A 952,621-nucleotide genomic window follows, 5' to 3' on the forward strand; every position below is an offset into this window, starting at 1 on the left:
CTATTTAGTCTAGCAGGCGCCCCGGCTATATTCTAGAGATATATTAATAATGCCTTAAGTATATCCCTAGGTATTTTTACTATAGTATATCTTAATAATATCCTTATCTACAGTAGAGGGTCGCGAAAGGACTATATGCAGAAAGTTTATAAGACGCTAGAATGCCTATGATAGGCAGGGCTTAATCTAGATCTATAGAAATATAACTTTATAATAGATACAGTTAAATACCTAGGATATATTATCCAGGCAGAAGTTAAGATTAGACCTAACCCAGAAAAGGTTACTGCTATTTGAGACTAGGAGCCCCTAATGCGCCTACGAGGATTACAAAGTTTCCTAGGATTTGCTAACTTCTATCGTAACTTTATTAATAATTTTACTGCTATTATAGCGCCGCTAAACTACCTAATAAAGAAGAATATAAAGTTCAAATAGATAAAGGCCGCCTAAGACGCATTCTAGCAGCTTAAGGAAGCATTTATTACAGGCCTTATCCTAGCACAATAGAGGCCAGATAAGGATATAATTATAAAAGCAGATTATTCTAGTATAGCCCTAGGTAAATGCTTATCCTAGAAAAACAGCCAAGGAATCCTGCACCCAGTAGCCTACCACTTAGTAACGCTTAATCCAGCATAGCGCAACTATATAATTTACAATAAAGAACTATTAGCTATTATCTTATACTTAATAGCCTAGTCTATAGAGCTCTGCAGACTTTATTATCCTTTTATAATTTATATAAATTATAAGAACCTTAAGTACTTTACAAAAGCTTATAAAATCTTAGAACAGCAAGCACGCTAGGCTAACCTACTATCTCAATTTAACTTTTACCTCTAATATTAACCAAGGAAGCTAGCTTCTAGACTTAATGCACTTTCTTGAAGAGACTAGGACTACTTAGATATAGCATTACGCAGAGGCTAAGTCCTATAACCAATTAGTATCTTAGCAACTACAATTAACCCACCGAGAACCAATAAGGAAGAACCACCTATATAGAATAGGCCAGCCATAGACAGAGACAGTATTAACACTACCTAGGCAAGGATACCACGGGGATCTATAATCTTTATTAATATATACCTATAATCTCTATAGGATCAAGGAGTAGTAACATTATATATATACAGGGCCTGACTATAAGCTATTAAGGATAAAGAATGGAAGTTTCTAAAGACCGCAGAGATAGCTAAATAGATCCAAGACTGCTCTATTAACCTATAAGGAGCACTCTTATACCGAGGATAAATATAGCTACCCTTATATAAGCTACTTATAATAATAATTATTTATAATATCTATAATAGCCTTACTGCAGAATACCCAGGAAGAAATATAACTTTTAAGATAATTACTTATAACTACTATTAGGATAGTATATCGCAAGCTATTAGGCAATTTTACAGGAACTGCCACTATGCCAAGGCGCATAAGAGTAGATAGAGATAATAAGGCCTATTATGCCCATTACCTATTGCCAACAGATACTTTATGCAAATCTTAATCAACTTTATAGTAGAATTACCAGGCCAGACAGAGGCCAACCTAACATTCTGCATAGTTATAATAAATAGACTATTAAAGTATATTCAGCTAGAGGCACTATTAAGTATCTTAGCAGAAGCTTGCGCTATACAGTTTAAATACTGCTAGTAGAGGTTCTATAGCTTCCCAAGATAAATTATAACCGATAGAGGATTGGATTAGTTAAGTAAGTTTTAAAGAGAACTCTATCGACTAATAGGAATAGAGCAGCTCCTATTTACTTCCTATTATCCCTAAACCGACGGCAGAACTAAACAAGCTAACTAAGAAGTCTAAGCCATCCTGCGCATAGTAATATCCTTTAAATAGTTTAACTAGCCAGAATACCTCCCGGCAATACAGCAAGCCTTAAATAATAAACTATCTACAGTAATAGGCTATAGCCTAAATAGACTGCTATATAGGTTCAACTTTAATACTATATAGCAGGCTAAATAACTCTAACTATTAGCTATAAACCCTAAAGGATAAGCTGCCTCTTTTATTGCCTAACTTTATAAAGGGTTAGAGATAGCACAGGCCGCTATTATATACTATCAATAATAGATATAGGACTCCTATAACTAATATTAACATCTAGCCAAGAGATTCTAAGTTAAAGACCAAGTCTAGCTTAACCTATGCAATATTAAAATAAATCGACTAAGCAAGAAACTTAATTAGGTAATAGCTAAGTATAATATAGTTAAAGTTCCAAATAAACTCAATATTCGCCTCAATATCTCACCGGGGATTTATCCAAACTTTCATATTAACCTAGTAGAATAAGTAGCCTTAAATCCCCTACCCTCGCAAATATAAGTAGATACAAGACTACTGCTGCAGCTAGTCCTCTAAGAAAGGAAACCAGAACTCTAAAAAGAATATAAGGTTAAGGCTATCTTAGCAGCCAAGAATACACCAGGATAAGGATAATACTGCAATATACTAATTAAATAGAAAGGCTATATTAAACTATAATAGCAGCTATTAGAGAATATATTAAATATATAGGCACTAGACAAGTATAAAGCGAAGTATAGGAGTATATTTTATTTAGATAGCCCTAAATAGGCCAGGATACTACCTAAAATAACAGAGGATAACAGCGGCACGCCGGCCGCAATAATAACACAGATAACAAAGACTAAAAACAAACTATGCAGAACCAGAAATAAGATAACCCAGGTATAACCTAGGCGCAATATAGACCTAACCAGCACAGCAATAGCTAAACCTAGGCTACCCTAAAGGGCATGACAATAAACACCACTAACTAAAAACTAGTTATTGCCGCCGGGGGAGCGAGAACAGTCAGACCCCTCCGACTTAGCAGATTCATTGCATTGGCGACGATAAAAACGAGACCAATAGCAGGACCTACAAAAGGCGCAAATAACTTTAGCGAGGGCAGCAGTATTAGCGGCAAGGGCAAAAGCAGTTTAGGCATTCTGGTCATATTGCTTATAGATAAAGGTATAGCCTGCTTAAGCTAAGGCCTGGAAGTTAGCCTAGGTTTACTGCTGGAAAGCAGCGGCGCCACTATAGGCAGGAGAGATAACTGAACCGAAGTTAAGGGGCAGCGGGATAATAGCTTAAGAGCCAGAGATAGATAAGGTTAGGTTAGACCCGGGAGTTTAATAGGCACTAGGAGGAGAGTAGGCAGGCTAGGCAGAAGTCTGGTTAGCATAGGCAGTAATAAGCAAATCCTTAAACTAGTTAGCATAATAGCGAAATTCCTTAGTAACCTAAGGGCGCTTCTTCTTTATACTAGGGATAATAATATGCGCATTATTCTCAGTAAGGGACTGCAAATAGCATAGTCAGGCTTATAGGGCAATATCAGAGGCATAAAGCAAGTCCTCCTAGGAATATATCCCTTTTACCTTTAAATACTGCTTGCAGGTATAGCTATTACTTAATAAATAAGGTCTAGAGATCCTAGACTTATATAATTTAGCGATATACTAGACGCAGGGTATAATAAGGGCTATAGGGACCTGAAACTCTTCGTTATCGCTATCGCTATTGATAATATATATACTAATGGCATAGTGCCTAGCAGGGCTATCCTTTCCACTGCCAAGGGGAATAGGAGGACTACCAGGAGGACTAGCAGCAGTAGCTATAGTAATAGCAAGATCTGGGATAAATTAGCAAGGGTTTACATTAATGCAATACGGATACTAATAGGCATAGATAGGTATAATAAGATAGCAGGAGGGAAAAAGGCGAGGCAAGATAAGTGCATAGAGAGATATAAAAGCTAGTTATAATAAGAAGATAAGATAGATAATAGTTAAATACTTATAGGCGCAGAGAATATATAAAGGAAGATATAGAAGAACTTAATAAAGTAGAATAATAGATATAAGGAGGAGTGATAAGGAGTTATTTAAGAACTTTAACGAGAGCAGATAGAAAAACAATAAGGCTAACTAGGGCATATAGTAGGGCATAAATAAAAACGTCTCTAGGATAATAGTTAGGATACATAAACCTAATAATACCTATAGAAAACAATATAGTAAAAACCTAAAAATGCAAGGCAATATTACTAGGACCTATCCTAAAGTTTCGCTAGGCAATTCTAGAAAACAATTCCTAATGCTAAGATGCTAATAGAAATCTAACCAGAACCCCACCTAGACCCTACCTAGACTAAATTTAAAAAATTCCTTACTTAAGGTAGTATTAGAGGGTATAGAAGGGAGGTATATTATAGGCTTAGGCTATACCTATGCCCTAGTCTAATAAGGAATCTAGGTAGCTTATCTTATCTCTATATAAGGAGGAAGGAAGGATAACTATCTAGAAATCCCTCTTTCTCTCTAAGCTAAATAATACTATCTATTAACGCCTATAAGCAGCCGCTTAGGTCCAGTCTATTATACCTATAAGCTAGGCTAGATAATAATAAGGCTTAAGTAAAAGCTTAAGTGCCTAAGGGATCTTAAAAAAAGGCTTATAAGAGGTCTTAATATCTATAATAATAAGGTTACCTTCCTTAAGAAAGTTAAATTTAACTATAGGCATAAGGATTAGTATTAGTGCCTTAAGTTATAGGTAGCCTAGGTTAATAAGGTCTTTAATAATTCTATTAAGTTAATTAAAGATAAGATTATAAAAAATGCCGCTAAGGTAGCTAAAGTAATAAGGGTATTTATATTAAAGGCCTTATAAGTAATAAAAGCTATATATAAGGTTAATAGGGTTAATAGGGCTAATTAAAGGTTAATAGGGGATTATATTAGGGATAAAGAAAGTTAAAATGCAGGCTAATCTAGAGGTAAAAGCTAACTCTATAGGAATTAATATAGTTATATAATATATTGCCTTAAAATTCTATTGCTAAACTTATACTAAGATACTAAAATTTTAAACTATATTTTAAACTAAGGCTACTTTCTTTATAATTAGAAATAGAGTTTTTATAGGCTATAAAGAATATAATAATAATAAAAATAATACTTAATAAAAATCTAAAAGAAAATAAGTAATATTAGTAAATATAAGGTCTTTATATAGTAAATCCCTTATAATAGTAATATTATAGGATAAAGGTTTATCTTTAATATATACTTAATAGTAAAGTAATTAAATAGTATTAGCTTAAGGTAACTTTAGCCTTATTTTAATACTTTAGTACTAATATTTACTTAAAACTTTTATAAAATATTTATATTTAAGGTTTAGAATATAATAGGAATCCTTAGTAATTTTAATAGTAAATACTTTATTATCTTAGTTTATTATATCCTTAGTAATAATAATATTTTCCTTACTTTATCTCTTAGTTTATTAATTTATTAATTTAGAGTTATTAATAATAGCTATTAATTTCTTAGGCTATTAATCTATTCTATAATTCCTTAGATTATTCTATAGAGTTTAGCTAAAATCCCTTTAACCTCCTATAATATCTTAGTATTATTTTCTATATAGATAACTTTATTTTCTACTGCTCTATAAGACTAATTATATTAATATATTAAATAGCTTTCCCTATTTTATTATATAGGCCTATATTATTTTAAGTAAGGTATAATATTTAATATTAAGCGCTAGCTATTAATACCTCTTATAATAATCTTTTCTTTTATATAATATTTAATAGCTTAAACTCTTTATAACTATAAATAGCCTATTAATAGATTTTAATTACTATTATTATTAATTAAGTATACTATAATTATAGTTAAAATATTTTTAATAATTAATTCTAAGAGTATAAACTAATTAATATAAATAATCTTATTATTAGCTAGTCTAATAGATTTCTTTTCTATAAGGTTAAATAGGTATAGTTTATTATTTAATAAGAAACTTCTATTTATTAAGTTTATTTCTAATCTGCTATTTAAGAGTATTACCTTAGTATAATATTCTTTTAGATATCTAATAATATAGCCTAATATAATAGCTATTACTTCCTTAAGTAAGCTACTATTTAAATAAATAGTTAAATATTTAAAATCTACTTTTTATACTAAGTTATAATACTATATCTCTATTAATATTAGTATTTTAATTAGTTTCTTATTTATCTCTATTTTTATAATTTTCCTAAATAGCACTAGGAAATTTATTAACTTTTCCTTATATTAAGAGCCTTTTAGCTTTTAGTAATATTATATAAGCTATAATAGCTATTATTAAATAAATAGTATAATTTAAAGTAATTTTAATATACTTAAGGTAATTAAAGTATCTTTTAAGTAATATTTAATCTTAAATATTAGAATATTATATTATTCTATTACTTAAATCTTATCTAGTAAATACTATAGCTTCTTAGTAGACTTTAAACTCTGCTTCCTAGGATTATTTTACTAGGCTTAAGCTATTTATTTATTAATATAAGGTTTTAACTTAGGCTAAAGTCTAGTAAACTTAGTATTTATTATTTCCCTGGATATCTTAATATTTATATTCTCTAGGATTTATATTATAATTTTATTTTCTCTCTATAGTTTAATTACTTAAAGACTTAGAGGAAATAAGGAAATATTTTAATATAAAGTTAAATAAACCTAGTTAAAATAGCTAGCAATTGCCTCTACTAGCCTTTTTAATCTCTTATTATTAATTATACTATTCTTATTATTATAAATACTTTTCCTAATTTCTATAGTAAATAGGTTTTATAGATAAGACTTTATTATCCTATAGGTTATAGCTTTAACCTCTAGTAAATACTAAGGTTTATTAGTATTAGGCTAAAGTTAAGTAATACTTTACTTTAAATATTAAGGTTTAAGAAGTATTATATTAGAATATTATAATTAATTAAAGTTAATATTAAATTAAAAAGGCCTTATAAGGGTATATCTATCTATAAAAGCTAGTAATATTATTCTATATTTATATTAAAGATTTAATATTACTATAAAACTAGCTAAAAGTCTAGGTAATTTAAAACTTAGGATAGTTTTAATAATAGCTAAAGGCTTTACCTAAAGTATTTATACTTATTTACCTATAAGTTATTTTTAATACTCTTAAAAGTAATTAAAGTTTACTATTTAATACTCTTTATTCTTAGTTATAAGGTAATTAGAATTTTTATAACCTTATTTAATATAATTAAAATATTACTAGAATTATTTATTTTATAAATTACCTTAATCCCTGAAATTATTATTTTATATTTTATTATAAATTAAATTATAGGAATTATTCTATTATATATTTTAATTATTCTAGGCTAAGTTTTTAGCTTAGCGGTTTTTACTTAGCTTATTAAAAGATAGGTTTTAAGTATTATTTTATTTCTTTGCTATTATCTTAGTAAACTTTAGCTAAATCTTAGTAAGCTTTAAGAGCAATTACTTTATTCTCTTATATTTAATAAATTTAAAATTCTATAGTAAAGGTAAGTATTCCTTAATACTAGGTTATTTTAAAATTTTATTAAAGCTATTATAATAATCCTAGATTATTTAATAAAGTTAATTAAAAGTAAGTTTTAATATAGTATTACTATTATCCTAGAGTCTTATAATAAAGAGATAATTTTAAATATATTCTTATAGGTATTTATCTTAATACTTATCTATTATTTAGTAAATTATATTTATAAGTAAAATAGATTAGTAAATTAATAGAATTTAATAATATAAGCTTTATATCTACTAAATAAAGTCTTAGAGTATCTTATAGGATATCTATTTAAATTAATATACCTTAGTTATTAGTAAATTATTATATTATATTAAAATATTCTAGTATTTTTCTTTAAATAAAGTTATAATCTCCTTAAAAGTTTTATTACTTAGCTATTTCTCCTTAAATTAATATAATATAATATTAATAAGGCCTTACTAGAAAGTTTACTTAAGAAACTTATTTTTTAGTTTATTATTTTACTTATTATTCTCTATAAGATTAGGATTTTTTTATTAGATTTTCTTTTTAATATAAATAATAAAAATATATAACTTATAATTACTAGGTTTTCTAGAGAAAATAATCTTATTCCTATAGCTGCTTATAATAAACTTAAGGCAGGGAAGTTTAAGGCTTAGATTAAAGTATATAAGTTCTAAGGTTAATAAATATTTACTAATAGATAATAGGATAAATAGTAATAGTAAAGAGTTAAAAAATAATTATAATTTAAGTAATAAAGTTCCTAGTATTTATAAAATAAATAAGGAAAACTTAGAAAATAAGATCTTAAGGCTAAATAATCTTAATATAAAAAAGTAAGGAAAGTTTATAATAAAATTAAAGGGTAATAAAGTTTACTTAGTTTAAAATACAGTTTAAAATTTTAGCATTTTAATGCAAGTTTAGCAATAGAATTTTAAGGCAGTATATTATATAACTATATTAATTCCTATAGAGCTTTTACCTCTAGGTTAGCCTGCATTTTAACTTTCTTTATCTAGATTAACCTTTAATTAGCCCTATTAACCCCATTAACCCTGTATACAGCTTCCCTTATAAGGCCTTTAATACAGATACCCTTATTACTTTAGCCACCTTAGTAATATTCTTTATAATCTTATCTTTAATTAACTTAATAGGATTATTAAAGACCTTATTAGCCTAGGCTACTTATAACCTAAGGCATTAATATTAGTCCCTATGCCTATAGTTAGATTTAACTTTCTTAAGGAAAGTAACCTTATTATTATAGATATTAAGACCTCTTATAAGCCTCTTCTTAAAATCCCTTAGGTATTTAAGCTTTTACTTAAGCCTTATTATTATCTAGCCTAGCTTATAGGTCTAGAAATATATTATAAAAAGCAAGAGGAGCTTATAGCTAAAGGCAATTAATTTAATAAAGCTATAGTTATTATTATTATACTAGGTCTCTTAGAGGTACCTAGCCTTATATCTTAGCTACTTTAGGCCTTTACTATTATTACTAAATAAAATAATATTAATAATATCCTTTTTACTAAGGAAATAGCTATTAAAATAGTTATAAATACTATTATAAAGGCTTTTTCTTTTAAGAATAGGAGGTATAATACTATATAAGTCCTGTGGATTAGTTAGCTATATAATATAGCTAGTAGCAGATAGACCAGGGATTAACTGACTATATAAGTATTTTCTCTGTATTTTTATTTTATTTTACTTACGCTGACTCTCTGCTAGAGCAGCTTAGTATTTAGATAAGTTTAGAGGTGCTTAGTGGGTTATAGGAAGAAGAAGCTACTATATATATAGAAGCTTCTTTTATTGCCCTCTTATTATAGAGTTTAGGTTATATTATCTTATTAGGAAAGTTAGTTATTAAGAGATATTTAGGTTTAATATATTAGGTTCTTAATCTATATAGATCCTTTAGTTTTAAATTTATAAGAAAAACCTTAAGAAGACTTAGGCTCTATAGAGTATAGAGTAAAAAATAAAAAAAATAAAAAAAAAAACAATTAAAAGTAATAAAGTTTAATTAATAATATAGTTAAGGTAATTTTTACTTATAAAGACCTAGTCTATAGACTTTATTTATTATATTTAAATAATTATTAATAAGATAAGAAATAAGAATAAATTATACTCTTAGGTATAATAATAATATAGAATAATAATAATAGAGAGTTAAAGGGGGCAGGATTAAAGTTTATTTTAATTATCTTTATTATTAAAATATAATTTCCTTAGTAGCTTTATTAAAGTATAATAACTATATTACTATATATACTAAATATAAACTTTAAGTAATAGTATTCTATTTATTTATATTTTTTTAAGTATAAAGTTATTATTAATTAGGCTAATATAATTTCCTAGTAATTAAAATAAATAATTTAAAGTAAGAATTTATTTAAGTATAATTTCTTTAAAAATATATCTTAATAGCCTCTAAGAAATATTTCTATTAGGCTTATATCTATTTAATATTATAATATAAATTAATAAAGTTTAGTAATATAGAAAATTAAAGTTTTTAATATTTATTTATAGTCTAGGTATTAAATCTAATTTTTTTAAAGTTAAGACTTTTAAAATTAATTCTAGGTATATCTAGGAGCTAGAGTTAACTATTATTTTCTATAGACTTTAACTATAACTTAGTATTTATTTTTTAAGGTTTTAAAATTTTAGAATTTTAAGTTTAAGTTCTTAGGTATTTAATATATTATTTTACTATTTAGCTTAATTTAGCTAGAATATTAAGTTTTAATTTAAAGCTAGCTTAATAGATACTAGGTTAATATATCTTATAGCTAATAAGGTCTAGAGTTTCTAGGTTTAAGTTTTATTTATTAATTTAAGTTTTATTCTAGACTTTTAAATTTTTTAGAATTTTTAAAATTTTAAATTTTTATATAAGTATTAGAATAGTAGCTTAAATACTAGTATTTAATCCTATTTAAATAATATTAAAAATAGATTTAATTTCTTAATTTTAAGTATTTATAAGAATATAGGATTTTTTACTAAATTAATTTAATTTATAAGGAGTTTATTTAATTTTATATTTTAATTTCTAGGGGCTTTAATATAATTTTATAGCTAATATTTAGTTTCTATTAATTTTAATTAAGCCTATTAGTAAGTTTAATATTTAATATTATAGCTACTCTAGGAAGTTTTATAGTATTTAATATAATATATTTAGCTAAATTCTAGGTTTTATTAATCTACTAGTATATCCTATAGGCTATAGTATCTAATAGGTAATAGGTATTTAATTTACTATATTATTTACTTAATTTACTTTTCCTAGTAATTAATTTATTTCTAAGAATTTCTATTTCTAGTTAATATATTATTATAAGATTCTAGGGATTATAATTCTAGTTTAATATTATTATTTTAAATATATATACTTCTTATTTACTTTAAAGTCTTATAGTATTTTAAGTTATTTATATTATAATATAAGGAGTTTATTTCTTATATTACTTTAATAAGTTATAGAGATAAGGTTTTTAATTCTTTATAGTTTATAAGCTATATAGTTAAACTTAGTATTTAGGTTTTTAATTTCCGCTATAATATATTCTTTAGGTAATATATTATTAGCTTCTAGCCTTATAGTATTAAAGTTTTAAAAGAAAAGAGTTTAAATATATACCTTAATATATAGAAGAAATCTAATAGTTTAGTCTTAAAAGATATTTAAAATAGTCTTAGTCTTATTATTATAAAAATGCAAAGGTTATATATATATATAAAGGTTATTAATTAGGCTAAGTTACTGCAGCAAGGTATAGTACCTAAAGGCACTATATTAAGCCTACTAAAATCATGACTAAGCTAGTGTGAGGAAACCCCCGTAACAGACCCGCTAACACCCCGGCTTAGCAGAACACAGCTAGAGCTGGAAAAGTTTAGAGGTCCATCCATCGGATCAAATCGAGAACCAGAGGCGAGGCTCAAAAATCCATTCTCGATAAAATTATTTCCCTCGCGATCCCGATATCGCCTGACGCTTGCCATTGACGACTGGAACAATTTACGACTGACTTCTACTGATATACTAAAGCGAATGTGGTTGTGATATTCGACATCTACACCCATCGAATTTCCCTCTTTCTCTCCATATAAATCGACCCAAGTGTGCGCAGGCGATGATGCTCCGTCCGGGGGCCTCGGTGGTGCGCGGCACCATGGCTAGACAGTCGATGTTGACGAGGACGAACTTGGCAGCGGCACCTGCGTGTGCTCTATGCAGACAATTGACCGTCAGTCGAGGTCCTACGAGGATACACAGCGCCTCGTTGCACACCACCCCACGAAGGGATTCAGCGTGGGGTGCTGCTGTGCAGGTCGCTTCCAACGTCGTGAGCAATGTTGTTAAAAAGGCTTCCAAGGATGCCATGCATATCGATCCTCTGCGAAGTGTCGCCAAGGAAATGAAGTTCCTCACAGGCAACATTCGAAAACTTCTTGGCTCTGGACATCCGTCGCTCGATCGTGCTGCCAAATATTATACCCAGGCCGAGGGCAAGCATGTCAGACCATTGATCGTCCTTCTCATGAGCAGAGCAACCTACCTCTGCCCCAAGACACCTGCTACGTCTCCTACAGTTACTCACCGTGGTATCGACACTTCGTTATCACCAGCTCAGATCCTCGCCGACGTAAATCCTGCAGCTCAACCTCTCTCTTCCCCCGAACAAGAGATTGCCGACGCCAACTCAGACATTCTTCCCAGCCAGCGACGACTAGCCGAAATTGCAGAGTTGATTCATACGTCCTCCCTTCTTCACGACGATGTTATCGACTACTCTGTCTCTCGACGAGGCTCTCCCTCAGCCAACTTGGAGTTTGGCAACAAGATGGCTGTTTTGGCAGGCGACTTTTTGCTTGGTAGAGCATCCGTTGCGCTGGCTCGTCTGCGCAACCCTGAGGTTATCGAGTTGCTGGCTACTGTTATCGCCAATTTGGTTGAGGGCGAGTTCATGCAGCTCAAGAATACCGAGCGCGATGAGCGGAATCCCAAGTGGTCCGAGGAGACAGTCACATATTACCTCCAAAAGACCTACCTCAAGACCGCCTCTCTCATCTCCAAATCATGCCGAGCTGCGGCTCTTCTAGGCAACGCCGATGCTGTTACAGTCGACGCAGCATACTCGTACGGACGAAACCTGGGACTGGCCTTCCAGCTGGTGGACGACCTTTTGGATTATACGCAGAGTGGATCAGAACTTGGAAAACCTGCGGGGGCTGACTTGGAGTTGGGTCTTGCGACAGCACCTCTGCTATTTGCCTGGAAGCAGATGCCGGAGCTCGGAGCCCTCGTCGGCCGCAAGTTCGCCCAGGAGGGTGACGTACAAATGGTAAGTTGGTTGTATCTGTCTTGACGAATCACATTTTTTGGAGAAGCTCCATGCTAATTAAATCGCTACAGGCACGTGAGTTGGTTCTCCAAAGCGACGGCATCGAGCAGACACGAGCTCTCGCGCAAGACTACGTGGATAAGGCCATTGCTTCGATTGCGGACTTTCCCGAAAGCGAGGCCAAGGATGGATTGATTGAGATGGCACACAAGTCTCTCAAGCGACAGAAGTAAATGCTACCCAAGGAAAGAAGAAAAAAGGTGTGATGATATGGATGATAGTGGTCCAGTTTCGTCTGCCGTGTACAAATACAACATCAAATCACATCACTTCACTATTGTTTAACGATGGACAAGAAAAAGAAGAAAAAGTCGGATATCTCGAGACGACGATTCGGTCAGCTGGGATGGGAGTTGGTGGCATTGAGCCTAGCATGGGCGGTGTATGATTTGTGTTTTCAGGCTTGCTTCGTCTCGTCTTTTGAACAAACTAAAACCGCGGGCATCTAGACGGGCTGGGAAAAAGGGAAAGTGATGCATGTATGATTATACATACTATACCTGTACTACTTGGTTTTCTATTTTTATTTTTTTCCCCTTACTATTTGTAACATCATGATGATAAGATTCTCGTCGCCGCTTACAGCCACCTATTTGGGATAATTGCATCTTACCGGGCTTCAATTCTCCAGTTGCTTTAGGATTCAGAGGGTGTGATGACGACAGCTGAAATATTGATTAATGATAGCTTGGCAAAAGAATAGAATTGGATGACGCTTTAGACTTTTGCTTTGTAGACGGTATTGCAACCTCGGTATGCAATGCACATACAACGGCGTCTCAACTTGGTGTTTTGATCGAGTAATACCTATTTCTGTGATCGAATAAGCCTCAGGAAAATAAAACAAAGCTAGCTGGATCTGAAAAAAAGGTCAGCCATAGAGTGGACTGTTTCCGCGGGGTGTGCCAGACTCAGACTAGAACCAAAAACACCACGATTACATTACTCGATAGAAACTCGTTGAAGGATGGCCGAGGTAGAGGGGCAAGTCATCCGTCAAAGACACGGGAACAACAATCATAAAGAACTACTCTAAAGAATTGATATCGGCTGACTTTTGTTAACAATGCAATTGCCTCACGGGAACATTCCTGTCTCAAAGTCTCGAACAGGTGTTGGTTTTGGGTATCGTCGACCCCGAATAGCCTCAGACTCAAGCCATTCTCACCCAGACGAGAAGAGGATGAATATACGACGCCTTTCTGCAACGTCGGTATGATACAAGCCAATGAATCGCTCTTCTAACCTTGCAGCTGCAAACCCGTTCATCGTATTACTCGATATTTACTCGATTCAATCACCCACTGCGGCATTCGGCTTAGAGATTCAAGACTCTGATTGGTTCCGACTCGTAAGAAACCGGCATCCGGCTGTGTCCGATGCGAGGACCCTGGAAATTCCAGATTTTTTATTTCTGTTATCGGTGATAGGCAAACTAAGTTAGTTATAGTCTAAGCTTTTTTGTCCCAAGTCCGTGTAAGTGGGACCTGACCTGAGGCCATCCATGGGTACAAAAAAGTCATATGCACAAAGGGTGAACAACACATCGGATTTGCCTAGAGTGGAATGTAAACGGGAGGCAAATCATTGATTGGAAGGAATAGTGTTTTGATCGAATAATGAATATAGTATAGACCAGAAACTGTCCGTGAAAATACCGAGCCGAAGAGTCAAGATAAGAAGAAAGCCATAGCCGAATCCTCGGGGTGGCTTTTTCCCTCTCTCTTTTCCTTCACTTTCTTCATAGTAACAACACTCGTTGACAACCCAATTGCTCGTCCTTTTTTGTCCCATTGTCGATAAGATCCTTTGGATAAGATCAGCTTCACCACTTGATAAAGCTCCCCTTATCAGAACTGTACCGTTTGACTTGGCCCCGTCTGACTTCTCTTATCTTTGAGTCGCAACCCCACCAATTGGGCTAATCTGTGAGCCACACCTCCAAGACGAAGCAGAGAGATAAGGATAAGAAGAGTATCCCCAGAAAGAACCGAAATAGCTAGGGAAAACGAGTGAACCAGCTTTCCCCAGATTTCGGACATATCCTTGCAGTAGCTTTGCTTGACATCTTTTTTGTCTCTTTGTCTTTTTCCCTTTCCTCTTTTCCTTCTCTTTATTCTCCTCCTTATTCTCTCGATTCATATCACTCATACCACCCATCATGACATCTCCCAGCGCTGAACAGTACCCCGAGGGTCCTCTTTCAGTCCTCGTATCATCCCGAGTCGTCGTTACTCTCCCTGATGATTCCCTTGTTACCACTCCCGCTTCAGTCGTTATTAGCCCCATCACTGGCAAGATCGTGTCAATTATCCCCGAAGTCCTCCCCTCATCCAGTTTCCCATCTGGCACAAACTATGTCGACCACGGCTCCAAGCTTCTCATTCCTGGTCTGGTCGATGCTCATGTTCACTTGAACGAGCCTGGTCGAACTGAATGGGAGGGTTTCTGGACTGGTACCCGTGCTGCTGCCAGCGGTGGTGTCACCACTGTGGTTGACATGCCTCTCAATGCCATCCCTCCTACTACTACCCTCCACGGCTTCGAGGAGAAGCTTCGAGCAAGCCAGGGTCAGTGCTGGGTCGATGTTGGTTTCTACGGTGGTGTCATCCCTGGAAATGCCAATGAGCTTCTTCCACTCATCGAGGCTGGTGTTCGAGGATTCAAGGGATTCTTGATCGAATCTGGTGTAAGTTGAATCTGTATCTTGTAAGCCAATCGCAAGCTGACAGTCATTAGGTTGATGAGTTCCCCGCCGTCTCCTCACAGGATATCGCCCTGGCCATGGAAACCCTCAAGGATAGCAAGACCACTCTCATGTTCCACGCCGAGATGATCCCTCCCATTACCGAATCCGTCGGCGACACAGTTCAGACCTCAGAAGCACCCCTCGCTCCCGCCGGTCAACTCGATGCCTACAAGACATTCCTCGAGTCTCGACCTCCTGCTTTCGAAACATACGCCGTCGAGGAGATTCTCAGCCAGGCACACATTGCTCCTCAACTCCACCTTCACATCGTCCATCTCTCCGCTACCCAGTGCATTCCTCTCCTCAAGGCCGCTCGCCAATCCGGAATCAACATCACTGCCGAGACCTGCTTCCACTACCTCGGGTTGACAGCCGAGGAGATCGAGAAGGGCGACACTCGACACAAGTGCTGCCCACCTATTCGAGAGGGCAAGAACCGCGATGGTCTTTGGGAGGAGCTCGTCGCCGAGGATTCATGCATCAGAACTGTTGTGTCGGATCACTCACCTTGCACACCCCAACTGAAGCTCCTTCCTCAGCACCTCGAGACAGTGCGACCCGACTTGCCACATAACGACTCAGGCATCGTAATTCCTGCTCCCGAGATTGAGAACCCCGTCGCTGAAGGAAAGGAACGTGGCGACTTTTTCGCAGCCTGGGGCGGTATTTCATCTGTCGGACTTGGTCTCCCCATCCTGCACTCTGCCGCCAAGAAGCGCGCCGACTTCTCCAAGACACCCAGCATTACCGATATTGTGCGCCTCTGCTGTCAAGACACTGCCGTACAAGTCGGTCTCGCGCACCGCAAGGGCGCCATCAAGGTCGGCATGGACGCAGACATTTGCGTGTTCGACGATACCGAGGAGTGGACATTTACCCAAGGCGACATGCGATGGAAGAACCGCTGCTCACCATGGGAAGGTAAGGAGTTCACAGGTCGAGTCAAGGAGACGTGGCTGCGCGGAAACAAGGTGTTTGAGCTTGGTACACCCAACGCTGGATTCGTGGTCAGTAAGCCAATTGGCGAGCCCATCACAGAGAAGAGAACTGTCTAAAAAAGACAATGACATATGAAACGAAAATGATTGATGATGATTAGACAACATGTGCAAAGAAAGGCGTTTTATTAGGATGGGGTTTTTGTTATTGTATAATCTATTATTTCTTCATTTATCAACTATATAGGATGAGTAATGTCAAGAGATTTGATGATAAAGTGGCGTCATTGGATTTCTCTGTATGTGCATGTGAGATATCTGTGGTCTTGGGACACGGGAGAGGAGAAAAGTGTAGCTTTTTTGGAAGATGATTTGGGGAAATTGTGGGAGACAGAAGAGTCTCATTGGTATTGACAAGATTTGGTGTGAGGCATTTGGGAGCATCTTCTCCGCTCGACTTTCTGACTGCTGTATGCTCTACTGTAACTTGTTGTTGTGATGAGTTGGCTGTATGAGACCTTGAATATCACCAACAGACATGTGTATTAGCCAAGGTTTGCCGTGTCATCAGGCAAATACGAAATAGCCAACCCTGTCTTGCGAAAAATGGTACATGCATAAACGTCGCTTATACCAAAACGGGAGTCAAAGCGAGAGACCGTTGCATCGTTTCGCAAGCGACCCTTTTTCTTGTCAAAGCCTAGACCAGGGATCGATAAGCGAGGTATACTTCGACTGGTGGGATTAGTTGATGGACATGATTCAGTTAAAGGAGAGTCACGTTATTAATTAATTAATTAATTAATTAGTAGGTAGAAGAATAATATATTTTGAATCCTTTAATCAATACTTTATTAAGGAATAAATCAGTAAATACGAACTGGCATCTGCCAAGTCAAATCATTCGCATGCATCCTCTTTCTTTCAAAAGACAAACCCATGCCTCGGAATTGAAGCTTTCCGAAAGCATCCACTAATCAAAGCCCATCTTTCATTAGGTACTTCTGGATTAATTCTTTTTCCAATCTAACCAATCTAAGATGAGAACAAGCTTGTTTCCCCCATGCCGTTGGTGGCTCGCTTTTACCCCCCCGCAAACCGCAAACCTCGCAAACCTCGCGTAGGTGACGGTAGAGCTCCACTACAAGACCCCCAAATTCAATCGAGACCACTCACTTCACCTTCACCTCTACTTTGCCTCTTTCGCGGCGGCCGAACCGATCTGAATTTGGCATCCACTTCGGGTAATAGACATGATCTCGTTTATATTACTCTGGGGCCGATATTGGCTCGAGGGTATCCAATGACAATGACCCTTAAGATGCTCCTGTCCCTCCGACTTTGGACATTCTCTTTGTCAAGTCTTCCGATCGTGGCTTTACCAACTGGCTATTTTACATACAAACCTCGGCGTCATAGATGACCACCAACTTTCAAGAAGGATTGATTATAATCTCACTCACTCCACAGCCTAAACGGAATCATCTGCAGCCATACATAATGTCCCGGGCCTGGGCCAACAGGTAACACAGCCTTATAACAGCGCTCAACCCGAGTCTCATAAACAATCCAAGCTGCAGTCATGTCGCAACATGGAAATCCCTCGGATAACATCGACATCGAAAAGATGGACAGACCAAGCTCTTTGGATATCTCGATAGATCCTCGTGTCGAACAGAATGGCATCTCACGCCTCTCTATGTCTGGCGGTGGAAACCTGTCACTTGCCGATGTCCAGGCTGTTTACGTTCAAATCCATGACTTGGCGGTCTCAGTCGATACAGCCCCATCATGGCTTGCACCTTCGACATATGGCGATCTGGTCTCGTCCAAATTCAACACTGCGCCAAAAATGAAGCCGCTTCTTCATTCAGTAAGCGCTAATCTTCCACCAGGAACTTTGACAGCTATCATTGGAGGAAGCGGATCTGGAAAGACGACACTACTCAACACCGTGGCTGAGAGAGTACTGAGTTCCAGGTTGAGTCAAAAGGGTATCGCTACTTTCAACGGTAAAGTTGGTGTGCATAGTGTCCGTCATGCCTACGTTATGCAGCAAGATATCCTACTTCCAACTCTCACCGTTAGAGAAACCCTTCGATACTCGGCCGACTTGCGATTACCGTCATCAACTACTTCCCAAGAACGACAAAGGATTGTCGAAGAGGTCATTCTTGAACTTGGTCTCAAGGAATGTGCCGACACGAGGATTGGAAACTCTCAACATCATGGATGTTCAGGTGGCGAGAAGCGACGCACCAGCATTGGCGTTCAACTACTAGCTAACCCTTCTGTTCTCTTCCTCGATGAACCTACCACCGGTCTTGACGCGACAAGCGCCTATCAGCTCGTTCGAACACTGAAGACACTTGCGCAAAAGGGTCGAACCATCATTACGACAATCCATCAACCTCGATCGGAAATCTGGGATTTGTTCGACAACTTGATTGTTCTTACCAAGGGCAGCCCTGTTTACTCAGGTACAATCAAAGACTCTGTTCCATGGTTTGGAGAATTGGGATATCAGCTCCCACCTTTTGTTAACCCCGCCGAGTTCATCATCGATATTGCAGCTGTCGATAATCGTACGCCCGAGTTGGAACAGGAAACCACGGCCAAGGTTGAGCGTTTAAAGAGTGCTTGGAATCAGGAGACTTTGAAGCGGTATCCTCCCCCAGACAAGACTATTGACATCGGCGATGGAAAGAAAAAGAGGGATAAAAAGACGAAAGAGCATGCCGGCTTCCTACGACAGGTTACAGTGCTTACTGATCGTACACTCAAAGTGACGTATCGCGACCCCCTCGGTATGGCATCTTCCATCACAGAAGCTGTCTTCATGGGTCTCGTAACGGGATACATGTTCTACAATCTCGGTCGCGATCAAGCCGGTATTCGATCTCGACAGGGTGGTCTCTACACAGCAGCTGGTCTTCAGGGTTACCTCATCCTCATCTTCGAAGTCTACCGCATGACATTCGATATCCCAACCTTTGACCGTGAGAACTCGGAAGGATGCGTCGACGCCCTCCCCTTTGTTCTTTCGCGTCGAATCGCTCGGATGATCACCGAAGATGTCGCAGCACCATTCCTCTTCTCGGTCCTCTTTTTCTTCATGGCTGGTTTCGAGCGAGATGTGGAACGGTTCTTCACATTCTTCGCCATCACACTTCTCAACCAGTATATTGCCGTTACTTGTGCCATGGTTTGCGTGGCAACAGTCAGGCATTTTGCTGGCGCGAGTGTGATTGCTAATCTCATCTTTACACTGCAAAGTATGGCCTGCGGCATGTTTATCAACGTCAACAGTCTTCCTGTTTACGTTCGTTGGTTGAAGTGGCTTACTTACACGGTACGACCTCCTCGCTCAACATGTGACGGATGGACGGACACTAACGTCAACAGTTCTACGTCTTTAGTGCGTACTGCGGTAACGAATTCGAAGGGAGCTTCTACAACTGCCCCGCCTCGAATGATGAGTCTGATCCGAGATGCAAACAGTACACGGGATCATATATCATGGAATCTCTCGGCTTTCCAAAGGATTGGGTCGCCAAGCCAATTCTCGTCTGCCTGGCTTTTGTCGTGTTCTTTTTCGTGTTATCGGTTATTGGACTACGTATCATCAAGGTCGAGATGACGATTGCTCGAGCTCGTGTTTCAGATACTGATCTCTCGGCTGGTAAGGAGAAGATGACTGCGCGCTCCGTTGCCGATGTGCGCACTATCGATTTGGAGCTGAACGAATTTTCACTGGCTTTGGATAAAAGAACACAGTTGGGAAAGAAGTTGCCGACAAAGACTATCTTGAACCCCGTCAATGCGACTTTCAGTGCCGGAGTGTTGAACGTCATCATGGGACCTTCGGGGAGCGGAAAGACATCGCTCCTCAACGCCATGGCTCTCCGACTACGTGATTCTGTCGGGACAAAGTATCGACCAGCGGGAAAACTCACCTTCAACGGGGCTCGTCCTTCGGATTCGGTCATCCGATCAGTGTGCTCTTATGTCTGCCAAGATGACGATGCGTTATTGCCGTCTCTTACTGTCCGCGAGACTCTTCGCTTTGCAGCTGGGCTCCGTCTCCCATCGTTCATGGGCAAAGATGAAAAGAATCGTCGAGCAGAAGAAGTTCTCCTCAAGATGGGTCTAAAGGACTGTGCCGATAACCTCGTTGGCGGTGAACTCGTCAAGGGTATTTCTGGAGGAGAGAAGCGCCGTGTATCCATCGCAGTTCAGGTATTGACCGACCCTCGTATTCTTCTCCTCGACGAACCAACATCAGGACTCGATGCATTCACTGCAAACTCCATCATGGAAGTCCTTCAGGGTCTCGCCAATGAAGGCCGAACACTCATTCTCACGATCCACCAAGCTCGATCCGATCTTTTTAGGGAATTTGGAAACGTGCTGCTTTTGGCACGTGGTGGTTCGCAGATTTACTCTGGCCCTGGAAGAGACATGCTTGGATATTTGGCGCGTCATGGGTATGAGTGTCCTCAACACACCAACCCTGCGGATTTCGCCTTGGATATGATCACAATTGATTTGCAGCAAGAAGGGAAAGAACTTGAGTCTCGTAAACGGGTTCAAAACATGATTGATAATTGGAAAACGGAGAGTGCATCGACCAATGGCCAGAAACTCTCTGATATTCAAGAGAAGGATGAGGTTCAGAATACGGACTCTGCAGATCAAACACAGACTACGCAGGAGGGCACGACTCTTCCACCCTCACCACCACAAAAGCGTCGATCTTTTAACAAAGCCAACCTCTCGACACCCGCCGAACTAGGCGCCCTCATCCGTAAACGCGCCCCTATGACTACAGCACTTCCTCTCCTTCTCCACCGCGCTCTCATCAACACTTACCGTCAACCAGAGCTCATCGTCGCTCGTCTCATGCAAGTCATCGGTCTTGCTCTCATCCTGGCCCTCTTCTTCGCTCCCTTTGACAACGACTACTACTCTGTCCAGAGCCGAATGGGTTTTGTTCAGGAAATCGGCGCGTTCTACTTTGTCGGCATGTTGCAAAACACAGCCATCTACCCCAGCGAGCGCGATGTGTTTTACCGAGAAGACGACGACGGCGTCTACAGCGTCAATGCTTTTCTCGCTTCCTACACCATCCTCGAGGTCCCCTTTGAGGTGATAAGCTGCATGATATTCGGTGTTCTAGGCGTCATCGCGGTAGACCTCCCTCGTACGGCAACGCTCTACTTCACATCCGTCTTTGCGTGCTTCGGCATCGTATCCTGCGGCGAGAGTCTCGGTATCATGTTTAACACGCTCTTTGGGCACACTGGTTTCGCCGTCAACATAATGGGTGTGTTCCTGGCTCTTGCTAATACCATGGCTGGCGTACTCTCCATCGATATGCCCGAGCTGTTCAAGGCCTTTAACTACCTCTCGCCCATCCGGTACGGCACACGCGCTGTGGCGCCGTATTCCCTGCGCGGTATCGAGTTTACATGCAATGACGATCAGAGACTTGAGAACGGGAACTGTCCGATCCAGACCGGTGAAGAGGTTCTGGAGTTGTACAACTTTGACGTCGATCCTGTCGTCAACATTGCGTGTTTGGCGGCTTGTGTGGTGGTGTATAGGCTTTTGGCTTGGGGATTGTTGAAGATTGCGAGAACGCATTGGAAGGGGAAGAAGAAGGATAAGCAGGATAGAAATAAGGCATAGATGGAGTTTGAGAAGAGTCCTGTCAGTTAAACATTGAGAATCAGATCTATTCAATTTCCGAAATATCTTTGTTACAATGGTGACAGCATTGATGCATCAATCAACATATAACCAGTCACAATAACAAAACCAGCGCCACGATCGGGGTTTTCTCGTTCTCAATCATTGATATTTTGACTATTGTTCTTCCTTTCTTTTGCGATGATGATTAAACAACCGTACGATTCAAATTCAGCCTTATACTTGGTTCTTGGCAGGTGCATATCAAGGCTCTTAGAGTCTTTTCTAATTCATTCGTTGTTTAATCAGGGATGGCTTAACGGCAACGTCTGGAATGAGAAAATGCACCTCTAAACTCCAGATGCCCCCTTTGCACTGGGGTCTAAGACAAAATTATTTGTACGGCGCCCCTTCTAGTCCTAATTGGCGATCTCCTTACCGTTAAATTCCATACATTGGCGCCGTTACCCTTTGTTAGATTGGTTCTACTGTGAGACATTGTGTTACTTTTAGCAGCCAAGGGAACATGTTTAACAATCCAATCCCTGAATGATCTTTCATCCCTTGCTTTCTAGTTTCCTGTAATAATCTCACAATGCTGTCGCATACTTTCTGATTTCTTTTCCCCGCTGCTTCTGTCTTCATTTTGGACTAGCCTCAAGCAAATTCATAATGGGTGAGGCATCGTCGTTCATCGCGGTGCGTTTGGCGAGAATCATTCCCGTCCTCACTATCCTCGCTGCTTCTTATTATGTATTCCTTACCTGCTTTTCTTCTTTCAATGCCACAGATGTTCCTGTTCCCGAAGAATTGAATAATCACGATCTATTCCTCGACTTGGTGGACGAAACTGAGGAATCTCTCACTCACGATCCTAACGCTACGCCTGCTCCTCGTGTCCTCTCCCATGCAGAGATTGAGGCGCTTGAAGACAAGGGAGACATTATAGGCTTTGAAGACGACGACGAAATTGAGGTCTTCCTCAACATGGACGATGATGGCGACTGGGAGGAAGAAGATCTCAGAAAGGAGCTCGAAGGGGAGCTTGAAGAAGAGTTTACCGACGGAGACGATGATGATATGGGTGACTACTATGACAACGACGATGATGATGTCGATGATGTCGATTGGTCGCGCTTTGCATACATTCAGTATGTCACTAACGAGGACTACCTCTGCAACTCAGTCATGATCTTTGAGCAATTGCATCGTCTTGGTAGCAAGGCTGATCGTCTACTCATGTACCCGAAGGAGATGCTTGAGCCAGATGCCACGTACTCAAGCAAACGTGGTGGACAGCTTCTTATCAGAGCTCGTGATGAGTACAACGTTACTCTTCAACCGATTGAGATCCAACATCGCGACGGACAAGATGGTATACCTCCTACTACTCCGATTGCCCTTCTCTAACTGACTATTCTTAGAAACGTGGGCCGACTCCTTCACCAAGCTCCTCGCCTTCAACCAAACCCAATACCATAGAGTTCTCTCCCTTGACTCAGATAGCATGGTCCTCCAACACATGGACGAACTCTTCCAACTACCTCCCTGCCCCGTCGCCATGCCACGCGCATACTGGCTCTACAACGAGAACCCTCCCAAGAGAATTCTCTCATCGCAGGTCATGCTCATTGAGCCTGACGACGTGGAATTTGAGCGCATCGTGCAAAAGATGAACAGTATCGGTCCCAACGACTATGACATGGAGATTGTAAACAGCTTGTATCTGGATAGCGCTCTCATCTTGCCCCATCGCAAGTATGACATGCTCACAGCCGAGTTCAGAAACAAGGATCACACCGCGTACTTGGGCAGTGAGCGTGAGAAGTGGGATCCCACTCTTGTGCTTAGCGAGGCCAAGTTTGTGCACTTTTCGGATTGGCCTGTTCCAAAGCCATGGATTCACGATGTTGAGACTAGACTGAAGAACCAACCTAATTGCCCTGAAGGTGAGACGAGTTGTCCTGATAGAGATATATGGAATAGCTTCTACACTGACTTTTCAGACAACAAAGAGGTAAGTGCTGAGGATGGTGATGATGTGACCTTGCTAACTTTGGGTTGTAGCGAGTTTGTGAATCTGTGGGCAAGACTGGACAGAAATGGATACATTGGAGGAGAATGTAGAGGTTTGATGGTTGAGAGATTTAGTCGTCGAGGTTTTCGCAAGTTTTTAGTACTTTCACAAATGAATGCACGATTAAAGATAAAACGTCATAATAAGAAGAGCAGCACAGGATATAATTCAAGGTCTAACACTCGAAATTTTCCAATTCATATTACTACTTGACAGCGGTGACTTCTGCACTGTACGTCATGGATATATATACTACATTATTCATGGACTCCTTTCTCGCGATCTGGTACTGATAGTCTCAACCACAGACGCTTTATACCTTTCAACATTGGAATCATTACCACCATTAGCTCCCCTCATACTCTCATACTTGACAGAGGGTGATACCTCCCCATCAATGGCCAGCGTAAACCTGCCAGCCCCAGTCTCACCCACCCTCACATTAATTTTACCGAGCTTATCTCTGTTGGCAAATCCCACCTGTGCAAGATTTGCACCACCTTCAGACGCAGCAATCATCACATGGCGAATATCAGAAGGATCAAACTCGGTCATTCCCTTCCAGCCTCTTGTCCGGATAGCCTCGAGTAGGAAGAGCGCTACAACGGCCATGTTTAGCGCAAATGCGGCTATGGCAAACTTCTTTTCGCCGATGATGACGGCTGTAACTCGGATGGAGCCTGGTACTTCGTCTTTGAACTCTCCAACCATGAATTGCGCCGAGGCATATGCTACCAACATATCATCTACCATGGCGGTGATGGCATTTTCGACACCTTCGAGAGTGACGTTTGTAGATGTTCTAGGAGTGAGTGTGTTGTTCATCTCAAGACGAAGACGATGGTCGGTGATGGAGGCGTTAAAAGCTGTACCAACGGTTGATACATACAGGTTTGTCTCATCGTTTGCAATCAACTCAAACTGACGAAGGACAGTACCTTTTATCCAGCGAGTCGGATCCATATCACGAACTTTGGTGTCGTTCGTTGGCACAACGGTGATGTTCTTGCCTCGACTACTGACTGTGACGTTGAACTGTGTAGGCTCAAAGTCGACTTCGCACTGCGTCGTGTTCAAGAACTTATAGAAGCCTCCCGCAGCGAAGCCGATGTATTTTCTCTCAGGGGCGACTATTGCATCGTTGTCCTTGAAGTGGGCAACCCCAATGGCGACAACGGCGTTTCCATCGCCGAACCCGACATAAGTGGAGTGTTCATATCCGTCGTCGCTATCTGGAAGTTCTCCATGTGCAGCCCAGCGCATGACAGAGTCCTCCTGGTAGAGTTTGAAGTCGGTAGACGCGTTGTAGATGCAGTTGACTTTGGCGCGGTATCCTACTTCCTGGTATTCCCATCCGAGCACACTACGCCCGGTTTGAAAGTGAACTTCGCCTAGGCCTGGAGAGGAACCAACGCCGTATGATCGACCAACGTAGTTGTAGCCTGTTTGATCTAGCTTCTCATGGTTGCGTGTTGAGTTGTGGATGGGTGATGCTGAAGCAGCAGAGGCGAGGAGACTGCCCAGCATTTGGATCCCCACCGAGTATGTGAACTTTCCAAGGGCAGTATGCTTGGTAGGTCCGACTGAGCCAACTTCTGAAGGATATTCTTTAATATGGGTGATATTATCCCAGCTTGGAATCTGGACAGTGCCTTGGATGTACTCAAAGGTCTCGACTGGTGTCATGGCAGCAGCCCAGATAGCGCTGAGCACCATAGAAACCGAGACCAAGAGACCCAATAGGAATATGTATATGAAGGGCAAATCCCAGTTGATGCGTGGTATCATGGCGTCCATCCACGCTCGCATCTGATCAAGACTCATACTCTTAGTCTTGAGGCGTCTCCGAACACCAAGGTTGATAACCCTGCAGATAACAACTATCTGCAGAGCAGACATAAGGTTGGCCATGATCTGAACGGCGAATTGGACTGAAGGACGGTTGTCGTTGACGAACTTGAGGAAAGCTCCGGAGAAGAGTGTGTCGTTGAGGGAAAGACATAATAGCGTTGTAGCGATGGGCGTAGTAAAAACGAGAGAAATAAAAGTGTTATAATCAGAAGAGAAAAAACCGATGAAGCCATTACTTTTAGCCATCTTTGGAATGAGAACGAAAGAATAAAGTTGCTATAGTCTATGAGGCAGCACAGGCGAGAGAATGCGATAATACGAAACATACCAAAGTCAGATCAGAGGAGGCGAAAGATCGCCATTAAAAAGGATTCTCATCCTATCCATTCTACCTTGTCTAATGCTGTTGGTTCTAGGATAATAAAGTGAAACCTGTGCCTTTTTTACATCATGTACGGCGGTGGATTCACGGTAAGGTGTAGCCGCCAGAGGGTGGTGAGTTCCATGTCGAATCATGGTTGAGCGGTACATGTTGGAAGCGCTCTATTCTTCAACTCACAACCGGGGAAGACTGTGCATGGTTCCCCGGCGCTTAATGTGAAACGAATGGGACAGGCACGGAAGTATCAGTAGTAGTAATCAAGAGTGACTGTTATAAATAAATATAGGACAAGTTCAAGATGTGGGAATAATATGGATCTGATTATAAAAGACTGTGCGGAATGAACAGCAATGTCGAGTATCGGTTGAAGATGGTGCAATCAGGTCCACATGACTCGAGCCCATCATCTGCAGTGGCTTTGTTTGTGTCAGGGCATTATCTTGGAACAAATTCTTGGACATTGAGCAGTGTAACCTTTGATAGAAGCAACATTCCGATCTGCTCAAATTCTATCTAAAGACTTTGTCCTCTTGTCTGAACTATCTTCTTGATTATTATCCATCAGCTGGACAATCAACGTTGATGACTTTAATCGTATCCGTCTAGATCGGTGAGGTCGCCTGTCAACATCCCCCACGTGCGCTGTGCACTCGACCATTAAACCCCCGAAACTTACAGGGTCTTCAGCACATGTCGCTCGCTAATCAAAGCTCCTGGTTCGCTTGAAGTGCCTACCGACGTCATTTCTCGAGTCTCACGAACACCTCACCTCACCCGATTCTCGGCTTATAAGCAAATAGACTTTTTAAATATAAAGAAACTCTTATCCACCAAAATTCCTGTCTTATGGGGCAACGACGACCGGCAAATCATGTTTCGAAGGCTTTCTCTCCTCTCTTCAAAGACATCGCGGGCAGAGTACCAGCCTCTTCCTCAAAATGACAACATTAACGAGTCGCAAAGCACCATGGAGGATGCTGAGAGGAGTCAGGATGCAAGGACTGAGCCTTATCGTGATGCTGCAGCCATGCTTCTCATCAAGATGGGTCGTTCACCCGATGAGCATATCGCTGTTTCACCAGCCGACGATGCCCGCATCCTCCGTCGCATAGATCTCGCCCTGCTTCCTTTGATGTTATCGGTCTACTTCCTTCAAGCCCTCGACAAAGCAACATTATCATACGCTTCAATATTCGGGCTTATCGATGACACTAATCTCGAGGGCGACCAGTACTCATGGCTTGGAAGTATTGTTTTCCTTGCGCAGCTGATTATGCAGCCTCCGCTTGCGCTTGCGCTGGTGAAGCTGCCCATCGGAAAACTCACGAGTGCCATGGTATTAGCCTGGGGAACGACACTAATCCTCATGACCTGGGCGAAAGAGTTCCGAACGTTGATGGTTGCGCGATTCTTTCTAGGTGCGTTTGAAGCCAGTATTGGGCCGAGCTTTATCGCTATTACCCAGATGTGGTGGAGGAGAAGGTATGGTTGATATCCGATTAATAGAGCTGCTTCTAATGTTTCCAAGAGAGCAAACATTAAGAATTGGATCTTGGTACTGCATGAATGGATTAACATGGGTGGTGAGTATACCTTCTTTCTGTTCAAGACCATGCTAACATTGCTTGTCAGCTCGGTAGTCTTATTACATACGGACTTGCGAGTATCGATTCCAAGATGAAGCCCTATCAGGTACGTCGAAGATGCCTCAACGGAATCAACTGGCTAACGCCGAAAGATCATTTTTCTCTTCTTTGGCGCCATCACTGTCGGTGTCGCCTTTGTCATGTTCTTCTGGATGCCAGATTCACCTACCGAAGCCAAGTTCCTCACCGATGAAGACAAGATCATTGCCATCGAGCGTCTTCGTAACAACCAAATGGGTGTTATGTCCCGCGAGTGGAGGACTGCACATGTGGTCGAAGCATTGAAGGACCTCAAAACTTGGTGCTGGGTCGCCATGATCTTCTGCATCTCGGTCCCTTCGAATGGGATTTCGACTTTCGGTCCTCTGATCATCAAATCCTTCGTATCAGACCCCTTTGAAACCATGCTGTTCAACGTGCCTGTTGGCATATCGCACATCATCGCCGTCTCTGCGAGTGCTTACGTATCAATGAAGTGGAAGCTCAAGGGTCCAGTCATTGCTATGCTGTGTGTGCCACCAATCGTTGGATGTGCTATCCTCTTGCATTTTGCGCATGGCCTTGAGAATAAGGCTGCTTGTCTTGCTGGGTACTTTTGTTTATGTACCTTTACTGGTATCAGTAAGTGCTGGTGATGGTGCTCTCGATGCTGATCTAGACTGACATATTGCAGCCCCATTAATATATTCATGGTCAGCGCAAAACACAGCAGGCGACACAAAACGCAAGACCACTTCTGCGCTCATCTTCATCAGTGCCTCGGCCGGCAATATCGTTGGTCCTCTGCTCTACTCCCCTGACGAAGCGCCAGCCTATACTCGTGGTCTAAGAGCAAACCTCGCACTCTATGTTCTCGTTGTTGCCCTCGTCGCCGGCACATCTATGCATCTTTCCCGGCTAAACCGGCTTCACAGCCAACGTAGAGTCGCACTCGGAAAGAGCGCTGTACTAGTTGATCGAAGTCTTGAGACGGCAGAAGAGGTGGAGAGGATAGAGCACATGGAGAGAACACTGCGAGGGGGTGTAACGCTTCGCGAAGCAACTAATGATGAGCATCATAGAATATCACAAGCGCACGATGTTGAAGGCGAGAGGACGGAACAGAAGGACGGTGATAAAGGGTTTGGAGATACCACTGACTTGGAGAATGAAGATTTCCTTTTTGTGTTTTGAAGAGTCAGTCCTATACAGCTGGACCAATGGAACGACTTGCGATGATTCATAGATACCTTGCTTGGAATGACTTTTACGATTCGCGGCTTTTTCATTACGGGTAATCGTCTTGAATCCAATATGCATTACTACTTGCCTCATTTTGTCTTTTAGATGACAAGCATTAGAATAAATAAATACAGTTATGCTATTCCTGGATATCATATTGCCAAGCTGCCAATGCCATGGCAAGCTGTGTTGTCATGCAACTAATAAGGTACGTACGACGCCGGTAGCATTGCCACGTTTAAGCACCGCCACGCTTGGCCGCTCAGACGCAAATCAGCGCCGCAGATGACGACGCAAAAGCATGGATTGTTTGAGCTGAAAGATGGCGGCTGAGTAAGAGAAACCTGGATGCCTCCGCGTTTCTTATATCTCACTGATTATTTGTTAAGACCAAACCTCTCTTTGATATATTTATTTGCTTCATAGTTCACTCTTGATTCTCTACAAGCTGAAAGTGATTCATTCTCCACCTAAAACCCCTCCAAGTGCCCCTCCATCATCACGAATCCTCCACAGATACAGCCAAGACTACGCCTTGGAAATCGTACCAGGGCGAGTCTTTTACTTATAACCGCCGTTTTCGCTGCATTAATTGCAGTATTCCTATCAAACACATCTTTATCTAGTCCCTTTACTTCAATCAAAATGGGTGGTGGACCCGAAGGTTTCCGCACCGTTGCGTATTTCGTCAACTGGTAAGAAGCTACCCTGTATGCATCACATTGACAGCTCAGCTAACGCACAACAGGGCTATCTATGCACGAAAGCATCGCCCTCAGGATCTTCCCGTGGAGAACCTGACACATATTCTTTACTCGTTCGCTAATATTCGTAGCGACTCTGGCGAAGTGTAAGTTGTACTCCTCAGTCTAATTGTGGAACCGTCCAGCTCACAAATGCCAGCCATCTCACCGACTCATGGGCCGATACCGATATTCATTGGGATGGAGATTCCTGGAATGATGTCGGTACCAACTTGTACGGTTGCATGAAGCAGCTTAACCTCTTGAAAAGACGTAACCGAAACCTCAAGGTTCTTCTCAGTATTGGAGGATGGACCTTCAGTAGCAACTTCAAGGGCCCCGCTAGCACACCCCAAGGACGCGACACATTCGCCAAGAGCTGTGTCGATCTGATCAAGAACCTCGGTTTTGACGGCATCGATATCGATTGGGAGTACCCTCAGGATGCCAACGAGGCTAGAAACTATGTCGAACTTCTGGGCGCTGTGCGTCATGAAATGGATGCATATGCACAGACATTGAGCCAACCTTATCACTTTGAGTTGACCGTGGCCTGTCCAGCCGGTGCGACAAACTTCCAGAAGCTTGATATTCGTGGAATGGATCAATATCTCGACTTCTGGAACCTCATGGCTTACGACTATGCTGGTTCTTGGGACCAAACTGCGGGTCATCAGGCTAACCTGTACCCATCTCACGAAAACCCAGTATCAACCCCATTCTCTACCTCTGCTGCCATCGACTTTTACGTCCGCAGCGGTGTAAACCCTTCAAAGATAGTCCTCGGCATGCCACTCTATGGCCGAGCCTTTGAGAACACCGATGGTCCCGGCCGCCCGTACCAAGGCGTTGGACAAGGCTCCTGGGAACAGGGAGTCTACGATTATAAGGCGCTTCCTCTAGAGGGTGCGCAAGAGTACGGCGATAGAGGATGCTGTGCCAGCTACTGCTACAACCCTCAGTCACGTACCATGGTCACCTACGACACGCCGCGGGTCGCCTGGGACAAGGCCGAATATGTGAAGAGGTGGAAGCTGGGCGGCGCTATGTGGTGGGAGAGCAGCGCGGATAAGCAGGGTGAGCAGAGTTTGATCACAACGGTTGTGAATGGATTCGGAGGTCAGGGAGCGCTCATGAGACAGGACAACTGTATTGAGTATCCCGCGACCAAGTACGATAACTTGCGAAATGGGTTCCCGGACAATTGAGGCGCTAAAGTGGAGTTAGTGGGTCAGAGCAAGGAGAAACATTGATGATAGTTTGCAACGACTCATAGTGATAACATGAGTAAATGAACAGTAAAAATATCCATTACGAGTTCTAAGACTTTAATTAATTGCAGTGAACTGTAATAAGAAGTTAAACCCCCAACTTGGTATCTTGACTTTGGACTCCAGAAACAGAGTTGTTAGCAGGTCACGTGCCCTGTCTCTAGCCACATGTGCCACACTGGCCCGTGCGCAAGCTGCCAGAAAATTTCCACCTGCAAAAAAAGTGCAAAAATCTCAAGTCTCGAGCCATCACCAAACCCATCCGACGCGGAATCATTCCCAATTGCGGCACCACCAGGGAACGAAATCATGTCGCACATCGACTACGCCCTTTACGAAAGCCCCGTGGGCTATGCCATCTTCAAGGTGGTGCATCAGCAGGATGCGGTCGGCTTGAAGTTGAAGGATACCCAGGCTGCTACCAACGATCTCGCCAAGTTCGGCAAGATGATTCAGCTGACCAACTTCAGCCCTTTCAGGTATTTTTAACTCGTTTTCTTGATGCCAGTTGATGCGCGATTACTGACTGTGTGCAAAGGGGTCACGTCGAGGCTCTCGAGAACATCAACCTCGTCACTGAGGGTATCGTCTCTGACTACCTCAAGTCTGTCCTCGAACTCAACCTTCCCCAGACGAGCGGCAAGAAGACCAAGGTCGTCCTCGGTGTTTCCGAGAAGAACCTCGCTGGTGCGATCAAGGCTCAATTCCCCGGCCTCGAGTGCGAGACCGCCGATACCTCTGACATCGTTGGCGACGTGATTCGTGGTATCCGACTGCACGCCGATAAGCTTCTCGGTGGACTCAAGTACGGTGATGTCGAGAAGGCCGGTCTGGGTATGGGTCACGCCTACTCCCGTGCCAAGGTAAAGTTCAGCGTCACCCGCAACGACAACCACATCATCCAGGCCAGCGCAACCATCGACTTCCAGGACAAGGGTGTCAACCAGTTCTACATGCGCGTTCGCGAGTGGTACGGCTGGCACTTCCCTGAGCTTGTCAAGATTGTCTCCGACAACTACACCTACTGCAAGCTCGTCCTCGCCATCGGCGACAAGAAGAGCTTGAACGACGACAAGCTCCACGACATTGCCGCCCTCGTTGAGGAGGACGGTGAGAAGGCCCAGGCCATCATTGACGCCGCCAAGGTCTCTATGGGTATCGAAATCTCCGAGGCCGACCACGAGAGTATCAAGGGATTCGCCGAGGCCGTCGTCAAGCAGGCCGACAACCGCAAGTCCACCAACCTCTACCTTGAGAAGAAGATGGGCGACATCGCCCCCAACCTGCAGACCCTCATCGGCACTCCTGTCGCCGCCCGCCTCATCTCCCACGCTGGTTCTCTGACCAACCTTTCCAAGTACCCTGCCTCTACTCTCCAGATTCTCGGTGCTGAGAAGGCTCTCTTCCGCGCTCTCAAGACCAAGAGCAACACCCCCAAGTACGGTCTCATCTACCACAGCAGCTTCATCGGCAAGGCCGGTGTCCGCAACAAGGGTCGCATCTCTCGATACCTCGCCAACAAGTGCAGTATTGCCAGTCGTATCGACAACTTCTCCGAGGAGCCCTCCACCCGATTCGGTGAGGCTCTCAAGCAGCAGGTTGAGGACCGACTAGAGTTCTACGCCACTGGCAAGAAGCCCGCCAAGAACGCTGACGTTATGGTACGTTAATTCGACATGCGATTACTGATTAATGCTAACAATCTATGCAGAAGGACGTTATGGACATCATGGACGGCGGTGACAATGCTGGCTCAGACGACGAGATGGTTGACGCCCCCGTTGTCGAGAAGAAGTCCAAGAAGGAAAAGAAGGAGAAGAAGGACAAAAAGGAGAAGAAGGAGAAGAAGCGCAAGGTAGAGGAAGAGGACGCCCCCGTCGAGAAGGAGGACGACGGTGAGAAGAAAAAGAAGAAGAAGAGAAAGTCCAAGGCTGCGGATGACGAGTAGAGCTCTTCCAATCGTTTGCCAGCGTCTGGACATGCCTTCGTGTCTCGTAGACACTAATTTGCTTCAGCGCTGAGAACTTTGGGCACGAGGACAACGGGAGATGCATCTTCAGTCATGATAGACGTTGCGCAAGGGTAGTCGGACTCGGGATTATAAGCCAGGATCTCCCGCCAAGTACGCAGCGATGTCAACTTACGGTGCCAGACTATGGTCACCTCTACGGTTCTACATCGCGAGGACATTAAACTGTCCTGGGCGGGTGATTGGCATCCCCAGAGGCCCTTGCGCAATTGTTTGAGGAGTTTTTGTAGGATCTGATCTGGCTTCTGGCTTTTGGGCGTTTGAGGGCATTTGGCTTGATGTAAAACTGTTTTTCACTACGAGGGAAAACTCATACCCTTTGTTTACAAAAACACGCAATTCACTGAAGACTGAGCATTGAACCGTGACTGTGATGATGAGTGTCGAGACAATTTTACAACAATCAAATATTGCGAGACGGCATATGCAGAAAACACCTCAGCCATAATGTTCACTTGATTTATTTCCGTGCACCGAGTATCTCCGGCTTTCCATAGTTACGACCTCTCAAGAACGCTCTCCACTCCCCCGTCTTGGTGTTGAGTAGATACTCCACCAGGGCAAGCGAGGCTCGGGTGAGGAAAATTTGGCGAGTCAACACGAAGAAATTCCTGCGAGGCTACGAAATTCGACAGAGAGAAATTAATAGCAAACAATTTGAAATGCCTTGAACGACATAGCCAGATGAAAGTATTGGACTCTGTAGTAAGTTTTGTTGGAGTTAGCTGGCAAATCGTGAGACGAATGTGGAGTGGCAAACTTCATAGTGCACAATTTCTACAATCAATATCAAATTCACAGGGACAGAGTGTGGTATCATGTTTTTTGTCTTCTTAAGCGTGAATGCATAATTTCAGAAACCGGATGTGCTTTGTGCTACAGCCTTTCAACGCCCTTTTTTGGCACCCAATCCGTTCCGTCATCAATCAATCCCAATCCCGTGTTGATACATTTACTGCTTGTCGAAGACGTAGGTGAGGTGGCAACGACCACAGTACTGGCGATCCTGCATGGCAGCCATGAAAACACCGGCACCGCACTGAGACAGGAGTTAGTAATTGATAGATGTGATCATAGATATGAGTGATGCTTACAGTGTCGCTGGGGCACTCGCGTCGAAGGCGCTCGATCTTGCCATCAGAGTCGACCTTGTAGTACTTGAGGACGGCCAGCTTGGTCTTCTTGCGCTTGTGCTTGATCTTCTTGGGGGTGGTGTAGACCTTCTTCTTGCGCTTCTTACCACCACCACGGAGGCGGAGGACCAGGTGGAGAGTAGACTCCTTCTGGATGTTGTAGTCGCTCAGGGTGCGGCCATCCTCGAGCTGCTTACCAGCAAAGATAAGTCGCTGCTGGTCCGGGGGAATGCCCTCCTTGTCCTGGATCTTGGACTTGACGTTGTCAATGGTGTCGGAAGACTCCACCTCAAGGGTGATCGTCTTCCCCGTGAGGGTCTTGACGAAAATCTGCATGATGCCTAACTGAGACGGTTAGAATCTTTGTCCAAGAAGTGTTTGAAGCAATTCGCCGTCTCTTCTCTCGTCTCCGCCCGAATGCGGTCTCTCTCTAGGATTCGAAAATGAGGGGATGCTCAAAGTCCGAAGCGTCGAGGGTGCGTGCGCAGAGCGGGAAGAATTGCGATCGTGGGATATTGAACAAAAAAGGAAAAAAACGGTAATTCTCAAGTGAAAGGCAATGAAGCCATCACAACAGAGACAGAGACAGAGACGGATATTTGCAACATCTTTCAGACGTACCTCGACAATAAGATTATTGCCTTCCTAAGCAATCCTCAGATGGTGCGAATGGGTTGAAGAAGATCTTTTGGTGGAGGCGCCGGCTCAGAAGTTCTCAAAGCCCGAGAAAGTGGGGTCACATGATCTAGGGTTTTTGGAAGGAGCGGCCCTCGCTCCTGACAGTTTTGGCTGGTTTGGCTGCAGTGGGGTCGAGGCAAGCGCTCCTGCAAGCGATTCCTGCCCTACCTCTACCCACCAACATTCGAAAAAAGTGGACTGCTGTGATCGTCAACGCCTTTTTGTCAAACGCACATTCTAGTGAGTCTCTTCTCTTCTTCTTTCTTTCTTCACTTGCGTGGACCACCTGAATTAACATCAGCAGCAACCGTCAAAATGGTCAAGAAGAGAAAGAACAAGTACGACTCTCCCCTCCCTCGCCTGCCAGCCAGCCCTCTACAATCACATCGCCTACCGCCGACGATGATGCTTTCTAGCCCGCGTCGCGATATGCTGCCCGACGACGATTGAACGGCACTGGCACTTTCGCATTTTGAATCAAGTGCTAACAAGCTTTCCAGCGGCCGAAACAAGAAGGGCCGCGGCCACGTCAAGCCCATCCGATGCAGCAACTGCTCGCGATGCACTCCCAAGGATAAGGCTATCAAGAGATTCACCATCCGCAACATGGTTGAGTCTGCTGCTATCCGTACGTTCACACACTCGACATCCCCTCGGATCAATCGCTTACAATTTTACAGGTGACATCTCCGATGCCTCCGTCTTCGCGGAGTACACCGTCCCCAAGATGTACCTGAAGCTGCAGTACTGTGTCTCTTGCGCCATCCACGGCAAGATTGTCCGGTATGTTGTCCTCCTATCCAGGAGTGTGACGACTGCGCCATGGTTGCGTATGTGCTTTTAGATGAACCTTGGCGGTACCATGTGAAACATATTCCAGCCTGCCCCAGCGCAGTTGCATACTCCTGGTACGTATTTAACGAATTATGAAAACTGACATGAATATAATAGTGTCCGATCCGTTGTCGGCCGACGCAACCGTGCCCCTCCTCCTCGCGTCCGCTACAACAAGGACGGCAAGAAGATCGTTCCCACTACCCCTAAGGTTTAGATGGGTTGATACTTGGGATGGAGTCCGGTTATGATAGCAGCATTCAAAAAATGGATGGGATGAATACCTTTGGGATTATGAGACTAAGAAATTCCAAAAATCAACTGGACGACGTTTGATGTCTACGCGTCTTTGACAAAATTATCCTGGTTCCTCCGTCTGATGTGAAGTATTGTGAATTTTCGTATGCTTGTGCTCCATGTGCCATGTCGAGAAGGGCTCAAGCCTTTAGTTGCGTCATGTCAATCCTTCCATTTTGTATCCAGGTACTTGTGCCATGTCCACTCTTTGTGATATCATCAGGATAGTGGTATACGCTTGAAAAGCATTTGGATCTTCAGTCATGACATCAAGAGTCTATAGAACTTATACCTCTGTTGAATTATGTGATTAATTAAGGACTGTGGTCGCTGCGAATATTAATTGTGTTGTGCGTGATGCTTCACGGGGTTATGCACATATATATTTTTCACGATATCACAACGGAACTAACTTCGTTGAGTCTACAGACAAATAACGTTGCAAATAAGAGATTCATAATAAAATAAAATAAATTGAATATTGTTTTCTACATTATCTCCTATTGATTATTCCAATATCCGTCGTGTATTAGTTCTGCTTCGTGTTCAATATAATTTACAGTAGCTACCCTAGAACCCGCCATCGAATTGTACCAAAGCTGTCCCATTCTCCGAACAAGCATATGCGTCAACACAAACTCCTCCACCGCAACAACTTCCTGTCAAACAAAGATATCCATCACCGCAATCCCCATCGGCTTCGCAACTACCTGCAAAGTTCCCGCACTCAGTCCACTCAAATGCGATACCTTCGCCTCCAGCAGTCGTACCACAGACGCATCCCGTTCCTGGTATGATGGCTTCTCGGGGATATGCGCACGTAGCACCGTCGCCTTCTGCAACTCTGGCATCAGGACAGCATGCGATTCGCGTAGAATCTTGGACGGTAATGTTGTAGGTTCGGGGTGATTCTGGCGCCCAGTTGAGAGTTGTGATGGCAGGGATCTTGGTTGCGCCAGCGATGAGGGTCAAGTTGAGAGGAATCTCGCCTTCATGAAGAGCCTGGCAGATATCGTTCTCAAAACTGCGTTGGGAATTGTACACGTCGATGTACTTCTCCAAAGCGCCCTTAGAGGAACCCGCGCTTGTGGAGAACATGGCCCCGAGAGCTTGCCATAGAAGAGTGTAGGCACTGACAGCTTCATCCGCCTCCTGTCTCGCTCTCTCAGTCCGCAAACCTTGGTTGGCAAGATCCTGCCGAAGCTGGGACGGATCGACAATGTCTTGTCCCGACTCTTCAAGCGTGGTAACGACCGTAGACAAGTCAGGACAGGAGCCACCAAACGGATCGATGGCGATGAAGTCGATGATGCTATTCTTGACAGCCCACTGACATCTCATAGGGCCAGATTGAGAACCCGGAAACGTACAGTCAAAATCCCAACGTCCCGTATCTTCGTCAACAACGACGTCCGCGCAGGCCGTGCCACCTACCAGAAGCTGAGGATACTGTCTCAGTGACTTGCCAATGACATTACCGCACTGGTCATACAGGTACAGAATCTGGCTGAAGTCCAAATCATTGGAGCGCTTCTGCCGTCTGAGAGCAGCGCATTGTACGCCAGCGAGCTCGGCTATCTGCGTGTACATGTCATCAATTGTGATGGATACGTCGTACGTGCAGTTACTTCCCGAGAAGTGAATACCCTGGGCGTCAAGTGTCACCAGGTACCCAGCAGGATCCACGACTGAAAGCCGCCCGCGGTGGGAAATGTCGACAAAGTAGGTCCCGCCTTCTTCATCACGAACTGTGAGATACAGAGGATTCACGCCGTTGCTCTCAAACTCAACGGACTCTATATATGGCATGGGAATCGAGACATTGTCTTCCCGAAGTCTGGAGTTGAACAGCAACGCTCGACGGGTTGCGTCGCCCTCTGGATCGTCTGGCAAAGTATAGCATGTTTCTTGGGAGAGGGAAGCGGTTCGCGTGACATGTGTGAAGTTGGCCGCGGGGAATTCAGGAACGCCAGTGGTGGTCGCGTTGCTACCAGATTCAGAACCGCTGGAACCGCCACCCGACGTTGAAACCGTGGCCACAGGACTCGAGAAGGATGTAACGGCTTCGGTACTCCCTGGTGCAGATACTGTTGTGTTACCGCCAGCAACAACACTCTCACTTTCGGTACTGGTTGGAACTTCGAGTGAGTCTGTCGGGAAAGGCAGACTTGGAATGGGTGCTGGGATCTCCGACGCCGGGACACTGATGGTTGGCAGAGAGACGACACCTGAAATGGATGATGTGAGGTTAAACCCGACACTGCTGCTTCGAGTAATACTGGGAGGTATCTCGGAGTCTGTCGGAAGAGACACAGATGCTCCTGACTCGGAAGAGTCGGTAATTGTACCAGAACCAACGTTCCCAGACACATCAGTTGTGGTGTTCCATCCGCTTCCATTGTGACTTGACATGGAACTATCTCCAGACAGCGTCGGAAAAGATATGAGTGAGGATGGAATGGTCGGGAAAGGCAATGAATTGCCAGGCTGTGTCAAACTTATTGTCGGCACAGAAGCATTGCCTGTCGGAGGAGTAGTACCATTCTGGCCAGGAAGTACAGTGATACTTGACGCCGAGCTTGTTGCCCTAGAGGTGATAGAAAGAGAATCACTCGGAAGCGATAGTGTTGGAATCGGCACGAAAGTCCCTGCCTGGGGGATGCTGATCGTTGGCACCGAGACGTTCCCACCTGGCGGAGAAGCAGTCATGTTCCAACTCGGTACAGAAACATTGCCTCTGGAAGCAGACATTGTACTATTCCAACCTGTAGCCACACTGCCAATAGTCGAGGATATAGAGTCCGTAGTGAGCGGCGTCGTCGGAAGCGTGACACTGGGAAAAGGAGCGAGCGTTTCGCTGGGTAGACTGAGAGTCGGTATCGTACCATTGCCTCCCGATGTAGTGCCATTCCAGCCAGAGGCCACAGTGCCGCTCGACAAAATCTCAGAGCTTGTGAGCGCTGAAGTTGTCGGGAGGGACAAGGTTGTAAACGACGTAAGTGTCACACTGGGTATACTGATAGTAGGCACGGAGACGTTACCAGCCGATGGAGAAACAGTGACATTCCAACCTGGGTCAGCACTGAAGCTCGACGAGAAACCAGTCTCCGTGGTCACTGGAGGCGTCGACAATGGTCCACTGGGGAAAGGCATTCCTGTCCCAGGAAGACTGTTACTCGGAGTAGTCAAACTCGAATTCCACCCTGTGAATATTGACCCAGTCGGACGTGTGCTACTCCCCGAAGGACTCGACGTTGTGTTTCCAGGAATAGACCAAGGTAGTGAACCGCTTGTGGTCCCAGATAGCGTCATTCCAGGTTCACGGGTATTCGTATCTGAAGGTTGAGGCGTTACATCCGTGCTAGACTGTCGAGATTGGGTCTGGTTGCCAGATTGAGTCAAGAGAGAAGTAGGCTGTATACCGGACGTTTGGTTCTGGAATCCTGAAGATGACTCTGAAATAGAACCACGCGTGTTCGTTGGTAATCCAGTGGTGATGTTCCCAGAGTTGGTAGACTCCGATGAAGTCTTAAGTGTCTCTGTGACTGGACTGCTTGTGTTGGTAAACGGGCCTGGCCTCGGAACATCTTCTGTCGTCTCCACGGAAGATGTCAAAGCAGATCGAGTCTGATTCTGTGATTTGGATGTCGTTTCAGATACTTCAGTCGTTGTTATATCAGGATAGGTTCCTGAAGTAGGCTGTCCCACAGATGCTGATGTCTTCCCCTCAGTAGTCCACGTATCTGAATACTCAATCGTGAAAGACTCGTCCCGCGTCGTCGCTCTAGATGACTCGCTCGACGTCGTCAAAGCCTCTGAACTCGTGATAATACACGCGCACTATAACGAATAAGCATGCATCTCCCCCAAGTTGAGAAGACAACTTACGTAGGAAGCTATCCGCGTCTGATTATACCGCACATACTCAGCAGGGGTACTATAACCCGCACCGCAGTGGTTTCCCTCCAAGACACTCGAGCAGAAGCCACCGCCATCTTCAACGAGAGAAGAGTAGAGTGCATCACGAGGGCAAGAAACCGTCTCGTTCCAGTTGGCGGGAAAGGCAAACGCGAAGTGAGCGACGAAGAGGAGTAGCATCCACATGATGCTGAGCAAACGAGTGTATTTGGGATGATGATGAGTGAAAGTAGCGCTTGACTGATCGTTTGGGCGTTACTTATAGGACGTACAGATACTGCTGTATCGATCAAGGCTACTTCTTTCATCGTAGGCGTCAGAAAACTGTATAACAAGGCCATCCAAGCTGATGATCTCCCCCATGAGCATCATCATGCTGCTGAAGTCTGTCCAAGACAAGAACAACTCTCAAAACAATGTAGGAATCTGCCGAGACATGACAGTGGCATCCAAGACACACATACTGAGCCGAGAAGACCCCCAAACCCTCGGCACTTCTGCATCTGGATGTGTACCACGGCATGTGCATCTGCCAAATCGAGCGGGTATCTGCATCGTGTCAAAGAACACCTAATTTCGCGAGTCTAGTCGAAGGTGAGTGGCTTAGAAGATCCTTGATGTCCCAAATCCTGGCCTAGAACGCACTCGGTGAGGTAGCACGGGAGGAAGTCGGGTTCCTGGATCGTGGGACGCGAGTGTGATACGAGTGGCGGCCCTGGGAGGACAACTTCAGGTTTAGTCGTGATGAGCTGTCATAATGGCTTGTTGGATAGATGTGGCATAGTTGAGTCGGTAAACCTTTTGACATCAACGTCTTGACAAGGCTTATGTAGTTCTGGTATAGTGAGTCCAGTCTTCGAAGTAATGCTGTAAGTGGGAATATATGCAAGAAACATCAAACATTTGGATATAATCATAAATCTAGTCTCCATCCATATCATTAAGGTATCTCCGACCGTGCCCAAACCCATATTCATCATCATCGTCATATACAAGACCCAAGTACCTTTTATCTACCTTTCCTCCCTTTTACCGAAAGGGCAATATCGTGGCGGTATTCCCTCCTTGGCTTCGTTGAGATGATTGTTGCTGCACTTGCGGTCTCACGATAAAGTCCTTGTTCTCGATCGTGACACTCTTGGTCATATGATTGACCTTGTACACTCCCACCAGCCGCGCCGCGAGTTCAAACATGTTGTTGCGCAGCGAGATGACGATGAACTGAGCGTTCTTGGTACGCTCCTTGATGTAGTTTGCAACGATCGAGACCTGGGTGGCGTGTTAGCAAAAGCCATAGTACGAAGGATGAGAGCTCCGATGCGGAATGCCCACGCGAGTGTGAACACCGGTGGTCGACTCGCAACCGAGTGTCTCAGGGACAGGGTGGTACTTACGTTTCTGAAATCCAACGCGGCATCGATCTCGTCCATGACATACAGGGGAGTTGGCTTGTAGTGGTGCAGAGCGAAAACAAGAGCCAGACTGCTGAGTGTCTTTTCACCACCCGAAAGGTTGCTGATGTTCTTCCAACTCTTCTTGGGAGGCATGACACTGAACAGAATACCTTCGCTGAAGGGGTCCAGACTGTCGACAAGTTCCAGCTCTGCGTTTCCTCCCATAGTGATCATCTGGTACATCTCCTTGAGTCGGAGAGAGATAGCACTGAAACCTTCCATAAAACCTTCCAAGCGCAGGCGGCGCAAGTCGTCACATCGCTTCTTGGCAGAATCTCGCTGTTCAATAGCAGTCTGAAGATCGGAGGCTCGAGCGGCGTGCTCTTCCACTCGTCTTCGGTACTCAGCAAGGACGCCAAGATCAACGTTGACGTTCTGGGTCTTTTCTTCCAAGGCCGCGATCTCGCCCTTGAGTGTTCTCTCATTCATATCAGCAAGCTCATCGGGCGTGTATTTCGGAAGCTCGTTAGGTTGCCCATTGACTTGCTCGTCTTCCTCATCTTCATCTCCTTCTCCCTCTTCCTCTTCGTCAGCATCTTCCTGCTCCTCCTCTTCAGGGGCGTCTGTCATGTCCACATCATCTTGGGGAGCATCATCCATGTCGATGTCTCCATCGTCATCATCAGTCTGTTTAGGCTTGGGCTTCGATCGAGGTTTGGGCTGGCTGTTGGCAGACCCACCAGCAAGGTCGTCAATGTTCTGCAGAACAAGCTTTGACAGCTTGTCGTTCCAGTGACGGAATCGTTGTTGGTTTTCAGCGAGAGCCTTCTGGTTCTCCTCAAGCTTGTTGCGCATCTCGATCTCCATTGCTTTTGTCTCGTTTAGTTCGTCTGTCTTCTCGTCGAGTTCGGCCTTGAGTGCCTTGAGCTCCTGCTTCTTAGCGGCCAATCCTTCTTCAGCCACTGCAACTTGCTCTTGAAGCTCTTCGGCCCTCTCGCCTTGGTTGCTGATGTCGTCTTCCAGCTTCTCAAGGTCAAGAGTAGCGGCCGCAAGTTCCTTGGAGGACTTGGCATGGTCCTTTTCGAGCTTGACTTTCTGCTTCTCCGCCTTGACCTTGCGGACCTCCGCGTTGGAGATTTCCTCATTGTTGGAGGAAATCTCTTCCTTGATGGCATCGACCTTGGTCCTCTGCGCACGAAGTTTCTCACCACCAATTTCCATGATTTTGTCTTGCAGAGCCTTGATCTCTTCCTCAACACTGGATGTCTCTCCATGGAGCTTTTCGATGTCTCTGTTGAGCTTCGCGATCTCCTTCTGCAGAGCAGCAATGCGACTGTTGTCTGTCGCAGAGGGCTGGTGCTCCTTGCTGACCTCCTTGATGCGTCGCTGCATATCGGTGATGTTCCTCTCAGCGCTCTCAATTTCGAGGCCGATCTTCTGCATCTTGGTTTCGAGCTGGGGAATTTTCTCGTCCAGCTCCTTGAGGCGAGTTTCACACTCTCGCTGGTATTCCTGGAATTCTTGGAACTTTGCCTCCCAGCCATCTCGGTCATCCTCGTACTTAGCAACCTGCTCCTTAGTGACATCTGAAACGAGCTTGGAAGACATGAGACCTCGCTTGACAGTCGTACCACCACCGGACATGGTACCGGACTTGTCAATCAGCTCACCAGCGAGAGTGACAACTCGCCATCGCTTGGCACCATACGCAATCCTGTTCGCCTGAGCAAGGTCCGCAGCGACAAGGGTATCCTGCATGGCGTGGTAAAAGGCAGGTCGAAACTTGTCCTCCTTGGAAGTGACAAGATCGAACAGTCGAGGGGCGTCCTCAGGAGTCTGGATTGGCGAGAGATCCCGTCTTCTCAGTTTGTCCAAGCAGATAAAGTTACCTCGTCCAACATTGTTCTGTCGTAGATACTCGATACACTGCTGACCAGCCTCGACAGTCTCAGTGACAAAGTTGTCAAGAGAACCACAGGCTGTCGAAATGGCGACGTCGTACTTGGGATCAATTGTACCAAGGTTGCCCAGTCGGCCATGGAAACCATCGATTCGACCCGACTCCTTCATGCGCATCAAAGCAGAAAGCACGTTACCTCTGACTTGTGTATTAGACAAGTTTGAGCGCGCTTCATCAGCCTTCTGACGCGCGTTTGAGATCTTGGAGCGAATCTTGGGCTCTTGCCCAGCAAGAACCGACAGCTCAGATTTCATGTTATCCGCCTCCTTGAGAAGCTCTGCCTTCTCAGCATGGCAAGCCTTGAGCTCGGCTCGTTTGGCAGACTTGTTTTCCTCGTTGGAGGCGATCTTCGACTGGAGCTCCTCAAGGGCGACAGCACCAGCATTGGCCTTTTCCTGGAGAATGTTGAGTTCACTCTCAGCGACTGCCACAGCCGATTGCTTCTGGTTGATCTTCTCGTTCCAGGGCTCAAGAGACTTTTGCAGCGCGGCGATCTGATCCGAAAACTCTTGCGTCTTGCCCTTAAGGCTTTCTCTGATCTGGGTAAGCTCAGCTTCAGCAGCCTGAACCTGTCCCTCGAGCTCGGCGATTTCTTGAGTTCGCGTCTCAATCTCCTCTCCACACTGCTCGATTGTTTCGTCTGCTTCGACTGATGTTTTTTCGGCGTTGGCGATTGACTTCTCAAGCTTCTTGCGCTTGTCGTCGAGAAACTTTCGCTTCTCGTCAAACTTGACACGCTCCTGCTCGAACTTTTGCATCTCCTTGACTAAAGCCTGTGCCGACTTTGACTTGATCTCAACTTCCTTCGAACCCACATCGTACTCCTGTTTGAGGGTCTTGATGATTTGCTCGCTGCCCTGGTGTTTTTCAAGCTCATCATCCAGCTGTGCTTGCATCTGTGTAATCGCTTCTCCCGTGACAGTAAGGTTCTCGTTGCACTTGTGGATAAAAAGTTGGTAGAGAGCGGACTGCTTCATCGCCAACTCATTTTCGTCCCGGATGAAAGCGATAGCCTTATCCTTCTTATCTTCGAGGCTGTTCTTCTCCTTTTCAACGTGTTGGACACGGCCACTCTTTTCCATGCACACATCGTTAAGAGTTTCGACCTCGGCGGCCGACTCTTCGATGGGAGTTTTGTACTTGGATGTTCCGATAATATCTTCAAGGTATTCAAGCAGCCCATCTTCGTGTTCGTTGCCGGCTTTGGCCTTCATTTGGGCAATGGACTCGACCTCACCCTGGAGAATTAGGAAACGCTTGTGGTCCAGATCGACACCCCGATCGCGGAGGAGGGTTGTGACCGTCGTGAAGTTGGATTCTTTTCCGTTGATGTAGTATTTGCTCGAGTTGTTCTTGAAAGCTCTTCGTGAAATGACGAGATCTGATTTGGGGATAACCTCGTGGCCACCGCCAGGCTAAGCAAGTTAGTTTGCGATTATGTCTAGAAATCATCGTTCTCACCTGGTCCATAACCTCCTGGAAGTAGACAGCGACCTCGCAGTGGTCCAAATTCGGGTGTTGAGCTGAGTTATGAATCAGAGCAGAAATCTTGCCCTGTCGCATTTTGCTGGCTCTGAAACCGAAGACAAAGAGTAGAGAGTCGATAACGTTTGACTTTCCTGAACCGTTGGGTCCCACCACGGAGGAAAACGAGGCATGGAAAGGACCGACTTCTTGTCGACCAGCGTAACTCTTGAAGTTGTTGAGGACAAGATGTGTCAGGACAATTCGTGACTTTGGTGTTGTGTCTTCAACAGCGGGGATGACCATTGTCCGTGACTTTAACACAATATCCATAGGCTTTTCCATAATGGTATCCATGGGTTTGATTGGTTTAATCATAGGCTGTGTATCGTCGGCGTTTGAGGTATTCATGCTGGCATCGGTAATGTCGGCCAAAGCTGCCAGTGGCTTCTGTGAAGACTCTGGAGTTTTCGGGGGTTTCGGTTGCGGTGTAGGAGGAATATCAGACGCAGATGCGATAGAGCTTCGAGCCACACTCTTGCGCTTCCTTGGTGGAGGCATGGCCGCCGGTGATGAAACCGGCTCGGGCTTAATTGTTGAATCGCCCTCGAAAACCTCGCTGGTATTTGTCGCAGGGCCGCCTGGGGTAGCGGCTGGTGTAGCTGTCTTTCTGGGACGACCTCGGGGTTTAGGGGTCGAAGCGACCGAGGGCGCTGGTGTTGTTGACTTGCGCACACTTCTAGTTGCTCTTCTGGCCGGTTGAGACTCTGGTTCAAAGTCCTCTTCCTCGTCTTGGACTCGAGAGCGGTTGGAAACATCGTCTTCATCATCAGAATCAACAATGGCGGTGCGCCTTGCGCGCCGGGGCCTAACAGGAGTGGACATTTTGAAAAATTGTTCTTGTCACAGACAAGACAAAACTGCGAAAAACTTTATAGAAAGAAATGTCAATATAAACAGTACAACCCTTTGACCGTTGCTCTTCGGGGTCGGCCTTTGTTGTGTGAAAGGAAGTTGTACAAATTCAACGGTTGCGCCCCGCGTTTGTTTAGAAATGTCCCAACCTGGAATCGGCCATGTAAACAACAAGTACGTACCGGCTGGCCGCCCCGCAGCCGAGCTTCACGTGATGTCGCGACGGAGCCTCACTTTTTGACTTGGCCGGTTTCGCGATAGCTTTTTGAAGCTCTTGAGCTATCAATCAAAACATTGCTTTACCGCCGCATTGATCTATTACTTGATCATAACAGAACCGCCCAAGATGTTCGACTACCTCAACCTTCACGATGTTTTCCCCGAAGGGATAGCGAACCCCTACGATCGCGATACTCAGCGAGAAACCGAGGCGTCTCGCAAGACTTTTGATGGCGCTTTATTTATTGATCGTGTTCTTAGAGCTGTCGGGATCACAAAAGGTGAGAAGCCTCGCCATGGGATACATGCGAAATAGGTTTTGCTAACTTTATGGTAACAGCAAAAATCTATCCTCCAAAGACCGACAATGCTCTAAAACAGCTTCACCACCAAGTCTGTGAAGCCAACATGTCCACACACCACCGATTCTCTATCTTTTACTACATTCTACTCGACTTTGACCAAACTTCAGGTCGCGAAAATGTTTCGGACGCTTTCGTGGACGCATCTGGCATGCCTAAGAAGTACCAGATCTTCATGAAGGGTCTGTGGTATCTCGACCACCGGGACTTTTCGGTAAGATTTGCGACTGCGTCAGCCATACCATTGCTAACAACATTCGTGAAGAGAGCGCTGGAGTATATCTCGCACCCCTCTCTTATCCCCGACTTTGCAGACGACATCATCACCGTTCTTGTTCGGTCCGCCGAGGACCACGACTACAGCATCGCGCTATCGTACTTTTACGCCGTGCAGCCTATACTTAAGACGTCGGCTTCTCTCGAGCTTCTCTTCAATGCGATGGCGCACACAAACATCTCGGAGGCATTATTCTACTCTCGAACCTATCCTCCTCATACCCGCGAGCTGCTTTTCCAGAATCTGATTGCTGCTGTCTTGGACGGTCGAACCGAGGACTTTTCGGACCGAGCTACTGAGCTCGCGTTCTTGCCCTTCGACAAGTCTGAGGAAGCGTGGTTTGAAGAATACCTGCTTCAGGGTAATGGAAAGAACCATAAGAAGGCTAAGGATACACTCGTGATTCGAAAGATTGCTTGCGATCAGTTTTCTGAGGTGTCAAAGATCCGACATGGCGGTCAATGGTCTGGAATTCTAGATGGAATCAAGGGCGGAATTAGTGGCCACGCGGAGTAGGATCCGTCGATTGGGGACCTGGAACCGCAGTAGTTGGTAGTTGTGCATAGCGTAGGCGTCTTAGGCTGGATGATAAAAGTTCGAGACTTTGGACTTGTTAATTAGTACTTGTTTTTTCTTGGGTCTATTCGAAACCCGCTTAGTTCAGTGCATACTTGCTTCTGGAACATAGAATATGCATCCACGTCGTTGAATAGTTATCCTGAGGCAATTTGTTCATTACTGAGATTACAATAATAACATTACCAATGTGCCTTGGTAAAGACGGCTGTTCTGAGTAAGACAGACTCTAAATTGACAAGTTCAGGAATAAACGTCGAGCCGAAACATCCAAGGAAGAATTGCCGGAGACTAAGCGGATTTGTCAGGGGGCCATGTATATCCAGTGAGAGGGATATGTAGATCCTCCACAAGTCCTCGATTGTGGAACTCGAGATAAGCTCAGTGGAACTCGCTGACATGGAGCTGTTCTCAGGAGAGAATTGTCCGAGATAAGACACATTTGATACGGGCCCTGGGTTTTGGCAAGCCTTGATATTTACGACGTTGAGAACGGCGGAGATGTGACGCTATCGGTCCCGTGTCAGCCACGCTTTGTGTCCGTTCTCCCGGACGATTATCTAAGACACTTGTATTAAAGTTCAGCGGCTCGTAACCCTTCCTCTACTTGGTAGTGGCCTTGGGTTTGTGAAAATCTTTCTCTTCATCGGGTGACTAACCTCGGTGCCGTCGGGATTTGCACTCGCAACATTGATAACACCCCCAGTTAAGCGCATGTCGTGGCCCTGGATCCATAATATTTAAAGGTCCGAATAGCTCTCCTTGGCTTTTGTTCCTGCACGTCGGTAATTTGAGATAAACAATAAGCTGCAACAAGGACCAGGACCCTTAATATTCTCAAGGCGAGCATCCCCTGACAAAGAGGAATGATGCTCCAAATGAATGACAAATTGATGCTAGAGACCATCATTTTAGAACGCAGTCTGGCTGTTTAGCTCACACCATCTTCTGCTCCTTGCGGTTCAGCAATTCATTGGGTTGATTAGAGCAGGATACTGGCTACGCCTAAATAGGTAGGTTGTTTGATGCTTCTTAGAAGCCCCTGGAAGTCGCAGCTGAAAACAAGGCGCACGTTGATCAATGCGTGACATAGCAGGTGCAGTATCACCTAGAATTGGCAGTTAAATGTCAGACGAGACGTTGTTGACAAGGGCATTCAGCAGAGCAACAATTGCCGCAAACTCACGGACGACGAAAGTGAAGCAGAAAAGAGCTTTGCCACAGTGATCACCATTTAATCCTCCCAAACAAGAATGTCGAGGATGATCGACTTATTCAGCGCATGACCTGGGTCAAATCAAGAGCCTGACATTCGGTATCAGTGGGGTCTTGAGGGGACCTGGTCAGCTACCGCATCATCACAAAACCTTGAGGCGTCGTTTATCCCCATGGGGGCCTAGAGGCGCCAGGGGAGTTGGTAGTGCCACCAACCATTTCCAAGCCTGGCCGTTGGCTCTAGTTTCGACGATGGCCCGTTTTTCTACGAGTTCCCGGGTCTGGGGAAGAGGGAAAAAATGGTTCAATGGCCTGTCTTGATGGGTCCCCCCAGATAAAGTCGAGTCATTACTCCTCCAGTTTCGCCCCATTCTCTTTAATACTTCTCCAATTCTCTCTTCTGTTTTTGGATCTTTGCTTCGCTTGTGTACCTGAACCATTGCTCTGGTTTCTGCATGTCATCGATCGTGGGGACACAGAGAAACTCCATGTCCAGCAACAACCCTGATGATGCATCATGAGGAATGATACCCCCAATATCATTGCTTCGGCCGCCATAACTCTCCCTCTTGCGACCTTGGCTCTTATTGCTCGACTTGTTGCGCGGCGGATCACAAAGGCTGGATATGGCATCGACGATGCCTTTTCCGTTGTTGGCTGGGTATGTCTTATACCCGAACGTGAATGACAAACTCTAACGTTGCTTCAAGCTGGGTTCACTGGCTTTGTTGACGAATGGTATGATATGGATTAAGGATGGACTGGGAAAGCCGATGGAGGTTAGACTTACAGACGACTTTACCTTTTACGACAAGAACCGACTGGCATGGATCCATATGTGGACGACGAGTTTTACCTACACCTTCGCCATCGCCTTCTCGAAATTCGCTATCCTCGCTTTTTACTGGCGTCTCTTCCAATTCTCCGATATTCGAATACCCATTCAAGTACTCTCGTGCATCACCGTTGCATGGTTCCTATTACGACTCTTGATGGTTTGTCTGCAATGCTTGCCTCTAACAGCATTGTGGGATGGAACCCAAGAGGAAAGGGCAGCGAAATGCCACATCAAAGAATCGACCTTTTTCTTCTCAACAGTACTGACGCATGTCTTGATCGACTGCGCTATCCTTATCCTCCCCGCCATCGAGGTTGGAAAACTTCACCTGCCAAAAGGACAGAAAGTTGCTGTCATCGCGCTGTTTGCGTTTGGTGCTATGACATGTCTTGCTTCCATTTTCGTTCTTATCGAATCGTTCAAATTTGAGTCGGATTCTAAAGAGATGACGCTCCAAATGGGACTCCATTACGCTTGGTCTATTGCCGAGTGTAATTTCGCCGTAATTGCTGGTATGTCCTAGTTGCAGTTGTTGATGTCGACCACGTACTGATTGATACACAGCTTGTCTTCCAATGCTTCGACCAGTGGCCCGCAGAGTCCTACCAGGATCCTTCCTCACCTCCAACAGCGGTGGCCAATCGACTCAGTTCAGCGCTCCTTTCAGTGCACCCTTTAGCAACGGCATACGACTCACAGGCGTATCCAAGACGAAATCTCGTGAAAACGACGGAGCCAGCTCAACGCGCGAATTGGCGTCAAGCAGTGGTGGCCAACCAGATATATACGACATGGCGGAATGGCCACAAGGCACACAAACCACGATATCAAGCCCCTTCCGAAAATATGCGTCTGCAAAAGACTATGAAGGAAGTGAAACAGGAATCCGTGTCGACCAAGAGACAGATGTTTCTGTGCAACGTGGTGACGACAAGGTATAAAGAGGGCGGCGACCCCAGGCGTTTTTGGATACCATATCAGCAATGAAAGCTTAACCTTAGATACCACTGGATAATACCAAATCCATGATAATTCCGTTAAACCTGGCTATTAGTCGTGTTATGAGATGTACTTGAATAGCATGTTGTTGCATTTAACCCTTTGTATCGTGGCTGAATAGGGTTTTGTACCAGCACCACGGCATCGGCCCGCCAGCTTTAATACTGTTACATTCCAGCATGCATCAATAGTTCCACGGAGATATCCAGAGCCACTGATTTGGGAATGACATAGGTTTATATCAGGAATGTAATGAGCATGCCTGAGGCACGAACTGCAGGTGAAGTGTCATATTTCGCTATGCCGAACATTGCCGCGACTTGTTGCTCACCTCGACCAAGCTAATCTCACCTTGCTCCGCAAACTACGGAGCATCGAATCCCAAATGAGAAATTGTATGGATTGTGAGTTTGTTTTAGTCTTGGGTTGTCGATTTGCAATATTGTTAAGCCGATGATACGAATGTTGAAAGTGAGAATTGAAGCTGTATGGTTTGATTATGCTAGCCCAGCTCAGGATATACGTTCGTTGTAGCTGTTCCGCGAGAAGACTGTCATGGGTCACGAACTTCACTACGGCCTTCAATGTCCGGCGCAATAACTCGGGTCTTTCCGTTTGAGCCCCGGTAAGTTGCTGCCATGAAAACAACAGTCATTTACTCAGGCATATCATAAGTAGCATTTTACTGCATAATTCAAGGCGAGATTCACAAACGTATGGTGAAGTTGATATAGGAAGTGACGTATCTATCTTCAAATTGGGGGCTCTCCAAGGTAGCTTTAGACGCAACAGGCATTGCCATGTAATGAGGAGCTATCAATCTACATAGACAAATACTCTACAGCTGCGAAGCATCCTCAGCTTCAGTTGACCGCTCAAGTCTTAATTATTGTATCCTTGTAGATATTATCCTTCTCGTCTGCTTGTATCACACCTCTCAAGGTACTACAAGTCCGTGCGATACCCTCATAATCTCGGCCCGCTTAATTCAGAACTTGTTTTCGTTCCCCACGATCTTTCCCGTCTCCATCCTTTCCTCACTTCCAATCACCTTCCAGTCAATTCTCCCCTCGACAAACCCTCACAATGGCTTCATTACTGCGTATGAAGGCTGTCACAGGCCTCTCCGGCCTATCGCGAGTCGCCGTCTCTCGAGTCGCCCTCTCCCACAGCGCAACCCTCTGCCAACGCGGCGCCATCGACCCCAAACGTCGTCTGTTTAGCAACACTGGCTTCCTCAATGGCTCTTATATCGTCTCCGTACCTCCCATGGCCGAGTCCATCACCGAAGGAACACTGGCTAGCTTGGCTAAGAAGGTCGGCGAGGCTGTCGAGCAGGATGAGGAGATTGCTAGCATCGAGACTGACAAGATCGACGTTCTTGTCAATGCGAACGAGCCCGGTGCCATTGCCGAATATTTCGTTGAGGAGGGTGATACCGTTGTTGTCGGACAGGATCTTGCGCGTATCGTGACCGGCGAGGATGCTGGTTCCGCTAAGAAGAGCGACGGAGGAGAGCAAAAGCCAGCCAAGGAGGAGCCTAAGAAGGAAGAATCTAAACCTTCCGAGGAGCCCGCCAAGGCTGAGGAAAAGAAGTCTTCTCCCGCTCAAGAGGCTCCCAAGCCTTCAAAGCCTGCCGAGTCTAAGCCTGCGCCCAAGGAGTCCAAGCCCGCTGCTTCCGCCCAGAGCACAGGTGCCCCCAACCGAGGCGAGCGAGCTGTAAGTATTCATGGCAGGTGGTTGTAATGCATGACTGACCGAGTCCTGTAGGAGAAAATGTCCCGTATGCGACGAACCATTGCCGGCCGTCTCAAGCAATCCCAGAACACCTGTGCCTCCCTCACCACCATCCAAGAAGTCGACATGACCAACCTGATCGCCTGGAGAGCCAAGTACAAGGAGGAAGTCGCTGAGGAGCACGGTGTGCGTCTGGGATACATGGGTGCTTTCACCAAGGCCACCACCATGGCTGCTCAGAAGGTCCCCCAGATCAACGCTCAGATCGATACTGAGAAGGAGATCATCACATACCACGATTACGTCGATGTCAGCATTGCCGTTTCAGCGCCCAAGGGTCTTGTTACCCCTGTGTTGAGAAACACTGAGTCTCTCAGCATTGTTGAGCTCGAGCGCGCTGTTGCTGCTGCTGCCAAGAAGGTGAGTTCTCCTGTGATTTAATGAATGGTCCAAGTGCTAATCAGTGTAGGCTCGTGATGGTAAGCTTACCATGGAGGATATGGAGGGCGGAAGCTTCTCCATCAGCAACCCCGGTATCTTCGGTTCTATGTTCGGAACTCCCGTCATCAACTACCCCCAGGCTGCTGTCTTCAACATGAACGGTATCCGACAGGAAGTCGTTGCCATCAACGGCGAAGCTGTCATCCGACCTGTAAGTTCCTTTCTCCACCATTTACCTTGCCATCATTGACTAATATTTGTAAAGATGATGTACATCAGCTTGACCTACGACCACCGTCTCATTGACGGCAGAGAGGCTTCTGCTTTCTTGAACACTGTCAAGAAGTACATTGAGGATCCCTCTCGCATGCTCCTTGCTTAAAAAGTTGTGGATTCATTTGTATTCTAGCGTGAATGGGGTATGTTGATTGGGTTAGATGGGAGGAAATGTACATTGTTTGTCATTATAGGCTACATCCATTGGCGCTTGTGTAGAGCTGGACTGTTACGGGCGTTTCATTATCCTACCCGTTCAACCGTTATCCGTACAAAGCTTATCCAGTATTGCTCTGTGTCGAAGAACATCATAAGCGATGCGTATCTAAGCAGTGATCTCGCTCTTCATATAGGTTGTTCCGTCTCTTTCAACGAGAACATTCCACGCCTTGCCATCCTCTGTGTCCTGGATGGCCTCAGTTCGGATATTGTATGTCTGGCCAGCGTATAACGGCGACAAAGCTCTATATGAGATGCCTCGAGGGCCTTCACCATTGCCGTGGATGTCCCGCCAGTAGTCAAGCAAGTTGATCAGATTCAGAGGTCCATGGACGACTTCACCAGGGTGACCCTCTACATTCCGAGTCCAATCCTGGCTGTAGTGTATCATGTGTCCGTTGAATGTCAGGGCTGAGAATCTGAACAGGCCGACTGGTGACCAGCAAAGTTCTCTAATAGGATGGCCTAGGTCTGTTAGCTGAGTCTGCTCACCGTGTCAAAACTCTTACCCCCACTCCGAGCATCGATATCTCTGATAGTAGATGGGCCCCGGATAATGTTCCCAAGAGGTTTTGGCGCCTCTTGCACAGCATCGAGGTCGATCTGAGGCCTAAACACCCATGATCGACGATCCGTCAAAGCCAAACCTTTGGGACCCCAGAATTCCTTTTCAACTTCCACAAGGACTATCTCGCCAACTGATCGACTCTTCTTGGGAGTCGCGCTCAAAAGTTTCGTCCTCTCTTCAACTTGATCACCCACACGAAGCGACATATCGGTCGCCCAAGTCATTTTGCCACCAGCCCACATTCTCCTAGTAAAAGGCGCCGAAGCATTGAATGTCGTATCACTCCCATCGTTTCCCAGTTCTGCTTCCGTGCCATTCGGCGTGAAATACACGAGATGGTATCCAGGCGGCATAGGCGTTCCCTCGATGGGTGGCTGCTCAGAAACATCTTGACCGTTCAAGCTGGGCCGATTGAGGGTAAGGGCTAGTTTTTGTAGTTGGTTTGCATCGATGAGTTGACGACGAGTAATTGACTTATTGGAGAATGTTTCCAACAAGTGTGATGCTGCGTCTGAAGCAGTGGCTTTGAGATTGCGGAGTCGTGAGGACATTGTGAGATGTAAGTGATGCGGGGCTTATAAAAAAGTATGAGAGAGGGGAAGTTATGATATAGTTTTCGACAGGGTCAACTCATTGACTTGCTGATGATTTGTAAGGGTTCTTGAATGGCTCTCACGGTTTCGGTGAAAGGGTTGTTCAATTGCTACATAATATTGGATCTATAACATGCTGTCCGACTTGTATTATCCGTAGGTATTCAGCCCGGCCATGCGTCCGTCCAGAATGCTTTCCAGCTTCTGTCTACTACAGTTTCCAAGTTAACTCAATACAAAAAGTGTAATTTTCAATTTTCTATATGCTATATTTGCTAAGTCTATCTATTTTCTTTAACATCAGCAAACTTTAAGCTTTCTGTTATTTCCAAGTGTGCTCAGTGATGCTGTTTAAAGATTCGGAATACAGTTCAGTCAGTAACTCAAGAATATCAAATTAATAACCCCAAGATCGATATTAAGAGTCAAAAAACGATAATAAAGCTTTGTGATCCTTATAAATACATCTTGAGCCTCAAGAGCTTCTCTCCCTTACTTTTATTTACCTCGTTCCTATAGCAGTAATTGGTCTTCTCATAAACACTCATTTCTTCAACATCACCTACACTACATTCCACCATTTTATACGACTACCAATCGAGCTTCGGGTAATGATCTGGTACGAAGCATGCCTTGAGCCGAGCCGAGGACATCGCCAAGGCTATCGTGCGACTCACTATATGACAGTACACGAAGGCAGTGTTCATCCATTGAATCACGATAGCGATGATTCAAAGCTAAATGATAAGTCAGTTTACTCTTGGAACGCCGGTCTGTGGACGGCGTGTCGAGAATCACGACAAGTTGTCGCCAGACATGACATGGACCTTGAGCGGCCAGAGGAAGAAGACACAGCAGCCCTCATGTTATCTTCCAGACTTGGTGCTGAACAGTGGCGTCAAGTTGTTCCCTCCGAAGATTTATTTTGTATATCTGGAAGGAATGAAAAGCCACCAGATCTTGATTAGCCTTGTCTGGTTGATGAGTGTCTAGAAACCCAGCCTAAGAACCCTGGGCCGTTGTTGAGAGTAGACCTGGAGACCTTTTTATCTGGGACAACCCTCGCGCGTCCTTCGAACTGGCCCTTCTGTCAAAGCTAATTTTCGACTGGGTGTTGAAGGGAGGGTGATAAGTATACATCTAATCGACAGAGGTGCAAAATTGGCCTCAAGAAATCCTAGTCTCAAACCTGCAAGCTTCGATTTCGATGAACAGTTTATTAAGATTCCACTCAGCGATGTTGACGCATGTCTTGTCAAGGGAAGCGCTGTATTGAAGTTCCTAGTCCTTCTTGAGAAAGTACATTCCCGCTCAAGGCAACAATCACGCCAACCAACCAACTTCAATCTCGGAAATGTTCTATCCATTGTTGTTAGTTGAGATAATAGAGTCGGGTGTTGAGTAACTGCGACAATCTCCAAGAGTTAATGTACAAAGATAAACATCTGAGCAGACATGCCTATGCAATATAGAGTGACGAACCAGTTTCGTCTCTCAGCTTGTGTTATAGGTTAGTACCTTGAGGCCAGGCTGATACTTGGTATTCTCAAGGTTAAGAATATTACATATACAAGTCTCAAATATTTTATATGTCAGTGTCACCTTTTTGGCTTCTCTGGATATTAACTCTAAAGTTATTTGGTCTGGTTTTGCGAGTGGCATGGTGAAAGAGACGGTTAAGAGACACTCAATGGTTCTTAGTGCTCCACCTTCGGCAGGCGATCATGTTCCGGGAACAGAGGAATCAATTTCCGACCAATCACAAAATCGATATTAAAATTCCGTCTGTTTTCCCCAGAAAATTTTGTGACCCATCTCCGAGGCCGGCTTGAAGGAAAGAACATGAAGCTATCCCCAATCTAAAACTTAAACTCTCACTTTTTGTTATTACCACCCGACATTGTCGCATATCTTCCAGAATCCATTTTCTGGTATGATCCACTTCTCTTAGTTATACAGTTAATTGTCCATAATGGTTGCTCTTGTATGTATGGCCCATCTTCTTTTGCCTTTCCACAACGCCTAGTGGAATCGAGACTTGCCCCTCCAGCTCAAGACCCTTGACTGACATGTCTCTAGAGGAGAGCTGTCGCTCTCAATGCCGTCGCTATCGCGCGACTACAAACACGATCATTGACTGCCCGCACTCGATCTCTCGCCCTCGCCTCATCCCAGTACCGTACCTACAAGACGAGTCCTCGACAACATGCTTTCCACTCCCAGCTCGAGAACACCCCCACCCCTTCTGCTTTCCACTACCAGAAGCCTCCTACCGTCGAGAACCCCCAGACTTTGGTTGAGAAGATCGCCCAACAGTACGCCGTAGGACTTGGTCCCGGAAAGAAGATCAAGGCGGGAGACTATATCGCACTCGCTCCCCACCATTGTATGAGCCACGACAACACATGGCCTATCGCAAAGAAGTTCCTTGACATTGGCGCTTCCAAGATTCACAACAACCGTCAAGTGGGTGAGTAGACGTCTCGGGTCCGAGTCGGGTCGGCGTCAATGCTAACCCGCAAAAAGTATTCACCCTCGATCACGACGTCCAAAACAAGTCCGAAGCCAACCTCAAGAAATACTCTCTTATCCACGAATTCGCCGAGAAGCATGGAGTCACACACTATCCCGCCGGTCGGGGTATTGGTCACCAGATCATGGTTGAAGAGGGTAAATGCATCATAATTCGCAGTGGGCAAGCGGTATGCTAACTGCAACACAGGATACGCCTGGCCAGGAACCGTCTCTGTCGCAAGTGACAGCCACAGCAACATGTACGGTGGAATTGGATGTCTAGGAACTGCTGTCGTTCGAACAGACGCTGCTTCCATCTGGGCCACTGGTCAAACCTGGTGGCAAGTTCCTCCCGTCGCCAAGGTCACTTTCACTGGAATTCTTCCTCCTGGTGTTACTGGAAAAGATGTTATTATTGCTCTCTGCGGTCTCTTCCGAGACGACCAGGTTCTTAACCACGCCGTCGAGTTCGCTGGTGGTGAAAGCCTCCCTATCGATGACCGTCTGACTATCAGCAACATGACTACTGAATGGGGTGCTCTCGCTGGTGTCTTCCCTGTCGACGATATGCTCATCTCCTGGTACCGCGGCAAGGCCACCACCAACGCCATGTTCGGTGGCTCCTCCAAGGACCGCATCAACCATAAGCGCGTCGACGAGTTGGAGCAGAATAGACTAGAGGCCGATCCCAACGCCAAATACGCCAAGGAGCTCTACCTTAACCTCTCTACTCTCTCCCCTATCGTCGCTGGTCCCAACTCTGTCAAGATCGCCACGCCCTTGAAGAACCTCGAGGCTGAGGATATCCCTGTCAACAAGGCCTACCTCGTTTCTTGCACTAACTCTCGAGCTTCTGATATCGCTGCCGCTGCCCGTGTCTTCCGCGAGGCTGCCAAGGAGAACAAGGACGTCAAGATCGCTCCCGGTGTCAACTTTTACATTGCCGCGGCTTCGATTCCCGAACAGGAGATTGCTGAAGAGGCTGGTGATTGGCAAGTCCTGCAAAACGCTGGTGCGCAGGTTCTACCAGCAGGCTGCGGGCCTTGTATCGGCCTCGGCACAGGTCTTCTTGAGCCTGGTGAGGTTGGTATTAGTGCCAGTAACCGTAACTTCAAGGTATGCTGCTCCCACTTGAATGGGTGGACAAAGCTAACAAATAGTAGGGACGCATGGGTTCCACCTCTGCCAAGGCTTACCTTGCCAGTCCTGAGATCGTTGCTGCCAGTGCTCTCAAGGGTAAGATTGCTGGTCCTGGCTGGTACCAGAAGCCTGAGGGTGTTGAGAAGGTCATCATTGGCGAGGGCAGCGGCGACTTTGTCGCCGACAAGGCTCTGTCCATCGAGGATGCTTTGGACAAGCTCATCAACGAGGCCGATGCCTTGATTGCTGCTGCTGAGGCCTCAGAGGGTACCGCTGAGCAAGCCGCCACCCCCGCCGCTGCCGAGGGAGAAGAGTCTTTGACCGAGATCCTCCCCGGTTTCCCTGAAAAGGTTGAGGGCGAGATTGTCTTTTGTGACAGCGACAACATCAACACTGATGGAATCTACCCCGGTGGGTTAGCCTGATAATACTATTCTAGTGGCCGCACTAATAATCGCTTAGGCAAGTACACATACCAAGACAACGTCTCAGTAGAGAAGATGGCCGAAGTGTGCATGGAGAATTACGACACAGAGTTCGGCAAGGTCGCCAAGGCCGGCGACATTCTTGTCACGGGTTTCAACTTTGGCTGCGGTAGCTCTCGAGAGCAAGCCGCCACCGCCCTCCTGGCCAAGAAGATCCCCCTCGTTGTATCCGGCAGCTTCGGCAACATCTTCAGCCGCAACAGCATCAACAACGCCCTCATGGGTGTCGAAGTTCCCCGTCTCGTTGAGCGTCTCCGCGAGACATACAAGAACGATACCGAGAAGCCTTTGACCCGTCGTACTGGTTGGAAGCTTATCTGGGATGTTCGTCGCTCCAAGGTTGTTGTTACTGAGAAGGATGGCTCATCATGGGAGCAAAAGGTTGGCGAGTTGCCTGCCAACGTGCAGGAGATTATTGCTCGCGGTGGTCTCGAAAAATGGGTTAAGGCTAAGATTGATGCTTAAGGGTTGGTGTTTGTTGATTTTTGATGTAATATAGAGGGTACATAGAAGTTGGAAATAGTAAAAGTCTACATATCTTTCACATTGTCCCGCACACTAACCAATACTTGCCTTTCAAGTCAGATTCAAGTTCACGTTCAAAGACAATGGAGTTGGCCATGAGAATATAGATTGCACCGATGTCCAGCGGAGGAACAATAGAACAACCATCCATCCTTCGGGCAATAGAAATGCTAGTTACTGGAAGCATAGGAGACAAAATTAGTAGGCCATTTTATGTTACTTATTTGGTATCTCTATCAATGAGTTTGATGTTATCCGTAACCTCATTCCCTCTGTATACCCGATTGAAGATGAATAGACGAAGAAGGCGTGATCCGATCCGACAGGTATGGGAGAGTCGTCTCGATAGGTTTCAATATTGAAATAGGTGCCTACCTACCTCCAGCAGTAGTTGTCGGGATATCGGCAGTGGTAACATCCTCCGAGACAGTGAACCATTCAGCACTGGTGTCAGACTGGCTGATAATAAGGGTGGTATCTTTAATTGAATTGTCACTTGACCAAAGCGATACGATAATCTATAATAATAATAACCTTGATTCTATATCTCTTGAGACTAGGTACTTATTTTTATGCACTTAGGCTTGGGAAATCAACTTTTCCGCTGCCCACCATCGCACTACAGTCAGACCGGAGGCCGCAAAACCACAATTGAACTTCAGCTTCGCATCAAAGGTGACGGCAGTTTACTCGATGAGGCCCAAAGGAAGGCTAGGGCAATCCGAGAGATGCCCCTATTATGTAGCGGGTATTGGGCTCTACTTACCCAACTCTTCTCAGTCATCTCCAAGGTACTTGCCTTTATTGCCTACTACCGTGTGGCCTGGATAAGGGGGCTACCCACCTGCACCTTCTCCCTCAACGTCAATGGAGACTTCCTCAAGTTTACTATCAGAAGAAATCGTACCTGCCGAATGTACCTGTACCCATGACATATTTACTTGAGAGTCAGAAGACGTAAACATGGACAGAACACAAACAAAACATCAAGATTCAGTTTATCGAGAATTCAATAAACCGCAACCACAACTTACAAACAAAACGATATCAAAATACTACGATACACTGAATTACACTCCAGATCCCATTCATACAATGTCTGCACACGGCCAACAAAAGCGAAAGCGAGCCGTGGACGACGAGACTCTGGAAGAGCTCGACCGGTATTCTTCAAGCGGGTCACTCTCCCCGATATCCGAGAGTGTTTATCCAACACTTGTTGAATTGGCCCACCGGTCCAGCGATGATGGTCACGACGAGACTCTGCAGGCCTTTGCAAAGTACTTCATTGCAAAACAGGAGCAGGTCGTCGAGACCAAGGCCACCCTCCAGGAGCTCACTGACAAGGTGGCCGAGCTTGAATCTCATCGCAAAGAGATGAAGGCTAACTTCGATTCCACCCTCAAGTCCCAGGATGCGAAGTTAAAGGCCGCCGAGACAGAGCTAGAGAAGGCGAACCTCGAGAGCTTCGAAGAGGAATTCCTGTTTCAGTACGGAGACTGGCTCAAAGAAGTCATTGCCCACATCAAAAGCAGTGAAGCTCCCAACAGGAGTAAACAATCCCAAGCCCTTCGCAATGCTGCCGTCAAAAAGGTTATAGCTGAGCTCGACCCCATCAAAGCTGGGGGTGGTATTCCAACCCCTGAGGAGTTGAAGGCCAACCACAAGAAGGCAGAAGCAGCTGGCGAGATTGCATCGAAGAGCAATAAATGGTCATGCCTCAAGCCAACATGTACAGACGCACTTGTTTTGATCAAAGAGGAAATCGATGCAGTTAAAAAGTGGCGTCAGGACGGCGAGAACGAAGCATCAGCCCCCGGTACGCCATTTCTGGACCGCCTTGATCACGCCAGTAAGCACGCCGGTACCACTCGGGCAATGTGTTTACTTTGGGCCAGTAAATACAGTGAACGGAACGAAGCCGCTCACAATCCTCCACCACGTGTTGGCGATTTCTGGAAACAGGCCATACTGAATGGAGAGCTGGTCGACGTTCCAAAGCCAAAGACAAAAGATCTCTATTACACCTGTATCGACTGGATGAAAATGAAAAATGCCATTGAGCTTCACAAGAGCAAAATCAATTTTTATTTCGCCAAACAAAAGATCAGTCAAGATACTCGAGACTGCTTTGTTGCTTTAGCCGACCAGTACTGGAAACATTTTTGCAGTGGCAAAGACACAGACGGCAATCTCATTCCTACAAAAGCAGCCAAGGACGCCGCAGCGCAGCACAAAGCCGTGCCCAAAATCTCCAATCCAGAGAAAGACTTCTTCAAGGAATACAAGAAGGGCAAGTGGGATGACATCCAGTGAGGGGGATGTTCTTATATAGAATCGGTCTCAGGGGAGTTCCTTCGGGATCCACTGCTTCTGATGTCTTACTTATAGAATCGGTCTCAGGGGAGTTCCTTCGGGATCCACTGCTTCTGATGTCTTACTTATAGAATCTGTCTCAGGACGTTCCTTTGGGATCGACTGTTTCTGATGTCTTTTCCCTGGGTCCAGTTTCTGTTGAGCTTCGTGCTAGCGTTACTGCGATCGAAAGGGTTCCTCAGAAATGGGGAAGGGTGACGAAGTCGGACTCCTGCAACCTCCACGTGGTGTCACCCGGGGACCTGGTCTGATCTCAGGCTTCAGGCAATGCAGGAGACGCACCCAAGGTAAGTCATCCCATCTTTTCTGTCTTGCTAATTTTATTATAGTTATTTGAACCTGGACAAAATGATACATCGGGTTTGCCTCACCATCGTGATCTCTGGCAACACATCATTGCTTATCGTGGGCATTGCTGAGACAGTGACTGCAGAACAAAACAAGCCGCACACCCCACTCTCCGCATCTTGTCATCCATTGTCCGTCATCCAACTACAAAATTCCACCACTTTTAGACCCAACACAACAAGCCATTGCCGAGTCATTTTATCGATTGTCAGCCCTGGCGACACGGTAGAAATTATCAGCCATGAATTTGCGACCAGTAGTACGGTGCTTCAACCGCATGCGTCGTCCTATTCCGACACTCATCCCACCTTCAAAGGAATACCTCCTTAATAACAAACACGCGCTATCTTATGAGCCTGGCAGGCTTCACGGAGAACCAACTTATGGTCCGTGATGCTGTCGGTCAGATTTGTGCTGAATTTCCCAACATGTACTGGCAAGAGCATGACCAGAATGAACAAGACCCGAAAGAGTTCCACGCCGCCCTTGCCAAGACTGGTTGGTTAGGTATCGCTCTTCCGGAATCATTGGGAGGCTCACATCTGGGTATCTCGGAAGCTACCATGATGATGTAAACCATCGCCGAGTCAGGTGTTGGTATGGCGGGTGCCCAGTCTATACATGCTAATGTCTACGCGATATAACCCCTCGCAAAATTCGGAAACAAAGAATAACTTAAAATATCAATTCCAAAGATTGTATCCGGGGATTATCGTGTATGCTTCGGTGTTACAGAGCCGAATGCTGGACTTGATACTCTTCGTCTCGAAACAATAGCGAAGCAGAACTCGGATGGGTCTTACAGCGTAACAGGATAAAAGATATGGGTCACTTGTGCCTAAGTCGCTTCTAAAATGATTCTTCTTGCCTGAACTACACTAATAGATTAAATCAAGAAGCCCAGTGAAGGTCTCTCGCTTTTCTGTATCAATCTCGATCGCAATCAACCAGGTCTTGAGATGCGTAAGATCAAGAAAATAGGTGGTTGCGCAGTAGATGCTAATGAAGTTTTCCTCGATAATTATAATGTCCTACCCTCCTCTCTTATCGGTAAACAGAACAAGGGCTTTAAGATGATCCTCCACGGGATAAACGCCGAGCGCTGCCTTCTCGCTGGCGAGGCCCTTGGTCTCGGCTATATAGCCCTTGCGAAAACCAGCGAATATGCTCGCGAGCGTGTCGTTTTCAAGCGGCAAATCTGCATAAACCAAGCCATTTCTTATCCTCTTGCAGACGCATACATGAAGCTCGATGGTGCGAAGCTGGCTACGTATCACGCTGCGGGATTATATGACCAGAGCAAAACGGATGCGTCAGTCAGACAAGATGACATTGGCGTTGCAGCGAACAGTGCAAAGTACATGGCTGCTGAAGTAGCATTTACAGCTTGTGAGAGAGCGGTTCTGACCTATGGGGGAATGGGGGACTACGCGATAGAATATGATGTTGAGAGGTGGTTCAGGGAATGTCTTGTTCCGAGAATCGCACCTGATAGTAGGGAGATGATATTGATCTATATTAGTGAAAAGGTACTACAGTTACCCAGGAGTTACTAAGACCTGTGTGGCTTAGCACAGTACTGTGGCAGAAATTTCGACACATGATCTCGAATCAAACTTCAAGACGAGAACAATGGCAGATCGTGAGAACATTAAGCCGTGCCTAGATGCTATTTGATTATACTACCTATGTAGTGACTAACTCACATGTGACTTGAGAAGACTTGCAGCCAGCCATTTAGCTCCATCTCACATCGGAGGTAGAGTGGGGATCTTGGTTGGTGGAACCGTGTCTATTCAGCTATCTTGGCCCACGTCTTCGAGAACCATGATCTAAACAAACTGTGTAGCCCACCCTAGGCGAGTGTACCAACGTTAAACCCACTGACCATAGGCTGCGCTATCACTTTTCGACTTGATTGGCTCGAGGAACGAGTATGGAGAAGCTATCCCGGATGTCGAACCTCGTATGACGCAGTCTTTCATAATCGCAAGGACTCATGAAGTTCTCCTCGCAGTAGATTTCTAGCAGTTTTTCATAATACACCTCATCAAGATGATCAAAGAAATCTCCAAGAGCTCTGTCTCGGGGAATATGTATTCGTCTCCGGTCAAGGTCATAATATGGTTCAATATCGTCAGCTGACACTTCGACATACTCTTCATCAGAATCGCAGATCCGTGATACAGTAGTAGAATGCAAGAAGATCCAGTCCACATCTCTGACAATGAGCTTGATTATCTGATGGTAATTATCCCGTACATGGCTGAAAAGCAACTGCAGCAGAAACTCCAAAGAAGCAGGGACGTCCTCTATGAAGCAGGATTCGGTCTTGTTCTCAAGGCAGAGATTCCAGGAAGGGTCAAATTCGACGGCAATGTTGCTAACGCCGATGGAGCAAGAGCACAAGATAACGCAACTCTCCCAATTGCGGGCCACGAACTCCCAATCGTCTGGGACAAGGCAGAATAGATCTTGTTCAGGGTAAACGTTTTGACGCCAGTGCTCGCCATCGACACCAGAGTAAAGCATGAAGGCTTTCGACATGTCTTCTTCCTCTGGCCAGCCGTGGTCTAAATAATAGTTGGCTTCCTCTCCTGGGCAGCATAAATATATGTCCCAATAGTTTTCTGGTCGAGGCTGCTTTACCCAGTCCTTGATGACAACTTCTCTTGACTCTCGGCAAGCCGTCCAAAGGCCAGCGCCCGAAAGGTAGACTGAATTATTTTTTGGTTTTGAGTCGTCCCAGTTATGGCTTAATGGAGCCATCTGGGTAGATTGTTCGAATGTGATATAGTGAATTGCTTGAAAGCTTTGGGACCGGAGGCATGCCGCTTCCCAGATTTGCGTCCGAAGTTCCAAAGGAAGCCTTGGGAAAGGGTGGAAGGTAGTATGAGCCATGGTGTGATGGAGCGACAATTCGTTTTGGAGAAGTCGATTGTTGATGCGGGAGAGAAACCGAACGAAAATCCAGAGGGCGACTGGTGTATTTATAGAAAAATTGAGGCGTTCTGGCCGGATGACTCGATATTGGGTTTGTCGCCTGTGCAACAAGTCAACTCAAATGCGCAATATGCCTGGTGGGTCTTCATGATTTCCAAAGTCTTACCGCCCAACCACTTTTTTTCCCTTTTGGAATGACCCGAGAAAATACCACCCTTCAACGGCTATTTATCTAGTATCTGACTGAAATGAGGATAATCAATGCACGGAATTTGAGGTAAATTGTCGACAGTGGCAATAATCGGTCAGTTGATTTCGAAAGTTTGTAGGTCAAAAGAAAGTTCTGCAGGCTGTGTAAAGGATAGTTAATAGAATTCATCGAATGAATTGAACCACATGACTTGTCACATATTACACGCATGTTCGTGACAATGAACGACCATTAAGTAACAATATGCACCGTGCGTAATATTGACTTCTCTCCTCGCCCTGCAGCTTTGAGTCACAGAAGGTAGGGAGTATGAAATATGTTTTAAAGTAAATCAAAGTTTTATTGAAGCTGGACGAATGTTGAATATGGGCCATACGCCCTCATGTATTGATATTGAGTCATGATAAAAATATCATAATGATATTGTTTGTGGTTGTCCTGTTTCAAAATTGTTAGCATTCGTTAATCATGCTCAGGTTTCGAGAATACTGACACAAACAAAACAAACAAAACAAACAAAAACATTTACTCCTCGTCATCCTTCTCCTTCTCCTCTTCCTCCTTCTCCTCTTCCTTCTCCTCCTTCTTCTTCTCCTTGGCCTGAATGGCCTCTCTTTCGGCCATTTCCTTGGCCAACGCCGCCTGTACATCATGTATTAGTAATGCGACAACAGCATATAGATAGGAGATAGACTTACGTCAACAGCTGACTGGCCCTGGGAGCCAGAAGATCGCGCCTCCAGGCGCTCTGTCCAGTCCTGTAATTTGATTAGCACATGTTCTCAGAATGGATAAGTTCATTCTTACCGCCAGTTTTTTAATGCCGAACTATGAACAGTTAGTAAGAGCTATAGTATACGCGTAGGGCAGACAGCTTACCTTGATATTTTCCTCGGCGGTCTGCAATAAGAACCAGAAATCAGTATCTATAAAAGTGCAATCAAGGGGCTGTCATAGAATTACTTACAGTTTTATTTGCCATGTTTTGCTATTGAAGGCAAGGCCCTATAGTCAGCTATCATGATGCATAGGAAAAGGCAGGATGTTATCTAGTTCGTACAAGAACAAACTCATTAAAATGCTATTATATCATTAGCAGAAGTAATGTAACAGAGTACCAGGGTATACATACAGCAATTTTGTTTTCCGCTTCCTATATTGAGAAACATGTATCAGTATCTTGGTTACATCTATCGACAGTAGGAGTGTCAACTCACGGCAAGAGAACCACGCTGTAACACGAAAGGTCAATATGTTTTGTCATTCAAGCCTAGGTATAGTCCAGAGAGGATAACATACAGGGGCTTTGGTAAGCTGTTCTACTGTTAGTGATCCATATAGTATTAGTTGAAGATGGAAGTTTACTAACCTTGGCCGCCGGAGCGGCCTCCTGCTGCTCCTGCTGCTGCTGCTGCCCCGAAGGGGCGCGGGAAGACGACTAGACAATAATTAATATCTTGACGTTTTGCTGCAAAAAGATTGAGACATGTGCTCACTTTCTATCAATTGTTAGCCAGCGATCATATATGTCCCATGTTTGTTTGTACTTACCGGATAGGGCGCCGACGACGCCCTGGCCTTAGGCTTGGGGTTCTTCTCAAATGTTAGCGTATGTAATGCGAGATAATTGCAGCATGTTAGGCATTGTGATATTCGTCTGGCTGTTTTCATCAAGGGCGAAAGACAAGCAAGCTGTCCAAGATAAAAGAGATGATTGCGGCGATCGGTTCTCATGGCATGGTCTCGTATTGGTAATAGATATCGAAGCCTCCATTTCATGGGTGGGGTATTAAATCGTGAAGGGTACATCGGTTGAATCGTTGGCAGGGTCCATGGTGGTCGGGATGGATGGTGTCTCAAGACCGGAGGTGACTTACGTCGTTCTTTTGATGCTTCTGTTCAAGTTAGTCAAACTAAACTTCCGCCTAGGGACAGGGGCTGTACTTACTGTCATGATGATTGAGGTCTATAGAACCATTGTAGTTAGTATCAGGTACAAGCAGAGGCTGATAGAATCTGTGATAGGGAAGGGTAGAGGGAACTTACGGTTTTGAAAAGAGTTGAAAAGTGGAAGCACGCTACCCCCAGGGCCATGATCCTATCGATGGGGGTAGCTGCTTGCCAAGTTGTAGTTCGACATGTGCTTCTTGATGATTGCTGTCAGTGATGATGTTGATTGAGTTAACTTGCTACGGTCGACTGCAGGGAGGAAAGCGTTGTTCTGTGGGGCTGCGAAATCCACCATCCTGCAGGTACGCCTGGGGGGTGGTCCTGCAGGTTATTCATCTGAGTCACGTGAAGACCCAAAGGCAAAGCGCGGGCAGGTTCATCTCCTGCGGCCGCTGAGGAATAAGAGACGAAATCAATGGGTCGTTTTATGCTGTTTAGGCTATAATTTTAGGTCATTTATTTTCGTATCGTAAAGCTTTAGTAGAGGTCATCTTTGTTGCTACTACACTACCTACCTACCAGCCAACTACCTGACAGGCAGGGGATCTTCGGATGTCAGATCTAAACCCCGCTATCGGCGTCAATTGCTGCTGACATATCCGTACTTATCAACAACATCCAAACATAAACCTGAACCTCTCTACCAAGCCAAGTGAAACAAACAACCAGAAGAATGACTAGAACACCAGTGTCCGCCAAGAATGCTCCGGCAGTGCCGTCGAACCTGATGAACCAGGCCATCATCGCCAATGGCTTCGTCTTCACTTCGGGCGGAGTCGCGATGGATCCCAAGACTGGAAAGATTATTGACGGTGACATTGAGGCCCATACTGTAAGTTAAACGTCCTAATATATGTAGGCCTACAACAGCTAACTAGGCGGCTTTTCTTTTTTAGCGCCAAATCATCCGCAACCTTGGTGCCATCCTTGATGAGGCTGGCTCAAGTCTGAATGACGTGGTCGAAGTCAACATTTATCTATCCGACATGAAGTACTACGCCAAGATGAACGAGGTGTATTCTGAGTACTGGGGTGACTTGAAACCTGCTAGAACGTGAGTCAATCTCTAACTCTACACATGATCCATACCAGCTGACGCTTTCCAGATGTGTTGCTGTCAAGAGTTTACCTATGAACGCCAACATTGAGATCAAATGTGTCGGAATTGTTACCAAGCCAAAGTCTAAGCTGTGAAAACGGTGCCAAGAGCCAATTTTCATGTTAGATTACATTTATAATAGAATAAAGTATCACTTCGAATCTGTTTCGGGGAATTATCCATCCAGTTTGGGTCTATACATCTGTAATTGTGTAGCTCTTGATCCTTCCATCTCTGCGCTTCTTTTCGGAAACCTGAAGATGAAAACTTCAAAACATACTTTCGAATTATCTTAAACTCAATACTGTAAGCCAGTTGACCAGATCAAGGTTTTACGTATCCTCATTTGATAGTTTTACACGATTTCTAAAGTCTAATACCGACTTTGCCCCTCGCTCTGGAGTTTCAAGTTCAAAAAAGCAGGGCTCAAGAAACCTTATTCTCACACAATGCAAAAGCAATACCCGCTCAGCAGCCCACTTCTTCTTCTTCTTCTTCTTCTTCTTCTTCTTCTTCTTCTTCTTCTTCTTCTTCTTCTTCTTCTAGCACAACCTACGAGATACCAGGAAAACACGCTTACTGTCAGTCAACTTGCCCAGCTTCTCCCACTCTGACCCCTTACGCATCCTTATAAATATTTGTCACTTCTCCCCAGTTCCCTCCATGACTGAAGTCTCTTTTTAATCTATTCACCGCAGCGGCCATCAACCTCATCACGACAAACCAACAGATATCACATCATGGCTTGTACAACCTTTCACCCCTTTACAAGACTCCCTACCGAGATTCGGCTGCAGATCTGGAAAGAAGTATGTCATGAACGACGCGACGAATATCGCACAATTCATTACGTGACAATAGGCAAAGGGGATAAAATTGCTCCATTGAACCGCAATTGGGATAACTCAAAGCCAAAGGATAAATCAGTCTACCTCTGGAGCGCTGGTCTTTGGCTGGCCTGTGAAGAATCAAGAGAGGTTGTTTACGAACACTGGAAATGGAACCTCATCCCGAGTCGTGAAGGGGGCGCTCCTGCTCGCTGGCCTCACCCAAACGACAAGCACTGCAGCCAGATAGGGGACCAAGAGGACATAGCAAAACTTGTAATATTTTTCCGCATTCACTACAGATACTGGGAACGCTACAATTGGGATTACCCTGAACAAGACTTCTTCTGTATAACTACAGATAACGAGACTTCGATACGCTTTTGGGTTAGTTGCAATTGGTATCATTGTTCATCGGAAGCTCCCAAAAACATTGCGCTCGAATTCAACCCTTCCTGGAGCATTGCACTTGAAAACGGTTGGCCAGGTGACTTTTTTCACTTTGACTTTGACTGGTATCAAAACGACCCTCTCATACCTATCGGATTACCCCTTCTTCGTGTGTTCATCTTCGATCGGTTGTTTAGAAGGACGCACTACAGGGATAAGATCAAACTCATTGATAGAGATGCAAAATGGGTCTCGCGAGATACTGGCCTAAAGCCTACAATAATCGATCTTGATGACCGGTACATCGACATACCAGCCAACCATCATTGCATATCTAGAACACGCCTTGTTGAAGGTTCTGCTATTTTGGACTTCCTCGACAGGTTTGACAGGGCATTTCGTCAAAAGCTACTCATGACCTTCCGGTGTATCATATCAGGGTTGGATCCAGAATATAAGCCCCGAGACAGCATCTCCATCTTCGTTCGCTGGGATAATCGAGTTGCGTGTTGAGTGGGATAAGTATAATACACCTAGAATAGATACAATCGACGAAGTCAATACAGGTTGATTAACTTGACAACCTCTGTGTCTTATATCAGTGTCCTGCGCGGTGGACAGTGTTATATGTTTATTGATGAACTCAGCGCTCAAGACTCAAAAGGCCTCCATACTTAAGACAATGTGAACGCTGGAATTAAAAGAGATGAGTTTAGTAGGTCAGTTTATGCTATTTAGACTGAAGTTCTCAAACTACGTATTTTTATACCCTAAGACGTTGGAGGCTAACATTTCTGCGACCTACTAAGAGGGGATGGCAGGTGACTCATTAGTTCCAACGTACATATCGGCTTACTGACTTATGATCATAATGGCCATAACCATCAAGACCGTAATCAAGCCTCGAAAATCTGGCATGGGAGCAGCACTGTTCTCTCCTGGAACGTTGGGCGTCGTCTCATCTGCGTCAGTCGCGGAGAACATGGCAGATGCATTCAAAGTTAAGCCACTCACTCCCCCTTTGATCTCATCCAGGGGCGCAACAAACGCCATCTGACTCCAGCTGAACTGCGTGTTCCGCCCTCCATAGACAAAAACTTCAAATCTTCCCATCACATTTGAGCCAATAAACACCACCGTACCATGGAGTACGTCTGTCACTAGGGTAATCTCAGAAGGCACTGATATCTTGACAGGCTCGTGTTTGGATGAGGAGGCGTTGACCCAGATCCGACCCGGATGACCCGGGTCGAGTTTCAGAGCATCATCTTTGCTGACTTGACGAAGAGGGTATTCCCATCCATCGGCATCGAACACAAGATTGCCGCTTTTGTCAAGAGACAAAGAGTTGTCGGGGCCTGATAGGGTGAATGGTCCGTTTACAGATAAAGTCAATGTGTAATTCATGCCTTTGCTTCCATGGCCCAGATTTATTTTGTCGTCATCGCTAGTCGATCGAGACCATGACAGTAATGTACCATTTTTATCGGAAACAGACAATATACGGTCGAGGTTCTGACCGGGAACTCGAGGGGAATAAAGGTCGATGCTCGTATCCGTCGTCTCCTCGAGTAGCTTGGGCCCACGGCTTCCGCTCCAGGCACGAGCTCCTACCAAAGCGATACCGCGGCGCATCGAATAATACGCTTCCAACTGTGTCGAAGCATCGGGACCGTTATCATTCCACGCCGCTAATGTAGCACCCCGAAGTCGTGACTCGTCACCATCAAGTTGCATGCTGGTGTTGAAAGGATTGAAGTCAGCGGGCGCCCACTGCCAGCCGTCCTTATCGGCGAAGTCAAATACGCGGTTCTCGTTGAAGAACTGCGGGTATCTAGCTGGTAGAATCGGCATGTGATCGTTCTTCAAGCTCGTATAAGCCCACCAGTCCTCCGAGTTGATCACGTCGTAGCCATCCTTGACGAGCTGTACAGGGTCTGATTGACCATACTGCCAGTGTTGAATGACGACGTCTTTGTCAATGGTCTGGTTTTTCTTGGACGGTTCGTGTGTGCCCCAGATGCGACTTCGCTTGTCAGACGTGGAGTTGATGAAACGACTCATCTTGTTGACAAAGGTGATGTAGTCGTCTGCAAGTTCAGCGTCGTACTCATCTGCGCCGATGTGAACCTCCTTCGTCTTGAACCACGGGAGGAACTCTTTCCATATCTTCTGTACGGTCGGTAAAGTGTCGGGATGGGTAAGGTTCAGTAGATCCTTCTTGGGAAGGGCGAGTTCTGGCTTCCACTTGGTGAGATACAGTGAATGGCCTGGTGCTTCGATTTCTGGGATGACAGTGACACCACGAGAAGCGCAGTGTTTCTGCAAATCATCAAAGTCGTCTTTAGACAAAGTCTCGTTCTCGCGACCGTGCAGGATGCCTCGTAGATCTTCATCCTCGGGCAGGAGTGAAAAATGCGAATAAACATCTTGCCAAGTCTTGTTCTTTCCACGGTTCAGTGGGTAGTTATCGCTAAGGTGGTAATGGAACTCGTTCATCTTGAAGAAAGAGGCGTAGCTGCAGAGCTCCTTGAGGAAGTCTTTGGAGTACCATTTTCGACCGGCATCGAGCATGTATCCTCTTGTCGCGTAGGCTGGTGCATCTCTTGCGTACGTGGCTGTCAGAGTGCCTTTCTCAGAGAGAGAAAGAAGCTGAAGAAGGGTTCTGGTCCCCCACCACATGCCTCGAGCGCCATTGCCGCCGATCGTGATACGTGCCGAGTTGATTGATATTTCGTAGCCCTCAGAAGTCGACTTCCCGTTCTCGTACGTGAAATCGGAAGTTTCCCCGGTATAGGCGCCAAGGAAGATACCACTGGCATTACTGGGAGTGTTGCCTGCCTGCTTCAACGTCCAGTTAAGGCCTGTGATCTGATTGAGGTCATCTCGAAAGGTGGTCGCAAAACCAAGCGAGGTGGGTGGGATAAGAGTCAGACCATCCTTGTCGGATACGGAAGCAAAGTCATTGTCGATATAGATTATCTTATCGCTTTGATCAAACAACCAGATATCCTGGGTAAAAGTATCGGCTGTCTCGAGGGGGGGAGGGATAAGGTCCTGGGCCAGTGTCAAGACGGGTGCAGCCAGTAATATTGATATCAGACGATGTCGTTGGATCAACATGGCGCCTCTTTTGCAATGTTTATGAAAGCGCCACAAAACAAGATTTAGAGATCTGACACATTTGTATTTCCTTCACTGCTTATCTTGTCGTCTTGTCTCGTTTGTCGATCTCAGTCAAGAAACAGGTGCTCCTCACTGAAGTGCGGGGAATGTTGCAAATGTAACATTAAATAAACCAACAAATGTAACTGCAACCATGACCTCGTACATTGACCTGCCAAAAGCATCAAAGAGCGATTGCTGGTGTTGAAACTGGTCTTTCAGGTACCTAAGATTGGTCGCTGAAAGTATATTTCAGCGAAATCACCAAGGACAGTATCCAGCGGCTCCCATGTCATCTTTCAATGCCCAACACGAGCACTGGCGTCACAATGTGTATCCTGAACAGGATATATTCTGCATAACATCAGAAATTATCCCGTTGTTCCGAAGGCCTACAATTTGTGGCCAGCTTTTGTCGAACTTGCCGAAAAACATTGTGGTTGAACTGCATCCAAACTGGGGCCAAGGCCTTAAAACGGTGCGTCACCTTCTATTAAACCTAATGTTTGAACAGATGGGTGCACGTAATAGGTTCAGGATTCAAATCATTGACAACAGTGCAAAGTGGACATCACGAGAACCCGGCCTCAAGCCCACAATATTTGATCTCAGTGGACAGTATCTTGAGATACCAGCCGGTAATACTTGCAAATCGTCTCCCACACGCCTTGTCGAGGAAAGCCCTATTTTGAAAACCCTCAATTCTCTTGCGAAATCGCATTCTGCCTTTCTGCGGATTAATTCCATTTTAGGACAGAACATAACACCAACGACGCATGGATTTGATTTCCGGGACAGCCTATCCGTTGTTGTTTATTGGAATAATCGAGTTGAGTGATGACTGAAATGTATCCAGTATTATTAGGTACATAGAGTCATCGAAACCAGTTTACGATTGAATTCCGCGGGGCAGAGGCCATGTCATCACAAAGGCTGTCGAAAGCATATCGTGAGGCTTGTATTAACTGTGGAAAGAAATTTGAATTACAGATGAGAACATCTCTTACTTCTCCCTAGCTAATCTGTACTGTCAATGGCACCGTGTGTATCGGCGGGCAGTATGTATATATGCCGCAGATTCACTTCCCAGTTTAATAGAAGATGCAGGTCCTAGAGTCAGAAGGCAAAAGTTCTCAAGATCTTCCTCGAAATATTGGCATCCTGTGTGCACCCTCCGAATGAAGGGTCATACCTGATGCCTTATATGACAACTGGGTAGTTAAATTGTTTCAACTTTTATATTGCCCGGTTGTTGATCCGACGCGTGTCTGCAATAATGAAAATAAGTCTTGGTTCGGATTTGTGGTCCAACAAGCTCTGTTTTCTCATTCAACCACCCATTCCTACCTGGCGTACTAACCAGCTAATCCCATTAGGTTTTAACGTTCTTGCACTTGTCGTCGAAAGAAATAAGATTCAGCATGATTTAAGCGCCCAGTTACACCTTATGCTTACAGTTTCAGCCACAGGAAGGTCCCGCAGACGCTTAATGACACACATGTTTTCAATGGAATGCCACTAGAAGTCTTTCGCTATGCACCAGGTTAATTAGGAACCAGAGGCCAAGTTATTTCTTGATGGGTTTTAAATGCTGTATGTCTCGTATTAAGCTTGTGACTCCAAATCTTGGGTTCGGGACTCGTCAGAGTCGTACTCAATGCTAGTTATGCAAAGTATTTGCATATTTGCTGATTTCCTAGAACGCTTGAGCTCCTCCTGTCACAGCAGTATTTTGAAATCGTAATTATACCACCAATTCTACGGTATGCTTGGTCCAGAAACTTTGGATGCTTGAACTTTGCATTGACGCTTGGATATCTGTCTAACGCGCTTTGGCGTATCTATTATGTGAATTTCAAACAGAATGGCACTTTGACCGCAGCTTGAGAAGATCACCAGTTCTTCCCACAAACCTCCTATAGGACGTCAGAATACAAGCAACCGAGCAATAGCTAAGATAGTGACTCACCTTGCGCTTCAGCCTAAAGTCTGTGTAAAAAGAATTCCATATCACCTTCTCTGTGCAGTCTTCCGTACCATTTATTGATTTACATGGAGGCTGTATCTCAAGACGAAGGTCTTCGGGTGTCGGTATCCATGGCTTTGGGATTGGCCAGTCAGAGAAGTGAACAAGTTTCGCCTCATTGTAAGCAGCGACAGGGTCCCAAGGTTCAGCATCAGAACCGAGATATTTCGCATGGTTTGCCTCCCGATATTCACCGGTAATCATGTCGTAAGGACGATGTGGAAGAACAAGTGCACTATGGCCATAAAGATCGTTGACAATCTCCATATCGTAATCGTTCTTAGAAGCTGTTTCTATCTTGGCCTTGATCCGAGAGAACTCTGTCTTGGAAGGTTGGATGAGTATTACCTGCGATGAGAGCATATTTTCGTCTGGAAGCATCCAATAAGCTCTAGGCATTGCGACTGGCGCTGGTGGCAAAAGAAATAATTCGTCCATATTTTGAAGGATCAGCGAGTCTGAGTCTATGGATAGGACGCGACTGTATTGAGTTTGATTGAAGGCCAGAAGCTTGGTGAACGAATCAGCCCAAGTAACTACATTCATGCACGGGTTAGCCTTGCCATACAATATGGTCTGTTTGAGTTAGGTAGTTGTGGAAACTCGCTTACCATCTGCGTTATCCTTGTGCTGAACTGTGATAGGAACTAGCTTGACGTTGTACTCATCACGAGCTTTGATCAGCAGTTCAATATCGAGAGATGTATCGTTTTCAGACTTGAACATCTTTGATGGGTACATCATGACACGATCAGCTTGACTAGAGAGACGATCCAACGCCTCGAAGAACATAACCGAGTTACAAAGGTACTCGCTACTTGTGACATACTGGGTATATGCAAACTTTGACCAATCAACTGCGATCGACGTGTCTGAGTCTGAAGCCCTCAACGACTCTGTAGGAATAAAGTCATGACTGAGAAGAAGGTAGAAGACAATAATGGTGAAAGCCAAGGCTCCTGTCCAGCGGTATCGTCTCGGTGCAAGGTTGCTTGTCAGAAATGGAGATTTTTGCTCCGGTAGCAGATCTTTCGTCCAACCTGTAAAGCGCGACATTGGAGTATAGAACCACTGTCGTAGTAGCATTTGGGAAAAGGTATGACTAATTAGGATTTGAGTGAGGGAATAAGTGATTGATAAGATTCATTAAGTCAATAGAATATCATGCGAAAAAGAAACAGGAACCAGCCTTAACGATGGAGCTTTCCAGACACAACAAAACACGAGAAATCCAAGAGAAAAGAGAGGGACTAAAACCTCCCTTCAAAAAGCGTAGCCAGCCTTTGTCCTGATAACTGCGGCGTGGTGGCCTTGGCTGTCAAAGATCCCTACCATAATACCACCTGTTGGTCGTGCAAATGGAGCCGCCCAGCGAAGCATAATATTATTTTAGCAAACATATGCGTGTTGGTCACACTTATAATATGAGACATTGCTTCCTGGTTAGCTGATCTGCACAGTTGACAGGGATTGTTCATGGACTTGGGCGGCTAGGAGGAGGCTTTTAGCTATTGTCCACCAATCAGCCCATGGGAATATTTTTGGTTTTTCTTTTCTTGGAAAGAGAGTATTATGAGCTGACTCTTGATGACAGATGAATTATTGAACTCACTTGATACTCTGTTGTAAACCTTGAGTTTCACACAAATCATGCGCAACCACATTCCCTCCCTGATATATTGCAATACTGCTGGAGACCAACTACTAACTACATGACCATGCTCTACTCGTCTCTCACGTTTTCCCTCTGAGAAATGTAAGCGTTATCATCTTCGTTGACTGTTGAAGACTCATGTGCAGGTGGGAAAAAGGAACACGCGATATTCTCTCGCAATTTTGCAGTGACCGCCAAGATGCAGCCTGAATTTCGAAAGCAAGAATTCTCTCAGTTTTACAAGTTATTACTCTGTATGTCGTGATCCATTGACAGAGCTCCATTTAGTATCCTCGAAACCCCATGTACCAACACCTCTATCTGATGCATGTTGGTTGTTCCTAACACACGACAACTGGGCCAAGCTGAAATACCCATGTCGGCTGTTGGTTGAATCTTGCCCAAGCGAGATTTCTTGGATCCATGGAATCTGTCTGGTAAGAGCCTTATTGAGTTATCCATCGGCTTTCTTCGCTCTGTCCCAGACGCTTGGCCTGTTACCGCCTTCTCTCGTTTTTCGCCGATGATTAGTCGTTTTTACTCTATCCAAATAATTCAATCGTTTATACTCCAAGTTTGTTGCCTCTTTGGAGGTTTTTTATGTTATTATCTTTGTTCAATCTCTTGTGTTCCAGCGCTCCGACCATGTTGACCTCTTTTACCGCTTTTACACTGATACTGACGCGGATCGCTACCATCTCGGCCGAGCGTACTCCCAGAGAGGTTCCATGGTCAGACAAGACATATGGACCCGACGGACCATGGCGAGCTATACATGCCAAAATCGGCGAACACAAGCAAGATGTCGATCTATTTCCTGGAAGTGACTGGGAGACGTGGTTGATCGAAGAAGCATACTGCGGAAAGGGGACTTGCTCTGCTTCCAGAGCCGGCACCTACGACACGTCCGTCGCCACTACAGGAGGTATCCAGTGGAAGGCAGCCCTCGAGAATTATATGCGCGGTGTGAATTTGGGAGGCGAAGGTGGGACAGCGTATCAGGACGACATCGAGTTAGACGGGATAACGGTTAAAAATGCAAGTCTTGCTGTCCTTGGAACGTCGACGCCACAGAAGATCAAGTACCCCGGTGGTAAGACAGCTGGCTTCACTGCTGGCTGTCTAAGTCTAGGGGGGAGAAGAGAAACAAACCAAAGCTTCTTCGTTGGCGATGATTTCCCAACCATCAATGCAAGTCTTCCATCAGGATGGTTATGGGATAACGGATATACCGAGTCATATTCGTTCGGCATGCATATCGGATCAGCACAGCCTGCTACCAGGGTTCCGGGCTCGCTTTGGTTCGGAGGCTATGATCAGAATCGGGTTGTGGGGGAGATCCTGAGCATGAATGGCGGTCCAAGAGATGGAATCACACTGCGGGATATCAGTATCGATGTGGTCGGAAGCAAGTCACCGTTTGAGTTCCGGTCCAAAGGTGGTCTTCTTGCTGAGGGAAACTCATCTATCGGTACCTCCTTCAAGGTATTAGTTGACGGTTGTTCACCATACTTAACACTCCCCGAGTCCACCTGCAACAGTATCGCTTCTCACCTCCCTGTCAAGTACAGTAAGGACCTCGGCTTGTACCTTTGGGACACCGACTCGGATAAGTACAAGGAGATCATCTCATCAGCCACGACACTTACCTTTGAGTTCATTTCGACATCCAATACCAACCCCGTCAAAATTCGTATTCCATTCATGCACCTCAACCTAACTCTCGAAGCACCTCTCGTCGATGATCCGATACCATACTTCCCATGCCATGTTAACGGTGGTAACCGATGGGTTTTGGGACGCGCGTTTCTCCAAGATGCTTTCATTGGTGCCAATATGCGTCGCGGTGTAGACACTTGGTGGTTAGCCCAGGCTCCAGGTCCCAACATCCAGGCAACTGCGAATCCTGTTACGATTGGGGAGATGGACAACACAGTTAGGAAGGGTGGGAATGACTGGAACCAATCCTGGACAGGATATTGGAACGATGAAGAAGTGCCTTCGAGTACTCCCAGCTCTAAAGCAGACGCGACCGACGATGTTGATAAAACGAAGAAGGACGAGGAAGAAGTTGGTATGTCGATAGCTGCAAAGGTTGGCGTCGGTGCTGGAATTGCTGTTGCTGTGATAGCTCTTGGATTGGGCGGCTTTCTGTACTGGCGTCGACGTCGAAGTCAGACTACACCAGCCCCTGAGATCCCGGCCTATGAACAGAACGTCATGCAACAACAACATTACATCGATACAAAGCCTCAAGAGCTAGCCCAGAGGTCGCCCCAAGAACTACATGGAAATGAGGTCGTTATGCAAAGGTCTTACCAGCGGTTTGAGCTTCCTTGATGAATGACGGATGGCGTCAACAAGAGTGGTGCTTTTTTTTTCTTTTGTTATCAGTCTTATGTAACATTACGATTATGACTTTTCCTTCTTCCCTAGCGAACCATAATACCACTATTTTAGATAATATCATGACAATAATGTTTAAATCGTGATGTGATACGTGAAAAGCAAATCATATATCCAACTCATGGGTCGGAAGACTAATACTCATCGTACCAGTCGTCCTTCTCATATTTATCTATAGCTGAAACTCTTTCATTAATATCCTCTCCATTCCTTCCAAGTAAACCTTTATATCCTCGGCCTTCTGAAATCCATCATTGAAACTATACACCAGCCTCAACTTGCCCTGGAAGGTATAAAAAAATAACATCGACATACCCAGCACAATATCCGCCCCAAACTTGAAGTCCTTGACCTTGATATTATTTCCATACTCACGATTCATGAAGTTTTCGACAATGCCCAAACTGCTCACAAGAGCGTCTTTGGGCGCAGGAGCCTCAAGGAACTCTGGGCTCGAAACAACCTGGTGCATGCCACGTTTGAAAGCTCCTGTCATTTCCAAAGCATCTGGGTTTTGTTTGAATGTTGTCTTGTAATAATTCGTGAATGATTCGACAAGATTCCAATAAGAGGCAGGCAAATTGACGAAGTGTGGATGAGGAGCGTAGTACACCGACGCAGCATACTTGCTGGAGTTATACGGCGATGGAAGATAAGGACGAAGGTCAAATTGATTCATAGATATATATCGAGGCTTTTCTGAATCGGGATCTGCGTGTTCCATGAGTGTAGAGACGTATGCTGCGTGGATTGCTGAAGTAACCGTGATACCTTTACGGTGGCAGGCTTTGACCAGAAGATCAGTTGTCTCGGGTGAGAAAACAAGCTCCATGTTTTGACAGTTTCCGGATGGCGCAGAACCAAGTTCTGAGAGTGGACCGATGGCTGGTTGGTTGCCTAGGTAGCTACCGAGTAACTCTTCACCTTTTTCTCTTGCTTGGGCTGACGGTTCTGAAACCCCCAGAACTTCTTCCATGATTGGTGCCAAACGTACAGGCTCATCTCCAAAGTTGATGTCTTCATCAGGATGCGCTAGTGCGTTGAGAAAGCTGTGGCAGAGTAATTCCATTCCCGTGCCGTCTATGGTATAGTGATGGCCACGTAACACGAGCTCCGAGGACTTGGGGATGTAGTAAAGTGTAGTTTGATTGATAGGTTTGACAACCTTTTGCATTTCTTCAGCATTCAAGGCATCGGAAACAATGAGCGTTTCTGTGAGCCAGCGGTTCAAACCGTGTTCATCCGGGATGGCGTAAAATCTCTTCATGTCTTGGATCGTAGTAGCGATCTGAGGTTGTTCGTGACGTAGTTGCTTCCAAGCATGTCGAAGGTCTGATTCAACGTCATGAGAGTTGATTTGGAGTTTGAGAGAGGCGAAGAGTGTATAGTGTTCTCTGCCGTCGCAGAGACTTGCGGACATGTTGGCAGTGACGACGAAGAAGGCTTCTAGTCCATCCAATGGACGCTCCCATTGGGTATCAGACACTTGCGTCCACACCATTTTGGCGGCTAATTGTAAATATCTACAAGTTCAAAGATAGTTTGAGAGTTGTATAAATCAATGATTGGGTAATTTGTTTAGTTTTATATCTTGATTGTCCTGCCTCGTCTGCTTTTGTAGATCAATCCTACGCTATTCCTATAGAGTCTTAATCGTCCGCTGAGGAACTGCCCAGGCTTTATCCTACTGGGAGCAGCGCAACATTTGTGTGCTTTGGGAACTAGCACAGCCTATAGCCAAGAGTCAATTTTCAACCTTGCATGTCTTTGCCTTGGTACTGTAAATTGGCGTTTCTTGTGCTGGTTACCCATAAGTAACTCTACGACATAACCGATCAGCTGTTCAAGGAATCAGGTCAACCGGAAGTGACGGTACCACTGTATAAATATGTTCTTTCGTGGACGTCATATTAGAAATATGGCTGCGTGCTGGTATCTTTATAAACCCTAGACTCCTGAATAACATGATAACATCAGGATCATTCAAGTCATGCATTACTATCTAACATTATACTCTAAAACATGGGTTCCCATACTCTCTATAGGCAAGCCTTGGTTTATCACCGATGATGTATCGTTCTAAACGTTCATGCATGAGAAATCATACTGGCGACTGCGCATAAATCGATGTGTTCGATCTCGCATGCTGATGTCCCCGCCATCCATCGTATTGTTCGTGCTGAACATGATACGACCTCTCGACAATGATATCAGCCAACTTGTTCACCCTTGGATTCAAAGACTCCTCGCTCTTATTGTGACTGTGTTTCCATCCACCACTCCCATCAAAAACCTTCTTCATTCCATAAGGTGTTGAAATGTTTTGCTTAGTAAGTCTGTTACGCACACTTCCCGACGAACCCTGGTACGACGAGCAGATCTCACTTGGAGCTTTGCCTTTCCAGAATGATCTCGAGAAGAGTGATCGTAGGACGGGGATGTTGACTGTGGCGATGCCGACGATAGTTTCGCGGATGCCCCAGGCGTTGATGGTGAGTGCTGAGGGGTTGGCTGAGAGGGTGAGGACGACACGGACCAGGGCGGCTGCCATGACGAATACTCCTGAAGAAAGAAGTAATCCGATGACCAATTTTCTATCTTTGTTAGACAAGTTGTGGATGAGTGGTGTAAGAACTTACTTGTGGAATGGAATTTGGAGTTTCCATAGAAGGGGTAGTGGGATACAAAGAATGAGGCCATCAGTTCTGCAAATTGGTTAATCGATCGTGTCTGCCTTGGAAATTCATTACAACTCACAAGACGTTGAGTACAGTTGTAACCAAAAAGTTTTGAATTTTGAAACTGCATCTTGCTAAAGAAATCTGTTAGTTCCGTTCGTCCAATTGTCATATGATCAACACGAACCTGGAGGATCAGGCACAACTCTGCAATTCTCTGTTAGTAAACCACAATTACTAGAGCTGATGGGGGATTCATACTGCCAGTTTGCTTTGTAGGGAAGGCATCCGATTGAGATCTAACCAGTTAGTCAAGGTCCAGACTTGATAGAAAAGAACACATACTGTAAGAACCACAGCAGCGTATGTTATACCGCACAGAAGCGATACGATCTGAACAAACGATTTGTGCCACGTTCCAATTGTCATTCGGGCAAAGAAGCAAAGCATAGTTCCCTTGAGACTCCAAATGAGTGCCGTGTAGGAATACCAAGCGACAAGTTGAAACATTGAGCCCAGCTCATATTGACGAATGTCAGATTCGCTAAGTTCTTCCAAAGAGTTAGCTTACATTTTTTATCAAGGGTTAGTTGTAACATACTGTGATCAAGTGCCGCGACTCCAGCTTCTATGTTGGTACCAAGATAGTCTACACATGTGTTAGCTGCTAAATGATAGAAAGGCAAGGTACATAGTGATCTTACATATTAAATGCACCGTGACAGCGTCCGTCGTATAAAAGAGCATAACAAGGAAAGAAAAAGCATCATCGCCTTGGAGGCCCCGCCATCCAACAGTTCTCAAGCGCACAAAGAAACGAGCGAGTAGAATGATGAGGCCTAAAGCATAGAGACCCCACGATTCATAAAGGAACTTGAACCTTGTCAGCCACTTTTCCCTCCAGGTCTAGTTGCATAGACTTACAGCAGGCTTGTCTTCAATTTGAGGCATTGTTCCAGACAATGAGACACCCAACAAACAAAAGAAAAAAGGAAAGTTAAGGAAAGTAAACAAAAACCTCAGCACGTATCACACGCTCAAGCGCAGGAACAAAACAAGTAGGAGGACATGAGTCTACTTATCACATGGTTGATGAAATCATTTGTTTACAAGAAACGTCAAAGCACCCCAATTACATGCCAGGAGGTCCGCATTACGTGAAACTATCGAACTCCAAATAAAGAAGTCCCTCGTGCCCGCTTGAACTAACTAGGAGAGCCTCGATACCCAAGAAGGGTTAATATGTTGGAGGCTAAACCCGATGTATATAGGGCTGATCTCAAATCGAGCTGTTAGTTTGGTTTCACCAGGGCTAATGTGATGCTGCAAGTGAGCAGAAGGTGAGCCGTGTGGTGAAGCTAGAGATTGCTTTTTTGACGGCCGTCGTTTTTCTCAGCTTGAGAACGAGATGAAACGTTGAAACGATAAACATCCATGTATTTTTATCCATACCCTTGTCAGTTGCGGACTTGGGCGAGTCATCGCGTAGCCTCAACTGAAGCTATGATCTACACTGGGGTAGCTAGTTACATATTTTATCTACGGATTGTTAAAGCGGTTAATTGGGATCTATCGAGATTCATTGTTTCTCAGAGTCCTTGCTGCCATGTTGTCTCTACCAAAACACGGGAATATATGCCATCTGAACTAAACGCGCATCAGCTGAACTTCTCTATCTCAAACTTGACTAGTCTCATACTCGTTAATCGACCAGTCAGCAGAGAGACATGAATAGATTACTTCATGTTTTATATTAATTTGGTATTCTCACCGCACGTACTAGCGTCATCGGCCGAGCGTTGAGCCCGCCAGCGCCGATGAACTCTCGACCAAAACCATTGAAAGAATATCACCTCTCGTTTTATATATAGATACTCGACGGGCGGTGGCTTGAAGCTTGTATTCTTGATGGCTGACCATTGCTAATATCTTTATGGTGACGCGAGAGGCGCGTGTTTATCACATATCGAGGATGGTTATGGAGGAATTCTGCTACATGTGTCTACTACGCTAATGATTGCTTTACCAAACCAATTCTTTTGAATAACAATAAACAAATTCTATATTGACGGAAGTTGTACATACTCCAATTCAAAGCATATCGGGTCTTTTGTTGAGGTGTTTTCTCGACATCATATCGTCGGTATTCATACTATTCCAATAAAATAAGACTTCCAGAGACACAAATTCAAGCTCATCCTTATTTCGCTGGAAGGATTCCTGTACGTCATCTTTAGCTCTTGGCAGATGACTTGACATTGCTGATCGCTCAGTCTGACTGTACCATGTCGAAAAGCAAGAAGGTAAGCTTAATAGAGCCTGCTCCCATGCATTCGAGCGACGCGAAGTAAGTCAGACACCCTCAATATCCAATAAACAGTCTGCTGGTTTGCAGAAAAGTTGGCCTGTCTAAGGGTAGAAAAATAATTAGTCTAAAGATCATAAGGTGGCCTAGTAATTTCGTCTCTTATGCTTCGAGTGGTCAATTTTGATGATACTCTGAGGACAGTTTAACCTGTTACTTGAAACAGACATATCATAGACCAAACCATAAGACACTGGGAAATCAATACGGAGATAAACGATAGAAAAAGTAGATAAGACCATGAATAGTTCTATCTACAAAAGAGGTTGGAAGAAATAGACAATGCTACAAAAATACGCTACCCCATGTATACCCAAGAAATACCAGTCCGAATGATCCCAGACCCCAATCACTTAGAGCCCGAATGCCTCCTTGGCAACACCAAAGACCTCCAGTCTGGGCTCAACCTCGGTACCGACACACTCCTCGATGTAGACCTTGAATCCCTCATCGGCATCCTTCTTGAAAGCGTCCTTCACGTCCTGCTTACACTGGGTAGCAAGGAACCAAGCACCAGAGGCAAAGTTGTACTTGTCGACGGTAACAGCGTCGAGCAGCTTGTTCAGGTCATCATCCGACATGGCCTCAACTGAGTCAACTCCCTCAAACTTGGGTGCCAGTTCAGGAATGGCCTTTGCGTAGAGGAGGTTGAAGTTGGCCATTTGCATATTGGCTGTACCCTGGCCGGGCCTGCCGGGGACTTGGTTACGCTTGTACTGGAAGTCGCCCGACTCAAAGGCCATGAGGGCAAGTACAGCGGCCATCATCTTGGGGTCGTAGATGTCGTATTCCTTGAAGGCATTGATGAGGAAAGGCGCGGCTTGTTTAGCGGTGCGGCAGTCGGTGTTGCTTGAAGGGCAGCTCTTTGACTTGGGGGCGATTTTCTCGATGATGGGGACTGCTGTGAGGGCAGCTGCCGATGCACCAGCGAGGCCGAGAATGGTGGATAGAGTAATGAACTTCATGTTGTCGAGTGTAAAAGTATAATGTTTGCGGTGGTAGTGATTGTTGATAATGATAAAGACAGTGGTTGAACAGGGTATTTAAATATCCTCCAGGGACTTGAGAACAAAGGCAGTGAAAGACTGCGGTCAGGTTGTACAGCACAGCTGTAAGCAAAGAGGAACAAAAATAGAGTAAAAGGAACGTAAGCACAGCAAGGCTGAGAAGTGCAGATGCAAGCAAATTGGTAAAAACCTCCGATGATGTTTAAAATACGAAAAGGAAAGTCTTGGCTCGAAATATATACATTTTTTATCTACTGTAATTATTTCCTCAAGACCAGATGATCAGTCCAATTGTGTTCCTTGTAGAGGCGCAGGCAAAAGGATCGTGAAACATTAGAAACGAACTGTCGTTGCCCAATCAAGTTTAGATCAGTAGATCATTGACCAATTGATCGACCCGACGGGACCGCAACTCGGCAGTGCGGCACCTGAAAAGATGGACTTAGGGGGGGTTCGGCTCAGGGGGCTCCAGTGATGACATTACTGAGGGAGGCTGAAGGATGCCCTATCATTCATCACCTGCTACATTCAATCCTTCACTCAATCAATGCACCAGCCACTGTCACTCATGACAAGACAAAGAAGATATTAATTACTACTAAATAATTCCATCCATGACATCATTCATTCTTCATTCATCCCAAGTCACCTTCATACTTGTAGGGAACGGCCAAATGCTACCCCAGTCCTCAGTCATGTAGACAAAGAAACCACCAGGTCGAGGCACCTTCTTGAGCTCTCCCTGCGCACCCGCCACCCTCCTAAGTCCCTTCTTCCTGAACAGAGCCCTGAACAGCTCCGTCAGCGCAACCTGGCTGATGTCCCTTCCAAGACAAGCGTGTGGGCCTACGCCATAGTGGATATACGAGTCCAGAGGACGGCGAGGATCGACTTCCTCGGGGTTGGGGAAGATGTTGGGGTCTTTGGCAGCTGTGACAAAGGAAACAAAGACTCTGTCACCAGCCTTGACAGGAACCTGACGACCGTCATCTTCTTGGATGACATCAACGGTTGTGGCTTCACGGTACAGTCCAAACGTTCCAGCCATGCGAATACCTTCCATCGCATAACCGAGCAGAAGAGCATCCGTCTCGTTGCCTGTCTCCAGAGCGGCAATACGATGAAGCTCAGGGCGATACTTCTCACCAGCAGGAGAAAGATACCAATCCAGGGTTTGAGCAAACTACACACAATTTGTTAGTCAACATGTTCTGTCGCCAATCTCGAAATAGAATATGACTTACCACCTGAGCCTGATTCGGCACCATAGCCCCAGCGGTGGGCAAGATCTGGCTCCACACGATGTCATCAATGCTCAGACCAGCCTTCTTAAGACCCTTGGCCATGTTCTCACCGTACGCAGCGAGAGGATCATCATTCTTGTTAGGCTTGCTGGTGAACAATCCCTTGATACCAACGCTGGTAGCAAGCTTGACGTTCATCTCCACAATCTTACCCAACTGCTGCGCAACCTCTCTGGCACCTTGCCTCAGAGGGAAAGACTTGGCAGGGTCAATATCGAAGAAGATGCACACGAAAATGACCGCAAGGATCATGTACAACTCCTGCTCAGAAAAGACACCCTTGGGGTTCTGCTTCGTCTTGAGGGGAAGGTTGAACATCCTCGCGACAAAGTGCGTGTGTGCAACGTTACCCACGTCGCGCACGACATCAACCTGTGTTTTACCTGCGAGCTTGTACGACTTTTCCTTCAGAAGCATCTCGGCCGTTGTTGAGTAGAACGACTTAACCGCGTTGCGCCAGGTGTCATTGTACAGCAGGCGACCCATACACTTGCGCTGTTGAGCGTGCAGTGCTGTGTCACCAGACAGCATAAAGCGACCACCGCCCTCACCCATGAGGTGCTTGAGGCCCTCCTCCCAGCAGACGCGGTACTTGACCTGGTCTTCAAGGATGTACTTGGCTGCCTTATAGCCCACGATGTTGATACGTGTTGCTGTGGGCGCAGGACGACCAAAGTCGAATCGATCCGCGCGCTTCAGGTCGGTGAGAATCTTCTTGTTCTCTGAGGGGATTACCATGGGGTAGTGGGCGTAGACAGAGTTACCCTTAAAGTGCTGAGGGAATGCGCGCAAGAAGAGCTTGTAGAAGACACAACCATGGTTGATCTTGAGGTCGTAATCAACCTCCTTGAAGCCCCAGTTGGTCAAGTTACGGGGATGGTAGTCTATAGTGTAGTACCTGTCACCACGAACAAGAGCCACAGCATCTGAGAGAACCACTCGGGAGATCGTATACGTGGGAGCGATACCGACACCTGGAACCATAGGCGTCTTTGCCTCTTCTGCGACGATACCGGGGTACAGTTCGACGTAGTCGGGGTGCTGGTACAGGTTTCGCAGAGAATCGGCAATTTCAGGGTCTGAGTTGATATCCTCAAAAGTGTCGTACGCCTTGAGACCGAAGTGCTTTCGGAACTCGTTCAGACCGGCCAAGTTCCACTTGCGACCGCGCATGATACCCAGCATCTCAATAGGCTTCATGATACGCGGCACGTTACGGCCACCAAAGGCACCACCGGGTTGTTCAATCGCGGTGGCAAGCGCCTCAACAAGCTCGTCATCGTTGAACTTGCCGTCAGGACCTCTCTTGAAACCACCAAAGGTACGCTCAGAAGGTTCATCAGCGACCGAGGCCTCGAACGCCTTAAGAGCCCTCATCATGGTCTGCAAGTTCATGGGGCCGTAGTTCTCGCCGAGTAGTTCGGTGTAGAAATCCTCTACCCACTTCTCGTCCATCTCTGAGAGACAAGAGTGCCAACGATAGCAGAGGTTGAACTCGGCCGAGACGACGTTTCCAGTACCGCTCTCAGACAGGTCCTTGGTACCGACAGAGACACCCATTTCTTGGCGAGGATCAAGAGTCCAAGTAGTGTCGGCACGGTTCAGGTTGATGATGTTGCGAACGTAGTCAATGAGAGTGATGTTGATGTACAAGCCACTCGTGACCAATCTCGCGGTCTCAAACAGCTCCTCATCACGCTTCTTCCAAGCGGCTTCAGCAGCTTCGGCATCGAGGTGGGCACCAGGCTTGCTGAAGCGACCGCCCTCGTTGATGTCAGCGAGGTTAGTCGCGACGTGGTTGTGGAAGCGGTTGAACATGATGAGGAGGATGGGAACACCGGGAGGGTTTCCGATGAGACGCTTGTCAGCGAAGCAGTCGGGCTTGAGCTGGCCATCCTTGAATGTGCGGATCGAGTCGCGGTCTTTCTCGGTTGAGCCGTAGAGAGGGGCGAGATCGAGGTAGGAGGATGAGTCGTTCTGGTCTGGATCTTTGAGGTTTGTCCAGAAGAGGTCTACGTTGTGTTAGTCGCTGCTCAGAGCGCACTGAAGTGAAGGCAACATACCATGAATAATGATGGTGGCCCAGTACCAGAGGATACTCGACACATTGTTTGGGTTTTTGCGGAAGATCCCTCTCGCAAAGACAGACTCAAAGATAGCCTCTGGATCAGGCTGGGCACCCAAGCTCATACCTTTGGGGCGCACTGTTCTGGAGTATGGTGTTCTGGCAGCACCAAGCTGGGGAAGATAAGGGTTCTACGAAGGTCAGTCAATTGCTCGCCCCAGGCTCAATTGGTTTAAACTCACGTTCCACGATCCATCAGGCTGGCGGAAACGATACTTGTTTCCCATGTACAGCATAGGAGGGTGATCAATCGAGTTCCAAAGCTGGGCAATGAAGCTGTTTGTCAAAGCCTCCTGGACTTTAGAGTGATCGCTCAGGTTCGCAACGAGCTGGATCGTTCGCTCCATGATCATGGTCTTGTCATCTTGCTGCATCTCTCCCTTAAGCTTACTTGAGATGATCTCGAGCAGTGTCTTGAGATCTATTGCTCGTCAGCACTCATACCCTCACATCTACTTGCTCACTCACCTTTTCCGCGAAGACGGCGGACATCTTGCTTCAACCCCGGACGAGTCGCAACCTGTCGGTACGATCCGTCACCCATCTCTGTAGGAAGAGGTCTCTTTGAAGCCAAGCGGAGCTTCTTGATGCTCTTCACCAGACCCTCACTCTTGTTATGAGGTGGGGCAGGAACCTCATTCTTCTGGCTTGAAGAAGCCGAAGAAGAGGACTTCTCATTACCATACCCATTCGTGGCGACAGCGCCGTTCTTTGCTTGGTTCGACGCCATGTTTATTGTCGATTGCTAGGAATACAGATTCGAGCAGAGCAAGACAAGTGGGCGTGCGCTCATCTTTATGGCTTGCCTTTTTTCCTTCGCAGCACATGCTACCAAGTTATCAAACTAGAGCTATCTCCCACAAGTGAGACATTATCATTCCACTCGTTCCTCTCCGGGGATCATGGTTGGACAGGACAATGCGGTGGAACAAAATTGATCAGCACGCGCGGAGTCGGAGCAGCATTGGTGTGCACGCGAAGCCTTTGGAGATGCAAAGCTCTACATCAACAAGGGCAGATCTGCATAGACCTCCTGGTCCAGGGCGGCGCCACTTTGTACTGTATCTTTTGGGTCACCGGGACAATCCAATATGTCTGGATAGTCATATTATTGGGCTGAGATAAAAAGAGGAGGAGGTTGAGAACAGGGCGTGATTTAGCACTGTATTGGCGATTAGTGTACATAACTCTCCGCTTTGTCTGAGATCTTGTCTTGTTAGATGAGACATGAATTGAGATCTGAGCGATTGAGTAGGCGAGTAACGCAATTATTCTTACTTGGATGTCTATTGCCATCACATCCCTCCAATATCTCTATATCAATTCACATCATAACGATCAAAACACCAACATATAATGCCCAAAGCTCAGTTCTCCAGCGGTCCGAGCCTCCCTTGGTTCTATTCATCCATGGCTCCCGTCCCAGAATCTGCGGTACCACTAGTCAGACTAGATACCGGCACTTTGTTCAGCTCCCCTACGTAGCGGTAAACCTTGTCTTTTTTCTGCCGATCACCTCTTCTCCAACTGAGACACTGTGGACTGGGTTTGTGTAATCAGCTTGAACCTAAATGGTCAGTTGCATCACAGCTGAAAGACCCTTTTGGGAATGGTGCAGTCATGTCGTGAATTGAGGTGAGGGAGAGTGCAAGAGACAATGACGTGGTTTGTCGTAGTTGGCTGGAAGAGAATGAGGAATTGTCTTGATACAATTTCCGGGATATTGTTAATAGCCCGTTATGTTTTCATTGAGGTTGTTGTGATGGCATATCAAAACAACAACATCCTCTTATCTCGATATGTGTGAGTGTCTCTATGACTGAAAAGTCAAACTAATAAAATTCCCCGTTCATTCATCTCAACTCTCACCCACTCACCCGGTCAAGGGAGACGCAGACATCAAATCCTCAGCTTGTTGATCGCTACCCTGCATGCCCATCATCAGCCCTTTTGGGTTCCCAACTATGGACTATCGATCTGCCCCCTGGTCACTGAGCTAGGAAGAAAAGAGAACAACAAGAGGCCCTCTACTGCCGGGAGCTAGGGGGTACAATCTTAATCTGCTCTCCACAGCGGGACGAGAGATCGACGAGATCCACTGGTCACTGTCTCGTACTGTATCGCACTGTCGGACTGTCTAGGGCGCTGGACAAGGTCGCAGGCTGGTGTACAGAGTACTAACTTTGCAAGTTCACAACTCACTTGCCATCAACTCGCAGATCCTGTCTCACGGTGACTTCTTAGCCATTGATCAGAGTCTTATCTTGTCTTTGTAAGTCTACTGTACTGAAACAAGCACCCCATCACCTGTAAAACTCCAGCGCTATGCATGCATGGCCGCCCTCTACCTCGTTCATTCTTAGTACCGTGACAATCCCTTTATTTGGTTCGCAGATCGTGTACATAAAAGTCCAACTTATCGCTTTCATACACATGGCCCGTAGGCTGACCCGCACCACGATAGATATTGTCGATTGAGTGTTGGTGAAATGTATCCTGATGGTTACAGTTCAGGATGTGATCTAGTCCTGGCGGATGAGTCAGGCGAAAGATTCCATACCTTGACTTGTTAGCTTGGACGGACAACGATTGATGCGATAACTTACGAAGGTTGAAACTTTGGTGCGCACACAATAGCCACGCTCTCCGGCATCATAACCTGGTATCCAGCATGAGTATGGAGATCTCGAGAACTCATGAAACAGGTCTGTGTTGGATGCGTATGGATCCACCCCAGAAGAAGCAAATCTTCATTCATACAATAGTCAAACATGACCTCTTCATTCTCTGTCTCACACGTATCCGATGTGCACTTTTGATCGGGGATCAAGAGACACCTGACAAACAGCGCATTGTTGATAGGCGTTCCACACAGCATACCACACATCTCAAGTCCCCGGCGTGTGTTATCAGCAGCAATGTCCAGGAATTTCTGCCGGAGGTTTTTCGGGAGGAAGAGAGATCGTATTGGGTCGCCGTTCTCAAGGTATGCGCCTGGCTTAAATGTGAGACGTTCTTTTTGGGGAATTGCTGGTGGGCCAGCGTCCCCAGTTGGGCTGAGCGCCTCTTTGCGAGGAACTTCGGGTCGATCACCAGCAGTGTGAGGTGCTGGAGATGGTATAAGAGGTGCGTATCCCGATAGAGGCACCTTTTGTGGAAGGCTTGGGGGTAGCGGCTGTGATAGAGTCGGGTGTAGGGGTTCTTTCGGCGGCAGAGCGACAGGTTCCTTAGGTGGTCGGCTTGGCTGTATTGATGGGGCGGTCGGTGTTGTACTTCTCTCGTACTCGACTGGTCGAGGTCTCGAGATAGACGGGTAGTTGTAGGTATGCGACGTCGGTCGGAAATCATCGTCGTTGCGTCTATCGTGCGCCGAGTCGAGGGCATGCCTAGTCGCTTCCATCTGCCGCTGTAGATCCTCATCGTCTCCGATTCGCACGCCATCCCATTGATCCCATTTACCTCCCCTCCTCCTCGACATGATATCCTCGTCGGTAATCCCAGAATGCCTCGTCGCTCTCCTCGCGGTATCTCTTCGTGTCAATTCCCTCTGTGCCAGATCAACCGCCAAGTCTTGATGGTCAGAAGCATCCAAAATCCTAGCATTGCCGCTCAAAGTTGGATCGCGAGCTGCGAATTGTTCGTATCGCGACGAAGGGGCTGGCGTTTCGTCAGTCGCCTTTGGTGAAAGTGCCATTCGTTCCCATTCCTTGACGGCATTCTCAATTTCGGGTTTGAGCTGTTCAAGATCTTGGATCACGCGCTGAATGCGCTTCGATAGAACCAGATAAGCCTTCTTGTTGTCGGGTTCTTTGAACTTTGGATGTGACGGAAGGTATTTGAGGATGAGGAGGGAGTGTCGATACAGCATCATGTAAGCTCGGCCATAGTCGCCATCTGAAACCGCAAAAGAGGCCTGAACAAATTAGCTAACATGTCAAATAGAATTAGAAAGCACACACCTCTTGGTATAGTGTTTCGGCTGCACGTATCCAGTGCTTAAAAGGAATATTTATATTGAAGTCGAAATTCTCGGCTTGGGCAACCAACTCTTTGACGGTTTGCGGCCGAGATGGCCGCATCGCTATGCGCGAGTCCATTTCGAAAGATTGAGAGATGACGTTTGAAAGATGACTGTCGCAAAGTCGTCAGAGACGTTTATATCCGGTTCATGGTCGTCAAGTTGAACTGCCGCGTGGCTCGTTAGGCGACAACTTTAAGATGTTGCCTGGAGATGGGAAACTCGAGTATGAAGATGGAATCCATGAATCAGGTCCTGTGACGACGCGTAGCGCCTCATGGCAGGTGTCGGTACCTTGATTGCCCCTCCATGCCCAATGGCGGGGAAGGAGATGGCTATATGCAGTATATAATGACATAGCGAGATATATGCAGATAAACCAAAATGATGAAACACTCACCAAACTATTTGTGGCGTAACGCCTCATCATGATAAGCCACACTTTTTATCCTGTATCATGCATAGACTGATGGCGTGTTTTCTTTATGAGAATCGTACAATTACAGTCTCCATGTAATGCACTCCTAGTTCTGTCTCACCGAGTCGGAACTTCCTTGGCAAGGTTTCTCAGTAACTTTAGGCCTTACAAGAGCTTGTCTTTGCCTCTCTTCCGATTTCTCCCGAGGACTCAGAGTCAAGGCCGGGATAATTCGCCTTGGAAATACATCCATCATCCATGCATGGAAGCTTGAGGTTGGGTTCGGGGAACTCGGATCGCAATTCCTAATGAGACTACCACAACAGGAAATACGGCAAGACGGGAACTCTAGGACCGGCGGTAGATGCAGATTTCTATCTTACGCCTAGACTCAAAACTTGGCAACGGGATCTAGTCATGACTGTTAAGGTGTGAGTACATACCAAGAGATGTGCATCTTAACATCCCAAAACAAAGTCTTGGACTGGGGTCATCATGACCATGATCATGATCGCGTCGCATTGAATCGCCGCCACTACACCTAGTCGGTCATCCCACGGTGAAAGAGGCCCCCCAATGGTCCCACGGTCATCGGCCCATCTATCCACGCCCATGACACCTCACCTCAGGTAAGGGGGCATTGACCACGGTGTGGCCATGAAGACCTAATTATGAGGTTGCCAGGATATGTCAGATCCTCAACAAGTTGGGCATCTAAGTAAAGTTTTTCCAAGGGGCGACCAAGTTCAAAAGCTAGCCCTCCCCCAGGTCTCGTGCCTATGTTTTTAGAATTCAATCTCACATTTATAAATACAGTCTCAATTCGTTCTGAGTTCGTTGTACCTCATCATACTTTATCAAACACTTAACTCGTCATACCCTTCTACCTCACTTACATCACCATGGATACCATCAAGAACAACTCCACCGTTTCCGCTGTCGAGGTCAAGTCCTTCGATGTCAACGCTGCCCGCGGATGTATGTAGCACCAACACACCCTATAGATCAACAAACTGACATGCACAGCTGCCGTAAACACTGCCGTCGAGATCTTTACCATCGATCAAGGGCACGTCAATCTCCCCAGCAACGTCAACCCTGTCGATGCCCTCTCCAGCATCCTCCGCAGTATCTCATCAGTCTTTGAGCTCGACGTCTGCGCCGACCTTGACCTCAACTGTCGCAACATCCTCCACCGTATCCTCCAATCCATCTTCGACACAAACACACAACTGCTTCTAGAACAGGAGACATCCGAGTTCTTTGCAAACCTCAGCTCAAAACAAAAGGCTCGCATTGTGGCCCAGGCCATTGCTGCCTTCACCACCATCTTCCAGCGCCTAGCGCAGACGGGCGAGAAGGTTACCTATGGCGTTCTCAACCGCGAGGCCCAATTGTTCACAGAGAGCGATCAGCGAGCTTTGATGCAGAGCCTCATCGAGGGCGATAGCGTGTTTGAGAATTGTGCAAAGAAGAGCGACATCGCTGAGGCCATCCTCACTGCCATGGACGCCGATGAAGACGCCGCGACACCTCAGCCCATTGCCGCTGACGACAAGCAAGATTTCATGTTCTCACCCAGTGCCGCTCTGGAACACAAGAACATGGGCGTTCCCTGGGGTTTCAGCATCATGACGATCAACTAGATCACTTCACGAATCACGACTGGCGTTTTGGACGAGTACCGGAAGACTCTCTCCCATTGGTATCATTTAGCGCGGCATTTATAAAGTGCCAGGTATTTGTCTAATTTGCATTATCTTCATCAATGTTTTTTGTAGAAATATAACTCAACTCATGGTCTATTTTTTGTTAATCCACTCTTGTCTCTCTCTTTTTGTGAAATCACTTGGATGCTTCCTTGCCCTTGCCTTGAGCAGCTGCTTGAGCGCTTTGTTGAAGCTGAATGATCTCTGACCTCTTCCTCTCGAGCTTTCCTTGAGTTTCCTTGATTGTGTCTTCTAGTCGGTTGCTAAATCGGGTCAGTCAGACAAGGGTATACATCTTGGAAGGAATGACACTCACATTTCACTACTAATGTAGTCTAGACGGCCCTTGACTGTGTTCTCGGCCTCAAACTTGTCCTGCTTGAGTAGCACGGGACCAGAAAGCTTGTAGATGGTCTCGCCCTCTTGTAGGCGTTCAAACTCCTTGATTTGGGTTAGAAAGCTGTTTTATTGTAATGCTTATGTCAAGATGACCAACCTGTTTCACACCAACATTCTCCTGCTTCTGACCCTCGAGCTTTTGTCGCGACTCGATAGCGTTCTGGAGTTCTGTTTTTTTTTTGCATTAGCACGTGTCTTTGGCTCACTCAAAGATCGAATTGAACATACCGCCTTGAAGCTTCTGGAAGTCATCAGACAGGGCCTGGAGCTGAGCTTGGGGATCCGACATGGTATTTGGTAGCTGACGAGTGATGGTGTAAAATGTGGTAAAATATAGCTAAGCAGGTAGAAATGTTTCTGCCTATTTTGAATCGTCCTAGTAAATCTCCATTCAGTTATCGTCTAAACTGCCAAGTCATCGAGAGACGATACAGTAAAGTTGTGCAGCCCCTCTCTGCCCCGCTATAAGCATCATTTGAGGTCCATATGGATCTGGGCCATGTTTCCCCGCCAATCGGTCCCAGTACTGTACAGCCCGTCCAGCGCAATTGACTGTTGCCTCAACCAAACCCTCCATCTCGATAGCGACTTGACCCTTTTACCAGTGACTGTCACTCCTCGATCCTCAGCCTTTGTCACCTCCTTATCCCGCTGGGGAGTTGTACAAGACCCGACGACACCTTCACCCACCGACGTTTCAACAAAACCCCCTACCCCACGTCTCTCTCCGATCGACCAACGTCACCATGTCGACCAACTTTCGCGACCGCGCCATCGCAGAGGTGCAAAAGGCCATCACGGCCGACCACAACAAGGAGTACCAAAAGGCCTTTGACCTCTACATGTCCTCCATGGAACTCTGGGTCAAGGCGCTCAAGTGGGAAAAGAACAAGGCTCTCAAAGTCACCATGCAGGAGAAGATGGCCACCTATCTCGACCGCGCAGAGAAGCTCAAGCAATTCCTCGCCAACGAGAACGATGCCAGCTCAAATGGAAACGGAAAGGCTGCTATGGGCGCTAACGGTGCCTCCACTAGCAAAGGCAAGCCTCCAGCGGGTGAGGACGACGATAACAAAAAGTTGCGCAACGCATTGTCGGGTGCTATTCTCCAGGAGAGGCCCAACGTGCGGTGGGAGGATATTGCTGGTCTTGAGGGTGCCAAGGAGACATTAAAGGAAGCTGTTGTGCTGCCCATCAAATTCCCCAGTCTGTTCCAGGGTAAACGACAGGCGTGGAAAGGTATCCTGCTCTACGGTCCTCCAGGTACAGGTAAAAGTTACCTCGCCAAGGCTGTTGCGACAGAAGCAAACAGTACCTTTTTCAGTATCAGCAGTTCTGATCTGGTCAGTAAATGGATGGGTGAAAGTGAAAGGTGAGTCTTCCCCGCAGCGATTAGTGACATGCTGTATCTAACCACGGTCTTGCGCAGGTTGGTCAAGGCCCTCTTTTCCATGGCGCGCGAAAATAAGCCTTCGGTTATCTTCATCGACGAAATCGATGCCCTGTGCGGTCCCCGTGGTGAAGGCGAGTCCGAGGCTTCACGCCGTATAAAGACCGAGATCCTGGTTCAAATGGACGGTGTGGGCAATGACAGCAAGGGTATTTTAGTTCTGGGAGCTACCAATATTCCCTGGCAACTCGATGCTGCTATTCGACGACGATTCCAGCGTCGTGTGCATATTGGTCTTCCCGACATTAATGGTCGCGCGCGCATGTTTAAGCTGGCTATTGGCGACACCGATACTGCTCTCGTGGCGAGCGATTACAACATTCTCGCTTCCAAATCGGATGGAATGTCTGGTAGCGATATCGCCAACGTTGTCCAATCTGCCCTGATGAGGCCTGTCCGAAAGATTCTACAAGCCACCCACTTCAAGGCTGTAAGTTTGACTTATTCGTGCACATTAACCTCTACTAACAAGTCCAGGTTATGAAAGATGGAAAGCGCATGTTGACGCCTTGCTCGCCCGGCGACCCAGAAAAGATTGAAATGACATACGACGACGTTTCATCGGAGGAACTAATGGCTCCAGACGTGCAGCTAAAGGACTTTGAGATGGCTCTTGACGACTCGCATCCAACTGTATCCAAAGACGATATCGCAAGGCAGATCGAGTGGACCAACGAGTTTGGTAGCGAAGGTGCATGATGAAGACATGAATCGAGTTACAGCAGTCACTTGTCGTAGATACATAAGGCGGAGAGGTATTGGGAGGCAGCGAGTTTCCAGAATTGTCTCTTACAGCATGGCGGCGTCTCGTGGAGTTTTATTTATCTTGTAGCTTGGGAATCCTGGTGTGGAAATGAGTGGAAGAAATGTTGATATATAAGTTGTTGGTATTACTATCTAAACACTTCAATGCCACCCTTATAGCATGTCATGTTTAATCGATTGACGTAGGGTAGGCGATATCTCTTGGACATTTTGAGGTTGTAATTGTTTGAATAAACTGCTCTCAAAGTATGTATAGAGCTCTCGCCGCACAGTCAAATACTATGAGATACAAAACACTATAAAGAAAAACAAAAGTATTGCAGGAGCAGACAATAAACCGAGGTCATTGATTCTACAGCCCATTTGCTCATTAAACCCCCGCCTCACATCCCAGCTTCATCTTATCTTATCCATCTAATCTCAGCGGTCAATCGCGGCAAAACCTAGAAATTCCCATCTTCTATTCAGCATGCCATCATTTCGCCCACTTTTGATGACCGTTGTACGGTCGAAATATAGCTAATTCTGCATACCCAAATGTTTATCGCTAGGCAAAATGCGCGATCGACTCTTGTGCGGCCGTTCCGGCACACGACGGCACGCATCAAACCCCAACTACGCTACTTCGCCTCAAGACGACTCGTGAGCGACCAGCTCAAAGCAGATAATGAAATAGCACAGAAGCTTAAGGACACGGGAATTTGGACCCCTACAGCTCAAGGAAAGAAGAGTACACTTGGTGATAGACATCGCGTTAGTATCGTTAGCCAGGAACTTTGTGGTGAGTTTGTCTATTAGCAGCCCAAGTGACTTCATAGCTCATCAATTGTTTAGACGATGTCGCCAATTATATCGGTCCTTCCCTCGAACGCCATCGCGGTTGCGATCTAGTCGATATAAACCCCGGCGCCGGCGTCTGGAGCAAGACTCTCCACGAACTCGTCCAGCCTCGAAAGCACATCCTCATGGAACCAGATATCGCAGCCTACAAGCCCTTCCTCGGCGATTTCCTAAACAAACCCAACGTCGAAGTCGTACCCAAGGCAGGTATCCTCTGGAAAGAACTTCAAGAAGTTCTCGAAAGCGTCGTCAAACAAAAAATCCGAGATCCTGCCGCCGAACCAGAACGCAACGATACATTACTCGTCAGCATCAACCTATGTTACTGCCCACCTAAGAAGTACCAAATGTTCGAGTGCGTTAGTACAATGGTTCTCTACCAGCTCATGTCCAGTATCCGCACCGCCTCGCTCTTCCAACAATACGGTCTTGTGCGCATGCTCATCTGGATCTCCGACGACGGCAAGCGCAGACTCCTCCCACGAAGCGCAATCCGTCGCAAACGCAGCGCTTTCGAAGCCGAACTCGCCCTCGAATGGCTCCACGAAGTCGCAGGCCATGACACCGAGATTGAAGACCGTTTCGAACTCCGCGATGAGTGGATCAACATGGAATCCGGATATCGCACGCTCGACCGCATGAAGAAAGCTGGCCTTACCATGCCCTCAGGCCGCGAAACAGCCGTCTACAAGAACCTCACCGAAAACCGTGAGTACGCAGGTAGACCTCTCGCCGGTGTTGAGCGCCCAATCCATAGCCGACCTTTCCGCCAAGAGCTCGCAGATGCCGAGGAACTCTTTGCAATCTCTAGGAAAGAGTCGCCATCCGAGCGTCTCAAAGCGTTGCGCTTCCGTCAAAAGTACGACCTCGCAGACTCAGCACTCTACCTCGAACTTTTGCAAGAGCGCGATCGTATCATGAAGATGGGCTCTGAATCTCCGTCTAAGTTCGCCGCCGCCGAAAAGGCTTTCGATCAGCGTCTCGATAACATCAAGAAGAACACACGGAAAGAATGGGCAATGGTTCGTGATAACTACCAGCTTTGGAAACAAGAAGAACCCACTCTGTTCTGGGATCGTCGCCCATTTGAACCGCTCGCCACACGCCCCGAGGAATTCTTCCCCAGAATGCCTGGCGCTTTTCTCGACCTCCAACCCAAAGCCATGAACCCATACATTCGCCAGCACGGCCCTACTGCCCGCAACGGCACCATCTCAGATACCATGCTGCGCTACTGGTGGCAGCACATGCTTCTCCCTGTCCCCGCTGCCATGGACGGTCTATGGCCTGGTTTCGGTGACCAAGCACCTAGTGTGGCTTCCATCTACGACCCAGCGCAGGGAGGCTCACCCCTAACGAAGCACGGAGCGTTGGCCGCAAGATGCGTGACGGAACAACACTGGGCGGATATCATCAAGGCTTGGCTCGAATGGCCCTTTGCTCCCAGCTACACAACTCTTGTAGGACGTTTAATGGATGAGTACGACTTTGCCGCCGTTCCCACGGAAGAGGATGATGCAACCAAAAGCGGCGCAATGGGGGCAAGTTCAATGGGGGTAACTAATTTTTAAATAAAAGGAGTCAATTGCATAAATAAGGATTTGTATCAAAAGTATAATACGGAGTTTTATAGCAAGACGTTTCAATCATTATGGGCTGATTGATGTAATGAAGGCAAATAGTTCAGATTCCCACCAAGTATGATGTCTTTTACTTGACACTTGCTGTTCATGTATGCCCATTGTGTAGTTCTATATGTACTTTGAAATGCCTCCGCTCAATCTCGCCGGTCGAGAGAGTCCGTAGACTGTCGACATGCCATCATCACAGATAAATATCGCACACCGTAACGCCATCGCCCACCCTTAAATCAAGGCCAAACTCCGAAATGATGTTAACACACTTGTCTTGTTGTCTCTTCACAAGTTGAAACTTTCCCATGTCTTTTCGATGGAAGGATCCTTTAGAGCGTCGTCTACCCAGCCCATTTTATCTCTATCGTCCGCAATGACACGTCCGTACTCGAGAAGTAGTCTCAGGACGTAAATCTGCATATCCTCCTTTCTCAACACCTTGTTCGCCCACTCCTTTCCGGCATTCGCAATCTTTTCGGCAGCCTTGTCGTGGCCGGCAGTGTCAGCGTAGCCACGGAAATATTCCATGATGCCATAAAAGTCCTGGAAACGGTTGTCCATAGGAACGAAGTGCACCCAAGGTACAAGTCTACTATCGTGCCACTCGCGAAAGAGGGTAGCCTTGATGGGAAGGGAGGTCGAGTTAAGGAAGCCGAGATAGCGGCCTGAGAACGAGTTCCCGTCGATATCGGGGACGTACTTGTAGGCGAACTGCTCGTGCATGTCCATTCCGTCGACCTTTGCAAAGTAGTGGTCTGTGTACCAGCACCTGCCCTCGTCTTCGCTGGGCGAGCACATAAGATCAACGAAGCCAGCGTCGGACCACTCGCCTACCCAGTCGCCTAGTCGTCCTTGAGCTTGCGCTTGGAGATGGTACTGCTCTGACGGAAGGGCAAAGTTCTCTGGCTTCGCAGTGCCCTTTTCCGCTGCGGTAAGCTTTGTAGAATTGAGCATCGAGACAAAACGATGACGATGGAACCCGCGCCAGTTCTCTGGCTTGTTCTTTCCTCCAGTCGCAACACCTCTCCACACCACAGTGCTGCCCTTGTCGTGCCACTGAATGTTGTCCTCGCCACCTGTGAATCGCTCTTCCGCCTGCCAGTAGATCGGAGGAGGGAGGAGAATCTCGTTGTTGATGGCAAGCTTGGAACCGCCAAACATGGGAAACAGGATCTTGGTGGACGATACAGAAATAGGGTTGATCAAGAGTCCATTAAGACCTTGAAGATCGGGCTGGTGACAGATCTCGCTCGATTGGGTAAAGTTGGACACAAAGCCAGCGTAGGAGTGCGGTTCGGCGTTCGACATATCGATGTCGGGGTTTTCGTTGAAGGAATCCTTCAAAGGGGCCTGGCGGGCTGGACTATCAGGTGGGCATCCTCGACTGGCAATGGGCCAATAAGGACCTGTAGCATGTTAGCAATGTTAATCAAGAGGCTGTTTGAAAGGCGCGTACTGGTCTTCTCCCATCGTTTGAACGGAATTCTGACGTTCCTGTCATGTCGTCCAGCTGTGGGTAGCTTCTGAAAATCCGAGACTACTTCCTTAGCTGACCAAAGTTTGCGCGATTCCGCTCCCTTTGTCATATAGCCATTGATATCCTCCCAAGGCACGACAAGGCGAGGCTCGTCCATGGCGTTCAGTGGCATATCCAAGTCCGGAACCATGTGTTCAATCGAACGAATCATGTCGAGCCAAATCAGCGTCCAGAACCAATCACTCGTGGAATTGGCTTTGCCGTTTCGAATGTGAATTGACATCTCAAAGCTGTACGCCTCCTTGCGAATCACAGGCTGAGGAACACCCCAAAAGGGGTCGATATCATGGTAAACTTGATCCCAGAATTCTTCAACGACAACAGCGTCGTGCTGCTTGGCATAATCAAACCATTTATCGAAACCTGGAGGCGGATGACGTCCACGACGCTTGCGATAAGCTTGCGCAGCATCTTCTAGAGTATGCGACTCCCTGGCGAGCTGCTCCTTGTGTCGCTTTCCACCATCATGTATGAGCTTGTCAATCGGGTGAGGGCCCTGTACAGGTTTGTCGTTTGCTAACTTTACAACAGACAGTTAGCAAGTAGCATACTTAAGGGGCATCTGTTCTCTTTCACGTACAGGTTGTTGCACTGCCTTTTTAGGAGGAGGAGGAGGAGGAGGAGGAATTGGGTTCGAGCTGTCGGAAGGCTGTTGTTGGGACTTGTGGAGAGGAAGAAGTTGCGGCGTGGGAGCGCGACTGGTAAAACTCCAGAAAGCAAAGACAAGGAGAGTAGCAAGGGCGCCGAATCGGATGAAGGAGGAGGTGCGCCGTGTCCTGAACCCAGGCGCAATCATCTTGGGCATATCGTCGGCGTGATTATTATTCGATACTATGTGCCAGAATTACGGCGCAGCGCAAGAGGGAATTCTGACGCCAGCGACAGAATACGTATGCGCGGCCAAGTTTTTCGAATCGAGGGCGAGGTGACGAATTCGGTCGATCGCGGGGCAGAAAGTCGTTCCAAAGACGATAACTGTATGTGATGAAACTCGTGAAGAAAAGAAAAAGACGTTTCGATATAATTAATAAAGTTCGCTTCTTCACCGCATGATTAAATCGTCCTTGTCGTGTGTTGCTCGCAGGCAAGAGATAATGTCGAGCTGTCGTTTTGCTGTACTGTAGGTGCGATGCTGGGAAGGGTAAAACGTGGGGAGAGTGGGTTAGAGAGGTAATAGAGAACGGACAGACAAGGATTGTCAAATAAAGGGGGTCAAGAGAAAAAAGAAGAGATCAAGAATCGATGACTTTCCCACAGGAAGTTAGTAGAGAGAGGAAAGAAGGTAAATGTGAGGTTTGATAAGGAGGAGATTTATTAAACAGGGAGAGATGGAAAGCATGAGTCGTAACGTTGGTAGGTCAAACAGAAGAAGAAGGAGGAGCTGCTCAAAGATTTGCTAGAACTAGACTTTGTCCGTCACATCAAAAATTATAGACTAAACACTCCAGTTGCAGTTACAGGCACAAAACAGCTCCAGGTTCAGACTAGCACAACCTAAAATGTGGGATCACCAATTTAGCTGCCGGACAATACATTCTTGATCACCGACTACTGGTGAGAAGTAAAGTACTCTCTCAGGGGCTGCAAAATGCCCAGGGCGGGCGATTTTGGAGAAAAGGCCTTGATCGGTGGGGCATGGGCCCTGCTATCGGGGTCTTTCTACAGGGGACGTAGCCGCTTAGATTTGGGAATTGGGGACAATCAGGGGCCGATCAGACACTTTCCACGCGTCAACTTGATTGCGTTTACAACAGTTGCACTGTATTTCTTTGTGTGACAAGAGACGTTTCTGATCAACGTTTTAACCGTTGAAGAATAAGTTTCCCTATGACAAATATTCTTGTCCTATGACAGTTGTCGAGAGACAAAGTCAAGGGAGAAAGACCGAATAGAGTAAAAGGGCACAGTGTCCTCTACCGCTCTCCAATTCTGAGACACTATTTTCCTTGGAACATCCCATGAGGGGACGCGTGTCAGATGGGTTACAGATTACAGGGATCACAATCAAGCTCAAGCTCAAAGTAAGCCTTGGACAAAGCAAGTAGAAAAGTCTTGGCTAACAATTAAAGTCTTGTTTCAAAACTGGTGGTCCTAGTTTACCACATTGACTCTCTCACAGATAATGGATATTTTGCGCAATGTACAGAGTACTCTGTACTCATTCACTTTGGCGGCAGGGAGTAATTACGCCGAATATTGTGCCTTGCTTCTACGCTTATTATCGAATCCGCAATCCAACGTTCTGTCCCACAACCGACTTGCCCCATACAAGGTACAGCATAGTCCACTCGAGACAATAGCGTCAGTCAAGTCGACTTCAAACTGAAGTGATTGTACCTTCAAACATCTACTCTAAAAAAGACACAAATTGTTTCAATCTCTGGCCAAGACGGGAGGATCATTTCTCTTGTCTCGAATAGATTTAGTCGTGAGCCATAAATAACTTGACAGATGCACTCTCCTCCTGTTCCCGACGGTGCAGATACATACTTGACTCTAAGGGGGTAATTGCCTGAGTGGTGTGGCTGCTAAGCCTAGCCCGTCTCGTCTTGAACAATTAGATGTAATCATGGATGTTGAATGAGATCTTCGTAGTGGTGGATATCGCATTTAATTAACGTAGCGATTGTTTGCAAGCCTCTCCCTGGTTGGAAATGTAAACGATAGAGGGCAGTTCGCATTTAGTTCCCACAGTGGTTGGTATGAATGGTTGTCAAGCACAATCACCATGATTGTTTCACCAGATACCTTGGTATCCCGCGCAAAGCAAATACCCTACCCGTAACAAGTCTGATCTGTTGACAGAGTACAGACACAGGAGACGCGGATAGACCACAGATCCTTGCACGACTCACATTTGTTGTGACATGCAGACTGACAGCTTGGCATCCTCGTCGATGGTGGGACAAGAAACAAACAAAACAACGACTAGTGACGTTTGTCAATATCTGTCTCGCAATCCAGACCATTCCTCTACGAAAAATGATCTTCTCAAGGTCTCGAACACTCTCAGGGTTTAACATGATAAGCTTTTGCAGTGGAGAACCCGTCCGTTTAGCCGTTCCGAAACAGAGGCGAGATCTAAAATCCGTGGCGCGATTACGTTAGGATCTCTATACGAGCTGCTCTGCTATTCCAGTCAGCTGACGTTTGGCCACTGTACTGACTCAACGGAGACGTTGATCATGACTTTGACACTGTAGAGGACAACCGAAATGCTGTCGAGATAGGTCGGAGTTAAGAAAACTCGAGATGTGAGTGGTTTGACAGATCGAGTGTGACTTTTCCGGCATGATCTGATAAGCCAACGGATACTCGATTCGTCGTTGAACAAAACAAGTAAAGGAAAACGTTGCGAAGACTTGTTCTCATGACCGACCTCGAAGCTTGTCCTACCCTAATGTCAACAATTGCAACCATCCGCTTATGACATTGCCCAAATTGTCAATTTTCTTTTCGTATTTTTGTGCAACAAAACGAGCTGTCAGTTTCGCCAACAGTTGCCATAAATACAATGTCTTTGTGACCTGCCTTATCCGTCTCGAGATCCGTGTTTTGTCAGACTGGAGGTCATGCCTGTACTGCCAAGCCTATGAGCCTGTTTATTTTATGACCCCAGTCTCGAGAATTGCTCGCTGTAGGCTTGTCATTTTGAAGCAAACGAGGGAATTGTGGGAGTGTGACTATTTGAAGCCCTCTTTCTCGATAGATTCTGAGAGAATAGCACTGGTGGGGTTCAGAGTTGCGGCTCCGGAGCTTTCCCCCAGCTCATAGGAAATAAACCGGCTGGGTAATAAGTAAAGAGGACGAACTGCTGGGCTATCCCATGGTACACAATGTGTAGTTTTGGAATATTCCAAGAGTCATAACAAGGGAATGCCTGTCGGCGAAAATATTCGGTGAGGAATGTAGGTTTCGTGCTGATCCATCTCGACGGGTCATCTCGGCCCAACTGAATTCATATTTGGTAAAAGAACAGAAAGAAAAGATAACAGAAAAGCTGGCTTTTCGCTGCGGGCGTCACAGCGTGGGACACTTTTCACAAAAAGACCCAGAAGCCTGAACATAGGCGGGTTGGCAATATATAAAGCTAGTAACTTAGGGGTAGGTTGCAGCGACAGCTAGTAACTTAGGGGAAGGCAGACCCGCGACTCTTATGCCCGTTGGCTCCGAGGATCCAGCGAGGAAAACACAGCTAGTAACTTAGGGGTAAGGAGTGCCGTCGTCACCCATGAGCATGACCATGGACAAGAGTCGGAGAGAGTGACGGCTGTTTGCCATTACCTAACATTACCTAAGATGAAAAGAGGGTTATCTGCGGTTCGAGACGGTCATCCCACGCTTTTTGCAAGAAGGCGGGCGTTGAGGTTTATACACGAAAGAGAGCGAGATAGATTGTTTTATAGACATGTTCTGTACAACTTCGCATGGCAAAAAACATAGGACGGTTGATAGCCGGCACTTGGCCATAAGTGGAGGGGGAAACGAGCTGAGCTGCCGTTTGGGGCTGGCATTTTGGTGAAAGGGAAAGCAAAATAGGGCAAATTGAATGGATTGGATGCGTAACAGAAAACCCCAGGACCCAGATCAGTGGGACTGCGCTATCTCTTGGTTGTTGACAGCCAACCAAAGGGTGTTGGATCTAAACTACTTTTGTCAAGTGACTGGGTTGTCTGATGACCACCATCTCCATCTCCAAGCTATTGTTGACAAAGAGTGCAACTCATGACATGGACTCTTTCTTATTGATACGGTAGTAGTCGAGTAAAGTTTGACTCTGGTAGGTATTTTGTATGTAAGAGAAACCCCCGCCCGCTTGCAACCGAAAAGCCGACGCTATTACTGTATTTTATCCATCGTATTCCTGAATAGACTTTTCGAAGCACCCCCCATTAAAAATAAATCCATCGTATTCCGCTCTCAGGTACGGGGACCGGCCGATTGCAGCCTATAGAGAAGGTCAAAAGACGCCGAGAAAGATGAACAGCCAGTGCCATTAACGGCCAAATACAAAATGGAGGCTTATTTCTCTCAAACTTTCCTTTGATCTTTCTCTCCTCCTCATCTTTTATCAATCTCTTGTCTTCTTCACTCTCTGTTCTCTTATCTCTTATCGTAAATCTACGTCATCTCTTACTCCCCCACATTCCGCCGCTTCACTTACACCAAACCGCCAAAATGAACACTGGTCTTGTCAACAGCCGCTTCCTCTCCAAGCCCGATGAGGTCGGCGTTGTTGCTGTCGGTTTCTCAGGCGGTCAGCCCAAAGCTGGTGTCGACATTGGCCCTGCTGCTCTGATCCAGTCCGGTCTTCTCACTGAGATCCGTGATGAGCTCGGCTACAAGCTCTTTGGTGATGAGAGCGTCCAGCAGTTCGAGGATCTGATCCCCGAGTCAGACCCTGACTTCCGCGGTATGAAGAAAGCCCGCCATGCCTCTGCAGTGACTCGCAAGATCGCTTCGCACACGTATGAGCACTCACGCGAGGGACGCATGACTCTTACCCTCGGCGGTGACCACAGCATTGCCATTGGTACTATCGCCGGAACTGCCAAGGCTACCCGGGAGCGTCTGAACCGCGAGATCGCTGTTATCTGGGTTGATGCGCACGCCGACATCAACACCCCTGAGAGCAGTGACAGTGGTAACATCCATGGTATGCCTGTTGCCTTCTTGACCGGTCTGGCCAAGGAGGAGAAGGAGGAGTACTTTGGCTGGCTCGAGGATGATATGCGCCTGAGCGTTAAGAAGCTGGTGTACATCGGTCTTCGATCCGTCGATATTGGCGAGAAGAAGATCCTCCGTGAGCACGGCATCAAGGCTTTCAGCATGCACGACGTCGACCGGTATGTATTTCTGTGCTTCTGTTCATGAAATTTACTGATTTTTAATTTACAGTCACGGTATTGGCCGCGTCGTCGAGATGGCCCTTGCCCACATCGGCAACGACACTCCCATCCACCTGTCCTTCGATGTTGATGCCCTCGACCCCATGTGGGCTCCCAGCACCGGTACACCCGTTAGAGGCGGTCTTACTCTCCGTGAAGGCGACTTTATCTGCGAGAGTGTTCACGAGACGGGTAACCTTGTTGCCATTGACCTGGTCGAGGTGAACCCCCACCTGGCCGATACCAAGCAAGCCGAGCAGAACACAATCCACGCTGGATGTTCACTTGTGCGCTGCGCGCTGGGTGAGACCCTTCTATAAACATAGCGTTTTATTTTGCGATTCTGAAAAAGGCATGATGATTGGGACAAATGCATTGATGTGGAGTACTATCTGTATTTGAGGGCGGAAGATTGATGATATCCTTGAGTTGAATGAATGATTGATTGGGTCAGTATTTACCATACATCTATATAAGCAGACTGCGAGATCACTCTCGAAATAAACGTCTTCTTTCCTCGGGAGTACTCGTTTCATATGAAGTCTAATACAATGAGCCAGTTCGGCACCCAAAGACAATTACTACCTAATATCTCTCGAGTACTTTGTAGTGCATATTAATTCTGATCTTCTGATCGATCAATCATAAAGAAGGCATCTCGAAGGCTGGGCTGGATCCGTTACTTTTTGACGTGTATCCATTCAAAAGCTATTGCAGTGTCACTGGCCCCCGTTGTGTCGTGTTCCCAGCCACGCACCCAACCTCCTCACGAAAGCCTCACCAAAAATGCATTGGGAGTAATTTCACATGGACTCATCGATTGGATGAACCCTCTGGCGTCAGAATATTCCTTGTCTGTTGACTTTTGTCCTTTTTCAATTTATTCCTTCTTTGCTTTTTCCACATTTATCTCTCAACGCCAATGTTGGACAAGACGTTACTGTGGCCAAGACTCAGCATCGTCTACCATTATTAATTTTACGACATAATTCGACAGTTAATGTCCAACACCTAAATTGACATCTAAACTTACATCTGATACGACATCACTCCCTCATCTCGTGCAAAAGGCCTCAATTCAATTCCTCTTGGCGTATTCGACGCCCGACGTCACATCTTCTTTTGGCAGTGTACCTGGCCAACGCAGCAGAATCTCCACCCCGGATCTTCCACTAAACACGACGCGAAAAACCACTCTCCAATCGACAAAGCGAAACGTGAGGCATCGACGCAGAATTCGCTTTCTGAGGCATCCCATCTCGAGTATCCTTCTCTGCAAGTCACTTCGAATCTACAGGGCGATTAATACGTGCCGCGATCGGCGGGACTGCTGGCGACGTGGCAGTCTTTTGAAGAGTCAACGCAAGAAAGGAGCGTTGGCAAGTAACGCGTCCGATAAGCGACCAAGGGAACGACTCCGTTGAATTCTCGATTACCGAAATAAGCAGATCAAACTGCAGATTCACGTCTGCATACCTGGTCGATCAAATCCGCAATCATGGTCGCCAAATCAACACTTACCGGTTTGACCGGGACAACAGGATGGACCGGAACTACAGGAATGACTGGAACGACGGGATGGACTGGAACAAGCCATACAAGAACTTCGATGACCTACGACGGCCCTCCTCCTTCTACACATGTGCGAACGTACAACTGGCCGCCTCTGCAGCTGAACTTTTGGATCTTTGTGATCCTCCTGGCATCGACGAGTATTATTGGAGTTTTTGCGACATTTATCCAGATCCAGAGTCAACTGGAACTCGGCATTCCTTGGTACGACCATCCGGCAGCCACTCTTCGATGATAAAATACTAACATATTGCAGGTACTTCCCCTACTTCATCACCGTCGGCTCCCTCTCGATCCTCTTCATCCTCGGTATTTTCTGGCTCATTAGCCAACGACGACTACTCCCTGCCATAGTCATGGTTGGTGGCTTCATGTTCTTTGTACTGTGGCTTGTTGGACTTGTTGTGGTTGCGATACAACTGTTTGGACCTGATGGGTCTATCCAGAGTGTTTGCGATGTACAGGTTTTCGGACAAAATCCCAAGGGCACGAGCGAAGCTACTATGGCGTGGCTCCAGCAGCGAAGTATCTGTATGTTTTTATCACTCTGTTCTGTCGACGATTTCATGCTAATAGGTACAGGTCAATCTTGGCAGCTTGTTTTTGCCATGGCTCTAACGGGAACCGTCTTCTTCATCTGGGTTATGATCATGGCCTACCAGGTGTTTGTCAACTCATAAGCCAGCACGAGCTATATTATTTCGTTTCTTTTGACTCTAACCTGAAGCCTGTGCCTTCAGCACGAATTGTACACATTAACTGAACATTTGCTTTTTATAACGAAATAACGACGCATGGCTATTGAGCCAAGGAGTTGAACGGTTTAATATGAGAGGACGGGGTTTGCATTTGGACGGAGTTGTTAATGATTGAACAAAACAAGAGTGCATGCATGTACGGGTATGATTTGCATAATTGGACTGTATAGACAGGATTCGATGACTAGTTTGGTGATATAGAGTTACTATTCATATAAGATAAACCAGGTCACTTTACTTGCCCTTGCACTCATGATGATATGCTGCCTTGCTCACTTGATACTCTGCTTAGGTATGATAAGAAGCTACATTGGTGTCGAATTGGCTCCCTCCCAGCTCTTGAGCTTCTTCGATAACGGGCCGAGACCTTGCGTTGCATGGCACCTTTCTTGTTCTTGTTTAGTCTTTGAATCACAAGCTGCGGCAATTTCTCTAGCTGCAAGACCGTCCCTGCAAGCGCAGTCAATTCAGCTCCCTTAGCACGGCGGTGTCGCTAGCTTCTGTACTTCAGCTTCCATGGTCAAGGCCTAGAACCAACAAGTCTTTGTTCCCCACCTTAGCTTCAAGTGGAGCTATAGTATCATGGTGACAATCATCGAAGCTTTCTGACCAAGAAACCAAGAAGAAGAATTAGGAAAAGTTGTAAAGTTGAAACACTGAAACGGCAATGATGGAAGCCCAGAGACCGGGTCTGCCGAGATTCCCGGGATTGACGTGCCGTTCGGTAGAGTAAGATGGGAGGGAAGAGTTGGTATCTGGTAGTTCAGGGTCTAGAGTGACGTAGCTTGTGCCCCCTGTCGAGTGTGGGATGACGAAAGAGGGTTGGCAGGAAATCGAGGGGATCTGCGGATTATTCTACCAGTTCTGAATGATCTTGGACCAAGTTGGTAGGTTTGGACTATTCTTAGATCGGTTGCTGAAAGGTATAAGAAGAGCGAGTGCTGCTGCTTTAGATTGCTATTCATCATCAACATCTACATCAACAACTCCACACTACACTACACTACACTACAAACCAAATCTACTTCTCTTTACCTCACTACCTTCACAATGGATTTCATCAAGAACGCTGTCAGTGGTAACAAGGAGGGTGCTTCCAGCAGCAACAACAACACCGGCGGCGCCCAGAGCCAGGACTACGTCGACAAGGGTATGATACTCTCTCCTATCTTATGCCGCTTTGATCAATGTGTACTGACTTGACCAGCTTTCTCCGCCATCAGCAAAAAGTCTGGCTACAACGTCTCCGCCGACAACCAGGAGAAGATCACCGACGCTGGTCGCAGCATGTACGAAAAGCAGACTGGGTAAGTGATGCATGAGCAAGTGGCTTAAACCTACAAAAGATCCATGGCTAACTGTTAATGTACAGCAACAAGGTTGACCCCAAGATCTCCAACTAAGGAGAAGAATAACTTGTAATGAGATAAATGGATGGATGCTCTCAAAAGCGACAAAGAGCTAGTATGAATTAATATGACATAATTATTGATCCACATGATGAATGAGCTTGATGAGTGACGTTGTGTTTATTAGCATGTGAATGAGTGATTGTTGGAGTTGGAGCGATGGCGATAAGCTCTTGAGTAAACCCACAAAAGTACTACGATGTACCTTGCACCTGAGAATGATGTATTTGCTCGTTTACGAATACTGGATCCTTTCTCAGCTGGAGAAACTACCCCGGATCTTATACTGGCACGTCTCATGTTGTAGAACCGGTTCGTAGGACGTTTTAGCTTTTCATGCTGACGTTATCAAACTGAAACCTTCGGCTTCCACAAATACTGTTGTAGTTCTCATGTCCAATTCAGTTGAGGAATAGACATTTCTTACTCAAACTCAATTACGATAATCATTGATATCCGAATCATAGACTTGCTCTTTATTAGCAATGGTTGTCCCCGGCAACCAGCCTTGAACCAAACTCAAGCCACGAGGAAGCCCCGCTTTCCCCTCTGCCGCTAAACAGCCCTTCGAAATTGAACGAGGACATCTTATTGGCGGATTCAACCAACCATTCAACGGCGTCCAGCGCACGATACCCAATTTAGTGCAGCCGGGTCCTGTCAGGTTTTGCCTTTTAGTGAGAGGTGACGCCCAAATAACCATAACATTCAGTAGAGTCCAGACCAGCAGGGGACCCGGGCAAGATCCAATCCAATACCCGGCCATTTCCATTTCTATTTCCATTTTCCCTCCCTTCCATGGGTTGACATCCACTGTATTTCTTTGACATCACCAACCACAGACAGCCACGCATCGCATCGCATCGCACGCATCCGCGGTCGCCGCAATGCATCATGGCCAACGATGAGCAAGACCACAGCTTAGGCCTAGGCCACAGCAGCCCGCCTTTGACCCCAATCCAAACCAACAATAGCAACGACGGTTCGCGTCCACAGACAGCCCATCGCGTCTCACACAGAGATGACTATCCCGAGGGCGCTGAGACATCAGACCTAACAGACGACACCATTGGTGATACTTTGCAAGCCCAAGAAGAAGAACAAGACCAAACCGACTCTATCGCAGCGCCATCTCCCCACGATATTGCTATAAACATTGACGATACACATGCAAAATCCTTGAACCGGAAAAGCTCCAACAATAACCCCCCTACAACCCAGCAGGAGTCTTTGCTGCATCGTCCTGGTCGTTCAGCCCCTGACAACAGCTACTTTGACCCTATCTCTGTCGATCTGACCCGTGCCCACGACGATTCATTAACCGAGGAGGACGTTAGGCGCCACTTAGGAGACGTGGAGTCTAGCTTTCTGCCCGCATTATCGCCTATTCCCACCGCTCACACGAACCAGCAGGGAGGCATCGACGACACCTTTCAGTTCGACTCGCCCACGAAAAAGCCTGCTCCTCAGCCAATCCAGCAGCGACAGCAACCGCAGCAGCTACCGGAGCAAGAATATGAAGATGACCACGATGTGACGACCTCGTCTGCAAACACTTCTGGATTCGAAAACTTTTCTTCTTCACCGACTGCTGCGGCCACTAGGAGGACCATTTCGCGTGCTGTTAGCATGGCAAGTCAGCGAACGCAGGACCAAAGCGCAACATATGACGATACCGAGAATCAGGACACCGAACAGGAGAGCTCACAAGTGTCTAGTGCTGGCGATAACGACGCCTCCATATCGACAACACATTCGCAATCCGAGCAGGCTGATATTGGAAACACTTCTGGACAATCCTCACGAAGCCGCCGACCTAAGTACTTGCGCAGCCGTTTTGGAAGCCAGCGATCGTCTACATCTTCATTCGCGACCAATCCCGAATCCCAAGAAGGTAGTGACATGACCGTCGGACTCGGTGCTGATTACGCTCTCCAATCTGGGGGCGCAGTTCCAGCCATGGGCATGCTACGGAACCCAAGCAACCCGATGTTACGGTCTATCAGTATAGGAAGCATGGGCAGTGTTGGGTCAGCTTTTGGCGCCGAGGACTATACGGATAACTCGCTACCGCAACTAGAGCCCTTACCCGAAGTCGAAAGTCCCCAACGACGGCGAACACAAGATGTGCTCTCAACACCAAGACCCTCTAAGGAAGGGTTTACCACAGCTCCCACAGATACCGTTATCGCACGGCATGTTAGGAACGTCCAGGTCCCGGAATCTTTAGCTAAGGAGTACAAGTTCAAGGGCGGCCTGGAAACTCCTCAAAAACCTCCCTCGATTGCCATGGGGGCCTCGGTGAATACAGCTCGGTCTGGTAGGAACCTGACCCTGAAGGAGCAGAGCAGCACAATCGAAAGACTGTCAAAAGAGAACTTCGATCTCAAGCTCAAAGTTATGTTCTTGAGCGATCGTCTTGACAAGCTATCGGAAGAGGGCATCAAAGAAATGATCTCAGAAAATGTTGACCTCAAGACTGGTCTTGCAGTGCTACAACGAGACAATAAGGTTCTACGAAGAAGAGTCAAAGAGTTGGAGAAGCAAGTCAGGGACGAAGGGGAACGACCAAGCACGGCACACAGTGGTACATCATCAACAGATCAAACCGCTCGGGGAGAAGAGGAAGCTCAAGAACGGGAGGAAGAGCTTGTTTTCCTTCGTGAACGGGTTGAAGAATACGCTACCGAGATTGAGCGGCTACGGTCGGAAAGCCTAATCAAGGAGAATGAGAGGCGCAAGTTTACAGACATTGTCAGATCGATGGGCGAAAGAAATAGTGAAAACATGGACCGACAAGAAGAGGCCGATGTGTGGAAAGATCTTCTCGAACAAGAGACTGCCCGTAGAGAACAGGCCGACGACGAAAACAAGAGGCTTCGAGAGGAGGTGTTTAAGATGAAGCAGGACTTGTCTGGTGGACAGGGAGGCATGCACCACACGACAAACATTTATAATATCACTAAGAAGCACCGGGATGGCAACATGTCACCAGGACGACCCATTTCTGGCCTCTCTGGCGATATGGAAAGCTCAAACGGCAACTTCAGCCAGGCTACTACCCTGGTTGATGAACTCCGCCGAGAGAGCGAGCAACTCCGTCATGAGAACGCCGAACTCAGACGTGAGGTTGGTGCGCAGACATCTATGCTGACGTCGAGGAACCGCGAGAAAGAGCGTCTCTACCAGGAAATTGAGGATCTCAAGATGGCTCAGCGACGAGGTCGGCCGGCTCCCTCAACCATTGACAGTCTGCTTGAGCGATCGGCTTCGCAGGTAGGCGGTCGCGACAGGCCTCAGTCACGCGGAAGTTTCAAGACACAGACGCAGATTGACGAGGACGTCGAGCGAGAGGAGCTTGAAAATAGAATGGCAGAGATGCGAGACAAGATCAGCGAGGTCAAGCTGCAGAATCAAGAGTTGCAGCGCGAGCTTGAGATTTGTATGGAGGACTTTGAGACAGCCGTGGATGGCAAGCGACAGGCTGAAGATGCGGCGCTGGCACTCCAAGAGGATCTCAACAACGCCATGAACGATCTGGTGGCCCTACAATCTGAACGCGACGAGGCTCTCCGCGAACAAAGCGAAATGGAGAACGAGTTCGAGTCGCTAAGGAAGGAGGCTCAAGAGGAGATTGATGCGTTGGAAGCAGAGGCCGATCAACAAGCCGAAGAGATGCAGCGGGTGCAAGCTGATCTCCAAGACCGCTCAGAAAACTTTGACGCCTTGCAGGAAGAGATGCGCAAGATGAGCGAGGCCTTGATACGACTTGAAGACGATCAGGAGAACAAGCTACGACGAATCCAGCAACTCGAGCAGGAATTGGACTCATCTAACAAAGAGCTTGAGGATTTGGAGCAGAAGCTTATGGAATCCAACGATAAGAACCAACGACTCTCTGTCCAGCAGGAATCCTCCCAGGGAGAGATTGCATTCTTACGGGAAGAGCAGGAGACGGACAAGATTCGAATCGGAGACCTCGAGGCTGCTGTTGCTAGCGCCGAGCAGAGCATTCACGATGAAAAGGAACGAGTCAAGGAGTTGGAGAACCGTCTCCAGCAAGAGCGACACCAGCGCGAGATTGTGGCAGATCAAGAGAAGGAAGAGGTGCAGCAGTTCGTCAACGAGCTCAACAGAGAGGCATCGGCGGCCAAGGACGAGGCTCGTCGTCTGCGTAAGCAACTGACATCGAGGGAGGTTGAGGCGACGGAGTGGAAGGAGAGGCTGATGGAGCTGGAGAATAACCTTCGTGAAGCTCTGGGTGACCTCAACGGTACCCGATCTTCGCTTCTCAAGGTATGTTGTTTTGTGGTTGGAGAAGAATGTTTGCTAATATTGTGCAGTCTATTGCTAAGCTACAACGTGAGCTTGAGAACACAATTCGTGACCTCGACGCCAGCAAGGCAGCGCTGGTCGAGAAGGATCGAATCATCAAGCAGCGCGACTCTCTACTCGAGTCACATGCTCTGGAGAGTCGCAAACTTTCTGAGCTGCTTGAAAAGGAGCGCATCGCTCACCGAAACACCAAGTCGCAGTACGACACGTTTCAAAAGTCACACCAACATCTCACCCGCACTGCGAGTAGCCAAGATCTTCGCATCGCTGAGCTGGAGACCAACAAGAGTCAGGACCGCAGGAAAATTGCCGTGCTCGAGCAAACAGCTCGCGATCAATTGCAGGAGCGCAATGAACTGTTGCTGCAACTGTGGCATAAGCTTAGCCATCTGTGTGGTAGAGAATGGGTTCACGGCAACTCGCTTATTGACCGCCAGGTCCTGCCATCGGTTGAGGTCATTGCAAACCGATTGCCTAGTTTCACCAAGAACCTACTGGCTGCTGTCAAGTCCATTGAGAACATGGTTGCATCTTTCGAAACCCGCATTAAGTCTGTGGAACGAGACCTGCACCGTGAGTATCAGACTCTGGAGGGTAACCTTGAAGTGCGGACCAAGAAGCTGGATCGACTGGAGACAATGGTTAGAAACTCCATCTCTTCTGGTGGATCGCTAAGTCACGATACTCGTTACAACCGTCTGGAAGAGGCGTATCGCCAACTCAAGGTCGAAAACGCGACTCTACGCACAGCTAACGACGTGCGAGCGCGCGCAGCACACTCGTCGAGGGAAAGCTCTGACGCTCTCGTCCCCCACTCGCCGTCACCCTCTGTGCCCCGCGGCCCAGGCGAACAACGCAACAGCCGTTCCAAATCACGTTCCTCCACAATGACAAGAGCACACACGACGACCGCTCTACCAGGTTCCTCTGCTGGTGGCCTTGGTCTACGAGATATGACGGCACTGAACGAAGAGAACAGCAATGGTGGCGCCAATGACAATAGATGGCTCTTCCGCCTTCGCGATATGGAGTACAAGCTCAAGATGGAGCGAGAAGGACGAAACCAGGATCGGCACGCAGCGAGGCAAAGACTAGGCGGGTTGGAGATGGAGAACAGGGACTTGAAGGAACGGATGAAGAGAGCTTTGGGGGATATTGATTGATAGGAAAAGCAACATAAGCGTAGGAGTTGGGGTGGGGGACTAGGTGATGGAATTGAAGCCATGAACGAAAAAAGAGAGGAATTAATCATAGATGGAGCCAGGGTGTTTTCTTTTTTCTTGTCTTAGTGTTTGGGAGTTGTTTGTTTATATATGTATCTTGTATAAAATCCCGACACTGGTAAGGTATTCTTGTATCTAACTTGTTATGAAGGGGGCGTGAATGGGAATGGAAGCATTTATTCGAGGGGAATTGATTTGGGTATTTATTTGCTACTTTAACTGTTTTCCGATGCTGTTGAATTGATATGAATGATTGAGTATTGGCGGCCAGTGTTGCTATATGTGCGTCTGTCGGTGTTGTCAGTTGATCAGTTACTTGGTGGTGAAGCGATTACGACGAGCTGGTTTTGAGGCTTTCAGCCATGTCCAGATGTATAAACACTCGTGAAGATATGGTATTGTTAAACAGAATAGTTATCTATTCATCGTACCTGTAATATAAAGTCTGGGAAAATGTTGAGTATATACTAGGAGGAGTCGAGTTGGGCTCGATCACTGAAGCAGCTTCAGAACCAAGGTTCCTTTGTGACAGATGTTGCACAGCGCCAAGAGTATGTCGTACAGTAGCGAACAAGCAAGCGAGCCAGAGCAAAAGCAAAAACTTGGAAATTCTCCGAAACTGGGGTGATCAATTAAACATTTCTCTCATGAGCGGACTTTCCCAATGGGGTAAGACCGCGCTCTCCCTCGTCATGACGAAGAGTATAAGTAAGATGTTACATTACACCGAGGGGTCAGCAATTCAATTCATTCCCATCATCTACTTGTATTGTAATTCCTCTTCTATTACTTATTAAAATTCTATACAAAATGCTGCGCGTTTCACTAGCGAGATGCAAGACTTCTAGTCCTGCCAGTCTAGGTCTAAAGCGACACATGGCCGTAGCTGCTGCTGCAGCCAAGAAAGAAGGTGACATCTCCGACGCATTCACTTCTCTCTCCGGTGCTCAAAGAGAACCTCTCCCAGATCGTTTTCGCTTGAGAAAACTTGATCTTGTAAGAGGTCGAGAAGACCAGATTGAGAAAAGTTGGAAGTCGTTGTTGCGTGAACTTCGCAGGGAGAATGATGTCGTTGCCAGCAAGGGCCCGAGTGTCATTCCACAGATCAAGTACGACGAGTTCGAACGGAGTGCTGAAGGTCTGAAAGAAGAGATTCGAAAAAGAGGTGTTGTCGTCGTCAAAGGTGTTGTTCCTGAGGATGAGGCTAGGGCTTGGAAGGGTGAAGTTGAGGACTACGTTCACAAGAACCCTTCTACAAGAGGTATACCCCCCTTGCAGACATTCTCACTACCAGTTACTAACATCAATACTACAGCATTCCCTCCTCACGATCCTCAAGTCTACGAACTTTACTGGTCCGGCCCTCAACTCAAAGCCCGTTCCCATCCCAACTTCCTCCACGTCCAACAACGTCTCATGTCCCTCCTTTGGCACTCCTCCAACCCCTCCACTCCCATCTCCCTCTCCCAACCCTTCAGCTACGCCGACAGACTTCGCATCCGCCAACCAGGTGACGCCTCATTCGCCCTCGGTCCGCACATCGACGGTGGGAGTGTGGAGCGATGGGAAGAAGAAGGCTACGGCCGCGGAGGTGTGTATGATGCTGTACTAGCTGGCAAATGGAACGAGTATGATCCATGGGATGCCAGCGGACGAGTACACGCTGTGAACAACCTCTACGAGGGACTAGGTGCGTGTTCAATGTTCAGAATGTGGCAGGGCTGGATGAGCATGAGTCACACGAAGCCTGGCGAGGGGACGTTGCTAGTGAACCCGCTCGTGAAGTTGTCCATGGCGTATGTTTTACTCCGACCCTTCTTCCGCGCAAAGAATATGAGCGCGACCGACTTTTTGGGCGTGGATAATTGGGAGTTTATGGGAGGGGAGATGGATAGTGAGTTGCAGGGTGCGACGCCAGGAACAGGGCAAGAGTTGACGGATGAGTTGCATCCTCACTTGGAGTTGGACAAGACCATGGTTCATGTCCCTGAGATACAACCTGGTGATTTTGTTGCGTGGCACTGCGACAGTGAGTCCTCTCTCTTTTTTCTCGCAGTAACTCATGGCTAACGAACATAGCAATTCATGCAGTTGACAAAGTGCATGGCGGAAAGACAGACTCGAGTGTCATGTATATCCCCGTGTGTCCCATTACCGAACTGAATGCTGAGTACATGGTCCGGCAGCGAGAGGCGTTTAGACGGGGTACGCCGGGCCCGGATTTCCCGGGTGGTGCGGGGGAGTCGGGGCATGTGGATCGGCCTACGGAGGATGTTCTGGACGGAGCAGGAAAGAGAGCGTTTGGTCTTGAGGGGTTAGAGATGAAGGGTTTGGGTAGTGATGGGGAAAAAGAGGCGGTGGAGAGTGCTAACAGGGTCTTGGGGTTCTGAGGAGGGATGTTTGTAAGTAAAATAGGTTAAATTGTAAGTGACAAGTTCAGAATATTCCCACTAATTGAGTACGTTTGTTGGTTCACCCCCATGAGTATAACCGCTTCTTGGGTGTCGTGGCTTGTTTAGATCAACGTTGAATGGATCATGCATTCCTTCATTCAGTGTTGGCAACGTTGCCTCCTTTTTTCTTTCTTTCTATATCATATTCAGTAGAGCCAACAACCATGCTGCACCAGCCAATTGAGTTCCTGTGGCTTGTTTTATTCCCATCTTATTTTATTAGAGTATTCCCTGCTTGGCAGTGCTTTTGTATTGTGTGAGAATAAGGTTGCTCTTCGAGCCCTATGTTTCGTGACATACCGTCTCATTGCATCGATTAGACTTTGCGAAGCCCCCCCATCAAATTAGAGTATTCCCTGAAAGGGTTAGGCGACTGAGACTATTGATTCTGGGCACATGCATTTTTTAGCTCAGGACCCTTGGAGCAATTCTAGACTGCATGAAATTTATAAAAAGAAGCAGCAGCATTTGCCTTTTTGTCTTTGTTTATTCCCTTGTGGCATTTCAGTTCTGTTTTCGATTCTACCACCATTCTCACACTCGTTCTCGTCCCTCGTTTTCAAGATAATCACCAACAGATTTATTACTGCTCTTATCGCAGTATCCTTCATGGTAGGCTCTTAAGCTAGTCTATGCAAGCCTAGCTCAAGAATAACCGATATCTCGACCATAGTTAGTATCACATCGACTTCCGCTGAGGTCCCTGCTACTACTAAGGTCATTATCTCAACTATAGCGTTTCTTCGGTTGAGGATATTACCCTCACCATCGGTCAGCCCGAGACCAGCACTGAATTGTCTGCCATCTCAGAGGATATTGCTACTGCCGCTGTCTCAACAATAGACCTGAGCCCCATCATCATTGAGACTAGTACCGAGACATCAACTGTCCCAGAAGATATTAACACTACCGATATCCCAACCACCACTGCTGAACGTACTACAATTGCGGAAGCAATCACCACTACCACCACCACTACTACTGAGGCTGCTGCTATCACTACCTTCATTATTAACAGTGGATTCGACGACGAAACTGACAATGCGGAGCCCTGGGCCCTCCTCAACCCTGAACGCGGTTTGTTCTCCATTGACAGTGATATCAGCATGATAGCAGAAACTCTGGACGTATCTGGTTTTACATGGGGGGGTCAGCCCACGTCGGCCAGCCGCTGAAAGAACCAATTCAAGCTGGTGTTCCATACCGTGCATCCGCCTGGGTCCGTGGAGGATATGGGTGTACCCAGGCTGTCCTTCTCTGTGCCCACAGCAAGACGACGTCCATCAAGCGCCAACTTCAATTCTTAACAACAGACCTCTGGCACCAGGCCTCGCTCAGTTGTACCTATAGCCAGGACCAAATCGATGCGGGTGGCCTGTATGTCAACATACAGTTTTACTGTGGCATCGACGCAAAGGCCTGGATGGATACACTTACTTTCTCAAAAGAGTAATTGAAATGTGCTCACTAGACTAGGAGTTGCATATAATCAAAAATCTTTCATGCCTAAAGCAAATGATCACGGTTTAGACCGTGCGCTTCAACCAAGTTCTAGTTCCCGATGGAATCTATTTACTCCTTATAGAATTACTCGAGATTGGTAACTTGAAGGAACTGTGGGGACAACTGAAAGTTTTTAATAAAGCCCAAGCTACCCTTCAGATATAAGCCGGGTCGATCTCCTATAATGCTAGCTTCTAAACCATACCTTACGACGTACCGAGGTAGTAGCAATGATGCTATCCATCTAGATAGATCATGCACCTCTGTATCAGGGTACCAGAGACGTTAGCCCCCAGAAGTATAAGAGACAAAATTAGTAGATTAAATTATGCGGTTTAGGCTATAATTTTAGGTTATTCGTTTTGGATCCTAAAACTAAGAGGCCATGTTTTATGTTACCCGCAAGCTCTGGTATACATGTATCGACTTTTCAACGCTTAGATCATTTTGATGAAGGGTGGGTTGCACATCAGAAGTGAAGCTGCATAAATAGCTGGAAAACATCGATTGTGAGAATATCAATATTCAAAACACTACCTGATACCATAGGGATGATTTGAGAAAGCAAAACGAGAAGAGATGGCCTAAACTCATAGCCTAAATTGCATAAAGTGACCTACCTTATGCCTCAAGCGGACAACTTTTCTGCATGATGATCTTGAATCTAGTAATAAATCTCAGGCGAGGGAGCTGGCAGTACGGCAGCACCAATAGGTAGGCTAATCTCCAAGTTGAAGCACGAATCCCTTGTATCAATGCACAGCGAGATCCATCCCAGGTAGTCCCATCACTACAGGTAGGCAGCTATACAGAAACACCCTTGTCATCCCTCTGTTCAGTGCCATCGGGGCATTCGGGTCGTATCCTCAGTACGCAAACACCGTTGACCTAGTAAGTGCCATGGAGACAACCAGATGACCCGGCAATACAAGACTGCGTCTAAGGGTCGTATTTGGTACCTTCCGGAGTACAATCTGGAGGAGTGGTAGAGGCGCATCTAGAACTTACCACTGTGATGGCCCTTATGGATTGTTCCTGCCGATAGTGCGTGTCCATTTGGGATGGTAAACAAGCCGCTTAATCAGATCTCTCAATGTCTTGAACAAGCGACGCCAATATCTGCTGCACAAGCCCGAATCTCGAGGCTTGCCTGTTCTTCTTACAGGTCGTCACGAATATCGACGTACGATTTGATAATGCTCTAGTTCATCCAGAGCTAGACAGGAACTGCAACAGGAGTAATCAGGGAGTCGTGTCCAATTCCGCATAAGGTTTCTAAGCTAATTGGTATCTCAGTTTGACTAGCATGCTACCTACTTGCAGACCTCGAAGCCTTCTGCTTGCACAACGTAGTAGTTATCACATACTTGCCTTCTTGGAGGAAAGATTGTTCTGATCGTGGCCAATAATTTGATGTTTGCTTCCAGTTCTGTACCAGCCCGGTCGATTCTTAGGCAATATATCTCATTGGATACATATAAGGGTCCAAAAGAGCGTTCAAAAACACCGCATCGTACTCTAACTCTTTCCTATGTCTAGAGTTGGAGGGATTGAATGGCAGTCGTCTTGTATTAGAGGATTACATGAAAGTCACGATTATATGCAGTGGCATCCCGCTCCTCTATTGCTCGACTGGAGTCGAAGTAGTACTGACCCTGGCGATCTGATCGCAGATTCAATCTGGCATTGATAATATGATTTCCAACCACATGACGAATATGAATACGATATTGTGATAGGTGGTTATTGGCTTCTCCGCCATCAGGGGAAGCGATGCGTGGACAAACAATATATTGACTAAAGTATGTGACGAGAACTTTCAAGGCCTCAAGGTATCAGAAAGGTTAGCCGCTTGAGCAGAAGGGACGAAATTAGCAGGTCGCCTTATACCATTTAGGCCATAGTTTTAGGCTATTTAGTTTTGTACCCTAAAGCGAAGAGGCCAACTTTTCTGCTACCCACTGGTCCCCTCTTCTGACATGGCAACTGAGTTACTTTTAGGCTGAAGAACACAAGGCCATATTATGCGTAAGTTGATATGATCAACATTGAGGAGTAACGAAGCGGTGGAGAAGGCCAACGTGGTCTGAAGAGGTTTGTAAGCAAAGTGGTGTTTCATGACTCGGACTGCGAACGGCGGACTTTGACAAGCTGGTTTGTAAGCTATTTTTTGACATGTCAGACTGTTACTTGAGAGAATGAAAGGTTGGTGTTTCACCGGTAGTAAGACTGTATGTACTATGTCGGTAGTTGAACAGATTCGTCCTATCACACCACACAAGTTGATAGACTCTTGTGTCTTGAACTCATTGATACAGTTCTTGTCCGATAGTATCCCACTCGCTTCGGACCGGATGTCGGTTACCGATGGCCCGGAATCCACTCAATTGACACGCATCATGTAGCGTTGTAGTTTCGATTCAGCGTCTCCACGGTCGGATAACACATTACTAATCTGATTTAGCATGTAACGAAGCATCTAGCAAGTTCGTTTTACTAGAAAGAGTGAGCGGTGAAGTAATAGTGGAGTGAATTGAACGTGGCAAAAGCGGAGGGGCATATTGGACGCAGAAGAATGAGGAAGAAGGAGAAGAGGGTCTTGAATATGTGTCTCTCTACCTATATATATGTATATAAACCACCAGCAGATAGAGTGATAGTTCAACTCAAGCACGCAATTCTCTACCATACCCAATTCATACCACACCTCCATCAATAATCGCCCATCATGAGCTACACTCTCTACGACGCTGCCATCCTCCACACCAAGGAGGCTCTCCAGTCCCTCTCTGCCATCCTCAAGAAGGCCGAGTCTCACGCCAATGCCTCTTCTTTCCCCGAGGCTAAGCTGGCCCCCGACATGCTCGACCTGAACTTCCAGGTCTTCTTCCTCACCGACACCGCCCAGAAGATTGTCGCCCGCACCACCGGCGTTGAGCCCCTCACCCTCTCTCGCGACGACTGCACCAACTTTGAGCAGTACCAGGCCCGCATTGCCAAGGTCCTCGAGGTTGTCGAGAAGGCCGACAAGGCCACCGTTGAGAAGCGCGCCGCTGAGGTCGTCACCATTGGTCTCGGCCCTGGAAAGAGCGCTGATATGAAGTGCCGCGACTACGTTCAGGGTTACGGCATTCCCAACATCTTCTTCCATCTCACCACTGCTTACGCTATCTTGAGAAAGGAGGGTGTTGAGATTGGCAAGCAGGACTACATTACTCCTTTCATGAGCCAGTACCTCCAGTAATTTAGCGAAATTGGGATAAATAAAAAGCAATGATTTACGTTTGAATGAAATATTAGTTCATCATGTTCTGTGAATAATTGAATGACATTGTAGACTAGTCATGACACTTTGTCCCTTGATCTAGGGTAACCGCCAATCAAAGTGTCTTTGTAATGATCTTCGCCACGACCCCTCTATCTCCATCAATTACAGGTGCATCTTACCTTGAATTCCACCACCCAAACTCTCCATCAGCATCTTCTATCGCCACCAAAGATGGCCGCGCACTGGTGGCTTCTACGCGCAGTCCAGTCCCTCGAGGTACGCACCCTTTCTCGCCTTTTCTCTTGGTCGCAAACACTAACATCTGCCGTTACAGGACCACATTGTTGCATCCGTACGCAAACAGTCCTTCTTTCGCGTTGAATCACGGTCGCTGACACCCGTCTAGATCCTCCGCCAACCCGGCTTCCACCGCGCGGTAGGCCGCATACACAAGACGATACACGAGAAGCAACACGGGCGAAATCCCAACGAACCGTTGGCTCCTGGCGAAGCGACTGGTACGTTGGTTACTCCAATATTGATACATGCGGAATTAGGCTGACAGGACCGACAACAGCGGATCCAAATTCCGCCAACAGGAACGAACGCTTCGCGAAGCACTTTCTAGACGAAATAAAGAACCAATTTAGAGGAAAGCCGACCGACTTTCCGGGCGACAAGACTAGAAAGTAAAATGATGCGACACGACGAAGATGGACTGATTGGATTACGATGTTATGATACCCCCTTGATTACCGGTCGAATACTCCTCTCTCGATCATAAAATACGAACCGGAATACGGTGGAAAGCTTGAGCATGGCCATTATACAGCGCTGGAAGAGATGGAACATGGCTTATCAGCATGAAGCGGCATAGCCAATTGTTTTGGGACCAAGGAAGCTTGAATACAACAACTTAAATACAAGAAAACGACATGCTTGGTCGTTTGGGCGACTTACCATCAGTCGGTTTCTTGATTCAAGTCGACGAAGATAAGGTGGACATGAACTTTTTGGCGAACATGCCGTACGACAAGCTCAACATTCTATGTGGCATCTTGAGTCGACCTACCCAACTTCCATACACTCCGATCCCTGTTGCTGATGTCAATTATAACTACACCATCGCGATGCCTATTGTACGCAATAGTGTGCTGTAATTGATGTCACCGAAAGCGATCAGAGCGTATGGAAGCTGGGCAGGTCGACTCGTTTGAAAGCTTGGTATGTCAGTCAAAGAGAACCGATGGCATTTATAATAGTCTCAGTCGATTAGATGCCATGACGAGACTAGATGTCGCGAAAAGGGGCACCAAATTCTGTTACTCGTCTCAACCGCTGCGCCGGCAACTATTGTTGTCGAGAACTTGAGCTGACCTTGAATTACACATTACATTAAATGTATTCTTGCATGATGCCTTTTCCTTTCCCCGTGACCAGATCCTCCCCATCGACTGCTTTTCTGTCCCATTCCATCTGGGCAATAACACTTCCAACAGTTGCCATCGCATTGTAGTCGGATCGTGTACCTGATCTTGTCTTGCGCTATAGACTGCATGGTGCACAACAACCCGCTAGCCTCATGTCCCTACTGACCAGACCACATAGTTGCGCTAGTCCTTCCCAATGCACAAGTCTCAATCGGCGAAGATGCGTTGTGGGGTGCTCAGCGTGTATGTTGGTCGTCGCGCCTAGCTCATCGCCAAGAAGGGCGGCGGTATCGCTGTCAGTGGATTTAGAAGAAGATTGTCTCCACATCGCGTCGTAAATAATAACGAAGATATACAGTCCTTTCGCAGAGATTGTGGCTGTTTTGTAGTCGAGTCTTTGGTGATATCATGCTTACCGGCAGTAAGCTTTGCTGGCATCTTACTCAATGACATTTGGGGTGGTGAGAAAACTTAATATAGCCGCGATGAATTACCATCTCGTTGGACAGAAGGTCACTTTACCATCCATCTCAGTAAATGACTGGTATATAGCAATTCTCAAACAAGATCATACGCGGCACAGGGACCTATCATCACGGATCGGCGGCTGACGAGATACTGCTAAAGTAGTCCATCGTAAATGACTGGCTCATGGTAGTGTCGCATATTGGCCCCAGTCTACCCAGTTCATCGGAAGACCTATGTCCAGATTGGCCTCGAGCGCATCCTCCACAGCGTTCAGGTTGAAGCTAGGGTCTATAGCCCCAAAGACATCAGCACCTGAGATAGCATCGATGAGTGAAAAGTCGACAGGTTGTTCCACGCTAGGGACCGAGTTGATCATGGTGGGATTGGCGACCGGAACAGATACGGGGAACTCGGGTGGTCGAGGCACAGGCTGTGAGAAAGATGATGGTATAGAGTTGGGTGTTCCTTCATGAGTTGGTGGTGTTGATTCACGGGTTAGAGTATTGGCTGCGCGTTCCATTTCCTTCAATACCCGTTCACCTAGACCTGCTACCACGTTGGCGCTCCAGAAATAGTCGCCAAATTTGCGGAGCATTTCGCAGTTGCGACGGAAAGCGTGCATAGCACGGGCGCGAAACATGGGCAGTCGACTGTGGCGCATCTTGCGATATTCTACGCTTAGTGCGAGACACACTGCGTAGGGGACGATGGGCATGGGGCTTAGATGGTCGCGGAGGACGGCGCAGGCGATTCGCTCGGCTGCGAGGGAGCGACGGGCGTTAGCGGAGGGGGGTGGGAGTGTTGATGCTGCTGTTAGTGTGCCCGGGCGAGGAAGACGGCATGATAGGATGATGACGGCGTGGTAGAAGGTTTCAATTGTTGCTGCTCTTGTTAGAATGAGTTTAGAGCGGAGGGATTCTTTACGAACCAATGAGTGGGCTTGGAACTTTGAGGGCGTCGGCGTTGACGATCATGGCTTCTAGGACGGGGAGGTCGATGTACGCGATCTTATCAAGACCCGAAGCCTCGGCACTTGGTCCAGGGCGATATAACTCAATCACTTGATCAAGCCACTGTATCACAGAGAGGAAGAGTCGGAAACAGGGTGGTCTTTTCTTGATACACCCGTCAAGGTTGGCACCAATATCTCTCTCGTGCATTAAGCAAGGTCTTCCATAAGCAGCAGCATTAATTCGATCAACTGCCCAAACTGCACAGAACAAAGTCTCAAGCTCTTCACAGTTGGGCGCATCATACCTGAGAAGGTGAAGGCCGAGAGTCTGGATGTGGTGAATGGCACGGCCGCCCAATTGGGCTGGGAGATCGGCTTCTTCGGAACTGCTGGGCTGGGTGTACAGCGAGAGCATGACGAGAGCCCTGATGTGAAGGACCCTGTCGGTGATGATGCTCGTTTCCAGAATGGCACGCACAGCGGAAGAGAGGGATTGAATGAAATCCTGACACGTCAAGAGTTCTTCGCCGCGGTTTTGTAGGTGAAGATGCGACGACATGGATGGATCGGTGGCAGCGGCCAGACAGACCAGTTGGCGAAGAACAATGGTGGCAGGATCATCGTCTGGTGGTGCGACAACGTCCAAGCTTGATTCGGGAATGATGGGTAGGATAGGATGAATCCTGTCCAGATACAAACGCCTCAACTTGCGAAAGTCGTGCTCGGGCGGTAGACATGGCAGACAATGCTCTTTGACGAACGGGAGTAGAAACTGGTCCATTATCGGCGGTGGTCTCGACGTGATGAACTGTGATGATGAGCCGGCTTGACCTTGCGACCCGCTGTTAGTGGTGGTGGTTGATGAGAGCCATATGCCCACGTCGCCTTTTTGTGAGGTTTCCCTGACGGATGCTGAACCAGTTGCTTCCATGAACATGCCCTCTGGGTTGAGATCTCCTACGAAGCGGGATGATGATTGCGTTTTAGGCGTGCCTGCTGATTCACGTCTTGGAGGCGTTGGGACAGTGCCATATTGAAGGTGAAGAGATGGCTGGCGCGCTGATGGAGATACATGGTTATGATCTGGCAGTGCTGTACGTGTTGAAAGAGGTACGTTCAACGGAAGAGATCTGAATCGCTTTTGTTAATCTAAAGTCAACTCAGATCGGTCAAGGTTCCACTTACGCAGACCGGGATTGTTGGTGTGTCTCATTCTGAACTTGAACTTGAACCTCTGGCGGCGAGACGGTTGTTTCTTCAACAGCGTTTTCGGCGTGAACGCAGCGTCTCTACTGTTCTGTCAGTTCAGAATATGGTGTCATGATGGGAAGCGACAGACTTTTTTCTTGCGGCATGAAGCGCATGCGTGCTGGACTTGCTTACGCTTTACGGGGAGACCCCCGCGAGAAGGATCAGATGCAACGAATTTGACGTGCTTTGAGGATGTGGAGGGCGTGGGCATTTCTGCAGTGTCAAGCAGAGGGAATATGATGAAATGTATTAAGTTTGTTCATGCCATGAGTGAGTATGTGAATAATAAGTGAGTCAATGAGAGTGAGGCGGGTGGAGATGGGATTAGACAGCAGAGAGTCGACTATTGGATGGAATTTCAAGGTGAAGGGAAGACGCGTCTCGGTGAAGAATGGAGTGGCATTATTAGTCAGCGAATATTGGAGATTTGATTTGGTTCGGTAGTTCAACACCATGATAATTCTGTCACGATAGTTGAGACAAGTTTATTCAGACGTAGTGTAATCATAAGAGCCATGTATATGTGTAAATATTATTGTGTGACATTGTAATAGGTCACAGGTATGTCGTGCGTCATAGGGTAGGTGCTGTGATGGACCTCTACTGTGCAGCGGGAGACAAGGACAGGTCTGGAATTAATGGTGGTTATAGCTTCACTTACCCTGTCAATTATGTATATCATTCGGTTATTAAATAACTGGGGTGCAGCCGACAATGATCCATAGTGTTGGGTGTGCATGGACAACCCACTGAAGACAAGACTGTAGTACTTGGCGTACCCATCAATTCCATGCAACTCAAGACGAATGCAATACATTTAATAGACAGAATAATATTTTCTTTCTCGACATCATAATATCATAACAAAACATCAATATCAACAACTATTGTGACCTCCCTACCGTTGCCCCTTCAATGTCGCTAATCCCCAAGCCTTCAGTGGATCCAAACACACCACAGGGTAACTACCGTGAATTCTCCAGACCATTTATGCGACCTTTGACACCAAAACAACACCTCAAATTCACGGTCTCACCAAAAGCAAGTTACCCCACTGTCCGTCCATCGCCGGCTCGTTTTGCGAGACCCTGCATGTTGAAGAATTGGTTGGCTCTTGTTTTCTCCAACAATACGCGCTAGTTCAGATCGGGGAATAGGTAAACATTATGCCTGGCATGAGACAAGGGATTGATTGTGTTTATTTGGTTCAGGTGGATGTTGTTATTGACGATGTTGTTTTTATAATACACCATCTCCCTGTATTTTTGATATCTTTATTCTTGTAACTTACTACTAACTTGTCCATTATCGTGGTTAAACCTGGTGATTCCCTTTGCCTATCATGCAAGACCTCTGCCTACCAATTGCTGTAAGACGTTCGCGTCGCAGCATCAAGTCTGAACCATCAGACATTCCCTCCTCCCCAATGCCTGTCAAAACACCCAGAACAGTCTCTAGGAGAAAAGTCCGTTTCTCAGAGCCAGGTCTATCCAGCGGTCTGACCCCAATGGTCGGTCGCTTCTCTGTCGCAACACCCAAGCGACGTCGCCATTCTTCTGCACCAGTAACAACGACACCCAGCACCAATCGCTCGACTTCCGCGTTGCCGGAGAGTGGCGATGTCACGTTTCTTCCCCTGCGACAGGTTCTTGATGGTCGCGTCCAAAGGCGCATTCGTCGCAATGGGCTGAGTGAAGAGATGAACGTCATTCAGCAGGAAAAGAGACGGCGCTCGATTGAGACCAAGGAGGAAATCGACAAACTAAGAGATCAACTCAAGGCGCGTGATCGCGAGATTTATGAGTTGCAGAATGCGACCATTGTCATTGACACGGGTCGTATTTGGGATCTCGAGAAGCAGATTGAAGACCTGCAGGATGAACTGTCAAAGAGATCTGGGCGCTCTCTGGGTGAGAAGAGAGGGTATAACTGGACATTATCAGCAAGGGAGAAGTTTTCACCAGATTATATGGACATGGATGACACCGAGTTTGGCGAGGAGACTATGGCGCAGTTGGTCTGCAGTACACCTTCAAGGGCCAGAGCGAGACACGACGCGAGCACTTCATTCATGGACATGACGCCTCCCGCTACAAGCCCAACGATTCCTGGAACGCCGATGTCTTGGAATCCCATTCCGTCAACATTGAGTGCCGGTGTCCAAGCTTGTTTCCCGGATCCTCAACGACAGCAATTGGAAGAAGAGGTTTCGTCGTTGCAGCTCGAAGTCACAAAGCTTACCGACACACTCGAATCATACAAGTCTCTCAGCGGTCGCTTATCCGACAAGCTCTTAGAGTTCACACCAGCCGCTGAGTCCGACTCAACATCACATCATCAATTGGAGGCCCAGATTGACGCTATGCTACGAACAATGTCTGACAGAGCATGCGCACTTCAACAACTCACCACGAACATCACAAAACTCGGGTTTCACGGTTCTGATGCAAGCGACATGATAACATCCCTCGCATCTGGCTTCCGCGCCGCTCGTTTGGAGCTGGAGTACCTTACACCCGGCGAAATCACCCTCCCGCTGTCATCACATGGTGCTGAAGTGCTGGATCTCATGCTCACGCGTCTACGCGACATGGCTAAGCGCGCCAAAGAAGACGAGGATGCTATTGATGAGTATCACGAGATTGAACAGTCGCTACGAAAGCAACTCGACGCGCGCGTAACTGTCATGGATGGCCTCAAGGCAGAGATGTCCAAGGCTGAGAAACTCATGAGCGATAAAATTGCGCGCATTCGCGAGCTTGAAGTGGCCAACACCAGACTCAAAGGTGCGGTAGACGGTTACGTGCGCGACATCTCGGAGCTTGAGAATCTTGTTGAGAGAATGGAGCGCGATGCACACGACGCTGAGGATGAGTATAACGTGCAGTTGGAGGTCAAGCGCAAGGTACTTAGTCGCAAGGAGGATAGCATCGCGGAGCTGGAGACGAGATTGTCTGAAGCGCTCCAGCGGTCAGCAGATCTTCAACGCGAGGTGAAGGAAGTTCAGGAAGCCAAGATGCGCGATGTCGCAGCGCTGAATAAGCGACATGGCGCTGCTCTTGCAGCGGGTGACGCGAGCGTGGTCAAATATCGTGGGGAGATTGATAGAGTGAACGCTTCTCTTCGCACAGCGCACGCGACGATATGCAGTCTACGAGTTGAGAATGGCGGGTTGAAGAGTCAGGTGGAGGAGGAAAGGACGAAAGCTAAGGCGGTGATTGACTCAATGAAGGAGGAGCTTCAGCGGGTCGTGCAGATGAGTCAAGAGTTTTTGACGCCGAAAAGCAAAGTGTTGAAGGGCGTCGACTCTGAGTCAGAGCCAGGGTCTGGGTCATCGTCATCTTCTTCGACAGTGAGTGCAAAGAGACCAGCCTTTGTCTCTGTAGATGGAGGTGCAAGAAGGTTAAGCAGAAAGAGATTGTGTAGAGGACGTGATAGCGGGATGGGTTTGTTGGATGAAGATGAGGAGGAGTGCTTCTGAGTTGTTGAAGCAAAAATGCATGGACTGGCGTTATAACATTCTTTTACAATATTTTCTTTGTCTTGATCAATTAATTTTTTGTTTTAATTGATCGTGGAAACTTGCCCTTTTCCCCAGGTCCCGACTTTGATAGCCGACAGATGCCGATCTTTGTTCCCTATCTTATCCATCTCGTTACCCGAAAGGGCGTAGATCTCTGCCTCGGCCTCGCCGTCCGAGTTCGGCCGCCGCTAAAACCCGTTTTCTAGATTCGCATCTCATCTTTAATTTCGCAGTTTCACAATTCCATCCCCTTTTTATTACCAACATATTATACACTTACAATGACGATACATATCCTACGAAATGCCTTCAAAAGGCCAATCAATATTAACTTCTCTCACTTACAACGACGATTCCAGTCATCTAAAAAAGTTGAAGAGGCTATCCCTGTTCCTAGCACCGTTGCGCCGTTACCACTGTGGCAACGTTTAGGACCGCTCACCACCGCTGCGCAAGCTTATGCGCGAGCTCAGTCCAAGAATCCTTTAAGAACGCAAGTTGCTACTGCGATTGTTATTTATATCGCTGCGGATTTGAGCGCGCAGTATGTTAGTGACAATGAATACGATCCTAAGAGGACAGTGAGGAATGCTGTTATTGGAGGCGTTGCTGCGATACCCAACTTTAAATGGTAAGTCGAAAGAGTGCAACAGTTGAATCGAAAGACTGACTTGATAGGTTTATTTTCCTTTCTCATAACTTTAATTACTCTTCGCGTCTCCTTTCCATCGCTACGAAAGTTGTTGTTGGTCAGATCGCTTTTACACCAATCTTCAACACATATTTCTTCGGCGCGCAGGCTTTATTGTCTGGCGAGAACATCTGGGGCACTATCGAGCGTGTCAAGGATACTGTGCCAACGAGTATCGTCAACTCGTGCAAGTTATGGCCCATGGTTACAGCATTCAGCTTTACTTTCCTGAGTATTGATTGGCGGCCTTTGTTTCATGGTGTTGTGGCGGTTGGATGGCAGACGTATCTGAGCTTTTTGAATAGACAGGCTGAGATGAAGGAGAAGTTGAGGCATGAAGGAAAGGCGGAGGACGTCAAGGCTGTGGGACTTACAATGGCACAGGCGGCTTGAAAAAAAGTTCATGTTTCAAAAAATGATAGAATTGCTTTTGGGACTATAGATAGATAGATGTATAGAGGAGTTCTGGTTTCGGACAGTTTTAGTTGTTAAGATATTTTCATTTGTTATTAGTATATCCCTCATATAGAGTCTTTTTCTATGACTATCTAAATGACCTGGGAAAATGCAAAGAGTCTAACAAATACACCTCTATAGAATCAGAGTTTTATCAACAGCACTTACTCCCTCACTTAACTTCTTTTCTCAGCTTTCAAGTAAAGACCAGTCCTTCTTATCTTTAGTGCATATGTGCAAGTGCTACAATAGTGATTGGATTCACTCACTTGATTACTATATAGAAGTTCAAGCATATAGGTAAGCATAAATCTAGATTCTTAAAATGTTTAGGAATAAAAGAATTATTCCTTTTTTTTCTTGTCTTTGAGTCGCAATAGAAGTCTTTCTGGTTGGTTGTTGATCTCTCCATTCAATTAACGAGTACCGCTCTTATCTTATCGTCACTATCTTATCGTAGTCCAGATACCGAACCTCAGGAACAGAAAACCACTTACCGTCACTCATACCAGTCATGAAGAAGTCAATAGCATGCGGTGCATGTCGCTCATCCAAGCGCAAAGTAAAAAACATACCAACTTCGACTCTGTATCTTTACTGATCAGTCCCATAGTGCATCCACTCAGGCGGCCCGCCCTGCACACGTTGTCGCGACCGAGGTGATGAGTGTATCTTTCCTCCCAAGGGTACATCCTTCATCTTCAGGCGCAGTCGCTTAGAGCGTATCTCAGCTGATGGTAGAGACAATGATAGCCTCCGTGCAGACCCAACAGCTACGGCAGCCGCGAACCTGGCCACGACTGATCCGTTTGGGTTCTTGACCGATGAGGTGAAAAATAGCTATCTGAGATGCTCATATAAGTGGTCGTTTCATCATATCCCTAATCTTCTCATCGCCATCAGAGAAAGGAGGTTGGATTCTTTGCTTATCTGGGCTATGCTGGCGATCACAGTCAGGTAAAGCGCATCGAAACTTTGTTCACTCGTCATGCTCACCGGTCGGTAGGTTCTCGCAGGCAGCACCACCAGGATACGCAACCCAGGTTGAAGCAAGCAATACATTTGCCGCACATGCTAGAACCCAGGTCCTATCTCTAGTTGACCAACCCACAGTCCATCGCGCCCAGGTTCTGCTCATGTTGACAGGCCATTCCTGGGGTGCTGGCGAAGGCAGACGCGCTTGGGTTTATCTCGGGATGGCCGTCCGCATGGCTCAAGTCCTTGGCCTTTTCGAAGAACTACCTCCCTCAACAACTCGAGACGAGTTCATTGAAGCTGAAGAGAGACGGCGCACAGCTTGGACGTGTTTTCTCATGGACAGCCTCCTAAGTGGAGGCAAAGGACGCGACAGGATGCTCTCAGCCGATAACATGCGTATACAGCTTCCTTGCGACTCTGAGAATTTCAACTTTGGCTCAGTAGTCGTCTGTGAGAGGCTAGATGGCTCGATAGCGGATGGAGTAGGAACAGCAATTGGTATCCGTGCTCAAGGCAACCTGGGCATCGTGGCCTACAGCATGCGTGTGGCCGATGTCTGGGGAGCTGTGGCCAAATGGGCTTGTACACGGCACGACAACAACGTTCCTCCATGGCAAACCCAATCTGATTTCCAGATGCTTCTCGGCCGTCTTGAAATATGGAAGAGCTCATTACCAGATCGTCTTCGTTACGAACTTTTTCTTCTGAGAGCACACAGCGTCTCCAACCAGGGCCAAGCCTACTGCTACATGCACTGCATCTACTTTATGAGCGTTATCTTCCTCTATCGATCTTATCTTCCAGAGGTCGAGATGCAAAGAGCCAGGATAGGTGATAAGGACTGGGACCAATGGTCAAAATGGTCGAGCAAAGAGCTTGTCCAAGTTGCAAAGCAAGTGTGCGATATGCTGCAAGAAATACGTGCTTTTGGTTTGTATTTCCTTCGCGGGCTTGTTCCATGGATCGGCTTCACTATCTACACAGCTGTTGGAACAATGCTGTACTTTTACCACTTTCCTAATCCCGGAGATACCGCTCTCGACATCGACAAGCGACGGGAACATATTGTGGATGGTCTGCTGTTTCTCAAGGATATGCGACAAGCGTGGCCAATGGCTGATACCTGGGTAAGCTTTATGATTTCAACCTATGGGGTGAAAGCTGACTAGAAACAGCGTGAGAAAATTAAGGCAATGCAAATATTTTACAGCAATATCAAGGCCGAAGGAGACTTGGCAGTGACGCCGAGCGAGAGAAGAGAAATGCGCAATGCTATTATTGATTATGGCGCTCTCCAGCCTGATCCCGTACGGCAGCCTGACATCGAGAGCACCGACGAACAAGTAAGCAGACATGGATGAATATCAAGGATCCAGACTGACAATCTATCTAGAGCGCAACAGACGGTGAAAATGACCAAACCACGACTAGCACAAGCGCAGAGTTCATCAACGACCCTATGAATTTCATTGCACCGGCTGATATTGACTTATTTGACACGGACTTCGCATTCGGCAGTAATATGTATGCCACGTTTGCTGATGCTACTCAGGGTTTCTGGGAGAGCTTTCCCGGAAGCATGGATATCCAAGGTGATATGAATATGAATCTCGATCATTAGATCGGATCCTATTTCTTTCTTTATGTTTCTTCTATAGCGTCATTCTTCCCCGCCGACCCGGGAATTGTCACCCCCATGGTGTGACATGACAGGTGGAATGTATGATCAAACCCCCGCGCTTCTCCACGGAATGCATTTAGCCTAAATGCCACGACGTTCATGACAAGAGATATAAGAACATGCAAACCGCGCATGATTGTTACTCCTTGTATCTTATTCAGACTCAACTCAACTCACTTCAACATTTTTAATCGAGATGCCTCAAGTCAGGAACCCAATTCTTCCAGGCTTCAACCCGGACCCTTCTATCATCCGGGTTGGGGATGACTACTACATCGCCACGTCCACTTTTGAGTGGTTTCCTGGTGTTCAGATCCACCACTCTAGAGATCTTGCCAACTGGAAACTGGCCGTGCGCCCGCTAACTCGCAAGAACCAACTTGATATGCGTGGCGAGCCTGACAGCTGTGGTGTCTGGGCACCTTGTTTGAGCCACGACGGCGAGAAGTTTTGGCTAGTTTACACTGATGTCAAGCGCAAGGATGGTTCTTTCAAAGACGCGCATAATTATATCGTCACTGCCACATCTATCGAAGGACCATGGTCGGATCCCGTTTATGCTAATTCTTCTGGCTTCGACCCATCGCTGTTCCATGATGATGACGGAAAGAAGTGGTTTAACAACATGACCTGGGATCACCGCTCTCGCCCAAAGACGTTTTCGGGCATTTTCCTCCAGGAATTTGACCCCAAGGCAAACAAACTAGTCGGCCCCAGGAAGAACATTTTCGACGGAACGGACTTGGCTTTTGTTGAGGGATCTCATATTTACAAACGCAACGGATGGTATTATCTTTCGACTGCAGAGGGAGGTACGGGATATAGCCACGCCATTACCCTCGCTCGATCTCGCAATGTCTGGGGTCCTTACGAAGTACATCCCCAGAAGCATATCCTCACCTCGAAGGATACCCCACACGCTGCACTCCAAAGAGCCGGCCATGGTCAGATCGTCGAGACGCCAGATGGCAAGACCTATGTCGTGCACCTGACAGGCCGTCCCACTACACAGAAACGACGCTCAGTGTTGGGCCGAGAGACTGCTATCCAGGAAGCTTACTGGGGTGACGATGACTGGCTGTATATCAAGAACGGTCCCGTCCCAAGCTTATATGTCGATCTTCCCGCCGCGCGCGATGACACAGTTTACTGGGAAGAGAAGAAATACACCTTCAAGGACACCCTGCACAGCGACTTCCAGTGGCTTCGAACCCCCGAGCCCGAGCGCATTTTCAACATCAAAGATAATCAGCTTGTCTTGACTGGTCGCGAGTCTATCGGATCCTGGTTCGAGCAGGCTCTCGTTGCTCGTCGTCAAACGCATTTTTCATACGACGCCGAAACCGTCATTGATTTTTCTCCCGAAGACGAGCGCCAATTCGCGGGTCTTACAGCGTACTACTGCCGTTACAACTTTTTCTATCTCACTGTGACAGCTCACTCTGATGGTCAACGCGAGCTTCTCATCCTCCGCTCTGAAGAGACCTTCCCTCTAGGTCGTCTCAACAAGCCTTTTACGGAGCCTGTCAAGATTCCCAACGAGGGTAAGGTGAAGCTCGCCTTGACGATTCGGGGAAGCAAGTTGCAGTTCTACTATGCCCTTGAAGGACAGGAGCTGGCCAAGATTGGACCTGTGTATGATGCTTCGCTTTTGTCGGATGAGTGTGGTGGACATCCCAATGATGGAAGTTTCACTGGTGCTTTTGTGGGAGTGGCTGCTTCGGATATCAATGGACTTGCGCTGGAAGCCAAGTTTGATTATTTTGTTTATCGACCTGCTCATGACGATTCAGACCGATATGATATATAGTAGACTTGGGTATGAGGGATGATTATATAACAAACATCATTAATACAATTAACTTTCTACATGATGTAATTCTCAGGATCTTGAAATTGTAATTTGATTTTGGTACATTGATTAATAAATATATCGCTGCATCGGCTTCAAGTTGGCCGAGGTTTGGTCATGAGCCGAAAGTGCGGGGTATTGCGTGGTAGCTTCGCGGTATCAATTCGTCTTTTGCATTAGACATATAGCAGAAAAACAAAAAGACAATGCATTTTCCTAAGCTTCCTCCGGGCGCAGCATACATTCGCCTGTCTAACCCTGCGAAACGCAATGCCCTGAGTCTTCCCATTCTACGAGATCTCAAAGCTCAACTCACCACGGCACTCACATCCCGCACATCAGGCCAACTTCGTCTTCTCCCGCCTTTCAAAGAGCACATTCTTTCCGATCTTGAAGATGCAACGCGCAAAAATGGCCCTGTCCCAGACGTCTGGAACAAATACGGCTGGCTAGTCAACGCAGCCGAGTGGAAGAAGGAACGCGATGGCCTGCCCGATGTTCTCGTGCTTCGAAGCGAAGGACCTGTGTTTTCATCAGGACATGACTTGAAAGAACTTTCTCAACTTAAACATGATGATGTGAAACTTCTGTTTAAGCTCTGCGCAGAGGTTATGAGTATGATCCGGAGGAGTCCTGTGCCGGTGGTATGTCCTATACAAGGTCTTGCTACGGCTGCTGGATTCCAACTCGCCATGACAACGGATTTTCCAATCGCGTTGCCTGATACACAATTTTCTCTACCCGGTGCCAAGATTGGATTACCATGCACGAGTCCGTCGACAGCTGTTTCACGACGTTTACCACCTGGTGCGACGTACAGGTTACTTGTTACTGCTGAACCTATTCCGGCTTCAGAGTATCCTGGTGCTGTTGACGTGGTTAAGGTGTTACCTGAGACGAAGCCAGATGATGCTTTTGAAAGTCGTGTAGCGGCTGTGATTGAACAGTTGGTAGCGAAATCGCCTCAGCAGCAAGCTGTGGGTAAATGGGCTTATTGGACGCAACTTGGTATCGGATCGGATAGTGAGGATGGTGGTGATGGGTATGAAAGTGCGGCGCGATGGGCGGGGAGGGTCATGGCTTTGCATGCAAAGAGTGAGGATGCGAAGGAGGGAATTGAAGCATTTTTGAGTAAAAGGAAACCTGAATGGAAGAGTAGACTATGATGGTAGTCTGTCTATGACGATAATGAATATCTTGGTGTTGAGTCTATTGGCCAATTGATTCTCTTATCTTGTCGCGTCAAATGTCGTCACGAACTTTTGTCGGTCGCCCAAGACATATTCTCTTGGCAGTTGCAACATAACACGGGGGACTTTTTCCAAATGGTCCGAAACGGGCAGGTCTTGTACTCTTGTACCCTGGCTCTGCTTTTACATCTAAACTGTCCTGGGAAGGCGATAGCAAGCTAGGGCCCTGTCGATCACGAAGATCCTGGTATAAGCTTAAGTTGGTGATTGCGTTTATCCTTTTGACAAGAAAACTTATTTAGGTATTTAGACTCGACACGCTCCTCATATTCTTCCCCCTCTCTCCCCTCAACAGTCGTTCTTTTTTCTGTCAATCGTTGAAAAAATGGCTGCCAAAGTCGTTCTGGCCACTCTTTTGGCCTTGGCCCCTCTGGGTCTGGCTGCTGTTGATCCTCCCCGCAAGCCTCATCAACCTACAGGCGACGGAGATCTTCTTCTCACCTTCAACCAGACGAGTCCGAGCGCCAAACTCCGACCGTCCTCTATTAGTGTTGACTGGTCTTCTGCTGGTGGTGACGGAAACTACATCGTCCTCAGCGATGACGGCGATCTCGTTCTAGAGGATATTCTCTCTGAGAAGACCACCAAGTTTGTCACGGCTGATAAGCTTCCCAAGGATCTGCACGAGTACTGGATCAGCGGTGACGCGAAAAAGGTCTTGGTTGCTTCCAACTACACCAAGCAGTACCGCTACTCGTACTTTGCCGATTACTTTGTTCTCGATGTTGAGTCTGGCGAGAGTGAGCCTCTTGTTGATAACCAAATTGGTGATATTCAGTATGCCCAGTTCGCGCCCAACGGAGATGCCGTTGCTTTTGTGCGCGACAATGACCTCTTCATCCGCCGAAGTGATGGCAAGGTTGACCAGATCACCTCCGACGGTGGTCCTGATATGTTCAACGGTGTTCCTGACTGGGTCTACGAAGAAGAAATCTACGGTGGCCGCTCTGCCTTGTGGTGGTCACCCGATTCACAGTTCGTCGCTTTCCTCAGCTTCAATGAGACTGGCGTTGGCACATTCACTATCCCTTACTACATGGACAACGAAAAGGTCGCTCCCACATACCCTCGTGAGCTAGACCTTCGCTACCCCAAGGTCGGATCCAAGAACCCAACCGTTGAGCTCAACATCCTTGATGTTTCCGAGGGCGAGTACAAGCCCGTTCCCGTTGAGGCCTTTGAGCCCGAGGAGCTCATCATTGGTGAGGTTGCTTGGGTTACCAAAGACCACAGCGCTCTCATTTTCCGCGCTTTCAACCGTGTTCAGGATCACGATACTCATGTTGTTGTCAACCCCGAGACTCTCGAGTCCAGTACTGTTCGTGAGCGTGACGGCAGTGACGGATGGCTAGAGCATACTCTTTCCATCTCCTTCGTTGGACCCTTGGGTTCGTCCGGAGATGAGACTTACTATGTTGACGTGAACGACGAGGACGGCTGGAACCACATCTACCTCTACCCTGTCAACGGCGGAGAGGCTATTCAGCTTACTTCTGGCGAGTGGGAGGTTTCTACCATTCTTCACATTGACACTGCCAAGAAGCTTGTCTACTTCCAAGCTTCAAAGAGACACTCAACTGAACGACATGTTTACAAGGTCTCATGGGAGACCAAGAAGCTTACTCCCCTCGTTGACGAGACCGTCCCTGGTTACTGGAGCGCTTCTTTCTCTTCCAGCGGTGGCTACTACATCCTCCACTACCAGGGTCCCGATGTTCCCTACCAAGAGCTTTACACTTCCAACTCTACCAGCAAGCCAGTCCGCACTCTTGTCGATAATGAGCAGTTCTACAAGAACCTCACCCTGTATAACCTGCCCAATATCACCTACTTTGAGCTTGAGCACCCTGATGGTTACACCCTGAACGTCATGCAGCAGTTGCCTCCCAACTTTAACTCATCCGCCAAGTACCCCGTACTTTTCACACCCTACGGCGGTCCCAACTCGCAACGTGTCGCAAAGTCTTTCCAGGCTCTTAACTGGAAGCAGTATATCTCGTCTGACCCCGAGCTTCAGTACGTTGTCTACACTGTTGACAACCGTGGAACTGCCATGCGTGGCCGCAAGTACCGCTCCTTGGTGACTTCTCAGCTTGGCAAGCTCGAGCCTCTTGATCAGATCTGGGCCGCCGAGCAGCTTGCTTCCAAGTTTGATTTTATCAACGCCGACAAGATTGGTATGTGGGGATGGTCCTACGGTGGTTATCTTACAGCCAAGACCATTGAAGCAGACTCTGGTGTCTTCAGCTTTGGCCTCATCACCGCACCTGTGTCTGACTGGCGTTTCTACGACTCCATGTACACTGAGCGCTACATGAAGACCCTTGATGAGAACGAGAAGGGATACCTCGAGACCGCTGTGCACGACGTGTCAGGTTTCAAGAACATTGCCGGTCAATTCAGTGTTCTTCACGGCACTGGTGATGACAATGTGCACTACCAGCACGCTGCTGCCATGATTGATCTTCTCGTGGGCGCTGGTGTGTCGCCTGAGAAGATGAAGATGTTTGCTTTCACGGATAGTGACCATAGTATTGTGTACAATGGTGCTTCGGTCTGGATCTACAAGTACCTTACTGCTAGGTTGTATGATGAGGTCAAGAGACAGCCCAAGGCCAAGGCTTTGACTCACCAGTGGAACAAGAGACGGGTTGAGATCATCGCTTAGATGTGAGATTTTAATTAGAGTTGTATATAATAACATAACGACTTGTTCTTTGATGCTGTTTCACTTTGAATATCTTTTTATGCTGCAGCGTATTATGCGTGATATCCCTGGAGTCTTAAGCATGATAAGGTTGTTGTGACTCGGCATGGGAGATGATCCGGTATCACGAGGCGCAAAGGGTAGAATTTCCGGTAAGCGAATGCTCGTTTACAAATCAATGCGGTCAATTGTTTTTGATGGCTGTTTCATCCTTTGCTTTTATGCAGGAGAATTATTATTTGTCTGAGTCGATATAATGTTGGACGTAAATCAACATGACTCGATAGAACGCGATGGATCACGCCATGGATCGTAGTAATTATTCTCACGTGCATTAGCTTCTCGTCCGATGTCGCTTGTTTAGATTTGACCCTTTTTTCTCAGCCATGTAGAAAATGACGCACTATAAACTTGTAACCAATCGGTTAACAACCAGACAATTGTATCCGCCCAGATTTGCAATTTTGCGGATACAAACCGGAAAAGCATTGCCTTTTCATCCCTGAGCTGAAGACAAAAAAGGGGTCCAGTTTGATGCACGATAACGATAACAATCTCGATGACATCATTATTGCATCTAGACCATGCGGAATTGAAGAGAGCGGAAGTTATTCCTATTACCAGACTACCGATTCGGACCCTTCTAGATTTCTTCGCGGGCGTTCAGTACGGATCACCATCCAGATCTGAACCACATGACCGGGACATGAGGGGTTCAACACCACATGTGCCTCTCAGCGACATATCAATTCGTTATCTTGCATTAACGTCAACTTGTAACATTAGAAGACGCCATCGAATGTTTGATGTGCCTCGAATAGGTAGGTCGCCGATAAGCCACAGTAGTAGTTAGTCAACCCCCTTTTCCGTGACAGACGACGAAAAACAAAGGAAAAACTAGTGTCTGATTGCCATCGTTCCGATGAATCTACCTTGACCAATAAATTCACGTTTTTATTATTATCGTTGTTAGTATCACTGGTACGTAATAGTGGATTGATCGTTGTTGTTCCCCGGTAAATGTCTTCCGGTTTCGCAATTGATGGAGGCTTTGGATCTTCAGCTAGGTATAGCACACCTTATGAGCACGGTCTAGTTCTCTAATTATCACAACAATTATACATCAGCTGAGTGAACTACCATGTAGAATGTACGCTTTGGTATCGGACTGAATACCCATTATTATCACGAATTTCTCAAAGAGGCATCTGGTCCGCAAGTCCAGATGAACCAAACGTTGACTCCTTGTAAATGTGGCTTGCCAAGTGATACCGGACTCATCGGCTACTGCTTCTAGCGAACCGTCTTCGAATCTACTTGGTCAGACACACTCTTTGACACGTTGCTTAGCGTCTGACTCGGCATGCCGCTAGCAAACTTTATGTCTGCAGAATCCATGTCCAACAGCATCGCAACATACGCGAAACATCACAGATAGAACAGTTCCGATATTTGACCGGGCTGAGGCTGATTCAGATACCCAGTTTTCCCACGTGTAAACCCTGCTTGTGTGCATCACTGGGGGACACTTAATGCAGGTGTTCCTCCCACCACCCCTGACTTGGATCTGCAGATCTCTTTACACTCTTTTTTTCTTTTTCTTGGTTCATGCTGTTAATGAGCTTGTTTTTTGCTTGATTGGGCCAAGACCCGTTCTGTTTATGATCGACTGGTATACTGAACAGTCGCAAACATGAGTTCACTTGATACGGAGATGTGGATTTGGTATGCCCTGACGCTCATCGTGGTCATCTTTAGAATGTATGTGCAAGTTGAGGTTGAGGGAAATCCGGTACTAATCCGTCATAGGACCTCGCGTCGCATGTTGTTGGGGTCATTCAAAGGGTTGTTGGCAGATGACTACCTCATGGCTCTGACAATGGTAAGTCTTTTTCTTCTCTCGCAGACAAACAAATATTGATTGTTACAGATCACCTATACCGCCCTCCTGGCCGTCGTCAGCGTCCTCGGCCATACACCAACCAATCTTATCGACCCATCTCTCAACATAAAGCTCACACCCGAGGACATTAAACTACGCGAATACGGATCGAAATTGGTTCTCGTCACCGAACACATGCAGATGATTACCCTTTGGGGCGTGAAAGGATGCTTGCTGGCCATGTACAGTCGTCTTACGTGCGTTACTCCTCCAAGGCTACTAAACAGCAAGGGCTAACTGTTATCAGGCTGAGTTTAAAACAAAATTTCTTGGTTAAGCTCGTGGCTGGCTATGTCATCGTTGGATTTGTGGTGATGCAAATCTTGTGGTTCGCTGCTTGGTGTCGACCTTTCAACCACTACTGGCAGGTTCCTCCAGATGACTGTAAGAATTCAAACACAAGATCTTAGGAGACTTTGACTAATGAACTACAGTGAACTGCTCCGCTGAAACAAATCATATGATCACAAACGCCGTTATCAACATTTCCTCTGATATCATGATTATCATCCTCCCTATGCCAGTCTTTTTACAATCCCAACTACCACTCAAGCGAAAGCTCATTCTTTGCGGTGTCTTCGCATTGGGTATCTTTACTGTAAGTCTATCCATCTATCAGAGTTTGCACAGACTCACTGACACAACTCAGATCCTTGCAGCCACCATGTCCAAGATCTACAGTCTCGGCGACCCCTATGGTATAGACTGGTCATACTGGTACATCCGCGAAGTCTCGACCGCCGTCATAGCAGCCAACCTCCCTCTCACCTGGACCCTCCTCCAACGCGTCTTCCGTCTCGGCTCCTTCAGCGCACGCTACGGTTACGGCAAATCATCCAACCAACGCACTGGCGAAGGAGGCACGTCTCGTTTCCGATCTGCGTATGGAAATCTCAGCAGCATGGATCGAAGACCTAAGCGACCCCCGTATGTCGAACCTGGTATGAGTTTGAACGATAGCCAGGAGGAGATCAATACGAAGGATATTCCTTTGAAGATTTACCAGAAGAATGAGGTTACGGTTAATATCACGACTGAGGAGGTCAAGCCTAAAGATGATCAGAGGACATCTTCACCGCCTGGACGTCCGGACTTCCTAAGAGAGGCTACTTCCCATAGTAGTCTGGAAGGAGACAAGTCAACGAATGACATGGAGCTTGGAGTTGTTACAAAGGTTTATCATGGAGTTTAATGGATGATGAAAGCAGAAGAAGCGTAGACTTGGATATTCAGACTTCTAGAAATAATTATAAAACACAAACATTTTGATTAATCACAATCTTATTTGTATTACTTCAATCAATTATTCCTATTTTCGTATCTTGGTGCCAAAGCCTGGTTCGACTACAAGTCCCCTACCTGTGGTGCTGACATTCGCGAGCACACAAACGACACACTGGCTTACGCGCTTGATTGCATCACTGATACATCTTCTATGGCTATCTGCTACGAGGCCATCAGTGGGTTTGTACGCCTACTCAGTTTGGACATGCAATTCGTTGGACACCTCCTTATAATTTAGAACCCAGACCGTGAGATTTCGAGTATGCTGAGGAGTGGTACCCCATTTCACAACAGATTGTTGATGAAGGAAAGGTTGAACCACCCACGGTGGAAGTGAGGAAGGGTGGTTTGGGTGCTGTTTCAGAGGGCATGGAACAGGTTCGTCGGGGTTTGATTCATGGGAAGAGACTTGTCTATCTTATTGCAAGCTGTTGATCAATCGATACTGTATGGCTTTCTTTGTTGGTTCCCAGATAGTACCCAGCTCGTTTTTCCCCTATAACTGTTTTATCATGGTTCAAGCTGTCCTTGAGTCGTGACTTCTTCAGACATGATAAGATGGATGAGGCCGGAACAGTGTATTGTTGCTTTAAATAGGCAATGTTTGAGGTATCCTTTTGTTGTTGAACATGCCAGTGGCCGCAACGATGGTGTAACCAATTGCCAAGCCCACAAATATGGGCGCCCAGATCTTGAAGTACGGCCAGGGGCGCTTCTTTTCGTCATGGAAAGGGGGCTTGAGTTCCCCTTGGCCTGATTCTTCCGGCATCTTGTTTTGGGGGATCTTAGAAAGTAGTTAGTTATGATGGAATATAGGTGGTTGTTTGACTTGCCCACTTAACTTGTTGCAAAGTTTAACCAACGATCTTGGTATCCGATAAATTGAGAGTTAGAAATGGAAGGACTCCGTCGTGTACTTATATAATTGTAAATGGAACTTGGATGTCGACAGAATGTTGAATATTTTTAACTCCATAGTCGGCTTGACAGAATGGTCATGAGATCACAGCAGTGAAGTTAACCCTACAAGCACCCGGCATTTCTCGAGATAAGACTTCTGTAAAGTCTGTCCTTGCAAATAACAAACACGCACGGCCTGGGAAGGTTCATAACATTGGAGCTTTAGGATGTAATACTTCGGATCCTAAAAGTCTACCCTGAAGTAATATGGACACTCTTATCAATTCCGTCTCTCATACTTCTAAGTAAAGTTTTCAACATACTTACGACAGGTATCAATGATAACACTGACCTCTCGGTACTTGAGATTACTTCTTTTAGGTTTATGCATATCACTATCCCAGCCATTGTGATCATAAATGATGACTGTAACACGTTCTACTTCACCGTCGTATCTCTTTCGGCATACCGTCATTGCTGATCTCTTAGCCTCTGTTTCTAGGCATCAACACTAACTGCAAGGCATACATGCCGGTGTAGTGCCGTTTTATGCGGGAGTATCCCATTGGTGTATGTCTGTAAATAACTAAGACATTGCTACATCTTCTCGTTCTTTTTTCGGTCTGACTGCCTACACCGAGAAGCCTCAGGAACTAAAGCGACCAATCCAAGGTTAAAATAAAGATGGCCAGACACTGAACTGTGTTCATTTAGGCAGGTAAACGAGGTTTCTGGAAACAAAAGAACCATATGGAAAAGATAGAACGATTTAGACGCAAACTCAGAACTTAATCTGCTAAACCATCTTTTGCCAGAACCAAAACATCAGGGCGACTTTCTCCAACACTGTCTCCAATGATATCTGCTCGAGACCTACTACCGTCACGGTCATCGTGTCATATCCTTGTCGATGCTTACATCAACACGTTCGAAAAGGTGCTTCGTATCTTACACATACCGACCTTTCTGCGCGAGTACGAGCATTTTTGGTGTCAGCCTTTGACCTTTCGGGCTCTAGAGGTTGAAGAGCCTTTTTTATGCAAGCTTTCCATCGTCTTAGCCCTCGGGTCAACCGTTGTTTCTGATTATTCCCTAAATTTTGCATCACTTCGGAATCAGACTTCTTCGTGGATATCATACGGCAAGAAGTGGCTTGCAAGACACATGAGTAGTGCCCACCGATCTGATATCAATATGGCACAGATTATTTGTCTGGTGGCTCTTGTGCGACATGTACATGACGACGATACAGAGCATTCTGAAGGTTTTCACATTCATCCGGGGAACTTTGATCTAGCAAGGATAGGTATGCAAATGGAGTTTCATCGTGACCCTTTACTACGGTCACCAGATATGCCGGCTCTCGAAGTTGAGACACGTCGTCGTTTGTGGGTGACTATGGTTGAGCTATCGCTTCAGCACAGTTTGGACGAAGGACTGCCTTTTTCCCTTTCACCCGAGAGCTTCGACTGTAAGCCTCCTTCCGACATAACCGATGAAGAGCTGGAATCAGGTCTTTCATCGGTGGGTCCAAATCACAAACTGGAGACTCTAACAGCTTCCACCATTTTGGTTTTACTCTCGCGAACTCAACATCTTCGTCTACAATGTCTACACCTGGCCAATTCACCACGAGCGTCCAAATCATACAATGATAGCAATTACCTCGCCTCGGAGCTTTACTCCGCACATCGGGACAATACGAATATTCTTCGAGACATGGACAAGAAACCTTCCGGATTCCAGCTCCAACTACTCCAGACATATACTCTGGGGTTCATCCGCGCCCTTCATCAGCCTTTTGTTGAGCAGGCTACTTCTCAATCCCCATTTCACTACTCCCGAAAAGTCGTTATGGAGACCGCGATGCGCGTTCTCACCTGACCACCCAATCTAGGATTGATAGCTGGTTCTGAAGACCGAGATATGCAAGTCCATGAGACGGATCCTTGTGCATCACTTCGTATTCACGGTCAGGGTTATTTAGGTCGCGTTCAACGACAGGCTGCGGTGTCATTGTCGATCAATATCATCAGTGATTAAGAAGATGGTGTTTTTGGAGCCAGTTGTGGTGCTTCGTGGAGGAAGACATATAGTGTTATCCATGAAACTTTGTTGATAGTTGAACATCGGGTGAAAGTGTCGTCTGGGACTCATGGTAGGAAGGAGTTACTCTTTCTAGCTGCTGCCGAAGCCTATATTAAAAGTCTTCTGAGTGATCTGCAGCAAAAAGATGTTGACGATGCGATGTACCAAGCGATAGATAGGGCAGTCTGCTTGTGTTATGAGGCTGTTGATCAAAATTAACGGCAGTAAGGATAAATCTAAAGTCTTGGTGTCTGTATGAGCCTCATAGCAAACATGTCAAATCATTATCAATTACACCCAAGATCCCAACAGTAGCTAGTGGGTAGCAGACGAGTTGACCTTCAAGTTTTAGATGACAAAAATAAATAGGCTAAGAAGTATGGTCTAAGTAGTATAAAGTGGCCTAATAATTTAGTTTCTTATGATCCTGGGTTATGAGTTTGCACGTCGTGATCCACCCCTTCTCGCCGCCAACTTAATGGTAAAAGGCAAAGCAGCATTGAGAACCTCCCACGCCATTGTTTCCTCATAGTTCGGAAACTTCAACACGGTTCCAGGCTTGTACCCCCTGTACACCTTCTCGATATCGCTCATCGCATAAGGCCATAGATGTTTAAGCAATACACCCTGGGTAGTTTGCATTGCACCCAACTCGTCCCACAAAAGACTTCCCAGTATTCTCACAGTTCCATCGTAGCCGGGAGTCTCATGATCTTGTTCGCTGGGAGGCTCCTCCTCTTCCTCTCCGTCTTCTCCTATCGATCCATATTGTGCGTCAACGGCAAGAACGAACTTGGAGGCATTTGGCTCGAGATATGACTGTATCGTGGCCTCGTCAATAACTAGGAACATTCGATGGTGGACAGGAAGATCTGGTAAGACGCTATAGAATTTCCTATACCCATGTTAGTATGTTTATGAATACCATGCCGTGCTCCAGGCAGGCCTCTGTGATTGTGCCTTACCTTTTCACATCCTTTATAGTTTGCTGCTTTCCATTAATCCAGTGGATTTTGCACTCTTTCCGCACATCGTTGATATCTTTCTTTCCCAGTCCCCAATCAGCGATATCAACTTCGAATTTCGTTTTGAACTCGTTCCACTTCTTGTCGTCATGCTTGTGGCACAACCGAAAGACGGCAAAGCCTTTCACACGTGGTAGCGGCCGTCGAGCGTACTCAATCCAGCGATCCATCGGGGGCTCTGAAGGACCTCTCAGTTCGTATCGAGCTGTCGTCTGCGCATCGATGTGACTGATGCATGCGATAAGGAGACACCTGGGGTCATTTATAGATGGTTGAAATGAATTGCCCTCGCGCCGATAATACTCGTACGTCTCCTTTTTGTCAAGATAGCGGACTCGTTCCTGGTAATCTTCTATCCGCCAGTTGATATTGGCAGACCACGAGATCGGGTCCTTGCGAAACTTTCTTTTGTGGGCAGCCGTTAGCGGTTCGCGATCTTTAGCGGAGGAACTGTCGCCTTTGTAGCCGTCCGTCGGCATAAAGATCATGTAATCCGCTTCAGCCGTGTTTCGACCTAAATCGTCTATCTTGTCCGCTATCTCCCTCTGCCTGGCATCAACTTCGGTCTCGTGCGAAGATTTATAGGTACCCATCTCAAGTACCAATGGTTCTCGGATACGATCAATGTGATCAATGACCCATTGATGAGCACTGTCGCAGATGCAATCGTAATGCGCCCTGATGTACTGATACCAAAGGCCAGTCACTGAGACTTCTTCGTACACCTCGTTTTTTGCTTTACGCTTCGCGTTAACAGCTTGCTCAAACACTCTCAGATGATCCCATATCAGGTTGTAGGTTGTCCGTAGAGCATTCTTAGTTCGTGGATGGTTGAGATAAGCGAAGACGTCTAAAACAGCGACGAAGTACTGACAAGCATCTCCGAAATTCTTAGGATCGTCGAGTTGCAACTCTTTCCATCGTCTTTCAGAAAGAGGTGGTATACCTGCCCACAATCTAGACTTCATTGCATGAAGCTCTTTGGCAACACGCCAAAGGCGCGCCGAATCCTCGTGTGAACCGATACGGATGCCGATCCAGTCAAAAGTCGATCTTTGATCAATATTAAATGGTGCAGGCGCCCAGTCAGTGAATGGCTTGCTCATGTTTCTGGCCTCCTCAGCGGTGAGTAGTGGCCGAGATGTTTCGCGGTCACCAGGAAGATAACCGTGCATAAGAAACTCCAGGAAATGCGGGATCGTCTGAGGCTCCATAATCCTGTCAGTTATCCAAAGCCTATGATGGCCGCCGCCAGACTGTGGAGGAACAAGATGACTGAAGTCGGTAGGGTGGTCGCTATGTCGTATGTTGCTGCTGCGTTTGTCGGATTCTGGTTCTGGAATGTAGGTAGGTATACCACGAGCGGTCAAGGCTATTTCGAGCCGAAGCAGTGGCTCAGCATGGCGGCGATTGGACATTTTGGACTGTGAAGCCTAGTGATGTACTATATAGTTACTGTCTTGTAGGCGCCCGGGGGAAGATATTATCCCGGTGAAGACTTTTGTATACATAGAGATAAACAAGAAGTAAATAACGCACGCCCAGAAATGTCGAGAAGAGTTTGATGGAAAGTGTTGGTTGTGATAAAACTGGGTATAAAAGGAGTGTTGTCAACCAACACAGATATTAGGGTACCAGAAAAGTTGACCGGCAGAAGCACAAGAGACAGAATTAGTAGATCACTTTATGAGACTTGGGGTATGATACTAGGTCATTTATTTGTGTATCCTAAAACTAATAGGCTATTATTTCTGCTACCCACAGACAGAGTAACCTTTCCTGGCCAAGTCTGAACCCACTCGTTCCAGGCACCACCAGGCAAAACAGCCAATTGAAGCACCAACTCCACAAGATATTGCAAACTTGAGTCAAGCAAAGAATATGCCAAATTGAACCGCCTGGGTATAAAAAGGCCACTCCCATCTACAATTCCGAAATACCCTGAGTGTTTATCAAGTCTCACTTCCTTATTCGACTTCAGTACAAGTCGTAGATGCAGAGTGGAGCTGCTTCACGTCAGGTTTGATCATTGGCCTCACGCCATATATCATGATACTCGTGGCATCTATGCCTCTATTTTTCAATTTATTTCGTTTCTTGCTATGACGTGAAAGCTATAAAATAGAGCTTATGATGTTAATTATGGGGGCGTTTGTAGAGACAGCATAATTATTTATGTATAGCAGATTTATATGATCCCTGGTTATAACGCCGTTGCATAAAGACTGTATAACAGTTTCTAGAGTTTCAGCGTACCTAGTTTATGAATGGCCAGCATTTTTCATTTCGGCAGTTCCAATTCGAAACGTCTCGCCTAAGAACCGCTTGACAAACCGTGACCATCACTCGTAATAGGAGTATTCTATTATTGCATTTTGTGAAATTTGTTTCATTAGAACAAATACCATTGGAAAGGCCTTGGGTATTGAAGATCAACCAAGCTCGACTGACAAAAGAGTAATACTGCTTTTCTGCAGAAGAAACTCCATGAGAGCTCAATTACCCTAGAGCAACAGACGTTATCTTATCGATAACTGATCTTTCTTGGTAGCCAATCATTGCCTCTCGAGAGGAAGCCAGCATTCCTCAGGTCAGCCTCAAAGCAGCTCAACTCCACAAGCGTTACTAAAAGGGGCAAGACAACTCCATTTATCTAGACAGTGACATCACAAGGAGGAACCGTGATTCGGTACAACTAATTATAGCATGAACTAATATCGGCACTCCGGCACTTGGAGGCTTGGGACTAACTCGAGTTCCCATTAGTTGGGTATCAACGTTGCATTTTTCACTCTTCCTTTCAGGTTACCAATTATCAATTAAGGTAGTAGAGCTTGTATAGCGTTAAAACATTTACCGTTTATAGAGAAATGACGCTTGGTTTGGTTACCTCTCTCGCATTCGGAGGAAGCGAAGACGCTAGAACCCGCAACGTAGTGACAATAGCTCGTATCCCATAATTCTTTGACTGCCATGAGGCTCAGATCTCGTAATGAGGTGCCGATCTGTGGGGTTGAGTCAAGAGATTAATTGCTGCAACATGACCTCGCCTTTAATAAATAACAACCTCCATCTCCTTCTATCCAACCTTCCATTCACATCACATCTCATTCTATCTCTCTCAATCAACATTTCCTATCTTTATTCACCATGCATTTCAACACTCTAACGTGTGTGCTGGTTGGCCTCGTCGCCCACTCATCAGCAGTCCCGACAAAGCGCGAAGCCGTCAACAGCTGTCTCACTCAAGCTAAAGTCCCCACCGACGCACAGGGCTCTCAATCATGGAAAGAAGACGGTACAGCTTACAACCTGAGACTTCCATTCGAACCAGCTGCCATTGCAGTTCCCACTACTGTCGCTCAAGTTTCCGCTGCCGTTGAATGTGGCGCCAAACACGGCGTTGCAATCAGTGCCAAGAGTGGTGGCCACAGCTATACCTCTCTAGGCTTTGGTGGCGAAGATGGCCATCTCATGATTGAGCTGGATAGAATGTACAGTGTCAAAGTGGCCAAGGATGGCACCGCAAAGATCCAACCTGGTGCTCGTCTTGGACATGTCGCTACTGAGCTCTGGAACCAGGGCAAGCGAGCTCTCGCTCATGGAACGTGCCCTGGGTAAGTCCTCCAAATCTCTCCTAACAAGGATCATCCACTAATATGTCACAGAGTTGGTCTTGGTGGTCACGCCCTGCACGGAGGCTACGGCATGGTCGCCCGCAAGCACGGCCTTACCCTCGATCTTATGACCGGCGCCACAGTCGTTCTCCCCACCGGCAAAGTCGTCCATTGCTCCAAGACCGAAAACTCCGATCTTTTCTGGGGTATCCGTGGTGCGGGCGCAAACTTTGGTGTTGTCGTAGAGCTCGAGTTCCAAACATTCGCTGCGCCTGAGAAAATCACCTACTTCGACATTGGCCTCAACTGGGACAAGAACTCAGCTCCCCAGGGTCTCTATGACTTTCAGGAGTTTGGAAAGGGCATGCCTGCCGAGATCACCATGCAGATGGGTGTTTCCAAGAACGGATACAGCATTGATGGTGCTTACATCGGTGACGAGGCTAGCCTGAGGAAGGATTTGCAGCCTCTGATCCAGAAGTTTGGTGGTGTTCAAGTCACTGCTACCACTGTCGACTGGATGGGTCTTGTTACTCACTTCGCTGGTGCTGGAGTCAATGTCAACCCTACCAGTCCTACATACGACGCACACGACAACTTCTACGCCAGCAGTCTCGCTGCTCCCGAGTTGACCCTCAACCAATTCAAGTCTTTCGTCAACTACGTCTCCACCACCGGCCAGAGCAGCAGCCACTCTTGGTGGTTGCAGATGGACATCACCGGCGGAACCTACTCTGCTGTCTCTAAGCCCAAGCCCAGTGACACCGCCTATGTTCACCGCGATACCCTCCTCCTCTTTCAATTCTACGACAGTGTTGCCGCGACTGCCCAATACCCTTCTGATGGATTCGGTCTCATCAAGGGTTTGAGGCAGAGCATCTCCAACTCTCTTAAGGAGGGTACTTGGGGAATGTACGCCAACTACCCCGATTCGCAGATCAAGAACGATCGGGCCACTGAGATGTACTGGGGAAGCAATGTTGCCAAGTTGGAGCAAGTCAAGGCCAAGTACGATCCTAAGAACTTGTTCCGCAACCCCCAGTCTATCAAGCCCAAGGCTTAGAGTTGGTGAGGGTTTCATGATAGATTTCCATTTTTCTTCAACTAGACTAGAGCACTATAGACTTGATATTTAGCGGTTTTAATAATAATCAACTTGTACAAACAATGATTGCAATCCAACTCGCTCTCCGTGTCAATGATAGCCTCGCCTGAGACAGGCTCTTTCTTGTTTGCTTTAGTTAGATATCTAAATGTATGGGGAAATGTACAAAGAATAGCATGAAGGTATGGGCTTAATCTCCGTGAACTATTCTGGGTAAGCAGCCGGCTATAGCCATGCCAGCATACTGGCGGTTGGGACCGGAGTTTCCTGCAGACATATGTCACAGGTGGACTGTCAATGACTTGGTTAAATGAAACCAGTCTCACCTGATGATATTTATCAAATCATTTTAAAAATGAATTCTTTCCTGACGAGTCACTCGGTTATCTGGCTTGACCCCAGTCTAGCTGGCACCAAATCATGCCGTTTTACTTGATGAGTCTACCAATGCATTCGTAATGGTGTCCCATTTCTGACAACGACAACTCTTGTAATTCCGAATATCCTGAAATGTAGTTGAAGTAGTCGTCGCACAAGTTCCATGATAATTGGACGAGGGATCAGAAAAGTGCCCGAGGCTAAAGTGAAATCTTGGCCATTCTTTAATTTAGGCAGAATGCAATCTGCAAGGATCAATCATTCGTAATCCGGGGCATCATGTTCCATCTATCTCAATCAGGCTAGACGTGTCGGTACCCGGCCGGATGTATTCAACCCGAACGAATCTCTAAATCCTAGATAGATCTCACCTTTTGCTTTTAGACTCTACGTCGTATCTTTGGTCTTGTTACATTTCCCAATATCATATGTTAAGCTTAATTTGCTGATCGACATATTAGACTGTGTTAAGAGAATCTCATTTTGATAGTGAAGTTGCTTTGTAGTGGGACCACAACTGGCGGTCATGATGTTCTACGGTGTGGTCTGCCAAGATCAGTTATCCCTGTGATAGGATGTTATTAATAGTCTTGCTGATATAGTACCAAGACATGGGATCCTCGGTAGTCGTCTTCGGCATGAGATGAAAATCCGGAAAGAGATTAAAGTAACCGTCATCATATCACTTGTCCCACCTTTTCTTTTTCGTCCTTGAAATGACCTGTCTACAATTTATCCACATGGTTGCAACATTGACAAACAGTGCACCACCGGTCATACCAGTTCCTCATTCTCTATCCCCCTCCTAATCAAAGTGAACTGGCGAGATGCCAAGACGTAGTCTCGAGAAACGGATGAAGGGAGCTAGATATTTGCTTTTAGCCAGAATAAAGCAAGAAGGTGTGGCCATTCAGTGCCTGCAGGAGTACAACTAGTCTCTGATCTGTGCATGACGCTGTGTTTGGGGCTGACGAATCGCATCAAACGATCGTGTCTGTGGATATACGTTTGTCCCCCTCAAGAGGTGACCATGGGAGACTTTACCGTCTTGGCTCTCCCATAGGTTAAATTATGACAATGCGAATTTCGGTATGGGTGGAGGAGGGGTGGACAACACCATGATGAGTTTATAATTGTTTTTGATGGTATTAACCAAGAATGGAGTTAGTCTCCGAAAAAGCGCAGAAGGCAAGAGATTCAAGCTGGCTCTACAGCTATCAGTATTATCCACTCGACTCTTGGCATGATGTTTGTTTTAATGTAGAAAAGAACTATATATAAGTCCTGCTTTGACGCCGGTTGATGAAGAATTTCTCACCAGGTCAGCCCTCTCTGAACAGTCAACCACTCTGAACACTTCTTTTGAGAATCATCATCTCATCATCTAGTACCATCATGGTCTCGTTCAAGTCACTTCTCGTCGCCGTCTCGGCACTAACTGGGGCCCTTGCTCGCCCCTTTGACTTCCTTGACGAGCGTGACGATGGTAACGCCACCTCTGTCCTCGAGGCTCGCCAAGTCACTGGCAACAGTGAAGGTTACCACAACGGCTACTTCTACTCTTGGTGGTCTGATGGTGGTGGTTATGCTCAGTACCGTATGGGCGAGGGCAGCCACTACCAAGTTGATTGGCGTAACACTGGCAACTTTGTCGGTGGAAAGGGATGGAACCCTGGTACTGGCCGGTAAGTCTTTAATATTTGGGCTGAAATAGATTGTCCTACTAAAAATGTACGCAGAACCATTAACTACGGAGGTTCTTTCAGCCCTCAGGGTAACGGATACCTTTGCGTTTACGGCTGGACTCGTGGACCTCTCGTAGAGTACTACGTAAGTGATCCTTTGACCTCAATTGTTCATATCTAGGTACTGACGATCGTTTCAGGTCATTGAGAGTTACGGCTCTTACAACCCCGGTAGCCAGGCTCAGCATCGAGGTACTGTCTACACTGACGGCGACACCTACGATCTCTACATGTCTACCCGCGTGCAGCAGCCTTCCATCGACGGCGTTCAGACTTTCAACCAATACTGGTCCATCCGTCGCAACAAGCGCACCAGCGGCTCCGTCAACATGCAGAACCACTTCAATGCTTGGAGATCTGCTGGCATGAACCTTGGAAACCACTACTACCAGATCTTGGCTACTGAGGGTTACCAGAGTAGTGGTTCATCTTCCATCTATGTCCAGACTAGTTAAATGATGTTGATTTGAGCCGGACCTGAGATATTCTTCAGATCGTATTTGGAGGATGGAAAGGGAGATTGGTTGAACTGTTTACTGTTACTGGCCGATGCATTCTTTTGCGACGTTGTTAAATCTTTGGCGCGAAAAATTGGCATTGCAGTATAGGCCTCCAATAAAATCAGCATTTTGGGCAAAAGTTTTGTGTTGTCATGAAACCCGCTCCTAGGATTCAAACATGTATTGAAAAGAAACATCAAAGGCCACCAGTGCTGTGAACCAGAGAGACTCCCTATATATAAGAGTCGCATAGTAGCGGCCTTACAGTGGGCTATATGCCCGCATTAAGAATTACAATACGCTTTTTTACACTTCTCACCAGATAAATTGAGGCTATGTAAGCAAAAATCTCGGCCATTACCTCTTCCAGATTGGTATTTTATGGATCAGGGAATATGGCTAAGCTATACAACGCATCACCAAGGACGGCGCCTTACCCAATTCACAGCCAAGCTGACTGCAATTTCCAATAACAACAAAACCTGAGGCCTCTCCTCATTCTTAACCTTTTATATAAATTAGCGGTTTTCTGTTCATCTACGACTGATTCTTGCCCAAAACACCAAATACGATACTGACAGCTGCGAACAACCAAAATGTCCTTCTCCAAAGCTATCGCCATTATGGCCCTCGGTGCTGTACAGGCAGCGGCCCAAACCCCGACCGAAACCGAATTCCAAACCCCGGCCACGCTTTCTGTGCATCCCACCTTGTCAATGCCACCATGCTGGGAGTTTAAAAACTCCCTTCCTATAACAGGTGCACCACCACCACCAATGGACATGTCTGAACTCGGCGTGTCGTTTGCTCTCGGAAGTCTCTACAATACAGCAGACCCGTGTAAGCTGCCCGCCATCACAGGGTCATCCGCCGAGGAATTCTCTGAATGGGCTTCAGAATGGACAAGTTGGCAGGCTCAGCACATCTCTGAGTTTCGAGTCCTTTGGGAGAAATGTAGCGATGAGCCTTATATCACGGACCTTGTACCTGTTGGACCTGATGCGTGCGGTACTCTTAAGGCTAAGATTACGGGAGCTTGGACTACTGACGACAATGATGAGTTGGTGTCAAAGACGGTTGAGATCCAGCCTGAAATGACAGAAGATGGCAAGCCCGAGGATGTCCAGGCTTCTTCAGCATCGCGTGTAGAGGGTTCCCTTCTTGCATTTCTTCTTGCCGTGTATGTATTCGGCGTCGGGGCATGATGGACTTTCATTGGTTCTAACTGTGGTTGCTTGATTCCCGCAGTTCGAGTCAACCTTGACTAAATAATGCCATGCATATTTCGTCTTTTGCGATTATACCCAGGCTCCTATTGGGATTCACATTTTGTATTCAGAGACAGCAGCTACATTTCTTCAGGAAAGATTATAGATTCTTCTTGACAAGATGAGCAAACCTGGTAGACGGTTGTGACAACAACTGTTTATAGTGCTACAATAAATGGCGAGATTATGATACCCGGGTAATAAGAGATTGTATTTATACTTGAAGAAGATATGTTGACAGAAATGACTGTTGTTGACAAATATGCCTAGCGCATGATTCATCCGATGGTACTCTATAAAATACTATCACAGCGGCATGGCTATCTCTGAAGGTCTTGGCATGAGAGCATTTCCAGGCTCAGAAGGCTTGACGTCTTGGAATCGACCACCTAAACAGTGAAGACAGCGTAGAGTCCACTGGTCGTACCAATGCACTGACCATCACGGAGGTTGCCAGTGAAGGGTTGGCTACCATCAGCGTGGTTGCTGAAGCCGCGGTCTGTTTCGCGTTTAGTACATTTTCTATCAAGAGTACAAGTTTGTGAACTTACAGGACAGACCAGATCCGTTGGAGTCAACGTAGAGTCCACCACGAGAACCGGCGGGACCACCGCTGTGGTAAGTGCCACCCTGGTTGGGGTTGTAGTCGATGAATTGAGATCCGATGTAGTTACGGCAGCCAGTATCGGAGTAGCTATACGTTGGTTAGTTGATTAAAATGGCGTGGGAGAAGGGAATGACATACAAGTTGACCTTGATGGAGGCGGCCGATGCCATAGTGGCCAAGGCGGCGAGAGAAAGGAGACCAGTGAACTGCATTTTGTAGTGTGTTGGGAATTTTGGGTTTGGAGGGTCTTGTTGTTTCTGAGTGTGAGTCTGAAGCTTGATGGTTAAGACAAGACTGGATGAGTCGAAGCTATTTATACTTGTCATGTCACTCCAAAGCCGATGGAGTATATTAAGCTCCTTCCTTGATCTTCTTAGTCTATATCCACAAGATATCTTTTAGAATTGTTACAAAGATACTAGGGAATATCTTTGTAAGCTGTGATCATGAAGATCGAAGCTTTATTCGAATGGATGACATGCCACGAGCCAATACGGAGCCCTGATTGACAGAGCGGCCGACTGCTCGGAGGAAGCTTCAGGTACACCCATGGCAAATCTAATGCCGCGTAGATGACGGCTAAGCCCGCTTACAATCCCGCTTACAATCCCGCTTACGACGCAGATCTTGTATGTATCTATCAATCGAAATAGTAGCTGACGTGTCATACGTAAAGCGAAACTAAATATGTCAATGTCGGTAGAGAAGACAGTACCAGAGCACCAGCCAATCCATAATATAGTGTGAAACAAACGGTATTACTTTCAATACTTCTATAGAATATAGTCTAGTTTGTTTCGTCAGTACTAAATAACTAGTGTATCGAACATATTAACACACTACGGTGTCAATGTTCATCCTCCTTACGAGTGACAGGTCAGTAGTTTGCCACTTATTGGTCTGTCAATTGGAGGGACGGGATTTGTGTTAATACGTATAAACAAGCCTTTTAAAAAGGACAAAAGCTCCGAAATTGTGTTTGCGATTGGCTAATATTCTGCGGTAATGAGCGGGTAGAAAGCTTGAGTGGTCTCTCGTAAGCAAAGTATAAGCATAAAGCATAGCTGCATAATTGAGATGCTTAAGCGAGGGCTCTTTTGAGATGGACAGTATCGTATCTGATCCACCATAAACCGTTTTGGGCTATGTTTGTAATCTGTGTTGCTATTCTCGCGAAATAGGAAAGTGATAGATAGTTCACTACACTTGACTAATCCCTAGAAAATACAATCCTGAACCAGCAAACGCCTGTCCACTATCAATTCAAAGCGATCAAAGTGGACTTTGTCTGGAGATACTCTTTGATACCTTCATATCCAGACTCTGAGCCCGTTCCGCTTTGCTTGAATCCACCTACAGACATGAAAGGAATAACGCCCAGTGAACCTCCGTTGATACCTACAACACCAGCTTCAAGCTGATCCGACATTCTCAAGCCTCTCAACAAAGATTCGGTCCAGGCATAAGCTTTAGTGACAAGTTAGCATTTATCTACTTAGTACTTTACTCTGGGACAATTACTTACCAGCGAGTCCGTACTCCGTGTCATTGGCTAGTTCGACAGCCTCTTCTTCAGTATCAAAAGTGACAACCGTCAAGACTGGGCCGAAGATTTCTTCGTTCAAAATTTTAGCGTTGGGCTTGGGGTTGATGAAGATAGTCGGGGCGACAAAGTATCCCTTCTCGCCTACGCGATGCCCACCAACCGCAAGCTCAGCTTCCTTGCTACCAGAGTCGATGAAGCTCATTACACGCTCGAATTGGATACTGTCAGCAAGTGGGCCCATAAAGGTCGAAGACTTCCTGGGGTCGGCTCCCACACCAGAAGTAACTTCTGAGTATCGTGCCTTGAGGCCCTCAATGAATGATGCCGCAACGTCTCGCTGGACATAGACTCGGCTTGGAGCCGCGCACACTTGGCCGGAGTTCAAGAGGAACATTGTGGTGCAGCTACATTCATTAGTGAAAGTCATGGATAGTAGATTTGTTGAAGGATACGCACAACTCAATTGCTTTTTCCGTGTTTGCATCGTTGAACACAAGAACAGGTGACTTTCCGCCGAGTTCCAGTGCCACCTTTTTCAGGTTGGACTTCGCTGCCGCCTCAGAGATCTTTCTTCCCGTGAAGCCAGATCCAGTGAAGGAAATCATGCGAATCTTCATGTGCGATGCCAAAAGAGAACCAGTTTCTCCTGCGCCGTTGAGAATGTTGATAACACCGGGTGGGAATCCAGCTTCCTTGATCATATGTCCAAGCTGGAGCATACCCAAGGGAGACTTTTCCGACATCTTGTAAACAATCTGGATCTTGTTAGGCTGATGATGGGTATGGTTTTGGGTTGGTCCGTACCGTGTTCCCTGCAGCTACTGCGGGAGCTATCTTCAGACCGAGTTGTCTGAGCAGAGATTAGCATCGAAAGCGAAACAACTCAAGGAAACTCACACCGAAGAACCATTCCAGGCACTGATACCAGCGACAACACTAAACGGGTGGTGGCTCATGATCTTGTAGATGCCTCCCTCAGGGGGTAATTGCTCGCCGCGAATCTTGTCAGTCCATCCGGCATAGTCTAGAGTCATTGCGTCAATTATAATAACGAGTATAAAAGTGAAAAGTAATTCTTACACCGGAAGAGCCCGCTCATCATATTAGTGATAGTGATAGCAATGCTGGTGGGTTGGCCCATGGCGATTGTTTCGAGCACAGCTAAATCCTTTGCCTTGGCTTCAATGAGGTCGGAAAGCTTGAGCATGCATTCCGCACGCTGAGCAGCTGTGAAGGTCTTCCAGGACCCATTGTAAGCTGCCTGGGCTGCATCCACAGCGTCGTCGACATCTTGTGGGCCAGCGACATGGACGTCACTTGAAACCAATGAGCCATCGATGGGGTTATGGACGCTGATTCTCTTGTCAGACTTGGCGTCGACGTACTAGAGATAGGTCAGTCTAGATCGAGAGGCTGTAGGATACCACAACCCACCTCGTTGTTGATGAAGAGTCGAGTCTCAAAGTTAGTCATTGTGGAAATGTTAAAAATTGAAGTAGTCAGTAATTAATAGTAGGATGGTCTTGTCATGTGCTAGCATGTGGTAAGGTTGGTGTATTTATCATTGATCAACTCCGCTGTTCTGTGGTGATCCGGCGTTAGCCAACTTTATCTCCTGCACCATCACTTGGTCATACATCGGACCTTGGCGGATTTAATTCTGACTTGCATTATGACCCCACTATCTCCGTATTGCTAGGTATAGTTAAACATGAAATAGGGGAGACAACTACGTAATTGGAGTGTGCAAGCTGCGATTGACCATATCAAGGAATGCAGTATGAGGAGATAGGAACAATGTTGAATAGAAACAGTAGAATCGGACATTCCGCCCCATAACCTTGCCTCCAAGGCAGTCTGACACGCTTCCGCTAGGTCTTACTATCCCTTGGGGGCCAGGCTAATGATTGGTCAAAGGCACTTAAACCATATCTCATTGCTTCAATTACGGTTATTTGCATTGAACCTCTACGCCACTTTTACTTCAATTTGCCTCTACGAACAAACTCCGCAATTGATCATGTTCCGCGTAACAGTCTCATGCTGATGGTCTTGGTGGGTAGCATTTTGATACGATAATTGAAGGACAAGTTACTGATATCACATCAACTACTCAGAATCTTGGCAAATTCAATCTTGATTATCGACTATGACTAGGATCTCTCCGAAATAAGGAAAACTACAAATGAAATATCTTAAAGATCGACGCTGAACAATGATCCATCACTGTTTCCACTGTATGTAAACCCGCATACACCGTTGCCCGCGACGAAACCAGCTCCTGTATCGTCGCCCTTCTTCGACATAAAAAAGTTGGGGTGGTTTTTCTGTGATGCGCATTTTTCACCGGCTTTCAAGGTGTGGTAAAGGAGGAAGCAGTTGCGGTTCCTCTCGCGGAAAAGCCAAGTCTCGCAGCCGTTGAATTGCATGCAAGAAGTACAGCACTCTGCTGCAGAGTCGGCACCATTTGACACAATGTTGTAGTCAGATGGGATACCAGGACCGTTGTTAAGTACGTTGGTGACGTAGTATCCAGTACCTCCGCTCTTGAAGTTGGGGCCAAACATGTTTCCCTCTGCACAAGCGGCGTACTCGGTTGGGCCATTGATAATGTTTGTCTTGGTAGCGGTGGCAGACTTGGTGGATGTTTTCCAAATGGTAGAGTAGGTAGTGAGGCTCATAGTGCTAGTGAAAGTCTTTGTGACAGAAGCGTCATCAGGAATGAGAGTGGTGGTAGTCTTGATAGTTGCGGTCTTGGTAGTTGTCCGCATAGTAGAGACAGTTTTGGTTGTGGGACTGCCTGACTTTTTGACAGTTCTAGTGTCCGTGTTGGGAAGCAACTTGGTACCTGTTTTGGAGGTTAATATCTATATCATCTGTGGCTCATATGTATTGAGAACTTACAGTGCACTTCGTTTGGGAAAGAGAAGGCTTTGAGGCCAGGCTTGATCAAAGGAGGGGCGTGGGGATTCCTGGCAAACTTTCGGGGGCCAGCGACAGGTGCGAAAGATTCCTTGTTGACAGTGTCTGAGATGAACCTGAAGCCTGCAGTGGTAGGCACTGCAGTAGTGCGGGTGGACTTGACTGTGCCAGTCTTTGTCGAAGTTTCAGTCATTGTGGCAGTGACCTTGACAGTAGCGATCTTGAACAAGGTACTTGTTGTGCTAACAGTATCTGTGTCACCTTTGCCAGTGACTGTAAATGTCTTTGTGGAGAATTTGGTAACAGTTGACCAGCGACCAACCTCCTTAGTCTCAGTAGGGATCACTGTCACTGTCGTGGTTGGCTTGATGGGATCGGTCTGGGTGACAGTGTCAGTCATGACTTTGGCGACTGACGTCTTTCCAAGATCTGTGCGACATGTAATATCATCGTCGCCAGCTGCCAGACTTAAGATTGCTAGTAAGGGGACGAGGGCTGCGGAAAATAGAATTGTCTTCATGGTGAAGATGTAAGTGCCTGTGTTAGTGTGGGGAAGGATGTAAGTGCGTGATTGTGGTATTGATGAGTCTAGGATTGTAGTTCGACAATGAGAGATTTATACAACTTATGTCCTAGTTCTTTTGATTGAGCATGGACGACTTCTATTCCCCATAGTCCATATCCGGACTATTGCGACCCGGCTTTGATAGTTTGAACAACAGAGGATTCTGTCATTGTTGCAAGTTTGAATTGCAAACATCCATAACTGTAAGCCGCTAATTATTTACCAATGGAAAAGTACAACTGCATCAAGCTACAAGGAACAAATGTTAAGAAACTAATGCTTCCACAAAAGAGGCGTTGTCCAGGCCTTGGATCTAGGAATGGTGGACACGGGGAAGTTGCATTCTCCATCTTCAGCCAGCCACAATTTGCTTTCGCATCTCGAAAGTCGAAAGTGACTAGACTCGGTTAAGCTTTGAAGGATTAGGCGAATGGACTAGATCCCGCATCTCTGTAGCTTAATGTAAACATCTCATATCAGATACTTACCCTATAAGTTTGTCATTGGGGAATTGTCTATTTTCACACTCTTGACACTTGGCTACTGAGAGATGAATTATGTGGTCGTAGTGTTCTTGTTTTAGTATGTTTTCCTATGTAATTGCTATACACATCCATATTGTGAAGAAATAAGCATCAACCGATAACTCTTTGATAAGCTCTCAAGAAAATAAAACAAGCTTCTTTTCTTCACGTGGCTACAAAGCTTGTCCCGCTTATCATTACGCTACCTCCAAATGGGAAATCCGAAATGTTGAACGCGACTTTAGCATCAAGACAAGCTTCTTGTAGTCGCTTCTACTATTGGCTCAGCTTATCTGCAGCTAAGGGGGATGGTATGCTTAAATTCCAGCGCCATGGACCGTCTCCCGCACGTGGCGTTCAGGATAGATGTCAGTGATGAGACACAAACTTCAACAGCCACTAGAATCGCGTACATCTTTACTTCAATGAGTTCAGATCGGCCGCCCATACCAGTCAGCCGTTAACCGAGCTGCACTCAGGAAACCGCATGGAATCTGAGAAATCTTATTATCGATATTGATACAGTTATCCATCAATGCGGCACATAGTCCAGATGCGAAAGGTAAAATGGTCTGACGAGGTAATCCCTAATCTGTGCAAGTTACTCCTGGTTGAACGGAATTAAGCAGCGGAGTAACACTTCCGACTCCGACTCTAGACTCTGTTCGATGCTACAATCAAAAGTCTACTGTCAAGTACCGGGCCAAAGGGCAACTAGAATCGTAAGATGGATCGCTAAACAGTTCCGATTGCAGCAGGTCTTGGGGGCTTCAGGTATAGTCTTACACTCGACTCTATCTCCAGAAATGAGGCGTCTCCAGATGATGGATGCTCTAGTATCGAGCTTGTACTGAACACCAAATTGGTAGACGAAGAAATGCGATACAATTGCATAGAGGTTCCCATGTTTTCCCATATCGTGGATTCCATGCCCGTCCTTTGTTACTCATAGCACTATCTAACACATATACCACATTTCTCTTTTGTCTTTATTTCTCTCCACCACATTGACTTCGATTTTGAAGTCAAATTCAGTCATGGCTCTTCTTCAGAGCATCAAACCTTTCCTTCTCATTTTTCTTTTTGTTCTCAATACATATGCTGCCCCAGGGGCCGACATACCTCGCCTCGACCGTCGCGATGACGCCAATGCTACGGCGTCTAGCGACAACACTACAGCCCTTGAGCCAGTAGTACCCCCTGAGGTCGACCCCAAAGACTTTTCCATCTTTGAACTCGACACTAATGTTACGCTAGCGTGGGCTGGTTCACCTGACTCAGAGCCAGGTACCAAGCGGATGCGAAAGCGTGACGATGGAATCTTTTCACAGGCCAACTTCACTTTCAAATACCCTGTTGTCCCCCTTGATCATTCTAAATTTGTCTCGACCGTCACTTGCACAAAGGGCGCACTGACTGGTGTTATCTCCAACGCTGCTGCTTACAATTATGCCAAGAGCCAGTGGAAGGGCAACAAAAAGATCATCTTCATCACATCAACTGACGGCTGTGGCGAGGATCATGCTAACGATTTGTTCCTCTCTCGGTCCATCACATTCTCTGATGATACCAAGACCTTCACAGCCAAAGGAGATTCTACTGAATACCAAGATGTCTACGAACACTTCAATCTCAAATGGGGTCCGCTTGGGACACTCAATGTCAGACGTGCCCTCGACAAAAGAGCTGTAAGTCTAAACTGTTTACTGGTACTTCTAACATACTAACCTGTCTGTCTTCTAGATGTTTGAGCCACATGCTCTCGACAAGCGCATATCTGGCTCTGGTACCTGGTCCATTTCATGGGATCGATACCTACATGATCCAGATCCTGCATCTGGTATGCCTGGCCCAGACCCTGATGCTCCATGGGAAAACGCTGCAAAGCTTATAGAGTGGGCGAAGAACGATGGTGGTGAAGAGGATGACTCTTACTCAAAAGGCGAGGTTGCAGACCCGAACGGCCATCACAAGCGCGAAGCCAACTCTTCTCTTGTCGAACGGGAACTGAGTTATGGTCTCGCTCTATATTGCGTGGAATGTGGGTTTTCTGGTTCGACATCCATCACGGGCATGATCGACGTTGGTCTTGGTCTCAATGCCGCTCAAGTACAGTTCAATGCCAATTTCAAGGCCGGTTTGAATTTGGGCCTTCAGGCTTACCTCAAATATGAGAAGGAGTGGTCACACGACTTTATCGACATCAGCCTGTGGAGTTTTGGTATCGCAGGAATTGCCAGCGTCGATCCCTATATCGGCGTAGGTGTTTCGGCCGGACTCGAAATTTCGGCAACTGGTACATTACTCGTCGGAGCTTCAGTTGAGTGGGAGAATATCGATGTGCTGGTAGACCTGGTTGATACTTCAAAGAGCCACTCCAATGGCCTCACTCCTGTCTTCAAGCCAAGGTCCGAAGCCACTGGTGAGCTGAAGCTAGAAGCTAGTCTTGGTTTGCCGGTCAGTGTCGGGGTTAAGCTTAGCATTTTATTCGGCATCGGAAAATTGAGTGGAGGTATAATTGACACCCCTTCAGTTGTGCTCGAAGGCAGTTTCGAAGCAAGTGCTGAGCTTGATGATGACGGAGATATTAGCGGTGGTATTGAGGGCGACTGTTATGGAATCGCCTGGAACATCCACTTCGAAAATGAGCTTGACGCATTTTATAAATGGGGTAATGACGAGCCAACCAAGTACCCTTTGATTGAGCCCTTGGAGTCTGATCCTATTGCGGAAGGCTGTATAGGCTATGTCAATGATGGAACTGGAGGAGGAGACTTTGGCAGCGACGACGTTGGCATGACTGGCAATGGCATCGGAGGCGGTGGTAGCGGAATGTTTGGCAGTCGCCCAGGATCAAAGCCACTGCCTGCGATTGACCCATTATCCGCCAAAAAGACCAAGCCAAAGGGCAGCACCAAGTCTACCAAGCAGAAGGCTACGACTCAAAGCAACAACTCCAAGAGCAGTGGAAAGAAGACCAGCAGTTCGAAAAACACCGGCAAGACAAACAGTAAGCCGGCCACAAACAAGAAACCACAAGCGTCAAAGAACAAGCAGGTCAAGACAACCGCCACCACAAAACCCAAAACGACAGCTGCTGCGAAGAAAGTATCACCTGCTTGTACGCCTTATGCCATCACCAACTCTAAGCCCCCTTCACAAACTGCCTGCAACAGGAGTGTGACGCGTGCGAGAGCCCCAACCAAGTCTATAATTAGCACAACGGCATCGGTCAAGAGTGTAAGTGCATGTGCGGAAACTTGTCTGAAGAACAAGCAATGCATGAGTTTCGGTTACAACACGGACAAGTCATGTCAACTTTACAGCAAAGTGTTGAAGAGTCTTGGAGTTGCGTCTGGAAAAGGAAAGACAACATCGTCATTTAATGACAGGGACTGCTATACCTATAGTAAATGTTCCAAGTAACAAAGAAAGGTTGAGTGCAACGCCATTGGGAGACATTTGAGCTTGCAAAATGTATGGACATCACTAGTTAGATCTTAACTACATTTCACTTTGTTAAGCTTATGGTTGTATGTACTACGATGCACTGTTATCAGTGTCTGATAGACTATCAGGCTAAGAAGTATTGACAAGATTCGAGACTGGTTTTATATAACATAACCCGTAGGTTCTGGGTCACTATGTACAAGAATAAAGATTTCCTCCACAATCCCTCAAACTAGTACGGCCTCTCGGGTACTTTGACTCAGAAAGAAGCACACACTATCTTAAGAAATACATCTAGCAGCGACTTCCAGCAGTGCTGCGGCTACCACCAACGGCAGCGTTGAAGAACTGCCAGGTCTCACCGGGAGCGAACTTGGCGCCGTTGGTGCCAGTAGGGTCGGGAACGTGGCCACCGCCGTGGGCGATCCAGGTAACGGGCTTGCGGCTGCACTGGTAGGTAGTCTTGACGTGGTTCTGAGCACCGGCACCGGGGTCGTTGACGTTCTTCTGCTGGCATCCGTTGGTTCCAATCCACTTGTCGCGGAGCTGGCGGCCGAGGTTGATTCCGAGAACGTTGTCAGCAGCACCGTGGATTCCGAGGTAGGCGACGGGGGAGTTTCCACCGTTGCAGCCAGAGAGCTGAGCACCGGAAATGACCGCGACAGCAGCGAAGTCGTCTGTGGTATGAGTGTTAGCATATATGCGGTCGACTGAGTTGATGAGTTATAACATACTGGGTCGGGAGCAAGCGACGCTGTGGCTCATGGATCCACCGTAACTCCAGCCGGTAGCAAACACTTGCTTCTCGTCAATGCAAAGGTTGTCCTTGACGAACTTGAGCATCTGATCGGTGAAGGTGATGTCCTCACCACCTTGGTTAGCCCAACCAGCGTTGAGGCCGTTGGGGGCAATGAAGATGGTAGAGTCACCAGCAAGACCCTGGAGACCATAGAAACCACCCTGAGCAACGTTGTTCATGTTACCATCACGCCAGTGGTAACCGAAAACAAGTCGGTGAGGCTTGTTGTTCTGATAGTTGTTGGGAATCTGAAGGATGTACTGGCGGTTCTTGCCATTGACCTGCATGGACTTGGTGCCACTGGACTGGGGAGCCTTGCCACAGCCAGCTGAGGCAGCGTCCCCGAGCTGAGCAGCGCCCAGGAGGGCGAGGCAGAAAGCGAGAGGTGAACGCATGTTGCTGGATAAAGTTGAAGCTAACCTTAGTCTTTTTCGTGAGATGGAAGAATGAAGCGAATAGGTTCTGTCTGGCAGTCCCTGTTGAAGAAGAAGTCTTAGAAGATTCCAACAGAGCGAAGTTTTAGTTGTTTATATATCTATCTTGTTTCTATGCCTGCTGTCACTCACGGATCCTGGCGACGGCATATTCAAGACATCCCAGTAACTGATCATACTGGATCCGTCATATTCAGGTCGCTAGATACTCCGAAACAGTCGAAACGGCTGTCAATCGACGGATAAACTTGATAAACCTGGCTGATGTAGGTAGCCTAATTCAACTCGACTGAGATAGGTGGGCCCGTATAGAATCCCTGTATCTCGCCTTGTTACTGAGATGTATCAAAACGATAACAGTTTCATGGAAGGCATTTTAGCTGATCATTCTCTTTTTTAATGAAGTGTTTCGACCATCAATAGTGGCACTTTAATTTCGCATGCATAGCTAAAATAAAGCTTATGCCCGTATTACGAAACATGTTTGAACGGTAATTATCCCTAGATTACAGTATATGAACAAACAAGTTGACAGACGTCATACTGTCCTTCCCGCGGGTAAAGAAGACTACGCAAAAATGAGGAGTATGTTACTTTACATGGACTATTTCGTCCGGATATTCTCAAAAGAGCAGCGACGATCCGAAGGACAAACAAAAGAAGGACAAGACGTGGCAGTCAGCCAGCTGGACGCAACATGCTTTTTAACCGCGGGAACGATGTCACGTAACGACTGGTTGACCGAGGCCCGACAACCGTAGAGTAGCAATAGAAACATCATGACAAATTACCCGGTTGTGGCAATGGGATATCATGATTCTAAGCATACGATGCGCGCCTGTAATATTCTTGCCTTTTCATCGACTGCATCGTGAGGCTGTGAGGTGAGGAGATGGTAATATGAAAGATGAGCATGTTATAACTTTCGGCAAGGGATGTTACCTGACTAAGCCCAATTTGGTAGTAGTTTGCGATCCATGGGAGGACATAAGAAAAGAGGGGCAGTGGGAATAGTGTCTGTATAGGGTAGTGAATTCAAGATGTGATGTGAGGTAGTTGTGTTTTTATATACACAATCTTGAGACAATATTATAAGGAATATTCTGATATGATAACCATTGTCCCCCACGCTAGGTACAAACCAACCAAAGTCTAATGTCTCTTATCAAAGACAACAACTACATTGGCGGTGGCACTTGATGATTAAACTCGATCGATGCCGCACTCATCCGAACAGAAACCACTTACATCTTCCCATTGACCCAATTGAACAATACCAACCCAATGTCCCGGGCCGTTATACCGTCATTTTTATGTACCCCACACTCAAGACTTGTCTTCTTCTAGAACGGAATATGCCCTCCGCCGGTTACAACATGTTTTTGACCCTGAACATTCCAAGGCACTGGATAGAAGCAGTCCCATATTTCAGCTGGGGTACCATCCAAACTGGAATCATTTCTCCCGGGTCAGCTAGTCACAAGCGCATTTCCAAGGTTGCACGATGTCACTTTAATTCATCCCATCCACAGACTGTTACTGGTGCGGAAATAATGTATGAGAAACCGGAGGAACTCCATTGGTGGATGTACGACTGTTTCAGGAACGGTCAAATATTATCTACGGAGAACCCGGGTCATGGCATTTACCAAGAGCCGGCAACTAAACCTAGTCCGTGGGGTATCCCCGTCAGCTTCTACTCAGCAGTTCGCATTACACCTCAAATAATACGTCCTCGCCTATCTAAACGGACCGACTATGGTCTTTGAGGTTTGTTGGAATAACTGCCCATTGCTCTGAACTGACGGGCCGTAGAGCCAGATGAGAGCACCGATGTAGCCACGGAGTGATTTCCGTTGATCAATTAGGCATGAGGCCTCAAGATTTCGTGATCTTGGTAAGTGGGTAGTTTGTAGGTGAGGCAAGTATATAAGTTTTCGAGTGTATGCCAAAGGGAATCTCGGCCAAGACATCACAATCATCTTCCAATCCAACACTAGAACCAACATCACAATGAAGGCCTCTTTCGCATTCCTCGCAGGGCTTCTCGCCCCAGTGACACTGGCTCAGTCTCTCTGCGACCAGTACTCCTACTACGCCAACGGCGGCTACGAGTTCAACAATAACCGTTGGGGACAGGGCTCGGGTTCCGGTTCTCAGTGCACTTACCTCGACTGGACCAACAGCAACGGTGCTGGCTGGCACACCGACTGGACCTGGTCCGGAGGCCAGGACAACGTCAAGTCCTACCCCAACTCTGGTCTTCAGATTGGCAACAAGCGTCTTGTCAGCTCCATCAGCAACATGCAGTCCGCAGCCGCTTGGTCTTACAGCGGAACCAACATTCGCGCCAACGTTGCTTACGATCTTTTCACTGCTTCCGATCCTAACCACGTCACTTACAGCGGTGACTACGAGCTGATGATCTGGTAAAGTTGCCCATATAATTGGATTAGTAAGAAACCTACTAACACCTCTATCTAGGCTCGCAAGATATGGTGGCGTGCAGCCCATTGGTTCCCGAATTGGCACTGCCAACGTCGAGGGCCGCTCCTGGGAGCTCTGGACCGGCATGAACGGTAGCATGCGAGTCTACAGCTTTGTCGCCTCCAACCCGGTTACCAACTTCAACTCTGATGTTAAGCAATTCTGGAACTACCTTGCCAACACCCAGGGATACCCTGCCAACCGACAATACCTCCTTAGTACGTTGAATCGTATTTCATAAGCCAATCACATGCTAACTATCAACAACCTTCCAGTTCGGTACCGAGCCTTTCACCGGAAGCGGTGCTCAGTTCAAGGTTACCAACTTCAACGCCCACATCAACTAAAAGAAGGAAAAGCTGTGATAATTATAAGTCTACAAAAGGTGTTGGGATATGGTGGAAAGATTGTATTTTCTTCTATTATATATATTTTGCACCCATGTATGTAACGCTGACTTGGAGTAAGCGTTTTGTTTAAGCTTCAATTGTTACTCTAACTCCTGTGCTTCCCTTGACTGTCACTGGGATAAACATGTCGTGGTCGTATCGGACATCACGCTCGGATGTGTTGTAAAGAGTCATGTGTGGCATGACCCTCATGACAAGAGCTGTAAGAGAAAGGTACAATTCGCAAAGGGCAAGGCTAGAACAGATTGAGTTAGCAAGAAGTCCACGTATTTCGCATTAAGGGTCTCACTTACTTTTTACCAAGACATCCACGGCTGCCCTTGGAAAATGCAAGCATAGAGCGCTCCAGGTTCTTTTTAATTGTTCCATCATCATCGATCCATCTCTCAGGGGTGAAAGAGTATGAGTCAGGGAAGACGGATTCGTCGTGGTGAGAAATGGCTGCTGACATGCCGATGGCATAACCACGGGGAAGGACGACAGTAGTGTGCTGCTTGTTGAACTCTCCGCGGTAGACAAGATCTTCTGTTGTGGGGACCCGAGCAGAACGACTAGAAACACCGTACGACAGACGCAAGCCTTCGTTGACAACTGATCCAAGATACGGTAGCTTCTCAAGCGTTGTCCAAGAAGGCAAGTGTCGTGGATCGTCAACAACGGTGGACAACTCTGCCCGCAACTTGCTCATAGTTTCAGGCTGCGATAAGAGGAAATATGTAATAACAGCCAAAGCCCAGCTGGTAGTCTCAGTTCCAGCGTTGACGATAGTAACAGCCTCTTGAACGAGACGATCAGTTCCCTTCTCACTCTCGTCAAGCTCGGACTGAAGAAGATCGGCAAAGATAGTTGGTCGTTCGTAGACGATACCAGAGTTGAGATCTGTCTTGGTCTTTGTAACACGAGCAGGAATATCGATTTGTAGAGTTCGAACAAGCATAGCAGCATCCGCAGGCAAGTAGTCAACGAAATGCTTACCATACTTGACGCTGCCAACTAGGAATGGAAAGAATCGAAACCAAAACACAGGCTTGAGAACTGCCAGGGTCGCTTCACGGAAGGTAGGTCGCCAGGTATCGCGCGACAGAAGGCCAAAGGCTTCGCCGAAGCAATACCTAGAGATGGCGTCGGAGGTGAAGCAACTGTATGCGTGCGCGACATCGATAGGTTCGCTCTTTTTTTTACCACTGCTTTCGGCGAGTAGTTTATTGCAGAGAGTCTGGGCAAGTTCATGGACTTCTTCTTCAAGTCGCGCAATCATGGCTCTTGAGAAGAATTTGGCTACAGGAGCACGTCGAGCTCGGTGAACATCGTGATCAGGTGTACCAAAGGCGTTGCCAGTTCCAGCTGCTGAGCCATTGACTTGGTGGAAGGGCTTGTCGCGCTTACGTCCACCAACAGCGTAGATCTCATCGGAAAACGCCATATCCGAACAGTGTGTCTCATTTGGGTTAATGCGAACAATAGGGCCTTTTAATTTTGTTAGCATCGTGGCCACGAGTCATTGAAGGGTTTACCTACCATATTTGTCATGCATCTTTTGGATGGCATGTGTATAGCGACCGACAAGAATTACATCATGGTAAAATTCAGGCAGATAAGTTGCTCCCGCTAGCTTTGGGCCAGGGACCTTGCTTAGCGGGTGAAGTGGTGAGATGTTGTACAAAGCCTCTACGATCTTGTATACAAACCAAGAGACAATAGTAACAACTACCAATTGTTGTATCGTCAGCGACGCCATTGCGCCCTGAATAGTTGAAGAATTGTCATCCATTGTTGCTTAGTTCTTCAAAAAAACAAAACCAATCAGGGAAGAAGAGAACTAAAAGACACGTTCTTATAGGATCCATACTCCGCACGTATCCCTGCATTGAAGGTTTTTCATGTGAAATGCCCCGTTATTCATTTCTTCATTACCCACGATATCTCATTTGATGCTACTCTATGCGTTGTATTAATAGATTATTTTCGGCGGTTTTATACGCATTTGATCGTTATCCGGAGCTGCGTAAGATAGTCCAATCAGAATCAGCTGAATTCACCCCCTAAGACCTCGAAACATGCTAGGGCTGAGTGCCATATCCCTGCTTTATAGTGGGTGCGCCACTGTTACAGCCTCGCTGGTGAGTGATAAAACCCAGACGCCTTCTTCTATCGTTTCTGGGTGAGAATCCTCAGGCGATCTTTATGGCTTCTGCGATGTGGCTGGATCTCATTTTAAACACTCGAGTAAAAGGGAATAATCGTCGTCTGGCGCATCTTTCAGTCTCGATCGAACAACTAAGGCTATTTAGACTTTGAGAACTGCATGCACTAATGCCTGTGGCGTAAAAAGAAATAACAATGGCCGTTGTCTAGTTCATCTCGCATTGTATTGCTTGGCCGCTGAATGGCCAGCTCATCTCGCTGTAACCAGCTCTGTGGTTCCTGGTTCAAGGTCAGGCTGCGATAAGTATATTAGTTAGGTAATTGATCTGCCGGGTGCCCGGGTCGGAGATCTAGTTTCCCCAGGATCGTAATGGAGTGTAGTAGAATATTATTTCCGGCCCTTTGAATGGCTAGATGGCCACCGTAGGCGGCACTAAGAGAGTCATGCCTTAATAGAGTTTACACCATAGACCTCCCCCGACACGCCATGAAACGATAGTTCCTCGATCGAAGATTCCTTGTCGACATGGATTGCTTGCCCTTTAAGTTCTTCTTTGGTATATATCCTTTGAGGCACCTGGAAATGTCTCACTCACCAACAGACTGAATACACCATCCCATTCGATACCAACTGCCAATATGGCAGGTTTTCTCATTCCACCATGGTACAAGAGCGAGAAGCCCGGAGATCTCGAGATCAATATTGTCAGCATCATCTTTGGCTGTAGCTTGGGAGCAACCCTGTTCACCGCCTCCATGGCTATTCAACAGACTCTTTCGGCCTATAGAAGAGGAAGACTCTTCAGTGCGTATATCATCATGTGTTGGCTTGATTGGATTGGATGTAATGTCATGGGCACTGTCACTTACTGCTGGTTGAGGGGAATTGCTCCGCCGAGGTTCGTATTCTGCTGCTGTTGCTGGAATCATGCTGACTTTGTCGTTGTTGCTCAGCTTCTGGGTCTTTTTCTTTATTAGTGAGTCTCACAAGTGGACAATAAGGTACTGAACAATCGACTGACCGTTTCCTTTCTAGTTGTCGCTTGGAGCATGCAGATCCAGTTCACCCTTCAGATCATCATCAACCGAATATCGCTCCTCCTAGTCAACAAAAGAAACATCAATAGAGTCAAGTGGGGCGTTGCTTTTATTGCATCTCTTATCAATATCAGCGGCTTCTGTATTTGGATCCCCGCCCGATTGCAGATCTCTCCTGTTTACGAGGATATTAATATCGTCTGGGACCGTACCGAAAAAGCCGTCTTCCTCCTTGTCGATCTCGCACTTAATGTATACTTCATTTACCTCGTTCGATCGAGGTTGATCAAGTATGGATTGACCAAGTATAACAAGCTCTTCTACTTCAACGTCGCCATGGAAATTATATCAGTGTCGCTGGACATTGTCTTGATGGGAGCCACGTTCCTCCCCAGCCCTGTCGTGTAAGTATTTCCTGTTAACATTCCTATTACCACTACTGACATCTTTACAGCTATGTCCAGTTTCATCAACTCGTATACCTACTCAAACTATACATTGAGATGAACGTAGCATCACTCCTAGGTCATATTGTCAGGGATTCGCAACAACATACCAACCGACCATCCACGAACAGATTCGGACGAAACGATCTTGAGCATTCATCCGCCGGCAGAATTATAACTTCAATATCATCCAATCAAGTCACACATGTCAGACTCGCTGACCAGTCCGAAGATACAATCTACTTGAGCAAACCACGAGAAGAGGATGGGATTGTGAAAAAAACGGAAACGACCGTAGTTTTCAACCGTATTCGGAGTATGAAGGATGCAGGACAATCTGAATCGACTTATTAGTATATTTATCGTATCGCTTATTAGCTGCTTAATCAATCAATAATCAATTACAAATCTGGGGGCCGGGCTGACCAACATGACGCGCGCAGCGCCACACCCGACACGCGACGTGCCGGTCTCCGAGAATCGTCCGTCTTCCGTCCGGGACGGACAGCGACAAGCCGGGTCGGATTAATCAGACTTACTCATCTGAAACACCATACACATTAGCCATGCCTGTGTAACACGATAGTTATTTGATATATAACCACGGAATTTATATCTTCAATCTCAACAACACTCTTCTCATCTCAATCAAATAACACATCACTTTCTCCTATACTGCATTCTTCAACATCGGCTTACAAGATGACTCTCAAGCTCTACGGATACCCTGCATCAACCTGCACACTCCGAGTGCGCACCGTGCTTGAGGAAAAGGGCCTCGATTATGAAATGATTACCGTCGAAGTCTTTGCTGGCGCTCACAAGACAGAGGAATACGCCGCCAACTTTCACCCTTTCAACAGGATTCCTGTCTTGATTGATGAGGAGGCAGGTGTTCGTGTTTTCGGTATGTTGTGATTGATAACTAAAGCTTTATTCAGGTGACTAACATCTTTCTTTACAGAAAGCCGAGCCATTGCTCACTATCTTGCGGTCAAATATCGAGGTCAAGGTATCGACTTGTCTCCTCCGGAGAGTGACATCAAGGCATACGCAGCCTTTCAGCAGGTATAGCCTCCAAAGTTTGATGCCAATGTTGGATCTTGACTAATAATTTGAAGGCTCTATCAATTGAAGCGTCCTACTTCGACCCTAACGTCAGTACGATCGCTGCAGAGGAGGTCTTCAACCCTCGCAAAGGCCTTGGTCCTACCAACAAAGACATAGTCAACGCCAAGCTCAAGGATTTGGATGCCTCATTCGTTGGATACGAGCGAATCCTCTCAAAGCAGAAGTATCTTGCTGGAGACAACGTCACCCTCGCCGATCTATTCCATCTACCTTATGGACAGATGACAGAGTCGCTAGGGATCGGTGAGCTTCTTTCCAAGTATCCAGCTGTTGAGAAGTGGTGGAATGGACTGAAAGAAAGGCAGAGTTGGAAGAAAATCAATGTGGAGATTTAAAATGTTTCGATTGGCTACTTTCAGACTGGTCGATCATGGGAAACCCAGCACATGATTCAAGATTCAAGATGGTTGTATCTAGATTGAGTCGTAAAAGAGCAGGGGCAGTGCGATTAGTTTCAACTCTAACATATCAGAGACAAGTGTCCTGCAACCACTAGACGGAGTTTGCTGCTCACAAGATCAGAACAGGAATTTTGGGACAAACTAACGAAGCGGGGTTGTAGATCATTCTTTAGTCATAGCTAATATATGTGTTCTTTGACCCTCGGCGATGAGTTGAGCCTGGATAACCTCTTTCGCCAGGGGTACTGTCTGTAGGCATGACGGAACTTGCCGCGAATCTGAGTCTTGCACACGTGGCCATGGCAGCAAACTGGACTAGCATCAGAAATGATTTGCTGATTTACATCCAGGTTTTGTTCAGGGGTGCATTAGTCTGGACTCGGATCAACATGTCTCTAACATTGAACAGCCTGTCAATGACCAGAGATTGGTTGATGAAAATTTAAAACGACTGTGCGCGTGGATCTGGGTGACATGATACCTCGGAATAGTTCCGCTTCTAGGGCGGAAGAGGAAGAATTTTGGACCACAAGCCAGTAGAATACTGTAGATCCGGACATCATTCGATCGACTAGTCCCTGTTGTCATTAGTTCCATTCTCCATTGAGGCTTGTCAGCCTCATCTGATCTATACCCAGACTGGGGTTATTTCCGAGATCCGGACGAAATGGTCCCGGTGCTTTGGTCCTCATTTCTTTTTTTTCTTCAATGGTATTTCACCGTGAGCGACATGCTAACTACCTAGGCGATGCACTGGATGCCATCTTGAACCAAACTCAAGCTGTAGATATACTCTTTGATATGTTGTGTCAGTACGCCAATACGTACATCAGTACGTCAATATCAGAGTCTGACTCGATGTTTTTGACACTTCAAGCTACAACACTAGACCCATTCCCCTGGCTCGGGATCGCCACCTCAAGATCAACTACTGTTCCATCATGAGGGGCGGCGGAGATTTCACATTCCACTTATTCCCAATAGTCTTAAGTGTATCCGTATAACCGTTGCCGAGGTCGTATCGAGAAGCTATGGTGTCAGCCATATCCTAAAAATCAGACCCTTCCCCTGTTCGAATTTTCCATTTTTCTTCTACAGATATCATTTTCATTTTCCTGTCACTCTTTAAACACAGCCGCAACATGACTAGCATTTCAGATTACAAGGTTGCCTCCGTGGCCTTGGGGTTCTCCCTTGGGTTTGGCTTCTTGACAGTATGGGAGGCTATGAAGCAAACAAGGCGGAACCGCAGCCCATTACGAAGTACATACATTTACATGATCTGGGGAGAGATCATAGCCAATCTGGGTATTGGACTTCTCGCCTATCTATTCATGAATGGCATCATCAAGCCTGGGTACGTAACAATTTGGAAAGGGTGTGGCCCGGCGTGATCTAACTTCAATAGCATTCCCGTCTTTTTCTTTATCCTATTCTTCTGGGTATTCGAGATCCAGTTGTTGTTCCAAATCATCATCAACAGAATCAGTATCATCGCCGAGTCTCGACAAACAATCTGGCGCCTTAAATGGGGCACTGCCTTTGTCACAACAATTATCAACATTGCTGTCTTTTGCGTCTTCATACCGGCACACGTTGACCCGCCCATCCATGCGTAAGTAACCATCAAACGACGTGACTTTCTTCGGGCTTACATGTTATAGCTTTGTTATTATCAACAAATACTGGGACAGGGCTTCAAAGATCTTGATTTGTATTATTGATGCTGCTCTCAACTGGTACTTTCTTCATATTGTGAAAGAAAGGCTTCTAAAGGAGAGCCATCTCACAAAGTATCAGCCACTTGTCTCTTTCAACTCCAAACTGATGGTTGTATCGGTCGCTATGGATGTACGTTCAAATCTTGCTGGCTTCTAGACCACTGCTGACTCTACGACTAGATACTGCTCATCGGCCTCATGTCCCTACCGAATCAAACAGTCTTTATTCAATTTCACCCCGTTGTATATCTGGTCAAGCTCAACATCGAAATGTCTATGGCTTCTATGATCACCCACCTGGCTCGAAAGAAGATGACGGACGAACTATACCCATCACTCCCATACTCCAACACCCCGAAACTCCACAGCTCCAAGAGCGGTGCACACGATAAGACCCCAGGATACGGCGTATCCATAGAAATGACACACAAGTCAAAAGCCGGCTCAACCACGAAAGCATCGTTTGACGACGATTCCGATGTGCCTGAGACCTCGAATGGTATTCACAGACGTATCGACGTCAAGATTGAGACGGAGCCAGTTCAACATGAACGAAAGGGTAGCAAGTTCGGTCCAGTAGAGGTTGAGCTACCATCGCCTCGAGGTGAAGGACGACCCAAGAGAAGCCGCTATGAGCAGATTGAGCGGGGTCAAGGAGGAGTATAAGTAAATTGTCTAATACTATTCAATATAATTAATACCATCACTTATTATACCAATTTGTAGAGATTAATTACGCCGTTGCTCAATCGATACTTTCTGATCCCATTTCACCAGCCAAAGAACCAAACTCGTCCCTCGTACCTGGCTGTCCTGGGACAGTTCATCTTAGTTAAGCCCAGAAAAGAATTTGCGAACGTCCCGGAGCCACTCTTTTGGCTGTGATACTGCGGGAAAGTGACCTCCAAAGTCATGTCGGTCGAAGTAGACAACATTCGAAGTTCTCTCAATCCAGCTTCGAGGCTGCATCCAAAGATTAGTCACATGAAATGATTAAGTCGAGAAGTTACATACCGACAGCGCGGAAGCGACAATGTCAGGGAATGGCCCATTCTTGAAGGTCCATTCAGAAACGCCAGTGGGAACCTTACTTTTCGGGAAGTTCATCATGCCCGGCTAAGAACTTGGTCAGTTATCGTTTCAGATGGAGGATGAGCGTACGTACGCTGTATGCTTCGAGATAAGCGCGAATATTGCTGTAAGGGCCAGGGATGAACAGCATCAATGCATCGGTGATAAGTTCTTCGTATGTATACTTGTAGCCATCTGATATCGCATACATCAAATCCCACACCCAACCGAGAAAGCCAACGGGACTATCGCCAAACGCGAGCGCCACGGCCAGAGGCTTTTGAGTATGAACAGTCGAATACGCTGAATGAGAAGAATACCACGCGTTTGAAGACAAGATGTAAGCTGTCTCCTCTTCGGTGGTCTCGTTCCGTGCAAGTCGTTCCAAGTCATCGGTGGTCGGTTGGACGGGGAAGAAATCTGTAATGTGCCCGATGATGCTTGACTCTGCATCTCCAACCATCCACATGGCAACTTGCCAACCCAAGTCAGTACTAACGACACCATATCTGGAGTAGCCAAGCTGTTTCATGAGTCCATCCATGACCCGCCCATTCTCACGAGGACTAAGTCCGGGCTGTGTAGGAGCAGGACTGAACCCAAAGCCCGGCAGATCAGGAGCCACAATGTGGAAGGGTGTCTTCGTGTCAGTGACAAGAGGTTCGATTACTTTAGACCACTCCAGATGAGTTGATGGCCATCCATGAAGGAGTAAAAGAGGGACAGCGTCAGGTTGGGTGGACTCTCGGTGGACGAAATGGAGTGGAACAGGAGCTGTGTAGTTTCCGTCGCTCGAGACTGAAGTTGCATAATGATGACCCTCGTTATTGAGTCGATCCTGGACAGAAAACCAATCATATTCATTGGCCCAGTATTGGGCAACATCATCGATTTTGTCTGTATCAGGGCCTTCGATGGTCCAGTTAGACCACAGACTGACAGGTGAATGCCATGTTTTGACCTTGGCTTGAGTCTGCTGGATAAAGTCTTTATCGACAGAGATATTGAAGGGTTGAGGCGATGTCAGCCCACTAGGAAAAGAGAAGGGCAAATTTGCGATAGCTGACATGGTGATGATTCTCGTTATAGTTTGTGAATATTTTCTGATTCCCAATTACATGGCCACAATGGGCATTTTATAGCTGCTCGTCTTTAGTGTCAGCTTTGGTGTTTGTGGATACCACGGCTGACGAAACAACAGAGATTTATAATCTAGGTGATGCCTCGTCCGTGACGATCCTGTGAGATTCACTCTTCTCCGTATTGAGTGCTACTTTTAAAGTGGGTTGTATACTATTCGACCGAAACTCGGTCCAAAATAGCGATAGGACGGACGATCGTTGTGGAGATAGTCTGTGTAAGCACTAACAGGAATTAATCTAACGAAAGACTACGGCGGCTATGGAGATGACCTCATGGAAAGTAAACACGTTATTAAAACATTACACTTAAATAAAAAGTTAGTCACCAGATAGAAATGGAGGGTCTAAGTGCCTGATAGAGGAACTTGTTACATGGCGTTTCTTGATAATTCCGAGTCGACCTGGGGCTGCGTCAAGATTTCCTGTGTTGGAACAATTCTTATCGCTGATCTCACATCTACCTAGAAACTGGATGGCTTGGCGAAATCCGATAGACTTTGCGGTCAAATCGGGAAAGTTGGTATTCTGTGTTGATGGCACAGGCATACCTTAAAGTATGTCCGACATTAACTTTTTATTGGTGCACTTTGCGAAACATTTCTTAATAGGAATCACCAATAACGTTTAACATGACAAAACTATAGCCTAGATAGAATGCTTCTTTTACTCCAACGCAGCTGAAGCTTTTACCATGAACCACAGTTTTATCTTTTCCTCGTGTTATAAATGTCTGCTTGCCTCCTTCCTCGCAATATTACAAATCTTCACCACTACAACAAACATCCACGAATTTTCAACTACACTGACATTCATGAACCTCACCATGCACGATACCACGATCCACGAAGGTCCAGTATCGCTGGATCAGATGCCGGTAGAAATCCTGGAGTTCATACTCAGCAACGTTCCGAGCCTCGATACGCTGTGGAATTTATTACGAGCATCACCCAGATGCTGGCGCATTTTTGCCATCCGCTACGCTTCGATTACCGAAGCCGTACTCTCGGGGCCAAACTCGACCACGCCGTCAATGTTTAGGGAACTTATCCGAGCAGTGGCACTTGTGCGCTCGCATAAATTTCCCTTTGCGAATCTCAGCGACCTCAAGGAGGATTTCTTGTACGATATGGCCAGCCCCTCTATCCGGTATAAGCGCAAACGTAGAGGCGGGGTATACATAACATTCGGACCAGGCTCTTTACCAAAATCACGCGATACCATAACGTCCGTCATCGCGACAGCATATCACATTTCGGCTCTGGCGCAATCTGTGCTGGCATCTTGTCTACAGCGACTAGAGAGAACAAACCTCACATGCATACCTATTGACCCTGGACGTCGATCTAGACTCGGCCCTATATTTGTTCATGGGATGGGCCAACCGACATATATTGAAGAAATGAGAGCTGTACGGGCTCTATGGATTATACAACTGGTAGGCGAAGTCAAGGCCATGGTCCAGAGTAGGCCAAATGCAGTCGGGTGGCATAAATATGAGATTTCTATGTTGTCTCAGATGAACCCTGTATCTATCTTACCAAATGCCGAGTATCACTTCGTTGCGAAAGAAGTGGAGGCCATAATGTATTATCTGCCAGCTTGCTACAAGAATGACACCGTCTTTCGGCTGCCACAAGCACCCGCACCTTCGCAAGGTAACCGATGGGCAACGATGCATCCGAGGTCTTCCTTAGTATGGGACAACACGATACCATGGGATCGCGCGCGATATCGCCTGGAAAATGCAGCATACGGCCTGGAAAGGGAATCTTGGGGCTTCAATTTCTTAAAACATACAATGATTGAAGAACCGGACCTATTACCCCGACTAGGATTCGCTTTCTGGGATCATCCGAGGCTACATTCTTTGGGTTTAGAATCCGCATTTGGACATCGGGTCAACGATTACCGTTATTGGGCCTACTATCGAGTTTCTGAAAATACCTTAGTAACATTAAAGATTAAGAATTATATTGCTAAGGAAATATTCTAGATGCGAGGAAGAGAAAGGTTCTATATGAAGAATCAAACTATTCTGGTAGCATTTTAGTGAGCTCCAGGGGTTAAGTTCTTAAAGTTGGAAAGCGACTGGTCTGCTATCTTGAACTTCTGGTTTTACAAGTCAAGCAATAGAACCTTCTTATCAAGCACATGTTGCATGTATCAAGAGAAGACATTTATATAAATAATATCGATACATTATCAAGGGAATATGACCTATCACAGTGATCTATATGGAGGCGATTAGTACAGTATCATATTGTGAAGTTTGGAAATACCTGAGAAATGCCTGAGCATATCTTTGAATGCAAGTTTGTCTTTAATATTATTTCGTATTGCTAGTAAAGTCTCTATCTCATGGTAACGTATCCGCACTCAAATTCGCTTTCAACTGCTCCGTTTTATCAACTCCAATAAACGCCCAAGACCCATCTGACTTTTTAAAGTCTATACCCTCAAGTCTCTCTGGAATCATGGCCAGAAGCTCTTCTGCCACTGCATCACCTTTTGCAGATCTCGTAAAGAAAAGTCTGTTCCATTCAACTCCCTTTTTCTCCTCTTCCACGCGTCGTCTTCTTTGTGAATCCTCAATGGCGCTCTTGTGAGCGTACACTTTTTCAATATTTCGTTCTTTAATAGCGTGCGTGACCTTTGACCAAGCGCGTCGCGATTCCCAAGGTGTCTGCTTGTCTAAAGGCGCGACGTTTAGTGGGGATACAGGTATTTTATCGATGTGAAATTCCTCGAGGGTGTTTTTTGACGAATCTTGAACAACTAGGTTGCCAGTCCATTGTCCCGTAATACGATATAGTGGTTCTTTCTTGTTGTCTGGCGCAAAGACCTCAGCGACGACCTGGTTCTTTTCTCCAAACCCAAATGCTCTTTTTCCGTAGAACTCAATTTTTGTCATGTAGCCACTCGAGCTTGTGATGTAGCTTGGACCCTCCAGCTCTGGGTATGGATTGCCTGCTGTGACTCCCTTGACTAGGATTGTTGGCATCGTCATAAGATGTGTCTCGGCGTGTTTATCGTCCTTGATAATAGCATAGCCAGTCTGTCGTACTGCGACTCCGCTGACCAAGCTAAAAGATGTCTCCTGGCCCACAAACCCTGTTGATGATATTCCACGCTCTTTATTGTATATCGAACAAGCTGTAACCGGTGGGTGATGTGATACTTGCTCGACAATTAATTGTGATTGTGAACCAGCCTTGTCGGAGTAGGAGCCGAGAAAGATTTCACCGAGAAATGGGTTCAATGGCTTCTTGCCCGCGTCCTCCGTGTCAGCGCCAACAAGTTGTTTCAGACTGCATACATAGTTCTTTGCTAAGAGTAGCGCTCTCACTCCGGCGTCGGGTTCTTCAGAAGGTTGGAGGAAGAGGTCATGATGACATGCCCAAGCGGCTGGGATCTCAATGGCGGATCTCGGGGCTAGAATAAAAGGCGGGGCGGTGACGTTGGAGAGATCACCTTTGACAGCAGAGAAATATGAGAGAACGTCCTTTAGACGGAAGAGATTCCCAGAGTCGGTGCCAATGTCAGCCATTGAGGTTGATGAAAAAGGTGGTGGTGAAGAAGAAGTTGATGAAGGTGTTGTTGATGCCAAGGAATCGGATTGTTGGTCTGATTCATTTGATTGATTCATTTTGGAAGAATTGAGTGTAACACAGCTGTTTTAACAAAGATTGAATTGGTTGTCGATTTTAAAAAGGGAATAATAACGATCAAGAAATGGGTTCAAGATCGAAAGCACAAGATTTGACGTCATTGACATTGGCCTACGTATCGGTCGCTTAAACGGCACAGAACAGACTATCGCACTCGGCTAATAATATGCGAATTAACCAATAAGAGTCTGATATACCCATAAAACCCTGGAAACAGTACGCATCACTTTCTGTTCCTGGTCATCATCTCAGGGACTCAAGACATCACTCAGCCTCATACTAACTTGGTTTGTACATGATGTTCTTTCGCACTCGCAGCGCCTACGTAGGGTCTTGTCTCATAAGCCATGACAACCGACACTGTTTCACAACTTGACGTAGCCACGACATTGAAACCGCGGATCTGTCTCTTCATTTATATCGTGTTTGTTTATGTCATGCTGAAGATCCACCGGCTATTCGGAAGTTAAACATCACAATGGCAGATCTATTCAATTTTGGACATGTCTAGAGAGATCACTTGTAGAAGAAAAGACCCTTAGTTCTGTGACATTGCCCATGGAGAACCCGGCCAAAATTGACCGAGACCCACCCAATAAGCATTAAGCTCGATGGTGATGAAAAAGGGAAATGGAAGTTGGTGATAGTTGCAGGGATAAGTAACACAGCCACCGTCAAGATTTCAATATCCAACGCACGACTGGGCGGTGCAGTGAATTAAAGTCACGCGCGATAACATAAACTGGGAATGAGTTGATGACTTTCCAAGATTGGTGTAGGTCCTTGTCCGACGGTTGGTTATCGAAGCGTCTACCAATGGTGAGAAAGCTGTAATTTCTGATTGTGGCAACTGAGGGGATTAAACGTGTGGAATTCTGCCCCAAGGTACTCACTGCTGCTCAGAATAATCACAAAACCACAATGCATGAGTCGTTTTCCGATTAATAGACGATGTGCTGGACAAATCTTGTTGCGGAATCATTGAACTTATTCCGATGCAGGGTAATTAACGAGCTTCGGTATCCCGCGCGGGTGCTGACTAACCCCGAGCATTACTAATAATACCACGCTTTTGAGACATCACGCAACCATCAAGGCAGAATCCCCCGCACCAGAAATAAAGAACGCGCGCCGTCGCAATCATATCAAAGAAGATAAATTACCGTTCTTGACTTTATTCCATCTTGTTCATACTCATAGACTTCTTTATTGTTTTCGGACCTTAGAATCATGGGTGACGCTTCAGTCTTCAAGTATCCCTCCCCTCTTACCGGATATGAGGATGCTCCACCACTACCCAACGACCTAGCAGAAGATGGGAAGAGCTATGTCAACCCGTCGGCAGCAAAGAAAAGCGAAGCATACGACAAGTTTATAGAACCATTTGATCAAACTCCACGGGGCGCCTTGTGAGTCATCTCACTCAAACGTGATCCGAACTGATGACTGACAACGATAGCGACGTTCACATTTATTATTATCAAGCAAGCAAAGAACAAACCAAATACGCCAAAGAACTCTGGGAGCGCATCAGGCGAGAATGTGGGTACTGTCTGTCAAACCATCACTGAACTCTACTGACATTCACAGTCCCTGAACTGCGAATCTACAAACTGTGGGATAAACCGATCGGACCTCATCCAGTCGCCATGTTCGAAGTGAATCTCTTTACACCAGCGCAATTCGGAGCATTTATTCCATGGTTGAATATCTGGAGAGGACCTTTGTCGGCACTCGTCCATCCGAATATTGTTCCAGAAGAGGGCGTGGATCGTTGGGCGTCGATGAAGAGGGATCACCTGGAGAGGGCAATTTGGATGGGGGAGAGAATTCCTTTGGACCTCAGCTTATTTAACAACCAGTCGTAGATTTGCGCTTGAAAAAATGTCACATGACAAAAGGAAGACTTGAATATCATGGTCTATGTTGCAAAAAATAAAAAAAATGGTTGCTTCTCTTTGATTGATTGTGTCATCCTTAGTCCAGGGGCCATGCTAATCTTCTCTGTATTTTTACTGTTAGACCAGAGTGTCTCCGAAGAGACAGAAGGGTTGCTGTTATTTTAATTGATAAGGTTACCCAGCATACATTCTCCAGGCATCCATTCTCTAGGCAGCAACGGAGTTAGTTTTTGAGTTTCTGTCATCACCACAGCAGCACGGCATATCTTCGTATCTTCACAAAAGGAGTCCTGCTTATTAAAAAGGAATTACTGATCAATAAATCATCTCACGTTGTCGTGAAGAGTGAGTATTTGCTAGGTTCTAAATACAGGGGAACAACAGCGGAACAACAGCGGAACAACAGCGGAACAACAGCTGGCCATCAGTGCCAGACTCGCAAAACATCCGCCCGCATTTATTTGTGCTCGCCCTCTCCGTTGCAGTAAGGGATGGGGTACGTCTCACTGCTACAAAGACGAATGATACCCTTGACCCACTGAAGATCTCCGTACGACTGGCTCTCATAAGAATCCGACACGAATCCCTCCTTTGCCTCACCAGTGCACCCATCGATGACGTTACCCTCGATACGTCGAACATAAGGCTGGCTGACAATGATACCGTGCTCGTTGTCAGGGACCGTGAAAGAGAGCGACTGCGATTGACTAGAAGACCAAGTCTCGGTATAGTCAATGCTCAAAGAAGCAGTCAAGACATCCATGAGAGGAACACTGAAGCTGGAACCGACTTTGAGGGAGTTGGTGATGGTGTAGCCGTTGGTGACACTGACGGTGGCCTTGGAACCGCCGAGGCTGCTGATGACGGGGGACATGGCAACGTCCCAGTTGACAAACTCCTTGTCGGACATGACTTGGACCTCAGTGCTGTCCTTGCAGTCGCGGCGCTGAATAGCCTTCTTGGCGGGAGTTGAGATGTTCTTGATGGCGGGAGCAGTCTCAAGAGCCTTGAACTCGGCTGCCTTCATGATTTGAGAAGTTCCATCGGTCTTGAGGACGATGATGTCGTCAGAGGAGAGGATCTTGGGAGTAGCAGCCGCCTGAGAGACGGAAGCGATGCTCAGAAGTGCGAGAACGGTAGAGGGAATCATGGTGATAGATGGTGGAATTACTGCGATTAACAAGTGGTAAAGCAGAACAGTTGGTTAAAATCGAATGAATGAATGAGTGACTGGTGGTAAAGACCGTGAATCTCAAAAGAGTGAATGAATGAACGGATACAAGATCTGTGCTGTCAGAATAAACTATTCCAGGCGGGACATCTTTATCTTTTCAACATCAGCGGTCCACGACTCGATCAGTGCACCTGTTCATCTGCCGATATGTCATCCTTGTCAAGACCCTCTGACTCCCAAACGGGTAATGCGTATAGCTTCTATCGCGCCGACATCCTTCGTCTATTCATGGAGCATAGATCCATAATGCGAGTCAATCGAACAAATAGAAGCTGTCGAATACAAGTCCCCACACGGGAAATCGAATTCCGCGTTTCACATAAACCCGTGAGATCATGCATTTCATCCAACTGTCAAAATAAAGTTTCTCGCGTGGTTTCATCCCGTTGAAGAATACCCCATTATTCGGATTTGCCGAATGATTTATTTCCATATTAAGAAGTTGAGATGTAAGGCACGAGACACGAATGACTATTGTTGGGATGAACGGTTTGCCGATCTCTCGGGATGGGATGGTTGTTGCGTTTCAGGTGATAATGCCAATAATATGGATACCTATATGCCGCTTCGTGTTACTAAATTGCAGTACAGGAACAGGGGAAGATCGGATAATGCCGTTCGGCAATTGAATATCCCTCGATTATAGAATGAAGACTCACTGCTTTTAATAACGGCCTTTGCCTCTATCATAGCTACCAACCACATCACCTTTGGCTTACACTCTTTTGATCGCCTAGTCACTCTTTTACCAACCTGAACTGTCGTTACTATTTCAAATATTCCAAATATCTTCTAATTACCTCTTATCATCATTCATCATGTTGGCCAAGGTCTTGAGCGCTTTCCTCTTCCTCTCCGTCGCGTAAGTTCACCTAATCTCATCTCTGTCGATGAGTTTGCTAACAAGCTCATAGCACGGCGAAGCTCCACAACAACTGCGCCTGCCACAATGGTGACAGCTACAACTTTCGCATTACCATGGATGCATGCACCGTCTACAATGACGCTGACTACAAGGTATAAAAGCCTCTTGAAAGAGTAATGAGTCAAACTAACAGTTCTAGTGGGGCGGAGCCACTTATGACACTCCATCTGGTCGTGTAAGTCAACCTTGTGCTGTAAAATGAAACCTTGTTAATCCTTCATAGTGCGTCCAAGCAGACGCCGAAGCTCAGCTCGCTGGAGATCAATGGGAGGATGCCTGCAGAGAAGTCGCCGCCAAGGGCTTCCCATGTGCTGATGGAAAGGGAACTTGCTTTGCTAACCCCAAGGAAGTTCGGGGCCGTTGTTAAGGGATTGTGTAGACTATGAGATGAGAAAGGATGTCACTGTGAATGTGGTAGCCGAGAGATGTGAAAGCTAAGAAATACCTTGAAAGAAAGTCATTTTTTACTTTGCTTGAGCTAGTGCTAGTAGTGTATGTGATGCAAGCCATCATGCATATAAAAATTGATCATCCGGGAATAAAAATAAGTGGCATATGTTCAAATCATCTTTCATGTTCATTGATCAAACTATATACTCAAGCGCCGATACAAATTGTGTCGAAAGAACGCTCTAGATGCTCTTGAAGACGGCAAGGCTTGAAAGAGCCTTTCCGGGCCACGCGAACATCGTGTTGGAAGGACAAGACGATCCAAGAGCCTGATTGTTCATCCAAGCAGGTTCCCAGTAAAACAATCCAGCTCCACCCCGGACCTTGCTCACGATGCTGGCCACCTTCTGAATAAACTGTGTCTGGCCTGCGGCGGAGAAGGGAATGTTCTTCATATCGCTAGGGAAGGGCTGCGCAGGAGAAGGACACGAAGTCGGCCAGTCAAGCTCGCTGACAAAAATCTGCTTTCCCCAGCGGTTGGCCATGTTTGTGAGCGAAGTTTCGAGAGCCGAAAAGGTGGCACCTGATCCGTAGAAGGGGTAGAAAGAAACACCCATGGCGTCGAAAGCATCGAGAGTGAGTCCCTTTTGGTTAAGAACCTGGGTGTAGAAGTACTCCTGGGTACCCCAGTCCCAGCCCTTGTCGAGATGAATCATGATCTTGGGCTTGGGGCTAAGGCGAGAATCCTTGATGCCGGAGGAAGCAGAGTTGAGGAGACGACCGATGTTGTAGTATGACTTTGTCGAGCCGGTGGGGAAGAGGAGACCAGCGGTGATTTCGTTGCCGATGGAAATGAGAGCGGGAGGGACACCAGCAGCCTGGAAAGCATTTGACACATCGAGTGTGTAGTTGTAAAGTCTCCATGCTAGATCATCAATACCAGTGGGCCATCCGCGGGGAATGGCTTGGTTGCCAGGATCAGCCCATATGTCGCTGAAGTGCAGCGTCAAGTAAACGCTCAGGCCCGCAGCCTTTGCACGCTTGGCGAGCTTGATGTTGTAGTCGAGGTTGTATTCGCCATTGGAAGGGTTCACCCAAACACGTTGGCGAACCGAGTTGACACCATTAGCAACGAGGATTTGCTCCAGTGGCTGAGCGGTGCCAGCGCTGTTGGTATATTTAATACCCTTCTGTTCCTCGACAGCGGCAGAAGACCAGTCAACTCCGCGGAATTGCAAGGCGAGAGAGACTGATAGGTAAGAAAGGAAGACCAAAAGACGTGTAAGGGTCGCCATCTTGAATTGGTTCGCGATGCGCAGCTAGAATTCCTTTCCTTTTTTTCTGGGATGGAGAAATGCGTCTTCTTAAGTAGCATTGCTATCTGTACCGGGATGGACGCTACTAAATTCGCCGAGTTGTGTATGATCGTAACAGGGATTGTCAATTTCCCTCGAATTAGAATGTGGCGCTTCCTCTTTTTGGCAGTTATTCCGACAAGGGTTCTCATCCTTAATAATGAATGAAACCTGGCTTCTGGAAGCGGCAAGGAAACCTCGGAATAGAATTAACCGTCGTTCGATTCATAGACGGAACTTGAACTGCCGGTTAGGTTGATTGGCCGGATATATAAGTGCCGCAAGCCGTCATGACCTCTTTACTAAGTTAATATAGAATATATGTTTTTCCTCTCATAGATAGGATAGAATTCTCTCATGTCTATTCTATAAAATAGTTTCTATCAGATTGTATTCTTGTCAGTTTCCGCACAAGGGCCTCGATCATGGCAAAACAATTAGTTTATTCTTTGTGAGGCTTGTGCCTTTGGTCAATAGCCGAAACTAGTTAAATGGACAGGAAGCAGAATGTGGAATGAGGACATGACATCATTTTTCTACAAGCAGATGTCCGTTGTCATTCCTCAAACATTTCGCGATGTGTGCTATTCGTAAAAGACACAGACGCTGTGGCTGTCCTGCTGGGTGATGAATTTCGTTGTATTTGTGATGGACCACATTGAGCTTCACGAAACTTAGCTGTAGGGTATCGGAACTTGATGTTTCACTCATATTTTCGCAATGATTTTTAGCCTTGGAGAGTTGTAGCCATGATTGCAATAACAAGCCTGTCTTGAACATTCCAGACAAAATGGGGTACCGTGTCGGAAGACATTGACTATGAATCCAACTCCAAAATATTCACACGATTGCTAGTTTCTTAGAGCTTACAGGAGAAAGACCAAAGAATAAACAAGAATGGATTTACCGTGGTAATAAAACAAAGTAATAAAAAGATGTTTTAAGGATCTTGGCATAAACATTGTTGTTATTGGTGGAATACTTTTGCCAGCTTCAATTTAACCGGGATTTCCATCTCCACACCAAATCTGGTAAGGCTCGAGGTTTCTAATCCCCACTGAAACATCCCACGATCGGTTATTAAACTGGCTAAAATCACCATTTTATCCTCTGATCGAATGAGGAGATGGGTCGTTCTCGAAAAAGAAAAATCATCCTGCATTGCATTTCGCGGGGACTGCAGCCAAAAGTTCCACCCGGCATATGAGATATTAGCCGGATTCGTATCCTTACACCAATGCTGCAACTACCACTCATGGTCTTGAGTGGAGATGAATTGCCTGCCCCAGACTTCAAAGACAGGGACATAGATCTGTGCCCAGTTTCAGCTTTCCAATACCGTGGGAAACACGACAGCGGAGGGTACACGTCCGCACTTCTTGGAGCAAGGTCAGCAGACAAGATCCATGTCTCCGCATGTTTCGCTCCATAGACTAGATATTCCAGAATAAATAAGACCATCCCATCGCTCTTTTCTCTACTATACTCTTGGCACGTCATTCTCACCTCCGTTCCTGGCTCACCATGAAGCTATCATCCATCATCAGCGTCTGGGTCTTCGCCCTCGCTAGTGCCGTCCTTGGCGCTGAACTCGTCCCTCGATCAGCCCTCACAGAAGTCCAAAACTATGGCAACAACCCTACAGGAACTCGCATGTTCCTTTACGTCCCCAAGAACCTGAAGCAGAACCCTGCCGTGGTCGTCGGTCTGCACTACTGCACCGGCACAGCTCAGGCTTATTACCAGAGCAACCAGTGGGCTTCTAATGCTGAGAAGTACGGCTTCATCGTCATCTACCCTCAGACTCCTTACACTCCTGGTAACTGCTGGGATGTTTCATCCAAGATGACTTTGACCCATGAGGGTGGTGGCTGCAGCACCTCCATCGCCAACATGGCCAAGCATGTTCTGAAGAACTACAACGGTGACTCGAAGAGAGTCTTTGTCACTGGTGACTCTTCCGGTGCTATGATGACTGTAAGTAAAACCGAGAAAACATCAAGAATGATTCTGACAACATCAGAACGTCATGGCCGCTACCTATCCCGACGTCTTCTCTGCTGCCATTGTCTACGCTGGTGTCCCTGCTGGTTGCTTCAAGAGCCAGGCTAACCAGGCCGCCGCTTGGAACTCGACCTGCTCTCAGGGTCAGTCCCGATGGACTCAGCAGCAGTGGGCCAACGTTGTCAAGGACATGTACCCTGGCTACAACGGAGCTCGCCCCAAGATGCAGATCTACCACGGAACCGCCGACCCCACTCTCAACGTCCAGAACTACTACGAGACTATCAAGCAGTGGACTGGTGTCTTTGGTTACTCTGCTACTCCCAAGTCTACCACTAACAACTTCCCTCGCAGTCCTTACAAGCGAGAGGTCTTCGGCGACAAGCTTGAGGTAAGGAAAATGGATTGTGAAAAGAGAAAGACGACTGACCATTTGCAGACTTTCCTGGGCAACGGTGTCACTCACGCTGTTGACCACTTCCCTGACGAGGACCTGAAGTTCTTCGGTCTTGTTGTAAGAAGCCTCCCAATCCCATCGTAACTGGTTACTAACGCCATGAACAGTAAACCATCGGAAAAAAGCGAATTGGCTTCCATCTGAACGATCCGAAACCAATATTTTGATGCCGGAAAATTTGGATTGGTTGCGTCTGTCATTTTTAACTTTCCAAGAACTATAATTTCCAATATTGTATATAAAAGCAATACCAATCACACACACTCGTTGACCATCGCGGTTTATATACTGGACTCACGACTGCACCGAAGAATTGGAAGGAAGTAGCGTTTATAAAGGTTTACCGATTAATGATGCGAAGTCAATAATTGACCATGCACACGTGCCTGTTCAAGTCACAACATGATGGTAAGAGCTCCCTCGCCTTGAAACGTAATGTATTAATCAATTAAAGAAGAGGAAACCAGCGGATCTAGGCTAACAGTAAACAACAAAGGAAACATAAAACCTAGTAAAAGAAATGAACGACGACAGGTAAAATACCCATTACAGAGTCTTGGTCACACCAGGCGCAATAGCTTCCAGCTTCTGAAGTAGTTCCTTGTACATCGCAGTCTGTATCTTGGCACCCATCTTATTGGTGACATGACAAGCCGGCCTGTACTTCATTAGCTTCATCACAATAATTCGGACAATTTGACTTACTCGTGGATTTGACAATTCGTCATGTACTGCCCATTAGACTCAGAACCAGCAAGGACGCCTGCGATCAGAGCGCGACTGCCCATCTCTGGCGTCCGAGCCAAGAAATCTGGAGGAGTGGCTTCCTCCATTTCCCGCAACAAGCCAGACTTGCAGTAGCTGGGGTTTGGGGTGTTGATAATCACGCCACTCTTCTTGGAAGTCCCAAGACTAGCTGCAACCTCCCTCGTAAGATAAAGAACCATGAGCTTGGAGACGTAGTATCGGGATGCCATGTTGGACTTGGCTGGATCGTTGAGGCGCGAAAAGATGGGTCCAGCCTTTTCGTCAGGAATGAGTTCTTTGGTGGGAGCCCAGTAATGTGTGGCGGAGTTGGGAATGATGAATTTGCCTGGGTAGGAAGACTTGCGAAGTTTTGGAAGCAGAAGAAAGAAGAGAAGAAAGGTTGAGATGACATTGACAGTGATGGTACGTTCGTTGTCCTCGGCAATGGTGAACTCAGCTGAAGTTGCAAGGCCAGCATTGGCGAGGACAACATCAAGTCGAGGCAAGGCGTTTGCCTTGGCAGCAAATAACTTGACCGACTCATACTTGGCCATGTCCAGGAACCAGACTTCGATTGACTCGGGCTCTCGCTTGGTCAACTTCAATAACTCTTGACGGGCCTCTTCGCCTTTTTCGAGATTGCGGACAGCCATGATGAGCTTTCCAAGGCCAAGACGGAGAAGATGTTGACTGGATTCAAAACCTAAGCCTTGGTTGGAACCAGATATAATCATGACTTTGTCCGATAGATCATCCTTGGTCTCTGGGTATGGAAGAGTGATGAAAAGGTTGGAGTAAAAGGTGGAGCTGATGCCGTAGATACCTGAGATGATTGACATGACCATGATTGTTGGTATTGGTTTAGATCGAATGATGAGTGGTAATTGATTGTTCAATGATGTTCGGTTGAATCAGTTCTGTATGATATTCGTGCTGTTTATATATATATCTTTCTCTTCCGTAATCTCCTTCTCTAGAGCGGATTTAATAACGCCGCTTACACCAACAACCAATCATCTGCCAGCGGGGTTACTAAATCCGCCTCCATAATCCATTGCGGATCTTGCTTATCTCCCTTTCTTACCAAACTTAATCTCACCAACTTCCGTCCAAACAAAGGAAAAATGACTGGAGCAGGTATGACTGCAAAAGATGAGTTAGGTAGAATGGGAATACTGATTATTAAAGCGAAAGTGGAGAAACGCAATCGACCACCCAAGTCTTGCGAGCCTTGTCGAACGCGAAAGTACGTCTCATCATGGATGCTGACAGACTGAAAAATAACTGACTGAACCAGATTGAAGTGTGACAGAAGTCTACCGTGTGATACCTGTGTTCGAAGAAATAAGCAGTCTATATGTCACTACGCATCTAATGCCGACAGGAATGAGCGACGAGTTGACAAAGGTAGCAGCAGTTCTGTTGCCGAGCGACTTAAGCATCTGGAAGGATTATTGACTATCGTGGCTCAACAGCGAGATCCCATGGCATCGCTTAGTATTACTGACGAGATATCGAAGGCTGGGGGCGGCAACGCCTCCATCGTTACCCCTGCTTCAGCCATCTCTGGGGGTGTCGGCGAAACCAAAGACGGTAACAACGTGGTGCCCCCAGGATTGGCAGGTCACGTTGACTCAAGCCATTGGTCTTCCATATTGGAAAACATCAAGGCTATTCGCGAGGAACTTCCCAATGAGAGTCCACCAGGCAAAGAACAAGAACAAGCCTTGCCCTACAATTCACCTGGCGATGGTTCCAATGCACCTGGGAGGATGAGTCCTGACTTGGATTTTGGCTCTTCCAAAGGAGTGAGTCATGATAGTATCTTGGCGGCGTTGCCTCCAAGACAGGTCTGCGATATTTTGATATCCATGTTCTTCAGGTGGCATTACACTATGATGCGTAAGTGACCTATGCCCTAATGGTGCATAGTGCAACATCATCACTAATATTCCGAATGTAGCGATTTTACATCCTATCAAGTTTCAGCGAGAGGTATGCAATCTGTTGGCGTGACTAGTTGGCCTCCCAAGTCTTAGGGTATAAAAATAAGTAGTCTAAGGACTATAGCCTAAGGAGCATAAAGTGACCTAATAATTTCGTCTCTTATGCTTCTAGCGGTCAACTTTTCTAGTACCCTGTCGCGTGAATACTGGGCAATGCTGACTTTTGTACGCATAGTACGAAGCCTTTTGGAAAGCGCCAAGACAGGCCTCGACCACATGGACCGCTCTGCTCTTTGCTCTCCTTAGTTTATCGACAGCCGTATATGAAGCTTCAGGCATGGCACTTCCCTCGTCTACTCCAATTCCATCAAGCAAAGATTTGTCCATTAAAACACAGAACTGTCTTCTTCTCTGCAACTACATCACATCCGCTGAGCACGCTGTTGAAGCCTTCTTACTGCACCTGGTCGGTTGCTGGCTTCGGGGGAGGGCATCTGACACTAACCTTTGGTTTCTTATGGGGAAGTTGGTACAGCTTGCGATAATCAAAGGCTATCATCGCGACTCCTCCAAGTTACCCAATTCGAATATCTCCGCATTTGATGGGGAGATGCGCCGCAGGATTTGGGTTTGTATATATCAGCTTGACTCACTTATGTCATTCCAGCTAGGTCTTCCTAGCATGGTACCGTCAGACTCTTGCGACACGGAACTCCCTAGAAACCTAGACCAGAACCAGCTACACCCTGATATCACAGAGCTGCCGCCGTCCAGACCCATGTCGGAGAACACCACAATCCTTTATTCGATCGTGAAAGCGTCGGTTATGGCCAAATTTAAGGAAGTAGTCAAGCATACCCGTTCTCCTACTCCACTTTCACCGGAAACTACGGTTGTTCTTGACGCGGAGGTTCGCCAAGCTTATGCGAACATCCCTGATCACTTCAAGTACAAACCTCTCACGAACTTCCTCACAGATGAGGTGAGTGTGATACTGACCAGAACCACCCTCGAGCTGTTGTACTTGAAGAGTATCATTGTTCTCCATCGTCAGCATCTTATGTACCGAAACGACAGTCGTTCTGAGTTTTCACGAAATGCTTGTCTGGAAGCAGCTAGGAGGCTGCTGGGGAGGCAAGCAGAGATGGATCGAGTTACTGAGACTGGTGGCCAGCTCCATGATATGAAGTGGATGATTACGACTTTGACGCTCAGTGACTTTACTTTGGCGGCCATGGTGATCTGCTTAGATCTCACAATAACTGTCCGGCTCGATGCAAATTCCCCTCCTAGCCCAACTACCTATCAGGAAGTTCAGAGGGATTTGGCAATCATCCAAAATTCTCACAAGATATGGGCTGTTGCTGGGAAGCTTTGCTCTGAAGCACGTACAGTGGCACACGCTTTGGACTCTACGGTAGAGCGTGTGAACGACTTTCTAAGTGCATGGTCTCTACCAGTAGATTCCGAATCTTGGCAGACTCTTGATGTAGAGTCATCGAGCAGCCTGACCAATGATTCTTTATACCAGATCAATGATCTGGATATGATGGATATCATTGACTGGGTACGTCAACCTTTCACCCTATTAGTGCTTTTGACCGTGTGGGTTTAAACTAACATGTGATTTAGACATTCATCGACAATCAGTTCCAGGATCCGAATATTAATGAAATTGACCTCGACATGTGGCTCATGGAGGCAGCTAGGCCTTTGTAGGCGAGTAGAGGAGGGGAATAAGAACGAGGCTACTGGGTGGCAGAGAAAATGGCCTCCCAAGTTTTAGGGTATAAAAATAAGTAGTCTAAGAACTATAGCCTAATGGGTATAAAGTGACCTACTAATTTCGTCTCTTATGCTTCCAGCGGCCAACTTTTCTGATACCCTGAGGCGAGATGCCACTGGTTGTCCAAGCTCTAGTCGAGAAATGCAAACAAACCCGAAGACAAAACATAAGCATTCCAGAATCTATTTCTATTCCCAAAACTGTTTTCCATCTTCTCTGCGCCGAGTTAATGCTGACCCTGGGCTGAGAAGGCCTATTTTTGTGATGACATGCCCTAAAGGTGAGAATCAAGATTCTACCAGCTCAAGACTCAATTCCCCGTCGGCGAAGCATCGCCATCGTTCTTCCATTGTCCACATGGGCCGTTACTGAGAAGGACTGACACGGGCAGATTCATATTTGTACGGAACAAAGCAATGACGGGTTGGGCCGAATTGGCACATATACTTGCCTCATTTGCAATGTAAATGTTGCAACTACCGCCGACCGTTCTGAAATAGGTACCCAAACAGTCGGTGTGCGCTGCGCACATTTGGCAGCATGAGCGAGCGGTCAGGCCTGCTCCTACGCTCATAGCGTAGGCATTACCCTGCCATTCATCAAAGCCGTAGAGAGCGCCGCCATTGGCAGTGGACATGATATTCTCCTCTGAGCAGATATCAAATGCAGTGAATTGAGAAACTTGGCTTTCAACGGTAACTTCAAAGTCAAAACGTCAGTATGTATTCACGTTAATTATAAACCTTATTGGTATGTCAACTTACCACTTGAGGTGATAGTCGTGGTGGAAGTAACATCAACAAAAGAAGTCGTTGTGGGGTGCTCAATTGTTGTGATAGTGGTACCGGCATCAGATGGGTATTCTGTAGATGTAACAGTTGTGAAGCCAGTGATCGTCTTGAACTTGGTGACAGCCTTGAGAGTAGTGCGTGGTCCCTGAACTGTTGTGGTGATAGCCTTGGTGCTGTAGCTGGGGACCTCTTTAACACAGCGGACACTTTGAGGCATAGAACCACCAGGTAAGCCAGTCGTGACTGTTGTGACTCTCTTTTTCACAGCTCGCTTCTGTGTGAGAGGTTGATTGTTGATATCGGTAAACCCAGCAGGCTTGGCGACGGTCGATGTAATGAACTTAGTGGTAACAGTTGAAGTGACGGTGGTAGTGGTACTCCAGGAAGTCCTCGTGCTGACAACAGTAGAAGCAGCTGTGACAATTTAGTCACTATAAGACACAATTGCATAATAATAGGATACTTACAGATAATAGTGCTGGTGGCAGTCTTGGTGTCCTGGTCAGCGGTAGAGATAGATGTAGAGGTTTCTATCGTGCGAATGGTGGAAGTCTTGGCTACAGGAACAACAATTATATTGACCTTGCGAATGACCTTCTTCGTAATGGTGATTCTCTTCACAGAAGTGACCCTAGAAGTCGGGACATTTTTAACAGTTTTGGTTCCGAGAGCAGTGGAACAAGTTGATGCAGGGGCGGCTACAGCTGCAGCAAGGGCTTCAGCACCAAGCGTGAGAAGTACAAGAAGAGACTTGAAGGCAACCATTGTATCAAGAGGACGTTGTCTACCCTGGTAGGGGGAATGAGTAAAAACAGCAGGAAACCTGCATTTAAGAACGTGATAAGACCCCCGCTGAGGCCAACTTCTCTTCACCTACATTTACCAAACAATGTCCAGCTGTAAGTCTAGAAGCTTACAAAACAAATAGACTGTTGGGCTATTGATTTGACAAGGCCCAAAGCCCACAATTAGGTGGTTCGATTTCCCTCGCTTACACTTGAATCCCTGTAGTCAGTGTATCTGCCCAATTAGCGGACCAGGACACAAGATAAAAATACAGCTAAAAATACAGGGTCGGACCAACATGCAGCAAGCTATTAAATCCGGGAGCCCCGTAGACTTCATATTCAGGCCAGTTACCTTGCTTTCAGCTGAGCCAGATTAGTCTGCCACGCCACATTGGTATCGGTTCTCTTCGTGACTGGATGTATGAATGAACAATGGGTAAGGTATCTGGGCATTTGATACAGCCACGTATTAGGTCTCTATATCTGTTATTACGTCTGTCGTTTCGGAACATTCCACACTGCTAACCCGAGGCAGTAATCATACTCGAGCCCGCCATCAGACAAGGCCCGACGGAACCCAAGTCCCAGTAATATGCCTAGCAATGCCGCATAGTCCTTCTTAAGAACATCTGATAGTAATTCTGAGGGAAGACACTTGCAACAAATATACAAAAGAAAACAGTCCAACGCATCTGTCTTCTGGAGTCCACCAAACTGTCTGGCAAATGGCATGGAGCGTATGACATTCGTAATATGCCACGAAATCCGCTGGGGAAGGAAGCGATTATAGCTCAAAGATAGCACCGTGCCACCCGCGATTGTATAGACATTCGAATATTCCCAAATATGCAATATCGTCCAGGCGAATTGTTCAAAAGTCCTGATGATGAGTCGGTCGGCCACAAACGAGAATATCCAAGGCGAAAGGGCAAGTGACCGAACAACGACACGAAGACTGTTCCGACAATGGTAAGATACGCGTTGGAGGATCCTTGCCCATCCTTTCTTAAGGTCTTGCAATTTTTCACTCCAGGGATCAGACTCCGCATCCCAGCCATGATATATCATATCGGGGCCTCGTTGTGGTGTGATTCCTTCAACTTGTACGCCTTCTTGTTTCACTGATGCTAGAATAATCGTCTTCTCGAAGCGGTACTCGCAGCGACAGCTTGTAATATAATTAGCTTCAGGCCTCCTTGTCCAAAATGGAAACCCTAAAGATTTACGGCTGTGCCATGAGCTTGCAAGAGAGACGTTGTTATAAAAGTCTCCTTCCAAGTGTTCCGAGTCATACAGACGGAGACCTGAGTTCTTGACAAATGAGCAGGACGCCTTAAAATCAGATTCTCCAGGAGACAATTCCACGACGATTCTTATGACCAAAGGATCAACCCCGTTGGTTGAGCTCGTGAGCAGAACCATCACCATCTCCTCAAATTCTCCCTCGCTCCCAGGGGTTCCTGCCATGACGATCCTCATATCAGATTGGGGTCTCGAGTTTGGTGGAAAGACTTCTGAGATATAGAAGTTCTCAGGAAGGTCCTTCAAGAATACTGTGTAGCTGGGAGACTCGGTTATACTACTTGCAAAAGAGAAACTCGGGAGTAGGTTAACTGAGCTCAATGGCCATGCTGACCAGTAACGATAATTCAGATTACATAATGGCTTCTTGCGTCGCACGTAGAGACCATCTCGACTACTTTCCAGCGGGATAGCAATCATAGTCGTAGGGTCTTGCTTTGTCCTGCATTGTAGCAACCCATATCTCCCGTGCGTGAAGCTGTCGCTTGAAATTGGCATCTCGATGCGAAGGCCTTTGTTGGTTATTTGGAATGGCGGAGTCGGCGTTCCCACACTGCAAGGGATGAAATCTTTGCATTCCGAAAATGCAGCTGGAGAAATAGCTAAGACTCCCGATTCTTCTGGGTCGTCCTCTTGAAGTGACCAAGCCAACAAAGTTTGATCATCCGAATGCTTCATGATCTCTTCTTGCAATCGCAAAAATGCGTTCGGGCCCTCGCCATAGAGTAGAGGCATATTGATACCAAAGATGCCTAGCAGACTATATGCTGTATCTTCGATCCTAGTTGTTTCCCGTTTCGAAGCCCAGCTCATCCTTTCAGCAATGCTTGCTGAATAGAGCCTAGACTGCAGAACACCACCTCCGGAAGCGTTGCGTTCATTCGCAATGAGTGGAGCTGTTAGGAAGGTCTGATCTATGCCCGTAATTTGTGTAATCAGATCGTCGATGTTGTCCCGTTCAGACATAAAGTTCCAATCATCGTAGAGAAAAATGAGCCTTGACGGCGCTAACAGTTCTTGAAGGGTCCAACCTCGTTCAAACCAACGGCTCTTTGCAAATGCAGATTTCGGCTGGTGAATATCTGTGTCTGGTGGTACATCAGCTAGATAGGTAAAGCACACTTTAGAGCGTTGGTACCAACTCATCATCGAGTTGATAGCTTCTGATAGTTCTGCACTACTAGTCTTGTCGATACAGCAGGTATCGACCCAGGCATATTCAAGATCATACTGTAGAGCCATCTCGCATGTTTTTCTGATTTTCTCGAAACCTGATCGCTCTGTGCCTTCTTTCTTCTGCATGTCCTGTAAAGTAACTTCTTGTCCCGCAACCCACGTATGGGAAAGAATCGCATATTCCGGGACGTTTTGATCCATGAACTCCTCCACTTTGAGTGTTATTGCATTTAATAACCGCATTGTGAATTTCGAGATAAGCCAGAGCTCACTTTGCAAATATGTCTCAATGTCAAGGAAAACGGTGAAGTTTGTAAATTGCATTTTGTAAATAAGATCCTGATCATATCATACTCAGCCGCACTTGTTCAGCACCCATGCATTCAGCTAATAACGTGGTCCAAGGAGATTGGGCCACAGAACAGGCTGCGGGCTGTGCCAGGTCACGTGTCGCTTCAATTTCATCTCCGAATATGATGGACTTTCAGATTATAGCAAGCACGAGTACATAGGTACCTGAGTCTATGTTTGCTTGCCGGCAATACCTGATCCTCGCTTACGGCCAACATTCCACATTGATCATCGCGTATAATTTCCGACGAAGCCTTCTCGTGCGCCAACGTACTGGTGTTGACCAAATTTGCATAAAGTGACGAATTGAGTTGCATATGCCAAGCAACGGCACAATGGATGTACCGGGCCGGAAGTTCCTACAGCTGAGATGCATAGCCCCCACGGTGAAAGTAGGCAGGCCAAAGTCCAGCTGAACTACCCACGCCCACTGAGTATCATGAGTAGTATGGAAATGCGGGTATAGGAAGCGTAGCATCCGAAACTGGCGTGTTTGTGCTTATCATTATTGTTGTTTGTTCATTCTTAGTGGTCTGCGGTGATTGCTGGATCAAGAAGGTCGTTGGCATGAACTTGGCACAGCATTCTATATTACGTTCACAACTTGGCATAAGCCAACATAGTCTATCACCAGCTTGGCGAACAAGAAAAGCAATATCTGCCGCCTAGGTCCTGGAAACTCACAGTAATTCACTGATATTGAGTCTGAGAAGTGAGACACAGGGTCACGTATCTCCCGTGAAGAGGACAATGTGGAGTGATTTGGCCGTTACTGCAGGACCAAGACAATACACAAGAAGCTGAGCGGGGAGTAAGTGACGAGGGCAGACAAACGACATATTGTTGTCAAGGTTGGGCATAAAGGAGCGGGAAGAATAGAGTCAAAAAATGTATAAATGGAGAACCATCCCACGACCTGAATAAAATCTCTTCTATCTCAACAACAAGCCAATTCACTCATCAATCATCACTTCTTTACATACCCCAAGTTACTATCCAAACATCAAGATGCTCTTCCAATATCTTATCCCCAGCTTACTGGCTACCACCGCCGTTGCTGTCCCCGTCGCGGACATTGGAGAATCTGAGGACAACATGGTGCTCTTCAAGCGCGACGATGTCCTCGATGCTCGGGACCTTGAGCTCGCCGACATCCATGGTGTTAACGTTACTGAGAGTAAGCCCCTCTAGTCACCCTCTTGATTAATAAAATGATTCTGATTGACGTACAGTGTTCAAGCACTCCATGTTCAAGCGCGACGATGGAGACCACATTGTGGTCTGGGTTGCCCGTGACTTTGTTGAGCACCAAGACGAGGGCGTCAGCAAACGCCAGACCGCCCGCCCAGGCGACAAAAGTGGTTTCTATCGCGACGTGATTTCTGACTATTGCCGTGATCATAAAAGGCAGAATCACGCAGGGCCCAATGGACCTTACTCGGGGGGTGTACAGGCCATGTATGACTGGGCTCGAGGTCACGCAGGTGGCAGCTGGCCTCTTGACATCACCTGGAAAAATCTCGTCCTCGCTGGCTCAAACAAGGGAGCCAATGCTATCTACAGGGCAAAGACTGTTAGCGGTCCCAGAGATACAGCTATCGGCACTCAGGACGTGAGAAATGATGCGGACTGGACTCGGAATAGGGCGCAGCAATTCAGTGGCCGCGGATGGAGGGCGTCTTCCAAAGGAGGGGAGACTTGCCTCTTGAACTCGCGTATTAACTACGAGATCATCAAAACTGATTATCGCCTCTAAGTTATTGGTGGCAAGGGCAACCGAAAATTAGTTCTTCTGTCTCCACGGGTCTGTCTCTGGTCATAGCTAGTCTCCAGCGTATTATTAGGCATCTTTCTGATACACATAAATAAACAGACGCTCTAGGTTCATGAAATGGTAAGTGTGAGGATATTTAATGATATGCGCTGCAAACGGGGTCTGTACTGACTGGGCGGTATGGCAATGGATCAAGGTTTCGCCAGCCATGACTTCTGTGATAGAGTCTACGCTGCGGGCCTTCTATGGACTCTCATCTTCCATCAACTTTGAGTCCAAAAGCTTATGTCTTTGCAGGCACAGCCTGAGCCCCAACCTTAGTGAAGCTTCTTGACAATTCTTTTTTATTAAGTTCAGACATGGCTTCCGTCAAGTATAAATAACCGCTCCACCCCAACTTCTAAATCTTCCCCCAACAAACACATCAACTTCACAACCCTTTAAAACCGCCTCAGATAATCTCTGCAAATTTTCGCCATGACGCAGAAAATACCGACAACGCGACCAAAGGTCATCTTCTTTGATCTAGATGGGACTCTCTTTGACGACAACCACTCCCTCCAATGCGCGATTACTGAAGCTCGCCAGACGATCAACATTCCCGATACCCTTTCTATTGAAAAACTCACAACTTCCTACTTGATTGCCCGTAACATAGCCTACAATTTATCTCTCCATAGCCACTTCACGGAGGAAGAGATAAGAGAGAAAAAGATTCACCGTTTCTTTTCGTTGATTGGTCTCAGGGACTATGGCGATAAAGAAGTCGAAGCATTCGGTGCCACGTACAAGAAAGCATATCGAAGTTCCCGAAGAGCTACTCCCGGAACGATAGAGACGTTGATAAAACTCCGGGAGATGGGATACAAAATTGCCATCATAACCAACGGATCAAAAGACTCCCAGCAGGAGAAGATCGACGAGATCGGAATTGCGCACTTGGTCGACCGTCTTTTCGCTTCCTGTGAACTTGGGTGGGAGAAGCCGGATTCACGAATTTTTCACCATGCAATGAGCGAGTACGACATCACACCTGAAATGCTGAAAGGGAAGGGTAGGCCGTACATGGTCGGCGATGACATGGATCGTGATGTCCACGGCGCCATGGATTCTGGAATGGATGCTATCATTTATTTACCTGCTTGTGCGGGAGCAGCACCAGGATTGTCGACATCTTTACCGGTTATCCACGACAACATGACTCAGCTATTGGACATCATTAAGAAGGACCGACGCGGTGGTAGGAAGAATGGTCGTGCCAAACGCTGGGGACTCTTTTGTTTCTAACCGAGTCGAGACACAAATGGGTATCCGGCCGTAGAATTTGAATTTCAAACAGTTTGTAGGTTTACGCCTGCATTTAATACATTAATGAAGTGCCTGCCTATTAAATTCTATGGTATATCCATCCTTTGTGACGCTCAGGGAGATCCAATTGCACTCACCAACTACCAAAAGGGCTTGGCTGCATACAACGCCACATCACCGCCACCAATAGTAACAAGTCAGCTCAGCTGCCCAACAGAGAATAAAACTATCTCGGCTTGGATGAGCGCTTATCTTTTCATTTTCCCCGCTTGCCTACTCCTCTCAGTCAAAGTATGTCCGTTTAGCCTTTGATCTTATCAAAATGAGGCTCATCAAAGCTAAAGATTTGGTTGAAACTCAGTGTATCTCCTTTAGAGAATTCTATGGAGATCTGCCAGAATACGCCATCCTTTCACACACCTGGGAGGGTGATGGAGAAGTCACCTTCCAAGACTGCAATACCAAGTCTTCCAAATCAAAAATAGGATACGAGAAGATCACCAAGACGTGTGAGCTAGCCCTCGCAGACAAAATTCAGTATGTATGGGTGGACACTTGCTGTATCGATAAGTCCAGCAGCGCCGAACTCACAGAAGCTATCAACTCTATGTTCCTCTGGTATCAAAAAGCCAAATTCTGTTATGTGTATCTATCCGATAAGGTTGAACAGTTTCCATTGGCGAAATGCAGGTGGTTCACCCGTGGGTGGACATTGCAGGAACTGATTGCCCCTACGTCCATATCATTCTACAACCAAGCATGGGACTTTATCGGCTCTAAACGGAGTCTCTTGGGCTCTCTTTCGGACATCACGTCCATTGAACAGGAGTTTCTAAGTCACCTAGCTCCGATCTCCTCTGCCTGCATCGCTAAGCGACTTTCGTGGGCTGCAAACCGACAGACTACTCGTATAGAGGACATGGCGTACTGTTTACTTGGTATATGCAACATCAACATGCCCATGTTATATGGAGAGGGTGAGAACGCATTTCGGCGTCTTCAAGAAGAAATCATCAGAACAACGTATGATTTAAGTCTTCTTGCATGGACGCCACCTTTTTCCACGTCAGAGGAGTACTGTGGGTTTCTCGCCACTTCAGTAAAGCATTTCGCTTCGTGCTCAAAGATGTACTCGGTGGCAAACTCTCTTCTGGATGAAGGCGAGATGAGCATATCGAACAAAGGTCTCAGACTCCGCGTCCGAGTGTACTTGCTCGATTATTCCGAACTTAGCTATCCTGGACTCGAGGATATTACGTATCGATATGTTCTGGAACTGGACTGTATGGCTCCCGGCTACGAGGGGGAATTCTTGACCATACCCATGCGCAAAATTGGTCCAAATGCGTTTGTGAGAGCGCGGGGCTTCGAGGAAGACCGAGCCATCCGCAAATTGACAGCTTCTACTTCTTTTTGCCTAGTCCCAGCAGTTGCAGGCGGCAGTATATTCCACACTGTCACTCTTCTCACGAAACTACCTGAACGAAGAATACAGCGACCTTTGTTAAAGGCAAAACACTCTGATCTTGTCTCATACAGCCGTTTCACAATGGTCACAATCGAGCTGCCACCTGAAATAGCAATTGTCTCTAGTACCGAGCTGCCCAATAAGTTCTGGGACATGGAGGATAGCGTATTCTTTGGCCCTTATGGGTCTTATCAGAATTGGGGTGCGTTCGTGCTAAACACGAAATCTTTGTTTCTCTGCTTCTGGCATAAGGGCGCGACAGAGTGGGCTCTCAAGGGAACACTACTTGATATGAGGAGCTCCGGTGTATATGCATTATGGAAGGATCTTTTTCTCTCGGCGGATCAGTTGGGATATCAACAGCCGGTTGTTCAGAACTTTTTGAACAATGCACAAAGCGAGATGAAGACTTCTATTGAAACCAAGAACGAGGGACGGAACATCAAATTGTCTTTCACCGTTTTCCGGAAGGATAATCCGAGTTTATGTAGTGGACCACGATGGAGGGTTGTTTTTCGAGAAGACGTTGTAAAATCAGCGCCTTAAGCGTTGCGTGTATGAGAACGGGGATCTTCAAGACTGAGATGGTATGCCTAATGGACTTCATATTCCAAGCAGGTAGTCACCAGATGCACAAGATTTATACCGTATTTTAATCTATTGTTGTTCATATATTAATACATATGTATCCGAAGTAGGCGTAATATAGAACTCAAGACATGCCTGCGTCTTGCGACAGGATAACCACATGATCAAATCAATTGATGAGTGGCTTACCCACGGAACTTCATAGCGATCTTGGATCGCTTGCCTTGACCTTTTCCATACAAAGCAGGGCCAGGAATCTGCCAGCTGTCACCTTGATTGTCATAGACGGAGAAACCAAAGAGTTGCGAGTCTGAAGTGCTGTAAATCTCAGAAGCGACAACGCCAGAACCGGACAGATCATCGCTACCAGAGCCAGTAACCTCAATGTTACCACACTGCATGTAGAACTCAGGCTCGGAGAGATGAGCACGGTGAAGAGCAATGAGCTCGTTGCGGATAACGTACTTTCCAGGTGCGATGGAGGAGGGAATTGTAGCAGAGTTGACACCGCCATTCTCACGGAGCTTGTCAGTAGCCCAGACACCTTCAGTGTTGGCAGGACCAGAGACAAGACCCTCTTCAGCGATCTTGGTCCACTTGAGCTGGGTCTTGTCTACAGAAGTGCAGTCGCCGTTGCAAGGGGCGATGTAGGTGATGACAGGACCACGATGAGACTCGGCCCAGCCGTTGGGGTTGATCTCCTTGTCGTCGGATGTCCAGAAGAAGGAGGCTTTGGAACCAGCTGCGACCTTGCCGTAGTTCTTGGAAGCCTCAGCATCACGACGGCAGACAAAGTCAGGGCTGGAGATGTCCATCTCTGGGCCTTCATCTTCTGTAGAGAAGCTCCATCCGATGGCGTTGGGGTCAGGGGATGGGTTCCAGCGGCTGAAGCCCTGGTAGTTGGTGCCATCGAGAGTGAAGGTGTTGAGATAGCCGTGGGCAGCGACATTGGAGGCCAGAAGGGCGGCGCTGAGCATGAGGTATCGAGACATGATGAAGTAGTTATTGACTTGAAATGGTAAAGTTGGAAATATGTAAGGAGTGTATTTGTTTGAATGAAAGTTGTGGAGTCACTTGTCAAAAGTGCCCTAGAAATGAATGAAAAGAAGAATGAATGAAGTTGTGCTTGATCGACCAGAAGCCAACTGAGGAGACGACACTCCTTTTTAAACAAGACTCAACAAACCCCAGTCCACATAACTAACATGAAGGATTCATTCCGCCAAGACCTAAAAGTTTTAAGTTATCAAACGGATCGACATCCCTGCGAAGATTATGAACAAAACCCCTGGCCTAGTTTAATCCTGCGATATCCTATCACAGTCAAAAGTCTAACCGCCAAGTTTTCAATGACAGAACACTAGTCATTAAAATCGGATAAGCATGTCTTTAAGGATGCTTCACTGGAAGCCAGATTGGGAATCTTTTGTCGATCTTGGGTTGAGAATTGCCTAGTCAGGTCCCATGGCCAATACGCGCTGGGTGGTGTCGTAAGCGCCCTGGCTTCTAGTTTCTTGGCATGGAATTCAGGGTGACAACGTGGTTTGATGTCAAACATCGGCAGTTTACATGAGCCACTTTGTCCAAGATAGAGATTTATTCGAGCTGGATTGTGTTCTACTTGATGGAAGACAAACTCGTTGTCTCTTTCAATTCCCTGCTTCACAATACAATGATGTGTCAGCCAAGACACAAGACCCCACCTGGGAAATAAGCATAACAGATAGTCATCCATCAGGATCTAAAAGGATCCAAGTGATTTGATGCGATTCATGCATCATCCGGTTATCGCGGTGAAAGGATTTCTGGAAGCAAACACAGCCACCACAACCTTGTTTCAACTTCCTGGTGATCATCGATCAGGATGTGACGAATCTGTACTAGTCTAGAGCCAAGCCTCAGCAGCCCACATTCCGGGATATGGCATTGTTTCATCTGATTTTTCAGCTGTTTCAAAAAGGAAACAATGCATACTGATGTGCATGGCATGATTGCGGCTGCGTCGGCTTGATGGTGAAATGCTTCAACGCATATATAATCACAGACGAAACATAAAGATCACAGCCCATCCACCCAAGGTTCAAGAATAAATCTCCTGCTAGAGTGACATGGGTTTAGCTCGGTTGGGAGAGCCCCAAATTGAGGCTTTGCGTAAGTCATGTGATTTGTCACGTGATAAAAGGGGTCCTCGGGTTTGCCTCGAATGTTTCAAAACCGCGTCGTCCAGAAACAAACAATCAGTATTTAGACAGCAAACAACACCTTAATAATAATACAAATTGTCGAAGGTGTTTCTTCTGACCCATCATGATGACTGATATACTTGAATTATCCCCTTGACCTTTTCTTACTCCTTGTTTAAATTACGCATTCATACCCCTATTCTGCCTTAGGGTAGATTGGTAATTGCACGTAAACATACTCTACTTATTCTGCTATTATTGAACAATTATAGATAGTTAGAATTTATTAAAGCATTTTGGTTCTCTTCGTAGTTTCCAATAGATGCATCGTATAAGTAAATTATTTGCAATTGACCGCAATGGATGTCCATTTCAATCTTGCAAAGATCTTTGTGAAGGGGAAAATAGAGAGAATGACATGGTGAAATCGCCACCTTACCACTGAGAATATGGTCCCCATTCCCCCACAAATATTCCATTAGTTCATCATCCAATACTAGCCTCGAAACTATGCATATTAGTCTGAATTTGGAAAGTCGGCATTTTCGTGCAGATGTTTCCACAAATGAACACAAATGCCGTTCTCCTTCCCCCAAAGCTGTGAAGTTATAACCAGATGGAAGTTCCTCGTAATGCAACCATTCACATATGTTTACCCCCAATCTTATCATCTCACACGACCCAGAGTATCATCAGAGTGCCGCGCATCCGATATCCATCGAAATTGGACTAGATTCTGAAACTTGACAGAGCTGAGGAAAATTCTCATCCACCAATCAAACGGACCCTTGTATCGATCGGGGGTTAGCGTTGCCATCTCGACCCCAGGAAATTAATGACATGGTGGAGCGGAATCCGTTTAATCGTTGATAGTAACACGTTCTAGACGTTGACACGGGCCTTCATCACGGCTGTACGGCATCAAGACGTACGTTGTAATCGGTTTCATCACTTGTTGGCCAAAGATAAAAAGAGCTGAAATCCTCATCCAAGTAGTCTCTATCTTCAATATCATTCATTTCATCTCTTCCTTTCAATACTACACACTCTCTCATCTTAAACTGTTTCATCATGTTCTCTTCCATCCTTCTTGTCGGCGGCCTGGTTGCCTCAGCCTTTGCTCATCCCACCATTGAGCCCCGAGCCAGCTGCACTTTTACTGATGCCGCTTCTGCTATCAAGGGCAAGGCGAGCTGCTCAACCATTATTCTCAACAACATTGCTGTCCCTGCTGGTACTACCCTGGATCTCACCAAGCTCAAAGATAATACTCATGTAAGTCGTTCTGCTTTCCAAAAAATGAACTTTTTCTTACGCTATGTAGGTCATCTTCCAAGGAAAGACTACCTTTGGCTACAAGGAATGGGAAGGTCCCCTGATCTCCTTCACCGGAAACAACCTTCTCATCGAAGGTGCTTCTGGCCACTCCATCGACTGTGAAGGTCAACGCTGGTGGGATACAAAGGGCAGCAACGGTGGCAAGACCAAGCCCAAGTTCTTCAGCGCACACTCACTCAAGAACTCCAACATCAAGAGCCTGAACGTTCTCAACACTCCCGTTCAAGCTTTCAGCATCAACGGAGTCACTAACCTCGGTGTCTATAATGTCCACATGGACAACTCTCTGGGAGACACCAAGGGTGGACATAACACTGATGCCTTCGATGTCGGCTCCTCTACTGGTGTATACATCTCTGGCGCTGTCGTCAAGAACCAGGATGACTGCCTCGCCATTAACTCTGGTACCAACATCACCTTCACCGGTGGTAACTGCAGTGGTGGTCATGGTCTGTCCATCGGATCAGTTGGTGGACGTTCCGACAACGTCGTCAAGACTGTTCGCATTCTCAACTCATCCATCTCCAACTCCGACAACGGTGTTCGCATCAAGACCGTTTCTGGAGCTACTGGTTCCGTTTCCGACGTCAAGTACGATTCCATCACTCTTAGCAACATTGCCAAGTACGGTATTGTTATTGAGCAGGACTACCAGAACGGCTCTCCCACCGGTATCCCTACCACTGGTGTTCCCATCACTGATGTCACCATCAACAAGGTCACTGGTTCGGTCAAGTCCAGCGGCACCAATGTCTTCCTTCTCTGCGCCAACTGCAAGAACTGGACTTGGACCAACAACAAGGTTACCGGTGGTAAGAAGTCTGACAAGTGCAAGGGCATTCCTTCCGGAGGAGCTTCCTGTTAATTGATTTGACGGGAGCGAGAAGAGGTTGATGTTGGGAGATAGGGGAGTGTTTTACATATGTATATAATTGAGCTGGCTCTAGTAAATACGATTATCATTCTTTGAAATTGCGGGTGTTGGTTTTGTCGAGTGATCATATAGTGACGAATGCTGCTTGGTACTATATAACCCATATGTTGGCAAACTCTGGTACACAATGTCGGCGGGGCTCATGTTATTAACAGTAGCATGAGCACTTAGCCATTTGCCTCCCAGAGGTATTGCCCAAACTCTTGTGTTCGAAGGATATTTCATTCCTTTTTGCCTATGTTAGCGACAACTTTCCATTCGGTCATTCATGAATCCATGATGCTTTGAGGTTTTGATGGACAGAAACATTGATTGAACGGCGGACTCGAAATGCCAATCAGTGCTCGAGCTGACAACAAGTATCCCGTTTGGATGTGGCTGAGCTTGTTGTTTCAACCTAAGACTGAACTAGTCTACGTCATCAAATCATCCGTTCCCTTGTCAAAGACGGCCGAGAATGAAAATCTTGATCAATCATCACGTTGACGCGTGAAAGGGGCCATGTATTGACATGGAATAGAAGTCAAAGTATTCATTAATTTGTGCAATGCCTGCTCCAAGAGACCCAGAATACCTACGTACTCGGCGTGAGCCTAAACCCCGCAAACCCCCTACGCCACCAGCGCCGAGGTGGATTGACCTAAACACCATCAGCTCTTGGATCAAAGCATGTAACGAGAATCATGGAGACCATTGCCAGAGAGCACGCCTGCACCACGAAACACAAGGACTGCCGAATTGGTTAATTCATGTATCAGAGAAACGCATAGTGCCCTTTCAGCCTGGCTGCCGCTATGTTGCTCTCAGCTACGTCTGGGGAAGGTCTACGGGCCATGATTTACAATTGCTGTTAAGCAACCTTGAATCATTTCAAGAAAATAACTCACTGGAAAATATGTGGGAAGAGGTGCCTGCTACAATTCAACATGCGGTGGAATTAGTACGCCTCATTGGCGAAGAGTACATCTGGGTCGATCGTCTTTGCATTGTGCAAGATGATTATGAGACGAAGCAAGAACAAATCAGTCAAATGGCGTTTATATACGGCAATGCTTACTTCACAATCGTTGCTACAGCAGCCTACAGCGCTGAAGAAGGATTGAGAGGGATCAAGGACGTTTCTCCCTCGATGTATCAAAATGTCTGGCCGGAAAGGGCAAACATGGACCACTACGGCCTTGTGGCATGGTCACCATGGAATGAGCGAGGATGGACATTGCAAGAACTAGTGTTCTCACAGAGATCGCTCTTCTTTCACAAAAATGAGTTGACTTGGGAATGCCATTGTGCAATATGGCATGAGCGGATGCAACTTACAGATATTGGTGAAACAAATTGCCTTGGGACACATAACCCGAATGCTCGTGGCTTCCGCTACTCTACTTGGCCAGATCTACATGAATTCCATCAGTTGGCAACCAGTTATAGTCGCAGACAATTATCATTCTCGAGCGACATCCTCCCAGCTTTCGCTGGTATCACGACAGCTTTGGCACACTCTTTCCCAGGTGGGTTCCTGTTTGGCCTGCCTGAAGTTGCGTTTGATGTTACTCTTCTATGGAGATCATCCGGCCCGGCATCTCAGAATTCGAAAGTAGGCGAAGCGTCCGTTCCTAGCTGGTCCTGGATGGTTTGCCTCGACCAGAAGATCTCCGCAGATCTTTCGCCCTGGGCAAGCGGCTTTTCATACCTGGCAGGCTCTTCCTCTGATCGGGCGGTGGAACAGGGCGGCAGACGAACTTATGCGCCGCTTCACGTTGCTTATCAACAAGAGTGGAATTCTCGATGGAACCGAAAGCGTCCTCCATCGGGCGTATTGGATGGATTGGTTACTGAGTCAATTTGCTCGTGGTATGTCAAAGAAGAGACAGGTGACAGACTCATCTCAAATGACCTCGACGAGTTCAAAGATTGCTGTCGTAACGATAACTCTGAGCTACCTCCAGGTTGGGAAAGAGACGGTGATCTGTTCTCGCATCCATTCGATCCACAGCGCAGATTCAAGTACCCGATTCCTTTAGTAACTAACGAAGGGGAGGTTTTCATCGAAAAAGACTTTTCTTTCGTGATAACAACCCAGGCGGAGAGGGCATTCTTCTACAATATCCCCGAATCATACGGACAAGCGGTGAATGGACTTGAAGGAGAAGCAGTCGTCAATCTTTGCAACAGCGAGCAAATCTGGGTCGGTTGTCTACGCGTTCAGACCCGAACAATACTGTGGCGACTCTTAACCAAGAAAGTCGAGTGCGAGTTGGTAGCAATATCTAAAGGATATATCGACTCAAGTGCGGGTGGTTGGTCTCGGCTAGACGAACAAGATGCATTGAAAAGTCGAGAACTGGAGAAGTATGAGTTCTATAACGTCCTGTTCATTGAGTGGAGGGATGGCATCGCTTATCGGCAAGGCATTGGACGCGTGGATAAATCGGCCTGGGAAGCTGAGCCTCGTCAGATGATCGATTTATTGTTGGCATAAATATGTTTCTTATCAAGTCTGCAACGATGCGAAACCTTTTATACTCGGATGTATCTGAATAATGGGATTGTGTCTGCTTCAAGACCTACATCTTCACGTATTTCAGCTAATTGATTCTTGTATCCTGCTGTGAGGTTCTACCGTCCCTTTTTCCGGTGTAGGTAATTGAGGCATGGCACCCACCCGGAGCATTCTTGGAATCGACCCTCGGATAAATAAGACGACTATAGGTCATTTGGGTCTTATTATCAAGCTATCAACAAAATCGCTGTAGATCTACCTCACGTAAGATTTTAGACTAGCCCAATAGCGTCTTGCGCGTCTAGCTACGTACTTCAAAAGTTGCCGCTTATTATACAGCACCAATCAAAGATACTCCCCAGGATCCGTAGGATTTGGATAAGCCGGTATTATAAATATGCCACCATTTCCGGCGGGAAATCCCCCGATCAACCCAAGTCAATCAACCAAGATTCACTATGATGAGTCGTGCTAGTGTCGCCGTAATCGGTGCCGGTATATACCCAGGCCAAGCAATAAGAAGAACGCAACGCTGACATATCTGAAGGACCAACCGGCATCACTATGCTCAAGCAGCTACTTCAAGACGGATTCAACGCTACTCTATTCGAAAGGCGAAGTCAGGTGGGTGGGCTATGGGCTTACGACGCAAAGCACGGTTGGACGTCAGCTTTGGAATCAACGAGTGCAAATATTAGCAAATACACATGTGGATTTACGGACTATCCTATACCAGACAGTAAGATGCCGACGGAGAAAAGCATGTATCGGTCGCTAATCCCTGGCAGAGTATCCGGTCCATTTGAGTACATGGGACTTTCAAGAATTTATGCAAGGCTACGCCGAACACTTTGGACTTTTAAAACGCATCACATTTGATACCAGTGTCAAGGTTGTAAATCGCAACAAGGAAGACAACGGATGGGATATACAGGTTGAGAATGTTGGGAGTGGACAAATAGAAACGCACCATTTCGATAAGGTTGCTTTTTGCCATGGCTATCAGACAATGAGAAAGATGCCAGTCTTTCCTGGTCAACAGGATTACAAAGGGGAAATCATGCATGCACAGCAATATCGAAGGTCTGTATTCCACAGAGAGATATTCACAAAGGTACTGACTGCCAGATAACAGCCCCGAAGCCTTCAAAGACAAGACAGTGGTGATCCTCGGCTTGGCCACCACGACAGATGAAATCGCACCCCAAGTAGTGTCTGTGGCCAAAAAGGTTTACATCTCCCACAGAAGCGGACAAATTATCGTCAAGCGGTTTCGAAAAGGAACACCCGCCGATCTCTTAGTTTCATGGAGGCGCCGCGTGATAAGTCAGTGGATCGCTAGAAAATTTCCAAACGCGTGGAGATTCTTAGCGAACACAATAGCCAAGTTACTATCGTCACAAATGGCCGGCATGAAACTCGACCCAGCGTGGCGCCTCAAAGAATTCAAGGATCTCACATTAAGTCTGCCTGGACTAATCGAGCATGTTCTTCCACTTCTAAGGGATGGGAGTGTGACGAGTTTACATGGAATCAAGCGGTTTACGGGTGGAAAGTCAATCGAGTTTGAGGATGGAACGATAATCGACGACGTTGATAGTGTTATCTTCACTACTGGCTATCAAGGCGATTTTTCCCTAGCACCATTTGTCGAGCAGAGTATCCCAAAGTCACCCAACTACGAAGGTCCTGCTATTCATCGTTTGTACATGAACGTCTTCCCACCAAAATATGCAGACAGTTGTGTTATGCTCTGCTACTCAGCATATGGTAAAAACAATGGTTTTTCTTTTAGCGACGTCATGAACATGGCTATCTCGAACATATGGCGTGGAGTAAGCGATCTACCTACGTACAACCAGATGGAAGAATGGGTCGATGATCATCACGGATGGCTAGCGTCAAATTGGGCACGAGAACCAACTGTAGATCTAAGCATGGTCAAACAGTACGAATTCCAGCCATGGATGCATAGAAAAGCTGGAACTGGGATGGAGAATCTGGGCTGGGGATGGCCAGGTTGGAAGTTTTGGTGGGAGGATCGAAAGATGTACAATCTGATGAATCACGGTGTTGAGACAGCGCATATGTTTCGGTATTTTGACACAGGTAAGAGAAGCACATGGGATGGAGCGAGGGATGAGATCATACGGCAGAACAGAATTGTGAAGGAGAACTTTGGAGGGAAACGTAACAAGACGAGAAGCGAGTAGAATTTGTCGTTAATTTATTGTCTTTCATTTCGGCGAGAAGACCGACGAGTAGAGAGAGCATTGTTAGTGCTCGCGGGGAACCTGGCTAGCCTAAACCAAGCCTGTTTGCTTGTTAATTCAAGAGGCTGTAGTGACAACTGCCCCACAACCTAACCTGAATAAAGAAGGTGTTTAAGAAGCTCCCCCGCGGGGAAATATTTCCAGTGAATTGGGGGAAAAGTTAGAGGGTTGACTACCGGTAAAACTGGCGACGTTTACCGTAGACAGTCTTTGTCGGTGTACCTTGCGCCGAACCGAGGTCTTGGCAGCAGAAATAGTCGTATATAAACTGTCAAATCCATCCCAGTCTCTGATGAGGTAGTTGACAGGGCACTCCATAATGCATCTCCTTCGCATCTCTGTCGCCATCAAGGCATTCGGCATAGCTTTCCTCTCTGCCATTGCCAATGCCTCTTCCGATGCTCCTCGTGACTGGACCAGTCTAAAACTCCTCACCAAGGCCGCCGACTCACAAGTCCAAGGTGTTCTCGACAACAAGAATACATCTCTAACCGGCTCACCAAGATCCCTCACCCGCGCTGTCCGTCAATTGGTCGTACCGTTCCTATGGCCCAACTCGACATACTTCCACAATGAGACACTGGTGCCTCACATCGAGGAGATGCTCGAAGTCCTTCAGAAAGTTCAGCATGACGATGGTACATACACCGTCGGCAATCGCCACTCACCGCCTGATACTGGCTTCTTGATTGAAGACTTTGGTATTATGGTGCGCATTCTTGAAAAGGATGACCACAAGGCGTCGCAGCCTTTCGCGGATGTCATTCGTGGTCTTCTCGTCAAAGCTGGACCTGGTCTTGCCAAGGGCGGTATTCACACGCCTAACCACAGATGGAAGATTTGCAGCGCTCTGGCCCGTATTTCTAGCATCACCGAGAACGAAAGCTACGTCAAGGGGATTGATGAGTGGCTCGCAGAGGGAATCGACATCGACGCTGATGGCATTTACTCCGAGCGAAGCCCTAATTATTACTCGGCTGTGTCGAACCCTTCGCTCTTGACCGTTGCTCACGAGCTCAACTACACCGACCTAATCGACTACGTCCGCATGAACCTCGAGCTAGCCATCGAGCACGCGGAACCCAATGGCGAGATGGAGGTCATCCAAAGCCGTCGCCAAGATCAAGCCCAACCTCCTGTAGTCAACATGGGTAATTTCTACCCTCAATTCCGCGAGCTTGCTCTCCTCGACAACAACGGCCGTTTTGCTGCAATGGCTCGTCTGATCGAAGAACTCGTCGGTCCACAACTGGGTGATTTCCTGGCTAACTTGATGGAGCGTCCTGAACTCGCCGCTCAACTACCTGAATCAGAAGACCCATTCGTCGATTTCGAGAAGCACTACACTTCAGCTGGTCTCGTACGCTCACGACGTGGAAACCTGACAGTCTCTGCTTTCGGTGGTTCAGATTGGTACATCGATGGAAAGAAGGCAGACTTCTACAACCGTATGGGATCGGGTCTATCTACCAACCCAACCATGTTCCGCGCATGGAACGGAAAGGCTGTTCTTGAAGCCGTTCGTCTCAGCCCCAATTTCTTCAGCATGGGTCACTTCCGATCCAACGGAGTTAATGTGTCCGATGACGGTGTCATTAAGCTGGGAAGCGAGATCGAGGTTCCGTACTATCTCCCGATGCCATCTGAGCGTCGCGATGAGAATGGTACATACAAGCTATCTCGCTCTGTGGACGGTCGCTTCTACGCTATGCTTGACTTTGAGAACCGCCCAGCCAGCATGCGCCGTCTCAAGACAGAAGTTGAGATTAGCCCTACTAAGGCTGGTTACGACCTCAACTTCCAGGTCACTGGTGAGGATGATGTCGAGCTCACCTTTGAACTGACATTCCGAGAGGGTGGAAAGTTTAAGGGAGTTAAGGAATTCGTTGATAGTGACAACACCACTATTTATCGCCTTGCGGAAGGAAAGGGAGAGTACACCATGGGCGATGACAAGATTACTTTCGGACCTGGAAATGGTATGGGTGTGATTCAGAATGATGCTGGTGAGCAGTATAGCTGGCATGGAGGTAACTTGACTTTGGAGGGAAGTCATGTGTATATCACTGGTGTGACGCCTCTGAACTATACACTCAACCTGGGCTTTGCTTAGATTTGACTAGAGTAGAATTAATAGATCAATTTCTCTTGGTTAGCTTGTGTTGCTCCAAGTCTGGAACTGTGCCAGAAGATAGAAGTTGACTTTTGAGAGTCCCTACCCTCAGGGTATCAGAAAAATTGACCGCTGGAAATATAAGAGACGAAATTAGTGTGTCACTTTATGCCCCTTAGGTTACAGGTCTTAGACTACTTATTTTTATACCCTAAGACTTGGGAGGCCATTTTTTCTGCTACCCAGTAGCCTACCTTACATCTTCAGGCATATCACGGCGAACGTATTGAACAGCACGATGAAATCACACATTGAACTGTGCATATGGGTATCTAATGGATCTTGCATTATACTACATGAGTCTCTTTATCACATCTATCTTATTCGACGCCACTGCCTTACTTCTTAAGCTCAGCGATCATGATGTCGGCAGCCTTCTCAGCCACCATAAAGGTAGACACAGCGGTGAAAGTACCGGGAATGCGGGGGTAGACGGAAGCGTCAACGACACGCAGACCAGCAACACCGCGAACACGGAACTTGGAGTCAAGGACAGCCATCTTGTCGTCATCAGCACCAATGGGGCAGGTGGATGAAGCGTGGTGACCCCAGGTGTTATCCTTGATGTAGGTCTCAATGTCCTCCTGGGTCTTGACGTGGTCACCAGGGAGAGCCTCCTGGACCTTGACAGGCTGGCTGGCGATAGCCTTGCGGGCAAGCTCAACGGCCTCGTACATGGCCTGGAGATCCTTGTCGGAGTCACCGTTGCCAGTGTCGAAGTAGTTAAAGGTGATGTCGGGCATGTCCAGAGGGTCGGCGGAGCGGAGGAGGACGTTGCCAGCGGTGTTGCGGGGGTGAGCTTTGAGGATGGCCCAGGAGAACCAGTCGTGCTCGATGGTGGCGTTGACGGCGTACTGAGGGAAGTAACCACGGAAGTTGACGGGTCCACCGAAAGCAAAGATGTCGAAGTTGTCCTTCTCAGCAGTGGAAGACTTGTAGAACATGGTGGCAGCGAGACCGGAAGAGGAGTAGATACCGTGGTCACCGAGGACAGGGCTCCTCCAGCGGTCAAGGCAAGGGTCCTCATCAGTGAAGAGGCTGAAAGTGCAGCCGTCGAAAGCAGTGAAGTTCTCGGGAGTGTTACCCTGAACGCTGATCTCGTAGTGGTCCTGGAGGTTGGTACCGACACCGGGAAGATCGACAATGACGGGGATATCGAACTTCTTCAGCTCATCAGCAGGTCCGATGCCACTGAGCTTGAGGATCTGGGGAGTGTTGTAGACACCACCAGCGACAATGACCTCACGAGAAGCGGTAGCGTTACCAGCAACACCAGCAGCACCGGTGGAGAGAGGGCTGGCGCTGTAGAGGTGCTTGCCGTCAAGGAACTCAACACCAGTAGCACGGGGAGTATCCTCAGACTCGTCGATAATAACCTTGGTAACGTAGGAGTTGGTGCGGACATCGAGAGGGTATCGCTTGGTGCCGTTCTCGAACTTGGCATCGCGGACAGAGAGGATGAACTCGCGGGGTCCAACACGGCTGGCGGACTTGGTGGAGAGAGGGATTTGGTAGTAACCAGCCTTTTGGTCACGGGCGAGAGAGTCGGCGTTGGCATCGCCAGCAATGAGAGTCTCCATGGTGAGAAGCTCACCACTGACCTCGGAGAGGGCAGTGGCACCTCCGACAAGGAGGCTCATGAGCTGAGCATCACCAAGAGGGATGCTGAGAGGGGCATTCTCGGTGCTCAACCAGCCATCGTAACCGTGGCCGGGCTGGGCGGGGAGAAGGTGGTTGTTGTCCTCGGCCTTGACGAAGTACTTTCGCATGTTCTCAGCGGACCAAGAGTCATCACCAGTGAGAGAGGCAATGTACTCAAAGTCAGACTGGTGGGGGTACACAGCGATCAGAGCGTTGTGAGCAGTGCAGCCACCGAGAGCCTGAGTACGAGGGTACAGAGTACCCTTCATCTTGGCATCAGCGGGAGGGTTGAGACCAGTGTACTCTCCGTTGGGAGTGTCGTAGGTGGTCTTGAAGTCACGAGCCTGTCGCTTGTCGTCGGCGTAGTGCTTGACGAAGAAGTTCCAAGAGATCTCGGGGTCTTCGGAAGCGTTGGCCGAGTAGGCAGGGACGGTGTAGTTGGTGGTGGCGTAGTCATCACCAGCCTCGATGAGGAGAGTCTTGTGGCCAGCCATGGCGAGGCGAGCGGCCAGAGGACCACCACCAGCACCAGAGCCGACAACGATGTACTCGTAGCCAGTGAGGGCAACTGCATAGGCAGACAGGGGGGCGGCCAGAAGGCCGGTGAGGAAGGATTGTCTCATGGTGAATTAATTAATTAATCGAGATCCAGTAAACAAAAACTTAAACAAGGGAACTAAAGGAGTGGTTTCCCTGTAATGCGATAGGTCTAGTCGTCAAAGAAGGACTAAGGAAGGAATGACTGGTCAGAGATCGACTGATGACTGGAAAAAGAAAGTGGTAGACATGTCTTGGGTATTTAAACAGTTTGATATACCGGGAGTCCTGCATTCTCAGCCGAGACATCCATGCAGATTGTCGACGTCGGCAGTGCCCATATACCGAGGCTACGAACATCTGATTGCAGGCATATGCGATGGAACTGTGTCAAGGAGAGTCACACAAATTCCAGAAATAACAACTTCCAGAACCAATTACAGCTATAGCCAAGGAATTATACATGACTTTCTTGGATCTGCAGCGAAGATGTTGCAATTCGGCGCAATCTTCAACCGTCCGAACCCATCGTCAAAGTAACATTCACCACATTGCATAAAAGAATCGTAACTGCGAAGGGAATAGTACCGGAGAATGGTGGCTCTCTACAGCGCTACTCCGTACATCCGTTACTTGCTAGGGACTCGCGTGGTTTCCGTCCAACGGCTTTGGAGGCGAAACAAGGTTAGTGAGCCGCATGGCGTTGCATTTTTAACTCTAGTTGATCCAACGCCCGCTTGTGGCGATGCAGGGGGTTAGGTATTGTTGGTGTCGCATCAATGATCTACAACAGGGGTGCGATCCCTGGCGACCCCTTTCTTGATCTATCTCTCCTGCGGCCTTTGGTAATTTGTCCGATTCTTGGTGAGTATCTGGTATAGTCTAGACTAATCGTCAGGAACAAGAGACGACACGTGCATGACCCGTCTTCCGTGTGGATTCGTCTGATCTGCTGATGCGATGATGCCATGGTTCAGGTTGCCTCCGGGAGGGACAAAGCCATAGATAGTCGCCGTTCTTATCAAGAAGCATAGACATTTCTACGGTCCGAGTGGTTAATTGTGGACGTTCTAATGTGTCCGGATTATACCCTCCGCAATTAATTTACCGTTAAAAATTTAGCTCGGAAAAACACCAACGAGAATGAAGACATGACCCAGTGTTGTTAGTTGGATGTTTTGTTTAATTGCCATGATCCACTATCAAGTCCCGGGTAGGTTCTGTCAAGTAACATAGCAAACATGCATTTGGAATGCTTCCAGCTCGGTAGTTCTATAGGTCGTGTTACTTTTTCAGGTATGAGAAGTAGCAGAAAATTGTACAAACTTAAAAGTAAATGAGACCATAGACAACTAGGAGGTATGCAACAGCGTGGCGTTGTAAAAGCTCAGGGGATTTAGTGAGGTTGAAAAATAAGTTGCAGATCGTCATATTTAGAAATGACCACTGTCCCGCAACGGCTCCCACATACCTACACTACATAGTGGCAAACTACTACATTTGATCACATAACAGCATGGCTATAATATTATGATCGACTTCTGTTTAAATTTAGTCCAACATTGTTGATCTTGCTACCTCAAGTCCGGGTAAGGTATGGAAAGACAGTATTATTTCGGCTGCGATAAATCCGGGTATACCAGGATCGTGCCGCCAGTAATTTGAAACATATTTGACTCTTCAAATTCCATCAAGTGGCTGACTGATCCAGACTTGCATTGTAGTGTTGCTACCCTATGTATAGAAAGAGTTTGTATAATCTTGGCAATACGGCTGGTCCTGAAGAGAAGTCGGTCTTCATTATTAGATCTTCTAGTATTGCTCTTAATTCCGCTGTGGTGAGAATATACAATCTATGACATGGCGGAAAAGAACAGTCAATTCCCAGGGTACGCGTATCAGTGACCCGCTATATCCCCTGTCGATGGGTTATCTAACGGTGGGGAAGCCCAATTATTTAGGTCCAAGGATCTCGCATTCTAGACTACATCGCGACAGTCTCTACTTTGTATTATAGTTCTTTATAGAAAGTCATGAGAATAGTCGTTCAAGTCAAAACAAGAGACTTGAAGAGGAACTCAACTGTACCTGAAATCACGTGTACAACGACAAGTGGTAAAACTCCACTCCTCACCTGAAGCATTGACCTCCTGCCATTCATCGGAGGGTCCCAAATCCCGGTTCCAGGAATCGTTCTTCTGGTTCACAGTCCCACCTTATATCCGTAAAGACGTCCTATGCTTAGCTTTTGGGCAAGTGGCAGCGCGGCTCTCTCCGGGTGGGAATCCTTCGTGATACTCCATCGGCTACCCCGCGGGACCCTTACTGTCAAAATCAGTACACTTCCCAAAAGAGTCTTCTGGTAGGATACTCCACAGTCTCTCAAATGACAATTATGGACTTGAGGTGCCAAAGTCTTCTGTCTAATATCTCAGTACGGGACATTGTTCAGGATAGGAACGGACTTTGAAGGTTTTAGAAGCATCACACTTTATTCTTTTAGACATCGACCAAGCGTGCAGCAATCATCACGTATGCAAGTTCGAGTTAAGCAATAATTGTATTTAAGAACCTTCTATTTCATCGTTCATATGTAAACGTGCCCAACTCTACCGTAATTCCGGTGTACCAAGTCCTGACTAGGCACCCATCTCCGTCCGAGTCCGTCGAGACTAGTCAGAGTCAGGAGAAGGAGGTCGGGGAGGTGGCGGATCTGGGTGAGGAATGGGGACAGGGGGACGAGGCGTAGCAGGTCCAGGTGAGCCGGGCCCAGGCATTTTGTTGAGTTTAGTTTATTATCGGTTTGATAGTTTCCAATATGTATGAGTTGATGAGAAAGTAGAATTGTTCCTCTTGGTGGAAGTATCGAGAGTTTATATAGCTGCAAGGATGGGTGATTATCTGACACAACTGGGCTGCGGCGAGTTACCAGAAATGGGTGCACTTCAGAAGTCTTTGATTCATGGTTCCAGATAGATCCTCTGCTTCAAAGATACGTTTACGCTGAGTTCCAGTAGTCTCACAGCGTCATGAACTGGATTTCCGCAGTGACAGCTTGAGCAGGAATCACATTCTCTACTGTAAAAAGCAGAAATGTAACTTAGCACGGGAATATAGAGCACAAGTAACCCTGGCTGTTGCGATTCACTGGCAGTTCCAACAGCTTGTCCAAACATACGCACAAAAAACTGCACAGCCCAAGCAGGATACATCAACCGTTTGCTTCATTGTCTGAATGACGTTCATTGTCTAGTGTACACTTGCATTATTACCTCCCATCAGCCCAAAAACGATCCAGAGCGTCTTGGTGGACCTCATACGCCCAGTGATGGCATGTCTGATGGACCACAGGACTCACATCAGGTCCATCCTCATCCTCCCCGTCATCAGCAAACACACTGCGTATCCCAAGAGCAACATATTTCTTGAGCAAGGTCCTCCGCCAGCGACCAGTCTCGCCTACACATTTCTTCCAACGGCTGATCTGGCGCTCGTCATCGGCACAGCGACGACCCATGTAAAACCGACAGTACCACTGGAACCAACCCCGAACATCGTACTCGTGAACAATCCATCCAGCTTCCTCCCATTGTTCGATGCTTTGTCCGCATTGAACACCGTATTTGTTGATCTCGGGGTCGTAACTGGTGTTGGTGAGATATGTTTCCACGTCCAGACCGGCTGTCCATGACTCTGGGAGTTCTTTCCAATCGTCTTTCACGGTGATCTTTAGGCGCTTTGAGTACAGGGGTCGCCAGTAGGATCCACCAAAGCTTCCCTCGCGAATGATCTCCTCAGGTGACTTGTTTGGGCGGAAATCAGGATGCGACCCAAAACGGAATGTTCCATCGATGTCGCGAATCGGTTCTTCGCTCTCAGGTTCCCATACTGTCCATCCAGCTATGATTGATTCCACATTCTTTGAAGGTTCGGGGTTGGTTTCATGGTCTGAATCTGATGCGGAAAGAGGTCGACTAGAATCTCGGCTTCTTTTCACACGAGGGGCGCTTCTTCGTGACGAAGTTCTGCGGATGTTGTCATAGTCATCATCGTCGTCGTCATATGTTGGCTTTGATACAGCTTCAGCTATGCGTCTTGACTGTCTTGTAGGCGCGCGCGGTGGGTTCGCCTTTCGTTTGTTGTTTTTGGTACTGGTCTTGGTTTCGGAGCGAGGCTCTGTCTTGAGGATTAAGGGTTTGATATCCTTGAGAAGAAGCGCGTTGTTTTCGATATTCTCTCGTCTTCGGGTTGCAAAGTCTGCCATTGTTTTGTGTGATGTGCTGATATAGGGAAGGTTCAGTAGCTGAATTATTTGTTTGCTGTGACGCGATATGCACTACGTCATAGGACTAGACCACTAAATAGAGACCCACTCACCTCAGTCATCTTCAGGGCACTCAGTGAAGTCTAGCACGCTAAAACTCCAGCCCAATCCAGACCGTACATGATAAGTATCACCAACAAAGTCTCTTTTCAACATCAATTCTCTATTGGCACCCTCCTCGCCATCTTTCAATTTTTCTGATTTTCTATCGAATACGTCATTCCCTTCCCGCCATGTTAGAGAAAGTGACGAACAGTCAGTCGACCCCTAGTGTTGAGGCACAAAGTAGCATCCATGGTAAAGTTCCCTCAATACTCCAATGTACTCAAATTAAGCTCTTCCTTCCGTCTTCGAATAAGTAGTTTTGCTTCGGGGTTGGCCACATAAGCCATTCCAAAAGCCACTGGCTCGGGCCTCTTGCCGTCGACAAGCTTCCAATCATACTTTAGAAGCAAATGACAAAGTGCGATCTTGACTTCGTTGGAGGCAAACCAGCGTCCCGGGCAAGAGTGCAAACCGTGTCCGAATCCGAGGTGATTTGGACTTGTGTTCACCAGGTAAGACATCTGTTCATTGTCCTTTGGAACAAACCGATAAGGATTAAATGTCTTGGCGTTGTTGTAGTTCTCGTCACTCCACATGTGGTTTGCCGTGACAACAATCTTGTTGCCTTTCTTGACGGTCGTTCCGTTTGATAGTGTGACGTTTTCGAGGGCTCGCCTTCTCCATCCTATGATTGGCTTATTAGTGGCCAAACATAGTGTCAACAAGTATTCTTACTAACCTATGAGAATGGGTTTCATCCGTTGTGTCTCCTTGAGGAAGCTGTCCATCAGTTTGAGATCAGCCAACGCTGTCTTCTTCAGACCTTGCTCTGACAAGACACGAATGATCTCTTCCCTCAGAGCTGTGAACATCTCGGGATATGTAGCCATATTAACCATTGTCTGCGACAGTAAATCGGTAGTAGTGTGGATAGCGGCCAGAGTCAGTGCGATCTGGCAATCAGCAGGCGGCAGTTCAGAGCCAGACTGAGCAAACCATTCGATCGCGTCATCGAAGGGAGGTTTCTCGCCTCTAGCCAGTGCCTCAGTCTTGATTCGCTCTCGACGTTCAATATGAGGATTTAGTTCTTTGCGGGCAGCGGTCAATGCTCGTCGCACCTCTCGGCATTGGGGAAGGACCCAGTGGATGTAAGGGCGCAGCCAGCGGGGAATGACACAGAGAATCATCATAGCTTCAAACGTTTTCCTGGTGTAGTATGCACTGGCGTTATTCCATCCTTCGTCGCGGCAAAGTTCCTCGCCCATGAAAACTCGAGAGGACATGCGTGAGACAATAGTAGAGATATGCTCATTGAGATTGAGGGTGTGCCATTCTGTCGATAGATGATCAGCCCATGCGCCCGGTGCTGCAAAAATAACTTACCAGTCGAGTCAGTGATAACACTTTGCATAACGAGAGCAGCTTCTTCCGATAAAGGACTCGTGAGTTTGGCTACATGTTGCACTGTCAGCAAACGTTCTTGGAACGAGAGTACAGAAGTACAAACCCAGAGCCTTGGTCAAGTGTCGTCCGATGACCTTTGGCATGACGGGATCATGCATGAGAGCACCAAATCCTGGAATGTAGGCGTGGTTATCCTGAATAACGTTAATGAGGCTGTCTCTACTTCTGGTGATGCCAACTTACATCACTAGCTGCGGCTCCAAAGTCAAATCTCTTGTCGCTCTTAATCTCGTCAATCATTTGAGGTGGAAGAATCGTCAACTCTCCCCATTCGCAAAACAGTCTAAACGGTTTCCCAACGAATCGCGCGGCCCCAGTAGCAAGAGTATCGAGACTGTTACTATTTTCCATGTATCTTTTAAGTCGCGGTATGTTGCTGAACTCGAATGTTTTCCGTGGGTTGAGCAAATCCTTCGGTTGTGTGAATTGAGACCAGTACACCATCACGGCCAGTAGGGTGACTAAGGCATATGGTATGAGGGAATCTGGTGTCTGATCCATGAGATTCGACCGCATACGTTGCGTTGTATCGTTGTGAGAGTTCATCGCTAACAAGTTCTCGTGACAATAAGAGTGGGAGATGGCGAGGCCTGTTGGTCCGAAATCGAAGATGTGGTATCAGTACATCGCAAACAGGATCGGATCGAACTTATAGCAATTGCGACATACAAAAAGAATCGTATGACCAGGTTGCTCAACCTGAAAGTCACCATTGAGCTTACGCCATAAGCCCCCGAAGGATTGTGATCCATGAGCGGATACCTCCCGGCACTACCTAGATCCCGCATGCCAAGTTCCAAAGGATTCTGAGGATTATTTTCTAATACGCAGATTCGATATCGAAGGCGATCCTTTCCTTATTGAAACTGCCAGCCTCGCCTACACCAAGTTTTGCAACCAGGATTTCATGAATTCCCTTGTAGCACCCACTATTTATGCTATCAATGCCAAGGTCCTGAGCCATCAGGATCAAAGGATTCAGGAAGCTCAGTCGAATAATTCCAATACAATTTCCTAACTTTTCTCTGTTGTCGAGCGTGACGTAATAGATAAACCAAAGTTCTTTTGTTTAAATCGGGAAGCTATACAGCAGTTGTCCTTTGCGCCTTTTCTTTAGAGGCAACTATGGCCATATATTGAGTACCCATTTCTAAAGTCCATGCAAGGCCATTAGCTCCTTGAAAGTTGCATCCTCGAGAAGTTGCCCGGCACTAAAGCGGTGCTCAGGGGAATACGATAGACCCTTCCGCAGTATGGAGAGCACTAGCTGCTGCTCGACAGGGCTGATATTATACAGTGCACGCTTTAGCTTAGCTTCCAGAGCTTGACGGGGATCTGGCCGTCTATTCTGGTCATACCATAACTCGTTGTATTGCCCACCACCCTCGTAGGAGCCTCTCCAGCCCGAAGGAAGAGGCCCAAGGCATTTCACCATATAGTCAACGACTAAAGAGTGCTCTGATCCGAAGAACAGGGGAACGCCTAAGCAAAGCTCGGCAAATATGCACATATAGCTCCACATGTCGGAGGCAAAGTTCGCGTCTGCATTGTGAAGACGTTCTGGCGCGCAGTAGATGGCAGGTGACTGGGCTTTGCACTCCACGGGAGTATCAGACTTGGCGGCCATTCCAAAGTCTGCGAGGGTTACAGTTCCCTTCACCAAAGATTTATGTGGAGCTATAGGCATAACCAGCTGGCCGGTCTTCCACATGGGCTTGGACGTAGGGATAGGCACTTTCCGCGGACGCCCGAGATATTCGTACTTGGCGGCTACAGTGGTACCGCTCTTGAAAGGAGCAAGTCCATATAAGACATTAGCGCTGTTGATGTCTGTATCCACATGAGTTAGAAGGTTCTTCTGATTGACGTGATTAGAATTGCATATGCAACATACCTCGATGTACGAATCCGCCGTCGTGTAGCGCCTTGATGGCCTGTAGTAGTTGCTTGGCAGAAGATCTCCGAACCGCAGTGGACATCGAAGAGGCATATGTTCGCAGGCTAGGACCCAGTAAGGGGAAAACCAAGACTCTATGGTGTGTCTTGGAGGTGCCGGGTAGCATAAACGTCTCCTGGTATATCAAGAGTCGGGAAGTGTCCTGCACAGCAGCGGCAATTATGTTCTGCGCGGTATTCTCTCGCTCGCCGGAAGGCCCAGGTGTCATGATCTTGAGAGCAACGTCGTCGCCACTAACCATGTCATTCGCCATCCAAACGGTTGAGAAGCCGCCGTGGCCCAGTTTATGCTCAACGCGATACCTGTTGGCAAGGACCTCTCCGATACAGACTGGGTAATAGAGCCCCTCTTCGTATCGCTCGACCGGTTCGGATGAATACATAACCTTACCCTCGTCATCTGAACCAACAAAATCACCCCAGATAGAGGCGCAGTCCGTATTATCGTTTCCAGTAGCCATTGTGATGCGAGGAGGACGTGGATAGGGGAGGTTGAATGCAGGCTCACCATGTACACTCCAGTGTCTTAAGTGTAGAATTTTCAAGTTTATCAAAAGGCTTAGACTTAAGTTTAAAGAATAAAAGTCTTGGAAAAAGAGGAGAAGATAAATGAAATTTCAGTGCCATAAAGAAAATTGCTCGAGACTAGGTTTTGTATATTGAACTTTATAGTTATCAATCACCATAACCAACAAAGGTAAAATCGCTTATGCTTCAGTCAGATTTCGCGTATTTATTGAAGTTTTTGAAGTTTGACTGGACTTTTCATTCTTCATTCTTTTCCCACACCTTGGCTCACATTCAACCATCAACCCACTATCACCAACAATCATGGCTTCTACACACACTCAAGGTACAGACAACCAGTCCAGTACCAGAACCTGTTCTTGTAGCATGGTTCCTCCACCAGCTTCTGAACGCCGCCCCATCGTCATATCTGGGCCTCGGGCACATGACAAATTTGCCATTTATGAGTCTCTCGTTGAGATTCACGACGACAGACTCATACGGCCTCCATGTCATACGACAAGAGATCCACAATATTGGGAAATCGACGGTTTTCCACATTATTTTGTCTCTCGGTTCGAGTTCTTGAACTTGCTCCATGCGGATCGTTTCTTTCAGTACCAATACTTCGAGAACAACCATTACGGTACGAGCATGGAGACCGTTCGGAGGCTGCAAGAAAACGGCTTTGCGTCCGTTTTTGATACCAATCTTACAGGAAAGTCGTTACTCACGAAATACCAAATCCTCGATCCGCGCTACGTTTTTATGAGACCTCCAAACACTGATTACCTTGAGACCCGGCTTCGCGACAGAGGCATGGACGAAGACAAGATTCAGGAGGAAATCACCTCCGCCGAGAAGGAATGGGATGCAGCTGAGGCATCTGGTCTCTTTGATATTGTCATCATCAATGATGGTTCGGAAAAGGCTTTCAGGAAGTTGGAAGCGTTTGCACTTGGACTTTGAGAAATTCCTTGTCCAGTAGTATGATATGGGCCAAAGGACGGATAGCAGGGCATCGTATCTTCGTGGAAGACTGGCTCAACCTCTTGCCTGCCAATACAGTATTCACTATAGGACTTTTAAGAGGGAGTCGAGTCTTCGTAGAAGTACGACGAATAATCCTCTTGCCCGAAAGCATTGTTGTCAGTGCCTTGGCCGAAGTCGTCGCTGGGAATGTGTTTTGGCGAAAGACATTGCTGATGTGTAGAAAAGGCTCAAGCTGAATCACCATGTGGTTTTACTTTCCATATCTCAAAGTGGTAACACAATATGCTGAAGAACATTTTCTTGTCAATAGTAGCTAGTGGAATTGGTTACCAGATTACCTTTTAGAGATTATTACTAAAAGAAATTATAAATTACTACTTCTCTTGAATAAGAGTATAAATCTGTCCCAGTTGTCAAGTTTAACCATGAGGTTTGAAAGACCTTACTATGTAACGTTGTATCTAATTCGCAACCTATAGCTTATAGCATTTGCTAATAAACTTGATAAGCACTCAAGTTAACTGCGGAATTGCGGAAATGAAAGCCCATATTTCTCATAGCTTGTATCAGCCGATGAAATTCGGCAGTGTCTGCGGATCCTCAAGGAGAGTTTCAGCTAGTGGTATCTAAACGAGGCACTGCCGGATTCCGCCGGTCAATAGGTCGTGCTAGTTACACGAGCCGTTGGAGTTGGCTGATTACTAGATAGACCGGTAAGAAGGAACTGCCTTGGAGTAAGCAGAGAGTAACATCTATTGGCATATATATGCATCTATATGCAGCCACTGTCCATGTCAGACCGAGCTGATAGAATTGCTGAAGCAACAGGCTTGGCTGCATTTTATTGCATTTATACGAGGCCTCCAAACTGTTCTTACATGATCTGACGTGATCATTCGGTCTCTGGTGGCGTCCAATGGACAGATGATTCTGTCATAGTTTGCTTCTAAAGCGGTGCCTTGCAGATCGGTTGTCGGGTATGCAAGGACCATCCGGGAAGGGCCTCAAGAAGCTGGGCCATAAACTTTCAGCTTTGAACGCCACTTACTGTGAATGGGCCATCGATCTTCAGCGCACAGACAAACAACGGCGGATTAGTTCTCGTGATTTCAAACTTGCCCACCCTCTACGTCTGAGCGGCTTCAAATAACACGAACGGGTAATTTCGTTTCAACGCCACGGACATATGTGACCAATTAGAAAGTATCAGTTTTCCAAATTTAACTCCAAATGCAGTTGCCTCAGCTAGTGATGCAAACTAGAATATCGGTAATATGGGGGAGCCTGAAACGTACAGGTGCTAAAACAAGATCTACCCGCGATGGCTGATCAGCAAACGGTTTCTATTGTATCTGCCTAGGTATATAAGACTTGAAGATATCAGGTACTGTTCTTCGGCATTTCTTGCCTCATTATCTGTTCAAGTCACTCTTTCCACCACTTCTTGTCTCTCTTTATGTCGATATGAAACACCTTTTGACACTCGCTCTTTGCTTCAGCAGCATCAATGCTGTCGCTATCACCAACCCTCACAAGGCTTCGGGAGCTGAAAAGCCCGAAGGCAGCCTCCAGTTCTTGAGTCTTCGTGCCTCAGCACCTATTGGAAGTGCCATCTCTCGTAACAACTGGGCCGTCACTTGTGGCAGTGCACAGCCAGGAAATGAGTGCAACAAGGCCATCGATGGCAACCAAGATACCTTTTGGCATACATTTTATGGAGCCAATGGAGATCCAAAGCCTCCTCATACTTACACCATTGACATGAAGACAACCCAGAATGTTAATGGCTTGTCTATGCTGCCTCGACAGGATGGCAACCAAAATGGCTGGATCGGTCGCCACGAAGTTTATCTCAGCTCAGATGGTAAAACCTGGGGAAGCCCAGTTGCTACTGGCAGTTGGTTCGCCGATTCCACAACCAAATACTCCAACTTTGAAACTCGTCCTGCTCGCTATGTTCGTCTAGTCACTCTCACTGAGGCTAATGGCCAACCTTGGACTAGCATTGCCGAGATCAACGTCTACCAGGCTAGTTCTTACACAGCCCCTCAGCCTGGTCTTGGACGCTGGGGTCCGACTATTGACTTGCCCATTGTTCCTGCGGCTGCTGCAATTGAGCCTACATCAGGCCGTGTCCTTATGTGGTCTTCATACCGTAATGATGCATTTGGAGGCTCCCCTGGCGGTGTCACTCTAACTTCTTCATGGGATCCATCCAGTGGTATTGTTTCTGACCGCACTGTGACTGTGACCAAACATGATATGTTCTGTCCTGGTATTTCCATGGATGGTAATGGTCAGATCGTGGTCACAGGTGGCAATGACGCCAAGAAGACGAGTCTATACGACTCACCTAGCGATAGCTGGGTCCCAGGACCTGACATGCAAGTTGCTCGTGGATATCAGTCTTCAGCTACCATGTCAGACGGTCGCGTTTTTACTATTGGTGGTTCTTGGAGCGGTGGCATTTTTGAGAAGAATGGCGAAGTCTACAGCCCGTCTTCAAAGACATGGACGTCCCTACCTAATACCAAGGTCAACCCCATGTTGACAGCTGACAAGCAGGGATTATACTGTTCAGATAACCACGCGTGGCTCTTTGGTTGGAAGAAGGGATCCGTTTTCCAAGCAGGACCAAGCACTGCCATGAACTGGTACTATACCAGTGGAAGTGGCGATGTGAAGTCGGCCGGTAAACGCCAGTCCAACCGCGGGGTGGCCCCTGATGCCATGTGCGGAAACGCTGTCATGTACGATGCAGTTCAGGGCAAGATCCTGACTTTTGGCGGTTCCACAGACTATCAAGACTCTGACGCCACAACCAACGCCCACATCATCACACTTGGTGAACCTGGATCAACACCCAAGACTGTCTTTGCTAGCAATGGCTTGTACTTTGCCCGAACTTTTCACACATCTGTTGTTCTTCCAGATGGAAGCACGTTTATTACAGGAGGCCAGCGACGCGGGATTCCGTTTGAGGATTCAACGCCCGTGTTTACACCAGAGATCTATGTCCCTGAGCAAGACACCTTCTACAAGCAGAACCCCAACTCTATTGTTCGTGTCTATCACAGTATTTCCCTTTTGTTGCCCGATGGTAGGGTATTTAATGGCGGCGGTGGTCTTTGCGGCGACTGTACCACCAATCACTTTGACGCGCAGATCTTTACGCCAAATTATCTCTATGATAGTAACGGCAATCTCGCGACGCGTCCAAAGATCACTAGGACCTCTACACAGAGCGTCAAGGTCGGTGGAAGGATTACAATCTCGACGGATTCTTCGATTAGGAAGGCGTCGTTGATTCGTTATGGTACAGCGACTCATACTGTCAATACCGATCAGCGCCGTATTTCTCTGACTCTGGCGAACAACGGAGGAAATAGTTATTCTTTCCAGGTTCCTAGCGACTCTGGTATTGCGTTGCCTGGTTATTGGATGTTGTTTGTGATCAACTCGGCGGGTGTACCGAGTGTAGCTTCAACTATTCGCGTTACTCAATAGTTTTCTAGGGTCATTCTTTTCAGATACTTAGTTTCATTCATAGCGGTCAACTAATTTATTACCTTAGCTCACACTCAATTCGCGGTCTTAGAGAGCCGCTGTGGACCCTTTCCGTTGAGCTGACTCGTGGATCTGTGCAAGACAGCCACGCGCAAACTCCATCGTGTCACCTCTACTCTTGCCTTAGCAATGGACCACCAGAAAGAGTTGAAGAACGTTCTCAGCCTAGCTATCAAAAGCGCTAATAAGCTCGCTGTCAAAAGTGCCGGTGGCGTTTATCATGAATCGATAGTTTGACAGCCTCTCTCGCGAATGTTGTAGGTAGAAGAGCATTCACCATCCGGTCCAATGAGAGTGACGTCAACGAGTTGAACTATGAGACTAACTCAGAATGGCAATTTAGTTGAAGCCCAAGATGGGTCATTCATATGCCAATCGGACTCGAGTACCAACAGCAGTAAGGTCAACTTGGCCAGACTGAGCTTGACGTTTTACGCCTTATTGATCATCAGACGATCTGGGGTTCCTGCAATCAATGCACAAAGCTCAATGAAGAGATAGTTCACTTCCTCTACCAATCAGTCGGGATGCGGTGAGATGTGACGGGAATAGTTTTGTTGGTCTAGACCTCTGTTCGCTTCAGTCCGTCACTCACGTGGCGTTTCCAGCCTCGTCGCCATTTATAACTAAGAACGGCCAATCAGTAGCAGTGTTGTCTCGAACTACGCATTTTTACCCATGTCGTATCGGCCGAGTGGTGGGATGAGTTACCCTACATGGAGAAATGACTCGACGCGTTTGACTTATAGGACGCGTTGCATCAGTAATCTCATCTCTAATAAGTTTGAGAATACGTTATTTTCGTGTATAATAATTCTACTAATTCTTTGAAGCATATATAATCCTGGTTTTGACGTGTTGTTGTTTATATGGTCGGGATCGCTTACCGACATGTCATCTCAACTCAGAGCTGATACCTCAAACAACTCTTTTTGCATTGAACATCGGATCCGGGGTATTGCATGACCCTAGTTTAGTTAAACTATTGCCATTGGCTAAAAGCACAGCCAAAGAGGGCCCAGTGTTACTCATCAGAATTGTACATTCGAGCTTCAATGGATTTTACCTGTGCCTCCATGCTACAACCCTCAGACATCTGTCCAACTCTTCTCAATGATATGATTGTCCATCTAGACTTTCTTGCCGAGTCATCCCATGTCTTGAACATCGCGATGGCACCCGACAGACATTCCCTTTCCTCGTCTCCCCTGGTGACATGACCAACCCAACCAATGACTTGTTCGGGCGATAGCTTCAGAAAGAGAATAGCGTCAAAGTCAACAAGCTGAAACCCCACCCGTTGGATCGACATACCATTTCCGAGTGGGAAGCACCCTTGCTCAAGACTGGTGGATAATTCATCCTTCTCCGCATCCCTCATGATCTTTTGTGCTAGTTATTCTTGCGCTCCAATCAGCGAGATGCGCTTCTACCAACTGTCACGCGCTGTAGAATGGGCGCACTCTAGCGTGTCTGTCACTATTCATGTCGCGTTTGGCTCTGAATATTGCAATCAAGTCTTGCAATAACTGTATTCCTTTCCCCATGGGGCACCTGGTGCGCTAACCAACACTTTATTCCGCGTGTGTAGCACGTTTAGCATCCTGGTCTAATATCGTTACCAAGTAGTTCATTGGCGCGCAAGGAATACCCATGATGTCCCTTATTTGTGCCGAAAACCTGGGGGTTTAGTAAAGTTTCTGGGGTAGTAGGCAATGCGAAAAACCATTAAATATCGTGGAGCCCGCCCTCTGTCGATCAGTCTCCTCCTGCATCTGCACAATCATTGATCAATTGACCATCATGAAGCCCAAGGTTTATCAATTCCTCGTCGGAGTGTTCGCGTCCTTTGGATCGCTTCTCTTCGGTTATGATTTGGGTGTTATCGCCCAGGTCATTGCATCGGAGTCCTACCAAAGAACCTTCAACACAGATGATGGCTCCCCCGAAACGTAAGACACACTCAAAAATTGATCATTTCGCGATGCTGACCATGATAGCGGAGCTGTTGTAGCTCTGTTCACAGGAGGTGCCTTCTTCGGCGCCGGATTCGCCAGTCCCACTGCTGAATACCTCGGCCGACGATGGACCATCACCATCGGATCCATCATTTTCCTCCTCGGAGGTGCTCTTCAGACTGGTGCTCCTCAAATCTCATACCTTATGGCGGGTCGATTCCTCGCTGGTCTCGGTGTCGGTTTCTTGACCATGATTATTCCTCTGTACCAAGCCGAAATTGCACATCCTTCGATTCGAGGTGCGTACCATATCCCCACCTCCAGTACCCAATTTAATAAGCATAAATGAACCAAGCTAACCTTCTCGCTAAACAATAGGCCGAGTCACCGCTCTCCAGCAATTCATGCTGGGTATTGGTGCACTGATCGCTTCTTGGAGTGGTTGGGGTACATACATGCACTACACCGACAACCGACAATGGCGAATCCCTCTCGGAATCCAGTGTGTCCCCGCGCTCATCCTTGGTTCCCTCATCTTCGTCTTCCCCGAGTCTCCTCGTTGGCTTATGGACCAGGGTCTGCAGGAAAAGGCTCTGCACACCCTGGCTAGTCTGCACTCCAATGGCAACGTCGATGACCCCTGGGTTCGTGCGGAGATCGAGCAGATTCAGGAAAGCATCGCCGACGAGCATGCCAACTCGGCCAAGTCCTACATGGAGCTGTTCCGAGACATGTCTTGCTTCCGCCGTCTTTTGATCGCTTGTGGTCTTCAGGCCTCCATTCAGATGACTGGTGTTTCGGCTATTCAGTATTACTCTGTTGCTATCTACGAGCAAGCTGGAATTGACGCTGCTGATGCCCTCAAGTACCAGGCTATTAACTCCATCATTGCGCTTATTGCACAGGGTCTTTGCATCGCTTTCATTGATCGATTTGGTCGTCGATGGACTCTGATCTATGGTAACCTCTTCAACTGCTTGACTTTTGTTATCGCCACCATCATGCTGGTCGTCTATCCTCCTGGTTCCGGTAGTGCTGCTCAAGGTTGGGGTTTCATCATCGTTACTTGGGCCTACAACTTCTCTTTCTCCGCTACTTGCGGACCTCTCTCTTGGATTATCCCTGCTGAGATTTTCGACACTCGCACTCGTGCCAAGGGTGTCAGTCTCGCCACCATGACCTCTTTCGCTTTCAACACCATGATCGGACAGGTCACCGGCATTGCCATGAAGTCTATTGGCTGGAAGTACTACCTTGTTTTCGTCATTTGCAACTTCACCAACGCTCTTTGCGTCTGGGCTTTCGTTCCTGAGACCAAGCAGATTCCTCTGGAGGAGATGAACTATCTCTTCACCAACGCTCCTTGGTTCATTCCCTCCGTCAACAAGAGCCAGTACACTGCCGATTACCAGGCCGACTTGGCACGTAGGGCCGAGAGGATTGACGAGAAGCTGGCTGCTGAGCATGAGACCGGCGAGCACGTCTCAAAGATCTAAGAGACTACACCGAGCCGGGCCAACTACCAATTTTAGCCATCAGGATCTAGTCATATTCAATGAATTCTTAATGTGTTCTCATACTTCGCTTCAGACTCGTAGTGGGAAATGCCGTGATGAATATCGTAATACGACCTCTAAGAATGAGCATTTTGAGAAATAAAATACGCCTAAAAAATGTCTGGCTTAAATCAAATGTATTGAATTAATGATGTTTCCTAGCAGACGAAACATTCCAAGGACAACGGTTTGACTGGACGGACTCCCAAGCCATGAGTGAAAAGAAAATACATGAATCGCCAAACGTATTGTAATTCCCACATCATAAAAACAATCAGGACTGCAAATATTACATGGTGCAACCTTGTCATCTACCTAGATAATTAAGGGCATGATTTGAGAAGACTGAGAAAACCAAATGTTTCCCTGGACGCCACCCAGACATAACAAACCGCAGCCCTTCAACACACATCCTCTCCCAGCATCAACGTGAAACAAATCGGTATGATGAAATAGCCTGAAATCCCTCTGCCTTGTGCCTTTTCGATACTGTTTGGCAATCGGAAACTTGATCATGAACTGATGTCTTCCCGAAGTTTCCTGATGCCTTCCTCAAGTTCCCTGAAGCCTTCCCGAAGTTCCCCTAAGCTTTCCCTAAGTTCTTTGACAAATTCTGGACTGTAAAAGCATCGTGTAATGAGGTTTCCTCTATGGATAAATTCGTCCACCTCGGAATATTCTTCGTCAGAATTCGTATAGTTCTTCAATATTTCCTTCAGTTGGTCCCACATGTGAACCCCATACGATCGTCTGTTTGAAAGTCGGCTTGGGTCACCGTCCCATTTTTCATAATCTGTGAGATAGGCTTGAGTACATTGGCGAATACGATGATAGAGGCTATCAAACGATTCCAAAGTGGTACTGTGGTTTTGCTCGTCAGGGAATGTCAATCTTTGACATTGCCAAAGCTCAACGTGTCTTTTCAATGCGGGAGAAATAGGTGGCGCATCAGGTTCGCGAGGAGGGAAAAGAATAACCCCGAGTGCGTGTTGCATTAGTCTCTTGCTGAGCTCATCTTCATAGAATCTGCGCCGTATAGAATTCTTGTTCACAATGTATGTCGCAAGCATCGAAGGCGAGGCGTTGATGGCAGAAGTGATACAGGTCAGGTCTTGTGGGTCTTGCAAAAGGACAAGGATGTCGACGCGATTCTCAGTGGGAAGAGTTCGAAAGGGGTCCATGGTCTTGGTATAACTTGGAGGCCTAGGGTTGAATTCTTGATGTTGTAATGTTGCTGTAAATGAACTGAACTTGCCAGTAGCAGGGTTACGATGAGCGCCAAAGTGGGTGTGAAGAGGGAAGAAGAAGGAAATGTGGGCAAAGAGAACAGAACGAAATATAAATCAAGATCAATTTTTATTGTAGGTTCAGAAGTTTATCAGAAACCGAAATCAAAGAAAGCTTGATCGGATCTGTAAACTCAAAAGAGACTCAAGTGCATGCGTGGTCTATGACCTGGCTTTGGAAAAACTTTGTCTACGTTTTCAAACCTAGTACGGCGCGCCGCAAGTTCAGCTTGATAAAGCCAAAAGCTGTTATATTTTTACCAAAGCAATACATGCAACAGGGTACTAGAAACGTTGGCAGCCCGGAGCATAAGTGAGTAAATTAATAGGCCACTCTATGACAGTTAGACTATACTTCTTCTTAGGCTATTTATTTCTGTCGTCTAATGCTAAAATATCAATTGTTCTGCTACCCATTAGACATATGACACAGTCACACTTAGAGTTATCCTTTGATCTGAATATTTTGTTGAACATTTGATCTGCGCGGACAGATTAACGTTTGTTGAAAACTTAGAGGAAATTGAGAAGGCCTGGGCGAAAGCTTAAGTGCCCATAAATTCACAAAGCTAAATGTTGTATGATACTTCCTGTAGCATGCCTCATCATCCAGTCCTCAAATTGTGACGGATTGTTTAGTACAGCTTCTTCCAATAGATGGCATCAACCTTGACTATCGCGAACCGCAAAAAAGGCCAGGACTGCATTCTAGTCCTTAAAGTTCTTCTCCATGTCGCAAGTAGATTCTGGTCATACGACGACATTTCCGGCTGTCTCTTCTGCAAACAGAGCATATAACAAAACAGACCAGGATACGCGAGACAGTTCCTCGTATAAGCTGGCCAAAAGGCAGACTGGTGTCTTGCATCTAGCCCACGTATAAATTTGATGACTGTTTGTATGAGACCGCGACAGGACTGTAACACTGTTTCCTGTGCGTGGTGGTCAATAGATGTGTTCTTGTCGATTATAGGTCGGAGAAGGGCGCGTAGGATAAGGATATGAGCAGTGTAGTAAGCGACATAGAGGGACCTATGGCTTGTGATCGAGTCATCAGTATCGGCTTCTATATCAGAGGGTTCTGGTGTGAGGACCAGGGACCCAGGGAGGCTTTGCAGCCATTCCAAGAGCTGCTGACGAGGATGACGGGCTTGTTCAAGGAGATCCTCAAGAACCTGTGGACGCGACACGGCCCGTAACGAGCTACAATTAAATCTGTGTCAGTACAGAGCAAGTAAGTGATGGAAAGAACTGACAAGAATTGTCGACAGATCTGACTTGTTATCTCCGTGAGTGAGCAAAGCTGAAAGAAGTAATCACAAGACAAAGCCTGCGCATAGTCAGGCACATGAGCTGTCGCATCAAACAGGAAATCCTCCTCTGTCAAAGGTGGCACGTTCCAATCGTCGTCCGAAATCATGGAACACCGCCCGTGCGTTACAGCCCGCCAAGTGTATTCTACATAAACAGCCCACCACAGTCTCCTTCTCAATCTTATCTCCCAATCTGGTAGTTTCCAACCCTTCGGGTCAACATTCAGCCCCAAGGATTGCGCCATAGCGAGCATCGAAGAGGTAAGGGACCAAACGAATGGGTTCTCGACACATACTGCATCAAAAGGTGTATAGTTGAGGAGAAGAATGTATATCTGAATTGTAAAAAGGCGAGGGAAATGGAGCTCCTTTTGCAAAGATGTGTACGAGACTTGCCAGAGCTGTTTTATGTCTGGTTTGGAGTACGCGCTGTCCAGACAGAGCTTTTCGTCCCATGATGTGAAGGGAAGAGCGAGAGCATATATTCCTGCCAGTAAGCCGGTCGACGCTGTTGAAACAAAGGCGTCTAGATCTGGAAAGACTTGAGAGCGACTTAAGATGGGCAGGGATTCGAAGATAAATTTGAAATATCTGAATGCCAATATTGTTAGCATACAGATAGCTGCAGTTGAGGGAGCATACAACTTGCAGTTTCACGAGAGCCGCTCCAGTTTCTCTATTTATCAAACTTTCAAGATGTTTCCTGTCATCCAACGGAGCGATACAATTTTCCATAACCTTTTGTCCTTCGACGGCTGTCGCAGTTTGACTCTGTAGGAAGTGAAGTGTTGGTTCATGATCTTGCTGCTCTTGTCTACGATAGGTGACGCGGAAAAAGTCGACTTCGTCACTGGATCCGTATGGAAAATGATCGAGTGAAAAGGGATCCGATTCATTGGAGAAACCAATAAGTGACGTTGAGCAGTCTGCTCTCTGATCCATGGACAGCCTCTCAACGGGTGTGGATTGATCAGCTGGAGCCTGTGCCGTCATTGCTATGCTTGGTGAATACGCGATATTGCGAAGTTCGGGCGGCGTCTGCTCGTTTATATAGTCCAAACTGGGTAGCTCGCCGTTGGTCAGAAAGTCAAAGGCTTGGTCTTGGTGATTGAATGATAGATCCCAGTTGATGTCGGCTTCACCAGAGAGGATGGGCTGAGACAGCATGTCAGCTATAGGCGTAATACCGGAACCAGCTTCATTGACATGAGCTTGTGCCTCTTTCATAGCATTGCAATTAGCTTGTATCTCATCCATAGACAGAACTTTCTCACCGTCTAGGCCGCTATTGTCATGGTATGGTTGAGCCCCAAAAGACGTCCCGGTCTGGGCAGCAAGCATAGCACTCGGGGATTGCAGGGCCTCAACATCAACCCCTTTACGGACACGACTGTCTCTGGGCTTCTTATTTGGGTTTCCAACAAATGTGCATTCCCTTCCAATGCGATCACAGAGCTGACATGGTCGCGTAGGGTCAGGGATGTTGAAGAGCACTTTACGAGCGCGGCACAAGTCGCATGGTCTTTGAGACTTGGAGCGATAGCGGCGCGTTCCTGCGACCTGACGCGTGCTTTGTGCGGATTGACCCTGTGAGTAATCCATTGGAGCTGATAATGATGCAGAGGAAGACCCGAGGTTCTGGTTAAGTTAGAGGATTGAGATGATGAGATAGCCGAAACGATAGCTAAACAGGGCACGTGATGACACTAGTCCACTATTCTACTGTTGAACATGACAAGATAAGATTGGAATTTGTCATGAATTATACGGTTTTGTTTCCCCGATCTTAATGCTTTCGAGCAACACTACAACATCTATTCTTTCCCAACCTTGCGCGATTTGTCATATCTCAAAACCGCCCCCATCAAGACACTTGCTCCGAGTGCGCTAGGAAAGGTCAGCATTGATTCATGAAAAAGGGCATGCTAAGCCTCCAAAGCAGGATACATACCAATCTTCCGGTGAGCAATATTCCGTTGGGTTGTGACTAATCCCTGATCTCGTAGGAGTAAAGATCATACTAGTCGGGATTCGTCTATTTGTAAAGCAGCTGTCATGCCCAGCACCGCTTATCATCGGCTTCCAAAGCTTTCCAGCGTCGTTCTGCGGTAAGGTCGAACAAACATCGGCAGCGGCTGCTTCGACAGCAGCGATACAGCCCTTGTCGAATTTCACCGCTGGACTGTCAACCAAAAGCTCCCAGCTGACTTCGCAACCCTTCTCGCTATCATGCTCTGAGATACGAAGAAACTCGGACTTGCATTCTTGCAAAATCTTTGCGAGGACTTCGTCTTGCACGTGGCGTATGTCAAGAGTGAATTTCACTGTGTGCGCCATCGTGTTGGGGCTACCAGGATCTGCTGTAAAGTTACCTGTTGTTGCTAATCCATCAAAACGTTTGGCGATATCGTTGGCAGCAACGATCATTTTACTCGCGCATAAGACTGAGTCTTTGCGTGCATAAAATGGCGTTGTGCCAGCGTGGCTATCGCGACCCCGGACGGTGATACTAAACCACTTGAATGCTTGGACACCTATAAGTAACATCATTAGATCTGAAATACCAGAGTTGAACGGTCGGTAGCTAACCTTCAACGATACCGATCTTGAGGCCTTCATCTTCCAGGATAGGTCCCTGCTCGATATGCAGCTCGAAGTGCGCGGCAAAGGGATTCGACTTGTAGGATGCTGGCACATCACCCGCGAAACCGATACGATCCAACTCTTGTTTCATCGTTTTGGGATTCGATGCGAGGACCTCTTGTAGATCCCAAGCTGTTTGAAGAGGAATGACCTCGGCCCATACACCTGATGCCACAGCCATACTAGGAAATCGAGCACCTTCTTCGCTGAAGTGATACTAATCAGTAAAGCGCGTCGCAAGGTAGTCATTGGAGAGAAACTTACTTTGTCCAGTTGACCACTCCAATAGGGCCCTCAGTCTCGACGTCATGCTTGTTCAGTGTCTTAATAACTTCAAGGCCAGCAACAACGCCTAGAATGCCGTCGTAGCGACCACCAGTTGGTTGCGTGTCCAGATGAGAACCCATCATGACAGGAGGCAAGTCGTTGTTTTTGCCTGAGCGAATGGCGAATAGGTTGCCCATCTGATCGAAGAAAGTCTTGCAGCCAAGGGACTTGGCGTAGCTCATGAACCAGTGTCTGACCTGTTTGTCAGAGTCATCGAGACTAAGACGAGCCATGCCCGTTTCAGTGGGTAATCTTTGCTCATTATTAGACCAGGTTATGAGACAGGGTGTTTGGTAACTTACTTTCCCCATGGATGCGCTTTGCCGAAATCGCAGCTGTCATGCAATGTTGATGCGAGGCTGAATTCGTCGACTCTCAATGGCAATGGTGGCAAGTTAAGCGAGCCCATTGTTATGTTTTGTTCTCAGAATTGGGTCTGACAAGGAGTGATTGTTCCGAAGCTGGCGGCGACAAGGTAGCTAGCTATTTTGGTGGATACGATAGCGTAAAACAGTGAACCAAAGCAAGTTGTGTCGGAGGAATAAGAAGTGGCAGCTTGTTGCTCAGGATGCGCTCAGTGTTAGACTATGGAGATCGTGAACAACTACTAAATAGCAAACCAAAGCCCTCAATGTATTCTTTTATTACACAGTTGGCCGCCGACGGTCGTAATTCGTCGATTGATCAACATATTGGAGATAGCAGTAGTTCACTATCGCCCGTCGGCCGTCGGCGGACAAGACACCATTCCTATTGAGGTGGTTGACTGCTACATAGGGAGTAGTGGCCTTGCACCGGCTCCGAATGCTGAATACCCCGAAACCCTCCGAATGCCCCGATAAGAAGCACCCCTGTAGCAGTTTATCTCTGCGTCGTGGGCATAAACACAACATGACACAGGAATGATACTAGATATTTGAAAATAAACAGGAATTGATCTGGGAAAAGAAGACTCTTATCATTGTTATCAGTCATGGTTATCTTCCCCCTCCGCAACGTAACAATCGGATATGCATCGCTGCCGGGTTCATGGTCTCCGCCGTCGGCTTTCATCTGCTAAATGCGGGGGTGGATAAGAGGGCGCCACTTGGATAAGCGAAGTAGGTAATGATAGCTCTGGCCCCATCTGGTATGATATCTATATGTAGTATTCCTGGCAGTTAAAGCGGTCAAATGTTCCTCATTCATTACATATAATTCATATTCCCACGGTAATGCTGTTGAAATTCTGCTAGTCAATACCTCAACAATGGACGCTTCCGAGAAGAAAGAGCTGCAGCAATCACCAATCGATCTTGACCAACATGCTGGACAAGTAAGCGAAACAAGCAATGATGCTGAACGCAAAGTCCTTTCAAAGTTCGACAAGTTCGTCATGCCACAGATGGCGCTTTTGGTCCTGTTCGCCTACCTCGACCGAACAAACATAGGTAACCCAATCGCATTCACAACATCTCAGTACTCCGCGACTAACAAAGTACTTTAGGAAACGCCCGCGTCTTCGGTTTCGAGGAAGATACAGGAATGCACGGAACCCAGTTCAACGATGTATCAATGTACTTCTACATCTCCTACGTCATCTTCGAAACACCCTGGGTTCTGGCTGTGAAGAAGTTCGGCCCCGGTCGCGTCCTCGCCATCGCCATTGTTAGCTGGAGCGTCATCACTCTGGGCACCGGTTTCGTTCACAGCTATGGCCAAGTCGTCGCATGCAGAGTTCTCTTGGGTTTCTTCGAAGCTGGCTTGTTTCCATCTCTCATGTTTGTCGTCTCGCAAATCTATCCCCCAGCTTCACAAGGTAAGCGCATGGCCGTACTCTACGTATCAATTGCGCTTTCTGGGGCGCTGGGAGGATTAATTGCGTATGGCATCCAAAGTATGGGCTCCAGACACGGACTCTCTGCCTGGCGATGGCTTTTCATCATTGAGGGTGCTATATCGCTTGTTATTGGAGCCATCTGCTGGTTGAGTCTGCCAAGCTCCCCAGAGACAGCCTGGTTTCTCAATGCCGAGGAAAAAGAGACAATGAAAATCATCAAGGAGCGGAACAATCCGTTCAAGGAAACTGTCGAGTTTTCTTGGAAGCAGGTGGGCATGGCAGTTACTGACCCTCTCGTCTGGCTGGCGTCGATTGCCTTGTTCTGCTCTTCCATTGCACTGTTTGGTTTCGGAACCTTTTTACCTACTCTTCTACGAGGCCTTGAGTATGTGCCTAATCAAGGTCCTTCTTTAGCCTTACTGACAGTGGCGACAGTTACACCTCTCTTGAGGCCAACTACCTCAGTATTCCAGTATATGTTCTAGCATCAATCTTTACTGGAGTCACTACATACGTTTCCGATCGTCTCAATCGTCGAGCAATATGTCTCATCCATTCTCCACTGCTAGTCGCTGCCGGCTACGCAGTGGTCGTGGGTACTGGACACAAGGGTGCGGGTTTCTTTGCCATGTTCTTGGTCGGCAGTGGAGTTTATTCGTTCAATACACTCGTCGTAACGTATGTTCCATATCACTCCCCACTCCCCCAAGTCTGCTTGTGTACTGACAAACAACAGTTGGATATCTAACAATGTCCAGCCAGATTACAAGCGCTCTGTTGCTATTGCAACTATCATTTCCATTGGAAACGCTTCTGGTATGGCCGCGTCGCAGATCTATCCTATTCAAGACTCTCCTCGCTATGTGATGGGAAATGCAATCTCTTTGGGAGGTGAAGTCGTTGCACTGGTCTGCGTTGGGCTTATCTATGTTCTTCTCAAGTATCGCATGCGTCAAAAAGCGAAGCTGTTGGCGATGGGTAATGACAGCAATGGCAAAGAGGGTGACCAGAGCTTGGATTTTAAATATGTCTTTTGAGTATGGGTAATATGGCAATTGCTCGTTTTTTACAGGATGTTTCTAGTTTCATTAAAAGATAACTTGTTAGTTTATTGATCTTAGTTGTTCACGTACTGTTGCGCCCTTTCCGCTTCATGATCACCGCTGTAGTCATTAATTCACTGTCACGTAAGTTAGAGGGGTTGTAAGTGGGTTGTGTTGAAAGCCTACTGCGGAGTGACACTACATCAATCCCCTCACGAGTTGTCAGACATATGATTTACCCCGTATTCACTTATCCCCTATGTATCCTATTCGCTGCTTTCTTCACCGGTAGCCACTTCAAACCCTGTCTTCTTGCATCTTAGATATTCATTTGTGTGACTTTTGATCCTGACGCTAAGCGGATCTTTTGATCACAGACATCGTCATTTAGTTTTACGTATAACATATATACCTGATATAGGACTCTCCAATAATCCCGCTGCTTTCCAGAGACCATCATGGTACAGAGGATCGGCGTCGATGAGGGCTAGGAGTTCAAACAATCCAGCTCTCTGAACAATAGAATTACTTCATCCTATCTAACTACTATGCAATTTCCCACTGTTGCTTACATTAACTTTATGCATTATGATCTTATTCCAGACCTATATATCGATATCAATGAGCTTAAGTGTCTATGGGTAAACGATGCGGATTAGATTTACCGTACCGGAAAGGTCAGACCGGTCAGCCTGGAAGATTCTAAGCAAGCAGTCCTTATATTTAAAGGTCTTGATACTATCGTCGATGTATATCTAAATAACAAATATATTCTGTTTAGTAATAATATGCATATATCTTATCGGGTCAATGTAACGGAACTTCTGAGGGATATGAAAGACTCGGCAGTCCTTAAACTGAGATTCAGAGCAGCTCTAGCTTATGCACGCTTAGAATGCGAAAGAGGTTCTTGCATGACTGGGAGTTGGACCCTGGCTTCAAATTGTAGGACAGGTAAGAGGTCATATGTGATTCCCTTTTGTTTCAAATAAGTTCCGCCTGATATAGTGTCCCAGTGGGTACCAAATGGAGTATTCGTGTCAAATAAGTGCCCCGCCGAAGACTCCATTCCAAGTATTAATGTCGCTAACTGTTGAGACAGTAAGCAACGTTCCAGCAACCACAAAGTCACCATACCTGTCTGACAGGCTAACAGCCCACTTGTATCTGCGTATCTGCGTATCTGCGTATCTGCGTATCTGCGTATCTGCGTATCTGCGTATCTGCGTATCTCTTCTTTTGTCTTTTATTGGCCAGTGGGCCAAACCTTGTTGCAGGGATCATCTTCAGCTTCTGGCCTCCCCGCACTTGAGATGTTGTGTTATGCTCAACACTGTTGAGGGGTATCCACAAAGCGGAACTCAGTATCGCATGTTCATCGAAGTCTATTGCACTAAACTGGACTGATAGGTAGTGTTTACTTGCCATAACAAGTTCAAGATGAGCTCTCTTTACCACCCTCTGAATGAAGAGGATGACGAGATCCGACTTCTCACACTCCTGCCAAAGTCACGCAGTACTGGTATTCCCGAATGCGTCTTGGAAACATATTCCCTCAAAGCTTTCACCCCTCAATACCGGGACTTTCTTTCTACCTCTATAGGTGCTAATGAAAGTACCAGGAGGACCACATCTCAGTGGATACGAAGTAGAATAGACCCTGAACTTGCCGGCTTGGTACCTCTACAACGCTTACACTCAAAAAGTCCACCACCAAGCCAGTATCGCTTCACGTGGGGTGACTATGCTGCGCTATCATATGTCTGGGGAAAAGGGAAAGATACATCTATCATTATGCTGAACAGGAAGCAGAGGCGAGTGACTACTAATCTCGCCAAGGCCCTCTCAGAATTTATTCAGAATGGAGAATTTGAGAATGGCTTCAAGCTTTGGGTCGATGCGGTGTGTATCAACCAAGAAGATTTGGACGAGCGTGCACGGCAACTACGCAAGATGCGCCAGATCTATGGCTCTGCATGGTCCGTGGTTGCATGGTTGGGTGAGCCGAGCTTTCAAAGCGACTCGGCTATCCAGCTTATTCATGATTTTTCTACTCTTAGCAAAGCCAACTGTGGCAGTCAAATCGAAGCTCGCTTATATAGTGAGCCGGAATTTCTTGGGAAGGGTTGCTGGTTAGCACTACATGATCTCATGGAGCGTCCCTACTGGGCTCGTTTATGGATCATACAAGAGATGATCATGGGTGCCTCGGCAACGTGGATTCGGTGTGGGAGTTCCTCCATCGATTGGACATCCTTCTGTTCTGGTATCGCTTTTCTCGAGGAGAATCTGTGGCTCGTGAAAGACGAGATACTTTCAATAGAGCGCTACGCAGTAACATCCAAGACTGGTCCTGCTTGGTCGGTCATGGGAATCCACCTAGTCTACCAAGACCTTTCCATCTTGAGTGAACGCGAGGAAAAGGGCGGACAGTATCCCAACTTTGCAAGATTACTTGACATTGCCATTGATACAGAGTGTAAGGATCCAAGGGATAAAGTCTATGGACTTGTCGGGTTGATGTCTCCTGATGTAGCTGGTAGCCTACAGCCGGACTACACCCTTCCCGTGCGTCAAGTCTATGCCTCCACAGCGAGAACTTTCATCGAGGTTGACAACAATCTGGAGCCTATCCGCGATGGTAACCCTTGGGGTCCATCCAAAGGTCCATCGTGGGCTGCGGACTGGTTATGGGAGGGCCGGGTTAGATCATCAAGAACTGAGAATCAGCTTTGGGGCCCTACGCGTTTCTTTCCAAGACTAGGGCCTGACGATTCGTGCCACACTCCATACACGGCTAGTGGAGACACTAAACACGATGCTTCGTTCTCTAATGACGGATCCACACTTGAATGTAGTGGGTTTATTGTTGATACTATTTCTGGGCTCTCGGCCAGGGGAAGGGGGTATTTCAACTTGGTCAAAACATCTATCGTGCAACCTCCCCAATGGGAAAGCGCCTACGGTGATAGGAGAGCGACTGCTGAAGCTTTGTATCGTACACTCGTGATGGATAGAGTAGCTGGAGGAGCGAAATCTTCTGCCCGTCATGCTGCCATACTCCATTTGCCCCGCAAACTTGACCGTGGTAGACAAGAATTTTCAAAGAGGGGATGGAGTTGGCTGGCTGGGCAAGACGGGTACTACTTTCGTTGGGAGATGTTTCACGAGTTGAACGCTGACTTTCAACTTGGCGATGATCGACTGCAAGACTTTTTCTCCGACGAAATCCCAGACGACGCATCCGAATTTGACTATAGCGAAGTCTATTCATGCTTTGACAGAACGTCACAAAGACGAAGGTTTATGACTACTGCCAATGGCTATATGGGTTGGGCTCCAGATAACATCTATGGAAAGAAGAGTGAGCAGACTAGACCAGGGGACCTAATTGCTGTATTGTATGGTTGCAGCACTCCCATTGTTATCCGTCCCCATGGCTTCCAGTACCAGGTTATTGGCGAAACATATGTTCAGGGATTGATGGATGGGGAAGCAATGGAATTGGTAAATTCTGGGAAATTGGAACAAGCAAGATTGGAGTTTTGCTAGGTAGTAAATAAATATACTAATATCCCCAGTCATCCGAAATCCCTTAAACACCGGTTAGAACATATAGTTCTCCTGTCGAATCACTTGTCATAAACAGTCTTCCCGCCTTGTCAAATGCCAAGCCCGCCGGCCTAAAACAACCTGAAGGACACTTGGTATTGTCATCATTCCACATTATTGGCACTTCAGCCTTGGAGTCATCAGATGCTGAGACTGGTTCACCGTCGGCAAATTCCACCTTGCTGACACGGTAGCCATCACCAGGATTGCGGTTCCTAAGCCCATAGTTAGACAACCACATTCGTCAAATAAGAGAAGTCACACCCGGGGTACTTACCAGCTTCCATGGAATGCAATATATGCCGCGCTACCATCTTGAAACTTGACGTCCAATGGCGCGAGGTGAGAACCAAAGGTAATCCTAGGCGCTTTCTTCTCTTGGCATTCATCATCTGTGAATCCCAGATCTGTCTCTCCCTGCGGCGTAGCGGCCATCTGCTTGCCAACCTTTGCTCCACCTGGGTAGTCCTTGATATTGGAGGTATCGTAGATAGAGAAGCATCCAGGATATCCGTAGTTGGCACCGTACTGGGAGCTGGAGGTGTCATCAGGAGAACCATGGAAGTTGAGTTCCTCGCCAGGATTAGTGTTGTGGATATCAACGCCACCACGGTAAAGATTGTCGACTGAGTTCTCAACAGACCACTACACATCACGTCAGTTACATTACCAACAAGCCCAAAGTCCTGGCTGGGTGCAAAATGCTTGCTTACGATATTTCCTGTAGCAGGGTCCTCTGCCCAACCAACGCTGTTACGAAGACCCCAGCCAAATAGCGACGCCTCGCCATACTTTAATGGTGCATCCGCCGCCAACATCTCATCAATTTTGAAGACCCTAACCTGACTGCGAACGACATCTTTGTTCACAGTTTCGGTGTCCAAATTACCATCGGATCCACCAGCCACGAGCAGCAGGTTGGGATTGCCAGCAAGAGGGATCGTTAGGGTGCGGGTGGAGTGAGTTGCAGATCCATCCATACCCGTGATAACAGTTCGGCGAGAGCCGACGCTGCCCGTGGAGGCATCGTACTCATATGCGTATACCTCGCTAGCACTAGAAACAAGAATGGTTTTACCATCGGCTGTAAGGGCAATGCCGTGGTTGAGCTAGATAAACTTGTTGTTAACTTCTTAGATACTGAGCAGCGGATTGAATAAACGTACGCTCACACTTGTCTCAGCAATCACGGCTTTGTCGGAGTCAATGCAAACATCGAGGTCTTTTCCATCATCGAGGACAACCCTTCTTACACCCTTGTTGCCACCCTCAGCGATCAGAAGGTTACCCTCGGTGTCGACAACAAGGTGTCGAGGTCGCTGCAGACCGGTACGTAGGAGCTTGAACTCTACACCATCACTGGTAGAGATGTTGAACTTGGGAGTGAGATTGCATTGAGCAGAGGTGAGGCCAACAAGAGCTGCCCCAGCTGCGAGAAGTACCTGTGCTAAGCGAGGCATTTTGTTCCTTTCAAAGACGAGCTTCGACAAAAAAGATGCGGTATTGTGGCAAGGGGAGGGCGACAAGTGAGTGTATATGTATGCTAGAGGAGGTCAATCACTGCCTTATATGTCACCGTTCGCATTCCTCTTCCCCTGTCATTCGCATCTAAAATACCAAAACCAAGGAACAAGACAGGCAAAACGTCCCTACTCGGTCCAAGACTCTATCCCATATCGCATCCTTGTAAGACGTAACATCGTGTAACTATTGCCAAGCCCAATTATTTCCCTCCTCCCCTTTTGCTTTGTCGCACAGGCTGTAGTTGACGGGGAGCAAGCAACATATAAGGTGCAATAAGCTTAAATACTAAAAGTTCAGCTGGTAGCCAGTTCATCCATCCAGCCATTGCCCTGGAAGCCCCTCATTCCTTGTCTACCCTGCCTTGGCTAGCTTGTTTAAATTCTTGATCACTTGCTTAATCAGGTAGGCATCGTCCGTTACTCCGATGGCCCAATGAGGCAGGTGTCAATTGAGGCTCCGATACGCATTCGGCTATCTTGTAGCCTCTCGGCCACATTCCTCGATACGAGGTATAGAGGAAAAAAACTCTCATACGTCATCGCATATTCAGGAGGGTTCTGTAGTTAAGTGAGTTCAGGCACATCGGGGTTGTTGAAGGTCTTGCAAGGAGATAAGCGTTCAATCAAAAACGCGGTGACAATCTCTGTGCCAATAATCAAAAATGGAATTATCAATTACTGGACACAGATAGGTATGCCTTCCATTGGTTTGGAGTTATTCGGCTAGGTAGTGAATAGTAAACTCGGACGAGCACTTCAACTTAACCACAAGTAGGCCATGGTGTCCAAAGCTCCTTTCAATTACGATGCGCAAAGCTAGTAGTACTCTCAGTTCTTATTGAAAATGCCATTCAGTTGAGATAAAGACACAATCGATCATAGTAGAATAAATTGATAGGTCAGTTCATGATATTTAGAGATACGTTTAATCTGTAGGATCTTCACAAGCGGGGTTGTAGATATATAACAGGGTCGTGGAGACTTTTCACTAACTTAGCTTATCACGTGATAAACACCGGTCTGGTGGTCTAGTGGTATGATTCTCGCTTAGGGAAAACCCTATAGCATTGCTTGCGAGAGGTCCCGGGTTCAATCCCCGGCCAGACCCTTTCTTATGCCCTTCTCAGCGACTGGATGAGTGAGGTATTGTTTTTTTAGTCTAACCGGACGGAAAGGTTACTGCTGCTCTTAAAATGAGAGTCTCCATTTTTGTGTCTCACTCTGTTGTTACTCATGATTCCCACTATAAATAAATGACGGATTGGGATTAAGTCACTGGGATTATTAGCCTCTCAATCTCGTAGAGCTCAGCATATTTCATTGCAGTCTATATACAGTCTTGATGAGTTTTATTGTACCGCAACTATGTTAAATCGATGATATAACCCACTGATTGGTTTTTATATCCTTTGTAGCCACCCATTTCTTATCCTTCACCTCAGCGTAATTCTTGCCTACTTGACGAACCTTGCCATTAAAATCTGGCTCGTTATGTATGCTTGAAATAACACGGAGAATGCTACTCTTGTGGAGAATCGCAGCCTCCGATAAAAGACCTTGTGGTTCTTCAGTGAGGATACTAGGTCGTTTATGGACGTAGATAGATGCCCAAACATCAAATAGTAATGCCACGAGTAGAAATATTAGAATGATATATGCCACCCACCGAACGACAAACAGACGGGTTGTGGGGGTGAGAGCTTCACCAGTGTTTATTTCAGGCTTCGAAACCGAACTGAAGCCATTGATTCCGACGCCATTGATGTAGGTGGCACTGTAGACAGTTGATATTGATTGGATCAATACCTCTGGACTCAGCGGTTCCGAAGGTCGTAGTTTCTGGGCATAGGACAAGATCAAGCTAGCCATGTCTGACGTAGATGACGATGCTTGGGGATTGAAGGTGACTGGCCCAAGGATTCCTTGCTCGAAAGTCTTCCAGTAATATGGTCGACTAGTGTCTGGCTGACCTGTTTCATCAAATGAGTGGACGCTTGGAGCTATATTGAGTGATGAAACCTTCAGGTTGCCGTCGACTTGGCGATATCCTGTTGCACAGGAAATGACACTGATATCATCAAGCAGGTTTGAGGATGACGCAGAGTATGTTCCGGCCGAGAATACCATGCGACTGTAGTACGCTTGAGCAGAACAGTCAATGACTGAGGTGCTCTTCAGATATGTTTTTTGCGTACTACTGACTAGGAATTTCTGCGTAAAACTGCAACCTCTGTCATTTCCGGACACCACAACGTTGCCTTCTGAGTTGGATATCTTGTTGAATGTGATGTTGTAATCCTTGATTAACTCGCAATTGACATATGAGGCGAACCCAGTAGATTTTGCTTCAACGTCTGCTGATGCTGGTATCCTCGACTGGTTGGAAAATGGTTGCAATGCGTATTGATCATTTGTCCAGGCAATGCTCTTTCCTTGGTAGAGTAGAGTGGCAGCGACAACGTTAAGAACCGGCCGCCAATCAATACTTGTGTTGAGATTGCTGTCCTTGAACTCGGTGTCGTATATAATTGGTACTGTCCTTGGTACGGAAACGACTTGAGTCGTGAACAGACGCGCAGCGAAAGGCGCAGTGATGTATGTTAGCATCACTGATAGTAGTGTCATTGCTCCAATTGCATTGTGAGATTTTCGAAACGCTGCTCGCCAGCGCAAAATCAGTGGAGTGACGCGGTAATCTAACAAGATCGACTTTCTTGCTTCGGCGCCTCCTCTTGCGCGCAATTCAACGTACGGCTGGCGTTCTGCTATAGCGCACGCTATCCAGGCCCAATGAGCAGCGAAGAGAGCGAAGACAAGATTAGGTAGTGCAGTCCACAAAATTCCAATATCCAAAGAGACGTTGAAGTGGACAGGGTCTCCCCAAGGCAGAGCTTGCAACCTGCTCGCTGTGACTCTAGGTGATGGGATGGCAATGAAACCATGCTCAGTAGATGATTTGACAGACAAAATAATAATTACGACGACGAGAGCAATATCGAACACGGCAAAGAATATGAGGGAGGGCCATTTCACCGCTTCTGATAGCCACCCAAAGGACTTTTCAGCCATAATGAAGAGTGTGAAGTAAAGGTACGGTAATAAGAGATTGTTGAGAAGTATTATGGTCTCTTACGTTGAACAAGGGCAATGTGAGATTAGGATCATGGTGTTTAAATAATGTTGAGCCATCCATCACGTAGAAATAGAATCTAGCGAGCTGGGACAGCGAACGGAACTTGCCTTGATTCTGCGGCTGATCAAATCTAAGGAATGGCCTTAGTCTTCAACAGTCCTGAATCAATTTATTAGTCCTACTTTTATGGTCCGTCAGCCACAAGGCTTTCTTGATCTTACATTTTTGTTCTGACACCCGGTCATATTGGTGTCATTTCGTCAAGCCACGACTTCCATCCTCCGTCGCCTCCGCCTCCGAACGGAAACGCACATCCTCTTCAATTCTAGACAACATCTCATATATAAGGTAGTTTGGAATATAACTTCCCTAAACCAGTAGAGTCATCTTTAGCACAGCATTGAAAATGCCTTCACACATGCACCTATTTTTCCAGGTCGGTTCCCTCATGATCACAATCACTGGCGTCTTAGCAGTTTCCTTTGACCCAAAAGACTGCGTTGGAAAAATAACTGAGTTTACAAACTGTAACAATGCAGATCGCATCACACAAAAGTGTAGTTCTGTTACAGGGAAGCAAGAATCGATAGACTGCTTCTGCACACAAGAACTCCTTAACGCCTATGTTGGGTAAGACTGGACTTTATCACCGTTCCTCGAAGATATGAATTCGCATTGACCAGCGGGGTAGATGCAAAGGTGAATTAAGACAGTGCGCCTTGTCTAATTCCTTCGATGGTACTATTCAGACAGAAATTGACAACTGGCATGATGCCTGCGATCCTTATCTGCCAAAAGATTTTACCACTCCCTCTTTAGCCGACCCAACAAGGACGCTGGAACAAGATACCTGTCTAACGATCGCTGAAAGCTGTTTTCAACTGAGCCAAGCAACAGATGCCTGCTCATCATCTCATACTGTTCCTGCAGACCTTACCAGCTGTCGTTGTGAGAGCTCCGTGGTTTCTCTGGCCTCTGTCTGCCTAATTGATGGAGCCCTATCATGTGTAGGAGAAAACGTTACTACAACTAACATCTGGGAGTTTCAAGAATGCTCGGTGGCAAACGCCTCTACGCATGTTACAGAGGTGAGTTCATGTCGACTTTATTTAATGCGTTTATTAACAATGACATAGCAGCGGCCAGATCCTACAACAACTATGGAAGGAAGCACACAAGTGGACATAGGCTCTGCTTCTTCTTTGGACTTCGGTCCATCTTCAACCACAACAACAACATCGTCAAGTGAGGCTGTTCCAAGACATAAGCCTGGAAAGTATCTATGGACATGTATCACTGTCATCTTACCTTATCTAATCTTCAACTGATCCGTCAGTATACCAGTGCTGGTGGGGAGGCTTTAATATGTTATTTATTTGGAGCCTGGTTAAAGTCTTCTTTGGCCGAACAGTGACTGCTTAAGATAGGAGGTAATAAAGGAAATACCGTGTATCAATATTTGTATTCTGTATTAAGCTGTATTTGTGACATCTCTATGATGATAAGGAGACACAGTGCAGCTGAAGGGTATGAGACCCAGTCCAAGTACCGGACCCTCCCTTCCACAGCTATTGTATGTTGTATGCTCTTATTTAAGGTGTCCCAGATATGGATATTGCTCGGACCAGAATCTTCTATGACATTCTCTGCATAAGCGAGTAATTGCCCGCCAGGTGAGAATAACACATGCGCATTCCATGAAGATTTTTCTTGTATCTTGCGTGACAAAGTGGGCTCTCTCCTAGATAGGTCATAGACAAAGATTTTGTATTGGTCTAGTACCGCCACTTGTTGTCCGGATGGATGCCATGTTGCGGTGGTGAAATTAGCAACAGTATTGAACCTTGCAACACGCCCACCGGTGGAGGCATCCAGTATCAGTACAATTCTGTAACGTGGTACGAATATTAGATTCCCTCAGGCGAAAATGTCATGCGTGAGCCAAGATATGCAGTGTCGACGCGAGAGCCAGGAATGGTTTGTAGACAGGCATCCCAATTATGAAATGTAGGGGCGTCAACAACAATAGAATTGGCAATTTCTTTCTCGAAGCATTGCCTTATGATACTGTTCTTCGGGCTGAATATCAAAGCAGAGTCATACAATTGTAGCGGTGCGGTATCCATGATAGATCTGTGTGTAAGAACAAAACGCCAAGCATCGTTAACAAGATCCCTGAGCTCTTGTGTCATGTTGGTTCAGCAGCAACCTCTCGGCATGACATGGGTACAAGCATGGTGCTTATGCGTTGGCAAATGTGTAATATAAATTGGCCTCTACGCTTTAGGGTACAAAACACCTCAACTAAAAGTCGAGTCTAAATATCATAAACTGACCTAATGATTTCATCTATATAGGTGCTCAAGAGTCTATGTGTTGTAGCGATTGCCATCTTTACAGGCACTGAGAATACCACTGGTTCTGCGCCTTGCAAGTATAAGGAGCCTCACACGCCGTGGGTCCAGTCCAAGAAGCACCTCCACACTGACCATATCTGACGACCTTGGGACCGTCAGTAACCGTAGGCTTGGGGGGAGTCGATCCAGTAGTTGTTGGACTTGGCGCTGTGCTTCCACCGTTGACCTTCGCGGCGTGCTCGTATACCAGAGGCTGGGCCTCGTCATCTTCGAGATAAATCGTGTTTCCATCATCGTGATTCTTGCCGTAGGAGAAGCCTGAGAATCCGAATTGCCAGTAAAGGTCGCTCATCTTCAGGTCCAGGGAGGCTTTCTGCCACTTGCTGAGGGTGGCTACTCGGGTTGACTTGTCAGTCCAGCCGTATTCCTCGTGAATGACTGGCTTTCCGACGGCGTCGCCAGCGGCAGCGTGGTCCTTGATCCACTGGACAACCCAGTCTGCAGTCTTACTCCAGTACTGAGGGTATGAGTGGAAAGTGTTGAAGTCAATGTTAGGCAACTTCAGCTCAGCGTCGAAATCATTTCCGTCGGCACCGTTATAGGTCCAGTCGTCAGACTTGCGGTTGAAGCCACCTTCACTTCCGGTGGTGACGAGATGGTCTTTGTCTAGGGACTTGATGTATGTGCTCATCTCGTCGACCCAGGAGGTGATTGTCTTGGGAGTGCAGTCAGGTCCACGGGGAAGGTTGCGAGTTCCATCAGCACCGCAACGGGGCTCGTTGGCGATTTCCCAGGCCATGACTGCGGGAGAGTCTTTGTAGCGGTTTACGACAGCTTTGATGTAGTTCTTGAAAGCTGTTTTGATGGCAGGGAGGCGATAGAACTATCATCAGTTAGTATTTAGAATCTCCAAGACGCTGATGGGCTTACATCATCGTGGTAGCGACCACCAAGGTTGACAGTGTAAACGTCCATACCACCATAATCGGCCCAGTTGTTGGTCAGAGCCAGAATCAGCTTCATGTTGGTAGCTTCAGCAGCTTCAATAACAACATCAAGCTTGCTCAGGTCAATCTTGACACTTCCATCAGCCTCGAACCACTGCATAACAGTGTCCTCGCCACCGGTGTTGTACTTGGGCAAACCACCTGACGAGTAAGTTCGGTTGTTGTCATGGAAAGCCCAGGTACGAATGACCTTGAGACCAGCATCCTTGGCAGCTTCCAACCCGAGCTTGACATCCTTGTAATGGTCTGTTCCCCACTGTGAAAGTTAGTTTTTGTCTTCAACATTGCCAAGAGTAGGACGTACGATGTTAAAGGGGAGAAAGTAGGCGTTACTTCCAGCGAAGAAGAAATCCTTTCCGTCAAGAGAGAATTTTGTGCCATCAGTGGTCACAAATCCAGCTGGGACGGCAAGTGCTGGTGAGCCAGCCAAGGCTGCTGCGATGATGGAAGAGAACTTCATGATCAGACACAAGGATTGAAGAGAGCTGAGAGATCGCTGCTGAGTTCATTATGGAAGTGCAATCGCTGCATCTTTATAGTCATGAGATTCTCGTGTATGTTCTTGGCCAATTCAGTATCCTTCCATCAGCCCATGTTGGTCCGCTATAGTGACATGAATTAAGCATGTCGGAGGTCAACATCCCGTGATGTCCGAATTAGGAATAATCCCCAGATCATCACGTCTTTACTACTGGAATTCGCAACGAGGCGGAGCTTGAATTTGGTGATTAATTGAGTGTAGTCTAACTTGCATTAGACAATATAGATGTTTGTGCCCCTATGAGGCAGCACAGACATCCGATTCCCTCTTTGAGACAACATATGTGGTGTGGTTGATATAATTGATGTATAAAATTCCGCCGTTAAGTTCCACCACTTATATTATAATGTGATCACACATGAGCCGAGCAGTCATGTCTTTAATTGTTTTTGTATACGATCCCACTGGTTCTCTGCTTGTTGACATACAGGATGAAACATAGCTACATCAATGTCATGCTTATACCTTCAAAAGATTCTTAGTACGCAGTATTATCAAACTAGCCTACAAGGAGCTAGAGATTGCTTCCGATCTTCTTCTTAATATCAGATTGAATTGACATATGTAAATACTTATAGGAATTCTCTCTCTAGGTAAACACTAACTCTAAAGTCATGAATCACTAGATGGTTGTTTGAGGCATTTTGTTATCGGTTAAATGCCGCCTAATAACCTAACATGGCAATGTCAATTGCGGACTAGTCTAAGCGTGATGTCTTTCATGAATGGAGATCTATCGTACCATTACGATTTTTTCATTCGCCAATATAATCTGTACTTCAATCATCTTCACTATGGCTTCAATTTACCAACCTATATCTGATGGAGATGAGGCTATCAACGTCGAATGCGATATGTGTTCTAAGGTTATGGAGTTTTTCGAACATCCCTTCAGCCAGTCTCACCACGTCACATTGGGAAAGGTTGGGGATTTCCTCCAGCGCGACTGCCCCCACGTTGAGTGGCTTCCACATTTGAAATACATGTATGGCATCGTGCCCTATTACGAGACCCGGCAGCTTCTATTGGATAAGCACCAGAATTACAGGGCTGCGTCGTTTGGGGTGACCTACCTAACCAAAACCAGCTATACCTGGAGTACAACTCGACCTTTTGAACTGGTGTTTCGGCCTGAAATACCGAACCATCCGGGTTCGGCCAGGATAATGGACAGCAGTTGGATCAACATGGATCTTGTAAATGAGTGGCGAACACGCTGCATGGAGACCCATTCGGACAAATGCGACAGGTCGATTGGAAACCTGACACTCTTCAAACCACAGTTCTTGATAGATGTGACGAGATATTGCATTGCATCATGTGAAGAGGAATTCCCTAGTTATTTGGCTTTGTCATATACCTGGGGGCAGACTCAAAGCTTTCGGACAACCGGATCAACCATCGAGTAACTAAAAATGCCAGGGTCACTAAAGCTTCCTCATATCGCCTCACAGATCCCGAGAACTATTGTACATGCGATTGAGCTTACTAAAGCCTTGGGTGAGAAGTGGCTGTGGGTTGATAGCTTATGCGTTGTCCAGGATGATGAGGTTGCCCTGGGCCATGAGTTGAAGCAAATGCACCGGATATATGCCAGCTCATTCCTCACCATTATCGCAAAGGACGGCCATGATGCAGATCACGGACTCAGAGGTCTATATGGGATATCAGAAGCGAAATCGACTGAGCAATCGACCGTACCTCTGGCCAGGAATGAGAGACTATCATTCATGAACACTGTTCTCCCGAGTGAGAGTTACAACATATCTGAATATAGGAATAGAATGTGGACGTGCCAAGAGCAAGTCTTCTCCAAACGATGTCTTACTTTCGAATCAGGGTATGTTACATGGCAATGCAATTGCGCAAATTGGACCGAACACCAGATATATAATCCCGAAGCGGATAGATTTCTGTTCGGGGGACCATACGAATTCAGAGACCTGATGGAACCACACATCCCGACGTTGAATAAACTTACACACCTCATTCGAAAGTTCAATCAACGCAACTTGAATTTCGATGAAGATGTTTTCGATGCATTCTCGGGGTTTCATACCCACTTGAACAGTCTCTATCCGTCGGGACTGGTTTTCGGTCACCCCGAGCTTTACTTTGATATCTCTCTTTGCTGGTACATTGTGCAGCAATCTTCTTCTCGCAGGCGAACGCCAACACGTCAAAGCAATCGCAGTCTACTACGCCATCGATTACCTAGTTGGTCGTGGATGGGATGGCAGGGTCAGGCCGTGTTTCCATTTGATCTCGAATTTGAGTCTGTTCCTTCTTTTGATAGGGGGTTCACTGAATCTTTAACAGAATTCTACGTCATTGGTTCTCCAGATGCTGCCATAAGAAAAAAGGTTGATTGCAACTGGTCTGAGTTGAGAAAAGCAGCTGCAAGAAACGCAGCTACAGACGACGTACCGATTGGATGGAAGAGAACTGGGTATAAATCTCCAGGTCACTGGAATACCGACTTCTACACAACTAAATACGGTCGAGAGGTTAATCCCGCGTGTATGCCTAAATACCTGCCAAAGTATCTTTACACGCATGTCTTAGGAGGTGACAAGCCACACCTTTACTGGTACCCCGTACCCGTGGTAGATAAGGTCGCTGAAACAGGCGCTGAGAACCAGCCGTATCGCGAACACCAATATCTTTGCTTCCAGACAACTCAGGCCTATCTATTTGGAAGCCCAGAAACCATGACTGATGAACTAAATCTATATCACTTGATCAAGGATGCCAGTGGTAATATTGTTGGAGGACTCGAACCACATTACCATAAAGACAGCGGAGTGCTCGAAGAAGAGACAAAGATAGAGTTAATCGCTGTAGTAAAGGGATGGACAAGTCTTTTGCAAACATGCGAGGTGGGGGGAATGAAGCGGAACGACAATTGGCGGAGAACATCGATGTCCGATATTTTTACAAGAAAGGAGGAGGAAGAAAGGTTGCGTGACAGACCAAGCTTTTTTGGACGGGACGATATGAAGTGGAAGGATAAGTGGCTTATAGAACAGGAGAAGAAACAAGACTGCTATCACGTCCTCTGGATCGAGCGGGAGGGTCAGGTAGCTTTCAGAAAGGGAGTTGGGTTTGTTTTAGCAGATGATTGGGAGAGGCTAGCTGGATCGTCCAAGGTAGAGATAGTTTTAGGATGACCTTTAACTTCTTCTGTTATTCGACTTAATCTACCTGACAGAGCCGAAGTGCTGATTTCGTTCTTAATATCAACATCAGGCTGTCGGTTTCTGTCGGGTATGCGATAGGCAGATGACAGCTAATGGCAGCGAACGTCCGTATTACACATAGTTACCCTTTATATCGGTCTCTGCCGATTGATGATTCTAAGTCTGTTCCTCTCATGAATGAAGACGTTGACTCTTTTGTGATGAGCCTTGATCATTGAAGTGAACGGTGCCTCCAGGCACTGATAGATCTTGGTTCTTTCGTCCACTTCGTCCCAAATCTGGCCAACAGTCTGCGATCGAAACCGCTCCATGAGACGAAGCATATCGGTTGCATACTGATAGCTCTCCTGCATTGCCTTCTGAACGCCGTCTACGACAAGACCACAGACCCTGCTCCACACAAGTTGTTGCCATTTCACACAGTGGAGAGTGTGGATGTGGAAAAGCTCTCGAATCCCTCCGGAGATGTGGCTTTCTATCCACGTAGCGTTGACCTGGTTTAGTATGTGATCGACGCGTACAGCAGCTTCATTGTAGAGCTCCCACGCGTCAAAATACGCGTCCATCAATTGGTTCTTATCGTTCGACAGGATGTTTTGGGCAACTTCTCCGAGGTGATCGGTGAGATAGTCGTGCAAGTTGTCGTAGATATCTTGATAAGGGGCTAGATATTGTTAGAAATGCAAATCGCAAGGGGATAGGGATATTACAAGGGTAGTGGTACGGCGTGTTGCGTTGAGATGTTTCCGGGTACTGATGCAGCAGGGTGAATTGAGACAAGTCATAAGGTTTAGTCAATGTCGAGACAACTCTATGATATAGGTTAGTCAAGCCTCGCTTTACGTTATGATCTGACCTACGATTGAAGGTAGATGTACTAAGGAAGAAAAAGAAATTAGCTGTAGGAAGTAGTGCAGTGTCCTCCAGACTCACATCGGTCACTGGTCGTTCGGATCTGGGATTGAGGTGAATGTCGGAGATACCTTTCGCAAGAAATGAGTATAACGATTGATCATTGTGACTGTCCACAATTGGGATATCGAGCAAGTGTTCCTCCATGTTTGCTTGTTTGCTGGGCTATCCGAGCTTTCGGGCTGAATGTTCTGGTTTTCAATGTTGAGATCGGGCAGGTTAAGATGAAGAGGGAAAAGAAAAGAACTTTATTCAGGTATATCACAAACTTTTCCATTATGCTTCAATGAGTTTTATTCAAGGAAACAGACATGTTAACTGTGTAAGCATGATTAATAGAATAAAGGGGAGTCTCAAAGTACTTTTATCACCCTGCACGCTGTTACTGATATGGTTTGTAGCAAGCTTTCTCAAACTTATAAAATCCCCGTGAACAGCTCAGCATGGAGCTTTCAACTTGTTGCCCAAACACATGTAAGGGCTCTCTATTCTTTGGACTTTGACCTTCCACTGACATCAAGCTTCTAATTGTCGGTATGACCTACCCTGCATCCACTACTCTGATCTCTTTCGCTGACATTGATCACAGCTACACCGTCGCCATACTATCACACAGATGTGTGACGCTCTTATCGTCGAAAGATGCGAAGTATACCAATAATTATCAGGACGTGACGCGACGCGGCTAAAGTTTATCGATAATCGTGAGTTCGTGACTGATAGCGACACTGATACCTGTAGTTACCCCTCCAATGACTGGGTCTGGAAACAGTGGTACCCCTCTCTCAACAAATATCCGGAGCCGCAAAAGAGATGATCCATCAACAGTGGAGTTTGTGCTGTTTGGTGCCCGCAGCGTGCAAAATCAGGGCCTTCATTTCTAGTGGAGCAATGGAGGCTAAGCAAAACCAATCTTAAAAATCTGTGGGCGCCATTAGGCGATCCGCAGTGAGTGAACCCCGCTAGACCAAGACAACTGCAGCTCAAGCGGCAAAAGGGACCTGTAAGAAGTGGTTTACTGGGGGTTGCCTAACGCGAGGGGGTTAGAAGTGCATCTCATCATCCGCCACCGCTAACCCGAAAACTGCATCGAGTGCTACGTTAAGGGAGCAGATGCACCAGGCGAGAAAGAGAAAAATCAGATTTCAATTCGCATTGGATGACGCGGTCTACTACCCAGTAAAGAGAGAGAGCGGGGAATGCAAAAATCGAGAAGAGAAAAAAGTGCAGCTGCTGAGTGTGTCTGTCTGACTTTTCATCCATGCGAAGAAGAGGGGTAACTTTTTAGTGCAGACCACTTGTGGCAGTACCTGCCGTTGCCCACCAACCAGTGAATCACCTTTCTTCCTCCCTCTCTTTTTTCTCTCCTCCTCTTTTGCACCTGCTCTTATCTTTCCTACCTGGTACCTGCCCTGTTGGTATATAACTCGAGACACGTTTACCAAAGCACTTCCTGTTCTTACATCTACAAAACCCCTCCCTCCCTCCATGAATTTTCTACGAAGATTCACTCCGCTTCGATCTTTCTCTCGAACATTTACAACAACACGCGCAATCATGTCTAAGCTTTACGTTGGGTGCGTCTCTATTCCCTCTTTCCTCTGCCGTTCCCATGCCCTGTCCCTCTCTCCCTCTACCTCTCCCTCTCCCTCTCGTCTTCTCTCTCTCCCTGTCGCAAAAGTGAGGGGTAATCATGCTGACCTAAATTCTCTGCAGAAACCTGTCCTGGAACACCACGGATGAGACTCTCCGTCAGACCTTCAGCGAGTTCGGTCAGGTCACTGACTCGGTACGACCATCTACAAATATTCCCAGATTATCCAGCGCTAATAAATCTCCCAACAGATCATCATGAAGGACCGTGAGACTGGCCGCGCCCGTGGTTTCGGTTTCGTCACCTTCTCCACTGAGGAGGAGGCTACCGCTGCTGTCAACGCCATGAACGAGCAGGAGTATGTTCTTTTTCTTCCCCCCAATTCTTCCCAAACAATAGCTAACCATATTCTCCTCCAGGGTTGACGGTCGTCGCATCCGAGTCAACGTCGCCAACGCCCGCCCCTCCGGCGGTAACGGCGGTTTCGGTGGTGGTCGTGGTGGTGGTTACGGCGGTGGCCGTGGCGGTTACGGCGGCGGTGACCGCAGCTACGGTGGTGGTGACCGCAGCTACGGCGGTGACCGAGGTGGCTACTAAGAGACTTGACTTGGCTTGATTGACTTCTTGACTTGGACTTCCGCATCACCAGATGTGGGCTGACTTCTATCGTCGCCCATAAACGAAGAAAATAATGAACGGATGATGGGTGTGGCCGCTGAAAACACGGTCCCTCGAGATTGACGATGGAAAGGGACTATTCAAAGATACCATAGGACAGTGAAACGCTCTTCTTTTTTTCTCACCACTGATCATTGGTGATGGCTATGCTGCTTTTTTGTTTTTGTTATACAAGCAGCCGGATGCGCAAAGGATGGGCGATTTATTCTCGTGTCGCTGTCATACCTGAGCTGATGCTCTGTTCTCTCCGCCCTGCTCTGCTCTGTTCTGTTTGCTCTACGCCGCCAACTTCTCCATCAACTTCGATGCTTGCCACGCCTACGACGCAACGCAAAACATCTCAAACATGCTTCCTACTTGCGCTCAATTGACTCTTGACCGATTTGCTTCATCGACATCCACCGACACTTACCCAACCTAGCTTTCTTTGACTCCCCGACGGCAAGCGACCGCCGCTTGCCTTGCCTGCCTTTTGTTTCCTTCCACTATCGCCATCTTTTTTCCTCAGCCGGATGTCTGTTGGCCTGGAATAGCTATCACGTTTCTCTTGCACCTTTCATCACATTGGTGTTTACGACCAAGTTTAGACCCTTTGAGCGCAGCCTCACCGCGCTATTCCGAACCCTCCCTGCATCATCGCCATACCCCCTCAATTGTCGTATTATCGCACTGTCCAAGGGAGGATTTGTTTGCGGCTGTGAGCCGAAAACAGAAAACAGGCTAACAAACAGCCTTGACGTACAACACACCACATCCTCAGACCTTGACTTGTCTCCAAAAATGAGCACAGGAAATTTCCGCACGACGTGGCAAACTTCAATTTCTCGGGCGCAATCGGAGATGAAATTTTGGACCTCAAACTCAACAGAGATTTAACGTTATGACAGCGTTCTCGTCCGACCCTGATATCACGGACGCTGCTTCTATCGATTGACTTCGACAGGGGATGCTCAATCTAGACGATGGCTCTGGTTGAGTTCCGGATACCTTATACTTACGGGGAAACTCTATCGCCTTGAGATCTAGAAATTACTTCAATCTTCCAGGGTCGTCTTGTACCGCATGTGCGATCAGAGCAGTCGTGCACCGCCAAATCTGGGGCGACGGATGGTTCTACTGCAGCTTTCACTATCACCAGATGCTTTCTTCCTCTGGTACTGATGAATCGATATGTGCTGGGGGGTAGAAGATGTTCAGTATAGGTACTGTCGGATTTCTCGACGTTGTCTCGTTTTGAGCTTGAAGAGAACATACGACATTAGTCTACTGGAAGATGACTGTGGCCATCGATCACAGTAGAGCCAGGTTGACAGTTTGATCGGTATGGAGTTAACCACTGTGTGTTTGTCAGAGTCCAGGCCAAAGGAAACAGAGTTATTCTACTCAAATCTCACGCAATCGTGATGATAACGATGGCCAGTTGTATAATTTGTCATATTCGGTGTCTCGAATGGATTAATAATGTCATTTTCAAGTCGCCGTTAGCCAAAAGCCTCGGCATCTCAAGCATGCCTTATATATCATCGAGAAACAGCGAATAAACTACCATCCATCTTCCACCCCCTCTTCAGTCATTACTTCAAATTTCTCCTACCCATTGTCTTTTTACCTACTATCAAAGACCAAATCGCATCTTGATTTCCACTCTCAGCATGGACCAATCCGCCATCCCGGTCCTTACGATTTCACTTTCCCGCCACCTTCACGGCCGCGATATCAACGAAGGTCTGAAAGAGCAATGGTCTGAAGTCAATGTTGCCACCCAGATATCTTCACGATTCACCAATGTTGGGTTCAATCTCAACGCAGATGGGTCAAACCTCGGAGGCCTCCAAACGAAACTTGAGGAACGTGAATGGAGTGGTATCATAATTGGTTGGTGTGCGCGGGGGAACATCGAGTTCACGGAGCTATTCGAATCTACCGTGGCTATTTGTGTGGATCACATTGTGTTAAAGAAGCAAGGCAATACTTCTTTGAAGGAACCTAAGCTTATCTTCTGTCGGGGGCCTCAGGACCTTGTTAACGCTACATTGCGAAACTTCCCATTGAACGACTGAGACGAGTTATCATGTTGAGGAGGTTGGTGTTAGTGATGGGGTGCCCTCATAGAGTCCTTATACGGTGTACTCGGTGTGACTACTATGAAGTGACTGAAACTAAGCTTCTATACCCATCTTTTGTGAACACGTCACCTGTATGTGTACTCATGATTCGTTTTTGGCATAAGAAAAGACACATACTAGGTACATTGATGCTTAAGCTCGACGGTGGCGAGCCTACGCAGTCAACGTGCGTCAGATCTGGGACTCTCTAATCGAGTTGTGGTCTGTGCATCAAAGACCAGGAAATCTAGAAAGCTCAGTGAGCGATGGCCACACAGACTCCATTTGGTTCTATTCGTATTAAAGTAGCATGTTTATATACGTGAATAGCTTATTCCTGCTTGATGTATTCAACAAGCTTGGGTCGAGCCTCGAAAGCAGCCTTGAACTTGACCAGAGACTCTGGCAAGCTCTCCTACAACAAACGCTATTAGCATTTCTCCCGAACTCGTCAAATGTTTACGTACTGGGAGTGTCTTTGTTCGAGCATCGTTATCAATAGAGACATAGACGAGAAAGTCGGTGTAGCTAATCTCATCGCCCAGAAGATAAGGTCCCTCACGATCGGCGTAGTACTTTCCGATGAGATCGTAGTACTGAGGGGCAGCAGTCTCCTTGTACTCCTCACGGGGGCCCTCCTTGAGGTTTCTAACCCACTGGGCCTGGGTATCCGATTAGTTTTGGTCCCCAGAGGTAGACGTGCAACATACTCTCCAATCGACGTAGATGTCTGACACCAAGTCCGTCAAATACTTGTCCTCGTTACTCTGACCGTCATATCGGCCAAGGTCACGGGAAAGGTAGCGCAGGATTGGGACATGCTGCAATCCATAAGTCAGTAGAGGACGCAAAGATGGGAGATCAAACTTACGCCAGTTAGAGCATGGCCCTTGTACTCAAGAGCAGGAACTTGACCATTCCTAGTCAGACCTTGCTTAATCAACTTCGCCTTGGTCTCAGGCCAAGTTTCGTCTCTTGCGTAGCGACGCTCCTCATACTCAATACCCGCATCCTCCAAAAGCAGTCTATGGGGTTACGAATGAGTCGTTGCACCGTATTGTCTTTGATGAGAGGTTTCCTTACTTGATGGGTTCACCACGGCCAAGCTTGCCAATGGCAAGGTAGTGATATACGACGGAGTCTTTGTTGAACATAGTTTTATTTGTATGGTGGTGATGTCTTGGAAAAAAGGGCTGTTTGTTCTAGAAGTTGTTGTTGAAGTTATTATACTGCGGGGTTATTCATGGCATGAGTCGGCGAAACTCCGTCTCCACGGTAGTTCTAAGTTCCGCGGAATCACTAAACATCGGCTAAGATGCCGGCTGGAGTAGAGAGATCGTCGGGTCCACTTTCTCTTCAGCACAACAACTGATAATTAAACCATTGCCTGTGTTGTGCATATACTGTTTCGTGATCATCGTCATCTCGTCCCATCTGTTCTCTTCTTGGTTTATCAATATTTTGTTTCTTTATGATATAACCTCTGCAGCCATGGTGCCCCCTCTCCGGGGCGTAACACCCTCGACAGCGAAGTATGGATGAGACGCACGCGTTTCAATTTGTTATACTAGAAGACAGTGACGCTGCTATCTTGTAATTTTCTAATGAGGATTTGATACAAATCAGGATCAAGTGGCCCTTGCATCATCCATATCCTTTAGCGTCCTCTGCACCTGTCGGACTAGTTCCTTTCTTCGTAATCTAGCATCGGGATTCCCCTGAGTATCAATACCATCCAGCTTTAGCATAATATGCTGCATAACACTTTCAGATAATTTGCGGTGATCGTCATCTTTTTTCTTCCGATTTCGAGGTGGCGATTGGATATATTCGGAGCATGGTGGTAACCACTTGGTTTGGAACTCAACAGCCAGATCATCCAACTCCTTCAATGGACCGCTCGTAGCTTTGTTCGGTATAGGTGGCTCTGGAGGTTGTGGCTTTGAGGGCCTTTCCTCTTTTATTTCTTCATAAGGCACATCCAGATCTTCGAATGAAATATTGCTGTGCGTTTCAGAAGCGTGTTCCTCTGTTTGCGCCTCATCATCAGTTTGCAGTGATGGGAGGGCGAATAGTGCGAGCTGTTCTTGATGTCTGCCAACATGGCGTCGATAATCTTTCATGGAGGACAGAGTCTCTTTGCACAAAGGGCAAGACACACTCTCGTCCTCCCTCGTTGGCCTTGCGCTCAGGTCTATCATGGCATCCAGTTGACTACTGGAAAAAGCATCGGGATGAACTTTGCGGACATGATTTCGACATTTTGACCTAACTGAAAAGGGTTTTCCGCAGGAGCATGGGCAATTGTATGTCTTCAGATGGTTCTGTGTCTCGTGTAGAGTCCACTCGTGCCGCCGCATAAACTCCATCCCGGATGCTGTGCAATCTTCCCAGAGGCACACATAGGGCCGAAGGTCGGCAAGCACGTGTCTCCTATAACTTTGACGTTAGTCACTAGTTCGTTTAACAACTTTGCTAGTAGTTTCTTTGCTTACTTCCAAGCGATTGTACTACTGGCTGTTATCATCAAATAACAAAACGGGCATTCAAATGGGCCATATTCAGCTTCTCTCGGTAGCGGAGGAACACGGAGCTTCTCAGTGTCGGCCTTTGAAGATGTGAGTGAGGTTTGTGTGAAGCCAGATTCGGAAGCTCCGTCTTCGTCTATCGCTTCGAGGTTAAAGCCGGCGGCTTTTGCTTGTAGGGGTAGAGAGCTCGCCACGGTACTCTCTACATCATTGTGTTCCAGCAAATCCAGGCCTTGTTTGAGCTTCAAGTTATGGCTTTCGCGATACTTGAAGTATTGTCTCCTCCGCGATATGGCCTTTCCTAACCTATCAGCGAGGAACGGTTCGATCTCGCCAAATTTGTCTTTAACATGCTGGATATCAAAGGGTTCGTAATGCGACGCTTCGACGGGTACAGATGCTGCGAAACGGTCGTGCGGAGCAGGGTTTCTGATTGCAACGCTCAGGCGCAGGAGACAACTGATAACGTCTGAAACATTCTGTGCGATTTGTGCCATCTCTGTGTCAGGCACCTGATCGAAATTGGAATCAGCATCAGAACCAATGTCCAGTGCAATGGTATTTTCATCTTCGACACGATCCCACGGGACTTTCTCCCCGGACATAATGAGAAAAGCATCTATCAAGAGCTCCGATAACTCGTTGAGGAGAGACTTGACTTGCTTCTGTAAATGAGAAGCATCTCGAAGACGGTACTGAAGTGATCGTCGTCCGCTGCTGTGCGCCGCAATATTCCCACACCATATTTTGAAGCGAGCTTCTTCCTCGCCAATCCCAAGTGCGGCTTTCAGGTAAGATGCTCCGGTCCCTGGAAAATTTCCCTCTCGTATGGTATTGAATTCGTCGAGGCATTGCCGTACAGAGTCAGGAATGCTTTCTTCCATCGTTTCGTTGTGATAAGTGAGATTATCTAAATGACAAGGGAGGAGAGGCCTGGCTTACCCAGTCGGCTGTAGGCATGTATAGACTAGCATTGTCATGGGTCTATTAGCTGTATTGCGGCATTTTTAACGTATCCATGCTGATACAGGCTGACAATCCACACATACCAAACCCCGCTCCGACATAGTTTTTTCAGCCTCATCAACATCGTCCTGCATCTTCCTATGTTTATTATGATCTCTTAAGCTTATGCCCAGGCCTTCTCAGTTTCTTCAGGGTTTTCAACAAAGCTGCATCTTTCTATAATCCGACTGGTAAATCGAGCTATGTCTGGCCTTGAAGTAGCCGGGATTGTGCTAGGAAGTATCCCTCTGGTGATCTCAACTCTGGAGCACTACAAGAATGGTGTTTCATTGATACAGAGATACAAAAGATACGAGCGAGAGTTACAAAGGCTGATCAGAAATCTTGAAACTGAACAAGTCAAGCTGCAAAATATCTGCGAGAAGCTCCTTGATGGCATTGTTCCGCCTTCACTCATCGATGCAATGGTAGAAAATCCAGGAGGCGATCTGTGGACCAAAAAAGAAACGCAAAAGGCGATCCGGACCAGACTTTGGAAGTCATGCGACGTTTTTGAACGGACCTTGAGAGACATTCAGACAGCTACTGAGGAGATGTATGACAAGCTTGGACCTGGGAGCGAGGTACGTGTCTTAGTTATGGTCCTATCGCGGTTCTGACAAGGCTCTTAGACATCTTGGTCAGATATGACTCTCGCAGGCAAGGAGCTCAAGCGTATAGCATTTGCACTGAGCCGGTCGGAATACTCTGAACATCTAACGACTATCCGGGACGGTATAACAAATTTGGAATCGTTAGCTACGATGAACATTGAACTAGAACCCAAAAGACGGGTGAGATCTCGTGTCAAGCTCCTCAGTGTTCTACGGACTGTTGTTGCCAGCATATACAGGGCTGTTGAGTCGAATCTCAAATGCAGCCGTGAGCATCAAGTGTCTATGAGACTATCAGGAGGCGTCGACAAACCAAGTTACAGCGAGGAGGATGAGATCATACAAGACCACCGCACTGATCTATTGCTCGCCCACCATCTATGGGAAGGCACATCTCAGTCCCTCAAGATCGGCAAACATGAATGGGATGGATGGCTATTAAGAGTAGTCCCAAACTTGCCAAGGACACCTCAGATATCTGTTCCTCTACCCATTCCACCCTCGCCTAACCCCAAAATTGGGAAGAAGGTCAAATCTGTCCGGTTCGGGATGCCTCGATTCTCATCATCAACTACTGTGTCCGAAGTAACTACATCATCAATCACCAACGGAATGGCGTCTGTATCTATAGGAAAAACAAACGTCACCCCAACAAAGATCCAGCCATGCCACAGTATATGTAGTAAAGCGAAACCAAGCATCAGTCCTGTATGCCTAGGAGCTATCACAGATAATTCGGCAGGGCAAAAGAGAACATATAACGTTTACAGCTCTTCTGTACTTCCATCAGAAACTCAGTATTCGACAGTCTCATTGTACGAGGTACTTCATAACGAGGACGGATACCATCTTTTTACGTACAGACAAAGACTACAGCTCGCTGTTTTTATCGCAACAAGCGTGCTGCACTTATACAGAACTCCATGGATGCTGGAGTTACCTCGGAGCCAAAGTATTGTCTTTGTAAAAACACGAGATGTCATCGACTACAACACGGCTTTTCTCAAAGCTGAGAAGGCGAGTGAAAGCGATGGCGGCCGAAACTCGATGATACCAACACCCAAATTATTACCTATTGGAGTTTTGCTCGTTGAGCTGATCAAAGGGCAGAGGATTGAGTCCCTTCGATCAGCGAAGGAAGAACTCGGCATTGAGCTCAGTGGTTTATCGGATTTCATGACTGCACAACGCCTTGTCGACGAAATATGTCAGGCTAGTTCTACCTACGGAAGTGCAGTCCGACGATGTCTGGATGTCGGGTTTAAAGCGCAGGCGTGTGATGTGCAGAATGAAGAATTCCAGCACAACTTCTATTCTGGTATTGTTGCCTTATTAGAGGAAGACTTGAATAATCTATAGAAACATACCAGTAGACGGCAAACAATTCCATCCATATTTCAGTTTCATACCCAGCGCGGCTGTCCGAGTCAAGGTTATGCAAGGTCTTAACGTCAGAAACGTGACAACCGGCGTGATGCTGCCTGAGGGGCATGAGATGTTCCAGGATTACGTTTTTATGTAAAAGGTTAAAAGGCATATTTGATAGAGCTGTGCTAATCGCACACATCAACATTGCTAATCGCACACAAGTCTAAGATTTTTTTCGCCCAACACTGCAGATTATTCTAACTTTTCCCTCCTACATATACAAATCAGTATACAGTCAATAGTATCAATTTAACTATTTCAAGAGGAATTACAATAAAAGCCTAGCCTTTCTTATTCCTTACATCTTGACCCTCTATAGCTTGCATCTTGACCCTCTGTAGCTTTAATCTTGACCTTCTATAGGCCTTGTTACGCGTTGACGCGACGCGATAAATCTCTTCCATAAGAGGCTTAGCGTAGTCACGTGCGGCTTACATAAGCGTCACGTGTTGATTATGTAAGTGACAAGTGGACCCTTTTTGTGCGATTAGCAATGTTGATGTGTGCGATTAGCACAGCTCATTTGATACTTTTGGCTTTCAAAGTCCAATAATGACCTTTTTCTTCTCCGTGTAACTTTGTCACAAAAGTTAGGGCTCGTAAGCAACCTTATTCTCACGCTATATAAAAGAACTGTAAGACCTGCTAAGCCGCCCAAGCACAACCGAAGAAATACCCGAGCCTGTCAGTCAATCTGCCCAGCTGGTCATATGCCATATTCCCTGTTGCTGATGAAAGTCATAGTAGTATCACGACACCTTTCATTTTCATGAGACTTCCTTTACCCAGCATCTTCACTTCAACCCTCGTTATACCTAACAAGCCCGTCTCCCAGTCCCTATCTCATCATGTCAACTCCAGTGACAGAAGAGCCCTTTACCTTCTTTCACAAATTCCCCCCAGAGATTCAACTTGAGATCATGAGACAGTGTTCCAAAAACGATCTTGTCTGTTTTTCATTGACATGTCGCGACAAGCATTACCTTGCAAAGCCTCTCCTCCCCGACAAACCAAATCTTCAACAAGTCGATCAACTTGGACCTACACCAGATATTCCCCCGACCTGTTTATATCCTAACGAAAAAGGATGCAAAGGCCCCAGAGGAGGAGGGTTCGTGGAATATGTTCCCATATGTCATCAACTGTCTATGCACTTTTACAAGAATAAGGATGCTACTTGCATCAGGTGCCAATTTTATCCCCTTGATCACCCTGTTTGTCAAGTCTCAGGATGCAAGAAACATTGTGCGTGTATTTCTTGCCCTCTCCGTATACGGCTACGCCATTGGATGGGGGGTACAAAGTATTGCTCTCGGTGCAAAAAGTTTACTATCCGGAAAAAGAATAATAAAGAAAAATGTAAGCTAAAAACCTTCCCTCTTTTGCTAATGATATTGATTACAATCTTAGGCTCCCATGGAAGGAAAAAGGTTAGAAAAACCCCAAACAATTATTGGACTGCGAGGAAAGGCAAGTCATATGGACATGGATGGAGTAGAAAATGGGGGACAGACGCTGTCGATTATGAGGCGTATCAACCGGATGCTAAGCCGAGAGTAAACGCAAGGATTGTGTAAGCGAGTCGGATGGATGTATTCAATGTTGCGACTTTATGATGCTTTAAGTAGGTGTTCTAGGTGTTGGCTTCCTAATCATTAGCCTATCTCGAATTGTATGTGCATCACTGCATAGTGTTCATCATGATGCATATGAAGATGAGGTAGAGAAAGGCCAACATCTCTGGTAGGAGCGATTTATTATTTGTTCTATGCTGTCGATAGCTAGTGGGGACTCAGCTGAAGATCAATACGGCAGCATTTTCCGGAAGTTGCGGTCAATGTACAGAGGTTAGATCAGATGACATGAGTCAAATTGAAACGGAATAAACGGAAGACATTTGCTGGCAAAGGTGGAGAAGTAATTCTGAAGAAGAGTGAATTTGGAAATGTTTGACGTTTAAAGTGGAGGCTCATAAGATATCTAATTTAGTGCTGGACTATGCGTTGTTTCCGATATTCAGTGCAAAGGTAGAATAATTCTCGATTAAGAACTAATTCAAGCTGGATAGCCTGCGTTGTACCAAGATACCACTAACGTGCCAACTCTGCCGTCGTTCCATAAGACTGACGATTCATTGCCTTTATTGAGAAGCTGTTCTCATACAAGTCTACTGGCTATAGAGCGGTGTAATGGATTTAAGGTTTCGACCTGCCATGTCAAACCCTGCTAGATCTGGAGTAGGAAACTTTAATAAAGACCATTCTATATGATCGATAATTTTCCATAAATCAACATCTCAACTCGTAGTTTAAGGTTTTTGCGTCTACCCTCGCTAATACGACTTGAAACATGTTACTACGTTCCGACATACTGGATTTTTATATATAAAAGATTCGACCGTTGCAGGTCGTGTCTGTCCCTTGCTCATTACAGACAACTTATATCTGAAGGTCACTATCATCAACAGCCTTATTCTTCACCAACAATGCAATTCCAACTCACTACTCTTTTCGTTTTGCTCGCTGCTGGCTTCCACGCAGTAGAAGCCAACAGATGTCTTTACAACCCACCTCGTCTGTGCAGTGAGGGCTGCCCTAACGGAGGCTGTATTGTTCCCAATAGCCCAGGTGATGTGTGTTGGTACAACTGCTAAGCTGTCTGTAAGTAAAATTCTTTCCCCATCAGCATGTTATATACTGACAAGACGTTCCTCAGGCTGAACACTTGAATCTTCTACCTCGCGATCAATAATTCGTTATTATCAATCGGACTAGAGGCGTTTCTATCACTGTTGAGTGTTTATCAGGGTCAATTTTACAAATGCGTTGAGTTAGACACGGTGTAAGAACGGGGTCATTCATAGAATCAGACTTGATGGATGAGATAGAGGTGACATGTCCGAGGATGATAGGTCATCTTACTTATCACTACTGTTATAGAATAGCATATGAATTCAAGAATATATAAGATATACCATCTCAGCCCTAACCCTATTGAGCTGTCGATGAGTCTATTTCGGTTGTAACATTGGACGCAATGTGATCCGTATGCTTGGGCGTCAGGGAATTGGAGAACTGCATATCCAACATTTCTTTCTGATCGATAGTCTGTTCGCTGGCCTAAACCTCTCCCGGTGGCAGATGAGTGTCATCATCTGGCTTGTTCTCGGCTTTCCAAGTTCTATTAATCCAATCTCCGATTGTCACAAGCCTTATGAACCTGTCATAATCTTCATCGCATAAGTGCTTGGCATTTTAGGCGACATCGGCACCACTAGGACCTGGGTCGAAAACAGATATCCTCACCCTTGTTCTGCTTCCCAAACATTACATTTTCAACATCGGCTACGATTAATGTGGTCGCGATGATTTACCTTGCGAGAGGCCTTCCTTCTTATCACGATTGCTTCTTGGAACAATAGAAAGATTTCACTCTTCATTAAATTGTTATCACGAAAATAACTTGAAATAAGCAACGCGCGCAAGGGAGATTATCATTAATGAACATACGATAAAAGGCTTCAAATGATGACTGAGTTCCTCGGTTCTTTCTATGAGGTACAAAAGGAACTCACCAAAGTGGCATATCTCCCTAACCTCTAGTCATTCTATTGGATCTGTCCCATTAGAAAAGGTCGTGTTAATGCTTGCCCGCTTGACACGACGGCTATTGTTTTTTTATCGGAATTAGAATAATATGACACCGGCGAAAGAGTTTTTGTAAAAATTCTTGGCAAATATGACCAATCTTGGCTCAAAGAATCAGGAATTTCTCAATATCAACATCAATGAGGTACGCGGTCTGATCACCTCCTCCTGAACCAACACCTGTAACACTGAACTTTGAGGCGACACAAGTTTCATCCCGTTCGAGCTGATGAAACATCTGGATGTCAAAGTCATCATCATTGGCCATGGTTGCAACAAGTATAATTAAATGAGTGTTGGCTAGATCGTAGCGAGTGAAGCTCATGTGTTGTTAATCCTATGTTGAGATACCTGTGAAGAGAGTCTAAATGCATTGGATTATCGTAAAGAAGTGTTTTCGTGGTAAAAATGAACACATGTATTTCTTGACCGAAAAAATTGGTAAGTAATGTTGTGGTTTCTCGACATTGGGATTATCTCTGCTTGTAGCTTCGCCGTCGCTGTTAGTCAGTGCGTGCGAAAGCATTTTTCATAAAAGAGATGCGACCGAGCTTCGAAGCATCCAAATTGACCTTGTACAGGGTAGTAACAGCAGGAGTCAGTAGTAAGGCAGGATCTTCATCTAGGCACTCGATGGAAGAATGTAGCTGATGTAATTGTCTCTCATCAAGGTACTTTTTTACTGAAATTGTTGTTGGTATAGGGTGGGCACGAGAATACTACGTCATGAAACCTTATCGATAAATAGAATCAGGGAGCTGAAAATCTTGACAAAGATCAGCAAATTGGCCCTGGGAGGCCTGGGGATTCAAGAACCCCATGACATATTTTAAGAAGGCCAAGAACAAGCGAATGTCACCATTAATATTGGAATGGAAAGACAGGATGAAGATCGATTGAAGTAGTTTAGATCTAAAGACATGGGAATGTTGTGGTGGATATAAATAGAAGGGCTTGACGAGGGAAAAAAAGGGGAGAAGCTTTTTTTGCTTCAACGTTCCAGACTTCAAAAATAACAGGCCAGCCCAGTTATCAGCCCTTGCTCAGTGGGGACGGGGACTAGGCGATTAGCGGAAAATTAGTTGAGACCGATTTTAGGTATACGAGGTTTTGGCAAAGTCGGAGAGGGACAGCGGAACTTTGGTTGTATTGGACAGGATAGCCCCGGTCCAATCGCGTGGAGACGTGTCGTCCTTTTAATAGACGTTGCCAAGAATGCAAGTTGTAAGCTGAATGTCTTGTTTGGGATTAACTGCCGAATATTAAAGGAGGTATCAATATGATAGACGACACTTGCAGCATATTGAACCAAAGATTCATTGATCAAAAAGGAAGTTGTCTGTTTATTTTAGAGTAGGTAATCCAACAACAACTGTTCTAAAAGTGTCTCTACCCTAGCTTGACTGCCGTGTCAAGCGAGAATGAATTGGGATGAAGCCGGCCGGGATAAAAGAAGGGGGACGGGCCACTTAAGCCTCAAGGCGTCAATGTAACGGTCTGGCCGAATCTTACCATGGACCGAGCGACTGACTCTCCAGCAGCCAGCAAAAGCAAGGCCCCAAGCGCTAGACGAAACCCGGCGCTTCCGACGAGCGCCAGGACAAGAAGGCGATAAATAACAAGCCACATTTCAAGCACGCTGCTGTTCAATCACAGACTATTTATGCAAATGCAAATACATACAGATAAACAGCCAGCCTCTCTCTGTGTCTACTCAAGCCACCAGAGCCACAGCCCTTTTTTCTGTAAGCTTCAGGCTTGACTTAGCGCATGTCAGACGGGCACTCTAACCAGTTGCTTGGACAGAGAACCCTGCCTAATTATGTAATTTATCTGACGTTAGTTAGCGGGCTACTACTCCGTACCTGATTTAATACAGGGGCATGAAACCCCTGCTGGCCCGCCCCCCGGTACTTCTTCCACCTTTTTTGTTCCAAAACCTGTCATACAAAAGGACAACAACGCGTCGCCAAAGCACACTTTGATCTTTATTTATACGTATCTATCACGAGGTTGTCCTTGTTTGAACTTGACACTTCTTATTCTTCTCAATCAACTATAGCCTCACTTTCTACGCAGCTCTCTCACCGTCGACACTGCCCCTCTTCTCAGCTCCACTTCTCTGTCACATTATCAGTCTCACTCTCGTATAGCAAGCCCATCATGCCATCAGCCCCTGGATCCCCTGGCGGTAACGTCATGACACAAGCACAGCTGGAGACCTACCAAAAACAAAAAGCTCAAGAGAGATCAGAGAGACAAGCCAGCGACAGCGAAGATGAAGATGATAACATCAATTATGACTCTGATGATGACAAAGTCGCCAAGCCAAACGAACAAAGAAGGCGTCAGGAGGCGCATCTTGCTACTTACCGACAAAAAATGATGAAGACTACCACTGGACAACCAGCGGTTGAGCACACACGAATTCCTTCTCTCAAAGGCCCTTGGATGGATATCACCGATAGTGATGATGACGACGACATTCCCCTGGCCATGCTCAAGTCCAAAGCTAAAGGCGATCAAGCATCAAGATTGTCAGGCGTGCGATCAAACCCCAACTTGCGCGCATCTTCACAGCAATATCTTATGAGACCTGGTTCATCACAAGGACAAAACAACGGCGGCTCACATCTCCGACTACCATCTTTCGCATCAAACCTTCCCCAAGATCCATTTGCGGACCCTTACCAAGACCCTTTCAATGAAAGGAAGCCCATGTTCAATGGCGGATTGATCGGTGTTATTGCTCAAGAGGAGCGAGCCAAGGCATCGCGACGAGGAGGAACACCGAGTGTGAGCCTCACAGGTCCTCCTGACACAGGATTCGGCATGTCCAACGGATCAATCTACGGAATGCAACAAGCTTCGAGATCCCAGTCCTCGATTTCAGGCATGCCCAACCCTTATATGGCTTCACCTTATGGAATGCATCAAGCTTCAGCATCCCAGACTTCACTTGCAGGCATGCCTATGCAGCACCAAATGCAACACCAAATGCAACACCAGATTCCCCACGGTATCCAAGAGCAGATGCAATTTATGCAAACTGCCATTTACGGCGCTCAGCACAAGCCCAAGACTTCATGGGGAAGCATTCCTCAAAGACCAGGAACGAGCGGAAGTATGGCTGCTATGCAGAAGCCTTCTCTACCAGCTTATGGAGGATATGCCCAGTCTATCCCACCAGCAGAGCGTAGCAATGTCGGTCTACCAAGCCGATACAGGGCGGTGTCGAAGCTAAAGGCTTAGACGGATTGTATGAACAAAATTGAAGAATGAATATGAAAACGGCTTTTTGAGATGAGAGGCACGATACCTACACAATGCGGCTCATATGAGAACGCTTTACAGCAAATTTTACTATGTCTGGGTGGGTTATGGGGTTACAAGATTTTAATAGGTTATGTACATTATGTAAAAATTCTACCTGGTATCACGATTACTTTACTGGTTCATAATGCTCAAAATGCTTCGAATCGTCTTTGGATACATACATGACTTCATATCAATGTTGTGGCGCATTAAAGATAAGATTTCATTGATATACTATGGCAGTTCATTCGTTAATATTATTCTGGACTGATGCGATATTCATGGCCAAGTGTGCCATATAATGTTGGAACACCATCCCTTCAGCCCTATACTAGGCAAGGGAGCCACTCTAAGCATGTTCAACCTGGCTCACTTCGCTCTTCATCTGAGCTTGGGTCTTAGCAATGCCAGCTGCCGCATTTTCTCCGTCGAACAACATGGCAATCTCCTCAAGAGTGGGACCCTTTGTCTCGACAAAGAAGAAGTAGATGACCAGACATTCAATGACCAGGCTAGGATATTATGTTAGCTTCTATCATGAGGTACTGTTATTTGAACAAGACTTACATAACAATGTAGACAAAGTAAAACTTCCAGGCCAACTGCTGAAGACCAAGTGGGTTGACCCATTGGTTGAAAACTCCAGATAGAGCAGTAAAGCAGAAGCAGAGCGTGAGACCCTTGGCTCGGATGTTGTAGGGCAGAATCTCGACGGTATAAGATACGGTCAGACCAGGCCATGCGGCACCTGCAACTCCGTAGAAAAGGAAGATCATGGCAACGACAGCGATACCAGCAGAAGAGGACTCGGTCTTTGCGTAGACAGCACTGCATGCAGTCCAGATGGTGAAGGAAATCAACATGCCGACACCTGCGAAGAGGAAGAGGACTCGGCGCCCAACGCGGTCGACGAAGAAGGCGGCGAAGAGTGAAACAAGCCAGCACCAGATTGTCAATCCGCCGTTGATGTATGCTTGGGTTACAGCACTAGCGAATGTTAGTGTCTTTCGATCGAATGTTGCACATAGAGTAACTTACTCAGTGATACCAATGGTTTTCAGAATGGCGGCAAGCTGTTGGAAATAATAGTTAGTACCACTATTGGATAATTTAAGTGACTGTCAGCACTTACATAGTACGAAACAAGTCCGTTACCACTGCATTGGGAAAAGATAGCAGTCGCGATGATCAAACCGCATCGCTTTCGGTTACCAGGAGTGCGCCAAAGCTCAGCCCAACCATCACTGCAACCCTCGCGTTCAAGCCTGATGGTGTTGACAATCTCGGTATACTCCCACCTGACAAACTCGTCATCGTCGTTTCCGTTGCCGTGGTACTTGACAAGGATCTGGCGGGCCTCCTCTTCGCGACCCTTACTAATCAACCATCGAGGGCTCTCGGGAACAATAAAAATGGCAAGAAGTTGAATGCCAGGCATAAGACACTGCAATCCTGTGGGAAGAACCCACTGGATAGTGCCGGATTGATTCCTCAGGGTGCCGAAGCACACCCAAGCTGCGATGATGCTTCCCAGATACCACAAAGTGTTGTAGATAGTTGTGATCTTGCCTCGGTGGCGGGGGTGGGAGATCTCGGTAATGAGGAGCGGGCATGTTGCGTTGGAGATGTTGGAACCGCAGCCCATGATAAATCGGCCGACTAGGTATAGAGCATCGCGTCGTGGACCGTGGCCTTTTTGGGGAAAGCATTGCATCAAGGCGCCTATGATGACAATGACGCAGCCGACAGCTGTACCCTTCTTACGACCGAGGCCGTCGGCGACGTAGGGAGCGAATAGTAGGACGAAGAGACCACCGAAACCGGGCATCGCGCCAAAGATACCGAGACGACTTCCTTCAGGGTTATCAAAGACTGTGTTTGTATGTGTCAGTGATGTAAGTATTGAGACGATACATCAATCAACTCACATTGTTGCCAAGAGCCCATTGTCTGAAGACCATTCAGCAGACTAGAATCATAGCCGAGAGTCGTTGAACCCATGAAGAGAAAGATCATCATAAAGTACAACTTCCTCAGCTCAGTCTGTTTCCAGAACGGTAGTGGGTTGCTTTGGGGGACATGGTCGTCATGAGAGATTTCGACTTGAGTCTCCTTTGAAGTCATGCTGGGCAAAGTTTGTCGCTTCGCTTTCCCCTATTGATGATGATGGAAGCGGGAGTAGATAAAGATCTGATGATCTCTTCCATTCAAGATCGTCCTCCACTCGATATATTATATACTCAGAGCATGCGACTCTCTGATGCACGAATTGGAACCAACCATACATGTCGAACCATGGAACTAGTCTCGTGACAAGCATTCCAGGTTGGAGAACGCTACTCACAGCAGTTTTTCTCTCTAGGTTTTTGTCTCTCCCCATGGGGAAAGCAGGGATTCTAGAGCATCTTAACCTGATAGAGAATGGCCCACCTCACTATTGGACAGCCCCTCCAGACTTTGTTCTGGCCATGCCGATTAAGGCTTGGTAGACTAGTCAGGTATATCCGATATTTCTGCGAAGTAGTCCATACAGGAGTGTCTAAAAGGAGGAGGTGATCCGATAATTCTCCTTGAGCATCCGAACCTGACTCCCCACCTTGTTATCCCGCAGTAATCCATGCCATGGCAGACAACGTTTCTGACAGCGTTGTAGCCGATTCTATAACCGTTTCTTCAGGCATTAAACCCCGCAATCAAACAGCTTGCGATCTCTGCCGAGCAAGGAAAGTTCGGGTATGAGATCCACAATACCCCAGGTTCAGGTCGTATTGACCTCTTTACTGACACCATTTTCGGACAGTGCACCTATGAATCGGATCATCAGAGATGTCGTGGTTGCGAGACTCTCAATGTAGATTGTACCCATGTCCGGCCGAGGAGAAAGAGAGGACCTCCAAACAGGTCGGTTCAACAGTGAGTCTGGCCATTCCAAGATGAACAAGTCATGCTGATCTGTCAAAGACATGTCCAAAAAGCCCAAAGCCTCGCTACTTCTCCCGTCAATGTTTCAATATCACCAGGCCAGAGTAGCGACATATCACTTCACAGCCCTTCAGTACCAACTGGCTGGTTATCCGCGTTTGCTCCCGAATCAACCATCATGCGCCTCCTCGGAGACTGGTTCCATGTGATCCACCCTCTGGCTCCGACCTTACTCCGACGTCGGTTTCTCCGCCAGCTCGGACAAGGCCTCGCTAACACAGACGCGGAATTCTGCGGCCTGGTCATTAGTGTTTGCGCGGCTACCAAAGCCACGCTACCACGGCATGATTATGGGCCAATTACTGTTGACTATTGCGTCGACTTTCTCGACGCCCATGGACTGCTAAAGAGTCAATTCGCTCGAGACTCATTTAGCATCAACAGGTGCATCGCGTTGTATAACATGGGCACAGCCATGAGCGCTACGGCGAAATCAGGCTTGGGCAGCATGCGCTCCTATCACGCTCTGAGCGAGGCAGCTGCTGGCGCACGCTATTTGGCATACTATCATACACACGAGCACGATGAGGTTGAGCAACAGCTATTGAGAAGACTCATATGGTTATTGTTTGCTAGCGCATGCAGCGCGGACATCTTCGGGAGGCTCCCCATTAGTCTGCTCAGTCAGGATCGGATGGAGAGCTTCCCCCGACCTCTTCCTTTGACAGATGATCAGATGGAGCCTCAATGCATAAACGCTAGTGGCCATGAGCAAGACTCAGCATGGCATGGTGATGACACATCCTATGTTCCGGGACTCAACTCATTAAGCGACCTTTTCCTCATCTGGCAGCAAGTACAGCAAAATCCCCAAACTACGGACCCTCAGGCCTGTATCATGAGATATTTGGCCAAGGTCCAGGACGTTCTAGATAATCTTCCGCCCGAGCTTCGATGGCGCGGCGGTCTATCCCGTCCCAAACATGTCACGGAAGGGCATGATGTTCAAATCGCCAATCTATTCGTGACAAGTCTAAATATCCGGTCAAATATTCTGCAAAAATTCGGCCCAACCAACGAGAGCGCTCAAGAACATCAGAGAATAGTGGACGATCTACTAGAGATCCTATATCACTTACCGCACGCTGTCTTTGACGCAAACGGTAGTAGCTTAGTCCCCAAGATCCGGGACATTGGAGCCGCTTTTCTTGAACAGACTCAGCTGGGGAATAACGTTGGTCAATTGGAAATGGAGGCAGCGAGGACTAAACTGGAACGGCTACTAAGGAAACTAGATGATCTAGACTGTTGGCAGGGAATTGGAGAAGTTGATCTTCCCCCACTGAGAGTTTAACACTCAATTCCGCATTTCTATTCCGGCTTGATAATGAAATGGTGGAGGGAAATAAGAAAGCTGGGGTAGTATTTCGCCGAAGGTGGGCAGCTGACTCGATCGACATTGATGCGAAATAAGTCCGAGACGCATCATACGAGCCTTTTACCCCACGATCTCCACCACCTCCGAATCCAACGATTATTGAAGGCTATTTGAATCAACTTTCATCATTCATACTATTAACAATTCATTGACTTTGTTCTTGCACACCAGACCTGATCATTCACAATCATGACAGCCACACAAATTCCCTCGCATCCTCACATCAAAACATCAGACAATGGCTCAGCCCAGCTCATTGTCAAGGGCAAGCCCTTTCTCATGCTGCCCGGTGAGCTTCACAACTCCTCACTGAGCTCTGCAAAGTTCATGAGCGAGGTCTGGCCTGCAATGAAGGCTGACCATGTCAACACATTACTCGGCTCAGTAACATGGGAAATGATTGAGCCCAAAGAGGGCGAGTTCGACTTCAGCGAGCTTGACAAAGTTCTCGAGGGCGCCAGACAGCACGACATGCACCTTGTTCTGCTTTGGTTCGGAACATACAAGAACGGACTTTCCACATATACTCCAACATGGATCAGAACAGACCCCAAGCGATTCCCCAGAGTTCAGGTTATGGAGGCTGGAGGTGTCAAGAGAACACTTGAAATGATCACTCCTCTATGCGACGCTGCTTGCGAAGCTGATTCAAAGGCCTTTGCAGCCCTCCTACGCCACCTCCGGGAGGTTGACTCTCAACACCAAACCGTTCTCATGGTACAAGTTCAGAACGAGACAGGAGTCTTGGGAGATTCTCGCGATAGATCTCAGAGAGCCAACAAGGCCTTTGCTGAGCCTATTCCCGCTGATCTTGTTCAGCATCTCAGCCAAGTCGATACCCATCCCAGATTCAAGAAGCGCATCCCCAGTGTCTCTTCATCAGAAACTTACACATGGGAGTCCCTCTTCGGTCGTGGAACCGCTGCTGATGAAGCCTTCATGGCACACCTTATTTCTTTTTACGTAGGAAGAGTTGCTGCAGCTGGAAAGAAGGAGTATCCCATTCCTCTATACACAAACACATGGCTCAACATCGAAAGCTCGTCGGAGTTGGACTTTTCTGGGGGTGCGCCTGTCGTTGTTGGCGGTGGTGATAAACCTGGTGTCTACCCTTCAGGTGGTCCTTGCCCTCATGTCTTGGACATCTGGCGATACAACACACCTGCCTTGGACCTACTCGCGCCAGACTTGTATTTCCACGACTACGAGACAGTATGCCAAAATTACACAGAACAAGGCAACACGCTATTTATCCCTGAACAACGCCGTGATGAGTACGGAGCACGACGAGTGTGGTTGGCCTATGCTACGTATGGTGCTCTCGGTGCCAGTCCATTCGGTATCGACACAGGCTCTGATGTGATCGGTCGCGAGTTCAAGCTCCTCGACCAAACTAAGCAATATCTTCTCAACGCCGCACCCAAGGACCGCTTCGGTTTCTTTTTCGACGACGAGCCAAGCGAGAAGAAACCCGAGAAATGGACTAAAGTGTTCGGTGATATCGAAGTTATTGTCGAGCGATGCTTCGTCTTCGGCAAGCCTGGTCCCGGCGGTGGCATGGTCATCCACCTTGGTAACTCCAAGTTCCTTCTTGTTGGTCGGGGCTTCCATGCGCGATTCAAGGCAGCTCGTGAGGGAGCTACGTTTGGTGGTATCCTCCAAGGATGGGAGAAGGAAATCGATGAGAATGGAAACTTGCAAACTCTCAGGGTTCTCAACGGAGATGAGACGAGGCATGGCGAGTTTATGATGATGCCTAATGATGACCCTGATTACGGTGGCTTCCCCATTGCGGTTACACCTGGAGCAAGGACGTGTATAGCTGAGGTTCAGGCGTATTGTATTACCGAGGAGGAGGATGATAGGTAACGAATGGCCTTGGGTTTGTTCTTTCATATCACTTAGCAAAGATTGCAAATGTCAACAATTAAAAGTTAAACATGCAACTAAACCCTGATAACCTTCCAATATCAAAGCAATATTGACATACTCAAAATAACTCATGATAGATCAGTCACTGGTAAGCTTGTCCAAGAAGGCTCTGATGGACTCAGCCCCTGTATTGTGTTGGTCATTGCCGTGCCGCTTTTCCGATTCAATTGCCGGGACTAGACTGCCAAAGGGAAACGTCAGAACTTGAAGACTAGCGACTGAATTATCGTTTAATCATAGCATGTGAATTGCAACTCGTTAGTCTAAGTTAACACCTGCGGGAGTATTCAATTTGTCGTCAAGTCGTCAACTACAGAGGAGCCTGGAAAGATATGATAGGAATGGAAGATTCATTTATTTGGCTTGAAAATAGCATCACATGCGAAATGAAAGAAGCCGTGGTATCCGGGTTGCTCCATATAACCCCTGTGTTTACTACCATCAAGTCCGCCATCAACCAACAACTAACTATGGACCAACATATGCCTCAACTGTGCAGTCACGGGCCGACTGGACAGCCTCAAGGTATAAAGAGTGAGCTCCATCACCTTAGTAATTGGGGCTTTCTTTCTTTTGAATCAATTGTTCGTCCAAATACTCAGCACCATTTTCTAGCCATGGATGACTTTCCGCTTGTCATGCTTGTTTTGTTCATTGATATGACCGCAGTCGTCATTCGCATATCCGCAGGAGAATGGACAACAGCTGCAAAGATTTCTTTACTTGCCACTCATCTGGCCTTGATATCACAAGTTTTGAAGACGGATACAAACAGGATGAGCCTATAGGACACCCAAAGCAACCATCACACCTCTTGAGACAGACAGGATCACTTCTACCCTACACTTGGACAATGCACCATGGCAATCAGAGACAATGTCGGTGAGATGCCTAGTGATGGATGGATGGTCGGGTTTCTGTATGTCTCACCAACGCAACCAACCTCTTTACTCTTTGACATTCTTGCTCAAGACGTCATTGATTGATTGGCTACGTATGCTTAGTTATTTTTGAGGCGGCTTTGTTGCCGCTATTCCGCTTCGTCATGAGTGGAACAATTCGAAGCCATGTTAATCAATCTAGCTTGATCTAGATAACATGCTTAAGCGAGGACTCTTTTACCAGTGAAAACCTTTGATTCCCATACCTACCCCGCCTTATAGAGGGGCCTCACAATCTAGATCCGACCTTCGGCCAGTTTTTTCTTGAGTCACTTGGTGACATCAAGTTCCTGACTAAGGGTAGTTTTTTTTCCACACCAGCGGTACATAAGTCCATCTTAGCCGCCTCTCTCACCTCCACTTCTCTACCATCACAAGAACACATTACCAAAACAGAATAACACACACACTCAGATACTCTGCATCGATTGAATGCTAAGGCAGACACAATGCAGTACAACAACCCCATCTCCCACCACACCAGCCACACCATGGGCGAAGGCGCTGCTAGTAGCAACAGCGGCGACAATAGCAGCGGAGCGAATAGCGTGGGTCACCATACAAGCCACACCATGGGCCAGGGCGCCAGCAGCAGCAGCTCTGGTGCCCATGGGGGAGGTGGGGTTGCTGAGACTGAGAGAGTCGACAATGGCATCAGTATGCACATCCAACACCTCTATCTACTACATCCAACTAACATCCCCCAGCCCTGGAAGCCGCCCTAACAGACGTCGAGACCTACGAGAACGAAAACGATAACGAATCTGATGATGCAAGCTCCCTTGGCGACAGTCTTGCCAGTCTCAACGGTACTGCTGCCTCTGTAGCGACTTCCATGCGAAGCTCTGGTAGTCTTTCCAACTTCAAGATCATCGACACCACCCTGCGCGAGGGCGAGCAGTTTGCCACTGCCTACTTCAACACCGAGACCAAGATGAAGATCGCAAAGGCCCTCGACGACATTGGTGTTGAATACGTGAGCACCACCATATACGCAGAGCTGGACTGTTAACTAACATATACAGCTCGAATTGACGTCACCTGCTTCCTCCCCCCAGTCCAAGGCCGATGCCCAAGCCATCTGCAAGATGGGTCTCAAGGCAAAGATCCTGGTCCACATTCGATGCAACATGGACGACGCTCGCCTCGCCGTTGAAGCTGGCGTTGACGGAATCAACATGTGCATCGGCACTTCGGCTCAGCTCATGAAGCATTCCCACGGAAAGGACCTCAACTGGATTGCCGAAAAGGCCAAGGAGGTCATCGAGTTCACCCAAGCCCACGGCCTCGAGGTCCGCTTCTCGGGTGAAGACTCTTTCCGCTCCGACTTTAGTGAGATCATCAAGCTGTACTCACTCATGGACCGTCTCGGTGCTCACCGCGTGGGAATCGCCGACACCGTTGGAGGCGCCTCTTGGCGCGAGGTCTATGACAAGGTGTCTACGCTGCGCCAGATCATTGGATGTGACATTGAAACTCACTTCCACAACGACACCGGTTGCGCCACTTCCAATGCCTACACCGCTCTTGAAGCTGGCGCCACCCACATCGACACTACTGTCCTAGGCATTGGTGAGCGAAACGGCATTACTCCCCTCGGCAAGCTGTTCCAGTGCATGCTTGGCTTTGGACACGAGTATGTTGCCACCAAGTACCGTCTCGACAAGCTTCCTGCTCTTGAAAAGCTTGTTGCTGAGGCTGTTGATATTGAGATCCCTTGGGATACTCCTGACCTCTCGGTGTTTCTGTGAAAGCACCTTTTTGGAAAAGCCTGTGACAAGGCTTATGGAGAGGCATGACCCTCGCAGGAACTTTTACTTTCAACCAGCTCAGTTTTAGGACACATTTTACCGTAGAAGATATGTGTCTGACAGTCATTACCGCTCTCAGGGCACGCATTTAGTAACATTAATGCAAAGACTCTTTCTATAACACCGTTTCTTCAATCCTCGTAGTTTACTGCATGTGCTGTGATGTTACATCTGGAGACGTTTGCTAGCCTTTTGACCCTTTACTTCCATGTCAATCTATCTGTTCAACTAATCTGGATTTATTTCGTTATAGACGTCTCTTTTTCACCAGCTTCGTCATGTGGCTACGATGCGGCGATTTGGCATCGAAGTATATACCAGTACAGCGAAGTTTGTCTAGCTGACCAACTGACTTTGCATTCATAAGTTATACTTCACGATAACGGCCAAAACAATGGCTTTACCAGACATATGCTTAAACCAAAATTTGATCAATTGACGAGTATTCTTCCAACGTCTATCACTGTGGAAACAGCCCCAGTTCAACTGGCGCATTTCTTATCTGATCCTCCTGAATCTCCTGCAGTAACGAGCTATCAGGATAATCTTCGATATCGAGGTCGATGTACCCACGTGGAGCCCATTTGCGTGCACAAGCGAAGAGGGTTCGCCCATTGATACTTGTATCACTTAAGATCCGTAATGCACACTCGCCCGCATCTTCAGAAGTTGCAAGTTCCACGCCTGAGCTTTCTACTTCATCGAACTGCTCCTTGGAAAGGATGCTGGTCCGTATATACCTGACAAGAGCCGAATTAGAATGAGGGACAATAAACGTCGAAGTTTGACTCACCAAGGTGCAATAACGTTGACACGGCTGCCGTAATAAAACGCTGTTCTTCGCAATGCATGCATGATTCCACGGACTGCCCACTTTGTGCTGCTATACTCTGGGCTTCTGGGGACGTCAACAAAACCGGCACCAGAACTAATGAGGATCAAGCATGTATCTTCTTGATCTTTTTGTGGCTCAGTTCCGTTCTGCGATACAAAGTAGTGCATGGCGAGCTTAGCCGTGTAGAGTGTACCTTTGAGGTTCACATCGATGATCTGCAAGTCAGGCTTCTGGGGTTCCTTTCCAAGCCCTTCCCAAGTCAGCGGATTCAATGAGATCGGGTTCACTAGCTGATAGCCTTACCATCGAATGTAAAGGTTTGGTCGGTTTTGGTCATACCAGCATTAGCTATCACATAGCTGATCTTTCCAGAGGATGAGAACTGAGCAGCTTCCTTGAATAGACGAATTTGGTCTTCCCAGTCGGTTGCATCACATTGGACAAACTTGGAGCCTGCTAACTCGCTAGCAAGTTTCTTTCCCGCAGAAGAATTCTTATCGCCGATGACAATCGCAGCACTGGTAAATCTGTCAGTAAATGGCACCAACGATTGAGTGACACAACATGCCCTGCTTTATGTAGTGCTCGTGCGTATGCTTCTCCAATACCATTGGCGCCTGCAACATGTTAGAGATGGAACTAAGAGTTATCCTCCAACTAACCTCCAGTAATGATCACAGTCTTTCCCATCAATTGATCCCTACTAAAGTCAATGCCACAATTCACAGGTTGGGATATCTTGTAAGGAGGCATGATGGACACGCAATTCGAATATTGGGGAAGGTCTTGATAATGAGCGATAACAACTGTTTGAGCATCTATATAGATACCCCGGAATACAGATCCCTTTATATTCGCATTTCCAATGCTTCTCATCTTGATATGTGAGTTGATGATATGTACGTACGTACCCAAACGCTATTCGCTTCGGCATGAAAATCGGAGTATTCCTCAGCCGTCTTCACTTGACCCAATGGGATCAAGCACATCGCCAGCTAAGCTCATTTTGGTCAGCGCTAATGCAACCTGCTGATAAAGTGGGCTGGAGAGATGACGCTGCCAGTATCAATTAATTATCAGCAACCTGCATTCAAAACCCGACCTCATACCTTCTTGACAGGTTCTTTTGTTTGCTTGATGGTATCGCAAAAGTGAAATCATTTGTCATCTCGAAACCTACAGGAAGTAATGGCTGCTCCGCAACAAATTGTGGTTGAGCCTATGGCCCAGCAGCTCCTGGTCCAAAAGGCTGGCGACGACTGGACAGGGGTTACTAGCACTGCCGAAAGACGAAAGTTGCAGAACCGACTGAACAAAAGGTCACAATGTAAGTGAGCTCACTTGGACGATTAGTATGTATGCTTACTTACACCTGAATTATAGACCTCAGAAAGCGACAGAAGCTTGTGAAAGCTAGGGTTGACGCCAAGGCCGACTTACCAACCACATCAAAACAATCGGAGGACACCAATCCAAACGCCATGATGCAAGCTATTATAGAAACGTGCGAGATATTCAGCAGTCCAGATATCAGTCAAAGAGTATTTGCTCTCGCAAGTATGGCTTATCTAGACTACGTAATGAATGCCCCACGCATCTCACAACTGCCAATCCTCATCACATTGAACGTCAACATAGCAATCGCCAAGAATGCTACATTGATGGGGTTTGATCGCGAACGCATGTGCATTGATGAAGCGATATCACCTTTCAACCAGAATGGGCCGTGGCCATCTAGTTACAACCCACCAAAGGCCTTAGAACCCACGTCGGTGCAGAAATCTGTACTTCATCATCCTTGGCTGGACATATTTCCTTTTCCAAAGTTCAGAGATAATGCTATCCTGGCCACAGATGCAGAGATTTTGGATGACGGAGAACTTTGTGAGGATGTGGCAGAAGTCAATTTGATGAATACTGAGAGGCCGAGTTTGATTGTATGGGGAGATGCTTCACTTCCGCATTCTTGGGAGGTTTCGCCGTTGTTTCTTCGGAAATGGGGGTGGTTGCTTCAGGGTTGTCCAGAGATGTTAGAAGCGACGAATAGATGGAGGCAAAGCAGGGGCGAAAAACTTTTACACTGGCATAGCAATTGATACATTTTGGAGGGACTGTAGTGTGTATTTACATATAAGAACTTGTGGTTAAACATTGAATCAGCATCTTGAGTCATTCATCTCGTCTTCATGCAAATGAATGAGACTCCAGACCATCACGCTCGTCTCGAGCCATGGCGAATTGGGTGGAGAGACAACAAAAATTGTCGTGGATTTTCTATCTTTAGCTTCACAGGAACGATTTCGGAAGCCGCCTTTCAACAAATAACAACGGTCGTGTGGCCCAATGGCAAGGCGTCTGACTACGAATCAGAAGATTCTGGGTTCGATCCCCAGCATGATCATATTTTTGCGCTTCAGACCGAATTGTGGTGCTTCAGGGCCCAGTTTAGTCTATCTAGTGTCTGTTAGTCTCTTCTTTTTGATGTAGGAAGAGACACACCACTCCTTGTTTCTCACCATAGACGATTAGCATCACGGTAAGGGCCTGGAGGTTTCAATTCCAAGGTCGTGTTATTAGTTGGGCTTTACAAATTAACACCTCAATCTATACATTCGTCATTCCATTGTCTCACGTCGACGCCATCGGATCTCAGCAGGGTTCATAGGTCGAGAAAACATTGACTAAGACTTGTTAGCAAACACTCATCATCAGACAAGGCAAACTCACAGAGTAATCTGGTGCCGGAAGGGGAGCCTTGGGATCAGGTTGTTCGATATGAAGTAGCCTCACAAACGTTGCAATAATGGCACCCAGCTGTGCATAAGCATAATTCTCGCCAACACATCGATGTCGTCCTGCTCCAAATGGCAGATAAGGACTGCTGACGGATTTACTCATCACTCCAAAGCCGTAGTCCACTGTCTGTCCATCATCTGCAGTTTTCTCTGGTGGCTCAATCTTGTCCCAGCGGTGAGGATCCCATTCTGATGGTCGAGGGAAAAACTCTTCTGATCGGGCCATTGTTCCGGGAGACGCAAGAAGGGTATGGGATGGGGGCACTACCCATTCTGTACCAGGTACCAGCATGGGTGATTTGACTTGTCGGAGGATGGAATGGATTGGACTGTGAAGACGGAGAGTTTCCTTGATGACTTGGCCATTGAGAGTCAATTTCTGTAAGTTCTCCCATGTAAGAGGTTCTTGTGGAGAACCAAGAACTTGGACCTGTTCCTCGTACAACTCCTGAACCAGATGAGGCTTGTGGGCAAGGTTAAGAAGAAGCCAAGCACCACTAGCAGCAGTGTTATGCTGGCCACCCATGAGGATTGCGATCAACATTCGAGCTGCATGGTAATCGGGAAGAGGTTGACCATCCTTATACGTCGCATTCATAAGCGTCCAAACCATATCCGTCTCGTCACCTTGATTACCCGTCTCGCGACGCTTGGCAATGATATCGCTGAAAAGCTTCTCCATTACCTGCCGTGCGTGATCTCGACGAAAGTTTTGCGGGAGTGGAAGACCTGGCATGACAAAGTTGATAGGTTGGAAGCCGTCGTCGAGATGACGGTAAAGAGTTGCAAACGTGCTGTCAAACATAGAGCGGACTTCATTTCCTAGAAGGGATCCAGATGCTGTGTAAATTGTGATCTCGGCCATGACTTCTGTGATGTTGATGATTCCTGTGTCGCCCTTGAAGTACGGTGAGGTTTTGACGTAGTCTTCGACTTCCTTGACGAACTTTGGGATGTAGCACCGCAAAGACTCCGTGGTGAGGCCAAGCTTGAGAAGCTACACAGGAAACCAAGTTAGATGATTCAAGTGTTGGATGTAGATTTCATACCCTTTTCTGGTCCATGAAGCGTGCATTGGAGCAGTCGTACACAACCTCCTCGCCAAACACAGGCGTCGTAAGCTTTCCATAAACGTCCTCAGCATTTAGATCGGCATGCTTTCCGTTGAGGATAAAGTCATTGCCCTTGGGTCCAAGAAAGACAGTCGTCGATTTGCCAAGTAGAATAAAGGTGAAGCAATCACCATATTTTTCTCTGCAGTCGAAGAAAAAGGCGTACGGATCAATACCATACTGAACAGTGCTGCCGATCAAGGGGAAAATGTGGAATACGACTGGTGGACGATGCGGGTTGGGAAACCATAATTGTCGAACCACGTTTGCGATGACGGACAAGATGATGACGATGCTGGTAGTTAGAGGGATTGAGATGGAGAGGGGTAGAGCCCTCAAATTCTCATAAAGAGAGTCCATCTTGCTCTCGCTCACACGGTGAATTGAGAGTGATGTGGAAAGGTAGGACTTTTCTCAACAAAAGATAGGAATATCGGTCAGCATCTTCAGTCAGATGTTTTTATTGAAGCTAGTTTATCAGTTTAATCGGATGCGAATACGAGATGAGTCAGCCCTATTGAGAAATGTGCTGATAATTGATCTTGTTCCTGAGAGATTGAAGCTAATAAATTCCAGGGCATTTCTCACGGGTTCTTGGCGCTGATTACATGGAATGTTACTGGTCCATCGCACGATACAGGCTGTCAGCCCTGTAAACAGCCTAACAGTTGACCTAATCTGGCAGTTGAAGCAGCCAAGCCTCAGCCGCAAAACTTACGATAAATGCCTCTATTTCAACTCTAACTATACTTCCTTTCTATTCCTAGAATATTTTTATTATTTTATTCGCTACAATGGATGGATCCGAAAATTGTCCCGATGGCGACACTCGCGGTGCCAAAGAGCTGGTCGTCAAGCTAATCGTCGCTCATCTCACTGCAGTTGTCGCCTTTTGTCACCTTCAATCTCTCCGCAATGAGCGTCTAGACACCATCGAACCAGTACTATTCCTCCTCTCCCCATTTATCGCCGTCTTTCAAACGGCGATTGGTCTGGTCACCATCCACTTCTATCTTATTGAAAGCATGATCAGATCACCCAAATCTTGGCTCACTCATATGAGCATTTATGCGCGCCGCTGGAGTCTTTTGTTTGCAAGGAAACCAACACCTAGACTAAAGGGAGATGATGACTATTGGTCTAAGCCCAAGGGAGCTTGGTTGAATCTAGGGAGACTACTAGTCATGTCTGGGACGCTCTTTCAGTTCGTGGCAACCATCTTTTTATACAGACGAAGGTGGAATCTTTATGGCTGGGAGTCTCTCTCCATCGTTGACCATCGATCGTTTGAGCTGGCCGTTGGTGGCGCTACTGTTACAGCCTTGTCCATCTTGCTGGTGCTCAGATTACCAGGCTTCACTGAAGCTCCTCTGATCCCGTATACCCAGGAGAACGGTACAACACCAGAGCAAATGATTATGTTTTGTCGCGGTGATGCGAGACGTTGTCCCCAGTGGTACATGCCATTATATATATCTGGATATGTGCCAGAAACGACAGCAGTAACATGGCTTTTATGCGTTTATTCCTCGACATACCAAGGCGAGCTGGCATGGCTGAGACAATTGGCCTTTATGTACACCCTCGTTTACGAGGGTTTTAGCGAGAAACTCGGCCTCAATGTTTCTATCTGGACATTTTATCTTCTTGCTGCCGTGTCGTGCGGCCTCTGGGTGGTAGCTTCGAAGATTCTTACACGGATAACCAATGTTGCCATTGCCGATTTTGAAAGGAAATATCCGTGGGTAGGGAGGCCTGCATTGATCATTGTTGGTGGTGCTACTTTCTGTTTCTTTTTCGTATTTATTATTTTCATTATCATATGTATCTCTCTGTTTGGGTTCTCTATACTACCAGCCATGCTATCTGGCTGGGCCAGTATTGGATTGACCAAAGGCTGGGAAACTCAGGCTATGTTTTTACAGGTGCCTTTTAAGACAAACGATGAAGCGAATGAGTGTTTATTGCTTTGGAAGGATCCCGTGGCTGATTATCTATGGTCACTTGTCTAAAAGAGGACCAGGCAAGCTATGCATCTGTTGGACCACCTCTGCTTGGTGGTCGGATATCTTGATTTCTTTGGGTAGGTGTGAAGATTCACGAATAGAGTGAAGGATAGGGCCAAGCGTTCAGAAGCCAAAGACATAGATTAAAGTTGCATAACTATGCTCTATCACTAGTTTAAAAGGCCCTGCAATGGTTGACAATAGACTAACAATTCACCCTCTCTAACCACACTGATACACTGGTGTTTCAGTATTCCAATAAGCATACAGGTTCTTGTTTCCCTTCCTATCAAGTCTTCGCTGACTTCGCGCTTCCTCCTTCTTGACCTTCTCTGTAAATTTATGATTTGTAGTGATAAGCGCGCGCTGTTCAGCTGAAGATAGATGCATGAGTGCAGTGCGGTCACCGGCGCTCATGTTCGCTAGTTGATGTGCAGCAGTAGCCTTTTGTCGTCTTTCGCGTCTAGTCAACACCTGAGTGTCGGGGGTAGAAACTTCGTTGCTCGGATCGGCTTCATCATCGCTGCCTGTTGGGATATCCTCCAGCTGTAGTGCTGTTGTTGTGCGTAGTCGACGGCGCGTTTGGAAGAGAGACGGATCTGCCTGGGCTGATGACTTCTTGGAGATAAGTCTTCCGGATGGTAATCTCATCGAGTCCTGGTCTATTTGCAATGGCTTGTGATCGGACTCCTTCTTGCTGCCATCTTCATTTACAGAACCCTCTGATAGCTCATCTTCAGTCTGATAAAAGTCGTAAAAGTCGGCAAACTCCGAGTCTTCTGACAAGTCAAACTTGCAATGGCCCTTGCCGGTCATATGTTGCTGAACGGCTTGAACTGTTGACCGCGATGTTTCGCAGTAAAGACATTCTCGGTAATTAAAAATAACGAGATGCAAATATCTGAAGAACGTTTCAAGGTCAACGGTGAGATGTTCTTGCTGTGGTACAAATAGGCCGTGTGACTTTTGCATGTGAACCATACCCTCCTCAAGAGTAGGTGATGATGTAGGGCAAAAGAGGCATTGACCGGGTGTGAATGAGGCGACTTGTTCTGGTTCTTTGGTTGATTCCACAATGTCCTGATTCAGAGGTGTGGTGTCCTCGGGAATGTTGGGTGGTGTTGATAGGGTGGTCATGGTTGCAGTGCTTGTGGCAGTGGTAGTGGTTGCTCCTAGCATGAAGTTGGAGGGATTAGATGAGTTGAGAAGTTGTTGATAGAACTGTTGAAGAGAGTGGGATATAAAACTCTATTGAACGTCTTGTAGTTTGCTGCTGGATGAATAAGAGTTACTGGACAACTCAAGCACTTAAGTACTCCTGAGGCCAACCATCGATAGAGTCAAGAAAGTAAGGCCATCAATATGCAATACCCTAATTGGTCGATCGAAGTGAGTCGAAATGATTGTGCTAGTCCAGTTTAGGTATTGTCGAAAATGAATCATAGTGATTCCGCTTCTCCGTGGGGCCGATACTTGATCTCTAACTGAATATTGTATTAGATCCCTGTATAAAAGATAGCGAGATAGTACTTCCAGCCCCTGGTAACGCGGACGAAACCCCATGGGACCCCGGACCCGAGCGCCACCATCAGAAGATCACAAAAATTGGAGCAGCTATCTGTGTCTGTTACCCTGGAAGAACAGTTTTGGAACGAATTATCTCGTTATTCTCTGGTGACTCATTTGTAATGGCATCTTCAAGACCGAAAATAGATTCCGTGATTTTATATTGATACAGAATGGTCATTTTACGTTTTGTAGTGGCATGGCACTGACTGACAGTTCACAGTTAGTTGTCTTGTTGATGCTGTTCCAGTGTTCGATTGTCAGGTTATCATCAATAATACACAACTGCAACATGACATTGTCCTTTGACGATTCTAGGAAAAGTGTTTTAATTACCAGATAAGTTATCGTAAGTACGGCTTGTTTTTGCTTGTCTCATACAATTCACACCCTATACGCCGACAAAACAGAACTTCACTCTCAGGGCTGCCTGCCACTGTAGACAACATGTTTTTAGCGCTATAATTAGGCTTCAGACTGAGGTCGTGAGAAACAAAAAGCCTCAATTGTTGTAAATGCCCATGACTTAATTAAATGATTCCAATTTTAATTGCAAAACTATGATCTCTGTTTATCTCAAGATTAGTTTTTAGGAAAATACAGGAAAGAACACAAGAATATGAAAAAGTCCATCTAATCCAACTCCTTCACTACATCCTCCAGTCTATCGCTAAAGCATCGCACCAAATTCTCAATCATGCCGTGATCTCCACCCCAAATCGCCTCATCCGCACTGAGAGTAATCTTGATACCCTCGCTCTGGCTCACAATAACATTGAAGAACAGCCTGTGCGCGCACAAATGGCTCGTGTCGAGCTGATCTACAGTAGACACAATTGACGAAGGCTCCGTAGTTGTGAAATAGCTTGACGCCAGAGGCTCTGGAAGTCTGTATCGTTGCAAAACCCCACCATCGTTGGCATTGGAATCGGTGGAATCGGTACGGTGTATGATGTTTAGGTACGAGTTGAACCTTGGACTGATCTTCGACAAACCGTCCGCTTGAGCGACGCATGTAAGTTGCGCAAGATGATCCTGAATGAAGCCAAGCTGACTCTCCGATGATGCGGTCAAGTCTACCGACAATGGAGTAACAGTAAGTGTTGGGATACTTGCGTCCGTCAGATCGAGAGTTTGCATTCCATCCGACGATGAGAGAGATCTTGACGCATGATTGAGGCCAAAGGTAGGCTGTGTCTTCTGTGTCATTTGCTTGAGGGTTTTGGCATAAGCAAGGATGATGGCCGTGGAAGTCTGCGATTGACTCTTCTGAGAAAGCAAGTCAATCGCTGCCTGAGGGATCTTGTCTGGGAAAGTCGCTTTGAACTGTGGACCAAAAGGCGATGGCGTAGTACCAGCAGCGCCGAAGATGGTCTCTTCCGCGCGCGACAAGTACTGCGTCCAATAGGTGCTCTCGGCATCAGGACTTCTAATGTCGTTCATCTGCTGGACAGTGTTCTGCAGTGATGGCCGAGATACCTCACTCTTGCCCGAAGACAAAAGCTGGTTCAAATCCTTCTCGATCATCTTGACACTCCATCCGTCGTATAGTGCGTGGTGTAGTCTCATCACGATTGCCTTGCCGTCAGAAGCTTCCAAGAATGACAATCGAGCTGCAGGAGTCATCATGTCAGACGCCTTGATATTTTCCTCGGAAACATGGTCATGAATCAAGGCTTCAATTGTCTTTGAAGACTCTCGAATGGTCGTGAAGCTCTGCTGAGGTGACCACTGCTCATTGAAAGTCACCTGGAACAACTCTCTATCGTTCTCACACACAAAGGTAGTTCGAAGAACATCATGAGTGTGGACAAGTTCAGTCCAGGAATTGGACACCTTGTCCTCGGTGAAAGAGTCGTCGACTCGGTACACCCACGGTGGCTGAAAGAACCTCTTGCCATTGTGTACCCACTGCTCCAAATGCGATCGCTGGCCAGACAGAGCTGGTAGAACAGACTTTATCAGCCTCTCTGATGTACCGAGAGCCTTGGCCATCGACGCCTTAAGTCCCTCATCCACTGTTGATGACGCTGCCCTTTTCTTGACTGTCGCCTTTCCACCTAAAGATGAACGCGTAGCAATATCCCGAACACTGGCACCCTTCATAATCTCAAACACACCCACACTCAATCCAACCTGATCCTTCAAAATCTTCGACAACCGAATGGCCAAGATTGAATCGAGACCAACACTGATCAACCTGGTGTCATAGCTAATCTTCTTGCCTCCACGTCTCGTACCTATAACCCTTTCAACAACCTTGAGAACTGCATCTGCTGTTGGGGTCAAACCGTTCAATTCGGCGGGCTCGACTGTATCGGTATTTGGCTTCGTGAGTTCGGCCTTGGGAGCCACGCGAAGGTGCTTGGTGTTGATAGCGGGCGAGTCCGATCCTTGCAGCACATACTTCAGAGAAGCAGACAATTGTTCACCAATACTATTGACCTCCGCCGCGGACATCTTGGCTCTCAATTTGCCGTTCAACTTGTTATCCTTGATATGGAAGCTGACAATGAGAGGATAGTCATCATAGGCTGGACCAGCCGAGTCTGCAGAGTCGGTCTCTGCTGGCTTGAACAGTCGCGCCGATTCCTCAGAGGTACCAGCCGAGCCGATCATACCATCAAAAACAAAGAGACTCTGGAAGAGACCAGCTGAAGTTTGCCCTTGCTGGCTTGATCGCCACTGCGTCTGGACCTTTCTCAACGATGCCATTGAGTTGGTACCGCGCGCAGAGTCGATCTGCTTTTGCACAAGGCTTAAAGCCTGGGATACAGTGATAGCATCGCCCGTAACACCAAGCTTGACTCTCATGGGAAGAGTGTTGATGGTAGGTCCGACGATAGCGACATCGTCGTCCGCATCAGTGGACACAACCTCGCCGTAGACCACATCACCTTGGTGATATAGCGACTCGCAAAGGACCTTGACCCATGCCAATTGAAGCGCCGCCTTGGTAGTGACACCGAGCTGTTTGCACATGGAATGAAGAAGCAAAAGGTCCTGCACGTCTAGAGAGAAATGGAAAGCAGACGATGCCTTGAGCTCGTCGGTAGGGAAGTCGAGTGGTGTGTAGGTGTAGTCCCGGACAGCATCAGTCCAAAATGCAATTGATGACTTCTGAGAAGAAGCCACGGCCTTCGCAAAAGGACGGTACAGACGCTTTAACGAGCTTTGCGCTTGAGTAGACTCGCCCTGGAGTCGTCTGTGATAGTTCTCCTCCAAAGTGCGCCAAACTGCGTGAATAGAAGTCGCGTCGTAAAGCGCATGATGAATCCGTAGATGAACCCTACCACGAGGCGTTGACTTGACTTCCCAATTGACAAGATCGCTCTGCTCGGTTGGAGAAACGATACCGACCCATGGCGATTCATCGTCATCGGTGAACATGAACCGAGTTCGGAGAATCTCGCAGGCCATTACCGTGTCTTTGATCGCAGCAAAGAAATGATAGAGGTCGGGAGTGTCGCTTTGAAGAGCAGAGTCGGACAGTTGAATGGCATGAACATAGGTGTATGCATTGCCGCCCGTGGCAAGCGATGCGCTGAGCATGCCCTCCTGGAGAGGTGTAGCGATGAACATCAAGTCCTTGGCCAGACGAGCGAGGGTTCTGTCGTAAGCATCTCCGTCGCTCAGTGCGCTGGCATCGGGCGTCGTGACCGAGGACGTTTGAACGCCATTCGTGGAAGAAGTCTGCTTGGCCCTAGCATCTCGTAGAAGTTCTGCGACTCCCTTGATAGTGCGAGCCTTGATGACACCGTGCGATGACAACTTGGTCTTGTTCGACTTGTTGATCTGCTTCACGAAGGGAAGGACTGTGATGGAGTCAAGGCCAAGTTGGTACAAAGAAGTCGACTCTGGCTTAGAAGAGACTTCAGAGATGTTGAGACGGAGGAGGCGACTGATTGTCTCTCGTACATCAGCCAACGCACCCTGGTAATCCGCGCCGGTCGTGTTCAGTTCGGAACTGCCACTGCCAGAGCCATTGCGAGTGATTGACGAAGGGACCTTGGCTGCAGGTAACGTGGGCACAATATCCGAGATCTTGACATCACCATCCGCACAGCTGTACAGAACCTTCTCAAATAGCCGGCCGACATCGCTCAATTGCTTCTCGTTCAAAGCGCCAGCAGAAGAAAGCGTAAGCTCAATCTTGCCGTCGGCGTGGAGATCAACATCAATGGCAAGAGCCATGTCACTACTGCTGGAAGTTGGCAAGGCAGTCATGTGTCCTGACTTTGGCTCCTCCTCATCGCGGGCGGGAATAACATTGATGCTGAGAAGACTGTCGAACAACTTGTCCTCAGATCCAGACCAGCGCTGGACCTTGTCGACACTGACGAGCGGCATTGTGCCTTGGCAGACATCGAGGTGGCCAGTGTGAACTCTCTGTGCAAGCTGGGGAAGAGTCTCGTCCTGGCCGTGGAGAGTGAGGGTTCGGATTAATGTATTGAGGCATGGTGCGACGAGAGTATCAACATCATCAGCGACGTTGTCGAGTAGTGGTCGAAGAGACATGACAAAGCCATAGGTGACGGATGGCTGTTGAGTGAGATGAGCAAGACAGAGGCTGGTTGCCAATTGGAACGCCGAAGAAGTTGAGATTGCTGCGTCGGATGCAGACTTGAGCTTAGCATTGAGCTCAGAAGTCGTGTAACCTAGGCAAAGAGTTGAGCGAGCCATTGAACCGTTCGTGTTGTTGTCATCGATGGATCCAACGCGACATGGTTGAACATCGCTCAATTCTGCTTGCCAAGAGCGCTTTGTGGCTTCCAATTGATCGCCTGTCAAGCTGCAGTGGCGGGAAATACCTGAGAGAGCATTCAAGGTATGGAATGAAGTAGAGGATACAAAGCTTGGGTCATTGTACGCTTGCTCGAGCTTATGTTTGAGGGAGTCGATAGCAACACCATCGAACAATGCGTGGTGGATCTTGAGAGAGACAGTCGCTCCATCGGGGCTCTCCGCAACGAGCAATCTGGCCGGAGGCTGCACGTGCATTTGAGCTACAATATCGGCAGGTCGAGTGTCTCGAAGAGGCGAGACAGACGGTGATCGAAGAACGACTTGGAAGATCTGACCATCCTCATCTCGCTGGATGAAGCACGTCCTCAGCATGGCTTCCGAAGTGAGAACTTGCTCGGCCGCCGCTTTCCATCTGGCGACATCGGTGTCGGAATGAAGACGGTAATTGAACTGGGCCACATAGGGTACATCATTCCCCTCTTCATCACCCTCGGAAGCACTGAGCCATACCAAGGAACGAGCGATGAGTGCAGATTGGAGAGGAAGGCATGGCAGTACAGCCTCGATGTTGTTGGCATCGAGGCCCTCCGGAAGGAGCCCAAGGTCTCCCACAGTTAGAGCCTTGTAGCTGCGCAGCATATCCTGCTGATCATCCGTAGATGTTGGCGTTGAGATCGGAGTGTTGTCTGTTGTTGACGCGGCATGATCGGCCAGTCTGGCAACATCCCTTATCGTGCACGAAGTTGTGAGGATATGTGTCATCTTCAATTGAGAAAAGCCTCGCTTTCGCAGAAGAGATACCAAGTTCACAGCAGAGAGACTGTCAATGCCAAGTCGGTGGATGCTGCTGTGTGAAGTAGCTTTCACACTGACGCCCACAGATTCTTCAATGGCCGTGACAACGAGTGACTCTTCTGGACTGAGATCATCGCCAGGCATCAGACTCTGACCGATTTGATCCTCAAATTCTTCATCTCGCTGTCTAGCCAAGAAGTCGCTTGCCAATCGCCCCAAGAGCTTGGTGTCAACTTTGCCAGACGCAGCCAGGTAGGGAATCCTGGTAACCCAAACCATAGTGGGGACCATGAATGCTGGGAGTTTGGCCTGGCACTCTTGCTTAATCGTCTCTAATAGCGAGGCTCCCTCGCGGTCATAATCGTACAAGAGGTCAACTTCCTGACTACTTCCCTTCTTGGCGACAAAGCCTAAAAGCTGTTGCTGCTGAGTAGAGCCATCGCCGGAAGAAGCGACCGCGGCAGCAAAGTCCAAGTCACCCGTGTCACCAGCAACTTGCTTGAGGAAACCGACAACTTCATCCAGTTCAAGTCGTTGACCACGGATCTTGGTTTGTTGGTCTGCTCTGCCCAGAAACTCGAGTGATCCATCGTTCATCATACGCATCATGTCACCCGTCCTGTAGACTCTCTTGGTGCTTCCCAAGATGGAAACAGTCTGGAAGCTCTTGGCGTCTTCTACAGGACGGTTGAGGTAGCCCATTGCGACTTGGGGACCGGCGATACATAGCTCACCTGGCTGGCCCCTTACCGCAATGATAAGGTCATCGGAAGAATCGCTAGGACAAAGAAGGAAAGCCTCCAAGCCTTGGAGCGGAAGACCGAGGTTGCGCGCGTTGGAGTTGTGATTGACTGGGTGACCAAGACATCCGATAGTGACCTCTGTTGGGCCGTAAAAGTTGAAGAGCACAGCCCTGTCATCGTCCGCCCTTGTGTCTTGCGCCCATGTGTTGAGAAGCTCGTTGGACGCCTTCTCACCACCTGTAGTGACGACTCGTACGGAGGGTACATCCTCAGGTCTCAATCTCAATTGAGTCAAGACCGAAGGAACGGATCCAAAGTGGGTTATACTCAACTCATTGATGAGCTCCTTCAGGTTCGCCATCATTGATGTGCGGTCTTTACCGATAACGACTCGGTGACCAAGATGCCATGGCACAAAGAGTTGAGTCAGATGAGGGTCAAAGGCTCGTGACGTGAGGTTGAGGTACTTTCCGACACTGCCTAGTTTCGCTGTTGCTGGAGAATGTTCAATAAGGCGATTGCTGAAGGCAGAGATAAAGTGGCAGAGGTTGCTGTTTGAGACTCGAACACCCTTGGGACGACCTGTTGAGCCAGATGTGTAGAGGAGGTAACCTCCATCGCCAGCCTCAAAGCGATGCTCAGAGACGGGCCAAGAGAGAATCTCATCAATGTCGCCTTGTCTATCCGGGAGTTTGAGAACCGGGGCATCTTCAGTAGCGTCAAGGCCAAGATCGCCGACAAGCTCCTCCGTGGTGATGACTATTTTGGCACCCGCGTCGCGAATGAGAAGCTGCTTTCTAGCTGAAGGCAGATCTTCGTCGACAGGAAGATAGATGAATCCAGCGCGGAAAATGGCGAGAGTCACTACCAGCGACTTAAGGTCTCTACCCAAGCACATAGCCACAGGATCATCAGGTTGGAGATTGGCTTCGTGTTGCGCGAGCCTCGTAACAATGGCATTCGTGAGCTGATCCAGTTGGGCGTATGTAACAGTTTTGGTGACTATTTCATCGTCCTCATCGGAGGATTGGAAGATGACTTCCTCAGCTGCGATCCAATCGGGGTGTTGAGAAGCGTGCAAAGCGACACTGTCGGTCGGGTTTGCTGGTGTGTTGTCGATCGTGGCAATAGTGCCACTGGTGGACAGAAGGCTTCCTCCCATTCTGTTCTGCAGCTGCGACAGCGGGACCTGTGAAGCTTCAACCATTGCCCGGGCTTGCTCCAGAACTTGATCTAGCATGAGTTCAAGTTGTAATTGAGAGATGCGACGTCCATCGCCAGTGAGTTCAATTGACTTGTTGCCTTCGAACACGTTCAAGGCAAGAGGATGTTCAACATTGAGCGAAAGCGCCTGTCCCACTTCCTTGAACATGTGCTCAGAAGAGCCATTGTCGTCGTCACCAGATGCGGGGTGGTAAACGAAAAGACCTGGGAATGGCGCATTGCTGCTGTCACTTCCTCGATTGAGCATCTTCTTCACATCGACAGGATGAAGATTGTGTGTTGTCTTGAACAACTCCGCTGACTCGCGGGTCATGTCCTTCCACAGCTCCTCGGCCGAAGACGCGTTTGAGCGAACGATGAGAGGCAAAGTAGCAATGGCAGGACCAACCACGTTCTCGAGATCGGGATGCAAAGCTCTTTGGGAAACGGTGTGTCCAAGGATGACGGAGTCTAATTCCAGGTACGAGGACAAGACACAACCGAAGGCCGACTGAAGCAGGGTTGGTAGAGATACACCCAAAGTAGAGTCCAGTAGAGAAGCCGGAACATCTTGCTTAGCAAGGAGAATCTTCTGGATCTGCTTCTGTCGAGACTGCGTCAGATCCGGAAGAGGAGCGTTTAGCATGCCTCCAGAAACTGTCTTACTCAGCTCTTCCAGGCGACGGTTCCAAAGCGTCGTCGCTTCATCTCTCTTCGCAGGAGTAGGCAATAAGCCCAAGTCAAGACCTCTGTTGAACTGCTCAACCTTGCCTAGACCTTCCAGAGATTCCATGTTGTAGAACTTAGAGACGGATTCGAGGAACACGTCTGATGCGACAGCGTCGTAGAGGGCGTGATGCATACTGAGCATCATCTTGTTAGACTCTTCGACAAAAGTGACAGCCCAAGGTGGCTCGATAGTTGTGGTGGGCGAAAGGTCCGTCTGAAGTAATCTAGCGATGTCGCTTAGACTCTGTGTCTGCTCACTGGAGATCTGAGTCCAGCGAACTGTTGGCTTGTCTCGAATAAGTTGAAGAATCGTAGACTGAACACCCAATTCCTTCGCCCAGCTGACAGTGTTATCGCTCTTGTCGACATCGAGTTGTGTGAGAGGAACAAAGATTGTTCGAAGAATGTCGAAGCGCTTGGCAGCTGCAATCCAAGCTCTCTTCAATTGGCGACCATCAACTTCATCAAGGTGACTCAGGTCAAACACGCGATGAGCCCAATAAGCTTGCGGTTCGAGCATAGTCTCGACGATAAGTGACTCCTGCATTGGCGTCGCAGGTAGAATAGACGTTGTGTCGCTTGGTCGTAAACTACCTTTGATGTTGGCTATGAGCGCTTCCTTGATGGGATCAATCCACGAGGTCTCGTTAGGCTTCGTGTCGCTGGTCTGTGGCTGTGTAGTCTTGGGCATGCGACTCAAAGTGATGTTGACCAGTTCGCCAAGGGACTCGCATCTCATGAGATCAAGAACGCCAACTTGACATTTGAGCTCTCGTCTCAAAAGCCACGCCAACTTGGTCACTTGGAGAGAGCTCAAACCCAGACCTGCCAAACTATCTTCAGGTGCAAGGTTCTCAATTGCGATGTTGAAGTTGGACGCAATGGTCTTGAGGATAGTGAGCTGTTCCTCAGTCCACGCCTGTCGCGCCTGGGTAGGTCCTTGACCTTGTGACCCGACAGTGTCATCTCTACCAGCCAAGACGTTCAGGTCCGACTCTGCATAGATTGCCTGTAGCGCCTTGCGATCCACCTTGTTGGACGCAGTCCTAGGCATAGTCGTATCCAAAACAACGACGTGGCCAGGAACCATGTAAGAGGGTAACATATCCTTCGCCCTCTTGAACACCTGTGTCCTGATCTTCGCAGTATCGACATTTGCAGCCTTGACGGATACAAACGTGACGACGACCTTGTTGTTGTTTTCGGCGGGTGCGCCAGGTCGCTGGAGATACAGAGTCTCGACGTGCTCAATAGCCGCATCATCGTCCTTGAGACTTGCGCACGCAGCGCTAATCTCACTCAACTCGATACGAATGCCAGTGATCTTGACAAGATCATCATTGCGACCGAGGAACTCGAAGCCATGGTCGTTCAAACGGACGAGATCACCAGTGAGGTAAATGCGCTCGTCAATACCAGGTCCACCCTGGATGAAAGCCTTTGTCGTCTTGGCTTCGTTGGCAAGGTATCCCTTGCCTACCTGCGCACCACCCAGGGCCAATTCACCGACGCCGTAACGTGGGACTAGCTCCCATCGGTTATTACCCTCCGCCGTACCGACCTCGCGCATAACGTAGGCTGTACATGGGTTCAAAGGGAAACCCACGTTAGCAGCTTTCGCATCGTCGCGACTCTTGCCATAGAAGCGCCTCATGGTAGAAACGACAGCGTTCTCAGCTGGGCCGTACGTGTTATAAGCACGAGTGGTGATTTCCGGAGCAGCCCAAGCTTCGGCGACATCTTCGGTAAGCTTCTCGCCGATAAACGTGACATACTGCAAGCTCGACCCCTTCAGCTCATTCACAGCGATGCTGGCACCGAAGGAGGGTGTGAGATGGGCATGCGTGGGCTGAGACTTCCAGATAAACTCTGTGAATGTGCCAAGAACGAGCTCTCTGGTGCCGCTGATGACTGTACCGGCCAAGCCCCAAGTGAAGAACAGATCTTGAACAAAGACGTCGAAGCTGTAAGCAGATAATTGAAGCGTACGAACTTGTTCCCTGTCATCGTGCTCGACCTGTACTTGAAGATCGCGCATAGCTTGAGCAGCGGCGCTGTGCTGGATCATGACTCCCTTGGGTTCTCCGGTCGTTCCAGATGTCCAGAGCAAATAGGCCAGGTCTTTTCCATACACCTTGGACGATGAGAGGCTATCGCGTGGCTTGGCTCGAACCGATGTCTTGCAGTCGGTGTACTTGTCCACCAAAATGATCTCAACATTCTCCAAAGTCCCTTGCTCAAGACATGGCTCGACCAGTGGCAATGACTCGGTGTTTGTAAGCAACACTCTACTCTGTGCTCTAGCAATAAGAGACGTGCGTCGCTGCACTGGAGATGTAGTGTCGATAGGACACCATGCGGATCCAGCCTTGATGATGGCCAGAATTGACACGTAGAGTTCAACACTGCGCTCCATGCAAATGGGAATGATGTCGATATCTTGCTCGCGAAGGATGTTGGCCAGACCATTAGCTCGAGCGTCAAGCTCTGCGTAGGTCAGCTCGACAGGAGGAGCATCCAGAGAAGAGTAGAAGCTCAATGCAAGGAGATCGGGCGTAGAGGCAGCCTGGTCTTCGAATTGGGCATGCAGAACTTGAGTCCTCTCGTAAGCCTCACGTATGTCTGCGGACATCGCCTCCGCATCGTGTTGAGCAGGAATTGTTCCTTCAGCGGACAATAAGGCTCGATCCATGCGCGCTGGGAGCATCTGCACTAGATCTTCCGGCACAGACTGGAGTACAACTTCGGTAAGAGCCGCGAACTGCTTCACAATACACGAGGCAGAAAGCTCAGAAAACGTCTCGTCGCGATAAGTCACTTTGAAGAAAACGTCGTCGAACCTTCCATTACGATCCGGAGAGTTGGGATTCGTGGGAAAGACTTCTGCAAACATGGAAAAGTCGTAACGTATAGCAGGGTTCGAGATCTCGGTCCACAGAGCGGTGCCCTCACTGCCATCTTCGGGCGAAGGGTAAGCTTGCAGGGCGAGAGCGGTGTTGTAGGGAAGAGTCTTGAAGACACCGAAGGAATTGTGTCGGTGACCCTGCGCAAATCTAGAGTGGCCCATCAGGTTGTCAATGAGTTGTCGCACCGACTGTGACTCGGGAAGTGCGACGCGACAAGGAACGACGGAGAAGGTCGGCGCATGGATCAATTCGTCGTGACCTGAGAGGACACTACCAAAGGTCACATCATCGGTATCCGCCTCGGAAAGAATGTGCAATAGCATAGCCCATGATGCTTGGAGGACTGTGAGTGGTGAAGCTCCCAGCGCTCGACTCTTGGACTCGAGGACGTCCCAGGGAATGTTACTCGAGTGCTGAACCATGGCATGTTGACGAGCGCCAGCCTCTGGTGGCTTGACGTTGTTGCCGCTGATGGCTCCTAGAGGTTCGGTCTCCCAACCCTCGAGAGCCTTCTGCCAAAGCTGATCTGTGTCAGTGCTGACATCTGAAGCCCAATTGAGGACAGCCTCGTAGATGCCTTGTCGAGGAAGAGGCCCCAGGCCAGCGTACTGTCGGGTGATGTCGCTCATCAGCACCTCGAGTGAGGGTCCATCACAAATGCAGTGTGCCGCGCTGATCACCAAAAGACCACCGCTGTTGGAGTCTCTCGACTCAATGATCTGGATATGATACAGCCTGTGACTCTCAAGGTTAAGCTTCTCATCGGCCAGTTCAATCCATGTTTGCGCATCAGAGGTATTGTCAGCTCCCTTGTGCAAGACTACACTGGGTTCTCCCACCAAACTCTTCCAAGCGCTACTGGTCAAAACGGCCTGTACGAATGGGGACAGACTGCCATCGCAGGGAAGTAATGCGGAGCGATAGATGGCTTGTCGGGAAAGTACAGCGTCAACAGCCTCCTTCAGAGCAGGAGCAGAAAGGTCAGACTTGAGTCGCAAGACGGTATGACTGATGTAGTTGCGCTTGTCCATAGCGAAGCTGACAGCCAATTGGCTCTGTGTGCTGGTTGCAGGGAGGATCATCTCAATGTCAGACTCATTCAAGCCAAGCTTGTCAATGGCCTCACTAAGGTGCTTAGCAGCGAAAGCATCAAGCTTAGCCTTGGTTTTGGACTCTTGGCTACCTAAAGAGGTCGCCGCATTTAGGTCCTGTGCGCTAGGGAAGAAGGCTGAACGGATAGTGGTTTTTGGGTTAAGAAGGATAGCCAGTGATGGTTGGAGTCTGGCTCGGGATGAACGGCCAGAGGACTGTTCAGAGACAGGACATCGCGATCTGATATCTCGCAAAACGCGCATCGCCCGCAGACTGTCGATGCCTGCATCGGCTAGAATAGTGGCAGGTGTGATGACAGGAGCAGCTGTAGAGCCATCGCTAAGAATGGAACTGACGATAGAAATGAGTTCTTCCTCCAGCTTGGCATCCTCGGGATCCTCCAAAGACTCTAGAGAATGTGAAGAGTCAGATGAACTAGGCTTCTGATAGTTCTCATCACGATCCTTCGCCAGCACATCATTGACGATTCTCAAAGCCGCCTTGCGATCAGCCTTCCCAGATACAGACCTCGGAAGTGCATCGACTTCCAAAATCCTGAATGGTCTCATGTAATCCGGCAAATGCAACTTTGCAGCCTCCACACACTTCTGATGAACATCCTCAAAAGTATTTCCGGTATGGGACTCAACAACAATCAGACTGACGACCTTTTCTGAGCCAGTCTCTACACCTTGCTTCCAGACGCAAGCCAAAGTCTCTCTCACACCATCGAACTTGCTGGCTAATACACTTTCAATCTCGCCAAGCTCAACTCGTCGTCCGCTGAGCTTGACTTGATCGTCTGATATTCTGCCAAGGAACTCGATGACGGGCGAGCCGTTGTGATCAAAGACTACTCTTGCCCTGTCTCCAGTCTTGTATACTCGACCCCATTTAGGATCGTCGATGAAAACTTGAGCAGTCTCCTCTAGGCGGTTGAGGTAGCCGGCTTTGCTCACTTGGGGTCCTGTGATGACGAGTTCTCCAACTGCGCCCATAGGAACAGGCTCCAGGCCTTGTGATAGTGACTGGTCGACAATGAGAGCGCTACAGGTCGCCAGAGGTGTTCCAATGACTGAACCTCGCTGGTTCTTGGGGACATGAGCTTGTGCAATGCAGTAAATAGCTGTCTCCGTCGGACCATAGCCGTTGAAGATACCCTTAGGCACATTTGCAGTCTCATCGTCTCCCGTCGGGTTCCACTGAGCGAAATCCTGTAATAGCCTTGCATTCAGCGTCTCACCACCGACCATCAACCCCTTGATTGAGTTGGGATCCAGAAGGCTAGCGAAGCTGGGTGTGATATTCGTGATATCAGCCTCCAGAGTCGTAACGACCTTGTCAATGTTCTGAAGAGTGAGATTTCGTGGTGCGCAGCAAAGAGTCGAGCCACTACTCAGGGTCCAGAAAATCTCGAAAAGTGAAATGTCAAAAGTTGGTGCTGCGCCTTGAAACCATCGAACTGGCTTGGTGCCGGCTGCTGGGGGAGTGAAGTTGTAGTGGGCGCTCAGAGAGGAGATGGTGCAGGAGGCGGAGAGATGGCTGACTGCTACACCCTTGGGAAGACCAGTTGTACCAGATGTGTATAGAATATAGGCAATGTCGTCAACCCTGGGCGAGTAAGATAATAGCTGTGGTGGATTGGCGTCACAGAAATCAAAGTAAAGAGTTACATCAGCAATCTCTACTAAAGCATCTTCCACTTCTACCCAATCCTCTGAATGCAGATGTGATGAGGAAGTGAGAACAGCACTTGGTCTCAAATCTCTCATCAAGGCCTCTTTTCTTTCCTTCGGTGCGTCAACAGCGATGGGACAGAAAGTAACTCCAGCCTTTAAAGCTGCGAGGTAGGAAATGTAGAGTTCTGGGCAAGGTCCCATAATGACAGCAACTCTCTTGTGCGACTGAGGTACATCCATGGTCTGATGCTCAATCCTGGAGGCCAGGGTAGTCGCAATGTTGGAGACTTGTCGATATGTGAACTGGATACGGTTGCCGCTTTCGAGATCAGTCAAGTAATCGATTGCAATTGTCTCAGGGCTCTCAGCAGCACGCTGTTCGAACCAATAATGCAGAAATCCGACCTTGTTGCCGTCATTGGTTGAGTCGTTTTGATGTAGTGTCTCATTTTGACGAGAAAGGTCCATAGGACTGGTCTTTGGTGGAAAGTTTAACACAGAAGGCTGTGACCATTCAGAAAGTCCAGTCTGGATTTCTTGGCCAAGAATATCGTCAAACATACATCCTACTGCCTGGAGAGCGGCTTGAGGAACTATGCTTGACTGAACTGTGAGACGAATCTCGCCATCAGATTCGATGTGAAGTTGCACATCCTATGAATATCTTAGCATACGTCTTCCCCGGTCCTCCAAATCGGAACTGAATCTCACCTTTCCTTCTCCAATAGAGAATTGAGTGGGAACGTCTTGGTCAGATGGGTATTGAACAAATTCAACGTTCTTTGCATCTGACTGTGCCAAGATATATCCACCACGTTGTGAGTCTTGGATACAAAGGCTCTCTCCCTCGTCAAGAATGATGAGTCGAGAAACAAGCTTCACAAATGCCTTGATGGCAGCGTCTTGATCAGGTCTTGGCTCAAATGAGCTCTTCCAGTGTAGTAACTGATCATTTGATGATTGCAGAGATTGCTGGTAGGTGTGCAGTGGCCGAAGCTGCGTAACAGGCGGCTGTTGGATAGAGAATGCGGTATCCATGGTGTTGATCGTTCCGATTTCTTACACCTAGTATCTACGAGTGACTCGAATGTCAAAGTCGTGATGTCTCACTGTGGTGTTTACGTGATCATCAGAGACATATCAGATCAGATAACTGTCTTACCAGGCCCTTGACAAAATTACGTCGGCCGTTATCGCCCGAACCAAACCGATGACGATGTCCACCTCCATGAGCTATTGGTACACAGTATGTCATCCCGAATGGACCCCGAGAATGGAAAGTTGGCTTAGACTCCATAACAAGTGAAACATCCGATGCAAAGAAAGGTTCCATAACTCATTTCGGTGACACAGTGCAAGAAGAAAGAAGATGGTGTTGATGATCTGATAAGATTACGGTTGGTCTGTGATGCAGCCATTAATTTAGTTACGTACTATATGCCGATCCCTGGCGGCCGCTTCTAAATTGTCTCTCAACAAGGTCTAAGCCCGTGTAAGCGACGTTACATCATGACACACGAGAAGAGTTTTTATCAATCAATGATATTTATCAATCAAAACGATCTGCATAACTAAACGAAAAAACTAAACAAAGTGTGCCTCCTGGAAAAATCGCTCACGCTGCAGGGCAAACAGCATAGCCGTCTTGTGCGGCAAATGGAACCTCTTCTTCCTCTCCTGCGGCAAATACCTGTCCTGGATCTGTACATGGTTTAGATCGTACTCAGGCTCCGCAATAACTTGTTTGGTCCTTGGGTCCCGCAGGAAGCAACAGTGCTTGATGCTCGTCGCCACAGCTTGGTACCGTTTTCCGCCTCGGAAACGCTCTTCTCCGACAATGATATGACTGTTCTGATCATGCTCACCCACAATAATATTGCATGCTGATCTGAAGAAACACGACGCGTTGTCTTCCATAACCCAGCCTAACTCGGTGTAGCCCGCTAATTCGCCGTCCCACTCAAAGACACAAGACATGGAATGCGGATCGGCAAGTTGGTTGGCAAGGTAATTGCGGTGATGTTCATCTGGGCCGCGCTCTTTCCACGCCTTGTTGACGCGGTCTGAGTTCTGCCAGCTCTTGTAGGCTTCAAAGTGCGCTGGGTTTGAAGCGTCAATGTGACGAATTTGAAGCTGCTGACCTAACTCCATGATGTAACGAGAGTAAATGACAGTGCCGGGCTGGGGCTTGGGAGGTCGAACGGGGTGAACTGTGCACACGTTTCCCTTGCGTGTGAATCCCAATTGACTAGCAAAAACACCCATTGTGCCGTTGAAGCCTGGGAAGTTTGTGACTTCGGGTCGTGATTGAAGCCAGTGCTGGGAGTCTGGTGCTCCAGCGCCCTGCCAGAATGTATCGTGCGAAAGCCAGTAAACGGTCTCGCGGGGTGTAGATGTTGACGAGTACGGAGATAGAACACCTAGTCCAGTACTTCTGATGTACTCGCCAATTTTGTGACTGTCGATTGAGATGGCTATCAAGTCTTCATCTCGATGATCGGGATGAACCCACAGCGCATAGACAGAAGCCCATGTCAAGGCCAAATCACCATGCTCGCCATGTGAGGCAAACGGCGAGCTTGGGTCATTGATATCAGAGTTGAATATCTCGAGTTCAAGAACAGGACCGAATTGTGCTCTATCATCATTGATCATGGGAGGGGAAATTCTGGTCTGTCGTTCATCCGTTGACCATCGGGCTAGCGTGGTGTTGCCAGATCCAACGAGGTAGTCATTGTCGGCATTGGCAATCCAGAAGTTCGTTTTTCCGTCGGGGAGTCTAAAGGATGTTTCTTTAGAGGTTTGCCATGCTTCTTTTGGTGGCGTCGGGTTGCGTGGGGGAATAGCGTCGATAGGTCCTGGTGCCATTTTGATCGGTCTAGGGTATATGTTAGATACTCCAAAGCAATAGTGATGAAATGCAGACTTACAGAATGAATTGTTTTATATATCTCAATGATAATTCAGTACACTTGAAGGTTTATGAGTCTCGATAAGATTACAATAGCCAAGACGCGGTATAGCTCGGTAGTTATACCGTGGTCATTCACATTTCATCAACTCTGTTTGGTCGACCCTTGTGATCATCATCATCACTGCTCCGCCTCTCATCCGGAAAACAACAGCTCCTATTACATAGCGCATACGGACAGTTGACATGACTCTAGAGTACCCCAGATCATCAGACCTAGGGTAAATCCAGCCAAGAAATCAACACTGACGTCTCGATGAAACGCTGGGCAAAGCTTGAGGCTTTTCCAGCGCTGATCGATCCTCAAAGCACATGGTCACAAGCATTTGTCGGCTCAACAAACCGACCCGCATGTCGTGATCTTGTCCTCGGTCACTACATGTGGTGGTATTGGAAAATGTGAGCTTCCTTCTTCTGCAAGCTCCTGCGCCAACACGTCATATTTTGACTAAAAATTATGCTTGTTTCCACGCCGCTCTTAGGCATGAAATTAAGACTTTTCAGGGATCGGCCATTATCCCACTCGGTAGTGGGAGACTGTGCCGGCATTAAACCAAGTTGAGCCGTAGCCCGGCCATACGGTACACTGTCAGCTTATTCTAAGCTCCATTCTTTAGTCACTACTAGACCCGCACTGCAACCCTGGTCACCGAGCCCCATAAACATGTACCCGCACAGTTTATGAACTTGTTTTTGAAAGGCTGTTCCGAATACGGACGTCTAGCGAGCTTGTCTCCTAATCCATGTATGGACCCTTTGAGAAGAAGCCGAACATCAAGACGTGGATTCTAGACTGAGAAGACAGACTTGTTTCGACTGTCAACTCCAGCCATGGCGACCAACGATGGGAAGAGCTTCCCTCCGAGGAAATGGTACAGGAGAGTACCGCTTCTATCGACAACGCCAATTGAGCAGCGCCTCACTGCACCCAAGTCTTCCCCTTCACCTGCAAATGTCGAAGACCAGAACAATGGACACCATGACAAGCTCCCTCTTCCTGAGGCGAACGCTAATTGGTTGTCTGTCTTGACATTCGACTGGCTGAGTCGTCTTCTACGGACAGGTTATACTAGACCCCTTCAAACCGACGATTTGTATGATATGCCAAGTCACAGACTGGTAGAAGACCACTCAAACCGACTTGAAGAGGCTTGGGCTACAAGACTTGCTACCAACCGTGGTAGGAAGCCCGTCAACTCTAAGAACCCACTATCTTGGCGACCGTTCTGGGCAAGACATACAACCGACACGACTGTCTTGACATTGGCCCTCAACGATGTCTGCTTCAAATGGTTCTGGATAGGTGGCATTCTGAAACTTGCTGGCGATCTATCCCAAATCATCTCACCCCTTCTCATCCGTTTCCTCATTGGCACTCTGTCAGACTCATCGCAGCAAGGTCTTCGCTCCGGCTTTGGCTATGCAGTGGGATTATTCCTTCTTCTCGTCTTTTCAGTCACTGCCAATGTTCACGGCTTCTACCGCTCTTACACGACTGGAATTTTGCTTCGGGGTGCTCTGATGCACGTTATCTATCGCAGAGCAACGACGCAGCTGAGTGAACGCGCAAAGCTGAAACATGGCCTCGGAACCGGCAAGCTGATGAGTCTCATCAGCGCTGATGTCACTCGTGTGGACTTTTGCTGCGGTTACTTTCATGTTGCTTGGACGAGTATCTTCCAGATGCTTCTTTGCTTCGCTCTGGCTGTTTGGACAATGGGATACAGCGCGTTGCCAGGTTTTGGTTTACTTGCCTTGCTATATCCACTTCAGTCATTCATGATGGGCCGGCTTCTCCTTCTTCGCCGAGGAAGTATGCCTTTCACAGACGCACGAGTCAAAGCAGTTGTTGAAGCAGTATCTGCGATTCGTCTCGTCAAGACAAACGCTTATGAAGAGAGCTTACTCTCCAAGATTGGAAAGTTGCGAGCCGACGAAGTTGTCTATATTCGCAAGCGAATGCTTTTGAGAGCTTTCAACACTGCGATCTCTTACACAGCTCCTACTTTGGCTTCCGTCGTCAGTATTGTCTGTTATGGAGCGACATCTGAGAATGGAATGGATGCTGGAGTTGTCTTTTCCGGACTTGCCTATTTCATGCTTTTGAGGACACCCCTTATGGCATTGCCTACTGCTCTTTCTGCAGTCGCTGATTCTAGAGCTGCACTAGAGCGATTGTCTATGTTCATGCTGGCTTCTGATATCGACGCTGATAAGCAGAAGTCGGATCTCCAGTCTGACTTGGGTTACTCCTCTGAGAATTCCGAATCTGATACTGTGGTTCGAGTTGAAGACGCCACTTTTGCTTATCATGATGATGAGCAACTTGTAGCTGCAGATGAGAAGAGGGAGCCAGAGACAACAGTGACAAGTCAACGTTTGTGGCTCGATTCATTCTTGGTTAAGCGCAATCAACTCGTCTGTATCATCGGAGCTGTTGCATCCGGCAAGTCATCTGTTTTGAAAGCCCTTCTGGGCGATCTTCAACTCATCCAAGCACGATCTTTCCACCTCGGCCTCGACAAGTCTTCTTCTCAGATCGCCTTTGCACCTCAAAGTGCTTGGCTTCTGAGTGAGACTGTACGAGAGAACATCGTGTTTGGCAGACCTTTTGACCACGCATGGTACAACGAAGTCCTCACCAGATGCTGTCTTCATCCAGATATGAAGGTCTTGCCTGATGGTGATATGACTGTCGTTGGCGAGAACGGTGTTTCTCTATCTGGTGGTCAGAAGCAACGTATCAGTCTTGCCAGGGCCATTTACGGTAGAAGTTCGCTTCTTTTCCTCGATGATTGTTTCTCAGCTTTGGACGCTCATGTTGGTGCTCGTGTTTTTGACATGGTTGTCAACCAAGCGCGTCGAAACAATGAGGGTACTATCATTTTGGTCACGCATTCTATTCGCTTCGCTAGACAAGCAGATCAAATATTCTACATGGAGAAGGGACGTATCTCTGAGCAAGGTTCGTACGAGCAGCTGCAGAGTCTGGATGGCGCTTTTACTCAGTTTGCTGGGTCTCAGCCTCTGATTGCAGAGTCTGACTCTGGTTCCGAGACGGCTAGCAGCCATGGTTCTGAAGAGGCTCCCGATGAGAAAGTCACTGAGACAGAAACTCCCGAATCCAAGACCAAGGAGAAACCATCTACAGCACGCGGCAAAGAAGTGATGCAAACAGAAGAACGCGTTGTCGGCTCTGTCAGTGGCAAAACCTACATCCGATACGCTCAGTTTGGCAATGCATTGATCACTGTTCCTCTTCTAATCCTCTCTATCGCAATTTACCAAGGCACCAGCATTGTCTCACCTCTTTGGCTGAGCTGGTGGCAAAAGAACCAGTACACATCTATCTCTGAAGATGCGTACATGGGCGGCTACGCAGCATTTGGTGCAGGCCAGTCCCTCGGTCTATTCTGTATGAGCGCCACGTTTGCACTATTTTGTTTCTGGTGCTCTAACAAGCTTCATCATGCTTCCATGTCCAAAGTCTTGCTCGCACCGGTCGCTTTCTTTGATACCACGCCTCAAGGCAGAATCACACATCGCTTCAGCAAAGATGTTGATGCCGTTGATAATGTGGTCGGTGAGACTTTACGACTCTTCATTTCTACGTTTGTGCAAGTTCTGGGCACTATTATCGTCGTGAGCATTATCGTGCCAGCGTTTTTGGCCATCGCTTTTGCTTTGTTGTTGATCTACACTTGGACTGGAATGTACTACCGGCCTTCGTCGCGAGAGCTTCGACGTCTTAACAATTTGCTCCGAAGTCGCATTTACGAGCATTTTGGAGAGTCTCTTTCGGGTCTGCCAACTCTCAAGGCGTTTGGCGCAGTACCTCGCTTTGTCGATGACAATGCCCGCAAGATTGATACGGAGAACACTGCTTACTGGCTCTCGATCGCTTGTCAACGATGGCTCAACTTGCGCCTCGATCTCTGTGGTGCTACTCTCGTGCTCGCTGCTGGGTTACTGGTTGTCGGACTGCGAGGTACCATTGATCCCTCGTCTGGTGGCGTAGTCTTGTCATACATCGTCACTGCGCAAGCAGTCTTTGGAAACATGATTCGCCAAAGCGCAGAGATTGAGAACAACATGAACTCGGTGGAGAGAATGCTTCACTATGCTTACAACATTGAGCAAGAGCCTGAGCATCGGGTTGAGCGGGTTGACAAGGAATTGGAGACGAGTCAGTGGCCAAGGGCTGGACATGTTGAGTTCCAGTCTTTTACTCTCAGTCATCGACCTGGCTTGGATCCTGCGTTGAAGGACGTAAACCTGGATATCAGGCCTGGTGAGAAGATTGGTGTCGTTGGACGTACAGGAGCTGGCAAGACAACATGTAAGTTTCAGATGATCGTCTTCTAAACCACTGTTGCTAACGTATCACTAGTAATCTCTGCTCTACTACGAATCACCGAGCCCACAAACGGACGAATCCTTATTGACGGCGTCGACATCCATACGGTCGGCCTTCATCTCCTTCGATCCAATCTATCAGTCATCAGCCAAGACGCAGTCTTGTTAGCTGGCACCATCCGCTACAATCTCGATCCCTTCCAACAATACGACGACGAGTGGCTACGACAGTGTCTAGATCGCGTTGGTCTAAGCCAGATATCTTCCAACACGGATGCCGAAAAGCAAGACTCCGACTCTAGTGGTGATGCACCAAGCCTCAACCTCGACTCAGATGTGAAGGAGAACGGGTCCAATATCTCTCAAGGACAACGTTCTTTGATCTCTATCGCCCGAGCCCTTGTGCGCAAGTCAAAGATTGTCATTCTTGACGAGGCAACGGCTTCAATTGATGGAAGATCGGATGCCAAGCTACAGGCCATGCTGAACGAGGTCGTGGGTGACGCGACTGTTCTTACTGTGGCTCATCGACTTGACACTATAGTTTCTACGTGCAACAAGGTTGTTGTCATGGATAGTGGACGGGTAGTCGAGTTCGCTACAGTTTCTGAGCTGTATGCCCAGCCGGATAGTATTTTTAGATCTCTATGTGATGCTGCAAAGATCTCGCTTTGAGCATTGTATTCCTAGACTATTTTTAGAGCTTTTGCTTCGTACTCATTTTAATATGCATACAATTATTACTTCATTATTATAGCAACCTGATTAGAATGTGTATTTCAAGCATGTGCCAGTCTGCGATAACGGAAAGATCAGATTGATAAACCAAGATCTACACTATCATGTCCTGTAACATGACCCAGTGAACCGGTTTCCCATGAACCATGCATCGGGTAAGAACGGACAGTAAAGATCGTCAGCACAACAAGGTCACCAACAAGCCGAAGCTTGATAAGCTACCAAGCAGCCAAGCTTTGAGGTGCAAATAGTCTATGAGCTAAGATAATAAAGTGACTCAATGGCTTCGTCCCCAAGTTAAGCTTACTACAAGCTACATAAGAGAGATCACAAGCCAACATCCACATCTCACCGTGAGACAGACAGGGTCGATCGTGAAAAATTTGCCTCCCTTGCAGCATACCACGCGTGCAACAGCCATGCTCGGACGATTTACCTTATCGATCTGATTGCCAGCATTAGACCAGGACAGTTTGCATCAGGAACAAGAACAAGGTTTCTTTCAGGCCATACGATGTGTGCACATGTCACAGTTGTTGACACTGTCACATTACACTGTCTCGGCTTTCTGGACATAGTAAAGATCGTCTTACCTGTCCCACTTACATGCCGATCCCTACTCTGCTGGACCATCTGATTAGATGGAAGTATGTGATAATCTTGGCTTCATGCAGACTCAACCAACATGAGTGGATAGAGTAAAGATCAGATAATCTCTTCACCAAAAACCACGCATGTTGATCCCTTGCAGTTTTTCCAGTCCAGTGACTAGACTAAAACCACGCCAGCAATGCAACAGCGCTGTACCCTGGTTTTTACTGACCCGATAAACGGCGGCGAGACCCTGTATTCTTTTTTCGGTACCTTGGCATTGCCTGTTGGTTCTGTCTTTTTTCTCGGTCTTGTAGGGGGCGAACATGACCAACAGCTTTCTATTTCTGTGTAGTAAGAGAGAAAAAAATCAGGCCAGAAAAGAAAAGAGGCTGCCAATGCGACTAGAAAGAAGATCTCTTCTCCCTCCCTCTTCTCTTGTCTGTTTAACCTTTCATTCCATGCGCTATCAATTCTCGATTTAGAGCACAAGCTCAGAATTGCCCCAAAATGTCAGCACCCAACAACACGTCGGGTCCAGAGTCCCAAACTCCCCCGCAGACACAGACTTCACCGGAAATGTTCGAACTCAACGAGAAGAAGGATTACGATGCCACCAACGCCCCCGTATCCGATGATGAACACAAGGAAATTGGTGTCGGTAGAGTCGAGGCCTTCAACAAGGTCCTCTACCAGTCTGGCAAGAAGGGAAAGATCTTGCTTTGGCTCTTGGGTGTCTCTATCGGATTGACCATGTTCGCCTACGCGCTCGACATGGGCATCACCACTACCATTTTCGGCACGCTGGCAGCTTCCACCTTTGGCGTGCACAGCCAGCTTGGTACAGTCAACACGGCAGGACAAATCATTCGCGCCATTAGCAAGCCCTTCATTGGAAAGCTTGCTGATATTACATCGCGACCTACAACTTATGTTGTGGTTCTTGTCTTTTACGCTGTCGGCTTCGCTGTTGCTGCTAGTGCCTCTGGTTTTACCTCGTACGTTATCGGCATCTGCTTCACATCTGTCGGCAAGTCGGGTCTTGATCTTCTCAGCGACATCATTGTCGCTGATTTGACACCCTTGGAATGGCGAGGTTTCTTCAGCGCCTGTCTTGCTCTGCCCTTCATCGTCACGGTGCCTGTCAATGGTTTCATCGCCGAAGGCTTCTACGAGGACTGGCGATGGGGTCTCGGCATGTTCGCCATTCTCGTTCCCGTCCTACTCCTCCCTGCCATCTTCACTCTCTACACCATGCAGCGTCGTGGTGAGAAGGCAGGAATGGTCACCATGGCTGACTCCAAGGATGTGCGAATGGGTCGCACTGAGGCCACACCCAAGAACTTGACTTACTGGGCCAAGCTTGCCTATCGCGGCCTGATTGACATCGATATCGTCGGTCTTATTCTTCTTGGCTTCGCATTCTCCCTTATCCTCCTGCCTATCACTCTGGCGAAGAGTGCCAAGGGTGGATGGAACAACCCCAGCATGGTTGCCATGATTGTGGTAGGATTTGTCGTTCTCATCCTCTTTGGTCTTTACGAGTACTTCCTCGCTCCCAAGCCAATGATGACCAGACGCATTCTCCAGAACAGAGCTTTCATCGCCGGTGTCATCATCCACATCTTCAACCAGATGGCTTCGTCTGTGCGCAACACCTACTTCTCATCTTACATCCTCATCATCAAGGAGTGGACAACCTACCAGTGGACCATCTTCCTTGGTATCACCACCATGGGTCTTTGCCTGGTTGGTCCTATTGTTGGTCTCATTCACCGAGTCTCTCATCGCTACAAGGGTCTCATGATCTTTGGTGCCGCGGCTAGGATTCTTGGTTATGGTCTTCTTATCAGCCCTAACGGAATGATGACTGAGGACACTGCCCGTCTTGTCGCAGCCCAACTCATCTTCTGTCTCTCCTCCCTCAACGTTGTTGGTGTTCGAGTTGGTGTCCAGGCTTCAGTTCCTCACGATGATATCGCCTCGCTCATTTCCATCATCACTCTTTGGTCTACTCTAGGCTCCAGTGTCGGTAGTGCCATTGCCACCAGCATCTGGACCGAGCAGATGGTTGACCAGATGCACGTTGAGCTGCCCGACGTTGACGACACAACCATTGCCACTATCTACGGCAACATTAAGACCCTCAAGAAGTATGACTACTTTGATCCTATCCGCCAAGGCTCTATTCGTGCCTACTCCATTGTCAACGGTCATATCACCATCGCTTCCATCGTCTTTGCGTGCATTCCCCTCATTGCCTCTTTCTTCATGCCCAACTTCTACCTTGGTAAGCAGCAGAACGCTGTGAACAACAAGGGTCTTGATGGCGAGGTTGTTGATGTTCCCAAGAACGCAGCTGCAGATGCGAACAACACTCAGACTGAGCCTGCCACATTCATGCAGAAGATGGCTGCCTTGTACCGCAAGTAGGCTGTCTCTTCAGATGTTTGAGGTACTTGCATGAGTAGTCTTGTAAAGGCTTTCGCAATGACCGTAATCTGAGTGTTCAAGGCACCAAAAGCATTCGTTTACTGTAAAATAATAACACTCTACCTCTAACTTGAGTAAATCTATCTTAATATACAACTAGTCGCCTGGCGGAAGATCCAAGCCAGGGACGTCGTTTTCTCTGAACTGCAACTTCACCCTCTTTTTGTGAATTTTTATTACTTTTCTTACCGCAATTATCGCCTCGTGATTATAAACAATGGTATTTCACTCTTGAATTTGCCCAGACAATTGTAGAAGATCGAGTCAAGGATCCCCTGCTGACCATGACTCCACGTGATGATCAAGACCCACCAGGTCTCTATCTGATCATCTGATAATCGCTCTCAGGTCTGAACTAACGATAGTAGTCTTTACATCTTCGGATCTCGGGCCCAGATATCGCATAAATAAATAAAGATGCGACTCTGTAAAGTAAAGAGCCTAATATGTGTCTTCACCTCTCTTGCCTCTGGCCTTGTTTTGGCAGACGCGTCCTCGGCGAACCCCGCGTTGTGTGGTAAAGCCTGTCGGCAAACGTTCCGGACTCTCAAATTCACGGATGCGCCCGAAGGTGTTTTCTTTGCGAAGCAGGAATGCACGAGCCGTCTTTATCAAACCTCGCTGTATCTCTGCTGGGATGCTCATTGTACCGAGCATGTCTGGCAACACGAATCAAGTGTTATGAACAAGACATGCCAAGACACGTACGGCTCATATCTAGCACCACACGACATAATCGACGATATAACAAACAAACAGAGAGCTCAGATCATCATATTCGATGCGACAGATCCGAATCGTGCTGAAAGATATGGCGCGCTGATGCTTCCGTCAGAAGCTTACTACGATATATGGGTTCGAACGTTGGTAAGTCCTTTACGATAGTGGTCATATGTCGTAGGATACACCACTTACCATGTTTAGGCTGCACACGATTATATATGGATATATCATTACTACTATGGCTGGGCTATGGGGATATTTTGGGCTGTGGTCATCGCAGTCGGCATCGTGAACCGCATGCTGACACAGTTGTCCACCGCGAAGGGCCGTCGAAGCCTGTGGCTCAAACGTAATATCCTTCTTCCGGCGACATTTGGACGACGCTGTGTTCAAGACTTTGGCGGTGTTTGCACTCTTCCCCCACGCATACAAACCCTGACCATTTCATTGTTTGTGATGCTTAATATTATTTGCTCGGTTCACGGATATATCATATTCGAGGGCTACGGCTAGTAAGTCCTCAGTCATAAGTCAAACAAGGCCTGGCACTAACAGCGGTACAGTTACCCTTCTGTATGGCTACAGATCCTTCGACACGTTTCCGATAGAACAGGCATTATCTCATTCGCCAACTTCCCTCTCATTTGGCTGTTCGGCATGAGGAATAATATCGTCATATGGCTAACAGGTTGGGACTTCAAAACATACAATAACTTCCATCGCTGGGTTGGCAGAATAGCCACTGTACAGGCTGTCATTCACTCTATTGGATACATCATTATTATTTTCCAAAGTATGTCACCCTACACAACCATTATCTTCGTTGCTAACTTATCAGGGGGCGGCTGGGAGTATTTCTGGAAGATCTCGAACATGAAATTCTGGTGGACCGGTGAGCTGGTGAGTCAAACGGTTTGCTATCTTGTTCTTGACTAACGTGTGGCAGGCCACTATCTTCATCTGTTTACTCGTCGGGTTGTCATTCTTCTGGGTACGACGTAGACAATATGAGTTTTTCCTTATCTCGCATATTGTTCTATCAGTCTTGATCCTTGTGGCAATGTTTGGGTAAGCTCATCGACATCAGTTAATATATGGCATCTCGCTAACATTGTGCAAGGCACGTATCCATCTTCAGAGGCGCCTACGATCCCTTGGTGTGGATTCCAGTACTGGTCTGGTTACTGGATCGAGTTATTCGGGCAGCCCGAACTATTGCCTTTAATCTAAAGTTCTGGAAAACTGGTGCTCTTATCACCTACAACGAGGATGCTCACATGATCAGAGTCGTCGTTCCTGTGTCTTCAAGCTTCTATAAGATTGAGCCCGGTACATTTTACTACCTTTCGGTGCTTAACAGATGGAACTTCTGGGAAAGTCATCCTTTCACAGTTGCATCAGTGTCAGAACCCGAAACATACACTTTGTCAGATCGTGCGCCATTGCTAGGTCACACGTCAAGCTCACCAGAGGAGATGGCACCGGAGTATGAGAAGACGCAGCGAGAGATGACATTCCTCATCCGCCCCTACGATAGCTTCACTTCTCGGTTAAAACAATATGCTGAGGAGGAGCAGCCAAAACCAGCCAAAGTTCGAGTGGCGATAGACGGCCCATATGGAAAGACTCTACCTCTAGAGCGGTTTGACAAAGTTCTCTTTATTGTTGGAGGTAGTGGCATTGCCGTCCCGCTTTCTTACCTGGGCAAACTTACGTCTTCAGCCACCGTGGTTGAAGTCCACTGGGCAGTGCGACAATCTGCTCTGGCTGAGGATATTCTCAATCACGAGTTGAGTGATGTACTTGGCTTCATACAAGTGAGAGTTGTCATCTATGTTACTGGAGCGAGCAGTGCAAGACCTGACCGCGCGACTGCTTGTCACATTGCTGAGTGGAGAGACGGGAGACTGGACGTCGAAGAAATCATTGACAATGCCTTGGACAGTGGAGATCAGGGCAGTCTTGCAGTAGTCACGAGTGGACCTGCCAAGATGGCTGATGAGAGTAGAAGCGCTGTGGCAGTAAGGACTGTTCCGTCTATGCCTCGGATAGATTATTTTGACGAGAGCTTTCAGTGGTAGTTGCATGGGATAAACAATAGAGCATAGAACACATGAACAAGATTTGACATATTTGGACATTAGGTAGTCCGTCGTCCACATGCACCTTCAATGTTGCTTCACATGTACTATCTAGCAGATCTACCGAGGCGCTCTCCTTGATCTCTCAGGATTCTAGCAGTTCTGTCCGTTGTTCTGTAGCATTGCAGGATTGCACCTCGTGTCAGTGCCGAACTTCCATGCTACTGATCGGAACGACCCGGACTGACAGCAAATTCATCTGATGCCAACCCCTGCTTTCCTTCCATCCACGTTTCTTCGCCCTTGTCTCGTTGCATTGCATTCACCGGTATCCGTACAACGGCCAAGAGCGGATACCATCGTTCCAGAAGGACCGAGACTCGGCCATGGACATTGCCTGACCCATATCCCGTGGGGGTGCGCTCGGAAATTAGGTAGCTATGCTTAAAACGACAGTGATTCCACAATTGCTCGCACAGTGAGTCTGTAGCCAATATCGGAAAAGTAAAGATCGGCGAAGTAAGGGTGAATTTTTATCTTATCAGATGCTCGACAAGCTTTTTCTGACAGGAACCTGACCGTATTCGGTTTAGGACATTCTACAAAAACAGGCTCAATGTCACCCTTCACGAGCTTCGTCTCCGCTGTCTACGCGTTGTCAAAGATCTGATAAGCCATGACAAATGGTGCATCACAGGTTTGTCATCGTCAAACAGGTTTTATCAGATCAAATTTGAGGCCCATCCCCGACTGACCGGTACAAATTGATGCTGCCACGGCAGATGTTGTGGAGCAGAATTTATAGAGCCCGATATCGCTGCTTTGTTGAGTAGCAAATCAGAGATCACTTTTATGATGTAAGGAAATGACAGGAATTATTGGTAGACTTAGTTACCCTCATCAAGTACGAAACTTGACAAGATGAAATTTTGTTCGGCTGCTGAGGAACACTACGCGAATCAGTATTTCTCTTGACCATGCCTGTGAATCCGTGATCTCTATGCAGCAAACAGTCTTTATCTTAGAACTTGAGCCTATGTTTTTGAACCTAAGAATCGTTGTGTAATTGTCTACGACCTGGCGGATGTTACGAACTCATGTTGATCCTACATAGATTTACTGCGCATTAGTAGGGTGGACTTAGTCCTGTGCATGATTTTCTTTGAATGACACTTGCAGAAAGACATTGCCAGAGAATATCCCAACTGAGCCCAGTCTCTTCTTTGGCACTGTCATTCCCTAGTAGACGGTACCAATTAGTGCTCTCTGTTGCTCGCAGCCATCATGTTCAATTGGCGAGTAGACTATTGGATAACAAACTGTGCTTCTTTCTTCAAGATACATAGTAGAGATGTGTCGTTGATAGTGTTCCTAGACGAATACTTCTTACCATCGCTGATTGAAGTCCGAACTTAGAATATAGTTGCCGGTTAGCAACAAACTTTCATCCAATCACCGGTGAGATGGCCGAGTTGGTTATGGCGCCAGGTTAAGGTTAACCTTAACACCAATTTCCTGGTGGAGCAATCCTCCTGGGTTCGAGTCCCAGTCTCATCAAGTTTATCTTTTTGCATTTTCAGCAAACAATCAACATCCTTCAACTAGATAAAACAACGCGTTTGTGGGATATAAAAGATTGTATATGATGGGGTTATCCTCAAAGTATAATGGCCTCGATTTCAAATAATTATCTTTTTTCTTCTCTATTGCTTCTATTATACATTCTATTATAAATCGTGAGACGTTTGCATGGATTTGTTTATGCTATCACCATCTTTTCTCCTCCTCTTCTGGATAACCTAGCTACTACTAGACTGACACCGAACCAGAAGATTCTTCCTTCGCCTCCTGCTTCTTCTTGTTGGCCTTGACATTCTTCCATTCAAAAGCCAAAGACACCACTAAAGAAGCAGCACCCATGGCAAGAGCAAGATACCAGATTGACCTCATGGAGTCATTGTACGCATCCAATACGATATCCATCTTGTCCTCCGACACCAAGTTTCTGATACTTGCAGCTCCACTGTTGCTCAACTGCTCTGTGTTGATTTCAGGGAACTTTTGCGAGATCCTGCTGTCAAGCTGTCCTTGAAGCAAAGATTGAGCAACTGTGATGAATACTGTTCCCGAAAGAAAGCCGAGAAAGCTGAGGATAGAAAGACCGACTGTACTATCACTTTCTGATAGCACAGACTGGACTGCAATGGCTGGTTGTTGCAATGCCAAACCCATACCTGTACCAGTGATAATCTGGAAGTGTGTCAGTATGCAGATGCCAAAGAATTGCTCTCAAAGCAAACATACCTGGTATCCAACCCATTTGCCCTGGCTTTCGTTCGCTGTCCAAGTTGTGATAAGCGCACCGCCAACAATCAGAATTGTGCTTCCAGCGATAGCAAAAGGTGTGAAGTATCCAAGTGCGCTAACCAAGATACCACCGACAATAACAAACACCACGTTGCTGAGTAGCAAAGGTAAGAGAGCAATGCCAGAGTCCTGGGGTGACATCCCTTTGACAACCTGAAACCAGATAGGAATGTAAAAGGCATAAATAACCAGTACGGTCCCCATGAAGAAGTTGAAAAGGCACGCAGCCAATACTGTTCGTTGACGCAGGATTCTCGGGGGAATAGTGGCCTTTTCACCTCGCCAGATTTGGTATCCAGCGAAGGCGACAAGAAGAATTGCAAAGACGACGAAGAGGGCGATGACACGTCCAGTAGACCACGCTCGATCCTCTTTTCCGAATTCGAGAGCGAACAGGAGACTGACAATTGAGCCTGCAATCAGTAAGAAACCTACTGGATCCAGATCGAGGAATTTCTGACGCCATGTCGCGGCTGGCTTAACGGGCGATGGTCTATCAGGAGCGAGGATGAACAAAAGGACGAGTGAAAGAGCGCCGATGGGGACATTGATCCAGAAACACCAACGCCAGCTCACAGATGTAAGGTAGCCTCCCAGAATCGGACCCAAGATTGAAGAGATGCCGAACGCGGAGCCCAATGATCCGAGATATTTGGGTCGTTCCTCGAGGGGGAATAAAAGTGTGATGTAGATAAACACACCAGAGCCGATACCAGCACCACCAATACCCGTGATAGCTCGTCCAACGATCAAAGCATTTGAATTGGGTGCTGCAGCACAGACAATGGATCCAATCTCAAAGATAGCAGTAAGAATAAATAGAATCCATTTGGTTGAGTAGTACTTGAAGACGAGGCCGAAGGAGAGCTGAAAGACGCAGAGAGGTAGGAGGAAGGCCGATTCGTACCAGGCGATGTCCCCGAAACTGTCAAACTCGGCAGATATAGTCGGTATAGCTGTGCCAATTATGGTTCGATCCTTGATTAAATGTTAGTGGATGTTGAATTCCAGTGTTTGGGGTGAGTTACCAATGCGACTAGGAAGAAAACGAGAAAGAGGGCGATCATGGTTGGAAGGACAACCTTCTTTGGAGGGTATGTCTTGACATGGTCTGTTGTGTCTGTTGATTGGTTGACTGTATCGGTGCTTGGGCGCTCTGGACTATCCGAAGTTCTAGTATTCTTTTCGTCCATGATAGATAACTGTGCAAGGGATGTGCAAGTGGTGAGAGCTGATAGTGTAAGATGTGGATAGTTAAGCCAGATGTGATACCTCTTGTGTGCACACCACGATCTGATATGAAGAGTTCAATAACAACAAGCAGAAACAAAATACATGACAAGAGATGGATTTAAATATCAAGATCAAATTCCTCTACATTCCAAGTCAATTACACGTTTTCCATCCCTATCTTGAAAGATTATTCCAGGTGACCAATCAGACACCGCCTCCAAAATCTCGGTCTCGGTACCGAGCCCGAGCTATTTTCCATTCGTCGTACAAAACCTCGCGGGGTCCCCGAGCTTTTAATTACAACAACGTCATAGACCGAGAAACAACGTCGCAAGAGTCAAGATCAACAATTCTCAGCCCCAGATCGTCCATCGGAAAAAAGAAAAATGAGATCTCAAGCATGTGAGCCGTGTGCGAAACGAAAAGTGAAATGCGACAGAGCAGAACCTCCCTGTTCAAACTGCAAGCGACGCAAGAATGACACTTGCATTTACCCTGAACTTTCCCCTTTTGAGAGGATTAAAAAACTTGAAGATATCGTGAGGGCTTTGGGAGGTGATCCTGCGTCGGAGAATGGTGGAAGTCCGTCGCTGGAGAATCGTCAAAGACCGAAAAGATCTGTCTCCACAGACACAAGTCATGTCCAGACACCGATGATGGTGCAGCAAGAGGGGAAGGCAGTTTATCACGAGTCGTAAGTTACATATAAAATTGGTCGGTCTAATATTTGACTGACTGGTGTGATTATCAGAGAAGGATGGCAGACATGGATTGACGTGACCAAACTCTACCAAGGTACAAAAGCGCCTTTCAATCCCGCTGACCCTAGAGGATCAGCTTTATCACCAGCTAAATTCCTTCCCCACGCCTTCAATGGTTCACCCTGGGGAGACAATACCCTCGTCTCAGAGACACTTTCTTTGCAAATGCCAACTCTGGAAGCTGTCAAGCTCTGGGACGTATTCATGGAACGTGTGGAGCCTATTGTAAAGATCAACTTCAAATGGACCCTTTCTCAACTGAAAGCTTCAATAACTGACGGAGAGAAGTGGGATCGTCTTGAAGATGGCGAAAAGGCTCTAATATTATCTACAAGGCTATTTGCGGCAGTGAGTTTGGCTAATAATGATTGTTTGCGACGCTTTGGCAGATCGAGAGCCATCCTGGTAAGCGAATGTCGGATGAGATGCGATGCCGCTTTTTCAAGAATGAGTCTCTTGGCTATAGACAGCTTAGCAACGATAAAAGCATTTTGCTTTTACATAGTAAGCAATAACTGACCCTGCGGGTTATCACTACTAACATACACTCAGAAAGCCAACATTGACACTTTGACATCTCGTAGTCTCTGGACGCTGATGGGTCTCGTGTCACGCTCTGCTGAGCAGCTCGGAATCCATCGCGATGGCACAGTCCTTGGTCTTTCACCCATCGAAACAGAAGAGCGACGAAGAATCTGGTGGCAACTTCAACATCTCGATCTTATCCTATCCCTCAAAAACGGTGTCACGCCTTTGTCGTTTGCAACGGCATGGGACGTCAAGCTTCCTCTCAACATCGAAGACGAAGATCTTGACCCGAACTCCAAGGACCCGCCTAAGGGGCGAATAGGTCTTACAGCGTTTGCCTACACTGGTTTTACGTACTACCTACTGGAAGCACAGCGCAACTTTCGCATCACTCAGGCTAATCAACTAGCAGCCGGCGAGGGATCCTTGCTCGGCTGTTTGGCTGATTCCATGATTGATGGGCTGGAAAGGGGACTCAACGAGAACTTCCTCCAATACTGCGATCCGATAAACCCCCTGCATACACTCCTGCAGATCTCGGCGCGAGCTGTCATTAATATCCTGCGTCTGCGAAAGTATCACGAAGCCAAGATGCGATCCAATAGTGCAGAAGATAAATGTCACACTGAGCATTTTGACTTATGCATGCAAGCGATGAGGTACCAAGTCGTGTCGCATGCGAATCCCCTTCTACAAAAGTTTCGCTGGCTTGCTGAGACTTCGTTTGTATGGTATGCTCGTAAGTATTTCAAGTCCATCTCACTCATGTTTTTACCTTACTGACTGCTGCGTTCAGTCATTGGTATTCTGGTAGACATGACACTCTTGACAGACGTCGCAATGATCCAATCGGCTTGGTCGCTGCTAGAAGATCTATATGCCGTTACAGAACATTTGACGGATATGTCAGAAGACAGAAGAACTTCACACGCTGCCAAGTCTGTCATCGCAACGTGGAATGAGTGTCGACAAAAGCCTGGGCTGGAGTACATGGAGAAACCGGCATTTGTGTCGCAGTTGGAGGAGCTTTTAGCACAAGATGAAAGAAATCTTGCTGCTGACGCGAGTAGAAAGGAGAATCAGATGGATACCATAATGGACTTTGGGCAAGGAAAGACTGGGGAAGATGACTTGCAACCCTTTGGGTTCGAGTTTGCGGATATAGACTGGGCGTTTTGGGATAGTATTAGTTAGATCGCTTATTCTTTGCATGAATAGTTTCTCCGTTCATCGACGCAGTGGAGATGACCCACCTATAGATTCAACTGTCACTGCATGGCTGTGCAACCATTTCGGTCATTCGGTGTATGTTAAGGCGGAGACAGTCTCACACTCGTGTTTGTATGGTCAGGGTACGCAAATGGGATAAGAAACGGTCTCGGATCACTACCTCACCGTAATTAGACTATGTCTTGGCATTAGTCCGATAACATTAACTCCGGATAACAGGGGCCTTGTCGTGGGGACCATTCATTTTTAGGGTGTGACAGGTGATTAACTAGTCGTCTGTTTCGTCCCGAATTGACTAATTCGTCCGACGTCCCGATTCTTCGCCGATCGCCACCCCGAATTTGTATCGGTGTCCCACTGAGAAAAGAGTTGTACTTCTAGTCACTGTCGGTGGGCACTCTAATCATGCATAGTAATGATTATGTATATGTAGATTGGCAAGCATCTATATATTAAAATCGCCTAATTCTAGGTTTCCCAAGCTTCCCTCCGGGCTGCCTCTTCCAAGCCTTTTCCGAAATAACCTTAACTTTTAGCCCCCGTCTTAATCGTGATAGCGGATCTCCTTGACAAGGACCTTAGCCTATGAAAATCCGTTAGTGTGTCACCTCAGTGGAGGAAATTTATCCGTCCTGAAACACTAAAAGCTTTGGCCTCTGGTGTATGTCACTCTGATCCTTGGGTAGGATTCAATTGGTGTGCTGCCGTGAATTACCAGGACCACGGCCAAGTGTCTGTAAGACCATCATGATGGATTCAGGAGTTGAACTCCGGTGATGTTAATGCAAGGAGTAGAGAGTTAACATATAAGAATGCTCACGAGTCTTCAATAAACCGCTATTCTCAGCATCCCAATTCGTCTTCAAGCTTATTCATTCGTTACTCTTCTTATTCAAGCTCACCGTAGACCGGTTCATTTTTCAACTCCCAAAATCATCAACATTAATCAAGATGCACGCCCCTAGCATTATCGCCGTTCTTTCTGCCCTTCCCGCCGCCATGGCTTGCCTTGGCTACACTGGCGGTGTCCCCAAGGCCACTGGCTCCAAGTCCCTCAGCGCACCCCGATACCTCAAGAAGGGTGAGGTCTTCGATGCCAAGTGGGTTCGCTTCGACCGTGGTGTTAAGTGCTCTGGTCAGAGCGAGGGTGGTAAGTTTGCCCAGATCTCAGTATTCTTTGTAGGTATTAACACAGCATAGGTGAGAAGGATGCAGTCTTTGTCCTTGAGGATGGCGCCACTCTTCGTAACGTCGTCATTGGTGCCAACCAGAAGGAGGGTGTTCACTGTCTCGGCTCCTGCAACCTCGAGTTCGTCTGGTTCGAGGACGTCTGTGAGGATGCTATCACTATCAAGGGTAGCGGAACCGCCAACATCATCGGCGGTGGTGCTTACAAGGCTGCCGACAAGGTCATCCAGCACAACGGATGTGGCCATGTTAACATTGTCAACTTCTGTACGTTGCCCGTTATACTTAACATTGACTCAAGCTAACTTTTATAGACGCCAACGACTACGGCAAGGTTTACCGATCTTGCGGTAACTGCAAGGGTAACTCCAAGTGCAAGCGCTCTGTCCACATGGAGGGTGTCACTGCCGTCAACGGTGGTGAGCTCATTGGTATCAACACCAACCTCGGTGACAAGGTCAGTCTCTCTTCTTAATCATTGTGGAAATCAAACTAATCGTCATATCTAGGCTACCTACAAGAACAACTGCTTCCCCAAGACCCAGTGCCAGGGCTACAAGGGATGCGACAAGTCCAACGGCGAGTGTGAGCCTTCCAAGGCTAGCAAGTGCTAAGTTCATGCACACACTACCGGTATGATCCTTGAGGATGTCTAGTTATGCTACTCCCTCTTGGTATACCTTGCTGTTTTTGGGGGATGCTCTTTGACTTCTATACATACTTATCTTTTTTGCACAATTGTACATAGCTTGCTGAGCCGGCTATAATTATTTAAATATATCACATTGATATTCAGCGTCTTTTCGGCATGTTGATTGCACTCAAACATGTTTCATGCGATCAATGTTGTTGAGTACTGTTACTGCGTTACTGTGAGTGCATGACTTGACTAGTTTCACGATTTGGTGGGCCTTCATAACACTAAATCTGACCTGCCCAATAACAACCCCCCAGCTACAACAGTCTCCAGACTGTTCATCTTCCGTAGAGCTTTTGTCTTGTATTCGAGCTCATTACTTTTTTTAGTGGCTCAGAGCTACGATATTGGAGGTCTACGTAGTAGGATACCGTAGTATTTCGTGGAATTGGTCGAGGGGAGTAAGCCGCCACAGCAGGGTCTGGATAGGGTAACTTGGCTATCGGACGATTTACTAGAGGATTTGGTAAGTCAATGATGGCTTCTCTTTCTTTTGTTATCTGGTCTGGGTGATATGTAGAAGTGATTGACATTGTAAGGCCTGGTGACGTGCCTTAGTCGGCTTACTCCTCGTGACCAATTTGACGGAAATGTACATTAGAAGAACAACAAATTGACAACTTGAACAAGCACACTTTGAATGGTGAGACATACTGAGATAATAAGTGCCAAGCTGCAAGTATGACGGTTGGAGTTCTGAGGATAAACTAAGTTAGTCCGCAGTGATTGCTCAAGCATTGTACAGCCAAAATAAAGGATTGTTTAGAGATGAGTCCCTATTATTTACGTTAATATCAGCCCAGATAACTAATAACAACTCTATAGAAATAAAGCTATAGTTTTCGACAAGACCAAATGCCAAGCTTCACATAGTAGTCAAGTCCTAATATACTAGTCGTATAATGCTTCACCGGCAGGTTCTAGAGCGGCAATCGAAATAGCACCCTGAATAAATTTCTCGGATTCAAAGACAGTATAACATGCTTTATTGGCTAAGTTTAAAACTATACTAGACCTTTGATGCTGAATTCGTCATCCTAGGCGCAGGCAAATTTTTGAGGCATAGGTCTTCTTCTTCTTCTTCTTCTTCCTCCTCCTAAGACTCTTGCTTACTTCTCAAGGTGCAGCATCTTTTCTTCAGTGGCTATAGGGCATTTTCCACCAACCTTATTTTTAGCGTATTTTTCGCTAGCTAATGACGCGCCGAATTTCACTTTCTGACCAATCAGAGGCCAATGTCAAGAGGAGGTTGGCCTCATTATAGAGAGCCAAAGCCGGAAGGAACTTCCATACACATTCGTGATGCAAGTTACCTTCTTGGGCGGCTTTGCCTAATAATAATGCCGATAAAGTCATCAAGAAACGAGGAAATCTAAGTCATCGACTTAGACGCAAATTGAGAATTCAGCTCTAGTATCAAAAAGTTAACCCTGAGAGTGACCTGCTCCAGTGGACATGGTCATTTCACCACGGGCCACATCAGGCATGTATCCCGTTATATCAGCCTCCAACTCGAGCTCACTCATTACTAACGAAAACGTTGAGAGACCAGATGATTAGCCACTTCGATCTACCGCTCATGAAAGCGTACGGTAGCCTAGGGAAACGTTAGATGAAATTGTTTTAAAGTCAAGAGGCTTAAATCTCCATTCAGAAATTGATTTAAGACAAATTCTATTGCGTACACTAAGTCGCGCAACTACTAGCCAGCGTGGGCGATTGACAAAATGGGCTGTGGGTATCGGAATGGAATCAGCTGGAGCCAGTGGCGCAGGAACGGCTAATGCATACTTCCAATAAGCCACTAAGAAAAGAACATAATCGCCTGAACTTAACTTGTTTATTTTCAAGCATATAGTATGAGATAGAGAAGTCCGTGCTTGTCTTTCTCTGTAGCCTGACCAGGAGTACCTGCGCTGCCTAGTTTGATGTGTGTGCCGGCTTCCGAATGAGAAAGCGCTAGTACGGTCTTTCAAATCTACGTCTTGATACTGACCATTGATAAGTGTTATAACATTAATGCTAAGCCCAAACAACTTCCGGCTAATGTAGAAATAGGTTCGTAATAATTCTAACCCCGTAGACCTAGTCATGGTGCTCCTTCTTACAAGGATCTATAAAGGTATTCTTAGTAAGGATCATCATGTATCACTTAGTTCAATAGACCACTAATATCGGCTATCATAGAGTAGGATCGAGAGAGGGTTTGTGATTTTTTCCTATATAAAGAGTTGATGCTTCTGTCCTTAGTTCTGCTATCCTCCAGCTTTTATTCATACCTTAACCAGGCTTTGATCTACTTGATTGAGTATTTTACTTTATTTTATTCAAAATATCAAAAATCAAAGTTGTGTACACTCGCTCACTAGGTACGTGCCCGATGACCCATCAGCCTCAAAAAGCATACTGCTAACACAGTTCCTATACTAGGTCTCAAGATGCACTATTCCAACACCCTAGTTGTCTTGGCTGCTTCGGGCGCCCATGCTCTTTGGCTTGCCACGGTGAACATGGACTACGGCAGTGCCGTTAATGGAGCAGGCGTGATCTCGTCTCCGTATTGCCAAGTTGGAAAAGGAAACACTCGGGACGAAGCTCTTAGCAAAGCGTCGAGTACCGTCCATGGCATAGCCATACTGGCGGGAGGCCACTGTGATCAGCTTCCGTATCGCAAAACAAACCAAGGCGGAGGATTTTGGGATGATTACGGCACGGTCAACTACATCGATGATAACTGGCATTGGTATTGTCAGACTGGAAACGGGAACCGAAATGCCTGCGATGCTGGTAATGGCGCACCACGAAAGAAGTGAATACGTGGAGTAATCTCATCTCCACATAGAAAAAGAGAGCAAGCGGTACTTTAGGCGTCTGAATCTACCGTATTAACTCATGAAATTCGGTAGCGCATTTTGGCTGTATGGAGTTAGCGTAAGCATCCGCCGCATAGCTCAAAACGCGCTACCGAATCTCATGAGTTGATATGGTAGTTAGAGTTAGGTTCATGAGAGTGGGTCAAAAGATGAGTCTCGTCATATTGATTACTTCTAATTCCAGAATGCGTGTGGACATCTGTTGATATGTGAAGTAGAATGCCATGTTTTTGTTGCTCGTGGGCTTAGTTGCTGTCGTCGATCGGATTGGCGTTGTTCGACAGAGTCCAGAATCTCCTAACGCGTTCAAGTTAATGCTGTCCGTGTAATTCAATCATTTGTTCGTCATGATTTGACTCTCGGTGATTCTATGATCGGACGTCCGGAAGTACGGATAGACTACGTCATGAATGCGATCGTCGTTGGTATAAGTGGACATTAAGAGCACGGCATTTTATGGCAAGTTGACTCTTCAATCTAGCATAAATCAAAACAAAACATCATCGGCGCCTCAATACTCTGAAATGTCAGACCCCAAGTCACCACATCTCAAGAAACGTGATACTCCGCCTTGGGGTCTACCAGCGCGAGAATTTCTGGAAACTCAACGACGGCGAAGTCCCACCATTCAACACACGTATGACGTCCATCGCTCAATCTTCGTTCTTAGCTAACATGTCTAGACCCTGACAAGCTTGAGGAACTCGCCAAGAAGAAGCTTACCGAGAATGGGTGGCTTTATGCATCCTCCAATGCGGGTCTCTCAGATACACACCTCGCGAATCGACAAGCTTTCTTCAGACAAAAGATTGTACCACGTCAGCTCGTAGATACCAATGAGCGCTCCACTCGGACTACAATTTTTGGTCACCAAGTCTCTGCACCTTTCGGAATAGCCCCGGTCGGCATTAATAAGATTTATCACCCCCAGGGCGAATTGCCTGTTGCGAAGGTCGCGGGGGAGCTTGGTATCCCATATAGTCTTTCAACCGCAGGATCATGCCCGATTGAAGATGTGGCTGAGGCAAATAATTCTGGTCGAGAGGCAGCCCAAAACAGCGAAGAGAGTCATCGAATTCCAGAGAGTCCTCGCTTCTTCCAGTTATATATGCCTCACGATGACGAACTCACTTTGTCACTTCTGAAGAGAGCGCATGAATCTGGATTCTCGGTCTGTATCCTGACAACAGACACTTGGCAACTCGGATGGCGACACGACGACGTTGCTACCTCAAACTACGCCTTCTACCGTGGCATCGGCGCTGACTTGGGTCTCTCGGATCCCGTCTTCCAAAAACGACTAGCAGAGCAAGGCATCGATCCAAAGAAGCAACCTGCAAAGGCGGCAGCACTTTGGATCGACAACATCTGGCATGGTCGTGCGTGGTCTTGGGAAAAGGCAGTTTGGGCGAGAGAGAAGTGGCAAGAGATCAGTGGTGGAAAGCCCTTTTTGATCAAGGGAATCCAACATGTGGGCGATGCTGAGAAGGCGGCTGATCTAGGCTTCGAGGGTATTGTGGTCAGTAACCATGCGGGGCGTCAAGTTGACGGAGCGATCGGCAGCCTCGACGCTCTAGAACAAATCGCTGAGAAAGTTGGCGATCGTTTAGTGGTGACGTTTGACAGCGGTGTCAGAGGAGCAGCTGATATTGTCAAAGCCCTTGCCTTGGGTGCAAAATTTGTTTTTGTCGGTCGGCTGTGGATCTGGGGACTCAGTATCATGGGTGAGGATGGAGTAAGGCATGTTCTGAAGGGCCTGTTGGCTGATCTAGACATTCTGATGAACGTGGCTGGTTTGAACAAGGTGGAGGATATAGACAAGAGCCTGATTATGTCTTTACCTGCGGTGGGGTGGGAGGAGAAGAGCAAGCTGTGATACTTGGACGTGGATAGTATTGAGATACCAATCATTGGTAAGGCACATATAATAGGTGCCATGATTCCAATAACGAAATAAAGACATCGTAGATATTGTGTTTACTCCCTACGAGGAGCCCTTAAAATGGACTTCTTATCTAATCGGGTGCGTGTAACTCTAAGATGAAGTACATCATAAGAAGGACTTCAAAACAGCTGAGAGAAGTTGACAGATGCCGAAGCGCTTAGGATACTAGAGTGCTTAAAGGTCGGCGAATATGAAAGAATGGAACCAAAATACGGATGTGCTACAATCAAGTAGCTGACTTGGGTAGGAGTGCTGCGATATAGTGACTTTACGGGACGTTTGCTAATACCTGGGAAAATGTCTAGCCCAAGTTGATCGTCTCTTGTTGGATAAAGCTTCAATTAAGAAATAGAGTTCTAGTTGAACAATTAGGATAGCGCGATATAGCTACCACCAGCAGCGTACAAGGTAGTATCAAACCAACTATCAATGCGCCAGTCCATACCGCCCGCAGAAATATTGGTAGCTCCCAATTTCACTCGAAGATTGTGGCGATAGTCAACATCAAGACTATTCAAACCTATCAAAATCAACGGAGGCTTCTGGAAAGTGTTGGCTGGGAAGTTGGCACGACCTGTATTCAACAACTGAGGCTGGTTCCACGCCCTAACATCTGTCACGTTGAATGTCCCGCTAATAACTCCTGTTTTGTTGCTAGGGTACGCAATCCAATGCGCTGTGGCAGCGTACAAGACAGTGTCGGCCCATGTGTCAAGGTGGATTGTAAAGCCTTTGGTATCGATGTCCGTTGCAGTGGCATTAACACGCCAGTTGTGGTTCTTGTCCATATCCAGCTGACTGAGCCAGACAACGACCTTAGGTGGCGACGAATACGCCCGAGAAAAGTTGATTCGACGCGATGTTTGCGCCTGAGGTTTGTTCCATGGGTGATCATCTGTAGTGCTAAATGCACCAACCTGGAAGTCGGGGTCGTCTTGTGCAACTTCAAGGCCGACGCAACCTCCCGAATAGAGAGTTGTGTCTGCCCAAGAATCAACATGAAAGACGGCAGAGTCAGTGCCGATAGAGTCGACAGATGCATTAACACGAATGTTGGCGTTGTTTCCAATATCAAGCCAATTCAGGCCTACTGCAACTTGAGGGGGTTTATCGAAGGCTTGAGAGAATGGGACCCTCCTCGAATTTTGGCTCTGTGGGTTGTCCCAGTTTCGGACTTCCATGGTGTTGAATGTAGAAACAGCAGTACCTGTTTTAGCTGCAGAAGAGGCAGCTCCACCCTTGGGATACACTCCACCGATAAAGTCTTTGTCGGTGGATGAAAGGACGTTGTTGGATGCAACGAAATACCCGTTTGTCGTGAGAGACTTGGGGATTGCGTATATCATGATTGATTTCTTGTCGAGATCGGTGAGTCTTGTAATGGTGAAGCTGTAGTAGTCAAAGATGTTGCTGTCCACCTTGTCACGACTCCAATTGTTCTGATCCCCGTAGTACTTGTAAGCCGCCTCTTTGTTCCAGGGAATACCGCCTGCCGGAGACTGGTGTTCGTGGCCGCATCCTAAAGCATGGCCAAACTCATGGATGACAACACGGGAATACTCAGAGTCAGCAGTTGAGTCAGTCAACCAGCCAAAGTTCATGGTAGGTTGATCCTTGGGGATACCCAGACAATCAGTGCCGACGTACGACCATGACTGTCCACTACTATCGCAGTTGATGCGAATTTCAGCATCGCTCGAGTTGTCGAATGAAAGAGTAACACCAGAAAACTCATTCCACTGCACCGCAAATTCTTGAATCTTTTGTTTGATCCTATCAGACCCGTTCAGGAATCTGACACGAAGGACACGCTTGTTTCGCCACATAGACCCAACTGGTAGAGCGAGGGCAAATGGGTTCTTGGAACCCAGAACAGCACCACCAGCGGTGAGTTGATGGCCATTTTTGGGGTTTTCTTGAAGGGAGAGTGTGTCTGCCTGAGCCCGAAGGTCGTCAGGAACAGGCATGATGGTGCAGATCTGAATATCAGACATGTTTGCTAATACAAGATGAGAAATATTGCTGATGAAGTTTGTAGACTGTATGTGCAAGCAAATTACTCATAAACGCTTCAACTGATCGCCGACGGAATGCGAGGGTACTTATAGCTGGAGCTGTGACTCGGCTGAGAAATAAATGGCAAATCGCTGGGATAGAACCTCCACGCGAGATCAGGTCTAGCCAAAGAGCTCTATGCAGTGTATTATGCAGCTGCAGCGAGTTCCTCTACTCGAGCTGTCCGACTATAATATCATGTGTCAGAGGTATGACATGTCAAGTTCAATTCGTGTGTGTCCGTTATTTTTCGGAGAGACACCTGGCCAAATGTCTGTAATCTATGTCAACAACTGTGGCATAATAGCCAATTCGAATGTGATATTGTTCTGCTGAGAAGAAGCTGAACAATCTCGACGCCATAAAATCTTACTTTTTGCCCACTATTGAAAAACTGCAGGCTCTAGAACAGACTTTTTAGACCGCCTACGTCGCATAATGACCAATCGGGAGAATGGTGTGCAACCCGGAAGAAGCTGAGCAACCTTGAAGTGATCATGTCTCACTTGATTTCTCTTGATACGTATTACATAAAGCATTCTCCTCGTTCCATTGTTGGCGAGCATTCGATGGACTCCACCATCTGTCTCATATAAACTAGGCTTCTCTGACACCAGCACATCCAGCTTATCAGTTAGCAAATGCCATTCCATATCATCGCCATAAAATTTCCAAAATGCAGTCAACGCTTCCTGGTCCCTGCGAGTTTGTCGTGACATCACTTCACGGAAGCGCCGCTATCTCTGACGGCGAATTTCCAGTCGATATCAGGCCATCCAGCCAGGGCGCCATAATTGCCCCAAAAGGTTCTTAATCCTGGCGTTCCATCAGCGCATTAACTAATCTATCAAAAGAGGGATCAGCTCGAGTTGGCAAGGTTCATTTCGCACTGCCTACGCTACGGTCGCTGGAAGAGGAGACTCCTCTCGGCAGACTCACCGGCTGCGCAATTGCATCCACGAGACTTGAAGTGCTCGTTTCCCCGCACGGTCAGCCAGCCACATTACAAGAAATAGACAACCATTCCAAGATCATACGAGTTGAGCTCTATGCAGGGAGAGATCAAGTTAGGAGCTGGGAGAATTCAGATGACCATGATTTGCCTACCAATCAAGACTTGAGGCTTGATGTAGATGCAGACATTGTTGGAGTAGGGGACAATCCCTTTAGTGACAATCCACGTGGGCTATGTGTAACCCTCACGGCAGATTTCGCTAACAGTGTGTCTACCTTGTTACTTTCGTCTGTTGCTTTAGTCCAAACAGTCGGCCCTAGGAAATAGGTTTGAGCTGATATCAATATACTGGACGATTTAATAACTATACCTAAGTCTCGGATCTTTTAACGTTCCTTCGCCAAGTCTACTAATGCCGCCAGAACTACAGGAATAGTGTTGGGGTCAAGAGCCGCCATAGCTCCCAAAGCAACAACCTGCGTCACTTTACCCCCAATGCTAATGAAGGCATCATTGCTTTTTTTTTTGTCTTCATAACATCAATCAATGCTTCGCTGTGCCGCATCTGCTCTCTCATTTCTGTCTTGTCTTCTTCACGGATACATTCTGCCTCAAGATGCTGCTTCTGAAGCTTGGCATCGTATCTTTTCTGAAGTTGGGCCATCTTTAGCTTGTTATCGTTCTCAATTCGACGGAAATTGGGTCTATTGCTACGGATAGGCACTGCAGGCAGGTCAGGCTCTATTGACAATACGTAGCTTAAAGAGCTACGTTTAGGATCTATCCAGTCGGTAAAACAGAAGAGGGGTGGAATATCGGTAACCTTGTAGGCCGAGGGAAATATCACGACAATCTGTCTAGTCAATTCCCATATTTGGTATGTAGTATATTTAATCGCGTGGAAGAGAAGCCAACCTCTGCATTTCGGCCTCGGTGTCCGCCAACGATGAATCCTTCTAAAACGAGATGTCGACTATTTTCCTGTCAGATTTGTATGATTGGTTTACATACGACTCGTGGCAGTGCCAAGGAACTCGCCGTTATGGTCCTTTTTGGGAAATGCTAAGCAGTATCTAAATCAAGATTCTTCGAGTAAGCTTCTGTCGTAAGATGGCGCATATCTCTTGGCGCTAAGAATTTCAGCTACATTTTGGCTGTAAATGGTATTTGTCGAGTCTAGTTAGGGGAAAATCTCGAATAAAAGATGTTTGCCTAGATTCGTGTTGTTGATCTTATCGTATGAGATGCAGTGTCTGTTGTCTGCAAAGGTGACGTAATCGCCGTTGGCTCTATGATATCATGCACATACCCATATAAAAGTACGTTGAAAGACCGCAAAACTCCAAACTAATCACCACTTCACAAGTCAGAAGAACCCCATCTCATCAAACTAATCAAAATCGCAACAAATATGGTCCGCGTCTTCATCACAGGCTCCACCGACGGCATCGGCCAGGCGGCTGCTAAGCTCCTCGCCGAGCAAGGCCATCAAGTCGTGCTCCATGCTCGCAACGCCGACCGAGCATCATCCGCCAAAGCCGCCATTCCCAAAGCCCAAGCTGTTCTTATCGGCGATTTATCGTCAATTGACGAGACAAAGAAGTTGGCCAAGGAAGCCAATGACGCTGGACCCTACGATGTCATCGTGCACAACGCAGGTATTGGCTACGGTGCAACCTCATCCAGGGAGATCACATCAGACAAGATCTCAGCTGTATTCGCTGTCAACACACTGGCGCCTTATATCCTTACATCTCTCATGGATAAACCCACTAGTAGACTGTTGTTCATGAGTTCCGATAGCCACTATAGTGGAGACGAGTCTCTCAAGAACGCGACGCAATCGCATTCATACGGCAACACTAAGCTTCACGACACAATGCTCGCAAAAGCCTTTGCCAGACGCTGGACTGATATTCAAGTCCTTAGCATGCATCCTGGCTGGGTAAAGACGAAGATGGGAGGTGGCTCGGCACCTGTACACTTGGACCAGCCGGCCAAGGCATTGGCAAGCTGGGTCGCTGGAGAAGGATCTTTGACAAAGGCTACCTCTGGTGCTTTTGTCACTACAACTGGAGAGAGCTCGCCTCACCCTGGAGCGGATAATGTCAGCAAGCAGGAAGAGCTGTTGGATTTGTGTAAGCAAGTTTCTGGTATTTCTGCCCCGGGAGAGTAATGTACTATCGAAAGGTTTTGGTTCAATTATTAAGAATAAGGAATGCAAGAAACGGATGTCCCCAAGTTACATAATGCCTTGGTAAATACAGGGGCAGAATCTTCCCAGATTCTAATACTCCAGCCGTGTCACTAGCTATTGTACCATCTCCTAAGGCTGATCCGCTTCTTCTACGTCTGAGTAATCATTTCGTTTCTGGCAACAAAGCTACCATTGACAAACTTCAGCTCAAGATCATTTAGCTCCTTGGAAACATCCTCGTCCCCTCCCGGACATTGACTCGCAAGTCTGTTCAAAGCCTTACTTGAAACTGTTGTTGTCGCGAACTGGAGGAAGCTATTCCCAGCAGACGACCCATTCCGCCACCAGCACAAGGTGCCATAGGCACTAATCACCAGCGCCACGCCGAGACACAAACCATAAGGCAAGTAAAACTGCCGCTTTTCGTTGAAGAGGTATACCTCGGTTCCGACTAACGCATCGATATCCCCGTCATGTATCGAGGTACCCAGTGACAACGTCGAAATCACAACGTCCTGTAGGAAGTTCTCTATGTTTTTTGCTGAAATGTTGAATCGGGGGTTGTATTTATCGTCGAGGCCGATATATCGACTTCCTATGATCTTTGTCCCGTTTCCATGGAAGGATAGTGCACCAGCATCCACCACTAGGTAGCGACAGTAAGCATTTCAGAACCACTTTCAATAGAATAGGTTGACCTACTTAGATCGACTTCACCCGCCAGGGCATCTACGGCTACTTGCCTAATTGCAAATGCTTGAGAATTGGTGAAATTAGTGTGCAACTCATCTAGATGAGCTGGCTGGGTGCGAGGCCCAGAGCCGTCGAAAAAGTAATAAAAGAACTGGGCCTGGATCCAAGCATCATTAGTCCACACATCTCGGTAGTTGTGAACTTTGGTCTCAATCGAGCGCGATGCGTCAGAAGAGTGTTCGATCTGAAGCGTGTAAGTCGCAAGCTTCATGGTGCAGACGAGGCTGCGACGAGACTTGAGGTCGCAGCCGTCTGGCTTTGGCTTTGGGTCCCAGGATATCTTGAAGGCGTTATAACCAATGGCATACACCGGGTTGGGGAGGAATCCAGCCATGTCCACAGCCTCATAGATAAAACCGCACTTCTGGGGCTTCTCTTCGGGCTCCTCGCATTGGAAACTGGGCCCGTCGAGAGAAATGTTGTAAACGCACGCGCTACCACAAGGTGAATCAAATTTGACTGGCTCGCCTGAGGCCAGGACCTGAGCAGCCATTGCCTTGAGTTTCGGTCTTACCCATAATCTGGAAAGAGTCAGCATTTTGACAATGCCTTTACTGGAGGACGTTGTTACTGGTTATAGTTCAAGTCGCCGTTCACCTCAAAGAGTGAATGTTCAACAAACTGTTGAATTGTTCCATTTCCATAGTCACTTATATTCATCGTTCTGACGTTTTGCAACGTTTCCTCCAGCTGATTCTGAAAATCGGTGGTCACCGCGCCAGGTGGGAAGACGAGTGCAAATGGGATCCCCGCGCAGAGAAGAGTAATTACCGCAAGTCTTTTGACGTGCAACAGCCGCCGCAAAATGCTCGGGTGTATCAACTCCCATGGGCTACCATGTAGGTGAACCAATTTATCTATGACTTGGGTTGAAAATGCCTTTTCGCGTAGGAGGCTCCAGAGGATCTGATTATAGGCAACTCCGAGACCTGCAATGAGACTAACGTCGACAAAGAGAGCAAAGAAGTTTGCTGCCGCGCTTTGATGGTTTTGGCTTAGTGTTTCCTTAACCGTCTTCTGGTCAAGCCTAATGAAGAAGTAATGGTGGCCTATGACAAAAGCCAGGCCTATAGCGGTAAGCTTGTGTTTCCAAGGCTGAGCGTAGACTGTTTACCACAAATCCAGAAGATAATCATTGAAAAGAAGACTTTGTATGACCTCTTGGTTCTCTGGAGTCCTGTGGTTATGTGTGGGGTTGAACATGCGAGTGGACGCTGTTGAAGTTCAATATCTTCCAAGCTTCCAGGGTCTCTGGGAAGTAGACGGGAAGAAGCTTCCATTGTTGATAGTGGTAATCAGCAATCTTTTCTGTTTCAAGAGAAAAACGTCGCCGACGAAATCAGGCTGCAGGAGGATGCTCTTTTAAGAGTCACAGAATGTGCAGATGCCAAGACGAGCTGAAGCCTGGCACGCTCAACCTGGCATAGCGTCTTTCAGGGCTCACCGTACTGTATTTTCAGCCTGCTTCTGTTGTCTCACAGTTGCAATCACTATTGGGCCATTATCTATCTTTTTGAGCGTCGAAGCGCTTCGGAGGGGTCACAAAAAGGGTTTAAGGCCAATCAGAATAAAAAGAACGGGACTTCATTGACTCATTACTACCGAGCAGAAGACAAGTTCTTTAAGCGCCTTAAACAATAACTCTGGAGAAGCAAGTTAAGGCCACCACTATGTCAGGCTGGCGCTAATCATTCCACCTGGAAATTTCACTTTACGCCATATTCTTTCTGGAGTAAGACCAGGTTAATATTGTGTTTTTATTGCATACTTCCCCTTTCACGATATTAAGCATTAATCTTATGTAGAATCTGTAAAGTTAATATTAAAGGTTTAAGAGCCAGTAGCAAAGATGCAATGAGAACCAAAAGGCGAGAGTGACGGCCTCGGTACTGCTAATCGCGCCTTTATGTCTTCCAAATCCGGCTTTCGGGAAGGGTAGGTCGAATGGATGTAATGCTTGGTTAAATGTACATTGAAGTCGTGATTATAAGGAGCCGACTTCTTCGTCTTCGCCGTCGTTGTGGTCGGGAGAGTTGAGGCTGGATCTGTGGACTGCATCCTCCGGCTTCGTGAAGAAAGGCTCGCGCTCATGTCAACAGGATGCAATAGGAGAAGCGGGGGAATTTGCAGCAAAGAAAGCTAAAACCTTTCTTGTCTCGAAGCATACAGATATCATATGAATATAGAACGGAATGTGATAAACCATAAAGAGGAGAGACACATGTCTTAGAGTGCGCTCATTCCAAGATTCTCTTTCTCAGAGATAGCTTATGTAGTCTCGGTCTAGTAGTACTCATGTGGTGGTTTATGGATATCCCAAATAGCGTTACTTATATAGCCGTTCAAAAGATTGTTGTCTGCTATAGTCCTTAAGAACAAACAAGGGTATATAACTTCCAGAATCAGCAGCGAATCCAACCAATAACCAACTACTCAGGTGTCCACACCTGTTATCTTCCGTAGTATAGTGGTCAGTATGCAAGCTTGTCACGCTTGAGACCCGGGTTCAATTCCCGGCGGGAGAGATCCAGCCACCTGCGATACGCAGGCAATTCTTTTTTTGCATTTTCTCACAAATTACTGCATCAATCGATTGAACTTTTGTTTGATCACCATTCTGTTCTCTTTTATTTTAACTTGTTGCCTGTGTCTACTATCATCTCCACAATGTTCAGCCATGTATGCTAATTACAACACACACTGTTTCATTGTCTAAACATAAATTCATAACTTAGGCCATCAGTACAGACAGAGCGTTGGGCTCGCCAAGAGCACCCTGAGGGAATCTGGAGTTGAAGCCAATGACATCGCGAACACTGTTGAATGTGGAGGTCTTGATGGCAAGCTTCTGGTCGGAAACCAACCATCGGACACCCTCACTGCAGGGAGGAGTGGTCAGGGATCCCTCGTAACTAAGATATTGTTAGCTTCTGTCTCGTCTCATCATTTAGGGCTTACTTACGTCTGGAAAGAACCGGCGGCAAGAGTGCTGACAAGCTCAGCCATGTTGAGAGACTTGGTCTTGGTGAGAGTTCCAGGCTCAGTGATCTCACCAACGGAGCTGAAGACTGTCTCCAAAAGGTTGGAAGAGCTGGTGGCGGCAGTGGCGGGGGCGTTGACGTGGAAGAAAGAACCTCCAACGGCAGGAAGTTGTCGCTTGTCGTGATCGTGAGTGTGAGGTGTGCTCTTGCGGACCATCTTGACAAAACCATCCTTCTTCTTAAGAGTAGCGCCAGTGGAGTTTCCAGGAGGAGTAGGGGTGCTTCCACCAGCTCCATCCTCAACATCGATAAAGACACCAACAACAGCAATCTTGGCATCTTCACTTTCCCAAACCATGTGCATCTCCATGGCCTGGCTCTTTCCGGCATCGAGATGCTCACTGGGCAAGTGGAAGTGGAATTGCTGGAGAGTGAAGCTAGTGTTGCCGAATCGCATGCTACCCTGTCCGGCGATGACCTCGACGGTTGTGCCAAGGTTCTCGAACTCGGTTCCTTCGGTCATGTCGGGGATCTCGAGGTTCAGTTGAGAGGCAGGGATCATTGCGTTGGCGCCGGGGACCATGTCGATGGGGGACTGGTTAACACCAGTAGAGCAGACAGCGTTGGCTGCAGGATCGAGAGCAACCCAGTTGGTAGGTCCCTATTAACCGTCAGTATACCTTCCAAGTCAGTTTATCTCATGTCAACTTACAATCTGTCCAGTGTAGCCAAAAGTATTAACCTCAACAGTGCCATCCTCGGCTCTGGGGTGCAGAAGAGTTCCGTAAGCACAAGACGCCAATGCCTTGGAGGCAAAGGCGCCAAGGAGAAGAGCTCGAAGAGTGATGGATCCAGCCATTGTGATAGTAGTACCGGTTATACAAGGTAATAAAAGAGATGTATGTATAAAACAAAACAAAATATTAGTTTATCGAAACAAACAAAAATAGAGGCCAGCCTCAAGAACGGAACAATTAGAGTAGCTGAAAGGAAACGACAAAGACAGAGGAAAGAAATCGAACGATGATGTCTAAAAATCAGCAGGTTGAGGCAGGATCAAGTGTTTTAATACAAGGAGAGGAGGCATAGGCTAGACTGTTCTAGTATGCTATATTAATTAAAACAGATAATATTCCGTCGTTGAAACCCTCCACCGTTAGGGGTGAGAAGGCCTTTCCGCTGACTACTAGCTGTGGCTCCAGTCAGGTATGCTTCACAGTAACCTTAAAGCCTAAGTTTGGAGCATATGGTGGTCGTCACATTGGGATAGTCTGTGTCGCAGGTCTTGTCGCCAGGAGCTGACCTACTGGGGATAGTATCGTGTCCGGTTTCAGGCACGGGGGATGTACGCCAAGATTTTGACAGATGCCCTTATCCGAACATGGTTTGGGAATAAACGTAGATCCTCTTGTTTTAGTTGAATTACTATCAATTAGTCTTCAAGATAATATTTATTGTCATACCACTCGTTGATGAACAATGCGCCAACGCAAGCATCTAATCGACGATAAATTAATAATTAGAGTTGATGTTAAGCTTAACCCCTAACTTACTCCATTTCATTAGTGACAGTTCAATCATCGGCGGGCATTATCTATCTGCAGGGTTCATTCTGGAAAGTGGTCTGATTTCTGGGGTTCTAGACTTATTCGTCCCGTTGTAAGCGCCAAGCCAAAACCGTTTCAGCATTATAATGGTTTAGGATCGGACATTTGAAACGGCGAAACTCCCAACCGAAAGGCTTACAGGGGGAACACACTATCGATTGCGACCTCGACAAGGATTTCTCTTCCGATAATGACGTGAATTCAACGGTTTCGTGTGACAAGGAGATATGGCTAACCGGTCAAAGACAAAACATGAACCAAAGAGACAAGGCATTTTTAAGAAGATAGATATCAAAAATAACTCACGGGGTTACTTTCGTATGAACGAAACGTGAATCTTTGTTTTATGGGCTCCCTCTTCTTCTATATATATATATATTAAATGTTTCCAAGCCTGGATATGTCACCAGTGTCGGGGGTGAGGCTGAAAAGGGCTAGGTAGGACCTTTACGCTTCCGTCTTATTATCGGTATGTGGGAGTCTTGACATGAGTTCCATGTTCAATAATTCAATCACTATAGACTTAAGATAGGTTGCCCAACTGCGATGTAGTACTTATGTGGAGATAAGAACATTAAGCCTCGGGGAAGACAGACTCGAGGCATATGATAGGCATGACTCCGCAAGCACTCCACAACCGGTGAAAAAGAAATATGATTTGCATGGGGTTATCGCGATGGCAAATGACTGGGTCGCAGACGTAGCAGAGACTCAACCCCAGTAGACGGAATGTTCCATATCTGCCGCGTGTAACGACGATCTCGAGGTCACAGCAAAGCTAAAAGATAGATAGTGGGATATAAATAAAGCGGTTGTTCAACATACCGAGTTCAAAAGGAACTATCGCGCCTTGGCAAGTTCCTACTCTTGTCAAAGAACCTGGGAGATGCTATTTCTGCGTTGCCTCATCATGGCTTTTGCTGTCTCCGAGACTCAGAGCAAGGAGGACTATTCGCATTGTACTGACCATGCTACTTGACATCGCTACCCATTGGGCTACTGTGATGAACAGAGTTCTAAATCTTCTAAAGAAAGGGCACTTACATCTTGGCGTAACATGGAAGTTGTACTGCCGCGATGCGGTACTGAAGCCAAGACAAGGTTATCTCTCGGCTAGTGTAATATCAAGACTCAAGGAATCAGCTGGACTTGGCTCTTGGCGGTCTATTCCGACGCTTAAACTTTGACGAGTCACTAGACTTTCAAGCTGTCTTTGCCTTTAGCTCTCTGGACATTTATTGCAATCTGTTAGAGTGTTAACCTGTGTGATAGTTACCTATTGATGAGACTGTAAAAATATCCACTTCTACCTATCGCAGCCACGAATCAGAACTGTTAAATTCTCAGTGCTCACTACTTATACACCATAGAGCCATCATAAAAGAAGAGCGCAAGGCTATTTATTACAGGAATACTATACTATTGCGAAAATGGACAAAAATAAAAATGTGAGTCAAGGACTCTTGAAGAGCCCGACTGTTTTCCAGTCGACGTGGGCCTGATTCGAACAGACGCCTCCGAGGAGAATAGATTTCTAGTCTATCGCGTTAGACCACTCCGCCACCACGCCTTATCGGATTGTTGAAAGTAGTCCGCAAATCACGGTACAGGACGGGAACATTTGTGCGGCGAGACATCGGAATATCCAACATGCATTCAGTATCTAGTATTTTTTCACGATTCCTAAAGTCTGCTACTGACTCCTCCCTTCGCCTTGCAGCTTTTAGTCAGAGAAGTCAGAGAGGCTTAAAGAAGTAACATTGTTCTTATAAAAGTTCATCTAGTATAATACCTAACTTAAACTTCAAAGGATCTTGTCTAGCTTTTATTTCTTCCCACAGATACTTTATATATATCAGGCCCTTAAGACTTGTCACAGAGATCCTCGGTTGCATTGCCTCGTGACAGTATGCACTACACGAGGTGCCTAATGCACATTCGCTTCAAATGAGCCAACCAGACCGTATATGGCATATGTCTCGTGATTCGCCAGTGCCTAGGCAAACGCCTTTGTGTGACACGTTTCAGTGTTTTTACTCCAACCGACCACAGAGTCTTCCTTCCCCCTCAGTCAGCTTTTTCCTGCAACTGTCCATCGCTTACGATTGTCAGTTCAGGAACAATTGATTCAATCCTTGTTCACAAAAGCTGGTCATGGAGTTTGCACTAACTGCAGGGGCCGTCGGTGACTTCATTTCAATCGCTGCTCTGATCAAGGACATCATCGCTGCCCTTGACGACTCGCGTGGGTCCGCCAAAGAGTACCGAGAGCTGGTACAGCAACTCAATACCCTCGGCCAAACACTAGACGCCGTACAGCAGACATTCAGCAACCCTGGTTTAACTTATTTCCTAGAGGGTACCTCAGCAATTGTGCTTGAAACAGTGGCACAGACCAACAGTTGTTTGGCTGGCTTCCTGGGCCAAATTAGCAAGTATGAACCAACCTTGGGTAACAGTGCTTCAGTAAAGAAGGTTTCGTTGAGCGGCATGTGGCGGAAGGCCCAATGGAAACTGAATGAAAAGGACATCGACAAATTTCGGACCGAGGTGATGGGATATACCATGGCGCTTAAAGTAGTTTTGGAAGTGATGACAGTGTAAGTGGATTTCCTACCTTCACGATTTGCATCTTGTCAACTTTAGTAGACAATTGTTGCAAAGAAACCATGAATCGCTAGTTCGAGAACAATCCGCTGCCGAGGGTCGCACAGCCACCTTAATTCGTCAATCAGAAGTGCGGTTGGAAAGCTTCCTCGACTTCATAGGTCGAAGCATAATTTCAAGACTGGAGGTTCTCTGTAGCTTAGGTGTACAGCTCAGGATAACCACAGGCCGGGTTTCTTCTATGATACAGGAGATGGCAGGCGATCTCAGCAGCATCAGGGCTATCATGACGCGCCTTGACAGAGGACCAAGCGACGAACATTTCATCTTGGAAGATATCACGGGAAGGGTCTTTCCCATTCATCTAAAAACTATCACCTCTTGGGAGATACTTGAGTTTATACTCAGTGAACGTTTCAAGGGGAAGAAAGGTTCCCGTCGGGTCCAGCAGAAGCGTTACACACTGCGGGAAAACAAGACCCATAGAGAGATAAATGGGTCAATGTCGTGGGACAGTGCTTTTTTGCCATATCAGAAGGTCAACATGAGCTTGATATGTATTGAAGCTGATGGCAATGACACAAATGGGAAGGCGGCACCGAGCTGCCCTTTTTGTAAGACCCTTCCAGACAGCATAGTGTCAGCTGGGGTCGAGATAAAGTGGAAAGTTTATTTGTATTTTCCATTTTAAGATCGTTGACTAACTGAATATTTAGCCAGACCTGTGGAAGATTCTTCACAAGGGTGATTGAACTTAACCCCATTGGCGGACCGCACCAGGTTTCAGAATTCCCGGCAGGAACCAGCCACTCAAAAACCACTTCACACGAGCAGGTATACACAAGGTGCCACGGATCGAACAATCCCAGCCCTCAAGCGAGACCAGAAATAGGGCCACTTCCATTGAGTGCAGGTTATAATTCAGATGATGAAGATGTTCAAGGCTTTGTGAGAGTTCACCTTATCTTGAAAAAAGCCCGAGCAACCGAGAGCCTCACTGGAGAAGACACGTCATATCATATGATCAATTTCAAGAGCGATCTCAAGTCGCTATGGCATCTCGACACAACAGACAGGAGTCGGACTCTATTTCGCCTTCCGGCATACCCTCTCCAACCAATAGAACGATGGATATCACGACTGGGTGGGACGGTGTGAGGGTAGACATTAATTAACATTTACTAGGTACCTATGGAAAAACAATTAGGATAAAAAACGGTAAGGCTCTAGTTATAAATGTCGCAGGTAGACAGATGGGATTACAAGGCCGAATGGTCAATAGATGTGCTATTGAAGGAATGTTAGATCCATGATTAAAGGTTCAAAAAGGCAAAAGCTTTGTCGGTGGAGAGGCTCGAACTCTCGACCTTTGGATAACCCTGGTGTTTAACCAAGTCATACTTGAACCGAATCAACGGTAGATATGAGACCAACGCTCTAACCAACTGAGCCACACCGACTATGACAGGAATTTGCTTATCGGTCGATTCATGCCCTCCCCAGCTGATTCCACGAACTTCGCGAGATCTAACAACTCCACCCAAATAATGCACCAGGAGGTCGGTATATGTTCAATGTCCGCGAAGTAATGAGCTTAGAAGGCAAAAACATTTACGTTAAGGAATCAGACTTGCAAGCGACTGTAAATAATTGCCAGTAGCTTGCCACATACTCTAAATTTTATTCATCAACAGAAGCCGTTGCACGGTCACGAACACTCTCCCAATTCTCACATACTACACTCAGCATCTCGAGAAGCAAAAAGCAATCGTCGTATATTCCGACTCTGTCTCTGCGACGTCAAGGGACCGAACCTTGGACCTTGTCATTACTAGTGACACGCTCTACCACTGAACCAACGCGGCGCCATCTAGATAGTTGACTACCTTGTGGGGATTGGCTGAGGGCGGCGATGGTTGAGAATATGCGTGTGCGTGATGAACTGCTCGTGGATGAATCATCACATCATTAGTAGGTAGCCAAGAGAGACAACGTGGAGTTTGTCCGGCTGAGCGGTACAGAAAATGTGATGAAACGGGACAGGACCCTCCCATGCCGAATCCAGGCACGCGAATGTATGGTGATGTGAAATGGAAATATCCCTGGATAAAATGCCGTTGTGCAGATACAACAGGTCAACACCGCGATGATCTGTGAGCCAGTGCCATTTCGCGTCTGGTGCTTGTCTAATTTTATAGTTATACAGCCATGTTGAAGAATGCGATGGGAATTGCGCTGGGGAAACCCCACCGTCGGTATGGAGGGAGCACTGTTCCCAGTGTAGGGACATGTCAAAGAGCGCAATTCACAGACCTTCATTCCTGTTCTCTCGAGTTAGCTATTGTCGACTTTACTGGGAAATAACATTGTCAATCAACCTATGCACTCAACGGATGGGTGTCTCGTTGAGTCAATCAGATTGGCAAAAGTAAATCGCGTCCCAAGTTGAGACACGAGTCAAAAATAGCTGACAAGACTGGGATTCGAACCCAGGCCCCTTTCGAGACTGCGAATCGTTACTAGTTCGAATAGAACCTGAACACAGCGCCTTAGACCGCTCGGCCATCTTGCCTTGTGATTGGATACTTTTGTCTAGCAGTCTTGGGGAATATGTCCACCAGGTTGAGAACAACTAGTCCAGACACCTGTCTAAGGTGATATATATGTCAATAGTTACTGTAAAATACCTTGGAACTGCTGGATGCATTGTAATCTGAAAGATCTGGTGCGTCACATGTTGTTTACAGGTAAAAAAGTATAAAACAGCCTCTTGACAGTGAAACTTTTACAAGTAGCATACAAACTAAACATGGGAATCAACATAAAAAGATGTAAATTTCCATCAACACCCTAACACGTCTAAATCATTGCAGAAAAAGGCTTAAACATAAGTTCAAATTTCAAGAACTATATCTTATGCATTCATTTACTATTAAAATAATCTCATCTACTGCTGGATCGATTTATTCCTCTATTGTCAATCCGTTGAAACTACCCTACATCTGAAGCCACTGAAAATTCAGCGGTCAAAGCTCCCCAAGACGCGTTCCAGGGCAGTGTCTCAGCGCGAGTCTTCCACGGTACTAAATTTGCATCGCGTTACTACTCCCAACCTTCTCTTTTCCTTCCAATGACAACGCGACTCTTTCCACTTGCAAGCTTTGCACCGCGTTTTCCCCGTTCCAGACTTGAATCAGTAAATGTCGTGCTCCACAAACATGTCCATTACATCATGGTTTCACCGCGTCTGCACGCGCGTAGGGTCTCTGACAGGTGTAACATAATTTATCTGACACCACGTGTGTTGAGTTACGTTGCAGGGAGGGAGCGCCACAAGACAAATAAACATCTCACCTCATCATACTTTATTTCATCGTATCTCATCGGCTGTCACTTCATCTCACCTCATCTCGACTCTTAGACTTTAGGCGTGTCAAGCGACGATCCATTTGTGCGCCACTTCATCGTCTCAACTCAATGTCACCGAATTCACTCAACTCAACGATGTCCACGTTCAAAAGTGTATCGTACATGTATTAGAGGCAATATCAAGTACATACACGATAAATGCATACAAATGAGATACAATTCAGGATTATCGTCCACCATCGTATGCTCCGTCAGGAACGCCATCCAATCGTAGAAGCCGTCGCTTCTGACCAAGAAGAAATAATAGTTAAAGACAGACAATGAAGTAATAGTAATAAAAGAAGATATGGTTGAATTAAACACCAGGAGGAGTGAAGCCAGGAAGCTTGGGCCAGTCACCAAGACGGCCTGGATCACCTCCAATGCGGACCCAAATGGCGTGCGAAGGAGTAGGTCCATCAAGCACAAACATCTGGTACCAAGAAGGAGGACTGACAAAGGCATTGGGAGGTGCAGTCACGCTGCAAGTGTTGCCAGAGCATGAAAACTCAGGGAACAAGGTACGCTGACCCATGCTCACACCGTGAGTGGCACCAACAGAAGCCATGAGGGAGACGCGAAGGTTGGAAGCACCCTCCTCAAGATCAGAGGTGAGAGTAAAAGTGTAGCTCTCACCATAGACCCAGTCACGGTCGGAGATGGTAAAGTTGGGCTGAGTAGCACCGGACAGGAGGTAGTCGGGCCAGAAGTACTCAATGCGCTTCTCCTGAGGATGCTTACCCTGATCCTGAGGGTCAGAGCCAGAGACAAGAATCTTTCCGTCGCTGAGGAGGACAGCTTCAGAGTGGTACATGCGGGCGATGGTGGTGTTGGCAAGGACGGTCATGCGCTGGCCGAGAGGCTCCTCGGGATCGTACATGACGGCGTTCAAGTTGGCATTGTCAGCGAGACCGAAGCCACCGCGACCGACTTGGGCTCCACCGAGGATGAGATAGCGGCCATCGGGGAGGGCGACCATGTTGGGCATGACACGCTTGGAGGGCTGTGGCTGTTAGCATTTGTCATTGTGTGCGGAGAAAATGATCACTTACCATACGCTCGATGGTCCACTCAGCACCCTCAACATCAGGTGCCATCAAGACACAGTTGTCGAGAGCTTCATTACCAGGCTCATGGGTAGTACCACCACAGATGAGAACCTCGACAGGATCACTGTAAGGAGCCTTGTGAGGCAAGACCATCATGGTACCCTGAAGAGGATAGTTGCGACCAGTCAAAGGGTTATCGACTTGACCAGGCATGTCAGGCAGCTTCTTGATAGACTGGAAGTCGGTCTGAGAAAGAAGACGAGACTCATTAAATTGAGTAAAGAAAATGTTACCAGAAGGCAAAATAGCCATGTGAGGGTAAGAGTTGGTTCGACCAATGTTCTCAGCACGCTCAAGGTAGTCAAGGTAAGTCGACTCTGTCACGCCAGCAGGGTGAGGAAGGACTTCAGCGGTGGGAACAATGGGAGCATCGGAGCCAGACTCGCCACCCATAGCAAGAATGGAACCATTGGAAAGGACAAGAGCAGTGGGATACCAGCGAGGATCAAAGAGTCGCAGCTGCGAGTAATCCTCTTCCCAGACGTTGGTGCCATTGTCAATACCTTGGGGAGAATCAGGAGTGAAGAAACGAATACCGTAGACTGACTCGGCAGACCAGCCACCAATGTTGATGATACGACCAGCCTTGTCAGGGAGAGTGAAGGAAGCAGAGCAGAAGACATCAGTCTTGAGAGCGAGTTCACGATAGATGTTGGTGGTGTAGTCAAACTCGAAAGAGCCCTCAGTGTCGTCATCAGACGTACCGTGCTTCTCGACGAAAACAACCTTGTCGTTGATACCAACAGAGCTGATAAGGGGAATGATGGGAGAAGTAGAAAAGTGGTCGTATCGCCCAGCCTTGGGACCAGATGCGTAGTGGAAGGTGTTGAGAGATTCACCAGTCCACTCATAGTAGTTGATGTGGTTTCCAGCACCGCATGTGGTGTTGCGATCACCAGGACAGGCCATGCTGCAGAAACTGTCGTCCTTCCAGACATCACCCCTGGCCTCGACAGCTTTAAGATCACCGCAGACACATTGGCGACCGTACTCGACACCACCAGCGGAGTAACCGAACTTCTGGCAGCGGAGGAGACAAGTCTCGATGGTCATGTTACTCGTAGCATAGTTGCTGGCGTCCTCATAGAGCCACTCAAGAAGGTAGGGGTTGTTGTTATCAAAGACACAGCCCTTGTACTCCCAATCACCAGGAAGGTCGTCCTCCTTGGCAACAGGGATGGGGTAGATCTCAAAGTCTCCATCGGAGTAAAGCGACAGACGACTGCCAGCACCGCACATCTGGCTGCTGTCGCCCGCGCAAGGCATGTTGCAGTCAGACTCCTTGACCTTGGAAGCAGCATTGTTAAGAGCATTGCCACAGAAGCACTCCTCTGCATACTCCACACCGGCAATCTTGAAGCCGTCCGCGATGCAAGTGGCGATACACTTCTGGGGAGTCATGTCCTTTGAAGTTCCGGCTGCTTGCAAGGCACGGCCCGGCGGATCAGTGTAGCAACCTGCATAAGACCAGGTTCCAGGCAAGTCAGTGGCGACGGGAGCGGTAGTTCCGGAGGCAGAGGCAGTGGCGGAAACGGTCTCAGTGGGGGATCCTGAAGGAACAGAAGATCCACCAGCTGAAGCCTTGCCAAAGACAGTCAACCTGTCGCCAGCGCCGCAAGGCTGCTCATCATCGCCACTGCAGGGCATGTTACAATCAGATTCATCTGTCTTTGTAGTGGGCCTCTTGCTGCCGCAGACTAGTCACAAAATCACAGGTCAGTCACAAAATCGGTCAATATTTATAGACACACTGCATGCATATCCCAAAAAAAGAGGGTTTACTTACAGCACTCCTTTGAGTACTCCATGCCTGCGAATGCATAGCCGAGACCGACGCAATGGGCGACGCAAGTCTCAGCTGTGAGGCCAGTTTCATCATAGTGAACAGGGCCATCGAGAGCGCGCTTGGATGTGCTATCAATGAAGCAGCCCAAGTAGCTCCAGCCCTCGCGTGGCGATTCGGGCGCCGTTAGATCCCTGCGGAAGATGGCGCCCGCAGAAGTCAAGGGAAGGGACGCTGCGGCGAGCGCGGCAAAACGAAGCACCAGCATGTTGGCTGAATGCCGTACGAGGTGACAGAAGCAGAAGAGGGGCGTGGAAGACAATACAGACAAACAAAAACGAAAGACTTGGATAAAAGCGAAGGAAATGAGTGGGATACTGTGAAGCGGGATGCGATGTGCAGAAGGGCTGGAACTCTGTTGTGAACGAAGGAATGAATCCCCATGCAATGCAGAAAATCAGAAGGAGAAAGTGACATGGTGGTTCAGTACATATATGACTTGTCCTCATACCCGAGGATAGGAAAGTTTCTTACCTTTTTCGCGCCCACATCCCTCTACCCTTTGATTCCGCCCCTTTCCTATACACTAGCTATTCAATAGTCTAAGAGTCAGCCCATTATCCCATCCCTAATACAATTAAGATTCTTACTATTGTGCACGCGGAACTGAAAAGTGCTTGTGATTATGCAGGTCAACGGGCGCGTGGACACAGTAGAGTAGTAGAACATCTTACGCCTAGAGCCTTGTGATCAGAAAAAGCAGTTTGAGAGGATAGCCTGCCGGTGGATCAGGCCAGTATTACTGCATATTGGATCCATTTTGGCCCAAAGGGTTGAGACAACCAGACATGTCTTGGCAAAAGGTCTTCAATAAATTGCTGACCGGCGCCAACTCGGCTCAGCCTTGTGATGGGGTTTGTGCTGTAGGCCGACATTTTGGGGTTCTACTTGGGCGAGAGGAAGGGTTCACGGTAAGCCTGAGGTGTTGCAACTTGATCGACAGGGTCAGGGCTGGGATCTCAGCGGGTATCCAGGCTGGCAGCCAAGAAGGCTGCTAATCTCTCGATCTGTACGAGAGTGGGTGGAGTCATGGACCATCACCTGAACCCCTGAACCTTCGTTTGTGGAGAGCAGTTGAGGAACGAGTTGGGCCAATTGACATGTCTGAGACTTTCTATCTTGGGGCCAGCCTAAAACGTTGGTTGGTTTAGTCTATTCTCCGTAGAGTTATCCAGGATAAGGTTAAAACCAAACTAGGGAAAGGTCTTTTTTAACCACTATCCATCAGGCAAATTGGAGTTGGGTCTAAGAGAGACGGACTGTATCACAATATCATTTCTCTTGGACCAAGGTTCAGGGGACTCGGACATAGCGTTCCTCCACCGTAATTGGGCGGGTAAAAGATATGTACAGCACAGATAACTGCTGCACGTTGAACCAATTACCCCTGCTCGATTTGGCAGTTCGGAAGGAAAACATGGTGTTGGCCCGGTTGGCCAAAAGAAAATAACCGAGGGAAGTGGATGCCACCAAGAAACCCCTGGCCTGGTATAAATGTAACCCACACCGAGAGACACTGGATATGAGAGAATCATGAACCAAGAAAAAAACACGAGCCTTGGCTGCAGGCAAAAGTTCTCCTATCTAGACAGGGGAGGCTGCATCTGCATCAAAAGATATTTTATCAGGTTTACAGGTTACGAGCGCTTAGCCAGGGTCTTATCATGTCAATTTCGGAATGTAACCAGTTGAGGCTTCGCTTGGCAGAATATCAAGACTGGTATGTTGAGTGTGTTGGTCGTACAATTGCCAGCTCCAGGATAATTAATGCTTTGCCAGCGCACAAGTCCTTGGCCTTTATGCTATATGCATCGAGGGTCTATACTAGCAAAGGTACAACACAGTAGCCTGGATAAAAATACACACAATCCACATTATACGCGCAAATCACCCGTCTTGTGTCTTTCTCTGATTAGAAATTCCATCGACGATCTATGACAATTCACCATTTAATTCCCTGTATCATTCCCTGTAGTGAGATATGCGACCGTAAGCAATCTTGGCCGTTAGAGAAATCATGACTGCATGTAAAAAGTGCAATGGTAACTGTCAGCATAGGCTGCAAGGTCCGCACGAGCAAATCTGGAATAAATTCCGAAGTCTGACACAAGATCGAGAAGAGATGAACAAAGATTACAAGTGACAGCATGAAAGATAGAGAAATAGACAATGTTCCGCCAATGACGTTGTTATCGTTCATGTTGGTGAGAATTTAGTCCCGAGCGATGTATCTCTGTGTAAGCTTAGAGGTGCAACACCACGTGGGGGGATAAATGCGAAAATCGAAAAAAAAAAGTAAGACTATCAAAATATTATATCGATACCATTCTGTGTATTACTCATTCCCTCACCGAGACCCAGAAAAAAACCCCCAAACCCGAGAAAAACTAATCTTGCATAATGCTTCAACCAGATCTGACAGTTCCACCACATTTACCCTCCTGCCACATCTTGACAGACTTTACAACCATGCCACGATCCTTGATAGGACCCCAGGTGGGAAGCCAGGTAGAGTTGGCCTTCCAAAAGTCTCGCATAGGGGTCTCGCTGCTATCAGCCCAGGGCTTGTCGCCAATCGCATCGCTGTAAGCATAATAGATTAGCATGCATTCGTCAATGTAAGATCGCAGTGGGGGAAAAGTGGATGACAGATTGTGCTCGTGGAGAAAAATAGTGGGAATAAACTTACGGAAACCAACCGTTAGTACCGCCGACTGCAACGTTGAGGATGAGATAGAATGATTCGTCAAAAGGTGTATTTTTACGACCTGTGCTGCTCCAAGGGTCCACGGGGATGGAACCGTTGATGGGCTGGTTGGCGAATTCTCCATATGTCCAGAGATTCTTGTTCTTGGTAAAGTCAAAGAATTGAACTTGCTGTAAAGATGTCAGTGATTGTTGTTGGGAAGTTTTATAAAAAAGACTTACTCGCAGACGGCCATCGAGCCAGGTAAAGAGATACTTCTCACTCCACTCCAAACCATAAGTATGGAATTTCTCAGAGTAGAGAGCTCGCTTTCCTCCCCACTCACCATAAGCTCTCCTCCATCGATCGTTCTCTGTAGCAGTTCCCCAGTGAAGCGCCGATGACACAAGGTTGTTACCCATGGGGTATTTCCTTGCATCATTACCACGGCTCTCAGCAATATCGATCTCACCAGACTTGGGCCAATCGCCGTAGACCTCATCCTGGGGCATCATCCAGATAGCAGGCCAGAGCCAGTCACCTTTGGGCATACGCGCCTCGACCTCGACGCGCCCGTACCTGATGGTCTTCTTGCCCTTTGTGTTTAGGCGCGCTGACCGTACAGGGTTAATGATTTGACCAAGCGTCTCATTGCTGCGGGATGCACAGGGCCAACGGTCGTCGTTCTTCTTGATACTCTTGGCTGTGCATTTTCCCCAGGTGCGACTGTTGGTGGTCATGTTGACAGTGAAGCCATTGAGAAGTTGATTCCCGGTGATGGAAGTGCTCTCAGTTGTCGCTGTAGGGACGATATGAAGACCCTCTGCGTCAACATAAGAGTTGGCTGGATCATTGGTAGTCCAGTCAAAGGCACCAGTACTGAAAATCGTTAGTGATGTGATAAAAAGAAGGGGAGAAAACATACCCGAAGCCGTTCATTTGAACTTCATGGTTCCAGTTATTGAGGTTCTGGAAATGGTCATCCATGACCAGGCAGTACTAAATCGGTCAGTTCAAGACTGCGATGAACATCAGATCTTCACTTACATCGTGGTTAGGGACATTTGTCTCTTTCCAGCAGAGGAATCCACCGATACCTAGACATTGCTGTTAGAATTTCGGTTGAGACGAAAATAATGACTGAACTTACCAAGACCGAGGAGGATACATGTGTAGAAAATGGTGCTGTCCCAATTCCATTCTTTCTTCTTTGCCTCTAGCCATGGCTTCTCAAATTCGCCATGTAGACGACTACTTCTGAAGCGCCGACGAACGGTAGGTACTGTAGACGTTAGTGGAGAGTACACAAAGAAAACAAAAAATGCTGGGAACATACCATCAAATGAAGAATTATTGCGAGCCTGTCCCAATTGTCGTGATGCCACAGACTCAGCAGCAGGCGTCGCAACAGCGGGTGTCGCAAAGGGATTGGTATCAGTGTTATCAACACCAGGTGTATCGAAAGGATTGCGCTGTGAAGAAGCGTCCTCCGCCGCAGCGGCAGAGGTAGCAGTCCTTGAACCTTCCATGGCCAAAGTGGAGATATGCCAATGTTTGGGGACTGACAAACAAAGGACCAGGGAGGGGGAATGGGGGAAGAGGGGGAAAGTAACTGTAACCAGCGAACGAATTTATCCAAGGACGTCTTGCTTCAAGAATGCATTCGGTCTTTTTTCCTCGGAGGGTCAAGTTGGCTGTCCAGCTGAAAGTATACCAAGACTCGCTTCAAAGCACAGAAACTCGATACGAACAAGAGGACAGGGATTAAAGAAGAAGAGATGATGGGCCTCTGGGGTCTCGACCTTGACCAACAAACAACTGAGCTTTATCGCCTTACGTGCTGATGAGGTGATTATGCAAGATATCAATATAATGATAAAGAAAGAAAGCTAGGAAATAAAAAAGTGTTGAGATGTAGAGTAATCTCGTCTCACGCCAGCTACCAATATTTCCGTATCAACGAGCAAACAAACATGAGGTTTCGGCCAGTCCAGATCCCAAGCACATGTCGAGATAAACAAAAAAACACGCTTAACCTAATCGACAAAAAAAATGTGTCAGCGTCAGCGGCGAGAGGGAATTAAAAAAAAAAGAAACGAAGCTAGGAGAAAAGAATAAGCCACAAAATTGTGTCAAATGTCGCGATTGGTTTAGCAACGGAATAAGGCTCTGCGGGCCGTGTACTGGTGGGATAAAAAAGAACCCCCGGTTAGACCGAGAGAGACACAAAGACAAAGACTTCTTCTTCTCTGTACAACAAATATTACTGCATATTTCTAATGCAAGTTTCACATGCGATGCAACAACAGAATCATGCCGCTAGCTATCAAAGAGGAAGTTCTATCGCTGTACAACAAAGAATACCCCTGGCCCTTGTACAACCGCCAAGAGATGTGATGCCTTTTCTCTGATGACAAGGATCCAGGGGTACAGGGGACGTTATCTTGGACGAGGACACCCTTCGCTAGCGGATGACGGGCCGTCCACTGCACTATCCCATAAATATACTGGCTCGACGTTATCTTTTTTTCTACAGTAACTTCTTTCTGTGTCACTTCCCGCGCTACTGTAGCCTCTTGGGATAATATTCCCGAGTTGAACCTGTTTTTTCTCTATGTTGTTCTTGTATGAAACGTATTACATGCATTTGATCGTATTTCTCCCATTGGATCCTGTACGGTATCATATCTCGATGGCTAGTGGTGTTTCTTGTCTTTAATCTAATATTAGCCTGCTATCGTTTAGCGACTCGGAGAAAAAGAACAGAGAGAGATTAATTGTTAAAAAACGCCGCATGAGTGCATGGGGCTTTCTGCAAACTATCTCGTAAAATTCAAAAAAAAAACAGACCTTGATCAACCCACTTCTGCCACTTTGACCTCCCTCTGTTGCCTCATTTTAAACGAACTGCCGATGGTGTTTTGACCACGCACGTTTCTTTTGTTTCCCCGATCGCTCCGCTACCTACGCTAAAGAAACAGACCCTCTTGTCTATCTTTTCTGACGAGCCGTAACGGTCTGGTTGGCCTCTTTTCTTCTTCTGCAAAGCCCACTCTGCGCCGCACAGTCTTGCTTTGTTTGATTCAACAAGATTGTTTCGTGATTTGCTCAATCTAGTTCGCCTTTCCACCCCAGTCCATGATCTCCACTGGCAAAAAGTTCTGGTTACAGGTACGGTATGTGCCTGGTTGACATGTTATTGCTACTCTTTCAGAGAGAGAGAACTTGGCATCAGCTCGCTAAAGGTGACATGGGCGGCAAATCAACCATGTACATAGTATTACTCGGTTCCCCGTAAACCAGCCAGACCAGGTACAGCTAGCTACACAGGGGCAGGGAAGGAGGGGCAAGGGGAGACGATAGAACACGTTTTCCTCGTGCATTCAGTTACTGCAGCAAAGTGAACAGGGATTCACTTTCCTTTGATTGTGATTGTTGGCGTTACGTGTTGGAAGGGTCTGATCTTACTTGACCTGGCCTGGCTAGACCCTAGACTGAGCCTGAGTCTGAATCTCACCGAGAAAACGAGAGATATGCATGCCCAGAAAATGATATCCCCCCGGTTCCCAACAAAGAGATAGATGCGAAGGCGAAACCACAGGCAACCATCACCGCCGTCCACGTTTTCTTCCACCCTGGCCTGACGCTTACATACTTTACGGGATCCGCACATGTAATCAATCCTCAATATCCGAGTCCGTGGTCGATTCCAGACTCCATCTCAGCTCAGATCGGCGGTTCAGCTCAAGCTCGCCACGCAGTTGGTATCTTTGTCTAGTGTTGTTTTGTCGTCCTGCTTCTGTACTGTAGAATCTTACTCTGACACGGATAAGGCGTGTGGGCAAAAAACAAAGGCATTCATAACTTGCTTGACCCGCGGTTATCATACTCTCTGCCTTACTCACCTCACCTTGTTGTGTTGACTCCTTCCTCCTCTTGGCTTCCTTCTTGAAGGGACCTTCCCTCCTCTTCCTTCACCTTTTCTCCCTCGTCCCAATTTTCCACACCCTTCCCCCTCACCCTGGTCCTGTCGGTTTTTCTGCCGTGGGCAGATCTTCACCTTCGTTTTGATCCTCTGACTTCTTGGACCCAACCATTCGTTATTCCGCAGCTACGTGTGACCTGAAGCCATCCTGTGTCTTCACCTCCACGTGAGCCCAGCCATGACTTCAGAGAAGCCTGCCTCTCGTTTTGTCGAGACGGGCGTGCTCCAGCCGCCCAGTCCAACCATGGACTCTGCCACGCTCAAGAGGCTTGAAGCTGGTGATCATGGGCCCCCTTCTCCTGCTACTCAGCTGCCTTCGTTCATGCAGCAGCAGAAAGCTCCAGACGCGACTGCGAGGAGAGGGCCACTCACGAGATCTGCGCACAGCTCTTACTCCGGCACGCCAGCTGCTATGCAGATTCCCGATGCCTCGGCTGCGGATCTACCAGTTGTAAGTAAAACCTTTTTTCCCTGACGAGCATGAACTGTGTTTCATGTTTGGGATCCAACATCGTTGTTACCCTTTCCTTCACCGCCCTTGCTTGCACTTGACCCAATGTGATGGGTAATTTGTTGGCCCACATCTGCCTGCAGCTTGACGATCATCGCTTGACGATCATCATCATGATATGCACTCACTCAGGTCAAAAACAACAGGCACTGACAATACCAGGTCGCCAAGTACATTGCTCGTCGGGCAACTCTACTAGGCTGGTTCGATGAACCTGCCGCTGCTGTCATCACCAGTGGCTGGTCATCAACATGTATTGCGCTTAAGAAGCCTGACGGCTCTTTTATCTACAACCCAGATGACCCAAGCCCAGATCTGGCAGCAGCCATCGGCCGCATCAATGAGTCTGCTATCGTTTCAATGTCTTCCGAGGTGACCAATGCAGTTCTTGATACTATCAGGCCTGACCAGGTGTGCCTCGTCAACGAAGACACTGGTGCTCGCATTCCCATCGTTGCAAGCCTGAACGATATTCACGACAGGCTTGTTCACTTGACCAGCTCATGCATTGTCGTCCAAGAGCGATGCGTGCTCATTTGGTCGCATGAAGCGAGAAATGTTCTCAATGTCGCACACAATGTTGAGAAGCAGATGCTGGGTTTTGTAAGTCGCTTTTTCACAAATCAAGGTTCTATTCATCTAACTTGATTGCAGATCGTTGGACCCAACATGCCCCAAGGTCTGCTGGCTCAGACTGAAGAACATTCTGTTGAGAATTATCACACGCCCGTTCGCGGTGCAATTGATGAGAACAACGAAGTCTACCAAGCTGCCATCAAAGTCGAGGAGGGTGGCGATGATGATGATGATATTGAGGGTAAAGCACCCAAGCGTCCTACTCTGCGTGTCCATTCTGTCAGAATAGGTATCGTTATGATGTTGGTTATTCTGACCCAGAGCGTGGGTATTTCGAGAGTAAGTTCCATCATGATTGTGAAATTCTAATGGTTACTGATTCGACTTAGCTCATCCGGCAATGGTCTTGGGATGGCGACTACACGCGTTTTGCGCTGGCTGCCGTCGTTCCTCCTCTCATGGTTCTATCGCTGGTAAGTGACTTCCGAGTTCATCGAGAGACGACAGCCTTCTCACAATATCACAGTTCTTCTTCATCATTGTTGTCAGTAGTGTCTTTCAGCTTATCCTACCAGCTGGAATGTGTTTGAAGAACTCTAAGTTCCACTCTGGTAAGTCAACTATTTCTGAGTTTGTAACGAGGTACTGATCACGTTAAATAGCCATCAAGCCCAACCCCAAGCGATACAAGGACTACCAACTTCCACACATCACCGTACAAATGCCTGTCTACAAGGAAGGCCTTCGAGGGTGAGTCTGCAACCACTGTTTTCTCTTAGCCCTTGTTAACATTTTGCAGTGTCATTGTCCCGACCATGGTCTCAGTCATGGCTGCCATCCAGCACTATGAGAACCAAGGTGGTACAGCTTCCGTCTACATCAACGATGATGGTATGCAGTGCATCCAACCCGAACTCGCTGCTGCGCGTAAGCAATACTATCGCGAGAACGGCATTGGTTACTGCGCCCGTCTTCCTAACAAGAAGAGCCCCAAGGGCAAGGGAGGTTTCTCTTTGTTCAAGCGCTCTCCCCCCGTGGACCCTGAGGTTGATAACCAGGATGAAAGCTCTATGTCTCCCCAAGGTCGCGCCAACGCACTTGGCTTCGTGAGGAAGGGAAAGTTCAAGAAGGCTAGTAACATGAACTACTGCCTTGCCTTTTCCAATCGGGTCGAAGACGAGATGCTAAGACTCACTGAGCTTGAGTGCCAGAACCATGGCTGCAACTACGAGGATCTGTCTGCCGAGGACGACGATCGTCTCTACCACCAAGCTTTACAGAACATGGTTGATGCTGACGAGGGCAAGACCTGGGCTGAGGGCAACATCCGAATGGGTGAGATCATTCTCCTTATCGACTGCGACACTCGTGTCCCCATCGACAGTCTTCTCTACGGCGCTCTCGAGATGTACGAGAGTCCCGAGGTCGCTATTCTACAGCACGGATCAGGTGTCATGCAAGTCGCCCACAACATCTTCGAGAACGGTATTACCTACTTCACCAACGTCGTCTACACCGCTATCAAGTACGGTGTCGGTACCGGTGATGTCGCTCCCTTTGTCGGTCACAACGCGTTCCTTCGCTGGAAGGCTGTACAGAGCGTTGCATTTGTTGATCCATCAGACAAGGTCACCAAATGGTGGTCTGATGCGCACGTCTCTGAGGATTTCGATATCAGTCTAAGAGTTCAGATGGCTGGTATGGTTTGTCGATTGGCTACCTACCACAACGGTGGTTTCCAAGAGGGTGTTTCTCTGACCATCTACGATGAGCTGAATCGATGGGAGAAGTACGCCTACGGATGCAACGAGCTGGTGTTCCATCCTTTCTACCAGTGGATCTACAAGGGTCCTGTCACCAGGCTCTTCTTCCGATTCCTCTGGAGCAACATGCCGGTTTCTAGCAAGGTTTCCATCATTGCCTACATCTTCACCTGTAAGTTTCCATCCGGTCTTATGTTTGTGTCTCGGCCTAACGATTACAGATTACGCCATTGCTGCTGGTCTTCTCCTTACGATGGTCAACTATGTCATCGTTGGTCTCTTTTTCTACGACCTTGACCAGTTTTACATGCCCTCATGGGGTATCTGGGTCTCTCTGTTGGTTGTGTTCAATGGCATCGGAACGGTTGCAACCAGCATGACCCGTCACCGTCTCAAGGAGAAGTCATTCTTCCTGGCTATCCTCGAAGCAGCCAAATGGCTTCCCTTCCTCCTTCTCTTCTTTGGTGGCATCAGTATCAACTGTGCTAAGGCTCTTCTCTGCCACGCCTTCTCCGTCAACATTGAATGGGCGTCGACGTCGAAAGAATTGGGCCCTACAGGTATTTACATCGGACTCAACAAGATGATGCACCGATTCAAGTACACATTCCTTATTTGCTTCGCTCTCTCCGGTGGCATGATATACATGGCCACCGGTGCGCCTTGGGGCTGGACTATTGCGCCCGGGGAGTTTTCATCTGGTACATTTGCTATTGTGCCTTTGGCTGTCCAGATTGGTTGCGCCTTTTGCTTGCCGCTCTTCCTCGGCCTGACTTAATCATGAAAAAAGAGGGAAAACAAAAAGTCAAAAAAATTGGAAAGGAACAAAACATATCAAGACCTGGAATATGGGATCATAACGAAATATTAGATAAACGAAAATGTCAGTATAATACATATCATGAAAGGGAAAGGATATATATTTAGTCAACATAGAATGGAACTGGCCTAGCTGCTCTCATCTGGGTCTGGATTTAATACAAATGCAAATTTTGAATCATCTTCTTGTGCAATGGCCTATGTGATGTTGGTAGTGCTTCTGAACTTGGTGTTCTATCGAGACGCTGTGTTGAAGGCCTTGGTCAAAGACTTAGTCTCGTTTAATATGATATGCATCCCCCTGTTTGAGATGCCGTAACTGAGAGTAAACGTATCTGACTACAACTACGCTGTAGAAGTAAACACGTAGAGGTGAAGCATTCGAACAGATTGTATGAGATGAGCCTTTACGCCTAAGAGTTTTGGAGAAAGTGTTACTGACAGTTAAGTCATATTTTTCAGGCTAATCATATAAGCATATTATGTCCCAAAAGGCCCCGTCGCGAGTATATACATTGATGTAAGGGCTAATCCAGGAGAGACATTGCTTATGTCTCACCAAGATCTCACTATTGAAGGAGTATCACATTAGCACAATATTTTTACGCACTGATATCGGAAACACGGGAACTCCTGAAAATTGCTAAATTTCTCATTAGGCTATTTTCTGAAGGATTCTGATACTCAAAGGCTAGTAATGAGGCACGGTAGCTACAGCGATGTTGACGATATATAGGATAGTAGCGTTCATCCCTGTTGAGGAATCCATCTGTTTGTTTACTGCCAATCGCCACACGCTAAAATATGGGCTCACCTCAGCGCTAAACCACGCTAGGGATAAAACCCGTCGGGTATTTCAGTCAGAGGATCAACATAGGCTAATCCAACATATAACAAAGACAAAAGATACCCTTTTCACATTCCAATCTTATTCTTCTTCCCCCTTTTTGAACCGATCATCAAACGAATAACACAATATGGGGTTCAAGGTTATAGTTATAGGCGCTGGGCCAGTCGGTCTGGTGCTTGCACACGCGTTGCAAGCCTCTGAAATCGATTACGTGCTTATTGAACAGAGGCGACAAGTTCCCCCTGAGCCGGCTTATGGTGTGTTCGTATGGCCTCAGATTATGCGCATCTTTCATCAGCTCGGTCTTCTTGATGCCATCTCAGCCGTCAGTCAATCCATGATGAGAACTATTCATAGATCAATAGATGGCAAGGTTCTTCATGAGGAGGAAGGTTTTCAGAAGCTTGGAGTCATGTAAGTTGAGAACTCTATACTCGGCAATTCAGTAATGTGCTGACAACAAATAGGTTCGGATATCCCATGGCGTTGTTCAGCCGCCTGGACTTTGCGTTGACATTGCTAAACGCCCTTGACAACAAAGAGGAACGCGTCAAAACAAATAAGCGACTCAGTAAAATAACACAAGATAAAAAAGGCGTTAAAGTCGAGTTCGCTGACGGCACTTTCGAAGAAGGATCAGTCGTCGTTGGTGCTGATGGCGTCTGGAGCAGTGTCAGAGATCAAATGGTAGCCCAAGCACCGGGGGGACTCTTCGATGATACAGTGAATCCCTTCGAGGCAACCCATGCTGGTGTTTTTGCCAAAGCAGCTCTAGACCCACGTCTTGAACCGGGTAGCAACATCAACGTCTACCAAAAAGATTCTCATGTGCAAGTTTTCACCAACAGAAACGAGGCTATGATTATTGTCTATCACCGTATTCCAGCTGAGAGGAAGAGGACATACTTTGGACAGAATGACGCTGAAGATGCGGCCAAGCCTTGGCTAGATGTCCATGTCGCTAATGGTTTGACCTTTGGAGATCTCTGGAGGAGAAAGACTGCTGGCGGAACAGCCAACTATGACGAGGGTGTGCTGCCGTTCTGGCACTGGGGAAGAATGGTACTTGTAGGAGATGCGGCGCACAAGGTATGATTTACTCTGGAAACCCGAGAAATGGCCTACTAACCTCCGACAGATGAACCCTATCAGAGGAGCAGGGGCATGCTGCGGTATCGAAGACTCCATCGCACTAGTAAACTCACTAAAGCGAGTCTTGCGCTACAACCCAGACCCAAAACTGTTCGAACTCAGCCAAGCATTCGTCACCTACCAGAATGAGCGTGAAGCAGCTGCGAAGATGTGGATGGAGGTTTCCCGAATGAACCTTGAGTTGTGTATCGGACCTCATCAGCCGGCGCTGAAAACAGCGAGCATTGCTGATTCAAAGGCCCTGCCACTGGTTGCTGATGGACCGATATTGAATGATGTACCGTTCCCTGAGGAGATGAGTGGATTTATTCCCTGGACGAGAAAGGCGAGGGGGAAGAAGAGAGATGAAGAGGTCAAGTCGAAGCTATGATTGTGGTTATGCGTACGTTCTGTTTTTAGACAAAGACTATGAGGGACTTAGAGGTAATTTAGATCAAGCAGATGTCCAGACACCAATTTATCCAGTTGCATCTTTACTTGAAACAATGCTTCTTCTAACTATCTACCAGTTAAGGTCACAGACCGGGCCTGGCGTTTGGTAAGCAACTACAATACAGCTAAATGATATCTCAGCGATAAAACTGCAAGGTGGCTCGCCTTCGAGAGACTTTGGAAGAGTGGAAAGCCGGCATTCCTCAGACTGGCCCCGAGAACAAGCCGCATCCTTACCTCACAACGGACTATCACATGATCCACTGTTACAAAGCCATTATACTGCGTAACCTTTCCTTTTTACCCACTCTCACCCCGCGGAACCCGAACTTCCACGAGATCATCCACTCCGCGGGACAAATCTGCATCTTGTCGAAACGCCTCCATGGCCAGCAGACGTACATTTCCTTCTCGTTACTTTCTTTACATACCAATTTGTCGCCGGATTAGTCATGGTGTACTGCTTCTGCCTCGACTCGTCAATCTTCAGTCCCAAGTTCAGTAGAAGTTTGCGAGCATGCAGCACAGTGCTGTACATCATCTCAGAGCGATGGCCGAGAACAGTACAGGCCCGCAAGGTATTCGATCATCTTATCGCTGCTACGATAGAATATGACGCAGAACCAGCCACTAGGCCATCAAGGTCTGAAGGTAACTTGCCAATGTCACAGGACGACTTTCAGCCTGGCTTTTAAAGCGGTCGAGTCTGGTTCTCCGCAGGTGTGGAGTATTTTAAGACAATACTCGGGATTACCGGATCGATTCGGGAACTTGGATACATGATAGTCTTTCTGATATGATAGGTATATTTTAGCCAATGGAGTATTTACAGTGAATTAATATAATTTTAATAATTTTATTTTAATTCCCAAGAACTGAGAACAAGTATCATCTCATCAGGTGCAACAGCTTAATGTTGAAAGAGGCTAAAGTATTGGTTTGAGTATGTCTTAAGAGTTTTCTAGAATTGAGAAGTGATAAACACTCTCCTAAACTGTTACTACGTAATACCAGGCTGGCTGTTTAGTGGTACTTATAAATACGAAGAATAAACTTTCGGTTGTATATGCACCTTCCCATTATTGCATTGCGTTCATCACTGTAAATGTCAGTGCTAAATGCCAATGTTTGATACGGATGAACGCCTTCCATATATTGCCCATTGATTGGTCTGACAAGTTCAACAATAGAAGTGGTCAAAGAATAAACTTTTCATCTGATTCCAAACCAAGAGATTGACGTTACTGTCTGCGAGTAAATAGTAAAAGATCTTCAATTTAAACTTCAGTCAAGAAGTTGCCAAGAGACATGAGACGTACATATGATCCCAACTGGTAAGCAATGCCCCGTCGCCAAAACGTCTTTCTTGAACCTAAAGAGTATGTTACCGCTTATTTTGACCATATACAGCAACTCTCAGGAAATGTAGATGGTTTGTGATAACTTCAATCACACAAAACCTGGAACAAGTATCAGTTCATCAGATGTGACACCATTGGCATTGGCACGTGGGGAGGATGGACAGGGGTCTTCCCAACGGCGGACCCGTAGTCGGTTTCATCTTGATATGAACGAGTCATTCTTTGTACCACAAGCATAATAGATAAAGCACTTTGAGACATTACAATCGTAGTAAAGCCGCATGAAAATACAACTTTATTGACACTTGCTAACCTCCCATCGTTGCAACCATCGATCTCTATTTTGAGTCCCCGCGTCGGACCGACACGGCAGATCGTCGTCTTCAAGACCATTTCCAGGATCTTGCCCTGTCCCTACGAAAACACGAAAAGCCCTCTTTGGAATCATGCAGGGATAATCTTGGGACGACAAGTTTCAGGACAATAGTGAAGCGCAATGCACATTCCTCTTACAGATATGATTGTTGATGGATAAGACCAGATCCCCGGTATTTAAAGTTCACCCTGAAGCCCTGCCAAGCCGGCTACTGCCAGGAACTGCCAGGAACTGGTTTTTGTCATTGGAGTAACATCTCGTCCGATTACGTCGAGGTAATTTCTTTAGAGTTAACTGCCGACTATCACTACTGAAGAATTCGAACTGTGGATTACATGACTGACTGCCGATACTGCGATTGTCTGGCCTTATATAACATCAAGCGTCATCGTCAATTTATTTACAACTCAACGAGCAAGCCTCTTCCTTCTTTTACTTTCGCTGCTAGTTACCGTCTTTCTTTTCACCAGTATCATATTCATTCTTTCGTTGCAACGCAACCATGTCTCTCTTTAAAGCAGTGTTGACTACACTGTCAGTTTCCACCATTGTTTCTGCCGTCCCGTTGGTCGAGCGTCAGGAGAATACTACCGATCCTGCTCCTGCCCCCGATGTCGACTGCGCACCCGACTCTGCTACTGGCCTAAAGGCCGAGTGCTGGAAAGCCTGTGAGTGGAAATGAAAAGATGATTGGATTTGGCTGACATGGGCTAGTGGATATGGACAAGTACATCAACGATTGGGTTGCCAAGAATGGTGATGCCGCCAACTGCGAGGCGCTCGGATTTGCTCAATGTTACCTACAGGCTAATGTAAATCGACATGCCAGCATCAACTTAACACATTGCTAATCCATTTTCAGGGTTTCACTGGTCTCACTTGCAACCTGATCACAAGTGACACCTGCCCACCTTTCAACACCAAGAGCGTCGAGAAGTACGAGTCTAACCAGCAATTCTACGTATGATACACTTTCACCCCCTCCAATAATCATGCTGACCGAAGACAGGCTCTCTGGAACATTTACACCATCTACCAATTCTTCAACCAGTACTCCCAAGCTCTCAGCAACGGTGCATCCCTTGCTGGGCAGACAGTCGATGCTATCGTCGCCAAGGTTGCTCCTCCCGTCGAAGCCAACACTCCCCAGAGCGAAGTCTTCAGTATTCTTTCTTCCACCCTTGGAATTGTTTCCATTTTTACTGGTGTTATCCCTGGCGACGCAGGTATTGGTGTCGGTCTAATCAGGGGTGGTCTCTCTTCTGCATTGGACCTGGCTGGCAAGCTCGGCAAGCCTTTGAGTATCACTCAAAAAGCAAATGATCGCTTTATCCAGCTCGGTGCCATTGGTTCCTCGCTGGCCAAGCTTGTCGAGTCTTACCAACAGAACCTTCTTGACAGTGTCAAGGTGATCCAGGGTGACCACCAATTGTTCCTCGCCGCTTGCGGAGAAGGTGGCTTCTCTCAGCGAGTCACCACTTCGCTTACCATCCAAGCCAGCACTCTTTACCGACAGCTTCAACTCTTCATCCTGTCAAGTGCCCTCAAGGCCAACGGTATCGTCTCTTCTCGAAGCACCGGCGTCATTGCTATGGACGTCGCCAGAGACACTGGTGAGATCTCATGCGATAGTCTTGGTGCTGCTGGTACCTGCAACCAATGGTTCGTCGATGAAGAAGCCAAGAACACCTATGCTTTCCACAATCCCAACGACTGGGAAAACACCCATATTGATCTTATGGTGTCTATCATTGATGAGGGATGGGCAGACATGGCTGAAGTCTTCAAGATTGAGGACTGTGCTGGCAAGACTCCCGAGTTTGACCCCGCTACTCTCGGCATGACCTGTCTTGTAAGTTAACACTGCTTCCGAGATGTTTGATTATGGCTAACATGATTCACAGGCTACTCACGGTTTCTGCGAGTGGGACTACTCGGGTGCCAATCCCTCAACTACTCGCAGACAATTTACAAACTGTGACAACGACGAAAAATGGGGTTACCTTTGCGGCAGTTTCCAAAACGGAAAGCTTGGTAAGCTTCACTATGATATGAATCCTGTCATTGAAACGTGACTAACAATATCCCAATAGTTCCTGAATCTTACCTCGGTCCTCTCTTGTCCAACAGCGCCTTCTTCTGCAAGAGACGCTAAGACTAAATTACCATTAGAGGGCCCGGGTTGTCCTCTTGCGCCTTGGGCTGATGGATGTGAAGTTCAGTCTGGAGGGATGTAGAGGAATGGGCCGATATATGTCTTTTGTTCTTGAATTTAATGTCTCATCGAATTGTGTTTGACACCAACCATTTCATCTGACGTCTTTGCATTACACTGTGTTTAGCCCCAACTCTTTCGTTTTGATTGCCCCATCCCAATCGACCTGTTGTTCGCTGCTTATCCGGATAATTTGTAAATCGGTTCGACATGAGTTACCCACTGAAGGATCTAGACTTGGCTGACTGGTTCTCTGAAACGATTCATGATTCGTCCGAATACGTACAGGAAGCTAGTAGATTGGAGAATCATCGAATCAGAGCGTCAAGTTCATGATACAGTCAGCCTACTTGCTACTTTAAGTTAGATCCCGAGGGGCAACAATCTTGTTATAAAACCTATGTTTACCCCAAACAAATTGCAGTGATCAATCTATTTGGTTTCTGCTTATCAATTATTAAAATGTCGCAAAATAAACCTGTCATTGTCATCATCCCTGGCGGCTTTTGTAGTCCCGAAATTTACCAAGATGTTGCCAGTATTCTTCGAACGGACGGCTTCCCGGCAAAGGTCATCAAGTTAACAGCCACTGGAAACGTACGGTTGGAGAACCCCGCCGATGATGAGTACAAAGCCCTAGCCAACAAAGGCATGCTCGACGACGTCAAAGAAATTCATGACAGTATCACCAAAGAACTTGATGAGGGCTCTGAAGTCTTTCTCTTCGGCCACAGCTACGGAAGTCTCCCTGGCCTCCTCTCCATTGAGGGTTATACCCTAGAGGAACGCAAGGTCAAAGGACTTGCCGGAGGGATCAAGGGTTATGTAGCTGTCGCTGGATTCGCGTTTGCTGTGCGCGAGAGGAACATTTATGGGACTACAGAACAAGGGCCTGTGATGCCTAATCATTCACATGAGGTAAGTTGGAAAACCACGATGACAGAAACCCAGCTAAAATCGTGGATGAAAAAAGGAGGGTGGCCTTGTGCATCTTCATGATACGTTCAAGTTTTCCTTCTACAGCGATCTGCCATCAAACGAACAAGATGAGGCTTGGAAGAAGGTCCTGAGCAGCCAAAGCCGCAAGAGCTTCGATCATCTGGCAGACTTTATCAACGCGGATGTCAAGATCCCCACGACATATGTCAAATGTGAGAAAGACGAGGTTCTACCTCCGGCGTATCAAGACAATTTTATCCAGGCAGGGGGATTCAGTAAAGTGGAAAGTCTGCCTTCTGGTCATTTTCCATTTCTAAGCAAGCCAAAAGAGACGGCGGAGCTTTTTAAACGGATTGCTATGGCATAACTGTTTGGGGTTTCGGTGCCGAAGGTCTCATACACGTCTTGATGTTACGTACATGAAGTAGGCACTGGGTATCCGTTAATAGTCCTGCAATAACTGACTCTGACGATACACCCGTCGTCCAATCTGTGTGTGTAATGCCGTGGAATTGGGTTCACCTCTGTTCATCTCACAATGTTAAATCCGAGTCTAGTTTTCACAATCTCCTATACAATCCATTTGGCAACACGAGAATCCACAGAATTTATTCTGACGTAGTAGCACTATAAATAGTCACATTTGACAAAACTAGAGGTGCTGTCAGGGGTTATTTGTTTCAGAGTCCATGAAAGCGCTTCTTAAGCGAGACCTTCGTGTAAATATTTCCGAGTCGGATGTCACCACACACTACGGGTACAGGTCGCAAAGGTTACAAATATCCCAGTTCGTTATCTGATAGATATCTTCCATTGTAGTGGAATAGAAGAGCCAAGTTAGAGACAAATATGTTGAGATAGATAGACATGATACTAAAGCAATCTTTACAGATATCAGCACTGTACATATTGCCCACTTGTTGATATTTATCCAAGTACCTGCCAGCAACGTTAGAGCCCTTTATGGTTGTAACCGAGCATCTAATGTACCGGCACATCGCAAAGGGTGGACACTCAATCTAGTCATAGCTTATGCAAATCCCGGAGCTAAAGAGACTAGAACAGACATTTGGGCCCCCAAGTCCTGCGAAAACCCAAAAAAGCGTGTTGAATGGCGAAAACTCGATCAGTCTACCCGTCAACAATATGTCGATGCCGTTCTGTGCCTCACGACTAAGCCTTCGAGACTCGGCGGGTCTGTTGAAAGTTATTTGGAGTTTTAATGGACAACTGGCTTTGGGTTCCCCCCTGGGGTTTCGCCCAGTTTTACCTATCTAGCCCGTGGCCTCATTCCGTTACCTTAACAATGAAGATATCTTTTGAGAACCGAATTAGTCTATATCCACTGTGATCTATTCGTATAGAATATGTCTAGATTGAGGAAGTAACTGACCTTTAGCTAATCTGTCTAACGGTTTACGATCTATCTAAAGCTTTGATACAACTCTACTATCCTTGACAATGACATTCTTGTTGCCATCAACAGATTTACCCTGCAGCTTGCGCCTCAGAATCTTACCAGCTGGACTTTTCGGTATAGCAGAGACAATCTCAATCTCTTCAAGCCACTTGTGTCGTGTTGTTGCTTTCTTGACATTTTCGAAGATCTCCTTTGCTGCTTCAACAGGCCTCAAGGAATGCGAAGAATTAAGCACCACAAATGCCTTCGGCCGCTCACCAGCAAGGTCATCAGGAATACCGCAGACAGCGACATCGTCAACCTGAGGCTGGCCTTGGAGAAGGTTCTCGAGTTCCGCTGGAGCAACTGCAATTCCTTTGACTTTGATCATTTCCTTCAGTCTGTCGGTAATGGACAGAAAACCTTCCTCATTGATATACCCTATGTCACCAGTGTGCAAGAACCCATCTTTGTCAAAGGTATCCTGCGTTGCCTTGGGGTTGTCAAGATAACCCATAGCCATCTGTGGCCCACGAGCCCAAATTTCACCTGGCTTGTTGGCCTCGCAGTCCTTGCCAGTTTCAATATCTATGATTCGAAGTTCTGTCGATCCCACCAGTGTACCCACCTTGTCAGCATACTTGTAAGCATACTTTCCGAGTGGATGGGCGACAATACAGGAGCAAGACTCTGTCATGCCATAACCCTGTTTCAATCCTGTTCCAGGAAAGGCTTTCTCAAGCAGAGTAAGAATCTCTCGCGATAGAGGTGCTGCTCCAGATGAGAACCGCTCTACATTGGACAAGTCATACTTTGCCACTAACTTGGGTTCACGGACCAGTCGAATGATGATGGGTGGGACAAGCAGAAGTTCCTTAATCTTGTTCTCCGATGCAGTCTGGAGTAGGGTGTCCAACGTGAACTTGGCCAGAACGTACACATTGGCATTGAGATGGATTGGCAGGTGCAGTTGATGCACGATTCCGGTGATGTGATAGAACGGCAAAGCTGCCAGAATTTTGTTGTGACTAGGAAGTGTCAAGTCTGTCACTTGAAGGCATTGAGCAATAATGTTGGCGTGTGATATCATGACCGCTTTCGGGAGACCGGTAGTACCGCTGCTGAAGCAAAGAAATGTGCAAACATCGGCATTCGTTTTGTCCTCGGGGATTTGAAATGGGGGCACTTCTGTGACACCACTTGCTTTCTCCAGAAGCGTCTGTATGCTTGTACTGTCCTTGCTGGAACCTTCCAACAGCAGCACGTTGCTTTTAGGGATCCCAACTTTGGCAGCTGCGGCATGAGCTTTATCAATATTCTCGACAGTAGCAAACATGATCTTGGACTTGCTCGTCTTGAGACTGTAAGCAAGTTCGTCAACGGTATAGTCTGGCGACACCCCGCAAGCTACACCACCGACGCGAATAGTGGCAAGAGTAGCAACGGGCCACCAAATGGAGTTTCTGCCGTAGACAATCACCGTATCATTCTGTTTGAGTCCATACTGAGCAACAAGGACTGAAGACAACGATGTTGCATAATCTTTCAGTAACCCATAGCTGATTTGCTTCTTGGTGATGGCATCGGTAAAGCCTGGAGCGTCATCCCCATACGCGAATGTCTTGGACTCGAAAATCCATGACCACAATGTCTGGGTTGGCGAAACTACGAGTAGATGTTAGTTGAAGCTACACAATATTCGTAACTACTTACAAGAGATGTCTCGGTTCTCGGATTGGTAAATCATCGTGTCAATTTATGTTCAGAAAGATGTCAATTGATGCTGCGGGAGAGAAACAAAGCCGATGCGGGGTGCAGCTTAAGTATCATGTATCGGGTAGAAGCCAACTAACACCCCGCAATATCAACGGAGGAGATCCTTGTCACGGACATCGGCTCGTCATCCCGCCGTGTAAATCAAGTTTAGCGTTGGTGTTTTAGTTTCCTCGGCCCAAGAGGGTTGACCAATATGCCTCGGTCTTGTTCTTATTGGATAAAATTTAAAGAAGATATAATCTACTAATGATTGCCACTTGTATGGTAATATTCAAGAATTCGAGGAGTTTATTCAAGTTCACTAAGATCACTATTGCTCACTATGCTAACACCACTGCTCTGCCGCTTCCATATCCGATATCACTACAAATAGCACACCATATCCGATTACTCTTCGGGCTTACGACCCCAGACTACACGCTGTGCATAATAAGGGTGGTGCTTGCCTGAGTGAATCTCTTTACGTGCATGCGCAAGGAAGACGTGGATCTCAGACTCCGACCAACCGATTGTGTTGGCAACGAAAAGGACAAATCCTTCAGGGTCGGCAAGGAAGGCCATCTTGGCGAATTGACCCAACTCTTTCAGCGCTGAATCCTTTGGCCATCCTCCGATGGGGGTCTGTTATGGTCTGTTAGTCCTTGTTTGCTCTCTGAAAACGATGCATTTACCTTGTACTCAAATTGCTGAATGTCAACAAAGCCTGCAGCCTCCATAGCTTTCCGCTGGATCTCATCTTCGTAAACTGTAAAGGTTGAGCCCAATTTCTTGCCTCCCTCGATGAAGATCTTGCCCCACTGGTCTAAAGCCGAGTTTTCCTTGACAGTGTCATCGTCGCTGGTGATAATGCCCGACGGTTCGAAACTCTCAACCCAACCACCTGGTTTGCAAGTCTTGTAAGCTTCACTAAAGAATCGATACCAATCGGGGATGGCGCCAATGAGCCAGCGGATGTGAATGTAGTCGGCTGAGTTAGGTGCAAAAGTCCACTCTTGGGTGCAATCTTCGATCTCACTGTGGTGATATGTTAGTTTGGGAGCAAAGGGCATTGTGGCTTTTCACGGAGGAACCAACAATTGCACATTCGGGGAGACCCAAGAGGGCTGAATAGGAGAAACATCGGTACCGATCACTTCAATGTTGGGATGTTCATCGGCGAAATCTCTGTCCTGGATCAGCATGTTACGTTCTCCAAGGGATGCATCAAACTTACAAAGCCCAAATACCGGTACCAGTTCCGATGTCAAGAGCTTTCTTCAAACGTTTGTTAGCTTCTGGATAACCACAATCATTTCTCACCCCAGACTTACCGTAATCTTGCTTGTATCAATAGGCGCAAGGTGAAGCTTTCCTCCGATGCCCAGAGTCAAACAGTGATGGCTTATAATTGTTAATCATAAAGTATCGACGCCAAGGCAAGTTCAACTTACTTAATGTCAAGCAGCTCGCTTTGTCGCTCGTCATTAGCAGCCCTAGTTCGGTAAGCCCATGTCCCCATGTATAAGTAAAAATAATATTTTACCAATATTGTGCACTACCAATTTCGCGATGGTATGTTCTGCCATGAAGCTTGCGATACTCAAAAATACTGGAGGTGACGGAAGCTGTTGAAGAGTTGAGACTCTCTTCGCTTAACGAATGAGCGTCATCATCGAGATTCTCTTCTTCCTATGTTATTGTTAGCTACTAACAGGAACAGTATCTGAAACAATGTACTGTATTATCTCACCTCAGCGAGTTGTTGCCAATGCTCGGGTTCCAAGACACCGGTAATTCCCACACTCGCCTGCGCCTCCTGTGAGGGGCTCTTTGAGGGACTTTTGGTCCTACTCTTAGCGGGGCTTTTTTCACTTTTTTCACTTTTTGGGCTTGTCGCAGCCGCAGGTGGTGTCGACATAATGAGGACCTAGAAAGTGACAAAAATGCACTTCGAGGTTGTATATTTTTTTAAGTTTCGGGCACGGATATAATGCCTAGATCATGCAGGAAAGAGAAGAGAGAAGAAAAAAAGTATGGGAGCAAGGAATAAATTGGGAATCTTGGTTAGGGGAACCATACTTCCTCCTGATTTGGGGGCTCGGTAAATTCGTAATTCTGGATAATAAACGAACGAATGAGACGTTACAAAAGAGGGTCTGATTAATTGTGATTAGTTGATTGACATTAATTGACATGGGGAGACGTGTCAGTTCATGCAGGGTTCCTCGTGGGGGGTGTGGTATCATATAGGAAGACAACACAGAAACAAACAGATATATCCGTAAGCGACGGCTCATTGTACAACGTCAATCGATACAACACATATAACGAACTAGTTGGAGAGTCTGAGCTACAAACTATCTCTCCCTTCCCCCAAGGAGTTTATGTTATGCAAAAGGGTTATGGATACATACAGTGACCTTGGTAGCGCGACAAGGAAATTAAAACTAACTCGATATGGCATGGCTTAAACCTTCTCTGACATTTCTTCACAGGAACATCAGGCTGGCCGATACGCTAAGCTAGACTAGTGTGGTCTCATATATGATCCTCTCCACCTGTGAGACATTTGGACGAGCTTAGGGTAGTTGAGGAAATTCACAAGCTTTAGAGAAGACAGAAGTAACAGATACGAGCACAGACAACAAGTAGACTTGCTAGTAGCTATAACGAATTGCTCAATTTATGTATTTGCGATGCACAAGTTAGAGGAGTGTCTCTTATATCAGCCCCGCAAGATTCAACTGCCCAGCCTGACTGATTGGCTTCCTCCATATGCATGTTGGTTCCAACATGTATTTGAACCGACTTCGCCTACACAAGTGAGGGGTTCAACAACTTAAACTCTTCATTAAAAAGTTCATATCTCTGTTGAGTGATAATCTTGGGTTGTAATATCTACAATGCCTGTTTGTGCTCCTTGTCACGCTGCAATATGCGCTCTGTATCCCGGGTCGATGAACCTGCCTCCTCAGAACCTGCCTCCTCAACGGGAAATCACTCTGACTTATCCCCCTTATGATGCAAATAGTAACCAAGGCTGTTGGGTTTGCCTTAGGCACGCCGAGTTCTTGACAAAATACTACCCTGACGTCTATGGTCTATGGCTCAAAGAAAAACTCGTCGTGACTTTCCAGGCGGAAGGCACCTATATGGAAGGGGAAACAGGACCAAACAATGCCCAAGATGGTTCTAGAGAACCTTTACCGACCGAAAGTCGTCGAGGTCGAAACATGGAGGTCCACCAACAGTTTCTAACCCGGAAGCATGAATCTGACAAAGGGGAAGGCTGTATCATAGAGCTTAGATTCTTCACAAATCAAGGTAAGAGCAAGTTTCTACTTCCAAGTATGGTAGAGATTAACCAGAAACAGAGATACCAGAGATAAAAAGATATGAACGTGGCACCTCGTCAAGCCGCATAGATATGTGCCAGATCCAACGTTGGATCAGAAATTGCAAAGGATCTCACTCAGCGTGTCGTTCTTACTCTGATGCCTCCTGGTATCCCACACGTCTTCTGGATTTAGGCCTAGACTTGGGAGAAGCCAGGAATACATTGAATCTCATCGTCAGTGAAGAGATAAAGCCCACTGGTCCGTATATGACCCTGAGCCATAGGTGGGGGACCTTTGGCTACGAGAAGCTTACGTCCACATCGCTCAGTGCCTTCAAACACTCAGTAGACTTATAAAGTCTACCCCTTCTCTTTAAGGAAGCGATAGCAATTATATGCTTACTTGGAATTCGTTATCTTTGGATCGACTCTATCTGCATTATGCAAGATAAGGCCTGTGGAGATTGGGAGATTGAGGCTTTGAAGATGGGTTAAGTATATGCTAACACATACTTGAACTTGTCAGCCTCACATGCAGTTGAGGATGGAGATAATCCGCCGATTTTTTCTCCTAAGCCTTGGACCTGTGTTTTACTATCCGTCCTTGAACTTCAGGATAGGAGGGCATTAAGACGAAATCTCGTTATTGATGGGTACCTATGGACAGATGAGGTATAGAAGGCACCGTTAATGGAGCGTGGTTGGGTTTTCCAAGAGCGATTCCTATTACCTCGAATAGTTTACTTTGGACTGCGATAGCTTGCATGGGAATGCAATGAAGGCAGCGCCCTTGAAATGTTTCCTAGTGGTTTACTACCTGGCTTCGACGATTTATTTAAAAGGAACGCGTGCGTCCCTGTTGTACAATCGACGCAAGTGACCAATATTGCCGACTTCTGTGTCCGATGGCACGATATCGTTAATACCTATTCGACCTGCGATCTCACTTTCTATTCGGATAAGCTTATTGCCTTCGCAGGAGTTGCTAAGCTTATTGAGTTGCGCAGAGATGATGACTATATCGCAGGCCTGTGGAAAAGCATTCTACGAGAGGATCTTGCCTGGTGGCTTTCCCCAGATACTGATAAAGATACTTCTAATTGCCAAGCTCATTAACGTGCCCCTAGTTGGTCCTGGCTTTCTATTGACGGCGAGATCTGCTTCTACCCGCCACTGTTAGCACAACACTAGCCCGAGTATCTCTGTAGTACGTTGAGAGTTCCTATGCGAATCGATGCCGGATCTTCAGCACTTATTGCAAGAGGCATGATTGAGTTGGAAGGCCTTGTATTTCCAATTTCATTCCTCGAATGGTCGGGAGCCAATGTAAGATTCTTCCAGATAAACAATTTTCGGTTCGAGACTGCAGAGGGACCTGAGAGCACACATTTCGATTACGATGGAAAACAAACAGACATAGAGAGTCTTTGTTCTCAACAAGAGCTTTGCATGTTACCACTGTATGCAACTGGAAGACTGTTGGTCGGTATATTGGTCTCAAAACTATTCACCAACCCATCGTGGCAACGGCTGGGCGCAGTTTGCATCCAGTATGCCAATATTCCTCCCGAATTCAACGAATCCTGTCTGGAGGGTTGGGTGTCTGACCCCAACTCAGATTGGATATTTCATGTCGATGGATATAGCCTTTACAGTAACATCTCAGAGGCATTCAGAGGAGGGAGGCTCAGTACTATTCAGTTGGTCTAGTGTGATCCTACAAACTTCAACAGTCTAAGCGTGGGTACATACTGCTATTTTAGCCACATGGCTAACTGCTTCTGTACATCCGGGGTACATGGCTACTCAATACCTTCCTTTTTGGACTGCAAATAATAAGATTAGCGGAGATAAGGAAATCGGCATGACTCATTTCCGATACTGAGAAATAACGCAGCAAATATTATGTTTTCCTTTCCAATATATTTTTATAAATAAGTAAGAGTAACCGTCGTCCTGTTGTGGAGATTCAAATAGTGAAACGGTCGACCCCAATACAACAGCAACAAAATACTCATGTCTCAAGCAATGACAACGAGTATGTCTGATCAACAAGCCCGCGGCAGACTTCGCGATGTTATACCAGAGGCATATCTTGGTTCTTATACACCTGGTCCGAAAAACGGCATTACAGACGTACCTGGAGTTCTTGCCCACACAACCACTATCCGCGATGGGAGTGGGCAGATCAACACAGGACTGACGACTATCCTCCCTCGAAAAGACTGGTTTCATAAGGCCTGCCATGCTGGTGTCTTCCGTCTCAATGGATCTGGAGAAATGACTGGGACACACTGGATCGAAGAAAGCGGTCTCCTACACTCGCCCATTCTCATAACTAATAGTTTTGCCGTAGGGCCATGCTATACTGGCATCTACAAGTATGCCATTCAGCATTACGGACAAGGCGAAGAAGGCGTTGATTGGTTTCTGCTGCCAGTTGTCGCCGAGACGTTTGATGGGCACCTCAACGATCTGAGACAGTTTGCCGTGACGCCAGAACACGTGGTCGATGGCATTACTAATGCTTCCGAGGAGCCGATTGCCGAGGGAAACGTGGGCGGAGGGACAGGCATGTTGTGTCAAGGGTGGAAAGGTGGCACTGGAACTAGCAGTAGAGTTGTGGCTGGGGAGAACGATACATCGTATACTGTTGCCGCACTTGTCCAAGCCAATTATGGGAGACTCCAGCATCTGCACATATCAGGTGTCCCGGTCGGACGGATCTTGCAAAAGAGAAACGCAACCAACCCGGCCGCTGCTGCGCATGACAAAGAGTACGACGAGGCAAAGGACAAAAAGGATGGGTCTATCATCGTCATCATCGCCACGGATGCACCACTTCTTCCTGGTCAGCTCAAACGGTTAGCGAAGCGAGCGACCATGGGCCTTGCACGTGTGGGCAGCTATGCTCACAACCCCTCTGGAGATCTCTTTCTTGCTTTTTCCACAGCTACTGAAATACCCGTCCAGACAGTCACAGGCCAGCACAGAGCAGTTGACCCATTCAAGCCTGGACTCATCAACATGGAAGCGACGGATAACCAAACTATCAATGGCCTCTTTGAAGCAACAGCGGATGCTACAGAAGAGGCTATTTACAACGCACTCTGTATGGCTGAGACAATGACGGGCAATATGGGACGCACAGTAGAAGCGCTACCGTTGAAAGCTACTAGGGAGATTATAGCCAGATTTAAGGAAGCCGAGGATTCATTCTTGTAAACGATAGAAGGAGTGGATAGGATGCCGAAAAGAAACGTTTGACTATACTAATCGGGGTCAAGATGCCCGATGCTAGCTGCATGGGTATTGAATCCCTGGCTATTGAATACACTAGCGATTTCAGTACCGTTAGCGCACGTTCGAATCGATAGTTCCAACTCGCTTGTTCAGCTTTCGACGAAACAAAACACGAGAAATTAAATTATAAGTCTGCTTTCTCGTCCCTTTCATTTATTTATTTTGGCTTCTCTTCCAATAGCATTTATTGTCGCTTGTTATTACTGCAAACCGTCGCAATGCGTGTCAATACCACCATAGGGTCTTTAATACTCAGTGCAGGCCTTGTCGCCGCTCGTGTAAGTGTTTATATACAATGTTCATCAGTCAAACTCATTCCAATCCTAGGCTTGTGCCCCTCACCCTCAATCAACGACAACAACCTCTCTATGGACTAGTGAAACGGAGACCGCAACAGCTGCAGGATCCGCCACCACGGAGACTGCAGAGACTACCTCCGTCGCAACATCTGGAGAGACCACGACTGTAATTGAGTCCGACAGCGCCGTTGAGTCTCCCGTAACGATAGCAACTTCCGGTTCTGAAACATCCATCATTGAGGTTTCGACCTCTGTCACTGAGACCTCAACTAGCACAACTGAAGACGCCACAACTACCACGACAACTCCTGCTCAGAGTGTACAGAGCCCACCAAACGGTAATTTCGAAGACCCTACCCTTGAGCCATGGGAGTCCACAGGAACCACAGCGGTCTTGGCCCAGGGAAATTACTGCTATGAAAAGAACCAGTGCGCGTACGTATTCTCAAAACCCCGCATGTGGTTCCCACGGTCTCTTCTAACACCCTTCAGGAGACTTCCAGGACCCTACAGCGGAAACACCGCCAAAATCTGCCAGCGCATCGAACTTCAGCAGGGATACGAGTACACTTTCGCCGCACATCTCAGGCAGACTTGTTCATATGACGCTGGTGAAGGAGAAGATATTGATTGCAGCCCCAATGTCAATACGGTCCAGCTTTTCATCGATGGGGCGTCTTTCACGTCCAAACCAGTTGATTGGGATAACCAGTGGCATGAGTATTCAGACACCTTTCAATACACTGGACCAAGCATTGACTCGACGGATCTTTGTATTGCGGCCGTCATAACTCAGGGCGATACGTACGATTTCTATGTTGATGCCGTTTCCCTTGTGCGTGGGAAATCTGTGCCTATCCCTGAACAGTCATAAGACTTTGACCTGATATATGGTTCTTGGGCGCGACGCGGCAAATCTGTTGAAGATAAACCGTGGTTTTTAGTTGCGTAGCAAGAAAGATGTTGAGTTTTGGTGTCATTTATTACCTGCCGCCACACCCTTCTAGCTTGTATATTCCCAAGACGAGGTATATATTTACTTCAACACAATAATAGATTCGATATATATATATGTTCCATGTGCTATCTAATGGTTGTCGTTGTGTCGATGAAATGAATATTGCCGTTTGCGGACTTGGCCATGAAGTATGGCGAGTCGTCTCCTTTGGCGCGTGACACATGTCCCTGTTTGTCTTGAGCTGTCGAACTAAGCCAAAAGGAAGATGGACTACGATGGATTGGCTTCCCCACTGTTGTGTCTTAGCATGGTTGTTGCAAGAATCAGCCCTACTGGATGTCAGAATGCTCGCCAAAGCCTTGGCATCAGATCTCCGTCCCTGGACGGAGATATTCCCAGAAACTCTACACGTAGCAGAGCATTGCCATAGCAGCAATTTCCTCCATTCCCGCCTCTTTATTTATCCAACGGGATCTTAGAATACCAAGATGAAAGTAGACCGAACTTTGATCGACATGCTAAAGGCTCAAGGGCTGCCATCCAGCCCCGGCGGTGATGTTAGTGTTGGACATCTCAGCCCGGGACAGGCATGTGCATACGCCTTATTTAATTTGCTTTTGACCTAATAAGCGAGAGAGGCGGCATCGCTTGAACGGTCTTTGGCATCTCTGGAGCCTTTTAGGTAATGGAGACCACGAGAACAACAGTGATCTGCCTGAACAAGGTAAGAGGTGGCTGGCTGAGCTGGAAAAATGGGAGGTTCAGGGAGGTCATTAGGCCTAGTGCAAGGCCTAGTGCATTCTTTCAAAAGAAGCTTAATATCGTGGCGCCATGGTGATAATATCCCGACTCCTCAAGTCGAGCATCGCGTTTGTTCTCTATCGCGATACAAATGAATTCACGAACAAATAACAACACTGGGGAAAATGCAGACGACCAGAGCGCTGGGTAGATAGGCCCAGAGATTCTGATCAAATGATGGTGATATTGGGAACGGAGGTAGATAGCTGGCTTCACCATTGTTTGTGGCGTCAAGCCCACTCAAATTAGTCCTGTCTAGACTCTAGAATGACACGACACATTCAGCTTTCTGGTCTTCAAGACATTCGGCCCTCAACAAAGAGACTAGTCCACGATTTTCTTGATTCTCGAACCCCGCAAGTTTATAAAGACCTTTCCCTCTCTCTTCTTCAGTTTCCTTCATTTACTAGTCGACCAACTCCGCACGTTCTCATGGCTCAGTATAGTCAAGTCTACAACGTCGATGACCATGACTCAAACGTCAACACAGGACGCACAGTCTACCATTCTACCACAAATCCCCATCACCCGTCCGACTATGTAGCCTACAGCCCTGAAAAGCAAGCACCGTTCCCAGCAGCCACTGAACTGAACCCTCACACATTCAATCAACATCCTATGCAACAATATGCACCGGCGAACCCACAACCCCGAACAATACAACGTCAACCATGGCAGCGAAGAGTAGGCTGTCTTGGATGGTGGATCATTGGACTGGGAACAGTCGTAATGTTGGCCGCCAGTGCTTTTCTTGTTTTCATCTGGTATGGCGCTGCTCTTGCCAGATGGCAGCTTCCTCGACCCAAGCTTTGGGATAGCATCGTCTTTGACGACAATGCAGCACGAGTCGTAACCCTCTGTTCTGCTGCTATTCGAGTAGCCATGGACTTTCAAATTGGACTCCTGGCTGCTTCAATGGCAGCCATTATTATCGAGACAACCGGTACGCGTCTTTCAGACCTCGTTAGTCTGTCTTTGTCCAGGGCTTTTATAGAAAGTGCAAGTCCATGGGATGTCTTTTTAATTGCCCGCCACAGAACATCTCGAAAAGCTGTGTCAGTCAATTGGGTTATTCCTCTTTTATCATTCGTGGTCGGGTCCGCTATGACTTTTGCATCCACCATCATGCTCTCCGACTTCAACATGTTCCAAATCGCTGCCCCACGCACTACGAGATCCATAGCACTTGGGTTCGACCTAAAGAAGGCTATGGCAGACCCTGCCGGAACCTCCTTCTGGCAGTCCAAGCCGCAGGCGCATTGGCGATTTGCCGAGACTCGTCTCAACGCGACCGATAACAACAGTACACTAAAACACGTCTATGATACGGGCGACATTTATCAAGCTTCGCTCCCCTTTGACACAATGGAGGATAGGGCTTCTCTTCAGTATTATGAAGGTCCTGCCATTGTCACCAACAGCAGGACAGTATGTGTCGCACCGACCTTTACCAACGCTACCATCGAATATCAATACACAGGCAGTGAACTCACAGAGGGACTGTATCTGCATGCGGAAGTGGACACTCTGGCCAGCTGGGATTCAGGTCCGAGAATCAACGGCAGCCAAGTCGCACAGATAACATGCCGTCTTAACAATTATTGGGACGAGACCTCGGACTCCTGGCCGTTGTCGATATGCAGCTTCCCAAACCTTGACACCAGTGCTGTAAATATGAGTCTGAAAGACCCGCTGTCTGGTCGCCCCTACACATTTCAGTCTGTCCTTCTCTTGAATGCAAGTTCCATCCTGAACCTCAACATCGTCATACCTTACTGGACAGGATCAACTGAGAACTGGGCTACTGTCGCTGCAATAGACGACCTTCAAATGGACAAGTTTGTCATGGATGGTCCTTGGACTGCTGCCCTTGCAGCCAATGGGTCTGAAATATTGCAAGCTACCGTTTGCTTCACTGCCCCGACCATGCCACTTCTTTACAACGTGACGATGTCAGGGAAAGCAATCTTATCAGAGCCAAGGTCAGAAGCAAAGTTGAAAGAGGTGAAACAAAAGTCCGCGAACGGAACAAAGTATCTCGAACAGTTGGGCATCGGCGGTTCTGCATCAGACCTCATGGCGCGAGGCATTCTTGATCTCAAGGTCCATTCGGATCCCCAGAGCCTGGCTACCCAGGACTTCGAGGTTGTGGATGCCGCCATCGGCAGATTGATTCGCATGAGTCTTTTTGACTTCCAAATCGCAGGTGGATGGGCTTTCAACAATGACGCCCTCATGGGTTATCTAGCATCATGGTTGCTTTGGCCAGCCAACTCTGAGCATTCTTTTCTGGTGCAGAAGATTCTTCATGACACTGGTGATCCAGCAATCGCTGTTCAAGCCTTATTTTCACGCTTCTCCCAAATGATCTTCCACGACATGTTACCATACTGGACAAGAGAGCAGTCCATTATTACGGTCAATGTTAAGCGTGTTCTGATTCCTTCTCAATGGACGGGACTCATAATCGTCTTGGCGCTTATAATATCACATATGGTTCTCATGCTCGTCACAGTTGGGTGGTTCCTCGCTTCAACGAAATTATCCATTTTAGGCAACACCTGGCAGGCTGTGTCACAGATCGTGTCCCCCGAGACGGGTGCGGTTTTGCAGACTGTTTCGAATAGTGGCATGACAGACGACGAGGTACAGAAGTGGATTACCACGACGGCCTTTGACGACCATATCCATAGCTTATCGACATCGGTTGACAACGGGGGACTGAACGTGAGAAAACGTTGAAAGCCTTCTGTCATCGGCGGATCCAGGTTACTGGGGTTACGTATCCTCAGCAATATTATATCCCTTCAAGACAGATAGTATGGATATGGGATATAGATTAGATAGTAACATTGGTGTATATTCATTTAGAACCCTAATCTTTTATACCACGTTCCAATGTCCAAATCTACCACAACTTCTAGTGTGCCCACTTAGTAATGTAAGAAATCAATTGGATGAATGAGATCGTAGAGAAGGGTCAGTGGGGCATAAGCATAGCGTCCTTGGAAAGCCGTACAAGAATGCGGATACCCTCAAAAGCGAATACGGCTAGTCAAGACCGCGCGCATGTGGGGGAAGTTTTCGAGCCCTGTAAGAAGGATACGATCACGAAAAAATAGTCTTTCCCTTTCTGGGGGGGGGCCAGTTTCTGTTCATGACTGACATCCTGTCAACCAAGAAAGGAATCAAATCAGCCGAAAAATCAGGAGTCTTTCTGAGAAGTGCCTGAAAGTCTTCACGGTCAAGGAGTTTGTTGATGTTCTTTCGAGTGACCTCCACAGCCAAGTCACGAAGTCCCCTGTCTTCAAGTGGAGTGGACTCATAGATAAAACTGACAGCAATTGGAAAGTCGTCCGTATCCCACCCGGAAGTGATAGCAGAAGCGAACTTTTCCTCGGAACACGCCTTAAGAGCTGGTATGTCGTATTTGTCGGCAATCTGATAGACTTCGGCATCGAATACCATGGGGTACTGATCCACTGCGCAAGTGTAGTCGAAGGAATACATGAAAGATAGCATTGCTTCCACAACAGTGTAGTCGAAGTCATTGATTTCGATTTTCCTTTCAGACGTTTCCTTTGAACTGTCAGTAGCCAATCGATACGAGTTTCATACTGATAAATACCTTCCAGTGGCCGTTCAGCGCTTTAGCAAAGTACTTGGAATGAGCTGACAAGACTATTCTATGGACTTTGAAAACCTGCGTGTTCCAAGTGATGACAGCATCCGACAGTTCGCCTGTGTTATAGTACCTGGATATCATGTAAGAAGCTACTTGAGTAATTTCCGAGACATGGCATACCCTTTCAACGACAACGCAAAGTCATCAAACCCTGAAGGTGCCATTGCGAAGTGGACTGGAGCCTACTGGCTTATAGTAGATGGAACGAAGGGTGGCTTTGGGGACAGTGGCGGGTCGAAGAAACTTTTTGTTTTGCGGGCGAATATCCTTCCCTTTTGTCTAATTCTTTACAGAGGATGGGGCTGATAGATAAAACATCAGAAGTAAAAGTTAAGACAGGATCTCTTATAATACAGAATCCTTCTTATCGGTCCGACGATCATTCCGACTAACCCCTCATTATGGTCGGCCTCCTGCAGCATTATGAATCATCGGCCACTTCTAGATGCACAACCTCACATTTGTATTCATTGCGTGAGTTGCAGTTTTTTCGCTAAACCCCGCACATCATGTTTTCCCGTCTAGTGTTCATTTGTCGTAGATAGGACATATGAGCGGTTACGTTGAAGCACACAGAATTACAGTATTTATACCCATTTACATCCCAAGTAAGGCAAAATAGCTAATTTAAAGACCAGAAACTAACGTTGAATGCGAGAGGATCTTCAGTTTTCGAGCTGATTGTGTGTAGCCTCGCTCTGGTAGGTATCCGTGATGCTTACGGTGCAGGAAGCCCAAATGCAAACGTGCTACTAGCGAAAAGGCTCCCCATTTCGCTACGCATCTGAGGACCTGCAATTGTGTTTGTATAATTACCTATTTTGCTCAACAATCTTCGCAAGGCAAGTTCCCGTAATGGTTAATCTACTAGAAGGTTGACTTGAGATAGAAAACGTTGACTGGTAACAAGCATATATGTAATTAAAACTGTCACAAAAAACTTGGAATAGTACAACGTTGAAATCTTAGCCTATTACCATGGTGTAATTCATCTTGACTGGAGAGCTGTATCAATGATGTGAAACCAGACGCAGCCAGTACTGCCTTTTTATCCACTCATCTACTAGATCAGACATTCCAACAAACTTGATATCTTGATAGTAAGTGATCTCTTTTTTCAACTTTACTCAACGGAGACATTTGCGGCGGCATATCAAAGATGATGCGATGTCCTGAGCGTGTTGGAGTTCATTCATATTGTACCATCCATTTGCTAATAGCTTTGATATCTCGGTCTACGGTGACGAAATCAGCAGCTATGAGAAAAATAAAGTTTGAATCGATATCATTATCGGTAAATGTTCGCAAATCCGAGATGCCCAGATCAGGCTTGGAGCTAGTGGTGTAGGGCTGACACTGTCAGCATTACTGGCCCAGCGACACATCGCGTAACCTTCGGGAAACGCCAAGTTGTCCGAGAGTCACTTATCCAGCCAATCACATCAGACTCACATGTCAGTCAGATCACGATCGGGCTGCATGCGGACCAATCCTCGCTAATGATGTCTTGTGTTTACTCTGTCGGATTTCCATCTTTGCGCGAGTAGGAATGTCGGTAAAATTACTATGCACGCAATTAATAAAGGAAATGGTGTTTGACAGTTATATAACTGGTGAGGGGAAGCGGAAGAAAGCATCATCATCATCAACAACAATCACTCAACAGCAACAACAACTCAATAGCATCACCCAATAACATTTCCAGAACTTCAATCTTACCTCTCACAACCATCGACCAGCAAACATCAACCAAAATACAATTAAAACATCAAAATGGTCGCAATCAAGACAATCAAGGCTTCCAACTCCACAGCCCTTCCCCAGGCCCTCCCCCAGAATCTCACCGCTGTCTTCCTTGGCGCCACATCGGGTATCGGTCGTAGCACAATCAAGCAGCTCACCATCGCCACAGACGGAAAGTCTCCCACCATCTACATCGTCGGCCGAAGTGCTTCAGCTGCAACAGCACTTATTGCCGAGCTTCGCCAAAGCAATCCATCTGCTACCATCGAGTTTATTGAGCGAGATGTTTCCCTTGTCAAGGAAGCCGATGCTGCTATGCAAGAGATCTCAAAGCGCGAGGAAAAGGTCGATATCTTGTTCATGTCTGTCGGATTCATGTCTTTTGAAGGAAGAAAAGGTAAGCTGCTCTCTATCATCAACTTGCCAATCGGGGACTAACAATACATAGAAACAAAGGAAAAGCTAGAACCATCTCTCACAACCCGCTTTTACAGCCGTGTCCGCTCTATTCAGACTCTGCTCCCACTTCTCAACCGCAGCGCAAACCCTCATGTCGTCAACATTCTCGCTGGTGGCATGGAAGGTCCTCTAGTCGAGGACGACCTCGATCTCGCCAGGCCAGGAAACTATGGCGTCGCATCCTCCGCCAACCAAGCTGCTACCATGCTCACTCTCGTCTTGGAACGTTTTGCACAAGAGAACCCCAAGATCAGCTTCGTCCACGCTTTCCCTGGTTTGACTGCGACACCTCTTCTTTCTCGTGGATCAAGTGGCATCATTGGTTTCCTCCTTCAATGGATTGTTACTCCTCTGGGTGGTTTGTTCTTCGCCAGCCCCGATGATGTGGCTGCTCGGGCACTATTCTATGCTACCAATTCGCGATACACTGTCGAGGAAACTGAGTCCTCTGCGGTTTCTCTGCCTCAGGGCCTTGACAAGGCTAAGCGCTCTGCTGGTGGAGTGTTCTTGATCAACGACAAGAGTGAAGCGGCGGAGAACGAAAAGGTTTTGGCAGGTATCAGAGAGAAGATGGCTGGACCTGTCCAAGCTCATTTGGATAATGTGTTCAAGGGACTTTTCCAGTAGTCTTAAAGGAAGGATAAAATGATTTACGGCCTGGGGTATTCTGGCGTTGGGCGGTTAACTGTATCAATTATCTTGTAGCTGAGATGCATTAATATTGGGACTCTTAATAAATAACTTATCAGATACATGCATATTCAGAAATAAGTCTGATTCAATTGTCTCATGAATGTAACCGAAAATAAAAACATTGATGTCAGGTATCTATGTTTTAATGTGCAATGGCCAGGGTTTGACTGTCAAAGCGTGCGACAAGGATTACTGACGCTCATTGAGGATCGGTAAATTAGACCTTCATTAACCCAGCAACTTCAAACGCGACTATTATCCCCAGTCACAGTTATGCGAGATCGGCATCGATTAATTGATGCTTTACCTCCAAGAGTTCATTTCTGCTTCATCTCAATATGACTGTTGAGATTTTATGGCTGAGTCAGAAGTTGGATTGGTAATTAATTACACAAGCTCAGATCGGAATGGCGTGCGGGGCAAAGAGTCATCATCACGCCCTTGCCATGAGTGAGTCTACTTGATACAGACAAGGAATAAATACTACGAGACTCTCGGATTGGGAAACTATCACATCAACATCAACTACCAATCACTATGGCCTCCTCAACTGTGACGATTTATAACGCTTTCGCTTCGGACCGTGCCATCGGTAATCCAGCCGGAGTCATCATCCTCCCCGCAAGCGATGCCGCCCAGTACAACCCGAACGCAGAGTTCCCATACGACATATTCCCTCCAGCTTCAAATCTCCAGGAGATTGCCACCAAGCTAAACTATCCCATGATAGCTTTCGCAGTCCCACTCAACCAATCCAACGACTCGCCTGACTTCGCCGTCCGCTGGTTCAACCCTTCCAACGAAGCACCACTCTGTGGCCATGCAACCCTTGCCTTATCTCAGCACCTGTTCAGTACTCTGACAAATCCGCCTCAGACACTGAAGTATTTGACCAGGCTCCATGGAATTGTCTCTGCGTCGCTGTACCAGAGTCCCTTTGAGGATACTAAGCTTGTGGGCATTGAGTTCCCAGAACTTCTTGACCTTCCTGCTGTGAGGCAAAAGGACAACAGGTGGGGAGAGCTGAGGAAGCTGTTTGAGCAGGCGACTGGATCGCAGTGGGACGGTCGCAGTGAGCCTGTTGGTTTGTTTGAAGCAGATCAGTATCTTTTACTGGAGTATAGCCCAGAAGTTGATCTGAGGGGTCTGGTCATCGATCCGAGGAAATTGGTGAGTTTGTCCAAAGCGTAAGGGATATCCGACTAACAGTCTAGTCTTCGCTCGACAAATTCATCTACATCTTCCAAATCTCAACGGCCTCTTCAGAGCACATTCACACTCGTGTGGTCAATGTCATTGGTGATCACATCGCAGAGGATGTCGCTGTAAGTCAATTGCCCCTCTCATTTGTGAATCTTACTGACAATCAGAAGACGGGTTCTGCTCACCGAGCTATTATTCCACATGCTTTGTCGAACGCTGAGACTACCGCACGACTCAAGCAGTATCACCCCGACTTCAGTGGGAACATATTAAAAGTCCTGCAGCAGTCCAGAGAGGGAGGTGAGTTGACCGTTGAGTGGCTGCGCGATGCAAAGGCTGTGAGTATTATGGGCCAAGCGGTACCAGTCGGAGAGGACAATGTTCAGATTTGAGCCAGTAGATATGATCATTCGATATATCAATCGGATATTGTTATCCATTGTAGGAGCTTCTGAAAGCGCCATCTTCTTTCGAAATCGTGATCAGGTGTTAAGACTCATGTCAGACTGGTGTAAGATGACTTGTTACAAGTCAGCTGATAAGTTCTTGCGGTGAACTTGAAGGGTTGCAACTGGTCGGAGACTTCTGTCGGTGTGAATCCTTCGGCAATCGATGTAAAAACGGCCTGACTCACGTCGTCTGATTTCGATAGTTGCGATATGCCTTTAGGCTAAATCCAACACCGCGCACTTTCGTAGCTTCACCTTTCAACATCACTTCTATATAACTGTAAGCCGTGTCTGAACACCTTGGACTTGAATACCCACTACAACAGCGTAAAGTCATAACCCATCATGGAGTTTAACCCTACTCGAACAACAGTCCATAATGAAGGATGCGACCTGCATTACTGGTACCAAGGCAAAGGACCTCTTATTCTCTTTGTGCCAGGTGGTAATGGCCACGGAAGACAGTTCAACAACATCATAGTTGCTCTATCGAACCGCTTCACTTGTGCAACATTTGACAGACGTCAAATGTCAGCGAGTCAAGTCCCAGTCAACAAACCATTGAGTATGACCCAACAAGCCCGAGATGTTCGAGTCATCATCAAAGCTATCGGCTTTGAGAAAGCCATCATATTTGGGAGTAGCAGTGGTGGTATCATCGGATATCAATTCGCCCACGACTGTCCAGAGATGGTCGTCCATCTAATCTCTCATGAAGCCGGAATCTCCGCTCTCATGCCTGAAGCGAGCGAAATCTATGATTGGATGTATGATCTCATCGAATTGCATAAGACCAAAGGCCTAGATGCTGTCGCGGCAGAATTCGATAAATGCTTGATCGGATATGGTAACGAAGGGTTACCGAAAGCTGCTTCTCCTGAACCAGAAAACATTCGCAACTTTTGGGAGAATGAGTTTCCCTCACAAGTTGGTTACTGTCCCAACTTCTTCCGAATTAAGGAGAACAAGACTAGTATAGGAGTGATGAGAGGTGTGAGGTGTAAGGAGGCGTTTTATTCTAGAGCGATTGAGGCTCAGGCTAAGATCTTGGAGTGTCCGCGTATGACAGTGCCGGGTCATCATGAGGGGTTTCAGTGTGAGACGAAGGAGTTTGTTCCTGCTTTGTTGGAGATGCTGGATATTCTGGAGAAGAGGAAGGAATCTGCATAATTTGTAATTAAGACAACCTAGCCACTTGCTATGGGCTTGGGGCTTATCTCGGCGATGACACGCAGGGGCGCTTGACCATCAACTTCGTTTCAGAAAATAGTATCTCGTAATGGCCAGAAAGGCCAGTCGCTAAATAAACGTTTCACTAGCGTTTGTGTGTATGGAATTAAATCGTAGTGCAATGTCATACCAGGGATGTTCTTGTGGTATTGCCAAGCAATTACTTGCATTAATACGATTCCTGGTGATGTTGGCGACAGGGATAGATGCAAAGCACTGGAACTACAAAGTAACATGGGTAGGAAACTGTGTATAGGCCCGATCTATCTTGGCATTACCTCTGGTCTCGGTGTACCTCGGCATGTCAGTTTCACGTATGCTCGAGGGGAACTGGTGGAGGATTGAGGAGTCACAGAGAGAACCAAGGTCATCACTTGGCAGCCCGTCTTCCCATCTGATATGTAGGCAATGAGTCGGATGAGTTGCTTCTGCGATCCACAGTTAAGATGGGAAAGAGCAATGCAATTACTTCATTCAGTTCAGATAGCCTCGTGTTCTGGATGCTGGTAACTTCATGACCGCTTCTCCGCTTGAAGTTCTCGGAAAGATCAACACCATCATCAAGTTCTTCGCTACTGATGATCATGAATTGCTCTCTCCACTTTAACGTCAGTAACCCTGAACCCAGTCGCGTATGTCAACTTGGTTCAGAGGGCTACACAGCGGCCATCACAGCACAAAATGCACAACATAATTTAGTCCAAAAAAAAAGTAGTAACATTGCAGAAGTCTCGCTAAATATGCTCCATGCTTCATTCTAAATGAGAGGTCTAAATGCACGCTAAATCTATACCAAATACTGAATGGTTCTTCCACGGCGTCTTCTCTCCGCCTCTTCCTTCTCTCTCTCCATTGTATCTTCCTCGGAGGAATGAGTTCCGGAAAAGACAGCAAACTCGTTTCGTGCATGAACTGTAGGTGGGACCTCGCCAAGAACCAATGAGCCATCCACGTCGGGTCGGCTGAAACGGTTGAAGGCGATAAAGTTGTCCTCGTCTGCGGTAATGGCGTTGCTGGGCGTCGCCATGGTGAAAGACTTGCGGCGAATGGACACAGCGTCGTCTTGGATGGGTTCAACTCCACGCCACACGTAGAAGGCGTTGAGAGCAGGGATAGATAGACCGTGGACCACGATGGAGAAGAGGACAAGCCAGTAGATTACTGGGCCAGTGACTTTGAGCATGTCATTCTCTTCTTGGTCGGCGTCTTCGGGGTGAGGGAAGAGGTGACGCATGTGTTCGCGGTAAAACACGGCTCCGACACCGATGGGTCCAAAGTAGCCCATGAAGAGAGCCTCTTTCATGTTCTGGACTACCTTGGGCATCAACTTGTACAAAGCAATGACGGCAGGGATACGTCGGAAGATAAGGACCATAGAACCAAGGCCGAAAAGTCGACCAATGGTGACACCGGTACCTTCGGGATCGTGGAACTCGGCCCAGGGAATGGCTGTTCCGATAAACATGAATCCGCCAAAGTTCAGAAGAACATCCAAACAGTGGTTGACTTCATCGTGTCGTCGATACGTCTCGGCAAGGAAGTTTCCATCCCAGTTGAGGAGGTTTCCAGCGACGAAGCAAGCGACAAGGTCGTTTGTGCCGATGGCTCCACAGGTTCCGATGATGAAAAGGCCAATGGCGACAGGGAAAAGCAGGTAAGATTGCTCATCAATCCAGCTCCTGCATGTAATGTCAGCAATTATTCCCTGCACAAATTGGGTCCGTTGACTTACCTTCGAAGAGCAAATTTGATGCTGCGGCATGAGATGAAACCCACCACGGCTCCATAGGCCATACCCATAACGACGTAGTAGAGCCAGGTTTCTAAAAACCAGTTCTTCATGGCTTCGCCGACGCCACCGCCGAGACGGCCCACGTCTTCGGCGCGAGCATGCAACATTTTGCCGGCATCGATATCTCCGGCCGGGCCTTCATGGGCGTGGCGCATGAGATATGTCGCAAGCATGAGGAAGGGGAATCCGAAGCCATCGTTGGCACCGGCCTCGGACGAAATAATTTCTCGCAAGTGTCGAGGGACATACTTGTCGGCGAAAGGGCCCTTAGCGACGGCTTGCGACAGGACGGGATCAGTGCAGGTAACACATGAAGCAATGACCATGGCTCCGAGGAGGTTGAGCTTGGGAATAGTAGCCATGATGCAACCAGTGGTTAACAACCACATCAAGGTCATAAGAGGCAGAAGGCAGACGAGCATCTCCTTCCAGCGCTTGACGTTGTACTTGGCGGGCAACTGGTAGCCTGCTATCACGAGCTGCACACCAATGACCACACGCATGAGACCCAGCGCGATCTCAGCAGTCTGACCAGGCTCTGCAGAACCCCATCTTTCACTGTCGAGGAACTTGGCTGATACTGGGCCAAGGATAATGCCAACCACCATGGCAGGTACTAAAGATCACCCCATGTTAGTGGCATGGAGTCAAAAGAAAGGAACAAAACTTACGAGCTTCTCCAAGGTACCATTGTTGCTTGAGCTTTACTGAGATCACACCATAAAGTGTCATAAAAGCACCTGTTTGTACTGTGTCAGTTGCCAAGATATGCCAAGGGCTGGGCAGAGTCAAACCGCGTCACCACCGAAACTCGCCCAGGAAAAAGGAGTTGCACATACCAAGAACTGCCAACACCACGTTGAGGTCGCTTAAATGAAGGGTAGGCATTGTGTTTGACTTTATCGGAAGATATCAGATCACTTCGAAATTGAGTTTGGAAGTATATAGAGGCTTGTCTGTCGCCTTTGATAAGTTGGTGTCGGGCTGCGCTGAGACCTGCTGAGCGTGGCTGAAATGGTTGGATCAAGAGAGACGAGACGAGAGTCAAGTCTGATGCGGTGTGTGTGAAGATGCTGGCAAGTTGTATATCACTGCTCAGTGTGTCGACGACACGGAATCCCCTAATGCAAACAAAACATGAAAATTTGTATAGAACAAACAAATCAAGAATTGAGCAGAAAGACACTGAGCTTAATACTTCTTCTGATGAACAAGTATTGTGGCAATTTTATGGAGTGGTTGGACTGACGAACAAAAAAACAAAGTCTTACACAAAGGGCAGATCCGTGGGTCACTCAGTTCCATCTGTTGCGTAGGGTTCTGAAAGCTTCTTATACAGAAGAAAATGCACGGCCATGCGGGTCAGGAAAATGCCTCAAACACAAAGGAAACGGAACCTGAAATGGGTAAACCAGGGGTGACCATAACCAAAGAGGGATGGCATATAGGTGGTGACAGCTAACAGGTAACGGGACGTGGGCAGGCGAGATGAGGAGAGTCAGTGCTAGAGCAGACGATCTGCGCGGATGATTCAAGCGCTAGAAACAGGAAATTTGGGGTTCCGGGGTTTCACGATAAGGTTGTGTCTGTGATACGGGCAAAACTATTACACGCTGCCACCCGTCAAGCTTGCGACGTATTTTGGTCTGTGGAAACTTGAAGAGTGGCAGGTTTGAGACATTCCCTCGTCCGCTGTCCAATGACGTTACCACTAGTACGTGAAGAGATATGGTATATGCGATGTGTTGTATAGTTACTCGCTACACTGGTTGATTCAACCTTGATACACGTTATCTTAAGAGGCTCAAGAGCTGACGACAGTTGTAGATCTTTGTTTCGCTTGACGCGTTGTGTTGAGGCTTGGAGTGTCTATGCTGAAATGCTTAAGCACAAGGCGTCAAGAAGTAATGGACAGTGATCGGCAGGGCATAATAGACGGGAGAGAAACAAGAGGAATGAAGGAAAGTGAGAGGTGGGCGGGATGACTCGACAGACATTGCCTGCCTCAACATCGAGTCTTCCAAGAGAAAACCAAGACTCCAGTAAGCCCCGTGTGACAAGTTATTTTCTTGGCTTGTAGCGGTGATATCGAGACCATGACGACGGTGCGAGTAGTAAAAGTCCAATAAGACGTCTCAGAAAGATTGCGATGTGAGCGCTTGGCGCTTGGCGTCTAACTTGGCGCTTGGCGGCTGACTTGGCACTTAAGCTTATTAGTTAAGGTTGTTTAATTTGTGGCTCTCAAACGGGGCGGACAAGACCAAAACATTGCCCAGCTTTGGCGCCAAGAGTACCGGTCAGGGGGCAGGGGTGGAGGTGGAGTGCTTTTTCCTCTGTCGGTGGGAAGGGAGGAGCGGAAGTGGGAAGATTGTCTGGTGATTCTCATGTTCTGCTGATCTCCCCCTTTCAACAAAGTTTACTCTTCATTTTCACTTCAGCGGCTCCCATGTTATTAATAGATCATGTACATTCTCTGGATATAATACCAACGACAGCCCTGACAATGGTCATTACTTGGCAGCAGTGCTTGTTTCACCAACACTAAACTCTTTGTTGCTTGTTACAACAGGCATGCGTATAGCTATACCATATCCGACCCACGACAACGCATGCAGCGCAGCTCCATTAGAGTTGTCGTAAAGTGACACAAGATCGGCATGGCATTGACCACTTCTTATCGGTATTAATTCTCAACGCATTAATAATAGTTTATCTTTATCTATCGAGATTTGTGACAAGATTAACATTGGTAGTCGCGGTTGTGAATGCCAGGTTATAGACATTGCGTTTTCGTGAACATGGTTGATTCCAAATCCGCTTTAAAAATGACGACATCTGGAATCGTAAAAATGGGTATGGTAAAACCTGAACGTGACACGAAAGGTCAGAAATACTAAGAATTGCTCACCTGTCTCTTGTGCTTTTTAAGAGATATTCTGATGGCATATAAACGCGTAAATTGGAAGAAGCTTATCATAGGTACTCCAGGGTAGTCTACGCGACTTGGAACCTGTGAAGAAAGAATGTCATTCTGCAGGACACAGTATTGGACAAGAGTTAGATAATACAGGAGGTAGAACTGGTATTCAAATGTCTTACTTAGAGTTTGACAAGGGATTTCCACTTAATGAGGTCTTTCCATCAGGCGTGGATTTTCAGTCGATGTCAGCGTTTGCTGGTGCTTTGTTTTCGTTCACTTCCCACCACGTCGCAGCTTAATTAAATAGCTGACAAGTCCTGACTTAGTCAACGACGGCACTCCCTAGAATAGTACTTTATTGGGATGTTGCAGCGATGGAAGAATATTTAAATGAAGATTTAGCTAAAGAACTGTAGGTAAGAGATGTACTTTGTTAACACGTGATCATACACGTGATAGCCTTCGCGACCAACACTTAATAAACATAAAAGTTAGTGACCTCTGGATGCTCCCTTCTCGTCTTCTCATTTTGTTTCTTCAAGTGCGTTTTCAATCCCCAAGCAATAACCACAACACCCAACGAGAAAGCAATACTCGCGACCCAAGCCACGGTATATCTAGGCTCGTGTGAAGAGGGCCACAAATAAGCCGTGTAGACGTGGGCAAGATTTCCAAACGTGTTGCAAATCGCTAGCGACACAGCTTTTTTCTCACTGGTCTGTCCCACGGTAGCACTGATCCATGCTAGAATGATGTTGTTGATGCCGAAGCTGAAACCAACAAAAAGGTAAATGCTAAACATCCGAGCGGCAAGATTAAGTGTTGAAACCGCGATGATGAACCCTACCATTACGATGCACTTGCAGATGGTAATGTGCAGGGTACGTTCGTTCCATCGGCCCGATGTCCATGCCATGCCGATGCCGACAGCGGCAGCGAGGAGATAAGGCGGACATGTTAAGACTAAAGTGATTGTCCGGTTGTAGCCTAGTGTCTCCATTACAGACGGGAGGAAGTTTTGGAAGCCGACAGATGACAGATGGAGGTTGTACATGAGACACAGTGCCCATGTTCGCCAATCAGAGGCTGATTCCCGAAGACCGACCCATACGCTGGTCTTCTCGCGGACATCGGTTGTATCAGTGTGGATACGGTTGTAAGCTAGTTGTTGCTCCTCTTCGGACAACCACCGTGTGGTTAAAGGATGGTCAGGCAAAAAGATGAATGCCAGTATAGCGGTACAAATGGAAAGAGCACCCTGAATAATAAATAGCCTGTCAAAACCTGTTAGCGGACGCAAGTCGAGGTTGAAACACGCTTCACATACCACTGCCAACCAGCCAGACCGTGAGTTTGATCAAGACCCGCAAACACAGCAGCTGCGATAAGACCGGCGAACGAACTAGCTATCATGTTTCCAGTGTAGAATATAGCTAGCCGTACAGCCAATTCTTTGCGGGTATAAAACATGCTGAGAATGAACAAAGCTCCTGGGTAGAACTGCACGCTGTTAGTCACCCGTCATACCCTTGGAATGATGATGACTTACGGGAGCTTCAGTAACTCCAAGGAAAAAGCGAAGTGCTATCATACTCGCATAGTCTTTCGCCAGAAATGTCACAAGACTGACGATTGACCATGCGAGACAAAAGCCGGCCATGTACCATGATGGCTTGACTCTGTTGATGAGCATGTTACTTGGGACTTGCCCAGCACTAGGAGAGTCAGCTATGAGGAGTCGGCATCCGGGTAAAGAAGTCTTACATGTAACCGACGAAGAGGATTGACACGCAGGTATTGTACTGCGTGCCTTCCAAACCGAGGTCCTCTTCCAGGTTGTTAAGGCGCGCATTGACAATCGCGTTTCTGTCAAGGTAATTGAATAGGTACATGAGCCATAACATGGGCTAGTTGAGCATCAGCTATAAGATCTCAAGTGTTTCATAGTCAGATACTCACGATAATGTATTTATCCAGCTTCTTCACCAAGGCAATTTCTCTTGGATCAGTTTTCGCGTGAGCTCCAAACTCATCAACCTTGTCCATCTTGGGAAACTTGGAGAAAACAGCGTCATCATTTGTTGCTGTCGTCTCTGCTCGTTCAATGTGGTCGTTTTGAGCGACGTTATCTTCGTGTTTTCGCCCATCGTCCCCAGACACAATGGGGTATGGGTTATCCAACGCAGACATAATTTAACAAGTCGACAATAGTCAAAATTACAAAAGAATAAACGACTAGACAATGAGAAAAGACAGACAAAATCACTTCATTTTATATCTCATGCCAAGTTCTCCCCCACGGGGTAAGAGTGCGGGGGATCAGCATAACCTTAATCAAATGACGATATGGCGCTGAAAGCGACGCTTGCTATTGGTACGCTATGGATTAAGGTAGTATGGGCTTGTACGAAAGAGGAAGACAAGACCGGCAGATGCTCCCAGTCAAAGAAATGGTCAGCAAAATGGCCATGTTTGGCTGATGAAACCTTTACCAAGCCTGTCGGTTCTGGGCTATCATACCCCGAAGCTAGGGATGAGGCGAATAGAGAGAGATGCAACTACATTGTGATGACGTGGATGTTTGTCTGGGGAAAAAGATCAGCGGTAGAGAAATAAGCTTATCTGGACTCTCATTTATTGGTTGTAACGGGATTATCAGATCTCACGTGAATGGTCCCGTGTCATCTTTCAACTGATATCTGGTGGTAGGTAATCTCCGTTTACAAGACGCTGCTTATGTCCAAAAGAAGGCTCCATAGAGTTTACTCACTACTAGACTATTGACCTCGCTAGTGGCGCCAACACGACTATAGCAAAGACTGTCGCGTGAGTAAACTAACCTTTGAAGATGCCGCGTCATCCCAAGATGACAAGTCATTACCTTCAGCGCGACGCACTGATAGAGTTGTCATTTCCATTCTTCTCACGTGGCAACGCGAACCATATGGACCCACGCAAGTAAATAAGGCGAAGCTTGTTTCAATTGTACAAGATTTGCCTATCTACTTCTCCATGAAAAAAGTGTAAAAGTCACGATGATAACGGAGTTACACGCAATAGACAGATGATCGGGTTACACAAAGACGCGGTAGCATATGTAAAGTATGAAAGTGAGAAAGAGAGAGTTTAGGTAGAATGGAGATTATGCTACCCAGTGCCGGGTTGACAAAAGGTTCTTTTGGGTTGTTACGATTGAGAATACCCGAACCATGTGAGCGTACTTGGAGAATTTAAGAAGAGAGTTCCAAGTTATCAACCAAACTCGCGTCTTATGAAAACTCTTTGTTCAAAAACCGCGTTACAGCAGAAGTTAACAATATATGGACGCAATGTTTATTATTCACTAACTTTAACGTACATGTTCCTGCACTATATAAAGGCCCATCCATCCCAAGGAAGACTCTTCTTTTTCTTCATCATCCAACCACTCCTCATCCTTTACCACACAAGCTAACAAGTTTCCTCACACACACATTCACACACTCAAGACTTTAGACGCATACTCCAAGATGCTCTTCAATCTTCTTGCCCTTGTCGCATTGGCGGCACATGTCACTCCTGCCCCTGCCGAGAATCTGTTCAACCCTGTCGATTTCCCCCCTAATCTCTTCCATCATCGTCCCCCCGCTGCCAGGTCCCTTGTCAGCCGTTATGTCCCACTTTCTGAAGGTGGGTGTTTCCACGGACGAACTGCCCCTTCCATGGACGAAGAGGCACCCTGGGATGGTGGAAGTGTCCGTTGCACCTACTACCCGGAAGGGCCTTACCCCAAGGTCAAAAGCCACAAGTTGATTCCCGGTTTTGAAGGCGCCGCTATCCAAAACGTCTCCATCACTGCTGCGTTTGAGTCCATGGATCCCCTGCAAATCAGGATGACGGTCAACAACACCACTCCTCTGCCCATCACTTTCTGGAAGGAGTGGTCACCTGTCAGCAAGCGCGGTTGGGAACTCGGATACTTCTCTATCGAGTCCGAGATCTGGGGACAGTTCTCTGGAAGGGTTGGCGAGAAGTACCGCATGGCTACTCTGGGCCGCGAGGATATCCCCAAGGGCCCCGAGAACATTGACGAGCTGGTTCAGCTTAACCCCGGCGAGTCTTTGTCTGAAGTTGTCACCATCCCCTACTGCGAACCCAAGGAAGGCTCCCAGTCTTGCAAGCCTTTCATGTGGGAACGGTGGATGGAGATGCTCCGACTTGTGGGTATCAAGCGCATCTTCATCCAGGGAGACTGGTATGGTGTCTGGGCCCAGCCTAAGGAGGAGGTAATGGCCAAGATGGTTGACAACCCCATGGCAGGTTACTGGACTCGCTGGTGGGCCAAGAACGTTCTGTTTCCTACGGACGAGCAGCTGAAGGAGTTTGGGACCTATCTCCCATACAAAGAGTCTTGGTACACGACTAAGGCTGCTTTGACAGGTGTCTTGTCATCCAACATCACCGAGGTCAACTAAAGGTTGGCTTTGTTGGCAAGGAAGGCCCTCTGACGCTGACCAAGTCGGACTAAGTGCACGTCTTGGGGTTGCTTTGCCATGTTTTTGTATTTTTGTTTTGTTTTGTAGTTTAAGGCCTGACTGACAGGTCGGCAGTGCAATGGAAAAGGGATGGCCCAACGGAAAGGGAAGGAAGGATAAAATGAATAAAGTCCAAAAAAAGTTAAAAACGGAAAAAGAAAAAAAGTTCAAAATGGGAAGAAAAAAAAAAACGAATGGAATTGGAAAGAAGGGAACAGAGCAAAGGCTACGGCTCGTCATAGCTAGCCCATTATGTTTCTTAATATTGATGTTTTCTTAGTCCTCCTGCGTTTCGTTGATGTCGAAAGTGATAATGTGATGGGTGACAGGCTATCATCGGGATATGCTCGCCGAAGCATCCAGAGACATCAGTGAAGCTGTAGTTATCCGTGACTCCAACTCAATAGGTATTCTCGTGACAGCCTTGCCAAGCAATGGATAAGCGACGGGTCTGCTGGTCAAATACAGCATTTAGAGAGCGTGAGTTGAAAATAGCTTGGCTGCGCGGATGTGAATCTGGAGTCAGAATGAACCTTGGCAGCCCTACGTAGTAAAGAAGAGCTTTATGTATGCGATCGCTGTTTCTATCAATAAAATAGACAGTAATCACTGTCAGAACATTTCCCACCCAGTTCCAGAAGAGTGAATGCTCAATATACACAGTCTCATCGTTCGCCAGTCTGATCGGTTCTCTCTTGGAGATTAAGCGGTCCTGACCCACCCATTGTCCAGCAGGAAACTGCTATTGACCAAGCTCGATACCCGCTAAGGTACCTCGTTACACAGCATCAGCGAGCTTGGCAACACATCAAGACTTCATATCACACAAATGAATGAAAAGGCATTGATTGACCAAAGGCAAGAGATAATAGCTAAAGCAAAGTATCAATGCTTGGTTCAGTATCCCTTACCACCTTTACTCTCTTGGGATTTCCAAGTCTATGGTGTTCGACACATACTTAAAGTCAACATGTCTAGACCATCGAGGCTCCTTGTCCCAAGCACCAATCGCAAACCACTTTCCTTCGACCCTCATCTTGATCGTCTTGGCGAGTTTCATCATTTCCAACCACTGTTTGTTCTCCTTCTTAGTGCCACTAGGAATGATGATGGTCTGCTTGACTGTCTCGTTGGGACGAAGATGCGTAAGGTCTGATTCAAGATACTCCTTTCTAGGATCCGTCGGGCGACTAAACATTCCCTTAGGTCTGTGATACCATTCGTACTCCTCCCTCTGGGGCGCAAAGTTAATTTTGGTGTCATCCGGATAAACCCTGAAGTGACCCAGGCTGAAGGCATCTTTGTCGACAGGGGAGTTGCGGGTCATGATTGTGACATTCATCTTGCTGTTGTTCCGGATGATGACGTTGACAGCGATGGGATCTTTGCCGTTCTGCTCGATTGTGACGTTGACCTTCTTCATAGCGACGACCTCATCCATACTGAAGGGATATGGTGGATTGAACACTTCGCCACGTGCATTTCGCTTCACTTCACCACGTGCATGTCGCTTCTTGTGTTCTCCCTTTCTCCACTCTCCCAAGCGTGCGGGCTTGTGATAATTGCTAAATCTGGGATCGCCGTTGAATGTATTGAAAGCAGGTCTCCAGGGACTCTTGCGCCTCTCTGACTGCCTGGGATCGTCTCTCGATGGAAGGGACTCGTGATAGTCCTCATCATCCTCGTACCCGTAGTCCTTGTCGTCTTGATAATCCTCATCATCCCTGTACCTGTAGTACTTGCCGTACTTGTTCTTCTTGTACCTGTAGTCCTTGCCATACCTGTTCTTCATGTCGTGGTGCTCTCCCGGCTTGAAATGCTTGCCATCGCATTCGATCGTGTACGTTCCATTGTGATGGTGGTGAACTTCGTGATTAGAAGCGGTCTGTTTTATGCATCGTGGGAATCTTCCTCCCTTGTTCTTGTTCTTACAACGGCAGGCAGTGTTCTTGATGCATGGTGAGGAATCAGCTAGACAAGCTAGGATTCCCAGAAAGATGAGAAGACAGTATAACGGTCTGCAATACATTTTGCAAAATGAAAGTCAGAATGAAGTGCAACGGTAAATCTGTTGAATGTCGTGCTCAAAGGGCAGAGGTACCCGGTCTTTATGTACAGCAACTGAGGGGAAGAAGAGGACACGCATCATGCCATCATAAGTTGATTACTCTCTCGTGTGATCTTTTCCCATGATTCGTCTGGCTGAAATCGAAGCAGAACCCCTCAAGATAACATCGTGCCTATGGTAGGCCACTCTTGAACCGTTATGGTTCAAGGCTTGTACTTCGTCTTGCTCGGTGCGAATTAATGACAGTGTTCTATCATTAACTTGAGCAATGGAAACGATGCAGAATATGCTCCACTGGAATGGTTGGTGCATTGCAAAAGTTTGTATTAGATATGACGTGAGAGTCCATTCCCCTCAAATTCCACCAACACTCTTGTCAACTTCCAGGTGGCCACTCACCTTTGGCGGAGGACGATAAGCAAAGATAGCGACAAAAATGGTTCAATATTCACATGATTTCTTATCGTTATCTGGTTTTCTCTGAAAGCCAACGGGCTGCATTAAATAAGCTCACACTCAATGTACTCAACATCCGAGCAGCAGTGATATGAACCAGCCACCGCCTGACGCATTCCGCCGAGCTGTCGTCCCACTTACTTTTTTTCCCCCTCGTTCCTCACTTTCACGTGAAACATTGAGGTCGAACCATCAAACCGCTGCAATCTCAGCGCATTTGGCTAGTGCTTTTAACTTCAATAATCGGAACAACCATGATGCAACCACGCTCATAAGAATAATTCGTATTCAAGGATTAGACACACTACATGGACAATTATGCGATCCATCGGAAGTTAGGATTCTTCCAATCAAGATCTTGGATCTGTTGCTGGCTCATTCCAGCCAACTCCTCCTCCGCAGACCGACTCGCCCGCTTCTGGTTGTCTCGCTTGATCCACAAGAGGGTCAAAGTACCAAGAACCAAGATAGTAGAAGACGTTGCAAGGTTCAATCCGTTTCCAATGGGATAATTAGGGCCATCGCTCTTGACGAAAGACCAAGTAGAGATGAGACCTCCAATGTTGCCAAACATGACTAGAAGAATAAGTATTGATACAACATCATCGAGGGGAGTTGTAGAGACGTACCATTGGTTCCAATAGCAGCACTTCTTGCAGTGTCACTCAAGACATTGGCACTGATATGCGAGTTTGTCAGAGGCCCTAGAGCAAATGCCGAACTGGCAACAAGGAACGTGGCACCATATCGTGCTTGGCCATTGTTAGTACCCAAGAATATGGCATATCCGACCATAACAAGCGGCGCGCAGAGGATGATAAAGATCTGCCGACGATCCATCTTATAACTGAAAGCTGGAATGAGCACCGTAAAGAAGGCACCGACGACGTATGGTGGGACAGTAAAGAGCTGTTGGGAGATGACGGATCGCTCGGGGTAAATCGTTCGGACAATGGTCGGCAAGAAGAACGCAAGGCCTTGAACGGTAATGTTATCAAGTAGGAAAATGATGGAAGTGGACAGAGTAATAGGACTGCGAATGCCGGCAAAGATCTTTGCTCTGTCCATCTTATCCAAAACTTCTGTCGTTCCGAGACGTTCGGCTTTGATGCGGTTGACAGCCAACGCCTTTTCCTCCTCTGTGAGCCATCTGGCCGAATCGGGTCGATCGGTAAGTGTAGCTAAATCGTATTAGTATTATGTCAGATAAGCAATACGGATTGATCCTACCAAAGGAGATAATGGACAAGGCCACGGTGACGATTCCTTCGATGGCTTCGGAAAGGTTAGCATGTAGAAAATAAGACTGGAGAATGAGACTTACCAAAGATCATCTCCCAACTCTTGAATCGTCCAAAGTGTGGAAGCTTGAGGATGGCTGAGGCGAGCAGCCCGCCAAAAGCACCCGCCAAGGGAGCCATCACGATGTAAAGCGACAATCGAAATGTAAGTTCGCTGCGTTTATACCAACGGCTCATGTAGTATGCAATACCCGGCAGCATACCAGCTTCAAATATGCCCAAGACGAACCGAACACCACAAATTTGGGGGACAGTGTGCACAAAGGCTGTGAAGATGGACACCAACCCAAAACCCAAAGACGTCAAAGGGATGAACCATCCTGGTCCCATGTACTTGCAGAGAAGGTTCGCTGGGATCTCAAAAATGATGTAACTGATGTAAAAGACGGAAAGGACCATATTGTAGTCACTTCCCTCCATTCCGAGGTCAGCTTCTAGGCCGGCAAGACGAGCGTTTCCTAAAGACGCGTTAACTCATCATTCGACGGCAGGTGATGGAGAGTGTTGGCGTACCGATATTTGCGCGATCGATGAAGCAGAAGAGATATAGCAAACAGACTGTCGGGACAATCATAAAGTCAATCTTGCGACGAAGCTTTGCCTCTTGTTTCGGGTCGATGTAGAACTGTGCATCCTCAACGCTGTTCAATGGTCAGTTTCGCCACTTCACGACATTGCCAATCAATCTCACTTTTCCATGGTGCCTCCAACCGGATCTGACGTATTGGACGCCGTGTCGTTTTGGAACTTCTCATTATGATTGCTGTTCGCCATCTTGGACATGGTCAATCATGGATGGATGAGGTTGCAAGATGGTATCCAGGCTCCTGGTAACCCCCTCTTTATAGCAATTCCGACAATTCAGATAGATCGCGTCGAGCCGACATATGCGGGGGTTGAACCATCGGATCCGGGGTGGTGTAGCATTGCAGTTAAAATCTGGGGCAAGAAACCTGGGGTTAGTTAATTGCTAGTCATGGAGTCTAGGCCAAGGTCCAAGCCTCTAGCTGACATCTCAGCCCGCGGAACCTCAAGAGCTCTGCCCTGCCGGCACATGGAATCGGATTGTCATTATTTTTGCCTCTGTTTTATTGGTTTGGAGAAAAAGTAACTTTCCCCGCCTGTCTTGCTCCAATCCCCTTCCAAATGTCGCTGACAACGGCTATACTGAATGAGTACAAGCTCATGTTTATGAACCTGGAACATTAAATGATCCTGTTTTTTGTCGATCTTTAACTGGCTCTTGTTCCTCGGAACCAGAACTGGGCGTTTTGTAATTCCTTGGCAACTTGGTACCACGGCCTTGGAGGCGAGGTCCAGCGTTGCACAATCTGCCATGCAGCTGGAATTACTGCCCAAGGTCATCGTGACTCATTGGTGGTCTCGCCCAACGGTGAAACATGGCTGGCAGTCACATGCTTACTAGAAAAGAGCTTCACAGACAATATTTACAAACGAATATTACCTGATAAGAATGCTCATCTGATAGGCCCTCTCAATCTAGAATTTAAAGCTATTAATTAAAGTAGTGCAACTACTTGAGGCTAGATAAAGGGATTGACAGTCTAGGCGTGGCGTGGCATCGTGTCAAACTGTCGATAGATACGCTTATGTGTCGGCGAACTCTTTTTTCACCGCGCAAGATCCTGTGATTTGAAGCGAGATGAGTGATCACTGACCATAACTTTATACCCCGGAACAGCGCGCAATTGAGCACTAGGTCATAGCGGAGTACATGGTTCCCCAGCCGGGTACACCACCAAGTGAACTGACTGTCAGGTCTTTCAATGCTGGGATTGATCGTTTGATCTCTACACATTGCTGTGCCTATGAGCCATTATTTGGATATAGTAACTGCACAAATAGCACTGTATAATGCATGGCCAAACTTAATCTGAGCCTGAGAAGATGAGAATCCCAGTCCTTGGAGAATGTGTCATCATTTCCTATTTCGGTAGAGATCATCAAATGAAACTAAGCATCTAATCACGTGTTTCGGAAGTCATTCTTACTGGTCAGAGTTCTCTCCTTTCATTCTCGGATTGCCAAGTAATCAACGTGCTACAACCACGAAGAGAATCACATACAGCTCTGGAACTACCGGAGTGAAGATGGAATTCAAGTTCAAACTACAAAAGACACCTCATTCTCGGCCTGACCGTACTCAAAAGGCTCAGAAACCATCCAGCTTAACTTTCGTCAATGTCAGCAACCCAAAAGAAGCCAAAGACAAAGCAACCCTACAGAAAGTACGTCGCCATGTCATGAAAGATATCGGTAGATCAAGACGATCCCGTCCAAGCCACGATTTGACTGCCGCAAAGTCACTGTATCAAGTCGGACAAGCGCCCACCTATTGGGGCGATGTTCAGGTTTGCGTCAACGTCAAGCGGGTTTTCTGGGCTATGGAAATGGTTTCCGGAACACTTTTATCCATAACTATTGTTGATCCAGCAATTAGAGACCGGCAGAAGATCACTAGGAGACAAGATGAGCCGCCTTCCTTGGAAGACATTGAGCAGTATACGCAATCACTTGGTACAGTTCGCAAATCTATTCTTGCCGAGAGTCTGGTCCGTCAGAGAGCGATGATGGGAACCGTGATATGTTTAGCTGTATTTGATGTGAGTCATTATTAGTTCAAGTTGACAATTGCTAATTCTCTAGATGCGGGTTGGTAATTTGAGTTCGTGGACGATGCACATGGCAGGACTTCAGATGATCCTCGACCTGACTGGAGGTCTTGAATCTCTAGACTCCACTTCTGCTTTACGACAAGCTCTGTTCTTGTAAGCCATTCCTAATACCCGGAACGGACTTCCCTAACCTTGTATTGTAGAGCCGATCTTTTTGGCTCCTTGAAACAAGACATCTCACCAAAGTTTCCGTTGCTTCATCTCCAGTTCGAGCCACAAGCGACCTTGTCTCCATACACCCAGAGACTGGTAAAGTCGCTGGAAGAACTACAACTACCAGACCATACACCAATAGTCAACATCCGGTATTCCTTTGCATATGCGTCTCGGGTTGCTGCACTTCTGAATAAGCAGTGGGCAGAGAATCCGACCGATTCTAGCTTTGTTCTACCGACATGCAGTCTTGCACATCAGGCGTTGTGCCTGCCAAGATGGGATCTTATTACAGAAGAAGGCACGGGAGCTATGGCTCAATTATCGGCACTGGCAGAACTTGTACGCATTGCCACAGTATCTCTTTTCTGCATCATCGTTTCTCAGACTTCGGGAGACCTTGGATATATCATCCCTCGCCGCGACGTTCCCTTTCAATATCTAATGTCCCTGATCGATGATAGATTCTGGGATGGGAAGCGGGAGTTGAAACTGTGGTTATTAGTAAACCAGTTCTGTGTAGAAGCAGGCTCTCCGAGAATATGGTATCTGGAGCAACTTGTTAATACAATGTCACAAGGCGATCTCTGGTCCTGGCAGGATTTGATGTCAAGTTTACAGGAGGTGATTTGGATCGAGGGTTTGGCCCCATTAGAGATGTCGGAACTGCGTTTGTATATGGATAAACGGCTATGATAGAACAATGAAACAGATTGAGTCAATTATGTTAACGACACTATGATATGGAACATCAGTAAGTGACTCCGCCACTGGTACTGATATACTGTCCCGTGATCCATCTCGACTTCTCATTCACCAACAAGAGCACAGCATCGCCAATATCATCAGTTCTACCAGCTCTGTCCGCAGCTCTGGTGATAGATATCTCTTCCCTCGACAATTCCTCTTCTTTGCCCTTTGGATACAAATCTGTTATCACGGGGCCAGGAGCAACAGAATTCACAGTGATGCCTTTGCTGCGGCCGAGCTAGGTATTCCATCGTTAGGTACCATCCTATGTAAACAATGGAGAGGAGGTTTGGCTTACCTCGCCCGCCCAACTCCACGTCAAACTGTCTAGAGCCGCTTTTGATGCTGCATAAGAAGAGATATTGACATTGCCTCTCTTTGCGTTGGTAGAGCTAACGTTGATGATTCTTCCACCTGGGGGCATGTAGGCAACGACATAGTGGACCATGTAGAAAGGCCCAAGAACGTTTAATTGGAAGACCTTGGTGAGTTCTTCCACATTAGGCTGCTGGGTTATGGGACTGAAATAAGCGGCACCAGCATTGTTGACTGTGTACCATTAGCCAACAACGGGTTGATGGATGATAGTCAGCTTACCCAGGATATCGATATGATCTGTGCCAAAGCCTTCAAGCGTCTTGTTGACGACATGTTGAGCCCCCTCGATCGTGTCAACTGAGGCTTGGACAGCGATGGCCTTCCCACCTGCTTCACGGAGTAGTGTGCAGACATTCTCAGCGCGTGCTTTGGTTGAGTCAGAGACGTAGTTGACGGTTACCGAAGCTCCATTTCTAGCAAGGGCAAGAGCTATGCCGGCACCGATGCCATTCTCTCGACCTGAGCCAGTAACAATAGCGACTTTTCCTTCGAGGCTTAGAGTGTCGACCATGATTTCTTATAGCAGAGGAATGTGTCGGGTGATGATCCCAGAGAGATGGTCGAGTGGGCGCCGCCTCTAATAGGTCTTCGTCTTCGTTACAGTCAGCATTTTTCGCCCGTTCCAAGGCCGAACAATAGGACCTGACACCGATAAATGACGACAAACCCCCACGTACTCGGACCAAATGAATATTTCACAGGAAGAAAATTCTAGTTAAAAGTCTCCGTTTCGTCCGAAATTGTAGTCGTGTAATCTGTCGGGTCGAAAATTGCCTATTTAGGGAAATGGTCATGATGACTGGGTGGAGTCGTTGGAGATCAGAGCACAAGACACGGTCGAATTTCCCGCTTACAAACAATGGATTCAGTGGACAAGAGACTTTTGAGACTAAATATTCATGACTGATTGGTAAAATATGGTCCTCACAAATGGGCCATGTTCTTGACCCATCTTGGCTCAACATCCATCACATATCTGCAAAAGGGTGGCAATGAGGCACACCCGAATCGTACGGATAACGTTCTAGAATCATCTCACTCTTGATTGACCTAGAATCTGACGCGCCAGCGCCTCATTGGCTGAATCGAGCCTGTCGACCTGGTGTATTTGCTGGGATGTACTTGGCGCCTCTGTCTCTGTTATTGTCTGGGAAGAATAGAACTATCACCAGATCCGATCGGTTTAGGTATGAGGGATATGGGTCCTCAATTTTACCGCTGGATTATGACTGCAATTGACTCTCGTCGAACTCAACAAAGGGCATACGTCTCGTCAACAATGGGCTCTCGCTACTGATCTTCTCCCAGTCATGAGCATGTAGACAGGCTTGTCTGGAAGCCAGCACAGCCGGGCGAGTTCGTGTGACTACGGCTTTTGTGTAGTCATCCACAGATGTCCTCAACTTCTCGGATGTTCCACCAGCTTGCAAGATAGGAACAACACAATCGACAAAGTCTTCCACGTCCAGGATTACATGGTTTGCCCCCTCTCCTCGATCTGGGTCGTCAGCATACGAACATTTGGTGGAGCATCTGATATGACTTACACATTGCCATAGCGTGAAGAGCGTCACCCATGAGTACAACACGGCCAGTTGTCTGAAAATTGGGGGGTGGAGGCAGGTCTTGAATCTTGAGGCCTTTGACATCTGCATCGACGCTGGCGCCCAATGCAAGAGACCGCCAAGGTTCAGCGAACGTTTTTGCGAATTCATGGATTAACTTCAATTGCTCTTCGACTGTTTCGGGAATTTCGATTGGGGCGTCTCTACCAAAGAATCCGGTGCGATATGGCCAAGAGACGCACATTTGTAGTACATAAGGATGGGTCCCATATCGGTGATTGCCGGGAGCGTCGAGCATGCTCAGAAATACAAACATGCTGTGAGACGAGTGGGTGCTATGCATGAAGAAAGGGTCGAGGTCTCGAAACGGCTTTGCTTCATCAGGAGTTAGCTCCAGCTTGATGCCGAGCATACGAACTGGTACATCGTGGAGCTTCAAATCAGGTAAAAGAGCCCGTCGGACTCGAGAGTGACTGCCATCGCATGCCACCAACAAACTTCCAGTCACTGAGCTTCCATCTTCAAACGTAGCAGTGACAGATTCATCTGTAGACTCGACTTCCTTCAACGCTTTGTTCCACTAAAGCACCCGTATCAGCACTCTGGTCAGATATTGAGATCCTCAGCTTACCTCAACATCTATTCCACTAGCCAAGATATGTCTGAGCCCTTGTCTCGTTACTCGAATTCGGCTTGCTTCGGATGCTGTCGGTGTTGACGCTTTCAATTCGCCCGTAGCCAGGTCAAAGAAAGGAAACCTCGACGACAATCCTTCCTTGATAGCCTCTCGATCGACATAAGCCTCTGGGAGACGGCTGTAGAGATGTTCTGGAAGAAGCGACTGCAGCGCAGGAAGAGACCAGTTCAATGTGAGTCCCCACCCTACACCACGTGTTTCAAGATTTGCATCACGCTCGAATACGCGAACGGGGATTTGATGCTGAGTCAGGCTTTGTGCAAGGAGTAGACCACTGATACCCGCGCCAATAATTAAAACAGGTCGTTGATCTTCAGAAGCCGCCATTGCTATTTACCTCTGGGTGTCTCAAATAATTCGCCGCAGTGTTTGATCGACAGCACCTTGGCAATCACGGGTAATTATAGCTCATGCAAATTCTTTCTCATGCACTGCGGCGGCCGCGGCACTCATGTGAGAGAAGCTTTAGGCAAGTGCTTACTGTTGGTTAGTAGTGAACTCCAGGGTATCAGCCGAGAAAGCAATTGCTCCACGTCGTTTGGTATGGATCAGTCGGATCAGAAGTCGGATGCCGGTGTAAGGGCAGGGGTACTGTGGCCCTTGCAGTGTACAACCCTTGTAACGTACAGGGGGTTCGAAGAACAGGCTAATGGTGATGGATGGGTCGGAACTCTCGGGTAGAGAATTGGAAAAATAGGAAGTAAAAATTAACTCCATTTATGTTATTTTAGAGCAAGCCATTGACAATAAATTATTTTACCAAATCTATCGTGGTGGATTGAGAAGAGACCAATCGAAATCTGCACTTGGTGATCAAGCTATAGACGCTTGCGATCTGACTCCAGGCCATCCGACTTCGCCTTATCTATCTCGACACTATATGTAATAGACTTAACAATACCACCATGTAAGATGTTTTCCTGGGAACTATTATGGGTCGATGTGAAGACAGATGGTTCCCTCTTCCCTGTGTGACTGAGATCCTTGAGCTTGTACCCATTACTCCCTAATCTCTTACTTCGGTTCGGAGTATTGTGGCTAGACGGCTTGGATCGGTACTCTCTAGCTCTTTTGATGAAGATGGGTGCTAGGAAGGGGAGAGATGACACGATATTCTGGCGACAATTAGAATTGTTATTTCTATTTGAAAATTGTACTCACTCCGACGTTGAACTCAATGGTTCCCCAGAGGACCAGCATAGTTGAGTTGCCATCTTTAGGGTTCTGGATTCGGTCAATCTGTCGATACCTTTGGATTGAGCAAACTGTTGTGAAGATGCCCAGTGTGAAGATGGCGATAAGACCAATCTTCTTCGCAAGCTTGATTTCCAGCTTCACCAGAACAGGGATCGGCAAGACAGCAACCACAATGTCGGAGACGATTGTGACAACAGCGTACCCTGTGAAGGACGGTCCTGGAGGAAGACACTGCCCTTCCTTGAGCGGGTTCCAAGACCTGTCGACCTGGAAAAGATCAGCGTCAAGTCTGTCGTGTCTGTAAGGGAGACTTACCGGGCTGCACGAAAATACCAGTGCCAGTGTACAGCCAAGATGGGACATGAACACAAATGCGATCGTGAACCAGATGACATTCCTATACGTCTTCTGGTCCGTACCACGTAGGAGCCTGAGGTAGCTGATCAACAGCGCAATCTTGAAGAAACTGATACCGAGTTGGTAGAAGGGTCGACCCGCAAAGTTTATTCGTGTATATGGTACGAGGTTCTCTTTCGGTCGGTCGGGGATCGGAAGGCCAAGGCCATATCGTGTCTCTGCGTTATGGTTAGCAATTTTGATGTCTAGGAGGCAATGTGCGCAACGGGTTTCGACTCACGGGCAATACATATACAGGAGTATACCAGAGCGAAGGCCATAGACAAGGCGGACATCCAGTCATCACCCGCCATACCTCGAGCTTTCCATCGGATATACAGTCGAGCAGTGACAATAGCCAATGCGAGTACTGTCAAAGTGACTGTAATTCTTATAATCTTGGGATATTCGGATGACTGCTCGACTTGAGGGGACGCGTTCAGCACCCATCCCATCTTTGCGGCTTTTTTTCTGAGTGACAGTAATAAAGAGACGGGGAATTTGGTATGTAGCTAGATTGACAGCAAGACGTATATCAATTGACTCACCAGCAGCATGCATGTAAATCTTCTAGACTTTCGGTCTCATCTCAGCTCTCATGTCGACACAGAGGCACAGCAAGATCCTGCTCACACACAAAACAATTATCCCAAACCTTCCATCGTATCATGTCATCCCGCCTCGTTCCGTCCCCATGCAAAAGCAAAATTAAACTATGCAAAGCCTGAAGCTTGACAAATCCCATTGTCTGCCTTTTGTTTGCTGCGCCGCTTCTCATTAAATGCATCTCTGTGACAAACAATCCCAACAACCCGACATGATTTGTTACAGTTCTCCTTAATGAAACTCCGGTTTAGTTATTTTTTTGCTTTTTCGTAATGAAAATCCGGATCAATTTCGCCTGTAGATTCTAGACTTGCATTGTTGTTGGTCTGGTCTGCAGTTGAACCCCTGCTCTTGCAGATTGAGACAAGGTATACAAAGTATGTAACCAACAGAACAATGACATGTGCAGGGACCTTTTGTCTTGTGACCCTTGCTATTTGCTTCGTATCGCTCCAATAACATCTTCGGCAGTGATGAAGAGGATCGACCGGGGAGGTCCGGATGGGTTTCACAATCGGTTGTGCAGCCGATGAATGTTGCAGTCTAATTGCGACAACTTCTTCACCATGTCGTCTCTGCTACGTAGCTCCATTTTAATTATCTGCAACTGCATCCAGTCGACAATCGTTTCCCTCTTTTCTCCTCTTAATATTGTGTTTACGCGCTGTCAAACTTTATTCCTCTCTTCATTGTTTTCTGTTGTACTACTCGGCTGGCCTCACTTTTCAACATGTCTCAGCCGGATTCTCCCACCAAAGAGGAGGCTCATGTCACACTCTCGTCCCTCAAAGGTCCTGGAAACGTCGATGCAGCTTGGGAGTTCCTGGTCCAGAACCGAGATGCCGCTGGTGCTTCTCACGATGTCGACATTGACAAAATGAGACGCAAGATTGATTGGCACATTGTACCTCTCATGTTTTGCTGCTACACGATGCAATTCCTCGACAAGGTCATCCTCAATGTCAGTGCGCAACTGTTCCACTCCATTGAACTCTATCTAATGATCATCATAGTACTCTGCCGTTATGGGTCTTAACCAAGATCTCAAGCTTCAAGGAAACGACTTTTCCAACATCGCAACGTTCTTATTCGTCGGTCTTCTTTGTTTCGAGATCCCCAATAGTCAGTCACCCTTGCCTCTCCCCGACGATTACAACTGACATTCCTAGTCTACTTTCTTCAAATGGTCCCCGCTGGCAAATGGCTGGGAGCCAATGTCATTGCTTGGGGTATCGCTACGGCCTGTGGAGCTGCCGCGCACAACTACCAGACCCTTCTTGTGTCTCGAATCTTCCTCGGAATCTTCGAGGCGACAATCGGTCCATCCCTGATGTTGATCAGCAGCCAATGGTACACCAAATCTGAGCAGGCCCCTCGATTCTCGTTCTGGTACCTTGGGCTCGGCCTGGGTCAGATCGTCGGTGGACTAGTGTCCTATGGTTTCCAGCACATTGCTCCCGGTGGGCAGCTAGCAGGATGGCGTATCATGTTCATCACCCTTGGACTAATCACTGTCGTCATTGGTTTGGCTACGCTTATCTTCCTCCCTGATACACCGATGAAAGCCAAGTGGCTGACAAGCAGTGAGAAGGTTGCGCTGCTCAAGCACGTCAGTGTCAATCAGACAGGCATCCAGAGCCGCAAATTCCGCCCCAAAGAGATTTTTGAGGCTCTATGTGATCCTCAATTGTATCTCATGCTTCTGTCCGTCGTTCTGGTATGTATTGACATCCTCTCGATGCCCTTCACTACTAAATATGTCTCTAGCTTTCGGTATCATCCGGTGTGGTCACCACCTACTCTGCTACTCTCATCCGTAACCTTGGCTACACCCCTAAGAGAGCTGCTTTAATGAACATGCCTTCCGGTGTTGTCAGCATCTTCTTCACATTGACTGTTGGCTTTGGTATCCGTCATCAGTCTCATCGCTGGGCGTGGATCATCATGTGCATTATTCCCGCGTAGGTCCCGTGTTCTCTTCATGAGCGTTTGCCACTACTAACAAACTGCTAGAATTCTTGGTGGTGCCCTTATGTCATTTCTCCCTACTTCGAACAGGGCTGGCTGTCTCGCTGGTATCTACCTGGTCAATGCAGTCGTCGCCCCATTGACTATCTTTTACAATGTAAGTCAATCATATTCCTATATGATGCACAATTACTGACAAGTCATAGTGGACGGCTGCAAACTTCGGAGGTGCCACAAAGAGAGCTTTCGCTGCTGCCATCGTCAGCGGTTCTTTTTCACTGGGAAATATTATTGGCCCACAAACATTCCAAGCAAAGGACGCTCCCGATTTCAGACCTGCCAAACTAGCTGTCATGGGTACTCAAGCAGGATGTGCCCTCACTACCTTTGCGCTATTTATGTATTATGTCTGGGCAAACAAGAGACGGGATGATCGTACCAAGCAGGTTGAAGACGCGTACATGTCGCCAGAGGTCTGGTCTACCATGACGGATAAGGAAAACAAGCATTTCCGATACACCTATTAGATAATATTCCTTCAAGTTCGAAGTTCTGGCTGGCGGGTAGCAGAAAGGTTGGCCTCCTAAGTTTCAAATCAATAGCTTCGGAATTATATGCTAAGCAGCATTCGTGGCGGCTCATTTACGATCTAAAAAGAGATGTAAGCTTCATAGTAGTTCCTCGATACTGTAACAGAACTAAATAGTATGCTGATTTCGTCACATATATTCCAATTAGTGAACATGTATTTAATAATCCCATGACCCTAAGAAGAGGAAATAGGAGTGGCAGGATCGAGGGATTTCATGTCCACGGTTCGATGCATGGTAGAAGAGGGTTTGTGAAGCGGAGAAGGCTTGGATAAGAGAGTGATGTTGGAAATACAATTCTAAAGAATACTCTTACGCTCAAGTAGTTCAAATTAATAGGTAAGATTCTCCTCCTTGTAGCGCTACACCAGGACCATTCCTGCCTATTTCTCTTCAAGCTAAATACTACCCCGTTCAAGCCATTTCACTGAAGCCTTCAGCTGCGCACTTGCCTCCATTAAAGGCCGCCTTTGCAGCCGCCTTATACACGGCTGAAGGGCTATCCACCATGGCCTATGTCCAAAACATGCGGCATTTGGAGTGTTCAGTAACTGTGACATTCTATTGGGCAAATTTCGGATGTGAGGCGCCTTTAAGGTTTAATGGGTTACTGTAACCCCGCTTTAATAATAATTATAATAAAGAGGATATAAAAAGGGCCCTTAAGGCTAAAAAGGAAAAAAAGGCAGGAATAAATTATTATTATTACTATAATTTACCTTTAATTAATAGTATTATTAAGACCTATTTACAAGCTAATAGTAATTATATTATTCCTTTTAGTTATTATAGTTATAGCCTTTAATATATTTATTCCTTTTTACCTTAATAACTAGGCAGAAAGACTAATATAGCACTAAGATATTATAAAGAGGCTTAAAGTAAAGGTAAACCTTTACCCTAGGTAATAATAAGGATTCTTAGACTTAAGTATTACCTATTATTACTAAAGCTATTAAGGCTTTAATTATAATTAATACCCCTATTACTAGTAAAGTATATCCTATTACTAATATTATTATTAAAGCTAAACTTAATGCTTATATTAAGGAGGTAATAAAGGCAGAGTAGATTTATAGAAAGTAAGAATAGCTAGAGAATTATAAATAAGGCAAAAACCCTATATTATCTATATAGTATACTATAGGCTCTAGTACTATATTTATTAAAGATAAATATACTTTAAAATAATTTTATATTAAACTAGGTTTAAGTATTAAGATATCTAGACCTATATAGAATAAAGAAAGCTATTAAAGCTTAAGCTAATTTATTTATATATTTAAAAGTACCTTTAAGATAAGGCCTAGTAATTACCCTATAGAAAAGATAAAAGTCCTTTATACTATAAGCTGCTTTTTAGAGAGTTTAAAGAGTTATTTCTAGAGCTTTATTAAGATTACTTATGCAGATATTATTAATCTTATAACCTAGGTAGATTTTAAAGGATAATATAATAGCTAGATTCCTAATATATAAAGCTGCCTTTTATAGGCAATATAGGAGCTAAATTAATATATTATATATAAGAATTAACCTTTCCTTACTTTTAAATATTATTATAAGAGAATTAAAGATAAAATGCCTTATAAGCCTTTAATTTAACTTAGAATTGCCTAATTTATAGATAAGTTAATCCTTTCCTTAAAGGATAGAGTAGCTATCTATAGATTCCCTATAACTTAGGAAAGACTTAGTTCTTTATATTATACCTTTTAAGGAAACTATAAGGCAGGGATATAATCCTACTAAATAGCTTTAAAGAAGATAATTATTACTATTATACCTATAGAGCTATTGCCTAAACCTTATATTAAGCTCCCTATAAATACCCTAGTTAAATCCTAAGACTTAAGCTATATTAAGTATTATATATATTATAAATTTAGATATTATATATTAACCTGCCTAAATAAGGGAATCTTTATTATAATAATCCTAGTATAAACTAATAATACTATTACTAGTATTAATATTATAGAGATTAGGAAAAGACCTTAACCTTAGAAATAGGGGTTTTATAAGGCCTTAAATATAGACTAATACCTCTTTATTAAGGCTTTAATCTGCCTAAGGTCTAGGTAAAAGACCCTATCTATTCTTTTTAATACTAGAGCCTCTTAGAGTTTCTTAGATTCTTATAATATCCTTACTAAAGACTAGGGGTAAATTAAGATTCCTAATTTTTAATTTTAAAGTATTAATAAATCTTAAATCTAATATTCTAGTATTCTCTCTTAATTAATAACTATATATAATAGTATTAATTGCCTAAGGATCTTTTAAATTTACTTTTACTTTGCTATTATTAGGCATAGAACTATAATTTTAAGATTCTCTTAGATTTAAGACTATAATCTATAAATACTAGATTAAATTATATTAACTTAAGTATATAGTATTATAAAAAGCAGCTTTAAACTTACTATAAATATAATAAAAGCTAAGAAACTTATAAAAAATAATCTTATATAAATTATTACTTATATTATTCCTATTAGCCCTATTCCTTAACCTATTTAATTAGGTAGCCTAGCTATAACTTTACTGCTATTTAATAATAAAATTAAAAGAGATAAGTATTATAGGTTTTATCCTAAAGACTAAGACTTCTTTATACCTAAAGATATTAAATAGTTACCTCCTCTAATAGGAAGAATATACCCTATTAATTTAATTAATAATTAAGCCCTCTCTTAAGGACCTATTTATACTTTCTCTAAGAAAAAGCTAGGAATTCTCTGCAAATATATTTAAAATGCCTTTAATAAGGGATAAATAAGAAGATCCCTAAGCCCTATAGGGGCTCTAATGCTATTTATACTTAAAAAAGGCATTAAAAAGCTATGCCTTTATATAGATTATAGGGGCTTAAATAAGATAATAAAGAAAAATAAGGCTCTATTACTGCTAATTATAGAGAGCTTTAAATGCCTAAGGAAGGCAAAGATTTTTATAAAGCTTAACTTAAAAGATATATATTACTGGCTATATATCTGCAAAGGCAATAAGTAAAAGATAGTATTCTACTGCCGCTATAGCTACTTTAAATATTAAGTTATGCCTTTTAAGCTTATTAATACCCCTATAACTTTTTAAGAATATATTAATAATATACTTAGAGTATTACTTAATATTAGCTATATAGTATACCTTAATAATATCCTAATATATAATAATAAAGTTAAAGAGTACTATTAGTAAGTTTATAAGGTAATTAATAGGCTATATACTGCAGGGCTTTATATAAATCTGGATAAATACTTTTTTAATATTATAAAAGTTAAATATCTTAGGTTTATAATTACTTAAAAAGGTATAAAAATAAATTAAGCTTAAGTTAAGGCTATTATAAAGTAGCTAGAACCCTATAGTATATATAATCTATAATTATTTTTAGGATTTACTAATTTCTATTAAAGATTTATTAAGAATTATAGTAAAATCACTATGCCTTTAATAGACTATACTAAAGGTAAAGTAATTAGCCTTATATAGCTAGATAGTAATACCCTTGCAGTATTTATAATACTAAAAGCTACCTTTTATAGTTTACCTATATTATAGCACTTTAACCCTAAGTGCCTATTATATATTAAACCTAATGCCTTAGCCTTTGCATTTAGCAGGGTATTATTATAATTAAAGGAAAGTTACTAGCACCTTATTATATACTATTTAAGGAAATTAATAGGAATTAAATAATACTATAATATCCCTAATACTAAGCTTATAACTATTATAAAGGCTTTCTAAGAGTAGAGGCATTTCCTAGCTTATAGCTAATTTATAATTAAGGTTTTAATAAACTACTTAAATTATAGCTACCTTGCAGAAAAGCAGAAGCTATACTTATAATAACTAAGAGAGATTAATAAACTGTTATTATATAATTTTATTATTAATTATAGACTAGGTAAATTAAACCTTACTAATAGCCTATCTAGGAGATTAGACTATAAGAGAGGGAATAAAGCCTTAAAAGAAGCTAATTTAATAATTTTATAATTTCTTAATAAATTCACTAAGATAATAGCTTAAGGTTATAGAGAATTAGCAGATATTAAACTGCAGAAAGGCCTAGATAAGACCTATCTTAGAGCTCCTATATATAAAGGTATAAAGAAGTAAATATTACTATAATAGCTTGCAGTATATTTATAGAGATAGAGATTTTATATTCTGCAGAGATTAAGTATAGTAAGAAAAGAAAAAGAAAGACCTTTAGAGAAGGCCTTAAAAAAAGCCTAAAAGAAAAACTAAGAAATCTAAAAGAAAGTTAAGATATTAACTATCTCTAGATAGGTTATAATAAGATTACTATAAAAACTATAGAAATAAAAGGGAAGCCTATTTTATTACTAAGACTAAATTTTTATACCCTTAGGAATAAGAAAGGAGATATTACTACTGCTTTATAATAACCTTATAGTAGGCTATTAAGGAGTTACTAAGACCTATAAGAGGGTTTAAAGCTATTACTATTAGCCTAGTCTAAAATAGGATATTAAATAATATATCTAGAATTGCTATTTATATTAAGTCTTAAAACCTTAATTATATAAACCTTATAGAGAACTTAGAGTATTACTATAGCTAAGTTACCCCTAGGAAAAGCTATTTATAGATTTTATTATAGATTTACCCCCTATAAAAGGATTAAATAGTAAGACCTATAATAGTATCCTAGTTATAGTAAATTAATTTATAAAGTATACCTTTTATATATTAACTTTAAAGTAACTTATTAGCAATAGCCTTATTAACCTATTTCTTTAATATATCTTTATTAACTATAGCCTTCCCTAAGGTATTATAACTAATTAAAGATTATTATTTACTAGTAAATTCTAGAGAATATTCTACTACCTTATTATAACTAAGAGGTAACTTAGTACTATATTTTACCCCTAGACTAATAGTTAAACTAAAAAGCTAAATTAAACCTTAGAGTAATACCTCTATACCTTTTATAATAGTTAATAGATTAACTAGGCTATTTTACTTCCTATAGCCTAGTATACTTATAATATAAGTTATTATTTAATTATCTAGGCTATATTAGCAGAGTTACTATAAGGCTTTTTCCCTAGAGGACCTAGAGATTAGGATATTATAAGAGGAAGAATTAATATAGAGGTATCTTATTATAAAGAAGAAATTTATAAAAAAGCTACTAAGACTTAATAGCTATTTAGTAGTATATAGGAGGTATATATAAGGTATTATAATAAGGGGAGAATCCCTTATTAGTTTAAAGAAGGGGACTTTATTTTCCTTTTTATAAAAAATTTAAAGATAAAAAGACCTAGTAAAAAGCTTATAGAGAAGTAGGTAAGACCTTATAAGATCCTCTAGAATATAGGAGATAAGGGTCTAGCCTATAAGCTATAATTGCTATTAAATTCCCTTATATATAATACCTTCTATATTAGTTTATTAGAACCCTAGGTTAAGCAGGAACTATCTATAAGTTTATAGGGAAATTGCCTTTTCTAAGGTAATAAAATATATTAAGTTAAATAAATAATTGCCTACTGTAGGCTATTAAGAAAATACTAATACTTAATTAAGTAAAAAGGCTATAAAGAAGTAGAAAATTCTTAGGTACCTTATTATAACTTTAAAAGCAGTTTATTCCTAAAGGCCTATAAATTATAATAGAAAAAGGACTTATTAATATTATAAATAGGTATAATTATAAGTTAAGGGAATTAGGCCTCTTAAGCAGTTATTCTTAGCTAGCTAAGCCTATAGGTATAATATTATTAACTAGACTTAGGAAAAAAAATAAGAAAATTCTTAACTATTTTATAGTAAAGACTTAGCTAGTTTATTATAATTAAGTATTATTATTATTTTCTTCTTTATTCTTTTCTTTAGAACTATAATCCTTATAATAAGCCTTAGGGGGAAATGCAATAGGATTAATATAAATTACCTATAAAACCTTAATATTATTACTTTAAATAGTTATAAAACCTATTATATTATCTATATTAAGTTTACTATTAATTTACTAGGGAACTCTATATTAAGTAATATAGGCTAAAGAGTTACTAATATTTATTAAAATAGCTAAAATATATAAAGAAATATTTATAAGGTATTTAGCCTAGGTAATATAAAGTTACTTTAAGGTAATAGTAATAGAGATATTAGCAGTAATTAAAGTATTAATAGTAGCAGTAGCTTAATAAGTAAAAATAGCCTTACTAGCCTTTTTATATAAAGACTTTATTTCTTAGTAAAGTAATTAATAAAACTTTTATAGTAAAGTTATAGTAAAGTCTTTATATTATTCTTTTTAAATTCCTTAGTAAATATCTTTACCTTATAGTAATTAGTAATATACTTAATAAAGAGGGTAAAAATCTTAGCTATCTTATAAAAACCTTATTAAGAGTTAAATATAAGGTTATAGTAAATAAATTAGAATTCTATACTTAAATATAAGGCTTACTTAAGACTTAGCAGTACTTATACTTATTTAAATTAATTAAAAGGAAAATTAGAAATTAAAAGTAATAAGGTTATAAAGAGAATACTTATATTTATTAGATAGGATATAATTAATTAAGTTTAATAAGTTAGTTTTTACTTTCTTATAGTAAAAGACCTTATTAAATGCCTAGGAAATAGCATATTTTATATAGTATATATATATATAGGCATAAGAAAGCCTAAGAGAGTTAACTATAATATAGAAGGGAAAGAGAAGCTAAAGGACTTAAAGGGAAATAAAGGAGATTAATATAAAAGGGATTCTAGTAGGAGAATAAAGGGATTTATATCTTAAAATAATATAGTAATAAACTAGGCTAGGAGAAAGATATATACTATTAGTAAATTAATAGGAAAATTATAAGGTAATTGCAGCTATATATAGGTATAGGAAGGTAGTTATAAGGGTATATATAGGCAATTAGGTAATAGTTAAAAGGAAAGAAAAAAGAGAGGAAATTAAAGCAATTAAGATATTATTATTTATATTAGGCTAGATAGCCTATATGCCTATAATTTAGGGCAATTTCTTTATTTAAAAAGGCTCTTTTTAAATAAAGAAAAAGCTATTATAAAAGGTATAAATTAGATATTAAGGCCTATATAAGGCTATAGGGATATTGCAGTATTTTAGTAGCTATAAGACTTAGCCTTATAGAGGAGAATAACCTATAATATTCTATTAGGCAAATTTTAGATATAGGGTATCTTTAAGGTTTAATAGGTTATTATAACCCTGCTTTAATAATAATTATAATAAAGAGAATATAAAAAGGGCCTTTAAGGCTAAAAAGGAAAAGAAGGCAGAAATAAATTATTATTACTACTATAACCTACCTCTAATTAACGGTATTATTAAGACCTATCTGCAAGCTAACGGCGACTGTACTACTCCTTCTAGTTATTACGGTTGCGGCCCTTGACAGTAATGAACTGTGAGGGTGGGTCACTGCCCATGTCCTCCGGCAGGTGGGAATTCAGCATGTTAACAGCCATATACCGGGTGCGACTGGGAATGCAGTTGGTGTACCTGTCAATTTCATTGAGAGTGGCAGAACTATTGTTCTCCAGCTTATTCTTAACATACCCCGCGTAGCGCTTGATATCCACGTGGCCGTAAACATGAGAGCCTTTGACGCCACCGACGCCCTGCATAGGACCCTCGCGAGGTCGACCGCCAATTGAGGTGGTGCTCTAGTTCCATGCAATTGCTATTCAACCCCCTACTGTTGTTCCAATGGGCAATGATCTCAAAAAGCCTTATAAGTTCTTTGGAAACCAAGAAAATTCATTGCAATAAATGCTTTATGTGCAGACCACTATTCCGATCCTTACGTCTTCCTTGCTGGCCATTTCATCACAGTCAGGTTATCTTGACAAATTTGTTTGATCATCGAATCTCTGTTGCTCTAAAACCGAGCATTTAGAGGGTCAAACTGAAAGGTTTATGTTTTGACGGTTAAGGTTCCAAAAATGAGTTACATAATCACAAGGCTATATATAATCGCGGGTAGTACATCCCAGATAGGTGAATTGTACATACTAGTAACATTTCGTTCATAAACTACCAGATGCTAGAACCACTATAAAAACATGTATTGTTTACAAATAAATGTTCTCGTCATGGTGTTACAGACTGGTCAGCATTGTCGTACAAAGCCGTGACCTGCAGCTTCCACTTCTTAAGTCCAAAACTCATTGTTGTGTCCAGGTACCAGTCCCACTGGCAAGGGCTGCTTGGTTGAGAGGCATGTCGAGATTGCCTTTAATTGTAGCGCCGTTGGATAAGTTGATACTGATATCCATTGGGCCAACCTTGCCTTGAAAGTCTCGACTGGTAGTTAATTCGTCAATGCTGTTGTACTCCAAGGTCGCGTCATTGCTTTGAAACGACTGTACGGCTGGTTGGAGTTGGCCCGAGAAGTGGTACTGAATATCGTCGATGATAAATACAGACATAAACTTGTTGCCGGCGGCAACACTCTTGATAAATCCTTGTGCAGAAGGCATCTAATAGAGATGGTCAGAATGGACTGCACATTTGAATTGATGCTGCAGAAGCGATAACATACCTTGACAGTTGATTTAAATGTACTTTTTGTACTTCTCAATATTGCAAAGTGATAGAGGTGTGTAGGTGGTAGTAATGATGGTGGCAGATGAGTATGGTAGAAAATAAGAGGACAAGTCACAGATATATATATTGATGGGCTTCTACTAAGATTAATACCATTTTACGCAAGGTTCAGAGCAGAATGTATGCGAGATCAACTTGACTCGTCATAGTGCAGCCATAGCTAAGACATTAACTTTTCGTGGCACCAATTGATACGATTATTACAGAGGCCTAACCCTAATGCAGTGAAGTTCATACGAAGATACAGCAAGCTGCAAGGACTATCTTCTGCAATAACAAGGACATGTGATTTGATACCCAAGCCTACGTCATATTTTTACTCTGCATAGAGCAACATTGGATAAGATTTCCTATGTCCCCACGTAAACCTTACGGTTGTCAATCCCTGTAATCATAAACAATAGTTTGTTGAGGTCCTAGTTTAGACTAGTGAACCTTCCCGCATCCTATTGGATCGTCCGGGTCCAATTCAGCTTTCAGCTTTGGAAGATCATTGACGATCACTGACGTTCCTGGTTGATCTAGCTGCTACTGCATAGTGATGTCTCAAAGCCCGCGTTCAACAACCTGTAAGATCGTATTAAGTATCTTGGCAAGGTTTCGGAACGGAGTTGAGTTTTGTTAGTTGAGTTGTGGCATAAGCTAGCCAATTGTCATTGCAGCATGTCAGATGCAAAGAGCTCAACTTGTCGTCCATTGTCTTGGACATGAACAATAGTCAGCGCTAGCAAAACGGAAGACTTGTTGGCGATTAAGCGGTCAATTAACTACACAGAGCACTACCGTAATATTCCGTGAAATTGGTCGAGGGGAGTAAGCCGACCAAGGCATGTCACCGGGCCTTGCCGTGTCAATCACTTCTATATTATAGGCCAGATGACAAAGGAAGAGAGGCCATCATTGATTTGCTGGAGCTATTCGGATAACTCAATTATCCCTCTGTGGCTTGCCTTAGTCGGCTTACTCCGTTCGACCAATTTCATGGAATATTACGGTAGGTATCTATGTCGTAATCCTAGGCGTAGCGATGGATCGCGATGGGTCTTGACAGGATACTAGACTACTGGTACTTCAATTCTCACTGGACCTTGCAGAAGATGTCTGGTACTCCCACTCAATACCCAGTGTTTTTTTTTTTTAGCAAAGGACCATTCTACCCATGAAGCCGCAACTGCATGTCATGTTCGACTTTGTGAAATAGGCTCATCAATTTGTATTGAGGATAATTATGTGGTCTTTTCAATGGCTTGGTCTGCATCTTAACAATTCAACAAGGCACACGTGGCATGTTATTTTTGACTGCTACAGGACAGCTGCATGTGAAATCTGGTGGTGAGAATCAATTGATCAACTCATGATTGAGACTTTCGTATAAAACATAGGGTTAGATACCGAACACGATGCTTTTACGGGACATCAGGAGAATTCTCTCTGGATTATTGCGAGAATCAACCAAGCGGATAGCTACTAAGTGAGGTCAACAAATAGAATTCCTGTCTACTTCCAAATTAAATCGTTATTTGAACTTGGTGCTTTGCTTCGCTGCTGTTCACGTAGTCTCTTCGGAGATAGTCCGACGTTTCGGACATTTACCGGATCGGCATGAGGGCATTGAGAGATGAAATTGAACTACTCCAGAGAGACCCACGAGCCAATGCTGATCTTATTCTTCTCAATGAGTTAAATATTCAACCTTCCCTGTTGTGTCTGGCATGTCAGCTAACGCTTAAACTTGCAGCCTTAAACCCCTTCAACGATGAACTTCCTAAGCTTTCTGTGCGTCGTAACAACATATGGCAGTATTGCGATGGCACATCCGACACAGGATATGTTACCTATGCCCAATCTACCACCGTCATCGTGGAATACACATACACACTGTTTCGACCCGGAACGCCATCCATTCAAGACCTCACGCGCCTACACTCCGCAAGCTGCTCCACTACACGATCTCATTGAGCAATCACTAGCCGATAATGTCATGATCGTGCAAGCAACGATTGAGGATGGCTATAGTGGACTCTTAGAAGCGCTGGCCAATGGTCATAGAGACTACCCCGAGAAACAAATCCGCGGCACCATCTCCTGGGACCCCCAGGACCCAAGTTTGAAGAACAAGACGGATTCCGATTGGGACAAGTTGAATGAAGCCGGCGTACGATCGGTGAGGATCCATGGCTCGTATGGCGGATCTGGCGATGATCTTGAATGGGTCCTCAAGAACTTCGTTGATGTGGCTACTTATTGTCCCTTGGAGAGACATGGCTGGAGTATCTCATCTCAACTGCCACTCAAAACATGGTCAAAAATGAAAGATTCCATTTTGAACCACCCCAAGCTGAAGAAGATAGCTATCATCGCAGACCACAATGGTTCGGCAACTCCTGATGACCACAATACCACTGAGTACAACGACTTCCTCAGCCTTATGAAAGCTGGCAGACTTTTTGTCAAAACAGGAGCTTTACACCGACGATCAGAGGACATCTCTCTCATGGAACCAGTCATCAAGTCCTTTGTTGACGCCGCGCCTTCTGGCATTGTATGGGGCAGCGATTGGCCTCACGTCAATGCCACTGCCAAAGGACTCACTCCAGCGCCTCCGCTTGAAGTTGACACTGGTAAAGAACTCCGTTTGTTGAGAGAGTGGCTTACAAACGATGAATGGGTGAAGGTGTTTGTGTTTAACCCAGCAAGAATATTTGGGCCATAGACATGGATGTAGATCTTGGGTCAGGGTAGAGCTGCATGCTGGCAGACAGAAAGAACAGCTAGATCCAACAATGAACTAAAAGATCCACTTCGTTCAATTACAGTGCCAAAAAAAAAAAACAGAGGCTTTAGATGGTGCAAAAAACATACAACAGCGGGGATTCGCTGGTCGTCACCGACCCAACTACTAATCCGCCCCTTACCAGCTTATCTATGGGAGAGCGGACGGGATCCCGAGTTCTCTGATAGGTATGGTCGTATGTACTGGTATTTGTTAGAATCAGAGACTATATATGTACCCCATGATACTTGCATTTCGCTCTGCTTCTGTTCTTGATTTCATATACGGATGACCTGTTGTCGTTTTCACACAGAGTAAGCCCGATCTCTCACTACAGGCTTCAAGTTGTTCCAAATTCAAGGCATCTATTAGAAATATCACTGCTAGCTAGGAATGAACTAAAACTTGATCCTTCTCCTGAAATGTACAATGTCGTGAACAATGCCAATCTAATCTACAATGCGATTCCACCACCGAGATATTGCCTGGCGTACCTCGCCTCCCTGCGAACCTGGACTTGACTGAGCTATCGGTTCCTTCCATGGTATATGCTTGAGTTTAAGTCTGAAACGCCAAGAGGATCTTGTCGGCTTGAAGGTGGGTAGCTTGGAGCTGTGAGGTTCTTCTTGTATGCCTTCCATCCTGGTGAGGCCATTGACTCTTGTGCTCGAGTAAATATTTATCGAGACCGTAGGGGGGTCCGGATAGTGCAATGCCGGGTATGCCTCGTTGATATCCAGGCTGACCATGGGTGCTACCGACATGAGTCTCGATATACCGTCGGCCACCCAACTCTGTTCAGAAGAGAAGACCCTTGTCCTCACCTTGAACTTTGTGGCGATAGTGGGTTCTGGTTCTGGTTCTTGCTCGGCCTCTGACAGATCATCTGTTGTTTGGATCTTTGGCTTTACACGTGGAGTGCTGGAAGTCACATCAACCCCCGAAGCGATGAACTCGTACCATCCAAATGATGATTCTTGTATACACAGAGGTTCTCGGTTTCCGTGCTTATTGACGATATCCAGAGGAGTCGTAAGGGACAGGACTGATGTGATATCAAGCGTCAAATGCATATTCCGAGAGCTCCCTTCTTTGGTCATTGTTGTTTTTGTGATGGACGACATGATCGCTTTGCTGGCCAAGTTGTACTGACCCTTCCCTCGGCGAAGGATTACACCTAGATCTGAGTCCGGAAATCTGCATAGGAGGTCACCTTCTCTAATGCAAGTTGACGAAACACCAACTTCGCCGTCGGCAGTAAGGAAGAAAAGCTGTTCTTGCCCTTGCCCTGGACTATCGCGGGAGGAACAAATCTCCGGGCTGGGTTTGTCGGTCATGTGTTCGTCTTCCTCTACAACTGCGTGTGCTGAAGAAGGAGTCGGCATGGACAAAGTCGTACTGACGGAGTCAAGATACAATAGTTCCTCTTCTATGGCTGCCTTCGGTCCCCGAAATCCAGATTCGTCGAAATACTCAACCAGAGTACTGATCCAGTCCCGACGTCGTGATTGCATCAAGGCTTGATCCCCTATTAATTTGTCAATGGGAAGAAGAGAGATAGCGGACATTCCCTTCATGCAGAACTTGTCCGTGTATGCAGACAATAGGTTCCTCTGAAGAGACAGTGGAGTAGCGGCGGCCTTCGAGGTTTGTGTAGAGGCATTCGAGCTTGGTGTAGAAGTATGCGAGTTTTGCGTATCTTGATGGCTTTTGAGCGACATTTGCAAAAGCTCGCTAAACCTCACAAGATTGGGATATGTTACGTCCTCGCCATGCTTCGAATGATACCACAGAATGGCATTCCGGTAAACATCCTCTACCGCATCCTGGTATTTGACATCGAAATCTCCAAAATGAAAACCGCTGGTAATCCCAAGAAGACCGTATACCTTGTCTCTAGGATCATGGCACAAAGAGTTCCTGGTGATATCCACAAGATTGTGTAATGACCAGGATTGTCCGTTGTCGTTTCGTAGTTTGTCCAACTGGAGCGGGAAAGCCTTTCTGATCTCCTTCAGAGACGCATCGACAGCTGGACTAAATTGCCAGAAGCTAGGGATCCGCTCCAAGGATTCTCGAGTCTTAGTGAATAGATCCCAAGATGTAGTAGTCTTCGCGTTGTCTCCGAAACACAAAACCAACTCTTTCGCCAACAGCACCTCTTGAACTATCCAAAGGCGTCTCCAGTATGGCAGGCGACAAATGCCTTCTAGACTGAGCAGATTGATATCAGGCAACCCGAGAGGTGTGTCAGTCTGATTGAAGACAAGGTCATGCCACTCCGTGGACTGCCATGCTACCATATCCTTCCATAGTTGGATCCATTCAAGCTGAGCGTTGATGAATTCTTCTCGGATCCTGTTCTTGTTGCGGTGCCTTTTTATCTCGTACATGCTTGACCGCCATTTGTCACGTTGTAAGCGCCATCTGTCACATTGCTGAAGAACCAACTCGGACCCCCATCTCCTCAGCTCCGTGGTTCGCAACACGAAGTGTTGGTTGAGAATAACCTGTTTGATACTTTTGAGCTGTTCTGAGATGCGAATTTCCTCTTCGGTCAAGAAGTCGTCCACGCCAGAGTTGAGTAACCCCTGGGTCAATCTCATCGTATCGAGCTTTTGACACTGTCGTTCTATGAAGCTCTGTAATAATTCATATTTCTCAGAGATGAACTTGGGGAGGTCCCCAAAGCGTTCCATTTCATCCTTCTGAAGAGTTGCCCAAGATTCGACGCGTCGGTCAAACTCCTTGACCTGTGATTCCAGTAGTTCCAGACCTTCTCCGTACTGTTTGTCTGTTGGTCGCTGCCATGTTTGTAACCGTTCTTGTAACTTGCCAAGGCCGCGGCGCTGATCTATATCCAATTGTTGCATCTTTTCAATATGATCAATCTTCTCTCTCAGCAATGGCGATGCCGGTTCTGACCGGACCTGTTTTCGAAGATCAGTAATCGATCGTTGGAAATATCCCAGATCAATTAATATTTCATAGAGTATCCTTTCTGCCTCTCCTTGCGCTTGGCCATCTCTGTCAGATACATGGGCAACAGGTCCAGCTTGATTCCAAAATTCAGGATCCATGTCTGGCGACTTTTGAGGATTTTCGTTGCTCAATTTTTGGTAGGCTCGAATTTGACTGTCATGAAAGTCTTGTAGTAGTCGCTGATGAGGTGCATCTAGTAAGACGAGTTGCTGAGATTCCAAAAGCCTTAGGTCGTGGAGTAGCTTTTCTTGTTTGGTCTCTTCAGCTTCGAGCTCGGGTAGCTCCCTTTCCATCTTGTCCAAGAACGGTAGGTCTTTTTGTGTGTCTTCGATCATACTGGGAAGTCTTTCCACTCTCTTTTTGTGTAGTGCATGTTCAATCCCCATTTGATACCAGCGTTGACGCTGCTGATCTAGGCGTTCTTGCCACTTTGCTCGACTCAACTCGCGTTCCGTTTTCTCACGTTTTTGTGCCGCTTGGTGCCAGCATTGACATCCTAGATCATTACATGCTTCCCAATGTGATATAAGCAACTTGGAAGGAGCTTTTGCATCCTCCTCCTTGTCCTTGCGTTCTTCGATCTGTTCTGGGAAGAGATTGATCCATTGGGAAAATTCGAATTCGTGATTGGGGTTCGGTTGAGGTGGTGTCGGTGGAAGTTTTGAGGTTGGAGGATTGTTCCCAAGTGTCTCTGCCATTATGAGGGCACCTGAAACTTGTGAGTCCCAACCAGAGCTAGGTCGTCCAAGCCAGACCAGTACTCGCTCTGCTCGACTAAAGATGCCGCCCATCAGTCCAACTTGATGATTCCTCTCTGTGGTATCCTGTTGGTTTATGCATAGCGCGTTAACCCAGAGCACGCGAGGCTCTGAGACACGCAGTGCAGCCAAGGCGTGGGCTAGATTAGGTCGTACGAGAAATGGTTTTCCGTTCAAAAGAATGCGAACCGAGGCAGCTTCCTCACCCCATGTGTATGACAGGGCTTCAAAGGGCGGAGCACTGGCTAAATGTACTGTCTCGAAGGTGCATTCGAGGCTGACACATTGATACCATGGTGTTGATAATTGGTGATGTCTGGTCCGCAGGGGTAGTAGATGGAGCAAACGAATCTGTGATAATCCTGGCTCCAATTGTTTATAGCCCGAAATTGTCGCCATTTTTTCTTGTATAAAGAAGTGTAGCTTTGAAGAAATAATGAGGGGCAGAGAAGGAGATCATTAACTGTCTGGTTTACAAAAGAAAGTCAGGGGAACAAGAAAATGCTGTCTGTGCGCCTGCGCCTTGGGGAAGCCGCCTAAGATAACGCCTAGTGGCTAGTAGAAAGTTGACATCCTAGGCCTTGGGGTACAAAAATAAGTAGTCTAAGAATCATGGTCTAGGCAGTATAAGCTGGCCCACTAATTTCGTCTCTCATGATTCCAGCGTTTTGTATTTCTGGTACCAACACTGAAGAACGCCCAAGGCGGCTCGTTGTGCATAGCCACAGCCACTGACATCCTAAGCTACACGGCACGTTTTGATTTGCCCATCGCGTCAAAATGACAACAGAACAAGTCGCAGCAAGGGGGCATCTTAGTCTGCCTACTCTGAAACCATTGATTGAACAATTGAAGTGGCGAAGCAAAAGCCACAAGGTAGATGTCGATGATTATCCAGAAAGATTCAAGTCACAGATAGAAGTAAATGCTGTAAATGCTGTAATTTGGCGGTTTGTTTCCCCGAATAAGCATGTGTAGCACCGGTAATGATTTATAACCTTACTTAGAGCCGTTGAGCATTACCGTACTTCGAGGCATATTATGGTGGTCTCGGAGATACTAAATGAAAAGTAGAGATAAACAGATAACGTGGGCATTTCAAGCGCCCTGCTCAGCTGGGCGCACCTCCTGTTTCAACCCCCATGCAGCCACATTCCCCGCGACTAATCATCATTCGAAGACGACACAACGCCGATTCATAACGGAGGTTTGAAGAAATTCCAGATTGCCATTGTGCGACTTTGCGTGATACCCCCATTGCGATTAGATGCCGTGAGTTACAGACCGTTGGAGCTATGTACTGTTACGTCAAAGCTTGTAGCCTTTGCTCCAGTGAGCCTGACAGCCTTCTCACTAGCTAAGCTAAACTGTTTTGGATAATTGTGGCTGGTCAGACTATGCTGATGTCATTGGGCTGAAAACTGACTATTGTTGCTTTTAATGGGCGCAGAGTCCCGAGACTAGATTGCCAGGTCAATTCAATGCCTGCCGAAACTTGATAAAGGCAGTCTCCAGTAATGAACTTTTAGAGTGATAATTGAAGAATTTATTGAAGATCTAAATTGAAGGACTGACAGCAAAGAGATGTATAGGCATGTATAATGTGATCACATGCATTATCACCTGATACCCTTCACGTCCAACATCTAGTTCCAGGATTTACCAGGAGGGATACAGCGGAACGATCTTCCTAGTGGGACTTAGTCCTCTAGTTGGTATGATATTACGTGCTAGTGAGGATTGTTTAAACGAAATATATAGGTATTAAACAACATGCACATTCCCAACTCTACTCTCCCCCCTTCGGGCCCGTTCCAAGCCCAGATGCAGAGGCCGTGCAGCCTCCTCCGAGAGAGGAACACTGGAAAGGATCCCACGTCGGATCTGTTTCTTTGCACCCTTCAACAAAGAATTGGTAAAAGTTTCCAGTATCTCCCTGCTCAACAGTAATGAAGCGGCCTCCATCCACAGCACCGTCCTCCCAGAAGATAGACCATCCATCACAATTGTAGCTGAAGCTCTTCCTTTCGAAAGCCGGGGTGTCATCAAAATTTTCTTTGCAAGTCTTGGCGTACTCTTTTACACCGCCAGGGCATTCGTCAAACTTGACGTCCATCTTGCAGATAGGGGAGCAGCAGTTGCCGGTGGGGCACGCAGCGCTGGCAGAGCCATCTTGAATGTTAATGGAGTAATCTCTCTTGTGAAGCCCAAGGTTCTTGGATGGATCACGGCCTCTAGCAATCTTTTCGAACGAGGGCTTGATGGTCTTGTAGTCGTTAGTAACAACTTTCTAAGAGGGGGGATGTTTGGGAACTTACCAATGCGGATGCAGGAGCTGCACTCAGAGCCATGACGGCTGCAAAAAGAACGGATCGAAGGGTGAAAGTCATCTCGACGATTCAGATGGTTTGGTTGAAGTTTGGGGACTGTAGATTTTATTGGTTGCTTTGAAGGCTGACAGGAAGATGTGTTGATGAGTCTTGTTCTTTTCGACGTCTTGGGGCTCTTCTTATACCACAACCCGCCTGGCCCAAGCTCGATCCTCTTTTCACGATGTTCCAATCGTGGGTCAGTTCATACGAGTGCAACGTCTATTTTGTAAGTGCCATTCGAACTATATTGACGATCATCATCGGAAGTTTGTGGAGTAACCAACCATATTCATGGGGTTTACAGAGAACGGTCCACATTAGTTACATCATTGAAGAATCCTTTTCCAAGGCTTAATCGAGAAATGTCGAGGCTGAAGGCTTGGCCTTGATAAGGATCGCCAGATTCTATATAGAAGTCTGTGATGAAGTGTTGTAAAGGGAGTATCTTCCTTGTCAATAAGATCGAATCCACTATTCTCTATCGACTGATGATATCGTGATTCGTTCTGTTTCTGATAGTTGTTTGGTTGCAAAGTAATGTAGCTGTCTCCAGCTTCGTGGTTTTATTGAATGGGAGAATTGTTCCCTCGAATATGTTGCCCAGGCAAAAGAAAATAACAAACATTAAATCTCCCAAATTTATTCTATTGTCAAGGAGCAGATGTAGACTATTCTACATGTCATCTCGATGGAGAGGGCTTTCTGTCTAAGCATCTGGAGCTATTAGCAATTAAATACGACAACAACCCTGTAGTAACCCACAGCAGATCGTAGGATTCTCGCGGTAAGATAAGCTAGGCGACTAGATAAGATAAGATAGCGAAACTGTCGGTATCGATAGCTGGAGATAAACATAGCCTAGTGCGTGTCTTAGGCTAATATGTCTTATTGGCTCAAGCTGTTCGACCCCTGGACAAGACATGACTCGGCGATTACTCGATTAGGACTGGGGCTTATTCTTCTCTTTCTCCAAGGACCTTTGTTGCCTAAACCTGAACAAAGACTCAAATATCGCGTTGTGATCCGATCGCATCGCATCGTCAACCTTGATCGCATTTGAGTAAAGATGGGCAAGCCTCCTTCACCGTCACCCCGTCCCTACCAGGATGATCCGGACGCGTTGTCTATGCACACAACAGTGGGCGAGTCGTCCTATGTCGATCCCATCGATGGGGATATCCCTGACACTGAAGACCCGCTTCTTCCCTCATACGACGATGCCATCACTGAGGATACTCACATGAACACACCTGCGCACTTCACTGAAGCTGCAGTGTTAAACTTTGAGGGTGAATTTTACACGGGCGTCACCACCCCCGAAGGCCACTTTTCTTATACCTCGAAACGTATCGGTAAAAAGCGTACCACCATTGGCAATGAAGTTGTCGATGTCCAAGATGCGCGTTCCGATGCCGATCCTCAATTCTTGCAAGAGTGGGTGACCATGATGGCAAAGTATCCGCCTACACCGTATATTCATATCACTGGAACTCATCAAGAGACGAAACGCGATAATGATGGCAAAAGCAAGCGCCATGAAGTGACGGATTTCAGAATCATGGTCAACATGCAAAACTATCTTTGGCCCAACTTCGTTCCTGGCAATTATACCTCGACCAAGCTTGAGACTGCCGAACCTGGACAGAAAACCTACCGCGGAACCGTTCTCAAGAAGAGGCAGAAGGGGAGCAAAGGCGATATCGAGGTCGGTCAAGATAAGCCTAGCTTGAAGGAATGGTGCCATCGATACTGCGCTAAAGCCACCGGAACCAAAATGTAAGCTTACTAGCTCGACATGAACTTGGGAATCTCATCTAACATTAAATAGATTCCGCCTAACTCGTACCGTCAGTGGTATGAATGAGGAAACCCTCCGGGACAACATTTCCGGTTTCATTAGATCCACCAACTATCGAGGCAACATCACTGTCGAGTTTCCTGTAGCCGACAGAGCGGTTGATATCTACTCGACCAGTCATCTGAACAACTGGCGACTGAAACGCTGGATCTGTTGGATCTTCTACCTTACCTTCCTTTGGATCTTCGCATGGCCCGTTCTGTTCTTCGCGACCAAGCGCTACGAAGTAGTCAAAGTCGACTGGGCATTTGCTAAACGTGAGGCCGAAGGTCGGAGAAAGTTTACTACTGTCAGCGAGAGACAGTGGTTGGATATGTATGGACCTGCGCTTAAGCAGCTGTGCTTGGATCGTTACCAAGGGCTTGCAGGAGATGCTTTCCTAAACGAAGTATTGGCTCGGGAACCAAACCCAGTCAATACCCACGTCGATCCTAGGGCCGCTATGAGTGCTGCCTCTGCCGCTTTCCAGGGAGGCCGTTTCAATGCCGCTAATGGTGCTAGGAGTGTAATGCGCCTCGCCGCTATTGCAACTGATCAGGTTGGATGGGGGTTCGACACTTGAACCAGTACGATGATGTAACTTGTTGCTCGCCTATACCTTGTCTACTAGTTATCCAGTGTGACCATTCAATTATTAAAGATAAGCGTTTACGAACTTGACTGTTATAATGACATGCTTAAAACCAGGATATTGCTTTCCAATAATTGGACGAAGTGTCTCATCGGTGGGAGTAGTGTCATACGCATCTGGGGCTACTTACCCTGGTAAAAGATGAGAGCCCGAGGCGGAGTGACAGAATGACTATAGGCTCGAGAAAGATTCATGTTGGTAGATGACACGTTATAAAGTCACAACTCTATCACATCTCTTTATGAATTGTTGCTAGACAATTATAGTAGAGTTTACTCCTTCTTAAAAGCTCATATACAATACTGCGAGAGTATAGCTGTATATCAAATGAAATGCAGGGAATAAAAATCGTCATTGGTTTGTTATTATCACGTTTGACGAACTTCGATCTTGTCGTAGTCTCTAGTGTCTCCTATAATGCGCATCAACAAAGGATGATCCGTATTGCTATCTCATCACTTGACCTCTAATCTAAGCGCATCATACTGGACATACAGTGTATCAGGTAACAAAGCCGTCTCGATACTCGTAGCATTAAAAGGCAAACTCAGCACAAACTCATTCTTGCCCTGCTTCAACTTGGACGTGGGGAACTGGAACTTGTGCTCAATGTTCTGACACGCAACAGCGCTTCTCACAGCACAAGATCCGGATCGCCAGTAAGGAATCACCCATGTGTCTTCGTATCCTCCGTTGACATTTACAGTCCATGGCAAGTTGCTGTTGAATCTATCGTTGACGGGTGTCCACTTGGCATTTCCGTTGCCTGATCTGGTTCCCGCAATCTGTACTGTAAAAGTAGCTGTCTTGACGTTTTTCAGCTGATTCTTGCTGAGGTCGAATGTAACGGTCCAATTATTGACGTTGTCGTAGTAGTTCTCGGAGCGAAGATGGTTACCCTTGGCGGCAAAGAACGACCAGTGTACATAATTGAGATCTTTCGCTTCGTCATCCTTGCCGACATGGAAGTTCACTCCCTTAGGGAAGTCCTTTTCGAAGTCGTATTTACCCCAGTAAATTCGGTATTGCTCTGGTGCAAGCGGTTTGGAAGTATCAGGCGCGTAGCCGTGAAGATACTCACCTGATGATTTGTCGGGGGTTCCGATACGCCAAAGCTCTTTACCAGCATTCTCCTCGCGCCATGTAAACGTGCCCTTGTTATGAGATTTGGATACCCGGATGTCATCCTTGATGTACCAGCCAAAGACCCCATCGGCATAGATGGTCACTCTGTAAGTTCCTTCAACAACTTGAGGGATACTGTATGCTCCAGACTTGTCAATTTCAGCCCAGTATTGTAGTGATTTTGTGTTGAAAACATTGAGCTGAAAGTCCTGCTGATTCTCGGACAGGACAATGAGCGGCCTCTTTGCGTTCTTGGGAAGATTGACTTTGCCGCTGTACTTAGTCCTCTTAGCAGAAGGAGCAAAGTTGGGCACATGCTGAGCGATACTGTCGTAAAATTTCGCATTCCATTCAGGATCAGCGTACTTAGCAGCATCAGCTCTCAACTCTGCTACCGTTGCGTCTTTGCTGCCTTTGTTGAAGTAATAGAACTGAGGACCCCATGTTCGATCGAAGCCATGGGTGATGTTAGGTTGTGGTGCTCCATGATGTCCTGATACCATGTAGTTGTATACAATACCATCTACAACAAGATCCGAGTGCAATGGGCCACCGTAGTATGTCTCGCGGGTATTGTGGACTAACCACGCACCAAACGTACTTCCATCGTTGCTGGTGGACCCATCGCTGAACTCTCCATGAACATCATGGTTTCGCCAGCTTTCTGAAAGACTGTACTTGGTCCAATAGTCCGAGTATTGCTCCACGTACGGGTCGCTGGTCTTGTCGCCGACATACCAAGTGGCATCTTGTACTGTAAGGGCACCTGTCGCATCAGGGAGAGGTCCGTAGTTGCCTTCGCTTGTAGAGAAGTGGGTCCAGAGCTTCGTGTTTGGTCTGAAAAGCGTTCGAAGTTCACCCAAATCGCGGAGGAATGGCGCAGATGCATTGAAGTAGGTGAGACGAGTGAATGCATGCAGACCCGTCTCCTCGCCACGAAGAAAGAAGTATTGGGAAAGTGTCTGATTGGTGGGCTTGAATGTGTCGCTCATGACAATTCCTCCATATTCCGTTCCGCTCGCATCAGTACCCTTGATGACACGAAGCTGTGCAGTGCTTCCTGGCGTCCAGAACCCAGACGGAGTACAAGAGCAGTCAAGATAGGGCCCTTTGCCCGAGTTGCCACTGAGGGGACCGAGCAGGTCCTGTCCGTCAAGCGTTGCGTCAATGATATGGCCACTGGACTTGGCTAGAACGACAGCGAATCGGTCATTGGAGAGGGAAATGTGAGTGGTATTTTCGGAGGTGTTCAAGTCAGCCAAGGTATGACCAATCAGCCCGGCGGCGAAGCCCAATTTCTTGAGGCTGGACCCAAACATAGTGATTGAATGGTATTTCCTGACCAAGAAAACATCTCTCTCAGAAACGAGTTCAACCCGACTTTTAAACACTCGAACAACACTCGGCTGTAACTACACCGAGCCTTTCGGTTAGCAATATTACGTATGGTGATTTACATCACTATTTGGGCTGTGACCATTTAGCCGGTCAAGTCACACTACAGAATTGGGAGCTCAACGCGGGGAAGACAAGGGTCTTCACGAGCCAATTCCAGAAGGTGCAGATTTAATAGGGACAGATCGGCGGCAAAACATCTTATTGGTGCATTTTCAAGAAGAATTACAGAGACTACATTTGCGGATGATGAAAAATGTGTGCTACAAACTACAAACACAAGAGACGAGATTGGTGGATCGGCTCATGCTAATTAGTTCATTTATTTTTATATCCTAAATCCTAAATGCACAACAAAGGGAAAGAAACAAAGTGTTTAACCAATCTTGCATCCTGATGTAGCAGGCATAGGTGCATGCGAATGTCCGCAAGCCGAAAGAATCTCATGAGTGCCAGCCTCTTCATGTTCATGACCCTTGCCCTTGTTCTCCTTCTTCCACGACTCATGACAGACACAGGTAGGTGTCGCGAAAGATCCGCCGATGTGGCTTGGTCCGTTGGGCTGATAGAATGGCTGAATGTCATCGGGGATCTTGAACACCTTGAGGACTTCAAAGTCGTTCTTGCTGTAGTCTGAGACACCATAGCCATCGAAACGTAACTTCCAAGTGGCTGGGAAAGGAACCATCTCATCCCACTCCGTAGTCAGATACGTAGCAGTGGCAGGCTTCCTGATCTGGGAAGGGAAGATTGCTTCGAGTTGCTCCGCGGTGAGTTCCTTCTTCTCACGTGCCTCCTTGACCTTGAGCTCAATCTCCTTGAGTCGCATGGGTGCCATGTAATTCGCATAACCAACGCTGGATGCATCAATTGAGACCTTCTTTGAAACACCCTGAGTGTCATGCCCACGGCGAAGGTTCTTGAGCTGTGCCAGAACCTTGACCATGGTGACAAGACCAGTTGCGGCGACGTGCTTTGGGTGGTATTCACTGAAGGCCTCGGCGAAACTGGAGCAGTAGTTCAATTCGTGTCGCTCGTCAGAAGACTCGCTCCAGTTCTTTCGCTCGGCCTCGTTGATGTCACAAACGACAACTGTGCCCTTCGCAAGCTTCATAGGCTCGGATGTCTTGGTGTCCCAATTGTAGGCTTGGATAGTGGTACTCTCGGATGCCTTGCGAACAATAGGCAATCGAACACTCCATCTCTGGACCTTGAGTACAAGAGCCTGAATCTTCTGATTGGATTTAGCATCTTCTTCAAAGGCTAGCTTCTGGATTTCAAGCCAAGCCTCCTTGATCTTCTTGCTTTTCTCGTTAGGCTTCTCATCGTAGAGGTTCTGGAAGAACGCTTCCATGACCGAGGTGAACTATTATACGTTAGAAGGTAATCTTCAGATACGAATGGATTGACTTACCGCAAGGACCACATTGTATGCACTATCCAAGCCAGTCAAGAGAAGAATAGTAGCAGCCTTAGTGGTGTTACTTTCCTTCTGCAACACTTCACCGGCAACCCTGTATCCCAGGGCTGTCATATAGTTAGGCTTGTCCTGACCTAAAGAGGCTATAGTGCCAAAGAAACCCTGCACCCATCGTGTGGTGCGCCACTTGCCGGCTTCGCAAATGTTACCCTGCTCAGCCAATTTGAGAAGGAAGGTCATCGAGTCTTTGAACGCTTTACGGCGCTTGAGAAGTTTGGTCTCGTCAGCGTTATACGAGAGGAAGACTTGGCAGTTGTTGATGTGCTGGTAGATCTCATTCTCTGAGTAAGGCGCGTGGGAGTTGGTGTCGGAACGGAGAAGGTGGCCGAATCCGAGGAAGTCGGCAACGAAGCGGGTTACAACGGGAATGGCGAAATCTCGCACAATGTCGAGCTGGTAAATACCATTGTCCTTATCCGTGGTAACGACCTCGCGCTTGATGATGTTGCGAGCAATGTCAACCAAGTATGCCTGAATGTGCTCATGATCAACAGTGGAGTGCTTGGCCGCAGCTTCAAGAGATACCCCGTTCTTCTTGGGATCGCTGTTCTGACCAGGCTTCAAGACATCGTGGATCTCCGGTGGCAAGTCAGAAATCCTAGTGCGAGCAGGATGAACCAAAATGTCGGAGGTATCTTCAAGAATGCGCTTGATGTCATCGCTGTGAGTCAAGTACACTGTCTTGCTCGGTCGTTGAGGGTTGGACTTTGTGAGATCAAAGTCGAACTTAGTCATCTCGCCACGAGAGTTCTCCTTAGCCTTCTTCAAGGGCGTAGTCTTGACAGAGAACTCTTTGTCGTAGCCCTGCGCCTGTGCAAGTTCGGCAAGCTTCTCACCGGTGTAGAATGGGTGGAAGAAGCGAATGGAGTCGTAAGGGTACCATTCAGGGAACGCGCGCTGGATGAGACGGTGGAACATGGAGCTCTTGCAGACATCGTTGTCTGGAGTGACCTCCTTCATACCCCAATTGGTCAAAGAGTTGGTGTTCCAGTCGACAGTGTAAAAGCGATCAGATCGGACGAGGGTGATGGCATCAGAAAAGATGGCCGCCCACAACGCAGAGTCCAAATCTGAAGGACCAGGGTCGGCGTTCAATTTACCGTTTGCTTCGTTGGTCTCACAGAAAATGCCGGGGTACAATTCCACCTTGTCGGGATGTTCGTACAGATCACGCAGCGCGTTCTGAACCTGCTCGTTGGGCGTGATTGACTCAAAAGACCCATGTCTCTTCATACCGAAGAAGTCTCTGAAGTCGTTCAATGTACCGATCTCCCATTTACGAGCCTGCATGATGCCGAGAATCTCGACGGCTCTGAGACAACGAGGCACATTGAGAGGACCAAAGTTGGCTGCGAAAGAGTGAGCATTGTGTTCATGTGAAACAGTGGAGTACTTACCAATTGGATCATCCATGGCACTAGTCAATTCGTTGACCATAGACTCATCGTCGAACAAGCCAGTGTATTTGTTCCTCTTGAAGGGCTTAAATCGGGGGTTACCCTCAGTTCGAAGACCAAACTCCTGTTCCCATGGCTCGAGAGGCTTTTTGAGGCCTTCCTTTGCTTTCATCTTACCCATCTCCTGCATAAACTGTGGTAGACCCATGGATTTCGGGTCCCACTGCGCATCCTTCTCGAACAGTTCAGCCATGAAAGATTCGGCATAACTCTCATCTTTCATCGAGATAGCACAATGAAAGCGGTAGAGTAAATTAAATTCAACGGTAACCTGGTTCCCTAGTCCTCTGGAAACATTCTTGTGGTTCTTCATCTCCACTCGAGGGTCAAGAGTGAAGTTGGTGTCAAAGTTCATGAATCCCATGAGACCACGAAGGTAATCGTGGATACTCACTTGTATGTACATACCACACGTGATTCTAATGAAGTTAGCATGTGTTCCTAAACAGTGGGAAAGTGCTTACAATCGTGCAGTCTGGAAAAGGTCTTCATCAAGCTTATCCCAAGCCGCCTCGTGAGCCTTAAGGAATTGCTCAAGAACACCCTCAGGGTCAAATGTCTTCTTCTTGCCATCAGCTGAGTCATCATGCTCCTTCCCTGTGACCTCGAGACACAGTGCTTTCTGTCGCTCACTCTCCTTTTGAAGACCCTTTTCGATACCAGCTAGGGTTTTCTGGCGCAAAGTGTCTGCAAGTTCATCAAACTCTTCATCATCGTCATCATCGTCGTCGATACTAGCTGACCGACGACGCTTCCACTCATTATGATACTTCCAGATGTCTTTGGTAAAGGCCTCATCTGCATCCTTGACAAATTCCTTGGCAGCAGATGCCAGAGGGGAGAGTTGGTATTTGCTGGGCACAGAGAAGCGACCGTTTTCATTGATGCGACGGAGCTGAGTGGCAACATAGTTGTGATAACGGTTGTACATGACAAGGTAGATACAAACGCCTGGAGGTTGTCGCAAAAGTCTGTCTTCAGCAAAGGTGTCGGGCTTGAGAAGACCAAGCTTGTACTTGTCATCACGGATCTTGCGCTGCATCTCCTCGGTAAACCCGTAAAGAGGAGAAAGGTCGAGGTAGGAAGACGAGTCAGAGATGTTCTTATCGTTATCATTCGTTCTGAAGATGTCGTGAATGATAATAGTGGCGTGATAGATCAGCATGGAAGACAAACCAGAGGTAGATGGTCGACCCTTGCCATCGGGTCCAGGGACTTCTCGAGCCATGAGGCGGTCGAAGAGATCAGCAGGGTCGGGCAGCGCGCCCAATGGGTGAGTTTTACTTGGGACTGTCTTGGCGTATGGTGCACCGGCTTGGCCAAGCTGAGGATGCATGGCACTGTTGAACTTACCATCCGCAGTACGGTACTTGAAAGCATCACCGAGGTAAGTGATTGGCGGATGGAGCATACGCTCATACTTGGCCTTGACTTCTCCCTCGATGAACTTGGCACGGTTGAGACTGTCATTGGAGAGGGATCCAACCAACCCTGCCAAATTGGTTTTCTCCAAGATATTAGCATTGACAAATGGTATTTTCCAGTTGATTGCGACTTACATCAAGGGTTCTGGTTCTGATATAGTGAATCAAGACATTCTTGATGGCAGGAAGGTGCTGAAAAGTGAGGACGCGGCGGAGGTCATTCCACCACCTCACTCCAGGTCGGGTTATATCCTGTTACTTGTCAGATTCAGTGTGGTGGCGATATCAAGACGACATACTCCAATGAGTGCATCTCCATGGAAGCCAGCAAGATATTTGGCTTGTTTCAGTTCGCCGTTGAGCTTCTGGATCTTTGCATCCCACTCAGACCCGGACGTACGGCCATTAGCATAGCCATTGGCCGAGCCGTTGGTGTGGCTACTGATGAGAGACTGCTCAGACATGGTGATGAGTCCTCAGATAGTGGAAACAAGGTAGATGAAGTTCCTTATGCCTGCATAAGTAATGATATAAGATTGGAGTGGTATAAGAGATATCAAGACAATTTCTAGCACAGGTGCATTACAGTTCAATCGCATGGGAATGGCAGCTTCTTTATGGACTTCCCCTCTTGAGACTGTTGCGTAACTACAAGACATTGATTATATGTGAGTAATCTAATTCGCTAACAATCACTCAATACGTCCAGCCGTATGCTCAGTTCTGCATACCTGCCTTGTCCGTGCGCGAGAAGGGAGCTGCCGCTTGACGTGATAGCTCAAGCTTTACAGTGAAACTCTATGATGGTTAGATCAATGCGCTAGAGGGTATTGTAAAAGATGATCTGTCAATTGCTGACGGCGAGAAATAAACACTACATAAGTGTACTGTAAAGTAGTATCGACTAATGAACTAATTATGTCGTCCATCTTCTCATTAGCCAGGTCCTTCGAAGATAAGACGAAAGGAAACTAGGGAATGTCTCAGACTATCACACCATTCCAAGAATTCCAGCGCAGCCGCAATCGCCTAAACGGGAAAAGATGGGGATCGCTATGACAGTCTGCATATCAAACAGTTGACTCTGCTGGAGGCTATTGGGAGATGCATTAGGGTCGGGGGCCTCACAGCAATTCATAAAGATGCAAAAACACAGGCGCCGAGTCAATAACACATGCCCAGTTTATGATAGGATCGTCACTGTATCTTTGCGGAGTTTTTACAACTGTCTAATCAATCCGTTAATGATCTCCATTGACAATGGAGCTATAACTGGAGATTTCAGCTGCCCTCTTGACCGAAACTCTGTCTCAATATCGAGCGGGGAAGTGTCTTGGTGCAATCGTTGTGAATGGTTGGGGGGTCTCGTAGCGCTGGTCGCAGGGGTTCAGCTGAGCTGCGTCCTGGCAAGCCTCGTAATCATGGAGCCGGGGACACTATTGAACGTTAGGTGTTGCCATAGGGTAGCACTATCGTCGATAGTTCTACGCATGCGTCAATGGTCCAAAGTTAACGATGTAACAGGAAGATGGGATGTGAATTACGCATATCATAGCGAAGCCAAGGACAAAAAAGTAACAGTTTTCCTTCTGGGTATTTTTCTTGAGTAGATAATTTGTTGGGCGCACTTTTCCCTAGCATAATCTTTGGATGTTTGGCTCGAGTCTAAGAATGCCGGCTAGAGCATTCGGAATGAGTTGATGCGGTTCTTTATCTCTTTGCTTCTGATCTGCTGGCGTAGACTGCATAATCTCGTACACCCAATCCCTGATTGGCCAATTGCTATGAAATCGATTGTATAACATTTGTACAAGGCCATTACCACTAATCCTTCTAGGGCTTTCCAGTGTTGAATACTGCATGTCTCACACCCAACCATGGAAGTCGGAGCGAATGGTCCTTCTTGAATAGGTTATAATCGTTACTATTAAAGAAATTTAAGGTGAGTTTTTATCTGTCGGCGAAGCTTGCAAGACTGAGCAGAAACAATGCTCCCAGTCAAGAACATAAAGCAAAATGCAATCTAACATAAATCGAAGAATAAAAATGAACACGCACACTTTAGACATCAATACAGGTTTCATTTGTGACAGAAGTTGACGGGACGCAACACGGTATGGTAGCCGACATTGTTAGATTTGAAGCCTTGAGCCCCGGCCTGATCACTACGTATCTCCAGATATACCTAAACTATTATTCGCCTATGAGATGGAAATAGAAAGTGATAATGCCATCCACCGACAAAAACGACACGTGCCTAATTATCGTCTTGTGGATATTTGAGTCCATTTGCAGATCGAATCTCATCCATCAACTCCATCATTCTCAACGTCTCGTCAAGTGGAATGATTTCATTCTCGGTTCGACCTTTGGCGATGCCTTCCGCCACAGCGTCGGCCTCCCAGTAAAATCCAAGTGTACCTTCATGTCTTTCCACCTTGAAGGTGCGTGTTTCTCTGTCATCGGTTGCAGGGGGGCCTGGTCGAGGTCCGACAGTGATACGGAAGCCACCAGGGACACTGACTGCGGGGCCGAAGAGAGTAATGCTACCATTGGTACCCTCAATACGACCAAACTCGTCTGGCCCACGGTATCGGAAGCTTGATGTGCATACTCCAGTCTTGACACCCTTGGCGGAGGGATATTCGAGGACTACCAAGTTTGCCTCATCAATGCCATTGTGAATGTCAAGAGAGGAGATAACCTTGGGCTTAGGGTGCTCTTTACCCACTTTCCAGTCTCCTAGGATGATCGAAGCAAACGTCAGGGTATAAAAGCCGATATCGAGCAGCGCACCAGCACCAAGAGCGGGATCCTTGAGACGGTGCTCATTAGGCAGTGCCGATATGTCGAAATAGTTTCCAAAATCGACTGAAAAACGCTGAATCTCTCCAATGGACTTCTTGACTATGATTTCCTCGTGCAAAGCTTTGAATAGGGGAGTGAATCTCACCCAAGCCGCTAGTAACTGTCAGTTCGGAACTGCGGATGCTGATGAAGTCACCTACCTTCCATGACAAAGACGCCCTTCTGTTTAGCAGCGTCCATGATCTCCTTTGTCTCTTTTGCGTTGATAGTAAACGGCTTCTCGCATAGAACATGCTTGCCAGCAGCGATAGCATCGAGACAGTTCTTTTTGTGCAGACTATGAGGTGTGCCGACATACACGACGTCAACGTTAGGGTCGTCATATACGCTTTGGTAGTCTGCGTAAACTTGAGGCTGAGGTTTCGTGGGTGCCTTGGTCCAAAGTTTCTGAACGAAGGAATAACCCTTCTCCAACGAGGAGGATCCGATAGCTGTGATTGTGTGTTTGGCTCGAGCGTCGGGACGATCCACGAGGAGGTCGGTTAGAAACATGGTGGAGATCCATCCTGTGCCTAGAACACCCCATCGGAGATGAGGCAGAGAGTCTTCTGAGCCAGCCATGGTTTCGAGGGGGTTAGTTCCGGTATTGAGTGTTTTATGGTAAGAACAAAAGAGTATCTGTGATATTAATTGAACTTGAATTGCGTGACTTTTGATGCTGACTATGCACCTTTGAACCTTTTGTCTGTTTCCGAAGAGCGGGGAAATATTGGGGTTGTGCACCAGAACCACCTCCAGGGTAACATGAACATCGGCCCGAGGGTATAGCAGACGAAATTAGTTGGTTGGTTTATGGTGTACATCACGGTGCTTGATGTCTGCTTATTTATGTAGTCTGATAACTCGCAGGTTCACTCTTATGTAACCCAGTTGCCGATACGACCTCATTTTTCACTTCAGATAGTCGATTGCTGATAAAGCCAAGTTTCTGGGTAAATATCTTTTTGCTAAATACGACAAATACATTAACTGAGCTACATTCTCAAGCCTCATTTTCGCCACAGTGGTCGTGATGATCCAGTTACGAGTTTGACGATTCATTTCACCAGTTCTGTGTTGGTCAATAGTCGATGCTACTTGTCTGAAGCTATTTACAAAACGTTTGAATCAAAGAGTAGGTATTGACATATCTATCTCTGTCGCTGCATAATTGGTGCAATGATTGTGCTAGAGGAGCACGTTCATCTTGTTTCATCTCCGTATAAAGCACATGGACATTTCGCGCGTCGCAATAATCGAGTACATGAGCGCGACTCACAGCTTCCTATTGTAGCATTCTAGAACAAGGCTATTGGTGAGAATGAAGATAGTTTTGCCAGTTAACAGTTTTTGCTTGGGTCTGGACTGGGCGAGGCGAGCTAATAAGTACAAGTAAAATTACAAAACAGCCCATGGCGTCGGTTGGTCCCATGCACTATTAAACAATAGCGTATATAGCTTTGGATTTAAGTAATAAACTCGAATTTAAGCGCAAATGGCATTGAAAATGGCATCTTTTGTGGCGCCGCGATAAATTAGGGGTCTGATTTTAGTGTTGGTTGTAGGGAGACCGCTCCTGTCAGAAACGAACACTACAATACAATACAGTCCACCTTTCTGCAACCCTTGCTGTGATGTAACTCCCGTCATTCTTTTATCATCTTGCACTTGAGCTTTGACTGCGTTGGAGAATCGTAGGAAAAGCCGTCATGGTCCTTTTCTCTGTGTTCCTGTCAGTGTTTGCGACAGGTGCCGCCGCGAGCAAGTGCCGTCCGTCATTGTCTACATCTCTTGTCTCAAATACTTTGACAACGTCTGCAGGTATGAGTCCCACCCTGATATGTGGCTCGTTACGTAAGTCCATGATGATTGACTATTGAGCTATAGATGATGTTGTTTCGAATACCCTTCTTCCTGAGACAACGGCATCGGAGGCAATGTTGAGCGAGTCAACTACAGAAGTCGTAGCATCCACCACCACCCAAGCGCCTCTTGCCGTAGACAATCTCGTTGTCAATGGAAATATTGGAACCCCAGGCCAAGATTCTGGTGATATTTACGGCTTCGAACACGGGATCCGCGCTCGTGCGCTTGACCAAGGTGGCTACACCGGTAGTAACACGGGGGAGACCCGCTGCGTAGAATTGAGTATCTTTCCTCCTGAGGGTAGTAACCCAACTAGAAAGCGACAAGTCAATACCGACACGGACCGTTCTACCAGTATCTGGCAACACATCAGCATTCCACACGCCCGGCCGGTTTTCCAACTCTTCTACAAGGTCTTGCAGGTGGAAAACGACAACGACTGCAAAGTCAATGTTTACTATGGAAATCAGTTGTTTCTCAGTTCTGATTTGTTCCAGGGTGTAGCCGATTGGCGCGCTATTTCTGGCATGCCTTCGTTGACAACACTCAATTCCGATCTCAGAGTCGAATTGAGATGTGTCAACGCCGCAAAGAGTCCGGCCCAGATCCTGATCGATCAGATGTTCATGTCGGGTGCCATTGGCCTCACCGATCTCGACAGAGTCAAGATAGACTGGAAGGCTGCCACTCTGGTACAACCAACTATGAGCAATACAATCTCTGGTAAAACAAGTCAAACGAAGCCCAGTACGACCGATACTCAATCGACTTCCAAGACCGCTATCTCTACTCAAGCCGATACCCCTACAACGTCCATGATAGCCACTCTGTCCACTGATACCAAGTCAAACACTGAAACTTTCCTGTCTAGTACGTCCCAGTTGTCATCGGTTGCAGAGTCCGAATTGACTACATCATTGGACACCCTACCAACCAGCTTGGAGACTTTGACTTCAACCTCCCCGTTGATGTCTGAATCATCTCTGACACCGGAATCAACCACTTCTACAAATATTGAGCCAGAAACATCTGCGGCGTCAGAATCAACTTCTGCTCATATTCTAGAGTCGACTACATCCGAATCGGCCACGTCTACAGCGCTAGAGTCTACCACTACTGCAGCAGAGTCGACAAGTACCAATGCATCAAGCATGTCAGAAATTTCTTCGTCGGAAATGTCGACAGAGACATCATCTGTTACAAGCTGGACTCTTACCGTGTCCGCCACTGCCATGCCGACATCCACCATGCCAACTACTACACATGGCCCTGGTCCACTTCCTACATCGATTGATGATCTGTCCCCAGCAGCCAAGGAAATCTTCGACTTCATCATGGACAAGCTTACGCCCGACGATAGGAATCTTCACATTCCTGCGCCAGCTCAATCTGACGCCGATAAAGTGTTACACTCTGGCAAGTTCGATCCCAATGATACCTCGGGCCAAGAAGCTCTTGCTTCCCAACTAGTTGATATGGGACTTGATCCCGTGGACGATTTTGTCAAATCAGCTGAAGGCAAGATACCTGATGTCGATCCCGACTCTGACGAAGGCGTGTGTCCGAATCCCCGCACGAAGCGAGGTCTGACGCGTGGCCTTCGATCTCGTCGAGACACATTCGGTGGCCGCAGGCTCAACGGTCGCTTTGCACAAGCCGCTGGTAAGCTTGAAAATTACCTTGCCAAGCGGGATGGCTGGGACTACGGATGCAACGAAGCGCTTGGAGAGTTCCTTGGTGTGTTTGGTGATGTCGGAACTGCTCATGAACTTGTCTGCTCTGGCAAGGATATGTGGGACAGCAGAGATGCGTTTGTATGCCTGTTTGGTGGCTGTGGCCCAACGGTCAAGTACGAGGAATGGACCTATACCTGGAATTACGAGTGGGTTGTCGACTTTCCGACTATTTCGGAATGGATTGCGCAGCCAGGCGATGGTAGCTCGGTGAGGTGCCTTGACTGTAGCATGAAATTGACCAGCCTCAAGTTCACTGGTACTATTGTGGTTTGGCTGGTTGATGGCAAGGTCGAGATAAAATCCGCAGATCTTACTCCCGAGGTTGTTGGCAAGGCAAACATGCTAATTGCCCTCGAAGCAACAAGAGCTTGGGAATCTCAGTGGAACTGGGTCTTTGAAGCCGCGTCGCTAGAGACAATCGAAGAAAAGGGAGCATATTCTATCAGGTCCAAGGCACTTTACGAGTTTGGCGTCAAATGGAAAACGGCATCTGCGATCAACGTTGTGAGTGCGGGTGCTTCCTTTTCGCTTAATGCTCAGGCCAACTTGGACATCTCTAACGGAGTTGGACCAACTCTTCGTTCCAAAAAAGGCTGGGAGCCTCAGGTAACCTATTCTTACCCTGTTTTTACTACCTCTGGCGGAGTCTCGATCATCCCATATCTCCGCTGGGGTGTAGAGTTTGACATCGATATCTACAACCAAGTCAGGCTTAAGCCAGCTCTCTCATCACAGACACTTGTCACAATCCAGTCGAGCTACTCAGACGAGCCTCAGGGCCAGTGCCCAGCTGAAAAGCTTGCCGTCAGCACCTACATGTCTACCAAGAGTGTGATGAAACTTCGCAATGGCGCCTATGATACGTTGTATAGTGGTTCCAGTCGAGCCTATAACCAATGTTTCGAAGCTCCCGATATGATACCCATGGCTGAAGACATCGCCGAGCTGTCTGAGTTTGCAGGCGAGTTTTGTACATCGTATCTGAATTACAAGCCGCCTCGCACAACCTCCATCTCTACTGCCACATCAACAAGCGGTTCGACTACGACTACTGAATACGTGACGAGCTGGATTCCAGCCACTGCACAATATGTTATTTTCACCGTAACTAGCTATTTCGATCGGACTGGTTACCCTCAGATAGTGGATGAAACCGTCACTACCGTCCCTTGGACCGCCACCTTTCCTCACTTGGGACTAAAACGGCGCGACGCCACAGCCACACAAGAGCTTGCTGCACGTGCAGTCTTCACGCCAGGACTGGTACAGGATTGGGATAGTAAGAAGATTTCATTTGCCTGCAAGCAAATCGCCACTGGAACTGAGACTGTCACGCAACTGGTGACTACAACGATTGGTGTTGGAATAGCCACCATCACCTCCACAACAACTGTTGCCAGTCCAGGGGGAGACGTAAAGTTTTACACCAACAGTCCTTATCAGTGGAGATATATTGGCTCTGGCGAGGCAGAAAGCAAATGGCAAGCTGCAGCATGTTCCTCGCCATCTCAAAAGTCGGGCAAGTGCTTCAAGATTAGAATCAACGGCCCTAAGTTGACGGATGGGCAGTATTTGAGATACCACTCATCCTACCCTGACTCTTTCGTGACGGGTAACGGAGGTTACCCGTTCCTTTACTTCAACACCTGGTACCTATCAGAAACGGGTCGCTTGATCACGCAGAATCCTTACGCGCGTGCTGGGTTTATTGCTGCTGTCCGCAACTCGAACAACATCATCTTTGGCACTCCTATCAGCAACCCCAACCCAGATGACTCTGAAGCCCTCTACTGCCATAAGGATCCTAATGACGTCTGCTCAGGCGTCCTGTCCTGCAGCACAGATACAAGAAATGGTCTTTCATTCACTGTACCCAAGTACGACTGGTACCGAGAGTGGGAAGACCCACGTTTTTATAATGACTTCAGGCCTCGTCTTGGCGATAGTACCCCTGGCAGCGAGATGGCTACATTCACTTGGGAGGCAGCTGACTGTGCGTGTTAATAGTATAACTATATCGCGAGTTGTCTCTGTTACCCCTTAATTAATGCCTTTCCATTCAATGTACATATTTAATTATCTTCGTCTTCGAAGCGTATAACTAGCTATGATATCTATCAATTCTCCCCATATCTATACATTAATTTGAAACGCAATGATAACGCATTGATGTCGGTTTTGGATTACTTTACTGAGCTGAAAGGATTTTCCATCCAGTTGTAACTCTTCAACAAGAGACTATACTAAATTCAAATTCACCTCAGGATAATCTTTACAACTTTCGCTTTGCCATTTTCTTCATCATCCCACATCTCACCTTCCATTATTCCAAGTGAGTAGGCTTCGCCCACCAAACAAAACAATTTGTCCGCAGAAACCTGATGTGGACTGCTACTCGAAATCTCCCCCTTGTCGTTGTTGCAGATCTCTGTAGTAGGTAGCGATCGGAAGATAAAGGGCACAGAAGCACCTTGAACACAAAACACAACATCTCCGATTCGAGCTCGGTCTGGTGCAAGACCTATGTCGCCATTATCCGCAACAAAGAATCTCTTGCTGTCACAACCCTTCAAGATTCGCTGGGCCTGCCTCTCAAAACTCCCTGCACCCATAAAAACCTCCGCCAGGGGTACCTTTTGCTGTGTTTCTTCGCTTGCGTCTCCGAACACATTTCGTGATGCTTCTCCATTATCAAGAACCTCGCCGTTATATTGGCGAATGTAAGCTATAGCATCTTCGGCCGCTTGAGAATAAACGATATCCCCCATAGTGAGGGCTTGAATGAACAGAGGAAGTCCCATGGGTCCATTCCTATATCTGCTACTTTCTTCATAAGGTAGATCCTCCGGGATGTTTCTCTTCTTATGGTAAGACTCTTGTGGCACAAGGCTCGCCCACTGACCGATGGGGAAGTGGTTTTTTGCAATATCGCAAACTTCGCCCAGCTTGGTAATCGTACCAACCCTGACAGCTCGGAGGTGAAGCTGCACCAAAGCCTCATTCTCTGTGGAGGTATAAACTGATGAAGTCCATGTGTCGATCAGGTGTGAATATCGCGATTTCCAGCCCCAGATATACCGAGTAGGTCTTTCTGGGAATCCTGCAAAGAACGTGTTTTTTCTCTCCCTTGGCCTGTTAACCGCAGTCCAGTAGGAAGAGGCAGTGCTCCAGTCCGGAACCCAAGATGGTAGGCCGTGCACTGCTGGATCCTTGATAACCTGCCGAAGAACATCGAGACCATTACTTTGCAGTAACAACATTGCAAGATCTGTGTATACCTGCGTTACTGTGTGATCGTAATTGACTTGAATCTTTGTAGAGTGCTCCAGTATGTTCCAATGGTCGGGGTCTTCGTCTTCATCCTTCCACATTTCCTTATGGTGTTCGACTTTGGACCTCATTTCCTCCTGATCACGATCAAGTAGCGGAAGTATCGCATATAGCTTGTCCCTTGGATCAGTAGCACCACAGAGTCGTGTATCTATGAGCATCTTCATAAGCCTTTCACCATAGGGCAAGAAATAGCCAGCGCGTAATGTTGGAGTAACCGAATAGTCGAGCGAGTATGGAAGCTGATCAATCCATCTGTTGCTAACATTCCAGTGATAGAATTTCCGGAAGCTTTCCCATTCTACTTCATGGGCGCCGCATACCACGATGGCGCTATGCGCAAAAGTGATTTCTTGCAAGATCCAGATGCGATAAAACCATGGGCGGTCAAAAAGAACCCTGACAGCCTCCCGTTCATCTGTTGTAGGACTTGGCTCTTTAACAACTTCGTTGCGGGTGCCATAGTCAGAAGGCTGATCAAGCTCGAGAATACACCTCATGGCGACGTCGGTGTCATGGGTGCCCTCTCCAAGATACACAACGACCTGGAGGGCTCTCTGGTATATGAAGGACATGAGAGTCAACTGATGGGCCTTTTCTGCCGACAACGCTTGGTTGATACAGATGGAGTCAATCCAGAGTGTCCGGGGAGAGTCAAATTTTCGTAATCGTTTCAAAGCAGCGTGACAGTTTGAAGGTATAGCAACATTAAATGCTTGGGCCTTGTCATCCAGAATCTGTACTGGTACCAGTGCGTTGGCATCGCCCCAGACATACGACACGGCTTCATAAGGTGGCGCATTGTCGAGGGTAGTGCTGCGAAGGGATATGATGAGCGGTGCATCATCACGACCCTGCTCTAAAGAAATTAGGCGGAAGGAGTCATCTTTATCAAGAATTCTCCCTGTATAAGGATTGCTTGAATTGAATTGCATGTTGATAACGATCCTTAAATAGCGCAGCTAGGACTTCGAGTCAGATGATTGATGTATAGGAAGTGTCAGATGTAGTCTTACCGCTTTAAGCATACCTACGCTTATTGTTCTGGGAATAAGGGTTTAACTGCATATCGCCGTCCAATTATAAACCCTATCAAATAATAAGCTTATGTACCTCCTTGTTCAACCTCGCAATTTCATTCCTACACCCTTCCTCGCTTTCATTATGCCGGAGTTTGTATGCGTATATGTTATAGGAAAGACAAGTACAAAATGACCCGCGGTGCGAATGAGCCACCACGCCAGGAGCCGACTGATGTGAAAAACTCGAGCACTCAAGTCCGGAAACGCCAGCTCTATACCCGCAATCGGACAGGCTGTAGTTTCTCGGATACACCAGATGTAGACTAATCACCAAGGGGAAATGCTGAAGACAATCCCAAAGCGAGCGATATTTAAAGCCATCAAACAAGCACCCGCTGGTCGTATGTTTGATGCTTGACAATAAGCACAATGACCACATGTTAGATTAGCTGAAACATCCAGCTTTGAGAATAGAGAGGGAATTGACAGAGCTCAGCTCTTTGTCGCAGCATTCAAATACACCAATAACTTGTATTAATCTTCATTTACTCTATTGGATAGTCACCTCTTGTAATAGACCATTTAGACGAGGATCATTAAGATCAATTCGGTCGACGCCCGCGAACCACTTAGGCAGGCCCAGTTTCTCCCAAATGTATTCGGCAAAGTCATATCCCCATATATCAACTACACCCAGCCTAACACAGACCACCTCGTCCTTTGCACTTTTCAGTTGTCTAAGTAGGAGGCCACGGGTATGCGCACCTTTATTCACACCTACCAGTAGGACCAGTAGTTGTCCGGTGCGTTGTTGCAGAAGTTCCTGATAGCGTTGTGAGTCCTTAGGAAGTGACATTTGGTACTCATCCCATTCAATAGTAATAGTGGGTTTCGTGATAGAGTACTGTCCCGGGTATTCAAGAGGTTTGTTCAGGTGAAACATAGCAGAAGGACGAACAAGGTATCCGTCAAGACCAAGCTGATCCGGGTTTGGGTCTTGGAGGGAACCCCAAAAGGCAATCCCACGCAGACGTAGTTTCGAAGACACGAAGCTGTGCAGTCCGTTCGGGTCATCAGATTCGACCGAAGCTTCAAGAACCTCAACTAGTTTTGTATCGGCAGACTCATGCACGTAGGCACGATCATATTCCACGGGCCCGTTGAGGTTTATCCACGACCACGTAGGAGCTAAATATGTTGGCGTAGTGCTGTGGTCCAGGTGGGGGAATTCATTGGGGTCAAGAACCCAACAAAGTTGGTCTTCCAGGCTCTTCATCCATAGACCAGCAAGGTATGTGTCATTATTGGTAGCGCGAAACTCTGCAGCTAAACCAGCTAGGGCGATCGCCTTGTCGGTCAAAAAGGTAAGTTGGCATTTTGAATAAGACTTTACTAGATCTGCCCAGATTCTGCGTATTGCCGTATTGCTCTCGCTCGTCGGACGCACTTGTTGAAGGGCTGACGCTTGTCCAGACATGAGCTCATCAGGTAGATATTCAGAGCCGGTAGGAAATTCTTCCGAGGCGGTAAGCTCCTGACAAGCCCAGTAGACTTGAGTTTTGGCAAATACCAACTGCCTCGGCGCTAAATAACGCTCTTGGATCACCCAGGATCTCTGATTCAACGGTGCATCCCAAATATCTTTCTGGTGAAAAGGCGCTGAATAAAGAATTTCTGCCACAAAGAACTCGTCTGATGCCAGAGTAATTGTGGTTGGTGCTTCTTTGGGTGAGAAGCAACCGTCGGAAGAGTTTTCTGCCCATGCCGCGGCTATGTTGCATGTAGAATGTTTGTAGATTAACCCCATCACGGAAGACTGGGATTTCCAATCCTCCTCGTCATCTTGCAAGATGCAAAGGGAGTCAATCCAAATATATTGTTTCCCCAAGGCTGCTGTAACAACAAGCGCATCACGGTAGGTAGTTGGTAAAGTAGAGATGGGTGAAGTCGCCGTTAACGCATGGTAGTTATGTTTCGTGAGACTGAGATGTTTGGTCCATCCCCAGCAATGGCTTAGAGTGAGGTAGTCAAGGTCTTGTACATCGGCGCCCAATACAAGTCGCCATTGTTGTGGGTTTCCGTCGGTGTCGTCAATGATTTTCACGAGTCTTTTTGGCTTAAATACAGACATTTGGCGATCGCTCAGGGTTCGACATTTAGCATGAGATGCTGAACAAGTATAGAACCACTGACGCCATAGTTCGATCGTCTCGAATGTTGATGATAAATGCGCGTTGGGAACAATTTTGGGGGCAATATCCGAGTCTCCAGAACGTGGTATAACCATGAAACAAGTGGTATCCAGATGCTTTTTGGAAGAGATTCCTACAACCAGCTGTTTGGTAGCAGAAAGGTATGATGTCGATTTAACCCACACACCGAGTGGCGATTTTGTGTCCTCTTGAATTTTTGAGGAATTATTGCCGTGTTCCGATAGTCTGTCGCCAACGAGTAGCTGCTTCCATACTTGACGGCAGATAATGCATCCAGCCTCAGCAGAAGATTTAAGGCTGATACGGTGTTCGTGGATAGTAACTTCTCTAGAATAACCAGTTTTAATGCGTTCTACCTCCCAATCGTCATTGGCGGAGGTAATAGCTTCCTGGCACTGTTTACAAAGCATAATGAGCGATATGGAATGCTGATCTAATGTGAAAACATGAGCTGGGGAAGCTTATTTTAACACATAGTGTAGATAAGACAGAAAATCCCGCAAGTCCTCATGTGACTTGTAGTTACTGCCCAAGTCAATTTCTACTAGCAATGGCATCTATTACAGAACCACCCAAGGCTTTCACAGCATGAACAAGTCCAGCTATCCATTGATCTCTGACCAATTATCTAGCCTCTGAATAACAAGACCGATATGTTTCAACGGTTGCCAAACCTGTTACTATAAGCAACGTTTGCTTTACCTGTAAAGTTTTCATATTTCTTTCTTATATGATACCATAGTAAGACAACGTTTCAAAATGTCACATGGTGTCATAATTGTTAAAAGGTAGTATTATACCCATGGACCGCTTAGTCACCAGTCAGTCGGCTGATGCCTTATCAAGTCGTAATATAACGCAACTGTTACCTATTTTTGTAAATCCAGAAATCGAAGCTCTTCGATTCCTCCATTTTGTGAAACTCGAGCAGCTGTTCGATTTGTGTTGAGCCTTACGAGCTGATTAGACATGCATTCACTCGAAATGATGACTTTACAAGATGGCGAAATTCGTCTTCTTGTTCGTGAATACTCTGCGGTAAGTACATTTGTTGTCAAGCCATGTTTCTATTCGACACTAAAATTCAAAGTTGGAAAGAAGCCCTCGACTTGCCTTTAAAGTCGTGTCGTTGAATGAACCTCCACCATTCGTCGCGCTTTCATACGTCTGGGGCGATTTAGCAGACACGCTACCACTACGTATTGGTGAACAGGTTATCAACGCAACTAGGAACCTTCACGATATATTAGAGTCTCTTGCCGCATCCAACGATCATCAGACGCTATGGATCGACGCTCTCTGCATCAATCAACATGACTTTGAGGAGCGCGCTTCGCAAGTAGCAATGATGGGGGATATCTACTCACGTGCGCAATATGTGCTGGCATTTCTATCCCCTCAATCGGATCCTTTCAACCTGGGACTGAATTTCATAGAGAAAACTGCAAAGAATCCCGAAATGCACTTCGATCCATCTCTATCGCCTCATCAGACCGTCGATGCACCTCGCCTCGCAGCCTTTGGACTAACTGCCAGTAATCCAATTCTTCAAAGCTCCATCATCGGCTTCTTCGGTACTCCATGGTTCACGAGAGTCTGGACCGTACAGGAGTTTCTACTAGCTCGGAAGGTTGTCTTTCGCTGCGGCAAACGCACGATTGATGCGGAAGTCGTCAAGAAATGTTGCAGAAGTTGGATTGATCATTCAAAAACTTGTTGCTGGAGCGGGGATCAACCTCGCCACGGTAACACCCATGGCTTCATCGATACAACCTGGGACAACAGCAGTAATTTGACACTGTTTACCGCCACATTACGAATGAAAACTCTCATGAATATGAGCAGTCATGATCGTCTGCACAGTACTGACTTCCTGGCCGCAATCTCACTTTTCCGAATACGACAATGCTCGGATCCGCGGGATCGGATATATGGCTTTGCTGGGTTGTATCTCCCAGGAATCGACATCAAACGGGACCTGCAGGTTGACTATCAAGTTTCAACAGCCCTACTATTCAGAAATCTTGCCACTACCTTAATAGAGAAGTCTCAGACTCTAGACGTGCTAAGTCATGTACTACATGAATCCGGCATTAAGAAACGTGTATCAGGGTTACCGAGCTGGGTTCCTGATTGGAATGCAACGATGGATGACCGCCAGCATTTTCTGTACACGGATCGAGCCGATAGGATTCGTCATTGCCGTGCCTCTGGAGACTTAAAGCCAGGATGGGCGTTCAGCGCATCTGGAAATATCTTCATTCGCGGCTTACAAATCGGTCGAGTCAAAGCCATTGCGCCTGGATACCCTTCAAGCAGCACCAATTCAACACTTGAAGGCAAAGAAACCATCGACTCATGGCGCCGTCTCGCTGGCTTGTCCGAGACACTGCTTTCGGGGGAGGGCATACAGGACAGCCAAGAGATTACCTTCCAGAATGCGCTAAGCGGTGGTTTCACATGGGCAAATGACTCCGTTGGTTACCCAGAAGCGTACAAGTCATGGTTAGAATGGTTCACATCCACCGAGCCAGGTAGCTTGCCGATTGCGTGCAAGGAAATTACTCAAGAGTTTGATGACTTGATGCATCAGACGAGTATGCATAGAAGCTTCATACTCACAGACAATGGGGAATTAGGCTTTGGGCCTGAGACGACGGAAGAGGGCGATGCGATAGTCATTCTACCAGGAGGAAAGGTGCCATATGTTTTGAGGCAAGTGGAGGTTGCCTGTCATGGCACAATAACATACCGACTACTGGGCGATGCCTACATTAATGGCGCAATGGCGGGGGAAAAGATCATTTCTCGGATGCCGGGTTTTGAGGATATGTTTCTTGCATAAGAGCGGCCCATTACGTCAGGTCTCCAATTGTTATCGTGCAACTCAATTGACTGCAACATCGGTACCTTAAAGTAGAGGCCGAGCTGCGGATAAATTGAGGCGGGGGACAACCCTCAATAACGCTATTTCTGGATGAATGCAGACACGGCAAAACAAACAACTCTTGATTTGTAATTTCACCATTTACGACTTCGTCACAACCAATTCTTGTGAGGAAATTGGTAGATAATCACTCCATAGCAAACATACAACCACCGACACTTGTGTCATTCGATTCAGGAAAACACCAACCATGGCACCTATCAAAGTCGGCGTAGTCGGTTACGGCAACTCGGCTAGAAGCTTCCATCTACCATTCATCACTGCGATACCGGACTTTGAACTCGTAGCCATTCTCCAAAGAGCCGAAGCACCATCAGACCCTTCGTCCGCTGCCAAAGGCTCGCACTGCACTGTCGATTTTCCTCATGTCAAGCATTACCGCGAAGCCGACGAGTTCTTTGCCGACTCTCAAATCCAGTTTGTTGTCGTTGTCACTCGTCATGATACACATGGGAGTTTTGCTGAACAAGCTCTCCTTGCGGGCAAACATGGTGTGTCAAGTAAATCCTATTTATCAACATTAACTGACTCTGTTTAAGTTATCGTTGATAAGCCGTTTGCCATGACTTCCGAAGAGGCGGACAAAGTGATCAAGATATCGGAAGAGAAGGGTCTCATACTCACTTGTTTCCAGAATCGACGATGGGTACGTCTCTCGGTCCTGAAGATTGCAATATCGTTCAAAACACTGATCCAGATAGGATGCCGACTTCAAAACTCTCAGCCATCTAATAGAAAATGGCGCACTTGGCGATATCAAAGAAGCCGAGCTCCACTATGACTTTGAGTCACCATCTTGGTTGTCTAACATGGGGACAAAGTTTACCCCAGGATCAGGAATGTCGTATGGTCTTGGTAAGTCGCCGTCTTAGTGTATGTCGAGTCCCCTAACTTACAGTATGACAGGTACACACAGTTTAGACCAGGCCCTTGTTCTGTTTGGACGACCCAAGTCTGTAACAGGCTTCTTCCGTGTCCAGCGTGATGGTGAGAGTGAGGTCGAGGACTCTTTCACGATTATTCTCCAATACGACGGCGCACAAAAGGATCTTCTCGTTACGGTTAAGACGTCCGTGGTCACACCTATGGCGCAACAGCTCAAACAGCTTGTTCGAGGAACAAAAGGATCTTTCATTAAGGTGAGCTTTACCTGATCGCACGTAATGGTGCATTAGCTGACATTTCGAAGTTTCAACAGCGCAGCACCTGCATAACAGAAGACAACATCGCAGCAGGTCTCGAACCACTCGATGAAGGATTTGGTGTTGAGTACGAAAGCATGCAAGGAATCCTAACCACATACGAAGAATTTGACAGTAAAGTTCAGAAGTGGGATCCGGAGACAAAGAAGTATACGGGTAGATACCCAACTCTTCCAAGTCGTTGGATTGGGATCTACGAAAATGTTGCCAATACGATTAATGGCAAGGCAGAGTTAGTTGTCAAGCCTACTCAGCCTCGGGATGTTCTCAGAGTCATTGAGCTGGCTAGGGAATCGCATGAGAAGGGTTTCACTATTGCTTGGTCTTGAAGATCACAGACGGACAGATAGATACAATTGTAATTTGCATTTGAGATGTATGTATGGCAATGAGATTTAGTGAGGCAAAAATCGGAAGAGGGGCAAAAAGAGAGGATAATGGTGGAGTTAAACCACCTATGTTGGACGAACAGGGAATCGAACCCTGGACCACTCCCAAATTATTCGAATGAATTATGCTAAGGGAGTATTATACCACTAAACCATTCGCCCGAACGAATGTTTGATGTCAAGGCCAGTTCAAATTACGGACCGAGACCTTCAACCTGTTGGACGGGCATTGTTGAACCGGAGATGAAAGACCAAAAGAGGCCACTGTATTATAGCGAATAGCGCGCTATATCTTTTGTCGCAGTGGCTTATGATTCAACAGGCATACCGTTGTCGATCAAACTACGAGTATTTTTAATCGTTGTCATCCAGTGGTGTTCCTTCTTATCCTACGTGCAACGGAACAATTATTCCCAGCCTTCCAAATTGCAAATACTCTGCATCTACAACAGGAAAAGCAATTCATGGTTGAGTAGGAGTGGTAGTAAAAGACATGTCTCATGAAAAAGTCAGCCTTACCAGGACATCGACATGGCTGGTTGCAGTCTAGTTTCGCCAGTTAGCTCGTTAATCAGGCCGGCACCATTGCGAGTCAGTCAGGACTGGACCATTCTTATTTCGCGACTTTCTGCAAAGATCACGCGATCAGCAAAATAAAAAATGCAGGTGAAATGTCTGTATGATAACTATCTTGTTATTATCCTCCTGTTTGGTGGAAAGTCGACAGAGAGAATGAAGCAAGTTCAATGCCATAGGGTAGGCAGTATTCAGACATGTCAGAAATTACGGGAGGAAATGCGAAATTAACCAGGGTCTTCGGACGATAACTGAAAAGGGCTGGCTGTAACCGGTGACATGCTGTGGATATCCGAGCGGTTAAATTTCCCCATTTTTCGCATTATCCCAGAAAGGAGACCGACATTAATCTCGATAGGTGGTTGCATTGTGATCATCTGTTACCTGTTGAGTAACCAACCCTTTCACAAATATTGATCCATAATTTCATTACAGCCGTATACAGTGCTCCAGTTCACGGATACGCTTTGCCGTTGATACGACACACAATGATACCAAAAAATACTGCCTCAATCCGAATTGCCGAGAAAAGCGGGTGCCTCCCTCGTAAACAATTAAAACAGAGAAACAGACTCAAAGTTTACGATATGCAACTGCCACAGAACAAGCTTTCTTCCAGTTCAGCGGGACACTGTCACTCCCTGAACCCCAACAACCCCTAAGCCCAAGCCGGTTAACCGCCCCGGCCTAACTAGAGGCGAAGAACAACCCCGTCAGGAGACTTGGGTTAAGCTTCTTAGGGCCAAGTCCTTTGTCCGGGGTTTCCTTGTTACTGGGGCCTTGGTTGGCTGAGCCGTAATGAGGCAACCAGTTCGAGATTGCATTGCTCCACAAACAAGGGAACCTCGTCAGACGATGTACGGTAAACGAAAATGGATCTTTGGTGCCAACTACCAACAGAGGCGCAGTCCAGTCACTGACAGGTTTGACAGCCTAGACTATGCCTCTGTGCATCCATCAGCTCTCCTCTGGTCGATGTATGTCGAAGACCACCTGCGGAATTAGGATATGGCGCAATAAAGATAAAAAACCGCTAATCCTTTTGTAAAATGTGGCGGCGGACTCTCGAAACATGTTCAGGCCCAACCACGATAGGCTCAACAACGAGAAAACGGATAATGGGCCCCCCACCTCTTGCCAGGTTCTAGATCGTCGAGAATAATCTCCGTTAGCCGTTAGTAGAGATAAAAGCTGGACCCTGGGAGTTGGAGGCGTTTGGTGCGGCACAAGCCTTAACTAATAACCCATGAGCGATATTTATGAAAGGTCCAGCAGGTCCCTACACGCGACTAGCTTTCCCTCTTGTTTCCCTCTCTTCTTGTGTTTGTGTCCGGCTCATACCAATACTACCCCATTCGTAGTTACAGGTCCCGATAATCATGTACCTATCGTGATCACAGTGTAACAGGGAGATCACCGAATCCACAGGGCGCCCGTTTGCTTGCTCGCACTACCACCCTCCATCCCTCCTGGTGGAATCCTTCCTTTCTTCGATTCTTCCAACCTTGAACATCCTTTCCTTTTCCTTCAAGGTTCAAGATGGTTTCCTTCAAGAAGATGAGCTCAGTGCTCACCTCACGACTCGCCAACAGACGCTTCGCATTTGCTCTCGTCACATTAGCAGTATGCGCCGCAAAAGGCGTACATCTTGACAACCATAGATCATCTGTAGCGCCCAAGCGTATGATTCTCTTCTTTTTCTCTTTCTTCACGCAAGACATCCTTCTTCTTCTCTTCATCCGACTCCTTCTCAGTCACTGGACCCCCAGCTTCCCGGGCAAGCTACGATTCTGCATCACAGCTCTTGCGGGCACTTTGATAGCCTACAATGCCGCACTCGGTCTTGTCTCGGTATCTTTTTACCTGGTTGCTGGTTCGGAAATTCGCTGGCGCAATATCGGGTTCATCGCCGACCCTTCAGCTAGAGCAATCATGATGTCAGGTTTGACAGCGTTCTTGGGAGTATTGGTGCTTTGCCTTTGCTTGAGTGGTGTGCTTCAGAGTGCTTGCTATGGATTATTTGGCTGGGGCGGTGATATCATCAACTTCCCCTTCACTTTCATCTGGCGTAAGCTTGGCTTTTTCGCGAGTGGCAGAAAGGCTTATGATCAACTTCCTCAACAAGACTCTCTACCTCAGTGGAATGAGGGCAGTGAAAGCGGATCGAGTCATGATGACTACTCAGAGGACGAGTACAAGGAGAAAACCAAATCGCCAACGATTACATCACAAAGATCATCGAGTTTCTCCACTGGAGGTACTTCAACGAAGCGCTCAAAATGCATGCGCTTCCTTCGCTTTCTGCCGTATCCTATCGTCACCATTCTATTGACAGCTCTTTTCACGCTCACAATTTTACGACCCAAGGATCCTTCTCTCATCTTCCTCTCTTGGACCACTGGTCTTTTGCCCTTTGTCGACTTTGCCTCAACATCACCATTCCTCGATGATCTCCCCTCGGTCTTCGGCAAAGGATTGCAACGGTCTTGGGACGACAAAACTGCTCTTGCTGGTCCCGCTCCTTTGGATTGGCTCCCGAAAGGCACACCTGTTGTTCCGGCCGCGGCGCCTGCTGGTTTCCACGATTGGTATAACAACCAGCCTCGATATAACGCCAAATCCGACCCATTGAAGATCTCAAATCTGGAAGAGCCTCTCCGCGAGTCCCTACAAGGCAAGCTGAAGGACATCAATATTCGACACGTTGTCATGTTCTTCTTGGAAAGCACCAGAAACGATGTTTTCCCCATCAAGAAGGACCGTCTAATCTGGAACCGATTCGCCGACACATTTCCCAACAAGAAACTACCTCAGGATGTTCAAGACAAATTGGCCAGTTTGACGCCGACAGCGAACTTCATTACAGGCGACTACGAGGATGGATTCGAGCACGCCGATAAGCCTAAGCGAGGAGGAATTCATTTTACCAACGCACACACAGCCGGAACCTACACTCTCAAGAGCATGACCGCTACAATCTGCGGTATCTCTCCTCTGGTTGCCGACTTTAACCTCGAACACAGCCATCATCTGTACCAGCCCTGTTTACCCCAGATCTTCAACGCCATGAACATCGCAGAGACCAAGGACGCTGAGAAGACGAAGGAGGACAAGTGGAACTCGTATTTCTTCCAGGCTGCAACTCTCGACTACGATAATCAGATGAACTTGATGTCAGCCATGGGTTTCCCGATAAACCACACGATTGGACGAGAATATCTTCGTAGTGATCTTGCGAAGCATGGCCCTGTTACATTGCCCAACATCAACGAGTTTGCTTTCGAGGAGGATCCGTTGGAGGACTACATCACCGATATTTTCGAGGACGCGGTCAAGGACAACAGCCGCGTGTTCCTCACACATCTCACGAGTACCAGCCACCATCGATTCCACATGCCCAAGACCGAGCCCTACACGCCTTTGGCCAAGGGTCTAGATATGATGTCCCGCTACGTCAATACGATTGGATACGACGACAAGTGGATTCGAAAGGTCCTCAACGTCTTGGAGAAGCAAGGCATTGCCAACGAGACGCTGGTCATCTTCCAGGGCGATCACGGAACATCACTACCAGAGAACGACTACGCATCACCATACTATAACCCCAACATCGGCGTCGACCACGTCCCTATGATCCTCTCACACCCACAATTACCTCCCTTCAACGTCGACGAAGCCGTTCACTCTACACAAATCCTCCCCACCATTCTGGACGTCCTCCTCGAATCTGGTTCCCTTAGCGAAACAAGCCGCAAGGCTGCAACAGACCTAATCGGCAACTACGAAGGCCAATCACTCATTCGACCTCTTATCACCAACAACAATGCCACAGGCCAAGGCCAGTGGCAATTCACCGTGACCAACCCCGGACGGGCTATGCTTACAGTCCGAGACGCGCGGTATCCCGATCGTCACCTCGTGGTGCCAGTTATCGAGAATGTGGATTGGAGATTGACAGATCTATCAAAAGATCCACACGAACATGATTTAGTGCAGAGTTTGGATTTTACTGCTTTTATACATGGCGTTGATGAAAAATACGGACGAGAAATGGCCGAGTGGGCTGAGGAGGGTGCTTTTGTCACGAGATGGTTTGTCAAGGAGAATAGCAGGCGTTGGCGGTTTGATCTCTGATCACCAGGAGTGATTTTTACGAACTTGTTATGATTAGTTATACTGTTTAATAATTTATGTTGATATATTTTCACAGCCAGTCATCATTGAAGTGATGTAATGTGAGGTATTGTCATACCAGGCCAAGTCGTCGCACACGAAAGCCTAGAGTTTGTCAAGTCGTTTCATCTTCACGCCCGCTTCGTTGAACACAAATTTTTCTTCGTGTTGTAAATAACCAGATGAATGAGATGAATAAAGAGTTGTCTGACTCTTGAAAGATTGACATATGTGTTCAAAATCAGACTTATGTAGTGTCGATACATTATTAGAGGATTGCTCCCATCATTAGTATGTACTTCTATATAGTAGAAATATCATCATGACCAGAACCTGAGCTTATTTATCCACCCTGATGCCTGACCAGCCGACTCATCAGAATAACCACCAGAATTCCCAAATGACACTCGTCTCGGTCTGACGTAGTATCTATCAATCTCTCGCACTGAATAATCCACATCCGTAGCCAAAGGCAACACCGTCTCCCACGGCGATGGAGGCTCTGCCGATTCACCACTATCCCCACTTGTACTAGACCCTTCGGAAGTCCTCTCCTGAGGATTCTCGTAGACGGTTTCTGGCTTGTCGAGTGATGGGATCCGTCGACTTCTGTTAGACAGGCTAGATGTTGACCTGGGATTCCTCTCTGAGTGGTTCGAGATAGATCGTTTAGGCCGTGCGATTTCGAACGACGCGAATTGTTGGTTCCTTTCTGAGAGACTCGATATAGATCGCTCAGGCCTTGGTGAGCGAAAGTATGTTCGGAGAAGTTCAGGTGATACGGGGCCCGAGTCTCGAATTGATGAGTCTCGAATCGACGAGTCTCGATTTGATGTGTTTGATGATGAGTTGGTGGTGGAAGAATGTTCTGAAGACGATAAACTGCTTCTATAGTCGACTATGCCCCTTTCCGAGAGGTTTGTTCTATTTGTGGGGCGTCTCCTTAGTTGTCGAAGACCGTAGACCTATGAAGCAATGTTAATACAGCCGATATCACCATGGAGAAATGAGATGCCATACCTGAGGCCGTTCTCGCGAGGACTCGGGAGGTGGAGTATTCTTCCATTCGCGATAGCTAGTACCAGCAAGTCGTCCAAATTCCAACGCCGAAGGAATAAAAAACATGCCAATAATGAAGATGGTGTGAAAGATTAGGATGATATAGCCGAGCACACTCGCTGCATTATGGCTCCAGATGTCAGGAATCATTCCCAAGCAGAGAAGAAGAACAGTAAGTCGTGCGCCAGCCATGATGAAGGGCTTAGAGAGCAACCTAGGCGCTGCTCTGACCCATGCTAGAAAGCAAAGTTGAATGAGTTCGCATGTAATTAGAGAGAACACTTGTGCTGTGCCAAAACGCTGTAATCCTCCCACTATAACACCGCGTGCGAACAGGAGTATGAAAGTAACGAAAGTATAGTAGTCTTGTGTGCGAGAAGGCTCTCCATCGGTGTCTTGTTTGTGAATGTCGTCGATAAGCAGATAACCCATATTCTGCGGACTTCTCGATGCCATTCCCCACCAGCTTGCAATGATGAGAAGAGCGACAACCGAAATCACGAGAAAGATGTAGTATACCGGTCGTGCGCTGGCGCTGTCGAGTTGGTACGTCGTCCACGCGGTCAATGGGAACAAGAGGTAGGTGAGAAACACTCGTAGAGCAACCCAAACCGTAGCTTTCTGTCGCTCAAGCGTGGAACTCTCAAGAGTCAAGGTCCCGGACCGATTAAACCAATCTCGTGTCCATCTCACATGCAGACCGATTTGAAGGATGCCGTAAAGGCCAAAGAGAATGACGAAAGCAAGACCGGCGATATTGGCCCATGTGTGAACAGTAACAGGTGCAGCCATGACCTGGGTCATATGCTCAAGACCAGTTGTTCCACCAAAAGTGCCGTTGATCTCGTGGATGCCATCGTGAATACCGTAGTAAAATGCGTCCCTCCATACAATTCCCTTGCGCAGCATGAGAGTCGACCAGCTAATTCCTGTAACAACAGGTTGTAGGAACCCGGGCTGATAGAGAGTGAGAGCGCTCGAGAAGAAGATGAACTGGAGGTATGTAAGACAATCGGCAATTCTCGTCAAGTGAGACCTGTTGGGGCTTCTTTCTGGGCCGTTTTCCTCGTCATCGCCAAGCGGATGCAGCAAATTATACCACTCTCGCCATCCAGCAACGAGAATAACTAGAATAAAGATCAAGGCCGGTCCCCAAGACGAGATACCCTGGAAAGTTGAACCAATATCTGGTGTCATGAAAGACTTTAGACAAGCGACTGAGAAATGCTCCGGGCCGTCGATGTTGATTTCCACTGCATAAGCCGCCAGCGGCGCAGGATCATCAATCTTGAACAGAACATCCAAAATCTGCAGATGAACTTCCCGGTTTTTTTGCGTGTACTTCCTTGTCTCGCAAGTCACGTTTTGGTGGTCGCTGTTATAACGCCTCGTGCCACCAACAGCCCCTAAACTCAATTCGACAGATGCATTGTCGACCAAGGAACGTTCACAAGCCGCTGACGTCTGAAAACTGGCTTGGATCTGAAAACTGAGATATGTCTCATTTCTTTTCTTTTCTAGAAAACCGTATAGTGAATTTGGAACGAAGTGGTCTTCAAACAGAGAATAGGGCGGTGGTCGACCCTGGCAGTCTTGAAACTGAAGATGCGCCGCTTCAGTGTTGTGGGTAAAAAGAAGGAATATAGTGAACAAGACAAGGCGCAGTAATAATGAGTGCATTTGTGTTATTATTTTTTAAAAAGAAAAGAAAGTGAATGACCATTACCACTTCTTTACGATTGTCGTCATTGAGAAAGGAATGAATGGGGCCTGGGATTTGTCTCGCTTGTTGATGATCTGCTTTGGGAGATTAGGAGGTGGAAACAGGACAAGGAGAAAAAGAGATTTTTGGTGCCTTGCAGTTCAGGTTCTGTTTTTCTGGGGCCAAGTAAGTTTGTTTTTGGCGCTTGCCCCAAAGTGTCGGTCCGATCTTGGCTGTTTGTTAGCGTGAAGGATGAAACTTGGAATTGTTTGAGAGCGAGGCTAAAGGATGATAGAATATGAGTAGATATTGATTCAATCCAAGTTGGGAGTAGAGCTAGAGATAACTGGGCTCATCGAATTATGAAATCATTGCTGCTAGTGTGACTATTTGATGAGTTTTCAAGATCATCGATGTGATGTTCCACGATCTTCTCACACTAGAGAACATGGGTCGGACTTGTCCGCGTGGCGAAGTGCAGCGTTTCGTTATGTAACCATAGCGGAATATCCATCATCCGACATGCCAACAGCCGAGGCCTCCCTGGTTTTAGTGGATAAAGTCTACATTCACTTAAAGACAAGCTGACAGTGATGAGAAGTTATTCGATGGGTATGCAGACAAAGGATTATGTAGAAATCAGCCCTTGTTTTCGTATCCTGTTGGAGAATCAGACCCAATAATCTGTCGGAATATTTTATCCTTGCCCTGTCTCGCTGGTGATTCCCGTCTCGGCTACTCAGCCTCGAACTGGGTGATCGCCATCACAGAGCCAGTGGTGGCTCGGCAATGCAACATCGGAAGATTATCGCTGCAATTTGAATAGAAAATACCAACCAGGATAGAAAGAGAATGAGTTTAAGGTTTGGATGTTTTCTTTGTTGTTGAACAGCTGGCACTTTTATGTCCGCATCGACTTTGGTATGTCCATTGGTGGTTGCGTTTAACCTTGTTCTTCATACTTACCATGGCACTACGTGAGCCACTCCTCTATGCCATCATTGAACAATACCAATCCAAAACAAAAACGAAATGTTTGTTCCATGGCGTTCATCTAAAACAACATCCTATTGTCCTTACTCACAGTGGCTGAAGACAATGGCTTGACAAGACACACTAGCCCTACCCTGAAAGGCGGATCGCAAAACTAAAATACCCACTTTCCCGGACCACTTCGCACCGAACCCATGACACACTGACCGATCTCTCTGTCCACCGCCTTCACTCACTCATTCATCTATCAATCTACCGATTCACTGCCACCATGTCGTGCTTCTCTTCGTTACCACCTCAGCCCACAGACGAGATCTTTGATCTTCTCGGTGCCTACAGAGCAGACTCTAACCCTGATCGTGTCAATCTCGGTGTCGGCGTCTACTGTACCGATGAAGGCAAATCTTGGCCTCTCGACGTTGTCACGCGCGTGGAGAAGGATCTTTTTGAGGAGGCTAGTTTGACTCGGCACGATTATCTTCCCATTGAGGGTGACCAGCAGTTCCTCAAGGTTGCGAGGGAACTTGTCTTTGCTCATCAAGATGATTTGAGCATTGCCTCCGTGCAAACCGTCTCCGGAACCGGAGCCAACCACATCGGTGCTCGTTTTGTCGCTGATTACCTTCGACCGCAATCAATTTGGGTCAGTGATCCCACATGGGCTAATCATCATATGATCTGGGAGTCTGTTGGAATGACGCCCAAATTGTATCCCTACTATAAAAAGTCGGATTGTTCATTGGACTTTGAGGGCATGATCAAGACCCTCGAGGAGGAGGCTCAACCACGTGACGCCATCTTGCTACACGCATGTGCACACAATCCTACCGGTCTAGATCCTACAAAAGAGCAGTGGAAGATCATTGCAGAGGTCTGCCAACGAAAGCAACTGTTCCCCTTTTTCGACGCCGCATACCAAGGCTTCGCATCCGGAAGTCCCGCGGAAGACGCCTGGGCCATCCGATACTTCTACCAGCAGCAGCCTCGACCTGACATGATCGTTGCGCAGTCCTTCTCCAAGAACTTTGGTCTTTACGGTCACAGAACAGGAGCTATCCATCTTGTCCTAGCGGAGCCCTCTAAAGAGATCAGGGACAACGCTTACTCCACCCTTTCTTACCTTTTGCGATCCGAGATCTCTATGGCCCCCAAGTATGGTTCTACGATTGTCAAGACTGTTTTGGAAAGTGAGGAGTTGACTGCTGCTTGGATGGCTGATTTGCAAGTCATGAGCAGCCGTATCAAGAGCATGCGACAGGCCCTGTATGATGAGTTGGTGCGCTTGGAGACACCTGGTACATGGAACCATATCGTTGACCAGGTAAGTAATACTTAAAACAGAGTTGACAGCAAAGACTAATTGGGTTGCAGATTGGCATGTTCTCATACACTGGCCTGACCCCCTTTGAAGTCAAGGTTCTTCGAGAGCGCTTCCACATTTACCTCCTCAAGTCAGGACGTATTTCCATCTCTGGATGTGAGTTTCTATGATGTATTCGTCTTGGTGATCTGATGAAGCTAACGTAACTGCAGTGAACGAGAGAAATGTCAACTACGTTGCCAAGGCCATCCACGATGTCCGAGAAAATGGTCATGAGCTCAACGGAACAAATGGAACAAACGGTGTCAACGGACACTGAACTGTGTTATATAACCATATTTAGACTACAGATTTCTTTACCCTCCCGGGTTTATAGATGTACAGTTTTCTCAAACTCGGTGTTCCAATTGCGATACAGTCCGATGTCGGCCCGAACTCGGCTATGGCTTTGCTTTTGTGTGAAAACTTCGTCTGCAACCCCAATCTCATCATAGTGTTATGCTACCTCCCATGAGTTTTACAAGTATTATAGTAGCATTGTCATTTTTGTGGTTACGGCTAGCTCATAGGCGGCTAGTAATTAAGTTCATATTACTGCCTGTAAACAGTTCTTGCATCTTAGACTTTCTGTAATAAGAGTTTAAGTAATAGGTAAACACTATAATATCGAATTAATAATAGATAACATTGACGATCCGATTTCACTGATTATTTTTTATATTCTGTATACATATATGTTTCGCCGGAGAGATCCGGTGGTTGCTAAGCGAATACGAATACTATACTCGATTAACCGAACTCAAAAAATAGGACCACTCCCGACGATCCAAACATGATCTTATCAATCTCGCAACAAATCAGCTGTTTTTAAATGTATTAATTAAACACTCAGGTCAGTTAATATGTCTCAGCCTTCTGCAATTAAACAAAGTCGGTGTACAGGGGTAAAACAATTCTCCGCTCCGTATTCACTCATCCACGCCGCTTGCCCCGCAAACGTACGATCAGTTGAGACCACTTATTAACATCTCCTCAGCCCCTTCACTTCAACATCGCATGAGATAACCACATCTCTCTCACATATCAACCAAAATGGCCAATCTGGGCGTTTACGCAGGTGTAGCAACGCTCATCGTCGTGCTCTTGACCTATGGCATCCCCTTGTTCCTCAACGAGTACTTCCCATGGCAATCGCTGTATAAACAACGTCACGGAAGACCTACCGTCACGACAAAATCGTACGAGGGACGAACTGTTCTTATCACTGGTGCCAACGGTGCTTTTGGATCGAGAGCTGCTAAGCTCTTTGCCCATCGAGATGTTGACACGCTTGTTCTTGTTGACGTCAGGGACTGTGGAGAGCTGAAACAGGAGATTGAGAAGGAATTGGCTGCCGCGGGCAAAGCAAAGCCTACCATTTTGGTCTGGCAAGCTGATCTGATGAGTTTCTCGGGATGTCAAGAGGTTGCGAGGAAGGCACAGGAACTGAAGACGCTTGACCATGTCTTGATGACGATGGGTATCTTGTCTTTCAACCGCCGCGTGTCGCCTGAAGGCTGGGAGACCTGTGAGTACCTGACTGTCTCACTTATGATTGACGAATTTCTAACACACCTACAGCCATTCAAATCAACTACCTCTCTGGTGCTCTCCTCGGACTCCTCCTTCTACCTCTCCTCAAATCATGCTCCTTTAACCCCAACCCGCCCGTCATGACCTTTGTCACGTCCTTCGGCATCTACCCCTCCTCATTCACCATGGGCATGCCCAAGAATGGCAACTATCTCAAGATGCTCAGCAACAACAAGGACGGCATGCAGCAAGCTCATCAGTATGGCCGTTCCAAGGCTCTGTTGCTTTATTTCACCCGCGAACTCGCCGAGCGTGCCTCAAAGCTTCCTCACAAAGTGACCATCAACAGTGCCGATCCCGGATCTGCATGGACGCCTCTTACTGCACCGAACCAGGACCAGCTCATCCCGAGACTAATTCAGAACTTTGGATCCAGAGCACCGGAAATTTGTGCTGCTGCTCTTGTTAATGGTGTTTCATCATCTGAGGATGCGCACGGAAAGATCATGCAAGATTTCGACACTACTTCGTAAGTTCTGCGAGACAAAAGGTAAAGAAAGTACTAACTGAAAAAAACAGGTATCCTCCATTCATGGAGCGCAAAAGTGGCCATGTTGCTCAGAAGCGTGTTTGGGAGGAGACGAGGGAAGAGTTTGAGGCCAAGGTTCTAGAGGTCAAGGCTGTTTACGAGATGTTGGGTTAGATCTGATCATTCTGTTCTCTTCTAGTTTATGACACAACACTGCAGCGTAAGGGTTGATGGAAGTTGGCCTCCAAGCTTTAGAGTATCAAAATAAATGGCCTAAGAAGCCTGATCTCATTAACATAAACTATCTTCCTAATTTCGTCTCTTATGCTTCTAGTGGTCAACACTTCTAATAGTATGTGAGCTATACCCAATGCGGCACTCAGGGTGTGAATTCTCTTCCGATGTAGGAATAGTTGACTTAGACAAACAATCAGTGGTAGCGCGACAAAGAAATAGGAAACGCACATTCACAAATAAATCATAGAATCAATCCAAAAAGAAATCTTATTGATTACAACACCTCCTTCTCATTCTACTTCTTAGGTGTTGATCTCAACATGACCAGCATGCCGACAGCACCATCCCTCACCTCCACCGTCTTGAGCACCCTGATTCAACTTCAACTCAACCCCAACGAGTCTTGAAGTAGTCACCAGACCTCTCAAGCATCTCCCATCGCTCCTCCTGCTGAAGCCTCATCTCTTCGTTCTTCTTCATCTCAAGCTCCAACTTTTCAGCATCCACATTCTCATGCTGCATCATCTTCAACCAACGATCCCAAAGACCGTTGTACTCGCGCTGCATGTTTCGGACGCACTGACAATATCGACTAGCTATGTTCTCCAGCCGATCACGCTCAGCATCCGAGATGTCGCCGGAAAGCCTCTTGCGAATATCTGCGACTAGCACAGTGAGGTCTTGTTCTCGCTTGTCGAGCTTCTCCGCTACAAGGTATAGCTTCATAGTTAGCATGTCGATGGTTGTATCACCAACATGGAAATCGGAGGAAGAAGACATGGTGAATAGATTTCGGAAAGAGAGGTTTAGGTGCGAAAAGTTCTGTAGGTCGAGTTAGCTTTTTGTGAAGTTGGGGACGTACCTTGGATTTCTTCGTAGCTGATGAAGGGTTTAAAAAGATGAGAATGAGATGTGAAAGCCTTGAACTTATATAGTGGACGTTATTGTGTTCTGGATGATGTAGCCCATCCTATTGTTCAATCCGAACAACGAACAGATTCATCGCGTAAGGACAAACAATTTTCTGTTCTTACTGTTAGGTATCAGAACAAAGGCTTTGATACGAGAATGAATCAGGCCTGATCAAAGAAAAAATGGATGGACTTATGAACAGCTAAGTATACTTTTGTACAAGAGTCCACAGGCAGCACACTAATGGAAAAGTAGAGAGTGCTCCAAATCATGCGATTGGTAACAACGGTACATCTATACGCCAAAATGAACATACGGAATCCATGTTTGATCACCCCAACTTTGCACCGTCTTACCTTGTGTTGGCCATTTGAATGCCCTTGAGCCATATGTTTCCCCAGCCTGCTGCTTTCGTAGGGCCCGCAATGCTTCATGAACTCCTTGGCAGACAGCTCTATCCGTCATGCCTTCACGCTTCAAAACCTCATAAAAGCTCCGCGCCACATCAGCTGAATTTCGATCCGATATAGCCCAGAGTGTACCGACGACGTGCCGAAATCCCGCAAGTTGAAATGCACCCACGAGATGTACACCCTCATCGAGTAATTTGGTCTTTTGATTCTATCCAGTTGAGCAAGCTGATAGATGCCCTAAGAATGGCGGGTGGTTCTGAAGCTTTGTCTCCCGCAGGTGAATGTGGCCAACGCGTGGTGTATATGCCGCCAAGAATTAGGTTTTCTAGGAAATGAAAAGGGTTTACTTTGCTTATCGACCCCAAGCGACAATCTCATCCAGGTTTTGGAGAGGAACATCGCTGGAAAGATATTAAAATTGACAAAAGTGAGTTTCTTTCATGGATTGTTTTGGCAGCTCTAACATTAGTAGTACGGTCGGTCTTGCGCCTCTAGTGACGAACGGGTACATCTTTATTCAAGGTTGTGGACTACATCAGTTACCCGCATTCTAATTACGCTTCTCATTATAACTGTCGTCATGATGCCAATTCTTATATGTAATCGCATTAGCAACGTCAATGTACTGCTTGGTATAATGTTCAACGAGCGTATTCCTTATGCTGTTGAGCCTTTTTACAAGAGGCAAGGTTGTCGAGCTGACGGTCGCAGCTGCTACGTAAGGTTTCCTTACCAGATTCGAAGTTTAGTACTGACACTCTCGTAGATATACTACCGTCTTGGTGGCCTTTGTCCCTAATCCAGTTGGATAGATAGAGAACTATCGCTGGGTGAAGCGGAATAAGATAGCGATCCAAAAGACGAGTTCAGCGTCGCAAGACTGAGTACAGATTAGTTCTAATAAAAAACTTCAGAGTCTGGTTGGTATCTGGCAAAAATGAGAAGTGCAAAAAGACAAAAAAGGATCGACAACGGCAGGATTCGAACCTACGCGTGCGAACACAATGCCTATGATGTCTCGAAAGAGATAGCAGGGCATCGCCTTAACCACTCGGCCACGTTGTCTTGGTGATCGGTTAAACTTTGAGTCTGGAGTTACCCTCTATATAGATCACACATTAGTGTCTCAGTACTTTGGCTATATCAGCTCTTGAACTCAATTCCTAGTAACCAGACCTTCATGTCTCAAACCACGTCAACGTACTCGTCCTTTACATTCGAAAATTCTCTGCAAGACACTAATTGAGAGCAAGTATAAGATAAGTTTTGGGGCTAATTAATACCTATCTATCCAGTTTCCGTGCCAATTTATAAAATCACCGTATCATCGCGCGTTTGTTTGTGAAATTACCCTACAATGTCACTCCAGTAAATCTCGACACCTAACCCCACTAACGTTGCCCTATCTTATCTCTCCTAGGACAATCCCTACTCAGCCGGGATTAAATCAAGGACCGACGTCACAAACAAGAAGCGGTAAATAATTCCCAATCCTCAAAGCCTTGGCAACTCATTCCCCGCCCACAGATTGCAACTTTACGGAGCTTAATGTCAAGGTACCTGCTCTAAACGGTTTAAGCTTATCATCGGCCAACCCTAGTATGATAAGCTTCCTTGCTGATCGGCGGGGTAGACTGTTCAACAGTTCATAAGTTCCCATGGGAAGAGTCGTAGTAGCATGAGTCTCATTCTCTTGGCCGATCTATAAAATGTCGTAAAAGCCCTCAAAATGAATCTCTAGTGTGGTAGGAGATTCAGTATCGCTCGTTTGGTAATCATGTCCCTCCGTGCTGTTTTCACCTCTGGCCTCTTGTACGTTGGCTTGGCTACGGCTCAGCAAACGTATGCCAAGAATCAGGTGGTTGTGGTAAACGATAGCGAGGAAGCCTCAAAGAACTTTCAGGATGTCGACGATGTGAAGCTTGAGTCGCCTGCTTTCACTGACCCAAAAAGCATTCCTGCTGGGTTCATGAACGGCACTAGTGGCCCGACTAGTGATGCTACGATGGGTATGTCAAGAAACGCAACACATTGCACAAAGACTAACAACATCAGAATACTTCCTCCAAAGTCTCGCATCTCGTAATGGCTGGTTGACGTACAAGAACCCTGCATTCAAGTCCGACGAAGGACGCTCAATTCCTTACGTCTACCTCTCCACATCAACCCAGCCCGAAGTCAAGGCCAATGCATCCTCGACAGAGAAACTGCGAGTCTACCTGCAAGGAGGTGTTCATGGAAATGAGCCTGGAGGCGATCAAGCGCTTCTCTCTCTTCTGGGCAAGTTTGATGCCAACTCTACCTGGACAGCTTCAATCTTGGAAAAGATGGACATCATGATTCTTCCTCGCTACAACCCTGACGGTGTCGCTTACTTCCAGCGCGTCCTTGCCACTGGATACGACCCTAACAGAGACCACATCCGATTTGCTAGCCAACAAACCCGCGACGTGAAGGCCTTGATCACTGATTTCCATCCTCACATCGCTGTCGACGCCCATGAGTTCGGTGCCACGAGAACTTTCGGTGACAACAAGCAATGGCACCAAGCTGTAGACGGTCAATTCGACGCCATGAAGAACCTCAACATCCACAAGGATATCCGCGAGTACTCCGAGTCCGTTTTTGCGCCCAGAATTGCCGGCGCCATGGAGAAGCGCAAGCTACGCTGGAGCCCTTACATCGTCGGTAGCGCCGCTGAGCCTTTGGTCTTCACTCAGCTTGACACTCAGGCCCGTGCTGGTGATGTGTCTTTGGCTCTCACCCAGGCCATGGTGTTCCTTACTGAGACTAGAGGTATCATGCTGGGTGGCCAGAACTTCCAGCGCCGTGTCGCATCAGGATTGACCATGATTGAGGCCATTATCCAAACTGCGGCTGACAAAGCCGAAGATGTGTACGAGGTGATTGAAGGCGCCCGTCGTAAGGTCATTGAGAGTGACGAAGACATCATCATCAACGACAGCTATCAGCCTGAGAACCGAACATGGGACATGATTGAAGTTGAGACCGGAAAACTGGTCAAGGTTCCCATCAAGTTCCTCAGCTCAACGCCAGTTAAGGCCAACCTGACACGAAGCCGTCCCGAGGCCTACGTCTTCCCCCAAGCATGGAAAGAAGCCGCCGACCGTCTCCGTCTTGTGGGTGTCAAGGTCGACCAGCTCCGCTCCGAATTCAAGGGCGAAGTTGAGGCACTGAACGTTACTAGCATCAACGTAGGCACTACCGTTTACCATGGAACAGTCCTCAACACTGTTACCACTGAGACCAAGCGCAAGGAAATCATCATGCCTGCGGGTAGCTTCTGGGTTTCTGCCAGGCAAGCTGCTGCGGCGTATGCTTTTGTTGTACTTGAGCCTGAGAACGTTGATTCTTACGCTACATTCAACATCTTGCCTGTTAATGTTGGAGATGAATATCCTGTATACCGTGTTATGGCTTAGGAGGGAGTAGAAGTAGTAATGAGTAGATGATCTAAGTCTTGTAGTACAAAATGAATAATTTACCTAAGACCTAGAACCCGAAAATGGTTAGCGTGAATGATGCCATCACTACTGGGCTCTTATCGCTGATAGCGCGGGGAAAGACTGACAGCTCAGGGCTCTTTAGTGGACTTGACCGCTAATAAATCTCCCGCCATTCTTTCACCTGCCCTCATCAAACTTATGGAAGATACTCCCACTACAACTCGCAAGCGAAGCAGTGTCCGACGCGCCAACGTGACGGCGTGTCAGAGATGCAAATCCAGAAAGCAGCGCTGTGATCAGAATATCCCAGCATGTTCTTCATGTGCACGTGCGGGCGTGCCTTGTGTAAGCGTTGATATCGACGGTCAATCAGCGCCTCGCAGGCAAGTTTAACACACCCTGACACAGGAGAAATAGCCACTGACAATTTTCAGCTACATAAAAAGCCTCGAGGATCGTGTCGCTGAACTGGAGCTCGCTCTGCAGGGCCATGGAGTGGACACCGAATCCCTCGCTGGGAGTCGCATCTCTCACGACGCTTCTGAATCAACACCCGAACCACGACAATCAAGCGACTTGACCTTGCTGAGTCTTCTCATACCGGAACCAAGCCATGTTCAAGACAAAGGAAGTTCCGGCTACCATGCTCTTCTCGGTACTATCACCGTGCCAGAAAGAACCAAGTTCCCACCCAAGTCTACTACCATACAACTTGCGGCTACGTACTTCGAACACTCCAACTTCTTCTCCCCCATTCTTGATCAAGAGTCATTTCATAATGTCGTCGCCATCTTGTATCAAGACCTAGCGAATGTCGATCAAGGCAAACCAATCCAGCGATTCCAACTCTTCATGGTGCTAGCCATCGGCATCAGGCTTCTCAACAGAATGGACTCTGCTGTTCCGACAACAGCATCAGACTCGTTTTTTGCCTCTGCTATTGGAATCCTGACAGAGCGACCGCAGGCTACTTGGAAAGGCGACCTACAGCATCTACAGAACCTTCTTCTCATCGTCCAATACACAATCTTCGCGTCGAATCTCTCTGCGGCATGGCACTTTATTGGTCTGGCAACTCGACTGGCTATCGACCTCGATCTGTTGAACGAGACTCGTCTTTCGGGCGGCCACAATGAGGAAGTTATCTTGGACGCCGAAACCAACAATAGACGGCGGGTATTCTGGTCAACATACATCCTCGAAACCAACCTCTGTGTTATCCTCAATCGACCCCGGTCAATACCCGACGAAGCCGTCTTCACACCCTTACCTTCGACAAATGGTCCTGAATCCTGCAGCGCGCTAGCGAATCACTGCATCCAATTTCGCCAACTGGAGTATGAGATATACCACACGCTCAACTACAAATCCCCGGCAAATGGCGCCTTCTTCGACTACAAAGTTTGGAAGGCGGGCATGAAGGACCGGCTCTTTGAGTGGCATGCCACTGTTCCGCCCGTCGATTCTGGATCAAAGCTCGCGCCTCAAAACTTCTTCGATGGCGCCCTTTACATGACACTTGTTTCTCTTTTCTCACCATCGCGTCACTTTCCAGATCTATCGGGATCTGAATTGAGAGATCTGGCCCAGTATGCATCAACGAGTATAGAGCTCTATCGGGAGGGGTTCAAGGAGGGGAAGTTGAGATTCTATTGGCGAACAACGCCGAACCTCTTCCTGTCTGGTGCAGCATTGGTTCACTGCATCAAGAGCCTCACGCTACAGGGATCAGTATTTGACGCGAATGCGCTCAAGAGTCATATCTCTGTGTGCTCGACTGTGCTTTGGGGAATGGCCGAACGATACTCCCCTGGAGCTGTGTATCGTGACCGATTTGATGAGTTGGTGGCATCCATGTCTGATGTCACAGGTGATATTTCCGTTGAGCTTTCCGAAGATTTCTCTTTTGGGCAATACACAATACCACCATTGGATTTGAATGGAACAGCAATGTGGACATCGACTCCTCCGACTTTGGATCCGTGGATATTTGACCCAACTTAGTTTCTACAAATGTTCTACGACAAAAGAAAGAATACAGACAGGTTTTCCTTACCGCTAGTGTCGACATTAACGTTTATCTTGTGACTATACACAGCTATCTACAAACCCTTCAAGGGATCTGGTGGTGCAGGATCACTCTTCAAACTCTTATCAAATGCCGCCTTTAACCTCATGACCGGTTGCATGACCCAAGTGTTGTAAGCCAGGATATCTGTCTCCTCTTTCGGATCCCTCACGACGTTGAACAGATACGGTGACTCGAGCTTCCCAGACGACTGATTCACTTTAGGTTCCCACACCAAATGGAGTTTCCAGTCCTTCCACTTAACAGCACGCAGTTCGTCCTTGATGTAAAATAGAAATCCTTCGCGCTGGGATTTGATAGAAGTTGGATTTTCGAAGAACGCAACTTGGCTGACACCGTCGATGGGACGATCGGAGGGTGCCTCAGCACCAGCCATTTCGAGAATGGTGGTGAATATGTCGGTTACGTGAACTATCTCGTTGGATGTTATGCCACTCGGAACATGGCCTGGCCAGCGAATAATGAAAGGCACTCTCAGACTTCCTTCCATGGCTGTGTGATATGTTCCCGACCACGGCCCAGCAGTGCCTTTGTACGGCGGTCTAAACTCTGGCCCATTATCAGAGGCAAAAATGAGGACAGTGTTTTCACGAACTCCCAATTCATCCAGATGATCGATCAACTGGCCAACTCGGTAATCCATTTCAGCCATTGAGTCGGCAAATTCTCCTTGGCCAGTCTTACCCTCAAAGTCGCGGTGCGGCAGTGTCGGGAAATGGAGATGTACGAGCGGATGGTATAAGAAAAAAGGCTTTTCAGCCTTGACTTGACGCGACAGCCAGTCCTTTGACTGATCAACGAGCATTTCGTCAATCAATCGCCGCTTCTCGAGGTCATAGATGCAAACGTTCTCAGAGTCTTGTCTTGCGCAGCCCTTCATGATATATGGCAGCTCTGCGACCTCGGGCGTATATCCCAATGCCGAAGTAAACTGACTCTCATCCGTTGTCCTCGGGATTCCGAACCACTCATCAAAGCCCCGGTCAGAAGGGTACCTCCCAGGAATGTCACCAAGATGCCATTTTCCATGATGTGCTGTCGCGTAGCCTTTTGGCTTGAGACATTCTGGAAGCGTTTGCTCCCAATTTGTGAGACCTTGAGGGAACCCTGCGGGAACGGATTGTCGACAACCTGTGCGGATGGGATGACGGCCTGTCATCAATGCCGAGCGTGTAGGAACACAGTCACTCTCGACATTGAAGTTGTGCAAGAGAAGACCTTCTGTGGCTAGATTGTCGATGCGATGTGTCGCAGCACCACGGAGGAGACCACCGCCGTAGCAGCCAAGCTCACCCCAGCCAAGATTATCGGCTAGAATGAGCACGATATTGGGCTTTGATGGATCCCTGGACATGGCGATGATGGCGAGCTCGAGAAAGATAATGGGAGACGACACAAAGATTTGCTTGGACGTGATTACATTGCAGAAGCTCACCCTCAATTCGACTTAAATCGCGGACGCTCGCTTAGGTAATTATTCTTTGGAAGGATGTTGAGACATCTCCAAGTTCAGATGATCAGCATCGGCGAACCGACCGAAACTCCACATTTTCGCTCATCGCCGACGCTCACCTCCGAAAGCTAAAGACATCGCGTCCCTTTAGTCCTTTCTCCCCGCAATCTTTCCTTGCAGTTGCAGATACGCGATACAAGCATTCAATGGCGAGCTGACATGTCTAGTTATCATTCCTAATCGAGTTTGAGAATCGTCTTGGTGGTGATGGGATGTTATAAAGACGACACCAACTCTACAGTCCTTGGGTCACCAAGATCAGAGGTATCAGCTCCTGGTATTACTCCAACTCGCCCGACGCAGAAACATCATGTCTTTCAAGTTGGGCCCTAGTAAAGACTCCAAAGATGGTCATGATATTGACAATGCTGCGATGTCTATTGTTCCCGAACCTACTTGGACAGATGTCGAAGAAAAGGCGGCAGTCAGGAAGTAAGTCTCATATGCCCAGTGTTTCAATGACCTCTACTAACGTCGCAAGACTGGACATGACTCTCATGCCTCTTCTCGTACTCGGATTCTATGCGTTGCAGCTAGATCGCAGCAATATCAGCAACGCCCTGACTGACACACTCACAACCGACCTGAACATCACTAAAGACGATGTTAACCTTGGAGATCAACTAATGATGGTTGGTATCATCATCGCTGAGATTCCTTCCAACATTGTCCTCCAAAAGCTCGGCGCACCAACCTGGCTGACAGGCCAAGTACTCATTTGGGGAACTATCGCCTTGACACAAGCTTGGGTCACTAATGTGCATTCGTTCTTTGCCACCCGATTTCTGCTTGGGTTTTTCGAGGCTGGGTTTATTCCTGGTGCACAGTATATGCTTGCAATGTTTTACCGAGAGAAGGAATTGGCGTTACGGACAGCCATCTTCTATTTCGGAAATTATTTTGCTACTGCGACGGGTTCGTTGATTGCGGCCGGTGTGCTTCAGATGGGAGGTATCCTCGGGCTAGCGGGCTGGCAGTGGCTATTTATTAGTATGTCTTGACTCATTTCCATCTTGTCGCGATAACTAACAGACTTACAGTTGAGGGTATCTTCACCCTTGTCATCTTCTTCGTCTTCATCCTCCTCCTACCTCGCTCTCCAATTCACACCAAGCCCATTCACGGCTACTTCGACCTCTTTTCACCACGCGACCGTGAAATCATGCACGGCCGCATTTACCAAGAAGATAGCTCCAAAACTGAAGCTCATGCCCAAATCACCTTTGGCGGTATAATATCAGCACTCACCGACTACCGCCTATGGATCCATACGATTCTAAACGTGGTTGCTCTAGCCCCTAAAGGCGGTCTTCAGCTTTACGGACCAACGATCATTCGAAGTCTAGGTTTCAGCAAGGTCAACTCCAACCTTCTCAACTCCGTGAGCAGCTTTTGCGTCGTAATCCTCAGTTTCGCCATCGCTTGGGCTTCAGATAGGACCAAGCTACGTGGTCTATGGTGCATGGTTGCTTTTCTCTGGAGTATTACCTTTAGTGGTGCCTTATTTGGATCAACGAATCAAGACAAATGGACCAAGTATGCCCTATTTACTCTACTCAGTAGCGGAAATGCTCTCTCCCAGGGTCTTAACGATGCTTGGTTGAGCATCAATGTCCGATCTGCTGGGAAGCGTAGTATTGGTCTTGCCATGGTGGTTATCGGCAGTAATGCTGGTGGCTTGGCAGGAAAGCAGCTCTTTCGTGAGAGCGATGCGCCTCAGTACAAGCGTGGTTTTCTAGCAATTATCCTGCTGTATACTGCCTGTTTACCAACTACCGCTGGAATCATATGGGTTTATTGGTGTCAGAATAAGAAGGTTGAGAGACAGGTTGTCGAGAATGGACAAGAAGGTATAACGGATACGCAAATATCTAGATTCTCTCTGTAGAAACATTCAACTTCGTAGTCAATTTATACGCATAGTTGACACAGCTAGGCACATATATGTACGCAAAGAAATGGATATGTCTTGTAAGGGTATGGATCTATTTCGGTGAGTGACTTATGAGCATTTTTGCATATGTCTTTTTCTGTAAGCCCCTCTGACACCGTTCAACATTTCTGTCGTTTCTTCAGACAACTACCAAGCTAGACCTTACTGGCCTGTCATAATTTGTTCCATTCCAGTTGGTCTTGTCTTCTTATATATACAATAGCAGCAACTCGCGCAAGGTAAGATATTCCATAATGCGATCATGAACGACGTGATCCGTGGCCCAAGTTGACTCGAGCTCCTCATACTCGGAGTCGGACATCAACCTCTTGGTTTTTGGCATAAGTGTTCTGTCTACAAGCTGGAAGTCGATGAAAGTCCGAAAATAAAGGTACACCTCGGACCAAGACAAGTCGTCTAGCCTTCTCATATGCTCGTATCCTTGTGGTAGGGTGCAATACTTGTGTTCTTCTGGTGAATCGCAATACTCGTGTCCTTGCCATCCACCATCACAATGATGATACCATCCCGGTATGGTTGCCTGCTTATAGAGATAGATGTTGATCTCATAACTCTTCGAAGCGAATATATGGCGAAGCTTCCGGATGGCTTGGGTGTCTCCCGTGGATAGAGGATTTGGTAGAGTACCCTTCTTCCACTGTCTCGCTAGTCTGAGGATTAGGTCGTTGTTAAGCTTGGGGTCGTTGAAGTATACAAGCCCAATCGCGTCTTGTAATAAGTCATTGAACTTCTTTTCGTCTCCTGCCATGTTGTGCAGAAAAGACGAAAGGTGGTCTCGCTCTGATGACAGGAACTGCGTGAGCATGATGGGCGATGCTTGTATGAGTTGGAAAGCCGTGTCATGGCTTGGTATCATGCCGAGCATGTGGATGCGAATCTCTGCTGGCAAGCGTTGAAATGGGTCCATCGGGATCAAAGTCGGGTTGGGTGGTAAAATGTAAGGTAGGCGGCTGATCGTTGTTAGAAAACTTGAAGCTGTGGAGGTCTGGCTGGGAAGATGTCTTGCTGGGATCATTGAGCCGAGTTGAGAACAAGCGAACGGTCCGAAAGGGTGTCGTATCCTTTTTATATTTTGATCAAAACTTAAAATCTTAATTCTTTTTCTTTGCTTTGCCACAATTATTCGGATTGCACATTGTTGAATGTTTGTGTTGCATGACCCACCAAAGCCAAAGGTAGAATCCAAGGTGACGTTGAATATGAAGGGTGTCACGTGCTCAATCTCGGGAGTTTGTCACAAATGTTACAACCTCAACTTGAATCTTCAATTTATTCGTTCACTCATCTTATAATCATCGTCACATGTCGGTACATGTGTGCATCTATGTTAACGAAGAAAAGAAAATCCCTGTTATAGAGGCCAACCTGGTTATGCGCAGTATGCCTCTTGACCTACAGTCGCCAATCTTGAAAATCATTTTCTCAGATCAATGACCGCCTTTACATTAACTTTGTCTCCCACCAAAAGATTGACAGCGACATCATGCAACATGACAACTCGACATGCCATTACTTGTCATCAAGAATACGACAATCTTCTCTTCCTAACCTCTTCGCTGCCGGATGCCCCTGTGGGCGGTATCGTTTGGTCAACCGCATTACTAGCGGAAGCCGAGGAGCTCAGTCACGACGCGATCGGCGAAAGTGTTGTATGGTTCGATGGGAAGCTCGGAGTGCTGGATAGTGGGCCAGATGACGGTCTCGAGGCAAAGAGCCGGGTCGTAGATGCACTCCAACAGACGAATGCCAATGTCGGCAGTAAAGACGTGGGCGGTCATGGGGTCATGTTCGGTAGAAACAAGAAGTCGAACCTAGTCGGCCAAAGTTAGTCAAGATATGGAATCATAAAGGCTTCCACTTACGGGGAAGTTTCTGACATAAGGGTGTCGCTCCTTGCTCCATTGCTACTGGGCTAGGGACAGAATCAGACCGACGAGGTAGGGATCCTCAGACCACTCGGTGGGAGTGACGTTTCGAAGTCGGATACGACAGACTCGAGCCATGGGAGGGTTTCCGCCGTCGCCCGGGTTGCTCTGAGGGCGGATGCTCTTGAGGCGCGCCCATTTTACGTCGTCGTAGTGGAAGTAGCCAACGATGGGAACCTCGCATAGAGCGGGAGAGCCATAATGGTAGATGTAGCAGTCCGAGACGTGAACGTCTTTGGTGTCAAACATAAAGATGGCTTTTTCTTGACTGAAAGCGAGAGAGGTTAGCATGGATCAAAAAGGAAGGAAAGTATACTCACGGAAAATGCGATAACTTGGTATCCATGAGATCAAGAATCTTGGCAAAGGCAGCGCTCTTAGGTCCAGAAGTAATGCTCTTTGCGAAGCGCTGAGCCAACTGGTAAAGAGGGTCATCTTCCTTGGCCTCATAATAATCTCGAATTTCTGGGAGGGCGTCGATGCGTCGGAAGCAGATCTTGATGAGATCAAGATGCTGAGCGGTCCAAAAGAGAGGATTCTTGCAGAACCAAGGGTTTTCGATGATCAATCTATTAACGCACTGGTAACCTAGTTTTGTTTCGGCCATGATGATTGCTGTTTGTGGCGTGGGGGCAGTCGCAGTGAATTTGGTCTGGTTCAAGTTTGTTGGTGTTAATGTCCGAGTTTTGGTTTATTCTGTCACCCTGGAGATAAGACCAAATGGAAAGAGCGTCCGAGGCCCGTGCGTCATGCACCAAAACAATTTGTTTCCATATGTGACGAAATAATTCCATTAATCGGTTTGTTTTTATTTATGCTATTCATTTTGTTCCAGCAAAACATCTTGGGCTGCTCGTGTTATGTTGATTCCTGGGTTGGTCGATTCATTTGAGTACCGAAATATTGCCGAGGCAGTTATTATTTTGTTAACTACCCAACGTTCATCACTCGGTATGCGGGGTTTAATACGGCTTCAACATAACCGAACTTGAACAATTTGAGGCCAATATCGTCAATCATATATTTCATCAATCATGACAGAACCTGAGGACGCCAGTGGCTCTGATGTTGTTAACCGAGAACATATGACAGCTAAGGATATTATACGCGATGTCTGGACAGGTTTAAACCTCCCTGAAGCTGCACTGTCATCTGTCAGACTCCCAGGAGCCGAAGGCCCGGCTTTACCTTCGTCATTCAAGATCGGTATTCTAGCACAAGCCTCTATTGCACTGTCTGCTTTAACAGCTGCGCAAATCCACGCCCATCGCAACAGAGTTCCCGTTCCTCAAGTTACAGCCCCTCTCAAGCACGCCGCAATCGAGTACGCATCTGAAAGACTGTATACGATTAATGATCAACCCATTCCAGCCCGGGGAACCATAGGTGGATTGCACAAGACATCAGATGGTTATGTTCGCATTCATGACTCGTTCCCCAATCATGTCGAGGGTACGCTCAAGCTATTGAGACTCCCACTTGGCGCAAACAAACAGCAGGTATCTGAGAAAACAGCTAAATGGGCAGCTATCGACTTAGAGAACTGTGCGACGGTAGAAGGCAAGACAGCTATCTACGCATTACGGTCTTATGAACAGTGGGACCAGCTTCCACAGTCTAGAGCTGTCCGCAACTTCCCCATCACCATCAAGCAATTCTCGCAATCTTCGCCCAGCTCCATACCCAGAGCCATGGAAGGTGGAAATACCAAGTGTCTCCAGGGTCTCCGTGTAGTTGAGATGAGTCGAGTTATCGCAGCACCTCTATGTGGTAAAACACTCGCAGCCCACGGCGCTGAAGTTATATGGGTCACTTCTCCCAACTTGCCAGACCTCCCTGTTCTCGATAGGGAGTTTAGTCGTGGAAAAAAGACGGTTCAACTCGACATACACAACGCGGAAGACCACAAGAAGCTCCTGGATTTAATCCGAGACTGTGATGTGTTTGTTCAAGGTTACAGGCCTAGAAGTCTGGCTTCGTACGGTTTGTCTCAGGAAGAGCTGATGAAGATCAACCCAAACATTATTGTGGCCAATATGTCAGCTTTCGGCCCTGATGGTCCCTGGTCAGGTCGTCGAGGATTTGATTCAATGGTCCAAACATGTTCGGGGATGAACGTTTCCGAAGCTGAACATGCGGGACAAGGAGAGGCTGCCCGTCCATTGCCGTGTCAAGCCCTGGATCATTCGGGCGGATATATGCTCGCAGTCGGAGTAATGGCTGCCGTCTATCATCGGGCTATCAAAGGTGGCTCGTGGAGAGTAGACGTATCGTTGGCAGGTATGATGAAATATTTGAGGAGCCTGGGGCAGTATCCTGGTTCAAGTGGCTTTGATGCTAAAGATTATAAGAGGCCAGAAGATGTCCCTGAAGAATACTTTGAAACTGGAGATACGGCATTCGGAACAATGAAGTCGATAAAGCACAGCGCGTCAATTGAAGGTGTACAGGTTGGTTGGGATCGGATGCCCAAGCCATTGGGGTCTGACAGTCCAACGTGGGGCTAGGTACAGAGATGGACTGTTTGTCATCTGGAATATCGATAGTCACCAACAAATTTCCGTTGCTTGATTGCAGTTTTCAACTACGGGCCATGCCTATTTATTTGTTCTGGTCTAACAATAGTTCTCCTGATTATTGACTGTTAGCGGGCCCATAGCCTGTCAGCCCCTGCCTTAGTGTCACCACGCGGTCTAGGCCTCTCAGCCGCAAAGCCACATAATTTCTGAAGATTAATACAAAATGGGCCTGCTGTCTTCTTGTTTCTGTCAATTCGTATTGCTTCTTGGCTAGCCGTTCATTAAAATATACTCTGGATATCCACGCTCTTTACTGTGTTTCCATCATGTTCAATCCGAAGCGGATCGTAACCACTTTGGTGGGCGTCAGCATCACGGCTGTCAATGCCGGACCTGTAAGCCCTATTCTTCTTCTGAGGCAGTTGCTTCTTCGACTTTGGAGGCATCTGTGTCAGGCTCCACGTCTCTCGTCTCCTCTGCCACTTGGACTACTACTCTTATCGATACCTCCGAAACGGGACCGGCTACCGAGTCTGCCACCTTGACTCAGAGCGAGAGTCTCTCTATGTCTTCTGGCACTATCGAAGTATCAACAACCAACCTTACTTCAATCGCCACTGAGGCTACGACCACTGCCGCTGCTGCATCAGCCACAACATCGGCTGCCGTAGACACGCCATGCGGAAACCAGATCTATCGAGGTACTGCCTCCCACCCTGGTTACATTTCTACCGATGCTGCAACGGAGGCAGACTGTTTGGACGCTTGCTTCAGCGATGAAGAATGTAACACCTGGTTCTTCCAGACAGCGGGCGTTTGTCAACTTTACCGGGAGACATTTGATGCTGTCGGCACACCCAAGAATGAGGATAGCAACCTCATTGGCTCTCGCAACTGCTCCCCTCGCAACTACGATTCATGCAATGACAACATTGGCTTTGGATACATTGCAGAGACCTCGACCGAGGAAGTATCGGGCGTCCAGCTCGAGCTTCAATGTGCACAGCTATGCATGAAGGACGGCCAATGCGAGGTTTGGCAGTACGATGGATCTACGCAGACCTGTAACAAGTTCTCCAACTACTTCGCTGATATCTTCACTCCCCAAGCAGATGCTTCCCAGGGGCAGAGAATCATGCTTGCAGGTACCCGAAGCTGCTCCTCCGACTTTTTCAAGCCACAACTCGAGCCTTGCAACAATCAGATAAACACATGGGATAACGGACCTTCTGATGGCTATAGGGTTTTTAGACAGACTACATCGGACAGTGCTTGTGCTCGGGCTTGCTCTATTGATCCGATGTGCTTAACATGGTACGTGGACAGAATTTACAGGGGAGATCCAGGCTCGGTTTGCTCACTTTCGGAGTATCCCTACTACGAAGATCATACGGATCTTGGCAGTACAGGCTCAAGAAACTGCGGAGTACCCTAGTCTCAATGCTAAATATATTGGGGATGCGGGAAGTAAACAACGTTGTGAAATGTCAAATATTGACGACACGCACTCCTTTCTTGAGGTCTTCTCATACCGAATTTCTTTCAATTGTATAATACCACGTTATACTCATATTATTAATATATATAAAGGAGCTTACAAAGTCAATACTCCGTTTTTATTGGTGGCCTTTGTCTTGTCAGTACATGATATCTGCATAGTAACGTGCTTGGAGACTACCTTGTGACAAGTCGTTACTCCGTTTTGGAAGGAATCTGATAGGAAAGTATCGATTCCTTTCCCAGCGCGTGCCGCAATTTTATCCGGAAGTTGTAGGCTTCACGGGTTGGAAAGGATTGGACTCATCCTGATAGTTGGAAAACTGCCTCGCTTCACGCGTCATGAATATGAGACGTGCAATCGTGGATTCAATTACCCACGTTTTACCAGAGCTTTCGCACCCCTTGTAACAATTGTAGGAGCGAGGAAGTGCCGACCAACAGAGGCAACCATTCTCATATCAATTGGTGCTAGTGCTTAGATGAGCTTCATGATACTACGATATCATTCGATGACTTATTTCTCGCATTCAATGTTTGCAACCCTGAGAGTGAAAGAAAAAGTGGCGCAGCGCGTAAGAATCATGCAAGTGCAAGGTATCCGTAGGACTCTTTAAAGCCCGTCGGACCCAGCACACCTTGCCCGCCTGAACCCGATCTTGACAGCATTTCCACTTCGCTTATCACTGGAATCTATGAAAGAGCACTGCAACGACAAGCCATGAACACAATAAAACGAATGTTCGGTCTTGATACCCAAGATCAGAAGCTTTACATATTCGAAGATGACGATATCTACCCAGCAACGCTGTTGGACGATACAAAGGCTCAGCGCGACATGATTCTACACTGGACGTTCCACTTCAACGATGTACTCGATGCTGAGAAATTGCGCAATTCGCTTGCGACACTCCTTGAAATTGGTGATTGGAGAAAATTAGGCGGTCGCTATCGGATTAATGTGAGTGCTATTCGACAGTCGCAATGTTCATATCTGACTTGACAATTATGAAGTTGCAGGGCAAGGCGGAGTTTCATGTTCCCAAGACGTTTACTAAAGAACGACCATCTTTTCAATACTCACAACGGGACTTCGACATGAACATTGAGGATCATCCAATAGGTCGAAAATTCCCTCAGGCAGGAGAAAATCCCAGTCTTCATCCAGGAGGGTACGAGTTCAAGGAGCTCGCTACCGCACCAGACAACCCCGTGAACGGCTGGGATCTTCTGGTAGGCGACAAACCACAAATGGCTCTCAACATTGTATCATTTCAAAACGCAACTCTTGTTACTCTAGTATTCTCCCACATGCTCATGGATGCCGGTGGTTTGCAGGCCTTGTTACAAAACTGGTCACTGGTGCTTGCAGGCCGCAAGTCTGAAGTCTCACCTGTTTTTGGTGCACGAAAGGATGTTACTCATGACATAGCCGAAGGCCGCATGGAAGATCCCTCAGAAGGTTTTGTCCAAGAGGAGTTAGAAATTGCTCCCAAGCGCATCAAAGGGTTCAAAATGTTTGTCTTTGTTGTGCGCTTCCTCTGGGAATTGCTTTGGTACGGTAAACCCGAGTCGCGTACGATATTCCTCCCCAAGACGGCCGTTTCTCGATTGCGACAGGAGGCATTGGAGGACTTGACCATTGCAGAAGTATTCAATGGAAACGAGAAGCCGTTCATCAGCGAAGGGGATGTTTTATCGGCATGGACAGCAAAAATGGTTGCCTCATCGGATCCACGTCAACTTCCAGTTTCGATCCTCAACGCAGTCAACTTACGATACAGATTTAATTCAATGAAACACGCCAAAGGCGTATACCTTCAGAACCTAGCCCTTTGCGAATTCACTTTTGTTTCCCCCACCATGGTTCGAGGTCCTCTTGGTCCCATCGCCCTAGCAAACCGCAAACATTTGACTCAACAGACGACAAAACCACAGATCCGCGCTTACTTAAAGGGTGCTATTGCGGAGAGTCAGAACGCTTTGGATGCTATTCTTTTTGGAGAATCTAATATGCTTCTGATTATCATCACAAACTGGACCAAGGCGGAATTGACGCAAGCAGCAGACTTTAGTACAGCTGTCCTTCGGGCTGGAGATGAGAGTGAGGAGAGGAAGAATGCCAAAGGCCAAATGACTCAGGTTTCTGTCGCGCCTGCCAAAGAGAGTTTTATGTCGAAGAATGTCATGATGATCAAGGGAAAGGATCATGGGGGTAATTATTGGCTTGATGGATGTTTTCTTCCAAAGGCGTGGGTCAAGTTTGAGGGGGAGATCACAAGATTGAGCGCTAGACATTGAGGGCCGTGGCCGGCATAAGCACCGCAGGAGAAATGAAGGTGGAAACAGAACTTTTTATTAATCCAATTGCGATACTCGCGCTCTATAGTGCGTTCGTCTAAGCGCTCTTAAAAATGGTGACTCCCTGAGGAACTCCTTGCTTATCCTTGACACCAAGAAACAGCTTCAGTCTGGATAAGATATCAGACACTGCGGGTAAAGTCTCCATATCCAGACCCTTCCCATCTTCACCGTCAATTTTAAACGGTCTCATCATGAGTTTGTGTTCCTCAAGCTCCTCTTTCGTGGGTTCTAGAGGCAAGATGCAAGCCACCTGTGGAGTCGCAACAGAATTGCCCAAGTACCCGGACACAACGTTCAACCAACCTGGGATGCTGGGATCGGGGAACGACATGATGATGCATCCGCCGGATTGAACCAATGGGTCGTTCTTGTCGGCATCGAGTTTTGGGATCCAAATCTCGGTCTTGACTTTTGAGAGGCCGGGCTTGTCTTGCTGAGTGAGGGACTTCCAGATGGTGTAGCCTTGAGCATCTGTCTCGGGGGTTTGAAGAGCTAGTTTGTAGCAGTTGTTGTATGTGGTGTGAGCATCTGGGTGAGCGTCCGTGTCGATTTTGGTAGGGGCACATGCTGAAACAGGGCTAACAGTTGTCAATTGTCTCTTGACTCCAGATTGTTGTGACTTGTCGATGTCGATTCTGTCAAGAGAGGTGAGTTGTCTTCGTACAGTGGCTTCGTCTCCATGGGCGATGGAGGCTGCCAGGGCCAATTGGACGCCGATGAGAAAAGTGAGAGTAGCTGCACACCAGATGTAGGGCTGCGCCTTGACAGAGGCAACAACCGATTCCACGACAAATTCCATGTATTTCTCCATCTTGAGACTCTTGAAAAGATTGTGGAAGGGATGAGGAATTAATTTTAAGTGTGGACAATACTTAAATATGTTGCTAGTTTTGCCAAGGCCATGTCAGATCTGGACTGTAGGGCGACCCACGTGTTGATTTAGATGACATGATTGGCTATAAAGCACTAAAAGTTCAATCCATATACGTAGCGACAAATGTCAATTCAACTTTGAGCTTGAACTCTGAGTCTCGTGACCACATGCCAAGTTTAGCTCAACGACGACGGTAGCGACTAACTTTGCATCAAGAGGTATCAAAAATCATGGCTGCTGACATCACAAGAGACGAATTCCTTAGGCCATCTCATCACATTGAGACTAGGTTTCTTTAGCCCTTTACTTCGTTACTCTAAACCTCATCTAACAATGCTGTCCACTGTGTAGCATCTATTGCCATGTATAAGTAACGTATCATTCTTCGTCCATAGTCTCTGTGGAGCCTGATGTCGTTTCGGGACTGTCGCTCTTGAGGGGGCCGGTACGTCCTGACCATTGGTTTTTCAGCCACTCGAAACTTACAACTTCCTCAGCCTCGTCCTTTCCCTTCTCCTCGTCCTTTCTCTTCTCTTCGGCCTCTCTCTTGTTCTCAGCTGCCTGTTCCAATTTACGTCGGGATGAGGCTATTCGAACCAGTTCTTCGCCGGGACGGAGTACGTTGTTGGGAAATTCTTCCACAATCTCGGTGATGAGGTCTCGAGCGTCGTTTTCGTCAATTTTTGACATCTTAATATCAAAGGTGCGTTGAGCACTGGCGGCATCTTTTGCGTCTCGTAGTAGGGATAGAAAGGCTGGGATGGCCTAGAACAGCAAGTTAGCGTAGTCCAAGCATCATAGAGAGTGTACATACAAGTTGCCTACGTTCCCCGATATCACAAGAATCGTCGCGCATATAGTGGGAAGGTAACAGTATTCGAGGAATCTGGGTTGATTGACTGATTTGATCCATGTTGTGATAAGTAAATCGAGATATTGATGGTCTCTGTTAAAGATTCGTGCATTCGAGAGGTGGCGATGTTGATGAAAGAATCATGTGTTAGAAAGGAGGTTCCCTTCAAATCCAGAAAGGGAGTATTTGGAGTGCTGGGTAGGTACATCCTGTAACTTGGTGACGTTGATGGCCGCTCAGGAGATGGAAGGAACCTAGAATGATGTTGAAGCCAGGCGGATCACCAAACAACAAGAACCAGAAAAGATCAGAAGAAAATATTAGTGTACTCTTCTTAAGGTAGGTTATGGTTATTACTTAGTTTTCTTAGTATATACTAACTCACATTGATCTGATATTTCCATTCACCACTCGCTCGCTGGCCTTGGAAGGACTGGTTGGATCAAGAATACATAATGTAGATTCGTCAACGTCGATCCTTCTGCAGAGCCTGGTGGCAAAAAAGAGATGCGGTTTGTGTGGATCGAACACACGACCTTCAGATATCGAATGATTGAAGTTTGACTTCAGTCTGACGCTCTCCCAACTGAGCTAAACCCGCTGACTAATTGTCAATGCGGGCTTTCAAAACCTAGCTATGTAGACAGCCGTGTTAGTGTCGAGCACCTGTTGGTCGTAATTTGACCGATAGAGACAAAAGGACGAAATGAACACATCGTTTATGCAAGTTAGGCTCTACCTTTAGTTCATTTAACTTTATAGCCTAAAGGTAACTTTCTTACTGCCCACCGCGGGAGTTCCAAGGTCGTTTCACGCCACCACTTTATAAACCCATCTCTCTAGTCTTCTTCAGTGTTTCCTCGTCTTTGAGCCGTTGGATCTCCTGACACTTTGCGCAATCCTCCTTCGCTTCTTTAAACACCTTCCGCCTCTTCAGCGCGCACTTCTTTCCAGTCGCAGCTACCCGGGGACATCCTTCTTCCTCGTTCGTTACCCTTACGGTGTTGTTGCAATTTGGGCAGGTGGTGTCTACGTTGTTTAGCCAACACATCGTGTGAGTCTGAACTGTTATTCGGTATCGTGAGCTAGGATTGGTGTTCTGTTGGTTGGAGTAGGGAATTACCAAGCCACGTCGAACTCCTTCTCTCATTTATAGACATTTGGCAGTCGTGATGCACATGCCTTCTCGTCAAATTTACTAGTTGATTCATTGTCCAAAGGTATCTTGATTAAATGTTCTATCCAGTATAACGAGTATCCAACGTGTATCAGATCTATCCAATCCTTCTTATTCAGGGTCATCTCTATCTTCTTCTCCGCCAATAACACTCAAATGTAACTGTGATTGTGACTTGATCGCCTCCAACACCACTTTAGGTATTTCCGTTTCTTCAACAAGAACAATCAACTCCTTCATTTTCCGACAGGTAATGTGAAGACTCTGGATTGCATTTGCCAGTAGGTCCGTCACTTCTTCATCGGTGCCGAGAGGGTTGAAGAACTCTAGCGTCTCTAATTCGGGCGGTAAGCCAACGGAGTGTAACCGTGGCTTTTTGGTCGACTTTCCAAAGAGTTGGTAATCCCAGTTCAGGCGCAGTGTCTTGAGGTTGACAAACTCTCTCAGAGCAAGTGCTCTCCCACTGGCCAACATGGGGAAGTCAATTGTAATAGTCTCCAATGAATGACACTGCTCTTTGAGCGCCATCATATAATCTCGAATACTGCTCGAGCTTTCATCGAGCTCTGGTTCAGGTTCTTCTCTTTGGGTAAGAACAAATTCCTTCAAGGCTTCGGGAAACATCAAAACGTCCGAAAGTGTATCATCGTTAATATCGCATTCTATCAGGTGTAGTGTCTTTAGAGCTGTGTTGTGGGGACGCTCAATTGGTTCAAAGCCCCGGTCGTCCAGCTTTGCCCTCTTGATGACAAGCGTCTCGAGGGTAGGATGTGTAAATATGTGGATATTCTCTTGTAGATCCCAGTATTGATCTTCCTCATCCTGGTAAAACAGGGTGCAGGACTGCAAACAAGCGAGATCGAACGGACCATTGAACAGGTTACCTATACTGGGTAGCAGCCCGACAGGAACAGCAATGTCAAGGGTCTTTAGATTAGACATTGTAGAAATTGTTTGAGAAATATTGTTCATGGGCTCCAGCGTGTCAGAGATGAGACGTGTTAGCTCCGACGCTGGATACGCTAGCTTGACTTCTTCAATCGCTGAGCCGCGACGAGGACGGCGGCTCAACGATTGGCTGAAGATAAGATGGAGCTCTGGCTTAAGCCATTGCACTGTATTGTACAGTACGGCATCAGCGAGAGCGTGGTAGTGCTTGTTAAGACGCGACACGCTGCAGAGGTCATGCTTGGGGAGTGTTTCAAGGATGGAGACGATGAGAAGGTCGGGGCAACGGGCGAGCAAGTCGACTGGAGCACCGGGGTGATGGATTGGGTGTATGGCTACCATCTTAGGGACGCGAAAGAGTATAGTTGGAGACTATTGTGTGAGATTTGGGGTGCTCTTTGATGGGTGAAGGTCTGAGGTGACAAGTGAAGTGGTGTGGACTTGGGCTTATTGTGGTGTGTTGATGGTCGAAGTGATTTAGCGCCTCCCCTCCAGTGGCGTAGCGGGGATGAGTGGTTTTTTTATGGGTACCGTATGGGGTAAGCGTGGTTATGTAATCATTTGGCTCTGTCAAAAAGCTTGTCTTGTTTCTGTAACAACAAAGTGGGAGCTGGTATCTGTTGAGGAGACAGGAATGCTTTTATGTATTGACAGACAAATTGATGTGAGTCAGTCGAAGAACTATGTTGAAAGTTGCGACATGTGTAAACTATGTTCAGTGAGTGAATGGTTGCCTGCAGATGTGCTAATGAAAGTTCTTATATGAGTGGAAAGAAATTTAGATTTATTTTGGGAAACCCTAATAATTTAAAGTTTTAAGTTTTGACATTCTAAAGACAGATTCAACAAGGAATACGATGCCCCGAATGTTGTTGTAGTCAGTGATACTATTCCTCTCACAGCACTGACAGTGTCAGAGTGAACAATCGTCAAAAAGAACTGCAATCAGAATAAATCACCATGAGATATCATTCCGAAAGCAATCAGAGACATATGTACCAGTGCCGATATCAAGGCTGTATTTGTTTGGACTCTATGTATTTTCTCTGTCAGAGTGAATCTTGACTTGACTTTCATACCAAATCATCTCTGCCAAAGACCCATGAACAAATGCTGACTTGGGCCACACAATACCGATTAAAACCTCTCGTGCTTCTTTCCACGTCTTGATGCCTGCAGATTCAGACCAACTATATACAAGTTTGACAAACTGTCGTCGCAGAGGGTATAGCTCCGCTGCGTGATCAGTTTCGATATGCTTTGCGAGGCTAAAGGCACCCACGAAAGCTTTCCAGAACCAAAAGTTTGATGCGATGGTAGATCCTTCTTCCAGGCATCTGTCGCTTCTCGCAAGATCCCAGCTCAGATACCCAAGGATATGAGAATGGAACTTGACTTCCAGTGGTGCATCTAGAGTCCAGAGGCCAAGAATTTGGTGGACGTAGAGATGTGAGGCGATGAAGAGCCCAGACCAAGAACCTTCCAACCCTCCAAGAGATTTCTTTTTTCGAGTCCTATCGCCTTGTCCGGGCATAGATTCGACATGAGTCTCTATAGCTGCCATTATGAGCTTGACAGCAGTATTCTCGATCAATAATATTTGCTGAACCGATCTTTCATCCTCCACTGGGTTTCTCAATTGAAATACCTCTGTTAAAGACAGGAGGCATTCAATCATTGATGAAGCATCGATATCGCGGAAACCTCTCATGGAGGACAACGGAGCAAAGAAGTAAGGAAGCATCTCCATACTTCTCAATTTTAGGTCCATGCCTCCGGCCTCGAACTTATATCGATCGTGCATTGCTGCCATGACTTCTGGGGTTGTGCCATCACCGACGTCTACTAACTCGACCCGGACACGGCTTTTGCAGATAGATATAAAGGAGTACGTGCTGTCGACTGGGTTAGCATGTTTTAGATGATGCTTGACTGGTGTTACTTACAGCATGATGTAACGTATAGAGAGTTCTGTAGTGTTGCTTGGTTCTGTTGGGTTGGTTAAGCCTAAAGGGCAATAAATATCCAGGAACTTCATCAGGCCATTGAGATGCGTTTCAGCAGCTTTGGAATGACCCAGATAGCACTAAGAAAGATTAACATGAGAATCAGATGGTATGGATCCCAACAAGGATACAGACATACCTCGGAAAAACACAGAGTAGATATCTGCCTTACACACATGGCGTATACTTTTGAGTCCGAGAGCTGAATCCATTTATTCACTGAGCGTATTGTTTCTATTTTGTGGAGTAGCAATGTCGGCTTGAAGTCACTGAATCTACTTCCGTTTATGAGGTAATGGAAGCCAGCGATGAGGAGTGTGTTACGCAGCGCGTCGGGGTGATGGATATTAGATGCCAGTCTGTACATGTTAATTTTGAAGAACCACTAGACATTCTGGTTTCTTACAAGTTCTGTCGCTTACGCTGTAATGCAATTTCATTGTTACCGCCAGCCTTGTGGACTGTAGAAGCGATTAGCATTATTTGCAAGCAATAATATCTCAATACTAACAGTAGTGAAGAAGTTCCATTGACCTTAGCGGCATGTCTATGGGACATGGAAAGCAAACATTGATAGGCTTAGGTGGAGATACTGGGGCTGGCTTGACTGCCACAACCCATGGTTGCTGTTCTCCAGGAAGATATGATTTTCGGCGCTCACGAAGAGGCATGGATGGAGCTGCGAAATGACATGATAGTCCAGACGCATCACAATTGAGGCTGTATCGGGAGAATCAGACGATGTTGTAAACAGTGGAGAAAACATGGTAAGGATTAAGTATCGCCACTTCAACATTTGAATTGAAAGCATTCCTCTTGCAGTCGGTGTAAGACGAAGAATAGGAAATCTGACTAACCAAATAGGTCGCTGCTCATCGCATCTCACACGTCGTGTCTTGCATTGGCTGCACCCCGTGCGGCTTCGAGCGTGAGATTTTCGGGTCGTCGGGCTGACGGATTGCTCTTGTTCCACTGCAATTATCATCCCGTTGGGTGTTAGCCCTCGTGCCGAGTTTCCCAGTATGTCAGAAGGATTTCCGTAGAAAAAGGAAAGGCCAGTTTTGATATATGCGTGCTTATGTGGGAAAAGAATGAGGGACGCAGGAGGGAATTTACTCCGGAAATGCCTGAGTTTCTTAAACGAGATGATGAGGGGTCCCGCCAAATCCGTCGTACTTTCAACCAATTATGTCTTGATACCTATGGCGCAGCGGCATAGGTTATTTAAAAGGCTTGGCTGGAGATAACAGTCCCGTATAGCTTGGCAGTCTCCAGGATTGACGTGTTTAGACTCTTCTGCTACCCTATATGCTAAGAGAGATAGTGTCAAGCTATCTTAGTAGGTGCGTCTGGTACAGAACTACTCATCACCCTCTTTGAGTTCATGTCTAGATATAGATACAACTTCATGGTGGTATCTAAAGACCAATCAGACAATTCTTTACGTAGCTAGGTGACGTCATTAGCCACTACGCTAACGGTAGTTTCCTCCGCTCTGTATTGCATGTGAATCCGGAGTATTACTCCTTCTAGCGCCGATGTTACCCAACACGCAGATAACTAAAGCCAAACTGTACTGTAATAACCGGAATCACATTTCTCAAAGCACATTGAAAGAGACACGTTTCTTTATAGAATTCATTAAACTTAGAACAATTCTAAGTCTTTTGCTTTTAACTAGAAATAATCCACCAAATCTATTTACTGCTCCTGGACCTTCTCGGTGGAACCAGATGTAGGGAATTGATCAACCTTGGTCTTGGCAAACTTGCGAGCAGGAACCTTGTGCTCGAAAAGAAGATCGAGCTCACCATATGTTCTATCCTTGGGCTCGGGGAGACGGAAGAAAGCCCAGATGAAGATCAAGAGACACCAACCTGCCCAGAAAAGACCAGTCTTGGCACCCCAGTTCCATGAGTTTCGGCCAAGCATGCGGGGCATGAGAGTGTTGGTGACAAGACCAGCAATGTTGCTGAAGTTGCGGGCCAAAACGATGGTCTTGGCCTTGAGACGGGTGGATGAGATCTCGGCAACGATGGTGTAGGCGATGGGTCCGATGGTCATGTCGTAAACAAAGGTATAGACGATGAGCAAGCTACCGATAGCCCAGCCGACGCTTTCGGACTTGTTGACGAATCCAAGGGCACCGACGACGATGAGAATGCAGAAGAGAGCTGCCATACCGCAGATGTAGATATCACGGCGACCGAAGCGGGACATCAAGAACCAGGAAAGAACAACACCGACGGCACCGACACAGTACTGGATGACGTTGAAATCGAGGGACTTCTCGGGGGAGAGACCGGCTTCGAGGTAGAACTGGACAGAGTAACCCATGAGAGCGCTACCACAAAGGGCCTGGGCGGTGTAAGTGATAGAGGCAACCTCTGTTCGTCGCAAATCGCTGCGCATGAAGCAGTGCCAGTAGTTGGTTCCAGCAGAGTTCTCCTTCTCCATCAAGTTGGTAGCCTTCAAAAGTTCAACCTGTGCATCAGCGTCAAAAGGAACCTCGCACTGAGTGACGAGAGCAAGAATGGATCGCTTGGCATCTTCGTAGCGCTCCTTGCGCACAAGCCACCAGGGAGACTCGGGAGCGAAAATGGTACCGAGCATGATGAATGGAGGCCAAGCCCACTGCAGAGCGAAAGGAATTCTGTATGACCAGTCTCCTCCCATGGTGCTGAAACCGCGAAGCACTCCAGCGCCGATGAGCTGACCGATGACCCAGCATAGGTTAACATAGGCAGTAAGGTATGGGCGTAGAACAACGGGAGCGACGTCGGAAGCATAGGCGAGAGTGAGAGTCTGGAAGATACCCCATGGAAGACCGAGGAGAATGTTTCCGGCAAGGAGGACTTGAAGGTTGGGCGCGAAGAAGGGGAAGAAGATGAGTCCGATCATGAGCATCTGAGAAGCCATCATAGTCTTCTTGTAACCAAAGTGATCAGAAACCCAACCGTTGATGTAAAGACCGATGATTTGACCGCACATGCCACCAACTTGGATATATGTTTGCCAATCTGCCGAGATGATGGGGTTGCCTTCCGAATCGATTTCGTTTCCGAACTTTTGCTTGAATCTGATCGCAAGTAGTTAGCATTGAGGACTCGAGTTGGAGATAAGGGAGGGACTACTTACGCATCATAACCGTAAAAGCTACCAAGAAGACTCAGATCGTAACCCTCCATGATGATAGCAGTCGAGAAGAGCAGAGAAAAGGCAATGGCCTTGGGATACAGGCGGAAACTGTCGCGCAGAGTAAGAGTGTGTTCGCGGTCGTTGGCCTCGCGCGCAGCGGGCTTCTCAACCTCGTCGAAGCCCATCTTGGAGTCAGGATCGATATGCTCAACCTGAGCAAAGTTGTCCTTGGGGGAGGACATTGTGGAATGTGATGCGATGCCCAAACAAAGATGAGGTGGAAGGGAGACAATCCTCTTGAAGTGATGGAGTGATAGGAGTCTTTGGTGAAGAGTGCTCTGGGAATGGAATCTCAAAACACAAAGAAGCTGGGGAATCTGGGGATCTTTATGCTAAACCCCAGAAACGCGAAATCTCTCCACGTTCCCAAGGTTCAAAGCTGGGGGACACGCCAGGGGCAAATGCCAAGAATAGTCTAGTCAAACAGCCATGAACGATGTCGTCGGACCGACGAGATGGGCGCAACGAGCAAGAGACTCAGAAGTCAGCTCATCCTCGCCAAGAGCTGAGTCTCATGATGGCTTCAAAGTGTAGAGAGTCAGCGTGTCGGACCGACATGATTCCCAATTTTTAACCAAACCATGAGTTTTTACCAAGCTCATGATGGATATTGCTCCACGAAATGGTCTGGTTCAGCATGAATTGGTCTTGTCGGTCCGAGATGTCGGTCCGACAAGTGCTTCTGGATGAAAGATGAACAGATCCCCGGATTTTCTCCTTCTCTCCAGACGTGCATTGACCATTGTTTCGGGACGAACTAAACCCAAAAGACTCTCATCACGAGCATTGGAAATTGTTAGGAGGTGCTGATCTGGCCTGGAACGAGTTAGTCTTGTTTTCGGGCAGGGCCGTAGAAATGTAACGCTGATGGATGGATCATCTCGATTTTAATCTGATGTGATGATGATGACAGTCTGTTTCTCTTTGCGTTTTCGCATTAACTTTGAGAGACGAGCTTCTAGAAAACCATTGGTCTTTTGCCTTCTGGTGTGCCAGACACAACCCTTTCAGAAGACTGCCAAGAATTAAGCTTAATAGCAAGTCTTTCCGTCATTGCTAGTAAACGGGAACTTAATTGCTGAATGAGAATTGATGTGGCTGATATGATGCGGGGAAATCCGTTCTGAAGAACAGCTTGTGCGGCTTAACGAAGTTGTCTGCCAAAGGTTTAGTTGACCTCGAAAACAACACGCGACCTTGTCCATCGTCAAACTAAAAATGTCAATTATATGGAGCACCAGTTGAGACTATTGCTTGTTTCGGTGGAATCTCTAACGAAAACATCTCATCGGCCCCGCCATGGCTCTTGTCGCTAACAAGCAAGGGTTCCGCTGAACGCTAGAAGAGCCGCTGACTAACAGAATGGTTGACCTCGAGACTGACACAGGAATAAATTGCATTCAATCTTAGTCTGTATGCCATGAACTAGCTAACAAATTTCTTCTCTCATTCTTCCTGCAGTCAATTACTCGCTAATCTCCACCACCAACTTTGTACAACTCACTCCTTGAGCCATCCTATCCAATGCCTTGTTGATGAACTCCAAGCCCTTTCCAACAACAGTTGGCTTAGGGCTTGGTCTCACAGACCCCTCGGTAAGTCTGTTTCTTAACCATGTACCCAACCAGTACCGGAACTCCTCCAACCTTTCCTCTTCTACCATCGATGGCATCACAAACATGACCTCTACTCCCTCCACATTCGCCGCGTCCTCTGGAAGACGAGGTGCCGAAACTACCTTCGTGGGCTTGTCACCAGGTTTGGCGAAGACTTTGAGCACATCTTGGCATTGCGATAGCTTTCCCACAGCGAGGAAGCAATGGCGAATGACCAGATTGCTGCCTTGAGCCTTGGAGACCATCGCATCCACGACTCCAGGGTCTTTGTAGTCAAAGACACAGTCCGCACCCAGAGAACGTATGTATTCAAGATTGTCTGATCCAGCCGTGGCGTAAACAGCTGCAAAAGGAGAGTCGGGATCTTGACACATTATGCGTGCTGACTGAACACCCATAGTGCCTACACTCGAAGATGCTCCCCAGATAAGTAGGACTTCATTCTTCTCGACTGGTCCATTCGATTCGACCTTTTTCTCGTCTGTCCTCGGGATGCCCATTTGATCCCAGGCACTAAGTGGTACCTGCACAGACACGGGTAACGTCGCAGCATCGTTCCATGACATGGACTCGTCGGGAATAGCTACGGCATGTTGCCACGGAACAAGACATTTCTCTTGAAAGGCTCCATAGTCTGGCGCGCAAGATCTCCATGCGGAGGCGGAGTAAGCAACGATTCGATCACCAGGCTGGAAGCAGAGGGTGCTCTTGTCGTCACCAGTCGGGACGTTGTCACCGACTTCAAGAACGACACCTGCCATGTCGAAGCCGGTAACAGTAGGGTACTCAGTGATGAAGAACCCTTGGCTGCGCATGAAAGTATCCGCCGGGTTGAACGCGACAGACTTGACAGCGACGAGGAGTTCATTTGGTCCTGGCTTTGGGGTGGGGCGAGATTCGATCTCAAAGTTTTGGCCTTTGCCTTTTAGGACGGCAGCGAGATGGGTAGACATGGTGATAAGTGTAGATGAGGGATGTGTGATTGATTCTAAGTATGTAAGAAGAGGCAGAACCTGTCCTCTTTATACCTGTAAACCATTGAGTTATCTACAGTAGAAACGTTGACCTCGATATCTGAGGTTACAAAAATGAATGATCTAACGAGTAGCTATTTGTGACACAAACTGGCCTACTAATTTTGTCTCTTTTTGCTTCCCATACTCGGCCTTTCTGATGCCCCCGGGGGTTAAGTTTTCCAAAGTCCGATTAACCAATCAAGACTTACTATATGCGTGAAATGGTTAGCACCTCGGATCGTTAGGCGAGGCGAGGTTAGCGTATCGAACAAGGGATATCATCTTCTCCACTTCCTGCAGCTTACTTACATCTCTCTACTCAATCTTCTCTCAATAAAGGCCTCAATCTTATCAAGCAACGCATCATTCAAGCATGTCATCGGATTTAACAAAACAAACCCGCCAGTCTAGACTGGTCCAGAGGTCAAGACATGGCTGCCGGAATTGTAAATTGAGGAAGGTCAAGGTCCGAACTGCCCCTGTCTAGACACATCTTCGCTCGCGACTTAATTCTATCTATAGTGTGACGAGACTAAACCCAATTGCAAAATGTGTGCTTCTTTTGGTGTTCTATGCAACTTCGGATTTAATGTCCCAGATCTACAACCAGTGACGTCCGACACTGGAAAGTCTCTAGTCCGATACAAATCTGCGCTTAGACATTCGATACCAAACCCTGTCTGGACATCTGATGAGTTCACAAAGTATCAGCTAAACTCCAAGTGTCAGGACTTTGCGACTCGATACTATGGGCGGAGTCTTCTTACACCTGATGATCCTAACATGTTGAAAGTAAACCAGGATCTCTTCAAGCTGGCCTTTACTGTAAGTCAACCCAAGTCACTGTGTACTCCCGTATTTGAGTCTGATGTTTCTCAGTACCCTTGCTTGATGCATGCCTCTCTGGCCGTGGCTCTTACCTATGATCGCTTCCTAAACACAACCTCATACTCCCGACGTAGTCTAGAAGAGTGTTACCACTGGTCCCAAAGTACAGCCCTCTTCAACGAGAAGTTGAGACAACCGCTCAAGAAAAGAGACAAAGACCCTGTCTGGGGCACCGCGGCCGCCTTGGCTGTTCTCACATTCTCATCTCCCGATGCATACAGGCCTGAAGATTCATGGCCGTTGAATCCATCTACAAGAAATGACTTGGAATGGATACAGATGATCAATGGAAAGATGTCGCTATGGCAAATGGTAGAGCCGCACCGAAAGGACAGTGTCTTCCATGTCATGGCGGCGACGTTTGATCAGATGCAATCACCCTTGCCAGAAGTCGGGATACACGGTATACCAGAACCGCTGGCCGATATTTGTCTCTTGCACGATCTATCGACGGCGGATGGCAACCCGTACTTCATCGCCGCGCATGCTGTGTCTCGTGTGCTCAATCTACCGGACAGTGAAGTCACCACGGGTCACACGCAGCTATTCACACATAGTCTTGATGGGGTGTTCAAAGCATTACTTCTTGAGAAAGACCCTGTCGCTTTGCTGCTGCTGTATCTATGGTACCGCAAGGCGGGACGGAGCATTTGGTGGATTGAGTTGAGAGCCAGAGTGGAGTGTCCGGCCATTCGAACGTATGTACAGCTGTATCACGGAGACGACGTGGTGGTGAATGCGCTACTTCAGAATGAGGAGCTGGTCATGGTATGAGGATGTTACTCGGTTCCTCTAACAATTGGTGGAACGACTACAGTTGTACGTGGAAAGACAATATCACCGATGGGTAGCATGGCGACACATCGCATGGCGAAAAGAAGGTCTAACATCTCGCACGGGACTCAGGGAACGATGGTCATAGAGTCACGGTACCATGCAGCGCATACGACTTCAAACATTAGCAGTCATATCTGACGTCGGCAGTGATTCACTGGGACTGCATCAAAGGCGGTGTCAAAGGTCTAGCCCAGCATCGCGATGGCGTGCCTTGCACTGTCTTTGGAGACGAGATGTATGGTTCGAATGGACGATCGCAGGAAACACAAGGCATTTGTCGTGAGGACCGATCGATGCGAGGAGGATGTATGGGGAGAACGACCTGTGGTGAAACGAGATGGGGAAAGCTCATTCCGGCGCAACAAAGCGCATCACAGGGGACGAATTGTCCGGTCGAGACCAGCAGATGGACGTGTTCACCAGTGGGCGTGTCAAGGATGGAGAGGGACGCAAACTGGCAGCGGTCGCCTCTCCGTCTCGGATTTACTACGACGCGTCTGGCCTGCACCGACCACGGGTCACCAGTTGTTCATGTACGTTCGTTCCCATATGGTATTGACCAATGTGCAGCGCAAGGCAGGCGATGTTTAAAGTATCGGCCGCTCGATAATGGATAGTCAAGTGCTTCGTTGGGTTCGCGTCGTGATGAGACAGTCGAGGATGATTGAACGAGGACAAGCACCATCACATGGAGTACGACTAGCTCGCAACTGAAGGGGTTGAACGCGGGCGGACGACGGGAACTCGTCGATAAGGGAAGCTTTGGGCTTTAATGTACGAGCGAAAGGCAGGATATGCGAAGGCACGCGTCGCTCGCGCGTCGGTGTCCAGGATTGGGGTAGACGACGGGCTAATGCTCAGCCGCTTGGACAGTCAAAGAAGTTGGCAGACGGTAGGCGAAGATGAATATGCTCGCGTAGTAGGTAGCATCAAACATTGCTGGTCGCGTGTTCGGCTGTGTCACGGAGACAAAGAGGGGGCTGGAGTTGTCGCGCAAGGCGTGGGTTATTCCGATATAATGAACATCTTGTGAAAAGACCTTGAACCAATGCAAGCAAGGAGTAGCAACTGGTTGCGTGCGTTTGAAAGCGCGTCGCACTCGCCACAGCACTCGCCATTCATTCCATCAGGTGGCAGAGAGAGCTCTCGCAGAACGAGGATGGTGATTCAGGTCACGTGCTACATATCGCGTCTAGTTACCCTAGACCATCAAACAGCGATTTTTACCACTGCAGAGTTTAAATTCCGGTTTCCAAAATTCAATCCAGTATTCAATGCATAGTACCAATTAATAGATTTGAAGCTATTATAATTATTGAGCTCTGAAGTGCTGATTTGTTTATATACGCGCACCACTCTGGTGCAATGCGTTTGTTCTGGTTGAGCGATCGACTTCGCTATGTGCATCTTAATCAACACTCACAACAACATGTAACAGCTACAATTTGACATCTCAATCAAGGCTGTACATGAGACAACACCTCAACCTCTTGGCCTTTCTTCGCCGCATCAAATCCCACAGTTTTAAAACTGTGCCGCAGCGCTCGTTCTACTATTGGGCCGCATAGGAAGACCTCCACTACAGGGACACATACATACACGAGGTAGAGGATCCTGCCCTTTAACCGATTCATCCCTTCAAAGCCATGGATTGGCTTAGAGCAGTTGGTGACTGGTGAGTCTGGGGAACCTTTTGTCGATCAGAAGGGTTGCAGTGCAGGTTAGACAAGTAAGAACTATCTGCTGTGCCGTCGCTCGCCGTAGAGATCTAACGCCAAGTCTTTGTAGACACTGTCAATCTGGCTGTCAAGGTAGTGATAGATACCCAGGGCTACAGGTTGTTTTGACACTGTAGATGAGATGAATTACTTGGCACTTCTTGACGCGGTTCACTTGAACTGCTCTGAAGCCGTTTGTTGTTGGCTCTTGTACACACACATTCATCTCTAAGCAAGCAAAGCTCTATACGGGCTGACATCTCTAAAGCCACGATACCCCCTTGTCTGTTTGCAGCGGATGTTACTGTTCCCCGTATACCGTGCCTGCGTGCATCTGGTCCAAGCTGTCAGTATCCTCCGATGCTCAAGGGTCTCTCTCCAGGGCGATGAGGCTACGTTGATGACCCGACAACCGAAAGCGCGTACTGAAGTGACAGCTCTCAGAATTCACATCCTAGTAGTGTCCCTGGACACCGCCGTTGACATCTCGGGTATAGAAACCCCGAAGGTATTATTCATCCAAAGTCTATGCACGGCCTACACTCAAACCCATGCTTACAACGCGCCTTTGAAGACACTAGTGAACATACATAGTACGGCTTGCCATGTGATTCTCCTCACGATCCAGTCTCCCGGGTCGCGTACAATGTCAAAAGGCAAAAAGATGAATATTCAGGCCTTCAAGTCTGCAAGGATCATCGTGACACGGTCTATTCCCCGGAATGCGGGGAGTGCACGATCCACCGTAACTAATGTCACAGTAACCCCAAAAAGGGGGGGAATGGCCGAAGAGACTGCAAATCTATGCTCAAAACAAGTTTGACGCGTACCGAGACTGGAAGGACGTGCATGTTGGTCACTGCAGGAGGTGAAGGAACCCGGACAAGATTACTTGGCTAATTCAATCTGATCTTAGATGGGCATGAAAGATTGGGGGCTTTAACCCCAAACATGGCGTTGGTGGCTTGGAGTTAGGGTTGGAGTTGTGAGATGAACGCGTCGAAATGGACCGAGATACCGAAGCAGTCACAATCCAACATTTTGAAGAAAGGAGACATAGTGAAATCACTTGGCAGAACGAAGGACGGAATGGTTCCTTCTAAACGCCAATATTTATCTAGCTTCGTTAAGAAACGAGCCCAGTTTCGTCGGTGCCACGTCCGTTCTCAGCCGTTTGTGACAGTCCGGCAATTACCGGTCATCAATGCCGTAGTTTAGGTATCGGCGAAACATTTCCGCTCAGTTCATTCTGACAGATAGAAAATGAGGGGAAAAGGGCGTTGATGCCCATTATTTAGCGATACCTAATAGGCGAAACTAAACTAGTTGACTTCCACACCTTACTCGTCTGAGTCACTCGCTCTCTCTTTAAAATAAGCTTGAACGCTGAAGAACAACGGACCAACTTTGGGGTCGGGGCATTGTGGGGAAGCTCGTTTCTGGAGGGTTGATGGGGGTTAGTCTTGTCTCCCACACATCAATTCATCCATCTCTTGCTTGGCTTTCTTCATTAAATTCTTTCGACGTCAATATCAATATCTTTGTCATGATATCTTCATTTCATGCCAAGCAAATAGTCTGTATCAACTATTACAATACTGGCATAAAAATACGATGACAATTCGCCTAGGATGCTGGTTCATGTGATGGTCTCGGCAAGAATAGCGAGTCTGGAACAGGGACTAACTCGTCGGCCAAGAGAGTCAGTCATAAAAATGTTGACCAATTGGAAACGATGAGGTTGACCGTGCCGACTCATGGTTAGCCGAGGTCATTACCACAGAGATCAGAATGACAGACAATGGGGAGTGATGGAGTAATTGTATTCATGAGGGAATAATAATAGATGCTATTAATGGTAATCTGGAGAACCTGCATCATTTCTCAATTGAGGAGTCCTCTCCAAAAACGACTCGATGGTCATCTGTCACGGTTGTCTGCCGTCCTTCGTACCCCAGAATTGAGGCCGCGGTAATTCTTGTGGGAACCCTTCCCCTTCCCCCATTCAAACAGTTTCTGGGGGTGGAGGTTTTCTTTATCGGGCGCTACAACCTTAATAAAACCCCGTAAATATAGCTTGACCGTAGCTTTTGTCGTTGTCGTCCTGTCTTGAGCGCCTTTCCTAGACATGACTCGGGTTTCTTTTTCCCGATGTACTGTTTGATTATACTGAAACTGGCTTGGTTCGCCTTTTCGGGCTAAAGCCAGCGAACAAAAGCAACCATCCAATTCGTCCTCTGTATGCGGGGAAAGTCAGCCCGTGGCGTAGAAGACATGGGGGACTGATTCGCGGACCCCGTGGGGAAATTTGACCGGTAATCCTTGTCAGTCTTGTTGATGTAACTTGTCTTGGCTTCTTTCCTAGCCGACGAGGGTATACCATGGCATGAGGTTTAAAAACAGGCCCACTGTCTTGGGTGCGGAGACTGCTTATATCTATCCTTATATCCTCCCCCCATCTCCTCCCCTTCTTTTTCCCCAGATCTGCATTGAGCATTCTCTCCATTCCTCCTTTTTTTTGCATTCCCTCTCTTCCATTCCCCAGATTCTCATCCACAATGGCGCCCTCTCAGGATCCCGCCCACGTGGAAGATGGAGGAAAACTCCCCGTCCACCACACAGAGTACTCGGGCAACAACTCCCAGGTCGAACTCATCGAAGCCGCCGTCGCTGCCAGTGATGCAGAGTCTCTCATCCCCAAGAAGGAGCTGTTCAGCCGATACTGGCCTGCTGTGGCCTTTAGTATGGGTTTGAGTGTTGCGCTGGTCATGGAGGGAATGGATGTCGGTCTCATCAACAACTTCTTCGCTCATGACGCCTACCTCAATCGGTTTGGTTGGCCCGATGCTGACGGAAAGCAACACATCTCTACAAAGTGGCAGGGTGCTATTGGTGCTGGAAACAACTGTGGTTCTATCCTCGGTCTTTTGCTCAACGGTTTCCTTCAACAGCGATTCGGATCTCGACGCGTTTACATGGTATGTTGACAACTATTCACACTTGTACAAAGAAATGAAGCTGACATATCCCCAGTTCGCCATGGCTCTCATGTCCTGCACCATCTTCGTCCTCTTCTTCGCCGTCAACGTCGAAATGCTTCTCGTCGGTAACCTCCTCTGTGGTATCCCATGGGGTATCTTCCAGACCCTCACCACCGCCTACGCCGCCGAGATTTGCCCCGCTGCCCTTCGTGGTTACCTTACCGCCTGGGTTTCCATGTGCTGGGGAGCCGGAAGTTTCCTCGCCACTGGTGTCCTCCGTGGTTCTCTCGACCTCAAGGGTGATGCTGGCTGGCGTGTGCCCTACGGTCTTCAGTGGATGTGGATTCCTCCTCTGTTCACCGTCGCTTTCTTCGCCCCTGAGAGTCCCTGGTACCTTATCCGCCGTGGCAAGATCGAGGAGGCTGAGAAGAGTCTTCGCCGTCTTGCTCGCCCTGGCCACTACACTGATGAGACCATGGCTCAGACTCTTGCTCTTATGAAGCACACCAACGAGATGGAGAAGGTTGAGGCCGAGGATGCTAGCTTCATGGACTGCTTCCATGGCACCAACGCTCGCCGAACTGGTATTGTCTGCATGGCCTGGGTTATCCAGATTCTCAACGGTCAATCCATTACCAGTTACGCTGCAATTCTGCTCAAGTCTGTTGGTATGAGCAGCAAGAACGCTTTCAACTACAACATGGGTATCCAGTCCGTCAACATCTTTGCCACTGCTATCGCCATCTCCCTCATGGGTAGAATTGGCCGTCGTACATTCTACTTCTGGGGTTCTTCCGGAATCGGCGCATGCATGTTGATCATTGGTATCCTCGGCTTCGCTGCCAATGGAGACAGTGTGGCCATCGTCACCGCTGCCTTCCTCGTTGTTGTCCAGTGTATCTTTAAGGTTTCCCTCGGTCCCACCACCTACGTCGTCGTCGCCGAAACCGCCTCCAGTCGTGTCCGAGCCCAGACCATCGTCATTGGTCGTGCCGTCTACGTCTGTGGTCAGATCGTCGTCCAGCAGCTCAACCCCCGTATGCTCAACAGCAGCAGCGACGCCTGGAACTGGGGAGCAAAGACTGGAATGTTCTACTTTGGCCTTTGCTTCATCTGGGCTATCTGGATCTTCTTCTTCCTTCCTGAGACCAAGAACCGTAGCTTTGCCGATCTTGACTTCCTCTTCCAGAAGAAGGTCAACGCCCGCAAGTTTACCACAACTCCTGTTGACTGTAAGTTGTTCCACATCCCTTCTTTTAGATCATTGCTAATTATGAATCAGTGTTTGAGATTGTTGGACCCAGCAGGGACGATAAGCTCCAGGGTGTCGAAGTCATCACTCCCGTCAACACCAACACTGCGGGACAAGACATCGAGGGAAACAAGAAGATTTAAAGAGTCTTATAGATGTTTAAAGTTAGCGTAATATCCACTCTGCCATGAATGGCATAATTTGCAGTTGTCTACCATTAATCGCTTGATGCTGTCCTATTTTCTAGCAATGAAGGCCAAGGCCTGTCATGTTATCCCTGATCGCACGCATGCTATAAAATTACCGTAAAGAGACCTCCCCCCAGTGAAATTCTGGCATTTGCATGGCTTCTCCATTCATGATTCCATATACATGACCCCAACCAACAAGCTCAAACGACCCAGCGAATGCAAGGCTCGGTCGCAGAATAGCGGGCAAGCGACAACCTTTAAGAACCCAAACAGAATCCCCCTTACGCACCTCCTTTGGCAACATTGCAAACATACCTTTCTCCGATTTGAAAAGTCGTAGACCACGCATTGAGTAGACCTGCGTGAACAGCTCCTTGAAAACGGCCTCATCGTCTCCAATGACATCGCCGAGAGCTTTCATCTTATCTTCATTTCTGTCTGGATAGGACGCGAATGTTGAGAGGATGGATTGACCCAGCTGCTGAATGGCTGCGAACGTATCACCACGTCCGTCTTGCGCGTTAAAGTCACACACTGTCTTGATAGCTGCGTCTTGGGTAGGTTCGCCAGTAAAAGAATACTGTATATCTGTGTCTGATCCGTTTGTCTGGTGCCCCGAAGTGAAGAAAGTGATGGCTTGCTCGAACCATATTATAATGGCCTCGAGTTCAATGACTTCGACCTGTTTTATACTTGAGACCTCGGCAATGCTATCAACCATGAACCCTTTGGTGATCATCTGGTCAGGATCGTCGTTGTTGAATGTCGCAGACCAAGTATTAAGGTCTCCGCCAGCCTTATGCCAAGGATTACTCTGGGGACCAAACTGCCAGACGGAATTCAATGGGTTGGGTACAGCGAGATCCCGCAACCAAGAGGGATACCCCTCACTTCGACCAGCCAGCCCAGCAATGAGCACGAGCTCTCCTCCAGAGTGTAACTGCAATGCGCGTTTCCAGAAGCGGATGGCGATGTCTCTAATAGGCGATGTGTAGTCGACATGCAGTTCATGTGCCTTCCCATCGCTTACTTCATCCACGAGGCCTAGAATAGCAAAGTATCGATCGCGAGAAATTGTGCATTGCTTGAAGCAGCCAGCGACAAGAAACATAGGAAACTGGCCTTGACTCATGTCTGCGTGTCCAAGTAGGATACTAGCGACCTTCATGAATTCGCGACCGTGTGCGGTGTTGGGGTCGATAACCCTGTAAGCACGGATTAGGAACATCGAGTTGAGCGACGTCAGCTTGGTCATGTTCTCTGGCTTGATAATCTCCATTGAGTCCCATGGGATTCCAGCGCCCGGGTAGGGTACTATGCTTGCGTAAAGTTCTCCCCACGGCACATGCCTATGGCCAAAGATCATGGTCACATCGCGGCCAAGAACAAACTCTTGGAAAATCCACAAGCGATGAAACCAAGGTGAGGATATAAACTTGATGAACCATTCAGTCCACTCTCCCGTTTTAAATGCTTCAATCTCATCTGATTCCTCCTGGGTGGGTAGTTGGACGCCCATAATTGCGGCAGTCGTTTCTTTGGAAAGAGTCATCGAGTGACCTTGGTTTAGTTTAAAGCCACGGCGGATGTTCTTCTTCCAGTATCGCCTCATAGGGTCTAAGAATAGATCTCCATTCTCTTCACAAATATCGCAGAGAACACGCACAGCAGACCCGTAAATGACTCCCATAAGAGGAATTTGGATCTCCTTCTCGCTAATATCGTTTTGGTTGATGCATATTCCATCAGCCCAGTAAAAACGAGGCTCTTCGCGATGACGGAGACGTCTTAGGATTGAGGCAAGTGACGGTGTGATGCGAATGAAGCCCTTGGATGTGACAAGGATCTGAGTAAAGCTAGCTTCACCCCACACATAGGAAATGGCTTCGAAGCAGAAGTGTTTGCTTGGGTCAATCGGCTCTGTCACATCAGAAGAAAAGTGTTTCCGACGCGGCGGTAACTCGTCCAAACTTTTCACTCGCAGGTTGCCTCGAAGCTGGTCAGTTTCTTGATTAGCGGGGCTCAGTTCCAGCACACGTATCTGTCCCTTGCTAAGAGGTATGTATGTGCAAGGCTCCGATCCATGCTCGGAGTTTCCCTGGCCCAGTACTGGACTCGGAAGTGACTCAGCTGCCATGACTACTGAGATTGACTTTAGACAATTATTGACTGATGGGAAAAGTGAAGACTGGGTGCTAGTGACTCCACTCCGTAAGCAGGATGCTGTCAATCGTGCCCCGCACATAGGTGAAGGCATCCATACCAATCGTGGATGAACCTCTACTGCAGCTTACTTAGCCTGTGAAACAGTAGTATTCATACACTGCCAATCAGAACTCAGACTCACGGCTGAAAGAGCGCAATTAAATGTAACGATACATCCTTTGTCACTTGGTAATTGGCTACACCAATGTGGACAATATGCGCGAATTTGTGTTTTGACGTCTGCTGTGGATGTTACAAGGCATCAATCTTACGAATGTCGATGCGATTCTGTGGAATCGATCTTGTGGTACATGTACTACAAGAAAGGGACGGGACACTCAAGCCATAACCAAAGAATCAAGTGACAGGAGACACGGGACGCCGCGAAGTAGGACGGACACAGGATTGACAGAAACTCATGTTATGGTGCACTTCTGTCCGGCTTCCGAAATCCTTCATGCCTTTTGGCCAGCTTGGAAGAGGAAACTTTAAATATCACAGTCTATCGAGATGTCATAGACGGGAATGTATTGAATTAATTCATATCTGTTTAAGCACTACACCATGCAGTCCATATCTATGAGTCCTGAGATCAACTCTACACTCAAGATAGTAGAAGTACAAGCACAAGATGTGACGCTACAACACAACTTTATCAACTATCTCCTTGGACTTTTTATAGTGACGTATATCACATGGCAGTGCCTTCTACGCACGAGTTCGAGGTGGAGTTCTGGGACAGAGCCCCCAATGCTACCATATTGGATACCAGGTAAGACAAGATGCACGGTGATATCTTCAACTCCCGAACTGACATGTCTAGTCGTGGGCCATACTTTCTCGTTCTTGACAAACACTCACAAGACTATCACATCTGGAAGGTAAGCTTCTACTCACTTTCTTAAGTATACGTGTTGACTGTTACAGGTCGCACTTCAAAAGTGCTGCCCAGCCTTTCAGCCTACTAATCGGGGGCCGTCGGACATATGTCGTACTGGATCCTCGCTACCTCAGCGAGGTCCACAGAAAATCCAAAGACTTTGTGTATGAACCATTCATTGACCAACTAATGCTCTGCATGGGGGTCACTCAAAAGACCAGGGACATCATGTGGAACACAAAACTCGGCGAACCTGCTGTATCGCTGACCAACAATGTCTTGGACTGGGTGCGGGAAGAGATTTCACTATGTCCCTCCTCGCAGCCTTTCTTTGACAAGTTCATCAAGGAACTAGATGATGCTCTACAGCAAGGTAGTCCACTGACCATCGGAAAAGCCAGTGAACATGATATGTTCAAATTCGCTGGCGACGTAATCGTTATGGTATCTACAAACGCCTTCTTTGGAAAAGTCTTGTTGGAACAATCTCCCGAAATACTGGAATCGTTCCCTATCTTTGATCATCATGCGTGGGAAATGATATTCAGAGCGCCAAAGTATATGTTTAAGACTGCTCACAATGCGATGGGTTCAGTCATTGATGGTCTGACTAGATACTTTGAGCTCCCTCCGAGCGAGAGACAAGATGCCGCATCGTTTGTTCTGAGATCAGAGGATGCCATGCGCAAGAGTGGAATTGGCTCTCGAGAAATCGCCACGATGGTTTTCAAGCTTTTCTGGGGGTAGGTCTAACAATTTCCTGCATAACGAAGACATGGATGGTGCTAATCATCATTTCAGAATTAACGGAATGCCCTCCACAGTTGCTTTTTGGCTACTTTCCCGAACGGTCTATACCCCCAACCTTTGGGAAGATCTCAGAGCCGAAGTTGCCGTTGCTTTCAAGAATGGTATTCACGGCCAGCCTGATATCGAGTACCTGAAAGGTTGTCAGAAACTCAACGCGATATACTACGAAACATTACGTGTCCACGGAGGCGCATCTGGTTTCCGCCGCGTGGTAACAGACACTGCTATTGGAGGGTTTACTTTTAAAGCTGGAAGCGATGTCATCATGCCTTATCGTCAATTACACATTGATGAAGAAATATGGGGACAAGACGCCAAAACGTTTGACATTGACAGGTTTATCGACAACCCAAAACTGGCTACGGCGAAAACCTTCAAGCCGTTTGGTGGGGGTATGACACTGTGTCCTGGAAGGTTCCTGATGCATCAAATTGCCTTGAGCTTTATTGCTACTGTTGTCACGAGATATGATATCCACGTCGTAGGCGGCCATGCTAGTCAACCTTTTCCGCAGATGAACCATAAAGGTCCTGAGGTGGGTGTCATATTTCCGGTGTTCGAGCAGGTCCCCAAGATCACGATCAAGAATATTGATGTTGCATAAATCATGGTATACTTATATTGTATTTCGGCTTTAGAGTCGTTGTTATTTATTCTATTCAAGGGGCTTTTGACCCCAAACAGCAGTTCTGTTCCTTGTCAGTACCAAGCGAGATATCTCACGGGTGACGGATACGTACACTAAGACATATGAATGGAGACTAGAGTTCAATATCTCCTTGCGCATATCCACAAGAAAGACTTGTGCCTTTTCATATTCCCACTAGAAGCCTTTAGTTAGCAAACATACCAAGTCAATAAACTGAAAGTACCATACCCCTAAAAGCTCGGTCAAGCCACGAATAGAAAACCCTTCCAGGCCTTGCAGCAAGAACTGACGGTTCCAGGCGCCCCACTGCTTGAGGTCCTTGTTTTTGGGCCAAGTACCAATGGGCACCTTGACCTTTCGCTCGCTTATGTTTTCCAAACCAGCTTCCTGGAATGCCTCGACCGGGTCCCAGAAGAATGGGTTACCAATCTTTTCTCCGATTTGTTCGAAGACTTGAACCCATGTCTTTAGTGGGGAGTCTTCAGCCATGGTTCCGTCGTCTGCCATGGCGTTTCCCCATAGTTCGACATGTTCGATCCAGCCGCCAGGCTTCAGATATCTGTCAACGGTTAGATTTGGACTGTTGGCTGATGTGTGGCATCACCTTTGAGCCTTTTGAAGGAGCTCTGTCCAGTTTGGAACTGTGCCTGTCATGTATCGGATGTGGATAAAGTCGAATTTATTCTCCGGGTATGTCCACTCTTTGTTGATATCGTCAACTTCGAATCTACAGTTAAAAGGAACGAAGTTAGGCTGGATTGGTGAGAGATCGACTCCGACGACTTCGGCAGAGGGGTGAAGGTCTGCCATATCACTGTTTTTGTCAGCATAAAGCTATGCATGGGTTCTAGAACCCTGCCAAGACTTACATGGCCCAGATGCCTGTGCCACAGCCAAGATCTAAAACGTTCTGTTGGTTGAATGTCAGCTATACCAATAGCAAGTGGCTGTGACCAAACTGACTTGTACGTTCTCGCCAATAGGCGACTGGTAAAGCTTACCGCCAAGGACAATACGGAACAATTCATGACTAAGTACTTGTTAATTGCGGGCATTTGTCGATAATTGATATCGTCACTTGCATCAAATCTTCAGCTTCTTGCTGACGATCGTCGTTGGCACCCCTACAAGTACGTTCATTAATTGCCCGTGATTCTATGTTTCACATCACAACTCACCAGTAAGTACCGTCACCGTAGGCATGAAAACGTCTACCATGAACCCATTTGTACTCCATAATGGAGGATTTGAGCGATTCGGTGTCAGTGACCCCAGTTCTAGTCCCTGTTAGCCAAATTTCCGCCACAATGTCCAATTGCAACTTTTCTCACGACTTTGTATATGAAGAGTCAGAATCGGTGTCCTGTTGGAAGCGTTAGGACATAATGAGATGTACAGACCCTATGCATGGGGCTGAAGTATTGGCTAACTGGTTCGATTGGACCATCTTCAGGCCCGACGGCTGGATCCTCCCGCTGCTCAGGCGTTCGAGGCCTTGATGATGTCTTTGGAGAAGACATATTGGATACCGAGTAGGAGGCTTAGGTATGACAAACGAAGGTATAGGCGAAATAATAGACGAGAAGCGAATGCTTGGCTTGTTGGTTGGAGGCAAAAGCAAAACAAAACGACTCGTGCGAGGAAAAGAGAAAAAACCTCAGAGGGCGGTCAATCATTTATCTCGCATTGCATGACTCCCCACCCCGTAGGCGAATATCAGTGGGGAAGAGGGCCACGTAGGTTAGAAGCGGCAGTACGTTGCAACGTCTGATGCAGATCTTACCAGGATTATCTGATTATTGGGAATTTCGCTTTATGACGACTTTAACAGCTGAGGGGTAGATAAAGAGGACAGGTAAAAAGTTGTTATGTATATTTGATGTACAATATTCATTCATCTGAAAGTACTTTTCCAAAACATGTCCCCTTGAAATCAACTTGTGGCTTCTCAGTGGAGTTGACAACGACAAATTCAGTCCTGTTGGAGATTGAAAAGTCATGAACAACGAGTGCGGACGAGTTGGTGTCATACCCCACATAAAGAGACACATAATCGGTATCTTCACTCCTGCAAGCACGCGGATCAGCTTCAATACCGTGACCGCTTGTGTATTTGCCACATGGAGTTCTCCGCGTCTCAACGCATGCGACGACAATCACTGCCACGGTAATGGCGAAGATCAAACCCGTGTAGGCTTTGTAGGCGGTTGACGTAATGCATGGTATGATAGTAGTTGTTGTCTTGCCTTGCCAAAGGTATGGCGTGAATATCATGGCGGTCATGGCGAGAAAGAACATGTAGTACAATGTGAAGAAAAAACTCGTAGCGGTATGCGTTCCACCACGGATAATGAACAATGTGTCGAGTGCTAAGAGACTTAAGACCAGAAAAAGAAAGAATGATCGAAAGACCTTGCTGCCCCAAGAGGATGATGGCGTTTTGAAACGGGGTTGCTGATCTGAAAGAGAACGCTCCAGTAAGGTACTGGATGATGTCTCATTAGAGTCGGTTCGCGGTAGAAGACTTATTTTCCCCAACTCTGTGAAATCCGTAGATGAGTGTCCGTAGAAGACGGGAGGTTCTGGGGTAGTCGAGTGAGCTGTAGTATACCCATAGTCGTCGTTGAGCCAAAATGCACAACAGAGTCTCAGAAGACCAATCATAGCTAGTGGGAAGAATATAGCATCCACTGCCATCCATTTTGTGAAGCCAGGATTGTTGTCCTTGTTAAGCGCACCCACAAGAAGAACACCAGCTTGGATTCCTTGAGAAGTGACAATGATAGTGGTGATCATCTCCCGAGAAAATATGGAGATCCGCGTGCTATCAGGAAAACGATAGCAATAAGCCGCGCTTTTTGCAATCATTGCCTCAGAGCCATCCCAGCCTCGATTGGTCCAGAATACGGCATTGGTAGGAGCGAGATCAGTACGATTCCATGATTTAGCTCGAATTCGACGGTCTGCGATAGCGGCGTATCGCCACAGAATCGACGTTGGGTTGTACAAACATATTTGTTCATGCCATCTTGGTCGGCTCTGGTGAAGATAGACCGGTGAGGGCGAACCGGCTATGATGTGGGCGATGAGTGGAGCAAGGCAGAGGGTAAGAAGAGTTATCCAATCTGAACTGTCGATGTCTTGACTTTGGTATGTAAGTGGTAAGATGGTAAGCTTCTTGCCAGTGAATATAAAAGACATGGTGGAATAAGCTGGAGATGTTGAGAATGGCGGAACCTTTACGAAAATACAGCTCTGGGTCAGCAGATATATAGATTAGTAGGTAGGCAGCCAACAAATATAGTGGAATGGACATAGGGTTGCAGGCAGTTGGATACCAATACGAGCCGATCTCTTTCAAGTTAACTGAGACATTAATCTATTGGATGATTTACCAGGTGGTAAGACTGAGCTTGCCAGGGGTTTTCGGACATCCCGTCTCAAGCTGTGAGTGGTATGTCGCTGACGAACTGAAGACTCGGCTGAGTTACAATTGTTGTCCTGGATGTTGTATTCAACCATTTCATTACCAAAAAAAGACGACAAATGTAAACCTTATCGGTATATCTCAACATTGCTTGTCTGTTAACAAAGAGATTTTACAGCCTCTCCTCATGGCAAAAATTGAACTAGGTCAAGATGTGGAGCGAAGATAATATGCACGTCTGACCAACACAACACGAGTCATACGAGAGTAAGCAAAGCCGCATACGCTAAAATTAAAGATCACAAGGCTACCAATCATATTTCCTAGAAGAAAATTGTAGCGATCAAAGAACGGCTAATTACCAGGATGCTGAGTTGCACTGGGGAAATACGAAACGCACTACAGCCCTAAATCATTCGGCAACCCTGATTTATTGTGTCATGGAATCTTTGTCTATCACCTCGTTGGTTGATTATTCTCTTTCAGCTGGCCTGGGTCCTTGCGATTGTGTTTAATGTGTCTTGGCACAGCGTCTGTTTGGCCTAAAGAAGGTTCTGCTGCATGTCGCCAATCGCGTGGAGGGAACCGTATCCTGTGCTTACTTGACGTCAGTGATTAAGAGTATTACCGAGGAACCTAAACGATCAGGAGCTTAATATAACAGTGCTGCGTATCAAACTTGCATTGAAAAGTGGGCGCTGTATTAATTGCCCATTGGGCATACATGGCGAATATTGTGAATGCGTGGTCTGGGCATGGTTTTCTTTTTGTACTAAGCTAACTACTAAGCGGTTAGGCTTTCCTACAGCCATTTAGCTTCTGTCCAATGTGGAACCCCAGCGGCATGTAGGTCATGGCAGGGCCTTTATCTGGTTCAGTAATGTTGACCTAGGCTCTTGGATTCCATCTTCTTGATATACCATGTGATTTGTCTTCTACTGGAAACAATGAAAGGTTCTTTTGTTATCCCGTCAGGGCCCTCGCAGATGTACATTCTTTACTATTTTTTACGGAGTGTCTGTATGCTAGGAGAATCTACCACCACAACCGTTGCACTACTCTGCAAATTCCATTGGCACATAGTTCGACGTCATCCTGATAAAGGATTAAATTACAGTTATTAAGCTTCTGAGACATAAACTTCAGAATGTCTCACAATTATAAAGTTACACAGAAACGCCAATGTTCTAACTTTCAACACTCGTTAAAAGAATATGTAATCAAGCCACATCCTCCTCACCGTACACGTCGCACAATCTCTTATCTCTGTCACCATCGTGTATATCATTGGATCTGACCCAGTCACTCGGAACTCTTGTGTTACACTCTAGCGAAACACGCTCGCGTGATCAATCTGCTATATTGAGGGGTTTACATAAAGCTTCTTTTGCGCCTCGTCGATACGCTTTAGCGGCGCACGTCATAATTCTCATTGTAGAACGCCCGTATCTGAAATTTCAACTCAGCGCATAACTATGAACACCATGTCGCAAATCCCTTCCGACAGCTCAGGTAACAGCGATGCTCTGGAGCTTGAGGCAGCGGGGTATCAGCAGGCTATGCCGCGTCGCTTCTCTCTATGGTCATTAGGTGCACTGTCCTTTACTCTGACCTGTACGTGGCTGGGTACAGGATCTTCAATCGGTATCAGCTTGACTGAAGCCTCATCGGCTGGAACTCTTTGGTCTCTTCCCATCGCGGGAGTTATGACGACAATCGTCTCATTGGGCATGGCAGAGCTTGCATCTGCATATCCAGTCGCTGGTGCGCAGTATTACTGGTCATTTATGGTTGCCAGAGACGACTACAAGCCTTTTGCATCTTACTTGTCAGTATCCAACGCGCTGTGGAACGGCTGCGATGTACTAACTATTTCATAGGAACGGTTGGATGAGCGTCATAGGCTGGTGGCTTGCATCAAGCTCGGTGTCCAACTTTGTCTCATCCATGATCCTCGATATCGTAGGCGCCTGGCATCCCGATTGGGATCAGAAGAGATGGCACCAGTATTTGATCTACGTCGCTCTCATTTGGATAGCCACTTCTGCCAATATTTTCATGTCACGATGGATCCCACTTTTCAACAAGATGGTGTTCTTACTTTCGGTCTTGACCCTCAGCGCTACAACCATCACGCTATTCGTGGTGACCAAGAACCCTGCTTCGTCAAAGTTTATTTTTACAGATACAACGAACAGAACAGGATGGTCAAGTGATGGATTTGCGTTCACACTGGCTGTTGGAAATGCAGTCTACGCCTTTCTGGGTAGCGACTGTGCTGCTCACCTCTGCGAAGAGATCCCTAACCCAGCCAGGAACGTACCCAAGGTCATGATATACCCTCTGTTGATGGGCCTTTTTACTGCCTTTCCTTTTGCTGCTTCTCTCATGTATGCGATATCCGACATTGAGGCCGTACTCAACACTACGACTGGACTGCCCTTGTTTGAGATTTATTTCCAAGGCACTGGATCTCGGTCTGGAGCAACGGTGTTGATGACGTTGTTTGCATTCTGCTTCTTTGCAAATCTTGTCGCCAATGGTGAGAGACTCTTTATGACGTGAATTTTAAGCTGACTGTTTATAGCGACAACCTCGTCACGAACACTCTGGGCTGTGTCCCGTGATGGCGCATTGCCATACTCACATTTTTGGGAACGCATCCATCCCAGGTTCGAGGTTCCCGTAAACGCTTTGTTACTTTCGGCAACATTCATCACTGTTAGTACACGCTTAAAATTATGTGTTGTCCATACTGACATTGCGGTTCCAGCTGTATGGTCTGATTTTCCTTGGCTCCTCTACTGCCTTTTCCGCCATGGTCAGTGCAGCTATCATCTTTCTGCAAACGTCGTGTGTCATCCCTCAAGCCGTCCTTCTTTATAGAGGACGTGAGCGCGTTTTACCGCTGCGCTATTTCAACCTCGGCAAATATGGCGCTTTGATCAATGGGGTCTCAGTGCTCTGGGTTGTTTTCCTTGACATTCTGTATTGCTTCCCTACAGCGATGCCCATTACAGCAGAAAATATGAGCTATGTCTCTGTTGTGTTCGTCGGATTGGTGGGTTTCGTCATTGTCCTCTGGTTTACCACGAAGAAGAACACGTTTACGGGACCCGGGATTGACATTGATATGTTGAATGCTCGGCGGGTGGCGGCTGTGGGCCCTTTAGAGGGAACGCGCCCTGCTGAGTATCACCCATTGAGGAACTCGGAGGCAGTGAAGTCAGACTGAAAAGAGTAAAGGACTTCTCAACATCCTGCTAGTTGATTGAGTCGCGTATCGTTACTGTTGTGTCTTGTAATTATTTGTCAGGAGTCTTGAAGCAACATCGACCATCGTTACTCATCTCGCGTCAGGATATAAATGGGAAAATCGGAATATTAATCGGGTCATCGTCATATTTAAGGGTTCTCGATGGATAAAAGTCGTCTCATGTAAAGTGCTTCTCGTGTTTATGAGTGGTGGATGATTTCTGGGTCGGTAAATTGCCCGTTTAGGTAATTCGGATGGGTCGTGCCGAAGAACATGGTACATCAGAACATCTATAAATATTTAAAATATCCCTCACATCCTAAGACAAAAAGGAATCGTCTTTAGCTCATATCTATCAAGTCAATTTACCTTGTGTTTGCTGTTGACAGTCAATATGAAGCTGACCGCATTGACGTTTTTCATCACTGCCATCACGGCTGCCAAACTGCCTGTAAGTCTAACCTGGACCCGCAGAGACCTATTCTGACATTCATATCTAGGGCTATCGATTTGTTGGTAGAGTCAACCCTGCGACCAAGCAGCTCACGTGGCCCAGTACTGGAGTGGCCTTCACCTTCACGGGAACTGAAGCAACTATCAACATCAACAGTATCACCGGAACATCAAGCGCAGACTTGATCATCGATGGGAAAGACCCAATTGTCATTTCCAATGTGAACGGCACTTCTATATCGGTCCCCAAATTGCCAAAGGGGACTCACACTGTCGAGCTTCGCAAGCGATCAGAGACCTCTTTTGGTACTTTCAGCATTACAGATGTTTCCACTGATGGTAAGCTGGTCGACGCGACACCGCCAAACCGCAAGATTGAAATCATCGGAGACTCCATCACTGTAGGATACGGTCTCGATGGTGTCCTTCCTTGTGTTGACACAGCCGCTCTCCAAAACAACGGCAAGACATATGGTGCCGTAGCCGCCCGAGCTTTGAACGCAGACTACAGCGTCGTAGCATGGAGTGGAAAGGGTCTGACCCGCAACTACGCCTCTTCCCCTCCCGATACATCACCAACAATGCCTACTCTCTACACTCGCTACGGTGGCAACGACAAGGACAACAGTTTCACATTTCCCAAATCATGGGTACCTGATGCTGTGGTCATCAATCTCGGTACAAATGACTTCAGTTATCTCAACGTACGTGACCCAGTCAACCCAGCGGATCTCACAAAAGGCCTTGTCAACTTGGTCAAGAAAGTGCAGTCACACTATCCGAAAGCGCAGTTCTTCTTTGTGTCTTCACCGTTGCTCAGCGACAACTATCCTACCGAGAAGGATGCACAGAAAAGCACCCATGGTCGTGTGATTAAGGATGCCATGCAACAGCTGAGTGGTGTCAAGACTCATTTTGTAGACTGGCCTAGCCAAGGTGCGGAAGCAGGTTGTGATTACCACCCTAATGCTGCTACTCAAGCACAGGGCGGTCAATTACTGGCAGCTTCTATCAAAGCAGCTTTGAAGTGGTGAACAGGGCAAATCTAGATTCGCAACAGTGGTTGAGAGCGATCTGTGACCATATGTATAAAGTTAACATATCACACAAATATAAGCGCAACTTGAATTAAATGAAGATAAGATTATCAATACCGTCAAGGAATAAAAAAGAAGCGTAATCCTTACAGCAATTGTGCTGCATAAGCAAAAGAGTGGTTCCGCCCGGGCTCGAACCGGGGACCTTCTCGGTGTGAGCGAGATGCCATAACCAACTAGACCACGAAACCTCAGCTTATTTCTGAGCTGGAGAATAGGAAGCCTGGAGAGTATAGTTCCGTGGGCTTGTGGTGGAATGATTGTAGATGTAAGCATGAGATAAGCAGCCAAGTGTTGTAATGAGAATGAAGACTTGGTGACTGCATCCCTAGCTACTGGTCTCTGGCGGGGCCAATGTGGGAGGGGATGCGTAATTGGACACCAGGGAAGTGATGATTGTTTATAGTTTCAAGCTAGCCTGCACTAAAACATCACGTATTGATTTGAATCATCCTTCACTCATTACAAAAAGTGTCAATTTATCACACTATCAAGTTTCTTGGGTAGTCTGGTCCTTACTATAGGTCTATAATACACTGTGTTCAGCCTTACAACTCACCAACAGTCTCATCCTTGTGCTTGTAGAAATCAGGCTTGGTAATAACCTCGTTGTCCGCATCCTTGATCTTGTCCCAGAATCTCTCAGCGTTCTTAGGATCATTAGCAAAGAGAGTGTCAATGACTTGCTTCTTTGGTGTCTCGCCCATCCACTGGAAGAGAGAAATATCTCTGAACTCATCGGAACGGAAGATCTCAAGCATCTCAATAGGCTCATCACCAATATTCTCAACAAAGTGACCCATGTTTCGGGGGACAATGCCGACATCGCCGGGGACGTAGTCAAAGGTCCTAGCAGTACCCTCTGCAGCAAAGATGGTAACTCTAGCCCGGCCCTTGATGAAGAAAGACCACTCATCAGCTGAAGGGTGCCAGTGCATCTCACGGATAGCGCCGGGTTCAATGATGGCGTGGGCTGCAGCGATGGTCTTGGAGATGGGGAAGTTCTTGGAGTCAGTGATGCGGACTTGGCCACCGCTGGTCTTAAGAGGAGTTTGGTCGAGCATGCGGTGGGTAAAGTTGTACTTGGACTTCTTGGCCTTCTTGCCCTTGGGTTCCTCGTCTGAGATCTTACCAGGGGTACGGCCTTGGAAAATGTACTTTTCTCCTGCAGGAAGTTTGTTGAAGACCTCGGGATCAAGGTCGAAGTTCTTGGAGATGACTGACTTGGGCGTGTGTGCTGAATCTATTAGCTACGAAACAAGCAGTTTGGTCAGTCAGAACGTACCGAGCCAGTCAGTGAGCACAAAAGTTGACTCTTCGGAAAAGCGACCATCGTCAAAGATGAGGAGGAACTCAGTGCCGTTCTCGCTGAGTCCCTGAAGCGAATGAGGAACTCCACTGGGGAAGTACTAAGGACTTGTTAGTTGGCTCCTGACGGTATATCAAGTTTACTCACCCATAGATCTCCCTTCTTTAGGTCGTCAATGAAGTTACCACCCTCATAGTCGAGGGCCGTCACTCGGACCTCTCCATCGAGGACGTAAGCCCACTCAGCTTCCTTGTGCCAGTGAAGCTCACGGTAGACACCTTCACCCAGGCGCATGTTCACACCGGCAAGCTCAATACTTGTTGGAAGCTCACGGATAGTGGTTTGGCGGGTCCAACCGCCTTCCTGCATCGAGTTAGCGACTGGAATGTGTCAAAGACTGGTTACATACCTCAATGCGGATATGAGAGTCTGCGAAACTCCATCGCATGTTGGCAAGATTGCCATGGTCAGTGCTAGGTGGTCTGACGAGATCTGGGTTCTGACGCGATCGCGCCTCATTCCAAGGCCCGAGAACAGAAGCTCCAAGACCATTGCGCCATGGAAGAGGATCAAGGTCGTCCCCGACAGAGTCAACTGGTGAGTCGTAGGGATCTCTGTGACCTGGAGTGAATGGAACCTTCTTGCCACCAGTCACACCGCGGTAGTTATCTGGAATCCCAAGTCCCTTGAGCAGTCGCTCGCGGGGACTGTCTTGGACGGGGACACCAGCGCAAATGTCCAGAAGGACGGAGAGGAAAGCAATTTGATGGAGATGCATGATTGCAGATGATCAATGGAGGAGAAACAGGATATCAACCTCCAGGGAGATATCAACAACAAGGTTCGGGCTAAGAAATATGACGTCAAGTATATTGGGAACAATTGGTTGTGACGCTTGTTTTTGCTAATACAACTTTGTGGTTGAAGTAACTCAATTCCTCAATCACTTCTGATGTTAAGTATCATTTGAAGCTGAAAGAAATACATCGCCAAGATTTCTTCGGCGCGAAGTTCATGATGCCGAGAAGGCGATAGCCGGTTCATCGCCGAAATAGGCTTATACAAACAGGCTTATAAAACCCGTCTGAGGTGCCATTGCATGGCGATGCTGACGACTGCCGTAAAAACGGATATTCGGCACATAGCGCCCTACAACAAGACATGCAAGTCTGCGGCACGAACATGGGGTACCATCTAAACGATCAACCTCACAAGGGCACCTTTGGCGCTGAGAGGTTGGCTTTGAGAAACCGCTTGAAACGTTGTGGTGTGCTTGCGTTACTTGCAGCTGCTTAAAAGAGTTAAAATGAGGGGAAATACAGGTCATGATGAGAGGGGGTGAAGTGTAACAATGTAGTTATAAATCGGATATAAGCAAGGCTTTACAATTCCCCGCTTATTAGAGACGAGCCGTGTCGATCTTGACGATTCTAGTGTTGTCCTCGGTAGGCGAATTAACGGGGATACAGGTCCGGACCTTGGCAAAGTGAGGAATCCTTGATCTTGTCCCTGAGCCTTGAGACAACCTTCGGTGAAAACGCGGGGTTGGCAATTTAATGTGCGACAACTATTCTGTATGCGAATAGACTATGTGACTGTAAAGATGAACTAGACTTTATTCCGAACGAGGTTCTTGGCGATTAAGCTGCGGGCGCTATTGTAGTTTAGTCTTTGGCGTCGTGCTTATTTACTCCCCCTCATCGACCATTCCAGCCGTCGTTGCCAAAGAGACATCAATACTGAAATCAAATCTCAATCATCAAAATCGTATCATAACAATGTCTGAATCCTACGGCACAATCCCCAACGGCGAAAGCAGAGCTGAAAATGGCATTTCTGGTCAAAATGACGAAACGCAGGCTCTCCTTGCACCAAAGCCAGGATCTAGATCTTGGTTGCGCACAAGATTAGGTTCTGATGTTCGTCGAGATTGGGCGGATGTTATGCTTCTCGCATGTTATATCATAACAGGCATTCTCGACAGTGCTTCTATTTCCACGTGGGGTGCTTTCGTGTCCATGCAGACAGGTCAAGTTTTCACTTACCATCAACGTCTGTAACCATCACACTGACGAATTTGCAGGTAACACGGTTTATCTCGGCCTTGGTCCAACGGCTGGGACGAACCGTTGGAAGAAGTCTGGGACTTCAATCCTGTCTTTTGCCATCGGTTCTTTTCTCTTTGCCCGCTTGCATCGGGCCTTCACGTCTAGCCCCAGAAGGAAATGGGTCTTTTGCCTATCTTTTGGCATCCAGACAGCTTTCATCGTGGCAGCAGCATCCATTCTGACATGGGGCCCGAAAGGCGCTGGTCCAGACGACGTGCCCTGGTACGTGATTGTACCAATCGCCCTCGTGGCCTTTCAAAGCTGTGGACAAGCCGTGGCGAGTAGAGCGCTCAAGTTCAACGCTCTAACCAGTGTCGTACTCACGAGCATCTACTGCGATCTGTTTTCAGATGCGGGGTTGTTTGTCCCTTCCAACGTGGAGAGGAACCGACGTGTGGCTGCACCAGTCTTGCTTCTCATCGGAGCCATTATTGGAGGAATTATTGCAAAGAGTGAACTGGGAACTTCAGGAGCGTTGTGGGTTGCCGCTTTGCTCAAGTTACTGGTCATGTTTGGATGGGCTGTGTGGCCTGCAGAAGAGGGGTCTTCGTGAATGACGATTCATATCGCTTAGCGATGTAACGGCATGTGCAGCAGCCTAATTAAACTGCTGCGATACGATCTAGAACGTAGCTTGCAGTAGCTTGTTAGTTTTAGGAAGTTGCTTTGACTACAGGTTATCAATAGCTTGAAACAAATGGTCCTTATGACTCGGTCAAATACAAGATAGGCGCTTTGCTAAAGCTATACCCAGTCATGCCTAATATCCGAGTTCCGTGTAGAGTCACTCCTTGACGTCGTAAATTTCTAAAATTGTTTCATGCACCCTGTCTCGGCGACAAAAGTAGGACATGGGTCTAAAAACGGCGGGAGATCGACAAAGCCTGGTGTAAGCGGCTTCGTCTATGGAGTATCTTTCCCCTCACGACTTCTACGGCACAATGAGCCATTCATGTTAATCCAAATCCATTAAGACGGTCATACCATGTGGCCAGTAGCAAAGTCTCGTTCGCCAGCGCAACCCTCCCACATGCCGGCGACACAACCACCGCAAACACCTTTTGCGTATCGTCAGCTTACAAGGTCTTGAAACGGCAAGGCCAGGCACCTTTTGTAACGATGAACACTCCCTCACAAACTCAATTTGAGTGTGCTGTTGACTTCGGATGATATGGATATCTGTCGGTATTCGGAATTTATGTAGATGATTTCCTTGATGAGGCTATACGCCCGTCGTATCGAGTGTTACACATATATGTGCCCAATCCGCTGTGCAGTGAGGGCTTGTAAGGGTGTATGGGGAGTGGACGTGGAATGTAGGCAGATGTGATACACTCTAGTAAGATTTGTAGACTATCTATCTTCATGTATGTTGTATGTATGTACGTCTGTATGTCTCGGCGGGCTGGCACATGACAGGTAGAAGATAGGGTGTGGTGGTGATGCACTCGGCAGTATGTTTTGAATGCGAGCCATGTGTTGCTATCTAAAGTGAAAGTCTATATCAACCCCAAGTGAATCACTAGACGAGTGAAATCGAATATTTCCAAATCACTTCAATCAAGCTCAACAATCTTGAAGAGATCAAAATGAATTCTCTCAAAAACTTCCAATCTGATGTCAAAAACGACGTTACCTGGAATCGAGCAGCTCGACTGAGCGTCAAGGGGGCTAAAGCCCTTCCCTCAGGAACAGCACAATACATCAGCGACAAAGTTCCTATTGTTGGCTGGTTGCCACGATATAACATACGATGGATCGTCAATGATCTTATTGCTGGACTCACTTTGGGTCTGATGCTGATTCCTCAGGGTTTGTCATATGCAAAGATTGCGAATATTCCTGTTGAGTATGGCTTGATGTCTAGTTGGCTACCAGCCGTGATCTATGCATTCATGGGTTCTACTAAGGGTACGTTGTTATGAAGTATAATTCATGCTTTGGGCTGACGTTTGAGTGTAACAGATGTCTCTACCGGTCCAACCTCGCTCATCGGTCTCCTCACTTCCGAAAACGTTCATGCCCTCCAAGACAGATGGACTCCATCCGAAATCGCCTCCGCAACAGCTTTCATGATGGGTATCTACGGCATGATACTTGGCTTCCTAAAGCTCGGATTCCTCCTCGAATTCATATCTCTCCCTGTTCTCAGCGGCTTTATCACTGCTATCGCCATCACCATCATCCTGAACCAGATGGACTCCCTCCTCGGCGAAGACAATGTTCGCGACGGCGCAGCCAAACAGATCCATGATATTTTCAACGAGCTCCCCAATGCGAACGGCTGGGCATGTCTCATTGGATTTTCCGGAATCTTGTTCCTCACCATCCTTGAGAAGTCTGGAAAGAGGTGGAGCAAAGACAACAAAGTCATCTGGCTTCTGTCTACAACAAGGGCATTCCTAGCTTTGGTACTGTTCACCGGTATCAGCTATGGAGTCAACAAGAACAGAGGAGAAGATTTTCTCTTTGAAGTCGTCAAGGTCCAGTCTGAAGGTCAACAAGCACCCACGATGCCCAAGGCAGACCTCATCCCCGAAGTCGCTGGTCGAAGTATCGCCGTTTTCATTGGATCTGCGGTTGAGCACTTGGCAATCGCCCGTGCCTTTGCAGTCAAGAACAGCTACACTTCTGATCAAAGTCAGGAGCTGTGCTACCTGGGCATTACCAACTTCTTCAACAGTTTCTTCCACGCCATGGGTGTTGGTGGAGCCATGTCTCGTACCGCTGTCAACTCATCATGCAATGTGAAGTCCCCCCTCTCTGGTGTAATGACAATGGCTGTTGTGCTGGTTTGTGTGTATGAGCTGGTTGGAGCACTCTACTGGATTCCCAAAGCAACTCTAGCTGCCATCATCATCACTGCAGTATGGGGTCTGATCTCTCCACCTTCGACTTTCTACCGGTACTGGAAGACATCATTGGCCGATTTCATCTCGTCCATGCTTGCACTCTGGGTCACCCTCTTCCACTCCAGCGAGGTTGGCATCGGCTGCGCTGTGGGTTTCAATATTGTCTACATCTTGCTTCGCCAGGTCTTTACTCGACTAACCTCAACTGGTGCTGGTGTCGATTCCAACCACAGACCTTCCTGGGCACTTGAGAACAACCACACATCTCCACTCACCATTCCAGAGGACGCGAGAATCTTTACCTTTAATGAGTCTATCATCTTCCCCAACGCATTTTCCAACACTACCAGGGTCCTTGATGAGATCCAGACTTGCCACGCAGCCCACTACGGTGGTAGCCATGGTCCCGAAACAGAAAGAAACTGGTCTGTGGTCGGGGAGAAGAGGATCGCGCGTCTCCGCAAAAAGGCCAACATCAGTGACCCCTCATCACTACCTGAAATTGGACTTGTCGTCTTGGACTTTTCTCGTGTCAACATGCTTGATACCACAGCAGTCACATACCTGAAGAATCTTGTTTCAAACATCAAGTCATATGGTGGAGACAACACTGAGGTAAGATTTGCAAACATGAACGCTGTCTGTCGTGAACGAGTTGCACGAGCGGGTTGGCGTGTAGTTGAAGTTGGTGCAAACCACGAGCTTCGAGGTGATTTGGATGATGATGCCGAGCCTATCTATCTATACTGGGATGCCAGAGCAGCTGTAGTGGCGCCGAGGAGGAGAGGGTCAGTGTTGAGTGATGACGGGAAAGGTCATACGGTGCATGAAGAAAAGGCTGAAGTATGATGGAATTGTCTCAATAACATGTATTTCCTAGTCTAGTAGTACTTTTGTTTTCTTATGAATCGGTTTGAAACAGTATAATGTTATCCCTGAGCTCTGTGACAGCATAAATCCATCTCTAGAAATTGTAAGCTCGCGCTTTTCTCACGACTTTACCCTCTAAAAGGTACTGTCTCAGGCCTCCTTAACAACAAAATTCAGGACATTCAGAAGATCGGACGGAGAGGTTAGAGCCGCTGAGTTGAAAAAGCCAATAGTGTAAAACGACGAAAACACAATGCGAGCGTAGAACTGCGTCCATTGCACCCCGCTGAACTCACAAGAAAATCCTGGACCGTCTCCGCGTGTGCACAACTGGTGTGGAACGCTGCATCGCAGCGCGTCGCCATCAGCGTGAACAGGGTCGCAAACAACGTACTGGTGCTGAGGAAGCATGATCAGAGGACAGTTCTTAACGGCTACCCACCAGTTTTGAGGCGAGAGATCGGTTTCAACGCAAAGTCTTTGACCTTCGAGTAACAGATGCCCGGTCTCGGCTTCCATTGTGAGAATTGTGGGTTTGTCATGCCTGAACATGCCGATGGTCCACGCATAGGGGGCTGCGGCAGCTGCACGCATCTCAGTTTTGGCGAGGACCCCAGTTTCTCCCATCAATTTGAATCTGAAAGGTTTTGCCACTGATGTCGTGGTAGGCGATGAACTTGTTATATCATGAGTAGCCGAAGAGGTGAATGATGAAGTTAAGAGCTCAGGTTCCAGCGTTGTAGCAGAGTGGGTTATTGAGCTGTCAGTGATAGATGTTGTAGATTCTGACGACATGGTAGAGATTTCTGAGGTTGTGGGTAGAGCAGACGTGGTGAGTGTGTCTGAGGTTGGTGCGATCGAAGTCGTCGTCTCAACTAGTAGAGAAGACGCGACATCGGAGGTTGAAGTAGTAACTGTTGGATCTTACAGTGTCAGAAGTATAATGACAATTTGGGACGGTGTATCTACCGATGTGACCAGGCTTGCATGGACTCGCCAGGGTGCAACCGAAGCTCAGCGTAAACAACAAACGCAACCGCATGTTGTTCGTGTTTTTTCTTTCTTTTGATGAAATGAAGGAAAACGACGGCATGGATTCAAGAAAAGAATTGCCTGGTCTAATATCTATGTGAGATCTACCCCTTGTCCTAACACCAATTAGTAAATTCTTAGCGGCCTCTTATTTTCTATAGCTCACACTATTGGGTCTAGATTCGCTAGATTGAGCCTGTTGGGGGGTTGTTGGCGCCGTGCTAAGATGCTTTTTCGGGTCCCAGCTGAACGACCCTAGCTAGTCACATCAATCAGTCTGGACCCCAGAAATTCGTTACCAAATTTCGTGGTAGTCTAATCATTTTGTACAACATCTCGTATGGTCATGGATTCACGACTGACGGCTCTACAACCCGTCTGTCATCAGTGACAAAAAAAATACAAGAAATCGAATAACAAATTATTGAGTCGCACTTCCAGCAAAATTCTAGTCAGCAGAATAGAGTCCAAGATTGAGTAGCTATGCCAAGATAGGGTAATACGATTCCGAAACACCATGTAGTTTGTAGCACTGAAGAAGCAGATACATACGGTTCACGATTTGGATCAGCTACTCTCGATTATCTACCTAGCTCATCCCAGTACCCTTCATTTCGTTTCTTATCCTTCTGTTTGGGCATGACTCCCGTCACATTGGCGTCCATAGACCTTTATGTGTTCATTCTGGCATGACACTCGGCACATTGGCGCCCATAGACCTTTATGTATTCATGCTGGCTTGCGCAACCGCATGACTCAAAACCCCCATTTGGAGGAACATTCCAACAAAGAGTTGTGGCGTTCGTCGTGTGCATGAACGACTCGCAAAAAGGGCAATGGAACTGCATGTGGGTTACAAGACACATTTTGATATGATATAGTTGATGTTTGGTGGTGAATTTGGAGGTGTATGGTTTGAAGTTGAAGGTAGTATGATATCGGAGCGTCTTATATAAGTTTCAACGTGGACCGAGTCACAGCTGGTCTCGTTGGACAATCTATGTTATTCTTGTAAGTAAATCGGTCTCACATGTCCATTTTGAGCATTTATGAATGAAATTGGCCGTCTTACTGTGTTTGACAACATTATCGATAGTGAATCCTGTATAACATAAGGGGACCACAAACTACTATGAGCTATTGGAATCAACTTGGGTGCCTTTCGCACTCGCTGTAACATACATGACGATCACGGGTCTCCATCCGTACTGTTACACAATGAATCACCATCAAAATGTCGCCAGGACGGTTCTTAATTCTTCTCTCCCTTCTGGTGCTCGACGCACTCAACATCAGTGGCCTCCAACTTCTTGTCAGACTGTTCATCAGAGCACTTCTCGAAAACTTCACAAGTCTCTTCAAAAGAACGGTTCTGTAGACAAATTAGAACATGAAACGAGATAATGGGCCGCCAGCGAAACTGTACTGCTCTTCGTGGAAGCTTTGGATCCTACCACAACAAGACCACGCGTTGAGCTACGAGGGTTTGCAAAGACGCGTCGTCTTGAGCCAGGCAGTTCCCAGGACTTGAAATTTGTCTTGAAGCCACGCGACTTTGCTTACTGGGATGAGAAAGATCATTTATGGCGCATTGACGCTGGGCCATGCAGGGTACATGTGGCAGGGTCGCGTGGAGTTGGAGATTGGAAGGACATCGAGGACGTTACTGCGAAGTTCGAGGAAGGGAGGACAATGAGCTAAAAATAGATTTTGTAAATTGTTGAACAATAATCAATTCCATCTGATAATAATTTAATTCTCCTTGCGACGTAGATGTTGACACTGATTGAGACTTGCTGTACCGAAATGTCGGTTTTCAAGACAAGTCTCTAGACCACTAATCTCACAATACAGCACAGACGTTATGTAATTTTTAGCAATGAGCTCTCGACAAAGTATAAAATTGTACATATAATAATCGCTCATCTAAATAAGTTCCTTCCAACGACCTTTTTCTACCTTAGAATGGCTAGTCATGAATGGAATACTCTTTTGCATAATGGGTCTCAAAATCTTCATCTCCTTTTCATCGTGCGGTCCGTAGATCATCAGATATGTACTAGATAGCAATAGCGTATTTATTCTTGACCCAACTGGTCTCAGGTACCGACAGCCGATGTCTCAATTCCTCCCAGAAGTGATCTGTCTCCCTTTCGGTGGGAGATGTCTTGGATCTCTGGATGGCTGCCAGATGTAGGGTAATCAGCGACGTATGTCGTCCCAGACGGGTTTAGCGCAAAAGGTCGGATACCAAACGTGATCCATGCCCATCCTCTCACGTTATGAGGAGGACCTCCAGGGCCAAGAGCAGGGTAGTCACAATAATCTTGGATGCACCATGCGGCGAAAGCTACTAAAACCGCAGCACTAGAGGTGGTAGCAGTCACCAGTGGACGCTGGGCAATGGTTCGTTCCAGCATTGTCATGAGGTATTGGATGTGATCCATGACGATCAAGTGTAGGTTACGATGAAGACAAGAAGTTATCGCAAGCGTCGGCCACTGAAGGCATGGGAGGAACAAAAATAAGCTAGGTTGTGCTATCTTGATGGAACCTCTACAATTTCGAGTTTGTACTCAAAAGCTAAAGTCCTGCCGAGAATAACGTCTATCGTTTACTCGCTGTTGGTAACGCTTTCTAAGTTAAATCTTTGTAACAACTGGGTTCACGTCAGATCTCGACGCAAACCCGATTCGCGGTTCTCCCGTATAATCATAGATTGAGATCATGTTGTCGATGAAGATGCCACCCAGAACCCAGTTGTACTTCTTGGTTCCAAAGCTCATGTACGTGACAGGACTCCTCAATAAGCCATCCGCGGACCCAGATACCGGACCTAACGATAAGTCCTCTTTGTTGAGCCCGAAAGTGGCCTCTCCAGCTGCATCGCCAAAGGTGAACGAGAATTCGGTGAGACCTCCACTGGGATAAGCCACAATGCGGTTATTGGCTTTACCCTGGATGACCTTTGCTATCTCGCGACAGTTATCTTCAGTGGTGGTCAGAAATGAGCTACCCGTATCGACAAGGGCTAATTGATCCTCGCATACTACCACGCCGTTGACGGTGACTTTGTTGAGACGAACCACCCAAGCTCGATACTTGTCAGCAAGTGCTGGACACCAAGTTATACCGTTGTGGTAGGATTCTGGTAGGCTCCCGATCACAAGCCATCCTCGATCTCGTGTTTTCTCATCATTGGACCTGATAGATCCAGCAGGCTCAGAACGAGGCCCAATGAGTGCAAAAGACGCTCTCTTGATCATGCCGCTTTCCATCAAATGGACCACAAGTGTACGGTGGAACGGAATAGGTGAGTTATCTGCAGAAAAGCCAAGGCCCAGGATTCCCAGAGGCAAGAGATTCTCCTGGGCTGCAATCTTAGCGGCTCCGAAAACTTGGGGTGTCTTCAATCCCCCAATACCAACAGTGGCTTCAAACAAGGAAAATGCAACTTTTTTCCCGCCTCCATAAAGAATCTCATATGCTTTGGACCCTTCTTGAAATCTCGCGGCGTCTTCAATGGTGAGATCCACGACTGATCGCCCAGGTGGGACTTCTTGGCTGACTTGGATCCGACTCTGTGCCCAAAGGATGCTTGAACCGCTGTCGACTTGTAAAGACACCTGATTCTGGGGACTAGAACCAAACTGCACGTTGACTCTCTGGAGTGAGATTGTGCTTAGTTGCAGTCCTCTTATCTCAGGCGGGAAAGATTACTCACATAATTCGTTGGTTGCTTTTCGTTCTTGACATCGCTCTTGAGTTCCAGGATGACGTTGTCAACACCTGTTTCGCCCTCCTTGATCTTCTGGCTTTCTTTTTCACGTCGTTCTTGGTCCCATGTGGTATCCTCAGCCGACATTGCGGGGGCAGGAGGGTCTTCCAAAACGTAGTGAAACCCTTGTTGAGGGTTCCATTGACGCTTCGCCATCTTCGGAATTCCAACATTGCCGAAACCTATTGTTAGATAAAAGCTCCCTGGTGCGACACTGATATCATCATCCGATGAGAAGTCAGAGGGATAGAATTCAACGTCTGTGACGCCATCTGGATATTCGGCACCAACAAGACGGCGTATTTCGGCTTTGGCCTCTTCCATCGTGTCTCGTTCTTGGTGTAGTCCGAATTAGGCCCGTGGATTTAACGGTGTGAGGTTGATTTTGGTAAACGATAATGATGTTAAAGGTTGTAGTTTGGAGTGTAGATTAAGTGCAAATTATACCTGGTCCTCTTGCGATAATCGACAAACTGTTGGGGATACTAGGATATCAGGAACTCCTAATCCGGGTATCCAATAACATAGCCAGCAGATACCTCTTCGTGCAGGAATATTGAGATAACTCACGAGCTAACCTCCAGTCTATCACCTGCCGTACGGTTATCTCCGGGCTGAGCTGAAAAAACCTAAGCTAACGTCTATGACACGTCGTAATTCATACCATACATTGCTTAATAAAAGAGTCACTGGAGGCATGAATTAGAGTCACTCGCCCAATGAACGTTACGTCTTAGTTGCATCAAAGATCTGGAGCGGTCTATCAAGTTCCTCGCATATCTGTCGCGCCAAGTGTCTCGCATAATTAGGATGGATTGGTCAATTGAGAATCTCTCTGGGCGGGGTTATTCTGACCGGTGAGATTTCAGCTAGCCACCTCTATTCAGGTAAGGCCCAGAACAAGCAAGCTCCTCACGTGCAGATAAAGGTGTTCTAGGTATTGTACCTAGCGCTGCATTACGCTGTCTAGGGCTGACGAACGGTAAATACCGCCCCCAATCACTCTAAACGAAGGATCCAAGGAGCTATTTAAGGCTGATGTACCGAGATCACCAGCATTCTGACAGACTCCTTTAATTTTCTCTCTGTCATTATCTTCAAACTTGTGCATTGTGATAATGAGTTCATCCGAAATTTCAACGTTCACGAAGGAGCAGCTCTCTGGACTTTTCAAGCCGCCTTACACTTACAAAGAGGCCAAAGAGTCCACAGGACTTGCCGAGAATGAGCCTATTGATAACCTCCAAGACGACGACATAGTAGACAATAGTCTGGATGACGATCGGTTCTTTGAAGGTGATTTCAATTGATGTAATGTTGACTAGACTTGTAGCTAACTGGACTTACTAGCTGCCGAGCATGAATCCGTTGTCTTCGGCGTGAAACTCAGAAACATACATGGCGTTGAGATTCCTGCAACCGACCATGAAACGTGGAGTGTACAAGCCTCCGACGGGACATGGGGTATCTTCAAGAAGAAAAAGGAAGTGAGATTGACATTCGGCCGCATTATAGCGCTAGCAGGTGACTTTTACAGCACCCATGCCGACGATAACAGAACCCCTGTCTGCGGCGCTTTCTTCGCTGAAAGTCCTAGTCTCAGCACACCTGAGGGCTGGAATGCCGCTGTTAGCCGCTTCAGAAGCGCTGTACAGAGTCTCAAGGACGACACTGACCGAAACCTCATCAGTATCGGGGACTTGATCGACAAAGAAAAAAAGGGCACTGATGAAGCGGAGAAGGAGATAAAGGATGGTGAGAATAAGGGAGATCTTCATACAATTGCAAACGCCTACCATGACCATGGCTGTGGTATCCCGACCAACAAAGCTTGGATTGAGGCTACCATTGGGTTTAACAACCCCAAGTCAAGCCTGTACGCCTGGCTGTCTTACATCAATGCGGACCACTTTGTGAGTTTGACCAAGAGCGATAAGGGATTATTTTAGCTAACTACAACAGGGCGACGATGCGCTTACGGCTTACAAGGTCGGCCACTCGGAAGCCATGAGGCTCGCTAAAGAGGCAGGGGCCAAGACGTCGGACACTGACAAGGCAAATGGCCTACAAGACGCTTATATGCACGAAGGTATGCGACCAAATGAACAAGTTGTCAACTCACTCTTCTTACACTTGCACAGCCTTTTGCCTTCATTATCTGACTGATGCATTCTCATCCGGCCATTTAAGAGCACCAAGACGTCAGATACACAACGATGACTACGACGAGCAAAGCATCGCTGCTACTTCTGCAATCCTTGGCAAGGAAACCCCGATCTGGGATTTCCAGGCAAACTATGTATGTCGATTATCCGTGATGATGAATATGGTTCTGACCAATCCAGATGCATGACAACGATTCGGACACTGGCCTCCTAGTTCAGAATCAACTTGGCCAACAGTGGCTTTGTTACGGTAAGCACACGGGGATCATGGGCGGCGACTTCAAGCTAACGGATATTAGGCGACAAGCAGTTCAAGGAATCATGGGACATTGTTAACCGAGCTCGAATGTATGAATTATTATTCAAGGAGATAATGATGTGAACTGACTTATTCATAGCATGAACTGCGTCCAAGCATCAGTGGACGAACTATACCAAGACGCTTTTACCAATCAGAACGCCAAGAACCCGTCAGACTTCAACGCCGTCAAACACATCCCCGTACCGATGCTAGCAGCTGGCAAGGGCCCATCAACAGACTGGAAATCTGAATGGGGCGGCTACGATATCCACAACCCTGCTCCACTGTGGCAGGTCAACTCAGAAGACGACAAAACAGCTTGGACGATCCGTTCCAACGTCAATGACCATTCTGTGTTCAGCAGAAAACCTAGCACACTCAAAAATACGTCAACCAGCTGGGTCCCTTACTCAGTTGATGCGAGCAAAGAATGCTATGAAGCACGCGACAGTGACTTCCGCACCAAGGGTTCGGCACCTTTGGCAAAACCCATCGATGGACTCGCCAGTGGAGGTTTCGTTCAGATTCAGGATCTTGCTCCTGGACCACTTCGCTTTCAGACGTGTGTTAACTTCTGGGGACCGGTTGTCGTTGGCATCCACGATCGAGAAGGAAACGTGGAAGACAAAGACACTTTTACTCTGCGAAACCGCATTGTCGACTTTGACAGCTATGAAGAGAGGAGCACTATCCAGCCACTTCAGTGTGTCAAGTGGCACGACAAGGACGGGCTGGCCGTTTACCGACTGATGCTGCAGCAAATTGCAGGTAAAAAGACACTCACACTTTCTGGCTGGACAGTGAAGGATACATCGACATCTTCAGGAAAAAACCAGGCCACGTTTGCTCCTGATCAATCCTGGGCCTTTGAAGCAACCAAGCTATTCAAGGACTCTCCCGTAATGGAAGTGTCTTCATCTCCGAATTTGATCCGAGGCCTCACAGGAAACTTCAAAGCTCAAGCCGGTACTAGCCTAGCAATCCTCAAGTTTGACATCAATAATCCCGTTGGAATTAGTCTCGTTGCGAATGACGGTACCCTCAAGTCAAACACAACGGCAACTGACGCCAAGGGAGTTTATAACTTTGTCAAGACCTTGAATACTGGCGATTCCGATCGTATTCTCTTAGCATCGTTCGATAATGGTGACTCCAACACCACGAAGATGGCACTTGATGTGATGGATCTCACTGGTGATGCACCTACTATTACCAAACATCAGGCCAGCATTTCGGTATCCCCTCAGTCATCACAGATTGTTCTTGTAAGTTTTCTAGTGTTAAATCCACACAAGCTTGGTTGCTTACTCTACACGTTACAGGTTGGTGATCTACAAAAGACTGGAAGGGACCAGATCGTCGCACTTCTTGATAGCCCAGACAATCTCACCGTCAGCGTGAACGATTGCACCTCAAACGGCATCACGGAAACCACTCAGAAGAATGTTCCGCAGACACTATCAGGCTTTCCTCTCATCAAACCATTCTTCAGCGCACTCGTTCCCTCTGAGGACCGCACCTCGCCCAACAGTCTTTCCATCCTTCAGATTTCGCTCCACGAGTACAAACAGAAACCTCATTTCATCTTCCGCCTGACAGACACCGTCAACTGGACTACGAAAACATCAACACCCGTCGAGGATAGACTTGCTTCGGATCCTCATTACTTCCACTTGAAATGGATTCGCTGCTCCAGAAAGTCAGACTTTGATCTTAACACATCGAATGCCGTTCTTGAGGTATTCTCTTTCTACGGTGTACTTGGCATTCGACTATTTGCCCCTATCAGTGAGAAGAGCCTGGCAAACTATCAAGAAATTGGTATGTTGCAGTACATGGGTCAAACAAGCATCGGGACCGGGTTAGGATGTGAGGGTGACTGGGGTAGTGGCATTCTCACTTGGGGGGCTGAGAAGAATGATTTTGTCGACTTCGAAGCTTTTACGCCCGATGCCAGCGGAAGCGCTGGAAAGGGAACTTGGGGTATGTCGGCCACTGATACTGAGAGACCTCTTGTCACGGGATGGGACGTCGAGGCCCGGCCAGGGTACAAGGCTTAGAACCATTAAATATGTCTCTCATTATACATTATATAGTCTATTTCGTAACTGTGTGCCCCCAAAACATCGCTTTGTCACTGTATAAAAGTATACTTTAGTAATAAGATTGCCCACATCCTCTAGAGCTACAACAACCCCACTGACAGCTTGGGTGTCCCTTAAAGTGCCTGGTCCCATGCGCACATCTTGCTGACGGTTTAATCAAGTCAACCGAAAATGCTGGAAATGGTGAAAGGTGCAGGGCTGCTGACTCGCGAAGGGAAGAGCTGCTTGGCTTATAAGCGGCTACCCGTGGTGGAGGTAATTGAGGGACGGGAACCATCGGGCGTTGTATCGGTGTTGGAGGAGGCATCGACATAGGGGTCTGCCAACCCGGCAGTACTGCGGGGTTAGAGGGAGGATATCCGTATGAAGATGGAAGCATGTATCCAAATTGATTTGGTGTTGGACCAGTCATGACGGGGTAGATATTGATGACGTTACCACTGAACTAAGTACGATTGTCTCCGTAGCTCGATTCAGTAATTTGCGGTTCAGATTCCACTGGTATGACAGATGGGGGTGAAGCGGGTGTCATTGGTAAATTATACGGATTGTCATCTTTTGTTGTTGAGATCAACGTTTTGGCGTCCCAGGTATCCTTGGAGTATTCCGGAGGTGGTGTTCTTGGAATACTAGGCTGAGAGATCTGTCAGTTGCCATGCAAGACAAAGATGTACAAGTAAACTTACTATTGACATAGCTGGTGTCTTTTCTTCGGCCACTTGCGGCAGAATTGGGGACACCGTGACGGAGGCTCTGTCACGCTGCTGACGGTACTGCTAGTGTCCGAGAAGCCCATGGTAATCGACGGTGCTCGGGTGTTGGGCTTTCTCAGCCTATTTCCCGTTGAAGAGACAAGCAAAGGGTTCCGTTGTGTGTCTTGCTTCCTTTGTCTCTCTGCGCGCTCCCTTCTTCCCACTCTTCCTTCTATTGTAAAGTTCTCTGAGCCACCGTTGCTGAGGAAGGAGTCTCGACGGGAAAAGGACAAGTTCGGCGTTGACGATTGAGGTGTTGGAATCGGAGATGGGGTGGCATCGACCGGCTGATAGAGAGTCAGAATAATTCCACGACATGGATATAATGACGTACTGGCTGTCTATGGAGTCCCAAGAAGACTTGCGCGTCCAGTAGTTCGAGTTGCAGCAAAATGGCCGCCTTGCTAAGGTACGTGAAGAAGAAGTTCCATGACATGGTCAATCGAGAGTTAGAGTCTGCTGTCCATTGCGGTGTGCCCATACGCAAACACAAGTTGTGACAATCTTTGAGATGTTCATTGCAGCTGTCGAGTGTGCTCACAAATTCTCGCATCATGTCTGCTTTCACAAGACGGGCCTGTGCTTTGAACTGTACGTCAATTTGGCGGTGGTCCACATACTGAACACTATGCAGAATATTAAAGTGAATCTCGGGATGATCGTGCTTCTTCAATTCGTCGGCAAGTTCTCTCAACCTGACGAAGACATTTTCGCAGGCTTGTTCAATAGTTTGGTAAGTAGTTGACATTTTTGCCAAGAAATGAAGACAATAGTGACAGAGTCCCGAGGGACACATTTCTGCACGATAGTTTTATGCAGCAGGTCCTCTGGCGAACCAACGGGTAAGAAGGCAGGATGCCTTGAGTGAGCCTGGAACCAATATTGGCTTGGGCCATGAGACCACACGTTGCAACGTTAAACGCCACAGCGCTTCAGCTGCAGGGGTCGTATCGTCCACCTCACCAGGCTACGAATGAGAGGCCATTGAGTTGTCTCAGCCGCATTTAGGAGGCCTCAAACAGGAACTCGCGGAATGAGATAAATCACTCAGCAAAAAGCGCCATCATCGCCAGGGAGTTGTTTGTGCTGAAATGTGACGTCGATTCAATTCGAAGGGCAACTTTGGCGCCGTGGACAACCCTTGAGAGTGCCACGATAAATGTTAGCGTATTTATGGTACAAGCAACCACAAGAACGTCTTACTTGTGCAATACGTCACTCTACAAATCAGCCTTGTCATGTTTAGTACAGCCCTACTCTGTTCCTGGAGTACGTACAGTAAGACGCCAACTCTGGATCCAGACTCCCAAAGGAACAGAGGAGGCTCACGATGCTACACATAAATACTGAAGAGGCCCTTGACACACCCACAGGATCAAAGCGAGCTTCAAACATCAGCACTTGTTACTGAAATTGACTTACCTGATCTTCATTATAAACTTTGCCGTCCATTATGTCGTCCGAGTCTCCCAAACAACTCAAGTTCCTATCCCTTGGTAAAACTCCCCATATTATCCATATACCTACTCAAAGGATCTTTTGCTAACTCATATAAGATGGAGGCGGTGTCAGAGGCCTCTCCTCTCTAATCATTTTGAGAAAGGTCATGGGGGTAGTGGGATACAAAATGAAGAGAAGAGATTTACAGCCATATCAATACTTTGATCTCATCGGCGGTACAAGCACTGGCGGGTAAGCAAATTGTGTGTAGATACCTCAACGTATATTAACCTGATATGTAGTATCATCGCCATAATGCTTGGCCGAATGAGAATGAGCATCGATGATTGTATTACTGAGTACCAGAGACTCGGTAGTATTGTTTTCGGAAAGCAACGACATGGAGAGTACATGTTCGATGAAAAGATCCTTGTCCGTGAGACGAAAGCCGTGGTTATGAAGTACTTGGGCAACGAAGACGCTCCGCTTCTTGATCCTCTGGAGGATGATGCCTGTAAAACGTGAGTACAAGTTCTGAAAAGCAAGACTATCGCTAACCGACGTCGTTCCAGTGTTCTTTATACCTTGCCTTTTAAGAACACAGTCCAGCAAACAGCCACCGCTCTACGCACTTACATCAACGAAGATAAAGATCCAAACCCGAAGACATGGACAATCTGGGAAGCTGTGAGAGCAACATCTGCCGCAACAACAGTTTTTGAGCCTTTTGTTCACGGCCCACCTGGAAAGGAAATTCGGTACATCGATGCCGGCTTTGGATACAATAATCCGAGTGATCTCATCCTACAAGAAGCTAGAAGTCTCTGGGAGGGCGATCACTATCTATCCCTTCACACAGATGTCGGTGTATTCATCAGCCTCGGAACAGGTATGGGTAAGATCGTCCGTATGGACAATGACACCATCATGGAAGGTCTCTCTGCAAAGCTCCGGGCCCCAGTCAAGGCAGTCGAAGTTATGAAGAAGATTGTCACCGGGACAGCCACCATCCACAGGAATGTCGCCGAGCAATTCGGAATTAACAGTGTTCGATATTACCGATTCAATGTAGACCACGGGCTCGAAGATGTCAAACTGTTCGATTACAAGAAGAGAGAAGATATGGAAGTCGACACGACAGCATATCTGGATAAGATCGAAGTGGAACGAGAGTTGAAGAGGTGTGTGGAGGTCATGAAGGTTCTGCCACTAAGAGAGCCAAGTTTGCTTAACAACCAGAATGACGAGGCAAATGTTTACAGCTTGGGCGAAGATGGAACCCCCGAAGAACAAAGGCTCATGGACAGACTCAATGCTCTAAGAATGTAGGTTCTCTACCCTTCCATCGTTATCCTGTGTTGTTTGCTGACATTGATAGCAAGCCCGAGTGTTTCACCCGCCATTGCAAAGAGTGGGAAAGCGAAGTAAACAAAGAAGGGGCTAGGTATCACAAGCTTCTCTATACCGGTAAGCTCAGTCATCGATCACTATACTCACATTTCGTCTAACAGCAAGACAGAGTTGGGGATAGGATATATGTGGAACGCAGTTGTCCAAGCAGATTTACTTGACGAGAGAGGCCGAGAGATACTGTCCTCCTGCACACCCAACCCCGACCGTCCACAGCTCCTCATATCTCACGACTGCAAGGCAGATGCGTACTACAGTCCCGAAGACGAAACACCCGAACGTACAGCAACCAGGATTGAGCTTGCAAACAAAGATCTATCAAATGCGTTCCAGATCTTCAGACAACTCCTCTGTACGATAGTAGGTATCTGGGATGAGAGCAGTTTTCCTTATTGTTGGATAGCAAAGCGTATGGCTGGTATCCTTGAGATTTGGGGATGCCGTCGCGAAGCAAGGAATCTCTACTTGGTAGCAAGGGATGGCAAGGTCAAGGTATTTGGGGAAGATCATTGGTCCGTTAGAAGGCTGCAAGACAAGTTAGAGAGGCTTACATATCAGTTGAGAGAATAATTATGAATGAGTAATCCTAATCGCTGGGATCAACCTTTATCGTTTCTAACTATGCAGTGACTTCAGCTGTGATTGGAACACATAGCTTCTATTACCAACTATCTACCATTATATATAGCTAGTGATATTCTGGGATGATCGTGATTACTGCCATCCATTGACTTCTGGATCCGTCCTCCAGCCCGGTTGAGAAGGATTCGCCAATTTGGCCAGCAGGTCCGGTAACATATGTTCGATGCGTCCATTATCGCGTGCCGTTGCTACGATTTCCAAGATGTGTTGACAGCGTTCCCAAATTCTTGCTCGGTTCTGCACCCCTGGAGGCGAGGTTCCCTTTGGACCCAAGAGCCTCCACGTGCGTGCCCAATCAATTTCAATTGTGCTGTTCTGTGAGCCACAGATCCATGATTCTACATCTGCACGAAAGCCAAGCCATTCTTGCGACATGTGCTCCAACTTTTCCTGGTAAGGTGCCAATATCTCATCCCGCCGCTTGCTGTTGGCTGTCTTGACCACCTTGCTGATTTCTTCCATTTCAGGATATTCATCAGTGATTTGTTCCCATAACTCAGCCTCAGCCTCTTCCGTCTGAAGGCCAACGGGGAAAGAGGGTATTGGGATACCCAAAGGACAAAGGGGATCCCAGGCAACGGGTCGATCTGGAGATTCGGGATACTGGCTGCCCTCTAGTATCTCCCAAAGCCAAGCCATGTCTTGACGGACAATCTCTTTGAACCTTAACTGAGTGTATTGATACATCGTGTGACATGTTTTCGCTACTGAGTCGACGTCTGTAGGGCTGAGAAGGTCGATAATCTGATAGAGAAGTTCCTTAGGGATGGAGTCAAGAACTGATGCTTGGTTTTGCGTAGTCCCTTGAGCGAATGTCACATCCAAGCAAGGCTTCAAAAGCGTACGAATGTCTGGAATCTCCACCGGGTTCGCGACTATCCATTCGTCTCCAGTATGATGGTACCATGGAAGGTTCCAATGCTCGCGGGCTCTAAATACGTCCGGGTGACGTAACTCCAAGAGCTCTCTGACCTCCTGTGCCCGACTTTCAATCTCTCTCCAGTGCCATAGCCCATCTAGATCAACCCTACCGTTTCTGCGATAAGATGCTTTGGCGTATATGTCGAGGCAGTATGAATGAACCGGGAGGGGGTATAAAGAATCTGAACCCTGTCCTCGTGTCAGATCGGATCCTAGTATGTTTTGGCAAGTACTTACATCAACTCCCTCATTTATCATTGGCCAGTCACATTTCAATTCGCGAAAACCATACCGCGGCGGATAAAACGCCTTCCAAGAAATCCAGTATCTACCCTCTAAAACATTGGAACCATTCGACTCGCCCGAAAGACAGAAAAAACTGTCTTTTTCCATGAGCCTTACATCAACTCCAGCCCTGAAATTGTGAGGCTTAGGCATCACAAATCGCACATTGCGGCAATTCTTCATCTGTCTCAAGCTTAGCCTGTGACCATTAATACCTCGTAGAGTCTGGCACGAAGGTGAGGCGATATGCTCCGGTGGGACCTTGTGTTCGCCTTCACCGGGGAAGTCCGCCAAAGTAGGGCTTTTGCGATTACCAGTGTGGTATATCTTGTTATTGTACCAGGTCCCATTTGGCAGACGCTCGGGTTGTGGCTGATTGCAGAGTTCAGACATAGGATACAAATCCCTGGCACCATCATGTTCCTCGTTGAGTGAGTCACAGTCAATGTCGTCGCAGCCGCTTTCACTTGATGCCGCCTCTGACGTCTCGCATTCTGAGTCATATTCCAAGGGCTCGTCATCGCTTTGCGAATTTTCCTCGGGCATCCAGTCTGGGTCGTCCGAATCATCGTCTTCGGGCCAGCAGGGTAGCGACTCCCACTGCAAAATCTGAGCATCGGCTGGTGTACGATCTGCTGTGGTGCAGTCTTGACATTCCTTGTCCTTCGCGTAAGGCTCCCACCGTTCTGCCCAGCCTACGTAATTTGCCCCATCTATATCCCATGCGGCACTTGGTGGCTCATCAGGCTTTCGGATGCGGGCAATAGCCATGTCCACGCCGCATATTTGGCAGCTGAATGAAAGCATGTAGATAGATCGTCCACCTGTAATGGGAGAGATAGATTGACTGAATTATAATTATACACACCCGTAGCTTGAAAGAGGAAATACTCAGTTGTGATGTGTAGTGATTTTATGAGAGATTTTTGTTGGGGTTATTGATTAGTGAGATTGACGATGATTGGATGAATTAATTGAAGATACAAGTTGAAGCACTGCAGACAGGAGAGAAATGCACATGTATTGGGATGGTCACGTGATCATGCTCGTGATGTCCTCCACGTCCAACGGGACTACAAGGGTCGTATCAATTCTAACGCAGCTCCAGAAGCAACAGTCTAAACTCTTTTCAGTTATGAAAGCGGATCAGTTCCCCTGGTGAGATATCATACATGGCCTACACTCCATGTTGTAGCTATCTTGTCTCTGGATCTGTCCATTATACCCTACTCTACTTCCATGCTTCCCAAACTTGCCTAACTGTGAGAGGCTCAAGGCTCGGAAACACAAGTGTCAAATCTCCTTTGTCCTGGATATCAACATTCCCTTTCGCCATGCCAATACCTGCCTTGGCCAGCACAGCCTTCATGCCGTCCTGCATCTCCTCGGGCAAGATCTTTTTCATACTGGGAGTAAACTCAATTTCACCTTTCTCCATCTCCTCAATCGTAAAATACTTGACATTGAACTTGACACCCATGACTTCTTCGGCTAGCTTGACAGCTTCATTGAGAGTAAGGCGGTTTCCGATAATCGAGTGTCTGCGCTTCCATGATGGGACGTCAAGCAATGCGACAGTAAACTTTGCCGCGTCGGTAGAATGTGTCATAACCACAGGATTGTTTCCGTCGCCCGGAATTACAGCTACCCTGTTTTCTGGGTCGATTTGTATGTTTGCTGCACCAATATGGGTTGGGATTCGAGGGGCCGCCCAGTAGTCTAGAAACTGGCCAATGGAGATGAGGGTGAACTCGAGGTTTGTTTTCTCAAGCATTTCGATGGCTTCAAATTTCCAACGAAAAGAGGGCATATAGTTAAAAACACTAATCGCTCGTTAGTCTACATAGGGATTGGTAAAATGAAACATGAAACTCACTCTTTAGTATAGACCGCTCCAAATTCACTCGGTATGAATCGCTTGGTGCATTTCGATCGGTTCGCTGCTTCAACGAGGTTAAGTTGAGCTTGTCCGCTGTCGTCATTATCGATGGGAAGACATGAAATGACAGTGTCGATCTTCTCGGTCTCGAGCAGGGATGTCAGACTATCCACAGACGAATAGTCTACTGCCCGAGACTCTGCGTTCATCGCCTTTCGTGATAGTACAACATAATCATGAGTCCCCGCTGCCTTGAGGGCTTCGACCATAGTCCGGCCTAGGCCTGACGAGCCTCCAGCAACAGCAACTTTTCCCATAATGTCTGATGATGAGATACCGACTTCATTTGGAACGACGTCCTGGAGTTGGTTTATATACGTAGACGAGACACACGGGGAATAAGAGGCGGAGTGTGTTGCGGAGTTAGTTTCGCGGAGTTTCGGAGACGGGCCACTATAGACCCCGCCTCTTTAAGCCGGAGCAAAAATGGTTGGGCTTGCCAGGGCAGTGAATTAATTTCTTTATAATTATCTATTAGGAAATCTATAATGACACTAGGTCATTCGTTTTTATGTGACTGTGACCTCGGTTGTCTTTCTAATGACAAGTCCCTCAACATCCATATCCTGCAATTCAACCTCGGAAATCTCTGATCGGGTTGAACCGTTTGTAGGAACAATTTGTTCTTGTGAGTTGCTTCCTTCCTGGCCAACATCGCCGTACATCTTGGATGCGTAGTTAGACTTTGTGGTGTAGCATCGAGTTTGAGTCTGAGTTGTATTCATTCCATAACGCGTAGGGTTTCCTGGCTGATCGCTGTGTGTGTATATCGACCTATCCTCGTTGAATCGGAGTTTAGAGGCTAGGGTATCGAAGCTGAAAGTTTTGTTAGCATGTTTGAGGGCAGAATAGCAGGTTTGCTTACTATAGGACAATTGGGTAGAGACAAAAGAGGGCGTAGAGGAAACGATCGAGCTGACTAGCAATATTGACTGCCTTTTGTCCTGGAGTCTGGAAAGGATGAATAATAGTTCGAACAACGCCGATCAAGGCTAGGAAAGCAACGCGCATCTCAGTACTGCGTGTGAGATAACGAAGAAGGCCGACTTTAAGTGCCGCGCTCATGCTCGATGACGTAGCGGAAGCGAAGATGACGACAAGGAAATAGGCGCTCAGGCATTCGGAAATGGCCATAAATGTAAAGTAGCCAATGTGCAGGTAGTTGATGATAACCTCGAATTCGTGCACGCCTTCAATGAGAAATTTGGCTCGGTAAATAGCGATGAAAACACGGGTGATGGCGGTGCAGACCATCAAGCCCCAGAAGATGATAGAGAAAAGTCGCCATTGGTTAGGTCGAAGGACTCGTTGGAGGATGATGTAACTGTAAAGCAACAAACTTGCTTCTTGAAGCTATTCAAAGAGTCAATACGCGAGATCGGCCATCAAATGATTAATTGACCTACCAGCCAGAAGAAATCGGAAAAGACAGCTGCCACTACTTCATTGACAACAGGGTGCTTTTCGTAGTACACATAATAGCAAAGACCGTTGGCAATGGCGCCGGCAGCAGATGAAAAGATAGGCACAGCAGCCAAGACAGTGAATGTGGTGATTTCGCAGACCAGGATCCCAAAGACGACATTCACCAAGCAAATGGTGCTGAATATGGACCAGCACACTTCGAAGTAGTCCATGGCGAGTCCCGACAAATGCAGCGGTCGCTGCTAGAATTGTTCGACTCGGGGTATTAAAGAAAGTGACAGGACAAATGAGAGGGGATGGAATAAGAGGGAGATCGACTTTTGACTACCCACGCTGATCTTATGTCCAGTTGTTCGGGTCGGCAACGCATGACGACTGGGGAGGGAGGGGACTGGGTGATTGAATGGCGTTTCTCTAGATCCTTCGTTACAGGGTCTAGAGGGGGATATTGACTAACATTGGTTAGCTGATTTAGCTCTGGCACCCAAGGTGGGCTGAGGCTGGGCGAGTGATGGTTGCAACTCGTTAGCCGGGGCGTCCACTAACGTGAATGAGGATGCAGGCCACAGACGGGAAGACGTCTTCCATCACCGGAATATTAGCAACTGGTATGTATTTGACACTGAAGCGGCCTGATTCATATCTTGATTCTCCGATTAACATTGGCTTTGGTAGACATCTAAAGATCGACACTCCAAGGCCCGTGTTTGACATTTCACATGGCATGTGAGACAAAGCAAAGCAAGGATGAAATTCCTGTTAGATCGCTTTTATTACCTGATAGCTTTTCTGTGCCTGCAGCAAAGAGGGTCCCTCATTTTCGTAAATACCGAGCTACAGACAGGAACGTACGTAAACGAACGTCTGTCACATCATTTTAACATATCAATAGAGTTTATGCTAGTGTCGCAACCAGCGCCTTGGACCTTGGCATTAGTCCTCGACTAAGGCTGAATGTAGAACTAGAGCTGTGGTCCTTACCCCGTACTACTGGTGCCGATGTGCCAACCGGAAGACTTTATGCGGCTTTCCAGGATCTGTTTATCGTGACCCAGTCCCTGACTCAAGTCGATCACTGCTACCCTGGTGATGTGGGGTCGTTTGCGGAAGCACGAAAAACCGTTCAAGCGAGTGGAGTTGGAGCTTCGGGGAGCAAGAAGAGACGAAAGACCATAAATGGAACAGATTAATAATTAGTTTAGACATGTCCGCACCAGTCAACGTCTTGAATCTATTCAGCATAGCCTCTCTGCCAATGACATCTTACAAATTAAACAATTTTAATAAGTTCCTATTGTCATGATAAGATGGGGTAATCGAAGTCTAGATTACGATATCTGAAGGTGCTTTGTCGTGTACCTCATCTACGCGATCAATCGTATTACAATAATTGGCTTGGCATTATTATACTGTGACATCGGATCCATAAGCCCAAGAACAGCGGAAAAGGGCCGCCATCAGCAGACGTCAAGGTCAACAATAGAAGCGTCGGCCAATCCGTGTCCAACACTACATGGATGCGCCCGTTGAGCGAGGAAAAGACAGACGCCATCTCCACGTGGACTAGAAAGGGGGGACATGTTCCGAGTATTGGGCGCCAGGGTCCATCAGACTAATTATCCCCTGATTTTTATCGTTCAGCTCCTCCGCAAAAATATCCAACCCTGGAACTCCACTAGAAGGACCCGACATGACTCGGTTTCCTTCGTTTAAACCGACGAACCGGCTACAACGGGGGAATCGATTAATGCCAAGGCTATAAAATCGATGGTGTCAAGTTGTCAAATTAATTTATCGGATGGGAAAATATATCCGAAGAATTGATTGTGTTGCGACCTTGACAACGTGCATTCGAATGGTGATGCTGGAGGCTCCTTGCTGGACTGGAGTGCTGACAGGGGCAGTAGAGGCTATAGTCTGTAAAATGGGGTGGCAAAATAACAACAAAGCACCAGAAAGCAGCTTGGCGCAGTGGAAGCGCGGTATGTTTACTCGAATCTTGTGTACCCAAAATTCGCACTAACAATTCCTCAGCCGGGCTCATAACCCGGAGGTCACTGGATCGAAACCAGTAGCTGCTAGCTACAAATATCTTTTTTTTTTGCATTTTTTGGATTGAGTCTATGACAGCTACCACAGCGTGCTAGCATCGCATTCTCATTCTACTTGTATCTTCTTTTGACACCTCTCCTGGACATAATCATTTTTAACTAGCTGGATCTGGGTAGTGCAGCAGGGACACTCTGAGGCCCCTGTGGTTTCTCGCGATTGCGTGCCACTGAATGGAATGGCCAATGCGCACACGCGAAGAGCGATTGATCGCTGTCGCATTGTTGTTCCGGTATGACTTATATGATACTCAGATCTCGAGGATTGAATGGGGTTATGTGAATGGACACTGCCACTACCGATGAGGACTGCGTAGATGCGCGTCTACATTTTGACAGCTGTGCTCATGCTACTGATCATATACACAAATTGTTGTATGACATGTCACCAATGGCTATTCCTCCGTTTCGGAGATCCTCCCCGAATAGCTCAGCTGGAAGAGCGTTCGACTGTAATTGTTATATGTCATCGAAAGGTCACTTGTTCGATCCAGGTTTCGGGGATCCAGTATTCTTTTTTGCTAATTTTGTCTTTTATTGTGGGTCTATCAAGCTTCAAGCTAAGTTCCATTGTCTGCTTCTATGCAGGGGATTATTCAACAAAGTTCTGTTTTAAATTGAAAAATTATAAAAAAGTAAAGAGTAATTGTATTTTTACTCTAGGCTCTATTTGAAGTACTATGACATGTGGTTATAATAGAACTGTTGGTTATAATGCCTTGTTCGCTTTTATCTCAGCTTTTCTATCTTGTATCTCATGAGGATTCCATATTTAACGTCGAGTTTTAATTCCACTTTTATCCCTTTACTTGCCTCGACTAGATATTCTTAGCTGGCAAAATTTACCTATTGCAAAGATGCTATCTGTTTGCAAGATACTATACAGCAAGGCAGTAATACACTATGCTTCTATAAATCAGTTGTTACTAATTGTGTCCAGGGTAGTTTCTCGCCAACTTTTGTTCCAGGTACACCAAACGCGGGGTGCTATCGGGCCTTTTCAATGGCTGGTGCAGCACAATCTGGGGTAATGTCGATCATTCGGGTTATCAACAACCGAAATTACTCAATCGTCTCCATCAGCTAAGCTCTAGCCATCTTTTAGGTCCATCGATCTTCGTGCTGAAGGTATAGTGCCGAGCTACCATGCAACTCAACGACGCCTTGTTCCCCTCGATCGATACCGAACCGAAGCGTACCGAGCCTATTGACTGCCGGAACAATGAAATAAAATCACAATGCACTCGTCGTGAATAGTTTCAAGGTCAACGAAGCAGGAAAACCTTGGTCGTCATGTTAGGTCTATCTTCGTTGTCGGGTTTGAACATTCTCGGTGTGGTCCTGCTCGGATCAGCAGGTCTTTGCGAGGCAAAGTGAGTCTCTGCTAGTCTAATCAACTTACTAAAACGAAGGATGATAGAGCTAATCAATGGACACCAGCACCGAAAAGCCGTTCCTACCCAGAGGCCTCGCTTTGGGCTCGCAACCTACATACAAAACCAAGCCCTTCACTAGTTTCACTCTAGACTCAAAGAAGAACACCGTCGCAGTTGTCGACTACGGCCACGAAGTAGGTGGGGTGCCATTCTTTGACGTCAAATCACTCAGTGGTCCAGCCCAAATCGAGGTCAAATACACCGAAGCCTACCAAGGCTTGGAAGAACCTTTCAGCGACGGTCCATTTCTGTATGGAAACCAGCTGGGGAGTAACTTCCGTATCGAGACTCTGAATATCACCAAAACTGGACGCCACAATGTCTTTCTTGTTCAAGGAGGTCAGCGATGGGAGTCTCTCAGACTCTTGACTGAGGGGAGTATCAAGTTTTCCAATGTCGGGTTCCACGCTAGCTTTCCCAATAAGGACCCGGATGAGGAACCTGGTTTCTTTGAGTGTAGCGACGAGCGACTCAACAAAATCTGGAAAGCTGGAGTCCGAGGTGCGCAGTCTTCGTGTCTCGAGCAAGGCAGTCAGCCATCCACTTGGCGTGTCGATCCAAAGAATGGGGCCCTGATCGAGTCTTTGAGACCCATCCAAAGTGAGAAGGCCCCTCTTCTTGGAAATCACACTCTGGAGTTCGAGACCAAAATCGAGAGAGGTGGTCTCTGGTATGGAGTTGTAAGTTATCATCTCAGACACTGTTTTGAAGGCATACTGACTATGGAAAGGCCTGGGAGATTGGTAAAGGTGGTGGAATCGGCCTTCAAATCACTGGGGACCTGCCGAAGGCAACTACATTTAAGAACCACAACTACACACTATCTCCTCGCAACACCCTGCAAGTCACTTCTGGCTGGGGTCAAGTCAACCAGACTACTGTACCAACTTATCTCCTGAAGACATTCGACTTACCATTCCCCGTCCACGAGAACCAATGGTACAAGATTCAAACTACCCTCAAGAATGGCTATCTCAGCGCTTCCATCGACGGAGCGAAGATCTTCGAAATGTCGCTTACTTCCTACCGTGTCTTGTTCAGAGGTCAGATGAAGCCCATTACACTCACTGGTCGCTTTGGTCTTGGTGCGTATCAAGACCAGATGGCGTACTACCGCAATGTGAAGGTTCACGATGATGACAAGGGAGAGCTTGTCTATGAGAGCAGTCTGACCTCTGATGATATCCTCGATGAGTACGGTGTCAGAGAGAACATCTTTGCGGCGTGTCTTGATGGGCCAAAGCGCGATCGTCTCATCTGGCTCGGAGACTATTTCAACACTTCACGCATCATCGGCGTCAGCACATCACGTCACGACCTTCAGAGAGGAACTTTTGAGTCCCTTATCCCGACACAGAATGAGGACGGTTTATTCAGTATGAGTGCACCGCTCGGTTACCAACCAAATATCACAGTCTTCTCTGATAACTATGGATTGGAAGACTATCAGCTCCTCGGTCTCTTGTCACTGTACTACTATGTACAGTCAAGCAATGATCTCGACTTGCTCAAACAGGAATGGAAATACTTTGAGCGTGTGGTTGAATGGTCTGTGAGTACTGTCAACAAGACAGATGGATTAGTCCATCTCAACGGTGCTTTCACAGGCCCTGCCGTGTCTGGCTCTGCTGTCTCCTGCATGACTGTCCAGACTCTCCATTCCATGGCTGAACTTGCTCAAGCAATTGGTAAGACAAGTTCAGCGAAGAAGTGGAAAGAAGCTGGCGATAGGCTTACACAAGCTATTCGCAAGTCACTCTGGAATGATGACCTTGGAGTTTGGAAGCTTTCTACCGCAAACGAAACCGACTTTTCCGTCACTGGTATCTCATTCTGCACCACAAGCAAGGTTGCTACTAGAACCCAGGCCACACGCTCTTTCAAGGCCCTTGACAAACTGGCTCTTGGTCCAGGGTATCTCGACAACACTAGAACAGATCCAGATGCACCCACTGCTAGTATCAGCCCCAACACCAACGGCTTCCTTCTCCCAGCGCTCTTCGAGTATGGCGCCGACAAGCAAGGATCCAAGCTTATCGATACACTCTGGGGTCCAATGGTAGATGACATCAAGACATCCACGGGTGCAAGCTGGGAGTATGTTCTTCACGACGGCAGTCCTGGTTTGGGTCTATTCACCTCTCTCGGTCACCCATGGGGAGGCGCAGCTACATACGTTCTTACCGAGTGGGCGGCAGGATTTCGACCTGCACAGGGTATCGATGGGTATGGGTACAAGAACTGGGTCGTCGGGCCAGAGAGTGGATTGTCTATGGGCTTGGATTACGCCCATGGCCGTGTACAAACTGCCTTTGGGGGCAAGGTTGAAGTAACTTGGAGACTGACTAGTAACAAGAAGAATATGGAGGTGAGTATCAAGGCACCGAAGAAGACTAGTGGTGTTTTCGTGTTTCAAGGGACAGAAAGAAAATTGAGTGGTCAAGAGCAGTACAAGTTCACTGTCAGAGTTTAGAATGCCTACTTTCTTAGCTAGGTACTTGTTATCTCTAATAAAATTGCCGCTCCCCATCTTGCAATGTCTTTAGCCAGATTCTTGCTCAGACATGTTGATGAAATGGATTACCAACACTCACGCCAGAACCTCAAAGCCGACCAGATCAGGCGCCCAATCCCCAGAAGGGGAAGCAGTGAAGGTAACAGTATTCTCATCCCCCTTCTTGAACCCATCGAGGAGGATCACCATGCGGTCACTCTCGAACCAATCACCACCAGCATTTGGGAATGCCCAGCGCTTGGCATCCTCCCCATTGACAGAGATTGACATGTTGCGCGAGTTGGTTTCCCAGTCGCCAATTGTGTGATGGTACTCATGGTTGATGTAGTCCACCCCGACATAAAGTGAGCCATCTTTGGGAGAGCTGACAGATTTAAAAGTTGCCTTGGCGCCTTCACCGATGGATTTGATCTTTTCGTTGGTTGGTAGACACTCGTTCTCTCCACAGTCGGCGAGAGATGCTGAACCTCCCACTGAGGCCTTAGACGCTGGGTAATACCCGGATGGTTTGGGCTTGGAAGTCTGACTGATGTCTGATAGCACGAGGAGTCGCAACTCATGAGGCTTCAGTTCAAACTTTTGTGTACCAGAGATAGTGAGATCCTTGTGCGCCCAAACATCTCGCGCCTTGGCCTTCTCAACACCAATAAGTGCCAGGTCTACCTCGACAGTCTGAGTTTCATTCTTCCAGTTCGCAACGCCGAGAACCTTGCGGTTTGACGAGAGATTGCCCGACCAGACATCCCACTCCTCTTCAGTATACCGAATGACCAGCTCTGCTGCTTGACCTAGAGCATCTTGGTTGATGGCGATGGCTTCTTTGTTGGACATAACTTCGAGAGATTCGGCAGGGATTTGCTTGGCATCCATTACGCCTCCGATAATGAGAGGAGATTTCATCAAGGACCAGAGACCGAAGTGGAAACGTTCTTCTTCGTAGGAGAGAGCACCAAGACCGATACTAATATTGTTAACATGTGGCTAAGAAACTTGGTTGTGAAGCTTACATGAGCATATCCAAATCTGCGAATGCGCCAGGACGGTTGTACTTGGAGTGAGCCACAGCCTGGTTGGTGATACGCCAGATTGCTCTCCATGCATTGAAGATGTCGTTGCTCATTCTCCATGAATTACCAACTTGGGTGGCCCTGCTACGATGTTAGAGAGAAGACGCATGGTAAGAATTGCTACGTACCATTGAGGGACATCTTCACCAATACCCCATTGGCATAGGAAGTATTTGATGTCACGATCAGTCTCGTTGATGGCTGCAGCCATCTTGATGAAGCGGTTAGGACTCTTTGCTTCGGCAGAGTCGGAGTCGACCATGTTGGTCTTGGAAGTAGCGTAGCAGTTGTCGTATCTATCAGTGTTAGCTTGGTGCTTCATAGCATAGGCCAAGAGTATTGTTACTTGAGGGTGTCACCTCCCCACTCAGCAAATGACTTTGCGTCAATCTCCTCATATCCTGTTTTCATCTATCAGTCATGCTTGATTTGGAGATGCATTTAAGAGTGGACGTACCGAGGGACGCAGGGATATCAGATGAGCCACATTGGAGATATCCCGCTCCAGAATAGAGACCAAACTCTAGTCCCAAGTCATGTATATACTCGCCGAGGGCCTTTGGACCGGAAGGAAACAAAGTCTCATTCCATTGAAGCCTCCCCTCGCTATCCCGATCTCTCGAAGGCCATCCACAATCGACGGTGACAATGCTATAGCCCAGGTCCAGAAAACCCAGATCCACCAATCCTTTGGCATTGATCTTGATGATATCCTCCGAAGGGTAGCAGTTGTAGTGGTTGTAGGAGTTCCAACCCATTGGAGGAGTCGGAGATCTCACTGTCTTGCCAGACGTGCCTCCGATACTGGCAAGAAGTGCTGCAAAAGCGAGGGCCGACATTGCGATGACGATAGGGCCTTTGAAGTTACCGATACTGTGCGTATCACGCTGAGCTGGTGCTGGGTTGCCCATTGTGGTATTTATATGCCTGCAATATCCTGGTAGAATGATCACGGAGCAGGTTTTGTTGATCCCTGGCAGTGGTAAAGTCCAAGTTTCAAGAATGCTACCTCAAAATATTGTGAATAGGTTCATGACATAGTTGCAGGGTTTCAATAGGTGCGGTTGCCTCACTGAGCGGATGTATCTTTCCTTGACAATGACATACGATCAAACAGAGTACGGCATGCACAAAAACTAAATCCTATAGGTGCGCATCTTCGATTTTGGTTAAGGTTAAGTAGAGATCATCCATAGTCTGCGGGGAACTAATTGTCTTCGTGCGGGGTGTTCGGTTGCATCCCGGGGAACGTGCCGACGTTTGAAGTAAGATCAGCAGTCAAAGCGAACACGAAAGGTTCCTCGGATGCTGTCCAATAGCAGTAATTAAACGACAAGCAGTCTTAGTTCACTCAATATTGAAGTTGTCGCTATCTATCAGTAGACCCATACTAAAGATACCAATACCCACCCTCGTGATTTTGAACCCGGCTATGTTCGGACTGAAAAGCCGGACTAACTACAGCTTTGCCGGTGGATCAACAATGAACAAGTTTCTCCCATCAGAGCCAACCTTGACGAAGCCTTTCATACCAATTGGCTCAGTGAAGGTACTCACGAGAGCTGACAAAGTCATCTCATCACCATGGTTCGCAATGAACCTCTCCCCGGTTTCAATAAGCCTTCCTACAATATGCCCCAACTTCGGGCCACTTCGATCATGATCCACAGTGTATGTCTGGATTTATGTTTGTTAGAAAGGTAATGCTTTCGAATGATTCACATACCTCGATAATTGCTTCGCCTTGTGCCTCGGGGGTGAACGTCGGACCTTGGGACGTTTGTCCATTGTCGAGAAGTCTTTGCGCCTGGTAGGGTGAGCAATTTCTCTTCGGTTGTGCTGATAGGCAGAGGGCGTGTTGCCAGGATAAAACTCCGCCATTGGCAAGAACCAAACCGTTCTGATGTTTGCCGCTGCGTATAACTCGAACCATCTCTACGATAGCCTACCAATCATGGTTAGAAGAGCTCATCATAATGAGGAGATGTCTTACATGTAGTGAATAATTATTGCCTGCGCCTCCAAATGAAGTTAACCCGCCTAAGAGTGTGATAGGCTTTTTTGGTCCCAACGGGTTAAGTCCAACGTGCTTGCAAGCGATTTTCGGTACGATTGGGAAACACCTATCCATGTGTTAGCTGTGGTAGATCATCGTAGCGGGTGACTTACGAGTAGAAGTCGAAACAGTCTATCTCATCTTTGGCGAGCCCAGCCGCTTTGAGTGCGTTATCGATCGAATACTCAATTGCGGGACTTGAGTAATAATTCTTTCGCTCCCAGACTGCGTAAAGATGCCCTGTTAGTTATAGTAATAGACAACTGAGAGAGATCTTACAATCTTGGCTGTCGTTCGAGCCAGCGCCACCTGTTAAATACACCCATTTCTCGCGCGGCACCCCCAGCTTCGTAGCATACTCAACTGAGGTGATGATACAGGCAGCAGCTAGGTTAACTCCATTGAATGCGTTCATCAACAATGGATCTGATTAGTTAGCAAATGACAGCAACATGGCAACGGTAGACTTACAAGGCGTGCATATCATCCTGTTCCGTTTGCTCACTGTCTTGATATCTTCAAGATTTCTTGGGGTTTCGCCTGCTCTCCAACTGTTGGGATGTTGACATGCGATCTTATCGAACTGGGTATAAAGCTCTGCCGACTCATGATGATTCTCGACATATGATTGCTTGTTCTCCTTCCTATATGCGTTTTCATACAGAGGGTAGACTTGGATTGGATTGCCGATGGAATGTGTCGCTCCAGCTCCTATACCATGTTAGAATTCTTGCCCGGCTGAACGCTGTTTCAGAGACTACCTTGTTTAAGTGAAGTATCACCAGGACTGTACCGTTTAGAATTGAGGTCTACCGCAGTCCATCCTGGTGGAGGCAATTTCCCAGCCTTTTGACAAGCGAAGACTGTAGACTTGTCAGCGATTATATCCTTTTTCCGGCCCTCATCACTTACGCGAGGCTAATGCTTCTCCTCCTGTAACGACAGCCATTTTAGATTTGCCAGTAGCAACTCTCGCAGCTGCTTTATCGCAAAGGAGAGCGGGCGTGTTTCCTCCATGACTAGCGAGTTCGAGATGGGATGGTTGGACGCCAAGTCTTTGCGCAAGCAATTTGGGCAGATCATCATAGTTCCAAGACCAAGGTGGGACAACTGATATACTGTCTGCATTGCTAATAGAGTCAATACCAGAGTCTTGAGATGCATTGCGGATAGCTGATAAGATGAGCTCGGCTGGCTCATGGCATGTTTCTATGGTGAAGTCCTTCTGACGGATCTCGCTGATACCGATGATAATCGGCGTTAGGGATAACAAAGTCGCCATGTTGTTGAGAATCAATAAATGCGCTATCGTATTGAAACGCGAGAAGAATTGTTTGCTTCAGTAATTGTCTGTGAGACCTGAATTAGTTGTAGTTACTGGGAAGAGGCATTTAGCCTCGGCAATCGGTAGGCTTGTGACGATCCTCAAATGCTGACTCAGCTATGATTTCGGTGTGTTTTCTCCATATCGCACATGCGACTGTGCGTGCATTGTCAAAACTACTTCTGAGGCCATACACACATCTCCCCCAGCTCAATTGTTGAATTCCCTGCGCACCGCTCTATTTTAAGGATAGTAATTCTTCCTGAATAGCCCCATTTCTATGGCGCTCAATTGTTTCTCCATCCATCAGTCCATCAATGTACGACTCTCCAACAAGATTCCAATAGCTCTCATCAGCCCGAATGATATAAGGAACGCCCCCTCCCAGTATGACTGAAACCGTGTCTCCTTGGCATGTGCTTGAAGGCACTATTCCCATTCGTCCTTGTGTAGTTACAATAAAAGACCGACCAAAACAAAAGTTCCGTACCAACGCTATATGATTTTTATGGTCCTTAAGCTTTCGCCCAGGCCTTCTCAATTTCCTCTAGGTTTTCAACAAAGGTTAATCTGTCCGCACAGATCAAATTTCAACAATGTTCAAATCAAAGGTTCTCGATAACAAGGTTTCTTCCACGGCGTGACTCTTACGGCATGAACCTTATGATAGAGGCTATGACTTATAAAGGAAGCTTCTGTCACGCTGAAGACAGCAGCAACTTCTTCACCAACGCTATATAGTCCTCTTGGATGCCACCTATCGACGCTTGCTGGATTAGGGAATTTGCATTGCTATCACATTCTTGTTTGCCAACTGGCGATTCGAGGTCCTCTTGACGTTCAAGGAATCCTTGTAGCCAAGCTGCGCCATCTGAAATGCTTTGGTCCATGCTTTTACCTTTTAGAAAGTGTTGGCTTGCTGTTGTTGTTTGAACAAACTTCTTTATTCACGTGAGTGTGCCACTGGCCGGTGCAAGTGAGAAAGCAAGCCTCAGAATTGGTGCCATCAGTGCGTTATGTTCACCGGATCTTTGTTTGTGAATGGACGGATTGAAACTGAAACGACAAACTTGAGCCACTCGGTCGACTATAAAGCCACCGAGCTGGAGGACTGGGCTGACCCCAAAACCAGCCTCTGACTCATAGAGATTGGCTTCTAGACCGCCAGACGCCTGGTAATACTTGGGAAAACCGAGGCTTGTTGGCTTGGCGATGCTCGAATACTCAATCCAAGAGAGGCTTGTTGAGATGCCCTCATTGTATGTGTTGAAGTCGCTCCAGTCAGGACACCAAGAAGGAAGATTCAGATCATGGACACGTTGCTTCCGCGTTCCAGTCCCGTCTATACACTTTGCGCGATTCAGAATGGCAAGCGAACGGTTCCGTTTCAGTAAGTAGCGTGCCACTCGTTGATATAAAGTAGGGACGTCGATACTATAGTCTGGCTTCAGGTCTCCTGGTAGCACTGAGCTATCCTCGTTTTCGAGAGACAGGCCCAAAAGTCCGTACACCTTATCTCTCTGATCGGTAGCATGGAATTTGACTTGACAGATTGACATCAAAGCGTCAAGTGGCCAGCGGACGCGGGCCCGTCGGAGGTTGGAAATGGTGTCGATGTTTCATAGCTGCTCAGGTATCTGAGGAAGTCTGAGGTATCCGGATCTCCGCAACCAGCCAACGGCCCACCCTAAAGGCTCCTACGCGTATTGAAGGTCGCCGTGAATGATGATCGGATCTCGTTGCGAGAGAACAACTTCTTGCACAACCTAAATTCTTGAGAACCACCGTAGCTCCACCAGATGCTCTAATTGTGTCCGTTGCTGCAAACATCGGGTACGGCGCCCCCGCTCTTCTTTTTCCCCCAGACGTACATTGGCACCAAGGTAGGCATCGTTGTAACCATGGAACAGTGTCAGCTTCTTTGTGAAGCTACTTGACCCATCCTTGTCACTTGGACTTCTATCTCTTGGTTCACATATAAAGTTGCACTCGTCGTCAACGCCGAGAACAACATGGGCGTTTTCCGCAAAGTCTTTGAGCCTTGATACCAATCGTTGATACCCATCATTCTCAGGAGAGTTGAATTTGTGTAGCATGTTATGCCTAACACCCAAGGCAACTCCTTCGACTCCCTGGAGGCAGGCGGAACTCTTGGTGATAACCTTGGTTACGGTTAGCTGATGGCAATTATTGCTAGGATCCATCCAGCCTACAATTCCGTGTCCATCGATGTCTAGTTGAGCGGCGTAATCCTTAGGCAACGTCTTTCTATAAGCAGAGAAGTTGGTATGACGAGTTTCGTAAAAGCACACTTTTCCGAATTTGAAGTCTGTGTGATGAATCATCTCGCTGAACTTCTGAACAAGATCATCTAATGGGCCTGGTGATTCCGATGTTCCTTGTCGTAGGTACTCCATCAGCTCTCGATTATACTCGCCCCCAGATTCAATTGCGACGGCAACCCGAAGGTCTGCAACGGTATATCCGGTGCCCCAGCTTCCTGAGAAAGGAGTACCGAGAAAGGCTACACCAACTGTGAAATCAAGAACTTGACGGTATTTCGGACCGCGCGGGTGGTATCTCTCTGTAACCCGGACCAAAGCTTGTGAATGTTAGTGTTATGTAGAAAGTCTATGAAAAGATAGTAAGAGAAGAAAAGATGAAATTATACCTTGGCTAATAGAAGTCCACTGAAACAAGAGGCTACAAAGATAAGAGGAATTTGCAATCGGTTCTAATAATAAATTAATAATAATAACTTGAACTCGGAATAATCTAACCTACCAAGTGTTTTCGGTTGACGTATACACGATCAAGGAGGGTATCCGCATGGCCAAGAAACCTGTCACCAGAAGCGGCCTTATCAATTTTGGCATTCCAGTCGTACGTTAGGATACGAGCGTCGGGCATGGACGATGGAAGCTTGTGCTTGTCGCTCAGCCAGTTGACATCCCCGGAATCAGGATCATCATCTTTTTTCCAGGCAATCCAGGTCTTTGGAGACTCTGCATCTAGACCATGCATGAAGACGATGCTGATACAATGAGTTATGTTACTAACATTTGACAAAAGGGAATACATACTCAATTTTCTTGTCCGCCGTCGCTTCATGATCACTCGCATCTGGATACACCTGGCAAAGGCCAATACGTCGATCTTGGTCCATAGTATTATACAAGATTGCAGACAATAATGACTGATCTTTTAGTTAGCTCAAGGAAGAAAACGGTGAGCCAGATCAAGTGCGGGGAGAAAATGAAGATAATGGAAAGGGGCTGAAAGGGTTACAGAGTGACACAGGCGTTAGGTGCAATGCAATTATTGGATGCGCGACGATTGTCCTACTGACGATGTTCGGTAGTCAATGACCCCGCTTTCATCATGCCATTTGACGTTGAACAAACCGAAATCTCTTCAATATCTCATTTTGTTACACCAGTTCCTCTCCGTCTTCTCGGCAGGCAACGCGTAGAATGGCCACCACATCACCGATCGCTCTGTCGTAAGTAGTTTTGTCTTCTAATTTTGACTATCGTATGATTGACCTAAGAAAAGTTTCATCTAGCCATACATAGAATTATTTGACCTGCTCTCAGTATCGGTACTTGGAAGGGGAATATGTAGTCCCCCAATGTGATAGCTTAGAAAAGAGAAAGAGAAGTAGTTTCTAAACCTAGTGTTTTGAAGAATTTATATTCAACTTGCATATCTTATCTACTTATAGTTCTTTGCATGTTTTGTAACTAGATCTTTCGTATTTAAATATCTCTCATTTAATGCATGAGTTTCTAGGCTGTCAATCATGATGTCGGGAAATCCACGGTCAAGATCATCGTCTGTGACCCCGCTTCGGCTATATCGTCTGACCTTGAACAGGACAAGATTTTTAATACATAATTTCTATCTCACTTCTTTGCACAAAATCCTGTTACCACAGTTTATCTCTGAAGGTCATCACATTCTACAAGCAACACTTAAGATGACAACCAAAACTACTCACATTCCTCACATCCATCTCCTTTGCATGGAGGAACAATTCAGCGACGCCTTCAACGTCGCCCGTAAGAGCCGCAAGCTTCCCGACTCGATCTCAATCGAGATTCACAATTGCGCTCTATCGCAGCTCTCAAGCAAAGTCAAATTTGACACCGTCGTCTCACCCGCCAATTCCTACGGTCGTCTCGACGGTGCTTTTGACGATGCTATATCACGACAGTTTTCACCCCGCGATGACTACCATGCCCTGACCGGAGTCGCACAAGCTCAGATTTACAAAACATGGCGCGGCTTCGCACCGCCTGGGACGTGTACTTTGGTGGAAATCCCAAGGGAATTTGAATCGAGATCGCGAAATGAATACGGGACACGTCGTGTCGCTATTTGTCCGACGATGCGTATGCCTGCTGACGTGAGATGGGACAAAGAGGTTATTTATGAGTGTATCTGGAGCCTGCTTTGTGCAATTGACAATCACAATCGCGTTGCGTCTGAATATGATCAGATCCAGAGTGTTCTTATGACTCCGTTGGCAACAGGTGTAGGAAGGGTGAGTCCAGAGAAGTGGGCGTTGCAGACAGTTCTTGCTATGAAGCATTTTGTGGAGGCTTCTGAGAATCCGGAGAAATGGAGTTCACTACAATGGGCTGATCTCGGTAGAACTTGTGCTGAGACGCAATTAACCTGGACAAAGTAGATTCTCATCATGGAATGTTGAACTGAGCCATTCACTGAAGCTCATATACCCTTGGAGAGACACATCTATTACCTGTCATATTAACTGGGAATCAATCGTGTGATTTGCAACCCTCGTTAGTAATTGTCGCTAAGAGATGAGAAAGTGGTCATATTGACTGAAACAAATGAATAATTGTTTGTACAAGTAGATTGTTGTTAACTTTATCAATCGCGTAAAGCATTTGAGTTTGGCAGTGGTATTTCTGATAGATCAGGTGGATCTCGTGGCGTTTGAAAATGTTGACTCGGCTAATGACGCGTCAACGCGTCATTTGAACACTTCACAACATCCACCTTGAACATCAAAGCCATGGCTGAAACCAGAGACGACAACAACATAATTGTCATTGACGATGACACCGCACCAAGAAGAAAGAAACGCAAAACAGTCAACAGACCTAATGGAGCGCCTTCCCCTTCATCGCCGTCAACTCAGTCCGACCAGGGCAGAGATTCAGGGTCTCCGAGGAGGCCGCCTTACCAACCTTGGCTAACCTATGACACACTGAAACCCGATAACATGGGACAACGCCTGACTTTATTCTATACGCGTTTGCTCGACTTTCAAAAACACAAAGGAATCATTTCCACTACTCTTCGGGTCGGTAGTGTCATACCCGTATCTCTATGTCAACAGCTGACTGATTTATTCCAGAGCCATTTCCAAACGTCAGAAGATCCCATCTCCAGATCTCTTGAGGACGATGCCTTTTATGAACCTACATGGAGAGAACCACGCCAAGAACGAAGGCTTCTGCCCCTCGTGAAAGAAATTCTTCTATCCGCTGAAAAGTGTTGTTGTCATGAGTATGACAAGACGGGATGGAATAATCTTGTTTACACGCCAATCCTCAGTGCTGCTCTTCAAACCATGATGCCTTACCTTGACCGACAAGGTGTTGACTTTGCGCCCTGGTATGTCTCTTGGATACAATGAACTCCCTTACAGATCTATACTAACCTTGTTGATCTCACAGTGAAAGGGCATCCCTCAAACCGAAGTATGACAAGATCGGAATTACAGGGCCACTGGTTGACTACATGCTGTACATGGTTCCATCATCAACAAAAGATCGACAGGCACACGAGATCTTGATTGGCCGTCGAGACGAGCTTGGATCAATAAACTTCACAACTTTCAAGCCCACATCACAATACCCGGTAGGTCTGACTATCAAATGTAAAGATAGCAAGAATAGTTTGAGTCCCGAGGTTCACTTGTCATCTTGGCAAGCAGCACAATGGAAATCTCTACACGAGATGGCCGGCCATGATATAAAAGAACTCGAATTTCTGCCGGGTATTATTGTTGATGGACACGAATGGAAGTTTATTGCAACCACATGGGAAAAGGGGAGAACAGTACGTGCATTCCCTTATGACATTACACTGCTTAAGCATACTAACGTTTGCAGACCCTGTTGTCTAGCCTCCCTCTGGGTTCGACTACCACGGAAGTGGGTGTTTACCGTATTATGGCCGGGATCAAGTTGCTTAGCAAGTGGGTTATGTTTGTCTTTTGGCCGTGGTATCGAGAATACTGTCTCGATCTAGAACCCACGGAGCAGAGTTCTCAACTCTTGTCACAGCCACAGCCACAGCCACAGCCAAGCGGAGCATCGAATGATGCGGGGGGTAATAGTCAATCATGAATCAGGTGAAAGAGAAGGGAATACTTGCATAAATTCAGGTCATGATTACGTTTTTCTATCTGCTATCTATACTCTCCTCAACTAGATCTCGTTTGACATTACCAAGGCAAGCGAGCCCCATGCAAGTTTGTTGGTTCTGTGAGCCCAGTCTGAACTGTCACTGGTTTTGGAGCTGAACTCTCTAGCCTGCCTAAATTGCAAGGGACAATGACATGGCCATTGGTTAGGGGTATCTAAAATTAGGTGGCTGGACCCTTGGGAAATGAAGTGGATCGCTAAATAGAAACTCCTACCCTATGTCTTTATTTACAAGGCCATTTTCAAGATATACTTAATTGATCATCTGTTCTTAGTGACTTTAGTTAAAAATGGCCAGCTGGTAAATTCTTTTATTTATTTATCATCTCTTTCTTATAGATTAATAGCATCTTGTAAGCCTAAGTTGGTGGGTCGTCCAAGTCACACCATATTCCGTCCATGTAGTCTTTGATAACACGTTTATTTTGAAATTACAATTGAAAACTTGAACAAGTAAAAATATAATCGGATGGATAGATTAGATGAGATAAATAATACTCGCTATATGAGCACGAGTTGTTATAATATCACTACACCTTTGATTGATCATGTGCTATTTGCATCAATTTCAATAACGACCTTGGAATATCACCACTATATGACAAGTGAGGCTCATATAATTCATCACATACATTGCAGAAATTAGTAAGCACAGCCTACACCGTTCAGCGTATATATCTAACCAAGTTGAGATAATGAAACTAATATTTCTTAAAATTTAGTCATCATTCTGTCTCAAACAACTGCAATCTTAATGAAAGCCCATCAAGGTATGAATGACTTATTGTTGTGACAAGTTATCAATACCAAGAGATTAGAGTTGACGCACTCTAATGAACTTCCTCATTGGTAACTACTCAAAGTGAGTAACCTCCGGCTCTGCATATGTAGTAAGCATACAGAACAACAACAACAACAACACGCATCAGATCATCTCTGTTTACTGTTCGTATTCGATTAACGTCTCAACGATGCAGAAACCGTGTAAAAACTTGGCAAAAGGTTGAATTAATCGGCCAAATCAAAAGTACCTTCATAAGCAATACCCGTCTTGCGACGTTGAGATGCTATATCGAAGTAACCTTTCAGCTCAGCCATAAACTCCGAATGCATCCCGCATTGCCCCCGCAGACGAACAACACTCGCATACGCGATGGAAAAGATAAGCCGGTAATAGATGCCCTGTTTGGAAGGTAGATAAGATATGGCAATCACTATGCGCTTGGTATTTGGCATGAGCGATTTCCAGATAGGACACAAAGAAGCCTTAGCCAAGGCCAGAGAAGACGTGTTATATGGGGTCAATGCGTGCATGCGTTATCCAATCCTAGCTATTGCGTGGTGTTTAAAGAGAAGGACTACAAAAGATCCTCCCACTTGAGATGACCAGTTTCAGATGCTAAGCCAATGTGATTGATGGACGCATGACCGCATTATAGAAACTAACCCCGCCTAGAGTAGTAGTGCAGATACGCTTGAATGCTTGGCGATAAAACGGAGTTGAGTAATTCCGGCTGTTATTCAGGAACACCTGTCTTTACTCCTCCCCTCTACCGAATGCTACCAACTCAACCTGTCGGTCAATGGAATTGAGTGCTGACAACTCGCCGATGATTTTAGTTATTGCGTTACTTCTCAGTGTCACCGTCTTTCTCACTACCATCAAAACTTGAATTTAACCGGCCACCTCCACATTGTCAATGGTCGACACGATTATCGACTTTCCTCATCGGGATGATGATCCTTGTCGCCAAGATTCCCATATGCCGATCACTTGCTCGGGAGGATGATAAGGTTAATGCTCTATTTAAATGCCGAACTAAACTAAATTGCGGAACAAACGGACTTCCAGACGAGAAAGGCAGGTACACCAATATGCACACTCTCACGATATCGCAAAACAAGCTTATCGTGGGGGGTCCACCAGAAGGGCAGGTAGGAGACTAGACTGAGTTGAGACAGAGTACTGACTCGGAACATTCAAGACGTTGATGATTGTGTATATAAAGGATGGTAAACTTCCTTTCGAAATATCATCACTCACTCATCAGCCTCTCATCACTCTTCAACTGTCTACCCTTGGATACACTCAATTCGTCAAAATGGTCAAGATCGCTGCCCTCGTTGCCCTCGTGGCCCCTCTCGTTGCTGCTGCTCCCCAGGAGACTCCCCAGATCGTTGGCGGAACTTCTGCCGGTGCTGGCGAGTTCCCCTTCATCGTCAGCATCACCAACAACGGTGGCCCCTGGTGCGGTGGTACTCTCATCAACGCCAACACTGTCTTGACCGCTTCCCACTGTGTCCAGGGCCGATCTGCCAGTGCCTTCGCCATCCGTGCTGGATCTCTTGTACGTTCAATACAACAACATGGAACTTCATAGCTAACATTGACCCATTAGTCTCGCACCACTGGTGGTGTCACTTCTCGTGTCTCCAGCATCAGAATGCACCCTAGCTTCAGCGGTTCCACCCTTGACAGCGATGTTGCTCTCCTGAAGCTTTCCACTTCTATCCCCGCCAGCGGCTCCATCTCTTACGGTCGTCTTGCCGCCTCTGGCTCTGACCCTGCCGCTGGTGCTCAGCTCACCGTTGCTGGTTGGTATGTATAATCCTCAATTCTGATTACCAGACATAACTAACAATACATAGGGGAGCTACCTCTCAGGGCAGCAGCAGCAGCCCTACCAACCTTCTCAAGGTTACCGTTCCCGTTGTCTCTCGTGCTACTTGCCGATCTCAGTACGGCACTTCTGCCATCACCAACAACATGTTCTGTGCTGGTTTCACCCAGGGTGGTCGCGATGCTTGCCAGGGTGACTCCGGTGGTCCCATCGTTGACACTTCCAACACTGTTGTTGGTGTTGTCTCCTGGGGTGAGGGCTGTGCTCAGCCCAACAAGTCTGGTGTCTACGCTCGCGTTGGCAGCCTCCGATCTTTCATCGACAGCAACGCCTAAGCGTTCCAATGATTATTTATTGGCTGAGATGAAGAGACTTCTGGTGCTTGGAAGAGTGATGATGAGTTGGAATGATATGTCTGAGATGATGAGATGGGATTACCTTCTGTAAATATTTGACTATCAAATACATATTTTGCAGCATTGTCAGAAACATTTGTCTATGAACCGTGCCTAAGCCGTCTATTTTACTGCAGACGAAAACTGGCATTGTACTTTCGGTAGTTTTAAGACCCGACCTTCTAAGTCTTGTAGAATCAGATGAATGAAGGCATATGTAAACACAGGGAATGAAGATTCCGCTTATATGTTAGTATCTGGTACCATGCAGGATCATTGACACATAACTATGATGAATAGTAATGAATTATAGATCGGTAGACAGTTAACCAGTTGGGCAATTTATTCTCACACAGATAACGAGAAGGCCCATCGAAGAAGAGGTAGGCTATTTATTTTCACGAATTTATTGCTGTATCATATGAACTATTCATGCATCAAATGTGTATTTTGGGAAAGAAACTGTTCTGATACTAATTCTGTTTCTCGGAAAGATCATTCACAACTGCACCCTTGAATTCCTTAAGTTTGTCAATAGCCTGTTGAGTCATTGGTCTGCAATGATTAGAATCATTCGTGTATTTCGTTTGAAGACAGTTACTCACGGGGGATAGTAGGTAGGAGGCATCGTTCTAGTGCTTCTCCAATTTTCGGCACCAGTGTCCTCCTTCACAAGCCTTGAATGAGATGTCAGCTTTGTTGTTAGTTATTGAAGATAAGATCACATACTCCTCTGACGCTTTCTGGGAGGCCTGCCAATCATCGACAGTGTCGAAAGCATACGTGATTTCCTGGATGACATTTGTTAACACAATACTTCCGCTCACGTAAGTATTGTTGTTTACCTTTCGCTCAGCCATTCTTGACAGGATAGAAGGTACTAAGAAGCACGAAGCGCAAGCAGCAAGAGTGATGGGTATAATCTGGTATATCGAAAGAAGATGCATCGGAAGTCCAATCACTGCGTTTAGAAACTTTCAAGATCAAAGCGTCTGCTGTCCATTTAAATAAGATTTAAAGATTCGACTATCATCGGGCGATTGTCGAATACGGAAGGTGGTGATCTGATTATGACAAGGGTAAAATCGCCCGAGCACGCCGAGCAAAAGATCCTGGTGCCTATTCCCCGCAAAGACGTGCGACCTGAATTGGCTAAAGACCTATCAGCAGACAGAATGCGTCACCCACTTGGCAGAGATAAGACGCTTTATTCGTCCTTGATTGCAGTGATCGACGTCGATAGTATTGGACAGTAATGAATATTGGTCTCACTAGTCTTGGCTCGACTTACGAGTATTCAGGCAGCATTTTGATGATGCGTCCTGTGTCTAGCAGGCAATAAAATAGCTGGCCTGAACAAAGATGGCCTCAAATGACATACGAATGTCGTCTTTAACAGTTCCATCAGCCAAGCCTGTTGCTCGCCAGATATGTACGCAGCCGATGGACCCGATAAATATGTCACGAGCTTGGCATTACTTAATGAGATGACAATCTTTTGGTCCAGACTTCCCGGAATTAACAGCTTCTTTTACCAGCTTTCGACTAAAAACCTATGAAGAAATTGTCTGTCTGACTGCGAACTTCTGATAGTGATCGCAGCAGACTTATATTAAATCCCCACATGTTCACATGCAGCTACGACACATCGATAGGTAGTATAGACGACGGGTTCAGTACTGTCTTGTTGCACAGCAACTCCCCCAATCACGATGTTCTTCGCTCAGAACTTCCAGATTACCCCACGATCCCAATCCAGTGTTCCGGAACAAGCCTTTCCGACTTGGGTCGTTTTTCTTTATTTCCATAACCTATTGGAAATGAGAAACATAACGTCGCGAGGGCTTCAATGTCTCAATACTTTGGGGGATATGTCAATAGATGAAACCGAATAAAAATATTCCACCAATCACCTCAACGCGACGCTATATGAATCCATGATCAAGGTAGTATATGAGTCCCGAGTAGCGATTGATTCGAGGAATCACGAGATGCCAGATTGGGGGTTTGACCTCAGGTTTGATTAAATGCCTGTGTCGGCTCTCACGTTAGTGTAGATGTGAATAGTATTTAGATGACATTGTAGCCCAATGAGTTTGTGATATCGCCACCTTCGCTCAACTCTGAACTTCAACATGAGACTTCTTAACCTTCTATTTCTATCCAGCCTCGCTACTGCAGCACCTGGCACTACTCTACACGCCAGAGCAGCAGTCAACGACCCGTGCAACATTGGTTATTGCACCGAGAATGGAGGGTGAGTACACGAGCTTCTCCATGCTTGATACGGCCTAACATGAGAAGCACAACCGGTGGCGGCAATGCTGCACAGGTAACTGTGAAGAGTCTCAGTGAGCTAGCGGCAGCTGCCATCGCTACCGGCCCTTCAGTCATCCTTGTCCAGGGCAGTATCTCCGGCGCAGCCAAGGTTCAAGTCGAATCCGACAAGACTATCATCGGAAAGAGTGGCAGCTGTGAGTGCATAAAAGCCGTCCGATTTGCACTCTACTGATTCGTATCACCTAGCTCTGACCGGTATCGGCTTCACGATCAACGGAAAGAAGAATGTCATCATTCGAAACATGAAGATTGCAAAAGTCGAAGCAACTTATGGTGATGCAATCACTATCCAGAAGTCAACCAATGTCTGGGTTGATCACTGTGACATCTCTGCTGAGAAAGGCAGCAACAAGGACTTTTACGATGGCTTGGTTGATCTTTCCCATGCCGCGGACTTTGTTACTATCTCACACAGTTACCTTCACGACCACGTAAGTAATTTCGGGAATGCGGTGGCATTTTATGCTGACTTCTTTCATCTAGCACAAGGGATCTCTCGTCGGTCATTCTGATAAAAATGCTGCTGAAGACGTAGGCAAGCTTCGCGTAACATACGCCAACAACCACTTAAAAAACATCGGAAGCCGCGGTCCTCTTCTTCGCTTTGGCACAGCTCACATCTTCAAGTTTGTCTACCAATATATATCCCGAACTTCACTAACTCCTAGAACAGCACATACTACGACACAATGGACACTGGTCTTAACAGTCGCATGAATGCCCAGGCTCTGATTCAGTCTTCAGTATTCACAAATTGCGGAAAGAAAGCTATCTTCAGCGAGTCCAGCAAGGAGGTGGGATATGTTGTTGCAGAGGATGTTGTCCTCAACGGTGAGAGCCAGAACACAGCACTAAAGGGTAACTTGAGTTCGGGTAAGATTCCGTACCAGTTTAGTCTTCTTGGATCTGGGAAGGTTGCATCTACCGTTCCAGGGCAGGCGGGACAGAAGCTTAGCTTTTGATTGCTTTCGCTCGCTTTGCCATCGACCCGGAACGAACACGCAACAGCTATCAAAACAACCTTATTAGATCAGCCTTCTTAGCCTCGTCTAACTGTAGCTCCGTAGCTATAGATCTAGCTCTTATGGATCAATTTAAATGACAAATCTGTTGCATTGTAGAAGGCTAAGCGAACAAGCAACCGGTGAACTATATTATGTTTTAATACTTTCCTTCAAAGTCATCGATAAACTGCTCCAGAGGTTTTATAACTGTTCTGAAAACATCCTGAAGAAAATCACTGCTTCCTAAATCTGGTCTTGATTTGAAAGACAACTGTAAACATCGTCTCACTGGCTCGGCCAGACCGTCTCGCAGGACTGGATCCTTTGCCAAATCTTGATTCCATGCTAACGCAGCTTTCAACTCGGTACTTTCGCTTGGTTTGCCATCGACACAATATCTAGCCCAGTACGGTGACTTCTCTAGCGGTTTGCGATAGAAGAGTTCTAGAAGCAGGACTCCGAGTGAAAATAAAGTCATCTCACTGTGGTACTTGACTTGAAGCGGCGTCTCTGCCAGGGTGAATGAAAGAGACGAGTGTTGGATGTAAGGACCAAAGGTCAAGTCCTGGCTTTGGGCAACATGACAACGCTTCACAATGATATCATCTCGGCTCCAGGCTATAGGTACCCAAGCTGAAGCGCCAAGAGCAAGGATTGTAACCGCTACAGAGAACCCTATTCGTAACCGCGTGCCAGGTTTTGGTGTTTTGCTCAGGAATTCGTCGATTGTCTCTGTCTGAGATTCCAACAGCTTCATCTGGTACAGTGGCTCCGAAAAGAGGTGGAGATCATGGTCAAGGGCCTCAATCGTTCCTAAAAACTGTTCGTCGGGAGGGGGTAATGTCTGAATGAAATGGCATATATCAGTGATACAACGCGTCGTTTGGTTCGGCTGAGTGTTTTTGGACTTCCTGTTCGTCAGGCCAGTTACCAGTAACAAAGTTTGGTGAGCCAGTGTCGCGGGTGATCTTTTCTTCATTGCTTTCAGGCCATCTTCCTTCCGCTTTTGTTGTTTCATTTCCTGGCCCAACTGATTGATCAGAATGACTTTGTCAGGCCGCTGTTCTGCCTCAAGAGGTGCCCCAATCTCTTCCCGATGTACTGCCTCCATTTTCCACTGGAATTGCTTTATTGGTATGCTATTGCCGGCTAAGAAATTGAGGGATATGCTGTCAATGTCAAATTTCGGCCCGTTCCACTGAGTAGAAATTCCGCATGTATGTGTGAGATGACAAGAGCAGTTAAGCTGAGCTTTTAACGTCTTGTAAAATATACTTGATTCTCTTTGAAGGTTAGAGAACGACGAGAGGTCGGCGGGGCTCTGAACAGATTGGCTACGATTCTTGAAATTTATTTCTTGAATGTCATTGGCGTTTCTGAATATGATACCGAGCTGTTTGTTGATATTTCTGATCTTTTTAAAGATCTCATCTCTTTGATGAGAGAAGCTAAAATGCCGCCGGAAAGCTTCATATTCAGAAGAGCCTGGTAATGGTAGGACAACCTACGCTCAGTCAACGAATTGTCACGCCGCACATAGCTTAATGGCTACGTACCTGGTGGTTGTAAATGGGCAAGATTGCGAAGAGAGCACTGAAATGTCCTTGAAGCTGTTCCAACAAATCTTGTACATGTGGCACTGCATCGGCCAAGTGGTCCTTGATCTTCGTATTAATGTCAGCATGACTCCAGAATCGTTGAGAAGTCCATAGTGTTTTCTGTTCTCTTTCTGTTATGCCAAGCCTCTTGATCAACAATGTGATATTTTGGCTAAATATTAGTAGTTCACCCCTGATGTCATTGACCAGTTCAGTGAATCTTCTGTCGAAATTCCACCATGTTTGGATGGCGTTGTATATGGGCTTGGAAGCTTTCGCAGCCTCGATACATAGTGGAAGCCCCCCAAGGATAACACCGATGATTTCGAATCCCGACATTTGAAGCCTATCAATAGAGTAGACGAAATAGTGAGATCACATTTGGTTTTAGATTAAAGTTGCGGCTCTCACCAGATCAAGTCCAGGGAATCTGCTGTCTAGTAAGCACCTGCATCTCAGACTTCGTGCCTAACCCCGCAAACGCGTTGGGCATCTTTGCAGTACAGTGTGTTGTGGCTGACAAGCTGATAAGAAGTACTGTAGGGAACGGGTGTTTTTTGCATTCAGGTATACTTTGAGAACAATCAGAATGTGGAATGAACCTTCAAGATATCATGGATTTAATTGTGTCTACCTAAGTTTATTTATACCAGATTGAAAGACTACTAAACACCAAGTGAGGCTCCTCAGACCTATCTACAAGCTTGACCCCAAGTGTTGGCAGGACAGCTGAAGCCGCACATACACCATGACGATATCCCAATGGAGCCAGAAGTGTGAGAAGCTACTTGAGACATGCTCAGACGCTGCGTCACATAGCAAGTCGACTCATACACAAGGAGAGACAGCCCCACACGAGACACAGGGAATATATCCTAGTTGCCTTTTGCTAGGTCAAAAAGAGACATATGAAGCTTTGGAAATGGAGAAAGGACGCTTCAGAGTATGGCAAAGAAGAATGATCCGTGCCAGCTATCCGGAATCATTCAGCATGCTACATTCAGTGCCTAGCACTGACCAGCCGGTTCAGCACGCTCTCTTGCAAGCTTTAGACATCTTATCGGCTCGTCTCGAAAGAGTTCACGATATCCTAACAGGAACAGCGCCAAACAGGAACACTACCATCGCAGTTACTCTTACAGAACAAAATGAAGAGACCAAATCAGAGCTATCCGAGCTAATTCTCGGTACACGCTCTTCGATAACGACTTTATACCGTTACGTCGAGCTTATCAGGCCACAACGGATTGAAGATTCAGGAATAGACTTCGCAGACGGTCATTACTCACATAGCTTGGATGCCGAGGAGACAGAATCGGAAGTTCAGCCCTGGCTTGAGAAGCGTTGGGAATATGTACAGCTAAGAAAAAGTCGCCAAGAACCGACTATTGAGGTGCACGAAAATATCATTCCCGACCAACAATCTAGGCAGCAAATCTCGCAACAATTGAGCAACCCTCCTGGTGCTATCTATGGCGAGGAAACCGACGATCTCGCTCGGGATATACCAATAGAGAGGATCTCATTGGATGACCTCGCACCAGATGTTGTCTCAGTGGATGATTTCGAATCATATTTTCTCGAACCAGATCTAACCACGATGATCGAAGAAGATAAGCAATGGATCTTGACTGGATCCTACAACTATGCTCCCGATGGACTACTACAGCTAGGTCAGATCCTCGCCGAGCCCGTGGAGCCTTGGAGCAAGGTTTCATCCACTGGACCCTTGGAATTGCCCCGGGGTACGACGGAGCATCTCACATCGAGCACGATGACCAATGATGATATTGAACATCAGTTCAGTGCATGGGTAAATTCTAGGCAGAAACGGTCGTTCTTCAAGAAACGCGTGAAGGTGCAAGAACCACGCGAGCATGTCTGGAGATTCAACAGACTCGAGAGCCATACGGCATCGCCCTCATTAGAGTACGTCAAGGCGACGTTAAAAGACAACGATTTGTTCAAAAGGCTTAGACGCAACCCGTTTATGAGTTCTTTATACATGGTAACGGGTTTACGTGTGGCCAGGGGAGTAAACGTGCGACGAAATCGCCAGTCGCCTTTGGAGATGGGGGTGATTGGATCAAACAGTGGCCCAGCGGTTGGAATTCAGGTTGATACAAGCCAGCTAGAGTCTGAGGTGCCTGACGTGGTGCCCGATTTTATCTTTGCGTATCGATTGAACGAGATTCGGTGCGGTTTACTGAGCCGCAAAGTCACACAAAAGCCTTTTAAGAGAGGACGAGGATTAAAGGATTATCTACATGGAGAGTGAGAATGTATCTAGTAATGCTTATTCCCAAACGCTATCCCCGAAATAGGATTCATTGCTTACGTTGGGCGGACTAACAATGGTCCAGCCAATCAGAAGACTTCTCGCTCGTCGCTCGTCCTCGCGTTAGTTTCGGCATTTTCTCGTGCTTTTTCGCGATCCAATCAGTCACAAGACACTCATTTTGTCGGACAAGTCTCGCTCGTTATGTGTACGCAAGCACTGCCGCACTGGAAGGCACTCGACATTATATATAGTATGCTTCCTTCAATTCATAGATCGATACTCTCATCTTCGATAAACAGATAACAACTTCTACTTTACCTTGTATCTTCACACAAGATCAATCCTCTCATCTCATCTGACTATTATCTTATCTTATCTTATCTACCTCTTACACTCAACAACAACAATGACTGTCACATTCATCGAAACTGACGGGGGTAAGCTCGCCGTCGACATTTCCGGTGAAGGCCCCCTTGTCATTTGCTCTCCCGCTATGGGCGACTTTCGAGACGCATACGATCCTATGGCCACTGAACTCCGCAAAGCTGGGTATAGAGTAGCCATAGTTGATCTTCGAGGTCACGGCGATAGTTCTACAACCTTCAGTCGTTACGGCGATGAAGCTACTGCTGATGACCTCATCACTCTTATCGACACTTATGGTGGTGGCCCTGCTGTGTTGGTTGGTGCTTCGTTATCTGGTGCAGCCGCCACTATTGCCGCTGGAACCCAACCCCATAAAGTCGCTGGCCTTGTCCTCATCGGCGCATTCCTTCGTCCAGGCACCGGAAAGCTCGTCGCAAGCCTCTTTCGTCTATCCATGAACTATCCTACTGGACCCATCATCTGGAAGTCATATGCTCCCAAGCTTTGGCCTGGTCTTGGTGACAAGAAGCAAGAGCGAGTAGACCGATCCATCAAGATGCTCACCGGCCCTGGACGCTGGAAGGCATTCCACGCTACCCTTTCTACTGATCACGCTGTTGTCGAGCCATTCTTAAGCAAAGTCAAGGCTCCCGTGCTTGCTGTCTATGGTGATGCCGATCCCGATTGGAATAGCCCCGCTGAGGAAGCTCGCTGGGTTGCTTCCAACTTCAAGGATAGTGAAGTCGTTATGGTCAAGGGTGTTGGACATGCGCCCCAGCTGGAGAAGCCAGAGGAGGTCACACCGGCTGTTTTGAGATTTTTGAACAGAATTCAGAGCCAAGGGGTTTTCACCAGTGGCAGTGCTTAGAGATGGGTTACGTATTCGGAAGGAAGCGGTTAATAATTTGGTGTTCGAGATAATGGGAATTTTTTGGGATCAGGAAATGAGTTAGACCTTTCTTTTTAGATATCTAGTCATGTGCTCTTTATATATATTTCTTCATTTTTCACTTTTCCCCTCAAACCGGGTTTAGCGCAAGACACACTGGTTTGTATCATTGTCACACTTCCTCGATATCATGTTGGTACGTTTAGATATTTGATGCAAAAAGAATAATGAAGCGCTGAGAACATTTTTACCTATCCGTCCACACCCTCAGATCAGGCTTCACGAAGCTACTCGACAAGGAGTTATCGGTTTCTATTGTGCTTTGTTGTCGTGTCATAACGATCGTCGCCAGCGAACGGTCAATAAAAATGTTTTCCTTATTTCTCTCGTCACTGGACCTGTTCCGTTTCCATCGCAATACCATGTCCCTCGCAAATTGGCGTGTGCCGGGCATACAAGCTACCATCATGCCCACGCTGGCTTCTATCATAGACCAGATGATTGTATCGACAGTGTCGGCTACGTTGTCCGTCAGCAAGTGTATCTTGTACAACACAAGTGGCAAGTCTGGCATACCTGTAACGTTGAAAGTTTTTGCAAACTTTGTTACGTATGGTATACGTACTGTGCTGACGATTGTGAGGCTACCAGAGTCCGTCAGTCTGATATCAAGTATACTGCAAAGGGTTTTCGACAACTTACAAACCGCCCACACCAAACATGAACATGATTCCGAGTTTCTTCTTGGGTTTGATTCCTATCTTCCACAGTTGGGTCATGGGGAGGATGATCATCCATACGTCTAATGCAACGTTTAGTACGCCGTGGCTTGTTCCGATTGCGTTCGAGTTCAGGAGTACGCCGTCGGGATCCTTCTCTTTCCATCCCTCCCAAAATGTCCACATGGGTACTCTTTGTAACATAAATAGTACAAGATAGATGACAGACATGAGGAGGATGAAGATCACGGTTCCGTGAACCATTCGCCGGAACTTTTGGTCGGGAAAGACTCGTAGAAAGAAGGCCAGGATTGATAGTTTGGTGAAAGTCAACGATATCGCATACATGTACTCGGCGGCTAAGACGAACTAATAGTATCGTTTGTTATTGTGGTACTTGTTAGAAGGGGGGGATATTCGGACCTTATAGCATGATACAATGTCCTCATCGCTAACGTGCCATATATTTAAGCCTATGCCTTTTGATGCCACTGCTATGCCAATGCTGGTCAGCTTCATCGTCCTGTACTAGATCTCGGTGTAACGCACACAAGAAACATATACCGCCGAACGTGATGAGAAACGGCTGAAGAATGTTAATCGCTAGTTTTTAAATACAAGTCACAAATGACGTACAAGTGCGGCGATAATTAAACTGTCGTCGTGTCCGTACGGGACGAATCCGATAATCTTGGATATAACTCTCATGCCGAAAAAGGCTATCGCCAAAGCCATCATTACCGCGCAGGCGATATTGATTTCCCTTCGTCGATCGAGGATGGGCAAATGACAATCCTGTTCTATCATTAAATGATATCCTGCCTGGTTTTAGTTTCCAATTTCCGCCTGCGCCAACAGGGTTGATCCTACTCAAATTATCTCTAACCTCGCAATTTCGCTTCACACATGAATCCAACTTGCGGATATACTTTTTGCTGTGACATAATTCGGTGTTGTTTTGTCGATATCGTTCATTGTTGTTGAGTACTTGATGAAAACATGATGACTGTCCAACGTAAGCAATTGTGTGGTGAGGCGAGATCGGAGGCGTTAACTGACAACGCACGGCGAATTGAAGTTGCCGAGATGCCCAGCAGGAGAAATTAGTTGTGTAGCCTGAGTGAGTTGTACAAGTAGCAAACACAGTACCAAAATACAGCGCCTGCGATCCAGCTTCATTATGGAACTGACGATGGTTCCATACAGACGGATCGACCAACAAACATTTGGCCCAACGTGAAAACCAACGACGCGGATGAACTGGGCGCCCCCATTATGTATTGTTATTTCCAGCTTTGAGACATGTGGTTAGTGTCTCCACCTATATGTTATTGGTGGCGCATGTGCCTGCATTGGATTCGATGGCATCCGACGCGCCCTGTTTCCGGATTTATGTCATGGACGGATTTGGGGCACTAGCATTGGTTTGATGTTGCTCTTGCGGGTCGATGTACCCAGAGTTTGATCTAGGCGTTTAACTGGAATTCCTTTTGCATTCCAGCCGTGAGAAGTCATTTCGCAAAGACGCCAACTCGTAACCGCAATTTCTCTTCAGGCGGCGCAACATACAATGGAAATAACAATCTCCGTCGTCAGTCATCAAATACTAACCAAGTACGGTTGTTTTTTGAACCTAACTGGACAAGATCTGCCTAGGATGCCTACCACCGGGGGTGCGTGCCGTGTCTCAGTTGTTACCGGCTAATGACCAGCAGTCAGCAGTAGTTGTGCCACTATCGAACTAACCTTCCCTCATTCAGAGTAAAAACCGGGCAAGACAAGGCGGATGAACGGTCATCAAGCCTCGGGGTATTAAAACCTGTAATTACTGGGTAGAACATGTGGGTGTCAAAACTGACATGTCGATTCGGATTTCCTGGGCCGCACCTTTAGGCTGCTTGTATTTATATCCAATAGGTTCATTTACCGATCGGCTGTTTGGAAATCTAGACTAGTTGATCCAAGAATGGTGGTGGACATTATTTGTGAACATTCCCCAATCGTGTCAAGATGCATGAAATGGAGGTCTTCTATTTTTTGCTTTGTTTTTGTGGACATTCAGTTAGAATGAGGATGAGTACCACCAGCATTTATAACAGGATATATAGAAATGAGAGCATTATCTTTTAGCTCGAGATTCAGATATAAATGTCATATCGATCTGCTCAATGACTCAATCATCTCCACTTTGGAAGGATGCTGTCACGATAAGGTTGCTACCAAGGAAAACGCAATCGTTTCTAGATTTAGCACCGGAAATAGATACAGGCTTCCTCGCCCATTGCCCTGGGTTGATGCCGCTTTGACCTGAGTGCGCCTAAACTGAGGGGCTGAACGCCGGGGAATGCTTCCGGGAAGTGTGGCCCTACTGTGCCTGTCGGCCCCCAGTCGGTTCGCATGTGAAATTAAAGACATGCAAAACTCAGTTGTCTATCATTATCCATGAACTTCCACGCTGTTGTTATCCCCTATCGCTTGCTCTTGGGAGTTTGTTTGCACCTATACTTCAATATGGTGGTATCTGTGTAATTATAATCACGGTCGGCACGGATGTTCAGGGATGGTGTTCGGTATCAAGATATCAGAAGTACTACATTCACCCAAGTCGAAGTCGATCCATTCCTGGAAGTCATTTCTATACATCTGCAATGGAACACCAGAAACCTTCGAGGTTTGGAGGTATCTACTACAAGACGAAGACTTACGCGGGATATGTCGCCCACTCATTAGGAACACTGAATACAGCTATTGAGTTGTGCGAGATCACTACGTTAGCAAGGAAAATTCGCTAAGCTTACAGTCACTTGATTCAATAGGAAGTTTACTCAGAACGAGAACTGTGTTGTGAAAAAGGAAACCTTTGTTATTTAGAGGCTATATAGTCCAACTCTATGTAAATGCAATGCAGATATTAAAGATGAAACAGATAGATACGAAAGAAAAGTGTTTGGCTCGATCGGGCCTGTTGTAACCCCGAGCATAAGATATGATGTCTGAGTCATCGAAAAGGCAAACAATGGAAAGCATCCAGGTGAGAGTTCTCTGTGAATCAAGGAAGACCTGGCTGTACCCAGTTAAAGTTGATAATAGATCATCTCAGAAGAGGTGGTCTAGTAAGCCTGGGTAGCTTTGGCCTGGTTGTTGGAAACCTTGACCTTCGTAGTCTTGCACTCAGACTTGCCGTCGACCTTCGCAGCCTGGGTAGCCTGCTGCTCGTTGTTGCGAACCTTGGTAACCAGAGTCTTGGGGCTCTCGACCTTGCTGTCCTTGTTGTTGGTGTCCTTGTTGCTCTCAACCTTGGCGACCTTGGTAGCCTTCTGCTCCTGGTTCTCAACCTTGGTAGCCTTAGCCTTGGTGTCCTTAGCCTCGTCGTTGATGTTGATGTCAACGTTAACCTGAGCAACCTTGGTGACCTTGGTCTTGGTGTTGGAAACCTTGCTAGGCTCAGCGTACTGGACGTTCTCGTTCTCGTTCTCGACCTTGGCGACCTTAGTAGCCTTGACCTTGGTGTCCTTGACCTTGGTAACCTTGGTCTGCTTGTTGTCTTCGGCCTTGTCCTCGGCCTTGTCCTTGGTATCCTGAGCCTTGCTGTTGTTGTCATTGTTAATCTCAGCAGCCTTGGTCTTGGTCTTGGAACTCTTGGCGGGCTCAGCATACTGGTTCTCCTCGTTCTCAACCTTGGCAGCCTTAGTAGCCTTAGCCTTGGATTTCACGATCTTGGTGGACTTGGGCTTGGGCTTCTCGGCTTGTTGAGTGGCCTCGGGCTCGGCATACTGGACCTTGTTTCCCTCACCATTGGCAACCTTGGTAACCTTGGGCTGGGACTTCTGGACCTTGGTAGTCTTAGGCTTAGAGCTAGGGACCTCATAGTCTCCCTCCTGTTCAGTCTTCTTGCCCTCTACCTTGGTGACCTTGGTAGCCTTGGGCTGAGACTTCTGGACCTTCGTAGCCTTAGCATCCTTGGCGACCTTGGAGGCTCCAGGAACAAGACCACGAGGAGCATCCTCGGTAGGAGCAGTAGTGGGAACCTGCTTGGAAGAGCAGCCCTTGTCAAAAACAAAGAGCTTGTCGCTACGAGCAGGAATGCTGGAGGCCGCAACCTTGTAGAGCTTGCACACAGGAGACTTGGAGTCATCAGAGAGACCAAAGAGGAAACTCATGCATGAAGTGTTAGCCTCAGCAAGAACCTGACAGTCCTTGGCAGTAGCCGCAGTAGCGGTCTTGAAAGGCTGAACATCAGCGTTCGCAGAGCCAGAAGCGGCACAGTTGCACTGCGTACCGCGGCGGGCAAGGACCTTCTTGGGAACAGTTCCCCAAGGCTGACCGGTAGTAGGAGCTGAAGTTGGAACACGATCAGCAGCGCACTCCCGGTCGAAGACGTGAAGACCATCCTTGCGGGCAGGCACCTTGGCAGCAGCTACCTTGAAAAGAAGGCAGCTGGGCTCGTGGGCACCCTTGGCAAGACCAAAAGCGAAGCTCTTGCAGGAATCATCAGAAGCACAGTAGGTCTGGCAATCGATGGCAGTGTCAGCCTTGCCGTTGTGGTAAGGCTGAACTTTGCCGTTGACAGAAGCGCTGGGGGCGACGTTGCAATGCTTGGAGCTGATGGGGAAGGGGCTGGCCATGGCAGAAGCCACGGAAGCAGAAAGGATGGCAAGAGAGGTCTTCATGGTGATTGAATTGAGTGTTGATGAAACGAATGGATTCGAGTGAGTGTAAGAGATTTAATGAAAGTGGATGAAAGAGTGTCAGTGAATGTGAATGAGAGTGTTTGTTGTGATGATGAGAAAGTCTGAGTTGGTGGAAGAGCAGGCAGTATTTATCTTTGAGGGTTTCTGGTGTCGATTTGAGCTAGTGAGGGCTCCGTGAGGAAGCGCGAAGTGGGTGACGCGTCGCAGACACCACTCAACACATAGAACAACAAAAAACTGCAGTCGTGCATGAACATGAAATCAATAGTCTAGGAGCTAAACTCAAAAGACCCTCATCGGGGACAAACCGTTTGAACTACAGGTCGTGATGTGGGAAGTATCCTTTTACAAACAACTCACAGAAGTTAGACTTGAGATATTCCTGGCGATGAGTTGGATACATTCGCCGAGGACAATCTCTAGAAACTTCACATTACCTCCCTTTTGAGCTTCTCATTGTATATTTAACTGGCTTGTGGAACACGTCATCCGGAGACGTTAATCGCTATTACGACGAATATTCATCATTAAATCGCTCTCTTGATCCGACACACGATCCCCATGAACCAACATTTTCCATTTTCCCATGCTCTATTTGGATGCTTTTAATTTTCAAGATACGCTTGTCACTCTACTACGAACGCTGCATAATCTCAGAAGTCCCTCTGGAGTTGTGCTAGCTCAGAGCTCATCTGGCCTTTTCCTAAGTCCAAGATACGAGTCAACTGTAGTGCCACTGTTCAGATTATTCTTCAAATTGGCATCAATCTTTTTGAACGCAATGACTGACACTGTAAATCGCATATAGCTGGTAATCTTAGAAGCCGCTGAGCTCCACGCACAGGGAGATTCGTCCAAGTACATTGCCAAACTTTCGTTGTGGTGAAGTCTCATCGTGGAGACTTCACGTAACACGGTGAGATATCTGTTACCGAGTTATGGAAGGCGATTGCTTTCCGTATAAGCATTTACTCTCATTTACCCTGTTCGTAACCCATAGCTTCATCGAGTGAGGTCCATACTACTCGTTCTGGCAGCCACACGACTCTTGAATAATCGCACAAGAGTACGCATCTGTTCCGGGAAGGAGATGAACACGTACGGGGTAGAAGCTAAACATGGCAAGCGGTGTCAAAATCGTAGGAATCGTAAGTTGGGTACACTATGAGATCTTGCCACTTTGTGATCCGAGAATCCCGTGGACATTTTTGCGGCTACGGGCATACGTTTCCCAGTGCATCTTTCCATCGTATGTTCTTACAGAGCATGTCTAAGTCTATTTTAGTAACGCTCGGAGCTTTCAGCAGCTACTAGTGTTTTGAAGATGGCATCCGGCCGCGAGTCTCTGTCTCCTTGCCACCATGCACGTTTCTGTGTTTTGTCCAATTACTAGACTGAACGAATCCGGTCAAATTCTTTAGTGGTATGGATATCTCATTAGATCGATTAAAGCTTGGGACGTGCAGTTTAAGCCGACGTAACCTGTTGAGATGGCCCGTGGAACAGTCTGCAGTAGCTTCACGACGGTCAAGTTTAGTAGTGCATGGCGATGGTGTGGCGGAACGGCGACACATCAAGCCGAAAACGCAACTTTACGTAGATATGAAGCACATAACTTTCTCTATGCATAACTGGTCACTAAGTGACTATCTCCATGCGATGTCTAATCAATATGGCCTTGTGAGATAGTGACCTTGATCAATTGGTGCTGTATTATTGGGTTATTACTACCATGAGCATCTTTTTTCTTTAAAGGAAAGCTTAGAGGAGTATCTCTCCGTCTCATGAACCTGATCAACGTTTCGATATGTACTGATCAGGACTGTTATAGTACATAACGATTCCCATGATCTTGATATGCTGCATAAATGTAGCACCAGCCTTTTGGTATTCCGTTCCGCGGTCACCCCTTGAATACGTGGCTATGCATTGATGTTTCTTTGACCCACATAGCTTGAAACAAATGTTGTTCTACCAAACGTTCTAGTCCCGGCACAACGGTCGAGACCTTTTAGCTGCAGAAACTCGGACGTCATCGTCTGTTCAGACTGGAACGGGGATCGCCTACATCAATAAATTCATGTCTGTAGGGTAACAGCTTCAATTACTATTGACTTCATACTACAACTCTTTACTATATAGCTTTTGACAGGATAGTTCGTCTTTTTAAGCTAATGACTCTCTCTAAGTAGACATTATAAAGAATTCAAGTAGGCTGAAGTTTTGGCATTATGATGAATCTTACTTTTAGGTTGGCCTCATTGAAAAGTTGACGACCAAAATATGGGTTGACCTTGAAGATACATTGTTTGAAGCAATTCAGCACACACTGTCTAATCCCATCTAGTTTCCACAGCCCCAGCTTGACGATTTCCCACAAATTCAGACGAATGGAACGTGATCCCATTGGATGGAATTGTTTTGTTTCTTCGGTGCGCAAGATCGAGCTTCCCACTTTCCGATCTTGCATTAGTAGGCGCGTCAAGGCTTGTCAATATGTTTCATTGTAACATGGCCCAGGGTCATTAGCGTGGGGATACTAAAGCTTAGCACTATTTATTATCCGACGGCAACGGGGACTTGTGACTCTAACGGCATGTGGGGGATCTTCAATTCATGCTAAGCCACGATGGACCTGAAGGTAGCCCAGAGACGTAATAGCCCGCGGATACTTCCGTAGGGAGTTGTTTTGGTGTTTGAGAAAACCAATAGCGCGAAGCCAATGCAAAAATGACGAATAAATGGCATAGCACAAATTGTGTTACGTATGAACGACACAAGAGTTAGAGGTCATGATGCAGAACCCGTTGCACTTTGCATTTGGATTGACCAAAGGTGAATCAGCATTGCTACCAGTGACTGTTTCTACGAATTTGATATATAAACATTGTAATTTAGAGGTTGTAGTTATCAAACTTGACGACGAAGAAAAGTAGACGTAGGAGAGTGAACTTACATCCATCAATTGAGGCTGTGGCCCACAGTACAAACGGCATGATGCACCGCCCTGACGGCTCCACGTAGAGCAGATCCGAGCTTCGAGGTCATCCAACCTCCTTGACAACTTCGACCAACACACAGATCTTCACTGTAGAACGTTACGAAAATTGCTGACGCGGTGTGTTGCACTCAGGGGACTCCACCTACATATTGTTTCCCCCGAGATAAGTCAAATATAGCAAACGCGACAGGTATAAAGGAATCACCAGTTCTCATTCAATCCAGACTTTTCCTCATCATCACACAACAATCTCAACAACTACAACAACAACTCTCTTCAACACCTTCACACTCTTTCAACTTACTTTCCAAACCAACTTTCAAGTTACACCACCATCTTTCAACATGAAGACCACTTTCGCTATCCTCACTGCCTCCATGGCCTCCGCCATCTTGGCCTTCCCTCTCGACGCTCGCAGCCAGCAGTGCAACGTCGCTCCTTCAGCTGCCACCAACGCCAACATCAAGCCCATCTCGCAGCCTTCCGCTACTACCGCCGAAGCCTGCCTGAAGGCCTGCTCCTCCAGCACTTCTTGCAAGAGCTTCATTTTCGGCCTCCCCGCCAATGCCAAGGCTCCTACTTGCAAGCTCTATGCTGTCTCTGCCGCTCAGGTCCCCAAACAGGGCAGCGAGCTGTACGTCTTCGACAAGGCTTGCTCTTCCAAGGCTGTTCCCAACACCAAGCCCACTCACGATGAGCCCCGCGGCCAAGTCAAGGGCAAGCTAGCTGCCCGCGGCCAGGTCTGCAACACTGCTCCTACCGGTCCTACCAACGGCAACGTCAAGCCTTTCGCTACTCCCAGCGTCAAGACTGCCGACAAGTGCCAGGATGCCTGCAATGCTCAGACTGGCTGCCAGAGCTTCGTCTTTGGACTTCCTGCCGACGCATCTGCACCTGTCTGCAAGCTTTACAAGGTTGCTCCCGCCCAGGTCCCCCAGGGTGATGACGATCTTTACGTCTTTGCCAAGAGCTGCCCTGCTGCCAACGTTCCTACCAGTGCTCCTACTCATGACGAGCCCCGAGGACAGCTCCCTTCTGAGCAGAAGTCCAACGGCAGGTCTCAGGCAAAGACTGGTACCAAGACTGAGCAGAACAACGCTCAGAAGAACCAGGGTAACTCTGCTGAGAAGCCCAAGGCCACCGCCAAGGCCAACAACAACAACAACAACAACGGCGAGCAGAAGTACAACTAAACGATAGTTGTTTGAACATCTGCCTTCAAGTGGACATTTCATTCACTCGAATTGGTAATTACATGAACGGTGACAGCTGAATGTGGGGAAGCCTCAGTGATACGCTTGGCATTTGAGGTTGTAGAACATGGTGGTTCCAAAGGAAAAGCGAACTTGTACTAGACACTCTTTCCGATAGACTTGCGATTTGTTTTATTTCTTATTATGTAGCATCAATAGATCGGCCGATCACTCAAATCTCTCTGGCTACAGTGCAATCCTGACTACTTTGTGATTAACCAACGATAGTCTCCATGTGGCATCTTCACCGTTTCGTTCATGAGCAATGCTCTCTCTCTACATTGACTTCACCCCGAATTGGAGCTTGCTGCCCCTTGAGGTACAATCTGATGCTCTTCAAACGGGTTCGCAGTTGATACAAGACTGGCAGTTTAAACTTCTATGCTTCAAATTGTGGGGCGCTGTTGACCGTTGTAGCCAGACCCAAACTTTCGCAATCGTTCTGGAAATAAGACCCACTGAATTGAAGATTACCCGCTAGTATTTGGCGATGAGATCTAATGATGTGCCTTTCCCGGACCTATGTTCCCAATGCTTGGCGATCATAGTAGACAATGAGAGACAGATCTTTAATAATAAAACCAGGTCGCGTGGCCCAATGGCAAGGCGTCTGACTACGAATCAGAAGATTCTGGGTTCGATCCCCAGCGTGATCAATTTTTTTTTTGCTTTACTCAATAATTCGAGGAACCACTTTTTTATTTCGTTAACATACCTAGAAGGCTCATTATATTTAGCAAGGCAGTATGACAAGTGCGCTTTGCTTAACTCAAGTCTGTGTTAAGAATTAAGCTGTATTCTTTTAATCCATGTAATCCCAACCATCGCTTGACTGACATCAATAGATAAACAGCACTATGCTTTCCGAAATGCCCCATATCTTTACCATATACAAAACAGTCCAGCTATTACTCCAAACACGACAGTGGACATGGCTTTTCCTGGCAGAGTTCTTGCCGCGTCTTTGTCTCATCGGAGCCTTTCGCGTCTCCAGTCTTTGTGGGCTTAACGATTGACAGACCCGCGTTGGTGGACCTGGGGTCACCAATCGCTGTTGCAGAGGCAGTTCCATCACTGAGAGCGGTCATAGTGACGCCTATCGAGTTACAGACCGCTTGCAGTGGTCAGTAGGGTGCTGGATGCACTAAAGCCAAGACTATAGACTGCATAATATATGTGCTTTCTACATTGCCACTCTGGGCGATGCATCTCATCGTCTCCTACTTCATGACAGAGTTTAGTCCCGTGACTTTCAACCGTTGATGTCCATTTAATTAGAGTGAGAATTTAGTCGTTTCGTGGTGATCGTCAATTTTATATCGGATGGTTTTATGACAGTTGCATGTTATACTACTTGAGCCTGTTGGCTTACGTCTCGGACATGACCTTTTTGATTTGGAAATACTGTCACCCTCCTCAGTTCTTTGACGTTTTGTCGATCCCGACAGATTGATGCAGGGATCTTCAGTGATTTTCGGCCCCGACGTTGAGATTACAGCCCTACAGGGCAAGGATCACGGGAGGAGCCTTCGGTTGTGTTGTGGCGGCATCTACTGTTACTCCCCGGAATCAGAGATTGATAGCGATTCAAGGTTAAAATGTAGCTTTTTGTTATGTGTAACTTACTTATAAGGTGAAATATTGCGAGGCATTTCCTCGTTTAGTGAAGAATGTCTACTCTGTTGTTTTGCTTATATGAATCTGAGTAAAATTTCGATAATATACTTTTTATTAAACGTGGAGGACATTATAGGTATAATCACGTAATTACATTATATATATATATATATCTCTTTCCTATCTGCAGTCCTTTAACTTAGACTTATAATTAATTTATTTAATTATTATTCTTATATTATAATAGGTTATAAGCCCAGATAGCTATATATAAAAAGCTAAGTTATTATATCTTATTTATTAACTATATTAAAGATTAAAAGTTCTTTTTTCTACTGCTTAAATAACTTAGTAAAGGGTTTTTTTAACTATATACTAATAAAATAGCTATATTACTATTAGTATAAGATAACCTTAAAGATATTAAACCTATATAATAATATTAGAAATACTCTATATAATTAAGAAAATAGGAAAAATAAAGCTATATAGATATTATCTATATATAACTTATATTAAAGATTACTTCTAAAGCCTATAATCTTTAAATTCCTTAATAAAGAATATTTCTTAACCTTAATAGCTGCAATTAATATATATTTAGATTAAATAGATTTTATATAGTTAATTAAGGACTTTTCCTTTTACTTAAATATCTCTCTATTAACTATAATAGAGATAATACTATCCTATATTATAAATAGTCTATTTAAAGTATTATTAATAAAACTCTAGGGACTAGAAGTTATAATAAAAAATAATAAATATAATATATATAATAGATATATTATATGCCTATAGTATATTAAAATAATATTTAATGCATTTAATATAATATCCTTAGATAAAATAAGTATTTATTTTAACCTATAGGATATATATATAGAAAATATAACCTCAGTTTAAAATACAGTTTAAAATTTTAATATCTTAGTATAAGTTTAGTAATAGAATTTTAAGGCAGTATATTATATAACTATATTAATTCCTATAGAGTTAACTTTTACCTCTAGGTTAGCCTGCATTTTAACTTTCTTTATCCTTAATATAATCCCCCCTTATAAGGCCTTTAATATAAATACCTTTATTACTTTAGCTACCTTAGCAGTATTCTTTATAATCTTATCTTTAATTAACTTAATAAGATTATTAAAGACCTTATTAGCCTAGGCTACCTATAACCTAAGGTATTAATATTAGTCCTTATACCTATAGTTAGATTTAACTTTTTTAAAGAAAGTAACCTTATTATTATAGATATTAAGACCTTTTATAAGCCTTTTCTTAAAATCCTTTAAGTATTTAAGCTTCTGCTTAAGCCTTATTATTATTTAGCCTAGCTTATAAGTCTAGAAATATATTATAAAAAGCAAAAGGAGCTTATAGCTAAAGGCAATTAATTTAATAAGGCTATAGTTATTATTATTATATTAGGTTTCTTAAAGGTATTTAGCTTTATATTTTAATTACTTTAGGCCTTTATTATTATTATTAAGTAAAATAATATTAATAATATCCTTTTTACTAAAGAAATAGCTATTAAAATAGTTATAAATATTATTATAAAGGCTTTTTTTTCTAGGAGGTATAATACTATATAAGTTCTGCGAATTAATTAGCTATATAATATAGCTAATAGTAAATAGATTAGGAATTAACTAATTGCTAGGTTTAAAGGTATTTAATAAGTTATAAGAGAAAGAAGCTATTATATATATAGAAGTTTCTTTTATTAGTAATCCTCTTATTATAGAGTTTAGGTTATATTAATTATTTTATTAGGAAAGTTAATTATTAAGAGATATTTAAATTTAATATATTAAGTTTTTAATTTATATAAATCCTTTAGTTTTAAATTTATAAGAAAAACCTTAAGAAGACTTAGGCTCTATAAAGTATAAAGTAAAAAATAAAATATAGAAAATATAAACTTAGAAATAAGTATAATATTAATCTTAAATACTAAAATAAACTATATATTATTAGCTAAATATATAAATATAAGATATTAACTATTTAAAATAAAAATAAGCTATAACTATATATAATAGTAAATTAAGATATAGTCTTAATTAAATATAAGCTAGGATACCCTATTTATAATAGATAATAAGGCTAATAATATCTTATTATATAAATTATATAAGATTATATATTATAACTCTAGAATATAGGATATAGTATATTAAGGACTAAATTATCTAATAAACCAGGACTATATAAATAATAACTTTAAACTAATAATTAATAGTTTAATTAAAATACTTAAATAATAACCCTAGTATATCTTAACTATTAATATTACCTTAAAATAATAATTCTAATAAAATATCCTTAAAAATAATTAAATAAGTTATTAAACTAGACTTAGTCTCTCTCCTTAAAGGTTTAAGTAATTAGTCTAAATAGAAATATATTATTTATATTAAACTTAGAATTATTAGCTTTAGTAATTATCTTAATAAAAAAGATATAAAGAAGATATTAAATATATTTAAATAAACCTAGGTAACCTATATAATCCTTAGCTATTATAGCTATAATGCCTAAGAAGTTATAAAAGGCTAACCTATAGTCTATAATATAATAGAAATATTATATTTTTAATTTAAACCTAAAGGAAGTATTAAATTTATAGACCTTACTAGGAAATAAAGAGATATATCCCTTAATTAATTTAATAGTATATTTACCTTTAGATAAGAAATTAAAGATATTATAATAAGATTTAATTGCCTTAGTCTAGACTATAAACTCTTTAAACTATATATTATTAATAAATTCTTAACTAGCCTTAGACCTGCCTATAATATATTCCTTACTATCTTCTATTAAAACTATAATATTATCTTAATATATATAGGAATTATAGTTATATAGAAAGGGGTTATCCTTAATAATATACTTTAACTTATTAAATAAAAAGAATAAAGATAGAAATAATAAGATAATAATAAAGTAATATAAACTGCACTTATTACTAGATAAAGTAATTTCTAAAATAATTTAAGACCTTATACTCCTTATAAATATTACTATTAAACTAGTTATAAAGAAGAAAACTATTAGATATAATATCTAGATAAATAATATAAATAGGAATATAAGTTCCTTAAATAAGCTAAAGTATCTAGAGTAATATAAGAATAATATTAGTAAAATAATAACTTAAATATATCCTTAATATAATAAAATAGCCTAGAGAGAGAAATAGCTATAGTAGCCTTATACTTCCTTAATATAGTATTTATTTTAATCCTTAATAACTTCGCTAAAATAGCCTAATTATAAGATAATATAATATAATACCTTTTTAAAGTCTATATACTAGATAGCAAAGTAATAAGCTATATAATATATAAATCTAAGAATTTTAAGGTATTATTTAATATTAATAAATCTATTATTAGTCTTAGTAATATAAAAATAATAATAAAGAGATATAGTATATACTATCTCTAGGCTAAAAATAAGAGTAAAAGAGCTATTATACTTAATAATTTACTTTTTATCCTAGATAAATATATTAACCTTATCTCTATCTTATAACTCTTAAAGAATAATACTTAAGTTATTTTTAATAATAAGAAAGTAATAGTTATTTAAGATAATAAGATAGTCTTTATAGCTATAATATAATATAATATATATATTATTAATAAAGAAAGGATTAACTATAATATTACTCTCTTTGCCTATATTATCTAAGATTAAAACCTTACTATCTAATATAAATACCTTAATTACCTTAGTAAATAAGGCATTAAGAAACTATTAACTATAATTATAGGAATAAATAAAGTAAGATTAGGATATATATATATCTCTTATATATAAAGATATATAATTATATAACTATATAACTATATTAATAATTAATTAAGAAGGGAATCTATCTATTTAAGAGTCTTTATATAAATATTATTAGACTATTTCTAATAATTAGACTTAATAGTAAATAATATTAAATTACTTTTATAAATAACTTTATATAAATAACTTAGGTTTTCCTATTAAAATAGAAATCTAAGTTTATTAATAAACTTAAGTACCTTATTAATTACTATAAATTGCCTTTAAGATAATATAGGTTCCTTTAACTAGATAGAGGAGGTAAGAATATATTAAAATAAATCTAACTTTTCTATTAAAGTAAAAAAATTAAAATTATTTATATAAATATAAAGTAATATTAATAAAATAGAATTACTAAGTAAATAAATTATATAATATTTAAGAAACTAATAATAACCTTTATTAATAGTAAGATCTTATATATTTACTGGCTATATATCCTTAAAAGAGCTATATAAACTAGGAACCTTAGTCTATACTTAACTTTATTAATAATACTATATAAATAATAATATTATAAGGTTCTAGATCTTAGTTATCTTTATACCTTAGGCAGCTTAAGGTATATTAGACTTATAGACTTAAAGAAATATAAGATAAAGCTAGTTATAATCTTATATAAGCTCCTTGCCTATACTAATTTATTAATATATATTATCTTTATAAATAATAATAAGGTATTAAAATCTAATAATACTATTTTTAATAAATATCCTCTTCTCTAGCTCTATTAATATTAATTAATTATAAATAATAAAATATATACTAAGAGATAAAAGACTTACTATAAGACTAACTATATTATAATTATATATATAAGTATAAATAATAATAATATAACTAAATAACTCTAAGATAAATAAGTATAATAAGATAGGCTAATTAATAAACCTATTTATAATATAATTATTATTTAAATAGATATATAAGTCCTTTAACTTAGTAATATATAAGTTAATAATTATATCCTAAGTCTAGCTATATTTAATTACTATTATAAACTTTAATTACCTTAATAAACCTATTCCTTTTAAAGATAACTATAATATATACTTATCTTAAATAAAGAACTATAAACTAAACCTATAGATTAACTTAATCTCTTTATAATATATATTATAATAGCCGCTTAATTAATTAATCTCTTTAAACTATAAATATATAAATAAGTATTATAGTCTCTATTTTTAATTTAATAGAATAAAGTAATAATAAATAAACTCTAATTACTTAAAGAGAATAAAATATAGAATTTAATTAATAAACCGGATAATATTAATATATTATATAGCAAGTAAGTATATAAGGTTAAATAAGAAAGTAAAAGTAAAATCCTTTAATATAAGGTATACTTTATTATATATAGCTTTAAATAAGAAAAAGGGATTAATTACTATAAGATTTTATTTTTTACTCTATACTCTATAGAGCCTAAGTCTTCTTAAGGTTTTTCTTATAAATTTAAAACTAAAGAATCTATATAGATTAAAAACCTAATATATTAAACCTAAATATCTCTTAATAATTAACTTTTTTAATAAAATAACTAATATAACTTAAACTCTATAATAAGAAAGTAATAAAAGAAGCTTCTATATATATAATAGCTTCTTCTTCCTATAACCTACTAAGTACCTCTAAACTTAGTAATTAATTAATCCCTAGTCTATCTGCTATTAGCTGCATTATATAGCTAATTAATCTATAGGACTTATATAATACTATACCTCCTAGAAGAAAAAGCCTCTATAGTAATATCTATAACTATTCTAATAGCTATTTCTTTAGTAAAAAGGATATTATTAATATTATCTTATTTAATAATAATAATAAAAGCCTAAAATAGCTAAAATATAAGGCTAAATACCTCTAAGAGACCTAATATAATAATAATAACTATAGCCTTATTAAGTTAATTACCTTTAGCTATAAGCTCCTTTTACTTTTTATAATATATTTCTAGACCTATAAGCTAGGCTAAATAATAATAAGGCTTAAATAGAAGCTTAAGTACCTAAGGGATTTTAAGAAAAGGCTTATAAAAGGTCTTAATATTTATAATAATAAGGTTACTTTCCTTAAGAAAGTTAAGTTTAACTATAGGTATAAGGACTAATATTAATACCTTAGGTTATAAATAGCCTAGGCTAATAAGGTCTTTAATAATCTTATTAAGTTAATTAAAAATAAGATTATAAAGGATATTACTAAGGTAGTTAAAGTAATAAGGGTATTTATATTAGAGGCCTTATAAGGGAAGCTATATATAGGGTTAATAGGGTTAATAGAGCTAATTAAAGGTTAATAAGGGATTATATTAAGGATAAAGAAAGTTAAAATATAGGCTAACTTAAAGGTAAAAGCTCTATAGGAATTAATATAGTTATATAATATACTACCTTAAAATTCTATTATTAAACTTATACTAAGATATTAAAATTTTAAATTATATTTTAAACTGAGGATTACTATAAGATATTTATATTTATTATTAAACTAATAAGCTATAAAGCTATCTTTATAATTACTATTGCCTTTAACCTTAAAGTTAAATAAATAGATATTAAGACTACTTTCCTATATAATAATATTAATAAAGATATTTATATATCCTAACCTAAGGGTTTTAGTAATAATATAAATTATATCTATAAATTAAATAAAGTATTATATAGATTAAAGTAAATACTATATATTTAATATATTACTCTTTCCTTTTACTTTAATAAACTTAGATTTAAGCTACTCTAGTTAAATATAGGAATCTTTATTAAAAGTATAATATTTATTATAGTCTATATTAATAATCTCTTAATTATTAATTTAAATAAAGAGGAAATTAAAAATATTAAGTTATAACTCTTATTATAATTTAAAATAATTAATCTTAGACTATATAGATATTATCTTAAGATAATTATTTAATATAATTAAGTAAATAAAGCTATTTATTTATCCTAATTAATATATATTTAAAAAGTCCTTAAGGAATTTAACCTTTAAGAATGTAATTATAATATAATATTAATTATAATATTAAAGTTTAATTCTCTAGCTAATAGATATAAGGCTAACTAGGAACTTATAAACTAATATATATATATAATTAGTTTATTAATATATATAATATTAAGAATAAGACTAGATATTATATTTAATATATTCTTATATAGTTAATACCTTAGCAATTTAACTAAGGAATATAGGACTGCAGTTAAGAGGATTATATAATATCTATATAATATAATTAACCTTAAACTTAAACTCTAAGGTAATATTTAAAAACCTTAAGGTTTTTTAAATATAGACTAGGGAAGTAATTAAAATATAAAATAATTAATAGGCAAATATATCTTTAATTTTAAATTAAGAGCTATTAGCTAAAGCTCTAAGAAATAACTAATAGTTACTCTCTTTTTATATAAAGCTAAATATATAGCTTAGACTTAAATAATAAAGAAAGCTATTTAGCTATAATAATTATTTAAAGAACTTATAGCCCTAAGTAATATTAAGCTAAATATAACTATTATCTATAGTAATAATTAAGGTATAATTACTATAGCTAAGAATTTTATATAATATATAAAGTCTAAATATATTAGTATTTAATATTACTTTATCTATAAGTATATTATATTTAGTAAAATTAAGATAAAATATATCTTAATAAAGTAATAAATTATAAATAGACTTATAAAGGCATTTCCTAAGATAGACTTTTTATATTTTTAATTTACTCTTAGACTTATTAATACTTTAATATTAAATAGTCTTTTAATATAATTATAAAGATATAGTAATATAACTATATAATTAATAAGAGATATAAGACTATCCCTAATAATATATTCTTTATATTTTCTTTATTTATCTATACTCTATTTATTAATATCTCTCTTATTTCTTATATTACCTTATAAATAGATAAGCTTAAGAGTTAATAGGAATAAAGCTAATAGTAAAGCTAAATAGACTATATATAACTTTTACTTATTAAAGGACTAGGAAAATACTATTTTCTATATAATTATAAGCTTAAGTAGAAGTATTAAATATAAAGGATATTATAGGTATAATTATATAATTATATTATAGGTATAATTATATAATTATATTATATATATATATATATCTCTTTCCTATCTATAGTCCTTTAACTTAGACCTATAATTAATTTATTTAATTATTATTCTTATATTATAATACTTTTCAGCCTATAATACTACCCTAGACCATTATACTTGACTTAATTTCTTACTACAACCTATAGTCAAGACTGAATCACACATAGTAGGGCTCTGTGTATGAGGTAAGAGTAGGATTACGGAATGCAGAAGCTATTTGGTTGAGGAGAATTTTGTGTTAGTTCAGAGTATATCTATTTATGTCCAAGCTTCCGGTGCCAATTAACGACAAAAAACTTGAGATCAACAGAACTTCATGGTTTGAACTCAGAACACATAAGAGTTCTACCTTCACACTGTTGTATACTCTGTAGAAGTAGGAAACCGCCGAGGGGCAGCTGTTCTTATGTTCCCTTTTCTCAATTTGTATGGTGAGATATTGAGACCTGCTTCTACCAGCTCCTCCTTATGTCTCTCCTTGACAATAGTCAATGGTCTATATAACTTCTTCTAACAGCGATGACTAACATCTAAAGTCCGGTGTGGTGTATCGGTTAGCATACCGCGTTTTCATCTCGAGAAATCCGCGGCGAGCGGGGTTCGATTCCCCGCACCGGAGACACGCTTTGTTTTTGATCTTTTGATCTTTGTCAACGCGTCATGGATAGATTCCGCATTATTTGTCTTTTTGCTGGCAAGTGGAGAGTCAAGGTGGATGTGTGGCGTGGTGGCTGGCGATATACGGTTTGGTGAGTTTTCACTGCACTGCCACATTACCCTAAACCAGGTTACATGTCCATGTTTGTATTAGTCTCTGTGGACCACGATGCCCTCAGGGGAAACATCAAGGCATTCAATAATCCACAACCTTCAGCTTGGAACAACTACTTGCGACTTCGTAGGTGGTCAGTCCAGGTTTGAATCACGAGTAACTCGATCCAAAAAATAGGTTCATTGATTTGATGAGATGTAAAAAATGGAGGCTGAGGGATTTGAACCCCCGGCCTTTCGCAGGCATTCGGAACAATGCAAAGCGAACGTGATACCCCTACACCAAGCCCCCGTTATGAAAAACGTTTCTTATTGGTGTCTATACAGCCCATCAGTACGAGAAGCACCCGTTCGCCAGGTCAGCGGTTCTCTAACACATGACGAAGATGATGTTGACTTCGGCAAACCCAAATCTATTATCAGAGTTTACGGGCACACGTGTTGTATACAATCACAATATCTTAATTGTCCTCTAACTTGATGTCAAGTAAACCCGCAGGGACTGACAAGAACACGACAACTTAAGGCAACCATGGCGCACCTCGTTTCCCGGAGGACGCGTCTCGTTCTCGCCAATGGCTACTTAATTAATTCTATCTGCCAGCAGCGACTCAATCTATCTCGTTACCATTATTCCAAGATGCTGACTTTCACACACACGTCCGGTATTGATGCTGAGCCGGTCGAAAGATACAAGCCAGGTGGTTACCATCCTATTACATTGTATGAGACCCTGAAGGATGATAGGTACAAAGTTCTTCACGAGTTGGGATACGGTGGCTACTCTACCACCTGGGCTGCAATGGATCAGAAGTATGCGTACCTGTACGACCAAGGAACACCGTTTACTAACTCTGTGTCAGGACCAATTCCTATGTTGCAGTAAAGGTCATTGTCGCTGATCCCCCAGTGACTACAGAGCTTAACGTCTTGGAAGCAGTATCTGCTTTGCCCAAAACCCACCCCGGGTCATGTCACATAATCCAACTGTTGGACCATTTCACTGTCGACGGTCCGAATGGTTCGCACGAGTGCTTGGTGATGGAAATAGCAGGCCCCAATGTCCAGGATAGCCTTGGCGCCTACCGTTACAATGGACTTCCGGCCACGCTTGCGAAAGTTGTCGCCAAGCAAGTGCTTCAAGGACTTGACTTTCTCGCGGTTTATGGTATCGCGCACGGGGGTAGGCTCTGTGCATCTTTCGTACTTCCATGTCATGCTAACTTGCTTGTAGATTTGCACACTAAAAACATTGTTCTGGCTCTGCCTGATCTGAGTTCTCTAAGTGAAAAGGACTTCGTCGCCAGACTTGGAGAGATTGCGACAGGTGCGGTGACCAGAATAGATGGTAGGCCTTTGGAGGATAATTTCCCAAATCAAATTATTCGACCCGCATCTTTCCGGGGATTCGATAATATACTGTCTCGTCCATCTGTCAAGATTATTGATTTCGGACAAGCGTTCCTTGGTAACAACGCGCCAACAACACTGCAAAACCCAGTGTATCTTCAGCCACCGGAGGTCGTCTTTGGGGACCTGCTGGACCGTCGAGTAGATCTTTGGAGTGCTGGCTGTCTGGTAAGGAAACGCATATTAATCTCTTTTTGAGAAAGAAAGTTAACAGTAACAGATCTTTGAACTCATAACCGGCCAACCTCCATTCGACACCCTTGGCCAGACCCCCCCTCTTCTGGTTGAGCAGATGCTTGAGGAACTCTCTGAAGAACTACCATCGAGATGGCAGGCCAAATGGGAAGTCATGCACAAAGAACTCGTTGAAAGACGTGCTAATCGGAAGAGCACGCCTGAAGATGATGTTGAAGACGAGATCTTTACGCTCCATGAATGGCTAGAAGAATGCTACTATTTTGATGATAAGAAGCCTGGGTTCACGAAAGAAGAACTTGCGAGTATGGCCGAGGAAATTGGGAGTATGATGAGGTTTGAGCCGTCACTCAGAGCCACACCAGCCGACGTGCTTGCCCATGACATGTTTCGAGAAAAAATATCCAGCTAAAGTCCTGGTAACATGCAGCGACAGTGAAGAATAGCGCACTTAACACAAGCTTCGTGGCAGGCTTGGAATCAAACTCCGCTCAATTCTAAGAGAGGCTTACAGGTAGACGTAGAGTCCGTCTTACCCCAAAACAGAGATGTATCAAATATGGATGTACAGATATCATTAGGTAGTAAAAAAAAATGGTTCTCAAGTGTTCGTATTCATTCACAATCCAAACATTGGTGAAGAGTTCAGGCTATGGCGATTGAACAGCCTAAGAAGCCATTGGTACTGGACGGTGTCACTCAACAACCAGTCGTTGAGTTTTGATGTGAAGGTCCGTCACAAGATTTAAGTTGGTGCGCTTCCCACAATGGTATTGATGGGACAGTAACGGATTCTAGTAATTTGCCATACCAAATAACCATGCTGGCCAGCTTGACAGTTGGAAGTATAGTTAAGCTTCTTTGGTTGCCCGCCGTTCCAAGTGAGTTTACTCACAGCCTTAATTGGTAGCGCGCGTATAGCTGTAATTTGTAAGCAATGTCAGCACTCAGCACCAACTCAGACTCGCGTTCATCCAATACATCATCGATAAATACAACAAAAGTGTGGATGAGCCTTGTACAGCTGGTTATATCTAGACGCTGGGTCTATGGCTGGACTACTGAGATGTTGTTATATAGCTATCAAGGAATGGGAGTTCTAGCAATTGTAGATTCATCGTATAGCAAATATGCGTTTAGTGTGGAATGCTAGAGAAAGGAAGTTTCGGAGTAATCGGCCTTAAGACAATGAAAAGAAGAGCTTCGCGATTTGCAAGTGACCCGGTCGGACTTAACGGTCTTAAATATCGATCAGATCGTAACGATGGTGGAGTGCTCACGATACTATACCACCAACACATGCCGCATGCCTTGCCGTATGTGCCCTAAGGATCAAACCCTCATTACTCGGTATGTATAATGAGATCAGTCCTATTATTAGTAATGGTGGGAACGGAAAGCCTCCATCGGGGCAATGACGTGATGTATTGGCATGTTTGCTACCATTACAAGGCACAAGGAATTGAGGCCCAGAGGAATAGGCTATCAACAGCCAATCGTATACCCAGTTACCCATGAACCCCTCATCTGGGATGATGTGAGAACTACCACCCAAATGGGTCTTGAAGGGTATTGACAAGAACTATATGAAGGGCTTGTACAACCGATAAAACGTTAGCGGAACTGGAACTGTTGGTAAACCCTTTGTCACATACATTGTGTTACCTTGTGACTTCCAAGAAATGACTTCCATCCTGTTACAAAACGCCACTTTGCTGGTCCCTCGTGGCCCTGGCGATGATCATATTATTCCGCTCAAGAATCATTCACTGTTGATTGAGGGCAACAAAATCTCTCGTATCGCCGCCCAAATCGACCCGCTGTCGGACACAACTGAAGTGATTGATTGCACCGCTAAGCTCATCACGCCGGGCTTCATCGACACGCACCACCATGTTTGGCAAACCCAGGTGAAGGGCCGTCATGCGGACCACAGCTTACTGGAATACATGGCACCTGGTTCGTATTTCTCTGAAGATCTCAGAAACAAGACCACTAATTGCTACAAAAGGGAACATGGTGTCGCGTAGCTACAAACCAGACGATGTCTTTTGGGGACAGCTAGGTGGATGTCTCGAAGCATTAGAAGCGGGAACTACTACCGTTGTCGACCATGCACACATCTCATACACTCCCGAGCATAGTAAGTACGTCATGAACATGATTGAGTACCAACTGACGCATGGCAAAAAGACAACGCGGCTTTGTCGGGAACCATCTCATCTGGCATCCGCTCTGTGTATTGCTACACTCCAACAGGAAGAGTCAAGACGTGGAAGCCATTTGCGTTTGAAGAGACCCTTATCCCAGACTGGGTCATGGAACAGTTAACAGAACTGTGCCAACGCGGTCCTCTTGGCGATGGACGAGTTATCATGGGCTTTGGATTCGACTTTTACTTTCTTCCAAAGGAAGTCCTTGTCGGCATCTTTAGTAAAGTGCGAGAGTTGGGAATCAAGACTATCACGTCTCATTATGTGGCTAGCCTGCTTGGTAAGTGTTTCACTTTGCGTCTTTTGCCAATTTTTATACACGAACTGACTTCTGTATAGAGCACTCGCTCGTAGATCTACTTGAAGGCTATGGTCTCCTCGAGAAAGACATTCTTCTCTCTCATGCCACTCCATTAAACGACTCAGATGCTGAGAAGCTCAAAAAGGTTGGAGCAGCTGTCTCCTCGACTCCCGAGACTGAGCTTCAAATGTCACATGGTTGGCCAGTGTGCTTCCAGGAAAACTGCACCTCTATCAGCTCTCTGGGTATCGACTGTCACAGCAATAATAGTGGGAGTATCGTGACACAGATGAGACTTGCAATCCAGGCTGAGCGCTCTCGTCGTAACAACAAAATTCTCGATACTGGCAAATTCCCTGGACAAATCCAGGTAAAAGTTCAAGACGCCTTCCAGTTGGCAACGATTCGCGGTGCAAGGGCTATTCACATGGAAGACCAAATCGGGTCTCTGGAAGAAGGCAAGGTTGCTGATCTTCTTATATGGGACACTCTTAGCCCAAGCATGATCTGTGCAGCTGAAGAAGATCCAATCGGCGCTATTATTGACCACTCGTCGCCTTCCGACATTGAGACGGTTATTGTGGACGGGCAATTCAGAAAACGCGATGGGCGTCTTGGATCGATCAAGCTTGATCTTGAACTTGCGCCTGAGTTGAAGCAGGACAAAACAGAATTAGAATGGCGTGATGTTGCGCTTGAACTTCTCAAAAGCCGAGAAAGAATCATTGCCGACGAGAAGGAACTTGGCGCAGATGATCGACAATCTGCTTTTGAGAATGGATTGGCGCTATTTGGGGTCAACAAGGAGAAGTTGGTATTCTGAGAAGGTCAATTAGTACACACTAACTCTAGCACAGGTATGTTAGGTAGGTATATTGAGTACTTGGAGTGCAGTCAAGTAGATACCTTGCATCGCCCTGTCTTATTCTGTTAAGGTGAGATCACTTACTAACACGATTAGAGTGGATAAGAACGAGTGTTTGAACTGAAGTGTTATGATAGACGTAACGTGCAGAAATAAGGTGAATGACTGAAATATTCAAGCCATGTTCAATGCTATTCACAGAATATCAAAGTTGGCATGTTACACTACTTCTGTACAAGAACCACACAGTATATGGTGATACGAAAAGTGACTCAGTCAGATAGAAACGGCATATAAATCGGCAACAGTCTTATTCTCCTTCTCCATAAACTAACACCTTTAAATAAACAAAGCCGACATCATCTATCAACGACATAAAACCGCCATGTGTTTTAGAACCCACACAACCGTCTTCTGCCCTACTTGTGAGATAGCGTACTTTGTCATTAACCTCGATAACGGGTGTATATATTTACCCAGAGGAGGGGCTCTTGGCGACTGTAACTGGGAAACCGAGGATCTCTATTTTAACGTTTGGGGAGAGGAATGCGAAGATTGTAGACGGAGACGGGAAGAAGAAGAGCAGCAGCAGGAGGAGGAGGAGAATCAAGAAGCTCAGTTGAGCACCTAAGACCATCGTTGACACTGAACGGCCGGCGCTCTTTGGAAAGCTCATATAGTTCCTAACATTGAAGTGATTTAGATAAATAAATGTGATTGCAAATAGTTGGGAATAGAATTCTATATTTGTGATTCTAGAACCTGTTTCTAACTGCCTCTGTAGTGTGAATAGGCTGTAAAGACTTTTGTAGTTGACCCATCTCCATATGTGTACTGAATCATAAACTCTTATTCATCCATAGCCTAGAAGAGGATTCATTCTCACCGTAAGCCATGTGAGCCTTCGTTTATGCTGCGCGGAAAAGTGGAGAGCTTTATATGTTGAACATGGAATGATAGACGAAGTGATGATTAAGTTTGGACTCATCACTACGATAGACATTCTGCTTAGATACTATGCGTCCTCAAAATTCTCAAACGTGATTAACGTCAATGAATTGATCAGTGTAGGACAGTCAGCTGAATAGTCAAACGCGATATGTAGTGAGCTGCCTGACTAATAACATCTGTGATTTACACCACCATCAACAGTATATAAAGCCCAACAACTTCATAGTTATTTGAGAACGGCATACTGAACCATTCTCTCAACCATTACTACTTCCGTAAGATTAACAGGAACAAACATTAAAATATATTCTACCACCGTTACTATAGGCCCACTATGTGCTGGACAAGACATACTAGTTTCCACTGTCCAACATGCTCGAAGGAAGATCGTGCTGTCAGTACCTCATACTTTTGTGATGACATCCCCAAGAACGGAAAACTCGGAGACTGCCGTGGTGGTGTCGAACACAAGTGGATATATAGAATGGGCGAAGAGTGTGACGAGTGCCGAATCAAGTGGAAAGATCCAAAGGATTGGGCAAAGCTTGATGCTATTAGACCTTCTACGGGTGAAGAGAAGAAGCATTAGCTCAGGACTCTGATGATCACCTTTTCAAGAGATACTTCGCCACGGCAGTAGAATAATATAAATCTTTAACTTTGACTCCTGATGTTCCAATACGTGTTGGTGGGCTGTCTTTCCGTCTGACGGGACATGCAAGGATTAACCGGAAGTGATATATTCCGGATCCTACAGCCCAGATCATGCCACTGATTCTCTGGTGTCAAATTTAATCGCTCATCATTCATGCTACCTTGTTATTTGACGAAGAGGTAGCTTTATCGTTATACTATATCTATCCTTGTTGCGACACAAAATGTCCCAGTCCGCTGAGCCGACGAGTCAAGACGGGGGAAGGACTACATCAAATGCACCACAGCCGACTGCACCCGTTGCTCTACCAGAGCCGCAGCATTGGGTACGGATGGGAGAGGTCAGTTGAGCATTAAGTATGTGAAACGACACAAAATGCTGAATTATGTGATAAGACCGCCAAGGCAAATAATGACGAGCTTGACACCATTGAGGAGTCTGATGGTGATTCAACTTTAGCGTCTATTACCTCTAGTATCCTGCAGTACAGAACTATCCATGGACGTACTTATCACAGCGAACAGGGAAATGCCCAATATTGGTAACTGCTGTTGTGACGTACTATCGTTATTATGAAAGCTGACAGGTCGACAAAGGGGATCAAATGACGAGCAACAAAAAGACCTGATGGACCTCACGTAAGTCATCACGTCTCGCAACATGAGTTACGATCTTGACAGACCAGCCATCATATCCTCACGCTTGGGCTAGGTGATAAGCTTCATCTTGCTCCTCTGGTCAAAGACGATGTGAAGGTAAGAGAATCTTCTTTGACAACGACAATGCGCTAACTTCATGGAAGGAAGTGATTGATATCGGAACTGGAACAGGTAAAGCCTTTCTCGATGTTTCTTATTGAACATTAACCTGAAATGCGATTTGCAGGTATTTGGGCTATGTGAGTAATTGTAGTCCGGCCGACCTTGCCTTCTAACTTCGAAATTTCAGTGATTTCGCCGATCAGTACCCAGAGGCCGATATCACTGGAACTGACCTCTCCCCAATCCAACCCCCATGGATCCCACCTAATCTGCAATTGTAAGTATCGCCGAAGTAGATGTGGTAGGAATTAATTATCGCTAGTATAATCGAGGACTGCACTCGTGAATGGACCTTCAAGTCTAGCTTTGCCGACTACATCCATGCCAGATGGTTGATGGGCAGTATTGGGGACTGGGACACTTTCTTTTCTGAGGCATTCAGAGTGTCTAAACCTGGAGGTTGGGTAGAAAGCCATGAGGCTGCGTCTACTATCAGCAGTGATGATAACACTGTTCCACCCGACTCAGCTATGGGCCACTGGGGTAAGTTCTTCATCGAAGGCAGTAAAAAGATTGGAACAAGCTTCACAGTCGTCGAAGATGGTACCCAGAGAAAGGCTATGGAGAAGGCAGGATTCGTCAACATTCAAGAGTATGACTTCAGAGTATGTTGTTTCCCAATCAGTTCATTTCCTCCAAACTAAATATTGATTAGAACCCGATTGGCAACTGGCCTGATGATGCCGTCGAAAAGCAGATGGGTTCTTATACTAAGCACGGTCTTGAGACTGATAGCGAGGGTTTCGTTCTGTTCATGGCACACACACTGGGTTGGAGCAGGGAGGACATTCTTGCCTACGTTACTCAATTCAAACGCGAGATCCGGTCAGGAAATTATCATGGATATTTTGCACAGAAGGTCGTTTGGGGTCAGAAGCCTAACTAATATGTAAGAGGATGTTCAAATGGGAGATTATCGACATTCCATTTCGGATGTCGGGGACATTGTGATTCTATTAGTGTCAGTCAGTAATACAACGCTAAAAGTCATATTTTTACAATTCTTCTATCGTAATCGCTATAGAAATTAAAGAGAAAGACAACCGATTAGCCAAAGCATCAGTCGCTTTATGGGGAGGTCATGGCCAAGCTTTGTTGTAAGCGGACAAATCGGCTCCTGCTCTTAGCCGCTGATCTTTGTCAATTTTCCCTCCAGTCAACTGATCGTCCGTCCTAATGGGGAAAGTAGTCCGCCAACAATTCCTGGATATTTTGCATGAAGGTATAATGAGTATTAAAAAGAAAGTGGGAAACTATCCCGAATCAAATATCACTGGCATGTGATCATTCTGTCCTTTATCCTATCTCTAGACTTGTCCCTTGCATGCGGACGAGCCTTGACGTGTACTTTGATGTTTGCTACCTGTAGTAGTCTGTAAGATCGACACACATATTCAACCAGGCACTTCGAGATACTCGGCCGTAGCTCTCCCGGAGATGTACTAACATCAGGCGATGATTTGACTACCGAAGGTTTTTAACTTGTCGTCGACTCGTGAGAATCACCCCGCATCGTAGACCAGGGTTCACCGTGTCGGGGATACCGGAGCCGAACAGCTCAAAGTAGTAACCTAGTGAATGCGGGGAAATCATGGCTTCGTAAAACGCAAAGATCAACGTCTGTCTAACCCTATTTAGGAGGCCATCGTCTTCCCCAGGTTCTGTCCCCTGTTCCTCATACCGTAGTATCGTGACATCAGTAAATGCATACGTCAGGTGTTGTTGACAATGCCTTGGGTCCAAGCAAATTGCCAAGATGGTCGGTCCGCTCCGGGACTGCAGTGGCCATGAGCTTAATGGAACGTCGAACTATAAGTTCCCCATACTCGCATCGCATAATTGTTCTTGAGTTGTACCCATCGATCCTGTCTCTTCATCACATCCTCCCACGATGAGACAATTTGTGAGCCCTCTTCTTGCACTTGGCTGCCTCATTGGCAATGCTGCAGCAGCATGGCCAAGTGGACCCTTCAGAACCTCTGGCCGATGGATCGTCAACGCCAATGACGATAAAGTCAGCCTTGCTGGTGCCAACTGGCCTGGTCATGGCGAAGTCATGGTCCCCGAGGGTCTCCAGTACCAGTCCATCCAGGATGTCCTGTCCGATATCAAGGGCATTGGAATGAACGCCATCCGTCTTACCTTTGCCACCGAAATGGTTGATCAGATTTACGCCAATGATGGCAAGGATATTGATATCAAGACTGCCTTTGAAGAGGGTCTTGGAAAGGAGAACGGAACTATTGTTCTTGAGAAGGTGTTGAAGAACAACCCTTCTTTCACCCCCGAAACAACACGTCTTGAGGTAAGTCGCACCACCCTCAGACTCCCAGAGAAAATGCTAACTAGCCACAGGTCTACGACGCTATTGCTGCTGAGTGTCTTCGTCAAGAGATTTACATCAATCTCGACAACCACATCTCCGAAGGCAAGTGGTGCTGTGGTGGTACGGATGGCAACACCTGGTGGGGTGACACCCAGTTCGACGCAGAGAAGTGGGTTCGAGGCGGTGCTTACATGGCTGCACACGTATGTATCCTCAATACCAAAACAAAAGCCCTCATACTGACGATCAATAGGCCAAGAACTGGCCCGCAAAAGTCTCTCAGTCTCTTCGCAACGAGCCTCGTGAGCCTACCAACAACAACAAGCTCCGCGATGAGTCATACAATTGGAGTGACCTTTACAAGTACATGCGCCAGGGAGCCGACGCTGTCCACAAGGCTGACCCTGAAGCCGTCATCGTCATCTCTGGTATGAACTACGACACCTATGTCACTCCCCTCTACAGCGGTGCGGAGCTCCAGCCCGGTGGTGAAGTCTTCAACCGCGATGACTTTGTCGGTTACGGAAAGGACAAGCTCGTTCTTGAGATCCACACATACGAGAACAAGGGAACTAGCTGCCCTTCTCTTCGATACAATCTCTACAACAAGGGCTTCCAGGCCATGAACGAGTCTGATCCTAATGTTGCTGAGGTCTTCCCTGTCATGTTGACTGAGTTTGGTCAAGCTATGACCGGAGCAGACTACGAGACTGCCAAGACTTACATCAGCTGCTTGTCTGAGTATCTTCCTGAGGTGCAAGCCAGTTGGTTCATCTGGGTTGTTGTTGGTCGATACTACACCCGTCAGGGTATTCAAGAGTTTGACGATTCTTGGGGAATGAAGAAGCCTGATTGGTCTGGCTGGAGGAACGATGAGTATATCGAAACTTATCTCAAGCCTCAGATTGAGGGTACATTGAGAAAGTAGGTTAGGATGCAACTAGATCAAGTCTCATGTAGCGGCAACCTGAATAATTGAAAGCAAATGGAATCGCACACTGAGACCTATCATGTAGTACATGTTGCGTGCCAAAGTAACTAAGTATCTGATAGTTATCAGACTGTTGTTATTTCTGCGCATCGCATATGCTCATAGGCTCAACAATCCAAAACAGGTGATTTATAGAGTGATGTCGTCATGTAAGCAATGGCCATCGCTCAATTAGTCACCTTCTGGCGAACCAACGAGTAACTGTCTCTTACTGGAGAGCCTTACTTGGATCCCTGGCATAATATTCTGCGAATGCTCAGCCGCAAACCACAAAACCCCTCATCTTGCAATCTGGTTCGATCATACAACGTTCTTATCATCACAAATACAGCCAGAACCCTTCGTCATGTCGCTTGTAGTTCGTGAGTGTGGTAGTTTGAAGCCAGACATTCGTCTTGCTCAGGCAGTATCGGAGTTCGAGGCCGTACTTACATCTGAGCAAAAGTCCTCATTCATGATGTCGAGAAATCAGGCAGTCAATGCGGCACCGACTATGTCAGATGTCATGCGGCTTACTGCAGAGATCGATCTCAAAGCAACTAGTAAACATGGTCGCGGGCGATGTTTTGGACCAAGAATGACAAATACTCTTCAGGCTATCCAGCAGTTTGCAGCATTGGGGGACATTGTAGTTGGGGGAAGCCAAAACCTCATCGCTTGTGGAGTCTGGGCTGTTGCAAGGTTGACTCTCCATGTGAGCGACTATAACTCAACCACCTGTTCGCACAACACTGAATATTTACGCTGACACCGCGCGATAGGTCATCACTGGGTATTATACATATCTAGAAAGTTTATCGCAGCTCTTCATGGTGATTGGCCGAAATGCGCCACGCTACCAAGTAATGGCAGCGTTATACCCAAAGACGATCTCGATTTGTGGTCTTCAGCAATTAAAGAACAAACGAACCTATTGTTGAACCAGAAGGTTGCTGAGGAAGCGAAGGAGAATTCCATTTTCCGCTCTTTAACCAAATTTCGCTCTGATGCTTCCAATCATCAACGTAAGATTGAGAGGACCACTCGCCTTTTGGAAGCATGCTCGAGACACGACTATCGAACAACCTGGAAGCAGACTCGTAAACTTGGAACGACTAGGATGCTCAATCAATTCCAGGCGTACCAACAATGGAAAGAGGGATCTGAAGAAACCTCTATCCTTTTCCTTGGAAAGCTTGGTGCTGGAAAGTCCGTTTTACTAGCCAACCTGGTGGATGATCTAAATCTGCGAAACAAAGCAATAACTCTCTACTTTTTTTCGAGGCACGAAAACAACGAGAGCATGAGGGCTAGAACTATTCTTGGTTGTCTCATACGGCAGCTTTTAGAGCACGTCATGAGCGACGTCGGCTTCAGTCACTTATTTTCTGAGACTGTATCTGACCTTGACCTGGACACAATTGTCGATCTATTCCGACAAGTACTTGACGGCCTAGATGAATGCGGCTTAGAAGCTCAACAGACCGTCTTGACGCATCTGGCCAAAATACAGGCATTCGGATACAAGATATGCCTGTCAGTGCGGACACCCGAGAACGGTCCTGTTTGGAGAACAAGGCCATTTGACTTCCACGTTTACATACCAGAAGAGAACCGAGACATTTCAGATTTCATAGAAGTAGAGGTAGGCAGAAGAGTGGAGGATGGGAGACTTGTCACCCGCGACCCGAATTTGGTTGAAGAAATCAAGACGGAGCTAACCACGGGGGCATGCGGAATGTAAGTACTCGCGATACCTCTACTATTCCCTTTAGATACGTCTGCTAATATGAGTGAGGTTTCTTTGGGCATCCCTGCAGCTTGACTCTATCTGTTATGAAGTATCCGACCACGACATTCGAACAGCCATCCACGATTTACCCGGTGATTTGACGGAAACCTTCAGGCGAAATCTTTCGAAAGCAAGCTCAAGAGACTCTAAGAAACTCCACGTCCGAATTTTCAAGCTTCTAGTTGGCGCAAGAGAGCTATTGACAGCTGAACAACTTCGTCAAGCCGCGAGCGTCATTATAGGGCTAACAGTGTGGAACTATGACAAAAAGATAACAAGTATACATCCGGTTCTCAAGAGATGTGGTGCCAAACATAAATGCGAGTCATATGCCCAAGATAGTGGCTGTCAATGCCATGAGCTCGCATTACAAGGCAACAAAGATCGCAAATAGGCTACTAGGTTCGAGGTCGAAACTGAAACGAGATATTGGTCCGACTCTAGCGAAGCCAAGTGCGATTCAATACCAGGGAGATCGTTTGTCATTGACCAGTTATGCAAAGAGGCACTGGTTGCGTCAAACATCCTACCTGGAAGACCTGCCCTCACTACCACAATGGCATACCTTACTTGACCATCCCTTGTTTGGTATCGATGCAGAAAACCTTCCTGTTCCTATTGTCATCCAACATCCTCTGCTGAAAGCAGTAGATCACCTTTTAGCAGATGCTGAGACCTCCAAACTACGAAACAGGTGGAAACGCCCGTTAGCAACAAAGCCACTCTCGAGTTGGGTATCTCCCCAATGGGCCAGGATGATTTGGGCTCTTTCTTTTGGACATGTACTGCTTCTGAAACATGAGCTTACAAAATCTCGGGGTGTTCAAAGAATAAGAAACTATGTGAATCTTTGGACACTACTGAGACGTATAGGTTTATATGTCCCTTCAGTCATTCAACAGGAGATGGACTATAATCTGATTCGACGGTTGTGTCCCATGTTCATTAACCTTGCGATGGATCACCCAGCCAAAGAGTATCTTCTTGGACGCATACTAACGTCAGACATGTTACATTTTGAACTTATTAGCAGAGCAGTCGAGAAACGAGACATTGTCTCCGTCCTAGCGCTCGCCAAAGTCAAATATGGTCAACTGCAAAGCCCGACAATCACGAAGTGGCACGCCACAAATACTAGGAACAAGAACTGGGTCATGACGCCTAAAATCCTCAAATCAGCAATGCGAAAACCACCAAACAAGCTTTGGATTCAGTCATCTATCCAAAAACATGACTGCTGGGTTTTTAAGGTTATTTCATGGTTTTGCCTCATGGACTTTGCTTATTTACGTTGGCCTATGGGTTTCCATGAAGCATTTGGTGTATTAGCAGAATCAGGAGCATCTCACCGAGATGTTGAACTATTGAAGCGTGTGGTTGCTCTTGTACATAGTCTGGAGGACGGGTTTTATGAAACCTAGCAGTGAGTAAGGTGTATCCAAAGTTACTACCAACATTGAGCCACAACAATTGTGCCAAGACGCTGCCGCTTTTCTATGAAAAGCGGCATAGCTACTGTATCGAGCCACGAGAAGACCTTTGACTGGGACTCCCTTTTGAAGAAATTACAGCATGACAACATAAAAACCCCTTTTCGATGTATTGCCATCTTATGCTCACAATACAAATATACAAATGTTGAGCAAGGTACAAATTAGGCTCGAAGGATCCACGCTATAGATAAGTTTATTCTTAGTTTTAACCAGTCGAGTCACGCAGTCACTAAACAGCCAAGTCTGAAAATGAAATTAACAACCAGGGTACTTGTAGCGGCCTATTTTTTGTCATAATCGGCTTCGATATCGGCCCTTGGTCGTGATCAGTTGATGGCGGTACAAAGTCCCGATCTTAGCAAATGTCATGCAGAAAGCAGGACTGAACTTTGCAGCGAGTGTACTATATATAAAGCGGCGTGGCATTAATACGAGGCTTATCTGACACAATATCTCATAGAATCTGACACAATAACTCGTACGGGTTATGATTCTTGGTGTTCGTATCTTGGAATCTTACAGTAACCGGGTCCGGCATTCTGATTAGCGCCCACGGCACTTGTGGCGATCCTGGATTGATTTGATTGGCACCTTTGTCAATCCTTCGAAGGATCTGATGTTATAGGGAAGGTGAGCTACTTCGTGTCCAGATCGAGCTGGTGAATTAACGTAATGGTAGTTAGCGTAATTCATATCATTGGTTGATATCCAAGGTTTCTTCGGTATGTGATCCGAACTTGTCCTGTTGTGGTTTAACCGCGGGGGCCAACTTTGACGATAAGCGTTTAGATAAGGTAAACCCTGCTTTTCATGCAAAAACGAGATTCGAACAGAACCAGAACATTTAATTACATCGCAGGATTTAGCCCACAATGCGACTTAGAAACCTAGATAAATAGCTATGACTTGTCCTAACACTTATCCTCTTTTTCACCTTGTGAAACTCCCAAATGCAACTATCAAGTAAGAGAAACGTACACCATCGAACCACTATATGGATCCTCAACAGAGTTCAGCTAGCAAGGGTGCAGCGTACCCAACAAAGTATCGTCGAAACCAACCACGTTCCAAGAATGGATGTCTTACTTGTCGGAGCAAACGCAAGAAGTGCGATGAGACAAAGCCTCGTTGCGCATCCTGTGTTAGGTCCAACCAAACCTGTGTTTGGCCAAGCAAAGATGAACAAGAATCACTGAACAGCTCAGCCGCTAGCACCTCTGATTCAAGCCCCCCCGGTATGGACCGGTTGAATAGGAAAGCCAGCAAGTCTGAGGCAAAACGACCAGTCACAGAACACCAAACATCAATCACAGACCTTAACAATGCGATGGAGTCATTAGTATGTGACTTATCGACTATTCTCTTGGCGCAGCTAATCCATTATCCTAGTCAACATCCTCAGATGCAGAGATCTTCCAAAGATTTTTCTTTGACTGGGCTACTTCAGGAAACATATCTGGAAGTTACACAATGAGTTGGTTTGCGAACTTGTTCAAAATTTACACCAACGCAAACGTCGAAAGTCTCGTTCACAAATCTATCAACGCTTTAGCCAACGCAAGTTATGGTCAACGATTCAACTCTCCTGAAGCATTGACCAAAGCGAACACATGGTACGGGAAAGCAATCCAGATGTTGAAAGTCAAATTGCTTTGCATTGACGATTCATCTTCATATTGTGATGTCGTGTCGGCCATTACTCTACTAGGGATTTATGAGGTATGTATTGTACGTAACAAGACTGACTAGCGAAAGTGGTTTCTGATTGGCTATAGGGGTTGATGCACGAATCCATCGCACTTGAAGGTTCCTGGGTATCTCATATGAGTGGTGCCTCCACCTTGCTGAGTATTCGCGGGCAAGACAAGATCGTCGAATCTCCAGCTGAATTCGAAGTTTCAGCAGTGTGCTTCTTGCAAATGGTACGAACATAACGACCTCGTCTTAGATATTGTGCTAATACTTCCATAGATTTACAGTACCTTTCTTAGTGGCCAAACTCCTCCTATTCCATGGACATCAGTGGACAAACTGGCGTTACCAAAGTTGCCAGACTTCTACGCCCACATAGAACTCATTTACGAAGCTGCATGCCAGTTTGCGGAGTGGAGAACTGCTTTACTTGATTACGAATCGGATGAGGGTTTAAAGAGATTATCAGATGTCGCAAGCCAGGCCGCGATGTTGGACAGGCGATTTGAAGAATGGTCTCAAACTGCGCCTGAATCGTTAAGTTACACGACAGAGTCACTACCTGAAGGACCATATCCTGAATGGTTACAACCTCTCATCAACAGCCCATGGAGACCTCTCAACTGTCATACATACCCAACACTGATGGTGCAAATACTCTGGAGATTCTGTTGGCTTTCTCGGAGTATCATTAACCAGGCACTTTTGTACACGTATGACATCCTCCAAGAAAGGAAGGAAACAATCGACCCGAGTTTTCCCCACCGAACAGACATTGAGGACAGTATTTTGTCGTTTACTGATTTAATACGCGAATCATGCATATCGACGTTTGTCGGTGTTTGCAAAGACAATCCGCAGATGGAGGCTGAACAAGTACCAACTCTTTTAGGCTACCTCATTTTGCAAGTTCTACCAGCTCTCGGATTATTCTATGAGCAAATTACTTTCACTAGTGTTGACATTATGGGTAGAAGAGACTGGGCAGCTAAGATGAGACATTTCCTTCGGGTTAATCTTGGTATCGCAAAGGGTATCACTGCGATTGCCCCTTCTCATGTTGGAAAGATCCCGATTCAGACTTGGGGTCTTCCAGACGAGCTTCCTCGTTATAGCAAATAATCCCATGATAGCTATTAAAATTTTGTTATCATCTAATTGTGATCCTAGAATGTACTTAAGAAAACTTGTACAAATAATTTTATGAGGAACTGATAGAATGTTAATTACTTGAGACGAGAAACCACAACTTGGCACCCCATCTCATCTCTGTTCTGTCTCTGCCATTGACCCGACTAGTGTGCGGTATTTAGATCGAAAGCTCAGGTCAACAATCAAGAGCTAGCCTCGGTGATCGTAATATCATCAACACCAAGCGCGAGCGTAACCTTCTCCCCATTGCTACATTCAAGTCTCAAATTGAACGTGAAATCACTGTGCATGGGGTAGAAGGGGGATGTAAGTGGCTGGTACGAGTCGAGGTTGTTGAAGTCCAAGAAGAAGACTGCCATTATAGCATCATCCTCGACTGCCTGGATTGTGCACAAGGCACCATTACTCCTGACGGGTGCCGGGCTGCTGAACACAGTGGCGTAGAATGTGAACTGGTATTGCTTGTTGGTGTCAAGACCGGTGACAGCTTGTCCTGCTCGGAACTGGCCGGTTGCATAGCCGTTGTCTACTCCGAATTGACTGCGGCATGTATTAGCAATGGACGTTCAGATATCAGAAAGACCTACAGGAAGTGCGTGCCCGAATGAGCTAATCCTGTATTCTTGATTTCGGTTCCTTGTAAGGTCCAGGCCGCGTTTCCACGAGATTCAAAGCCGCTGTTTCTGGTCAGGCTCGTTGGACCAGCGGCCGCAGTGGTTGTAGTTGCCTCAGCAGTCGTTGTCTCGGCTTCAGTAGTGGTTACAGCTTCAGCGGCCGAGGTTGTTTGAACTTCGGTAATAGTGGTACCCTGAACCGTGGTTGTCTCGCCTTCTGTGGTGGTTGCGACTCCAGTGGTGGAGGTGGTCTCAACTTCAGCTGTAGTTGTCTCCGCAGCGGCCGTGGTTTCGGCAACGGTTGTAGAGATGAGAATGGTAGAGTCCAGTGTGGCAGTTCCTGATGAAGTGACAGTATTTTGCAGCGCAGTTGTGGTCTCATCTGTTGCGATTGCGGTGAGCGTAGAGGAAGGCTCAATAGTAGCGGTACTCAGTGTCTTAACATCGATGGCAGTCGTAGTGATACCAGAGGACGTTGTTGGATCGGGCCGGCAAGCAGGACGAGCACTGGCAGTAGGGGCCAGCGCAGCACCGAGAACGGTTACAATAGAAATCCAATGCATCTTGAAAATTATAGAGAGTATTAGATGTGAATTGGGTATTTACGCTGCATCAAACGAAGGTACGAACGAGAAGGTTGAGAAGAACGCAATCTCCATTGATGAGGGCGACTAGTCATGATTATAAAGCCTTTAACAGCCACTTGATGCGGAGACATGTATATTGCACTCAAGCCTTTCTTCTCGACAGAAAACGATAATTTTGAGGATCTTACCGAAAACTTCCCAGTGCCTTCTAAAGGTTGAGTTATCCCATGCTTGATTGGAGGAGACGCGATGTTAATCTCCACAAACTTGCAATTGATCAATAGTTCGAATCAGCTTTCAGGGGAGCTCAGCGCTGAACCGTAGGGCGCATTAGGCTAATTCGGACAGACAAGGTAGACCGGGCAGGGTCTAGACCAAGAGCCAAAAGCGCCAGCTTACCCTATATGTTCAGTCTAATCTGAAGAGCAAACTCATGACCTTGAGAAACAATAAATAAAATGAAGGTGTGGGACAATTGAAACAACTTACTATATGGACATGGATTTCTAAAGCCTCTCCTGGAGTCCAAATCGATAGAACTGAAACAAAACATTGAAATGAGTGATGTTGATTGACGAACCCCCATTTGAGTTTTTTTGTTAAACTATCGGCACCAGGTCCAATTAATACGCGACGTAAAATATTTCACGTGCTGTTGCACGTGCTCTGCTTCCATCACTCGCTCAAGCCTTCAAGACGCGTCCCAATCATCTCTCCCACTGTTACGGAGTACAACCCAGGTGATATTCAACGCCTATTCGCTATAGATCCTGTGTAACCTGACTCAGCCTTAGCAAGGTCGGTCAATGACTTCGATGTTCTTTTACACTTTACGCGCTATAAACTCGTGTTAATCTAATCTTTACTCCAGATTCAGGTTACAGCATGTTCATTCAATAGTGAGTTATGCGATCGCGGCGTGAAGGTACCTCATTTACGCATAGCGTCTTCTGCGACACAGTATGTATCCACCGTCCGTGTCCTTGCGTTTGAAGACGTGGCTGTGCCTGCTAAGCCACCAACATTACTCGTCAATACCACGCTAGATGAAGAAGGGGCCGGATGCAATACGCGTAAAGTAACAGTCACACTTCCGCGTATCGCACTGACTACCGAATCTTAAAATGTAAGCATATTTGAAGTTTCAAGGGACACCAGATCTCATACTACTATTCTTCATGTTTTACTGCTAAGCCGCTTGAAGGCCTGCGTGCCAAGCGACGATCGGATGCAAGCTCCGTCCTAAGATTCCACTGTGCCACAGGGTGATCCAACGGAATGTTTTTATTCATGTTTTCAATGGAGATACACTTGATAGATACGCGTAAACATCTCTGGGGGATTGAACACTTTGGATAATAAACTACTATTTAATTCCTCGTTTACCGTTTTTGTTAATACGTATTCGTTCTTCATAACATTCTTCTCCATCGACCTTTCCGACCATTTCTCCAACTTCCAGATCATTAAACATATCCAATTGATCACATCACGTCTCCGTTATATCGACCTCTGCTACGACCTGTACCGAATCGAATCGCTGCACCTGTCCACCTTAATCATGGGTTTCTTCGACAGTCGTTTCTTTGAGCCAACATGGAAGAACAAGGTTTTATTTTTCCAAGTGGCGTTTACGATTCTCATCTTCATTTTCGGCATCGTCAAGATCGTCACAACGCCTTCGCATATCCCATTCAACAGAATGGACATTGTTGCCATCACAATGGTAAGCCGCCTCTTGCAATCTCCACAATCCGATCTGTCACTTACTTACACACCTTCAGAGTCTCAAGTCAGGATTATTTCTTACCTACGAGATCATGACCATGAAAATCGACAGGTTCAAGCGCTTTGGGAGTCTCAAGGCCTACGCTGTACTGAACACCCTTGATGTATTTTTCTGGGCCGCTGTCATGGGTTTCTCATTCAAGAGTGTCGATACAATTTGTTCAGGCGTTAACTGTGCTATCGGTATTGTCACCGGACTGTTGGCCTTGGTGAACTCGTAAGTATTGCTCGCTGGTCATATTTAGCCATCGCTGACTCCCTCCACAGTGCCATCCACTTCTGGGCTGCTGTTATCGCCTGGAAGAACCACAAGTACTTCAAGGCCTACGGTGTTCCCCGTGGCCAGGATGAGGCCAAAAACTCGCGCACAACCTACAGAGTGTAGGTGAGCCCCAATGAGTTAGAATTAGAGACATAGAGTTAGAAATGCGACTTGACTCATGTGTTTGAGAATTGTTTCGGGCTGTTTGGTGGAACCTCGTTTAGTTGCGGTGTCTTAAAAATAGAGAGCGAACTAAGTTGGTACAAGCGTCGACACATACGCGTATACGGAAACTACCGATGGTAGTGCAACCCACTCGCCTTACCGTTCGGACCTGCTGGTTAGCTGAATTTACGTGGCGGATCATTAGTAGATTTTTATAAAAATTGATCTGTCCTTCATCAATCATACTTTTTTTTTATACATATTTTCATTCATTGAACCTTTCGACACACAATATAATCATGTCAGCAGCACGGGACCACAACTCTCCTTATGAGACAAATTATCATGAGCTTGAAGGGAGTACACCTACGATCGCGACTCCACAACAAAATGAGGTGGTAGCAGAGCTAGAAGCAGTAACAACTGGACGAGGTACTAATAAGCACGGCTCACTCCAACACCGAGATCAAACACTCATGGCTGACACGACAACAGATGACGGTCGTATTGACATTGACCTCAGTTCGCGCATAGCTCGACGCTTATCGCGACTAGCTCCGGCTGAGAAGCCGAAAATATCGTCAGAGCAACAATCAAGCCTTCCACCTCCCCCAGATTATTCAGAAATAGGCCAATCCAGCATTTCACTCAACATCGTTATCCAAGTTGTCGGCAGTCGAGGCGATGTTCAACCATTTGTCGCCCTCGGCACAGAATTGCAGCGCCACGGCCATCGAGTTCGACTTGCAACCCACGGCCACTTCGACAAGTTTGTTCGCGATGCAGGTCTTGAATTCTACTCCATCGGTGGTGACCCCGCTGAGTTGATGGCGTACATGGTCAAGAACCCAGGCCTACTTCCCAGCATGAAGACTCTGCGAGGAGGCGAGATTCAAAAAAAGCGAAAAATGGTTAACGAGATGCTTCACAAATGCTGGGATTCCTGTATTCGACCAGACGAGTTGACAGGACAGCCATTCGTTGCAGATGCAATCATCGCCAATCCGCCCAGTTTTGCACATATTCATTGTGCGCAAGCACTGGCTATCCCTGTGCATCTCATGTTCACCATGCCTTGGACTAGCACGCGAGAGTTTTGCCATCCTCTTGCGAACCTCAAGGCGAACGGTAGTGAGATGTCGGCAAGCGCTGCGAATTACGTTTCTTATACGTTGGTGGAATGGATGACATGGCAAGGGTAAGTTGTCAAACAAATGGCTCTCACATATTTTACAAATGCTAATCATACGACAGACTCGGTGATGTCATCAATACATGGAGACACACATTAGACCTCGAGCCAATTCCATTCAGTGAAGGGCCCTGTCTGGCAGAAACACTTGGCGTACCCTTTACGTATTGCTGGTCGCCGGCGTTAGTGCCCAAACCAGCAGACTGGGCAGACAATATTGGTAAGATTTATTTGATGCTCGTCCTATTGCTGATATGTGCTAACTCTGATAGATGTTTGTGGTTTCTTCTTCCGCGATATGCCATCTTATAACCCCGACGCTGCCCTCGAGAAATTCCTTTCAATTGAGCCACGTCCGGTATACATCGGTTTCGGCAGTATCGTGATCGACAACCCTGAACAGCTGACAGCAACAATCCGCGAAGCGGTACGTGCAACGGGCACTCGGGCTATCGTTTCGCGAGGATGGAGTAAACTAGGCGGAGAATCTCCCAGTGACGACAATATTTTCTTTCTTGGCGACTGTCCACATGAATGGTTGTTCCAGCAAGTCACAGCAGTTGTCCATCACGGTGGTGCAGGAACGACGGCTTGTGGATTGCTCAACGCCAAACCGACTGCTATCGTCCCATTCTTCGGAGAGTAAGTCCAATTGGTACTGGCCATATTATTCTAAATACTGACATCTACGTCTCAGTCAACCATTCTGGGGAAACATGGTCAATGCCGGTGGTGCTGGCCCAGCTCCTATTCCTTTCAAGAGTCTGAATAAAGACAACTTGGCAGATGCTATACGCTACTGTCTGACTCCAGAAGCATCTGCTTCAGCCCGCACAATCGCCGACAAGATGTCTCGTGAAGCAGGTGTCAGACGCGCTGTTGCTTCCTTCCACGCCAACCTGCCTCTCAACAACATGCGCTGCGATCTAATACCGAACCAGGCGGCATCGTGGGATTTCAAGAAGAACGGGAAAACTCTCAAATTATCCAAGATTGCTGCTGAGATTCTTGTGGACAACAACAAGATATCATGGAAGAACCTCAAGGTGTATGTTTATTGTTCCACGAAACTCATTTTCACAACTTCTGCTAACATGTTATAGTCACCAATCCCATCCTATCCATATCGAGAATCGACGCTGGGACCCTTTGACAGCGACTCTTGCATCCCTCGCCACGACTAGTATGGGTATGGTCACTTCAGCATCAGATATTGTCATCAAGCCGATCCAGGCCTTCCGCCCTGTGAGCTCTGAAGAGGAAAGGAGGGCTTCGAGCAGTCGAGATTCAGCCGATCATGATCCCAAAAATCAATCCTCCACGGGCAGTAAGAACGAAGAGGATGTGTTTGGAAGATCGGCGGGCTTGGCTGTTCCTCCTCGCCTGAGTAAGAGCCGTAGCACTAATGACCTGAATCAGCAACATGGCACTGTTGCTGCGCTCAAGGGCTCCGCTTCTGGCGTCGGTGGCTTCTTTAAGCACTACTCGAAAGGCATGCTACTAGATCTCCCTTACGCGGTTTCCGAAGGAATGCGGAACGCTCCGAAACTCTACGGCAGTCAAGCTTACGACCCTGGCGCCGTGACCGATTGGAAGTCTGGCGGTATTGCCGCTGGTAAGAACTTTGCACACGGCATTGTTGAGGGTTTCGGAGGTGTGGTCATGGAACCTATCAGGGGAGGTAAGAAGAACGGCGCCGCTGGAGCAGCAAAGGGCTTTGGTATCGGGTTGTTGAACATGACTACCAAAGTGACCTCTGGCGCCGTGGGTCTTGTTACTATGCCGGGTCAAGGTATTTATCAGAGTGCAAGGGCACTTGTTAAGACGGATACCGGGAAGAGTATTGTAGAGGCAAGAAGGATTGAAGGAGTTGATATTGTTCAAAAGGCTGATAAGGGCAAGCGAGAGTGGTATCAACAGACGGTTATGGAGGCATATGAAAGTGCGAGAGATAGATAAAGCAATCTGGGAGGAGATGAGACTATTGTCATTGGGTAGTTTACGATAGATAATTTGCAACTATGATACCATGCATCTAATACTCATGCCTTGTTCAAACCCTGGGCCGCTTTCTCTATCAATGTCTTCGTATCTTCGGGGAGTTCCGCGGTCTTCAGTGCTGACATTCTCTCTTGCCAAGCCTTCCACCGGTCGTCGCAAAAACCTCTCCATTCAGCTCCATCCTCCAGGCTAGCACCAGGCTTAGCCATCTTTCCATCAAATTGCTTCCCTTCTTTGGTCGCTTTTGCTAGTGAATCACCAGCATAAATGAACCAGACTGAAGCAGCTTTCAACAACCTGGGTGAAGTCTTCTGTGCGATCTCATCCGCGGCGGGGTCCTCAATGGCATCGCGCAAGGTCCAAATGGCATAGAGAGTAAAGTCATCAATTCCAGCTGCGGTGATACGAGCGAAGAATGCGTTGATGTTTACACAGGAGTCTTCAGACTCTTCTTGCGCTATTCAGATTTTAGTAAGTATTTGTTGCCTCCGAAGGGTAGCTCAAAACATACCACGGTCGAGTTCATCTCGTGCTGTAGAGCCGAACAGGGGAAGAGCATCCCAGCGTGTCTCATTCCCCCAAACAACAATCTTTTTGGCCTTGTCTCCGGAGGGTGCAAGTTCCTTTATCGCCTGCATGACTTGCACTAGCTTATCTTGTCGATCATGAGGGGTTTGCTCGGCGGCGGTGAGGATGCCCGGCCAGAGGTTATACAGCTCATCCTCAATCTTGGACGCATCTTCATTCTTCTCAATTGCGGTTATACAAGAGCTTGTAATTTTCCGCGCAGCATCCTGGGCAGATACGCTGTCGTCTGCAAGAAGGTCTTTGATTTTGTCAGCCATGTTGTAATATGCGATGGAACGAAGGGAATGCAGGTTAAGAATTGAAGGAGCGCGAAAGAGATGCGCTTCAATGCGGAGGTGTAAGACAAAAATCCGTAGTCGGGCGGCATAAGACATCCGATTTGTCGTTCCTAGATCCAATGGTTGCGAATCACTGCTAGTATATCACACACATGGGACTCATTGAAACAGCCAAATGCCGATCACGACCCGCTTTTGGTGCGGTATTTTAGTCCCACTGGCCACGACTCATTTGACTATATACCGGACCTACATCCGTATTAAGCAGGTGGTGATAGTATCTCGAACTTAATAGATTACACGGCCAATGAGACTGTTGGGATGCATCACCTGCCTTTTGTTGCTGATAATGTATGGTTTTGAAACTCCGAGGTTGAGATGATCAGATAGAAAGATACACTATGAGGATTGGGATATATAAAGAGGATGGAAAACGGTGGCAAAGTGATTACCTGTCCTAGCAAGCTGCACCCATTCCTTCGTTAGTTACTCGTTATTCAACAGGCCATTTCAAGATGCTCTTCTTCCAGGTATGAGCCTCGTTCTTGGCAGAAGCCAGCATCACCGGGCAGATAACTAACCTGGTTTAATCTCAGTCCGTCGCCTCCCTCGCAGCTCTCATCAGCGTAGCTGTTGCCAGCCCAATTGAGAGCCGTCAATCTGCTACTCGATGTGGAAGCACCAGCTACACTGCCGCTCAGGTCCGAGCTGCTGCCAACGCCGCCTGCCAATACTATCAGAGTGGCGACACTGCTGGTAGCTCGACTTACCCTCACACTTACAACAACCGAGAGGGTTTCAACTTCATTGTGAACGGCCCTTACCAGGAGTTCCCCATCAGGACCAGTGGTGTCTACACTGGAGGTAAGCTCTTCCACCTTGTTTAGTAAATGATGTGGCTGACAATATTTGCCAGGCTCCCCTGGTGCTGACCGCGTTGTCATTAACACCAGCTGTCAGTACGCTGGTGCTATCACACATACTGGAGCTAGCGGCAACAACTTTGTTGGCTGCACTGGCACCAACTAAATTATCACTTTCTGAATTACATAGTTGATGCTGAATCATGTTTGAGCGATGCGTTGCATGTAAATAGTTTTACCATGATTTTATGGAACAATAAATATCCCTTCAAAGTCCAAGGCTACATACATCGTGAGATGTTCTCCTGTGAACAGATCATCTATCTATACCTTAACAGTACAAAGTCCACTTGTCCAAGTTCAACTTCTTGATGATCTTGCTGAACCCATCAGAGTCTGCAGCATCGCCAGTTGTCGAGCAAATCTTCTTCTTGTCACTATCCTTGACAGTTGGCGCGCCCTTGGGGTACTCAATGTTGAAGACGGGCTTCTTGGCGTCGATGTATGGGGCATACAGGCCACACTCCTTGTACTGAATGCATTGCTCGTTGACGCTGAAGGCGACGTATGGGAGGACGTCCTCGGTGACGTCTCCACCATTCTTCATGCCCATGACCATGTTGTACTTTGCCGCCTCAGCGGACAAAAACTTGACGTATGAGACTGTGTCAGCTTCTGTGAGACCGAGACCGTTGTCATTTTGCTATGTCGGATATTAGTACTGAGATTGGGTGAGCTTTCGTCGTGGCGCAACTTACATAGCCATCCATGTTGTCAGGATCAATAGCATCACAACCCTTGTCCGCCGCGACCTTGATCCTCTTGGCCATGATAGCACGGACTGCAGTGCTTTTGATGTTCACCCATTTCTCATCAGGCCATCCATCCATGGTCTTTCCGAGGTCTTTAGCAGGAAACTCATTCTTGTCATCGCGCCAGTTCTCCCAAGATCCAGCGCTGAAGTAGCAAATGACATTCTTTCCGGCCTTTTGCAGAGCGGCGAATGTGTCCTTGCTGTTCTCGTAGAGGTCAAGGTCGTAGATAGTAACGCTAGGGTCGAGCTTGCTAGCACCTCCACTAGGAATCTTGAAGACCTCTGAGAGAATGATTTCCCATTTGGCGCCGACTGCTGGCTTCCAGAGGGATTTGCGCTTGGGGGCTGTGGCGCGAAGGTCGAGAGCGTCAGCGGAGACAGCCAGCAAGGCGATGCTTTGGAACACTGAGGTGAGCTTCATCTTGGAGTGTGTGTTGGTGAAAGAAGAAGGGAAGATGGGATGAGGATCGTCTCGATTTAAATACCTGGGCAGCTGAGGCGAGTTGTCTCTTTTTAAGTCATACGATTGCTGCTGTCTTACTGTGGATCATTTGGGGCTGTGTTCCAGCCCATTCCAGCAATCGTTCCTGGACTAGAGCTGACGGGCCGCTTTGGGGGCGCAAGGGTCTATTGTCGAGCCGAGATTACCAAGCATGGAATGCAACACTTAATCTTGATCAAGGTCCGACCGTGTTTGATGTGGAATCCGGGGCAATTTTCACCACTAGAAAAGCATGTTGGTTCTTATTACGCTAGTCAATTGTCAAGATATGTGATATGCCTTAACGTACTTGTTGGTCTCATTTTCTGAACTCGAGTCCTATTGTCTGGGTACGTCCCCTACTTTGCATGACACATAGTAAGCGCTGGATTCAGTGCTCTCACCAGGTTTCCAATCCTTCCAATCCTTCCAGGTAACAGTAATTTACTAATAAGTGATGCGGGAATTTATTGAAACCTAGTTCGGATCTCGATGCGACCCCCATTCCATTGCCTGATGGTCAGCAAACAATACTCCGACGTAGTACGATTTAGCTTCTCACTAAAGTCCTGTGATAGCTATCTCACATAATCGACCGATAAAGGTCGGAATATCCGACAAAGGATCGCCACTTAGCTTTTCACGTCCAATCAATCGTAGAAAAATGGAAAACGTCGTTAGCAAATTTCTCATATTGCGGAATATAGCCCCAAAAGACGAAGTCAGTGGGCTTGGTCACTTGTCTTGTTCATGGGATCTTGGCATATCACAAAGAAGGGTCTACTAGGCATTGTGTTTAGATTTTTGAACAAACAAACAACAAGCTAGTCCACTGTCATTCAACCTACTGCCATTGGATTATGTGCTGAGGGGAAACCGGCCCCGTGACTTGATTCCCATAGATACAGCCAATGGAAGCTTCCTGTTTTATGACAAATAATTTTCCAAACCAGCCAGACATGTTTCAGTTGCGTCACAATATTTCTGCCTTCAACTTTCATTTCGAAAGTACCTTCTTCAAACAGGTTCGGAGTAATTTTGCTGAACAAGATGTCTGCTCCTGAGCTGGAAGAGATTGATCCAGATGGCAATACGCTGCTGATTCTCCGCAATCCCAACGCACCATTCGCCACATGGAACAGTGAAATCGACCAAGAATGGGCCAACGCGATACCTCAACATCAATCCGACACATCGAAGTCTTATGAACTCACTATTCTGCCGACTGAAGATACCAATGACAAGGACAGTTCTCAAGCTGAAACGGAGCCAGTGGAACTACGTTTTAGACTTTGTTCTGCAATTTTAAAAGTAACATGTTCCTTTTTCAAAAAGTCAATGAACGGTGTTTGGAAAGCAACAGAATGCGAGCCTGGCTTTGAGTGGACCCTGCTGGAAATGGATTGGGATGCTGAAGCTTTCCGAATACTGATGAATATATTACATCACAACGCGCGGAGGGTTCCTCGAACAGTAACACTCGAAACACTGGCAAAGATCGCTACTCTGGTAGACTACTACGATTGCCATGAGGCAGTCAACATCTGGGTGGAACGATGGTCCTCAAACATAAGTTTAGAAGAGCCCGAATACTACTCGAGGGAACTGTTGTTGCGACTCAGTGTGGCTAGAGTTTTTCACGACTATCAGGCATTCAGTGCTCTCACTGAAACTACTATTCCATGTAGTCGAGGTCCTATCCACACGCTTGGTTTGCCCATACCGCAACAAATTATTGGTTAGTAAGACGCCGTGCAATAACCAGATATATAAAACTTACAATGCACATCAGACGCTATTGAGGAGAAAAGAATCAAAACAATCGATCTCTTTATTCAGAATTTAAAAGACTTATTGGGCGATTTATATAACAGTAACCAAGGTTGTCATTATACTCAGCTAGGCTATATTGAGAAGAATCTCTTTTTACAAGGCCTGAAGTCGTTACCAACCACGCCGTATTTTGGATTCAGTCTTCGCGCACTGGGGGCAGCTATCTTCAATTTTGACAAATCGGCAAAGTGTGCTTGCAAGCATAGTGACCATCTGAAATTAATTCGAACTAAAATTCAGTATTGCATGGAGGACTCTGTCAGATGTTTTAACAATGGCCTAGATCTTCAACATTTTATAAGTAATGAATAAAGTCAGTTTGCTGTTGTATTTTCTGCATCGTTAAATTTCCCCGTCTTACTGAAAGTAAATAACTTCAATAATAGTCAAAGTAGACCCCGTATAAAACCTAGATCTAGAGTGTTTTGTGTTATTTTCCTATCAGTCTTCCTTGCCCCCCTTGGTCCAGTTCATAGGTATTAGTGGTCGATACTGGCGCACAGATTCCACATCAGCCCTTTCAGGTGTGTTCTTCAACCAAAGTACCCAGCAGATCATCAAAACGGCAGTAAGAGGAATTGTAATCGCAAAGTAAATTCTTACTTGCTGGTCCTTGGAATTGAAGTCGAACATCTCAGTAGAGAAGACAGTCGCAATGAAAGCTCCAGGTAGGAAAAGAATTGTCAGGATAGACAGAGTCTTCATCGCCTTGGAGTCTCGGAGAGATTCTCTTGCCAGGCGAGCTTGTAGATAACTGTCGTGCTGCGTGATCAAGTTGAATAGCTGTTTGTTCATCAGTTGTTGGACTCACGACCTTCAGCAGTGACACTTACGACATTACGTTGACTCTCAATCTTTCCAGGTAGACTCTCAATATCTGTGTCCCTGCTCTTGGACATTCTTGAGTATATCTCCACCACAACCTTCAGCCTACTGTCGTTCTCCAAATCCTGCTGTAGTCGGGTACCAAACTCATCCTCAAACTTTCTTCGTCGGCCAAGTTCAGCAAGGCTCATACTGCATTTGTGCAATGTCATGCTAAGCTTCCGGTACAGCTTGCTGGCATCATCCATTTTCCCTTCATCCTTAAACTGCTTAAGGAGCTCGTCGTCGACCATAGCCACGTCTGTTTGAATGGAGTTGAACGCGGTCAGGGTAGCTTCGTAGTGCGACTTGAATAATTGCACTGGCAATAGTGTCTGATGATGGCCATGCCTGCCCACTAGGTTACGAACGTCATGAAAGATGTTGCTCAGATCAACGCCTGCATCTGCTTGAATGACACCAGATAGTTTACTGGACCCCCTTTCTGCACTGCTGTCGGCCATGGAGTAGAGGAGTAAAGACCAGAAACCTGTACTGTAGAATGGTGTCTGAATGATATATACTATTTATCAGTTAGCGATAGTCCAAATTGTGACGCTCGGAAGAGTTTACTCGCATTTAAAAGCTTTGTCGCCTTCTTTATTGTCAAATACTTGGCATCCTCCCCGGTCGTGCCGCCGAGAGATCTCAAAGTCATCCGGGAGGTCAAAGAAGTCAGACAGCAACGTGACAGGGGGTTCGTTGAGAAGACTTTCCAACTTGCTGAAGCTAATGAGTTTATCTTCACTTGACTGCCTTGCACTGAATCGTCGTATTAGTACTAAGGTCTAAGCTACGAGTGTAGAGTTCATACATCAAGTTACAGAATTGATTGTGCCGTGGTTGTGGTTGAGTGGATTGTCCGTCTCGTTCCGCTTCTGTTATTGGCGCTGAGGTCTCAATATTCTATAAAAATTAGTGCTAAACACTTGATACCAAAACAAAGTAATGTCCTACAGTTGTCTCCGAGATCCAGGAAAAGTACTCTGCTAAGTGATCTCGATCCAGTTGTTTAGGCAATACATTCCGTGTATTGGCAGTAGCATTGTTGTCCCAAAGATCAATGAACCATGATTCGCTCTTTTCGTCTACCTTGTCGTCCGTTGGAAAAAGGTCTTTGACAGCCTGTCGGATATTTCCACGTCTCGTGATGTCTTCGTTGTCGATAACGTTCTGTACACGAAAAAACTGGAAGAGATCAAGCGATCCGAGCTTATTTCGATCCAAGTCTCTTAGCTCGCTAGGTATAAGAGGATATGAACTAGGATCAAAGATCACAGGATCATCATCACTCTCCAAAATTCCATCTTGTAGATTCCGAAATGAAAACCCAGAAACATCAGCTTTGATATCGATGTTGGCTTTGAAGATCTTGTCGGTTCTTCGCTCAAGCAAAATGGTCGTTTGTAAATATGGCGGAACACCTGCTTTGACAATTGGGTCTTCCACAATGGTCCAGTTCACAACATTGGGCTCACCAACAGACCTGCCTTTCACAGATTTGTAGCCAGTGAGAACGACAGCAGAGCTTCTCTGCTCTACGATTGTTCTACCCCAATTCAAGCCCAATTGGGCATCAAGACCCATTCCGGTAGTTCCAGTATTAATGCCTATCTCATTCCTTACTGTTTCCTCAGTGATATTCGGGAACTTCAGATAGTAAGAGTTCGAACATATAAGGGAGGTCATACTGGAGGCTCACTCACGACATTAAACTCATCATGTGGCGCAATTTTGGCGACAGCGGGATCGTCATCATCACCATCGAATTCGACAGTGATGTTAACTGATTTTATCCGAACATTTCTCTTATGAGGTAGAAACCTAAATGAAAACACTAACAGTGAGGCTAGACCCTCTGTTTTTGCATCTGTGTATCCATGAACAGCGCCGATAAGCTGCGATTTGATTGTGTATGAAGACGAGACCCTATCGACAATATTTCGACGTTGGAAGGGATACTGAGGATCGTTTCGAACCATACTACTGGCGCTAGAGCAGCGAGGATGAATATTCGGTTAGACAGGTTGAACAAACCTCATGTTGGAGGAAGTGGAGGAAATGCATTGAGGGAATTACGGTTGCTGACAAGATGCCCTCACTCAATCCCTGCACTAACCGATGTGCTGAGCCAATACTTCGCGATGGATATGCAGCCACGGACAGGGGTATCTTCAGCTACCCAGCCTACCAGCCTCAGAATTGGCTACTGCCTCGAACATACTCTACATGAAGTATTCATGAGTGTCTTGGGCAAGACTTGAATGATCACTATTGCCCAGATAAGCTACTGGATTGTATATTTGAGAAATAACAAATAAACTCATTACGTTCTATTCTGTACTCGCTTCATTTGCCCTCTCAAGTGAAATAATTAGTTCATATCGGTTACTCTATACCAACATAGTTAACAAGCCCGACAACATTTAGCATCCTAGGTTTTGACAACTGTCTCTATTTCGATGTTGACGTCAACACTTGGAGGTTTATTCCCGAAGTTAGCGCCAAATTCTTCTCTCCCCAGAATCAATGCAACACTGACGTCTATCGACCGATCTTTATCGGCAGTTCCAGTCTAGACGAGACTTACGCATTGACCTCACAAGATGATCGAGAAGAAACACGAGGCGATAGCAAATAAAAAGACCCCTGGATTTTCCATTTTCGGACACTATAGGTTAGCTAGTCTGTTATAATCAACGCTATGCTTTTTACGATCACGAGAACCGTCTAAAATTAGTTCGGCTCCAATACGAGGTTTTGAAACCATGAACTGGGCCCGTTCGTTCTAGACTACCTATCTAGTCGATTTCACCGAACTACAAAATGTTTCCCCTTTACTTTCGTGATTTCCAACCCGCCAAGACTCTTTCTCGACTTAGGTATCTCTTTTCTAGAGATTTAGTCTTGACGACGACGTGTTGCTGCAAGTTCAATTCGCAATGTATTGCTACACGGCACTTGTCGCGCTTCTGAGCGCACAGATCGTCAGTGCCCTTCCTCAATCACAATGGAAAGTCGTATCTGGAGATGAAGTGGTTCGCGCTGCTGTCGCGTTCCATCAACCTAAGCTTGCTGAAGCTGAAGCTTTGTTGGTAGACATTTCGGATCCTGAGTCAGACAAGTTTGGGCAGCACCTTGACCTTAGAGAAGTCGTACGTTTTCCTTCAAATCAGCTTCTGAGTTGCTCTAATTTTATAATCCTATAGCAAGACTATTTTAAACCCAGTGAAGCTTCGCAGCGAAAGGTTCTCCACTGGCTTGAAGATGCTGGTATCGACATGTCTACTGTGCAACTCAAGAAGACTGCCGCTATGTTAGAGTTCTCTGCTCCGGTTCATCAACTCGACGAGCTTCTCGGCGCTGGAGTTCACGTTGTACACAACGATGCGACTGGCGAACTTCGCCTCGAACCTACCGACCACGTAGTTCCGTCTGCGATTGAGGACGAAGTCGAGTTTATTGATCTGGCTCCATCTTCAAAGGCCGGCAAGGCAAAGCGCAGCCGTGCTGTCAAGCCAGTGCCAGATGCCCTGCCACCACCATACAAGCTCCCTGTGGCGGATGATCTGCGTAACTGTAGTGAAAGCTGGACTCCCGCTTGCATCCGAAGTAAGTCAGCAGCACCTACAACTGAACTCCGAACTAATGAAAATTAGAGCTCTACGGCGTTCCTCTTGGTACCAAGGCCGCAAAAAACAACTCGATGGGTCTCTTTGGTTACGGCGATCCGTATCAACCTTCAGATCTAAACACCTTTTGGGCAAAGCACGCTCCATTTATCCCCAAGGGAACCAAGCCTAAAGTCAACAGTATTAACGGCGCCAAGGCAGAAGGCGTCCCCGTCGAAGGCGAAGAGCTGCTCGACATCCAAATGTCGTATCCCATTGTCTATCCTCAGACTGTTACAATGTTCCAGGTCCCTTACAACAACAAGGGTGGTTTTGGTAATGACTTCCTCGACGCAGTTGATGCAAGCTATTGCAAGTATGATGGAGGCGATGACCCTGATTTTGATCTCACGTATCCCGCGTTCCAGGGATACAAAGGTCCTGCTATGTGCGGCAAGTACCAGGTGACAAACGTTGTTTCAATCTCTTTCGCAATTGATGAGCAAACTTTACCTCGACGCTATATCCAGCGCCAGTGTCACGAGTGGATGAAGCTGGCTCTTACTGGCGTCAGTGTTCTCGTTGCATCTGGAGACCGTGGTGTTCAGGGTGCGATGCAATGTACTGTGAACCCTTACGATGACAAGAAGGACGCCTTCAATGCTCTTTTTCCTGGATCTTGTCCATATGTTACAGCAGTTGGAGCGACACAAGTCAATTTTACGGGCAGCAGAACTAATGAGGTTGCCGTTTTTGACCCCAAGCACTTCTTTTATTCCGGAGGTGAGTATCCCCGTTCTTTCTAAGAGCTTCACTGACATCTTCTAGGCGGTTTCAGTAACATGAACGCACAGCCAGCCTACCAGCGCAAGGCTGTCGCCAACTATCTCGCTGCCAACAACCCTCACTACCCCAAGGGAACATACAATATTTCTGGACGCGCTTTTCCAGACGTTGCACTTTTGGGAGCAAACGTCACATTGGTAGAGGACGGCAAGAGTACCATCAGTGGAGGAACCAGCGCTGCCACCCCGATGTTTGCAGCTATGATTAACAGAATCAATGATGAAAGGTTGCTGGCTGGTAAAAAGCCAATTGGCTTCTTGAACCAGATTCTATATCAACATCCTGAAGTATTTACCGATGTAAGTTAAGAACATGCCATAATATTTGAAGAAGTAATTAACATTTGTAGATCACCCAAGGCTCCAATCCCGGATGCGGTACGGCAGGGTTCAAAGCGGCCAAGGGATGGGACCCAGTCTCGGGAATGGGTTCACCCAAGTTTCCCAAACTTCGAGACCTTCTAGTCAGCCTCCCCTGAGCTGGGAGCATTGTATAGCTTGCAGTAGATATAGATATTACAATCTGAGCTTGTAAATAATACGGCCTTTCACGAACAACTGCAAGACACTCATCTTAGTTCTTCAGAAACCTTCTGACTCAGCTCGACAGACCAGGCCATCAGAGTCTCATCATACTCAGCAGCATGTTCGCCCTTTCCAGCACCAAACCACGACTTCCTCAATGCTTCGATTCTAGAGTGATGACCGAGATAACCTAACCATCGAAGTATAGTGAGATATCCACTGTCAAGGGCCCCCGAGATCCAAGCATGATGGGGACTCAAAGCCTCTCCACAGATAGCGAATTTGCCTCCGCAAAGGATGTGCTGGAACTCTGGGTACATATACTTGAACTGCCCAGGTCCAAAGAGGGCAAATGCGCCACCCGTATATGGGTCGTGAGACCAGGCGTAGGCATGGTGAGTAACATACTGGCTCCTGAGAAAGTCAACAGTGATGGTTGGGTCGCTCTTAGACCAGAGTTTGACAAGATCCTGTAAGGACTGTGTGACCACCGTGTCATCGATGCACGGATCCTGTTTAGAGTAATCAGGGATCAGAGCTCCCATGCGTGTGGCATCTTGTGCCCAGCTGTATGAAACCATGAGTACAGCTGGTTTATCACCGTCGTCCCAAGACGGGTAAACAACGTTGCTGACCGAGAGATCAGTGCTTGATACACCGCCAATGGTATCGTCAGTAGTGGAAGTCTTGTACATGTCCTTCCACCAACGTGTCTTGAACTTGATGGCCACTTTGCAAGCACGATCATAGCTGAGAGCGCGGATGCCGGTGAGGACCTTCTTCTGGTAACCAGGGAGGCCAAAACCAGGGACGAGACCCGAGATGTCCATGCGTTGAAGGGGACCCATAGCGGTGGTGTTGAACACCATATCGTAATTCTCGGGCTTCTTTGCACCAGCTAGTGTCACTTCTATCTTGTCGCTAGATTCGCTCTCTGACATTGCCACCACTGGTGTGCTGGTTTTGACCTTGAATGAGACGGGGTTATGAGGAGCCCATTTCTTATCTTCGAGGCATTCGGTCATCTTGTCAGTGACGATGGACATGCCTCCTTCGAGACGCCACCATGGTTTTCCGGTGGCGGCTTGGAAGTCACTGTAGTCACAGAGTGATTCGATGAATGCCTGATCGAAGAGGCCTGTAGATCTAAACCCCAAGTCAGTAGATGGCAGTAAATGCTAGATCAGGGACTCACGTCTCAGCCGACTCGGCTTCCTCTGTTTGTTCGTAGGTCAACCTTAATATCGTCAGTACCATTCAACCAGTCGAACTGGTACAACTCACTTAGGATCTGTGTGCATGAGCCAAGCTCTAGTGGAGTAGTTGTCATCGTCACCGTCGATCAAGGCCTTGAACTCCTCGTTCCAGTTTTGGCCAAGCTTTTCAATGATCTTCTTAATTCTCTCCTCGTAGACTTTCCCACTGTCTGTTATTAGCATTGGACTTCGTAGGAAAGATAACCAACATACCTAGGAGCATCAGCAGGGTCGTTTGAATAATAGTGCATTTGTGGTTCGCAATTAGCGTTCAGAACGTAAGGTTCCTTGGGAAGATCCAGTTCCTTGATAAGGCTCAGAGTACTGCAGTATCTGTCAGTACAGGCTCATCAATGATAGATATCACGTTCACTTACGATTGCATGGCTGGAATCTCGGGAATGCGCATCGCTCCGATGTCATAGTAGTTGTGGGGAGAGTCCCCATCATCAGGGAAATTGTAAGTATAGCATCGCCCACCAATTCTATCCGAAGCTTCATAAATATCCACGTTGTTGATCTTGAGATACTTGAGCATCATGGCAAGGTACAAGCCCGTAGCACCAGCACCGACAATTGCGACACGACCTTTGTATTCGGGAAGTTCCGATAAAGGGTCACCAATGCTGTCAGATGGGGCTGAATGAGCGAACCTTTTTCGAGGTAGTGGATCAGAGAATTCGACATCATCGTTGAGCTTTGCGCGAAGCTTACGAAGATGCTTGTTGAGGAGATGCTGAGCGTAGGCAATCCGAAGACCAGATGGAATCTCTGGAAGTGGCTCCAGTGGGAGCGCGGGGAGATGCTCAGCTCGAATAGCCATTGTTGACACGATAGATCAATTGAGGATTTAAGTGTGTTAAGAGGAAGCTGGTTCTTAATCGAAATCTGTTTTACGGAGCTATGGAGTGATTCTTATACCTCGAGACATGGTGGTTGACATATTCTCATACAGTTCAAGCCGTGTATGCGGGCTTACACAGCTGAAAAATATCACATTCCTTTCATTGGCTTCCTCATGACGTTGGCGTAACAATATTGACTGGATGTGGTCAGATGTGGCGGGCTGAACAGGTAGAGTTGCGGGGAAGAGAGACGTGTGTCTCACCTGGATAACATGCCTGAGAAGGACTGCAAGTACGCATTTACGGTTCACGGCACAATTGAGTTAGGAATAGACACTCTTTTCGCATCTGGGATATGACAAGAGATCAGTTGAGGCTGAAGTTGACGTTTAGGGTATGTTGAACCCACTTCCAACTGTCACCAGCGACTCTTTTAAATGACGTCTTCACTTTTGGAGACATGGTCACAATTGGCTGAGCGACACCCCACCCTGAGAAGCAACTTTCTTGACCAAGCACAGCGCCGTGTTCTCATCCCAATCAACACAGCATCCCTACACCAAATTCCAGACCTCCATCGACCTGTCTTACCTGCTTCCTCACACCCAAAATGCCGTCCAATCACCTTTTCCAGTACTCAGTTGTCTCAGCCCTCATGGATGGAGTCGCCGAGACAGGCATCACCATTTCTGACCTGCTCAAGCATGGAGACCACGGTCTGGGAACCTTTCGGCACATGATCGGGGAAATGATCATCCTTGATGGTGTCCTCTATGATATGAAGCCTGATGGATCTGTCGTCGCGCTCGATAAAGATGCTTGCGCAGAGCAAATAGCGCCTTTTGCCATGATCACTGAGTATCAGCCCACAGCGATCATCTCCAAACAACTCAAGACAAAGGATTTGTTAGCTGAAGTTCTATCGGAGCTTTTGCCTGGAACAAAAAATCACTATTTGGCTTTCAGAGTAGAGGGCACATTCAAGTCAGTTACTGTGCGAACCGTCGGAGGACAGCAATCGCCCGGCGAAAGTCTCGCTGAACTTGGAAAGCGTCAAGCCTCGCATACTTTCAGTGATACCAAGGGTACTATTATTGGTTTTCGATCACCCACTTTCATGCAGGGTATCAGTGTTGCAGGCGATCACCTCCACTTCCTGTCGGCAGACAAAAAGGCCGGTGGCCATGTGTTGGCAGTTGAAGGCGATGGAGAGATGAAGATCACCGGAGCACCTATCACAGCTGTCAATCTACAATTACCGTCTGAGGATGATGCCTTCAATCAAGCCAAGCTTGCAAGAGATGACGAGGGAATAGCTGCGGTTGAAGGTTGAGGAGGTCAAAAAGTACAAGGATTGTATGTTGTCAAGGAAAGGGTTTTCTTCAGCGACAAAAACGTTCTACAATTTGTGTATGGAAGAATCAAAGCAGAAACCATGCAGGAACACGTGGGAGCAGAATTCGGATGTAACTCTGCAAACTTGGCCAGGCGGTGAATGAAGAATTGCGTTCGGCTATGTCACCTTTATAGGCAGGTGTTGTCTGGACCCCTACCGACAATTCAGCGAATTTTTTAAATTTTACAAAAGGATTATCTATGAGCGAATTGTTATTCGGTATTGCTGACTACAATTCTATCATGTCTAAGATGTTGAAGTAGCAGCGAGATCAACTATCGAGGCTGTGTTGACGTTCCACAACAAAGTAAGCACTAGAAATACTTTACGGATACTAGCACTCATTATACATGCCAAGTACTATTGTAGTAGCCAATTGTTGTGGTACGCCGATCGTGCCCCCAACCCTGCAAGAGGGGAACCCTGAGATCTGTGTTGTATAGTTATGTGCAAAAGTTCCGACCTATATCAGATTGACCTTAACTACCCTTAATTTAACGTAATATTTTAACTATTAATTAAGTAATCTATATATATTTAATAAAGTTATAATATATATTATTTTATAGAGAATTAAAAGGAGAATCTAATTATATATATTAATACTTTATATAGTATTTATTAGCAAGGTAGTATATATTAACCCGATTAGGTATTAATTTTATTATATTCTTAATTACCTTATTTTTAATCTTCTCTTATACTTTAATAGTAGCTTTAATAAGCTGCTCTCTTATCTCTATAATAAGTAGGAAAGCTAATATATTAGGATATTCCTTATAGATCTATTTTTTTAGTATTTTCTAGATATTCTTAATAGGATTAAGATTAGGACTATATAAAGGCCAGTCTATAAAAAGAATGCCTTCTTTTAATACCTATTTTATTAGCTAATCTTAGACTATAGAAGCTATAAAGGTATAGCTATTATTATATTAAAAAGTATCTCCTTCTAAGAGATATTTTAGTAGATATAACTCTAAATAGGCCTTAATATACTATATAATTATACTATTATACTTAAACTAAGGGTTTCCCTTAATAGGGATAATTATAGATAATTTATTATAGTAAATAGCTATAAAGAATATCTATACCTATCTAGCCTTTTATTTCTATAGCTATACCTTATCCTTATAAAGTCTCTTGCCTTATAGTAATTAGTATAGCTTTCTATATAAAAAGGGGTAAAATTAACTAGTTAATAAAAATATTACTTTATATAATTATTATCCTCCTTATTAATAGAGACTTTATTAAAAAACTAATAATTAAATTAAAAAGATTTATCTTTATAATAATATCTATTATACTATTCTTTTTAAATTCTAGCTATTTTTTTAATAAGAAATAGGCATTAAAAAGTATATATATATTAAATACTATCCTTAATAAGCTAATAATAAATTATACTTTTATAATAAGAAATTCTACTTTAATTTATAATATCTTTATATAATATAAAAATATCTTTTTTAATAAGTATTTTAATATGCATTTTATCTTAATTAGATAATACCTTAGGTCTCTTAGACTATTTATTATTTTTACCCTTATTTTAATAATAGTAATACTTTAAGATACCTTTTACTATATCTAGAGTTATATCCTTAGAATATGCAATATCCTTAATAGAATAACCTATATTATATATTATTTAAATCCTTATTCTTTTCTAAATAGAATAGTTCTAGCCTTAAAGTAATTAAGATATATTTAACTGTTAATTAAATGTATTAAAGATAATATATTAATATTATATCTAAAGAGAAAGCGGGGTTAGGTCCAGAACGGGTCAGAACTTTTGCTCGCCCACTGTACTACCGAACCGCTATATAAACATACCTAGTCCCTTGTAATCCGTGTCTAGATCCCTGATCACCCTCCTCGTGCAACGTACCAGAATGCGAAATCTTTTCACCATTTCGCTGCTGGCCCTGGCCACCGGCTCCAGTGTCACAGCGAAAGAGAGCTGCAAATGCTTTCCTGGCGACTCTTGTTGGCCTTCTGACGCCGAATGGAGTCGTCTGAACAGCACCGTCGGAGGTCGCTTGGTGGCCACTTCACCATTGGGCAGTCCTTGCCATGACCCTAATTACAATGCCGAAGAGTGCAAGAATTTACAAAGTGAATGGCACTACTCCTCAATTCAGTAAGACAACTTAACGGCGTTTCGCCTCTTCTTTCCCTGACGTTTTATAGTTCCCAGTCGTCATCGTCTATGATGGCACCTATTTTCGCTAACCAATCTTGCGATCCCTTCCAGCCTAAAAACAGACCTTGCACTCTGGGTAACTACGTACGATACGCCGTCAATGTCACGTCGGCTGGAGATGTTTCTGCTGCCTTGAAGTTCGCCCAGGAGAAGAATATCCGATTCGTGATTCGCAATACTGGCCATGACTACCTCGGTCGTTCAACTGGCGCCGGTGCTCTTTCCGTCTGGACGCATTATCTGAAAAGCACTGAGGTCATTGACTGGAAAGACAAGCATTACAAAGGCAAGGCTCTCAAAGTCGGTGCAGGAGTTCAGGGTTTTGAAGCTTTGGGTGCTGCTCATGCAAAGAACCTGGTCGTAGTTACTGGAGAATGCCCGTCTGTGGGTCTGGTCGGAGGATATTCGCAAGGTGGCGGTCACTCTGCTCTGAGCACCAACTTTGGCTTGGCGGCAGACAACACCCTGGAGTTCGAGGTTGTTACCGCTGATGGAAAATTGGTCAAGGCAAACAGAAGCAAGAACAGTGATCTTTACTGGGCTCTTAGCGGTGCAGGCTCTGGGAACTACGGAGTAGTCATCTCAGCTACAGTGCAAGCTCACCCAGAGGCCAAGGTCAGCGGCGCCAGTTTCCTTGTTACAGCTCCCGATGGTAATCCAGACCTGATCTACGACGCCATCGATGCTTTCCATGCCTCTCTTCCAAAGATTGTTGACTCGGGTATCATGATCATTTACTTCTTCTCCAACTCATTCCTCCAGATCCCCGCCATGACGGCATATGGAAAGACTGAAGCAGAGGTAAAGAAAATTCTCCAACCCCTAGCTGAATCTCTGGCTACTCTTGGTTTGAAGTTTGAGCCAACCTTCACCCACTTCTCGAGCTACTACGAGCATTACGACCATTATTGGGGACCTCTTCCTGCAGGAAATATTCAGATTGGAACTCAGATATTTGGTGGCCGCTTGCTGCCGCGCGACAAAGTCAATGACTTCGCACCTACTGCACGAAAACTAGCCGAGTTGGGTGTCATCTACATCGGTGTAGGACTCAATGTATCAAAGTTTGGGGGTGACAGCGGCAACGCAGTTCTACCACAATGGAGAAAATCAGTTGCTCAGGTATCTCTGACTCTTCCTTGGGATAACGAAGCTCCTTGGGAAGAAATGTTGGCCGCTCAGAGAAAGATGACTGAGGTGATCCAGCCTGTCATTGAGGCCGCGACACCAGGTGCTGGTGCTTATATCAACGAAGCCGATTTCCAACAACGCAACTGGCAAGAGACTTTTTACGGCGTCAACTACGATAAACTTCTCAATATCAAAAAGAAGTATGACCCCAAGCATTTATTCTATGCTACAGTGGCGGTCGGAAGCGAGGAATGGAACGTTGCTGAGAGTGGGCGTATGTGTAGAGCAGAGACTTAGCATTCTTAGGATTAATTATCTCATCAAGTTCTATGCTAGTCGAGCTATTGAAATCTCTTTCCACTAACGTGCACTGATTCAAACTGCTGTGATAGCCTCTGGCTCGATAAGAAATATGGAGATTTAAATGATAGGTTGCAGGGTATATCACTGGCTGGTCAGACAGGACATTCGTACCTCAATAAAGTAAATCCTCGCTTACTAGGGTCCATAAGAACACCAAATATCCGTACTCTCAGCCGCACCTACTGACCCCGCTTCTCTTTTTACCAGCTCAGACTTTACATGGGATCAAGTGTCGCTCAACAGAGCAAACATGTCGGGAGCCGAGGCCCTAGCCGGAATCGGCATTCTTTGTAACGTTATGCAAATAGTGACGTTTGGCAAAGATGCTCTTCATGTTCATCGTTATATCCGTGAGAACGGAACCTCGGATACGAAGCTGGAAGTGTACCTTGCCGATGCATCAACGAGCTATCAAGAGATGAGGCAACTTTCTAGAATCAATTATCCAACGAGCAACCAAAAAGAGATAGTAAAGGTGGGAGAGGAGGCTTACAAAGGCCTTCAAAAATTCCGAACCTATTTCGAGGAATTGTCAGTGGACAAAGGGTCCAGAAAGGGTTTCCGCGGGAAGTTCAGAATTGCTAAAAGTGGCATCAAGACGTTGTTCCGTGGCAAGGAACTGGAGGATCTTGAAAAGAACTTCCAGCGGTACGAACAGCTACTTCAAAGCCGACTCATACACCGAGTATGCAATCAAAACGATGCCATGGCACTTCTTGCACAGGAGTACTTCGCGACGCTGAATAATACCCAACAATGCATTGTTCAGAAAATAGCACAGGGCCATACGGATATTTCCTTACTATTGTCGCAGACAGCCACCGACACAAAACTTCATATCAGCCATCAACACCAGGAGACTCGTACTACTCTTGGGCATCATCTTTCTGTTACGGAACACAAGCTCCAATCACAAATCTCCGAATCTACCTTTGTAATCCAAGAGGATCTAGCATATCGGAACAAGAATGAAGATATCCTGATTAGGCACAATCAACTCTTAGCTAGCCTCAGGTATCCTGAAATGAATGGCAGGAAAAACCATGTTGTCACGAGTTTCCCAAAGACTTTTCAGTGGATATTTTCCAGCAAAGGGCCTTGGGAAGATAGTTTTTCGGATGAGGAGAGTATGCCTTCGCTAGATGGGATTTCAGATGAAGAGAGTGATATGTCGGATGCATCGAGTTCTGATAAGGGACAGAGTGACGACGAAGAGAAGATTCAGGATTCTGATACCAACAAATTGGAAGATGAGCCTGCTATCAGTGTTATCTCGGACAAGGATGATACTGTTTCGACTGCAAGTTCTGACCCGGAGCCAACAGTTTTTGCCCGTTGGTTAGGTTCTGATTCCAAAATGTTTTGGATTAGTGGAAAACCAGCGTCCGGTAAAAGCACACTCATGAAATTCATCTCTACGAATCCTTCAACAAAGGAGCATCTTGCTGCTTGGCGGCCTAAAGCGAGAATTCTTTGCCACTATTTCTGGAAAGCTGGGAGTGTTACGGAAAGAAGTCTCAAAGGATTACTTCTATCCCTGACTCACCAGGTCCTTTTAGACAATATCGAGCTCTCACAACTGATGTGGGAGGACATGCCTGAAGTCCGGCATAAGTGGTCGCATGCTGATTGGGATCTACAGCAACTAGAAACCGCCTTGCTCTGGATACTCAAAGCTGCTACAGAACCATTCCTTCTTCTTATTGATGGCCTCGATGAGTGTGAAGATCTTGAAAGACAACTTTCAACACTTCCTCGGCGCCCAAGCATACTCGATCTCTTAAGCAAAATCGAGGAGATCAAAATATGTGTATCTAGCCGGGAGGAGTATACGTTCACTACGTACTTTGACGGTGTCGAGAGACTACAACTTCACGAGCTTACCAAGTACGATATTCGACAATTTGCCGATACCCGTTTTGATGGTCTAAGTTTCGCCGAGCCTGAAGATCGGGAGGAGCTTCTCGATTTAATTGTTGAAAGGGCCGCTGGTGTGTTTCTGTGGGTAGCTCTTGTTCTTGACAGTATCAGTCGAGCGATTCGCATCGATAACAGCATTGAGAATCTCACTGAGAGGGTCAATCATATGCCAAGAGACTTGATCGACTTGGTACGCGAAATGTGGGAACGATCTGGTGAGGATGGCGAGATAACGAGCTACCGGCACGCCGCGTCTCGGTACTTCAACTTAGCACAAGGAATAGAGTCTGACGAAGATGATCTTTTGAAAAGCACGATACTTCTGCTGGCAATTGCTTCCGATAAGCAGGGTCTGGAGTCTATGCTTGATATTGACCACGCCTGGAACATCGACGAATTGGAAAAGATGTGCTCGAGGACGGAGGACGAGCTTCGCATTGTCTGCCACGGTCTCCTTGAAGTGAAAGGGGAAGGCCGTGCGACCTCGGATCTTCTCCCAGAACGAATTGACGTCTACAGGAATAAGCAAGTACTGTTTGCTCACCGATGCGTTATTGACTTCCTCCGCACTACTGAGAGTGGCGCCGCTCTTCTTGGTGCATGCGGATGGTGTAAGGATGAGGTGAAGGCCAGACTGGAAGGAACATTCATGATAATCTATCGTTCCGTCTTGCAACCCGGAGCCTCTGATGTTGAAACATTTCTTCCTATATTATTCGATGAAATCGTTAACGATAAGAGATATATTCTACGCCGTGAAGTTGACAATAGCTTAGACCGGATCATGCGTCACCTGGATCGCTTTGACGATGAACTTCCTTATCGAAACCTTCTCTTACGGAAGTGTATCGAATGGCACTTTTCAGAGCCCTCTTTTAACCGCAGTACGTGGGCATGTTCTGGGAAGTCCGTGTTTATCCAAGATCCTCTTAGGAATGAGTTTCTAGCGTCAGCAGCCAAAGCAGGAAGTGCGTCGTTCATGGAGACACTCCTTGGGCGACTTTCTTCAGAGGACTTCTTGAGTGCACTGCCTGCTATATTCCGCGGCCTATCAGTAGGCTATGGACAAGAGGAGACAGAAATTGGAGGGCCCGAAGAGAGTAGTCGATGTGTCATCAAGATACTCGCGTTGACAAAGCTGATTCTAAGTCGTCTCTTGAGTCTGAAAGAGGAAGCAGAAGAAACTATGCTGTTGAAAGCCGTTACTGGAGAAACAACAGAGGACTTGCAACGTCTAGTGTGTTCCTGGTTTCTCAGTATATGGATCGGATTCAACAGCGACCAAAAGGATAAGGGAATCAAGACGTCAGTCGATGAGATCCTGCATCTCATTACACTCTCTCTCCCTACAATGGAAGACTGGAACGAATCTATCCTGCTTTTTTTCAGCCGGGATACTGACAACTTTTCAGGCCAGTACTCAGGGCCGCTCTCAGTTAGAGGGTTCAGTGGTTTTCTGCGTGGAGACGTAGGCCCTACTTCTTTTGTAGTTGTGAACTTGGCAACAGCGTTCAAACTAGTTCTTCAGTCAAATTGGCCCTGCACTGCGAATTCTGGATCAAATGACGACCTCCATCTCCCTCATCTTCCTGAAGGAGCAAAGCCATCGCTACGACTCGTGATCCACCAGCATCAGAAGTCAAAGAGAAATTGGCAGTTATTTTTATGGTCAGAGTATGGAAAACAAGGAACAGATCAAGTGTCGGAAGTACTTTTACACTACTTACTTGCTGGGAATCGTATCACAGGAGATATGGTGATGTTCAATGGAAAGAATAGACGTAAGGTAGCCCACACCGGGACAGAGGTATTCCGTTATCTTGTGACCAAACTCGGTGATACACGGGGGCTACCAATGCATCCATGGTCATCATGGCTTATCGGAGATGTATCCGAGAAGGAGGAAGGCGGAAATTCGGATGATCATGTAAATGAGAGATCGCCACAGCCGCTGATAGAATTATTACACGAAGTATGGGACTTATGAAGAGTATTCCCATTAGCAATTCAATTCGAATAAATCTAGTCATTGAGATAGCCTAATGACCCGTTGCTTGTATCCGAGCCTATTTCCCTTCCGTGGAACGCGGATGCCGAAGCCATTTGCCGCTACAACCCCACCTCGTCAATCCGCCGTGCTCCGAGTGGTCCGGAACAGTGGTCAACAAGGTCAAGATATAATACGCCGCTAAACCATTAAGATTTACTTGTAATCGTATCAGACACCTCCACTTATACAATGGAATCCGAAAAAGTCCAAGTTGTTATTTGCGGCGGTGGTTCAGCCGGTCTCACGGCAGCCGTCCTTCTAGCCCGTTTTGGCATCTCTTTCAAGATCCTCGAAAAACAGTCTGGTCCACTTGAAATCGGTCAAGCAGACGGTGTTCAGTGTCGCACCGTTGAGATTTTTGAGAATCTGGGTATTTCTGCACCGTTGTTGGAAGAAGCGTACCATGTGAGAGAAGTCGCCTTTTGGTCACCGAGTGACGCAGACGGTACATTGAAGAGAAAGGATCTCGCTTATGACACTGAAGAGGGGTTGAGTCACCAGCCGCATGTTATTCTCAATCAAGCAAGAATCAATGATTTGATGCTGAAAGAGATCATTCGGTTGAGAGGAGATGAGACAAGTGGAGTTTTATACGACTCGCATGTCGAGAGTGTGAATATTGTTGATGATGGGGAGTATCCTGTTCAAGTTGTCGCTAGCCACGGCGGGGAAACACATCACTACCGAGCCAAGTACGCTATTGTAAGTCGTCAAAAACCCAGGCAATATTGGCCTTACTAACTCAACCAGGGCTGCGATGGCGCTCACAGTACAGTCCGCAGATCTCTTGGGTTCAAAATGGTTGGCGATTCAAGCGACTCAGTCTGGGGAGTCATGGACGTCTACCCAATCACCAACTTCCCTGATATCCGCAAAAAGGCCATGCTCATCAGCAAAAATGATGGAAACCTCATGATCATCCCTCGAGAAGGAGATGAACTTGTCCGGTTCTACATCGAACTACCTGGGACGACAGCCCGAGATGTCACAGAGCAAAGCCTCATCGATAAGGTCAAAAGGATATTCGCACCATACAACATAGACGTCGCCCATACCGCTTGGTGGTCAGCATACGTAATTGGCCAACGTCTCGCTGATCACTTCACCAAAGACTACCGGGTCTTCCTGACGGGCGATGCATGCCATACCCACTCGCCCAAGGCAGGCCAGGGTATGAACGTCAGTTTACAGGACGGCTTCAACATTGGATGGAAGATGGCCCATGTTCTTACCGGACGAGCACCACCTTCGGTCCTAGAGACATACGTCTTTGAAAGACACCAGACAGCAGAAAAGCTCATCGAATTCGACCGTTCCTTCAGCAAACTTTTCTCGTCGGATTACCGAAAACAGAATGGGATCACGGCTAAAGATTTCCGAGACAAGTTTGTTGAAGCTGGGCGTTATACCGCCGGCATGGCTACCAAGTACGAGCCTTCAATCCTTACGTGCAAAGACAATAGTGATGGAAGCATCGCGTCGGGGTTGACGGTAGGGATAAGGTTCCCAAGTGCACCGGTAGTGAGACTATCTGATGCGAAGCCCTTGCAACTGAACAGTGTTCTCGCTGCGGATGGTCGATGGCATATCTTGACATTTTGCTCTGGAGATGCAACCAAGACTTTATTACCTCAGGTAAGACCTATCTTATGTACATGTTAGATATGCGGCTAATCTTCTTAGGTCGCCACTGAACTCGAGACTCTCGTCAAGAAGTTCTCCCCCGCTGGGGAAGCTACGGACAAGATCTTCAACAATACCTTAGTCATCAAGGCAGATCGCAAGATTATAGAGATTGACCAGCTACCAGAGGTCTTCTTTCCCAAGTCAGGGCCGTTCTCCCTACGAAGTAAGTCGACTCCCTTTTCAAAGCCAATCAGATGATTTGCTAACGAAAGAAGATGTTCACAGGGTCTTTGTCGATGATACAAGCCCTTACATGCTGGGTTGTGGCGAAGCTTTTGCTAAGTACGGCATCAACACTGAGCAAGGTGCCATTGTCGTTGTTCGACCGGATTTATGTGAGTTGTTTGTCACCGATTTGTGACTCGAACTAACAGTACGGCAGATGTGTCTCGTGTCCTCACTCTATCAAAGGCAAATGATCTTTCCACATTCTTCGAAGGATGTCTCAACAGCGTAAAATAACTCAGGCCATGACTGAAATTGGATTATAAGTTCTATCGATACCAACTCGTGTACTCATAAAATAGAAGTGAAACCAGTATTCCCTCATCCAAAAACCTCAATCATAAAGTGATACTCCAACTTGCTTCCATCCTGCCACCCACGCAGTGTAAGCTCGCGACACTTATCTGCCAGAATCTCACCCACAACGGGAGCACCACAGTAAAACACTCCAACTTTAAGCTCTTCGTCTTCCTCATAATTCTCACCCTCCTTGTGCCTTGTGCTTGTCCTCTTGCTCGCTCTGAACTTGAGCATCTCCTCATAATGCTCATCCAGAATAAGGTCAAAGTCGGGCCGGCCAAAGTGTGTTGGATTGAGAAGACCTGTGAGCGGCGAGGCAGGATGTTCGTCTGTACGATGCATTTCTAAGAGCCAGCGGTATACATGAGTTGAGATCTTCTTCTGCTTGGCTGTTACGTGTGTATTGATGCGGATGTCGAGATGGGGTTCATCTTCATGCTCGCGATGCCAGTCTTGACTCATGGATACATCGTTGAGAAGATCAGACAACCAGAGAAGATAGTTTCGTTCACGGACTATCCAGTGAAAATCCACTCTTCGGTAGTCTTCTGCAAAGGTACTTGCTTTATCGGCTTGGGGCTGCTTCTCTTTGTTGATGAGATCGGGGCCAACACTTCCTTGTCGCGTGGGTGTTTCGGGGACGTTATCGCTGTTCGTTGCCTCCTCGCTACTGCTAGAGTGTGATCTACGAGCAGCTGGTGGAATGGCAGTTGTTTCGGAGTCGTGACAAGGATGATCTACTTCATGGTTTGGGCCGCCGTGGTCGAGATCGTCGTTGTACTGTAGATCGGCAAGAATACCAGAGAAGGGTGTGACGCCGATACCGGCTCCGATGATAATGGAGTGGTTGAAGTCGTAGAAGCGTTGAGCAGGTGCACCAAAGGGACCATTGATACCAACCTCAATCTCTGACTCACCAGAGTCACCTCCAAGCTCACGAAGTTTGGCAGTCCAGTTACCGTCAGTCTTGATGTGCAACATCATCTTGTTGCCTCGGCAGAAGGACACAGTGAAGGGGTGCCATTGGAAGAAGCTGATCTTGGGTACTTGAAGGAAGATGTACTGGCCAGCCTTGTACTTCCAGAGGCGCTCACTTGGAATGATAGCTGTGATCTCGACGGTCTCCTTGTCCAATACTTTCATGGTGGCTTTGATACGGTGGAATCCGAGACCAACACGGACGGCACGTTCCACAAGGACCAAGAGTGTAGGGAAGGCGAGGAAGTACCCAAACATAGGCCATTGGAGCAACGCTGCTGTACCATGAGCCATCATGAGGCCGATAATGGGAAACATGAGCAAGTGACCAAGCTGGAAGACCTCATAGTTCCACTTTCTCACTTGTGGAATACTCAGCAGGCAAAGGATCCAAAAGAGGCCTAGGGCAGTGATACCAGTGAAGCCAGGCAGTGATCGAACATAGTCGATGTAAGGACGAGGAACCATGTCAGGACCAAGTACCTCTGCGACCGCATCCTCATTCGCGGGATCGCTGCCATGGACGAAAGATCCAGTCAAATGTCCGATAGCATGCAATGTCGCAAGCAGAATAGCAACACAGGAGATTCTGATGTGGAACTCCTGTGAAAGATCCCAATTGAAGAAGCGCGAAATGTGGTACGACCTGCGCAGCCACGTAGAAAAGTATCGCGACATGCTGAGAATTAGGAAGAAGAAGGTCGGGTACAAAGCTCCAGCGCAGGTCTTGGCCATGACTACGCCCCAGCCAAAGGCAGCGCGGTAACCGGGCGTCGTCTGGTACTTGACCAATTGCCATATTCCAAAGGCCAACTGCATGCTGATAACAACACCAAGAAAGACAATCTCAGGTCCGTGAACAGCCCAGTACGAACGAATTCGTCTCCAACCTGGCAGTTTCTTGATGTAACTCTTATCTTCCTCCTCTTCCTTCTTGGCCTGCTTGAGTGAAGGGATCTTCCATTCCTTCACCATTTTGGCAAACTCATCTCTCGGTATGCGATCCACGCCTGAATCACCCATCATCCTTCGCAAGAAGGCATGGCGAGTGCGATCATCGTCGCTGTGGTCTTCGCTAATGACATGGTGGGCGCTAGGCTTGGGGACTAAACTGGCATATTCCTGGTCGAGTTTTCGCTCGACTTCATCGTAGTTTATGTGTCCATCGTTATCGTGGTCGAGATCTTCAAGAAATTCTTCAATCTCTTTGTCGGTGAGAAATTCGACGTTTTCGGAGGAACGGACAGGGTGATCTGCAGCAACGGATTTACGATGGCGATGGGCTGCAGCCATTGCAGAGCAGAAGAGCCAATTTTGTCAATTTTATTGTAATGAGAAGAGACAATGGAATGGATGCGAAAAAGGACTTCGCTCCCTACGAGGGGGCAATGGGAAATTTACATATTGTCAACCTCAGAATGCCCAGACATGGTCGTACGTCAGCATCTTTCGACGCCAAGAATACCAAGCGTTTTGAACAACTCAACACTAAACATAACCTTAAATCCCCAGTAAGCCAAATGTTGTGTCGACTCTGGAATATGTAGTGGCTACGTAGCTCAGTAGAAGCCAAGCCCTCGCCTGCCCTGATTTTCATGCTCATGGATGACGGCGCCCAGCAAAGAGGCTTAATTACCGGTTATCTTTTGAACCAATGAGAAGAGTTGTAATTGCGCCTAGACTCTGGGTAGACTTCTGGGCGAGACTTGGCGAGACTTGGCTTATCCTGGCTTATCGGTGGAACATGACTGGACAAAATTGTTCTGGGGGTCATCTTGAAGACGCCATGGGGACGGAGAGCACCTTCTCTTTGCTGTAAAAGGCCGAGAGTCGAGAGTTAAAGTTCCGAGAAGCTAGGCAGCTAATGCAGCTCTAGACAACATCTTGAAGATGGAGGATTGATTGAGTGGATGACGTCGATGGAGATGTGATAAGATAAGATAAGATAAGATAAGATAAGACGTCATTATCTGATAGGCCTCAATGTCTTGTCCACCACAGGGTAACTGAAGCATTTATGACATGGAATGTCGAGATTTATGCTTGTTCAGTTTGACACTGGTGAGAGTACACTCATGATCTGCCGAAACGAAGATGACTTACACGGGACAATTGACTCTACTGTTTATGGGCATAAGTCAATTGAGGCCAGATAATTGTTTTCCTTATTAATGCCTCGCATCCTTGTCCGTTACGATTGCTTAACAATCATGGGATCGTCTCCCACATCTTCTCCGAAGGATTACAAATAGGAGTGACCATACCCTGATGCATGAGCTCCCTATCCATCCGTCTTACTTATGCCTCCCGTATGGCTCTCGTATGGTCACAGACGGAAATTCCGGGCCGAGCCAACAGCTAATCAGATTGAGGCTCATCTTGATGATGACAAATTACCTGCATGTCTACTCGGCTGATTGTCTAAAAAGACAAAAAGGATGCATCTTGGCCAGAACATGTTGCACTTATAAGAGATGAACAATGGCAGTCCTTGAGTTTTTTGCAAGCCATCTCCTCATGAACCCTACAAAGCACCTTTCAATTTGATATGCTTGAACAACAGCCATCAATCATGGCCTCAAACGTGCAAACAAAAACCCTGGTTACTACAGATGGACGAAAGTACACTTATGATACCGTCCCAGCACAGGACAACAAGCCTACCGTCCTCCTCATTCATGGCTACCCAGTCACCCGCCATGATTGGAAGTACCAAATCGAGGATCTGTCTGCAGCAGGCTATGGAGTCATTGCACCCGATTGTCTAGGTTATGGTGACAGCGACAAACCGCTGGAAGTCGAAGCCTACAAACTGAAGGGAATTAGTAACCACATAGCAGAAATTCTCGACAAAGAAGGTCTGAACAAGGTCATCGGAGTTGGCCACGATTGGGGAGCTGGTGTCCTGTCCAGAGTAGCTGTCTGGCACCCTGATCGACTCGAGAAGATCGTATTTATGTCGGTCGGATATAACCAACCCGGAACTTTCTTGGATGTTGATGCTATCAATGCGAATAGCCTCAAAGCAACTGGAAAGATGCCGTTTGGTTACTGGTACTTCTTCAACTCGCCCGATGCACCAAGTCTAGCCGCATCTCATGTAAGCACAACCACTCCAGAAATAGACTCTAACTGACATCTATAGATCGAATCATTCTTCAGTCTCGTGTTCCCTACCGACAATCTCAAGTGGATCGACAATATCGGTGCTTTAGGATCAGCTCGAGCCTGGCTCAATAACAACACAACAACCCCGCTACCCAGCTACATGACCGAGGAGGACAGAACAGCGTGGATCGAAGCGTTCAGCATGCCAAACGCCACAACAGGATCGATGAACTACTACAAAGCCCTTCTCCGCGGCGTCAATGATGAGGATGAAGCTATTCTAACCGATGAGAATTGCACTCTACGGGTTCCTGTGCTCACTATTGGCGGTGCGCAGGATTTGATTACACGACCCGAGCATCAACGCATGACCACAGAATCGTTTTCTGCTGCTGGGTACACTGATAAGATCCTGGATGCAGGTCATTGGATGATTTACGAGGACAGGGAGGGCGTGAAGAATGCTTTGCTGGAATTTATCAAGGAATAAGAGGGAGTTTGATATTTGGCTTCGTAGTTAGGCCAGCCGGATGTCTCAGTTCGTATACTCATGAATCAAAACACGTCAACTATCTTTACGATCTAGATATTCATGGTAAACACGATAAGATCTGCATTAAACTGAAGGGTATTAATTTACCTGAACGACGATGTGACATCGCTGTATCTCTGCTCATCTCAATCGCGTTAGTGAATCAACAAGAGGCTCAACGGTAATATGTATTTCCTTCACGACAATTGTGTTATACGTTACAGCGTTGTTGCCGGCGGCTGTTGCGGATATACAAATTACCGGCATGAATTGAACGGGCTAATCTGGGGGTTGATCCACAAGAATGTAACAAAACAAAAGGACGGTCAGGTCCTCAGACGAACGGTAAACAAATCCCGAACCTTTGGGTCTGAAACAAACTAAGCTACTCAACGCTGTCAGCCCTGTCTATGGATACTTGTCTAAGTATCAAACCGTCAGATAAGTTGACGGTATACGTAGTCTTGACAGAGCTACATACGTATTTATGCGGATTCCAATCTCCTCCATTGAATGAAGATCTCAATTTATTCCGGAGTTGGCGATCAACTAAATCCACTGTAGCGGAGCTATGAAGTCACCCAAACACGCTAATTCTCGTATTGATGATTGGGTTCTCCATTTTCGACCAACATGTTTTTCCCTGATTCGCTAGCCAGGATTCCCCTGTCCTAGTCTCTTTTATGCGAAGCGACCGGCACTTGGTGTCTTTTGACTAGGGAATGGGACGAAAACAGAAGAATTCTTTCCTTCACCTTCAATTCATTTTGTTTCTACTCGTTGTCTGTCATTTCCTTCGTACGAACCCCCCTGGCGGTTGGAGGTTGTAACCTCCTGTCAAACACTCACTATCCACTCCTTCCACTCCTTTTTCTCGCATTTATCTCTGTTTTTCTCTTAGCTTGGAAGCGCCAAGTAAAACTACGCTTCCTTCATTTTGACAATGCTAGATCAAAGCGGTTTCGGGGCTCCGTCGCCATGGCCATTGAAGGATGAGTTCTTAGGCGGCAAAGCCGATAGTGGCGTAGGCGACAGGAAGTCATGGCATCGGCTTGAGGATATGGCAACGCCCTTTGCGGCGCAGTACGCGAGACTCAGCCAGCCTTGGCTCCCCGGATTCTGGACGCGATTCCCGTATCGCGGTCTTGGCATGTGGTTGCTGTCTCTCATTGGAACCGTGGCCGCTGTTCTGATACTGAAGTACAGTGATGGAGTGCCTGTTGCGGATTGGGATGAGCATATACAACCAACCGTTTGGCTAGCGTTGACGTCGGCGTTGTCAGGTGCATTTCTTGCCTGTGCTTTTACAGAGGGTGCGGCTATCTCATATTGGAGGACTGCTGGCAAGCCAGTCACAGTAGGTACTCACGCTGTCATTAACGAGCATTGCTAACTAGCTCTAGTTACAACAACTGCAAGCTGTATATGGCTCGTCGACAGGCATAATCCAAGCTGCTATTAATCTGTTTACCTGGAAGTCAAAGACTTTGGGTATAGGTAAGATGGGTACCCATCCTAGTCCTAATCCATTGGTACTCACACGGCTATAGCATCCATCTTGATGACATTGTCTGTCATGCGAGGTCCACTCATGCAGCGAGCCTCTGCAACAGCAAATTTTTACGAGACACAGAAAGGCGCAATGAACTTTCACATTGCCCGAGAACTACCCATGGACTACGCCTGTATCATGACAGGTCGCACTCACTCCGCATCACTACTCACAAAGAACTTCAGTGACATCGCCCACAGCTACAGTCGTCAAGATGACATGGTAGCTTTCGACACATCCTGCACCAACTGCACAACAACAATCGAAGGATTCGGTTTCCAGGTGAATTGTAGCGAATCAACGCGAGACTACAACATATCCCTCGGATCAGGAACAGACTTGAAGAATGCTATGAACGGAGCGAGTTTCTTCCAGGTCAACATTTCCGAATACACCGACTACTCCGTTTACCAAATGAAGGATGGAGCCTTTCTACAACTGGCGACACTTTACAAAGACGACAGCAATTGCTACGGCAAGACGAAAATCCAAACTTGTGATCTCCATGCTGGCATCACCAAGTTCCCTGTGAAGATAGAAGGAGACAAGGTTGGACTTTTGGGTAAATGGAAGGATGACAAGTTCATCGAGCGCAAGTATGTCACCTCTACCATATATCATTGATGACTGATGGCTAACAAGATACCAGATATATGATGCCTGCAGCAATGGTCGCAAGTGGCTCGGGTAATATTCTTGGTGGCTTCAGCACAATTGGTAGCGCTCTTTATAGCTCCACAGCTTTCATGAGATTCACTGGCGCGACAGGTTACGACGTGAGTTCGACAGGCTTACCAGCAACTCAATACCTCACTATGGCCGGTAATGTTCCCGGCTGCAACGACACGTGGGCAAACCCAATGGACGATATCATCGAGCTCACCCGCAACATCGGCTTCCGCGCCAGTCTACAGTACGCCAGGTTCAACACGACCGACAAACAAAAAGTCCAATACGACAGCGGTACGACGACGCTAGTCTACACAACAGACTACAATAAGATGTGGATAGCAGTCCTAGTCTCGCTCATCGGGATTTTCTCTGTTCTGCCCACATTCTGGGGATGGTGGGAATTGGGAAGAGATGTCAGTCTGAACCCGCTTGAGATTGCGAATGCTTTTGGAACTGTTGGACAGGAGTCGCATATTATGAGAAACGTGGATCCGAACCAAAACGTTGGAGGGATTGTGAACCAGGTTAATGATGTTGGACCTGTGAGATATGGTGCTTGGGAGATGACTGATGGTGTAACGAGACTTGGATTTGCAGGAGCTGGCTTGGTTAGGAATCCGACCAAGGGAGAGCGATTTAATTATTAGCGTCAAGAATGTAAAGATAATTATATTTTAATGATAATTGCAGATTAGTATTGTTTCAAGACCAACAGAGGCACATAAGGTACATTGCTTTCGTTAGTAGTAATCTCCAACATTAAGTCGTATCATTTCTACGTAGTTCGCATCCCAGTCATCAGGGTACCAGAAAAGTTAGCCGCCGGAAGCACAAGAGACGAAATTAGCAGGTCACTTTATACTCCTTAGGCAATACTCCTTAGACTACTTATTTTTATACCCTAAGACTTAGAAGGCTAACTTTTCTGCTACCCACTAGCCAGTCTGCCTCAGTAGTAGCTTAGCATTCTACCAAAGTCTATCTACCCTTCGTGGTTGGCCTCTGTGTCTCGACTCCCTGTCTCCCATCGCCGGCCTCTCTTGATTAAACGTCCTATGTATGTCTTTTCAGAGTTTTCCTTCGAAACTGGATCCGACCGCAGGTGGACAGAGTTCTGATCTGACGTGGATGAATTGTTTTTCCCGGAGTAGTACACGTAGAGTGCCGCCAATCCAAGTAATGGCAGAGGAGCAGTGACTTGAAATAAAAGTCAGTCTCGAGTGTCTGCGACGAAATAATCCAGGACTTACAAATGACGATTAGAGCCCACGGCGGGGCTTGAAGGAAGTCATCCACATTCAAAGCAAACAAGGAAGTGAAGAACGAGAGGGGAACCTGGGAGGGTATCAGTCCAATAGTCGTCGCATTATGGCCCAGAGAAATAACGTACAAAGACAACAGTAAAAAGCGTGAAAACAAACAGTATTCTTCCTTGTTGTGCGGATTCTTCGGCCTGCAGATTTGCAATCTGACTGTCCTGGAGCGCGAGTGTTGTTTGAAGCTGTGAGAGTAGGGTCAGTGTTTATAATTCTGGAACTGGCCTAGAGTTAACTTACAGCTTCTTGAGCTTGAGCAGCAGCTTGATCGAGTTCCAGTATGTCACTCAATACATATTGAGCGTTGATATCAGGTCCCAAATTGTTACCAGTGTGGCAGTCGTGATAGGTCTGTCCAGTCTTATCGCGGGCAAGTTTAGCTTGGACTTTCTGTTGAGACTTTGCGATAGTCTTCAGGATGTTCAGTTCGTCCCTGATGTCTTTGATCTCGAACAAACACCTGGCTGCCTTTTTCGTGTCCCTGTTTAAGCGCTTGAGTTGCTTTCTTGCTGACATCCTTTGTTCTTTGTCGCCTGGCCCCTGTTGAACAATATTGTGTAGCCAGGCGACAGACCCAGGGGCACTTTTCTGCCTTTCGTCACTTGATTCTCTATCACAGAAGTCACGGAACAATTCCGATTCAACTCGTCCCTATTGATGAAATTAGCAAACACCGTGGAACCAAACTAGACGTGTCGCACAATTTCGTTAATGGCGTCAGAAAAGATCTGACGAATGGATCGTTCTCGCTCTCCGGCAACGTTTTGTTGTTGTTGTTGTTTCTGATCCTGTCGCTGAGATTTGTTCTCCCCCTTGTCCTCGGGCTTCAGGTCCTTTGGATCGTACTTTCTTTCATAAATACTAATGCAATACTCGGCTATCAAGTCTCTCAACTCAGCGGGAGATCTTGGTCCACGGCGGTTACTCCCTTCCTTTTCCTTTTTGCCGAGATGTTCCAAGATATCCTTAACGAACCTTGTTTCTACATCGCTTGAGGCACAAGAACTTGCAGTGATAAGCCATTCTTTTCAGATGATCGTCAGCAAAGTAAAATCCGGAGTGTTGGTACCCGACATACCTTCTCCAATTGTCCAAGCCCACAACTGGTTCACTCTCAGCAGTGTCCAAACCTTTTCTCCTTTCTCTCCCGACTTGTATAACTCCTTTGTCACAACTTGCGTTTCATTGCGTGCTACTCGCTGCTCTCTAGATTTACCACTCATTCTAAAGTGGTAGTAGTACTCGTCGAGTGTGGGAGAAGAATGAATGGGTTGTGTTTCCTCCTCATACGCCTGGAGTAGCAATCGACGCTGATACCGCCTAAGCTCTGGGGTTTTGTGCATATCGGAGGCACTTGTAATGGCATCATCGCGTTCATAGTGCTGTTCGGGGTCACATGGCTTGACCAAGTTGTTTTCGTCTTCCTTGTGGTAGGATGAGAAAGACAAATAAGGCATCTATAGTTATACGTTAGACATCTGGGAACAAGCCAAAAAGGAGGAAACTCATGCATAAAGCGCGGAACAATTAGATCGCCTGGAAGAAGAATTGTCGGCTTTGAGTTCCTTACACACTTCGTCAGTGTGTTCGTCATTTCCGGGCTTGTTATCAACATATCGAGGTCGCATAAACCGCGATGAAGTCGTTTTGTCTGGTATCTGGACCCAGGTGGTGCGAAGAAAAGAAGCCAGCTCTTGAAATTCCTCATCAGAGTATTCTGATTTATCTGCTACCCTCTTCAGAATGTCCTTTCAAACAGCGGTTAACTTTTAGTCCATGTTGAAAATAATGGTAGAAATTGAGGGAAATAGGCAACACTACCTGCATCCATATCATCTACGATGGGTTAGTTTGGAGAAAGACATATTAGACAGGCTTGGAGTGACTTACATTAGTCGATGGAAGGTGTATCCACGTGAATTCGTCTCGTTCCTGACCCTCATTTGAATCATCAGATCCAGAGTCGGAAGAGTTGCTGGGGGTCGGCTCCCGCGCATTGTACTTGTTTATAATGTCTCCGACAGTGGCTAGTGACCCATTCCTATGTATAACATGATACAAATTTCGGTATTTGGTGTATATTCCAACCTCATCGTTTTCTTGACGTATCTGAATGATGGCTGCGTGAAACTCTGTCATACTTGCCTCCATGTCCTTATCAGGCGTTGAAAGCTCACGGCGTTCCCGTATTGATGCCTTTCCAGCACAGAACAGATCGATGATATCCTCCATGTCTTGGAAATAGTCATTATGATGGTCTTCGTCCTTGGTGTCGCTCTTTGTTACTTTGGGAACTTTCTTTTGTCCCGCATGAGACTCTGACTGACGGTTGTGGCGCTCTTCAGCCCTCTTATCCTCTTTCTCTAATCCCTCCGCCTGTTGTTTGCCTGCCTTCGTCCCTTGACCTTTGCCATTGGATCTCGTCACCATCTGCTGAATTCTGTATTTATCCATCCACTCTTTCAAATGTTTTCTAACATCTTGAGACTTAATAGAGTCATGTTCCTTGCTAGAATTGTGGCCGTGATGTTCTCTCTCTTTCTGTTCGTTTTTTTCTTTCTGGCTGATAGCTTTGACGTAACTCAAGAGGCACCCTGGCTGTTGATGATATATCGCCCATGTTCCCAAATCATCTGGTTGGAGTTTATTAGAAGTTTCCTTTCGATTTTCGTCTGCAAGCTGAACAACCAGATTGTTGGCCAGAGTATGCCTTTCTGGTTGCTGTGCGAGCCAGAATAGAAGGTCCTGTACCATTGTTGCTTCCCCTTCGCAGGAATCGAGGAGCGCCTGAGCAATTGGTTCCAAAATCTTTACTAAACCATCTTCATCGAACAAGACAGCGAATGCGTCTTTGTTTTCTCGATACTGTAGGAGCACTGTCTCTTTGGGTATTGAGCCGAGGATTCCTTCTAAAAAGTTCATGTGTTTATTCGACAAAGGCTTGGTAGATGAAGTAAAGAGCATGAGATGATACAGCGCAGTCTCGTTATGCTCATTGAGAATACTGAAATCAGGACCAAGATTGAGAAGATTATCGATGCACATTTGAAGCTCGTCAAAAGACTCTGGGTTTTCGGATAAGCAACGACAAAGAACCATGAGGGCTGTCATTCCCGTGCCATCCTGCTTATTGACAGTATTTCCGAAGTCTCCGGCATCGTCTTCGTCCATCTTACGTCTCAAATGATCGATAATGTTGTTAAAGATACCGTAATAGTTCTCTTTCGCTGCCGCAATTAATGGGGTCCAGCCATCACAGTCTTCAATGTCGAGTCTCGCATTAGCTTCCAAGAAAATGCTAACGAGGTTTTCGTATCCCCCGTAAGCAACCTTATTGACTGGTGTCCATCCTATGATTCTTTCCTTCGTATCGATGAATGAATGCATGGAGTCGCAGAGGCGTCGCACAGTTTCTGGTTTTAGTGCGGTTGTGTCGGCGGAAATCATGTGGAGAGGGTATCGGCCATTTTCGTTGACCTGTGGTATATAGTCAACAGCATTTAGGAGGACCTCCACTGTCATATCTTCCTGTGAATTGCATGCTACATGCAGTGGTTGGTCATCTTCATCATCTTGAGCGTTGACGTCTGCACCCTTGTCGATGAGTTGCTGTGCCATTCTACTGAACCCTCTATTGGCAGCAACATGAAGCACAGTTGTTTTGCAATCCTCTTGAGTTGTGTTAATCAGTTTCTTCAGAAATTGGCCATCGTCTTTGTTGGCGGAATTCAGTTCGACCAACTTCTCGTTCAGAGCCTCGAATCCAGTTCTATCATCGGCAGTGTTTTCGAGGAGCTCGAACAGATCCTTTACCGACTCAACAAACTTGGATTCACCTTGGTCTACATCTGGGTCTGGATCGTTCTGCAAAGACAACGATGGAACTAGATCCGCCGTTTTGCCATCACCACTAGCCGGATGGCCTGCGTCGAGTGGAGAGTCTGCCAGACTCATGGTTGATTCGGTAATCTGACAGTAGGGAAGAAAAAAACGTGTGAGAGATATCGGTATTTGATGGGTCAAAAAGCCTTGAAAGACGCTTTACGAGACCAAGCGGGGGGCAACGAGTTAGAAATACCGAAATGAAGGTTGTCGACGTTAGGCAGGTAAGACGACACATCCTCACCAACTTCTTCAAAGATTGCGACTTGCAGGCGCTGAAATGAGCCAAATCCAATGAATATCAGGTAGAAATGCTTTCTATTGGTAGCCTCGTTTCTAAAACCTCTACTTTCTACTGTCGGAAAACACAAACCCTAGTTGTGGCACCGGCATTGCAGGAGCTGAATGTCAGACATTTTCCTATTACGGTGAAATATTGCTTTTATGGCCCGCTTCATGTTACTATGCAGATATCGCAACCATCTGGTTCCGTCTTATTGGAGCAATTACAGTCAGAAAATATCCCGCTGATCCACGCCAAGATATATCCTTGCCAATACAACAAAGAGCACAACCAACAGGATTGACCAATTCCACAGCCTAATGGATAACCAAAGTACTTGCCACACTTCTGCATCCCGACAAAGCCATCAGGCTCCGGCTTGAGCGGCTATCGCATCCCAAAGCCTGTTTAGGTCAGTCTTGAGCCTACCCTGAGTTTATTGGACACAGACAGTGATCAGAGAATAATTAATCGAAGATTTAAGGTAAAGGACTGGCAGTCACGCATGTTCTTAGTGGGAAAGTAAGTCATTCAGAGAACCTTGATTTAACAATTTGAGGTTTTAATCCACATGGATTTTTTTTTCCAGATATTGGAGTTATTGAGAGGCTAATATTCAATTTGCAAGTAAAGTAGAGAAATAAATAAATGAGGGTAAAGGACTGAAGATAAGAGAGGATAAATATACATATACACATTATGTGGGTATATGATCTGATATCTTTCCCGCTCAACAGAGCTAAGCTGAGCCAAGCAGGGATATTTCACTGTGTGTCATCTAGATTCGGACTATATTTGGTGTTGTTCCCATTTTCGAATTCTAATACTGACTTCAGGCCTGTGTCTTGTAGCCAAGGTTCGCGAATGAAAGGTGTCATATTACTGAGTCAACATTAACTTTGAACAGAAAGCTACATGGTTGTAGAGAAAGGTTTATTTGTAGATATAAATAAGGTCAGACTAACTCAGTCTATACTTGGAATATTATGAAAACCATCAAACCCATCAACATGCATACCTTTTGCAGTTTGGCTTCAAGCAACATTTTGCAGTATTGCGCTATCAAGATGTCTTCACAGAATATCCCACCTTCAAACGATCAAGATTTCCAAATCTGTGACCCGCCGACCGAAACCAGGGCTTTCACCCTTTTCTCAAAGCTACCGTACGACATCCGCCACATGATATGGGAAAAAGCCATCGAATACAACCGAATCATTAAGATACAGCTGGCCCCAAGTCTCGATCCAAGTCAATGCGAAATCAACGTGCCATGGCCACAGGAGATGATTCGAGATTTGATGCCCTCACTTCTCGCTACTTGTTCCGATTCCCGACAGATAGCAACGACATTCTACCGCGTTTGTCTACCGTGTTATTATAAAAGGCCAGATGGTACCCGTCGCTTTGGCACATTGCATCTATGTCCTGAAATGGATATTATTCATGTCGATGTTGGTCCAACATCTGACGATCCATTGGATGACCTCGAACTCATCGCTCTTGACCATATCGCCGCCCTTTGCAATTTGGTTTATTCCAAGGACGCTCAACAAAAGGGTCTTCTTCACCTCGCCCTACCAGTTATTTGTGGATTCAAAGAGGCCGTTTGGAACGTCGACATACTCAAGGCAGCCCTGCCGCGGTTGTTGCGCATAATTTTCGTCAAACAGAATCAGATTCAATCGAACAACCCCCGTCCCAGCTTGCAGGACGAGTGTTTACCACAAGCCAGTCGCTCTATCCAAACATGCGGCAGTATAATAACACTCGATCGTCTACGTACAGCTTCCAGGTCCATTCGAAACGAGCTTGAAGAGGTCCACATAGGTTCCAATTATTTTCCAGGATATGGATCTTGGTATAACCATCTGGTGTGGATGGGCGTTGAGCCTGATAACCTTGACGTGAAGTGGCGTTTCCTTCTCCCTTTCACGACAAACACGACATTGAAAGTCACACATAGAGAGAGCGTGGTCAGCTGGCTCGGCCCGGACCGAGACAGTCAGAGAAAGACACCATTGCCTGCGGTCGGGTTCTGGATATTTCCATTGAGACCTGTGATGACGAAGCTTCGGTGGGAAGACTCCATTAATATGAGAGGTTACATGCGTGAGTTGTATGCAGTTCACTTGGGTTGAAGAATGACATGCAATGAAAGAAACATGGAAACTAGTACTGTTCAATCATTAAAGTGGGATATTTGGAGATTGAAGAAGAAAACGATGATGTATCTAGTAATAGCAAGAAATTCCGCGAACACTGTCAACCTTCGGGCGCCAATGACTGATGGAAAGGAAGTCCCCACGTTGTGAACACGAATTCCGCATCCCAGTCCGAGAAAGTACTCAATACTTGTTAATGGCGTCAACTGCGACGAGACATTAAGTCTAAGTGACTTTAATCCAGCTAGTCAGCTCTAAGCCGGAAGCACCCACTCTATGACGATCGACTCAAATGTAACCTCAACAAACTCGTGAAAGGTCGTATCACAATATAGCCGTTACAGACTCAAGTTGACCCCTCTTAGAATGCATCCCAACAACAATCCAAGCTCCGAAAGTGACACAGGATTTTGCTTCCTACCCATCACGACAATAAAGCCCAGCAATCGCCGTGACGAAGAGCTTCGCCTAGCAAGTGCCAGATCTCATTTAGCAAAAATATCACATCGACGCAAAAAGGGCACCGCCAAACAGAAAAATGAGGTCATTAGTATCTCTCACCAAATGGATTGCCGAGACCAACGCCGCCTTGCTCCATCACTATTCTGCGTTGTACCAGACAGAATCCTTGACCGACATACTACCATGCTATTGCACTATTGCACGCAGTCATTTTGGCCAGGCGTCGAGACCGGATCAGCGGCATTCCACATTCCTTTTTTCGCTCGCGACTACAATACTCTTATCTCTCAAGGACCAGGTCTTGTCCACGCCCTCCTATGGTCTGCCGCCGTAAGCCTGAGCTACAGAAGAAACGAAAAAGTCACGGACAAAGACAGTTTGATACATTACAATCAGGCCTTGAAATACATATCACAGGATATTGCAAGACCAATCGAAGACATATCGGAACGGACTATGTATGCCATTCTGAGCATCACCGGTCCAGAGGTATCACCGGATGACGGAGACAGCATTGTTGCAAGAGCGTTTGATCCACCGTTGGCGGAACTTTCCTGGCTACATGTTTATGGTAGGAGACTTCATATCGACGAACATGCGAGGGCATTGATACGAATCGTTGATCTCAAAGGCGGGATTCATAATCTCAAGTCTTCGGATTTTCAGGCTTCGTTCAACTATATGGATCTCACACGGGCTTCGCAGAAATTGATCCGGCCGCATCTTCCTGTTTCAAGACTCTATGGTCGAGTTAGAGAAACCCATGATAGAAGTAAGCTCGGTTACGGAGCTGACTTGACTTCCGGGTCATGTACAGAGGAAACGGAACATCTCAACAGGTTAGGTGAACTTGGATTGTCGGCGGATTTGTACGAAGTGATCTACGACATGAGAGCATGGGTCAAGGTCATCGAAGGTTATCACTTTGGACTTCTAACAAACACTGATTCTTCAATTCTCACTGCCCACCGAGACCTGATACAGCAACGATTACTTGCAACTCTTCCCAACGATGAAGATGATGATGTTGCTGATGTCACTTTTCTTGAAGGGGGCATCGATGCTGACATTGGGGAAGTGAAATGGGTCAACGAACTTATCCAAACAGCATTGCTGATATTCTCACTCGGCGTCACTTTCCCGATCCCATATGCCCCGCCTTATCGTCGGCTGTCAGAGCGACTCAAGGCTCAACTTGACCGACATGTCGAGGAAGCTCTTGAACACCAACTTTTTGATCTCTTGATTTGGCTGGGTATACTGGGTGTGCTCTGCTCAGAGCAAGTCGGCAGCGACCTCAGGGTCTGGTTCATCTCTTTCTTGAGCACCGTGGAAACAAAGCGCTCTGGTAATGGGATCACAAGGGCCTGGTCTATCGTGGTGAAAGAGTCTCTTGAGACCTTTCTATGGTCTGGAGCGTCTTGCGATGCCGCGGCAGAAGTTGCATGGATGGAAGTACAAGAAGGTTCGAGAGGTTGGGAAAGGACGGCTTGGTCGGAAATGCTGGGAACAATTTGTGGATAATTAGTTTATAAGAGAGCGAATGATCTTGACGGTGCGATGATATTAATATGAGATTAATAAAAGAAAAATTGATCGGACATCTGAGTTGACCGCAGACAATGAGCAAGATGGACGTCCATGCGTCTTTAATGTACTCACGTGCTCTAACACGTGATATCCTCCACGTCCAACCGATGGAGTTCCGTCAATCATTGGTTGAGATCAACTCAATTGCCAGCTCTGCTAGGATCTGGAGATAGCCATCGAGTGTCGACGTCACCACACTTCCAGCAGAGACAACGCTAGTCCGATCGTGACTTTGTAGGAGGACAAGTCCATGCACTAAACCTCATTAAGTATATACACTAAATCCTCGGGGAAGTGCCACTATCTCCAGCCACCCTGGTAAGTGGTTGGTGTCCAAAAAGGTACAAAAAATAAACAGCTCAAAGATACGAATTTGGTGACAGAAGCTGACTTGCTGAATTTGTCTCGTGCTCACAGATAAGTCCGTTCCTATTGCCGATTAATTAAGTGATCAGACTCCAGTCGCATAACTGACGCCTCCCATTAGATTCGGGACATCTCAGTATCATCCAGGGCGAGACTGTAGATATAAAGTCAATATTCCCCAACATTGTTCCATATTAGATTCAACCCGCATTAATTATCTACTCATTTATTAGATCACGATACCATGTCTCTCAAGGGAAAAGTCATCCTGGTCACAGGTAGTACCAAAGGCATTGGCAAAGCCGTCATCGAGCGTGTCGCTGCTGATGGTGCCAGTGTCGTTATCAATTACTCCAGCGACGGTGCTCCGGCAGATGAGATGGTAAAAAAGATCGGATCTGATAGAGCGCTGGCCATCAAAGCCGATGTGTCCAGTATCCCTGAGATTGAGAAGCTTGTTCAAGCTGTGGTGGACAAGTTTGGCAAGATTGACTGTGTCATGGCCAACGCTGCTTGTGCGCCCATGAACGACCTTGAAAGTACAACGGAAGAAGCTTTTGACAAGTCTTTTACGCTTAATGTCAAAGGGCCCTACTTCCTCGTCCAGGTAAATGGCGCCATCCGATTAAGAATGAAGCAAGACTAATTATTCGTAGAAAGCCGTCCCCCACATGCCACGAGATGGCCGCATTATTCTTGTCTCAACCGGTATCTTGCACAACTCGAATGTCTTACCTCGCTATCTGCTTTATGCAGCCACCAAAGGACCAATCGAGCAGATGACTCGAGTAATGGCCAAGGAACTCGGAGCCAAACACGGCATTACTGTCAATTGTATCGCTCCTGGTCCTACGGCGACGGAGATGTTCTTCCAGGGCAAGTCACAGGGAATGATCGATACGATCGCTGGGGTTAGTCCACTCAACAGGCTGGGAACGCCACAGGAGATTGCCGAGGTGGCTGCTTTTCTCGCGGGACCAGGAAGTTCATGGGTATCTGGTCAAATAATTGGGGCTAATGGAGGATCTTTTGTTTAGGTGGTGCAAATACATGTATAATTCTGAACTCCCAAAAATGAACCACCCCCTTTTCCCATATATATCGATTGAGAAACGAATATCGCCTCAAGCCAATCTACTCAAGCAAAGCTCGGGAGCCCATTTACTCATAATATCCTCAAGCTCCACACCTTCTAAAACATCCTTCGCCGTCTTCAAAACTCCTTCATCATCCACCAACGATCCGACGCACTCAATTGGGTACAGCCAGAATCCCATCGCTGGCTGAACCCACTCTCCATGCTCCAGTCCTTCGCTTAGAGCACGAACCTTGAAGTTCTTCCGTTGACTCTGCACCCAAGAGGTAGCCTGGTCTCGTGTGGCTATATTCCTACCCGTGGTCTCGTAACTCAGCATGAAGTGATAGTTGACTTTATGCTCGTAAACAGCTTCAAGAGATTCGAGGAGACGGAACCAGCTGAGGGCTATATATATGGGGTTCTTGAAGGAGAAGTAGGGGCGGGTATGATCATTGCCCGACCCTCGCGGGTCCACGGGCAAACTTTCGAAGCTTGGGACGCATGTGGAAATGGGACCGGTACAATCAGGTTCCCATCCTGTTCGTGGCTTAGGTGTTCTGGGTTCACCGTCGTTATCGTTCGTGGCACTAGCATTTGCGTTGGCAGCCAATTGCATAGAGTGAACATATGCAAGAGTGCGTACAGGGCGAGGAGCAGTTCTTGGTTTCTCCTGCATATGAGCAAAGGAAACATTCTGCAACCTCAAAAGTACACCTCTCAGGATATCCCTTTCATGGTCATCCATTTCCATGATTTTGTGGACGTTAGGCTGCCATGGGAGGGTAAGATTGACCAGGCCAACGTAGCGGGAATCGAGTTGCCAAAGACTAAAGGCAAAGTCGTAAAAGTATTCCGTGACACCGACTTGTATGTTATCGAACTCCGGCCGAAAGTAAAATGTCCCATCTTGTGTCTTGTTTCCCCATTTGTATGTACAAGGGACCTTGACACGGTAGAAGGACTCAGCGGCGCGACGCGATTCGGTGCAGACGTGAAAGAGCTTACTAATGGCATAACGCCCTTCCACAACGACACGGTAAGGCTTCTCGGGGGTAGCGGGCAGGTCGTCTTCTTCCTCGATTGTCTGGGCTTTCTTGCCCTTGGCCTTGGTGACCTTTCTGCGCTGATGCCTGTTGCGCGCTGAGATCTCCCGGTTTTCAAGGGAGACGCGCAAGATTCGTTGATTGGCGAGAGCTTCTTCCCAAATCTTGGATCGGACATCATACGGGAGTTCGCCGAATCGGAAAACCTGGCGCCCTTTGGCTTCGGGATTCATCAAGTCGGTATTGAACCGAGATGGGCCATCTTGAGTGACTTTTTCCTCGACCGGTTCGCTTTGGGATTGCTCGTAATGAACCTTGTTAGCACGATTCGACTTTTTGCGGACCATTTTGTTGATAAGAGAGCTCAACAGACTTGAAGATCCAGTTGTGGCTGCCTGGTGTGTAGTGATTTGATGAAAACAAGAAAGTTGCTTTGTCCCAGGTGCAGGAGACGTCGGCCTTGTACGAGATGAATAGAGTTTGAGTCTATTCAAAACCAAACTTATTTTCACTCATTGATGCAATGTACAATAGGTACTAGAGGAGTTGGTCTAAGCTTTGGGTTATAAAAGAAAGCATCCCAAGAATGTATAATCTAAGAGGCATAAACTCATCTACTGATTCTGTCTGCTGTTCGCCCTGAGTGTTCTGTTTCAGTTGTAAGAATTCTGGTAGGTAAGATGAGATGATAGAAGTCGTACTCATTCCGTAGAAGTTTATTTACTGAGAGGATTTTCGATCTTCTGCCAATGTTACTTTACAGTGAATCATCATCCCATTAAGAACCCAGGTGTTACTGAAAGATAAACACGATACCTAGCTATTAACACAACAGCGATCGAACTCCCCAGTGGGCATGTAGGCCTCAGTGTTAGAAAATGTTGGCTGACCAAGACACGAGGAGTAAAGTTAGTGGACGTATCTATTTATAAAATTGGCCTTTAAATTAACTTTCAAATTTAATTAAAACTTGGTATAGCCTAGCGCTTAATGCAATAGATTAGATTGCCTTCTGCTTAAGAAGGCCTCTGGCAGGGTCCCCTGAGGGCCACCGGATGTTGGCCGGCTATAGGCAAGCTGATGGCTTGCGCTTACTAGGGATTCCTCGCTAAAGAGCAATAATTACAATGCTCTATCCCCAGCACGACGGAGTTTGACAAGATTACTCCGGAGGGTATAAGTTCAACTCCCTCTACGAAGATCGAAAAATGCGAAAGACCAAGACCAAGCAAGAGGCCGAGAAGGAAGAGGCCTAGAAGGAAGAGGCCTAGAAGGAAGAGGTAAAGGAAGAAGAAGAGGCAAAGGAAGAAGAAAAGACCTGTGCCTAGGATGACGGACGGAGTCAGCATCAGGGCCTTATGGCTACTGTTGGCTTCATCTTGTCTAGACGTTTAGAGTCCCACAACGCGAAAGCACTCTGTAGAAATAGCCTCTCCGTATTGCCTGAGACCTTTTCGCAGTATGCCCATGGCGTCCAAATGTTTTCTCCGTGCGCATCAACATTGAAATCGCTTCCCAAAACATCAATTGCCGGATACGTTTTATTGTCCTCGTACTCGAAAAACTCCCCCAAAAGGAACTCCATCTTCCTGTGTAGATCCATAACGTAAACCTTTGCGAACGGACGTATGCCCTGGCGTACCAAATAATGTAGAAATCTCAACACTTTTGTCCGGTCGGCCAAGCGGAAGTACATAACCTTCTCGTCAGTAGTGTTGTTGTACATAGTGCATCTCATAGTTGTGAGAAGGTGACGATAGAACGTGTATACACACATGACAACACTGTAGAACCCAACGATCTGAGCAAGACGCGAGTAATCCCGATTGTCAAAGAATCTCTGATGACGTTTGATCTCATTTTGAAAGACAACATCACCCTTGTAGAAGAATAGGCTGCAATAATAATCATACTGCAACACAGCATTGAGGAACCTCGACTTCTCATCTTGTGTCAGTACAACGACAACAGGGCTTGACTCGTCGTAGTCACGGTGTTGATAGCCCAGCTTCTCAAGAGCAGCTTTGTTTTGGAAGGCTGTTGTAGACAATTCTTTGACGACAATTTCCGCTTGATTTAGTACTGTTGACATGAGAAAATAATCCTGCCGTACTAATTTTCTGCCCCAACAGGCCTCTGGTACAGGGTGTTCGAGAAAGTGTTTTTTGATGAAGTTCTGAACTTTCAGAATGGGAATAAGGTCAATATTTCCCCATGATTCAGTGTCCAGTGAGTCAGTGTAGTCCCATGATTGAGTGTCCCGTGATTCATTGTCGTCGCATGATTCAGAGTCCCGTAATTCAGTTTCCCGTGTTCCAGTGATCTTCCGTAAAACCATGTTTCTCCATAGTTTCCGGTATCGCATCACCGCGTAACAGCAGCTTAGAAAATCAGTACCGAAGCGATTCCTGAGATTGAGAATGATGTCATTGTAGACGTCTTTGCTTTTTTCCGCGCTGAGGCCAGGGAGACATCTGCTGGTGGCTTGTAGCAGAGTCTTGCATGCTAATGCGAAGTTGAGATATTCCAACGGACCTTGACTTTGTTTGATGATCATGTCTAAGATTTCGGGCGGGAGATTGAAGAGTAGGGGCTCCTTGTTCCCTTGGTCTTCTTTACCCACTGGTTTTGCCAAGCCCGAGTTGTACTTTGTAGAGGATGATCTTGATGTGGGAAGCGGTTCAGATAGAGACGAATTTAAACAAACTGAGACTTCAGGTTGTTCCGGGGGCGAAGACGGAGAGGATGGTTCGCTCAAGCTGGACTCTGCGTCTCTGTGGGTTACCTCAGCTGGTAGCGAAATGCAAGTTGACGAGTCTTCAGGTTGGTCATCGAAGGAAGGGTAAGAGGAAACCTCGCTCAGACTGGACTCTGCCTCCTTTTCGGGCTGTTGAGGAGAGGCAGGACGAGAAGGAAAAGAAGATTCGCTCCAATCTGACTCTGCATCCTCTTCGGGCTGTTCAGGGGAGGAACAGCGAGAGGAAAGCTCGCTGAGACTTCGCTCTACCCCTCTCCGGGTTGCTGACTGAAGTGGCGGGCAACTGGAATTTTCGTCAGGCTAGTTAGCAGAGTAAACGCGAAAGCCGATATGATAAGCGGGAAAATACCTTCTTCTTGCTGGGTCAATAATGGAGCTCGAATGGAGATAACTGGCCCTTCTTCGATTTGTTCAATGACAAAAACGTATGGGGCACAATCGGAAAATACAGACACCCTCCTCTTCAATGCTCGCAGCCCTTCCTCGGTAGAACACTCGTTCAATGGACGTTTTACCACCCGATAACAACTTGTCGGCATGATCTGGGGTTGAACGTTGTCAAGCTCGCCCAGGGGTTGCCGTTTTGGCTTGCCAAGTTTTGAGTGACGACGGTTTTTCATGATCAGAGAAAGGAAAAGAAGAAAGCTGAACGCAACAATGCATGCTCTGAGCTCAATGAAGATAGTGGCAGTTTGTGGTATATTTTTAAAACAGCGAACAACAAGTCATTAAATAAAGTGGCAAAAGGTTATCCAAAATATTGACTACATAATCCATGACTCTATTCTCACTGGTAACTTTGAGCGATTCACTGATCAAAGTCAACATCCATATCAAAGTTATAGAATTTAACCAAGATTCTCTTGGACAAACACGATGTAAGTCAAGTATATCATTGTTGAAATTTGATTTGCGCGGACAGATTAACCTTTGTTAAAAACCTAGAGTAAATTGGGAAGGCCTGGGCGAAAGCTTAAGTGACCATGAAAATCATCATGTAAGTCAAGTATTCTTACATGAGTTGCGCGATACCGCGCCTCCCCAGTCTCTCTATAGCTTGGTTCAGTGGCACCAATACGTCTGTTACTCACGTAGGTTCGTTGCAGAGGCCTAGTTTGGGTGCTCATGTAGTTGCTACTGGGATGATAGATGTTTTTCGCAGACATGATGTTACTCGAAGTGGGTTGTTTTTCTTGATTACTCCCGCTTTCGTCTTCTAAGGTTCAAAATAAACTTCTAGGAATGATGATGCAGAAGGCTAGTTTCTAGAACCCACAATTCCCATAAATGTAACAAACGACTTCTACAAAGTTCTATCTACTTATACTTCTTCAAATGGCGAACTAAACGCGAAACTTTGTCAAAAGCCTGCACTGGTTACGCCTCACTTTATCTCGCCGCCTCCACTACCCACGTGCGCATCTATTGAGCCACTATCACGTGAAACTGGACAGAATGATCTCTGAAGTAACGAACATTTTCAATGCGATCAATCATGATACCGGCCGATTCTGCATATGGGAATTCCCTTCCAAAGGATACCCGGTTCCTTGACCATCAATGCAATTAAAGCGATGCTATTCATTGATTACGAAACTACCTAATCAGAGTCCGAACTACTACTTGTGTCAACCTTCCCACTCTTCTTGAACTTGACCTCCGGAATAAATAGCTTCGACATGTCATGATGTCCTCCACACTCGGCCGCTTTACACGTATAACCCTTATCAAAGCACCCCTTGCATGTATCCCAATCTCCATCATTGCATTTAGCGCAGTAATAAAACTCGCCCTTGATCAAGACGTTGCAGATATCACAATAATACTTAGGATACACCTTGACGAGGTTATGCTTCCCTTTCCCGTCACACGTCTGTCCCTGCGCAAGACAGTCGCGGCAAATATCGTAGTCGCCGTGGTCACACTTCTTGCAGTGCGCATAAGGGCCGCTTATAGCTTGGTCACAGACATTACACACCAGACCGACTTCCCAGGCGGGGTATTCAACAAAGTCTGCAAAGTCTTCTGTGTCGCGACCGTGGCGCTTCTTTGCTTTGCGCTTATCTGATCAATGAGTCAGCATATGTCATTTATCTATCATGTGACGTGTTACTCACCAATACGGTCTTTGACGAAGTACCCAGCAACGCCACCAGCTGTAAAACCACCAGCTGCTGCAAGAAAAGAGGACCTTTTGCTGCCGTCTTCCGGTAAAGTTGGCCGTGAATCTTGGGGATTTGCATATTGTGGTTGTGGCGGATGAGTCAAACCTTGCCCTGGCGCTCTGCTGATAACGTTTAAGCTGCCGGGAAAAGCCGGCATGCCATCCAGTGAGAGTTCAGATGGCGCTTGCCATGACGTTCTGCCTGAAGTCTCAACATAGTACCACTGTCGATCTTTCTCTGACCAGTGAGGAATCCAACGAGGTGGCGTTGGGCATGGAGGTGCGCTTGGCGGGGGAGCGCCGTAAGGATTGACGGCTGCTGGAGGAGATTGAACTTGGTGAACGCTTGGTGGGCTCACCATGGACTGTGGTGGTGGAGGGGACCATGGTTGCTGTTGTGGTTGTTGCTGAATTTGAGGAGAGGAATTGTACGGAGGTGGTTGAGGACTGTGAGATTGGTGACCAGGGTACTGCTGTGGAGGTGGCTGATAAGACTGTCCACTGAATGATGAATGTCCATTGTAGGGAGGACCAGTGTATGCTTGGAAACCTGGGTTCTGCTGAGTTTGCCCTGGATTGTATGGCTGTTGGGGCGGAGAATAAGGAGATTGTGCATTTCCCTGATAAGTTTGCTGTCCTTGGTATTGATTCTGATAAGAATTGTTGTTTCCATGTGCATCGAGGGCTGGGGAAGTACCTGTTGCGTACATTGTTAGCGAAGGTCGAGCGGGGGTGGGATGTGTCATGTCTTACCTCCCTGCTGCTGCCCCAGACGCTCACTCAAACTGAGCCCTTCAAACTCCTTCTTGAACTTGTTTAGAAATGACATATTGTATTAGTTGAGTGATGTGAATTGACCTTGAAGAGAAAGAGTCGAGAAGAGATGACTTGTCGGTGGTTTTAAAGCTTTCCATCCTTGTTGAGGCTGTGTCCGCTAATTTATTCAGCTTCGGAAATGCCCCAGGCACGTTGCAGAAGGATCTGGCATGAAACTCCTGTCCTTACATTGGCTGGAAGCGCTTATGGAGGATGACAGTCTACTAACCCGTTTCGGGACAGTAAGCTTTGATCCTTTGTTAGGCTGAATCCTACAGTGGCTACAGCGATGTTCGATAAACATGAATGCTCTCAGATTATGAGATCAACGACCACTGGAAGCATAGGAGGTGAAATCACTAGGTCCCTGTCAGCTTATGCTTCTTAGACTGTAGTTTGATGGCCTGTTCTTGTTTTACCCCAAGACTTAGGAGATTGACATTTCTGCCACTCACCAAATTGCTATCTTGGTGTAAGGCTGACAGGCAATAAATAGGGTAGCCACTACTGTTCAGGTCGTGCTCACATCATTGGATGGTCTTTACGCGATGCCGTTCACCATTCGCTGCTGAATGACTTGATCTCATTTGGCTTTCTCTAAACAGGAAACTCATATTGCCATTACATTTGAACAACAAGTTACTCGGAGGCAACACTCAAGCACGATTAAATCTGTTGTTATCCCTAGCGCTAAGTTCTACTGTTTAAAGCTGAACTGCTGCTAAAGAAGGGCTGAGGACTAGGGTGGAGGGCTGAGCAGGGGACTGGGTGTGCGAAAGGGCCCATAATTGGAACGTATTGAGGCTGACAGCGGGGCGATAGGAACCAGGGGGAACACCGTCTTGACGCTCAAGAGTTTGGCTGTTCTAACAGCAGGATCTCAATATGCGATGGTTGCCTGAAATCATTGAATAGACTTGACTCATGACTTGCCGTCAATTTATTAAAAAATCCACTTCCCTTTCGCATTAGACAATTGAAATGGTACTTTTGGTTTCTGCGACCAACAACCAACAGCTTGTTACATCAAATAAGGACCGTGAATTGCGCTAGACAAGGTTGCCTCTCGGTTGAAGCCTCTGTTCAGCCGACTTGGCCTGCTCAAACACTGCTTTACAATTTTACATGTTAAGCGATTTTCTTGGCAGTCCCATTGAAATGTGGTTAACACATGATTCGGCCGAGGTCATAGCAATGGCCCTTCATCTTTTCTCTTTATAAAGCAGACGAACCTGCCCTGTCTGGTGAATATCTACTATCTCATTCTCTCTCAGTCTCAAACCCCTACAACTTCACTCTTTCAGTTGTTGGGTCATCGCATTTATACCATGAAGCCATCTACGCTCCTTCTCACCTCTCAACTCCTTGGGAGCGTGAATGCTTTTCTTGCTTACAGGGAGTCAATAGTCGAACGATTGGTCGAAGACGGTGTATCCGAGGCTTGTGGAAAGGTGATGCTGACAGGCATCGACTGTGATGCCAGCCTTGACGGCGCAGGAAGAACTGGCTGGGAAGGCTCGATTGAAGGGGACGACAATTTCACCATCACCGATAGCATCTGCGCCAAAAAGTGCGGTGACTCCCTCAAGGAATGGGCCGAGGCCTTTGTCAACCACTGCGAACCGGAACACATGCGTGCACCCAACATGGTGGAAGGTCGAAGACAGATTTGCGACAAGGATGCCAAGACAGGAAAATACTGCAACAGTTCGTCAAGACCTACTCTGCGATGCCCAATACTGATCCTTTATAGCTATCATCGATTCGTTTCCCTTTGTGAGCGATGACGAAGAACTTGCTGCCAAATACCTCTGCGAGCCTTGTTATGTCCGACGTCTCTGGGGATTCGATCTCAGCACTTACAGTCCTGCCAACAGTTGGATCATAACTCAGCGTGAGCGCATGGATGAGCTATGTCCCAAGTCAGTGCTAGTAGAGAAAAAGGTGACAAGTATTCTAAAACACCCACTCTCGACGGCGCAGCCTTGGTTAGATTCCTTGGAAACCACGGCCAGTGTTAACAGTGAAGCCGAGACCACTTCAACTCCAGAGAGTACCGAAACCGCATCATCAACAACCACTACAGAACCTTTTACCACTGAAGTACCTTCAACCACTGCAGTGACTTCTGCCACTGAACCATCAGAGAGTAACGCAGCTGAGAGGATTCGACATGGCCATTGGTCGCTTTTGCTTGTTTTAGGCATTAATGTCTTTTATCTATGAGCTGTGTACTCCTTAGTAGCTCCCTTTTAGGCCAGGGCATAACTAGATAGTATATTTATGTCTTATTAGACTGGATCTCTTTACTCTTCCTCTCACCGATTACTTGTACTTATTGGATGTATTCTATTCCCTTTTATATGACATTCAAGGCTCACTGGACCATGCAAACAGATTTTAGATGTTATCCTTCAAGTCGGTATTATACTTCGGATTTTGTGTGGAACCACCAAATAACCTTTCTCCTGATGCAAAAGGCATCATTGGACCATTACCACAGAAAACCAAATTAGAGTTACTACTGAGGAGGTTTAATATCCTTATTTAACAAACTAAGTTCTGCCTCTTCATATATAACAGGCTCTTCTGTTTCTAAGCTGTTAATTACTCTTCATTTATTTTAGGTTCCATCACAATGGCCTCTCAATTTCATCACAACACGAGCAACTTGTTTCGCCTGCCCGCCGAACTTCTCATCGAAATCTTCAAACAACTGCGTTTTGTCAAGGTTCTCTTAACCGACGAGTACCCGCACCTATACATTAGACATGATGCTCCCGGTGCTTCGTTGTACAGAGACACTCGAATCGTGAAAGAGACATATCAAGATCTAAAGTCTCTGAGATTGGCGCACAAAACATTCGCAGAGTTCCCTGACCTGAGCAACATCCCTTTCAGCAATATTGTGCTGCAGCCTACGCGCACTGCGCTCACGAGTCTACAGCGTGGTGACTTCTCGCGCGTCGCACAGTATGTCCGTTCCGTCACATTCGCGACACCACCCAGCTGGGCGCTTTTATACAAAGCGTATGTGGAGAACCACCGGAACTCCCAGGGATCATCCAAGCCCTTTTCTCTCGAAAACCTAGGGTCCTGTTATGAAGCTTATATGTGCGATGCTAGAGATACGTACGCATTACTCAAAGATCCAGAGGGTGAGCTCAAGCAAGCATGAATAGAAATTCTCAAGGTCTTGGGAGACCGCATTGAAAAGGTGAAGCTTCTAAGCTATGCTTGCGAAAGGATTCGCCAAGTCAAGTATCTTGACGCTCTCAACAAGGTGAACACCGGTATACCATGGCAGCTTCCTCGACACGGTCATGCGAACGAATGGTCAATATTTGGGTTCCGCAAAGAGCATGCCAACCCTACTGTCGATTACTTTTCCAAGCACGCTACAGCTGTCACGGGTGACAAGCTCATCGCCACGGTGTTTACATGCCTAGCAGCTTCGGGTGTTGCCATCCCCAATCTCAACATCCAGTTATTGATGACAGGTAACATTGAATGCAAAGACATCCCTGGCTGGGAAGACCTTGATTTCAGCAAGCTCAAAGTACTCCACATCTCCCCCGAGATGCCTACTAGCGAAAACCCTACTAGCGATATCCGTGTCTTAGAGCGATATACTTGGGCCGACAAGATGAAGATTAAGTGTGGTAACTTTTGTCACGATCTGCTGGATAAGTGCCACTCCAACATACAGCATTTTGCATATGGGATCGATCATGCTGGAAGAGGTGTTCTCTCTTGGCCAACACGACGGCCCACTCATGACTTCCCAGAACTTACTCATTTGACCCAAAAGGCCAACACTTCCCCCCTAGTCCTTGTACAGTGGCTTCTACATCTCCAGAATCTTAATCGTCTCGATTTGTCTGGCGATTTCTGTCAAGGATCATTACCTGTTGACTGGTGCTATGTCTTCAGTGCGATAGGCAAACACCCCAATGTATCAGGGGAGACGCCCAAGGGTCTCAGGGTTGATATTGATGAACTTTATATGATTCGGGATGAGCTTTCGTACAGCGGCGTTATTTGTAAGGATGTTAACATCGCTACGAAGAGACATGGACGCGATACGAGTCTTAAGCATTGGGAGGATGTAAAATATGGCATTGAAGCTTGCATCTACGACGATGTTCCTCTCCATGAGAACAAAGCGCTGTCTTACATAATGGGATATTGGTATCCAAGGGGTCAGGAGGAAGATGAGATCGATTCATGAGAATTGGATAGTGGAGTATTTTTCTGAATCGCATTGCTAGCTAGATAGAATCCGCTAAGCCAGTACCGTTGTGATGAATACGATACATTATCTTATCGATCCAAGCAATGGCCTTTGAGATACCATCTGCTGCCTTGTATATGCATGCTTTAACCACTACTAGTAGTTGTGACAGAATAACCCTGGTCATTTCTCAAAGTCAAATGATTGAATCTGATTGAATGGTACTAAGAAAGATGGAAATCCTAGCCTCGTTGTCGCTACCACAGACCTCGCCGCATGTTATCTCGCGTTCTGATGGCAGTGTCGGTAGTAAAGAACCAATACTAGCATCCACAAAGATCTGTACTGTCCAGTAATATATCACGGTCTCTGCTACATGGCCGCACTCGCATTCGACAAAATCACAAAGTCAGCTTTGCGAAGCTCTTGACTCAAATCATAGCGAAGGTGGATCAAATCTACCTGAATACTCCTCAACTCGTCACTTTGGCCAATAATCTCGCCTTGACGATGGGATTTGCACGACCAGGCTAAGCCATGTTCGGGATCATCGCGCGAGAAATGGGTCCCACGATGCGGCTGAGTTTCTTCGAGATGCCGATTTCCGGAAGAGATGGCGCTATCACTCTTTGGGTATCATGCTGCGAGTCTTGATTGATATGGGAAAATGCCTTATGCCTCAAGGCTTCTGTGAATAGTGATTATAAAGGTAGGGCGTTGCTCTGAATTGATGAGTATCCGTTTCTAATTACATTACAGTTTTGTTGCCAATACCTTGTAACTATGATCAATCAACATACCTCGGTTGGCATCGCCCAAGTCGTCTTCTACGCACTCGTCTTACCCGTCGCTGTGTTTATTATTATCAGGAATTGGAAGCATGGACTTCGGCTTGCTTCATACCCTCTTGCGATATTCTCCCTCGGTAAGCAACTGACTTCACTATCTTGAGTTAACATTGTGCTAATGGGCTGGTGTTTCTAGCTCGCCTCGCTGGTGGGATTCTTACCATCCTCCGTCAGTCTGACCCTACCAGCCTTGGCCTCATCATATCAACTACCGTGCTACTTAATGTAGGCCTCATTCCATTGATGATCTCCATGGTTGGGTTCATCCGTTTGATGTGAGACAATATCCTGCACTATCAAGGCACATGCTAATTTTACAGTATGAAATCAAGCCTTGATGAGAGCAAACGAGCTTTCTTCCTGTTGAAGATCATTCGCTTCGCATTCATCGCCGCTATAATTCTTCTGTGTCGCTGGAGCTTTTAGTGGTTCTAGTATACACCTTTCCCGACATTTGACACAGGCCGGTTACGTAACTCTTGCTGCCGTCATTACTCTGATGATTGTCGAGATACTGCATCTCTATACTCAGAAGCACCGCATTTCTCCCGAGAAGCACATTGTATGTTCATCTTGTCCACATTGCCCATCGCTAGGTCGTATACTGACATGACGCAGTTTATACAACTCACTCTGGCAAGCATTCCGACACTCGTCCTACGAACAGTCTACGAACTTCTTTGCGCCTTAACCGTTGATAACCTGACGACCATCTGGAATTCGCTGGTTGGATCTGCGGTGGCGTTTGCTTTGATGTGCCTGCTTGCCGAGTACATCACCCTTCTGATCTTCCTTTTTCTCGGGATTCGCCATTGGCGAAACGTGTGCGCTGAAAGCCTGGGAAGCATCGAAATGATGTCTTTACGCAAGTGAAGAGCCCTTAAGATGAAACATTAGGGAGTCGGTGCTAGCCAAAGGCTTATAGAAGCTACTATTAATTTATTTAAGCCTCTAGGAAATTATCGAACAGGTAACTAACTTACTTATGTCTCGCGATAGCAAGATGCCGCTGTTATGTAATTTCATGGAAATGTATTGTGATTATCGTCAGTCCTCTGAGGCTGTGCCTAGACTGGCGAGTGGGACGGCGCAATATTCTCAGCCGCATTCTCACTGCATATCGCAATCGCAACCCCGCTTCCAACATGGCTTATCTCTCACCATCTCCATAATACTCTCCAAGAGTTTGTCATGGTAGGAGCCAATTAGCAAGCTTCAGCAGGAGTATCGCGTGGCCTCTGAGTTGCATAATGGCAGACCCTTTAAGCGTCGCAGCTAGCGTCGTTGGTCTCCTTACAGCCGCTGCTCAGGTTTCCAAAATCGTTGCGAATGTCATCAGTAAAGCTCGTCATGCGCCAGAGGAATGCGGACGCATTAAGTCTGAAGTCGATGATATTCGAAACGTACTTGTTACACTTCAAGTCTTTATTCTCAATCCCCGTCAAGTTAGTTCTTTCTGGAGACCTAAAGCGCCGAATATTAACAAATCCTCAATTAGGCTTTGCGGTCGCGAACTTCGCTGATTATGGTTGAGCAAGTTGTCGCTACACTAGCTGCTTGTGTTACTACATTCTCGGAGTTGGATACATTTGTCACGGCTCTAGAAAATGACACTACAGTTTTGGATCGGCTACGTTGGGCGAGTAAATCCAAGGACATCCACGGCATCCTTGTGCGGCTAGAGTCTCACAAAAGCTCCTTGACACTGATGCTTACCATATTGACGTGGTATGCCATGATTTCCGTCCCTCACTACACCAACAAATATACTAAAACAAAGACCTTTAGTCAGAACCAAAATGATGCCGAAAGCCGAGTAGACAAACTCTGCGACTTGGTAGAAGAGATGCTATTCCAAAATCCGACACTGAAACAGAGGCTTGCTGCATTGGATACAGGTGGCCAAGCAGCGGACCCTGTAGACACCATAGAATCAAGACTGGACGAACTGAGCGTCGAAGCGACTGATGAGGGGGGAGACGCTCGTCCCGCAGCGGACAGCCAGCCAAAATGGCAACGTAATGCCTATGGGTTCACCTTTGAGGAAGTCCTCATGAGCTCGAGGGCTTATCGCATGGTAGCAAAAGATAATTCCGATGCTTTTTCAGTGATCAGCTCCGCCGGCAGAACCGCATCCTGGTCTATGTTGTCTGGTCTCAGTCTCTCTGAAATTTCACACATTGGTATCCAGGCCATTCCAATCTATATCACCGACATTACAAACAAAGAGCATTACGATTTTTCTCCAGGTGCGGGTAATGTCGTATCAGAGACCACAACCGTGGTTGTGAATCAAGGTGCAGCAAAGTCATCTCGCCGGGATCGTATAAAGGGCTTGTTATTATTCCGAAACCAACCGCCGAAGGCAACGAAGCTAGAGCCTGAAGATACGCCTAAGATATTTGGGGTTGCCGTTGTGACAAGTATACGATATGCGAATATAGCAATCAGTGTCTTTGATGAGGATGGACGCTCATATGTATATGGCTATATACCTATCATTGTCGGCAAAACATGCGTTTACCTGAAGGAGAAAGGTCAGTAAGATGTCTCGATGATATTAGTTCCTGCTAACAGTCACCAGCAATGGACGTTGAGGATATCTTTGCGACCACTGGAAATCCCGTGCGAATGAGTGAACTCCAAACAAGATTTGACTCGCCTGATAGATTTGGCAAGGGTTTATCTTGGGACGGCTACACGGTCCATGACGCAGCTGGGATTCTTCTTCGCTATCTCAAAAGCCTTCCTGAGCCAATTATCCCGTACCAACACTACAACACCTTTGTTGATGAGCTGGGTTCATTCATTGACCGAGAGTTGTCACCAGAAGAGTCTTCCACGGTGATAGACTTAGCTGCCAATCTTATGAGGAACTTACCCCCCCTACATCGTCAACTTCTGGTATATCTACTTGATCTGCTGCATGCATTTGAGAGTAAGTCTTCCGTTAATAAAATGACAACTCTCAGACTAGTTAGCAGCTTCCAGCCCTCAATCTTGTCAGGACCGCCAGATAAGATGGACCCTGAGGCACATCATGTCAGTGCTAATGTAACAATATTGTTGATATCTCATGAGGAAGAAATCTTGGAAGCTATTAACAAGAATCCCGCCGAAAAGGTGCGACGGGAACTTCCTTAGGAAGATCCCGGACATTATCAATGTAGTTGGTTGGTAGATAAACGAATTCATGTTGATTACCAGAAGTAGTCTGTCCTGCTTTGCTTAAAAGGGTGAATGATTGTCATCAGCCCTGTGAGGCTGTGCTTAGACTGGCAAGGGTAGCGCTGAAGCTCCAGAACATAAACAATACCATAGCGGGACTGATTTAGTGATGTGTAACCTCCCACGCAGTTATTCCCAACTCAGTGACGGCATGGAAGTTCATTCACTAAAAATACAGAAATGGCTTTTAAATATTCCCATGAAACTTCAACCTCAATTTATGCTTTGGAGCAAAACATGCCTCAGTGGCTCACTGCTTCCAACAGCCGCCGAAAGGCAAAAGGATAACTGTAACATTCGGTAAAAAAACATACAACAGCGGGGATTCGCTGGTCGTCACCGACCCAACTACTAATCCGCCGGTTAGTGGCTTGACTATGGGAGAGCGGACGGGATCCCGTATTTTCCACTACCTTTGGTCGTATGTACAAGTATCTAAACAATCTGTATCTATATCCGTGACGAGAACATGTTATTATAGGTCAATACCAACGGCTGGGCTCACCCTACATATCGAAGATTTGGCGCCAGCTCAACGACCCAGCTTCTCTTACATTCAATCGACCGACGAGCTGTTTATCGTCTCAAGAAAAAACAAGATGCCCAAAACAGTGACCTTTTGTTATGTACATATACCGCCAAATTCTGTGATGTGGAATAACCTTGACACTCGATGACCTTCACCATAGTAACCTCATCAATTACCATATAAAATATACTACGTAGGTCTCTATGGCACGTAGTGCAGTAAGCTTCATTTAAATCTATTATAACCTGGGGAAGTTTAATTGAGACGCATTAATAGTTATAATCTTAAAAATGGTTTCATAATGGCTGTCAACAGATCCTCCGACCATTCGGCAACGTGATCCCGAAACATGCGCAGGGCTCGCATAAACACAAACACGCCTGAGAACAATCTTACAAGGGGGACTGCATGTTTAGTGCAAAGGTTACACTCTATTTACAGAGGGTTACATCCATCTAACTGACTTTGTTTCGGAGCATCGCGCCGCTGAACCCCATCACATGGCTATGGTGGAGAAAAGGAGCATCAACCTCCGCGCCCGCTTCTGGAAGCAATGAGGAACTGTACATATTGGGTAATAGTAGTTCCGGGTGAAGAGCGCGTTGAAACGAGGCTCATCAAACATATGGCAATATCATATGCGTGAGGGTCAACGAACTCTAAATGCCGGTGTCTTGTGAATATTGCTTGGCGATTGTGGAATGAAGGACCATGAGTTTGTTTGAGATGGAGGGACATGCTCCGTCGCGGATTGATTGCGAGCGTTCTGGGATGACTTACAACAAGGCCCTGGTCTCCGTCAACTAAAAGGGAAACAGACAAGGCTCGTTCCGTCCGATATAGACCCCCCTGCAAGGCTACGCCTTACCTCGCTTTCATCCAAAACACTTTATGTAGCACCCAAATAGGGCATCGGGCCTTGGCCATCTTCCATTCCGTCTTGGGTTATATTAGCTCTCATTGATATATGAATGCGACCTCTGCCATATCTTTCGGTCACGGACATTCTGCCAACGGCATTCACCAATCGTTGACTGGGGATTCGTCATCATGGTTTCATACCGCTCTTCATGGCTTCTAGCCATAGCATCTGGTGGGTTTGAACATGTTGCTCTTACAGTTTTAGAGTGCTAACCTTCACAAGTCATTCAGTATGTGTCTGGCCAGCAGTCAGCACCCACGGCTTACACCGATGCAAACACTGGAATCATCTTCGACACGTGGAAGGCACCTAGCATGACCTTCGGTTTCAGTTTCCCTGGAAATGGACAGACCACCAACGCCGATGAGTTTATTGGATACATCGTAAGTCAATATCTGAAACAGTTTGCTTCTCTTTTCTGACTATGCAACAGAACTGCGCCACTCCCAAGGGAAAGAGCACCGGATGGTGCGGTCTCTCCTACGGCGGACCTATGGTAAACTCGCTTCTCCTCTTTGCCTACCCTCACGATGGCAATATCCTCACTACCTTCCATTGGGCTACTGCACAGGTCGAGCCTGGCCCATACAAGGGCAAGGCTACTTTGACTCAGATCTCTTCCAGGATTGATGATGCTGGCTTCACTCTTATCTACCGCTGCCAAGGATGTACTTCTTGGTCACAAGACGGCAACTCCGGTCAAATGGCGACCACCTCTCCCATCGCTGTTCTCGGTTGGGCCCACAGTATCACGAATGTGATGAACCCTGAGTGTTCCAGTGAGGCACGTATGCTTCAGCACGAAACCCAGAGCATCTTCGGTGGTCAGCTTACTAGCAACGCTTTCAATAATAAGTATGACGAGTGGGCTAAGCTTGCAACCAAGGTTGTCAAGGGCGACTGCGACGGTGGTGGGGAGCCTACTGCTACCACCACAAATGAGCCTACTCCCACTGCTGAGCCCACTGGTAACCCCGTCCCTAACGAGACGTACGATTACATTGTTGTCGGTGGTGGTGCTGGCGGTCTCCCCATGGCTGACCGTCTCAGCGAGGCTGGCAAGAAGGTCCTCCTCATCGAGAAGGGTCCTCCATCATCTGGTCGCTGGGGCGGTACTCGTAAGCCAGACTGGCTTCAAGGTACCAACCTCACACGCTTCGATGTCCCCGGTCTATGCAATCAGCTTTGGGTCGACTCAGCAGGTATTGCATGCCCCGACACCGATCAGATGGCCGGATGTGTCCTCGGTGGTGGTACCGCAGTTAACGCTGGTTTGTGGTGGCGTCCCACTCCGGAAGATTGGGACTATAACTTCCCCGATGGCTGGAAGGCCAAAGACATGGCCAAGTACGAACAGCGTGTCTTCTCCCGCATTCCTGGCACAAGTGTCCCATCTATGGATGGCAAGCTCTACCTTGACCAGGGCTTCAAGGTTGTCGCTGGAGCACTCGGCAAGGCTGGTTGGAAGGAAGTGAACGCTCTCAAGGAGCCTACCGCGAAGAACCATACTTACACCCACCCACCTTTCATGTTCTCTGGAGGTGAACGCGGGGGCCCCCTTGCTACCTATCTCGTCTCTGCCGACAAGAGGAGCAACTTCAAGAAATGGACCAACACCCAGGTCAGGCGTCTTGTTCGCTCCGGCGGTCACGTTACCGGCGTTGAGGTCGAGCCCTTCGCCGGCGCCGGTTATGTTGGTACCGTCAAGCTTACTCCCGAGACTGGTCGCGTAATTCTTGCAGCTGGCACTTTTGGTAGTGCCAAGATTCTTCTTCGCAGTAAGTCTTGTCTTTCTCTCACGCTTTCAGAATTCCTTTGTTCTAATCATGCTTCATAGGTGGTATTGGCCCAGAGGATCAGCTCGAAATTGTCGCCAACTCTGCCCGCGATGGCAGCACCATGATCAAGAAAGATCAGTGGATCAACCTCCCTGTCGGCTACAATCTTGAGGACCACACCAACGTAAGTGCACATGTTCGAGTAATCAGATCCACGTTAACAATATGGCAGACCGACACAGTTATCAAGCACCCCGACGTTGTGTTCTATGACTTCTATGAGGCCTGGACTAACCCTCCCCAAGCTGATGAGGACAAGTACCTTGGTCAGTATTCATTGTCTCTTGCAACTTGGTGACGAAGACTAACTTGGAGGTAGGCGCTCGTTCCGGCATTCTCGCTCAAGCTGCTCCCAACATTGGCCCAGTCATCTTTGATGAGATTCTTGGTGCTGATAACCGCGTCCGTTCCATGCAGTGGACGGCTCGTGTTGAACCCAGTCTCGGCGAGACTGACACCAGTAAGTTCCACTTGACAGTTTGTGTAGTACATCAGACCGGACCTAACTTGCGAATCAGAGGCCATGACCATTAGCCAGTATCTCGGCCGTGGTGCAAAGTCGCGTGGTCGCATGACCATCACTAGTGCCCTCAACACCGTTGTCTCTGGTAACCCCTTCCTTAATGACGCAGAAGACAAGAAGGCCGTCGTGAAAGCCCTTGACAACCTTCGCAAAGCTCTTTCCGGCGTGAAGGATCTAGTGTGGCTCCAGCCCGCTCCTAGTGTGTCCTCACAAAAATACGTCGACGATGTAAGTTCATCATGAATTTTCGCAATGTCCAAGGACTGGCCTAATGGTATATACAGATGGTCGTCTCGTGGAGCAACCGCCGTGCCAATCACTGGATTGGAACCAACAAGCTCGGCAAGGATGACGGTCGCCAAGGTGGTACCGCTGTCGTTGATCTCAACACCAAGGTCTATGGCACTGACAACCTCTTCATCACCGACGCCTCCATCTTCCCTGGTATGGTCACCACTAACCCCAGTGCCTACTTCGTTACCGCCTCCGAGAAGGCCAGCGACGTCATCCTAGCCCTTCCCGTCTCCAAGGCCCAGGAACCGTACAAGCAGTGTGGTGGCAGTGAGTGGAATGGTAGCATGCAGTGTGGCAAGGGCTACTACTGCAAGACGCTCAACCCCTTCTACGCTCAGTGTTACCCCGAAGGTGGATAGGGACTGTACTAGACAGATCACTTCATGTATATACTTTGATCACAATTCTCAACATAAGATGGTGGATTTCAATTTGGGTATATCGAGTTCAATTTAAGGATATTTATTTCACTGAAAGCCAACTATTTGTAAAGGCCAGTAGCACAAATAACCGTTCAATCTACCTTTGAATGTCTACATACCGCCAAATTATAAAATTATGAGTAAAAATGACCCTAAACTACCTCAAGGATGGAAACATCATCAATTGCGACAGAAAACGTAGTGGGGGGGCCTCTCCCACATCTAACATTCAGATGAAGTACGAAGTTGTCATTATATGGGGTGAAGGTTATTGCAGAATGTGTGTATGTGTTGAGCGCCAAGGGATCCAACGACAAACTTGTAATGAACGAAGTGTCTTGTAGAGCATACACGTAGCACGCGCTACCTTGGACCATATTAGGAGTTGAGAGGATAGTGGCGTAGAAGCTGAGGGTGTATTGCTTAGTCTTGCTTGTGCTGGTGATTTGATCGATGCGTTGTGTACCCGAAGCTTGGGCGTTCTGAACGTTGATTTGTCTAGGAAGCACAAGTTAGCCAGATGTATTGAGAGAGAAAAAAGTGAAGATAAGGCAAGACTTACGCAAATTTGGAACCGGAACGAGCGAGGCCGGGGTCGTTGGTAAATTGTGCGCTGTTGATAGTCCAGGGACTACCTGTAACATCTTCAAAGCCGCCATTTTGTAGAGCTTTAGTTGCCTCAGGAGCTGCCGTGGTGGTTGTTGGTATCTCAGCTGTAGTTGTTGTCTCGGAAGTTGTAGTATGGTCTGTCGTTTGCTCGGCTGTGGTCGTATAGACAGTAGTTGTTCCAGCAGAAGATGTCTGGTCGGCGGTTGTTGACTCGGTTACAGATAATTCAGTAGGGGTCGCTTCAGTAGTCGCGGTGGCAGATGCAAGCAGAGTGGTCGTATCTGAAGCAGATTGGACGACGGTCGTCTCCACGGTGGTGATAAGGCCCAAAGTTGTGGTAACAAATTCGCTAATGGGATCAGAAGTACGGATAGCAGTGGCAGATTCGGTGTCTGTGGTGTCGATCTTTGAGGACGGCAATTCGCAGGACGGGCACTAGCTGCAGGGATGAGCGTAGCGCCAAAAACGGCGATCAGAGGTACGAAACGCATCTTGAATCTTAACGAGCGTAATGTACGTCACGTCAGTGAGAAACGAGCGTGCGGATCAAAACGAAAAGCAGAAGGCAGTCCCATTTTCGAGGGCATACCCATTATAAAGGAGGTCTTCAGTTACAAGGATTAATTAAATGATCAGCAGTCACATTGTTATTGTGAGCCCTAGACTTGTTTATTTCCCGGCTAGCCAGGCACCTTTTCAGCTTGAATCGATGGTTTATAGAACTTGGACCAGAATGGGCCTAGTTAGGCGACCAACTAGCCTGAATTGTGTATTTTGACAGCGACTACTTACAGTAGCTTCAATATCGGTCTCCGGTTATACTGATGACTCGGCGCTTGACCGTTACCGGGAACCAAAAGCCCTGCGCGGCAGTTTTGACAGCAAGCGTCTGCTCGTATCAGCTTTGCAGAAACTGCAAGAAAATGGGTTCCAGTCGTTTTGTATTGGACCGAATGGTACTGAGTATACAGCTGAGGATATACGAAGCTTTTGGAACTGGCTCCATGTATAAGATAGCCTCTTAGTTTTATACTACAAAAATAATTGCCTACATTGCATAGAGTGTTTCCCACGCGGTCGCCGTTTCTGACAGTCTAAGTAGAGCTAGCAATGATGTTATGTGACCGTACTTGGATTGATCCCGCGTCTTGCTCTGTCATGAATATAGTATGACTGTAATTGCTGACCAACCGTTTCTCGGGGATTACTTAGCATACACACTTTAACGTTAGAGTGTGAACAGGCCGACGGTCATTGGTACTACGTACTTTGTTGTGGCCTATAAGGTTCAGTGAATAAGAAGAGTTCACATTCATGTGCAACCGCGCATCTGACTTTCCATGTCCGGCGTAGAAGAGTAAACTTTCCTGTTCAAACAGTCACACTGCAGCCACGCAGCCACCTTCACAATCAGAGTTTAACTCTGAGCATAAATATAAGCATTCCCCTTCACCAAAACGCCTCACTCTCCTACACCTACACACACACACATATACTCAATGGCAATACGACAAGTCCCTTATCACGCTTCCCAACCCATCGTCATCTCCGGCCCCTCGGGCGTTGGGAAGGGAACGCTCATCACCAAACTCTGCGAGTCACACCCCGATATTTTTAGCATAGTCGTGTCACACACTACACGTCTTCCGCGCCCAGGCGAAATTCAAGCTGTCCACTACCATTTTACGACCGAAACGGAATTCCAGAAACTCTACGCCCAAGGCATCTTTATCGAATGCACTGTCTACGATGGACATCACTACGGTACATCTTTCCACAGTATTGAGGATGTCATCGAAAGAGGAAAGGTGCCGCTGCTGGATATCGATATGGAGGGTGTCAAGGCCACGAAAAAGTTGGAGAAGATGCGTGCGCGCTACGTTTTTATTGCGCCTTTGAACTTGGAGGTTCTGGAGATGCGACTTCGAGATCGGGGAACAGAGGACGAAGATACAATACAGAAAAGACTTGCGCAAGCAAAGATGGAACTTGACTACGCTGCGAAACCAGGAGCCCACGATTTAACCATTGTCAACGACGACCTGGACAAAGCATTAAAGAACCTCGAAACCTTTGCACTCTCTACAGAACCGCTCCCACCAAGGCAAAAGACATTGTGGGAAAAGATGGAAACATGGTTTGAGGTCAAGTTGAGATGGCTTCATTGAGTGTATCCAACAATTTCTTATTTCGATTCGTTCATGCTCGCTATTCGTTTCCGAGCTCTACCGTATAACAATCTAGTATGTATAATCCCTAACAAGCTGTGTATGTTTCCTCATCATTGATGATATTCTGTGTCGTCTGACTTAAAATGCTTCCCAGAACGCCATATTCGTTATGCAAAAAAAAAGTTCAAAAGTTCCCTCCCATTGTTCGTATCCGGGTTAACGACTACGCTCTCGTCGGCGCCACCGTCGTGTGCGACCTTCGTGCAGAGGCATGGACTGGTGTTTGTTCACAGTCGCAAGATCAAGAGCTGATTCAGTAGCGGCTCTCTTAATGACATCTGTCGAAGGACCATTGGTGATCTCTTGAATCGTCATTTCCTGCTTCTCGTCTTCGATCATCAAGACCCTTTCTGCCACACCAAGCACTCGTGGTGTATCAGAGATCTTGAGCTTTCCAGACATGCCCATCCAATCCAGGGCTTTCTCCCAGAGACCTGACTCGGGAGGACTCCACATGCCAACATCAAAGGTATAGTGTTGCTGCTCATCGGGAAGGTTGAGCCAAACGAAAGGTCTATTGCTGTTGATGCGGCCCTCGATAACGAAATCGCCAATCTCTTCGGGAATCTTGATTCGTTCGGGGATCAGGATCGTTTGGTAGGCGGGGATGATGAGGTGCAGCTGCACAGGTTTGCAATGTTGTCTCTTTCTCGCCTTGACCATCTCTCGTTTCGTGATGCGCTCTCGGGCGGCGAGCATGAACATGAAAACGGTATCGAGCTGGTTCGTGTAGCCGCAGAATCTCGGACTTAGCGGCTTCTCCTCGACGAGATGGAAAAACTTGGGATACCAATCGGTGTCGGGGTGGTAGAGGAAAAACCAATGGTCTCGTTCCGTGTCGACGCTGGTTTGGCTGAGTCGTTCTCTGATCATATCGAAAACATACTGTGGAAAGTCTCGCTGGGCGGTAAGTGCAGCCTGAGCCTGCAGGCTATCCGAGATATCACCCAGCTTCGCAGCGATGAGATTCAGCGCTTGAATACCCTGGTACGTCTGGATGATGTTGGCGCCAGCGCTCAAGGTGGTGGCGACCATGGAAAACTGTTGAAAAAGCCTGGCGCTGTCGACGAGGGACTGACCCATTATGTGCATCTGGGGTAGGATCGTCTGGGCGCCTTTGACGGTCTGGGAGGCGCCCGCGAAGAAGTCGTTGGCATGCTGGACAGCATCTCCGATCTTGGAGATCTTGTTGGCGGCCTGAACGATTTTGATGACTGGGGTGGCAGAAGCGCAGCTGCTTGCTACTTCGAGGGCTGCTGCTTGGAATTTTCTGTCACGGACTGCTTTTGTGAAGAATTCCTCGATGCCCATGTTTTGTATGAGGTTGTGATGATCAAGAAAAGGTTGGTATGATGGTCAAAGAGAGTGTGAGTGAGAGATCAAAGGGAGCAAAGCGTCTTGCGTGGATACTCTTTGAGGTCTGCAGTCTGCACCAAGCCAAAAAGGCGGTAACTCGAGATGGATACGCTTATCGATAAGACAAATCTGATTGGTTAGATTGGTCAATGCAAAGGGAGGCCGCCAATCAATGCTCGCCAGCTGGTTTTGCGGCCCAACTGAGTAGAGAGAAAGAGGAGAAGGACGAGGAGTCATCATGAATAACCCAGCAATGACGCAAATGAAACAGACTATGGGGATCTCTAGCTGAGACAGCTGGTCTGGGGTTTTCTATAGTGGATTCACTCATCTTTTCTAGATAAATGCCCACCTTGGCGATGGCGTGAGCTACCTGACGAGAAGCTTGACAAGTGGGGTCATCAATTCAGGGGATCACCCTCTAAGGAGCTATCTGAATTTTACGTCCAAGCTCCCTAAAAGAACGCCACAGCGAAAACGACATAGGGTAGGCGACAACTGAACCATTGACTCATGCACCATTGAACCATAAAAGATAAATACAGAAATGATTTACAGAAACAGTAAAAGAATATACACTATAATACAGCTGAATAAACAAAAACATACCATCTATGCCTTCCATTCCTGAACAGAACGAGCCGTCTGCTTCTGCATCTTTGCCCAAGCAATTGTCGCCCCCAATCTATCTCCAGACTCATAAAACAGATAAGTATTCTCCCCGGAAGTCGCAACATCAGGAGCCGCAACACGTCCAACATCCGCACCCTGGTTACGGGACTGGTAGAAAACAATCGGCTCCGATCCCACATCTCGTAGCGTCGCATCAATTGTCCGAGCGTACATCTTACCCGAGGAGCCGTGATAAATGACATACGCTTGTCCTCTCCATACCCAGTAATTCGCACCAGACACATTATCACCTTCTATACCGCCACCAGTGACAACGTAGTCTGGGTCAACAACCCACTTGCGACCATCTACAGACTCGGCGAGTCTGATCTTGCGTTTGTTGTCGCGTTCGTTGGCCATGTAGAACATCGCGTAGTTGTACTTTGATGCTGAATTGGGATGCGCAAAAACGCGTGCATAGCTTGATTCAGTGGTATCTGAGCTGGCCATAACGTTACTCACTGCTACGCCACCGTAGCTAAAGTCAAGACCATTGCTAGACTCGGCCCAGCGTGTTCTGGTGTTGTCTCCATGGAAGTAAAGAAACATACGCCCAGTTTCCGAGTTCCATGTAGCATCAGGACTGGATACGTGCGGAACCGAATAGTAAGAGTCCCACTTGTTCTCGATGATGGGGTTGTTGCTGTATTCTTTCCATGGACCCTCAAGACTATCCGAGTAAACCAGAGAAATGCCCCCTGGGTTCTCGTGAGGAGCATAGTAGAGATACCATTCTCCTAGGGGGTTGTCGAGATATCGTCCAGCATGGAAGATACTAGGAAAGATGAACTCGTTTGTGGGATTGTATTTGAATGTTTCCTTGTTTGTAACATGCCCTTTGAACCAGAAATTTGGCCAACCTGCTGGTGCAGGAGCTTGAGCACTTGCAAGAGTCGCCAAGAGGGTTATACCCAGCAAACGAAGTGTTGTATAAGAACGCATTGTGCTGTGATTATGAACAAAATTGATATTGATACAGATACAGGGCAAGATCTACAAACGAAACAAGACCTCTCCATCCTTTATATACCTTACTATACAGATCCTCATTCACTACTACTGTTGTATAACAGTTGATTCAAATCATATCAATCTTTCGGCATCAAACCGACACTCCCCGACAGATGTGAGTTAATGCCAACGCATGACAGCACAAGATTAGGCCAGGAAGGGTGGACCACAGTAAGTCAGCTTGGCCTCCCCGATGCCGCATTATGCGCGGTTCAGGGCAGCGCGCGTAGTGGCCAAAAGAGTAAGTAATCAGGGTCGTTTCTCAGGTCAGTCAACCATGGCGGTAGTGTAAAGTTGATCAGTGCAACGTCGGAAACAAACTTGTGCCAATCAGTACTTTATCCACTGCAGTGTTTCCGGTGCAAGGATGATGTACCTCATCAAGCGAAGAGGGGGGAGGGGTCCTATTTTAGGCCGTGATCCTTGAGGCAAGTGGACCAGTTGTTTCGCAGTTTCGGGGGGCCTTGTGACTTTTGCATGTGGCTTACGGCCCCTGCATAGCAATGTACGGTCGCGATGGGAATGAGGCCGAATGACTTGCTGCACGTTTAATGAGCTCTGGCCTGAATGAGCAGGTGGCTGAATTTTATGTTCCAATGGAACCTGGATCCGGATGATGCTGCCGGTAATTGATTCGTGATCAATATCTTTATGAAATTGCATCTCCAACTATGCAAATTACTCGCGTGTCCATAACTCAAAGGTCATGGAGTGACATTCAGATACATGCTGAAACGACTGACATGCTTGCAAGGAGCGAGGATACAACTGCAGCTAATTATTAGTATGGCCTCATAACGTCATATCGAATCCTTTTTCATCCTACCAGCTATATGTCAGCGTGGCTTAGTTATAGATCGATCGTCCGAACTGTCCAAACAACTCATCAACGTCTAGAAACCAGCACAATAAATCCCTGAGCCCCCAAGTGTAAGAAACCGGTCAGAAATCCTGAAGTAATTTCCATCAACCAATACTATTTGTATTATCTTGCAGTCTGCGTTGGTATCGATCTCCCGCATAATCACGATTAATTTACAGGCTAGCAATAGGTATGGTATCTCTCTTTCTTCTTCGGAGGATTACTCTCACTAATATCTAGGAACTAATACTTTCAGAACAGTTTCGAACTACATCATGATTGAAAAACTTGCTCCAGCCTGTCATATTTCTAATAATATTAATGTTTGATACGTAGTTCAGTTACAGGTACTCATTTCCAATCTGCGGCATGACGAAAAATAACATCTCTGCCATTATGCTACCAAAGAAGTCATGTACAACAAGAGCCATGAATCGTCATAGTTAAGATTCCCTTTTCTCAAGCTCTTGTCTACCAACACTCATTCAGTGACGTGGCCATCGTCTCTTTCTTACTACTGACGTGTCTAGCTTTGTAAATCAAAATATGAAACACACGACCAACCTATACAACAATGAGATATAGCTTCAGCGCGTCATGCTTCAGTCGTGAAAACGTGGCCACTAATAAAGCCACGCAAACAAGGACCAAGAGAAAAAGTATCATTCGGCCAAGGGAGTTGGGGTTTCGTGCATTAATTATTCCATGGTGCATGAAATGTGTCAGCAGTTGTATGGTTGTGTCTCTCAATTCCCGTCTTGTGATACGTCATTCTCGATGACTCGGAACCGGAATAAACTGTCGCACACGTTAATGCGAGAAGCAATGAGAAAGAAATTACTTTATGCCGTCAATTCCAATTCATTGTTTTCATCACGGCGCAAGCTCACATGGCACAACGAACAGAACAAATTGAAGAACATAACAGTAGTAAGAATTAACGAATACTACTAAACATTAAAATCCTGAATCATATCTCATCCCGTCTCATTACTCTCGACTTCATCCGGTTCAATGACCAACCCTCTCACAAACATCTACTTCTTCAAACCACAGTTGGTAACAGCTACCTGAGTAGCAGTCGCATCAACTCGACCAAGCTTAACAGCCTGGTTGTTGGTAAGAGCATTCATCGCCGCAGGAGAAATGTTGAATCCAGCATCGGCATGGTCAATGGCCAAAACATTGATGCTCTTGCCCTTGTAGGTAAGCTTCCAGCATGTACCACAGCTCTTGGAGTTCCATCCAGCGATGGCCTGCGCGCCGCCGACGTAGGGGAACTTGGGAATTTGGCCTTGAGTCTGCCACTTGTAGCGCGTGATGAGACCGTTTGCACCGTCGGAGCAGGCGACGGATGTCAGGGCACGACCAGCTTGTCCATAGCCTGGATCGTAGGATACTGGTCAAATGTTAGAGGATTGGGTTGTATTGAGAGAGAGGAATGTATTTACCGGTCACTGCTGACACGGAGGTCAGGACACTGGCGAGACAGAAGAGGTTGGTCAGCTGCATGTTGATGTTGTGTTGGAGATTGAGGTTGAGATTTGTGTGTGAAGATTGAGAAATGGCGAGGGCTTCACTGTCTATTTATCCCCTCTTCTCATACATCTTACATTCCAGTCAAAGCCGATCCATCCGACAATAAACCTCGTGTTGGCAAGCACCACCCCGCAATGAGAGCTGCAACGCCTCGTGTTATTTGGAGCGTTCTAGCCGTTCAAGAGGTGGGGTATCTCTTTGCGGTTCGGACCGCTCAAAGTTGGAACTATCAGATCAGCTGGGCTTGAACAGCTCGTAATTGACTTTTCTAGTCAACAACGTGGCTAGTCTGATTGGTTGGATGCAGGGATTGAGTTCTTTTGCAGTTCGTATTTGGCTGTTTTTGAACTTCTCGTATTATACTATGTACAGCTAGCTAGCTGATGATCAGATGGTTAACTTTAAGCTAGATGTTATACGATGCATCGTATTGAAATGCCGAAATGGACGATTTGACGTCAGAGACGGGCGTATCGAGGTTAGCAGATGCCGAGAACTTTTAGTTAGTGCTATCAATAGAAATAGCGGTGTATGCACAAAATTCCAAAGCTAGTTAACACCATCATCACTGCTGATGATACTAAATTTGGAGAATTTGGACGTTGATCAAAAAAAGTAAAAAGTCAATTCGGACTCGGATACACTAAGACCTAACAGAAGTGGCAATACAGTTTGCTGACTTGTCGTGTCTCCGCTGATAACCGGAACAATTGTCCGTAGAAGAAAAAAGCAATAAATAAATTGGAGGGTAGCCCGTATCATCATTGTGTGATAGCATCGACAAGATCCATCTTGGGATAAACATAAGTCCCGTCCACCATCTCCTCCTCGGCACCATACCATCGCACTAAGACATTCAAGTCAGCAAACTATTGGAATCATCTGAAGAGCGGTGAACTTACTAGTAATTGAGATATCTCCACCTCCAGGAGTGATAGGCAGCCAGCTGTCATGCTTGTTAGCAACTCCTTATGCACCAAAGCAGAGAATTACTTACTTGTTAGTCCAGTTCGAAGGAGGCGCGACATCAGAATCCTGAAGCAAAACCTGGAAAAATCCTTCGCCACCATCTGCGATCGAAGTTCCATCAGGGAAAGTCAAGTTGCTTCTGTCTCCAACCATGTACTTGTCCTGCTCGTTGGGAATGAGATCTTGGTTAGGTCCATAGGCGGTAAGACTCCAGAAACCACCCTCTCGAATCTTTGGAGGCGTACTGAACGTCCAAACAATAGATTTGCCCTCTTTGACGGAGATGGTCTCGTCAAATGACCCATATGATGGGTAAGCACATTCCGATTGTGTCAGTGCAAGATAGGCAGTGACGGCAATCTCGTATCGCATGTTGTAGTAGGAGTCGAATCGGCCGATGTATCGATCAGCAATGAGAGACCAGCCGTTACCGACATCCTTTGACACATCTGGTCGAGAAGCAAAAGACTTTGAAGTCGAGTTGGCAAGTCGCACCGCAGCGGTCAAGTTCGTACCGGGTGGTTGAATGAACTTTCCATCCTTGAAGCCAGCCTTCTTGAGGTCCTTGGCAACAGACTTGCGATCGTCGACAATGTAGGGAGGGAGGTATGGGGTGAGAGCTGCAGCAGTGTTCATGACAGCTTGGTACAGTGACTGGTTCGCGGCTGTGTACTCAGGCTTGGCAAACATGGTGAGGTCAAGCCTTGGAGCAACAGGCTTGCATGAAGGTCTAGGGACTGGGCGGACGCGGAAGCCCTTTTGGAGCTTGTTGACAATAGCGACATCTTCATCTGTACGGTCGGTGACGATTCTGGAACTGACGAGTCCGTATGGCATGGGGAAATTGACGACGCCGACATAGCCTTCTGGGACGTTGTCGGTGTCTAGGCCGTAGCTCTTGGAGTTGTACTTGACGAGGTAGTCACCGGGCTTGCTGCCGTCGAGATTGCCAAGGTTGACCAAATCATCGCCATAACTGCGAAATGGTAAGAATGATGATGGCTTGTAATAAGTTTTGTTGACTTACGGTGAGGTAAAGGGAAAGACCCAGTATCGACCCTCAGGAACCTCAGGGATAGTCACTCGAAGATCATTGGCTGACAAGTCGATGAACATGATGGAATACATGGTATCTGCATTGGGTCGCACAACGCCAACGGCACCAGGTTCGTTCGGTTTTGGCGAGGGGAGGATGAAGTTGGGCTTCAGAGGGATTCCTGCGGCAAGCAAAGGCCTTGCTACGTCTCCGAACGAGTAAAGCGGGAAGCCGTACTATGCCGGTTAGCCAATTGAGGTATCACGAAGTCAAGATTGATGCTTACCATGTAGGCAAATGAAAGTGAGCTTTGAGCGTCATGGTCGGTAGCTGGTGCTGCAGAGGAAAAGTTGAGAAGGGTGCAGATGACTGCAAGTGATGAGACCCTCATTGTGAAGACTGTTGTGTATAGAGTGAGAGTGATTGATGATGAGAAGAATGCACATACAAACATATTGAGATTGGTTCTTCTTATAGACAATTCATCACTTCAGATCAACATTGATCCTACTCTCTTGACGTCTTTGGAGTCCTCCATAGTCGGTCACCTTACATGGGTAACAGATGAATTGACGAATCGACGTCCATCTTAACATCACAGCCTCCTGTCAGCTCCACTGAACTTTATTTTCTCCGGGGCGCAGGATGCTAAAAACCATGCTAATCCTTGCTGAAGGATGACAAGTCAGCCTTATCGTGCGTTTAGATAAGCGCATCGATAAGCAATGCCTTTGAACATGCGAATTAAGGTCCTACGAATGTTTCAATATTGTTACCGTGATTCAATCGATATGAATGACGCCCTTTTCTTTACAAGAGACGCGTAAGAAACAGGACTCGTTTAACTCTGTAAGATTATAAATGCATCAGGCGCCCTCCAATTGTTGATCTGGCGTCGGCTTAGGTTTACCAATTTCTCACGCATAGAAGTCCTTATTGGGCTATCGATTCAATCAGGGCAAGATTCGTCGTTGATGATCAACACATTATTCGTAATTGGCATCTTCCATCTTCACTTCATAGTGACACTATGCTTTGTGCCTTATCGAGTAATCGATTCGATGAAGACATCAATCATCATTGATGATTAACACAGTCAAAATTAACGTCTACTATCCGCACGTTATGGTAGTACTATTATTGACTTGTAATATTAATTCAGGTACTTCAATCAGTGGCTGATCTTTTCTAATACTAAGACGCTCCATTATTGTCTCCGGGAGATTTCAAGGTTGGATCGCTTACAACCAACCCTGTTTAATTCCGTTGTGTGACAGAAACTGCTTATTGAAAGGCAAGATTTGGCATACGCGATACCTGCGAACTGTAAAGAATTTAATTGAACCTTTGTAATTAGTAATGAATATTTTGGCAACATGTTTCCCTCGTTGTGAATTCTTTTACTTGTGGTTTCTGTTCATGGCTGATGAATTGCCTAACCAAAGTTTAGAATGACGGAACAGAAAAGGAATCATGAGTGACCAATTGGCAGCATACCGAGATATCATATCAATCCAGATGTTTCCCAATGTTACATATTCTATTAATAGATCTGCAAGACAGTTATGCAAGATTCTGTGCCTTACATAAAGTGTTCCTTCACCCCTCCAAAATTGTCTCTAACTCGCTCGTAAGGTTTCTACCCCAATGTCTTCAGGCTGAAGCGAAACACCGATCCGGCATGGCTGAGGAGTGGCGCCATATAACGGCCCGTCCACCCGAATCACCTGGATGACCACAACCTTTTCGAATTGGACGTTTAACTCTAACTGGTAGGTGGAAAAATGTATTCGACATGTCCGTTACCCAAACTGTTCAAAGTCAATGTTCTCCGTAAACCTTCAGTCTTTAATGACTACAAGCAGGTATTAAACTCTAAAACCCCTGCCTTGTTCCTATTTCGGCACGGAGCTTTAATATCCGAAGGTGCAAATGACCTCCTGATCATAAATTCACAACCATCAGGGTTTAATCAGGGGCTACATATATAAAAGGCCATAATAGTGCTGGAAATATAGCACCTTTCTATGTGCATGGTCCGTTTGTACATATCAACATCATGAAGTTGCTCTCTCTTCTTTTCGCCTCGGCGAGTGTTGTCCAAGCTGCCCTGAAATGGCAGAATGTTCGCATGGGCGGCGGTGGTGGCTTTGTGCCCGGTATTGAGTTCCACCCCAATGCCAAGGGTGTCGCCTATGCCAGAACAGATATTGGAGGACTGTATCGCCTCAACGCGGATGACTCCTGGACTCCTATAACTGATAACACTGCTACGGACTCGACATGGTAAGCCTTTGAATGAACTTCCGCCTTCTTAATGGCTAACATCGCATAGGAACCGTTGGGGTATCGATGCCTTGGCTTTGGATGCTAACAATCCAAACAAGGTTCTCACGGCGGTTGGCATGTATACAAACAGCTGGTAAGTGAGCCTGCTCACCAATTGAACATACTCTAATGGTGAATACAGGGACCCAAACAATGGAGCCATCGGCATCAGCAATGACAAAGGCGCAACATGGTCCTTTACTGAACTGCCTTTCAAAGTCGGCGGCAACATGCCTGGTCGCGGAATGGGTGAACGACTCGCTGTTGACCCCAAGAACTCCAATATCATTTACTTCGGTGCCCGCAGCGGCAACGGTCTTTGGAAGAGTACAGACGCTGGCAAGAGTTTCTCCAAAGTCACTTCCTTCACTAATGTGGGCACTTTCATCCCTGACCCCAGCGATGGATCTGGTTACAACAACGACATTCAAGGATTGGCTTTTGTCACTTTCGACTCCACTTCTTCCCTGATCAATGGCGCCACGTCAAGAATCTTCGTCGGTGTGGCGGACAAGAAAACTGCTTCTGTCTACGTTACTACCGATGCTGGTAAAACGTGGAAGGCAGTTGCTGGTCAGCCTAAGGAGTTTCTTCCTCACAAATGCCAGTTTGAGGCACAGGAAAAGGCACTTTATCTGTCCTACAGCGATGGATCTGGACCTTATGATGGTAGTTCTGGTGCAGTATACCGCTACGACATTGCTGCGGATACATGGAAAGATATCACTCCACCTGGAAACATCTACCACGGCTTCGGTGGCTTGGCTCTTGACAAGAAGAAGCCTGGAACACTCATGGTCGCCTCATTGAACTCTTGGTACCCGGACGTCCAATTCTGGCGATCCACAGACTCGGGTAAAACATGGTCCACGATTTGGAACTACAATGCACAGGGTAATCTCGACTACCACTACGGCATCTCGACACCAAAGGCGCCCTGGATCTACAAGAACTTTATCTCTATCGACACCAAGCGTTTGGGCTGGATGGTTGAGGCTTTGACTATTGATCCCTTTGACAGCAACCATTGGTTGTACGCTACTGGCCTGACCGTCTATGGTGGACATGATCTTACCAAGTGGGATACTGAGCACAACGTCACCATTGAGTCTTTAGCAGACGGTATTGAGGAATTCGCTGTGCTGGATGTCAAGTCTGCTCCTGGCGGTAGTGAACTTCTCGCCGGTGTAGGCGATGACAGTGGATTTACCTTTGCTAATAAGGGCGTGCTTAACAAAGCACCTCAGTCTGCTTGGGATAACCCCATGTTTACATCCTCTGTCAGCGTTGACTACGCTGGCAACAAGGTCGGTAACGTTGTTCGAGCGGGCAACACCGAGGGTGAAGCGCCTCAAGCCGCTTTGTCTACCGACGGAGGTAAATCGTGGAAAGCTCATAGTGGTACTGCCACTGGTCAGGCTAGTGGCTCGGTCGCTTACTCTGCAGATGGAGATGTTGTCCTCTGGTCAACTGAGAAGAAGGGCGTGTTGAGATCTGCGAAAGAAGCGTCCTTCTCCTCCGTATCAAGCCTTCCATCTGGATCAATCATTGCCAGCGACAAGCGAGACAATGACTTCTTCTACGGTGCCTCAGGATCAACATTCTACGTCTCCAACAACACTGCATCAACCTTTTCTAAAGCTGGCTCCCTAGGCTCTGCACAATCCATCCGCGATATCGCAGCACACCCAACAAAGGCAGGAGAAGTCTGGGTTTCTACTGATGTTGGTATCTTCCGCAGCACCAACTTTGCCGAAACCTTCTCCAAGATTGAGTCTTCCTTGACCAAGACAGAACAGATTGCTCTTGGTCGCGGTTCTGGAAGCACGTGGAACGTGTATGCTTTCGGTACAGGATCTGCTGGACGAAAGCTATACGGTAGTTCTGATATGGCAAAGACGTGGACTGATCTCCAGGGATCTATTGGTTTTGGAGCGATTGATAGTGCAAGGTTGGCTGGTAGTGGAAATGAAGCTGGACTGGTTTATGTTGGTACAAATGGTCGTGGTGTATTCTGGGCACAAGGGTCAATCTAAGTAGGACAATCAAGTGAAGAAGGATAAGCCCTTCCGTGTTTTATTCTAGTCACAACTGAATCGAACTCAAACGTTTATTATTACTACTTATTCGTAATTACTTGTCTAGGAAGTAATGCCAATGCTTTACCCCATTCAAAGCGTCGTCCCCTACATTCCGTCTCGTTTTGCATCAAACACAAATATTGCTATCAACTGAGGTGGTCATAAAGCAGGCTTTGTCGACTCTGTTCTAGATGCATCGCCAATATTTATGATCACCTCGGACCGTGGTTGTAGTTTGAGGTCTGTGAGGCATGGTTGATACGTTGGCTTCTCTAACCGAACGTTTAGAAAATATTCAAATAATTGGTACTCTGACAGAGTTGTATTGTGCTCAAATTAAGGTGTCGCTTACAAGTATGTCTTGATATATTATACTCTATGGGGGAAGGAAAGAAATTTAAAACTCCTATAAGCGATGGTCGATATTTATAGAGATTTTGACACTCTGATGCACTGCTTCGTCAAGTGCGTTATCTGTGTACAGTGGTGAACACGGCTTCAGATACAATGTCTACTTCATTCAGATTACCGCTGGAACAAAATCTTATAAAATTGATCATCGTTCGTTCTCTGCTTCAATATGTATCTCATTATCATCACCTTCAGAAAAGTCTCCCCGGCCCAAGCAACAACCAAGTCTCCTTCCCGTCAAGGACATGAAGCAGATATGCAAAGGCCTTTCCACTAACGTTGATAGCCAGAACCCCTCTACCTCTTCTAGTGTTACATTTCGTGCAAATCTCAATAGCACGCGGGTTATAGGTACCGCAAAAATCTAGCGAATCCGGACCCAGGTCCCTTAGACAAACCCACTTCGTGATCGGGAAATTATTCGATTCGTGGATTGTGTTCGTCATGATTTGTTTGTTTCTGTTTTTAAATTGGTTGTGTTTCTGGGCAGCCTGATAGTCGAAATCGTCGTATTATCGACGTGATGCTGCTGTTGTGTATTGATTACGTGGTGGTTGAGTCTCTTATGTACGTAAAACCCTTGCTGCTACGTGGATGTATAGCCATGAGCTTACTGAATCATTCCCTCCCATTAAAGTTATTCATTGCCGAATTTTGTAGCTAACCATGACTTTTAGCACTGCTTCACGTGTCAAAACACGAAACCTCTTGTTCATCGCACATCGCGGTGAGCGTTGAATCACTCCAGAGCGGATCACTAACTCTGATTACGTACTGAGGCTTTCTCAAAATTTTGATGAATCACGGTGAACTGATCACACTATCAAGCGTTTCTTGAGTGCCGACAACTATCTTGGCACCCATGCGCATGACTCCCTACCGTCAGCTTGATATCATTTGAGGCGGAGTCCTATTTCCGTGGGAATATATACATGTCAAACCCTGCGCTATTGAACCGATCAACAACCCTGCGTAATCTTATCGAAGCTCAAACTCCGAGCCGATGGTAAACGTCCGCGAACCCACACAAACTCCTAAAGTCTTTCTATTTTTGCTCACATCTTACTACTCTGAGCAAAAGAAAGGAGAGCTATAGACCAAAATGGCCCAATTCTTGACAAGGGTTCGCCGTACAGCTGGTATGTTTTCACCTGTCAAACAAAACATGCATATTTCATCCACCATTCAGGTCAAGACTTTTGCTGTGCCCTTGTTACCTGAAACGCACCGAAGTCCCCTGGAGAAGAGTCCACAACGGGTATTACTTTATGGGTATAGCTCCGTTCTCCGTAAGCGACTAGGATTGGGCATTATACGCGTATAGCTAAGCGCCTTGCGAAATGGGAGTTATTGCCAACACAATTAATGCGAAAGAATGACTGAAGTATTGCCAAAAGATATGATTACCTTGCGCTTTTAGAACTGTGTCGATGTCGTTGTGCAGCCCCTGTGGTAGTTTCACGTCTGCTGGTCACTATCAATCTCGTTTGCAAACGAAACTTGATCGCCTGAATCTTTATTCCTTGGCGAAATCAAAATAAGCATAATTTTCCGTGTCCCAGTTTCACAACAACCTTGGCGGCTACCCGTTTAAGCTATCAGAACATGGGTTTGAGACACTTCACGTCGGACATTCAACTCATTCCACCACCCTAGTCCAGCCAGTTTATTTTCCCCATCATAATCAACCCCAGCTATAAGAACAATTCATCTCGTCTCGGCATTTTTTGTTTCCCTCTCTTCTCCTCCTCAAGTGCTGTTTGCTCTAATTTTCACACTTTCGTTCATTCTTTCGTAAAGGTTTCTTGAGACCTTCTCATTCATTCGTTTTTATCTTAGGCCGGCCTAAGTCATTCTTTTATCGCTTTTCTACACGGCTTATTTCCACATTCTTTTTCGAACTTCTGAAAAATATGCGCTTTCAAGCTTCTTTCGCGGCCGTCTTGGCTGCTGCTGCTACTGCTACTGCCCAATCCGTCGCTGGACAGGCGTACGGTTTCGCTGCTGGTGTTACTGGTGGTGAGGGCGAGGCTGTTACCCCTGCTACTGCTGAGGAGCTCGCTGAGCTTCTTGCTGATGATACTCCTCGTGTCATTTACATTGACAAGGAGTTTGACTTTACTGGTCAGACCAAGACTGGCTCTGGATGTGACCGCAAGAGCTGCAGTGCTTCCAACGGTGGTCAGCTCTACCTCGGTGATCTCTCTTGCGGTGGCGATGACAACGTTGCTGTGAGCTCTATCACTTACGATGCTGCTGGCCCTGAGCCTCTTCCTGTTGGAAGCAACAAGAGTATCATCGGTAACGGCAAGGCTGTCCTGAACGGAAAGGGTCTCTCCATCAAGAAGGGCTCCAAGAACGTTATTGTTCAGGGTATTGAGATCACCAACCTCAACCCTGGCATTGTCTGGGGAGGAGATGCTTTGGAACTCAAGGGACAGAACGACGGTGTCTGGATCGACCACTGCAAGTTCTCCAAGGTTGGTCGCATGTTCATTGTCAGCCACTACGACGGCTCTCGCCTCACCATCTCCAACTCCGAGTTCGACGGTGTCACCGACACTTCTGCTTCCTGCAACGGCAACCACTACTGGACCATGATGTTCTACGGTGAGGGTGACCAAGTCACTCTTGACCGCAACCACTTCCACGACGTCGCTGGCCGAGCCCCCAAGCTCGGTGAGCCCGGCACCAACGGTTACTTCCACGCTACCAACAACTACTTCCAGAACATGAAGGGTCACGCTTTCGACGCTTACCAGGGAGCCAACGCCATTATCGAGGGTAACGTCTTTGAGGGTGTCGACCAGCCTATTACCAAGGAAGGTGCTGGTGTTAACACTCTGTTCATCCCTGATGAGAGCGCTGCTGCTGCTTGCCAGTCTGTCCTTGGCCGTGCTTGTGAGCCTAACTCAGTTACTTCCAGTGGCGACCTTCCCGTCATGAAGGGTGAGAGCGGTCTCAACGCTGTTGGTAAGAACAAGGATAACATTATCACTCCTGTTTCCGCCAGCGAGGTTGTCGGTCTTGTTTCTGGAAAGGCTGGACCCGCTGGTGTTGGTTCTGTCTCTACTCCCGCCTCTGGCTCTGGCTCTGATTCTGGTTCCGGTTCCGATGAGGATGCCGAGACTACTCCTATTGTTTCTGAGCCCACCCCTGAGTCTACCCCCGAGTCCGCTCCCGAGTCCGCTCCCGAGTCTACTCCCGAGTCCGCCCCCAGCCAGGAGGCCGCTGCTCAAGACGACTATGAGCAATCCGCACCTATTGCTGCTGAGGAGGATTGTGATGAGGAGCCCGCTACCCAGGCTCCTGCTCCCACTGCTGCCGCCGAGGACACACCCGCCAAGGAGTCTTCCAGCGACTCCTCTAGTGTGCAGATGTATGGCCAGTGTGGTGGTGCCAACTTTACCGGATCCACCAAGTGTGCTGCTGGAAGCTCTTGCAAGAAGGTCAACGACTACTACTCGCAGTGCCTCAGCCACAGCCGCGTTCGCCGTCAGATGCACGCTTACGTCGAGGATGAGGCTACTCAGCCTTAAATAGCTCGTAATTACTTGCACTTCTAGATATTTATTTCTACTCATGGAGTACATATACAACTCTTAGGCCTAGAGCCTCATATTCAGTTTGTGGTTCCAGATTAATGTAGTATTTCATCATGCATGATAATTGTGAACAGATGGGCGTAGCATCTACTCGTAATTATAAGAGTGTTAATCGTTGATGCTGTAATTGTCTGCAGAACTGTGACGCGAAATTGACGCCTGTTATCCGAGTGCTTATCTGAAAATCTTATCGATAAGAAATTACCCTGTAGCCGGGAACTTTTCTACAACTCCGTCAAATAGGACAACCTCGACCCAGTATTGTCTAGGTTGGAGACTTTTCCACTGTGTTCGAATCAGACAGAATGATATGTTTACAATTTGCAATCGTGAAGATCAGTATCGGTGTACATCCTCATGCTTACTATAGTAAGAAGCAGTACGCAACCCCGCGATGTGAGGTGCCACTGTTAAAAAGCGCAGTCGCGACGAGACAAAATGTTTCTCCGCCCAGGCTCAAACAAAACTGGCTAAGAACAAGACTTGCATTGAGCTACTGTCGGTGTATCCATTATTGTGTTCATGGTTTTTGGTCAACAGCGAATTGGAACAGTTGGAAGCAAAGGTCCATGAAAATAATCCTTGAATTGGTAGAGTGCTTGCATACTCTGCATAAGAGCTGCATAATGGTCTGTGCAACATGCATAAACGTTGTCAACGCTTAACTATTCTGAGTTGGCAAGGTAGCAATGCATTGCATTCCAAAATGACCAGACCAAGTTTCAACTTGATTCATCTCGTGACCAAGTTTTGAGCTCATGATTTCTTATTCAACTGATTGTCTCAGTCAAGAAGTCATCGTCATGGAAAGAGACCAAAGTATGAGGGATATTTCGACATGAAACAAGTAACTACGGGATACAACGATTTACCTCGGCGTCTTCGGGGTCGATCGGGACGATATCAGGCTTGACCGTTTGTTGCCGAAGGTCCACTCTCTAAACTCAAGCGAGATCTGTTAGCCTATTGTAGATCATGATGGTGGCTTGAAAAGACGCTTAGCTTGACACGTACAGGTACATTTGAATGACCCCAAAACTTCACTAACACATGACCCCAGTGTGAGTCATGAAGACCCATCAGAGACTCCATTTGGTCACGGAATATATAACTAACAAACAGTCTCACGATGTTGTTTCCTCTCCTTTTCAACCTTGAGAATCAGGTCAGAAAGACAAAGCCAAGAAAAAAGAAAGAACAAAACACAGTGCCTATCCGGATTGTTATCGTTATCGTCATCATTGTCTGGGCCGTTAGACAAGTTTAATTGCGCAATTTCCCCAGCCACATCCCCTCCCATCCCTCCCGTTTCTTCCCTCTCTCTCTCTCCCCTCCCCCGCCACAGAGATAACCATCCATCTTTTCTCTCTCTGTTCCCTCATGACCAATCTAGCCACACCTTTGGTTTACCCCATGACTTGCTTATGCTCACCGCTCTTCCTGAAAGTCTATTATTTGAAGCTACCGGCAGCACTACCAAGTTGAATTGGCAACTCTGAGTAACTGATCTCTGGATATCACAATTTCCTTTGGTCTCACTCACAAGCACAGACAAAACAAACAAACAAAGCACTTATAGGACGGAATCTCTCGCGTCACGCGCCGTTGGAACGCCAGGAAATTAGTGGCGAACCAATATATTTACATAGACCCTTGCAGAACAAAAGCCCCACGTGGCTGACCAGTAATCTCCGGCCTTTCCCTTGTCGTGTCGCGTCAGTGAGTGACCAGACCAAAACTTCAAGCAGGCATCAAGCCCCTTGAAATCTTTCATCTTTGCACACACTTATACATCGTTCGTCTTTTGGGTTGCCTAGGTAATAAACAAATAACCCCCACTCCTGGATGCTGCCATTGATCGCATCATTGACTAATACTTGCTTTTCAATGGATAGCTTCGGTTCACGTTAGAGTCAGGATATGCCTCTACACAGCCGAGTCAAAGTACCAGGGGTAGCAACAACTGCCAAAGCTCCAGAGCCCGTCGTTCGTGACGTCTCCGACTGGGAAGTCTTTACTGACGAAGACTCCGAGAGCGAAGTATCTCAAAACACTGTTGACTTTATCGCACCTCCTCCTCCTTACAAGGTCGACGACCCCAGGCCTGTATTCACCAGGCCCACGTTGGGTAGACCGCTTACGGACAGGCCTATTGTAGAGAGGCCTGTCCCAGAAAAGCGTCAATCCTCATGGCGGTCATGGCTTAGCAGGGACAAAACTGTTGTCCCCGAGCAACCGGAGGAACCTCTACGTGAGAAGAAGGTGAGACGTCACCGATCTGACCCAGAGCCCGTTGATGAACGGGATGCTCGGAGGTCAGAACGTCGTCGTCGGCACAAGGAGCATGAAGAGCGTGGTCGCGTTGAACGGGAACGGGAACGCCATACTCGAGATACTCGAGAGAGAAGTCGAGAAGGTAGTCCCAGTGCGCGTCAGAAACGATCCAAGCGACGTGAGGGGGAGGAGAAGGAAGACAGAAGCGACGACAAGGAGGCTCGTCGGCTCTCAAGGAAACTTGGTGGCCGCAGCGATGACGAGTACGAAAAGGCTAGAGAACGACGTCGCGCTGAGAGAGAACGTCCTCCCATGGAAAAGAGACACTCAACGTCTTACTCGATCCGACATCGCGAGTATGACGTTGGTGAGAAGGAAAGGAGATCTTCGCGCGTCGACAGTGAGAAGCGACATCACAAGAGCAGCCGTGAGCCCTCACGAGTTTCACGACAGGAGACTCCCCGATTGGTTGACGACGAGGTGGAACGAGAGGTCCGACGAGCAGAGCGTCGACGACTTCACAGTGAACGTAAGACTTCTACTCCGATGAAGCCCGTCGACGTGGATCATGTGGTCAAGGAACGTGCTTCCACGAGAAGTGCAGACCCCAACGAGAGACGTGAGGAGAGGCGCAGAGAGAGACGCCACAGTCAGAGCCACAGTCAGAACCTCAGCCAAATGGAGAGTGAAAGTCGAAAACATCGACGAAGGGAAGCCGACCCTACACGAGTGTCATCTAAGAGTAGGAGTTCCGACCCCGAGAAGGAGAGGTTGAAGATGGAAGAAAAGGAACGACAACGGCAAGAAGGACGTGCCATGGAACGAGAACGCGAAAAGGAGAATGAGCGCGAGAGACAGAGGTTGGAGGACAAGAGAAAGGCCGAGGAGAGGAAGCAGGTGGAAGAAATGGAGAAAGAGCGTGAGAGGGAGAGGATGGAAGAGATCAAGAAGGTCGAAGAGAGAAAACGCGCTGAGGAAAAGGCCATTGAACGTGAGAGGAGAAAGGCCGAAGAGAAGAAGAGACTTGAAGAAAAGAAGGTCGAGGAGAAGAAACGCCTTGAAGAGAAGAAGAGGTTGGTTGAAGAGAAGCGACGTCTTGAGGAGAAGAAGAAGCGTGCTGAGAGCAAGCGCAAGGCCGAGGAGCGAGAACGTCTGAGATTGGAGGAGGAGGAGAGACTTGAGGAAGAACGACGTCTCGAAGAGGAGAGGAAGATGGAGGAGCGACGACGCGCTGAAGAGAAGCGCAAGCTTGATGAGAAGAAGAAGGCCGACGACATGATCAGGGAGCGCAAGATCGCCGACGCCAGGAAGCGTGCTGAAGAGAAGGCTCTCGAACGAGAGAAGCGCGCTGCTGAGCGTAAGGAGAAGGAAGCTCGACGTGTGTACCGCAAGCAGCAGAAGGAAGACCAGATGAGGCAGGAGGCTGCTATCGAAGAGCAAGCGTGAGTATATTCTTCAAGTATCTACAAGACCATCACTGACAATCATACAGAGCCAAGCCTGCTATCCTCGCTCCCAACAAGTGGCCCGGCGCCGGAGCCCGTCTCGGTCCAGGCCTTGGACCCATGCGCTTCTCTACAGCACCCGCACCGCCACCAGCGCCAGCCCGCAAGCCAATTGTGATTGAGTCTGATGACGACAGTGACAGTTCAGACAGCGACAGCGGCGTCGACTAAAGGAACCAGTCCAACAACACGATATGAACGGCGTTTTTTATTTACTGGGAGATCATGAGAGACGACATACTTTCTTGATCTATGAAACAACAACAACAACCACTCCACTCTAACGTCGGGATGATGCCTGACGATTATTATTATTATCTTAATCGACTAATGAGCTCTGAGAGAGCTATCTATACCCATGACTACGTGTGTAGTCAAAACTCCACTCAACACTATTACTGTAACTTTAATGCTCGAATATGAGTATAATACGAATATGAATGAATCTGATCAACAAACTTGTGTCGTTTAATTGCTTTTCTCGTGGCTATGACTGTCTCTACTTGATCATGACCGCGCCACCATCAACAATGAGATCTTGACCAGTGACAAATCCTGCGTTGACCATGTACTCCACAGCCTGTGCGATATCCAAAGGTCTTCCAGCACGATTGCTAAGATGATCTTCGACATCCTTATCCTCGTTCAGATGCGCCCATTCAACACCATTCTCATCGCCCTCTTTTGACTCATGTGTAGCTTTGATCCGTCCAGGAGCTACCAAATTCACACGAATACCATACGGCTGTAAACTGACAGCCATACTATGCGTAAGACCCAACAGACCAGCTTTGGCAGACGCATAACCTTCCTGATTGGGATCACTCTGTTTCGCACGGAATGACCCAACATTGATAATACATGGTCCGGCTGTGCTGTGACTATCCTCCGTCACAGGATCCGTATCCTTCTCATTCTTCATAAACTGTAAACAAGCCTGTGAGACAGCAAACGGCGCAGTGAGATTCGTATCTATATACGCCCTCCACTGATCCAATGTCTCACGATCAAGCATTGTTTTGCCATCTTTCCAATGTGGAGCTGCGATGCCGCCGTTGTTGATAAGCACATCGATCCTCCCGCCGAGAAACTCAGCTGCTTGCTGGATCTTGTCGTGAATCTCATCAGTGTTTCGAAGATCACATAGCGCTGAATCGACGGATTTGGTGTCGTAGTAGGACTTGAGATGCGTGCGTGTTGTGTGAGTGAGTTCTTCCTCGTCGATGTCGAGGATGAAGACGTGGTAGTCTTTTTCGAGAAAGTAACGTGCGATGGTACGGCCGATTCCTCGGGCACCCCCACTGACAACGACAGTTTTAGGCATCTTGGAAAATGATTGTTGTTACGTGAGGAATCTACTTTGCGCAGAATAAAAGTTGAGATGCAGTATGACATGTGATGACAGGTACATGAGAGTCATCATGAGCACGTACATGAGACGTCACGAACTACGTCATGAAATTGATTCCGATAAGAGATAAAAAGGTATAGCGATAACGACAGTGTCCTAATCTCCGATTCCATTCTGTTGCAGAGTGTCAACGCAGGCTGTGAGAAGCATGTCAGTTGAGAGGGTTTCAATCCTCAACTTGAAGATACCGCCTGTCCTGCATCGTGAGCCATAAGTACCCGTTCAATCCCCCTAAACCCCTTCTTAGTTGCCCACTTGAGCGCTGTCATTCCAAAACCATCTTCAATACTTGTGTCAGCTCCAAGACTGAGTAAAAGCTGAACCGTCGACAAGTGGCCTGCTTGAGCTGCATATACTAGGGCTGAACCAGCCTCGCGAGGACGAGACCGTGTTGTCGAGATCTTGCTGTCATAGAACCAACGGAAAGGATTGAGACTGATTCGGTCTGGACATGGATCTTCCCTTGTAACGTAGTCTCCAATAGCTCTCGAGTTGCAATCAGCAGCATGTTTAACCAGCAATTCAACAGCCCAATCTAGTCCCAAGGCAGCTGCACAGACAATCGGTGGCGCTCTGAGCGTCATTGTCCCTTCTTTTGACGAAAAGAGCTCAGTTCCACGCCGAAAGGAAATGCCAATGCCAATATCCCAATCCGTTGCGTCAAGTAAAATTTCTTCATAGAAATGAACCCTCCCTTTCAGGTTTACATCAGCTCCGTGGCGTAGCAAAGTAACCAACATTTCTTTCTGTTTCGCGGGGTGCGTCTCATCGTTCGGCTTTATCAATGAAAAACCAAAAACCGTTCTGCAGCCGTGGATGCCACGTCGGACCCTGCACAGCATTTGGCTTACACCGCATAATTGTAGAGATCAGTGGTGTTGTGCCATACCACTTCCAATTTACACACGCGCGGTTTTCTAGTAGAAGCTGGAGCACGAATTGTGATTCCCAGATCGTGGCAATGAAAACTGACGGGCCGTTGATCGCCACGATATCCGCATTGATTTCAGCACCACCTTGGAGCAGAGTTCTCACTGTAGATTCTCTGCATTTGTACAATGCGTGCGTCAAGGCGGTCATATTGAACTTGTCTTTCGACCTGACATCAGCCCCATGGCTAAGCAACATCTGGACAATGTCGCTTTCCCCGTCTCTTGCAGCATATATCAAAACGTTCTGATTGTCATCATCCGTTGCTTCGACGTCAGCGCCACGATCCAGTAGAATTTGAATCATGGCTTTATCATTCAATATTACTGCTAGTTGTAAAGCAGTCTGTCCGGCATCTTTTATAGCTTCGATATTAGCCCCATGAGCCAATAGAAATTGTGCCGTATCTTTATTTTCATGGCCAAATATTGCTGAAAGAATAACAATATCTCCGTCATCTTTGATAGCTTTGATATTAGCCCCATGATCCAATAGCAATCGTGCCGTATCTTCACCATGGCGAAATACTGCTATCACAAAAGCCGTCTGTCCGGAATCGGTTTTGGCTTCGATATTAGCCCCATGATCCAATAGAAATTGTGTCATGTCTTTGTCACAGCGAAATACTGCTGATAGTAAAGCAGTCTGTCCGAAAGCGTTTTTGGCTTCGATATTAGCGCCATGATCAAGCAGAATGCGCGCTGCATCCACGCTCCCTTTTCGTGTCGAGCATATCAGAGGTGTCTCTTTATACATCGGATCTTTGGTCTCTGTTTTGACACCGTGTTGGAGTAAGAGTCGGACGGCGGTTGAATCATCGAGGTATGCTGCTGTGAATAGAGCATCGGGTTCGTTGCTCTTGGATCCATGCTCCAGTAGGAATCTAATTGTCGTCTCGTCGCCACAACCACCGATTGCTGATACTAGAGGGGTTTCTTTGCAATCTAGGCCTACTTTACTGTTGATCATTTTTATCCAAGGCCTCGTCCATGTCCAGCCACGTGGTCCCTTGTTGACCTCGTCGTAAAGCAGTTCAAGCCATGGCACGAGGCCTAAACGTGAAGCTAAATGAATAGGACTCTCGCATAGGTATTTTGCATTTCTTTCCAAGTAGACCAATCGATTGATGGGGTTCTGAAGAAACGGTCGATTTAAATCAGATAGCCATTCTGTCTCTTCAGCAGACAAGCGAGCATGGCTTGACCAATGCGAAATTGCATACTCCACGAAACCATCCAGTATCTTTTTAAAGATGTCATGCCAATCCTCAAGATACTGAAAGTCCGATCGTTGTCTATTAAGCCATGTAAAGCAGTCATGATATAGCTGATCTGTGTCTCGATGTAAGAAGTCATCTTCCATGGCTTGCAAGCACTTGTGAGCTATCATCCCATGGCATTGCTCAGGAATGAGTCGAAATTTGGGCAAGGGTGAGCCTGAGCCCTGTTGTAACAAATATTCTTTAGCGGACTGATGGACGAAGAAAACTTTGTCTTGATGCACCATGAGAAAGGGTCGACAGATTTCAATTCTGTCTGCGATAGCTACTGTATCAGCCTCGCCATGACCGTTACATGTTGCAGCTGCTAACTCATTCAATGTAAGAGGCCTTTCGGCAAAGGCCACCCACTTGAAAATATATGCGCTGGTGTCGTGGTACTCAGGGTCAATCCCGTGCAGCATTCTGGTGAATATTGGGTACAAGCCTGTGGGTAGATACTTCATTGCATCCTTTATCTGGAGACACGTCCTCTTCTTTGCGAGCTCTTGAATCACAAAGCTGACCCATAGAAAGGTTCCTTTGGACTTTTCGGATAAGATCTCCTTTATTTCGGGTCTGATTTCTGCGAATCCAGGAATTGCCATGAGTGGTTCTAAGCTATACGCGATGAACCTTTCGATGTCACCGCTGACACTTAGATCATTGTCAAGGTCGAGTTTGATGTCGTGTGACATCCCAGGCTCATGTAAGCCTCGGCCTAGTATTGCCAGTTGCAATTTGGATTCGGTGTTGCGTTGCCCACTGGAAGTGCAATAACCATAAAGTTTATCTGTCAAAGTCTCAGATGAACGGCACTCGTCGATTCCATCGATGATACAAAATATTGTAGGCAGACTGGGCTGAGACAATAGTTTCTCCAGTACTCTCCACAAGCAGTCTAGACTTCCAAGAGCACTCTTTGTCTTCTCCGGCGTTTCGAAATACTTGAAGACCTCATCAACCTGAGGTTCGTCTGGGCTTAATTCAAGAACTTGGTAGATCAGGTTTCGTAGTAGGTTTAGAGGATTGTTATACCTGTCGTCTTGAAATTGGCAGAAGTAGAATAACAGACGGTCTCCTGTCTGTTGGCAAACCCTTTCTACCTCCCCTATAAGAAACAGTGCAATGATTGTTTCCCCTTTACCAGGCCCCCCTGATATACGCAGGACCGGGAACTCCTTAGCAAGCCAAGACTGATAGTGAGTGGTTTCCAATATCCATTCGCAGGTGCCCGGAGTTCTTTGACCTTTGGCACTGGCAAGACTTTCTCTATCAATATCTGGATGACTAACGAAAACAGCATTGCGGCAGCTCCTTATCTTGTCTTTGAGGATCACTAAAAGAGTCTATGTTAGTGATAGAACGCGTGGGACTGATGTATGACTATTACCTTGTTGGTCATTCCCAATAGTGACATTCTGAAGGTATCCAGCAATAGATATTCCTCCGTTTGTGGCTGAGACATTACAAATGTCTTGCCGGCTCCTTGGCATGCCATTTTCAGCCATTTTCATTCGACTCTGAGGATAGTGGTGGCATGATGGATACCCGCAGTAAAATTATTTCATCCGCTCTTCGGTATGCAGAATCATGAGAAAATCCAAACAAGATTGTGTTTGAGGGGGAACTCGTGGTTTGTCGTTGGGCCGTTGCAAGATTGACCGACTTTCTGATTTTTCAGGGTGACTTATGCTGTGTAAGACTGTACGACCACGAATTGCGTCCTCAGTACCAATCATTCAGCTTTTCCACAACCTGAGTATCAGGTACATTGAAAAATACAATTACAAAATAAGGACACTGGCATTGGTGTCACGGAAATTCCGAAACACTACAGCCTAATCTGTGTATCAAGTCCATCCCCTCTATCTCAGCTCGCTCTTATTCATAATATTAAACGAATACAACACCTCAAATTGTTCATAGTTCCTTCTAACGCGTAATGGCAGATCCACTCAGCATTACTGCTTCTATCATTAGCATTATAACAGCTACATTTGAGGGAATCGGGCTCTTATCAAATACCATCAAGAATATCCGACACGCCCCCGAGTCCGTAAGGGGTGTACAACGCGAACTTGAGCAACTAACCCCGCTTTTGGCAAGATTAGAGCTCACTGTCAGTGAAAGACCAGCGGAACTCATTCTCGGGCCCGACATCAAACTCGCTTTGGAAAATTGCAACAGGGCCTGTACAGATTTCAGCGTTTCTCTCGCCCACTGGACGAGACGTTCCAACGACGGGAAGAGTTCTTTACTCGATAATGCTAAGATTGGGGTCTTGCGTCAGAGACGGATACGGCTCCTGAACGACCAACTAAATCAAGGCATCAGAATCTTGGGTCTAACCCTAGATACTGCAACCTAGTAGGCTCATTCTACGTTTAATCTCTACACAAGTCTCTAAAGCTCGGTAACATGTTGCTAGTCTGAAGATGTCTCGACAAGAACAGATGGATGAACGAACGCTCTTGCATCGGGAGAGTCGCATCACCAGAGGCGCCAACGAGGCCCGTGGTGATCTCAATGCAGTCACCAAGTATAACAAGGGAGCAGTCAATCTTGACGAGAACGAGAATGAGAACGAAGGAAGACGACCCTTTCTCCACGAAATAAGCCGACAGAAGACTATGGTTGCAACAATACAACGAGCTTCCGGGGAAGCACACAGAGCGACTGTATCTGAGCGGACCAAGCAGAACATCCGCGACGTCAAGACTACAAACAACAGCATTGCTTTGACGGGTTTCATCAATGCAGAGAGGGAAGAGACTAATATTGACCAGAACATTTCGCAAGTACACACGGATGGATACGGCATTTCTGTAGCCGGAGTGGCAAAAAACATTGATATCAGTTCTCTGTTCTCCCAGATGAGGTCGTCAAAGTAGTACTGAGTGGAAGGATTTAGAGCGACCCATTCACGAATGGCAGTAACTATTGTAATGTGAGAGTGATGAGAAGATAAATTGATTGATTGAAGATCTAAGTTGAAGGACTGCAGACAGGAAAGAGATGTACATGTATGTATGATGTGATCACGTGATCGTACTCGTGTCATCCTTCACGTTCAACAGTAACTAGATATGCTTTATAGTTCTAATGGATGAATTTTATTACTGATGAAGAGTTGGCGAGATCAGGAGCTTGTTCATTTCACCCGCGTTTCGACCCGAGGGTTTAATGCTTTCGTGAGGTTTCTCTTTTCTCCACCGTGCTCGAGCGATCTTCAATCTAACTTATGAAGGCGAAATTGAAGCTTTCCATTTCACAGACGTGACATCACCTTCTTCCCCATAGAGTTCTGATAAGCTACTTTCTTGGAAGTCAATGTTGAGGTGCCCACATCTTGCGGAGATGCCTTCTCGGGCTTCAAGGTTATTCTCAATAAAGGTTAATCTATTTGGGTAAATTAAATCTTTTATAAATCTTGAAATAAAATATTCTCACAAGACTAAGTTTTTCACAATTACTTTATACAGAAGCTGCCTGAACTCTATAGATGATATCTATTATAAAAGAAGCTCCTGTTGAACCGTACACTCAGAAGCAATTTCTTCCTCTTCAGACTTCATTCAACTACCAAATCCACAACTCGTCAAAGACATCCAATTGTCACCTGATCGATATACAACGCGATAATTCAAGGTATATACCGACTAAACGTGACCACTTATCATAGCTCACATCCCACTAGTATCTCTTCATCTAATTCCACCATCAAAAGGAAACATCATGAAATTCAGTGTTCTCGCCATAGCTTTTCTGGCATCATTTGTGCCACCTGCTCAAGCCGACTTTGATGTCTTCATGATCGAACGGAAATATCTGGGAGGGGCTCCCGACAAGCAATGGCAAGTCTGGGATCTCAATGATCGAGTCACTTGCACCGGGGTTTTTGAACGTAAAGCTTTCGATACCTTGGCCGACGTAAGCAAATTCACTGGCGTTCGTTGCAAGGGGGCATGCAATATCGTGGGCCCTACCCGAGATATCGAGCAACTTGAGATGAATTTCCGCAAAAAAGACCTGGCATATCACTGGAGTTAGTTACATTCCCCTTCAAGACATTCAGAGAGAAGAAAACACTGACAATTAACCTAACAGCTATCTACAAAGACCGTGACTACGGGATGTATAGTCGTAAGTAAATCATGTCTTGTTAGGGGACAATACTAATCAGCTTGAGCAGTTAATGGAACAAAACTCGGAGATTGCTCTATTACTACAAGCAATAATGACTATCATTGCGAACATCAGATTTTGATCGGACTGTTTAAGGAAACTGTTCATGGGTACAACAAATTCTACTGCAAGTCACGGTTCACAGCCAAAGAGATTCTTGGCCTCTGATATCCGACGAGTGGTGCTGGTTTTCCAGATTAGATTCTCGACAATACCACCTGATTGAAGTTCGCAGAGTCAATCTATACGGGGCTAGGTCAAACATGCCAGAGCACAAAAAGGGTGTTTTATACAGACTTGGGGCTCTAGGGCACGGTTTCTCACTTTTATTATGTTGTGAGAATTACTTTCGATCCTGCCTTACACTGTAACACTTCAGCAATAATTGAAAACTCCTTTATTTGTCTCTAGATCTAGAATGAATTATACTCTACAGCTGTGGATTGCCCCTTTTCAAGACCGTGCAATGTCAAACTCAGCCATGTACCAGTTCTGAATTGCTTTTGTGTCTCCTGTAATAGCCACAGTATCATAACGCGGCCTCTCCTCCTTTGCCACTGAGCCATTGTTGACCATGCGGCCGACCCACTTGCCATGTCGCCTACCTGCATCGATGATCTTATCCATAGCAGCGATAAATTCAGGCTCGTCACCTCTTGCAGGAACGTACCCAAGAAGGGACTGAGCAAGATCATTGGGGCCAATGAAGAGCATATCCACGCCAGGTACAGCCGCAATTTCATCGACGTTCTCGACGCCGGCGCGGGTCTCTATTTGAATCATGGTAATGATGGTCTCGTTGGCGGACTTCATGTATTCAGGGGTTGTGAGTGCGTGACCAATAGCTGGAAAGGCGGAGCCCTGGCCTCGAACACCTTGAGGTGGGAATTTGGATGAAGCGACAATTTGTCTTGCCTCCTCAGCGTTATTAATCTGAGGAACCATAATACCATGTGCACCGGTGTCAAGTGCTCGCTTGATAATATCATGGGCAGGTCCGCGAATACGAATAATGGGCGATACGCCAAGGGCTGAAATGGCCGCTACTGAGTTGTGCATCGAGTCATCTCCAATGTGACCGTGCTCGCAGTCCAGGATAACACCGTCTAGGCCGGTTAAGGCGACGATTTGAGCTTGGCGTACACTGGGAATTGCAACAAAGGTCATCAAGGGATACTCCCCCGCCTTGATCTTGTTGAGAAACCTCAATCGAGGATTCTGAATAGTGGTGTTGAGAGCAGTATGATATATTTTTTGAGTCATGATGGCTTGGTGGCTTGGTAACTTGGTGAAGGGAATACAACAAGATGGTAGGAGAGTTGTAATAATGAACTTGGATAGTCTGATTGAATGAATATTTGCTGTCGTCTTGCTCTTTAATTAATCTTTCTCAAAGTCTCGAATTTACAGTCTCTGAAATGGCCTTGTAGAGTTGTGCAACCATGGTGGAGTTGCATACCACACAACCTATCAGACCCACAGGGAGGAGCTCCTCAAAGCGCGATATACTGCGGGCGGTTCTGCAAGGGCTGCAGGCCTGTCCATTGAGCTCCTCCTCCGATAAGCCGTAGGCGAACTCCCGAGATAAGACAGTTAGTGGCAGACGCTAACTAACCCACTAGCGAACTTTACCGGGATCGTGACCCCTTACCCCGGATTCTGATATGGGATCAATGCAGCTTTAACCTATGGCCTTCTCATAGACGACACATTCTTTATCCTCGTCCGCTACAAGGCGCTCTGGAACTTGGGCCTACGTGTCGAGATAAGGATATGGCATATCACTCTGTGGATTTATAGACTCGTCTCCCGGCAACAATTAAGATCCATAATCCAGGCAAATTCTTCCTTTTTTTCTCATCATCTTCAAGCCGCAAATTCACCATGGCCATCCCTCCGGATGATGAATCCCTCAAGAGGTCACCCTCATCTCAACGTGAGGGTACCAGCACCGTCTACCAAAGGATGCCCGAAACGCTTTTGCATCTGAGCGAAGAGGAGCTCGCGACGATGAATAAGAAACTGGTTCGCAAGATCGACTCCATTATTCTTCCTATCATCGGTATACTGTACATTCTTAACTACATTGATCGTCAGAATCTGGCAGCGGCCAAGCTCCATGGCATCACCGAAGACCTCAACATGACGACCGAAGAATTCGCTACCGCTATTTCGATCCTCTTTGTCGGCTACCTACCATTCCAAATCCCGAGCAATCTTATCATTGCAAGAATCCCTCGACCGGGCATGTATATATGTGTTGCTGTGGTTATCTGGGGCACTATCTCAGCTTGTACCGCTTTGGTCAAAACCTATGGCCAACTCCTCGCCGTCCGAGCGATTCTGGGTGTTGCCGAAGCTGTTTTCTTTCCAGGGTAAAAATAACATCCTTTTGACGTTTAAAACACTTATCTAAGTTATTATTAGTGCCATTTACTATCTCTCCGCGTGGTATACCAAGACCGAGCTCGGAAAACGAATTGCCAGTCTCTACATTGCCCAGCAGATCGGTAACGCATTCGGCGGCCTTTTTGCTGCCGCCATCTTCCAGCTGGACGGTCGACACGGAATAAGGGGTTGGCAGTGGCTTTTCATCATCGAAGGTGCTGCCACAGTTGGAATTGGCGTCGTTTGTACCTTTTTCATGCCTGAATTTCCTTACAACAGCCGCATCCTTTCCCCATCCGAGCGAGACCTTGCTGTCTGGCGTATCGAGTCAACTACTGGCGCAGCTGAGGGCTCAGAGAAGGAGAGCACCATGAAAAGCTTTGGGAAGGCTCTTTCTGATCCCAAGCTCCTACTTCTCATTCTGTGCAATCTGCTCTCCCAGGCACAAGGCTCGATCGCCAACTACTTCCCCACTTTGGTTGCCTCACTCAACTTTGGTAGCACTATCAGTCTTCTCCTTACTGCACCGCCATACATCCTGGCCGGTATGGTTTACTGGGTGCTGATGTGGTACAGCGACCGCAAGAACACAGCATACCCCATCATCATTGGATGTATCGCCATCGCCATTGGCATGTACATCATCCCCATGTCTACAGTCAACGTCCCTGCACGCTACTTCTCCATGATGATTCTTCCTTTTGCATCCGTCGGACCTCAACTGGTGCTGTACAAGACTATCAACCTGCATCTCGCACGCCCTGTCTCGAAGCGCGCCGCTGCATCTGCTCTAGTCAATGCTATCGGTGGCACTTCCAACATCTGGGCTTCTTACCTGTACTATGCCCCTCCTCACTTCTATGCAGCATTTGGCACTCTCATGGCCTGCGCTTTTCTCTTTGCAGGAACTATCACTTTCTACCGCTGGCTAGTCCTGCGTGAGAACAAGCGACTTGACTCTGGAGACCCTGAGGAGATAGCCAAGGTTATCAAGGGTGGTGTTACTGAGGAAATGGTTCAGCTTGGTTGGCGCTATGAAATGTACTAGCTTGACGGGCATAATACTGAGTATCTGTTGACAAGGGGAAGATGAAGGTCTGGTTGGAGGGTGGAACCCGAACCCGTATACAGAAGCAATGTATTGCAGTGAATACTTTTAGAAATACACCTGATTCAAAAAATCCTTCCTTACATTAGCCATCACTAGGTCAATGCATCACCATCATTGGGATATTTAATCTTGCATGATACCCTAAACGCGTTCAAAAGCCGTATTGCGGAGTCATTTTGTGAAGTGGGGATCGGAATCTAAATTAATGCCCCGACTCAGGGTACATAGCATAGGTAGTAGACAGTTTTAAAGAGAGTGACACTGAAGACAAAATGATCTAAAACAAAGCTTTCATTGTTGGAATAAAGTATTTAAATCAGGCTGAACATATAACGGAAATATATGAGATAATTGAGAAAGATAACATTCCACGTCACGGTTGATTAATTATCGCTCTTATCGGCTATTAAAGATAGGCCTTCCGACGAGCCAATAGCGAATGGCGCAATGGGAGACACGAGGTCCGATCCTGGTAAACACTGACCGACCCTGCAGATTAGATTGCGGGGGAGAAGGAACATGTCTGGGGGAGATTGTCCCCGGCGTTGAGGAGTCGCCTCAACTCGACTTTACAACATCAACGATACTCAAAATGGCATCAACCAGCGCTCTCCCCATAGCCATTTCCCCATTATCCGAACCAGACCCTCCCATTCAGCCTTTCCAGTGCCAAGTATGCTCTAGTCGCTTTACACGCCATGAGAATTTGAAGCGCCATGCTGCGCTACATTCTCGTTCTTCCGGCAATGCTTCAATTCCCTGCCACCTTTGTTCTGCCACCTTCTCGCGTCCCGACTTGCGTCATCGGCACATGAGGCGAAAACATCTTGACCAGATGGAAAGGGGCTCAAGAAGCAAGCGACAGCGTGACCTGCAGGCCCTTACACCGCCGTCGCAGCCCGATAACGGGGCTGTTGCACATCAGACGCGACAACGACAGGCCTCTACTGACAATGAAAGCTCAAATTCGCCTAGTACCGGCTGGTCTGACAGTAGAGATATCTGCGGTAGCTTGCCCTCAGATTCGGGGGACAATCATCACTCTCAAACGGTCGCCACCTCCTCACAATCGCAATCTATCCCGGACGGCTCTATGGGAATAGAATCGACAATGATAAGCACGATAGATTCTCAGCTACTTAATTTTGACTTTCTTGAGCCTTCTAGCAATCACCAATCGAGTCATATGTCAACATCACCCTTTGGAACGAGTCTGCTCAACTTTAGCCTTGATCAAGGTAGCCCCGAAAGACTCCTTTACGGATCAATTGATCTTACCCAAGCCCAGAATGACTGGCATCCGTCCAACATCCAAATCATGACAGGCTGTGAATTGTACTTCAAGCACGTGTCTCAATTCTTGCCTTTTCTCCACCAGCCAACATTTGAATCCACCAACATCACAAGTCACTTGCTGCTCAGCATACTTTGCATAGCATACCAGTATGGTGAAGACCCAGATTGCAACAATCAACAAGACTCAGGCATGGAACTATCCGAGAGATGCTATCATCGCGCTCGTGCTCTCGTGTCCGGTGAGAAATACAGGACAGACGGCTCGACACATAATCTCTCGATTGTACAATCGTATCTTTTACTTGAGATTTACGCCATGATGTATCTCTGCGGAAATCACTCAGCATACGGACTTAAAACACACAGCAAAATGATATCGCTTGCTCGGTCGAGCGGACTGTCTCTACCGATACCATCAGAGCCGACGGCTACATCTGACCTCGATTCGTTATGGCATACATTCATTACATCTGAGTCGCAGAAAAGAACACTCTTCGCTGCTCACCAGATTGACACGTTATGGTATCAGTTTCTCTCTATACCCCGGCAATTCTCGCACCTAGAAATTAAGCACGAGCTGCCCTGTCCAGAGGATCAATGGATGGCGTCCTCAGCGGCTGAATGGGCGCATAAAAAGCTAGTCAACAGCATGTCTGGTTCACCAGTTCAGTATCCCGACGCTGTTCGACGCTTTTTGTCTTCTCCATCCGATCTCAGTTCCCTTCCTGCATTCGATCCATACGGCGCCATCAACATTACTCATTTCCTTGTATCCAGTGCACAAGAAATATCCGGTTGGTGTACAATGACGGGGATGCTTAGTACGGAAAGGCTAGACCCTTTACGCACATCCCTTCAGGCATTGGGACCTTTTACTCGTTCGGGGCTGGAACACGGAAACCTGTCTTGTGGAGCCTTGTGTGAAGCTTCGTGGCAGTCTGCAATGATTGAGGTGCGGATATGGTCGCCGTCGCACACAAGCGGTATCGTGGGCGGGACAATGGATGCATTTCTGCAACACTCGACGTATCTGGCGCCATCGTGCGAGTTCCTGTGCGAGTCAAATACTGCGAAAGCCATTAAACCCCATATCGACTGGTTTCTCGCCTACCTCGACGCCCCCGTCGTACCGGACTCGGAAGCGCCATGGATTATGTTGTACGCATTCAAGGCTTTCGCAATTGCCTGGCAATTGGTTCAAGGCAGTATTCTAGGATCCATGGAAGTTGTCGGTATTCAAGATGGTGATAATGATGGGGCTTTGCAATGGGCAAAAAGAGTTTTCGGGCGGAGGCAACGGTGGCAGCTTGGGAAGATTATTATGACATGTTTGGATACACTAAAAACTTCAGTGGAAAGTCAAGAGCATTAAAGAATATGTACATGTGAGCAAGACTTTATAGGCTAAAGATGCTTAGTTGCCAGCGCATTTCCCCGAATAGATCAGCCTACTTAAGCTATTCTATTTCTTTATAAATTAATTAAAAGTCTTAAAGATATAAATAAGTTTTGCTTATATCAAATCCTAGAACTTGGGAAATAATTATCCTATATGCAAATGCACTATAACATCAGGTTCAGAGCAGTAATTTCTATTCAAATTCTCTACGAAACCATGTCTATTCTTTTATATCCCAAGTTTATTTAAGCCTGCGCAATGCACTCAATCTCAATAACGGTACCATCACCAGGAGGAAGAGCCTGCAGGCACGAGCGTGAGGGCATAGGCTGGGGCAAGAACTCAATGTACACCTCGTTCATAGCAGCAAAGTCTTTCATATCAGCGAGGTAGACGTTGTACTTGACAACCTGCTCAAGCGATGAGCCGGCGAGCTCAAGCACCTCCTTTAGGTTCTGAAGAACAGTTCTCTGTAGATCAGGTTAGAGGGTGTAGCGATAGATTGGACTTGGACGCACTGTTGCTTGTTTAATCTCGCCAGTAGCGGTCTGTCCAGCGCAGAAGACTAGGCCAGGGACCTTGGTGGCTGGACCTGTACAAAGTTGGTGTCAGTAACCTGCTCGTGGCGAACCATCAAATGACTTACAGTTGTGGGGCTTAGGAGGGAACTTCTCGCTGGAAATGAGTTGGCGCGACATGGTTGTAGATAGGATGGAATGCGGTGTGAAGTGAGAAAGGTGTATAAAATAAGTGTCGGATGACTTGCGTATATGGAATTGGATCGTGATAGTGGAAAAAGAACCATTCTCTTGCTATATACGTCCCTTTTTTAACTTGAATTGACTACCTTGGTACAGACACCTCTGTTTGTGCTTATCTTATCTGGGAGGAGCTCCTCCCACGATAACGCCCTACGGCTCCTCACATACTAGCCTTGTCATCCGGCCCCAAACCCAATCAGGAACACCCTTGTTCATCGTTGGCTTCAGATCTGGAGAAGGAGGAGCAGGCGTAACTGAGGATGAGACATTTTCAATCAGCGCGCAGGCGGCGGGGCAGGAGATATACGTTGTATCTGTGTCTGATAGACGTTGGAAATGAACTTTGTTTAGGCAGTTTCGGGGACGGTCTAATGCGATCGTACGTTATTGAACAAGTGTATTGTGTAGTGAAAGCCGGGATCTGGCTTACACCATCTCCAGGTTATGCGGGCGGCGGAGCTCTACCAGCAAGTCATATTGAAATTGAGGAGTTTGTCTAGCTATTGATGTATAAGAGTAGAGCAATCAACCGTTATACAACAATCTAAATCACACCAAGATATCACTTCAGAAGTACACACACACAACTATTCTCAATCTAATCATCATTCCAATTAGACATCATGGCACCAGCAGCTCCTTTTAGCCCCCCATCGGCCGAATTGCCGGGCAAGCCTTTTGTCCCTGAGTGGGTTCCTCCACCCGTGACGCAGCAAAAAGAGAACTTTGCCGAACTCACCTCTATCGACCTTTCTTTGCTCGACTCAGATGATCCTGCCGTTGTGCAAGACTTGGTCAACCAAGTCAAGAGAGCTATCCGCGAGGATGGGTTTCTATTTCTCGAGAACTATGGAATCTCACTAGAACAGGTATGAAGCACGCACCCAGGTATTGCTCGAGATAGGACAACCCTTGTTAACATCTTGTCTCAAAGCTCCACCGTCAATTCGCCATTGCCCAGTACATGTACAACAACATCTCAGAGGCGGAAAAAGAGCGTTTACTCTTCAACCCAGACGTCACTGGTGTCTGGTCTGGTTATAAGCATCCTTATGGCTTCAAGGTAAATCCCTACTCCAACCACAAGTCTATCGCCTCAATTGAACTAATCGCGTCCTACCAACAGCGCCATCGCGGACCTCCTGATGGCATTGAGCAGTTCAACTGGTACCGAGCCGACTGGGAGGATAATAACCGTGTACCTACTTGCCTCCACCCCTTCATGGACGAGATCGAGGCTTTTGCCAACTACCTCACAAAGTCGGTCAACCGTCGCCTCTTGACACTCTTCTCACGCGTTCTCGAGCTCCCCGACGATTACTTATGGGAAAATGTCCAGTCCCATGGTAGCCCAACAGGCGAAGGCTATTTCAGACACGCACTCTTCCGACCTGTACAAAAGACCACAGAGGAGGCGTCCAAAGGCCTTCGAATGCACGGACATACTGACTTTGGTCTTACGACACTGCTCTTCTCTGTTCCCATCTCTTGTCTCCAGATTTGGGGTCAGGATGAGAAGTGGTACTATGCGCCTTACAAGCCTGGTGCCCTCGTCGTCAACATCGGTGATACGCTCGAGATTGTATCTGGCGGGCACTTCAAAGCGACTCGTCACCGTGTCTTCAAGCCCCCTATTGACCAGCGCAGCTACGAACGCCTTTCGTTAGTGCTTTTTAACAGCTCCGTCGGTGACTTGCGCATGACACCAGCCTCCGGTAAGTCTACAACTATGCTCATTAGTAAAATTTCTAACTCTGGAGTAGAATCGCCCCTTATCCAGCGCGAGGGCTGTGTTGAGGACCAAGGAGTATACGCCGAGTTTAAGAAGCGAACAAGAGAGGGTCAGCTTGTTCCTACCAATAGACAATGGCGCGAAATCCAAATTGCAACATGTACCGATCCCACTGATACGACCAAGAACAGAATTGGCGCCCATCAGGTTCTCATCGACGGGAAGCTTATGCATCAGCGGGAGTATATGGGCGTGAGAGTCACTCTCCCAGTTTAATCAACATCACTGCTATCGGCTGGATAAAAAATTCCCTTTGGTCATTGAGCTTTCGCTATAGTAATAAACCTTATAAGAAGAGCCTTATTTAAGTAACAGTTTTCAGTCTTGAAATTCTAGAACGGTCTTTATGGAGATTATAGTAACCCTTGCAAAAGGAACTTCTAATAGCTCTCTTCTTCATAAATTAACATTGATGTAGCAGGGTGACTCAGCTTTGTTTTCTATTACTAGGAGTTTAGCTTGAAAGCTATTGAATGAAAGCCTGCAGTGGCGTTATTTTTTATTGTCTGCTAATACACACTATTGACAGTCTTCAGGCCCTGATGGGACTAGCTCAGCATGTTCATTTCCCTATCTTCATTGAATTTTGCTGTTTAAAGATTTTCAGGAGAATAATAAAAGCGCGCTTCCTAAATTTCTAGCTACTTTTTGTTTGCCAGTGTTTTGTCTCTAATTTTTCTCACTCTCGTCATTCATTTAGCCCACCATGTATTGGACCATTCTCCGTATACTGGCCGTTGGCCTTTCTGGTATCGATGTTGCAGTTGCGGGGCTTTGCAAGCCTCGTTCTTCGGGTAAGTGATGAAATCTCAACTGGTCCTTACTTTCTAACTGTATTGACGTAGCATCCGAAGCCTCTCTTGTGACAACTGGAGGGACATCCAGCTTTGCTTTGTCTTCCGACACCTCAGCTACATTTGCCAGTACCACGACCGACGCAGTCACTTCTGCTGACACAACCACTGCTGCATCCACTGATGTGACTTCGGTGGTTACTGAAACAAGTACTGCCGCTAGCGATGCAACGACTTCCGGCGATGCAACCACCGAGGCTACCACTTTCGCTACATCAACCGCGATCACTGAGGTAGCTTCTACTACTGGAGCCGATACTACAACTGAGACTGCGACAACTTCAGGCACAGTCATTGCTTCATCCGAAATCACCGAGGCTCCTACTACCACTGAAGAGACATCTGCTGCAGCTCCCACCACCACCGCCGTGCCAATGTTCCGACTTGTCCCTGCGGCCGGAGTTTATAGTGGCGAACCTCTTCTGGCGAGACGAAATCGCTTCACTCCCCTCATCTTCAACAGCGCCCAAGGCTACACTACAGCTTACTTCACCGTCGACACCACTACCGGTCGCTTGTTGCTTGACGGCACCTTGCCTATCTGCGGCGTTTTCCCTGGAGATGACACCAGTGCATTCACTGTATGTGATGCCACCAATCTGCCAGAGCAGGAGCAGTACCTTACTTGCGAGACACCTACCCCTGGTAGTCGATTGGAATGCTCTGTGCCTGAGGTGCAGTGCAACATGTTTACGGGTTGTACTTCTACCGGCAGTTACTGGTACACTACATATATTGGCTCGTCAGGGGGGACCAGTGATGATACTGCGTATCTCGCCGCTGCAGGAGGCTCTAATACAGGCTTCTTTATTAACTTTGACCCTGAGTAGTCAAGCGCCTCTGAAGCTTGACCCCCAGCAAATACTCCTTATTTTCGTTAGCTTGAAGGCTCTCAAAGTAACAATACCTTGGGATCATTTAATATTATATATAGCTTATCTACCTCTTAATGGGACAGAATTAGACGTGTTGCCCACATATGACGTGATCTAAATACATACTTGGGCTTACCCTGTTGTCAAAATCGATGTATTTTAGTCGGAACAAGGGCTCAATTGCATACAGTCCAAGAGGAGCTGAATGAGTGTAAGGTTAGACATCTTAGAATACAATACGCCTCTGGAAGCTACCCAGAACACAAAGCTCAAATTTTTCATAACGCTTTCCTCTAAACGTTGATCCTAAGGCTTAGATGGTTATCAAAGTCGACAGTGCCGTAGTAAGGTTCCATGCCAGCATTTCCAACATTGACATACGTGTCTGACTTGAACACGCCCTTCTTCGACAGGGCCACGAGCCAGTCCTTGATGTCGCCTTCGAAACTACCACCCTCCTCATTACCAAACTGACCATCCTCGGGGCTCAGGAGCGAGGTCACTGTGATGCCAGTATCGGCGTTGACACCTTGGTATAGCTTCCAGCCGTCTTTGCCAAATAGACCATCGATGGTAGCAATTGGTCCCTCACCCCATCCAATAGGAACTTGTCCTCCCTGCCAGTTTAGCCAGAGCATGAGTTCCTGCGCCTTACTAGAGGTTGAGTCTCCCTTTGCGTCGCAGGTCATAAAGTCGTACACAACATTTCCTGGGAAGTAAGTCAGCATCCATATTCACACATTCCACAGACAGAGATAGAGATAGAGAGAGGGAGAGTGTGATTACATACCCTTATAATCAGTAGTCTTGCTAGTGGTCCATTCATACTTGGAAGGAATACTTTTAATATCACTGAGCCTTGTTTCAAGACCCTGCGTGAGACCGATGAAGTTGTAGCCCTTGACGAGGTTCGTGCCGACATTGGGATCGATGTCCCATAGGACGCTCCAGTGGATGGTCTGGTTGTCACCAGAACCTGCATTGTCGTAGTAGCCTACACAGGAAGAGCCTTTGATTGACTGGTAGTTGTAGTTCATGGAGAAGACAATCCATGGCGTCCCAAACAGGACCTCCGATTCGTTGGGTGTGCCGCAAAATTTCTTCGTAGGCTCTTTAAGAGCAACCGTGGTGCTTCTAGTTTGTTGTGATGTCGACAATGAAGCTTCAACGGCAGCAATAGCCGAAAGGATGAGAATGAGTTGGGGGGAGAAACGCATGCTGAAAGCGACCAGAAGGTAGTAAAATGTATTTCTAATTGATAGATAGAGGGATCAATATGTCACAGGAGTAAGAGTTTGTAAGACTACTTATAGACAATAGATCATATAGTACTGTTTCCAATAAAGAGCATATCGGGGTGAAAGATCATTAACTCAAAACCAGCCGAAATTATAGGTATATAGATGATAGGAAACCTGCCTAATATCCAGAGGATCTTTATATTATGGCTCAATAGGGATCATTACGTAATTTAATAATCAGGTCAACAGCCACATAAGCAATAACACTTAATTTCCCAGACGGCTATTCGGGTCTCCCTAAAATCTTATTAGTCATAGGACATCTGTCCTTGAATGGTGGAATTACTCGTACGACGGGATAATTAGGAGCTCGCGTATGTCTCAGAGCAGGGGCAGATTTATGGGGTTGTAATACCATTAACAGGGATTTTTGAAACGACTAGAGATCTAAGGCTGAACACAAACAGGGTGCAGATCTGATTAAAACCTGGCAATTGGGAATGTGAATGGCTGTTCTAAGTTGTAAATTGGTTTGTTTTCTGAGAGGAACATGGGTAGGAACAGTGCCGTGGGACTCGACTTTAAGTGCTAATTACTATAATATATCGTAGGCAATCTTGGCATAGCCCGAAGGAAGGGGGTATACAATGCAAAAGAGTAGACTTCATGACCCCCGAGGGATCCTTCAAGCCGTCATGTAAAGTTTCATCATACGACTCTATATTTGACGGGTTCTCCAAACTTTCATCAAGATGTTTACAGCCATTTGTTTACCATCCTCTCATTCTAAACCCAGCATTAAATCGTTTTCTCTTAGCTGTGCCTGGCCTTTCTTATTCAGCAATCGATTTCTTCTTTACTTGCAGTACGCAATGTCACGAGCCATGGTTCTTGGTTCCCGTCTCGAGAGCCTCGGGTTGCTCGCCGCTGGCATCTCGTCAGCGTCAAGGTCGGCTGCAATGGACACACAGCCGGTATCGTTGAGGCCATCAACGCCGTAACGAAGCGGCACAACGAGAACAAGGCCAACAAGCCGGGCAATTGGAAGGGATCGGTCATCAACATGTCCTTTGTCCTCACTGCAAAAGCAACGTGCTCAACAAGGTCATCGATAGGGCGTATGATGCGGGTATCCCATTCGCCGTCGCCGGAGGCAACTAGCCTGCCGACGATAAGACGAAGGCCAGTGGAACTCTATGCGAGTCTCAGAACACAATCTGTGTCGGTGGTGTAGACAAGAATTACAACAAGGGCTGGGTAGGTTTCCTCAATCTCTCAAACAGCAGTGGGCTAGCGCAACTAACACGAATCAGGGTACTAGTTCAGCCGTGACGGCAAGTTCATTGACATCTGGGCTCCCGGAAGTGATATCGCTCTCTCGCTATCGACGGCCGGACCATGATGGGGACGGGTAGCAGCATGTCTTCAGGTCAGATCGCCGGCATCATGGCCCTAAGTAAGTCTTCCTCAATGAAGCAGTAAAGACGCAGGACTGACTTTCAACCTCTAGTCATTGGCTACGAGGGAATCTCGGACAACGCTCGTCTTGTCTATGACCGTGTCAAGGCCAACCAGCTCTCGGGCGTCGTAGGCAAGCTCAGTAACCCATGGTTCTTTGGCGAGAAGGAGAACAACTTCTTCGCTCAGACAGGCGCCGGATCCAGAAACGTTAATGAGCAGCCCTACACTGGTCCATCCAAAGATCTCGATCGCTTGATGGCCCCCATCGATGTCTTCCGCAAGAGGCAAGAGAGTGAACTGCAAGTCGACGTCGGCGATGGCCAGGCTATCAAGTTCTCTGGGAGCAACTTCTGGAAGACTACCGAGGTTATTGACGAGGACCCCAACGACGGAACCGCTGCCGTTGCCGTGCAGGAGTTCAAACTTAATACCAGCAACCCTGGTGTGGACACTGAGCCCGCTCACGCGGAGTTCGATGACGGTCCCCCCGCCCCCGAGGAGGAACATAACTCTGACAACCATCAGATTCACCCATCGAGGAGGATACGGTTAACGGCAACCCTGTTTGCCAGGGTAACCAGGTCTGGGATGACTGCGTCGCTGGCAAGTTGCCAAACAGAGGAGACTTTGCCGGCCAGTACGGCCCCGTTTGCATGAAGGCCGACGGCGAGGAGGGCTCAAAGCCCCGCCTCAACGAGCAGGATCTTAACAAGGCTGTCATAACCTACTGCTAGAACCTCATTGATAAGCGATGGCTCTTCAAGGAGGGCGCCCCCACCCCTAGCCCGATGGTCGCGACCGGAGTCGCCGAGAACGGAGCTTCCATGGCCCTGTCCATCATGTACCACAAGCCCGGCTGCCCTGAAGACAAGTCCATGAGCGAGAACGACTTTGGCAACATGAAGCTCGAAGACTGCGTGACCTACCTCTCGCAGAGCTTCAGCGTGACTTGCGATATCGGAGAGAGTTGGGCCAAGTACAACAAGGACTTTCAGGTCATGGTCGGTGTCCTGGCCAAGGACTGTCTTATGTGGACTGTGTACGGATATGGACAGTAGACAAGGAGAGGGGCTGCTTTTGGCCATTTCATGTATAACAACACTTAGCGTAAATACTGTGTGACATTTAAGTATGATAATACAATACTATCCAATAAATAGATGTTCAAGTATAAAAGTTTTGATTAAGAACCTATGTTTTTAAGCGGGAGCCTCCTAGACAGAAGGTGGAGTAAATAAAGATTCTCTCATACCGTGAGTTCTCTATCTCAGGTGAGGCCCTTTTATACTAAAAAAGTCCACCATTTTCTATCAACCCCCCAGCTACAGCAGTCTTCAGATTGTTCATCTTCCGTAGTATAGTGGTCAGTATGCAAGCTTGTCACGCTTGAGACCCGGGTTCAATTCCCGGCGGGAGAGATCCAGCCACCTGTTCAAACAGGTATTTCTTTTTTGCTGTTTTTCTTCATCAATAAATAACAGAGAAGTAATTAATTTATTTTTAGTTTTTATAAAACAATACACCACAGTCGTCTCTTAACTAACACTGCTCTCACTTCTGTCAAGTATGCCCTTTAGCATCAGCGCTCTTATGAAACATTCTCTGTTACCTCTCCTTAACCTCTTAATAGCCAATTCCAGCTCTGCAACTGCTTGATATTTTGAACCCATGTCAATCGACGATCTCGAGCATTATAGAATGCAGCAAATCAGCGCCACAGCTTGATCTGAGTATTCATCGGTGAACTGGGTTTTAGAGATGAGAGGTAGGACACATCTAACGAATTCACTCTGTGCCAATCAGATATCGATGGAGTTACTCTATAATAACTGCTTGGATAAAAACTCTAAATACATATAGTAATTCTAAATCTATTATGCTGAAACAAACAAGCTCATACAGCTGTAAATGGACTTTACAGGTCGGTGCCATGCAACGATGCAGCTCTGAACCTTGCATACATGAAAATGACAAGGACACCAACTCCAAGAGACATGAAGCTCCAGGCTGTCCAATTTCTTTTAGGATTACGCTTCTGGTGACGTTCAATAGCCATGGTGTACCTCTGAGGTAATGGGAGGCGTGCAATGTAAGGACCACTCGTCGTGTTTTTGACGATGAGACTAAAGATCAAGCTCTGTCCGAATCGCGGGAAGAAGTAGTCGACAAAGATCTTAGAAAATAAGGTTTCCTTGATTGAAGCCGAGTTTGTCTGACGACCTTGGTTCACGGCATCCACGGCCCGTTGAAATCGCTTCGTCTGGACATCAGCGAAGATTTCGTCAATGTCGCATTCTGTCAGCGATTCTTTCGAGTCTTGGTCTTGAAGAGTGGCGACAAGTCTGTTGACAAGAACAGCGGCAGTTTCCATCGCGCCATTACCTCCTTGTGCACTGATAGGATGCAACTATTGAACAAAGTCAGTAAACTAAGATTCTTATAGCTATGTGTGCTTCCACGTACCTTGTGCGCCGCGTCACCTATCGTGATGATCCTCCGATAATGCCAACGCGGGAATACATGATCTTCAATGCTTACGAGACTGGTTTGTTCTCTGTGTTCATAAAGATCCATGAGAGTAGTCGTTTCGGTCAACTGGTCTCCGAAGTGCTCCTCCGCAAGCTTGCGCTCATCGTCTTTGGTGTACCTAGGAATATCCTTGCCATAGACTTTGTCGACTTCGGTGAAGAGAAACCAATAGTAACGATCTCCAGGAGCGGAAATTATCATGTAGTTGCTATTCTTGAAGAATGCATTGATCTGCTGAGGTGAAGCCGGCAAACCAGGAGGTCTTTTAGAAATCCCAAAGATGCACTTCGACTCGCATTGAAGATCTATTCACTGTGTAAGCCAGAGCCATAAGGATCACAGTGAGAGAATACGAACCAGCGAGTGGGTCTAGCTGGAAGATGTCAGACTTTGCATCATGTGCAATTCTCCACATCTCTTGCCTAACGGTGCTGTGGATTCCATCAGCACCGACGACAATATCTCCAGTATATTTGGATCCGTCTTTTGTATGTACAGTAACATGATTGTCAGCATGTTCCACAACGTTGACACGTTTACTTGTCAAAACGCGGTCCTTGTACTTCAGGCTGTCAAACAAAACTTGAATGACGGCTTGGCGATCGACAAAGGTTTGGGGATATCCAATTCTGCGAGGATATGTTAGTACCAACGGCATTTTCTCCTGTTCGTCTCGTACCTTTCTTCCAGCCTCTCTGAGAACGTAATGGGCTTTGTGTCAACCCATGTTTTCCCACTAAACAAGCGCATTTGAGCGCCATAATAGGTGTTGCCAACAATCTCACGAATCTTGTCATAACATCCAAGTTGGTCCAGGATTCGCAGACCAGTCGGTAGAAGTCCAAGGCTTGCGCCTAATTGGGGAGCAATAGTGGCATGTCCTTTGAGCAGAATGTAGTCGATGTTGAACTTCTCGAGCATGCTCGCCAAAGAAGGGAATTAATACACGGGCATAACACTTTTAATACATAGGCATGACCTTAACTAGGCATGACTTTTTAAGTACTCTAATTAATTAAAAAAATATTACTTTACTATTACTTTTATAATCCCTATAAGGAATAATCCTATCTAATAATTCTACTATCCCTATAGAAAAGAGATTATTATTAAGTCTAATTTTATATAAAAGAGATATTAAAAGTATTTTAAATTTTATTTTAATAATAGTTATATTTATATATCTATAATAATTCCTATTAATTTCTTATTTATTATATTTTTTTTTTATTTTTTACTCTATGCTCTATAAAGCCTAAGTCTTCTTAAGGTTTTTCTTATAAATTTAAAACTAAAGGATCTATATAGATTAAGAACCTAATATATTAAACCTAAATATCTCTTAATAACTAACTTTCCCAATAAGATAATAAAAGAAGCTTCTGTATGCACAGTAGCTTCTTCCTCCTGTAACCCACCAAGCACCTCTAAACCTGAATTACTCATCCAAATACCAAGGCAATCAGTTAATCCCTGGTCCATCCATAGCCGCATCACACAGCTAACCAATCCGCAGGACTTGTATAGCACCATGCCTCCTAGAAGAAGAAGCCTCCATTATTATATACTTGCCTATATTTTCTATCTATTTATATAAATACTTATAGTATTTCTAGCCTTAATATAAATAGTTTTACTTATTATAGTCTTTTAATTAGTAATAGCTTCTTAAATCTTATTTTCCTTTTTTAAGGTTAATTTATTTTTATAATAAGTAAAGGTTCCTAAGGGATAAACTAGTTTATACTAGTTTATATTAGTAAAGTTATAAGGTATTATTATTAAGTAAAGTAAAGTATTATATCTTTTAATAGTAAATAGAGTAAATTAAGTATATTTAAGTAAAGAAGTATTATTAATAGCTAGTAAGCTAGGTTTTATCTAGTGCTAAAAGAGTATATATATACTTAATAATATATAAGTTAAATAAGGTTAATTTAATTATATTTAATATATAAATTAAATAGTATATATTTAACTATTATAAGGTAAATAACTATTTATTAATAGGAAAAGTAAAGGTCTTTACCTTAAGTATATAAAAACTTATTAAATTATAATATAATCTTTCTCCTCTTTAAAGTCTTATCCTTAAGGCCTATTAAAGTAATTAAGTATTAAAATTCCTATATTAATATTTAATTTCCTTTTATAATTATTTTTACTAATTATTATATTTAATTATATTTTTAAATATATTAATTATCTTAAAGTATTTACTAAGTATTATAAGGATATTTTTTAAGTAATTTATAAGTTTAGTTTTAAAATGCCTTATTATTTAATATATTTTTATATACATTATCTTTAATATATTATTTCTAAAGGAAAGTAGTATTATAATTTCTATATATTTAAGTAATATATTAATTATTTTTTTTTATTTTTTACTCTATACTCTATAGAGCCTAAGTCTTCTTAAGGTTTTTCTTATAAATTTAAAACTAAAGGATCTATATAAATTAAAAACTTAATATATTAAACCTAAATATCTCTTAATAATTAACTTTCCTAATAAGATAATTAATATAACTTAAACTCTATAATAAAAAGGTAATAAAAGAAGCTTCTATATATATAATAGCTTCTACCTCCTATAACTCACTAAATACCTCTAAATAATTACTTATTTAAATACTAAGGCAGTCAGTTAATCCCTAGTCTATTTATAGCTATATTATATAGCTAACTAATCTACAGAACTTATATAGTATTATACCTCCTAGAAGAAAAAGCCTCTATAATAATATCTATAACTATTTTAATAGCTATTTCCTTAGCGAAAAGGATATTATTAATATTATCTTACTTAATAATAATAATAAAGGACTAAAGTAATTAAAATATAAGGCTAGGTACCTTTAAGAGACTTAATATAATAATAATAACTATAGCCTTATTAAGTTAATTGCCTTTAGCTATAAGCTCCTTTTACTTTTTATAATATATTTCTAGACTTATAAGCTAGGCTAAATAATAATAAGGCTTAAGTAAAAGCTTAAGTGCCTAAGGGATCTTAAGAAAAGGCTTATAAGAGGTCTTAATATTTATAATAATAAGGTTACTTTCCTTAAGAAAGTTAGGTTTAACTATAGGTATAAGGACTAGTATTAATACTTTAGGTTATAAGTAGCCTAAGCTAATAAGGTCTTTAATAATCTTATTAAATTAATTAAAGATAAGATTATAAAAGATATTATTAAGGTAGCTAAAGTAATAAAGGTATTTATATTAAAGGCCTTATAAGTAATAGAAGCTATATATAAGGTTAATAAGGTTAATAGGGCTAATTAAAGGTTAATAAGGGATTATATTAAGGATAAAGAAAGTTAAAATATAAGTTAACCTAGAGGTAAAAGCTCTATAGGAATTAATATAGTTATATAATATATTGCCTTAAAATTCTATTGCTAAACTTATATTAAGATATTAAAATTTTAAACTATATTTTAAACTAAGGTATATATTAATTATAATTTTAATAGTATATTAATTTAATCTTATAAGTTTAAAATAAATATAAATAAGGATATTTCCTTATTTTTACTAATTCTTTTTAATTGTTAATATATTTTAAGAAAAGGATTATATTAATAAGTAGAAAGAATAAGTAAAGGCTAATCTCTAGGATACTTTTACTTATCTTTAGTATTTATATTATTAAGAGAAGTATTTATATAAAAAGGCTATTAAAATAATATATTATAATTATAAGGATTTAAATAAGTTAAAGGCCTTAGAGATATAAGAATCCTTTAATTATTAAATAGCTAAGTTTTTAGCTTTAAGTAATATATAGCTACTTAAGGATTATAGTATTATTAATTAGAGTTTTATACTTAATTTATTTTTCCTTAGTGCTAATAGAAGTTCTTTAAGAATTACTAGGTATTAATTAAGTATTTTAATAATTTCTATATATTTTTATTCTCTAGGTAATTTTTCTATTTTATTAAATATATTATTTTTCCTTTTAATATTTATATTTTTTTAATTATCTTTACTTTATATATTTCTAGTCTATTAATTTCTTTTAATTTATTATTAATTTTAACTTAAATAGTATTAGCTGCAGATTTAAGTAAAGAAATATAAAAGATTAAATAAATTTTAATATTTAATAGTAAATCTAGTTTATAGTTATTTTCTAAGATTTTTATAATATTTTATAAGGTTTAATAAACTTAAAATTAAGTTTATATATTAGTTATTTTATTATAATATTTTTTATTAATAAGTAAATTATTATTTCCTTTCTTAAAGGTTAATCTTTTAATCTTTTTTATATTATAATATTTCTCTATCCTTTATCTAATAAATATAAGTTCTTTTTTTATTTTTTTATTTATATCTTTAAGACTTTTAATTATTTTATAAAGAAATAAAATAGCTTAAACAGTAGATATTTAATAATTTAATAATATTATAAGGCTATAAGGCTATATATTTAAATAAGCTTTTAATAAAACTCTATATTAAAATAAAGCTATATAAAATAATAAGATAATAGTAAATACTTTCTTCTTTTTTATATTTTTATCTTTTACTCTATACTCTATAGAGCTTAAGTCTTCTTAAGGTTTTTCTTATAAATTTAAAACTAAAAAATCTATATAGATTAAAAACCTAGTCCTGCGGATTAGTTAGCTGTGTGATGCGGCTAGTAGCGGATAGACCAGGGATCAACTAACTGCCAGGTTTAGAGGTGCTCGGTAGGTTGCAGGAGGAAGAAGCTACTATGCATACAGAAGCTTCTTTTATTGCCCTCTCATTATAGAGTTTAGGTTATATTAGTTACAGTCTTATTAGGAAAGTTAGTTATTAAGAGACATTTAGGTTTAATATATTAGGTTCTTAATCTATATAGATCCTTTAGTTTTAAATTTATAAGAAAAACTTTAAAAAGACTTAGGCTCTATAGAATATAGAGTAAAAAAAAATAAAAATAGATTAAAAACCTAATATATTAAACTTAAATATCTCTTAATAATTAACTTTCTTAATAAAATAATTAATATAACTTAAACTCTATAATAAAAAGATAATAAAAAAAGCTTCTATATATATATTAGCTTTTTCCTTTTATAACTTATTAAATATCTCTAAATAATTACTTATTTAAATATTAAAACAGTTAATTAATCCCTAGTCTATTTACTACTAGCTATATTATATAGCTAACTAATCTATAGGACTTATATAATACTATATCTCTTATTCCTAGAAGAAAAAGCCTTTATAATAATATCTATAACTATTCTAATAGCTATTTCTTTAATAAAAAGGATATTATTAATACTATTTTATTTAATAATAATAGTAAAGGCTTAAAATAATTAAAATATAAGGCTAGGTATCTCTAAGAGACTTAATATAATAATAATAACTATAGCCTTATTAGATTAATTACCTTTAGCTATAAGCTCTTTTTATTCTTTATAATATATTTCTAGACTTATAAGCTAGGCTAAATAATAATAAGGCTTAAGTAAAAGCTTAAATATTTAAAGGATTTTAAAAAAAGGCTTATAAAAGGTTTTAATATTTATAATAATAAGGCTACTTTCCTTAAGAAAGTTAAATTTAATTATAAGTATAAGGATTAATATTAATACCTTAAGTTATAAATAGCCTAGGCTAATAAGGTTTTTAATAATCTTATTAAGTTAATTAAAAGTAAGATTATAAAGAATATTATTAAAGTAATTAAAGTAATAAAGGCATTTATATTAAAGGCCTTATAAGTAATAAAAGCTATATATAGAGTTAATAGCTTTATTAAAATTATTAATAGTATAATTATATAATATAGTAAGAGGTCTAGTTATATAACTCAGTTTAATTAACTATAGTATTAAGTAAATTTATTTTACTTTAGCATTTTAACTTTATATTAAACTCTTAACTGTATATATAAATTTCTTCCTTTAACTTTAACTTAGACAGAGTTTCCTATTACTTAGAATACTTATACTTATCTTTAATAGTTTAAATAAGTACCCCCAGTTCTATTAACTATAGCTTATATTAACCTATTGCATTATAGAATATAGTCTCTCTTATTATAAGGGTATTCTCTTTTCTAATCTTACAATATAGTATATAAAACTACTGCCTTTCCTATTAAATCTACTATAAATCCCTCTAAGGGATAGAAATACCAGGGAGTTATAGGACCTTATAGCTAAATATAGCTAGCGCTATACTATCTTTAGTTAAAGGTCTTTAGCCTATAGAGATATATCTTAGCTTTATTATTATAAGGTTATATAGATCTTAGAATAAGGCTAGGCTAATATATAATGCCTTAATAATTTTACTATATATATAGCGAAATTGCCTTATATATTGCCTAGCTATAAGGCTATAGTTATAGGGTCAGATAGTATAGCAATATAGTATTAATATTATAACTATAATCTAGGTTAGCTTAATATATTAAATATTAAGGGTAAGATAACTTGCTTTTTTATTATTATTCTTGCTTTTCTTTACTAGTAGTTTTATTATATAAGGAAAAAGAAAGTATTTGCTATTATCTTATTATTTTATATAGCTTTATTCTAATATAGAGTTTTATTAAAAGCTTATTTAAAAGTATAGCCTTATAGCCTTATAATATTATTAAATTATTAAATATTTACTATTTAGGCTATCTTATTTCTTTATAAAATAATTAAAAGTCTCAAAGATATAAATAGAGTTAATAGGGTTAATAGGGTTAATAGGGTTAATAGGGTTAATAAGGCTAATTAAAGGTTAATAGGGGATTATATTAAGGATAAAGAAAGTTAAAATATAAGTTAACCTAGAGGTAAAAGCTAACTCTATAGGAATTAATATAATTATATAATATATTACTTTAAAATTCTATTACTAAACTTATATTAAGATATTAAAATTTTAAACTGTATTTTAAATTAAAGCTTCTTTCTTATATAATAAAACTATTAATAAAGAAAGGTAAGAATAATAATAAAAAAGTAAATTATCCTGCCCTTAACTATCTATTTAATATATTAAGCTAACCTAGATTATAATTATAATATTAATACTATATTACTATACTATTTAACCCTATAACTATAGCCTTATAGCTAGGAAATATATAAGGCAATTTTACTATATATATAGTAAGATTATTAAGGTATTATATATTAGCCTAGCCTTATTCTAAGATCTATATAACCTTATAATAATAAAGCTAAAATATATTTTTATAGGCTAAAGACTTTTAATTAAAAATAGTATAGTATTAGCTATATTTAACTATAAGGTCTTATAATTTCTTAATATTTCTATCCTTTAAAAGGACTTATAGTAAATTTAATAGGAAAGGTAAAAGCTTTATATATTATATTATAAGATTAAAAAAAGAAATACCCTTATAATAAGAGAGATTATATTTTATAATATAATAGGTTAATATAAGCTATAGTTAATAGAATTAGAGATACTTATTTAGACTATTAAAGATAAGTATAAGTATTTTAAGTAATAGCTTTCTTATATATTTAGCTATAATAGCCTAAATAAAAAACTCTATTTAAGTTAAAGTTTATAAAGAAAGATATTTATATATATAGTTAAGAGTTTAATATAAAGTTAAAATATTAAAGTAAAACTTAATATTATAGTTAATTAAACTAAGTAATATAATTAAACCTCTTACTATATTATATAATTATCTTAATTCTTATATAATTATATTATTAATAATTTTAATAAAGTTTATTTTTTTATATAAATTCTTTATATATTCTGCTTTAATTTATATAGTAAGATTAATTATTAGGATTTTATAGGCAGTATAATAACTATTAAATATAAATCTAAAGTTAATATAAATTAATATTAATTATTCTATTTATAATTAATATAATATTATAAGTATTATTTTAAAACTTAGTTTATATATTTAATTTATTTATTTACTTATAGTTAAAATACTATAGTAAGTTAATAATTAAGTCTTAAATAGAATATAAGTATTTACTAGAATTTAATAGTAAATATTAATCCTCTATTAAATAGGATTTCTTATAGTAAGCTATATATATTAATAATATACTTATAGAAAATATAAGTAAGTTTTTCTATATTTATTATTTCTTTATAAGGTAAATAATAAGAAAACTTTATAAAATAATTTATTATAATTATAATATTCCTTAGTTTAAAATATAGTTTAAAATTTTAATATCTTAATATAAGTTTAATAATAGAATTTTAAGGCAGTATATTATATAACTATATTAATTCCTATAGAGCTTTTACCTCTAGGTTAGCCTATATTTTAACTTTCTTTATCTCTAATATAATCCCCTATTAACCTTTAATTAGCCTTATTAACCCTATTAACCCTATATATAGCTTTTATTATTTATAAGGCCTTTAATATAAATACCCTTATTACTTTAGCTATTTTAATAGTATCCTTTATAATCTTATCTTTAATTAACTTAATAAGATTATTAAAGATCTTATTAGCCTAGGCTATTTATAACCTAAGGTATTAATATTAATCCTTATACTTATAGTTAAATTTAACTTTCTTAAGGAAAGTAACCTTATTATTATAAATATTAAGACCTCTTATAAGCCTTTTCTTAAGATCCCTTAGGCACTTAAGCTCCTACTTAAGCTTTATTATTATTTAGCCTAGCTTATAGATCTAGAAATATATTATAAAAAATAAGAGGAGCTTATAGCTAAAGGTAATTAACCTAATAAGGCTATAGTTATTATTATTATATTAAATCTCTTAGAAATATTTAGCCTTATATTTTAGCTATTTTAGGCCTTTATTATTATTATTAAATAAGATAATATTAATAATATCTTTTTTACTAAAGAAATAGCTATTAAAATAGTTATAGATACTATTATAGAGGCTTCTTCTTCTAGGAGGTATAATACTATATAAGTCCTGCGGATTAATTAGCTATATAATGCAGCTAGTAGTAAATAGACTAGGGATTAACTGACTGCCTTAGTATTTAAATAAGTTTAAAGGTGCTTAATAGGTTATAGGAGGAAGAAGCTACTGTATATATAGAAGCTTCTTTTATTATCTTATTAAGAAAGTTAGTTATTAAGAGATATTTAGGTTTAATATATTAGGTTTTTAATCTATATAGATCTTTTAGTTTTAAATTTATAAGAAAAACCTTAAAAAGACTTAGGCTCTATAGAATATAAAGTAAAAAATAAAATAAAATAATTATAATATTATTATAAAGGATTTTAATTAAGAGTTTTTTTAATAAGAATAGCTTAATAATAAAGTTTATTATAATTAAATCCTAAGGTCTTTAAATAACTAAGAATACTTATAGTATTTTATAAGGCTTATACCTTTATAACTTAATTCTTATATAAATATTATATTATTTAATAATAATTTTAATTAATCCCTTTATATTAGGCTAATTATAATAGCTTTATAATTACTTAAGGGTCTTTATAATACCTTAATATCTATATAGAGGATATTTATATATTTCCTATATTATCTATTTTTATTATTCTTAGTCTTTATAATATTTTATATTTAAAGTTCTTTATATTATTTATATAATTATTTATATTAATTAAGTAAATTAGTATTTTTTTTTATTAAGCTTAAGGACTTATTCTTTAGCTTTTATAATACTAGTATTATAATTTAATCTTCTGCTAATAGTATTTATATATTTATTATTTAATCCCTTGCAATAGATAATTATAAAATTAAATTTATATAAATATTCTATATAATAAAGTTATTATTAATTTAGCTCTTAAGTAATAATAAAGTATAAAATATTCTAGTAATTAATATAAGCCTTAATTTAATAAAGGCTTTCTATAAGGTAATATTAAAATTCCTTATTATAAATAAAGTAATTAAATTTAGCTTTATATAGTTTATATAAGTAAAAGGCTATTAAATATAGTTTTTCTTTATTATCCTATTAATTTATTTATTTTCCTAAGGTAAAATCTAAGGAATTTATTTTTAATTTAATTTCCTTAGTAAGGTTAAATATAATTAAGATTAGTTTTTTATAAATTATATTATATAGTTATTTAAATATATTTTATATATCCTTAATTTAAATAAACTTTTAATCTTTTTTTATAAATTCTATAAATAAGTTTATAATTTTATTAAAATCTTTAATAAAATACTAATAATAATTAATAAAGCTTAAGAAGCTTTATATCTCTTTAATTATTATAGGTATTAGCTAATCTTTAACTATAATAATCTTTTTTTAATCTATTTAGATTTTTCCTAGTAAAATAGTATATTTAAAGAAATTAACTTTTATAATATAGAAATAACTTTTTACTGGTTTTATTAGTAGATTAATATCTTATAGCGCTTTAAGAGCTTTATAGATATATTCTTTATATTCTTTTTTATTATTTAAAAAAATTAAAATATTATTTAAATAGTATATTATAAAGATATTAAAGTATTATTATAAAATATTATTAATTATTATTTAGAATATTATTAAAGTATTAATAAATCTAAAAGGTATAATTAAGTATTTAAATAATTTAAATTTTATTTTAAAAGCAGTTTTCTATTTATTGCCTTTTTTAATATAGATTAAGTTATAGGCTTTTTTAAGATTAAAGGTAATAAAGATTTATTTTCCCTATAGGTAATCCTTAAGTTTTATAATAAGTAAAAGTAATATTTATTCTTTAATAATAAAGGCATTTAACTTTTTATAATTTATAATAAGTTATAATTTTCTATTCTTTTTAAATATAAATATAATAAGAAATCCAGCTAAGGATATTAATTCCTATATATTGCCTTTTTATAATTCTTTTTCTTAGGTATTCTTTTAATATTATAAGTTTTATTTTATTAAGATTATAAATCTTCTAGAAAGGTAATTTATTTATAATAAGGCAGATCTTATAGTTTTAGTATAAATATTATAATACCTTAGTATTAAATTCTTTCTTAAATAGCTTTTTATAAATATAATATTCTTATAGTATATTTTTAAGTCTATTTAATATTACTAGCTATTATTCTAGCTATTTATTTAATATTTATAATTAATTCCTAAGTAATATAAAAGTCTTTTTAATTTATCTTACTTTACTTTATTCTTTCCTATATTATATTCTATTTAGAGGTAAGTAAATTCCTTATTTATACTAGACTTTATTATAAGTCTTAGTTAAAGTTTAAGATTTAAATTCTTTATTTATTTTTAAACTTATAGCTTTATTATTAAAAGGATTAATAAAATTATTAATTTAGCTATTCTTTTAATTAATATAAGGGTTATAATATTATAGCTATAAGTATTTTAATATTAAGTTATATTTTAATATAGGGATAATATTAAGGTATTATAGCCTAAGACTAGACTTAATTACCCTATAGCCAGAAGTAAATCTAATTATATAATAATAGCATTATTACTATAACCTTAGCTAGACTACTAATTAAATCCTAAATATAGCTCCTTAAGCTATATCTTATTAATAAAGCCTAACCTGCCTATAGTGCCTATCTATAGCTATAGAATCTATTATACCTAAAGTATTCCCTATTTACTTATACCGCTAGATTTAACCTATAATACTATATAGCTCCTACCTATTAGATATTAAATATAATATTTACCTGCCTATTTCTGCCTTTCCTATTAAATAGTATTAAATTATTTTATAATTATACCCTAGAATACTTAAATAATTAATTTAAATACTTTTAAAATATATATACTTATACTAAGAATACCTAAAACTGCTTATTTTAGCTAAAAAGCTAGATAAAAGAACTAAAATAGTCCTTATAACTAATTGCTACTAAATAGAATACTATTTAAACCTAGCTTATATATATTAAGTAATAGACTAAGATAGCCTTAAAGGAAAAAGATAATAATATCTTTAAGGCCTGCCTTACTAAATACTATACCCTTAATACTATTTAACCTATTATACTTAATATCTGCAAACCCTTTAAAACTAGCGCTTCTGCTAAGCTTTATATAATAACTCCTATAAGAATAACTCTTTTGCCTTTTTCTTAATTTATTAAATTAATTAGTTTTATTAAATAATTATTTAATTTTAATAAGTTTAAGGGTAATTAAATTAACCTATATTACTTTATCTTTTAAATATACTTAAAGCTAAAAGCTAATTATAACTAATTCTTAATATACTTTATTTAAATATCTTATATAATTAGCTATTTTAAAGGATATACTTATACTTAAGTCTTACTATATATTAAAGCCAGAGAATATTAACTTTTAAACTACTAGGATATTATTAATCTACTAGAATATACTTTTAAAGACTTAAATTATATTAATAATACCTATATTAAATTATTTTATTTTTATTAAATATATAAAGATTTTAATACTTTCTTTATTAAATTCTAATACCTTATATTAAAAAGAGAAATATTAAAAAAGGCCTTTCTTACCTTATTAAAGTAAGCTATTTCCTAAGAGCTATATAGAATACTAGTATATAACTTATTGCCTAGCTATTAATATTATAACCTAGCTACTTTCCTATAAGAATTAAAAAACTAATAATACTATTTTATAGTTAACCTATAACTTATAATATAAAAGATAAATATACTATAGAAAGAATACCCTTAGATACTTTAAAAAAAGTCCTTATTGCCTTATAAAAAGAAAAGCCTCCTTAAAAACTGCTAGCTAATAGAAGAACCTATAGATTTAAGCAATTAGCGCTATTATAACTATCCTAATTAATAATAAGAGAATAACTAGTATTTCTACTATAGCTTAGTTAATTATTATCTCTATAACTATCTTAAGCCTAATAATTACTTTATTAGATTTTATTAAGCTACTATTATATATAGCCTTCCTTACAGTAACTGCTAATCTTTTCCCTAGTCCCTTATTTCTAGCTAATTAAGCTCTTATAATTTCTAAGCCTTATAAGAAAATAGAGTAAGCCTATTATAAGTTAATATTAGGCTCTTGCCTTTATATTTCCCTTAATAAGAAAAATAAAAATATTTATTATTATTATTTATAAAACCTTAATTAAAATTAAAAGTAATTAATACTTTAATTTAATAATATTACTAGCTAATATAAATATAGCTAGGAAAAAACCTATACCTTTATATACTATAGCTAATATAAAAGCAGAGGGTAAAAGATTTATAAATAAGAGTTAGGCTAAGTCTTAAAAGCTATTATTTTAATCTCTAAAATAACTATTTAAATTATTTATATTTAATAGTAAATTAGTAAAAAGTAAACTAATAATCTATTATATTTATATTAGCCTTTATATTAAAGACTATTATTAAAAGAATATAATATTCTATATTACTTAGCTAGCTAATTATCTTATTATATTAAAGATACTTTAATTAAAATAATATAACTTATAAATAAGCTTTATTATCTATATATTTACCTTTAATAGTAAATATTATTAAGAGAATTATAATACCTTTATTTAGCCTATAAGAATTAGAGCCTTATAGAATATTTTAAAGAAAATCTTCTGCTAAATAGAATAGAAAATCCCTATAAGCCTATAATAAAAGGATATCCTATTAATATCCCTAAAAGCTATAAAGCTATATAATAAGAGAAAGTATTATTATTTTTTTACTATTACCCTAGAATAGATTAATTATACCTTATAAACTAATATCCCCTAGATTAAGTTACTAGAAAAATTACTAGAATTTTAAAATATCTTTTTACTTAAGGAGGCTAAAAAGCTATTTCCTTATAAAGTAAGAGATTACTATATTAAACTAAAGCCTAGGTTAAAACTGCCTTTTAAACCTCTATATAGTATATCTTAAAATAAGCTAATAGCCTTATATAAATAGCTAGATAAAAACCTAAGGAAAGGATTTATTAGATTAAGCTTATTCCCTATAGCCTCCTTAATCCTTTTTATTAAAAAGCTAGGAAAAAGACTGCAATTCTATATAAACTATAAGGCCTTAAATAATATTATAATTAAGGACTAATACCTATTACTGCTAATTAAGGAATCTTTAAATAATTTATTTAAAATAAAATACTTTTTATATATTAATATTATATTTACCTTTAATAATTTAAAAATTAAAAAAGGCTAAAAGTATTTAATAGCCTTTTAAACCTACTTTAGCCTATATAAATTACTAATAATACCCTTTAATATAATAAAAGCGCTAATAATCTTCTAGCGCTATATTAATAGTATACTCTAAGAATATCTAGATATATTCTATATTACTTACCTAGATAATATCCTAATTTATAGCTAAACCTAAGAAGAATATATTAAATACCTAAAGATAATATTATAAAAGCTCTAAGAAGCTAGCCTTTATATTAACTTAATTAAATATAAATTCCTAATATTTAAAATAAAATTCTTTAGCCTCTTTATTAATAAAATTAAAATTAAAATAAACCTAGCTAAGGTTAAAACTATTAAGAACTAGTAGACTTTAACCTATATAATAGATATATAAGCCTTTACTAGGTTTACTAATTTCTATAGGAAATTTATTTAAGACTTTTCTAAGCTTATTGCCCTAATAAACTACTTAATATAAAAAGATATCCCTTTTATCTAGGATAAGAAATATAAAGTAGGCTTTAGGAAATTAAAAGAAGCCTTTATATTAGCCTTAATACTATATCCCTTTAACTAAATAAAGGATATTATCCTAGAGATAAATATATTTAATTATATATCTACTAATATACTATTATAATATAATAATAATAGAAGGCTATACTTAATAGCCTTCTTTAGTAAAAAGTATATAGCTATTAAATATAACTATAAAATCTATAATAAGGAGCTTATAGCTATTATCTACTATTTTAAGGAATAAAGGCTTAAATTAAAAGGAATACCCTTATTAATAAGTATTATTATAGATTATAAGAACCTTAAATACTTTATAATAATAAAGCTATTTAACTAATAATAGGCCTAATAGTTTAAATTCTTATCTTAATTTAACTTTTAAATTATATATTAACCTAGGAAATAAGGAATTAAGCCTAATACCTTAACTAGGAGATTAAAGGATTTCCTTAAAGAGGGAAATAAATACCTTATATACTAAAGCTAAGTAATATTAAAAAAAGAAAATTAGTAACTTCTATTATTATAAGTCTAAAGAGTTTATATTTATTACTTACTATAGTAAAACTAGCCTATAGTAATACTTAAAGAACCTTTACTCTCTATAGAATTATTAAAAGAGATTAGCTGCCTATTAAATAAAAGATACTAGACTAATAATAATCTATAATTAATATTATAAGCCTTAAAGACTAATATATTATAATACCTAAAGATTATATTTATAAAATATAAGATTATCTAGGAATAACTATTATATTAAGACTATATTTATATTTTAAATTATAATCTTTTTAAGACTATTTTACTAAAGGCTTACTATAAATACCCTATAGTAGAATACTTAGGTTATACTTATACCTATAATCTACTTTCCTAAGATTACTATTAGCTTAAAATACTAGCTTATATTAAGCAATAGGTTAAGAACTGCTATATATATTAAAAAGCTAACCTAGCCTAAGAAGTAAAATAAGGTATATTAAAACCCTTGCCTATTCTTAAATAAGCCTAGTAATATATATTAATAGACTTTATTATATACCTATTACCTAATAAAGGAAATAATATTATCCTAATTATAGCCTATTGCCTAATTAAGATAAGATATATTATTATATATAAAAAAACCTATAATGCTAAAGATATTACCTATTATTACCTAAGAGAAATATAAAAGCTCTATAGGCTCCTATAAATAATAGTATTAAATAGAGAACCTTAATTTATAGTAAAGTTCTAGAAAAAGCTTATATAATAGCTATTAATTAACTTATTACTATTTACTATATATTACCTTAAGATAAATAAATAGACTAAGAGGCTAAATACTATATTAAAATAATACCTATAAGCCTATATATTATACCTATAGAATAATTAGATTTAATAGCTTCCCCTAGCAGAGTTTATAGTAAATTCCTTAAAATCTAAAACTACTAATATATCTCTATTCTTTATAAACTATAGGTTTTATCTACAAATAGGCTTTAAACTTATAATTACTATTAAAGAAACCCTTATTACTAGAGATATAAAATAGTTTATAAAAACTATAAATAATATTTTAAAATACCTAAGAGTAAAAAGTATTATTACTTAAGCCTACTATAAAGCTTAAGTAAATTAATATAAATAGCTAGCTTAATAATACTAAGAAAAAGACCTTATTTAATTAAATACCTAAAATATTAAAACCTTAAGATTATAAAAAAAACTAAACTAGAAAAATATTAGCTTATTAAAGATTAATAAAGTTATTTCCTTATATACCTATTAATTAAAATTGCCTATTAATATAAAGATTTACTTTATATTTTATATAAACCTATTAAAGCCTATAGCTATAGACTTATTACTTAAATAAAACTTAGAATTGCTATTATTAATAAAAGCTAAAGGAATAAAAAAGTAAAAGGTTAAAGATATTATTAATTTATAATAGGATAAATAAGGCTAAAGAGGCTACTTTAAGCTAAAGTATACTATAAAATAGGCTAGCTATATTAACTTAATAAAGATACCTATTGCCTATATAGAGAATACTATATAGATTATAATAAACTTCTATAGGAAATACCCTAATAAGCCTAGACCCTAGTAACTTATCTTAATAAAGCTTAATATTAAAGAGAGAAAGTATTATTATAGCCTAAGATTAAACTTAATTACCTTATAGCTAGAAGTAAATTTAATTATATAGTAATAGTATTATTATTATAACCTTAGCTAGATTATTAATTAAATCCTAAATATAGCTCCTTAAGTTATATCTTATTAATAGAGCTTAACCTGCCTATAATACCTATCTATAGCTATAGAATCTATTATACTTAAAGTATTCCCTATTTACCTATACTGCTAGACTTAACTTATAATACTTATATATAAAATATTATTATAATTATAATAAATTATTATTATTAATACCTTAATAAACCTAGACTATAGTAAATTATTTTAATAAAGCTTAATATTAAAGAGAGGAATATTATTATAGCCTAAAATTAAATTTAATTACCTTATAATTAAAAGTAAATCTAATTATATAATAATAGTATTATTACTATAACCTTAGCTAGACTATTAATTAAATCTTAAATATAGCTCTTTAAGCTATATCTTATTAATAGAGCCTAATCTACCTGTAATACTTATCTATAGCTATAGAATCTATTATACCTAAAGCATTCCCTGTTAACCTATACCGCCGGACTTAACCCGTGACAGCCTATATATTAAAAGTGTCATGCCCATATATTAATTCCCCCAAAGAAAGGCCTGACACACTCCCTCCAACAATAATAACTTTAAGCCCTATAATGTGTTAATAAAAAAATTGAAATGAAACCCTTGGTGAGAGTTAAGCAGGTTTATATGGCATATCAGGCTGGTTGAAATAGAGTACTGCAGATTGTATGCGTCGTGGCATATGATTGGCTTGGCCTGGTCCGGCTCTTAGGCTCGGCGGTCGCTGCTCGCGGGTTCCGTAGCCCGTAGCTCCGACTCCGAGTCCAGATCGGCGAGTCAAGTCATTGACGGCAATCGAGTCACACCGATAATTTTGCAATGCAAGGTACACAAGCTTCTCTAATTATCTAAGTATAGGTTATTGTAGTAGAGCCTGGCATGACAGGGCGATAGCTGCTAAAAACATCCAATCATCAGCCAATCGAGGGGTTAGTGATCTGCGTCATCGACAGGCAAAGAAGGGCCAAAACCGAGACCCTCCCTAGCTACACTCCTTGTTACATTCATCATCATTGCCTGCGTCGTTCCCGGAGGCCGACATTACCATTTCCGAAAGTCAACGTCTGCGAAAGTAGTAAGCGGAGCTAGAAAGCATTGCATAGTAGACAATTATGGACGACGACAGAGAATTGGAGGCCATTGGACTTGGCAATGGCCCTAACTGGGCAGCAGGACTCCCCGAATCAATCCGACGAGCTGTTAGTGCTCATGTACCTTGCTTCCCATGCATCTAACTAACGCAGGTCTTGATTCCCTCCTAGTGTGATGCTTGTCGTGCCCGCAAGGTCAGAACCCCCACATCATCAGTTGCAGACAGAGCCTCAAGCAAACTCACGTACTTCCAGGTATGCTGCAATAGGGAGTCCCCAGGTTCCAATTGCATCAACCCCAAAATAGCCTGTGTTTACACTCCCGTTCAGCCTCCAAAGAAGCGTGCGCGCATTCTCCTCACTCCCCAATAGTAAGTTATGCTCTGGAATCCCACACATCCTTGATATTTCTCCGCATTATTGTACGTGCATATCCTCTGACACACACAACCTTGACCTCGCAGTGAACGAAAGATAGACCTTATCGATAACAGGTTGGAAAAAGCCATTAGACTTCTGGAAAAGCTTCAAGTCAACGGCTCATCCAACCAAAGCTCTCGACCACCAATAGCTTCACGGGTATCTACCCAGACACCGGTCTCCATCCCAACCCCAGCCAGCCACTCAACTCAGCTAAGGCAGTCTCAAGGGCAGGTAGTGGAGGGAGAATCTTCATTAACCGCCCACTCTGCCTTTGCCAACGAGTTCCTACAAAAGGTGGCTGCGGCTGATTCCATACAAGCGTCCAGCCCAGAACTGTCCGAGACTCTTGATGAACTGTCTTGTATCATAACGCAGCAAGTTGACGCAAGTGACGAGGCACCATACCCACATGCCAGACCCGTCCAGCGAGCGAATTCCCCAAGATCTGAAATGCCACCGATTAAGATGGCTATCACCCTGATCCGAATTGCAAAAGGTGAGCTTTTGATCTTCCTCATACAAGTTCATTACTATGAGACAATCCTAAGCTGACACAGTGGTTGATGCCTTAGACAAAGAACTCGTGGGAAGCGGTTGGATCTACGAATTCCTTCCTTTCCAGAGATTCACCGATATGTGTCTTGACGTCTACTTCAATGATAATCACTCTGAAGCTAACCTCATCATCGCTAACGCCGGCCTTTATTCTCTGTTTACAGACTACAGTTCTCATGTCTTCGCAGAAGAAAGGGAAGAATACATTGCCCATGGCCACTTGTGTCGTGACAACCTTGAGACTGCTTTATCCAAATTGCCATTGTATCTACCTGCAACCACTGATATGATTCTTGCCCTTGTGTTCGGGGTATTTAGCCTGTTGACGATAAAAATTGTTTCCTTCTACTAACAATTTCTGAGGCTTTCTATACTATCGAGCTGTCGAAACCATCCCTCTCATGGACCCTGACGGTAAAAGCATCAGAGTTATGCCAGACTAACGCTTACCATAGACTCGAGGCGATGAAAAATGACAAGAGTGAGAATTCACGATACAAACAGTTTGTGTTCTGGAGCATTTACTTCATTGATAAAAGTCTATCTCTCAGACTAGGGCGGCCCTCAACAATTCCTGACTGGGACATTACGATACCTCGACCATCTACTATTGATGCGCATTCAGAGCCCATTTCCGCCTACTTTGTTCTATGGATCGAGGCAGCTCGTTGTGAAGGCAATATTTACGAGATGTTGTACAGCCCCAATGCCATGGCACAACCCGATCAAGTAAAGCAGTCTCGGGTTCAGGCTTTGGTATCTGATCTACGCAACTTGGAGACGACAACGATGGAAACCAATGTATGTCAGCACAATAACAATATTATCCGTGCTGTCGGCTTGCTAACACTTTCAAAAGACAGGATGGTTGGAAGAAGCAAAGAAAAGCTCTGGAGAAGATATCATGAATTTTTTCTATACCTCAGATCACGTACTTCGCCTATCCCACCTCACGCTTGTTCATCGCGCTGCTCCACCCATACCTGGCTCTGTTACAACTTTCAACTCCGACTGTATTGCTGCTGCGAGGGCCACCTTGGAGAAGCACGAAGAATGTATAGCTCTCATTCAAAGCAGCTCAACACCGAACCTTGCGACCTACATACATTGGTACGCAAGCACTTACATCCCGCTATCTGGACGGTTCCACATATCTGTCGACTCCACGCTAATGTAGTTAGGACACTTCTATTCGCCCCCTTCATTCCCTTTATCGTCATATTCTGTAATGTTATCGAAACCCAGGATGAGTCAGATCTTGCACGTCTTCAAGCCTTTGTTATATCTATTCAATCTGCCACGTCAATCTCCAGCCCGGCTGCCAGATTACATCGATTGTCCCAAACACTTTGCAGAATCGCTCTGAGCTATGTGAAGTTTCGTATATCCTCAACAACTATCGACAACTGGCAGGATGCCTCAAAGATAGACTCTTACTTAGACGCTCTAGGATTCTCCTCAGCAAGTGTTGGCAATCCCAGCCGGCATCATACCATGTTTTCTCAACATAATAGTATAGGAGATAACGGGGCGGTTGGAACCAATAATGCAGGAACCAGTACAGACGGTATGGGTGATGAATTTCGAGTTGCGAACCCAATGATGTGGATGGGAAATAGTATGGAGTTGGAGGAGTGGCTCGAGAACAGTGAGGCCATGGCCGGTTTCATTTAATGTGCAAATAGCACAATACAAAGTATAAATGGAAGATATTGAATTGCTTACAAAACAAATTCAATCGCATCCCATCCTTTGCACCACAGGACTGCACATTGGAACTTTGGCGGATATGTCGGCGCAGAATGTTCAACACAATACATTCATTCATAAGCAACATTCAAATCTACTTATCTCTATCTCTATCAGATCTCAAATCTTCTGAGGAGGCTCAGCGGCAGCCTTGGGAGCAAGTGACTCTATCTCATGGTAGTCTTTGTACCAGACGTCATCTCCAGCCTTGTCCAAGTCCTCCACATTGGCGATGATAGAGTCCTCCAGGCTGGTCCAACCAGGTCGACCAAGGTCCTTGAGGAGTTGCTCAGCCTTGTCTCTGGGCTCAATCTCATTGTCATCTTCTCCACTCAAGAAGTTCTCTGGGAAAGTCTTTTGAGGGTAGTGCTTCCTGAGAATATCCAGAACTTGATCCCAGCTGAACCGACCTGCAAAGGCAAAGATACGTTGGTCTTTGACGTGGTCGAAAATGGCGGCAGCAACATGGAGTCTTCCCGTGTCATCAACATCGATGAAGTATTCTATAACAAGTTAGTCTCAAGTTGTTGGGATCTGGGCGAGTAGGGAACTTACGAGGAGGGATTCGGTGATGTATCGTAGCTACCTTGTTCTTGTAAAGCATGACGGGAAGACCAGAGCTGCTTGGGTAGCCTTGGTTAGCCACGTCGATGGATTTACCCCAGTTAAAGTTAGGCAGGACTAAAGTCGATTAGTAAAGGGTAATGCGCTCATTCTTGGAAGTGTCTCACCAGTGTTGACAACCAAGTCAGGCCTCTCGTTTCGGTGTTCCTCGTGGTACTTCCAAAGGGCCTGCTCTGACTGAACCTTGCTCGCAGCGTAAACAGCACCAGCTCTCTGCATGGTGTAGGGAGGGTCTGCCCAAGCCAACTTGACAGGGCCTTCGCTCCAGCTCTCCTCATTCACAAGGGTGTGAGGCTTTCCGGGGAAGGAGATGGTGGCAGCGCTTGATGATGAGGTTAGGACAAAGCGCTTAACACTGGGCTCGCTGTAGGCAACCTTGAGCGCAGTAATAACACCGTTAATGGCGTCAGGAATGACGGTGTTGGGATCGGGGCTGAGAGACATGTTGGAAGCGGTGTGAGCAATCACAGAGACTCCTAGATTGGTTCGGTTCAGTGCTCGTTCATTAAGTAGTTGGGATGTGTTTTACCTTTAACGAGTTTCTTCAATTCCTCCTCAGAGGTCATGTCCGCGAGCTGAACGAGCTCAAAGTTTCCCTGTCCATATTGGTTGTCGAAAGCAGTCGAGAGCCAAGAGTTCTTTGCTGGGTCTCGAACAGTGCCGCGGACTTTGTAGCCAAACTCGAGGAATTGTTTCGCAACGTGAGAGCCGAGGAGACCGTTAACACCAGTCACGAGGACTACGGAGCCCTTGGGCACAGCTGGGTTATCGAGAGGAGCCATTTTGGTATAGTTATAGATGATGAATGTTTTATGTTTATGCGAAAATGTGATACGATTTATATACTGTTTTTCTCTGGAGACGTCGTGTTGGACCCCGCAGTAATTGCGCTAGCATGACTGTCAATGCAACGGAAGTTCCATATAATCCATCAGCCCTGCAGACGCTACCCGCGGGACTGATTCCTATTCTGTGCTGGTGCGGCGTTTCGCCATTGATGATGCAGAATTATCGACAACATTGATTTGTAATATGTCTCCATCTGGAAATAAGATACTATCATACCTTGGTTCTCGGGTTGATTCTTAGACCTATTCCCCGAAAACTTCATTATTTGGAGAGTTCGGAATGAATAATTGCACCGTTTTGTTTTTATGTATCCGACGGTTATGTTAAACGGGAGGTTGGCCTTTTCATGCTAGTTGGGAATTGCGTAGTACTAGTTCCAAGCGTTTAGATAGTCAGTTTAGATAGCCCTCATTTTCTACAAACTAATGATGAAACTTGTTCCTTACACTCATAGGGCTTGAAAATTTGACAAGTACAAGTTCTGCCATTCATTGCAATATTTAGGCCATGAAGACGATGGAGCGCAAGGAGAAATAAACGGACGTCGATGAAGCGAGAGAACACATCGCACTCATATAAGAATGAAGTGGTAATTATTGTCAATGCCGAAGACTAGCTTATTATTTTAAAAGTTAAAAGATAAATACAACTAGAAATATCAGATCGGCAGTCTGAACACGAGATTCCCAGAGTAGAAAAATGCTGCGCTGTCAACATGTCCGCCTGTCAGATAGAGACCCTAAAACGCCAAATACGCTATTTTCGACAGTGACTCGCTGGAACTTTTAATGTTTACGGCTGATCCACGCTGCAGTGAGCCTCGTTTGAAGATCACACCCCAAATATGGTAATTATTTTGCGACAAGTGCCGTGACGTAAGCACCAAATCTGACATCCAAGACATGCTTATTTCTTCTGACGTCTATGATCATCGAGATCTCTTAGCTATAAAGTGTTATCTACAAAACTGCAGTCGTGGAACTCTTCTTTCCATCGTCTCTTTTCAAGTTCATGTATTGTATCCCATCATGGTGAATCGAGGTGCTTCAAAAGGCTGCATCACCTGCAAGAAACGTCGTGTCAAATGCGACGAGACCAAACCTTTCTGTAAAGTATGCAATCGAGTTGGACGCCAATGCGGAGGTTATGGGAAGCAGGCTGCTCTGATCAGGTTCAAAGACGAGACTACTCGATGTATGAACAAATTCCGAACAACGAATTCAGCGACGACTGCGAACAAAGTCACCCAAGAGGACACGAATTCAGGGACAATATGTGCTTTTCGACACTTCGAGTTGCGCCCAAGTCTACTGCCGAAACAACAAGACATGGCCGTATCTTTCTTCCTCACATATGTTACCGACGTTGGTCGAAATATGGAGTCAACACGAGGTTTCTTAGAACTTGTTCGACCCGTTCTCGCAACTGAGTCTCAAGATTCAGCATTATCAACAGCTGTCAAGGCTACCTCTATCAAGCTTTGGGCACTATTACGACCATCCGACGTCACAGACTCACTTCCGATCAAACTATATAACCAAGCACTTGGAAAGCTACAGCGTGCCGTTCACAGCCCCGAAAAGCAAGGGAAAGATGCAACCGTCATTGCAGCGCTTATGCTGCAGCAACACGATACTTTGGCTGCCATATTCGGCCACAACAAATCGAATACGACACACCGAAAGGGCGCTTTGGCCTTGCTCACACAGCAGGGCATGGGAAGGACCAGGAACCATGGACATCTTCTGGGGAACCACTTTCACTGCAGGATTTCCTCCTGCGTTAGACACAATGCACCTTTAGCTCAGGACGAGCTGGAGTGGTTTTACAGTAAAGTAATTCCCGCTCTTCCGAACAACTGCAGCTACATGCTCGATATCATTGGGTTGTCTGTCTCCAAGCTGCAAAGCGTTGTGGCAGAATCGTCGTCTTTTGATGATAATGTGGCGTTAAATGCACTGCAGGAGCTTCCGTCCATGGTCTGTGACGTTGAGGCTCAGCTTCAAACATGGCTGGATACTGTACCACAGATCTGGCACCCGCAACGACTTCAGGCAGTTGACTACATTCCTTCATCTGTGGCGACCTACGATAGCTTAGTAGATATTTATCCAAGCATCCAAATTGCCAATATATGGAATGTCTGGCGTACCTACGGCCTCATTGTCGAGCAGGCCAAGGCAAAGCTATTCAGCAGTTTGACCCCAGAAAACACAGACACAGACACGAGTGAATCGCAGAAAATACACGAACTACTCCAAGACGTGTATCGGAGCATGCCTTTCTATCTCGGCAATTGCTCTCGACCTGTGAGCTTTGCAGACGTCAATGATCCGCAACTGTCATTTCCCTGCTATCACGACTTACCACCGACGGACAAAGCATTCATCGCGTACAAGAAGAGCCATCACTTCGTTTCGAGGGTCGACCACAATCGCCATAATCTCATTCATGGTCCAATTGCGGCCCTCAGTGTTTTATCTAACCTCATTAGTCTTTTTGAGGGCCCATGCTCGCAGTTACTGTCATTTGAGGGTGAGTTAGAGAGACAAAAGCAGTGGATTCATGAGCAGTTTCGTCACTCGCTTTACTTGATGCGTTTCATACCACGCAATTGTCTGGACTCGGGTGTGGACTTTGAAGACGATGTGAACCATAGGTCAATGCATGGAACCATTCGTCAAGCACTCTCCACAGTTAACTTGCTGTGATGCCTTGCGCGAAACAAGTCAGGATCCTGGTACAGCTATTTGAGCTTCTGTTTAGTTTATTCCCGGTGTTCTATCCCTTGTGCGCTGTACGAGTCAGTCCACTGCAATTGGAGACATCAATACTGTCAATCTCCGAAATGATAAAGCCGCGGCCTGAGAAATTCCCCCACCTGACCCCAAGTCCACCGTCGTGAGAAATAAACTCACAAGACGCTATTCCCTTGCCGACTAGAGCACTCCAACTCCGCACTCAATTGCAATTCCCCTCTTCCCCCTCCCCTCACGAGTTTTGGCAAGTAGTTTCCCCCACGTCATTGTCTGGCTTCTGATTATTGGAGGGTTTTGTGCGCCACTTTCATCATTTTGCACGCCACGATAGTTACCACAAGACACGCGCATCAACGCCAAGGATACTCTCAACAAGGACAGCAAAGAATAAAGCCAAAATAGTATTACCAGGCCAAGAGTTGTGATGGTCTCAATTGCGTCACTCCGTTGCCACGGTGTTTGAGTGAATATTCACAAGTACTATTCTGGCGCCTCGTGGAGGTTCATGATGTGGCCAGTAACTTGGCATTAGAGTACAAAAATGGCGACAACGGATTACCCCGCAGACGTTAAGAACTTTCTTTAGAGTAAGATAAAACAATTTAATAGGGGGGCTTCGCAAAGTCTAATCGATGCAATAAGACGGTATATCACAAAACATAGGGCTCTAAAAGCAACCTTATTCTCACATAATACAAAAGCACTATAAGACCTGCTCAGTAGCCTACTTATTCTTCCTTTAATATAAAGATAAGATAAGTCTTTAATCCATTAACTATAAAAAGACTAAGCTATTAGTTAACTTGCCTAAACCCTAATCCCTATACTAACCCCTATCTTAGCCACAAGAATAATATAGTTAAGAGGCTAAGCCTGCAAAGGCCTTATAGCTCCTATTACTATTAGCTATATATTAAGCTAAAAGATATTACGCTGGCTTTATAAGCTAGCAGTAATAATTAAGATATCTCTAATAAGGCAAAGGCTATAATAGATATATTTAATATATTAAGTAATATTTAGAGGATTAAGGCAGCCCTCTTTAGCTATAGTCTCTTACTCTTATATAGCCGGAAAGATAAGAGATTTAGCCAGGAATATATTAATTAGCTAATAATAGAGAAAAGGCTACTATAAAAGCTAAATACTGGCTTTAAGAGTAAAAAGCCTTAAGATTAAGATCAGAAGGCATTTCTAGATACGCTAAATAACCCGGCATATAACAGATAGTTCCTAGAACTATAGGAGCAGGCCTTATTAGTTAATAAGCTAAGATAAAGGATTAAGTAGGAAAGGGTCAGTTAGGTGATTTTATGGGTTAGTTAAAGGAAGGTTTTGTGGGTTATATAAGGTTTCGGTTACTCTAGATTGAGCAAAATCAAGTAATCGCATTGGTAAGATAAAACAAACAAAAAGGAATTATTTACACTTTGATCCACCATGATCAAACCAAGCAATAAAACAATTCTCCAATCTTGAACAAGGCCAAAAATGAGGTTCTGCCCGGGCTCGAACCGGGGACCTTCTCGGTGTTAACGAGATGTCATAACCAACTAGACCACAGTACCTGAAACTGTTTGTTAAAGGCTGCTTCGTAAGTAAAAACTATAGCAATTGCCACAAGCTTCGTGGTTGGCTATATCCCGACAGGTTGGGAACGGCCAAGTTGAGTGAGCGACCCAACGGCCCCGACAACTATTGACTATGTCAATCGTGAGAAAGTTTCGTTGAATACATGGATCCTCCAGCAGCGGGTCAAATAGATTGTGTCTTCTACTCGTGTTCGATCACTTCAGGTGCTTTCACATGGCAAGACATCATCATTAGCAGACATTTAAACGTTGAGAAACTTTTCAATTCAGATTGTACTCTATTGCGCCTAGCAAACTCTGTAGTAATACTAAAGCCCCCCAGGTCGTAAGACAAAACTCATATTCATACTCTTCTATTCGATAGAAACATCAAGGGTGACGCTTTACAGGGTGTACAAGTAGCGCGGGTTGTGCTCTCCCATCTCAGCGATCTCCTCCTCAGTCTTGCCCTCCATTCTCCAGTCTTCCTGGCCAGACAACTTTCTCTTGTTGAGGCGTCGGAAGTGAAAGTAGACAGTGGTGTGGATGCAGACGGCAAGGGCAAGCATACCGATAGTAGCAGCGTATCCAGGGCGGTAGAGAGGCTCGTCTTGCTTGCTGAAGAGGAAAGGAGCAGCCACACCAGCAGAGTTTCCAATGGTAATGAAGATACCACTGGCGAAAGCACGCTTGCCGTATCGGGGCTGGTTGACAGTGATCCAGGCCATACCTGATCCAGAGCCGGTCCAGAGCCCAATAGCGACGATGAAGCAACCGGCGAAACTCATAGCCTGGCTGTGGCCGATGATGAGAAGGATGTAACCGAGCATCATGACGAGTCCACCACCAATGCAGAAGATACCTCGTTGTTGGGTACGATCACTGATTCTGGCGCAGATGAGGTAGGTAATGAAACCAACAACATAAACAGGAACAGTAAGACCCTGAATCTGCTTGGGAGACCAGTCACCCATCTCGCGGATGATGGTGGGCAAAAACACACTGAAACTGTAGAGGACCGAGTGACTGCAGTACTGGGCGATAGAAAGGGCCCAAATCTTCCAGTCCTTGATGGCAGCAATGACATCCTCCTTGTGCATCTCCTGGCCAGATGCGGTCTGACCAATTTCGGCGGCTCGAAGATCAATTAGAGCCTGGCGGTCCTCTGGGGTGAGGCACTTGGCTGTGGCAGGGGTGTTGGGGAGGACGAAGGGGACAGCGAAAGCGGTCAAGACGGTGGGGATTCCGTTGACGGTGATGATCCATCGCCAGGCTCGCCATCCGCCAGCACCACATCCGTCACAGTCCCAGTCATCTAGCTCGCCGATACCGAGAGCGACAAGGCCACCAACGGCACCAGAGATGGCGGAAATGGAGTAGAAGTAGGCATTTCGGAGGGAGATGTGCTTCTTGTGGTAGAAGGTGGTGAGGTACAGCCTAGGAAATGTCAGTGAATCTTTTTCATGTCAAGTCGTGGTGTAGGTACTAACATGATACCGGGGAAGAGACCAGCCTCAAAGGTACCGAGGAGAAGACGGCAAGCAATCAGAGATCCAAGGTTGGTGACGAAACCGGTGAAGATGGCAACGATACCCCAGAAGAAACAAAGACCAGCGATGTATCGAGCGGGCTGCATCTTCTTGATGATCAGGTTGGAGGGAGTTTCGAATAACTAAAGATATCAATTAGTCGTCTGTCAGTATAATATGATGATTGCGACTTACACAATAGGTGACGAAGAGGATCGACACAGCCAATTGGAACTCGTTGCCTTCCAAACCGAGCTCCGCCTCCATACCGTAGAGACGAGCATTGCCGATACCGACTATGTCAGATTGTCAGTTGCCAATCCTGTGATATCTTTTCTTGGGGTAAGACTTACCTCGATCCATAAAGTTCATGAGATAAATCCAGCAAACCATAGGAATGATGCGAAGATCAAGCTTCTTCAAAATACGGTTCTCAGTCTCCTCAGAGACATAAGGAACAGAGGTTTCGTTGACGGGACCATCGCTGTTGGTAGCGATGCCCTCCTCCTCCTTGGTAGGAGAGTACCGATCACTCTCAACACCGGCGGCCATGGTGGGCAAAGATTAAGCCTGAAATAAGGCTCAAAAGAAGATCACACTGGCTCAACGGAATGTAAAAAAGTTGACAGAGAGTAGAAAAAAGGAAGAAGAGTTGAAGCTGACTGACTCGAGAGACGCGACTGGGGGGGACAGAGGAGCTCCTTTTTTATATCCATCGCGTCCCTCGTAATGGTTGCAAGTAGAGACGAGACGCCGCGCGGGGTATGAATGCCCAGACATTCTAATCCTAATTACGCAGGAAACCCGGTCCAAAGGAGGGCCAAGACGCCCCCAGACGCCAAGAGAAAGAGACAAGAGTTGCCATGGTTGGTATATGGAGTTGGTGTGGGAACTTGGGGGAGAACAAATCGAGGAGAAGTGGGCAAGGAAAGAAAAGAGAGATTCTGGGGCAAACTGGGGAAAAATAAGAGACAATCTAAGGGGGGGCTAAGCTTTGTGGAGAAATACTGTTACGTTTTACTGTGACGGGGGTTATGTACTTCGCCAAGGCATAGCCAAGACTATAGCCAAGCGTATAGTTGGATTTCGATACTCCACCAGAACCAACAGCACCTTTGCAATGGATTGTATCTTTTTGGAGCGCATATTATCAGGTGACGCTACCCCAGTCCAAGTCCGACTTGGCACTTTGCATTCGGAAGTCATAACAACGCATCCCAATCTTGGCAAGTAAGCTTGGTTTGTAAAGAGATGATGTCTTGTTTCTCTTGGCTGCCTACTGCACCCTCCTACTCCCCAACACTTGCGCGCAACACAGAGAGGACTCGGACAGATGGAAATATTACTGCTTTTGGTTTAAATCTCTCGGTTATTCCATTTCTTGGACCATGTCATTCTTTATTTCTAGCCGGGCGGATGTAGACCGATCATTCGGCTTGGTACAAATCTGACATTTACTCCACGTGTATCATGTATGAGATGAGATTATGCTTAATTGACGTTCCCCTCCATTTCACTGGTCAGTCTTCCCAACAATGCTTTTAGCCTACTTGCAGTACATTGTGAGACACGTGGAACTCGCATGGCTGCAGACCGTGATACGGGTAGCTGATTGTTGTCTCCCTCCCTTATCCTGTTGCTCGATGTACCTGTCTCTATGTACGTCAGATAACTGAGATTACCTTGTCTCTCTATCTGTTCCTGTTGGTAGCTTATTTATTGGGCGGACAATTTGTACCCCGCCCGGGGGACAATCCGCCGAGTAACACGAGTCAGGGGTGGCTTTTCCCCCGTCTGTTCCCTCTTCTCCTCGTTTGTCCTTGTCGTTCTTCTCCGCATTCGGTGTTACATGTCCGTAAAAAGGTACGTTTTGTAAATTCTTTCTCCCCGGGACAAAACTGTTGGTCATTGTCACATTTCCTGCGTGGGTTTCATGACACATTCTTTTTCTCCCATTGGTCTTTTGTGACATGTGTGATGCTATTTGTGTTGCATTATCTTGTTCTGTCCCACAAGGCGGCCATAGAAGTAAACCCCATATTACTCACCCCGTGTTTACCGCCTTTAAAAAGCGGGAATTTGGGGGTAAATCCTCCAGGGAAGAGAAAAGATTACCCCACAGCTCCACTGGGTTAATAGTGGACTTACAGTGCATTTTGTCCCTCACAATTACCCACTGGCTAAACTGGCCTGGCCTGGTCGCACTTCGTTTAGACTTGAACGTCTTACCGCGCACCTAATTCTAGAAAAACTGAGACATGAGATCGTCGTCAATCACAGCTTTGGCGGCTAGCAAGTTGTGATCTTCTTGTGGTAGCTGCCGACTTTTCCGAGGTGGATATAAGAAGATAATGATTCGCATTACACTCTAACGGTTGAAATGGGGATTACGGCACAGACAATATTTATCTACCTACCTATTGTATTAATTGCCAAGCCTGAACCAACTGAGGTTGAACCAGACACGTAGTTTCTCACCCGATTACTCATTATGCGACAATATGTATCTAAGCTCTCGAGATTGTGACGTATGCGACAAAGCTAGACTTGACAGCATAGACATGAGTTTTCGTATTTGATCCCCAAATAAAGATAAATTACCCGAAGCCTCGATTCATGACATCCAACCACATAATAGTACTCTCATACCATTGAACTCCCATCATTCATCCCGCCTGAACTTGTAACACTATACATGTCCTACCATCTCGTCTTGGGTTTACATCTGCCAATCCAGTTCCACATGCATGGCATGCAACTCTCAATAACAACTCTACCGACCCGTCGTACTGGTACTCACCTTCCCAAAACTCCCATGTGGCCGGGATTCCTTTCAAACCGTTTGATCTGCATCTCGCAGTAACACATGACAAGTCGACCTTGGCTAGCGTGACGTGGTGTCTTTGGAGTAGTATGAGGGGAAGTAGATCTGAGCATCCCCCAAAGACTTCCACAATTTTGATGGCTTCAATGACGTCTTCTTTCCATGAAAATTCATTGATGTTCTTTAAAGTAACTACTACTCAATTATATTCTTACTTCCGAATATCCTCGTGTAGGCCTAATCGACATCGTGGTGCCCTTTCTCCTACGAGTTCCCTGTCAAGGTCAAGCTCGGCCAACGCACACAACGTCAAGAACTCTTAGACGATGTTTGGCAACTCACATCTTTCAGCTTGCGGTTCAACTTGCGGCTCATCTTGTTGCTTATTAAATTGAAACATTGTGCCGCGAAAGTTTATTCAAAGACAGCTCCACGTGGCAAAAGGCTAGCCATATCGATGTCTGTGCATTCACCGGTCGGATTGTCGATTCCTGCGGTGATCCGCGCAAGGCTGTATTCGACATGAACAATGACAGGACTGAAATTGATGCCAACAATTTACAGCTTGCTTGTGGCTGTCTCGACAACGCTTCATCGTCAGGCTCATTCGCTCATTCTCTCGCGCTGGTACTCCAGAGCATCATCATCATCACTGTCGGTAACTACGAACACATTTTTACATGATAGTTCTACTTAAGTGCTTACGCTTTGGCCTAGCCATAGACGAACATGAAATTCCCCTTGTGGTTCAAGAGATGAGATTATTTCCATTGTCAATCCTTTCGATGTAGGCTGTATCGCCGAATACCGTGCCACAAGCCGGCTTGGATCTTGACTTGACTAAAGCGCGCACGCTTCAGATCGCTAACAATAACAAGATCAATTCAGCCCCATGTCCTTGTCTGCTCCAAGCTCATAGCCTTCTGCAGGCAAGCTCAGCTCATCCGTAAAGAAATACACGATGTAGTCTCCCGGCGGTGAAGAACTGACCTCCATGGTTGCGAAGCATAACAATGCGGGATTCCCCAATATGTAAGGAACCGAGACATTATCATCCGACATACCTTTGGCCCAACATAGAAATACGCGGATCGAGAATTCAGCGACAATGCCAAGAAGCTCACCGTCAGGCTTGCGCCAGCTAATTTTATTATCAATAGTCAAGTCTTAGATGTTTCGCCATCGACGCAGGAGACCAACAAAAATGCATTGTATGCAGAAATAGAAGCTACTGCATGTTGTGATACTGAGACGTGGAGATATGTACGCGTTCAGGCTGATCTTACACTGGGTACAAGACCGTGCGTGCCCCGTAGAAGCTGGAAAATTCCCGTGTCCCACTGCCGGGAGTCTTTCTTCTTGGCATCAGTCATGAATAAACTTAAGGTTACAATAAGGTCGGTCGAAGCACCTGTAGACTTTGCGGAGTTTGCGGGGGAACTAAACGGCTTCGTACAAGGTTTTTGTTGGGGGAATCTGAGATGCGAAATCTTGGCTTTATGAACGGGGACCAGCGGACTCAGTTTCCAGTCAACTTGGCATCGATAGTGCTGATTGTGCAATTTCTTGCCAACAAGAATAGCGACCTTGGCATATCTTGGCTGCTTGGGTCGGGACTGGGGACCAATTGTAGTCTAGCTTTCATTCCTCCTCCTTTTCAACTACAGATTATTGGATGTTGGTGGTTGTTGTACAGCAGATAGCTGAAGAAGAATGGGATTCTTCTCGGGCGCGGGTTATATGGCAATACCCGAGATTACCATGTTTTGGGAATACGCATGTTTCCTTTGGAGCGAGCAACATGACCGAGGCTTAGAAAAAGATCTCAATGACTTGGCATGTTGATTTGCATTGGTCAATCGTTAATGGGGATGGTATAGCCTCTTGCGCGTCGCGCCTGTGAAATGGTTCAAGGATCGCGGAAAATAATTGAGCCTTGGAGATAAGCTTATCGTTATCTTTATCGATATGAGATTGTGCTCGCGTAGCCCACCTGCCACCCTATACTTTATGAACAAATCTTCAATTGTTCCTTTACTGACTGGCTCTTCCAACCATCTATAATCCATGATGGAATAAATTCGTGGAAATATGGAAATTGGTTTCTGTTATACTTAGACATTATTAATGTGATGTTACTGCCTCTATCACTATGTCACAATGCAATCATCGTCATGTTGCTCGTTTGGTTGTCTTCAATTCGAACATGAAGTATCCGTAACGCTTGGACGTATGGGCAAGAGCATCATTGATTGGCTTTGAATGATGACTAAATCGGAAGAATAGGTATCCGCATACGAAAAATTCCTTGACCAATGAGAGACTCGACTCAATTCGTTGTACATAATTGCAAAAAGACAGCACCATCACCAGCGAATAAAATAAAGCAATTAGCAATACGAATGGGACTTTTCGAATGAAAGAAAGAATTTTCATCACTGGGCCCATTCGCTAGTCAGCCTCGTTGCTGGAAAGCGTGAATTTGGCCGAGTTTTCGGTCTCTCAATGAAAACTCTGCAACGAGCTGTCCACTCTGCTTACTAACAGTCTCCACACCAATTCTCTATAAAACTACGCATCGCCGTCGACCTTTTAGAAATTTTTTTTCTTTTCTTCTTCATGTCGACAATACTTCAGAGAATCATTTCTATAGTATTCGACCTTCTCTTGGTTCCCTAAAAGAGCCACAGATCCCACCCTGGTTGATGAATGAATATCCTCGATGCCCTAGAGTGAATACCCTTTTGGTCCTCTCGATCTGTCCGCAAGGATGGCGGTGATCACTTCGCGTGGTTGCTGTATAGAGAGATGCTACTCTTGATGATCTCGGTCCTGAGAGCGGTCTTGCCTTCGGGCGCGCGCTTGGGACGGGCATTGATGGACGTCTGACAGGCTTTTTTTCATTGCTTGCTGAGGCTTGCCTTGGTAGTGAAGAAGAAATGTGACATTGCACTGGATGTTGGTTGGTTGGTCCTGCTGGGCACCTGCTGCAGTCCGTCATTCCCTTGAGACAACAGCTAATGGGTGTCATGATGCTGGCAGCGTTTCGATGCGACCCAACTCGAAAGAGTACAACTGCTTGTGTGTACCCCAACATGAACAATGTGGATAATGCCGAGCTAGCGGTCCAGCTAATATCAGAGCGCCAATTGCGACAATCCACCCTGCAGCCGTAAATCCATCTCCCATCTTGTCATACCGGACACTAGTATATCCCAAGGCTAGCACTTCCCCCGATAATAAGAAACATCAAAAAGCACAACACATAACATGGTCGAGGTATGAAGAAGCTCGCTGGAGGGTTGGCAGATTCTGGGAACAGTGATGGCTCAAATATCTCGTAGTCCCATTGTGGACCGAGACTTGGTTGTAGTTCAGGTTGTCTAGTGGTACAGTTCCGGTGGCGATGGCGATGGAGATTATTGTTTTGAGCGTATTCCATACTTCGTCCAGTTTGGAAACTTGCTGTTGTCGTTCCATCAAGTTTCAATGTCAAATCTTGCTTCAACGAGTCTAGAAACGGTAAGTAAGATATCATGAAGAGAATGATCTCTAGACTAGGAAACTATTTTTGGCTGTCTAGAATGTTTGAAAAGGAGAAATCGGGATATGACGTAACAGGAACGGTGCCATCTTTCAGCCTCAAAAAGCTTTCGCTCGTGGTTCGCCTTGCTGGCAGCCTTATTGGGTAGCAATCACCAATCATGAGTGCGGCCTACCCGCCAAAGTCATAGCGTAGGTATGCATATTTCAGGCCGGTGAAGTCTGAGCACGCGCCCCAAGAAAAGGCAAAACACTGAAAAAAGATTGCTATTAAATACGCATGATTGCAGTAGGTTTATCAATCGCATGCTCCAGATAGAACCTTACATCATGGGTGGATGTTAGCATACCTTTATTCATTTATAGTAACTGTCAATATGGTTACTTGTGGATTATATCATGTAGTGAGCAGTAAAGAGTGAAAGAGCGTAAGTTTAGTTGATACTAGCTATTAAACACCTATTAAGGACAGTGATGAATATCTTGTGTGGTTCGTCTCCAGATCTGGCCGATTTGTCGAGCTAACCATAAAAGGAATAGAGATTTGTCGAGGGTCGCCCATGGTGTGTTCGCCAGTGTCTTTATGTAGAACAAATAAACAGCTATACCGGAGATGAGCCAGTTGACAAAGACTGGTGCCGAGATGAATTGCGAAGCCCGAAGAGCCTGGGTATCGCCTTCCAAGCATACCAGAAAAGACATGTCAGGCCCATGAGAATAAGCGAAAGAAGGGCATACTCCCAGATATGGTGGTCTCCATCCCCGCCTGTTATCTCATAGATATTCATCCCATAGATGCTCTAGCAGGCACAGAATCGGTTAGAGCTATTTTAAAACGAGAGCATTCTCCGAAGATATGTGAGTGACTTACCGCGGCAACTTGCAAAGGCAAGTAGAAGAACGTAAGCATCGCGACCCGACGAATGCTCGCGGCAAGATAGTTGGCGGCTTTGCTTTCTTGTATCGCTGCTGCTGTATCGGTGAAAGTAGCCAAGTTGAATATCTACAGTCAATATCTTAGTACAATATCTTGGGCTGTTTCTTATACTAGGCTATGAAATGGTACGCAAAGAGAGTATTTTGAGTCATCTCGGGGGATACTGACTAGGTTGATCAATATGTTGGTGTTCGTATCGAGCTCATGGGTCCGTGTCTCATAGTCATTCAAAGTAAGAATGATCTTTTTAAGATAACTCGAGATTGACTCTTCACCCCCAACAGCTATGAAGAACGGGTGAGTCGTCATTTGCTGGGCGGTGTCTTTGGCAGAAACTATGCGCCGGCGCACCTCGGACCATAGAGGAGAAAGTTGATGAAGGGCAAGCGAGTAAGACTTTTGCTGCTCGTGCGTTGTTGCAGTCGTTGTTATCGTGCGGCTCTTTGTGCAGTGAATTAGCATTTCAAAGTCCAAGTGGGAGAAGAGTTATAGCTTACAATGTGTTGCAGGTGTTGTTCGGCTTCGTCTAGGAAAGCGTTCCAGTTCACTGAGATAATATGGAACATCTCAGATAGGACCTGACCCAAACCAAACTCTTCCTCCCACTTCCCTGGAGGTATTGTCTCTTTTCGTGTCATCAGTTTGTGTAGTCCTTTGTATATAATGTCATCGGCTGGATCTAGACTAATCAACCCCATGCCGCGGTTACTTCCTGTGAGCTCTATTTTATCATTCCAGTAGATGAGATCTACTTTGGTGATGTGCCATGTGTGTTGTGTTAACCCTTGACCGAGGTTGAATTGTGCATAGGGTGAGTTTTGGTTTCTCGCAGCTTCGCTAGGTTTAATCTTGGGAGGATACATGTCCATGAACTGGAGGTGGAAAAACGCATCTAGAAGTTTGTTTAGGAACGATAACCGACATTCGATATCTCTTAGTACTTACAGCCAGCAACATGATTCCCCGTGCTCGTAGGCACATAGGGAAAGTTGAAGAAGCGTGGAGTGATGTGTAGATAGTGCCCCAGCGCTCGGACAGCTTCGGGGCAAGGCTTGGTCATGATGCTAAAGATTCCAAGTAAGACATAGCGTCCAGGTATAAGGTTATTGCCTACAATATGTTACTGCTGGTTCGTTTACCAGTCTTCAACTCTTTAATCAGTCCACGCATGTCGTCTAGCGTCTGGGTGTAGCTCCATTGCATGCTCGTATAGGTGAACTTGTGGATACTAAAGTCATTGTCGTTGCGATGCTTGTGGAGGTATGTTTCCAAAGTATGGAACGATATACCAACCTGACCACAGTTGGCTGGCCATGCCAAATGGGGTTTACTGGGATCGATTACTTGTGTGGCTGTTGGCTGCAAGTCCTGCATCCACCAAACATTTGAGAGAGCCATTGTCGAAGAAGCGATATCTGCCAATGGCTGTTAAAATGCAGCATAAACAGTATGAGTTTTAGTATGAATCAATGCTCGACATGAAGTTTGCAAGGCGGGGGGACACTGCATCATCAGCCGTATCTGACAGCCTGCTTTGTTTCAACCCAAAATAGAAAGCTGAATGCGTTCACGTGAAATGTGCCAGCCAATTATGTTCTCTCTACTACTATACCTAAACCTCTTGCGTAGCTGCCAATTGTAGTGGTCGATAGAGATTAATCTTTGAAGTATGAGAAGCCTGACAAGGCTGGACTAACCATCGCATATCGTATAATTCCACGCATCTTAACAGAAGTTCCATATCAAAAGTAGATTAAATCAATTTTTCTAACTGGGTATCCTTCCAAATAATTACCATAAAATGTCTAAGAGCTATGAAAGTCCGGCAAAGCGCTAAATAACGAGTAATCATAACAAACAGGATCCAAAAACAAAGGATCAAATCGAGGCATCGCCGAGTCAACATTCCCACGCGCTGGCGATACAAGAGTCAAATCTCCTTGATCAGCGGCACCAGACATCGCCGGCGAGTTGTTTGGAAGTGTCTGACATAAAGGCAGTGCATTCATCCTATCCATAGCGTCGGCGATAAGCTCTGATGCACAGCAGCGAAGACGGTCATACTCGGATTCAGCCATGCGCCACATTCTTCTCGCGCTTTTTAAACAACCCAGTACCAGAGTAACACGATTGTAGTGATGCTCGAAACATTCGTCGGGATGGCCTTGAGTGGTGGCGAGTTGAATGAAGCCGCAGAGTGCCAAAGCTGGTATAACGAAAGGTGTGTGTTTGGGAACGTTGGGGCATAGCGATATACAATCTGAGATACGTCTCGATGCATCTGTTGCTTTGATGCCCTGGATTAATGTCGTGGATGATGAGAGTGGATGGTTTTGTGCGACTGGTAGAAACGGATCTTTGATGTCTGCTAAAAGAGAGTGCAGGTTGCTTCGAGGGAGATGTAACAGCATGCTAGCGAGCGCAATGATCATGTGGGCCTGGAACATCATCTCGTCAATATTTCCATACGAGTCCACAATCTCCAGTTTACCCGGAGGTAAATGGTTCGACCAGCTCAGCAGAGCATTTTCGATGGATTGCGAATGGTCATGACCGCTGTTCTTCAACTGATTCAGTAACAAAACCCGACCGAGAATCGTGGCTGCTTCGATGCGATAGCTAAACGACGAGAATGTCACATCACCAGTCGAGAGTACCCGTCTTTTGAACTCGAGAACATGATGGGGTTGAGGAATGTCCAGACGACCCGTGTAAAACGCCTCTTCGCAAGGTAAGCAGACTTTTGGAGGAACGCTGCTGCACCCAAGGTTCATTGTTTTTGGTGGTATGGCCATGAGAATGTCCGTGACGTAGATCTCCCACCACGTCCTTCTTAAACTCTCGGCTTCAATCGGATTGTCTAGTTGTGTGGCTGCGGCGAAGTCGTTGAGATGCATACCAAGATCCATAGCCATTCTTGTGCACTGCTCGAATGTTTTACTAGCTGCATCGAGCTCACCACCAAAAAAGAGCAGAATTGAGTAGACGAGAAGAGACTGAACCATGCACGTTGAGTTATCCGTCATGGATAGCATATCCGTTGCGACCGTCGCTCGCAACTGCGCGTTGGGTCCCGAAGGGGCGTAGTGAGATCCAGCGAAATCCACCATGCGACGGAGATATGGTGGGTAGTTGCGAGAGGTGAAGACAGAGCTGGGAACCAGAAATGGGTGGGCATTGTGAAAATTTTCGTAGTAAAGTCGAAGAAGTCGGTCGTTGTCGGATGAGGGCTGGATGGATGGTTGCGTATTGATACCACCCAGGTTGGTACTCTCTATTGCTTGCGATATCAGACCAGGGTCGAGATGATGGTAGAATGCCATGGCGGGATCATTAGAAGGCTGCTGCACTGACGCTTGACCTTGAGTTTGATGATCGCTGGCTCGTCTGTCGCTGTGTGAACTCTCCGACACTGAACTTTGATGCGTTTGTCGTCGCGTGAGTTGCGGCATCCCACTGCTAGCCATAGCATCTTGTCTCAATCCCGACGAGGTCAAAGTCTCTTGCGACGACGATACTGGTGTGATGGGCAAACTAATTGGATTCACAATCACAGACTCTACAAAACTAGTAGACGACTGCTCGCTCTGCGAAGATCTCATCATGAGTCTTTTCGGCTGCGTCTCCAGCATTGAAGAGCGATGCTTCTTTCTCCGTCCGCCTCGTCGCGACGGCTCGTAGAAGCAGACCTGATCTGTCTCTGTGCATCTTGAACACGATGGTTTCCCCGCATCGCATTTGAGGTGCTGTTTTCTGCAGACGGTGCAAGCGAGAGCCACTATTCTAGTCGGTTTGACTGATGGCGATGATGATGTTGATGATATTGCCATTGTGAAGCTGACGTGGAGATGGGTAGCGACCGATGTAAGATGTTAGAGTGAGAAAGGGTGGAGAGGATGAGTCGGCGATTGAACGAGATAAGCAATTTCTGCTTGGTAGCACAACGTGTGACGTGAGAAGAGATAAGACAATGATCTGATATCTTCCAAGATAGGATATTAATCTCTACTCTTCGTTTGTTCAGACATATGATGATGTTGGATGGTAATCATAACAGTTTGACATGTCTGAGTATCATGTCATCTCAGAACCAAAGATCAAAGCCCGAATTTTCCAGGTGGATGCTCACCGACTTATTTGGAGCATTTTGACTGGTAGATGTACCGATAAGCTCAGACGTCAGCATCCACACCAAGACAAGGACAATACGAAGTAGAAGCTGTGCGTCCATTGTCTCTCCATCTCCAGTCAATAAAACAGTTCACGATAAATTCGAAAAAAATCATGTCACTTCGGACTGTAGTAGTTGACTGGTATATGGCTCTCAAACGTCGATTGAATAGTGTTTGAGCTCAATGGTGAAGTACTAGCCCTGAACTCGGCAGTTCAATCACCGAACGAAGGGCAGAAGCGGATATCTCCGGTTGAGACTCTAACCAATCACCGTTGATTTTGAGTCCCCGATACTAAGCCCTTGATATCTGTGCTTGCACGTCGTTCGGCGATTCAATGGCACATCACAAACATGTTGAATTGTTTATATGAAGCCCATACACCGTAAGTCTATGTCGGATATCTTCTAGACAAATTCCAGAAACCTTGAATTTTCTGTATACCCAGTTCTGATTTTTTTCTTACTCTGCAATATTTTCACAATGGCTGCAGTTTCTGCCCGATTCGCCCCTCTACCATTGACCCGGCCTCAATCCTCATGCAGGTCACAGGCTTCGCTCAACAACAATGGAACTCCCAAAACTTATACGTTGAACAATTTTATTGATGACGTGAAAATTCATCTTGGAGAGTCTGGCGGTATAGGGTGTGAAGATGTTGATGAAGATTATATCATCTCGTTGGCAAAGAAGTATATCTCAAATCCGAACGACTGGGCACGTTATTACCACAACTGTCCTGGCAAGAATTACACACGCAATGCAATCATCAACATCAACAAGAAAGCCAATATTGTAAGTCGGTCATGTATTATTTGATGGTATAAGAGCTAACTATGTGCAGCTATTGCTAGTCTGGAATCCAGGCAAGGGATCGCCAATTCATGACCATGCCAACGCCCACTGTATTATGAAGGTCCTGGCCGGCGAATTGACAGAGACTGTCTACGATATGCCTGAAACAGGCCACGAGAACCAACCTCTATCAATCAAGAGCGATACGACGCATCAGGCCGACCAAGTCACGTATATCTCTGACACCATTGGCTTGCATCGAGTTCACAACCCTCATCCTACCAACGTGGCTGTTTCTCTTCACAGTATGTTTCATTTTATTATTTTATCGTTGTACTGGTTCTGACTCGATGTCCTAGTCTACACACCACCCAATGCTGCAGACATTGGCTACAACATCTTTGATGAGTCGACAGGCCGAGCGAGCTTTGTCCCCAAAGCGCAAGCAAACTAGACGATCTTTCGCGAGCTTTACTTTGATACCCCGGTTGCTTAGAGATGGGAGCGGCGCAATGCCGACAGGAATAACTCATCAGGGAGGCGTATTGTTTTTGTATTACAAATTTTAGAATGTCAGGCATCATTAACGTTTACGTAAATGAAAATGAGATCCTCAGTGAATCGAGATCGGTGAGCTAGGTGTTTGAGATCTCTGCTCAAACATCATCAATGTCAGATACAATTGTTGGCCTGTTTGGGAATGGGCCATGATAACAGAAGAGGCATGGTGGCCTACATATCTTTATGATTGGCCGGACGTTATCTGAGACTCTTGCTTGGTCAGCTTCCGCGGAAGTGCTGACAACCCTCCGTCGACCATATATCCTGCCCCAAATAACTTCCATGGAAGCTGTACAACTCATCGACTTCAACTTTAATTAATGATCTACTTTTCTCAGGAACTGTTCTGTTTGCTGTGAAGACGAGAATGCAGCCCATTAACCGCCCAAGAAAGGTACAGTGATCAGCCAAGCTAATGGCACAGTCCTATACTTACCTGGCCAGGCTTGTGATCTTTGCTATACTCGAAAGATCAAATGCGATGGACAGCAACCGCAATGCTCAAACTGTGTAAACTACAAGACTGCTTGTACTCATGCCGCCCGGAGTAGGAAGTGGAAGCCCAAAGCTCAGCAAAACGTCCAGCGTTCAGAGGCAGATGAAATTCGAAGCCTGCAGGCACAGATGCAGCAGTTGCAGGCCCAACTCGTATGTCCCGCGGCTATGTTAAAAATCAGAGAGTTACTGATGTAAGATTACAGTCTGAGTATCAAGAGCAAAATGACGCGCTTGTGACTCCAACATCGTCGAAAGAAATATCCTTCAGTGATGAGTTTGTTGATGCCGAGCACTCGGCCAATAGCATGAAACTCCCTCCATTGGAACAGACTATGTACATGACTGGAATATTCCTCAACACCTTCAACTTAGTGCTGCCACTCTTCCATCCCGACTCACTTCTACGTCTTATCGGAGAAACATACGCCGTCCAACCACGACAGCGTGATCCTGTGTCTTGGGCTGCAATCAACGTTGTGCTAGCTTTGGCGCGTCAGCAGATGCCTGATCAAAGCGAGATGGACTTTGAGTATGGCGGAACAAATGATTACATAAAAAAAGCTCAATCGGTTATTTGGACTGTAACGCTTGGCGAAACGGGGCTGCTTAATATCCAGACCCTGATTGGCATGGCCATGTTGCTGCAAACTGCAAACGATACAACGCCAGCCCTAGTCATCATATCAGCAGCCATGCGCCTCATTCACAAGATGGGATTGCATAACCGTTTGTCCACAGAACATTTGAACTCTACTGAGCAGAGACAACATGCTAATGTCTTTTGGATGGCCTACATTGTGGACAAGGATTTGTGTCTGCGAGCACAACAACCTTCTGTGCAGCTTGACGATGACATTGACCTGGATCTACCCATGGAACGTCCAGTTGTTTGTGGCAGTGATACTGAAGCAGGATTTGTTACTACAGGTGACGGAAATTCCAGGCTCAATTACTTCCTCGCTCGCATCCAACTTGCCAACATACAAGGCAACGTATACGATCACCTTTACTCTACGCGCGCCTCAAAAAGATCCCCGGAAGAAAGGAAGATATCGAGAGAAAGAATAGTCAGAGCTCTTGATGATTGGAAAGCATCAGTCCCCTCAGACTTTAACGGGGCCAATGTGGTCACCACTACGAGCAACAACCCTTCGATCACAGCCTTTTTCTGCATCCTTCATACGCGAAGTCTCTTGTGTCTGAGTCTGATCACCAGATCCCACGCGTGGGATGAGCAATGGGTCGGTAGTATACGTGATTCCGGAAGAGGGACGCGAGTGTTGCAGCTGCCAAGCGAGTGGACTGCGATGATTGAAGAAGCGAGAAACTACATGATATTGTATGAGCAGTTACACCAAAAATACAGCTGGCTGAAATGGTAAGACTGGAATTCGTTTATGAACGACCAATGTTAACATTTTTAGGTTTGCTGCGTGCACATATATCTCAGCGATGGTTCTTCTAACGGCAAATAACCTGAGCGATTCTCAGCACCCAGACTTCGCTCAAGATATAGGCCGAGTTGAGAGGGGGCTTGCATGGTGTCAAAACCACTTCAAAGATAAGCCATGCAAGATGTCCGATATGCTCAGAGAAATTTGTACGGAAGCTGTGGGGGTGATGAAGCAGACACACACAAACGGTATTTCTGCTGCTGTTGAGAGCACTTGGCTCACAGGGCTTCTTGATGACAGAGGATCGATTTGGTGAAAGATAGCCGTGCAATATGCCGAGAGTTGAATCCCAAAATTGGCCAGCACAACATCATTATTGCATACAAGCCAAAACAAGTAGAGCCACTATATTAATTTAATTTTATTTTTCCACTTTGGCCCAATCCGGTGTATATCCCGAATATCTCCCAGCGTTGATAAACATCGAGAAAAGATCTTTCTTACACGTTTTCACATCACTCAATATCCTCTGATAGTAGAAATAGTATGGTGGCTGGAATTGAAATCGATCGAGTAGCGTTCAAACAGGAATGCATCAAGGCCTAAGCATCTGGGCTCCTTGTCAATGAAGGTGTAGCAGTACGTGTCTTACACCTCATTTCTCCATGTGCAAGAAACTTGCAGCAGACAGCTCCCTACTAGGTAGCAAAAAAACAAGACCTCCCAAGTCTTAGGGTATATGGGTAAGTAGTCTAAGAACTATATTTTAAGGTAATAAAGTGACTTGCCAATTTATTTTTTATGTTTCCAGCGGTCAATTTTTCTAACACCCTGAGGGCTCGGTCAATAGCGTTCCGCATGAGGAATAGCGTGTAGGTAACCCAAGGCAAATATCGGACTGGGTGACTCTCATCAAAAATGACTCACGATCAGTCCCACCAGTACATAAATTCAAGAACGGACCGGAACAAGTGAATTGAAACTTAAAATTCCAATTCACCTGTACTCCCGTCATTCCTGCCAATGGATTCTGCATATAGTCAAGAGCAAGTTGAGCAGTTCATCAACTACATCGGTTTACCAACTGAGGTATGGAGAGAACGTCAACCTTCGCTTGAACTCCTGAAAGCTCTACACATACATTCCATCTCAACTTTTCCTTACGAAAATCTCTCGCTTCACTATAATCCAACCCATGACATCCAACTGGATCCACAACACCTTTTCGAAAAGATGATCGGTAGCAATCGTGGTCGTGGCGGTTTCTGTATGGAAATCGCCATCCTTTACAACCATATGCTTCGAGCCATCGGCTTCAACGCCTACACTGCCGGCGTACGAACACGGGGCAGACTCGAGGGTATCCCACACGGGGATTACCCCGGCTGGTAAGTAAGCCATGTTTTGGCATAGAATTAGAGCTGATTGGATATACCAGGAACCACATTATCAACATTGTGACGTTTCCCGATGGTAGCAAATACCACTCTGATGTTGCTTTCGGAGGAGACGGTGCCACGAAGCCGATACCACTCATTGATGGCCTAATCCACGAGAATTTGGGCACACAACAAATTCGGCTTAAGAGAGACTGGATTCCTCATCAAGTCCATCGAACAGAGGAAACAAAGTTCTGGATTTATCAGTACCGTAACAGCACAAAGAAGGATTGGAACTCTTTTTATTCATTCCCAGGCATCGAGTTCTTTGCTCCTGACTGGGGCGTGGTTAACTGGTGGATCAATACACACCCCGATAGTCACCAGAGACGAAACGTATTGGTTATTAAATTTCTCAGAAGGTCAAAGAAAGGCGCAGACCATGAGAGTGAACAAGAGATATGCGGGAAGAGGATGCTCATCAATGGTGTTGTCAAAGAGAACTTAGGTAGCGAGACACGAACTGTCACTGTTTGTCAGACGGAAGAGGAGAGACTGCTGGTTCTTGAGCAGTTTTTCCAGATCTCTTTGACGGAGAAGGAAAGGCTTGGTATTAATGGCTACGTTTCAGCATTAGATACATAGAATCTGTGATAAAAAAGGCTTGATCAAGAGCTTTATGTAGTTAAATCAGCATGTTGGGAAAACAAACTGTTTATCAACTCCACAAACGTCCTCAGCATAAGTTGGGTATTCATATAGTAAAACAATGTCTTGTCATAATTGACCATATGTGATACTGAACCGAGAAAGCTGGAAGTCTGCCTATCCGATGTATAAGATGGTTCAGCGTTATAGAATGACAAAACCGTCGTAGCATAATGGACAATTATGGGTGATATGGCAGATTTTGAGCTTTGACAAAACTTGCCATTTCCCCAGTAAGAATCAGGCTCACTGCCTATCAAGGAGAGCTTGAATCCCTCGACGCTGAAATTATTGCTCTTTCCACTTCTTACGAAGGAAATGAAAAAAGGTTTGTGTCGCGGATACTGGGCTTGACCAAGGCAAGATGATAGATGAGCTGCATATCCAGGTCCATCCAGCTTTCAACGGTCGTGTTGAGCACCTGGAGTCACTCTGACTTGGAGATGACAGCAAAGATACCGTGGGCCTGTAACCTGACAGAAACTTTAACTTACTCGGACAAGCCAGCGCAGTCAGGCTTGATGCAAAATGATATTAACCTGAACGTGCTCTCGGGTGGAACTGAACGACACGGAAATATCGGCAACGGCTCAGGTTATTCCAACATCGTATTAAAGCGGACATGAGCTAACTTTGTCTTAGAAAATGTTGAGAATATCATCTGGGAGGACTTGACGGGTGACACTTTCGAGATTGTTGTTTCGATCTGGAATAGCCTTGATGTCAAGGCACCTGCATCATTCGCTGTGGGTGGGATACTCGTCATTTGGCGAGACTTTAATTTGCAATTTCTTATTTTTTATTTCCTTTCTCTCTTGCTTTTGATACAAGTCAATCCGTAGACCGAACTCAAGCACATCGAAATCCATTAGCTAGATTATATATACTATTAAAGCTTAATAGAAAAAATAGACTTTTATTATAATAATAATTATAACCTTAAGCCTAAGGCTATTAAGGCTATTATAATATTATTATTAAGGGATTTTAGTCTTATAAAAGAGGCCTTTTTAATAGGCTAGGATTTTAACCCTTTTAACTATAATAATACTATTAGGCTAGCTGCTTTTAGTTATTAAATTCTTCTGCTTAAAGAAAAAGAGGCTAAGAGATATTATCTATTTAACTGTTATATAGAAAATTAATCTCTGTATTAACTGTATTCTGTCTAAATTGATATATAGCTATATAATTTCCCCTTTTTCTAAGTAAATAAAATGCGCTAACCTTAACTAAGTCTATTTAATCTTATATAACTTTATTATTAGTAAAAGGCTATTCCTTTTACTAAAAGGAAGCTTATATTTACCTTATCTAGGGTAGCTATATTTTAATATATTTCCCTAGATTAATTTAACTATTAAAATTAATCTATAAATAGCTTTAATTTTTATATATTCTAATATCTTCTAATTTCTTCTTTTTAAAGTAAATTAGCTATTAATATATTTTAAGAATATATCTGCCTAGCGATTTTAACTATAAATTATAATTATTATAAAGTATACCTTTTTTATATTTTAATAGATATAAAAAGCCTTTTAATTTATACTTTAACTTCTTTTTCTTTCTTCCTTTATTATTATTCTTATAATTAATATATAATTTCTTACTTTAAAGGTTAATTTTAGCTATTTTAGCTTCTTTTAGCTATATTGCTATTTTATTTATTAACTAGTTTTCTTTAATATAATATAATTTTCTAGCTCTTTCCTATTTTTAAGTTTTATAATATTATAAATTAAATTAAGCTTAGAAATTATATTTTAAAGCTTATTTACTAATATTAAATAGCCTTTATTATAATAATAATACTGCTTAAGTTTCTCTAGATTATAATTTAAATATATTATTAACTTTGCCTTTTTCCTTTAAGTATAAGCTTTAAAACTATATTTTATATTACTAATTCTAATTTAGAGATAAGGAAGAGGTTATTAAGTAGCCTCTTTCTTATTCTAGCGGTAAAAAGTAAAAGGCCTTATAAAAAAGTAAGGCTAGAAAGTTAAAGAAGATTTATAAAGATTATATAAAGAAGGTATTTAAGACTAAAGAAAAGTAAAATAAGTTATAAATTTACTCTTTATTTTACTATTTTAAAGCTTATTTTTAATTTTTAAATCTTAAGGAAATTAAATACTAATTAATACCTTACTTATATTATCTTTATTATATAATATCTTATATTAGTAATAAAGTTTACTAGAAGTAACTTAATAAAAATTATTATAAAAAGTATAAAACTAAAGGATTCTATTAGCTAATATAAAAGCTTATTAATTTAATTTTATATTTCTTTTTACTAATTTTAAGCTTATTAGCCTTATTTTAGCTTATTCTATAGCTTTTTTCTTTCTTAACTATTATATAGCCTATTCTATAGACTATTCTATAAAGGTAAAGTTAATAAGTTATTTTTAAGCTTTATTTTATACTTTTAGATTATATTAATTAATTTAAGACTTTATAAATGCTAACTAAGTATTATACTGCTATAAAGGTTATCCTTAAGAGTATTATAAATAGGGAATTTCCTTTTACCTTTTCTAATAGTTATTTAACTTAAATAAGCTTAATTTTTAAGTTTTATAATATAGAAATAAATTTTTAGCTTTAAATAGTCTAATTTTACCTTTTAAGCAATTTAATAGAAAAACTAAAAATAATATTATAAACTTATATATATTTTAATACTAATTTTTATAATTTTAAGCTTATAAATATATAAATAAAGCTTATTTTATTAAATTTAAAGTTCTTTAAGGATTTTTAATAATAATCTTTCTTTTAAATTCTTTTTTTATTTTTCTAAAATATATTATTTAATATTTACTAGGCTAAATTACTTATAACTTTCTCTTAGATTATAACCTTATAGAGCTTTTATTAAACTATTAGCAATTAGCTTTATACTTTCCCTATAGTTTATAGAGATTTTATTATATTAAATTCTCTCTTTAAGCTAGTAATTATATATATCTATATACTTTAATTTAATCTTTAACTTTTAAGTTAAATTCTTTAGTATACTAATTATCTATTTATTATTATATATAAGTTATAAATTAATATTTTATAATTTAATTTAAAGACTTTAGAGAAGTCTTTATTAGAAAAGATCTTCCTTTACTGCTTATAAAATTACTAGCAGCTCTGCCTTAGTTATTAATATTATTACTATATTTTATTTATTTACTTACTATCTAATTAGGCTTTTAAATAGCTTTATTATAAATCCTTATAAGCTTTTATAATTAATTAAGTTATTTATAAATAAGGCATTACTATAGATTAGAAAGTTATTTCTATTTCTAAAGTATAGTCTATAGTAATAGGTTATATATAGGTAATTAAGGACTTAATTTACTGCTTTAATATATATTTTACTAGGGTTATTTATAAACCTTACTAGTTTTAATATTATAAATAATATATCTAGTTAACTAATTATACTTATATATAATATTAAACTAATTACTCTTTTATATTAATTTATACTCTATTATATTATAGTTACCTTATTTAGGAAAAGCTTATTTTTAATTATTAAAGAGGTATTTAATATTTTTATAATATAAAGTTTATATATTTTCTTTAGATATATTACTTATATAACCTAGATACTTTTTAAGCTTTAATCTTAAATAATCTTTATTCCTAGGAATTATTATAGCTTATTTCTGCTAATTAACTTATATTTTTATTTAAGTAATTAAATAATCTATATTATAGCTTCTTTACTACTGTTAAAACTACTGTTAAGATTACTGCTTATTATAGGGCAATTTTTTTTTTTTTACATTTACTTGGATAGTTATTATATAATCTATTCTTCTATAATACTTATTAATTTATAGGGAAGCCTTTACTTTAACCTAAAGCTTCCTATTAAAATCAGTATAGCTATATAATAAATACTAACCTATTTTACCTAAATTTATCTTAATTGCTATAGTTAGTTAAAAAGCTAATTATTTTTTATATATTATTAAATTATTTAAATATCTTAACTAAATATATTATTACTTTAAGGTTTATAATCTAGAGCCTATGCTTACTTAACTATATTTTCTCTAGGAATACCTTCTCCTCTATTAATAGTATAATACCTTAATCTAGCTTTTAATATAAGGCATTAAGATATTTTTCTTCCTTAAGGACCTATTTAATATAATCTAATTTAATAAGGTATAGAAGGACTAAGACTAAATAATTAAATTGCGCTAATGTAATATTAAGCTAATTGCTATATATAGATTTTTCCTTATATATACTATTAACCTTAGTATTATAAAGTATATTTTACTTAAAAGTTAATTAGTATAGATATTTAGCGTATTTATTATTACTATTTAGTATAATTATTAACTTCTTCTTATTATTATACTAGTTACTATTACTATAGGCTAAGGCCTTAAGGCTAGTATCTATAAGGTTAAGGCCTGCCTAGTATAATATATTATTATATAGACTATTACTAATTAGCTTCCTTTATTATATAAGCAGTAGAATAAAATAACTTATATATTATATTACTTAAAATATTAGTATTAATAACTTCCTTATTTTTATTATTATATTATAAAAAAGGGAGGATTTTTTACTATCTATTTAGAGCTTATAGTCTAATATAAGGTTTAGTCTAATATTAAGCCTTATAGCATTACTATGCTATTACTATTAAACTACTATTACCCTATATCTACTGTTAAGCATGCGGCTCCTTTTAGAGTATTAGCTGCTATAAAGGAAATAGCTTCTTTATCCTTTCTATTAAATATAATAATAATATTATTAATATAAAAGAAGATAAAAATACTATCCTTTTAGTAATAATATAATTCTATAGGAAAAGGTTTATATTTTAAGGTTTTAAGTATCTTTTTAAGCTTTATTTACTATAAAAGAGGTATAACTCTAAGTCTATATAATACTTTATATAAAAGTAAGATTTAATCTCCTTATTTACTATTTCTAAAGCTAGAAAAAAGCCTTATAAAGATATTACCTAGTAATTTTATATTAATAAATATATTAACTATATTATATTATAGTAATTTAAGGTTATATTTAATAGTAATTATAAAACGTATTTTAAATAATTTCCCTATAAATATTATAATATAGGTTTCTTTAGTTAATAATTTCTATTATTAATCTCTTTATATAATAAATCTTACTTTATATTTCTAAAGGTATTTATATTTATTAAATTTATAAGTAAATACCTATATATAGTCTAGGATTTATAAGTTACCTATATATAAATTATACCTTAATATTTTAAACTAAGAGCCTATTTACTTATAATTCTTTAAGTAATTTTTCTATATTTTCTTAAACTTTTTTTTTAAATTTATATCCTTTTAGATTACTATAAGAGCTTAATGCCTTTAGCAGATTCCTTTTATAGTACTTTTATCTATTAAAATTAAGGTTTAAATTACTTATTTATAGATCTTTCTTAGGCTTTAGTTTTCTATAGATAGCTTTCCTCCTTATTACTTTTATTAGAAGTGCCTTATCCTTCTTTGCAATTAGTACTATTTATATGCCTATAAAGAAGGCTTAATTAAGTATTATTAGGTTATTTCCTAATGCCTTTCTCTTGCCTTTATTATAGATCTATATTCTAATATATATAAAGAAGCTTAATAGTAGGCTATTTAATAGTAATAAAAAGAGCTTAAATTAAGCTTAAGTATATTTTCCTGCAGATTAATCTTTTTCCTAAGTATTTTTTACTATAGGGAAATCTTTAATTTACTTATTAAGACTTAAATTATATATTTTAAGCTTATCTAGGCCTTAGATTAAGTCTATAACTTAATTAAGCTATTTAATGCCTAGAAGTAATTCTATTCTTTATTAGATTTCTTTAAGGGTCTATTTAGCTATTAATTCCTTTATTTATTCTTTATTAATATTAAATAGCTCTTTTTTATTAAAGATAATATCTCTAGTAATATATATCTTATTTATAACTAGGTTTTAAATTTAAAAGATATTTTAAGAGTTATATTTAACTAGGTAGCCTATTTATACTTTTAGGCTTATTTTTAAAAGGAGGTATTTTTATTTTTATTATATTAAATCTATTATAGTAAATACTTTATATCTAATAACCTTTATATAGCTAATTTAAGGCTGGTTTTCTATTTATAAGGTTTATATACTTAAATAGAAGTATTTATATAGTATTTTCTAGTTAAGACTTTATTTAAGTATTTAATTAAATAAATAAACTGCTATTTTTATAATTTTAGGCTATAATTCTACTAAGAGGTTATTATTTATCTTTAAAAGCCTTATTTTCTCTTTTATTATTCCCCTAGAATACTTACTAAAGCTATTCTATTATTAAATATATAGTGCACTTTTATTAACTTATATCCCCTTTTATATAAGCTAGCTTTTACTTAGATTGCCTTTTTAAAGCTTATTATCTATTTTAATAACTTAGATTATTAGGTTATATATTATTTAAAGCATTTATATAAAGTTCTTAAGTATTAATAGTAGGTTTTTATTATATTAGTTAATAAAGTAATAATCCTAGTAATAATCTATTTCTCTATAGGTTTAAATACCTAGGGATATATAACTATTTAATTTAATTAAATAATTATAAAAATTAAGGAAGAATCTCTCTCTAGGTTTTAAGCTGCATTTATATAGTTTATAGTACTTTTAGCATTTTATCTTTACTTTTCTATATATATTGCATTTAATAGTTATTAGTCTTTTTATCCTTACTTTAAAGGTATAATTAATAAGGCATTTAAGGCTTTATAGCCTTAAATAACCTAGTCTATAATATTAAATAAATATAAAAGTATAATTTAGCTTTTTTATAGTCTATAAGTTATATTAATAATACTTTATATAAAAGGCAGCTTAATATATATTTTTAGGATTATATTTAATAATATATTAGTTAAATTTCTAGCTTAACTTATATAAGGCTTAGCTATTTATATATTAAATTATATCTTAGTTATTTTACTAATTTTACTAATAGCTAAATTACCTTAGCTTATAAAGAGATATTAAATTAATACTTATCTCTAGGCAATAGGAAATGCCTTTTAAAGTAATAATTTAAGGCTTTTCTTATATATTCTAGACTTTAATAATTATTATTCTAATGTCTTTAATTAATAGCTATTTTAATCCTATAAAGACTCCTTTTCCCTATATTATATTCTTTAATTTAATAAATTAATTAATTATATTAAAGATATAAATAGTAATACTAAAGTCTAAGATTATTAAGTTCTTTAAAGGGTATTTACTATTTATTATAAAGAAAGCAGCTATCTCTTTAAAAACTATAATTAGATTTATTAATAGTTATTTTAACTTTTTTATTTCTTTAATAGCTTCTTATTATAGCCTCTTAAAAAGATTTTATATTTCCTTTTTACTTTTAAGTCTTTTATTAAATAGATCTTATTATCTTTTTAATACTTAGATTCTTTTTAATATATTTCTAGGGAAAGCTGCCTAATAGGATTATATATTAGGGTTTAAGTAATTCCTTTTATATAAGATATACTTATTTTATAACTTAATAGACTATTAAGGCTTTTTTATAGAACCTTTTTATAATTCTATTATAATTAATTTACTTTACTTTTTCTTTTATAAAAATAAGGCTTAAAAAGTAAATCTAAAGCTCCCTTTTACTATATACTCTATAGTTAGCTTTTTAGCTTTCTTTTTACTATTTTAAATCTCTTATTTAAATAGAGCTAAGAATATAAGAGGTATATAGATTCCTACTTTAATTTTATTCCTATTTTAGCTCTATTCTATTTATAAGAGAAGCTTAAAGTAGAGGTCTAGTATATATTAAAGGTCTTTAAATTATATATTTAAGTATTAAACTTTTATTACTCTTTTAAGCTTTTTAATCTTAATAGCCTTTTTCTATATAATAATTTAATTTTCCTAGTTAATTTAAGCTTACTATAGTATCTTTAGCGCTTTAAAATAGCTATTCTAGGCTTATTTATACCTTATAGCTTTATTAATACTATATATAGCTTTTAGGTTTTAAAAAAAGAGGGAAATATTATTATACTCTATAGAGTTATTTATAGCTAGGGAGTAGATTTCTATATAATATAAGTATACCTTCTTAATTAGCCAATTAAATATATTATAAATTCTATTTATTTCTTTATTATATTAATTAAGGTTACTTTAATAGATTACTATTTTAGCCTTATAGATTTCTTTATTATTTTTTATAAGGTTAATAAAGAAAGATATAATTCCTTTTACTCTTTTACCTTATAAATTACTAGGTTAAAATGCCTTAATTATTAGTTATATTAGTTTATAGATTTATAAGACTTTAAATTAGCTTAAATTACTTAACCTATATAGGTAAAATGCCTTTTTACTTAAAGTCTTTAAAATATATACTTATTTAAAGGAATCTTAATTATTTAAGCTATTAAAGAGGTAATTCTTATTAGTATTATAGGATATTTTATTATATATTAATTCAGTTAATTAAGCTATTAATTATTAATTAAAGGCTTATTTTTTAGTAATTATAATTATCTTAAAGAAATATAACTTTAAGACTTTTAATTATTTAACTATTATATAGAAAATTAATCTCTATATTAACTATATTCTATTTAAATTAATATATAGCTATATAATTTCCCCTCTTTCTAAGTAAGTAAAATATACTAACCTTAACTAAATCTATCTAATCTTATATAACTTTATTATCGGCAAAAGGCTATTCCTTTTACTAAAAGGAAGCTTATATTTACCTTATTTAGGGTAGCTATATTTTAATATTATCTCTATAAAGAGCTAGGCGCCTTAATAAGGCTATATAAAAAGCTAGAGTTAAGTAAAGAACTAAGGGCTAAGGAGGAAGATTTCTTTGCAGCTATAGATATAGGGTATATTTAATAGTAGCTAATCTGCTTAATAAGGCAGGTTACTTATATTATTAATATTTTTAAATAAAGAGTTAAGGTTATTAATATAAGACTGTAAAGGTACTATATATAGAGGTAACTAGAAAATAGAGTAAAACCAAAGGTTAATAGGTTCTATTAAGGTAATTTATAATATTAAATTAAAGCAGGGCTAAATCCAGAGGATTTATATAATAGGTAAAGGTTCCTAAGGGATAAACTAGTCTATACTGGTTTATATTAGCAGAATTATAAGGCATTATTACTAAGTAAAGGCAAAGTATTATATCTCTTAATAGTAAATAAAGCAGGTTAAGTATATTTAAGTAAAAAAGTATTATTAATAGCTAATAAGCTATTATATTAACTAATACTAAGAGAATATATATATATATAAGGGTATATAGGTTAAATAAGGTTAATTTAACTCTATTTAATAAATATATAAGGCAAATAAGGTTAATTTAACTTAGTTTATTATATAAGTTAAATAAGGTCTATTTAATTTATATAGAGTAGGTCTATTCTAAGTAGTAGGAAATATAGGGTATATTATCTTATATAGGTAGAGATTAATTAAATTATAATATAATCTTTCCCTTTTCTAAGGTCTTATCCTTAAGACCTATAAGGCAGCTAAGCGCTAATCCCTCTATATTAGTTTTAACTTGCCCTTATAACTATTTTTCCTTATTAACTATTATATTTAATTAAATTATTAAATATATAAATTATTTAAAGATAGCTACTAAGTATTATAATAATATTTTTAATCTTATTTATAAATTTAGCTTTAAGATATCTTATTATTCTACTTATTTTAAGGTAAACTGTCCTTAATATATTATATCTAAGGAAAAGCAATATTATAACTTCTATATATTAAAGCGGTATATAAACTATAATTTTAGTAATATAGTAGCTTAGTCTTATAAGTTCTTAGTATTTAAATATATTTTTAATATTTTTTACTTATTTTTTCTAGTTATATAAGTCTCTTATAAAAAGGATTATATTAATAAGTAAAAGAAATAGGCTAAAGCTAATCTTTAAGATACCTTAGCTTAGTTATAGCGATTATATTATTAGGAGAAGTATCTTTATAAAAAGGTAGCTAAGATAATTTATTATAATTATAAGGATTTAGATAAGTTAAAGGAAGTTAAAGTATAGGAATTTTCTATTTTTTAAGCTATTAAGTTCTTTATTCTAGAAGAGATTTAATTATTAAAGGATTATAATATTATTAACTAGAGTTTAATACTTAACTTATTTTTCCTTAATATTAGTAAAAGTTCCTTAGGAGTTGCTAAGTATTAATTAAGTATTTTAGTAATTCCTATATATTTTTATTTTTTAGGTAATTTTTCTATTTAATTAAATATTCTATTTATCTATTTATTTTCCTTATCTTTTTAATTACTTTAGCTTTATAGGTTTCTAGTCTATTAATTTTATCTAGTTTATTACTAATTTTAACTTAAATTATATTAGTAGCTAATTTAAGTAAGGAAATATAAAAGATTAAATAGATTTTAACCTTTAATAATAGGTCTAGTTTATAGTTATTTTCTAAGATTGTTTATAGGATTTTATAAGGTCTAATAAACTTAAAGTTAAGTTTATATATTAGCTATTTTATTATAATATTTTTTATTAATAGGTAGACTATTTTTCCTTCTTTAAAGGTTAATCTCTTAATCCTTTTTATATTATAATATTTTATTATTTATTTTCTAATAAATTTAAATTTATTTTTTATTTCTTTATATAAATTCTTTATATTCTCTGCTTTAATTTATATAGTAAAATTAATTATTAGGGTTTTATAGGCAATATAATAACTATTAGATATAAATCTAAAGTTAATATATATTAATATTAATCTTATACTTTTATTATAGGCAGTATTATAAGCTAGTTATATAATAAGTAGCTTTTTAATTTAATTATTTTATTTATAATTAATATAGTATTATAAATATTATTCTAAAACTTAGTTTATCTATTTAATTTATTTATTTACTTATAGTTAAAATGCTATAGTAAATCGGTAATTAAGTCCTAAGTAGAATATAAGCGCTTACTAGAATTTAGCAGTAAATATTAATTCTCTATTTAATAGGATTTCTTATAGTAAACTATATATACTAATAATATACTTATAGAAGATATATATAAATTCTTTTATATCTATTACTTCTCTATAAGGTAAATAATAAGAAAATTTTATAAGATAATCTATAATAACTATAATACTATTATAGAAGATTCTAGTTAAAGGTTTTTCTAATAAGAATAGCTTAATAATAAAGTCTATAGTAATTAAATCCTAAGGTCTCTAAGTAACTAGGAATACTTATAGGTTTTTATAAAGCTTATATTATTATGCCTTAATTCTTATATAAATATTATATTATTTAATAATAGCTTTAATTATCTTTCTTATATTAGGCTAATTATAATAGCTTTATAAGTATTTAAGGGTTTTTATAATACCCTAGTATCTATATAGGGGATATTTATATATTTCCTATATTAATTATCTTTATTATTTATTCTCTATATAATCTTTTAAATCTAAGGTTCTTTATATTATTCTTATAATTATTTTTACTAATTAAATAAACTAATATTCTCCCTTTATATTAAGCTCTAGGACTTATTCCTTAGCTTTTATTATATTAGTATTATAATCTAGTCTTTAGCTAATAGTATTTATATAGCTATTATTTAATCCTTTATAATATATAATTATAAAGTTAAATTTGCAGAGGTATTCTATATATTAGAATTATTAGTAATTTAGCTTTTAAGTAATTATAAAATATAAAATATTCTAGTAATTAATATATACCTTAATTTAATAAAGGCTTCCTATAAGATAATATTAAAATTCCTTAAAGTAATTAATAATTACTAGGAATTCTTTATTATAAATAAGGTAATTAAGCTTGGCTTTATGCAGTTTATATAAGTAAAAGGCTATTAGATATAGTATTCCTTTATTATCCTATTAATTAATTTACTTTCCTAAAGTAAAATCTAAGGAATCTATCTTTAGCTTAATTTCCTTAGTAAGATTAAATATAATTAAAATTAATTCTCTGAGGATTATATTATATAATTATTTAAATATATCTTATATATCCTTAATTTAAATAAACTTATAGTCTTTTTTTATAAATTCTATAAGTAGTTTTATAATCTTATTAAAGTCCTTAATAAATTATTAATAATAATTAGTAAAACCTAAGAAGCTTTATATTTCCTTAATAGTAATAGGCAATAGCTAGTCCTTAATTGCAGTAATTTTCTTTTTATTTATTTAGATTTTTTCTAGTAAGATAATATATCCTAGAAAGTTAACTTTAGTAATATAGAAGTAGCTTTTCTCTAGTTTTACTAGTAAATTAATATCCTATAGTATATTTAAAACCTTATAAATATATTCCTTATATTCTTCTTTATTATCTAAAAAAATTAAGATATTATCTAGATAGTAAATTATAAAGATATTAAGGTATTATTATAAAATATTATTAATTATCCTTTAGAAGGTTATTAAGGTATTAATAAGTCTAAAAGGTATAACTAGGTATTTAAATAGTTTAAATTTTATCCTAAAGGCAATCTTTTATTTATTGCCTTTTTTAATATAGATTAGGTTATAGGCTCCTTTAAAGTTAAAGGCAATAAAAACTTATTTTCCTTATAGGTAATCCTTAAATTCTATAATAAGTAGAAATAGTATTTAATCCTTAATTATAAAGGCATTTAATTTTCTATAATTTATAATAAATTATAGCTTTTTATTTTTCTTAGATATAAATATAATAAGAAATCCTATAATAAATATTAATTCTTATATATTACCTTTTTATAATTCCTTTTCTAGGTATTCCTTAAGTATTTTAAATTCTATTTTATTAAAATTATAAATCTTCTAGAAGAGTAAGTTATTTAAAATAAGGTAAATCTTATAGTCTTAATATAAGTATTATAATACCTTAGTATTAAATTCCTCTTTAAATAGCTTCTTATAGATATAGTATTCCTATAGTATATTCCTAAGTCTATTTAATGCATTTAATAATTATTCTAGCTATTTATTTAATATTTTTAACTAGGTTTTAAATAATATAAAAGTCTTTTTAACTCTTTTTACCCTGCTTTATTCTTGCTTATATTATATTCTATTTAAAGGTAAGTAAATTCTTTATTTATATTAAACTTTACTATAGGTCTTAGTTAAAGTTTAAGATTTTAATTTTTTATTTATTTTTAAATCTATAGCCTTATTATTAGAGGTATTAGCGAAATTATTAATTTAGCTATTTCTTTAATTAATATAGGGGTTATAGTATTATAGCTATAGGTATCCTAGTATTAGGTTATATCTTAGTATAGGGATAATATTAAGGTTAATATTTTATCTTTAAGTTCTAATAAATATCTTAAGGTAATTAATTTTATAAATAATAAGTTCTTCTTTATAATTAAATAGTTATTTTTCTAAGTTCCTTATTAGGTAAAGATAAGTCTTATTTCTTTATAATAGCTTTAAGTAATTAATTATATAAGGGTTAATTATATTAATATTAGCTTTACTATTTATAAAAGCAGTTAACTATATTCCCTTAATTTATACTTCTAGTTCTAGGCAGGTTTATTAACTATTTTTAGTTATTTATAGAGCTCTTAAGGGTATTATTATATCCTTTCTGCTCTTCTTACTATACTATAGCTTTAATAATATAGTAAACTATTATCTTTTCCTAGTTAACTAAAGTAATAGAGGTTATATTCCTTATCTAGATATTATATATTAAGTAAGTATTTATATTTATAGCTTAGTTCTTCTTAATATTTTAAGGTAAATTAATTATTTTAGGTATATTCCTATTCTTAGAATTATAATTTATAAAAAGTAGGAATAAAGTCTTAGTCTAGGTTTCTTTTTATATTTTACTTCTATTTATAGATTAAGTATTTATTATTTAGTTTTTCTATAATATAGGCATTTTATTTTTATTAATTAATTTATTTTCCCTTTTTAATATAGTTTAATGCCTTATTCTTTGCAGTCTAGTTAACCTTTAGGTATATAACTTAGTAATTATAATAGCATTAATAAATATAATATCCTACTATACTAATAAAAGTATAGGCAGTTTATTATATATATTCTTTTACTATAGTAAAGAAATAATTATAGATAATCTTATTTTATTTATAAATCTTATAGTAATATATAATGCAAAAGATCTAAGAAATCTTAATATAATCTAGGTTAATTAAATATCTCTGGAATTCTCCTATAATAATAAGTCTTTCTATAGTATTTTAGCTACTTTTTACTTCCTTTTTTATTATAGCTTAGATATAGATATTAATATCTTATCCTATTTTAGTTTTTCTTTTAGCTAGTTTTTAATATATTTAAGTCTTATTATCCTAATATTAGGTTCTTAATTTATTATACTATAGTATAATATTATTAAACTATAGTTTTAATTTAAATTCTTTAAATTAGAATTAAGGTTTTTTAGCTAATTAGCTAAGATAAGGATTAATATATAATTATTCTCTGCTATTATATCCTATTATAGTATATTATTAGCTATAAAGTTTAGTTATTATTAAAGTATTTCTTATTAATTAATTCTGGCTATTTAGGTTACTAATTTATATTAACTTAATAGCTTTCTTATTAGGGATATTATTATCTTTATAAGTTATTATAATCTTAAATTCTTTATATCTTTTAGCTAAATACCTTAGTATTAGCTATTAATCCTTTAGGATTTTTTATTAGTTAATATTAATTTATTATATAGTATAAATTGCTATTTATAGTTTATAGTCCTATAAGTATATTTTTTATATAGTCTTACCTTTAGGCATATTCTTATACTATTAGTTAATTTTTATAGGGTTATAATAGTCTTATTCCTAATAACCTTTCTTATTATAATTCTAGTATATTAATAATAATCTATTAGATTAAATAGCTTTAATAATTATTAGGCTAGAGTAACTTTTATAGGAAGTATTATCTTAATAGCTTTTCCTCTAGTTATTATTTTAAGATTTAGCTTACTAATTCTAGTAATTATATTAATTATATTAATTAGGATAGTATAGGTTATAATTATTTCCCTTTTTTCTAGCATTAGTCTTTTCTTTTCTATATTTATATTATTATTTATTAATCTTAATAGCTATAGTAATATACTCTATAAGGTTATTAAGTCTATCTGCTTTATATAGTTTATCCTTAATTTCCTCTTTAATACTATAATAATATATTTCTATAAGGGCTTTATTATCCTATTTAGTTTTAGCTATAAGCTATTTAAACTTAGCTAAATAGGCTATATATAAGCCTTACTATTTAAAGGCTAGAATTTCTATAGCTATTTAGCGTTTTTTATTAATAACTTTAAAATTATCTTTAAAGAATACTTTAAAGTTAAGCTAATTTAAAAAGATATTTTATATTTCTTAGTCTTATTAATTATAATTATTTTTAAGGTAATTCTTCTAGATAGGTTTAAACTAATCTTTAATATTTCTCTAGATTAATAATATAATATATAATATCTTTTTATTTATTATATTTAATTTATAAGGGAATAGATAGAAATATCCTTTTATTTATATAAGGAATAGTATAATATTTATAGCCTTTCCCTTAAAGGGTTTAAGGGGAGTTAATTTAATAATTTCTTTAAAGTCCTGCTAATTATTTATAGAGGGTATTAATAATATTACTATAGGTATTTTATTAACTTATGCCTATAGGGTATAAATAGTATTATAAAATAACTAGAGTTTAATTATTATTTTAATAATACTTAGAGGTAAATTAGTATAAAGAAGAGCTAGGGTATTATTAGTATTATTATTAAATATTTTAATAGTATATTTATCTTATATAAAGTATTACTTAGTATAAATATAGTATAGTTTAAATAAGAGCTATTAATATATAATAGGTAAAGGTTCCTAAGGGATAAACTAGTTTATATTAGTTTATATTAGCAGAGTTATAAGGCATTATTATTAAGTAAAGGTAAAGTATTATATATCTTAATAGTAAATAAAGTAAATTAAATATATTTAGGTAAAAAAGTATTATTAATAGCTAATAGGCTATTATATTAACTAATATTAAAAGAATATATATATATATAAGGATATATAGATTAAATAAGGTTAATTTAATTTTATTTAATAAATATATAAGGCAAATAAGGTTAATTTAACTTAGTTTATTATGCAAGTTAAATAAGGTCTATTTGACTTATATAGGGTAGGTCTATTCTAAGTGGTAGGAAATATAGGGTATATTATCTTATATAGGTAGAGATTAGTTAGATCATAACAATTTATATAATTAATCTGAATCACGTGCAGACCTGTTATCTTAATCTACTAGAGAGTAATAAAGTGTCTTTAACTGTGTCTTTAACTGGGGTGAGATAAGACATCGAGCACATTTCCTGGTATATAATCCTTTTAGATAATCTGCCAGTTATCCTCGAGAGCTTTTTATATTGTTTTAAACTTCTGCGTATTTGCTCTTAGCTTCTTGAGTAACTGTGAGCACATCGCTCAAAGATGTCGAGTTTATAGCATTGAACCATGTGAGTGTTTTATTGTTGCCCTGGAACTTCTGCTCAAGACTTTGCAGAGGGCATCTGCGTAAGCCTCAGCAGCGATATCCCGATTTCTTTCTAGATCAAACAAACCTCGCTAGACTCGGTAAGCCTGTGATTAGTCTACTTACATTGCGATACCTGGCTACGGGATTAGTGCTTCTTGTTTTAAAATTGCACTCATTCTATATAAATATAAAAGCAAATATAGCTAAAATGATTAAATCAAGTTTTACGACATGTTAAAATTGACGTTGAAGTTGCGCCAGATACTGTCGGAATTGTTTAAGACAGTGGCTGAGTATAATGTTGGTGCCTTACCGCTATGTTATTTTCAAGCTGTTACAGTTGGTCACTCGCCCCATGTTACCCTATAAGCATGCACCAGTCATAGCGCTCTTCAATCATACCCCAACATAAGCGCATAAGTGATGACCGTCAAGACATTTAGGAAAAAACTATATAAAAAAAAGCGTTGAGGCCGTTACAGCTACGAGCTTCAGTATCTCCTAAAGTATGCGGTTATTATCTTAGACTACTTCCAGCTGAACCAAAGTTGAGCCAGTAGGTATGCGAAGCGGGCATGAAAGCAGCAGTCCGTGCAAGTCATGTGTCGCTTGAGTTTCGTCTCAGAATACAGAGGGAACTGTCAACGAGAATAGCGAGTTTCGATTATGCACAAAGCTGAGGTTATCACCAGACAGTAATCAAGCGTAAAATGAAAATGGTTGGTGGATGAGAATAAAGGACGAATTCCATGATGTCATTTTCGACCTTACTACCCGACAGTTGGATCGTCTGAACCCAAGGGTCCATATTGTCGCACAGTTATCCGGTTGACGGTGACAGAGACTGTCGGGTGTCATCAATTCCCCGAAACGATGGAATAAACTTTCGTAATGTCTGACTTGTATCACCTTGATCATGGATCACTTGGAATACCCTGAATATCGTCCTTGGCGACCCCGACATAAAATGATGACACAAAGCTGTCTTGGCTATTGTACACCGCCGAGACATTCTCCAACCAGATGACGACAAGTGCAGTCTGGGTAGGATATGCCCAGAATTTAGGTTCAATTGGTAAAGCACCCTGAAAGATTTCACTGACAGATGGTGTTTGGGCGTCGATCACTTACTGGTGTATTCCGCTCTTGGGACTGGCGTCATAGAGTTTTGAGGCTGTCTTCGATGCATACTTCGGTGCATACCATCAACGCTACGCCGCGCGGGCACTTCCATGTGTTCTGTAGACCTCAACACTCTTCTGATGAAGTTGATAAAAGATTAAACGAGTCAGGCTATCTCTAAGAGTCTGCCGCGGCATTACCAAGCGGGGTATTTTATTCCTTGCCACGTTTAAGATATCCCACATGCAAAGTTTCGTCCGCTTTTTTGAGGCACTGCCACCCTTGGCCCCCAAAACTCGGAGGGTTCTGCTTTGTACCTTGCCTGCATATGATCCCCAATATCAACCACAGCTTCAAGATCAGAATTCCCATTACCGATCAGGCATTTAGAAATGCGAGATCAATTCCAAGAAAGCTTTTTCGTCTTGGAATTCCACTACAGAAGAATGGCTTTACCACGCGGGCATTATGTGATGCTGACATGTAAATTGCCAAGAATGGGCATACGTCAGCTTGGGCGTCATTGAATTCTCCATGTGGGCAAGGGTCTTTTTGACTTTTAGCTTTTCGGAATTAAGACAAGAGGTTTGTCAGCATCTCCGTTCCCCCATACTCCATGTCCATAGATGGCGGGTTCCGAATCCCGGACTTACCGGATCATGTAGTGTATCAGAAGATTTAAGCTTATTCAACGTGGTTTTGCATACGCGTAAGGTTATTCCATTAATGAAACAGGTACAGGGGTAGTCAAATACCACAGAAATTGTCAACGGTTCATAATTGAAAATACAGAATAGATAGGCCTTGGATGCAAAATATTAGATGGAAGATGTCGTTGTACCAATTAATATCCCATGAAAGAAACAGCGCTTCATCTGATCCCATAGAGTAAAAGCTCGCGCTCTTCGCTCTCCGAACCTGTCAGCCTGTGAAACAAAGAAAAAGTATGCACCCGCACAGCACTGACGAAGTCCAAGTGGCTCAGCCTCCTTGGAAGAAGCCGATCCCGCCGAGGCTGCTTAAGGGCTTGGCTTCGCTAACTGGCCAAGACCCTTGCACAGTCCCCGTGTCATAGATGGGGGCTAGGCCCATGAGCCTCTTATATGTCAGCCAGAATTCCAGTACATATCCTTTTCAGATAGATCTGCTTCTCTCAATCAACTTTTCATTGTGAGAGGCATCTATTCAAGTAGCTATGAGTCTCTTGAACCTTTTTTTATTACTTGTCTTGCAGGTCTTTCCTTTAATCCAAGTGCATGGTAAGTGACTCGCGCCAAGATCAGATTGACGTAACTGGCCAAGTTCGACCTTACTGACATCACCAGCGCTATCGAGAGCAAGAGACACAGTTGATCAATCAGCGACTATTGAGAGGCTTGAGTTTTCACAGGACCCTCACACTATCAGTGCTGCTTCTTCATTTCAAGTTGAATTTGAAGTTCCCTATGAGCGACAACGAATAATTCTCAACTTACAACCATCCCGACATGTCTTGACACAAAAAACAACTATCGAGCACCTCAAGCCAAACAAGAAGTATGGACAGGTTATGGACTTGAAGGGCAGCAGCCCACTTCTGTACAAGGGTGTTGCATTCGTGAATGATGACGAGAATCAAACACAACGAAGGGTTGGATGGGCCCGGATAATGGTACGATATCGGGAGGGGCGACATGTACTCGAAGGTACTTTCACCAAAGACGGCGCTTATCACCATGTCTCACTCGACTCCAATTACCGAAGGACCCGAAGACTAGAGACCAGCAATCAGAGTGAAGCGAGACGAAGGATGATAGTCTGGAAGGAATTGGTCGGCCCCGAGCATGATGCTATTCTCCAACGATCAGCGTCAGAGAAGCCAAGCTGCGGCGCGCAGAGATTCGATTCTCAGCAACTTGGATCTCGAGAACTTTCTGAAGACGAAGGCAAGGCCAAGTCGAGTCCCTTGAATGGCTTCACTCGTCGACAGAACCCCAATGATTGGTTCGATCCCCAAGATCACATTGGTTCAACCAACGGATGTCCATCGTCACGACGAGTCGCCTTGGTGGGAATAGCTGCCGACTGCTCTTACACAGCAGAGTTTGAGGACATGCAAGATGCTCGCGACAACATCATTTCGCTAGTCAATGTTGCATCTCAGGTGTACGAAGACACGTTCAACATTGCCTTGGCCATTCAGAACCTGACAATGGCTGACCCATCTTGCCCCGAGGATGCCCCAAGCTCCATGCCGTGGAATCTTCCATGCACCGCGCGTATCACAATCAACAGTCGTCTGAACTTATTTACGAGGTGGAGGAACAGAATTCGGGACGACAACGCTGTGTGGTCTTTGTTGACAGCTTGCAGAAGCGGGTCGACAGTTGGAATCGCCTGGATTGGTAGTCTTTGCAATCGATCGCGAGGGTCAAGTTTTGGAAGTGGAGGCACTGCATCTGCAAACGTGGTAGTTCGCACAGGGGCAGAGTGGCAGGTCTTTGCGCACGAGGTGGCTCACAACTTTGGTGCCAATCATGACTGCACATCCAGCGAGTGTAGCGACGGTTACTCTCAATCCGACGACTGTTGTCCGCTTAGCCGATCAACATGCGATGCGCGGAACCAGTACCTCATGAACCCATCAAGCAGCCCAGGAATCGAGGAATTCTCGCCTTGTACTATTGGAAGTATCTGCAATGGTATAGGAGAGGAGCATATCGACACAAGCTGCCTTGTGAATGAGGACGATGTCCCCGACATCAACGACAGTCAGTGTGGCAATGGAATCGTTGAGCCTGGAGAGACATGTGACTGCGGCGGTGCGAGGCGATGTCCATCAGACTCTTGCTGCAATCCAGACACCTGCCAACTCCGAAGCGATGCTGACTGCGACCCTACCACCGATGGCTGCTGCACCGATGAGTGTCGTGTTTCTGGTAGTGGTAGAGTGTGCAGAGAAAGCACAGCAGACTGTGATCCCGAGGAACGTTGTGATGGGAGTTCAAGTCAATGCCCCGTCGACGAACAGACCTGCGATGACAGCGGTGGCCCTGATGGTGGCGACGACGACGGAGGAAGCTGGTTTGAGAACAATCGCACAGCTGTCATTGCGACAGCGGCGTCAATTGGTGGTGTACTTGTTCTTGTATTACTTTGGTGCATTTTCCTTTGCGTGAAGAAGAAGAAAAAGGCAACAAGGCAGAGAGAAGCGAAACTTCGCAGTGGAAGTCTTAGCGATGGACCAAATGCGCCAGGTTTTGATCAGATGAGAGGAGTTTCTCAGATGCCGACTTCGCCTCCGATGACACATAGATATGGATAGTTTGGCATCGGGAGTTTGGGTTATTAGCGTTTTGCTAGATTAGATATGTCATGAGTATACGATGAATTCAAAGTTTACGACCTCGCATGTTGTTCAGACTTCTGATAAGACAAACGAAGTGGTTGATGTATGAAGATGAACGTAGTTCAGAAACGTGAAATGAGCAACTTGGGAACTTGGCCTGTTGGAAGGGGAACTTATGCGTATCCAGTCGCGTGACGTGAAATCCGACTACCGAGCTTACTAAGTAATATATCTACCAAGTTGAAGAGAATCAGCGATGAATTCAGCCATACGCCAATGTCTTACTGCTCGCCCTACTTGCATGCAATCACGTACCCTACCCATCATGGACTTGTTAAGTTGCGGAGATGCTGCGGTATTTAAATCCAGCGGGCCGCCATCGCCTGATCCGATAATAGAGATCAGGTATATGGTCAGAAGCCTATCGCTACCCTTAGGTATAAAATGTTACTTAAGAGATAATGCATTCTACTTCCCCGCACGCAGACGGAATGAGTAGCAAGGCCTAGTTTGGATGATAGCAGATAACCCTCTCCGGTATTAAGCTGATCTGCACTACTACACTGGGTGTAGGATTGAGTTGGGCCGCAAGAGTAAATAACCGTGACCTTACACCTTTAGATTTTCACTGTCCCTTTAGGGACTGTGCCGTTCGGCAAATGAATGTTTTCAGTGGTGCAGTTGAGCCCAGATGTCAGTCTTTTAGTGCTTGGTTTCTATATTCATGCATTTTGCCTGATTACAGAAGAGTCTCTTATGGGAAACGGACTATTCCTACCCAATATATAGTATAGAGCAACCTGACAACGTAGAGTTTTCAGTAACCCACATCACTGTTAAGCAGTTCGAGTCATGCTATTAAATAGATTTCGGATAAATCTCGAAATCAGTTCAGACTATAAATGATTACGATGTTTTATATACATCTCAAAGAGGCAACCTGTTCACCTGCCAAGATGAGTTCGTGGAGATATAAAAGTTGAGTCCGCTCATCAACGATTTTATTCTTCTAAGCCTTAACTGGGATCACTTGTTAACAAAATCGTTTGCAGTGTTTCCCCGCTGCCACATGGTCAGAGTACATGGAAACCCGCTTCACTGCCGAATTCTGCCCTGGGTACTACCCTGGCTTTCCCAAGCCTGTTTGCAAGACTACCACTGTTTGCCCTACAATTGGGGACTACCAGGATATTTGTTAAATTGGGCGAGAGCGTATCTGAGACGCAACATGATAGTGAGGTACTTCGCACTTCAGCCATCAAATAAGTCCGAGGTTAGATGTTTAGGATTTTGATGTCTACTTGCCAGTGATTGACTAATTTTCTTCGCATTACATACTTAAATATATTACATGGCTTCAAATTGTTATCTTGGTAGTTGAAACTAATTGTATAGCGACAATTATAATGAACTACACTATCCACTGCCACCGAAAGAACTCAAGAGTGTCGAATCGAAGTACCGCTCTGGTATATGTCTAAATTTGAACCAATCGGTGCCGAGACAGTTCAAGTATAAACGTTAGACTAGTCTAGATGATATTTGTGAACTAGGCCTAGCTTCAAACGAACATATCTAGTTAGTCCTCCTTTGACTTTCTATCTATCCGCTGTGGCTTTCCAGATTCTCAAGAAACATCTTCCAAGCTACTACCAAATCGGGAAGGAGATAACACACAGACAATGATGATTTCCCTTGCTGATCAAGCTAGAGTAGCGTTATACTAGGTCCGGCCAACACTAGCTATAACAGATAGCTTGTGGGTCATAAGCAACTTCCACTGTCCTTTAAACTTCTATGACAGAGTTGTCACGACATTTTGAGTTGATAGCGCAGCTTATCCTTGTAGATACTAGGATCTACAACAACGGCTATTGCTTTAGTGTATTAACTATTGAAGCTAAAACTGTCTATACGACATTAATGCATCCACTATCTTGGATCAACCGACCTGGAAGAATTGATCATGGCAGATTCGGAGATCTTACCCCGCATCAATATCACTCTAGGCAGGCTATCAATTGCCAGTTCTGAACTCAAACGTACAGATCGACGCTCGGTAGTCATTACCTCGCTACTCCTGTCCGCTTACGGCCACAAGGTCTACCAGCAACTCGTAGGATCTACAGTCAGTGAAGTCCCCGCAATCCCCGCAGTCATTGCTTTGTCATTCAACTGGCAACCCTATTGAGGTGGGCTGTGCAGTGTTAGCTTCATGTATTGAGAGATGATTTCCAAAGGGCATCTGAACGTTGTTACCTGACTGAGTGCATAGCCCGCGATATACACGCGTGGCAACAAACATTGGCGTTGTCTGTAGCACGTGGTATAAAATGCAGGTTTCTGGCTTCGTTATTACAAATAGCTAGTGTCCTAAATGTCTACGTAGTATACCCCGAAAAAGTACGGCATGGTATCTGTATCTCCCATTAAAGCATAGCGTTCAGCCAAGCCTCTCTTAGCTCTCGGGTCCCCTGACTCCCGCCAGACTAACCTTTCGGTTGGCACAGATTGATGTCATATAACGGTAGCTCTGTTGTTAACGTGTTCACTCTATTCCCAGCTTGGCATCTACTTCCGTACTGACCGCTGTATAATACGTGAGCTAGCAAAAAGGTCTCTCGCACGGACATCCGGTTGCAACATGCTTGTTCCTCCCCGCCAATCGCGCACTTGACAATTACAAGCAATCAAGGTCGAGAAGTGTATTGTTTTCGATAGACTGCAATTAGCGCAACGGCAGCTCGGCAATGTGATCATCTTGTCTTAATTGAGGCTGGATATCGCCACTTTCCAGTATCATTGTCTCTCACAGCGATATGGGTACCAGATCAACCAATCAGGGAATGATGATATTCGGTAGCCAAGTTCTCAATCGAGGCGATTTGAGACAAACTGGACGCCATCCTATTAAAATCTCATAATTTGCGGGCGGGTAAATTGACAAAGGAGGCTTTTGAGTGAGAAACTAAGACATGGTAGACTCTATAACGTCATTTCAATGGAAGTGTCTCTAAAAACCAAGGGCGAACATGGCAAAAAACAAAGTGGTTGATCAAGCCATTCAGTATGGCCAAGGAGACAAACGAATAAATACATTTGTATGATCCCAATCCATTCACATTGATTCCCACGCATCAATTCTTCCTTCGTTCCTCATACCTTCATCATGAAGATCACATTATCTACATGGCTGGCAGCAGCCTCCTTTCTCCCTTCCACTCTTGCGTTTCCACAGCTCAGCCCTGAGCAGCTCGAGGCTTATCGGCAACACGCTGAGAGAGCACCTGAAGCTTGCCCATTCGCCGCTGAACAAGAGAAGCGAGACGCTGGTGAATGCCCCTTTGCAAAGAAAGAGAAACGAGCTGCCAAGTTCGACGCAAAGAAGCAGCGCATCAGCGTCAGTGGTCAGCATGCTTTCCGCGCACCTAATTTCAAGGCTGGTGACCAGCGAGGCCCATGTCCTGGCCTCAATGCCCTCGCCAACCATGGATACTTGCCTCACAATGGTGTCGCAGATATGCAGACTATCATTCAAGCTACCAACGAGGTCTATGGTATGAGTCTTGACCTTGGAGGTTTCCTGGCTGTCTACGGTACCGTTTTCAATGGCAATCCGCTCTCCACAAGTCCAGGCTACTCCATTGGTGGCCCCAGCCGCTTCAGCCAAAACATCCTCAACGGTGGTGGCATTCTCGGTACCCCTTCTGGTCTAAGCGGTAGTCACAACAAGTACGAGAGCGATGTCAGCTCTACTCGAGGTGATCTCTACGTGACCGGAAACAACTTCCACGTTGTTCTCAGTCGCTTTGAGGAATTCTGGCGCGCCATCAAACCCAACACACCTGCTCCCAAGCAATACACCGCCCTTGCCCCGTTCCACTACAAACAGTTCCAGGAGTCGGAGAAAACCAACAGCCACTTCTTTTACTCGCCTTTTGCTGGAGTTTTGGTCTCACCTGCTGGGTATTCCTTCCCTCCTCGGATGATGGCCAACCACTCAAGCCAGTATCCCGAGGGATATCTCTCTCGTGAAGTCTTTACCAGCTTTTTCGGTGTCAAGGGGGACAAGCCTGGCAACTTCAAGGTCAACCAAGGCTGGGAGCGTATTCCCGAGAACTGGTACCGCCGCCCGGTTGGCGATGAGTTCTCTATCCCTGACTTTCTTCTTGATGTTCTCGAGCACGCGGCCAAGTACCCTCGTCTCTTGAACGTTGGTGGAAACACTGGCAAGGTCAATAGCTTCGCTGGTGTGGATATTGGCGATCTCACTGGCGGCGTTTTCAACGCAAAGGGCCTACTTAAGCCCGACAATCTCGAGTGTTTTACCATGCAGATCATCATGGCTGCTGCACCTGACTTTCTCGGAAGCCAGTTCACGGATGTCAAGAAGGCGTTGACACCCTTGAGCGACAAGCTTCGCCAGCTCCTCGCGGGCAAGACGTGTCCTAAGCTCCAGAAGTATAACCATCAGCTGTTTTCCAAATACCCTGGCTACACAGAGCCGTATGGTAGTTACGCTGGCGCTTCCAAGGGCACGCTCAAGGGTGTCGTTGACACGACTAAGGGTATTCTGGGAGGACTTTGGCCAACTCGCAACTAGAAACTGAATCATGGTGGTAATGCAGCATCACTTGGGAACTTGTTTTGGTGGCTTCAGAGTTTAACATGAATTGTTTACGCTTGCGTGCTTTGGTATTAATGTTACTATTTGGAATATTTTATTATTATGCCCTTGAATAGCCAATCGAATAATGCTCTAGTATGATCACCTGTAGTCGTTTCAATGAAAGTGACGTGGTAGTATATAGCCGAATACCAAGCCATCTTTTTTACTGACTTAAAATATATGAGTCAGCCCTGGTTCAGAAAACTGTCAAGGCGGACACAGCGTGAACACAGTTGAGATCCTCGCGAGACATGAATCACCACAGGGCAATGTACATGTGTCAATGCCGAACAAGGTGTACAACCTCAATGAGCGCTGTTTCTTTATACATTTACCTGTTTTGTATTAAATCGTTTCAAGTCAGCTGTCCAAATTGAGAGCTTATGATCGCTTACAGCGGAGCGAACTGCCCGTGATGGTGTTCTAGCTTGTCTTGTTAAGTTCGATAGCGCAAGGCACTAAAAGTTTAACGCCAACGAACAAGGGGAAATGACGACCTTGGCGTATCCACACAAAGTAATCAGAGATACGATCCGAGGTTGCACGCACGGTTCTTTCTGCGTCATTTGCCCATCAAGTGATAAATAACTGTCGCTCTGCGCGGAGCGGTCGGACATTAAGTGGGTTAAAGCTCAAGATTAAGGGAACTCTTATGGGGATCTACACTGTTTCTGCACCTTATAGCTACCCGTATGCCCCCTGGCATGGTGTTTGAAACCACGTTCCCCAAAAAGCCACAATGCGGTTCTCGGTTCACCTTCTCAGCCTCTGTGTTTTGTCAGGTCTTGGCCTGGCAGCCCCATCACCACCCCCTACCTCTGAGCTTGAGAGTCGCCAACTCGTGAGTGGCCTTCTCAAAGGTGTTGATGGTAACCTAGAAGCTGTTGTCGGAGGCCTGCTTGGTGCGCTTCGCAAAGCGATTGACAGCGGTGACAGAGACAAGACACTGGACATTCTGCGCGTACTTGAGCCTTCCAAAAAGCCCAAGACTGTCAAAGAGGCTTCTGCTGTCTTGGAGAAAATCTCAAAGTCCAAGCCCAAGACCATCATCGACTACAGCGCGCAATTGATTGTCAATGGTCTCATTTCTGGGAACACGCTGGATCTCTTCGCTTATGCCAAGGGCCTTGTTTCTGAACAAAATGGAAGTAACAACAAGTAAGTAGCTGTTATAAAATATTCGGGAAATTTGCTGATCATTTTGTAGGAACCGCAATCCTCCCAAGAAGGTCTACCCAAAGGTAGCAGGCTGCGATGCTCCTTACACCACCTCTGAAGCTAAGCTTCGCGCCGCCATTCATATCCCCCCTACCTTCACATACGGCAAAAAACCTCCCGTCATTCTGTTTCCTGGTACTGGATCTACTGGTTTTACTACGTTCCGTGGCAACTTCATTCCGTTACTCACAGACGTTGAATGGGCGGATCCCGTCTGGGTGAATGTCCCTGTGCTGCTACTTGAGGATGCCCAAATCAACGCTGAGTATGCTGCATATGCACTCAACTACATCGCTTCCCTTACCAAGCGAAACGTGGCTGTCATCGCCTGGTCTCAAGGTAACATCGACGTCCAGTGGGCTCTCAAGTACTGGCCGTCGACGCGCAAAGTCACGACCGACCACGTCGCCATCAGCGCTGACTACAAAGGCACCATCCTGGCCAACATTGCTGGAACCACTGGTTTGATCAACACACCGTCAGTCCTCCAACAAGAAGCCGGAAGCACATTCATCAACACTCTCCGCTCCAACAATGGCGACTCAGGCTACATCCCCACCACAAGTCTGTACTCTAGCTTTTTCGATGAGGTTGTTCAACCTCAAAAGGGTACTGGCGCGTCAGCTTACCTACTCGACGCTCGAAATGTCGGCGTTGTCAACGCTGAAGTTCAAAAGGTCTGCGCTGGAAAGTTGGGTGGTTCATTCTACACGCATGAGAGTATGCTCGCGAACCCACTCACGTTTGCGCTTGCGAAGGATGCTCTTACGCATAAAGGACCGGGAAAGATATCTCGAATTGACCTGGCCGGCGTTTGCAATAGGTCTTTGGCACCTGGTCTTGGCTTGGAGGATTTGCTAATCACTGAGAATGCGATCGTTATCGCTGCTCTTTCTCTGGTCTTGTATCTGCCCAAGCAGGTAGAAGAGCCCAAGATCAAGCAGTACGCGTTCAAGGCGACTGGTACATGCTAGATTAATTATTATGGTCTCTAGTAATATTATATGAATACTTCATACTACGAATAACTTTTTCTCAGCTGAAGTCAAATGCAGCTGAGTTCTTGTCTGAAGCTAATGAAACCAGCATGTTACTCTCAACTGGCCTATCATAGCATCTTTCTCTGCTCTTGCGTCCATTCGCTCTAACTTTTTCTACTGTAAGCGACATATGCAGGGGTTGAGAATGGGAGCAAAAAAAGAAAAAAAGAAACGTTTGAATGCCTCCACACCGGATTGAACGATGGACCTTTGCATTACAAGTGCAACGCTCTACCACTGAGCTATAAAGGCTTTCCTTTTTGATATCTGCTAGTTGCAGGATCACTGTATATATAGCCCTCAATTCACCACTTGAACAGGAAGTTATCTTTCGATGTCGTTTCGCAACCAGAAACTAGTCTCGCAATAACTTCCGCAATGAAGGATGGCGAATTCAGCGGGTTCTCATATACTACAGATTCTCCTTTATAATACCCATTACCATACACTTAGCTACCAGTTCTATATAGTATACAACCTTTTCCTCCATGCTGGAGATCATCCTTCCCCTCATTTAAGCGACTTCCTAAAATAAAGGTCCCAGGTTCAGATAGTATACTTAACACCCAGGCTAGACTCGAAACAGCCTGGGTAGGACCCGCGATGTCTATTGCAAACTCAATAAAGTTAGTCAACTTACTTCTAGATAGAACATGCAAAAAGAAGTAAGTGAGGACCGAGCGTGGATCGAACACGCGACCTAGGGATCTGCAATCCCTCGCTCGTACCACTGAGCTATCGATCCTTATAGTTCTTCAGATGGGCAGTGTCTTATAGCTACTATAATTGCAGACAAAAAGAATTGTATGATATGATGTCTTTCCTGTCATCTGAATATGAAAGGTGCATCCGAGTCTGGCAAATCGAGGGAGTATAAAAATAGCTTCTCTACCACTTTGCATGAAACACTGGGGCTCACAGATAGGGTGTCATCCGTGCTACATATACCCGCTGTCGACTAGAGCGTGGTTTTCCAAGACGGTCGTCTGGCACGACGAGTAGTACATTTTTCAGTCGTTGAGGTATCTTATGACCGCATTAACGGTGTCGAATGCCATTGTGGTTGGATGGGACCTTCAGGAAATAAATTCGGAGTTATCACTTGGTACGAGATGCTTCCGGACAGCATCTATACCATGAAAGAGAAGCATGTACTTTGGCTGAATACAGCCACAATGTACAGCGAAAGATGCCTCACTTTCATGACCGATAGGTTTCCCGCCATTTCTGCACTAGCAAAGCAGTTCTGCTGCTCCGTTACGAACTCTAATGAAGCTGAGAACTCTTCAATCGAGAAGACATCCGAGTTTAGAGAAATCAGCCCTGGGGACTATGTAGCAGGATTCTGGTCCAAGTTCCTGATGGAAGATCTTTTGGTATGCTGACTACTCTCCCGGCACTAGAATCTCTACCGCTCCTGCATATGTCGCGCCTATGTGGTCATGGGCTAATGTCTCTGGTGGCATTGGGGAAGAACAGGTGCACTTAACGCTATCCTCGTTCGCACCCATTATGTTCATGCAGGCCCAGACAAGTTCGACCAAATAAACACGCAGAAATTATTCTCAAAGTGAAGCTTGTTCCTGTCAGTATGTCCTGGGAAATTGTGTGACATATCAAGGACTTTTATATGGACCTCCAATGTCGAGACCCATATAGTGGGAGCCAAGCACGTTTAGGAGCGTACAGACCAGACTATATCGTGCCTGAGCCAGATATCAAAGTTTTCGGTGGTTTTATCTTCAGTAAGCACCACCCTGGAGCCTTTCCTGATCAAAGAATACCGGTGACAGATGGCAAACACTTTGCTTTACTTCTTGGGAAAACAGCTGTTATAATCATCAAGGCTATCGAGGATAAAGGCTCTGGGGTCTGTGAGCGTGCTGGAACAGTACATCCCCATGCAGACATCGATTGCGGTGATATGAGTATATGGTTTCAGGGAGTTGAATATCAGGTGGTAAAGATCATATAAATAGACAAGTTAGCTATACCTAGTGAGTATCTCATCCACTGCCGTTCGACAGCATGCACAAGTTCAGAGGCCCTCTAACCAGAGTGAATATGTCGTTGAACAGAAACTTTTATTAAAACAAGCACGCTAATTTCTATAATGGAATTGGAACAGATAGACCAGTTTTAGGCTTCAATGTCGACCTCGTATCCAGCACCCTCGCTTTCCTGCTCTGTAATAATCTCATGCGCAATCTTCTCAGCCAACCCATAGATAGTACCCATAGGATGACCAGGGATAAGCACAGGGAACGAAGAAGCGTCAACAACACGAAGGCCCTGGACACCATAAACTCGGGCCTTGGAATCAAGAACAGCCATCTTGTCTTCCTTCTTGCCCATCTTGCATGTGCAAGCGGCATGCCAAACAGTCATGAGAGTATCACGAAGAACAGCAAGAATCTGCTCGTCAGACTCGTGCTCCTCACCAGGGTAGACTTCCTTGAGAACGGTGTCCTTCAAGGGACCAGACTTGGCGACCTCGCGAAGACGACGGAACAGAGCGATGGCGACCTCTTGATCACCCTTGTCTCCGAGGAAGTTGGGGTTGATGAGAGGTGCGTCGGAAGTCGAGTTGGACTGGAGAGTGATGTTACCACGAGAGAGAGGAGCGACAAGAGCACCGTTGATGCTGGTGTACTTCTTGCCATCGGCGGGTTGTTGAAGAATGGGGAATTGCCAATCTTCGGAGTAGACGTTGAGGGGAATGAACTCAACCTCAGGCCAGTCTTCAGGGAAGGCTTCAAGATCCTTGAGAGTGGTGTTGGAGAACTTGGATCGGTACTTCTCGGGGACCTTCTCCCAGCCCAAAAGCTCGACTTGGTTGGATGTCAAGGGACCGGCTTGTTGCTGGACGTAGGCGTCGAGAGCACCCTGGAAGACAGCAGGGTCGTTGATAGCCACGCTGAGAGTATCCTCAAGACCCTGGACCTCGAATGACGGTCCAAAGAGAATGTGATCCCAGAGGTTCTGGCCGACACCAGGAAGGTCTGCAACGACAGGGATATCGAATGCCTCCAGATGCTCCTTGGGTCCAACACCAGATACCATCAAGATTTGAGGTGACTGGAAGGTTCCACCGCTGACAATGACTTCCTTGCGGGCCTTGAGAGTGTAGTCCATACCGATAGAAGAGACCTCGACACCAGTTGCCTTCTTGTCGCTGTCAAACAGCACCTTCTTGGCCAGACTTTGAGTGTAGACCTTGAGAGTCTCGAGCTTCTCATCCCGAGCAGCCTTGACAAAGTCATCAGATGCACTTCGGGTAACCGTCTTGGGTCGAACGGCGGTGGTTGTGTAAGAGTATCCGAGCAGGCTTCCACTGCTAAAGCCATCGATGCTCTTGAGTCCAAGTGAGTTGAGACCCTTTGCTACAAGTGCAGCCCAAGAAGGAACGTAGTTGGCGTAGCTGATTTGGATGGGACCTCCCTCAGATGAGAATGCGGATGCATCGTAGTCTGTTTCGATAGATGCGCCACGCTTGTCGTTGTCGGGAGGAGTAAATGTGGCGGTTTTCTGGAAGTGAGGCATCATCTGGTCCCATCTACGTCTGTTAATGATGTCTTTTCAGGTAATTGAGGGTTGACTTACTGGTAGCTGTCATCGCCGACTTCCTCAGCCCACTTGGCCATGGTACCGTTGGTGGGACGGTGGTAGACCAAGAAGTTGAGCTGCGATGAGCCACCCAGGACTTTACCGCGAGCATAATGGATCTCACGGTCATCGGCAGATGTCTGTGGTGTAGTAGTAAATTTCCAATCCCTCAAGGGGTTAGAGTCCAGAAGACTGGAACCACTGCCAGCCGTTACTCCACCAGGTGTTGTAGCAAGGATAGGCTTGGCAATCTCGAGAAAGCCTCCAGCCTCGACAATGGCGACACTGAAACCGGCCTTGGCCAATCGATAACCGATGGTGTTTCCTGCAGTACCTCCTCCTACGACAACGTAGTCATAGGTAGCGTCGACTCCTGGGATTCCTCCCAATTCACCGAGCTTTCCAACCTTGAGACCATCGCCAGCATATGCGGACTGGACGATATGTTGTACTGGATCGAGAAGGGTGCTAATGAAGGGACTCTCGGCAGCAGCGGTGACGCACGATGAAAGGCTGATAGCCAAAGACAAGGCTGAAGTGCAGCGCATTGTGGGCAAGGTTCTCGATGAAAATGAATGAATGTGTTAAAGAGAGTGAGTGACCTAAAAGAGTGTGTGGGTTATAACAAACAGAAGTGGCGGCATTTGTTCTTATGTACTCGATCTAAATGAACAGTAGCTTGTCAAAGAGGTGTCAAGCATCTTCCTTGCAGCCCAAGCGTATACAGTAGTACCGCAAAGGTTACAGAAACTCTCAAAGTCTCACTGGAACGTGGTATGGATCGGCAATGCCGGGCATTACTCCCGTGCTTCGCATAAATGGGTTGCGCGTGTGTTGGGAGGGTTCATGAGTCAGGTAGAATCCATGTCTGTTACGACAGGCAGATAATGAATGTCGCGGAGTTTTGGGGTCAGGGCAGGGATCAATGGCCAATGCAATGCCTACAACCATCCAGCTCATTGATCTTGAACAGGGCTGAGAGTTTGCTCAGAATTGATAATCTGTAGATCTCGAGTTCGGACGATCGGAAAAAGTCAATCATTTCGCCTTGGCATGTGTGATTTGGTGTGATGGTTCTCATACTGAGTTGTACATCATTTCTCATCATGAATTTTTGTCGACAACAGCTTGCACCCCGACATATTTTGGACCAACGGTTATGTGTTGGTTCCCAGCGGGTCTACAACTTCGGTGGAAACGGTAGCGATGATAACAAGCTAGCACTGGAAACCGCCAAGGCAGTCGTGCCTGGTGGTAACTGGATACTGAACTAGCCGTTCTAGCGAGTGTTGGCCGTCTTCTTCAGTTGCATTTACAGGCCAAGTTCTGGAGCAGGGGTCAAATGTCATCAGCTGGGCACGAACCCGTTGCTCCCCGGGATCGTCGCACGCAATGCGGTGATTAATTCTACCAGTACCAGGGCCAATGCACAGACTAGGTATCAAACCTTTATCACATTGTGAAGACCACGCTGTTGGATTGACCATGTTCATTAATCTTGAGCAGTCGTGTATACGTACTCAGTCCCTTGTAAAGTTTCTTTACTCCATTAAAGAGAGTTACGGCTTCGCCCATTTCAAGGTTAACCTTTGTGGATTTAAATCCCTCGATATCAGGGTCTATAGCATGAATCAAGGACTGAAGAATCACCCCACTATTACACTAATTTTAGTCAGTTGATCCGGCACGGATAGGACCAGCCCGCGTTGCAGATCCCTTCCTCACTGAAGATGCTAAACACTCACTAAACATGAGCTAGCCCAGAAGGGTCTGCCGAACGGGAAGAGGGCAGTCTGCCAAGAATACAGTTTTACTTTCACCTCTCAATTAGCTGACGAGGAACAATTGTCAATGTAAATAATTGACGCATTGCATTGTCTGAGCCTCAACTCACCACTAAGCTAGCATCACAATCTGCGGAGACTAAGAAATCTCAGGTGATACTGACTATAGCGGAGATTTTAAGGTTATATTTTACCCGAAGTGGATCGTACTTAAAAGTGATGCCGTTGAACAAAATGGAGTGCTCGGTCACTATTAAGAATCCGGTTCCATTCTTACCTGAGGAGTGGTTCGATAGATCTAGAGAATGATACGCAATTACCGACAAACGCAACTTGACAGGTGAAAGTCTTTTTCTAGAACATTAACACCGACTTTTAAGGTGATATATTTAGAAATTATGCCTGACAACTCTTGATAAGCAGCATGCCTGTCGATATCCCTACCCGATATTCCCGCATAACATACGATATCGGATGAAGCATACCGTTTTTGTCGATTTTATCTCTTCATTAAACTCTAATCAGTTGATTGGTTGTGAGACCTCTTTGAGCTTGCCGACTACCCGGTCTTGTTAGTTTTCTGCGGAACCCTCTAATCTCATGCAACACCTTCGCAATGTTCCTCGTAAGTGCCAGCTCTTGTTGACATGCAAATTCCGCAACATGTCACAACAATATCACATTATTGCCTTGGAACAAATCTTCGAGTCCAAGCCCGCCTCTGAGATTTTATTCCTCTTCTGTGACTTTATCATAACCCCACCGTTGTCAGCTGCCGAGAACCATGTTGGCTATCATGCCCCATTAATTATGATAGCAAATGGTAATGATTTGGCGTCTGTTTGTGTGCAAAATCTGATATCTATATGGGAAATGGTATCATCCCTAACAGCTACGTCGTTTACATCGCCTTCATCGTTCTGTATTGTGTTCTCATCCAGCTTTTTCTGGTAGTGACTATGCTCCAAACCAACTAATCAACCATCTATACGATGTTAATACTGGCCTCATATAGCCGCTCGCTTGTAACACGCCACGTATATACAACAAAAGACTGTGAATCACACTCGTTGTCCTTTTCTTTTCCTTTTCTTTTCGTTTGTTATATACCCTATGGAAGCCAGAAGTGAGGAATGATATCCCTCATAACGGCAACTGCGTCCCTTCGGGACGACGTCTAGCCTTCGGCTGATCTTCCTGTCACCTGGCAATAGAAACGCAAGAGATGTGAGGAGGAGGATATTTGGGAATCTCAGAGAGTCCCAACTCCTTGCCCTTTGCCAGGAGTCGGCGTCGGTGCTAGGGAGCAGATAGAGAAGAACAAGAGGAGAAGAAGAAGGAGAGGCAGAAGCCAACCCGGGGCTTCTTTGGCGTCCCGGCAACCATCAATGCTACCATAACCTCGCGTCCCCAGACCCAAGAGGACAATTTCGCGACAATTGTCTTAGCTTGCCAGAAACATCTTCAGGCAATGGTCCCGAAGTTTCGACACCGAATACTGGCAAAGAATAAGGAGTTGGGGCTTTTTGACTTTACAAGTTTGTGATGGAAGGAGTTTTTGCATCATCCGGAAAATACGGTGGATGGACGTGGGTAACTCGACGTACAGAACGATGAGCAGTCAAGATATCTATTCCGTTCTGCAATGGAAGAAATGGAGACACAACGGGCGTCGTTTCAATGATAGTCATCCGCGACTATAGTCCAAGCAGGGGCACTCTCGACCGCCCTGACAAGCCATGGACTAGCTACGGATCAGTCACACCCTTCGGAGAGACTCTAGCTGCGGACCCTTTAAGCTATGTGTATGCTTCCGCATTCCCGAAGTTGACACATTCTTCGATCGACATGCACGAGTCAAACATCTCGATATTTGTTTGATCACAATAAACATTACTACCAGATACCCGTTCTGTACCTGCGACAGTCTCTGTTAGTTCATGGGAGATGAATCTGGATTTATTATATCAGGTCAGGGTAAGCCTCGCCAAAGCATTGTTCGTCTTACGCCTGGGTTCTCTAACAATAAGCCTGGCGACGATAGAAAGGCAGGTTGCTTATCATGCATGAGGCACAGTTGCAGGATCCATGTTAGAATGAGGGGAAGTGGACTTGGCAAGAATGATCTAGACTACCATGATCTTCGAGCATAAGATACGCGATGGACGATCAATTCTTAGACCAATCCACCGTTGACCCAAGTTTTGCTTTTGTTTGACAACACATTGCTGCATTGCTAGTAATACATGGCCCGTCATGTCGACCTAGTATTACCCACGGGATGAGTGTTTACGTCATGCAACATGCGTAGTCAGATTTCTCAACTTCTTACCCCTGCTCCCCATAAGCTACGAGTAGATAGCGGGCTAACTCATGCACCTGCGAATATGATACCCTTGTCTATACGAGCAGAGGTGATTGTGTTGGTTGCATACCCGACCTACGCTTTGCGGTGGTCACCAACTTGTTTACGGTAACGTTGGATTCACAAATCCAATGAGCCAACACCACGAGATCTTACCTACATAGACTACTGACCGACCTGCATTTCCCGTCTTATCAAGGCTTCTAAGATGATGTCAAGTGTTTCTGGAGGAGTGTTTCTTGGCGAGGCTATTTAAGGTGATGACTGACCTCCGCCACTTTCTGTAGTTGGTTATTTGTTTCGATAGCCTATGTATGCACTTTATTACTCTTACGCTGATTCGTCATGTTGTCTACCCTTCGGAGATTTTTCGCCATGGTGGTGGTGCTCATGGCAATCACATTCTCACCAGCCACTGCACTTCCCAACATTCGAGTATTACCTTTGGGCGATTCCATCACCAAGGGAACAGGCTCATCGGGCATAGTCGGGTATCGTCTACCGTTGCGACAAAAGATTCTTGCTAAAGGCGTCAAAGTCAATATGGTGGGAACATTGAAGAACGGCAACATGGTTGATGCACACCATGAAGGACACAGCGGCAAGCTTATATCCGACATCAACGGTTACTGGCAAGTCCCTATCAAGGCTCGACCCAACGTTGTCCTCATTCATGCCGGCACCAACAACATGGACCGAGGAATCGACCTTGACATTGGAGCTGATATCATGGCTGATATTGTCGACGGTATCTTTAAAGTCGCGCCAGATGTTACTATCCTACTGGCCCCCATCATTTGGGCCAACGATGCGACAATGCAGGCCAAGACAGATAAATTCAACCCGAAACTTCGAGCTCTCATTGCGGCACGACAAAAGGCCGGCAAAAAGATTCTGGAGGTGCCGATTGACATCGAGAAGGCTGATCTTGCTGACTCAAAACATCCAAATGACGCTGGGTATGAGAAGATGGCGAATGCTTGGTTGAAGGGGATTCTAGAAGCTGATAAGAAGGGTTGGTTGAAGACGCCTATCCCGATGAAAGAGAGTGATGCACCAGGAACTGGGCTAGGTGCTTGAACCACATCGGCGATAAGAAGATCATATTTGTTTCTTGATATACTCAGATAATATTTCGCAGATAACTGATATACCCCATTTCTGGTCACTTGAGAGTGTTCAACCCCGCTCGTAAACTCATGCAAGTAACCATTCGTGTCTTGTAATTGTTCCTCTTGATGCAAGGTGCTCACCAGACTAACGACATCCCTGTAAAGCAGCCACCAAGCCACTCACTGTGCGTTACACCACAACTGGCGGAGTTGCACTACATTTCAGTGGCGGGCGGAGCGGAATAGGAATTTCCGGAGTTAGTGCAGCGCAATAAAGTCCGAATTTCTAACGCCGACTGGCAAGAGCTTCAATTGAATAAAGAGACGAGTCTCAACCCAACCACCCGCAATTCAATTCTATCGCATCAAACAATTCATAACATCAAAATATGGCCTCAAAATCTCTAGTCGTCGGCGGTACAGGCGGTATTGGTTACGCCATCGCCTGTCGCATCGCTGCCAATACCCCCTCATCAACAGTCATCATCAGCGGCCGCAATGAGCCAAAGAACATTCCTCATTCCAACATGCAATTCCGAGCGCTAGATGCATCATCAATGCGCGCCATCAAAAATTACACAGATGAGCTCAAAGCGTCGCAGGATCGTTTCGGTACTCTTGTCCTCACCCAAGGCATTCTCACCACCGCAGGAAGAACCGAGACGCCTGAGGGCATTGATCGCAAAATGGCACTTCACTACTATGGACGGCAATTACTTATCAGAGAGCTCATGCCAGCTCTCACAGAAGATGCCAAGGTTTTGATCGTCTTGGACAGCGTTCGTGGAGGTCCCGACAAGCTCAACTGGGAAGATCTGGATCTCAAGACCACGTTTAGCATGTCGAGTGCTGCTGCTCATTGTCTGTCAATGACAGACGCCATGATTCAACGTTATGGCACTGAGCAAAAGGCTGCAGGTACCAAGCGACACTTTATTCACGCCACTCCCGGTGTTGTCAACACCAACATCGCTTCATCACTTCCTTGGTATCTGCGTGGCCCGGCTTCAGCTGCTGCGTCCCTTTTGGGCGTGTCGCCTGAGAAATGCGCAGAGCACATGGTCCAGGGGATTGAGAATGCGGCGGCTTCTGGTGAAAAGGCTGGGAGACATTGGGAGTTCATCAACGAGAAGGGCGTCGTGATTGAGAAGGAAGCATGGAATGAGGAGCAGGTTCAAAAAGTCAATGACCATACTTGGGATCTTGTTGATGGTGCATTGAAGGCTTGATTGGAAGGATACTAGCGGTGGGTATCGGCAGTAATGGTAATGACGGGGTTTTATTTGTAATAATGTTATTCACTTTGGAGGCGCGAAGAAGGCCAATCCACGATGGGAAGACGGTAATTTAATGACTAGGCATAGTTCAAAATTGATCAACGTTTAAAAAGATACTCAAAATTACAAAAAGAGAACAACTTGATTTGCCTCAACACGGGATCGAACCGTGGACCTTGTCATTACTAGTGACACGCTCTACCACTGAGCCATTAAGGCAATGTTATTGGATGAGAGTTTGTCAGGTAATTTGATACTATGTTTACTGACTTCGATTCCTTCGCAGACCTCACGTTCAACCCAACATCTTCTGTCACCCGAGAAATAGATAGCTCTATTGTAAAATGCCAATAGTCCAGTGCCGGTATTAAAGTTAATCAGATAATTTCAGACTCCGAATGCGATTGCTGACTCTTGATCTGCAATGTGCTGTACATCAGCACAAATCACCTAAGAAATGCAGAGCTTCCACTAAGATGTCGAACAAAAAGCCATCAATCCCCAGAGCGAGATTTATTCCATTTCATAGTTTAACAGCATATGAAATAACATTGAGGTAAGTTTTAAATTGAATCTTTACCTCTTGAGATAACCTAGAAGATACACAATGCACTTGTTGAAGTCTTGATTCAAGAAATGATTCTACCATTACAACAATAGGGTAGCCAGACAGCGAAAAACGCGGACTTTTCCATACCAACGCGCTATGACGCGCAGGAACGCGACACGAACCACAGTAAGACCTACCTTTCCAGAAAGATACCAGTAGAGGTTCATTTCTTCTGTGAAACGCCGAATGTGCTAAGATGTGGCCAGTCTGTACGGTTAGCACACCTCTTATTGTCATGGACTCGTTAAACTCACCAAACGTCGTTCGCTGCTTGTTGACCTTGGTGACATCAACCCGTTCCCCAATCGACAGCGATTTATTCGCATCATCACCGTAACAGAATCCATAACGGCCAAAGACAGGACTGTATTTCGCGCCCTTATCCACTCTTCGGTCCTTGTTCAGTTTCTTCCACACCATACCTCGTTCATCAGTTGCTGTCTTTCCCGTCTCGTAGTCCACGGTGATACTTTGACATCGGAAGCAGTTCGCTGTCAAAGCCATTCGTACCCCACCAGAGAATGACAGGCCTCCCCAATAGTCCTCGGCAAATGGCCCAGAAGCGCCGCGAAGAACGATGTTGGGTCGGAATTTGGTGATGTCCATCGAGTAGCCTTCCTTCAGACGCGATGATAACTCACTGTTGGACTCTTCTGTGACGACGAGATAGTGAGCAAGGTCGCTGAAAGTAAGCCTTTCCGGTTCATGTGCCAGGAACGGGATGTTGTTAGTGACACGCTGAGTGAACGAAGCCTTTTGCAAAGCTTCAGAGCTATGAGGAGCCAACGATCCATGAACAGCTCTCGATCCATCGCCGATATAGACTAATCGGACTTCATGACCAACACGATCTGAGAACCATCCAGACAAATTGTCTCCCATATCATAAGCCTTGGTATTGCTGGCATGTAGACTGGCTTCAATGATTGGGCGACCCTCAAGAGAAGGTTTCAGAGGAAAATGAATTCTGTCTTCATTCTTGTCCGAGTTCCATTTGACGGTGACTTGGCTTTTGTCGTAATCGACCGAGGCTTGGAAAAGCGCAAGCTTGAGTTCATACCCGATGAGCAACGTCTCGTACTTGATATCCGAGTCACCATTTCGGAGGACTTTTTGGAGACAAAAAGTCCTGTCACCCTCGAAACCGAAAGGGCCAAGATGCGCTTTATTTAAAGCGCACCCTCTAATACTCTTGACTGGATATACATAGAGCTTTCGGAGATGTCAGTTCAAGTCTCATATCACAAGAAACCTCCTACCTGAGTGACTTCCAATCCAGTCTCTCGTGCCGTTTGGCCCCGCAGCAATAATGAAGCAGACACGGCAAGGACAATGCCCAAGATAAGTGACCATAAAGTGATTTTGTCCATGTTTGCTTAGTTCGAAGGTATCACAACGTCAGGAAAGGCAACATCGAAGTTATGTCCCGACAAAACATACATATACCGAGACGTCCGGCTAGACTTGACAAAATGAGTATCAACTCCCGAATGACGTGTGAGTTGTCATAAGCTAATCCCCAATAGGAAACTCGATGGGCCTTCCAAGTGGGTGCGCTAGGATGAAGGGAGGGGAGAGATTTCAGATAACAGTGGGCTTAACACTCAGACCAGGGAATGAAGATCTGGAGAAATGGTGTACGCATGATTGGAGAAGGGTAGATACTATCAAATCAATAGACGCTGTGGACATGTAATCATTTGCAAGTGACAGTTGCTGAAGATGTTTGTTGTCGTAGGCGCTTGTACATTGGGTCAAGCGACCGTGAGACTCTGTACAGTGGGCTGCAACAAGTTCCCCGCCACAAGACGGTTGCTCGCCATGTATTCTCACCAAGAACTTGTTGAATCCTCGAGTCAACAGCTCGGAGGCAGATCTAGACACAATGGGATACTTGACATTCAATACAGAGACAGATCTTCATCAAATAACCGCGTAATTGGTTTAGTGGTAAAATTCTCCGTTGCCATTCAAGCGACATCGGGCAAAATCTCTGAAGCAGCGCTTCGAATATCTTTTTGCACGTTTCGAGGTGGTTTAACGCTGTTCAGACATGGGGTGGTGAGAGGTGCAAGGTGGCTGGAGGTTGAGCCCAGATATCACTGCGACAAGAAATAGGAAGGTAGTTGTGGAATCGAATAAATCTACTACCAGTCCTAGAATGTACTCCGTAATCACAATAGTAGTGTAATCATGAGACGAATTACGTGGTGTTAATGGTCCGAAGTGAGAGGCAGATTAATCCAAATTGGAGGCGACTCTGTTTGTATTCAGTCTATATAGGATGAGAGAAAAGCATTGATATAGCATTGAAGCAAGTAAAATCTTATACGCAGGAAATGAGATGAAGACAGAAAATAGAACAAGTCATTACATGTAGCTAATCCGACAAAACAAGCTTTCAGGCGTTTCGCAAGGAAGAGGATGTGTCCAAGTGAGAATTAACAAATGCCACGACAAAGTCCCAGGTCCTTCTTCATAGCAGGCAGAATAACATTATCATTCCAACTCCAGATCAATCCGCTGCTATGACCAGTGAACGCAGCACCAGTCCAATAAGTGTTGCGAGATCCTTCAAGCTCCAGAAGATTCTTAAAGAAACCATCGCCAATTTCCTTGGAAGAAACATGAAGTTCGAAAGGAGCATGGTTGGCGAGTGCAGGGAATGTGACCCTCTTTGCTGCATCAGCCGGGACAGCGCCTGCACGAGCAAGATTCGTGAGTTCCCTTCGAATGACAGCCTTGGCATCCGCGAGACTGTAGTCGGCATTGTCAAAGGCTACACCGAGGAGAAACTGCTCTGAAAAGCCGGGAGGGATGTTGTAGCCGTTGCTTCCAGGGATGATAGGTGTGTTGGCAGGTGTGAAAGCGCCGACGTTTTGGAGGTTGACATCGACACCGGCGATATTGGCAACGCCTGCAACGTAGCCATAGGCAGAGAACTTTGAGAATAAGGTCTTTTCGTGTGGAGCAAGATCGAAAGAGCCGACATTCTTGAGAGTCTGGGGGATAGCAACAAGAAGCTTGCGTGCCTTGAAGGTAATGCGCTTCCCATGCTGTTTGACAGTGACAACAACACCATCTTTGTTCCTCTTGACACTCTTGACGTCTGAGTTGAGGTAGATTTCCTTAGTGAGCTCAAGAGCCGCAGCTTCATAGACAGTTCGAGAGTTGCCAGACTTTGGAACAATGAATCCTTTGGTGACACTCTGCAACAAACCAGGGCCAAATTTCTTGATCCCGTAGAGAGCGGGAATAGTGGTAATGTTGCCAGGGTACCAACCGAACTGAGAGATGAGGGAAAGGAGATCAGTGAAGTTGTTCTGTTGAGCAAACTGAGAGAATGGCTGAAGGAGCTCCTTGGGCACAGGGTTGGGAACGAAAGTATAGCCTTGATCGATCCAAGGGTACTTTGTCAAGACGTTTTGGCTGTAGGATTGTATTGCAGAAGCTACAGCCTTTGCCTTTGCAGCGGCAGTGGCTTCGTCTGGAGGGGGAATGGCGATGCCGCGAGAAAAGTCGTATTGTTTGGTCTCTTTATCAGAGACGAGAGGACTGCTGATGATAGATTCAACACCCAGGCGGTCAAAGTACTTTTGGACAGTCTCGCTGTTCTCAAAGATGACAACACCAATGTTGGCAGCCGCCTTTGTCTTGGGGTTGATGTATGTCTCGGCATGGCCTCCGATCTTGTCTTGTTTCTCAATCACGGCAACCTTTGCACCAGCATCTTTGAGGTTGATGGCTGCGTGGATACCAGATGCACCGCCGCCAATGATTGCAACATCCACGTTGATGGTTTTGACCGTGGACACAGCTGCGGAAGCTGTTGAAAGGCAAGACGCCAGGATGACAGTAGAACTGAAAAGTCTCATTGTTAGATTATTATTAAGAAGAAGAAGAGGAATAAGAATAATTGACTGAATGTGGGACAAGGTAGTAATGGCAGAAAGTCTGATTTATATAAATCATACCGGAACAAAATAATCCAGGGCGTAGATCATCGTGCTATAACAATGTGACATCTCACATACGCCAACCCACCAGCGAACAATTTCTTTTTCTTTTTGGTCCCGTATCGATCATCCCTGTCTGCCAAGTGTGCACAAAGCATTCAGCTATTAAATATTTACCTTGATCGAGTTAGTTTCGGGCCTCAATATTTAAAGATCAACAGAAGGGCGAGATGAGCCCGCTTTCAAATCGTTTCTTATTGTTCGTATGACGTGGAATTGACACTATACATAGTAGCCCTCAACTGACCATGGTCTGTTGAGCCACATTCTCCGTGGAGACACGGAATCTGTTATCTTATGACTTGAGAGGAAAGTTGTGGATTCCACTAGTTGTAAAACTAATCAATTGGATCTAGGGGCTACTTGTTCCCTCGCGCCCTTCATCTAAACAGGATTTAATCAACGCTATGCAGGGCCATGTCAACAAAAAGCAAAAAAAGGAATAACATCTTGCTTGCCCGATAAAGTGAGTCATGATCGATCAATCTTGCATAATGTGATTTTCTCAGACAACTTTTTTCAATTTCGTCATTGGCTCAACCCGACGGTTGGTGCCAGTGAACCGTGCTGTCGGGCTCAACTTTGAGATGGATCTACACTTTCGATGCAACCTTTTTGTTATCAGAACAGTTGAAGAGGAAAAGAATATTGACACAGCGAGAACCGGTTTCACGGACGAACTCGCGGCATTTTTAACCCGAGAAAAGCAAAATAGATCACGATAATAACGCGCGTGATGACATGTCTTCTTCCTTATTTGAAGGGGGTTGCCCTTGAAAGCTTGCGAACGCCATGTTCCACAATGACAGATTACTTAATTGTTCTAAGACGTAGCCTGCAGAACAATGGGGTACGATGCCTTGTTCACCTTTCCACTGTTCAGTTAAACAATCACTATATGGGTACTGAAGTCGCATGCCTTTTCAGCTCAAGAGCCTTTTCGCTCTCAATTGACAAATTTGAACGCACAGCCACTGACTGTTACCACTCAGACATTATATCGTCACAACATGTGGGCGCTTGGAAGTGTGAGACATTCGTCGTTCTTTGAGAGTTTTTTTCCTTCTTCCTTTTGTATTCACAGAAATATTGAGCTATCAATACTATGGTCGTCGCGCCTGGGGAAAATAAACACCCAGTTTACAAAGATGTTAGGCAAGCATATCTATACCAGCCCAATGACACGCTTACCCGGAACTCTACAAATAAAGCTTCGGATAACCAGTATACTGGGTGGGGTATTAGGATTGGGGACTGTAGGGTATTTTTTTAGTGGAAAGGCTTCCATGTTCCGGCAGTTATGAAGAACAATAATTAAAACGTGACCTGACGTGCCGACGTTCCGCAAAGCAACCTACCAGCCCCAATGATCTTGTTAGAACTGCTCAATTGAACAAATCACAACAAATAAATTCTTGATAGTGGGACGATTTGATCCTACAAGGCTGTGCATGAAACTCAGCCCCAATTGCCCGAGGCTTTCTCGGCTAGATCGGCCAGTTAATCGGGGAATTGCACGGACATGAAAATACCGGTCTGCATCAGGTCAGTCTTTAAGTATGTCTATCTTTCCACCTCTTCTGCGACTGTCATGTTTTCATCCATCCATCATCCCATACCTAATTCCCGATAACGAGCATCTACTAAATACACCACGACCATTTACAACCCAACGGATTATCACAAAAATGGGTTACGCCGTCGACTTTTACATCTATGGCCTCGGACTTGTCTTAATGTTCCAAGGCACTGTTGCTCTAATTGATCCAAAAGGGCAATTCAATCTCCGAGGTATCAAAGATATGAGATCCTCCGAAGAAATGGCCAGTTTCGCACCCATGTACATGCTCGGAGTTAGAGATATTTCTATGGGTCTCTTTATGGTTACCTACCAATACGTTGACAATTTAACAGCCGTGTTGACATTGATGGGTGTTATGAGCATCTTTAAACTTGGCGATGCAGTTGTGGTGATTGCTGTCGGGGATTATTGTACAAGGACAAAGGTAATTGAGAATATGGCTATGGGAATTGGTCTTATTGGTTGGCTGATGTATCTGGCTAAGAACTAAGAAGGAGGCAATCGTTGTAATGGTATAGTCAACCGTTACGACAAACTCTGAGACCGTCGATAGCACCATGTCTCTCAACACCACCGCTTCTGAATCATTCGCTACTGAGACACCTCTAGCAGAATCTACTGCTACCACCAATAACACGGTAGCCGTTGATACCAGAAGCGAGACGTATACTGCCACCGACAGTCAGATGCACACTATCACAACTTCTGATGCGGCCTTCACTACCACGACTGAAGCTAGTATTACCACGACTGAAGCTAGTATTACCACGACTGAAACTTCCACTGCTGCACCAGTCCCAGTTTATATCAACATTCTCAAGAATCCTGCACCTGGAATTGCCGTTTGCGGCATCAAGAGAGTTCCTGTAGCGGTAAGTGACGACTTTGTGTATTTGAGAAACGCTGCGGCCGGCACTAGACTCGATTGCTACAGATCGTGTGTGGAAAAACTCAACTATCTGTCTTTGGCCATTCAAGAGAATGTGCCTTGTGAGTTGTATTCAGGGTCAACTGGAGGCACTGATGTGCTAGACACGGCATAGAAGTGGTACGAACTCTGCTGCTTTTGCGATATAGATCAAGCACAGTATTCCCTTTTAGCTGAGGTTAATATTACGATCGCACCCTACCTTCTATATATCCTGCCTTTTCTTCCCCTCTTCACCAATCATATTTAATTACTATTATACAAAGATCAATATTGCCTTGGGCGGCAGTTAGCGGCCTGCAGATCTGTCCTTTCACTAGTCAGTCGCATAACTAACCCTACTGCGCTTTTCCTTCCCCAACTAGTTAGCTCCTATGGGTAAGCTATTGGATACGAATGGGTAACTAATCTATAGTTGGAAGCTCAATCTGGGGAATTAAATTAAACTATTCGCCGACGACAGAGAAACTCAGTCTTACCTCCCGTGACTGAGTTAGAAAACCGATTTTAACTTCTTCCTATTTTACATGTCGGCCTTACTTCTTATCAACGCCTATTATGCACACTAAATTAACGTTGTCTTGTATTACGTACCGTAAACGCCACACCGGGTACAACATGACCATTTCTATGTGGAGGCTCTTGTATATAGGCATGCTCTTGGCGATGGCGATATACTTGGCACTCTGATTAAGCCCAGAAACACAAATAGTGAGCTGATTGGGAACACTTACGAGCATCGGCCTTTGTCTATTATTGGCCTAGAGTCCGAAGACTAGGGTGCGAATTTTTTTTACGTTGAAGATCCACTGAATCCACTAAAAAGAGAAACAAGCTTCTTGAGATCCCCTTTCTTTCTACTCTAATTATTTTCTTTTCACGTAATATTTTACTCTTTCTCTACTTATAGTATTGAGGAATTATTCTTTTATCGTTAGAGGAAAATCCACGAAAAATGTCGCCGGTACGAGCTCAACAAGACCAGGACAGTGGGGATAAAGAGGCGACACTCTGGACTGGCCAAGAGGACTGTTCAGAGACGAAGACACACTGCTATTCAGCCACAACTAAACAAGATGCAGCTCGACAAGCTGATATGCAGTTTCGCCAGAAGTTTGGAGATGCTGGCCCCCTTGGTCTGTCTGGATTCGCCTTTGCGACATTTTTAACAGCCTTGGTCAATCTCAATGTTCGTGGTGTCACTATTCCCAACATTGTCATCGGACCGGCTCTGGTTTACGGGGGTCTTGCTCAACTACTCTCTGGCATGTGGTGAGTTAACTTCCGCTTGGTACATAATTTTGCTGGATGGAATCTGATGGTATTTGCAGGGATATTGCCAATGGAAACACAGTTAGTGCAACTATTGCCTGTTCGTATGGCTGTTTTTGGATCTCCTATGCCATCAGCCTCATTCCTAGCTTCCACGTCAGGGATGCTTACCCTAGTGATGGCGACTATAACCACGCCAACGGACTGTTTCTCATGGTAAGTTTACCAACAGCTGCCCAAAGACTCACTCGAGACTGACATTCCTTAGGGATTCTTCATCTTTTCGGTGGCAATAACCTTGTGCTCTATGAAGTCGAATGTCTTTTCTCTGACACTTTGCCTTCTTGTTAACTGCACCTGGTTGTTACTCGGCCTAGCTAATCTCTGTACTGAAGAGTCGGGCGCGCCCAATGACGTGCTCCTCAAGTGCGGTGGTGTTACTGGCTTGTTAGTTTCATTCACAGCGTGGTATCTTATGTACGAGGGCTTAGCAAACAGGCAGAACAGGTACGTATATATGCGAATGCGAAAGAAATTGAGACTAACTGATATGGAAAGTTTTGTTGTACCCGCAAACCCTGATCTTCCATGGAACCCAAGCCGACGACCAGGAGCAGCACAAAGTTAAATGATTGAAGAATACAAGGATCACCTCTCCAACCAAAAAATACTCATTATGTCTTCATAATACGAGCCGTTTCAAAAACTGCAATCCCTTCAATTCCGTGGCTACTGTATTTATTTATCAGCGAATGGCGATTTAGGGGAGTTGACTCATGATAAACTTAAGATGATATTCAATAAGCCACCACCTATGGCTTAAATATATGTAGTTCTAGAATTGCCACTGTAGAAGAAAAGAATCCCATATTCTGATGCATCGGAATTAAGGCGGCAAAGACGTACGTTTCCGGCATCGACTAATCAGGCGCAAGTGCTGAGCTAAAGCAAAAACCTTTATCCGAATACCCCAGGTTTCCAACCCTGGGTACACCTTAGGCTAGAATCTGAGGCTTTATTGAGATTACTTACACAGTCTTTCTCTTTATTCCATACTTCCTCCCTCGTTGCTGCCAAGGACAAGTTTTAATTGAGACCATATTCTGATCGGCTTTTTTGTCTCACCATCTCGAATACCGCTACTTGCACCCAGGTCAAGACAGAACCATGTCATCCACTCGACCATCCCCGCTGGTGATGGGTGGTGCAGGGTTCAGTTACCAACTCATCCCAAAACCCGAATCCCTTCCAATTATAGACATCCTCCTGCGCGCTTTCGATCTCGGTGTGCGCACCATCGATACTTCTCCATACTATGAGCCCTCGGAGCAGCTCATGGGAGCCGCCCTGTCTGACCCACGCATCACTTCCAAATACCAGCGAGCCGACTATGAACTCATGACCAAAGTTGGACGCATCAAGGAAAATGAGTTTGACTACTCACCAGACTGGATCCGACAATCTGTGGCGCGGTCGATGGAGCGCTTCCAATCTTCGTATCTGGACGTTGTCTTTTGTCACGATGTCGAATATGTCTCCATAGAAGAGGCAGTGACTGCTGTTGGTGTACTCTTCGAGTTTCAGCAAGCAGGTATTGTTTTGCGTGTGGGCATCTCAGGCTACGACATCGATGTTCTAGCCGAAGTAGCCACCCTCGCACAACAGCGTTACGGGCGACCTGTGGATGTTATCCAGACATGGGCTCAGCTCACTCTTCAAAACACACAGGCAGAATCCCGAGGTTTCGCACGGTTCCGCGACGCTGGTGTAACTTCAGTCTTTTGCTCAAGCCCCTTGGCTGTTGGACTACTCAGGACTGGTGGAATCCCCGTGGGTTTGACTGGCGACTGGCATCCTGCGCCTAAAGGCTTGAGGGCTGCTGCGGCTGAAGCCGCGCAGTGGGTAGATGACAATGGGAAGGGGGAGACTCTTTCGTTCCTCGCGATGCAATATGCTATTGTCAAGGCCAAGCAGAATTGTACTCCTTCGTTTGAAGTGTCTACGATAACGGGAATCAGCACTTTGCCAGAATTGGAACAGAATGTAGCTGCTGCCAAGTCAATTCTCAAATCGACAAAGGCATCTGAGAGCTTGCAGGACTATACTGAGCTGGATACGCAGGCAGTGGAGAGTTGTTCTGAACTGTATGAGCGCGTTCGATCAATGCTTGGAACGTGGGTAGACTATGACTTTACAGGGAAGAAAGCGAAGGAATAAGATAGCTCTACCCTGGGACTAAAATATTTATCCTGACCTGATGACACTCACTCTATTGACGAGCCGTATTAAATGCTTTCTATATAATTACACGTTGATCTATTTTTACATTTTCCCTATTCTATTTTCACATAACTGTTCTTCATCACTTTGACGTTCCTCAACCCGAAATGACTTTGTAACTTTGACGATAATTCGACGTTGGCTGTCGTCGTCATGTTGAGCACCGTCGTCAGAATCGTTACTTTCAGGCTGTTGCGTTCCCAACTCAATTTCTGCTGTTCTACTTGGCCTACCCCTTATGCGGCCGATAGTTATTAGGTCCGTCGTGTTGTGAGATGCACTTTGGTCGTTTGTACTCCTGTCCTTGACGAGGCTTTTGAAGAATGCTCTTAGTGATGGGAGGGAACCTGCGAAAACGCCTACTCCACACTCGACGACTGTCCAGAGGATGATGTTGCCCACTGAATCTACAGGCCTGTTATTAGCTGTTGTTCTTGTGTGTTAAAAGCTGACAATAACATACGGACGAAGTTTTCGGTTTGCATATAAGCATTCGAATACGGGATACGGACGATACTTGCAATTGATGCCCTACACAGTTATTAGTAACCATCAGAAAAGGATAGGTACGGTAGTGACTTACAACATGCCCAGAGCCATGATTAGTTGAGCATATAGCTTCAACTTGCGTCGCATCTGTAACTTTCGGACAAGCAACATCGGAATGACAGCAACGGCAAAATCGGTGATGACGTTGGACACTGATGCAGCGTACGTCAAAACAGTAGGAATGACTTTGCTGAAACACTTTCCCTTGGATGGGATCCAATGTGCCTCGAACGGTCGGCATTGGACTACGATAAAGAGAACACCGAATGCGCTCAGGACGACGGACATGACGATAAGGGCTTGTAGTACGCGGATGTATTTCTTTTCGTTTGCGATTCGAATAACGGTTATGCAGATACTCGATTTGACCAAAGCCAACGTAAATGCATAGGACATCTGCCATAGAATTACATACTATGACCGTTAGTTCTTCGTAATCTGTCGCTTCCCTGATTCGATGACGGACCTTGTTCGCTTCTTGTATCTGAAGCTTATCGAGTGTACTTTGGACTGTACCAATGCCCCTGTGACATCCAATGCTGACGAGAATGTTGTGGGCTATGTATGCCGCCTATGATTAAGTTAGTGCTGATGTCTCCTGACATCTCGAGAGATGGAGATTGCTCACCCAGCCAGCACACATGACGTAGTCATCTAGACCGATGCAGTTGTTCCGTGTTCGAATGTACGTCCTCAACGCAACGACAATGGTGCATAGTACCGAAAGAATAACAGCCGTGACATACAGCGCCAACGCCAGGCCTTCAGGCTTGACGGGTTCCCAACTGTCGGTAGCCATGGTCAAAAAGGGCTGACAGTATGTACGAACGAAACCGGGAATTCTAAAAAGTGAGAAATCATTTGAGGCGTGTGTTGGTTTAATGCGTGTGTGTGCAGTCCATCTCCTAGTGAAGGATCATTCCAGGACCCTGGCATTGTCTGGGCCACTGACTCGCTTCCAGATGATAGTCGAGTATGTACTCTGTACTGTTACTCTGTTGATTTCGGTTGTGGAGTGCCTTGAAGCCTAATGCAGGCTTCTGACCACTCGGATCCAAGCCAACCAACAGTAAAACAAACCCCTGTGAGGTGCCTTGTGCCAGCCGACATTGTTTTGCATTTACCCGCCGCTACCGTAAATACTCCGTCAGTGCTCTACAATAGTATTAGGTCTACTACGAATGGGTACTCTGCAGGTAGATATGTAGTGGTGCTCGGTTATAGAGGTGTTACTGGGTGGTGTGATTATTGCCCTCGTCAGACCAGGTGTTCTTATCTTCCTTGCCCTTGCAGAAACCGCACGGTATGCCAGGAACCATTTCGCTGGAATCAGCAACGACATCTGTCTGTTCCCAATGTTTCAAGTCAGCCCATCCGTCACTAGCAATTGTTTTCAGCCTGACATAGGGTCTAGCGGCGTTTTAGCATCTCTCATCTCAACGGTTCAAGGCCAAGTCCAATAAACAGTTGCCCTAATTTCCTTTTATCGTATGACAGTTTCTTCCCGCGGCACAGCACAAGGATCGCCAGACCCTTGTCTGACCCATTTATACCACCAATTGAACCGCTTCCCCGCCAAAAGCGGCACGCTTTGACAAGGACTAAACTTTATTCAAAGGATTCAAAGGACACATTTGGTGAATGTTGGCGATTCTCCACAAGCACTGACCGCTTCTATTCAGCTGGAGGACCAGGTTCTCGTAAGACCTGGTTATGTAGATAAATACCTGGGAGTACAAGGCCAGGTTGCTTTTTATTGAAGCCTCCTTTTCTTGTTTCTTCTCGTGTCATTGTCTCCACTATCTGATCATTTTCGCCCATAATGTCTTATTCCGTCAAGGATCGTTTTGCAGTTGTTACCGGTGGTGGTTCCGGTCAGTTCATCTGGACCTCAGGAGCCTCAATATACTGATCAGCATAGGTATCGGCCACGCACTTGTTCGACTGCTTCTCAGCGCAGGATGTTCGGTCGCCATTGCTGATCTCAAGCTTCGCCCTGAAGCCCAAGCTACTGTCGACGAATTCTCCCAGTCATCCGACGGTAAGGGCTCAGTCTTCTTCCACCAAACCGACGTCTCCGATTGGAGCCAAATCTCAGCCCTATGGAAGACTACACTCGAGAAATTCGGTCGAATCGATATACTGGTTAATTGCGCTGGAGTTTATGAGGCACCGGGACTCTCCTTCTGGAACCCCCCCGGTATCTCGCCCCTGGCTGAGGACCCCGAGGATGCCAAGATTGGACAGTACAAGATCTTCTCCATCAACACTGTCGCTCCAATCAGACTAGCTCAAATTGCTATTGACTACTGGAAACAAAACGAAATTCAGGGCAACCTGTTATTCGTTGCTAGCATGGGCGGTTACGTACATTCCATGCAGACTCCGTTGTATTTCGCAAGCAAGGCCGCACTGGTGAGTATGGTCAAGTCGCTAGGTGGATTGAAGATGGCCCTTGGAATCCGCAATTCTGCCATCTGTCCTGGAGCTGTCTTTGTAAGTCTCTCACTCTCTTGCCATGAACATATGCTTACCGATTTTAAAGACACCTATCTTCGAACCCGAGTATTGTCGTGATAGACTCAAGGCCGATGACATTGCATTGAGTGCTGAGGATGTTGCCAACTTGTCCATGAAGGTACTTCAAGAGGCTGAGTACGGAAACGGAAACATCATGGAAATCATGATGATTGGAACCAAGGAGGAGCCAGAAGTCCATGTTGCTGAGGTAGACCTGATGGCTTTGTACCCCAAGATCAACCCTATTGGAGAGCGGGCTATTGCAGAGGAGATGAAGTTCTACGGAAAGGTGAAGGAGAGCGGTATGCGATCTTCGCTCTCATAGACATAAAGACATATTAGATAAAGAGTATCTTAGAATAGATTTCTCCAAGAACATAACTCTCCTTGGTGTAAGTCTTGAATTTCTGCATTCTCTGGGCCAGTTGTTAAGTCATTTCTAGATCAAAGTCGCCTCGGAAGTACGGTCCTTGCGCTTGATTGACAATGACTTACTATATATGACCTGAGGAGAAAAAATTCCGGTATGAAGGGTCTTCCTTTCGGATCTAGGTTTGTTCGGTTGATGATTCCTCCCACGATATTCTCGTCTAGGGGCCACGAGGCAATGGTATTTCGATCGCTACTTTTGCATTCGCTGCCTGCATTGTAGAATCAGGAAAGAATTGTTGAAGCTTGTATATTAAGTTTTGAGAGTGACTATTTAATAAATGGTTTGAAGAATGACGTTGAAGGACTGTACGGATGGAAGAGAGGAGGACCTGTGATGAGGTGCCCACGTGATAATACACGTGATACTGCTCACATTTAACAAGCCGAAACAAAGCGATTAATTCTGGCCGTCCAGGGTTCCGCAACGACCGACTCCAAGGTCTAGATTCTGCTCTTCAACTACCCAATAGTTTAAGTCTAGGAGTCTCTGAGAAAAAAGGTAAGCGTAGACTTACTTCAGTATACAGCCTTATCCGTGGATGCGTTCCTGGATTTACTCCTCCATTATTCCTTCATCCTTAACTTAAAGACATATTCGATTCAACCCCTTGACAATAATACCTAGATGTAGAGCAAGAGCGTGAGAAGGCTACTGAGAATTCGGCAAAGGACTCAATCAACTTTAATCTCATTTTTTACAATGTTCAGAGCTACAATGATTAGTAGAAAGTATTGTGCTGCCAATCCCAACGTGAACGATGAGCTAATCGGCGACCCTCTCCTCCGGGATGAGGAATTGGATAAGAGACTCGCTGCCAAGCTTCAGTGTGATTCGCTCCTCTGTTCAGGACTTAATTATGAATGCATAATGCTTTCTTGAGAGGATGCACTCAGTTGGTGGATAGACTCGGTAGGAACCACAAACTAAGCATTGAGATATCGTGATGCAAAAGCTTGAGTGGGATTTATCACAAAGTTGAAGGAGAGCTGGTCTTTGAGAATTTTAGAACGAGATTGACTTCAGAAGCATTCCAACATTTATTTGCATTCGCTAGTCCATTTTAGCTTACGTCGTAAAGATGCCAATCGCGTCTCATCCAACCTAGAACCATGACATGATTCTTGCCGAAACGCATAAACGGCAAGTCCATAAGAAATCTATTCGTAATATATCATGTACCTTCACTATATTGCTCACTTGGATGTGGTTTAGTCTTTGCATACTGTCACCTGCTATTGTTTCGCAGTATGAAAACCGAGGAAGATCATTCCTCTAATCTCACGTGCATTCAAGACGAGATTCTAGGTAGTGGGCAGATTAAGAGTATTATCCAATGGTAAATTCTTTCTGCAATACAAATTTCCATATTCAGAAGGTAAGTAAAGCATTTTACATAATATGAGATCCACATGTTATCATCAAACGTCCTTTTTATATAAGCTTACTTACATGTGTTCTATATTCTCACATGTGCTTACTGTTCATTTAACAGTCCCCCGTTTACGTCTGCAGTATTATATAATAGAAATGCGTTTTTCGTCTGAATTGAGTAGGAGGAAAAACCTATGCAATGACCAGTCAATTGTAGCCCTGTACGACAACGGCCTCATTATGCAAACGCCAAGAAATTAGATGATATAAACAGTTTATCTAGAAGTAGTAACAGCCGAACTTCTACACAGGTGTGGACAACGATGTATAAAAGCCTGATATTCCCATCCCAGATACCCAATTTCTCAACCATCTCATCTCATCTCCTCCCAAAAGCCTATCAACTCTCAAGAACCTTCAACAATAAAACACTTTCACCATGAAATTCACTGCCGTCATTGCCTCTACTGCCTTCCTCATGGCCCCAGCTGCCAATGCTTGGACTAAGGATGCCGCCGGTGTCTGGGTTGCCAACAACACCTTTTACACCATCAGAGGATGTAAGGATGCCCTGGTCTTACCCTTTTCAAATACTAATTAACCTACAGCTATTGTCCACGAGTCATGCACTACCATGAACACTAACAATGTTCATGCTGATGGCGATTATTGCGCTTACTGGCTCAACGGCATTGGTCAGAAGTACAAAGGACGTAAGTGTCAAAATTGAGGGGATATCACAATTGATGCTAATAAAGAAAACAGATTGCAAGAAGACTGGTAACTCTGTTCTCTGCATTTGAGAAGGGAGATACCGCTATGATTGTGCGACTTGAGGCTGGTACGACAGGGCTGCTCCGCCAAAAACCTTTTATTATGAAGAGTTACTGGATTCAATAAGCCAGGCCGCTGCAGTTATTTCTTGGGGAAACTTTACATGACTTTAGCTGTCTTTTATCTCTCACATTCAAACAGCTAGGTACTCCTTATGGGTATCGTGCGCCGTTCTTTTATGAATTTACACCTTTACAAATACACACAACTGAACCACATTTTGCACTTTACACAATCGAGCACTACAATAAGAACTCCTGGGCTCGGATTTTAACTTTTCCTATTGCGTACTTACACGAATGACTATTCACTTGCAAACCTTCCAACCCAATTGCCCAATTTAATGACGTTTCCGAACTCCCATACAACAGATGATATGACACAAACAAACCAATCTGGATTGAGGTACTAGATCCATGCAATGCCCAAAACAACTAGATCCACTACAACTCGTCCCTCACCTCATCTTCCAACTGATCCTTCTTGACGGCATCAGCCTGAGCACCGAGTGGCTCTCCATAAGCGTCCTTCGGATCATCTCCAACACAATGATGACACCAGAAAAGATTCTTTGGGTCGTGAGCCTTCTTCACAGCCAGCAACTGTCCATACGTCTTCTCGCCCCAGTACCTCGTTGTCCAGTTATGCATTACATAGGAGCTCTCGGAGAAATAGCTGTTTGGACCAAGCTTATATATCGTGTCATCGGCTTGCTGTGTCGTCAAGATACGTGCATTCCATAGCAGTAGCGCTGAGCGAAAACCCGCCGAGATGGCTGTGTCCTTTGGCTGCACACTGCCAAGATTGCCCGTAATTGACGTGTAGATAAAATGGAAGCCGCAACGATAACCCGCCGGATCAGGTGAGGTCTTGTCAGGGTTTTTTAGTGTCTTGACGCAGATGTCTAGCACGTCCATCATGGTCGACGAGAACTTTGTCTCCATCATCTGTCGCGAGACAAGGACCGAGTTTTGAGAGCCAGTCGTCGCGTCGGATGGTGGAGTTGACAGTGGCAGTGGGTTTGTAGCGTTGATCGAGAACTTGTTGGCAGGCATAGAGAGAAGGTACTTGTAAGCCGACTCATAGTTGTCCTCCTGTGCAGTGTCTTTCTTCAGTACGTCTTTGAGACCATCGCGGAATAGCTTGTAGTCCTTTTCTGTCTGACCACCAGCATAGAAATACTCAAAGTTGAAGGTCCAAGTCACTTTGCAGAGGTCACCATTCTTGTAGTTGGCGGTGTTGATGAAGAAGGAGGGCTGTGTGCTGACCTTGTGGTTAAGACTTAGCTACCACGCAGTAAAGCGATCCCACATGTTACGCAGCCACTCGTAACCGAAATCCTGTGAGCCTGGGCAGAAATTACCCTGCTGGGAGATGAAGACACGGCTGAGTCCTCCGTCGGGCACCTTGTGAGCGCGAATCGTCATGGACAGTATAACGCCCCAGACACCACCACCACCACCACCACGCATGGCCCAGAAGAGCTGGGGATTCTGTTGGCGACTGGCGATCTTCTTGTGGACAACAGGATTGTCGTAGGCGTCACGACCGACTTGAAGAACTTCAATCTCCAGCACGTTATCAACACCGAGCCCCATAGACGGCGCAAATGGTCCATGGCCACCACCAAGATGGAAGCCAACCATACCAACGGTAGAGCACCAACCTGATGCGACAACACGATCGTACTTGGACGAGAACTCGTGCATCTCAGCAAAGATAGACCCGGCGCCAAAGCGGAATGCACCAGCAGGGGCGATAATAGGGTCTTGGTCCCAGGTAGGCATGAAAACCTTGTCCTTGAGTAAGATAGTGCGAATGAGAATGCCACCTGTTGGGCATGAATTGCGGCTGTTGTACTCATGGCCTGTGCAAGCAGTGGCGATGCACAGACGGTGTTGCGCGGCAAATGTAAGGGCAGCAGCAATATGGCGTTCATTGAGTGGAAAGACGACAATGAATGGGTTCCAATTGCGGTACTCGTTCTGATGAAGTGCTGCTTTACACATTTCCGATGCATCGTTTAACGCAGTGAAGTCGCCAGATGCACTGAAGCAAGGACGCCGCATCTCGTTGACGTCCTCGTAATAATACAATGCTCTCAATCCCTCGCTACCTAAACCATAAAACGATTGGTTCTTGATGGAACCAATTGGTACTGGCGCTGGCTGAGGTTTCGGGTAACTGCTCCATTGAAGTCCAAGCCGTGGTACTGTAGGGTCAAGCGCCTGCTCCAAGTCAAGGATGGCTGTCTTGGTGGGCCAGCAGCTAGAGTCTTCAGGCGTACACCAGTTGTGACCCTCTTTAACTGGTAGAGAGTGCTTGGCGACAGCAGGCTCTACATATGCGGACTCGGCCGGGTCACAAGATCCAACACCACACATGCTGTTTTCTGGACTGCATGAATAGCGACAGGAGGCGCTGCACGGGTTACATCGGCCCATGGCCCATTTTGTGCGCTGCGTGACCTTCTTGTCTTCTACCAGCTGATCTGGTGCACCACAATCCAGTGTCGCATAGGAGTATACGGGTTGGTATTGGAACTTGAGGCGACAGTTCGTAACAGTACCACTGGCATCAGCGAGGAGCACACGGTTGGGATCCTCCTGGAAGTGAGAGACGGAGTAACGCTCAACGCCCCGGCTGGGGTAGTTCGGCCACTCCATTGATGCCTGGCCGTCGGCAGTAAAGTTCCATCGTGCCAGACCCTTCTCGTAGTTGCTGAACACCTGGAGCGAGCGCCATGAACCCAAGAGTTTTGGTGGCGATCCGGTGATACCTGGGGAGGAGTGGCTCACCAAGCTGGGCTTGGAGTCTGACTCAGCTTTGGACTTGGACTGAGACGCCTTGCTGCCGTCCACCGAGGTAACATCTGAAGAAAAGGAACAACCTTTTGCTGACGCCTTACAGCGGAACATGAGGAAGTTACCGCAGCCAGGCGTATCCATAGCAGTGAAGAAGCTTCCTGGCGCTGGTGCCCTTCCACGGAGAGATGTTGTCGCTGTTTACAAAGCCTGGCACAGCAAATTCCAGCACCTTGAAGATTCCGTTTTCGTCGCTACTGTCACCACCACTCTCACCCTGTGGTGCGTTGCTGGGGTCCAGCTCGACAGTGCTTTCAAGCTGTTCTGGTGGACATCTGTCCCAGTCCTTACCACATGCAAAGCACGAGTCGATACAGTCGCTCGACATGCGTGGAACGCTTGCAACATCCGTACCTTTCCAGCCTGCTGTTGCCAAGTATGCGCACTGGACACAGCGGGCCGTGATAGTCGGTTCCATATCTGCCATCGGCTTTGGCGTCTTGAGCTGCTCTTGTAGAGCTTTGTTTTCGTTGAACTCATTAGCTAGCACAAAGACAGTGCGGAAGTAGGCCTCCTGTGGGAGCCTAAACGCTTCACCATCAGCACCAGGAATCACTGCGCAAGTGCCGTGCTTCATCCATTCAGATAGGATAAAGCACTGCATGGTATTCTTGACTGTGGATTTGTGGGCCAGAAGTACTTCAGCAAGTCGTCAAAGGTCCTGAGGATCGACTCATCGAACTCCTCGCCGTTAAGACATCCGTAAGGCTGATTCTTGGCGCCTTTGCCGGCAGCTGAACTAGGCCACAAGCCATGTAGAGTAGCGTTGGCAGAGCCCTTTCTGAAGGTATTCGCCTGTAGTGACAGCGTATAGGCATCGACGGGCAGAAGTCCTGATGGGTAGTCCGATGTGGTGCACAGGGAGAAGGGTGGTGGTTTTTGCATCGTCCCACCGTCCTTGTCGGGCTGGGTGCAGCCAAACTTCCACTTGAGATTGCATGATGCGGATTGGAAGTTGAGATCGTTGGCTCTTTGCAGTAGAATTGGATTGGAGGAGCAGGCGTCTGACTTGCCGGAGCACGATGCACTCACTAGGCAGACCAGGGCCAGCACCAGCGCAAAATGGGCATGCCAAGTCATGTTTGCTTGGCAAGATCACCAGTAAGGAGTAATGTTTAAAACAATTTGATGTTATGTTTGTTATATTTGGGTGGTGTTTATGGGAGGATGTCAACGATGGACAGGTTGAGCCCATATTTATTCAGTATGCACCCAATATGCTTGCTCAATGTCTTGCCCAATGGTATCCTCCAGCCGCTGGGCTACGGAGACAATTTTCAAAAGTCTCTGCCACTTCTCCCCACATCTGCGACATGCTAGGTAATAGTGAGCCAGCGGCTGAAGTTATCTGAAGACCTGAGTGAGCTGGAATCCAGTGGCTTGCTGAGCTGGGGACAAGCATGTCAGCTCACCACATGCAACGTTTCGGTCTGACTGGCAATAGTCAGTACCACTAACGAGATTCTCCAATAAGCGTGTCGGCCACAATCGATCATACAAAGTCTTCAACTGAGACAATCTTTCCATCAACCCACTTTGTTGTGTATTACACCTACTATGGCCATGTTTCAATTAAGAGGCTGAAAGGACAATGGTCTGGGCTCTAGCCATACGTTCCTAGTCCAGTGCGGCTGAAAGAGTTGGGTTCATTAAATAAGACACAACGTGCCGAACATGTGAGGTTGCGGGGTATTCTCCAACCATCAACTCAGCCAGAACCTTTATCAACCACTGAGCTTACAGCAATCAAGTTCTCATGGCTTGTTTCTTATGTTTGAGTTCAGTAGGCAGTCCCCTAAGTAACTGTAAAGCATGCAGAGTCCAGAACCCTCCAAGTCAATCAGCATATTGAAGCCAAATATTGAGTTGTGCATTATTTCCCCAAATGCGCATCTCAATTACAGAGACAACTCCACAAGTCTTACCACTTCTTGGCGCCATCAACGCAGACCTCTCTTCTCGATATATCGCGGCCTATCACAGGACAGAGCATGGCATTCGATGGAAGACCTTCTCCGCTAACCTTCCTGTCTGGAACTGAAGTTCCCCTTTAGTATCTGAGCGGTAACGAAACCAGTGACCAGTGTTGAGACATCTTGATCACTTTCGTGCGCCGACCAAGGACACAGCTTATGCACTGGTTCTAGATCAGATGCATCAACTTTTCGACTGGCAAGCATTTTGAGAAACATGCCAAAACACTTCTAAATATTATATCTGCAGCTGAGATGGAGAATCGTGATTGTGGAACACTGGAAACTGCGATTGATTCCATTCTCAAAATGTTATTCGGCAAAATTCCCACTGCTGACTCCCTGTCCATGTCTAACGACAGAGACTATCTTCACGTCTGCGATTCCGTCCCGGTTCCGGCCCCATTATTCTGAGCCGCCAGGATCGACTGGCAGAATAGGAGAAAAGAACGCCTTTGGAAACAATGGTTGACTACATGGCGAAGATTATGGCTAGAGGCGATTACGGTAAGTTGTTCCACGTTCTGGAAACTAGCAACGGTACTATATTTTGGACGGCCAACAAGACGGAATCATCCTTTGCTATATAGCTGTATCCTTCACTACTATGTTTCTGAACCCTTTCGGGGAGTGTCGGTAGTACCTATCCAGAAGAGGCTCATCAGCTACTTTGCGAAACACGTTTCATCTAGATGCCCCGTCAAGTTCTGCTTAAATCTTCGTTGCTGGTTGCGAGGCTGACTAAGGCTGGTGATGATCAATGAGACGCCTCGCCTGCATGCTTCATACCCCGCGCTTAGGTATCGGGCCTCAATTTCAGGCCAACAGTCATGAAGGACCAACAAATACCTCAATTTCAGGCCAACAGTCATGAAGGACCAACAAATACCTCAAAGGTTTCGAATTGCAGCTTAAATAGATGCACCCCGCACAAGAGACAGCAATCTTCCCAAAAGATTAGTCGTGACCTCGTCGCTGCCATGTCATCCCAGAAACGTCAATACCAACATTTCGTTCCACAGTTCCTTCTAAGGAACTTTGAACATCCATTCGTCTGTCCCAGTTCTCCTAAACCTGGTTCAAAATGCAAGAAGCGCCATCACGAAAAGGGAAAATACCCGAATGACCGGGTGGTGAATTGTTTGCAACTTGTGCCGGAGAGGTTTAGAATTGAAGAGCAACCGGCAAAGAAAGTATGTGGTCTTCATGACATGTACACAAATTGGGCACCAGAAGCGAAGGTTCCACGCGAACTGGAGACTAAATTCAGTCAGTTGGAAGACAAAGCTAGTCATATCATCCGCCATATCATCAGGTCTCACCAGCAAGGGCAGAACAACGCCAAGCTCTCTAGGACGCAGCAGACCACGCTGCGGAAGTTTCTTTATCTGCAGAAGCAACGAGGCTCAGGTTTCTACAAAACATACAATTGCGAAAGTATCGATGATTACGACATCAACGACCGCGCACTGTTGAAAGAATTCATGGATAGAAAGGGAATACAACGACCGATAGATGTTTGGTTGCAGGCGTTAAGCTCTATCATCGATCTTAACATGGATGTGAACGGTGTTTGGAAGAAAGTTCTCAAGTCAAGTATCTATCCTAGTATTTCTCTCCATTTCGAGGAACACATAACTGAGTTTTGGATGTCATTCTGTACCCTTCCGGATATGGATGAAGAGTTCATTCTGACTGATACGGCCTACTCCATATACGAAGGACCAACGGACGATTATCAAGATGCGAAGACCGGGGAATGGCTTCGAATGGGACCGCGCTTTCATATGTTTGCGCCTATCTCCCCCAGATTGATGATTGTTTTGCGCAGCCAGCATCTTCCCGAGCCGCTGGGGGATAGTGATCCGGAACTAAAGGCCCATCGGGCAATGTGGAGACAACTTGCGGTGGATTCCATCTACGGAGCGGGCAAAACGTCCATCTTGGAGGATCTCCCTGTCCACAAAGCTCTGAATAATTATTCCGAACTCGTTGATGGAAGATGGGGACGGAGAGCTGGCTGGGATCAACAGTTGCGTCAAAGCGACACTTTTCAGTTTCCCTTCTTCACAATTTCTACGCAGCATGGACGTATAATCAACGGACTTCTTCTTGATCACGCGTTTGGAGGTTCGACAATCATCTTCAACAGGAAACGTCCATTCCTCAACCTCCTTGAATGGTTTCTCACAGAACCATGTAACGTTGGTAAGCGGCTCGGAGGAGAGAACTATGAAGATCAAGAAAAGTACATCGAGCGGTTGACAGAGTTCGTCTGCGCCGAGGGCATACAAATTACTGTGAAAACGACGTTGCGTCCAACATGGCACCATCTTGACATCGAGAAGTACAGAAATCGTAACATCGCTACTACCAGGTGGCTTGAGAAGCTTGAAAGAGACCACAGCCATGTTGATCCAGATGCAGAAAAACAAGAAGAGGCCTCTTCAACTCACTCCGATCCTGATGTTGGAGGGGTTGACAGCTTGGCATATGCTGCTGTACGTTGGATCGATTCCCTCGGGGAGGAAAACGTCGAGATGGAATCAACCGGAGACCAAAATGAAGATCCTGATGAGACAGATATGGGGCAGTCATCTGGAGAGACCTCGCAGGCAGAATCGGAATTTTGGACAATCGAGAGGCGCAGCATTCTCGAACGTACAGCAAAATATGGAGACGGTTCTCGGGAGGATGTAATAATTGCCGAAATCTACAGATTAACTACCGCCCTATGGGAATCCCTTGTATTTGGGCCTGACTTGTTATCGATTTGGGGCATTGAAGATAGTACCCTCGAAGAAGCTCAGGTAATGTTCGGCGTCTGGCGTGTCAATGCAAGATTGGATGGGCGGAAGGATATCCCGGCTACCAATAGACTTGGGAGGCTGTTGGAGAGGTATCAATTACGGCAAAAGCCAACTCTGTTCTGGTTATTTTTGAAGATCTTTCGATATTATAAATGGCTGCAAGGGCAAACCATGCCTGCAACCGGTACTCTGTCGAAAGACTGGGATTGGGAGGGACCCGAAGATGAGGTTCTAAAAGGTAAAACTACCGAGATCTCCCTAACATCGCTTGAGATACTGACCTTGAGTAGCGACATCTACATTGGACACTTATGCTGTGAATGCTGAGATGTGGAAAGCCATGAGCCACGACATTGCTGATGAACATGGTCTCGATGTCGAAATGAGCCTAACTGAGATTACATACCTCGAACCAAGTCGCTCTGAACCTCGGCAAGGCCAAGAGCTCTCAGCAGAAGATAAATTGAGGGATATTGAACTTGTCAAAGCCAAAACGAGAGACCAAATCATTGTCCTGTTGTCTATTCTATGTATTCTTCTTTTTCTTCTCATTGGGCTGACTTACATTATTGTTAGTCTCTGTTTGTGGATCCAGTCCATTATAGAGTCTGGCCTTGTTATGTTGTTTTCATATATTTGTAGTTTATACTGAGTTGCAAGCGGAAGGGAGACAGTTCGAAGAACCTATTTTGTGAGCTGAGATGAATAATGACCAGGGCATGGTGTCAAGCGCTTGATGAAGTCTGTGTTTCCAGGGACGCTGACGGAACTGGTACCCCACATTGTTTCTAGCTATATCCAGTCGAGATTTACATTAACGGGGTTGTGGCTTAGTTTCAGATGTCACTGTCCTTTTCGTTTAAACATATGATGCAGATTTAATTGGAGGAGTTTCCGGCCCGCGTATTAGACTTCCGGGATAATCAACCTCAATTAGTACATGTAAGCGACGTAGGAGATTTGCGCGCTTAGCAGGGGCCGATGCTGGTTTGGTACTGAGATCATTTCGCTTTTGTGTCTTATAAACTCAACAAAACAGACACTTGTTTCGTTAGTTCTTTTTCAACATTATCATTCTATTCTCTCATTCAATCCCTTGTTTATTAAACAACACGCTCTTTAAATATTCACTTCATCATGATGCTGGTTCATTTTTTGTTGATTCCTTTTCTTTCTTCGCTCGGTTGCGCTTTCACGCACCCTGGTCTCTTAGTGTCTTCCTCTGATATTGATCGTATTCAGACAAAGCTTGCTGCCAAAAAAGAGCCTTGGACTGCGTCTTGGGAGAAGCTGACTAGCATTCCATTCTCCAGCGTGGACTATAAGAACAATGCAGTCGATGAGGTCAATCGAGGCCAGAATGGAGAGGCCTTGTGGCACGATGCTGCAGCTGCATTTAACCTTGCCTTGCGCTGGAAGGTATCTGGAGAGGAACAGTTTGCAGAAGCCGCATCCAACATTCTCGTCGCTTGGGCAGACAAGTTGAAGGTCTTCAGCGGTGGCGACGATGCCTATCTTACTGCAGGCCTACAGGGTTATGAGCTTGCCAACGCCGTCGAACTGCTCCATGACTACAAACCTTTCATCAATGATGGTAGGCCAAAGGTCCTCAGACTACTAACCGAACTGTTTCTGCCGATGAACCTCGATTTCCTCAACCAAAGGCTTGGATCACAACACAATGTCAAGCATTTTTTCGCAAACTGGGAACAGTGCAATATTGCTTCCGCTCTTGCTATTGCAGTGGTCAGCGAGAACCAGACGGCATGGGACTTCACCATCGACTACTTCAAGAACGGTGTCGGCAACGGGGCCATCAACAACGGCATTTCGAACATCGTCGAGGAGCCGGGTACTGGCAAGCCACTTGGCCAAGGTCAAGAATCTGGTCGTGATCAAGGTCATTCGGGAATGAACTTTCAACTTTTGGGAGCCATTGGACAACAGGCATGGAATCAAGGCGAGGATCTATTCGCTTACAACAACAGCCGAATTCTTCTCGGGTATGTGAAATTGGTTCATTTCTTATTATTAAACATTGCTAACCGACACCTTCCCTCAGTGCTGAGTACTTTGCCCGCTACAACCTGGGAAATGATGTTCCATTTGAGCCATACACCAATGGAATTGTTTCCTTCGATGTCATCAGCGAAGCCTCTCGTGGCGCAGTTCGACCAGCATGGGAGTTGCTTTACAGTCACTATGTTCAGATCAAAGACCTCGACGCCCCGTGGACCACCGCTTACCTGAACAACTCCTTGGAATACTTTGGTGGCTTCGAGGGAGGAGCTGGTTCTTGGGGAGAAGGTTCGGGACATTACGATGGACTCGGTTGGGGCTCTCTTCTCTATCATTTGGACGAATCCGATGTCCAGGCTATCAAGTCATCTGCCAACACGTCCATTCCTTCCTCCGAGACTCCTAGTCAAGTTGCACAAGAGACCCACAACCCATCGTCTCCTACCACTCTCGGTGTTTTATCCAAGCCCACTACCCTGGCCAAAGCTTCTTCCTCTACTTCTTCTTCACCTTCGTCGACACAAACGATTGTGGCAAAGCGTCCGCAGGTTTCACAACCCAGGGCTAAAGGATCCCATCACAAGGCTCATAAGCCTAAGACAGGGTGCCGTGCTGTTATGTAGGGTGATTAAGATGTTTCAAATCGAGGAGCGAGGTAGAGATGACGGAAAGCCCTCTCTTAGGTTTCTTGGATCTTTCTGATGTTATGTGGTGAAATGAACTGTGTGATCGATGTCGCAAGAATGGTTAGACTGGTGGATGACGATTAGTATAGGCTTTTGGACCTTATTCAGTCATCTTTCACCGGACTGTCGATGGGTGGAACAATTATTCTTCTAGACTAGAACATGGTCCACACCTTGTTGATCAGTTTAACTGAAAACGTTCGTAAAGGGGAGTCACGGGGAATGGACTTGTACCAAGCTATTATTTTTCGGTTATTTATCTTCAGTTTTTTCTCTCCATGCAATTTCGCCAATTGTGTCTCCTTTTCCACTGTCATCCTTGCCACTCATTCACTCCGTTAACCCCTGAATGGTTACGGGCGGACTTCCAAGATACCCTATACAGACCTTCTGAGAGAAGTAATAATTGTACAACAAATAACTGCAACACCTATCAGAGAAAGAGACTTGGATACAAGCTTCAGTTATTCAATTCAGTTTCAATAGATGATTCATATTTAAGAAACTTAATTGTATTCTTTTATTACCCCTGAAAATGCAAAGGTTACGTGCGCACACGAAGGTTGTTGATTAGGCTAAGTTGTTACGGCGGGGCACACAGCGGAAAGCGCTGTGTTAAGCCCTCTAAAGTGATGACTAAGGTGGTAGGGGAAATCCCCCGTAACATACTGCCCCCATCTCTTCATAGTGTTAACCATAATACGAAATAAACTGCTTCAGTTCCTCACTAAGATTCCCTTGGCTATTATCCTCTATAGTTATAATATAACAGTTCTTAATTGACCATTCCAGTGTCCTATATTCCTATGTCCTAACTGCCTTCCTCATTAGTAATACCCCGTATTTTGCAGTCTGTCTATGCACCCTGATTCCACAGCGCTAAGTTGTAGAACCCAGTTCTAACTGCCATTATTATATACTTTAACTTCCTAAACGATTCCAGCGTGCTCTATCGCTATTATGTGAATGTCGTAGAGCCGGATACACTAACTCTCAGTTTGGTAACCGATCTAATACTCTAAGTTAACCGATATCCTCAGGGTGATCCTACAATAAGTCCTCTATTATTTGTCGGTTATTAAGATTATTATCGCGCCTTATAAGATCCTCAAGTGGTGGTAGATATAGACGATCCAGCCTCGAGATGTATGGTTTTAGATTATCGACGTGGATCTTGCGGACCTTTGGAGGTCCTACCAGATTCTATGCCAGGTAGGTGATATCTGAACTCTGCTGAATAATTGTAGAGAGGTTTCCCTAGGTCTTATGGAATTTCGTATACAACTTGCCTAGTTTATCTTGCTTCTCCTAGACTACCATGCCAGCTCTAAGACGTTGATGTTGTGTTAGTGATATAGTGTCTACCTGTGAACTCCGGTGCTCCTGAATTTCTATCCTCAGTTCCTCTCTGGCGTCGATATGTGCCAGATTCAGCTTTCTGGATACTAAATTAATCTTTTCTATGTGCTTATCGTCTGGAAGCGTATCTAAGACACCTGGGTATCTTAAGAATGGCTCGAAGCCGAATATCGCTATGGCTAGAGATGTTCCTAGATTCTTAACGTGTCTGCAGTTTATGTTTACCAAGATTAGTGGTAAAGCCTAGTGCCACCGATCTAATAAAATCCCCTCTCGCTCTATAGCCTATTTCTATAACTGTGTTTTCACTAATTGTATAATATGTTCTAATAATCCTATGCTCTGTGGGTATAATACCGGACTAAACTCAAGTCGTGTTCTATGTCTTAGTGTGGCGGCCTGGAAAGTTATATTGGCGAAATGACTGCCGTTGTCATAGTAGATTGCTTGTGGCTAGCTGAATGTCGCGCCCCAGTTTGATTCCTAAGTCTTAAGAACCTTAGTTCTATTAGCAGCGAGATAGTAGGCTCTGCTAACAAACTTCGTTATATAGTCTGCAGTGAGAAGAATATATTGGTGTCCTTTAGATAATAGCGGGTTAATAGGACCCAAGTAGTCCATGCCTACCAACTCCTATGGCCCAAGGCGTGAGATGTTTGACGGTGGTGTTCTAGGAACTTGTGGTATCGTTTATTGATATACTATGCAAGAGCGACAATAGTTTTCAGTGTTACTGGATCGTAATGGCTACCAGTATTGTCCTTAGAGCTTCTTAATTGTCAGGCTTACTGCAAAGTGTCTGCAAGTATTGTGTGCTTGTTAAAGAATAAGCGGCACCTTAGTCTTAATTGCGCAAACTGCCAAGGTTTTATCACTCTCGATATAATACAGAATCTGGTTAACAATCCTATATCTTAGGATACGTCGTTTTATGAGTCTTTGCTGGCCCTTCTCCATAGTGCTTGGACTACCGAGCAATATAGAAACAATCTTGGAGTACTATAATTCATTCTGCCAGCGGCTTATAGACGGGTATGATAGTGAAATTAGTGAGGAGGCTGGCGGTTTGCCTCCTGGCAGAATTATGTTTGCGCAAAGTTCTATGGATTGGACCGTAAGTTCTGTGGGTAGCGATTATTTTAATACTCGCTTGAAGCCTGGTTTTAGTTTAATTGGTTTGGCCTTATCGCGCAATACGTCAGGCAGCCGTGACATTCCATTAGCTAGGCGCAGTAGTTTATCCTGACAAGAACGATGAATAAACTCTAAGTTAAATTCACTAAGGATTTTAATCCAGCGGCTAACCTTGCCGTAAAGATGGCTAACGTTTGCTATCGAGTCGATAATGCCTTTATAATCAGTGTAGACTTTTATTGGATAAGCAGAATATAAGATTATCCACTCCACTTCCTTGAGTGCTCTAACAATAGCGAGTATCTCTTTCTCTGGCATTGTGTATTGTCGTTCAGCGTCGTTGAGTTTGCCGCTGATCTATATGATTACTCTTATATTGTTGAAGTTTATTGTAGAGATTTCGTCTCCCGGTGGTATCTTATTAAGTTGACAGAGTATGGCGCCTGTATCTGTCTCGGAGGCATTGGTAGCCAGGTGGAATTATTTTGAAGAATCTGTGCCCGAGGTTGCATTTCGCTAAATGCTGTTGCAGATTGTCTTAAGCGCTATCTGCGCTTTAGTGGTCCAAGTTAGGTTATCTCGCAAAACCTTAGTTATCTGTAGTAAAGTCTTGCCCATCTTTATTATCTTTGAAATTTATTTAAAGAACACCGATTTAATAGTGCGCACCAAATTAGCGCAACCCGGAATAAACTTGCGGACAAATAGTATAAGGTGAAGAAGTTATTAGATATCTTCCTAAGTGCGGGGTAGGTTCACCTGAAAATGTTTTTGCAGGCGCTCAAACTTCTCCCGGTGTTTTAATAATGGTCATATACCGTTAGCATTAATGGAAAATCCAAGAGTTTTAACGCTAGACTTAAACAACACTGTTTTCTTTCCTGACAGGCTAATCGGCGCCTATGTAATTCTTGGGAAATAGCATTTCCAGAGAAACTTAAAGTGCTTATCAAAGGTTTCAGAGGCGATATTATAATCATCGACGTAAATAAAGAACGTAGTAGAGAGTTTATTAAGGTATCCCAATATAGAGGGAAGTTCTATACTATCTTTAAAGTGGAGGTGGCCAAATATAAGGTCTCTAAAGTAAACATAGGTATTTAGTGAACCTGTTAGTCCTATCGGCATATTATTGTAGTAGAAGAGGCTATTTGGAGTGCGGAATCTAGTTTTCAGTTTATCTTATTCCGCGATAGAGATTCCCCAGAAGCCCTATGAAGTATCTGTCTGCGAGAAGACTTTTGGGCGACTGCAGTAGATAGAATCAAGATTGACGTCCATATTGTGATATGGGTAACCTGATTTAATAGTATCATTATTGATTAGGCGGTAATCGTAAACTATTTGCAGGGGGACTGGTTATTCTGGCTTTAGCGTGCCAGGTTTCGGTACTTAAGTAGTAGGTGCTGCCCATGGGCTGTCTCCCCTGGCAATTAGACTGTGTCTCTCTATCGGTGGCAGGAACTCCTGGGCAGCCTTGATATCTCGGCGGCTATACTTCCTGTTGGGAACTGATCGTGGTGATGCATTGTTCTTCAGGGGTATATAATATTCAATAAGGTCGGTTTATCTTAATTCCTTAATGCTAGTGATAAAACAATCCCTGTATATGTAACACAGTTGCATAACCTTGAACTTCTGTTCTGGTATCTTGGCTATATCCCCGATCTTGATATGGTTATTAGTGAACCAAGAAATGATGGTTTTATGGGGTAATGTAGAAAGCTGGCGTGGACAGGCTATTTTTCGGAATCTTAAGGGGTTAGCCTTGATTTTCGAATTTACCATAATAAATGCTGGTAGGTCTATTCTAGGTGTATCTTAACGTTGATGTTGTGATTTATCGATAGACCCTAAAGATCTTAAAATCGAAAAATTTTCAGATTTTTAAATAAGTTCGTCTATATCCTAGTCTATCTGCCTGCTGTCCAGCCCTTGCCAGACTAAGTACTTATGTTTATCGTTTTCCATGCTAAGTAGATACGGCATTAGCATATCCCAGGCCGGTGAGTTCTAAGGTTTACCAGGCTTCATAGGTTCAAAGTTCTTATTGCCACTTAGAAATTCAGATTTCAATTTTTGAGTTTTTACCAAGTTAATGCCACCAGCACCAAGGTAACTCAGAGAGTTAACTCCCGGTTCAGCGCTATCTGTCTAAGTCTATCTATCCGCTACCAGATAGGCCACTTTATGATTAGCTAGGTATATCTATTAAAATCCGAAAATTTCTATATCTGCGAACTTATTCTTAAAATCCAGTATTCAGTATATCCTATCCGCAGTAAGGTTTTCCAGGCTAGCTAGATTGCCTTCAGTAGGTAGTATCTAGTATCCATTATCCATTTCCAGAGTTTCCAGTAGTAAGCCAGTATCTAATATCTTCTATCACGCCACTCTAACCAGCGGCCAGCTTCTCTAGTCTAGTTTAGGGTCCAGTGTCTAGGCCTTCTCCTCAGTTTTACCAATTGCCAGTATCTAGCTAGCCAGTTCAGTAGCCAATGTCGTAGTCTACTTTAGTGGCACTGGTATACTCTCTAAGAGTTTAGGTTAGTGATCTTGTGTTTTATATTTTTATTCTGCAGTTTCCCAGAGGAGTATCTAGGTTTATAGCCGTGGTGTAGTGTTTTGCTTGTGTTCCAGATTTAAAGATTCTGGTTCTGGTATTAAGGCTTCAGGCCTCAGCGCCGGAGATCCTCGTTCTAATTCCTGTGGTAGTATTAGGTTTCGGTTTTTGCCTCCTGCTCGCTAGACGGCTAAGTTAGATATAGGAGAGAGATTATCTTTATCGATTCTCGCGTATAGAGATCGGTATTGGTAGCGGCAGGCATTAGGTTTCGGTTCATTGTATATTTCGGTTTCTTGTGGGAGTGATTTCGAATCTTATGCAGCAGGCAAAATCTTAGCCGCCTCCTCTATAATTGGAGGGAGAGTTTTTACAGGCCATAAAGAACACGATGGCAGTAAAAATAATGCTTGGTGAGAATCTGAAAGAAGGTAAGCAGCGCCGGTAGACGCAAGGTCCTCGCGCAGTAGGTCCCCTATAACGGTGATATTGCAGGACAAAGGTTCATCTTCAACATATGCCTGGTAGCAGGGTAATTGAATAGCGCTGGCTCGGGGTAACTCCGGCCTCACTCTAACATCTTGGCGCCAGTATTTACTTGAAACTTTCATAAAACATTCATGTTTAGGGTCTAGAATATAATAGGAATCCTTAGTAATTTTAGTAGTAGATACTTCGTTGTCTTGGTCTATTATATCCTCGGTAGTAATAATATCTTCCTTGCTCTATCTCTCGGTTTGCCAGTCTATCAATTCAGAGTTATCGACGGTAGCCATCAGTTTCCCAGGCCATTGATCTATTCCGCGGTTCCTTGGATTATTCTATAGAGTTCGGCCAAAATCCCTTTAACCTCTTATAGTATTTTAGCATTGTCTTCCATATAGATAACTTTATCTTCCACTGCTCTATGAGACTAGTTATATCGGTAGGCTAGACGGCTTTCCCTATTCTGTTATGCAGGCCTGTATCGTTTTGGGCAAGGTATAATATCTAGCACTAAGCGCCGGCCATTGATACCTCTTACGATAATCTTCTCCTCTGCATAGTGTTTAATAGCTTGAATTCTTCGTAACTATAGATAGCCTACCAGTAGATCCTAGTTACTGTTGCTATCGATTAAGTATACCGTGATTATAGTTAGAACATTTCTAATGATTAGTTCCAAGAGTGCAAACTGATTAATATAAATAATCTTATTGTTGGCCAGTCTGATGGGTTCCCTCTCTGTGAGGTTAAGTAGGCGTAGTCCGTTGTTTAATAAGAAACTCCTGTTCACTAAGTTCACTCCCGATCCGCTATCCAAGAGTATTACCTTAGTGCAATATCCTCCCAGATGTCTAGTGATGTAGCCCAGCGTGGTGGCTATTGCTTCCTTAGGTAGGCCGCTATCTGGATGGATAGCCAAGCATCTAGAATCCGCTTCTTGTACCAAGTTGTAATACTATACCTCTGTCGACGCCAGTGTTTTAACTAGTTCCTTGTTTATCTCTATTTCTATAATTTTCTTAAATAGCGCTAGGAAGTTTACTAACTTTTCCTCATATCGGGAGCCCTTTAGCTTTCGGCGGCACTGTATAAGCCGCGATAGCTGTTGTCGAATAGATGGTGCAATTTAGAGTAGTTCTAATATGCTTAAGGTAATTGGAGTATCTTTTAGGTGGTGCCTGATCTTAAATATTGGAATGTTGTATTATTCTGTTGCTTGAATCTTGTCTAGCAGGTACCGTGGCTTCTTGGTAGACTCTGAACTCTGCTTCCCAGGATTACTCTGCTGGGCTTGGGCCATTTGTTTGTCGATGTGAGGTTTCAACTTAGGCTAGAGTCTGGCGAACTCAGTATCTATTATTTCCCCGGGTGTCTTGACATCCATATTCTCTGGGACTGGCACCGTAACCTTATCCTCTTCCTGCAGTTCAACCACCTGAGGACCTGGAGGAGGTAAGGAATTATTTTGACGCAGAGTTGCATAAACCTAGTCAGGATGGCTAGCGACTGCCTCTGCTAGCCCTCTCAATCTCTCATTGTTGATTATGCTGTCCTTATTACTATGAGTACTCTTCCTGATTCCTGCAGCAGGTGGATTCTATGGGTAAGACTTTGCTATCCTACGGGTTGCAGCTCTGACCTCCAGTAGATGCCAAGGTTTATTGGTGTTAGGCCAAGGCTAAGCAACACTCCGCTCTAGATGCCAGGGTTTAGGAAGCGTTATATCAGGGCGCTATGGTTGGTTAAAGTTGGCGTTAGGTTGAAAGGGCCCTATAAGGGCGCGTCTATCCGTGGAAGCCAGCGATGTTATTCCGTGCTTGTGCTGAAGATCTGGTGTTGCCATGAAACTGGCCGGAGGTCTAGGTAATTTAAAACTTAGGACAGTTTTAATAGCAGCCAGAGGCTCCGCCTGAAGTGTTCGTGCTCATTTACCTATAAGTTATTCTTAGTGCTCTCGGAAGTAGTTAGAGTTCGCTGCTTAGCGCTCTCTGTTCTTGGCCACGGGGCAGTCGGAACTTTTATGACCCCACTTAGTATAATTGAAACACCACCAGAATCGTTTATCTCGTAGATTACCCTGATCCCTGAAGTTGCCGTCTCATATCCTACTGCAAACTGGATTATAGGAATTGTTCTGCTATATATTCTGATTGTTCTGGGCTAAGTTCCTAGCCTAGCGGTTTCTACCTGGCTTATCGAAAGATAGGTTCTGAGCATTATTCTGTTTCTCTGCCATCGTCTCGGTAAACTTTAGCTAAGTCTTAGCGAGCTTTGAGAGCAGTTGCTCTATTTTCTTGTATTTAGTGAATTTGGAACTCTGTAGTAGAGGTAAGTGCTCCTTAGTGCCAGGTTATTTCAGAACTTCGTCGGAACTGCTATGGCAGTCCTAGATCATTCGGTAGAGTTAGTTAAAGGTAAGTTCTGGTGCAGTATTACTATTATCCTAGAGTCCTGCAGCAAAGAGACGATCTTGAATATGCTCTTGCAGGCGTTTATCTTGGTGCTCGTCTATTATTCGGTGAATTGCGTTTATAAGCAGAATAGATCGGTAAGTTAGTAGAATTCGGTGGTATAAGCTTTATATCCGCTGAATGAAGTCTTAGAGTGTCTTGCGAGGCATCTGTCCAAGTTGGTGTGCCTCGGCGATTAGCGAACTGTTATATTGTACTGAAATGTTCTGGTACTTTTCTTTGAATAGGATTGCGATCTCCTTAAAAGTTTTATTGCTTAGCCGTTCCTCCTTAAACTAGTATAGTGTAGCGCCGGCAAGGCCCTGCTGGAAAGCTTGCTTAAGAAACTTATTTTTTAGTTTGTTATCCTGCTTATTATTTTCCATGAGATTAGGATTCTCTTGCTGGATTTTCTTTCTGATGTAGGTAACGAAAACGTGTGACTTGCAATTACCAGGTTTTCCGGAGAAGATAATCTCACTCCTGCGGCCGCTTATAGTGAACTTAGGGCGGGGAAGTTTAGGGCTTAGATCAAGTTATGCAAGTTCTAAGGTTAACGAATGTTCGCTAACAGATGGCGGGATAGACGGTGGCAGCAAAGAGTTGAAGAATGATTGTGGTTTAAGTGATAGAGTTCCCGGTGCTTGTGGAATAAATAGGGAAGACTTAGAAGATAGGATCTTAGGGCTAGGTAATCTTGGTGTAAAGAAGCAGGGAGAGTTCACAGCAGACCCAAAGGGCAATAAAGTTTGGCTGGCAGTATAGTTAAGGTGATCTTTACTTATAAAGACCCAGTCTGCGGACTCTACTTACTGCGTCCAGATGATTGCTGATGGGATGGGAGATAGGAATAAGTCGTGCTCTCCGGTGTGATGATAGTGTAGGATAATAATGATGGAGAGTTAGGGGGGCGGGGTTAAGGTTTATTTTGACTGTCTCTGCCACTAGGGTATAACTTCCTCGGTGGCTTTGTTAAAGTATGGTAATTGCGCTACTGTATATACCGAATACGAACTCTAAGTGGTAGTGTTCTGTTTACTTGTGCCTTCCCGAGCGTAAAGTTACCACTGACCAGGCCAGTGTAACTTCCTAGTAACCGGAGTAAATAATCTAAAGTAAGAACTTATCTAGGCATAACTTCTCTGAAAATGTATCTTAGTGGCCTCTAAGAAGTATCTCTGCTGGGCTTGTGTCTACCTGGTATTATAGTGTAAGTTGGTGAAGTTCAGTGGTATAGAAAATCAAAGTTTCTGGCGCTTATTTATAGTCTAGGTGCCAAATCCGATTTTTTTAAAGTTAGGACTTTTAAAATCGATTCTAGGTATATCTAGGAGCTGGAGTTGGCTACCGTTTTCCATGGACTTCGACTGTGACTTAGTATCCACTCTTTAGGGTCTTAAAATTTTGGAATTTTAAGTTTAAGTTCCTAGGTATCTAGCGTATTGTCTTGCTATCTAGCTTAGTCTAGCCAAAGTACTAGGTTTTAATCTGAGGCCAGCTTAGCAGACACCAGGTCAGCATATCCCACGGCCAGCGAGGTCCAGAGTTTCTAGGTTTAAGTTTTATTTACCAGTTTGAGTTTTATTCTAGACTTCTGAATTTTTAGAATTTTTAAAATTTTAAATTTTTATATAAGTATTAGAATAGTGGCTCAGATGCCAATGTCTAGTCCTATCCAGATAGTGCCAGAAATAGACCTAATTTCTCAACTTTAAGTATCTATAGGAGTATAGGATTTCCAGCTAGGCTAACTTGGTCTATAAGGGGTTTGTCCAGTTCTACGTTCCAGTTTCTAGGGGCTTCAGTGTGATTTTATAGCCAGTATCCAGTTTCCATTAATCTTAGCCAGGCCTGCTAGCAAGTTCAGTATCCGGTGTTATAGCCGCTCTAGGAAGTTCTACGGTGTTTAGTATGGTATGTCCAGCCAGACTCCAGGTTTTACTAATCTGCCAGTGTATCCCAGGGGCCGTGGCGTCTAGTAGGCAGCGGGTATCTAGTTCGCCATGCTATTTACCCGGTTTGCCTTTCTCAGTAATTGGTTTGTTTCTAAGAGTTCCTGTTTCTAGCCAGCGTATTATTGTGAGATTCTGGGGGGTTGTGGTTCTAGTTTGGTGTTATTGTTTTAGGTGCGCGTACTTCCTGCTTACTCTGGAGTCCCGCGGTACTCTAAGTTATCCGTATTGCGATACGGGGAGTTTATTTCTCGTGCCGCCTTAGCAGGTTACAGAGATGAGGTTTCTAATTCTTTGTAGCTCGCGAGCTATGCAGCTGAACTCGGTGTTCAGGTTTTCGGTTTCCGCCGCAGCATATTCTTTGGGTGATGCGTCACTAGCTTCTAGCCCTGCGGTGCTGAAGTTTTGGGAGAAGAGAGTTTGGATATATGCCTTGATACGCAGAAGAAATCCAGTAGTTCAGTCTTGAAAGATATTTAAAGTAGTCCCAGTCTTATTACCATGAAAATGCAAAGGTTACATGCGTACACGAAGGTTGTTAATTAGGCTAAGTTGTTACGGCAGGGCACACAGCGGAAAGCGCTGTGTTAAGCCCTCTAAAGTGATGACTAAGGTGGTAGGGGAAATCCCCCGTAACACCCCTAGACCTCGCTGTAGTATAACACTTATCTCGATTGGTTCCATAGAGCCGTCCCCACATTCTTTACAATTCCAACACCAACCTTAAAACTTGCAAATTCCCTTTTTCGAATCTTAAGGACCCGTATGTGTTAAAAAATCCATCAAGTAAGTCCGTTATAACAGAGATGATAATGCCTGTTGTTTATTAGTAAATAGGCTTCTAGACACAATCCGTTGACGACAAACCTGTAGCCTTCCCAGGTTCTCAGTCTTATAGCCATCCTCATCGGGCGAGAGTAACAGTCCTGCCAAATGTTTTTTATCTTCTTGCATCTGGATTACACGCTGTTTTATTGTCAGAAATGCCTTGTATAACTTTCAATTTACGTACATGTTCGAATGAGTCGCGCATAAAGAATCGTACGGTGGTGACCTCTTGTGTCTGTCCAATACGATGAATACGCGCAAGGGCTTGCTCTTCGGTGGTCGGATTCCTAATTTGTTAGTCTAGTAACTTTTTTGTGTTTCTGTATCGAAAGGGTGAATATACCAGTGAGGTTCAATGAGATAGGCTCTAGTAGCTTCCGTCAGGGTCAGACTGGACAGGATTAGTAGTCTCGATCTCTAACGAAATAAGGGGCTGATGGGGAATCACGTACCCAGCCGCACCGCAAGACAATGTCAAGAGCATAACACGGATGGATGGGTCAGTCCTGAATTTGTCCACAACGTTCTGTCGACTCTTTGGTGGCACCGTGCCATCGAACCGGACACTTGAGATGGAGGACTGTGCTAAGCCAGCTTCGATGATATCAAGCGTTAGTCTCCAGGTTGAGAAAACAACACTATGAGTTATTAGGATCCATTATTGACTAAGATACAGGGAATTGTTACCATTTTTCGGATGATGGTAGATCACTGATATCTGTGATCAGAGCTTTCACCTTGGAGGGCAGGGTGATGTTCGTCTGCGGCTGCATATCAGACAAAGTCGCGTCGAGAGATTCGCCACTCATCGAGATTCGGGCCACGGCACAACCCCCTTTGTGGCCGCAATCGACATTCTGTCCAGACCTCTGTACGCACTCAGGACAGACAAAAGTAAGGCAACTGAAAAACAGAGGATTATGAGAGGCAGTGGTTGTGTTGTCTGAGACTGTCTCAGTAATGTCCAATACAGACGAACACCGTAAACAAGTCATGGAAACCATCTCTCGCTGCATATTGAAGGCAGTCTGGGCAGCTCCCGTCCATTCGTCGGCTCCTGGAATGTTTTAAATGAACTTATTATGCCTCGTGTGGTAATGAAGTCCAATGTTACAGATGAGCCGTAATGCCTCGATTCGCTGTAGGATATGGACATAACCGCCTGGTTTAAGGGAATCTGAATCCTTGTTCATGGCTTCGTTTATACTGATCCTAGTATCTTCGCGCAAATTGTCGTATAAAGTTTGTTCTTCCGGGCTGAAATTGACAGGGCATTGCAGATCTTGCCTGGGAGGAAGACTGATCGTGCTTTTGTCACGTCGGAGTATGAGACACTTTGAAAGACGCTTCAGTCTTTTGATGGCTTCCTGGTACTCGCCAATCTTCCACAGACGAGAGATATCGGCTTCAAAACATCTCCGATCTGTATATGGATGGACTCTGATAAACTTGAACAGACTGGCGAGGTCGCTGAGACGGTTTTGGACAAGGGTACCAGTGACGGCCCAACGAGACCTTGACTCCAACGCGCAGATGGCTTGAGACATTCGCGAGTTGCCATTTCGGATAATGTGTGCTGCAATTGTTAGTGGGAGCATACGTTGATATTGAGTCTAATGAACTTACCTTCATCGAGGATGATCCTTTTCCAGCAAACAGAGAATAGGACAGATTCTTTCCCCTTGTTTAGGGAGTCCCACTCAGATGAAACGGTGTGGTATGTCGTCAAGACGATATGAGTTGTATCCAGCTTGCTGAGGGCTAGTTTTCGACCTTTCTGGTGATATAGGTGGCAAGTCAAGCCGTCCTCCATGACGTGCCTACTAAAATGTTAGTCCTAGGTACTCAGATGGAGCGTTAGCACGTACGCAGGAAGCTGTTCCTCCCAAGTCCCTATCACTAGGAAATGTCAGTCTAATTGCATTCGTGTGGATGGTAACTCGGACTCACAAGACGGTGGCACAACAATCAGAGTAGTTGGTACAGTTTGATCAAACTCCTCGCCACTATTGTCATTTCGGTTCTGGTTGTCCATGTCTGTTGCCACCAATGCTATCATAGTCAAAGTCTTTCCGAGTCCCATAGGGTCTGCGACAATGCCTCCGTAACATTGAGGCGGTTCTTCTACCTGGGAAGCACCGGAGACACGGTTCAAGAAGCTACAAGATAGGTCAACGAATCAGTAGTGTAAATGGATGGTTTGAACTCACTGCCTTCCTTGATTAGTATCTCTAACCTCCCAGATATCTGGATCTTGGCCAGAGAACGCCCATCCTTGTTCACGGCGGACCATGAACGTTAAGGCTTGCTTCTGATGCCTAGTCTTTCTTCAGTTTCGCGAGTAAGTACAAGACTAGATGAACTACTCACCGTTTCAGGTCCCGCTTGATGACCGAGGGCTGGGGAGCTTCCTCGAGGTTCTCATGGCTGCATAGTTCGTCTAGTAGGTCAGATTGTTGAGCAACGGACTCCAACTCTAGAGACCTTGAGCTCTGTGAAACGACATCAGACAGTAGCGGACAACTAGAAATATCATCTGTTGAAAGTCGGTGGGGATTACAGTATCTGACGTCGAGGTGGCATTCTCGAGGATCTTGTAAGTACACCTGGTAATGCTCAAACCACTTTCCCAACTCTTCAAAAATCTCCACAGGGCCATAAACTGAGATGTTCAAGTTGCATGGGATTGTTGAACCTCGTGGTGATTTGGCGTCCGCAGCATGAAAACCACCAAGGATGCACGAGACGTGAAGTTCAAGACATGTCTCGTTGAGGAGGTCTTGTATCATCTGACTATACTCCGGTGGTATCTGTCCGGACATGTTGGCTAAGTCCTTGCCAGAGAAGCGAGTCGAACTCTGTAGCTCGACAGGGAATGATGTCAGTAAACTCTGAGTTGTTCCTCCATGATCACACTTGGCAGCGATAGACGGGATCTATGGAGTCAATATTTTTGCGATGAACGTCATAACCTGTTACTCACCATTCCAAAGCATACAACCTCACCAACTCCTGCATCCTGATATGGCAGTGCCGAAGAAGAATCAATGCATATTGTCGCATTGTGATACAGATCGTCATGATACGGAAGTGGTTGTGATGGTGTATCTCCCATAAGGGGCTCTGGCCATTGTTGGAAGCCAGTAGTCGGCTGATCCGTGAGATTCCCATAGAGAGGAAACTGCTGGTATGATGGTTCGAACATTGGCACTTGTGTTTGCAATGGTATATGTGTTTGCAATGGTATATGTGTTTGCAATGGCAGTTGTATTTGTAATGGCTCATGTGTTTGCAAAAGAGCATGGGAGTGAAGAGGAACGTTAGAGTACGAAGGCCATTGTGTGACCAAATCATGAGGACAGGAAAATCTCGGCTCGATTCCAATAGTATTTTGTTGGTTGTAAGGGTAACCGTTCCAGCTACCCATGTGGTAATTCATCACATTATGGACTGGCGTAGCATTTTCCGAATACTCGTTCCATGCAGTTTGAACATTACCGTATGGGTTCCACTCATGATGTTGTTGAGCTGTCGCCGCTGGTAATCTTTGAAATTGGGCCTCAGACTGACTCCAAGTTGTTGGATATTGAGGATCGCTTCTTTGGACTTGCTCCTCACCATGGTCTAATCGTCGCCGCTTGGGCCATTGGCTCATACTTGGATCCAGCACCATCTGTGGCAAGCAAGTCAAAGTACGGGAGACGCTACGCAATAGTGGGCACAGGAAGACATACAAAAGAAATGAAGTGACGGATTGAAAGGAAGGTAGGTTTTGTAGCCTTTGCAATAAAAAAGGGAAATTTTCAGGCTCAGCCGACTCTGAGACAACGCCTCACCGCCCAAAATAAGGCTCTCAGGTTCGCTATCTGCCTTGCGCATAGCCCTGTTGTGTTACAGTGTTATGGCGCTTAAGTGATGAATTGATTGGTGCAAATGTTGCCACATGCAGACCAACATCATCACTTCAAAAGCAATTACAGATTTGGTGGTGGCTGTGTTGTTGGTTGGCAGCCTGCATATTTATGAACGAGGCCCCCTTACTTCAACATAAAGTGAGCAATCATTGTGATGTCTCCTTGCCTGACTGTCTGAGATTTGATCGTCGACAGGAACGCTCAAGATGCCACTGAACCAAACCGTGTCGGCTCTTGCCAAGAGCACGATCAAGATTGCCTACGATGAACTGGATCGCACTGTTAGTTCGGAAGACAGGCAGAATTTCTCCAAGACGGCCTTGCATGATGTCCGTGAAGCCGCACTAAGAATTGAGAACCAGCTGGCTGCTAGGCAATCTCTCCGAAACATGCGCCGCCTCATGCCATTATTCCGAGGTCTCGAACACTATTCCAAGGTGGTCGACGTGCTATGTAACGGCACCCCGTACTTACCTTGGATTTGGGCCCCTATCACTCTCATCTTGCGGATATCATCAGAGTTCGTCGAAGCCTTTGAACAGATCATCAAAGGTTATGCTAGTATTGCCGAGTCGTTGAAGCGGTTTGAGATTCTCAGCACTGCACTCATCAATGAACCTGACTTCCAGCAGACGGTGGCAGTATTTTATGCAGATATTCTCAAATTTCATAAATATGCCTACAAATTTGTTCGCCGAAGTGGTATGTTGTCTTAATTTAATTCGCTCAGTTGTTTTGTTAATAGCATTCAGGTTGGAAACTGATATTTTCCGCCTCTTGGGGGCGTTTCGAAAGGAAGTTCGGAAACATCATCGAGGATTTGAAGCATCACGGTACCCTCCTCGATCTTGAAGCCAACGCCCACGACATCTCCCAAGCCAAGAAAATGCGAGACGATATCCGCAAATGGAGAGAAGAGAGTGAAACGCGAGTTCGACAAGAGGATAACGAGCACAGTGCAAGGCAATATGGGTCCATCGTGTCTTGGCTCAAGGTTAACGATGTCGATCAACTGGCCATCGTCGATTCGATAACATCCGAAGTTGAAAAGTATCAAGGAACTTGCGGATGGATACTCAAGAACAAAAGCATCAGATCCTGGGCTGAATCAAAGCCAAACACGCCAGCATTGTGGTTGAAAGGATCGGCCGGAACTGGAAAGAGCGTCTTGTGCACCCAGCTTGTTAACTTTCTGAAAGAGACCAGGTTTGTGATCTGTCACTTTTGCACATATGTTTATGCAACCTCGACTATGCATGAACAAATATTGAAGTCGTTGCTTCTACAGATCCTTCGGAGGGATGCAGATCTGTCTGCCCATGTTTACAAGATATGTGTCATGGAAAAGAAATCACCGTCGACTCCAATTCTTGAGAACCTGCTTCAAGAACTTTTTGCAAGTATGTCAAGTGAGCCCAGTAAGGTCGAGTATGTGTGGGTCATCATAGATGGACTGGATGAATGCGATTCCGACAAACAGCTACGTTTAGTGCGACTAATCAACAGACTTACTTCTAAGCCTGTGGTTCCAGGAAGTACCGCCTGTAAGGTCTTGGTTTCCAGCCGTCCACCTTCAACTCCGTTAGATCGACTCATGAGGAAGCAGATTGTGTCTCTGAGTGAGGAGAAATCTGTGTTAAATGAGGCAGTTCGTCAGTATGTTGGTCAGAGACTCACATTGATGGACATGAAGCTTCGTCAACTTAACTTACAACGTACCGAGGTCATGGAAATCCAGGACTTAATCGTGACAAAGTCTGATGGTAAGTAACTATTGATTCCCATGCACAATATTTCTATAACACCACCTCACCTTTGCAAGGAATGTTTCTCTACGCTCGACTTGTCATGGATTATATCTCAAGTAACCTCTTCTTCGGTCGTCACGAGATCAAAGAATCGGTGAATCAGTTCCCAAGGAAACTCAGTGATTTGTATGATAAAGTGTATCTCTATTTATGATACCATTTACTAACAATATTACTAGCTACCAGAGAATCTTGACCCAAGTATTGGCCCGGCTGGATCATCGCTCAGAGGACCGGATAAGGTGCATCCTAGGGTGGATTGCATTTGCTAAGAGGCCACTACGCAAAGCAGAGCTTATTTCTGCCATCACGTTTAGTTCTGGTGGCCACGAGGTCCATGATTTGGTGCCTGCTTATGTAATTGACACAGTTGGCACACTTATTGAAGAAAGGAGGGATTCAACCCTGGCTTTCATTCACAATTCTGTGAAAGAGTAAGTAGACCGAGCCTAAATATAGAATTCCTATTGACTGTGGGATAGGTTTCTTCAAACCTCCTCGCAACCCATAGTCCTTGAAGAGAGACAGTCCCTTGAGGAGCACGGAGTAGCTACTGTAGCTTGCCTTCTCTCGGGGCTCACATACTTCGACCATACATACCCAGAACATGATAAGATTCTCCGGGTAGCTAAAGGATTTCACGGATTCCACGTTTATGCCACAGAGTTCTGGACTGAGTATCTGTTATCATGTGTCAGTTCGAGTAACGGAACCTCAGAGAATTCATCGAAAGCTTTGATCAGTCTTGGTTGTAAACTGGCGGACGAGTTGGAACGACAATACGTGACAAGTACAACGGACGACTTGACGATGAACCATGTAGATAAGAGGCTTGAGGCCCTACAACAATACCGAGTCCTTCAGAAACACGTCGACCGAGCCTTGAGATCAAGATCCCTTGAGTGCCTCGAATCCAGAGTGTTGCAAGTCCATGGTGAGATCACTGCCCAATATCCTTTCAACATTGTACTCACCATGTGATGAGATAACGAAGGAGAACAGCCGAGTTCGACAACACGGCTCGTTTATGATAACGTCGAGATATTACTGGCATCGTACCAGGAGCTGGTTAAGTTCTCGCTTGGCGAAACCTATTACCACGGCCTATCTTCCGACGAATTGGAATCATTCAAAGCCAATTTCGGAACTGCCGCTTTCACTTGCCGGCTGGCTTCATGCTCATACGCAACAATTGGCTTCCACACTGTTGATCTTCTCAAGGAACATGAACGTGAGCACATTCGAAGATTCCAATGTGCGGTTCCTGGATGCCGATATCCCATTTTTCCGTCGAAATCAGCTCTCGCAAGTCATATGAGGACGGAACATACTACGTCTGTGGCTTCAAAGCCAAAACTCAGACACATGCTCGTTTCGAAGATGAATAATTCGAACCTTTCTCAAGATCCTCATCGTGAGGCATCAACCAATCGAGAGGAACTCCGGGCTTCTCAGACTTACTCAGAACAGCCATTCGTTAGGAATAATTCGATGGACGTGCCTAAAGAGATTTCCTGGCAGGTTCTCCAAATTCCCCGCGATATAAACAAATGGAATCAGTATATAGACCCCTCAGACCTAATGTGACAAAGCCAAATCAACAGCCTCAGAAAGATGAAAAGGGGCAAGGGCAATTGTCACCTCAGCAGTCGAAGCCGATTGTTGAGAGCGATGTTAATCATGATGATCAGATACCTGGCGAACCTAGTTTCCATATTATACAAACAGCGAACCTACAGATGCCCAGCGCTTGCACCCAGAAAGACTTTCGCCACATTGACACCATCCTCGGCCAGATGCAAGACACAATCTACGAGAACGCCAGACATACCACTGCCAGCGGCCACATCCACCACTCTGAAGGTAGCTACAACGTGTATCGCAACAGTGTCATCGGAGCCGGCCATAACAACATAGCGGGCGAGACACAATCTAGAGAGCGGGCAGAACTTCAAACCTCGGATGAGATCATGAAACATCTCGAGCAGATTGTCCAGGAGATGATGCGGCAACCAAATTATGGAGGCATTAGAAATCTCCCCTTGACAAAGCAAGAGCATACCGTGTTTGCTACCAAGATTCAAAAATTGGCAATAGATATGAGCAAGATTGGTCGTGGTTTGAGCAAGTGGTATAACATAACTCGTGATGATGCACGTGCTAAAGTTTTCTTCCAAATGGTATGTTGTATTCATTATCCTATCTGCTAGTAATTACTAAGTGTTTTAGCGGATGAGGTTCTTGGGGCAGTTTGCCGACGGTGACAAGATGAGTATACTTAAAGACACGTTTACGATTTCATTGTCGGAGCTGGAACTGGATCGCAATATACTCGAGGGAATGGCAAAAGATTTAGTCACGGACGAAGTCGATAAAGGTAGTATCCGGATCCCTTCCATGATTGTCAAGCGGCCAGATGATGGGTGATGGTAGAGAAAGTCCTTCCGCAACGCGGAGCGACAATAAAGTAGCAGAATGAATGGCATGGCATATCCACGCAGATCTTCGCTTATAACGTTGACTTAGTTCTACCTCAATCACATACGACCATACCTATTAGAAAATACGGGATCCCGTCCGCTCTCCCATAGTCAAGCTAGTAAGGGGCGGATTAGTAGTTGGGTCGGTGACGACCAGCGAATCCCCGCTGTTGTATGTTTTTTGCCTTTCATACCTTTTTTTCCTGCTGCTCTGCGAGAACCTTATTTCAGCCCAGATAAGGCTAATGAGCCCATTAATGCAAAAACCAAACATAAGCATTAGAGATCTCTTTAAATCAATTTTGCTGATTGTGATATTTTGTACAAGTTCATGGAACAGAAATCTTGTTGAACGATTGAACAATAAATGGTCTTCGAGCGAGCTGGGCCTTCTTTTTGGAATACTCCCGTCGTCATCGGACAATTATTTGCTCATGGGGCTCGTGGCTGAAACAATCTGATTGGGGAACGGAAACGATGACATCGAAAGCCACGCGCAACGGGAAGCGCGTTGTTTTCCACAGACATGAATCGTCGGAGTAGAGATTGGGGCAGACGGCCAACTGAAAGGTCGCCGTATGGTCGCAAACCATTGGGAGATGTTTCTTCAAGCAAGGGCTGATCAACCCATTTGATCTTAGTCTTGAGAATGGATGAAATCACATCGAGTAAAAAATCCGTTGGGCTGTGAGCTTGTTGGCTGGGAAATATCTGAATCGACTAAAGATCGATAGTCTTAGATGCTAGGGCTGATAGGTGACGCCTTATACCCAATGCAGCCCATGCAATTTCGTGGGGCAGCCTAACGAAAGGGGTCGATAATGATACTATCCAGTGTTAGTTTACAGCTGTAATGCTTTAACAATCACATTCCCTCATTTTGCCCACCAATTTGCGGTTCAACTTGTCTGTAACTATTGTCAATTGCCATCGTCATGAGAACGGCACTGGTTTCTTCCCTGCTTTTTGCAGTGGTATCCGCAGGTTTACGAATCACCATCGATACAGCGACTGCGGATGCGACAAGCCAAGCTACTTGTGCACCTGTACCAAGGCCCACCACAGAAGTTTGTTTCGTTTCATGTACTGACATTTCATCTATCAGGACGCATGTAACCGAGCCGTCGGAAGACTATCGAGCTGCAAACACAAGCGAATGCAGGCAGAGCACGAAAGCGACTGCTCCTCGTTTCTACAGTACACTCTGGTCCATGCGCCGACCACTGTCACCGAGACATATGGAGTGCAATCGCCTTTGACCCTGGTTGATACCGAGACTTTGGGTCCTCAGACGGATGAAGCAACGGTGACACAGCCAGATGCGTTGTAGGTTATATGATAGAGATTGTATCGAACAAAACTGATATCTCGCAGTACCTTTACCATTCGTACACTCGAGCCTGAGACCTTTACTGTTTCTATTACCCCTCCGGTCAAGACGATCACTGTCACTGTGGTAGGTGCTGGATGCAATCAACAGAACTGTGTTTCGCCGATACTAACACCATCCTCAGACACCGGATCCTGAGCAACAAACCCAGGTCAACGTGAGTATTTCCGGACTTTGAACTGACAAGAAGAGACGACTAACATCAAAACAGACCAGAACAGTTGTCGAGACCGACCGCAGCACGTACGTGTTCCATACTGGTAGTTAAAAGTGACTATTACTAACATCTCTATGTTACCACCGAGACTACTTACTACAGTAATCTTGTAAGACGCGACATCGCTGCCGAAACTGGATCCATCATCAAACCCACCGACATCCCATCCTACGCGAGCGCATGTGCCGATCCTGAGCGATACAGCAGTGCTTGCGCTTGCCTGGGTGTTGAAGTGACTACAATCGCAGCTACCAGATCTCCCTAGATCGTGACTGTTGGTCCCAGACCAGCAACGGAGGTTCTCGTCGTGACCGCCACCAGGCCCGCTGTCACTATCACCACTACACTCCCTGCCAAGACACACACAGTCACAGCAACTCTTCGCTTGCCTGATGTTACGGAATCGACAACCCTCGAAGCCAGCACGGCTTCAGTGTCCACCACTGCCGATCCAGACACTATCACCATCACCCAAGAGGCCACCCATGTCGACCGGACCAGCGTGCTTGCAACAGAAACGCGCTCCGTCGGACCAGTCTGTTCAACTTACGCGGCAGCAAGTACATGCAGCTGCAAGTTCGAAATCATCTGCGATCAGGCGGTCAACATTGATTCGAACACGTTCTTCCACAAGATTGACTTCAACACTTATGTGGGCAGTATTGAAGAATGTATGAGTCGTTGTGACTCCAACCCAAACTGTTAGTTTGGCGATTTTGCTTCGCTCTCCAACGGCGGACTTTGCTCCAGTTATTCTGGAAACCCTGGATTATCAGGCCGACAAGGTCGTAGCGGCACTAAGTATTTCGAGAAGGATGGGAACGTCGAGTGTTCTGGTTGCTCTTCATAATGTGGATCGGAAGAAGAAGAAGGAGTAAGATCGAAATCGTACAGTCTCATTCAATGGGGACTTCATTCTGTCTCGTGGGAGAAACTTCATATAATATTGCTGTACGTTACATTCGAATACCTAAGGTAGATGTTACAGTCTTGCGGCGTTTGCAGATTAATTTGTGAGTTTCTTCTAGTTTTCTCTTATCTAGGTTAAATACAGAAGTTTGCTACGTTCAAGTTCCATCCACGACTAGGTTACAGCCTGCAAAAACATTCTTTCCACGTGGGACTATTAACCAAGTGTCCTACCTAGTGAAGGATCATTGACCTGTACAGGCGCGGTTCATGTGCAAAGCTACAATATTTCCTCATACCTCCGACCTGTCTTCTGTACCTTGTCGTAGCAAGATTGTTCCCCCTTTATTTGGAATTTCGAGCAGCAGCAGTGTAGCAACGTTGTTGGCGAATGCTGCCTCTGTCCATAGTGGGGAGTAAGAAGGAAACGGTAGTGGCAGGTGGAAAAGGTGGCAACGTATCGACACGAAGGAAACATCTTTCTCGAAATCATGACTTCCATTTGTACTACCATAACACCATATTTGCTGCCATGTTTGTGAGTTCAGGTGGCCCAGAAAGGTGATATGATAGTGACCAGTAACAAGCCTCGAATAAACCACGACGCGCTGCATTTAAGGTCATTCATAACCAAGCCTGATGATGAGCAGATAAATTCAATATTTGTCTAGTCATGGCACACACACCCCCACTATAAAACTATATCTGGGTTAAGATTTGTTCATATGTTATTAGGGTTTGTTATCAAAATTGCCCAACCGAATTACATATGTTGAAGGCACAAGTGATCACTGTGGACGATCATACCGTAGCCCAAAGGGGTGATCAAGTTAGCCAACTGGTTAATCCGAAGACCACCAGCCCGATCCTGGATGAACTAATACGGCAATGGCGCCACATATCGAGGGGCTGGCAACCCCATTGCCTCAAGACAGGCTAAATCGTTATTGTCCATGGCGGCGGCGTGCAATGGGCACCACAACTAAGGATTAGCAAGGTAATTTGTTAGCTTTGATGTGATCGTGGGCAATGATGATCATTACAGTCAGCTGAAGAGCGTTAACAAAGGTCAAATGTTTCATGCCAAGATCGCGAAGAACTTCGATGACTTCTGGCAGCAGTTTGGACTGTCGACAGATTCTAGAAGCACTTCAAGCAGGCAATTGCGTCTGAAGGCTGTGTCGATTTCGGCATGCAAGGACATCGTGGGTCTTGTGTGTTGATCTGTTTCGCTATGCTCAGGTGCTGAAGATCGCAGTGGTGAAACGACATGGAGTGGTCGATTAATAAAAGATTGTGGGATGGGAGTCAACATGTTCATGAAATACGGTGTGTAGCCGAGTGTACACCATAGTTATGGAGTTGTGATGAGAAGAGAAAGGAGGAATCATCTGCAGGTGTGGGCCATACTTTACAGCAATGGTAGATGAGTGCGGTCACCTCGTTGTACAAGACGCGAGCCGACAATGGGAGCTACTAGGATTTCCTTCATTCTTTCTGTTCTCTTTGCTCGTTGTAAAAAGAAACAAAACGAAATCTAATCAGACTTTCAAAAATGTCATAAAGTCCATTACAGTTCCTGTGTGACAGATTTGGTTGCAGGCAATATCACTGTTCCCATAGTGATTCTATTCAAAGTTTTTGAGAACAATGTACTGACCTAGCAACGAAGAGAAAAATGGATTATCCAATAAAGAGAGTTTACTTTTGTCCTCAACTTTGCATTGCCTTGACGACTTGGGTAACATGACATTTAGTCAATACTTATCTTGTTGTAATAAAGTCATATTTATTTCATGAAAAAGACATTAATATGATATCAAAGATTAAGATTGACGGACTATACTCGTCTCAAGATAACTTCCAAAGATTGCCACGAAGTTGGTGAACTACTGTTTGTAGGTAGGAGAACAGCCAGTATGCACAGCCTAGCAGAAGCTTCTTTTTCAGGAACCCTTATCACGAGTTCAGTAGCTTGCATATCACAAAGAAAAGCGGATCAGGAAAGTCAGTTCTTTAGAAAATGTCAACTTACTGTATTGAGCTTCTCATTACCATGTACTTTGAGTTCAGAATTTAAAAAGTATCAACATTTTTAGACTTCGGTTTAGAGATCTAGGGAATATAAATTGAGTCGCTCGCCTCCTTGCAATGCTACAACAACAAAGACATCTCAACATATTATCATCTACTCGCTTTCACAACCTTTCAGATTTCTGAAGAATTCTGCATTTATCTCCTTTCACAACATCCCAGATTCCGAAGAAGATACCAGTAAGTCTAACCAGACCCCAATATTCCTTTGTTTCATAGTCAAGCTAATTTCTGAGTTCAAGCCATGCATAACCACGCAGCCTTGCCCGTCATCATTATCAACGGATACCCAGGCGCCCCGACATCCGACGTCGCGGACAAACTTGTCGATACCATCCCAAAGTGGGATGTCAAACACCTCCTAGGACTCGGTTATCGTACAGACGGGGTCCCAGTCGCGCAGTCCAAAGAGTCTTTAAACACTTGTTATGTGTTTCCGGATTTCATCCTCGATGACTATGATGGACACGTCACCATGGAGAAGTACCAGGAGATGGTAAAAAATCGCGGATGCTCTTTGATTGTCATCAATCTCGTAAGCCATCAAGGTCAACATCGCGAAAGGACGCCGATGTGGAGGGGACCCAATGCTCTGTTCTGGACAGAAATGAATTTCTCGACACAAAGTGTCGCTTATATGGCGACGATTATTGCAGGCCATGCGAAACTCGAGGCTTTTTCATTTTGGGACTGCACTTGAGCTGGCCGGGCGAGGTATACGCTGTGTTTCTGCACTTCCTTCGGTTAACATTTGTGACCTCGAGTTTGGCTGATGGCATTTACACAAGTCCACCAGATATACCTAGCTGGTGGTCGCTTATTGGTTAAAAAGTCAAGTCGTTTTCCCTTTATTGTTGCAATGTTGGTCTTGGCATTTCATATAGGGTATATTCAGAGAAGAATGTAATTAATGTTATTGCATAGACCTTTTCAAGAATCTATAACATTATCATAGAAGCAAGATTCTATAAGTCATTTAATTCAAATTTCGCTCAATTTCATGATTCCGTAGATTTAGTAAGATTGTCGTGGAAATAGGCAATGCCTCTAAGTTCTCCGTGTCCCAACTTAAATACTGAGAATGTGAATTGATGTGGTGGAAGAATTCATCACGTGGGGGTGGAGCCAGTAAAAAAATAGTTTAAAAATACAAAAAAATCAGCTCCCCGAAACCTGGATCGAACAAGTGACCTTTCGATGACATATAACAATTACAGTCGAACGCTCTTCCAGCTGAGCTATTCGGGGAGATCTCCGAAACGGAGGAATAGCTATTGATGCTGCGAAGGCTCCGTAAGAGTACATATATTGGCTTATCGCATTAAAATCCAGCATAACAGATTAAGCATCTCCCATTTCTACAGGTATCTGCATTTCACTTTATTGATTTTTTTAGATGGAAGTAACTCAAAGATATTATCTAATTGCCTGTAACTGTTAAATTTCTAAACCTGTAGTTACGGAGGTGATTTGTGTTTAGTATACACAGCCCCGTATATTGATTGTCCGGTCCGCTAGTTAACGCCCGAGTACGCGTTTCTCGTTCCCCGTATACACAGACAACGTCAAACCCCTAGCAATGCCATTGGCATTTAAACGTTTCCACCCCTGACTAGACCATGACGGGGATCCCGATAAGACAAGGCAGAATTCTCCGGGCCAGGAACGCACTGCCCTTGATTCGCCAGAGGCATCAACGAAAAGACACCTTGACGCGTTCCAGAAGAACGAGTGGATGTCTGAGCAAAGGTTAATCTCATTCGCCTGACTGCGGCTGTCAGATCGGACAATTCCAATTCCTCTAGCCTTATTGAGTCAAATCCGATGCATTGAAACGGTGTCTGAGATCCACCGAATGACCGAGCGTTGGGGAACGAACCTAAACGAGGTTGAACGAGACTGTCAAACGCAGGGGAAACATGAGCGTGGCTTAGTCTTTGCTACTACTGGAGTGCTTGGCCCGTGAATACGCCAATTCTCAACCATTTGCTAATGAAGGTCAAGTTTCTCATGTCTAATTTTAGGGGTGTTCGAGATGGGTGATTTATAAAGATGGCTAAATCCCAACGATTAGATCTAGACTATCGAACAATCAAGCCTTCTTTTCTTTCGCTCTTTATACCATCAGTCTTTTTCGAGTTTTTGTTTGACACATCAGCTCATTCACAATATTTTACTAGACCTTTGTTCAGCATTTGAACTTCCATTCATTCTCTACTTTTTCCGACTTCTCAATCGTCAACACCAACAATGGACATGTACCCACGAGACGCATCGGCTGATGCCGGGGACGCGGGTGGCTTCAAGCTGTATCACTACGATCCATCAATGGCTGGCGGTGTCATCTTCACCCTCCTATATATCGGCACCACAGTCTTTCACACCTGGCAGCTTTACCGAGGACGATCCTGGTTTACGATTCCTTTAGCCATTGGTGGTTTACGTATGAACCTCACGACATGCTTAACATAAATCCATGCTTATTTGTTTTTAGTTGAGGTTATTGGATATGCTGCGCGATGCAAATCTGCCAACGAAACCCCAAATTGGGAACTGGGACCTTATATCATCCAAAGTATCTTTCTTCTCGTCGCTCCTGCACTTTTCGCTGCTACCATTTATATGGAGCTTGGTAGAATCGTCGAGATGATTGATGGAGAAGGGCGGGTGATGATCGCTAAAAAGTGGATGACCAAGATCTTTGTTACTGGAGACATACTATCATTCTTTCTGCAAGGTGGAGGTTAGTAAATTCTGATGCATATTCTGTTGTACGATGCTAATATCTGGACACAGGTGGTGGCTACCAGTCTTCTGGTACACTCGAGGCGCTCGATGCTGGAGCAAAAATCATTATCGCTGGTTTATTTGTCCAACTTATCTTCTTCGGAGTCTTTGTCGTCATCGCCATATCGTTTCATCGAGCTATCAGCCAAAACCCGACAGGCCGATCAACCAGCGGACTCCCATGGAAGAAGCACATGATGGTCCTTTACGTTTGCAGTTTCCTTATCATGGTTCGTTCTCTGTTCAGAGCTATTGAGTATCTGCAAGGCAACAGCGGTTTCCTTCTTCAGCATGAGATTTATCTCTACATCTTCGATGCTCTGTTGATGTTTCTTGTTATGGTCATCTTCAACTGGTTCCACCCATCTGAGATAACTACTATCTTGGAAGAGAGAAGGGGTGGTAAAGGGTACAGCATGGGAGCGTTCTCCTCGTGCGCTTAATTGCGATGTTATCCCTAGGGGTGTTGGTCAAGACGTTTCCAGTGCGGGAGAGTATTGTGGTTATAAATGTCAGTTAGATTATAATTTCCTTTGTTTAAGATGTTGTACCAACAACCTGAAGAGGCCAAGCTATCCATTCTCTCCAATATGAACCCAGTAAATCCGTTACTACCTCGACTATATCTTGACCCCATCCTTCCATAAACCAGGTATCGTGCATAAATCGATGCAAAAGTGCTCCGTAAAACGCGTACAATATCAGGGCTGGTGGCTGTCGCTGCTGTAACAAAGTAAAGTACGCCTCGGGTGTAAATGGCACAAGCAAAAAGGCACCTTGCCATGATCTGTTAAAGACCGATTCACCTGGTGATTCACTTTCCATTGACGTGAATTGTTCCATAAACATATGACACCTTCTGAGGACTTGTAATGTGTCCTCATAAATCTGAGCATCAGGGTTGCTCTTCCATACTTCTCTCGTGCGACAGAAATGCTGATCATCAGGGTGCGAATGCTGGGTGAGGTCCAACTCTTGAAAGTTTCCAATCGTCAAGAGGTCCTTCAAAGGACCATCTCTCAGTGCAAAGAAACACGGCTCCAACATGGTCTGAACACCGCGAAGCATCGGAACCCAGCTCAAGCCCAGTATACGATCTTTACGGCTTATCTGTTCCGAATCATCCCAAATATCTCGACCCAGGCGACCATGGATACCGAATACATATAGCACGTTGAGTGACGACCAAGCGAATAATGCATCAGAGACTTCTTCCGGAGGTAGCTTTACTGTTTCGTTAAAGCCCTCCAGACTTTGGTTGTGATAACGAGAAGCTTCTCCTACATATCTCAATGTCTCGTCTGGTTGGAGGTATGCTAGGTGGAGAGCAGAAAGACCGAGCAGAAGTCGCATAAAGAACGGATGCTTGAAGGCAATTTGGGGGAATGTGTGTTGGAATGTAAGCGACAAGGCTGAGTTCTTGTATATGTCGTGACAGGTGGAAATGGTCCAATGATGAAGAAGCGCCATGTCTCTGATTCCAAATTGGGTAGTCGCTTGATTTGATGGCTGCTCCCTTAGGATAGATGCAAAGCCAGGAAGTGGGGAGACATGTCGAGGCTGAGGCGAGGGTCCATGGCTCAGATGCGAGGCTGGTGAGTGTGAAGGACGGTCTGCAGAGAGGGATCCTGCTTGGGAAAATGGGTATTCGCATTCAGCCCCACGTCGTTGACAAGCACGACATTTAGGCTTTTCCTCGGTGCACTAACTGAATCAGCATCAAGTGTATGGTTTGCTAAGATTGTACTCACCTTGACACGACGCCTCCTGCAATCAGTGCATCCCGTTTTCACCTTTTTGTGGCCACGACGCAATTTGGCACCCTTCCTTGAGGATGATGCGTCATCTTCTGCGTCGCTCATGTCAAGGGTGAGACTAGTGATTGAAAGTTAATAAACGAGGAATTGGATGGGGAAAAAGAAAGTTGGAGGTATGGGAGCGAGATGCTAGGTTTTGTTGGTTGGGGAAATTGAATGGGACAGTACGAAGTCAAACGAGGTCTGAGCGAAGATGGTCGGACGTGGCTTGGCTGTTTGATAGGTCAATCTGGGAAGATTGTTCATCCAGATCCACCAGGTTGCCAATCTTTAACCAAGAATAGTTAGCTATAAACGGGGATCCCGGTCGTGTCTTTTCCAGTTTGGACGTTTCCGAGACAGCACAGATGAATGGTCAGGTCGAACTCAATTGACAATGTCATTATGGCTTTAGAGCTTGAAGGGAATGACGCTGATTCTATTGAATATGCAAACTAGTCTATTTAATCGGCGAACAAAGAAAATGGTCATGAACAAGCACCGCAACTGGTAAAATGAATCCTGATAAATTTCGCTGTGAATGAAGTTCCCAGACAACTACTAGTTTACTTCCGTCGTTGACGGTCGTCGCTGAGTTCAGAAGTCTCATACGCCGACAATTCGACGTTCTCGGCATCCGTAGTCTTGATGTCCTTCTGCAACGACTCGACATACCAAACCACCAGGATGAGCATGACAAGAGCCATCAGAATGGCATCAAACACATACAAGTAAACCTCGTGTGAAATGAGATATCCCTTGTTGCCCTGCAGATATTCCACCACACGGAAAATACTTCGAACGAGAATGAGAAAGCTTGACACGTAAAGAACGTATAGATATCGCTGCCACGGGACGACACCTCGCAGAGACTCGGCAGTAGGACACTTCTTCAATCGCCAGTGGAAAAGGAATGATGTGACAACAAAGAAGCCAAAGACCACAATCTGAACAAATAGACCGGCAATGATGATCTTCTCGCCCAACTCGTAAAGTTCCAATGTGCCAGCGGACTGGATGCCTCCACCACCAGCCTGGAGACCAAACGCGATGACATCGCCAGTGACAAAAATGCGTGTAACCCATTGAACAGGTATAAGCGAAAGATGAGAAGCTCCGACGGTCCGAATCAATCGGCCGAGGATCATGTATATCGATGCGGCGAAGAGAGCGGGTGCGACGAGGATGGGAATGGCTTGGATGACGAAGCCGCCGACGGATTCTTTATCGAAGTGACTCCATATTCTACCGGCGTAACCTATTGTTTCGACTTGAGAAATAACCTATTAGCTGGAGCTGATTGAGATGGCAGATAGATCAACTTACAGAGGCCACCGATTGTAAATGCTGTAAAGTAGTAAGCCCGCACACGAAATAATCTCCATGTGTGGGCTGCTGTGAGAATAGCGAAAACAACAACGCTAACGACTGCTGCTGGTAGTGAAGGGTCGTAGCGGTAGAGCTTAAAGTCGAACGCATCGGCGTCGTAAGAAGCGTTGTCGGCCATGATTAAAATGATAAAACACGCTCAAAGATGATTATTGGTATGGAAGGAAACAAAAGACATGTGATGGGAAAGGAGCAGACATTTTAATACTTTATACAAGTTGATGACTCGGGATTGCCAAGGACTCGTCGTTTTTTTGTGGCTTGGCTACGGATGCGAACGAGGTTGAGCGAGGTTCGTATACGAAACTGAACGAGGTCCGAGTTTTGACCCACGCTTCGGCCGAATCTAATCTTAGACTCAGATCGTTTAATGTCAATTCGTACTTCGTATTGAGATCAGATCTGCTTTCTAATTATTGCATACCAACGGGATAAGCCCGAAAGCCAAGTCCAGTCTACCAGAACAAACCATCATCCAAGCTAATCGGTCCCGGTTTTGGTACAATTGGACAAAGCACCACAATCCCATTCTCCGCATCTTCTTGACCAGGAATTGGCGCGTCGATGTCGAGATCAGCCAGTAACATCCCAACCTATCAAATAAATTAGTTATTGCTTAATCTTGACATTTTTTGTAACTCACCTTGCTCACAGTGCCCTGATCTACCGCACAAGCTCTCATGTTATGCGCTAAGCGAATAGCTAGTGAAGCCGCAAACATGTTGGTCTTGCCAACCTCACTCATGACACTCATCAGAGCCGTGAAATTGTCTTCGCTCTGACGATTACCACTCGTCGTAAAGTCCGTGAGGAAAAATGATGCTGCGACGAACGTAGCGAATGATACCATTGGATTTCGGAATCTGATACCAAGATCAGAGACAAGTGCCACAGTCATCATGATTTGAAGCGCAGATTCCATAACGCGAGAGTTGATATGTGGTAATAGAGACATATCCATCTGTGATCGAGTCGTCACTGCACGATGAATACAAATCATCGCTGTGTGCAACTGCAGATTGATAAGAACAGCGGCTGGGTTGTCCATATTCTCAGGACATCGCAAGTCTGAGGGCAAAGTCGCGAAAGCGTTAGTCACTGCTTCGTCTAGCTTCTGAAGTTGGGTCCAGTCATTGTTATCTTCATCTTCCTCGCTCGCTCTTGAGAAGTTGAAGCATTCGTTAAATAAGTGAACTGCGATGACTCTGCATGCGCTGGTGGAAAGCTCAAACATGCCATGGCCGAGAGCTTGCTTGAGAGTTATCGTAGCTACTGGAGTACTAGATAAGAAAGCATCGATCGACGTTGGTAACCGTGTTTGTATCTAGTCGATGTTAGTTGGGATGTTAATCGAGAGTTAGAGATACATACGCTTCGCCAGTCCATCATTGTGGGCCAACCACCAGTGCTACTTGTGATCCGATCAGTTGTGAAGACAACCCAGAATGTTTTTCTCCGTTCTTCCTCCTCGGTAAAGTCCAACGCCGGAGGCAAGGTTAAACCAGCGGGATTCTTGCCATCAAGACGGTGCAGACCAAGTATATGCGCCAGTCGGATAGCTCTGGCGGTACTCATTGATGCTCGCGAGAACCATAGGTGTTGTGCTTCAAAATGACCGATGAGGACCCAAGCTTGACAATGGGCTAATGAGACCTGATCACTATCACTCTGTCAAGATGTCAGCCTGTTCTACTTGACTTTACTTCAGTTGATAAATACCTTCATCTCGTCTGCTTGGATGTACTGCCGTGCTCGCACGTAGAATGCCTCAGCCATGTGTCCATATGTCTGCGATGCACTTGCTGCAGCGGCCAATATCGCATACTGTAGACACATGGGTGGTTGCATATGTGTCGGTCTGTACAGAGAGGCAATATATCTCTCACCATGAATCATGAATGAGTCGGACTGGAGTTTCGTGAAGTAGATAGTTGTTCTGTCAATCTTTATTAGACTCATGGATCTCATCATCTCATGAGAATTCTCACTCACAGCTCATCAACGATATGAGGAGGCGGTAACCTCTCAAATCGACCCGTGTCAATGAGTTCTGTGCTGAAGGGTTGAAACTCGGGCGGGCTATTCTGTGATTCAATTCTGGCCTCCAAATCCCCTAAACTAGTCAATATATAGACTTCGTACACAAGATAAGTAATACGTACGTATACGACTTTGCATGTCTCGTAATCGTGGTCTCATGGCCGGATTAACCACAGGCTTTTTTCGCGCAGCTGGGTAATCGCATTTCTCGTTTGTCTTGGCACAACGACCACACATGGGGATCGCTTTATCGCATTTTAATTTTCGGAATCTGCATAGTTGGCATGAGAATGGGGAGAGTGCACCCAAGTCTGATTCGGAGCCTGAGGGCGCTTGAGGTGATTGTGATGAGCGGGAGTCTCCGGACATGGTGTTAAGTAAGGCAAGTGTGAGACTTGGCAGCGAACTTCAATCGTAACTGAACAGAGATGATTCTACATATAAAATATGGCAGGCGTAGATAAGTTTCGAGGGTCGACGATATAAGAAGCTACTGAAGAGATATTATTGTCGTTATCGAAGATTGCTCACGTTTGCGGGGCTGTCAGCATGCTTTCCTAATCTGGCTTACTTCAGCGGATTTCTTAAGTACATATCATCGACTTGCTACCGAGAATTCACGACATTGATTACAGATAATGACAGCGAGTCTCTGATTCATTAATTTATTATATTTTGACACCTCTTTAGGTCAAAATTCATCGACATTGAAGTTGGTCACACATGCCAAGGGCGAGCATCTCCTGCCACTGACGGTTATGCAAGGCCAGCGTCGGATGATCCGCCAATGAAATATCGTTGTGTCGAACTGGCCAGTCGGGGATTAATTTATCCGTGCGTGCACAAACCTTCACAATGTTATGCTATCGTGACAAGTAATTGTGAACTAGAAAAGATAAGTTTACCATAGCAATGACTGGATTTTAGTCGCATGATAAACGAGGCTTAGTGTAAAATCCAAGCTTCGTCTTGATCTATTATACCATATCATTATAGCAGCGGCTTATTTGTCCATTTGCCAATGATCAAGTTTTGACGTGGTCTCTGTGTCAACAATTGGGTGCCATTGTTAACAGTCTACTACAACCACAACGGATAGCTTGCTGGTATTCGACGTAAATAACGCAAGTAGCATTCTATTAAAAGTAATAAATAAATTTTTAACCGAAATATCCTATGATATAATTGCAGAAAGGTTGGGTAGGATGAGTAGGATGAGTAGTAGTTGATAGAAGTGAAATATCTTGCTGAGATATAGGGTAGGTTCACGCGCTAATATGTCGCTGGGGCTTAACACGAGTCAAAAAGTGGTTGAGTGCATGTATCTAGCGTTTAGATATATGTCGCAGAATTACCGAGGCAATATCGAAATCATACTTAATTATTAAGTAAATTATACTTTAGAATATCGTATCTCTATATCTATCTAAGATGAGTTATTAGATATTATTATACTCTGGTTGTTGTGAGTAATCAGGCCAGTGTCTGTTCATTGCGGCAGCCAGTAGGTACTTAGGTACTTCAGCACTTAACAAGGAACAGCTTGGAGCAAGAGTCGGCAAATGTTTATTTATGTACTACCAACTATTCTACCATCCAATAGTCTCACAATTTCCCCAAATCCAGCCTTCAATTTAAAACTTTCCCATTCTCTTAGATAGCCTGGAGACCAGCAACAACACCAGCCCAAGTCTCGCGAACGGTAGGCTGGATCTGGCTAGCAGGCAAGCTGAAGCCGTAGGTACCCTTGTCACGGAGCTCAATGGTGTAAGCGTACTTGGCCTTGGCAACACCCTGGACGTAGTCGATGCTGTCACCAGTGGTGGCGTACAGAGCACGGCAAGAGTTACCAGCAGTGTAAGAGAGGCCGGACTGGCCACGGATACCGGCGTTGATGCGGGCAGCGACGGTTGAGAGTCTAGTCTCCTCAGGAGCAACGACGCTGCAGTCATAACCGTAGGCTGCACAAATGTTAGCTTGGGGATGATGAATACTTGATGGATGAACCTACGCCAGAGGATGTACTGTCCGTAAGAGTGGAAGTCAACATAGAAAGAGATACCACGGCCAGCAGCCAAGGAGTCAATCTGGCTAACGATAGCCTTGTTCTCAGGGGCGTCACCAGCAGCACGACCCTTGAAGGTCTCGTCACAGGGGTTAGTGGAGGCACCACCGGTCAACTCCCACTTGAAAGGCCAGTTGCGGTTGACATCACGGCCAACACAGGTGCTTCCAGAGACAGTCTGTCGGTTCTTGCGCCAGAGACGGTTGGTGGTCTGAGTGTAGACAAAGCCTATGATTGTGAGTCAGTATAATTGCAGCGTACTTAGCATCATGTAGAACGTACCATCAGGGTTGACAATGGGGGTGATGTAAAAGTCGTACTTGTCGACGAGAGCCTTGACAGCAGAGTCGGAGCTGTACTTGGTCAACAGCTGGTAGGCCATGTACTCGGCAGTCTTGACGAAACAATATTAGCCATACATCATTAACAGAAACAATTCTGTCTTACCATGGTGGCGATCCACTCGCGAGCGTGGACAGTTCCGTGGAAGACGACAGCAGGCTTGGAACCCTTGCCTCCACTTCCCCAGATGTGGATACCAGTCAGAGCACGACCCTGGACAGAGTTTCCAAGTTTAAAGACCTCAGATTGACTGGGGTAAGAAGTCTGCAGGTCAGTGAGGAACTGAATATGATCAGCGTAGGGGTGGTAGGCGGTGAACCATGTCTCGCTGGGAACTACATACAGTAAGCATTGTTCTTATCGTACTAATGATCCAACATACCAGCATAGACAGTGGAAGTCTCCTCCTTGGCAAGGACAGCACCAACGTCCTCGACCAAAACAGTCGTGTCAGCCGCAAGCTTGGTGACCTTGGCGACGTTCTCAGGAGAAACGACAATGTCGAGCTCCTCACCAGCACCAGGGTTCAAGATGGTAGCAGCGAGCTTGCTGATAGCCTCAGCATCAGCGCCCTTGGGAAGGGTGACACGAAGACTCTTGAAGCCATTGTAGTCGACCTTCTTGGAGCTAGGAACAGCCGTGGCCAAAGCCAGAGGGAGAAGAGCGAGAAGAAAAGACCGCATCTTGGCAATTTCGTTCTCGAGGATCAACAGCGCACTAGAGATGGGGTAAAGATTGAATGAGGTGCGGGGTTGAAGAGAGTCGTGAACAAGTGGCTGACCACTTTGACTTTATAGTCAATCGCGACAATTGATCATAATACTCTCTTAATATGACGATCGTCGAGACTATCTTGATCATCAGACCTTCTGATAACGCTATCGAACTTCTGTCAATGATGCCATCTTGGCCAGACCCGGACCTCATCTCCAAAAGGTAGGTAATTAAGGTGATACAACATCAAGCACGGAAGCTCCCATATCTCCGCAAAGTACCTTTCCCAAACGGGAAGCTGAAAAGCCCCTGGCCAAGGTTGCATTATCAGCCTCTTAGCTTGGAGGGGTCGGCAGAAGCAAAGGTTCCTCTTTAAGCGCCGACGTGTAACGAATCAGATTGAGTAAGTTCACGGCTGTTGACTCCGCGAAAGGAAAGTGGCCTCGGCAATGGTATATGCTTATTAGGTTAGTTTATATGTGAGACGTTGATCAATTGAGACAACACCTCCGATGGACAACGCACTTCGGTTATCGTGTTATAGGGTGGTTCATGATTCGCGGTATATTATGTACCTTGTTATTGGTGTTTTGTTTGCGTCAATGCGGATTGAGACGAGATGAGAAGGAGGATATCCGATAAGCTGAATTCCTGCTTTAATTGCGTCATTCAGAGTAACAATATTGGTTCTTTTGTTAAGTCGGAAAGTTTGTAACTGCCGCTCTTGGAGATTCTTGGCATTTTTGATGTTCTGAGTTGTTGATAACGTGTTCGAGACTCAATCGTGAGATGTGCCCCACCACACACTTGGTGTTTCTAGAACAATTTGATCTACATTCATCATATTCACGTTGAGGCTGATTGGTCACGACTACATTTTCTAATGGCGTTATCAACGTGGGATGATACGCAAAAGATATTGGTAATAATAACATTAATGTAGTTGTGATCGCTAATGTATAGATGCGTCTAAATAATATGCAATGCTCGCGATGAAATGACTTTTATCCAGGATTGTTGAATGAACACTTTGACTGGTTGATCCCGGTTGAATTAGGGTATGAATGGCATGTGAAAAAAGGCTAGACGGCAGTCTTCTCAGACAGCTGACCAGTAGGTTCCTCAACCGACAAACGACCAGACCAGACATCAATGTCCTTAGCCCGAGCAAACTTGGTACCATAGGCGAGCTTCCAACCAATGATGGGAATGATAAAGATGGGAATGCCGATGTAAGAAGCAATAAAATCCGCAGTGTTCCAGTTGCCCTTAAGGAAGACAGGGAAGCCACAGAGAAGAGTGATGATGACCGAGCCGATACCACCGAACCAAGCGGTATAAGGCTGGAAAGGTGCCTTCCAGGGCAAAGTATCACGGCTGATACCTTGGACCTGCATGGCGCGGTAGAAACGGAGGTAGGAGAAGCAAAGAGTGGCCCATGCGATGAGACCAGCTACTGTGCTGAGGTTGAGAAGCCAGTCGAATGCCTGAGCAGCACCACCAGAGCCAAGACCTGGGAATTGTTAGTGTACCATTCAAAAACGAATGTGTTGGCAAAGGAAACTTACTGAGATAGGCCAAAGGTCCAAATAGCCATGAGGTAATGACAGCAACATAAGGAACACCCTTCTTGGTAGTGCGACCAAAGAACTGAGGAAGTTGTCGATCTGTGGTCATGGCGAGAATCATGCGAGATCCAACCCAGCAGTATGAGTTACCGGCGGACCAAGCGGAAATGAGGATACAGGCGTTGACAATCGAGGGCAGAACCTTGATACCAGCAGCCTGGATGGCAATGACCCAAGGTGAACTCTTGGCGTTACCAGAACCAGACACAAGACCCTCGTTGCGGGGATCGACAATGAGACCAATCAAGAAAGCTCCCAGGATGTAGAAAAAGCCAATGCGGTAGGTAACACGGTTGGCGGCCTTGGGAATCTCTCGGTGGGGGTTGATGGCCTCTGCGGCAGTGATAACGACAGTCTCAACACCGATGAAAGAGAAAGAAGCATTGACGAAAGCTGAGAGGAAACCAAGGAAGTGTCCAGATGAACCAGTGATGCCGTTGTAGTCAACCCAGGCGCCAGGGTCGTTCCAGTATCGGAAGCCAATCGCGTCGCCCTTGGGACCACCACCGGCAGTGATGACGATAGCGACAATGACAAGACCACAGAAGCAGAGAACCTTGATGGCACCGGTAACAACTTCAGCCTCACCGAAGAATCTGACGTCCATCAAATTGATCCACAGGATGAGAACAAGACTGACGGTGATGACGACTGCTGGAGTGATGTCTGTCCAGTAACTGACCAGAACTGCGGATGCTGAACATTCTGCTGCGATGGAGATGGTGTAGCAGTAGCCGTATGAGATTGCGAGAGAGAAACCGACTGAAGGATCGATGAAGCGAGTTGCCCAGTGAGGAAATGAACCAGCGGTAGGTAACTAGCAGAGTCAGTATTTTTGCTTTCATTAATTGTCGTTGGACATACCAGTGTTGCAAGCTCAGAGATACTCTGCATGACAGACCAAAGAACAGCACCGACAACCAAATAAGCCAATAGCAAACCAGCAGGTCCAGATGTAGCATAAGCTGAACCAGCACCAATGAAAAGTCCTGTTCCAATACCACCGCAAAGACCAATCCAAGTGATGTGATATCCCTTCAATCGTCTTTGCGTAGGACCTTCACCACCATTGCTGAGAACAGGCTTCTCATCATCACTCTCATGGGTATGTCCATACGACGCGTCCACAGGGGGAGCAGTCTCAATAGCGTCGTCGTGAGGATAATCAGGCGCCATGATGACCAATTATAGAAAGAATAAATGTAACGTAATTGACAGAAACAAAAGACCCCGCCAAGAGAAAGTAAGTTGTGCTTTGTATATAAAGAAAAAGAAGGACTCCTCAAGGCTTGGAGGCTCTCTTCCTCCTCCGATTGCGCAATTCGAAGTTTTCACTACTAGCGCACGGTGTCCCCTAGAACTAGGTGGCAATGGGGAAGATTATGGGTCTCTTCAGGGGCGACTTGTGGAACATTGGTTGAATCTGGTTTGGTGCGATAAAATCTACATCTCCACATATCGGCTCTAGCCTCTTGACTATTGCTCGGTGAAAGCGATGGCGAATAAATTAATTGATTTTGCGATATTTTATGGTTTGAAAGGATTGTTTTGCACTTATCGTTCCGACATGGTAAGAGCTGAATTGACTTTGGTCACCGTCTTTTGTCCAAAACTTGCTGATGTTACCAACCACCGTGTTCCTTCAATGTGGATTTACTCATGTAGCCGATATTAGGAGGTATCCGCATTTCAAAACCTGGAGGTGGAATTTGACAACTGCACTTGGACCAATTTGATGGGGTCAAAACCCACATGGCTTGGGCCTACCTAATCAGTTCTCAGGGTATCAGAAAAGTTGACCGTTGGAAGCATAAGAGACGAAATTAGTAGGTCACTTTATGCCCCCTTAGGCTATGGTTCTTAGGCTACTTATTTTATACCCTAAGACTTAGGAGGACATTATTTCTGCTACCCAGTAGTCAGTGCACTGTTCCATTCAGTTTCTATCGGTATTTGCTGACTTAGTCAATGTAACCCAAGATATGCTGTAGGGCTGAATGGATCTAAGATATCTGATAACATCTCGTATTCGTAGCTATCGACGGCGTGTATGACTATTCTCAATCTGATTACATACTCAAGCTACTCCAAACCCATCCATCTCAATCTATCTAGTCATAGAAATCGCTCCCAGAAGAACAACTCGAATCTGACAAATCATCACTGTCTTGACCCTCAGTATCAATGGCATTCGTCCAAAGACGAAGAAGATTTCCCAGCCCTGCATGTTTCATTGTTTCCTCGTCCGGCATCCAACAATAAGACAGCTTGAGCAAGTTATTCATCTCTTGATAAATACCCCTCAACATTTCCCTCTTGAGTGATGTTGGCGGAGGGCACACGAAACCCCCTACAGGTGGACCACCGCATGACGGTGGTGGAAATGGCAGGGTGTTCAACCTCAAAATCATACCCGGACGCCGAATAGAGTCCCAGACCTCGGGTGTAACAGTCATATTATTCTCCGCAGATATAGTATAACTTCCGTTGTTGATTCCTGGAGGCTTATATAAACTGAAGCCTTCGTTGAAATTATTGATGGTGTAATCACACAAGGATCAAGACGATTACATGATATAGTGAGAGGTCTAGTCACATGACTCAGTTCAATTGACTATGGCATTAGTCAGGTTTCGCTTTAGCGTTTTAACTTTACACCAAACTCTCAACCGCACACACGAATTTCTTCCTCCAACTCCGACTTAGACAGAGTTTCCCGTTCAGGCCACTGTAGCCAGATACATAGGAAAGCTATCACTTGGAATGCTTATACTCGTCTTTAACAGTCTAAATAAGCACCCCCAGTTCTATTAACTATAGCTTATACTGACCTATTGCATTATAGAATATAGTCTCTCTTATTATAAGGGCATCCCCTCTCCTAATCTTGCGATATAGTATATAAAGCTACTGCCTTTCCTATTAAATCTACTATAGGTCCCTCTAAGGGATAGGAATACCAGGGAGTTACAGGACCTTACAGCTAAATATAGCTAGCGCTATACTATCTTCGGTTAAAGGTCTTTAGCCTATAGAGATATATCTTAGCTCTATTATTATAAGGTTATATAGATCTTAGAATAGGGCTAGGCTAATATGCAATACCCTAATAATCTTATTATATATATAGCGAAATTGCCTTATATATTACCTAGCCGTAGGGCTATGGTTATAGGGTCAGATAGTATAGCGATATGGCATTAATATTATAACTATAATCTGGGTTAGCTTAGTATATTAAATATCAGGGGCAAGATAACTAGCTTTTTTACTACTATTCTTACCTTTCTTTGCTAGTAGTTTTATTATATAAGGAAGAAGAAAGTATCTGCTATTATCTTATCATTTTATATAGCTTTATTCTAATATAGAGTTTTATCGAAAGCTTATCTAAAAGTATGGCCTTATGGCCTTATAATATTATTGAATTATTGGATATCTACCGTTTAGGCCATCTCATTTCTTCATGAAATGATCGAAAGTCTCAAAGATATAAATATAAACTGAAGCGACCGAGTGTCGGGATCAAATCTCGTATCATCTGGCGAAATAAGTAAATCTTAAACTGAGACCGAGCAGAGAAACATTTCAACATACCTCTACAGTATCGCAAGAATTGTAAGGAACAGCCCACTTCTCTTTGTTTGTGTCAACGATATAAATAGGTGCATATGATGCGCCGAGCATGAAGAAAAGCGTGATTGGCAGTTCTGTAGTGGAGCAACCCCCCTTTTCGATTCTAGTCAATGTATCTTTTTTCCTGGCCGACATAGCGACTAGAGTCATCTCGCGAGAGCTCTTTCTCTTCACAGCTGAGATGCCCTCGTCAACGTCTTGACGAATGGTACGGTCGAGTGAGGCGTATTGTTCCATTAACCCAGGACGACTGTTCCAAAAACGCTTGGCAGTCAACTTTCGCAGTGTTGATACGATTTCCCTTCCTTCTAGTGGGAGCCTTGTGACGTCCCTCTTGCCGTTTACGAAGTGGATCGTGTATGCTTCGATGTCCTCGTACGTCCATCGATCGAGAGAATTGCGCGAGAACAAACGTTGAAACCAGTTTCTAGAAGGGATGTCCAGGTAAGAATTGGTATCTGTAGAGATCGAGGCAGCACCGATTTTCTCTTGAGGACTTGGCTTCGTGGGGACAGGAGATTCATTTTTGAATGCGGGCCTGACGTCCTTCGTATCATTTATACCCTTGTCCCTATCCGTTGTGTCAGTATAACGGAATGGTTTCAAAAAGGAGCGGCTCAACTTACATGACATCTCTGACCTGTGTAGAGGAGTGTGCAATAGTGACAAATCTCAGACTAGTGTCAGACAATAATACCACAGGAGTTTGGCAAAAGAATTTACCTTGAGTCTGTGACAACGCTTCCCTTTTCTTCAATAGAGTCCGTGGGCGAAGATGATGAATCGTCTTTCTTTGTCCAACTTTCCCGCTTCTCAATGTATTTCTTATGGTATGCGACGCGCCGTTTAGCAATGTTCTCAGCAGAAAATCGCATTGATCGTTCGCTCCCCCAATCGCCCGGAGAACGCGTTGTAGTGCTGAAGAGAGATTATCAGCATCTTCCACCAAAGACATATCGCAAGGAAATGCAAACCTCAATTGGAACTGAGCGATACTACCAAGAAGAAAGCGCAGCATGAGCTCGAACTTGACTTGTCTCAACTCCTGATGACAGATCTTAAGACGAGGCCCTAGCCATTCCCAGACTTTGTAGCCCGGATAATTCTTGGCCGACAGAGAGGAGAGAAGAGTTTTAACCTGCTCCTGTGTCATATTGCCAACTTGGTTGTTGTCCTCGCTGTGTTTTTCTCTGTTGACAAACAGGACGAGGATTCCTTCGAACAACACTCTGCACGTGGCGGCAAGGCCGTTGATGTCGCTTAGGCACACATCGGTGAAAGCATCGGGAGCTTGTTGGGACAATTCGTGGGCTTTCTGAAGGGTAGCTGATGTAGAATTGATGAGGGAAACAAGTTTGGGAATGTCATTTGTTCGGGCCTGGTGGCATGTCTCAGCATGTAGGTCAAGTGTGCCTGATAGCTTGGTACCCAGTTGGGCAATACACAGAATGTCCAGATCCGCCATTGTACTGACAACCATGAGAAGGGCAGGAAAATGTGATGAAGAGGTTTGGATTTGAAGTTGGGTGTCTGGCCCCTCTTTATGCTGACGATCTCTTTTTCAAACCACTGTGATGACTGCCTTGTGTGGTCTCACAAGTATACCCCTCTATACCTGCAGGTCAGACAACCAGCCAGTCACAGATGTCCAGTCCGAGCTGCTGCCTAGTCTGCGTTACAAAGAGTAATTGAACAACATACCACGCATAAGACATAAACCTGCAATTGGCATAGCTATTGAGGGCAACCCTCCGCGGATTACAATTAGTGATAGAACAATTGAGTCCATATTGACATATAATGTATCGACACGCAACGAATCCCGATTGCACTTAAATTCCTGCACAGTAAATTATACTGACATCTAACCACATCCCCAGAACTACTTGCCTTCCATTGGTAACTTTCGTACTATAGGATATTCGTGCTCGTGTAATCAGATCACGGGGATTAACTTGTAATACTCGGGATTGGTAAGAATATGGCTATTATCAGTAGCCTGTGAAATAACCATGTACATCAAGGTTGCGCGGTAGACAAGGATATCGTCCAAATAATGCTGCACCTGCTTGGTTGGATACTTGAAACCATTCTTATCCTTCTCCCAGAGTTTTGTAATGTGCTCCATATACTCTAAAAATCGGAAAGGCTTCTCGTTTGGCGTCCACCCCGAAGACTTGTGAAGTTCTTTACAAGATTTGGTAAAATACTCATTCACCGAAAGTGTTCCGGGTCCACGATTTTGTTCATATCTTCGTAGCTTCTGGACCTGACGGGTTACAAGATCGGTGACAGCCTCTAAGGAATTGGGTGTGACTTCATCATCGTAGCTGATTGTCTCGTCAATGTTGTAGCGTTCTCCTGGCGTAATGTCGCACTCAATTGGCCATCTTCGCCTTTGCTGATCTCCGTGGTACATTTCCTTGCACACTGCGGTGGTGAAAGCTAGAGCCATAATACGACACACCATTACATCTTCTTGCTGGTTCTCTTTGATCCATGAGTCAATCCGATCAAGCTCCTTTCGGATGATGTTTTTCCCATAACTGCTGGGAACACCGAAGATGCTATGACATGTGTGAACATCAGCTGGCCCTCCCAGACCAGCTATATACCCACACAAATATCCCCATAGTTCTGGGGAAACTTGGAAAGAAGGAAGACTATCACTTTCCATTGCAGAATCGGCGTTTGTCGTTGGCATGACTTCGCTCGTAGAGACACCGGCTTTCATGCAATAGCGACTGAGAAGTACTAAAAAGATAAACTTGTCACCAACTCTAGCCAGCTTCTTTGGGAAAAGATTTATTTTTGTGAGTGGTATAGCAGCTGCAAGTATTGATATATCTCCTTCACCAAGAAGCAAAGGATCAGAGGCCGTTAGAGAACAGTCGATTTGAACTCTTTTAGCCCGGCACCATTCGAACATCAATTCTCGGTGATCTCTGTCATCTTGTTCTTGAGCGTAAACACTTGTTCTGCAGTCACATCGATACGCATATACGTTGTTAATTAAAGATGTGAAAAATTTCTTCATCCTCTCAGCAGACCACAGTCTCAAGTCCATAGAGGCAGGATCAAATCCCGTATCAGCCTGGAGATGTTGAACGCTAAGTAGGAATCCTTGGCCATACGCTAGTTTGACGAGTAGCTTCTGTGCAGATGGGCGACGGTATTTTCTCATATCATGATGCTCCAAAATGTCGTTGCCAGATGGAATAGCTTGATCAATTGCAGCATACACGCCCAGAAGAGGATGGCTTCGGAAATTGAGATCCATGTATTCGCCTCGCATGGAAGCATCTTTTGCGGTACCGGGACCAAATGAGTTGAACCGTATGTTTCCAGCAGTGATGGATGCAATGCTTATTAAATCAGCGACAGTTGAATAGGCAGGAGCAGCTGCCAAGTCGGACGGCAAGTAGTCTGTTCCTTGTGGATTTGTTCTCCATAACTCTGGATGATGTAGTCCGGTATGAGTTAAAAGTCGAAGCCATGTTGCAGGAAAATAATCAGAGTCTTCTTTTGCGACGTGCTTTAGCTTTGGAAACAGTCGGTCCTGATTCCAACAGCCAGAGCCATTTTCTCTCCACTCCCACTCCAGAAGAGAGGAGCTGTCGGTTGTTTGTAATTCCATTTTGAGGACCAGATCTTGGATGCTGATGATAGGGGTGTGAGCGACTGAGCGATATCGTAACTCAGACCAGTCGAACCTGCGCTTGGAGATACTAGCCCATGTACCAATAGCATATTTGCTACATTTATGTCTGCCCGGACCGGCAGCCAAGAACCCTTGAATAATGGCAAAGAACGCAAAGGCAGCAGCGATGATACCGATGACGAGAGTTACCACGAAGCTAGCAGGATCCCAGTTAAACTCGCTGCTATCTTCCTTCAGCTGTTCGAGTATACTGGCGGTGACGCGTAAAAGGCACTCCGTGGCATTGAGTTCGTTACAGTTGAGGTCATCCATCTTGAGGACAAAAACCAGATTGTATTAGATACCTCAATGCTAACACATGATAGATAATGGATTTGCTACACTTGAGGAAAATTGGGCTCGCGAGAGGAGTTGGAAAAGTTAAATGTGCCGGGAACGGTTAGATCTGGAAGGCGTGAGTAAGGCTGAACAGTTGACATCTGTTAAATCCGACCGTGAGGCCGACACCGGATAATAGCCGGGTAAAGGACCAATCAAGGAAGGATTTCGGCTTTAATGCTTATTTTCATCGTTAACTTACGAAATCCATGCTCCTACTTAAAAGAGCAAGTCAGCAATATACTATACATAATACACCGTAAAAACTTGGATTGGAGTTGCTATTGAGGGTATGACAGACGACTGTGACTGCAGACTTAAAGCACGCAAGCATCTATCTGTAAATCCATAAGTCGTATTGGCCTATTAACAAAGAACCATGGAATTTGTTGTTCCTCTTGATATCATTGCTTGTTCTGCATTAGAAGGCAGTTGTTGAACGTTAGGCAACTGAGCAAAAAGTTATAGCGCGTTAAGCGTTATATTACAGTGGACTCTCCGGTTCAACAGCACTCCCGGCTGTCTGACGACGTTAGACCCACAACGCCATTCGTTGCTCAATAACACACGTGACTATTCCCTTTCCACTTGCTATCTTTACACCGATAAAACCTCACCTCAATGTATCAAAACAATTGGCCGCTGAAAGTATTAAGACGAAATCACCAGTCAGTCTATATTCCTTAGTCTATTACTCGTCGACTCCTTATTCTTATACCACAAGACTTGGTAGGCCAATTTTCGTACTACACACCAGAGACCAACACATTCCAATGGCACCCCACCTACTACTGTTCCCATAGGAACTGCACAAGGTCGTATATGGTCTTCTGAATGTCAATGACATGAAGAACCTACGCGCGACAAAAGAGTCATACTATAAGCTACTGCTGGAAGACAAGAGCCAAATGTTCGTATTGAACGCTGACATAAGGGCTTTTAACTATAGCTTGAGATGTTTCACCTCCTTGAAGAGAGTGATAATCACACCTTTAACCCCAGGAACGCACTGGAACCCGCTACAGAACACCTATGATCCGAGCCTTCCCTCCAGATTTTGGGAGTCTTCCACAAGTAGTCTTTTACATGATGCTTTAGCACAAGCAAAGGATCTCGAGTACCTATCTCTGCACGACCACGTAAACAGTCTTCAAAAATGAAGAAGATTATATAGGGAATGCTGTCCCGTTAAGTAGTGTTTTTTCTCCAGACTCCTGGCCACGACTTCGACACTTTAGGTTTTCGAGCACGCTGGTAGATCGGGATGATTTTGTCAATCTCTTGGCCAGCAAGACAACATTACAATCCCTTGAATTCACCGGCGTGTGGTTCATACCTTCACAACAGGGTCAACACGACTTATTGAGCACTGTGCATGATGGTCTCGACTGGTACTCACGACCAGAAGGGGAGAGACCCGAAGTAACGATAGGTTTCACATCCTGAAATGAAGAAGATACATGGGAATATGGAAGGTATACCATGTATGAGCAGCCAGTCTGCTCTTCATAACTATACAGGACGGGAAACAACCCGCTGGAGGGTAGCAAGCTCAAGTATGGCAAGTCACAGTTAAAGAATGACCGAGACGCATTTCGGCTAGACATGTTCGACCTGGACTTCGAAGTCCCTTTCTAGGTTAGATGAACTGGGTAGGTCAATTTTTATCTTTAGAAAATAGTTCTTTGACTATTTGTTTCATGCCCTAAGACTGGAGAGACTCACCTTTCTGCTTCCCACCAGACAGACATCCTAGCATGATTATAACATAGCAAGATTTGTTTTCGGTGTTGGTTTCCTTGCACAGAAATAAGAAAACTCATGGCATTGTTCAGATAGAACAGTGTTTAGAAGTTGATTATCTAGAAGTGTTGTTCCTCATCAATATCATCCTTAGCTTTCACTTTTGCAATTTCAACTTGTTCCAGCGGTACACGCTTCTCCTGGACTGAACAGTGTGCCTATTCTATGGTCAATGTGATTTTATGTGAGGTCCGTCACACTCATCATTGAACGCAATGCAAAAAGATGTCGAGAACTAATCTCATATCTTACCAAAACAGTAGAACAACATCAACAAATGGGGTAACAACCACCTGCCGGAAAACTATAAATACTCCCATCTCACTTCTACTACTTCTTCTTCCTTTTTTATCACAATCTTCTCACCGACTTCGAGTTTGACCAAGGTAAGCCTATTATCATCAGTCTTAACTTTTTCCCGACCTTCCCAAAGTCGTAAGAGCAACTCCCGACAAACCATCAACAAGACGTCAAAATGTCGTCCAACATCAATGACCACATTAACAAGCTCCGCTCTCAGCTAGAGAGTCTGCACATCCCAAAGCAGACTGAGGGGAATGATACCGGCAACCGAACTGACGACGTCACCAGCGTCCCTGATTCATCAGGTTCCTCTGGTTCGTCTTCTATCCGTCAACCTATCACCGCCGCTCCCCTGACTCCCATCGCACCTACGAAGAAGACTAACCCGCACCCCTACCTGTCCATCTCGACAGCCATTCTCCAGGACGCCATCATGGAGTATCTCAAGCCGGACAGCCGGTACGGACACTCCATTCTACGTCGCGCGACAATGTACGACGATTGGCGATGGATGCCGTATGTGGCTTCACGTGTAACAATTCAACATGATGATGTTGAACTTGTCTGCATCAAAGATGATGTGTTTCGATCCAAGATCGATCGCAATGAAAACGTCTTTGAGCATCCCGACAATGTTGGCCGGGTTTCTCCTATCGGAGCGAACATGGAGCTAGATTTCGCCGTGCCGGAATACTCTGGATGGAGGGTCCTTGTTTGGCGCCTGCACGTGAATGGCGGAAGTCGAAGTCCCTGGATGGATCGTCTGGGGTGTGTCGTTGCTGATCCGAGGGCAAACCTCCATCAGTGAATGACCGAAACCAAGGACTAAATGTTCTTAGGTGAAGAGAGGCTTTGTCTCTCATGGGGTGGGGTGAGTATCCGAAGAGTGCTAGAACACGCAATCTGTTTTCCTTTGGAGTTTAGGTAAGTAGGAACATGGCATAGATTGTAGCATAGCGGCCTGGGTTCCTAGATGGGATGGCGTTTATTGTAGTTTGACTAGATTGACAATACAAATTCCTCGACAAAACAAATATTATTTTCATAATTACCCGTGACTATAAATTTCTCTGCCATTAATAAAGTCATATGTGCAATAACAACCTTCCATTATTTCCAGTCTACCATTTCGTCCGTCGTTGATCCAAACTTTCAGCGATCAGGGTAGACTGTTTGCGGGGTAACGCGGGGATGCTCCAGGGGTTCACAAGCCCACCAGTAGAACACAAGAACACACTGTAACATCGTATTCAGCAGATGGTTGTTCATTAGAACAGACGCTATATCTTCCCCGCACATTAGTTCCGGACCGATGCGGGCCGTGAACAACATCCATTTGGACATGAGGTTGATGATCCCGGTTAATAACTGAATGCTATGTAACGTCACCAAATTCGTTCACTTGGCAACTCGGAGTAGAGATGCGCACGAATCCTGTCCTGCAGATTGTCATCAGGAACTACCGTAGTAAAATACTGTAGTATTGATCATCGAGTCATTGTATGATTGAATGCATGGTGACCGAGGCAGGTAATTTTCAAGTTATGATGATGTTCTTTGCTTTCGTATTTGGGCAGCAGATGTAAGGACACTTTAAATCCGCATTGACCCTTCGAGCTGATGCAGAGCGTTGGTCTTGCTTCCAGTGCCTGATTGTATTACTCCGGCACTTTGTCTGTAATCCCGTACCCTGAAGTAAGTCAGGAGACATCTTCGTCAATCGAACAGTATCATGATTCCCTTACCTCCCAAAGCCACCGCCCTCGTGGCTCTGGCCTGCACCTTATTCCCCGCCAGTACGGCCGCCGAGGCGAACGGTCCATACGAAGCAACGTGGGAATCAACAGACAAACACAACGCCGCACCCGAATGGTATCGCGATGCCAAATTCGGCGTTTACTGGCACTGGGGCGCTTTCACAACAGCCCAATACGCCAGTGAATGGTATCCACGTAACATGTATGAGCCTGACTCGGAACAAAGAAAGCATCACACAGAAACATACGGACCTCCAGAGGAATGGGGCTACGAGAACTTCATCAAGGGTGCAAAGGATAAGAAGGATAACTTTGTGCAGTTCAAGCCTGTTCTTAAGTCTGACGGCGGTGACTTTGATCCTGAGGCTATTATCAAGGCTGTTAAAGCTTCTGGTGCTCAATTTGCTGGACCTGTGGCCGAACATCATGATGGTTTCTCGATGTGGGATAGCAAAGTCAATGAATGGAACCCAGTCAACTATGGTCCCAAGCTAGACTTGCTGAAGCTCTGGGCGGATCTTGTACGTGAGAATGACATGAAACTTGTTGTTGCGATGCATCAAGCGTACAACTACAATGGTTTCTTTCAATGGGCGCCAAAGACAAACAATACAAGCCTGCAGAAACTGCTTGGTCAGTTGCCTCGGGATGAGTCGGATCAACTCTGGTTCGATAAGCACCGAGAGATGCTGGATCACGTTCAACCTGACATCATCTGGAATGATTTCTCGCTCGATAGTCCTGGAGAATGTGGAAATTTCGAGGGTCCTTGTGCAGTAGACGAGCAGAAGCGTCTCGAGTTTCTTGCCTACTACTTTAACCGAGGCGAGGAATGGGGCAAAGAAGTCGTCACAACCTACAAGCATCACGACCATGGTTTCCGCAACACATCAGCCGTTGATGACTGGGAGCGTGGTGGACCATCCAACCTCGTTCGTCCCTACTGGCAAACCGACGATGCCATCAGTGCTTCAAGCTGGAGCTACACCGTTGGTATCAAGTACTACAGTTCCAAAGCCATGGTCCACTCTTTGCTCGACCGTGTGAGCAAGAACGGAAACATGCTGCTCAATATCTCTCCCATGGCTTCTGGAGTGTTGCCTGAGGAGCAGATCAAGGTTTTGAACGATATCGGGGACTTCCTCAGTCGCTATGGAGAGGCTGTCTATGATACTCGAGCTTGGGATATCTACGGCGAGGGCCCGAATCAGGTCGAAGGTGGATCTTTTACCGCACCTCTGCAAGGGAACAGCAGCGATGTTCGCTTCACGCGCAACAAGGAAGATGATATTCTCTACGTCACTGTTCTTGGTTGGCCAGAGGATAACCTCGTGTCTGTCAAGAACCTTGGATCCAACGCTCTGGTTGATCTCAAGACCTTAAAGTCTGTCCAGCTTCTCGGTGACAAGGCTGGCGATTACATCAAGATTTCAGAATGGGAACAGTCCAAGGGCGCTTTGGATATCACCCTTCCTTCTCAGCCTGCTGAATCTCTCGCATACGTCCTCAAACTTGCCTTTGATGGTGGCATTCCTGTACCTCAGCCTGAGCGTGGTGCTGCTGTCTTCTCCAATGCGGATGCTACTGGGAAAGGCGTCTCACTTGAGTTGGGCACTTTTGACGCGGTGTTCCTGACTGAGGCTGGACTCAAACCTGAGGATATTCGCTTCATTCGAGTGTCATCTGGTACGAAGGCCACTCTTTTTACTGGATTCAGGTTCACTGGGGAAAGCAAAGAACTCAGCGCCGGTGAACACGAGGTTGAGGAAGGTTCTGTAGGCTCGATTGCGATCTCAAAGACTTGAACTAGATATGTGTCTGATTCTCAATGGGGGCTCGGAGTATATTAACAGAGAGTTGTCTAGTTGTTGTTCAATTGATGATGTAATTTCTTCTTTTCATGTTTTTTCCATCTCCATTGTTCAGTCGTGGTTCGCGCTTCCTGTTCAGATTATTTGGCATACTTACTGAGTATGTTCCTCGAAGATGTCATTCCCTTATTTGTTCTTGGATAAGAAACATGTAAAAACAAGATCGTAATTTATTGCTCAGAACAGCAAAAGGAAAAAACCAATCGACGCAGGCCTGATTCGAACAGACGCCTCCGAAGAGAATAGATTTCTAGTCTATCGCGTTAGACCACTCCGCCACTGCGCCTTAGCTTATTGGATACGAGATAATGTCCAAATTTCGGCTCAAGGACTCTGGTCATGTCTTTGTCTTGTCTTTCTCACTTATTTCATTATGTATAAATCAACAGCTGTTCTAATGTCAAAAATTTAAGCACTATCATTAGACAACACTCTTGATTGTAACGTTATTTTCCATTGAGCAATTAATTACTCTCGATTGAATGTAAACCCGAGATTTCTGATCACGACTCCGCTTCGGGATAAAATGTGACGAGCTACCGCAAACACCAAAGCGTGCAAATTGAGAACGACTTTGTCGAGGTTTTAATCCATGATTTAGACTTTCGACTCGAATCTCAACTAATTGAATCAGTGTCATTAATTATCTATTCTCAGGTCCACAAACTCAACGTCAACGGTGGACGATCAACATACCCTGTATCGGATTCTCGGGAGATGTCAACCCGACCAATACTCCGATCGACACCTTAGCTCTACCAGTACTTACAGAACCAATCCAACAACCTTGTCGTGATCTAAAATCTGGGTCTTCTCGGAGCAATAAAGTCTAGACGTAATTTGGAAGGTGAATGTGATAATAACATATGCCCTTACGTATAGCCAAGAACATCTTGCCAGTGTCGTATTTCCCCACACGGCGGACTGACAGCTTTACAAGGTACTCAATTCGGAGGTTCGTCCTATAAAGTAAGCGGTAAATCCACCCATATCAATGTCCTCCATATCGGCCAATCTTGTACCACTAACGACGATGCGTCTCTCTAGTATCATCTTTTCCCTCGCGAGCCTAATGGCGACCACAACAGCGCTGAAGGTCAAATCCACAAAACAATGGACCATTGGCACAGACGTCCAGGGTTCTGAACGGCTCAATGGTGTAAGCTACCAAGAAGACGCTCTCATCACCTACGGCAACTACCAATATGTGACATTCTACGAAACTGCCCCGGCAGGATATCTCAACCACTTTGTCCGACTCGGTCGAAGAAAGATCTCACCCACTGTTGCAAATTGGGAGTATCTTACTCTCGATGACTATACTCAAAAGACAATGGATGGACATAACATGATTTCCATGGGGATTTCCGGTGATGGAAAGATTCATCTTAGTTTTGATCATCATGTAAGTTGCACGAATGACTAATCGAGTTGAGCTGATTTGTGAAGGATGTACCCATCAACTACCGAGTCTCGAAGGCAGGTATCGCCAAGGATGTCCCCTCCAAATGGTCTTCGGAACTGTTTGGTCCAGTTCTTCACTCGTTGGATGGATCGACAGGGCCTTATTCACCTTTGACCTACCCTCGTTTCGAACCACTCCCAAATGGTGATATGCTTCTTGAGTTTCGCATTGGACAGTAGGTTTTCTGACCGGAAGTTGTAGTCGACAATACTTACTGGCAATGATAGATCCGGATCTGGCGATAGTTACATCCATCGCTACAGCTCTTCTACAGGTAAATGGCAAGCCCAAGGGATGTATATCCAAGGTGACGACAATAACGCCTACATCAACGGTCTTGACTACCTCAACGGAAAACTTTACACATCTTGGACTGTACGAGAGACACCAAACGCTGACACCAATCACGGCGTCTATTTTGCCTACTCCAATGACGATGGCAAGACCTGGTTCAACACCAATGGCACCAAGCTTATCAAGCCTATCTCGACTTCTGATGCGACTACTCTGATTTGGGATATACCACAGAACAGTCGTATGGTCAACCAAGAAGGTCAGCTTGTAGACACCAAGGGGCGTTTCCATGTCCTCATGAGGGATTTGCTGTCTGGAAAACATCTCTATCAGCATTACCTACGAGATACCAACGGTAAGTCATTGCACGTTGTCGTGAACATGAACTGACATCTGTAGGAAAATGGACCAAAAACGCGATCAACCCAACTGGTCTTAATGGTCCCGATCTGTATGACCCACGAGGCAAATTCGCTGGAGACGTATCAGGTGAATACCTGTTCGGACTTCTTCCAGACCCGGTGAAGCAAGCTACAGGAATCTACGTGGCAACGGCTTCCAAGGGTTTTAAGGACTGGACTTCTCTGGCTGAAATCCCCAACACGTCTACTGAGCCCTTGTTCGACAAGACTCGGCTGCATGAGTTTGGTGTCTTGAGTGTATTTGTGAGACAGGCTGGTGGCTTCCCGGATAGAAAACTGCAAGTTTGGGACTTTGAGTTGGATCTATAGACTTCCCATTTCAGCCGCACAGAAACTAGACATTGCTTTTGTCTATTGCGTGCTGATGAGGCTAGATAATAGAATGACATACATTATTGGTAATTCAGAACGATGTTGGGTACCTTGGGTGCCTAGTCAGATTTACCCCGCCCTGGCTATCATACAGTCAGACTTTGACTCATCGACACTTTCTGATGTCAGCACATATTTTACGTGGACTTTCTTTTAGCTTTAATTTCCAACAATATCCTTACGGATTCAAATCTCAAAATGTCAATTTAACGTTCTCTTGATAAATTACTTTCCCCAAGAATATACGTGACTCACAGAGCATCACCAAACTCTATTCATATACAAGAAGCTTCCAAACTGTCGCACAGCAGCTGTTTCTTCCTCTTACAACCATCGATCCCCAAATTCGTACCAATACCAACAAAACAGTCAATTGACCGTTAGACGGCAATACAGTATACCATAAAATGGGTAATACGCCTTCTTCAGTCCCATGGAAAGCCGATCACATATGGCACCAGCCTTTTTACGTATGGGCTGCCAAGAACAACAAATGGCAGCCTGTCCCATCCACCAAGGCATCATCTGGAAAGGTGAAGGTCACGAAAATAGCAGTTTACAGCTGGAACATAGATTTCACGCTACCACACGCCGAGTCTCGAATGAACGCTGCTCTGAAGCACTTGGAGGAGCTTACGCGGCAGCACCGCTTGGAAAAAGACACAGCTGTCATTGTCAACTTACAAGAGTGTGTACTATCTGATTTGAACACTATCGGCGAGAAGGACTGGATTCGTCAAGGGTTTTATCGAACAGATGTTGACAAGTCGGCCTGGGCTTCTGGGACTTATGGTACGACCACGTTGATTGACCGACGGCTCGATATATCATCGTGTTTCCGTGTGCACTACTCGGCTACCAAGATGGGACGAGATGCATTATTTATCGACGTCCCACTACCTTCTAAAGGCAGAAATATCAGGTTCTGCAATACGCATCTCGAGTCTCTTCCCCTTCAACCACCGCTACGTCCAGCGCAAATGCGTCTCATCGCTTCACACATGCACGCGGACGATATCGCCGACGCCGTCGTCACAGGGGACTTCAACGCAATTCAGCCTTTTGACCGTACTCTCCATTCAGACAACAATCTCAAGGATGCATATTTGGAGCTTGGTGGTGAAGAGGGCGATGGACGAGGGGATGATAATGGGGGATACACATGGGGTCAACAGGCTTCCCCAGGATTGCGGGAACTACATGGATGTTCTCGTATGGACAAGGTATTTTTCCGTGGCGATGGTCTGCAACTTTTGCAATTTCAAAGATTCGGGAATGATGTCGAACCTGATCTCGACGAACAAGGTGTCAGAGAGAAGATTGTTTCGGGTGGGTTTGAGCGGCCGTGGATCACCGACCATCTTGGCGTCAAAGCGCTGTTCAGAGTCATTGTCTGAACATGATTCGTTGTTCATGGGGTTGGGGAACTAGCGGAGTACCGACATTATTTGAACAGGGTTAAATGGCCAATTATTGGTACCGCATCGTGCATTTAGTGTTTTTTGTTTCCCTTTGTGTTTGGAGGTTGAGGCTCACATTTACCCTGGACCAATGTCTGACGATCCTTTTTAACCACCAGACACAAGTTAACCTGTTGCATAGACCGCTTACCTGGGCACTGTTTATACATAACAGTCGTTCTTAGGAATGACTTTGGGTGTCAGACGTACAATGTTTTGTTCACCCTAGCCCTGTAAAGAAAGAGCGTCAACTGGGAATAAGCCAGCCCAAGCGATTGTCAGCGCTAGTTTAGAGCGGTCACGACAACCACTCACAGCAGCCCTTGTACGAGAAAACCCTTGAGTTTCCAGGAACAAGGGCTGCATCTTCGAATCATCACAGAGACTAAACGAGTTGATGATAAAAAGGGCTGTCGCAATTGGGTGCCTTGCGGATCATGACACCGCCAACATTTTAGTTAGTGATTACCAGCCGATCTGGTATGGATATATAAAGCCAAGTCAATGCCACCCTTCATCGTGACCTTTGCATCATCTCTTTACAAGCGGGGTACTCTCAATTGCCATTCCAAGATGATGCAAGTAACTGTAGATTTGTTGTCGCGTCCAGCGATTGCTGGCCCGCTCATCATCTTCATCTCATATGCAATTTACCAAGTCTTTCTCAAACCCTCAAATCTCCCAGATTTACCCATCATTGGCGCCCGCAAAGGCGACTGGTTTCCACTCTTCCAGGCCAAAATCCGGAACTCTCTCGACGTAAAAGCCGTCCTCAACTCTACATACGCGCAATACAAGAACCAAGCCACAATTCTTCCTGTACTCGACGGTGGAAATTTCATCTTTTTACCACGATCTGATACGAAATTTGCAAGCGAGCAACCCACCGATGAACTTAGTATGCACAAGTCTGTTGAACATGATTTGCAGACTGACTGGACCACCATGGATCCTTCATTGACCCACGACCCTATCCATCTGGACTTAGTGCTTACCAGACTTACGAAAGAGGTGGGCAACCTAATTCCTCATTTAGCCGATGAGTTGGAGCATGTTGTCAGTAAGCACTGGGGTACTAGTTCGGAATGGACCGAGATTTGCATTTTTGAAAAGGCGCAGCAGATCACCAGTGGCATGACAAACCGTGCATTCTATTGAGATGTGAGAGTGATAATTGAATAAATTGATTAAAGATCTAAGTTAAAGGACTGCAGACAGGAAAGAGATATACATATATATATAATATAATCACATAATCATACCCATAATATCCTCTATATTTAACACTCCTACTTAAGCTTATAATTATATAGAAAATAGTATCCTCCTGGTCCTTTAACGAATAAGGGTTATATATAGTCTATTTAGCTTTACTATTAGCTTTACTCCTATTAACTCCTAAGCTTATCTATCTATAAGGTAATAAAAAGAGAAGAGAGATATTTTAATAGATAAAAGAAATAAATAGATAGATAAATAGAGATATAAAGATTATATTATTAGGGATAGTCTTATATCTCCTACTAATTATATAGTTATATTACTATATCTCTATAATTAATTTAAAGGACTATTTATCTTTAAGGTATTAATAAGTTTAAAGGTAGATTAAAAATATAAAAAGTCTACCTTAGGAAATGCCTTTATAAATCTATCTATAACTTACTGCTTTATTAAGATATATTTTATCTCGATTTTACTAAGTATAATATACTTATAGATAAAGTAATATTAAATACTAATATATTTAGACTTTATATATTATATAGGGTTCTTAGCTATAGCAATTGCACCTTAATTATTACTATAGATAATAATTGCGCCTAGTTTAATATTACTTAGGGCTATAAGTTCTTTAAATAATTATTATAACTAGATAGCTTCCTTTATTACTTAAGTCTAGGCTATATATTTAGCTTTATATAAAGAGAGAGTAACTATTAGTTATCTCTTAGAGCTCTAGCTAATAGCTCCTAATCCGAAATTAAAGATATATCTACCTATTAATTATTTTATATTCTAGTTACCTCCTTAGTCTATATCTAAGAAACCTTAGGGTTCTTAGATATTACCTTAGAGTCTAAGTTTAAGGTTAATTATACTATATAGATATTGCATAATCCTCTTAACTGCAGTCCTATATTCCTTAGTTAAATTGCCAAGGTATTAACTATATAAGGATATACTAAATGCAATATCTAGTCTTATTCCTAATATTATATATATTAATAAATTAATTATATATATATATTAGTTTATAAATTCCTAGTTAGCCTTATATCTATTAACTAGGGAATTAAACTTTAATATTATAACTAGTATTATATTATAACTATATTCCTAAAGGTTAAATTCCTTAAGGACTTTTTAAATATATATTAATTAGGATAAATAAATAGCTCTATTTACTTAATTATATTAAATAGTTATCCTAAGGTAATATCTATATAGTCTAAGATTAGTTATTTTAAATTATAATAAGAGTTATAACTTAATATTCTTAATCTCCTCCTTATCTAGGCTAATAATTAAGAGATTATTAATATAGACTGCAATAAATATTATACCTTTAATAAAGATTCCTATATTTAACTAAAGCAGCTTAAATCTAAGTTTATTAAGGTAAAAGGAAAGAATAGTATACTAGATATATAATACTTACTTTAATCTATATAATACCTTATTTAACTTATAGATATAATCTATATTATTATAAAAACCTTTAGGTTAGGATATATAGATATCTTTATTAATATTGCTATATAGGAAGGCAGTCTTAATATCTATTTATTTAACTTTAAGGTTAAAGGCAGCGGCTATTATAAAGATAGCTTTATAGCTTATCGGTTTAACTATAGATATAAATATCTTATAGTAATTAATCCCTTTTTCTTATTTAAAGCTATATATAATAAAATGCGCCTTATATTAAAGGATTTTACCTTTACCTCCTTATTTAACCTTATATACCTATTTACTATATAATATATTAATATTATCCGGTTTATTAATTAAAGTCTATATTTTATTCTCTTTAAGCAATTAGAGTTTATTTATTATTACTTTATTCTATTAAGTTAAGGATAAAGACTATAATGCTTATTTATATATTTATAGTTTAGAGAGATTAATTAATTAAGCGGCTATAGTAATATATATTATAAGGAGATTAAATCGGTCTATAGATTTAGTTTATAATTCTTTATTTAAAATAAGTATATATTATAGTTATCCTTAAGAGGAATAGGTTTATTAAAGCAATTAGAGTTTATAGTAATAGTTAAATACAGCTAGACTTAGGATATAATTATTAACTTATATATCGCTAAATTAAGGGACTTATATATCTATTTAAATAATAATTATATTATAAATAGGTTTATTAATTAGCCTATCTTATTATACTTATTTATCTTAGAATTATCTAGTTATATTATTATTATCTATACTTATATATATAATTATAATATAGTTAATCTTATAGTAAGTCTTTTATCTCTTAGTATATATCTTATTATTTATAGCTAGTTAATATTAATAGAGCTAGAGGAGAGGGTATTTATTAAAGATAGTATTATTAGATTTTAATACCTTATTATTATTTATAAAGATAATATATATTAATAAGTTAGCGCAGGTAAGGAGTTTATATAGGATTATAACTGGCTTTATCTTATATTTCTTTAAGTCTATAAGTCTAATATACCTTAAGCTGCCTAGAGTATAAAGATAACTAAGATCTAAAACCTTATAATATTATTATTTATATAGTATTATTAGCAGAGTTAAGTATAGGCTAAGGTTCTTAGTCTATATAGCTCTTTTAAGGATATATAGCCAGTAGATATATAAGATCTTGCTATTAATAAGTATTATTATTAGTTTCTTAAGTATTATGCAATTTATTTATTTAGTAATTCTATTTTATTAATATTGCTTTATATTTATATAGATAATCTTAATTCCTTTACCTTAATAGAGGAGTTAAACTTCTTCTAATATATTCTTACCTCCTCTATCTAGTTAAAGGAACCTGCATTATCTTAAGGGTAACTTATAGTAATTAATAAGATACTTAAGTTTATTAATAAACTTAGATTTCTATTTTAATAGGAAAACCTAAGTTATTTATATAAAGTTATTTATAAAGGTAATTTAATATCGTTTACCATTAAGTCTAGTTATTAAAAATAGTCCGGCGATATCTGCATAAAGACTCTCAAATAGATAGGTTCCCTTCTTAATTAACTATTAATATAGTTATATAACTATATATCCTTATATATAGGAGATATATATATATCCTAATCTTACCTTATTTATTCCTATAACTATAGTTAATAGTTTCTTAATGCCTTATTTACTAAGGTAATTAAGGTATTTATATTAAATAGTAAGGTCTTAGTTTTAGATAGTATAGGCAAAGAGAGTAATATTATAGTTAATCCCTTCTTTATTAATAATATATATATTATATTGCATTATTGCTATAAAGACTATCTTATTATCCTATATAACTATTACTTTCTTATTATTAAAAATAACTTAGGCGCTATTCTTTAAGAGCTATAAGACAGAGATAAGGTTAATATATTTATCTAGGATAAAGAGCAAGTTACTAAGTATAATAGCTCTCTTACTCTTATTCTTAGCCTAGAGATAGTATATACTATATCTCTTTATTATTATCTTTATATTACTAAGATTAGTAATAGATTTATTAACACTAGATAGCGCCTTAAAATTCTTAGACTTGCATATTATATAGCTTATTACTCTACTATCTAATATATAGACTTTAGAAAAGTATTATATTATATTATCTTATAATTAGGCTATTCTAGCGAAGTTATTAAGGACTAAGATAAATACTATATTAAGGAAGTATAAGGCTACTATAATTACTTCTCCCTCTAGGCTATTTTATTATATTAAGGATATATTTAAGTTATTATTTCACTAATATTATTTTTATACTACTTTAAATACTTTAGCTTATTTAGGGAACTTATATTCCTATTTATATTACTTATCTAGATATTATATTCAATAGTCTTCTTCTTTATAACTAGTTTAATAGCAGTATTTGCAAGAAGTATAAGGTCTTAGATTATTTTAGAAGTTACTTTATCTAGTAATAAATATAATTTATATCGCTTTATTATTATCTTATTATTTTTATCTTTATTCTTCTTATTTAGTAAATTAAAGTGTATTATTAAGGGTAACCCCTTTCTATATAACTATAATTCCTATATATATTAAAATAATATTATAGTTTTAATAGAAGATAGTAAAAAATATATTATAAGCAGATCTAAGGCTAGTTAAGAATTTATTAATAATATATAGTTTAAAGAGTTTATAGTCTAGACTAAGGCAGCTAAATCCTACTATAATATCTCTAATTTCTTATCTAAAGGCAGATATACTATTAAATTAACTAAGGGATATATCTCTCTATTTCCTAGCGAGGTCTATAAATTTAATACTTCCCTTAGGTTTAAATTAGAGATATAATATTTCTATTATATTATAGACTATAGGTTAGCCTTCTGCAACTTTTTAGGCATTATAGCTATAATAGCTAAGGATTATATAGATTGCCTAGGTTTATTTAGATATATTTAATATCTTCTCTATATCTTTTTTATTAAGATAATTACTAAAGCTAATAATTCTAAGTTTAATGCAGATAATATATTTCTATTTAGACTAATTGCTTAAACCTTTAAAGAGAGAGACTAAGTCTAGTCTAATAACTTATTTAACTATTTTTAAGGATATCTTATTAGAATTATTATTTTAAGGCAGTATTAATAGTTAGGATATACTAAGGTTATTATCTAAGTATCTTAATTAAACTATTAATTATTAGTTTAAAGTTATTATTTATATAATCCTGGTTTATTAAATAATCTAGTCCTTAATATATTATATCTTATATTCTAGAGTTATAATATATAATCTTATATAATTTATATAATAAGATATTATTAGCCTTATTATCTATTATAAATAGGGTATCCTGGCTTATATCTAATTAAGACTATATCTTAATTTACTATTATATATAGTTATAGCTTATCCTTATTTTAGATAATTATTATTCTATATCTATACATTTAGCTAATAATATATAGCTTATTTTAATATCTAAGATTAATATTGCGCTTATTTCTAAGTCTATATCTTCTATATATATATCCTATAGATTAGAATAAATACTTATTCTATCTAGGGATATTATATTAAGTATATTAGATATTATTTTAGTATACTATAGGCACATAATACATCTATTATATATATTGCATTTATTATCTCTTATTATAACTTTCAGTCCCTAGAGTTCTATTAATAATACTTTAAATAGACTATTTATAATATAGGATAATATTATCTCTATTATAGTTAATAGAGAAATACTTAGGTAAAAGGAAGAGTCTTTAATTAATTATATAAGGTCTATCTAGTCTAGATATATATTAATTGCAGCTATTAAAGTTAAGAAATATTCTTTATTAAGGAATCTAAAGATTATAGGCTTTAGGAATAGTCTTAGATATAGGTTATATATAGATAATATCTATATAGCTTTATTTTTCTTATTTTCTTAATTATATAGAGTTTTTTCTAATATTATATAAGTTTTAATATCTTTAAGGTTACTTTGCGCTAGCGGTAATATAGCTATTTTATTAATATATAATTAGAAAAACCCTTTATTAAGTTATTTAGGCAGTAAAAGGAAGAACTTTTAATCCTTAATATAGTTAATAAATAAGATATAATAACTTAGCTTTTTATATATATAGCTATCCAGGCTTATAACCTATTAAGATATAAGAGTAATAATTAAATAAATTAATTAAAGATCTAAGTTAAAGGACTGTAGATAGGAAAGAGATATATATGTATATATAATGTAATTACGTGATCGTACCCGTGATATCCTCCACGTTCAACACATTCGTCGGCTTTCCGCTCTGTCGCAACGATGAGATGCTCAAGCTTGGAATCGCTTTTGCTCAAGATATTCCGATATCTTCCATGCTTCTCAAGCCGTTTCCCAACTTTCTTAAACCTCTTGTTGCACCGATAATAGCCCTCCCCAACAGAATACACAACAAGAAATTCGAACGTATCCTCAAACCAGAAATCCAGGCACGTCTTGCAGAGTATGATGCGCAGGCAACAGAATCCGAGAAACCTCCAAAGTCTGAACGGAACGACTATCTTCAGTGGCTAATCGAACAAGCCAAGGATATTGGCAACCCTAAGAACTGGCAGGTCAGCGCCTTATCAGAACGTGTTCTTTTGCTCAACTTTGCATCTATACATACAACCACCTTTTCTGTTACCCACGCTCTCCTCGATATCGCTGCGTCACCTCCGGACCTTATCACCGAGTTGCGAGACGAGATCACGAGCGTCCTTCAGCAACACGATGGACAGTGGAACAAACGTGCCGTCGCACAGCTAGAAAAGCTTGATTCCGCGATTCGTGAAAGCCAGCGCAAGAACTCCATCGTTTCAGTCGCAGTCTCACGTACCGTTGTAGCAGAGAAGGGTGTTACATTTCCATCGGGTACACATGTGCCCAAGGGTCTCAGGATAGCCGTCCCTGGTTACTCAGTACTTCAAGACCCCGAGATTTACCCCGAGCCGAAGAAGTATGTACCTCTACGCTTTTACAACGCTCGACATGATGAGAAGGATGGATATGTGAAGAGTGCGCGTAATGCATTGCCGACAACTTCGCAAGACTTTCTGGCCTGGGGTTTGGGGCGAAACGCATGTCCGGGAAGGTTCTTTGCATCGAATGAGATCAAGATGATGATAGCGTACATGTTGCTGAACTACGACATTGAGCATTTGGATGAGAGGCCACGAAATACGTGGATTGTTCAGAACAGGATTCCTCCCATGAAGGCTACGTTGAGGATAAGGAAGGTTTCGGAATAGATAGTCGAGACTTGATAGTACGTACAGCGTGATTGGTTGAATATGGAAGGATTGGCTTGGCAAGCATGCGGTGAAATTCGTCGTGAGATACTCAGTGAACTTTTCACGGTATAATACAGTACAAAGATAACACCTAAATCCTTCGTTTCAGTTAGAGAGTAGAACGAATACGAAAACGAGGACTTGGTAGCAGACGAATGTATTATACACGTAGTCTACTCGATGGGAATGGAACTTCATGGTCGTGTCTTCTTCTATTAATATGCACCATTGTTCACACAACATACTTCTTATTTCCTTTATCTACGACATCAAAGTCTTACAGCATGACTGAAGAAACCCGATTACACTGGAAACAGTCCAATGCAGGCTACTGGCACCGAGATATCGACGAGTGTGAACAGTTCTATCAGCATTACGCGAAGAAAGAACGCCGTTGTTATCCCGTCACGGCATGCGCTTCTTTCCAAGTCAAAGTTACGAGCGTGAATCCGGATGTCAATGTCGAAAGCGCTTTGCAGAATGCTTGGGTCTTTTTGCGGCATAAACATCCGACCTTGGGGTCTCACGTCGAACACAACGATGAACATGATATGTGGGAACGTTTGTACGTACCTTTTGACGCGAATGAGGATGTCACGTCCTGGCTAGACTCGACATTTAAGATCATAAATATCATAAATACTGATAAGAGTGCACTTTCGTGGTTCAACAACGAAGCACCCTGTTTCCACATGCCAACGGTGTACATGACCAATTCTGAACTGGGCACACAACAAACAGTATTTCTTCGATGCCCTCACGATATCACTGATGGAGTTGGTGTCCTTCAACTACTCGACCAACTCTTCACACACGCCTCTTTCTTCTATGGACAGGCCAGCGGGTTTAAATATCCGCTACCCGACATTGATCTCGGCACACGACTGTCTCCTTGCTTACGAGTCGCTGCTTCTATTCCCCACTCATTATCCGAGACTCAAATGCAGCGATTCCATGAGCTTCAAACCACCAATGGCGACGTTTACAATCACCCATGCTGGTTAAATCTGCCACCAAGTATTTACAACGGTAGCGCGCCTGTCATGAAACGCATAGCTATCTCAGCCTCTCGGTCCATATCAACCCAAGTCTTGGCTGATTGTAAGAATATCGCTCTGGGGGTCAGCCTGACACATGTCTTTACTGCTTCTTTGACCATGGCCCTCCGTGAGCTTCAACCTCGACAAGAGGAGGCTTATACCGCTCGATATATTGGCAGATCCATGATCAACATTCGTCCTTACTGCCGTGAACCGTTCAACAGTCTTGACCATGCAGCAGCTGCATATCATGCTGTGTCAGCTCAAGCTCTGGGTATCGATGTCAAGATACCCAGCTCAGCTGACGATGGGACGAAAGTCGATACTTTATCAGAACTAGCTATCAAATTCCGAGACTTCTACCAGCAAATCAAGCCAGACCGGTCCAAGGATACATACGAACAAGCTCTCTTCGCACCTCAGGTATTCCAGTCTCTTTTTCCACCACCTGCTGTAGATCCATGGGCTGTGCAGAAGACACCTTGTTGTCCTGTTTCTCTATCCTCCATCAGCAACCTGGCTACCATAGTGCGTAGCTCTGACAGTGTCTTTGAACTCTCCCAAGTATGGGCTGCCAGTGAGCCCATCAATGCTGGGGTGGTAGTATTTCTCGGTTCATGGGATGGTCAGATTGAGCTATCCAGTGTTTTCAACACACAATACCACAAGGAGGAGTATATGGAAAGATTCATTACGAATATTCTCACTCATGTGTTCGAAGGTCTTGGTATTGATGCAGATGGTCGTTAAATTGCGGTGGTAAAATAGACAGGATGCGTTATACGTGTCCGCTGATGGGTTTCTTTCCAAATCAGATAGACCCTTGTATTTCCTTACTTCAATGTATATTTTCTCGACATCAAAGTTAGTTTCCAACCAATCTTCGATCCTTGATATCACTCCTCCCCAGTCGCAAACTCCCCATTCCTGATCTTCTCACTAAGCACCTGGTTAGAAGTAAAGTAGACGGCAAAGTCCTGGCGTTTCTCCAACAACAAATCAGTAACCATGCGCCCAAATACTATCTCGCCAGGAGGATTGAGATGCGTCCTGTCGCCAGGCCCCCAGTTGTAATAGTCAGAGTTCTGTGCCCCAATTGCATTGACATAATCCGTGCTCGCTTTGTTCAATTCGAGGTAACCCGCACCGACATCTCCAGCAGCGGCGATTGTTTCAGCAGCCCAATCTTTGAGATTCTCGACAACTTGTCCACCTGAGAATGTGCGTCGTGACAATGATGTGATGAAGATCTAGTTGAAGTTAGCTCGAACTGAATCTAAGATGTAGATCAAGTAAAACGTACTGGCGTTCCTCCGGCGTTCTTGATATCATTACCAATACTGACGAGATTAGAATGGAACTCATCCAGTTGCATTATTTTTTGATCGTTATGACCAAACTGAATTGTGACCACTGGCTCAAAGTCACCCTTGGCAGAGCTGATATCCCGAATGAGTGTATCCCAGCGGCCGCTGGACTTCCAAGACACAGTTGTAGAGCCACTCACGCCTCTATTGTCGCCTTGAGCGGGGGCCTTGAGATACGAGAGGAGTCCATCACCCCAGCCGCCATTTACAGCGACGGTGGAATCTCCAATCAGGAAGAATTTCGGTGGTTTTTCTGCCCTTGATGTAGGGCTTGCGTGGGTGAAGCCACAAGATAAAACCAAGACGATGGTAGAAAGAAGTTTCATGTTCGTAGAACTTTGTATGACTTATACCGGGTACCGAGCTGGATCGTGTTGGCGAAAGAAACCGCGACAAATTTGTCAGACCTGTTTGAGAACAACTTCGACATTGTGGCTATTATACTGACTTAAATACACAAGATACTATACGCGCAACAATCACAGGTAGACATGGGAGTTTGGACGAATCTAGAAAGTCGGAACGTCGAAAGTCTCGAATTGATGTAAGATCATCGTTGCGGGGTTGTCGATGTAGTCGAGCCAGGGTGGCCTCGGGTTAATGATACAACGAAAGAATTAAGGCATGTATCTGAAGTGCACAGCCCAAAAGCGGCCCAATTGGATGTTCAACTAAATAATCACGTTCTAAATACGTTGACCACAGTCCGTTGACCCAGTTGTCTACTTTATTCAACAAACCGCCACAGTGATCCAGACTGAGTAAAATAAACAAGGTCAACACCATTATGATGCTCTTGAAATGAAATATCATACTGCCTTGACGCTTGGACTGATTGAGGTAGGTAGTATGTAAGCTAGGGTGAGCTACAGGAAGCATGTTACACCTCGAAAAGCAGCTAGCCCCAATAGCCTTGCGACTGGCAAATCTGTTTGGATGCACATGGCCCAATTTCTCTCATTGTAGATTGTCATAGTCTTACTTCCAAACGGGGCCATCTTTCAGTTAGCCTTGACGGTATAGCACTAATATCAGATCGGTGATAATTGTCTAGCAGATCCACACTCCACAAAGCGGAGCAGAGGCTCAGGTGAATACATTAGCCAATTCTGACTACCTACCTCCCTCACACCAGCCAATACACCAGGCATGAGCCCGCAGCAATTCTAACTCTTGCTCTCACATATATTTGTCACTTCTGATTGATTATTTGAAGGACGTATTCGTCTTTATATTGGTGTAAATAGTTAGAAAGTGATACGAATCATAAAACTGTATCTGTATGATAAAAAGAGGATAAACCTTCAATTGATATGAGGGCTCGAACCAAGGGGCTCGAGCCCCACAGGCTAACACGTGAAGACCCACGTGATAGCCCCAACGTTATCATCAACGTTAGCACGTATCAAACAAGAGCCCTTTGCCGTCCCTGTGGACAGTCCGGCGTTCAATAAAGACTTACCAAAGCGAAGTTATCAACTGTGTTAGCCGTATTGGGGCCTTAGAATGTCCAAAAAATGGAGTGTCAGCGAAATGTGTATCATGTGTGGTTGAGTCTCGATAGATAGATGCAGATATGGTTTACAACTCAGACAATAAAGACCAATATGTCTAGAAAGTTTTCGTATCGAAATATCTGTCTATTTCAAATTCAAAATATCTATAGTATTATAAAAACAACTAAGAATGGAAAGCTCGCTTACAGTTCGACAAATGTGTTATTGTGTCACATTTTGTCGGATCGAGCATTAGTCATTGTTCTTATTACTTTATATGAACAGAACCGTATGACTGTCCAATCACAGATATTGTATTCGAGCCAAAAAGGTATTATTAGTTAGTAACTGGTATAGAGTTTCCTCTGTATTTCAATGTAACGTTTAATTGTTACAAAGGCATGGCATCAGTTCTACACGATCGAAGGATAAGAGGACACTATTAAGCAAACGGGCTATTTGTAGGTGGAGAACAAGAATATAATATGCAGTAAGTAATTAAAATACAATTAATATCAGCCATGACTTTCTCGCCTTCATCTATGTTGAATTGGAGTTGTCGGCGCACGACCACGCGCCTGCGCCTCCAGTCGCCTTGTAAGCTTGGATAATATCCAAGATGGACCCATAGGTACCAGCAACCATCAGCACTGTACCAGCGGCAATCACAAAAATACTCCAACCACAAGCCAACAACCACCTGGGAGTCAAGCTGCGCTTTTCCCAGTTGTCGTAAAACCACATGAATCCCATAGCGTGAAACGACAAGAGACTACCCAGGAGAGCCCCAATCAGCGAGACAAGGGCGTAGAAGATGGGAATCGCGCTTGCGATGATGTAAGCGATGATAGTCACACAGAATGTGCAGCCCAACCAAGTTGCCCAATGGGTTGCCGAGTTGGAGGTGAGATGCTTGGTGTTTCGCAGAAAACGCACAAGCATGTACTTGGCAGGTAACTAAATAATGTCAGTTGGGAAACGAACTGAAGGGAGTGATTTGTGCTTACATGTGACACCAGAGTAATGCTGACGATTAATCCTGGGATAGCCACGCCGTAACTGGCTTTCTTGATGACCATACCAGCCGACCCAAGGGCTGGGGATGACACATAAGAGCCACAGAAGTAGTACATGACTATGCCAACAGTAACATATAGGGCAGTGACGATGGACTGACAGATGGCGACAGCTTTGTTGTACTGTTCCGGCCTACGCATCTCGGCCACAATGGCGAAGAAGCCTGGGGTACCACCATAAGCCGAAACATACGAGCAGATGGCTGATACAGCTTGCACAAAGGTTGGTGTCTTGAAGAGCTGATAGTCGGAAACCCAGGTACCGTCCTGAGGGGCTGCGTCGGGTCTGTCCTGTACTCCCGTGGCGATAGTCACCATGAGAACTAAGAAGGTCAGTCAATCATTCATCATGTTGAAAGAAAGTCGCAAACTTACCCGCGATCACAATACTGATGACACCAACCCATGCAAGCCAGCTCATCTTGCCCAATGTTCTGATACTGGATAGTCCAAAACCCAAAATGGCTGCGATACCAATGAAGATTGCAGTGCATGCTCCATGTGAGGAAACCGCGTTGAGGGCGATGGATAAACTCAACATTCCAGCACCAGAGACAAAGACCCAGTCTGAAATGGTAAGCACTTGTCTGAATGAGGACGTAGAGAGGATATGAGAACTTACTTAACCACATGATGAACCCAAAGAACTCTCCTCCTGCCCGACCAAACATCATGGCGCCTGCATCGTCAATCGCATACACATGCCTATGACGAAGCTTGAAGACACCGATAATATAGTCAGACCATGTCGTGATGAGGCTGATGGCGACAAGACAAAGGACGCCTGGTATCAAACCTAGGGCATCAAATGTCGCTGGGATTGATAGGACACCGAGGCCAATTTGTGTCTTCATCATCAAACCAGCAGTACCGACCAATCCGACCTCGATATGCTGTTAGTTCGTCCAACTCAACGATGATTGGGGGGATTGTACTCACACTTCGGTAGTCGGGACCCTCGCTCGAAATCTCTCCGAAGACGGCATCATGGCTGGAATCGTCCTCATGCCCGCCCTTGTTCCACTTTGAAGGTGTGTTGCCGAAACTATTTCGGCTTGTAGTTGTTGGTTGCGCGATATGATCCATTGTTGTTACCAGTTGGAAGTGTCGTGAGTTCTCAAGATTGAGGCGACGGCTCATGTCATGTCATTATCCCCTTTAAAAACTCTGCCATTCGTGACCGTCCAAGCTGGCAATTTTTGGCCATTGAAAAGTGTTCGCTTAGGCACGGAACCATATTATAGTGGGATTCTCAATTGATGTCGCTCCACTTGGCTCACTCAAATAGCGGAGTGTTTCCGGCACCTCAACATCCGCTCGAAAAACCGACGATCCCCCATCGATTACTCCGTATTTACCTAACATATCACATTATATACCCCGGCATGTCGCATTGAGAAGCTTTCCCATCAAGTAACATTTACCTAGCTGGCCAGTCGATTCCCTGGGGTTTGTCGGACATGTTCTCCGTAGTCTAACTCCTGGTCACAACGCGGTTGGTCTGAAACCTTATTATTGAGTTTATTCTCATGCAAAACAATAAACTTAAATTCCACACTGCCCATGCATCGAGTTGAGAGTGTATCCATTTGTTTCGCATCGACGTTGAACCCTTCACAGAAACACCTCCAGACTTGTACATACACGCTGCGGACATACTATCCTAGTTCTCACTCTAAAAGAACCTCAATGATGCCAATGTTCTGTTAGTGGCATCACTATTGACAGAATTTCTGGTCTCCCAACAACATGGCGTCCCGCAAAACCGATCTATATTTGAATCATTCCTTGGTGAAATAATCTATAAGACGCTCATTATCGCGCAACCCATAAGCCGTCCGCTTGTATACGTAGTCGTCTGGATGTGGCAGTCTGTTTTTTGCTCTTCTTTCTGCCCACTCTTTCTTCTTGCCAGAACATTTCAGTATGCCTTCTGTCACAGCATTCAACTTTGGACATGATACTAAGAGATCATCAATCTCCGAAGGAGTTGTTTCATCGCAAATGTAGAAGCAAAGATATCGTAAGTGTTTTGCGTTTTTGCAGGCTTTGAGTAAATATGGTTCAAACTTTGGTTCAAACTTGAATCCCTGCAGTGAGAGTACTCGTAAACGTGACGAGTGAGCCAATATCATGTCCGCCAACGCATTATGCATCTCTTCAGTTGCTCTAGCAAGCCGGTAGTCGTCGCTCTTCAGAAATATTGCTACAAGTGGTGCCTTGCTCTCAGCGATAGACGCAATGTCGGCGATAGCGAGGTTTCCTCCCAGGTGATCCCATCCGATGCCGCAGTTGAAGATCCTCAGGGCAGTCATGACCGGCATGATCTTGTGTATCCAGTCAGATGCGCGGAGCTGTTCAACCTTCAACGTATGAAGTGTTGAGCGCCAGTTTGTACAGGCTTGCACAAAATCGCTTACGTCACTTGATTCCCACATCCAGTAACCCAAGATGAGTTCCTGTAGATGAGGACACTGAGTGGACAGTGTAGAAAGTGGACGGGCGCCGTAGAGTGCATTTCTCCGTCCGATTACCAACGATGTCAGATTAGACGAGAGATGAGGCAACAAGGCATTGACGAGCCAAGTGCTATCTTCGTCAATATCTAAGCGTTTCAAATTGGATCCTGCAATTCTAAAGCCTTCTGCGAAGTGAAAATGGGCGAAAGGGATACATGGAATGTCTTCGACTATATCAACAGGATAATGGTACGTTTTCCCATGATACAGTTGATCACCCGTCTTGTAACGAAAGTTTTCAATCTGTGGGCACCTGGCGAACAAGGATCCCATGTAAATGATATGCCAGTCCGTTGAGGTTTCATGATCATTCTCGCGATTGAACTCCAGACACTCCAGACACTCCCGATCCCCTAAAGGCTCCCGATCCCCCGAAGGCTCTTGACACTGCATACAATGCCGAATCTCATGGCAATCCGGACTATTGCGGTCTCGAATGCGTAGGCCCTTGAGGCTGCTGCAGCAAGATGCGATTTCCGTCAATAGCATCAAATTGATGCTGAATCTGTCGTAGTTGCAGAAAAGCGTGAGACACTTGACGTGACTCCCAAGAGAAGGTCTGAGTCTCAAACTCAACAGGAACAGCCACTGTGTTTTCACACATGTGATGTCAGGATGTGAATAGATGAATGGATCAACAATGGACTTGAGCTGCTTGGACGAAGATGAGAGGGATAATAACGTCTTCCGTTTGAAAGGAGTGGGAAATTGATCGACAAAGCCGACAATTAGCCAGAGGATGTCGCCTGGTAGACGTTTTGTCCGACCTTGGAAATGTTGGAGTAGAGTTTCTTGACCTCCCGTGTCACTCTCAAACTCCAAGCATGTTGAGTCTTTGTCGGAAACGGTGTTTAAATTTAACTCCCACGGGGGATCATGTCCAACCAACTTGATTAGTGTACCTTGTGCCAGATCGAGTATCGTGGAAGCCGCTATGCATCGTCGCAGGGCATCCAGATTATCCCTGTCTGCCCACATAATGTCTTCTTCCTTGTCAAAGATCTCGAATATTCTTGTTCTGGCCAAATTGGTGCCGGAGACAATCCTGCGAAACTGTTTGCACACCTTCATGATATCGAATTTTCGGTTGGCTTGGAACACGCAGTCTTGTTCTAGTGTCGAATGGAGAGATGCGTAGTTGTAGGCTGACGATTCTTCGCGTTATGTTGATTGAGGGAAAATTACTGGTGTATGTGCAGTCAAGGTGTTGCCCATAACGAATGGAAATGTCAGAAATCTCAAGAAGCCTTTGACATTTTCGAGAAGCCGTCATACAAGAGAATGTTGTCAAAATTTGTTGTTCCAAAATAGAGAATGCGAGGATTTCAGTGCATTGGGTTTTTGGGGGGGGCATCGGCAGACTAGGGTCAGACCTTCACGCCGCCGGGCCAACAACCAAGACACCAAAACTTTGCTCATTTTAATTACGCTGTCGTGTTCCATTCAATGCGTCGAAAACACGTCTCCATATTGTAGACGGCCAAAATTGCAAATGTAAATTCCAATAATACTACAATGCGATGGGGGGAGAATGGCGAACAAGAGGTTGCATCTCTATCATGTCGCCGAGAACCTGTAGTGATGTTTCCAAGCAAAAGAATAATAATTACAGCCTGTCGCAAGTGTAGGTTAGGTCTAAAGACTACACCAATGATCTTAGGCTAGCGACATGCTCTTCCACCACGGGTTGCCAGAGCAATAAAGGGCACAATCGTACTTGAAATGCTCAAGAAGAGCACTAACCTCCAGTGCCACTCCGGGAGCATATCTCCAGTTGATCTCTAATTCCTTGTCTCAATCATGGTGAAGTTTTATCCGTGGACAGATAAAACTGCGCCTCACCCTTCAACGCCACCGTTCAATTAATCATCATCTCGGTGCCCGTGGGCACCGCTACAGGAGTATCCACTGCTGCTCAAAATTTTCGGGATCAGGGATATGCATAAAGAAACCTTTGAACAATCTTCATGTGCATCTTAAATAAATATGATAGTGCAGTCAGTGTGTTTTACTCCGAATGGTCATGAGAGTAATTGGTATGCCCGATAATTAAATTATAAATCTCTATTTGCAGCCATGTTCTGGCCTCGTGGGCAGGCTGTGACGCAGATGTGCCAGCAATCACGTTGCGTTGACTTGAGCTCGTCGTCGGGCATTGTCGTCAGTCAGCTTTTCGATTGTAACGGTATGTGCCAGCTGGGCGAGCTTAAATATTCTCGACTTGACTTAGGTAGTACCAAGATCATAAGGACGTATCTGATTCTTCACCTTCGATTATTACGGTACCTTGGACTGTGCCGGTTGAACAAATCCACATTGTGAACAGATCCATTTAATTCTGAAGGTCACGTGGTTCGTTATGTCAAATTGGTCTTCATCAACGGGTAAAGTGAATAATAAAGACTAAAAGCACATGGAAAACTAATTTTTTATTACAATATAACCCAGGAATATGGCGCTTACGTTTCTCCTCATTATATAACATAGCATTACAATATTTGACTGCAAACATGATTCTGACAATGACTTAGCCCGGTAATCACCAAGTATAGGTTAGGTGACAGGATCCAACATTAGACCCTCATAACCAGCGACGGGCTTGTTCACTACACGGATAGATTGATGCGCAATTTCGGAACTTCCTGAAAATGTTTATCTAGTAATTTAAATGGATAAGTCTTGTAATTGACAGCACAATCAATTAGGTATGTTATACTGTCTCCAATCCGTATCTGATCTATTTACTTTATGTATTCTTAGATTGGATTAAACTCTCCTACTGTTCTCTGTGCACGCGATCTCCAATCACTCTCGTAGTAAATGAACAGATTGCATTTCATCTCAATTATTGCTGGGTCTCAACTGGATGGATAAGATTCGCCTCACTCTCTGGCGCCACAGTTCGGATAATCCCTGTCATCGTCATCTCGGTGCCCGTGGACACCGTTAAGGTTTGGCCAAGCTTCTGTACGTCATGCCGCTAACAGTCACTCCAGTCTGCCAACACCCGCTCAGTCAGCGCCGTATTACTGCGCCAAGGTGTGCTTTAGCCCAGGCACTTCATCAGTCCGGGATGCGGACAGTCCGTACAACCGTAGTGATCCACTTTCTCGGTCCCCCGATGCCGTAGCCCTTCACAGAGAATGGGACTCCCTTGTCTTGGTCAATGTTAGTACCGGCAATTGAAAGACGCGGCGATCCGGACCTACGTAGCTTTTTATCTTATTCACCTTTTAAATAAGTGTCATCTTGTGAAAGACTGTTGGTTGAAATATCTGATTAATGCTTATTTACATCATCTCTCATTCATCTCTTACCTTGGAACATATAAGACTTTAACACAATCATTTCCCCATTCTTTGGAGGATCACGATTGAGAGTACAAGCAAACTCATCATGGCACAACACAAGGAACACAACCCTTCCAGTTCCTCAACGACACTTCAAGACACACAAAACACCGACAATGCCTCAGATCACGACTACGATGCCGAGATTCACCAATTAGCTCGAAGAATCACCAGCCAGTCCGCGACATCTGGCCATGGTCCTCTATTTCCCCTCGGCGAAAACACCTCCCTCGATCCCGAAAGCCCTCATTTCAATCCCAAAAAATGGGCCAAAGCATACCTCAAGACGCGCACCGCTGCCGCAGACGGAAACACTCCCCGAACAGCAGGCATCGCCTTCAAAAACCTCGACGCATTCGGCTTCGGCCAAGCGACAGACTTCCAAGATACTCTAGTCAACATTTTTCTCAATGCCACCAGTCTTGTGAGAAAGATTGGCGGGTACAAGGGTCAGCGTATCGACATCCTTCGAAACGTCGATGGTCTTGTTGAAGCTGGTGAGATGCTTTGCGTTCTGGGTCCTCCTGGATCTGGATGCTCTACCCTACTTCGCAGTATCTCGGGCGAAACACACGGCTTCCACCTCGGCGATGATACAGTCCTCAACTACCAAGGTATCCGACCCGAGCAGATGAAGAAAGCTTACAGAGGTGAAGCCATCTACACTGCCGAAGTCGATCACCACTTCCCTCATTTGACCGTTGGCGACACACTCTACTTCGCTGCCCGTTGTCGCTGTCCACCAAAGGACAAGCTTCCCCATGGCATCACTGCACGACAGTATGCCGAGCATTTGCGCGATGTCATCATGGCCATGTTCGGTATCTCACACACCAAGAACACAAGGGTTGGAAACGACTTTGTACGCGGTGTCAGTGGTGGTGAACGTAAGAGAGTTACCATCGCAGAGGCAGCTCTTGGCTACTCACCGTTGCAGTGCTGGGACAACAGTACACGAGGTCTTGATAGTGCCAATGCCGTCGAGTTCTGTCGTGTCCTTCGCACACAGGCTGACGTCCTCGGTATTTCTTCCTGTGTTGCTATCTACCAAGCACCGCAGAGCGCTTACGACCTTTTCGACAAGGTCGTCGTCCTGTACGAAGGTCGCCAGATCTTCTTCGGAAGAACAGGTGACGCCCAGGCCTACTTCGAGGACTTGGGCTTTGTATGTCCTGAGCAACAGACCACGGCCGACTTTTTGACATCAATGACCAACCCTATTGAGAGAATCGTTCGTCCTGGGGCCAATCCTCCTCGTACTTCCGACGAGTTTGCTCTTGCGTGGAAGAACAGTCAAGCTCGGTCCAGACTCATCGACGAGATCGACTACTACGTGGAACAACACCCATTCGACGGACCCGACCTCCAACGATTCTCCGAATCACGACGACTCGACCAAGCCCGCGTCCAGCGAGAGAAGTCTCCCTTCAACCTCTCTTTCTGGCAACAGTACACCATCAACCTTTGGAGAAGTGTCAGGATGCTTGTCGGCGACCCAAGCATCACCCTCACCATGCTAGTCACCAACGTCTTCCAGGCCCTGATCGTTTCCAGCATCTTCTACAACCTACCGCACAACACCACCAGTTTCTTCCGTCGCACAACCCTGCTCTTCTTCATCGTCCTCATGAACGCTTTCAGTAGTGTTCTCGAGATCATGACTCTCTATGAGAAGAGGAAGATTGTAGAGAAACATTCCCGCTATGCATTCTACCATCCCAGTGCCGAGTCCCTGGCAGCCATGGTCACCGATCTTCCTTACAAGATTACAAACGCGATTCTGATGAACACGACATTATACTTCATGTGTAATCTTCGTCGCGAGCCTGGTCCCTTCTTTGCATTTTTGCTCTTCTCGTTTGCACTCACGATGTGCATGTCGATGATGTTTCGCTTCATTGGCTCATCGACCAAGTCCATCTCTCAAGCATTGGCGCCCGCATGTGTCATTTTACTGGGTTTGGTATTGTACTCTGGGTTCGCCATTCCGTCAGCCTACATGCACGACTGGCTTGCTTGGATCCGATGGATCAACCCTGTGTTCTATGGTCTCGAGAGTGTGTTTTTGATCGAGTTCCATGGCCAGGAGTATTCTTGTTCTAGCTTTGTTCCCAGTGGAGCTGGTTACGAGAACCTGAACTCTGGAGAACGTGTCTGCAACATCGCTGGTTCTATACCTGGACAGTCTTTTGTCAGGGGTGAAGATTACCTACGAACTTCATTCGGTTTCGTCAACAGCCACCGATGGAGGAACTTGGGTATTCTAATCGTATGGGCCTTGTTCTACATGACTCTCCACCTTTTGACAACCGAGTACGTGGCTTCGGAGCGCTCCAAGGGTGAAGTCTTGGTCTTTCTCCGTGAGTCCTTACACAAGGTCTCTGGCAAGCGTGTCAACGATGAAGAGTCCGGTTCCAGCCTGCCCGTTGGCAAACAGGAGGCTCCTGGTAACTCGAGCGAGAAGGTCGAGGTTGAGAGACAAACATCTGTCTTTCATTGGAATGATGTCTGCTACGATATCAAGATTAAGGCAGAAGAGCGCAGGATTTTGGACCACGTTGATGGTTGGGTCAAACCTGGCACATTGACAGCTCTCATGGTAAGCTTCTTGGTCCGCTTCTTTTGCAATGAAGTATCTGACTTGTTTCTAGGGTGTTTCGGGTGCTGGCAAAACCACCCTCCTCGATGTTCTCGCCAGCCGTGTCACCATGGGCGTCGTTTCTGGTGAAATGCTTGTCAACGGTCACCAACGTGATTCTTCCTTCCAGAGGAAGACCGGATACGTCACCCAACAGGATCTGCATCAGGCCAGCTCAACGGTACGAGAAGCTCTTCGATTCAGCGCCATCCTTCGACAACCAGCCAAGTACAGCAAGCAGGAACGCATCGACTACGTTGACACTGTCATTTCGCTACTGGGAATGGATACCTATGCCGATGCCATCATTGGTGTTCCTGGTGAAGGACTCAATGTTGAACAACGCAAGCGACTCACCATTGGAGTTGAACTTGTTGCCCGGCCACAACTTCTTCTGTTCCTTGATGAACCTACCTCCGGCCTTGATAGCCAGACTTCGTGGTCTATCTGTGATCTCATGGAGACATTGACCAAGAGCGGTCAGGCCATATTGTGTACCATCCACCAACCTTCGGCCATGCTCTTTCAACGGTTCGACAGACTTCTTTTGCTTGCCAAGGGAGGCAAGACTGTCTATTTCGGCGAGGTTGGACACAATTCGCAGGTCTTAATGAACTACTTCACTCGCAACGGAGGACCGGCTTTGCCTCCCAAGGCCAACCCTGCTGAACACATGCTTCACGTCATTGGAGCTGCTCCAGGCGCACACAGCGACATCGATTGGCCTGCTATCTGGAGGAGGTCACCCGAGTATGAGTCTGTGCAGAAGGAGCTTCAATCGCTCAAGTCTGAGGGTCTATCCGGTCAAGCACAAGCTTCGGCTGGTGATGCTTCTGAGTACAAGGAGTTTGCGTCTTCATACCCAACTCAACTATGGGAAGTGACCAAGCGACTGTTCCGAGGGTACTGGAGAAACCCTCAGTACATGTACTCCAAGGTTCTTCTATCTGTCGGCGCTGTAAGTCACGTTCTTTACTGATCATGTCTCAACTCACACTAACATTTCTTCCAGGCCCTTTTCATCGGACTCTCCGTGATGGACAGCAGCAACACGATTCGTGGACTTCAGAATCAGATGTTTGGTGTCTTTCTGTTCTTGACCATCTTCTCCCAGGTATCTGAACAGATGATGCCTGTCTTTGTGGAGCAGAGAACTTTGTTTGAGGCTCGTGAGCGTCCTTCCAAGACGTACTCATGGCAGTCTTTCATGTTTGCCAACATTACTGTTGAGGTTGCCTGGAACTCGGTAAGTGAATCTCCATCCTGACCATTGTTGAAACTCTTTCCTGACACTTCTTCAGTTCATCGGTGTCTTCTCCTTCATCGTCTGGTACTATCCCATCGGCCTCTACCGCAACGCCGAGTGGACAAACCAGGTTGACTCGCGTGGCATCACCATCTTCCTCCACGTTTGGATGTTCTTCCTCCTCGCTTCGACATTCACGCACATGATCATCGCTGGTCTTCCTGATTCCGATACCGCAGCGGGCATTCTAAACCTGATCTTCATCATGATGTTCGCTTTTTGTGGTGTCCTCGCAGGCCCTGATATCCTCCCTCGTTTCTGGATCTTCATGTACCGAGTCAACCCTTTCACTTATGTCGTTGAAGGATTCCTCGGTACAACGCTTGCGAACGCACCAGTCACTTGTGCTGCGAATGAGATTCTGGACTTCAAGCCCACGAACGGATCTACTTGCAGCGAGTTTCTCTCTTCCTACATTTCTGAGCATGGTGGGTATCTTGAAGGTGGAAGTGGAAGCAGCACCACCGAGTGTCACTACTGTCCCATGGCCAACACGAACTCGTTCCTCAAGTCGATCAACATCAACTTTGACAACCGCTGGAGGGACTTTGGATTACTTTGGGTTTATGTCTTGTTCAATTGTGCTGCTGCTGTTGCTATTTACTGGTTGGTTCGGGTTCCCAAGAAGAGCAAGAGCAACAAGGCGTAGATGGTTGTTTCTCATAGACGGATGGTATTGGACATCGTGTTTCATTAGTTTTGCTCTATCTTTATCTTGCCATTTATATTGTTTTAGACATAGACATATACATCATAATACATTCATAGAGACAATCAACTACCTTCCAATCATCCGTGTAATTGTACTTCAAATCACTAAACAAAAGCTCATGTGTCAGTCGAAGAGTCACTTCATCTTTTCTCTCAGCAGAGAGATGTTCATACCATTATTTTCTTAGTAGAACAACATTAAGTCGCGCATATGTAATGTAATACATTCGCATTTCGTTCTCATAATCATTCATCTATATAAATACATCCCCAATTATCAGGTACTTTCTGCCGCGTTGTAGAATCTCATTCAGACCGACGCCTGCTGGTGATGCCTCAGAAGTACAGCTATAGATACATCTACCGGCAAATAGTACCATACGGCCTTGACAGTAAGTCCTCGGTGCAGTCCTTGGTTGACACTACAAGCTAGGCTCCATATTATTATCCAACATCATAAAGATCTCCTGGTTCTGCCCGAACCAACTCCCCAGCTCCATACCATGCGTAAATCCTCCATAGTCTACCGCATTTCCATGCTGACCCATTACCTCATTCCCAAAGCCTACACCACCACCATGCTGCGTCCCATCCTGAAAGCTCTGCATACTTGTCGGCATGTTCATGTGCCCCGGAAGAGGAACACCCGCCTCAACGAAAAGCATCTCAAAAGGCGTGTCGGGTATTCTACCTGATGCTTGAGCCGATGTGTTGTTTGCTCTGGAGCCTACATACTTGCAAGCTACATCATGCATAAGCTTGAATAAGCGCAGTTGCTTTCTGTAGACGTCAGGGAGATCTGTGGTGATGTGTGCTGTCTCAGCCACAGCTGCCAGGTTCTCCAGGTGCGCTGGATCACATGTCTCGATGGCGCGACAGAAGAGTACCATAAACGGTATCAGAGGTACTGCCATGAACGCCCTGTGTTTCTGTCAGTGTCTGACCTTGCTCATGTGTAGAAGTGTCTTCTCTTACCAGTGCACGTAATGCTCAAGCATACCGGACTCGGTGTCCCGTAGGATAGACAAGCATATCCTGTGTTCATCAAGTGCCTCCTTGGCTACCTCGAGACACTCATCACAGAAAGCGGAAGATGTTGAGGACGCGGGCTTGATGGCTCGGTAAACAAGACAGAGCATTGACAGATATGCGATCTTGTCAGCTCGTTGGAATAGGTCAGTCGATGTCTCCCCAACACTGATTCGTGTCGTCTCGATGAACCGGTCCTTCACTCGTCAGTCTTTGAGTATCATTCTGCATCCCGTTTACATACCTCTGCTGCATTTCTACCAAGGTAGAGTCTCTTCAGATCCGTCGCAAGGTTTCTCGATCTAGACTCTCTTTCATCATCCGGTTGCATCAAAGCTCTAGGGCTATACAAATCTTCGTAGACTCTTCCTTGCAGGTCGCAGAAGTTTGTCCATTTGGACAATATCGGCGGTAGGTCATCGCTTCCAGTATATTCCAATGCTTCAAAGTTCAATGTGATTTCGCCAACGCGTATGAGACAGGGTCTGCTGAGGCGCATCGAAAGCAACTTGTCCAGCATGTGTATCCAGCATACTATTTTACCTCTGCGTTGCTTCTCTTCTCGTGTCTCTGGCTTGGAGATGGTTTCGCGAATGAGACCGAGTCGTTGACACATTTGGGCTGAGGCTGCGAGACAGTTCCATGATAAAGATATGCGGCATCTGTCAAGGTAGTACGTGGCCTTGGGAGATGTCAGCGGTTAAAGCCAAGTGAGGTAGTACAAATCTTTACTTACAGCCATGTACAGAGCCAGGACATAATCGGCTGTGCATGGTAAATTGAACGGGAGACTCGCCAGTATGGTTTCCAAATTCTGTCGACAGAGAAGTCCCTGTGTCTTGAACTCATTCTTCAGGGTTGAATCTGGTTCAGTCTTATAGCATTCCAGTAAGAGACGTTGTAGACCTGCGTGGGTAATGATAAGATCGGCGAGTGTTGGTTTGCCAAAGTAGACTGTCATGAAATACTCAACAAACTGTCCAATACTCTCAAGTTCGAGACACCAAACGCATCTCAGCCTTGGAGACTCTAGAGCCCATGTCAGTATGTCTACATATCATTCTAATGGTGGCTTACCTCTAAGCTTCTGTATAGCGATCATAGCTAAATGAATCGGGGGAAGTTGATAACCTCCTTGTCCCATAGGATTAAGAGTTTGCTGGGTATTGACAAGTTGAGGATCTGCGTTGCCGGCATTTCCTTTGCTCAAGATCTTTCGCAACTCATCTAGGTTCTTCTCTAGTTCATGCACATAGCCCGGGCCTTTGTTGCTGTCGACTAGTTGCTGTAGAAAGTTGGTTGCGAATGTCGCTTGGGTGGTGAGTGTGACATCTTCCTCCAACTCTGGAGAAGCATCATGGTTGCTTCTTAGTGGTTCCGATGGGGAGTTTGTGTACGATTGAGGAGTCACATGTGAAGCCAAGGCAGTGTGGATGGCCGATGAGCTTCCATGGAGATGAGCAGGTGAGGTAATGTTGTTAACAGCGCGGCTGATTTGATCCAGCTTTTGCGAGATGTCGTTCAATTTGGCTTCACTAGAGTCCAGCTTAGTAATTCAGCAACTTGTATCATGATTTCAACTTACTAGCCATCAGACACCAAAGCACGATGTCGCTTGGCTCTTTTCTTGAAGCCAATTGGGTATGAACATGGTATTTGCTTCCTTTGACATGGCCCACAGGGATCCTCACGATCGCATTTGATCTAGATTGGTCAATACATACTTGCATGGCATGTCCCACCATAGCTAACCTTTCGCTGTCTGCATTGGTCACACTGGCCAGGACTTGTTAGTTGCAGTGGCACCACCGACCTGATGGAGAATATGGCGGGAATGATATGACTCACGGACAGCTTTTGTTCCGGGATCCGTCGCCTGGAGGAGACGCTGTTTTCCTCTCCGCCGCTATCCATGTTGTCCATGTTCATGACCGGAAGGACAAGTACGTAGAAGCTCGTTACAATCTTTCAGCTCCTCAATATCTGTACTCCGTATGTAATTTTAGACCAGATAATGATGACTTGAAAGGGCATTTGCAAGGGTTCCCGCCGCGCACTCCGCGGACCCCGTCTCGTCATAGCTAGAGCGCGGCATTTCGGAGACTCCGAGAGACCGCCCGCCACGTTCTAACGAATACGAAGTGAAATTGTAACACAAATCCTTCCACACGTAACGCGCTTTTCATTCAAGCCCAATGGTGTTGACTACACATTGTCGCGTCATCATTCTCAACACAACAACCACATATGCACGAGATGTAATTGAAACAACGCGTCAAATGAATGCCAAAGATCATCAATTGTAATATGTTTCCTCTGCTACATTCAGTTGTCCTCTTTCTCAATCTTATCCATAATCTTGGTATCATTAAGATACCAAGTTAACGACTCCAAATCCTCCGTCACGTGCTTCTCCGCCAACGTCCACCCATTCCCAAACCAACCAAACTCATCATCATCGCAATATTTGTACTCAAAATCCTCCCAACGAGGATTACTCATTGTCCGAACGCAGTGCAAACTACTTCCAGGCCACAAAGCTGTTATGCGACCTCTCTTCTGCTCCTCACGAGACGCGCCCTGCTCGTACGTCTTGTACCAGGAGTTGCACTCCTCCGCAAACACGGTCTGTTTGAAGAACTCATCGCAGTAATTGGTAAAGGCCTGGACCATGCTGCGCTTGGGCTCGATACGAGAGATATTGTCGTAGGCCATTCGCGCGAGGATCTTGCTGATGTAAAGGTTTGTCTTCTCGATGACGAGGAGAAGACTGCCAGCTCCAGGCATAGAGTTGGGACCCATGGATTGGAAGAAGTTGGGAAATCCATCTGTGCAGACACTCAGGTACGTCTCAGGGCGCTTTTGAAAGCGTTCGCGTAAATTCACACCGTCAACTCCGTAAATCGGGAAACTTCTGTTGGCGGGAGAGGTCTGGAAGCCGGTTGCGCAAACGATAGCATCGACTGGGTGATGCTCTCCATCTGTAGTGAAAACGCCAGTCTCATCAATCTTGGAGATACCGCAGGTGATGGTGTTGACCTTGGGAGATGACAAAGCCTCCAAGTATCCTGGCCCAGGTGACATTCGCTTGCAATAAGGTGAAAACTCGGGCAACAAATGATCGTAGATTTCCGTCTTGCCCTTCAGTCTCTGCATCATCGACTCTTGGGCAATTTGTCGAAGGTTGGTCTGTTCCTTGGATCCACGGAAGAGAACTCCAAAGTTCTTGTTAATGTTATACTCGATGGTTCGTCTGTATTCCAGGTATGATTCCCGGTCTGTCTGCCACTTCTTCATCTCGTCGGCCGTGTAGTTGAAGTTGCCACCTGCTTGTTGGATTCTCTGTCGTGTTTCTGGATCACCGAAAAGGCCGACGATCCAAGAGCGGCCACGGACGTAGTGGTCCATATGCTTGACATCGGGCAATAACGCAGGCACGATTTGAAGACCGCTGCTGCCAGATCCAATGACGGCGACAGACTTGTTCTGTTTACCGCGTTAGCAGAGACAACATGAACGTCGAATATCGCTTACCTTCAAGTCAACTTGAGGATCCCAGTTGGCACTATGCAGCAGATGACCCTTGAAGGACTCAATACCACTGATATCAGGCCACTTCCACTCATTGAGAACACCTTCACCCGTCACAAGAACGTCGGCAGAGTCTTGGTACTCTTCGCCTGTGGCCAAGTTCTTGAGCTGCACATACCACTTGTTGGTCGTTTCACTCCATCGTGCACCAATACACTTCTGTTGAAAGCGCATGTGCTTTCTAACATCGTATTTGCTGGCAACATCCTTCCAATATTGAAGAATCTCGGGCGCCGATGCGAAAAAGGAACTCCATCGTGGTGAGGATTCGTAGGTCAACTGGTAAGCGTGTGCTGGGACATCTATATCTATTTTAGCGAAGGAGGCCTTGACGATGGAGATAGCAACTCACCACATGCGCAGCCTGGATATCTAAAGACGTGGCGTCGTGTCAATGTTTTTCGCAAATTCGTTATGAATAACTTACCTGTTCTCAAACCACGTTCCACCAAGGTCAGGGTTTTTCTCGTAGATGACCAGATCTACATCAGGCACTTGCTTACGGAACTCAACGGCACCACATATGCCCGAGATACCACCGCCGATGTAGATGACCTTGAGAGGCCTGGCTTGGTCCATACATCGCTGTGATGATGATGGCTTGGTCTTTTCCTGTGGCATGGTTCGCGTAGGCGAATGAATCTCCGTAGTACTGACGCTTGGAATTTTGGAAGAGTAAGATGAACTGGAAGCAGTAACGTTATTTGAGAGAAAGTTTGGCATGTTGCCGATAGAGATGCCACCAGAGTGAGGCATGGTGAACAAGAAGAAGTCAATGAGTGCAATGCGATGCTAGTATACAGTGAATGAATGAATTAACGACGAAATACAGTAAACGCTTATATAGATGTCTGAGTTAACTGATAGTACTACTGCACGTCAAGCACTCTCTCTTCCTAATTGGGTACATGTTATCACACGAGTAATTCTTTACCATTGAGACCATTCCGGACCGATGTTCTCTCCATATTGATACCATTGATACCACGCCTCATGATACACGTCGACTTGACATTCTGTACCCCGCGTTTGTAGTCGCATTTAGTTCGAAACTTAGATTGACAGTCGCGGTTAATGGTACCGTTAGTAGGCGGTTGTTGTTTCCGATGGTGGTCTATTGGCCTGTCCCCGCAATTCATCGGCATCGCTAACCGTAGCTCACTCGTTATCATGGGGATGATGTGCAATTTCGGTATCAATGGCAGACGACAACTCCACTGATTGGCAAACCATCTATAAAATATTGAGACAAAGAGACCAATTCGTGTTATTGTGGCGATCGATAATCACATCAATTGAAACTCATTCAAATCCGAACGTGTTGTCTCTTAATCACTTTCTGAACACCACACTCAGCGTCATTGTTCCTTTTTTCATCATGGCAACATTACCAGAGCCCATACTCTACACTATCAAGCCAACAAAGTTGGTGCCAAACTCCCCAAAACCATTGCTACTCTACAAGAAGGCCTTCATGAAAGATGGCAAAGTGGACCGCACTGCTGCTTTTGACACCTTCAAGGCGAACAATTGGGACGTGCAATGGGTCACCAGATACGGTCAACATCAACGAGCTCACTACCACTCTCAGACTCACGAGGTCATGGTCGTTGTCTCTGGTCCTGGTCGCATCCGCTGGGGTGTCGCAGACCTAAGCGACAACTGGGAAGAACACACCTACGGCAACGCCTACGAAGACGGTGGTCTGGAGGTTGAAGTCGAGGTTGGAGATCTTTTTGTCATTCCCGCGGGTGTTTCCCACAAGTCATACGACCCCAATGCTACGGAAGCGTCTTTTGGTTGCTTGACTGGAGATGCACGCGCGATTGCGAGCGACAACGCGAGAATTACTGTAGCAGAGGTGCCGATAGAAGGATTTTGCATGATGGGAGCTTATCCGAAAGGCTTTTCTTGGACATGGGATGAGGGAGGTGATAGCGCAGATGACTTTGAGGCTGTTTGGCGTATTCAGAATGCTGCTGCTGATCCATATACTGGTCGGAATGGAGGCATTAACAAGTATTGGAAGAACCAACAAGACGGATTTAAGAGCTTGATTTAATCTGTCGTGAAGTAATTAAAATACCTTGTCCAATTTCATACTCAACATGGTTCTCAATTGATACCCTACAGATGTGATGAGTGTGCTGGCCGTCAAAAAGAACATATTCCAAGAATAAGAAAAGGCAAAAGAAAGGGTCTGGCCGGGGATTGAACCCGGGACCTCTCGCAAGCAATGCTATAAGGTTTTCCCTAAGCGAGAATCATACCACTAGACCACCAGACCGGATGATTTTGGAAAGCACGTGATGCTTGATAGTTTTGAATTCGTAATTATGTCCTATATAGGTAGCTAAAACGGCGAACCATCTAGGGTAACTGCCTGACATCTTCACATTGTGATCCGGATGCTCGCATTTATCATCTAAAAGATGTCATAAGGGTCAAAATGAAAACAATGTCTCTCTTAATCTATACAGTAGAGAGGGAAAAAGTTTAAAACTACACGGCCATCAATAGTACATAACGTGAACACAGCCTTGGAAAGGAGCATTCTCCTCTCAATCAATTAATGCTTTTCCAATATCAAATCACTACACAACGCGAAAAGAAACAATGACGCAATGCTACATGTGAATTGTCGCGATGGGGAAACGATCAGCATGTAAGGATCGCGGTGAGTTCAATGAAGTTGTGTGTGCAGCAATGTCTTACTTATTCTCCAGGGCAGGTATTATTTACCTTTCAGTCAATTAACATGCATAAAATTATTTTATTCACTTGGCCAATTGCGACGCTTCGAAAATCCAGTACAAAAACACGTCGTTCAATTAGTTTGTTTTGCCTCTGACCAAGCGAGGTCGATATACAATCGTACAGCAAGTATCATAGCCCTCGTGAAGAATTTGCAATGGCTACTCCATCGGCTCTTCACTCACACATCGGTGTCCAATCCATCCTCCATTTGTTCATCGTCAGGGATGATCAATTCGTTACCTTCATCCCAGTCACTGTCATCATCGCTAGCCCCTGCATCCAATTGCCCCACCACGCGTTCTTCAATAGCGCGACGCGTTTCGTGCTCCTTTTTGGAAGATGTAGCAATAGAAAAGAAGGAATGTCCTGGTTCCAGCTTCTTCCCCTGGCACAAGAAGCCCATCGGAGTGTGCATGATATCCTGTGTCTGGCGTCGGTAGGTGAGCCACTCTAAGAGAAACTTCAGAGGTCGGTTAACGAAAAGACCACGCGTGACGCGACGCGTCTCCAGTGGGGACGTGTCTGGCATAGGCCCCGGCAGTTCGTTTTGGCTGAGACCTAGCCATGAGACGAGATGCTCGTACTCGTTGTAGTTGAAGTACAGTCGCCCGGCGAGGACACCTATCTCAATCGCTAGCCATGGTGGAAACAAAGGTCTGTCGTCTTGCGTGGGGATCGTAAAGTAATCCAGCGTGTTGAATCGCCACATTGTCTTTGTGACGGGTGCGGCGTAAGTCAATAGTGACACGGAACCTTTGGGCGAGTCGCGGAGCGTCGTGAGAAGCAGTTCGGCTTCCTCCGGAATGACGATGAGGGCTGTCTCAGTCTCTGAACTCCAGAGGATCCATTCGACTGGCCGCTGCTACAGGTTAGTGACGGGCTTCAGTGTTTTGGGCAACGCGGGGAACTTACCATGACTTCGGCGGCTATATTATAGCCTTTTGTTGCGATGCTCTTGGTGAACTGCTTGGAAACAAACAACCTCGACGATGTCTTTCTCAACCCGAACTTGTGTCCCATCTTCGTGCTACTCAGAAATTTGAAAGCTTGGATGAAGCTCTCACCCTCTTGAAGATGTCCGGTAGCGACAAATTGTGTGATAGCTGGGTCAAGACCATGGAAAGTATCGGCACTATAATTGACAGGTTTCTGTTTCTCCCGAAGCTGCTCAAACTCAAATTCGACCTCGCGTTCCAATTCCAGCTCCTCAAACGCTGAAGAATAGTCTCCCGACAGATCTTGCTTCTGTTCGCACAAGCGGGTAGTGAAGCCCTGCAAGCATTCGAAGTCGAGTTTGACCATAGCTTCCGTTGTCAGGGTGAAGTCTCTGGGGCCATAAAGCTGTTCTAGAGTTTGGTCCTCGCGCTGCTGTATATGACTCAAGAGCTGTTGTCTCTCTGCTTGGTCATTGGAGAAGTTTCGATACTTCCACAATGCGTTTGTGCGATGGCAATAGTCGAAACCCTGTGATGTATGAAGAGGCATCACTTTCTCGTTCGCCTTGCAGCTTTGCTCCAGCAGCCAGTATACCACATCAGCAGACGTCGCAGGGGCGGACTTCTTTTCGTCGTTGGGTCGCAGGTCGAGGACACTTCGATGAACCTCAGGAGGCAGGATGAATGATACTGACTGCGTTGATCCGAGCTGTCTAAGTCTCATAGCGGCTGCATTTGTTAGCATTCAGGTATCATCCAGGTCATATTTTCTGCTTACCTTGGACTGTCTGATCCTTTGTCTGGCCCAAGCCAAGCGTGACGGCACCCCGGGCATTAACAGGCAACTTCAAATCCGTACCGCGTGTATGCGCCTCGTCAATGTACACAACACAATTTTCGAGATTGTCCGCAAATGAACTTGCAAGTAGAGGTAAAGGTTTCTTTTGAAACCGGGCTTGAACCATAACCCTACTATCGCTGCCAATGTAGACAGCTCCATCGATGCCAGGAAAGATGTCGAGCCACGCCGCAGCAAGATCTTTGTTTTCCATTTCCAAAATGTAAGCTCCTGCGTCAATCAAAATGCGAATCCCCTGAGCACTCAGAAGCTCCAAGAGGCCTCTCTCAGTAAGGTGTCGTCCTTTTGAGTCAATCGCTTGGTGGCATTGCTTGTTTCGTTGTTTGAGCAAGTAATTGAGGACTTCCGCGTTGGTCTGGACTAGACTCGGTAAATCATCCTGCTTGATTGTCTGCGGAAGGAGTCTCTTGTTGTCATTTGTTCCGCTGAACCCCGTAGTCAGATTTCTCGATGGGCCGGCTTCGTTGGACAGCAGTGGAATGTCCCAGGCCGAAGCCTGCAACTTCACTCCAAATTGCTTAGCATGCGCAGGGAAAGCAAAATTGTTCAAAAAGTAGTTGACGATGCCTGTGTCGAACCTTACATGCCTCCAGAGATCCTCCATCTGTGCTTCGTCATCCAGAGTTAAAAAGTTCCAGCACTCTAGGCGGGCTGGTAGCTTGCACTCATGAATCAGACGCTCATACTGCATAGTGGGATCATCGGAGCGGATGACATGATCCAAGCACTGAACCACTTGTGGCTGAGTAAGACCAGACTGATAAAATGCTAGACAGGTCAATATCAGAGCTGTGTCCGGGTGGCCGTACTCTGCCGTCAACGAGGGTACACCCTTAGCTTCAAAAGGAACCGCAATTGGAGCACGCTGAGGGTGCAGACCATACTGAACGTTCCATCTCTTCTTCAAACATGTCAATAGTAGACCTTCCGAAAGGAGACCTTTGAGTAGGTAGAGGTTCTTCATGCCAAAGACTTCATCAGTGAGAGATTCCGCTGCTCGTTGACAAGTCAACAGGTCAAAGTTCGTGCCTGACACGATCGATCTCACATCTTTTTCAGCGTCAAGTTCGACTGCACTCTTGAACTGTATCTGCGGGAGGCGACCCCTACAAACATCCTCTATGAGGAGCAGCGTAAGATTGTCTTCGACTTCTGAACGCAGAATGTGCATAATGGGATAGCCCTGATGACGCCGCATAATGTCGATGCCACTACCGAACGTCGATTGAAGGTAGGGAATGTGTCCCTCAACAAGCGACAATAGCCCTTGGAGGACGAGCCAGCGTTGTGGGTGCCCGTCGACCGCCATAGGTACACCGCTGGGGTATATCAGTTGTGTTTTCGTCGAGAGCGTAAAGTCCGATTCGTCAAGAATGTCACGACTGTTTGTTTCCAGCCATTGTTGGAAATCCGTCATCCTTTTGGCCCCCTTCAGTTCACCATCGACCAATTGCTGAAGTCCACTCAACTTGAATGACATAATGTGCTCAGGAAGACAGATCATGACACCACCCGTAACGCGGATAGTTTCGTGGATCATCTCGTAAAGCTTTATGCTCTCTAGGTCCATAGGCGAGCGTCGAGAGAAGGGAACGTGCCGAACCACGCGACCGAGTAAGCCACCAATTCGACTTTGGACGACCTGGGCGGTCTGCAAGAGAAGGGCTCGGGGAACGACTAGTCGGCATAGATTCGTACAGTCGGCAAGCATGGCAACGGCCATCGGGATGATACACGAGGTTTTCCCTGTAGGAGAAGTTGATTAGTAAATTGATGTTAAGTGAGAGAATGGAGAAGATGACCTACCTTGTCCCATGTTCATCTGTAGCACTGAGTTGGAAGCAGACGATGGAGATATGATAGCTCTAGCAACGTCGATTTGGGACGGACGAATGAGCAAGTTGTTGTCAATCTCCAAAAGAAGCCATTCCGGATGTTCCTGGGGACTCCAGTTTGAGTGTGCTTGCATTTCCTTATTCTCGCGCAAACGATTTTCATCTTTGCACATTGTGGCATCGTCGATGCGAAGGCATCGCTGTAGTTGTGTGATGAGGATTCCGTAGCGTACCAACTCTGTCTTCATTTCAAGATTGAGCTTGCCACTGTTGGTGTGGCGCAACTGCTCTAGCATTGCGACAGGAGATAGACAGGGCCAAAGTCCTCCTTCGTTCAACCACGTAGAGCCCCCAACCTGATTCAACAAGGAGGTCCGGATACTTTCCTCCCACATATTCAATTTCTTGCGAACTTGAATAATGTCGTTCGGGATAGTCATAGCACGGGTGATCTGTTTTGATGTGGTGTGAATTTTAACCAGGGCCGCGAGTGATGTTTCGAGGTCCTTGCTGTATTGCTTTCGCAAAGCTGTTTCCGATGAAGCTGAAAACCTCTTGACGATCTGATCGAGTTCTGACAAACTGTCGGGTATGGTCAGCATGGACGTGAGAGAAATATTGTCTTCGCCATTTCGAAGTTGACTAATTGCGTCGTGAGATTCTGACTCGAGTATATTGGAAGCCGTGACTGCATTGCTCGATTGATGATGAAGCTTCAGAAGGTCTTCTCCGAGACTTGGTACTCTGTATAGTGTATGGGGCTGGGCTGATGCTAGTACTGGCGAGGGACCTGGTTTCGAGAGCCATACATCCTCCGCCAACTTGTTTTCCTCAGCAGATTGGTCCTGAAACAGGAGCGATGCCGTCTCATCAAGCTGCTTGAGGTACGTCGAAAGCTCAAGATTGTGCGACAGCCTCTGAAGCTCTGGCTCCAAAGTCTTCCAAGCCATGCCGGAGTTGACGTATTGGATAGCTACGTTGCTGATTAAATCCTCAAACCCATCAATTGAGCTGGGAAAAAGAGGCCAAGTCTCCATGACCTTGCATGCGATATCAACCGCTTCATTCATCTGTTTCTTCTCGTACCCAGCAGCATCCAATTTGGTCCTTTTACACGCACCATCCTTTCCGACTACGCGGTATTCGGTATGTGATGGCTGGTTTGCCAGTATCAACGCTTTCATGCTGTCGATGGATGGCCGTTCGAAGGGGCGGAAGTCGGTGAAGTATGAATACCCAGGAGCTTCGATGCCTCTCAGCGCAGTAGTCTTGTGAATAGCCACCAGCCATTGGATGATACCGAGATCAACGTCTGTGTTGGAGGCTAACAAAGCAAGCAGGAAGTGGGCATCGTAAGATGGCGAATCAACATCTCTGCGGCTGAATTGTACGAGGGAACCCCACTGCCGGGGAATGTTCACACTGAGAAGCGTTGCGATATCAGTGGCAGTTAATGTGTCCTCTAAGCCTCCAATGTTGAACCATCCGTGCAAAATCGGCGTCAAGTCTTTAAGTCTAGGTACCGCATTCGAATCGGCTCTCAAAGCACGGATTGTCTGATACACACGATATCCATTCTCGGCCTTCTTGTCCTTGCTAGGATTGTAGTGAATGACATTTGAGGAGTTTGTGAGGGCAGAAATATCGGATGGAAAAGAATTGCGTTCATAGAGTTGTCTACGGATTCGTCCTCGACGGCACAACAAACTCGGTTCAATCTCGCGAGTGATTCGATCAGCGGCGCTCTTGTCGCTCACGACCTCCAGCTGTCGTGACTGTAAGAGAATGGAGTCAACAAGGGAAGTAAATTCCTCATGTTGAATCCACATCGTCAGATTTCTGTCCCACTTTACCTTCTGATAAAGGTCTATACCGGGCGGATAATAGAATCTTTGAGGAGAGAGAGACTTGATTATATGGAGGAAATCGCATGGAAATGGTAGCAGTGGGCTCCAAGGTTGGCTGCGTGCTGCTAAGAGACAGTGTCGAGCTTCTTCAGTCCCGGTACGAAGTGTAAGAGAATCTGGAAGAGGAAAGGATGTGAGGGCATGAACAGCAGCTTTGAGATAGAGCAGAACTGGCTCTGGGGGGCAGTCCAGTCGGCCCAAAACCTTGTCGATCGAAAAACTAGCATAAACCCCTTCATTGACGATCTTGACATCTACGTGAATTCCTTGGCGCTGCCAAGAAATAGTCCCGATTGGAAGAAGGACTGTCCTTCTTTCTGGATTCTTGATATTACGCAGGACCATCAGGCTTGAAAGCCCGTAAAGGGTGCCGGCATCTTGATCAGGGTCGACCACAGCAGAGAGTTGCGGACATTTCAACAATCCTTTGTCGTTGACTTCAAAGCGAATTTCAAGTCGCTTCATCTCCACAGACAATGATCCGTGCCCAGACGGTTGGTAGATTGTCAATTTGTCCGCATCTTCAAAATGTCGAAAGATGCTCGTGATTTGTTGACCGAGTGGTGACTTTGGCTCAACGAGCCTGCTCCCCAGACTTGGCTTCCTGTGATTGTTACCCTTGTTTTGGTTACGAAAAGCGACGCGATTCCCGATATCGAGGATCCAATTTGCGGGCTTTCTCTTCCAAATCAACGGTTTCCGACGCATCTCCAGTTGACCGTTGTCTAGATTCAACCAATGCACGCAATTGTCCACGAGATCCGTAGGCAGATCACATACACCGTTGACTCGAAAGATGCGTCGTGGGACGTACTCGAGAAGGGAGTTTCGATAGAGTGCCTGGATTATGACCCTGCCATCACGGAAGCCTAGATGTACCTGGTGTCCCATCACGTCATTGACAAGTTGATATTCAAGAATACCTGAGGGACGGGTGAGGAGATGTTGTGCTCCGAACAGTTCCTGGACAGCCGGATCTTGTGTCATTTGTAGAGGCAGTCTTCCAAGTGGCTTGCCGTCGACGATGAGGTGTCCTTGGAGCAAGTGGTAATGCACAACCTGAGATGACGTCCATTTTCTGCCTGCAACTCGCGATGTTACCCACCCAGTTTCGTGGCCAGAGAGGCTTTCCCACTTGGAGAATGATCTCACAGTAGATCCCGAGTCTGTCCATGTCTCGTTGATGGCGCATTCCAGAAACTTGGAATTTCTCTTGAACCACTCTGTGATCAGATGTCGCATAGCATACGAATTGGACAGGTCGTCAACGAGTAAGCTATGCAATGTCGGGTCCAGTACATTGAGATTGGTCAGTAGATTCTCCTGGAGTGCGATGGAAGCTCTGAAGAAGCTACGAGCATCATCGTCGCTAAGAGTGCAGGCGCCTTTCTTGTAGACCCAGAATGTTCGTCGATTGAGTAAGGCGGCCCAAAAGGCAAACGTTGCTGAATTTCTGGCGACGTCACCCTCCGAAGCGGATCTGACTTCGTTCCGCAGATGGGCAATCCATTCACAGGTAATAGATCGAATGGTGGCCAGTAGCGATTCTGCCTTCGGTTGGAATTCATCTGGATCAAGATGATAGAGCTGAGTAGCGAGTGTCACCAGTATACTCATGTAATGTACCTCTCGCCAGCTTGACCTGATGGCTTCCAGTCGACCTCGAAGTTGTTCGTGCAGTTTCGCACAGAACGTTCGATCGTCGAACAGGCTATGTGCCTCGCGCAAGACACCGCTTTCGTGAACAGCTGGGCCGGCCTGTACAGCAAGATGGTTGAGCAGCTTCATGGTGGATTCGCCACTAAAATTGAAATTAGTGCTCCCCAACTCAACGAGGAGCACTAGCCAGCGTCGGCCTCTTCCGGAGACTGCCCGTTGAATAGCAGCATACTCTTGTACTGATAGGTCCGGAGGACAATTGAATTCATTCGCCACGATCTCGTAGGAAGAGGGATGGTATGACTCATCTCGCGAGAAGTCCTTGGCAGATGCGTACGGATCTGGAATTTCTTTGGGTAGCCAGGAGCCCATAAGATGCTCAAACCATGGGACCTTGGGGAGTTGATCAGCCCATAGAGAAGATGAACTGTCGTAGTATGCGAATTCTGGCCCAAATGGGAAGATGACTTCCACGGCCTTCTTGGGTAGTCGCATCTTACCGTAGTGAGTCTGACTGAAAGACTTTTTGCGTGATGCCAGAGTTACCTGGTCTAGACGTCTACCGGCAAAGTTTTCAAGATTGTCCAGGCTGTTTAATAGCAACTGGGGAGCGCCTTGACTGCGAAGAGGCGCTTGAGTTCCCAACAAATGCAGTTTCCAGATGGCGGAGCGGTAGGCGGAAAGAAACTTCGGCATCTTGAGTTCGAGGAGAATTGCGCTCCTTTGGGCGGCTGGTCCGCCTCGATAGGCGGCTTTTCCGTTTTTGGTCGCTGCCGGGATCCAGTCTTCGTGGGCGGTGATCTTGAGTCGCTTTCGGCATCTCAATTTCCAACATCTCTTACAACCTGTAATATCTTTGCTTCCGTCCCGCAATCGGACACAGACGCATGTCATACTCTGGTATGACAGGGTAAGATCGTCGTACTCCTCCATCAATTCGGCAAGCTCGGTTTGCTTCAGGGATCTTGACTCCTGCGACTCCTTGTCAATGCGCTCACCTAAAGCTATGAGTTCCTTCCCGCCTTCAGTACCGTAAATTAGCCTGGAACAGAATGACCCTGGCTTGCTAAGGTCTGCGAAAATCGTTTGGTGATCTGATACCAGAGCATCAATACGAGAAGCAAGATACTTCTGAATTCGACCGAGACGCTCGAACTCGTTCCTGGTCTGGAAGCAGAGTACATCCAAAGAACTGGGAACAAAGATTGGATGATAGTCTTTGAGTAGCGGGCAGACTTTGATTGCTTCTTTGTCCATGCGCATCCACAGTTCGAAGAGTCGGAGGAGGTATTGACTCATTAGCAATGTGTTATTTTTGTAGGCTTCACCAACAGTCGAAATGAAATGTCCAATGTTGGAAGCGAGCTTCTCGCATACTTTCTCAGAGGGTGACGAGTAGCTGAGACTGGTAGACATGGTGGCTTCGTAATCGACCAATGCACTGTACTTGCCAGCAAGCCGACTGACCTGGGAAACTGTCCCTTCACTTAGCGATGGAAGAGCCACAGACACCTGTCGTCTTGTAGTGTTGGTTTGCTGAGATAGCAACTGCAGAAATATCTCGTGACTGTTGTGCAAATCCAGGACAAGATCGCTCTCCGACGCACGACGAGGAAGAACGGGGATACGGCGGACGATACTCTGTTTACAAAATTCCCATGAACGAGTGACTTGGGCGTTGGCGTCGGTCAAGATGGTGTAGAAATGGACACTGCTGTGAGTGAAAAATTCGTCGTACGTGTCTCGCAGAGGCCCGGAGGCGGCATTCTTCTCTGACTCAAGTTTGGCAAGGCGACGGGATAATTTGGCCTTCAACATGACCGTCATTTCTGGCTGGATGGTACCAGCACAGTCCTTGAGCAGGTTAGCCAATACTGCGCAAATAATGAACTTGTAGTAGACGCGGCCGATTGACTCATGAGGTCCGCCCGCGAGGGCGGAAAGTAACCGCCCGAGGGTAACGCGTAAAACAAGCCAGTATGGTGAGCGTCTCCATGGTGTTTCGGATTTTTCCAAGACGATATCATCGCGAATCCGCTTGCGTAGCTGTGGTGGGTGTACTGAGGTTCCGATTGCTTCGAGGAGCGACATGAGAATTCCGCCGATGAGGGCGGAGCTAGGGCAATCGCGAATCTCCACCACCGATTTTCCGCCCTTGGAGGCGGTCGCCGAAAATTTGCCGAAAGAGGTGGAACCGGCTTCTTCGAGGAATCGCGTCAAATTGTGCAGGAAAGATTCGTTGCTGAAGTCGTTAAATGGAACCGAGGTCGCTCTGCTGGGGAAGTCCCAAGTGAGTGCATTTTCCGTTCTGAGAACATCTGCGACAGGTGCCGCAGTCTGGAATTCCTCAAAGATCACGTGATCGCCACTGTAGAAGACGTCAGTCATGAACAACGAATGAGCAGAATGAATATTTGGTTACTGACTTGTCGTCGGCGTGAATAATCAAAGCAGAATTTTGTGCCTCAACATGAACAGCAAGCCAAACAGCACCATCGGAGCGCTGTACGATCTCTAGCGCACGTAGGATGTCATGTTGATTGAGAGCACTGTGCAAGCTCTGCGTAGCATGCAAAGATGCCTCAAGGGTCTGCCAAATATTTGGGTCACCCACATCGCGGAAGGTGTCCAAAGCATCTAGCAGCCTTCTGCCAAGGCTTCGTTTCAGCGCGTTGTTGTCTCCGTCAAAACTTGGCGGCAGTTTGGGTGGGAGTACCAGGTGATGAAACAGGGCCTCAAGGAGGGCTGGCTCATCTTCCGACATGGTTGCGGCTCTGTGATTGACGACGGGCGACCATGAAGGAAAGAAACTCTCAAGATGTTTCAGTTGGTCAAAAGTCGAAGTTATCCACGGCAACATGATGACGAGTTGTGGTGGGCCTCCGAGATGTGAAAAGAAAAGATGCTTCTGTTGGCACTGCGAGCCACTGCAAACCGATTTAGCTTCACAGGAAGAGAGAGATCCACAATCTTATGCAAAGGATCTCTTTAGGGTCATGTGATTAGTTGCTTTGTTTGTTTCCCGGTTGTCTAAAATCTTGCACTGCGGGAGGACTACCTTTGCGTGTGGGCGGATGCAGGGCAGTGGAGGAAGTGTTTGTTTCATTCACATCAAGGCCGGAGACTACTTTCTGAAGGTTACTTCTCAGGATAATATACTGTTCTAAGTTCTCCACACTTTTGCCTCAATCTTGTCATTTATTCGATGTTCTAACTCAAGAAACCCACGCAGAACAAAACCTAGACGATGAACGTTTTTTTCTTTTTTTCACATTTGCTTAAGGATACTTCATAAAGACAGTAGACAAATCTAAAAGATAGTTTTTTTACTCAAGCTCTAGACCTGAAAAAAGAGTGGATCCATCGTTCCCCAAATGTCCTAAGTAGCGTGTCGCCGTGAAGCCAATCTTGATATCGACACACAGCACAAGTGAAGACAGCACCGAGGAAGAATCACGATTACAACGCAGTGCAGTTGTCCACGAACTCACCCTGTACACAACAACCAAGCTCAGTGGGCAAAAGGAAATTTGACAGTGCCTTGGAAATTGCCCTCATTGAGCGTCAAGAGTCCCTTCAAATCACCGTCGCGAAGAAGCTTGCAATCCGCCTTGTGATCCATCTCGATCCATCCGACCTTCTGACAGTCCTGTGCGAAATGAGGTCAGCATCTTAGTAGAATGGTGATTATTGGTTGATGAGAGGTGACATACCCCGTTGCAGTACCAGAACAGTGAACACTTGGCACACTTCATCAAAGATGTAGCCTGTTTGCCGCATCCGTGACAAGTCTTCATTCCATTGGTCTCAGCTGAGAATTTGAAGACTCTGTCGCTGAGGGAAAGGAAGTCGTTCATCGATGCTGGGAAGATCTGAGTAGTAGATAAAGTAGATAAAGTTAGACAAGTTATACAAATTGTTGACCAAAGTGAAGTCGTTGACATACCTTGCAAAGTGTGGGATCCTCAAGACGGATTCCTGGTTCTGAAAAAGCGAACGCATGCTGCTCTGCGTAGAGCACGGCGACAGTGTACCCTTCGCGAAGGAGCGACGGTGCAATCTCGCGACCGCGAGTCTCGGTGTGAAAGTTGAGCGGGATTTTCATGCCAGAGACGTCTTTGACGTGCATGTAGAGACGGATAAATTGTCCACATTCAACGATCTCTGCTAAGAAGCACCAGTGTCGTCGAGGGCGGTAGTGGACGCCACCTCTGATTTCGAAGAAGTTGTGGTCAATTTCGTTTTCGTCAGGTAGTGCAAGGAAACTGGGGAATACGTCCTGGTTGCGGAAGATGCCGACATCGCCTGACTGATGTCTCTTGTCCCTCTTCCACAGCCACTCTTCGAACTCGGTCTGGTCTAGTCCCTGAGGAACGTCGTCAAAGGCACTCTTCCACGCTCCCGAGTATCCATGTGTAGCATGACGTGAAGGGTTCATGGCCAGACGTCGGGTTTTGAGTACTTGTGGGTCGTCGTCGCCTCGGATGAGAAGCCATCCGGCCAGTGCTCGTTCAGTGAAAATGCGAGATCGGGCCAGGTCCCCGTGGGCGGCGGTAATCTGGGCAGCATCGAAGAACGCTCTCGGCAGGCCAACATCGTCGAAGCTATGTTCTTTGTACAGTTGAACTTGTCTATCCACGTATCGAAGCATCCGTTCTGGGTCTGACAGGATGCCCATGACACCGTTTCGTGAAATACGGCCATCTAGCTCGAGGATCTCTTCGAGGCGTCTATCACTTTCGGCGCTCAGATCGAACGGAAGAGAGCAAAGATGACAAGTGCAGTTGAACTTGAACTTCGCTCGAAGTGCCTCTTGACGTCTTCGTCGATTGTTCAAGACACCAAGGTACGTGATGTTGATCTCTTCACCTTCATCAATGTCGCGCAAGGCATGGACCGTATGTCTTTTGATGCCCTCATTCCAGCCTTTTTGGGCGTTGTTGTCACAAGCATGGTTGATTCGGCATGCAACGAGAAAGATTCCGCTTCCGTCATCCATCGGAAGAGCATTTGTCCGGATAATTCCAAGATAATGAGAGGCAGCATCGCCAGGATAGATGTTGCACATGACCAGGAATGCTTGTCGTTGGTCTGGAGTGAGTTTATCTACCTGTCTCCGTATGGATGCTCGCAGCGCAGGACGGTCAGTTACGTCTTCAGGAACCGTAATGATGGGCTCTTCAGACAGAATTCGAGTGCCCTTGGTGATTTTTCGGGTGGCGATGAGTCCTTTGCCCTTGCCAGGGACATCCCGAAGGTCGGTCATCGTTGCTTCAACCGACATGTTTGGGTGACTATCGTTGTAGGCACTCTCGTTGTTGTTGGGTTTCCGCTTAAGAATGATATTGTGGTGAGGGAAAATTGAAAGAGGGAAAAGAATGAACCCCTCATTGACTTGTAATCTAGATGGTGGGCCTCCCACCGCTTGGTTGCCTAGAAACATGTACGTGACTGGAAGTAATTGTATTCGGACGGTTTGCGGCATAAGGGCAAAAAGATCTCGACTCTGATTGGTCGTCTTTTCAAACGCGGCAATGACTTGCGACTGGCGAGCAGAAACGTTGCCGTCTTGAGTCTCAAACTACAAATAAACAGTCTAAGAATTCTACTAATCTAAGAAGCATAAGCTGACTGACTTGTCTCTGTCAATACATTGAGTAAGGGTTTGTTGCAACAAGCCTTGACAGATTTAGAAGCTCACAGCAATCAATGTAGATATACCGTGTTTGAAGAATAAATGATCTGGTTTGGTCACAAGTTATAATAACTCCAGCCGTACATGAGTCCTGACAGGAAGTCATTGCGTTATACGGCTTTGAAAGAGCCCATTGAGATTGACCAAGCCTTACATGGAGAATGGATGGATGGAATCAAGTATGAAAACCAAGGTTGTTCGTCAAGTTGCACTTGATATACACGTGACATGCGCCGACTTCAACTACCCGGTAGCGGATGAACTTGTGAAGTCATCACCTTGTCGAGCATGGAACCCAAAGACAAGTGCTTCGACAAATCTGTGCGTGTATCAAAGGCCTAGTTAACTCATTGGCCAGTTTTAAAGCTTAGGTAAAGTGCTAATAAAACAAGCTAAGTCAAGATAGCGGAACCCCGACGCTGCTTTCATAACAATGATGATACATACTGTATCAGCTCATGTATCGGTGAAGCCTGTGGATACCCCCTCGTGACATTCTGCAGCTTTGAGAGGTTAGAAAAAGTATTAGTCTGCCAAGCGAGGAATGGAATTATCACCATCGCCGTTTCATACCCTAGCCAGTCAATAGCAAGCTAACATTCCAGGTGGCTTAATTCCACAGGCTTTACCGAATTCAATGAGTTAATACGGTATACTCATTCGATAGTTTCAAATATATTAAAATGTCGTTATATCTGTCATATCACTTCAGTGATACCTACGCTGACATAGATTAACTAGAGACTGAAATGAGGATTTCCACTATCACCGAGGATATCGCTGTTGATACCAAAATTATTGATGAGATACCGTCCACCACTTTGTTGCTAGCCCTGATCGGACTGTCACTGGTGAAACAAAGGAAAAGCGTTTTACTATGTATTGCACTTGGCAACAAGCGCTTCAAGAGACTATTGTGTTAACAATGGTAGTGGGTAAAAACAACGATCTCATGCCACGGAGCTTGCTTTATACAAGAACCTCTTATATCTTCTTTAATGATTTATATTAAGAATTAAATAAGCCTGAATGTTTCTCATTTAACTAACGCCGGAATATAAGACCTTTCGTCTTTTATTACCATCGTCTCGGCAAACCTTGTTATCTTCAATCACACACATCGTATCCGCAGATATTCAACATATCTTAATAGAAACAAAACATGCCCTTGTATCCTTACTCAAACATGTTTTCTATATCCTAGCACTAGGTGTTCGACGACCATTAACATTTGTGGCTTATTTCAGCGTGGTGACTTTCCTGCATGTTGGAACAGTGCAACACCGGTTTGGTTGGTAAACAAAAACCGCCTGTCAGGGCGGTCAAGACCAAAGGGAAAGCTGGAAAGATCCGCCTCGATGGGTGGTACGCGGCGGTTATAGTGTCAGGCGTTCAAAGCAAATCGCTTGTTCAGGCGGTCATCCCAGTGGTGGGAAAACATCTGCCCAGAGAGGCGGTTGATAAATTGCACCTCCATGGGCGGTCAAGGGCGGTTGAAAGTGTCCGCCTGTGTAGGCGGTCCTCGAATTACAGCCCGTGGGACCGGAACGCCAGCTAAAACTGTTGCATAAACTGTGAAAAGCTTCCACCGAAAGAGGCGGTTGGAAAATATCGAGTTTGTGGGCAGTTCAGCAAAACCGCCCCTGTCGGCGGTCATGGGCGTTCGGTCGTCGGTGGTTATTGAAGCTGTGAAAAGCTTCCACCCACGAGGGCGGTTCAAGACTGTGTATTCTAGACTAGTCCTAACTGAACCGTCCCTGTAAGCGGAGCCTTGCTCGGAATGTAGGATGTTCCGCCCACCGGGGCGGTTCTATGTTATGCCCCTTCGGGCGGTTCGAGCTCATCGAATCATTGGCCGCGATGAGCAGTCACGGGCGGTCTAATGTGAACCGCTTTCGTCGTTGGGCGGTCATAAAGAAAGTCTAAAATGAAACGCCTTGTAAGCGAGCGGTCTCCAGCGGTCTTCAATTTGAGTCATGTCTCCGGGTCGTCGAATGGTACTGTCTCTTTTGGCGGTCATAAGTAATTTAGACAAGCCACCGAGACGGGCGGTCGAGGATAAACCGCTCTCGTGGGCTGGCGGTATGGGGTGGTCCTCAACTTGAGTCTCTATGGGCAGTCTTGGATGGTCCAACTGTAACCGCCCATGTAGGCGGTCGAAAGGTTGCGGCTTTGTCAAATGAGTGGGTCGCAGGTTAGTCAGTGTTGGGCTCTCACGTGACATGATAGATTCTTGAGACGAACGGCTACATCAACACTTCATTTCTGTTGATTCTCAGAATTACTATTCTCCAGCCTAGGAACTGGAAGCCGTTTCGTATTATGATCGCTTGCCAATTCCTTCACATCGTAATGGATATCCCTTTCACGCTTCCTTGTATAGCATTTTATTCTTTTGGGTGTTATAAGATTGAAAGCATAGCACCTTGTTTGCTGTTGAAGACCCAATCAGAGGTTGCTTCAAGTGGTGGTCTTGTCATCCAGATCGTCTTAGAGGACCTCTTCTGCGACTCCATCAGAAATTATTAGAATGTCGGGAGGTTGGATGATCTATATTTCATCAGCTTCCTACTCTTCACGTAACAACTCTTTCAGTATGAATGGAATGTGCGTGAAAGGTAGAAACACCTGGCTGTGATAGAACTTTATCTCTGTACACATAGGAAATAACAGTGTCCAGTCTTTTGTATATTAACTTACTGTCGACTCTTCCTTGTTATTTAGTATTCTCTTCAGAACTAGACAGCATTCTGTGATGTTAAGAGTAGTATAATATTTAACTTGCTGAGACAATCTTCAATAAACCTGATCTTAAAGCTTCAGGTTTATAATTAAATTTGTTAAATTATTAGTGCAATTTAAAAACCTTTGCTATACTAATAATTTATAATATAAACTCTGGCCTCTTTATAGTAAGCAGACTATAAGATAAGATAATTAGTTACCTTCTGTTATTCGGTATAATATAAATTATAAGATTTGCAAATTATATATAGTAACTTTATAGCTTATTACTTGGGGAATTATAGAGATGCATCCATGCAGGAATAAGACGCCAGTTTATCAAGGTAGGCAAGATATAATTAATATAAAGAAAATCTAAAAGTTAATAAGTATATAGAACTTTAAATCAGGACTATTAGAATTAGTATATTAACTATATACAGTGTTTAAGACGCTTTACAGTATAACCTTTAGATTTAAATTGAGATCTAGAAGTACTAATAGAGATGTTTAGCCTTAAAAGAGGATGTTTTAATTTACTAGATTTACGGATTCACTGTTCTTTAATTATATCTATTATCTGAAATCCTATAGCCTATTTTCATACTTCCCTTTTAAGATTAAGCTATACTAATTGCATATAATAACATTGCTAATTATATATAAGAAAGTTATATATATAAGATTCTTTAATTAAGGCTGCTAATCTTTATAACTTTTCCTATTAATATATGCAATTTAGCTATAATTAATAGAGTTTATTAAAAGGTAGTTAAAAAGCTAGGTTTAATTATAATTTACTAGCTAAGATAAAGGTATTATAATAACCTTTTATATAGAGGATATAAGTATACTTATATAAGCCTAGCTTTTTTCTTTTCCTCTATAGCTTCTATAGCCTTATCCTTATATAATTAATCTTTATATGCAATTTATAGCGGCATTTAAATAACCTTATAATAAGGATAAAGTTAACCTTTATATATTCCTTTTATTAATCTTAGCCTATATAAAAGAGTAATATTATTATAGAGTAAGGTTATATAACTTATAATAAGGTATTATTAAAGCTAAGGAGGAATCTTTAAGAGGCTCCTTTTATAAGGCTTATATCCTATCTATAGGTTATATAATTAGTTATATAACTAAGGATCTATAGCTTAATATCTAAGGTATATTTCTATTTAATCTTAGGCTTAAATAAAGCCTAAGCCCTTTATATACTTTTTTATTCCTAGTTTTTAGCTAAAATATAAGAAAATAGTATATAGCTAAAGGTTATATAATACCTCTCTATAAATTTAATCTAGCTATAGCTTACTTTCTTTATAAAATAAAGATAATTTAAGTAAATAATAAGGCTTTTATATATTAAAAGACTAAAAATATTACTTAAAAAGCTTAAGCTTATTAATTAAATACTAAGAATAGCCTTACTTAAGTATATTTAATCTACTATTATATTATAATTTACTTAGAGCTAAGTTTAAAAGATACTTATAAATTAAAGCTACCTTAAAGCCTATAGCAGTTAATAGCTATATAAAGCAGAGTATATACCTTAAATATAGAGGCTATAATATTATATTTAAAGAGAGCTTTTAGATTAATTAAAGGCCTATTTATATTTATAGTAAGCCTAGTCTTAGTCTAGCTAAGGTCTAAAGCTTAAGTTTATATTAAATAAGTAATACCTTATTAATTAAGTTTAATAAATTAATTTAAATTATTATAATTCTAGAATATTACCTCTTTATTATTTTACCTTAGCTTATTATCTTTATTACTTTTCTTAATTAAATTTTTCTTTTTTTAGCTATTTTAACTTAACTATTTTATTTTTTTATTTTATTTTTTACTCTATACTCTATAAAGCCTAAGTCTTCTTAAGGTTTTTCTTATAAATTTAAAACTAAAGGATCTATATAGATTAAAAACCTAATATATTAAACTTAAATATCTCTTAATAATTAACTTTCTTAATAAGACTATAACTAATATAACCTAAACTCTATAATAAGAGGATAATAAAAGAAGCTTCTATATATACAGTAGCTTCTTCCTCCTATAACCTACTAAGCACCTCTAAATAATTACTTGTCTAAATACTAAGGCAGTCAGTTAATCCCTGGTCTATCCGCTAAAGCAGTTAGTATATAGCCGTAAGAGTGCAAAGTTCACTATACCTACTAGCCGCATTACACAGCTAATTAATCCGCAGGACTTATATAGCACTATGCCTCCTGTTCCTAGAAGAAGAAGCCTCTATAGTAATATCTATAACTATTCTAATAGCTATTTCTTTAGTAAAAAGAATACTATTAATATTATCTTATTTAGTAATAATAGTAAAGGCTTAAAGTAGCTAAGATATAAGGCTAAGTGCCTTTAAGAGACCTAATATAATAATAATAACTATAGCCTTATTAAGTTAATTGCCTTTAGCTATAAGCTCCTCTTGCTTTTTATAATATATTTCTAGACCTATAAGCTAGGCTAAATAATAATAAGGCTTAAGTAAGAGCTTAAATGCCTAAGGAATCTTAAAAAGAAGCTTATAAAAAGTCTTAATATTTATAATAATAAGGTTACTTTCCTTAAGAAAGTTAAGTTTAACTATAGGTATAAGGACTAATATTAATGCCTTAGGTTATAGGTAGCTTAAGCTAATAAGGTCTTTAATAATCCTATTAAGTTAATTAAAAATAAGATTATAAAGGATATTATTAAGGTAGTTAAAGTAATAAGGGTATTTATATTAAAGGCCTTATAAGTAATAGAAGCTATATATAGGGTTAATAGGGTTAATAAGGCTAATTAAAGGTTAATAGGGGATTATATTAAGGATAAAGAAAGTTAAAATATAGGCTAATCTAGAGGCAAAAGTTAACTCTATAGGAATTAATATAGTTATATAATATATTGCCTTAAAATTCTATTACTAAACTTATATTAAGATATTAAAATTTTAAACTATATTTTAAACTAAGGAACTTAATTATAGCTATATTAATACCTTTTTTTCTTAATAATCTAAGGTAATTATATTTAAAATAGCTAATTTAATTATAGTAAAAGTATTAATAATAATAATTATCTAATAAATAAATAATATTAATTTATATTATATTATTATTAAGGCCTTAGAGTAGAAAATTATTATATTATAAGGTATTTACTAGGTTTTAGTCTATAAATATTTTATTATAACCTCTTAATTCTATTATAAAGGAATTATAATTATTATTCTAGCCTTTTTAATTACGTTAGGCTTTTATATTATTATTAAGACTTATAATAAAGATTAAAATCTTTAATAAGCTTAGCTATTAATTTCTTTTTACTTAAAATAGTAGGTTTTCTTATTTCCTTAAATACTTAGAAATTAGCTTCCTTTTTTATTATTATAATATAATTAGCCTTAACCTTACTTAATATTCCTTATAGGAATCCCTAAAGGATATTAAAATATACTATAAAAACGCTTTAAGTTAATTTATATATATATCTTATAACTATATACCTATAATATAAGGTAAAAATATACCCTTAAAGGTCTCTCTTAGTCTTATATAGATATAAAAGAATTATATAATTAATATACTAATTATATACCTATTAATTATAAATTTTACCTTTATTTAAATTATCTAGGGATTTAAAAGCTCTTATTACTTAAGCTAATTAAAATATAGTAAAGTTATATAGTAACCTTCTATTATTAGGGATAATCTTACTTTTATACCTAGGGTCCCTTAATATATATAGGTAAAAGTAAGAGGAGCTTTAATAATTATTATAAAGTAAAGTTATATAACTTATAATAAGGTATTATTAAAGCTAAGGAGGAATCTTTAAGAGGCTCTTTCTATAGGGCTTATATCTTATCTATAGGTTATATAACTAGTTATATAATTAAGGATTTATAGCCTAATATCTAAGGTATACTTCTATCTAGTCTTAGGCTTAAGTAAAGCCTAAGCCCTTTATAAGTATATACTTAAGGCTAGAGGCTTTTATAATAATAATAACTATAAGGATAAAGTACTTATACTATATATTAAATAATATATATATAGAGGTATTTCTTCCTTTATATTATATACTTATTAAGGCTAGCTATATATATTAGTAATAATATAAGGATTAAAGAGACTTAAAATAGGCTACTCTAAGGTCTATAATATAAAAAGTTAATTAAATTACCTATAAAAAAGGCAGATTTTATACTAAAGGCTTATTAAGCTATTACCTTATATATATTTTACTTATTTATAGGCTCTTACTATAGGCAATAACCTCTTAGATATAGTATATATAGGGTAAATTATACTATAGGCAGAAAATATAAAAGTCTTCTATATAAGGCAGTAAATATATAGGATTAATATATAAAAGAAATACCTCTATATAATAATACTAATATATAAGTAGAATAAGAGTAATATATAATACCTATATAGTAATATCCTAAAGCTATTAGCAGTTAATAAATAGCTATAACTATTATATATTATTATTAATAGCCTTCTAGATATAGATATACTCTTTATCTTTAAGTATTTCCTTAATTATATAATATAGATATAATAAATTACTTATACTAATTATAAGATATAATTTTAATACCTTATAGGCAGTCTTAATAAGGCTATTAACCCTTTAATTAAAATTCTTATAATGCCTTATAAAGTAAGAAGCTTATTGCTAATTCTACTAAAAATATTTATTAATAATATATATAAGGGTATTATATTAAAAAGGGAATTCCTTATATAGCTCTTATTAATAGTAATTAAATACCTCCTTAATTACTATATAAATAATATACTTTTAATATATTATTATATCTTTATAGCTATGCCTAAGTTTATTAAATATAAAGGCAAAGGCAGCTAGGTAGGAAAATAAGGCTATAATAATAGCTTATAAAAGTAAACTCTCTTTAGAAATTAAAAGTTTATTCTTAGGAATAGAAATATTATTATTATTATCTTTATTAAAGTCTTTAAGGTTTTATTTACTTTTAATTCTAGTAATAATATTAATATTTATATATTAAATATAAAGCTATTACTATATAGCTAGAAATACGCTTTTTAATATATTCTTTAATACTATTTCTTTATCTATAATAATAACTTTAAGCGCTAGAATACTAAGGCCTTCTTATAATGCATTAAGGTTATTATAAAGCTATTAATATAACTTTTCCTACTTATTATAAGTAATACTAAATATAAATATAGTAATTAACTGCTAATCTATAATCCTAGTAACTTAGAATAGAAGTATCTTAAACCGGTTAATCTTATATATATTATTAATACCTAAAATATAAGAAAATCGCTTCTACTAAGTTATATACTAAGGATAAGTCTAAAATATACTTTAAATATAGTTTTAATCTTTATTATTATATTTTATATAGTATAGAAAATTCTAAGCCCTTAGGATTATAATTTAATATTATATTAATAATAAACTATATAATATAGTATATTATATTTACTAATAATTATTATATATATCTTTCTTTATAAAAAATATATTATTTATATTAAAACTATATATAATATTAGCTACTATATATATAAAGAGTTTTTAGTTTATTATAAGGCTTTTAATAGTATTATTCTATTACTTTAAATACTTATAATATATTAAATAAGCTAAAGGGTTAAGACTTAGAGAATAATTATAAATGCTATTAACTATATAGATTTAATTAAAAATAGTCTTATATATTAATTTAGCTATAATCTTAAATAGGCAGCTAATCTGCCTTATCTTTAATTTCTATAGCCTAGTAGCTATAGATTTATATTAAGCTCTGCGATTATATATAAGATATATATAACTATAGATTATAATACTATTAATAATATACTTTCCTATAAATAACCTCTTTATAAGTATAGCGCTATTATTATAATAAAAGCTTTAAAAGAAGTTAAAAAGTATATAATATTATTATAGGCTTAGGCTATACCTATGCCCTAGTCTAATAAGGAATCTAGGTAGCTTATCTTATCTCTATATAAGGAGGAAAGAGAGGTAATTATCTAGAAATCCCTCTTTCTCTTTAAGCTAAATAATACTATCTATTAATACCTATAAGTAGCCGCTTAAGTCTAGTCTATTATAATTATTTAGCTTCTTCTAGTTTAGGGCTAAGAAAACCCCTTAATTAAAGTACCCCTAGACTTTAATATAGAGAAAAAATAATAACTAGAGGTAATACTAAATATAATACTTAATTAAGCTAAACTTAAATATAAAGAGCTATTTAATAATATTTAAGCCTTTATAGCTAGATTAATATAAAATTAGTAAAAAGCCTTTTATAATAATATAAATAACCTAGAGGTATAACTTAAAGCCTTTTTATTATTATATTTATTAATACTAATACCTTAATATATAAATCTAATAATCCTAATAATACTTTAAATTAATAAGACTTATTAATAAAAGCAATTACTTATAATTTATACCTTTAATAAAGATAGAAATATATAGCCTATATAGAGAATAATAGTTAAATATATAATTAGTATTTTAGCTTATAAAATTAGAGACTATAAGGATTAATAATTTTATATTTTCTTTAATTTAAAGGAAAAAGTATAATAAGAGGTAATAGCTTTCTTTAAGGGTAGACTTTCTTAATACTATAACCCCTAGAAGTTTCTTAATTACTTAGAAAATATATATAGTAATTAATATTAATAAGAAATTATATAAACTAAACTTAAATATATCTAATAAGGCCTTAATAAGGAATTTACTAAGTTTTATATTTACTTTAATTAAAAGCTTATAATAATAGGAAAACTAAGTTAAGATAATAGTATTAAGCTTATAAAGTTATATTATACCTTAAATAAGTAATTATATAATTACTTAATTAATTAAGGTATTCCTTATAATAATTATAATAAAGTAATATCTTAATATTAAGCTATTACTATTAAGCTAGAATTATATAAGCTTAAAGAGAAGTTCCTTAATTATTATACTTTAACTTAAATACTATTTTAACCTAGGGTTAATAGGAATAATAATACTATTATATTAAGAGTTAATTTAGCTTTTATTAAGGCTACCTATAATAAGTAAAACCTTTATATTAGATATAATATAGATATTAGGCCTAGAGCCTAATAGGTCTTAATAGAGATACTTTAATAGTAATATATATTAGGATTATATCTTTACTATAGTTCCTAGGGCTATATAGCGGCTTTATATTATTTAGGCCTAGTATAATAATTAGCTAATTAGATATAAGTTTAAATACTTTAAGCTAAGGACTAGGATAATAATAATACCTAGTTAAAGAATAACTAAGGAAATTAAAGACTCTTAAGTATAGTCTTATATAAAGGTTAATAGTTAATTATAATAGCTTAATAAATATATATTAAACTAGAATAAGAATTTAATTCTAAGAGATAAATATAATTATAAATAGTCTTTTACTTATAATCTCTGCCTTTTTAAATTTATACTTATTTATTAATATATAAATTAATAGTAGCTATAATTATTATAGAGCTATAAATAAATAATTAATATAATACCTTAAATTAAACTTAACTAGACTTATATACCCCTATAAAGTTAAAATAGCTATAGAAATATAATTATAAGGTTACTTAGTATAAATAATAATATTATAAATTATATATATTATATAAATTATAATAAACCTAGATAGCTAATAGTTCCCTATAGCTTTCTATATTATTTTAAATCTATCCTAAGAGATAATATTAAGACTCTTATAGTTAATATATTATAATATTATAGTCTATATTAAAAAGTATAAGATTATAATTAATACTGCAGATAATATAATAATTTAAAGTATTAAAATAAGAATAATATTAAAACTAGTTATACTTATTATAAGGTTTATCTTTATAATACTTATAAAATAATAAGTAAAAGGTATATAATAATTAAAAACCCTTATTATTACTAGCTTTAATAAAATAATTAAAATCCTTTATCTTATAGTGCCTATAGAATATATATTAAGGCTTTACCTAGAGAAGAATTAGACTTAATTACCCCTAGAATTATTAAATTATAAAAACCTATTTAATCTTAAGAAGGCATTTACTTTACTATTATCTTAAGGTATATAAGATTACTATATTTAACTTAAGCCTAGATTAAATAGAAAGCCTTTAAACTTATTATAAGGACTATTATATAATATATTAAAAGACTATTTACTTAAATTCTATAAATAAGTTATAGACCTTATAGATAAAGAATAGATTAAGGCCAGTTTATTATTAGCTATAATACCTATCCTATTAGTAAAAAAACTAAGGGGAAGATAGTAATTCTATATAGATTATAAAGCACTTAATAAGGTTATATAATAGGATTAATACCCTTTACCTCTTATTAAGGAGATATTATAATTATTATTAGAAGTAAAATAGCTTATAAAGCTAAATATTTATATAGTATTTTATAAAATATAAATTACTTTAGGCTAAGAATACCTTATAGTATTTTAAATATACTTTAGGCTTTTTAAGTAGCTAATAACCCTATTTAATCTAGTAGGCGCCTTAGCTATATTCTAGAGATATATTAATAATACCTTAAGTATATCCTTAGGTATTTTTACTATAGTATATCTTAATAATATCCTTATTTATAATAAAGGGTTATAAAAGGACTATATATAAAAAGTTTATAAGATATTAAAATGCCTATAATAAGTAAGGCTTAATCTAGACCTATAGAAATATAACTTTATAATAAATATAATTAAATACCTAGGATATATTATCTAGGTAGAAATTAAAATTAAACTTAACCTTAAAAAGGTTATTACTATTTAAGACTAAGAGCCTTTAATATATCTATAAAGATTATAAAATTTCCTAGGATTTATTAATTTCTATTATAACTTTATTAATAATTTTACTATTATTATAGCGCTATTAAATTACCTAATAAAGAAGAATATAAAATTTAAATAAATAAAGGCTACCTAAGATATATTCTAATAGCTTAAGAAAATATTTATTATAGGCCTTATCCTAATATAATAAAAGCTAAATAAGGATATAATTATAAAAGTAAATTATTTTAATATAGCCCTAGGTAAATACTTATCCTAGAAGAATAGCTAAGGAATCTTATACTTAATAGCCTATTACTTAATAATACTTAATTTAATATAGTATAACTATATAATCTATAATAAAGAACTATTAGCTATTATCTTATATTTAATAGCTTAATCTATAAAGCTCTATAGACTTTATTATCTTTTTATAATTTATATAGATTATAAAAACCTTAAGTACTTTATAAAAGCTTATAAAATCTTAAAATAGTAAGTATATTAAGTTAACCTATTATTTTAATTTAACTTTTATCTCTAATATTAATTAAAGAAGCTAGCTTTTAGACTTAATATATTTTCTTAAAGAGACTAGGATTATTTAAATATAATATTATATAAAAGCTAAGTCTTATAATTAATTAATATCTTAATAACTATAATTAATCTACTAAGAACTAATAAGGAAGAAATACCTATATAGAATAGGCTAGCTATAAATAGAGATAATATTAATATTACCTAGGCAAGGCTACTATAAGGATTTATAATCTTTATTAATATATATCTATAATCTCTATAAGATTAAGGAGTAATAATATTATATATATATAAGGCTTAACTATAAGCTATTAAAGATAAGAAATAGAAATTTTTAAAGACTATAGAAATAGCTAAATAAATCTAAGACTACTCTATTAATCTATAAGAAATACTCCTATACTAAGGATAAATATAACTACCCTTATATAAGCTATTTATAATAATAATTATTTATAATATTTATAATAGCCTTACTATAAAATACCTAGGAAGAAATATAACTTTTAAGATAATTACTTATAACTACTATTAAAATAGTATATTATAAGCTATTAAGCAATTTTATAGGAATTATTACTATACTAAAGTATATAAAAGTAAATAAAAATAATAAGGCCTATTATACTTATTATATTATAGGTTAAGTTCAGCAGTATAGGTAGACAGGGAATACTTTAGGTATAATAGATTCTATAGCTATAAATAAGCACTATAGGCAAGTTAAGCTCTATTAATAAGATATAGCTTAAGGAGCTATATTTAAGATTTAATTAGCAGTCTAGCTAAGGTTATAGTAATAATACTATTACTATATAATTAAATCTACTTCTAGCTATAGGGTAATTAGGTCTAGTCTTAGGCTATAATAATACTTTCCCTCTCTAGTATTAAGCTTTATTAAAATAAATTACTAGGGTCTAGGCTTATTAGGGTATTTCCTATAAAAATTTATTATAATCTATATAATATTCTCTATATAGGCAATAAGTATCTCTATTAAATTAGTATAGCTAGCTTACTTTATAGTATACTTTAGCCTAAAGTAGCCTCTTTAGCTTTATTTATCTTATTATAAGTTAATAATATCTTTAACTTTTTACTTTTTTATTCCTTTAGCTTTTACTAGTAATAATAATTCTAAGTTTTATTTATATAGTAGGTCTATAGCTATAGGCTTTAATAGATTTATATAAAATATAAAGTAAATCTTTATATTAATAGGTAATTCTAGTTAATAAGTATATAAGGAAATAACTTTATTAATCTTTAATAGGCTAATATTCTTCTAGTTTAGTTTTTTCTATAGTTTTAAAGTCTTAATATTCTAGGTATTTAATTAAATAAAGTCTCCTTTTTAATATTATTAGGCTAGCTATCTATATTAATTTACTTAAGCTTTATAATAGGCTTAAGTAGTAATACTTTTTACTCTTAGGTACTCTAGGATATTATTTATAGTTTTTATAAACTATTCTATATCTCTAGTAGTAGAGGTTCCTTTAATAATAATTATAGGTTTAAAGCCTATTTGCAAATAAAACCTATAGTTTATAAAAAATAGAAATATACTAGTAGTTTTAGATTTTAAGGAGTTTATTATAAACTCTACTAGGGGAAGCTATTAGGTTTAATTATCCTATAAATATAATATATAGGCTTATAAGTATTATTTTAATATAATATTTAGCCTCTTAGTCTATTTATCTATCTTAGGGTAATATATAATAAATAGTAATAAGTAAATTAATAGCTATTATATAAGCTTTTTCTAGAACTCTACTATAAATTAAAATCCTTTATTAAATATTATTATCTAAGAAAGCCTATAAAGCTTTTATATTTCTCTTAAATAATAGCAGGCTATATTTTTAATATTATAAATTCTTTTATATATAATAATATATCTTATCTTAGTTAAGCAGTAGGCTATAATTAGAATAGTATTATTTCCTTTATTAAATAATAGATATATAATAAAGTCTATTAATATATATTACTAAGCTTATTTAAGGATAAGCAAGGGTTTTAATATACCTTATTTTACTTCTTAGGCTAGGTTAACTCTTTAATATATATAGTAGTTCTTAACTTATTATTTAATATAAGCTAGTATTTTAGGCTAATAGTAATCTTAAGAGAGTAAATTATAAGTATAAGTATAGCCTAGGTACTTTACTATAAGGTATTTATAGTAAGCCTTTAGTAAAATAGTCTTAAGAGAATTATAATTTAAGATATAAATATAGTCTTAATATAATAATTATTTTTAAATAATCTTATATTCTATAAATATAATCTTTAGGTATTATAATATATTAGTCTTTAAGGCTTATAATATTAACTATAGGTTATTATTAATTTAATATTTTTTATTTAATAGGCAGCTAATCTCTTCTAATAGCTTTATAAAAAGTAATAATTCCTTAAGTATTAATATAGGCTAGCTCTATTATAGTAAATAGTAGATATAAGCTCTTTAGACTTATAATAATAAAAGTTACTAATTTTTTTTCTTTAGTATTACCTAGCTTTAATATATTAGGCATTTATTCCTTTCTTTAAGGAAATCTTTTAACCTCTTAATTAAGGTATTAGGCTTAATTTCTTATTTCCTAGGTTAATATATAATTTAAAAGTTAAATTAAGATAAGAACTTAAATTATTAGGCTTATTATTAATTAAATAGCTTTATTATTATAAAGTACTTAAAGTTCTTATAATCTATAATTATACTTATTAATAAAGGTATTCCCTTTAATTTAAGTCTTTATTCCTTAAAATAGCAAATAATAGCTATAAGCTCTTTATTATAAATCTTATAGTTATATTTAATAGCTATATACTTTTTGCTAAAAAAGGCTACTAAGTATAGCCTTTTATTATTATTATACTATAATAATATATTAGTAGATATATAATTAGATATATTTATCTCTAGGATAATATTCTTTATTTAATTAAAGGGATATAATATTAAGGCTAATATAAAGGCTTTCTTTAATTTCTTAAAGCCTATTTTATATTTCTTATCCTAGATAAAGGGAATATCCTTTTATATTAGGCAGTTTATTAAGGCAATAAGCTTAGAAAAGTCTTAAATAAATCTCCTATAGAAATTAATAAACCTAGTAAAGGCTTATATATCTATTATATAGATTAAGGTCTATTAATTCTTAATAGTTTTAACCTTAGCTAAGTCTATTCTAATTCTATTCTTATTAATAAAGAGGCTAAGGAATTTTATTTTAAATACTAGGAATTTATATTTAACTAGGTTAATATAAAGGCTAGTTTCTTAGAGCTTTTATAATACTATCTTTAGGTATTTAATATATTCTTCTTAGGTCTAGCTATAAATTAGGATATTATCTAGGTAAGTAATATAAAATATATCTAGGTATTCTTAGAATATATTATTAATATAGCGCTAGAAGGTTATTAGTATTTTTATTATATTAAAAGGTATTATTAGTAATTTATATAGGCTAAAGTAGGTTTAAAAGGCTATTAAATACTCTTAGCCTTTCTTAATTCTTAGATTATT

At 45.0% G+C, this 952,621-nt stretch overlaps 344 protein-coding genes across 344 annotated transcripts; 194 read left to right on the plus strand and 150 right to left on the minus strand.

Moving 5' to 3' along the window:
- Positions 1-11,612: 11,612 nt before the first annotated feature.
- On the plus strand, positions 11,613-13,018 carry FSST1_012325 (trans-hexaprenyltranstransferase; the record flags this gene model as incomplete). The annotated part of the gene is made up of 2 exons (XM_083235539.1): positions 11,613-12,785; positions 12,857-13,018. 2 exons carry the CDS (start codon positions 11,613-11,615, stop codon positions 13,016-13,018), a joined length of 1,335 nt encoding a protein of 444 aa, XP_083082021.1.
- Positions 13,019-15,006: 1,988 nt separating this feature from the next.
- FSST1_012326 (allantoinase) lies at positions 15,007-16,649 on the plus strand (the record flags this gene model as incomplete). Its single annotated transcript, XM_083235540.1, has 2 exons — positions 15,007-15,534; positions 15,585-16,649. The coding sequence occupies 2 exons, from the start codon at positions 15,007-15,009 to the stop codon at positions 16,647-16,649; spliced, it is 1,593 nt and encodes a 530-aa protein (XP_083082022.1).
- Positions 16,650-18,114: 1,465 nt separating this feature from the next.
- On the plus strand, positions 18,115-22,223 carry FSST1_012327 (P-loop containing nucleoside triphosphate hydrolase protein; the record flags this gene model as incomplete). Its single annotated transcript, XM_083235541.1, has 2 exons — positions 18,115-19,884; positions 19,938-22,223. The coding sequence occupies 2 exons, from the start codon at positions 18,115-18,117 to the stop codon at positions 22,221-22,223; spliced, it is 4,056 nt and encodes a 1,351-aa protein (XP_083082023.1).
- A 672-nt stretch (positions 22,224-22,895) lies between these two features.
- On the plus strand, positions 22,896-24,350 carry FSST1_012328 (nucleotide-diphospho-sugar transferase; the record flags this gene model as incomplete). The annotated part of the gene is made up of 3 exons (XM_083235543.1): positions 22,896-23,598; positions 23,648-24,240; positions 24,291-24,350. 3 exons carry the CDS (start codon positions 22,896-22,898, stop codon positions 24,348-24,350), a joined length of 1,356 nt encoding a protein of 451 aa, XP_083082024.1.
- A 211-nt stretch (positions 24,351-24,561) lies between these two features.
- Positions 24,562-26,397, minus strand: FSST1_012329 (uncharacterized protein; the record flags this gene model as incomplete). The annotated part of the gene is made up of 1 exon (XM_083235544.1): positions 24,562-26,397. One exon carries the CDS (start codon positions 26,395-26,397, stop codon positions 24,562-24,564), a length of 1,836 nt encoding a protein of 611 aa, XP_083082025.1.
- A 1,007-nt stretch (positions 26,398-27,404) lies between these two features.
- On the plus strand, positions 27,405-29,352 carry FSST1_012330 (major facilitator superfamily domain-containing protein; the record flags this gene model as incomplete). The annotated part of the gene is made up of 5 exons (XM_083235545.1): positions 27,405-28,015; positions 28,062-28,116; positions 28,166-28,225; positions 28,272-28,800; positions 28,853-29,352. The coding sequence occupies 5 exons, from the start codon at positions 27,405-27,407 to the stop codon at positions 29,350-29,352; spliced, it is 1,755 nt and encodes a 584-aa protein (XP_083082026.1).
- Positions 29,353-30,045: 693 nt separating this feature from the next.
- On the plus strand, positions 30,046-31,351 carry FSST1_012331 (glycoside hydrolase superfamily; the record flags this gene model as incomplete). Its single annotated transcript, XM_083235546.1, has 3 exons — positions 30,046-30,095; positions 30,149-30,250; positions 30,304-31,351. 3 exons carry the CDS (start codon positions 30,046-30,048, stop codon positions 31,349-31,351), a joined length of 1,200 nt encoding a protein of 399 aa, XP_083082027.1.
- A 372-nt stretch (positions 31,352-31,723) lies between these two features.
- On the plus strand, positions 31,724-33,362 carry FSST1_012332 (snoRNP complex protein NOP56; the record flags this gene model as incomplete). The annotated part of the gene is made up of 3 exons (XM_083235547.1): positions 31,724-31,893; positions 31,953-33,075; positions 33,126-33,362. 3 exons carry the CDS (start codon positions 31,724-31,726, stop codon positions 33,360-33,362), a joined length of 1,530 nt encoding a protein of 509 aa, XP_083082028.1.
- A 1,033-nt stretch (positions 33,363-34,395) lies between these two features.
- Positions 34,396-34,912, minus strand: FSST1_012333 (ubiquitin family-domain-containing protein; the record flags this gene model as incomplete). Its single annotated transcript, XM_083235548.1, has 2 exons — positions 34,396-34,482; positions 34,538-34,912. 2 exons carry the CDS (start codon positions 34,910-34,912, stop codon positions 34,396-34,398), a joined length of 462 nt encoding a protein of 153 aa, XP_083082029.1.
- Positions 34,913-35,569: 657 nt separating this feature from the next.
- Positions 35,570-36,305, plus strand: FSST1_012334 (40S ribosomal protein eS26; the record flags this gene model as incomplete). The annotated part of the gene is made up of 4 exons (XM_083235549.1): positions 35,570-35,592; positions 35,755-35,882; positions 35,935-36,037; positions 36,206-36,305. 4 exons carry the CDS (start codon positions 35,570-35,572, stop codon positions 36,303-36,305), a joined length of 354 nt encoding a protein of 117 aa, XP_083082030.1.
- A 650-nt stretch (positions 36,306-36,955) lies between these two features.
- FSST1_012335 (uncharacterized protein) lies at positions 36,956-40,489 on the minus strand (the record flags this gene model as incomplete). The annotated part of the gene is made up of 2 exons (XM_083235550.1): positions 36,956-40,225; positions 40,274-40,489. 2 exons carry the CDS (start codon positions 40,487-40,489, stop codon positions 36,956-36,958), a joined length of 3,486 nt encoding a protein of 1,161 aa, XP_083082031.1.
- Positions 40,490-41,332: 843 nt separating this feature from the next.
- Positions 41,333-46,006, minus strand: FSST1_012336 (condensin subunit SMC4; the record flags this gene model as incomplete). The annotated part of the gene is made up of 3 exons (XM_083235551.1): positions 41,333-41,572; positions 41,698-45,072; positions 45,119-46,006. 3 exons carry the CDS (start codon positions 46,004-46,006, stop codon positions 41,333-41,335), a joined length of 4,503 nt encoding a protein of 1,500 aa, XP_083082032.1.
- Positions 46,007-46,382: 376 nt separating this feature from the next.
- Positions 46,383-47,410, plus strand: FSST1_012337 (nuclear pore complex assembly-domain-containing protein; the record flags this gene model as incomplete). Its single annotated transcript, XM_083235552.1, has 3 exons — positions 46,383-46,536; positions 46,596-46,831; positions 46,883-47,410. 3 exons carry the CDS (start codon positions 46,383-46,385, stop codon positions 47,408-47,410), a joined length of 918 nt encoding a protein of 305 aa, XP_083082033.1.
- Positions 47,411-49,202: 1,792 nt separating this feature from the next.
- FSST1_012338 (uncharacterized protein) lies at positions 49,203-50,464 on the plus strand (the record flags this gene model as incomplete). Its single annotated transcript, XM_083235554.1, has 3 exons — positions 49,203-49,346; positions 49,396-50,035; positions 50,088-50,464. The coding sequence occupies 3 exons, from the start codon at positions 49,203-49,205 to the stop codon at positions 50,462-50,464; spliced, it is 1,161 nt and encodes a 386-aa protein (XP_083082034.1).
- A 1,144-nt stretch (positions 50,465-51,608) lies between these two features.
- On the plus strand, positions 51,609-53,082 carry FSST1_012339 (uncharacterized protein; the record flags this gene model as incomplete). The annotated part of the gene is made up of 4 exons (XM_083235555.1): positions 51,609-52,241; positions 52,293-52,679; positions 52,729-52,911; positions 52,966-53,082. 4 exons carry the CDS (start codon positions 51,609-51,611, stop codon positions 53,080-53,082), a joined length of 1,320 nt encoding a protein of 439 aa, XP_083082035.1.
- Positions 53,083-53,301: 219 nt separating this feature from the next.
- FSST1_012340 (uncharacterized protein) lies at positions 53,302-54,314 on the minus strand (the record flags this gene model as incomplete). Its single annotated transcript, XM_083235556.1, has 2 exons — positions 53,302-53,660; positions 53,705-54,314. The coding sequence occupies 2 exons, from the start codon at positions 54,312-54,314 to the stop codon at positions 53,302-53,304; spliced, it is 969 nt and encodes a 322-aa protein (XP_083082036.1).
- A 2,014-nt stretch (positions 54,315-56,328) lies between these two features.
- Positions 56,329-58,960, plus strand: FSST1_012341 (homoaconitate hydratase LYS4; the record flags this gene model as incomplete). The annotated part of the gene is made up of 6 exons (XM_083235557.1): positions 56,329-56,340; positions 56,436-56,826; positions 56,883-57,026; positions 57,079-57,986; positions 58,034-58,421; positions 58,473-58,960. The coding sequence occupies 6 exons, from the start codon at positions 56,329-56,331 to the stop codon at positions 58,958-58,960; spliced, it is 2,331 nt and encodes a 776-aa protein (XP_083082037.1).
- A 1,155-nt stretch (positions 58,961-60,115) lies between these two features.
- FSST1_012342 (uncharacterized protein) lies at positions 60,116-61,336 on the plus strand (the record flags this gene model as incomplete). Its single annotated transcript, XM_083235558.1, has 1 exon — positions 60,116-61,336. The coding sequence occupies one exon, from the start codon at positions 60,116-60,118 to the stop codon at positions 61,334-61,336; it is 1,221 nt and encodes a 406-aa protein (XP_083082038.1).
- A 1,367-nt stretch (positions 61,337-62,703) lies between these two features.
- FSST1_012343 (acyl-CoA dehydrogenase/oxidase) lies at positions 62,704-63,300 on the plus strand (the record flags this gene model as incomplete). The annotated part of the gene is made up of 1 exon (XM_083235559.1): positions 62,704-63,300. One exon carries the CDS (start codon positions 62,704-62,706, stop codon positions 63,298-63,300), a length of 597 nt encoding a protein of 198 aa, XP_083082039.1.
- A 346-nt stretch (positions 63,301-63,646) lies between these two features.
- FSST1_012344 (2EXR domain-containing protein) lies at positions 63,647-64,645 on the minus strand (the record flags this gene model as incomplete). The annotated part of the gene is made up of 1 exon (XM_083235560.1): positions 63,647-64,645. One exon carries the CDS (start codon positions 64,643-64,645, stop codon positions 63,647-63,649), a length of 999 nt encoding a protein of 332 aa, XP_083082040.1.
- A 705-nt stretch (positions 64,646-65,350) lies between these two features.
- FSST1_012345 (uncharacterized protein) lies at positions 65,351-66,852 on the minus strand (the record flags this gene model as incomplete). The annotated part of the gene is made up of 14 exons (XM_083235561.1): positions 65,351-65,369; positions 65,428-65,511; positions 65,597-65,656; positions 65,706-65,726; positions 65,778-65,824; positions 65,866-65,886; positions 65,959-65,979; positions 66,031-66,051; positions 66,116-66,130; positions 66,198-66,212; positions 66,268-66,336; positions 66,450-66,491; positions 66,776-66,793; positions 66,847-66,852. 14 exons carry the CDS (start codon positions 66,850-66,852, stop codon positions 65,351-65,353), a joined length of 459 nt encoding a protein of 152 aa, XP_083082041.1.
- Positions 66,853-67,521: 669 nt separating this feature from the next.
- On the plus strand, positions 67,522-68,042 carry FSST1_012346 (uncharacterized protein; the record flags this gene model as incomplete). The annotated part of the gene is made up of 3 exons (XM_083235562.1): positions 67,522-67,680; positions 67,745-67,902; positions 67,955-68,042. The coding sequence occupies 3 exons, from the start codon at positions 67,522-67,524 to the stop codon at positions 68,040-68,042; spliced, it is 405 nt and encodes a 134-aa protein (XP_083082042.1).
- A 645-nt stretch (positions 68,043-68,687) lies between these two features.
- On the plus strand, positions 68,688-69,677 carry FSST1_012347 (2EXR domain-containing protein; the record flags this gene model as incomplete). Its single annotated transcript, XM_083235563.1, has 1 exon — positions 68,688-69,677. One exon carries the CDS (start codon positions 68,688-68,690, stop codon positions 69,675-69,677), a length of 990 nt encoding a protein of 329 aa, XP_083082043.1.
- A 339-nt stretch (positions 69,678-70,016) lies between these two features.
- FSST1_012348 (uncharacterized protein) lies at positions 70,017-72,287 on the minus strand (the record flags this gene model as incomplete). The annotated part of the gene is made up of 1 exon (XM_083235565.1): positions 70,017-72,287. One exon carries the CDS (start codon positions 72,285-72,287, stop codon positions 70,017-70,019), a length of 2,271 nt encoding a protein of 756 aa, XP_083082044.1.
- Positions 72,288-74,221: 1,934 nt separating this feature from the next.
- Positions 74,222-75,411, minus strand: FSST1_012349 (uncharacterized protein; the record flags this gene model as incomplete). Its single annotated transcript, XM_083235566.1, has 3 exons — positions 74,222-74,245; positions 74,299-74,891; positions 74,967-75,411. The coding sequence occupies 3 exons, from the start codon at positions 75,409-75,411 to the stop codon at positions 74,222-74,224; spliced, it is 1,062 nt and encodes a 353-aa protein (XP_083082045.1).
- Positions 75,412-76,654: 1,243 nt separating this feature from the next.
- On the plus strand, positions 76,655-78,349 carry FSST1_012350 (aspartic peptidase domain-containing protein; the record flags this gene model as incomplete). Its single annotated transcript, XM_083235567.1, has 1 exon — positions 76,655-78,349. The coding sequence occupies one exon, from the start codon at positions 76,655-76,657 to the stop codon at positions 78,347-78,349; it is 1,695 nt and encodes a 564-aa protein (XP_083082046.1).
- Positions 78,350-78,587: 238 nt separating this feature from the next.
- FSST1_012351 (uncharacterized protein) lies at positions 78,588-79,916 on the minus strand (the record flags this gene model as incomplete). The annotated part of the gene is made up of 1 exon (XM_083235568.1): positions 78,588-79,916. The coding sequence occupies one exon, from the start codon at positions 79,914-79,916 to the stop codon at positions 78,588-78,590; it is 1,329 nt and encodes a 442-aa protein (XP_083082047.1).
- Positions 79,917-80,516: 600 nt separating this feature from the next.
- On the minus strand, positions 80,517-82,044 carry FSST1_012352 (uncharacterized protein; the record flags this gene model as incomplete). Its single annotated transcript, XM_083235569.1, has 9 exons — positions 80,517-81,009; positions 81,055-81,120; positions 81,173-81,227; positions 81,281-81,300; positions 81,355-81,392; positions 81,439-81,644; positions 81,695-81,742; positions 81,798-81,966; positions 82,018-82,044. The coding sequence occupies 9 exons, from the start codon at positions 82,042-82,044 to the stop codon at positions 80,517-80,519; spliced, it is 1,122 nt and encodes a 373-aa protein (XP_083082048.1).
- A 1,767-nt stretch (positions 82,045-83,811) lies between these two features.
- On the minus strand, positions 83,812-84,423 carry FSST1_012353 (uncharacterized protein; the record flags this gene model as incomplete). The annotated part of the gene is made up of 1 exon (XM_083235570.1): positions 83,812-84,423. The coding sequence occupies one exon, from the start codon at positions 84,421-84,423 to the stop codon at positions 83,812-83,814; it is 612 nt and encodes a 203-aa protein (XP_083082049.1).
- Positions 84,424-85,096: 673 nt separating this feature from the next.
- FSST1_012354 (peroxidase/cytochrome P450 family protein) lies at positions 85,097-88,624 on the minus strand (the record flags this gene model as incomplete). Its single annotated transcript, XM_083235571.1, has 5 exons — positions 85,097-85,648; positions 85,710-87,781; positions 87,833-88,025; positions 88,077-88,315; positions 88,363-88,624. 5 exons carry the CDS (start codon positions 88,622-88,624, stop codon positions 85,097-85,099), a joined length of 3,318 nt encoding a protein of 1,105 aa, XP_083082050.1.
- A 1,649-nt stretch (positions 88,625-90,273) lies between these two features.
- Positions 90,274-91,991, minus strand: FSST1_012355 (AMSH-like ubiquitin thioesterase; the record flags this gene model as incomplete). The annotated part of the gene is made up of 3 exons (XM_083235572.1): positions 90,274-90,454; positions 90,501-91,807; positions 91,854-91,991. 3 exons carry the CDS (start codon positions 91,989-91,991, stop codon positions 90,274-90,276), a joined length of 1,626 nt encoding a protein of 541 aa, XP_083082051.1.
- Positions 91,992-93,232: 1,241 nt separating this feature from the next.
- On the plus strand, positions 93,233-93,976 carry FSST1_012356 (uncharacterized protein; the record flags this gene model as incomplete). The annotated part of the gene is made up of 2 exons (XM_083235573.1): positions 93,233-93,308; positions 93,357-93,976. The coding sequence occupies 2 exons, from the start codon at positions 93,233-93,235 to the stop codon at positions 93,974-93,976; spliced, it is 696 nt and encodes a 231-aa protein (XP_083082052.1).
- A 199-nt stretch (positions 93,977-94,175) lies between these two features.
- Positions 94,176-94,727, minus strand: FSST1_012357 (tubulin-binding prefolding complex subunit YKE2; the record flags this gene model as incomplete). The annotated part of the gene is made up of 4 exons (XM_083235574.1): positions 94,176-94,302; positions 94,356-94,480; positions 94,536-94,606; positions 94,667-94,727. 4 exons carry the CDS (start codon positions 94,725-94,727, stop codon positions 94,176-94,178), a joined length of 384 nt encoding a protein of 127 aa, XP_083082053.1.
- A 457-nt stretch (positions 94,728-95,184) lies between these two features.
- Positions 95,185-96,587, plus strand: FSST1_012358 (AAA family ATPase VPS4; the record flags this gene model as incomplete). The annotated part of the gene is made up of 3 exons (XM_083235576.1): positions 95,185-95,810; positions 95,868-96,318; positions 96,366-96,587. 3 exons carry the CDS (start codon positions 95,185-95,187, stop codon positions 96,585-96,587), a joined length of 1,299 nt encoding a protein of 432 aa, XP_083082054.1.
- Positions 96,588-97,190: 603 nt separating this feature from the next.
- On the plus strand, positions 97,191-99,064 carry FSST1_012359 (uncharacterized protein; the record flags this gene model as incomplete). Its single annotated transcript, XM_083235577.1, has 2 exons — positions 97,191-97,434; positions 97,488-99,064. The coding sequence occupies 2 exons, from the start codon at positions 97,191-97,193 to the stop codon at positions 99,062-99,064; spliced, it is 1,821 nt and encodes a 606-aa protein (XP_083082055.1).
- A 348-nt stretch (positions 99,065-99,412) lies between these two features.
- On the minus strand, positions 99,413-101,469 carry FSST1_012360 (uncharacterized protein; the record flags this gene model as incomplete). The annotated part of the gene is made up of 3 exons (XM_083235578.1): positions 99,413-100,533; positions 100,584-101,184; positions 101,245-101,469. 3 exons carry the CDS (start codon positions 101,467-101,469, stop codon positions 99,413-99,415), a joined length of 1,947 nt encoding a protein of 648 aa, XP_083082056.1.
- Positions 101,470-105,842: 4,373 nt separating this feature from the next.
- On the plus strand, positions 105,843-106,872 carry FSST1_012361 (uncharacterized protein; the record flags this gene model as incomplete). The annotated part of the gene is made up of 2 exons (XM_083235579.1): positions 105,843-106,510; positions 106,563-106,872. The coding sequence occupies 2 exons, from the start codon at positions 105,843-105,845 to the stop codon at positions 106,870-106,872; spliced, it is 978 nt and encodes a 325-aa protein (XP_083082057.1).
- Positions 106,873-108,050: 1,178 nt separating this feature from the next.
- FSST1_012362 (uncharacterized protein) lies at positions 108,051-108,804 on the plus strand (the record flags this gene model as incomplete). The annotated part of the gene is made up of 3 exons (XM_083235580.1): positions 108,051-108,328; positions 108,381-108,655; positions 108,707-108,804. The coding sequence occupies 3 exons, from the start codon at positions 108,051-108,053 to the stop codon at positions 108,802-108,804; spliced, it is 651 nt and encodes a 216-aa protein (XP_083082058.1).
- A 1,128-nt stretch (positions 108,805-109,932) lies between these two features.
- FSST1_012363 (uncharacterized protein) lies at positions 109,933-110,285 on the plus strand (the record flags this gene model as incomplete). The annotated part of the gene is made up of 3 exons (XM_083235581.1): positions 109,933-110,032; positions 110,090-110,189; positions 110,255-110,285. 3 exons carry the CDS (start codon positions 109,933-109,935, stop codon positions 110,283-110,285), a joined length of 231 nt encoding a protein of 76 aa, XP_083082059.1.
- A 900-nt stretch (positions 110,286-111,185) lies between these two features.
- Positions 111,186-115,789, plus strand: FSST1_012364 (uncharacterized protein; the record flags this gene model as incomplete). Its single annotated transcript, XM_083235582.1, has 2 exons — positions 111,186-114,587; positions 114,635-115,789. The coding sequence occupies 2 exons, from the start codon at positions 111,186-111,188 to the stop codon at positions 115,787-115,789; spliced, it is 4,557 nt and encodes a 1,518-aa protein (XP_083082060.1).
- An 870-nt stretch (positions 115,790-116,659) lies between these two features.
- Positions 116,660-118,239, plus strand: FSST1_012365 (DUF1479 domain-containing protein; the record flags this gene model as incomplete). The annotated part of the gene is made up of 3 exons (XM_083235583.1): positions 116,660-117,110; positions 117,165-117,878; positions 117,929-118,239. 3 exons carry the CDS (start codon positions 116,660-116,662, stop codon positions 118,237-118,239), a joined length of 1,476 nt encoding a protein of 491 aa, XP_083082061.1.
- A 672-nt stretch (positions 118,240-118,911) lies between these two features.
- Positions 118,912-119,755, plus strand: FSST1_012366 (uncharacterized protein; the record flags this gene model as incomplete). Its single annotated transcript, XM_083235584.1, has 3 exons — positions 118,912-118,914; positions 119,079-119,451; positions 119,493-119,755. The coding sequence occupies 3 exons, from the start codon at positions 118,912-118,914 to the stop codon at positions 119,753-119,755; spliced, it is 639 nt and encodes a 212-aa protein (XP_083082062.1).
- A 2,778-nt stretch (positions 119,756-122,533) lies between these two features.
- Positions 122,534-123,049, plus strand: FSST1_012367 (DUF1993 domain-containing protein; the record flags this gene model as incomplete). Its single annotated transcript, XM_083235585.1, has 1 exon — positions 122,534-123,049. The coding sequence occupies one exon, from the start codon at positions 122,534-122,536 to the stop codon at positions 123,047-123,049; it is 516 nt and encodes a 171-aa protein (XP_083082063.1).
- Positions 123,050-123,304: 255 nt separating this feature from the next.
- On the plus strand, positions 123,305-123,766 carry FSST1_012368 (uncharacterized protein; the record flags this gene model as incomplete). The annotated part of the gene is made up of 4 exons (XM_083235587.1): positions 123,305-123,349; positions 123,408-123,425; positions 123,480-123,591; positions 123,639-123,766. 4 exons carry the CDS (start codon positions 123,305-123,307, stop codon positions 123,764-123,766), a joined length of 303 nt encoding a protein of 100 aa, XP_083082064.1.
- Positions 123,767-124,008: 242 nt separating this feature from the next.
- Positions 124,009-124,449, plus strand: FSST1_012369 (uncharacterized protein; the record flags this gene model as incomplete). Its single annotated transcript, XM_083235588.1, has 2 exons — positions 124,009-124,212; positions 124,336-124,449. 2 exons carry the CDS (start codon positions 124,009-124,011, stop codon positions 124,447-124,449), a joined length of 318 nt encoding a protein of 105 aa, XP_083082065.1.
- Positions 124,450-124,468: 19 nt separating this feature from the next.
- On the minus strand, positions 124,469-124,831 carry FSST1_012370 (uncharacterized protein; the record flags this gene model as incomplete). Its single annotated transcript, XM_083235589.1, has 2 exons — positions 124,469-124,618; positions 124,670-124,831. The coding sequence occupies 2 exons, from the start codon at positions 124,829-124,831 to the stop codon at positions 124,469-124,471; spliced, it is 312 nt and encodes a 103-aa protein (XP_083082066.1).
- A 321-nt stretch (positions 124,832-125,152) lies between these two features.
- FSST1_012371 (fungal specific transcription factor domain-containing protein) lies at positions 125,153-127,385 on the minus strand (the record flags this gene model as incomplete). Its single annotated transcript, XM_083235590.1, has 4 exons — positions 125,153-125,853; positions 125,900-127,053; positions 127,109-127,212; positions 127,263-127,385. The coding sequence occupies 4 exons, from the start codon at positions 127,383-127,385 to the stop codon at positions 125,153-125,155; spliced, it is 2,082 nt and encodes a 693-aa protein (XP_083082067.1).
- Positions 127,386-128,516: 1,131 nt separating this feature from the next.
- FSST1_012372 (uncharacterized protein) lies at positions 128,517-130,655 on the plus strand (the record flags this gene model as incomplete). Its single annotated transcript, XM_083235591.1, has 1 exon — positions 128,517-130,655. One exon carries the CDS (start codon positions 128,517-128,519, stop codon positions 130,653-130,655), a length of 2,139 nt encoding a protein of 712 aa, XP_083082068.1.
- Positions 130,656-130,978: 323 nt separating this feature from the next.
- On the plus strand, positions 130,979-131,781 carry FSST1_012373 (Mpv17/PMP22 family protein; the record flags this gene model as incomplete). The annotated part of the gene is made up of 2 exons (XM_083235592.1): positions 130,979-131,328; positions 131,376-131,781. 2 exons carry the CDS (start codon positions 130,979-130,981, stop codon positions 131,779-131,781), a joined length of 756 nt encoding a protein of 251 aa, XP_083082069.1.
- A 577-nt stretch (positions 131,782-132,358) lies between these two features.
- On the plus strand, positions 132,359-134,443 carry FSST1_012374 (transcription factor domain-containing protein; the record flags this gene model as incomplete). The annotated part of the gene is made up of 5 exons (XM_083235593.1): positions 132,359-132,406; positions 132,458-132,801; positions 132,851-133,949; positions 133,998-134,165; positions 134,216-134,443. 5 exons carry the CDS (start codon positions 132,359-132,361, stop codon positions 134,441-134,443), a joined length of 1,887 nt encoding a protein of 628 aa, XP_083082070.1.
- A 256-nt stretch (positions 134,444-134,699) lies between these two features.
- On the plus strand, positions 134,700-136,313 carry FSST1_012375 (glycosyl hydrolases family 43-domain-containing protein; the record flags this gene model as incomplete). Its single annotated transcript, XM_083235594.1, has 1 exon — positions 134,700-136,313. One exon carries the CDS (start codon positions 134,700-134,702, stop codon positions 136,311-136,313), a length of 1,614 nt encoding a protein of 537 aa, XP_083082071.1.
- A 248-nt stretch (positions 136,314-136,561) lies between these two features.
- On the plus strand, positions 136,562-137,521 carry FSST1_012376 (ClpP/crotonase-like domain-containing protein; the record flags this gene model as incomplete). Its single annotated transcript, XM_083235595.1, has 1 exon — positions 136,562-137,521. One exon carries the CDS (start codon positions 136,562-136,564, stop codon positions 137,519-137,521), a length of 960 nt encoding a protein of 319 aa, XP_083082072.1.
- Positions 137,522-137,930: 409 nt separating this feature from the next.
- FSST1_012377 (dipeptidyl peptidase IV N-terminal region-domain-containing protein) lies at positions 137,931-140,273 on the plus strand (the record flags this gene model as incomplete). Its single annotated transcript, XM_083235596.1, has 1 exon — positions 137,931-140,273. The coding sequence occupies one exon, from the start codon at positions 137,931-137,933 to the stop codon at positions 140,271-140,273; it is 2,343 nt and encodes a 780-aa protein (XP_083082073.1).
- Positions 140,274-142,005: 1,732 nt separating this feature from the next.
- Positions 142,006-143,446, plus strand: FSST1_012378 (uncharacterized protein; the record flags this gene model as incomplete). Its single annotated transcript, XM_083235598.1, has 6 exons — positions 142,006-142,073; positions 142,122-142,194; positions 142,243-142,451; positions 142,502-142,638; positions 142,689-142,852; positions 142,904-143,446. The coding sequence occupies 6 exons, from the start codon at positions 142,006-142,008 to the stop codon at positions 143,444-143,446; spliced, it is 1,194 nt and encodes a 397-aa protein (XP_083082074.1).
- Positions 143,447-145,632: 2,186 nt separating this feature from the next.
- Positions 145,633-146,322, plus strand: FSST1_012379 (fungal specific transcription factor domain-containing protein; the record flags this gene model as incomplete). The annotated part of the gene is made up of 1 exon (XM_083235599.1): positions 145,633-146,322. One exon carries the CDS (start codon positions 145,633-145,635, stop codon positions 146,320-146,322), a length of 690 nt encoding a protein of 229 aa, XP_083082075.1.
- Positions 146,323-146,958: 636 nt separating this feature from the next.
- On the minus strand, positions 146,959-148,969 carry FSST1_012380 (uncharacterized protein; the record flags this gene model as incomplete). The annotated part of the gene is made up of 2 exons (XM_083235600.1): positions 146,959-147,421; positions 147,492-148,969. 2 exons carry the CDS (start codon positions 148,967-148,969, stop codon positions 146,959-146,961), a joined length of 1,941 nt encoding a protein of 646 aa, XP_083082076.1.
- A 1,732-nt stretch (positions 148,970-150,701) lies between these two features.
- On the plus strand, positions 150,702-152,231 carry FSST1_012381 (chitooligosaccharide oxidase; the record flags this gene model as incomplete). Its single annotated transcript, XM_083235601.1, has 2 exons — positions 150,702-151,168; positions 151,220-152,231. The coding sequence occupies 2 exons, from the start codon at positions 150,702-150,704 to the stop codon at positions 152,229-152,231; spliced, it is 1,479 nt and encodes a 492-aa protein (XP_083082077.1).
- Positions 152,232-154,046: 1,815 nt separating this feature from the next.
- Positions 154,047-154,851, plus strand: FSST1_012382 (glycosyl hydrolases family 11-domain-containing protein; the record flags this gene model as incomplete). The annotated part of the gene is made up of 3 exons (XM_083235602.1): positions 154,047-154,336; positions 154,391-154,481; positions 154,537-154,851. 3 exons carry the CDS (start codon positions 154,047-154,049, stop codon positions 154,849-154,851), a joined length of 696 nt encoding a protein of 231 aa, XP_083082078.1.
- A 641-nt stretch (positions 154,852-155,492) lies between these two features.
- On the plus strand, positions 155,493-156,101 carry FSST1_012383 (uncharacterized protein; the record flags this gene model as incomplete). Its single annotated transcript, XM_083235603.1, has 1 exon — positions 155,493-156,101. One exon carries the CDS (start codon positions 155,493-155,495, stop codon positions 156,099-156,101), a length of 609 nt encoding a protein of 202 aa, XP_083082079.1.
- Positions 156,102-156,553: 452 nt separating this feature from the next.
- On the minus strand, positions 156,554-156,983 carry FSST1_012384 (uncharacterized protein; the record flags this gene model as incomplete). Its single annotated transcript, XM_083235604.1, has 3 exons — positions 156,554-156,663; positions 156,716-156,858; positions 156,910-156,983. 3 exons carry the CDS (start codon positions 156,981-156,983, stop codon positions 156,554-156,556), a joined length of 327 nt encoding a protein of 108 aa, XP_083082080.1.
- Positions 156,984-158,029: 1,046 nt separating this feature from the next.
- On the minus strand, positions 158,030-159,790 carry FSST1_012385 (Aldehyde/histidinol dehydrogenase; the record flags this gene model as incomplete). The annotated part of the gene is made up of 7 exons (XM_083235605.1): positions 158,030-158,238; positions 158,297-158,721; positions 158,774-159,072; positions 159,122-159,167; positions 159,215-159,341; positions 159,398-159,701; positions 159,752-159,790. The coding sequence occupies 7 exons, from the start codon at positions 159,788-159,790 to the stop codon at positions 158,030-158,032; spliced, it is 1,449 nt and encodes a 482-aa protein (XP_083082081.1).
- A 722-nt stretch (positions 159,791-160,512) lies between these two features.
- Positions 160,513-161,759, minus strand: FSST1_012386 (uncharacterized protein; the record flags this gene model as incomplete). The annotated part of the gene is made up of 2 exons (XM_083235606.1): positions 160,513-161,165; positions 161,222-161,759. The coding sequence occupies 2 exons, from the start codon at positions 161,757-161,759 to the stop codon at positions 160,513-160,515; spliced, it is 1,191 nt and encodes a 396-aa protein (XP_083082082.1).
- Positions 161,760-163,365: 1,606 nt separating this feature from the next.
- FSST1_012387 (PAN domain-containing protein) lies at positions 163,366-165,754 on the plus strand (the record flags this gene model as incomplete). The annotated part of the gene is made up of 2 exons (XM_083235607.1): positions 163,366-164,016; positions 164,072-165,754. 2 exons carry the CDS (start codon positions 163,366-163,368, stop codon positions 165,752-165,754), a joined length of 2,334 nt encoding a protein of 777 aa, XP_083082083.1.
- A 318-nt stretch (positions 165,755-166,072) lies between these two features.
- Positions 166,073-166,972, minus strand: FSST1_012388 (Alpha/Beta hydrolase protein; the record flags this gene model as incomplete). Its single annotated transcript, XM_083235609.1, has 2 exons — positions 166,073-166,455; positions 166,513-166,972. The coding sequence occupies 2 exons, from the start codon at positions 166,970-166,972 to the stop codon at positions 166,073-166,075; spliced, it is 843 nt and encodes a 280-aa protein (XP_083082084.1).
- A 2,052-nt stretch (positions 166,973-169,024) lies between these two features.
- FSST1_012389 (concanavalin A-like lectin/glucanase domain-containing protein) lies at positions 169,025-169,845 on the plus strand (the record flags this gene model as incomplete). Its single annotated transcript, XM_083235610.1, has 3 exons — positions 169,025-169,440; positions 169,496-169,720; positions 169,800-169,845. The coding sequence occupies 3 exons, from the start codon at positions 169,025-169,027 to the stop codon at positions 169,843-169,845; spliced, it is 687 nt and encodes a 228-aa protein (XP_083082085.1).
- A 129-nt stretch (positions 169,846-169,974) lies between these two features.
- On the minus strand, positions 169,975-171,679 carry FSST1_012390 (cytochrome P450; the record flags this gene model as incomplete). The annotated part of the gene is made up of 3 exons (XM_083235611.1): positions 169,975-170,143; positions 170,202-171,375; positions 171,427-171,679. 3 exons carry the CDS (start codon positions 171,677-171,679, stop codon positions 169,975-169,977), a joined length of 1,596 nt encoding a protein of 531 aa, XP_083082086.1.
- A 1,013-nt stretch (positions 171,680-172,692) lies between these two features.
- FSST1_012391 (uncharacterized protein) lies at positions 172,693-173,891 on the plus strand (the record flags this gene model as incomplete). The annotated part of the gene is made up of 4 exons (XM_083235612.1): positions 172,693-172,952; positions 173,008-173,030; positions 173,090-173,495; positions 173,546-173,891. The coding sequence occupies 4 exons, from the start codon at positions 172,693-172,695 to the stop codon at positions 173,889-173,891; spliced, it is 1,035 nt and encodes a 344-aa protein (XP_083082087.1).
- Positions 173,892-174,239: 348 nt separating this feature from the next.
- Positions 174,240-175,003, plus strand: FSST1_012392 (glutathione S-transferase; the record flags this gene model as incomplete). Its single annotated transcript, XM_083235613.1, has 3 exons — positions 174,240-174,444; positions 174,502-174,605; positions 174,659-175,003. The coding sequence occupies 3 exons, from the start codon at positions 174,240-174,242 to the stop codon at positions 175,001-175,003; spliced, it is 654 nt and encodes a 217-aa protein (XP_083082088.1).
- A 1,208-nt stretch (positions 175,004-176,211) lies between these two features.
- Positions 176,212-177,456, plus strand: FSST1_012393 (uncharacterized protein; the record flags this gene model as incomplete). Its single annotated transcript, XM_083235614.1, has 4 exons — positions 176,212-176,426; positions 176,478-176,684; positions 176,734-176,920; positions 176,971-177,456. The coding sequence occupies 4 exons, from the start codon at positions 176,212-176,214 to the stop codon at positions 177,454-177,456; spliced, it is 1,095 nt and encodes a 364-aa protein (XP_083082089.1).
- A 162-nt stretch (positions 177,457-177,618) lies between these two features.
- Positions 177,619-178,930, minus strand: FSST1_012394 (epoxide hydrolase family protein; the record flags this gene model as incomplete). The annotated part of the gene is made up of 3 exons (XM_083235615.1): positions 177,619-177,753; positions 177,805-177,906; positions 177,956-178,930. 3 exons carry the CDS (start codon positions 178,928-178,930, stop codon positions 177,619-177,621), a joined length of 1,212 nt encoding a protein of 403 aa, XP_083082090.1.
- Positions 178,931-179,814: 884 nt separating this feature from the next.
- On the plus strand, positions 179,815-180,996 carry FSST1_012395 (uncharacterized protein; the record flags this gene model as incomplete). Its single annotated transcript, XM_083235616.1, has 1 exon — positions 179,815-180,996. One exon carries the CDS (start codon positions 179,815-179,817, stop codon positions 180,994-180,996), a length of 1,182 nt encoding a protein of 393 aa, XP_083082091.1.
- A 363-nt stretch (positions 180,997-181,359) lies between these two features.
- Positions 181,360-182,550, minus strand: FSST1_012396 (uncharacterized protein; the record flags this gene model as incomplete). The annotated part of the gene is made up of 1 exon (XM_083235617.1): positions 181,360-182,550. One exon carries the CDS (start codon positions 182,548-182,550, stop codon positions 181,360-181,362), a length of 1,191 nt encoding a protein of 396 aa, XP_083082092.1.
- A 1,351-nt stretch (positions 182,551-183,901) lies between these two features.
- FSST1_012397 (DOPA-like domain-containing protein) lies at positions 183,902-184,539 on the plus strand (the record flags this gene model as incomplete). Its single annotated transcript, XM_083235618.1, has 3 exons — positions 183,902-184,080; positions 184,131-184,213; positions 184,262-184,539. The coding sequence occupies 3 exons, from the start codon at positions 183,902-183,904 to the stop codon at positions 184,537-184,539; spliced, it is 540 nt and encodes a 179-aa protein (XP_083082093.1).
- A 490-nt stretch (positions 184,540-185,029) lies between these two features.
- FSST1_012398 (uncharacterized protein) lies at positions 185,030-185,722 on the minus strand (the record flags this gene model as incomplete). The annotated part of the gene is made up of 1 exon (XM_083235620.1): positions 185,030-185,722. The coding sequence occupies one exon, from the start codon at positions 185,720-185,722 to the stop codon at positions 185,030-185,032; it is 693 nt and encodes a 230-aa protein (XP_083082094.1).
- A 902-nt stretch (positions 185,723-186,624) lies between these two features.
- FSST1_012399 (uncharacterized protein) lies at positions 186,625-187,098 on the plus strand (the record flags this gene model as incomplete). Its single annotated transcript, XM_083235621.1, has 4 exons — positions 186,625-186,668; positions 186,721-186,823; positions 186,871-186,906; positions 186,955-187,098. The coding sequence occupies 4 exons, from the start codon at positions 186,625-186,627 to the stop codon at positions 187,096-187,098; spliced, it is 327 nt and encodes a 108-aa protein (XP_083082095.1).
- A 265-nt stretch (positions 187,099-187,363) lies between these two features.
- On the minus strand, positions 187,364-188,416 carry FSST1_012400 (family 53 glycosyl hydrolase; the record flags this gene model as incomplete). The annotated part of the gene is made up of 1 exon (XM_083235622.1): positions 187,364-188,416. One exon carries the CDS (start codon positions 188,414-188,416, stop codon positions 187,364-187,366), a length of 1,053 nt encoding a protein of 350 aa, XP_083082096.1.
- A 1,584-nt stretch (positions 188,417-190,000) lies between these two features.
- Positions 190,001-191,021, plus strand: FSST1_012401 (Alpha/Beta hydrolase protein; the record flags this gene model as incomplete). The annotated part of the gene is made up of 3 exons (XM_083235623.1): positions 190,001-190,453; positions 190,500-190,871; positions 190,920-191,021. The coding sequence occupies 3 exons, from the start codon at positions 190,001-190,003 to the stop codon at positions 191,019-191,021; spliced, it is 927 nt and encodes a 308-aa protein (XP_083082097.1).
- Positions 191,022-191,483: 462 nt separating this feature from the next.
- Positions 191,484-192,529, minus strand: FSST1_012402 (uncharacterized protein; the record flags this gene model as incomplete). The annotated part of the gene is made up of 2 exons (XM_083235624.1): positions 191,484-191,595; positions 191,643-192,529. 2 exons carry the CDS (start codon positions 192,527-192,529, stop codon positions 191,484-191,486), a joined length of 999 nt encoding a protein of 332 aa, XP_083082098.1.
- Positions 192,530-192,808: 279 nt separating this feature from the next.
- On the plus strand, positions 192,809-195,349 carry FSST1_012403 (uncharacterized protein; the record flags this gene model as incomplete). Its single annotated transcript, XM_083235625.1, has 5 exons — positions 192,809-192,930; positions 192,982-193,586; positions 193,648-193,679; positions 193,866-195,197; positions 195,263-195,349. 5 exons carry the CDS (start codon positions 192,809-192,811, stop codon positions 195,347-195,349), a joined length of 2,178 nt encoding a protein of 725 aa, XP_083082099.1.
- Positions 195,350-195,726: 377 nt separating this feature from the next.
- Positions 195,727-196,972, minus strand: FSST1_012404 (uncharacterized protein; the record flags this gene model as incomplete). The annotated part of the gene is made up of 3 exons (XM_083235626.1): positions 195,727-196,115; positions 196,181-196,621; positions 196,675-196,972. The coding sequence occupies 3 exons, from the start codon at positions 196,970-196,972 to the stop codon at positions 195,727-195,729; spliced, it is 1,128 nt and encodes a 375-aa protein (XP_083082100.1).
- A 512-nt stretch (positions 196,973-197,484) lies between these two features.
- On the minus strand, positions 197,485-199,716 carry FSST1_012405 (uncharacterized protein; the record flags this gene model as incomplete). The annotated part of the gene is made up of 1 exon (XM_083235627.1): positions 197,485-199,716. One exon carries the CDS (start codon positions 199,714-199,716, stop codon positions 197,485-197,487), a length of 2,232 nt encoding a protein of 743 aa, XP_083082101.1.
- A 1,116-nt stretch (positions 199,717-200,832) lies between these two features.
- Positions 200,833-201,580, plus strand: FSST1_012406 (uncharacterized protein; the record flags this gene model as incomplete). The annotated part of the gene is made up of 2 exons (XM_083235628.1): positions 200,833-201,001; positions 201,057-201,580. 2 exons carry the CDS (start codon positions 200,833-200,835, stop codon positions 201,578-201,580), a joined length of 693 nt encoding a protein of 230 aa, XP_083082102.1.
- A 495-nt stretch (positions 201,581-202,075) lies between these two features.
- On the plus strand, positions 202,076-202,885 carry FSST1_012407 (HAD family hydrolase; the record flags this gene model as incomplete). Its single annotated transcript, XM_083235629.1, has 1 exon — positions 202,076-202,885. One exon carries the CDS (start codon positions 202,076-202,078, stop codon positions 202,883-202,885), a length of 810 nt encoding a protein of 269 aa, XP_083082103.1.
- A 343-nt stretch (positions 202,886-203,228) lies between these two features.
- On the plus strand, positions 203,229-204,920 carry FSST1_012408 (heterokaryon incompatibility protein-domain-containing protein; the record flags this gene model as incomplete). The annotated part of the gene is made up of 1 exon (XM_083235631.1): positions 203,229-204,920. The coding sequence occupies one exon, from the start codon at positions 203,229-203,231 to the stop codon at positions 204,918-204,920; it is 1,692 nt and encodes a 563-aa protein (XP_083082104.1).
- A 227-nt stretch (positions 204,921-205,147) lies between these two features.
- Positions 205,148-205,954, minus strand: FSST1_012409 (lytic polysaccharide monooxygenase auxiliary activity family 9 protein; the record flags this gene model as incomplete). Its single annotated transcript, XM_083235632.1, has 1 exon — positions 205,148-205,954. The coding sequence occupies one exon, from the start codon at positions 205,952-205,954 to the stop codon at positions 205,148-205,150; it is 807 nt and encodes a 268-aa protein (XP_083082105.1).
- A 2,262-nt stretch (positions 205,955-208,216) lies between these two features.
- Positions 208,217-209,348, plus strand: FSST1_012410 (endo-polygalacturonase; the record flags this gene model as incomplete). Its single annotated transcript, XM_083235633.1, has 2 exons — positions 208,217-208,420; positions 208,470-209,348. 2 exons carry the CDS (start codon positions 208,217-208,219, stop codon positions 209,346-209,348), a joined length of 1,083 nt encoding a protein of 360 aa, XP_083082106.1.
- Positions 209,349-209,964: 616 nt separating this feature from the next.
- On the plus strand, positions 209,965-211,896 carry FSST1_012411 (HET domain-containing protein; the record flags this gene model as incomplete). The annotated part of the gene is made up of 1 exon (XM_083235634.1): positions 209,965-211,896. The coding sequence occupies one exon, from the start codon at positions 209,965-209,967 to the stop codon at positions 211,894-211,896; it is 1,932 nt and encodes a 643-aa protein (XP_083082107.1).
- A 479-nt stretch (positions 211,897-212,375) lies between these two features.
- FSST1_012412 (flavin monooxygenase-like protein) lies at positions 212,376-214,130 on the plus strand (the record flags this gene model as incomplete). The annotated part of the gene is made up of 4 exons (XM_083235635.1): positions 212,376-212,412; positions 212,465-212,656; positions 212,706-213,000; positions 213,053-214,130. The coding sequence occupies 4 exons, from the start codon at positions 212,376-212,378 to the stop codon at positions 214,128-214,130; spliced, it is 1,602 nt and encodes a 533-aa protein (XP_083082108.1).
- Positions 214,131-214,509: 379 nt separating this feature from the next.
- On the plus strand, positions 214,510-216,303 carry FSST1_012413 (uncharacterized protein; the record flags this gene model as incomplete). The annotated part of the gene is made up of 1 exon (XM_083235636.1): positions 214,510-216,303. One exon carries the CDS (start codon positions 214,510-214,512, stop codon positions 216,301-216,303), a length of 1,794 nt encoding a protein of 597 aa, XP_083082109.1.
- Positions 216,304-216,701: 398 nt separating this feature from the next.
- FSST1_012414 (GMC family oxidoreductase) lies at positions 216,702-218,627 on the minus strand (the record flags this gene model as incomplete). Its single annotated transcript, XM_083235637.1, has 1 exon — positions 216,702-218,627. One exon carries the CDS (start codon positions 218,625-218,627, stop codon positions 216,702-216,704), a length of 1,926 nt encoding a protein of 641 aa, XP_083082110.1.
- Positions 218,628-221,809: 3,182 nt separating this feature from the next.
- Positions 221,810-222,805, minus strand: FSST1_012415 (uncharacterized protein; the record flags this gene model as incomplete). Its single annotated transcript, XM_083235638.1, has 1 exon — positions 221,810-222,805. One exon carries the CDS (start codon positions 222,803-222,805, stop codon positions 221,810-221,812), a length of 996 nt encoding a protein of 331 aa, XP_083082111.1.
- A 368-nt stretch (positions 222,806-223,173) lies between these two features.
- Positions 223,174-224,920, minus strand: FSST1_012416 (cytochrome P450; the record flags this gene model as incomplete). Its single annotated transcript, XM_083235639.1, has 5 exons — positions 223,174-223,595; positions 223,650-224,243; positions 224,294-224,362; positions 224,418-224,508; positions 224,558-224,920. The coding sequence occupies 5 exons, from the start codon at positions 224,918-224,920 to the stop codon at positions 223,174-223,176; spliced, it is 1,539 nt and encodes a 512-aa protein (XP_083082112.1).
- Positions 224,921-225,524: 604 nt separating this feature from the next.
- FSST1_012417 (kinase domain-containing protein) lies at positions 225,525-226,791 on the minus strand (the record flags this gene model as incomplete). Its single annotated transcript, XM_083235640.1, has 2 exons — positions 225,525-226,204; positions 226,269-226,791. The coding sequence occupies 2 exons, from the start codon at positions 226,789-226,791 to the stop codon at positions 225,525-225,527; spliced, it is 1,203 nt and encodes a 400-aa protein (XP_083082113.1).
- Positions 226,792-227,161: 370 nt separating this feature from the next.
- FSST1_012418 (uncharacterized protein) lies at positions 227,162-227,806 on the plus strand (the record flags this gene model as incomplete). The annotated part of the gene is made up of 1 exon (XM_083235643.1): positions 227,162-227,806. The coding sequence occupies one exon, from the start codon at positions 227,162-227,164 to the stop codon at positions 227,804-227,806; it is 645 nt and encodes a 214-aa protein (XP_083082114.1).
- A 1,488-nt stretch (positions 227,807-229,294) lies between these two features.
- FSST1_012419 (uncharacterized protein) lies at positions 229,295-231,337 on the plus strand (the record flags this gene model as incomplete). The annotated part of the gene is made up of 1 exon (XM_083235644.1): positions 229,295-231,337. The coding sequence occupies one exon, from the start codon at positions 229,295-229,297 to the stop codon at positions 231,335-231,337; it is 2,043 nt and encodes a 680-aa protein (XP_083082115.1).
- A 1,863-nt stretch (positions 231,338-233,200) lies between these two features.
- Positions 233,201-234,851, plus strand: FSST1_012420 (general substrate transporter; the record flags this gene model as incomplete). Its single annotated transcript, XM_083235645.1, has 3 exons — positions 233,201-233,349; positions 233,398-233,654; positions 233,734-234,851. The coding sequence occupies 3 exons, from the start codon at positions 233,201-233,203 to the stop codon at positions 234,849-234,851; spliced, it is 1,524 nt and encodes a 507-aa protein (XP_083082116.1).
- Positions 234,852-235,423: 572 nt separating this feature from the next.
- On the minus strand, positions 235,424-236,092 carry FSST1_012421 (uncharacterized protein; the record flags this gene model as incomplete). Its single annotated transcript, XM_083235646.1, has 1 exon — positions 235,424-236,092. The coding sequence occupies one exon, from the start codon at positions 236,090-236,092 to the stop codon at positions 235,424-235,426; it is 669 nt and encodes a 222-aa protein (XP_083082117.1).
- Positions 236,093-236,832: 740 nt separating this feature from the next.
- FSST1_012422 (transcription factor domain-containing protein) lies at positions 236,833-239,112 on the minus strand (the record flags this gene model as incomplete). Its single annotated transcript, XM_083235647.1, has 3 exons — positions 236,833-237,400; positions 237,454-238,101; positions 238,160-239,112. The coding sequence occupies 3 exons, from the start codon at positions 239,110-239,112 to the stop codon at positions 236,833-236,835; spliced, it is 2,169 nt and encodes a 722-aa protein (XP_083082118.1).
- A 212-nt stretch (positions 239,113-239,324) lies between these two features.
- FSST1_012423 (M20 family metallo-hydrolase) lies at positions 239,325-240,889 on the minus strand (the record flags this gene model as incomplete). Its single annotated transcript, XM_083235648.1, has 5 exons — positions 239,325-239,397; positions 239,462-240,044; positions 240,100-240,359; positions 240,418-240,732; positions 240,783-240,889. The coding sequence occupies 5 exons, from the start codon at positions 240,887-240,889 to the stop codon at positions 239,325-239,327; spliced, it is 1,338 nt and encodes a 445-aa protein (XP_083082119.1).
- An 840-nt stretch (positions 240,890-241,729) lies between these two features.
- Positions 241,730-243,336, plus strand: FSST1_012424 (major facilitator superfamily domain-containing protein; the record flags this gene model as incomplete). Its single annotated transcript, XM_083235649.1, has 4 exons — positions 241,730-241,910; positions 241,967-242,684; positions 242,735-242,977; positions 243,036-243,336. 4 exons carry the CDS (start codon positions 241,730-241,732, stop codon positions 243,334-243,336), a joined length of 1,443 nt encoding a protein of 480 aa, XP_083082120.1.
- A 1,446-nt stretch (positions 243,337-244,782) lies between these two features.
- Positions 244,783-246,894, plus strand: FSST1_012425 (heterokaryon incompatibility protein-domain-containing protein; the record flags this gene model as incomplete). Its single annotated transcript, XM_083235650.1, has 1 exon — positions 244,783-246,894. The coding sequence occupies one exon, from the start codon at positions 244,783-244,785 to the stop codon at positions 246,892-246,894; it is 2,112 nt and encodes a 703-aa protein (XP_083082121.1).
- Positions 246,895-246,937: 43 nt separating this feature from the next.
- Positions 246,938-248,414, minus strand: FSST1_012426 (soluble quino protein glucose/sorbosone dehydrogenase; the record flags this gene model as incomplete). The annotated part of the gene is made up of 4 exons (XM_083235651.1): positions 246,938-247,169; positions 247,232-247,599; positions 247,668-248,063; positions 248,121-248,414. The coding sequence occupies 4 exons, from the start codon at positions 248,412-248,414 to the stop codon at positions 246,938-246,940; spliced, it is 1,290 nt and encodes a 429-aa protein (XP_083082122.1).
- Positions 248,415-249,845: 1,431 nt separating this feature from the next.
- Positions 249,846-251,546, minus strand: FSST1_012427 (DUF3433 domain-containing protein; the record flags this gene model as incomplete). Its single annotated transcript, XM_083235652.1, has 1 exon — positions 249,846-251,546. One exon carries the CDS (start codon positions 251,544-251,546, stop codon positions 249,846-249,848), a length of 1,701 nt encoding a protein of 566 aa, XP_083082123.1.
- A 2,458-nt stretch (positions 251,547-254,004) lies between these two features.
- FSST1_012428 (glycoside hydrolase superfamily) lies at positions 254,005-255,434 on the minus strand (the record flags this gene model as incomplete). The annotated part of the gene is made up of 3 exons (XM_083235654.1): positions 254,005-254,850; positions 254,898-255,230; positions 255,279-255,434. 3 exons carry the CDS (start codon positions 255,432-255,434, stop codon positions 254,005-254,007), a joined length of 1,335 nt encoding a protein of 444 aa, XP_083082124.1.
- Positions 255,435-256,930: 1,496 nt separating this feature from the next.
- FSST1_012429 (uncharacterized protein) lies at positions 256,931-258,685 on the plus strand (the record flags this gene model as incomplete). The annotated part of the gene is made up of 1 exon (XM_083235655.1): positions 256,931-258,685. The coding sequence occupies one exon, from the start codon at positions 256,931-256,933 to the stop codon at positions 258,683-258,685; it is 1,755 nt and encodes a 584-aa protein (XP_083082125.1).
- Positions 258,686-258,836: 151 nt separating this feature from the next.
- On the minus strand, positions 258,837-259,774 carry FSST1_012430 (uncharacterized protein; the record flags this gene model as incomplete). Its single annotated transcript, XM_083235656.1, has 5 exons — positions 258,837-258,855; positions 258,956-259,379; positions 259,426-259,526; positions 259,576-259,592; positions 259,649-259,774. 5 exons carry the CDS (start codon positions 259,772-259,774, stop codon positions 258,837-258,839), a joined length of 687 nt encoding a protein of 228 aa, XP_083082126.1.
- Positions 259,775-261,184: 1,410 nt separating this feature from the next.
- FSST1_012431 (RNA recognition motif domain-containing protein) lies at positions 261,185-261,818 on the plus strand (the record flags this gene model as incomplete). The annotated part of the gene is made up of 4 exons (XM_083235657.1): positions 261,185-261,204; positions 261,344-261,416; positions 261,473-261,579; positions 261,641-261,818. The coding sequence occupies 4 exons, from the start codon at positions 261,185-261,187 to the stop codon at positions 261,816-261,818; spliced, it is 378 nt and encodes a 125-aa protein (XP_083082127.1).
- A 1,733-nt stretch (positions 261,819-263,551) lies between these two features.
- FSST1_012432 (uncharacterized protein) lies at positions 263,552-263,959 on the plus strand (the record flags this gene model as incomplete). The annotated part of the gene is made up of 1 exon (XM_083235658.1): positions 263,552-263,959. The coding sequence occupies one exon, from the start codon at positions 263,552-263,554 to the stop codon at positions 263,957-263,959; it is 408 nt and encodes a 135-aa protein (XP_083082128.1).
- A 376-nt stretch (positions 263,960-264,335) lies between these two features.
- On the minus strand, positions 264,336-265,158 carry FSST1_012433 (glutathione S-transferase; the record flags this gene model as incomplete). Its single annotated transcript, XM_083235659.1, has 5 exons — positions 264,336-264,419; positions 264,472-264,666; positions 264,715-264,825; positions 264,876-265,029; positions 265,088-265,158. 5 exons carry the CDS (start codon positions 265,156-265,158, stop codon positions 264,336-264,338), a joined length of 615 nt encoding a protein of 204 aa, XP_083082129.1.
- A 474-nt stretch (positions 265,159-265,632) lies between these two features.
- On the minus strand, positions 265,633-267,416 carry FSST1_012434 (BAG family molecular chaperone regulator; the record flags this gene model as incomplete). Its single annotated transcript, XM_083235660.1, has 2 exons — positions 265,633-266,437; positions 266,500-267,416. 2 exons carry the CDS (start codon positions 267,414-267,416, stop codon positions 265,633-265,635), a joined length of 1,722 nt encoding a protein of 573 aa, XP_083082130.1.
- Positions 267,417-267,740: 324 nt separating this feature from the next.
- On the plus strand, positions 267,741-269,510 carry FSST1_012435 (uncharacterized protein; the record flags this gene model as incomplete). The annotated part of the gene is made up of 2 exons (XM_083235661.1): positions 267,741-268,121; positions 268,170-269,510. 2 exons carry the CDS (start codon positions 267,741-267,743, stop codon positions 269,508-269,510), a joined length of 1,722 nt encoding a protein of 573 aa, XP_083082131.1.
- A 5,879-nt stretch (positions 269,511-275,389) lies between these two features.
- Positions 275,390-276,478, plus strand: FSST1_012436 (uncharacterized protein; the record flags this gene model as incomplete). Its single annotated transcript, XM_083235662.1, has 1 exon — positions 275,390-276,478. One exon carries the CDS (start codon positions 275,390-275,392, stop codon positions 276,476-276,478), a length of 1,089 nt encoding a protein of 362 aa, XP_083082132.1.
- Positions 276,479-276,890: 412 nt separating this feature from the next.
- FSST1_012437 (general substrate transporter) lies at positions 276,891-278,665 on the minus strand (the record flags this gene model as incomplete). Its single annotated transcript, XM_083235663.1, has 5 exons — positions 276,891-277,053; positions 277,109-277,528; positions 277,580-277,614; positions 277,674-278,413; positions 278,470-278,665. 5 exons carry the CDS (start codon positions 278,663-278,665, stop codon positions 276,891-276,893), a joined length of 1,554 nt encoding a protein of 517 aa, XP_083082133.1.
- A 498-nt stretch (positions 278,666-279,163) lies between these two features.
- FSST1_012438 (uncharacterized protein) lies at positions 279,164-280,817 on the plus strand (the record flags this gene model as incomplete). Its single annotated transcript, XM_083235665.1, has 3 exons — positions 279,164-279,274; positions 279,342-279,454; positions 279,503-280,817. The coding sequence occupies 3 exons, from the start codon at positions 279,164-279,166 to the stop codon at positions 280,815-280,817; spliced, it is 1,539 nt and encodes a 512-aa protein (XP_083082134.1).
- A 273-nt stretch (positions 280,818-281,090) lies between these two features.
- On the plus strand, positions 281,091-282,770 carry FSST1_012439 (uncharacterized protein; the record flags this gene model as incomplete). Its single annotated transcript, XM_083235666.1, has 1 exon — positions 281,091-282,770. The coding sequence occupies one exon, from the start codon at positions 281,091-281,093 to the stop codon at positions 282,768-282,770; it is 1,680 nt and encodes a 559-aa protein (XP_083082135.1).
- Positions 282,771-284,223: 1,453 nt separating this feature from the next.
- FSST1_012440 (homocitrate synthase) lies at positions 284,224-285,525 on the plus strand (the record flags this gene model as incomplete). The annotated part of the gene is made up of 3 exons (XM_083235667.1): positions 284,224-284,431; positions 284,482-284,750; positions 284,800-285,525. The coding sequence occupies 3 exons, from the start codon at positions 284,224-284,226 to the stop codon at positions 285,523-285,525; spliced, it is 1,203 nt and encodes a 400-aa protein (XP_083082136.1).
- Positions 285,526-286,045: 520 nt separating this feature from the next.
- Positions 286,046-287,173, minus strand: FSST1_012441 (uncharacterized protein; the record flags this gene model as incomplete). Its single annotated transcript, XM_083235668.1, has 5 exons — positions 286,046-286,325; positions 286,379-286,670; positions 286,724-286,938; positions 286,980-287,037; positions 287,083-287,173. The coding sequence occupies 5 exons, from the start codon at positions 287,171-287,173 to the stop codon at positions 286,046-286,048; spliced, it is 936 nt and encodes a 311-aa protein (XP_083082137.1).
- A 435-nt stretch (positions 287,174-287,608) lies between these two features.
- Positions 287,609-288,516, plus strand: FSST1_012442 (DUF3425 domain-containing protein; the record flags this gene model as incomplete). The annotated part of the gene is made up of 2 exons (XM_083235669.1): positions 287,609-287,747; positions 287,804-288,516. The coding sequence occupies 2 exons, from the start codon at positions 287,609-287,611 to the stop codon at positions 288,514-288,516; spliced, it is 852 nt and encodes a 283-aa protein (XP_083082138.1).
- A 519-nt stretch (positions 288,517-289,035) lies between these two features.
- FSST1_012443 (cytochrome P450) lies at positions 289,036-290,687 on the minus strand (the record flags this gene model as incomplete). Its single annotated transcript, XM_083235670.1, has 3 exons — positions 289,036-289,101; positions 289,148-290,212; positions 290,265-290,687. 3 exons carry the CDS (start codon positions 290,685-290,687, stop codon positions 289,036-289,038), a joined length of 1,554 nt encoding a protein of 517 aa, XP_083082139.1.
- Positions 290,688-291,121: 434 nt separating this feature from the next.
- FSST1_012444 (uncharacterized protein) lies at positions 291,122-292,339 on the plus strand (the record flags this gene model as incomplete). The annotated part of the gene is made up of 1 exon (XM_083235671.1): positions 291,122-292,339. One exon carries the CDS (start codon positions 291,122-291,124, stop codon positions 292,337-292,339), a length of 1,218 nt encoding a protein of 405 aa, XP_083082140.1.
- A 216-nt stretch (positions 292,340-292,555) lies between these two features.
- FSST1_012445 (C2H2 type zinc-finger-domain-containing protein) lies at positions 292,556-293,470 on the minus strand (the record flags this gene model as incomplete). Its single annotated transcript, XM_083235672.1, has 1 exon — positions 292,556-293,470. One exon carries the CDS (start codon positions 293,468-293,470, stop codon positions 292,556-292,558), a length of 915 nt encoding a protein of 304 aa, XP_083082141.1.
- A 1,062-nt stretch (positions 293,471-294,532) lies between these two features.
- FSST1_012446 (uncharacterized protein) lies at positions 294,533-308,830 on the minus strand (the record flags this gene model as incomplete). The annotated part of the gene is made up of 2 exons (XM_083235673.1): positions 294,533-308,446; positions 308,504-308,830. 2 exons carry the CDS (start codon positions 308,828-308,830, stop codon positions 294,533-294,535), a joined length of 14,241 nt encoding a protein of 4,746 aa, XP_083082142.1.
- A 546-nt stretch (positions 308,831-309,376) lies between these two features.
- FSST1_012447 (acyl-CoA N-acyltransferase) lies at positions 309,377-310,660 on the minus strand (the record flags this gene model as incomplete). The annotated part of the gene is made up of 1 exon (XM_083235674.1): positions 309,377-310,660. One exon carries the CDS (start codon positions 310,658-310,660, stop codon positions 309,377-309,379), a length of 1,284 nt encoding a protein of 427 aa, XP_083082143.1.
- A 934-nt stretch (positions 310,661-311,594) lies between these two features.
- On the plus strand, positions 311,595-315,794 carry FSST1_012448 (P-loop containing nucleoside triphosphate hydrolase protein; the record flags this gene model as incomplete). Its single annotated transcript, XM_083235676.1, has 2 exons — positions 311,595-315,102; positions 315,154-315,794. The coding sequence occupies 2 exons, from the start codon at positions 311,595-311,597 to the stop codon at positions 315,792-315,794; spliced, it is 4,149 nt and encodes a 1,382-aa protein (XP_083082144.1).
- A 1,164-nt stretch (positions 315,795-316,958) lies between these two features.
- On the plus strand, positions 316,959-318,881 carry FSST1_012449 (major facilitator superfamily domain-containing protein; the record flags this gene model as incomplete). Its single annotated transcript, XM_083235677.1, has 1 exon — positions 316,959-318,881. One exon carries the CDS (start codon positions 316,959-316,961, stop codon positions 318,879-318,881), a length of 1,923 nt encoding a protein of 640 aa, XP_083082145.1.
- Positions 318,882-319,358: 477 nt separating this feature from the next.
- FSST1_012450 (ferric reductase like transmembrane component-domain-containing protein) lies at positions 319,359-321,745 on the plus strand (the record flags this gene model as incomplete). Its single annotated transcript, XM_083235678.1, has 6 exons — positions 319,359-319,808; positions 319,866-320,176; positions 320,228-320,457; positions 320,503-320,564; positions 320,611-320,732; positions 320,785-321,745. The coding sequence occupies 6 exons, from the start codon at positions 319,359-319,361 to the stop codon at positions 321,743-321,745; spliced, it is 2,136 nt and encodes a 711-aa protein (XP_083082146.1).
- A 1,809-nt stretch (positions 321,746-323,554) lies between these two features.
- Positions 323,555-325,305, minus strand: FSST1_012451 (major facilitator superfamily domain-containing protein; the record flags this gene model as incomplete). The annotated part of the gene is made up of 3 exons (XM_083235679.1): positions 323,555-323,995; positions 324,050-325,090; positions 325,141-325,305. The coding sequence occupies 3 exons, from the start codon at positions 325,303-325,305 to the stop codon at positions 323,555-323,557; spliced, it is 1,647 nt and encodes a 548-aa protein (XP_083082147.1).
- A 426-nt stretch (positions 325,306-325,731) lies between these two features.
- Positions 325,732-327,828, plus strand: FSST1_012452 (Zn(II)2Cys6 transcription factor; the record flags this gene model as incomplete). Its single annotated transcript, XM_083235680.1, has 4 exons — positions 325,732-326,039; positions 326,097-326,454; positions 326,659-327,373; positions 327,431-327,828. 4 exons carry the CDS (start codon positions 325,732-325,734, stop codon positions 327,826-327,828), a joined length of 1,779 nt encoding a protein of 592 aa, XP_083082148.1.
- A 987-nt stretch (positions 327,829-328,815) lies between these two features.
- FSST1_012453 (pectate lyase) lies at positions 328,816-329,666 on the plus strand (the record flags this gene model as incomplete). Its single annotated transcript, XM_083235681.1, has 4 exons — positions 328,816-329,014; positions 329,065-329,319; positions 329,367-329,509; positions 329,562-329,666. The coding sequence occupies 4 exons, from the start codon at positions 328,816-328,818 to the stop codon at positions 329,664-329,666; spliced, it is 702 nt and encodes a 233-aa protein (XP_083082149.1).
- A 2,521-nt stretch (positions 329,667-332,187) lies between these two features.
- On the plus strand, positions 332,188-332,562 carry FSST1_012454 (uncharacterized protein; the record flags this gene model as incomplete). The annotated part of the gene is made up of 1 exon (XM_083235682.1): positions 332,188-332,562. One exon carries the CDS (start codon positions 332,188-332,190, stop codon positions 332,560-332,562), a length of 375 nt encoding a protein of 124 aa, XP_083082150.1.
- A 470-nt stretch (positions 332,563-333,032) lies between these two features.
- Positions 333,033-334,498, plus strand: FSST1_012455 (FMN-dependent dehydrogenase; the record flags this gene model as incomplete). Its single annotated transcript, XM_083235683.1, has 3 exons — positions 333,033-333,047; positions 333,154-333,259; positions 333,306-334,498. 3 exons carry the CDS (start codon positions 333,033-333,035, stop codon positions 334,496-334,498), a joined length of 1,314 nt encoding a protein of 437 aa, XP_083082151.1.
- Positions 334,499-334,935: 437 nt separating this feature from the next.
- On the minus strand, positions 334,936-336,534 carry FSST1_012456 (uncharacterized protein; the record flags this gene model as incomplete). The annotated part of the gene is made up of 1 exon (XM_083235684.1): positions 334,936-336,534. One exon carries the CDS (start codon positions 336,532-336,534, stop codon positions 334,936-334,938), a length of 1,599 nt encoding a protein of 532 aa, XP_083082152.1.
- Positions 336,535-338,988: 2,454 nt separating this feature from the next.
- FSST1_012457 (uncharacterized protein) lies at positions 338,989-339,753 on the plus strand (the record flags this gene model as incomplete). Its single annotated transcript, XM_083235685.1, has 1 exon — positions 338,989-339,753. The coding sequence occupies one exon, from the start codon at positions 338,989-338,991 to the stop codon at positions 339,751-339,753; it is 765 nt and encodes a 254-aa protein (XP_083082153.1).
- Positions 339,754-339,923: 170 nt separating this feature from the next.
- On the minus strand, positions 339,924-341,807 carry FSST1_012458 (uncharacterized protein; the record flags this gene model as incomplete). The annotated part of the gene is made up of 4 exons (XM_083235687.1): positions 339,924-340,420; positions 340,477-341,048; positions 341,099-341,594; positions 341,642-341,807. 4 exons carry the CDS (start codon positions 341,805-341,807, stop codon positions 339,924-339,926), a joined length of 1,731 nt encoding a protein of 576 aa, XP_083082154.1.
- A 1,451-nt stretch (positions 341,808-343,258) lies between these two features.
- Positions 343,259-344,367, minus strand: FSST1_012459 (alpha carbonic anhydrase; the record flags this gene model as incomplete). Its single annotated transcript, XM_083235688.1, has 3 exons — positions 343,259-343,439; positions 343,490-344,169; positions 344,221-344,367. The coding sequence occupies 3 exons, from the start codon at positions 344,365-344,367 to the stop codon at positions 343,259-343,261; spliced, it is 1,008 nt and encodes a 335-aa protein (XP_083082155.1).
- Positions 344,368-347,269: 2,902 nt separating this feature from the next.
- FSST1_012460 (uncharacterized protein) lies at positions 347,270-348,880 on the plus strand (the record flags this gene model as incomplete). The annotated part of the gene is made up of 3 exons (XM_083235689.1): positions 347,270-347,715; positions 347,765-348,382; positions 348,439-348,880. The coding sequence occupies 3 exons, from the start codon at positions 347,270-347,272 to the stop codon at positions 348,878-348,880; spliced, it is 1,506 nt and encodes a 501-aa protein (XP_083082156.1).
- Positions 348,881-351,446: 2,566 nt separating this feature from the next.
- On the minus strand, positions 351,447-354,290 carry FSST1_012461 (glyoxal oxidase N-terminus-domain-containing protein; the record flags this gene model as incomplete). Its single annotated transcript, XM_083235690.1, has 3 exons — positions 351,447-352,133; positions 352,183-353,936; positions 354,026-354,290. 3 exons carry the CDS (start codon positions 354,288-354,290, stop codon positions 351,447-351,449), a joined length of 2,706 nt encoding a protein of 901 aa, XP_083082157.1.
- Positions 354,291-356,487: 2,197 nt separating this feature from the next.
- On the minus strand, positions 356,488-358,297 carry FSST1_012462 (concanavalin A-like lectin/glucanase domain-containing protein; the record flags this gene model as incomplete). The annotated part of the gene is made up of 7 exons (XM_083235691.1): positions 356,488-356,665; positions 356,772-356,959; positions 357,011-357,647; positions 357,694-357,767; positions 357,816-357,865; positions 357,919-358,050; positions 358,105-358,297. 7 exons carry the CDS (start codon positions 358,295-358,297, stop codon positions 356,488-356,490), a joined length of 1,452 nt encoding a protein of 483 aa, XP_083082158.1.
- Positions 358,298-360,931: 2,634 nt separating this feature from the next.
- FSST1_012463 (glycosyl transferase family group 2-domain-containing protein) lies at positions 360,932-364,381 on the plus strand (the record flags this gene model as incomplete). The annotated part of the gene is made up of 8 exons (XM_083235692.1): positions 360,932-361,204; positions 361,427-361,867; positions 361,919-362,179; positions 362,230-362,313; positions 362,367-362,451; positions 362,503-362,590; positions 362,640-363,775; positions 363,825-364,381. The coding sequence occupies 8 exons, from the start codon at positions 360,932-360,934 to the stop codon at positions 364,379-364,381; spliced, it is 2,925 nt and encodes a 974-aa protein (XP_083082159.1).
- Positions 364,382-365,399: 1,018 nt separating this feature from the next.
- Positions 365,400-366,794, plus strand: FSST1_012464 (FAD-dependent oxidoreductase; the record flags this gene model as incomplete). Its single annotated transcript, XM_083235693.1, has 3 exons — positions 365,400-365,686; positions 365,740-366,361; positions 366,411-366,794. The coding sequence occupies 3 exons, from the start codon at positions 365,400-365,402 to the stop codon at positions 366,792-366,794; spliced, it is 1,293 nt and encodes a 430-aa protein (XP_083082160.1).
- Positions 366,795-369,095: 2,301 nt separating this feature from the next.
- Positions 369,096-370,748, plus strand: FSST1_012465 (uncharacterized protein; the record flags this gene model as incomplete). The annotated part of the gene is made up of 6 exons (XM_083235694.1): positions 369,096-369,261; positions 369,308-369,405; positions 369,456-369,554; positions 369,603-370,445; positions 370,498-370,627; positions 370,687-370,748. 6 exons carry the CDS (start codon positions 369,096-369,098, stop codon positions 370,746-370,748), a joined length of 1,398 nt encoding a protein of 465 aa, XP_083082161.1.
- Positions 370,749-371,270: 522 nt separating this feature from the next.
- On the plus strand, positions 371,271-372,114 carry FSST1_012466 (Alpha/Beta hydrolase protein; the record flags this gene model as incomplete). Its single annotated transcript, XM_083235695.1, has 2 exons — positions 371,271-371,726; positions 371,782-372,114. The coding sequence occupies 2 exons, from the start codon at positions 371,271-371,273 to the stop codon at positions 372,112-372,114; spliced, it is 789 nt and encodes a 262-aa protein (XP_083082162.1).
- A 1,060-nt stretch (positions 372,115-373,174) lies between these two features.
- FSST1_012467 (acyl--CoA ligase) lies at positions 373,175-374,893 on the minus strand (the record flags this gene model as incomplete). The annotated part of the gene is made up of 2 exons (XM_083235696.1): positions 373,175-374,811; positions 374,860-374,893. The coding sequence occupies 2 exons, from the start codon at positions 374,891-374,893 to the stop codon at positions 373,175-373,177; spliced, it is 1,671 nt and encodes a 556-aa protein (XP_083082163.1).
- Positions 374,894-375,309: 416 nt separating this feature from the next.
- Positions 375,310-376,819, minus strand: FSST1_012468 (class I SAM-dependent methyltransferase; the record flags this gene model as incomplete). Its single annotated transcript, XM_083235698.1, has 8 exons — positions 375,310-375,543; positions 375,594-375,936; positions 375,997-376,086; positions 376,136-376,176; positions 376,233-376,302; positions 376,353-376,394; positions 376,445-376,590; positions 376,652-376,819. 8 exons carry the CDS (start codon positions 376,817-376,819, stop codon positions 375,310-375,312), a joined length of 1,134 nt encoding a protein of 377 aa, XP_083082164.1.
- A 3,447-nt stretch (positions 376,820-380,266) lies between these two features.
- On the plus strand, positions 380,267-381,463 carry FSST1_012469 (peptidase family S58-domain-containing protein; the record flags this gene model as incomplete). The annotated part of the gene is made up of 1 exon (XM_083235699.1): positions 380,267-381,463. One exon carries the CDS (start codon positions 380,267-380,269, stop codon positions 381,461-381,463), a length of 1,197 nt encoding a protein of 398 aa, XP_083082165.1.
- A 296-nt stretch (positions 381,464-381,759) lies between these two features.
- Positions 381,760-382,714, plus strand: FSST1_012470 (uncharacterized protein; the record flags this gene model as incomplete). Its single annotated transcript, XM_083235700.1, has 3 exons — positions 381,760-381,819; positions 381,869-382,275; positions 382,333-382,714. 3 exons carry the CDS (start codon positions 381,760-381,762, stop codon positions 382,712-382,714), a joined length of 849 nt encoding a protein of 282 aa, XP_083082166.1.
- A 1,317-nt stretch (positions 382,715-384,031) lies between these two features.
- Positions 384,032-386,341, plus strand: FSST1_012471 (uncharacterized protein; the record flags this gene model as incomplete). Its single annotated transcript, XM_083235701.1, has 1 exon — positions 384,032-386,341. The coding sequence occupies one exon, from the start codon at positions 384,032-384,034 to the stop codon at positions 386,339-386,341; it is 2,310 nt and encodes a 769-aa protein (XP_083082167.1).
- A 366-nt stretch (positions 386,342-386,707) lies between these two features.
- FSST1_012472 (BTB/POZ protein) lies at positions 386,708-387,448 on the minus strand (the record flags this gene model as incomplete). Its single annotated transcript, XM_083235702.1, has 3 exons — positions 386,708-387,178; positions 387,228-387,354; positions 387,405-387,448. 3 exons carry the CDS (start codon positions 387,446-387,448, stop codon positions 386,708-386,710), a joined length of 642 nt encoding a protein of 213 aa, XP_083082168.1.
- Positions 387,449-389,057: 1,609 nt separating this feature from the next.
- On the plus strand, positions 389,058-390,113 carry FSST1_012473 (uncharacterized protein; the record flags this gene model as incomplete). Its single annotated transcript, XM_083235703.1, has 2 exons — positions 389,058-389,424; positions 389,476-390,113. The coding sequence occupies 2 exons, from the start codon at positions 389,058-389,060 to the stop codon at positions 390,111-390,113; spliced, it is 1,005 nt and encodes a 334-aa protein (XP_083082169.1).
- Positions 390,114-390,716: 603 nt separating this feature from the next.
- Positions 390,717-391,774, plus strand: FSST1_012474 (uncharacterized protein; the record flags this gene model as incomplete). Its single annotated transcript, XM_083235704.1, has 3 exons — positions 390,717-391,349; positions 391,394-391,504; positions 391,553-391,774. 3 exons carry the CDS (start codon positions 390,717-390,719, stop codon positions 391,772-391,774), a joined length of 966 nt encoding a protein of 321 aa, XP_083082170.1.
- Positions 391,775-392,176: 402 nt separating this feature from the next.
- Positions 392,177-393,001, plus strand: FSST1_012475 (Alpha/Beta hydrolase protein; the record flags this gene model as incomplete). Its single annotated transcript, XM_083235705.1, has 1 exon — positions 392,177-393,001. The coding sequence occupies one exon, from the start codon at positions 392,177-392,179 to the stop codon at positions 392,999-393,001; it is 825 nt and encodes a 274-aa protein (XP_083082171.1).
- An 847-nt stretch (positions 393,002-393,848) lies between these two features.
- Positions 393,849-395,741, minus strand: FSST1_012476 (Sodium/hydrogen exchanger family-domain-containing protein; the record flags this gene model as incomplete). Its single annotated transcript, XM_083235706.1, has 4 exons — positions 393,849-394,740; positions 394,794-395,469; positions 395,525-395,593; positions 395,693-395,741. 4 exons carry the CDS (start codon positions 395,739-395,741, stop codon positions 393,849-393,851), a joined length of 1,686 nt encoding a protein of 561 aa, XP_083082172.1.
- Positions 395,742-398,248: 2,507 nt separating this feature from the next.
- On the minus strand, positions 398,249-399,963 carry FSST1_012477 (major facilitator superfamily domain-containing protein; the record flags this gene model as incomplete). Its single annotated transcript, XM_083235707.1, has 5 exons — positions 398,249-399,047; positions 399,101-399,273; positions 399,323-399,488; positions 399,538-399,680; positions 399,733-399,963. 5 exons carry the CDS (start codon positions 399,961-399,963, stop codon positions 398,249-398,251), a joined length of 1,512 nt encoding a protein of 503 aa, XP_083082173.1.
- Positions 399,964-401,282: 1,319 nt separating this feature from the next.
- On the plus strand, positions 401,283-402,227 carry FSST1_012478 (uncharacterized protein; the record flags this gene model as incomplete). The annotated part of the gene is made up of 1 exon (XM_083235709.1): positions 401,283-402,227. One exon carries the CDS (start codon positions 401,283-401,285, stop codon positions 402,225-402,227), a length of 945 nt encoding a protein of 314 aa, XP_083082174.1.
- Positions 402,228-403,203: 976 nt separating this feature from the next.
- Positions 403,204-404,316, minus strand: FSST1_012479 (uncharacterized protein; the record flags this gene model as incomplete). The annotated part of the gene is made up of 1 exon (XM_083235710.1): positions 403,204-404,316. The coding sequence occupies one exon, from the start codon at positions 404,314-404,316 to the stop codon at positions 403,204-403,206; it is 1,113 nt and encodes a 370-aa protein (XP_083082175.1).
- An 811-nt stretch (positions 404,317-405,127) lies between these two features.
- On the minus strand, positions 405,128-406,886 carry FSST1_012480 (major facilitator superfamily domain-containing protein; the record flags this gene model as incomplete). The annotated part of the gene is made up of 6 exons (XM_083235711.1): positions 405,128-405,387; positions 405,441-405,992; positions 406,042-406,086; positions 406,136-406,570; positions 406,626-406,753; positions 406,804-406,886. 6 exons carry the CDS (start codon positions 406,884-406,886, stop codon positions 405,128-405,130), a joined length of 1,503 nt encoding a protein of 500 aa, XP_083082176.1.
- Positions 406,887-408,223: 1,337 nt separating this feature from the next.
- Positions 408,224-409,657, plus strand: FSST1_012481 (uncharacterized protein; the record flags this gene model as incomplete). Its single annotated transcript, XM_083235712.1, has 3 exons — positions 408,224-408,736; positions 408,780-408,901; positions 408,952-409,657. 3 exons carry the CDS (start codon positions 408,224-408,226, stop codon positions 409,655-409,657), a joined length of 1,341 nt encoding a protein of 446 aa, XP_083082177.1.
- Positions 409,658-409,712: 55 nt separating this feature from the next.
- Positions 409,713-410,600, minus strand: FSST1_012482 (SDR family NAD(P)-dependent oxidoreductase; the record flags this gene model as incomplete). Its single annotated transcript, XM_083235713.1, has 3 exons — positions 409,713-409,949; positions 410,010-410,260; positions 410,309-410,600. The coding sequence occupies 3 exons, from the start codon at positions 410,598-410,600 to the stop codon at positions 409,713-409,715; spliced, it is 780 nt and encodes a 259-aa protein (XP_083082178.1).
- Positions 410,601-411,312: 712 nt separating this feature from the next.
- Positions 411,313-412,678, minus strand: FSST1_012483 (uncharacterized protein; the record flags this gene model as incomplete). The annotated part of the gene is made up of 3 exons (XM_083235714.1): positions 411,313-411,587; positions 411,637-412,234; positions 412,286-412,678. 3 exons carry the CDS (start codon positions 412,676-412,678, stop codon positions 411,313-411,315), a joined length of 1,266 nt encoding a protein of 421 aa, XP_083082179.1.
- Positions 412,679-413,169: 491 nt separating this feature from the next.
- On the minus strand, positions 413,170-414,399 carry FSST1_012484 (uncharacterized protein; the record flags this gene model as incomplete). Its single annotated transcript, XM_083235715.1, has 4 exons — positions 413,170-413,466; positions 413,513-413,815; positions 413,864-414,123; positions 414,186-414,399. 4 exons carry the CDS (start codon positions 414,397-414,399, stop codon positions 413,170-413,172), a joined length of 1,074 nt encoding a protein of 357 aa, XP_083082180.1.
- Positions 414,400-415,280: 881 nt separating this feature from the next.
- FSST1_012485 (major facilitator superfamily domain-containing protein) lies at positions 415,281-417,045 on the plus strand (the record flags this gene model as incomplete). Its single annotated transcript, XM_083235716.1, has 6 exons — positions 415,281-415,511; positions 415,564-415,672; positions 415,720-416,267; positions 416,318-416,511; positions 416,564-416,675; positions 416,725-417,045. 6 exons carry the CDS (start codon positions 415,281-415,283, stop codon positions 417,043-417,045), a joined length of 1,515 nt encoding a protein of 504 aa, XP_083082181.1.
- An 8,262-nt stretch (positions 417,046-425,307) lies between these two features.
- On the minus strand, positions 425,308-425,622 carry FSST1_012486 (uncharacterized protein; the record flags this gene model as incomplete). The annotated part of the gene is made up of 1 exon (XM_083235717.1): positions 425,308-425,622. The coding sequence occupies one exon, from the start codon at positions 425,620-425,622 to the stop codon at positions 425,308-425,310; it is 315 nt and encodes a 104-aa protein (XP_083082182.1).
- Positions 425,623-427,505: 1,883 nt separating this feature from the next.
- FSST1_012487 (major facilitator superfamily domain-containing protein) lies at positions 427,506-428,462 on the plus strand (the record flags this gene model as incomplete). The annotated part of the gene is made up of 1 exon (XM_083235718.1): positions 427,506-428,462. The coding sequence occupies one exon, from the start codon at positions 427,506-427,508 to the stop codon at positions 428,460-428,462; it is 957 nt and encodes a 318-aa protein (XP_083082183.1).
- A 509-nt stretch (positions 428,463-428,971) lies between these two features.
- On the minus strand, positions 428,972-432,661 carry FSST1_012488 (uncharacterized protein; the record flags this gene model as incomplete). Its single annotated transcript, XM_083235720.1, has 1 exon — positions 428,972-432,661. One exon carries the CDS (start codon positions 432,659-432,661, stop codon positions 428,972-428,974), a length of 3,690 nt encoding a protein of 1,229 aa, XP_083082184.1.
- Positions 432,662-434,051: 1,390 nt separating this feature from the next.
- FSST1_012489 (uncharacterized protein) lies at positions 434,052-434,652 on the minus strand (the record flags this gene model as incomplete). Its single annotated transcript, XM_083235721.1, has 2 exons — positions 434,052-434,528; positions 434,581-434,652. 2 exons carry the CDS (start codon positions 434,650-434,652, stop codon positions 434,052-434,054), a joined length of 549 nt encoding a protein of 182 aa, XP_083082185.1.
- Positions 434,653-435,700: 1,048 nt separating this feature from the next.
- FSST1_012490 (uncharacterized protein) lies at positions 435,701-437,054 on the plus strand (the record flags this gene model as incomplete). Its single annotated transcript, XM_083235722.1, has 2 exons — positions 435,701-436,410; positions 436,463-437,054. The coding sequence occupies 2 exons, from the start codon at positions 435,701-435,703 to the stop codon at positions 437,052-437,054; spliced, it is 1,302 nt and encodes a 433-aa protein (XP_083082186.1).
- Positions 437,055-437,578: 524 nt separating this feature from the next.
- FSST1_012491 (galactose mutarotase-like domain-containing protein) lies at positions 437,579-439,567 on the minus strand (the record flags this gene model as incomplete). The annotated part of the gene is made up of 1 exon (XM_083235723.1): positions 437,579-439,567. The coding sequence occupies one exon, from the start codon at positions 439,565-439,567 to the stop codon at positions 437,579-437,581; it is 1,989 nt and encodes a 662-aa protein (XP_083082187.1).
- A 452-nt stretch (positions 439,568-440,019) lies between these two features.
- Positions 440,020-444,468, minus strand: FSST1_012492 (uncharacterized protein; the record flags this gene model as incomplete). Its single annotated transcript, XM_083235724.1, has 6 exons — positions 440,020-441,009; positions 441,058-442,472; positions 442,521-442,999; positions 443,045-444,087; positions 444,140-444,256; positions 444,304-444,468. 6 exons carry the CDS (start codon positions 444,466-444,468, stop codon positions 440,020-440,022), a joined length of 4,209 nt encoding a protein of 1,402 aa, XP_083082188.1.
- A 1,793-nt stretch (positions 444,469-446,261) lies between these two features.
- On the minus strand, positions 446,262-447,433 carry FSST1_012493 (Gfo/Idh/MocA family protein; the record flags this gene model as incomplete). The annotated part of the gene is made up of 2 exons (XM_083235725.1): positions 446,262-446,965; positions 447,013-447,433. The coding sequence occupies 2 exons, from the start codon at positions 447,431-447,433 to the stop codon at positions 446,262-446,264; spliced, it is 1,125 nt and encodes a 374-aa protein (XP_083082189.1).
- A 1,355-nt stretch (positions 447,434-448,788) lies between these two features.
- Positions 448,789-452,457, plus strand: FSST1_012494 (uncharacterized protein; the record flags this gene model as incomplete). The annotated part of the gene is made up of 1 exon (XM_083235726.1): positions 448,789-452,457. The coding sequence occupies one exon, from the start codon at positions 448,789-448,791 to the stop codon at positions 452,455-452,457; it is 3,669 nt and encodes a 1,222-aa protein (XP_083082190.1).
- A 251-nt stretch (positions 452,458-452,708) lies between these two features.
- Positions 452,709-454,718, minus strand: FSST1_012495 (HET domain-containing protein; the record flags this gene model as incomplete). Its single annotated transcript, XM_083235727.1, has 1 exon — positions 452,709-454,718. The coding sequence occupies one exon, from the start codon at positions 454,716-454,718 to the stop codon at positions 452,709-452,711; it is 2,010 nt and encodes a 669-aa protein (XP_083082191.1).
- Positions 454,719-455,355: 637 nt separating this feature from the next.
- FSST1_012496 (HET domain-containing protein) lies at positions 455,356-457,428 on the minus strand (the record flags this gene model as incomplete). The annotated part of the gene is made up of 1 exon (XM_083235728.1): positions 455,356-457,428. One exon carries the CDS (start codon positions 457,426-457,428, stop codon positions 455,356-455,358), a length of 2,073 nt encoding a protein of 690 aa, XP_083082192.1.
- A 574-nt stretch (positions 457,429-458,002) lies between these two features.
- Positions 458,003-459,863, plus strand: FSST1_012497 (HET domain-containing protein; the record flags this gene model as incomplete). Its single annotated transcript, XM_083235729.1, has 2 exons — positions 458,003-458,056; positions 458,109-459,863. 2 exons carry the CDS (start codon positions 458,003-458,005, stop codon positions 459,861-459,863), a joined length of 1,809 nt encoding a protein of 602 aa, XP_083082193.1.
- A 292-nt stretch (positions 459,864-460,155) lies between these two features.
- Positions 460,156-461,496, plus strand: FSST1_012498 (uncharacterized protein; the record flags this gene model as incomplete). Its single annotated transcript, XM_083235731.1, has 5 exons — positions 460,156-460,456; positions 460,505-460,611; positions 460,667-460,820; positions 460,872-461,104; positions 461,155-461,496. The coding sequence occupies 5 exons, from the start codon at positions 460,156-460,158 to the stop codon at positions 461,494-461,496; spliced, it is 1,137 nt and encodes a 378-aa protein (XP_083082194.1).
- A 2,175-nt stretch (positions 461,497-463,671) lies between these two features.
- FSST1_012499 (alkaline-phosphatase-like protein) lies at positions 463,672-466,266 on the plus strand (the record flags this gene model as incomplete). The annotated part of the gene is made up of 1 exon (XM_083235732.1): positions 463,672-466,266. One exon carries the CDS (start codon positions 463,672-463,674, stop codon positions 466,264-466,266), a length of 2,595 nt encoding a protein of 864 aa, XP_083082195.1.
- A 359-nt stretch (positions 466,267-466,625) lies between these two features.
- Positions 466,626-469,044, minus strand: FSST1_012500 (uncharacterized protein; the record flags this gene model as incomplete). The annotated part of the gene is made up of 2 exons (XM_083235733.1): positions 466,626-467,270; positions 467,326-469,044. 2 exons carry the CDS (start codon positions 469,042-469,044, stop codon positions 466,626-466,628), a joined length of 2,364 nt encoding a protein of 787 aa, XP_083082196.1.
- A 1,286-nt stretch (positions 469,045-470,330) lies between these two features.
- Positions 470,331-471,699, plus strand: FSST1_012501 (pyridoxal phosphate-dependent transferase; the record flags this gene model as incomplete). The annotated part of the gene is made up of 3 exons (XM_083235734.1): positions 470,331-471,380; positions 471,431-471,536; positions 471,593-471,699. The coding sequence occupies 3 exons, from the start codon at positions 470,331-470,333 to the stop codon at positions 471,697-471,699; spliced, it is 1,263 nt and encodes a 420-aa protein (XP_083082197.1).
- Positions 471,700-472,472: 773 nt separating this feature from the next.
- FSST1_012502 (uncharacterized protein) lies at positions 472,473-473,655 on the plus strand (the record flags this gene model as incomplete). Its single annotated transcript, XM_083235735.1, has 3 exons — positions 472,473-472,947; positions 473,001-473,481; positions 473,532-473,655. The coding sequence occupies 3 exons, from the start codon at positions 472,473-472,475 to the stop codon at positions 473,653-473,655; spliced, it is 1,080 nt and encodes a 359-aa protein (XP_083082198.1).
- Positions 473,656-474,105: 450 nt separating this feature from the next.
- Positions 474,106-474,498, minus strand: FSST1_012503 (uncharacterized protein; the record flags this gene model as incomplete). The annotated part of the gene is made up of 1 exon (XM_083235736.1): positions 474,106-474,498. One exon carries the CDS (start codon positions 474,496-474,498, stop codon positions 474,106-474,108), a length of 393 nt encoding a protein of 130 aa, XP_083082199.1.
- A 2,322-nt stretch (positions 474,499-476,820) lies between these two features.
- Positions 476,821-480,514, plus strand: FSST1_012504 (uncharacterized protein; the record flags this gene model as incomplete). The annotated part of the gene is made up of 4 exons (XM_083235737.1): positions 476,821-477,052; positions 477,099-478,465; positions 478,619-478,893; positions 478,945-480,514. The coding sequence occupies 4 exons, from the start codon at positions 476,821-476,823 to the stop codon at positions 480,512-480,514; spliced, it is 3,444 nt and encodes a 1,147-aa protein (XP_083082200.1).
- Positions 480,515-480,612: 98 nt separating this feature from the next.
- On the minus strand, positions 480,613-481,953 carry FSST1_012505 (alkaline-phosphatase-like protein; the record flags this gene model as incomplete). Its single annotated transcript, XM_083235738.1, has 1 exon — positions 480,613-481,953. The coding sequence occupies one exon, from the start codon at positions 481,951-481,953 to the stop codon at positions 480,613-480,615; it is 1,341 nt and encodes a 446-aa protein (XP_083082201.1).
- A 469-nt stretch (positions 481,954-482,422) lies between these two features.
- Positions 482,423-484,000, plus strand: FSST1_012506 (uncharacterized protein; the record flags this gene model as incomplete). Its single annotated transcript, XM_083235739.1, has 3 exons — positions 482,423-482,544; positions 482,594-483,102; positions 483,153-484,000. The coding sequence occupies 3 exons, from the start codon at positions 482,423-482,425 to the stop codon at positions 483,998-484,000; spliced, it is 1,479 nt and encodes a 492-aa protein (XP_083082202.1).
- Positions 484,001-484,253: 253 nt separating this feature from the next.
- On the minus strand, positions 484,254-484,973 carry FSST1_012507 (uncharacterized protein; the record flags this gene model as incomplete). The annotated part of the gene is made up of 1 exon (XM_083235740.1): positions 484,254-484,973. One exon carries the CDS (start codon positions 484,971-484,973, stop codon positions 484,254-484,256), a length of 720 nt encoding a protein of 239 aa, XP_083082203.1.
- A 583-nt stretch (positions 484,974-485,556) lies between these two features.
- On the plus strand, positions 485,557-485,895 carry FSST1_012508 (uncharacterized protein; the record flags this gene model as incomplete). Its single annotated transcript, XM_083235742.1, has 1 exon — positions 485,557-485,895. The coding sequence occupies one exon, from the start codon at positions 485,557-485,559 to the stop codon at positions 485,893-485,895; it is 339 nt and encodes a 112-aa protein (XP_083082204.1).
- On the minus strand, positions 485,668-486,598 carry FSST1_012509 (uncharacterized protein; the record flags this gene model as incomplete). Its single annotated transcript, XM_083235743.1, has 3 exons — positions 485,668-485,877; positions 486,001-486,259; positions 486,312-486,598. The coding sequence occupies 3 exons, from the start codon at positions 486,596-486,598 to the stop codon at positions 485,668-485,670; spliced, it is 756 nt and encodes a 251-aa protein (XP_083082205.1).
- A 427-nt stretch (positions 486,599-487,025) lies between these two features.
- Positions 487,026-488,498, plus strand: FSST1_012510 (CoA-transferase family III domain-containing protein; the record flags this gene model as incomplete). Its single annotated transcript, XM_083235744.1, has 1 exon — positions 487,026-488,498. One exon carries the CDS (start codon positions 487,026-487,028, stop codon positions 488,496-488,498), a length of 1,473 nt encoding a protein of 490 aa, XP_083082206.1.
- A 338-nt stretch (positions 488,499-488,836) lies between these two features.
- Positions 488,837-489,945, plus strand: FSST1_012511 (uncharacterized protein; the record flags this gene model as incomplete). The annotated part of the gene is made up of 2 exons (XM_083235745.1): positions 488,837-488,905; positions 488,953-489,945. 2 exons carry the CDS (start codon positions 488,837-488,839, stop codon positions 489,943-489,945), a joined length of 1,062 nt encoding a protein of 353 aa, XP_083082207.1.
- A 783-nt stretch (positions 489,946-490,728) lies between these two features.
- Positions 490,729-492,308, plus strand: FSST1_012512 (uncharacterized protein; the record flags this gene model as incomplete). The annotated part of the gene is made up of 2 exons (XM_083223755.1): positions 490,729-490,968; positions 491,022-492,308. The coding sequence occupies 2 exons, from the start codon at positions 490,729-490,731 to the stop codon at positions 492,306-492,308; spliced, it is 1,527 nt and encodes a 508-aa protein (XP_083082208.1).
- Positions 492,309-492,405: 97 nt separating this feature from the next.
- FSST1_012513 (uncharacterized protein) lies at positions 492,406-493,182 on the minus strand (the record flags this gene model as incomplete). The annotated part of the gene is made up of 1 exon (XM_083235746.1): positions 492,406-493,182. The coding sequence occupies one exon, from the start codon at positions 493,180-493,182 to the stop codon at positions 492,406-492,408; it is 777 nt and encodes a 258-aa protein (XP_083082209.1).
- A 441-nt stretch (positions 493,183-493,623) lies between these two features.
- On the minus strand, positions 493,624-494,158 carry FSST1_012514 (uncharacterized protein; the record flags this gene model as incomplete). Its single annotated transcript, XM_083235747.1, has 2 exons — positions 493,624-494,010; positions 494,060-494,158. 2 exons carry the CDS (start codon positions 494,156-494,158, stop codon positions 493,624-493,626), a joined length of 486 nt encoding a protein of 161 aa, XP_083082210.1.
- Positions 494,159-495,386: 1,228 nt separating this feature from the next.
- FSST1_012515 (uncharacterized protein) lies at positions 495,387-496,565 on the minus strand (the record flags this gene model as incomplete). The annotated part of the gene is made up of 1 exon (XM_083235748.1): positions 495,387-496,565. One exon carries the CDS (start codon positions 496,563-496,565, stop codon positions 495,387-495,389), a length of 1,179 nt encoding a protein of 392 aa, XP_083082211.1.
- Positions 496,566-497,256: 691 nt separating this feature from the next.
- Positions 497,257-499,214, minus strand: FSST1_012516 (Zn(II)2Cys6 transcription factor domain-containing protein; the record flags this gene model as incomplete). The annotated part of the gene is made up of 6 exons (XM_083235749.1): positions 497,257-498,118; positions 498,170-498,309; positions 498,369-498,588; positions 498,636-498,690; positions 498,741-498,949; positions 499,087-499,214. The coding sequence occupies 6 exons, from the start codon at positions 499,212-499,214 to the stop codon at positions 497,257-497,259; spliced, it is 1,614 nt and encodes a 537-aa protein (XP_083082212.1).
- A 716-nt stretch (positions 499,215-499,930) lies between these two features.
- FSST1_012517 (general substrate transporter) lies at positions 499,931-501,609 on the minus strand (the record flags this gene model as incomplete). The annotated part of the gene is made up of 2 exons (XM_083235750.1): positions 499,931-501,308; positions 501,368-501,609. The coding sequence occupies 2 exons, from the start codon at positions 501,607-501,609 to the stop codon at positions 499,931-499,933; spliced, it is 1,620 nt and encodes a 539-aa protein (XP_083082213.1).
- A 1,283-nt stretch (positions 501,610-502,892) lies between these two features.
- FSST1_012518 (chaperonin 10-like protein) lies at positions 502,893-503,996 on the minus strand (the record flags this gene model as incomplete). Its single annotated transcript, XM_083235753.1, has 1 exon — positions 502,893-503,996. One exon carries the CDS (start codon positions 503,994-503,996, stop codon positions 502,893-502,895), a length of 1,104 nt encoding a protein of 367 aa, XP_083082214.1.
- Positions 503,997-504,608: 612 nt separating this feature from the next.
- Positions 504,609-505,721, plus strand: FSST1_012519 (uncharacterized protein; the record flags this gene model as incomplete). The annotated part of the gene is made up of 2 exons (XM_083235754.1): positions 504,609-504,884; positions 504,939-505,721. 2 exons carry the CDS (start codon positions 504,609-504,611, stop codon positions 505,719-505,721), a joined length of 1,059 nt encoding a protein of 352 aa, XP_083082215.1.
- A 4,339-nt stretch (positions 505,722-510,060) lies between these two features.
- Positions 510,061-511,878, plus strand: FSST1_012520 (uncharacterized protein; the record flags this gene model as incomplete). The annotated part of the gene is made up of 3 exons (XM_083235755.1): positions 510,061-510,480; positions 510,536-511,715; positions 511,766-511,878. 3 exons carry the CDS (start codon positions 510,061-510,063, stop codon positions 511,876-511,878), a joined length of 1,713 nt encoding a protein of 570 aa, XP_083082216.1.
- Positions 511,879-512,035: 157 nt separating this feature from the next.
- FSST1_012521 (HET domain-containing protein) lies at positions 512,036-514,063 on the minus strand (the record flags this gene model as incomplete). Its single annotated transcript, XM_083235756.1, has 1 exon — positions 512,036-514,063. The coding sequence occupies one exon, from the start codon at positions 514,061-514,063 to the stop codon at positions 512,036-512,038; it is 2,028 nt and encodes a 675-aa protein (XP_083082217.1).
- A 632-nt stretch (positions 514,064-514,695) lies between these two features.
- FSST1_012522 (cytochrome P450) lies at positions 514,696-516,425 on the plus strand (the record flags this gene model as incomplete). Its single annotated transcript, XM_083235757.1, has 4 exons — positions 514,696-514,903; positions 514,955-515,012; positions 515,059-515,754; positions 515,813-516,425. 4 exons carry the CDS (start codon positions 514,696-514,698, stop codon positions 516,423-516,425), a joined length of 1,575 nt encoding a protein of 524 aa, XP_083082218.1.
- Positions 516,426-516,476: 51 nt separating this feature from the next.
- FSST1_012523 (S-adenosyl-L-methionine-dependent methyltransferase) lies at positions 516,477-517,990 on the minus strand (the record flags this gene model as incomplete). Its single annotated transcript, XM_083235758.1, has 10 exons — positions 516,477-516,510; positions 516,562-516,644; positions 516,699-517,029; positions 517,075-517,284; positions 517,340-517,380; positions 517,434-517,500; positions 517,553-517,594; positions 517,649-517,747; positions 517,802-517,833; positions 517,901-517,990. The coding sequence occupies 10 exons, from the start codon at positions 517,988-517,990 to the stop codon at positions 516,477-516,479; spliced, it is 1,029 nt and encodes a 342-aa protein (XP_083082219.1).
- Positions 517,991-518,360: 370 nt separating this feature from the next.
- FSST1_012524 (uncharacterized protein) lies at positions 518,361-519,671 on the minus strand (the record flags this gene model as incomplete). The annotated part of the gene is made up of 1 exon (XM_083235759.1): positions 518,361-519,671. One exon carries the CDS (start codon positions 519,669-519,671, stop codon positions 518,361-518,363), a length of 1,311 nt encoding a protein of 436 aa, XP_083082220.1.
- Positions 519,672-521,381: 1,710 nt separating this feature from the next.
- On the plus strand, positions 521,382-523,132 carry FSST1_012525 (amino acid/polyamine transporter I; the record flags this gene model as incomplete). The annotated part of the gene is made up of 4 exons (XM_083235760.1): positions 521,382-521,725; positions 521,778-522,439; positions 522,485-522,618; positions 522,671-523,132. 4 exons carry the CDS (start codon positions 521,382-521,384, stop codon positions 523,130-523,132), a joined length of 1,602 nt encoding a protein of 533 aa, XP_083082221.1.
- Positions 523,133-523,547: 415 nt separating this feature from the next.
- Positions 523,548-524,640, plus strand: FSST1_012526 (SGNH hydrolase-type esterase domain-containing protein; the record flags this gene model as incomplete). Its single annotated transcript, XM_083235761.1, has 2 exons — positions 523,548-523,604; positions 523,654-524,640. 2 exons carry the CDS (start codon positions 523,548-523,550, stop codon positions 524,638-524,640), a joined length of 1,044 nt encoding a protein of 347 aa, XP_083082222.1.
- Positions 524,641-525,251: 611 nt separating this feature from the next.
- On the minus strand, positions 525,252-526,790 carry FSST1_012527 (RmlC-like cupin domain-containing protein; the record flags this gene model as incomplete). Its single annotated transcript, XM_083235762.1, has 4 exons — positions 525,252-525,940; positions 525,989-526,112; positions 526,160-526,375; positions 526,422-526,790. 4 exons carry the CDS (start codon positions 526,788-526,790, stop codon positions 525,252-525,254), a joined length of 1,398 nt encoding a protein of 465 aa, XP_083082223.1.
- A 1,000-nt stretch (positions 526,791-527,790) lies between these two features.
- On the plus strand, positions 527,791-528,673 carry FSST1_012528 (YoaK family protein; the record flags this gene model as incomplete). Its single annotated transcript, XM_083235764.1, has 2 exons — positions 527,791-528,040; positions 528,096-528,673. 2 exons carry the CDS (start codon positions 527,791-527,793, stop codon positions 528,671-528,673), a joined length of 828 nt encoding a protein of 275 aa, XP_083082224.1.
- Positions 528,674-529,709: 1,036 nt separating this feature from the next.
- On the plus strand, positions 529,710-531,821 carry FSST1_012529 (sulfate transporter family-domain-containing protein; the record flags this gene model as incomplete). The annotated part of the gene is made up of 2 exons (XM_083235765.1): positions 529,710-530,031; positions 530,086-531,821. 2 exons carry the CDS (start codon positions 529,710-529,712, stop codon positions 531,819-531,821), a joined length of 2,058 nt encoding a protein of 685 aa, XP_083082225.1.
- A 171-nt stretch (positions 531,822-531,992) lies between these two features.
- FSST1_012530 (uncharacterized protein) lies at positions 531,993-532,884 on the minus strand (the record flags this gene model as incomplete). The annotated part of the gene is made up of 2 exons (XM_083235766.1): positions 531,993-532,756; positions 532,812-532,884. 2 exons carry the CDS (start codon positions 532,882-532,884, stop codon positions 531,993-531,995), a joined length of 837 nt encoding a protein of 278 aa, XP_083082226.1.
- Positions 532,885-534,800: 1,916 nt separating this feature from the next.
- Positions 534,801-535,321, minus strand: FSST1_012531 (uncharacterized protein; the record flags this gene model as incomplete). Its single annotated transcript, XM_083235767.1, has 2 exons — positions 534,801-534,933; positions 535,101-535,321. The coding sequence occupies 2 exons, from the start codon at positions 535,319-535,321 to the stop codon at positions 534,801-534,803; spliced, it is 354 nt and encodes a 117-aa protein (XP_083082227.1).
- A 195-nt stretch (positions 535,322-535,516) lies between these two features.
- Positions 535,517-536,976, minus strand: FSST1_012532 (pepsin-like aspartic protease; the record flags this gene model as incomplete). The annotated part of the gene is made up of 2 exons (XM_083235768.1): positions 535,517-536,539; positions 536,599-536,976. 2 exons carry the CDS (start codon positions 536,974-536,976, stop codon positions 535,517-535,519), a joined length of 1,401 nt encoding a protein of 466 aa, XP_083082228.1.
- Positions 536,977-537,770: 794 nt separating this feature from the next.
- On the plus strand, positions 537,771-541,178 carry FSST1_012533 (uncharacterized protein; the record flags this gene model as incomplete). Its single annotated transcript, XM_083235769.1, has 8 exons — positions 537,771-537,948; positions 538,003-538,565; positions 538,615-538,741; positions 538,794-538,951; positions 538,998-539,067; positions 539,117-539,165; positions 539,216-540,383; positions 540,441-541,178. 8 exons carry the CDS (start codon positions 537,771-537,773, stop codon positions 541,176-541,178), a joined length of 3,051 nt encoding a protein of 1,016 aa, XP_083082229.1.
- Positions 541,179-541,793: 615 nt separating this feature from the next.
- On the minus strand, positions 541,794-542,723 carry FSST1_012534 (uncharacterized protein; the record flags this gene model as incomplete). The annotated part of the gene is made up of 3 exons (XM_083235770.1): positions 541,794-541,857; positions 541,910-542,262; positions 542,310-542,723. 3 exons carry the CDS (start codon positions 542,721-542,723, stop codon positions 541,794-541,796), a joined length of 831 nt encoding a protein of 276 aa, XP_083082230.1.
- Positions 542,724-543,428: 705 nt separating this feature from the next.
- On the plus strand, positions 543,429-545,395 carry FSST1_012535 (acyl transferase/acyl hydrolase/lysophospholipase; the record flags this gene model as incomplete). Its single annotated transcript, XM_083235771.1, has 6 exons — positions 543,429-543,471; positions 543,532-543,667; positions 543,718-543,936; positions 543,988-544,740; positions 544,794-544,882; positions 544,935-545,395. The coding sequence occupies 6 exons, from the start codon at positions 543,429-543,431 to the stop codon at positions 545,393-545,395; spliced, it is 1,701 nt and encodes a 566-aa protein (XP_083082231.1).
- Positions 545,396-545,539: 144 nt separating this feature from the next.
- FSST1_012536 (uncharacterized protein) lies at positions 545,540-547,444 on the minus strand (the record flags this gene model as incomplete). Its single annotated transcript, XM_083235772.1, has 2 exons — positions 545,540-546,577; positions 546,626-547,444. The coding sequence occupies 2 exons, from the start codon at positions 547,442-547,444 to the stop codon at positions 545,540-545,542; spliced, it is 1,857 nt and encodes a 618-aa protein (XP_083082232.1).
- A 460-nt stretch (positions 547,445-547,904) lies between these two features.
- FSST1_012537 (uncharacterized protein) lies at positions 547,905-548,869 on the minus strand (the record flags this gene model as incomplete). Its single annotated transcript, XM_083235773.1, has 2 exons — positions 547,905-548,496; positions 548,550-548,869. 2 exons carry the CDS (start codon positions 548,867-548,869, stop codon positions 547,905-547,907), a joined length of 912 nt encoding a protein of 303 aa, XP_083082233.1.
- Positions 548,870-549,121: 252 nt separating this feature from the next.
- Positions 549,122-550,249, minus strand: FSST1_012538 (uncharacterized protein; the record flags this gene model as incomplete). Its single annotated transcript, XM_083235775.1, has 3 exons — positions 549,122-549,428; positions 549,478-549,965; positions 550,019-550,249. 3 exons carry the CDS (start codon positions 550,247-550,249, stop codon positions 549,122-549,124), a joined length of 1,026 nt encoding a protein of 341 aa, XP_083082234.1.
- Positions 550,250-553,438: 3,189 nt separating this feature from the next.
- Positions 553,439-556,054, plus strand: FSST1_012539 (Six-hairpin glycosidase-like protein; the record flags this gene model as incomplete). The annotated part of the gene is made up of 3 exons (XM_083235776.1): positions 553,439-553,518; positions 553,586-554,261; positions 554,312-556,054. 3 exons carry the CDS (start codon positions 553,439-553,441, stop codon positions 556,052-556,054), a joined length of 2,499 nt encoding a protein of 832 aa, XP_083082235.1.
- A 117-nt stretch (positions 556,055-556,171) lies between these two features.
- On the minus strand, positions 556,172-558,074 carry FSST1_012540 (glycoside hydrolase superfamily; the record flags this gene model as incomplete). The annotated part of the gene is made up of 5 exons (XM_083223756.1): positions 556,172-557,057; positions 557,104-557,244; positions 557,292-557,459; positions 557,510-557,564; positions 557,621-558,074. 5 exons carry the CDS (start codon positions 558,072-558,074, stop codon positions 556,172-556,174), a joined length of 1,704 nt encoding a protein of 567 aa, XP_083082236.1.
- Positions 558,075-558,621: 547 nt separating this feature from the next.
- Positions 558,622-560,501, minus strand: FSST1_012541 (uncharacterized protein; the record flags this gene model as incomplete). Its single annotated transcript, XM_083235777.1, has 8 exons — positions 558,622-558,840; positions 558,890-559,108; positions 559,157-559,286; positions 559,333-559,444; positions 559,499-559,645; positions 559,691-559,930; positions 559,981-560,082; positions 560,132-560,501. 8 exons carry the CDS (start codon positions 560,499-560,501, stop codon positions 558,622-558,624), a joined length of 1,539 nt encoding a protein of 512 aa, XP_083082237.1.
- Positions 560,502-562,309: 1,808 nt separating this feature from the next.
- FSST1_012542 (uncharacterized protein) lies at positions 562,310-563,567 on the minus strand (the record flags this gene model as incomplete). Its single annotated transcript, XM_083235778.1, has 4 exons — positions 562,310-562,705; positions 562,757-563,145; positions 563,215-563,233; positions 563,328-563,567. The coding sequence occupies 4 exons, from the start codon at positions 563,565-563,567 to the stop codon at positions 562,310-562,312; spliced, it is 1,044 nt and encodes a 347-aa protein (XP_083082238.1).
- A 955-nt stretch (positions 563,568-564,522) lies between these two features.
- FSST1_012543 (uncharacterized protein) lies at positions 564,523-565,236 on the plus strand (the record flags this gene model as incomplete). The annotated part of the gene is made up of 1 exon (XM_083235779.1): positions 564,523-565,236. One exon carries the CDS (start codon positions 564,523-564,525, stop codon positions 565,234-565,236), a length of 714 nt encoding a protein of 237 aa, XP_083082239.1.
- Positions 565,237-565,587: 351 nt separating this feature from the next.
- On the plus strand, positions 565,588-566,929 carry FSST1_012544 (uncharacterized protein; the record flags this gene model as incomplete). The annotated part of the gene is made up of 4 exons (XM_083235780.1): positions 565,588-565,878; positions 565,933-566,192; positions 566,255-566,639; positions 566,693-566,929. The coding sequence occupies 4 exons, from the start codon at positions 565,588-565,590 to the stop codon at positions 566,927-566,929; spliced, it is 1,173 nt and encodes a 390-aa protein (XP_083082240.1).
- A 2,180-nt stretch (positions 566,930-569,109) lies between these two features.
- Positions 569,110-569,963, plus strand: FSST1_012545 (trypsin; the record flags this gene model as incomplete). Its single annotated transcript, XM_083235781.1, has 3 exons — positions 569,110-569,355; positions 569,407-569,606; positions 569,657-569,963. 3 exons carry the CDS (start codon positions 569,110-569,112, stop codon positions 569,961-569,963), a joined length of 753 nt encoding a protein of 250 aa, XP_083082241.1.
- Positions 569,964-570,496: 533 nt separating this feature from the next.
- Positions 570,497-570,970, minus strand: FSST1_012546 (uncharacterized protein; the record flags this gene model as incomplete). Its single annotated transcript, XM_083235782.1, has 4 exons — positions 570,497-570,578; positions 570,629-570,700; positions 570,753-570,814; positions 570,869-570,970. 4 exons carry the CDS (start codon positions 570,968-570,970, stop codon positions 570,497-570,499), a joined length of 318 nt encoding a protein of 105 aa, XP_083082242.1.
- Positions 570,971-572,158: 1,188 nt separating this feature from the next.
- Positions 572,159-573,325, plus strand: FSST1_012547 (pectin lyase fold/virulence factor; the record flags this gene model as incomplete). Its single annotated transcript, XM_083235783.1, has 5 exons — positions 572,159-572,280; positions 572,328-572,497; positions 572,550-572,794; positions 572,847-572,989; positions 573,037-573,325. The coding sequence occupies 5 exons, from the start codon at positions 572,159-572,161 to the stop codon at positions 573,323-573,325; spliced, it is 969 nt and encodes a 322-aa protein (XP_083082243.1).
- A 199-nt stretch (positions 573,326-573,524) lies between these two features.
- Positions 573,525-575,304, minus strand: FSST1_012548 (uncharacterized protein; the record flags this gene model as incomplete). Its single annotated transcript, XM_083235785.1, has 2 exons — positions 573,525-574,871; positions 574,924-575,304. The coding sequence occupies 2 exons, from the start codon at positions 575,302-575,304 to the stop codon at positions 573,525-573,527; spliced, it is 1,728 nt and encodes a 575-aa protein (XP_083082244.1).
- Positions 575,305-575,713: 409 nt separating this feature from the next.
- On the plus strand, positions 575,714-577,243 carry FSST1_012549 (uncharacterized protein; the record flags this gene model as incomplete). Its single annotated transcript, XM_083235786.1, has 1 exon — positions 575,714-577,243. The coding sequence occupies one exon, from the start codon at positions 575,714-575,716 to the stop codon at positions 577,241-577,243; it is 1,530 nt and encodes a 509-aa protein (XP_083082245.1).
- Positions 577,244-577,652: 409 nt separating this feature from the next.
- FSST1_012550 (Alpha/Beta hydrolase protein) lies at positions 577,653-578,480 on the plus strand (the record flags this gene model as incomplete). Its single annotated transcript, XM_083235787.1, has 1 exon — positions 577,653-578,480. The coding sequence occupies one exon, from the start codon at positions 577,653-577,655 to the stop codon at positions 578,478-578,480; it is 828 nt and encodes a 275-aa protein (XP_083082246.1).
- A 268-nt stretch (positions 578,481-578,748) lies between these two features.
- On the minus strand, positions 578,749-580,027 carry FSST1_012551 (uncharacterized protein; the record flags this gene model as incomplete). The annotated part of the gene is made up of 6 exons (XM_083235788.1): positions 578,749-579,020; positions 579,078-579,145; positions 579,204-579,589; positions 579,659-579,714; positions 579,770-579,806; positions 579,857-580,027. 6 exons carry the CDS (start codon positions 580,025-580,027, stop codon positions 578,749-578,751), a joined length of 990 nt encoding a protein of 329 aa, XP_083082247.1.
- Positions 580,028-582,330: 2,303 nt separating this feature from the next.
- On the minus strand, positions 582,331-583,890 carry FSST1_012552 (uncharacterized protein; the record flags this gene model as incomplete). The annotated part of the gene is made up of 1 exon (XM_083235789.1): positions 582,331-583,890. The coding sequence occupies one exon, from the start codon at positions 583,888-583,890 to the stop codon at positions 582,331-582,333; it is 1,560 nt and encodes a 519-aa protein (XP_083082248.1).
- A 3,366-nt stretch (positions 583,891-587,256) lies between these two features.
- FSST1_012553 (PAN domain-containing protein) lies at positions 587,257-588,105 on the plus strand (the record flags this gene model as incomplete). The annotated part of the gene is made up of 1 exon (XM_083235790.1): positions 587,257-588,105. One exon carries the CDS (start codon positions 587,257-587,259, stop codon positions 588,103-588,105), a length of 849 nt encoding a protein of 282 aa, XP_083082249.1.
- Positions 588,106-588,967: 862 nt separating this feature from the next.
- Positions 588,968-589,253, minus strand: FSST1_012554 (uncharacterized protein; the record flags this gene model as incomplete). Its single annotated transcript, XM_083235791.1, has 2 exons — positions 588,968-588,992; positions 589,078-589,253. The coding sequence occupies 2 exons, from the start codon at positions 589,251-589,253 to the stop codon at positions 588,968-588,970; spliced, it is 201 nt and encodes a 66-aa protein (XP_083082250.1).
- A 9,814-nt stretch (positions 589,254-599,067) lies between these two features.
- Positions 599,068-600,552, plus strand: FSST1_012555 (uncharacterized protein; the record flags this gene model as incomplete). The annotated part of the gene is made up of 4 exons (XM_083223757.1): positions 599,068-599,348; positions 599,399-599,718; positions 599,770-600,113; positions 600,166-600,552. 4 exons carry the CDS (start codon positions 599,068-599,070, stop codon positions 600,550-600,552), a joined length of 1,332 nt encoding a protein of 443 aa, XP_083082251.1.
- A 1,270-nt stretch (positions 600,553-601,822) lies between these two features.
- On the plus strand, positions 601,823-603,477 carry FSST1_012556 (uncharacterized protein; the record flags this gene model as incomplete). Its single annotated transcript, XM_083235792.1, has 4 exons — positions 601,823-602,099; positions 602,152-602,283; positions 602,334-602,633; positions 602,693-603,477. The coding sequence occupies 4 exons, from the start codon at positions 601,823-601,825 to the stop codon at positions 603,475-603,477; spliced, it is 1,494 nt and encodes a 497-aa protein (XP_083082252.1).
- A 1,871-nt stretch (positions 603,478-605,348) lies between these two features.
- On the plus strand, positions 605,349-606,832 carry FSST1_012557 (class I SAM-dependent methyltransferase; the record flags this gene model as incomplete). Its single annotated transcript, XM_083235793.1, has 9 exons — positions 605,349-605,465; positions 605,521-605,666; positions 605,722-605,763; positions 605,811-605,880; positions 605,928-605,955; positions 606,011-606,023; positions 606,074-606,163; positions 606,209-606,551; positions 606,602-606,832. The coding sequence occupies 9 exons, from the start codon at positions 605,349-605,351 to the stop codon at positions 606,830-606,832; spliced, it is 1,080 nt and encodes a 359-aa protein (XP_083082253.1).
- A 1,005-nt stretch (positions 606,833-607,837) lies between these two features.
- Positions 607,838-609,200, plus strand: FSST1_012558 (glycoside hydrolase superfamily; the record flags this gene model as incomplete). Its single annotated transcript, XM_083235795.1, has 3 exons — positions 607,838-608,251; positions 608,302-608,475; positions 608,526-609,200. The coding sequence occupies 3 exons, from the start codon at positions 607,838-607,840 to the stop codon at positions 609,198-609,200; spliced, it is 1,263 nt and encodes a 420-aa protein (XP_083082254.1).
- A 409-nt stretch (positions 609,201-609,609) lies between these two features.
- FSST1_012559 (uncharacterized protein) lies at positions 609,610-611,428 on the plus strand (the record flags this gene model as incomplete). The annotated part of the gene is made up of 4 exons (XM_083235796.1): positions 609,610-609,957; positions 610,025-610,105; positions 610,189-610,982; positions 611,041-611,428. 4 exons carry the CDS (start codon positions 609,610-609,612, stop codon positions 611,426-611,428), a joined length of 1,611 nt encoding a protein of 536 aa, XP_083082255.1.
- A 2,093-nt stretch (positions 611,429-613,521) lies between these two features.
- On the plus strand, positions 613,522-615,341 carry FSST1_012560 (Zn(II)2Cys6 transcription factor; the record flags this gene model as incomplete). The annotated part of the gene is made up of 4 exons (XM_083235797.1): positions 613,522-613,866; positions 613,917-614,246; positions 614,303-614,449; positions 614,499-615,341. The coding sequence occupies 4 exons, from the start codon at positions 613,522-613,524 to the stop codon at positions 615,339-615,341; spliced, it is 1,665 nt and encodes a 554-aa protein (XP_083082256.1).
- Positions 615,342-615,553: 212 nt separating this feature from the next.
- FSST1_012561 (uncharacterized protein) lies at positions 615,554-616,548 on the minus strand (the record flags this gene model as incomplete). The annotated part of the gene is made up of 2 exons (XM_083235798.1): positions 615,554-615,911; positions 615,959-616,548. 2 exons carry the CDS (start codon positions 616,546-616,548, stop codon positions 615,554-615,556), a joined length of 948 nt encoding a protein of 315 aa, XP_083082257.1.
- Positions 616,549-618,133: 1,585 nt separating this feature from the next.
- On the plus strand, positions 618,134-618,745 carry FSST1_012562 (uncharacterized protein; the record flags this gene model as incomplete). The annotated part of the gene is made up of 3 exons (XM_083235799.1): positions 618,134-618,298; positions 618,357-618,577; positions 618,628-618,745. 3 exons carry the CDS (start codon positions 618,134-618,136, stop codon positions 618,743-618,745), a joined length of 504 nt encoding a protein of 167 aa, XP_083082258.1.
- Positions 618,746-619,086: 341 nt separating this feature from the next.
- On the plus strand, positions 619,087-621,938 carry FSST1_012563 (glycosyltransferase; the record flags this gene model as incomplete). The annotated part of the gene is made up of 5 exons (XM_083223758.1): positions 619,087-619,985; positions 620,042-620,199; positions 620,252-620,621; positions 620,677-621,027; positions 621,083-621,938. 5 exons carry the CDS (start codon positions 619,087-619,089, stop codon positions 621,936-621,938), a joined length of 2,634 nt encoding a protein of 877 aa, XP_083082259.1.
- An 83-nt stretch (positions 621,939-622,021) lies between these two features.
- FSST1_012564 (DUF3632 domain-containing protein) lies at positions 622,022-622,825 on the minus strand (the record flags this gene model as incomplete). The annotated part of the gene is made up of 2 exons (XM_083235800.1): positions 622,022-622,437; positions 622,492-622,825. 2 exons carry the CDS (start codon positions 622,823-622,825, stop codon positions 622,022-622,024), a joined length of 750 nt encoding a protein of 249 aa, XP_083082260.1.
- Positions 622,826-623,361: 536 nt separating this feature from the next.
- FSST1_012565 (Ribonuclease/ribotoxin) lies at positions 623,362-623,875 on the plus strand (the record flags this gene model as incomplete). Its single annotated transcript, XM_083235801.1, has 3 exons — positions 623,362-623,376; positions 623,443-623,710; positions 623,763-623,875. The coding sequence occupies 3 exons, from the start codon at positions 623,362-623,364 to the stop codon at positions 623,873-623,875; spliced, it is 396 nt and encodes a 131-aa protein (XP_083082261.1).
- Positions 623,876-624,040: 165 nt separating this feature from the next.
- On the minus strand, positions 624,041-624,944 carry FSST1_012566 (glycoside hydrolase superfamily; the record flags this gene model as incomplete). The annotated part of the gene is made up of 2 exons (XM_083235802.1): positions 624,041-624,412; positions 624,468-624,944. 2 exons carry the CDS (start codon positions 624,942-624,944, stop codon positions 624,041-624,043), a joined length of 849 nt encoding a protein of 282 aa, XP_083082262.1.
- A 1,110-nt stretch (positions 624,945-626,054) lies between these two features.
- On the plus strand, positions 626,055-626,747 carry FSST1_012567 (uncharacterized protein; the record flags this gene model as incomplete). Its single annotated transcript, XM_083235803.1, has 1 exon — positions 626,055-626,747. One exon carries the CDS (start codon positions 626,055-626,057, stop codon positions 626,745-626,747), a length of 693 nt encoding a protein of 230 aa, XP_083082263.1.
- Positions 626,748-627,278: 531 nt separating this feature from the next.
- FSST1_012568 (uncharacterized protein) lies at positions 627,279-629,683 on the minus strand (the record flags this gene model as incomplete). Its single annotated transcript, XM_083235805.1, has 6 exons — positions 627,279-627,620; positions 627,671-628,224; positions 628,279-628,463; positions 628,516-628,607; positions 628,659-629,351; positions 629,408-629,683. The coding sequence occupies 6 exons, from the start codon at positions 629,681-629,683 to the stop codon at positions 627,279-627,281; spliced, it is 2,142 nt and encodes a 713-aa protein (XP_083082264.1).
- A 960-nt stretch (positions 629,684-630,643) lies between these two features.
- FSST1_012569 (peptidase S8/S53 domain-containing protein) lies at positions 630,644-632,636 on the plus strand (the record flags this gene model as incomplete). The annotated part of the gene is made up of 5 exons (XM_083235806.1): positions 630,644-630,856; positions 630,911-631,313; positions 631,361-632,095; positions 632,141-632,457; positions 632,508-632,636. The coding sequence occupies 5 exons, from the start codon at positions 630,644-630,646 to the stop codon at positions 632,634-632,636; spliced, it is 1,797 nt and encodes a 598-aa protein (XP_083082265.1).
- A 90-nt stretch (positions 632,637-632,726) lies between these two features.
- Positions 632,727-634,761, minus strand: FSST1_012570 (flavin monoamine oxidase family protein; the record flags this gene model as incomplete). The annotated part of the gene is made up of 5 exons (XM_083235807.1): positions 632,727-633,828; positions 633,878-633,919; positions 633,967-634,104; positions 634,152-634,262; positions 634,316-634,761. The coding sequence occupies 5 exons, from the start codon at positions 634,759-634,761 to the stop codon at positions 632,727-632,729; spliced, it is 1,839 nt and encodes a 612-aa protein (XP_083082266.1).
- Positions 634,762-635,393: 632 nt separating this feature from the next.
- FSST1_012571 (alpha-acetolactate decarboxylase) lies at positions 635,394-636,116 on the plus strand (the record flags this gene model as incomplete). Its single annotated transcript, XM_083235808.1, has 1 exon — positions 635,394-636,116. The coding sequence occupies one exon, from the start codon at positions 635,394-635,396 to the stop codon at positions 636,114-636,116; it is 723 nt and encodes a 240-aa protein (XP_083082267.1).
- A 1,967-nt stretch (positions 636,117-638,083) lies between these two features.
- Positions 638,084-639,822, plus strand: FSST1_012572 (FAD-binding oxidoreductase; the record flags this gene model as incomplete). Its single annotated transcript, XM_083235809.1, has 2 exons — positions 638,084-638,331; positions 638,382-639,822. The coding sequence occupies 2 exons, from the start codon at positions 638,084-638,086 to the stop codon at positions 639,820-639,822; spliced, it is 1,689 nt and encodes a 562-aa protein (XP_083082268.1).
- A 316-nt stretch (positions 639,823-640,138) lies between these two features.
- FSST1_012573 (uncharacterized protein) lies at positions 640,139-643,430 on the plus strand (the record flags this gene model as incomplete). The annotated part of the gene is made up of 2 exons (XM_083235810.1): positions 640,139-643,243; positions 643,329-643,430. 2 exons carry the CDS (start codon positions 640,139-640,141, stop codon positions 643,428-643,430), a joined length of 3,207 nt encoding a protein of 1,068 aa, XP_083082269.1.
- Positions 643,431-644,047: 617 nt separating this feature from the next.
- Positions 644,048-646,006, plus strand: FSST1_012574 (FAD binding domain-containing protein; the record flags this gene model as incomplete). Its single annotated transcript, XM_083235811.1, has 5 exons — positions 644,048-644,560; positions 644,609-645,493; positions 645,542-645,707; positions 645,760-645,879; positions 645,927-646,006. 5 exons carry the CDS (start codon positions 644,048-644,050, stop codon positions 646,004-646,006), a joined length of 1,764 nt encoding a protein of 587 aa, XP_083082270.1.
- Positions 646,007-646,090: 84 nt separating this feature from the next.
- FSST1_012575 (FAD-binding domain-containing protein) lies at positions 646,091-648,340 on the minus strand (the record flags this gene model as incomplete). The annotated part of the gene is made up of 1 exon (XM_083235812.1): positions 646,091-648,340. One exon carries the CDS (start codon positions 648,338-648,340, stop codon positions 646,091-646,093), a length of 2,250 nt encoding a protein of 749 aa, XP_083082271.1.
- Positions 648,341-649,619: 1,279 nt separating this feature from the next.
- FSST1_012576 (Alpha/Beta hydrolase protein) lies at positions 649,620-650,645 on the plus strand (the record flags this gene model as incomplete). The annotated part of the gene is made up of 2 exons (XM_083235813.1): positions 649,620-650,147; positions 650,193-650,645. 2 exons carry the CDS (start codon positions 649,620-649,622, stop codon positions 650,643-650,645), a joined length of 981 nt encoding a protein of 326 aa, XP_083082272.1.
- A 985-nt stretch (positions 650,646-651,630) lies between these two features.
- FSST1_012577 (uncharacterized protein) lies at positions 651,631-653,558 on the plus strand (the record flags this gene model as incomplete). The annotated part of the gene is made up of 4 exons (XM_083235814.1): positions 651,631-652,044; positions 652,091-652,184; positions 652,238-652,835; positions 652,889-653,558. The coding sequence occupies 4 exons, from the start codon at positions 651,631-651,633 to the stop codon at positions 653,556-653,558; spliced, it is 1,776 nt and encodes a 591-aa protein (XP_083082273.1).
- Positions 653,559-653,893: 335 nt separating this feature from the next.
- FSST1_012578 (uncharacterized protein) lies at positions 653,894-658,181 on the minus strand (the record flags this gene model as incomplete). The annotated part of the gene is made up of 9 exons (XM_083235816.1): positions 653,894-654,108; positions 654,162-654,246; positions 654,302-654,412; positions 654,468-654,878; positions 654,929-655,251; positions 655,306-655,684; positions 655,802-655,975; positions 656,049-656,063; positions 656,118-658,181. The coding sequence occupies 9 exons, from the start codon at positions 658,179-658,181 to the stop codon at positions 653,894-653,896; spliced, it is 3,777 nt and encodes a 1,258-aa protein (XP_083082274.1).
- A 1,278-nt stretch (positions 658,182-659,459) lies between these two features.
- Positions 659,460-660,533, plus strand: FSST1_012579 (2EXR domain-containing protein; the record flags this gene model as incomplete). The annotated part of the gene is made up of 1 exon (XM_083235817.1): positions 659,460-660,533. The coding sequence occupies one exon, from the start codon at positions 659,460-659,462 to the stop codon at positions 660,531-660,533; it is 1,074 nt and encodes a 357-aa protein (XP_083082275.1).
- A 390-nt stretch (positions 660,534-660,923) lies between these two features.
- Positions 660,924-662,543, plus strand: FSST1_012580 (uncharacterized protein; the record flags this gene model as incomplete). The annotated part of the gene is made up of 1 exon (XM_083235818.1): positions 660,924-662,543. One exon carries the CDS (start codon positions 660,924-660,926, stop codon positions 662,541-662,543), a length of 1,620 nt encoding a protein of 539 aa, XP_083082276.1.
- Positions 662,544-663,219: 676 nt separating this feature from the next.
- On the plus strand, positions 663,220-664,012 carry FSST1_012581 (uncharacterized protein; the record flags this gene model as incomplete). Its single annotated transcript, XM_083235819.1, has 2 exons — positions 663,220-663,582; positions 663,632-664,012. The coding sequence occupies 2 exons, from the start codon at positions 663,220-663,222 to the stop codon at positions 664,010-664,012; spliced, it is 744 nt and encodes a 247-aa protein (XP_083082277.1).
- Positions 664,013-664,099: 87 nt separating this feature from the next.
- On the minus strand, positions 664,100-665,443 carry FSST1_012582 (2EXR domain-containing protein; the record flags this gene model as incomplete). The annotated part of the gene is made up of 1 exon (XM_083235820.1): positions 664,100-665,443. One exon carries the CDS (start codon positions 665,441-665,443, stop codon positions 664,100-664,102), a length of 1,344 nt encoding a protein of 447 aa, XP_083082278.1.
- A 1,001-nt stretch (positions 665,444-666,444) lies between these two features.
- Positions 666,445-668,393, minus strand: FSST1_012583 (uncharacterized protein; the record flags this gene model as incomplete). The annotated part of the gene is made up of 2 exons (XM_083235821.1): positions 666,445-668,099; positions 668,204-668,393. The coding sequence occupies 2 exons, from the start codon at positions 668,391-668,393 to the stop codon at positions 666,445-666,447; spliced, it is 1,845 nt and encodes a 614-aa protein (XP_083082279.1).
- Positions 668,394-669,454: 1,061 nt separating this feature from the next.
- On the minus strand, positions 669,455-670,847 carry FSST1_012584 (uncharacterized protein; the record flags this gene model as incomplete). The annotated part of the gene is made up of 3 exons (XM_083235822.1): positions 669,455-669,918; positions 669,972-670,715; positions 670,772-670,847. The coding sequence occupies 3 exons, from the start codon at positions 670,845-670,847 to the stop codon at positions 669,455-669,457; spliced, it is 1,284 nt and encodes a 427-aa protein (XP_083082280.1).
- Positions 670,848-672,162: 1,315 nt separating this feature from the next.
- FSST1_012585 (uncharacterized protein) lies at positions 672,163-673,060 on the plus strand (the record flags this gene model as incomplete). Its single annotated transcript, XM_083235823.1, has 2 exons — positions 672,163-672,541; positions 672,588-673,060. 2 exons carry the CDS (start codon positions 672,163-672,165, stop codon positions 673,058-673,060), a joined length of 852 nt encoding a protein of 283 aa, XP_083082281.1.
- A 412-nt stretch (positions 673,061-673,472) lies between these two features.
- FSST1_012586 (uncharacterized protein) lies at positions 673,473-675,065 on the plus strand (the record flags this gene model as incomplete). The annotated part of the gene is made up of 2 exons (XM_083235824.1): positions 673,473-673,864; positions 674,081-675,065. The coding sequence occupies 2 exons, from the start codon at positions 673,473-673,475 to the stop codon at positions 675,063-675,065; spliced, it is 1,377 nt and encodes a 458-aa protein (XP_083082282.1).
- Positions 675,066-675,851: 786 nt separating this feature from the next.
- Positions 675,852-676,789, plus strand: FSST1_012587 (uncharacterized protein; the record flags this gene model as incomplete). The annotated part of the gene is made up of 5 exons (XM_083235825.1): positions 675,852-675,993; positions 676,053-676,191; positions 676,237-676,278; positions 676,343-676,478; positions 676,535-676,789. The coding sequence occupies 5 exons, from the start codon at positions 675,852-675,854 to the stop codon at positions 676,787-676,789; spliced, it is 714 nt and encodes a 237-aa protein (XP_083082283.1).
- A 377-nt stretch (positions 676,790-677,166) lies between these two features.
- FSST1_012588 (Rho GTPase activation protein) lies at positions 677,167-679,086 on the plus strand (the record flags this gene model as incomplete). Its single annotated transcript, XM_083223759.1, has 3 exons — positions 677,167-677,361; positions 677,415-678,453; positions 678,501-679,060. 3 exons carry the CDS (start codon positions 677,167-677,169, stop codon positions 679,058-679,060), a joined length of 1,794 nt encoding a protein of 597 aa, XP_083082284.1.
- Positions 679,087-680,723: 1,637 nt separating this feature from the next.
- Positions 680,724-683,609, plus strand: FSST1_012589 (uncharacterized protein; the record flags this gene model as incomplete). Its single annotated transcript, XM_083235827.1, has 8 exons — positions 680,724-680,766; positions 680,818-680,978; positions 681,029-682,373; positions 682,433-682,557; positions 682,606-682,699; positions 682,753-682,893; positions 682,952-683,184; positions 683,241-683,609. The coding sequence occupies 8 exons, from the start codon at positions 680,724-680,726 to the stop codon at positions 683,607-683,609; spliced, it is 2,511 nt and encodes an 836-aa protein (XP_083082285.1).
- A 215-nt stretch (positions 683,610-683,824) lies between these two features.
- Positions 683,825-684,772, minus strand: FSST1_012590 (uncharacterized protein; the record flags this gene model as incomplete). Its single annotated transcript, XM_083235828.1, has 3 exons — positions 683,825-684,170; positions 684,235-684,673; positions 684,718-684,772. 3 exons carry the CDS (start codon positions 684,770-684,772, stop codon positions 683,825-683,827), a joined length of 840 nt encoding a protein of 279 aa, XP_083082286.1.
- A 1,008-nt stretch (positions 684,773-685,780) lies between these two features.
- FSST1_012591 (guanylate kinase) lies at positions 685,781-686,449 on the plus strand (the record flags this gene model as incomplete). Its single annotated transcript, XM_083235829.1, has 1 exon — positions 685,781-686,449. The coding sequence occupies one exon, from the start codon at positions 685,781-685,783 to the stop codon at positions 686,447-686,449; it is 669 nt and encodes a 222-aa protein (XP_083082287.1).
- A 219-nt stretch (positions 686,450-686,668) lies between these two features.
- Positions 686,669-687,823, minus strand: FSST1_012592 (uncharacterized protein; the record flags this gene model as incomplete). The annotated part of the gene is made up of 1 exon (XM_083235830.1): positions 686,669-687,823. The coding sequence occupies one exon, from the start codon at positions 687,821-687,823 to the stop codon at positions 686,669-686,671; it is 1,155 nt and encodes a 384-aa protein (XP_083082288.1).
- Positions 687,824-688,480: 657 nt separating this feature from the next.
- On the minus strand, positions 688,481-689,482 carry FSST1_012593 (uncharacterized protein; the record flags this gene model as incomplete). Its single annotated transcript, XM_083235831.1, has 1 exon — positions 688,481-689,482. One exon carries the CDS (start codon positions 689,480-689,482, stop codon positions 688,481-688,483), a length of 1,002 nt encoding a protein of 333 aa, XP_083082289.1.
- A 1,968-nt stretch (positions 689,483-691,450) lies between these two features.
- Positions 691,451-691,925, minus strand: FSST1_012594 (Cerato-platanin; the record flags this gene model as incomplete). Its single annotated transcript, XM_083235832.1, has 2 exons — positions 691,451-691,812; positions 691,865-691,925. 2 exons carry the CDS (start codon positions 691,923-691,925, stop codon positions 691,451-691,453), a joined length of 423 nt encoding a protein of 140 aa, XP_083082290.1.
- A 788-nt stretch (positions 691,926-692,713) lies between these two features.
- Positions 692,714-694,348, minus strand: FSST1_012595 (uncharacterized protein; the record flags this gene model as incomplete). Its single annotated transcript, XM_083235833.1, has 5 exons — positions 692,714-692,799; positions 692,855-692,898; positions 692,950-693,897; positions 693,949-694,193; positions 694,244-694,348. 5 exons carry the CDS (start codon positions 694,346-694,348, stop codon positions 692,714-692,716), a joined length of 1,428 nt encoding a protein of 475 aa, XP_083082291.1.
- Positions 694,349-696,016: 1,668 nt separating this feature from the next.
- On the plus strand, positions 696,017-698,321 carry FSST1_012596 (uncharacterized protein; the record flags this gene model as incomplete). The annotated part of the gene is made up of 3 exons (XM_083235834.1): positions 696,017-696,243; positions 696,293-696,379; positions 696,428-698,321. The coding sequence occupies 3 exons, from the start codon at positions 696,017-696,019 to the stop codon at positions 698,319-698,321; spliced, it is 2,208 nt and encodes a 735-aa protein (XP_083082292.1).
- Positions 698,322-700,690: 2,369 nt separating this feature from the next.
- FSST1_012597 (pectin lyase fold/virulence factor) lies at positions 700,691-702,316 on the plus strand (the record flags this gene model as incomplete). Its single annotated transcript, XM_083235835.1, has 1 exon — positions 700,691-702,316. The coding sequence occupies one exon, from the start codon at positions 700,691-700,693 to the stop codon at positions 702,314-702,316; it is 1,626 nt and encodes a 541-aa protein (XP_083082293.1).
- Positions 702,317-704,302: 1,986 nt separating this feature from the next.
- Positions 704,303-706,332, plus strand: FSST1_012598 (uncharacterized protein; the record flags this gene model as incomplete). The annotated part of the gene is made up of 2 exons (XM_083235837.1): positions 704,303-706,098; positions 706,149-706,332. 2 exons carry the CDS (start codon positions 704,303-704,305, stop codon positions 706,330-706,332), a joined length of 1,980 nt encoding a protein of 659 aa, XP_083082294.1.
- A 328-nt stretch (positions 706,333-706,660) lies between these two features.
- FSST1_012599 (SDR family NAD(P)-dependent oxidoreductase) lies at positions 706,661-707,485 on the minus strand (the record flags this gene model as incomplete). The annotated part of the gene is made up of 1 exon (XM_083235838.1): positions 706,661-707,485. One exon carries the CDS (start codon positions 707,483-707,485, stop codon positions 706,661-706,663), a length of 825 nt encoding a protein of 274 aa, XP_083082295.1.
- Positions 707,486-708,337: 852 nt separating this feature from the next.
- Positions 708,338-710,458, minus strand: FSST1_012600 (ankyrin repeat domain-containing protein; the record flags this gene model as incomplete). The annotated part of the gene is made up of 1 exon (XM_083235839.1): positions 708,338-710,458. One exon carries the CDS (start codon positions 710,456-710,458, stop codon positions 708,338-708,340), a length of 2,121 nt encoding a protein of 706 aa, XP_083082296.1.
- A 1,247-nt stretch (positions 710,459-711,705) lies between these two features.
- Positions 711,706-712,654, plus strand: FSST1_012601 (uncharacterized protein; the record flags this gene model as incomplete). The annotated part of the gene is made up of 2 exons (XM_083235840.1): positions 711,706-712,130; positions 712,192-712,654. 2 exons carry the CDS (start codon positions 711,706-711,708, stop codon positions 712,652-712,654), a joined length of 888 nt encoding a protein of 295 aa, XP_083082297.1.
- Positions 712,655-713,498: 844 nt separating this feature from the next.
- Positions 713,499-714,116, plus strand: FSST1_012602 (uncharacterized protein; the record flags this gene model as incomplete). Its single annotated transcript, XM_083235841.1, has 3 exons — positions 713,499-713,808; positions 713,871-713,906; positions 713,956-714,116. The coding sequence occupies 3 exons, from the start codon at positions 713,499-713,501 to the stop codon at positions 714,114-714,116; spliced, it is 507 nt and encodes a 168-aa protein (XP_083082298.1).
- Positions 714,117-714,401: 285 nt separating this feature from the next.
- Positions 714,402-715,211, minus strand: FSST1_012603 (Pyruvate/Phosphoenolpyruvate kinase-like domain-containing protein; the record flags this gene model as incomplete). Its single annotated transcript, XM_083235842.1, has 1 exon — positions 714,402-715,211. The coding sequence occupies one exon, from the start codon at positions 715,209-715,211 to the stop codon at positions 714,402-714,404; it is 810 nt and encodes a 269-aa protein (XP_083082299.1).
- A 621-nt stretch (positions 715,212-715,832) lies between these two features.
- Positions 715,833-717,384, plus strand: FSST1_012604 (major facilitator superfamily domain-containing protein; the record flags this gene model as incomplete). Its single annotated transcript, XM_083235843.1, has 2 exons — positions 715,833-716,323; positions 716,376-717,384. 2 exons carry the CDS (start codon positions 715,833-715,835, stop codon positions 717,382-717,384), a joined length of 1,500 nt encoding a protein of 499 aa, XP_083082300.1.
- Positions 717,385-718,039: 655 nt separating this feature from the next.
- FSST1_012605 (transcription factor domain-containing protein) lies at positions 718,040-720,115 on the plus strand (the record flags this gene model as incomplete). The annotated part of the gene is made up of 1 exon (XM_083235844.1): positions 718,040-720,115. One exon carries the CDS (start codon positions 718,040-718,042, stop codon positions 720,113-720,115), a length of 2,076 nt encoding a protein of 691 aa, XP_083082301.1.
- A 272-nt stretch (positions 720,116-720,387) lies between these two features.
- FSST1_012606 (Endoribonuclease L-PSP/chorismate mutase-like protein) lies at positions 720,388-720,840 on the minus strand (the record flags this gene model as incomplete). The annotated part of the gene is made up of 3 exons (XM_083235845.1): positions 720,388-720,612; positions 720,661-720,734; positions 720,789-720,840. 3 exons carry the CDS (start codon positions 720,838-720,840, stop codon positions 720,388-720,390), a joined length of 351 nt encoding a protein of 116 aa, XP_083082302.1.
- Positions 720,841-721,526: 686 nt separating this feature from the next.
- Positions 721,527-722,911, plus strand: FSST1_012607 (uncharacterized protein; the record flags this gene model as incomplete). The annotated part of the gene is made up of 3 exons (XM_083223760.1): positions 721,527-721,772; positions 721,838-722,618; positions 722,667-722,911. The coding sequence occupies 3 exons, from the start codon at positions 721,527-721,529 to the stop codon at positions 722,909-722,911; spliced, it is 1,272 nt and encodes a 423-aa protein (XP_083082303.1).
- Positions 722,912-723,401: 490 nt separating this feature from the next.
- On the plus strand, positions 723,402-724,379 carry FSST1_012608 (uncharacterized protein; the record flags this gene model as incomplete). Its single annotated transcript, XM_083235847.1, has 2 exons — positions 723,402-723,489; positions 723,541-724,379. 2 exons carry the CDS (start codon positions 723,402-723,404, stop codon positions 724,377-724,379), a joined length of 927 nt encoding a protein of 308 aa, XP_083082304.1.
- A 338-nt stretch (positions 724,380-724,717) lies between these two features.
- FSST1_012609 (concanavalin A-like lectin/glucanase domain-containing protein) lies at positions 724,718-725,641 on the minus strand (the record flags this gene model as incomplete). Its single annotated transcript, XM_083235848.1, has 2 exons — positions 724,718-725,133; positions 725,215-725,641. 2 exons carry the CDS (start codon positions 725,639-725,641, stop codon positions 724,718-724,720), a joined length of 843 nt encoding a protein of 280 aa, XP_083082305.1.
- Positions 725,642-726,549: 908 nt separating this feature from the next.
- On the plus strand, positions 726,550-727,067 carry FSST1_012610 (uncharacterized protein; the record flags this gene model as incomplete). Its single annotated transcript, XM_083235849.1, has 3 exons — positions 726,550-726,639; positions 726,827-726,922; positions 726,987-727,067. 3 exons carry the CDS (start codon positions 726,550-726,552, stop codon positions 727,065-727,067), a joined length of 267 nt encoding a protein of 88 aa, XP_083082306.1.
- Positions 727,068-727,111: 44 nt separating this feature from the next.
- On the plus strand, positions 727,112-727,860 carry FSST1_012611 (uncharacterized protein; the record flags this gene model as incomplete). Its single annotated transcript, XM_083235850.1, has 3 exons — positions 727,112-727,121; positions 727,176-727,607; positions 727,652-727,860. 3 exons carry the CDS (start codon positions 727,112-727,114, stop codon positions 727,858-727,860), a joined length of 651 nt encoding a protein of 216 aa, XP_083082307.1.
- Positions 727,861-727,914: 54 nt separating this feature from the next.
- FSST1_012612 (uncharacterized protein) lies at positions 727,915-728,184 on the plus strand (the record flags this gene model as incomplete). Its single annotated transcript, XM_083235851.1, has 1 exon — positions 727,915-728,184. One exon carries the CDS (start codon positions 727,915-727,917, stop codon positions 728,182-728,184), a length of 270 nt encoding a protein of 89 aa, XP_083082308.1.
- An 857-nt stretch (positions 728,185-729,041) lies between these two features.
- Positions 729,042-730,576, minus strand: FSST1_012613 (FAD-dependent oxidoreductase; the record flags this gene model as incomplete). The annotated part of the gene is made up of 4 exons (XM_083235852.1): positions 729,042-729,533; positions 729,590-729,960; positions 730,013-730,284; positions 730,335-730,576. 4 exons carry the CDS (start codon positions 730,574-730,576, stop codon positions 729,042-729,044), a joined length of 1,377 nt encoding a protein of 458 aa, XP_083082309.1.
- Positions 730,577-747,648: 17,072 nt separating this feature from the next.
- On the plus strand, positions 747,649-750,279 carry FSST1_012614 (uncharacterized protein; the record flags this gene model as incomplete). Its single annotated transcript, XM_083235853.1, has 7 exons — positions 747,649-747,735; positions 747,799-747,998; positions 748,092-748,546; positions 748,623-748,915; positions 748,969-749,406; positions 749,465-749,715; positions 749,787-750,279. 7 exons carry the CDS (start codon positions 747,649-747,651, stop codon positions 750,277-750,279), a joined length of 2,217 nt encoding a protein of 738 aa, XP_083082310.1.
- Positions 750,280-750,474: 195 nt separating this feature from the next.
- FSST1_012615 (uncharacterized protein) lies at positions 750,475-751,760 on the minus strand (the record flags this gene model as incomplete). The annotated part of the gene is made up of 4 exons (XM_083235854.1): positions 750,475-750,857; positions 750,910-751,035; positions 751,086-751,454; positions 751,508-751,760. The coding sequence occupies 4 exons, from the start codon at positions 751,758-751,760 to the stop codon at positions 750,475-750,477; spliced, it is 1,131 nt and encodes a 376-aa protein (XP_083082311.1).
- Positions 751,761-752,855: 1,095 nt separating this feature from the next.
- Positions 752,856-754,538, plus strand: FSST1_012616 (Zn(II)2Cys6 transcription factor domain-containing protein; the record flags this gene model as incomplete). Its single annotated transcript, XM_083235855.1, has 1 exon — positions 752,856-754,538. One exon carries the CDS (start codon positions 752,856-752,858, stop codon positions 754,536-754,538), a length of 1,683 nt encoding a protein of 560 aa, XP_083082312.1.
- A 2,023-nt stretch (positions 754,539-756,561) lies between these two features.
- FSST1_012617 (major facilitator superfamily domain-containing protein) lies at positions 756,562-758,238 on the minus strand (the record flags this gene model as incomplete). Its single annotated transcript, XM_083235856.1, has 4 exons — positions 756,562-757,594; positions 757,648-757,829; positions 757,882-757,982; positions 758,040-758,238. 4 exons carry the CDS (start codon positions 758,236-758,238, stop codon positions 756,562-756,564), a joined length of 1,515 nt encoding a protein of 504 aa, XP_083082313.1.
- A 6,857-nt stretch (positions 758,239-765,095) lies between these two features.
- On the minus strand, positions 765,096-766,388 carry FSST1_012618 (uncharacterized protein; the record flags this gene model as incomplete). Its single annotated transcript, XM_083235859.1, has 4 exons — positions 765,096-765,431; positions 765,488-765,882; positions 765,936-766,054; positions 766,105-766,388. 4 exons carry the CDS (start codon positions 766,386-766,388, stop codon positions 765,096-765,098), a joined length of 1,134 nt encoding a protein of 377 aa, XP_083082314.1.
- Positions 766,389-766,795: 407 nt separating this feature from the next.
- On the minus strand, positions 766,796-768,820 carry FSST1_012619 (transcription factor domain-containing protein; the record flags this gene model as incomplete). Its single annotated transcript, XM_083235860.1, has 1 exon — positions 766,796-768,820. One exon carries the CDS (start codon positions 768,818-768,820, stop codon positions 766,796-766,798), a length of 2,025 nt encoding a protein of 674 aa, XP_083082315.1.
- Positions 768,821-769,645: 825 nt separating this feature from the next.
- FSST1_012620 (RmlC-like cupin domain-containing protein) lies at positions 769,646-770,411 on the plus strand (the record flags this gene model as incomplete). Its single annotated transcript, XM_083235861.1, has 3 exons — positions 769,646-769,957; positions 770,007-770,262; positions 770,317-770,411. The coding sequence occupies 3 exons, from the start codon at positions 769,646-769,648 to the stop codon at positions 770,409-770,411; spliced, it is 663 nt and encodes a 220-aa protein (XP_083082316.1).
- Positions 770,412-770,885: 474 nt separating this feature from the next.
- Positions 770,886-772,726, plus strand: FSST1_012621 (transcription factor domain-containing protein; the record flags this gene model as incomplete). The annotated part of the gene is made up of 4 exons (XM_083235862.1): positions 770,886-770,912; positions 770,963-771,166; positions 771,220-772,394; positions 772,441-772,726. 4 exons carry the CDS (start codon positions 770,886-770,888, stop codon positions 772,724-772,726), a joined length of 1,692 nt encoding a protein of 563 aa, XP_083082317.1.
- Positions 772,727-773,433: 707 nt separating this feature from the next.
- FSST1_012622 (arylamine N-acetyltransferase 4) lies at positions 773,434-774,434 on the plus strand (the record flags this gene model as incomplete). The annotated part of the gene is made up of 2 exons (XM_083235863.1): positions 773,434-773,798; positions 773,849-774,434. 2 exons carry the CDS (start codon positions 773,434-773,436, stop codon positions 774,432-774,434), a joined length of 951 nt encoding a protein of 316 aa, XP_083082318.1.
- A 19,000-nt stretch (positions 774,435-793,434) lies between these two features.
- Positions 793,435-795,543, plus strand: FSST1_012623 (Metallo-peptidase family M12-domain-containing protein; the record flags this gene model as incomplete). The annotated part of the gene is made up of 2 exons (XM_083235864.1): positions 793,435-793,498; positions 793,565-795,543. 2 exons carry the CDS (start codon positions 793,435-793,437, stop codon positions 795,541-795,543), a joined length of 2,043 nt encoding a protein of 680 aa, XP_083082319.1.
- Positions 795,544-798,736: 3,193 nt separating this feature from the next.
- FSST1_012624 (peroxidase family protein) lies at positions 798,737-800,170 on the plus strand (the record flags this gene model as incomplete). The annotated part of the gene is made up of 1 exon (XM_083235865.1): positions 798,737-800,170. One exon carries the CDS (start codon positions 798,737-798,739, stop codon positions 800,168-800,170), a length of 1,434 nt encoding a protein of 477 aa, XP_083082320.1.
- Positions 800,171-800,975: 805 nt separating this feature from the next.
- Positions 800,976-802,428, plus strand: FSST1_012625 (uncharacterized protein; the record flags this gene model as incomplete). The annotated part of the gene is made up of 2 exons (XM_083235866.1): positions 800,976-801,394; positions 801,444-802,428. 2 exons carry the CDS (start codon positions 800,976-800,978, stop codon positions 802,426-802,428), a joined length of 1,404 nt encoding a protein of 467 aa, XP_083082321.1.
- Positions 802,429-804,633: 2,205 nt separating this feature from the next.
- FSST1_012626 (GMC family oxidoreductase) lies at positions 804,634-806,648 on the minus strand (the record flags this gene model as incomplete). Its single annotated transcript, XM_083235867.1, has 2 exons — positions 804,634-806,050; positions 806,098-806,648. 2 exons carry the CDS (start codon positions 806,646-806,648, stop codon positions 804,634-804,636), a joined length of 1,968 nt encoding a protein of 655 aa, XP_083082322.1.
- Positions 806,649-810,594: 3,946 nt separating this feature from the next.
- On the plus strand, positions 810,595-811,329 carry FSST1_012627 (SGNH hydrolase-type esterase domain-containing protein; the record flags this gene model as incomplete). The annotated part of the gene is made up of 1 exon (XM_083235868.1): positions 810,595-811,329. The coding sequence occupies one exon, from the start codon at positions 810,595-810,597 to the stop codon at positions 811,327-811,329; it is 735 nt and encodes a 244-aa protein (XP_083082323.1).
- Positions 811,330-811,750: 421 nt separating this feature from the next.
- On the plus strand, positions 811,751-812,590 carry FSST1_012628 (uncharacterized protein; the record flags this gene model as incomplete). The annotated part of the gene is made up of 1 exon (XM_083235870.1): positions 811,751-812,590. The coding sequence occupies one exon, from the start codon at positions 811,751-811,753 to the stop codon at positions 812,588-812,590; it is 840 nt and encodes a 279-aa protein (XP_083082324.1).
- Positions 812,591-813,411: 821 nt separating this feature from the next.
- Positions 813,412-814,618, minus strand: FSST1_012629 (uncharacterized protein; the record flags this gene model as incomplete). The annotated part of the gene is made up of 3 exons (XM_083235871.1): positions 813,412-813,455; positions 813,503-814,460; positions 814,508-814,618. 3 exons carry the CDS (start codon positions 814,616-814,618, stop codon positions 813,412-813,414), a joined length of 1,113 nt encoding a protein of 370 aa, XP_083082325.1.
- Positions 814,619-815,689: 1,071 nt separating this feature from the next.
- FSST1_012630 (uncharacterized protein) lies at positions 815,690-817,123 on the minus strand (the record flags this gene model as incomplete). Its single annotated transcript, XM_083235872.1, has 1 exon — positions 815,690-817,123. The coding sequence occupies one exon, from the start codon at positions 817,121-817,123 to the stop codon at positions 815,690-815,692; it is 1,434 nt and encodes a 477-aa protein (XP_083082326.1).
- Positions 817,124-818,952: 1,829 nt separating this feature from the next.
- Positions 818,953-819,336, plus strand: FSST1_012631 (DUF4267 domain-containing protein; the record flags this gene model as incomplete). The annotated part of the gene is made up of 1 exon (XM_083235873.1): positions 818,953-819,336. The coding sequence occupies one exon, from the start codon at positions 818,953-818,955 to the stop codon at positions 819,334-819,336; it is 384 nt and encodes a 127-aa protein (XP_083082327.1).
- Positions 819,337-819,403: 67 nt separating this feature from the next.
- FSST1_012632 (uncharacterized protein) lies at positions 819,404-819,889 on the plus strand (the record flags this gene model as incomplete). Its single annotated transcript, XM_083235874.1, has 1 exon — positions 819,404-819,889. One exon carries the CDS (start codon positions 819,404-819,406, stop codon positions 819,887-819,889), a length of 486 nt encoding a protein of 161 aa, XP_083082328.1.
- Positions 819,890-820,729: 840 nt separating this feature from the next.
- On the plus strand, positions 820,730-821,674 carry FSST1_012633 (GPR1/FUN34/yaaH family-domain-containing protein; the record flags this gene model as incomplete). The annotated part of the gene is made up of 4 exons (XM_083235875.1): positions 820,730-821,046; positions 821,106-821,262; positions 821,315-821,553; positions 821,605-821,674. The coding sequence occupies 4 exons, from the start codon at positions 820,730-820,732 to the stop codon at positions 821,672-821,674; spliced, it is 783 nt and encodes a 260-aa protein (XP_083082329.1).
- Positions 821,675-822,213: 539 nt separating this feature from the next.
- FSST1_012634 (Aldo/keto reductase family-domain-containing protein) lies at positions 822,214-823,263 on the plus strand (the record flags this gene model as incomplete). Its single annotated transcript, XM_083235876.1, has 1 exon — positions 822,214-823,263. One exon carries the CDS (start codon positions 822,214-822,216, stop codon positions 823,261-823,263), a length of 1,050 nt encoding a protein of 349 aa, XP_083082330.1.
- Positions 823,264-823,368: 105 nt separating this feature from the next.
- On the minus strand, positions 823,369-824,674 carry FSST1_012635 (uncharacterized protein; the record flags this gene model as incomplete). Its single annotated transcript, XM_083235877.1, has 5 exons — positions 823,369-823,733; positions 823,790-823,857; positions 823,910-824,271; positions 824,342-824,446; positions 824,504-824,674. 5 exons carry the CDS (start codon positions 824,672-824,674, stop codon positions 823,369-823,371), a joined length of 1,071 nt encoding a protein of 356 aa, XP_083082331.1.
- Positions 824,675-825,697: 1,023 nt separating this feature from the next.
- Positions 825,698-826,720, plus strand: FSST1_012636 (uncharacterized protein; the record flags this gene model as incomplete). The annotated part of the gene is made up of 3 exons (XM_083235878.1): positions 825,698-825,749; positions 825,797-826,371; positions 826,421-826,720. 3 exons carry the CDS (start codon positions 825,698-825,700, stop codon positions 826,718-826,720), a joined length of 927 nt encoding a protein of 308 aa, XP_083082332.1.
- Positions 826,721-828,638: 1,918 nt separating this feature from the next.
- FSST1_012637 (uncharacterized protein) lies at positions 828,639-829,002 on the plus strand (the record flags this gene model as incomplete). Its single annotated transcript, XM_083235879.1, has 3 exons — positions 828,639-828,759; positions 828,808-828,912; positions 828,965-829,002. The coding sequence occupies 3 exons, from the start codon at positions 828,639-828,641 to the stop codon at positions 829,000-829,002; spliced, it is 264 nt and encodes an 87-aa protein (XP_083082333.1).
- A 474-nt stretch (positions 829,003-829,476) lies between these two features.
- Positions 829,477-832,977, minus strand: FSST1_012638 (uncharacterized protein; the record flags this gene model as incomplete). The annotated part of the gene is made up of 4 exons (XM_083235881.1): positions 829,477-830,296; positions 830,345-831,883; positions 831,963-832,421; positions 832,538-832,977. 4 exons carry the CDS (start codon positions 832,975-832,977, stop codon positions 829,477-829,479), a joined length of 3,258 nt encoding a protein of 1,085 aa, XP_083082334.1.
- Positions 832,978-835,081: 2,104 nt separating this feature from the next.
- Positions 835,082-837,007, plus strand: FSST1_012639 (DUF4238 domain-containing protein; the record flags this gene model as incomplete). The annotated part of the gene is made up of 1 exon (XM_083235882.1): positions 835,082-837,007. One exon carries the CDS (start codon positions 835,082-835,084, stop codon positions 837,005-837,007), a length of 1,926 nt encoding a protein of 641 aa, XP_083082335.1.
- Positions 837,008-837,817: 810 nt separating this feature from the next.
- FSST1_012640 (chondroitin AC/alginate lyase) lies at positions 837,818-839,322 on the plus strand (the record flags this gene model as incomplete). The annotated part of the gene is made up of 2 exons (XM_083235883.1): positions 837,818-838,683; positions 838,743-839,322. 2 exons carry the CDS (start codon positions 837,818-837,820, stop codon positions 839,320-839,322), a joined length of 1,446 nt encoding a protein of 481 aa, XP_083082336.1.
- Positions 839,323-850,124: 10,802 nt separating this feature from the next.
- Positions 850,125-853,830, minus strand: FSST1_012641 (DEAD/DEAH box helicase; the record flags this gene model as incomplete). Its single annotated transcript, XM_083235884.1, has 13 exons — positions 850,125-850,145; positions 850,197-850,295; positions 850,342-850,444; positions 850,501-850,548; positions 850,610-850,795; positions 850,845-851,100; positions 851,272-851,733; positions 851,784-851,977; positions 852,026-852,056; positions 852,108-852,316; positions 852,368-852,475; positions 852,528-853,093; positions 853,141-853,830. 13 exons carry the CDS (start codon positions 853,828-853,830, stop codon positions 850,125-850,127), a joined length of 2,973 nt encoding a protein of 990 aa, XP_083082337.1.
- A 447-nt stretch (positions 853,831-854,277) lies between these two features.
- On the plus strand, positions 854,278-858,306 carry FSST1_012642 (ATP-binding protein; the record flags this gene model as incomplete). The annotated part of the gene is made up of 8 exons (XM_083235885.1): positions 854,278-854,773; positions 854,824-855,834; positions 855,894-856,005; positions 856,059-856,313; positions 856,362-856,813; positions 856,865-857,438; positions 857,627-858,059; positions 858,109-858,306. 8 exons carry the CDS (start codon positions 854,278-854,280, stop codon positions 858,304-858,306), a joined length of 3,531 nt encoding a protein of 1,176 aa, XP_083082338.1.
- Positions 858,307-859,294: 988 nt separating this feature from the next.
- FSST1_012643 (uncharacterized protein) lies at positions 859,295-860,816 on the plus strand (the record flags this gene model as incomplete). The annotated part of the gene is made up of 7 exons (XM_083235886.1): positions 859,295-859,405; positions 859,558-859,685; positions 859,734-859,815; positions 859,874-859,906; positions 859,961-859,992; positions 860,252-860,618; positions 860,673-860,816. The coding sequence occupies 7 exons, from the start codon at positions 859,295-859,297 to the stop codon at positions 860,814-860,816; spliced, it is 897 nt and encodes a 298-aa protein (XP_083082339.1).
- A 2,397-nt stretch (positions 860,817-863,213) lies between these two features.
- FSST1_012644 (uncharacterized protein) lies at positions 863,214-863,669 on the plus strand (the record flags this gene model as incomplete). Its single annotated transcript, XM_083235887.1, has 1 exon — positions 863,214-863,669. One exon carries the CDS (start codon positions 863,214-863,216, stop codon positions 863,667-863,669), a length of 456 nt encoding a protein of 151 aa, XP_083082340.1.
- Positions 863,670-865,219: 1,550 nt separating this feature from the next.
- Positions 865,220-866,199, plus strand: FSST1_012645 (RTA1 like protein-domain-containing protein; the record flags this gene model as incomplete). Its single annotated transcript, XM_083235888.1, has 3 exons — positions 865,220-865,412; positions 865,464-865,712; positions 865,766-866,199. The coding sequence occupies 3 exons, from the start codon at positions 865,220-865,222 to the stop codon at positions 866,197-866,199; spliced, it is 876 nt and encodes a 291-aa protein (XP_083082341.1).
- A 94-nt stretch (positions 866,200-866,293) lies between these two features.
- FSST1_012646 (Zn(II)2Cys6 transcription factor domain-containing protein) lies at positions 866,294-867,618 on the minus strand (the record flags this gene model as incomplete). The annotated part of the gene is made up of 2 exons (XM_083235889.1): positions 866,294-867,460; positions 867,508-867,618. 2 exons carry the CDS (start codon positions 867,616-867,618, stop codon positions 866,294-866,296), a joined length of 1,278 nt encoding a protein of 425 aa, XP_083082342.1.
- Positions 867,619-868,118: 500 nt separating this feature from the next.
- On the minus strand, positions 868,119-869,059 carry FSST1_012647 (RTA1 like protein-domain-containing protein; the record flags this gene model as incomplete). The annotated part of the gene is made up of 2 exons (XM_083235890.1): positions 868,119-868,822; positions 868,879-869,059. The coding sequence occupies 2 exons, from the start codon at positions 869,057-869,059 to the stop codon at positions 868,119-868,121; spliced, it is 885 nt and encodes a 294-aa protein (XP_083082343.1).
- A 337-nt stretch (positions 869,060-869,396) lies between these two features.
- Positions 869,397-871,350, minus strand: FSST1_012648 (transcription factor domain-containing protein; the record flags this gene model as incomplete). The annotated part of the gene is made up of 6 exons (XM_083235892.1): positions 869,397-869,534; positions 869,585-870,265; positions 870,313-870,609; positions 870,661-870,877; positions 870,934-871,054; positions 871,104-871,350. 6 exons carry the CDS (start codon positions 871,348-871,350, stop codon positions 869,397-869,399), a joined length of 1,701 nt encoding a protein of 566 aa, XP_083082344.1.
- Positions 871,351-872,634: 1,284 nt separating this feature from the next.
- On the minus strand, positions 872,635-874,071 carry FSST1_012649 (M14 family metallopeptidase; the record flags this gene model as incomplete). The annotated part of the gene is made up of 5 exons (XM_083235893.1): positions 872,635-872,942; positions 872,993-873,274; positions 873,329-873,440; positions 873,494-873,723; positions 873,771-874,071. 5 exons carry the CDS (start codon positions 874,069-874,071, stop codon positions 872,635-872,637), a joined length of 1,233 nt encoding a protein of 410 aa, XP_083082345.1.
- A 1,113-nt stretch (positions 874,072-875,184) lies between these two features.
- Positions 875,185-876,906, minus strand: FSST1_012650 (amino acid permease/ SLC12A domain-containing protein; the record flags this gene model as incomplete). The annotated part of the gene is made up of 3 exons (XM_083235894.1): positions 875,185-875,615; positions 875,671-876,547; positions 876,595-876,906. The coding sequence occupies 3 exons, from the start codon at positions 876,904-876,906 to the stop codon at positions 875,185-875,187; spliced, it is 1,620 nt and encodes a 539-aa protein (XP_083082346.1).
- A 935-nt stretch (positions 876,907-877,841) lies between these two features.
- Positions 877,842-880,831, minus strand: FSST1_012651 (uncharacterized protein; the record flags this gene model as incomplete). Its single annotated transcript, XM_083235895.1, has 6 exons — positions 877,842-878,251; positions 879,235-879,271; positions 879,328-879,937; positions 879,993-880,043; positions 880,090-880,284; positions 880,341-880,831. The coding sequence occupies 6 exons, from the start codon at positions 880,829-880,831 to the stop codon at positions 877,842-877,844; spliced, it is 1,794 nt and encodes a 597-aa protein (XP_083082347.1).
- A 471-nt stretch (positions 880,832-881,302) lies between these two features.
- On the minus strand, positions 881,303-883,339 carry FSST1_012652 (uncharacterized protein; the record flags this gene model as incomplete). The annotated part of the gene is made up of 1 exon (XM_083235896.1): positions 881,303-883,339. One exon carries the CDS (start codon positions 883,337-883,339, stop codon positions 881,303-881,305), a length of 2,037 nt encoding a protein of 678 aa, XP_083082348.1.
- Positions 883,340-885,683: 2,344 nt separating this feature from the next.
- On the plus strand, positions 885,684-886,319 carry FSST1_012653 (uncharacterized protein; the record flags this gene model as incomplete). Its single annotated transcript, XM_083235897.1, has 1 exon — positions 885,684-886,319. The coding sequence occupies one exon, from the start codon at positions 885,684-885,686 to the stop codon at positions 886,317-886,319; it is 636 nt and encodes a 211-aa protein (XP_083082349.1).
- A 924-nt stretch (positions 886,320-887,243) lies between these two features.
- On the plus strand, positions 887,244-889,073 carry FSST1_012654 (alpha-L-fucosidase; the record flags this gene model as incomplete). Its single annotated transcript, XM_083235898.1, has 1 exon — positions 887,244-889,073. One exon carries the CDS (start codon positions 887,244-887,246, stop codon positions 889,071-889,073), a length of 1,830 nt encoding a protein of 609 aa, XP_083082350.1.
- A 1,099-nt stretch (positions 889,074-890,172) lies between these two features.
- Positions 890,173-891,629, plus strand: FSST1_012655 (Endonuclease/exonuclease/phosphatase; the record flags this gene model as incomplete). The annotated part of the gene is made up of 4 exons (XM_083235899.1): positions 890,173-890,544; positions 890,589-890,779; positions 890,832-891,253; positions 891,298-891,629. The coding sequence occupies 4 exons, from the start codon at positions 890,173-890,175 to the stop codon at positions 891,627-891,629; spliced, it is 1,317 nt and encodes a 438-aa protein (XP_083082351.1).
- A 470-nt stretch (positions 891,630-892,099) lies between these two features.
- FSST1_012656 (endonuclease/exonuclease/phosphatase family protein) lies at positions 892,100-893,089 on the plus strand (the record flags this gene model as incomplete). The annotated part of the gene is made up of 1 exon (XM_083235900.1): positions 892,100-893,089. One exon carries the CDS (start codon positions 892,100-892,102, stop codon positions 893,087-893,089), a length of 990 nt encoding a protein of 329 aa, XP_083082352.1.
- Positions 893,090-893,725: 636 nt separating this feature from the next.
- Positions 893,726-894,310, plus strand: FSST1_012657 (uncharacterized protein; the record flags this gene model as incomplete). The annotated part of the gene is made up of 1 exon (XM_083235901.1): positions 893,726-894,310. The coding sequence occupies one exon, from the start codon at positions 893,726-893,728 to the stop codon at positions 894,308-894,310; it is 585 nt and encodes a 194-aa protein (XP_083082353.1).
- Positions 894,311-900,157: 5,847 nt separating this feature from the next.
- On the plus strand, positions 900,158-901,120 carry FSST1_012658 (cytochrome P450; the record flags this gene model as incomplete). Its single annotated transcript, XM_083235903.1, has 1 exon — positions 900,158-901,120. One exon carries the CDS (start codon positions 900,158-900,160, stop codon positions 901,118-901,120), a length of 963 nt encoding a protein of 320 aa, XP_083082354.1.
- A 326-nt stretch (positions 901,121-901,446) lies between these two features.
- Positions 901,447-902,952, plus strand: FSST1_012659 (uncharacterized protein; the record flags this gene model as incomplete). The annotated part of the gene is made up of 1 exon (XM_083235904.1): positions 901,447-902,952. One exon carries the CDS (start codon positions 901,447-901,449, stop codon positions 902,950-902,952), a length of 1,506 nt encoding a protein of 501 aa, XP_083082355.1.
- Positions 902,953-903,098: 146 nt separating this feature from the next.
- FSST1_012660 (rhamnogalacturonan acetylesterase) lies at positions 903,099-903,895 on the minus strand (the record flags this gene model as incomplete). Its single annotated transcript, XM_083235905.1, has 2 exons — positions 903,099-903,452; positions 903,506-903,895. 2 exons carry the CDS (start codon positions 903,893-903,895, stop codon positions 903,099-903,101), a joined length of 744 nt encoding a protein of 247 aa, XP_083082356.1.
- A 1,710-nt stretch (positions 903,896-905,605) lies between these two features.
- FSST1_012661 (transmembrane amino acid transporter protein-domain-containing protein) lies at positions 905,606-907,227 on the minus strand (the record flags this gene model as incomplete). Its single annotated transcript, XM_083235906.1, has 5 exons — positions 905,606-906,022; positions 906,073-906,464; positions 906,517-906,708; positions 906,764-907,034; positions 907,081-907,227. The coding sequence occupies 5 exons, from the start codon at positions 907,225-907,227 to the stop codon at positions 905,606-905,608; spliced, it is 1,419 nt and encodes a 472-aa protein (XP_083082357.1).
- Positions 907,228-907,922: 695 nt separating this feature from the next.
- Positions 907,923-909,731, minus strand: FSST1_012662 (uncharacterized protein; the record flags this gene model as incomplete). Its single annotated transcript, XM_083235907.1, has 1 exon — positions 907,923-909,731. One exon carries the CDS (start codon positions 909,729-909,731, stop codon positions 907,923-907,925), a length of 1,809 nt encoding a protein of 602 aa, XP_083082358.1.
- Positions 909,732-912,056: 2,325 nt separating this feature from the next.
- On the plus strand, positions 912,057-916,603 carry FSST1_012663 (ABC-2 type transporter-domain-containing protein; the record flags this gene model as incomplete). The annotated part of the gene is made up of 4 exons (XM_083235908.1): positions 912,057-914,609; positions 914,662-915,606; positions 915,661-915,894; positions 915,950-916,603. 4 exons carry the CDS (start codon positions 912,057-912,059, stop codon positions 916,601-916,603), a joined length of 4,386 nt encoding a protein of 1,461 aa, XP_083082359.1.
- A 484-nt stretch (positions 916,604-917,087) lies between these two features.
- FSST1_012664 (uncharacterized protein) lies at positions 917,088-919,608 on the minus strand (the record flags this gene model as incomplete). Its single annotated transcript, XM_083235909.1, has 7 exons — positions 917,088-917,586; positions 917,641-917,891; positions 917,939-918,376; positions 918,431-918,723; positions 918,772-919,229; positions 919,280-919,398; positions 919,447-919,608. The coding sequence occupies 7 exons, from the start codon at positions 919,606-919,608 to the stop codon at positions 917,088-917,090; spliced, it is 2,220 nt and encodes a 739-aa protein (XP_083082360.1).
- Positions 919,609-920,019: 411 nt separating this feature from the next.
- Positions 920,020-922,041, minus strand: FSST1_012665 (flavin-containing monooxygenase; the record flags this gene model as incomplete). Its single annotated transcript, XM_083235910.1, has 4 exons — positions 920,020-921,180; positions 921,229-921,593; positions 921,638-921,657; positions 921,713-922,041. The coding sequence occupies 4 exons, from the start codon at positions 922,039-922,041 to the stop codon at positions 920,020-920,022; spliced, it is 1,875 nt and encodes a 624-aa protein (XP_083082361.1).
- A 622-nt stretch (positions 922,042-922,663) lies between these two features.
- On the plus strand, positions 922,664-923,347 carry FSST1_012666 (cupin domain-containing protein; the record flags this gene model as incomplete). Its single annotated transcript, XM_083235911.1, has 1 exon — positions 922,664-923,347. One exon carries the CDS (start codon positions 922,664-922,666, stop codon positions 923,345-923,347), a length of 684 nt encoding a protein of 227 aa, XP_083082362.1.
- Positions 923,348-924,220: 873 nt separating this feature from the next.
- FSST1_012667 (uncharacterized protein) lies at positions 924,221-934,001 on the minus strand (the record flags this gene model as incomplete). The annotated part of the gene is made up of 5 exons (XM_083235912.1): positions 924,221-924,901; positions 924,955-925,706; positions 925,756-927,582; positions 927,643-933,605; positions 933,664-934,001. The coding sequence occupies 5 exons, from the start codon at positions 933,999-934,001 to the stop codon at positions 924,221-924,223; spliced, it is 9,561 nt and encodes a 3,186-aa protein (XP_083082363.1).
- A 747-nt stretch (positions 934,002-934,748) lies between these two features.
- FSST1_012668 (SET and MYND domain-containing protein) lies at positions 934,749-936,521 on the minus strand (the record flags this gene model as incomplete). Its single annotated transcript, XM_083235914.1, has 3 exons — positions 934,749-934,886; positions 934,951-935,109; positions 935,184-936,521. The coding sequence occupies 3 exons, from the start codon at positions 936,519-936,521 to the stop codon at positions 934,749-934,751; spliced, it is 1,635 nt and encodes a 544-aa protein (XP_083082364.1).
- Positions 936,522-952,621: the final 16,100 nt, after the last annotated feature.

The sequence above is a fragment of the Fusarium sambucinum genome, chromosome III, assembly GCF_050947815.1.
Source record: "Fusarium sambucinum isolate potato_lamoka chromosome III, whole genome shotgun sequence".
In the NCBI taxonomy this organism is placed as follows: domain Eukaryota; kingdom Fungi; phylum Ascomycota; class Sordariomycetes; order Hypocreales; family Nectriaceae; genus Fusarium; species Fusarium sambucinum.